General features: G+C 41.5%; 7 protein-coding genes, 5 non-coding genes and 2 pseudogenes across 32 annotated transcripts in view; 9 read left to right on the top strand and 5 right to left on the bottom strand.

Annotated features, from left to right (window-relative positions):
- The window catches only part of LRBA (LPS responsive beige-like anchor protein), a 720,084-nt gene extending 508,501 nt beyond the window's left edge, over positions 1-211,583 (bottom strand). For 2 of the 5 annotated variants that reach the window (XM_070474768.1, XM_070474770.1), the window contains exons 1-34: positions 211,340-211,583; positions 210,316-210,749; positions 133,092-133,323; positions 132,778-132,878; positions 124,282-124,377; positions 120,096-120,217; positions 119,880-120,006; positions 119,162-119,281; positions 117,006-117,152; positions 106,055-106,252; positions 105,728-105,861; positions 104,162-104,270; positions 103,714-103,866; positions 99,107-99,275; positions 95,397-95,476; positions 93,994-94,056; positions 89,845-89,942; positions 81,244-81,336; positions 78,798-78,906; positions 78,364-78,445; positions 75,295-75,418; positions 74,802-74,994; positions 49,605-50,660; positions 48,465-48,640; positions 47,454-47,607; positions 46,863-47,043; positions 44,087-44,214; positions 43,510-43,617; positions 40,277-40,433; positions 36,060-36,507; positions 27,537-27,667; positions 13,908-13,986; positions 11,726-11,859; positions 4,454-4,515 (exon numbers count right to left, since the gene is read on the bottom strand). In XM_070474768.1, coding sequence (XP_070330869.1) covers positions 4,454-4,515; positions 11,726-11,859; positions 13,908-13,986; positions 27,537-27,667; positions 36,060-36,507; positions 40,277-40,433; positions 43,510-43,617; positions 44,087-44,214; positions 46,863-47,043; positions 47,454-47,607; positions 48,465-48,640; positions 49,605-50,660; positions 74,802-74,994; positions 75,295-75,418; positions 78,364-78,445; positions 78,798-78,906; positions 81,244-81,336; positions 89,845-89,942; positions 93,994-94,056; positions 95,397-95,476; positions 99,107-99,275; positions 103,714-103,866; positions 104,162-104,270; positions 105,728-105,861; positions 106,055-106,252; positions 117,006-117,152; positions 119,162-119,281; positions 119,880-120,006; positions 120,096-120,217; positions 124,282-124,377; positions 132,778-132,878; positions 133,092-133,323; positions 210,316-210,534 — 5,583 coding nt within the window. In that variant the 5' untranslated portion in view covers positions 210,535-210,749; positions 211,340-211,583. Of the gene's footprint in view, positions 1-4,453; positions 4,516-11,725; positions 11,860-13,907; positions 13,987-27,536; positions 27,668-36,059; positions 36,508-40,276; positions 40,434-43,509; positions 43,618-44,086; positions 44,215-46,862; positions 47,044-47,453; positions 47,608-48,464; positions 48,641-49,604; positions 50,661-74,801; positions 74,995-75,294; positions 75,419-78,363; positions 78,446-78,797; positions 78,907-81,243; positions 81,337-89,844; positions 89,943-93,993; positions 94,057-95,396; positions 95,477-99,106; positions 99,276-103,713; positions 103,867-104,161; positions 104,271-105,727; positions 105,862-106,054; positions 106,253-117,005; positions 117,153-119,161; positions 119,282-119,879; positions 120,007-120,095; positions 120,218-124,281; positions 124,378-132,777; positions 132,879-133,091; positions 133,324-210,315; positions 210,750-211,083; positions 211,176-211,339 lie in introns of those variants that run through there. The other 3 variants (XM_070474771.1, XM_070474769.1, XM_070474772.1) reach the window with 3 other exon arrangements.
- Positions 211,584-286,517: 74,934 nt separating this feature from the next.
- Positions 286,518-291,307, top strand: RPS3A (ribosomal protein S3A). Its single transcript, XM_070474767.1, has 6 exons — positions 286,518-286,626; positions 287,293-287,396; positions 287,761-287,948; positions 289,913-290,121; positions 290,635-290,744; positions 290,944-291,307. The coding sequence occupies exons 1-6, from the start codon at positions 286,565-286,567 to the stop codon at positions 291,063-291,065; spliced, it is 795 nt and encodes a 264-aa protein (XP_070330868.1). The 5' UTR covers positions 286,518-286,564; the 3' UTR covers positions 291,066-291,307.
- Positions 289,193-289,259, top strand: LOC139037894 (small nucleolar RNA SNORD73). Its single transcript, XR_011490843.1, has one exon. It is a non-coding gene; the product is annotated as a small nucleolar RNA SNORD73 (small nucleolar RNA).
- On the top strand, positions 290,369-290,437 carry LOC139037895 (small nucleolar RNA SNORD73). Its single transcript, XR_011490844.1, has one exon. It is a non-coding gene; the product is annotated as a small nucleolar RNA SNORD73 (small nucleolar RNA).
- A 16,371-nt stretch (positions 291,308-307,678) lies between the features above and the next one.
- SH3D19 (SH3 domain containing 19) lies at positions 307,679-507,073 on the bottom strand. Of its 10 annotated transcripts, none has more exons than XM_070474758.1 (22): positions 493,007-493,053; positions 411,600-411,639; positions 371,973-372,013; positions 360,262-360,302; positions 358,864-358,906; positions 356,532-356,670; positions 356,258-356,420; positions 354,201-355,190; positions 344,395-344,502; positions 338,054-338,169; positions 330,824-330,885; positions 329,624-329,888; positions 327,202-327,270; positions 326,892-327,032; positions 323,228-323,300; positions 322,116-322,246; positions 319,765-319,820; positions 317,270-317,472; positions 316,057-316,109; positions 313,070-313,256; positions 312,569-312,666; positions 307,679-309,641 (listed from the first exon to the last, which is right to left on the bottom strand). In XM_070474758.1, the coding sequence occupies exons 4-22, from the start codon at positions 360,275-360,277 to the stop codon at positions 309,525-309,527; spliced, it is 3,030 nt and encodes a 1,009-aa protein (XP_070330859.1). In that variant the 5' UTR covers positions 360,278-360,302; positions 371,973-372,013; positions 411,600-411,639; positions 493,007-493,053; the 3' UTR covers positions 307,679-309,524. The 10 variants fall into 10 exon arrangements, with proteins under 10 accessions (XP_070330859.1, XP_020733851.2, XP_020733856.2 ...); XM_020878192.2 differs by lacking the exon at positions 493,007-493,053 and adding an exon at positions 492,468-492,692; XM_020878197.2 differs by lacking the exon at positions 493,007-493,053 and adding an exon at positions 492,468-492,691 and having other exon boundaries at positions 356,267-356,420.
- On the top strand, positions 451,625-455,864 carry LOC110127827 (serine protease 27-like). Its single transcript, XM_020878202.2, has 6 exons — positions 451,625-451,840; positions 451,944-451,982; positions 452,120-452,279; positions 454,049-454,323; positions 455,079-455,239; positions 455,429-455,864. The coding sequence occupies exons 1-6, from the start codon at positions 451,789-451,791 to the stop codon at positions 455,672-455,674; spliced, it is 933 nt and encodes a 310-aa protein (XP_020733861.2). The 5' UTR covers positions 451,625-451,788; the 3' UTR covers positions 455,675-455,864.
- On the top strand, positions 465,403-473,545 carry PRSS48 (serine protease 48). Its single transcript, XM_020878201.2, is given in 7 exon segments — positions 465,403-465,587; positions 466,535-466,576; positions 466,755-466,917; positions 468,799-469,064; positions 469,736-469,905; positions 472,715-472,894; positions 472,896-473,545. Coding segments are annotated over 7 exon segments (972 nt in total). The 5' UTR covers positions 465,403-465,544; the 3' UTR covers positions 473,004-473,545.
- On the top strand, positions 493,277-892,312 carry FHIP1A (FHF complex subunit HOOK interacting protein 1A). 8 transcript variants are annotated; one of them, XM_070474765.1, is made up of 15 exons: positions 493,277-493,457; positions 581,679-581,775; positions 661,361-661,500; positions 710,553-710,593; positions 769,824-770,056; positions 792,254-792,880; positions 817,049-817,207; positions 819,321-819,407; positions 859,157-859,324; positions 862,385-862,464; positions 873,278-873,468; positions 875,207-876,316; positions 884,994-885,172; positions 885,805-885,943; positions 891,135-892,312. In XM_070474765.1, exons 5-15 carry the CDS (start codon positions 769,952-769,954, stop codon positions 891,395-891,397), a joined length of 3,108 nt encoding a protein of 1,035 aa, XP_070330866.1. In that variant the 5' UTR covers positions 493,277-493,457; positions 581,679-581,775; positions 661,361-661,500; positions 710,553-710,593; positions 769,824-769,951; the 3' UTR covers positions 891,398-892,312. The 8 variants fall into 8 exon arrangements, with proteins under 8 accessions (XP_070330866.1, XP_070330867.1, XP_070330863.1 ...); XM_070474766.1 differs by lacking the exon at positions 710,553-710,593 and adding an exon at positions 688,394-688,528; XM_070474762.1 differs by lacking the exon at positions 710,553-710,593 and adding an exon at positions 584,755-584,813.
- Positions 562,365-562,468, top strand: LOC139037880 (U6 spliceosomal RNA). The gene has a single exon (XR_011490834.1). It is a non-coding gene; the product is annotated as a U6 spliceosomal RNA (small nuclear RNA).
- Positions 578,664-578,782, bottom strand: LOC139037910 (small nucleolar RNA ACA64). The gene has a single exon (XR_011490858.1). It is a non-coding gene; the product is annotated as a small nucleolar RNA ACA64 (small nucleolar RNA).
- LOC139037890 (U6 spliceosomal RNA) lies at positions 612,386-612,487 on the bottom strand. The gene has a single exon (XR_011490841.1). It is a non-coding gene; the product is annotated as a U6 spliceosomal RNA (small nuclear RNA).
- Positions 753,592-755,396, top strand: LOC110143675 (zinc finger protein 724-like; annotated as a pseudogene).
- A 6,449-nt stretch (positions 892,313-898,761) lies between the features above and the next one.
- On the bottom strand, positions 898,762-995,911 carry GATB (glutamyl-tRNA amidotransferase subunit B). The gene is made up of 13 exons (XM_020903358.2): positions 995,696-995,911; positions 993,572-993,722; positions 960,401-960,514; positions 957,917-958,115; positions 957,158-957,280; positions 937,936-938,049; positions 934,584-934,668; positions 933,650-933,694; positions 931,239-931,428; positions 917,044-917,177; positions 910,302-910,380; positions 900,703-900,837; positions 898,762-899,440 (listed from the first exon to the last, which is right to left on the bottom strand). The coding sequence occupies exons 1-13, from the start codon at positions 995,869-995,871 to the stop codon at positions 899,312-899,314; spliced, it is 1,674 nt and encodes a 557-aa protein (XP_020759017.2). The 5' UTR covers positions 995,872-995,911; the 3' UTR covers positions 898,762-899,311.
- Positions 995,912-1,054,980: 59,069 nt separating this feature from the next.
- On the top strand, positions 1,054,981-1,055,777 carry LOC110143687 (DNA fragmentation factor subunit alpha pseudogene; annotated as a pseudogene).
- The last annotated feature ends 97,656 nt before the right edge of the window (positions 1,055,778-1,153,433 follow it).

Here is a 1,153,433-nt window from a genome sequence, read left to right as displayed (position 1 = left end):
CTGGATGTACACCTTAAGTTGAGAGCTGTGGGGAAGAGATGAGTCAACGAAAGCTTTCCAGAAGACACTGCAGTTTAGCTGGGAGCTGAATCATTTATTCATCACATAAACATTCACTGAGCAGCGATCACGTGACAGGACAGCGGGTACTAGGTACACTTCACAGTTTACCTAGCAAGCTCGGAACACGAAGCAGTTTACCGGCACACTAGGCACACGCACTCCAGGCTCACAGGAGACCAGAGTACAGAGGGAGACCGGCAATAAAAGTGCAGCAGATTAGCACCTGTGTACTGAGAGCCCATAGCATGCTGAGTGCTAAGATGATGTGAAAAGGTCAACTCTAGATATGATGATCTGAGAAGAGGGTGATGAAGATGAGTCCAGAGTGATAAGAAGAAACCTACAATTAAAGAGTCACTAAAGTTGAAGGAGGGAAATTGTAAGGAAAGGAAAAAACCACGGGCAAGACACAGAATTATGATGGCCCATTTGGGTATCTTTAAATAGTTCACATAGCTAGGAGATTTCCCGGGTAGCTCGGGCTGTAAATAGTTCACATGGCCTGAGAGCAGATGTAAGAACAAAGTGATAGGAAATGAGGTCCAAGAGGCCCGAGAGTGAACAATGTCTGTGTGCCATGGTGTACAGCTACTTTGCTGCTGCCCCCGCCCCGCCCTCGGCTTGGTTTTCTTTTTAAATATCTACTTTACTCAAAATACTCATCACCATACAAAGGAAAAGTTCATGAGATAAAAAAAATCAAGAGCAACAACATTAATATCATATATTTAGAGGGAATAAACGCAAAAGGGAGAAGAAAACGAGAATCAGAGAAAAGAAATTATAGGAGAGTGATGAAAAAGAGAAATGTTCTACTATAAAGAATCAGGAAAAATTTCAAATATAAAACAGACAGTAAAGAATCATATGAGTGATTATGACTGGTTCTTATGAATATTATAATTTTAAAATCAATAATTCAGATATAGGAAGAAACAAACCTTTTACTGATACCTCCATACATAAGAAATATTTTCCAAAATACCAACAATCTACATATTCTAATGAAAACTGTATTAAAGAAAAACAGGCAAATGCTAGATTTTAAATTAACTTTTACTGCTAATTAATTAATCAGATAGGATGTCAGGCCAGGCTACCTGGTACTGCTAGTTTTTCTATATACTCTATGCATTTCTGATAAATGGGAAAAGAATAGATGACCTGGCAGAAGGCTCAGACAATAATTTGTGATTTACAGGACATGAATGCAGCTACCCTAAGATTTATCTGACAGCCCTCTCCGATAGTGGACTGTTGAGTATCCGATGGAATGATTTCTAGTCTAGAAAGTCTACTACTGAGTAGCCATACACATTATTTATTTATTAGATGTTTTGGGTTGAAACCATTTTTAAATGATGCACTTCACAATGCAGAGTCATAAATTCAGCTTTAAACCCAAGAAGGGAGGTAGTGTTATTGGAATGTGTGTCAGACTGAATTAGGACGAGCAACACAACGCTTTTATAAAGTGGCCTTGAATGCAATGTCAATTCTTTCAAAAATGATATTAATGTCAAATGAGCAGGATACAAACACTTTACACAATGCTGGAGTAATATTACTTGAAACATTTATTTAATATTTTCCTTAAATTCATAGAGGATTTTTATATGGTTTATATACATAAACAATAAATATTAGGCAAAAATAAGTTACATGCTTTTGAAAAACTGAATCTGAAATACAATTAAGAACTTGTTCGATTTTTTCCTGTGCATCAGAGAGTATACAGCTTCCTAAAAAGTGTATACACACTTATTTGAAAGAAGATTTAAATTAAGCTTTGGAACTTAAATAGTTCCTGAATGATTTTATATGAGATTCAACACAGGAATAAACCTAATTTAATAAAACAATGGAAAAATAATATGCTGAATAATTGAAGAAAGATTTCCAAATCTAAATAATAACATTTTGCCTTAAAATGCTAAAATTTAAATGGGATAAAATATGAAATGGAGCCTAATCAACCTCTTAATGAATGAGTGGATACTAAAAAACATATCCTAGTTGAAGCTTTAACAAAATATACAATGATCTGTTTGGTCTGAAAGACAGCAAACCAAATGTGGTCATTTCCTCACTTCTTAAATTTAGGCTCTAAATTCTCTTTTGTAGTAAAATATGGCAGATTTAAACACCCTGTTAAGAAGACTACAGAAAGAAAATAAGTTTTGAATGGTTTCAAGAAAAATAATCAGAAGATGGCTGATTGTCATGAAATTAACATCAACTAATTTGTAAAGTTTTAAATCAAATTTGCAGATGCTAAGTTCATAAGCATATCCCATTATTTATGTGATTAAAAAGGAGTTTTTGACCTGATCTTTCGATCTTTGGCACTCAATCCTCTCCATCTCTTCCTTTAAAAATTGATTAAAATTTTAGCAAGAGGCTAGCTTTTCACTTCCCACCCTATCTCAGGCTAAAAAAAATTATCAATCAAACTCAAACCATCCCCACCCAGTATCTGCAAAATGTCGACTTCAAATTCAATTTCATATCTCTAAAGCTTTCATGTAGAAAAAGACAGTTCACTTCTTAAGAAAATAAATCACTTTTGCAATTGCCAATCTGACCTCTTTGAATTAGGAAAATTCAAAGTGAAAAATGTAATTATCACCCCAGAACAATCTGTATACATCTGGAGCTAATTCTGGCTTCATTTTTCACATCATTTTTCACACTGTGCTACATCTTATAGAGATGCAATGGAAGTTTTGAAGAAGTTGTAAAAAATGTTAAGAACTTCAAATAAACCAATAATGTGTTTTATTCAAACAAAACTTTGAGACTGACTTTTGCAACTTACTCTAAGTAATCTGCATATCCCATTACATCAGAATAGTATTAAACAGCACCATGACATAGATGACAAATAGGTGTATTAGAACATGTCATTCTTTATCTTTTCCACTTCTAACATTCAACTGTAATATACTATATTTGAAATAATTTCATGTATGAAGAATATATTCACATTTTCTATACTAGAAAGTGAAACTTCACTATCAAACTCTACCCATGAAACAATAATATCACACTACAAACAACAAGTTCATACTCCTGGGAAGATACATATAAAACTGGAAGCAAATGCTTCTTAAAGAAAGTGTAATTTCATGTCAGTGTAATAATGGCATATGGTAATTTCCATTTAAGAAATAAACAACCAATTATTTCAAATCAGATTACTCAATGGGAAATTTTATCCAGTCAGCTTTTAAAGAAATGGAGTTTTTAAAGGAGATAATTAAATTAAAAACATGATTCTCACTAAATCTAAGAATAATAAGCCCACTACAAACATAACTACTCTTTACAAGTTCATTATAAAAATCCATTAGATACAATCTCTAGAAGTAATTGTTCTTATTGCATTTTATTGACAATGCATAGTATTGATTTTTCACACCTTCTATGATTCTTTAATTTGTATTCATGAAATGTCCATCAGCACAGTCTAAATAAATTTGGCAATATAAGCACTAAAATGAATAAATCGATGCAAAGAAACATTAATTTTGCATTATCCTTATTCGTCAGGCAAGTAAAACAGAGGAGTTGTAAATGAAGGTCAAAGGTTTTGAAATGGGTCAGAACCCTTGACCTCTAGACCAATACTCTTCCTATTAATAAAGGCTATTTTAAAGTTTTAAGTAGGGGAATTTACTACCAGCAAGATATCATTTTTAAAAGACTACAAAGAAAACTCTCAATAAAAAACATTCATCTGTTTAACTGCTAAATAGAGGGGGGAAAAAAAATCACAGGATGCATGATTTTTATGTAGGTTTTTTTCTTTTTTTTTAATCATTAGAGTTTACCACATGAGGTGTAAGGTTTCTGAACACTGAAGGCAACCTTGGTTTTAGGAATTTATTCACTACATCTTATTATGGTGGCTGCCATATTTTTGTTGATGTTTTCCCAAATCTACTGTGTATGTCAAAAATAATTAGTAATGACAAGAATTCAAAATTATTTATCACTCATTTTATAACCTCTGCACAAAAGGGAAGTAAACCCATTATTCCCAAGGGAGTCAGAGTGGCACTCTACAAGGTATAGAAATAAATCTGCTTCTATAACCTTAATACACAAAGCAGAGAAATTTAGCCATCTCAAAATCATTTGATCTGAGCATTTTTAAATGTGGCTTGAAAAACCTGTTTCTCACTCACCTATACAATTCCTCACAGCACGTATTGCAAAATTATCTCCTAGTGACAAACACAAGAAGTAATCCTTTTGTAATACCAAGAAATTATTGCAAACTCAAAACTCTATTATAGAAAAAACCTCTAATCAACAATTTTAACTTTCTTGCAAAATGAATTCATTTGAGAATTTACTTAATTCAGCATTTATTCTTGTCACTCACCTGAGAACATAGTAGCATAACCAACTCCACAACTGAACTACTAGACTTCATGCAAACCAGACCTATATTAAAGAGAATTTGTTTTTAATTTTATAGAAACAAACGAGGGGTTATTTCTTACACAACTTTGCCCAAATTGGTTTTTAAAATTTAACATATTGCTAAGAACCAAACCTATACATATTTAATGAGTAAACAAAACATTCTGTGATTACTTTAAATTTGGCATAAAAAACACCACAGTCTTTTGTAGGCGATTTCATTTCAGCTTTCAAATTACTAAAACATTAATTACCACTTCATATACAATGACACTGCACAATACTCATGGAAATGTGCACAACATATGCCATATTGACTAATATCATCTAAATTTTGTTTTGGAGAGAGCTGATTGTTATACATGCAGAGAAGGGAAATGGCTCCCTGACCTTTGCTTTCTCCACCACACTCTCTCCCTTCAACCCTCCAGCTATCAATCAAGTTTCCATTTTGTTTCCTGGCAGCAGACATACCAAACACTCTTATTAGTACCCTGACCTGTGACCTCACTCTAAACCTTAACAGAAATGCAGGCCATTGTCTGTTATACACTCTTGATTTTTTTTTAATAAATAAATTCACTTACATTTTCTCATTTATGTTTCAAGTTCACCAAAACTATCTCAGGAAGGAACTTTATATACTTAATATGTATCTAAAGAATTCTTTAGTTCTGATTCATAATAAGATTAGTTCAAAGAACATTTTACAACCAATATCTTATAAAAGCAATATCAATAAATAAAAGCACTAAATGACTATCATGCTAGTAATAATTAGAAAAATTATAATTTTTATTCTATATTTTTCTAAGCAAACATATGTTTAAGTTCAAATTAATTTAAATATAACAACTTAAATAATTCCCATGGGCCTTATGCACAGCACACAATTACCTTATTTCTTTCTAACCAAGTTCTTATGGGCATCCTACCCCATCCTACTCCCCTTGTTTAATCTTTTTGCTCTGTAGTGCTTTCTCCTTCCTTCTTTTACTCATAATGCCTCACATCTGCTAATGGCACATGTTGGCATTCTGTAGCCTTACAAACAGCATTCAAGCTCAACAGGTTGTTCACTCCCTTCACTTTTTAGAAAAGGTAGAAGCATTTTTCTCCACATCTGAAAAAATGTGTAAATGTGTAACACAGAAATGATGGTAACAGTGCCAGTACTGGCATGAAAAATTAGCTACAGAACATCTACATGTTGCATTAAGCAAGCAAGACATTTAAGTAGACTAAACTGTAGTTTCTATAGAGCTGAGATGAGCATACGCCCTCAGGCTAATGCCAAGGCCAAAACGAAGGGCACAGCAATACTCTTATTACTGGTGTAGTCTTTATTGGTCTGAAAACCTGTCACTTTTCAGAAAACATGAAAGGAAGTTTCATATATTTCAACTTCAAAAGCCACTACTTTCAGCAAGTAAATTTAGGTCTTTCTACAATTAGGTCATTATTCCTTATTGCTCTGTCCTAGAGGAACCAGATTTCCTACCAACTTTCCTTTCATTGCAAAGCATTTGGGCCCTGATCTAGCTCAGCCTTTGATATCCACTAAAATAGTGACCATAATGATTAAAAGGAACTTGGGCCATCCAAAGTTAGAAAGATTTATACGTTGTTTTGTCTCTCTACAGGGTATGTTAGGATATATACTTTCAAAAAATTGCTTGTTTCAGTTTTATTTCTCAATAAGATTAGAAAACCAAAGTAAGGGTGATACAACCACATTATCAGTGGAGTTGAGTATTCAAAGATAGTTAAGATGTCAAACAATATTTCATAGTTTGATTAGAACAATTCATGTGTTTTTTGGAGTGAGGTTTTCTAGATTTCTAAAGGATGGGTAGCGGGCCAGAGTGGATGGTGTGTTAAATTTTAAATGAGAAATAGCTTCAGAAGACAAAAGAGAGTTTACATTTGACCTTCAATACCTTAAATGCCTAAAGAGGATCAATACCTCAAACACAAATATAAAACCATGGGAGTAAGTAAATAGGAAATAATCTCAATAAGGGACTTGGTATCAGATTGCAAAATTTAATCATATCTCTTTTTGACCTGAATTTTTACCTTTCCATGACACTGGCTGCACAGATGAAAAAGCAGGAAATGACTTATAAACCAGTAAATCTGTCTTCAGATCTACATTCAGACTTCAAGAATTATCCAAAGGAAGGCCTTCAAACAGCCCTTAGGAGAAGTCGTAAGTTGCTGCAGAAGTATCAATTTTCACTTTATGCACACAAATTCTACTATTGCCCCAATCAGCAAAAGGTGAACCAGGTGCTGTAGGTTCAGAGATCTGACCAGACTCATAATCTGACCCTAGGGTTTTATCTTTTATTTTTCACTGATATGGAATTGTAGTCCCTTCAAAAGAAGACAAATTGAATTACCAAAGCCAAGAGTTTTATACTCTTTTGGTGTTTCATGACCAAAGACCACTGCACCTTCTCCACCTCTATTACCATTGTCTTTCCTTACTACTAAACTCAGAAATATTAAATGAATTGCCAGATATTAAGCTATCAGTACCTGAGCCCACTGAGATATCTGAACTCCCATGTATACCATGAAAAATAGGTATGACCATTTACCATCTGGAACATAAGAATCCAGTTTTATCCTTTATTTAAGTCACTTTAATCTACACAAATATAAAGGAATGGCATAAACACTACTAGAAGTTTTAATAATAATTTAAGCATAAAATCAGTTTTTCTCCGTCTTCCAGGTTTTGAAAGTACTTGCCTATAATTTGGATGCAATTAACTGTTCCCCATGAATCTGTAAACATTATATTCATCTTATAAATATTAATTATAAATTTCAAATAAACTTATCATAGGTGCAACTTGATTATTAATTCTGGTCCCTTTTTCCCCTGCATTTAAGTTATATGTTTTATCTTTTGTTTCCTCTTGCCCTCCTTTTTGAACTAACATCATCAAATGCAATATTCTAGGAAGGTTGAATTTTGCAAGGTCACTTTCTCTCCTCTCGAATTCCGAAACATTTTCATCTTTAGGTTACGAACACCATTTAGAATGATCAATCAACTGAATTTTTTCACCTCTACGTGAATGTTTCCTTCCAATCGCCCTTAAGTACAAACCTGCTTCAGTAGCTATTCACTTAGAAGTTGCACTAGGCAAGCTGCTGTGCACAGTCATCACCAGCAGGGGATGGACACTGTCACAGGCCTTTTTAGTAAAATGAGATATTCCAGGTTTCTGTCACAAAACATTGTATGAATTTTGTATAATTAAATTGTTCCCATTGAATGAAATGATGCTGAGAAAATCAATTTCTTTTTTGTCCACAGAAATATACTATGCATTAATGAAGTCTTGAGTTTGATAAAAATTATGAATACTGCTCCCTGTCTCTTCAAATTCAGCCACAGATGGTCCAGTACTTATAAAATGTCTTCTCCTATCAATTTTTTTTTCACCTCACCATTATGGGCAGGAAATAGAAAATTCTGACTTAACTATATTCAGTGAAAGCTAAAAGTAAGACACAAAGCTGGTATCCACAGACTTCTTTTATACCAATATTTCTCAATAATTTTTGAAGAGCCTAAAGAGCATTTCATATCATTTTTTAATTGTGACCCTACAAAATTTTAATCCTACAAGTAAACTATACAGATGTACTGTGAAAGTGAAAGTCACTCAGTCATGTCCAGCTCTTTGCAACCCCATGGACAACAGTCCATGAAATTCTCCAGGCCAGAATACTGGAGTAGGTAGCCTTTCCCTACCCCAGGGGATCTTCCCAACCAGGGATCGAAGCCAGGTCTCCCGCAATGCAGGTGGCCTCTTTATCAGCTGAGCCACAGGGGAAGCCCCAGATGTACTGTGGTCTATTGGAAAGTCAAAAACGACTGTAATACCTAAGATGTTTTTGCCCTCCCCAAATACCAGCTTTTAATCCAATTGAGAAAACAAGTTTATATCTTCTTAAAACATAATGCAATACTTTGGCAACATAGTAAGAAAACAGAGAGTGATCTAAGATTGATGATTTGGTTTCCTAGTTCACCCTGATGCTGGGAACAGTTCTAATATTCCTGTTTTTTTACTGTTTTAGTCCTTAGCAGAATTAGAAATAACTGATGAATAATGATAATTAGCAAAATGTTTTAACATACAGGAAAATTAAGATCACAAAAGGCTCATAATGAACCTTAGATTTATTTTAAAAAGCCAAATGAAATCATTTAAGGTAATTGTCAGAACAAACTTTATTTACAAGTAATCATCTTTTTGTTTTCAGAAGACTTCTTTAAAAACAATAAAAGTAATAAAACATCAATTCTTACAAAGGGTTATAACTACTTGAAAAGGGGCATTAATACTACTAAAATTGAGCCAATCAGAAATATGCGACACTAGGCATCATATAACATGAATTATCACATCTAATTAAACTTCAAGCCATCGGAAAACACACAGACTAGAGAGACTGTTAAATGACATCACCAAGAAGAAGAGCCACAGAGTCCCAAAATACAGAAGCACTCCACAGAACCACCAGCCCTACTTCTGCAGCAAGTCAATAACACGAAATCCAAGGAGTACTGGGAAACTATTTGACACTAGCATGGATTTAAGAGACATATCAAATGAAAAAAAATGATTTTTTTGGATCTTAACTGGAAGAAAATCAATTATATAAAAATACCTTTTAAATAAAGATGAATAAGGGCTGAGTATTAAAGGACACTATGGAATTATTATTAATATTACTGGGTATAAGAGAAACAATTATGTGAGAAAGTATCTTTTTTACATGAAATTAATTATTTAGAGGTGAAATTACATGATGTCTGTGGTTGTTTTAAAGACTAAAGGAAAACAAAAGTGAGGTGGATGTAACAGTTATGGCAAAACAAAGATGGTACAGGTAGTCAGCAATAGGAATTATATAAATATTACAACTCATATTTTGTAAGTATTTTAAATGTTCATTAAAATTATTAATAAAAATAATTTAAAATTTTTAAAGTAATAAGGTTTCAAGTACCTGGTCACACAGCTAGTGACCAACAAGGACTGCAGGCACCTGCCTTTTTTTAATGGCCACACCACGGAGCATGTGGGATCTATCTTCTCCAACCTGGGATCAAACTCTGCAGTGGAAGCAGGGAGTCTCAACTGCTGGACCACCAGATATATCCCTTCTCCTGACATTTTTAGTTCAAAATTTTTCAATAGAACTATGCTGCAATAACCTATCCCTCAAAACTTCTGTTTTACAATGCATAAAATTACCACCCAAAGGATTTCTCACAACTTAAAATATATTTGCTATATAAAACTCTTAGATCTATTTGTTATTTTTATGAACACAATCCAGTGAGTAGGCAATGATCTAGTTATTTTTTATAGATGATCAAAAGTATATCATCCTCCTTTTTATCACATTATCAGAATTTATCAATAACAAATTGATTCTAAATTAAATTTTGTTCAAGGATTTAGAATTATCAAGTTTAGTACTTCTGAGTATCTAAGAAGATCCTATTGTGCTAGGTCTATTATAAACTTCAAAGATCAACTAAACAGCAAAAATGTATTGCTATACTGAAAGGCTATAATTAATACAATCATTTTAGCATTATAAAATGAAATATAATTAACAAGTAGTCATACCACTTTAATAGAATAAATGTTTGATACATGAAGCATAAATTAGGGTGAATTCTTTCAATGTTACAAATTCATTTCCTTTCAGATTTTATTGCTTCATTATGTCAAACAGTCCTTGGCTAAATAATTATATCCTTCAGCAGATACAGTAAATTTCTACCCCAAATTTGGTTCAATGTTTCTAAAACCTGAACTTTTTTCCCACATAAATTCAATGCTACTCCTTGACTATATGGAAATGATATCAATCATCACCAACCCAATACATATTTACAACAGGGATGAAGATGAAATTATTTCATTAGCTAATAACTATTTCTCATATATATAGATATTGTAAGAGCCAAATAAAGTGCTGATATCCCATAGTTAACACTCAAATAAGGATATCTTGAATTATTAACCTATCTATAACTTTCATTAACAAAGGGGTTTTTTCACAAGTTTTAAGAAATTCCATAGATAACCTAGTGACTGACTGCCCAACAAAAAGTCATGATAACTAAAGCTGTAAGCTGATATTTAAAGATACTAGAGTACAGATAATTGTGCTTTCCCATGATTTTTCAGCTTTACAAGAATACATGTCTTATCCATGAAACATCAAACCCGGATACAGACAAGCCAGATTTAGTGAACAAATACTCCAAACAGCTTTGAATGAAAAGATCACTTTGACATTATCATTGATGAAAGTCCTCTAGCTTCTCCTTTAAAAAATGTTAGTTATGGGAATGAAGATTGGTGTTTTGAAGCCAGTCTGTTAAGCTCAAATAATAAATCTAATTGTTTGAAAAGCTGATCTCTATTGAACTGATTTCTATTGTCTGAGAAATTCAGGGTAAGTCAACTTTCACTTGGTGAGTTAGCTTCTTGAATATTAGAAAACACTTAATCTCACAAGTGCTTCACGCTTTAAAAAAAAGAGAAAAGAAAAGCCCCAATACCTCTCCATCCATTCCATAAATGGATGGTTTCCAATCTGCACAGCAATTTACTTCTGCACACTATCTAATTTGACAGAATCTCAAAGTACCCTACCTAGAAAAGATCAAGTAATCTAGGTATGATACAAGCAAGAGAGAGAAAATACTATTGCTTTTTCTCTTTATTCGTGAAACAGAACTCCACTAGTAAAGACTAATAATGCATTCCTCAATTTCATAACATGTGGCAATACACTGTTGTTTATATAGATCTTAAATTCAAGTAAAATCTCAGGCAAATACACCACTTATTGCTATTAACACTAGTCTCTCGAATTCTCAATTTTCATGGTTAATTTTAATGTGTTAAACATGTATTACTTGCATTCAATATATCTTCTTTCCTTCATTGTTCCCCAAAACACACAGTAAGAAACCTGCTGCATTCCAATCAGTGATTAAAAAAACCTTGAAAATTTAGAATATCAGCATGCTATATTCTTTAAAAGATATATACAGACTCCATGAGAAGCCTTGTCAAAGGCTGAAAACAATAAAACCTCATGCCTCTTTTATTATTCATTTCAGTTTTAAACCCTGAAATTTAAATACATACATGAAGAAAGAAAAATGACTTACTTGTTCCTTCTATAAGCAGTTCTTGTCCATGGCTACCCAAAAGTGTCCGAGAAAGAAAAGGTGCAAAATCTACAAATATCTCTCGCAGAAGAGGAGCTGCCTTTTCCAAAGCATGTTCGAGTCTCTCTGTAATGCTAAAGGAAAGATATTATTAATTATTGTTGATCAATTTTTTAATTTTTTAAAATGAGTTTCTGTAAAAATGTAAAATTATGTGAAAAGCTGAAAATCATCTAATGACTCATTATTGCTACGTATATCATTCCTTCTGCCTGGAATATCCATTTCTATCCTATTGTATATTGCCACCCCTAGTCCTCACAAACAACCTGGCTAACAACCATTCCAAACATCAGCTCTTACTACAAGTCTTTACAGGCTAGTAGAGAGCACTTGATTTTAGCCCCCCGACAACCAAAAATACTTTTTTATCAAAGTTTAACAATCTTCAATCAGATTTCCTACTGACCATGACCACGCACATATATATATATGCAATCCTGTGTGTGTGCATATATGTGTGTGTGTATATATATATATATATATATATATGTATACATATGTTTATACATAAATAGTTGCCAATGTGAGGCAAATTCAAGTTTTGCTTTTTGGAACTTTATGGAAAACTTTTTATCAAATCTTTTATCAAAGTTTATCAATCTTTTATCTAATTTTCTATTGACCATAACTATGCATATAGAGAGAGAGATACATACATACATATACGCACACATACACATATATACATAGTTGCCATGTGAGGCAAAATCAAGTTTGGCTTTTTGGAACTTCCTAGAAATTTTTTTTCAATATTTTCAATCTGTGGTTGGTTCAATCCATATCCAACTGTATACATATATACATATTTAATGAGTTAAATGACCAACCTGGACAGCATATTAAAAAGCTGAGACATTACTTGGTAACAAAGGTCTGTCTAGTCAAGGCTATGGTTTTTCCAGTAGTCATGTATGGATGTGAGAGTTGGAATATAAAGAAAGCTGAGCGCTGAAGAATTGATGGTTTTGAACTGTGGTGTTGGAGAAGACTCTTGAGAGTCCCTTGGACTGCAAGGAGATCCAACCAGTCCATCCTAAAGGAGATCAGTCCTGGGTGTTCATTGGAAGGACTGATGCTGAAGCTGCAACTCCAATACTTTGGCCACCTCATGCAAAGAGCTGACTCACTGAAAAGACCCTGATGAGGGCAGGAGGAGAAGGGGACGACAGAGGATGAGATGGTTGGATGGCACCACCGACTCAATGGACATGAGTCTGGGTGAACTCCGGGAGTTGGTGATGGACAAGGAGGCCTGGCGTGCTGCGGTTCATGGGGTTGCAGATAGTCGGACACGACTGAGCGACTGAACTGAACTGAATGAGTTTTAAAAAAAAAAGTCCCCTGTGCACATCAGGAATTTCATTTTCTAACTTATGAACCAAACATGTATACAAATAGTCACTACTTATTTATTGTTCCTACAAAGAGTACTTCCTATTTATACTAGCAACAAGAGATGCTACTGAAATTATCAACAGGTAAGCTGCTGGAAATTTCTGTGGTCAACAACCATCTCTTCCCAGGTGCTCCACATAACACTGTTTCTCTCTATTGATCTCATGGAGCCTCTTATCCCCAGATGACATCACAACTATGAGCCTACAGTTGTAGCACCCAAGTAACTTTACTTGTAAAATGCTATGCATTTTCCGACTGTGGTAAGGCATATATCAAGAACTCTAGCCACAAAGGCTCTAGTGGTGAAATATATTCACAGCCTTCCAAATTAGAACTTGAAACACATATTCCTAACTAGACAAGATAACAGACAGTAAAAATCTATCTATAATTCAATATCAACATAAACTTATTTCAGCATTTCTAGGGAAGAACAATGAATTCCAAATGTTCAATCTACTATTACATGAAACGTAAGCCATAAGTTACTAGCTACCTGTGAAATTAAATATGTTATCCATTCAGCATTTATTGATCACAAATAGCTACTTCTCAGGAAACTTTTACACCTCATCTTCTTTCAGAAATAACTTCTAAAATATTCCCAAGCCTCTAAATGTCATTTTTTAAAAAAAAGTAAATTAAAAAAAAATATAGCTAGATATTTTAAGAGTTATCAAAAGGAATAAATTACAAATATCCAAATTAATAGCTTGAATACCTCATATTTGAAACTTGGTCTTGTGAAACTGAACCAACTGTTGGAACTGCAGGTAATTTTGCATTAGATGATCTACCACCTATAAGAGAAAATAACCATTTATGGGATGAACAAGAGTTCAAACAAAAAAGGTATCTTGATACCAAATCACCAAAAAAATACTATACTGCATTTTGCCAGGTACCACAGTTAGTAAAGAACCTGCCTGCCAATGCAGGAGACGCAAGAGATGCAGGTTCAATCCCTGCGTCAGGAAGATCCCCTGGAGAAGGAAATGGCAACCCACTCTAGTATTCTTGCCTGGAAAATCACATGGACAAACAAGTCTGGAGGGCTACAGTCTATGGGGTCACAAAAAACCCAACATGACTGAGCACGCACACACCCACTACATTTTTAATGGCTATTATAATTTGATGGGACTTCCCTTGTGGCTCATTGGTAAAGAATCTGCCTGCAATGCGGGAGATGTGGGTTTGATCCCTGGGTAGGGAAGATCCCTTGGAGAAGGAAACAGCAAACCTCTCCGGTATTCTTGCCTGGCAAATTTTATGGACAGAGGAGCCTGGCAGGCTACAGTCCATGGGGTTATAAGAGAACTGGACATGACTCAGAGACTAAACAACAGCATAATTTGGATAACATTAAAATCTATAAATTAGCAAGCTTTTTCTTGAATCATTTAATATATAATTATCACATAAAGGAGTCTTTGCAACCATCAGCTGAAGAAGTAATAGAAAATTCTAAATCACTCAATTGGGATCATATTCATTCAGTTCAACACCAAATAGCAAAGGACATACGCAAGTAGAAACTTCTTAAAATGGAAGCAAAAAGGAGAAACCACTAATTCCAAATTTAGCTTAAATAGGTATGCCTCATTACCATGAAAACTGTCTCTATGCAGTCACTAAATAACTTCTGCTCTACACTTTAAATGCTTCTGAGTCTAGTTCAGCAAACATGCAATGACCAACTGAGAAATCTTCTTAAGTGATGCAAGCAGAACATACACTCCCTCATGGGTGTCCTCACTGTAATTAGGACACAGCCTGATATTGTGTTTGTCATACTGTATTTCAATTGATTTTTTAAATGTCCTTTTCCCTTGTATACTAATCTTTTTGAAAGCAGAGATCTCATCTTTTTCATCCATCTCTCTGAAACACTTAGATAAAGTAACACCATAAAAGGTTCTCAATTTATAATTGTAGAAGTCGTTCCCTTAATCAAACCATCTCCCAAATTTAGCAGGTCATTCTTCCCACCTGGTATATAATTCCCTCTCTATTTCCTATAATTTTATGTCCCTATCTTTGTTCAAACTACTATATAAAATTAATTTCCATCATGTGATCTAATTTTACTCTCCAATGAACACTCCCAGATATCCTTAATTTTGCTTATCTGTATTATTCAATGGCCAACTCACTCTCCTAAAGTACAAACTGTTCACACTATCCTGCCCTATACAAGAGCTAACTCTTTATGTTCTCCAAAAATAACTGTGCTTATAAATTTTACTTGGCAAGAGAAAAATAAATACCAGGAAATTAACTCTGACAGAGTCAAAGAATGGACAACACACAGTACGGGAAGTTTTGAAAAAGTCCAGAAGACTAATTTGGATGATAATTTACTGAGGCTTTGGAGAGTTCCAAAAAGTTCATAAAAATAGGGGAAAAATAAAATTCCCATTTAAGAATCAGAATATATGAGATAGAAAAGCATTTAATTTAAGCTAGGAGGAAGACCTGAAGAAACAGAAGTGTCATTTTCTAAGACTGGTAACAGGGTGAAAGAAGAAAAGAGAGGACAAACACAGTGTTAAATGCCACTCTCCAACACAGGGATCGCAAGAGTCACTGGAACTCAACTGGAATGGTATCCTAACAACGTGGAGGGTTTACATACAGGAGATGTACATATTTTGCTTGCAATGGCAGTCCAGGAAGTAAAATTTCCATTTCTAAAAACAATGTCTTAAAAGGAGGCCAAGTTAGTATCAGAGCAGACTGAAATCCCATCACAAGTCTACAGAGGGATGACCAAGAAAGGCAGCAGACATATTGAAGCAAATGAAACAAAGATGCAAAGCTTACACACAAGGAGGGAAGAGAGGCTTGAAGAACTTTGGAATCTATCAGGATGCACTATCAGAGATCTGCTGCAGACAAACTGGTGTGGACAGAAAGACAGATAAGAGAGAAACAGAAGAAATTTCCATCTAGCATGTAGAAAAAAAGGTGGTAGAAACAGGTGAGAAGGGAGAAAAGCAACCTCTTTGACATTTGGGAGCTGGCCCTGTAATGCCAACTAGGCCCTGGTGTGGTCAAGGGCTGGCTTTAGAACCTACAACTAGGTCATGGTGTTCTTTCGCTGACTGTGAATAATTTCATAGAACAGCCACATCAAACAAGGCCATGTCATGACCATGATGAACCAACATAAAATACCACTCTGTAATCATGTCCCAGAAGACCAAAACATGAATTCCGGTCAAGTAACAAAGATGGTCAAACATCCCAAATTCTAATATGAAAGCCTGCTATTTCTTTACTAATTAGAGCTTTAGCCTCCATCAAGTCTTCCACGAATCTAGGTAAGATTTAACTAAGATATCTAAAATCACAGAATTACCCATGCTTCCTGACAGTACCTAATTCAGAAGAAAGGCCCATTTCCATAACCCTGCCCTCAAATTATCATTTTTTTTCCAATTATATTTACCCAATGCATGGATACATCTTGATTTTTACATTAAGAAATGTTCTTTACAAGCCCTCCTAGTCCCAGTCCTTTTCCAAAGGCAGCCACTGTCGGCAGTTTGGAAACATATCCTTCCGGACTGTTCTCTACACTTACATACAAACTCAAATCCTTTAATAAATCATTTTCCCAGAGACATCCCAAGTTTTCTCATTGTGTACATTCTCCCTCACTGAATTAATTTATTCAAACAAAGGTTTATTACTAGGATCTTGATTGGAGGATACTGATAGAGACTTCAGATGACGTCATCAGAGAAAAGATAGGAATCATGGGCTTATTTTAAAAGAAACAGAATTTTAAAATTTTTAAATTTTAAAAGAAACAGAATTTTCAAAAAAAAAAAGAAACAGAATTTAAGAAATCTCTAAGTAAGAATTATTTTCCATAACAATCTATTTCATCATGGTAAGATGCACACTCTTCCACATGAAAACATCTCTTAAATCAATGAATTTTACAAAGGTATCTTAACAAGTAGTTAACCAGAAGTTAAGACCTAATTGTGAGAAAACTGGATAAAATCAGGAAAGCAACAGAATCAAATCTGTAATTTGGTAAATGACTAAAGGAGGAGGAATGCAGTAACTCTGAATTCATTGTTTTGACAATCTACAACCTCAAGATTATATAAACTAGAGGAAAAACAGTTGTAAAATATAAGCATATCATCAGAGGACACGTATGCCTTGGAGATATTTTGCGTTCAGGTCCATACCACAGCAATAAATATCACAACAAAGCAAGTTTTTTGGTTTCCCAGTGCATAAAAATCCATTTGACACCATAGGGTTACAACATACTTTCAATCTGTTACAAAAATTTTTTTAATTTTTAAAAATATATTTAAACCACACTATATCTGAAAACCACAGTAAAGTGAAGCACAGTACTGCATTCTTTTACAAACTGTGTTTTTTACAAATTGAAGGTCTGTGGCAACTCTGTGTCAAGCAAGTGTATGGACACAATTTCTCCAATGATAATTGCTCACATCACATCTAAGCACCCACATTTTGGTGATTCTCATATTTCAAACTTTTTTTCTTTTCATTATTATATTTATTATGGTGATCTGTAATCAGTGATCTCTGATGTTATTATTGCAAAACTATTATGACTGAAGGCTTCAGTTATAGTTAGCACTTTTAATAATTAGTTTAAATTAAGGTATACACATGGTACTTTTAGACATAATGCTATAGGATAGTGTAAATAACTTTTATATGCACTGGGAGACAAAAAATTCATGTGACTCACTTTGTGATACTCACTTTATTGCAGTGGTCTCCAAGGTATGCCTGTATATAAGATACATACTCTCACTAACATACATGTCTACTTAGTATAGTCCCTAACCTGACCACTGAGAGGACCTGAGAGCACCTAACACTTGACTGTATGCATCTTGGCTTTTAAGTACTATACCCCACTATATAAACAAACCAGAAACAGTTAACTTAGTATCTCTGGAAGAAAAGCACAAAATGAACTTGAAACATCTACTATGGTTTTTTAGAAGGCAAGGAACTGTCCAAGGAATGAGAGGATCCGTCACAGAGGCAAAGGAGCCAGCATAAAGGGACTCGCACCTACCAAGGTGAAGACAATCTGAGCGTAACAGTAACAACAGGAACTGATTAGAACACACCCAAGGAAACAGGAAGCCACGAAGCCATACTGATAAAACTGATACAATTAGCAATCTGGAAAATAGGATATTTAAAGGATTTCCAAGTATATCTCGACAAAACACTTATTAATTGCAACTCTACAATATAGAAACCTGGCAGTTATACTTTAATCAAGTGATGAAATTGGTCACTGTCAAGCATTTTAACAGATCAAAACTGTGCACCATATGATTAGATTCTTTCCTTCTCTGTCTCAGAATAGTCCTACCAGAGAAATATAATGATTTGAATCAAAAGGAAATATCAGATCAACCCAAGTTCAGGGAAACTCATTTGGTTGTTCCCAATGTTTTACAATAAACAATGTTTTGTATATGCTTATATAAATCTATATGCACTCCTTTATATCCTTGAAGTAACTTCCTAAAGTCAATAAGCCCAAAGTTTAATTGCTGATACACACTGGCTTCCCTGGTAGCTCAGCTGGTAAAGAATCCACCCATAATGCAGAAGACCTCCATTTGATCGCTGGGTTGGGAAGATCCCCTGGAGAAAGGAATGCACTACCCACTCCAGTATTCTAGGGCTTCCCTGGTGCCTCAGATGGTAAAGAATTTGCCTGCAACGCAGGAGACCTGGGTTCAATCCCTGGGTTGGGAAGATCCTTTGGGGAAGGGAAAGGCTACCCACTCCAATATTCTTGCCCAAAGAATTCCACGGACAGAGGAGCCTTGAAGGCTACAGTCCACGGGGTCGCAAAAAGTTGGACACAACTGAGTGACTTTCACTTGCACACACTATCAAATTGCCCTAAAGAAAGAAAAAGTAATCCCCACTTCTTCGATTATTAATAAAATTGAATATATTTTTCCCAATTGACAGGAAACAAAACAGGAAACATAATAGACTATTCTGATTTTGAGTATTTTTATTGGAATCTTGTTCTTTATGATTCCACTCATCAGCCACCCACAACCAGAGCATTTTCAAATTGAATCCTAGCTCTATCAATGTAAGATCAGTTTGTTTGATAACAAGTACCCTTAAGAGGTTACAAAATACATGTTGAGGGCAAACAGAAAGGACTCTATCGCTCACTGTGTGGCCTTGGGCAAAGTTACTTAAGCTCTCCCTGCTTTCCTCACCTCATCTACAAAATGAACAGTGATACTGAGGTCACAGGATTATTTCAAGGACTAAATACTGAGAACCTATACCGCAGCAAACATACACTGACAGTTTCCCTTCCTATTCTTCTATTCTAGGATCACCTTTAAAATACTGAAAGGAACTTATCATGTTTCCCTTTAGTCTGTACTTGAGGTTGAAAAGACACCCAAATTTCTCAATGATTATTCATGTGACATTAAGCACTGGTAACTTAAATGAGATGAAGCTTATAAAACAAAGTACCTTTACAAATTTCCCCATACAAACTTAAGATGAAAGGTAAATTGTTTTGAAAAATCTAGAACCCAATCCCAGATCTCACTGCTATAAAAAGTAGATTGCCAACAGTTTCATTTATCAGATTGGTATAAAAAACACACAGCCATAAACATTTGGTAAATATAGCCACTGTCCTCCACAGCCTGTCACTGCCTCACACTATTCCCAAGATTTCCTGGATTACTTCAATTTATCCAGGCACTTTGATGCAGCTTGCTCACTCAACTAAGGCAAAGTTAATTCTGGGTATAGAAAAACAAACCAAGGGGTTTTGCAGATTTAACTAATTAAGAAATAGTAAAGATCTGGGGTAACTTGACCTTCTGAGAAACATGATTGGTCTTTAGGCAGAATTTGATCAATAATCAGCAGTTGTGATTACAGGTCTCAGCCAAACAGAAGCATTTGGAAATGTGGACTATTTTATTGGAGAGCAGGTACTTCAGCAATCTTCCCACAGTTACCCTCTGGATAATTACCTAGCCTCACTCTCAGAGTAAGCATACTCCTACAAGATGAACTAATCCAGAGTGAATCTCTCTTCTCCACAATACATTTCCTTCCCCTTCCATTGATATTTAGAGCTGACTTTTCTTTTTATTAAGATTACACTTTCTTGCTGACCTTTCTGCCTACTTACCACCCTGCTCAAGAAAGAGCTATCATTACATAAAAAACTAATAAACTGAACAGAATCTATCTTAATGCATAGGATTGATTTTAAAATGAAGTTAAAGTACACATTTTTTTCATACTGACAAATTTTTTAAAGTACATGTATCAATTCCCATATTTTCACTGCCAAATGATTTCCAGTCTTGCATTTTGAAAATAAAATTTCAAACTGGAATGCAAGATAAGGTGAAATTGAAAATTTTTATTTCTGTCAGGACCAGTCCTTCTATTCCCACATAACCCTCATTTAGTGCTTCAAAGACCAAACACTGTTATTACACTCAGTTAATGACACCTGCGATTTTCTAGATTCCTGAGAGCAATATGACCACTGAATCGTGGTTGGCCACTGACTTCTGCTACCAGTGATTAACGACATATTTCTGAGCTTTGTTTTTAGTGATTGTTTTTAAACACCATCTTTATTTAGAGTATGTTGGACATTTTCTCTAAAAGGACTAATTGGCATCTTCTCTTGAGCTTTTCTGAAGTTGACAAAAAGGAACATATAAGGTTCAATCTAGTTAAAAATAGAGATAGAAGTTAAAAATCTCAAGAAAATGTATAAAATTCACAAAGTAGTTTAAAACATTAGCTTTAACTGTCCAAACTGAATCTAATTTTAATAAGCTGAAATATATATATCAAAATTTGCAATAAACAAGGAGCATTGAGGGCTCAAAAAAATAAAAGTAACACAAATAATTCCTTGATACTACCCTAGAAATAATATCAATTTTCAAACCTACATTTTTTACTGTGATCTATAGCAGAAAGGGATTTTCTTTAACCTTTTTAAATCACAAGAAGACACATTATGGAGAAAGATAAATGAATCAATCAGCAACAGTTTTAAGTAAAAGAAAAAAAAACACAAAATTCACACCAGGTGTCCTTCATTCCTACTAGACAGAAAAATGTAACTTCCAAATACATTCTGCATTTTTTCAGCTCAGATTAATCATAAGTATACGACAAATTTGTTTTAAACTAATTAAACAATAAAAATAAATATTTTCAACAAGTGATCACACATGTAAATTCAAAAGCTACTTCCAACCTGTGAAACGCTACTGACTTATCTTTTCCTAATCCGTACACTGACAGTCTCCTTCAAACTGACATCTTTCCAGACACTCAAAAGAACAAAAAGGAAAATGTAAATAGATCATCTGTCTGGCATCAATGCAGAGAACAGCCAATTGTTTACTCAAGGTGCCTAAGGGTCTACATAAATAATGTCCTTTGCAATAAAGTCTCACTAAAACAAATGCCAATATTTAATCCCTAAACACTGTATTTTTCAACTGCACTCTCTCCTTTTCTCCCTCTCTCCCTCCCCACCCATTCCAGACCAGTTCAAGAAGGGACAGTCTACATGACAGTTTAAACTCTTCATTAAATAAAAGAAACTTTTATTGAATAAGTAAAGATAAGCCTCTTGGGTCAAACATTATATAAAGTGAAGAACCAAGTATTTTCCTTTGACACTAAAAATAAACATTCTAATTCATATCAATAATATGTATGGCTCTGATAAAAAGAATATAGAGCCTAATATTCTAATAAAGGTATGATTATTGAATTTTGCAAATTAGCAAACACTCAGCACTTAAAGTACTTAAGAACAATTCATTTAGATCCTTCATTGAGCTTACTTCAATTCTGTTTTAATCATTTATGCTTTGCAATCATACATATTTGAAAAATACCACAGGATATTTGAATAAAGAGTAACTGCATCTTAACATGCAGTCGGGGCGATTAAACGTTTACTGATGAGTAACTTGAAAACCTATAAATTTTGATATATTTCTAAAAACCTCTATTTTCTTTTTTAGTGTTCTTCATAAACAAATATGCATACACAAAGGGTATACTTTGCTCTCTGGTGAATCTTTTACAACTTACTATGAAAGATCTGTCATTATTATATTATATGTTTTTGCTAATAAAATGCTACAAGAGCTAAGAAATATTATTCAAACCAAACTCTGAAATGTGAACACTGATCATCATTTGAATAACGTACACTGCTTTAAAATTTATTGACAACTTTATTTTTCACAGAATTATTTTGAGGCACTGTTTAACAGGTAAGTCTCTGGCCTCACATAAGCTGACGTGCTCTAATTCTTTTTCCGGGGTCCAGTCCTAGTTTCTCTTTAATTGTGCCACATGTAAAACACAGCAATCACATTTTACATCAAAATTTCTAAACAGTTTAAACTTTTCTGGTACAAAACTCATGTTTTATGCTTTCTAGTCCCATGATTTCTTTCAAGGAAATTCCCATTTTTGCTAATGTACCATCAAGCATATTTTTATTAACTAATAACTATTATTGAATATTAACGGTTCATTTTTTGTTGGTGACTCGGTATAAAATTGAGAACTGAAGTCATCCCAAAGCACAAAAGTTTATTGTCTACAGGGACAGATATTAACTATACTTTCAAATAAAGAAAATAATCCATGATCAAACCCAAGACTTACACCTAACTTGCTCAGATTTACAAGAATAAACTGCCCAGCCCAGCACATAATCAAAATAACAAATAATTCATTCACAAATCATTTTCCCCAAATACTGTTTGAACCAGAAGGATAATAAGATTGAATATATAGTATATAGCCTACTTTTTAATGGCAAATAACTTAAATCAAGAGATCTACCAAAAGGAAAACAAAAAAATCTATCAACTAAAATTATTAACAGCAGAGATAACTCTTTATTTGACTGGATTCCAGGTGAAAAGAGAACAGACAAAGGAAGCACGGTAGGCAAAAGCATGAAAAGCAAGGCTGTAGGAGAGTCAGAAACAGGACTTCTTAAAGCAATAATGCTCAGGGCAGCAATCAATGGACTGGGATAGAAGCAACAAACTAAAATCAAGATACCGCCTAAGGGACAACAGGAGCCTAGTGGCAAAGGAAGAAGAAAAAGATATCAAAACAAGTGACAAAACTAAAGACCCATCATAAAAACAACTTACAATGACTTAAAACAGAACGAATTAATTTTTTAAATAATGGGAGCTAGAGAGAAAAAGGAAACTCCTCTAAAATCTACCCTGAAATGGAAGACAGTGGAAACTATTTGGGAAATACTACCACCATAAACTATACAAAATTTAAATAAGTGGAGGGAAACTGGTAAATTATGACCTGGATGCAGAGTGCTTCACTAACTAAAGCCTTTGTGTGGATCACAACAAACTGTGGAAAATTCTTAAAGAGATGGGAATATCAGACCACCTTAACTGTCTGCTGAAAAAATCTGTATGAAGGTCAAGAAGCAACAGTTAGAACTGAACATGGAACAACAGACTGGTTCAAAATTGGGAAAGAAGTACATCAAGGCTATATATTGTCACCCTAATTATTTACTTATTTAACTTCTATGCAGGGTACATCAAGTGGAATACAAGGATGGATAAAGCACAAGTTGGAATCAAGACTGCTGGAAGAAATAATAACCTCTGATATATCCAGATGATATACCCTAATGGCAGAAAGTGAAGAAGAACTAAAGAGCCTCTTGATGAGGATGAAAGAGGAGAGTGAAAAGGCTGGCTTAAAACTCAACACTCAAAAAACCATGGCATCCGTTTCATCACTTTATGGCAAATAGAAGGGGGAAAAAGTGGAAGCAGTGACAAGTTTTATTTTCTTGGACTCCAAAATCACTGTGGATGGTGACTGCAGCCATGAAATTAAAAGACCCTTGCTCCTTGGAAGCAAAGTTACGACAAACTTAAGACAGCATATGAAAAAGCAGAGACATCTTTCTGCCAACAAAGGTCCATACAGTCAACATTCTGGTTTTTCCAGTAGTCATGTATGGATGTGAGAGTTGGTCCATAAAGAAGACTGAGCACTGAAGGATTGATGCTGTCGAATTGTGATGCTGGAGAAGACTCTTGAGAGTCCCTTGGACTGCATGAAGGTCAAATCAGTCAATCCTAAAGGAAATCAACCCTAAATATTTCTTCAAAGGACTGACACTGAAGCTCCAATACTTTGGCCACCTGATGTGAAGAGCCAACTCACTGGGAAAGATCCTGATGCTGGGAGAGACTGAGGGCAGGATGAGAAGGGGCAACAGAGGATGACATGGTCAGATGGCATCACCAAGTCAATGAACATGAGTTTGAGCAAACTCTGCAAGATGGTGAAGAACAGAGAAGCTTGCACTCCATTGGGCTGCAGAGTCAAACACAATTGAGCAACTGAATAGCAGCAGCATCCAACAATTACAACAGCCTTCAAGACAGAAAATTATTCTGTAACTCTGCATATGGTTCTTCAGGGTGAGTATTTTAGATTATAATGACTACTGGAAAATGGCCTCAGAAAAAAATTTATCATACGGTTTTATATTAAATAGCAAACTAGCATGTGTGTTCTCAGTCGTGTCCGACTCTGCAATCCCATTGACTGCAGCACACCACGCTGCTCTGTCCATGGGGTTCTCCAGGCAAGAGTACTGGAGTGGGTTGCCATTTCCTCCTCCAGGGGAGCTTCCTGTCTCAGGGCTCACTGGCAGGTGGATTCTTTACCACTTGTGCCACCTGGGGAGCCCCCTTCCTATCAAATATTACCTATAACTCAGCCTTTTTCTATTTATATTAAATATTACCCATATCCCAGCTTTCTTTCTATTTATCTCTTCTGAAGACTGCAGGAATTTTTTTCGTTCTGTTGTATCACTGTTAATTATTTTTTTATTTAACATTTTTTGTCTTTATTTAAGTCAGACAAAGACTGCACAAATTTTTAAAACTCAGATCCTATTTAATTTGTCCCATAAACTGAAATTAAAGGGCACTGTATTCAAAATAAGATGAAAATACTGAACTTACTACATATGGTCTAGGAAGTTACCAGAAACTAATATTACTGAATTTAAAAGATGGCAGAAAGTTTCATAGATGTTAGTAACATCTGCCTTTTTCCCAACAGGGGCTGGTCTAGAAAAATCACAGTTGATCCTTTTTAAAGCTTTTGGATGGAGGTGAAAGAACAGAAATTTGCATAACCGGTCCAAAATAGATCACCAAATTGCTTCTTCTCCAAAATAAAAAAACAAAACACATCGAGTATAATGGAACAATAAAGAAGAAGGAAATTCTACTAGAGTACTATACTTATTTTCCTTTATAGTTTCTAAGACAATGAATGATGAAAAAATATATACATATACAACACTACTGCAAGATATTAATGACACAGGAATGAAGAGGGGGTAAAACTGAGAAGGTATAATATGGGAACTATCTACCTTCCATTCCTATAAACTAAAACATCTAAAAAATAAGGTCTATTACTTTGCTTAAATGTTTTAATAAAACAAAAAACGAGACAGCACAAGGCTGTCTACTACCATTGTAGCTTTTAGTTTCCTTATAAACATTTTTCTACAACTATTTTTCCTAACTATAAAAATAATATAGGATTACTGATAAATTTTTGAAAAATATACTAAACTTAAAAATTTCAAAAATCAAAATTTCCAGTAATTCATGGGAATAATCCTGTAACTTCAGTGTAGATTTCCTTGCTTTTTATATATGAAAAATATATACATACTTCAAATATTTACTAATACACAGCATGTAAAGTGTTGCATGGAATATTTTATTTAACCTACTGTGAACGTTTTCTACTATCACTCAACACCAAGAAAGTTGTAAAGAATGAATCACATTTAAAATTTTGAAAAAATGTTTCTGTTGACACAAGTAAAATAACTACAATGAAAGGGGGGGAAAAACAGGGACAATAAACAATTTTAGTCTTTGTTTCTAGAACACAAGCTGTGTAGTACATAGAAAGGAAAAATAAAATGCTCCTAACAGTTGGCTAGTAGAAATATCAAGTTCAAAGCAAAACTCTCTGAGATATACATGTTTACCAAATAAAAGTAGAACAGTGGATAGGAGGACTGAAATATCCCAGAAGATGAGGGGAAAAAACTATTTCTGATTTTAATACAGCCCACCTACTCATTCTTTCAAAATTCCTTCTTTTCATTAATCTTATCCTAGAGTAACAAGAAAGAATAAATCCTTTGGGGGATTAATTTTTTTTCTAGTTTTTTAGTTTTGGGTTTTTTAAGGCAATAGCACAACACAGAAAAATACTACTTATATAAAATAATATCCCTTGTTTTAACTTGGTCTTTTTTTTTCTTACAGACTGAAGCAGGTTTAACAGCAGCCCCAAAGGTATGCCCAAGTTGTAACCCCCAGAACCTACAAAGAGGACCTCACTTGGAAAAATGATCTTTGTGCGTTTGATTGTGGATTCTGAGATGAGATCAGCCTGGATTAAGGTGGGCCCTTGTTTGTGATCAGCTGTGTGGACTCTTTGCTACCCATGGACTGTAGCCTGCCAGGCTCCTCCGTCTGTAGACTTTTTCAGGCAACAATACTGGAGTGGACTGCCATTTCCTACCCAATAACTTGGTCTTTTTAATATCACATAGCCTTCAAGTTCACCTGGTATGATCACTAAGTTTCTCAACAGCTCGGATTTAAGATCTTGCATCCCAGACTTTGGAAAGAAAACAGAAAGAGAGATGGGACAAAAATCAAACTTCAGTAAGAGTTACTGAACTAACGCCTGAATGACGACAGACTCAAGGGCAGCATTCCCTTCCCAAGTATCTGATTCAGACACTATGCAAGAGACAGCAAAGTACTGGATCCCACATGAACATCTGGCAACTGATAAACAGACTCAAAGACCAAATTTCACCAAAACTCTCTCATACTAACCACTACCTATACACATCACAAGCGCAGGGAGAGGAAAAAAGTATTTTAATAAATCTGTCATTCATTCATCCACCCAATCAGCGGCATCCAATTCATCACACACTACTATGTTTAAGTGGGGAAAGTACTGAAATCCTTGATTTAATTTATTTCATATTACTCAAATTTATTCAGAAAATCATTTAATAATCAACATCATACTACAAAAGTATAATCATTTAAAACATGCCTTACAAAACTTTTTACTTAATCAACAATTCTAAACTTTGCTAAAATGGGATTAAGATTCATGTTGTAATCACTGGTAAAAAACTCACCAGGTGATTCTCCCCCCACATCTGAGGCTTGAGCTGAATCTACTGAAGAAACCACACTAACAGCATTGGTAGGTATACCTGTAAGTGTGGAAGGTAAGACTGCTGATTTTTTTGTTGCAACGATGACACTTCTGTAATAGAGAAAACAAATAGATTTTAAAATACAGAAGACTGCAAAATTACATAAATTTCAAAACAGAAAATAGGAAACCAACTTCTTTCTACCTTATATCTCTATTTTGATTTACAATTTAGAAAATATTCTCAATAAGAAATCACTTCAATGGTATGAACATTAGATTATTCTTTACTTTTTAGAATCAAGATAATGTTTTATGAAAATATAATAACATGTTAACATTTAAACTTATATTTACTATATTCTTTAAATTTAGAATCATCTTTAATTATCCAACTTAAAATATAACCAGAGGTATATACAAAAAAGAAATATGGCATTCATGTGAAGTAACTTTTTCTCAACCTCAGAAGTGAAGCAGAAAACTCAACAGATTTCTACAAGAATTTTAAAGCACCAGTAAGTTGAAATGATAAAACCTTAGAAATCTTAAAGTAAGAAAATGCAGATATTAACAATTTTTAAACATGTATACAATCAGATTTTTACTTTTCAACCCTCAAAGACTATCTTGTAATAATATTACATAGAAAAAACAATGCATAGCATTAAAGCTAGATGTAAAAATATCAACTAATCAAATTTGTTCATCTCTGTATTATTTAAACACAGGTATTTATGATATACCAATTTCAATTAGAGGGTAATACTTTATGCCAAAATAGTAACTAAAAGACCTTATTAGGCATAACGTAAAAGGCACTTTTAATTGAAGTTAGCGCCATAAACATGCAAAAACCTAGTTAATGAGGTAAAGAGGACAGCTGATATATAATGCACTCCCACAGCAGTGCTTACTTTTAATTACCTGGTGTTAACCATAAGCCTAAAGTCTTCAACATTCAATTTATTTAATCACATCTTTTGTTGACAATATTGTAACTGCAAGCTTCAAGTATTCCCTTAACAGCTTTATTCAGTTTCGAAATAAAGTTACTTAGATACTTGATCCCAATAAATGCATTCAGAAGTGAAAATTATATAATTCCAATACTTTAAAAATACATTTTGTTTCTGCTGCTACATCAGAAAGAGATAACACAAAGTGAAATAGGTTCTGTTTTACTTCAATGCCTATCACGTGACAGCAAACAGTGTCGCCAATTAAATCAAGTTCTCCTGTGCTAGGCACGGCGCGCTCAATGTTCTTGGGGGTAGCTGGTGTCACATCATTATAAGGGTGACTGCCAATGTTAACTATACACTAAAAAATAGAAGCAACAGCCACCTGAGCCCTCAGTCCAAAACGCTGTGCTTAAGTCATGGTAGCTTATGTCACAGGAAGATTACTGACTTTAGGGGGAGTGGACAATCCCCTCTCTGCCTGTGTGCAAGTGTGTGGGTGTGGGTGTGTGTGTGTGTGCAGGTAGTGCATTCACAAAACAATACAAAATGTACTTTGTGCATTACCTGCTACAGGCAAAACTTTACAAGCCCATTGTTTAAGAAAATCTGTAGCTATTTATTTACTAGCAAGCCATTCTGACGGGAGAGGGGCGAACATGGAGGATTTACTCTGACATTTGTTCACAAAAGAAACTACTAGCAAGATCTAGTTTACTCATACAAGAGCCAAGTGCTGATAGGAGCAACAGAATTTAGTATTTAGAAAAGAGAAACCATTTTTTCTATATTTGAAATTTAAGCCACAAGCCTACCCTATTGTACCAGCAAATCTACTCTTAGAAATTTCCTCACGATAATTAAGTCTACAAAGAACAGACACAATAACATTAAGAAATGCTTTATTGATAACAACCAAAACTGGAAATAGCCCAGAATCTTTAAGCAGAAAAAGGAATTAAAATTTGGTGGTATACATATAGAATGGAATAATAGTAATAAAAAGAAATAAACTACTGATTGATTAACATAACATGTATGAATCTCAAAAGCATTATGTTGAGTGAAGGAAGCCTTATACAGAGGAACACATATTTTGTATTTCCTTTTACATGAAGTTCTAGAAAAGGCAAACTTAATCTATTGTTTAAAAAAATACAGAACAATAATTGCCTGTGGAGGGTGGGACAGGCACTAGCTAGGAAGGAGCACTAAGGAACTTTCAAGACTGAGGGTAACTTGACTGGAAATTTAGGTTACACAGGTGTTTAATTTGTCAAAACTCATAAAATGGCACTCTTAAAAGAGTTGTGCCTATCACGGTATGTACACTTTACCTTAAAAAACTGTACTGGTCTCTGGTTAGAGATCTATGTGCCTTAACCGTTTAAGACTGAAGTGATCTTATGCCTGCAACTTATTTTGAAATGCATAAAATGTAACTCTGATGGATACAGAGATGGTTATGTGGAGAACTGTACAATGAAGTAAACAAATAAAGGCTAATTGCAGAATTTCAGTGATGGATCACTAGATGTTCACTGTTCAATACTTTGAACTTCTCTGTATATTTAACAAAATGATGAAAAGATAGTAACAAAAAATTTACTACAGATGTACCATAATACACACAATCTCTATTTGTCCAAGATGGCACAGTTAATAACAGATAACAAAAGAACCTGACTTCATTTCTGTTCCTTCAAACAAGGGCCATTAATAATGTGTTCAATCATGAATAAGAGCTATCACTTAGTTCAGTAAATATTTATTGTCCAATATCTTTCACACATTCTCATTCCAGACACATCTGAAGTGTGACTTCCTATTTGAATTTACATCTAACTAGCACTCATTCCTTACAGACTTCTGCAATATGCTCTTACGGCTCTTGAACTAAGCATGTACATTATTTCACAACTCCAGTCCTCTGTACGTGCTATTTCTCGACCAAGATTCCTTCCGCTTAGTCTGTATGCCAGCAGTCTTCCTTCGCACCTTTCAAAACTGCTCAACAGTTAAGTGTCCCCAGACAGCCAAGTCAATGTTCACTATTCTTTGTGCTCTCGCATGATCCAATTATATAAACTTAATAAATACATACATGATCCTATCTTAATGAATCATTAATGAATGCTAAGATGAAGCACTGATAATATGTCAAGAATTACTACTCAATTCACAAAATAAACCTAACATACTTATTACTTTCATTTAAAAAACTGAAAAAGTTCAGAAAGGAAAAGTAATTTGTCAAGGTAGATGACAGAACTGCCCCACAATTCTAGATTTATCTAAACAAGGGCCTCTAATTTGAACCAGTTTCTCATAGTGACCTTTAAGTTTTATTGAGATAGAATTCACCTTCCATACAATTTATTCATATACAGTATAAAATTAAATGGTTTTTAGAATTTTCAAAAATTGTGTGACCATAACCACAATTATATTGACATTTAAACATAATTCTATATTATAATCTATAAGCAATAGGAATAAAGATTTCCAAGACATAAAGTTATTAATACATATGTACTCCTACTAAAATACAAAAATGTATCTGCTCAGAAACAGAAAAACCGCATTCGTCAGCACATTCTTTAGTAAACATAACAGAAAAATAGAATTAATCAATTTCCATATTCAATGATGGTTTCAAATCACCTCTGAGAAAGTAACATAATAATGATTTAGCTTTGGGCCACATAAAAACAAAGAAAATTCAGTCACATAGATTTACTTAGAAGGACATTAAGTAGGAGGCAAATTTCATGATATTTTCACTCCCTTTACTGTTTTTATTATTATAAACTATAAATTATAAATTTTCTGTGTAAAAGACTAAAATCTTCAACACAGGGGTTTATTTAAGCTACCACACTTATCATGTGTAAAAGTGTAAATCTAAACTGTTAGTAATGTTGGTGTTTAGTTGCTAAGTTGTGTCCAACTCTTTTGTGACCCCATGGGCTGCAGCCCGCCAGGGTCCTCCGTCCATGTGACTTCCCAGGCAAGAATACTGGAGTGGGTTGCCACGTCCTTCTCTAAGGGATCTTCCCGACCTACAGATCGAACCTGTATCTCCTGCTTGACAAGCAGATTCTTTACCTCTGAGCAAATGGATTAGTAAAGCCTGTCTTAAAATTTTAATAAAATGGTATCAATTTCATGCTACAGCTTAAGGTTGTACTTAAATTGAAATCCATGACTGAATTTTTGATATCTGCCATCAATTTTAAGAAAAAGCACTTCAAACTTTTGGCATAAAAAAATCAAAAGACAGATAAGTCTTTTAATTATGCAAGCTGTTTTTCCTAACTTTCAACTTACAACAAAATATTAAAGTATAAAATTCCACATATTATAGCTTTTTTTCTTTACACTCACCAACTTTAATAGTTAGTATCTGTAAAGCACTATGCTGAGGACATATATGAATTATGTTACTTACATTTACCACAAACTACCACCACCATGAGGGAATTATTTATACTAACAACCTGTAAGGTAAGCACTTCATATTATTAGCACCATTTTACAAATGAGAGAATGAAGTAACTTTCCTAAGCCCCCAAAGATAGAAAGTACAAACACTGCTGACTTTTCTCTTTCTTGCCTGAACTAGGGAGACTTTTTTTTAAGATTTCTTTTTATTGAGTAACAACAAAGAGAGAGCAACATTTTCCTCCAGATCACTAAGGTTCAGAAGTTCCATTTCAGAACTGTGTCAGTTTGAAGTATCATAAACTTTCTCAGAAACACTATTTTCTTTAACATGCAAATAGTTCACTAAAGGAGAAGAGCATTTTAAGCCAAGTACTTTAGTCCCTAAGGATCTAGCTGAAAAGCCAGACGAAGCCCTTGAACTGTATCAAGATAAACCCCTGGCATCCACTAATCACCAGAGAGGATCTCTGATGAGATAAGAGCAGGAATTTTGGCCTGGGAATGAACACAACACCTTGCCATCCACAAAGGCCCACAACCTGGCAGCCCGTCAGCAAGGTTCCACTCATGGAGCTGTTACTCTAAACTTTCCAGCTATTGCTTGGAAGTTGATAATGCTTAAGATATGAGGAGAGTTGTGATTTCTGACACAGCATTCCAGAGATAAATACATGATCAGAGGGATGCTTTGAAATTCTCAAAGATACTCCTTTGGTCTAAAGCTGCACGAAAAGTTTTTCAAAAGGTGTCTGTTGCTATGAAAAAGAGAGGGGAAAACAGAGCAGTTTGCTTGCCATCAGACAATATGTTAAATGCATACCAGACATGTAAGCTCCAAACAGCCTCCTGAAAAATAGTATTGCCAAATTCCCCTTTATTTTCTATTTTAATAAATCCCTAAAAATGTATTCCCTTTGCAGTTTCCTAAATAAGTTCATAACCTACTCACTGAGGGTATCATGAAGGCATAGAAAACTTTTACACTGTTTTAAAAGAAATAAATGCCAAAACACATGAAAACTGGGGAATTTATAAGGAAACAACTTTGATTATATTAGTAATATACATTAAATGTAAAAACCTACCCTCAAGTTTTTCTCATTACTTAATCTAAGATTAATACAAATTTAAACAAGTCTATAAATACTGTCAATTTTTTAAAAAACCTAATCATTTACACCTCAAAATATAGTCATTGCAGTTTGTCATATACTGTTTGAGACATACAGAAACATAAATTTTTTTTTAAGAGCATTAAATCGCAAACTAAACTGTACTCTGCTTTTTCATTTAATAATATATCTTCAACATCATTTTACATCAGTACATAGTGTTGTGCTTTTCTCTCATCAGTGGCTGCAGAGTATTCCCCGTCCTTGCATAGGAAACATGCATGCATACACAGGAAACAAACATACACGTGCTGCACAGGAAACAACACGTGTAATCAGTTCTTCATTTGCAACTACGTTTGCATAGCACTGCCAAATGACAGGGCATAGACTCCACCGGCTGTGGCTCAAATCTCATCTCCACCACTTATTAGCACAAGAGCTTAAGCTGTTTTTCACATTCCCTATGCCTCAGTTTCTTCATCTGTAAAATAAGAACAAAAACAGTATCTATCTACCCACCTATCTGCCTATCTAAAACAATGCGCTTTAAAAACACTTTCACAGTGTAAAAGCTCAACAGGTATTAGCTTAATTATGAAATTCCTCTTACAGGAAGAAAACATTTTGTACTTGCATACACCTGTATAAACTTCTAGAGATATAATTAAGTTTACATATTTTGAATTTTAATTAACTGCCAATGTTCCCTCAAATAAACTGTTCCATGATGCCCTCCACAATACACCCTCATTAAGACGAGGCATTATCTTCTAAACTTCTAGATTGCTTCATGCTAAGTGCTACAGATTAATATATATTCAATATCATTTCACACCAATACATATCGTTCTGCTTTTTTTTTTCGCTTTAACAGCCATATAGTATCACACAGTCATACAGGAAACTGAGATTCAGGAGGATAAGGTAATTTGTCCAAATCCACTAATAAGTAACTGAGCCAGAACTCACACACAGCTGTGTCTGATTTCCAGAATCAATATATAACTCCTATAAGCCTAATTTAAAAAAAAAAAATAAGAAAGGAATAAAAGGGAAAAAAAATCTGACTCTAGCAACCACTATCTATAACAACACATCATATATATACCAATATGCTATTTACCTGGAATTTAGACTCTATCAGTCTTATCATTCTAGGACACTGATCTAAACTTCAGACAGAGGGAGAAGGAACAAGATGATAGAGGATGATGGCAAAAAGATTTTCCCATAAAATTATACATTCCCTGTGTTCAGAGCACCTGAATTATATAAATAATTTTAACCAGCTTGGATATCTAATGTGCCAGCAAGTCTGAAGTAGAAAATCAAGAGATGAGATGAAATACAGAGAAGGCACAACAAAATAAACAAGCAGACAGAAGGAAATTATGATGAAAATATGTCAAAACGAAACAGAAGCCAACTGGAAGGAAATCCCACTGGCCAAACAAGAGACAATTTGAATATCAAGATAAACAAACACGAACAGTATATTTCATTCTACAAAACAAGAAACCATAAGGCCATATATTAAATGTACTGAATTCATCTGATGAGGATGATAACAGTTTTACAGAACCTCTTCCCAAGGAGTACCTTAACAGTGGAGAGACCCAGAAAATACCACTTTAATAAGTGATCTGAATGAATATCATCAGTAACAAGATAAAACTGTTTGCCACTTGTTAGAACACAACAGTGAAGAAACTGTGCCACTTCTGTGATACTACTCCCAAAGACGCTTTAAATTGAATCAAATCTAGAAGAAACATTAGACAAACTAAACTGAGGGACATTCTATAAAACAGCTGGACTCTCATCTTCTAAAGGGTCGAGGCTATTAAATTTAAGCAAAGACTAAGGAACTATTCTTCTCAATCGAAAGAGAATAAAGAGATACAACAAAATACAATACACAATTCTGAATTCAATCCTACTAAAAAGAGCATTACTGAGAAAATCAATGAAACTTGAAATGTGTTTGAAGATTTGCAGGGAGTATGATATCAATCTTAATTTCCTTATTGTGATGAATTTACTGTGGATATGCAGAAAAAACACAATGAACTATTCAAAAAGGATGGAGTATTGTCTCAACTTCCCCTCAACAGATTCAGGAAAAGTAAAATTTCTTTTAATTGGCAACTTTTCTATAAGGTAGAGATTGTTTTATATAAAAATGTTGACTTTTGAAAAAGAATTCAATAACTCATATATGTCTTACAGACAGAATTTCAGAAAATTTTCTATAAATTTAACATAAAGAAAAAATCTCAAGCAAATTAGCCGAAGGTTTCACAGGTCAACAGAACCAACAAAGTCAGGAATCTATAGTTAGCTCTCTCAAGCTGTCAAGACTGAACACTTAGATGAATTCCTAAGTCTGCCAGAATTCACAGATTCCCACTTTTTCCACAAAGGCTGGCACATACTGACAGCAGGGGAGTGAAAGATAAACATCTGGAAGAATCAGTGATTTCTAAGTTGCAACCAAGAAAAACATTATTTAATATACAACTTGCTAATAAAACATTAACATTATTCTCAAACAATCTTAATGATTATGTTGATAATAGCATTGAAACATGTATATTATCACATGTGAAACAGACCACCAGTCCAGGTTCGATGCAGGAGACGGGGTGCTCCAGTGGTGCACTGGGATGACCCTGAGAGATGGGATGGGGAACACATGTACACCCGTGGTGGATTCATGTCACTGTATGGCAAAAACCACCACAATATTGTAAAGTAATTAGCCTCCAATTAAAATAAATAAATAAATTTAATAAAAAACTTGAAATGATATACAAACCAGTCAACAAAATATCATAATTTTTAAAAACTAGATTAAAACATCCCTTTTTAATGCTGAAGCTACAAAATTTAGCAAAGTTTAAATTCCTCCTTAATCTTTAAACTCCCTTATAATGAATACATTTATAAGATGCAAAAACAAAAGACTATTTATAGTACCTGTCAAAGGACCTGAACTGCACAGGTTGTTCAGCAGAGAGATCACCGAGAGCCCCAAGGCAGGCTGGCGGCAGAAGGGCAGGATCGGTAGTGACTCCATCTGCTGGTATGTTTACTAAGCTTCGGAGAATGTCCTTCACGTTGACATTTTTTGAAACTGGAACTGACGGTGCAGCCTTGCTATCCAATTCATTTCCTCCGTCGCTTCTGGTTTCCTGAGATTGACTGACTTCTGAAGAAAGAGTGCAGAGCGCCTCGGTGACGGCATCGGGGCCTGCACGGACACTCGGAGGGGCTCGGGGAGCAGCCACGTCCGCACGGCTGCCTAGCCCAGGAGCTGTTTCTTCCCCAAGGCCTGAGTCCCTCCTTTGAGCAGAGGAAGTGCCTTCAGATTCTTCGATAGATGCTGGAGTTAATGGGCTCAATGCTGCTGGTGAGTTTTCTACATCTTACCCAGGAAAAGAAGAAAAGTAAAAATTAAAAATACGTACAAATAATTTAAAAAAGGTACATTCACTCCTGTTTTAGATTATGAAACATACAGCATGTTCTAAAACGCTAAAAACAAACTAATCTATAAAACGTACTGCATAAATATACATATAACGAAATAGTTTAATAAAATAATAATAACAAATCAGGTTAACAAAGTATCTGAGAAAACCCCAAACTGAACATGACACACCAATGGGTGGCAACACAAGGTTGAAAGCCACTGGTCCGTAAGAAAAAGTCCAAAATCCTTCGGGCATACTCAAGGTTCTTCAATAATATAAGTCTGCTAGGAGGTAAACTTCATCAGGGTAGAGAATGTGTCTTCATTAACACTTCATTCCCAGCACCAGTGACAACACCTGGGCCTACAACAATGTCCGGCAAGTAGTAGGTCCACCAGTAAGTATTTTTCAGATGACTATTCATCTCCAACTTTATATCCTGCTACTCATGCCATAATACACATACAACACAAAACTGCTCACAATCTGCTGAATGGGCTTCTGTGCCTTATACACCGGCATTTCTTCAGATGATATTCCCAAGACCTCTACCTCAAACACAGTTTCTACTAGAAAACATGTTACCAATCCTATATGGATGAATGATTCAATCAATGATCTTTAAAATATAGTTCCACAAGGAACATCACCTTTTCTATTTGATTTTCATTCCCTCCAATCAGGTATTGATTCCATTCCAACAAAAATGCTCCGTCTTGCTAAATCCAATAATCAATTCTCGACCTAGCAGCTCGTGACATAACAGCAGCAACTGATTACTCCTTCCAGGCTGGTAACACTCTTCCAGCTTTTCATGTACGATTCCTTCTTTACTTCCTTCACTTCTCTTTCTCCCTTATTTCTTAAGGTGGAGGAGTTTAGTTCTTAATCCTTTTACTTTTTCTATCAACACTTACATCCTTAATGGTCTCATTCACTCTCCAAGTATTAAATACCACTATTTCAATCAATCAAATTAAGATTGTTCTATGTAACTGCCTACTCTACATTTTCTTCTATATGTCTAAAAGACATCACGAACACAACATATCGAAAAGTAAATTTCTTATCCTTGCCTGAGTATGTTTCACCTTCAGTCTATCCAACTGCACTTTATAATTAATCTTGACTACCTTCCATCTTTCACATACACACACCTAATATTTTTAAATACTGCTTTCTCACCATCAGAATATATCTAAAATCTGACTGCTTCTCACTAGCCCTACAGTTACCACCCAGGTCAATACCCAAATCACCTCTTGCCTAGATTACTGCAATATACTCCTAGCTGGTTATGTCAGACTGTTAAATTAATGGATCCATAGATCATGCCTCCTGGTATTCACCCCCTTGAGCAGTTGCTGAGTATGGGCTGGGCCTGACTTCAGCTCAGTTCAGTTGCTCAGTCATGTGCGACTCTTCGTGACCCCACGGATTGCAGCACGCCAGGCCACCCTGTCCATCACCAACTCCCTGAGTTTACTCAAACTCATGTCCATCGAGTCGGCCATCAAACCATCTCATCCTCTGTCGTCCCCTGCTCCTCCTGCCTTCAATCTTTCCCAGGATCAGGGTCTTCTCCAATGAGTCAGTTCTTCGCTTCAGGAGGCCAAATTGGAGTTTCAGTTTCAGCATCAGTCCTTCCAATGAATATTCCAAAATATGAATATATATGAATACTCAGGACTGATTTCCTTTAGGACGGACTGGGTGGAGCTCCTTGCAGTTCAAGGGACTCTCAAGAGTCTTCTCCAACACCACAATTCAAAAGCATCAACTTTTCGGCACTCAGCTTTCTTTATAGTCCAACTCTCACATCCATACATGACTACTGGAAAAACCACAGCCTTGACTAGATGGACCTTTGTTGCCAAGGTAATGTCTCTGCTTTATAATAAGCTGTCTAGGTTGGTCATAACTTTTCTTCCAAGGAGAAAGTGTCTTTTAATTTCATGGCTGCAGTCACCATCTGCAGTGATTTTGGAGCCCCAAAAACAGTCAGCCACTGTTTCCATTGTTTCCCCATCTATTTGCCATGAAGTGATAGAACCAGATGCCGTGATCTTAGTTTTCTGCATGTTGAGTTTTAAGCCAACTTTTTCACTCTCCTCTTTCATTTTCATCAAGAGGCTCTTCAGTTCTTCTTCGCTTTCTGCCATAAAGGTGGTGTCACCTGCATATCTGAGGTTATTGATATTTCTCCCAGCAATCTGGATTCCAGCTTGTGCTTCATCTGGCCCAGTGTTTCTCATGATATACTCTGCATTTAAGTTTAATAAGCAGGGTGACAATATACAGCCTTGACGTACTCCTTTCCCTATTTGGAACCAGTCTGTTGTTCCATGTCCAGTTCTAACTGTCGCTTCTTGACCTGCATCAGATCTCTCAGGAGTCAGGTCAGATGGTCTGGTACTCCCATCTCTTGAAGAATTTTCCACAGAGCCTGACTTACTTACACCCATGTGGGAGAAGTGACAATGGGCCAGTTCAGTACCCAATTTTTAAAATCTAACAGTTTGGGCATTCTCAGAATCCCTGGACATCTCTGAAAGCAATCTGGCTACCTTGCTGGTAAGATCATGTAGAGAGACCTCCACATAGGAGATAAAGGACCTCCAGACTAATAGAGTAAAACAAAGGAATTCAGCTGAAAACAAGTAGCAAGGTTCCCCACACACAACCCCAGTCTAGTCATTTCAGTCTGTCAGCCCTAGCTCTTAAGAGCTATTCTAGCTGAAGCACTAGATAAATGAGTAGAAAAGTTATCTAAGACTTCCCAACCCCAGAGACATCATTTGGAGCAGGAATTATTACCACTGTGCCTTATCTGAATCAAATTCATGGAATCATGATAACAAGACTAAAATAGTTGGGAGTTTTCGCTTTGAGGTAATCTGTAACACAGTGGTCCATAACTAAAACACTGCTTTTTCTTGCCCTACAGGATGTAATCTGGACAGTATTCCAAGTTCTACTCTTTAATAACATACATCAATTCTAACTCCTGTACTGAAAGCCCTCCAATAATTTCCCATTCTCCGTAGAGTGAAAATTCACACTCCCTTTCTCCTGGTTATTCCTGATATACTTCCCCATTCAATTTTTATTGTCTTAAGACTTAACATCTTCTAAAATACTATACAATTTGCTTATTATATATACTCATTTTCTACTTCCTCTCCTGGAATACAGGCTCCATGAGGGCGGATTTTTTTGCTTCTGCTCATCAGTAACGAACAAGTAGCTAAGAGGTGCCAAATGAATATTGATGGAATAGATAAATCTCCTCTGTCGGGTAGGAGCGACTTCTACACCTACACCAGCTGCTTCTCTAACTATACATCTATAACTGGCAGCTAATTTTATATATAACTCTAATTATTACACTTATTTGTTAACAAATATGTCTCAGAAGAGAATATAATTTATTCTTCACAACAAATGCTGAGTTAAAACTGTTTAATACTTTATTTGTAAAACATAACATTTTCTCACTTATTTTTTAATTAGATGGCTCACTTAAAACAGAAATCATATCTCAGTTGAAATTAACTACAGGGTCCTTAAAATACTTCATTATTAATAAAAATAACTGCATGCTCTCATTAAGGTACACATAAATGGATTTAAATTCCAGGATGAATATTTTTAACTGCTGTGAGTAGGTAATGTTTTACTTGAATTTTGGATGCCAGATAATAAAATACAGAAACTTACCAGGGAGTGACAAATTTCCACATTCACTACCAGTTTCTCTAGACTGGCTATGCCTTTCATTCTGGGGTTCCAAAATGTCTCTGTACTTCGAGACCATAAGAACAGAGATAAAGTATACAACTGCCAAGGCTAAAAACTGTGCTTGTTTGCTATCCTCCTGGGAAGGAAATACAAGGAGTTAATCATGCCACTACTAAGTAAGACATTTGAATCTTATTTTACAAGACAACATTCAAATACAAAACATATTCACGAACCTTTCAATATACACAAAAAATAGTAATGAATTCACCTGAGCAAAGATTAAACAAAAATTCTTGGAAAAATGCCTGTATATGTTAGGTTTTATGCTTGTTAAACAGGAGAGAGACTCTGGCTCATTGTTTTTACATTAAGTAACTCAATCTGAAGAGATACATCCTAATATACTTTATCAGATTAATCATATAACAACTATAATTATATATGAACCATTATTTTTACTTTCAACTATAAGAATTAAATTGTTTTATAAAAATCAGAATAACAGTTTTCTTAAAAGACAAACATTTGAGATTATTAAAAGTGATCAGAAACAGAGCTAGATGCTAAAGAAATTTTCAAGAGTATTTTAAAGTAATATAGACAATCAAGTGTCCGGGACTTTAATATAGTGTCTGGAGAAAGAAAAGCACAAACCAGGCTGATCTCTAAAGAGGTTCAGGCTTCATTTCAGCTCTACAGATCACCTATATGTATCAATGACCACCTCACCTAATAAAATTCCACATTTTCAAAGGAATTGCACACATCACTAATTTTGATAACTTTTCAAAATACATTTGAACCTAAAGAAAAAACTTAAAATTTGTTCTGAAACTCAAGTAGCAGATAAATTTAGGATAAACAAAACAGAGAACATGGTTGCCTAGGAGATAAGTAAATGGAAACAACTGGTACCTATAAGACTTTAAAGTTAACAAATAATGATTATCAAAAGTTTTGCACACAATTTCAGAGAAAAATTAAATTTCAGAGTGTACTGAACATAACCACTTAACAGGATTATTAGGCATATTTATAATCTGACAAGAATCTTTGGTAGTTTTTAGGTTCATGTGTAACACCTTATTAGTCTTGATGGAAAAGATATATGTTCATTTTTCCTTTCTTAAATTAACCTACCCTTTTCTCCAGAAACTCCTATGTTCTGCCACATAATCCTAACTTCTATTACAATAACTGCTACCCATGGTATCAACATTGAAAATGTAGGCAAATAAGCTGCTTGGTCTTCTTAATGTTTTATAAATTATTTATACTATCTAAATCTTTATTTACCCCATTAGCCTGTTCAATGTTTAGTTACTGCAGTATGAAGTATACAGTGTAAGCCTGATTTATGCCCAAATAAGAAATATTGCATAGGTCCTTACGTTTAAGACCTAACTCTTGAAACAAATTTGTTTTCAACTGTAGCTGTCATTTATTAAAAACTTACTGTGAGTCAGACTGTAATGCTACAGTCATTAACCCATATACATAAGATGAGGCCTACAGAAGTTAAGTAATTTACCTAAGGGCACACAGTAAATGCAAAAGCAAATCTGAACTCAAGATTAGAGTGATTAAAAACCTTAGCTCTTAACCTTTAGGTAATGATTTATTTATATCCCCAGTCTTAGGTAATTTCCTTTTTCTTCAAAGTTTGCTTATGCTAGAATAGGCTCTGGATGTAGCCTGCGAAATAAGGTGTTTTTTCTTTTCTAAAATTCCTATAAGGTGACTACATCACTTTTCTAATTAACAAAAAAATTAAAGTTATTTGTTACTTTCAGACATGACATGGTAGACATAGGAGACACACTAATTCTCTGTCCAAATATTGTGATATAATAAGAGCCAGGGTGAGGTGTATTGATTTCATTTTAAATGCTATAGGATAGTCATTAGAAAAATTTTAAAGCCAAGACTTACATCACTTATTGTAGATTTTTAAAATTCATTTCAGGAAATACAAAATTATAGGGCAACAGACTCAACAACTGCTCACAGAGCATGGGGAGAGAAGGAAGCAGCAGTATCTGGCTCCGCGGTAGACCACAGGCAGTGGGTTTTGAAAAGCACAAAGGTGACGCTTTGTCAATAAAAGGAATCATACAGATACCAAAAAGCAAAAAACTGAGATCCAGAGAGCGAGCATAATTTAGTACATACAGATGTTAGTTAAGATGAAAATTTGAAGTATGGTTAATATGAAAATTTCAAGAATCAGATTCCTTAGGCCCTTAATCCTCTTTTATCTATCACTACTTGCGGTTTTAAGTAGATAATTTAAGCTAATACTGCTATCTTTCTCATAGGAGTATTCTGTAAATTAAATGAGATAATACATTATCAATCATCCAGTCCTATGCTTAATATGCATTAAGTGTTTAAGACTATTAGCTATAGCTAATAACAACTACTATTGACAAATTGCATACTTCATGAAGAATCAAGAGTGGACTAAAACACTAAAGAAGAGAAAATTAAAACTAAAGTTATAAAGTTTATTTTTTAAAAACTTATATGTAGTATAGAGCAGCCTATACTCAACACACAGTAAGAGTTCAGTAAATATTAATGATAATACTCCAAATGCAAGTGAGGAGGATCACAAATGATTTTAATTTTCATGTTTATGCTTTTTTATATGACGTTACAATTTCTATATGAAATTCTGCCATATTATGTATCAAAATTACCTAAAACAAACCTATCTTTCACCTTTCAAATACTTAAAACACCATAAACAACATTTAGTCATGTACTTTTGTATCATATACAACTTTCAAAGCACAGGTTCTGGTGTTTGACTGATGGGTTTGAATCCTATCATTTACCAGCTCCATCAGCTTAACAAGCTGCATGAGCTCTCTGTTCTTCAAATTCCTCATTTATAAAACTAGAATTACAAAGTGCACAACTCAGGAAGCTGCTGGAATTAATGAGAATACATAAAGCACTTATAATGCTTACTATCCAATAATGTGGTGTTGTTATCAGTAGCAATACTCTGAAATATCAGCTCCATGTATGTAAATAATACTGCTAATATTCGAAGATTCTAAAATCATTGTCAAGACAACTGATATCTAAGTCTTCTTATTTCTACTTGACGATTTTATACCACAAAAAGTGTTCACTCTCAATACTTTGGGCCTAGGAAGAAATATGTATCAGCTAAGAGAATATGTGAAAGAAAAACTTACTATGTCTCTGAAGACAACTGCCCGAAGTCGATTAATATCCATGTCTTGTAAGAGCCTGTCAAAATCTCTCACTGGAGATATACCACCAGTTACAATGTCCACTGGACTCTATTTTAAAGACAAAACATATAAACATACGTTACACAGATATTTTAGAAAATAACACACTACTCCATGGGCGACAACATCTTTTCCCAGCTTGTTTTCCTCCTCTCTTCTTTTTCTGGGTGCCAGGATGGAGGTGGGGGGTAGAGAAGGGAGCCATGAAAGCAAAAAGAGACTGCATGCTAACTCACCAAGTACATGAAACACACACTGACGTATCAGAAGGGAAAAGTATCATGGACACAAGGAAAGTAAACATTTGGAAAAGCAGGCAAGATTAAGTATAAGCAAATCTTTACTGTATACTCAAACACAAATATTTGAAGGTTATGTCCACAGACTAAAATAACTATTTTAGGATTTCTGTCAGATTTATTTAACTTTATGTTGAAATGAACAAATAAATTTAAGATCTTAACTGTAAAATAAAAGAGAATGCTTTGTTATTTAATTAATTATTCTGCAGGCCTACCTTCGCTGCGGATTTCCCAGTGGGAATCAGGCTGTGTGCCATTTTCTGGCTTTTTCCTGCTTCGCCTTTATTTCTCAGCTGTGACTGCTGCTGACACTCTAAGCAATTCCTTACTGCCACTGCACACACTGCAATTTAAGAAAAATTGTATTTAAGATTATGGAACTGACAAAACCCACCTATATGACTTGCATAAGATTTTATTTGAAACAGATCACCTTCAGCAAATCCCTAAAATATCCCTGGACTTTCTCAGCCACTGTTTGTTTTCTGACTCTGGTAGCCACTCTATTAGGGCCCACTGCTAAAAGAGATCCATTCAAGAACCTGAAGAAATACTATACTGTTTCTTATATCTCACATAATTTACTTGAAATAATCTTTTATGAAGGAAAAGATAGGGAAGAAAAGATTTTAAAAGTGTAAGAAAACAAAATAAATCACATTGCCATCAACTAGTTCTTCTACTATTTTCAGTGAAGTACAATAGTTAAACTAGAAACCAGCATGTTTTTCTTAAAATTTTTATGATTACAGCATGACAGTAATAGGGACTGACAGAGGGAATAGCATTAAAGGGAATATTTATTTATAAAGTCTATCTTTTACTGGCTTTCATTAAAACAGTTAAAAAGGTAGGGGACAAAAAGGAGGTTGTGATTAATATACAATCCAAAATTACCTCTCTATAAACATCTCACTTATCAGGCAGTTAACTCAAGTTATTCAGATAGTAACTGTGAATTTTAAAGAATTAGGTAATACACAATTGACTATGAATTGATTCATATCATGTAATCATCTCCAATCCCAACCAAATCGGTAGCCCTAAAAGTATTTGTCTCCACAAGGGTGGGAGAGCAAATTAAGAACAAAATAGCAAACTTAAGTAATAACTTCAAGTACCTATCATATGGCTATTACACACAGCATTGAAAAGGGAAAGTATCAGAAAGGTGCCCAGAGAGAGCAACGAATGTTGGAAAAAGAGAAGGAACACAGTGAAGAGGGAGGGAGAGAATACAGTACAACTCCGTCCAGTTTGGGGAAAGCCCAGCAAAAAACTTCTCAACTACTTTTGTCAAAGGTTGTGTAACATCAAGTTTGGGTCTGCATTACAAAGTTAAAAACAACATTTGAGTGCCTAGTATCAATTAGTCTCAGTAATTTATTCTTACTGTTGCCATCTGACCTTCTCACTTCCAACTTCACGAAAATAGCAATGAGGAGACCAGGGATCAAAACATTTGGACCGCTGTAACCAAGCTTACCATATTCTATTAAGTGGTCCTGAACAAGGAGAGCATATGGTGCTGGAGTACACTGAATTATTTCTTTATTTTCTTCTATAGTCATGGAAATAGAGGGAGACAGAGTATTCTCCTAGTTTCTGAATTTAATACTTCTTGAGTACAGCGAAGCATTGCTAGTGTAGTTTTCTACTTTCAATTCTACAAGTGTACTCTTTTCAGGAAAGTAGAGAGGTTTAAAAAATGGCATATACAAAGTAATGGGTTCTAAGTATTTTAATTATATTATTGATATAAAGTTTAACAGTGTATCCTATAACAGAATAGCAATACTAGTTAAACTATATTCAAATTCCAACTCTGCCAATTTACAGCCTCTGAATTTTCATTAATTAACTTCTTTGATCTCAAATTTCCTCATGAATAAAAGAAAATACAAATGAATGAATGGGAGAAAATGATTGCTGACTCAATGTGAAAATCAGAAATGACATGTAACAAAGTAAATGATAGCTTTTGTTTTGTTACGCTTACCATCTGACTCTTAATTAAGATTTTAAAACAACTCCCTAAAAATAGTATACCAAGTTCTTTAGCACATCTTGACTTTAAAAGTACTTTGAATGATATTTTGAGTGAAAATAATCATTGTACCAAAAAAATCTAAGTATGTCTGAATATCTAAGTATAGACATTGTTGCTAAATATGTGGAAATATTTTATTAACTAATTATATTTTCCACTTTAGATATTATATTTTCATAGGTACCTTATTTCTAATTTGTCTTCACATGGCCATGGTTCCTAAAGATTTCGCTTTCATGGTCCCCTTTTCTCCACCTACTTCTCTCCATTTAATAGGCAAATCATTAACAAAGTCTCAGTATTTTCAACTAGATACAGGAAACATTTTGCATAGACAAAAACAATTTTTCTTCACCTAAGGAATTTCACATATCACTTAAAAATTCAAGGAAGAACTGCCTCCAGGAGCAGAGCAGAGGTTTAATAGTCATATTAATTTTATCACAACTTATTTGGATTAATGGCTACACTTAAACGATGCTAGTTTAGAACCTTGCTGCTCAAGTGTGTTTGTAAGAGAAGCAGCATCAACACTACCTGAGCCTTACTAGAAGGACAAGTTTAGGCCTCATCCCAGACCTATATAAGCTAACCAGCGTTGTAACAATACCATCTGGTGATCCATGTGTATGAATCACATCAAAACTTGAGAAGCACTACTTCAAAGCAAAAGGCGACTGGGGGTTGCAGGGAGTAATGCTGATCAGAATCAACTTTGTAGAATTTTCAAAACATATCCTCCTCCTCGATCCACCCTTACAAGTACTACTATAGCCAATGCATACACAGTCCTTTACTCTTTGGAAGTTAAAAAGTATCATAAGACAAATTGCCTAGCACATATCTTCCCACCAACAGGGGAAAGAAAATATTCAATTTAATATGTCTGTATTACTGAAAATTTAAGCAAATTCCTAAGTATTGGGGTTTTAACAGCTCACCTAGTCGGAGACTCTGCCGCAAAATTCCTCCAGATGACATATTTTTTTCAGCTTCAATTTCAGAGAAGCCAAGAGAACTTGCAAATATAAGTACATCCACAAGGCTAATTAATCTCTGCAAAAATGCTACAGAGGCTTCTATCGAAAGCCCTTGAGTAGGTTCAATATTCTCCAGCTCATGCTGTAAGGAATAAATTTTGACATTTATATATATATATATTCTGATAAAAATCGAATTTTATGAGATACATTCCCCAAACTTCTAAATTTTATAAAAAGTTTGGCTTTCATAAATAAATCTAGTTCAACAGAGGAATTTCCTTATCATTTCATCTAAAAGAAAGCATACATACAGGTGAAAAACTGTCAGTCACGTTACTCACTAACTAATTCATCCCTGATAATTAAAGATTCTTTAGTGCCTTCATTCCTGGGACAGATTCTAAGGTCCTTTCAAGTAATATAACGGATTCTGCTGTTTTTGAATGACAGAACCTATGATGTATAGTAACCACCACATTTAAGTTTTAATCAATAAGAACAGAGAAGTCATGTTTTCACACCAATTTTACTTAGTAGTTAAGTCCTTACTGTAGCGGATGTAGCAGCTGAAAGCAACGGCAGTATACCCCCACAAGCCATGACCATATTGTCCATCACTTGAGAGATGAGATGAACTGTGTTGTGTACAAAGATGACATTATCACTGCTATTCACGAAGTCCATAACTGTCTTTGTTGAATGGCTGTCCAAAGATAAATGATGTTTACTCATAATGCTAAAGAAAAGAAATCACATTTGCCTACTTGAGGGAAGGGAGGATAAGAGGGTGCTTTCTTTGCTTCATCTTGAAAGCTGAGGAACTATAATGATGCAGCAGGCATTTTGGGGGTGTATACTTCCTCAGAATATGTAGACCATTCCCTGTCAGTGGTTACTATCTGTGCCCTTTTTCAGTTCTGAACAATAAATACTACTGATCTTAGACTTAATATAAAAGTTGAATCAAATTACCCTAAATTAGGAGCAAAATTTGAAGCCACAAAAACTGAGAGGTAAATGGCACTACATGTGCTATTAAAAATGAATTTTCTAGTAACTTTTTCTTAGATAATGCCATGAAATGTTTTTAAACAGAGTAAGAGTAGAATACAACTAACAATAAACAAATCAGGCACTTTTAAAAATCATAAATCACACAACGGAGGATACTCTAAAATACACAGACTTTTTATAGTAAAAATACATTGGAAAACTAGATGTTTCACCTAAATCCCATTTTTTTACTTTCTTCTAGTAATAAATGCATTTGGTAGACCTACATTCAGGCAAATTATATGATATAAAATATGTCACAGAAAATCTTCAGCAAATACTTTAAAAAAAAATCTCCAATTTTCAAATTTTCATACTCTAAATACAATACCTCACTTTTGTAAGAGAATAAACATTAATTCAATAAAACCCTACCACAGAAATAATTTATATCCTACTTTTTAACCAAATGACTATAGTTAACTACAGAATGTTAACTAAATAAACTTCTTTGAAAACAAAGACTAAAATTTACATACATCTTCTATGATAAATAAATGGACAAACCTTCTCCACATCTGTATGTCTGTTTCTATTGAAAATAATAGATCAGTGAGCAAACGCTGATGCATTTGAGACCATCTGAACTCAGGAATACGGAACATAGACCTGGAATCCCTCCTTTGTCCATTAACTGTGTCGGGTGCTGTTCCTTGCCCTGGCTGCTCCTGTTGCCTTGACATCTAATAGAGAAAGTTAAAAAGTGTAATAAAGGAAGTTCAACTGCAAAAGAAGACATTAATATCTAATAGAGTCTAAGCAATTCACCTAACAAATACTCACATTTCAAGACACTAAGGAACCAAATCAGAGAAAAATTATTAATGAATAATAACAATGATACATTTAAAGCAAAGTTACAAAAAAAATGCTAAACTAGCACCATTTAGCAGTAACTGGCCTGGAACCATGTTAGTGTTAGCACCAGTTAATACAGCATTTTATAAATGAATCAACAAGTTTTGGATTTTCAGTACTGACATAAAAGAAAGGCTGTATCTGGATTATAAATTAGCTAGGATTAAGAAAAAAACAAAACTAAAGACAATAGAATGAAGACCAAACCAATAAAAAAGGAAGACAGGAGAGCAGTAAGAGTTGAATCAAGTGGGAAATGACAACATGCAACCACAGTGGTGTCATGGATCCCTCTGAGATACTGGTCAAGAAGAAACCTATGCCACTGAATTTCACAAAGGCTCCTGCTGCTCACAAACAGACCTCAAGGAACAATTTTAAACTGCATATTTTGTACATAAAATTATACAAAGCAGGTGGTTCTGCAGGAAGGTAGCAGAAAAACTAATGTCCTAACTATGACTGGGGTCATCAAATAAAGGGTAAAAGGAAAGTATTTCCAATGTTTGCTTTATAAAAGCTAAAAATAGGCTAACACTGAAACTTGAAAGTAGTAACTTTTAATGATACTGTAGTGAAACTAACAATAAAAGCTGCCATTTAACAAACTCACACTAAAAATCAAACCCTGCTAAAAAGATAAGAAATAAAATCTTCATATTCACTGCATTTATGTAATTGCAAACAGGTTATCAACCAACTTTAAAATAAAATAAAATGTAAGTATACACACTTGTTCAATTTCAACTCAATGCAAACATATTTCAAGGAGATAATAAATATAATCACCTCAAGCACAGGCTGAGGAGGCTGAGACGCTTCCACGTTTGCACTGGCCTTCAATTCCAGTCTCTCAGTATCTGTAGCAACACTGGAAACATCCAACTTGGCAATCTTACGCTCAGAGGCAGCAGGAGACTCAAAGATATTACCACGAGAGTCACTATTGAGTTTGGTTTCTCCAGTGAAGCTAGTTTTCTCCCGTTCCTCCAGCACATGACCAATGTCCGAATGTACAGCTGCTTGGGAAGCAGGCGCATCTGGTGAGGTAGCTGAAGCCCCTGATGCTGTCATAGACAAGACTCCAGAATCTTTAGGATTTTGAGTTTCAGTGTCAGTTTGTTTCTTACTTGCAGTTTCTTCCTCTTGAAATAATTTATGGTCATTACTAAACACATTCACTCTCTCACTGGCTTCAGAAGCACCTGGAGACAAACTATTATGTTGGCGCTCTGTGGGAAGACTGGCTTCCTCAACAGGACTACATTCTACCTTCAGTTCTACATAATCATCATCATCTTCTTCCTCTACTATGGACTTATCTAATAATTCTGGCACCTCTGAAGCATCTTCTTCTGAAGGAGAACTGATGGAAGCAGTTACTTCATTGACAGTCACTGTATCTTTGCCAGTTGTAAAAGAATCAGAGGAAATGGTCGCAGCTTCTGTTATGTCAGAAGATCTTTCTAAATCATCTACATTAACTGTTTCATTTATCAGTGTTTCTTCCAGAGGGACTTCATCCAATAACTCCTGATTTTCTGGCCCAGTTGTCCTTTCTTCATTAGATGTATCAGGAATTTGCAGTTCAGTGTTGGATGCAGATTCTACTGAACTTGTCTGCCCAATACTTGACTTTTCATCACTATTTCTAGTGATATCAGAAGACACAGGAGAATCCTTTGTATCTGATTGTTGGGATCCTACTGAAACATTAACTTCCCTGCTAATGCCAGAGATTGCTCGAACTGGATTTGAAGAACACTGCCCTATTTCTTCATCAACTTTTCCCTGGTGTTCCCTTAATATATTGGCAAGGTTTTCTTTGTGTATTTCAAAAGTGACCTAGATGAAAAATATACAAGGAGTCAAAATACACACACAAAAAAATAAACAAATGAACAGAGCAAACAAAACATTAAATTTAAATGCTCAATTTTTCCAACACATGGTTTATATGATGCAACAGACAATTTTCCTATAATATCTTATCAAGTGATAAGATAAAAGATGTCAAACACAAAAATCTAAATCATCAAAAAAATTATACCTAATCAATGCTAACAGGTAGTATGGCATCAAATAACAAGAACACAGTTATTTAGATTATATTTTTAAGACATATGTATAGGAAAACAGTACATTATTCTACTAACCTGTATAACTTGTACCAGGATCTAAGTATGAACCACTGGAAAGTGCTTTGTGTACTATGTAATATGTTGTTTAAAAAGCAATGAAAACCCATTTTCCCATGATTTATCCTCAGCAGAGATCAAAAACATCAGTTATGTTCATTTCATATATGATACAAATTATATACTTAAATACTATATATATTATGTGTTATAGCTGCACTCTCTGCATTTATTCAGCTATGAAAAAAACCTCATACTAAGGTAAAGAGTATAAATTCTTTTAGCAATGAAATAAAAAGATAAAACCATTCCCCAAAGATTAACCATAATTTTCAAAGCTGAACTGATCATAAATGGTCTGAAAGTTCCAGTTAATTCATCCAAGCAATTCATCCATCCACTTGTAGAGCTGTATATAAGAGATTAGTAAATACTCAGCTCTGTGAACATACCCACATCATGCTTATTAGCCTTTTGCCCAACTAAATGGAAAAATTTCAAGGTTTAAGTATAAAAGAGAGTGCTATGATTTTAATGTCAAAGGTTATTGATTTTATTTCATCAAATATTATTATATTATAGCCACCATTGGAATCTTCCCTGGTGGCTCAGAGGGTAAAGTGTCTGCCCGCAATGCAGGAGACCCGGGTTCGATCCCTGGGTCGGGAAGATCCCCTGGAGAAGGAAACGGCAACCCACTCTGGTATTCTTGCCTGGGAAATCCCATGAACAGAGGAGCCTGGTAGGCTACAGTCCATGAGGTTGCAAAGAGTTGGACACAACGGAGCGACTTCACTTTCACAGCCACCACTATGTGACTGCCACTAGCAAGTTTCAATGAGAACATCACCCAAAAAAGTAAATACAGGCAGAAGGTATAGGCATAATTAGAGTTTAATCAATGCTAGAAGTGTTTATGTAACCTATATTATTATAATAAACATAGTAAATTGAACCTTGTAGTCAACAAACCTTTATTGAACCCTAGTATGGTAGGATGATGACAGATAAAAAAGAAGAAAAGATGATTTTTCATGCCCAAAGATCCACAGACCTTTTTGAAGGCCTGTGAATGCAAGTATGTACACAGGTGCATATAGTGCAAACAAAACTATAAATAATGCACAATGTACATAGTTTCTTCTATAGCTATTAACTAGCCTTTACATATGACATATACAGTACAGTCTTGCCATAAAGTGGTACAGTGAAAATGTTAAGTCGCTCAGTCATAGCCAACTCTTTGCGACCACCATGGACTGTAGACCACCAGGTTCCTCTGTCCAGGGATTCTCCAGGCAAGAATACTGCAGTGGATTGCCATGCATGCCAATGAACACCCAGGACTGATCTCCTTTAGGATGGACTGGTTAGATGTCCTTGCAGGCCAAGGGACTCTCAAGAGTCTTCTCCAACACCACAGTTCAAAAGCATCAATTCTTCGGCGCTCAGTTTTGTTTATAGTCCAACTTTCACATCCATACATGACTACTGGAAAAACCATAGCCTTGACGACACAGACCTTTGTTGACAAAGTAATGTCTCTGCTTTTTAATATGCTGTCTAAGTTTTTTTCCACGGAAAAAGTGCTATATTCAACACTAAAGAGTAAAATGGCATAATAACATTAACAAAATGTTAATTTCTTCTATGCCCAGAAGGCTGATATCATCTTTGAACTAAGTTCTTAATTTTAATTGATGAATTCCTCATTTATTCATCTGAGAAAAATTTACTGAATTATCTACAGCAAGCCAGACACTGTGTGGTGAACAATACAGTGTTCATGGTGCCTATGTTCTAATGGAAAAGATGAAAAATAAACATATGAACATACAAGATAATGTCAAGTAATAATAAGACAATTTTAAGAAAAAGGAGGAGGGGCAGAATAACTGAAGAAGAAAATCTAGGTGGGAGGGTATGCTTTACTAGGCTAACTGGGGAAGGTCTCTGGAGATGTTTGAACAGAGAAAGTGAGAAAGAAAGTTACACAAATATCGAAAGAGTTTCAGGCTCTTTGCTCAGGAAGAACAAATACAAAGGCCTTGGAGCCAAAGTAAGTTTGGTATGTTTCAGGAACAGTAAGAAAGCACCGGACAGAGAACTGCAGACGATAAGGTAAGAAATGGAGCCACTGCTTTAGGATTACAGAGAATCATAAACTGTGTAAAAGACTTTGAATTTTATTCTGATATCCATGATATAATGTTTGTCCTGACATGTTAATACATAATAATGTATAACACAACAGTATTACAGAATGAGTTTAGTTTTGGATAATCATGGGTTTGACTTTACTCAAATTGAGGATTTTTTAAATTATTATAAAATGTATCAATAAATATGAATATATACAATCTACAAGTATGGTTAAAGAATAATTTTTTTAGCCCCGTGTACCTATACCCATGTCAAGGAGCAGAACATACCTCACAATTCCACTATGAGCCCAACCCCAGTTGTACTCTGCACCTCACCACTCCCAACAAGAGGAAATCACGATCCGTGTATTTCTATTCATTGTTCCCTACTTTAATAGTTTTACTACCTATGTAGTAAACATACCTAGAATGTTCAGTTTGAGATACTAATTACAGCATAAGCCTAGCCAACTAAAAGAAAGGCCAACATTCCCAGAGTTAACTAACGGCTCCCGGGAGAAGACAAGCTACACAGGATCTGTGTACCAGAGCGGGTTCTGGCTTCTCTAAGAGGATATATTAAGACTATTTAGGTCTACAGGCAAGGTCATTAGGAAACACTGGGAAATACAAAGGATAAAAGATCTCTGAGGGCTAGTGGGGGCCAGGTAGTGGGTATTTGGCATAAATAAGGTCCAAGAAAAAAACTCTTTTACATTTGCCAATTCTAAGCTTACAATTCTACTCTCAGAAGCAGAGCACAACAGATCCCATGTTTGAGGGGCGAAGTGAGATTCTTTGGGTGATGCAGGCAGCAGGACTAGAGGGAACAGAACTATTCACCACACTGTCAAGACAAGTAGTCATGAGAACATGGGCCCACCTCCTGTGCATAATTGGTCCTCAGGCTTTAAAAAGATCTTACAAAGGCATCTGGCATCTCAGTAATAAGAGCTCCCCCTATAATTGGATCTTAAGTCAAACTATTCCGGTTCAGATGGACTACACATGGCTACTACAACGCTGCCATCCTGAGACCTCCCTTCACTGAAATCCTGGAGATCCCTTCATCTCTCTCCTGTTCCTCACAGCCCGTATCTTCTTTGTTCTGCTCTCCCCTTTTGGTGCAGTATATCCTCCACTGCCCGCTTGAAATTTTTAAGACCTAAGAGTAAACTTATTCTACCTTCACACTTGAAGGTCAGTTAAAATCATAGGTTGGAAAACATCTACCTTCAGAATAAGAAAGGTACTTTTTGATTTTCTTCTTCTGTGTTTATTGTTGGGAAGTCTGAGAGGTATTTCTGATTCGTGAACCCTCATATGACTTATTTTTACTTACTTTGTTCTTTTTCATGAAATTTTATGAAGTCTTCTCTTTGTTCCTAATGCTTTGAAATTCGCACAACGATTCTTGGCACGGGTCTATTTTGACCCATGGTGCTAAATACCCACTGGGCCCTTCCAACCTACTAACGAATATCCTTTGGTTCTGAAAATCTTTCTTGAATAACTTAATTTATATCCTCGTCCCCTCTCTTTCCCCTGTTCTCACTCCCCAGGATTTTTACTCTTTGACAATGCACTGACTGGTCCTTTACTCTTCTTATCATTTCCCAATTTTCCATCTCCTTTGTCTTTTGGTTCTATTATCTGGGAAAGCACCTCATCTAACTGTTGAACATGTTTCCACTTCTCTTACGTGACTCTGCACTAGTCACTTCACTTCCCTGCTGCTCATATTTCTCCTAAGAAGGTTAAATACAAACTTCATATTTTAAATTTTCTCTGGTGCCAATAGGGAAAGGAAATTCCCTCTCTCCCCTTTGGTTTTTCATATAGAAAACTTGGAAGTTGGAAATATTTCCTCTGGTACCTGGAGATATATTTAAACCTCACTTACTCCCAACTTACTAGGGTAACTGGGGAAGGTCTCTGGAGATGTTTGAACAGAGAAAGTGAGAAAGAAAGTTACACAAATATCAATATTATCTGAAACAAGAGTTTCAGATAATAAAATAATAAGAAGAAGATAAGATAATAATAAAATAAGATAATAAGCCTCTTGCTAGTTTCCTATCCCTAGGATGTCTTTCCGGGGGGCATTGAAGCCATTTCTCTCAAACATCAAGAATACATGTAACTCCATGGCTGATTCAAGTCAATGTATGACAAAACCCACTTCAATATTGTAGAGTGATTAGCCTCCACCTAGTGAAAATAAAGGAAAAATAAATAAATAAATTTTTTTAAAAAAAGAAAAGAATGATGGCTTCCCTGGTGTCTCAGAGGATAAAGTGTCTGCCTGCAGACACTCAGGTTCAATCCCTGGGTTGGGAAAATCCCCTGGAGAAGGAAATAGCAACCTACTCCAGTATTCTTGCCTGGAGAATCCCGTGGACAGAGGAGCCTGGCGGGCTACAGTCCACGGGGTCTCAAAGAGTCAGACACGACTGAGTGACTTTACTTCACTCACTTTTGTCTCTGTAAGAGTTTAAGCATATGTGCTTGCCTCCAAGACGTAACCTCCAGTTTGTCAAAAATACACAAGAATTTATTTTTTTTTTAATAAAAACAAGAACATGTATGGAATGGATTATATCTGGCCATATAAAAGAATGAAATTTATTTTTTCCTTTGTAATCTCTTTAGTGGATGGCCTATGATATACACACATCATATTCTAATTTAATGCTTTTTTGTTTCAGTAATAATAATGTTACCTTCTTTTCTACAGGGAAGCCTGGCATGCTGCAGTCCATGGGGTCGCAAAGAATCAGACATGACTTAGCAACTGAACAACAACAACAACAAATTCTCTTCTACATTTTAAGGAGAGGATATTTTTGCATTGGCAAGAGGTTTTATTGTTAACTACTTCCTTAACAGTATAGTAATAATAACACATTATTAGCATGTAGTCATTGAGAGATTAAATGAGTTTTTGTATGTAAAATGCTTAAACTGATACAATATACAAAACAGCTATGTATGTGCTCACCATTATTACAGCTATCATTAATTTTCAATAGGTGCTGTCGTGGTTCTTCATCTATTATTAATATCAAATAGAATAGGATTCAATTCTAGTTTCATATTAGAATCTACTCATTTGTCCGAGCACCTTAACTGTTTTTCTTCTTGTTTCTTCTCTTTATATTATCTGTTTTCTCTGAATTGCCTTTCACCACTTAATCTGCTTTGTTTCTATCTCGTATGTGAGAGCTTCCCTTAACTTTCTTGTATAACTTGGTTCTTTCCTCATGATTAATACAAGGTGGGGGGCTAAAGGCCAAGGGGTTAAAAAGCTTTTTAACTTATTACAAACCACAGTGGGTAACAACTTTTACCTTTACCACAGAATGATCTGGGTGGGGCCTAATATAGGAAGGCACACAGACAACCCAAAGCTGTATCCTCTCGGTCCTGCTTGCAAGGTAAGGGTCTGGTGCCGATATTCTAGGAACTAGATATTCTAGGAACCACGTGGGGATCGGGGGATGAAAGTGTCACCCTCCGCATCAAACACATAGTCTCCTAATCACCCTTCCCATTTTGCTAATATGAAGGAAGACTGGTGATCCTCTGTGTTACCCTCCCTAAAAGTCTCCCAGAATAGGGTGGGGTTGCTTACCAATAGCATAGAGTGGGGAAGGTATCAAGATGTCAAAATCAAAACTCCTCAATCTTTTCTATGGTTTTTGCTTGCAGCACATACAACCACTAATCTTTAGCTTCAAACAGTTGAGGGAGCCAGTTCTGAGAAATCTTTTTTTTTTTTTTTTTTTAATGAAAATGAAGTTGATTTTTGGCTTTTCCCATACTAAGCTTATGACTTACTTACCCCAAACCTAAATTAATACAACTTACCCAGCTGATCCATAGACTCTAAACTTGACTGTTATTTACCCCATTCTTCTTCCCTCTATCCTGTGTACTTTTGTATTTTTGCAAAATCCTTTTATGGCATTATGTTGAGTTTCAACACAAAATACATTCACTGTTAGTGTGTAACTTGCCAGCTTAACTCAACTAACAAACTGAGACACTGTACAGTAAGGATATCCTACATTTTCATCCTACGTTAAGACCAATAGCTACACTCCTAATGTGAGGAGGAACTGCTATCCCCTAGTTCAACTAATCCCCTAGTTCAACTGCTACAAAAGAAACTTAACAGTAAAAAGCTGTCATCCATTTCAAAACAAGTACGTTCCTATACTAAAAAGCATTGTTTTGAAGAAAAAATAAAACAGATTTGAGACTGAAAAGTTAGAACCTACATTACTTCCACTATAAAACCCATTCGGTATGTTAAAACAGTATGGAAAAATTTCAAATTGCTATGATTATACTTGCTCAATATATTTTTACAACAAATGTTAGTCATCATCTTAAAATGGTATACAACAGGAATTTAATGGACATATCGAAAACTTAATATCTGATCTATGTGATTACATCTAAATACTACTATATATTTTTAATTTGGTAATAGGATACAAATGGACTTCCCAGGTGGCATAGTAGTAAAGAATCCACCTGCCAATGCAGGAGGCACAAGAGATGGGTGCTCAATCCCTGGGTCAGGAAGATCCCCTGGAGAAGGAAATAGCAACCCGCTCCAGTACTCTTGCCTGGAGAATTCCATGGACAGAGGAGTCTCGTAGGCTACAGGCCATGGGGTCGCAGAGTCAGACATGACTACGTGACTGAGCACACAGCAAATACAGCAGAAAAGGATAAAAACTTAACAGAAAAAATGTATGAATAAGAGTTCTGAAAAAAATTCATTCACTTTTAGTGTTAATGCTTTTATTAAGATTACTAACATAGTGGTAACAGAGAAACAAAACTTTCATAACACCTGTAGCCCACTGCAATGCTCTATGCAGTGACGTTCCTTGTAAATTTATAAACAATTTGAAGGATTCCTCTTAGATTTCCATGTCCCCTTCAGGGCCAACAGAAGATACATATTTTTGCTATCACAAACGCTCTCTTAAAGAGAGACTTTTCATGTTGCTCTAAACTAAAGAGTATTCACTTAAGTTACAACTTCCCACGACTATCTTTCAATCATTTGCTAAGAGACCATTCATTCTAAAGGTGAAATATAATACATATGTCTCTGCAATGTATTTCTTTCTTACATTCTAACTATATTCATGCCGAGGAGAGAAACTTTGAACTCACCATTTGAAAAGATGTTAAGAAATAACATTTAACATTAAATGTTAGGGTTAGGGATGGTTTATATAAAACACATTGCAATTCAACGCAAAGTACAGTTTCATAAAGGCATACTTAATGTGCCACAGGAATGTATTTCCTTCTGTGATGAACAGATCTGTAGTCAAACCTGTTCTAAAACAGTGCTTTGTCTTCCCTAAGCAAACCAACTTGTTTATTCATGATTTTTTTTTGCAAATATGAATATTAGAAATGCATTTTAAATTTTTGAAGTTGATTTTTAAACCTCTTTTAATTTACTCCAGTAATTGAAAACCTAAATGGCAACTGAGTAATTATCACTGTTGTTATCTTTTTTGATACTGTTTTCCTAAAAGTATTTGTGATGGATAATTCCTAATTAACTACCAGATATTGTTCTAAATTACTTCACTAAAAGACTAGCCATTAATCTTCACAATCATTTGATAGCTAATCTATAGCTGTTTGCCATGTTTGGAAATCACTACTATAAGCTACTAGTTAAAGATACTCATGAGCTAATAACTATAATGTTTCTTTAGCCATTACTTTCAACTTAATAGACAAATTTACTAATTAGGAGATAAAAGATGCATGCAATATATCAAGAGATTAGCATTACTAACCTATGTATTAAAAAATTTTACCTATAAAATTTAGGTTGTTTTAAATGTTAAAAATGTTTAGGAATTAGCTTTCTTTTTGTAAGCAAATTCATCGTTTTTATTGGATGTTATTTTCCTTCGGAATAACAGCTGTATATGATATGCTAACTTCTAGTTCTTAAGTTACCAACCTTTCCACAGCTGATAAATGAGATATATTTTCCTTCAAAAATAGCTGAATCTTCCCATATGCGATATTAGCAAGCATAACTCAAAATGATCACAACCACACAACAGGAAATCTTTTATAAAGACTCTGATACAACAGCTTACAACAATAATGGCATAAGACATAATACTTAAAAGCAAATTACAAGTATTTATAAGCTTATACATATTTACTAATCTATTTTACACAAAGTACCCTGGATAAAAATCTAAACATTCTGGTCAAACCTAAGCACTTAAATGCTACCCTAATACAACCTGACTAGAGGGATATCAAGTATAAAGCCTAGCCCATTCTAAGAAAACCACCTGAAAGAATTAGTTACCAAAACAACATTATATGATCAATAACAAAGAGCAACAATCCCGTGAGGAAAACAAGTCACATATGTAATAAGCACTATATACTCATCATGTAATGTGCTCAAAAACTTTTTTAAAGTAGGTAGTATATTTTAACTGAGTCACAACACACTGTCCCAAAATACGGCACACTGGCATACTATCTTTTAAGATGAAGGAATTTGAGAAACAGTGTGTGTAAGAAAGATTCTGCCCTCTTCATCCTCCCCTGAAGCAGGTCATAAGGACTCTCGAATCACTCCCTTCTCCCTGAAGCTTCTTACGTGAGAGCTAGGTAAAACCCAAAGGAAAAAGCACATCCTCATCTCTTCAAAAGAGGGATGCTGAGAAGAATCTGAATGGACAGTCCCTGACGGTTTTCCCCCAGGGTACTGTCATTATACACTTTGTCCTCCCATGTTTATCCATGACTTCCACCCTTCGTCAAATCTAATATAAAAATGCTCAGACTTAATTGTTTCTTTGGGTCTTCACTTCCTCATGAAAACACCCACTTGATGTTAAATATATTAAATAAATTCATATGCTTTTCTCTCTAAAATCTGTTCATTTTCAGGTCCAGTCAGGAATCTTAAAGAGAGTCCAGGAAGAATTTCTCCTCCTCTACAATTCACATGATTCAAATATAAAAGAGTAGATAGCCTAGAAATCTCCCTCCCACCACTGGTCCTCACCTGCACTATTCCCCCAAAATCAGGCAATCAGTTATTAATTTCGCATGTATCTTTCCAGAATATTTTTGTGCATATAGACACAAATACAAATTCTCACTTGCCCACCTGTTTAACTCACTAATATCCACTACACACACTGTTTCACACTTTCTTTTGTCATTTAATATACCTTGGTGAACTCTCTCGTAATTTGCAGTCCCTTACAAGGAGTAGGTTGAGCATCTTTTCATAAACCTAAAGTACTTTTTACTCAGTTTCCCATGGGTTGTTTGATCATGTCTTTTGTCCATTTTCCTATTAGGCTGTCATTCCCTCTATATTTCTAGGAGAAGTTTATTTAAAAGGAATGCTATCTTTGCTCTGGTCCTAAATAGTTATCTCAATTTGTCGTCTGCCTTTTTGACTTTGCCTATGGTATTGTTTGTTCTTTGGTCACAAGGATTTTGCAAGATTTAATGTAGTTTTTAAAAAAAAAATAGTCTTTTTTTCTTGAATGGTTCTAGATTCTAAATTATATTGAGAAAATTCTTACACAAAAGGCCACAGAAGAATTATGTCTTTTCTTCTAGTACCTTTATGCTTCCTCCCGCCATCTGCATCACTGTCCATTTAATTGATCCTTGTGTTAAATTTCTTCATATTCCAACTTTTTTCCTCCATAGATGAATCCTCTATTGTCCCAACACTATTCATGGATAGTTTAAGTTTTCCCTGGTGATTTGAGACGTATCCTTTACAATATACGGAAGACTTATATGGAATTTTGTTTATTTCTGGACTTTCTCTTCTAATCCCCTGGTCAGCCTATCTCTTCATGTGTCAATACTGCATTTTTTAAATTACTGACATTTGGTAATGTAGTTTAGTACTCGGTAGACTTGGTTCCTTCTAGTTGCTCTTTACAGAATCTTCTTACATATTTTTACTTGGTTATTTCATCTTAATGTTCCTTAATAATTACCTTACCCTGTTTTTTCCCCTCCAAAAGAAAAATGATTAACTGGCATTTCCTTGGGATTTCATTAGCTTTATAAAATAACCTAATGAAATTTATATAAAATAAAGAAATTTCTTTAAACCTAAAGAAAAGCTATTATAACTTTATGATGTTGAATCTTCCTATCCCAGGAAATACATTTTTTTATTTGTTCATGGCTTCTATGTGCCCTCTGAGAATGCTTTAAAGACTTCAAGTAATTCAAAGTAAAATTTAGATACTACTGGCAGTATACAGAAAATACATTAACTGTGCCTAGAAACACTTGAAGGTACCAAGAAGGTGCTGACATTTAAGTTTGGCCCTCATTAATGATTACTCATTTGCAAGAAAGAAAAGAGCAAGATTAAGAGCAAGGGGAGACACCATGCAGAAGAAATTTAAGAAGATCTGTGTAAGACACGATGTATAAGAAAGATGGTGAAAGAAAATCCAAGATACTGAGTTATCTGGTAAAGCAACAAGATTAAAGCATTTCTAGGAGTGATGAGCAATAAAAATAGTAAGTAAGCAGAATCAAGCATAAGGAGGTATTGAACTACAAAGGCTTGTGAATCATGAGAAAGAAGGAAAATTTTATCACACACATAAGGGTAAGCTTTATTTATTCACTGTTTTAAAAGGCAACTATGTGATTACACAGACAAATTAAAGATTTTCAAATGGAATTGACTTGTAAATCTTACTATTCCATTCACAGAAAGCTTAAAATAAACCCACTACAAAAAACCAAAAGAATAAATAACAAAAAATTGAACATACCTATATAAAAAACCACCAAGGAAGCAGAAACAACAAATTTAAAAGCAGTACAACTGTATTTTTGTTTGTATTGACAAAGACTCTCTCCTTAACCAAACTTTATTAAGGTTCCTCTGAACTTCTGTCTCAACTAGGCCCTCTGTCCTTGCCAGACATTTGAGCAGTTCCTCATTTCCCACTGTTCCATGGATGATATCAAATCAGCCCGGCCTGCCTTCAGCAAGAGTCCTGTTAAAGTTTGGTTAACTAGAATCTGGCCATCCCAGATTGCTCCTCTTGTTAATTTTCCATTCATTGAAGACCTTCCCCGCTCCTACTCTGCTCCCTAGCTATAAAACCGAGACTTCTCCTTGTATTCAGAGTTGAGCTAAGCTCTATACTCAGGATTTTTCTCCCTATTACAAGAGTTCCTGAATAAAATCTAATTTTACTGCTTTAACTATTACTGACTCTGGTTCTTTTCAACTATATGTATGTGTGCATGTGTGTGTACATTTAATATTTTTAAAATTATTTCCACCAATTTTTCTGAACAGAGTTTTTGAGAAACCCATAATATGAAAAGCAAATTAATTCACTCAATTATTTCTTCTGAGAATTTTAATTGGTCTAATATTCAGATGTTACATAAAAGTTGCAACTTTTGGTCTAAAGTTCATCATCTTAAGTAAGCAAAATTAGTAAACATAAAAAGAAGCCTTATACTTTCATAAAATAACTTTTGAACAACACTTTCTTATTAACACCAAGTGAGGATGCAATTTAAAGAGAAATTTGCCAAACGATTAGTATCCTCTTAATCTCTATAAATATCATACTAACACATGGAAAACATTCTTAATTAATTTAACATCTAACATTCTTTAATTAATTTTAAAGAAATTTACTTAAAGAAATTTTCTTCCCCCCAACTTCCTTAAAGTATGAAAATTTTCATCTAATCAATAATTGTTCCCCATTCCACACCATGCCTGAAAATATACAAATAACAAATACTAAGTTAAGCTCATTGTAGTGGGCAATACCAGATATGGTTTAAAATACTTGCATAATAGTTGAAATACACAGGATGCTTCTTATTTACTGATTTAAGCATCTGGCAAATACTGAGACAATCTTCAAAGCAACCCTAAATAGACAGGTAGTATAACCCTCATTTTATATGCATGAAGACAGGAAGCACAGTGACATAAAATAGTATCACAATAACTTACTAACGGCTGATTTGTGTCAATATATGGCAGAAACCAACACAGTATCATAAAGCAATCATCCTCCAATTAAAAGTAAATTAAGTTAAATTTTAAAAAGTCATCTTCCTCCTTCTGGTATTTTAGGAATTCATCCTACAAAATAAGACATGCATATGTGTGTGTGTGTGTGTGTGTGTGTGTGTGTATAGGAACAGACCCATCACTCCTGAAAGACAAAGGAAAATTAAACCATGGTGCAATACATTGTAATACAACTCAACAGATTTTTAAAAATCACCTCCACCAGTTTTTCCAAATAATATCTGGAGAAGGCCAGAATATGACAAGTAAACCTGAATCATTTACTCAATCACTCCTTCCTAGCATTTCAAGTGGTCTGATAGTATTCAGATGTTATATCAGAGCTAAAGCTTTTGCTCTTAACTTTGCTTCTCAATAACACGATGCAATATACACACACCTGATAATATGCAGGCACTAAAATCCATGTAAGAAGTACATCACTAATTGAAATAATGCTGTAAAATATAAATATGATATTTTTACAAGAGAATAGTTATATGTATGTGTGTGTATTTATGTAAAGAACAGAAGACTAGAAAGTCTTGCACTTAAGCCATATGCAGGTGATGGGATAACAGGTAATTTCAGGATTTTGTGTTTATATTTTGTACTAGGTTGCACATTCCCAACAATGAGCACATATTAGTTTAAAATTGAAAAAACCTAAATACTGTTTAAAAAAACTTAAAGCCAACAAATACTTTAGCAATTAAATATAAAATGCAGTCAATCATGATATATGAAAATTTTGTAACTCTTGAAATCATAAAAGGATACGCAATTGTTTTTGTTTTTTTGGCAAGCCATGAGGCATGTGAGATCTTCATTTCCCGACCAGGGAACAAATCTGTGTCCCCTGCAGTGGAAGCATAAAGTCCTAACCACTGAACAACCTGGGAACGCCTTGTAATTCTTAATTTTATTATATAGCCACCATAAGCTCACACATACAAACATATGTATATTTATACATGCCAGTTCATATCTTGCAACTTTTAAAAATACTTTTAAGAAATGACTTAGAGAATTTTAACAAAACTGATTTCCATCTGCTTTTTACCCAACCTAAACTGTTATATATTCTTATATAAAACAACTGACATTGAGGTTTAAGCCATTTCATAATTCAGAATAAATTAGGCCTTAACCTAGATTTCAACTAAAGAGTAGAACCACGTTGGCATACCAAGTGCAAACAATATTTAATTACTCAAGATAATGTTCAATTTGAAGCATTAAAAAGAGGGAAGATAAATAATAAAAACCTAGAAAACACAAGAAAATAATAAAATTACAAAAGTTACAGGCACACACTTGAAGCCTGAGACCAAGGTAACCAACACACTCCGAAGACACCAGGAGAGCCTACTGCCGCTTGTAAGACACAGCCCAGCCGCTGGAGGGGAGGGCGCAGTGACAAACAGCTTCCCTGCTACAGACGTGGCAGGGCATCTATCAAACTGGACAATAAAATTGCAATTGAGTTTCTTTGGCTTTTTATAGCAGCTACATGTATCCTGATGTAACTGCAAAAGCTATACAAGTCTGCAACATTAGTTTTTTACACACCAGTTCTTTATGAAGAACCAAGTTATAAATTTGTGATAGTAGAGATTTTAAATGGCTGTAAAAAGGAGAAAATATGCATCACTTCAGTATTATATGCACAAAAATATTTATAAACCTTTACAACTAATATCTTCAAAAAAAATTTTTTACTCCAATACTTTCAGCAGAATTTTTATCAGCATGCTAACAAATTGTTCACCTACTTACTGAATCACTTCAGCTCTGTCCTAAACTTTATTAAATATTGATTTCAAGAGCTTAAGAGTATAAGGTTTCCATTTTACTTTAAAAATAGATATCAAGACTTACGATTCCAAACACATTAACATAGCTACATTCAAATAAATCACTTTACATCAGACTTACTAAAGAGAAAAGCTTTTTCATAAATGAAAAAAAATTCATACAAAGAAATAAAACTGAAAGACATTTATGAAACATTAAAGGTGAAAACCACAAGAAGCAACCTGTAACATTAAATTTTTCTTTTCCCCCTCAAAAAGTAAAGCTTTAGCACTTATCTTCTGAAGTATACTTCCACAGCAAAAAGGGACAGATGCAGTTTCACTCAGATAAAACTACTCTGAAATAACCAGGATTTATTCCATTTTATAACTGTAATTCAGAAACTAAAGGCCAAAACTGGTTCTTGACTCAAAGAAGGCAAAAAAGACCTTTCTATGAGGTCACTATTTTCTTTGCAAAGGTTTTAAGATCTATTTAAAGCCGTAAATCACTGAAGTAAAGAAAACTAGGAACTAATTAAGTATACATATGTAATACACACAGAAAACAAAGTCGGCTTTGGGTTTGTGTATAAATTTGAGTCTAAAAAACACTGAGTTCAGATAATATATAAGAAAAGTAGCTTATATTTCTTCTAACATTTTCTATGCCTTAACATATGCTCCCAGAAATAAAAAATATGTTTTCCTTTATGATAAAAAGAATGTACTAATGGGTCTTAACTGGGGTCTATATTTAATTTACATAGAATTCATCTGTCTTCATGATACTTTCTGAAGAGTATATTAGCATCTTACTTTAAACGAGAGAAGAGAATATTAAAATAAGTAAAACTAATTCCTTGTACAGTTTGAGGGGCCCTAGAAATTTAAAGTACATAAGAAGGCCTTATTTTAAAACATGGATTTCTAGAAACATCCCACAAGATTCAGATTAAGATTCTGAGGTGGGGTCCCAGAAACTATAGTAAGATGCACCTCCCAAGTTACTCTAACGAGACGACCCCTAAAACATACTGTGTTCGTAGGTACTTCTTTAAAGTCAGTGGCTATGGCTATTTCCTGGATCACTGATAAGAAAACTCTGAGGTGCTGAGTTACGTACAGGGTGGCATGATTCCACATGAGGATATAATCAATGGCTCAGCTTGCTTGGTGGTTCAGTTGGTATAGAATCTGCCTGCAATGCAGGAGACTTAGGTTCGATCCCTGGGTCGGGATGATCCCCTGGAGAAGGAAAGGCAACCCACTCCAGTATTCTTGCCTGGAGAATCCCATGGACAGAGGAGCCTGGCAGGCTATGGTCCATGGGGTCACAAAGAGTGGGACTCTGAGCAGCTAACACAGACAGTGATGGTGCAGTTCCTCCTTCTTCCTAAACAAATATCCAACACACAGCTGCCAAGCTCTCAGCACTATGCTCAGTTAGGGAAGATAGGAAGAATATAAAACCTTTCATCCCTGCTGATGAGGGCTTTCAGTTAACAGTCACTTTTAACCAGCAATATAACATGGGGGCTATTCCAGGACCAGACATGATTAAATGCCAGTCTACATTTCCTACGTGACTCATTACTGATCTTCCTCGTGCACGTTACACACTCGCAAGCAGAGCAAACAATTCCCATGCTTTTCCCTCAGGGAAATCACCTCTGTATTCCTGCTTATGCCAATTCCTCCACAAGTGGTTCTCATCACCCCAATCTCTACACACCCACACCTTATTTATTACCCTTCAAGGTTGTAGTCCAGATTCCCTGCTGGCTCAGATGGTAAAGAATCTGTCTGCAATGCAGAAGATCGAGGTTCGATCCCTGGTCAGGAAGATCCCCGGAGAAGGAAATGGCAGCCCACTCCAGTATCCCTGCCTGTAGAATTAAATGGACGAAGGAGGCGTCAGCCTACAGTGCACGGGCTGGACATGACTGAGGGGCTAAGCGCGGCACAAGGCTATAGTCCTGTGACATCTGAACTCCAGACCCTCAAAGGCCCCCTCGTGTCACTCTGAATACCTTCTGTGTGACACTGACCCCTTCCGGCCTTGGTTTCCAGCACGTGGATGACCTCCACAGTGGGAAGTAACTTCTGTCAGGAGAAGACCTGCTCTGGATTCATCTTTCTGTCTTTCACAGTAAACCTGAAGGTGCGGGGAAGACAAAGGGGAGCAGTGGGAAGGTAAAGGAAGGCCCAGACGCAGCGACTGGAAATGAGCGAGAGGGCCCAGGGAGGCTGACCTAGAGACAAAACAAACGTGACAGGGCCAGCGGAGGAGGCTGGGGGAGGCAGGCGGCGCGGGGGACAGAACATGCGGAGGAGCACTGGAGGGAAGAACGGAGAAGGAGAGGGACAGGGAAAAAGGAGACGGTGGCGAAAAGGAAAAAAGACACAAGCAAAGAGGGCGCCAGCAAGCTGAGCCGTGATGGAGGGCAACACAGACCGCACCAGGAGCCTGCTGTCCACGCCAACGCAGGGTGTGCAGGGTGATGAGATGGAGACTGGGGAAAGAGCGGAGGCGGGGGCACGAGGGAGTGAGAAAGGAGGGAAGGAAGAAGTAGGGGCAGGGAGGAGCGCGGAGAGGAGAAGAGAAGAACGAGAGGGAGGGGAAGCAGTGGGAGGACGAAGGGAAAGAGAGACTCAGATACAAAGAGAAAATTAAGTGCTGTGAAGTCACACACAGCAGCATGGCTGAGGAGTACAAAAAATTGTCATAATAGTGATTTCAGTTCATTTCAGTTCAGTTGCTCAGTCAGGACCGACTCTTTGCAACCCCATGGACGGCAGTACCCCAGGCCTCCCTGTCCATCACCAATTCCAGGAGCTTGCTCAAACTCATGTCCGAGTCAGTGACGCCATCCAAACATCTCATCCTCTGTGTCCCCTTCTCCTGCCTTCAATCTTTCCCAGCATCAGGGTCATTTTTAATAAGCCAGCCCTTCCCATCAGATGGCCAAACTATTGGAGCTTCAGCATCAATCATAGCAATGAATATACAAGACTGCTTCCCTTTAGGATTGACTGGTTTGACCCCTTTGCAGTCCAAGGGACCCTCAAGAGTCTTCAACACCACAGTTCAAAAGCATCAATTCTTTCATGCTCAGCTTTCTTGATGGTCCAACTCTCACATCCATACATGACTACAGGAAAAACCATAATCTTGACTAGATGGAACTTTGTTGACAAAGTAATGTCTCTGCTTTTTAATATGCTGTCTAGATTCGTCATATCTTTTCTCCCAACGAGCAAGCGTCTTTTAATTTCATGGCTGCAGTCACCATCTGCAGTGATTTTGGAACCCAAGAAAATAAAGTATGTCACTGTTTCCACTGTTACCCCATCAATTTGCATTGAAATGATAGGACCGGATGCCATGATCTTCGTTTACTGAATATTGAACTTTAAGCCAGTTTTTTTCACTCTCCTCTTTCACTTCCATCAAAAGGCTCTTTAGTTCCTCTTCACATTCTGCCATTAGGGTGGTATATCTGCATATCTGAGGTTACTGATACTTTTCCCTGCAATCTTGATTCCAGCATGTGCTTCATCCAGCCCGGTATTTTGCACTATGTACTCTGCATATTAAATTAAACAAGCAGGGTGACAATACACAGTTGTGATGTACTCCTTTCCCAATTTGGAACGATTCTGTTGTTCCAACTCTGGTTCTAACTGTTGCTTCTTGCCCTGCATACTGGTTTCTCAGTAGGCAGGTAAGGTGGTCTGGTATTCCCATCTCTTGAAGAATTTTCCACAGTTTGTTGTGATCCACACAGTCAAAGGCTTAAGTGTAGTCAATGTAGCAGATGTTTTTCTGGAACTCTCTTGCGTTTTTGATGATCAAACAGATGTTGGCAATTTGATCTCTGGTTCCTCTTTTCTAAACCCAGCTTGAACATCTGGAAGTTCTCAATTCATGTACTGCTGAAGTCTAGCTTGGAGAATTTTGAATATTACTTTGCTAGCGTGTGAGATGAGTGCCACTGTGCGGTAGTTTGAGTATTCCTTGGCATTGTCTTTCTTTGGGCTTGGAATGAAAACTGACCTTTTCCAGTTCTGTGGCCACTGGGGAGTTTTACAAATTTGCTGCCATATTGAGTGCAGCACTTTTACAACATCATCTTTTAGGATTTGAAAGAGCTCAGCTGGAATTCCATTACCTCCACTAGCTTTATTCATAGTGATGCTCCCTAAGGCTCACTTGACTTCGCACTCCAGGATGTCTGGCTCTAGGTTATTGATCACACCATCGTGGTTATCTGGCTCATGAAGATCTTTTTTGTACAGTTCTTCTGTGTATTCTTGTCAGTTCTTCTTAATATCTTCTGCTTCTGTTAGGTCCATATCATTTCTGTCCTTTATTGTGCCCATCTTTGCATGAAATGTTTCCTTGGTATCTCTATTTTTTTTTAACTAGCTTTAAATCCTTAAACATATAAACGATTTGGTTAAGTACAATGGAGCACAAAGTTCATGCCACGAGTAAACAGAAATGGAGACCTCAGAAAGCTTGATATATTTTAAACTGAGTAGAACCAGTACAGTCAGAGTAGATATTTTTCTCAAGTCAACAGTGTAAGATGAGGTAGGAAATGCTTTTTTCAAGGGAAATAGTGAAAAAGTAGGTAGAAATCATTTGCTTTTCTAAGAAGATTAGGACTGTGCTGATGGAAGGGAATAACATTATGTTTAAACAAGTTATTTTGAGACAATAAACCTACAGGAAAGTAACAAAACACCTCAGGCCACTGACCATTAGAACTATCCATAGGAGAAGTAACTCAGACATGTATAAATTACAACAAGCCATTAAGAAAGAGAAAACTTTCAAAGCAGGCAAAAGACAAAAGCATGCAAAAATAAGAAATCTAACAGCATCAAAAGTTAGAGGACAGAACATTACTTATGACAGCATCAAAAGTTAGAAGATAGAGCAACTCTATTCCTACTAATATGTCCTAGAGCAGAGCTTTCTTCACATTAAAGATATTTCATTTGGTGGATCATGGAATCACTTTATTGAGGTATCATCAGCATTTTTGCCGGGGCGGGGGAGGGGTTCCACCGCACAGATTTCAGGATCTTAGTTCTCCGACCAGGGATTGAACAGGGATTTCATGACCAGCAGCAACTCCAGGACAACTAAGGAATTCCCATCATCAAAAATAACTCCATACCAACATTTAGTAAGAGTGAACACTATCTCATAGAATCAAGCTCTATTTCAGGTGTGTGGGGGGAGAGGTGGACATGTGTGCACATGTATGTACACACACATAACTCATCACAATAAATTTCTTACTGGGAACAACAGCTACATGAAGTTTGAAAATGACACCTCTATTAAAGCCTTTGCCTTTGGGCACCCGACTATTCACAGCAGTGAAAATGAACGAAAGAAGCTAAACATAAGAATAAAAAGATTTTTCTGTATGTTCCAATCAAACTTTATTTACAGAAGCATGCCAGATTTGTCCAAGGATTGCCCATCCCTGGCTTCAATCAACTCTCTCCCACACTAACGACTTTGATTAATTCTTTTTTAAAATTTATTTATTTATTAAGAATAAAAAAGATTCTTAGAAATAAAAGGCTTGATGAGAAAAATAACAGAAGAGTTCACACAGTACAATGTCACGTTCATAAAATATAAAAATAGGCAATATAAGAGGTTATATTATTTACAAATACATATTTTTTAACTTTTCAAGAAGGAAATGAGGATGAGTGGGGGTTGGAAAGGTTGAACCATGAAGCATGTTTTTAAGTCAGGTAGTCACAATTCTTCCTTCACTTCATAGCATATATGCCTCACAAATGATTTTGGATGTAACTAACTCATTTGAAAAGAAAATTTTTAAAAATGTGTATTTATATCAAATATGAAGTATTAGGGCCTTACTAATAAGCTAGCACTAAGAGTCAGAACAAAGGATTAGCAGGAGGAATGACAGGGCTATAACAAAGGAAAACTGTCATTTAAATTCATTTGCTGTGACTTCACTCATTAACTCCTAAAGTCAGATAAACACATTAATTACCATTTTTACCATTTCTAGATTAACACTGATCGTTAAGAAAAGTTTAGAAACTTCCCTGAGTTTACAAACTATAAATTACTATAAATCAGAATTCAAACCCAGGACCAGCCTAACTCCAAAGTCCATGCTATCTTCATTACTTACACAAATAGACTGGCAACTGGATATAAATATTTAACTATAAACACTCAAAACTAAGGTGAGATATCTTCTATTCCACCCCTTTTGTTTTGTGGATAGAAAATAATTAAGAGACTAGGCTACTGACCCTAAACAGTCAATGATTTTGGCACTTCTCAAGCATTTTGGTCTCAGGATCCAAAGTACTTATTTATATGGGGCATGTCTTCAGTTGTGTCCAACTCTTTGTGACCCCATGGACTAAACAGTCCATGGAACTCTCCAGGCCAGAAAGCTGGAGTGGGTAGCCTTTCCCTTCTCCAGGGGAACTTTCCAACCCAGGGATCAAACCCAGATCTCCCGCATTGCAGGCGGATTCTTAACCAGCTGAGCCATGAAGGAAGCCCCTATTATTAGTTACCACATTAGAAATTAAAGCTAAGAAATTTTACAAATATTAATTTTTTTGAAAATAGCAATAAACCCAAGATCTATTAATATAAATGGCATTTTTCAAAGCAATAATAAAAATGAGAAGAGTGCTATTATTTCACAAATTTCATTTGCTATTATTTTTTTGCAAACCTCTTTCAATTCTGGCATAATAGAAGATACCTACACTCTTACATCTGCTTTTGTATTCAGTCTGTTGCATTATATTGTTTAGACTGCAGTACATGAAGAAAAATCTATCTTCTAACTAGATATGTAGCTGGAAAAGGTGCACCCCTCCACTCTCTGAAGTGGTCTGCTGGGGTCCCGAGGTCTTCAGATAGTACTTCAAGAATTACTGCTCTAAAGATTATATTCCTTCAGCCATTCTTCCTAAGGACATGATAAACTAAAGTGTATGCAAAAGTGCTGAATTAACAGGGAATAGGCATAAAATTATTAAAATCTAATTCACAGCACACTTTCCTAAACGAGAACTCTCCCAGATATATTTGAAATCCAGATAAATTTGAATTATGTGAGATCTAAACTTAACCCTATTTTTCTCATGAAGTAGTAAAGGAAAAAATACTACTAGGAGAAAATTAGACCAGACTGCAATAGCTCACTACAGCAGACATCAGAATAGCTGGGTACCAGCACAAATTAAAATAATTCAGAGAAGAGGTGGCAAAGTGTTTCTGTAAAGTGCCAAATAGTAAATATTTTAGGCATAGGGGCAAAAAAGTTTCTGTCACAATACTCAATACTTGTAGCATGGAAGCAGTCATACAAAATGCATAAATAAATGCAAGTGGCTGTGTTTCAATAAAAATTTATTGACAGAAACAAGTCAGGCCAGATTTGGCCCTTAGGCCACAATTCTTTGAAGACTGCCTTTCACTAAACTGATTAGCTTAAAAATGCAGAGACTAAAAGAAAGCCATTTTTTAAAATCACATCTTTGCCTCATTTAGCACTGGATTATTCTCAAGATTGTGGTGTAATCTAAGATACCTTTGTAAATCCTTACAATAGCAACACATCTTTCTCTCACTGAAGAGGGAGGAAGCAGAATTAATAATAACGTCTAAGTACTTCAAATAGCTGAAGTTATCCAAACACTCAAGAACATATATTTAAGAAATGACAACATATTCCAATGTGGTTTGGACGCCAAGTCGTGGCCAACTCTTTGAGACCCCGTGGACTGTAGCCCGCCAGGCTCCTCTGTCCATGGGATTCTCCAGGCAAGAATACTGGAGTGGGTTGCCGTTTCCTTCTCCAGGGGATCTTCCCGACCTAGGGATTGAACCCGGGTCTCCTGTTTTGCAGGCAGATTCTTCACCGACTGAGCTATGAGAGAAGCCCATATTCCAATAGACACGGAAACTATTCCAGAGCAATAACTATGATAGTCAGTAAAATAAAACATTTAGAGATACACCAGGGACTTCCCTGGTGGTCCAGTCGTGAAGAATCTGCCTTGCAGTGCAGGGGTGCAGGTTCAATTCCTGATCAGGGAACTAAGACCCCATAGGCCGCAGAGCAACTAAGCCCACACACCACAACTAGAGTCCATGCCCCGCACGGGGAGACCTGACACGACGGGGTGGAGACTCTGCATGCGGCACCTGAGGCCTGATGCAGCCAGATACAGATGAATGATTATTTACTAAAAATGAAGATACACTAAATTTATCACTTCTGTTCTTTATCCTTCTAGTCAATTTATAATTAATATTAATATTTGCTAATTATATTATTTCTGGGTCTATGTGCAGTTCCTAAGTAAGATATATAAAGAATAAAAGCTAATAAATGTAACAGAATTTTCATTTGAATATTTAACTGAATGTTATTTGAAATGTAAAATTTCCTCAGAAGACCCAAACATAAAACTCCAAACATAACAAGAAAAGCAACAAATTGACAGAAGACACTCATAAATAATATAGGTAACAAAGGATTAAGACCAAGAATATATGAAGAACTCCCACAAAAGAAAAAAAGTGCAGATTAAAATTAGGGAAACACAGCATTTAAAATTCATCATATTTGGAATTTTTTAAGCTCCAGCCATAACAAGTAATGAGGTGATATGAAGACGTGAGTATTTATACATCACTGGCAAGAATATAAACTGATACACTACTTTGGAAAAGGCATTGTGTATCTTGTAATGCTTCACATCTGCACCTTAACAAATTATCGATTCCAATTCTAGAAAGGAACTTTCACATGTATACAAAATACATCAAAAATTCTCATCAAAATGATAAACAGATGAAATTATACCGTGGAATACGTACAACTGAGAAAAAGGACACAACCACCTTGGTCAACATGCATGAACCTCAAAGAGTGATAAGTAAAAACAGAAAGTTACCGAAAAATGCATTTCATACAACACCGTTATCTATAGTAAGTATACATACGAAAAATGAAATTCTCCAGTGTGGTAAACATGTGTGTAATTAAAAATACACATAAGACACAGAAATAATGAAAGCACCAAATTCAGGTGAGTGGGAGAGAAGAGAGGGGCTGAAAATAGGTAGACAAAGCAATTGGGATGGAGAACCCACTCTCATAAACATGGCAGGTACATTATTCCTTCTAACTTTTTATATATCTAGGACATTTCATTGATATTTTTAAACAAAAGCTATATATAAGTAAGTAACACTGGATTAAGGTGTTTTTATTTAAAATAAAGACTAGTAGATTTTCAAACAAATTTTTTAACAGACTATAAAAGATGAGCAAAAGCAAAATTAGCCAGAGCTTTTTGTTTACTTAACCACCTTATATTACTAAAACACATCTCATCTTTGAATATTGTACGCCACCTTGTGTTCAAAAAGGTTTAAAGTACTGTAAAATTCAGAAAACCGTATCTTGAAAATGGCTAATTGAAAATACAAATTTCTATGTGTGTTACAAGGTTTCACTTTTTTAAGCACACATAACAATGACATTAAAAAAAAAAATGTTCTGATTCTGAGGAACTTAGAAATATTTTATCTTTCTTCCTAATTAGCCCTTGTTTCAGTTGTTCACTATGCTTCCAAAGTGTAATCTGCCTTCTTCCCTTCTTTTTAAGTATATAAAATTTTGTTAGAGAATCAAAATTACAGACATTTAAACTGCTAAAATATACTGTCATTTAAAAAGACTTACCTTTGAATGTGTGATTGATAAAGTGTCTACCCACACACGCCAGCCACCCCATTCATATTTGATTGCATGGTAAAGTAGGATTCGGAATATGGCATAAACCATTTCTGTTATCTTTTGTTCATCTGAATTCTTAGGATTAAAATAGCAGAGAGAAAGCATCCACTCTTGCCACACAGAACACTGTAGCAAACTCCTGAAAATATTGAGGATGCTGAATTACTTAAAAAGTAAATCAACTTCAAAGAATTCTAAAAACGTAGAAGTTTAAAACAACATGAACAAAACAACCAGCTTTATTATGTATACAAAACAATTAAAAACAATGAGGTATTGAAAGTTGAAATAAATGTATGGTATATTACTTGTACTACTTTAATATAAAGCATATAGAAAGTTCATTTCATAGTATTTAAAGCAAATTGTCCTAGAAAATACAGGCTTATTCAAAGCTAGACTTGAACACTGCAAATAAAAGGTAACTGATCCTGCTTACCTTCTATTTTCTCTACTGTTATTAAAAAGTTTAATCATGTCAGAAAGAAATGCTCTGCGAACTTCCATGCTCTCTGGGCACTGGACAGAATTTCGAAGTAGGGTTGCAATTACTTTTAATATCTCTGTAAGACAATTCATAAATTAGTAAAAACCACAACATTACAAAACATTCATGATGCAAGATCATGACTATATTCAATTTCTTTTACTTCCCTGACATAAATGTCTACCTAAAATACCCTCTTCTCTGTTATAAAAAAATTATCTGCAAACAAGACTGTCAAAACATTCACTAGAAATCATATATAAACAAGAAAGTAATTTTTTATTTGCATCATTAGACAGAATACCTAAATTTAAAAACTTTGTAGTAAATCAAATTAAATTCTAAATGAATTCAATGACTGCTGACACCTCTCCATAATCTCTGCCAGATAATAAAGTTGATCTTAAAATATATATATTTAAAATTTTTTGAATACTCAAAACATATATATAAAATCAAAATATCAGAAAAAAGAATTCTTAGCTTCTTCAACAATATATGTAATATGCCCTACTTTTTCCCTTATCATTGTGCATTTTATAAGCTATCAAGATTTTCTTCCTTAATTTTAAAAGTAAAATTAGATACAAAAATATGAAAAGTAAATTAAAACCTATTAAACACCCCCAATAAATAAGTGTTCCTGTAATACTCTTAAATACTGACTAAATTTATACTATAAATTTTAAGAAAAGAAATCCTGCATTTGGCCAAGATTTTTGGTGCTTCTAAAGCAGCAAGTTCAAAATATCAAATAAAAGATATTTTATCATAAACTTAATGACATTTTAGGAACAATTTCTGAAATCTTCTAATGACAAATTCAAATTCTCTCTACCAAAACAATGATTACCATGATGATAATATCCACTAACTTTGAGGATATACTATTGTGAGATACTTTTTTAGAAAATACAGATATTAATACATATAATCCTCACAAAATGATAACTAGATACTATTATCACCCAGATTGTAGAGATACTATTAATTACCCATTTGGGTAAATTAATGTACCCAAAAATCACTTACCTGTTAAGACTGAAAAGCTAGACGTCCCATTTTTTAAATACCACAGTGTACAGCTTATATTTTCTGCTACTATATGACACAGACAATATATTTTAAAATTCTGACTTCAATAAGTCATCCTTCCCATAACTACATAAAATATATCTGATACTATATATATCATCAAGGCTGGATGAAGCACAAGCTAGAGTCAAGACTGCCAAGAGAAATACCAGTAACCTCAGATACACAGAAGACACCACCACCATGGCAAAGAGGACCCCCCGGTGAAGGTGGAAGAGGTGAGCGAAAAAGCTGGCTTAAAACTAAGCGTTCAAAAACGAAGGCTATGGCATCCAATTCCATCACTTCAAAGCAAACAAATAAGGAAAAAATAGAAACAATGACAGACTTTATTTTCTTGGGCTCCAAAATCACTGTGGATGGTGACTGCAGCCATGAAATTAAAAGACGCTTGCTCCTTGGAAGAAAAGCTATGACCAACCTTGACAGCATATTAAAAAAGCAAAGACAGCACTTTGCCAACAAATGTCCGTATAGTCAAAGCTTTGGTTTTTCCAGTAGTCATGTATAGATATGAGAGCTAGACCACAAAGAAGGCTGAGTGCTAAAGAACTGATGCTTTCAAACTTTGGTGCTGGAGAGTCCCCTGGTCAGCAAGAAGATCAGATCAGTACAACATGAAAGAAATCAAGCCTGAAAATTCACTGGCAGGACTGATGCTGAAGCTGAAACTCCAACACTTTGGCTACCTGATGTGAAGGGTCGACTCATTAGAAAAGATTGTCATGCTGGCGAAGACTGAAAGCACGAGGAGAAGGGGACAACAGAGGATGAGATGGTTGGATGGCATCACCGACTCAACAGACATGAGTTTGAGCAAACTCCAGCAGATAGTGAAGGATAGGGAAGGTGGCATGGTGCAGTCCATGGGGGTGCAAAGAGTTGGACATGACTGAGAGACTGAACAACAATATAATTGAGGTATTTTTTCCTTTTTTACTTTATAAACTAATGATATCACAATTCCTTGAAAGTGAAGAAAAATTAAACACACACATGACATGTGTTTTTAAAATTAGTACTGAAATAGTATCACAAACATGAACACAACTCACCACACAAAAAGTAATTACATTTATAAATTCCACAAAACAGTTGTTTTAATATCAATAATCTTAAAAAGATGAGAAATGTACACATTTTATAAGTCCTTAAGAATTCTAAATATCAAAAGAAAAGGTTATTAACCAAGACTAAGTTCTTAAACAATTAAGAAGACAGATGTTTTTCAATTCCACACTTCATATTCTAAACTTGACAGGAATTTAAAATGAAAGCCACCTTCATGGTCCATGTAACTTAGCCTGACATCACCTAAATAGTACAATCAAAACTTTACCAAAAATCTGAACATAGATTTTATGCATATAATTCTTGAAAATCTCTATATAAACATTTCCCCATGACTTAAGGTCAATTTGAAATTATAGTCAACATCAAACACAAACAAAACTACTATTATATTAATTCCTATAATGAAATGTTATCTAAACAATGTGTTTTCAACAATATCAACTTTAGGTTCTTCAGTGCCTTTCCTTTTGGTAACAAAATGTACTTATAAAAAATAAGTTAAAAGGAAGGCAATGGGAGAAATGGGTGAAGGTGCTCAAAAACCAGAAGTTTCCAGTTATAAGGTGAATAAGTTCTGTGAATATAATCTTTAACCTGGAGACAACAGATAACAATACTGCATTATGCATTTGAAAGTTGCTAAGGGTATTCACTACGTATAACACAAAAAATTAAAACTATGTAAAGCCATGAGTGTGCTTACTAACATTACTGTGGTAATCATTTCACAACGTATATCAACATATTACACAGTACACCTTGAAATTACACAACGTTGTATGTCAATTATTTAACAATAAAGCTTGAAAAACAAAAAACAAATATCAAAAACAAAGTATATTAAATACATACGAGGATTCTGTATCTTTACTGAAGAATCAGGATCTGGATGCTGTTTATGTATCACTTGAGTGTGAATCTGTTCTATGAGAATCTACAGAAATGAAGCACCAGATTGGATTAGCATAATCACTATATCACTATCACTATTAATGAACTTTAAGTACAACACTAATCAACATTATAACCTATTTTAAATTAATTATAAAATGAGACATCAAATAGTCAATACAATGGAGAAAATACTTAAACAGAGATGTCCACACTGTTAAATAACTCACAGACTAACATATTTATTAAGATATAGTACAGCTTCTTTAAATAACTAGTTTCAAAATCACACATCAAATCTAAATGCTTTTATTTCATCTAAACATTAGTCAACTCAATTATACAGGTATTTTTAGATAAAAATTAGTTAAGATTAAATGCTCATGCATTCCTACCTCAAAAAGGACATTATATGTGGTCATTGTGATTAAATTTGTCTGAAGCATGAGTCTTTCAGCTAGCAATGAAAACAACCCATGTCCAAGCATGACTTCAGCTTTTCTTCTGCAATTACACAGGAAAAAAAAAAACCAAACGCAACATTTTACTATTTAGTTGATGAAGGAGACACAAAAATGTTTTTCACAATAGTAACAAATTCCAACTCAATAATGCCCCCAATTTCCGTCAACCTAGAACTTACAAGGCCACAAAATCTTTAAGTACAGAAATACAAACTACGATATGGAAACAATTAAAGCTTAAGAAAAATGGGACTGGTTCTTCCACAGCAGAGCAAAAATCATCACCAAAATCTTCATAGTTTGGTTCAGCCCCTCAGTTATGTCCGACTCTTTGCGACCCCATGGACTTCAGCATGCCAGGCTTCCGTGTCTGTCACCAACACCCAGAGCTTGCTCAGACTCATGTCCACTGAGTCTGTGATGCCATCCAACTATCTCATCCTCTGTGGGCCCCTTCTTCTCCTGACTTCAATCTTTCCTAACATCAGAGTCTTTTCCAATGAGTTAGTTCTTCACATCAGGTGGCTAAAGTATTGGAGTTTCAGCTTCAGCATCAGTCCTTTCAATGAACACCCAGGACTGATCTCCTTTAGGATGGACTGGTTTGATCTCCTTGCAGTCCAAGTGACTCTCAAGAGTCTTCTCCAACACCACAGTTCAAAAGCATCAAGTCTTCAGCACTCATTTTCCTTTATGGTCCAACTCTCATATCCATACATGACTACTGGAAAAACCATAGCTCTGACTAGTCAGACCTTTGTCAGCTTTTTAATATGCTATCTAGGTTGTCATAGCTTTTCTTCCAAGGAGCAAGTGTCTTTTAATTTCATGGCTGCAGTCACCATCTGCAGTGATTTTGGAGCCAAAGAAAATAAAGTCTCTCACTGTTTCCATTGTATCCCCATCTATTTGCCATGAAGTGATGGGACCGGATGCCATGATCTTCGTTTTTTGAACACTGAACATTACTTTGCCAACAAAGATCTATCTAGTCAAAGCTATGGTTTTTCCAGTAGTCATGTATGGATGTGAGAGTTGGACTATAAAGCCAAGCTGAGCGCCGAAGAATTGATGCTGTTGAACTCTGGTGTTGGAGAAGACTCTTGAGAGTCCATTGCACTGCAAGGAGATCCAATCAGTCCATCCTAAAGGAAATCAGTCCTAAACATTCATTGGAAGGACTCATGCTGAAGCTGAAGCTCCAATACTTTAGTCACCTGATGTGAAGAACTGAGTCATTAGAAAAGACCCTGATGCTGGGAAAGATTGAAAACAGGAGAAGAAGGGGACGACAGATGATGAGATGGTTAGATGGCATCTTGACTCGATGGACATGAGTTTGAGTAAACTCCGGGAGTTGGCGATGGACTCGGAGGCCTGGCATGCTTCACTCCATGGGGCTGCCAAGAGTTGGACACGACTGAGAGACTTAACTGAACTGAACTGAACCATGGATTAAAATCTAAAGCAAAATCTTCACAGCAATTTTTTACTAACTAGCAGCACCATGAATAATAATCTAAAGCCAAATAAGTAAAGTAGAAAATCAATGTGGAAGAAAAGGTAGAAGACCTTCAAGAGAATTTTAAAATAAACACTGTGACGATAAACATACTAAAATTAAACTTTCAAGCAAAAACTAAGAAACTGAAGGATTACAAACTTAATTCTACCCCTGCGTTTGTCAAATGTTTTCTGCAAATGGCTGGATAGTATATTTTTCCAGTTTTGTGTACCATGCTCTTTGTAGCAATATCTCAACACTGCTGTTGTATAAACAGCCATAGATAATAAGCAAATAAATGACGTGGCTGTGTTCCAATGTAAACTTATTTACAGTCAGTCAGCTGGATTCAACACAGACTACAAATTTACCAATATTTTTCTACCACCAAAACTGTTAATTTTTATAATAAACCAATTCTGGTATAAGGAACAATAGGTAGGACATGAACATCTGCACTCAGTTAAGAAAAGAAGCATGGAGGTTTCAGTTTTTAGTTATACATATAATAGAATACAGTATGTGACAAATATCCCAGTTAATTCTGTTAGCTACATACTACAGATAAAGCAAATGATGATCAAGCCACCTGAAAAGAAGTCCGTACCTAGATTTATTTAGAATTCAACTTATACAAATGTATTCTCATAGTGAACAAAATGAAGAAAAATTAAAATATAAACAGAAACAATATACTCCTGTTTCCTACTTTATTTTTAATATGTAGAAAGAGGACTAAACTTATATAGAATTTCATGAATAAAAATAAATAAAAAACAGACTAGAGGAACCACAATGTAAATACTATCCCAAAGACTTATAACATTGATATGTAATATGCAACAGTTCATTTGAGATTTCATGCATACTCACTTTGGGGCCAGGTGTTTTAAAAAATAGCCCATTGCCTTGAGAGCTTGTACTCTGATTCCTTCACTTGTTGATGCCAGAAGTTTATAGACAACACTGAATAAATTAAAATTAAAAACAAATTACTACGAGTATGTTTTCAAAGTAAGTATCTTATATATGTATATTTTTTTCATATAGTCACATAATTATAAACCTTAGTCACACAATTATAAACCTATCTTCAAGTAAGATATGAGTGAATTTAATATACATTTCTAACATTTAGAAATTTGCTTATCAACTCTATGTTCTCTTCAAGAAACCCACTTTAAATATAAATATATATATATAGATAACAAGTAAATGAATGGACAAAAATATACCGTCTTAATAACTAATCAAAAATAAGAGTAACTACATTAATTTCAGACAGTTTTCAAAGTATGGAAAGTTATCAGTGATAAAGAAGGACATTATATCATGATAAACAGGTCAATCCTCCAATATGATACAACAGTCCTTAACCTGCATGTACCTAGCTACAGAGCCTAAAACTATGTAAAGCAAAAGCTTACAGAAATGCAAGGAGGAACAATGAATCCATTATCATAGTGGGAGATTTCAAAATCCCTTTCTCAGAAAAAGATAGATCCATCAGGCAGGAAATCAGTAAGGACACAGTTAATCTCAAAAATACCATCAAACAACTGGATATCACTGAATATCTATGTACCACTTCCAAGGCTACCCAGATGACACGGTGGTGAAGAACCCGACTGCCAGTTCAGGAGACGAGAGAGGCGTGGGTTAGATCCCTGTGACAGGAAGATCAGCTGGAGTAGGAAATGGCAACCCACTACAATATTGTTGCCTGGAAAATTTCATGGGGGGTCCTGGCAGACTATAGTTCATGGGGTTGCAAAGAGTTGGACACAATTGAGCACACACACATACATGACTTCCTTGCACAATAGTAGAAAAACACATTTTTCTTAAGTTCACACAGAACATTCACCAAGTAGACCACATCCAGGACCGTTAAAAACACATAAACAACAAATATAAAGACTGGAGATTATATAACACCAGCTCCAAAACCACATGAAATTAAACTAGAAACCAATAATAGATAGCTGCAAAACACAAAAATACTTGAAGGTTTAACAACATACTTCTAAATAACAGGTGGGTTAAAGAAGAAATTTCAAAAAATTAAATACATTTTCAACTAAATGAAAATGAAAGCACAACTTATAAAAATCGGTGGGATGCTGCAAAAGCAGCACTTACAGGAAGATTTACAGCACTGAGTACATATATTCTAACAGAAAAAAAGGAAGATCTAAAATCAGTAACCTAAGCTTTCACTCTAGGGCTTCAGGATGAGAAAATTCAGTTGAAAGTAAGAAGAAGAAAAACAATAAGCACTGGAGTAGAAATCAATAAAAAATGGAAAAAAATCAATAAAAATAAAAGTTGATTCTTCAAAAAGATCAATAAAATCAATAAGCTTCCTTGGAGGCTAAGAAAAAAGAGAAAGGACATAATTTACTAATGTCAGATATAAAAAGAGGAATATAACTACAGAAGCCATGCCTCTATAAAAGAGTAATATGAACTCTACGCCCACAATTTCTATAACCTACATGCAATGAGCCAATGCCTTGAAAGACACAATCTGCCAAAACATACTCAAGAAAAAATAAAAGATATGAATAGGCTTATATTTACTAAAGATATTGAATAACCACCAAAATAGAAAGTACTAAACCCAGAGGAATTCACTGGTAAAATCTACTAAACATTTGGGGAAGAAATTATACCAATTCTCTACTGGCTCCATCATAGCAGAGAAGCAGAAGGAATACTCCTAACACTCTCATTCTGTAGGCCACCATGACCCTGTACCAAAATCAGAAGAAAAGCTACAACTACCAATATCTTATGTTAGACCAATATCTTACATAATAGAGATAAAAAATCCTCAACAAAATATCAGCAAATCAAATCCAGAAAAGTAAGTATATACAATGACCAACTGAGATTTATTCTGGGTATACAGGATAGTCACATTTGAAAATCAGTTAAGGTAATCATCATCATATAAACACATAAGAAAAGTTATCAGTTATATCATTAGATTAAAAAAAAAATCTGACAAATCCAACAGCCATTCATGTTAAAAACTCTAAATAAACTAAGGATAGAGGGTTAACTTTCTCAACTTGATAAAGACTATCTACAAAAAACCTACATCAAACATCACACTCAGTGGGAAAAAAATTCAAAACTTTACTACTTAGATCAAGCAAAAGGCACAACTGTCCCCTCTCACCATTCCTTTACATCATACCAAATTTTCTTCCTAAAGCAGTAAAGCAAGAAAAGTAAATATAGTATACAGGCTGCGAAGGAACACATAACACTATATGTGTTTGCAGATGACATGATCACCTACAAAGAACATCTAGGACTGACTGACAAAATAAATCATGGAAATAGTAAGTGATTATAGCAACGTTGCAATATACAAAATTGATATCCAAAGTCAATTGCTTTCCTATATACCAACAATAAACAAGCCAAAGGACATAATAGATACTTCATTCAGGAAGATACACTGATGGTAAATAAGAATATAAAAAGATGCTCCACATCATAGGTCATCAAGGAAATGCACATGAAAACAAAAATAAAACACCTATTAGAATTGCCAAACACCACCAAATGCTGGTGAGGGTGAGAAGCAACACAAATTATCACCCTCAGAAGAAATTGAAAGTACAGCCACTCTGGAAGACAGTTTGGCAGTCTCCCACAAAACTAAACATACTTTTACCATACGATCCAGCAACTGCACTCTTTGGTACTTATCCAAAGGAAGTGAAAACATATTTCCAGGGAAAACTGACATATGCATGTTTATACCAGCTTTACATGTAACTGCAAAAACTTGCAAGCAACCAAGATGTCCTTGATCAATGCATAAATAAACTGTAGACATCCAACCAATGAAATATTATTCAGGCCTACAAAAAATGAGCTATCAAGCTATGAAAAGCCTTTTGATTGAAAGCCTCAAATTGAAAAAAATACACAGTAAATGATGCTAACTATATGGCATTCTAGAAAAGGCAGAACAAGGGAGACAATAAAAAGATTAGCGGTTGTGGGTTGCGGGGGCGGGGGGGGTGCTGAGAGAAGGATGAACAGGCAAAGCACAGATGATTTTTACAACAGTGAAATATTCTGAATGCCAGTGTAATGATGAACATATACATTCAACTAACCAAGATGGAGCAAGGACAACAGAGCTTCTGTCTTATGTATCAGAACTATTAACAACAGACAAAACAGAAAAAGTAATTTTCTAAGTACTCCGAAGACCACACAAAAGCAGGTGCATTGGTGTGGAGAAGTTAATACTTAGGCATTACACATTCTGTAGGTAAGAGTCTGAATTTTCACTTTTCTCTTATAAATCTGACCCATGGTCTATATCTCAGAGTTACTTTCTGTCAGAAGTTCAGGTAGCTAATATATTGTGAGAAAAACGATCCTTCAGGTTACAGGAATTAAGAAAATGGGTTCTGACGTACTAGAGGCCTGGAGAAGGAAATGGAAAACCACTCCAGTATTCTTGCCTGGAGACTCCCCTAGGACAGAGGAGCCCAGTGGGCCACAGTCTAATTCAGTTCAGTTGCTCACTCGTGCGTGACTCCGCAACCCCATGGACTGCAGCAGGCCAGGCTTCCCTGTCCATCACCATCTCCAGGAGCTTGCTCAAACTCATGTCCATCAAATCGTTGAAGCCATCCAACCATCTCATCCTCTGTCGTCCCCTTCTCCTCCCTCCTTCAATCTTTCCCAGCATCAGGGTCTTTTCCAATGAGTCAGTTTTTCACATCGGGTGGCCAAAGGAATGGAGTTTCAGCTTCAGCATCAGTCCTTTCAATGAATATTCAAGACTGAAATTCTCCAAGGATTGACTGGCTTGATCTCCTTGCTGTCCAAGGGACTCTCAAGAGTCTTCTCCAACGTCACAGTTCAAAAGCATCAGTTCTCTGGCTCTCAGCCTTCTTTATGGTCCAGCTCTCACATCCATACATGACTACTGGGAAAACCATAGCTTTAACTAGATGGACCTTTGCCGGCAAAATAATGTCTCTGCTTTTTAATATACTGTCTAGGCTGGTCACAGCTATCCTTCCAAGGAACAAGTGTCTTTTAATTTCATGGCTGCGGTCACCATCTGCAGTGATTTTGGAACCCAAAAAAATTAAGTCTGTCACTGTTTCCATTGTTTCCCCATCTATTTGCCATGAAGTGATGGGACCAGATGCCATGATCTTCGTTTTTTGAATGCTGAGTTTCAAGGCAACTTTTTCACTCTCCTCTTTCACTTTCATCAAGAGGCTCTTCAGTTTTTTTCACTTACTGCCTTAAGGGTGGTATCATCTGCATATCTGAGGTTACTGATATTTCTCCCGGCAATCTTGGTTCCAGCTTGTGCTTCACCCAGACCGGCATTTCGCATGAGGTACTCTGCATATTAAGTTAAATTAGCAGGGTGACAATATACAACCTTGATGTACTCCTTTCCCAATTTGGAGCCAGTCTGTTCTTCCACATCTAGTTCCAACTGTTGCTTCTTGACCTATATACAGATTTCTCAGGAGGTAAGTCAGATGCTCTGGTATTTCCATCTCTTGAAGAATTTTCCAGTTTGCTGTGATCCACACAGTCCCAAGTCTTTGAGGTAATCAATAAAGCAGAAGTAGACGTCCTTCTGAACTCTGTTGCTTTTTCGATGATCAAACAGGTGTTGGCAATTTGATGTCTGGTTCCTCTGCCTTTTCTAAATCCAGCTTGAACATCTGGAAGTTCTCAATTCATGCACTGCTGAAGTCGAGCTTGGAGAATTTTGAGCATTACTTTGCTAGTGTGTGAGATGAGTGCAATTGTGCAGTAGTCTGAACATTCTTTGGCATTGCCTTTCTTTGGAATTGAAATGAAAACTGACCTTTTCCAGTCCTGTGGCCACTGCTGAGTTTTCCATATTTGCTGGCATACTGAGTGCAGCACTTTCACAGCATCATCTTTTAGGATTTGAAATAGCTCAACTGGAATTCCATCACCTCCACTAGCTTTGTTGGTAGTGATGCTTCCTAAGGCCCCCTTGACTTTGGACTCCAGGATGTCTGGTTCTAGGTGAGTGATTACACCATCGTGGTTATCTGGAAAATGACGATTTTTTTTTTTTTTTGGTATAGTTTCTTTGTGTATTCTTGCCAACTGTTCTTAATATCTTCTGTTTGTTAGGTCCATACCATTTCTGTCCTTGACTGGGTTGCAAAGAGCAGACACAACTGAAGCAACTTAGCACGCACAGACTAGAGAGGGTAGGAGACTGCTGAATAGCTAAGAGCAAACAAAGGGGAAGAATCCTTAAGATCTGTGTAAAAACCTTCAAAAGCCACAAACTGACCTAAGAGATGCAATGTATTGGACAAACTCAGGCCACAATATGAATCAAGTCTTTCTATACAAATGTGAATTATCACCCAGCTCTCACCTTAATCCCTTGAGTGGTGCATGTATAAGAAAAACTTAAAGCAAGACGAGAGGTTTTAAAAAATGAAGTGACAAGAGAACAACTACCTATAAAGGATAGGCAGAACTTGCAGACTGACCTTTATTGATAAAACAAAACAAAAAATGAACACTTGTTAACAGATCACTAGATGCAAAGATGATAGGTAAGGGCTAGGAAGTATTTCCCAAATAACTCTATGAGGTCAGCATTTACTCTGAAATTTAAATCAGTGGACTGAATAAAGTCAATTACACTTCATAATGTGAGTACCTCATTGGAACAGTTAAAGGCCTTAATAATTAAAAAAAAAAAAAAAAACTGACCTCCCTAGAGGAAGAGGGAATTACACCAGCAGACAGACTTAAATCTCAAACTGCAACATCAACTCTTATCTGGATCTCCACCTGCCAGCCTACCCCGCAAATTTTGGACCTGTCAGCTTCTACAATCACATAAGCCAATTCCTTAACATACATGTCTGTCTGTCTGTCTCTCTCTCTCTCTCTCACACACACACACACGCGCGCGCGCACGAACACTTTTGGTTCTGCTTCTCGGCGAGTTTCTGAAAATGCACTCTCTAAGTATAATGCATGAAGTCATCTCCTATCTTACACAGAAAGAACACTGAAAAACAAACCAAAACTGTGTAATAAAAGACTGCTTGCTGTCGTCACTCAGTCGCTAAGTCGTGTCCGACTCTTTTTAACCCCATGGACTGTAGCACGCCAGGCTTCACTGTCACCCACTATCTCCAGTTTGCTGAAATTCATGTCCATTGAGTTGATGATGCCATCCAACCATTTCATCCTCTGCTTTCCCCTTCTCCTTTTGCCTTCAATCTTTCCCAGAATCAAGGTATTTTCCAATAAGTTGGCTCTTTGCATCAGGTAGTCAAAGTATTGGAGCTTAACCAACCACCCTTAAATCAATATTCAGGGTTGATTTCCTTTAGGACTGACTGGTTTGATCTCCTTGCTGTCCAGGACTCTCAAGAGTTTTCTCCAGCAAAATTCAAAAACATCAGGTCTTTGGCACTTAGCCTTCTTTATGGTCTAACTCTCACATCCGTACAAAACTACTGCACAAACTATAGCTTAGACCATACAGACCTTTGTCAGCAAAGTGGTTATCTCTGCTTTTTAATACACTGTCTAGGTTTCTCATAGCTTTTCTTCCAAGGAGCAAGCATCTTTTAGTTTCATGACTACAGTCACCATCCACAGTGATTTTGGAGCCTAAGAAAATAAAGTTTATCACTGCTTCCACTTTTTCACCATCTATTTGCCATGAATTGATGGGACCAGATGCCATGATCTTAATTTTCTGAATGCTGAGTTTGAAGCCAGCATTTTCACTCTCCTCTTTTACCCTCATAAACAGGATCTTCAGTTCCTCTTCACTTTATGCCATTAGAATGGTGTCACCTGCGTATCTGAGGTGGTTGATATTTCTCCTGGCAATTCTGATTCCTGCTAGTGATTCATCCAAGCCCAGCATTTCTCCACATAAGTTAAATATGCAAGGTTACAAAACACAGCCTTGTTGTACTCCTGTCCCAATTCTGAACCAGTCCATTTTTCCATGTCCAGTTCTAACTGCTGCTTCTTCACCCATTTATAGGTTTTTCAAGAGAGAGGTAAGGTGGTTTGGTACTCCCATTACTGCCATCTCTTTAAGAATTTTTCACAGTTTGCTGTGAGGCACACAGTCAAAGGCTCTAGTATAATCAATGAAGCAGATGTTTTTCCTGCAACTCCCTCGCTTTCTCCATGATCCATGTTATGGAAAATTTATTATAACTAGATTATTAAATTACTTACTGCAGCTGATCACTCAGCAAAGTATCTGTTAAACTTTTGTGCCCCAAAAACCTTCTCATTAAATGAAAGACTTAAAACAGAAGTATTCTCTTTTGTTGCTGATAACTGTTACAGACTGAATATGTGCTCCCCAACTCATATACTAAATTCCTAAGCTCAACTGTGGCTGTATTTGGAAAAGAAATCAGTTAAGTTAAAGGAGGTCAAGACATGCAAACGAGGCAAGAAAATACAGTCTGAAGGGGTAAACCTATCATCAGAACCAGACGCAGATATGACAGAGAAGTTTTAAGGATAAGACAGGGAACTATGATTAGGAGGTGGGACAGGGGGAGTTTGGGAGAAAACAGATAACAAATAAGGACCTGAGGTATAGCACAGAGAACTCTATTCAATCCTCTGTAATGACCTACATGGGAAAAAAAATCTTAGAAAGACTAGATATATGTATAGTTACAACTGAATCACTTTGCTGTACACTTGGAATTAACAACATTGTAAATAAACTATACTCCAATTAAAATTTTAAATAAAAAACAAAAATTAAATGAGGTCATAATGGTGGGTCCTGATTCAAGTGGATTAGCATCCTTATTTAAAAAGAAAACAAAGAGCTTTCTGCTTTCTCTCTCTCTCTTTCTACCCTGTCAACACAGTGGGAAGAAGGCTGCCTACACCACAAAGGGAAAGCCCTCACCAGACACCAACCCTTCAGGCACCTTTATCTGGGACTTACAGTCTCCAAAACTGTGAGAAAACAAATTGTTGGTGTTTAAACGACCTGGTCTAGGATATTTTTTTACAGCATGCTGAGCAGACTAATACAATGATGACTTGGGACTAAGGTTGGAAAAGGTTATATTTTGAAGGAAAGATATGGAGATCTTCTCTTAGATTACAATTGTATATTACTATTCTAGGACCTAAAGAGAGGTCTGTTAGAGAATTTGACCTTACAACAGCTGCATAATAGCATTAACTATACAAACACTGGAATGATTTGCTTGATTTGTCCTCACCTAGTAAACAGTAACAGATCCTGTATCATTGAAGAATTTTTCAAAAAACATAAGACATGAAATAAAAGAATCTTAATCCTGTTTTATAGGATCCAGTAACAACTTTCATATGTAAGAACCTATCATTTCAAAACTAATCTCTTATATTAAATATATTAAAATTCTTGAAATGTTAAAGTCTTACCGTAACCCGTTCCTTTGGTCAAAAGCAGGTATCATAGAGTTAGGATGTTCTGACATTAATGCAACAAGCAGCTGTAGGACATCCATTAGATTGTCATCCTAAAATTATTTTAGAATTTTATTTAAATAAGGAAAAACAACTTATTTGAACAATGACTACTTCTGTAATAATGAATTAGAATATCAAAAAAATAAGTAGGCTTCTGTACAAATACGCTTGTTTAAAGACACTACATATATATATATATATATTCATCTAAAAATTCAAAATACACAACACCAAAGTCAAATAATTTCATAATCAAAGATATAAAATGACTACTGCACTGCATCAAGATTTCCTAAAACATATTCCATTGTTGTAACAGGTATTGATTTACAGGTTTCTTTTTTTTTAAGGAATGATTACACATCAAGAAATTGGTTGCTGCTGCTGCTAAGTTGCATCACCCGTGTCTGACTCTGCGCGACCCAATAGACGGCAGCCCAACAGGCTCCCCTATCCCTGGGATCTTCCAGGCAAGAACACTGGAGTGGGTTGCCATTTCCTTCTCCAATGCATGGAAGTGAAAAATGAAAATGAAGTTGCTCAGCTGCGTCTGACTCCTAGCGACCCCATGGACTGCAGCCTACCAGGCTCCTCCATCCATGGGATTTTCCAGGCAAGAGTACTGGAGTGCGTTTCATTGTCTTCTACCAAGAAATTGGCAGGGAAGGACAAACAGGCTGTTCTGTTTTATTACAACAAAGACAAACTGATGCCTTCAATATGCTAATAGACCTTGGGAATATGGTAGTAGTGTTGGGGGGAACATACTGTGTATCACTATAAATTTATTTAACTAGGACCACAATGTGCGCTAAGTCTCTCAAGAAACTAGTTCTGAAATAAGATCTTATGGGAAATGGTAACTAGACAGTTCTCATATACTATCTAGGAAAAAGTGTTAGGAGATCAGTCATGTCCAACTCTTTGTGACCCCATGGACTATAGCTTCTGTCCATGGAATTCTCCAGGCAAGAATATGGAAGTGGGTTTCCATTCCCTTCTCCAGGGGATTTTCATAACCCAGGGACCAAACTTGGGTCTCCTACACTGCAGGCAGATTCTTTATCATCTGAGTCACCAGGGAAGCCCCATATAATCTGTTGTTAGTATTAAAGATATCAGTATAAATCAGTCCCTCAATCGTGTCCAGCTCTTTGTGACCCTATGGGCTGCAGCACGCCAGGCTTCCCCGTCCATCACCAACTCCAAGCTCAAACTCATGTCCATCGAGTCGATGACGCCATCCAACCATCTCATCCTCTGTCGTCCCCTTCTCCTCCCACCTTCAATCTTTTCCAGCATCAGGGTCTTTTTCAGTGAGTCAGCTCTTCGCATCAGGTGACCAAATATTGGAGCTTCAGTCCTTCCAATGATTATTCAGGACTGATTTCCTTTAGGATGGACTGGTTGGATCTCCTTGCAGTCCATCAATTCTTCAGTGCTCAGTTTTCTTTATAGTCCAACTCTCACATCCAAATATGACTACTGGAAAAACCACAGATTTAACTAGATGGACCTTTGTCAGCCAAGTAATGTCTCTGCTCTTTAATATGTTGTCTAAGTTTGTCATCACTTTTCTTCCAAGGAGCAAATGTCTTTTAATTTCATGGCTGCAGTCACCAACTGCACTGATTCTGGAGCCCAAGAAAATAAAGTCTGTCACTGTTTCCCCATCTATTTGCCATGAAGTGATGGGACCAGACGCCATGATCTTCATTTTTTGAATGTTGAGTTTCAAGCCAGCTTTTTCACTCTCCTCTTTCACTTTCATCAAGAGGCTCCTCAATTCTTCACTTTCTGCCATACGGGTGGTGTCATCTGCATATCTGAGGTTATTGGTATTTTTCCTGGCAATCTTGATTCCAGCTTGTGCTTCATCCAGCCCAACTTTTCACATGATGTACTCTGTGTATATGTTAAATAAGTGGGGTGGCAATATACAACCTTGATGTACTCCTTTCCCAATTTGGAACCAGTCCATTGTTCCCCATCCAATTCTGTTGCTTCCTGACCTGCACACAGGTTTCTCAGAAAGCAGGTATGGTGGTCTGGTATTCCCAACTCTTTAATTTTCCACAGTTTGTTGTGGTCCACACAGTCGAAGGTTTTAGCATAGTCAATGAAGTAGAAATAGATGTTTTTCTGGAATTCTGTTGCTTTTTCTATTTTTTTTTTCTATGCTTTTTTTTTTTTTTGCTATTTTTTTTTGTATGCCTTTTCTATGTTTCTTTCTAGAATTCTCTTGCTTTTTCTACATCTATATACATGGCAATAATAATCTTTGTATTTTTTAATTTGTCCAAGGCAGACATGATGTGATAAACACCATAGACTCACCACCTGGGCCACAGAAACATACACTGCAAGCCCATCTGCGTACAGACTGCCTCTTGACATTTTTGAAAATGGACATTGCCGTGATGGTGCAGGTCTCATCACCCAAGTGGAGAACAGGGAAGCAAAATTTTTTCCCAAAACTTTAAGGTGGGTTTTTGTTTGGGGTGGCGTATTTTTCTCCCCTCTCTGGTTTTGTGGTTTTAAATCTTAAATGATACACTGTTAGGCATGACAGGTAGTTAAAGAAGCAATGGAGAAATGTTTAAAACTCCTGCGTTAGCTAACAGGTTTCTGAATTTATTGCTGTATCTCCAGAGAGAAGACTGGAGAAGGCAACAAGGAGATTTTGTATCAGCTACTGCAGCCTTAAAACAAAGTTGGTGTCTCTTCGGATTTTAAAATTGTTCCTATGCAGCTTCTTTTATTTTTGCTTAATCAGATACAAAGGGAGACGTGGGGGGAAAAGGTTCCAAATGATCAATAAATGTTTACTGGGTGAACACACTTCTGTATATGGAATAATTTGATAACATCTGCAGAAAAGCACAAGAAGAAGCACAAAGGAGTTCTGAAATCTAAAAATTTCAAGAAAACCTTTCACAATCTTTGTCGACTATTCAGTATATCATAAGGGCATTATTGGGCATTACTAACCCAAAGATACAAAGGGAAGCAGCAGGAAGTCATCTCTATGGTGCCCTGCGTCCAGGTTTTCACTCACTGCTTTTTAATTCTCACTGTGGCAGCTACTTCAATATTTAATTCTCAATATGCTAAATAAATCATCTAGAGGTAGGGCACTGGGGCTTTGGAAAAGTGTGATTTGAAGGACCCAAAAAAATCTGATTTAATAGTTTCAAGGAAAACAGATCACTGTGACTTCCAGTTTCTCAGTTATGAAATATTTTGGTCCCGAATGGCCAAGAAAATCTAAAGAGAGACTACCCTACTCAAGAGGAAAAAGAAAACATATTCATTAATGTTTCGGTCAAACATGATGCTACCAAGAAATTTAACCCATTCTTTTCTGCCCCAATTAACAAAGACATATCCAAACCATATCTCTTATCTACTAATGATTTTAAAAGGCACTATTCTCATGATGTAACAAATATGCTAACTTATAAAACATGAATTATACATAGGAATATAAGTTATCATATAAATGCCATGCTTTATATGAAATTCACTTCCAGATTTAACTTATATAAAATACATTTAATTAGATTATTTATTTAGACTACATTGGGCATATATCAAATTTTCCCAACTCAATAAAGTAAAAAACTCCAGATATTTCAACCTATTTAACCTCCTTTGCAACCACATAATTTTAAATCAATTATAAATGAGTGATTTAACAGTATCTGATTATGCAAAATCAGTGGGAAGAGTATGTTAAGAATTCAAAAGTCCAATCATTTGTAGTCATTTTTGTTATCTATTTTTCCATTTATTATACTGGTACCTGGATATACACTGAAAGTATTTTTTGGTTATTAGGTTATTCTTTAGTCTTATTAGGTTAATGAGATCTTATTTTCATACTTTTTAAAGCCTCTCATGCTTATTCACAGAGGCAAATTGTGGTAATAAAGAATATTTCAACGCAAATTGCTAAGCTTTCATTCCTAATTTACTCTCCATTCTGAGCACAGGTACAGGCATAATTACATCATTAATGAGAGAGTTCTTTAACTCTTTTATGTTTAAAAAAGCCCATAACATAACTTCAAAAAATAAAACATATAAAATTCACGTTACCTCATGCATAGTGAGTAGATAATTAAGAATGGCCTGTAGTTCATCTTCCTTTACTCCATTATCCTTAAAAAACATAATTCAAGTATTTTATACTTACATATAAAAAACTTTTTTGAAAAGGAAAATTACATACAGAGATTTGCCAACTTGGTCAGTTGCTATAAACATAAAAAAATAATGTGATATAGAATCTAAACTGAAAAGGAAAGAAAGAATCTAAACGTAAAATGAAAACTCAGGGAAGCACTGAAGACATGCAGTAGGCAACACAATGGAGAAAGTCAGAGATTAGACATCAGCACCCTGTGTACGACACCTTGTAACATGGGTAGATGATAACTTATCTAGGAGAGCTTCAGAATCCTGAAGGAGGCAAAAATGATCACTGAGGACAAGTATAAGGGTATTACACCTGTCACTCCTTTAAATACAGAAGATAACTTCTCTGCTTATCTTTTTCTATTAAATTTGGAGACTAAAATGAACAGTTTCTAAAATTACCGAGTTAAAATGTCAAGTACTAAAAACTGAGTGGTAATTTCAGCGGGAAAAACACTGCATTTTTTTTAGTATGAATACATTATGAAAATTTTCAAGCTACTCAACTATTAATCATAAAACAAACATGAAATCTGAAAAAAGAGCAGTAAGATAATTAGAAACAAAACACAGTAGGAAGGAACATAAAGAGACAATGTAAAGGGTAAATTTTTAAATAAATAGAAATAAGATATCTGATTCTGAAAGATATACCAACAGTTAGGTCCATTTACCACAATATTATGTGGCAGCTAATAAAGTATTAAACTATAAAGAATACAAAATAAAATGATATAGGAAAATACTGAATAAGATATTGAGAACAAATATATTTATATGTTGGCATCTTATAAAACCAAAACACCTTCCTGAAAAATAATATTAAATTTTACTTTACTGATAATGGAAGGCAATGGAACAAAATGTAATCATTTCTATCCAGTACATTTTTATACAGGAAAATTATTTTTCAAAATCTGGATGCCAGGTACAGGGACTCTTTAAAAATGAAGCCTCCTCCTTTTGAGCAGCTCTGTCGACTGTTGTATCACCAGGTCTAGGACTAGCAGGAACTACGAGCAACTCAGTAAAGACTTGCTGAATGAAGTATGAATACACTTGCACTCCAATAGAAACTCATATAATATACCTTACAATTATCAATCTCTAATTCTACACTAATGTTTAGTGATATATGCTTAGGAAACAATAAGAAAAAACAAACAAGGAAATAAATACCTTTCAAAGTATTTTCCACTGTGTAAACCCATTAACAGAGCAAACAATAAATAAACCAACAGAGCATTTTATGTGGAATTATGTTACAATAAACACATGCTACTGGATAAGAAATGTGAACTCACCTTCATTACTAATTGCTTAATAAACATCAACAAGAATGCTCGTAGAGAAAACATTTCTTTCTGATTAGGTCGTGGTCCATCTTTTAAAAAAAGACAAACACATACACACACACACATTGAGTATTTCAAAAACCTCAAAGCTAAGTATAAAATTCCCGTTCCCAACAGTTTTCCCACTTATTTATAAGGAACGTAAAGGTAACTTTCCTGAAGAGTTTAATTCCTCTAGAAAAACAAGCATTCAATCTCAATGTGATTGCATACATAGTGCTTCCAATGTACAAAATCAGTTACACAGAAACTGCAATGAAGACATTTGTTTTTGACTAAGGTCAAAGGAATTTCAAACTAGAAAGATGAGGTAACAAATTTACATTTAGCTTTAAAAGGCTCTCTGGAAATCTTACTATGGTAACATAAGTTTACAAAGGAAAAAAAGCAAAAGAAAATCTAAACTTTACATATGAACTTAGTTTGAAAAAACTTTTCTACTGTTACCACTGTATAAGCTAATATAAAACCCTCAAAAAGTACACTTCAACACAATGTCATCCACGAAGGAGGGAAGCATTGTGCTGACCACCTCTGACATCTCCTGCTCTTTTTGAAAAAGTCCTTGGTCACACATGGCTCACATTAAAGTCAATTTTCATGTCTCAAACATATAATTCCTAAGTAGAAAGCTTTTGAAACCAAATACTCATTGTCCTAAGATCCTAACTCAGGTACTTGCTTGCCTCATATTTTCTGCAATTTTCCCCCCACTAATCATTATTTACAGCTAGTTCCTAGACCACCAAAGCACAGGACCAACATGACCTTGAACAGATCAATTAAACTAGGAAGAAAATTATTTAAAATTTGTTCCACATGACGATTCCTAGACAAGAAAGGTTACAGAGTTACAACAGAACCATAAAGTTTGGCCAGCTTTCTCACTTGAAGTATGAGACTTCCCCAAGATCACTAATCAGTTATAAAATCAAGGCCAGAATATAATACAAACACCCAGGACGGTACATGACACTCTTACACCATCAGGAAATAATCATCAGGAAATAATGATTTAGTTCTAGATCTGCTGCAACATGCCAGCTCAAACAAGATCATGGAACTTTGATGTGTTCTCACAGCTTTCTAAATGATAGCACATTGTCTGATAATAAACCTAGTTTATTTTGAAAGGGATCTTAAAAAATATTGTACAAATATGAAACCTCGTCTTTGTAAATCACTGAATAACAAAAGCCTTTGAGTAAAAAATCAGAATGTATATTGTTTCACTCTCCAGCATCTATCTCCTGATTTAAAACAATAGCCCTCAATTCTTATAAAGGCACTGAACCCATCTTCACACTCAGATCATGTGTTTTGGGGGTAAGAAGGGCCTCCTCTTCCGGGCAATCTGAAGAACACTGCCATGCAGATGGACACACGATGCAATCAGCGCCAGTGAGCAACAAAGAGACTAAAAGAACTTTTGCTGGAAATGCTCGATACAGACAGATACTCTTGCTAGATTTAAAGTTGCAGGGATGTGAAGGTAGGGTGGCTGCTGCTACTACAAAGAGAGAAAGTACATGAAAAGAGCCAATACAGAAGAATTGGGAAATGGAGAGAGACAAACTGACAAAAGAGCAGGGGCCATATTCTGAGCCCCTGCACCAAATTCTACTGAAACTATCAGCCTATTAACCATGGTTAATCCTCTTTTACAATATAAGCCTGGAGTAACAGGCAAGTTTGACCTTGGAGTACAAAAGGAAGCAGAGCAAAAGCTAACACAGTTTTGTCAAGAGAACACACTGGGGATAGCAAACACCTTCTTCCAACTACACATGAGATGACTCCACACATAGACGTCACCATACGGTCAATACCAAAATCAGACTGATTATATTCTTCGCAGATGAAGATGGAGACGCTCTAAGAGTCAGCAAAAATAAGCCCTAGAGCTTCATTTAGAAAAGGCAGAGGAACCAGAGATCAAATTCCCAACACATGCTGGACTACGGAGAAAACAATGGAGAAAACAACTAGAAAAATATCTACTTCTTCTTCACTGATTATGCTAAAGCTTTTGACTGCGTGGATCCCAACAATCTGTGAAAAATTCTTAAAGAGACAAGAATACCATACCACCTTACCTATCTCCTGAGAAGCCTGTATGCAGGCCAAGAAATAACAGAACAGACATGGAACAACTGACAGGTTCAAAACTGGGAAAGGAATACAACAAGGCTGTATATTGTTACCCTGCTTATTTAACTTATATGCAGAGTACATCAAGCAATATGCTAGACTGGAGGAATCACAAGGTGGATTGCTTGAGAGACTGCTGAGAGAAATACCAACAATCTCAGATATGCAGAAAATCACTACGGATGGCGACTGCAGCCATGAAATTAAAAGACAGATGTTCCTTGGAAGAAAAGCTATGAAAAACCTAGACAGCATATTAAAAACCAAACACATCACTTTGCCGACAAAGGTCCATATGGTCAAAGCTATGGTTTTTCCAGTAGCCACATACAGATGTGAGAGTTGGACCATAAAGAAGGCAGAGTCCCGAAGAAGTGATGCTTTCAAACTGTGCTACTGGAGAAGACTCTTGAGAGTCCCTTAAACAGAAAGGAGATCAAACCAGTCAATGCTAAAGGAAATCAGTCTTGAATATTCATTGGAAGGACTGATATTGAAGCTGAAGCTCCAATACTTTGGCCACCTGATTTGAAGAGCTGATTCATTGGAAAAGACCATGATGCTGGGAAAGACTGAGGGCAGGAGAAGGGGGCAAAAGAGGATGAAATGGTTGGACAGCATCATCGACTCAATAGACGTGAGTTTGAGCAAGCTCCAGGAGATAGTGAAAGACTTCCGAAGGCTGGCATGCTGCAGTCCATGGGGTCACAAAGAACAAGACACAACATAGCGACTGAACAACAATGAACAATGATACAAACCAGTTTTAAGCAGGTTTTTCAATACTTTAAACGAGGCACTATTTGTCAAAACTTTTATTTTGACCCCATCTATGAACTGTTGACATAATGAATGAACATTAGTCTTCCAATAAGTCAGTTCCAATTATACAGAAAATAATTACTGAAATTCTGTAGTTTCCTTATATTAGTTATTAGAAGCAGATACTCCCTACTCCTACAAAAAAATCTCCATTATCTCAAAAAACACTGCTGTCAATGACTTTCATTGGGATAACTGAACTCAAAATCAATACTAGTTGCTAATATAGAATTTTCTTTCATCCTCAATGCCTTAGAAATCATCCTAGTCATATTTGATCCCCAAACAACTCATACTAGCAAAAGTAACATTCTTCTATAAAAACAGTGAGCTGTTCATCTCTGGCAACCACAAACTATTAAATAGTAGATTATTTAATAGTCGCAAAGAGTCAGACACGACTGAGCGACTGAACTCAACTCATTCAAAAAATAGTTTAAATAAAAACTATTTAAACTAATAAAATAGTTTAATAAAAACTATTTTTAAAAAACTATTAAATAGTTTAGGACAAACTATTAAATTATCAGCAAGATTAAAATTTTGCCATGAAGAGGTTTAGGAAAACTTTCAGAATAATGTAATGTATTAGTTTAGGAAAAAAGAGACGGAAGAAAGAGGGAGGGAAGGGAAAATCCTGAATTTCCATGTATATGTAACACAATATACAGATAGAGATGAAGTACCTAATCCTTTGGGGGTAATACCACTCCGATCCTGCGGATTCACTGCCCAGTAGTAGTACTTCAGAGTATGCATTATGAGAAGCACTGTCCCAACTCTCCGAATGGCATTATATATGTTGACTGTGCCAATGAATTCCGTGGACAGGTAAGTATAGAGTGTCAACTGCACCTAGAGAATCAAAATAGAGAGCTCAAATCAAAGAAACAGACCAGCATTCTACCCTTCCTTCCAGTAATACGCTCACACTTGTTGTGGACCACACTTGTTCTAAAAAGTAAGATGCTTAAGTAGCTTGATAGTAACCTCCATGTTAACAGACAACATATAGCCACTGACACATACCCACAAGCACACATACTGCTTATAAACAAAACCAGGCAAATGCTTCTTTTGCAGCAGCACTATGAAGTAAACATCACCACATACACCACGTTTTTGCAGCACTATTCCTATAGTGCTGAGAAAATTGCAATCAGCAATTAGTCACGAACTTACTTCTTTATAATAAACATACTATTTATACTTTGCATAATTGTTTTCAAAAGCTAAAAATTGTTTTGGAGAAAACTAGCAGCTTGAATAACTCAGAAGAAATTAAAAAAAAAAAACAAGCAGGAGTAACTAAAAAATAGATCAAAGAAAGAAAATCATACAAAAATATGTAAAGCCTACCTTAAGAAATGTTTATTAGAAAAACAGAATTTTGTTATAGCAGCTCATTATGACAAAGATTGTTGTATAATATTATAGTCTCTAAAATTCTCAAACAACTATACTACTAACAAGAGCACAAAATAAAAACCACTTTTGTTCTACTTTCATACAGAAATCAAGAATTTTTCACTGTGCTGCTAGTGGATATACTTTATAAACTAAGAAATATTAAGGAAGGCATTAAATTTGGCCAAACCTCAAACTACTCCTGATCATTTACAACTGAACATTTATGTTTAAACATAATAGACAATCCCAGATGTTGAGGGCACTCTCCTTTTTAACTCTGAAAGATAAAAATTAGGTGCCTATATTCCAGATGCCCTATAAACAATCAAGGTTAAATGAATTACGGAGTCAATCAGTAACAACACATGGTAAAGAATGGCAGACTCTGAACCACTTAAAATCGAAGTTCGAAAGATGACTGTGGTTTGTTGTTGTTTAGTAGCTAAGTCATGTTTGAGTCTTTCCCAACCCATGGACTGTAACCTGCCAGGCTCCTCTGTCCATGGGCCTTCCCAGGCAACAATACTGGAGTGGGTTGTCATTTCCTTCTCCTGGGGATCTTCCTGACCCAGGGATCACACCCACATCTCCTGCATTGGCAGGCAGACTCTTTACTGCTGAACCAGCAGAGAAATCCAATTGTTGTTTAGAAAATATAAACATGCTATAATCCACAGAGTGGCTGAAAGATATCACTTTGATGTTGCTACTGCTGTTCAAATAGACAGCCCCAGCTTACTTGTTATTGAGGATATACAGAACTTTCTATGATATGATTCAAATTCTTAACTGTGATATTTCAACCAGAAAATATTTACCTTCACCTGTATTTGGAGCACTGTATCAGTGAATATACAATGGCGCAGACACTGTCCCTCAGTAGGTAAAGATAATAGGGAAGATTAAAAATACACCCAATTTTAAGTGAAAAACCAAAGGTAATGAAGACCCCTACTGAAACGTAAGAACACTCATGTGGCAATATGTAATTAACTGCAAAACAAGTGCCACAGAGCTATTAAATACTATCAATTCAGAGGCCAGAGAAATTATTTTGGGGTAAGCTAAAATAGTCAAGAAAAGTGGTAGGCTTTGAAGATGAGTGAGTGGTTCTAAAAATAAGAGGAAATTTCAAATAGAGAAAATTGTAGATAATACAAAAAGTTTCCCTAGATCTAGAACAACCATCCTCAATCTTGCCTGCATTAAAATGCCTGGAAAATATTTTTAAAATACCTATCTGGGTCTTGTCCCAGGCCAATTAAATCAGAATCTAGGGAAGGGGGAGTGAAATTCTGTTTTCATTAAAAAAAAAAAAAAAAAAAAAAACACCTTTCCCAACTAATTCTATAGACAGCCAAGATTAAGAACCACTGCTCTAGGATAACTTCTGGTACCCACCTACCCATTGAGGATAACTGGTTTTTCATATAGAAAGCCTAGGAAGAACTGGCATGAAGACTTAATGCTTTATTCTGAAAATAAAGAGAAACCATTACAAATTTGGGGGCTAAGAAATGTTCTGATGAGAGTGACTGTGATATGTTGAAAGCATGAAGGAATTCTAACAAAAGGTGATAAACTAAGATATGGAAAACTGGAGAAAGTCAGGCTCCTGAGAATGATACTACAGCTAAGGAAAAATCAATAGGATTGAAGAGTAACACACTGAGGTAAATAAGAACAGAGACCTCAGGATCACACATTATTATAATTATGAATAATTCTTCACTCACTCTTTACATAATCTAATAACCACACAAATTATACACGAAAATGTCTTTCCCATTGCACCTAAATTCTATGTATGAGGGCAGGAATCAGATCTGTCTTAGTCACCACTGTATCCATAGGGCTGGCTACTCAACAAATGAAAGACTATTATCTACAAGAAAACTCATCTCTCTTGTCAGGTCATTTAAAAGACTGTCTCTGAGCAAATCAAACTTAAATGAGTATTATAAATGACTAGGAGCAGCCTGTTCCAAAAGCAAAGACTGATTCATACGACCATACCCTCAACTTTGGTAACCAGAGGTAAATTTATCATGAAGCTAACAAAGCTTAAATTTTATGCCCACTCATCTACATATGTTCCTTCCAAAATCCTAAACCTAATTTTACACGTTGCATTCTTTTTGTTAAAAAGCTCCTTTCTCCCCCAAATTGTATGACCTTTAGGTCAAACAAACTTTATATCTGCCTTTTGCTATAACTACCTTTATGATAAAATTAGATATAACCCCTCAAGGATACACAGAGCATAAGGCTGAAACAAAACTGGAGTTTAATATTAACAAACCAACTGAAATTCTAAAAAGGAAATTAAAGAAAATCATTAACAAGGAAAATATAAGAAATACAGTGCAATAATACTACAGACTTAAGGAAATGATATAATGAAAATTTTAAAATATTCCCCTACAACTAAGTGTCTAATAAGAGGTTTTTTTGACCACATCAAAAGAGGCCCAAAGGCTTACAAATGCGCTGCTTAGTAAGACAAAGAAGTGTTTAGTAAAAAGTTTAAGAAGTAACTTGAAACAATCCTTGAAAAGAAATAAGACTGGGGGTCATAGAAGAGAAAGAGGTCAAATTTGAACCCAGAGATAAAAAGCTACAACCTCCAGCTGCCTCCTTTGATTATTTCCAAATGGCAATCAGAGTCAGCAGCTGTTTTTCTCCTTAACATCTGAAAAGAGCAGCTGAAAATAAGATACTATGACTCCAGAAGAGCAAAAAAGTCTGCAGACATTTTTTTCTGACAACTAAAGTAAGTATGTGTTATTCCAACCTGAACAATGATAAACACTTGCAAGTGAACCAGAAAGGAGAGGGGGAGAGAGGAAATAAAATGTTTAGGATAACTTAATAGAACATTAGGGTTTATCAAAAGTTTTATTTACATATTTTATCACAAATTCACTTATGTTTACTTAATGTAACCGGTTTGCTGTTATAGTACTAAACTACTGAAAAAATATAATTGTGTTTAGTAATTTTAATTAATGTGAAATGAAAATGATTAAATGAGACCAGCACATCATGGAAGCCTTCAATAAAGGATGACATTTCAGCTGTTCCTGTAAGAATTAAACTCAGTAGCTCATCATTTTGGTGGAAGGAATATGTATGTATAAAACAGAGAGAGACAGCACAATGAGTATATATTTATATGCATGTATATACATTCATACATACATAAGGACACATAGATATATATGCAATCCAACTATGGTTAAGGAAATGTAAATCAAAATCTCTCCCAAATAAAATTTTATTTAACAACAGGAAATATATACTATTTGTGTATTTCAAAAAATGCTGATACTGCTTTAGGAAGGGAGGGACCGATGGAGGGAGGGAGGAAATACTGTCCTGTACATTTAGTCAGGTGGGAAGGAGGTTCAAGAGGCAGGGGACATATGTATTATTTTTGTGGTTTAGTTGCTAAGTCCTATCCAACTCTTTTGTAACCCCATGGAGTATTTAGCCTGCCAGGTTTCTTGTCCATGGGATTTCCCAGGCAAGAATACTGGAGAGGGTTGCCATTTCCGTCTCCAGGGGATCTTTTGACTCAGGGATTGAACCCACATCTCCTGCACTGGTAGGCAGGTTCTTTACCACTGACCCACCAGAAAGCCCTGGATATATATGTATGTATGGCTGATTCATGTTGTATGACAGAAACCCACACAATATTGTAAAGCAATTATCCTCCAATTTAAAAAAAAAAAGTACATTTAGTAAAAAAAAAACTGCATTCCACTGAAACCTTACATAACAGCATGTAAAAGGATAAAAGAAAATCCTCTTCATTATCACTCTTCTCAAGTACAAAAATGTATTGAACATACTAGCACAAAATCAATGCATGCATTACCTTGGCTGGGGTATGAATCCATATGGCTGGGTTAAGGAGAACGTGGTCACACAGCTGCTTGAGTAGGGGCATCCCATTCGGCAGATTACTCAGGTATTTTGAAAATACAAGGCAAAGCTCAAGTGCTGCTCTGCTGACGTGGGATTTGGAAGACTGCAGAGGAAGACATTTCAGAAGTCACTACCAACACAAAGCAAGGGGAGTACGTTAAAGGGTGTCAATACCAGAAAAAAGCTGGCCCACAAACTATGCTCAAAGTTAAAGACGCTTTGAGATCCAATAAAACAGAGTGGGGGCAAGGTAAAACAGCAGCAGGTTGTTTTAATTTATGTAACTTGACATTAACCAAAGAGACACACTTGCAAACAGAATTTCTCAGCTTCTTAGCAGAGCAAGTTTCATGGACTGCAAATTAAGAATCAAAAATGTAAAGCATTTCATACTTTACCTTTTCAAGACTATATCCTATTACCAAGAAGCCCTTGCAGGCAAGCATCTGCTCTTGCATAGCAATTGAGTTCTTCAACAACTCCATGATAAAAGCCAGCAAAGTTGAACTAGAATAAGGAAAACAACAACAACCACCATTTGAAAAACCATGTTCTCTTAAAAAAAATGGGGGGAGGTGGTTAGATAAATACAGTCTTTCACTTACCCTTAATAAAAAGTTTCTATTTCAAGGAAACTGATGCTTTACTAAAACTACCTCCAATATTATTTCAGGACTAAAATTTTAACGTAAGATTAGGACGTATTACTCAAATATTTAGTTCATATTCTTTCTCACAAATATATTAATAAATTAATTACTTTTGAAACAACAGGACAAACATGCACAAAATAGAGAAAAATTAGCAATGTCCAAAAACAAGTAGTAAGATGGCTAATAAAAGTTTATTACTTTGCCGTAAGAAATGGATGTAACTTAGATAAGCAAGTATATTCAATTTTGGAGAGGCAGAGGCCAAACAGGTGGAAAAGACAGGGACCAAACAGGTTAGGACAGAAATCCTCAAACTGGCTTAATCTGAAGAGGATAGGGTACGTAAAACGGAGGATAAATAAAGATGGGAGCAAACTGAAGTATTCAAATAATAATTTAAGTATTTTCCTCATTATCTGAACAGAAAAATTTAAAGTAGTAAGACTACAGTCATGTTTCCAACCTCATAACTTTTATATACTCAACATGGAATAGAATAAAGGTCGACTGTTTTGTCCCTCTCAAAAGTTTTGAGAGATTCCCACCAGGAAAGGGAGAACAGCCAACCTCCTCCACAGAAGTACTTATTTTTTAACTGTCAGCAATTCTAATAAAGTTGAAAAGTTAAAAAAAAAAGCAACTGAGCTCTGTTACAAAGGTTTCAGACTTGGATGCAAAAAAACTTTATGAAGGAGCAACAGGTCAAGGATAATTTTAATTATTTTAAATGTAGCCAATAAATACTAGCTTTGATACATAATTGCTTTGAAAAACAACTCATTTTGTTGCCTAAAAATAATCTGGAAAATTTATTACAACACTAAACATATACATTGGTGGTAGACTTCAAGTTGCATACAAAAGTAGAAATTAGAAAGAATTTCAAAAAGGGAGAATACAAAAAACATTAAAATCACTCAATTAATAATTAAACATGATTATTTTATTATAAATAGTTTCACTAGGATATATAGCCACAAAAAATTCATTTCCACATCCTCTCCAACATTTTAATAACTTGTCCTAGAATTCATGTCTCTTAATATTTCATTTTAGGTAAAAATATATGCATTTCTGATATTATTACCATGTCTAACTTTATTCAAAACATTATTTTTTTAGAGCTCCCTATTTCCAACTGATAAAGAATTTAAATATTATTAGAATTGAATTTGTAATAACAATTATAATTCACAAATTTATGTTCTTTATTAACCCTACAACAAATTTACAAGATTGAAAAAAAAACATTGTGCAGCTCAGTGATGAGAATAACTCACATCAAATGAAAGAAAAAACAAAAGGACTCACCATACAGTCAAGTCAATTTCATCAGATAAATATTGCTTATAATCCAACTGTGCAAAAAGTGGAAACAGCACTTGTACTCCTCCAATTGAATGCATGGCACTTTGGATAGAATGTGTTAAAACCGCCTTCACATCCTTGTAAAACAGAAGACACGGTAAAGATTCCAGTGATTCTTTTCCAAAAAATAAATATATTTTATTAAAAATAAAATATAACAGGAACAATAAAATGTTACAATTCATGTATTTATAATAGAAGCTACCAAATACACCTCAATAATACATCAAAATTTACCATTAAAATATTGTTAAATATCATTCCTAGTACCTGGAGCATGAGTGCATGTGGTGAATGAACAAAAATTGAAGGGTTGTCCTTAGGGGATGATTCCAGACAGAGTTGGGCATCTGTGGCGCGTGGATTGTATGTGAATGCAATGGCACCAGAGAGTTTGCCATCATACAACAAAAGCTTGTGATGCTCAGCAAGGAACAGGTCACTTTCTGCTTTGAATTTAAATGTACCCTAAGAATAAAAAGTAGAACAGTTAAGATACTATGCCACAAAAAGAAAATCTAACTATAAATCACCACAAATGTAAAAATTCAAGGCAAATATTGACCATAATATCAATTAAGAGAAGCCCTGCATGTTTAATTACTTCTAAAGTAGTCTGAATTCATTTTAAAGGTATAATGGAAGTCAACTTGACATTAAAAATTTTCATTTTAAAAAAATGTAAAATTTAATGTCCTACAAAGCATGTTTTGTTTTTTCCCATTTTTGTCTTTTTTGTTTCTCTTTTTTATTTTGTTAAAAGGGAACATTTAAAATAAAATTTACCATCTTAAATATTTTTCAAGTGTATAGTACAGTTGTTAACTACACTACACTATTGTATAACAAATTTCTAGAACTTTTAATTCTTGCTAACTTGAAATTTCCATTGAATAACAACTCATTTCCACTGCCTGCATCCCACCCCCCAACCCCCTAGCAATCATATTCTACTTTCTGGTTCCATGAGCTTGATTATTTTATTTTACATGACTCAAACAAGGGAAGTCACAGAGTATTTGTCTTTTTGTGATTGGCATAACATCCTTAAGATTCACCTATGTTGTGGCATGTGTCAGAATTTTTTTTCTGTTTAAAGTTGAGTAATATTCCATTGTAAATACGTATCATTTTCTTCATTCATTCATCCATAGACAATTAGGTTGCTTCAACCTCTTACCTATTGTGTGAATAATGCTGCAATGAACATGGGTGTGCAAACAGCTCTTTCATATCCTTTCAATTATCTCATACATATTTACAGAAGTAAGATTGCTCAATCAGGGTCTTCCCTGGTGGCTGAATGGTAAAGAATCTGCTTGCCAGTGCAGAGGACTCGGGTTTGGATCCCACACGCTACAAAGCAACTAATAAGCCCATTTGCCACAACTATTGAGCCTGTATCATAGAGCCCAGGAACCACGATGACTGAGCCCATGGCCCACAACTACTGAAGCCTGCTCACTCTAGAGCCCTTGCTTTGCAACAAGAGAAGTCAGCACACTGCAACCAGAGAGCCAGCCCAGCACTCCACAGCTAGAGAAAAGCCCGCACAGCAATGAAGACCCAGCACAGTCAAAAATAAATGAACAAAATTTTTTTAAATGATTGCTCAATCATTTTTAACAATATTAAGTCTTTCAATCCATGAACACAAAGTGTCTTGTCATTTATTCATGTCTTAATTCTATCAGCTATGTTTTGCAGTTTTCACTGTACAAATCTTATATTCTCTTGGTTAAGTTTATTCCCAAGCATTCTATCTTATGCTATTATAAATGTCATTACTGTCTTCTTGTCTTTTTGGATTGCTCATTGTTAGTGTACAGAAATGCAACTAATTTTTGTTGTATACAATGTCACCTGTGGGCTTTTCATATATGGCCTTATCATTTTGAGGGAGTTTCCTTTTACTTGTAATTTGTTGAGTGTTTTTATCATCAAACAGCATTCAATTTTCAAATGCTTTCTCTGCCATCTATTGAGATGATTATGGAGTTTTTGTCCTTCACTCTGTTAATGTGGTGTACGGCACTGATTTATTCTCATATGTTGAACCAGACTTACACTTCAGTAATAAATCCCTGCTGGTCACAGGGTATGATCCTTTTAATGTGCTCTTGAATTTCGTCTGCTACTATATTGTTCAGGATTTCTGAATTAACATTAAATAAGTATATGGATATTAATCTGTAGCTTTCTTGTGGTGATTTTTTTGGCTGTGGTTTCAGGGCAATGCCGGCCTCTAAAATTTAGTTTGGAAGTGTCTCCTCCTCCTCTTATTTTTTGGAAGAGATGAGGAGAACTGGTGTTGTGTCTTCTTTAATGTTTGATGGAATTCTCCAGCGAAGCCAGTTAGTTCCATGCTTTTCCTTATTCAGAGGTTTTTGCTTACTACTAATTTCCTTACTAGCTATAATCTATTCAAATTTCTATTTCTTCGGTCTTGGTAGGTTGTATGTTTCTAGGGAACAACTATTACGTTGACACAAAAGTAACTGCAGTTTCAGACCATGAATTTTAAATGGTTCTTCCTAGGATCAAGTGTTAGTTGCACAGCCGTGACCAATTCTTTGCGACCCCATGGGCTCCTCTGTGCACAAAAATTCTCCCGGCGAAACTAATGGAGTGGGGGCACTTCCTTTTCGAGAGGACCTGCCCAAGCCAGGGACTGAACCTGGGTCTCCTGTATGGCAGGCAGATTCCTTCCTGTCTGAGCCACCAGAGGCCCTATCATAGGCTCAAAGACATCTTTATTAATCAAAATAGGGACAATTACAATCAACACTTTTCCAACAAGAAATAACTTTGTTTATTCCCGTAGCATAAAAATCCATGCTCTGGGATCCGATGAACTCTTGGAAAGCATTTTCTGCCTCCTGCTGGTTGGCAAGAGGTCAGCTGAACATGGCAGATGAGCCAAAACTTTGTAGCCCAATTTGGTTTTTTTTTTGAAGTTTGACTTTTGAAGTGTTGGGTGTGCAACATACAGTCAGGCGCTATCATGGAGAAAAATTGTGCGCATTCTGTTGACCAATGCTGACTGTAAGCATTCAAGTTTGCGGTGCAACTCATTGATATGCTGAGCATACTACTCAGATGTAATGGTTTCAGCATGATTCAGAAAGCTGCATGGATCAGACAGGCAGCTGACCATCCAACAAAGACCATGACCTTTATTTCTTACAAGTTTAACTTTGGGAAATACTCTGGAGTTTCTTCTCAGTCCAACCACTGAGCTGGTCACTGCCAATTATCCGATAAAATTCACTTTTCATCGCACATCAAAATTCAACGGAGAAATGTTTTGGGAGATTATAGGATCAATATTCAAAACAAACAAACAAAAAAAACACTGACACAATCCAGATAATTAACTGACTCCTCTGAGTTTACAAAATTAATTTGTGATATAGCATGGAGCAGAAAAAAGTCCAATTAAAACCAGTAATTTACACTTCGATCCTGTTCAAAGTGCAGTGTGTCAAAAGTAGCAGACAGAAGCCTTGAAAATAAACAACTAAACAAACACTTTACTTGATATCTTATGTGAAATTTGGGAGTAAATGATTCCTACTAACAAATCTAAACTAAACTAAATCTAAACAAAAGTAAGTGACATATGTCAGGAATAGCTGTTAACCATATGAAAATAATATGCATATGTAAATACCATTTCACGTGATTAATTACAATTAAAAAAATGTCCTTTCAAAGGACTTAAAGCAATATGGTGCTTCACCAAATGGTAAGAACATACAAAAAAAAGCACTCCATCTTTTTTTCCTTGGGAAACAGTATTTTCCAACTATAACATATTTACTGAAATCTTTTAAACATTTTTCTACATCTCTGCTATTTTAAACAAGCTTTGAGAAAAATCTAAAACATGGTTACAGAAACCAATAGATTTAAACAGTAATAAATAAGTTCAGTTCAGTCGCTGCATCATGTCTGATTCTTTGCGACCCCATGGACTGCAGCACTGCCAGGGTTCCAGGCCCTTCACCATTTCCCAGAGCTTGGACCAAACTCAAGTCCACCAAGTCAGTGATGCCATCCAACCATCTCATCTTCTGTCGTCCCCTTCTCCTCCCGCCTTCAATCTTTCCCATAATCAGGGTCTTTTCAAATGAGTCAGTTCTTTGCATCAGGTGGCCAAAGTATTGGAGTTTCAGCTTCAACATCAGTCCTTCCAATGAACACCCAGGACTGATTTCCTTTAGGATGGACTGGTTGGATCTCCTTGCAGTCCAAGGGACTCTCAAGAGTCTTCTCCAACACCACAGTTCAAAAGCATCAATTCTTCGGCACTCAGCTTTCTTTAGAGTCCAACTCTCACATCCATACATGACCACTGGAAAAATCATAGCCTTGACAAGATGAACCTTTGTTGGCATAGTAATGTCTCTGCTTTTTAATATGCTATCTAGGTTGGTCATGACTTTTCTTCCAAGGAGCAAGCGTCTTTTAATTTCAAGGGTGCAATCACCATCTGCAGTGATTTTGGAGCACAATAAAACAAGCGTGTGCCACTGTTTCCACTGTTTCCCCATCTATTTGCCATGAAGTGATGGGACCAGATGCCATGATCTTAGTTTTCTGAATGTTGAGCTTTAAGCCAGCTTTTTCGCTCTCCTCTTTCACTTTCATCAAGAAGCTCCTCAATTCCTCTTCATTTTCTGCCATTAGGGTGGTGGTATCTACATATCTGAGGTTATTGATATTTCTCCCGGCAATCTTGATTCCAGCTTGTGCTTCATCCAGTCCAGCATTTCTCATGATGTACTCTGCATATAAGTTAAATAACCAGGGTGACAACATACAGCCTTGATGTACTCCTTTCCCAAGTTGGAATCAGTCTGTTGTTCCATGTTCTGTTCAAACTGCTGCTTCTTGACCTGCATACAGATTTCTAAGGAGGCAGGTAAGGTAGTCTGGTATTCCCATCTCTTTCAGAATTTTCCATAGTTTGTTGTGATGCACACAGTCAAAGGCCTTGGTGTAGTCAATAAAGCAGAAGTAGATGTTTTTCTGGAACTCTCATGCTTTTTCAATGATCCAACAGATGCTCACAATTTTGTCTCTGGTTCCTCTGCTTTTTCTAAATCCAGCTTGAACATCTGGAAGTCCTAGGTTCATGTACTGTTGAAGCCTAGCTTGGACGATTTTGAACATTAATTTGCTAGCATGTGAGATGAGTACAACTGTGCAGTAATTAGAACATTCTTTGGCATTGCCCTTCTTTGGGATTGGAATGAAAACTGATCTTTTCCAGTTCTGTGGCCACTGCTGAGTTTTCCAAATTTGACTGGCATACTGAGTGCAGCACTTTAATAGCATCATCTTTCAAGATCTGAAATAGCTCAACAAGAATTCCATCATCTCCACTAGCTTTGTTCATAGTGATGCTTCCTAAGGACCAGTTGACTTTGCATTCCAGGAGGTCTGGCTCTAGATGAGTGATCCCATCATCATGGTTATCTGGGTCATTCAGATCTTTTTTGTATAGTTCTGTGTATTCTTGCCACTTCTTAATACCTTCTGCTTCTGTTAAGTCCATACCATTTCTGTACTTTATTGTATTCCTCTTCACATGAAATGTTCCCTTGGTTTCTCTAATTTTGAGATCTCTAGTCTTTCCCATTCTATTGTTTTCCTCTGTTTCCTTGCGATGATCACTGAGGAAGCCTTTCTCATCTCTCTTTGCTGTTCTTTGGAACTCTGCATTCAGGTGGGTACATCTTTTCCTCTTCTCCTTTGCCTTTTGCTTCTCTTCTTTTCTCAGCTATCTGTAAGGCCTCCTCAGACAAGCAGTTTGCCTTCTTGCATTTCTTCTTCTTGGGGATGGTTCTGATCACCACCTCCTGTACAATATCACGAACCTCAGTCCATAGTTCTTCAGGTACTCTCTCAGATCTAATCCCTTGAATCTATTTCTCACTTCCACCGTATAATCATAAGGGATCTGACTTAGGTCATACCTGAATGGTCCAGTGGTTTTCCCTATTTTCTTCAATTTAAGTCTGAGTTTTGCAAAAAGGAGATAGCAGATACAAGTTTTGAAAATAAACACCTAAACAAACATTTTATTTTATAAATTCCACATAAAATATAAAATAAATAAGCAAAGAGTAATTCTATGATCATCAATTTCTCACTTTATATAATCTTTAAGTACAGTTTTAACAGTATCTGATCATACTAGTAAGGAAACAAATAAGCTGTTAACACAGGATATAACTCAATAAGAATCTGGCGTAGGTTATTTAAAATAAGCAGTTACTTCTATACATTTACCACTTAAGGTTCTTTTCTGGGCCTCGGTATATTCATGAATGAGAAAATAAACTGTAACCAAGTAGGATTATCCCAGAAATGCAAGGCTTGTTTAAACTTTGGACAAGCACTGCAATACACTACATTCATAAAAATAAAGAGATTAAGGTTCCAAGCACCATTTATCACCAATCCTCCCATTACATTAAAAGCATGGGGGTCAGAGGCCTATAGGTAGAATAATGTCTTCCCCCAACCTCACCAAAGATGTCCATGTCCTAATTCCTAGAATGTGTGAATGGTGGCTCAGACAGTGAAGAATCTGACTGTAAGGCAGGAGACCTGGCTTCATTCCCTGGGTCGGGAAGATCCCCAAGAGAAGGGAATGGCTATCTACTCCAGTACTCTTGCCTGGAGAATTCCATGGACAGAGGAGACTGGCAGTCTACAGTCCATGGGGTCTCAAAGAGTTGGACATGACTGAGCGAGTAATACTAACACATCCTGGTGGGCTTAATGCAATTACAATAGTCCTTTCTTAAAAAGAATACTTTTTTCTTTTTTTTTTCTATATTTATTTATTTATTCGGCTGCTCTGAGTCTTCGTTGCAGCATGCCGGATCTTCAATCTTCATTGTGGCACGCGAGATCTTTAGGTTTAGCACGTAAACTCAGTTGTGGCATGTGGGATGTAGTTCCCTGATCAGAGGTTGAACGCCCAGGCCCCCTGCATTGGGAGCATGGAGTCTTGGCCCCTGGACCACCAGAGAAGTCTCTACGAGAATCCTTATTAGAAGGAGGCATGAGGGTCAGAGTCAGAGAAGGAGGTATGACTGCAAAAGCAGAGGCGGCAGTGATGCCACTGCTGGAAAGGAACACATGCCAAGAACTGCGGACGGTGTCCAGAAGCTAGAAAAGGCAGGAACAGACTGCCCCAGAGGCTCCAGAAGGAATGACGTCCTGCTGACATCGTGATGTTAGCCTCACGAGACCCCTTTTCAGACTTCTGACTTCCAGAGCTATAAGGTAATAAATCTGCTATTTTAAGCCATTAAAAAAATAAATAAATAAAGGACAAAAATAACATGATCATCTCAGTAGAAGCATAAAGAGCATTTAACCAAATCCAAAAACTCTTCATGATAAAACTCTTCATGATTTACCTTCCTTATAGAAACAAAGACTGTCTACAAAAAATTGACAGCTAACATAATTGATTATGAAAGACTGATTGCTTTCTCCCCTAAGATCAGTAAAAAAGAAAGATGTCGGCTTTCACCACTTCTTTTTTAATTTTACTGAGGACACTGAAAAGGAGATCCACCTTCTTAACACATGTTAAGTGGGCGATATGGTATTGTCGTCTATAGACACAATGTTGTACAGCAAACCTCTAGAACTTATTCATCTTGCATGATTAAAATTTTAAACACTGATAAGCAGGTCCTTTTTTTCCCTTCCCCAGCCCTTGGTAACCACCATTCTACTGTTTGCTTCTATGAGTCAGTCTTTATCTCATATAAAGAAATCATATAGTATTTGTCCTTCTGTGACTGGTTTATCTCATAGGGCATAATTTCCTCAAGATTCTGTACTGAGGTTCTAGTCAGGACCATTAAGCAAAGAAAAGAAAGAAAAGATGTCCAGATTTTAAAGAAAAAACTTAAATGATGGCAGTTTACAAACACATAATCATATATAATGAAGCACAAATTCACTTTGATGAAGTCCAATTTGCTAAAAATGTAATACTTTTATATGAAAACTTAGGAGTAAATTGTGCTTCAAAATCATATACATATATATGTATATAATCATATATTAATATATAGAAAATGACAAGAAACAAACACACACAAAAAAAATCAGAGCTAAAAAACTACTATAGCAAGGTTGTCCTATAGAAGATAAATATATGAAAATCTATTTAGTTACTATACACAAGCAACAAACAATCTGAAAATGAAATTAAGAAATAACTCCATTTGATATAGCACATAAAAAAAGAAAACAGTTATGAATTTAACAAAATATACACAAGACTTCTTCCAGAAAACTACAAAAAGAAACTGAAAAAGACCCACATCAATGGAATAAAATCCCATATTCATGGATTGGAAGACTTAATACCCTTAAGATGACAAATCTTTTCAAACTGATCTGTAGATTTGACACAGTTTTCTATCAAAATCCCAGCTACAATTTTGTACAAACTGACAAGTATATCTTAGACTCATACAGAAATGTAAGATACCAAAAACAGCCAGAACAATCTTGAACAGGAGCAAAATTGGAGAACTCACACTTCCTGATTCTAAAAATGTATTATAAAACCACAGTATTCAAGACTGTACTACTGACCTAAGAATAGATATAGGTCAGTGAAACAGATTTGAGAGTCCACAAATATTTACATTTATGATCAACTGATTTTTGATGAAGCTGTCAAGAAATACAATAAGGAAAGAGTATTCTTTTCAGCAAATGATGCTGAAACATCTAGAAATGCAAATGCAAAGGAATAAAGTTGCTCCAAATACAAAAATTAACTCAAAATGAATCAAAAATTTAAATGTAAGAGCTAAAAATATAATACTTTTGTATGAAAACTTAGGAGTAAATCTTCATGAACTTAAATTAGCAAATAGGTTTTCAGATATGACACTAAGGCACAAATAATAAGACAAAATACAGACAAACTGGACTTCATCAAAGTGAAACTGTGCTTCAAAGGAAAACAACAGGGAAGTGGCAAGACAAGCCACAGGATGGGAGACAATACTGGCAAATCATTAACCTGCCAACGTATTTGTTTCTAGAATATATTTTTAAAACTCTTAAAACTGAGACTAAGGTAAAGAGGAATGTGGATTCTTGTTCAATGAATACAGAGTTTCAGTTTTACAGGTTGAAGAGTTCTGCAGCTAGGCTGCACAATGTAAAAATACTTAACACTACTGCCTAAGACAGTTAAAGTGGTAAGTTTCATGTGTATTTTACCACAATTAAATATTTTTTTAAAAACCTCTTAAAACTTGACAAATAAAAAGGCAGCTCAGTTTTTAAAAGGGCAAAGGATGTGAATAAACATTTCTCAAAATAAGACATATCATAGACTATAACCACACAAAAATACATTCAACATAATTAGTTATGAGGAAACAGCAAATCAAAACCAAACCACAATGGGACAGCATTTCAAACTCACTAAAATGGCTATAAAAGTCAGATAATAACAGTTGTTGGAGAGAATATGATGAAATCAAAATCCTCATACATAGCTAAGAGAATGTAAAATTATGTAGCCATGTTGGAAAGCAATCTAAAAGTTTCTCAAATAGTTAAATGTAGAGTTACCAAGTCCACTCTAGGACCAAACCCAAGAAAAATAAAAATGTGTATGCACATAAAAGCTCGTACAGAAGGGTTCACAGCAGCATTATTCATAACAATCAAAAGATGGACACAGCCCAATGTCCATCGACTGACAAATGGATAAACAAAATGTGATACACCTACACAATATTATTTATGGAAAAAAAGGAACAAAATATTGATGCATCCTACAACACGGGTAGACCTCCCAGACCTGTCTCTTCTACGTTTCTCTCCTCTTCTCTTTATTCCCCTCATGATGTCTTTTTTCTTTCACTCTCTTCCCTTCGTAGTCTGCAGAGCAATTTAAGTATATCCAAGATGGGGAAGGAAAAAGACCAACATGTCACTGATACCTACCCTTATTAAAAGATGGAAAGGATTCGTTTTCGATTAAAAAAATTTACTCACAAAGCCACTCATTGGGGAAAAAAAGCAAAATACATAAAAATGGAAAGAACATTTTAAAAAAACAAAAAAACCCAATAAACCAATAGTAGAAATACTATTACTAAGTGAAACACTAAATCATAGACCTGACAAAACATGGTCCACTGGAGAAGAGAATGGTAAACCAATTCAGTATTCTGCCTTGAGAACCCCATGAACAGTACGAAAAGGCAAAAAGATAGGACGCTGAAAGAGGAACTCCCCAGGTCTGTTAGTGTCCAATATGCTGCTGGAGAAGACTAGAGAAATCACTCCAGAAAGAATGAAGAGCCAAAAGTCACAGCGAAAACAATGCCCAGTTGTGGATGTGACTGGTGATAGAACCAAGGTCCGATGCTGTAAAGAGCAGTATTGCATAGGAACCTGGAATGTTAGGTCCATGAATCAAGGCAAATTGGAAGTGGTCAAACAGGAGATGGCAAGAGTGAACATCGAAATTCTAGGACCCAGTGAACTAAAATGGACTGGAATGGGCGAATTTAATTCAGATGATTATATCTACTATTGTTAGCAAGAATCCCTTAGAAGAAATGGAGTCACAGTCAACAAGAGTACAAAATGCAGTACTTCGGTGCAGTCTCACAAATGACAATGATCTCTGTTCATTTCCAAAGCAAACCATTCACTATCACAGTAATCCAAGTCTATGCCCCAACCAGTAATGCTGATGAAGCTGAAGTTGAACGGTTCTACAAAACCTACAATACCTTCTAGAACTAACACCCAAAAAAGATGCCCTTTTCATCATAGAAGACTGGAATGCAAACGTAGGAAGTCAAGAGATACCTGGAGTAACAGGCAAATTTGGCCGTGCTTTTTATCACAGCAACTATTAAAAACTTAGCTATTCAAAAATATTGTAACAACAAAAGAAATGCAGCATAAGCTAAAGTTGAAACTGAGCTAGTAGTCTGCACAGAGCCCCATATATGGCAAGTATATTATGCTTCCCGTAAAACGTTAAAATGTGCTTTGGACTCCTGAGATTTCCTTATGGTACCCTTGGTTATTCTCACATACAGTTTATTAACCCTCATTGTAAGCTGCCACATGCATCACCCATCTATAAATCAAGCTCAACTAACACTGATTAAGCAGTGAACATCAAGTAAAGTACCTTATATCCCAGGCCCAACTGATAAATAGCAAAAATCTGAGCGGCGTTAAGAGCTTCACTGAAAAGGTAAACTGCAGTCATCTGACCACAGAATACCCTGTTAGCATCTGCTGTTTCCGATGAGCCCAGGAAACACTTGTCAAAGGTCTGTGAAAGAAAACAGAAAATTTTATTAGAGAAAAAACAAAAAAATTGTCTCCTCCAGAATTAATAAGAACCTATACTAATATAAATATTTTGTCCTTTCTAAAATATAATATGATTAGATTAAAATTTCATTTAACATTTCACTTCATTTATTCCCATTTGGTATAGAGATCAGGAAAGACATCACAGAAAAAAAGACAAGTTCTCCAAAGTACAATGAACAAAACTTGACGACAAAATGGATGTAGGAAATGGAGTCAGAAAAATCATCATGGACTCTGCAGGTTCATACTTGGTCAACCAAAGAACCAGACAGAAGAGCAGGCTTTGGAGCAACCAGCAAAATCAGGATCTAACTTTGAGCCATGAAATGAATGTGTCTTTTCTGTAAACTGCTATGGGTGAAGAAGCAATTGCCAACAGGGTTCTCTCTGGTTAGAAGCTAAGACTGTAAAGATGGTTTTTGTAGACACCAAGATACAAATAATAGGTTAAGTCATGGGAGTAGATGCAATCTCTCAAAAGGAAGGTGTAAATTCAGAAAAACAGGTGTATGCTTTTCTTATTTACATAAAAAATTTCTCTTAGTAACATCCAGGTTACAGAGATCACACATATGTTTACATCTATACAACAAGAAATAAAAGAAATACTGATATCTATCTAAAAGGATTTTATACCATGAAACTATTAGGAAGGCTGTTGAAAATACGTGTATGTTGACATTAAGGAATATAAAAAGTTTTTAACACTTGGATAATGAAGACAAACCACCTAGATCAAATAACTGATTGCCATGCTGCTGATTTTGGCAAATTCCTTAACCTCTCTGCGCTCAGTTTCACCTGTAAAGATTACAATAGTACTTATCTTGCAAGGTTATAGAAAGTAAAATAAAGGTATTTATTACAATAGCTGCAATGCTCAGCAAAGATTAATATAAGGAGAAAAAAAAAACAGATTGAAAGGCAATATACATATTTGATTTCTAATTTTAAAAAAATTAAGAGTTAACATTTATTGAGCACTTATTCTCTATAAGTCACTCTTCTAATGGATTTCTGAACAGTAGCTCATTTAATTGACATTCTGAGATAGTACTATTTTACACCCTTTTTAGGTGGAGCAAAGGGCTTCCCATGGATCACAGCAATAATCACCTGCAACACAGGAGTTGCAGGAGACATGGGTTCAATACCTGGGTGGGGAAGATCCCCTAGAGTAGGAAATGGCAACCCATTCCAGTATTCTTGCCTGGAAAATTCCATGGACAGAGGAGCCTGTGCAGGCAGGCTACAGTTCAGGGCGTCGCAAAAACTCAGACAGAAATGAGCGACTGAGCACACTCACACAAAAGAGAAAACTTAGGCCTAATAAATGAAGTCATATAGTCAGGAAGGGATTCAAACCTAAGTCTAACAATCCAAGCTCTTAAGGTTAGCATTTCAAAATATGTAAATATGTGTAGATTAGGATAATAGGAGTTAATGGTGAATGGGTGTTGCAAGTTTGTATTCATTTTCCTGATCTGTAATTTTTCAAGGTTTCTATTAAAAATGTAATGTGGGAGGCAGGGAGAACATTTTGAATATAATTCTAACCTATGGATCTCTTTTCGAATCTTGAAAATATTATTTAAAAAATAGTTATCTATAGCAGCTATGAATTAAATGGAAAATTTGTAAGCTGACTTCACCTAACTCATTCATAAAAATGATCAGAACCCTGCAGTAAAGCTCCGAGGTTTAATTTGATTAATGGACCGATGACACAGTACTTTGAGGATATACTCGCTGTTACCTACGAATTGTTGTCTCTACCTTATCCAGAACAATTTTATAACAAGGACTGAGTAATATCTTAGTGACACATTAGCACATTTCCACTCTCTTAATAAACTGCGAGCCAAACTACAATTATAAAAAATCCACCACTGCAGTGTTCTAAAATTTATATTCAATGTAAAATATATTTTTCTTATTTCAATGTAGCTTTCTCAAACTACTTACATCACTCGTGTTGACAAACCATGTTATCTCTCCATAGGAAGCAAGTTCACCGTTCACGTAACATCGAAGCTCACTGTTCTTCCACCGGTTATAAATGTGCACTATAGTTACCATATACCACTGGATAAGCAAAACAGTTAAAAAAAAAAAAAGATAATGATTTTTTCCAACAATTCAACCACGTTTTGATAAAAACAAGCAAAAATCAAATGCTAAATTAAAGTGAAATCTAAAACTAAAATAAGACTACTTTTATTAAATATTCTACCCCTGGAACAATATTGATTCAAGGGAATGCTCTCAACAAATAATGGCTTACCCATGAAATTATTTTTCTAACTTTTCATTATGAAAATTTTTTAAAGGTAAAAAGCTTAATAGAAACTCTCTCACCATCCCACAACTGTCAACATTTTGTCATATTTGTTTTATCTATTTACTGATCTACATATAGATGTTCATTTTGTTAATAAACCATTCAATAATTTCTAAATTTTAAGGTAGAAAAGCAAATACATATCTTTCCACTTGTATTTCCCTGTAAACTCTGGAAATAGCTAAATATTTGCTCTTTTCATTGTCCAAATCCAGAGAGGTTAACAACTGTCCAGCAATTTACACCTCATTTTCTGAACCAGCTTAAGAACAGAGTTATGATCTACCACAGCATTCTGAAGGTTAGATGGTAACATAACTATGACACAGTAAGATCACATACCTTTTGTGGCTTGAAATCAAATTTCACACAGTGTTGAAAGCCTTTTCCTTTTGACTTTATTGATGTTATAATTAAACATCCCCCAACAAAGTGAGCAGAATAACCAAGACCTTTACTGGTTCTGAAACTATAAAAAAATAAGTTTTCATTTCATCTCCAAACATTCTTCTCATTTTTCAAAATAAAGTAACAACACTAAGTTACAGAAATACATACCAATACAAATATGGTTTATCTTTATCCACATTGATGTTATTTACAGGATCCATTCTAAGCCAGGTATGAAATGTAAAACCATTCTGGTATGGCCATTTGGCTATAGGAGGTAATGCAATAGCCTAAAGGGAAAAAATTTGAGTTAGTGACTCACAATGAAAAATTCTGTTACTGAAATCATGAAAATGAGACCTTACATGTCGCATATATTTCTACTATATATTAGTCTACATCATGATCAAAGTATGCAGAAGTAGTCTCTTTATCTGAAAGATTTTCACTAACTTCTAAATTATTCAAAATACATATTAATAATGTTAATTTAAGTTAAACAGAAACATTCCAAGTGATCTGCTTGACACACTAGTCTTACTGCTTCATTTCTTACAATGAACATATGCAAAGAGATTCCAATTAGAAGAGATAGGTAGTGATATCAAAGGAAATTTGTTGCTGAAATGTTAAATAAGGTAATAGAGAAAGATGGAGAAGGAAAGAAAATAGTTAAGGAAAAAGCCTAGAATGTAATTTTTTAACAGCAAATACAAAGCTGAAGAGGATTCATTCATAACATTTTTTATAACATTTTAAAGTTATATTCATAAGTCACTGTGTAGGTGATTTTACCACTTGGCTTAAATTTTTATTTAAAAAATCATAGCACATAATGCAAGGACCCTAATATCTCCAAAACAAACTTGAAAAAGAAGAACAAAGTTGGAGGATCCAGATTACCAATTTTTTAAATTTTATTTATTTTTTTAATTGGTGGAAAACTGCTTTACAATACTGTGTTGGTTTCTGCCAATCAGTCATAACTAGAAATACATCCCTTCCCTCCCTCTCCTCCCCCATTTCACCCCGCTAAGTCATCCCAGAGTGCTAGGCTGGTATCCCTGTGTTATTTAGCAACTTCCCACTAACTACAGTTGTACAATGGAACATTACTCAGCCATAAAAAAGGAATGAATTTGAGTCATTTGTACTGAGCTTAATGAACACAGAGTCTCTTAAACAGAGTAAAGCAAGTCAGAAAGAGAAAAACAAGTATAGTATATTAACACATATACATGGAATCTAGAAAAATGGTACTGATGAACATAGTACAGAATGGACTTGTGAACACAGCAGGGGAAGATGAGGGTAGGACTGATCAAGAAAACAGCACTGACATATCTACACTGTCGTGTAAAGTAAATAGTGGGAAGTTGCTAAATAACACAGACTACCAAATTAAAACCTACAATGCAAAGATACAGTACTGAAAGTTGTGGGGTACTGGCATAATGATAGAGATTGAGATCAACGGAGTAGAAGGGAGAGCCCATAAATAAGCCCTTATGTTTGTGGTCTTGATTTTTAACAAGAGTATCTAGATAGTTTAATGAACAAATGCACTGAGAAAACTCTTATTTACAAGCAAGAGTATGAAGTTGACCACTACCTTCTATGATACACAAAATATCAACCCCAAATCAATCCTGTGAAATGTGAAAGCTGAAACTAAAAACTTTTATGAGGAAAAATAGGAATAATCTTCATGACCCTGAGATAGATAAACTCTTTTTAATTATTTACAAGAGAAAAAAATACATGCACTAGACTTCATTAAATTAAAAACTTTTGTGTTTTAAAGGATACTATCAAGAAAGTGATAGCCTGAGAATGGGAGAAAATATCTGAAAATTATTTATCTGATGAGAAGCTTATATCCAGAAGAATATACAGAGGATTGTCACAAATCCAATATAAATAAATACAGTTTTTCAGTGGGCAAAATATCTGAATGGACACACGTCCAAAGAACATATGCAAACAGCCAATAAGAACATGAAATGATACTCAGCATCATCAGTCATTAAGGAAATACAAATCAAAATCGCAGTAAGATGTTACTTAACATGACTAGGATGGCTGTAATCAAAAAGACAGACATTAACAAGTGTGGGTAAGCAAGTGGAGAAACCAGAAACCTCCTAAACTGATGATGAGATTGTAAAATAAATATAGTCACTTTGGAGAAACAATATGGGAGTACCTCAAATGGTTTGCACATAAGACAATATGACTCAGCAGTTCTACTACTTCATTTCCAAGAGAAATGAAAACATATGTCTATATAAAAACTCGGAAATAAAAGGCCATAGAGCATTTCCAAAAAGTAGAATGCAAATATCCACTAATTAAAGAATAATTAGGTGGGATGGGGAGGGAGATGGGAGGGAGGTTCAAAAGGGAGGGGACATTTGTACAGCTATGGCGGATTCATGCTGAGGTTTGACAGAAATCAACAAAATTCTGTAAAGCAATTATCCTTCAACTAAAAAAGTACATTTAAAAAATAATTAAACAAAATGTGGTATATTCTTATATTAGAATATTAGTCAATAAAAGGAATGAAGCACTGATACATACTACAACATTAATGGATCTTAAAACAGAAGTGTTAAGTGCAAAAAGCCAATCATAAAATTCCAGACATCATATAATTCCATTTGCATGAACTGCCCAAAATAGACAAATTCAAAGAAACAAAAAGTAGAACAGTAGTTGCCCAGGCGAGGGAGTCTGGAGTGAGATGTGCAGTGACTGCTCGAGAGCACAGGGCTTCTTCTGACGGTGATGGGAATGTTCTAAAGTCGACTGTAGTAACAACTGCACAGATGGATGAACACAGATGTTCACTGTCTGCACACTTTAAATGACAGGAGTGTGTGATATGGGAATCGCAACTCAATAACGCTGTAAAAAAAGATCCTACTAAAAGCTTTTCTTTTCTTGTTATAACACTACATATGCATTTAGGTAGACATGAAATATACACATTTTTTATAAGATATTTCATAAAACATGAAAAACATCATAGAGCCAAATTTATTTAATAACACTATTGAGACTTCAAAAGTCTGATTTAAAATGAATGCTGTATCAAGGAAAAAATTTACGCATACTCTTTGTATACATATGTTCTCTCTCAATCAAACATGAGAATAGAGGATGTGAAAGCTGGGTAAAAATAATTTACCCACGAATAACTTCCCTTTAAAAGCTATGTTTAAGGTGAAATAAAATGAGTCAATGAATATATTTAAAACATCTATTCTCTGAAAACTCCAAAAGCTGTGTAGTTCAACTGGCCAAATTTCAAGATACATACAACAAAATGTAACAGACATGTAACAATCTCAAAGAAATATAAATAATAAAGTTAAAACATGCATTAAATAAGGTTTCCCTAATAAGAATACTTTTATCTCCTAAGAATACATTTTTACGCTGGGAGACAAATGATAAACTCAATGCCAAGTGAGCAAAATATTCTGAAAAGCTTCAAATCTAAAATAGTTATTAAGGAAAAATTAGAAAGAAAAAATAACATGAGCAATAAAACCTTCCAAAGAAAACTGTACAATGTTTGTGCAACACTCAAATATCATAAATATTCTTTTAAAACACACTCTTCTTTCTGCAGATATTGCCTGGCTACATAGACGCCATAAAAGGTAGGATATTATGAGAACAAAAATAAAAAATGAATAAAAGATAACTTCAAAATACTTGCTTATAACAGGCAGACCAATGTAATAAAGAGGATGCTAAAAAGCTTCCAAAAATAACACATATACATTATATAATGTAATCATAAAATACTTTGAAACATTACAGATATTACTGCCATACATTAATTGTCTTACTTGTAAACTGACTAACAGTTTATAAGAATGCTGAGACTGATACAATATGGAAACTCACAAGTCAGAAAAACTTGCCTAGAAAGTTTCTCAGAGTTGCTCTCAACTTACACATCAGGTGCAAAAGAAAGAGAAATCAGGAAATGTAACACTAAAGAAAGATAAAAGTGAAACTGCTATACATAAATTTCTATTTCAGAATGCTGAGATAAAAATTCACAAGAAAACATGGCTTATGTTGAAAAGAATTGAGTTCTTATTCCATTGAGACCCCAAGGGGTGAATGGGCAGCTTTCTTAATTTCTTAAAGCCTCTATTTCTTCACCTCCAAAACAGCCAGGAAAAAGGAACAGGCAATATTGTCTTAAGGACTGAGTTAGGTTGTGCAAAGAGGTTTTCCCCAACACAGGACCGGTCAAGAGTGCTTACGAGGCCATACTTTCAGAAGGCAAAGGAAAGAACTTCAAATGATTTCCTCATTAAGATCTACTTACGGCAGCACTCTTTCCTGGAAAGTTGAAAAAGGCATCAGGACCATACTTCTGTGGCATGTGCTTTAACACAGACAGCAACTTTCCAGCATGTGGAGGCTATGAAAATAATTAGCAATTCATTAACCACATTACTCACCATAGAACAAAAATATATACTTTTAATATAGACATACTTGAATATACCACAATATAATCATTCCATAAGCTAAAAAAGCATATATAATATCCAAAAAAGGTGATTTTCAACTATCTTAAAGAAATAACGCATTCTATGCCACTGTTCTATGGGAGGTGCTAGATAAATATGAGCTGGTAGCATTTGACACAAAGCTCTTCCAGGCTGCAGCAAAAACGACCTTTTAAAATTACAAACTACATCATCCCACCTCTCACCCGTTTTTAAAACACTTTCTAATCTCACCAAAAAATAATGCTTATCAAGTCCCACTGTTAAAGGCATTTTAAAACAGTAAAATATTTTAGCCTCATAACCACACTAGGGGTTATCATCATCCCATTTTACAAAGGAGGAATTTGAGGCAGGGGAACATATCCAAGGTCATACAGGTAGTAAGTGGGATGAGAAATCAATCTCATTCCAGAGTCCAAGCTTTTAATAACTACACTTTCCACTTTATACATCCCTCCAGTAGCTTCCCACTGCCTTTTAAAAAAAAGACCAGACTCCTTAACACGGCCCAAAAGATGCTTAACTGCACTCTATCTATAATAGCTTGTAACCATAACAGAGCCTGAGCACAAACTATTCTTCTCCTTAAAATGTTCCACTAGGACTATTCCCCACTCCCAGCCCTCCCCTGCCTTAACTAAATAAATCTTACCCATTCTTTAAGCTCATCTTAATGGGTCCCTTCCCAGGGCAGTCTTTCCTGACCTCTGAAAACAGATCAAATCTTCCTACCACATTTCATTCTACAACATGTTTCTACTATAGAGCATGCATAAAAGTTGTAACATCACATTTGTTTGATTAATGACTCTTTGATCCACAAGTCTCCTCTAACACATTCAACAACCCAACAGCTAAAACAAAAACATGTATTTACATTAACAAGGAAAAGCAAAGGACAACAAGATAATAATTTAAATCAGTTTGCAAGCAAATAGAATAATGTGTAGTGCATGCCTCTTAAAAGTTAAAAGTTTAAAACACTGTCAAACTACAAATGAAATCACAGTCTTGCCTTCATCTTATCTGGTAGCTGCTCTAAATTATCATGAATAACTATCTAGGGGCTTCCCTGGTGGCCCAGTGGTAAAGAATCTGCCTACCAATGCAGGAGACATGGGCTTGATCCCTGCTCTGGGCAGAGGCCACAGGCCACAGAGCAGCTAGGCCCGTGCACCACCAAGTCCACGCACCACAACTACTGAAGCCCAAACACCGGCGAGTCTGGGCTCCCCAGCAGGAGAAGCCGCTGCTGTGAGAAGCCTGCGCGCCACGAGCAGGACGCAGCCCCTGCTCGCCACAACTAGGGAAAAGCCCGAGCAGCAGCAAAGACCCACCCAGGACAGCCAAAACAATCCTGACTAAAAGAGTTCGGCAACCTTTCAGATAAATGCTAACTGGCAAGTGACATTATTAAGCTTGATCGAGAAGTTTTCAATTACCCACACTGTTCAATTATAAAAGTGTAATAAATTACTATAATCACACTGTTTTAAGTAAATTCTAAAATAAAATTACCAAAAATAACCCACAGTCAAAAATAAAAATATAATAACATTTTCATCTATAGAAATCATTACTCAAATTTTCCTTTTTTATCAACCAATTAAAAAGAACACAAGAATAGCACATTACTCCACAGACGCTGCCAGGGGATTGTATACTAGGAAAGCCTCCCAGAAAACAATTTAGTGTTCATATTTCAAGAATCTCTAAACACTGATACACTAGTTCCATACATAAAAATCTATGCTAAAGTAATAATCAAAAAGGCAGACACACATTTAAATATAGGGATTTTTCACTGCACTGATGTGATACCAAAGCTACATCATAACTGAGCAAAGCCCTGCTCTTGTTTTATTAATACAGTACTTTTTTCCCTCTATCCCTGATAACTATACACTTAACCTCAATGTGTTTAATCTGTTTTTTTAATATTTATTTATTTGGCTGAATCAGGCATCATGCAGGATCTTGGAATGTAACACAGATTTTCCATAATAGCTGCAGTACACAGGACTAGCTGCTCTTTAGAATGTGGGATCCCAACATCGCAAGGAGGGAAGTCCTGCTTAATCATTTCATATGTCGACCTTCAAAAATGTGCACCTGTGTGATTATACTTAAAATTTAAAAGCTGTTCGGTTATATATATAAGATAATAAATGTCTAACCCAACATCTTTTAAATTTTAGGTATAATCTATACTTAAATTTTATGTATAATTCTGAAAGAGATGGGAATACCAGATCACCTGACCTGCCTATTGAGAAATCTGTATGCAGGTTAGGAAGCAACAGTTAGAACTGGACATGGAACTACAGACTGGTTCCAAATAGGAAAAGGAGTACATCAAGGCTGTATATTGTCACCCTGCTTATTTAACTTATATGCAGAGTACATCATGAGAAACGCTGGGCTGGATGAAGCACAAGCTGGAATCAAGACGGCCAGGAGAAATGTCAATAACCTCAGATATGCAGATGACACCACCCTTATGGCAGAAAGTGAACAAGAACTAAAGAGCCTCTTGATGAAAATGAAAGAGAGTGAAAAAGTTGGCTTAAAGCTCAACATTCAGAAAACTAAGATCACGGCATCCGATCCCATCACTTTGGAAACAGTGTCAGACTTTATTTTGGGGGGCTCCAAAATCACTGCAAATGGTGACTGCAGCTATGAAACTAAGACGCTTACTCCTTGGAAGGAAAGTTATGACCAACCTAGACAGCATAGTAAAAGGCAGAGACATTACTTTGACAACAAAGGTCCGTCTCATCAAGGCTATAGTTTTTCCACTGGTCACGTATGGATGTCAGAGTTGGACTATAAAGAAAGCTGAGTGCCAAAGAATTGATGCTTTTGAACTGTGGTGTTGGAGAAGACTCTTGAGAGTCCCTTGGACTGCAAGGAGATCCAACCAGCCCATCCTAAAGGAGATCAGTCCTGGGTGTTCATTGGAAGGACTGATGTTGAAGCTAAAACTCCAATACTTTGGCCACCTGATGTGAAGAGCTGACTCATTGGAAAAGACCCTGATGCTGGGAAAGATTGAAGGCGGGAGGAGAAGGGGACGACAGAAGATGAGATGGGTGGATGGCATCACCAACTCAATGGATATGAGTCTGGGTGAACTCCAGAAGTTGGTGATGGACAGGGTGGCCTGGAATGCTGCTGTCCATGCGGTTGCAAAGAGTCGGGCACAACTGAGCGACTGAACTAAACTGAACTGAAATTATACTTTAGTTTTAAATATAATCAATATATAGTCAAGACTGTATATTGTCACCTTGCTTATTTAACTTCTATACAGATTACATCATGTGAAATGCCAGACTGGATGAAGTATACGCTGGAATCAAGATTGCAGGGAGAAATATCAATAACCTCAGATATGCACATGACAACATCATTATGGCAGAAAGCCAAGAGTAATTAAAGAGCCTCTTGATGAAAGTGAAAGAGGAGAGTGAAAAAGCTGGGTTAAAACTCAACATTCAAAAAACAAAGATCATGGCATCCACTCCCATCACTTCATGGCAGATAGATGGAGAAACAGTAGAAACAGTGAAAGACTTTATTTTCTTAGGCTCCAAAATCACTGCAGGTGGTGACTGCAATGATGAAATTACTTGCTCCTTGGAAGAAAAGTTATGACCCACCTAGACAGCATATTAAAGAGCAGAGACTACTTTGCCAACAAAGGTCCATCTAGTCAAGGCTATGGTTTTTCCAGTAATCGTGTATGGATGTCAGAGTTGGCCCATAAAGAAAGCTGAGTGCCAAAGAATTGATGTTTTTGAACTGTGGTGTTGGAAAAGACTCTTGAGAGTCCCTTGGACTGCAGGGAGACCCAACCAGTCCATCCTAAAGGAGATCAGTCCTGGGTGTTCATTGGAAGAACTGATGTTGAGGCTGAGACTCCAGTACTTTGGCCACCTGATGCGAAGAGCTGACTCACTGGAAAAGACCCTGATGCTGGGAAAGACTGAGGGCAGGAGGAGAAGGGGATGACAGAGGATGAGATGGTTGGAAGGCATCACCAACTCGATGGACATGACTTTGAGCAGGCTCTAGGAGTTGGTGATGGACAGGGAAGCCTGGCATGCTCAAGTCCATAGGGTCGCAAAGAGTCAGACACGACCAAGCAACTGAACTGACTGGGTTAGATATATCATTCTATTTTTCACTTTCTACCTGCTTTTTGATATCTATTCATTTAACTCGATGAGCTAAGTTGCTTCAGTCATATCCAACTCTTTGTGACCCTTAGCCCATTATGGGCTATGGGCTATGGTCCATAACCCATCAGGTTCCTCTGTCCATGGGATTCTCCAGGCAACAATACTGGAGTGGGTTGCCATGCCCTCCTCCAGAGGACCTTCCCAACCCAGGGATCAAACCCACATCTCTTATGTCTCCTGCATTGGTGGGCGAGTTATTAACCACTAGAGCCACCAGGGAAGTCCATTTTACTCTATGTATTAATTCTACCTGCTATATAATAATCTATTCTCTGCATCCAATACATTTACCTAGCTACTCTCCTAAGATAAACACACATGTTGACAGTTCACCGACATCAAAAATAAGGCTTGTGAACATCCTCACAGGTTAAAAATAACTCTCTCCCCCACTTATACTTGCTATTATCCAATCTATAATTCTTGATACTACTGATTTTACATATCAATATTGTTTTAATCTGAACATCTCTAATTATTAATGATTTAGCATATATTTGATTATGGGGTTTCTATCTCTGCAAATAAGTGTCTGTTCGTATTCTTTGCTGTTTTCTTATAGTTTTCTCTATACACCAATATAAGAAATGTTTTAATTATATATTCAGAATAAATAATTTGAATGTAAATCAAACCAGTATTCTTCTGGACATGACACCACAATAGGACCTACAATTACCAAGTCACCATAAACAACTAGAAAACTGGACAAAATGTCTGCAACTAAAACTGTCTTGAGACATGGAAAAGAGATAGCTCAAGACTGATCCTTGAGAAAGGCAAACAAAATGAGCCATGATATTCCAAGACTTTCTAGTTGGAGTCAATTTCCATATCACATATCATTGCACAGGGGAGGGAAATCAAACAGAACTTAAAAGTCTCACTGAGTCAATTAGGCAGAAATTGGAGAATGGGTGGTCTGAGGAGGACAGAATCCTCAGGGCAGAATATTACAGAGGAAGGACGAATGCAAACAAGAGTCTCTAGAAATCTTCACTGACCCTTTGACATAATACCAAATTGTGCATTTCTACCTTAAAACTCAACAAGGTAGGTGGCCAAGATTTTAACAGCCATAAGTCAAAGAACTCCCAGAGCTAATACAGAGCCAGGAATCACTGAGACCCTACCAGCACTGTGGAGAGACCTCAGGCTTATACTACCTCTTGCCTCATGTCTGAGACTCAGGGTCATTCACAGAAACTCTACAAAAGTAGGCCAGAATAATAAGGCTGACTTTGCCCGAGAGCAACAGCCAATCTAGACCTGACCGAAAAAAAGTTTAAAGTAGCCTGAAAGGACTACTGACATGCTGCAGTCCATGGGGTTGCAAAGAGTGGGAGGACTGAGCCACTGGCCTGCCTGACTGATGGAAAGGACCACAAGTGTCGATCTGCACTGCAAACCTGTCACAATCTTAAAAGAACCGTAACAAAATCCAGCAGCAGGCACTTAGTCGCCACGAGCTGTGACTAACATCACTATGTCTAAAATCACTAACAGAAGGAAACTAGAAAACACGACCTACAAGTAAAAGCACAGTGAGCGAGTAAAAAACGGATCTAGAAAATACATCGATGACAGAATCAATGAATAAGAACATTAAAGCAACTATTAATATGTTATATATTTCCAACGATTTAAAGAAAAAACATGAATGAGGGGGAAAAATGAAAGATATTTTAAGAAGAAACAAATAAAATTTAGAGACATTAAAGTATGTGAAATCTGAAAAGTTTAAGGGATAATAACAAAACTATAGAAGAAAAGATCTTAAAAATACAGCAATAAAAGCAATTTAAAATGAAGCACAAAGAGAAAAGACTTAAAAAAAAAAAAGTGAATAAATCTCAGTGACTTAAGGCACAATGCAGAGAAGATTAACCAACATGCAATTAAGAGTCCCAGAGGAGTGGGAGAGGGGCAGGAAAATAATATTCGGAGAAATAATGACCAAAATGCTTCCAAACTGATGAAAATTATAATCCCACAGATGCAAGAATACCTAGGAAGAATAAATACAAGGTAAACCTCACCAAGAAACATAATAAAATCACTTCAAATTAGTGACAAAAAAAATCTTAAAAAGCAGAGAACTAAAGTTTGATAAAAAGAAGCTAGAGAGTCTAATCATTTTAATATAATACTATATAACTGCAGAGCACAAACTTAGATATACTCAACAGAACTGGATTAAGGATCAACAGGCTGAGTAGTTGCTATCGGCAATGATTTCTAAAGAGCTCTAAAATAAGCCTAGAAATGCAACAAAAATGGAGAAAATATTTACTAGTATTCCCCTAGGGGTAAGTAACTAAAGCGTAAATAAACAGGTTGATGAGGCACCTGGAGTTCAAAATCAGCTGACCAATACCAAAATTCTCCAAGCCAGGCTTCAACAGTACCTGCATGGAGAACTTCCAGATGTTCAAGCTGGATTTAGAAAAGGCAGAGGAACAAGAGATCAAATTGCCAACATCCGTTGGCTCATTGAAAGAGTGAAAGTTTCAGAAAAACATCAACTTCTGCTTTATTGACTGTGCCAAAGCCTTTGACTGTGTGGATCACAACAAACTGTGGAAAATTCTGAAAGAGATGGGAATACCAGACCACCTGACCTGCCTCCTGAGAAATCTGTATGCAGGTCAGGAAGCAACAGTTAGAACTGGACATGGAACAACAGACTGGTTCCAAATCAGGAAAGGAGTATATTGGCAAGGCTGTATATTGTCACCCTGCTTATTTAACTTCTATTCAGAGTATATCATGAGAAATGCTGGGCTGGATGAAGCACAAGCTGGAATCCAGATTGCTGAGAGAAATATCAATAACCTCAGATATGCAGATGACACCATCCTTATGGCAGAAAGTGAAGAAGAACTAAAAAGCCTCTTGATGAAAGTGAAAGAGGAGAGCGAACAAGCTGGCTTAAAGCTCAACATTCAGAAAAGTAAGATCACAGCATCCAGTCCCATCACTTCATGGCAAATAGATGGGGAAACAGTGGAAATAATGACAGACTTTATTTCTTTGGCTCCAAAATCACTGCAGTTGGTGATTGCAGCCATGAAACTAAAAGACACTTACTCCTTGGAAGTTAACCTAGACAGCATATTAAAAAGTAGAGACATTACTTTGCCAACAAAGGTCTGTCTAGTCAAAGCTATGGTCTTTCCAGTAGTGACGTATGGATGTCAGAGCTGGCCCATAAAGAAAGCTGAGTGCCAAAGAATTGATGCTTTTGAACTGTGGTGTTGGAGAACACTCTTGAGAGTCCCCTGGACAACATGGAGATCCAACCGGTCCATCCTAAAGGAAATCAGTCCTGAATATCCATTGGAAAGACTGATGCTGAAGCTGAAACTCCAATGCTTTGGCCACCTGATGCAAAGAACTGACTCATTTGAAAAGACCCTGATGCTGGGAAAGATTGAAGGCAGGAGAAGAAGGAGACAACAGAGGATGAGATGGTTGGATCACATCACCAACTCAATGGACATGAATTTGAGTAAGCTCAGGGAGTTGGTGATGGACAGGGAAGCCTGGCATACTGCAGTCCATGGGGTCACAAAGAGTCGGACACAAGTGAGTGACTGAAGTGAACTGACCAATACCATCCCTTGCAAAGGACCATGAAAATACACCTAAGGAGGGTAGATCAATAAAGCACATGGCTTTGGTTCACTGAGTGGGTTGTTCAAGTTTAAAGGCCACACTTAACACTACTCAGATTGATAGAGAAGCTAGGTGCTGCTACCCAACATTTTTATTTCTCTGTCCTTAGCCATTTCCTCTTGTAAATGTTGAATTTATATTTGAAATATTAACCATTCAAAGAAGGACCGAATTACCAACCATCTTGGCACACTCAGTCCTCTTACGCCACAACTGTGTCACGTGACAGCAAAAACAGCCCTAAGTCCATATGCTATTCTAATTGATCTCGTCTACTCAATTTGACATTTAACCCCTGTGCAGCAATATCAACTGCTTAAAAGCCACTAAAAAGTTTGGGGAGGGGAATATTTTCAAATATCAAAGAATATTTAAGTTTACCCATTGTCCTTTATCTCCTTGAAGTTTACTGAAGAACAGCTTTAGTTCTCGAACTGTCAAATTGTAGCTAGCCAGCACTCCCAACATGTCAACTAAAAGATCTAGAAACAAAGAAAGCAACAAATAAAATAATTAAGCTACTTATATTTCTTGAAGAATTAAAATACAGAGTGCTTGCTTAAGAGTTTAGACAATAAAGTTCCAGGTACATGTCACATGCTCAGCATCTCTTAAATATTACTAAAGAAGAAAAATACAGTACTTAATAATCAGACTTCATCTCCTCACAACCACTGTGTTACAGAAAGTCATACCTGCAATCATATTGTCAACATTTTCAATTTTCCCAAGCACTTTTTCAACAAGGCCCACTTCAGTGCAGATTTGAAGATTTCGTATACTTTTCTTCAGAATGGCTGTAAACATGCTCCAGACTTCTGCTTGGCAAGTAACATCACATTTTTCCAGTAGGTCCACCATGCAGATGATACTCTCACCTTCTTGAATAATGAAATTCATTTCTAAATCAAACTGCCCTCCTACCAACTTCCAGGGGCAACAGGGAGGGTGGAAAGAAAAAATACATTAAAAGCATTAGCACTTCTTCAGTGTGACTAGAGTACATTACAAAGCTTTAGTTTGGCAAGTAACTACCCATATACATTCTTCTCTACCCCTTACAACAATAAAAAGATTTTTTTAATTAATTTATTTTAATTAGAAGCTAATTACTTTACAATATTGTTGTGGTTTTTGCCATATATCAACATGAATCTTTAAAAAGATCTTAAAACACATACACACACAGCTCTAAAAAAATAAAGCTTCAGAAGAAATCTTCATGTTACGATAGCACAATCAACCAAGACTTAGAATATAAAAACAGAACTATTTTCAACAAAAACAAATACAGGATGTCTTAAATCACTACCTACTGACACTGATGAAGATTTCAGTTGTATCCCACTCTTTGTGACCCCATGGACTGTAACCTGCCAGTCTCCTCTGTCCATGCAATTCTCCAGACAAGAACACTGGAGTGGGTTAACTTAGCTCTATACTTGCTTCCATCTCCAGGGGAACTTCCCGACCCAGGGATTGAACCTGGGTCTTCCTCACTGCAGGCAGATTCTTTACCATCTGCGCCACCAGCAAAGCCCCAATGAAGATCTAACGTAGCTCTCTGCTGCTGCTGCTGCTGCTAAGTCGCTTTAGTCGTGTCCGACTCTGTGCGATCCCACAGACAGCGGCCCAACAGGCTCCCCTGTCCCTGGGATTCTCCAGGCAAGAACACTGGAGTGGGCTAACTTAGCTCTATACTTTCTTTCTAATTCAATGTTTCATCTATGAATTAGGTAATCTGCAAGCTACGCACTATTCTTGCCTGGAGAATTCCATGGACAGTGGAGGCCGGCAGGCTGCAGTCCATGGGTCTCAAAGAGTTGGACACGACTGAGCAATTAACATTGTAAGCTACTCACAGTAACCTAAAGATCCTTTGCTACCTATACAATGTATGAGTTCACAGCAAAAATGAAAAGCTGAAAAAGGCTCAAAATGAACACAAAACTTATAGTTTTTTCTTGTCATATTTCTGGTTTATTATATATACCTACCCATTTTGATCCCTCCTATCAATAATGAGGATAACTTAAACATAAAATTCGCACACACTCAAAGTCAGTAATCAAAAAAATGTTATTTCATTAAGATTGCTATCAGAAAATCCATCCAGAGAAAGCTGTACTGAGACCTATTCCTACCTTGCCATGTCACCCACAGCATTCTCCTACAGAGGGAAAGTTTTTTAATTTTAACAAACCCCAATTGTTTAAACGAAATAAAATACTTTTAGAATTACCTTTGCAGACTTTTTTTTTGGCCATGCCATGCAGCTCATGGGATCTTAGTTCCTCAACCAAGGATTAAACCCACGTCCTCAGCAGTGAAAACAGAGTCCTTAGACTGCCAGGGAATTCCCAGGCCTATCTTTTTTTACTAGATTTTTTAAAGATTTCTATATTTTAAAGAATAGTTACATATATGATTCACCTACACTCCAGTCCTTCTGAACACTTCTTTATTATGCAGTTTTCATTATGCTTTACTAAGCTCAAAAAGTAGGAAAGAATTACAAGAAAGTGAACTGTACAAAACAAAATCTCATACAAAGAATAACAGACCTGACCAAATAGAGTTTACTTCGGAAAAGCAAAAAAGATTCAGAGTTAGGGAATCAATTAAAACTCCCTACAGCCAGGAATGAATATGGATCCCATGTTCTGTCAAAGATACACACTAGCAAGAAAAAGAAAAAATGCAAAAGTGAAAATCAAGAGGCAGTATCTGCATGCAAGGAGATAAGAATTCTTGGCAAGCACAGCGCTAAAGGCTTTTGGTTCTTCTAGGAAAGCTGTGGCAGAGATTTTAGTGTACAATTTTTTGCATCATCAGTAGCAACATGTGACATAGGATGACAACTGTGTTTTTGCTAAGAGTCCCTTGGTGTCACTGGGCCAATTCTCCTAGCAACATGGCCCTAGCTATAAAGTATACATGCTTGGTTCCCTAAGGTGACCCCCAAATTCTGTAAGCTACATGAGAACTCCTAATAGGGATTTTTGTTGTTGTTGTTTTATGATTATTCGTGATTTTTTTTCACTTGATGTGTCCTTAACTTTTATACTGAAATAATTTCAGACTTTCAAAAAATTGCAAAACAGTATACAATTCCTATATACCCTAATGTGAATATATTGTATCATCATAGTACAGTCATCAAAACCAGGTACAATACTACAGACCTTACTCAAATAGCAAGACTTGTCACACTAATATCCTTTTTCTGATCCAGCATCAGCATCTCCTTAGTCTTCTCCCAACTATGACAAGGGCATTCTTTGACTTCTGTGATTTTTATACTTTTGAAGCGGATTTGCCAGCTATTTTAAAGACGGTCTTATAATGTGAATGATTTTTCATGTTTAAATTCAAGCTGTGTATTTTTGGTAAAAAATACTCCATAGAGATGACACGTGTCCTTCTCAGTGTATTAGTAGTTCAGATGATACCTGATGGGTATATTATTCAGATGGTATCTGATGTCAGTATGCCCCACTATTGGTGAAGTTAAATTTGATCTCGTGCTCAAGGAGGTATCTGTCAGATTTCTTCTGTTTTAAAGTTATTATCTTTCATTTTCATATTATTAAGCATTCTTGTAAAGAATACTTTGAGACTACACAAATAAATTGTTTCTCATCATAATTTTAATGGATCTTACGTGGAACTGTAAATACTGTGGCATAGATAAATCGTCATCTTCTATTTCCATCAAACTCTCTATGTTCATTAATTTTAAAGACCTCCTTTAATAATAAAATAAACCTAAAATGTCAGCATTATGCCCAAACAGGAATATTGGAATGACTCTCATGGAAGTCACAAATAAGACTAAGATGTACCATCACCACTATCCCTTGACGTATTTCTGTAGACACAGAAGTCACATTCGGTGCAAAGGCAGCTACATGTATAAATATCACAACAGGGGTTTAAATTCCAATTATTTTCAGATGATAAAGAGGAAAACTAAAAACTGCTATAACTGAGATAAGTATTTGGCAGTGGAACTACTGATGAAAGTTAACAATATGAATCCATCTCAGAAAGAATTATGCTAAACAGAAGCCAACCACCAATGGCTACCTTAACAACTAGAAATATATTCCACAGGTACATTTAAGTAATGATGTTAGATATAAAAATTTCATTTAGCATGCAACAGAAAATAGAAGAAACAATACCCCTCAAAAAGACATGATAAAGTTAGTAAAGTTGTGTTTATATAATGGAATATGATTCAGCCATTGAAAATAATGAGGCAACTCTGACAGAAAAAGTCATCTCTAAAATACACTGTGTAGCTGAGATAATCAAAATGGAGAAAAGTGAATAAGAGGCTACAATTTGAGTATAAAATATAAATATATACCTAAGAATGATACACAAGAAACTAAGTGGTGATTGCTTCTGAAAAGGCAACTGAGCATATGGAGAATGAGGGCGAGGGGAGAATCTGGAGTAAACATACGCTTTAGGATACCCTCCACAGTGATCTAAATAGGTCAGAGACCCAGCTGCAACTAACTTACATGACCTTACCTTCACCTTACTATTACCTACATCAATCTTTCATTTTGATCTGTGTTTATCACTATCAACATGCACCCTTCCAAGAAGCTACCGAATTAATTTTTGAAAAGTAATTTCCAAAAAAACATCCAAATATTTCACCAGCTTTTAAATTGGGTTTACACTGTAAGAGCAGTATCCAGACAGATGTTTTAGGTATTTCTCCATTGCTTTAAATATTGTAAAATATGCCTTTCAAGGAGAAAATTGATGGCAGAAATTGGTACATACACATGTGGCATATTTGATATACTATATGTATGCATGTCTATTATACCTAAAAAGCACGCACAGGGTCTACAGTATGTCATGTTAACCTCTTTAATAGTTATGTGAAGCTGATCAACCTTCAAAACACAAATTTTTTTCCAAAGGCAGGGATCATAATCCAAGTCCAGGCACTGGCTAGTTATTATCTGAGCTGCAGTGATGGCTGTGCACTACAAAATGTAATCTTCCCAAATGTCACAGTAAGTTATGAATACCTGAGCAGCCTAATGCACTTTACTAGCCATGAAATGTGAAAATGTAATCTTATTACCTTTTTTATGGTTGTATTTTTTTGAATAATGTAGCCTGGAAACTGATGTATAGTCTTTTTCTGCATTTTAGCATGATTTGGTCTCCATTGCTATATAGAACATTTTTCAAAACTCTCCATTTCAACATATTTTAGTCTTTGCCCGAACTTCATAAACAATTTTTATAGCCACCTTCAGGGTGGTATAACATTCTTTCTACAGGTTATAGTTTAAAGTACAAGATTATAGAAATTTTAAAGTATATTAGTCAAAGAATCTAAATAAACCTTCACAAGTTTTGTATTAAAACTTCATTTGGGCACAAAGATTATTTTCTTCACAATGATTTTATTAACAAAAGGTTTTACGCTTTTTAGTGATTAAGCCTGAGTCACTTGTATTTTCAAACAGCCAAGAAACAAATATAGACCAAAACTAATTATTTTTCTCTTCAAAACTGAAAAGACTATCATACAAGAAAATTCTAATACTTAAAAGTAAAGACATGTTTTCCCAGGAAACTTGCTAAATTTTTTCTCAAAGATGTAGCAGGTATAGCAGAAACTGGACAGAACACATTCACAGTTTAGTCCCTAACTAGGTATTTCTTATCTCCTGTCTAAGCCAGTCAATCTCTGGTACTATGCTACCGCAGCCCTAGCAAACTGTCACACCTCTGCATTCCCTAGGGTTCATTTCTGATGCTTCCTACTAAATATTTCAGTAAGGCAGATAGAAACTCTTTAAAAAGCCAGACCATGACCTAGAAACTCTTCAGCTTATCTCCTCTCAGCACGTTCATTTAACAGAGACAGACAGTTCTGTGACTGGGACTCAATCTGTCAAAAATAAAACATGTATTGTTAAGGGCTTTTCTTGGAGGTCCAGTGATTAAGACCCAGTGCTTTCACTGGAGGTACAGGTTCAATCCCTAGTCAGGGAACTAAGATCCCGCATGCCACACAGCATGCCCCCCCCCCAAAATAACTCTTCAAAGATAAAAACACAGATGATAAATGTTTTTTAAGAAGGGGCAGGGGAAGGAAAGGCTCACACCAAAATTAGGATATGGATGATTTTTCTGGTGGGGATAAAAAGATTCCAAGACGATAATACTGTCCTATCACTAATCTGCTGTCAGGTATATGTATTTATATTTTATGTACTTTTATATATTTTACACATGTATCTTTGGCATGTTTGATACACTTCACAATAAAAAAAATTTTTTATGTGGTTCCATGATGAAGGTACTCCTAGAGCGGACAGCATAAAGACACATAAATTTAACCTAAAAGGGCACAGGCTACACAACATTCTCTTAGAAAAAAGCTGCATTCTCTCCAATGAACTCACAGATCAAAATAAACTCACAAACCAAAATCAAAAAACACAAGAGAAAACAACACAGCATAAGGATGAGTCAGTAGACATGCTATTAATAACATGAAGTGCTCAAGAACTTCAAACTATAAAATTATCAAATATATGTGATTATAAATAATTACAAAATTATGCAATTAAGACTTTCCAAGAAAGAAAGAAAAAAAGACACAAGATTATGAAGGAAAAGAGGTAAGATATCCCAGCAGATTTGAAAGATAACAAAAATAAACAGAACTTCTAAAATATAAGCAGTCATTGAAATTAAAAACTCAACAGGTTAAAAAACCGAAAGACTTAGGTAAACTATCAAGGAACTAAAACAGCTGAGAAAAGTCCCAGAAGAGGCAGGAGAGTGAGAAAGAAGGAAATAGAAGATACAAAAGAGACACTGAGAGACACTCAGGATAGTATGAGGACAATTACATGTTCAACACAAAGTCCAAAAGTAAACACTGAAAAGAAGGAAAGACGGTATAATCAGCTATAATAACTGAGACCTTTCTCACAGTCATCAATAATGTGAATCCTCAGAATCAGAACACAACAAGTCCCAATTCTGACACAAAAATTAACACTACAGATACTACAGTAACATAATAAAACTTATTTTAATAACGTCAGGTCTACTTTCAGATAAGAAAAATTTCCTGTATTGTAACATTTCTCTCTCCTGGAATATTAATTTCTTTAAGTACAGACAGCAAGGTGTTTCTCTCACTACTACTGATGTAAGAAGAGATGAACTAGATGCTATATATGTTAAAAGAAAAAAGTAAGTTCCTTATGAATTACAGTAATTACAACCCTTAAATTGTCATTTCGAATCCAAAGAATTTCACACAACATAAGAGTCTAAGACATATCCTCACCATTAGGTACTGGCAATGAAATCTGCTATTTTAAGATTCGTTATGAATTATAAAACAGTCTCAACAATAAGGGTTGGGGGTTAAAAATTTTTTCATTTCAGCAATTCACTCTGATTTTCCCTTGTCCCTTCTAAAACTATAATTTTTTAAAAAAATATTCAGGTCCTAGTAATTACAGAATATTTAGTAATCTTAGAAAATTAGATTAACTTTGCTATTCTCTGCAATTGGCTTCCTACTTTCTTGCATCATTTAAAGAACCATACCTTAACATTTTCTTAAGGCCCAATTTAAGACCTATCTCTTCTAAGAACCATTCTGAGTTTTCTAGCCTACCATAAACCTGGGTGGCCCAGTCAAATGTTTCTAACTATAAGATAACAATGTCACATGATTTAACCTAATATTTTAATCATATCATGTATAATTTTTTCATATCACAAGGTTTAATCATTTCTTCAGCTAGTTTCCATCAATCGTTTCTATTCAAATAGCATAGATAATGATCCCAGAAAATAGGAACGATTTCAAAAAGTATTTTTTACCTTTTTTAATCTTCACACTATGTTTAACATTTAATGAATGCATCCTTAGGATACATACCATTAGGTTTAAATATTACTCATTATTTACATAATTTAAAACTTAAGGAAATAAGCTGGAGTTTTTACTATGCCCCAGTGCAAAAAGCAAGAAATCTGAAGTCTCGCTTGTATTATCTTAATCTCTCTCCAAAAGATAAAGTAGGCAGTCAACAATATAATAATGAAGTGTCAAGCCCCCAGCAAAAGCTCAATCTGTTTTATGAAAGCATTTGTCCAAAAAAGATCCTTACATGAAAATTTACAGTTTTGTTCATAATCACCCAAAACTGGTGATTCAAATGTCCATCAACTAGTAAATGGATAAAAAAGCTATTGCACAACAATACAATAGAATATATACTGCAAATATTTATATAATACAATATATACACATTCTATATAATAGTATATTGTATAGGGAATATATAGTGTATAGAGAAGCCCTACAATACAATACTCATCAGCAATAATAAAGAAACAACAATCAATACCCTTAATAATATGAATCAATCTCAAAAACATTATATTAAGGCAAAGAAGCTGGACACAGAAATTACATTTAATTCCACTTATATGACACTCTAAAAAAGAAAGAAGTATAGGGAAAGAAGTTAGATCAGTGGTTGCCAGGGGCTGAGAATAAAGGGACAATTCACCACACACACACACACACACACACACACACACAAAATTCAATATCTTGATTATGGTATTGAATACCCAAATATATCCATCTGTCAAATAAAACAATATATCTAAAAGGATGAATTTTACTGTATGTCTTAGTAATCCTAAGGCTTAAAATAATTCTAAAAAAAAAGCTCAATTCATTTATATCGAAGGCAAGAGAAAAGTAAAATGCACCAACTAGAGCAATCCTCAACCTTTTTGTCACCAGGGACTGGTTCCATCTAAGACAATTTTTCCACTAGACTAGAGGTGGGGGCTGAGGAGCGACACAGTTTCAGGATGAGTTAAGAGCATTCCATTTATTGTGCACTTTATTTCTATTATTATTCCATCAGCTCCACCTCAGACCATCAGGCATTAGATCCCAGAGGTCGAGGACCACTGGACTAGAGACAACAATGTAGAATCAAATGGAGAAGGCATGGAATACGAGGAAATTAGAAGACAGGAACAGAAATTTTTAACCCTTAGCATTCTGTAATGTATACTGCAATCAGAAATACCCTGGTAAGACTAAAAAATTATACCATAATCTCACAGTGAGACTGGTCTGGGCTTGGACATCTTACACTAATATATTAACAAAGATTATAAAGATTTTCCATAATCATAAAATTCTAAACATGCAAATTAAAAGAATTAAAGTAAACTCCATGAGGAACAACTATAATTTCCAGTCAGCCGTTTAATATTCTGAACAAAAGATCCCTTTGAAGTTTTTGTCCTCCTCCTTCCACTTACTGTCTTTTAGCATTTGATGAAATGCTCAGAAGCATCAATAGTTTCTATAAATATTAGGAATACACTTATAGAGATATAATATTTCCAATGCCGTTATATAACTAATCTTTGGGACTTCCCTGATGGCTGAGATGGTAAAATTCGTCTGCAATACCTACAAGAAACAGGTGTCACATGTATCAATTATTTCACATCTATTTATAGAGAAACAAAAGACAAATAATTCACAGCCAAAACCTATAACCAGATTAACTGACTCCTAGCCTCATGCTTTCCTTACATCTTCATTAATAATCTAACATTTAAGTTGGGTTTTCTAAAGTTTCTTTACATAGTGAGCTAAAGGATCTGAAAAATTTGTGAATTTCACCATAAAAAATTAGTCAAAATGCATGTCTTTCAGATAATGAATAACCACCTTTATAGTTTTTTTTTAATTCCCAAATATACTAGGAAGTAGCAAATAATCTGTCCTCCCTCACTGTTCACTGTACCTTTCACAAGAATTAGAACTTTTCACTCAACTATGGCACGTCTACAAAACCAGTATTAACCAAAAAGTAAGTCTAAGTAAGTCTAAGAAACACCGGATTAAACAAGGCAAGAGATAATTACATGATAAAATTCCCAGAGCTTTAATATGTCACTGTGCATTATAAATATCAAAAACATATATACCCAATGTATGGACTTTCCAAAACTTATTAGACAATGTAACGAATTTCTTTTTGCTTTCTCCTTTTTTTTGATAAGAGCTTTTCACAGTAATAGCATTATTCAAAAGCATTTTTGAGAAACACTGGATAATGTATTTGTGTTCTTGAAGTTTACTGCTATGAATAACATGACAGAACTAACTATGTTTATGCATACATTTAGGTCTTTCAAATTTTCAGGTCAATGGTTTAAACAACCTATTTATTTTTCATAGGTTTCTTTTTACAATTTATATAATATAATAATTAGACAAAGAGATATCTTAGGATTAATTTAAGTGAAAAGAAAATATAAGCTACCAATACCCATCAAATGAACCCCTATCCCTTCATGAACAATTCAATTCAAAAACCAAAGAAGACAGATGATCTCCCACATTAAATTAAAGCTGCTCTGTGTCCCCGCAGAGTTCAGCAGAAATAACACATGTGAATTCCAAGCCGAGGTCAGTAAGGACTTCAAGGCTCCCCTTGTATCACTCATCTGAGGAAAACCAGCCACCATGTCATGAGGAGCCTAAAGCAGCTCTGTGACAGACCCACCTGGAGGGGACCTGAGGCTTCCCACCAACACTCAGCACCAACTTGTCAGGCGTCCAAGTAGCCCTGGGGGCAGCTCCTTCAGCCCCAGGCAAGCCTTCAGATAACTGTAACCCCAGCCGACATCTCAAACGTAACCTCGCGAGAGACCTGACCCAGAACTGTCGAGTCAATCTGTTTCTAAATTCCTGACCCACAGAAACTTTATGAGTGTTTTAAGCTGCAAGGTTTGGGGATCATTTGTTACACAGCAATAAATAATATAATTGCAAATCAACCAGTTAATAGTAGTTGGGGGAAACTTTTTACTCTATATATTCTGTGCTATTTTTTTTAATGTAATGCAAAATAAAATAAATAATGATGATAAAAACACAGAACAATAACAACATACATGTATTGAGTGACTGTGCTGTGCTATGCTAAGGCGCTCAGTCGTGTCCAACTCTTTGCGACCCCGTGGACTGTAGCCCTCCAGGCTCCTCTGTCCATGGGATTCTCCAGGCAAGAACACTGGAGTGCCCTCCTCCAGGGGTCTTCCCAACCCAGGGATCAGACCCAGGTGCCCCGCTTTGCAGGCGGATTCTTTACCCTCTGAGCCCCCAGGGAAGCACTGAGTGACTGCTGTGAACCAATCACATAAAAATGCAAATAATAAAAACACAGTCACCTAAACAGTCCAAAACAATAACATGCATGCACTGACAGACTACCGTGAGTTACATACTGTGCCAAGCATTTCACATTACTGATCATTTTTGATTACCTCTCAAAAAATAAAAAACTAGCAAGACACCACACAGTTAACACTTAATATTAGGCACTGAAACATAAGTAACTCACACACAGTCACAAGACACTGAGGAGGCTGAACCAGGGTTTAACTTGATAAAAGGAAAACAGATATAGCTGGAGTAGGCTTTTCACTTCTACCTTCTTCCCTCTCTAGAACACAGACAAGATGCCCAGAGGTACAACGGCCACCCTGATACTGATAACTTATGGTGAACGATGTCAGATTCGTGATCTCTGAAGAAGATTTAGCTTCAGGACCACAGCCCAGGCTTGATCACTCGAGAGCTTTTGTGTAGGAGAGTTTTATTAAAGTATAAAAAGCGACAGAGGAAGCTTCTGACACAGACATCAGAAGGGGGGCAGAGAGTGCCCCCCTCCCTAGTCTTAGCAAGGAAGCTACCGCACAACTGCACTCATCTCACACGCTAGCAAAGTAATGCTCAAAATTTTCCAAGCCAGGCTTCAACAGTACACGAACCATGAACTTCCAAATGGTCAAGCTGGATTTAGAAAAGGCTGAGGAACCCAGAGATCAAAGTGCCAACATCTGCTGGACCATTGGAAAAGCAAGAGAGTTCCAGAAAAACATCTACTTTTGCTTTACTGACTATGCCTAAGCCTTTGACTGTGGGGATCACAACAAACTGTGGAAATTCTTAAAGAGATGGGAATATCAGACCACCTGACCTGCCTCCTGAGAAACCTGTACGCGGGTAAAAAAGCAATAGCCAGAACTGGATATGGAACAACAGACTGATTCCAAATCAGGAAAGGAGTACGTCAAGGCTGTATATTGTCACCCTGCTTATTTAACTTATACGCAGAGTACATCATGAGAAACATTGGGCTGGAGGAAGCACAAGCTGGAATCCAGATTGCTGAGAGAAATATCAATAACCTCAGATATGCAGATGACACCACCCTTATGGCAGAAGTGAAGAAGAACTAAAGAGCCTCTTGATGAAAGTGAAACAGGAGAGTGAAAAAGTTGGCTTAAAGCTCAACATTCAGAAAACTAAGATCATGGCATCTGGTCCCATCACTTCATGGCAAATAGATGGGGAAACAATGGAAACAGTGACAGACTTTATTTTGGGGGGCTCCAAAATCACTGCAGATAGTGATTGCAGCCATGAAATTAAAAGATTCCTTGGAAGAAAAGCTATGACCAACCTAGACAGCATATTAAAAAGCAGGGACATCACTTTACCAACAAAGTTCTGTCTAGTCAAAGCTATGGCTTTTCCAGTAGTCATGTATGGATGTGAAAGTTGGACTATAAAGAAAGCTGAGCGTTTAAGAACTGATGCTTTTGAACTGTGGTGCTGGAGAACTCTTGAGAGTCCCCTGGACAGCAAGGAGATCCAACCAGTGCATCCTAAAGGAAATCAGTCCTGAATTTTCGTTGGAAGGACTGACACTCAAGTTCTGAATATTCATTGGAAGGTGGCCAACACACTTTGGCAGCAGCTCAGAGCTCTGTGACAGCCCAGAGTGTGGGAGGGAGGCTCAACACTAAAGGCTCGAGAATAATGTATACACACATGTATTAACGTTTCTTACATTTTTGTACGAAAGATTAACATCTTTGTACAAAAGAAATTTACACACTATAAGGCAACTATACTCCAATTTTAAAAATTTAATAAAAAAGTAAAAGAATGGTAAAAGGAAAGGCATAAAGTATGTAACTTTTGAAGCATTATTAAGTAGAACCACCAGTGCCAGCAACTGCCTACTACCAAACTCACTGTTATGTAAGAAAACCTGTATTTCATGAAAATAAATTAGATTCTGTTACTTTAAGCACAATACAAACCTAACTAATATAAAGAGGTTCAACAAATGGTGCATAAACAAATGAGTGGGTTGTCAGAAAAAGCTACCTTGGACCACTCTTTGTTTTTAATATGATTCAAATGTATGCATTTTAACTTAGGGGACTACAATTCATTTTGTATCTTAGAAATATTCTTTTTATCACAAAGTGATAACTAAACAATTAAACTGAATACACATAAGAAATGTAAAAAGATGAACAGCAATTTCTGTTTTATGAAATATAATCTCTAGATAAACAGCAATAGCATTTTACTGCATTTGTCTAAATAGTAAAATATTTCAAGAAGGTTAATTTTACTGAGATAAATTATATAATAACAAGTTTTCACAAACAAAGGTGTCAGTGGATATTCTAGAATCAAAAGAGTAAAAACTTCAGATATTAAATGTATTTAAACAAAACTGCAAGCTCTTATAAGTAAAAGCATATAGAGGTGGAAGGAAGGGATTATTATAGGATTATATGAAATCATGTGTGAGAAACCTTTGAAAATTGTAAAGCACTCTAGAATTTAAAGAATCACTCAAAGAATTTTAGGAGTACATATTCAGCACAATATACTAAACCTCTACCAACCAAAATACTTGAAGAATAGCTTTGTTAGTTTTATGATTATTTGAGAGTTAATCAGAAAATGTTTCCTATCTCAAATATTCTAGGCTAAAATGTTTACATATATATTAACAGATGTGCAGTTAGGAAATATCTTACATAAAATTTAAGATGATTTAGATGAATGAATCTTGGGTTCAAATATTTAAGAAATGAGACTGACTACAATTGGGAATATCTAGGGAAAAAAACTGAAAAGAATATTAGTTTAAAAAAGAACTGGAATGGCGAGAGGACAGTATTGGCAATGAGAAGAAAAAACAAAACTGAGAGAAAAGTAGAGCAGGGCTTTAAATCCTAGTCTACATCTCTGGGTTGAGAAGAAGGCAGAGAAAAAATTCACAGTAAGAGTGGCTAACAGTATGAACTCTGACAAGAAGTTATACTCTATAATTCTGGACACTGTAAAGTCCTTTTTTCATTAAAACAGACAATCACTCTGAGAGGTGGGAGGCAGTCAGAACTCAGAAAAGTCAGGATCCAATAATTCAACTACTTATAAAAATATCCCCTGCAAGAGTACACACAGGGGCTTCCCTGGCAGTGCACCAGTTACGACTGTATTCCAAGACAGGGGGTACAAGTTTGATACCTGATCAGGGATGCAAGACTCCACGCGCCTTGTGGCCAAAAAAACCGAAACATAAAACAGAAGCAACACTGCCACAAGTTCAACAAAGACTTGAAAAAATAGGCTGTATCAAAAACATCTTTTTTTGGCTGAATATTACTCAGCCATTAAAAAGAATTCATTTGAATCAGTTCTAATGAGATGGATGAAACTGGAGCCCATTATACAGAGCGAAGTAAGCCAGAAAGATAAAGACCATTACAGTATACTAACACATATAAATGGAATTTAGAAAGATGGTAACGATAACCCTATATGCAAAACAGAAAAAGAGACTCAGATGTATAGAACAGACTTGTGGACTCTGGGAGAAGGCGAGGGTGGGATGTTTCAAGAGAACTGCATTGAAACATGTATATTATCTAGGGTGAAACAGATCACCAGCCCAGGTCGGGTGCATGAGACAAGTGCTCGGGCCTGGTGCACTGGGAAGACCCAGAGGGATCGGGTGGAGAGGGAGGTGGGAGGGGAGACCGGGATGGGGAATACATGTAGATCCATGGCTAATTCATTTCAATGTATGACAAAAACTACTGTAATGATGTAAAGTAATTAGCCTCCAACTAACAAAAATAAATGGAAAAAAAAATAAGATAAAAAGAAAAAAGGAGTCCTTTTAAAAAAAAAAAAAATCTTTACAAATGAAAAAGATTCAACAGAAAAACTCAGAAAATAAGACATAAAAATAATTACTGCAGCACTGATTGTAAAAATGAAACCCTGGAAATAGCCAAAATAACCCCCAATACAGAAACAAATACCTAAACTATGGTACATCCATATAATGGAATATTATGTGGTCTTTAAAAAGAACATAAACCTACATGTGCTGGAACATCAAGACCTTGAAGACATATTAGTGAATTATTTTACAAGTTACAGGAGAGACTTCCCTGGCAGCCTAAAGGTTCAGACTTCACGCACTCAGTGCAGGGGGCGCAGGTTGAACTCCTGGCCAGGAACTAAGATTCCACACGCAGTACCACACAGCTGAAAGACAATTCTGTTGTTGTTGCTGTTTAGTCACTCAGCTGTGTCTGACTCTTTTGCAACCCCGTGGGCTGTAGCCCACCAGGCTCCTCTGTCCATGGGATTTCCCAGGCAAGAACCACTGGAGTGGGGTGCCATTTCCTTCTCAGGGGATCTTCCCAGCTCAGGGATCCAACCTGTGTCTCCTGCATTGGCAGGCAGATTCTTTACCATGGAGTCACCGGAGAAGCCAAAAGACTAGAAAATTACAACATAAGAGTCACAGGCCAGTAGGCACAATATACCTGCATTTCTATAAAGCAGTTACTAATATACTTAAACATAAGGGAAAACTTAGCTTCAGCGTAGATATTAGGCCTATGTTGCTTGGTTTCAGCTAGATGCCTGCTTATGTGTCACTTCAGGCATACCTAAAGTGTAGATGATAAATGATTTCATTACCAAATATATTAACATCACAAACAATCAATATGACAATATCAGTAATAAGATTAAGGGAAGTCATTTACGCAAATCTATGGTTTATTCCAGTAATCATGTACAGATGTGAGAGCTGGACCATCAAGAAGGCTAAAGAAATAATGTTTTCAAACTGTGGTGCTGGAGATGACTCTTGAGAGTCCCTTAGACTGCAAGGAGATCAAACCAGTCAATCCTACAGGAAATCAATCCTGAATATTCATTGGAAGGACTGAGGCTGAAGCTACAATACTCTGGCCACCCGATTCGAAGAGCCAACTTATTGGAAAAGACTCTGATGCTGAGAAAGACAGAGGGCAGGAGGAGAAGGGGAGACAGAAGAGGAGATGTTTCAGTGGCATCACAGATTCAATGGACATGACTCTGAGCAAACTCCAGGAGCTAGAGAAAGACAGGGAAGCCTGGCGTGCTACAGTCCATGGGGTCGCAATGAGTGGGACACAACTGAGCGACTGAACAACAAATATGTACATTCAAATACAGTTTTGGAGTAAAAATCTTTTATGTGCTTTATATGTTGTAAGTCTTCAGATAATTGAAGATAGAATAAATACAAAAATAATTAGCTATTATGAAAGCTGTTATTTTTATATACAAAAATAATTGAGAAGTAAAATAGCTAAAGTAATAGGAAAATGGACTGTCAGTAATACGAATTTTTTTTTAGTATTAGCTAGATATATTACTGTAGGAAGGATGTTACATTCTTTAAAAAAAAAAAAAACAAGGTTTACAAGTAGGATGATGGCCTGTGATAACTGAATTCAAATAAATGATTGGTTATTGCCCTCTGCCTCACACTCTGCCACCAAAAAATCTCAAGGGACAGGATAAACTACAATGAGCAAAGGAGAAGGTTATGAGAAAGTGCCTTCTAATTATTGAGAATCCTCTCAATTCAGCTGTGTACGGTATTAAATATCACTCTTGTTTTACTTTTGTACTTTTTAAGACAAAATAGACTAAAAATACTAAATGGTCAAATTCTCAAATTTTACATAAGTGCATTTTTCAGAGTGCACACATTTTATTAATAGTAGAGTTTCACTGTGTATAAATAATATTAAAATAAAGAACAGTAAAAGATTGAGACTTCTCTGGTGGTCTAGTAGTTAAGAATCTGCCTTCCAACACAGGGGACTCGGGCTCGATGCCTGGTCAAGGAACTCAGATCCCACAGGCCACAAGACAACTAAACCTGAGAGCCACAACTACAACGCCCACACACTCTGGAGCCAGAGCACCACAGTTAGACAGAAGTCTGTGCACCACAGGAGTCTACACACCACAGCGAAGGAGGAAGTTGAACAGTTCTATGAAGATCTATAAGATCTAGAACTAACACCAAAAAAAGATGTCCTTTTTGTCACAGGGGACTAGAATGCAAAAGTAGGAGGTCAAGAGATACCTGGAGTAACAGGCAAGTTGGCCTTGGAGTACAGAATGAAGCAGGGCAAAGGCTAACAGAGTGTTGCCAAGAGAACACACTGATCACAGAAAACACCCTCTTCCAACAACACAAGAGACAACTCTACACATGGACATCACCAGATGGTCAACACCGAAATCAGACTGATTGTTTTCTTTGCAGCCAAAGATGGAGAAGCTCTATACTGTCAGAAAAACAAGACCAGGAGCTCCTAATTGCAAGATCACAGGAAATAACATATAAAAGCCACTGTACGTTTTAATTATATTTCTGTTTACTAGCAACAAACATGGGCTTCCCTATGGCTCAGCAGTAAAGAATCCACCTCAAATGTGTTTGTTTGATGTGGATTTCATCCCTGGGTAGGGAAAGTCCCCTGGAGAAGGAAAGAGCAACCCACTCCGGTATTCTTGCCTGGGAAATCCCACAGAGGAGCCTGGCGGGTGACCATCCATGGAGTTGCCAGAGTTGGACTCAGCAACTAAAACACCACCACCACAGGAATCAACATGTAGACAAGGAAATCAAAAACGTAATACTATTTACAATCATTCAAAAAACTATGAAATATTTTAGATGGAAATCAAACAAAACATGTACAAGACTTGGATGCTGACAACAATCAAGTGATAATGAGAGAAACAAAAGAAGACCTAAATAAATGTAGAAACATACTGTGTTCACAGTATAGGGGTCAATTCTCCCCACACTGATATACAGATTTAACACAATTCCTACCAGAATCTCAGCAAGATTTTTTGCAAATATAGCAAGATTATTCTAAAATTTATATTGAAAAGCAAAGGAACCAGAATAGCAAAAAAAGAAAAAATCTTGAAAAACAAAGATGAAGTGGGAGGAATTCGTCCACTCAATTTCAATATTTACACTGCTGCACGATGAGGTACTACCAAAAGGACAGACATAAAAATCAATAGAATGGAAGAGAATCCAGAATTAGACCCACAAAAATATCCCAACTGAGTTTCAACAGAGATGCAAATGAAATTCAGTGGCGGAATTTCAACAAATAGTGCTGGAGCAATTAGCTATCCACAGACAAACAAATGAACCTTTACCTAAGTATCATACCTAACACAAAAGCTAACAATACAGACAACAGATTTAAATGTAAAATATAAACCTTTCAGGAAAACACAAAGGTGAAATAGTCAGGATATAGGACTAGGAAGAGTTCTTTCTTAGATCTGCCATCAAAAGCGAGACACATAAAAGGAAAACTGATAAACTGGGCTTTATCAAAATTAGAAACTTTTACACTCCAAAAGATCCTTTTAAGGGGATGAAATAATCTACAGACTAGAAGAAAATATTTACAAACCAGTTATCTCATGAAGGAATAATATCTAAAAACCACTCAAAACTCAACAACAAAAAAACAATCCAATTAGAATACTAGAACCAAAAATCCAATTATAAAAGACAAGAAACAGAAATTTCACTAAAGAAGATATACAGATGAACATGAAAAGACATTCATTAAAACCACAATGAGATAGCATTTCATGTACATCATGATGGCAAAAATAAAAAATAGTGACAACATCAATTGCTGACAGGGGTGTGGAGAAACTGAATCACTCATACGCTGCTTACTCACATGTAAGATTACTCAGTCACTGTCAAAAACTCTGGCACTTTCTTAAAGAGAAAAAATTAAATATGCAACAACCATATGATATAGCAAATGCACTCCTGGCGTATTTCCCAGAGAAATGAAAGCTTACATTATGTTCATACAAAAATCTGTACACAAATGTTTATAATAACCTTATTCAACAGAGCCAAAAAAACAAGGAAACGAATTAGATGTTCTTCAATAGATAAATGGTTAAACAAACTAGTATAGTCATACAATGGAATACTATTCAACAATTAAAAAAAATACTAACATACAAAACGATCTATTATAGATGAATCTCCAGAGAATTGTTCTGACTAAAACAGAACAAAACAAAAGGCTACATAGTATATGATCCCATTTATATAAAATTCTTAAACTGATAGACTGTAAGAACTGGAGAACAGATCGGCTGTTGGTAGGGGTTAAGCAGGGGCGCAGCAAGGATCAATGGAAATGTGGATATACAAGAGCAGTATCAGGGAGCCTTACGTGATGGAAATTTTCTCTATCTTGATTCTATCAATGTCAATACTGTATTACAGTTTTCTAAGATTTTCTAATCAGGGTAAACTTAATAAATGGTATAAGGAATCTCTCTGTATGTGAATCTATAATTATCTTGAAATAAAGTTTAATTTTAAAAAATAAGCAACTATATGTGAGGTGTATTAAAAAGCAGAGACATCAATTTGCTGACAAAGGTTTGTACAGTCATAGCTATGGTTTTTCCAGTAGTCATGTATGGATGTGAGAGTTGGACCATACAGAAGGCTGAGTGATGAAGAATTGATGTTTTTGAGCGGTGGTGTTGGAGAAGACTCTTCAGAGTCCCTTGGACTGCAAGGAGATCCAACCAGTCCATCCTAAAGGAGATCAGTCCTGGGTGTTCATTGGAAGGACTGATACCGAGGCTGAAGCTCCAACAATTTGGCCACCTGATGTGAAGAGCTGACTCTCTGGAAAAGACCTTGATGCTAGCAAAGACTAAAGGCAAAAGAAGGGGGTGGCAAAGGACGAGATAGTTAGATAGCATCACCGACTCAATGGACACGAATTTGAGCTAATTTTTGAAGACAGGAGAGGACAGAAGAGCCTGCTGTGCTGCAGTCCATGGGGCCACAAAGAGTCTGACATGACTTAGTGACTTACCAATAAACAACAAATGTGAAGTGTAACTTTGTCATAGATTAACTGTCTCACTGATTATTTACCAGGGAAAAGAAAAACGTATTAACTTAGAGGAACCCCTCACTGGCACAAATGAGAGCCAAATTAAAGGGCATTCAAGAAAGTCCCGTAAGTACAAACTCCAAAGTCACCTAAAGATACACAGTGCCAATTTCTTTAACTCTCCCTACTTCCCCACTCCAGTCAAAGAAAAAAAATGTTGATATAATATTTAATTACTTGTACTATAACTAAAAAAGGCCTGCCATATAATATACCAAAAAATGATTAATCATATATTGATATCACACATTTGATCTATTTGATCTAAGTCCATATCCTACAGACTTAGATCAAATACTTGCATTATAGAATAAGTATGCAAATTCAAACCTTCAAACAGGAAATGAAATTTTCTTAATCCATTACATAACTTCAAATTCATATGTGCACTGAAGGTTAATAAATCATTTAAACCTTCATACACAGAACCTTTTTAAATTTGCATTTATCTACAGTAAATATTGCCATGTTCTTTAACAGCTTGCTAGTTCAATCTAGCAAACTAGTGATTTACAGCAATGACATATTTTAAAAATCAGAAATATGTCACTGTGTGACAACCAGTCACAAGTTCACTAGACTTACATTACTTAGAGTCAAAACATTATAGGATATAAAAATGACAGCAAAATGTCATACAGTCTCTAATCAAATCAATTACTTTAGCATCTGGGTTTGATTTTATGTTTATAACTGTTTAAAACTACACCATCACAGACATTTTAAGATTTCTTATAACTTTAACAGACTAGTTCTATCACCACTGTCTCAATGTTTTCAAACTGTTTTAAAATATGCTGTTAAGTTTCATAGTTCATAATTTGAAGACTCCACAAATACTATTTTGAGGAATAGCAAAATTTAGAATACATAGAAGAAAGCTCTGTATTACTAACTTTTATCCAAAAAAGATGGATTTTTACAATCTTTTAATAATTTGACACTAATATTCTTAAGTAGGAAGATTTATCACTTGTGAAATAAGCTTTAACAATAGAGGAATAAACTGGAAACAACCTAAATAAATGTCCACTCTAATAGACATCTATTGTTTCTGTCTGCACTGCACTCATTTTTCATTTAATTTCCGTCCGTTCACAGCATTCTCCAGGCAGTAAAGTCGCAATACTTCACCCAGGCCATAGAGAAGACACCAGGCCCAGGCCCAGCACATACAGTTCCCCATTCTTCCAGGCACAGTGAGCAATCCAGAGGCGAATATGTGGCCTAAGTCAGACCAAGCAAAATAATCAAGATTTTTTTTTTCTTTTTAATTAGGAGCTAAAAAGAAGGTTTTGGCCTTTTGGGTATAAAGTTAGAAAGATAGGAAAATTAGCAGCTTCTAGCAGACATCGTCCCTGCAACGTGTACAGAGAAATCCTTTGTTCAGCACAATGAATGGAGAAAGAATGTCCTGGTGGCATCAACTTCCTAGTTCTAGCACCTGGTCCCAGAACTCTCCCAGTTTTCACAGCTTCATTCAATGATCTATTCTGGTCCTACAGACCAACCAATCCCCCTATACTTCAGCTGCTTTGATATAAGCTTCTATCTCTACAACCAAAAAAATGTCCACACTAATTTCAAAAAGAAGAAACTAGTTGAACTATGTATGAACTATAAAGTATGAACTATGGATGGGCTAGTTCATCTTCAATGGAATATAATGCAGCTTTTTCTTTTTTTTTTCCCTGACATTTTTATTATGAAAGGTTCTGAACATATAAAAACAGATGAAAAGGAAGGATTCACATTTTCACCACCTAAATTCTGCCATTAATATTATTTTTTTTTCTATTTTTTTTTCCATTTATTTTTATTAGTTGAAGGCTAATTACTTTACATCATTGCAGTGGTTTTTGTCATACATTGAAATGAATTAGCCATGGATTTACATGTATTCCCCATCCCGGTCCCCCCTCCCACCTCCCTCTCCAACCAATCCCTCTGGGTCTTCCCAGTGCACCAAGTCCGAGCACTTGTCTCATGCATCCAACCTGGGCTGGTTATCTGTTTCACCCTAGATAATATACATGTTTCGATGCTGTTCTCTTGAAACATCCCACCCTTGCCTTCTCCCAGAGTCCACAAGTCTGTTCTATACATCTGAGTCTCTTTTTCTGTTTTGCATATAGGGTTATCGTTACCATCTTTCTAAATTCCATATATATGTGTTAGTATACTGTAATGGTCTTTATCTTTCTGGCTTACTTCGCTCTGTATAATGGGCTCCAGTTTCATCCATCTCATTAGAACTGATTCAAATGAATTCTTTCTAATGGCTGAGTAATATTCCATGGTGTATATGTACCACAGCTTCCTCATCCATTTGTCTGCTGATGGGTAATGCAGCCATTTTTTAAAATGAAGTATTTTCATTCAAATTTCCCTACTGACAGATGATCTAATATAGTTAGATATTAATGCCTTTTTATTTTTAAAAAAATCACTTTGTTAAACCCCTATTCTATCTAAAATAAATTTCATACACAGGATTTCATCATTTCTTTAAAAAAGAACCTCAAAAATCAAAATGTGTCTTACAATCAATGACATCATAAATTATAACTGCCAGGTTTTTACCTTAATGTTGAATAAAATAATGGGAAATATTTCAACTAATGGCATCTTAGATTTGATAAAATACAATAGATAATAAGACTGAGCAAGAAACAACAATAAAAACTACACAGTAACCTTAGCAAAATAAAGGAGAAACAAAAATAATTTAAATATATTTTTAATATACAAACCTTTGTTAATGACCACCTAAATAAAGAATCTATATAAATCTCTATGACAAAACCAAAGCACACAGATTAAAAAGTGCATTGGATACTCATACTCTATTGTACTCCAACTACACATGATTTTAAATTCTTGATAAACTTCCAAACAAAACAAAGTATGAACAGAAAATCAATAAGGAAACACTGGACCTGAATTACACTTACAGGCAAAATAGACCTAACAAATAAATACACAACACTGCAATCAAAAGCAGAAGAGTAAATATTCTCAAGGGCACGTGGAATATTCTCTAGGACAGACCATGTGTCAGGCCACAAAACAAGTCTTAAAAAATTTAAGAGGTCAGGAAGATCCCCTGGAGAAGGAAATGGCAACCCACTCCAGTATTCTTGCCTGGAGAATCCCATGGACAGAGGAGCCTGGTAGGCTACAGTCCACCGGGTCGCAAAGAGTCAGACACCACTGAGCAACTTCACTCACAAACCATATAAAGTATATTTTCCAACCACAATGATATGAAACCACGAATCAAGAATGGGTACAAAATTGCAAAATTCAAAAATACGCAGAGAGAGCACTACACAACTGAACAACCAATGGGTCAAAGAAGAAATCAAAAGAGAAAAAATAAGACAGACAAAAATGGAAACGTAACATACTAAAACTTATGTTTTAGTTCTTAGAAGGAAATTTATAGCAATAAAAAGTGTTTAAGAAAATAGAAATATCTCAAATGAGAAAATCTAATTTTATACCTCAAAGAGCTAGAGGGAAAAGCCCAAAATTAGTAGAAAAAAGGAAAAAGTAAAGAGCAGAGCAGAAAAGAAATAAAATATACATTAGAAAGATAACAGAAAAGATCAATGAAACTAACAGCTGGTATTCTGAAAATATAAAATTGACAAAACTTTAGCTTGACTTAGAAAAAAAGTTAAAACTCAAATAAATAAAATCAGAACTGAAAGAAGAGAGACACTGCAACTGGTTACACAGAAATAAAGGATCATAAGAACCACTATGTAATTAAACAAATTTTTAAAAACTACTATGGCTTACTATATGCCCACAAATTGGAAAACCTGGAAGAAATGGATAATTGTTAGAAACCTTCAACCTACCAAGACTGAATCATGAAGAATAGAAAATTTAAACATACTCATGAGTAAGGAGATCAAATCAGTATCAAAAATCTCCCAACAAACAATAACCCAGGACCAGATGGCCTCATTGATGAATTCTACCAAATGCTAAAGAATTAATACCAGTATTTCTCAAACTCATCCCCAAAACTGAAGAGTATGAATACTTCCAAATCCATTTTATATGGCCACCACTACCCTGATACCAAAGACAGACACGGACACTACAAAAAAAAGAAAATTTCTGGTCAGTATTCCTCTTGAAAAGACCCTGATGCTGGGAAAGATTGAGGGTAGGAGGAGGAGACGACAGAGGATGAGATGGTTGGATGGCATCACTGACTTAATGGACATGAGTTTGGTTAAACTCCGGGAGTTGGTGATGGACAGACAGGCCTGGTGTGCTACGGTTCACAGGGTCACAACGAGTCGGACACGACTGAGCAACTAAACTGAACTGATTCTTCAGGAACACAGATACGAAAATCCCTAACAAGACTAGCAATGTGAAGTCAACAGTACTTTAAAAGGATTATGCATCATGATTACATCAGATTTATACCTGGGATGCAAACCACTGAACACCACATTTACAAAATGAAGGGAAAAAAAGTATGATCATCTCAATAGATGCAGGAAAAAGTATCTGACAAAATTCTACATCCTTTCATGATAAAAATTCAAAAAATTAGATATAAAAGGAATGTACCTCAACATAACAAAAGCCATACATGCCAAAACCATTTAGCTAAGATCATACTCAATGGTGAAAAGCTGAAAACTTTTTCTTTAAGATCAGGAAGAAGAGAAGAAGTGTCTCCTCCCACCACCACAGTCAACCTAATTACTAGAGGCTTCGGCTAGGATAATTCGGCAAGGAAAAGAAATAAAAAGCATCCAAATTGGAAAGGATGAAATAAAAGTATCTCCCTCTGTAGACGATGTGATCCTATAGAAGACTGAAAACCACCACCACAAAACAGCTAAACTAAATGAACTCGATAAAGTTGCAGTACAAAAGTGACATTAAAAACTTCAACTGCACATCTATATACTAACAATGAAGTACCTAAAAAAAATTAAGAAAACAATCCCATTTATAATAGCAAAAGAAAGAATAAAATATTTAGGAATAAACTGAATCCAAAAGATAAAAGATTGATACACTGAACACTTTAAGACCAAGGTTTTACTGATGACAAAAACTGCAGAAGATGCAAATAAATGGAAAGGTATTCCATGTTCACAGACTGGAAGAATATTGTTAAAATGTTCAGTCTACTCAAAGCAAAGTACAGATGCAGTGCAATTCCTATCAATGGCATTTTTCATAGAAAGAGAAAAACATAATCTTAAAACTCAAATGGAACCACAAAAATAGCCAAAGCAATCTTGAGAAAGAAGAACCAAGCTTGAGGCATTGACACTTACTGACTTCAAACTACATCTCAAAGCTATAGTAATTAAAACCGTATGATACTAATGTTTTAAAAGACACATAAACCAATGGAACAAAACAGCCCACAAATAAATCCATGCAGATGTGATCAACTGATCTTCAACAAAGACAGCAAGACAGCACAGTCTCTTCAACAAACAGTGTTGGGAGAACTGGACATCCACATGCTGAAACCAGACTCTAAGTTTACACCAAACACAAAAACCAATTCAAAGTGGATTTAAGACTCAGATCTTAAGATCTGAAACCAAAAACTCCTAGAAGAAAACCTAGGTTAAAAGCTCTAGATCTCAGCAACGGTATTTTGGACTTAACACCAAAAGCACAGACAACAAAAGCAAAAATAAACAAGAAGGACTATATCAACTAAAACATTTCCAGACAGAGACAGTAACAATAAACAAAATAAAAAGACAACCTACAGACTGGGAGAAAATATTTGCAAAGTATAAAGCAGACAAGAGACTGATTTCCAAGATACATAAGGAACACCTGCAACACAACAGTAAAAACTAATAATCCAATTAAGAAATCTGCTAAAGACGTGATAGACATTTCCACAAAGAAGACATACAAGTGACCAACAGTTATATGAAAAGATGCTCAACCTCACTAACCATCAGGGAAATTTGAATCAAAACTACAAAGAGGGACTCCCCTGGTGGTCCAGTGGTTAAGACTCCATGCTTCCACTGCAGGAGGCACAGGTTCGATCCCTAGTCAGGGAACTAAGATCCAACATGCAGTGCAATGCAGTCAAAAATAAAAAAATTTTTAAAAACTAGGAAGAAACATCACCTCATGTGTAAAAGGATATCTACCACCCAAAAAAACAAGTACTGTCAAGGATGTAGACAAACTGGAATCCTTGTCACTGTGGACAGAAATGAAACATGGTGGAGCCACTATGGAAAACAATAAGGAAATTCTTCAAAAAATTTAAATGGAATTACATATGAGCTAGCAATCTCACTTCTAAGTATTTATTCAAAAGAACTGAAATCAGGAGCTAGAAGAGATACTAGCACTTCAAAGTTCAATACAGCACTATTCAAATAGCCATGACATGGAAAGAATCTAAATGTCTATATACAGATGGATGGATAAAGAAAATACAGTATGTAAGTACAATGGAGTATTATTCAGCCTTATAAAAAGAAGGAAATCCTGCAACATGGATGAATCTTGAGGACATTACGCTAAGTGAAATAAGCTAGTCAGAGAAGACAAATACTGCCTGATTTAACTTACATGAAGCATCTAACATAGTAAAAGTAAGAATCAGAGAGTAGGATGGTGGTTGTCAGGGGCGAGGGAAAGCGGGAAACGGGCAGCCACTAGTCAATGAGAATAAAGTCTCACTTATCAATAGCAATCAGTTCCAGTGGTCTGCTGTACAACTTTATGCCTAGTTAATGTTACTGCATCTGACACTTAAAAAAGGCTAGATCTCACGCTAAGAGTTTTAACCATGATGAAAAAAAAAGAGATTAAAGCAAGGAAATAACTACACATTAAAATATTCCTGTAAGACCACTTTTTTTAATTCTGCATGTATATAACTTGGAAATACACATTTCAAAAGATATTAAACATACAAATATTTTATATGTTTATAAAAACCTACAGAAAATTTGGAAGAAGATATAAGATGATAATAATAGTTATTTCTCAGGTTTTCCTTAGCAGTGGCTGACTTAATTTTGAGTGAGAGGGGATTTGGCAGGGATAAGCTGTTGAAAACATGGGGCACAGAGGTGGGAGTGAAATAAGCCATTATACTGACTTTTCTGAACTGTTAATTTTTACCTACATAAAGTATTAAACATAAACAAAAAAAGTTATATATTTGATAGCCAATAAAATCCTAGAAAAATACCATTCCACAGATCACTAAGCCTAGATTAGATACTACAACCAACTAATATCTTACTATCAATAAAAATAGTCTTTAATACATGACCCATCATCATTTTCTTTTTCGTCTTGGTAGTACGTGGGATGTTTTACCCTCAAAGAACAGAAAATGCAAACTGGAGGTTGTGGAGGAATGTGGATAGGGAAGGAGAATTTAATGAATCAGCTATTTAAAAATAAATGCATTAAAAGCAAAATATCCAAATGGTTTTTCTGTATCTTATTCTCAAAAGTGCTAATCAACTAAGCCTTGGATTTCCTTGGTGGTACAGTGTTTAAGAATCCACCTGCCAATGCAGGGGACACGGGTTCGCTACCCGGTCCGAGAAGATCCCACATACCTAGGGGCAACTAAGCCCACGGACTACAAGTCCTAAAGCCTGTGCGTTCTAGAGCCCGCGCTCTGGAGCCGCCACAAGAGGAGGCAGCGCAGTGAGAAGACCAGGGACACAGCACACAGCAGCCCTGCTCATGCAGCCGGAGAAAGCCCACGCAGCAAAGCCAAGACCCAGCACAGCCCCTTCCTGCTCTTATGTCGGTACTTCATTCTTGTGTGTACAAACTGCCTAAACACTAAGTCAGGGTCTCCTACAGCTTAACACATTATAAAACCAGAAAGGTAAGCAGGGCTAAAAGTTGAAATATTTAACAGAATTAACAGATACTCCCAAACAAAAGCACATTAAAGTCAATGTACCTGTTATTTCCCAAAACATCTGTTACTGTACATTGTCTATCAGTATAAACAAACATGTACAAAGAACATGTTAAAGGTTAAAATTAGACAGCTTTGGCAAGAATTAATATTTAAATGACTTCCACAACATTCTGCCATCAGAAATCTCAGACTGAAGCTAGAGACAAGCTCACAGGCTTGAAATCCAAACAAGACAGAAACATAAGCCTTCACCTAGCTCTTATTAGCTATTTGAGATCTACTATTCACTTAGTAAACAAAAATATCAACTAAACAGTGATTTTCAATGAAAGTCTAATCTAATTTGTATAAACAGGAATTAAAATCAATAAAATATTAACTACATGAGAACAATTCTCACTGAAAAATAATGCAATTTAATTCAGGAATTCTAATAACATTATGTCATTACCACCATATCAAGCATTTTAATCATGTAATAATCCCTGCATAAAAGTCACTTGTGGCTCTTTACACACAGAATGAATTTCCTATCACTTGGCCTACCCCCGAAAAATCTAAAAAAGCCTCAGCGTCCATTCTGTCTGCATATAATCTTAGTGATCCAGCCAGTTCAGACTACATTTATAAGAAGAACAAGCTTTAAAATTCTACTTCCTTATCCTTGTTCAACCTTCAAAGCTCAATTCTCACTTCTGCAAAGGTATATCCAGATGAAACCAAAAAGGAAGTAATGATTCCCCACTCTGACTTATTAGAACCTGACTATTGCAAAGCATGCACAGTTCACACTTACTGCCTTTGGATTATCAGTTATCTTAATATGAGTCCTATGACCATAAAGACTGTAAACTCCAGAGAAGGAAAATGTGGAAAGAACCACGTGTCAGGCATTATTCCCAGATTCTAACAACAACCCTATAAAAATGGGAGTATTATTCTCATTTCACAGATACAGAAACTAGATCAGAAAGAGTATATGACTTGCCCAACATCACAAGCCTAAGAAGTGACAGAGTTAGGAATCACACTGAAATCCATTTGATTCCATCCAGGATACTATCTCTCAGAAAAAAAATTCAAAACTGTTAAAAAGCTCTACAATATATAGCATATCTTTGTGTTCACTTATTCACCTATTTTATTTTTGCAGCAACCCTTATTCATAAGTACTAACACCTTTCTCTGGCAAATACGCTTTCATGTCCCCCTCCTCTGGTTCTTCAGAGGAACTCTTTCCTGACTTCATACAGTCCTGAGAGGGATGTCAATCCTGCGGCCCAGTTTCACACAGTGGTGTGGAACACAGGTTAGGCAATCAAAATATCACGTGCTATCGGATACAGGGATTGTGTCGGTGGTGAGGCCATAATGTAAGTCAGGCCAGACTCTTTCAGGGCTTTGATCCTCTTCATGACGTTATCTATGCAGTTCTTTCTACTTCATGCAGACCACGTTTACTTTCTCCAACTCAATACAACACAAAGTTAATAAAAGGCCAATAATTCCAAAAGGGATAGTTGGGACAAGGGTAAAAATGTAGAAATACATTCTGTTCCTCAGGTCTTACTGAAATATATATTAAAAAAATAAAGGTCAGGACTTCCCTGGTGGTCCAGTGGATAGGAATGCACCTGCCAGTGCGGGGACACAGGTTCAATCCCTAGTCTGGAAGATTCCACACGCTGCAGGACAACTAAGACTGCACACCACAACCGCTGAGCCCACACACCGCAACTCCTGAAGCCGCCAAGCTCTGAGGCCCGAGAGCCGCAACTGACCAGCCCTTGCTTGGGCCGCAACCACTGGAGCCTGTGCTCCAGAGGAGAAGCTGCCCCAAGGAGACTGCGCGCGGCAACAGGGAAGGCCCTGCCTGCCACAACTGTGCTGCCTGCACACGCCAACAGGACCAGCACAACCAACAAAGCTAAGACGTAAACAAAGTACTAAAGATCAAAAAAATAAAGGTCAGGAAACTGGCAGAATGCCTTCAGCTTAGAGAACCTAGAACACAAAACATCATTCTCTTTCTAATTATAATGTATACTGAAATTTACTTAGCAAACAGCTGGAGCAACTGGAAAAAGTAAGAGCTCTAAATCTCATCTATGTTTTACAAGGATTACTACTGGTTTAGTCCTAAGATGAACAGGAAAAGAATTTACAAGTTATAGACTCACAAACTTGGAAAACTTATGGTTACCAGGGGGGAAGGGAGGAGGCAGTTTCAGACTGACATGCACGCACGGCTATTTTTATTAAAAAAACACAAAAAAAAATAAAAATAAAAATAAAAAAACAGATAACCAACAAGGGCCTACTGTACACCACAGGGACTTCTACTCCATATTCTGTAATAACCTAAATGGGAAAAGAATTTTAAAAAGAATAGATACTTGTATATGTGTAACTGAATCACTTTGCTGTAACCTGAAACTAACACACTGCCAATCAACTATGCTCCAATATAAAATAAATATATTTTAAAAATGGAGATGCATCAAAGGTATCATTCATTTGAAGACTTACAGCAAACCATCATATAATATTAGCCAACAAACTGACTAAGGAAGAAATATATAAATATGATTAGACTAAGATGAATAACAGATTTATACCATACTGGCATAATGTACCTCCATACCATAATAATTAAGAAACTTAGAAGTTTACAGAACAATATATTTATAGATTCTCTTATAAATATTTTACAAAACATCAATACTATCAAAATGAGACAAATGAGCACCAATCTCATGGGCATTTGAAGTAATATAGAATCAGCCCTTGCAATGGCTTTCAAAAGTCAGGCTACTTAGTAAAAGCCTGTCAAATTTTGAACATATATGTCAAAAAGCCAATGGTTTAAATAAACAGGAATAATAGTTAAGTCAGTATTCAAATAGCTTCAACAAATAAAGACTAAAAAATGATTCTCAATGACAAATATAAAACAAACATTATAGAAGAGTTGAATACAAGCAAAATAAACTGGTGGAAAACAAAAAGAACAATACATCAGGATTAAATAAGACAAACCAGGTGTTTGGATAGGTTTCGCCAACTCTGTAGGGTTCCCCTGATGGCTCAGTGGTAAAAAACCCACCTGCCAAGCAAGAGACCCAAGTTTGATCCCTGGAGGGGAAGATCCCTGAAGGAAGGAAATGGTAGCCCAGTCCAGTATTGGTTCTTGCCTGGGAAATCCCAGGGACAGAGAAGCCTGGCAGGCTACGGTCCATGTGGCCCCAAAAGAGTCAGACATGACTCAGTGGCTAAACAGCAACGACTCTGTAAAGTGACCTAAACCGACCCTTCCTTGTAGCCACTAACAACTTTCTACTTTAAAAAACGTCAGAAGAGATGCTTTTTTAAAAAATGTGAAACTTCTTTTTCTTTTTAAATGTGAAACTTCTTCAAGAAACTTCAAGAAGTTTCTTGAAGAAGTTTCACACTTCTAATGTTGTGCGTTTAATCGATAGGAATTTCCCAAAGAAAAACAAGCACTTTAAAGTAATTTTTGCTTGTGTTTCCCTGACCCACTTATGTAAAATAAAAGTTCATTTTCCAAAAGCAATCAAACAGAATATACTAACTTGACCACCTGACACCAAACAATGTAATTATTTCCTATCTGAAATTTCATCCAATAGCAATATACACTCACTGAAGCACTTCAGTATCAAATTCTGCCTTAGTTCAGATTACATGGACTCACTTTCTGTAAGTTAATAGTTTGATCAAGCATCTTCTTATAGAGTTAAAAGGATGGACAAAGTTACAGGACAAAAATTGTAATTTTTAAAAATGTATCAATAATTGGTCTTATCAACTTTAATCTTTTTGTTCTACATTATGATTTCAAAAGAAGCAAAATGTACAAATCAGTACTTTTTAAAACAAAGAATAAGAACCTGTAATAATTCTGTTCTCACAACTATGTGATGATACTTAAGATGAAAAGATGTCTGAATGAAAACTTCTGTGAATTTTTACCAAGTAAAAAAGCTATTAATCAATTCCCTTTAAAGAAACCAACACATTATTCTGAAATATGTAAAACAAAGAGAAAGAATCAAGCATTTACCCTGTTTTTTTTTTTTTTTAATTTTCCCTTTGGAACAGAAGTTCATTACAAAAACTTCCAGCTAATGAATGTGGAAATGACAAATTTAGACCACCAACATTTGGAACCACTGATGAAATAATGGATTTAGTAGTTACTAATGACTACTAAAGCCATTCAGTTAAAAAAGTAAAAAGTTCAAGGGAATTTGAAAATAGAGTTAACAAAATCTGCTGCTGCTAAGTTACTTCAGTGTCCGACTCTGTGCGACCCGAGACGGCAGCCCTCCACTGGATTCGCAATCTCATACTCATCAATCTTACCATCACAGAAAGAGAAATGTTAGACTTTTAACACTTCTTAATGGGCTGCTTCTATAGAGAATTCTCATTACAAAAACAAAACAAAACTGAATCTAATCAAGCCTTGACCAGTTTACAGAAAATAATCCCATTTGTGGGAAATTCTACAGAAAAAATTAAAAAAGACCCAATTCTATTGAAAAAAGAAAAATAAGACAGCAAGAGAACAGGGAGGTGAGGGCAACCAATAGATTGAAAAATATTTGAGAAACACATACACCAAATGAAGTGTACACATTATTTGGTTCATGATTCAAATAAACCAACCATATTTAAAACAAAACAAAATACTGATAAAACACGAGGAAATTTTGAATTCAGAATACTTGGTGAATTGCTCTAAGAATGATAATGATGCTGTGGTATGACTCACTTTTTTTTTTATGACTCACTTTTTAAAAGTCTATCTTTTAAACAAACACACAAGTATTTACAAAGTAAAAGGAGAAGGTGAAACTCACATTACTCAGATTGAGCATTATGTGTCCTTATATTTTCTAACATTTTTAAGTTAACATAAAGAATATTGTGCTTGAAAATATTAACATTAACGGAAGTTATCTTTACATCTACCTCATACAATCCTCCAAAAGAGAAGTTAAAACTTCATTATCCAAAATGAGAGCACTAACTGCATTTACCCTGCCCACACTGAAATATGACAGCTTCAATAGCTCTAAAATAAAAATTAACCAGAAATGCTTTTAAGTATCAGCAAAAAGAAAAGTTTAGAAGAGCAGAATGCAAGTATGGATCACTGCAAATGAATCTGTTAACCAGCAAAAATCAGCAGCAACAAAGCACAAGATCAAATATTAACACAAGATGCATACATTGATTTAATATTCATGTTTCATGAGCAGAATTAACGAGATATATAAAAGTACTTAAAAAAACTCATTTAAAAAAAGGCATAAAAATCTCTTAAATACCAAACAAAAAAATTGTAAACAGACCATTCTTTAATCACTTCTGTTCTTTGCATCTACCTGAATGGAGTGGATGATACAAAAAAGACATCTGAATATAAGCATACTATATATGTATGAAACGGTACAGTAAAGCCAATATACCATCATGAGATTATATATTAAAACAAGCATCCTGGAATGAAATTCTGCCCTTCCCTGGTGGCTCAGACAGTGAAGAATCTGTCTACAATGCAGGAGACCTGGGTTCGATCCCTGGGTCAGGAAACTCCCCTGGAGAAGGGAATGGCAACCCACTCCAGTATTCGTGCCTGGAGAATCCCATGGACAGAGGAGCCTGGTGGGCTACAGTCCACGGGCTCACAAAGAATCAGACAAGACCAAGTGACTAACACTCACAAACATTCTGGAACGAAATATATTTATAAAAGTCTCAAAAGCCTTAAAGAAAAATTCATATCATTTTATCCAGCAACTGGACTTAAAGAAATCTATCCCAATAAACCAAAATAATTAAATTACTTTATACATACTTGTTAAGTTACAGTATTATTTATACAAATAGCAACAAACAACTAACTAGTGGTTTAGTCATTAAGTCATGTCCAACTCTTGCGACCCCATGGACTGTAGCCTGGCAGGGTCCTCTGTCCATGGAATTCTCCAGGCAAGAAGACTACAGTGGGTTGCCATTCCCTTCTCCAATCTAACTGGTGGTGGCACTATAATGTGTCAACTTGGCTAGGCCGAGCTACCCTCCCCAAAACTCCAATCCCTGTTCAGCTAGCTGGGTAACTACAGAAAGAGATTCTTATGGGAAATCTGGACGCTGGAATTGAGGCAACAGCCATTTTGGAGCTCATACACACTTTCACTTATCTGATAGCTCCTCTCCAGGGTGGATACAGTGTCTGGGCCTACCACTGTCCCACCTTCCCCTTCCTACACTTCTGGACCAGATGTACGTGTCAGGCTTCATGGCAAAGGAACCCAAATTCTGCAAGACACTCATACCAACAAGGTCAGAGGCAACAAGACGGACCTGCCACGGGCTCCAGCTTACCCTCAGTCTCCTCCACTTTACTTTCATCTTCTCGTCCTGACCACTTGCCTCATGAACTTCAAACTCCAGAATCAGACACAAAGACAAGAGCCTTACTTAAACTAGAGAGCTTAATTGACTCCTACAATTAGGTACAGTCAAACATCCTTAACAAATCCACATCTAGAATCTAGAAAATATTTATAGGCAAGGCTTTGTCCAATGGAGTGAACCCCAAGAAGATTCACGGAAACTCACAAAGCTCTTAAAGAGGTATATATGCAGGAACACCGCCAGCTTGGACTAAGGAAGCTAGAGACAGGCCAGTGTGAGGACAGAGAAGTCTCTGGACTCCCAGAATTTTACTGGCAGGAAGCAAGTTGAGGCTTCTGCTCAGCTATAAAGATACACTATCTTTCTGGAAAAGGGAACACGATTCAGATGGGAGAACAAAGAACCTAGAGAGCAAATCAACAGCCCTGGAAGATTATTCCCAGTTTGAGGGAACTTTCCACACTTGTCTGAATTTCAGTACTCAGACTAGTGGCTCCCTTGTGCATTTCCCTCTGCTTTTTAAACATGAACGTAGGACACAGTTATTCAGAATAGCTCACCATCATATGTTAGAGTGGGAGCAGATAATTTGTCTCTAGTTTTACAAGTTTACAGAGCTAAAGGAACAGTCCACAGAATGTGTTACTTAAGAAACTGCTCCTAAGGAGTCTTACCCATACTTGAACTAGATGCTGAGATTCTGGAACTTGCTGGGGCACTGTAATGTTATGAAATTTCATGTATTTTTGTTAGGCATCAACATTTGAGGTTAATTTGATATGCAGCACAAATTTACTTAATAAGTTGTTATAGTAAAAAGAAAACGGGAAAACACAAATCCCATTGGCTATGACAGAGTAACCAATACTGGATTTAACCTCTCACCAAAAACAACAGAAAACTAAACAAAGTATAGTTAAGCAACTATTTCCAGACACTAGACAGGCAGAATCAGCCTGTGATCCCTGAAAGAAATGAACAAAGTAAGATTTCTGCCAACCTTGTGCCTAGAGGGACTTTTTAAACTATTAAATGGGGAAAGAGAACCCAAGCAGAGCACAAGTTTCAAAGAGTTGAAAAATGATGACACCTTTTATTTTTTTAACTGACCTAAGGAGACCATCTCAAGAGCTGAAGACACACAAATCAGAATTCAGGTAGACTGAGGCAGCCAGAATCCAAGGAGTAGGGGGCCAGAGGAGAAGACTACCTGAGAGATTGCTCCAGAAATCTAAGCAGTGGTCCCTTTGGGCTTACGGATGAATACCGTGCTGCACAAGCCTAGTGTGAGACTCAGAACTCCGCCAGGAGAATAACTCCTGTAAACTAACAATTCTAACACATCACACAGGGCTGGGGGGAGTCTGAATTCTGATCAGAGCAGAAAGATCTTGAAGAGCCACGACTTTGAGAGCGATTCCAAAAGGATCAAGCCTTAGAACATGGCTAAACTATTCTTAGAGTAAAGGCTACTTTATATATATACCACGGCAACATTTGCTGACAAAGATCCGTCTAGTCAAAGCTGTGGTTTTTCCAGTAGTCGTGTATGGATGTGAGAGTTGGACTATAAAGAAAGCTGAGTGCCAAAGAATTGATGCTTTTGAACTGTGGTGTTGGAGAAGACTCTTGAGAGTTCCTTGGACTGCAAGGAGATCCAATCAGTCAATCCTAAAGGAAATCAACCCTGAATATTCATTGGAAGGACTGATACTGAAGTGAAAATTCCAACACTTTGGCCACCTGATGCAAAGAACTGACTCACTGGAAAAGATCCTGATGCTGGGAAAGATTGAAGGAGGAGAAAAGGGGGATGACAGAGGGTGAGATGGTTGGATGGCATCACCGACTGGATGGACATGAGTTTGAGCAAGCTCTGGGAGCTGGTGATGGACAGAGAAGCCTGGCGTGCTGCAGTCCACGGGGTCGCAAAGAGTCGGACACAACTGAGCGACTGAACTGAACTGAATATTTAAAAAACAAGTCTAAGGAATTCCTTCACAGTTCAATTCTTGGGATTACAAGCTTTCACTGTCCAGCTCTGAGTTCGATCCCTGATTAGGGAACTAGGATCCCACCAAAACATGTATTTTTTTAATTAATTAAAAATAATAAAAATTAAAAGCAAGCCTTGACCCTACCCTGAGGGAGTTGCACAGCAGAGTAATGGAAGGTGAAGCTAAAATACTGATGGAAACCATGTCTTTTGAGCAGACAAACTGGGAGAGGCTGCAGACAGTGCAGGACACAGTGAGGAGAAAGCCTGTTGTGAGCCCACACGGGTCTCAGACTCACCCCTGAGCTATGCTCATGACAGACTGAAGCCAGCAATGCAAAGGCTCTGAGAATTTAACCGATCATGTCTCAGGCTAACCCCTGGGTGGCACAAGTACACAAGAGACAGAGCCAAAGAAGCAAAAGTCCCGAAAACTGGACTGATATTGAAATCGTCATGCACAGAAAGCAAGACAAAACCCACGATCTGATGAGAACCAGGTTGGTTACGTGCTAAAACAAAAAATCAGCTTCTCCAAGGAATACAACAGAACTCAAGATCTACCAACAGAACATTCACAAAATTTAAGATCAATTCAAAATTACTTAACAAACAAGAACCAGGCAAATGTGGTAAAATTTAAGAAAAATGACCATAAACAGATAGATGCCCACAAGGTGACTCGCTGTTGGAATTCTCAAAGATTTTAAAGCAGCTATCATAAATAATCTTCCCAAAGTAAAGACAAAGGTAACGAAGTGAGAAATGAATGGCAAGACAAAGGTTCTCAACAGAGAAATCTCAGAAGTGAAAGATCTATTGAAAAACATGTTGAACTTGGACAGGCTCATTTGCAGAATGGAGATGACAGAGGAAATAATCAGTAAATTTGCAGGTTGTTTTGTTGTTTAGCACCTAAGTCATGTCAGATTCTTTAGCATCTCCACGGAATGTGGAATCTTCCAGGCAAGACTACTGAAGTGAGTTGCCATTGACCACTCCAGGGGATCTTCCTGACCAGGGGTCAAACCTGTATCTGCTGCATTGTCAGGCAGACTCTTTACCACTGTGCCACCTGGGAAGCCCAAATATGTAGGTACACCAATATAAATTATCCAATCTGAAGAACAGGGAGAATAAAAATTGAATTAAATGAATAGGCTCCAGGACACATGATAGCCTCAAAAAGTCTAATAGAAAAAAAAAAGTCTAATGAATGTGTCACTGGAGGCTCAGGAGACAACATAAAGAGACCGAAGCAGAAAACTACTTGACTAAACTTGACAATCTTGGAGAAACACAAATTACTTTGAATACAGCGTCATCGTGAGCTCAAACTTCACACAACCAACAGAACAGAGGCCCTCCAGGTAAAACCACTTAATTAATGATGCAGAGTTCAAATTTCTCCCCTGCAACAGCAGACAATAATCTGGATTAATGATCTCCAAACCTCAGATTACACATTCCTATCAGTAAAAAAGTAAGTAGTCAGGTCATAGACATGTTAATGCATAAATTATATATGGACTACTGAATACTAACCTAATATGTTATAAAAATAAGAAAAAGAGATGAAAAATAATTTTTTAAATTTTTATACTGATACAAAAAACTTTTGTACTCTCTTCTTTGTGTGTGTGTGTGCGCTCAGTCATGCCCAACTCTTTGTGATCCCATGGACTGTAACCCACCAGACTCTTCTATCCATGGGATTTTCCAGGCAAGGATACTAGAGTGGGTTGCCATTTCCCACTCCAGGGGATCTTCCCAACCCCGGGATCAAACCCACCTGTGCCTGCCTCCTGCACTGGCAGGCAGATTCTTTACCACTGAGCTACCAAGGAAGCCCACTCTGTTCTTTACTGCTTTTTTTCTTTCTTGAAAGGAACATGAATGAATGTGCATTTTTTAAAATTTTGGCTTAAGAACTGTGTGAAACAGCAATCAGAAGGTCTAAGTTCAGTTCTAATGTCACAACGGATTAGAAAGAGGAATATACAAACACATATAAATTCGACTGTAAGATGAGATACGTTGGCTTTGCTGAAATTCAGGTTTAATTTTCCAGTTTTTCTTACAAACTTTATTATAAAATGCTGCTTTGTTTTTAAAATATAAATTCAAAATTCAATATATTACCTTGAAAAAATAATGTATTAGAAAATTCTGTCCCTCTTTTTTTCAAAGTATAAGCACTTTTTTAAATGACACAGTCTTTCCAGAAACAGAGTGAGAAAATAATATAAATACTTTCAAATATCCATTTTCATAGGACAAATTTCATTCAAAACGAAGTTACTTTCTTCTCACTCACAGCTACCTGTTGAGGGGCACATTATATTTATTTCATAAAAATTACACTGACAATTACTTAGAAAAGATAAATTTAGAAAACCCTTCTTTCTCTAATAGGAAAATGTCTAACTCATTTTTAAATTTTAATACCATGCTATAACTAGTGAAACTTTAATACTAAAAGATTTACAATCCATTCTCATCACTGCTAAAAGTCTATTATTAAAAGAATATTATCTTCAATTTCATTCACCCAGGCACAAGTAAATGTACTGCAATAAACTGAAAGGAAACACTCAGGCGAGGTTTCTGCTATCACCCCTCCAGGCTTCCTCAGGACGCCATGGGAGCTATAAGCCTCACCAGCAGGCAGGATGAGGGTCACCACTGCAGAGCTGACTGTTTCTTATTATTCAGTAAGAAAAGGAATATGAATCTAATACTTTGTTAATGTACTTCAGTGAGTCATCGTAAGCATCCCACTTTGGAGACTACATTTGTTCCCATATTTTATTAAAAAACGACTACTTCTAAGTTTAAAGTTACAATCCAAGTTTTACCAAGTCTTAACCTTCCAAAGGGAAAATATACGGGTGGCTTGGATATCTTTCTCATAAAACAAAGAAATATATGTATATATCTATATCTCAAAGTAGGATAAAATTTATATGAAATTTTTAAAAGAATAACAGCATATATCCATTACTGACAGGATATATGTTAAAGTTAACAGCCTAACAGACATTAAAATCTACTGTTTTCATTTTAGAGACAGAAATAAGCACCCTTTCTAATCTGATTTGCCCCTATCATTTTTGGTACTTCCCCCGTTAACTTTTTAACAAGAAATGCAGGACTCCCTCGGTGGTACAGTGGTTAAGGTCTGCCAATGAAGGGGATGCGGGTTCAATCCCTAGTTCAGGACGATTCCTCATGTTGCGGAGCAACTATGCCCACAAGCTGCAACCACTGAGGCCCTGGGACCCACGCTTCGCAACAGGAGAAGCCACCGCAATGAGGAGCCGGAGCACTACAACCAAGAGCAGTCCTCACTCGTTGAAACTAGAGAAAGCACATTTGCAGCAACAAAAACCCCCAGGCAGTCATAAATCAATAAATTCACATTCTTTTAGGTTTAAAATTTAAATGCAGTATTCCCTGGCTTCTTAAAAAGAGAACTAAATATAACTATTTCCTGATGACACAGATTCATTCACTAGTCATTCATTACTATTCTTTGAATAATAAAGCATTGTATTTGCTTTTTAATTCTGGATCCTCCACAGTTACATTCTCATCTGTCACCTCTCTATCAATCTAAAGCACGCTCCAGATCCCTCTAGTGCATTATTTCGAATATGCTAAGAAAGAAAATTAGACAAGTTTAAAAATTAAATGTTAATTATGAATGATAATAGAGATGAAGAGACTGGTGGTTGCCAGGAGCTGAAAGGAAGGAGGAACGGTGTGTGACTGTTAATGGGTACAGGACCGCTCTTTGGAGTAACACAACATCCTGGAATTATTTGGATATTGTACTGGTCTTACAACCTTCTGAATACACTAAAAGTAACTGAACTGTGGGCTTTCAAATGGTTGGTTTTAAGATATGTGGACTACATCTCAATAAAAGCAATAGAAATCTAAATTTTGAGTCAATAAGGCCATGTATTATGTAAGGCATTGTTAACTACAACCCTATGCTAAATATTCGAGTGCTCTTGCATTCCAGCTTGGGGCAGGTGCAGTCACATAGTGGCTAGACCTTAAACAGAGGGAAAGAGGGGCTACTGGAGAAGAAGGTGGCTGGACAGCCCTCTCTTCTACAGTTTCAGAGACTCACCACGTGATCTCCCTGCAGCGGCTAACTTGAGCTTCTTCACAGCTAGATGATCTCAAACAGCTGGATTTGCATGGCAGCTCAGGGCCCCAAGCACAGGCACTTCAGTTGGCCTCAGAAGTCACATCATGCCACTTCTATCACACACAACAGGCTGAGAACCACAGAACCCTTCCAGTTTCAAAGGGAGGGGACAGAGGCCTCATATGTGAGAAGAACATGTGAGACAGAGACACTGCTGCTGTCATGTTTGGAAAACACCATCTGCCTCAGGGCTGTTTTCCAGTAAGCCAAGCTTGCCCAAAGTCTGACTTCTACACCTGTGGGACAGAGCATGTACTACTTTACTAATGTAGTATGTTCATTTAAACACAGGCACTAAAGCTGGAATTTAAAAGGATATGATTTTTAAAAATTAGAAGTTCGTATTTCTTTCCTTCACTCCACGCTGGGGATCAAATCTATCAAAAATGAAATTTCATTCTTAGTAAGAAAAATTTCAGTCAAATAAACCATGGTTTTAAAGAAAAAAATGTTAACTGAAAATATAGACAAGAAAACACAAGAGTTAAATACCACATTTCATCAATTCTAAGGCTCTTTTTTAATTTTCATATTTTAGTGTCTTTGAAATAATGTATTATATTTAGTGGTTATCTTTTTTTGGTCAGGCAGCAGTCCTATGAAATTTGGTGGTTATTTCTGTTGACTAAGTATAACCATTCATGTCAAGAAACCACTAAGTGTCATCTGAATATGAGCTCTAGGTGGTTATCTTTAAAACCTTCCATTAACACCTTCTGATAAAAATCAAGAAAACACCAGCATCAAAATTTGCAAAACAGGTGACAGTGGCTTGGGAAAAAATCCAAGATGATAATGAAGCACTTTAAAAATGTTACATCATCAATATTTTTAAAGGCCAAGAGAATAATAATGATTAGTTAACACAAATGTCAAGAACTCCTTATCAAAAAGTGATGCAGAAGATTTCAACTGAATATCAAACAGCTTTAGATATACCTTAAATAATTTGATCATATTTTCCTTTATACACACACACACAAAAGAGAAACAGTAAAAATTCTCATATTCAAGTAAGTCTAAAAGAGTCCTTTCAGTAAGTATTGAATAAAATATCTCACTGGTGAGAAATAATGACCAGTTAGAAGATATAATGAGTGAGAAAACACCGTTTACAAGTGAAACATAAAAGAAAAAAATAATTAAGAATAAACTTGACAAAAAATCTAGAATATATAAAACAAATAACAAACTTTCTTGAAAACTATAAAAGTAGGCTTGAACATACGGAAAGACCCATGTTCTAAGTGAAAATGCCTCAACGTAATTAAGATGTCAGTTCCACCTAAGATATTTAATAAATGTAATGTGTTCCCAATGAAAATATCAATGAGCTTTACCAAGGAACTAGACAAGTGGACACTAAATTACAGCAAAATTAATTCACAAGAATTCGCTAGGAAAACACTAAAAGGTAAGAGCTATGAAGATATACTAATGCTACCAGACATTAAAAAGTACTACAGGCGATTCTCTGATTGCCCAGTGGTTAGGACTCAGTGCTTGCTTCCATGGCTGTGGGCCGAGTTAAATCCCTGCTTGAGAAACTAAGATCCCACAGCCGTGCAGCATGGCCAAAAATTTAAAATACTATAAAGTTTCTAAAATTAAAACTGTGTGGTAATAAAGCATGGATAGACAAATAAAACAAAAAAGTACAGAAACAGACCAATGATATAAAACATTAAGTATAAGAAAAAAGAAAGGTAGTATCCCAAATGATATAGTGAGGCTGGTCTTTAGTATTAGGAGAAGTGAACAGACATTTGGGAAAAGGCAAAACTGGATCCATTCCCCATACTACACAGAAAGGATCAGAGATCAACAGGATATAAGATCAATAAAAATAGAAATCTATTATATTTTAATTAATGGCAGATTCAAGATGTTCCTATTCTTATTTTTTCTGCATTTGATAAAATATTCTCAGAGAAATGTTAATATGTCTTACTATGATTATGTATTTTTTTCTTTTCCCTTATATTTCTTCTGATTTCTGCTTTCTGTTTCTTTGTTGTTAGGCATCTAATGGTTTATGATGTCTATCTTCTTTATGAATTGTACCTTTTATCATTAAAATATTTATCTTTGTTTCATTTTAAATTAAATTTAAAAAATAAAATCATACAAATAATAGGAAAAAACATGGGCAAATTTCTATATAAGCTGAAATTAAGGAAAGCCTTTCCATTATGATTTAAAATCCAGCTGCCAAAAAGGAAAAGATTATTAAATTTGACCATATTAAAATGAAAAGCTTGCATGGCAAAATACCATAAAAAAGCTAAAAGACAAACTGGGAGAAAGTATTTGCAACATTCAACAAAGACAGAAGGATAATAACCTGCTCATGCAAAAATATTTTTTATTTACTGATTTTTAGTTTTGGCTACATTGGGTCTTCGATGCCGAGCATGGCTTTCTCTGGTTGCAGCAAGTGGCGGCTACTCTCTAGTTAGTGTCAGGGTTTCTCATTGCAGGGGCTTCTCCTGTTTCAGAGGATAGACTCCAGGGCGCATGGGCTTCAGTTCTGGCATACCGGCTTAAGTGCCCCATGGCATATGGAATCTTCCCAGACCAGGGATCGAACCTGTGTCCCCTGCATTAGCAGGCAGATTCTATACCATGGGACCGTAAGGAAGTCCAAACCTATTTTTTAATGACAGGAAAAAGGTTAAAAAAAACTGTAGAAAATGTGCATACAATTTACAAAAAGATATTAAAACGATCCTCAAACATGTGAAGACATAAAAGTTCACTCATAAGGAAAGGAATACAAATTAAAATTATGCTGAAATACTACTTCTCACATCCAGAATAGAAAAAAATATCAGAAGTTTGATAGTACCCTGTAAGTAAACACGCATTTTCATATATTGCTAGTGGAAACTCAAAATGGTTCAACCCACATGAAGGTGACTATTTTCTAATATTTAACGGAATCACAAAAACATTTGTGCTTTTACCTAGCTATTCTACCTCCAGGAATATATCCCAAAGATACATTTCCAAGTATATAAAAATAGATTTGAATAGATATAGATTCATTATAGCATTATGTAGAAATACTGGAAGCTATCTAAATGTCCAAGTATAGGAGACTGATTTAATAATGGAATATACACACAAAATAAAACTACGCAGTGGTAAAAAATAATAATTACTATAATAATAATAGTCAGGAAGATCTGTAAGGAATGATATAGAGTGGTTCTGTGAAAATAGAAAAGTTGAAAAGAGTATACGCTGAGTGCCAAGACTATTCAAAGGGGAAAGGATGGTCTTGTCAACAAACAGTGCTGGGAAAACTGGACATTCACAAGCCAAAGAATGAACTTATACCCCGACACCTCACACTATATACAAAAAACTGATTCATAATGAATCAAAGATCTAAATATCAGACTTAAAACTATACAACTCTTAGAAGAAAACACAGGGCAGAAGCTTCATGACATTTAATCTGGCAATGATTTCTTGGCTACGACACCAAAGGCACAAGCAACAGAAGAAAAACAGACAAACTGGACTTCATGAAAACGTTTAAAACTTCAGTTCAGTCACTCAGTCGTGTCTGACTCTGTGACCCCATGGACGGCAGCATGCCAGGCTTCCCTGGCCATCATCAACTTCCAGAGCTTGCTCAAACTCATGTCCATCGAGTCGGTAATGCCATCCAATCATCTCATCTTCTGTTGCCCCCTTCTTCTCCTGCCTTCAATCTTTCCCAGCATCAGAGTTTTTTCTAATGAGTCAGTTCTTCACATCAGGTGGCCAAAGTATTGAAGCTTCAGCTTCAACATCAGTCCTTCCAATGAATATACAGGACTGATTTCCTTTAGGATGGACTGGTTGGATCTCCTTGTAGTCCAAGGGACTCTCAAGAGTCTTCTCCAACACCACAGTTCAAAAGCATCAATTCTCCAGTGCTCAACTTAAAGCATCACGAGAGAGTTTCTGAGTAAAAAGGCAACCCACAGAATGGGAGAACATATTTACAAATCAAGTGTCTGACAAGAGGTTAAGAGCTAGAACCTATGGAGAACTCCTAAAATTCTACAACCACCTTATTCAAAAACAAGCAGAGACTTCCATGTCAGTCCAGTGGTCAAGACTCTGCGCTTCCAACACAGGGAGTTCAATCCCTGGTCCAGGAACTAAGATCCCACATGCTGCTTCGCACAGTCAAAAAAATATTTTTTAAAGAAAGCAGAGGACTTAAGCATCTCTTCAAAAAAGAAAATACAAATGGCCGATAACATGTGAAAACAGGCCCAACATCAGTAATCATTACGGAAGTACTAATCAAAACTACCGTGGAGACGCCCCTGGTGGTTCAGTGCTTAAGAACCCACCAGCCAATGCAGGGGACACAGGCCCAGGAACAGCCCACCTGCCGCAGCACAGCCACGAGGCCAGGCTCCAGAGCCCAGCAGTCGCAACCACTGCGCTCATGCGCTGTGCTCATAAACTCGGAAGGAATAAGCAGACGAGAGCCAGACCAGAAAAAAGCTGCCCACAAGAAAGAAAAGACATGTCACTCACTCACTCACACACACACACGGTTTTAGATGGAGCAGGAAGCTTAACTGCAAACAAATTCTCAATCTTTTTCGCAGGTGAACTTTTTGTATATAACATTGGTATATCACAGCAATTATAAAACTATGTAAGAAGTACTCTAAGTGAATGGGATATGTAGATAGTTTTGGAAGCCAGGGTTCTCAGTGTGAAGGAGACATACATTTATAGACTGAGGGGAGATGAGCAAGAATCCTATAGGGGTGGGCCTGATTTGGGGAGGGCAGTGTAACTCATAAATTCTAATATATATAAGTGTATGTGTGTATGTGTGCATGCATACATGTAAGCATGTATAAAATTAAATATGAATGTATGCATACAAGTACATATACTCATATTTGCATATATAAATACATGCATTTTTTCTTCCTCTATCAACTGAAAAAATCCATAAGCAAAGATGCCTCAGGGATAACGAGAATACTTAACATCCAAATCTTGGTCTCTATAAGACCATTCTCCACAAAGGAACCTAAGTTCCTCATAAAAGGGGCTCATTCCAGAAAAGGTACAAGATTAGCCTGGATCAGGGACAGACCAAGATGCTGGAATAGAAGGGCATGGGGCTCACCTTCTCCCACAAATATTGGTTTGGCCAAAAGGTTCATTCGGGTTTTTCCTTAACATCTTATGGAAAAACCCAAATGAACCTTTTGGCCAACCCAATATATCAAAAATACATCTACATGTGGTACAGTTGTCACAGAATATCTGCTGAATGCTGGCAGATAATCTCATAAAACCAAAATTACAAGAAAAATTACCACATAGCCAGGTAGGATTAAAGAAAAAAGGGGGGGGCGGAATCGGGACAGGAACTGCACCCCTGACAGGGAGCTGTGAAAGAAGAAAGTTTCCCTCACCCTGGCCAGCCCCTTCTCCAGGGGGAGATCAGCGGGACAGAAAGAGAGCTTCAGAGGCTCAGAGGAGAGTGCAGCAGCTGGCTGGCAGCAGACAGGACAGAGAGACCTATACAAGGTGCTGGCCACCCTGCTGAGTTCTCAGCCCAAGACGAGAGTCTGCTGGAGCTTCCTGGGGCTCGGGGTGGAAGGACGCTGGGTGCCTAAACGCAGCTTCAGAGGACAGACTCGGGGAGTGGACCGGGGTTGGCTGTGTGGAGACAGGCTGAAGGGGCTGGAGTAAGGTGCACCCAGGGAAGTACGGGGGAAGGAACCCACGTCCACCACTAAAGCCCCGCTGCTAACACGCGCGCACAGACAGAGGGCCAGAGCCCACCCGAGGCCTCATTCTCGGTGCGCTCCCAGTGGGCGTGGCATGCGAGCTCTGGACCAGTGCACCAGCGCCAGCAGCCTGCCCACATGTGGAAGCAAGGGTGGAACCCAAGCCAGTCCCAGAGGCCATGCAGCTTCGGACAGAGGGCTAAAATCTGAGTGTCCCGCTGGCTGTGGGATCTGTGGATTTCAGGGCCTTCAGACATGCGAGCAGATAACTGGTGTAGCTGCAGGGCCTTCAGACATCTGAGCAGATAACTGGTGCGGCTGCAGCTTCTGTGGCGTGTGCACTCAGAGGCGGAGCCAGCGTCTGGGCTGCCTGGCAGCCTCCGCGGAGAATCAGCAATCCTGGCACCAGATCTGTGCCCGTGGGCCTGCACTGGTAGCTTTGTGAGAGCAGTGCCTGAGGGACACCGGGGCCAACTGCCTGAATTTCCACGGCTGCGGCAGGGCCGAGGACAGTGCTAAAAGCAGTGTGCTGTGAGCCCACACACAGGTAACAAGTGACATCACAGAGCTCACTTTACGGTGGACAGCTCCTACGGAGGAAAACCCAGCGTGTCCTCTCCCATCTACCTCCCACGGCAGCTCAGAAACAGTTCTGGGGCATCTACTCCAACAGCTGGGGAGCAGACTGCCCCTGACAGGGCTATGACAACCACAGATCAAAGAGAAGGCCCCCCACAGCATCCAGCAGGGCTCTGATCCCCACACAGTACATGATGAAAGCCACAGCAGGCACCCATGCTAAAAACTGCCTTCGCACCAAAAGTATCAGACTCACACAGGCCGGACAAAGGACACGCCCATAAGAACACCCCTCTGAGATTACAGTAGATAACTGCTTCTCCTAAACCAGACAGTCTGAAATACAAATAAAATGACGAAGCAGAGGCACCACTGCCAACTAAAAGATCAAGAGAATTCCCTTGAAAGAACAAACAATAAAACAGACATCTTCCAGTCTACCAGATCCCAAGTTCAAAAGGGAGGTTATAAGAAACTGAAGAACTCCACTGGTGGTCCAGTGGTAAAGAATTCACCTGTCAATACAGGGGGCACACGTCCAATCCCTGGCCCAGGAAGACTCCACACGCCGCAGGGCAGCTGGGCCTGGGCACCACAAGAGAAGCCACCTCGACAGGAAGCCCAGACTACAACTAGGGAACAGCCTCCAACTGCTGCTAGAGAGAAAGCCCTCAGACAGCTACGAAAACCCAGCACAGCAAAAAAAAATACTGAATGAAGAAAGCCAACCAATGGAAATGCAGATTACTGTAAAGAGGAACCAGAAACTATAAAGAGGATTAAAATGAGAAAACTCACTAGCCAAGACAAAAGCTGAGATAAAGGCAATAAACAACAAACTGGACAAAGCAGAAGAAATAACTGATCTGGAAGATAAACTAAGGAAAATCAACCAATCAGAACAGCAGACAGAAAGACAAATGAAAACAATGAAAGCAATATATAAGACCCTGGGTATCACAAAACATCCCAATCCACACCTAACAGGCAATCCCAGAAAGACACCAAACAGAAATGAAATGTATCTGAAAAAATTACAGGAATTCCCTGGCAGTCCAGTGGCTGAGAATCCATGCTTTGGTTGCTGTGGTTCCAAGTCCAATCACTGGTCAGGGAACTAATAGCCCATAAGCTACACAGTGTAGCCAAAAAAAAAAAAGAGAGAGAAATCGAGAGAAAAGAAATTAAGGCTGAAAACTATCCAAGCCTAAAAAAGGAAACAGATATCCAGGCACAGGAAGGACAGAGAGTCCCAAACAAGATGAATCCAAACAGATCTACATCAAGACATATAATTAAAATGGGAAAAGCTAAATCGAGGATTCTAAAGGCAGCAAGAGAAAAACAAAGAGTTAATTACAAGGGAATCCTCATAAGGTTATCAGCTGATTTCTCCACAGAAACACTGAAGGCCAAAAGAGAGTGTGGCAAGATACAGTCAAAGATCTGGAAGGGAAAAACCTGTAATCTAGGATACTCTATATGGCAAGACGTATTTAGAACTAGAAAGAAAAAATAAAGAATTTCTCAAATAAGCAAAAACTAAAAGGATAAAGCAAGGCGAACCTTATTCTAAAAGAAATAGTCAAAGACTGTCTCTAAATAGAAAAAAAGCAAGAATCTACAGCAAAAGAAAAGTGACAATTGGAAAGTACATCATTTAAATAAGTCAGTGCATGCAAGCTCGCTCAGCTGTGTCCGACTCTGCCACTTCCTTCTCCAGGGGATCATACCAACCCAGGGATCAAATCTGCCTCTCTAGCAGTGGCAGACAGATTCTGTACCACTGAGATCACCTGTGAAGCCCCAAAGAAGTACAAAGATTTTTTTTTTTTTTAATAGCCTGGAATATATTACAATGTCAGAATATACGGCAGTACATCAAAATCTGAGCATCAAAATAATTAAGGACAGTAATGAATTACAAATAGGAAAAAATGGGAACCCAAGAGTTTATATCAATAATAGATAAATGTATAAATGAGGGAAAACAGGATTCTTGCTTAAGCTAGAATGTCAGCAGTTGACTGGTAAACATGAAGGGAATGCTGGAGTTGAAATCATTTTGCAATTATCATTATAGAGGTTTGTTTAGGCAAGAGTCATCCATGGATGTTAATTCTAGGGAAATTTTTTGATGAGGAGCAAGAAATGCTAGATGAAGCACAAGCTGGAATCAAGACTGCTGGGAAAAATATCAACACCCTCAGATATGCAGATGGCATACCACTCTAATGGCAGAAAGCAAAGAGGAACTAAAGAGCCTCTTGAGGAGGGTGAAAGAGGAGAGTGAAAAAGCTGGCCTAAAACTCAACATTCAAAAAACTAAGATCATGGCATCCGGTCCCATCACTTCATGGCATACAAATAGGAAAAAAATGGAAACAGTGGCAGATTTTATTCTCCTGGGCTCCAAAATCACTGCAGAAAGTGACTGCAACCACAAAATTTAAAGACGCTTGCTGCTTGGAAGAAAAGCTATAACAAACCTAGATAGCGTATTAAAAAGCAGAGACATCACTTTGCCAAGGTCCATCTAGTCAAAGCTATGGTTTTTCCAGTAGTCATGTATAGATGTGAGAGTTGGACCACAAAGAAGGCTGAGCACCAAAGAACTGATGCTTTTGAACTGTGGTGTTGGAGAAGACTCTTGAGAGTCCCTTGAACTGCAAGGAGATCAAACCAGTCAATCTCAAAGGAAATTATTCCTGAATATTCATTGGAAGGACTGATGCTGAAGCTGAAACTCCAAAACTCTGACTACCTGATGAGAAGAGTCGACTCAATGGAAAAGACCCTGATGCTGGGAAAGATTGACGGCAGGAGAAGGGGGCAACAGAGGATGAGATGGTTGGATGGCATCACTGACTCAATGGACATAAGTTTGAGCAAGCTCCAGGAGATGGTGAAGGACAGGGAAGCCTGGCGTGCTGCAGTCCATGTGGCTGCAGAGAGTCGGACGTGACTTAGGGACTGAACAACAAACAGAAGATAAGTGCATAGTTTTAAAGTGTCTCCTCACAGATTGCTTATTACTTGCAAGGGCAAAAATAATGGTTATGCAGTGGAGAAATCACACAAGCAAGTAATAAAATTAACATCACCAATGAAGACCAAATAAACATTGTGGGACTCTAGATTTCATGGCTTAAGGAAAACACAACATAACTTATGTATAATTAGTATCAGGAATTCATAACCTGAATCTAATCATGAGCAAGTATCAGAAAAACTCAAAACAAGGACCACTCTAACTTTAAAAAAAAAAAAAAGGTTATTCAATTTGCCAACATCATAAAAGACAAAGGAAGGAAGAAGGTAGAAATATTCTAGACCTAAAAAAACTAACGAGGGCTCCCCTGGTGGCTCAGCAGTCAAGAATCTGCCCGCCAAAGCTGGAGGCAGGAGTTCAAGCCCTGGTTGGGAAGACGCCACATGCCGCACAGCAGCTAAGCCCTAGTGTCACGACCACCGAGCCTGCGCTCCAGAACCCGGAGCCGCGAGCACTGAAGCCTGCGTGCCCAGAGCCGCGCTCCACGAGAGAAGGCGCCACAGCCAGAAGCCCGAGCACCACTCTAGAGAGCAGCACCCGCTCGCTGCCATGAGCACCCCGCACGGCCAAGTAAATAATAAATAAAATTTAAAAAAAAAGAAACAGCACAAATAAATTCAACAGCTGACCCTAGACTGGAACCTGATAAAAGGAGAGGAAACATTATAAGATACTATCAAGTCAACTGACAAAAATGAAGTATAGACAGTGTACTAAAAATATTTTATCAAAGTTAAATTTGTTGAAGTTGATAACCATATTTTGGTTACGTAAGAGATATCCTTCTTCACTATGGCATTAGGACTGAACTGCCAACGTGCTCAACTTATCTTCAAATGTCAGAAATAAACTGTGTATACACATATAGAGAAGCAAGCAATGATAAAACAAATGAGATGGAGTGTTAATAATCAGTCAATCTAGAAAAAGGATGTTCTTGCAACTTTTAAGCTTGAAATTATTAACAAACAAAAACTGTTTAAAAAGTTAGCGATAAGAAAGCATTGTTTCACAGTTCAAAAATTTTTTCTCTTTCTTGATGGTACATAAAATAAGGATGCATCTAGCAATTAATAGCATCCTAGAGTTAGAAAAAAAAATAGTGGATAGGCAAAGAAAAAAACAAATCTTTGGTAAGTTTTCTTTATCCAACTAATCAGCTCTCAGGGAAAAATACAGAAGACCCACCACTTACACTAAATTTAGACTACTTGAGGTACAAAAGACTTAGTATTACCAATCTGGCCTTCAAGCAATTGGGACTTTTTCATCATTTCTTATTTTGTTCTCTAATATGTGCGCTTACTTAACAATCAGAAAAGTACCTACATATATTGTAGAGAAATCAGTGCATAGCTATTTTAAATACGTAATATGTTTTAAACGGGCTTTAAATGATCAAAAACTAAAATGCCCCTTGAAAACTAGGCTTAGAGGTTACTGGAAACTGTTTTAGATTGCTTAATTAATAGGTGACCATCCAAAATTAAATGCTAACAAAGGACAAACTAAAAACAAGGGAAATAATATAAGATTACAGTACATCTAGGATTCAAATACAATATGTGGTAAAAACATAATTCAATTGCCACGAAAAAATAAATAAATAAATAAAGATATAAACGCCAAGATTACCAGAGACTTTTGCTTTCATCTGCATGGTACAGCGTGTTTGTCAAAATTAAAAGTATAGGTTACTTTTGTAATTCACTTGATTTTTATCTCTGTATTTCTACTTCTAGAAGGAGACAGAAACCGCTAAGACAGTCAAATGAATGCTACAGAGGACAGGTAGCAAATTTAAAAGGCACAGAATGTAGGGCAATGCTTATCAATGTAACAAAGTGAAATCAGGAGACTATGAAAGTAATGTTAGAAATTTAGGCAATTCACTGAGCTGGGAAAACACTAAAAACCCAGACTGTGACCTGTGTATTTACGCAAATGACAGGTGCAAAACTGAGCAGTGGGAGGAATAAACTGTGTACAAATAATTTCCTAGGAATTATCCAGTCCGATGATTTTTCCACTTTAAAATGTTCCACTCCCACTAGAAGCTACCGAATGTGAATTCAGTAAACATCCTATTTATTTTTTAATGTTTTTATGCTGAAGTATCAAACGTAGGAACTGAACTAACAGTGTCACAGTTGGTACCCCAAGTCAGTCACAACCCATTTACCATAAGCTGGTCCAGCATTATCACGTTTCCTCTGTGCATTTTTGTTTTCTGCTGTTCGCCCACTGAGAGGCTTGCAGGATCTTAGTGCCCCAACAAGGGACTAAAGCAAGTCCTCAGCAGTGAAAGCATGAGTCCTAACCACTGGACCACCAGGGAATTCCCTGTTTCCTTTACATTTCTTCTCTAAGATGTCAAAAATCAAAATCTGCAGTAATGTGAAAATGTATTTCTCCACTTTGTTTCTGCTATTATTAAAAAATAATTACTTGATTAAAAGAAAATGATACACAAAGACAGAAAGTAGAATGGTGGTTGCCTGAGGCGAGATGTAGAGATTCACTTGTGCAAAATAAAGCGTTCTGGAGATGGATGATGATGAAAGATGTGTGTAACAGTATGAATGTACTTAATGCCACTGAACTGTATCCTTTAAAAAATGGTTAAGATGGTAAACTTTGTTATATACATTTTAACACTATTTTTTAAATTAGAGCAAAAAAGAAAATGACAGTTGATAACCCAAATAGCAAGAAGTAAAGAAAATCCTATAAAAATTAGACTAATGATCTCAAAATCTACTAATCTCCAGACATTAAAGGGTAAGTTATACAACCTAATTTAATAGCTCTCAAGAGCATCATTATGTTATTAAAACCATATAACCATTATTCAGGCTTACAAGTGAAATTCTTTCCAATAAGTTTACATTATTTGTAAATGAGGAGATTAAGGGTGATTAAGTGATTAGGGAAGTCAGTGGTGAAGAATCCGCCTTGCAATACCAGGGACACAGGTTCCATCCCTGGTCAAGACACTAAGATCCCCACGTGCTATGGAGCAACTGAGCCCACACGCCACAACTACCAAGCCCAAACACAACCAGAAGGTCCGAACGCCACAGCAGACGATCCCACATGCCACAGCTATGACCTGACACCCAACTAATTAATTAAAAGTGATTAGGTGATTAGGATGAAGTCATATCTAACTTAGAAGTGGAAGAATTAGGTTTAACACCAGTTCTCTCTCAGTTCTCTCTCCACTGCATAACGTCTGTTCAAAATAAAATGTATTAGTGTATCAAGTATACTTCAGTTTAAAAATAGAATAAATAAAATGTGTGTGTGTATGTTAGTCAGTCAGTCGTGTCTGACTCTTTGCAACCCCATGGAATATAGCTCGCCAGGCTCCTGTTCATGGAATTTTCCAGGTAAGAATACTGGAGTGGGTAGCCATCCCCTTCTCCAGGGGATTTTCCCAACCCAGGGATCAAACCTGGGTCTCCTGCACTGCATGCAGATTTTTACTACCTGAGCCACCAAGGAAGCCCAATAAATAAATAAAATACAACGTATTAAAATCAAGTATTTGACATTACTTACCTGGGTGATACAAAATATTCCATTAAACAAAAATTCCTGATTATTTACTGCAAACTGCAAGCGTGTAGGAATTTTTTCCCCAGGAGCCTCATCCAGAGGATGGCTCTTTGTATTCTTAGTAGATGACAGGTAAGAATTAGAGACTAGTCATCTGAAGACTCATGATGTTTACTAGAAAAAGAAATGGTGTGTGGCTTCTCTCTACTTCTGAGATGTTTTCATTCAGGCATGCATTCATTATTTATTCATGTATTCAACAAATATTTAATTCCTATTCTGCCACGCTGTTTCCAGCCTCTGGAAAAGACACCTTAATGCAAGTCATAAGCCTCATTTCCTACACTACTCCCTTCAACAAGCTCAAGGGAAGTGAAGTCACTCAGTCATGTCCGACTCTTTGCAACCCCGCCACGCTCCTCCATCCACGGGATTTCCCAGGCAAGAGTACTGGAGTGGGTTGCCAGTTCCTTCTCCAGGGATCGAACCCAGGTCCCTTGCACTGCAAGCAGACTCTTCACCATCTGAGCCACCAAGGATCAAACCCAGGTCTGCCGCATTACAGGCGGATTCTTTACCAGCTGAGCCACAAGGGAAGTCCTCTACGGCTCAAAGGCAGCTCAAATTTTTCTGAACCATAAGATGAGGAAAGTGAACCACAAAAAAACTGCTAATAAAACTAGGTCATTACATACAACCTGTTAACATTCAGTAAGAGAGAAATATATGCTGTACATAAGAAAATTTTGTAATCTAAATGACTTAATAGTTAGGATTTGCTATTTTATCCAGTATGTCAAAATAAATATGCAATTTCTTAACTGACATGCCATCTTTCATGAAAAAATTTAAATGGCAATCCGTTATAAATCTTTACCGTAAACACTAACCTTCCTTCATATTCTAATATACACATATTCTTCTTTATTATGCTTCGATTTACCAAAGAAATTTCAAATTGTGTGTGTGTGTAATAAACAAAAAGAGAGGCTTTGACTTTTACTCACACTTTAATGTGGAAGAAAGAAGTAGAGAAGTTAATGAAATCATAAAAGTGGTAGCATAACTACAATATACAAATTACAAAACCATTCTTGCTAGAAGCAAATTCTCTAACATTCATTTGCGTCCCTAGCTATCTTACTGGTCAGAGTATAAACATACATTTAGTAAGTATAAAAAAAGTTAAATTTTAAGCTAAAGGATTTTCTGCCCACTAACTCATTTCCTTCTAAAATAAATCCTGAGAGAGAAGCTCCACTACGGAACTAGTAAAATCAAAGTAACTACTGTATGTCAGCTGGGTCTATGGCGATCATACCCGTCTTCCTTTGTAAGACTGACTGGCTGATTTATATTGGCTGTGCTGGGTCTTGGCTGCCGCTTGGGACCGTGCCTCTCCAGCCGTGGCGCACAGGCTCCTCACTGTGCGGGCCTCTCCTGTTGCAAAGCACGGGCTCTGGGCACACGGGCCTAACTACTCTGCAGCAGCGGGACCTTCACACGCCGCGTGAAGGGGCAGAGAACTCACGGCCCCCGCGTTGGCAGCTGCTTCTTAACCACTGGGTCACCAGGGAAGGCTCGGGGTTAATCACACTTTAAGGTGTTTTTATTCAGCCTTTTAGCCAAGACAAAAATTTAATATATGTATGTTGAAATCTAGAACTCACATAAATTTAATAGCCATATTTTTATATCCTCCTGTTGGGGAAGAAAATGGTATTCGAAAATGACAGCCAGAAGTCCAAATAACTCTTCACTAATCCAATTACTAAACTAACATCAAAATTCTTCCAGTATGCTTAATACATAAATTTGATAACTAAGTACATATTAAATGTATAAAAGCATACTCTTCACAGTCACACAGGCATACTTATCTATTTGTAACATGAAGCCAGTCTATTAATAGTGCTTCCAGGTAGCCAGAATGGAAAAGTTATATATTAAAAAGAACCAAAATAGGTTAAGGGCTTCCCCAGTGGTTCAGACAAGTTCACTCACCTTCTGAACAGTGTCCCTATGACACCAAACCAAGAGCAGTATCTGTTATCTGAAATTAGATTAGTAAACTTCTATCTCAAATGCAAAGAAAAACATAAAGTCAAAGCCCATGTGTAGACACATGCTGACCCTCGGCAATTTTAATATAAAACCAGTTCAAGGGACAAAGAGCCAAACGCCACTGCTCGCAGAGCACACGCTGGACCTGTCACTGAGCACGGGACTGCCACACTTAACACACCGTCTCATCCATCTGTTACGAACTCTGGCAGCAGACTTTAGGTTCCTAGAAAACTGTTCCCCAAAGATTAGTCATCTTAAAGCCTTAAAATCCCAAGGAACAAATTATGAGAACTAAAGAAAACAAAAATATAGAAGCCATATATCATTAATTAAAACATGAATAAATGAAAGAATGGTGATAATGACTGAAGTTGGCTGACAGGTACAAAGGAGTTCTCTCACTTCTGAATATGTTTGAAATTTTCCATGATAAAACTCTTCTTATTTTTATTGATTAGGGCTTTCCTGGTGACCAGATAGTAAACAATCTGCCTGCAAGGCGGGAGACCTGGGTTCGATCACTGAATTTAGGAAGATCCCTGGAGAAGGGAATGGGTACCCACTCCAGTATTCTTGCCTGGGGAATTCCATGGACAGAGGAACCTGGCGGGCTACAATCCATGGGGTCGCAAAGAGTCAGATAAACTGAACAGCTAACACTTTCACTGACTTTATTTTCACATTAAGAGAAAAATAACAATCAGAAGGATAAATTTTCTTGCCCAAGATCACAAATGAGCTTAACTGAGATTCACAACCAATAAAGGAGGGAAAAAGAGAAGAGGTGAGGGGAAAAAAGAAGGGAGACCATAGGATGGTTAAAGGAAAAGAAACCATAAGAGCATAATACACAGAAGACAAAATTAGAGAAACAGAATTTACAAAAAAATTCCACAAGCTGAAAGATTCTTGCATTATTCAATGACAACTACTCAAGAAAAAAGACAAAAATACAACTGAATTTTAAAACCTATAATCATGCTGTTAATGTAAATATTTGTGCACTTTCCCTTAGCTCCAACACATCTAATCCTGAAAAAATTCCATTTCTGCCCTGCTAATAACCACAAAATGAGGGCCTCCCTGCTGGCCCAGTGGTAAAGAATCTGCCTGTCAATGTATGTACCGAGCCCTGATCCGGGAGGAGCCCACAGGCCTTGGGGCAGCGAAGCCTGAGGGCCACCGCTGCTGAGCCCACGGGCCACATCCACTGAGCCCTCACGCCCCAGAGCCCGCGCTCCACAAGGAGAGAAGCCCCCCACCGCAACTGGAGAGGAGCCCCTGCTCACCACAACCTCGAGAAGAGCCCGTCCAGCAACGAAGAGCCAGCAGAGCCAAAAACGGAGACACATGCGTGTGTGTCAAAACCACCCTTGAGTAAATCTGAAGACACAGAAAGGCAAGAGAAAACACAAAAGGTAAAAGGAAACGGTAACACCTGATTCATTAAACTGAAAGCCACTAATGTCTAAAGACAGAAACGTGTTGCAGTTGACAGACCTGCGCACCAGAGCCAGTTCTGGCCCTAACCAGATGGCCTACCTGGGACAGACCACTGATCCTCACTTTCCTCGCCTAAAAGTTGAGAGAATTAGAGTGTCTTATTTCTAAGGTTCCTCCCATACTCTGCCATGCTATAAAGGTTCTGTAACATGCTAAGAAATGCAAATACAGGCATATCTTACTTTCCTGCATGCACTTCATTGAGCTGTGTAGATACTGAATCTTTTAGAAATTGAAGATTTATAGCAACCTTGCAAGCTCCAAAATCACTGCAGACAGTGACTGCAGCCATGAAATTGAAAGACGCTTGCTCTTTGGAAGAAAAGCTATGACCAACCTAGACAGCATGTTAAAAAGCAGAGACATTACTGACAAAGATCCGTCTAGTCAAAGTTATGGTTTTTCCAGTAGTTATGTATGGATGTGAGAGTTGGACCATAAAGAAGGCTGAGCACTGAAGAATTGATGCCTTTGAACTGTGGTGTTGGAGAAGACTCTTGAGAGTCCCTTGGACTGCAAGGAGATCAAACAAGTCCATCCTAAAGGAAATCAGTCCTGAATATTCATTGGAAGGACTGATGCTGAAGCTGAAGCTCCAATACTTTGGCCACCTGATGCAAAGAAATGACTCACTGGAAAAGACCCTGATGCTGGGAAAGACTGAAAGCAGGAGGAGAAGCGGAGGACAGAGGATGAGATGGTGGGATGGCATCACCGACTAGATGAACATGAGTTTGAGCAAGCTCCGGGAGTTGGTGATGGACAGCGAAGCCTGGTGTGCTGCAGTCCAAGGAATCGCAAAGAGTTGACATGACTGAGCGACTGAATAGAACTGAATTCAAATCACTTTATCTTAAAAATGATTTGGCTTACAGTGATGCAGCTTAAGATGAACAGTAGCATAAACCATAAGGTGTTTGCCTGATCAAAGAAAATATTTTGTTACCCCATCTTGAATATGCCAGAAGCTATGTTATTAAACATTACAAGTTTTAAAAAATGAACCACAACAAAGCATCACAACAAACTTACTAGAATGACTAGAATTAAAAACAATGACAAAACCAAAAAAAAATAATAATAATAAAAACAATGACAAAACCAAGTACTGTCAAGAATGGAAAACAAAAATTCAACTACTGATAAGGAGGCAAAATAGTAGAGCTACTCTGGAAAATCGTTTGGCAATTTCTTATAAATTTATAATGCATTTAATTCTATGAGCCAGCAAGCATACTCTTAGTTATTTATCCAGGAAAAATGAAAACAAGTCCACACAGCCTTATACAAAAATGTTTGGAGACACCTTTAGTCCTAACGGCCAACGGAAACCACATGGTAACCTCATAAACAAACTGTGGCGCATCCATACAAATGAATACAACTCAGCAATAAGAAGAAATAAATTATTGATACATGCAAAAACATGAAAGATTCAAACGCAATTCGCCAAGTATGAGAGAGCTTCCCTGGAGGCTAAGCAGTAAAGAATCTGCCTGCCAATGCAGGAGGTGTGGGTTCAATCCCAGGGCTGGGAAGATCCCCTGAAGAAGAAAATGGCAACCTACTTCAGTATTCTTGCCTGGACAATTCCATGGACAGAGGATCCTTGTGGGCTATATAGTCCATGAGGTCACAAAGTTGGACATGACTTAGTGACTAAAAAACAAGCATGAAAAGCTGTCACAAAAGGCTACCCACTCACTGCATGATTTTAATTTGACGTTCTGGAAAAGACAAAATGACGGGCACAGAAATTAGGTCCATATTTGCTGGGTTGAGAATAGGCAGAACGACCTGCGGTAGTCAGGGGCATAAGAGACCTTTCTGGGGAGATAGAAACAATCTCAATTATGATGATGGTTACAGCACAATATACATCAAACTCTACATCTAAAGGCAACAAATTTTATTATATATATCTTAATAAATGTGACTAAAAAAGAAGATAATTAAGGTTATAATCTCTGCCTTTAAGCTCATGGTCCAGTGGCAGAACTATGTAGACATATAATGGAATTAAGTAAATGCTCTAAGTTATAAAAAAATCAGTGGAATGGAAGGAGAACAGTATCTGTTTCAAAGTTGGGCAGAGATTCTTAGAAAGATGGTATCTAAGTTATGTCTTAAGCATGACTATGACAAGCAGAGAAGGAAGAAAAGATAGAAGTGGAGAGAAGAGCTGAAAAAGCAGCACAGAGGTTGTAAAGGCAAGACCTGTTAGAGGAATAAGAAAGAGTTCATGCAGCTCGAGTACGGTATACGGAGAGAACATGAGGGCCAGGAGAGGACACGGAGGGGGAGCCGGGCTCACAGACCACGTTGCGGGTGGCACAGCAGAGGGAGAGGGCAGTGCTGAAAGGCTGCACGATGATCCCAGCAAGAGGGACCTGCGCTTGAAAGTAAGAGGTATCTGATGCCAGACCAGTTGCAGGAATGATGAAGGAAGGAAAGTCAAGGTTAAGGTCAAGTTTCTGGTAAAGCGAAAATGACAGCATTGAATGAGGGCTGCAAAAGGAAATACAGGTTTGTTTGATAATCTTAGTTAGGAGGGAATCATCAGGCTTCTGTTTTCCTATCTACTAATTAGTTTACTTGCATGCCTTCTCTAAATAAAATTGATTATTATAAATTATGTTTAACTACTTTATAAAATAACTGTAGGAAATAAAGGCAACACAGCATAACCTCACCAGAATCTTCACAATGACTTAAGAGACAGCAGACTAACAATTATTTTAAAACTAAAAAACAAATTGTTTTAATTGAAAGAAATGAAATTAGAAAAAGAAAATCTTATCAGATTTAAATATAGTAGTTCCCCTTTATTCATGGGTTCACTTTCCACAGTTGCAGTTACCTTAGGTCAACCATGGTCCAAAACTATTAAATGGAAAATTCCAGAAATAAATAATTTATAAGTTACAGACCATTCTGAATAGAGTGATGAAATCTCAAGCCCTCTCACTCCATCCCACCCAGGACACGAATCATTTCTTTGTCCAGCATATCCCACCATTTAGTTACTTAGCAGCCATCAAGGTTACCAGGTCAACTGTCAATGTAACAGTGCTTGGGTTCAAGTGACCTTTATTTCACTTGATAATGGCCCAAAGTGCAAGAGTAGTGATCCTGGCAACTTGGATATTCCAAAGAGAAGCCATAAAGTGCTTATTTTAAGCAAAAAGCTTAAAATCCTCGACTTATGCTAAGGTTGTTAAGACCTATGGTAAGAACAAATCTTCTATCCATGAAATTGCAAAGAAGGAAGAAAAAGCTATGCTTGTGTTGCAATCAAACCTGAAGCTGCACAAGTTATGACCACACAGTACATTATTAGTGCTTCGTTAAGATGGAAAGGCTTTAAACTCGTACAAGCAAAACTGGGAGATAGTGTAGATTCAGTTCCAGACCACTACAATAAAGTGAAAATTTCAGTAAAGTGAGTTACAAGAAATTTTTAGTTTCTGTGGATATAGAAGTTTTGTTTTTGTTGTTCAGTCGCTCAGTCATGTCTGATTCTCTGCGACTGTAGCCCACCAGGCTTCTCTGTCCATTAAAAGTTATGTTTACAACATACCATAGTTTGTTAAGCATGCAACAGCATTATGTCTAAAAAAAAGAAATGTACATACCTTAATTTAAAAATACTTGATTGCTAAAACATGCCAAAACAACTTCAGTAGTAACATAAAAGATCACTGATCACCATAAAAATGATGAAAAACCTTGCAGTATTGTGAAAATTGCCAAAATATGACACAAAGACATGAACAGAGCAAATGCTATTTGAAAAATGGCACTGACAGGATGCTCAATGAAAGGGTGCCACAAACCTTCAATTTCTAAAAGATGCAGGACCTGTGAAGCGCAACAGAACGAGATCTGCCTGTAACAAGGTATTTTGAGAGAGGGAGAGAACACATTCACATAATATTGATTACAGTACATTGTTATAATTGCTCTATTTTATTATGTTATTGCTGATGATCTCCTACTGTGTCTAATTTATAAATTAAAGCATATCACAGGTATGCATGTGTATGAAAAAAAAAAGTGTATACAGGATTCGGTACTATCCGGTTTCAGGTATCCACTGGGGTCTTAGAAAGTAATCCTTAAAGTAAGGGGAGACCACTGCACTGCAAAAGCTTTCCAAGTTACATATTAAGGTCCAAACTTTTATCTAAAGATCAATTATTTGAAATCCAGAAAGTATTTTCCCAAAGAAACAATGGGATACAAAGTAGAGCTGAACTCTAGAATTATACCAGTGTCATACAAACCAGCTAAAGAAGCAAGGTCACTACCGCCACCAAAGTATAGCGGTTAGAACAGGCTGCTCTGAAGCCAAACTGCCTGGGGTTCAACTTCTACTTCCTCTGCCATTTACTGTCTGACCTTAGACAATTTACTTAGCTCTGCAAACTTGAGACTCCTCACATCTTTAAAATCGAGATGTTAATATCACCTACCTCACAGAGTTACAATGAGGATTAAAAGAGAGAATCAATTTAAAGCATTAAGCACACTTATTCCATGGAATTCTCCAGCAAGAACACTGGAGCGGGTTGCCATTTCCATCTCCAAAGGAGCGTCCCAGGGATCAAACCCTGGTCTCCTGCATTGCAAGCAGATTCTTTACCATCTGAGCCACCAGCAAAGCCCCTGTTTATTAATACTAAACACCAAATATATATCAGGCATTATTTTAAGCAATGATGATAACGTGGTAAACTTACAAATAGAGTTTATTTTCTAATATAAGCAAACACAAAATAAACAAATATCTAGTGGAGATAAATGCTATAAAGATAAAGCAGGATACAGCAGACAGAGTGACAATGAGGGTACCCAACTGGTAGTAGCTAAAGGATCTCTAACAAAGTAATGTCTAAATACAGACCTTAAGGGAATGAAGGAGAGGCTCACATAGATAACTGGAGAAAGAAATTAGATCCATTTCCTGCAACACAGAAGACTTAGATGTCCAGAAACACACTCATTCAGAATTCCTTAAAATGCTGAAATGTTAAACAAAAAAAAAATTTTTTTTTTCATGATTGGCTGAGCTAGAAAGGAACCAAGGAAAATATCTGGAAGAACTAAGTTTCAGTGAGCACTGAGGCCAGTATCTACCCTGGAAGCACCCACCAATCTCTAGTGGTTGAGAAACTGGGTCTAAAGGGACTGCTAAGAGGGAAAAGGACAAAGAGCTTGGGGCCTAAACGAGATAGGGAATCTGAAAAGCAACACTGTCAACTCATCACAGGAACAGTGGACTATCTATCTGCCCGTCTCAACCTGGGTAGAAGGGAAAAAAAGAAGTCTCCCTCCTCTCACTCCAAACTCATACTACCTGTGAGATCTGACAAAACTCACACTAAAAATTTAGTTTCAAGATATTCTGAGTTGAAGACACTGGTGTATGACAGAAGCAAACACCAAAGCTACCAGTAGGAGCACATTGTAAACCAGACCTCAAACTAAACACACAAGTAAAAATCCACAAAACATACACTCACTGCTTTTTTTAAATAATGAAGAAAACAAACTCCCAAGAAACAACCCCAAACACTGAAAAAAATAAAAATGATTAGATATACAATATTAAAATATTAATGTTTAAGAAAATAAAGATATAAGACATATGACTAAGGAAAAGAAACTATTAAAAAATGAACATTGAAAAACACAAGTTCAACATGCAAAAATTATAATTTATATTTATAATATATTGTTTGTTGATATACATAATTAGATAACTGAAAGGAGATCATTCTAGGCAGAGAGAAAACCAAGAGGAAAGGGACCAGAATGGACTAAACAGGACTAAACAGAATGGACTAAACTATTCTACTAGAATAGTAGAATCTACTAAGTACTACTTAGTAGATCTCAAAACACTCAATAAATACTAGCTATTATCTCATAGACGTAGATAATGGAAATAGTCATTTTGTGTTTCCCATTTTAGCATCACATATAGCAGCCAGAGCAGACCTCCAGAAAACTCCACCTAAGTTCAGAAGGGAATAAAAAAACACTGCTTAGTTCTATGAAGTGGGAAGACTCTTAAGCAGTCTCAGTGGTTAAAAAAAAAAAAAAAGAAAGAAAGAAAAAAGAAATCTAAGTCTAGTGTGAGCAAGGTAGAGAAGAAGAAGGAAAATGGAAAAGTATCCCCAAGTGATTCAGAAGATAAGTATCAGAGACAATAAGGATCAACAGAGAAAAAAAAACTATTAAAATTGTCATTCCAAAGTAGGGGACTTTTCAAACTTAGGTATTAATAAAAATTATTAATTAGGACATCCTCTCAGTATTCAAAATTTTCGTTAAGTCAACACTACATTCCATAGTAATGAGAATTTAGAATAAATGAAACTCCCAAACATATGCCAAAATTTTTCATTTTGACTATTTGATTTAATGCTAAACTTTTTCCAAATCTTTTCAAGATAATAACAAGTAAAAAATTATTATTTAATTTTTCTTTTCTGTCATACTACTGCCCTCAGACTAAGGTACTATCTTAAAAAATCATGAACAAAACACAATACAAATTAAGAATAATATTTATTAATCACAAATTAGATGTATGATTCCCCAAATATTAAAGAACTGGTCATTTCATTTCTCTCCTGGTTATGAGAAAGAATAGAAAGAAAACTGATGGGTGGATGTCTTAAACAAATACAAGTTACTATATACCATTTGATACACAGGCAGACTAATGTTCAAAGTCAAATGAAGTATGCACTGTTAAATCAAGGATCAAGTTTTAAGATAATGCGTTTTCTCAAAGCTTATCATTCTTTTCAATGTTTCTGATTATCATGAACTAGTTTTTCAATAAACACAATTCTTGAGAAATTTAATTAACTAGCCATTTTCTATGATTTTAGTATGAGTACCCAACTTAAAATTAATAGTCACACAGTATAAAAGAGTATACAGGATTCAGGTTCAAACAACCTGTGTCCAAAAGAGAATGAAAAAACTACAGAATGATTTTGGAAGGAAAACCAAATGGTCAGATTTGCCCTCTAGATGAACACACCAGCAGCTGTGGAGAGCTTTTGAAAGGAGAAAACAATAGAGAAACAGGAACAGACAATTTTTGTAACTATACAGGCAAAAAATGATGAGTACCTGGATGAGGGCAGTGGTACCAGAGATGCAGAAGAGGGCAAGGATTATAGAAACACCCAGTATCCCAAAAACAAGCATTCATATTAATGATGCAAGCTTGTTAAAGTTCAAATAACAGTCAATATACTCTGTTCAAACAGAAAAAATCTGAAAAAACACTGAAAATTTAGTTCTAGTGAAAAACATCAAAACAGAAATGTATTGGTAAAACAAAAGTATATTAATAATTCATCCACATGACAGTTCATTCCAGATAAAGTGATAATATAGTAAAAGAAGCAAATATCACATTGTATTTCACTTGCCTACTGGCATTAGATTATCCTCCTAGATGGCTTAGATAGACAAAAGAATTCCTTGTGAAAAGTATAGGACAGACAACATCATCCTCTCCTATTAATGTGATCAATGTAGTTAACATATAAAAATCACAAAGATAATTAACGTTCTCAGAGCATCAACACACAGGAATAAGAGCAGGTTGTTAAAAAAAAAAAAAAAAAAAAAGAGCAGGCTGTACTTGTGAAATATCAGAAAATAAAACTAAATGAATTGAAGGATATAAGAACAGTTGAAGAAATGCAGTACTTACAGGATAAAGAACTTACACTTTAAGCTCCATAAAAACAAGGTCTCTGTTTGTCTTGTTCATTTTCTATTCCCAATACCATACCTGGCACACTATTTCTGCCCTATAAATATTCACTAAATGAATGAATCAGTCCCACTGGAAATAGATATTTACTTGTTTCACAAGAGCAGTGTCATATTATGAAATCGTAAGTTTAGTAAAAATAGCAATAAATCTAGTCAAGATAGCAATATGTAAAAATGTTTCACATTAAAATCTTGTTCATGTTGATTCTTTGACTTTGATATCTTACTTGAAAATTTAAATCTAAACTCTAGTTAAATTCACACTGTAATCTGTAAAAAAAAGAAAATAACCTGCCCTCTAAATTTGGGAATTTTATCCAGTAAATATACCATGGAAGCAAATCAACTTCCAATAAAGATTATTTGAATACTAGAGGACCATTAATACATCTCCACAATAGGAAAGACAATAATTGGTATTCTCTCCTGTAACCGATTAATAGGGCTTTCCAGGTGGCACAGTAGTAAAAAAAAAAAAATCCCCCTGGCAACGCAGGAGACTCCAGAAAGGGGGATTCCATCCCTCAGTCGGGAAGATCCCCTGGAGTGGGAAATGGCAACCTACTCCAGGATTCTCGCCTGAAAAATTTCATGGAGAGAGGAGCCTGACAGGCTTCAGTCCATGGAGTCACAAAGAGTCAGATACAACAGAGCACATGGAATGCGCACACACACAGCTAACTGATTAATAAAAGCGTCATCCTTGCAAAGATGGGCACAATAAAGGACAGAAATGGTAGGGACCTAAAACAAGCAGAGATAATAAGAAGAGGTGGCCAGAATACACAGAACAACTATAGGCAACAGATCTCCATGACCCAGATAACCAGGATGGTGTGATCACTCACCTAGAGCCAGACATCCTGGAGTGCAAAGTCAAGTGGGCCTTAGGAAGCATCACTACGAACAAAGCTAGTGGAGGTGATGGAATTCCAGTTGAGCTAATTTAAATCCTCAAAAATGATGCTGTGAAAGTGCTGCACTCAATTTGCCAGCAAATTTGGAAAACTCAGCAGTGGCCACAGGACTGGAAAAGGTCAGTTTTCACTGCAATCCCAAAGAAAGGAAATACCAAAGAATGCTCAAACTACTGCATAATTGCACTGATCTCACATGCTAGTAACATACTGCTCAAAATTCTCCAAGCCAGGCCTCAACAGTATGTGAACCGAGATCTTCCAGATGTTCAAGCTGCATTTAGAAAAGGCAGAGAAACCAGACATCAAATTGCCAACATCCACTGGATCATCAGAAAAGCAAGAGCGTTCCAGAAAAACATCTACTTCTGCTTTAATGACTACGCCAAAGCCTTTGACTGTGGATCACAACAAACTGTAGGAAATTCTTAAAGAGATGGGAATACCAGAGCACCTGACCTGCCTCCTGAGAAATCTGTATGCAAGTCAGGAAGCAATAGTTAGAACTGGATATGAAACAATGGACAGGTTCCAAATCAGGAAAGGAGTAAGTCAAGGCTGTATATTGTCACCCTGCTTATTTAACTTATATGCAGAGTACATCATGTAAAATGCCAGGCTGGATGAAGCACAAGCTGGAATCAAGACTGCCGGGAGAAATATTAATAACCTCAGATATGCAGATGACACCACCCTTATGGCAGAGAGTGAAGAGGAACTAAAAAGCCTCTTGATGGAAGTGAAAGAGCAGAGTGAAGTGGGGCTTAAAACTCAACATTCAGAAAACTAAGATCATGGCTTCTGGTCCCACCATTTCATGGCAAATAGAGGGGAAACAATGGAAACAGTGACAGACTTTATTTTGGGGGACTCCAAAATCACTGCAGATCATGACTGCAGCCACGAAATTAAAAGATGCTTGCTCCATGGAAAAAAAGTTATGACCAACCAGACAACATATTAAAAAACAGAGACATTACTTTGCCAACAAAGGTTGGTCTAGTCAAAGGTATGGTTTTTCCAGTCGTCAGGTATAGATCTGAGTTAAGACTATAAAGAAAGCTGAGCACCGAAGAATTGATGCTTTTGAACTGTGGTGTTGGAGAAGACTCTTGAGAGTCCCTTGGACTGCAACGAGAACCAACCAGTCCACCCTAAAGGAGATCAGTCCTGGGTGTTCATTGAAAGGGCTGATGTTGAAGCTGAAATTCCAATACTTTGGCCACCTGACACGAAGAACTGACACACTGGAAAAGACCCTGCTGTTGGGAAGGATAGAAGGCGGGAAGAGAAGGGGACGACAGAGGATGAGATGGTTGGATGGCATCACCGACTCGATGGACGTGAGTCTGAGTAACCTCCTGGAGTTGGCGATGGACATGGAAGCCTGGCGTGCTGCAGTCCATGGGGTCACAAAGAGACATGACTGAGCAACTGAACTGAACTGAACTTCCTATTACGTGCTCAATGTGGTCAGTATATAAAAGACAAAAAAGATTATTAAAAACTTCACTCTTTTATAGATCAGTATTCAAGGTCATTTCAATTTGCAGGCTTAACTAGCTAAATATGGACTGTGAGAGTAAGACTCCAGTATTTTGCACTGTTGTTGTTTAGTCGCTAAGTCGTGTCCTACTCTTTTGTGACACCACGGACTGTAGTCCACTAGTCTCCTCTATCCATGGGATTTCCCAGGCAAGAATACAGGACTGGGTTGCCATCTCCTTCTCCAGGAGATCTTTCTGACCCTGGGATCGAACCCGCATCTCCTACATCTCCTTTATTGCAGGGGGATTCTTTACTGCTAAGACACCGTGAAGGCGCCTAACTATGAAGTCACTCAGTCGTGTCTGATTCTTTGCGACCCCACGGACTGTAGCCCACCAAGCTCCTCTGTTCATGGGATTTTTCCAGGCAAGTATACTGGAGTGGGTTGCCATCTCCTTCTCCAGGGGATCTTCCCGACTCAGGGATCAAACCCAGGACTCCCACACTGTGGGCAGATTCTTTCCATCTGAGCCATCACAGAAGCAAACTATGTCATTAATTCCATTCAATTTTAATATCACATTTCTTAAAAACTCCCCTTCCTAATACACATTTTAGATTTAAAGGGGAAAAACAAACAAACCCTAAACACCACAAGCTAAATCTTGACTATGTTAGGCATGTTTTAAACTATCTGATTAAACAGAAACTATTCAATTACTTGATTGAAAGATGCCTTAAGTCACTATTTCACATTTAAGGTTCTTTGCAATTATACACTATATATGGCTTACTGTTTAGAACTCAGTTGTAGATTCCCTGAGTTTGAATCTCAGCAATGTTACTTGCCCAGTGATGTAAGCAAGCTACTTATCCTCTGTTTCATCATTTATAAAGTGAGTATTACAACAGCACAGTCCAATCTGCTATAACTTATATCTTCACCTTGAAGATATATCTTCACTTCCTACAGGACTGTTAAACAGTAGAACATGCAGGTATAGCGTGGAAGTGATGTTGGTTCACATGTAATTTCTTCCAAAAGAAAGAGAAATCCTTCACAATACAATAAAAATCTTAAGAAAACATGAAAATTTACAGTACTACTTTCCCTTAATGCAAATAGTGCTTGGTTTAATAATTACAAGAACTACAGTTGACCCTTGAACAATGAGAGGATTGGGGGGGTGCCGATCCTCCATGAAGTTCAAAATCCACATATAACTTGAAATCAGCCCTCCATATATGAGGTTCCTCTACATCCTTGGATTCAACCAACATGGATCGTGCAGTACTATCGTATTTACTATTGAAAAAAGCCCACAAATAAGTGGATCCACACAGTTCAAACCCATGTTGTTCAAGTTCAACTCTACTAACACTTTTCCCACAATATTAAGTACCTGAAATATCTGTGAGTACAGGTGAAGATCTGCAAAGACATTCCCCCCTGATTTAAAACAATGAATTCATAAAGAAAGCTATACTTTGGGTCAGATTTTCAGTAATGGTAAAATATGATATCTATTAAATTCACAATTGTGTTATTTAAAAAAACAGGTTGATGATAATGTTAATAATAACTTTCTAATATCTTTATATAATTTTCTTTAATAATTAATATTTTCTCCATTTTAGATACCAAAAAACTCACTGGTGCCTACTCTTGTTTCTAGAAAAGATATGATATCCCATTTGAAACTGATTAATTATCATATTACTATCAGGACTGACTTAAGTTTCATGTATTAACATCAAATCCACACTTTCAAAAAAAATGTGCTGTGTAAAAAGTTTTACATATGTATGTGTGTATTTATAAGCTCTAAGATATAAAGATTATTTTTATTCAAGATAGTAAAGCCCAAATACGACAAAGACTGGATTCAATTAGGTACTATATATAGAACTTGAGATAATATATTACTTTATGAGAAAAATACTTTCATTAGAAACAACAAAGCTAAATACCTCATCAGAAGCCATAGCTTTAAGAGATTTAGTGTAGCTTATAAGTAAAAGTACTACACTAAAGTTATTATTCATGAACAAAGATCTTATTAGGCAGGGAGAAAATCTTTTTCAGTTCTCAAGCAATAATCTCAAGCAAAACACTCTAACAAAACGCAGTTAATTGAGACCTCAGTTTTTCATCTTTCTGTAAGAATCTACAGAGAAAATGCAGCCCCTCTCCTCTAAAACTAATTTTTATAGAACACAAATTACTTAATCTGGTCAAGAGAAGTCTAAGAAGTAAATGCAAAAACCCAGGTGTAATACAGACAACAAAACTCAGAGCAAGAACATGAGATAGTCACATAACGTGGTGTCTAATCTCCTAACCAAAGTAAGAATCTACTCTATAATATCCCCAATATGCAATCTTCTAAAGTCTCCAGCAACAAGAAATTCTCTACTTCACAAAGCACATTTCAATCACATATTATTCTCGGACAAATCCAATTAAATCTTTTGAAGAATCAAAACAGATTTACACACATCAAAAAAAAGTTTTAAAGTCTAAAACTCAAAGTGTTTTATGAAATTAGTCAATTAAAAAGAATTTGTGTACTCTCAGCAGTGTTTTTCTTTGTACCATTTCCTTTTGTTTTTTACCGCTTATCTTTTCCCAACAGCTTTTAAGTCAAAGACTCACTGGAAATTTACTCAGAGGTAGGTGTCTGACTACATATTCTGTTAGGTGAGATCTAATGAAATACTACTAGAGTAAAAGGAAAAATCTACTTTAAGAGCAAGTTATAATAGACTATTTTGAAAATAATGAAATTGCTCTTCTTAGGGGTAAAACAGATACTGTTATGTGACTCAAAATTACATAATGAAAAATCCAAGCTGCTTGACAAGTATCATCATAAGAAACAGCCAAAAAATAATAAAAGAAATCAATCCTAAACGAAATCAGTCCTGAATATTCATTAGAAGGACTAATGCTGAAGCTGAAACTTCAATACTATGACCACCTGATGTGAACAGCTGACTCACTGGAAAAGACCCTGATGCTGGGAAAGATGGAAAGCAGGAGGAGAAGTGGATGACAGAGGATAAGATGGCATCACTGATTCAATGGACATGAGTTTGATCAAACTCAGGGAGACTGTGAGGGACAGGGAAGCCTGGCGTGCTGCAGTCCATGGAGTCACAAAGAGTTGGACACAACTGAGCAACTGAACAACAACAATAAAAGAAATATACAGTAAGGTTTTACCTGTTGCAGAAAAGAATAATAGATACTAGACTTCCTAATGAATGTAATTTATTTAATGAGGAGATTAAGACACGTCCATTTAACAAACACTTTTAAAGTACCAAGAAACACGGTGAGAAGTTCTGGAGGTACAAAGATAAACAATTTATTCTGTATCTAAAATAAGTACTATAAAACTAAATGTATTCTGGACATTTTTCTTGCAAACATAAAAAAGCATTATAAATATTTTAAAGAAGCTATATATAAAAAGAGGTAATATATAATATAAAAATTAAATGTATTTGATTAGTTCAGCTAAATCAGTATGAGAAACAAAAAGCTTACTCAGTTTCCCTTTCTATGAAACAACAAAAAAACACTCTGACTTTTTCTAATGATTCCCAGTTCCTAAATGATTTCCCAGTTCAAAATGGACCTATTCAAAACAGAAACAAGACTATGTACCTGCAGGGGCCTAAATTATCAATTTTATCATTTGTAAGAAACTATGTTATTAAAATGCACCAACACACCCATATCTCTTTTAAAAATTTTTCAACATTAATAGACAAGCTAACAGTATCTACTCATGAGCTATATAAATGTTCATATACTTTAAACTATTTACTCCTCTGCTGGAAATTTCAATGCACAAAGATGCCTACAGGAGCATTTTCATAGCAGCAAACAAAAAATATATATATATACATATTCAAAAATAATTCATCTCCTCATATACAAAACATTGATGAAAGAAATGAAGACCTAAATAAATGAATACATTCCTTTTCTTCTTTTAACAGAAATTGATTGAGTCCATCCTACAACTCATATGGAAATACAAAGGACCTAGAATAGACAACAATCTCAGAAAAGAAAAACAAAAAGGACATACAGCCCTATTTTTGAAAACTTACTACAAGTTATAGTAGTAATCAAGATGGTTTGGCACTAATGTAAGAACTGACCTTTAGAACAATGGAAAAAAATTAAGAGTTCAGATAAATACTTACAGTTATGATCAACTGATTTTTTACAAAGATGCCAAGGCAATTTAATGCAAAAGGATCAACATTTTGATTCCACTTGTTCGACTTAGTATGAACAGAATTCAAGATTTCTAATTTTAAAAAATAGATATGCAACAAACAACAAACTTTTACCGTATGCAGCACAGGGAACTACAGTCAATACTGTGTAAAAATCTACAATGGAAAATAATTTCAAAAATATATGTGCACATGTATAACTGAATCACACACAAAATAAAAGAATTTTACTCTTTGAAAATTAGTAATGTTTATCTTTTGGCCAGTTTTTCTAAATGTCCTGTGGACATCTAATAAGAAAGCATGAGATAAAAACTTTTAAATATATCTGTGTAGGATATAAAATTAATGTAAATTATTTTAAAAAAAAAAGAAAAGCCTTTTCACCAAATGGCAGTGAGACAAAAAGATGAATTTAGACCCTTATCTTACGTTTCTTTCACATCATACAAAAATTAACTCAAAATAGATCATAGGGCTAAATATAAGAGCTAAAACTATAAAATGCCTTGAACACAGGATGTAAATATTCTAAAGTTAGATTGTGGTAATGCTTGTACAACTCTGGAAACTTACTAAAAATCACTGAACTATATACACTTAAAAAAGGGAATTGTATGGTACGTAAATTATACTTCAATAAAGATGTTTAAAATCAAGTCACCTCTAAAGAAACCGCCTGCCAAAGCAGGAGATGTAAAAGACACAGGTTCAATCCCTGATTGGGAAGATCCCCTGGAGAAGGTCATGGCAACCCACTCCAGTATTCCTGCCTGAAGAATCCCATGGATAGAGGGGCTTGGTGGGCTACAGTCCATAGGGTCACAAAGAATCAGACACAACTGAAGCAACTTAGCACACACGCAATCACACATGTCTAAAAGTGGCAATGACAAAATTGAAAGATACGGTTGGAATATGATGATTTTAACTATCTAAAATTACGAATTTGTACTTAATGTGCCACATACTATTTTAAGTGCTTTATAAGGGCTTCCCTGGTAGCTCAGTCAGAAAAGAAATCTACCTGCAGTGCAGGAGATTCAGGTTCAATCCCTGGGTTGGAAAGATACCCTGGAGAAGGAAATGGCAAACCACTCCATTATCCTTGCCTGGAAAATCCCATGGGCAGACGAGCCTGGTGGGCTGCAGTTCATGGGGTCACAAACAGTCGGGCATAACTGAGTATTTACTCATTTAATTCTTGCTATAATACAGTTTCCCCATTGCAGAGCTGGGGGAACCAAGGCACAAAGAGGTTAAAAAGAACTTGCTCAAGATCACAACAGGGGGTTAAGTTAGCAATTTTTTTTTCTCTTTACACAAATATCTTTTACATTACTATTCAGTTGCTCGGTCATGTTCCATTCTTTTGATACCCCATGGACTTCAGCCTGCCTGGCTTCCCTGTGCATGGAATTCTCCAGACAAGAATACTGCAGTGGGTAGCCATTCCCTTCTCCATGGGATCTTCCCAACCCAGGGAGCAAACCTGAGTCTCCTGCATTACAACCAGATTCTTTACTGTCTGAGCCACCAGGGAAATCCTGTTTATTATTATGCATTTGTAAAGGAGAGTAATAGGCATTACTGGGTGCCTATCCAGCATCCATTCACACTTTGAATGTTTTACCCAGATCTTTGTGTATCCATCCCTCCCCAAACAGCTCAAATACTTTAGAGGAAATTGACTGGATCCTTAGGTAAAGCATAAAGCAGTTAAGCCAATCAGCACATTCCAATGGCCACAGGCACTGCTTCAGTGGTCCAGTCAGGGCTCTTGTTTGGAAGGTGAGGACAGGTGCTCTCTCCCCAGCGACCTGAACAAGAATACACAGGGCCCCCAGGACCACTGGCAACCATCCTACCACCATGAGGGGAAAAGCAACGGACTAAAGCTGACATCACAGAAAGGGAAAGAGCAACAGAAAGAAACTGGTCTTTAATATTACTGTTTCTATATAACTTGCCCTACCTTTAGACTTCCAGATAAATGAGCCTATAAATCCTTTTTACTGTGTTTAAACAGGTTTGAGTCTTCTACTACAACATGAAGTACAGACTAACATGGAGGAGGAGCCTATTAACAACCATGTCTCTATTAGAATAGATTACTCTTAACCCTTAAATTACATCAGGTTTCAGGTATTAAGGAGGAAATAATTCTAGATACGCACATCAAAATAGAAACACAACGCATAATTACCTTTCTAATAAAGGTTCAGATAAAAGCTTGAAAAGAAACTGCCTGCAATTTCATGCGTCCCACAAAATATTTTTTAATAATTTGATATTGTAGATGTTTTTCAATCTAGATCTCTAGTTCTTCTTGAAAAAATCAAAAGGGTCACCCATCACTGGGCCCGTGTTACTGCAGGACAACAATCAGCTAAAATGGAGCAGTAGCTGCCACAAGTACACTCTTCGCAGAGTCAATACAAATGCAGCCTCTGTAGGATCTGCCCAGCTACTGTATGTATCAAGGTTTGCAGCATTAATATTTTGCAGAACCTGTATCAAATGCCACATACTGAGTAATAAAGAACTATATGCCACCTTCTAAGTTTTAATTTTTTTTTTTTTTTGGCCACACTCACCACACAGTTTGCAGGACCTTAGCTCCCTGACCAGTGATTGAACCCAAGTCATGGCAAGAAAGTGCTGAGTCCTAACCACTGAACTGCCTAAGAAATCCTGAAGCTTTAACATTTAAATAAAATGGTACAGTTAATTGTAAAGGAAAAAAAAGTCACGAAAATGTGTATTTGTCACCATCCCATGGAAAACATCATTCTTTTAAATAGCACTGACTAAAAAAATAAATAAATAAATAGCACTGACTACCTATAAATACTTGGTGGAAGCCTTAAACTCAGCAGCAAGTTCCAGAAAAATGCCAAAACATTAATTACTCTGGGTCCAAAAGTTGACAATTTACTTTAGTATACAGATGGAGACAAAATGTTTTTACATTGTGACAAGAAAAATGTAAAACCACAAGTTTGAAATACTTGAATACACAGGTGCACTATTAATCAAAACTTACATACAAAGATTCTCAAAAGAAATTACAAAAAGGGTGGCAAATTTCAAAGAATATTTTAACAGTGTAAGGTCAAGCTACATTAGCAAAGTTGGGGACAACACTCTGTAAAGACCTCAAGTTATATAGCTCTACCACCTCTCCGGACAACGCTCATGGAGGGGAGGCTGTTTAATTTTAACAATACAAACTTTATGGTTTAAAGAAACTAACATGTCATTGTTTAGAAAGAATAGGTAGATATAAGCTATTTTAATAAAATGTCTGAAAAATAGGAAAAAGTTACAAAAGCTATATAAACTGACTAACAAAAACTCCAGTGAAGAAAGGATAAAGGAGGTGCTTGCATAAGGATTCAGTGATACTGGCAACATGCTGATTCTTTAAGTTAGATGGAAGTTTCATGGGGCTTATATTGTTATAATATCTTATTACTTATACATTTAAGACATTCTTTTGTCTGTATGCTATTTTTCACAATTAAAAAATTTTTAATCCAACATACTGACTGTAAAAAAAAAAAAAAAGCTAATAATCAACCTTCTACATCTACATTCTGATTGAAAATCCTGACTGAACCAAAATTTTTTTTTACTTTTTAGGTCTTTTCTAAGCAGTTTTTTGAAAGCTATTTGAATAAGAAGAAGAAATGAAATGTGAACAAAGTTTCACTATTCACCTTTAGCACGACCAATGATTGCTCTGTCCTTAGGTTGGGGAAAGCTATGCCTGTGCTATAAATATCTGCTCAGGAAAGCAAACAACTCTACATCAACTCAAGAAACAGATGTATTCCTAGAAGGTTCGTCATTCTAAGAATCACCAATCTGCTTCACCTGTCAGGCTCTCCCTTTCCTCATCTATAAAATAAGCTCCATGTGTTAAAGACTTGAGGAAAGAATTTTAAAACACTTGTAAAGCACCTGGCCCATTGCCTAGCTGGTACTAAACTGCAGTAACTTTTTTTTTTTATCGCACCTATTATTAGTTAATACAACTTCCTTCTTTGAGTAGAATAGAGACAAAGGCTGATAACTATTAGAAAATATTTAAGTACAGCAGTCCTAACAACACTGAAACGGGCTAGCTTACCAGATTCCTAACATTTTCAGTTTCTGAGATTTTCAAAAGACTGGCCAAGACGCCTGATACCCGGGTAGGAGCATGAAAAGTCTTGTAAGGAAGAACAGAAGAAAAGAACTAATCTGATCCTCTCAGCAACTTTCTCTGCTTTACATGAGAAGAGAATGGTGATGAAGAGGAGGTGTAATTGAACAGATTTTCCCCTCCTTTTACCCAGACACCTGCTGCCCCACAGACAGCTATAAAAGACTTAACCAATCACCTTAAAATCTATACCCAGGTCTAGAATTCTAGGCAGCATATAAACTATTACTACAGAATTTGGGTTTTCCTTAATGATAAAATGCAAGTTGCTCATGTTTGGTCATCCACCTTCACAAAGGGCACTCAAACAGAGGAGCTGGAATCCTCCTCTGCCAGAGGAATGTGGTATCTCGCACACAAACAATTAATGATGGACTGTATCACTATCACAGATTTTTCTTTAACATCCAAGAAACATGAGGTTTAGAAAAATTTAAAAAAGAAAAATCGAGAAGCAAAGTTCTCAAGTCTATCTTGAGATAAAAGAATACATCAACTTGCCATTTATCTTCCTCAGATTCACAAACTGCAGAAGTCCACACATGTGCAAGATTCCCAAAACGTTTTTAACTGTTGAAACTGGATAACAGACACCAGAACTTATTACACTGTTCTATTTTTGTGTACATCTCAGTATTTCCACAATATACCTACTTTAAAGTGTGTACATGTGTGTCTTTGCATATAAACTCCCAACACAACGAACTGCTAGAGAAATACTCTATTGTTCAAAATTTTCATATTCCACAGGTAAGTGAATTTCATCTAGCTAGAAATTTTACCACATTCTAGAAACTGTACCACAGGTAACTAGTCTATTAGTAAAGGTCTAGTGAAGGAAATAACTAACTGCCTTGAATAAAACAAACCTAACCTTGAAAAAATAGAGGCAAAAGGGAAAGGGGCTAAACAGTTATTCAACTACTGCACATTCATACTTGTTCCCTTCCATTATCTTGTAACACAGGTGAGTAGGTGGAAGAAGGGGAAATATCAAAGCCAAATTTATTGTACATTGACAGGCAACAGTTTGAAATAAAGGAATCTAAAAAGTCCCCATTAGAAATGAAAACTATTTCTATGACTACAGGAAAAGGGAAGTAGGGCATATCCACCTTTTAAAAATAACATTCAGTAGCTCATAGTAAGATAACCAGCAGCTTCCAATGCCCAAATATGCTTTGCTGATAGACATGAATTCACAAGAGAAATAAAGATCATACTATTTCTGCTGCAATCCTCTTTTTAATTTTTTGCCACTCAATTTTCAAAAGATGTAACCCTAAATTTCATTCCAAAATTTGACTTTTGTTCCTTATGTCCAAAAATAAAACTAATGGAAATTAAATATAGATGCTAACTTTGCAGCAAATTAATCTTTCATCAGCGCTGTGAACAAGAATTTTTTGTTCAAAATTTATGGCAAAACATAACTTACTCAAAAAAGAGTAGGCAGAACTACCCTTTACATTATTTCTCAAGTCCAAAACAAAGGGCACAAGAACTCATTTAAAATATCAAAGAGAAATGCACACAGATATACATCCCAAGGGGAGAAAAAAAAAATTATAGAATAAAACTCCTCCACAGGAGTCCTCCATAATACTTCCATAGTAACAATTACTTTCTTGGGACCAAAGTGACCTGCTCACTTTCACAAAACCTGGAAGGTGTAAATTTACATAATTCCCCTTAAGTTGAAAAATATCAGAAAGTGATTAACTTAGGTCAGCAGAATTTTGTTTCTATCACCAGCCTGAGTGAAGCACATGGCCTTCAGTTCTAAGGTCTTGTTCTCCAACCCACTGAGAAGATACGCTGATAAAACAGAGATCTACTTACCAGGTTAAAGATAGTTTCTACAATATCCCTGTTGGATACTTCTCCAACTTCAACCAAGCCCGTCAGCACGGCAAATTTCATTCTGATACCCCTGATGGGGAGTCCTGGGGTCAGGGACAAGGCACCCCCTTCGGCAAGGGCTTCTTCTCCTTTCCCCCCACCTCCCCCGTCATCACCTGTTGGTGGCGGGGATGGGACATTATTGTCTTCACTGGCCATGGCGAGTTCACGGGAAAGGACAACTCGGAGTCACGCCGGGACCCAGCCGCCGCGCTAGTAGCACACGGACGCCACGCAAAACGGAAAGGGTCACTCTTCCGAGCTGTGGACAAACCCCAAGAGCAGTTGGTGTGGAAAGTCCTTGGCGTCGCCCTGCTGATTCTGGAGAATGTTTGTCCAATCTCTCTCCCGGAGGCTGACAATAACGCCAAGCCCTATTGGAAGATCAGATCAATGTTAAAGGGGCTCGGTTTTGTTGTAGGGTTTTGGGGGACAGAGGGGAGTAGTTGCTGTCCGTCGAGGCAGTTCCTCCGAGCACCCCGCTTCCAGCCACCCGCGTCCCCGCGGCTCGAGGCGCGGGGTTCCGAGCGCAGGCGGGAGCCGGAGGCCCGGGACCAGGTTCCCTCCTCCCCCACACCCTCGCAGGTTCCCGGCGCAGGGCAACCTCTCCTCACAGGTGCACGGAAAAGAGAACTGTCGCCGGGAAAGGGGGGCTGGAGGAGAGCAGGGGCCCCAAGGCGACCCTCGAGGTAGGAAGTTGCCCCTCACCCAGACACCGCGGGCTCGTCCTCGCCCCCCCGCCCGGCAGCCGCGAGACGGAGGTGGCGGCGGAGATCCAGGGCAGGAAAGGGCGGGGGAAGGGGGCGGCGATGACTCTAACGCTCGGCCCAGGGGGAGGAGTGGAGCGCCTCGCGGGCACCTGAGGCTCGTCGGGGAGGGCGGGACGGTGTGTAGTGGCCAGAAGGGCGGGGGAGGCCCGGCGGCTGCGGCGAGGAGAGGAGGGAGGAGAGAGAGGTCAGCGCACCTGGCCGCAGCCTCCAAGTTTCCCTAGTCCGCTCCCCGGGAGTCCGAGGCTGCACAGAACTCCATGGCTTCCTGGCCCGCCCCACCCCTGCCCTCAGCCTTTGCAAAAACAGCCGCTGCCGGCGCTACGGGTGCGGCTGCGGACCCCGCCGCGGGCGCTGAGGATGCTACTGCCACAGCTCGCCCCGCCACCGCTAGCGCCGCCACCCCTGTGCCCGCTGAAGCTGCTCCCCGCCGCCATGACAGCGCCGAGGGCGGCCGGGAGCGGCGTGCGCGTGCGCGAGCGCGCGGGGCGGTGGGGCGGGCGCGACGGCGGAGGCGACCGCGCGGCGGGGTGGGGAAACGAGGGCGGCCCCCGGGGGCCGGCGGGACGGGGGCGCCGGGCGCGGGCTCGCTCCAGGACCGCCCGTGAGGGCTGGGGGCGCGCCGCGCAGGTAGCTCCAGGTGTATCCTTAGCCCGGCCAGAAAAGACCTTTCTTTTCGGGAGACCACTCTTCCCCCACCTTCCACTCCCCGACCTGTGAAGGTGCTTTGGCGAGTGCCCAGGCGGCGATTCCTACGCTCCTTCTGTTGTTAAGTTACCGTAGGGTCTCCTGGCGCGTAGGGAACCCGCCCTTCGTTGCCAAGGTGTCTTCTTGGAGAAGGACACCTGAGGGACCGCTGAGAGCCAGAGAGATGGCAGTACCGGAGCCAGCAAGGCTGCTGCCCTTGTCTAAGGGGAGCACAGAGTCCCCACCTCTGACAGCTTTCAGCTGCTGCCCGCCTGCCGCGCTCGGCAAAGACTCGGGAAGAGATTACCACTGGGATGCCCTGACAGCTGCCACCTTCCCCTCGGAAGGGAGTGTAGGACAGGAAGATCATTTGCACGAGGAACGGGGAAGATTCCTTGCAGCTGCCGCCCCACCGAACCTCTCCCACATTCTAAGGAAGGGAGGGTTCCTGAGACAGCTGCTCTAAACAGCGTGGAGGCGGGTTCATTCTGCCTGTAGATCTCTGAAGGGTGTTTACCTCTCGGGATTTTCCAATGTGAAAGTTAGTTTCGCCTCATTCTCAGACTAGTTTAAAAGATCAATTATATTACGATTAAAAACAGCTCGGATCATCACCCGTGACCCCTGCGCCCCCATCAACAGTGAAGTGTTCTTCCTGAGGCATTAGTGAAAAACGAACACAAATTGCAGAAGAAAGTGGCTTTTCACCCTTAGGGTACTTACTATTCGAAGCCTTAAGGCCTTAAATATATATGTAATGTTTAAAGGCTTTACCCTCTGAGCCACCAGGGAAGCCAGTGTTTAAAATACTAGCAGTCAAAAATGAAACAAAAGTGGTGTCAAAGTTAGGAAGTACTACGGAGGAATCAGGAGAAAAATTATATTGGTTTGAGAGAGGAAATAGTTTCCTACAGAAAGGGTTATTTGAGACGGACTTGAAAAATGAACTTGATTTCAGCTATCACGTGGAAATTTAGAAGGAGGGGAGCAACATAAGACCAGAAGCACAGGAGTGTCCTTAGAAAAGTTTTAAAGCTTTACACCTTTTTAAAATACTAAAGTGAATTCAGCTGTTACACAGCTCATGGTTGCAAATATCTGTTTTCTCCAAGTGGATTTAATATTCCAAAATGAGGCAGACAGTTTTCTCATGATCTGAAATGATGACTTGTGCATGACCAGGCTAAGAGGCAGTATCAAGAGCTTGCTATTCCTGAAAATTTCCAACACCTCAGGTTTACATTTTAAATCCTTAAGTGAATAAGTCTGGAGGAGAAGTGGGTGTGCTAGCAGGCCAGAGAGACAACTTTCACTTCACTGTTAACACCTGTGGAAGGAGGCAAGGCAGCATTAAACCATGAATGTCTTATATCATTTGCTCCCTGGGATTTGGGCAGTCTAATCTTGAGTACCTTAATATATCTGGCCTATAGGTGCTAGTAGAGTATTTGTAAGAATAAATGCCCTCATTGAGAAGAAGCAGATGATGCTAAATGCCCTAAACACAGTGTGGTTATTTCAACAGAAACAAAACTAAAATAATTATTTGAATTTATATATCACATCATCATCAGTGTTAGTTGCTCAGTCATGTCCAGCTCTTTGTGACTCCAGGGACTACAGTCCACCAGGCATCTCTGTCTATGGGATTTCCCAGGTGAAAATACTGGAGTAGGTTGCCATTTCCTTCTTCAGGCTATCTCCCTGACCCAGGGATCGAACCCAGGGTAATCTCTGGCATTACTGGCAGATTATTTACTGTCTGGGCCACCAGGGAAGCCCATATATCACATAAAGAAAGATAAAAGCAAAATGTTTTAAGATGAAAGGGAAAACAGGTCATCACAAGTCTTGTTTAGCAGAGAGGAAAAAAGGTATTGAAATTCTGAGGGGCAAATACACCCAAATTTGGAGAATAAAGAGGAAAAAATTTGCTTTTAAAACAAAAGGGAAAGGAAGGAATGGGAAAAAAAAAAAAAAGATTACCTTGTATAAAGCCAGACTTAAATTTTTCATCACCATCTAACATATGTCTCTCTCTGACGTCACCACCTTCACAGAATTAAGGGCTAAGGGTTTTCATAATTTTACTTGCCTCCAGCATACATCGAAGTCATAGCAGAGAAGAAAAACAGCAGTGGATTTAGAACAGGAGACTTTGTGCATAACTCAAAGGAATTGAAGCAAAGAGAATGTAATTCCAAGGTGAAATTAAAAAGACTTGATCTATAAGCCTTCACCTATATGCAAAGAAAAGAAAATTTTGATAATAAAAATAGAATGGAATTTTTCTTTGTTTCTACCAGAAAGTACACCCAGTCCACCCAATTGTAACTTCTTGACATTTTGCTAGAGTATAATTAGATTATAATTTAGGGGAAAGGTACCATCTACATGACTTACTACACACCTAAATGTGTATTGCTGGATTTGGAGTTTTCTTCAAACTGTTATTCAGCGTAACTTATATCATAGGCTGGAAATTGATGGCCTTGGCTTGCAGCACCCTCCTCACAAGAAAGGCACACATTGCTTTTACTAGTCATTAAGTCTTACCAATGTTAAGGAAAACTTCGAATGACATCTTTATTGGGCTTTAGACCCTGGGAACAATTGCAATGTAAGAGGAAAAGACATTTGCCTACCCTTATAGTTGGAAACTCAAACATTTAAAAGTTTATGTGATTATTCAGCATCTAGAAATTCAAAATTATCCACATCAAATTAATTACGTTTGGAGCATTTTTAAATTCTTGTTTTCCTTGTGTATGTCACACAGGAATAAGAGACTTTGAAAATGGCAAGTATGCTAGCAAGACATACATTTTAAGGCATAAAATATTAATGACGTATTTAGTGTAGTTGACGTAGACATACACCAGATTGGTTGATTTGTCTCTCTTATTTTCCCATGTCAATTTCATTCTTAAGTAGTGTATAAATAGGTTGCCTGTTTACAGTGTTCTCTTACAATGAGAGATAATGTAGCTCTCAAAATGTATCTCTCTTACAATGAGAGATAATTACAAGATAGTAATTGTCATGCAACTGCAATGAAACGGACCACCACCCTACTCCCTCCTCCCTTGGCAATCTATGTAAGTGCATATCCCTGGAATGATTATTGGCACTGTTCCCCCAGTTCTGAATTGTTATCTAGGTGAGGTCTCTGAGAAGCCAGTGTGTCCCCTGAGAGTGGTAGGTTACCATTTCAGCCACCAAGATATAAATGGTGGTTGATATAGGTAATGAGACTAACAGGAGATTGTTTCCAAGCAAACAGGAGAGGAAATTCCTTTTTCCAGCCCTCATTCTCTGCGGTTTGAACTTTGAAATGCTTGCTAATATTAGATTCCTCTGGAGAAGGGAATGACTACCCACTCCTGTATTCTTGCCTGGAGAATTCCATGGACAAAGGAACCTGGCGGGCTACAGTCCATGGGATCACAAAGAATTGGATGCGACTGAGTGGCTAACAGTTTCACTTTTCACTTTCACTCCACAAGGTGACTTCTGTCATACAGAGGCACACCTAAGAGTATTCCGTCTTAGAACCCAAGCCACATGGAGAAACTGTGTGGAGAACAATCAGGAGCCCCAGCTAAGTTCCCAGCTATCAAACAATGTCTGTCCTCCATGAGAGTGAGCCACTGTGGGTATTCCAGCCAGGTTGAGCCTTCAGAAGACTGCAGCCCTACCACATGATATAGAATTGCACTGTTGGATCCAGTTAACCCACATAGAAATTGTAAGAGGCTATAAATATTTGTTGATTAAAGCCACTGAGTTGTGGAATTTTATGTTATATGGCAATAGATAGAAAACTAAAATATCAGATAAAACAGATTATTTAGCTTTGGATTACTCTCCCTAACCATGTTACTTTTGTTGGTCCAGTGTATAAACTTTAAAAAATATTCCAGCCTGGTCACAGCTATGCTATAACTAAGAGGGCCTGTATGTTAAAGAAGGTGGTGGCAACGTATTTAGCTAGAGATCCACAGGGGAAAGGGGGATTTTGTGTTATCATCACATTTGGGGTTATAAATAAAGTTCACAAGAAATTTTCCAGGGAGGTTTTTCTCTTTGTTGCTAACTGAGAAGACTTAGGTTTGATTTTAAAAAGTACCCATTTCCTTACAGACACCACCCCAAATTATTTCTCTACTGAGAAATGTTAACAACCACCATTCATACGCATACCTGTATTAAAAATACAGGAAGGGGGAAAAATATATAAGAGAGACTTCCCAGGTGGTCCAGTGGTTAAAATTCTGCACTTCCACTACACGAGGCTCTGGTTGGATCCCTGGTCAGGGATACCACATGCCTCAAAGTGTGGCCAAAATAATAAATAAAAACATAGGAAGAAAATGTTCAATTCTACTACTAATCAAATAAATATGAATTAAAATAATATTGAGGTAACACATTTTCTCTTGCTCATTGCAGATATTTATAGTACTCAGTGTTGGCACAGGAAAAATGTGTACTCTTATTTACTGTAAATATATAACATCACTGAGAAAGAGTCTAGTAGTATACTGCTCTTTGACTCTTAAGAATGTATCCTAAGCATAATCAAGTAGCTCAGAGGTAGAGTTAAAACCATGTTTATGTCAGTATTATTTATAATTTCAAAAATTTATAATAAAAAAATTTAGAATCAATGTACGTATCTAACACACATATCCCCTCCCCCCCCAAAAAAAAAGGATTGGTTAGATAAACTGTGGTTCTTTCACACTGTGGGATTCTTTGAAGCCATTAAAAATGGCATTGAAGATAGTAAATAGACATACAAAATTTTCATTATATAATAAATCAAGGGACTGCCTTTTTGAGTCATGTACCACTGATGATGTGGTACCAAATAGGAACAAAAAGTATTTAAAGCAGAAGGAACTTCACTTACTAATTCAAATCTTTCCAAAAATATTTCCTGAGTGTTAAGCACTATACCAGACATTAAGATTAGACATTAGGCATTTAGATTAGAAGAGAAAAATCTAGCCTGTCTTGAGAACTCACAGTCTAATCATTGAGACAGACATCACAATGCAATATATTAAGCCTGTAAAAACCTAATAGGGAGACTTCCAAGAAAAGATTAAAAAATAAATAGAACACGCCAGATGAAAAAGTCAGGGAAGGTAAATCCATGATATGAAAAATCTCCAGAGGGTTAGGAGAAAAGGGAACCCTCCTGCACTGTTGATAGGAATGTAAATTGGTGTAGCCACTATAGAAAACAGTATGGAGCTTCCTTAGAAAACTAAAAATAGAGTTACTTGTGAGCCAGAAGTTCTACTCTTGGGGATATATCTGGAAAAGATGAAAACTCTAATTCAGAAAGATATATGCTCCCCAGTATTCATAGCAGCACTATTTACAATAGCCAGGATATGAAAGCAACCTAAGTAGCAATCAACAGATACGTGGATAAAGAAGATGTGATATATACACACAATGGAATATTACCCAACCATTAAAAAAAAAATGAAATATTGCCATTTTCAGCAACATTTGCGACCCTAGAAATTATTATACTGAATGAAGTCAGACAGAGAAAGACAAATATTATATATCACTTATGTGTGGAATCTAAAAAAATACAAATGAGCTTATTTATGAAACAGAAACAGACTCACAGACATAGAAAACAAACTTATGATTACCAAAGAGTACAGATGGGGGAAGGAGGGGTAAATTAAAGGTATGGGAGTAATAGATATATACTACTATATATATGGAAACAACAAGGTCCTAGTATATAGCACAGGGGACTATATTCAATATATTGCAATAACCTATAGCAAAAAAATAACACAAATATAGATGTATATAACTGAATTACTTTGCTGTACATCTGAAAGTAACACAGCATTGTGAACCAACTACACTGCAATTTAAACAAAGCCTCCAGAGTGGCTGGACATCTTAACTCTTAGGAGACAATTGGATCAGACTGTCATTCTTAAGTAATTATATATTTATTATGGATAGAGCTAGAGCAGTAAAATATATATATATATACTGTTAACACATATTTTGAAAAGCAGATCCTACCACCCCCATTTGGATCACACCCTCTTTACAGATTCTGTTTATTTATGATGAACCTAAGCGTGGGAAACTCTCATCCCATAAAGTTAAATGGTATTCTGATTGTTTAAAATGTCATTATGGCTTTTATTATCCCTGCACAAAGAGGAACATGGAATTGAATCTGTGTTTACAAAATAGGCTGCAGAAGGGAAAACACTGAGTAGATTATGTTCCATTCTTGGCTGTATTATGGGTGAAAATCACGTTAGCATAATCAAGAACCCATGGCTAAATTAAAATTGTTATATAAAAATGATGAGTATGGGATGGCAGGCAAATTGTTAATAGCAAGTTGACTAAAGAGGAAGCTACAGAGGCTGAGGGGACCACAGCAAAACCCGGCAAAGGCCTGGGTTCTACCCTGAAGGCAATCTGCTGCCTTTAGGGAATGTCAAACCCTATCTAGTGATAGGATTTCACTAGACTCTTAAAATCACTGGCAACTACCCAACCCCAATACATATTTGGGTAGAATCACCCATTGTATAGTACTGGTGGGATGCAGTGTTTATATTAGTTTACAATAATTTGCATTTATAGAGGTGTGCAGTTGTGTGGAATAATGAGATTAACACATTCATTGTAGGAGGGTGCTTAGTTTTAGTCTTTTTCCTCCAAATGTTGAGAAACTGAAAGTAAAGTTAAAACATCTTCTCTGGGACTTCCCTAGCAGTCCAATAGTTGGTAATCCACGCTTTTAATACAGGGGGGTGCAGGTTCAATACCTGGTCAGGGAAGTAGGATCTCACATGCCTCACGACTCAGCAAAAAAAAAGTCTTATCTCCCCATTGGTAGATATCACGCTGTCTTTACTGAGGGGCTCAGAAGTTTATAAATATTATTTACTGTCAATCATCAAGAAAATGCAAACCAAAACCACATTGAGGTATCACCTCACACTTGTTAAAATGACTATCACCAAGAAGACAATAGGGGGCTTCCCTGGTGGCTCAGTGGTAAAAAAAAAAAAACCTGCCTGCTAATGCAGGGAACACCGGTTCAATCCCTGGTCTGGGAAGATCCCACATGCCTCAGAGCAGCTAATCCCACATACCGCGGCTATTGAGCCTGCGCTCCAGAGCCTAGCAGCCACAACGACTGAACCTGCACGCTGCAGCTCCTGAAGCCTGCACGCCCTGGAGCCCACGCTCGGCCACAGGAGACGCCCCCTCGATGAGAAGCCCAGCGAGCAGCCCCACTGCTCACCACAACCAGAGAAAAGCCCAAGCCGCAATGAAGACCCAGCACAGCCAAAAATAAATAAATATTTTTTTAAAAAAGAAGAAGATAGATAAAAAGCATTGGAAATTATGTGCAGAAAAGGGAACCCTTGTACACCGTTGGTGGGAATGTAAATTTGTTCAGCCACTGTGGAAAACAGTATGGAGGTTCCTCAAAAATTAAAAATAGAGCTACCATGTGATCCAACATTTTCTACTTCTGAGTATATATCCAAAGGAAATAAAAGCAGGATATTTAAATTATAAATGTGTCCGTACTCCCACATTTATGGCCACAGTATTCACAAGGGCCAAGATACGGAAATAATATTTTTTTGCTGTTCAGTCTGTACGTCACGTCCAACTCTGTGACCCCATGGACTGCAGTGCGCCAGGTTTCCCTCTTCTCCACTGTCTCCCAGAATTTGCTCAAACTCACGTCCATTGAGTCAGTGACGCCATCCAACCGTCTCATCCTCTGTCGCCCCCTTGTCCTCTTGCCCTCACTCTTTCCCAGTATCTGGGTCTTTTCCAATCAGTCACTTCTTCGCATCGGGTGGCCAGAATATTGGCCTTCAGCTTCAGCATCAGTCCTTCCAATGAATATTCAAGTTTGATTTCCTTTAGGATTGACTGGTTTGATCTCCGTGCAGTCCAAGGGACTCTCAAGAGTCTTCTCCAATACCACAATATGGAAACAACTTAGGTGTCCATAAGTGGATGAATGGATAAAGAAGATGTGGTATATAAACTCGACTATTACTCAGCCAACAGAAAGAAGAAAATACTGCCATTTGTGATAATATTAATAGACCATAAGAGGATTATGCTAAATGAGATAAATCAGACAAAGAAAGGCTAATACTACGATATTACTTATATGTGGAATCAAAAAAATAAAAAGCAAAACTCATAAAAACAGAGTAGAATGGTGATAACCAGAGACTGGGGAGAAGGGGGGGAGAATTGGGGAGATGTTGTTTGAGAACAAGAACAACTAAGAGAAAAATAAGTCCTGTAGATCTAATGCACAGCATAGTAATTATAGTCAACAATGCTATATTATGAACTTCAGAATTGCTAAGAGTCTAGATCTTAATTGTCCCCACCACAAAAAAGAAAGTGATATGGTAGAGGTGTTAGCAAACACAATGGTGGTAATCATATTGCAATGTTGACAATATATCAAATCAACACACTGTACATCTTAAACTTCAGTTCTGTCGCTCAGTTGTGTCTGACTTTTTGCGACCCCATGGACTGCTGAACGCCAGGCCTCCCTCTCCTTCACCAGCTCCCAGAGCTTGCTCAAACTGCCCATCAAGTTGGTGATGCCATCCAAACATCTCATCCTCTGTCATCCCTTCTCACATCTTAAACTTACGTGATGTTATGTATCAGTTATATCTCAATTAAAAAAAAATTCCTGGAGAAGGAAATGCCTTGAGTCTAGAAGAACAAAGAAGATAGTATGACTTGAAAGAAGGCAAGTTTTCTGAAGTGTTCAAACCAAGATAGCAAAGACTGTCAAGACCTAAAGTTTAGGAAAAGCATAGGTTCTAGGGCCTACAGAACCACACAGGGGCTATATCCAATGAATAGATGCAGGTGGAGTTGAAGAGAGAAATGTAAGATTATCTACCGAGATGAGAAAGATCATCAGGAAGAGTGTAAGGTGAAGAGGAACGCAGCTACCGAGTATGGGGCTTGTGACAGATAACAGAATGTCCCATAAGAATATCCACATTCTTTTTTTTTAAAAGAAAAAAAAAGAATATCCACATTCTATTAGGTTGGTGCAAACCTAACTGCAGTTTTGGACTGTGAATTTTAAATCATAATAGCAATGCTCAAACATATCTTTATTAATCAAAATAGAAACCATTAAAATCAACACATTGTTTTGCCAGTGAGAAATAAGTTTGTTTATTCCTATAGCATAAAAATCAATGTTTAGGTTTGGACGAACTCTTGGAAAGCATTTTCTGCCTCCTGTTGGCTGTGGAGGCATTTTCCCTGCAAAAAGTTGTCGATATGCTTAAAGAAGTGGTAGTCAGTTGGCAAGTCACGTGAATATGGCCGATGAGCCCAAAGTTTGTAGTCCAATTCATTCAACATTTGAAGTGTTGGTTGTGTGACATGTGGTCAGGACTTGTCATGCAGAATTGGACCCTTTCTGTTGATAGATGTTAGCTGTAGGCATTGAAAGTTTTGGTGCATCTCATCAATTTGCTGAGCATACTTCTCAGATGTGATGATTTTGCTGGGATTCAGAAAGCTATAGTGGATCACATGGGCAGCAGACCAACAAACAGTGACCATGATATTTTTTTGGTGCAAGTTTGGCTTTGGGAAGTGCTTTGGAGCTTCTCAGTCCAACCACTGAGCTGGTCATTGCCAGTGGTTGTATAAAATCCACTTTTTGTTGCATGTCACCATCTGATCAAGAAATGGTTCACTGTTGTTGTAAGAGAAGACACTTCAAAATGACTATTTTTTTGATTTGCCATCAGCTCATGTTGTTCACTCATTCAGTTGTGTATAACTCTTTGCGACCCCATGGACTGCACCACGCCAGGCTTCCCTGTCCTTCACTATCTCCCAGAATTCAACTTCAGTCCTTCCAATAAATATTCAGGGTTGATTTCCTTTAGGATTGACTGGTTTGATCTTCTTGCTGTCCAAGGGACTCTCAAGAATCTTCTCCAACACCATAGTTCAAAAACATCAATTCTTCAGGTGCTCAGCCTTCTTTATAATCCAGCTCTCACATCCATACATAACTACTGGAAAAACCATAGCTTTGACTTTTACAGACCTTTGCTTTTTAATATGCTGTCTAGGTTTGTCACACCTTTTCTTACAAGGAGCAAGCATCTTTTAATTTCATGATTGCAGTCACCATCTGCACTGAGTTTGGAGCCCAAGAAAATAAAGTCTGTCACTATTTCCCCATCTATTTACCATGAAGTGATGGGACCAGATGCCATGATCTTAGTTTTTTGTATGTTGAGTTTTAAGCCAGCTTTTTCACCCTCCTCTTTCACCTTCATCAAGACGTTCTTTAGTTCCTCTTTGCTTTCTGCCATTAGGGTGAAAATCATGAGCATCCACTCATCAAGCTATTTCACCTTTCCAATTTGCTTCAAATGCCAAATGACTATAGCATGGTTGACACTGAGTTCTTCAGCAACTTCTCATGTAGTTGTAGGAGGATCCTCTCAGTTGGTGGTTGTCATCTTCCAACAGTCGGCCACTGCACCCTTCATCTTCAAGGCTCTCTTCTCCTTTGCAAAACTTCTTGAACCACTGCTGGATTGTGCATTTGTTAGCAGTTCCTGGACCAAATGCGTTGTTGACGTTGCAAGTTGTCTCCACTGCTTTACGACCCATTTTGAACTTGAATAAGAAAATCACTCAAATTTGCTTTTTGTCTAACATCACTTCCGTAGTCTAAAATAACTATAAAATAAACAGCAAGTAATAAGTCATTAGCAAACCATATATATATAAAGGATGTAAGAAATTAAATTAAAATGATGTATAACATAACCACATTTATTTAAGAATATATTCCAATATCAAATGGCAAAGAGTGACAACAGAAAACCTCAATTACTTTTGCACCAACATTACAATCCCAGGAACCATGTGAATATATTAATTCACATGGAAAAGGACTTTACAGATGATTATATTAAAGATCTTGAGATGGGATATTATCCTGCATTAATTATTTCAGCCCAGTATAATTACAAAGGTCCCCATATGTGAAAAAGAAAGGCAGAAAGTATAGAGTCAGTGAGAGATTTGAAGATGCTACACTGATGGCTTTGAAGATGGAGGAAGAGGCCACAGGCCAAGGAATTCAGGCAGTGTCTGGAAGCTGGAAAAGGTAACGAAACAGATTTTCACCTTCAATCTCCAGAAGGAACGCAGCCCCATCAATGCCTTGATTTTAGCCTAGTGAAACCCATTTTAGAATTCTGACCTCTAAAAAGGTAAGATGAATTTGTATTGTTTTAAGCCATATTTTTTTTATAAAAAAGTTAACTATTTTGCCACCTTCTTTATATATGCAGCTAGGCTCAAATATAGAAAATGACATTTTGAAGCCATAACTGCCTAATTCTGTGGTTCTTACCATTGACCATTCTCAAGAATCACCTTTTATAAATCCCAGTGCCCATGCCAATTAAATCAGAATCTTGAGTAGGACCCAGGCATCAATAGTTTTTACAGCTTCCCAGGTAATTATAATATAAGGCCTAGTTTACAACCACTGAACTTTTTTTTTTTTTTTGGCCTTGCAGGATCTTAATTCCCTGACCAGGGATCAAACCTGCACCCTCGACAGTGGAAGCATAAGAGTCCTAACCACTGAACCACCAGGGAATTCCCTGAACTAATTTTTATTGATTAGGGTATGATTGTGCTTACTCATGACTTCTGTGATGACATATACATGTGTATATATATATATATAATGAAATGTGTTTATGTTAATTAAAATAAGCTGTATTAATATAAAGATTTTAGTGTCACTCAGATTATTAGAAACAACATGGAAAGTCTCTAAATCTGAACAATCTGGATCATGTATTTCTAGCCCAAAAACAACAGTCTTCTAAATCAGAGGGAGAACTGAGAGTTCTGTGTAAATAGAAAATGACAGCTAGTTGCTAAATTTCATATTAAAAGCAAGACAGAAATAGTGTCAACTTCAAAATAATTTATTTCTAAAGCAAAATGTAGTAAGAACTTAGCATTTAGGAAAATGCAATTTCCAAGATCTAAAAATGAAATTACTAAAAGTCTGTGATCAACAACTATGGAAGAAATAACTGAGGGAAATTATTTTATGTTGTAAAGTAAAATTAAAAAGCCTTTATTCCTCTGCTAAATTCAGTTTCTTTTAATGGGAAGTTAAAGAATGATAGTTAACAAGTGATAGTTTAACATTTATGTCTTTAAGCTTTAGAAAAACAAAATGTATTTTGCTTATGTCATTTTAACCACTTGAGAAAAATCTCATACAGAAAGTAACACAAACCAGTACTGAGATAGTTCTAGTTCCATGAGTCATAGTTGTAGAAGCTTAAAAGGCAAAGAAAAAAAATATTGAATTGAAGTCCTGGAAAAATGAGGTAAGATGAACTTAAGTGGAAACAACTATGGTAAGCCACCCCCTGACTATAATACACATTTATGTCAGCCTTCTGTTTTGTTCTTTACAGATGGATGGGAATTAAGAATAGAAAATAATTTTCCTTTTTTTTTAAATTCTCCCTCAACCATTGTTAAACAAGGCGGTAGAGTACAAAATGAGCAGAACAACTGAGCAAATAAATTCACCCCCCCCTTAGGTTCCTAAATATTTGACTGCTAAGAAACCAAAGTGAGTTCACTTTTTTTTTGTACTATTAGTTAATTCTGAGTTGTGATAACTCAGTCAAGCTAGGTAAATCTTACCTTTTCAATAGGAAGAATAAAAGGAGACCAGAGACATCTACTGAGTTTTTCATTCCAAATCCAAAGATTGTTAGTATGTCTGGGTGTGTGTGAAGAACTTCTGGTGGCCAGGAGTAAAAGGAAAGAGACTACTTAGGATAACACTTAACTAGCCTACACAAGTGGAGAAGGCAGTGGCACCCCACCCCAGTACTCTTGCCTGGAAAGTCCCATGGACAGGAGGAGCCTGGTGGGCTGCAGTCCATGGGGTCGCTAAGAGTCGGACACGACTGAGCGACTTCACTTTCACTTTTCACTTTCACGCATTGGAGAAGGAAATGGCAACCCACTCCAGTGTTCTTGCCTGGAGAATCCCAGGGACGGGGGAGCCTGGTGGGCTGCCGTCTATAGGGTTGCACAGAGTCGGACACGACTGATAAGACTTAGCAGCAGCAGCAGCAGCAGCCTACACAAGATGGAGGCAGAAAGGGGAAAGGAAAGAATTTAAGATATATTTTTAAAATAGAACTAACAGGACTTGCTGATGCATTGTATCATGTTCCTCTCTTAGGAACCGCGTGAACTGTAGCCTGCCAGGCTCCGTGGGATTCTCCAGGCAAGAATACTGGAGTGAGATGCCATTTCCTTCTCTGATGTATTGGATGTTTGTGGGCAAAGATGAAAGAAAGGGAACAATGAAAAGTGGTTTCTACTTCTTGACTTGAGCAATTTGTGGACATGCAATTGCCTGAGTTGGGTTGGGAGTTGGGTTGGGAGAAAAGTTGGCAGTGAAATCAAGGACTTGCTTCACTCACTCGTTACTACCGTAGCTCCTGAAGGCATTTCAATTGATTTTTTTTCCGCTCTAAGTGGATGGTGAAGACGAGACCCCAGGTCAAGCCTGGAGCTCTCTGAAACGTAAAGGGAGGTGAGGTGAAGAGAAGGAACTAACGAAGGAGGTGGAGAAGGGAAGGGCAACAAGGTATATGGAAAACAGGAGTGGGGAGTCACAGAAGCCAAGGGGGGAAGCGAGTCAGCGAGGAACATGATCAGGGTGTCACTGTGCTTACTCATGACCCTGGTTACTACGATATTGGCTCGTGGAAAATTATGAGACATATCTGTACCAGTGGCTGCACCTGTGAAAGAATGTGCTTTTGTGTCACAGCTGCATTCATATGTTCAGTTCACCCCACCCTTGCTCCCCACAAAATTTCGTTACCTGTAACAAAATTGATGATGGTACATTTATTATTCCTCTTATGGTATTTCTCTCTTCTACTTTAAACAACACTGAAGGGTCTTACATAAAAAAGTAATGCATATGCCAAAAAGAAAAAACCAAAAAGAAGAAAAAAACAAGAAAACAAAACAAAAATAATGCATCTTAGTTGAAGAAAGTTTGGGAAAATGTAGAAAATTTCTTTAAAAAAAAAACAAACTACACCCACTTTTGCAACACCCATACATCTTTGACCCTTGGTGTACATATGTCGCCCCATAAATAAATGATTATTATAAAATTGAGCAGTGAAACATACTGCTTGTAGCCTTCTTTTTTTCACTTAGAAATGTATCACTAACATTTTCTGTGTCACTAGTCTTTTAAATGTGACCTTAAAAATAGCTGTATATTATTACTTTATTGGACTTTCCAAGTGACTCAGTGGTTAAAAAAAGAATAGGCCTACCAACGCAGGAGACTCGGCTTCCATTCCTGAGTTGGGAAGATCCTCTGCAAGAGGAGGAAAAGGCAACCCACTCCCGTATTCTTGCCTGAGAAAGCCCATTGACAGAGGAGCCTGGTGGGCTACAATCACAAGAGTATGGCACAACTGGGTGCAAAAGGAGAAGGGGGCGGCCGAGGATGAAATGGTTAGTTAATGTCACCAACTCATTAGACATGAATTTGAGCAAACTCCCCGAGACAGGGAAGGACAGGAAAGCCTGGCATGCTGCAGTTCATGGGATTGCAAAGAGTCAGGCATGACTAAGTAACTGAATAACAACAAATGGTACCCTAAAAGCAATTAGTGCTTAGTAAATGTAAGCAGTTATAATAATAATTAAAGCACATGTTGTTAATTGACTGTACTTTTAATTTTTTGAAAAAAATTATAAACACACTTTCTGATCAATAAAGCTATCTACTGTTTTGTTTACCAGCTACTCTGGCATTCGGACCCTGCATATAATTTTTGATTCAATCACAAATTTCATTAATTTCTTCGACCCAAAGAGGTAACTCTTGACAATGGGTTTTTCTTTGTTCACTTAGACCATTAGTTAGTTAGTTCAGTCGCTCAGTCGTGTCTGACTCTTTGCGACTCCATGAATCGCAGCACGCCAGGCTTCCCTGTCCATCGCACACTCCCTGAGTTCACTCAAACTCATGCCCATTGAGTCGGTGATGCCATCCAACCATCTCATCCTCTGTCGTCCCCTTCTCCTCCTGCCCAGTCATCTCTTCGCATGAGGTGGCCGAAGTATTGGAGTTTCAGCTTCAGCATCAGTCCCTCCAATGAACAACCAGGACTGATCTCCTTCAGGATGGACTGGTTGGATCTCCCTGCAGTCCAAGGGACTCTCAAGAGTCTTCTCCAACACCACAGTTCAAAAGCATCAATTTTTCGGCACTCAGCTTTCTTCACAGTCCAACTCTCACATCCATACATGACCACTGGAAAAACCAGAGCCTTAACCAGATGGACCTTTGTTGGCAAAGTAATGTCTCTGCTTTTTAATATGCTATAGGTTGGTCATAACTTTCCTTCCAAGGAGTAAGCGTCTTTTAATTTCATGGCTGCAGTCACCCTCTGCAGTGATTTTGGAGCCCCAAAAAATAAAGTCTGACACTGTTTCCACTGTCTCCCCATCTATTTCCCATGAGGTGATGGGACCAGATGCCATGATCTTAGTTTTCTGAATGTTAAGCTTTAAGCCAACTTTTTCACTCTCCTCTTTCACTTTCATCAAGAGACCATTGGGCATCCATAAAGCCAAACTATTTAACTGACCTTTCTCAGGAAATTTCAAATCACAAATCACAAGAACAGTGCTTATCTGATAAAATATATCAACAAGAATCTAGGACTAAACACAACTAACTAGTAGAGACTCCTGCTCTGCCCACTAGGCTGTCAAAGCTGCCTGATTCCTCTACAATGCTCTCTGTAGGGAGTGAAAGGCAAGAGGCCGAGCAAAGTTCACTGGCACCCAGAAGGAATGGAGCTCCTGAATTCTGTTCTGCCTGAAACAGCAACTGCACTCGCCTCTGGCACTTCCCTAGCGGCTCACAGACTACGATGCACCAGTTTTCCAACCTCACCAGATCCTTTTGCTGCTGCATCAAGAAAGAATTATTCTGACTTCTTTTGTAGCTAGCTGAGTTCTCACTCACCTCTTGGTCCCTTTTTTAATCACTGAAAATTCTTCAGGGTTCCTACATATGAAGTATTTGAATCAAACGTTTTGGAAAGTTTTTTTGGAAAAAAGCAGGAGCAACCAGACAGCCTTCCTCCTCCACCTCCACCTCCTTAAATTAAAACTCTTATTTTGTGGACGCTAGGTTATCTACCATGATCTCCTTCTACTGGGTTCCTAGCGTGCCAACTAGAAAAATTACAGGTAGTATGTTTACACAGCCTGCATTTCTATTTACAAAATCTCTCTGCGGAGTTTGCGAAGTTGGATGTTTGTTTTGTTTCCTTCCCCCCTTTTTTTCACAGCTGCACCTGTCGATCCGACTCTAACCAGCAGCCAATGAGCACCGAGGTCTGAAGCCAGTTTCCGACAGGGGAAGTCAGGGGGTGAGGTACCCATCAAACTGGTTTGACTGCTTGAAGATGGCTGGTTACCCCAGTTTTAGCAAAAAAACGGAAACAACAAAATAACCTCACTGTTTGGATTTCTCAGTTGAGAAACTGAATTTGAGGACTGTGAATGACCACTAATACACTTTTTTTTAAAGCATTTTAGGACTGCCATGTAGACGGAGCTCTAGAGAGTTGCATTGTTCTTACAAACAGCACAGACTCTATTATGCCCTCGGGATGAAAGAGTTAGGTCTCCAATAACCTAACCAATTGCTGGGCCACTCTGACAATGAGGAAAATGAGTCCCCTGGGTTACACGAAAGGTGCTGAATCTAAGGACCCCGAACCCATTCCGTTTCAATGCTGGCATTTAGCTTCCTGATTTAGAGGAAATGAAAGGAAGGAATATACTTAAATAAATATTCTCACTCTAGTTGCCTAAAGAATTCATTTCAAAAACGAGGAAAGGAGAGTTTAATTCTATTTGGAGTCCATTTTGTATATTCTTATTTAATTCCTCTGAGTCTCATGTTCTTCGTCTATAAAACAGGACTAATAAAACCTATGAAATGGATTGTTCCAAGAATCAAGCAAGGAAAGAATTACCACTAGATATGGTAATCACTTTTAAAAGAAATTTTTTATATATATAACATAATGAACAAATAATTGGAAAACCAATTTTTCTTTGAGAATCACACAAACTTTATAACTTAGTTCCTTTCTTATTACCAATGAGACATTGGTAATAGACACCCTCTTCCGTGGAAAGACGTGAACCATTCTTATCTTCAAGGTCACCTTTAATTACCTCTCCTCTTCACATCCACAAAGTACTGCTTATGCTTCTTATCAACACGCACCTTATTCTGCTTTGAGTTTAATTACTTGCTTATTCTGGTGGCTCAGACAGTAAAGAATCTGCCTGCAATGTGGCAGACTGGGGTTCAATTCCTGGGTGGGGAAGACCCCCTGGAGAGGGGAATGGCAACCCACTCCAGTATTCTTGCATGGAAAATCCCATGGACAGAGGAGACTGGTGGTCTACAGTCCATGAGAGTTGGACAGGACTGAGAGACTAACAATTTCACTTTCACTTGCTTACCAATCTCTTTCCTCCACAAGATACAACATCTGGCATGATGTCTTGGATGTAGTACATTTTCCATAAAAGCCTGCATTGAAATGAAAGAAGTTGAACATAGAACCTGTTATAGGATCTCGCTGTTTCTCATTGGCAGTCATGTCCTGATTGGAGCCCTTTTATAAATTCTCTGTCAGTGGAAAATGGACCAGAGGAGGGAGTACAGCTACCAACAAAATGAGTTGGTAAGGACAGCCTTTTAAGAAAGAAGGAGGATTAAATTGTTAGATGCATATAGCTAGGGAAGGATGAGGGCTGGTAAAGGTTCATTGGTTTTCCTAGTGACTAGGGATGACCTTCAGTAGAGCTAGAACGGCCTCAGTTAAGTGACAAGGAAAAGCCAGCTCACTGTAGGCTTGAAAGTGAGTGGTGGTGGTTTAGTTGCTAAGTGGTGTCCGACTCTTGCAACCCCATGGACTGTAGCCTGCCAGTCTCCTCTGTTCATGGGATTCTCTAGGCAAGAATACTGGAGTGGGCTGCCATTTCCTTCTCCAGGAGATCTTCCTGACCCAGGAATCGAACCTGGATCTCCTGCATTGCAGGCAGATTCTTTACCAACTGAGCAACAAGAATGACACATCCATGCCCTCCACCAGTCTACTCTCCAGCCATGCCAGCCATATCACAGCTTCCTCTTTACACATTGATTTCCCATCTGCAGGATTTCCTTCTTGGTCTCCCCAGATGATCTGAGGCTCCAATGTCAAGGACCCTGAAACTCAGAAGTCTTTTCTCAATTGCTCCAGCTTAATATGTTCTGTTTTGCCCTGAAGTTGATAACATGCAAGTGTTATTTTTTAACAAATTATTCATTTAATTGGCTGCACCAGGTCTTAATTGTGGCACGTGGTTTGATCCCCCCCTCCCCCCCCCCCCGCCCCCACAGGCTCTAGGCACACGAGCTTCAGTAGCTGTGGCACCTAGGCTTAGCTGCCCTGCAGCATGTGAAATTTTTCCCAACAAGGGACTGAACCGGTGTCCCCTGCACTGGCAGGTGGTTTCTTAAGCACTGGAACACCAGGGAAGTCCAGCACATGGGATCTTTAGTTGTGGCAGGTGGGACCTAGTTCCCTGACCAAGGACCAGACCCGGGCCCCCCGCACGGTTGTTGTTGTTCAGTTACTAAGTCATGTCCGACTCTCTGTGACCCTCCAGACTGCAGCACACCAGCCTTCCCTGTCCTTCACTGTCTCCCAGAGTTTGCTCAAACTCATGTCCATTGAGTTCGTGATGCCATCCAACCATCTCAGCCTCTGCTGGCCCCTTCTTTTGCCTTCAACATTTCCCAGAATCAAGGTCTCTCTATTGAGTCAGCTTTTTGCATCAGGTAGCCAAAGTATTGGAGCTTCAGTTTCAGCATTAATCCTTCCAATGAGTATTCAGGGTTGATTTCCTTTAGGATTGACTGCTTCAATCTCCTTTCAGTCTAAGGGATTCTTGAGAGCCTTCTCTAGCACCACAATTCAAAAGCTCCCGTTGCATTGGGAGTGGTCTAAGCCACTGGACCACTAGAGAAATCTGAGTTATGTGTAAGATTTCTGATGGCATTAAATACATTCAGCCTACTATTAGCGTTAGGTAAATGTATCCCTTATTAGTCTGTAAGGGATAAACAGACTTTAACAAATACTAAATCTTCTTTTCATCATATTACGATACTACTTATTCATATTAGATAGTACATAATGGGTGTTATAATTGTCTTAAGTAGATTCAGACAAGGAATTTTTTTTTTCTTTGTTAGTCTTGTTTATCTCACAAGACCTACAAAAATTATGGGGGAAGTGCTCTATAGCCCTCCGCAAGGGCGGGGGGCGGGGGAGAATGACCCTAACTCTCAGACAAGGAATTTTAAGTCAGAAAAATTAAATTGAGACTTTTATAGCCTCGTTTTAATCCAACAAACATGTATTGAATATCTTTTGTGTGCAAAACATTGTGCCATCAGGGAGTTTAAGATCTAATGCATTAGCCTGCAAACTTTTTACAATAAATAGTCAGTAAATATCTTAGACTTTACAGACCATATGGTCTCTGTCTCAACTACTTAACTCTGTCATGACAATGAGAAAGCAAGCATAGATACTGTTTAAACCCATGACAGTGGCTGTATTCCAATAAAGTTTTGTTTATGAACCCTGAAATTTGAATTTCATAAAATTTTCATGTGTTATGATACATTATACTTCTTTTGATGTTTTAAAAAACAGGCCCCTACCCAAGTAGAGAATGGTATTTCTATGCCCAGATGGGTCAGAACCAGAGGGTTGATGACTGAGATTCCACTACCCCGTTAGCTCACAACCAACCAATCAGAAGAAAGTCAAGCACCTTGTAGCCCTCATCCCATTATAATCATTATGGAGTTAAAGTTTTTTGAGCACAAGCCACCTGTTCTTGCTTGGCCATGGCATAAAATTTCCTCTCCCCCATATTCCAATATTTCAGTTTGTTTCGCCTCACTGTGCATCAGGCATACAAAATTAGGTTCAACAACAGAAGTAACTTTGAAGTTCTAGTCTTAATACTAAAACAATCTATTGTTTTGCTGCTGTTTTTACAGATTGTGACTGACTTGTGGCTTCCCCGGGTGGCTCAATGGTTTATTGAGCCTACCAATGCAGGAGCTATAGGAGACACAGGTTTGAGCCCTGGGTGAGGACGAGCCCCTGGAGGAGGAAATGGCAACCCACTCCAGTATTCTTGCCTGGAGAATCCCATGGACAGAGGAGGCTGCCAGGCTAAAGTCCATGGGGTCACAGGAAGTAGGACACGCCTGAGTGACTGAGTATGCACGCATGTGATTGACTTACACTACTGACTTAGAGTTTCGTACACTGATTCACAGAATATTTATTCAGTGCCTACCTCACTCTCAGCACTATGCCGGGAACTGAGGACACAACTGTGAGGAGATCAGAAAAGATGACTGTTCTCAGAAAAAAAAAAAAAAAATCACGGTTTCTCAGCTACCACTGTAAAATAATTCAAGAATTATCAAAGGATGCTAAAACCAATGGGTGAAAGATTGTTAAAGAACTAAATATTCAGGTGTTTTCAAAATATCGACATTAACTCTCAAGTGGTAAAGGTGTTTTTTCAGACGGGACAGCTTCCTGTGAATGTTTGTTTGACCTCTAATTTGTACAGTGTGTAGCACTTTACAACTCTAGATTTAGGGAGAAAAGACAGAGTTCATGCCTTGGAGGAGTTTACAGTCTGATAGAAGCAGTTCTTATTTTGCCTCTTGTTCAGTAAAGGTATTTTTAGAAGGAAGCAATATGATAGACCCCATCTTAACCAAATGACCAACCAGCATCACCAACAATAGCACAGACTAACATCAGGTCTCCTGATCTGATGTAATCAGTACCTCATCATTATATGGGCTTCCCAGGTGGCGCTAGTGGTAAAGAACCGCTTGCCAATTCAGGAGAGGCAAGAGAGGTGGATTTGATCCCTGGGTCAGGAAGATCCCCTGGAGGAAAGCATGGCAACCCACTGCAGTATTCTTACCTGGAGAATCCCATGGACAGAGGAGTCTGGCGGACTACAGTCCATAGGGTTCACAAAAAGTCAGACACAACTGAAGCGACTTAGCACATTACATTAATATTCTTGCCAAAAATAGATCAGAAAAGATTCTACAAGACAAGGAGCCTGAGCATTCCCTGGTGGTCCAGAGCTTAGGATTCAGCATTCTCACTGCCTCGGCCCTAGGTTTGGTGCTTTGATTCTACAAGCCATGCAGTGAGGTGTAAAAAAGAAAAAAAATTTAAAAAGAATAAAATGTCTTAGAATAAACTTAATCAAGGAGGTAAAAGACCTATACTCTGAAAACTATTAAGCACTGATGAAGGAAATTGAAAATGGAAAGATGGGAGGCGGGAGGGGGGATCAGGATGGGGAACACATGTAAATCCATGGCTGATTGATGTCAATGTATGGCAAAAACCACTACAATATTGTAAAGCAATTAGCCTCCAACTAATAAAAATAAATGGAAAAAGAAAGAAAGAAAATGGAAAGATATCCCATGCTGTTGAATTAGAAGAATTAATATTGTTAAAATTTCCATACTACCCAAAGCAATCTACAGATTTAATGAAATCCCTATCAAAATGCCCGTGATATTTTTCACTGTAAAATAATCCTAAAATTCATATAGAATCACAAAAGACCTCAAATTACCGAAGTAATCTTGAAAGAAGGAAAAACCTGGAAGTCCCAGACTTCAGACTATACTACAAAGTCACAACAATCAAAACACATGCTGCTTACCAGTACAAAAGCAGACAGATACATCAATAGAACAGAACCAAGAGCCCAGAGTTAAACTCAGGCACCTATGCTCAATTAATCTATGACAAAGAAGGCAAGAATATACAAGGAATGGAAAAAAGACAGACTCTTCAACACGTGGTGTTGAGAAAACTTCACAGCTATTTGTAAAAAAAAATGAGATTAGAACATTCCCTTGCACCATACACAAAAATAAACTTAAAGTAGTTTAAAGATATAAATGTGAGACCTGAAACCATAAAACTCCTAGAAGAGGACATAAGTGGAACACTTTTTGATGTAAACCATAGCAATATTTTCTTGAATCAGTCTCCTTAGGCAAAATAAGTAAAATGAAAGCAAAAATTTTTAAATGAGACCTATTTGTGAATAAAATTTAAAAGCTTTTGCACAGCAAAATAAACCATTCACAAAATAAAAGGACAATCTATAGAATAGGAGAATATATTTTCAAATGATGTGACTAACAAAGAGGCAATATTAAAAAATATAAACAGCTCATATAACTCAATATCAATAAAACAAACAACCCAATCAAAAAATGGGTACAAAACCTGAAAAGATATTTCTCCAGAGAAGACATACAGATGACTAGTAGGCACATGAAAAGATGCTCAATATCCCTGATAATTAGAAAAATGCAAATCAAAAGAATAAAGAGACATCACTTCACATCTGCCAGAATGGTTATCATCAAAATGTCTACAAATAACAAATGTTGGAAAGGATGAAAAGTGAACCCCTGTATATTGTTAGTGGGAATATAAATTGGTCCAGCCACTACGGCAAACAGTCGGAAGTTTCCTCGAAAGGACTAAAAATAGAACTACCTCCTTCATGCATGTAAGTCACTGCAGTTGTGTCCGACTCTTTGTGACCCTATGAACTATATAGTCCACCAGGCCCATGGGATTCTCCAGGTAAGAATACTGGATGCCATTTTCCTTCTCCAGGGGATGCCATTTCCTTCTCCAGGGGATCTTCCTGACCAAGGGTTGAGCCTGCGTTTCCTGTGGCTCCTGTATTGCAGGCAGATTCTTTACTGCTGAGCCACGGGGGAAGCCCAAGAACTAGCAATTTCACTCCTAGGTAAATATCCAGAGAAAACAAAAGCATTAATTGGAAAGTATATATGCCCCTCAATATTCATAGCAGCACTATTTACAATAGCAAACACAGGGAAACAACCCAAGTGTCCATCACAGACAAATGGATAAAGAAGATGAGGTGTATATATATGTATATATATGTATATATATACATATATATAATATTATGTATATATAATATTATGTATATACACACATATATAATATTATGTATATATAATATTATGTGTATATATAATATTATGTATATATGTATAAAATATATAAAATATTCAATTGGAATATTACTCAGCCATAAAGAAGAATGAACTTAAAAAAAAAAAGAATGAACTTTTGCCATTTACAGCAATGTAGATGGACCTAGAGAATATTATGCTGAGTAAAATAAGTCAGACAGAGAAAGAAAAATATTTTATGATACAGAAAATAATACAGGTGAATGTATATGCAAATCAGAAAAAGACTCAGATACAAAAAGCAAACTTGTGGTTAACAAAGAGGAGAGGGAGGTATGGAGGGATAAAATAAGAGTATGAGATTTATAAATATAAACTGCTATGTAAAAAATACATAAGCAACAAGGATTTTTGTATACAATAGGGAATTAGAGCCATTATCTTGTGATAACTTATGATGAAGGGTAATCTGCAAAAACACTGAATCACTATGCTATACACCTGACACTAATATAATATTGTAAATCAACTATACTTAAATTTCAAAACAAGAAACAATTGGAAAAAATTGAACATAGATTATATATTTATAGTATTATAGCAACTTAAAATATTTTAGAGTGATAACGGTATTGTTATGCAAGAAAGATTTCTTGTTCTTAGGAGATTCAAGTTGGATTGCTTAGGGGTGAAGTATGATATCTGCAACTTTCAAATAGTTCGGAAAAATACAAACATACAAATATAAAGACAGAAGTAGAGCAAATGTGATGGAATGCTAACAATTGAAGATCAGGTGAAGGGTATTTAGGTGTTCATTGTACTATTCTTTTAACTACCCTTTAGGTTTGAAATTTTTTTAATAAAAATTTGGAGAATTTTTTTTAAGAAAGAGAGCTAAAACAAATAAACAAAAAAAATCCCTATTCCATGAAATTTATATCCTAACAAGTAATACACAACCGCTTACAGATTATAGGAAAATTCAGTGAAGAGCATAAATGTGACATGACAATGAGTAGTTGGGTAGATGGGAGGCTGTTTTGGAGATTGTGATCAGAAAAAACCTTCTCTGCAGAGGTGTTATTTCAGTTAAGACCCTCAAGATCAGCCAGCTGAGTTAAATGCCAGTAGGAAAAGGATCCCAGGGTTCTAAGTTAAGGAAACAATGATTGCAAATGTGTCATGAAATAAATCGGAGAGGTGCAGGCAATAGCCACATTATACAAGGCTATAGGCCATTGTTAAAGGATTGGATTTTCTTTAAAAATTCAATGAGAGATGTCTGCACAACTCTGTGAGTTGTATACGTTAAAAAGTGAAAATTTTGTGATATGTGAATTATATCCCCATAAGAAATTATTTAATAAAAATAAATTCAATAAGAATCCAGTGAAGGTTCTAAGTAAGAACACGATATGACCTGGTGGTTTCCCTGGTGGCTCATATGGTAAAGAATTCACCTGCAATGTGGGAGACACAGGCTCGATCCTTGGGTCGGAATGATCCCCTAGAGAAGGAAATGGGGTATTCTTGCCTGGAGAATTCCATGGATAGAGAAGCCTGGCAGGCTAGAGTCCATAGGGTCACAAAGAGTCAGATACCACTGAACGACTAAGACTTTCATGGGATATGACCTAATTTACCTTTAAAAGTTCACTGTGGCTGACTGCAGCTTTCCTAAGTCACACATCCTCACTGCCATGTATTAAGTTTCCAAATGTGTCTGATCTCTCCAGCAATTTGTAAATACTGGAATCATGGGATCAGTACCCAATGTAACTTTATATTCTTCAGAGTATCAAGCCCAGCACCTTACTCATGTTTTACGTTTAGAAAATATTTGCTAAATGAAATGATTAACAAAGGGAAAACTGCATCTCAGTGATAACCATATATTCTTCATGGTTTACATAATTTACACTTTTGGAATCAAGAAATCAGTGTCCAAATATATATTCAATATGTAAACAGTGAGAGACTTTATTTTCTTGGGCTTCAAAATCACTACAGATGATGGCCGCAGCCATGAAATTAAAAGACACTTGCTCCTTGGAAGAAAAGCTATGACCAACCTAGACAGCATAGATAGATAAATGAGATTTAGGAAGGAGGTGATCACTAAGAAGTCTACCCAAGCAGAGAAGGGATGCAGTCAAGGAAGAAGATTCCCACCGGAGCAAAGAGTAAATGAGAAGGCAAGAGAGGATTGTGTTTGACCTATTCTGTTTGTCTAGGAAAGAGAACAGGAGTAAGACAGTGGAGAGACACCCATCCTGGAGAGATTTATGAGTTTCAAGAAAGACTTTGGATTTAACTCTAAAGGCCAGGAGAACAAAGGAAGAGTTTTAAGGAAAGAGTGGTTTTATGAGATTTGTGCATTCCTAAACAGACACTGGATAAGAGCCAGGATCTGACTGAAGGCAGGGAAATTTGTTTAGATGATACAGCCTAAAACTAGGGGTTCATTACCTGTGGTCAATGGTAGGTTGAAGTTGGATAGGAAAATAGATCTTTATTTTTACTTACTGTTTATTGAAATTTAGGAATTCCTCATGCAAATTCATGAAGCGTTCCATATTTTGAGGGGCCTTCCCTGGTGGCTGAGAAGTGAAGAACCTGCCTGCAATGCAGGAGACGAGGTTACATCCCTGGGTTGGGAAGATGCCCTGGAGGAGGGCATGGCGACCCACTCCAGTATTCTTGCCTGGGGAATCCCCACAGACGGAGGAGCCTGGTGGGCTCGCAGAGTCGGACACAACTTTGCGACTAAACCACCATCAGTTATAAATGTGGGCAATAAACCACAGTACTATTAAATGTGTGTTTCTAAAACTGATAGAAATCAGATATTTTCACAATACATTCCTGCTACTGCAGCTATCACAGACTTCATTTATCCTCATTGCAACTGTGAAATTATAGTAGCTATGACACCCACTGCTAGAACTTATTATTAATAGGTTAATAAAGAAATATATATGTTGCACTTTCATTTTTAAGTATTCTGATAACTGCACTGTAATTTAACGGTTTTCTTCTTTATACATTTAAAATATTACTCTTGAGAAGGGTTCATTGGCTTTACCAGATGGACAAAGTGAGCTGTGGCACAAAAAAGGTTTAAAATCCCTGCTCAGGGTCTAGTTCTACTGAAATACCTCTGACTGAAGCACCAGGCTCCTCTCCCCGACCTTGACCTACTTGTCCCACCTCTTCTGGTTTAGCTGGTTCTTTTCTCCACACTCAGACTAACTCCCTTTAGATTTTACCTCAGGACTCCCTGCACCTACCTTCCCTTCTCCAATCGAGGGTGGCTTCTATATACTTAAAAAAAGAAACTTATCATTTATTCCTTGATAAGAAATCGTGTTGAATTCTGTATTACTGGGATCGCAAGAAGGCAATTTTTAAAAACTTACATTTGAGATTGTTGGGTCAACAAAAAGCACAGTTAAAGGAATCCAGAATTTCTAGTTACCTTCCATTGGTACTTGAGATTAATATTTAAGGTAAATGTGTTAACTGTTTCTAAGTAATTCTGTAATATTACCAAGGACCTTAGAAACTAAAGAAATCTGGAAAAAAGTTCAAGAGCTTCTGAAAAGTTAGATTATTTAAGACCAAACATGATCTGGTCTTTCCTATCAAAGCACTTGTGAGCTAGTGGTTCCTAAGACGTTTTAATATAAAGCAGCCTAGCATTCAGACGGGCCCTCTATCTTCTCTTCTGACAGCCTGTTTTTACCCCAAATATAGCACTTGCATGCGGACACAGCATCCCCAAATCTAACACTTGAGGTTTTAAATATCACAAGCGGCCGTGAATCTCCAGGACATGTAGTAATTTGTCAGTCTGCTGAGGCATGAAATAGGATTGCCTCAGCTGAGGAGTCGCTGAGCCAGTCAGGGGCCTGACTGCCCGGGGGCCACGTCGCCACATGATGTTTTTTTATGTGCACAGCAAATCTCTAAGTGAAGTCCTGTCACCCCCATTTTACAGATGAAGAGTTTGATGAAAAGTGCAAGTAAAATTAGAGGATCTGGAGATTTTCAAAGGCCTTTAGTCCTCTTTAAAGCTCCCAGAGTTGGTGATGGACAGGGAAGCCTGGAGTGCTGCAGTCCATGGGGTCGCAAAGAGTCAGACACAATTGAGAGACTGAACTGACTGAATTGAGACTATTGATTCTGACTCAATTTAAGGAGTGAGCTCCCTGAAGGCAAGGAATTTGTCTTTAATCTTGGCTCCCCAGGGCATATACTGGGTCTGACAATAGTAGGTGCTCCATAAATGCCTTCTAGATCAAATTCTAAAGAACTCTGCCTTCCTTCATAAAAAGGGAATTTCCTGGAGATTACAGCCTCCACCTTGATCCCGTGAATTCCCAGCTTCTAGGAAAGTACCTGTCTCATAAGAATTAAAAGTATTTATGGAGCTTCCCTGGTGGCTCAGTGGTAAAGAACCCACCTACCAGTGCAGGGACACAGGTTTGATCCCTGGTCCAGGAAGATCACAGGCCGTGGAACAACTACTAAGCCAGCACTCTAGAGTCGGAGAGCCTCACCTGCTGAAGCGCACACCTAGAGCTCCACAGTGAGAGGCCACTGCGGTGAGAGGTCTGGGCACCACCGCTGGAGAGTGGCTCCACTCTCGGAAACTGAAGAAGGCCCTCATAGAGCATCAAAGGTCCAGCACAGCCAAAAATAAAATGAAGTATTTTTAAAAATTAAAAATATTTATTAATTGATTAATTTGTGTTTGATACCTGACATACACTTTGTTTTTAGAAGGTTTTCTGTAAATGTCTGAACATCAAAATAAGGTACAAAAGTATAAATAAGCCCAATTTTATAGACAATTAGTAATTCTTTTAAGTTTTCAATGTTTCTATTCTTTGGAATAACTTGAGTATCAATCAATATACCTCCTTGATTATTATAGGAAGTTTTACTTATAAAATATTAGGAGAGAAATCTATATTTTGTTTTGGCTATTGATCATCGGTGCACACAAATAATGGTACTTTTTTTGTGTGTAAAATCAGGTGTTAGGGGCTTGCCTGGTGGCTCAGGCAGTAAAGAATCTGCCTGCAATGTAGGAGACACGGGTTTGATCCCTGGGTCGGGACGATCTCTTGGAAAAGGGAATGGCTACCCACTCCAGTGTTTTTGCCTGGAGAATTCCATGGACAAAGGAGTCTGAGCCTGATGGGCTACAGTCCAAGGGGTGGCAGAGAGTCAGATATAACTGAGCAACTAACACAAGTGTACTCTTTTTTTTGTAAAATCAAAGTACTACTTTATTAAATGAGTTATTTTACATAATATGAACATCAGTATAAGTACAATTGTAAAAATTTTTTTAATAACAAGGATGGACTGATTTTGACATTTCCAAATCAGAGCCAACTGTATATTTACACAGAATTGTCTTTGCTTGAAGCCCCAAAAGGAATAGCATAAAAATGAGCATTTCTGTAGCGCCCCCTTATTTTTGCTGATCAGCAACTTGTTAGAAAAAAGCTGCAGGTGTGTTACTGAAGGTCTGAGATCATAGAAGAGTCGAAGGTGTCACAAATTCACCTGTAAACAACTTTATGCCTGAACATCTAATCTAACATCTAACAGCTAATTCTGGAGAAGTGGAGTCAGGATGCTTTCTCTTAAAGGGCTGCCTGAAGGTCTTAGGGTTTGGCATTTGTGTCCTGCAGACCGTGCAGGTATACACCAAGGCAGCTTTTCGCAGCCTTTTGCTCATGTCCTTGTTTTTTTCTTTTGTCCAGATTGCTTTTTGGCATTTTTCTGCTGAGACGGAATCTTCTATTGTCCAGGAGCCATATCTTCCCACCCTGGCCTCCTCCCTCCTGCCTCCACCCGCTTGTGCACCAGACCCTCTTCCAGTCACGCCAAGGGTACTTTTACAAAATCATATTTTCTTTAAGTTCAAATAGAGTGAAAATAATATTTGATTTCTCAGTTTCTTCAGACATACTTTATCTTACAGAATAAAAAAAAAATTGAGGCAGAAATAAATATGGGGTGGTAGTGGGGGGAAGATTCAAGAGGGAGGGGACATATGCATGAAAGCATTGACGATGGTACTGGCACAAAAACAGAAATATAGATCAATGGAACAAGAAAGCCCAGAGATAAAACCATGCACCTATGGGCACCTTATCTTTGACAAAGAAAGCAAGAATGTACAATGGAGAAAACAGTCTCTTCAGTAAGTGGTGCTGGGAAAACTGAACAACTACATGTAAAAGAATGAAACTAGAACACCTTCTAACACCATACACAAAAATAAACTCAGAATGGATTAAAGACCTAAATGTAAGACCAGAAACTATAAAACTCTTAGAGGAAAACATAGGCAGAACACTCTATGACATAAATCACAGCAAGATCCTCTGTGACCCACCTCCTAGAGTAATGGAAATAAAAATAAACAAGTTTGGCCTAATTAAACTTAAAAGCTTTTGCACAACAAAGGAAACTATAAACAAGGTGAAAATATAACACTCAGAATGGGAGACAATAATAGCAAATGAAACAACTGACAAAGGATTAATTTCCAAAATATACAAGCAGCTTATGCAACTCAATAAACAAACAATCCAATCAAAACATGGGCAAAAGACGTAAACAGACGTTTCTTTAAAGAAGACATACAAATGACTAATAAACACATGAAAAATGCTCAACATAGTTCATTACTAAAGAAGTGCAAATCAAAACTACAATGAGATTATCACCTCACACCAGTCAGAATGGCCATCATCAAATAATCTACAAGCAATAAATGTTGGAGAGGGTGTGGAGAAAAAGAGAACCCTCTTACACTGTTGGTAGAAATGTAAATTGATACAGCCACCATGGAAGACATTATGGAGATTCCTTAAAAAACTAGGAATAAAACTACCATATGATCCAACAATCCCAATACTGGGCATATACCCTGAGAAAACCATAATTGAAAAAGACACACGTACCCTCCAATGTTCATTGCATCACTATTTGCAATAGCTAGGCGATGGAAGCGACCTAGACATCCATCAATAGATGAATGGATAAAGAAACTGTGGTATATATATACAATGGAATATGACTCAGCCATAAATAGGAATGCAGTTGAGTCAGTGCTAATGAGGCGGATGAACCTGGGGCCTATTATATAGAGTGAAGTAAGTCAGAAAGAGAAAACCAAATGTCATATGTTAACACATATTTGTGGAATCTAGAAAGATGGTACTAATGAACCTATTTTCAGGGCAGCAGTGGAGATGCAGACAGAGAGACCAGACTTATGGACACGGGGTAGGGGGAGGTAAGAAGGAGAGGATGGGACAAATGGAGAGAGTAGCATGGAAACATATACACTAAAATATGCAAAATGGATAGCCATCGAGAATTTGGTGTGTGACTCAGGGATCTCAAACGGGGGCTCTGTGACGACCGCGGGGGTGGACTGGGGTGGGAGGTGGAAGGGAAGCTCAAAAGGGAGAGGACACATGTACACCTGTGGCCGATCCATGTTGATGCATGGCAGAAACCAACACAACATTGTAATTATCCTTCAATTAAAAATGAATGAATTTTTTAAAAAGTACTGAGCTTCCCAAGGCTGATTCATGTTGATATATGAAAGAAACTAACACAATACTGTAAAGCAACTATCCTCCAATTTAAAAAAAATGAAAAAAAAAGAAATATAATCAGGAAACTCTTAATAAAAACTTTATTATGTTAAACTGTAGCATTTACTTTAGGCTTAAGATTTGTTCTTCAGAGGGATGAAATTTTATGCTAATATTAAGTCAAAGAAAAAAAGATACACATTTTTCAATATCTCAAATTGTGTTAAGCATAAAAAGGGTCCTATCTCACAATGCTTCCTTCCTGAGGGATCCAGAAATAGACAGGTAAAATCCAAATGTGAAATGTACAAATTTCTACTTAGCTCCTGCCCTTTTTCCTCATTAGCTTCGGCTGGACTGCGCTTGCTCAGTCACTAATGACTATGTGGCCCACGTGTAAATTTAGAAGCCACCTTGCAGAAGCATTTGTCTTTGCCTCTAAGTGTAGGGTTTCAGCAGGCATTTCAGTTACTGTTTCTTGTACATCACGAAAGCACCAGTTTGTAAAATTAATCACTTTCACTTAAAAAAAAAATGAATTTTCATGTGGTGAGGGATAACAAAAACATCAGTACTATTTTTTCATATGTCATATAATCAAAGTAAATTTACCAATGATTGTTTAATTTATATATAATGTATGGATAAAATATAATACAGAAAAACAGTTCTCAGTTCATCTTTGTGAAATGTGGAGATATGTTGACAAATGAGAACATTTTACTGAATCCTAATACATCCTGAGTCTACACATAAGTTGTGTGACCAAAATCATCTCCCCGTCAGTGGTCTTCCACATCTAAAAAGCCAATAGTGGGACTAGTCATTAAAAGTTTTCTTAGCATGCTAACATTTGAACTGTAAGTCACTCTGTTAATTTGCTCTGTGAATTCATTGCTCCTCATGTCAGGTAGAGGAAACCATGGCCCTTAAAAAAAATGGCACACATAGTGCTAATTTTTCTTCCTCTCTTCCTCTCTGATTTTGGCTGTGCTGTGTGGCATGCAGAATCCTTGCTTCCCGACAGGGACTGAATCCATGCCCCCTGCAGTGGAAGTGCAGAACCCAGGGAATTCCCATAACAGCTAATTTTTTAATTCAGAGCAAGTTCTGCTAGAGAAAAAACACCCACCTTCTGATATATCAAAGTATCCAGGAACGACTACTCCACCATCTTTCTCGTTAGCTAGTTTTGATCCCAAGGAATAGCAACATTTGAGTTGGAAAAGAGGTAAAGAAATTTGGCAAATAGTGTCAGTTAAACCTCACACATATTTCTCGATATGTGATGATGAGTCTAAAAGACAAATCCCTAAGTTCACACCTAAAGCATGAAAGAGGCAAAAATTTAGCTCAGATCTAAGGTCTATTACAGTATTGTCTTATAAATAAATTAAGAAAACATTTCCTAAATTTCTGAGCTAGGGTAGCAGATCAAAGGCATTTATTTCACTTTCCTTCCCAAATAACAGTACAGGTAAAGAAGTATAGAAAAAACAGACTAAAGCATCAAAATTTTGGAAGCTGAAAACAAAATAGACCATTGGTACTGACCTAGGCCCAAGAAACCTGAATCCCAGAACATCAGTTGAAAACCAACTCAATTTACTCTACAGGATCTTCAAAAGACATGGAAGTAGCAACGTCAAGAGCTTCTGAATCTTGCAGATAGGAAGCTGAAGAGAAAAGCAGTTTGGGGCTTCACCGCTGGTCCAGTGGTTGGGAATCCAGCTGCCAGTGCAGGGGACACGGGCTCCATCCCTGGGACAGAAGATCTCACAAATATGGGGCAACCAAGCCTGTGCAGCGCAACCACTGAGCCAGGTCTCTGGAGCCCATGAGCCACAGCGACTGAAGACCATGGGCGCCCAGATCCTGCGCCCCCGCGGGAGAAGCCACCGCAGCCAGAAGCTGCTCACGGCAGGGAGAGAGAAGCCGCCCCAACCAGAAGCTGCTCACGGCAGGGAGAGAGAAGCTGCCGCAACCAGAAGCCTGCTCAGGGCAATGAAAGAGAAGCCCTCCATTGGCCACAACTGGAGACAGCCCGGGAGCAACAGTGAAGACACAGCACAACCACAATAAATAAATATTAAAAGAAGATAAACAAAGGCAGCTTGACTTTCCCTTTTCTGCTGGGGAACAACTGTTCCTCCTCAGGCCAGGCGATGGATCAGACATTTATTCTCTGAAGAAAGTAAAAACTTAAAGGTCTCTAGACTATGAAAGTGCCTGGTGCAGTTGAGGGGATAGGTCTGGTACCCCAACAAGTGGACTTATCACCTGTATGCAAATTGAATGCTCACTGCAGAGGCCCCCAGGCCTCTTCCCTGACTTAGTGCCTAGAATGTTAGCAACCAGGCACTCATCCATCTGGCATGAGATTCGGCCTCTCTTTCCAGGTGGATCTAACCTGAGTTAGACTTGCCCATAAAGTCACCCTACAGTGAATGCAGACACTAAGCCCAACATTCAGCATATTCAATGCGTTCTTTTAGTGCCTCATGCTTAATCATGGGGTTACAAAATCAAGGAATACCAGTCATTGAGGGAATCTTCTAACAAGAAAGATACAGACAAATACAAACAACAGCAAATCCCCACAGTCTGGGGGATTAAAGACTATACAAGGAGAAGAAAACTTGAAAAAGAAAAAAGTCATTAACATCTTTCAGAGTTAATTTTTTAAAAATACATGCTGTGTGCTGTCGTGTCCCACTCTTTGAGACCCCATGGACTGCAGCCTTCCAGGCTCCTCTGTCCATGGGATTTCCCAGGCAAGAATACTGGAGTGGGTAGCCACATCCTCCAGGGGAATCTTTCTGACCCAGGGACTGAACCAGCGTTTCCTGTGTCTCCTGCATTGGCAGGTGGATTGTGTACTGGCTGAGCAACCGTAAAACAAGAGCACGATGACATGTAACAGGAATTCTCAGAAAATAAACAAAGAGTCCTTGGGAATTAAAAGCTTGATAGAAGGAGAAAAAAAAGAAAAGACCTTAAAGTTTGGCTTAGAAGATAAAGTTGAAGAAAGTATCCGTAAAGGTAGAACAGAAGACGGAGAGAGGATACAAAATAAGAGAAAAAAGATAATAGAACTGTGGAAACAGAAAAAGTATAACAAAGAAAATCATCAAAATTATTCAAGAAAAATTGTGAGAATGTAAGGACTTACATTTCCAGATTAAAAGAACCCAATAAAAACAGTTGAAGATAGAATCTGTTGAGGATAGAATCTTGAATCAATCTTCATAACAAGTCACTTGTGAAATTTCAGAACACCTGGACAAAGAAACAATTCCACTAGCTCTCAGGAAAAAAAAATAAACAGGCTGATTACACACAAAGGATAAAGGAAAGCAACAACTTTGGACTCCTTCACAGCATCACTGAAAGACAGGCTTTCAATAAGCAAGAGAAATACATTCAAAACTCTGAGAAGCCAACACAATATTGTAAAGCAATAATCCTTCAATTAAAAATAAAATTTTTTAAAAAGAAATACCTTCAAAATGTTGTACAAAAAGATTTCCAACCTAAAACCCTATCCTCAGAAATTATCAATCAAGAACGGGGATTGAAAATGGTATTTTCAGACATTCAAAATCTCAATTTATTTCCCATTTATCTTTCCTTAAGATGCTCCTGGAAGATATGCTTCACCAATATGAGAGAATTAACCAAGAGAAAGACATGTAACAGGGAATCCCAGATGGTAGCTGTGTCCCACACACGGGGGCAACCAGTCCAGGCGGGGCAGGATGACTCAAGGGTCAAGCGCAGCCAGCACCACCACCATCCTCTGCCCTTACACCCTCTGATGGCCTGAGGACGCCGGCGCGAGCCTGACCCAGGCTCCTGTCTGTGTCTTCTCTGGATGTCTCTTACGCAGGCCACAGGAGTTGCAAGCAGAAACTACTGAGCAGCACTTCCTGTCAGGCCAAACTTGAGCTCTGCGACCAGCATCTGGTCCACACCACATCCGTGTCAGATGGGTGCATTGTATTAAGCTCTCTGTTTTCCAGGAATTTTCTACAGAAAGAGGAAGTCTTGTAAACCTTCAGAAGAGCTGAAGCTAGACTAGGATACAAAGACTCTGTTCAGTGTTTTTCCTGATATTCTTCAATAAGTGATGACAATAGTGCCTTTTTTTTATGCAATTAGGTTTGTGATTGCTACTCTGGTTTTCAAAACTAAATTATATATATATATATACCATATATATATATATGGTATATATATATATATACGGTAATTTTTATTTTTGCTGTGCCACACAGCTTGTGGGATCTTAATTCCCTGACCAGGGATTGAACTTGGGAACTTGGCAGTGAAAGCATGGAGTCCTAGCCACTGGATTGCCAGGGAATTCCCTAAATAATATATCCTTTAGGGATAGATATACAAATGGTGGGGCTTTGGGGAAAGCAAACGAGTGGTGGAGACAAAATCAGAATGATAGTTGTCTCTGAGGAGAAAGAGGGAGACGGGTGGGCAGGGGCACACAGACCACTGGTACTAGTGATGCTCTTCCTTCACCCAGGTAGTGGGTCCCCAGATGTATCATGATTGTTTAAAACTATGCATATATGAGGTTTATACAGTGTTCCAAATACATGAAATAGGCATGTTAATAAAAATTATTTAACTGCACTTTATGAAAAGGTGCTTCTATTTTATTACCAACTTTGATTTCAGATCTAATCAAATTCGAAGTGTTTATAAAACTTCATCTCTCTCAGTGCAATTATTTGCTTCAAATAAAAACATTTAGAAGAAAACAACCCTCATCTCTCCTATACTCATGGAATATTCCATTCAAAAGGAAGGCACATAAAATAATACTGCTGCTATGTAAAAAACAAAGAGCAATTTCCTTTCAAATAAGCATAATACAACATGCTTTTGCACTGTGTAAATTTTCTCGGCCCCTGACAGCAATTTACTTGGTAATATTATAAATATAAAAAACTAGGAATATTTTCTCAATGTTTATGCTAACTCTATAAGCAATTCAAATATAATACATATTAATAATAATACTTAATTAGATAATATATTTAAAGTATATTAAAAACCAAAAGATCTAATGTTGCCACTAGTTGACCAATCTCAAGTACTATTTACCCTTCTTAAAACACAATATTCATATTTACTTATGAAATCATTGTGGTCTTAAGTGAATTTGCTTACCTTTGGATTTGAGACTAGCTGGTGAACTACAATCCTGTTTTGATATCCCTGTTTTGGACTTTGGTTTATTTTCAATCTCTGAATATTGCAGAGGTCAGGTAAAGGAATTTTCACACAAGTTTATAAAACACAAATATTTTTCTAGTTTGGCTAAATATAAACTATGGTTAATAAAATTCTAATTTTTTTCTGGACACACTGCCTCAGGTAAGTATCCACTTTTACCTATGCCCAGAGGGTGTCTCATTGCTCATTAAAACTGCAATTTACCCTTTGCCTGAAAATTGCTAATTATATATATCTTTTCTAAAATGTACTACAGTTGTAAGGTTATGATGATCCTATATGCAAGGCAGCAAAAGAGAGAAGTAAAGAACAGATTTTTGGACTCTGGGAGAAGACAAGGGTGGGATGATTTGAGAGAATAGCACTGAAACATGTACATTACCATATGTAAAATAGATCACCAGTGCAAGTTCAATGCTTGAAGCAGGGCACTCAAAGCCGTTGCTCTGGGACAACCCAGAGGGATGGGGTGGGGAGGGAGGTGGCAGGGGGTTCACGATGGGGGACACATGTGCACCTGTGGCTGATTCATGCTGATGTATGGCAAAAACCATCACAATATTGTAAAGTAATTATCCTCCAAGTAAAATTAATTAATTATAAAAATAAAATGTACTACAATTGTAAGCAATTGTCAATCTAAAACTAAAGCTAAGTCATTTGCCCTAGTTATGAGTAGCCTCAGTACTATCCATATAAAAGTTCTTACTCTAAAAAGTGAGGTCTTGTTAATTAACTAATTAATTGAACAAAATTTTATTAGTACTTACTACGTGTGAAGCACTGTACTTGGTACACTAGAAGCAGTAAAACACTGTACTGGGTACAGCAGATAAAACAGAGAAAAATCTCTGACCGTGGGAGCTTATATTCTAGTGTGGGGGGCCGATGATAAAAAGTATAGGTACATCATATGGCATAATATAGTAAAGTAAAAGGAAACGTAGAGGAAAACATAGTAGACAAGAAATGTGTATGTCATGACAACTGCAGGTTTTTGGGGGGGTTGGGGACTGTGGTGGGTCTTTGTTGACGTGGGCTCTATTTGCAGTGGGCAGGGTCTACTCTCTAGACGTACATTCTTTTTGCAGAGCACGAGGTCTAAGGCACACAGGCTTCCATAGCTGCAGCTCACGGGCTTAGCTGCTCCATGGCATGTGGGCTCTTCCTGGACTAGAGATTGACCCCATGTCCCTTGCATTGCAAAGCAAGTTCTTAACCACTGGACACCAGGAAAGCCCACAACTGCAGTTCTAAATGGCATGAAATGGCATGGTTAAGGAAGACCTCACTGAAAAAGTGGTATTTGAGCAAAGTTAGGTGATAAAGACGCGAGACCTGAGGTTATCTGGGAAACAAGCATTTTAGGCAGAGAGACCAGCAAGTATAAAGCCCTGAGATGGGAGTATGTCCAGTATGTTTGTGGGAAAACGAGAAGGTCAGTGTGCCTGGAGTGGAATGAATGAAGACTGCTGTAGGTGAGATCATGTATGGCCTCCTAGGCCACTGTGAGGAGTGTCATGGAAAGCCACTGGAGGATGGATATGGTGGGCATCTTTGTTGCTGTTGCACATGAGTGAAAAAACTCATTACTTCAATTTCTTTTAGTTTTTATTTATTTATTTAAACTGTTTTTCTTCCAGTTTTACTGAGATATAATTGACATATAGCACTTGTGTAAGTTTAAGGTGTATGGCATAACGATTTGACTTATATTCATCATGAAATTATCACAATAAATTTAGTGAACTTATTTCATGATCTGAAAGATACAAAATCAAAGAGACAGAAAAAGCTTTTTCTTTGTGAGGAGAAGTTGGCGTTTGTTGATTAATTTTTGGCTGTGCTGAGTCCCCATCGCTGGGCAGGCTTTTCTCCGGTCGTGGTTCGGAGACTTCTCATTGCAGAGGCTACTCCTGCTGTGCAGCACGGGCTCTAGCGGGCCGAGGCTTCGGGAGTTGTAGCACACAGGCTCTAGGGCGCAGCCTCGTAACATGTGGCATCTTCCCGGATCAGGGATTGAACCTGTGTCTCCTGCACTGGCAGGCAGACTCTACCCCTGAGCCATCAGGAAAGCCCCGGCACTTGTTTTTAATGAGTCCTTCTGGGGAATTCCCTGGTGGTCTAGTAGTTAGGGTTCAGTGCTTTCACTGCCATGGCTCCAGTTCATTCCCTAGTCAGGGAACTGAGATCCCGAAAGCCACGTGTTGTGACAAGAGTCCCTCTGGCTGTAGAATTCAGAATAGGCTGGAGGCAGGGCTAAAAGCCAAAGCACAAAAGTCAGGAGAAGAATCCAGGCAAGACATGATGATGGCTTTGACCAACAGTGGAAATGGTAAGAAGTAGTCAGATTCTGATTATATTTTGAAGATAGAGCTGATAGGTTTTAGATGTGGAATATGAAAAAAAAAAAAAAAGAAGAAGAAGAGCTGAAGCTAATTCTAAAGTCAACTACTGGAAGAATTCAGTTGTCATTACGGAGATGGGGAAGGTCAGGTTCTATCATCAATATGCACATCTGAGTTTAGAAATGTGAATTTATTTCTAAAAAATGTTTGATTAGTTATCAAAAAACAACTTGAATTAAATGTGACTTTTTTTTAATTCTTGAGGATCTGGTAAATGAAAGAAACATTCACAATTGTTCTTTAAAAACAGCACTTCTTATATAATTGTTAAGTGCAACTTGCAATCTTTGCTCTAGTTGAGCTGCTTGAGTCTTAGTTGTATCACTGTGGGTGTTGAAGTTAAGTGCTGGTATTGACTCTATAGCACTTTAATTGTAGGAATTATCTCTTCACCTATCCATCTCCTGATTTTTAATTATCTCTAAAGAAAATTACAGAATTCCCACAATGATTACTCACTGTTCTACACTGGTAACTCCAAAAACTGTTCATTATGATGTAAATAGGATGAGAATATGTCCTCCACTCCACTTCATAGGGTCTATTTCACAGTGGTGTCCATTTTCATTTTGACAGATAGTCCAAATCTAAAAATGTACAGTCTTCTCTCCTATTTTTATTTCTTGAAAATAAATTCTTTGTTTTCAGAGCATCACTCTTGACAATGACTGCCATGCCTGAATTTTATTCGAGTATTCTTTAATGGACATTTATTGTTTATTTCTATAAAGGGAGTTTTGCCTTGCTTTTAAGATTCTAGAATTCTGACTTTACTGTCATGGTAAATATTGGCTTGTTTTTCATTCTTTTTAACCTTAAAATTAATATAGAATCACATGTTAGCACTGATCAAAAATAATTCAATTCGACTTAATGTCTAGTTAAGCAGGCACCTTGGCCATTTATTTTAACCATTTCCAGTATCCGAGAGCCCACTACACTACTTAGCAGTTCACTGCCGTTCTGAAGAGCTCTAACTGCCAAAAAATTGATTTTCACAAGTGTTAAATTTGGCCTTCCTATATCCTCTATTCATTAATCCCTGGAACTACAAAAAGCACAAGGGCCTTTTATTCTCAGGTAAGCCAGTAACTAGCCATGTGAGGTTAGGACTGAATCATAATCACTCAGAGCTCATCATACCATCTAATCTATAAATGAAGGGATGGATCTCTTCTAGCTCTTAAGTTCTTTCCCGTAGCTCTTCCATAGGATCTTAGGATACCTCAGATAGCATTCCTCCCTAACTTTACATCTGAGTGAGTGAGTGAAGTCGCTCAGTCGTGTCCAACTCTTTGCAACCCCATGGACTGTAGCCTACCAGGCTCCTCAGTCCATGGAATTTTCCAGGCAAGAGTACTGGAGTGGGTTGCCATTTCCTTCTCCAATTCATTCCACCCTAATGACTGGAGTTCATACCAAGATTCCTTGTATGACACGGTGTTTAGCTCCTTCACAATCCTTATCATCCCTCCTTGGATCTGCTCCAGATTACCAACGTGCCTAAAGGTAACACCCAGAATTGAAAAAAAAAGTGATATTTTGGATACGGTGTGGGTACTGAGTTCCATGTTACTAGTATTCCATTGTCCGTGTAGTGGTTACCTACCCCCATGTAACCAGTTACCCCCAAATTTAACAGCTTTAAACAGCAAAAAACATGAACTCACAGGTCAGGAATTCAGAAAGGATTTAGCTGAGTGATTCTGGCTCAGGGTCTCTCATGAAGTAAAAGTCATTGACCAGTGCTGTAGTCATCTTAAGACTCAACTAAAGGGAAAAAGAGAGAGAGAAAGACTCAACCGAGGGATCTCTTTTAAACTCACTCATGTAGTTGGCAGGTTTAACTTTCTCAGAGGATACTGAATAGAGAGCCTCAATTTCTCATTACATCATGTGGGGCTCTCCAAAGAACTGCTTACATCATGATGCATCATGACAGTTCGCTCACTCCAGAGCAAGTGACTGTAGGGAAGGGGAGAGAGAGAGACTGAGAGAGGAAGGGGGGAAAGAGAGAGAGGCCACACGTTCTTTCTTCTTATTTTTTTTTTTATTCAAAGAGGTTTATTGGTTATTTGAAATATATCAGACAGTTCTCTAGGCATGTGGGATATTAAATGAACAAAACTGACCAGTTCCTTGCCCTTCTTTATAAAATAATCTCAGAGGGAGTATTCCATCACTTCTGCTATATTCATTTGCTAGAATTAAGTCACCAGGGTCCAGTCCATAGAATTACACATAGACATTGAACATCAGGGGCAGCAGGTGTTGGGGCTATCCTAGAGGCTACGTATTTCAGTTGTGAACACCATTTTTCTGCAAATGCAGCCTAAGATCTCACGATGGTTATGTGCCAAAGGTTCACACTGATCTCATCGATTCAAATTCAAGTTTCTGTTTGTTTGCTTTACAAAGCCATTGATTTTGTACTTAATCCTTTAAACCTAAAGGCAGGACTTATCTCTGATGTTTAATTTGTCTCTAATACATATTTTTAAAAGTTACTTCCTATATATTATAATTCAAATCCCTATTAGAGAAGGAGGATGCTGCTAAAACACATTTTTCTAGATGTTGACCAATGTACTTTCGGTCAGTCTTATGGTGTCTCCTCGAGGATCCAGGGGGGTTAAAGTAGTATTTTGAGTAAATGCAATATCTCATTAAGCCTCAGATTTCTCTTATAAAAGTTGACATTCTTTATTAACTTAATAGAAGATGACCATAAATAAACTATTGTATCTGTGTTGGACTTCCAGGCCTTTTCAATCGTTGAATAACCAAGCCTTGCAGGAACTGAATAGGAGTTCATGTCTGTTCTACTTTCTGTTTCTTTGAGTTACTTAAACTTACTATTATTTAAGATTAAAAAATATTATTTTTCTAATCCAGCTAAAATAAAATTAATATTAGATATAGTCCCCACTTAGAGATTTTTCTTCTACTCTTCTACTAATTAAAGTTTTAGTGTACAAAGTAAATACACAAATTTAAAATGGCACGGTTAAGAATTGAGACACAGCACATTACATTTTAAGAATCTTTAGTATAAAAAACATATTTAGTGTTATAATAAATCTTGCCTCCAGTTTCTAAATAATTCCTTTTCCTTTTATAGAGTAAAAAGCACCTAAAAAATAAATATGAATAAAATGACATTTCTTAATGTTGTAGATGTGTCGTACTAGCTTTGTAAAATATGAAATAAGCACATTTTGAATGACTATTTTTAGTAGCATAGTACAGTTGTGTACTATAAACTAAGGAAGTGTATTTTGAGTTAAACATTACTGATCTGATTCAAAAATCCCATCAAAGTAAAATCATACATGTTTTTGACTAGTGGAGAAAGTGAAAGTGAAAGTTGCTTAGTCCTGTCTGACTCTTTGCTACTTACAGTCTATGGAATTCTCCAGGCCAGAATACTAGAGTGGGCAGCCTTTCCCTTCCCCAAGGGATCTTCCCAACCCAACGATGGAACCCCGGTCTCCCTCATTGCAGCTGGATTCTTTACCAGCTGAGCCACCGGGGAAGCCCAAGAATCCTGGAGTGGGTAGCCTATCCCTTCTCCAGCGGATCTTCCCAACCAGGAATTGAACCAGGGTCTCCTGCATTGCAGGCGGATTCTTTACCACATGAGCTAGTGGAGAAAAAGAGGTTTCAAATTTGTTTCTTTCCTTTCAACAGGAAGAACCATCTTATTAAGATCAGAAGATCCAGGCTCTGTATAGTACTGCCTCTATGGTATGACCTTACATCAGTCAATTCCTCTACATCCTGGTTACTGGTCTGTGAAAGGAAGTAGTTGGATCAAGGTTTCTTTCAGCTTTCAAAGCTTCTGATTCCATGAATTTCCTACAGTTCCCTGTCTCTTCTCTGATAATTTCAGTTGAAAATTGTAAGAAACTGTAGCGAAGAGAAGCACAGGCAAAATAAGTATGCATCTGGTTGCTTCAGTTCAGTTCAGCTCAGTCGTGTCCAACTCTTTGCAATCCCATGGACTGCAGCACGCCAGGCCTCCCTGTCCATCACCAACTCCCGGAGTTTCCCCAAACTCATGTCCATTGAGTTGGTGATGCCATCCAACCTTCTCACCTTCTGTCATCTCCTTCTCCACCCACCTTCAATCTTCCTCAGCATCGGGGTCTTTTCCAATGAGTCAGTTCTTTGAATCAGGTGGCCAAAGTATTGGAGCTTCAGCTTCAACATCAGTCCTTCCAATGAATATTCAGGACTGATTTCCTTTAGGATGGACTGGTTGGATCTCCTGGCAGTCCAAGGGACTCTCAAGAGTCTTCTCCAACACCACAGTTCAAAAGCATCAATTCTTCGGCACTCAGCTTTCTTTATAGTCCAACTCTCACATCCATACATGACTACTGGAAAAACCTAGCTTTGATGAGATGGACCTTTGTTGGCAAAGTAATGTCTCTGCTTTTTAATATGCTGTCTAGGTTGGCCATAACTTTTCTTCCAAGGAGCAAGTCTTTTAATTTCATGCTGCAGTCACCATCTGCAGTGATTTTGGAGCCCCTCAAAATAAAGCCTGTCACTATTTCCACTGTTTCCCCATTTTAATTAATCTTTTTTAAGAAAAAAAATGTTAAAGCAGTTTTAGGTTTGCAGTAAAATTGAGAGGAAGATACAGAGATTTCCCATATTCCCCTTACCCCCCACACCTGCATAGCCTCTCCTATTATCAGTGCCACTCAGTAGATGATATATATATTTTTTTTACTACTGATGAACCTACATTGACACATTGTAATTACCTAAAGTCTACAGTTTACCTGAGAGTTCAATCTTGGTTTTGAACAGTATGTAAGTTTGGACAAAAGTATAATAACATATCTATCATTATAATATCATGTAGAGTATTTTCATTGCCCTAAAATCATTACTATTTTAAAGATTAATCTTTTAATTTTAAATTTAGAAGATTAATTTTTAAATTAATCTTTTAAATGATAAAATGTATAATCTTTGTGGGAAATTCAAATATTTTAGAAATGTAAAATTTTTGAAATGAAAGTCAACCTAACCAGTCTTAGAAGAAATCTCTGGTAGTTTTTTACACAAACCTCTAGATTTTAAATGTGCATTTTAACATATATTAATTCTAACCTAACCTACATAGTTAATGAGCACCTATTATGTACTCAGGTTATTTAAAAAATCATATAAATATTAACTTAGAGAAATGCAATTGCATTTCATCTGATACATACAATTCAAGCCACTGCCTTTTCTCACCTAACAAGGAATCTTGAATACTACATGGTTTTCTGTTGCCCCTTTCACAGATTACTGGGTTGATTCCAATTTTCATTATTATGAATAAACTTTCAGTGACTATGTTCCTTCTTGAAATCTCTTTAAACAGTTTGAAAACAAATTGGCTGGAGCAGATTAAATATGAGTGCTAATTCTGACTCCACCCCCCAAAAGTGACAACAGATACATTATTACCTTAATTGTACCCTTAACCTCCTCAAGGACATTTGGAGAGATCTCTAGAGGTAGTTAAGTTGTTATTTCAATTCAGAGAGCAGTACTCCAGGAAAAACAAATGTGTGTGTAAATCACGAGGAAAATATTTGAAAGAGTAAAATGTGAATTTGGATATGATTCAACATTGTTGATTATTTATATTTTTCTATATATTTCTTATGATGAGAATTTCTAGAATTTCTAGAATTAAAGTTTTGTTACAGTAACAGAACCTATTTCTATTTAGACAGAAAACTGAATTGCTTTTTTATTGAGATGTAATTCACATATCATACACTTCAGTAAATTTTAGTATATTCAGAGTTATGTACCATTACCATTACCTACTTAGAGAACATTTTGTGCTATGCTTAGTTATGTCTGACTCTTTGCAACCCTATGGACTATAGCCTGCCAGGCTCCTCTGTTCATGGGGATTCTCCAGGCAAGAATACTGGAGTAGGTTGCCATGCTCTCCTCCAGGGGATCTTCCCAACCCAGGGATCAAACCCAGGTCTCCCACATTGTGAGCAGATTCTTTACCGTCATAGCACCAGGAAAGCCCAAGAATACTGGAGTGGGTAACCTACCCCTTCTTCAGGGGAACTTCCCGACCCAGGAATTGAACTGGAGTCTCAATTAATCTGCCTGCAGTGCAGGCAGATTCTTTACCAGCTGACCTGCCTGGTAAGCCCACTTGAGAACATTTTACCACCCTATTAAAAAGCCTCATACTCCATTAGCAGTCACTCCTCATTCCTCTGTCTCACCACAACCCCTGACAACCACTAAACTATTTGTCAACTCTATGAGTTTGCCTATTCTGGAAATGCCATATAAATAGAATCATACAACTGGTTGCCTTTTGTGTCTGGCTTCTTTCACTTAACAAAATGCTTTCCAGGTTTATGTATGTGTCCCATATATCAGCTCATTTCATAGCCTGTCTTAGTCACTTCAGGTGCTTTGACAGAATACCACAGACTGGGTGGCTTTAACAGCAAACACTTATTTCTTTTGGCTCTGGAGAATATGAAGTCCAAGGTACTGGAGGATGTGGGTCTTAAGAGAGAACCCTGCATGGCTAGCAGTCACCTTTACTAAAAAGAGGATGCACTAGTATCTGTTTCCTTGTAAGGGCATTAATCCCATCATGAGGCTACATTCTCAAGACCTCACCTAAACCTAATCACCTCCCAAAGGCCCCACCTCCTAAAATCATCACACTGGGGTAAGAGATTCACACATGGCTTTGGGTGGGTGAGAAACAAAATATTTAGTCCACAACATGACGCAATAATATTCCATTGTATAGAATACCACATTTTGTATCATTTCATTAGTTGACAAGCATTTAGGCTGTTTCTACTTTTTGGCTATTATGAATAATGTTACTATGAACACTTGTACACAAGTTTTGTGTGAATTTATGCTTTCAGTTCTCTTGGGTATACACCTAGGAATGAAGTTTCTAGCTCATATAATAACTCTATGTTTAAGCATTCAAGGAACTGCCAATCTGATTTCCCAATGGCTGTACCACTTTTTATAGATATAAATATATTATATATATATACGTTGCTGTACCAACAATATATTAGGACTCTGATTTCTCCAAATATTCACCAATGCTTATTATTGTCTTTTTTTTTCTTTTTTATTATAACTATCCATCCTAGTGGGTGTGAAGTAATATCTCACGTGGTTTTAATTTGTATTTCCCTAATGACTAATGCTGGGAGGGATTGGGGGCAGGAGGAGAAGGGGACGACAGAGGATGAGATGGCTGGACGGTATCACTGACTCAATGGACATGGGTTTGGGTAAACTCCGGAAGTTGGTGATGGACAGGGAGGCCGGGCATGCTGCAATTCATGGGGTCGCAAAGAGTCGGACACGACTGAGCGACTGAACCAAATGACTAATGTTGAGTGTGTTTTCAGGTGCTTATTGTCATTTTTCTTTTTTTTTAATGCTCTCATGCATTAAAAAAAATTTTTTTTGGAGTACAGTTGATCTATAATGTTGTCATTTGTATATCTTCTTTAGAGAAATGTCTATATGAATCCTTTGTCCATTTTTAGTTGGGTTATTTGTCTTTTTATTGTTAAATGTAAGGGCTCTTTATATATCCTGGATACAAATTCTTTATCAGATATGATTTACAAATATTTCCTCCCATTTTTGGGTTTTCTTTTTACTTTCTTGATAGTGTCCTTTGAAGTACAAAATTTTTTTAATAAAAAACAATGATAAATTACATTTTTAAAAGGCCTTTGGAGATCTGGATCCAGCATAATGTTTTCCTAACACATAATAAAATTTCATAGAATTATATAGCAAGTAGAAAAGTAATTCAAGAGTGTATTATAAAAAGAAAAAGAGAAGCTAATTGATAATTAATTAAAAGATATTTTGATGGGTAGGAAATTAAACTTCACATAGCTAATATATGAGAATAAAGACTCTAATATATTTAACTTCTTTTCATATGTGTAAATGCACATAAAGCAGATTGCAAGAAGTTATTTTACACACACAAGCCAGAGAAAAATCTGTGCTTATCCCTAAACCCACTAAGTGGAATTGAAGCAGAAACAGAGTTGATTACTCAGGTTAATGGGTTGGTGTCTATAAATGACAAATGACTATATTAAAAACATTACTAACTGTATATGCTGAACTACCGCTAACAATATTTTACAATAATTAACAAAAGTTGCTTTTGAAATAAACCTTTCTGGTTAATTTCTCCTCTCTCTTTTGAATCTTTGGCAATTAAAAAAACTATATTCAATATACATGTGAAACTTTTACAACAGTTACTATAGAGCATTCAAACATAACAGCTTATAAATTCTCCTTAAGGCAAGAAAAAAACAGTGGGCATAAGAAACCATGAAACACTATTGTAGTCACTCTTGCTCAAAGACTTCCCCAATGTACTTTGGGCTATTCATTTCCTTCTTGTAAATACATTATACCATGCTTTAAAGAAACATGAAGATGCTGTAAGACACAGAAGGACTGAATAAGGAATTCAGGTGGCCAGGTGAGATTTAAATAACAGAGGATTGGGTGAAAGTAAAGTTGGAAGTAGTCTCTTCAACATGCACCAATAACACAGGCAAGAAGAAAGACAGCATGAAGCCGGAAACCCAGTCAAGCAGACTAGTCAAAAGAGTCTGGAACTTAAGCAGATTTTAAATATTGGGTTGGTCAAAAAGTCCATTTGAGTTTGTTATGGTTTACAGAAAAACCCAAACAAACTTTTTGGGTAACTCAGTAACAGATACAGGTACAAACAGCATGTGGCATCTTGATTCCCAGTAACTCTTTTTTTTTTTTTTTCATTTATTTTTATTAGTTGGAGGCTAATTACTTTACAATATTGAAGTGGTTTTTGCCATACATTGACATGTGGGCCTCTGGAGAAGGGAATGGCAAGCCACTTCAGTATTCTTGCCTTGAGAACCCCATGAACAGTATGAAAAGGCAAAATGATAGGATACTGAAAGAGGAACTCCCCAGGTCGGTAGGTGCCCAATATGCTACTGGAGATCAGAGGAGAAATAACTCCAGAAAGAATGAAGGGATGGAGCCAAAGCAAAAACAACACCCAGTTGTGGATGGGACTGGTGATGGAAGCAAGGTCTGATGCTGTAAAGAGCAATATTGCATAGGAACCTGGAATGTCAGGTCCATGAATCCAGGCAATCCTTTGGAAGTGGTCAAACAGGAGATGGCAAGAGTGAATGTCAACATTCTAGGAATCAGAGAACTAAAATGGATTGGAATGGGTGAATTTAACTCAGATGATCATTATATCTACTACTGTGGGCAGGAATCCCTTAGAAGAAATGGAGTAGCCATCATGGTCAACAAGAGAGTCTGAAATGCTGTACTTGGGTGCAATCTCAAAAACGACAGAATGATCTCTGTTCGTTTCCAAGGCAAACCATTCAATATCACAGTAGTCCAAGCCTATGCCCCAACCAGTAACACTGAAGAAGCTGAAGTTGAACGGTTCTATGAATACCTACAGGACCTTTTAGAACTAACACCTAAAAAAGATGTCCTTTTCATTACAGGGGACTGGAATGCAAAAGTAGGAAGTCAGGAAACACCTGGAGTAACAGGCACATTTGGCCTTGGAGTACAGAATGAAGCAGGGCAAAGGCTAATAGAGTTCTGCCAAGAGAACGCACTGGTCATAGCAAACACCCTCTTCCAACAACACAAGAGAAGTCTTTACACATGGACATCACCAGATGGTCAACACCGAAATCAGATTGATTATATTCTGTGCAGCCAAAGATGGAGAAGCTCTATACAGTCAGTAAAGACAAGACCGGGAGCTGACTATGGCTCAGATCATGAACTCCTTATTGCCAAATTTAGACTTAAACTGAAGAGAGTAGGGAAAACCACTAGACCATTCAGGTATGACCTAAATCAAATCCCTTATGACTATACAGTGGAAGTAGGAAATAGATTTAAGGGACTAGATCTGATAGAGAGCCTGATGAACTATGGACGGAGGTTCATGACACTGTACACGAGACAGGGATCAAGACCATCCCCAAGGAAAAGATATGCAAAAAGGCAAAATGATTGTCTGAGGAGGCCTTACAAATAGCTGTGAAAAGAAGAGAACTGAAAAGCAAAGGAGAAAAGGAAAGATATTCCCATTTGGATGCAGAGTCCCAGAGAATAGCCAGGGGAGATAAGAAAGCCTTCCTCAGTGATCAATGCAAAGAAATAGAGGAAAACAACAGAATGGGAAAGACTAGAGATCTCTTCAAGAAAATTAGAGATATCAAGGGAACATTTCATGCAAAGATGGGTTCGATAAAGGACAGAAATGGTATGGACCTAACAGAAGCAGAAGATATTAAGAAGAGGTGGCAAGAATACACAGAAGAACTGTACAAAAAAGATCTTCATGACCCAGATAATCACAATGGTGTGATCACTGACCTAGAGCCAGACATCTTGGAATGTGAAGTCAAGTGGGCCTTAGAAAGCATCACTACGAACAAAGCTAGTGGATGTGATGGAAGTCCAGTTGAGCTATTTCAAATCCTGAAAGATGATGCTGTGAAAGTGCTGCACTCAATATGCCAGCAAATTTGGAAAACTCAGCAGTGGCCACAGGACTGGAAAAGGTCAGTTTTCATTCCAATCCCTAAGAAAGGCAATGCCAAAGAATGCTCAAACTACTGCACAGTTGCACTCATCTCACACGCTAGTAAAGTAATGCTCAAAATTCTCCAAGCCAGGCTTCAGCAATACGTGAACCGAGAATTTCCAGATGTTCAAGCTGGTTTTAGAAAAGGCAGAGGAACCAGAGATCAAATTGCCAATATCCACTGGATCATCGAAAAAGCAAGGGAGTTCCAGAAAAACATCTATTTCTGCTTTATTGACTACGGGAAAGACTTCGACTGTGTAGATCACAATAAACTGTGGAAAATTCTAAAAGAGATGGGAATACCAGATCACCTGACCTGCCTCTTGAGAAACCTGTATGCAGGTCAGGAAGCAACATTTAGAACTGGACATGGAACAACAGACTGGTTCCAAATAGGAAAAGGAGTATGTCAAGGATGTATATTGTCACCCTGCTTATTTAACTTATATGCAGAGTACATCATGAGAAACGCTGGGCTGGAAGAAGCACAAGCTGGAATCAAGATTGCCGGGAGAAATATTAATAACCTCAGATATGCAGATGACACCACCCTTATGGCAGAGTGAAGAGGAACTAAAAAGCCTCTTGATGAAAGTGAAAGAGGAGAGTGAAAAAGTTGGCTTAAAGCTTAACATTCAGAAAACTAAGATCATGGCATCTGGTCCCATCACTTCATGGGAAATAGATGGGGAGCAGTAGAAACAGTGTCAGACTTAATTTTTGGGGGCTCCAAAATCACTGTGGATGGTGACTGCAGCCATGAAATTAAAAGACGCTTACTCCTTGGAAGGAAAGTTATGAGCAACCTAGATAGCATATTAAAAAGCAGAGACATTACTTTGGCAACAAAGGTCCATCTGGTCAAGGCTATGGTTTTTCCAGTGGTCATGTATGGATGTGAGAGTTGGACTGTGAAGAAAGCTGAACACTGAAAAATTGATGGTTTTGAATTGTGGTGTTGGAGAAGACTCTTGAGAGTCCCTTGGACTGCAAGGAGATCCAACCAGTCCATCCTAAAGTCCTGGGTGTTCATTGGAAGGACTGATGCTGAAGCTGAAACTCCGGTACTTTGGCCACCTCGTGCTAAGTGTTGACTCATTGGAAAAGACCCTGATGCTGGGAGGGATTGGGGGCAGGAGGAGAAGGGGGCGACAGAGGATGAGATGGCTGGATGGCATCACTGACTCGATGGGCATGAGTTTGAGTAAACTCCGGGAGTTGGTGATGGACAGGGAGGTCTGGCATGCTGCGATTCATGGGGTCGCAAAGAGTCGGACACGACTGAGTGACTGAACTGAACTGAACTGAATATTCCATTGTGTATATGTACCATAGCTTCCTCATCCATTCGTCTGCTGATGGGCATCTAGGTTGCTTCCATGTCCTGGCAATTATAAACAGTGCTACGATGAACACTGGGGTGCACGTGTCTCTTTCAGATCTAGTTTCCTCCGTATGTATGCCCAGGAGTGGGTCATATGGCAGTTCTATTTCCAGTTTTTTAAGGAATCGCCACACTGTTCTCCATAGTGGCTGTACTAGTTTGCATTCCCACAAACAGTGTAAGAGGGTTCCCTTTTTTCCACACCCTCTCCAACATTCATTGCTTGTAGACTTTTGGATAGCAGCCATCCTGACTGGCATGTAATGGTACCTCATTGTGGTTTTGATTTGCATTTCTCTGATAATGAGTGGTGTTGAGCATCTTTTCATATGTTCATTAGCCATCTGTATGTCTTCTTTGGAGAAATGTCTGTTTAATTCTTCGACCCATTTTTTGATTGGGTCATTTATTTTTCTGGAGTTGAGCTGGAGGAGTTGCTTGTATATTTTTGAGATTAATCCTTGGTTGCTTCGTTTGCTATTATTTTCTCCCATTCTGAAGGCTGTCTTTTCACCTTGCTTATAGTTTCCTTTGCTGTGCAAAATCTTTTAAGTTTCATTAGGTCCCATTTGTTTATTTTTGCTTTTATTTCCAATATTCTGGGTGGTGGGTCATAGAGGATCCTGCTGTGATTTATGTCAGAGAGTGTTTTGCCTATGTTCTCCTCTAGGAGTTTTATAGTTTCTGGTCTTGCATTTAGATCTTTAATCCATTTTGAGTTTATTTTTGTGTATGGTGTTAGAAAGTGTTCTAGTTTCATTCTTTTACAAGTGGTTGACCAGTTTTCCCAGCACCACTTGTTAAAGAGGTTGTCTTTTTTCCATTGTATATCCTTGCCTCCTTTGTTGAAGATAAGGTGTCCATAGGTACGTGGATTTAACTCTGGGCTTTCTATTCTGTTCCATTGATCTATATTTCTGTCTTTGTGCCAGTACCATACTGTCTTGATGACAGTGGCTTTGTAGTAGAGCCTGAAGTCAGGCAGGTTGATTCCTCCAGTTCCACTCTTTTTTCTCAAGATTGCTTTGGCTATTCAAGGTTTTTTGTATTTCCATACAAATTGTGAAATTATTTGTTCTAGTTCTGTGAAAAATACCGTTGGTAGCTTGATAGGGATTGCACTGAATCTATAGATTGCTTTGGGTAGTATAGTCATTTTCACAATATTGTTTCTCCCAGTAACTCTTATATGCTTCTGGTTAAGAAAGAATTACATTCTCAAACCTGGCCTGAGTCTGCAGTGAAGGTCAGTGGAGTACCTGGCTGAATGGAAGAGCATATAAGCTTTTGACATGGACTCATCCTGACGAGACAGAGGTCCGGGTGCCTGGGAGAGTTTCTTAAAAACCTGGAGCCATGTGTATTCTCCAGAGGGTTCTCTAACTATGCTGGAGAATGTGGGATGAGTTGAATGAGCATTTTACCAGCATTTGTGGAAAATCAGTGTTACCAAGTGGCACTAGTACAGTTAGAATGTTTTAGCCGCTAATAATAAAACCCATTCACCCTGTGACTAATATGCAAACAACTGGGAAATTTATTATATCATATAACAAGGAAGTTCAGAGGGAGGGCAAGGTTGATAGATGCTGTCGCACAACAATGTCAGGAAGGATCCAAGGCTCCTCCAATCTTTACTCTGTCATCCTTTAGGCAGAGCTTCATCCTTCAGAGAACAGCTTCATCCTTGGGCAAGAGAGATGATAGCAAAAAACCTTGGCATCATGATCCAAACATGCCAACATCCAGAGAAAGAAGACAACTCAGGAATGAGGAAGTATTTCTAAGAACCCTGGCACAAGTGGTCACACTCCTAATTTGGAACCAATTGCTGAAAAGAGCATAGAATAATTATAATTCATTTAGACTGGTCATCTGAGGTGTATGAAATGTCAGAATCAACTACTTATACTAAGATTTTGCTTTTGTTGAGACTTCCTCAGTTTCCCCTTAAATTGTCTGTAAGTTATAATGTCATAATTATTGACTGATATCACAAAGGAGATACTGCATAATCTTTTAGCTCATCTGTTTTGGTAAAGAGCTTTTTTCTTCTCCCGTGACATGAACCATAACTGAGGTACTACTGTCCTATGATGACCTAGAAGGAAACAGATATCTGAATACTTGGCTTGTAAATCAAATTTATAAAGTGATGAAAATGTCTGAGAGAGAAATAAATTCACATTAACTATGCCATGCACATGTGAAACAGTTTAATCACATGTAAGTCAGTATGATTAAGGTTTAGAATTAATGGTATAAGCACTTACTATTGAACTCAAGGGAGTAGGGGGTGTGAGGGGGGACACTGTGACCTGTCTTGATTCCAGAAAGACAGATAGTTAAATTATTAATGACATTTTATCCAGCATCACAATAAAGGCTACAAGGACCAAGCAATTAAGGAGTGAGGAACAGCAATTACAGGTGACGAGTTATAGTACACCTATCCATCAGCAGGCCTGGGTTAATTGTGCCAGAGATATAACAGGGGAGGGCCTATACCTTTCATTCTTAAAAGAAGTAAAGAAGTTAAAGAAGTTCAAGTCCTACCGAAGATCACTATTTCCAGGCACCTAAACTCACTAGCAGATTTGTGTCTCCATTCCTGACAGGCCAAACAAAGGTGCTGAGAGAGCTTGAACTATTAATTAGCGCAAAAATGCCTGAAAGCACCCAAAAGACTTTTTTTATTTGGGGAGGTTATTTTTTACACATGTTAGATGGGAGTATCTTTGAAATTCTAAAGTGAAAAAAAAATACAATGAAATACATGGACCTTATTCATCAACAGAGGAATGGATAAAGATGTGCTACATATATACACAATGGAATATTACTCAGCCATAAAAAAGAACAAAATAATGTCATTTGCAGTAATATGGATGGACCCAAAGATTGTCATACTGAGTGACATTAGACAGAGAGAGACAGATGTTATATTACACTGCTTATCTGTGCAATATAAGACAACAGTACAAATGAGAACTTATTTGCAGAACAGAAATAGTCACATATGTAGAAAGAAACTCACAGCCACTAAGGGGGAGGTGTGGGAAGGGATGACTTGGGGTTGACACATCCACTCCACTGATGACTGACAGGAACTTACTGTATAGTGCAAGGGAGTCTATTCAGTGCTCACTCATGAGCTACACGGGAAAAGAATCTAAAATAGAGTGAATATGTGTATATATGTAACTGATTCACTCTCTTGTACAGCAAAACTAACACAACATTGTAAATCAACGACAAGCCAATAAAACTTAATTAAGAATTTTAAAGCCTCATTTTTCCCTTGATAACTCTGATTTCATTAGATACTTATAGCAGTGGTATTCAAACTTTTCTGATCATAATGCACAGTAAGAAATACATTTAATATGGTGACCCAACACCCACAAATCACTTTATATTTTCTAAAACTGAAACAAAAAACTCATAATAGTTAAACTTTCTAAGTACATGCTAGTCCTACTCCATTTCATTTAAAAACAAGTGCTGATGGACACTCACTGAATTGATTCCATGACCTACTAAAGCATCTGACTGGCAGTTCGACAAGCATGGCTCTAAGGTCAGTGGATACGGAACCCGAGTTCCTTACCACAAATCATGCCTCGGCTGGGCAATGGTGAGAAGTGGCCGGCAGGGTGGCTGAGTCCCCATTTTCATCCTCCCTGTTAGCCCAAAGAACACAGAGCTCCTCTCTTAACTTTACGTGGCCTAGTTAATTTAAATAAGATTTTACCAAAGGCTGAGGGATGACAAGAGGGAAGTGAACAAGAATAAAATGAGCCTGGAAGATCTTTTGTTAAGATAAGACTCATTCATCTACAGCTTTGGTGGCTAGGCCTGGCCGCCTCCCAGTTGCAGAGGTCATCCTCTTTTTTCCTTCCAGAAGCGCCCTGAAATGAATTCTCAAGAAAACAACAGAGTAATTAACAGCCAAATACCTGCAGTTCCCCGTCCTGGCCCTCCAGTCCCTGGTTTCCTATTTCTTTCTCACAACTTCCCTGACACTTAGCACAGTAAAGACTCGCTCCTCAGGGAGAGCCCTCACCCCTAATGTCAGCAGGAGGACCTTGCCCTGTGGCTTTATCCTTCTGAGTCAAAAGCTTAACATCCTTGGAAGAGATGTACATAAAGAATTCTTTCATGACTTCTCGAAGGACTGATTAGAGTAAATATATTCAAATTTCCAGAAAGCAGGTACATTTACTCTGGCCCGTCTGAAAGAATACTGTGATAAGCTCAGGTGGGATAGAGGCATCATTAGAGCAGCAAAAACATCATGCTTCCCAATCTTAACTTTCTTTTTTCCTTCCTGAGAGTACAGTCTTGTAAAGTCCAACTCACTGTACCTTAAAGGACAAGTTTCTTGTTCTCTCTGAATCCCAGTTTATTCATCCATAAGATGGACCTAAATAGTACTCACAAGTTTGTCAAAAAGGATTAAGTGAGCTAACTAGGTAACATGTATGATTAATTTAGCTAATGATCAGTACATGGCAGCTGCTGCTTTTCTTAGGCTGGTTGGCTATAGACTAAGAAAGCAAACACTGTAAACTTCTTGTTTAACAAAAGAAATTTTAGGTTGCCTGATACTTCCTGGTCTGATGTTTTCCTTGGGAAGCTTTCTTCCTTTGGGAAGCCTCTTATCTAGAAGGATCGTGCTAGTGTTGAGTTGCTTCAGTTGTGTCCGACTCTGTGCGACCCCGTGGACTATAGCCCACCAGGCTTCTCCGTCCATGGGATTTTTCAGGCAAGAATACTGGAGAGGGTAGCCTGCCTTCCTCCACGGAATCTTCCTGACCGGGGATCGAGCTCATGTCTCCTGTGTCTCCTGCATTGGCAGGTGGGTTCTTGGGAAGCCCCATCTAGAAGGATACCACTATCTATATTCTGGTCTGCTCTCCTGCTATAATAGAATTCTGATTGTAGGTGCAGTGGATATAAAAGAAAACAGAAGGGCAAATATTCTTTCTAGGAATAGAAAGAAAAATGCCCACTTTAGTGACCCTAAGGGCTGAGACCACTCCAAGAGGCCTTGTGCTTCCAGTCTACCTCCAGCCTACCAAATTTGTGATGCCAGATGGATTTCCTAAAGGAGAGTTCTGATTGCATCACTTCATTGCTCAATAAATGACCTTAGCTCCCCATAGCCTACCAAAGAAATTTGGAACCGCGTTATTTTGGTATTGGGTATACATGAAGGAAAAGGGTCTAACTTGCTTTTGTTTTCTGAAATAAAATTCATGTTTTATTTTATGCAAGACAGGAAAAATTTAAGCATAAAACACTGTCTTTGCCCTTTGGCCTCCTCCCTCCTACCGTTGCATTGTGTCTGCATCATGCATCAACCACAGTCCCCCATCAGCAGAAATACCTGCTCAACCATGAAGAGCAACATTCTCCTGGCATCAACAATGTGACTCCTTAAATAATAGCACTCATTCCTCCCTGATCTTGTAAGGGGTCACAATGACCCACACTTTGTACTTGCAGAACTGGACTGTGTAAACTGCCAACAATACACATTTAATGTACAGCCTTCTGTTTCAAAATAACCTACATAACTGGGTTTGGACCTCTAATGAGTAGGACATTTCTCAGAGCTTTCTTAGAGGTTGTTCATGGGTGATAGTCCTCAAACTGGCTCGAATAAAATTTTCCAGTTCTTTCTTAAAGCACCTAATTATTCACAATGTTTTTTAAACAATAAAATGTTTATTTTTGTTGTTGGAGTCAGTTTGCTTTTTTATATTTGAAAATTTTTATTTCTTAAACAATGGTAGGTATAAGTGCTTTGTTTTTATTATTATCCTTGTGGTAAACTATATACAAGAAAAAAATTTACCATTAGTGACATTTAGTGTATTCACAGTTTGTACAACCATCACCACTATCTAGTTCCTGAATATCTTCATCATCCTGAAGAGAAATTCTGTATCCATTAAACAATTACTTCTTGTTTCTCCCTCCCCCTCTTCCCAATCTTAGGGAATCAGTAATCTGTTTTATGTTTTTAGGACTTTGCCAACTCTGGTTATTTCAATAAATGAATCATAAAATAGTTGGCATTTGTGTCTGGATTCTTTCACTCAGCATAATGTTTACAAAATTCTTCTATGTTGTAGCATGCACCATTCTTTTTTTTTTTTACCCATATGGATATACCATCGTTTGTTTCTCCAAAACAAAAGATGGACAATTGGGTTATTTCCTTTTGGCTACTGTGAATAGTGCTGCTATGAATCAGTTCTTTAGGTTATATAGCCAGCAGTAGAATTGCCAGATCTCATGTCTAACATTTTGGAAAGCTGACAGTCTGCTTTGCAAAGTGACTACCATTTTACATTCCCACCAGCAATGTTATTTCTCAGCATCCTTACAAACATTTGCTATTTGACTTTTTGATTATAACCATCTTAGTGGGTGTGAAGTGTTACCTTATTGTGGGTTTGATTTGCATTTCTAATGACGATTAGTCATCTCTAATGACTATTGACGTCATTTAGTTTTGCATGTTCTTGTTGGTCATTTGTATGTCTTCTTTGGAGAACTGTCTACACAGATCCTTTGCCCATTTTTAATTGGGTTATCAGTCTTTCATTACTGAGTTGATAGAGTTTTCTATATATTCCAGATACAATACTTAGCAAATATATGATTTGCAAATGTTTTCTCCTGTTTTGTGGATCATCTTTTCACTTTACTAATAGTTTCATTTGAAGCAGAAAATTTTTTAATTTTGATGAAGTCCAACTTCTCTATTTTCCTTTTTTGCTCATGCTTTTGGTGTCGAATCTAAGAATCAATTGTCAAACTTGGAAGTCAAGAAGATTTACCTCTATTTTTTCTAATGCTTAATAAATTTAGCTATTAAATTTAGGTCTTTGATCCATTTTGAGTTAATTTTTGTACACAGTGTGAGATAAGGATCCAACTTCATTCCTTCACATATGGCTATTCAGTTATCCCAGCATCATTGCTGAAAAGACTATTCTTTTCCCGTTGAATGGTCTTGGTACTCATTTTAAAAATAAGCTGACCATAAACACATGAGTTTGTTTCAATTTAATTTACCCCTAAGTATTTTATTCTTTCTGATGTCATTATAAATAGAATTTTTTCTTAATTTCATTTTCTGAGAATTCATTGCTAATGTATAAAAATACACTTGAGTTTTGTATATCAATCCTGCATCCTGCAATTTTACTGTACTAGTTTATAGTCTCTACTTTTGGTTTTGGGGGGTGCTTTTTTTCTTTTTTGATTCTCTACATACAAGATCATGTCATCTGTGCATATGGTTTTACTTCTTCCTTTCCAATCTGAATTCCTTTCTTTTCCTTGCTTAATTCCTCTGTTAGAACCTCTAGCATAATGTTGAATAGAAGTAGCAAGAGTGGATATCCTTGTTTTATTTCTGATCTTAGGGGAAAATCATAGTCTTTCACCATTAAGTGTACTGTTGGCTGTAGGCTTTTCATAGGTGCTTTTTATTAGGTTGAAGAAGTTCCTTTTTATTTACTAGTTTGCTAACTGTTTCTATCATAAAAGGATGTTGGATTTTGTCAGTGCTTTTTCTGCTTCTATTGAGATGATCATGTGGATTTTGCTTTTTTAAAAAACTGAAGTATAGTTGATCCACTCCAGTATTCTTGCCTGAAAAATCCCATGGACAGAGAAGCCTCACAGGCTACGGTCCATGGGGTTGCAGAGTCAGACGAAACTGAAGTTACTTAGCACGCGTGTACACAAAGCTGATTTACAATGTTAGTTTCAGGTGTGCAGCAAAGTGATTCAGTTATAAGTATATATGTAGATATCTACATTCTTTCTTTAATTCTTTTCCATTATAGTTTTTAATACAAGATATTGAACATATTGTACTTCCTTGTGCTATATGGTAGATCCTTGTATATTATCTATTTTGTATATGGTAGTGTACATGTTAATCCCCTACTCTCAATTTATCCCTTTCCCCTCTTTCAAGGAACTCAATCCTGAATATTTATTGGAAGGACTGATGATGAAGCTGAAGCTCCAATACTTTGGGCACCTAATGCAAAGAGCAGACTCATCAGAGAAGACCCTGATGCTGGGAAAGATTGAGGGCAGGAGGAGAAGGGGACAATGGAAGATGAGGTGGTTGGATGCCATCACTGACTCAATGGACATGAGTTTGAGCAAGCTCCAGGAGATGGTGAAGGACAGGGAAGCCTGGCGTGCTGCAGTCCATGGGTTCGCAGAGAGCTGGATGTGACCGAGCGACTGAACAAGCACCTCTTCCCCTTTGGCGACCGTGTTCAGTTTCTATGCCTCTGAGTCTGCTTCTGTTTTGTAAGTCAGTCCATTTTTACTATGTTTTTGATTCCACAAGCATGTGATTTCCACATGCATATTTGTCATTCTCTGTCTGTCTGACTTGCTTGGTACAGTAATCTCTAGGTCCATCCATGTTGCTATAAGTGGTATTATTTCATTCTTTTCTACGGCTCGGTAATATGCCATTGTATATATGTACCACGTGTTCTTTATCCATTCATCTGTTAATGGACACAGGTTGCGTCCACGTCTTGGCTATTGTAAGTAGTGCTACTATGAACACTGGGAGCTTTTTCTCCCAGTGCATATGTTGTTTTTTTGTTTTGATTTTCCCTTCTAATTTTATTAATATGGTATATTACATTTACTGATTTTGAGAATTAAGCCAATCTCACATTCCTGAAAAATATCCCATTTGGTCATGGTATATGATTCTTTTTATATGTTATTGGATTTGATTCTAGTATTTTGTTGAGGATTTTCCACATCCATAAGAGATACTGGGTTTTAGTTTTCTTTTTGTAATAGCTTGTCTAGTTTTATAATAGCTTTGTCTGGTTTTTTAAATCAGGGTAATACTGGCCTTATAGAATGAGCTTGCAAGTGCTCCCTCAACTTCTGTGTTTTGCAAGCATTTGTGATGAATTGGTACTAATTCTTCTTTAAATGTTTGGTAGAATTCATTGGTGAAGCCATCTGGGGTATGGCTTTTCTTTGTGTGTATAAACAGAAGGAAAGGGGGCAGGGCACAACTTTTGAAAGAATGACATAGTCATAGGACATGACAAAAACTGGTCAGAACCATCTAGGTCCAAGTTTCCAGTGAAACTTGAGCCTCATTATACACTCACTGTAATACATTAGCACCTAAATGACACAGCTACCAGTGCCATGACAGTCCTGAAGCTAACCATAAAACGTAAAAAAGTGGGTGATGGCCCCTGAAATAGAATCATTCTCCCACTCATTAGCCCATGAAATTACTCAGCCCATAAAAATTAACCACACCAAGGCAGGGCCTCTCGCCTTCTGAGATGGCCCACATTCTGTGGGTGTGTTTCTCTCTAAATAAATCCACTTTGTCTCTCGTTGAATTCTGAGACAAGACATCGAGAATCCGAGCTTCATTAAGCCCTGAGAACAAGTGTGTGATCTCAATTAAAAGATCATGGGTTCAAGTCCCAGTCTGAATTGCAGTTTCAGGTACTTTTTATTACCAATTCAATGTGCTTATTATATACCTATTAAGATTACCTGTTTCTTCTTGAGTTAGTTTTGGTAGTGTCTTTATAATAATCTGTCCATTTCACCTGTTATCTAATTTATTTAATTTATTGGCATATAATTGTTCATAGTATTCATTTATAATCCTTTTTATTTCTGTAAGCCCAGCAAGAATATCCCCTATTTCATTTCTGATGCTAGTAATTTGAGTCTTTAAAAATTTTTTTCTTGGCCAGTCTAGCTAAAAATTTGCCAGTTTTGTTGATCTACTCAAAGAACAAGCTTTTGTTTCCATTTATTTTCTCTATTGTTTTTCTATTCTCTACTTCATTAATTTCCTCTCTAATCTTCATTATTTTCTTCCTTGCTTGCCTAAGATTTAATCTGCTCCTGATTTTCCAGTGTTTTAAGATAGAAGGTTAAGTTATTGATTAAAGAGCTTTTTTTTAATTCAGGCATTTTCGGCTATAAATTACATTCTAAGTGCTGCTTTAGCTATATCCCATAAGTTTTAGCATGCTGCTTCATTTTCATTCATCTCAAAGTATTTTCTAATTTCACTTTGGCTTTCTCTTTGACCCTTTGGGTATTTAGGAGCCTGTTTTTTAATTTACTTATGAATTTCCCCAGATTCTTTCTGTTACTTATTTCTAATTTCACTCTTTTGTGAAACAAAATTCATATTTTATGGCAAGACAAGAAAAATATAAACAAAATGTTCTCTTCCTTTGTTCTCCTCTCTCCCCCTACTGTACATTGTGTATCTGCATTTGCTGCAACCAAACCTTCCCCACTGGCAGAAATCCCACTCAAACACTAAGAGCAACATTCTCTCAAGACAACTCCTTAAAGATACCTTCTTGATATAGGGCCACACTCAGATCTGGATTATGTAAAATGTAATATATCTTTTGATGTATAGCCCTCTGTCTCAAAAAAATTCCTATATAGCTGTGTATTGACTTCTAATGGGCAGAACAGGTCTCAGAGCTTTCTGAGATACTCTTTCTGGGTTATGATCCTCAAATAAAAATATCCATTTTTTTCCTTAGATTGACTCATTTTTCTTGACACTTGTTTGAGAACATATTTTGTATTATTTCTATCCTCTTAAATGTATTGAAGTTTATTTTATGGCTTAGCATATGGTCTATCCTGGAGAATCTTCCTTGTGCATTTGAGAGGACTGAATTCTGCTGTTGTTGGGGGGAGTCCTCTCTCTGTATCTATTAGGCCTAACTGGCTTAGAGCATTGTCCAAGTCATCAATTTCTTTATTGGTCTTCTATCTAATTGTTTGTTTTTGAAAATGGAGAAGTTTCCAATTATTATTGTAGAACTACTTTTCCCTTCATTTGTCAGTTTTTGCTTTATGTATTTTTGATGATCTGTTGCTGGATGCATGTATGTTTACAATTGTCATAGCTTCCTGATAGATTGACCCTTTTATCATTATGAAATATCTCTCTTTATCTCTAATAACATTTTAATACACTGTCTATTTTGCCATATTAGTCATTTTACTTTCTTTTGATGTTTGTATTACATATCCTTTTCTTTTCCTTTACTTTCTATTTATTTGTATTTTTGAATATAAAGTGTCTAGTTTTATAATAGCTTCTTCTGTAGACAATATATAGTTGAATCCCTTTAAAAAGTTCAGTTTGACAGTGTCTGCTTTTTGATTGGATTGGTTCATCCATTTACATGTAAGTTTACTGGACTGCATTTACATTTGTCATTTTTGCTTCCTATATGTCTCATATGTTTTTTTGTTCCTCTAACTATTTTTTAGTGCAAAAACACACAAAAATGACTGTATATGTTTCAAGAGGGGTAATCTTAGTTGTTCCCAGATAGTATATGCTGGTTTTTCAACCCAATGTTGAATACAGGATTATCGATACTGGATGATGAATACAGTAGTCTTGCCCAGTGGTTCTTAAAATGCGGAGCAAGATCAGCAGAGGCAGTATCACATGGGAATTTGTTAGAGGAAAAAAGTTAACCTCTGTAATCACACTTGGCTTTGAATCCCAGCTCTACATTTACAGCGGTGTGATTTGGGGGAACTCAGTAAAGCATGGAGCCTTTTTCCCTCATTTAATAATCCTGTCTTACACTGCGGGTGGGAAAGCTGTAAGAGACTAAAGGAGACAACATAAATACTACTGCCAGATCAGGACTTCTGATTTTCTTTCTCACTGCAACAAAATAACAAAAGCTTCTGCCTGTTTTCCCTGTATTTTCAGTGTAGCTACCAGCAGCTTAAATTGCTTAAACCACTTCTCACTTTAGCAATCATTGAGAGGGACAAATGCAGAAACAGGAATAGGAATAGAAAACATGAGGTTGTGTGGTAGGTTAGCAGAGAAGAAGAGAAATTCAGTCTGAACTCATCTCTCAAGCTGCCCAGAAAAATTAGGTGGCAGTTTAAATGTCACTCTGGATGATAATGTATGCTCAAGGTCTGAAATTATAGCAACTAAAAAACTCACTGTTTCTCTGCATTTTTAACTTTTACTGAGACCACAGCAATAATCCTGTGAGGTAGACAAGGCAGGCATTATTATCTTCATTTTGCTGGGACCTAAGTCTCAGAGGGATTAAGTGACTTTTGGTGGGAAAGCTGGGACAGAAGCCATGTCGGTTAATTGCAAATACACTTATCACAGTACTTGAGAAGCACTCAAAATAAAGGTCATATGGAAAGGATAAACGTCATGCTATGTATCTCAACAATACTATTGAATGAATAAATATCTGATTTACAAGTAAAAATCTTGTTACAATGAACAACATCACAGAGATCCTAATTAAGTGAATATCCATGTATTTGCAATACAGGAGTTGAGGGTAGGAAGTGTGTTTGTGGATATTTGTTCTGATTAAAAGTTTAAACAAGAGGCATAATGTTTATGAAGTCTTCATAATTTGAATTGACTACACACAGACTTTATGGTGGTACATATATTGTTCCACTACATCATTTAAAGGTGTCACTGAGTAGCATCCATGTACAGATTAGGCCAGGTGTAAGTATACTAGACTGCAGTGCTCAATCTCCTTAGCATGCTAGACCATAAGATTCTTGAGGGCAGAGCCCTGTCTTTGAATGAATCATCATATCAAAATGAATAAATTTTGAATATCACTAATGGATGAATGAATGCCTGAGTCTGTGAGTGAATGTATTTCTTTTAAAATCATTCTGTATTTACTCCTCTCCTGTCAAAAGCACCTTTCTCTATTTCTGACTCTTTAGAGGTTAGAAACAGACCTATACTCTCCTGCTGGTCGAAAATATTTCCACTTAATCATCTCACACTTGTCAGAATGGCCATCATTAAAATATCAACAAACAACAAATGCTGGAGTGAGTGTGGAGAAAAATGTTGGTAGGAATGTTAAGTTGATTCAGCCACTATGGAGAACAGTATGGAGATTCCTCAAAGAATTGAAATATAATTACCATATGATCCAGCAATCCCACTGCTGGGCATATACCAGGACAAAACTATAATTCAAAAAGATATATGCAACCCTTGTCCAAAGCAGCACTGTTCACAATAGCCAAGACATGGAAACAACCCAGATGCCCATCGATAGAATAAGTGATAAAGAAGATGTGGTACATATATAATAGAATACGTATCATGGAAAGAATGAAGCAATGCCAACTGCAGAAATATAGATGGACCTAGAGACTATCATACTAAGCAAAGTAAGCCAGAAAGAGAAAGATAAATACCATATGATATCACTTGCATGTGGGAGCTAAAATATGACACAAATGAACTTATATATTAAACAGAAAGAGACTCACAGACATAGAGAACAAAGTTGTGGTTGCCAAGGGGGAGGGGGTGTGGGGGGTAGATGGACTGAGAGTACAGCATTAGTAAATGCTATTACATATAGAATTGGATAAACAACAAGGTCCTACTATATATACTGTTTATCAATAAGCCATCATGGAAAATAATATGGAAAAAGAACACATAGATATATGTATAATTTAATCACTTTGTCTATAGCAGAAATCAACACAGCATTGCAAATCAACTACACCTCAATAAAATAAATTTAAAACAACCAACCAAAAAAACTAACAAAACACTTCCACCTAGTTCAGTTCAGTTCAGTTGCTCAGTCATGCCCGACTCTTTGCCACCCCATGAACCGCAGCACGCCAGGCCTCCCTGTCCATCACCAACTCCCAGAGTCCACCCAAACCCATGTCCATTGAGTCGGTGATGCCATCCAGCCATCTCATCCTCTGACGTCCCCTTCTCCACCTTGCCCTCAATCTTTCCCAGCATTAGGGACTTTTCAAATGAGTCATTTCTTCCAGAACCTCTTTTCCCTCTCCCACTGGTTTATCCCCTAAGTAACAGTTCAAAATGACTCTCAGTCATTCAGACCTTATGTTGGGACCCTGAACTGCTCACCTAAATTTGCTTACCACCACTTTCATTATCCTACTCAGTTCTTATGAGCCAAGTTTCTGATCAAAATCAGCCCATTCAAGGTTCTTTCTGGTGCTCCCTGTTCCCAAGCTTTTTATTTCTACAACACCTTTCATGCATTCATTATAGTGCTACATACTTAAATAGAGAATTAGTTAAGCAAAAAAAAATAGTATTCTTATTTACATTTGTAAATGTATTGCTAATAAATGGTGTAGGAAATAATTTCCCTTTCAGGGTAAAAGAATGAGGGAAATGGGAAAAAAGAAATTTTTCTGAATATCTACTTTGTGTCAGTTACTTTCCATGCATTTAATTTTCAAACGTAAATTCAAGTAAGGTAGACAGAGACTAATTGTTCCTAAATATCCATTCTTCTCTTCTTGGAAGACTAACAGGATTTCTGGTAGGCACATGACTGTACAGATAAGGTCTACATTTCCCAGCCTCTCTTACAGGTAAGTACATCAAAGTGATAGGAGCAGAGTAGGTACATGGAACTTGCAGATGGTGGAAATTCCCAGGTGACCCAGTGGTTAGGACCCTGCGCTTTCACTGCTGAGGGCCTGGGTGGAACTAAGATCCTGCAAGCGGCACAAGCATGGCCAAAAAATAAAAAAGGACTTGTAGATGGTATTCTGCAAGGAAAGAAATATGCCTTCCTGTTCGCTTTTTCCTCTCCCTGCTGAACTAAATGCTAACTTTCAACTTGGGCCACATGAATGAAAGCAACACATTATGGATGGCAGAATAATAAGATTAAGAAGGGAATGGATACCCACTGCAGTATTCCTGCTGGGAGACTTCTATGGACGGAGGAGCTTGGTGGGCTACAATCCCTGGAGTCACAAAGAATCAGTCGTGACTGAGTGACCAACACTAATCCCCAGAGCCTGTGCATCAGCCCTGGACTGCATACAGTGGGACTGCCGCATGACTAACAGGTAACTTCTACATTGTTTATGCCTGTTAGTGAGGTCTCATTATAGTTTCTGAGTCAAGGTTTTGCTTAACACCTTGTACAACCTATGTGAGTGGCATTCCCTGGAGTTGTGCAACTTGGCAGTTTTGAACTCACCTTCCAGCTAACAGAGTAAGGTGAAGACAAATTCAGAAAGATGAAAAACTTCTCTGAAGTCAAACTATTAAGTGATAAGGTGAGAATGAATCCAGATACACATGATGCCAAACTGCGACAACACTAGATTCTGCCTTAGATTTTCAATTTGTGAAATGTTACACAGGAGAAAAGTTCCACTACTTATAGTAGATATTCTATTATATCTACTACTGTGGGTAAGAATCTCTCAGAAGAAATGGAGTAGCCCTCATAGTCAACAAAAGAGTCTGAAATGCAGTACTTGGGTGCAATCTCAAAAATGACAGAATGACCTTGGTTCGTTTCCAAGGCAAACCATTCAATATCACAGTAATCCAAGTCTATGCCCCAACCAGTAACACTGAAGAAGCTGAAGTTGAATGGTTCTATGAAGACTATAAGACCTTCTAGAATTAACAGCAAAAAAAGATGTCCTTTTCATCATAGGGGAGTAGAATGCAAAAGTAGGAAGTCAAGAGACACCCGGAGTAACAGGCAAATTTGGCCTTGGAGTACAAAATGAAGTAGGGCAAAGGCTAACTCTCTTGGCAAGTTTTACCAAGAGAACACATGGTCATAGCAAACACCCTCTTCCAATAACACAAGAGAAGACTCTACACATGGATGTCATCACCATGGACATGGTCAATACTGAAATCAGATGATTATATTCTTTGCAATTGAAGACAGAGAAGCTCTATACAGTCAGCAAAAACAAGACCTGGAGCTGACTGTGGCTCAGATCATGAACTCCTTATTGCAAAATTCAATTTAAATTGAAGAAAGTAGGGAAAACCACTAGACCATTCAGGTATGACCTAAATCAAATCCCTTAGGATTATACAGTGGAAGTGACAAATAGATTCAAGGGATTAGGTCTGATAGACAGAGTACCTGAAAAACTATAGACAGAGGTTTGTAACTACAGGAAGCAGTGATCAAAACCATCCCCAAGAAAAAAGAAATGCAAAAAGGTAAAATGGCTGTCTGAGGTGGCCTTACAAATAGCTGAGAAAAGAAGATAAGCTAAAGGCAAAGGAGAAAAGAAAAGATATACCCATTTGAATGCAGAGTTCCAAATGTTAGGTAGTTAGAATAGGAAACAGGAATCCAGAATGGTGGTGGCTAAAAGACAAGGAAGGGAAAAGCCCGCCAAAATAGAATTAAGGAAGGTCTGAGGACTGGAGTGAGGACCTCAGGTAGAACAAACAGCACTCCTGGCTAGCCCCATTTACGTAGGGCAGGCCAAGGGGGGAGGAAAAGACATATAAGAGGAGCCAAAGGGCCGTGGGTCACTTTCTCCACCCACCCCCCACGTGCTGAGGTGCTCTTCTCTTCGAGTCTTTGGGTTGAGAAGCCTTCGTACCTTGAGGATGGATTTACCTGCTATTTTCTAAATAAAATAGAGCTGTAACACGGAGCTGTAACACTGATTTGTCTAAGAGCTATAACACGGTCCGTTTGAGACCTGAGAGCTATAACACGGTCTAAGACCCGAGAGCTGTGATACGCCGAGGGCTTTAATGTCCGTCACTCCAAATCCTTGTTGTGACGAGACAGAACTGAAGAGCATACACTCTCCTGACACAAAGAAGAGCAAGGAGAGATAAGAAAGGCTTCCTCAGTGATCAATGCAAAGAAACAGAGGAAAAGAACAGAATGGGAAAGACTAGGAGATGGTGAAGGACAGGGAAGCCTGATGCGCTGCAGTCCATGGGGTTGAAATAGTCAGACACGACTAAGTGACTGAATACCAACAAGTTATACTCTTACAATGTAAGGGAAGTGGTTTCAATTCCCACTTAAAGCCAGCAATAACGGCTGCATAGGTATCAGAGAAACGTGAGTGTGCCTCGGATGTGCGCTGTTTTAGAGACAGCAGTGGTAACAAGGAACCCAATTTGATTGTACGGCTGTGCCTCTGTGACGACACTGTATCACCACCTGCAGATGTGTCGTCAGCTTTCCTTCCTAACTCTCTTGCTTCCCTCCCCGGACAAGCTCCTTCTTCCCATCTGTTCCCCACAAGAAACCACAGGGCTTAGCGCGTTCCAGCAAGAGCAACACTTGACATTGAATAAGGTTAAGGACAGGGAGGGACTCAGTGAGTGTGCAGCTGAGAAAAAGACAGTAAATCTTACATTCATTTTGGAGAGAGAGAGAAAAGGAGAGGTAACAGTTACTCAGTGTCTACTATGTGCTAATTCCTGTGCTAGGCTTCCAATGTATATTGTGTCATTTAAACTTTTCAGTAACCACAGGAGGCAGCTATTGTTTCCACTTAATCAGCGAGAAAACAGACTCTAGTACAAAGTCCCATACCAGGTGACAAAGCAATGGTTTGAAACCTGGTCTGGCTTCAAAATCCATGTTCTTTCAGTTATACCCTGAGGCCTTTAAACTTGTTAAAACTGTCTTTTCTTGTTTTCAAATACATTATCTCCTCTATATAACTCCGAAGAGCATCTTGTTACCTTAAGAAATTTTCCAGGCCTTAATGTGTTTGACATGACCAATAAAATATTCTGCAGCACTCGGGGAATTCAGCTGATCTTTTGTCACAGGGCAATGAAAGGTGCCAGTTGGCAACAAGATAAGGAGCTAAAGCCAGAATGCAAATTAGCATACTACTTCCTCAAGAGACAACGCTCTACTATGGAAAAAAACAGTCAACTGAACAGTGTGTTCAGTGACATGATTGATCTCATTCTCTTTGCCAACTGATCATAGTTTGTTGACCTGTACTGTTCTGACCACTGTGCTTTTGGAGAAAATAGAGTGCGTTTTCATAATCCCATTTCATAATCCCACTGTAGAGGAATACCTCTACAATGAGACCTCATTACTCCAATTTCACTTTGTAAATAGAAAAGAAAGAGAAAAGCTAAATTTCAAAAGAAAATGCATAGTCTGATATAAGGTAAAAATATTAATCAGGATTCATCCATTGATTGAGTCATCCATCTATTCATTCAAGATTAATATACAGAGAGAGAGATTTAGGACAGTCTCTGCCTTCTTCCCAGAAGGGAATGAGGTAGTGTAGGTGTTAGTTGCTCAGCCATGTCCAGCTCTTTGCGACAACAGGGAGTGTAGCCTGCCAGGCTTCTCACTTCATGGAATTCTCCAGGCAAGAATTCTGGAGTGGTAGGAAAGCACCAATTAAAAAAGAAAATCATTACAGTGAAATGTGATTATCGTTGATTCCTCTTTTTCTTCCCACATCAACTAATCAGCATATTCTTTAGGCTCTCATCTTCAAAACATAACCAGAATTTTTACTTCATCCTTCTACCCAGGGCAACTGCACTCACTTGCAGTCCAGAGGAGGTCATCTGCATTTTAGTCTCCTTGAACGGGGTCCTGCTACCACAGCTCTCCACCCTGTGCAGCCCCTCCTCTGTCTCCCTACGTGCAGCTCCTGTCGTCTCCTTGTTTCCACTCCTGCTCACCACACAGTGTTCTCCACACAGCAGCCAGCGTCACTCTGCTGCTCAAAATCCTCTGAGGGTTTCTCACCCCACACAGAAAAACAACAAGCCCTTACTGTGGCCTGCAAGCCCCACCTTATCTGAGGTAGGCAACAAGGTCATTTTCTAAACATGACAGGGAATAGGCCGAGTTGGGGACAGGAATAGCATTGTGAGCGACTGGAATAGTCACACATTGAGAGGAAGGGCAAGGGTTGTTGACAGGGAAAAGGGTTGTCGGGGGCCCAAGACTGAACTGAGATCATTGATTTCTAATAGTTCTAGTCTGAAATGTGCAGTTTTCTCCAACCACGCCATGAGGGTAAGGGTCATTGTAAGGGTACGGAAAAATGCACATTAGTTTTTACTGCAACCCAAACTCTTCCAACACTTAAAACAACAAACACTTATTATTTCTCATGATTCTATGCATCAGCTGGGTGGGTCTTCTGGGCGAGCTCACTTGGACTGCACGGTCTAGGATGGCCTTTTTTAAAAATACCTAATGGGGATGGGGAATACATGTAACTCCATGGCTGATTCATGTCAATGTATGACAAAACCCACTGAAATGTTGTGAAGTAATTAGCCTCCAACTAATAAAAATAAATGAAAAAACAAACAAACAAAAAAAAAACAAAAAAAAAACCCTAATGGTTGATAGCCAGGTTGCTCTGGAGAGACCTCAGCTGGGCCTTGTTATTTCCCCTTCAAATCATGGCTCCTCTCCAGCAGGCTAGATCAGGCTTCTTCAGGAAGTAAGCTCAATGTTCTAAAGAGCAGAGAGAGTGAGCCCACATGCGCCAGCATCTTTTAAGTCATTGCTCAACTTGCTAATGTCCCTGGATGAAAGCAAGTCCCTGGATGACTAAGCCCAGAGTCAGTGCCAGAGGGGACAACACATGGTCATAGATATAGGAAGGAGTGAAAAACTGGGGGCAAATACTACCATGAACGGTAAATTGCACACTGAACTAGGTTTAGGGTTTTCTGGGCTGGGTCAGAGAAGGCGAAGGCTTCGAGGAACTACATTTTTGGTGAAAAAGTATGTTGTTCACATGAAACAACCATGAGCTGCAGTTGAAAAGAAAAGGAAATGAGATAGAGGTGTTTACAGACTGGAAGAAAATGATGTTACAACTTGGGAACCCATTCGAACATGGTGGGGGGAGACGTTCCCACACCAACAAAAAACTCTTGGCCACCAGCTGGGTATCCTAAATTTAACCTGATTCACAATTGGAAAGGTTAATGGCTCAGTCTTACAAGACTCCCACCACCCCTCAGATGCCAATCTCAATTACGTTCACTGGGTTTAAATCTGACATTGAAGATGTGTGAAAGAATAAGGAACAACGAAGTGATATAAATTGAACACATGAAGTATAATGTTATAAAGCAATGTAACCTCAATAAAAAATAAAGTTTAAAGAAGTGACATAGGGCTACCCTGGTGCTCCAGAGGTTAAGAATCCGCCTTGCAATGCAAGGGACACCAGTTTGATCTCTGGCATGGGAAGATCTCACATGCCGCAGAGCAACTTACCCTGTGTACCACAACCACCAAGCCCATGTGCCTAGGGTCAGTGCCTAAAGAGAAGCCTGCGCACCGCAAGGAAGAAGAGACCCCACTAACCACAGCCAGAGAAAGTCCGGGAGCAGCAACAAAGACCCACCACAGGCAAAAAAGAAAATAAATATATCTTCAAAATAAATAAATAAGTGACATAAACTGAAAAAAGCACTTTTTATTTTAGAAATAAAAAACATAGCAATCAAACTTCAGACAAAATGACTGGGTGGATTTAACAGATTAGTCACAGACGAAAAGAGAATAAAGTAATATTGACACTTTACTGTTGCTGTTCAGTCACTAAGTCGTGTCCAGCCCTTTGCAAACTCGTGGACTCCAGCACACCAGGTTTCCCTGTCCTTCACTATCTCCCAGAGTTTGCTCAAACTCATGTCCATTGTGTCGATGATGCCATCTAACCATCTCATCCTCTCTTGCCCCCTTCTCCTCCTGCCCTCAATCTTTCCCAGCATCAGGGTCTTTTCCAGTGAGCCGGCTCTTCGCTTCAGGTGGCCAAAGTATTGGAGCTTCAGCACAAGTCCTTACAATAAAAATTCAGGATTTATTTCCTTTAGAATTGACTGATTTGAACTCCTTGCAGTCCAAAGGACTCTCAAGAGTCTTCTCCAGCACCAGAATTCAAAAATATCAATTCTGCAGTGCTCAGCCTTCTTTATGCTGCTGCTGCTAACTTCAGTTGTGTCTGACTCTGTGCAGCCTACCAGGCTCCGCCATCCCTGGGACTCTCCAGGCAAGAATACTGGAGTGGGTTGCCATTTCCTTCTCCAATGCATGAAAGTGAAAAGGGAAAGTGAAGTTGCTCAGTTGTGTCTGACTCCTAGCGACCCCATGGACTGCAGCCTACCAGGCTCCTCCGTCCATGGGATTTTCCAGGCAAGAGTACTGGAGTGGGGTGCCATTGCCTTCTACGCAGCCTTCTTTATGGTCCAACCCTTTTTTTTTCGGTCCAACTCTTATATCCGTACTAGTTGTTTACTAGGCTTGCTATATTGACAGCTTTTGTTCCATTTTATTCCATCTGCATTTTGAAATTCCTAGATAGTTGAGACCCAATAAACTCATTCACACCTCTCATGCTATCATTTAATCGATATATTTTAATTAAAACTGATGATTGCACCATACAAGACAACAGTGTCAGAGAGATACAGTTTTTAAAAAGCTTTCACTACACGGCAAAGGTGACGACTGGAATTTGTACCTCTGACAAGTCCCTCAGGTGCTGGTGTCTCCAGAATAACCTAGACACAGCTGACTTCATTGGTGACTTCCCTGTGACTCCTGCACTCTTGGGCAGAAAGAGGAATCAGTTTAGGAAGAAAGCAAGTTCAACTTTTATTCTGACTTGCGGGTTGATAAAATTTTCCATTGGGAAATTTTTAAACCAGCGAAGTGCCACCTATGAAGTAAACTTAGTAAAGGCAACTGTCAAATATAGAATTAATGGTTTATTAGACTCAGTACCATATTTGGAAGGACTCACTGATTTCCACTGATCACTAGTAGTCTTGAATCTGTGATGAGACAAGAAAAATAAGGTCTGTAGAGTTTTTCATAAAGCTGATTTAGAGTACGGGTTCTTTATGAATTTTTAGAGAGTTTTCTTTTTATTTTGGGGGTCAAATATAATTTTTAAGTGAAATGAGGCCAATAGAAAATGGCAGTTGTTTTTGGTTTTGTTTCATAGATTGGTGAAAATTTTAAATTGTTATCATGTTGATTCCCCAAATTATTTTGAAAATCTAAATTGATCCTCAAAGTTCAAAAGACTGGGACCATCACCAATGTTGTCTACTATTATTTATTCATCCAGCAAACATGATGAGGGCCCACTATGTGCAAAAAATTGGCCACAAATAAAATGACTGCACTGCATGCCCTCCTGCTTACAGTAAGAAAGGGACACATTTATCAGTAGTTACTAACAAGTTAAGTAGTGTTAGTTCTTCTGGGAAAAGATGTGAGGGAAGGCTTGTTTGTCTGGGGAATTAATCTCTTAGTGAAAGAAGAAAGCTGCCTTGAAAATGAGGCTTCCCTAGTGGCTCAGGGGTAAAGAATCTACCTGCCACGAAGGAGAAGTGGGTCCCTGGGTTGGAAAGATCCCCTGGAGAAGGAAATGGCAACCCACTCCAGTATTCTTGCCATAGACAGAGCATCCTGGCAGCCTACAGTGCATGAGTCACAAAGAGTTGGACGCCACTTAGTGACTGAGCACATTCACATGCCTTGAAAATGCACAGGTATTTGATGAGGGAAAAGGAATGGAGGCAAGAGAAATCTTACTCCAAGGAATTTTAAATCGCTCTAAATGTCCAGAGCTGGGGTATCCACTAAAGACTAAGGTAGTGTGAGAATGAAAACAGAGGTAAGTCAAGATAAAAGAGGTTTTGTAGGCTAAGCTAAGGACTTTTTTTGCCCTAACAGTAAAGAACCTGCCTGCCAATGCAGGAGACTTAAGAGATGTGGGTTTGATCCCTGGATCTTGAAGAGCCCCTGGAGGAGGGCATAGCAACCCACTCCATTATTCTTGCCTGAGGAATCCTATGGACAGAGGAGCCTGGTGGGCTACAGTCTATAGGGTTGCAAAGAGTCGGACACGACTGAATCGACTTAACACACCCACAAGGACTTTTTAAAAAATAATTGTGATAAAAACACAATATAAAAGTTATCATTTTAACCATATTTAAGTGTACAGTTCAGTAGCATTAAGTATATTCATACTGTTGTGAACTAAGCAGGCTAGGATTGGAGATTTAGGAAGACTGTTTTAGAAAGTAAGGGTCACAGGAGGTAAGGGATGTAGGCTTGAAGGACTGGAAGAGATTAAAGGACTTGAAGGCTAGTGGGAGTGATGTGACTCCAGCCAGGTTTCTCACTTGGTAGCAGAGATTCTTGCCAGAGGGGAACTCAACATACCACTGGCTGAGTACCAAGCCTACCTGGGCCAGCTTTTCAGAGACTGATTACACATTTGAGGCTAGCAGACCATATCCAGCCAGGAGGAATTTCCTTATCCCCTGCAACTGAAACTTTTCCCGAAAATATCAAAGTATCTGGAAACGCTGCAACCATAGTCCCTCATACTCTCAGGCAAACAATGAGAACTCACGCCACTGGAACAAACACCCCCCCCCCCCCCAAAAAAAAAAACCCATCGCTCCCAAAACACCTTTTTATCAATGTATAAGAAATTTATAGAAAAGTACACTAGTGTACAGCTTGATGGATGCTCACAAGGCGAACGTATTCCACTAACCAGCAGCTTTCAATAACAAGCAAAATTTAACCAGTATCTTCAATGTTACACATATTTAATCTTAATCCTACGAGGTAGATCACACTACTGCCTCCAACTCAAATACAAGGAAGTACAGACAAGTCACAAGGCTAAATATTATTACTGAAACTAGCATAGAAACCTAGGACCTGCTGTCTAATCCCGAATCCCACAGGTTTGGGGTTTGAGAAGAAACAGGCTTGAAATGATACGGTGAGTTCAGCTTCGATTGACGCTGAGTGAGCGTCCGCTTCCAAGGAAACCTACTTCCGGACTTCAGAGCCTCGGAAACCATCTTTACCAGGAGTCCGCACCTCAGATTACCAGCGCCAGCACTTCCGGAGCTTGGCCTCTCAAGTAGCGGCCGCGGCATTCTGCACAGCCTCCCCACACATGAGGGCGCTGTCACAGGCACAGTCGGACGCTTGCCTCTCTCTGTTGTCGCGATATTCTTGAGGCCGGAAGAGCGTAATGTCGAAGGTCACGTAGACAGCGCGTCCCGCCCCGCACGCCTAAGTTCTCGCGCGAATTGCACTTCGGCCCTTTTGGCTCTCTGAGCTGCACCATGGCGGTCGGCAAGAACAAGCGCCTTACGAAAGGAGGCAAAAAGGGAGCCAAGAAGAAAGTGTAAGTGGCAACTATCGCGGCCTCCGCTTTGAGGGACTCCTGCCGGAGTCGGCGAGCGGTTTCTGAGCCGCAGAGTAAGCCGGATGGCGAGGATTCTAGTTGGATTACGCTGGCGGTGCGGGGTTGGTAAACTGAACCGCGGCCCGGCGGCGGCCGGTGCTGCTTTGAGGCGGGCCGACTGTTTTTCTCTGGCCTTCTGGGCCTAACGCGCGCCCCTTTTGAGTCAGGTTTCTGTCGCGAGTCGGACAGGAGCTGTGGAATCATGGGCTTCGTAAATTCCACGGATAATACCTTTCTAAGATCTGGAGATGTGAAAGGCACTTTTGCGGTTCACTCAGGACCCTGCGCCTCTCCGCTGCTTGGGCCGGTTGGAAGCTAGCAAGAGGTCCTAAAGCGTGCGGGTTACCAGTGTGTGTCTTCACGAAATAGTAAAAGTGAAGCGACATTGCTTGTCCGGAGGCAGTGTTGGTATGGTGGGAGGACCGATGGTGTGGGGAGAGGGTTTATGTTCGTGGCATTATTAATTGACCGGAGTGAAGAGCTAGATTTACGTGTGCGCCTCTAACCTCGCTGAGAAGAATTTAGTTAGCCTTTTAAAGTAATTAGAATGAGGAAAGTTCAAAACAATTACCTGATTTTAAAACTTAAGCATGTTTTTAAATCTAGGGTTGACCCATTTTCTAAAAAAGATTGGTATGATGTGAAAGCACCAGCTATGTTCAATATAAGGAATATTGGGAAAACATTGGTCACGAGAACTCAAGGAACCAGTGAGTATCTTATTCTTCATTGTTTTTCTTCCATTGAGACATGCGTGTATCTTGGTCTACTGTTCGTTCTGTGGTGGGATATTTAAGGAAATGTCAGCTTTTGATTGCGACTTTGGCCCCATTGGGGACTGTTTGTCCTATGGCGCTTGTGGGAGCAAGATGGTACTTTTAAGAATTACCAGTAAAATGGGCATGGTTAGTTTTGAGCTTCTAATAAGCACTGTCAGTAGTCATTGGTGACCATATGGATCTAGTTAACAAACGTTAAGGTCTTTATAATTTTCTTAATGCTTGAACATTAACTTAGCTGGCTTGACTTTGCTTATGTTGTTCCTAATGATAACAATTGATTCTTGTTTTATAGAAATCGCGTCTGATGGCCTCAAGGGTCGTGTTTTTGAAGTGAGTCTTGCTGATTTGCAGAATGATGAAGTAGCATTTAGAAAATTCAAGCTAATTACTGAGGATGTTCAGGGCAAAAACTGCCTGACTAATTTTCATGGTATGGATCTTACCCGTGACAAAATGTGCTCCATGGTCAAAAAATGGCAGGTGAGGAGAAAATGCCTGGTGCTGCAGTGGGCATGGTCAAAGCTGTTGTGACTTACTGTCAGGACGGAGCGTGTTGTCCTGTTGCGGGGTAGATTGTTTCAGTCTGATGTCTTCTCGCTGCCGTTGGGTGTGGACTTGAGCGTGAGCGGCAGCCGTGGTTGTCCGTTGCTCACTTGTCCCCACACTCTGTGACCCGTGGACTGAGCTGGAAAAGCTCCTGTCTGTGGGGTTTCCCAGGCAAGAATAGTGAAATGGGTAGCCATTTCTTTCTCCAGGGGATCTTCCCATCCAGAGATCCAACCTGTGTCTCCTGCATTGCAGGTGCATTCTTTACCAATAAGCCACCCAGGAAGCCCTTAAACTGAGTTCAGGATTTAATATTGGATTATCATCAAAGTTTTTTTTGCTGCATGAATTAGCACAGGTTTGCAGTTTTGGCTTTGCCTGCTCTCAGAATACCTTTGAACTTCAAAATCTTGTGAATTTTATCATGGGGGGAGACTGGGCTAGTTTTGTCTGTTGTACTATACAATAGGAGAGACAGAGCCTCTGGAGTGAGATTGAAATTTGGTTACCTTTTCCCAGTTATAGTCTCTGAAAAGTAAGTTTAGTCCAATCCAGTCTCTTAGTCCTGTCCAACTCTTTGCGACCCCATGGACTGCAGCACTTTCCCTGCCCATCACCAACTCCTGGAGCTTGCTCAGACTCATGTCCATCGAGTCATTGATGCCAAAACTATCTCATCCTCTGCTGTCACCTTCTTTTCCAATGAGTCAGTTCTTCACATAAGGTGGCCAAAGTATTGGAGTTTCTGCTTCAGCATCAGTCCTTCCAATGAATATCCAGGATTGATTTGCTAATTTAGGATGGACTGGTTGGCTCTCCTTGCAGTCCAAAGGACTCTCAAGAGTCTTCTCCTACACCACAGTTTAAAAGCATCAATTCTTTGGTGTTCAGCCTTCTTTGTGGCCCAACTCTCACATCCATACATGACTACTGGAAAACCATAGCTTTGACTAGATGGACTTTAATTGGTATAAAAAGTAACTTGCCGCTTGCTAAGCCTTGGTTTTTTTTTAAATGTAGGTAAGAACATTAGCTCATGGAATCAGGATGAAATAAAAGATCCATGTAAGCATGCTTTGTACAGAACTTGTTAACAGAGCATTTGCTACAAGTTAGTTTTAACTACAGGAAATAACGTCATTGGTTCAGATACCATTTGGGAATGTTTTGTGTGTGGGAATGAATGATGACAAAATGTTTCGGTCCCAAATGATATAATGATTATACTGTTACATTTCTGACATTCCCCTAAGGTTTTATAGTTGTATTTCTGGAGGTATTTTTGAGATTTTTCACTATGATTGCATTATATTCATTTTTTTTAAGTAAGGCATAAAATTTAGAAAATGCAAAGAGGGCAAATCTTTTCAAATTTAGGTAGTGTTAAGAGTATGGATTTTTTAAGATTGTTTTAGCCATGAAATTGAATCCTTATTGTGGCTTCGGTTTGGAACATAAAGGACATTTTAAAGTATATGTGTTTGATGTTATTACATTAAATGTCAGTATTGTAGAGTCTCCCAGAACCCATTTTTTGTTTACTTGCAGAGTTAAAAAATTGACTGGGGGAGGAGCAGATTGTTAAAGGCTAGCATATGTATGTAAAAGGGGGGGTTCTTTGCAGATAGTGATAATGAGGCTAGAGAAGCTACCTGGAGGAGGGGAGGAAGACAGCCGAGAGGACTCAATGTTTATTAGGTCTGGAGGAGAGTAAGAATTCAAGATGACTGTTGGTAAGTTCACTTCAAGGACATTAACACTGTGAATTAGCCCATTTATATTATACTTGATATTGTGTAATGAATACTTGACCTTCCACTTTTTTTAAATTGGGATTTGAGGGATAAAAATGGATAACTTTAAGTCTGGTATAACTGACGGTGTCATTTTTTCACTAGACCATGATTGAAGCTCACGTTGATGTCAAGACTACCGATGGTTACTTGCTTCGTCTGTTCTGTGTGGGTTTTACTAAAAAGCGCAACAATCAGATCCGGAAGACCTCTTACGCCCAGCACCAGCAGGTGCGCCAGATCCGTAAGAAGATGATGGAGATCATGACCCGAGAGGTGCAGACAAACGACTTGAAAGAGGTGGTCAATAAATTGTAAGTGTTTCCCTTACAGCACAACCCTCAAAGAAGGAAAAGCATGTGAGACAAGGTGCGGTCAGAACTGTGTTTAAATTCCATGAAACTGTCTAGCTGCATCTTTTGAAATGAAACCATGTTAAGTGTTCAGTAAATGTTGTTTGATGGTTTCTCATTTGGGCAGTTAGTGAGACTTGAAGCTCAGGACTCATCTTTGCCTTAGAAAATACATTGAGTTGACAAACCTTTCACAGTTAAGTATGGGAATAAATGATGACAAATGTTTCGGTCCCATATGATGTCTGATGATAAAACTTAACATTTTTCTGATGTTCCCATGTAGTTGCTTAGAGCTGTGTTTGGAAAAGGCATAAGGCTTAGATTCAGAAGGCTCAAATGCTGATTTTGCTACTAAGTAGCTGTATAATTCAAATTATTTAACCATCACCTATGAAGGGGCAATAACAATGAGGATAATTGTGGATTAAATGAAGTGTAGGTTTATTCTAACTTATCATTACTGGTTTACAGGATTCCAGATAGCATTGGAAAAGACATAGAAAAGGCTTGCCAATCTATTTATCCGCTCCATGATGTCTTCGTTAGAAAAGTAAAAATGCTGAAGAAGCCCAAATTTGAATGTAAGTGAAGTCACGGGATTTCTGAAAGAAAATTGTGTAGAAAAGTAGAAAAATATAGTTTCCTCATTTCTTTTTTTTTTCTTTTTTGAGGCCAGATGTTACTTTTTCTCCTCTTGTCTTCCCTGTATAGTATTATAGAGTATTGATTGTTTCAAGATATGGTAGGCTGTAACAATTTTAATTTTCTCCTTCTTTTCAGTGGGAAAACTCATGGAGCTACATGGTGAAGGTAGTAGTTCTGGAAAAGCTACTGGGGACGAGACAGGTGCTAAAGTTGAACGAGCTGATGGATACGAACCACCAGTCCAAGAATCGGTTTAAAATGCAGACTCTTAATGGTGACAAATAAAAGATCTTATTTGTGGTAGTTTTTCCCTGATCCTTTTTTTAAAATAATCTTGACAGCTTGTTTAAGATGTTCTGATTTGTGGTGAAGTTTTCTTACCTTTTATGTGTATTTTATGTTTTTAGTTACTAAGTAGCCGAGAAAGGGTAAGATCTATTTTAAGCAGGAATGGTCTTAAAGTATTATAGATGGTGAATAAAAGGAAACCCTTTGTTTACATGGTTGAAGTTTTGAAAGTGAAAGTCACTCAGTCGTATCTGACTCTTTGGCAAGAATACTGGAGTGGGTTACCATACCCTTCAGGGATCATCCCAACCCAGGGATTGAACTCAGGTCTGCATTGGAGGCAGAGTCTTTACCATCTGAGCCACGAGGGAAGCCAAGGTGGTTCTCAAATCTCTGAAAGTCTTATTAAAACATTTTGGGGCCTTGCTTCCAGAATTTCTGATGTTGTAGTTCTAGGATGAAGTCTGCAGTTTGCAAGTTTTCAGGTGATACTGGTGACAAGGAGCCATACTTTGTGAACCACCGTCATAAACCGCACAGTGGAAAGAAAAGAGCTTATTGCCATTTAGGTTTTTCTGGGTTTGTCTTTTAAAAATATAAATGCTGTCTTCTGTTCTCTAGAGGTAAATCTCCCACTGACAACCTTAATGGTCAAGCTGAAGTTGGCTAGACAAGTGGAGAAACTGGTTATTGGTTTCCTGTTAAGTGGGCATTTGTCTGCTATCCAGTATTTCCTTCTAGTCACTCACCCATTCTGTTCTATACCTTCTCTGCTCAGACCTCTGGTTTTTCATTCTCAGTTCAGCTGATGGCCTTGCTTCTTGAGAATAAGAACCTCAGAAATCCTGTTATTTCCACCCTACCTCATGCTGGGAAGGGCTGAAGGCAAAAGGAGGAAGGAGGTGGCAGCGGTTGAGAGATGGATACCATCACTGACTCGGTGGGATCTGAGCAAATTCTGGAAGATAGCGAAGGACAGAGACGCTTGGTGTGCTGTAGTCCATGGGGTCGCAGAGGCAGACACACAAGCCTCAGATTCTACCGTCTGTTCTTGGCTCCATCAGTTCTCACCTTTTTCATTCCTCTGCCCTTCCAGATACATCCCTATTCAAACTTACAGCAAAGCTTGAAAGTTAACCATATTTCTTGCATGTAATTTTACTTTTCTTGCTTGAATCTGTTGCATTTGGGCTTTTCTCTGACACTTTTTCTTACACACCACTCTTAAGGAAGCTGTTGCTGTCAGAATCAACAGATGTCACTGCTAAGCCAGTGGTTGGTTCACCCTTGGCTTTCCTTTTACTCCTGTAACAGGATGACTGACAGTTGATTTTCTCATGTTTCTTAACTGTCTCCTGGAATTGGCCCTCAGACTTTCCCTCCCATGTTGCTAGCTGCTGTTTGCTAGCTTGTTTCAGGCTTCAGTGTTGGAGATCCCCAGTCCTTTTATGTTTACCAATATTCTTTCTAAAAATAGTCTTACTCAATTTTTTGGTTTTAAATAAACTGACTCAGAATTTTACTTCTAGTCTCTACTTTTTTTGAACTCCAGGTTTGTCCCTCCAACTCCCAGCTTAATGTCGATAGGCATTTAACATGTCTAAAATTGTATGACTGAACAACTTCACCCATCCTATTACTTTTTACAATTTATTTTCTAAGGAAAATACTTACTTGGCTGCATCAGGTCTTAGTTACGGCAAATAGGCTCAGTGATTGAGGTGCATGGACTTAGCTGCTTCATGGCATCTTAGTTCCCCAACCAGGATCGAACCCTGGTTACCTGCATTGCACAGAGGATTCTTAACCACTAAAATGCCAGGGAAGTCCCCCCATCCTGTTTTAGACCAAAGTAAGTCCTCTGGTCATCGATTGACAGTTCATTCAAAAGAAATTTGGCAGTCCAGTGGTTAGGTCTGTGTTTTTAGTGCCAAGGATATAAGTTTTTAATAAAGAAGAAACTATCTGGAATCTAACCATTTCTTACTGCCTCCATTTCTGTCACTTTGGAGGAAGTCATTACCAGCCTGTGCTAGGAATTGGTTGTGTTCAGTTGCTCAGTTGTGCCCGACTTGCAACCCCACAGACCGCAGTACACCAGGCTTCTCTGTCTTTCACCATCTGGAGCTTGCTCAAACTCCTGTCTGTTGAGTCTGATGCCATCCAACCATTTCCTCTGTCATCCCATTCTCCTGCCTTCAATCTTTACTAGCATCGGGGTCTTATGAACTGGCTCTTCACATTAGGTGGCCAAAGTATTGGAGCTTCAGCATCAGTCCTAATGAATATTCAGGATTGATTTCCTTTAGGATTGACTGGTTTGATCTTGCAGTCCAAGGGACTCTTGGAAGAGTCTTTTGCATCACCAATTTAAAAGCATCAGTTCTTTGGTGTTAGCCTTCTTTATGGTCCAACTCTCAAATCCATACATGACTACTGGAAAAACCGTAGCTTTGACTATATGGACCTTTTGTTGGTAAAGTAATGTCTTTGCTTTTTAATAATGCTGTCTAGGTTTATCATAGCTTTTTTTTTTTTTTTTTTGTCATAGCTTTTCTTGGAAGGAGCAAGTCTCTTTTAATTTCGTGGCTGCAGTCACCATCTACAGTGATTTTGGAGCCCAAGAAAGTAAAGTCTGTCATTTTTTCCATTGTTTCCCCATCTGTTTGCCATGAAGTGATGGGGACCAGTTGCCACAATCTTTGTTTTTTGAATGTTGAGTTTTAGGCTAACATTTTCACTCTTCTCTTTCACTTTCATCAAGAGGCTCTTTAGTTTCTCTTTGCTTTCTGCCATTAGGGTGGTGTCATCTACATATCTGAGGGTATTGATGATTCTCCTGGGAATGTTGATTCCAGCTTGTGCTTCATTCATCCTGGCATTTCACATGATGGACTCTGCATAGAACTTAAATAAGCAGGATGACAATATACAGCCTTGATGTACTCCTTTCCTATTTGGAACCAGTCTGCTGTTCCATGTCTACTTCTAACTTGCTTCCTGACCTGCATACAGGTTTCTCAGGAGACAGGTCAGGTGGTCTGGTATTCCCATCTCTTTTAAGAATTTTTCAGTTTGTTGATCCATACTGTTGTTGTGCCAAAGGCTTTGGCACAGTCAATAAAGCAGAAATAGGTGTTTTTCTGGAACTCTCTCACTCTTTTGATGATCCAGTGGATGTTGGCAATTTGATCTCTGGTTTCTCTGCCTTTTCTAAATCCAGCTTGAACATCTGGAAGTTCACAGTTCATGTACTGTTAAAGCCTGGCTTGGAGAATTTTGAGCATTACTTTCCTAGCGAGTGCAGTTGTGTGGTAATTTGAACATTCTTTGGCATTGCTTTTCTTTGGGATTGGAATGAAAACTGACCTTTTCCAGTCCTGTGGCCACTGCTGAGTTTTCCAATTTTGCTGGCATTTTGAATGCAGCACTTTAACAGCATCATCATTGAGGATTTGAAATAGCTCAGCTGGAATTCCATCACCTCCACTAGCTTTGTTTCTTGTGATGCTGCTTAAGGCCCACTTGACTTCTCACTCCAGGATGTCTGGCTCTAGGTGAGTGATCACACCATCGTGGTTATCTGGGTCATTAAGATTTTTTTGTGTGTAATTCTGTGTATTCTTGCCACTTTGTTAATATTTTCTGCTTCTGTCAGGTCCATACCATTTCTGTCCTTTATTGTGCTCCTCTTTGCATGAAATATTCCCTTGGTATCTCTTAATTTGCTTGAAGAGATCTCTAGTTTTAAATTGTTTTCCTCTATTTCTTTGCATTGTTCACTTAGGAAGACTGTATCTCTCCTTGCTACTCTCTCAGTCAGATGGGTATATCTTTCCTTGTCTCCTTTGCCTTTTGCTTCTCTTCTCAGCTATTCTTAAGGCCTTCTCATAGACATTTGCCTTTTTGCACTTCTCTTTCTTGGGGATGGTTTTAATCACCGTCTCCTGTACAATGTCATGAACCTCCGTCCGTAGTTCTTCAGGCACTCTGTATCAGATCTAATCCCTTGAAAATATTTGTCACTTGCATTGTATAATCGTAAGGGATTTGATTTAGGTCATAGCTGAATGGTCTAGTGGTGTTCCCTACTTTATTCAGTTTAAGTCTGAATTTTGCAATAAGGAGTTCATGATCTGAGTCAGTCAGCCCCTGGTCTTGTTCTGACTATGGCACTTCTCCATCTTTGCAAAGAATGTAATCAGTCTGATTTCAGTATTGGCTATCTGGTGATGTCCATGTGTAGAGGCAGCTCCTGTGTTACTGGAAGAGGGTGTTTGCTGTGACCACGCGTCCTCCTGGCAGAACTCTGCCAAGAGTTAGCCTTTGCCCTGCCTCATTCTGTGCTCCAAGGCCAAACCTGCCTGTTACTCCAGGTTATCTCTTGACTTCCTACTTTTGCATTCTAGTCCCCTAGAGTGAAAAGGATATCTTTTAGTTCTAGAAAGTGTTGTAGGTCTTCATAGAACCATTCAACTTCAGCTGCCTTGGCATTATTGGTTGGGGCATAGACTTCAATTACTGTGACATCGAATGGTTTGCCTTGGAAACAAAGATCATTCTGTTGCTTTTGAAATTGCACCCAAGTACTGCATTTCAGATTCCTCACTTAAATGGCCCCAAAGCTTATGCTTTTACCTCTTAAATCAGTAGATCCTGCTGATACATTCATCCCTGTCCTTCAGTCCTTTCCCTCTTATTTTTCTATAGTTTTAACTTCTGGCTACTAGGAAAATTCCATGTGGACAGCTTTTTTGGGGGGAGGAAGGTGGAGTCTGGCTCACTGCTACACTCTCCAGTCCCTTGAAGTTCAGTATTTTTTGAATAAAGGAATGAATGGCATTCCTTTACTGAAGAAGCAAATGTTTTTAGTAGAAAACAGTTGTAGATTTGGGTCTGAAGTGACAGGTGCTTCCTTTCCAAGGTAGAAGTTGGGAGTTGAGTCTACAGGGTGATATTCAAGGTGGGGACCAGGAGTGGAGAAGTGGCTTGCTGCTTCATGCTGAACATCGAGTAAGATGATACAGCCAATGAAGCTCCGGTCTGCTACAGCTCTGAGGAGGGCTTGGCATGGTTCTCCTTTAGAAGGATTCATTTGAAAACGCTTCCAAAAATGTTTTTTAAATGTGTCAAGGCATGACTGAAATAGCAAAACTATCTTGATTTGAAACTGGCTCTGGCTTTAATGTGTACAGTTGAGCAGCACCGTTAATTTGAGAGAAGGAAAGACTGCCAGGGGAGTATGCTAGATTATTGGAGTGAGCCTAATTATACAAGTTCTGAAATGCAGAAGTTTGAGGCAGAAGTGATTGTAATACAATGTGAAGACTGCCTAGTGTTGCTGCATCTTCTCTGAGGATGGAGAAGGGGCCATGGGCCAAGGAAAGAGAATGGCTTGTAACAGCTGGAAAAGGCAAGGACGTTCTCAGGGGCACACTGGCTGATAGAATATCCCATCATTATCCCACATGGCATGCATAAACCTCAAAATAACACCACCAATTTATTGAACAGTTTCAAACACTTTTAGCACATGGCCCACTACATCTATAGTACTGTGTAAACACCACTTGAGCACATGGCCAGAACTTTCCCCTCAGCTCTTAGTCTCAACGCCACAAGGTTATATTCTTAGTGCCCACTCCCAGTCAAGCTGACTGCTCTGGAGTTTTTTTGCTGAAGCTTCTTTTTTGGTTGATTGCTCAGGAAGTTCATTTTCTGCATTCCTGTATGTTGAATACAGTTTGTCATTTGCTTTATATGTGAAAGTCACTTGTATTTGGATCTAAACTTCTCAGCTTACTCTTTGAGCATCTTAATTATATTCTGTTTTCTTCCGGCATAAAGCATTGCTAATGCAAGTCTGATGATAATTTTCTTTCCCTTGCAAGTCACCTGGTTTTGGCTAAAAGCCCAAATAATCTGTTGTTTATTCAAAGTCAAATAACTTTGTAAAAATACTTCTTGGTAACAGTCTGATAGAATAGTCTCAGGTATGCAGCGTAGGCATACCTTGGAAATACTGTGAGTTTGGTTCAAGACCACCTCAATAAGGTGAATAATACAACAGTGAGTCTCGGGAATTTTTTGGTTTCCCAGTGCATGTAAGAGTTACATCATCATTTAAGTGTACAATAGCACTGTCTTTAAAAAAAAACATTAATTTAAAAATACTTTATTGCTAAAAAATGCTGAACATCATATGAATCTTTAGTGATTCATAGTCTCTGCTGGTAGAGGCTTTGAAATATTGCAAGAATTGCCAGAGCATGACACAGGTAGGAATGAGCAAGTGTCGCTGGGAAAACGGCGCTGGTTAGACTGCTCAACAAAGTGCCGTCAGACTGAATGGTTTATCTACACTCTGTATAGTTTCAACAGTGTTTTTTTTGTAGTGTAAACTGCCTACAGTAGTTGTTAGCATTTCTCCTGTTTTCTTATTTGTTTTTTTACAGGACCTTTGTCTGTAACCTGGCAGCTGTTGTCTCTAACCATCCAGGCTCCGTGTTCTTGTATGTTGGGCTGTATTTCTGTAAGACAAGGGTTGGCTAATTACTCCCCATGGTATAAATATGGCCAGTTTCTGTTTTTGAATAGCCTACAAGCTAAGAATGGCCTTTCAGTTTTTAATATGGCTGAAAAAAAGTATTTCACTATGTGGGGAAATTATGTGAAATTCAAATTCCAGCATCCATAAGTAAAGTTTTATTGGAACCCAGTCAACATTCGTTTATCTTCATGTGTTGTCAGTTGATGCTGATTGCACTACAGTGGCAGAGTTGAGGACTTGGCGACGGAGCATACATGGTACTCATCAGCTTGCAGGACGCTGCAACTCGCAGTGACTGACTGACTCCACAATTTGAGTGCCACACCTATCACATTTGTAAAAAACATCTTCAAAGATGGCAATATATAAAATCTCAATTGCAAGTCAATAGTAACAGGTGAATCAATTTTTTTTCTTGCATATACAGATGAACCTTTATTTAAAATAGCACTTCAAATAAAAGGGACAACCATCAAGTGTTCAAATTGTGAAGAAATAGTTGAAAACCTGGACTGCAAGCTGCCAGGTGAATTGCTTTTTAATGATGCAGAATCACTTTGAACCCTAATTAGGTGGGATGTTAACACCCCACCACAAAGGATCTGTATTACAGAAAGAAATTTATTCAACAAGCATCATAATTTGACTTCATTAACAGAAGTTCTAGAGATTTGTTTCCTGTCCTAATGCTTACATAGGAAGGAAGTGAAAGTCGCTCAGTTAACTGGTTAACACTTACACCCCTAAACATGAGGTTGACTGCCTGAAGGGAGGCCTGACTCTGGGAACTGGAGACAGTCTATCCGTCAGTAAAGAGACCTACCTGGTCAGGTAAAAATAGTGTTCTCTGGGATGCACCAGCCTCAGAAACTTGGAAAATTGTTTCCCACCCCGTTATCTGAAGCACAGCTGCTGCTTCAAAGGGACCGTCACTTCAGAGACCCTTGACTGCCTGGACCCGAGTCCTGGTAGCTCAGCTGAGTGAAAGGTAGTGGCATGCACTGTGCTGCTGAGGCTGGCTAGCTGCAGCACCAGCCATGCAGAGGCGAAGAGGTGGTCCCTGCTCGGCAGGTCTGGGCATGCGGACTCCTGTGCTGAGTGGGGCTTTTGCTCATGGCATACTCATCTGGCTTGCCACTTGAAAGACTCTTCAGACCAATTTAAACACCCCTCTTAAAGGCTCTATGTTGTGGGCACAAGTTGTGGCTCCGGGTTGGACAGGGTTACTCAGGTAGTGAAGTGAAAGTCGCTCAGTTGTGTCAGACTCTGCAACCCCATGGGCTGTACAGTCCATGGAATTCTCCAGGCCAGAATACTGGAGTGGGTGGTCTTTCCCTTCTCCAGCGGATCTTCCCAATCCAGGGACTGAACCCAGGTCTCCCGCATTGCAGGCGGATTCCTTACCAGCTGAGCCACCAGGGAAGCCCTACTGAGATGTCTGTGGAAAAGGCCAGGTCTCTGATGTGACCCAGGAGAACCCTCACACATGGCTACACGTCCACCATCATGGGCTGTGCACACAATAGATCTTCCTCGTGCATGACACGCTCGGACTCCTGCCAAGTTGGTCTGTTCGTCTTTTTTTTTTTTTTTGGTCTGTTTGTCTTGAGGTGGTTGGGGCCAAATCACAGGCTGACTACTGACAGACTACACCAGTCCTTTGGTCACCTTTCCGGGCAGCTGCTGGCGCCTCAGCACTACTGAGGCATTTTTAGGTTATAATAGTGCTGTCTCGGTCCAATCAGCTGGCTGGCCACACAGCTGCAGCACTTGAAGCTAAAATGCCATATGTATCATGCTCTTAGTTTTCCGGACCACTTACAGTCTCACAATGGGGCACTTTCTGTCACAAAGGCCACCTGGCAGATTTGCTATTTATTTAACAGCTTCCTGCTCTCCATGGATACTTAGCATAGCTGAGCATTAAAAAGCTTTCTAACTACTCCCCTCCTCCAGTTCTACATACCTGATTGGGTCACAGACTATGGCGATCCCCCTGAAAGGATCATCTCATCTTGGTTGCCTCCTGGGTAATAATCAGAAAGTCTGGGTGACAGTAGGGATACTTGGGAAAAATATGAAATTATAGGTACAGATTTTGTGGCAGCTGAGGGAATACAACAACCTTGGCATCTGGGAGGAAAAGAAAGGAGGGAGGGAAGGAATAATTAGTGCACTATGATCCGGAGAGCATCGTTTCTCAACTGGGCCTACTGGTATTTCAGGCTGGACAATTCATAGTTGTGAGGAGCGGTCCTGTGCCGTGTGGGATGTTTAGCAGTACTGCTGGCCTCTACTCACTAGATGCCAGGAGCATCTTTCCCCAATTTGTGACAGAAATGTTTTCAGACACTGTCAAATGTCCCGTGGGACAAGATTTCCCGCAATTGAGAACCACTACCCTTGATCCAGGGCTTCCCTTGTGGCTCAGCTGGTAAAGAATCTGCCTGCAATGTGGGAGACCTGGGTTCAATCCCTGGGTTGGGATGATCCCCTGGAGAAGGGAAAGGCTACCCACTCCAGTATTCTGGCCTAGAGTATTCCACGGACAGTCCATGGGGTCGCTGAGAGTCGGACACGACAGAGTGACTTGCACTCACTCACCCTTGATCCAAAATTGCTATCTGGGTCAAGTGGCTTGTGTGTGTGCTCAGTTGCTAAGTCGTGTCTGACTCTTTGTGACCCCATGGACTGTAGCCCGCCAGGCTCCTCTGTCCATGGGATTTCCCAGGCAAAAATACTGCAGTGGGTTGCCATTTCCTTCTCCAGGGGATCTTTCCGACCCAGGGATGGAACCCACATCTGCATCTCCTGCATCGCAAGCAGATTCTTTACCCCCCGAGCCACCTGGGATCAAGTGGCAGCTGCATCTAACAATCTGACTCGCCACTGGGCTTGTCATAAACAGGACCATTAATGCAGAGCCTGTGCCTGGTGCCATCAACAGTAGCTCCCAAATGCAAACATTTACAAACGTACCCAGAATAACACAGCCTTGATTCAGTCTGGCTGATCACATGCTTTTTTACAATGGAAATATTCAATATTATGGCCAGGGGTATTACATAGTGATTTGATATTTGCATATATTATGAAGTAATCACCACAATAAGTTACACTCCCCCCAAAGTTATTACAATATTGACCATATTCCTTATCCTGTATATTACATTGGTTTATCTACTTTATAACTGGAGGTTTCTATCCTTTAATCTCCTTTACCTATTCTGGTCCACCCCTCCTGGGAAACCACAGAAAACTAGTTTGTTTTCTGTATCTGTAAGTCTCTGTGGTTTGTTTCTTATATTCCACTTAAAAGTAAAACCATATGTTTATCTCTGACTTATTTCACGTAGCATAATACCCTCTACATTCATCCATGTTGCCACAAATAGCAAGATTTTTTTAATGTCTAATATTCCACTATATAATGTCTAATATTCCACTATATATATATATATATATACACACACACACACACACACACACACATATATATATACACCACATCTTCTTTATCGGTCCTCTATTGTAAAAATGCTGCAATGAACACTGGTACATATATCTTTTCAAATTTGTGAATACCTGGAAATGAACTGAGGGATTATACAGCAGTTCTGTTTTCAACTTTTTCAGGAAACTTCATACTGTTTTCATAGTGGCTGAACCTACTGACAATCCTACCAGCAATGCATGAGGATTTCCTTTTCTCCACATCCCCAAAACCTATTTGTCTTTTTGATGAAAGCCATTCTGACAGGTGTGAGGTGTGGTTTTGATATGCACCTCCCTAACAATTTGATATGCATTTCCCTAACAGTGTTTCATGAGAAACACTAGGCTGGATGAAGCACAAGCCAGAATCAAGATTGCTGGTAGAAATATCAATAACCTCAGATATGCAGATGACACCACTCTTATGGCAGAAAGTGAGTAAGAACTAAAGAGCCTCTTGATGAAAGTGAAAGAGGAGAGTGAAAAAGGTGGCTTAAAGCTTAACATTCAGAAAACTAAGATCATGGTGTCCAGTCCCATCACTTCATGGCAAATAGATGAGGAAACTGGAAACTGACTATTTTTTTGGGCTTCAAAATCACTGCAGATGGTGACTCGCAGCCATGAAATTAAAAGATGCATACTCCTTGGAAGGAAATTTATGACCAACCTAGACAGCATATTAAAAAGCAGAGACATTACTTTGCTGACAAAGGTCCGTCTAGTCAAAGCTATGGTTTTTCCAGTGGTCATGTATGGATATGAGAGTTGGACTATAAAGAAAGCTGAGCACCGGAGAATTGATGCTTTTGAACTGTGGTGTTGGAGAAGACTCTTGAGAGTCCCTTGGACTGCAAGGAGGTCCAACCAGTCCATCCTAAAGGAGATCAGTCCTGGGTGTTCATTGGAAGGACTGATGTTGAAGCTGAAACTCCAATGCTCTGGCCACCTGATGCGAAGAGCTGACTCACTGGAAAAGACCCTGATGCTGATAAAGATTGAAGGCAGGAGGAGAAGGGGACGACAGGATGAGATGGCTGGATGGCATCACTGATTCAATGGACATGAGTTTGGGTGAACTCCGGGAGTTGGTGATGGGACAGACAGGGAGGCCTGGTGTGCTGTGGTCCATGGGGTCGCAAAGAATCAGACATGACCGAGTGATTGAACTGAACTGAACTCAACAACAATTAGTGATGCTGAGCATCTTTCATGTGTCTGTTGGCCATCTGTATGTCTTCTTTGGGAAAATGTCTGTTCAGATCCTTTGCTTAAAACTTGGCTTATTTGTTTGATGTGTTGTATGAGTTCTGTATATATTTTGAATGCTGTTGTTATCAGTAGCTAAGTCGTGTCTGACTCTTTGCAACCCCATGGTCACATGCCAAGCTTCCCTGTCCTCTACTATCTCCTGGAGTTTGCTCAAGTTCATGTCAATTGAGTTGGTGGTGCTATCTAACCATCTCATCCTCTGCCAGCCTCTTCTCCTTTTGCCTTCAACCTTTCCCAGCATCAGGGTCTTTTCCAATAAGCTGGCTCTTCACATCAGGTGGCCAAAGTATTGGAGCTTCAGGTTTAGCATCTGTCTTTCCAATGAATATTCATGGTTGACTTCCTTTAGGATTGATTGGTTTCATCTCCTTGGAAGTCCACAGGACTTTCAGGAGTCTTCTCTAGCACTAGCATTTGAAAGCATCAATTCGTCAGTGCTCAGCCTTTTTTATGGTCCAACTCTCACATCCGTACACAACTACAGATAAAAACATAGCTTTGACTATACAGACATTTGTCGGCAAAGGGATGTCATCGCTTCTTAATATACTGTCTAGGTTTGTCATAGTTTTCCTTCCAAGAAGCAAGTGTCTTCAAGTTTCATGGCTTCGGTCACCATCCACAGTGATATTAGAGCCCAAGAAAAGAAAATCTGTCACTGTTTCTACTTTTTGTCCTTCTATTTGCTATGTAGTGATGTGATCAGATACCATGATCTTAGTTTTCTTAACGTTAAGTTTCAAGCCAGCTTTTTCACTCTCCTCTTTCACCCTCATCAAGAGGCTCTTTAGTTCCCCTTTGCTTTCTGCCATTAGAGTGGCATCATCTGCATATCTGAAGTTGGTATTTCTCCTGGCAATCTTGATTCCAGCTTGTGATTCATCCAGCCTGGCATTCTGCATGACGTAGAACAGGGTGACATATACAACCTTGTTGCATTCCTTTCCTAATTTTGCAAAAGTCTGTTGTTCCAGCATTGAAACATGTATATTATCTAGGGTGAAACAGATCACCAGCCCAGGTTGGGTGCATGAGACAAGTGCTCGGGCCTGGTGCACTGGGAAGACCCAGAGGGATCGGGTGGAGAGGGAGGTGGGAGGGGGGATCGGGATGGGGAATACATGTAAATCCATGGCTAATTCATTTCAATGTATGACAAAAACTACTGTAATGATGTAAAGTAATTAGCCTCCAACTAATAAAAATAAATGGAAAAAAAAAAAAGTCTGTTGTTCCATGTAAGGTTCTAACTGTTGCTTCTTGACATGCATACAGGTTTCTCAGGAGACGGGGTATTCCCACCTCTATAAGGATCTTCCATAGCTTGTTGTGATCCACATGGTTAAAAGCTTTAGTGCAGTCAATGAAGCAGTAGTAGATTTTTTTTGGAATTCTCTTGCTCTATGAGCCAATGAATGTTGGCAATTTGATCTCTGGTTCCTCTGCCTTTTCTAAATCCAGCTTCTACATCTGGAAGTTCTCGGTACATGTACTGTTGAAGCCTAGCTTGAAGGATTTTGAGCATAACCTTACTAGCATGGAATATGAGCGCAACTGTCTGGTAGTTTGAACATTCTTTGGGATTGCCCTTCTTTGGGACTGGAATGAAAACTGACCTTTCCCAGTCCTGTGGCATCAGCAGAGTTTTCCAAATTTGGTGGCATGTTGAGTGCAGCACTTTCACAGCAGCATCTTTCAGGGTTTGAAGTAGCTCAGCTGGAGCTCCATCATCTCCACTCGCTCTGTTCTTAGTGATGCTTCCTAAGGCCCACCTGACTTCACCCTCCATAATGTCTGGCTATGGATGAGTGAGCACGAGGCTGGGATGCGCCAGGTTACCCAGTCATTAAGACCTTTTTTGTATGGTTCTGTGCACTCTTGCCCCCTCTCCATATTCTCTTCTGCTTCTATTAGGCCCTCAATGTTTCTGGTAAGGACCAGATATTTTCCATTATTTTCCCATTCAGTAGGCTGCCTGTTTGTTTTGTTCATGGTTTCCTTTGCTGTGCAAGAGCTTTTTAGATTGATGTTGTCCCATTTATTGTGGCTTTTATTTCCCTTGCTTGAGGAGATGGATTCAAAAATATACTGCTAAGACCAACATCAAAGAGCATACTGTCTCTGTTTTCTTCTGAGAGAAGTTTTATGGTGTCAGGTCTCACATTTAGGTCTCTAATCCATTTTGAATTTATTTTTGTATATGGAATGAGAACATAGTGCAGCTTGTTTTGCACTTAGCTGTTCAGTTTTCCTGACACTATTTATTGAAGACGTCATCTTTTTCCCCACTGTATTGTTGCTGACTCTTGACATAAATTAATTGTCTGTGTAAGTGTGGGTTTATTTCTGGGCTGTCTATTCTGTTCCATTGATCTATGTGTCTGTTTTTGTGCCAATTACATACTGTTTTGATGACTGTAGCTTTGAAAGTAGTTTGAAATTGGGGAGATTGATACCTCTAGCTTTGTTCTTCTTTCTCCATATTTTGATTAGAGTATTTTGTGTTTACATACAATTTTTAGAATTATTTTTTTCTAGCTCTTTGAAAGATGCCTTTGATATTTTGCTACAGATTGTGTGGAATCTGCAGATTGTCTTGGGCTGTATGGTCGTTTTAACAATATGAATTCTTCCAATCCATGAGCATGGTATATATTTCAATTTGTATCGTCATTTTCTGCCATCAATGTCTTATAGTTTCCAGAGTATGAGTCTTTTACCTCTTTGGTTAGATTTATTCCTAGGTATTTTATTCCTTTTGATGCAACTGCAAATAGGATTGTTTTCTTAATTTCTCTGGTAGTTCATTATTCATGTATTGAAATACAGCGGATTTCTGTAATATTAATTTTGTATCCTACAACTTAACTGAATTCATTTATTAGTCCTAACATATTTTTGGTTGTCTTTTAATGATTTTTCATATATAAAATTATGTCATCTGCAGACAGGTTTACTTTTTCCTTTCTAATTTGGGTTTCTTTTATGTCTTTTTAAAATTTATTTTCATTTATTTATTTTTGTCTGATTGCTGTGGCTAGGACTTGCAATGCATTAAGATTGTCAGTCAGTTCCTGCTAAAAAAAGAGAGACAGAGGCTTCCCTGGTGCTCCAGTGAATAAGAATCCACCTGCCAATGCAGGAGACACAGGTCTGATCCCTGGTCCAAGGAAGAACCCACAAGCCTTGGGGCAGTTAAGTCCTCGCACCACAACTGCTGAGCCCACACTCAGCCCAGGAGACACAGCTGCTAAGCCTGTGCGCCGAGAGTCTGTCGTCCACAACACGAGACGCCACTGCAGTGAGAAGCCCGTGCACCTCAACGAAGCAACTGGAGAAAGCCTGTGGGCAGCAACAAAGACTCGGCACAGCCAATAAATACATACATTAGTTTTTTAAAAAGAGGATAGAAAACCTGGGGGTAATTCTCCTTTCTGAATGATGAATCTGAATTATTCTCCTGAAAAAAATTTCATTGAGTTATTGCCTAATTTGTAGTATTTAAAGATAAATAATCCATGGTGTACATACAATTAAGATTTCTTAAAAATAAATCCAGAATGTGTCCCAGACTCAAATATAAACTTATTAGTTATAAGCAATTGAGTTGATCTATTAGAGTCCAAAATACTGAAACATTTGTGCTCCATGTGTATAAAAATCTCAGTTTAAGACTGCCCTGCTGTTGCCAAGTGCACAGCCCTACAGATGCAGATCTTTTCAAGATTTGATGTTCCAGGCATTCAAATATTTCCTATTAAACAGAAAAAGGAGTCCCCATTAATGGATCAATCCATGTTTGAGTTTTTAGGTAACATCAATATAAATAGCCTACATAAAATTGAGAAGCTCAACAGAAATCTTTATTTCTTTTTTAAAGAAATAAATTCAAGGTTTTATTCTCTGTAACTTATTCTAGTCATAAGTATTACACTCGAGAAGTCATAGTTTTTTTTTTTTTAATAATAAACCAATTCTACTTATTTAACTACTAAAAAAGAAATGTATCACTTTAGCACAACAAATACAAAAAGTTCTGAATCAGGACTCAGTAGAGATACGCTTTGCTTTAGGCTCTGCCATACCTGTATGACCTTAGGCAAATCATTTGACCTCTGCAGGTTGAGCTCTGATGGGCAGACTTCCTTCCTTGGTTTAACAGGATGAGACTGCAATTAGGTAAAAGGCCCCTAGATGGTGGTGGTGTTCTGAGTTAGGCTTTGTATTTCCCCTACACCCCAAAATACAGTGAAGCATAAAGGAGTAGGTTAGAAAATTATTTCCTATTTAGTTCTGAAAAAATTCACTGCTAAGGATTCAATTAATGACATTCAAAATAGCACTGAGTTATGAATCATATGGTCCAGTTACATTTGATATTAATTAAAAGAAATATACCATGAATGATTATATTAATACCAAATATATCTTTGTAATTAGCCTATATCATCAGGTGTATTTATCTAAGCTTAAGAAGCTGAACAAAAACTAAACAATTATTGTTAAGAGTACTGATGCACAACAACCCTATAGAAAAATTAATTTTTTTTCAAATGCCAGTTCTGACAAATTTTGATAAATGTACTGATTTTTTTTCATAATGAATATTTCAGACTATTAAAAACCTATGATTCCCATGAGCACAAATGACATTAACCGCCCCTCCCCAGTCACATAAACTAGAGCATCTTCTAAAGAAATCTGCTGTCTTTCAGTGTTCAAAAGGGTAAGAATTAAATTACTTCTCAGTTTAACCCACCAAAGAAAAAGGATTTGGAGATCCTAGTCTGTGGTGGCTTAGATGAACAATATTAGGTTTTCAACTAAAATTCCTGAAAAGAGCAAGAATACATTTCTATTTCTCCACTGTGAAATTCACTGAGTATAAAAGTCACGTTCAATCAATATGCAGAAGAAAAAAGTACCTATGAAAACCTACACCATGCTACATTTTTACTTTTCATCGGTTGAGTAGGTAATAAATGACAAAAAATGTAGCATGATGAAGTGGAAGACATATAACTGCAAATTTTGTTTCAACAAAGATTTTTTGTCAATAAATTAAAGACGAAAGATATTTGGATCATAGTGGCTCCAAGATAGTATTACTATTACATGAAAGTTACCCCATCCATCCAGCCAACCAACCAACCAACCAACCAAAAAACCTCTATTGAGCCTATATGGTGCAAACGGCTAGAGATAAAAAGATAAGATATCATCTCCATTCTCAAAACCTCAGTTCAGTATTCATGAGAAAAGGACTTTGAAAAGTTCAGTTCAGTTTATTATAGTGTCAAGTAGATATACACCTATTGCACTTATCATTCTGCTGACAGAGGCCAGAGGAATATTTTTCTCCAATAAAGCTAGGTTTTCCTGATTTTCAATATAAGATGTTAAGATTACACAGGCAAAGAAATATACCTCATGCCCTATCCCAGTTCCCCCGAGTCTCACCTTCCTGCTGTTATACAAGCTTGCTGCAAATAGGAATTTAGTTGAGACAATGCTTTAAGCCATCCACTTTTTATGAAATTACTCTTGAGTGGTATTTGACCAGTTTTCTTTATTCCATCTTCTATACCCAAAACATCTTAAAAAAAAAAACAAACAAAAAACAGCTCCCATAGCTCAAAATCAATTGTAACCATATAATGGGAAATGAACTTTAATCAAAGACAAGGTAAGTCTCTCCTCCGTTATAGAACCCCACATGGTGTTCACATAATGGTTTCATCACTTAACTGCCTAACTTTTTGGACAATGGAAACAACAACAAAAGCAAAAAGGCGGCCCAGCATATGAAAATCTTCTCAAAAACAGAAGAAAGTTATGAACATTGTTGGGAAAGTGTTTTACATTTCCAATGAAATTCTATTCCATTGATCTGTTTGAAAGATTGTCTTCAACCAATATATTTGGCTTCAGCCCAGAAGCTGTAATTGATTCGGTCTCACAATGAACCACTTTTTAGCTTTAAGACTTTTATCTTAGGCCTGGAGTGCATAACAATGGATAGCAGGAAAGTGGTTTTTATTTACTCTTAAAAACTGCAGGGATGAGCTAGGGGGAAAAAAACAACCCTGAAAGTATTAGCCTTCAGATTCTCAAATTATTTTTAGCTCTGATTATATTTGGAAGAATGAGCTGGGGGTTTGGCATTGTTTCCCATCTTAACAGTTGCTCTGTATTTTGAGATATATGTATGTGATTCATAATGTACCACTGTTACAAGACACAGCTTTAATATATTACTGGGGTAACACAAAGAAAATGAATTTTTCTTTGAGTACCAGTAATTGTCAAAAGAATGATTACAGAATCAGAAAATGTGCTTTATAATAACCCTGTTAACATAAAGTATACACAGAGGAAAGAAATAAGTACTGCAGGTATGTGAAAGAGTTAGTTATATTAGCAAGGCTTTTCAGGGTGGTTTTGGTTCTTATGACCAAGATGCACCAAACTGTAACCACTTTCAGACACTGGGACAAAGGGAAAACATCTGGCAACACAGGAGCATTTGGTGACTGTGAGCTGATTCACCACATGCTCACCGAGGCTCCACTAGTCAATGAACTACTCCCTTCTGAAACAAGGCTTTGCCCCGGTCATAAGGATAATGCTCTCAAGCTGTTAGAATTAATTTGAATGTCAAAAATGAAATTTAGGTTACCAACCATCGCCTGAGAGTTACAGCATGTAGAATAACACATGACCTCTTTTAAAACTGAAGTGAAAAATGAAGAAGCACGGTTAATTTACTTGTGCTGATGAACACAGACGTCCCAGTGCAGGGTTCGCTTCTGAGCGTCCCAATGCTGCCCTGTCGCCAGACGCTCTGCCGGGGGGAGGGTCTGCCTGCCTTGCTCCTGCCTGATGTCCTCCTTGGTAGAAACGGGCGCATGGGTTTCCATGCGCCCGTTTCTAATGCGAATGAAAGCTAACTACAAAATCAAGATGTTTTCTGCTTTCAGAAAATTCTAGTATACCGCATACAGCATCGATATTTCTTTCGGTTTAAAAAAATAGTGCAAAAACATATCTGATAGTCAAAGTGAGAGTTCAAGTGAGTTTTTGTGCCAAGGAGCACAGTCAAGCATCACCTTTAGCTAACTTGTAAAAACTGAATGTACGTTTTGGGAAATATTCCAGATTTTCCCATCAGTTCTCCACTCATCCAGTCATCATCGACAGATTCCAGCTCTGTTATTATGTCTCCAGCCTGTAGGAAAACAGGAATTGGAAATAATGATTACGTTTCTGTGGAGTGTACACATGTTAAGCTGCTTCTCTTCCTCAAACCCCATTCCTGTCATTGTCATCTTTGTTGCGTTTCCTGGTTGTATTTTGTGCCCCTCAAATTCACCACTCCTAATCTAAAATTCTTCTTTAATAAATAAAAATACCAGCTAACATAAGTATATATATATAAATTTTTTCCCCAAATAACAAGTATTTATCAGGCACCCACTACGTGTCAGACACTCTTCTAGGCACTATGGATACGGCAATGAAGAAAGACCTTATTCCAGAGCTGGGAGATGGTAACTGAGCCAGCGGAGGAGGGCAGAAAGTGTGAGCTGCCACCGCGTCAGGGCAGTCTGGGAAGGCCTCCCCCAAGGCGACACGCAAAGGCCTGGTGACGAGAGGGCGCTGCATGCCCACTGTGTGTGTGTCGTGTCCTTTTCTATCTGCTTTATGGCAATTAACTCACTTATTTTATTTTTTATCAAAATAAGAACAGTGAAAATTAACTCATTTAAACAATACTGCAGTCCTAGAAGTGGTACCATTATTTCCCCATTTTTGAGAAATATTTTTAGAGATTTCCTTATTTTATAGAGAAGGAAACTGAAGCTCAGAGGGATTACGTGACTGGCACAGTGCTGCATGTGTCGTTAGTGGTAGAAAGAGGATTCAAATCTAGTGATTCCAGGGCCTATCCAGGAATCATAATGGATAACTTAATGTTAACCATCAGGCATGAGGTCACCACATTATACAGTCTACCTTTTTACTTAGAAAGGTTTTTACTAAATTGGCCTTTTCTCAGCCTCCTGAGCATTTTGTACTGTACATTTATTCTTCCACATAATGGTATTCTTCTCCACCATTTGGTGCATTCCACTCCGCCACGGCCTCAGTATCAGACTGCACTCTTCCTGTCCCTGACTCAGCACATGATTGTCTTCAGTGGGCTACTCAAAGGGTTGTGTGTCTTATTCCTGTGTGAATTATATTATCTCAACAGACGAAGACATAAGTTTTGAAATTATCTCCTGAAACTATTTTGTTCTTTATGGTTTCTAACCATTTCCTGGAACCTGAGTTTAAGATTCTATAATGGTCCAAGAATACCCTGGCTACTTTTAAGGATATGTTTATCAGGTTAAATGGATTTATTCTATAAATCCTAGGACACTGCTCTTTGGAAAACTGGTTTAAAGTCATTCTTAACGGAAAATGGAAAGGGAAAATGCTGACTATCCAATGTCATTAATTTAGTTTACTCTGCTAAAATGTGTAAAAATTTTGGCATTCAAAGTTTCCATTATAAGTTCCTTCTGGTTCCTAATAATCCTTGACTAAAACTATTTTTCTTAGTTCTGGTTCATACATACATACATGTATGTCACATCTGTTTTCTGAGAGCTAGGACAATTTTTAAAAAGTTTTATTTACTAATATTATATGGATATTGAATAAAATATTAATGATCAACAATACTGAAAATGGTACAGCATCCCTTAACTAAAAAACTCCAGAACTATCTTGCTTACAGTCAGGCATTTGTAAAATGAAGACAACCTATTTTCTGGATGATTATACTGACATAACCTAAATTGAAGGCCAAAATAATACCCAAAAAGTCTGAATCCAGAGAGTTCACTTGCAGTAACAGTATACTTGAGGGTAAAAGGAATTAATTTTGAGACATTGACTCTCAAGATTGAAAAGGACTAGGGCAACAGTTTCTAAACATTTGGATTTTATGGACCAAGAAATTAAAAAGAAAGAAACATATAGGGTTACCAATTATAATTTTGCATAAGAAATATGTATCATTTACTAGTAATGTTTTATAACAGAAGCCACATTTTAGTATGAAAAAGAAATTCTCAGAAGAAAGTAAACTCCATCACAAAACAGAAAAGTTAGCAACCTTATACTGACATATCTCAGCATGCCCACCTTTCTCCATGGCTCCCCTAAAGCCTCCATATCCCCAGCCATCACTGTTTTCCTCATTTTGTTGTAGACAGGTGTAAACCTTATGTGGGTACCCACTGTCTTAAGTCTCATCTTGTCCAATCACTCCTGGATACTTCAATTCCCTCTGTGGCATCCCTGCTCTGAGTAGCTCCAGTGATGGGGAATCCCCACTGCCTGACAACTCTTCTGATGGCATCTGGCCCAAGACCAAAGCACTACCGTGGGTACTTTCCTCTGACCACAATCCACCTGTGGATGCAGAAACAGGATCATGCAAGTATTCTGTCTGAGATTAAGGTTAGGCTTTAGGGTTCTTAAGAAACCCGTCTCAAAGCACCTCGATCTTTTGGGATCACTACCCTAGAGTCTGTTCAGTATCTCTGTGGACAACGCTCTGGGGCCTCATGGCAGTAGGCCAGCTGCAGTAGGGGCCACCTGACTTCCCCACGGATTTCAAGACGTGACAGCAGCAGGCGGCAAGGGCCATGCAGAGGATCAGCCCTTCTTTACTTCGGGGGAGCTGCGCGTCATGGGATCTTAACTCCTGAACTAGGGATCAAACCTGTGGCCTGCAGGGGAAGCACAGAATCTTAACCAGGGGATCACCAGGGAAGTCTGAGGACCGTCCTTTACTAGGGTTTCCAGTGAAGCCTCCAGCATTAGTGAGGTCACATGTCATAAGGCTGAGGAATAAGGAATTTGTTAGGCAACTGTGGGTCTAGCAATATCAATAAGACTTCAAGTACCTAACTGCTCTGCTGATAAGATACATTTGCCCTAGTCACTTCTCTAATCTCATCCTTAAGAACGAGGGTCTGAGATCTGTTCATTCTTGATCAATGATCAATACTCCATGCAAGTGTTCACTCTTCAGTGGAAGACATTTCAAAATTTACAGCTGCTTAATGAAGTTACAAAAAAGATGCACATTCTGACCTTGAAGGAAAGCTCATCTTCATTCTCCCCATGGAAATCATACAAGGCTTTGGCCTTCCTCCCCTTCAGCGATAAAGCAGCCATGCCTTTTGCCTCAGCTGTGAAGACACCGAAAATTCAAATACATAGAAAGACATTGACTAAAACACAAATCAAACATTTTAAGAAATCCCCCTTGTCATTTCCAGGACATAATATTTTCAATTAATTTTGAATTTAACTTGCAAAAAGATGACGGATGTTCTCTTAGCAGAAAAAAAATTATACAAAATATATTCAGGAGATAAAACTAGCCATTATTGATTAAAGGCATCTTTACCTCTTTTTCCCCCATAACTTCAACAAATTATATGCAGAAAGTTTGCATAATCTTATGAATTAACTTTCAAATATAGGCCAACAACTTAAATTGAGCATGGCCAGAGGGAAAAGAAATCTGTATCATTTCCAAGGTCTTGGGGCCCCCTTGGAGGGTAAGAGCCTCCCGGGCAGCAGTGGTACCTGGGCAGGGCCGCACGAAGACGGCGGGGAAGATGCCCTCTCGGTCCCGCAGTCTGCCCTTGTACCAGTCGGAGTCCACTCGCTCCAGGATCAGGATCCGGTCTCCCCTCTTGAAGGATAAGTCCTCACCGGTCTCTGCCATGAAACTGTGCAGAGCTTCGCACCATTCTCCACAAAGATTGTCCTCCTGTTACAAATCAGTTTGGTAAGAAATGTGAAATTTTATTTCAGATTAATTTTCACAAAGCTTAAAAAGTGGTGGCAAAAAAACTAAGGAGTCACAATGTTTCAAAGTCTGAGGGCCACTTTAAATTACTCAATACCTAATGTCACTAATGAATTTCAGAAATAAAAGCTTCCAATGACTTTTTTCTTAAAATTCTAAATGACATGTGATAAAGTTTGTGACTTTTGCTTTTAAGGGATATATAACGCTTAAGTAAAATTTTTTTTCTAATTATGGTCTGTGACATTGTGTGTGCTAAGTCACTTCAGTCATGTCCAACTCTTTGCAACCCCATGGACTGTAGCCTGCCAGGCTCCTCTGTCCATGGGATTCTGCAGGCAAGGGTACTGGGGTAGGTTGCCATGCCCTCCTCCAGCGGATCTTCCCACCAGGGATGGAACCTGTGTCTTCTGCATTGGCAGGTGGGCTCGTCACCTCTAGTGCCGTCTGGGAAGCCCATGATCTATGACAGTAGATTAAAAAATTGGATAAAAGTTTATCATATTTGTATATAGTATTTATGACACTATGAAAACATTCTGGCAAACATATAACTTTCTTTTTTTCTTTTTTTCGGCCACACAGTGCAGCTTGTGGGATTTTTTTTAGTATTATTTTTTATTGAAGGATAATTGCTTTACAAGCTCATGAGATTTTAATTCCCAGACCAGGGATTGAACCCAGGCTCTTGGTATTAGAAGCCCAGAATCCTAACCACTGGACTACCAGGGAATTTCCAAGCATATAATTTTCAGTGAAGATCTTTACCTAAATTAGGAAAGATCAGAATGGGCAGTCTGTTAATTCCCAGGCCTCTACCTGGTGATTCAGCAATAAAGCATCTGCCTGCAATGCAGGAGATGTGGGTTCAATCCCTGGGTTGAGAAGATCCCCAGAGGAGGAAACGGCAACTCACTTCAGTATTCCTGCCCAGAAACTCCATGGACAGAGGAGCTTGGTGGGCTCCAGCCCAGGGAGTTGCAAAGAGTTGGCCACAAGGAAGCACACAGCTGAGTGCTGCACACACAGCTGGCTGAGAGGCTATCGGGTCCCACGGCCCAAGACTGCATTAGCGCACACTTCATTTCACAAGTCACAGTTCACTCCAAGGCTGGCAGGGTAACCACCCGGATGTGGTGGGCTAGCTTGACGGTTCATGCTCCAACAAGAATGCGTTTTACTGCAAATACATCATAAGAGGGTTCTGCTCTGTGACAAGGAGTCTCTGCCAACTCGGACGGGTGCCCTGTGTTCAAGAAGCTCAAGCAAGGAGGCAAGGATTACACCAAGATCAAAAGCTTAGAGCCAGATGGGCCTGGGTTCCAGACCAGTTCTGTCACTCCCAGTTAACACAGAGCAAGACGTCTCACTGCTCTAAGCCTCAGCTTCATCTCAGGGCTCACGTGGGGATCAAATGAGGTAATACGTGTAGACTGCTCAGCATGGTGCCTGGCACATCTTAAGTTCTCAACAGTTGATGGCTTCAAAGAAAAACAATAAAATAAGCAAACAAAAAACCCTAACCCTATCCTCTTGTTCCTGCACTTGAGAAACCAACTCTATAGAAGAGTACTTGTCATTCCTGAGAAATAGTGGCCACCATGCGAACATTTCCTTTTGAAGAACTGTGGTCACTTTCTCTTTCCTGTTTGACGATCAGTGGGGGATGAGAGAATTGAGAGACACACAGCCCAATGACCCCTGATGTTGTGACAATGACCCCGTCAGGCTCACTCTTCTAAAATCTGTCACAAAAAACGATGGAAGTCACTCACATTCCCATCCAGTTTGAACACTTTTGAAGTCATGCTAAACACTGTAAAAATTTTAATACATTTTTTCTCTCTCCCATTATAAAAATAATGCAAATGTTCCTGAACATTTGGCAAGTTCGGAAATCTACAAAGAATGGGAAAAACATCCATCTATCTATAATGTTAACCACCTAAGGAAACTGAATGTTAACAACTTAAGTACATTTCCTGCTAGTCTTTTTATGCTGTATATTCAGTTTCACTATATGTTTTCCTCCCATGACATTTACTTTACAAATCTAGTTTTTCATGCTCAGAACATTTTCCCAATAATGGCCATATTCAGGTTATTTCCAATTTTTTCATGTTTATAATAACACCGCTATGACCATCTTTGTCACTAAAACCTTGTCTCATTTTTCATCTTTAGGATGAGAGATAAAAACAATGATAACAATAATCTGTACTTTTCCTCTTTTTAACAATCACATACCTATAATTACTTGTTTGCTGTTGTTGTATTGAATCTTTGGTTAACTAGATATGTTAAATGGTATTTTATTGTCTCCTTACATACAAGGCATTTCTTTGATTACTGTAAGGTTAAATAATTTTTTTAGGGACTTCCCTGGTGGTCCAGTGGTTAAAACTCTGTGCTCCCAACACAGGGAGCGTGGGTTTGAGATCTGGACAGGGAAGCCAGGTGGTGCAGCCAAAACACAAACAAACAAAAAACCTTTTTTACTATCAGCCATTTATACTATCTCTTTCATGAATATTCCAATGTCTCTTTCCTCATTAATTTTTATCAGTGTTTGTATGTTTTTCTAATTCATTTGTATGATGAGCTCTATGAGCAAGAAAAATATTAATCACCTAACTATTTACCTCAAATATCTGCTACATGAATTTAAAAATTAAACACTTCTTTTGATAATTATGATTTTAATAGTCCTCCCAGAGATAAAACTTGGCTTTCACCACAGTTATCTATTCAAGCAGCCTACCTGAGAATTTGCACCAGAATCTTCTTTTTTGGTCTTTGGTGGTACCTTTGTGCCTATATTTTTAAAAGAAAAATCAAAACTTCAGATGTAAAGACCATACAGCATTGGGGAAAAACTTTGGGAGGAAAGTGAAAAGTCTGGGATTCCAGATCAGTCTCTTCATGTACTGGCTACTAGCTTTGCCAGGCCAGTACAAACTACCCTCTCTGGGTTTGTTTTCTTTACTGTAGACCGAAAGAGGAAATACATTACTTATACTCTATAGGCCATTTCTGTTTAAAAGTTGATGACTCTTTTTTTTGGCCATCTCTAATATGAAGCTTCCGATATAGCTAATATGAACGGCTTCCCTGATAGCTCAGTCGGTAAAGAACCCGCCTGCAATGAAAGAGACCCCTGTTCAATTCCTGGGTTGGGAAGATCCATTGGAGAAGGGATAGGCTACCCACTCCAGTATTCTTTGGCTTCCTGTGTGGCTCAGCTGGTAAAGAATCCGCCTGCAATGTGGGAGACCCGGGTTCCATCCCTGAGTCGGGAAGATACCCTGGAGAAGGGGAAGGCTACCCACTCCAGTATTCTGGTCTGGAGAAGTCCATGGACTGTGTAGCCCAAGTTGTCACAAAGAGTTGGACATGACTGAGTGACTTTAGTAAAAAAAATATGAAGCTACTGTTAATTATCTAAAACACAAAAACCAGCTCTTTGAGAGACTGCCACAATAATGACTATCCCCAAAATGACAAATACCATTTAAAAATAATTTTTCCTTCTACCTTAAAAAAATATGGCAATGTGGATTGTTATTCAACTTAAGTATTAACCTATTACCTGGTTTATTTGAATTAGGATCAGTCAGACAGTCAGTTCAGTCGCTCAGTCGTGTCCAACTCTTTGCGAGCCCATGAATCACAGCATGCCAGGCCTCCCTGTCCATCACCAACTCCCGGAGTTTACTCAAACTCATGTCCATCGAGTTGGTGATGCCATCCAGCCATCTCATCCTGTCGTCCCTTTCTCCTCCTGCCCTCAATCTTTCCCAGCATCAGGGTCTTTTCCAATGAGTCAACTCTTCACATGAAGTGGCCAAACTATTGGAATTTCAGCTTCAACATCAGTCCTTCCAATGAACACCCAGGACTAATCTCCTTTAGGATGGACTGGTTGGATAGAATTAAGATAGTACGCAATAAAAAACCATATTCTCTATACTCACTTAAAACATTTGTACCAGAGGTGGGATGATCCTCAATGAGTTCCACAAAGTTAAGGGGGAAGATCCCAGATCTGTCTCCAAGTTCTCCTCTCGCCCACTCATCATTCACATACTCTTTAAGAATAATAATTTCTCCCTCTGAGAAACTTAACTCGTCCTTCTGGTCTCCAATATACTCAAATCGAGCAATACACCTTGGGCCTCTGAAGAAAGATCACATTTGTGGGTTAAATTAGGCAGTACTAACTTTCAAAATGCCTGGAAACCCTCATTTAATCTTTCAGTGAATATTTATTTTGTATTTACTTTGGAACAAGATATAAGAGGCATAATTTAAAATTTCCATGAAGAAGACTAAGCTACATTTCTAAATGACAGTCCTTACTTTGTAGATACAAGCCTGTTTCACTCAGAAAGGCTAAAGTCACGGTTTCTAGTACATGCAGAATGCCAGAGAAGCAACTAGTGGTTAGTTTAGGTTGTCACATCTTTTGATCACCTTTTCATGACAGAATCTCCCCAGTCTCCATGTTTTTGTATCCCTGGGCCACAGTAATCCAGGGCTGAGTCTGAACCCTCTCAAGTCATAAACGCACTGAGTTTAGACATGTTAACCCCGAGGATCTCAGGGCAAGACATCAAGCTTCCATGGCAGAAAAGCAATGGGCATCAGCTGGGCAGGGTAGATGCTTAAGATATGTTGAATCAGTGAGTTCTGTATATAGATAAATGGTCTTCAAAACTAGGAGGTTCAAAGAAAACACACTCGACATATTATCTTACAATATTTAATCTTATACCTAACACTGTTGTTTTAAAATGATTTTTGTATCTCCTTTAAAAAGGCTTCAGTTCTGAGAATTGGAACAATCCCTAAATGCTCTGCAATTCTGACTGATAATAAGATTAAAAAAGACATGAAATTGCATCCCTCGAAGACATGACTGAATACCAAACCTTCGATTTGAGGTTTCAGAAAGGAAGTTTCAATGGCAATGACTAAGGAGAGGCAATTGCCTGAAAAGAAAAGGTTGGTACTGGCTGCAATCAAAGTCTGATTTAAGTCAGGTCAATGGATCAACGGCTATGAAAGCCCACTTTAAATTCAACCTGCTGACACAGTAAACACCGCTTAAAAATAGGAGAAAAGCGGAACCTGAAACAGAATGAAACTATTGTGGTCTCGGAAGTTTTCTTATTTGTGATAACCTTTGCATTTATTTTCTGAAGTCCTCAGAGAGCGTATCTTCTTATGTCTGACCTATTCAAAGACAGGTTTACAGTCTTCAGGAGGTACTGAATTCTATTAATTTGCTCATTTAACTGGAATATAAAGTTGCCTTGTGGCAATGTTTTAAATCACAAAGGAGTTACAATGATGCATAAAAGGATACATAAATTCACTGAAAGGTCTTCAAACATAAAAGAAGGCTCCTCCAAATTAACTCCTCCTTTACTTTCTTTTATGTCCTCTCAAAAACAAAACAATACAAAATACCTAGCAGATTTGTAGACTTCATATTTCTATTAGGTTTAAATATTTTCTATTGTTGGAGGAGACAGTGGGCTCCTGTCTAACACTCGGAAATGAACTGTCTGAGGAGACACATGTGCTGACAAAGCAAGAACCATTATTGGGAAGGGGCGTGGGGGTGGAGAGCGGATTATTGGGAAGGGGCGTGGGGGTGGAGAGCGGATTATTGGGAAGGGGCGTGGGGGTGGAGGGCAGCGGGGTAAGGGAACCCAGGAGGACTGCTCTGCCTCGCGGCTGGCAGCCCCAGGTTTTACTGTAATGGGTTAGTCTCCTGGTGGTCTCTGTGCAACGATTCTGACTCAGGGTCCTTCGTGGTGGCATGTGCACTGCTCAGCCAAGATGGATTTCAGCAGGAAGGATTCTGGGAGGTTGGCAGGACATATTACAGTCTGGCATCTCTTCCCTCCTTTTGGCCCCTCCCAAATTCTTCCAGTTAGTTTTATAAGACATATTATGGGCAGGCATCTCCTCCTTTTTTGGCCTCTCCCAGATTCTCCCAGTTAGTTTTCATGCTTCTTTTCGGGACCTCCTGTTGTGAGACAACTCGTTCAAGTGGTTATTGTCACGCCTGGTCAAGGTAGGTGGTTTTGGTCAATGGTTCCCTAACACTATGACAAAAAGTATTTGAACTTTCTAGAAATAAGTTGGTAGATAAATACCAGAAGGCCAACACAAAATGCAATGGATGATGAAACCTCTCTATTCAGACAAAGTTAGGCTGTGGGAAGCACCAGGACAGACTGTGGCTGTCTATATGCCCTATATTGGTACAGAGAGTTGCTATTATCAGCGTGCTGCAATTTCATCAGAATTTTTAAACAAGTCGTTTTCCTCATAATTAAAAAGATACACTAAGAATCTGAATAATCATGCATCTGAAGTGTTAAAGCTTGTTAATTCTTTATGATATAAATGCTCATATCCTTTGTGTTTTGTGCAAAAGAACACAAGTAAAACTTACTTAACACAATGAGATGAGATGGATTCCCTTTTCCCATTTCCTCCTGGAACATCAATCTAGTAAAGACAAAAATCAAGGCAACAATTGTATTATTTCAGATTTTCATAAGATAAATTTAAGGTTAAGTAATTAGGAAATTTACAACTGAGGTTAACCAGTTTAGCTAGGTATTAAATCTACAAAACATACCATAGATGCTAAAAAGGTATGAAATCCAGAATTTGGGTTTTGAAAAAACTCCATAACTTGTGATGTAGCCCTCCTTGTAGAGCCAATCAATCTTCCTCTTATTTGCTGGAATAAGCACATCATGTCGTTCCCCACTAACTGGGGCTCTCTATCTCATATCCCCTAAGTTGAAAACATCAGGTGAGGAGGGCTTAGCATAGAAACTAGGCATAGGTACTAGCTAGACACTTAGCCAAAGTGTTGGTAGAATTCTGCAATATTTCCATGACCCCAAATAAAATCTTTTAACCAAACTTGTGATTCTGTCCATTTTCATAACCCTGGGCCATTTTTTCCCCTGCACTGTAAGCAGGGAAGGAAGAGAGGACTTAGCACTCAGTGAGCATCTAGCGGTGAGCATGTTATATAATACCTCATCTACAAGGCTGAGTAGAGCTAAGTTGTGATGAAGTATTTGACCGTAATGCACTAAGTCAGAAAACTACTTAAAGCTTTGAGGTTTACATTAACTAAATCAGTGCCCTTCTTGATGAATTCCAAAAGTTTGAAGTTTTAAAACAACTTTTTAAACTTGCAGGCTTAGAAATAACACACCAATAATGTGGCAAATACCGTGTGACTGATTTCAGTGTGGTAACTGTGCTTTTTAAAGTACGGCTACAGCCCTTCTTGCTTCTACTTGAGCTTAGTCTCCGGCATTGCCGTGCAGACTGACTCACGTAGAAGCAAGAAGGGAAACCTTACACCACTGACAATTTCTGGAGGTCTTGTGAGATTAAGCAAGACCAAAAAAAGAAAAAAAAAAAACAGTATGGCTACACTGGGCAGAAGAAAAATGAGGAAGAGTGCTAAAACCAACATTATTCTTAATATTAACTTAAAGAATGTGGTTGGATTTCTCCAAAGAATCAGGGTATTTATATATCAGACAACTTGTAAGACCCACATTTTGTAATTCCAGAGACTCAACCTCATTTATACTTGAAACATATAGGTTATCTGTTATGTCTGTTTGCTAAGCTTCTGGTGTAATCGAAAATCATTTGCTTCCCCTCCTCAAATAAGTGGTTAATGCTCAACTATTTAAGCTAGCTTTATTGATATTTTTCAGTATCAATAAGTTATATCAGCAACTGAGCCATTCTCTTCCCATTGATATAAATGCTCGCGTGGCAGTCTTATTTCATCTCTATGTTTCTCAGCCACCCAGGCTTAACACTCAGGGCTCTACCATAGGGTCTGCTTTCACCAGTTAGACTGTGAGGGTGTATAAAATTCTAACACTTTAATATAATATTTTCCAGTCAGATTTGAAACCATTAAGTGAAAAACCATTCCCTCCAATGAAAGTACTTTAGTATTGCAAATCTATTTTTTTAAGAAGAATCTTCTCATCTATTTGTCTATGGCTGTACTGGGTCTCTGTGCTGTGCAGGCCTCCTCCAGCTGCGGTGAGCGGGAGCTGCTCCCTGGCTGCGGGGCACGGATCCTCACTGTGCTGGCTGCTCCTGCCGCAGGGCACCGGGCCTAGCACGCGGGCTCTGGAGCCTGGCCTTGGCAGTTCGCCACATGGCTTAGTTGCCCCACGGCGTGTGAGATCTTTCCAGGCCAAGGGCTGAACCTTTGTCCTCTGCATTGCAAGGTGGACGCTTAACCACTGGACCATCAGGGAAATCCTATATATATATATATATTTTTTTTTAAAGATAGAAATAAATGGCAATGGAAAGAATGAAAGAAATCAATAACGAAATGCACTCCAAAGAAAAAGAAAAGTGGTACCATCACCTCAGAGAACAAACATTCCTATAGGACAATCCAGTATCACTTAATTCTTGTTTGCTGAATGTTTCAAAGGATTAACATATACCCTCAAGTGCTTATCAACCCTCCAAGAATAGCTGTGGACCTGCAGTAGCTTTTTACCTTAGGATTTCAGATAGCATTTAAGCATTAAGTTCTAATACTCCATAATATATTAATAATTAACCACTACCTAGTTGAACAAACCTTTATTTCTCAATTTTCAAATACTAAATGAATTAATAGAAGAGACAGAACCAGAAGCCAAGAATCTAGGCATCTGGTTATTTTTTTCAAACTGTAAATTACATGGAATCCATTGCATATATGACCGATTTCAACATGCACAACCTACTTACAATCACTTTGACGTAGTTGGCCGGAAATACACCAGTCTGGTTTCTACATTTCCCTCTGTACCAATCTGTATCTATTTTTTCCAGAAGATGAACAATTTCTCCAGAAGTGAGGCTCAAATCATCAGCTTGCTCTGTACGATAGAATTATAATGATGTGTGATCAATTACTCTGGTTGCAGAGCTGATTAAAGCAGAACACAACGTGGCATTCAGTTCTGTCCACCGAGGCAGTATGTTCTACTGATTCTGAGAACAGATTATACTAATTGAATTGACATAAAAAAAATTTTTATTTTCCTGGATATTGCTATTATGAGTTTTCCCTTTTAAGATCAAATGAGATATATTTACCAGGCACTGACTGATAGGGAATGCTTGAAAAACACACACACACACAAAACATTGTGCTTGCCAGTGATTCTTCCTGTGCGACATACACGTCTGCTGAATACATATTTTAACGATGAAACCATTTTATAGACACGGTATAATATTCATATGATTCTCAACCATGCTTAAAAATCATTTCAATCTCAAAATACTAAGGGAGTCCTACAGCTCTTTAGCATATAAATTTACTTACACTGAAATAAAAATCAGTCTACCAAGTGGACAAAAAAAAAGGTATAAATAAATCGGGAATTTATTTTATTTGAAGCCTTGGATATAAAAGGTATTTAAAAATTGATGACAAAAATGTATATTTTCATTTCATAAGTAATAGCTGAGCTATGTGTGTTGGTTTTACAACCCTTAGCAGAAAAGAACTTCACTTAGTAAATCTGAATTAATTTCATTATGTTGGGAAAGAGTTAAAAAGTTTCCAACTGGTAGGCAGTTTGCTATTTGTTCATGTGTAAGTAAAACACTGTCTCCTCCTCCTCTCTCTCTCTCACAGGGAGTATCAAAAGCAAGGGTATGCAGGTAAGCTTTCTGGCATGGCTGGGTGCAGTCAACTCTTCCTGAAGGTGGGGTGATGGATAAGATGACCTGTCCAGTCTAGGGCTCCATCGGTACAGAAAGTGAAGACAGATGTCCTTGAGAGGTTAACCTGGGGAGGATGCCCGATCCTGGATCCTAAGTTTCTACCGCTTTGTCATCTCTGTCCTTACCTGCTGGGAAATCATGAAGGACGACAGCGTGGGGGGCACCAGTGTCAACAGGCTTCTGAGGGCAGCTCGGATCCTGCGGGAGCAAACAGAGCTGTGAATGGCGCGTGCATGATGCATGCTGGATTTATTACTCACTCGGAGACCTTTGTTTGTTTTTTCCCTCATTGAGGTCCTCTTGACACAATTATATTATGAGTACAAGATGCAGACCACACAGCTGAGCCAAACAAGGGAAGCATGACCGAGTGGAAAAGGTGTGAGTCCCTGCCGGAGGAGAAGAGAAATAACTCAATTATGATACCCCCCCAGCACTTTTCTTAAACTGAGAGAGTAAACAAAAGGACATTAAACTTAAGTTTTTGTTGGTTGTTTTTTGTCTTTTAAAGCAGTATCTATTCTACACTGAAGTAGTCATTTTTACTTCTTTACCTTTCAAGGATCGCTTTTTCCATAAACTGTGATCAGAACTAAACCTTAAGAACAAGACCTTAAAAGTATTCTCTTCATTAAGACGGAAAAAGAAGGAAGTTCTGCAATTTACACTCTTGCCTTTCGTAATGAAAAGAGCTAAAGACTTTTACAAAAGTATAATTCACAAAAAGTAAAATCCATTTCATTTATTACCATTTAACTGAATGCCTTCTCTAATTTGAAAGCCAATGCTACCTCTCATGCCTGGCCTGGATTTTCTATTTAATCTGAATGGTTTATTCAATAGTAATTCTAAGTAAATTAGCAAACAGAATTCAATATTCTCCACCCATCTAACCAGCTGCTTAGACTAGCCAGAGGAGAAGCCAGATTTGAAGAGTGACTGTTTCTTAATGACAGGCAGTTGTTATCCACATCATCATCATCATCATCATCCAATCTGCTGATGGATATTATCTGGAATTATAACTTACTTTCTTTGATTTTTAAATGAAAGTGATTTTTTGTGCCTTTCTTGTCTCTTTCTTCCTTTAATGGCTCCTGCCCATCAGGGACTGCCCCTTTCCTGACCATGATGTTCAGCTGGTCAGACATCAGGGGTCGTGGTCCACCCCCTCCACATCCGCCCTGCAGCTCCTTTGGGCAACTCTTTTCTGAATCAACTGTAAGGCAGCTGCGGAGGCACGCTGCCTGCTCTCACATCAGCTGAACTTAATACAGGAAGGGCTAAGGCAGCCTGGTGTATCAGTTTACCAAAGCAACACCAACATTGTCTTAGAGGCTGCTTGGTGCTTTTCCTTAAATAAATGGGCATAATGGGAATTTCAGGGATTGCGGAAATGAACTATGAGATATGTTAAGCCTGGAGGGGCTTTAAAAATTACTCTTTACCCAATTTAGCATATGTGTGGTTTTCATTTTTTTCTGATTTACATCTGTAGACAAAGGGATGACTGCTCCAATAAATGGTGTTAGGCTAGATGACTTTACATCTGGAAAAAGTGAAGTCAGAGGCCTACCCCACACCAAACATAACCATGGACCTGCAGATGGACCAAAGCCCACACACCAGCCAAAGAGGGTAGTAGGGGGACAGTGGGCAGCCGGTGCCTCCCGCTCTTGCCTCCCTGCCTTCTGTGCACGGCTGTCCCTTTGATGCTGCTCATCACCTTGGCCTGGCAGGTGAAGGGTGAGAGGGCAGGTGAAGGGTGAGAGGCCAGGCGAAGGGTGAGAGGCCAGGCGAAGGGTGAGAGGGCAGGGGAACGGGGCTGGCCACAGGGGTCGGAACAACTCAGGGGCAGGAACACACCATTAGAGTGGATATCTGGGAGGGAAATCTAACATATTTCAAAGTTCTTTCTAGTATGACTATAATAGCTAATACTAATGAGTAATGAGAATAGTTAATATACACTGTTTGCCCACTATGCACTATTCACAATACTAAGCACCTTACAGATGCTAAATTACCTAAATTAATTAGCTCATTTAATTTTTTAAGGATCTTTGAGATATAAGGCACATGCCATAAAATTTAAGCATTTAAAGTGTACCTAATTTTAGCATATTCACAGAATTGTGCGACCACCACCACAATCTAACTTTAGGACTTATTTATCATCCCTCCAGAAGCCTCGCACCCATTGGCCATCACTCCCCCTCACCCTTCCCCCAGCCCTGGGCAACCACTAATCTACCTCTGGATCTACCTATTCTGAACTTTCATATAAATGAAATCATAACAATAAATCAATTCTATCATCAACTCTGAGGATTCTCATATCTACTTCACACATTTTAAAAATGAGGTTCAGAGAGGTCAGATCACTGCCTCCGACGGTGGGAGGTCAACTGAGACCCACAGTGCAATCCCTTGCCTCCCTGCTCGGTCAGCCCAGCCTTACCTCATAACCTGCAACGTCTTCTGTTGACTAAGGCAGGGGAGAGTAACACAGTTTTAGAGATATTTACCTTCACACTAGGCTTTCAAGTAGGTTTTACTTTTCTGAAAAGGGTAATGTTAGCCATGACCCAGAGCCTACGAGAGGCCCCATTGAGGTTTCACCAGCTGTGGGTCATTGGTGGTCATGACTTCTGCAAGTCATCACAAGCATGAGTAAAGTAACGTTCCAAGTGACAAAACCATGAATGTTTATAAAAGAACAACTTGTAATTTTTTCAGCTTCTATTTTTCTATTTCTTTCTTTCAACTTCTATTTTCCTCTTCAGAAAGGAAAGCTTTCTGACAGTACAATCCCCATGGCTACCCATCAATGTTTCAAAAGAGAGGAAGCACAGTGGTGACAGAAGGGTAATGCTGCCTCAAAGCAGAGAAATGAATGACAGAAGAACTTTCCCCATGTGGACTGAAGTCAGAAATGTCAACATTCCAGCTGCAGCCAGCATAACACATATCTTCTCTGCTCTCCGAAATTCCAATCTTTAGTTTCTTAGCAAACCTCAAATGATAGACTGCCTTCCAAGAAGAACTGCATGACATTATGAAAACTAGGATGAATGACAAACCAAACACTTTAACTTGGCTTAAGTGACTGATAGGTCTCATTTTTCATGTTTGCTACATTACCTAACAGACAGTGAAAATTTTAACTGGATACCCCAAGCAGCTCTTTAAAAAATATGCCTCTGTAAATTGTTCAATGGCATTTTTCTTGCTCAACAAATGACCTTCAATAATCATTGTATTCTCCTAGGCTCCACAGATTTGTTAGGCCTAAATAGTGACTTCAGAGTGTTGTAACATTTCATTTCATTATTTTATGAGCTATGATCAGAGAAACAAGGACTATACTCATCTTAAATCTTACAGGGAAGCTTTTTAATGTCAGCCTTTATAGGGCCCTCCTTAAAATAATTATCCATTCTGCTAGAAAACCAATCTCTAATACTTTGGTAAATGTATTTACATTATTTCAAAAGTAAATAGGTCTCACAGCTGAAAATTAATGACTGAGTGTCCTGGATGCTGCGAGTCAGCATGATATGAGGAAGGCAGACCACACGGTAGTCACTCTGTATCAAAGTGATTAGTGTGGCAGTGGCAAGTCTCTTAGAAGTAATTTATTCTTAAAATGGAATAAAACGCTACTGTAATTTTTACTCTGGTTAAAATAAACGTGCTAATAAAAACCTGAGGATGAGCTATAATTAATAGTTCTATGAAATGTGCTTCCATGTGTGATATGAGGATGGTACAGTATTAATTCCTCACGTTTGGTCTGCTGCTAAGATGTTCGTCAAGTGGCGTGATGATCTTCATCTGAGACAGGTGAACTCTGCCAGCATCATCTCCCTTCCGGCACTCCAAGTAATTACCTTCTGCCTGCTTCAGTATCACCAGGACGTCCCCACGCTGTAAGGTAAAATACCACTCTCTGAAGCAATTATTATTTAATAAAACATTATTACTTTTTCCACATTTTAATCTTTGGAGCCTAAAGCATTTAATAATGTGTAAAACAGTAACAGAGGCCAGCAAATTTTTTAAAAAATTTGTCAGTAAAGAAGGAGCTCTACTTTACCTTACAAGAAAGTTCTCCAGGGTTTTGTGGGATGACATCTTCATTGGCAATTCCATGAGGCACAGACATCTTGAACATAAACCAATATAAAGGATTATTCATAATCAAATAACTGCATCCTAAGAGGCCGATCATGTGGGGATTTGGCACACGCGCCTGCAGCATAACTTCCATCGGGTAAACTCATCACCCAGCTTCCTCAAGCTCAGGATCTAGTTGGTGGGGCTGCTGCCTACCAGGACACACAGAGTCCTTGGGGGCCTGGGGCTGAGCCCACAGGACTCGGGGGCTGAAGGGGCCTAAGGTCCCCCTTTCACAGTCACAACCGGGAAGGTCCACTCCACCAGGTTCCCAGAGCGTCATAAGGGCGAGTGCCCGGCACTGACCTCACAGCCTGCAGTTCAGCGGGGCTGACGGGGGACTGGTGTGTCCCGTGTGGGGTTGGACAGGCTGCTTCTACCTGCCTTCAGTCTCTTTCCCTGCAGTCTCTCTGGTGCCGCTGCCTGACCTCAGTCATTCCTGGTCACTCAGCCTTGTCTGATCTGAGAATGGCTCTTAGGTCTGTAGCCTCCTCTGGCCAGAGGACTCTGCCCCCTGCTTTGGTAAATCCTGGCTGATAAACACGGGTTACAGGGCTGTGGAGTACAAAAGGCGTACCCAGAAGATGTGACCACACAAGCTCATGTAGAACAAGAAAGGGAGGCTGCCCTCGGGAGCAAAGACACAGCACAAGGGTGCGGGCTAGGAGGCGGGGAGGATGGGGTGGCTTCCAGAAGCTGTGTCAGGGCGTCAGGGTGCCAGAGTGGCCCTGGGGGGCAATTTAATGGTGGGGCACCCACAGGAAAGATGAGGGGTTTAAGGAGTTATTTTGTAAAGAGACATACTCCTCTAATCTATCACCATTTTGATTTATTAATTTCTTTACTTTTCTGGCCTGGAGAATCCCATGGACTGTAGAGTCCATGGGGTCGCAAAGAATTGGACATGACTGAGACACTTTCACTTTCACTTCACTTTTAAGTTATTCAAATGCTTTATTGACATTATACAGCTAGGCTAAGACCTATAAGCAAAATCTGATACCCCCAATGAGGCTCTTAACATGGAACAGGCAATATAATTAGAGACTTTACAATTAGTAACATGATTTTCTTTCTCTTTTTTTGGCTGCACAGGCTGGGCTTTGTGAGAGCTTAGTTCCCAGACCAGGGATTGAAACCACGCCCCTTGCAGTGGAAGCATGTATTCCTAACACTAGACACCAGGGAAGTCCTGTAACACTATTTCCTTAGTATGGCTTAATGGTAAAGAGCATGGGCTTAGACCCAGTCAATCTGTGTTCCAATCTTGGCTCCACCATTACTGGCTTTGTGATCCCGGACAGGCTATTTAATCTCTCTGAGTATTATTTTCTTCATCTGCCTAACAGAAATAATAATAGTATCCACTTCACAGGGTTGATGTGAGGAACAAATAGTTATTTAATATATATAAAGTGCTTCAAACAATGCCTGACTCATGAGTACTCAACACATCAGCTGCTGCTTTTATTATTTTTAAGTAAGCTATCCAAATTAAAATTTTATCAGTTTAAATGAATATGAATATATATGAATATCATACCTCCTTCTTATCTGTCTATATCATTCCCTTAAGAAGAGGGAAAAAAAATCCTAAATGGTTTAAAATGAAAACAATTTCCAGCTCAATGATGGAACTGTAGAACAATATGAAATGAATAAATGCTGTTCTTGTTAAGAGCTACTGTTGTACAATTGTTTAAAAAGTGCCAACACTCCAGCTCCTTATCATTTTAATTTGCTCTAGATTTCATCAGGTTAACCTGACCAAAGTAGAGAGAACACATCAACTCCAAAGACAAAGGCTTAAGGTCACAGGATAAGAAAAACATTCAAAGAGAACAAATTTAATATCTCAACTATCTTGATTATTGATGAAAACTTCTAACTGGTAACTATTAAATGGACCATGATAATCAGGTTTAAAAAAGTGGAAAATGAGGGAAAAACCATTTTAATAAAAACTTTCTTTCCACTTCACTTCAAATTTTACTCTGTGGGCAAGGAAGATATAAGATATAAACTATACTGAGATGTGAATATAATATCTGTCAGGTACTCTCATCAGTATAACCTACCGGGTCAGGTTCTTCAGAATTTCTGTTTGGTCAAGCCAGACAGCAGACTGCAATCCCTGCTGCCCTGCTTCCTTTTCCTATGTTTCTAATAATGAAACTGTGCTTTAACGACTTAGGTTTTATCACAGCCTACTTGTCTAAAACACTCTAGCATCAAGGGTCAATTACACATCTGTCTCACCAACTTTTTCTAAGGAACAGGGGTCTTATATATACTTTAGGACAAACCTCTGGACCAGAAACATTTTTAAAAGCTACATTTACCATGTACTTCCTGTAGAGAGGGTGTCCTGGTTTGGGACGCGGGGGCAGTACTGGATCTTGATTTTTAAAGACTTGACTCTTGGCTTTTGAGAGTCCAGGTGCCAAGTTACTTGTTTTTTTCTGAAGATCCATGTCAGAAGAAGACCGATTAAAAGGCAGCTTTTTATGTGATGCTCTGGTTGCTGGAAGTTTAGGGGGAGGTGGTCTCTCGGGGGCCCCCTTGGGAGGAGGCTGTCGAGCTGGTATGACTTTTCCATTTACAGGCCTGGAATTCAATGTGGCAGCTGTGAGTCAGGATTTGATTGATGGTAGGTTCTGCTTTGTCCTTTCTTACACACACACACACACACACACACACACACACACACAGGGCTTTCTGCTAATGTAATACCATTTACTAGAACATGTTGGGTATGCTATTTTTCAGCAAATGACTGCTGCATTAAACATTGTATTATTAGAAGAAATGCCATGATGTTCCAGCTTCCTCTTATCTTGCACTAGAGATTCATTAGTTCAAGACAAACAAGTATTTACTATCATGAGCTCTCTAAGGCCCCATTTGCTCTTAAACACACCATGACTGTTTCAGAAAACTAAGCACTTTCTACCAAAGCCTGAGATGGAAAGCTTATAATAAGACATCATGTAGATGTGATGGGGTCTTCTAGATGATCAGGAAGGGAAAAACAAACTCTAATGTTCATGTTCTAGGAATCATTATTAAAACTCTAATTTAGATTAAAAGAAAGCTAGTTCTGAAAATAGGATAGCAACACCAACCAATGGACTTTTATAAACAATGGAGTTTGATAATAATAATAATAACAATAATGAAATAATAAAATTTTATAAACAAATTTTATAAACAGTGGAGTTTGAGCAAACTCTAGGAGATGGTGAAGGACAGGGGGTCCTGGCATGCTGCAGTCCATGGGGTCACAAAGAGTCAGACACAACTTAGCAACTGAACAACAACAATATAGATTCGTGTGTGTGCTCTGTGAGTTTTTAGATTGTGTTAAACAAGAAACAGAGATTCCTACAACCTGCTGTCAGAAACAGACTGTGGGCCTGGGTAAATTTGTGAGTTATTTCTAAAAAAGATAGAAGGCCAACAACACAGAAAAGAAAGTCTGGTCTCGGAGTCATTAGATTTTCTTTAACTGACTTTTTAGGGGTTTTCCCACGCTTACCGACCTGGGTGGCAACCTTGGGGGTCCTCGCATAAAACCTCCTGATTGACCAGCAATGTCAGATTCCTGAAAGAATCAGAGAATGGTTTTCAGTTAAGGTTAATCTGAAACAAGGCTTGTCAAGAGGAATCATGGACAAATTTTTGGCTAGACCTATAAGTGGAAAAGTAGCTGAGTTACAGAAAGGAGATTAGAAGAGTTTTCTCATCCTGGTCCTCACTGTCCATGTCACAGTGCAACTGAGAACAGAGAGGCAGAGGCGGGGGGTCTGTTGCTGTGGACCATGGCCCACCCGACGGCACTGGTGACTGCACACCCAGCATGTTCTAAGGGATTAAGGATGATGCTTAACTCACGATAGGTTACAAAGTGCCAATTTAAGCAGGCACTGTAGGGAATTTTAAAAAAATATGGCATTTATTTATCCCATGACAATACTTAAGATATGCAGTGCTCCTAAGTTTAAACATATAGTGAGGTGGTTGATTAGTGTGTTTTACCTAGAACAGCCAAATCTCTCATACTGGCTGGTTTCCACCTTGTGTGGTGGGTTTTGAATTGGAAGGAAGTGGGAACATAACAGAAACTTAAGGAGTGGCCTGAAAGGAGAGCATGTGAGAAGAACAGAGAAGGCTGGAGAAAGCAGAGAGCTTATACCACAAGAATCCCTTGGAAGAAACGGAGCAGCCATCATGGTCAACAGAAGAGTCCGAAATGCAGTACTTGGACAAAATCTCAAAAATGACAGAATGATCTCTGTTTGTTTCCAAGGCAAAGCATTCAATATCACAGTAATCCAAGTCTATGCCCCCAAACAATAATGCTAAAGAAGCTGAAGTTGAATGGTTCTATAAAGACTTACAAGACCTTCTAGAACTAACACCCAAAAATGATGTCCTTTTCATTATAGGGGACCGGAATGCAAAGTAGAAAGTCAACAGATACCTGGAGTAACAGGCAAATTTGGCCTTAGAGTACAGAATAAAGCAGGGCAAAGGCTGATAGAATTTTGCCAAGAGAACGCACTGGTCACAACAAATACCCTCTTCCAACAACACAGGAGAAGACTCTACACATAGACACCACCAGATGGTCAATACCAAAATCAGATTGATTATATTCTTTGCAGCCAAAGATGGAGAAGCTCTATATAGTCAGCAAAAACAAGACCAGGAGCTGACTGAGCTCAGATCATAAACTCCTTATTGCCAAATTCAGACTTAAATTGAAGAAAGCAGGGAAAACCACTAGACCACTCAGGTATGACCTAAGTCAAATCCCTTATGCTTATACAGTGGAAGTGGGAAATAGATTCAAGGGACTAGATCTGATAGACAGAGTGCCTGATGAACTATGGACGGAGGTTCGTGACATTGTACAGGAGAGAGGGATCAAGGCCATCCCCAAGAAAAAGAAGTGCAAAAGGCAAAATGGCTGTCTGAGGAGTCCTTACAAATAGCTGAGAAAAGAAGAAAAGCGAAAGGCAAAAGAGAAAAGGAAAATGCATTCCCATTTGAATGCAGAGTTCCAAAGAACAACAAGGAGGTAAGAAAGCCTTCCTCAGTGATCAGTGCAAAGAAATAGAGGAAAACAACAAAATGGGAAAGACTAGAGACCTCCTCAAGAAAATTAGAGATACCAATGGAACATTTCATGCAAAGATGGGCACAATGAAGAAGAGAAATGGTATGGACCTAACAGAAGCAGAAGATATTAAGAAGAGGTGGCAAGAATACACAGAAGAACTATAGAAAACAGATCTCCATGACCCAGATAACCACGATGGTGTGATTACTCACCTAGAGCCAGACATCCTGGAATGTGAAGTGAAGTGCACCTTAGGAAGCATCACAAAGAACAAAGCTAGTGGAGGTGATGGAATTCCAGTCGAGCTATTTCAAATCCTAAAAGATGATGCTGTGGAAGTGCTGCACTCAATATGCCAGCAAAATTGGAAAACCCAGCAGTGGCCACAGGACTGGAAAAGGTCAGTTTTCATTCCAATCCCAAAGAAAGGCAATGCCAAAGAATGCTCAAACTACTGCACAATTGCACTCATCTCACACACTAGTAAAGTAATGCTCAAAATTCTCCAAGCCAGGCTTTAACAGTACATGAACAGTGAACTTTCAGATGTTCAAGCTGGATTTAGAAAAGGCAGAGGAACCAGAGATCAAATTGCCAACATCCGGTGGATCATCGAAAGAGCCAAAGAGTTCCAGAAAAAACATCTATTTCTGCTTTACCGACTATGCCAAAGCCTTTGACTGTGTGGATCAACAAACAAACTGTGGAAAATTCTGGTATTCTGGGAATACCAGACCACCTGACCTGCCTCCTGAGAAACCTGTATGCAGGTCAAGAAGCAACAGTTAGAACTGGACAGTTAGAACAACAGACTGGTTCCAAATCGGGAAAGGAGTACGTCAAGGCTTCATATTGTCACTCTGCTTATTTAACTTATATACAGAGTACATCATGAGAAACGCTGGGCTGGATGAAGCACAAGCTGGAATCCAGATTGCTGGGAGAAATATCAATAACTTCAGATATGCAGATGACAACACCCTTATGGCAGAAAGGGAAGAAGAATTAAAGAGCCCCTTGATGAAAGTGAAAGAGGAGTGAAAAAGTTGGCTTAAAGGTCAACATTCAGAAAACTAAGATCATGGCATGTGGTCCCATCACTTCTGGGCAAATAGATGGGGAAACAATGGAAACAGTGACAGACTTTATTTTGGGGGGCTCTAATATCACTGCAAATGGTGACTGCAGCCATGAAATTAAAAGACGCTTGCTCCTTGGAAGAAAAGTTATGGCCAACCTAGACACCATATTAAAAAGCAGAGACATTACTTTGCCAACAAAGGTCTGTCTAGTCAAGGCTATGGTTTTTCCAGTAGTCATGTATGGATGGGAGAGTTGGACTATAAAGAAAGCTGAGCGCTGAAGAACTGATGCTTTTTAATTGTGGTGTTGGAGGAGACTTTAGAGTCCCTTGGACTGCAAAGAGATCCAACCAGTCCATCCTAAAGGAAATCAGTTCTGAATATTCATTGGAAGGACTGACCGTAAAGCTGAAACTCCAATACTTTGGCCACCTCAGGCAAAGAACTGACTCGTTTGAAATGACCCTGATGCTGGGAAAGATTGAAGGCAGGAGGAGATGGGGATGACAGAGGATGAGATGGTTGGATGACATCACCAGAAGTTGGTGATGGACAGTGAAGCCTGGTGTGCTGCAGTCCATAGGGTCATAAAGAGTTGGACACAACTGAGCAACTGAACTGAACTGAACTATACATCTAGAGCAAAGGGTTTGGATGTGCTGAGATTTTTGGAGGAAAGAGCAAAGGGAGGTGGTGTGAAAAACAAGAGAGGGAGAGTTGGAATCTTTGGTCTGAAGGTAGATGAGAGAAATTGAAAGTGTGGAGATCAACAGGAAGACTTCTCTAGGAGAAGGGGTTCAAACTGTGATAATTAAATAAGTTTTCTGAACATGTTATTGCCCAGGGATTGGGTAATGAATATAAAACATGGAAAATTTTTTCAGATCATCTGTTGAATGAGAAGTTAGAGGCTCTTAATGCCAAGACTTCTATTCTTTATTTTAAGGGAAAAGTCCTCACTAAATTCTTCTAATTCTAACTGAGTCTTTTTTTCAACTTTCCTACTTTCTAAGCCCTGACCACTGACATCCAGGAAATAATATTTTTCCAAGACCACCATAGGGGAGGGGAATGCTAGGTCTTTAAACTGACATTCCTTTTTTGTTTTTTGTAAAGGTGATATAGCTACAGATTGATAATCTTTGGGCTAATTTGGTCTCTTTTCCCCCTTCTTATCTTACAAATGAGTTAAAACTCACTTCTGTGGTTTGTAATTCACACTGAATATTTACAACTTTTCCTTAAATACCAAATGATTAATTGCTAATAACTGCGATCATCTGAATATGTTTCAATGTTTTATAATCCCATTTTAAAAAACAAATTAAGCTTGCCCTTAAAACTTGGTTTCACTAATGAGTTCAGTTAATGTAGTGAGACAAGTCACCAGCTCATAAACCCTGCAATATTACAGACCATCATCCATGCCTTATAAATACACTGCTGCCTATATGCCTCCCAACAAATCCTGCTATGATACCTGAAAAACTCATTTACTTCTTTGGCCACCTTTAAAATTGAAACAAAGAGAAAAACACTCCAGCAGATAGGTAGGAACTCATATACTTTTTCTTCAAAATTACTTAATAACTAAGGGCAGATTAGAAAAAGATTTATAAATTTGACATGGATGATGTACTTTAATAAAGACATACCACACAATCCTAATCTTCTACCAAATATTAGCTGCAGTTTTCTCTGGGTGGTTTACATATCTTTATGGGGGATCTTAAATATCTTTTTAATTTCTCAATTTTGAATTATGAGCAAAAATAAATCAGAAAAAAAGGCAGTATACTCGAATCTTCCAGGACTGTTAGGCACATTTGAAAAGGCATTGCTGCACTGGACAGACTTCACATACTGAGAGGAGGGGCTTGGTTCTTGCAGGAGCCATGGTCTCAGTGTCTGGTCAAGTTCAGGTTTGCGCACAGCTTCTGCTGACAGTCTTTGGAAGATTATTGATTAGGGATTTCCTGTTTTTCAATATTCCGCACATGCATGGAGCTTCTCTGTACTTGCCTTGTGCAGTTTTTCTCTAGCTCTGACATCCCTGAACTATGACTTTTGATGTATTTGGGTAAGCATTTTAGGTCTGGGTAAAGTTGGCTTTTCTGTTTGTACTGCCCTGCAGATGCCATCTTTTTGTTCATCTTCCTTGGGATGGTTTCTCATGTTCAATTTAAAAACAATTCCAGCCCCCTCCCCTCTTTCTTGCTGTATTTTCAAAAGACAGACATCTCTTCCTGTTTGCTGGCATCACGAGCAGCCTCTGCAGATGTGTCTTCTCTCCCTTCTCCAGGCACTGACACCACGTCTCACGTCCTGAGTTCATCAGAGCGCTCCTGGGCTGCAGCTGAGATGCCTTCCACCTTCCGGGCCACGTCCCCCAACTCTCTCCCTGCGCTGGTTGGCAGAAGCCGTGGATTCCCACAGAACAGTCTGCCCCCACTGCCAGAATGGCACCATTGCCTCCTGATGTTCCTCACCCTGGAGTCCTTTATCGTGTAAGTGAGGACTGAGATTTTGCAGGGACAGCCATCTTGTCATGAGACGGAAGATTCCCTGGCTCTTGAGGCAGGAGAAGCAATAGAGGGTCTTTGCTCTGCGCCTCATCCGAAGACTCACCTGTCAGAGACCCTCTCTGCATGGGTCACCACACTGGCGAAACGTTCTTTCCATCTTTCCCCACACCTGAAGACTTTCTGGCCTCTGGTCGAAAATCCACTCAGTAATTGTAATTCGTAAAACAATAGGAATTTCTCAGTCATAGACTTCTGGCCCTGGAAATCTATGTGCGTGACTTCAGCCAAATCACTTAGCCTGGGGTCTCTTTCTTGTCTCTTCTCCCCTCAGACCCAGTGTGCCTGTTATGCGCGCATTCCTTACAGCACAGCTCGGGGGGCTCTGAGCGCCCCCCGTAAACACTGCAGGGTGAGATTTCTGCCACGCTGGTCATGCGAGGTAGAAACAGTGATGAATAGAGTTCCCTCTGCAGATGGTTCCGTTATTCTAACTTCCTTTTCTTTCTTCTTTTTTTCTATGTTGGAGTTGCTTTGTGGATTGCTTAACATCAAATGGAATAATACTTAACATTTTAATGGTTGACAAAGCCCATGACTCAATGAATGCTAAGTATGTCTACTCGTCATCCTCTCACTCCATTCTACAGCCCTTCTCAGTAGAGGCTGGTAACCTTCTCAAGTAACTTTTTCTCCACGGAAATATGGGATTTCCCCCATTCAACAACTCCATGGCAGGATCTCGATCATCCTCTTTTGGGTTTCCTTGGCCCAGTTTTAATAAAAATTTATTACCAAGTACTTTGAAATGCAAGTGATCACTAAATTTTAATTCAGCCTACAGGAAAATCTCATTAACTTGATATTGGCTAATTCAATTTAATGGATCCATCAAAGAAATTTCTCTTCACTAGATGATTAGATCAGTTTGCATGTATAATAAGCATAGTTAATTCACAATGTAAAACTATTACGAAATTTGAACTGAAAATTTGGCTGTAAGACTTTAAGAACTGGTTTCTTTTGAAACAAACTGTAAAGATAACCTAGGAATTTCAAAAAGTATGGAAAAATGGTATTGAAGTTGGAATTTTTTAAAAAAGTGTATATATTTAAAACTTTTGACCACCATCTGTTAACAAGCACATGCTAAAGCACTAATTTTAAATTTAAAAAATAATTTTCGCCTAAATTTCAGATGAACAAATTCTCACGATTATCTTAAAATTATGTGATTCATTCAGTATTTCAAATATAGTCTGATCAATGAACTAAATCTGTTTTCACAAAAATTAAAAGTTTGTAGAGATTTTTAATAACTTCCTCATCATCAGTGCTATTTAAAAGATAATGCTGGGACTCTCAGGGTGATCTGAGTTTGCCTGCCCATGCAGAGGACACAGGTTCCTTCCCTGGTCCCGGAGGATCCCACATGCTATGGAGCTACTCGGCCTGTGCACTCTAGAGCCCAGGCTCTACAAACAAGAGAAGCCACTGCAAGGAGAAACCCATGCATCGCAACAAAGACTCAGTGCAACCAAAAATGTAAAAAATAAAAAAAAATTTTTAAAGACAATATACTGCTGCTAAGTCACTTTAGTCATGTCTGACTCTGTGAGACCACATCCCTGGGATTCTCCAGGCAAGAACACTGGAGTGGGTTGCCATTTCCTTCTCCAATGCATAAAAGTGAAAAGTGAAAGTGAAGTCGCTCAGCCATGTCTGACTCTTCACGACCCCATGGACTGCAGCCTACCAGGCTCCTCCGTCCATGGGATTTTCCAGGCAAGAGTACTGGAGTGGGGTGCCATTGCCTTCTCCGGACAATATACTGGTATAGGGAAAATTATTTTATGATGAAGTACAATGAATTAGCCTAAGTCTTTTATCCTATATGAATTTAAAAAATATTAAATAAGTACATGGAGCTTAGAAAATGGTTTGTAATAAAGGTTTTATCTGACCAATAGTAAAATAATTTAGACATCAGCTGAGTACTTAAAATTAGTGCGTAGCTTAGGACAACCTATAATGACCACTTACCAAGTTTCTAGTTCTGTCAACATTACCAAGCTTTCCAGATACTGTGCTAAAGGTGTTTCCAATAGGTTTTTCAGTAGGGAGAGGAGGTGGGCTTTGTGGATCCTCTTCATGTAAACCTGAAAAAAACAGAAATAATTAATCAGTAATTTTTAGTCTTCGAGGGTTTCACAGGATGAAAAGACTGCAGCTTACTTCCTTAGGAAAATGTCTATACACAAAAGAATAGATAGCTAAGCAAATGAGAAAGATCTCCTGGCAAATCTCAGAAAATTGATGGGTTAGCAGCCATCAGTTAATTTTACCAAATGTTTTATCAAGAGTAAAAATGATACTAAATAAATACAACAGTAAGCCAGCATTTGTTGGAACCTTCTATGGACTAGGCATTAAGTTAAGGCACTTTATTCATATGCATTTCTCTAACCAACATCTATCTAAGTGCTAGATCTGTTGAGTCCACTAGCTAGTAGCCATATATGGCAGTTTGAACTTAAATCTTAATTAAAATTAAATAAAAAGTTCAGTCCCACAGTTGCACGGACCACATTGTAAGTTCTCCGTAGCCACATATGGTTACTGGCTACCATATTAGAACGCACTATGCTAGATACTGTTGCATCCATTTTACCGATGAAGAAACTGAAGCTGAGAAGAAAACAAATGAACTATCCAGGTCTTGCTTCAACAGTACATGAACAGAGAACTTCCAGATGTACAAGCTGAATTTAGAAAAGGCAGAGGAACCAGAGATCAATTTTCCAGTATCCGCTAGATCATAGAACAGAGCAAGGGAATTCCAGAGAAAATCTGCTTCATTGACTATGCTAAAGCCTTTGACTGTGTGGATCACAACAAACTGTGGAAAATTCTTAAAGAGATGGGAGTACCAGACTACCTGTGAAACCTGTATGCAGGACAAGAAGCAACAGTTAGAACCAGACATGAAACGAAGGACTGGTTCAAAATTGGGAAAGGAGTACGTCAAAGCTGTATATTGTTACCCTGCTTATTTAACTTATATGCTGGGTACATCATGTGAAATGCTGGGCTAGATGAATCACAAGCTGGAATCAAGATTACCAGGAGAAATATCAACAATCTCAGATATAGAGATGATATCACCCTAAGGGCAGAAAGTGAAGAGGAGCTAAAGAGCCTCTTGATGAAAGGGAAAAAGGAGAGTGAAAAAACTAGTTTAAAACTCAACATTCAAAACACTAACATCACAGCTTCTGGTCATTACTTCATGGCAAATAGATGGGGAAAAAATGGAAACAATGACAGATTTTACTTTCTTTGGATCCAAAATGACTATGGATGGTGACTGCAGCCATGAAATTAAAAGACAGATGCTCCTTGGAAGAAAAGCTATGACAAAGCTAGACAGTGTATTAAAAAGCAGAAGCATCACTTTGTTGACAAAGGTCTGTATAGTCAAAGCTATGGTTTTTCCAGTGGTCATGTATGGATGTGAGAGTTGGACCATAAAGAAGACTGAGTGCGGAAGAACTGATGCTTTTGAATTGTGGTGCTGGAGAAGACTCTTGAGAGTCCGTTGGACAGCAAGGAGATCAAACCAGTCAATCCTAAAGGAAATCAAACTTGAATATTCAATGGAAGTACTGATGCTGAAGCTCCAATACTTTGGGCACCTGATACGAAGAGTCAACTCATTGGAAAAGACCCTGCTGTTGGGAAAGATGGAAGGCAAGAGGAAAAGGGGATGACAGAGAATGAGATAGTTATATGGCATCACTGGCTCAATGGACAAGAGTTAGAGCAAACTCCGGGAGATGGTAAAGGACAGGAAAGTCTGGCATGCTGCAATCCATGAGGCAGCAAAGAGTTGGACATGACTTAGCAACTGAACAACAAAAACATCCAGGTCTTGATGCTAGTAAGAGTCAGACCACAGCTTTGAATCCAAAAGTCTATTTTCATTGTAATAAGCCTTGCTGCTTCCTAATAGGTGGTGTGACCAACCCTCCCCCAATCCAAATAATTAAATGTGCTTTCCAATTCATCAGCTCCAGATTAATGGGCTTAATTGCTCTCATTTCCACATGCAATATCTTTACATCCAAATTATATCCTTAACCCCGAAATAGTGTACCAACTTATTATAAAAAGAAGAAAACAAAGATGACCAGGTTTAATTTGTGATAGCTAATTAAAAGCTGTGTGCAAAATACTTGGAGAGAGGATGATGGTAACATATAAAGGAGGCTGAAGCCACCTTTTACTGGTTAAGGCATTTAAAGGTGATGGGAAGTTTTCTCATTCAAATGAACACTCTCTGCTTCCATTTCACATGAAAAACTTATAACAAGAGGATGAGTTCCTGTTTTATTCACAGACAGGGAAACACTCACAAAGGAGGGAAGTGCCTAGGCCAGCTACTAGGAAAACAAGGATCCAGATACAGGCAAGCTTTCTTAGTGAGAGGCGGGGCTGCCACACAGAGACCGTCCAACTCCACTGCCACCTTGAAGACTCTCTCTGTGTTGTAGTTTCCTTATTCTTACGCAGAAATGATGAATCACTTAGGATATATTGTCGTGACAAAAAACTTAAGGGTACAAAGTAGTAAGAACATGAAAGTAGAGAGGAGATAGCTTCCTGGAAGGAAGGGACATAGTAATTATCTGATGTGGGTACGTGGGGGAGGTGGAGATTTTCGATTTCAAATAAAGTGGTCAGCGGAGGCCTCAATGAGAAAAGTGCCATTTGAGCAACAACCTGAAAGAAGAGTGAAGAAGGAAGCTATGCAGATATCTGGGGAAAGGACATCTGAGTCAGAAGAAACAGATCTCCAGGGGAAGAAGCTGACTGAGTCAGAAGAAAGAGCTCTCCAGGGGAAGAAGCGGTTCAGAGCAAGGAGTTTTGTACCACAAAGCTGTTCGTTTCTTTTCTTATGCATTCCAAGTTCTTCAGACACCAAGTCTTATTTATTTTTCCTCTATAGCATTTATGCATTGCTTAATAATTATAATAATAAAATTTTAGGGGACTGATTTTTTCTTTTTTGGCTGTGCCTTGTGTCATGTAAGATCTTAGTTCCCCTACCAGGGATCAAACCAGTGTCCCTTGAAGTGGTAGCACAGAGTCTTAACCCTTGGACCACCAGGAAAGTCCCTGGGGAATTAGTTTTTATATAAATAAAAATAATTCTCTAGGAACTAGCCCTTCAGTTCTCTTACATATAGCAGTACAGAACTCAGCTTTCTAATAGCTCCCGGAGCTTTGTCAGGGTAATAAATAAAGGTGCTTCTTCAATATGTCTTTTTCAGGATTTCAGGACTATTAATTCGACTTATCAGTGTATAGGAAAGAATAAATACTGCAGGACTGAGTTACAAGGCTGGCCCTTGATGGCCTAGAAAGCTGGATTTTGGGAAGGTTCCCACCATTTCCAGAACAGATAAAATAAAAGAATATGGTTTATGCTGAACACCTGCTTTCCTTCTGGGAATCTGGAATTTTGGTACATAACAAAATTTCTAGAGGTGCCCATGTAAACAGCCCCCAACAAAACCCCTGGGTACTGAGTCTCTAATGAGCTTCCGTGATTGACATTTCACAGCTGAGGAGACTGAGGAACATCCTGTGCAACCCAACTAGGAGAGGACTCTCAGAAGCTTGTGCCTGGCTTCCTCCAGACTTTGCCCCATGAACCGTTTCCCTCTGCAGATTTTGCCTCTGATAAATCACAGCTGGAAACACAACTGTATGCTAAGTTCTGTGAGTCCTGCAAGCAAATCACCGAACATGGGGGTTTTGGGGACCCTGATACAACAGAAGAATACATTGCAATGTACAAGTTATATTCCTTGAAGCCACATAAGCTTTGGACAATATTTATTATCATTATATCTCACACAGCTTATTAAAATCCCAAACACGTTATAATAAGGTAACAGCAAGCAAGCAGACAACCTAATGAGCTGTCATGTGGGCTATATCTGTGGGTTATATCATGCTGTCAAAAGAAACACATGACCAGTTCTTTAGTCTAACACTACTATATAACTTCCTATGAAGCTTCAACAGTACGTGAACCGTGAACTTCTAGATGTTCAAGCTGAATTTAGAAAAGGCAGAGGAACCAGAGTTCAAATGGCCAACATCCTCTGGATCATCGAAAAAGCAAAAGAGTTCCAGAAAAACATCTATTTTTGTTTTATTGACCATGCCAAAGCCTTTGACTGTGTGGAAAATTCTTAAAGAAATGGGAATACCAGACCACCTGACCTGCCTCCTGAGAAATCTGTATGCAGGTCAAGAAGCAACAGTTAAAATTGGACATGAAACAACAGACTGGTTCAAAACTGGGAAAGGAGTACATCAAGGCTGTATATTGTCACTCTGCTTATTTAACTTATATGCAGAGTACATCATGAGAAATGCTGGGCTGGATGAAGCACAAGCTGGAATCAAGAGTGCCGAGAGAAATATCAATAACCTCAGATACGCAGACAATACCACTCTTATGACAGAAAGCATAGAAGAACTAAAGAGCCTCTTGATGAAAGTGAAAGGGGAGAGTAAAAAAGTTGGCATAAAGCTTAACATTCAGAAAACTAAGATCATGGCATCTGGTCCCATCACTTCATGGCAAATAGATGGGGAAACAGTGGAAACCGTGACAGACTTTATTTTGGGGGGCTCCAAAATCACTGCAGATGGTGACTGCAGCCATGAAATTAAAAGATGTTTATTCCTTAGAAGAAAAGTTATGACCAACCTAGACAGTATATTAAAAAGCAGAGACATTACTTTGCCAACAAAGGTCTGTCTAGTCAAGGCTATGGTTTTTCCAGTAGTCATGTATGGATGTGAGAGTTGGACTATAAAGAAAGCTGAGTGCCAAAGAATTGATGCTTTTGAACTATGTTGTTGAGGAGACTCTTGAGAGTCCCTTGGACTGCAAGGAGACCCAACCAGTCAATCTGAAAGGAAATCAGTCCTGAATATTCATTGGAAGGACTGATGCTGAAGCTGAAACTCCAACACTTTGACCACCTGATGCAAAGACTGACTCATTGGAAAAGACCCTGATGCTGGGAAAGATAGAAGGTGGGAGGAGAAGGGGATGACAGAGGATGAGATGGTTGGATAGCATCACCGACGCGATGGACACGAGTTTGAGTAAACTTAGGGAGTTGGGGATGGACAGGAAGGCCTGGCGTGCTGCAGTCCATGAGGTCACAAAGAGTCAGACACGACTGAGCGGCTGGACTGAGTGAAGTGAAAAGTCATTAGATTTTTGTACTGTTGACTTTCTCTCCTCATTTTTCAGGGCAACTCTGTTCAATCTTCTCACTGCATGGATTGGAGCCATTTGTTAATAAAACCATCAAGAGACTAAAGCCAGTATGATGCTTCTAGGCAGTGTTTTACAGAGAGAGAGGTCCAACCCTAAACTAAAGGGTCACATGGCGTTGCAGGGCACGCCTGCAGTGTGATCCTCGGATGCTGCAGGTGAAGGGCTGGTATACTTGCTACGCTGTTGCCAGGAGCACAGGGGCAGAGTCTCGTCAGACAGAGGCGAGGATGCCTCCGGGCTATGCAAAAAAACGTTAGAGGACAGGAAATGAAAGAGGCTCACAGAGAGAGTGTGTGATCACCCTGGAGCCCACTGGATGTCATTTGTGTGCATACATCTCACACACTTTTTCCCTTGGCCTCTAGGAATCTCTCTTATAATAATATCAGATTTTTGTTTGCAGTACTTACTAAAACTCATCCAAAATTTCATGTGAGAGTGTGAAAGTGGTTAGGGCTCTGTACTTCCAAAGCCAAGAACCTGGGTTTGTTCCCTGGTTGAGCACAAAGACCCCACAAAGACAGCACCCCCAAAAAAATCAAGTAGGAAGTTTATAAAACATGTAATGTTATACTAAGTAAAAAGTCTTTTTATACATTGCTACGTTTTTAAAACTTTTGGTTATTTCCCTTCAGACAATTCACACATAGCTATATTTAGATTATGCTGACTGGAATAATATACTCCTAACAGACATAAACAACTGTATTTGCTATCAGTTTCAACTACTTCTCTACTGTATCTTTACTACTGGCACTAACATAGGATAATATACTTATTCTGAGTTTAAGCCTCCTTCTAATCTCTCTGCCTCAAAGGATGTTAAAAAAAGTAAAATCTAAATTAACTATCTAGAGAATTATGAAAAAACAACTTGCTTTTATATGTTCTCAGCTATGAGTAATAATAATAAACAGCCAATAACACATAATTTCAGAAGCAGACATTGATAAATTAGCATATATTTTTCCCCAGCTCCCAGAGTAACAAATAAATGAGGCAGAGAACTGCTTACATTTTCCTGGTTTGGCTGGAATTCGAATCACAGTGGGCTTCCTGGTGGGTGCTGGTTGAATTGCTTGTTCCTTTGTTGGTTCTGTTCTGGTGGGGAGCTGAAAAGGATCTAATGAAAAACAGTTGATTTTGCACATTTTAGTTAATATGGACTCAAACAAAAAACCTCATTCATAATTAAACAGTCATATTTCTCATGCCCTAGGGAAAACTATTCATGGATAAACAAAATCTCAGTTTGCAGAGACAAAAACAAAATCAGGGCTCATGAAAGGAAACAACTTGGAGCTCTGTAAATAATTTATATGGCTTTTTTCCCTCTCTGATGAGAGATAGCCAGGACAATCTTCAATTATGTAGAAGCTATCTTTCACGGGAGTGTAATCATTTTATAAGTGTCTCCCTGAAAATGAGGGGCAATTGAAACAAGGAGCCCATTTCCCGGCACTGTGAAGCCTCCTGGATCCTCCACTCCCATGCCTCTGCTAGAAAACCTCCCCCGAGGGCCGCCAGGGCCTACAGGGGGCGCTCCGCAGTCTTGAATAGTCAGGTAAACCTACACCTCACTAATATGAAACAGAGAGCGTTTTACCCTGGAAGTAAGGTAAGACATCTCCCTTCAAATATTTAATTTTGGTGCAAGGATATATGAATGAGCATTCCTCTGTCTTAACTCATTCATTTAAAAATGGACACTATGTGCTTAGGTAGAGTATTTTAAACAAAAGCACAACCACCAAACTTGCTTTTTCCTTTTTCTCTGGCCACAGTGCATGGCTTGTGGGATCTCAACTCCCAGACCAGGGACTGAACCCTGGCCCTCAGCAGTGACAGCATGGAGCCCTAATCACTGTACCGGCAGGGAATTTTCCCATCAAGACTTTTTCCTGATAGAAATAGTCTTTTTTCCTTTAACACAAATGTTCTTTTTAGTAGCTTGGAAAAATGACCATAAACTTTTTAGAAGATGAGAAATCTAAAAATAAATAGATTAGCAAAAACAAAATCAAATGCTGTATGATGCATACTCTGCACGGCACATGGGATCTCATGAGGCTGCTTCTGCCTTTATTCCACAAGAGACAGAATGAATATATCTTGTATTTGGCACCTGTCCTCTGGATCTCACCTGTGGGGAGATGCTCCCTGTGAAACAATGCACTCCAAGTGTTCGTGGTTGGCCTGTTACAGCCGTTGTTCGATAAAGCACCTTTTGCTGACCAACTCTTTTCAGGATATATGAAAAGCTGAGCTAAGGATCAGAAGCGCTTTCAGCTCCCTGACACTTGCCTTCCCTCCCACCCAGCTCTCAGGACACCCCAGACCTGTCACCAGAGCAGCACCCGCTCACTAGTCACTTGCTCTCATGTCTGCCTACCACGTGCGACTAACAGTGAGAGGTGGGAGCCAGGACAGTGAAGGACAACCCCACTTTAAGTTTGCTATCTACCACCTACATAAGACCCCCAGGGGGCACGCTAGATAACACAATTACTGCTAGGCTACTGGGAAAAAAATTAGATGACCCCTCTATGGAAACCTACTAGTAGCACATTAGTGAGGCGAGCCTTGTCTATGTTCAAAAATCCAACTCAACGTCGTCAAAACAATGTCAAACTTTCAGAAAAGGCTCTTACAATATAACCCTAGAAAATCAACAAAGCTCTTTTAGGTCTAACCAAATTCTTTAATCCCTTATTTTGTTACAGCATTATTTTTCATTTCAAAAATAATAATTATTGTAAAAATGGGAAACATTGAGAAAATATGATAGAAAATCTCCTGTAATCCCATCCCTCTAGTAAAAATTATCTAAAATTTGGTGTGTCTGTCTACAGATTTTTTTTCTATTATTGCACTGTAGATATTTTTGTTTTTCGGAGTTTCTGGGCTGCAGCACATGGCTTGTGGGATCTTCCCCGACCAGGGACTGAAGCCGGGCCATGGCAGTGGAAGCTCTGAGTCCTACCACAGACGCCAGGGAGATCCTGATTATGCAGGTATTTTGAAAAGTAAAAGGAGAATCATTTTATATCTATTTCTCTGTGAGACAGGCTAGGACCTGGGACTCTTGGCGGCAGTGCTGCATTGCTCGCACTTGGACACACCCCTCCTCAGGCGACTAAGAAACTACACGAGACTAAAATAGCTGCATGCATTTGCATCTGCTGCGGACTCTGGACAAAAGATACAAGGAGACCAAAGAACCCAACTGCCACTTCTGAAGAACCCCAAGCAAAAGCAGGATACGGCACATGCCCCCTGCATACAATACCGCCTGAGGGGTGGGAAAACATCTATGCTACCCGTCCAGCTCAGAAGGTAAAGAATCTGCTTGCCAATGCAGGAGATCGGGCTTCAGTTCCTGGGTTGGGAAGATCCCCTGGAGAAGGGAATGGCTACCCGCTCCAGTATCTTTGCCTGGAGAATTCCATGGACAGAGGAGCCTGGCAAGCTACAGTCCATGAGATCACAAAGAGTTTGGACATGACTGAGGGACCAACACACACACACACACACACACACACACACGCACACACACACGCCTGCAGCTGGACCCATGACTCACTCCACACCAGGAACCAGCTTGGCCCCTGTTGGAGAACCAGTGAGCAAGGGAAGCTGTCGCTGTTCTCGCTCCCCGCTGCTACAGGAGGGGCCCGGATAAAGCCTTGCCTGAATTTCTTGTCTGGCCTCTAGTCATTTTCTATTGATTAAGGAGCCCAAGAACCTGGGGGGTAGGTAACATTTGTAACTTGCTCTTTTTTTCATTCAGTATTGATTGAGTGCATGCTACATAACAAATGCTGTTCTAGTTACTGAGAATATGTCAGTGAACAGAGCAAAGAACTCTGCCCTCATGATGCTTACACTTGGGCAGGAGATGGAGACAACAAACAATAAATATAATAGAAAAGTGATCCATGTGGTATTTTACAAGGTGAGACGTGCTACTGATAAAGAGACACGTTGAGCAAGGGGGGACTTCAGGTGCGGGCTGAAGGGAAGCAGGCTGAACGTGAATGGCAGAGCAAGAGGGTGTGCAGAGCAGAGGGCTCCAGGGCCTCCAAACAACTGGATTTTACACATCCTAACAGTTTTTCCAAGTTGAATAATACACAGCTCGTCTTTGGGAAAGAGCAGTGCCCATGATAAAAAGGGGTAGGTACACCAATATGAAAGCCCATTATTGCAAACACTACCTGACTCTGAACTCCCTGGATGTTGCATCTGAGTACTGCTGGCTAAAACGGAATAATCCGAAGACCCCATGTAATCTGGCATCTATATGATTCAAACACAGCAACGTCCTATCTTTCCTGTGTGCACAGCTTTCCTTCCTGTTCGTCTCTCTCTCCCCTGCTGTCGCCCCTGCTCTGCCCCCGGGGCCCGTGTTGGAACCTGCTGACCGTCTGTCCCCTCCTGTGGCTGTGGCACAGTCTTCACCATCCCCACCCCACAACCACGGCTGTGACAGCCATCCTCTCAGAGCTCTGCTTCCTCCTGGGAAGAGGACCAAAACTCAAGAAAAGGATTGAGACTGATAACCACTCTTGGTGCTCTCCATTCAAGCAGCATGTCGGCGCTAACAGCTGCTTTGGGGCCTTATAAGCTGTTGGTTATTAGGAGAGGTGTCTAGTTGGTGAGTTTAGGGGGTGACTGTGGAGGGAGAGGAAAATCTTGAGTGTGGTATCACTTGAATCGTTCCCCAATTCATCTGAAATTCTGTCTTTTTCACATTCCAGGAGTGAGAGCATGAATAAGGTGGGTGGGGAAGGAGAAAGAAGCCGCTCAAGGGCCCTCGGTGGACTGGGCACAGGGGCTCCCAAATGTGCTTGCTCTTGGAGGACTGGCCTCAGGGAACCCCAAAGCCTGCAGGTCTCACCAATCGCATTAAAGGGTGTAGTCATTCTTTTACACTTGCTGGGTTTAAACTGAAGTAGCAAAATACAACTTAAATACAAAGTATTCAAAATATCCTAGACATTCACTCTCTTCTTGGTCCTTATTTTTAATATCATTAGCTACCCTTTAATAATTGGCACTCAGATCATGGGTAATTATTCTACTATATATGTCTCTGGAAAAGAGAAGCAAGGAAGCCTCAGTGTCCCGCACTGTGTTGTTCGGCAGGAGTGGGTCTGCCTAGCGACCTCCCCCAGCTGGGCTCCCTGAGTCAGCGAGCTCGGCATCCGCCTCTCTGCCCCGTGCTGTCCCAGGCTGCCGTCCAGAAGAGGCGTGCAGATAAGCGGGGAGGACACACAGCGTCACGGCAGTGAGAAGGCAGAGCCAGAGGCCTGGTTTTCATCTTGATGATGCTGTGTGAGTCTCTCTCTAGCTACACCATATGTTTACTTTTATGTCTTTCCATGAGGGGGGTGTTTTTCTCCAACAGCGATGTAAGTAGGTGACCTAGAAAGCAAGGTGGCACCTCATGTTTGGGAACTCCTGGCAGTGCCAGGCAGGAAACTGTCTACTATGGCATGTTTTTTAGCAGCAAGTTAATAAATAAATAAAAACAAAACATCCTGAAATGCCCATCACTAGAGGAGACACTGACTCGACTATGCTGTGCCCATACCGGGGAATATCAGGCAGGTGTAAGCGAACAAGGGTCAGACTTAGATCCACTGGCCCCGAGAGAAGACCTGAAACCTCAGTACCAAACGAAAAAAGCAAGCTGCTGAGTAATGGGTACAGTTCAGTAAAAATTTCTGTAAAAAGCAGGAAAAAGTTTATATATGTGTACACATCTGTAAGCTTTGGTTTGGAACATTCAAAGGCACCAAAAGCTACATACAAAATGGTTCACACTGGTTACTCTGAGGATTTGAGTGAATAGGAGAGAGATTAATTTTTTATTTTACTAAATGTTTATATTGTTTTGTTACAGCAAATGTTACTTTGTAACTGAAACAAAATCCAATAAAATAAATTCAATGACATGAAAAAGTTACAAAATTAACCTGAAATAACACCTGTGCCAAATAAATTGAAACAAAAATCACTTAGAAATAAAAGGAAAAAATATGAAAATACTTGTCCCTTTAGTTGCTTTTTCAAGGCAATAACAGCCCTAAAATTTTCCATAAAGTAACCAGAAAAACAAAAACTCTTTTATTGGGTTATTACTCCTCAGTGATTCTATTTAATAGGAAAGAATGCAGATGGGTATTTTTGAATTTGCCTAATTTAGACATATTTAGTTAATAATAATTAGCTTTTATTTGTAACCTTGAATAATATAATTGTTTAGAAACGGTGTATTTTATTATTTAAAAAATTTATTTTTTAAAATCCTCAGCCTATCATGACCCACAGGCTGAGGATCAGTGCAGGAGGCCATTTTTTCTCTGGGGCAAAGACAAGAGATATCTCTCTTAGTTTCTTTCATCCTAATTCTGCTTATGTCCAGCTATTTAAAGGCCAGGTTCCCCCAACCTCCCCTGCCTACCAAGTTCCCTCATAAAAGACAACCTTTGTTAGCATTTTTTACATGACTTCCAAAGACAGGATATTTGCATGTAAGTATGTGTTTTAACACCAACAATAGTTAAAATACCATGAATACTATCTATACTTTGTATTTTTCACCTAATAGTATCTTGGAGATTGGTCCATAGTAGGGGATAACAGGTGTCTGCCTCTTTTTTAGTTACTGCACAATATTTCATTGTATGGATGCATCAGAATTTACCTAAGCGGTCCACTGAGGATTATTTCTAATATTTCATAGTAGAAGTCCTTGATCTGGGGTGAAGAATAGGCCCTTGAGGCTCTGGAAATAGTACCTCCAATTGTGCATACATGTCAAAACAGTATTTTCAAGGGAGTAAAAGATTCATAGGCTAATCAGATTCTCTGAGTTCTGTGATCCAGAAAGGGTTAAGAACCTCAGGGTCATAATTTTCTCTATCAAAGACTGTTTCCTCTTGCTTCTACAGAAAAAAATCACAACTGTCTGCAAAAGCACCTCCTAACCAAGTCTAAGGCAAGTCCACGGCATCTTTCTCTACTGTCATTTGCAGTGTTTACTCAGCCCTCCTTCCAGCCCCTCACACCTGCTGCCAAACAAGCAGGCCCCTTCACACCTGTACCCGCATGGTCTTCATTACCAGGCTGAGAAAAACACTGATGGTAATGTAGTTTTCTGCCCATTACCTGCCTCTAATAATATGCTTGTCATCATAATTGGTTTCACCATCCTTGGCTTGCTTTTCTGTCATTTTTTTCCCCTTGAGTTCTGTTAATAGCAGAAATTGGCTGCTAAACTATTATTCTGATCTGTGTAATGGGGCTGAGAGCAGAAGCATTCTGCTTTTTTGACAACTGGGTATGATTTGTAAAGGTGTGAAGAGGAACTGCTAATGCTTCTCAGCTCCTCAGATCCATTACATTAACCTGGAAGGCATTCTAGCCAAGAAATGAATCCAATATTAAACGCCTGTTTTATGAGTTTCCCCTTAATAATTTTTCTAATCCTTACAATGTTTTCATAGCTTCAGTATTTTCTGATCTCTATTTCCTGAGATTAATATGGCAACTTTATTTTATGAAAACTACTTTATTGGATTTTCTTTCTTTATGAGGGGAGAGAAAAAGAAGGAAAGGCCTATTTGTGAGTTTCTTGCCTTTCTCCTGGGTTCCTCCCCCAGTTTCTGGCTAATGCCAGAACAATTAGGCAAGTTTTCACAAAGAGACTATAATCCTTTACTTACAAAGATAGTACTATTAATATACCATCAAAAAGTCACAAAGCCTTACAGCATAGGGAATACAGTCAATAATATTGTAATAACTTTGTATGATGGCAGATGGTAACTAGACTTATGGTGATCATTTTGAAATACTGAATCACTAGGCTATGCATATGGAACCATCATAATGTTGTAGGTCAATTATACTTCAGTCTAAAAAATGTGTAGGGCTTCCCTGGTGGCCCAGTGGTTAAAAATGTGCCTTGCGATGCAGGGGGAACCAGTTTGATCCTTGGTCAAGGAAGATCCCACATGGCAACTAAGCCAGCGCACCACAACTATTGAGCATGTGCGCTACAGCCCATGCTCCACAAGGAGAGAAACCACCACACTGAGAAGCTCCAAGGAGCAGCTCCCACTCGCCACAACCAGAGAAGGCCCGCATGCAGCAATGAAGACCCAGTGGAAACAAGAAAAAATAGTTTCCTCTCCAAAAAAGTCACAAAGCCCCAATCATTAACCAAAAGTGCCCCTACATTGTGAAGAACTCAGAGAGAATCTTGAATGCCTCTGGAGGCCAATGAGCAAGGAAGCAACAAGGTCCAATGTGTGCTCTAGAAGCATGCCTTGGGTAAGCATGCTATGGTTGATGGCGGTTTGGAAGCAGAAGCAGAAGCTCAGTTAGCAGGGCACTGCGGTTATCCAGACCTGAAGATTAGAAAACTGGGCCAGGAGCAGGAGGGGTGGAAATGAAAGAAAGAGCTACTCATAAGGTAAAACCAGCAGGACCTGGCAACTTATTGGGTGTGAAGGGCAAGAAGTAAGACTAATAACCACCACTTAATGAGCACACACTGTGTTTCAGACAATGTGATAGAGCTTTCCTGCATAATCATATTTAATACTCGCAATGCCTCCACGAGGAGTGTTATGATCATGTTTTATAGATAAGGAAACCAAGGCACTATGGGGTTAAGTAAATTGCCTCAGGTCCCACAGCAATTAAGTGGTGGACCCAGCCTGCCTGACTCCAAATTCAAACACCTAGCCACTGTGTGTGACAGGGAGGGAGGCTCCAGCGTGACCTACAGGACTCTGTAGGAAGGCTGGAGTGTAACGGAGGAACCAGGACAGGGGCAGAATACAGGAAGAGGAGCAGGTTTAAGAAGAAGACCGAGGGACTTCCCTGGCAGTCCAGTGGTTAAGACTCAGCACTCCCAGTGCAGGGGGCACAGATCCAAGCCCCGTTTGGGGAACGAAGCTCCAGCAAGCCATATAAGTAAATAAATAAAAATAAAAAGAAGACAGGGCTCAGTCCACAAGTTAAGGCAGTCAGGTAGGGCAAGCAAATGACACCTTTTACTGAAAGGTGCCTCAATAATTAAACGTTGTACAGAAATCGAGAAACAGAAAAGGCTGAGTAGGAAGCTCGACACTATATTCATGTTGATGTATCCTGCTGACCTTCCTTTTTGAAGATGACTGTGATTATCTGCTTGATGACACAGAATAAATCCTCAGCAATTACTAGCCACGTTGCCATCAGCACAGCCTCTAGCAGCTTCAGAAGGCGGTGTTACTTTCGCTTGGAGTGTTCCCACCCCTTCACAGCTCGCTGGTGTTGGATCTAACCCTCCCTGTCCTACTCGGAACCCTGTTAACACTAAAAAGATCTAAATAAAAAATGCTATAATGAAGACTTGAAAAGTTCTTAATGTGTTGCCTGGTTTAAGGATTCATGAAAATGTTGAGGTGCAACATGATAGAGTGAAAAATAAGCTAGACTTAGAAAAAAAAGATGCAGCTTGAATCCTGCTTTGGAAAATTATTAGTTTTATGATAGTAATTAAGTTATGTATTTATCTCAGTCTGATATTCTTCATATGTAAATGAACCATGATGCAGGGTTAGTGTGAGGATTAAATTCAATCATGTATCTCTGGGATCTAGCAGAGGGTTTGGAACACAGCAGAAACCCAATATATTCTAATGTTTTTCTTTTCACTTCTTATGGACAAGAGACATGCTACAGCCAGTTCCAATGTTGTGTGTGTGTGGTAAATATTTAATAAATATATGGTTATCATCTGAAATACATCTGTGCTCTGCAGAATTTGGTTTTGCATTACAGAGTTTATATCATTTTGATGCATCTTACACATTTACAAGATAACAGCTAACCTTTAGAAAGTAGTATTATGCTTATATGATCATAAATTCTATCCAAATAAGTGAACAGCAGTAAAAGGAATCTTATTGATGACAAGTAGAGCAGCTTGGTTTGGCAAATCAAAGATAAGCTTTACCATCACATTCTCCATCTGAGCAGTGCGAGGAAAGGAAAAAAAAAAAGACTCTCTGCCTCTTGGGAAATCTAATATTGGCAGGAAACTTACAACTGTTGTATTTTATTTACAAAACTTCAGCATTCCCAAGGGAAGGTGTTCTGCGAAGACTGTGGAACAACGTTTTGCAGCATATGGCTGGGTTTACTGCTCTTGCAGTAAAGCCCTCCGCGGGGCTGGCGCCTCTCCCGGCACTGCCTCAGGGCTCAGACTGAGCAGGCCTTCTGGGGCACGACTCCCCATCTCTGAGAAGTTTCCCCTACATCCTCCTCATGCGCGAAGCTCTGCTTGCCTGAGGAAGAGGCAGCCTCTCATCTAGTTAAGTCCCTGGTCCCAGCCGGCTTATTCCTGCCTTGATGACAGTAAGCAACACATGTGGGACTTCCCCGGTGGTCTAAGACTCCGAGCTCCCAATGTAGGGGGTCCTGATTCAATCCCTGGTCAGGGAACTAGATCTCACATGTCGCAAGTAAAGATCTTACTAAAGTAAGATCCGGTGCAGCCAAAGAAACATTTTAAAAAACCCACACGTGTCCCTCTTTGTCTCTATCTCCCCACCTCAGACTTTCCCTTCCCTCTGATTTTCTTCCACCTAGCTCCTTGTTTCTTAACTTCACTGTTTCTCCCTGTCTGTACACACACACGCATGCATGTGCATGTCCACACCTCAAGAACTCACGTGCTGGAAATGAAACCAGCAGGTGCCATTGCAAGGTAACCGTGTGAGAAGTTGAGATTCCTCTCTACTTCTAGGCTTTACTCACCCAGAACCATGTCTGGACCAGCAGAGTCCTCAGCCAGGCTCCCAGACGGTGCGGGTAAAACATCGTCGTCGAAGCTGATGAGGTCTACGTCCCCCGGAGGCTGGCTCTGCTGCGCAGGGGCCGGGGGGCTGGCTGGGGGGCCTTCTCCCAGTGACCTGAAGGCTTTGGCTTGTGACGCCACCGAGAGCCGGGGAGGCACTGGGACTGGTTTCAGCAAAGCCGCAGAGCAGGGGGTGCTTTCCGAGGACACCGATTTCCTGGGCAGTAAAGGCCGGGGAGCGGGAGTCGGCGCTTTCTTCCCACCGTTGGGACTGTCAGCCGCGGGCCCTCCTCCCAGACTCTCCAGGTTAATGCTCCGGATAAGGCCAGGATTTGGTTTCTTTGGCAATTCGGGTTTGGTGACGGGGCTGCTCCCTGCTTCCTTCGGTGGAGAGTGAGGGGTGGGGGCCCCCCTGAGTCTGCTTGCGGTCCAGGAGTCCCATTCTCCGGAAGCCCTGTTGGCTGTAGGTTTGGGAGCCAGCGAGGGTTTCCCTGAGGAAACGGCAGGTCTTGGCGGGACTGTGCGGGGCACGATCTCTGGCTTCTTGGGCAGTCCCAAGCTTTCTGTATTTGTCTGACCCTCAAGTGCTTTGATCCTGGAAACGACAGTGCTGCGGCTCTGCTCTGCGTTCATCATGTTCATCACGGCCTGACCCTCAGGGTGGCTGGTACCTTCCCACAGAGGCGGGGGCCGGCTTGGGGCTGCCTCCTCCTGCGCCGCTGTCGGGCTGCTCTGGGAATTCTGCTCTTTAGCGTGAGAATCTCTGGCCACTGGTCTGAGGTTGCTTTTTGATCTTGGTTTTGGCACTGGACATCTTGGAGCACTGGAGTTTTGTGGACAATTTTGTTCTTCAGAAATATCAAAGACTATTAGAGGCTCCTCGTTTGTCGGAGGGTGCCTGGCTGAGATGGCTGGGGAAGGCTGGAGGGGTTTCAGAGGTGCCTGCAGGGCTGACAAGACCAAAATGAACAGAAGCTGCGATGTGACAATGTCAATGAAGAAAGATACACAGATTTTTAAAAATACATATAGAATAACAAGAGATTTTGGTTTCCTTCTTTAGTAAAAAGTAATTCTAAAATCATGGGGGAGACGTTTCTATTCAGCTTCCTGCAGGAGGGTTCTTGAGGTTGCATTTATTCATTTAAGAAATATTCATTATATAATATTTTTAAAACACCATTAAATTCCTGATTCTCGGTAGATGTATCAATAAACCATCTCTCTTGTCAAAATTCTAACAACTCTTGCTTTACTTTTCCAAGGTAACTTATTCTTATCTGTTATCTTAATATGACGCCCCTTTCTTTTTGCCATGCGGCATGTAGGATCTTGGGCTCGGCAGACAGTGCAGTGGTTAAGAATCCATCTGCCAATGCAGGAGATGCAAAAGACTCGGGTTCAATCCCTGGGTTGGAAAGATTCCCTAGAGTAGGAAATGGCTATCTACTCCAGTATTCTTGGCTGGAAAATTCCATGAACAGAGGAGCTTGGTGGGCTACAGTCCATGGGGTTACAAAGAGTCAGACACGACTGACTGACTGAGCGCAGACACACACTCACACACACACACACATGCAGGATCTTAATTTCCCAACCAGGGATCAAACTCCACACCCCCTGTATTGGAATGCAAAGACTTAACCACTGGATCACCCGGGAAATCCCTACAAGGCTTTTAAAAAGCCTAAAAGGACAACAACTTTTAGCATCCTACCAATTTTAAGTTGCTAAATATAACAGTTTTCTCAATGGAAGTAAAGGGCATCAATATGAGTTAAAAGGATGATGTTTTTGTGATATGAACTAGGATGAACCCTAGAGATTGGGGCTGCAGCTTGTGAGAATGATCTATTATAATAATCACAGCAAGCCCAAATAAAGCAAGCACACAGTGATCACATACCGACTGGAAATCGAGCTCAATGAATTATGCACAAATTGCAAACTATTTTAAAGGCTGGAGTCTACTGATTACTTCCTGAGAGCTAGGTTGGAAGGAAGGAAGACAAATTACTTGCATTACTTTGAGGCAGATGGTTGTCTATTTCTTCTGAAAAGTCAGTCTGAGTTGCTGAAGTAATAGTGTGCCGTGGAGTGGCAGCAGCATTATTATTATTTGTAGTGTTAACTTGAACTTGGTTGATTTCTTTTATGACTTGTTCATAAGATGGTGGGAGCTGCAAAATGAAGAATGAAGATTTTAAACAGCTGTAGGCAATAGCCAAGGTTCTTATCTTTGAACTTCATTTAAAAATAAAATGCAAAGAGGTAATGCGATATTTATTCACCTCAGCAGGAACCAGCTCACTAGGCCTCCAAGGGCCTGCTGCAGAAGCTGGGGGAAATGCCAGTCCTGGTGGGTGGGCTCCTGGAAACCACGAGGTGGGCCTCAGAGGCTCAGCTGCCACAATGGTGATCTCTGGGCGCCTGGAAACAGACAGAAGCCTCAGTGAGGTTTTGTCTATTTGCAAGTGTTCAAAGATTTATGAAAATAACTATCACCCAACAAAGAGACATAAGGCCTGCCAGTCACAGAAATGACCTGTCTGGCTGGGGCTGTCTTGAACAGTATACCTGGGCAGGCTTTGAGGGAGCAAAGGACAGCCGTCCTCCGAGACACTGGCCTCAGAGAGTTAGACATACGCCTCGAGCACGCTTTATGGCCTTGGTTGGTCAGAATTAAGAACCAAGACCCATACAGCCTCGTTCTCCCAGGGCTCTGCTATCTAGCCTATGGAACAAACATAGGTGCATCCTGAGGCAGAAAAATGCATTGGTCAAATGGAAATGTTTCGTTTCCTGTTATTACAAAGCACATCCTCTGCAAAAATACTAATAAGTAGAAGAACAGCTTCCTCCTCCTCACTCCACCTCTCCCTCAGTCAGAGTTAGCTTTAAGTGTTTAGAGTTTGCATGTTCACTTCTAGACCCTGATGTGTGTTTCTGTGTTCCTGGTCAGTTTGTATATGAATCTGAAGATAAATCTTCAGTCCTGAGGAGCAAACAGTGATTTAGGTGTGGCTTCTTTCATTATTTTCTTAAGCTTACTCTCTGATCTCATGTTTAACCTTCAACCTGATTTTGTAACAAATACCAATTGCATGACTCTGAGCAAACTCTTCAACTTCTCTTGAGCCTCACTTTTCTCATCTAACAAATAGGTGTGATGATGACCTGCTCGGCTTTTCTCTGGTCCTCTATGGAAAATAAAAATAAAATGCACTGCCATTATCAAAACTGTATACGCACAAACACTCTCATGCTAGCTTGTGAAAGAGCTGAACCTGCCCATTGATTTTGTTTGAACTGTATTCCCTAAGAACCTCTGCTTACAGATTTTAAACATTTAAAGAATAAGAATTATTTATTAGGACAAATAACTGAAGTAAGAACATATTTCAAAGAGAAAAATGATTAAACAAACTATATGATCCCCTCACAAATATTACTTGATCACAAAAGTCATATATTAGAAGAAACTGCATTGACAAAGGGAACTATAATTACCAGATCTAATTATGAAGAAAAGCTAGGTTCTGAGGTATATGTACAGAATCTAGATACCTATCTTCATAATCTGGAATGTACTATTCAAAGTTATTAATTGTTGCTGTCTTTACATAGGAGAGTGAATAAGCTGTGTTTTATTTTTCATATTTTTCTTAGTTTTCCAATACTTTCTGTAATGAGCATGTATTAAGAGTTACAAAAATTGTTTCACAAATTGCATTTAGCCAGTCCCCTCTGAGATATAATGCTAAGTGTAGCACAATTAACTTACACTTCCCTCTGTGGAATCCAAATGAGTCATTCCAATGTTTTTATAGCTTTTATCTAAATAGATAGTGAGTTACTAGTTAATAAATGCTAACCACTATACATGTATTAGCCCTCATGCCAACCCTATGACGTACTTTAAAGGTGGGGATACATAAACTAAGAAAGGTTAAGGAGCTTGCCCAAGGTCACAGGGTGAGACAGTGAAGTCAGGACTTGAACTTGGTCAAAGTCCCTGTTCATTGCTCTACACTGTACTTTAAGAAATCTGAAAGCAGGGACAATAAGTCTACCTTGCTATCCATCTACCTGTCCACCCTTCCATCTGTCCTACCATCAGTCTATCTACCAGTCCTTCCTTCCATCTGTACAGTGACTCACTCCGCCCTGCTCCCTGGCCCCACCAGTCACCTAGCCCTTTTTATTCACCTGCTATCTATCTAGCTTGCCTGACTTTTCCTTTCTTTATCTTTCCTTTATTCTGTTTTCTATCCTGTCATCAGTTCATTCATCCATGTGACATTTACTAAGTAACTATGAGGTACAAAGCATATCTTTGAATAATTTACAGCAATGCTTTTCATATAGCAATTGCTTAATAAACATTTTAAAACTGACTTCAGTAAATGATTACTGTCAAGAGAACGTTTTCAGGCTTGTACTGCTTCTTTTCTCAAGAGAAATCTTCATCATTCAAACTTGTAGACTAATTCAGAAAATGTATTGATGAGGTAGAACACTGTAATATACTGTTTATGAGAAAAATATGCAATTTGTTAACTGATGATACTTTTACTTCATAATTAGCAGAATATATGTCCTCTATTATAAATATAAGCATACCTCCTATCTCGATGAAGCTCACTCTGAATAGAAGTCCGAGAAGCTACAAAAGAAACAATACTCTGATTTAGTACAAAATTCATACATTGAATAAAGGTTTAAACTTTTACAGGATACAATTTTGGAAAAAGTTAGCTGACACTTGACATCAGATAGAACATATGAATTTTATCACCCATAAGTAGAAAAGCAAATCAAAACAATCTTCTCATATGGCATAAAGTTATTTATAGTTATATATTTGAGTTGCATAAGAAAATATAGATTTCAAAAACATTCCAAAGCACATTTTGTGGTTCTGAAAATAATTTGAAGAATGAACAAAGTAGACAGCTATTAAGTAGAAACTGCCTGGTAAGAGCATTATGATGATAGGAAATAAAAATGGGCAGAAAAAAATTTTAAATATCTATTCTAATCCATATGACTATGCTTTTGTGTTATTTCTTTATAAGTCTATTGAAAAGAGAGTGGAAGTGGTCAAATTTCCAACTATTTTCTAATTTTTCTGGAGTTTTACGAGGTTTAAGTTGTTTTATTAAGTTGAGATAATACATGCAAAAAGTGTTCAAATCACTCCTATAAACATGTTTAGAGACTATTATTGTACATGCAGCACTAACTTTTCCCTTAAACCTCAAACTCCAAAAACTAGATGGATTACATTTCCAAATTTTATTTTAAAATTAAATTCTGTATTAACCAGATGACTTGGAAAATGTGTCACACATGGGGTCACTATTACACACACATGTGTAACAGAGAACAGTATTCCTATTTTAAGAAGCACATTTAAAAGATAACTTAAAAAAATCAAATAGTATATGGTAAAAAATTTGTGGACAAAGGGGGATTTGTTTCAGATATTTCTATTTCTACTTCCTATGTTTCTCTGATCTTCTACTTTTTCAGTTCTTTCTATTTGAACAGGTTGAAGGTATGAATCTTTCTTCCTCCTGTTAAGTTCTGGTTCCCTCTGATCCAGGAGGCTGCCCAAGCTGGGAAGGCAGGGGTAGAGATGGGCGGCGGGGATGAAATTTAGGCTGGGGCTGGAGCTGTGACAGAGGATCCTGCATGGGGTTAGCAAAGCAAACCTAACACCTGAAGCCAAAACCCTTGGATCTCGAGCTGGAGGATGTTCTGACCTATCATCAACTGGTGTGACCGACTGGTACATGTCTATCAAGAGTTAAACCAAGTTGAGGTATATTTTCTCTACTGGAAAAAGAGTGCAGAGAGGCTGAAGCTCTGAGCAGCAGGTCTGATTTGTAAGAATGGTTTCATTAAGTCAGAGGCTCACCAAGTAAGCTACAGTCACATCACCACAATCACTAAAGCCAGAATCAGCAGACACAGCACTTTTAAAAGACATCATGTTATTTATCATCACAAACATACCTCTTCCACGGGGCATTTTTGCTGTGTACTATTCATGAATGCTAAAGGAAAAAAAGAAGGGGTTACAGAAGAAGAAAGGGAGAAAAAAAGAGTGAACCTAGTTGCCTAAGCTCTAAAAGGAATTCAGCAGCAAAACTGTCTTGCCATGCCAGTTTCTCCCCCTCTGTATTTTGAGAAAAAGGAAAAGTTGATGAACCATAGTTTCAGAGAGTAAAGAATAATGTTGCAGGCAGGATATTCATACACATAACCACAGGGGGGAAAAAAATCTTCCTATAGTTTTTAGCAAAAAAAAAAAAAAAAAAAGAATCATTTTACAAAATCAATTTGCTACTTCAACAGGGATCAATTTTAAAGTATGAGTAATATGTAAAAGGTAATTCAGTAGTCAATTTACATTTTTCACATTGGTGGCTTTTCACTTGACTCTGCCCCTTCACACCAGCGGCTGTTAGGAACTGGCCCCCACCCCTGGAAAGCAGACTGGAACTCCCACACTGATGGAGCAGGATGAGGGGACTGAAGGCCACTAATCGTAATTACAGGCCTTCTCCACAGTCTTGCAGAATCACTCCTCTCCCCTCTCCTGCTTTGAATTTTTCCCCTCACACTCCCTCATCTTTGAAATCTCTTTTTTCTCCTGACCTTTTATAGGATGACTGGCACTTTTTGTCAGTGAACAAGTTTAGCAGCTAGAAACACTTCAGATTTTCATGGCAGATTTTCACGTAGTGCCTCACAATCTTCCTGCTAATTTCTCAGCTATCTGCTTAATCTCATTCTCATTTGCCCAGATTAAATAGATTTGATCTGGTTGTTGCCAAGAGGATCAAATTTGCCACCATGGCCCACACAGAACACGCTCTTTTTAACCTCTGCCACAAACTGCCAGTCTTCCGTGCATTTGGGATTAAGACCACAGAACAAAGGCAAGATTTTCTTAGTGAAATGTCTATTTTTCATAGACTCATTCACAAACTTTCCAGTTCATATGGCTAAATTCTCAGTACAAAGGTCCAGTAGTTCATAAAAGATTGAGATCTGGATTTGCAATGTTAGTGCTAATAAAGAACTCTCCTAAATTCCAACAGGGTCATAAGTCTGGATGGATACTTAATGACCATCCTTCTCCAATCCTGAGGTGAGGAGAATGACCAGTTAAACTCCTTGTGGAGCCAGGAGAGCTGGATGCTAGCCCTCATTCTAAATAATTCAAAATTAGTAACTACATGAGGGGCAGGAGAAATAAACACATAGAAGGATTATTATACTACAAGCATCTTTGCTATAGTACTACCTTACCAATAAAAACCACAATAATAAAAATACTAACTACATTTGCTTCAGACAGAGTATAAACAAGAGGCATTTGACATGGTAACAGGAATACCCTTGGAGTGGAAAGCTCAAAATGGCCTTGAAGTCAGGAAGTCTAGGTTCACATCTCAGACCTATCTCACGAAGCCATTTAATCTCCTAGACTCAGTATCCCTACCATCTGTAAAATGGGGTTAACACCTACGATGCTGGCCATTATTTTATAACATAAATGAACAGTTCCTGACTCATAGTAAGCAATGAATATTAGCTAAGTCTGTGAATTTCAAAGGATAATTTCCTCTTAAAAAGTTAATGAAAGGAAAAGCATGTATTTCCGTATATATCTATGTAGAACACGTTCAAGAACTCTGCCCAAAATATTTAGTGTTCATAAGAATGAACACAAAAGGAAGAATCTCAAGACTTGACTGGATCCAGAATCATTATGAAAGAATTTAAAATACAATCAGTTAAGGAATATTGCTTTCAAAATGTGATAAGTTCTTTTCCTTTTCAAGAACAGATGACTAAGTCTGGGATAGGAAAGCAAACATTTTATTGGGTTGGGTAAGACAAAATTTCCACTTCATGGATCATAGCCTTGACATAACTATGGGGCTTGTGTAACATAATGAAGCTATGAGCCATGCCACCATGCAGGGCCTACCAACACGGATGAGTCACAGTGAAGAGTTCTGACAAAATGTGGTCCACCGGAGAAGGGAATGGCAAACTACTGCAGGAAAGAAAGCACACATGATTTGGATTACTTTTGATTTGCTCAGCTTATAAAATGAAGAAAATAATATCTACTTTATTAGGGTTGTTTTAAGGATACCCTTCACAGATCACTCCCTAATCATTGCAAAGAGGCATATGTAACTCAATGCAGCTATGAGCCATGCCATGCAGATGGGTCATAGTGGAGAGTTCTGACAAAACATGACCCAGTGGAGGAGGGAATGGCAAACCACTTCAGTATTCTTGCCTGGAGAATCCCACAGACAGTATGAAAAGGCAAAAAGATATGAGACTGGGAAATGAGCTCCACAGGTCAGAAGGCCTCCAATATGCTACTAGGGAAGAGCAGAGGGCAATTACTAAAAGCTCCAGTAAGAATGAAGCAGCTGGGCCAGAGCAGAAATGACACTCAGTTTTGGCTGGTGGTAAAAGTAAAGTCTGATGCTGTTAAGAACAGCACTGCATAGCAATCTGGAATGTTAGGTCCATGAATCAAGGTAAATTGGGCGTGGTCAAGCAGGAGAGGACATCTTAGGAATCGTGAACTAAAATGGATGGGAATGGGTGAATCTAATTCAGATGACCATTATATATACTACTGTGGGCAAGAATCCCTTGGAAAAAATAGAGTAGCCCTCACAGTCAACAAGAGTCCAGAATGCAGTACATCGTGCAGTCTCAAAAACGACAGAATGATCTCGGTTTGTTTCCAAGGCAAACCATTCAACATCACAGTAATCCAAGTCTATACCCCAACCACTGATGTTGAAGAAGCTGAAGTTGACTAGTTCTATGAAGATCTATGACACCTTCTAGAAATAACACCCTCCCAAAATATGTCCTTTTCATCACAGGGGATTGGAATGCAAACCTAGGGAGTCAAGAGACCCCCAGAATAACAGGAAAGATTGGGCTTGAAGTACAAAATGAAGCAGGGCAAAGGCTCACAGAGTTTTGTCAAGAGAGCACACTGGTCATAGCAGAACCTTTTCCCAACAGCACAATACTAAAATCAGACTGACCATGTTCTTTGCAGCCAAAGATGGAGAAACACTATACAATTTGCAAAAACAAGACTTGGAACTGACCGTGGCTCAGGTCATGAGCTCCTTATTGCAAAATTCAGGCTTAAATTTAAGAAAGTAGGAAAAACCACTAGGCTATTCAGGTATGACTTAGATCACGTATGATTATACAGTGAGGTGACGAACAGGTTCAAGGGATTAGATCTGGTAGCCAGAGTGCCTCAAGATCTATGGATGAGGTTGGTAACACTGTTCAGGAAGCAGTAACCAAAACCATCCCAAAGAACAAGAAGTGTAAGAAAGCAAAGTGGTTGTCTGAAGGGCCTTGAAAATAGCTGAGGAAATAAGAGACATGAAAGGCAAGGGACAAGTTCAGTTCAGTCGCTTATATGTACTCTGCACATAAGTTAAATAAGCAGGGTGACAATATACAGCCTTGACACACTTCTTTCCCAATTTAGAACCAGTCCATTGTTCCAGTTAGTTCAGTTGCTCAGTCGTGTCTGACTCTTTGCGACCCCATGGACCGCAGCACGCAGGCTTCCCTGTCCATCACTAACTCCCGGAGTTTGCTCATACTCATGTCCATCAGGTCGGTAATACCATCCAACGGGTGATGCCATCCAACCATTGTTTCATGTCTGGTTCTAACTGTTGCTTCTTTACCTGAACATAGATTTCTCTGGAGGCAGGTAGGGTGGTCTGGTATTCCCATCTCTTTAAGAATTTTCCACAGTTTGCTGTGATCCACACAGTTAAAGACTTTGGCATAGTCGATAAAGCAGAAGAAGACATTTTTCTGGAACTCTCCTGTTTGTTCTATGATCCAACAGATCATAGTAGATGATCTGTTTGCCCAGAGTAGTAGATGTAGTGGTCATCTGAATTAAATTTGCCCATTCTGATCCATTTTAGTTCACTGATTCCTAACAGGTCGATAATCACTTTGCCACCTCCTGTTTGACCACTTCCAATTTTCCTTGATTGATGGACCTAAATTCCAGGACTCTATGCAATATTGCTCTTTACAGCATGGGATTTTACTTCCATCACTAGTCACATCCAAAACTGGGCAATGCTTTTGCTTTGACTCAGCCTCTTCATTCTTTATGGTGCTATTTCTCCACCTTTCTCCAGTAGCACATTGGACAACTACCGAACTGGGGAGGTTATCTTTCAGCCACAGGACTGGAAAAGATCAGTTTTCATTTCAATCCCAAACAAAGGCAATGCCAAAGAATGTTCAAATTACAGTACTTGTGTTCATTTCACATGCAAGCAAGGTTATATTCAAAATCCTTCAAGCTAGGCGTCAGCATTATGTGAACTGAGAACTTCCGGATGTACTAGCTGGGTTTCAAAGAGGCAGAGGAACCAGAGATCAAATTGTCAACATCCGTTAGATCATAGAAAAAGCAAGAAAGTTCCAGAAAAGCATCTACTTCTGATTCATTGACTACGCTAAAGCCTTTGATTGTGTGGATCACAACAAACTGTGGAAAATTCTTAAAGAGATGGGAATACCAAACTTCCTTGTCTGACTCCTGAGAAACCTATATGCAGGTCAAAGCAACAGTTAGAACCAGGCATGGAACAACGGACTGGCTCTAAATTGGGAAAGAGTACATCAAGGCTATACACTGTCACTCTGCTTATTTAACTTATATGTAGAGTACATCATATGAAATGCCAGGCTGGATGAAGCACAAGCTGGAATCAAGATTGCCAGGAGAAATATCAATAACTTCAGATATGCAGATGACACCACCCTTATGGAAGAGAGTGAAGAGGAACTGAAGAGCCTCTTGATGAAAGTGAAAGAGAAGAATGAAAAAGCTGACTAAAAACTCAACATTCAAAAAACAAAGATCACGGCACCCGGTCCCATCACTTCATAGCAAATAGATGGGGAAACAATGGAAACTTTACTTTTTTGGGCTCCAAAATCACTGCAGATGGTAACTGCAGTCATGAAATTATTATTATTATTTTTTTTTTCCATTTATTTTTATTAGTTGGAGGCTAATTACTTTACATCATTACAGTAGTTTTTGTCATACATTGAAATGAATTAGCCATGGATTTACATGTATTCCCCATCCCGGTCCCCCCTCCCACCTCCCTCTCCACCCGATCCCTCTGGGTCTTCCCAGTGCACCAGGCCCGAGCACTTGTCTCATGCACCCAACCTGGGCTGGTGATCTGTTTCACCCTAGATAATATACATGTTTCAATGCTGTTCTCTTGAAACATCCCACCCTCTCCTTCTCCCAGAGTCCACAAGTCTGTTCTATACATCTGAGTCTCTTTTTCTGTTTTGCATATAGGGTTATCTTTACCATCTTTCTATATTCCATATATATGTGTTAGTATACTGTAATGGTCTTTATCTTTCTGGCTTACTTCGCTCTGTATAATGGGCTCCAGTTTCATCCATCTCATTAGAACTGATTCAAATGAATTCTTTTTAATGGCTGAGTAATATTCCATGGTGTATATGTACCACAGCTTCCTCATCCATTTGTCTGCTGATGGGCATCTGGGTTGCTTCCATGTCCTGGCTATTATAAACAGTGTGCAGTCATGAAATTAAAAGATGCTTGCTCCTTGGAAGAAAAGCTATGGACAACCTAGACAGCATATTAAAAAGCAGAGACCTTATTTAGCTGACAAAGGTCCATCTAGTCAAAGTTATAGTTTTTCCATTAGTCACGTATGGATGTGAGAGTTGGACCATAAGGAAAGCTGAGCACTGAAGAATTGATGCTTTTGAACTGTGGTGTTGGAGAAGACTTTTGAGAGTCCCTTGGACTGCAAGGAGATCAAACCAGTCCATCCTAAAGGAAATCAGTCCTGAATATTCACTGGAAGGACTGATGCTGAAGCTGAAGCTCCAATACTTTGGCCACCTGACGCAAAGAACTGACTCGTTGGAAAAGTCCCTGATGCTGGGAAAGATGAAGGCAGGAGGAGAAGGGGACAACAGAGGATGAGATGATTGGATGACATCACTGAATCAATGGACATGAGTATGAGCAAGCTCCAGGAGTTGGTGATGGACAGGGAAGCCTGGCGTGCTGCAGTCCATGGGGGTTGCAAAGAGTCGGACATAACTTAGAGACTGAACTGGCTGACTGACTGTGGGCAAGAATCCGTTAGAAGAAATGGAGTATCTCTCATAGTCAACAAAAGGGTCTGAAATGCAGTACTTGGGTGCAATCTCAAAAATGACAGAATGATCTCTGTTAGTTTCCAAGGCAAACTGTTCAATCCAAGTCTATGCCAGAACCATTAATGCCAAAGAAGCTGAAGTTGAACTGTTCTATGAAGACCTATACAAGACCTTCTAGAACTAACACACACAAAAAAGATGTCCTTTTCGTCATAGGGGACTGGAATGCAAAAGTAGGAAGTCAAGAGATACCTGGACTAACAGGCAAGTTTGGCCTTAGAGTACAAAATGAAGCAGGGCAAAGGTTAACTCTCTTAACAAAGAGTTTTGCAGTGATTATAGCGAACACCCTCTTCCAACAATACAAGAGATGACTCTACACATGGACATCACCAGATGGTCAATACTGAAATCAGATTGATTATATTCTTTGTAGTTGAAGATGGAGAAACTCCATATAGTCAGCCAAAACAAGACTGGGAGCTGACTGTGGCTCAGATCATGAACTCTTTTATTGCCAAATTCAGATTTAAATTGAAGAAAGTAGGGAAAACCACTAGACCATTCAGGTATGACCTAAATCAAATTCCTAACGATTATACAGTAGAAGTGACAAATAGATTCGAGAGATTAGATCTGATAAGAGTGCCTGAAGAATTATGGACATAGGTTCGTGACATTGTACAGGAGGTAGTGATCAAGACCATCCCAAGAAAAAGAAATGCAAAAAGTCAAAACAGTTGTCTAAGGAGGCCTTACAAATAGCTGTGAAAAGAAGAAGTGAAAAGCATAGGAGAAAAGGAAAGATACACCCATTTGAATGCAGAGTTCCAAAGAATAGCAAGGAGAGATAAGAAAGCCTTCCTCAGTGATCAATGCAAAGAAATACAGGAAAACAATAGAATGGGAAAGACTAGAGATCTCAAGAAAATCAGAGATACCAAGGGAACATTTCATACAAAGGTGAGCACAATAAAGGAAAGAAATAGTATGGACCTAACAGAAGCAGAAGATATTAAGAAGAGGTGGCAAGAATACACAGAAGAACTGTACAAAAAAGATCCTAATGACCCAGATAACCACGATGATGTGATCACTCACCTAGAGCCAGACATCCTGGAGTGCGAAGAAGTCAAGAGGGCCTTTGGAAGCATCACTAAGAACAAAGTTAGTGGAGGTGATGGAATTCCAGCTGAGCTATTTAACATCATAAAAGATGATGTTGTGAAAGTGATACACTCAATATACCAGCAAATTTGGAAAACTTAGCAGTGGTCACAGGACTGGAAAAGAGACAAACAGAAAGATATACCCAGTTGAACGTGGAGTTCCAGAGTATAACATGGAGAGATAAGAAAGCTGTCTTAAATGAACAATGCAAAGAAACAGAGTAAAACAACAGAATGGGAAAGAGTAGAGATCTCTTCAAGAATACTGGAGATATCAAGGGGATACTTCATGCAAGGATGGAACAATAAAGGACAGAGACAGTAATGACCTAAGAGAAGCAGAAAAGATGAAGAAGAGGTGGCAAGAATACACAGAACTGTACAAGAAAGATCTTAACGATCAGGGTAAGCACAATAGTGTGGTCACTCCTTAGGCTGGATATCCTAAAGTGTGAAGTCAAGTGGGCCTTAGGAAGCATTACTATGAACAAAGCTAGTGGAGGTGATGGAATTCCAGCTGAGCTACTGAAAATCCAAAAAGATGATGCTGTTAAAAGTGCTGTACGCAATATGTCAGCAAATTTGCAAAACTCAGCAGAGGCCACAAGACCGGAAAAGGTCAGTTTTATTTCAATTCCAAAGGAGGGCAATGCCAAAGAATGTTCAAACTACTGTGCAACTGTGCTCATTTCACATTCAAGCAAGGTTTCAACATTATGTGAACTTAGAACTTCCAGATGTACAAGCTGGGTTTCAAAGAGGCAGAGGAACCAGAGAACAAACTGTCAATAGTCATTGGATCATGGAGAAAGCAAGAGAGTTCCAGAAAAACACCTACTTCTATTTCATTGACTATGCTAAAGCCTTTGACTGTGTGGATCACAGCAAACTGTGGAAAATTCTTAAAGAGATGGGAGGGTCAGAACACTTTACCTGCCTTCTGAGAAACCTGTATGCAGGTCAAGAAGCAACAGATACAACTGAATATGGAACGACTGGTTCAAAATGGAGAAAGGAATATGTCAAGGCTGTATATTATCACTCTGCTTATTTAACTTATATGCAAAGTACATCATGTGAAATGCCAGGATGAATCAATCACAAGCTGGAATCATGACTGCTGGGAGAAATATCAACAACTTCAGATATGCAGATAATACCATTCTAATGGCAGAAAGCGAAGAAGAGCTAAAGAGCCTCTTGATGAGGGTGAATGAGGAGAGTGAAAAAGCTGGTTTAAAATTCAGCATTTAAAAAATTAAGAACATGGCATTCAGTCCCATCATTTCTTGGCAAATAGAAGAGGAAAAAGTAGAAGCAGTGGCAGATTTTATTTTCTTCGCCTCCAGATGGTGACTCCAGCCATGAAATAAAAGACATTTGTTCCTTGGAAGAAAAGCTAAGACAAACCTATTAAAAAGCAGAGACATCACTTTGCTGACAAGGGTTCGTATGGTAAAGCTATGGTTTTTCCAGTGGTCATGTATGGATGTGAGAGAGCTGAACCATAAAGAAGGCTGATTGCTGAAGAACAGATGCTTTTGAACTGTGGTGCTAGAGAAGACCCTGAAGAGTCCCTTCAACTGCAAGGAGATCAAATCAGTCAGTCCTAAAGGAAATCAACCCTGAATATTCTTTGGACAGGCTGATGCTGAAGCTGAAGCTGCAATACTTTGGCCACCTGATGTGAAGAGTTGTCTCATTGGAAATGACCCTGATGTTGGGAAAGGTGAAGAGGGCAACAGAGGGTGAGATGGTTAGATAGTATCACCAAATCAATGGACATGAATTAGCAAGCTCAGGGAGATACTGGAGGACAGAGGATCTTGGCGTGCTGCCGTCTACAGGGGTCACAAAGAGTCGGACATGACTCAGTGACTGAACAACAGCAACAAAGACAAAATTTGCTTCTGCCCTTTTTCTTATACAATGCACAAAAAGGGGAAATGGAGAGGGAATGGCACAGTTATTTTTCATTCTATTTTATATGGCAGCACCCAAGGATCTGCTTGGCCTTCTCGCCTAAACATCAGAGATAATTATAACCAACACATAGTTCTTTAGTGTACACAAAGTGGGTGCTACATTAAATGACAAGTGGGTCATTATTTTTTTAACCGACATCTTAAAGCAGGCATTTCCCTCTGTTTTACCTCTCCCTCCTTCCCTCTCTCTGGGGCCCTGCTTCATCTCTTCCTCTCCTCCCATCTCCTCGACAGTGTGGTCTCCCCACTGACTCTTTGCTCGGGGTCTACAAACATCTCCAGGCTTCTTTCTAAACAGTCTATATGTGTGCACAGATCTCTCTGCTTGACCCTCCATCCTTCTCCTCCTCTTTCTACCCAGTGCATGAAAGAGTAGCCTATCCAGCTGCCCCCACTTCCCACGCTCCACTCACTGTTGAAATGACGTGCAGCTTCCAGCTTCACATCTCCCAGACCGGTCTACTCGAAGGTCACTGAGCACCGCACACACCCTGGTCTCACCTCCTGTCACCTCGCCTGCTGCAGCAGGAAGCGCTGTTTGCGGCTTTCACTCGTGCGCTTTGAAAACCTCTCCTTCCTTGGCCGCTAACATCCAAGTGTCTCTGAGTTTGTCTATTACTGTATCCTTCTTTTTCAGCTTTTTTTGGCCCCCTCCTCCTTAGCCGGCCTCTCCTAAGCCTTGCATGGTACAGAGGCCTCAAGGTAAGCAAGATCCATCCTGGAGGATCTATAGGAAATCAGGTATGGATTACAAATCCCCCCAAAAAGAGGTCTTGAAATCCAACAGGGAGGCAAGGTAAGAAGTCAGAGAACAAAGGCAGGAGTTGGCAGACAGACTCCTGTGGGAGGAGGTCACATCTCTCTGGCTCTAGAGAACCTTAAAGGCACGGCTTGATCTCAGACACCAATGTTTCATAAGATTCTGTCTTTTTCACCTTCTCTATTTCTTGGTTTCTTGTTTCATTTTTTCTCCCACCTTCTCTATTGATTGTCAGCACTACCTTCCTAAATATTGAGCTACTTCCAGGGTTTTGCTTACACACATATAACCTTAATTATCCCAAATTATACCTTTAGCAAGAAACTCTTACCAAATTTCGAAATCCTACTTTTCTTTCTAGATTCTTTTCCTGCCCCATCTCCCCCACTTTCCCCAAGGGCTCTAAGGCATGTACAGCTATTATAAACTTTTCATTTCATATATGAATTCCCACCAATATTCATTGTGGCATTCCCACACCTTTATAATTCATGACCATCATCAAAAAATTAAATATGGGAAATGTGAAATCCTTTTCCGTGTTGTCACCTGACAAGGTGTTCACTGCAATGGTTCAAATGCATGCTCTTCACACCTGTGGGTATCCTGAATTCATACTAAATATTTGTTATGTTTTTAAAAACAGGATACTTCTCCTCAGGGTGGTGACCTCAGCTCAAAATGCAAAGAACATTTAATATCCCTTTCTTATCTTTATTTTTTAAAAAATAACGGTTAATTCAGGTGGTGCAGTGATAAAGAATCCACCTGCCAATGCAGGAGACACAAGAGACATGGGTTCGATCCCTGGGTCAGGAAGATTCCCTGGAGAAGGAAATGGCAACCCACTTCAGTATTCTTGCCTGGGAAATCCCATGGACAGAGGAGCCTGGCAGGCTACAGTTCATGGGATCTCAAAGAGCTGGACAAGACTGAGTGACTGAGCACCCACCATCCATGTTCTATTTGGAAAAGGGATGTTTGCAAAGCCTTTTATTAAAAAGAATGTTGAACTCTTGTACCAACAGCAAATATTAAAGCTTTAACCAAGAAGTAAAGTCAGGAAGTATGAATGTACCATTTTAGAGAGAGTTCTGTTACAGTACTTCTATCATGTATGTGGAAGTGTAAGCTGAACTCCATAAGCATTTATAGAGTTAAATAAAAATAGTGTGGAAGTAAATCGGTAAAAAAGTACAGGATTTGATATTTTTGAAACCCATCAGATGTTTCTACCTATGGAAAATAGTTACAATTTATATTAGATCATTAAAATTGACTAGATAATACATTTGTTAAAAACAGGTGTGTTCTCTAAAAGAAAAATACTGTTCTCAGGAACTGGTTTATAAATAATTGAAAGTTGAAAATAATCTTGAAAACCTAGCTGCTTGTCTGAAATGGTTTATTACTCCTTAGGAGAAGCTACTCTTGTCAGATTCTTTGTAAGATTCATCAAATACAATCATATGCTGGAAATCTAAATCATCATTTAAAATTATTTCAGAGGAAAATACAGAGCAGGAAAAATAAACTTACATCTCTTGATTACTGCTCTAATTGATGACAAGGGTCCTTGGCTAGAAAAAGAAAGAAAGAAAAGTTATTACACATTCATTCATTAATCTTTTTAAAACAGAATCATTTATAATGCCAGATCATTTCCGGGATGCAAATAGCTGCAAGCAGCCAGTTTGATATATTAGTTACTGGACTATCATATTTATAAAACACAAATTAAAAAACTTTAAAAATTGCCTTTGAGGGACTTCCTTGGCAGTGCAGTGGTTAAGAATCTGCACTTCTACTGTAGGGGGCTCTATCCCTGGTCAAGTAACTAAGATCCTGCATACCTTGCAATGCAACCAAAAAAAATTGCCTCTGCTATTTAAGATGCTTTATGAGAATTGAGGAGGCTGGTATAAGTAAAATTTTGCCTTAAAACTGTTTTTTTTTTTAATTTTTAAAAGTAATTTTGTCTGCTTTCATTTTTGGCCCGTTGGGGCTTCGCTGCGGCGCGCAGGCTTCTCACGGCGGCGGCTTCTCGTCGCAGAGCACGGGCTCTGGGTGTGCTTCAGTGGTTGCCGCACACGGACTCACTCTTGGGGCGCAGTCTTAAGTTGGGTTGCCCTGCGGGACGTGGGATCTTCCTGGACGAGGGCTCGAACCTGTGTTCCTGTACTGGCAGGCGGATTCTTCTCCACTGTGCTACCATGGAAGCCCTTAAAACTGTTTTCATAGCTTCTGCATACTGAATCTTCCAGAAAAATTCTGGACACAGCTTAAGGTAGTAATTACACGGTGCCTAGAAGAATTTTGAGCTGCTATATCTCTTTTGTGTTTTGACATTAGAATTCTTGTCTTCTACATCACATCAAACTAGATCATTTTTACAGTCATTTGCCTTGGTGGCTCAGACGGTAAAGAATCTGCCTACAATGTAGGAGACCTGGGTTCGATCCCTGGGTCGAGGAGATCCCCTGGAGAAGCAAATGGCAACCCACTCCAGTATTCTTGCCTGGAGAATTCCATGGACAGAGGAGCCTGGAGGGCTACAGTCCACTGGGTCGCAGTCAGACACGACTTTCACCTCTACTTTTTTTATTGACCTAAAGACTAACAGCATTTCTTCCTAAGATTAGAATTACAAATATACCTGCCTAAAAAGAAAAGTCTTCTGCTTGCACTGGGTTTTGTTCAGTAGCTGGTTGGTCCTGGCTGCCCCTGACTATGTGACCTTGGCTGAGTCACAGAAACCTTGTGAGCCTCATCTTACTGGCCAAAACTATCTAACTGCAAAGGGTAATACTATTAATACAAGTTTGTAAGGTTGCTTGTTTACTTGTTTCTTGTCTTTATTCAAACAAGCTGGATTAATTGTCTTTAGAATCATTTAGAAAAAATATACAACCATGAAATTTTAATGATACGATCTAGGAAAAAATTGTTTAAAAATTCCTTGGTTTTTTTTTTTTTGAATGCTTTTTAAAAAATTTATACTTATTTTCCAGTTTGTGCTCTTTTAAAGTTTATGCCTATAGTAATCTATATAAATCCCCTTGCTAGGTGGATACGGAGAAGGAAATGGCAACCCACTCCAGTACTCTTGCCTGGAAAATCCCATGGATGGAGGAGCCTGGTAGGCTACAATCCATGGGGTCTCAAACAGTCCAACAAGACTGAGCGACTTCACTTTCACTTTTCACTTTCATGCATTGCAGAAGGAAATGGCAACCCACTCCAGTGTTCTTGCCTGGAGAATCTCAGGGAGGGAGGAGCCTGGCTGCCGTCTATGGGGTTGCACAGAGTCAGACATGACTGAAGCGACTTAGCAGCAGCAGCAGGTAGATAAGATAAAACTTAAAGAATATACAATGTGGGCAGGGAGGCGGGAGGGGGGATCGGGATGGGGAACACATGTAAATCCATGGCTGATTTATGTCAATGTATGGCAAAAACCACTACAATATTGTAAAATAATTAGCCTCCAACTAATAAAAATAAATGAAATAAAATAAATGAAATAAATGAAAATAAAAAAATTAATGAAAAAATGACTATACAATGATATATCAGCTCAGTTTATGGGAGGAATAATTTTAAGCATATACTATTATACCAGAGAAGAAAAAAAAAAAAACCAAAACTCCAGGAGGTCTCCAATATCATGATGGTAAGACTGTAATTAAAAGTATAGTATTTTCAGTAATATTTATTTTTTTTAAAAAAAGGTTCTTGAAGGCTTTCTGTAAAAAACTACTTGAAAAAAGATTAATATATGGTGACATAAAACTGGTATTAATAACAGCACTAAAATACAAGCAGGTTGACTGAAGTTTTTTGTTTTTACCAAAAAAAAAAAAAAACTTTATTTTTTTCCTCTTCCCCTTTATTTATTTTTTTTTTTCATTTATTTTTATTAGTTGGAGGCTAATTACTTCACAATATTGCAGTGGGTTTTGACTGAAGTTTTGAGAATAAACTTCTTGGTGTAAAACTGGAGAGACTGCATGTTAACATCATGTTGACTTAGATACAGCAGTTAAAAGGATCAGAATCAGTACTTAGAAGCAGGGCCAAAAAAGGTGAAGTTTCATGTATGTGTCCAGGCAGGGTTTAATGGATATAATCGAATATCTACATGTAGTAATCTCCTTATTTAATACCACTGATTTTACAGGATGTTATAACACTTTGTTATCTATGTGAAGGAGAAAGGCATATTGACTGGGGTGGAACATGGTAGGGGGTGTTATGGTTAAACTGTTCCTCCCACGCCCCCGCCCCCACCAAAAAATATGTTGAATTCTTAATCCCTGGTACCTCAGAGAGTGACCTTATTTGGGAATAAGGTCAGTACAGATGTCATTACTATAGTCAAGATGAGGTCATCCTAGAGTGGGGAGGGCCCCTGATTCCAGTGTAACTGGCGTCCTCACAGGCAGACCCTGTGAAGACAGGGGCACACAGGGAAAGTGCTGCGCAACGCGGAGGCAGGGAGATGGGAAGCAGCTTCCAGCAGAGGAGTGCGGGAGACAAGCCCCCAGAGACTAGGGAGAGGCAAGGGAGGACTCCCCTGTGGCTCTCAGGGAAGAACGCCCTCGACAGGCTGGATTTCAGTCTTCTAGACTCCAGAACTGTGAGACAACACACTTCTGCTGTTGTAAGTCACCCAGTTTGCTAGGGCAGCCTCTAGAGTGCTGAGTGGGAGTGATAATTCACGGAGCTGTATACTTCGTGTATTTTTCTGTACGTTAACACTTAAATAAAAATTTGTGTCAGGAATTCCCTGGTGGTCCGGGCCTTCAGGCTGCGCTTTTACTAGCAAGGGTGAGGGTTCAGTCCCTGCTTGGCAACTAAGATCCCACAAGCTCTTGTGAGGGTGGGGGTGGCCACTGGAAACCTTGTTACAAAATCGAATTTTGACTGAGATTAATTTAGGTTCTACAGTTCTCAAGACGTGCAGCATCATGTTTAGGCTAGATCTGGAAACAAACCAACATCTTATATCTGGTTTAAAGTTCTGCTGTAGTGGTTGACAGGTTTTGTGGAAGAGAGAAGAAAGGCCTGTGGTCAAATGCAGGTCTATGGGAAGCAGTTTTGGGAGATGCTGCGGTAGCCTCCAGGCTGTGCAGTGCATACAATACAATTTCTGTACCTCAAATGGAGCTGCGGTTGAAAAACCCGTGGTTTTGCAGATGCCCCCGTATCTCCACCTTTCTGCAGAGCCCAGGCTACAGGTGAAGGTACCACTCCATAGTCTTAGAAGAAGAGCGTATGGGAATCCTGCTCAGCACAGTTCAGGCTCCTGTCCCAGCAGGGAACACCCAGGTAGGACAGCCACCACGGGGCAGAGGTGTGCTCACCTGGCCTCTGACTAAAGAGCGGGCAGCAGCAACTGTTGTGGACCCAACTGCCCACATTCACTTCCAGCGCCTCTGCTTGCCAGCTGGTGCAACTTTGTGCAAATTAAATTAAGCTTCTCCAAGGAACCTTATTTCCTCACATATAAAAGCACAGATAACTCAACTTCCTCACAAGGTTGCTGTGAAGAATAACAGGGAGAAACCATTAAAGCAGGAGACTCCAACCTCCAGGATCTAATGTCTGATGATCTGAGGTGGAGTTGATGTAATAATAATGGAAATAAGATGTGCGATAAATGTAATATGCTAGAATAACCCCCAAACCACCCCACCCCAGCCTGCCCTGGATCCGTGGAAGAACTGTCTTCCACAAAACTGATTACTGGTGCCAGAAAGGTTGAGGACTGCTGTATGGAAGCATTTGATGCAATGCCTGGAACGAAGTGTGTGTTCATTAAACACAAATCACTATGAGCATGATTTGTTTGTTCATAATCTTTGGGGGCATCACAAAACATCTGACAACACATGTAAACCTTGACGAGTTCTCTGATAGCCTATAGAGAGTAGGCCTAACAGTTTACGTTAAGAGATTTTTTTCCTCGAGGCTTACTTTGCTCTCCTCTGATTTCTGCTGTTCAGACAGAACCTGAGCCCAGACCGACTCCTCCACGACAAAACACAGGACTGCAGAAGTGCATCTGCACTCCATTTTAATGTTCTAAGCCTGTGTCCTGGCTCCTGGCAGAGCTGACCCAGATCTTTCGCCGCCTGCTCTTCAAGCACTGCTGCCCTATAACCAGGAGTCCTTGCTCTCAGTGCAGCGGATAACCCAGTCCAGAGCATGAGAATCTTGGAATCTTCTAGAGGAAAATGAAGGGTTGGGGAAATGGCTTTTGGATCCTGAGGAGGAGAACCAAAAGTTTGGGTCAAGAGAGAACTGTCTCAGGCCTGATTGCTGCTGTGGATTTCTCTTCCTCCAGGACTCTGGGGTCCCCTTCCATCTTTTCTAACCACTTGCCCCAAAAAGCCCCTCTGGGCCTGTGCTGTAGGATCACTGTCTCCCGCTGCTTCTGCACAGAATCTTGCTTAGTGGTTAAGAAGATGCTTTTAAGAAAGAAAATTGCATTTTGAAAATTAGTTTCTCAGCATAATGAAATGAAATTCCAGTAAGGAATATAATGATGGGAATAGCTTATTATCATGTGTGCCAAACATAACTTTGAAAATGAGGGGGAAATAGGCCTAGAGGTTAGGGCTTCAGTCACACAGCTGGAAAGTGACAGAAAGTGAAAGTCGCTTAGTCGTGTCCAGCTGTTTGCAACTCTTCGCATGGACTATGCAGTCCTTGGAATTCTCCAGGCCAGAATACTGGAGTGGGTAGCCTTTCCCTTCTCCAGCGGACCTTCCCAACCCAGGAATTGAACTGGGGTCTCCTACATTGCAGGCAGATTCTTTACCAGATGAGCTGTCAGAGAAGCCCCAATATGAGGGAAAGTGACAGAGGCAGATGTGAATTCACTGCAGTCTGATTATAGACCAAACGTCTCTAATTCAGGTTAGGGTGGGTGGGTAAAAGTTTCTGAATATTCCACAAAGTTCAATATGTAGGCAAATTACTTACAGGTATAAAGCCTCCCCCCCACCCCACCCCAGATTTCATACAGATTCTGTAGATACAGGAAAGAACAAAATAAAAGTTGCTAAGTATGACGTTGTAGTGTTGTCAACAACAACAAACACAATGGTCATTCTTAATCTCATCTAAGAAAACCCAACCTCTCCTTATTTTGGGTCACATTTTATTTATTAATATAACAGTAAAACAGATTCTAAAAAATATTTACACAACCTTCAAAGTAACAGTTTGTTCCTAGGTTTAAATCCATCCTTCTCCCCCTCACTTTGCTAAGGAAAAAATCATTTCTGCAAATCCAGGAGCTGCTAGATTCAGTTTGGTAAACAAATGAGAATGATGCCTGCAGGTGCCCGACGTCATCACCACACGGGTTTTTGGAGCTCCTGTCTTCAGAGGGAACTGAAAATACCTCTAAAAATGCATTCTTTATAAAAATCCACAATACATGTCATGTGCATATTATTAAAGTACCAGTCAATAAAGACATCAACTTAACAAGGAGTTGAGTTAATGTGATCCAGAGGTACAGCCCTCTCGTCAACTTGACAAAGCTGCCAGTGGATGTAAACTTTATCTCATGGTAATATCTTCTCTGAAGGCTCTCAACATTTGGACGGATTCACCTCCACCTCCCCGTAGAAAGGTTTAACCAGATTGGTGTGATTTTTTCAGGTTGAAAGAGGCACTCTGTCCCATCCATTCACTCATACATCCAATATTTATTACATGTATAACATGTATCAGGCACCAGACATGCCTTGAAAGCACAGACTCTGACCTTGGTGAGAAAGACAAATATCAGAGGTGCTTTTCTATTCAAAGTATACAGGGGTAGGCACAAAGTGCTATGAATGCAGAGAAGGTATACATTGCTCAATCGTGGCGTCTAACATAGGACATGTATCTTGACTGAGCCTGAAGAATGTGAGAAGGAAAGCAGGAGTGAAGAGACAGCTGAACATGATCTAAGCACAGCATATGAAGAAGCCACGGTAAGAGAGAAAGATTTGGAATGCAGATGCCACGCTGAAGGATGTGGGAACATGCCAGAGGGAATTGTCGATGCTGGCATGACCAGTCAGGTTAAACACTAAGAATCCATAGTCAGGGATATGACAGCAAATTGTTTCAAAAAACAAGTAGGAATTTGTTTGGGACATCTCCCTAGAATAAACATTGTTGACCATAGCTAGTCTGTATGCACCAGCCATGATGTTTATGGCATGTCTGACTTTTTAAGAGTTCATGAATAAATCCTGGAATGCTGGTATTATATGTCTTGAATTGTGGAAAGATCTACATTTTTATGGATGATAAGATTGACATGTTAATATTTTAAAAGATAAGTAATGAGTAGATATAGGAAAAAGAAGATAAAAATGAGCAAGACTAGATTTCTGAAAGGGCCAGAAAGACACTGGGGTAGTCTAGGATGTCTTATTCAAAAGCATGTTTATTAATTTATGAAGCTCTAGCTATGTACCTGGCATTCTGCCACAAACTGGGGACACCAATGTTGATAATACATAGTCTCTTCCCTCAAGAAATATGCAGTCTTTTTGGCAAGATCAACAAATGCAAGATAAAAACAGAATGTGACCAAAAAAATGTTATGTGAGGTATTATGGGGGCTGAGAGGAGGGGTGTGTAAATCACCCTGGAAGCTGTGAGGAGGACACAGAGCTGAGGCCTGAGCAGAACCAGGGCAAGTTTTCTCGTCTTTGGAAATACTGACGTCTGTTAAAGGCGTGGGGTGCAGGGGGGGGGGGGCTGCCCTGTGTGTAACGGAAGGCTTAGCAGCATTCCTGACCTATACCCACTAGATGCTAAAAACATGCTCCCTACCCCCAACACTTGTGACAACCCAAAATGTCTCTGTTGTTGTTCAGCCACCCAGCTGTGTCTGACTCTTTGTGACTCCATGGACTGCAGCATGCCAGGCCTCCCCTTCACAGATCACTGCTTTGCCGTGGCGAAGGGGCTTGCATAACTCAGTGAAGCTATAAGCCATGTATGAGTCTTGGGTGTAGGCCACCCAAGACAAAGTGTTCACTACAATCGTTCAAATGCATGCTCTTCACACCTGTTGGTATCCTAAATTCATACTAAATATTATAAGTTATGTTTTTAAAAACAGAAAAATTATCCTCAGTTGAACTAGTAAGCCAATGACAACAAAATAGAGTAATGGTATTTATATGGATGGGAAAGAAACTGGCTTTGCCATTTCCAGTTGCCAAGTTGATGGCGGCAGCAGGGGGATCAAATGGGGGTGGGAGTGGAGGCTCAATCTGAGGGAACAGGACAAAGGCAGTGATTAGAAGAGAAGAAAGAAGAGAAATTTCTAGCACCAAGAGCAGCCTTTGAAAAGTGGTACTATCACCATGTCAGGTGAAAAAATTAGTCTTAACTAAGAAGGAACATAAGAAGTCAGTCATTCTACGAACACAACCTTTTTAAGTTAGGTGTTTATAAACCAAGTCAGGTGTTTATGTGCACTGCTTTTTTTTACGATATTAATTTCAGCTCTACAATAAACCTTCACTTGCTGTACTGCAGGAAAAAAATCATTATATATACTTTCATAAGCAGATCATTGGGCCAACCCATAATTTTCTCTTAAGACAGAAAGTAATAGTGTTACAGAATAACAAAAATACCTGTGCTTTCATCTTTTGTATGCATCACTCAAATTTTTATCACCCTACATTACCTGCTAGATTAAAACAATATCATGTAATGGGGAAATAAAGTATGAGTTAGTAAATAACATTTACTACTAAGACAAATATAAAGCTATGATGCCATTTTAAGTGTCTAAGTTAATATCATGATCACAATATGTAGGGCCAAATCTGATAAACTGTGGGGAATGGAAAAAAATAAGTGTAGTTACCTGAAACTAATGAAAACAAATTATGTTTTAGCTTTAAAACTCTGATTAGCTTCCATAAAGTTTGGGTATGGCAAGGAGAATGAGTTCCTTCTTCAGACTTAGAAAATAAAGATTAGTAAAGAAAAACAATTGAGATCTAATTAGAATGGCTTTTACTAAAGTTAAAAGCTAAAACAAAACTACAAAATGCTTCTATTATTAATCATACTGTGAAAGCTTTACAAAAAGTTATATGAGTCCTGAGTTCATTAATTTTTTCATCACATTGACAGCTCAACTATAATCACTGAGATCTATAACGTAACATTGCTATATCAGGTTATTTTTCTATTGAGTCTTTTTAAAGACAAGAAAATCATTTGTACAAACCTTTCTTTATATACTTGGTTTCATGACAAAAAAAGTTAATACATATTTGAATGAGTTTAATTAATATACTTTACCTATTATAAAATGTGTAAAATGGGTTCTATTGACAGTGTAGCTGTGAGCATGAACAACAGACAGGCAGAGAGAAAGCAAACAGGATGCATGATATACCTCTCAGGGCCTCGTGACTGTAGTGGGAAAAGGAAAGAGTCTGGAGCCAGCCAGAGGCCTGCTTTCCCATTTGTGTGCATGCTTAGTTGCTCAGTTGTGTCTGACTCTTTGCAACCCCATGGACTGTAGCCCGCCAGGCTCCTCTGTCCATTGAATTTTCCAGGCAAGAGTACTGGAGTGGGTAGAGCTCAGCCTATGTACTCACTTACTGGAATTATTTCTTATCTGTAATACGTGGATACTAATGCCCATCTTTTGGCTTGTTACTAAAACTGAATGACCAAAAAAAAAAAAAAAAAACCTACATAAAAAATACAGTACAGTGCTTGGCACATCTGGGGCTTCCCTAATGGATCAGCGGTTAAGAATCCAGCCTCTGGTGCAGGGCATGTGGTCCTTGGTGTGGGAACTAAGACCCCACATGCTGCAGGGCAACTAGGTGCACGGGCTACAATTACAGAAGTCCGAGCCCTGCAATGAAGAGCCCACACAGCCGAGTTCTATTTTTCTACCCTATTTCCCAGCACACAAGTTTCTGGAGTCCATAATTACACCAAGCTGAAATTTTTTGGAGATACCCTGCCAACACCAGTTGAGCTGCCCAGTAGTTATCACAAGTCTACCTTATAAATTCAAATAATTGACCATTCACATTTCAGCTGCAATTATTATTCACAACTTACAACCATTCTGAGCTTCACAATGCACGCTTCTCATGTACCTAATCTGTTTTGAAGCTGAAGCAATAATAAAGCCGAGAGAACAAAGCAGATCTACAGGCTTTCTTGAGCACTGTATTTTCCCCACTGAGATCACATCCCTGCTCCTTTAGGTCATCCTTCCCACGATGTTTTTCACCAAATGGGCATGGTGATCAGTGGCTCTGCAGTTTCATATTTCTTTAGCTTTGTTAAAAAAGAAAGTGTTCAGAGATCCTAAAAGAGGCTTTTAACTCTACTATTAATAACTAAAGTACATTTAAAATTAGAATATGTTGCCCCATCCTTTCCAACAGTTTTTTCCTTTTTTCCCCACACATGCATGTCTTGATTTCCTAATTACACTGTAGACTTCTCAAGGAGAGTACCCGATGATCTTCCACTTGTTTTTTCGGGATAGCTTGGTGGGAGTCACAGGCTCACTGAACTACTGAGAACTCAATCCTACTCACAGAGAGAAACACAATAGCATGAACAGCACAGGTGATCCCACCTACAATCTACCTAATAAGCAAATCCCCAGAAATAATTTCACTGCTGGCTTTGTTCTGCTTGTTTGTTACATCTTGTTGTATGAACATCTTGCCAAAAGTGTCTGGGTCTGATGCTTAAAAATAGGAATTTTTCATACAAAATGTCACCTTGATAAGCATCTGGTGTTCAGTGAAGAACAGAACTCTCTCCTAACAGTAGATGGAAAACTCTCTTATTAAGAGATGGTATCCATCGTGGCACCTAATTTGGCAACAAATAATGTACTTTAAGTGTCAATTAATGGAATTTTAGCGGTAATTCTGCCTATTCACAGGTTTTTACCGTATGCTATTTTTAGAACCTGTCTCTTTATTAAAAAGTTAAGCCTCTGGTAATTCCCAACCAATAACCAGCACATCACTGGTGTGCTGCTAAACTTCAAATCATGACCCATACACAATAGTACACAGTGATGTTAATCAGATGCAACCGCGAGTTATGTTACTTGATGCAGAGCATGTACAACTTGCCCCAGAAGAGGAACAGGCATAACGTCAAGTCAGCACCTAAGAAAGGTGGCATTTACCGCAACATGTAAGAACAGGATCTTTGGCACGATCTTAAGATGTTAATACAAAAAGGCTGCAAACTTTGGGTTTGATGTATAACTGTGTTCAATAAACATCTTTTGAATGAACCAAGGAAACAATAACCAGAATAAATCTTTTCTGCTTTATGTCTTTCTTCTATAGTCAACCTGAAGTGATCTATAGAACAAGTTTACATAGAAAACCTGGGCTTCCCTGGTAGCTCAGTGGGTAAAGAATCTGCCTGCAATGCAGGAGACCCTGGTTCGACTCCTGGTTGGGAAGATCCTTTGGAGAAGGGATAGGCTACTCACTCCAGTATTCTTGGGCTTTCCTGGTGGCTCAGGTATTAAAGAATCCACTTGCAATGCGGGAGACCTGGATTCGATCCCTGGGTTGGGAAGATCCCCTGGAGAAGGGATAGGCTACCGACTCCAGTATTCTGGCCTGTCCATGTATAGAATGTATAGAATTTCATGACCCCATTCTATACAGTCCATGGGGTCGCAAAGAGTCAGATGCAACTGAGTGACTTTCACTTTCATGTAGAAAACCTAGAAAGACAAAAAGGGCTAAAATTTACTTTTCCCTTTCCTGGATATATAGCAATATAGGAGGATTAATTTTTATGATTAGAAGTTATTTGTTGATAAAAGTATGAAATTCCAGAGAAACATCTACTTCTGCTTTATTGACTATGCTAAAGCCTTTGACAGTGTGGATCACAACAAACTGTGGAAAATTCTTAAGAGATGGGAGTACCAGACCGCCATACCGTTCTCTTGAGAAACCATGTGGGTCAAGAAGCAACAGCTAGAACCAGACGTGGAACAACTGACTGTTCAAAATTGAGAGGAGAGTGCAACAAGGCTGCATGTTGTCACCCTGCTCATTTAACCTCTATGCAGAGTGCATCGTGCATCACGGGAAAGCCAGGCTGGATGAATCACAAACTGGACTCAAGATTGCTGGGGAAAACATCAACAGCTTCACATATGTAGATGACACCACTCTAATGGCAGAAAGTGAAGAGGAATTAAAGGGCCTCTTGATGAGGGTGACATAGGAGAGTGAAAAAGCTGCCTTAAAACTCAACATTTAAAAAATTAAGATCATAGCATTCAGCCCCATCATTTCATGGCAAATAGAAAGGGAAAAAGTGGAAGCAGTGACAGATTTTATTTTCTTGGATTCCAAAATCACTGTGTTCAGTGACTGCAACCATGAAATTAAAAGATGCTTGCCCTTTGAAGAAAAGCTATGGCAAACTTAGCATATTAAAAAGCAGAGATATCACTTTGCTGAAAAAAGTCTGTGCAGTCAAAGCTATGATTTTTCCAGTAGTCATGTATGGATGAGATGGACCATACTCATTATGAGTTGGACCATAAAGAAAGCTGAGTGCCAAAGAACTGATGCTTTTGAACTGTTGTGTTGGAGAAGACTCTTGAGAGTATCTTGGACAGAGATCAAACCAGTCAATCCTAAAGGAAATCAACTCTTAATATGCATTGGAAGACCTGATGCTGAAACTGAAACTCTAATACTTTGGCTACATGATGCGAAGAGCCAACTCTTTGGAAAAGACCCTGATGCTGGGAAAGATTGAAGGCAAAAGAATAGGCCAGCAGAGGATGAGGCAGTTAGATAGTATCACTGACTCAATGGACATGAATTTGAGCAAACTCCAGGAGATAGTGGAAGACAGAGGAGCCTGATGTGCTGCAGTCCATGGGGTCTCAAAGTGTTTGCTACCATGTAGCAACTGAACAACAACAAAAGCATGAAAAGATCACAACATTCTAAAAAAGTGTCCATGATATGCCAGGACAGAGTGAGGGATAATAAAACGCCCAACATGTGGCAGTTTCAGCTTGAAGCACTGCAAACATCCAGAGACAGATTTTGCAGACTTTTGTCCTATTAGCTGACGACGTCTGTATTCTGACCAAAAGACAGGTATGTACCCAGTTACAAAGAGAACAATTTTAATTTTCAACTAAGAACTTTAATGCTTATTTTAACCCCAGGTATTATGCTAGATACCAAAAAACAAGATCTATGACTAGGACATGGTCCCTGGTTGTAAGATACTCATGGTCTAGTCAAAAGCCTGTGGACTGAAGCTCACAATATGTATTTCTGCTTTTCCTAAAATAAAGTCTTTCATAGACTGGGTACCTTTATTAGAGGTATTCTGTTGCATTATTTCCTCTACTAGTCTATAAATTCCTTCCCAGGCAAATGTATATATTGGAAAGATGTTACATATAAACCTTAAATTAAAAAAAATTAAGACAACTTTTAAAGTACTTTTGGCATGTTCAGATTCCATGCCATAAAATATTTCAGATCATAAGTAAAGAACAAGTCTCCTAAAGACTAGTGACTAATGGCAGTTCTTGTTCTTCAAGCTTATTTTTACTTTCTTGAAGTAACACATACTGTCACTTTAGAAGCCAGAGAGCCTTAGAAACTTATTATAACAGAACGACAGCCCCTTGCCCGTGGCCCTCCCGAAGTTTCTCCAGAACCTCAGTGTCTCCGAGCTCCACTGGCGCCACACAGAGGCCTGCTGGGGCCTCGGCTGTTTTCCCTTGGAGGTCCCCGGGCCCCCTGTATCTTTGCAGCCTCTCTGCATCCCCCCATCCCCCCCGCCGTGCCCAGGGTACCCGGGACCCAGCCAGCCTGGAGACATGCTCTTCATCTGTGGGAAAGTGTGCTGTGTTTTCTCTTGGACAAGTTTCCTCTACTGTTTGTCTTCCTGGAAAACTTACTGGTCGATGTTTAGCTTTCTGAATTCATCCTTCAATTCTCTTTTTTCCTTGCCTGCCTGTGTGACTCAAGCAATTCTGCCCTATGTAACAATGACTTTTAAAGAATTTAAAGAAAAGCTCTTTGTAAAAAAGAAAAAACAAAAAAAGAAAATCCACACTCTTCCCTAAAATCCATCATCCTGGTTTAAAAAATTCTATGTAGCAGAGCTTCTACTAGAAAAGACTGCCATTTCCTTTTGGATACTTCCTTAATGGATGTTCAGGGAAAACCTGGGATAAACTCCTAGGACAGACACAAGACTGGCAGGGGTCTCCACCTGGCAAGAGAAATTAGGACACAGGAAGTGTGGTGGAAATCCAGAGTCACCTGGTCACACCACAGAAGGGAAAATTAAAGGCAGATGTTTCCTAGATCACAGACTGTACACTGAGTCCTAAGGCCTACCTAATAAGAAGCAAACACAAAGTAACAACCCGATACTCAGGGATGAAAAAAATGTACAGGGAGCAAAGAGAAGGTGGAAGTTTCTCCTAATTGATTAATTTATCACCTACCTAGAAAAATCTGCATTTGGTATAAGTTGTGTTTTTTTTTTTTTTTAAATGATGGTTCTCATGAGACCATATAATCTTTTCTTTTCTCTTGGTCCCATTATGCAAAAAGATGGAAGACGGTTGGGATGCAGAAAGAGAATACGTAGAATGATGCTGTCCCCTCCACTGCTTCTATAAACTCAGAGGCGTACCTGGTAACATTTTATGACGTGTCAGTTCGGAGACAAGCTCTTTTCTAATACTTCTGGTTATAGCTTTTAGTTACCTTTTTTCTTCCTTAGTGTATGAACAAATCTAGCATTTAAAAAAATAACCTGAGATTGACTCTATTCAAAGGAATATATATGTAGATAAGTAAGTGAGAGTATCTGATTAATAGGTTATTTGAATTTTAGGATATAGGATATATCCTTGAATATCCTATATCCTTGAATTTAAAGGATATAGGAGGACAAGGCAGGAAGGATGGGAGGAGGAAAAGAGGATTTAGACTCTATCCATAACCTGATAAATCTATCTCAGTAAAAGTGAGTGGATTCATTTTCAGTGGGGGTACATTTAGTATAGACCATATTTTTGGCTCTAACCTTGACATTCCTGACTCACTCTGAATAATTCAGGACTGAAACCTAGAAAACATAATGGCATAGTATGGAGGCGTAGTGTCTCCTGATGATGCAGCAATCAAAATCAGCACCCAAACTGAAAAGTTCCAGAAGCAACTGATGTCTGTTCTGGGCCATCAACAAGATGTGTGCCAAAGGGATGTGTGTAGGCATATGAGTATCTGAGAAGATGCATCAGTTTCAGCATGTGGTGGCTTTCAAATGAAACTAAACTGATCTCAATTAACCAGGAAAATATTCTTTTGTAAAAAATAAAACCTTACTACTATCAATAAAAGCACATGCAAAATCAGTGGGTTTAGTAGAAGGCAGCAGGGAAAGAAAAAAGGTGAGAAACATGTGTTTGCGTTTCTCCATTCTTTACGGTATGAAGGAAAAACCGCCACAAGGGATGATAGTTTGCTGTTTTTCATTGCAAAAACAAACACATATTTTAAGCATCTGTAATTGATCAAAATATTAACTGATGCTTCCAACAAGATAAAAAGAAATTAGGTCAGTTTGAAACCCTGTCTTTAAAAACTTACAAAGGTAGGGACTTCCCTGGTGGTCCAGAATCCACCTTCCCATGCCGGGACTCGGGTTCGATTCCTGGTGGGGAAACTAAGATCCCACATGCCATGGGGCAATTACATCAGTATGCCTCAATAAGAGACATCCATGCACTGCAACCAGAGAGGCTGGGGCGCAGATAGAGGGCCCACGCACCACAACAGAGACCCAGCACAGCCAAAAAAAAAAAAAAAAAAATTACAAAGGTATCACTTCTAACAACGTTAGCTCAATTTTTTATTTGAAATAGTGAGGCAGATATTTTTTAAGGCCTAGGTTTAAATGTTATTCATAAAAAGGTGTAATTATTTGTTAGAAGACACTACAAGATTTTTTCGAGGCCATTAACTTTTTAAAAATCTCTTTTAAAAGTAAACGTTGCAGCCACCCATTTCTTAGCTTCATCATCTCTTGATCAAAGGTTTTAGATTGGCTAAATTTTTCCATTAGAATTTCCTTCAGAATTACATTTCTATCTTTTTACCAAATCGCAGTAATGTCTAAGTCAGAATAAAATAGATTTAACCAAAGGTGGAGGAAATAACAATGAAGCAATGAACATACAAAACAGAAAAGCCTAATCAATGTAATTTCAAATATTAAAAGCCTAAAAAGGTTTTTATTTTGCTAATAAAATCAAATACAGTAAGAAATCACTTAATCAAGTACTTAACAAGTTGGCAGTTCTCAGAGTTCCTGCTAAAGCTTACAGCTTTGACTAAGAATGTAAAAGAGAACAGAGACAGCTGAGCTCATTCTAACTGGCGGATTTGTTTTCCTTTGGGAATTAAAACAGCCCTTCAATAGCAAATAGGGAGAAAAACTTTTACTGCAAATATTCAACAAGTTTTCCATTATGTAAGAGTGCAAGCAAGACACTTACCAGTTATTATATATCTCTTTTTTACAAATCCACTGGAAATCTTTTTCATTGGAAAACAAGAACATATTTGGCAGTCAAAAGACTTTTTTTTTCAGCCAAAAGACTTTAAAGTCATTTAAAATGATGACTACCAGGAGTTATATGAAATTACCTAATAGGTATACTAAATTTTGGGCTTCCCAGGTGGCTCAGTGGTAAAGAATCCACCTGCCAACGCAGGAGATGAGAGAGATGCGTGTTCGATTCCTGGGTCTGCAAGATCCCCGAGTAGGAAATGGCAACCCACTCCAGTATTCCTTCCTGGAAAATTCCATGGACAAAGGAGCCTGGTGGGCTACAGTCCATGGGGTCACAAAGAGTGGGACACGACTGAGCAAGCACATATGAAGACTGTAGACCCCGAGCACAACTGCCCTCAAAGTATTAATAGCAGGACATTTAAAAAGATTCACAGAGTAAATCTATTTATGAGCATTAGAAAAAAAGCAGAAAGAAGGGAAGCCAGAAGACGCAGGAGAGAACACAGGAGAGAATAGGTCCAGCTGTACCGTGGATGAGCACAACTCCAGAGTTCTCAAAGGAAGGACTCTGCCTGAAGCCTGAGGCAACCCACAGGGGCACCATACTTAGCTCTAACTATCTGCTACAATGGAGATTTATGCCGCCGCTTTCACACTATCCTTTCCTTTTCCCACCCACACTGGAGGGACAGGCACTGCATTCAGCCATTCTCACTGAGTCTCACCAGCTATACCAATGAAATGGCCGAAAGTGCAGTCTGTGGCAAAGCAACAGCACATGACCGATACAAAATTAAATGGATCCCCAAACTGAATATTCAATGTGACCCTAATCTTGTTTTTAAATCTTACCTAAAAAGTCATATATATACATATATATGTACACATTATATATATATATATATACTTATATAATTTATATGAGTATATTTTATATTTATACAAGAAAAATGAGAACAAATCTACCCAGTGGTGTGGTGGAACCAGCTTATTCTGGCTTCTGAAAATAGACAATTAAATTTTCAGAAATTTTGCAGACCAGTTTTTAAAACATAGCTACTATTTAAAATTATATAAACATTTAAATCATATAAACTTACAATTAAACAAATTACATAAAAAAGGTAAACTTGGGTTGCCCAAAAAGTTAACCTGGACGAACTTTTTGGTCAGCCTAATAAATACTCAAAACTTATAATTTCTTAATTATTTTATTAAATTTTATCATTATCTATGCTCTTGAGATTATTTATTCCTATGATTTCTGAATGGTGAAAATACTGTATAATGATGTACTACTGTGCAATTTTTCCCAATTCATCATCACTGAGGTCATGATGGCCAACAAAACACTGGCAAACCAGGGTTCGCTTTATTGTTTTACTGATTGTCTAGACATAAGAAAGTGACTGAGAAAATGTTAATAATGTAGATTCAACATAAAAACAAGTTTGTAGCTGTTACATTAGGAATATCACAAAAATTTGAGGAAATATTCTTCCAGGATTTGAAAACTATTATATGAATCAGCAAGAAGTTGCTCAAGTCATTGACAAAATCTGACCTAAGTTTTGGTTATTTCACTTTCATCTTACTCATTAACATAAACAAAGGTATCAACCAATATTCATATGAAATTATACTTAACTGGTTGTTAAACATGTATAAGCATATCACTGCATATGATTTATCTACCTATATCTCTATATTTTCCAAGTTTTATATAATGAACACGATTACTTCTGCCATTTGTAAGTTATTTTTTAAGAAAGATTAATTATGGCAAAAACCAAAAAAGTGATTGGTTCATATCAAATTTATGGCTTTTTTTAAAAAGACTTTTTAAATGTGAATCATTTTTTTTACAGTCTTTATTGAATTTGTTACAATATTGTGTTTGTTTTATGTTGTGGTTTTTTGGTCACAAGGCATGTGAGATCTTAGCTACCTGACCAGGAATCTAACCCACATCCCCTGCACTGAACTTAACCACTGGACCACCAGGGAAATCCCAAATTCATGACTTTTTATTAATAAAAATTATATTCAAATCATTAGATAATCAATAACTCTATGGAAACAGCAGGCTAAGGTCAAATCTAAATGCCATTAGCGGGATAAAAATCCCCCAGAATCCTAGTATGAGTAGCAGCATGCATACAACTTCAAAACAGGTTTCAAAAAGAAAATAGCCTATATATTTTAAAAACTTCTATGGATCTAGTGCAAACTTTTCAAAAATAGTTAATAAACACACAAAAATCCCTTGCATTCCTATGAGACTACAGAAAGAGAAATTAAGGAAACAATTCCATTCACCATTGCAATGAAAAGAATAAAATACTTAGGAATAAATCTACCTAAAGAAACAAAAGACCTATATATAGAAAACTATAAAACACTGATGAAAGAAATCAAAGATGACAGAAATAGATGGAGAAATATACCATGTTCATGGATTGGAAGAATCACTATAGTGAAAATGAGTATACTATCCAAAGCAATCCATAGATTCAATGCAATCCCAATCAGGCTACCAATGGTAGTTTTCAGAGAAGTAGAACAAATAATTTCACAATTTGTACAGAAATATAAAAAACCTCAAATAGCCAAAGCAATCTTGAGAAAGAAGAATCGAACTGGAGGAATCAAACCTGCATGACTTCAGACTATACTACAAAGCTACAGTCATCAAGACAGTACGTCACTGGCACAAAGACAGAAATATAGATCAATGGAACAAAAAAGAAAGCCCAGAGATAAATCCACACACCTATGGACACCTTATCTTTGACAAAGGAGGCAAGGAAATACAACGGAGAAAAGACAATCTCTTTAGCAAGTGGTGCTGGGAAAACTGGTCAATGAATGAAACTAGAACACTTTCTAACACCATACACAAAAATAAACTCAAAATGGATTAAAGATCTAAATGTATGACCACAAACTATAAAACTTCTAGAGGAAAACACGCAAAACACTCTCTGACATAAATCACAGGAGGATCCTCTATGACCCACCTCCCAGAGCAATTGGAAATAAAAGCAAAAATAAACAAATGGGACCTAATTAAACTTAGGAAGGAAACTATAAGCAAGGTGAAAAGACAGCCTTCACAATGGGAGAAAATAATAGCAAACGAAGCAACAGACAAAGAATTAATCTCAAAAATAAACAAGCAGCTCATGTAGTTCAATTCCAGAAAAATAAACAACCCAATCAAAAAATGGACCAAAGAACTAAACAGACATTTCTCCAAAGAAGACATACAGATGGCTAACAAACAAATGAAAAGATGCTCAACATCACTCATTATCAGAGAAATGCAAATCAAAGCCATAATGAGGTACCACTACACGCTAGTCAGAATGGCTACTATCAAAAAGTCTACAATAAATGCTAGAGAGGGTGCAGAGAAAAGGCAACCCTCTTACACTGTTGGTGGGAATGCAAACTAGTACAGCCACTATGGAGAACAGTATGGAGATTCCTTAAAAGATTGGAAATAGAACTCCCATACGACCCAGCAATCCCACTGCTGGGTATACACAACAAGGAAACCAGAATTGAAAGAGACACGTGTACCCCAATGTTCATTGCAGCACTGTTTACAATCGCCAGGACATGGAAGCAACCTAGATGTCCATCAGCAGATGAATGGACAAGACAGCTGTGGCACATATATGCAATGGAATATTACTCAGCTATTAAAAAGAATGCATTTGAATCAGTTCTAATGAGGTGGATGAAACTGGAGCCTATTATACAGAGTGAAGTAAGACAGAAAGAAAAACACCAATACAGTATACTAATGCATATATATGGAATTTAGAAAGATGGTAACGATGACCCTACATGCGAGACAGCAAAAGAGACACAGATGTAAAGAACAGACTGTTGGGCTCTGTGGGAGAGGACAAGGGTGGGATGATTTGAGAGAACAGCATTGAAACATGTATATTACCATATGTGAAACAGATCACCAGTCCAGGTTTGATGCATGAGACAGGGCTCTCAGGGCCAGTGCACTGGGACAATCCTGAGGGATGGGATGGGGAGGGAGGTGGGAGGGGGGTTCAGGATGGTGGACATATGACTGATTCATGTGAATGTATGGCAAAAACCACTACAATATTATAAAGTAATTAGACTCCAACTAAAATAAATAAATAAATTTACACACAAAAAATAGTTAATAGTCAAATTATTATATGGGCTTCCCTAGTAGCTCAGCTGGTAAAAGAATCCACTGCAATGCAGGAGACCCCAGTTCAATTCCTGGGTTGGGAAGATCCACTGGAGAAGGGATAGGCTACCCTCTCCAGTATTCTTGGGCTTCCCTGGTGTCTCAGCTGGTAAAGAATCCACCCACAATGCAGGACACCTGGGTTTCATCCCTGGGTTGGGAAGATCCCCTGGAGAAAGGACTGGCTACCCACTCCAGTATTCTGGCCTGGAGAATTCCATGGACTGTATATTCATGGGGTCACAAAGAATTGGACACGACTGAGCAACCTTCACTTTCATATACTTTCAATCAAATTAAATTATCATAAACATTTAGAATTTAAAAATCATTAATGTGGGGCTTCCTTGGTGGCCCAGTGGTTAAGAATCCACCTTGCAATGTAGGGGATGCACGTTTGATCCCTGAGCGGGGAACTAAGATCCCACATGCCATGGAGCAACTAAGCTCACAAGCTGCAACTACTGAGCCTGTGCACTACAAGTAGAGAATCCATGGGTCACAAGGGAAGAAGATCCTGAGTGCTGCAACTAAGACCAATGCAGCCAAATAAAAAAATATTAAAAAAATAAGAGTAAAAAAGAATGTATTTATTATTTCCTTTGCGTATTCTACATTCAGAGATTCTCCTAGGTGCTAGGGACAAGAGTAAAAATTATGAGCCCTGGCACTCAAAGAGCTTATATAGATAAGTGGAGAAGATACATAAGTAAACAGGCAAGCTCTTTTTTAGAAAAATTTAATCAGGCAATTTTAATACATATTAGGGGGTGTGGGAAAACCTAAGGATATCTGGAATCTTTAGAAAAATAACATCACAAATATAAAACAAGTCATGACAGTCAATTCAAATGAATAGAAGGGTGAAATATAATCAAACTTTAAAAAAATCATAAATTGGATTGCAAGTGGCAAGACTGTGAAGATATGAACAGTGAAGTGTACCTCCTTGCAGCAGCCAAAGTCAGAGATACTCCTCAAATTCCCAGCTAGTTCAGGGCTGGTGTTTCCAGAACAGGTTTGGCCATCCTAACTCAAATTTCTAGTGGCACCCAAGACCATCCTGCTCACCCACCACCAATGCCTATGTTACCTTAAGAATACCAATAGATACGGCAATTCTTCCCTGGGCCGTGGCTCTTCCTGTTACAAGAATTCCTAACAACAGAAGTCAACTGAAATGAATGTGCAGATGGACAGATGGATGGATAGGCAGGTAGGTGGACAGACAGGCAGATGGATGGGTAGATAGAATTGTTGTTTTCTTAAGACCCTTACTTGCAAAAAAGAAGATACATTATTTAGTAATTCCCACTCCCTGTATCGGAGAAGGCAATGGCATCCCACTCCAGTACTCTTGCCTGGAAAATCCCACGGATGGAGGAGCCTGGTGGGTTGCTGTCTATGGGGTCACACAGAGTCGGACACGTCTGAAGCAACTTAGCAACTCCCTGTATGTCCTCTTTATTTAGGTAGCAAATATCATTCCTGTTTTATTGATAGAGCAGTGAAGAGAGGAAAGCTTCCAAACACCCGAAGCTGGTGTGATAATGCCACACATTTTGCTTCCAGACAAACACTGTTAATCCGGGGGCCATGGTTTTCCTGGGAGAGATGTACAGCTGTTGCAGTCTGAGTTGAACCCAGTCAGATGACATTTTAAGTTTTTTCCTGGAATTTCAAGAAAAGAAGAAAGAAGGAAATGGAGACAAAAGAGGAAAGAAACATAACTACAAATGGCGAGGTTTGGATCTAAGACATTTCCAAGTTCCTCTCCTAATCCCACTTTATTCCCACAGGCCACAGCCCTGAGAGCAAGGCCCTGAGAAAGCCAGGATGGGGTTCCTCTGACAGGAACCCACAGTAGCAGCCAAGGTTCCCTTAGCATTGCCGCCAGCACTTTTACCAGAGTCAGCTGATGTGGGCCTATCCTTGGTGGTGGGGCAGCAGGGCTACTGGATGGTTTTAGCAGCCTGAGAAAACAGCAATGTGTACAGACAGTCAACACACAAGTACACATCAGAGAGGTTATTTTCTGTTAAACATGGGTTATTTACTTCTGCAAGTATCCTCAAAAGGGAATACACTTCTTGAGATCCTGAGATTTCTAGTTATTTGTAGTTCATTTGCAAGTATCTCTTCTCAAATCAGAAAACACTGATCATCTGTCATGTTACCAAACCTAGAGACGGAAAGATGAATAGCTGCCTTCAGGTGGTGAGCCAGACTTATAAACACATAATTATGAACTATAATACAGGGTAGTCCGTGATCTAGACAGAAGCATGCCCAAGTAATTAGGACCCAGTCTTTAGTTGGTCCTGTGGGATCAAATGTTTCAAAGAGTAACTTTAAGCCCCATTTTAAACATAGAGATTGTACTTATATTCCCCCTTTAACTCTAACATTTCCTTAGATATGTTTGTTTTCAAACTAGGACTCTGTATAAGAATAGTGATCTTTCTCTTATTCAAGTAATTCAGGCTTGATCATTTTATCCTAGATTATCTGGTAAAACAGAATAAAAGCTGCTTACTATGCTAATACTGAATTGTTGTAACTTATTTTGTCACACTAGTTTTATATGTATTTGGGGGGGAAGATTTTTTAAAAAATAAAATTAAAAATTTTGTAAAGTCTTTTTTTAAGTTTATAGAAAAGTTGTGAAGACTAGTAGTTTTCACATACCCCACACCAGCTGCCCCTGTTATTTACATCTTACATTAATCGCTACAGTTATTGCACTATGTAAGCGCTTTTCTTGCTGCACTCGGTTACACGGCTGTGCACACGCTCTCTCCAGCTGCAGTGAGTGGGGTCTCATCTCCAGCTGCGATGCTCGGGCTTCTCACTCTGGGGGCTTCTCCTCCCCCAAGCATGGCATCTAGGGTGAGCAGGCTCAGGAGTTGTGGCTCATGGCTTAGCTGCCCCATGGCATGGGGAATCTTCCTGGACCAGGGATAGAACCTGTGTCTCTTGCACTGCAGGGTAGATTCTTAACCACTGGACCACCAGGAAGTCTTGTGTTTTTAAACACTCTGATTATGCAAACTCTGCTTTTCATGTTTTATTTGTTAAGAGATTGTAGGTGGTACTAGAAAAGATCCCCTACAAGAATTAGTGTAGTGTTGTCAAAACCCAAATATTTTTTTCTCAAGGTGAGGTCCTGTCCAGAAAGAGGAATGAGGTCAAGCAGGCCCAACTGTGGGGCTCACCACATTGACTAGTGTCACTAGAAAGAACATCTGGAGTGCTGCTTTACAGAGAAGAGAAGGGCTAGTCAGAGGAGGACAGAAAGACCGCTAACCTTAACAGTTAAAGGGAAATTAGGGAGAGGCAAAGTTCCTACAGATTGTCTTTTAGGGTTTCAATTCCCCAGATTTAGTATAAACTACCTCACTGCTCTATAAATGCTTATCATACACAATAACTATTTGGTGAATATAAGTGAATCTCACTTTCAAACATGGCATCATAGAAACCTCACCCTGGAGGAGGAAATGAAAACCCACTCCAGGATTCTTGCCTGGGAAATTCCATGGACAGAGGAGCCTGGCAGGCAATAGCCCATGGGATGGCAAAAGAGTTGGACACAACTTGGTGACTAAACAACAAACACTGATATACAAAATTTTGATTGGGTATCTTTTCATTTTTCATGGGTAGATACCTAAATGTGGAATTGGTCGATTGTAGGGTAAAGTGCCAAAAATTACTTAAAAAAAAAAAAAAGAAAAAGAAACCCCAGTACATTTGTTTGATATCAAATTTGCATTCATTGATGTTTCATGGAGTTTTGTTATTTTTGTCATGATACTTCCCTAACATGAGGGCTACCCTAAATGCAGGTTGTGGTTTTGCCTCAGGCTTAAGGAAAACAAATCTATGGGTGATCTGAAGGCTATATTCTCAACAATCACTACTATAAAACAATAAAGGGTGGTATATTTTTTATACCAAGATCATGTGTCTGTGCAAATAAGGGCCAAACAGAAGAGTGGAGAGGGGAGAGGTGACTCAACCTTCTACTTAAAGCATCTGATAGCATTAAGGCTGTAAGTGAATTCCAGAGACACAGGGCATGTAGGGCTCAGGACTAGAAGTTTTCCTTCTGAAAGCTGTCAGATACAAAGAGTGGACTGTGAGAAGAGTTCAGAGGTTGGAGGTCCAGGTACAGGCATGCCACAACTCTGAGCATAACTGCATCATTTAATGTCAACTTTCTTATCTGTCATATAATATCATTTGATTGGATGATCTTTATTCTACCCTCCACTCTAAAATTTTTTTAATATGAAACTTAAAAAACTCCAAGATTTCAGTTTAAATTCTACTTGGTAAGAATTAATTGCTTAATCTAACTAGAGTGAAAGACGTTAGAGCTGATAACTAGTCCATTCCAGTGGCTACAATAGCTAGCCTAGGTGACCTTATTGAGCACTGCTCTAATGCCTTACACCTTTTAACTCACTTATCCCCATGTCCACCCTTACCTTAGAAGAGTGTATAAATATGTTGTGACCTCAATTTTACAGATGAGGAAAGAGTTTACATTCAAGTTCTCAAAGCTTGTAACTGATGAAGCCAGGATTTAAATTTTGATGGTCTGGTTCTTAGACCAGCAAATTTGGAAAACTCAACAGTGGCCACAGGACTGGAAAAGGTCAGTTTTCATTCCAATCCCAAAGAAAGGCTAATGCCAAAGAATGCTCAAACTACTGCACAATTGCACTCATCTCACATGCTAGTAAAGTAATGCTTAAAATTCTCCAAGCCAGACTTCAGCAACACGTGAACTGTGACCTTCCAGATGTTCAAGCTGGTTTTAGAAAAGGCAGAGGAACCAGAGATCAAATTGCCAACATCCGCTGGATCATCGAAAAATAAAGAGAGTTCCAGAAAAACATCTATTTCTGCTTTATTGACTGTGCCAAAGTCTTTGACTGTGTGGATCACAATAAACTGTGGAAAATTCTGAAAGGCATGGGAATACCAGACCACCTGACCTGCCTCTTGAGAAACCTGTATGCAGGTCAGGAAGCAACAGTTAGAACTGGACATAGAACAACAGACTGGTTCCAAATAGGGAAAGGAGTACATCAATGGTGTATATTGTCACCCTGCTTATTTAACTTATATGCAGAATACATCATGAGAAACGCTGGGCTGGATGAAGCACAAGCTGGAATCAAGATTGCTGGGAGAAATACCAATAACCTCAGGTATGCAGATGACACCATCCTTATGGCAGAAAGTGAAGAAGAACTAAAAAGCCTTTTGATGAAAGTAAAAGAGGAGAGTGAAAAAGTTGGCTTAAAGCTCCACATTCAGAAAAGTAAGATCACGGCATCTGGTCCCATCACTTCACGGGAAATAGATGGGGAAACAATGGAAACAGTGGCTGACTTTATTTGGGGGGGCTCCAAAATGGGAAATAGATGGGGAAACAATGGAAACAGTGGCTGACTTTATTTGGGGGGGCTCCAAAATCACTGCAGATGGTGATTGCAGCCATGAAAAAAGATGCTTACTCCTTGGAAGGAAAGTTATGACCAGCCTAGACAGAATATTAAAAAGTAGAGACATTACTTTGCCAACAAAGGTTCATATAGTCAAGGCTATGGTTTTCCAGTAGTCATGTATGGATGTGAGAGTTGGACTATAAAGAAAGCTGAGTGCAGAAGAATTGATGCTCTTGAACTCTGGTGTTGGAGAAGACTCTTGAGAGTTCCTTGGCCTGCATGGACATCTAACCAGTACATCCTAAAGGAAATCAGTCCTAGGTGTTCATTGGAAGGACTGATGCTGAGGCTGAAACTCCAATACTTTGGCTACCTTATGCGAAGAGCTGACTCATTGGAAAAGACCCTGATGCTGGGAGAGATTGAGGGCAGGAGGAGAAGGGAACGACAGAGGATGAGATGGTTGGATGGCATCACCGACTCAATGGACATGGGTTTGGGTGGACTCTGGGAGTTGGTGATGGACAGGGAGGCCTGGCATGCTGCAGTTCATGGGGTTGCAAAGAGTCAGACACGACTGAGTGACTGAACTGACTGACTTCTTAGACCCGAGAGCCTGAGTTCTTAGCCGCTGAACATCACTGCCTCACCTGTAGCCAAATATTGAAAGGAAGTCACCAAAGACAAAAGAAACTTTAAAAAAATTTAAATAAGTGGAAATTGTGAATTAATTACCAAAGGACTCTGAAAACTTGTCTTTTTTTCACAGACTCTTCATGACTGGAAGATTTAAATCAGAGGAAGGGGGAAAATGTCTTGAAGATTATTAGAAAATGATTGAAGACTTTCATCACTTCTGGGATTTATTCATAATATATACCATGTCGAGGAGTATATGCAAATAAATGTTTGAAAATTCATGGGGCTGGCTGTATTTGTGTTTTAAGAGATCCCACATCAAAGAGGGGTATTTTGGGGCTGGGTTTGTGGGTTTTTTTTTTCCTTTTGTTGGTGGAAGAAGACAAAGCAAAAAAAGTCTTCTATTACGAAGGCATAGATCTGCTGTCAGTGTTCATAAGAAAAGCAATACATTTTCCTCTTCATACAATGTATTTGTATGGCAAAAATCTGGTTTGTACACAAATACTTTCAAGAACTATTCTGCTCTGTTCTTTCAGCATAATCATGATACCCTAACCCAGGTGGAAATAAATCCTAGAGTCAAGGATACAGTTTGGGATAGTCCTAAAGCCAATGTAAGTATGTAATTTTCATTTCTAAATTACAATATTGTTGAGATTCCTTAGATGTTATTTTATTACCGTGCAAGGTTAAAAGCAACTGAAACGCTTTAAACTTGAATTTAATAAATGGGATTTTAATTCTGAGCATACAAGGGTATCTTAGGAATTCCCACAAACAGGAAGTACAGCTGAACTTCATCCAGCACTGAAAACAAAGTAGTTTCCTACACAAACTCTTCTTCTTCTGAGACCATATCATCCTAGCTTCTCTCTTTAAATCTCCTGCTACAGTTGGACTCTTTCAGTTTGGTCATCAGTATACCTGGACAGTGTTCATCAGTATATATGCCCCAACCAACCCCAAATCTAAATAATTTTCAAGAAGAAAAATCCAAACAGTGAGTTCAGCTTATAAGGATTTATTTCTACTGAGAGTTTCTCTTTGGAATCTGTAACCAAAGAGAAAGTACTGGGCAAGAGATGGTGATAAATGTTTAGGTCTGCTTGTCCTTCCTTGATAGCATCCCTGGACTGCCCGCACAAGGCAGTAAGCTAGGGACAACTTTATCTCTAGGAAACAGGTTTACAACTGACGGGATGTTTGTAGTTTAGACCCAATGTTACTCAGAAGCATTCAGACAATCGATATTTTCCTTCTATTCTTTTATTTTCTTAATTACTAAAGGGCACTGATTCTCAGCCCTCCTTTCCAAAAGAAGAGAGAGTCACACACAAAGTCCTTCTTTGGCACTGCTGCCTTATTTTTGCTGCATTTAGAAGTGTTGTGCAAGGGTGGGCAGGCTTACTCTGCATCTTCTGAGAGCTGCTCTACAACTGGAATGTGATGGAAAGTGATAAAATCTTGTCATGGGGCAGAATTGAATGTTCTGACAGTGTCCAGAGGAGCCCCTCATCAAAAACGAGGTGTCCAACCCTGAAATTATATTTTTGGAACCTGGTCCGATTTCCAGTTTCAAGACAATATGGAATTTCCTTTAAAAAACTAGAAATAGAGCTACTGGATGATCCAGCAATCCCACTCCTGGGCAAGTATCTGGAGGAATGGATATCTTGAAAAGATATATGCACCCCAGTATTCATTGCAGCTCTATTTACAACAGGGCAGATATGGAAGAAACCCAAGTGCCCATTAATAGATGAATCCTCAGCTATAGAAAGAATGAAATATTGCATTTGCAGCAAGACGGATGAATCTAGAGAATATCATACTAAGTGAAGTGAGCCAGGTAGAAAAAGACAAATATTACGTATCACTTATATGCGGAATCTAGGAAATAATATAAACGAATCTATATACACAACAGACTCACAAGCATTGAAAACAAACTTATGGCTACCAAGGGGAAGGGAGAAGAGGAGCGATAACTAGGAGTATAGGGGATACAAGCTACTACAATAAAACAGATAAGCACCAAGTGTCGCTGGACAGCATGGGGAACTATATTCCATACCCTGTAATTAATCTATAATGGACAATAATCTGAAAAGCTATGTGTGTGTGTGCCTGTGTATCTGAATCACTTTGCTGTACACCAGAAATTGACACAATACTGTAAATTAACTACACTTCAATTTTAAAAAGAGACAAAATGGAAGGGTTTTTATATATGAAACGACTGAATCTGGATCAACAGTAGGGTTCTGTTAATGACACAGCAGGTGATTGGGCTTCTAAATGACTATTTGGCAATTCTGTCCACACTAAGATTCTTCCAGGAATTTTATGGTACGATTTTATGGTTTACAGTCTTATGCAATACATTTGAAGAATGTGATACATGCTCTGCCAGTAAGGGAATGCATGTAAATAAAAAATTAAAGTCCAGTTGTACAAGGACATTTATTAACTGAGGTAAAATCATAATCTAAGGGCAAACTGAGATAAACAAAGATGGATACAAAGTTCACTCAACTAAAGGCTATTTAATACAGATTTTGTAAGACTGTATAGATAACTATTTCTAAATTATATTGCAGGAAAGCAAAGAACAGATATAAAATATAATCCAAGGGAAAGAGAGAAAAGAATTAGGATGAAAAAACTTAAGGGCCAGGATTTCCATGAGCTCCTTGGACTGCTGAGAAGTGGGTGGCCACAGGTGTCAGTCAGTCTTGAGAAAGAGTAGCAAATACAGGACCAGCTGCTGTTCCAGTTAACTGCCTGCTGATAGTTTAATTTAAACAACTTCAGAGAAGCTCCCAGACTAAGTAGTATGGCAGTGGTAGGCCAGCTGATAAACCTTTTCAATTACCCAACTGACAGACCATATCAATGCTTCATTTTCATTCCCATCACACTAAGGGAAAATGCTAAAGTCACATTTCTTAAAGCCATAGTAAAAAATACATATTCTCTGTAGAATGACATAAAATGTTAATAATCCTTTCATATCTCTGATTGCAAAAGGATTTTTCCCTACAAAACCTGTATACACTTCAATTTTTCACCTTGTTTACAACATTACAGATGCTACAGCAGAAATGATACTTCTCTTACAGCTTAGAAAACATAATGCCAAAAAGTAATTACACACAAGCTATAGTTTATAGAGGTACAGGAATCAAAATATACGGGTAGGGAGATGCTACAGAATTATAGTAGTTAAACTAAGCCCAGCAGAGCATGACATTTTAATAGACATATTTAGAAAGGAGAAAAGCAAAAACAAGTTAAATCTTTTGCTTTTAGCTAATCTATTTAAACCATAATGTGATAATGGTAAAGTGTCAAAATAAAATCCTAACATCTTTGTAAGGCCAAGAATAGGGTTGTTGTTCAGTTGCTAATTTGTGTGCAATTCTTTTTGACCACAAGGACTGCAACACACCAGGCTTCCCTGTTCTTCACTACCTCCCAGAGTCTGCTCAAATGCATGTCCACTGAGTCAGTGATGCTATCTAACCATCTTATCCTCTGCCACCCCCTTCTCTTTTGGCCCTCAATCTTTCCCAGCATCAGGGTCTTTTCCAGTTAGTCGGCTCTTCACATCAGTTGGCCAGAGTACTGGAGCTTTAGCATTAGTCCTTTCAATGAATATTCAAAAGTGATTTCTTGTAAGCTTGAAATCCATGGGGTCACAGAGATTCAGACACAATTTGGTGACTGAACAACAACAACATGTACATCTACACTACACACAGATATATCCTCACTTATGCTAAATATTATATTTGAGTATCTACTACATATATGTATAGAAGTAGACTAGGATAGACACTGAACCAGACTCCGTTGCTTATAGGACAAAGACAGACACCACATATTTCTGTACTACTAAAAAGTGTTTTCATGTGTTACTTGTTTAACTCTTGGGTAACAAAATCAAAACGAGGTAAAAATCCACAGAGCAATAAAAAGTCCCTTTACCAGAGGCCAAAGGAGAGATAAGAAAACCTTCCTCAGTGATCAGTGCAAAGAAATAGAGGAAAAATATAGAATGGGAAAGACTAGAGATCTCCTCAAGAAAATTAGAGATACCAAGGGAACATTTCATGCAAAGATGGGCACAGTAAAGGACAGAAATGATATGGACCTAACAGAAGCAGAAGATATTAAGAAGAGGTGGCAAGAATACACAGAACTATACAAAAAAGATCTTCACGACCCAAATAATCATGATGGTATGATCAGTCACCTAGAGCCAGATATCCTAGAATGCAAAGTCAAGTGGGCCTTAGGAAGCATCACGAAGAACAACGCTAGTGGAGGTGATGGAATTCCAGTTAAGTTATTTCAAATCCTAAAAGATGATGCTGTGAAAGCGCTGCACTCAATATGCCAGCAAATTTGGAAAACTCAGCAGTGGCCACAGGACTGGAAAAGGTCAGTTTTCATTTCAATCCCAAAGAAAGGCAATGCCAAACTACTGCACAATTGCACTCATTTCACACACTAGTAAAGTAATACTCAAAATTCTTCAAGCCAGGCTTCAACAGTACATGAACCGTGAACTTCCAGATGTTCAAGCTGGATTTAGAAAAGGCAGAGGAACCAGAGATCAAATTGCCAACATCCGTTGGATTATCGAAACAGCAAGAGAGTTCCAGAAAAACATCTATTTCTGCTTTATTGACTGTGTGGATCACCACAAAATGTGGAAAATTCTTAGAGATGGGAATACCAGACCACCTGACCTGCCTCTTGAGAAACCCGTATGCAGGTCAGGAAGCAACAGTTAGAACTGGACATGGAACACCAGACTGGCTCCAAATAGGGAAAGGAGTACATCAATGGTGTATATTGTCACCCTGCTTATTTAACTTATATGCAGAGTACATCATGAGAAACACTGGGCTGGATGAAGCACAAGTTGGAATCAAGATTGCTGGGAGAAATATCAATAACCTCAGGTATGCAGATGACACCACCCTTATGGCAGAAAGTGAAGAAGAACTAAAAAGCCTTTTGATGAAAGTGAAAGAGGAGAGTGAAAAAGTTGGCTTAAAGCTTAACATTCAGAAAATTAAGATCATGGCATCTGGCACCATCACTTTATCAAAAATAGATGGGGAAACAGTGTCCGACTTTATTTTTTGGGGCTCCAAAATCACTGCAGATGGTGACTGCAGTCATTAAATTAAAAGATGCTTACTCTTTGGAAGGAAAGTTATGACCAACCTAGACAGCATGTTAAAAAGCAGAGACAATACTTTGCCAACAAAGGTCCATCTAGTCAAAGCTATGGTTTTTCCAGTGGTCATGTATGGGTGTGAACTATAAAGAAAGCTGAGTACTGAAGAATTGACTCTTTTGAACTGTGGTGTTGGAGAAGACAATCTTGAGAGTCCCTTGGACTGCAAGGAGATCCAACCAGTCAATCCTAAAGGAAATCAATCCTAAATATTCATTGGAAGGACTGATGCTGAAGCTGAAACTCTAATACTTTGGCCACCTGACTCATTTGAAAAGACCCTGGTGCTGGGAAAGATTGAAGGCGGGATGAGAAGGGTATGACAGAGGATGAGATGGTTGGATGGCATCATCAACTTGAAGGACATGAGTTTGATTAAACTCCAGGAGTTGGTGAAGGACAGGGAGGCCTGGTGTGCTACAGTCCATGGGCTCACAAAGAGTCGGACATGACTGAGCGACTGGACTGAACTGAACAAGTAGAGGAAACTACAGGTGTAGACTATGAGTAGAAATGGGAACAGTGTTTGATTATGTTTGTTTTTTTTTAACATTCTCAATTACTTCCTTTTTATTTTCCTCTTGCAGAAATAATCAAGAAAATTTCACTCAATTTTATGCTCCTGTCCTGTAAAAACACCATTATTGGTGTCACAGAATTCAAGAAGGTCTTCTTAAAGACTTTTAAAATTATGAAATTTTTCAAGATTCAAAAAAAGTATAGATAAACAAAGCCCAAAACTGAGCCATTAATATACACTTGAAACTCCCTGTGTACCCATTTCTCATCCATTCTTTTGATAAGCAAAGTCCTAAATCGACTATTTATAGTCACTTCCATATGTACTTTTTGTATACTTTTAATTTACTTTTTAAATTTTTTTATTTTGTATTGGAGTACAGCTGACTAACAATGTTGTGATAGTCTCAGGTTAACAGCAAAGGGACCCTGTCATACATATACATGTATCTATTCCGAACTCTTCTTCCATCCAGACTGCCACACCATATTTTTATTTTAAAGGTACGCATATTCATATAAAAGTATATATATACATATAGCCATAAAAATACAATAAAGAATATGCTGCTTGTGTTTCACCTATGACAAATGGAGTCAGCAAACTGTTTTTTGAATCTGAAGTTGACAAACTTTTTCTATACGGGGACAGAGGATTTGAGGGCCGTGTGGCTTCTGTTGTAACTAGTCCGCTCTGCTGCAGGGATGTGAAAGCAGACACAGAGAGTATGCATACAAATGGGTGTGGCTGAGGTCCGATAAAACTATTTGCAGGAATAGGTGGCAGGCCAGATTTGGCCCATGTGCTAACCTCTGGTTTATATATATGGTGTCATACTGAGCTATCTTTCTTCTATGACTTGCTTTTTTTTGTTTTTAATTGATGTATAGTTGATTTATTGGGCTGGCCAAAAAGTTCATTTGGGTTTTTCATAAGATGTTATGGAAAAATCCAAACGAACTTTTTGGCCAACTCAATACAATGGTGTGCCAATCTCTGTTATACAGCAAAAGTGACTCAATTTTACACGTGTATATTATACATGTTTTTTAAAACATTCTTTTTCATTATGGTTTATCCCAGGAGACTGGATATCGTTTCCTACAATTTATTTTTGTCACCCCAAATCCTGTTTTTGAGATTTATCTATGCTGTCACATACAGCCGCAGTTCCCTCAGTCCAAGGAGTGCTACTCTCAACATTACTGGACACAGCTCCTTTGGCACAAGTCAAAGTACTTCTCTAGGGTATTTAATATCTGCTGGGTCATATGGTCTGGGCATTTCTAACTTCACCATACAGTGCTCAGTTACTCTCTAAATATGCTATTCCGGATTATTCTCTCACACACTTGTAATTGTCAACCTTTGGGATTTCTGCACCAACTCAATGGCAGTGAAATGATATCTCATCATCACACTGGTACACGTCTTCTTAGTATTAGCAAGCCAGTAAATCTTTCCAAACATCAGTTGGCTTCTCAGGATTCATCTTTTCTGAGCTCCCTGCCCCCGTTCTGCCGAGTTATTTGTCCTTTTCCTCCTGAGGTGTATTTACATTGGACACTAACCACTGCTGCCTGTGTGTGTTTCAGTAACGACTTGTTTCTTCACACGCTTTTGTTGTCTTCATGTGTATAAGTTTTAAAGTTTTACACAGTCAAATTTGTCCATCTTTTTCTGTGTGGTTTCTACTTGTTTAAAAACTCATTCCCTACTCCAGCGTCATAAAGATATTCTCATGTATTTCCTCAAAATGTTTTACTTTTATGTATTTAGATTCTACCTCACATGATAAAGCAAATTCCATCTAGAATGTTTTTAATAGAGGTAGTCAACTGTTCTCGCACCACTTGTTGACACGTGCACTTTCCCCCTGACCTGTGTCGCCAGCTCCTTCACAGCGCCTGAACAGCGCCTGACTGGCCGTGCGTGCTGTGCGCAGACGCTCAGTCATACCCAGCTCTTTGTGACCCTGTGGGCTGGAGCTGGCAGGTTCCTCTGTCCATGAGATTCTCCTGGTGAGAATACTAGAGCCGGGGAGCCATTTCCTCCATCAGGGGATCTTCCCGACCCAGGGATAGAACCCACATCTCTTATGTCTCCTGCATCAGCAGGCAGGTCCCATATACCACTCGCGCCACCTGGGAAGCCCATGTGTATCTTTGCTGGGCTCTCCCTTCTGTTCCCTGGACCTCTTTCTCCACTGACAAAACAGTTTTAATTGCTTGCAAGAGTCTATCTCCCAGTTTTGATCTTCAAAGTTGGTTATTCTTGTTCTTCCTGATAAATTTTAGAAAATTTTATTTTTGTCTAATTTTAAAATAATTTTTGTGAATTTTACTGAAATTCCATCAAACTTTATAAACAGATATCAAAGGCTTTAAAAAAGACTAAGATTAAAATGATAATTTCTGAGAAACAGATTAAGGGTTCTCTGTTTTGCTGCCTTCTTATTTTTTCTGTTATAAATTATTTCCTTGCAGTACGTAAAACATTTAAGACAAAGTAGCTTATTTTTCAGTCGCCATAAGTTATTGGGACCTATTATTCAGACCTGCTGGGGTGGTAAAAAAAGTTCCTAATTTTCCATTGCTGGCACTGATTACTACAGGGCTTAACTTTCTTTATTATCTTTAGCTCCTACTTCCCTCTCAATTAGTTTCCCAACTGCCATTCCATAGTACATTTTTCTAGATGTTATTAGTACCTGTGTCTGGGAAAGGAAGTTATAAATTCAGACAAATTTAAAAAATCCTCTGTGGTAAGTTTTTGACTTGGAGCTTTATAATGCATTTCAGTATATCAAAGACCCTCAGTAAAGAAATATGTCTAATTTTGTTAACTCACCATTTCCAAATTTTTTGCATGCAGTAATTGTTGACTTTTTGCAAACTGATTAATATTCTACAAAGAAAGTTCCACGGGACATCAATTTGGGAAATGGTATATTTAAACTAACAAGGAAAAGACAAGAATTCAGATATTTCTGACTTCTACAAAACAAACCAATCAAAAAGTACCCAGCAAGCCTCTCCAAAATGCTTAAGTGATGCCTTTTTTTAGCTTGGGGTCTTAGTGTTGACCTATACCTAATAAAACTTTTCCTTTAACTTGACAAAAGTTTTACTTTCCTTTTTATTTCAGCACTGAAATGAAAGAACAGGCAGCCGTCCCAGATTTATTCACCTCTCACTGTGAAAGCTATAGGAGTATTTGGCCTTATAAAAACACAAACCAAAGAAATGCATCTCTCTTATGCATGCTGGGCATTGAGCCCATGTTCTTGCTGCCAAGTGGCCTGAGGAGAACCAAAAAGCACACCAAAATTAAGTGACTTTTGTTTATATTTTCTCCCCTCTGCCCTGTTGATGCAGCAGGTATTAATCTGGTTGATGGACTGGCAGGGTGGCCTGCTCAACTAAGGACAGCAGGGGAAGAGCAGGCCACTGCCAGTCTCGGCAGACACCTCAGACAGAGGACAGTGGCCTTTCCTGGAAAACGCTTCTTTCTTATAGGGTGTGCTCCTCGCTGCTGTAGTAACAAGCACTCAACAGCATTCATGGGCAAGCTTTTGAGAGGCAGGTTCTTTCCAGTCAGTAAGGAAAAAATATTGGCATTCCCTGTCTCTCTTTGAACTACATCTGACGTTTATTCCAACATTTGTTTATTAAGTGCTTACTGTGAACCAGGCATGTGCTAATTGCTAGGGTTACCAAGACCAGCCTCACAGTCCTGGAGAGCCTGAAAGTATAAATTAGAGGTTGAAGGCTGAGCGCCACAAGCACGGCCTGAAGTAGAACTAGGAAGACTTGGATCCTGACGTAAGCGATCGGGAATGTAAATCCCAAACAATGGGCACTCTGTGCTCCTCAAAGCTGGAGACCTTCCCTTGTTTTCTGTTGTGTCCTGAGCCTGGATTAGGGTCTCTCAACAAATATTATCGGCTATTGAATGAGCACGAACTGGAGCCGTCTAGAATCATGATTTGGCTATGCATGAAACTTTTCCATTTTATCCCCTCCACTAACTTGTCCAGCTTTTCCTTGACAGTGTCCCCCACAGATGCCATTCCATCCTTGACCTGCTACGTCTGGAAATCCTTCCTCACATTGTGCAGAAATCCACTCTCTCAACTTTGCACCCACAGATGTATATTTTGCCCCCAGGACAACACAGAACATATAGAACAATTCCGTCCACTGTACTGTGTATGCTTAGTCACTCAGTCATGTCTGACTCTCTGTGACCCCATGGACTGTGTCCCGCCAGGTTCCTCTGTCCATGGGGATTCTCCAGGCTAGAATCCTAGAGTGGGTTGCCATCCCCTTCTCCAGATTCCCTCCTCGACTACTTCTTGTTGTGAAAATTTCAAGTCTACAGAAAAGCTTAAGGAATAGTACAGTGAACATCCATATATACGTTTCATCTATTCACCAATTATTAATATTTTCCTGTATTTACTGTTATATCTCTGTTATTTAATGTTCATGAATTATTTGAGACTATGCTGTAAACATAAGCCTGTGTCGCCTCTAATACATCTGCTTACATTTCCTAAGAATAAGGGCATTCTCCCACATAACAGCTTTCCTATATACACCTAATCAGAGAAATATTAACAAAAAAATCTAAAATAAAGTTCATATTTAAATTTTCTTAATTATCCCCAAAGCATTTTTTTTTAATCTAGATTTTAAAATTCCAGATTAAAAAAAAAACAACAACCATAGTCTTTTAAAATCTAAAATATCTTTTTAGCCTTTTTGTATTTTCATATTACCTTTTCTTGGCCAGGGTTCCTATTATATAAATGACATCTATGTGCACTGCTAGAGCATCAGCTGGAGTCACAGAATGTCAGGCTGTCTCACCCGAGAGCGAGACAGATGGTGACAGGTATACAAGTTGGCCACTTGATTAACAATGTGATTACCAGGGCTCTTCATTGACAAAGGTACATTTTACCCTTTATAATTAAAAACTTAAGTATTTCTTCTTCTACATGGATTTTAAAAAAATCATTGTTAGAATCTATTGTCATTTAAAATTTTTGCTACTTGAATTGTCCCAGATTTGGCCAATGGGAGCCTCTTGAAGCTGCCTCCTAGGCCTTTTTGACATGACCCCAATGGTTGAGCACTTCCTACCTTCCTATTAGTAGGGTCCAGGCTTACCCGGACTTTCCCTTTCCCAGGATCTGGAATTAGCTATTCCTCCGAGGCTCCCTGGTTCTTCCTAGCAATTGAGAGCTAATGCTGGGAACAGCAATTATGAGAACAATTTTGCTAGTCTCTTCTACAGCCTTTCAGGTGTTTGAATCCAGTTATTTCTGTTTTATACCCCTTCCCAAACTTCCAAACCATGGCTAACTTCTCCCAATTCCTTAAACAAGTCTTCCTATGACTTAGCTTTGACTTCTACCCAGCTCTTCTCTTTCACTTTCCCTCTCCCAACAACTCAGCTGTGGTCTTCTATCCCAGTGGTTCCCAACCTGGCTCTCCATCAGACTCACTCGCCACTTCTTTAATATACAGATTCCCATTATCTCCTCACTCCACACCTACAAATCTCTGGAGTAGATCATAGGATTCTGCTTTTAAGTACCTCAAGTAATATCGACAAAGCCAGTCCTACACACACTTCAATTTGTCAAAGCCTTGTGGGCCCAGAATTGAATAGCATATCAAAAGTGTGGCCGAGAGCTATCACTTTTCTTATACTGGACATTCTAGGTCTTTCAGGATAATTAAATCAATGCTGATATTTTGGGGGGCGGTGGAGGCAACAACATGAAATTTTTGACTCTTAATGAATGAATTTATATATTTATTTTGTTCTTGTTGGCTATGCTGTGGAGTTTGAGGGATTTCAGTTCACTGACCAGGGACTGAACCTGGGCCATGACAGTGAAAGCCCAGAATCCTAACCCCTAGGCCACCAGGGAACTCCCCTCATGATGAATTTATGAAGAATTAAATCCTCAAGGTTTTTTCAAAAATATTGCTAAGTCACCTCTCCCCTATTGCTTCATGCTCCATTGATCTTTTAGCCATAGGGGTAAGGATTTACATTTGTTCCAATTAAAACTCATATTGCTTAATTCAATCAAACCTTCAGTATGTCAGGATCCTGATTTTATCATCCTAAGTATTTTTTACCCTTTCAACTTTATGTCACTCACAGTCAAGCATGCTGTCAAAGTCTTCTTACATTCTTTTTTTCTATTATTTTTTAAGTATTTAAAAAATCAATCTTACATATTTTTCTATGATTATGGCTATCTAACTGTACGTGTTTGTCAAAACTCATAGAATCATACACCAAAAAGAGTGAATTTTAATGTATGTGAATTATACTCCTCCCCCCAAAAAACACCTCACATCCCAAGTACTTAGTTGTATTTTCCTCCCAGATTAGATCTCAGTAACTTACTCTGATTGACAATCTCTGCAAAATGTACTGGAGCTTCCCTGGTGCTTCAGATGGTAAAGACTCTGTCTGCACTGCAGGAGATCTGGGTTCAACCCCTGGGTTGGGAAGATCCCCTGGAGAAGGAAATGGCAACCCACTCCAGTATTCTTGCCTGGAGAATTCCATGGACAGAGGAGTCTGGTGGGTTACAATCCAAGGGGTCTCAAAGAGTCAGACACGACTGAGCGACTAATAACACTATCACACTATCACAATATAAAATACAAAGAAAAAGTGATAAAATGTGGAATAAGGTGAAAATGATATTAAAAAGTTACAATCCTTCACAGAACTAGGTTAAAAAATCAAAAAAGATCTGTCATTCTTGCCTAGAGAGTGGAAGTTAGACAATTTTCCACATATAAGTTTGACAAGTGTTAGTTGCTCAGTTATGTCCAACTCCTTGTGATCCCAGGGACTGTAGTATAAATATATATATATATACTGATAAGCTCTACAAAGAATTAATTACATCAAATTTTTAGCAGTATACTGCCATTTCCAGTTGATGAAAGACATTTTTTTTTAATGATTTCTACTTTAAAAAATAATTTTTAAATTTCTATAAGCTCATGCTAGCTTTATACATAATTAGAAAAATAAAGCAGTACACATTTATAAAAATACCAATTAAAGAAAGTGGAGGGAAATAAACCACAAAAGAAAAGAAACAGGGATTAAAATAATTTTCTGTAAAAATATACCTGTCACTGACACAAATTCTCAAAATAAAACATGTCTTCCAGGTAGTCAATACTTTTTAAAGAATGTTTGTTCTGAGAATGAACAGTATTTCCCTTGTGAAGCCTGAGGGCCATGGAAGATTCAAATATACAGTGTTTCAAAAAGGCACACTTGCACTTCTTCCAAATAATATTTCCTAAAAGAGAAGCTATATACAGAGTTATTAAATACTATAACTATAAATTCATACCTTGAAGAACGATGCTCTGGTTTATTTCGTTCGTTTCGATCTGTAAAGAAAGAAGACAGTTACATTTTTAAAATGCTCTTTAGAAGTCTTAGAAAAGAAGTTCTCAAATACCAGCTGCCATACCATCAGATTTCACAAAGGACTGTTCAAAGGTTGCTGTGTCTTCCCCTACATAAGGCTCTCCTTCAGAGTTGAGAGGATTTGTCTGACAGAGGAGTTATGAAAGATACAAAGAAGGACAGGCATATAAAGTTTTTACGGTTTGTTAAAAATCATCTACTTAGAAAATATATCATTACATGTATTATTTCATTTTCAAAGATCTTTGCTGTTTTAAACACTTTGCTAAAATCAAAACAAGTTTAGCTAAGGAAAGAAAGTAAGGAAACTGAAAAGCCACAAATTACTCAGCTCAAAAAAATCATTCCATGAATCATGGTTGGCAAAAGTTTCTAACAGGATGGGGAGGGGAAAGAAATGAGCAGTCAGCTACATCTGCAAATACACTGAGACCAGTACAGCCTCCTCCTTAACTCTCTATCACCCAGAACTTTTCAGAAGTTGGATTTCCATGTTTCACAGAAAATTAGGTCTAAAGTGCTACAAGGCAGTGGTTCTCGACCAGGGGCGATTCTGCTCCTCCTCCCAAGGGGACACCTGGCAATGCCAGGAAATAGTCTGTGGTTGTCACAGTTCAGGAGGAAGGAGATACTGGCGTCTGGCCGGCAGAGACCAGGGATGCTACTAACCACTACAACAAAGAATAATCTCACCGAAAATGTCAACAGTGTTAAAATGGAGAAATCCTGCTACAGAATAAGAGGCCAAAGCCTAGCTGCTAGACGTTTTTAAAAGTGCCTCTACATACTACTCTAAATGTGCTTCATCAACCTGAAGACTATTATATATAAGAGAAAGAACCATAAAATCCACAGGTTGCCCTTTTTTTTTTTTTGACTAATGATTTTTCCTTCAGTACATGCATAAAAATAAATGAAGTAGCAAGATAGCAGTATTAATGAAAAACTAACAACAGAAAGCAATGGGTAAAAAAAAAAAGAAGAAAGTAAGCAACTGGTAAAACCACAATAAAGTCTTATAGAATGACTTTTAAAAATCCTATGCAAGATTATCAAAAGGTAGTTTTCTAAACTATCTTCTGAATTAACACTAACATGATATGATTTAGTGGCTAAACAAAGATTAGACTAGAATCCTTTCTTCCCCCCTTAATTTTACTGCTGATGCAGCAGCATAAAGACAACGAAAACATTCTCTAAAAGTTCTGAAGAAATTTTATGAGAAAATTATGAAAGAAAATGAATCAGATTTACAATAGTTAAATACAAATTCTTTCTGAATGGGTACTTAATAAAAAAGAAATGTCTTTTTAAATCAAGGAGTTAGCACACAGGAAGATACTGTCCTCTGAAATCCTGACAAGGAGAAAGACCCACAATAAAACATATTTGTTTAGCTAAGGCTCTCCCAAACACATGAGGTTAATATGCTTCTGGTTCCAATTTCTCTACACAGTGACTTAGTGTTACTGCCACTTTTAAAACTTTTAATTTAACTTAGTTTACCCCTCCTCTAAATAAAAATCTAGTTTTTCATTTGTTGAGTACTACAAAATTTAAAGTCAGGAATACAGCGCACATGTTAAATCATTTTTTACTGTTTCTCTTCAGCTTTTAGCCTGTTAGTTTTGCTAACAAAAGTAAAGCCTACTGTCTCAAAGTAAAGCCAGAAACTAGATGCACATCAGCTATCCTCATAACAAAGTAATAGCTCTTACCTGTAACTAAGATGAGCTAAGTGTGCCCGTAATACAATTTGCTGTGGCTGGTGTCTTAGTTTCATACAGCTCATTTAGGCACGTAATAGCGAATTCCCCTACAAATCTTCCTAGTCATACAACACACAGGAGGAGGGGAGAAACAGAGTCACGATGCATGTAAACAAGACTCAGCCTCCAAGGTTCCCCCCAGGGCCTGTTCCGATTGGCGGATGTGCTGTGATCAGTCTGCACAGCTGGAATGCAGCCGTTCAGGAAGCAAATGGCTCATAGCTCTCCTTCATTCTTGCTTAAAACAGGACATTCTACCAACATTCTAATACTTTCTGCTCTAAGAAAATACAAATACCTTCCCACTGTACTTCCCTGTGGAGAAGTAATTAAAATTGGAGACAATAACTTGATAATCTGTTGGATGACATTTTAAACGTTTCCTCCCAAATTCACTCTTAGTGTACACATGTTACATTTCCACATAAATATGCATACACAGTGCTTATAATACGTTACTCCTAAGACCCATATATTTGATAATTTGAGGGTAAGGGTAAATTATCCATTACTTAAAGTATTCCCCCATCTTGGCTCTTGGCAATGGAAAACAAATTAAGATTCATGTTCTTGGCTTAAGCTTTTTTCTTAAAATACACAAATAACTGGACTTCACATTTTTCCATAAGCCATCTTTTAGCTTGAAAACATATAAATATATACTGTGTGCATGTTGTGTGTCTGCATTTTAATATACTTATTTTAAGCAAAGTAATTCTCATGATAGCCGACACTATTGTGCAATTGTCAAGAAATACGTTAGTGTTAATGCTGAATTTCTGGCAAAATAATAAGTGGTTATTTTGATCCAAAAGCTGAGACTGAACAAAACAAAGCACTGAGGGTAGATTCAGAATCTGGATCTTGCCAATGATAATAAAACATTTGGATTAAAATTCCCTTAAGAAAAATGAGAACAGATCTATAGCAAACATGGACATTTCATCTTGACTACATACAGTACTTTAAGCATATGGTTTCTATTTATTTCAAATCAAGTATTCTTTGGCATATTCCCCCCAATTTTTCAGAGTTCTAAGTTTTAAATAATTATGAGAGAAAATACTTGCAAAGGCTTCCCAAATCTTTACATACTTAGATAATTTACTAGCCCAAAGCCTCACCATTTCCACAAAGAAAAGAGTTACGGAAAATAAGAATGGCCTTTTTCAATTATGGTTTTCTCAGGGTATATGCCCAGTAGTGGGATTGCTGGGTCATATGGTAGTTTTATTCCTAATTTTTAAAGAAATCTCCATATTGTTCTCCATAGTGGTTGCATCAATGTACATTTCCAACAACAGTGCAAGCGGGTTCCCTTCTCTCCACACCCTCTCCAGCTTTTATTGTTTGTAGTTTTTTTTTTTTTTTGAAGATAGCCATTCTGACCAGTGTGAGGTGATACCCCATTGTAGTTTTGATTTTCATTGGCAGAAGCCAACATAATATTACAAAGCAACTATCCTCAATTAAAAATAAATTCAAAAAAAGAATGGCCTAACTCTAAAATTTAGTTACCCAATGCTGCAAATTTCCTGTGGACAATGCACTAGCTCCAGGGACCCAGGCTGGCAGTATACTTTCAAGGTGAAAGTCAGCATGGCTGGATGGCTGTGTGAAAGTGTACAGCTTTGTAGGTTTAAGTCACTCACTCTTTCTCTCTCTCTCTCTCACACACACATACACGCCATGCAAGAGACAGAGAGAGACCTTAGACTTCCTGCTCCCACTCATCCACATCTCCTGGTTAATAAAGCTCATTGAGGAAATGGAAGAACACCCTGAAAGAACAACAAAGGCAGAACATAGGCAGAACTGGTGCAAAGGGTGTTCAAGACTCTGTATGTGTGGGTGTTACAGGGACAACTGAGGAGGCAGCGGGCAAGAAAGCAGAATCAGGACAGCGCTGGGAAGCTTCACGGGTCTGAGAGCTCCAGATGACCAAATCTTCCTGCCATGATGACTCCTGGTCCTAAGTAATCTGGACACTCAGGATCCCAATGTTTATATATTTATATGGTATACCATCATTGTAGAAATAGGCCCTTATACTGGCAGGGACAGCTTTTTGAAAATGGAGAGACAGATTCTACTACTGCTAATTATTCAGGGTGATTCTGAATCTAATAGTATAACACTTTGAAATGAATATAACAAAAATGCAGATGTCCTCTTTTGTTTTGATTAAAAGAAGAATGGCCAACTCAGAACTTAGTAGAATCTACTCTAAGAAATGTGGGATTTGAGAATCTGGCTCTAATCAATTAACTAGAGAGAAAAATCAAACCCCATTGGTTCAGGACTTATATTACTAGCTCAAGTGGGCAACAAAAGGTCCTAGGTCATTCTTTGAAATTTGTGGGAAGACTCAGTCCCCAGGAGTGAAAATACATCGACACACTCAAAACAGAGTAGGAATCTCTCCTGTATTTCATACTGGAGTGCTAATATCTCTCTTTAGAATGACTATTATCTGTGAAGGGATTCCACATCACACTTCCAAGCATTACTTACACATTCCAGCTTGGAAGTAAATATGAATACTTTATGTTATTTTAAAGAATGATCAATGACAGTCAGTATTAACTGAAAGATCTACATGTTCTGAAGAAGAATTCTTTACACCTTATCACAAACAGAATAAATTAAACACTGAACTCCTCCATGAGAAGAGAGAAGATACTCAGGGTTCACAAATCTTACTCTAATGACTCTTTAAGAGATGGCAAAACTGGTTCTCCTCAATAGTACATGGACGGAATTTTATATATCTCAGATGAGAGTTTCAGAGGCTTTCCTAAAATCTTTAAATGCCATTTCCTGAGAAAATGACAAATATGTTTACTAGGAATGAATCCAGGATTCATTATACAAATTACTGACACCAGCTAACACCTAGTCACCTCCTCTTTCTAATTAAAATTCCACACTTTGTTCAGGTGTACTTCCAAACTGATTTTTAGCCACTTTTGAGACTCCCACAGTGACTAATATCACTTCACTTTAGTACAGTTCAGTTGCTCAGTCCTGTCTGACTCTTTGAGACCGCATGGACTGCAGCACACCAGGCCTCCCTGTCCATCACCAACTCCCGGAGTTTACTCAAACTCAGGTCCATTGAGTCAGTGATGCCATCCAATCATCTCATCCTCTGTCGTCCCCTTCTCATCCTGCCTTCAATCTTTCCCATAATCAGGGTCTTTTCAAATGAGTCAGTTCTTCACATCAGGTGGCCAAAGTATTGGAGTTTTAGCTTCAACATCAGTCCTTCCAATGAACACCCAGGACTGATTTCCTTTAGGACAGACTGGTTGGATCTCCTTGCAGCCCAAGGGACTCTCAAGAGTCTTTTCCAACACCACAGTTCAAAAGCATCAATTCTTCAATGCTCAGCTTACTTTATAGTTCAAATGTCACATCCATACATTATTACTGGAAAAAGCACAGCTTTGACTAGATGGACCTTTGTTGGCAAAGTAATGTCTCTGCTTTTTAATATGCTGTCTAGATTGGTCATAACTTTTCTTCCAAGGAGCAAGTGTCTTTTAATTTCATGGCTGCAGTCACCATCTGCAGTGATTTTGGAGCCCCCCAAAATAGTCTGTCACCGTTTCCACTGTTTCCCCATCTATTTACGATGAAGTGACGGGACCGGATGCCATGATCTTAGTTTTCTGAATTTTGAGCTTTAAGCCAACTTTTTCACTCTCCTCTTTCACTTTCATCAAGAGGCTCTATAGTTCTTCTTCACTTTCTGCCATAAGAGTGGTGTCATCTGCATATCTGAGGTTATTGATATATTTCTCCCAGCAATCTTGTTTTCAGCTTGTGCTTCATCCAGCCCAGTGTTTCTCATGATGTACTCTGCATAGAAGTTAAATAAGCAGGCTGACAGTATACAGCCTTGACATACTCCTTTCCTGATTTGGAACCAGTCTGTTGTTCCATGTCCAGTTCTAACTGTTGCTTCCTGACCTGCATACAGATTTCTCAAGAGGCAGGTCAGGTGGTCTGGTATTCCCATCTCTTTCAGAATTTTCCACAGTTGTTGTGGTCCACACAGTCAAAGACTTTGGCATAGTCAATAAAGCAGAAATAGATGTTTTTCTGGAACTCTCTTGCTTTTTTGATAATCTAACAGATGTTGGCAATTTGATCTCTGGTTCCTCTGCCTTTTCTAAAAGCAGCTTGAATATCTGGAAGTTCACGATTCATGTACTGCTGAAGCCTGGCTTGGAGAATTTTGAGCATTACTTTGTTAGCATGTGAGATGAGTGCAATTGTGAGCATTCTTTGCACTAGAATAGTAGTTTGAGCAATCTTTGGCATTGCCTTTCTCTGGGATTGGAAGGAAAACTGACTTTTTCCAGTCCTGTGGCCACTGCTGAGTTTTCAAATTTGCTGGCATATTGAGTGTAGCACTTTCACAGCATTGTCTTTTAGGATTTGAAATAGCTCAACTGGAATTCCATCACCTCCACTAGCTTTGCTCATAGTGATGCTTCCTAAGGCCCACTTCACTTCACATGCCAGGATGTGTGGCTCTACCTGAGTGATCACACCGTTGTGATTATCTGGGTCATGAAGATCTTTTTTTTTTGTACAGTTCTTCTCTGCATTCTTGCCATGTCTTCTTAATATCTTCTGCTTATTTTAGGTCCATACTATTTGGCCCATCTTTGCATGAAATGTTTCCTTGGTATCTCTAATTTTCTTGAAAAGATCTCTAGTCTTTCCCATTCTATTGTTTTCCTCTATTTCTTTGCACTGATTGTTGACAAAGCCTTTCTTACCTCTTCGTGCTATTCTTTGGAACTCTGCATTCAAATGAGTATATCTTTCCTTTTCTCCTTTGCCTTTTGCTTCTCTCCTATTCACTGCTATTTGTAAGTGACTAGTATATTGTTCTTTTAAGTGGTAAACTTTCAATACATATACTGGGTTGGCCAAAAAAGTTGGTTTGTATTTTTCTGTAACAGCTTATGAAAAACCCGAATGAGCTTTTTGGCCAACACAATATATCTGTTGTTGTTGAACTTAAGAAAGTTACTACTCTCTTAATCCAAGGAATGAAAGACTTCTGTGAGTGATGTTTACACAGCACTGCCCATGCTTCTGTGGGTAAGTGGAAAAGTCTGATTGACAGCACTGCCAATACTGACGCCTTTCATTAATTCTAATTATTAAATGCCTCAGCTCATGCAAAGGCAGCACATTAATCACAGGGAGGGGGAATCAGAGACAGAAGGTAAGTTTTGTCAACATACAAGCTAAGCTTCAGTAAAGAAGCAGACCGCCTCTGGAATCTGTTTTCTCCTTCCCATGCCCACTGCTTTTGCCTGCATTTCAGGTTATGATCAGCACTTGTCTGGATGGTGATGTCTTGACTCAATTTTTGGTTCCTGTCTCATCCTCTCCAATTCAGCTGTATTGCTTGGCCAGATAAATCCATGCCTCAGAAAAATTACAAATCACTGTGTGCCCTAGATCTGAGAGAATTCTATGAGGTAATGACAGATGCATCCTTAGAACTTTGCCTGTGCATTCTGAGCACTCAGTAAATGTCAGCTGCCATCTAGGGTTAAAAGGACAGTTATTAACTAGAAGTAGTTACTAGTACTATTAACAGATAGCTGACTAGTAAGGAGCAGCTGCTGCGCTTTGTGGGAGCAGCCGTGAAGAGATATCCCATGTCCAAGGTAAGAGAAACCTAGTAAGATGGTAGGCACTGAGAAAGGGCATCAGAAGGCAGACAGACTGAAACCACAATCACAGAAAACTAACCAACCTAAACATATGGACCACAGCCTTGTCAATGAAACTAAGCCATGCTGTGTAGGGCCACCCAAAATGGACAGGTCATGGTGGAGAGTTCTGACAAAATGTGGTCCACTGGAGAAGGGAATGACAAACCACTTCAGTATTCTTCCCTTGAGAACCCCATGAACAGTATGAAAACGCAAAAAGGTAGAACACTGAAAGATGAGCTCCCCAGGTCGGTAGAATAACTTCAGAAAGAATGAAGAGATGGAGACAAAGCAAAAACAACACCCAGTTGTGGATGTGACTGGTGATGAAAGCAAGGTCTGATGCTGTAAAAAGCAATAGTGCATAGGAAACTGGAATTTTAGGTCCATGAATCAAGGCAAATTGGAAGTGGTCAAACAGGAGATGGCAAGAGTGAACGGTGACATTTAAGGAATCAGTGAACTAAAATGGACTGGAATGGGTTAATTTAACTCAGATTATATCTACTACTGTGTGCTAGAATCCCTTAGAAGAAATGGAGTAGTCATCATAGTCAACAAGAGTCTGAAATGCAGTACTTGGATGTACTCTCAAAAATGATAGAATGATCTCTCTTCATTTCCAAGGCAAACCATTCAATATCACGGTAACCCAAGTCTATGCCCCGACCACTAATGCTGTAGAAGCTGAAGTTGAAGGGTTCTATGAAGACTTACAAGACCTTCTAGAACTAACACCCAAAAAAGATGTCCTTTTCATTATAGGGGACTGGAATGCAAAAGCAGGAAGTTAAGAAACAGCTGGAGTAACAGGCAAATTTGGCCTGGGAGTACCGAATGAAGCAGGGCAATAGAGTTTTGCCAAGAGAACACACTGGTCATAGCAAACACCCTCTTCCAACAACAGAATAGAAGACTCTACACATGGACATCACCAGATGGCCAACACCGAAATCAGATTGATTATATTCTTTGCAGCCAAAGATGGAGAAGCTCTATACAGTCAGGAAAAACAAGACTGGGAGCTGACTGTGGCTCAGATCATGAACTCCTTATTGTCAAATTCAGACTGAAATTGAAGAAAGTAGGGAAAACCACTGGACCATTCAGGTATGACCTAATCAAATCCCTTACGATTATACAGTGGAAGTGAGAAATAGATTTAAGGGATTAGATCTGATAGACCGAGTGCCTAATGAACTATGAACAGAGGTTCGTGACATTGTACAGGAGACAGGGATCAAGACCATCCCCAAGAAAAAGAAATGCAAAACAGCAAAATGGCTGTCTGAGGAGGCCTTACAAATAGCTGTTAAAAAAAAAGAGAAGCCAAAAGCAAAGGAGAAAAGGAAAGATATGCCCATTTGAATGCAGAGTTCCAAAGAATAGCAAGGAGAGATAAGAAAGCCTTCCTCAGTGATCAATGCAAAGAAATAAAGGAAAACAATAGAATGGGAAAGACTAGAGATCTCCTCAAGAAAATTAGGGATACCAAGGGAACATTTCTTGCAAAGATGGGCTTAATAAAGGACAGAAATGGTATGGACCTAACAGAAGCAGAAGATATTTGAAGAGGTGGCAAGAGTACATAGAAGAACTGTACAAAAAGATCTTCATGACCCAGATAATCATAATGGTGTGACCACTCACCTAGAGCCAGAGATTCTGGAATTTGAGTCAAGTGGGCCTTAGAAAGCATCACTAGGAACAAAGCTAGTGGAGGTGATGGAATTCCAATTGAGCTATTTCAAATCCTAAAAGATGATGCTGTGAAAGTGTTACACTCAATATGTCAGCAAATTTGGAAAACTCAGCAGTGGTCACAGGACTAGAAAAGATCAGTTTTCCTTCTAATCCCAAAGAAAGGCAATGCCAAGGAATGTTCAAACTACCACACAATTGCACTCACCTCACACGCTAGCAAAGTAATGCTCAAAATTCTCAAGCCAGGCTTCAGCAATACGTGAATCGTGAACTTCCAGATGTTCAAGCTGGATTTAGAAAAGGCAGAGGAACCAGAGATCAAATTGCCAACATCTGCCGGATCATAGAAAAAGCAATAGAGTTCTAGAAAAATATCTATTTCTACTTTATTGGCTACACCAAAGCCTTTGACTGTGTGGACCACAACAACTGTGGAAAATTCTTAAAGAGATGGGAATACCAGACCACCTGACCTGCCTCTTGAGAAATCTGTATGCAGGTCAGGAAGCAACAGTTAGAACTGGACATGGAACAACAGACTGGTTCCAAATCAGGAAAGGAGTATGTCAAGGCTGTATACTGTCAGCCTGCTTATTTAACTTCTATGCAGAGTACATCATGAGAAACACTGGGCTGAAGGAAGCACAAGCTGTAATCAAGATTGCTGGGAGAAATATCAATAACCTCAGAAATGCAGATGACTCCACCCTATGGCAGAAAGTGAAGAACTATAGAGCCTCTTGATGAAAGTGAAAGAGGAGAGTGAAAAAGTTGGCTTAAAGCTCAACATTCAGAAAAGTAAGATCATGGCATCTGGTCCCATCACTTCATGGCAGATAGATGGGGAAACAGTGGAAACAGTGACAGACTTTATTTTTTGAGCTCCAAATACACTGCAGATGGTGATTGCAGCCATGAAATTAAAAGACACTTGCTCCTTGGAAGGAAAGTCATGACCAACCTAGACAGCATATTAAAAAGCAGAGACATTACTTTGTCAACAAAGGTCCATCTAGTCAAGGCTATAGGCTTTCCAGTAGTCATGTATGGATGTGAGAGTTGGACTATAAAGAAAGCTGAGCACTGAAGAATTGATGCTTTTGAACTGTGGTGTTGGAGAAGACTCTTGAGAGACCCTTGGACTACAAGGAGATCCAACCAGTCTGTCCTAAAGGAGATCAGTCCTGGGTGTTCATTGGAAGATCTGATGTTGAAGCTGAAACTCCAGTACTTTGGCCACCTGATGGGAAGAGCTGACTCATTGGAAAAGACCCTGATGCTGGTAAAGATTGAAGGCAGGATGAGAAGGGGATGACAGATGATGAGATAGTTGGATGGCATCACCAACTCAATGGACCTGAGTTTGAGTAAACTCCGGGAGTTGACCATGGACAGGGAGGCCTGGCGTGCTCTGGTCCATGGAGTCGCGAAGAGTCGGAGATGACTGAGCGACTGAACTGAACTGAGTGACTGGTACCGAACATTAGTGATTACATAAGTTACCTAACCTCTCTAACCCTCAGTTTTCTCATCTACGCATGGGAACAAATTTTATCTTTATAGAGCTTTGTGCAGATAAATGAACTAAAAGGTATAAGGAGCTTAGCTCAGTATCTGGAACACAAACTCGATGACTCTAATCCTGTTATGACCATTCTTACTGTCTTCCATGCCTGGTTCAAGAACTACCTTCTTCATGAAACCACCCTTGACTCTTCTTTCTCTTCAGCATCCTTGTATTAGTTTCCTATCACTGATGCTGAAGCTGAAGCTACAATACTTTGGCCACCTGATGTGAAGGGTCGACTCATTAGAAAAGACCCTGATGCTGATAAAGACTGAACGCAGGAGGAGAAGGGGATGACAGACAATGAGATAGTTGGATGGCATCACTGACTCAATGCACATGAGTTTGAGCAAGCTCTGGGAGATGGAGAAGGGCAGAGAGAAGCCAGGCATGCTGCAGTTCATGGGGCCGCAAAGATTTGGAGACGACTGAGCGGCCAAGCAACAACAAGAACAATCACTGCTGTAAGAAATTAACTTAAAACTTGGTGGCTTAAAACAACAAAGATGTATTTATTATCTTACAGAAAGTTATAATAGGTTTCACTAGGCTAAAATTAAGGTGTGTGCATGGCTATATTCCGTCTGGAGTTTCTAGGGGAGTGTCAGTTTCCCTGCCCTTTTCAACTTCTTAGGGTCACCTGCATTCCCTGGGCTTGTGGTCCCTTCCTCCAACAATGTAGCATCTTTAAATCTCTGACTTCTTCTGTCTCCCTTTTCCAATGTACAGATTCCTTATTATTGATTACACTGGGCCTGCTGGGATAATCCAAAATAACGTTACCTCAGGATCAGTGGATAAGCAAAATTGTTCTTCTTTGCCATGCGATATAACACAGTCACAGGTTTTGGGGATTAGACCATGACATCTTCAAGGGGGGAGCATCATTCTGCCTAATACATCCTATCAGAACTCTTATACAAGCTCTACCATTCACTTGACATTGAGCAATACCAAATAATGCTGTATTTAGTATCAGGCATGTTTCTACCACTTTTCAGTGCGGATGATGAAAATAGGACTCAGACTCTGCTTCACAGTCACCCTCTGCAAATGTCTGTTGATAATGGTAACATCCAAAGCCCTCTCAATCCCTTCCGCCTGCATCCTTCAGGCTATAGTTGGCTCCTTGATATATCTGACATTGCTAAAAAAAAAAAAATGGGTCTCCTTAAAATTCCCATTTTAAATTCCCAGGTGGCGCTAGTGGTAAAGAATCTGCCTGCCAATGCAGGAGATGTAAGAGAAGTGGGTTAGATCCGTGGGTTGGGAAAACACCCTGGAGAAGGAAATGGCAACCCACTCCACTATTCTTGCCGGGAAAAGTCCATGGGCAGAGGAACCTGGTGGGCTATAGACCGTGGGGTCACAAAGAGTCAGACACGACTGAGCACACACACAGAAGTCCCATAATTTTTACACCCTAGTGGTTTGAGCCATCTCTGCACTAAAATGACCCACATTTGGTCTATTCTCTTGTCTCAAAGGAGCTCTCACCAAACCAAACTCCACACAGAAGATGAAAACCTACACAGCACATTTGAACTGGAAGAAGAATCAGCTATTTGATAACAGGCTGCTACTTCTTTTTAATAATTCTTCCTTCAAATAGTTCAACAATTTTGATTGTTGAGCGCAACTCACTACTTTTTCTGATTTTTATGTCCGTTTCAGAGGTGAAAATTGGAGCCACCATCCACACTGCCCCTTTTCACCGCAAAGTGAATTCGGCAGAAACGTTAGGAAGATGGGCATTTCATCAGTGCCACTGAGGGCCTGGGAGGAAGGCGACGAGGGGAGCAGACGGAAGCAGGCTTCACAGCAGGCTGTCCTCAACCCTCACTGCTGCTCCCACCGCAAGCTCCCTACTGAGTCTCTTAGTAATTACTTTCATAACTCTTCTTGTTACACAATCTCACTTTTTTCAGCAAGTGAAACTTGTGATTTAAGAAGGGATAAAGAGACCTTTTAGTTAAGTATAAATCTCTATTTCCCCTACTGCCAAATTAAAAATATTAGACCCATATTTAAAATACTAGGGGCAATCCTATGGGCTTTTCTAAAGGAGGTGTAAATTTTACCTGGAATAAGATATGCTTCAAGAAAGGTAACCTGAGGAAGTGACCCAATAACAGGGATTGCTTTCAGTATTTCCCAATTTATTAATATAAAAACCTCTAGGGTAGTTACAAAGCATATTAGTACCTCAAAGGCTCTAAAAAATCTTCAATTAACATTTTTGTTTACCTTTGTTTAACTAGCATTTCCCAAACTAATTTAAGGGTGAAGCGCTTCTTACAAAATCAGACTTGATATCTGGTGCCTTAGTATGACCAGTGCTATCTCATTATCACCACGCCCTCCTCTGGGAACCCAAGGTTCCTTTACAAAGTTAGTATTTGCAGCTCTGTGTCCAGCGCCACGTTTGACATGTGGGTGGCACTTCTCTAACGAACTGAACTCCAGCTGGGATAGGGCCAGCACGGTACGCAAACAGGTCAAACCCTGATCTTTGAAGATTATATTAAATGTGTCCTTTCTTTAACCCCATCACTTATTTATCTTTGACTTTGCATTGTTTGGGTTAATTTGTGCATTTTAGGATTAAAGGTTCCACAAAAAGAGGTGAGTGCATGTAGTGCCTCTGGGTCTCTACTAATGGGTGGCAGCCAAGATGGGAAATCAGCTGCTATTTCACAATGACAACCGAGAGAGAGGTTAAGAGCACTCTAGATCAGATGGGCCTTGTTTTGAGTTCTTGCTCCACTGTTTATGACCTGAATGACCTTAGGAAGGTAGCAGCCTTTGTAAGTCTCAGCATCCACGTCTGTAAAAGGTGGGAAAATCACCAGAGTAGCACGCATCTCATCATACTGAATGAGGATTAAATGAAGAGGTGCATATTAAGGATGGTGTGGTGGCTGAACACGATAAATGCTCAATAAATGTTCACTACTATGATGATAATATGAGGGATACACAATATTCACAGAGTTCATAATACTGTGGGTAGAATTATCCAAAAGGTAATCAGCCTTTGTCCAATATGGATTATTTTAATTCTGTAGGATTTTTTGCTGGCCTATTACTGGTCAAGAGGGCAGGAATGTACTAATAAATAATTTCCAAGTCTTCCCTCATCCAGCAGCTCCAGTCTCTTTCCCCTTCCCCTTCTTTTGAACCAAGGGCTACTATGAAAAATTAATAAATATGATTTTCACTTTTTTTCATTTTCCCATTGCAGCCTCTGACAGAAGTGATAAATAAGCCCTAAATGCAAGCAGCAGAAGGGAGAGAAAGAACTAAAAGGCAGACAGAGGTAGTTCCTTCAAGATGAAAACCTGTGCCCACCAAGGATCACCACCCCTCCCATCCTTCCATCTTTTCCGGTTAAAGTTCATTCTGAGGGTGTTAAGCCCTCAAAGTCATTTTCTGAGACTCAAGAATTCTAATATGAATTTCCTGAGGAGTATGAATGAGTGATATAAAGAAAGAAACTAAATAGATTAAATACAGATGCTGTATCTGTTTCTGAAATTATTGAAATCTGCTTCCATATTTTAGGATGTTATGGATTTCTTTCACAAGCATCCAGAAAACAAAGATTAAATGTGTTATTTCAAGTTATCAAAGGATAGGTAACATCTCTAACCATAGGTTGCCTTTTCAGCTATTAGGGTAAAAATAAAGATGATTTTTCCCCCCTTTAAGGACTGCTGCTGCTGCTGCTAAGTCACTTCAGTCGTGTCTGACTCTGTGCGACCCCATAGACGGCAGCCCACCAGGCTCCCCCGTCCCTGGGATTCTCCAGGCAAGAATGCTGGAGTGGGTTGCCATTTCCTTTCTCAATGCATGAAAGTGAAAAGTGAAAGTGAAGTCGCTCAGTCATGCCCGACTCTTCGCCACCCCATGGACTGTAGCCCACCAGGCTCCTCTGTCCATGGGATTTTCCAGGCAAGAGCACTGGAGTGGGTTGCCATTTCCTTCTCTACCCTTTAACGGCAAAAGGTCCAATCTCACAGCTCCCCTTCCTTTAGTTCAGGATGATTTTGAAGATGTCACAACAAGGTTTTACCTTTCTAGAATTGATTCTGCAAAGTAAGCAAATAACAGAAATCACTGTAACCAAGAGAATCCATTACCTGGGGAAGGAGGAAACAAAGGGAAGATCACACTATCCAAATAGCAGGCACATCACTCTGGTGAGCGAACCTCCTACATAGCTGAGAAGTTTCTGATCTGAATCTTCAAACAGATTTTTATCCACAGTGGGGGAGTCTTGGCCTCTTATCTGAAATGATGAAAAAGGTCAGGCCACATCCAAGCCTTGCCACATCACCTTACAGAAGGGTAGAGAATGTATTCTCTGCACAGCAGCACGTGACTTCCTGCAAGTTCCAGCCTACCTGGCTCCTTCCTCTCCATTCCATTAACAAGCTGCCACCCACACCAGCACCTCCAAAGTGCTGCCAGGACACAAACGAGGAGCATGCCCAGGAGCCTTCTCTGCTCTTCAGCTGTGTGGCTCAGTTCTTCCTATTCACAGTTCTCAACACACATGACCTTCGGGTGAGAGGAAGCTCCAGAGGCACCTGCCATCTCTGCTTGAAGCCTTATGTTTCCCACGGGCAGAAATAACGCTTCCCCTCCACGCCCACCAACAGACATAGTGCCCCGGACCTGCTGGCACTTAGCACATTTTGACTTACGTTATAATTCTAATCAGAAGATATGGTTCATACATAAAAGGGAACATTACTCAGCCATAAAAAGGAACAAAACTCAGTCATTTGTAGAGATGTGGACGGACACACAGAGTGAAGCAGTCAGAAAAATAAATACCATATATTAAGGCATATATGTAGAACCTAGAAAATGGTACAGATGAACCTATTTGCAGAGCAGGAATAGAGATGCAGATGTAGAGAATGGACATGTGGACACAGCGGCGGAAGGAGAGGGAGGCATGAGTTGAGAGAGCAGCATGGACACATATACACTACCATCTGTAAAATAGATAGCTAGTGAGAAACTGCTATATGACATAGGGAGCTCAGGGCTTCTCTGGTGACTCAGCAATGCAGGAGATGTGGGTTCAATCCCTGGGTCAGGAAGATTCCTGGAGAATTCCCTACCCACACCAGTATCCTTGCCTGGGAAATCCCCTGGCAGGCGACAGCCCATGGAATTGCAAGAATCAGACAATGACTTGGGAGCTAAACAACAGGGAGCTCAGCTTGGTGCTCTGTGATGACCGAGAGGGAGAGACGGGGACGGGATGGGAGGAAGGCGATATTTGTGTATAAAACTGACTCATGCTCTAATACAGCAGAAACTAACACCATATTGCAAAGCAATTACACTCCAATTAAAAAAAACAAAATCAATAAAAACTGCCCTTTATGTACGTCTTCATGCTCTCAGTTCCTCCAGGACAAGGCCTTGTATACCCTGTAATGCCTGGCAGAGCCACTTACACACAGGAGGTAAACGAAAGTATCTGTCACTGAATACACTGCTATGAAACCTCCCCAACACCTCTGCAAACTGGATAGGCTTTGCGTTGCTTTGTGGTTTTTTTGGAGGGGGCAGCAGGCAATGGCTGTCATTAATTCATAGAGAAGAGATTGTGAGTTACCATGGGAAGGCTTCAAATAATTTTTATTTGGAATGGAAGCATTTTGAAGTGCTACTTCAGAATTGCAGAATTAGTAGAAACATATTCATATGATTAAAAATGCACTCCTTAAAGTTGGGGTGGGGAGGCAATGCAATTATCACAAAAAAAGCACAGGAAGCTGCACAAAGGGCTCATATCTGTGGGTCCCAGGTCACAAAAAACAACTGAGATCCATTCGAGAACTGGCTATTAGTATGCCAACACCACCACCAATGACAGCTGTTACTCATTTCAGTTCAGTTAAGTTGCTCAGTCGTGTCTGACTCTTTGTGACCCCAGCATGCCGGGCCTCCATGTCCATCACCAACTCCCAGAGTTTACTCAAACTCACGTCCATTGAGTCAGTGATGCCATCCAACCATCTCATGCTCTGTTGTCCCCTTCTCCTCCTGCCTTCAAGCTTTCCCAGCATCAGGGTCTTTTCCAATGAGTCAGTTCTTCGCATCAGGTGGCCAAAGAATTGGAGTTTCAGCTTCAGCATCAGTCCTTCCAGTGAATATTCAGGGTTGATTTCCTTTAGGATGGACTTGTTGGATCTCTTTGCAGTCCAAGGGACTCTCAAGAATCTTCTGCAACACCACAGTTCAAAAGCATCAATTCTTTGGCCCTCAGCTTTCTTCATAGTCCAAGTCTCACATCCATACATGACTACTGGAAAAATCAGAGCTTTGACTAAACAGACCTTTGTTGGCAAAGTAATGTCTCTGCTTTTTAATATGCTGTCCAGGTTGGTCATAGCTTTTCTTCCAAGGAGCAAGCGTCTTTTAATTTCATGGCTGCAATCACTGTCTGCAGTGATTTTGGAGCCCAGAAAAATAAAGTCTCTCACTGTTTCCATTGTTTCCCCATCTGTTTGCCATGAAGTGATAGGACCAGATGCCATGATCTTAGTTTTCTGAATGCTGAGTTTTAAGCCAACTTTTTCACTCTCCTCTTTCACTTTCATCAAAAGGCTCTTTAATTCTTCTTTGTTTCCTGCCATAAAGGTATGTGTCATCTGCAGATCTGAGATTATTGATATTTCTCCCAGCAATCTTGATTCCAGCTTGTGCTTCTTCCAGCCCAGCATTTCTCATGATGTACTCTGCATATAAGTTAAATAAGCAGGGTGACAGTATACAGCCTTGACATACTCCTTTTCCTATTTGGAATCAGTCTGTCGTTCCATGTCAAGTTCTAACTGTTGCTTCCTGGCTTGCATACAGATTTCTCAAGAAGCAGGTCAGGTGGTCTGGTATTCCCATCTCTTTTAAGAATTTTCCACAGTTTATTGTGATCCACACAGTCAAAGGCTTTGGCATAGTCAATAAAGCAGAAGTAGATACTTTTCTGGAATTCTCTTGCTTTTTTGATGATCCAATGGATGTTGGCAATTTGATCTCTGGTTCCTCTGCCTTTTCTAAATCCAGCTTGAACATCTGGAAGTTCACAGTTCACATACTTTTGAAGACTGGCTTAGAGAATTTTGAGCATTACTTTGCTAGCGTGTGAGATGAGTGCAATTGTGTGGTAGTTTGAGCATTCTTTGGCATTGCCTTTCTTTGGGATTAGAAGGAAAACTGACCTTTTCTAGTCCTGTGGCCACTGCTGAGTTTTCCAAATTTGCTGGCATATTGAGTGCAGCATTTTCACAGCATCATCTTTTAGGATTTGAAATAGCTCTACTGGGATTCCATCACCTTCACTAGCTTTGTAGTGATGCTTCCTAAGACCCACTTGACTTTGCATTCCAGGATGTCTGGCTCTAGGTGAGTGATCACATCATCAAGATTATCTGTGTTTACTATGTTAGAGGCGTTCTTAATACATTCTTGCTTAATCTTCACAGAAGTCCCATCATGCAAGTCTTTCCCATACTACTAATGAGAAAACAGTCTCAGAGAAGCTAGTTAAACAAAAAAGGAGTACAAGTTTTCAACCTGGATTTGAAGAACCCCAAAGTCCCTGCTCTTCCCACCACATCAGAAGGCTGGCAGTCCCACATGTTTGATGAACTACAGAGTAAATGTACAGAAATACTGTCTACCACGAGCCATGCTTATATTTCAGCATCAGACAGTGTATTGTTTAGAGACTGAATCCAGGGCCTCAAATTCCTTCCAACTGTTTCCGAGGGGTTTTCTTCAGCTCCATAAAACCTACAAACACCCTCTAATAAACTGCTAAGAATACAGAAGATTTTGACTTGGGCATCTTATAACAAGATGTCTGAGCTGCGCAAATAATTTCTATTCAGTACCTAGTGCTCTCAATAATCTTAAGCTAGCAACATTAAATTTATAGGCTCAACGGAGTATGGACATAATGGTAGGGACAATTCATTTTAAAATGAACAGACAGTGAGACAAGTGTGAATGCTGTTGAACACTGTCTGTCGTTAATACCTTTGTTGTTAATTCCTATACCGTCAGAGTGAAAGTTCTGAAAGAGAACAAAGTGACTGCAGAGAATTACAGTGAGCCCCCTACATTTGAACCTTCAAGTTGTGAACTTTCAGAGGTGTGAATGTGCGCTGGCATGCCCAATCATGAAAGTCAGCTCATGTGTCTGGTGTGCGCGGCCACACACGTGCATCCTCTGCAAGCGGCTGTGCTGTTGTGTACTTTACCGTCCAGTACTGTATAGAGCACAGTAGTTCACTGCCTTTAGTTCAGGCCCAGTATGTCTGGAAGCAAGCGTAAAAGCAGCAGAGATGTACCAGGTACTACTGTACTTTTCAAGTTACTATACTGTAAGATAACGTATATCTTAAAAATGTTTTGGGGATTTCCCTGATGGTACAGTGAATAAGAATCTGCCTGCCAATGCAGAGGACATGGGTTCGATCCCCAGTCTGGGAAGAGACCACAGGCCACGGAGCAACTAAAGGCCGTGGCCACAGCTGCCCAGGTGTGCTCCACAACAAGAGAAGCCACTGCAGGCAGAGCCTGGGCGTCATGCAGAAGAGCAGCCCCGCTCACGCAACCAGAGAAAGCCTGGGTGTAGCCATGAAGACCTAGAGCAACCAAAAGCAAATAACTATTTCTAAAGGTTTCACATTTTGTGTTTGTTTTTATGTATTATTCGTGTGAAAAGTATTATAAGCCTATTACAGTGCAGTACTGTACAGCACATTATGTTAGGTGGGCACCTAGGCTAATCTTGTCGGATACTTACAAACAAACTGGACTAATGAACACACTCGCAGAACGGAACTTGTCTATATGCAGGAGATTTACTGTGGTATAATTTTATAGGATACCAATCTGGATTGTGGCTGATTTTCTTTTCAAATACAATTATCCACCTTTTTGTTGCAATGCAAAGTCCATTCTTAATGACAGCTAAAACACACAACATTGGGGGATGAGGAGGAAGAACTGTAACATACTGATACAAAAGTCATGAACCAGAAATTGGCTCTGGGACAGCTTCTGTGTCATTTATGCACACCAGACCTTCAGATATCTTAGGTTTGCCTGTCATCACTACACCACTCCATACCTAGACTCAGCGACACAAAGTGAAATATGTTTGTTTGCAACATTCATAAATTAAGGCAATTAAAAATTAAGCTTAAGAAACAGAGTGATCATCTAGTCAGGAAACAACCAATTATATCCAGTAGCCAGTCAAGGCTTTCCTTTTGAGCTAAAGGCAGAAAACTGCTGTCCACACAAAGTTGGTGATCCGCCTGGGAAGATTCCCTGTGGAGGACCTGGGGCTTGAGAGGGAAAAAGACTAGAGTTTAAGGTAATTTATGACTGATGGTAACTTCAGTCCCAGAAATTTAGAGATGAAGAAGAAAGACAGGTCCTAGAGGAAAAATACAGTAAACTACTCCATCTCCAGATACATCTAACTCCTTCCTTATTTTAGCAATTTGGGAGGGGAAGGGGTTGAAAAGTCCATCTATTGGTACATCCATTACTATACCTGTTGACACAGGCATTTATATCATCCAGAGGAAAGCGTTTCTGGAGAAACAAACCCACTATATATACCAGTCAATTTAGTCTTTTATTCATAAACATGTACCTACAAAATAAGCAAACATCTTAGGGAAATCAATAATATAAAATAGAAAGACCAAGATGAACAATTACTTTTGAATTAAAGGAAAATTTAGGGAATGGAAGGGACTATTTCATTCTCATACATGAAAAAGCATGTCACATCTACAAAAGAAGAAGATTCTGTCATGAAAAAGGAGCAATTGGAGAATAAGAAACAGTTCTTGGAAATTAAATATGACTATAAATATAAAAGATTAAATGGGTAATCCATAAAAAAACAGAACAGACACTGCTGAAAACTGGATTTGTAATCTAAAAAATAAGTTGACAAAATTTTTAAAAACACAGAGATCAAGATAAAAATGAAAAGCAATGGAGAATAGATTTAGGAGGTACACAGGATTCCTAAAATCAGTGTTTCAGGAGAAGATTATAGACAGACTAGGAGGGACAACATGCTCAGAAAATGACAGATGAAGAGTTATGAACAAGAAATACTGTATCCTGAGAACTTAGTATATAAATGTTCAGAAACAGAATTATTTTAGAAACATGCTCCATTATTCTGTTTGGAGAAAATCTCTCAAGAAGGATGGATGAAGGAAAGGCAAAAATGAAAAGCTTGCAATGGTTCTCTTCACTCTGCGATAGTACCTATAGAGAGCGGTGGCTAGAGGAGAGCTCATTAACCCAAGAGAAGGGCTAGAAACTGAAAACTGCAAATCAGAAGATGAAACAGAAATCATAGGAGCAAAAAAGAGCCTAGGGCAGTTCTGTTCACCAGGTATTCAAAGAAGAGAGAAGATTCTGCAATATAAGGCTTAACTTCCCCAATGCATCACTCTCAGCATTGACCAGGTAATACCAAAGCATGAGTCATATACTCAACTTAAAGATGCAGCTAAGACTCTGCAACAAAATACCATTTGATGCTCACTAGGATGGCTGTAATTGAAAAAGCAGGGTAATAATAAGTGTGGGAAAAGATGTGGAGAAAATGGAATCCTCATGCACTGCTGGTATGAATGTAAAATGGTACATCTTCTTTGAAAACAGTTACCCCATGACCCAGAAATCCCACCCTTAGTTGAAAACCCAAGAAAAGTTCAAACATACATTCACATAGACACTTGTTAAAAAATTTTTATAATACTATTATTCATAATAGTCAAAACGTAGAAATAACCCCCAAATCCATCAACTGACAAGTGGATAAGTAACATGTGGTACAGCCACACAATGTAATATTATTCAGCAACAACAAGGATGAAGCACTGATACATGCTATCCATGGATGAACCTTGAAAACACCATGTTAAGCAAAAGAAGATTAGTCACAAGAAGATCACATATTCAATGACTCCATTCACATGGGATGATCAGAACAGGCAATCTATAGAAAGACAGAGTGTGAATTTGTGGATTCCTAGGGCTGGGGAGGATGAGAGGTCAGGGTGAAAGGGTTCAGGAATTTTTCCTGGAGAGATGAAATGCTCCAAAACTGATTATGGTGATGGTTGCACAACACTGTGAATATACTAAAAACTACTGAACTGTATAAACAGGTGAATTAGATGATATGTGAATTATATCTAATAAGTTTTTAACCAAAAAAAAAGCTGCTAAAAATAAAAGCCCTGATTAAGTGGGTGAATGACAGGTTTCTATTTTAATATTTTAGGAAGAATAAGGCTTGCCTGATGGCTCAGACAGTAAAGCATCTGCCTGCACTGCAGGAGACCCAGGTTTGATCCCAAGGTTGGGAAAATCCCCTGAAGAAGAAAATGGCACCCCACTCCAGTACTCTTGCCTGGAAAATCCCACGGGTGGAGGAGCCTGGTAGGTGTAGTGCATGGGGTTGCAAAGAGTCAGACATGACTGACTGACTTCACTTTCACCTTCAAGACGACATGAATTAGGACTCTGAATATTCATGTTTGAAAAGTTCTGATTTCCAATCTAAAATACTGCAGATAGTTGGATTTCTGGTTCTTTAAGAAAAATACCTGTAAAGTCCCCATACTGGCCTGACCAACCAGATCCATGTGAAATGGGGGAGGAGTGGGAATAATCTGGGCTGCACTTACGTCCATTCAGCGTGCCGTATGCATCAGCCCTAACCCTCACAGCCCTGTGACTATTCTCACTTAAACATGTAACTATTCTCACTTAAACATGTGGGAAGTGAAGCTCTCAGACAGTAAGCAACTTGCCCGGGGCTTCCCAGGTGGCTCAGTGAGAAAGAATCCACCTGGCAAAGCAGGAGACACAGGTTCGGTCCCTGGGTTGGGAAGACCCCCTAGAAAAGGAAATGGCAAACCACTCCAGTATTCTTGCCTGGGAAGTCCCATATACAAAGGACCCTGACAGGCTCCATGGGGTTGCAAAGAGATGGACACGACTTAGCGACTAAACAAGTAAATTGCCCAGGGTCACAGGATCAGCAAAGGGTGGAACTGAAACTGGAACTCAGCTTAATCTGATTCCAATCTCATGCTTAAGGTGGCTTTTCACAACAGCACATTTCTGATCTTTTAAAATAAATAGTGAAAGAGACTAAAAACATCACATTTCTATTAACAAGTCAGAATTTTGGTTGTAAAAAGGAAAAAAAAACTATAATGGAATAAAAAGGGGAAGATGTAGTTATAAGGATAGGTTTTATATGACTTTAAATGGTTCTTTATACCCCTGGGTCAGAGAAGGCAATGGCAACCCACTCCAGTGTTCTTGCCTGGAGAATCCCAGGGACCAGGGAGCCTGGTGGGCTGCCGTCTATGGGGTCACACAGAGTCGGACACGACTGAAGTGACTTAGCAGCAGCAGCATACCCTTGAGTGATGGCTGACTGGGAGATTAATGTCACTATTCTAAGACATAAAGCGTCTGGTATGGTGGCTTCCATAATAATGGGGGTTATATTTAACTAGGGCCAGAAGATTCTTACTCTCTAAATATTATACATGGGAAATAAAAAAGATAAGTGATCTTTCAATAAAAATCTGTAAGAAAGTCTCCTAGACATAGATTTGGCTTTGATAGTAGTACAACTAATTAAAATGAAGGAATCAAGGGGGGGAAAAGAATAAACAAAATAAATTTCCAATAATAACTCCAGGTGAAAGACACTCTGATAATTCCATAAGAATACTTCTGACTATTAGATAAATTGTAAAAGGATTTAGAGAGAACAGAATACCTTCAAACTTTTCTTCCTTCTCCCCAGAAACAAATATTGTATAGATGAAAGCCTTCTCACTGGTTCTCTCTCCTCAAACTGTATGATGCCAAGAGCAAATAATGGTGCAATCAAGAATTTGTGCACTTCCTTAGAAATTTGCATCCAAATATTTGTAAGAAAAATCACTTAATAGGTAAATTGAGAGTACTCTGTTATGATCAAATAAAAAGTATTATTATAGCAAATAAAAATTTAAGCCTGTACACTATAAAAGGGAAAAAGAAATGTCTCTTGCTTTCTGTTTCTCTCCATAAACACCATTAAGATATGGGAGTCAAACTGTATATGGGGTAATTGAAATGATTCCCACCTCTGGTAAGGATGTCACTGACAACATGAAGTTCTTAAATGTTTTAAGCATTCACACCATGTTGCCTACTGGCAGAAATTAAGTCATAAGTGGATATGAGATTAACATATGGTAATCAATATTGTTATCATTTTAAAGACAAAAACAAAGCATGAAATATTAGATCTATACTATGTGTTTACAAAGCTATTTCCTAAGTTAACGAGTCACAACTGTTGGAGAAAAACGAATATTCAAAAACTCTTAATTTATTACTCTTTCCCTAAGTATTGAGGAAAACTGTTATTCTTTCATATAAGCTTAGAGAAGACAGTAACGTGGTTTGAGAATCACTGTTAAAAAGGAGACAAACTATAAACAGATTTTCAAATCCTTGTAAGAAGAACTGAACAGGAAGTATATTTCCAGATACTTCCTCTTCAAAAAGTGAAAAACTCAATGGATTTTCAAGATGCACTGTGGAATTTAAACTCCAAAGTGTTACATACATATCTTCAAAACATTAGCAGACACTGATTGGTAGGGAGGCTAAGTCATTTTTGTGGGTTACTGAAATAGCTACTAGCTCCTGAATTTAATAACAAGGAAACAAAAGCTGATTTTACCTTTAACAGTCTATAGTAAATGAGACAGAGACATCTCACTGTGAAGCCACAGAATTGTTTCACATCTTGAAAAAAGAAAATGCTTAAGGATTTTCTTGAGTTGAAAGATACCCCAATACATGATTCTGGTGGAATCACACCTTTATATTTTAGAGAAATTGTTTAAAACATTAATAGGGCATGGGGGAAAGCTCAACATCCAAATTAACCTAAGGAAAATAGAATCTGCAACTAGATTAAGAAAGCAGGATGCGTGTGTGTATGTGTGTGTGTCTGTATGTGTCCAGTCACGTCCGACTTTTGCAACCCCAGTGGACTGTAACCCTCCAGGCTCTCTGCCCATGGAATTTTCCAGGCAAGAACACTGGATTGGGGCTGCCATCTCCTATTCCAAGGGATAGTCTCAACCCAGAGATTGAACCTGTGTCTCTTGTGTCTCCTGCATTGGCAGATGAGTGAGGATGCTAATACTTGATTCTAAACTGTTTCTCTCTGTATCTGAAGATTGCAGAAATGACTTTTTCTCAGAATTATCTTAAAGAAAGAAACAATAAGGGATTGGGGATGAAATAGGCCAGAGGATTAAGCAGTACAAACTTTCAATTATAAAGTAAATAAGTCACAGGGATATAATGTACAGTATAGGGAATACAGTCAATAATATTGTGATAACTCTGTATGGTAACAGATTACTAGACTTGCAGTGATCAATTCATAATGTATTTAAATGTTGAATTACTATGTTGTACACCTTAAACTAATATGATATTGCATGTCACCTATACTTCAACTAAAAGAATTAAAAGGAAACAATAAGAAAAAAGGAGATTAAAACTAAAATTTAAACATAAATGCAAGGTTTATTTTTAAAAGGCCTAACTATACTGTGTTATAGTCACAGGCCATAAGATACATATATCAAATGAAATGTACATTCTGGAAGAGCCTGAGATGCAAGTGCACATCAGAACTGTCTCTCAATTGTACTATCCAATTTAAAGTAATCTGTACAGAGAACATTTTCAATATTGGATTGAAATGTTAACCAAGTGTCAATGGGTGTGTCTGTCTCTAAAACATAATTATAACAAAGAAGACACGAGCAGGAGCAATCTCTGTTAAACAGAATTAAAATATTTACAAGAATAATTAAACTGCTAAGGAATTTTATCACTGCTGACCTTTATGACGTAAAGTCTGAAAACGAACATATTCATTCAAGTCTTGAGTAGAAAGTATAACAAGACACAGTTCCCTGTTAAATTTGTTTCTTAGGGAAAGACTAAGGGGACATCACTATATGGCAAGATTTCAGATGAAAGTTCTACTCCAGGAAAAGGAACTTCTCCCTCTGCAGTGTCAAGCCTGTAGGAGAACAAATCTAGGACAGAGATGGATTCCTTTCACCATCCCAGCTTTTAGTGGTGACTGTACCCAAGGCTCTGCTAGACAGTCCAGGGACAGACATACCTGTTCCCTGTAAATGACTATAAACACTCCTGGTTTGCTCCTGTTGAAAAGTTATCTAAATTTGCATTTATACATTGGCCCAATGCAGGCTTATGACTCTTTCTCTGAGACCTGACCCATTCTCAGTTCCCAAAGAGACTAGGAGATGTCTCTGGCAGTCTAGTGGTTTAGACTATGAGATTTCACTGCATGGGGCACAGGTTCAAACCCTGGTTGGGGAATTAATATCCTGCATGTCATGTGGGGGCATGACCAAAAAAAAAAATGTTATCTGAAAGATTGGAATGAGGTTACCTGGAGAAAGAACAACATGGAGAAGTATTGGAGAGACACATGACTTTAGAACTGTCTTGGGAGGAAAAATAAATAAATAAAATAAAGCTGAAAATAAAAAATTTTTCCCTGGTGGCAACTGTTTCGGCAGATTATTTTTTAAGTAATGCTTTTAGGAAAATTTCTCCATCAGATTAAGTTGCTAAAACAAAGCTACGAAAGGTAAATATTCTAACATCATTTACAATTTGAATAGGAAAACGAAAACTCAACTCCAGGAGCACTAACAACATTTCTATATTTCAGGGTTTCCAGTGTTTTGGAAAAATGTTTTGAATTTGGGATTTAATTTAGGTCATACTTGAATGGTACAGTGGTTTTCCCTACTTTCTTCAATTTAAGTCTGAATTTTGCAATAAGGAGTTCATGGGGTGAGCTAAATCAAATCCCTTACGATTATACAGTGGAAGTGACAGATTCAAGGGACTAGATGTGATAGAGTGTCTGAAGAATTATGGACATAGGTTCGTGACATTGTACAGGAGGCAGTGATTAAGACCATCCCCAAGAAAAAGAAATTCTAAAAGTCAAAATGGTTGTCTGAGGAGGCTTTACAAATAGCTGAGAAAAGATGAGAAGCGAAAAAGAAAGGAGAAAAGGAAAGATATACCCATTTGAATGCAGAGTCCAAAGAATAGCAAGGAGAGATAAGAAAGCCTTCTTCAAGTGATCAATGCAAAGAAACAGAGGAAAACAATAGAATGGGAAAGACTAGAGATCTCCTCAAGAAAATTAGAGATACCAAGAGAACATTTCATGCAAACATGGGCACAATAAAGGACAGAAATGGTATGGACCTAAAAGAAGCAGAAGATATTAAGAAGAGGTGGCAAGAATACACAGAAGAATTATACAAAAAAGATCTTCATGACCCAGATAACCATGATGGTGTGATCACTCACATAGAGCCAAAACATCTTGGAATGCGAAGTCAAGTGGGTCTTAGCAAGAATCAAGAAGAACAAAGATAATGGAGGTGATGGAATTCCAGTTGAGCTATTTCAAATCCTAAAAGATGATGCTGTGAAAGTGCTACACTCAATATGCCAGCAAATTTGGAAAACAGCAGTGGCCACAGGACTGGAAAAGGTCAGTTTTCATTTCAATTCCAAAGAAAAGCAATGCCAAAGAATGCTTAAACTACTGCACAATTGCACTCATCTCACATGCTAGCAAAGTAATGTTCAAAATTCTCCAAGCCAGTCTTCAACAGTACATGAACCGAAAACTTCCTGATGTTCAAAATGGATTTAGAAAAGCCAGAGTAACCAGAGATCAAACTGCCAACATCCACTGGATCATCAAAAGAGCAAGAGAGTTCCAGAAAAACATCTACTTCTGCTTTATTGACTGCGCCAAAGCCTTTGATTGTGTGGATCACAGCAAACTGTGGGAAATTCTTAAAGAGATGGGAATACCAGACCACCTTATCTAACCTGAGAAATCTGTATGCAGGTCAAGAAGCAAGTAGAACCAGACATGGAACAATAGACTGGTTCCAAACTGGGAAAGGAGTACATCAAGGTTGTATATTGTCACCCTGCTTATATAACTTCTATGCAGAGTACATCATGCAAAATGCTGGGCTGATTCCAGCACAAGCTGGAGTCAAGATTGCCAGGAAAAATATCAATAACCTCAGATATGCAGATGACACCACGCTTATGGAAGAAAGCGAAGAAGAACTAAAGAGCCTCTTGATGAAAGTGAAAGAGGAGAGTGAAAAAGTTGGCTTAAAACTCAACATTCAGAAAACTAAGATCATGGCGTCCAGTCCCATCACTTCATGGCAAATAGATGGGGAAACAGTGGAAACAGGGACAGACTTTATTTTCTTCGGCTCCAAATATACTGCAGATGGTTACTGTAGCCATGAAATTAAAAGATGCTTGCTCCTTGGAAGAAAAGCTATGACCAACCTAGACAGTATATTAAAAAGCAGAGACAACAAAGGTACTTCTAGTCAAAGCTATGGTTTTTCCAGTAGTCATGTATGGATGTGAGAGTAGGACTGTAAAGAAAGCTGAGGGCTGAAGAATTGATGCTTTTGAACTGTGGTGTTGTAGAAGATTCTTCAGAGTTCCTTGGACTGCAAAGAGATCCAACTAGTTCATCCTAAAGGAAATCAGTCCTGAATATCCATTGAAAGGACTGATGCTGAAGCTGAAACTCCAATACTTTGGCCACCTGATGTGAGGAAAAGACCTTGGAAAAGACCCTGATGCTGGGAAACGGGACAACAAAGGACGCCATGATTGGATGGCATAACCGACTCAATGGACATGAGTTTGAGTAAGCTCTGGGAGTTGGTGATGGACAGGGAGGCCTGGTGCGCTGCAGTCCATGGGGTCACAAAGAGTCGGACATGACTGAGCGACTGAATTGAACTCAACTGGGAAAATGTTTGAGTTAAGGTTGTGTTGTATACTCTCAATAAATGAAGGATATAAATGATTACATTCTATTTGGGACTTAACAAATTACCTCAGATTTTCTTTGCAATGATGATGTTCAATTCTAGTGGGAGTAATGTAAATACAGACACTGTTACCATCATCTGTAGGAAGGGGTATGATCTATCTGGAGAGCAATATGGGCCTTTAAAAAGTTTATGCCTTTTTCCATAAAAAAAAAATGAAGTAATGCCATTTGCAGCAACATGGATGGACCTAGAGACTATCATATTATGTGAAGTAAGTCAGAAACAGAAAGATAAATGCCATATGATAGCACCTACATGTGGAATCTAAAATACAACACAAACGGACTTATCTACAAAACAGAAAACAGTCTCACAGACAGCGCAGACTCGTGGCTGTCAAGGGGGAAGGGGTTGAGGGCAGGAGGGACTAGGAGTTTGGGATTGTGCCTGTGCTTGGTCGCTCTGTCCTGTCCGACTCTGTGTGACCCCATGGACTGCAGCCCGCCAGGCCCCTCTGTCCATGAGGATTCTTCAGGCAAGAATGCTGGAGTGGGTTGTCATGTCCTCCTCCAGGGGGTCTTCCTGACCCAGGGATCTAACTCAGGTCTCCCACATTGCAAGCAGATTCTTTACCATCTGAGCCACTAGTATATATAGAGGGATAAACAACTAGGTCCTATCGTATAGCATAGGGAAGTATCCTGTGATAAACCACGACAGAAAAGAATATGAAAAATATATGTATATATAACTGAATTACTTTGATATACAGCAGAAATCAACATGTCAACTATACTTCAATAAACACTTTTTTTAAGTTTATGATTTTTTCTCTAAAATCTACTCCTAAAATTCTATGTTCAGGGGTAGAAAAGTGAGAAAAATTTCCATATGAAGATACGTATTATTGCACTCTTTGTAATCTAATGGTCAACAATAGAGGAATAACAAATTCTGACATATTCAAGATTTTATAAGCTATGCAGTTATTGTCATATCCAACATTCACTGGGTGTCAGACACTTTCCTGAGTGCTTACTCACTCAGCCTTCACAAGAGCCCTATGAAGTAAGTTCTCTTATTTACTGGTCCCACTTTGTTGACAAGAAAAGAAAGAAGTTGAGAATTGCTGAGATCACAGAGCTGGGTCCTGGTACTGAGATTCCAAGCCTGTCTACCTCTAGAACCCAAACTACTCAGGACTATCCTACACTGCTGTTTTGTATGTTACTTTTCAAATGCGATACTGAATTCTTTTCTATAATTTTTTTTCCAAAGATTTTTGTTTTAATAGTCACAGCAAAACTGATCTTTGGTTTTCTTTTAGGAAAAATATCTTTTTGTTGTTTCAATATCAATGTTATTTTCCCTTCATAAAAAGGTAAATGAAAACTTCTCTTCATTTTCTATCTTCTAAACAACAGTTCAAAATCATATTGGGATGATTTGTTCCTTAAAGTGTGACAGATCTGCCTTGTAAACTTGAAGAAGAGAGAAGAGAGGGTAAATCTTTAACAAATTTTTCAGTTTCATCAATAATATATTTTCTTTTAGATTTTCTGTCTTCCAAGGCCAGCTACGGTCACATACTTTCCATTTCATTAAAAAACATTAACAGCTTTATTGAAGCATAATTTACAGGCCATAAAATAACCTGTTTGAAGTGTACAATTCAATGATTTTTAGTAAATTGTCAGAGTTGTGCAACCATTATTACAATCATTTTAAAACATTCCTATCACCCTAAAAAGATCTCTTCTGACCACTTAGAGTCAATCCCTGCTGTGACCTCCAGCCCCTCCATTTTGTCTTACTAGTATAAGTCTATAACTAAAGTTTTTGAGCAGATGCATCGAATACACACACACACACACACACACACACACACACACACAGACATACATTATATATACACAAACACACACACACACACACATACATTATATATACACAAACACACACACACACACACACACACACACATATATATAACTTATTTGGGCACCCTGGGTTCTAGCTGCAACACGCAGGATCTTTCCGTTGTGGCATGTGAACTCTTAGTTGTGGTATATGGGATCTAGCTCCCTGTCCCGGATCAAATCTGAGCCCTTTGCACTGGGAGCGCAGAGTCTTAGCCACTGGACCACCAGGGAAGTCCCTGCATCTATTTTATATGGATTAAATAAAACAGCAGAGTCAAATCTTGAGTTGAATAGCATATCATGTGACTGTATTATATTAAAAAGTTCTTTACTTTTGAGAAAACAATGTGGTGCTGTGCATAAGTGGTATAATTTTCTCATTGCTCTTTTAAAGCTACCTGATACTTATGGGAAAAAGGCAGTATAAGTGTTACCATTTACCTATCTTCAGTACTGAGGCTTCCAGAAACACTTATTTTTAATAGCCCACGGGCAGCAAGCAATAGGAAGACAATACTAAAATATGATCATCCTGCCTCCAGACAGAGATGGTCATCAGAGATGACCATTCTTCTTTATTTCATGTTAACTGTATTTTCTAACAATAAGATAGTTTTAAATGATTTTTGTTTTCTTAACTGCTTCCCCCCGCCGCCCCTGCCCCCCCCCGCCACCCCCCCATCCCCCACCACCCCCACCACCCCCCCGCCATAATAGCCTAGCTACTTCTAAACTGAATGAAGTGTTTTACCCATAGTGTTCAGGAATTTAGTGCTGAGAATTAAGCCGAGCTGACTAGAAGTCTAGCCAATATATTTTTAGTTAGCACTGAATAGAGATTTCTCTAATTAGGAAGCATTAGTGTCATTTGATTTCTGATCCTTGCTTCAAAGTTCTCCCCATATAGTAGGGAACATTAAGTAAAAGATTAAACTTAATTTACCAAGAAAATATTTTTACATGTTCAAACATGCATGATCCAGTCAGAAGCATATTTAGGATCTAAGGTTAGCGAAACTTCCTGAGTATCAAGAATTTCTTCTAATAAAGGTCAACAGAAAATAGACTCTTGAAGAAGTGGAAATAGCACTGACTCTGGAACCATAAACACGGGTTCAAATCTATTTAATTCCTCTTCCCCCTCTTTCTCCCTCCCTCCTTCCTTTACAGCATGCCCCACCCCCCCAGAAAAACAAAACAAACACACTTCAGAGGAAACATACTCCCAAGATTTTCTTGAAGTGAATTTATACTGATTTAAATTTCTTAAATTCTGGAACAAAAGTAACTAAATTCAGTTGCTTCCCTGTCAACTTAATATCCTTGTTGGCCATCTGTTACTTTTTTTATCATTTTCTCCATAAAGACATAAAGTGAGCCTCAAAGACATTTAAGTGCATATTACAAGACTGTTTTGTGTTTTAAACCGATGTGCACTTACATGAAAACCCAACCATAAAGCACTTAAGGCTATGTAATTATTTTGCTGACAAATACAAATTCAAAATAAAGGTAATCAAAATACACATATACTCAGACATATATTCAGAGTCTGCACATACCCTTCATCCTAGGTATATCCCCATCATATCTGTAAAAGTCACACTACTAAAATATATTTTCTTCGTTAAATAAAACAAAAACAATTATACTTGGCTCTGCTAGTTTCATACTGAAAGCTTAAATGTTTCTCTGAAAAAGCATCAGAAAAAGCTATCAGTCACCAACAAGAGATAACTTTTACTACAGTTCATAAATATAAGATTCTATATAGAATAAGCACGCATGCATGCTCAGTTGTGTCTGACTCTTTGCGATTCCATGGACTGTAGCCCACGGGGATCCTCTGTCTGTAGGATTATCTCAGCAAGATTACTGGGTCTTCCTGACCCAGGGATTGAACCTGTGTCTCCTGCTCCTGCATTAGCAGGCTGATTGTTTACCACTAACCCACCCAGGAAGCCCATAGAATAACCATGAGAATCTGAAAAAGCAGTACAAAATCTACAATATGTACTATTACAGGTCTCTCCTTTCAAAAAAGGTCAAAGTTTAAAGATCTGGAAATCTGATTACTGATACAAAATTTCTTTCCAATTTAGTCACCAGAAATTCAGAATTAAACTTAGATAAAATCTGAAATCAATTCTTTATCTGGGTTTACCAGCAGACTTGAAATCTTTGCAAACTTATGTAAAAAACTAGATTTGGAAACATTTCAGAAACAAAACAAATCAGTTCTGTCCTTGTATTTCTATGACTTCTATTAATCTCCAGCCCTGCCTATGTCCACTTTCCTATTTAAGGTGTTGGCTAAGGCCTGCTTTGTTTTAGCAAAGTCTCAGAATTTGGAGAAGCATTACTATTCCATACTCTACATAAGGAATAAGCGTAAAACTATCTCGCTATTTTTCTTATTTCCCAACTTCAGTTATTCCCCCCAATTATTACAGTACTGTCTGGTTAAAATATTTTCTCCTTGTGGTCTTACCAGATTGGCTGAACTGGAGAGGGTGGGAAGACAACCAGTAAGAATGAGGTGGGAAGAGATACCCTCAGGCATAATAAACGGGGGCCAGCTTTTTGGAGGAAGATTTTGCAACAGAGATTAGATTTTTCTTGTTTTCTTCTACAGGTAACTTCATGGGCTGACTCTTGCTTCTTAAAGGTCAGAGAGGAAGGGCATCACAGTGGCTGGCTTATGCGCTGTTGGACATTTTCCAGTCAAGTGGAGGCCAAGTCTCTGGCCTCCTCCACAAAGGAGGGGTCCCTCCATAGTCAGTTTCCAGAGGCAGAGTGGAGGCCATGTGCTGGCTCCATTGCGCATGCTGCCCAGCATGTTCTCAAAGCTGTCTCAGAAACAGAGATTGTGACACATGCTAAAACAAAAGGTCTTTCCTTCTGTAATCCTATGTCAGGACAATTCATATCACAGCAACATACAAGTATGCAGGAAGAGTAATAAAGAATACACATATTTAGCGTAATTTATAATTTATAAATTTATAATTTATAGCAGAAAATAAAGAAAACCTAAGTGTCCAATCAACAAGGGCATGATTTTCTTGGCCTAATTTTCAAACTATACTATTTCTATACTGTGTACTGCTATGCAGCTGTTCTAAAGAAAAGTAATTAGGTTGGTATATATGGGCACAGGAAGTAGAAAAAGTTTGAGTAGGAAAAGTTACACCACATAAAAGAATACTTCTGCTTTTTTTCTGTGATGTAAATATACATCTGCATGGATATGTGTATACAAACCCCACACAAATATATAAGTACAGGCAGAAAGACAAGGACCCCACACAAATATATAATCATAGGCAGAAAGAGAAAGAAGGACAGAAAGACAGACCTGGAATGATGTTAAAAACAACCCACGACTTGCTAGAAGTAGAGAAATGTAAAGAAAACTCTACTTCATACATTTTTCTACTATTTAAATTTTCAGTAATGGTAAAGGAGAAAACCAATCATATATTATGTTCAGCATGAAGCAGAAGAGGGAACCAAGCCTAGTAACATTTTAATAATAACTATTAATTCTCAGTTTCTTCCCATCTGCCTGCCTGCCTGCCAAGAGAGAAGGGGAGTTCTCTGTGCTCACATGTGCACTAGACCTAACTGTGTCTTCCAGGGGAGTTTTATGAACTGAATGGAAATCTATAGCTGATAAAAGGAGCAGTTTGGTTAGATTAATTGCAGCTGAAGATCAGGCAAAGAAGTCCACTATCCTATGGATGCATTGCAGCCTCAAGTTTCAGTGGCCCTCCAGCCTGGGGCCTTGCTTGGTCCTCACTCTGAAGGACTCAGGGAAAGTGCAAGAAGAACCTCAGACCTCTGTGTGCTCCTGATAAGACAGTCACTGCCTTTCTACCATAATCCGTCTTCAAAACTAAATGATCTTTTCACTCGTCCTCAGACACTACCTCTGTGGTCCTCTCTGGTCTCGGCATCACCAACAACTGCATCCTCTCCACGATCTCAATGTGAAGCATTTCACCTTCCCAGCACATGTTATCTTACACTTCTTATGGCAAGAATGCCACTTCCAGTATTTTTCAACTCCATTAGGATCTATAATCCACTGATTTTTTACCTCACTTGACTCTCTACCCTCCCCATTCTTAATTTCCCTCTTTTCCAGTTTAAATTCCTGATTTATCTTTATAATCATTCCTTTCCCCTCCCCCTTCACCACACGATCACCAGAAATTCTCAACTTGATCAGTCACCCTTCTGCTCCCCCCATGCCTCCACCCCTGTTGCTGAACAATGCGTGTAAACACACAACGTTGCCAATTTCACTTCAAGTGGGTACTTTCTGTGCCCAGCAGTGACACTGCTATTTCTCTGGCCCATTCATCTCCCACACTCAGTTCACTTCTTCTTAAGTCCTCAACACTTCCCTTCCCATCCTCAGCAGATGATTTCTTTCCTAGTTCACTAAGGAAATGAAAACCATCAGGAGACAGTTTCTACAGCCACATTTCCCGCCAACCAGCATCTGTGTCCACATGCTTGCTTGTGCTCCTGTAGGAAGGACAGGTCTGTGCTCCAGTCTAAGCATCCTCATCCTCAACCAGTGAGTTAGGCTCAGTCCCCTCCTATCTCAGGGACACAACTTCAGCAATTTTCCCACTTTCTCTCCTGCACCAATTTCTCTCTCAGATAATTCCATTAGTACACAAACATGACATAATTTCTCTCATCTTAAAACAAAAACTAGAAATGCTGTTCCACCCAGGCTCTTCTGCCAGCTGTGCCTCTACTTTCTTTAACAACAAAATTGCTGTTAAAAACTGCCTGTATATTTGCCGTCTCCAAGCTCTCTTCTTTCATGATACCAAATCCAAAGGTTGCTTCTCTGTTGTTTGCCGCATTCGGCAGCCAATCACTTCTTCCTTCTTGAAATGCTTTCTGCGCTTGGCTTCCAGAATAATACACCAGCTCTCTGCCTTCCTCTCTGCTATCCACTTGGTCTCTTATCGGTTCCTGCTTACCTCCATCAAAACTTTGGTGTGATCAATGCTTAAACTCACAGAGGGTTTTATTTATGCTCATTCCCTAGGCAATCTTACCTCATCTCTTGGCTTTAAATACTATCACATGCTGACACCACCCTAATCTAGCCCTTTAGTCTGTGGCAATCTCCTGATTACAGATTTGTATATTCAGCTACTTAGTAACATCTCCAGTTAGACATCTGGCAAGTGTCTTAAACATGCCTGTAAATGACCTTCTACCCCTCAACAACCTGCTCTTCCTCCAGGTGCCCCAGCTCAGTAAATGGGGAGTCTCCACTTCAATTGGCTCAGGCCCCAAACCTTGGAGTCATTGTTAACTCCCACCCACAACCAACCCATCATCATGTCTCATTGGTTCTGCCTCAAAAATGCCACCAAAATCTGCCACTTCTTATCACTTCTGCCTCCATGGCCTTGTCCAAAGCCACCATCACCTCCTGTCCAAATTATTGCAATGATTTTCTGACTGACTTCCCTGTTTCTACCCTTGACCATTCTCAACTCAGTAGCCAGTAAGATCCTTTGTCAGGCCAAAATCTTGCCATTCTACTTAAACTAGAAACCAAAGGCCTTACAGTAGTCTCTGAGAGCCCATGTGGTGTGACCCTGCCCCTGATTTGACCTCACTACCATCATGGGAGCCCCTTGCCCACTCTACTGCAGCTTGTGTTTCCCAGACATCCCAAACACACCTCTGCTCGAGAGCCTTGTAAGTTACACTCAGGGCTTCAGTCCCTTTTCCCCAGTTAGCCCCTGGCTCACTGCCTCTCTCCTCAGATTCCTGCTCAGAAACCACCTCACTGACGCCTCCTCTGAACCAATCTATTTAAAAATGATGCCCACTCCAGCAACCCTGTCTTGTTTAAATTTTCTCCTAAGAAGTTGTCATATCTGACCTCAAATTAAAATAAAAAATCCATGATGACGGGGCTCTTTCTATGTTGAAAGTGAAAGCGGCTCAGTCGTGTCTGACTCTTTGCAACCCCATGGACTACACAGTCCATGGAATTCTCCAGGCCAGAATACTGGAGTGGGTAGCCTTTCCCTTCTTCAGGGGATCTTCCCAACCCAGGGATTGAACCCAGATCTCCTGCATTGCAGGTGGATTCTTTATCAGCTGAGCCACAGGGAAGCCCAAGAATACTGGAATGGGTAGGCTATCCCTTCTCCAGGGGTATTCCCGACCCAGGAATCGAACCAGGGTTTCCTGCATTGCAAGCGGATTCTTTGCCAACTGAGCTATCAGGGAAGCCCTTTTTCTGTGTCGTCATGCTTCTATTCTGGAACAGTACCTGGCACAGCCATCAAAAACATGACTGCTGAATAAATGAGTTCTGTCTCCTGGACTTGGGAAGGTGCTGTAGTGTGGAGTCAGATTTCGAGACCATGAATCAAAAAAAATCTAGATTTAAATCTGATTACTAAACTAGGAGGGCTTCCCTGGGCTCAGTTGGTAAAGAATCCGCATGCAATGTAGGAGACCCCAGTTTGATTCCTGGGTCGAGAAGATCCCCTGGAGAAGGGAAAGGCTACCCACTTGGCATTCTGGCCTGGAGAATCCCATGGACTGTATAGACCATGGGGTCATAGAGAGTCGGACACGACTGAGCAACTTGCACTTGCACTAGACCAGGAAACAGAGGCAACTCCCAGCTTTGCTAGTGAACAGTATGATGCAACTAGTTAAGTCATATAACCTCCACGGTTCTAAGCTTCCTCATTTATAAAATAGAGATGAAAATATGCTCCCTTCCCAGAGTCACTGTGTAGATGACAATGTTATGCAAACATAAAATACTGTCAAGCTTCTATATCATGTTAAACTGTTTAGAATCAATTCAACATTTATAGACACTAGTTTATTCTTTTTGTAAACCAAGAAAAAAAAAACCCCAACTTGAATTGTAACCATTTCTAAACTGACCTTTCATCTGTAGAATTTTTAATTGTCTACATTATTAATTATACACATTAGTACCTTAATCATAATATTTAACTGCTGGCCTCATGGCCATATTTAATTTTGCTTTGTATTCCAAGACCTTATCTATTCTACATAGGGAGAGAAGAGACTTGATATCTTGAGATTTGGGATATTTTTTTGACTCTGGATTGTCCTTCCTACAGTCAACAATCAGGCAAACCTGAGGTGGACTCTCACAGAGCAGCAACATGAGACAGATTCCTTAGGAAACCTCTATTTATTCTTCATCTTATTTAGGAAATAAAACATCAATAAAAAGTCAAGACAGTCCAAAGGGTATGCAGAGAACACGGACCGCACCAAAGCACAGCTGGAAAGAGTGGTATTTGAAAGAGGAAAGAGGAATCTTCTCCAAATTCTACTTTTATTTCAAGTTACATAACAAGAAATAGCAACACTTCTTTTAAGTTAGTTCAGTTCATCACAGACATGACTTTACCATGATTCAAAATGACGACATCCCCGTTTGTGAGAAAAAATATAAGAAACAAGAAATGTTCTCAATCACCTATAAAACCACTTACTATGTTAACTTCTGTGCTTTCTACAGTACTGTAACAAACTCACTGAGTTAACTGACAACGGGGAAAAGTTATTTCCTGAATAAGGGTATGGTTCTTCTCACCAGATGGGATAAGACGTGAGGTGTGAGCTAAGTGTGCTGTGCTGTGCTTCGTTGCTCGGTCGTGTCTGACTCTCTGTGACCCCATTGTTACCGCAGCTCACCAGGCTCCTCTGTCCGTGGGATTCTCCAGGCAAGAATACTGGAGTGGGTTGCTATTCCCTTCTCCAGGGGATCTTCCCAACCCAGGGATCGAACCCAAGTCTCCCACATTGCAGGTGGATCCTTTACCGTCTGAGCCACCAGGGAAACCCACCAGGGACGTTCACCCTGTTTTTAGATCACAGTTTTTCCCCTGTGCCTTGATCTCTTGAAAGCTTCAAGTTAAATTAATTCTCTATTTCAGTAATTATAATAATCCCATCCTTGCTATTTGGAAGTATAATCTCTCCTCTTTATTTCTATAGGCCTCCTCATCTCATTCATTTTTATTGTACTCATGATGCCCTTCTGTGCCAAGTTGATATGGAACATTAGAGTCTCAGTAACTGTTTTGTCATGGCCATGTTTTTAAAAACAGCAGTAACATTTGCTCAGCACTTGGGTGATATGTCTTGTCTAGGATCAGCCAGTGCCAGTGTTAGTGGCTCAGCTGTGTCCAGCTCTTTGCAAGCCCGTGGACTATATCCCGCCAGGCTTCTCTGTCCATGGAATTCTCAAGGCAAGAATACTGGAGTGGGTTGCCATTCCTTTCTCTAGGGGAAGCTTTCTGACCCAGGGATGGAACCCGGGTCTCCTGCACTACATGCAGTTTCTTTACCATCTGAGCTACCAAGGAACAAAAGTTCTCAAAAATCAGTCTGTGGTGAAGCCAGGAACGAGGCTTGACAGCCTGGGCCAGCACACAGTGCTCTGTCCTCGGCTCTCAGAGCCACCTGCCCCTCCTGTAACGAGGGTACTTGTAAGGTACCAAGTACAAGTCGAAATCTCCAGAGTTACTTCCTCATTCCACCTCTCTCAGACCAGAGTGTGGGCCCCTTGGAGGCAGGCACCCCCAAGATGCCTACCCCTTTACAGATCTGCTCCACAGTTAGCACAATACTCTGTACACCATAAAGACCCAGTAAGTATTCCCTGACTTAGCAAGGCGAAGAACAAATTACACCAGGTAGAGACCGAAGCACAAAAGGGCAAGGGAGAAAGAACATATTGGTCAGCTAACTGACTGGCGTACTTCCTCTTTTTTATCTTATCAGTCCTGTAGCTATTCTCAAGGCCAAGGACTCGGGGCAGGCCTCGGCCGGCCCTCCGGACCCGAGTTCAGGGACCTGCCTCAGAAGTGCACTGCTGGCCGGCACGGGAGCGGCGGGGACAGGGACTGGGAGTGGGTGGGAGCGACTGGGCGGCCCCAGACGCGGTGGAGGAGGCAGAGTGAGCCTGCGAACTCCCCTCGGCCCACACCAGGGTGCCTGTGCCAATGGAGCCCTGCGTCCTAGCGCCCACCCCCACCACCCCTCCCCCCACAGGCGGGAGCCCCCGCACCCTGGTCCGCCCCGGCAGTAGGGGGCGCCGAGGCCCTGGCTCCTGCCCGGGTCCTGCGGCCGCACCCTCCAGCATCTGGACGGAGTGCGGACCGAAGAGGGGGGAGCCCAGGACCGCCTGAGGGGGGGAAGCCGGTTCCGGCCCCGCTTCTAGGCTGCTCCCCAGCTGATCTCGCTCTGGGATCTGAGTCCAGAAAGCAGGAGGAGGAGACTCTGAGGACAGAAATATGGGCCCTGCGGGCTGCGTCTTCCTCCTGCCTCTTCTGTTGGGGATCTCAGGTGAACTCTTGGGGTGAGGAGAGTCCTGGCGGGGGCGTCAGGGGCCCTTGGAAATAAGAAGCCATCCTGGGTGCCCTCCGCACTGCCCCCTTTCTCTCTCCAGGCACAGATGAGGAGGAACCCAAGGATCTCGTCAAGTCAAGTAAGACGCCCCGGTCAGGGTCGGCATGCCCGGGGACACGGGAAGGGGCCTGGTGCCGAGGAGGCCTGGTGGGGAGGGGGTGTTGGGGGGAAGGGTCCCAGGGCAGGCCCCCAGGCCTCTCTCCTCTTCGTCGGCAGTCTGCGGGCGGCCCGCGGTTTTCTCTGGCATCGTCTCCGGCCTGGAGGCCAACGTGGGGCAGTGGCCCTGGCAGGTCAGCATCCGCCAGGGCTTGTCTCACGTCTGTGCCGCCTCCCTCATCTCAAAGCAGTGGGTGCTGACAGTGGCAAGCTGCTTCCGGTGAGTGCGGGCCCTGCTTAGGGGAGACCCATCAGGGAGGTGGGTGACGGGCTCCTGGGCTAAGGGCAGAGGAGTTTGTCCGGCATTGCCTGAAACAGTTCCTAAGAAGGAAGTCCAAATGTTTCCTGCCCTAGCTAGTTCAGTACTAGATAGCTCTCTTCACATTTGAAAATCATCTTGACAGAAATGAATGTCTAAAAAAAGTTTCCCACCCCCCCCCATCTAATTCCCTACCCACATCTTGACACCATTCTGGGTGCGTGGTTCTGAGCTCTCTTCCCTCTCTCTAGGTGGCCGCCCCTATTCCTATGGTTTAAAAGGTCACAGATTGGTTGACAGCATCCACATTTTCATCACCAGCTCCTAACTCTGTTCTGGTGCATTTCTATTCAGCTGTCTCACTGCTATCTCAAAGACAGCATGATCAAATGAGAACTACAATTTTACCGCCACCAATATCCCAAACCTTTCTCTCCCTTTCTTCCCATCTCATGCGATAACACAGCCAGTTGCTCAGAAATATGAAGCCTCACTTTCCCTTACCCTCCACATTCACTGCAAACACCTAATTCTTCAGTTTTACTTCCATAAAATACTCTTGACTCTAGTATAGTTGTCCTTGACCACTGCAACAGCATAATAGGTTTTTTTTTTTTATTGGAATATGATTGCTATACAACATTGTGGTTTCTGTAGTACAATAATGTGAATCAACAATATGTATACAAACATCCCCTCCCTCTCAATCCTGCCTCCCAACCCCTCATCTCACATCTCACCCATCAAGGTCATCACAGAGCACCGAGCTGAGCTCCCTGTGTTAGAAGCAGCTTCTCACTAGCTGTTTATTTTACACATGGTAGTGTACTTATCCATGTTACTCATTCAATTCATCCCACCCACTCTTTTCCCCCTCTGTGCCCACAAGTCCCTGCTCTGTGTCGCCTCTATTCCTGCCCTGCAAATAGGTTCGTCAGTACCAATATTCAGTATTTGTTTTTCTCTTTCTGACTTACTTCACTCTGTATCACAGGCTCTAGGTTCATCCACATCACAACAACTGTTTTTTGCTACCTTTATACACACAACAAAGTGATTTTTTTTTTAATCAGAAGCAAAATCATGTCATTCCTTCCTTCGAATCCTCCAGTCACTGCTCAGGAACCTAGAATAAAATCTGTAAGCCATGAACTGCTAGGTGTCTGCTCGTCTCTGCATCAGCCCGTTCCACTCCACTCCAGGTTTATTCCTATCTCTAGAAGCTGCTGCGCTCTCCCATCCTCACTGCCTGTGCATACACCATCTCCCTGGGATGCTTTCCCTTCCAGCTCTTCACGTGGCTGGCTCCTGCCCCGTGGGCTTCAGTTCAAAGGTCCTCTCTTCAACAAGACTTTCCCTGATCCAATCCATAGGCTCTTCCCTCATCTTTTACTTTCTACCTTAAAATCCTGTTTATTGTCTTCATAAGGTTTTTCACAATTAAAAATTTGATACTTGTTTACTTGTGTGTTGTCTCTGCCTCCCTCCCTCTCTCCCAAGCTCTCTATCTCTTTTGATACAGACACACAACCCTTGAGACCAAAAGCCCTATGACAGCCAGGTGATGTCTAAGTTTCATTTATATATTCAGGAGATACTAAGCACTTATTGAAGAAACGATGCTTAGCCAGGTGAAAAATACAACCTCCAGAACTATGGGCTCTGCTGGGACACTGCACGACTGAGGCACGAGAAACCCATGCTACTTGTTCTGCTCCTCTTCTTCTCAGGTCTAAGGACCCCAGAAAATATGAGGTACTGGTGGGGTCACTTCAGGTCTCCGGTTACCAAGGCCCCAAAACAGCGGTCATCCCTGTGTCCAGGATTGTCCCCTACCCCGGCGTCCAGGGACACGCGCCCAGTGCCATCGCTGTGGCAGAGCTGGCCCGCCCGCTTTCCTTCAGCCCTCTGGTCCTGCCCATCTGTCTCCCGACATCAGCAGTCCAGCTGAAGAACGCAGCCTCCTGCTGGGTGACTGCATGGGACAATCCTGGGATATTCCAGTGTGAGGATAAGTAGATTTTCTGAGCTCGGTTTGCTCCACTGACATCCCCCCAACTCTGTCCCACTGCTGGCACAAGACGTGCTGTGCTCTTACTCTCTAGCAACCAGTCCAAAGGGTTGCAGACTTTGAGTTCTCCTCTCACCCCCAGCTTCTCTGCCTCCTTCTTACTTCTGCTGCTACAGTTACTTTGCGTATTTACAGCAGCTTTTGCTGCTATGTCACAATACCTCTAAGACCTTAAAAGTGAATAGGCCAAGGCACTGAACTTAATGAGAAGAGAGTTCTCAGTTCCCCTCCAGTGCCCGGTAGAATGTGTGTGGGCTGGCGGACAGGGAAGCAGACATGAACGTGGATCCTCAGCAGGTCCCGAGTCAGACTGAGAGGATTTCACATACCAACAGTCCTGACTGTCTCAGTATATCAGATCCACCTTCTTACATTCCATGGAACATAAAAAGTACATGTCAAAGCCAAACAACATAATCTCACATCTTCATTATCGTACGTTTTCCCAAATCAAAAGATTCTTCTGCTCTCTATGGTATCTGAGCAGGAACAACTGCCTTTAGTCTTGTTCAGACCTAGGGACTGCAGCCTTGAGACCATGTGCCAAACCAGAAATCAGAGTACTGCCTATGATGGGGGCAGAAACTTGAAATCAGAGATATCCCTGAAAATCAAAGGCATGAAGCTGTATCCAAAGCTGAAAGTTGCTTCCTAATTTTTAACACAGCTTTGCCTTTTTGATCTTATAGCTATGACACCACCTTACACACTGAAGGAGCTACAAGTGCACCTCATTGATCTCCAGACATGCAAGAAGTATCAGAAAGAAAGCTTGTTGCGAGGAGCCGAGCCCATCAGTGAAGCCATGATCTGTTCCCGGCTCCCAGTGGGGCAGCCAGGCGCGTGTATAGTAAGAATCCACTCCTACAGGCATCTTTCAGAGCCCCTCCTTGCCCCAGTGCTTCCTCCACGTCTCGTAGCTTTGTGGTCCCTGGGTGAATCCAGGAGTGTCGGGACAGGCCCAAACTCCACAGCTCTTGGCTAAACTATTAGTCTCTTGCCCTGTGCCTGGCCTAGCCATATGTCCTCTCTCCTTCAGGCCAGTAGAGGAGACCCCCTGATGTGCAGAGTGAAGGACTTCTGGGTTCTAGCAGGAGTGATGAGCTGGGGATCAAACTGCATCGGAATCGACAAGCCTGGAGTATTTACAAACATCAGTTTCTACAAGTCTTGGATTGAGAAGTCAGCCGTCTCATATGCTGACCTTTCTGCTACCCCCAGATCAGACTTCTCCAGGTTCTTCCCGGTAATGCTTCTGCCTCTCATATTCCTGGGGCCACCCTAACTAGCTGAGGGAGAAAGAGGAAATGCTTTAAGTTGAGGATTTTGAGAGAGATTTTGAAGATTCAGCAAGAAAGAAGCAGGTCAGCTCCCCTCGAGGCACAGCCCCCAGGAGCCACATCTGCTTGCTGCCTTGTCTCCTACAGGTCAACATGGAAAGCAAGGTGCCCCGTGTAAATAAAGTTTGGTTGATTCTGTTATTTCTCATATTCATTTTTTGGATGAAACTGGAGTCGGGGCCTGGGGAAATACAGAAGCAGAGAACTTTAGGGCTGAAAGGGATCGGGAAATCCCTGACCCAATCAATTCCCCACATTCTACAGAAGCAGCAGCTAGGGTCCAGAGAGGTGAACTAGCTTGCCCTTGGCTGAATTAAATTAAAACCATCCAATATGGGACTAGACTGAGTTCTAAAGAAAAATCAGGGACTTGGAGGATTAGCAGGTTTCAGTGGAAGCACATTAGGCAAGAGGAGCCTAGTGCAACATGTTAGCTATCTACTGCTGTATAACAAATTACCCCAAAACTGGAGACAACATTAACTATCTCTCAGTGTCTGTGAATCAGGGAGACTTAACTAGGTAGTTCCTACTAACGGTGTTTCAAGAGGCTGCTTGCTGCAAACTGCAGTCATCTTCAAGTTCAACTACTGACAGAAAGAACCTGCTTCAAGGTCACTCTCAGAGGCCTCTCTGTGGGGAGAGAGGGCAGTTGGCTTCATACACAGTGAGTGATCCAAGATAAAGTGACAGAAAACACCCCAAAGGGAAGCTGCAGTCTTTCTATAACCAGAAAGACATCTCATTACTTCTGTTGTATTCTATTCTTTAGAAGTGACTCAACAAGGTGTAAATATCAGGAGGCAAGAATCACTGCAGACACAACAGCCACCTTGTACAAATGCAATAAGGAAGGGTCTGGAGGTGAAAACTGACTCTGTTTAGCAGTCAGACATGAAGCAGAGGCGTGGGGTTAAACTGAAGTTTGGGGAAAGAGTATGTCTGAGTCCCTGTTCATCCCACTGAGAGCACTGCATGGTTGTGTTCAGAGAGGGGTCTAAGAACATGTCTCACTAAGGGCTGTATGGCTGCTTGAATCCCATCCTTTTCTTGATATATGAAGAGTCATTAGGAACATGAGATTTTATGCTGGCCAGCAGTGAGTTAATTTATCAATTTCCTAAGATACTGATTAAAATGGTTCAGGATATTCCATATTACTAGACAAATAATAGTGAGAAATAATTAGGAGTTTCAGGAAGATGGTAAAATGAACAGCAGCAAAGTGAACATTTCTTGCTCAAATTTCATTCAACACCAATGAAATCACTGTTTGAAAATGAAAATTTTCATTAATAACTGCAAAGATAAGACAGTTACATAAAAATAAGGAAGTTAAATCTGGGTGATCAAAAATCCTTCCATATATGAAGAAAATAGTTAAGAACATTGAAAAAAATTAATTTCCCAAATGTAAAAATTATGTAAAATATAAGCAGGATTCAAAGACCAATTACAATCTATACTCAAAAGAACACTGTGCATGTTTATAAGATCTTAGGATTTATTTTTTAGATGATAGCACTACAGAATTGCAAGCAAGGCATAACTGACACCGGAAAAATGCTTCAGCAAAAGGTAAACTTATTAAATATATGAGATACTAAATAAGTAAGAAATGACAAAAGAATATGAGTGAAGAGGATGGATCTAAAGATCTATCCTAGGCTGGAAAAGGAGAGAGACTCTTTGTCCGATGAAGATAAATTTTGTATTTATCTAGAAAAACATGTTCTATTAAAGCCAAGAAATCAAGTAAAGAGATAAAAACAGGTTTTAAAATCATACAATAGTTGGAAGGTACTTTAGAAGTTGTTTGATACAACTCTCAGCTCAAGGCATTCAGTTTGCTCCTTTCACACACCCCATGTCTGATGTGATACTTTTTAATACAGTAGCACTGGGAAACGAACTAACTACTCACTAACCTTGGGTAACGGGGGAATGGAACCACACAGCACCATGCTACCAACTGCTCACCAAGATCTTCAAAAACTGAAACTTAACAAGTAAAACATGCACATAATGAAGGAGATGAAAAGAGAGAGTTTTCTGTAGAAAATATCAGTAACTACATGATTCTGTGTTTTAGGAATAAGCTAAACATGGAGATTTGGGTATAATCTCAAGGCAGCATACCAGGAATGAGACCATACCAGACAAAGCTTAAGTGTTACCAACAGTATTTGGTACTAACCGAAGAAAAACATCATTAGGAAGAGGAAGGGTCTCCACATGGAATCAAAGAAAACAAAAGCCAGATACCTTTGTGTTCATCAGACCCTGGGCTGTGAAAGCAGAGAGACTCTGAGTCAGATGAACATAAGCTTTGTATATATTTAGAAAAACATGTTCTGTTATGGAGAAGCACTCTTTCACCCAGTTCTTTTTAGAAGAAGGGATATTTCATCCTCTTGAGTGAAATGCTTGTAGAGATTTGCCAGTTCCACTTGTTCTGATCTTTGAAGCCTCTTCAAACCATCACTCTTTTACTAATTTGGTTTCCCTACTCAACATGAAGAAGGTGTGCCCAGGTAGGGAAAAATGAAAATGCCAAATGATAAACACGAATAGTCCTCATTGCAAATCAACATCCTGGTTCATGCGCAAGTCTCTTAAATTTTAGTGAGTCAGTCTCTTGAATTTGATCTATTCTAGGTGCTCTGACAAGAATTTCAGAAGCTAAAAAGCTGAGTCCAGAGCCAAATCATGCTGCCTGCCAAAGTGGTTTCTCTGGGTGTCATGACATCTTTCTCTCACCTCCAACTATAGCAGGAACTTGTATTCACTTTATATCTTCTTTATATCAATTACTATACCGGCCACTTTAAAAATTATCTTATCTCGCCCTAACAACTCAGGAAGGTATTATTTATTCCACTTTTACAAATGAAAAGACACACTCAACAACAACAACTGAGGATCAAAGAGGTTAAGTAACTTGCTAAGTTCACACACCTAATATTTAACAGATTTATTCAGGATTGTCTGACTCAAAAGATTCAGCTCCTTCCACTATACCAAATTACCTCCATTCACTATTAGTAAGCTCTATGAAAGATCTTTGTACAACTCCAAAATCACACCTGCCCTTTGATTCTAGTTCTTTGTACCTCTTGCTATATTCCATCAGAAATTGATGGCACACAGCTTTACTTCTTCTGAATAGGTAAGAACAACCTTGAGAAGAGAAAAACTGCTGTCATCATCTTCCTGATCTTCTAACAGTATCTCTTATACTGTCTTGCAAAGAGAAAGTATCAAATCTCATTTTCTAAATAACAAAATGAAAGCCATAGACTAAGAAAGCTAGCTGTCAAAAGGGAAAGGAAAAATTCATTTAGTATAAATTCAAATGAATAAACAAAAAATATCTTACTTTAGTGATCAAAAGAACAGAAGCAACTCCTGCAAAGGGAGACTGATTAAAAGGCAGCAGGACCCAGGGGACACAGGAGGGAGCTCAGAGCAGGACTAGGCCCTATGGAGAAAGTGAGCGCAGGCCAATGAGGCAAAGGGCTGGAAGAGGAACGGGGCTGTCTCTAGAAGGCTGTGCAGGCCTTGGCCCTGACACAAATGCCAAGTATATGGGCTTGTTCCAAGACATGCTGGTTAGTGGAACTATTTCTTGTCCAAGTTCAAGAACTAAGACCAGACTGGATCTCTCAATAGAGGGCATAGCTGTCTGTTGCTGCCAGGCCAGGGCCTGAGACACACTGGCTAGAGAAATCAATAATTCTTTACAAGATTTTCATAAAGGGCACTATCCGTTTTCCAGTGTAAAGGACTGCTCTGATAGAAAAGAGACAATGGAATCCATCTACCTTTCCTGGAACTACAGATAGAAAGCTAAACCCCCTGCAAATGTACTGCTGTCCCTGTTTTGTTCCCAGGGTGCCCAAGAGACAACTGCACCCTGAAGTGGCATCCTTACTTTACAGCAGCGGTTCCCAACCAAGGGTGGTGGCTCTGCACTCCACTCCTCCCCACCTGGTGACATTTTTGGTTGTCACAACTCGGGGTGGGTGGTACTCCTGACATCCAGCAGGTTAAAGCCAGAGATGCTGCTTAACATCCCCCAATTCACAGGACAGCCCCCTACAAGAAAGAATCACCTGGCCTCAAATATCCATAGTGCCAAGGCTGAGAAATCCTGGTCTATAGGCACCATTAACATTAATCTAAGCCATCATCAAGAGGACCTGTCTGATAGAATTAAGACAGGCCTTAAAACTGGGATATTAGTTCAACAAAAACACTAATAAAAACAGTGGCTACTATTTATTGTTTTGTGCTTAAATAGTCTTAAGTACTTGCCCTGTATCTCATTTAATTCCTACCCAAATCTTGTGGGGTATTAGTAATTCCCATTTTGCAGAGATGAAAAGGCAACTAGGCAACAAGCCACGTGGCAACTAATAAAGCTTTCACCAACACCACCATGTTGCCACTTCCCAAACCAACAGAGGTATTTGAAGATAACGTTAATGATAACAGGGTAACAGTCTGGGAACAGAAAATCTAGGACCCAAAGACAGGGAATGATGAGACAGACAGAGCTGGAAGAGTTATCTCCAGGAAAATCTCCAGAATGGACATTCAACACTTACTCTTTTGCTTCCATTCATACTTTCTTTCTTAGAAGAAGCAAAGGAGCATTAAAATGGGAGACCCACCCAAAATGTTTCTTGATGGCTAAATCAAAACTAAGAAAGTATTTGTAGAGGGATAACAGAGGCAATAGACAAAGACAAATAAATGCAAATAGATAAGCAATTCATAAATCAATGTTACATCTACAAAGAACTTTGAGAGCATCAGCTGATTCTAGTGCCTTCATGGTACAACAAGAAAATACAGGCCTTAGGGGAAAGGTGACTTCTTTAAGGTCATGCAGTCATCACCATGAAAATAACAGCACTGTGGCCTGAAGACCAGAGGAGATTTCTCCAGTATGGTACAAGAGTTTAGCTTTTTGGTCACCCCATGATGCTTGTGGGATCTCAGCTCCCAGACCAGGGATTGAACCTGGAACCATGGCAGTCAAAGTGCCAAGTCCTAACCAGTGGACCGCCAGGGAATTCCCAAGAGTTTAGCTTAGATTTAGAAAGGACTCATGGGTTCTCATTCTTGTAAGAATGGACATTTGCTTACATAACTCACTATTACTGTTACACCTATCAAAATTAACAATAATTCTTTCATACCATCTCAATTCAGTTCAGTTCAGTCACTCAGTCATGTCTGACTCTTTGCGAGCCCATGAATCACAGGACGCCAGGCCTCCCTGTCCATCACCAACTCCCAGAGTCTACCCAAAGCCACGTCCATCGAGTCGGTGATGCCATTCAACCATCTCATCCTCTGTCGTCCCCTTCTCCTCCTGCCCTCAATCTTTCCCAGCATCACGGGCTTTTCAAATGAGTCAGCTCTTCGCATCAGATGGCCAAAATATTGGAGTTTCAGCTTCAACGTCAGTCCTTCCAGTGAACACCCAGGACTGATCTCCTTTAGGATGGAGTGGTTGGCTCTCCTTGCAGTCCAAGGGACTCTCAAGAGTCTTCTCCAACACCACATTTCAAAAGCATCAATTCTTCGGCACTCAGCTTTCTTTATAGTCCAACTCTCACATCCATACATGACCACTGGAAAAACCATAACCTTGACTAGATGGGCCTTTGTTGGCAAAGTAATGCCTCTGCTTTTTAGTATGCTGTCATACCATCTAATACCCAGTTAATGATCAAATTTCCTTGATAGTATCAAAATGTTTTCTTAGAGCTGATGTGTTAAATCAGGATCCAAACCCCTTAAGCAATCACAAAGACAACTAGATTTGCAAAACATCAATTAGGTTACAATTTACAGTCATGGCAGTAGGTAAACAAATAGAGAAAGGATTAGTTTTTTTTGAAGTGTCCACTTCTAGAATCTGAAAAACGTGTTGCAAGAGGTAAACACCTCCCTGTCCTGAGACACAGCACATGTGGCACTTCCCCACCACAACAGTCCCTGTGGCTGAGCTGGCCACGTCCCTGCATGCTCATCATGCACGAGGGCACAGACGCAAGGGCACAGCACTACAAAGACATGCGGAGTCCAGAGCCATGAACCTATGGTCTGGTAAGAAAAGATCATCTGCTCAGATTCTTTGGAACTTGAACTGAAAATAAGAAAAAGCTTGAGTAGTTTACAGTGGGACAGAATGAAAAGACATGCAAGGTGGCTGGGCCATCCTGCCGGCAGAAGACCAGGGTGAGGATTTGGAACAGCTGCCCTGAGCTCTGACGCCACGGATCCAAAGCCCCCGGTCAGTCCTGGGCTCCAGCTCTGGGCTCGTCTGTCCAAACACAGCCGCAGAGGTCCTCTCACTCTGTTCTCCTCACTGTTCTCAGATACCTGCAGTGGTCTGCTGAGGCTGTCATCACAAAGTACCACAGAGGGGGCCTTCAAAACCAGAAAAGTGTTTTCTCAGTTTTAGACGTGAGAAGCCTGAGATTAAGAGGTCAGAGGGTGGGTTCCTTCAGAGCAATGAGAGGGACAATCTGATTTAGGTTTCCTGGGCCTTCTCCCCTCTGTGTGTGTGTCTGCGTTCAAACGTCCTCTCCCTATAAGGACACCATCACACTGGGTTAAGGCCTATCGCAATGATCTCAATTTGGGCTTCCCAGGTGCTTGGTGGTAAAGAATACACCTGCCAATGCAGGAAATGAGTGTTCGATCTCTGGGTCAAGAAGATCCCTTGGAGAAGGAAATGGCAACTCACTCCAGTATTCTTGCCTGGTGAATCCCATGGAGAGAGGAGCCTGGCGGGCTACAGTCCGTGGCTGGCGAAGAGTCAGACACGACTGAGTGGCTGAGCACACATACACGTGACCTCACTGTAACCTCAGTCACCTCTTGGAGAGACACCATCTAAGAACACCATCACATTCAAAGGCACCTGGGGTGTGGACTGCAACTATACAACTACAGACAGGGGGAGATACATTTTGGCCCACACAATATCTTTATTTATTTATTTATTTATTTTCCATTTATTTTTATTAGTTGGAGGCTAATTACATCATTGCAGTGGTTTTTGTCATACATTGAAATGAATTAGCCATGGATTTACATGTATTCCCCATCCCGGTCTCCCCTCCCACCTCCCTCTCCACCTGATCCCTCTGGGTCTGCCCAGTGCACCAGGCCCGAGCACTTGTCTCATACACCCAACCTGGGCTGGTGATCTGTTTCACCCTAGATAATATACATGTTTCGATGCTGTTCTCTTGAAACATCCCACCCTCGCCTTCTCCCAGAATCCACAAGTCTGTTCTATACATCTGAGTCTCTTTTTCTGTTTTGCATATAGGGTTATTGTTACCATCTTTCTAAAGTCCATATATATGTGTTAGTATACTGTAATGGTCTTTATCTTTCTGGCTTACTTCGCTCTGTATAATGGGCTCCAGTTTCATCCATCTCATTAGAACTGATTCAAATGAATTCTTTTTAACGGCTGAGTAATATTCCATGGTGTATATGTACCACAGCTTCCTCATCCATTCGTCTGCTGATGGGCATCTAGGTTGCTTCCATGTCCTGGCTATTATAAACAGTGCTGCGATGAACATTGGGGTGCACGTGTCTCTTTCAGATCTGGTTTCCTCAGTGTATATGCCCAGAAGTGGGATTGCTGGGTCATATGGCAGTTCTATTTCCAGCTTTTTAAGAAATCTCCACACTGTTTTCCATAGTGGCTGTACTAGTTTGCATTCCCACCAACAGTGTAAGAGGGTTCCCTTTTCTCCACATCCTCTCCAGCATTTATTGCTTGTAGACTTTTGGATAGCAGCCATCTTGACTGGCGTATAATGGTACCTCATTGTGGTTTTGATTTGCATTTCTCTGATAATGAGTGATGTTGAGCATCTTTTCATGTGTTTGTTAGCCATCTGTATGTCTTCCTCGGAGAAATGTCTGTTGAGTTCTTTGGCCCATTTTTTGATTGGGTCATTTATTTTTCTGGAGTTGAGCTGGAGGAGTTGCTTGTATATTTTTGAGATTAATCCTTTGTCTGTTGCTTCGTTTGCTATTATTTTCTCCCAATCTGAGGGCTGTCTTTTCACCTTGCTTATAGTTTCCTTTGTTGTGCAGAAGCTTTTAAGTTTCATTAGGTCCCATTTATTTTTGCTTTTATTTCTAAAATTCTGGGATGTGGGTCATAGAGGATCCTGCTGTGATTTATGTCGGAGAGTGTTTTGCCTATGTTCTCCTCTAGGAGTTTTATAGTTTCTGGTCTTACATTTAGATCTTTAATCCATTTTGAGTTTATTTTTGTGTATGGTGTTAGAAAGTGTTCTAGTTTCATTCTTTTACAGGTGGTTGACCAGTTTTCCCAGCACCACTTGTTAAAGAGGTTGTCTTTTTTCCATTGTATATCCTTGCCTCCTTTGTCGAAGATAAGGTGACCATAGGTTCGTGGATTTATCTCTGGGCTTTCTATTCTGTTCCATTGATCTATATTTCTGTCTTTGTGCCAGTACCATACTGTCTTGATGACTGTGGCTTTGTAGTATAGTCTGAAGTCAGGCAGATTGATTCCTCCAGTTCCATTCTTCTTTCTCAGGATTACTTTGGCTATTCGAGGTTTTTTGTATTTCCATACAAATCACACAATATCTTTAAAACAATCTCTCACTGTTTAAGCTAGTTTAAGTGAGTCTCTGTTGTTTATAACTGAATAACAATTACCAAAACAGCTATACTTTCTGGTATTTTAAAAAATTATTATGGTGTTTTTTTTTCAAAATTCATAAAAGTTTAAGATATAAGAGAGCAACAACATGCTTTAACACTACTAAATTCTGCCTTTGCACACTTAGCACCTATAAATGATGGGGACAGGAAACATGAAAGGCACAGAGAAAAATTCTGTGGCAGAGGCAGGACTGAAGCTTTCAGTTTCCTATCAATCAGGAAGGCTGGCCACTGACAGCTCAAAGGCAAGTCCATTCCAAGGCTGCTTCCAGAGATATCTTTCTCCCAAGGTAACGCCCCCTCCAGGAGGCAACCTGCACCCAGTCCTTTGGAAGTTCAAGGATCCAGCCTTCCTGTCTCATTTCAGGGTGTATTTGAAGGGCCATCTGAGCTCCAGAGTAATCTGTGGGATTGGCTGAGGCCTCTGTTGACAATGCATCACATCAATCTTCCCTGTGCCCAATCCTGTTTCCATCCCCCCCACCCCCAACAAGGTGTTGATCCTAAGACTCCTTCCCAATAAACTTCCTGCACACAAATCTCTGACTTACAGTCTATTTCCCAGAAAATCTAACTTGCAATACATTCTATGGCTAACACTGTAAAGGAAGATGGGGAAAAAAACCCATAAAAATATTAGAAAAAATTAGCCGGGTGTTGGGTTAATTTCCTCTTTTTCATTCTTCCTTGTGAAGAATCCCGCTGCTCTTCCATTTCCTTACTAGAGACAGGGTTCCGAGCCCTTGAACCTGCCCTGGGCAGCAGCAACTGTGCCCACCGCTCACCCTTCCCCACCCCCAGAGGCAAAAGCCCCAGACGCTTAGTCCGCCTGGACAGCAGGGGGCACCTCGAGCCCAGCGCCTCTCCTGGGTCCCACAGCCGCACTTCTCAAGTCTGCTCTCTTCAGCTCCTGGCCAGGGTGAGGACCCAGGAGGAGGAGCGGGTGCAGCCGAGGATCCAACCAGGAGGAGAGGCAGATCCTGGCCCTCTTCTGAGGCTTCTCCCCAGCTGGCCTCACCCTGGGAGCCTGAGTCCAGAGAGCAGGAAGTGCGGACACTGACGAGAGAAATATGGGTCCTGTGGGCTGTGCCTTCCTGCTGTCCCTCCTGCTGGGTGAGCCCCCGAGGTGGAGGTGGGGGGAGGCAGAGGTTTTTTGGCTCAAGAAGTTGCCACATAGACTACTAGGACACTGCACACAAGGGACGTGACTTCTGAAGGGTGTGCCCTGAGAACGTCTAAGGGGACCCTCTGTGCCAGGGTCAGCAAATCAGCGCTCTAGGTAAACACAAAGACCCCTGCCCTCGGGGAGGGGGGGTGGGGTTACAGCCAATGCCTGTAGCAAATATGTAAATTATGAGGCAGGTTAAGCAATAAATACTGTGACCTGAAAGGGACCTCTGGAGTGCAGAGAGGCTTTATGTTTTAAACAGGGTGGATCAGGAAAGTTTCTGTAAGAAGAAGCTATTGGATCCAAGACTTGGACGAGATGATTTGGCTAAAAAAATCAGGGAAAATAGTAATTCAAGCAAATGGAACTGAAAATACAAACACCTGTCCTTGATTTCAGGAATTATACTGTTCCATTTATTTTTCCAGCCCATGGTGATTTAAAAGCAGGATTGGCTGAGGGTAGCAAAAAGATAATAGGTAGCAAAAAAGAAAGAGACACAAATACTGCAAAATGCTAGTTCAGTTGAAGAAAACAGGACAAAAGTAAACAGCTTATACACCTTAAAAACATCTGAAGGCATGAATGTATTTACAACCTCACATACTTGATATTCCTGAAGGAGACGGTGAATCGTTAAGTAAAAGTTAAATTATGTTCCATACATGCTGCTAAAAAGTCACGTAAGTATGTAATTAGGAAGATTTTTACTAGCAGGTAGATATAAAAATTTGGCCTTTAACACCAATCTGAGAAATTGAAGTCACAGAAAGCCTTTCTATTCAGAAAACCTGGATATATAACAGGTGTTGTTATATATTATATAACAGGTGTTGTTATATATTATATATGTGTGTTGTTATATATTAATGATACAGTGTATTTGTTTTAGGGTCTTTCCTATCCTCTTTTCAAAAGAAAACCCTCCAGTCAGGTGAGTGGTTTCCACTTGGGTCCAAGACTGCTGGGTTTGGAACTGGAATAGGACAGAGAATGGAGGATAGGGAGGACTCAGGTCCTGGCAATGGATGGGAGTTTGGAGATGATGAGAAGATGGGGATCAGAAGAACAGGACAACCAGACTTTCACATTTCTCTCTCCTCTTTCTGTAGTGTGTGGACGACCTGTACACTCAGGCCGTGTTGTGGGTGGCAAGGATGCTGCTGCCATGCGCTGGCCTTGGCAGGTCAGCCTGAAGTTCTCCAACTTCCACATCTGTGGGGGCTCCCTCATCAGTGATAGGTGGATAGTCACAGCAGCACACTGCTTACAACCGTAAGTTCCAGCTGGTGATTAGGACACACAGAGGTAGGTTTTCAATAAATAACTGAATGAATTCATGAATGAACCAACAGACAAAGGCAAGTTCCAAGACAAGCAGGTGGAAGGAAACCTAGGTCATCCTGGACTCAGGACAAGGCACAGAGATTAAAAAAAAAAAAAAAAGAATGATGAAAGTGGTCACTATATTAGAAATTTTTCTTACTTATCACCAAATCACCTCCTAAACACCAGTCAGGAGTTTTGTCTTAAGCTGTTTTGGGTCACAAACACAATCTGTGAGAGAAGCAAGGTACCATGTGGCGAGCAGCCGTGAAGCAAGAGGCCCATATAAAACTGATGTCTCCAGCCAACGGCTAATGAAGACGTGACAGACCCTCTCTGAGTTGAGTCTAGAGATGATACTGCACACCACCTTCAGTAGAGCCTGCTCAGAAGGAACCAGACTCCTGACGAGCAGAAACTGTGAAAGGTTTGCTGTTTTCAGCCTCTAAGCTTTACGGTAATTTGTTGTGCCACAATAGATGACATATATAAAGAATGAAACAACCAAACCTTTCAATAACAAAAAGTTCAAATAAAGTAATAACTTCAAAATGCTGAGGGAATTCCAACTTAGAAGTCTGCCCATACCTACAAACTATCCAACAAGTGTGGGATAGAAATAAGACATTCTCAGATACACAAAGCGGCAAAGTTCTGTCAGCAGCTCTCATGCGTAATCTCTCAGGAAGCCATAGTGGAATACGCTTCACCAAAATGGAGGAGGGAAAACAGGAAAACACAGAATAAAAAACAAAAAAACAGAATACAACACAGAAGAGAATCCTCAAGAAAATCATAAAGAAAAGTACCAAGACTGGAGTCATAGGGCAGAGGCCTTAAAAAAAAAAGTATAGTATCGATAGAATGCCTAACACTATCAACATATTGAGAGATTTACACTTTTGGCAGACAGTTGGGGAAAACTGATGAGTTAGTGACAGGTACATAGAAAACTAAAAATGCAAACAAGTGAGACCATATTATTAGCTCCAGAAGAAGCAAAAAGTTTTATAAGAAATATAATTACAGTACCAAATATGGCCAGGAGGTGAATGTTTTCATAGTCACAAAACATACATATTAAATAGTAATCTGACAAAAAATTATCATAGATTAGGAAGATGGTGAAAGAAAGTGGGTGAAGTGGCTGTAATTGTTGGTTCAATCCTTACCATGTACATAGGAACACAATGTTCTAAAATTGAAAAAAATTAATGGCAATATATAGGGTTTCTTAAAAATATAGGGAAAATGCTAGAAGAGATAACAGTTGAAAGTGATTGCCTTTGGATAACAAGAATTGAGGGCAGTAGGGCAGAGAATGTCTGTCATTCATTTATTTTGTAAATCTTATCAAACTACTTGACATTTTAAATTACATGAACACACAGACACATACACACACATATATAAACTTGGTGGTTATATTTTGCTTTAATTTTTTATGCAGAAATAAAGGTCTAGTGCTCAGAAATCAAAACTGAAAATAAAACAATAACTACTAAGCATATTTGTGATGGCTGAAACAATGGAGAACAGCAGAGGTGACGAAAAGAACGAGTGAAAAACTGCAAAACAAAACTCTGGCCATTAGAATAAAAAAGGATACCACAGAAACAGTAGACAACAAAAGAAAGAGTGGTCAGGGAGGTGGGGTAGGAGAAGAGGATACATACAAAACCTATGCCAAGCTGGAAGCAGCCTGGTTAACTCCAAGTCTGTTACCCTCCTTTGTTCCCCAAAGACGCAGCCACACAAAGGCAGCTTGCTGTGACTCAGCTGTAAGCAGAGAAGTGCAGTCCACTTTTGTTCTCTTTCTCTTCCCCTCAGGACATGGATTCCTTTCTTATACACTGTGTGGCTGGGGTCAATTCATATCAACAATCTAGGCGAAGGCGTGATACATCATGTGAGCCGAATGGTCATCCATCCCACATACAATAATGCCAGTGGGGACATTGCCCTGCTGCGGTTGTTCACTAGAGTCACCTACAGTTCTTCCATCCTGCCCATCTGCTTGTCCAATGTCAAAAAAAAGCAGTTGATAGTTCCAGGCTCTTGCTGGGTGACTGGATGGGGAAAACTGCGAGAAGGAGGTGAGAGGGCACACAACAAGGGGTTGTTTTATACGTCACCTTCTGGTACCCACTTCAGGGCATTCATATTCTGGGCACTTCAATACTGTAGCAAAGACTGTCTACAAAACCAGAGCAACCAACTGACACTCTCCAGAAGTTTTCAAATAAAATGTCTGCCTATTTACATGATTATTAACTCATATTTTGGCTAGAATCCAGCTATACTGGTAAGAACAAATACTAACAATTTATATATATATTTATTTAACTTTTTTTTAATACTAACAAGTTAAATACATAATTACCTCTCTGAAACAGAGGTTAACAAGTCTGATTTAAAGTTTGGAAAGAATCTAGTGCTTATTTAATCTGTTTTCAAAGTGTTGTGTCAACTCTTTGAATACTTTGGAATATTCACATTTTTACTTAATCAAAACATATCAGAATTTCTCTTTATCTAGAACCTTAAGAATGCCCCAGTTGGCACATCAAAAAATTGCAAACAGAATTTTGAATTATCCATTGTTTTAGATTAACTATGCCACAAAACTGTTCCATTAGCCAACATGATGAGAAAGTGACTGTATTCTGCTTTTGGATTACCATTCCAAGATGTCTGCATATCATGACTGAATGTTGTCCCCACTGTTCCAGGTTGCTTTTCCTTTCATTCCTATTTATCTCTACAGATGCTGATAACCCTACCACACTCCAGGAAGCAGAAGTACCCATCATTGAACACCAGAAATGTGAAAACATATACAACCCACTGGCCCCCTTCTTGCCGCAAGCACAGCCGGTCATCGAGGAAACCATGGTGTGTGCCGGTGATCTTAACAAAGGGAAGGACACCTGCCAGGTTAGGGTTTGCTCTTGAAAATTTTAATTTTAACATGACATCTTAATTTGGATCCAGGTTTGCCCATCTGTAAACAACAGTGAATTGGGAATCAGGAGACAAGCATTCTTACAAAAATTATTTGTTTTCATCTGGATAAATCACTTAAACTTTATCTATTAATTTAATCTCTTCAACTATTGATCTAGAGTAATGCTAACTAGTGGTGTTTGGGTTTTCATAGTCTCATATGTTTTCATAAGTAAGAGGTTAACATAGAAATACCAACTTTTTAATTTTTTCAAGGCAAAAACATTTCATTGTACACTTAAAATGTGTCATTCCATTGTCTCCTGATCATAACTGTCTGATGAAAAATCAACAATCATTTGTGTCTTCCTCCATTGGGTGTGATGTACTGTTCTCTGGCTTCATCCAATATATTTTCATTCATATTGGATTGTTAGAAATTTGAATGTCATATGCTAGGTGTGGTTTTCTTTGTCTTTATCCTATTTGGGATTCACTGAGTTGTTGTTTTAATCTACTCTTTTCAGTTCAGTTCAGTTGCTCAGTTGTGTCCGACTCTTTGCGACCTCATGACTGCAGCATGCCAAGCCACCCTGTCCATCACCAACTCCCGGAGTTTATACAAACTCATGTCCATTGAGTCAGTGATACCATCTAACCATCTCATCCTCTGTCATCCCCTTCTCCTCCTGCCCTCAATCTTTCCCAGCATCCGGGTCTTTTCAAATGAGTCAGCTCTTCACATCAGGTGGCCAAAATACTGGAGTTTCAGCTTCAGCATCAGTCCTTCCAATGAACAACCAGGACTGATTTTCTTTAGGATGAACTGGTTGAATCTCCTTGCAGTCCAAGGGACTCTCAAGAGTCTTCTCCAATACCACAGTTCAAAAGCATCAATTCTTGAGCGCTCAGCTTTGTTTATAGCCCACAACTCTCACATCCATACATGACTACTGGAAATACCATAGCCTTGACTAGACGGACCTTTGTTGACAAAGTAATGTCTCTGCTTTTTAATATGCTGTCTAATCTATTCTTTTACCTTTCATCAAAATTTGGGAAATTTTCATTCATGATTTCTTCAACTATTTTTCTGCCTCATATCTTTCTTTTCTTCTTCTAGTTAAAACTAGAAGTTTGTAAATTATACCTTTTGATATTTTCACACAAGTCCCTAATACTCTTTGTCTAATTTTTACCCTTTTCTGTTTTGTCAAATTTGATACTTTAAATTAACCTATATTCCAAATCATTGCTTCTTTCTCCCGCCATCCACATTTTTCTGCTAGGTTCATCTAGTGAGATTTTTATTTCAGATATTTTATTTTTCAGTTCTAAAACCACCACTTGGGTTTTACTTCCTCCCTGCCTCTCTCTTTTATACACATGCACACATTCTTCTACATCTCTGCCACAATTTCCTATCTGTATACTCATTATTAAAAAAATCAATCAATGTACAGTGACACAACTTCACACTCACTAGGATGACTATAATCAAGATAGATAATAAGGGTTGGCAAAGAATTGGAATCTTCATATACCTAGTTAAAATGTAAATGGTACAGTCATTCTGGAAAACCTCAAAAGGTTAAGTATAGACTTACACACACACACACAAGCATAGACTTACCATATAATTTAGAAATTCCACTACAAAGTAAACACCCAAGTAAAATGGAAACATACATCCGTATAAAAATTTGTACATGATATTCACTGCACCAATATTTATAGTAGCCAAAAAGTAAAAACTAAAATGTCCATCAACTGATGACTAGATAAACAAAAACAAGGTATATCAATAAATGGAATATTATTCAGTCATAAAAAAGGAATGGAGTACATACACATACTATAACATGGATGAACCTTGAAAAGAGTATGCTAAGTGAATGAACCAGTGAAGTTGAAATTGCTCAGTCGTGTCCGAATCTTTGCGACCCCATGGACTGTAGCCTACCAGGCTCCTCCATCCATGGAATTTTCCAGGCAAGAGTACTGGAGTGGGTTGCCATTTCCTTCTCCAGAGGAATCTTCCCGACCCAGGGATCTAACCCAGGTCTCCCGCATTGCAGACAGACGCTTTATTGTCTGAGCTACCAGAGAAACCCTAAGAGAGACATAAAAAGTCATATTTTATATGGTTTCTTTTAAGCAAAATGTTCATAATATGCAAATCCATGGAGAAAGAAAGTAGATAATTGGTTGGCCTGGGGCTGGAAGGAATGGGAGGAAAAGGGTGACTGCTAAAGTGTATAAGGTTTCTTTAGGGTGTGACACAAAAAGGTTGTGGTGATGGTCGAACAACACTGTGAATATACAAATTGAACTGTACACTTTAAATGAGTAAATTATATAGTATGTAATTTACAGCTTAATAAAGCTGTTACCAAGAAAACAGGAAGACTGAGAGACTATCAACCACTATCACCACCATTTTATATAGGGAAAAATTACTTGAACACTAAAAATAGCAAAAAGGACCTAAAAATAGAAAAATAAGGAGTTCCCTCAATGAATTTAACTTTAGTGAAAAACTCAAAATCTTTATTTCTTTTTAATCACAGGTAAGTATTTTGAAACCACTCATATATTTAGCTAAGATTTCTGCCAATTTCAGATTCCAAGATTCCAAGTTTCTGGTGCCTCCCCCAGGTGGTAGGAGGTCTGGCTCCCTTCCAGGTTTTATAGCTCCGCGGGCTTCGCTGCTCCGTGGCTAGGAACCTCCACCCCGGCTGACCTCTCTCCTCTTCATGGCCCTTCTTCACTGTGCTCATGACCTTTCTCTCTTCCACAGGGTGATTCTGGAGGGCCTCTGGCATGTCATATTGATGGTATATGGATCCTGATAGGGTTGTCAAGCTGGGGAACAGGATGTGGTACTTCTTTTCCTGGAGTCTACACCAATGTGACCTACTACCAAAAATGGATTATGTCTGTTATCTCAAGAGCTGAGGTCTTAGGTGCAAACAACCTGGACTTATCTGACTTCTTATTCTCTATTGTACTGCTTTCTCTGGCTCTACTGGGACCCTCCTGTGCCTTTGGGTCTAACATTTTACCAGGACAGTAGGAAGTGTAGCTGACACTGCTGACCAAGGATGTGGCTAGGAAGGAAGGTGTGGAGAATAAGCACTCTGGGCAGGGAAGTCACACATACTGTCACTGGGAACTCTGGATGACTTTATTAAAATAATCAAAAATGATCCTGGTTTTGAGGTCCTTGATTCTGGAAGTAGCTTTTACTGGCTGGAATGCCTACAGCTGATAAATAAGAATGCCATTTTGTGTATGGCATTCTTTGTCCTTGACAATGCAACTTACAAGGCAGGAAGGATGCCTTCTATGAAGAAGTATGTCCACAGAAGCCAGCAAGAAAAAAAAAGGCAAATAGTAAGGTCCTCAAGAAAGTACATTAAGGGTTTACTCGGTACCCATGGGTCAAATTTGAGTTTCTTACCTGGTCTATATTTCTCTTCTTCTTCTACTATCTTATACTTCCCCTCTGTAGCAAAGTATCAAATAAGAAATCCAAGAGTTAGGGTCATTCTCCCCCGCCCCCCGCCCTTGCGGAGGGCTATAGAGCACTTCTCCCATAATTTTTGTAGGTCTTGTGAGATAAACAAGACTAACAAAAAAAAAAAAAAGAAATCCACATATGTGTTTCAGTTCTGAATATTTCTGAAATTTTTAGTTTTTGAAATACTTACATGACTACTACCAAAAATAGATTAATGTAATCAGCTCAAGATCTGAGGTTTGGGTTTCAAGAATCTGGACCTAACCAGGTTACTGTTACTGCTATAATAAAGTACTTTAAATATTTGTAAGGAAAACATTATTTCTCTTGCGAACTAGCAAGTTTCTTTTTACTTTTTTAAATTTATGACTGTGCTGTCTCTAGCTGTGGTGCCGGGTTTCTCACTGCGGTGGCGTCTCTGGTGCAGCACACAGGCTCTAAGTGCGCAGGCTCAGTAGTGATGGCACGTGGGCTTAGCTGCCCCATGGTATATGGAATTTTCCAGGATCAGAGATCAAACCTGTCGCCCGCTGTACTGGCAGGCAACTTCTCAACCACTGGACCACCAGGGAAGTCCACATGCTATTTTTTGTTCAATAATCACAACATCTATACTATTTCCCTTCCTGTTTAGGCTTGGAGGAGCTCAGAGCTACGTTTTATACTGGATTTCAGTCATTATCTTTCTCCTGTACTATCTAGTATAATTCTACTCATACTCTTTTCTATTTCAATCATCTTTCATTTCTCATTGAATGAATGTAAGTTTTGTTGACTTTATGGTAAGTCAACTTTCAAAAACAATGTTTTTGGATAAATACATTTAATAGGAGGTGAGAGGGATTTGGATTTCCCTGGCAATCCAAAGGTTACAATTCTGCACTTCAACTGCAGGGGTGCAGGCTTGATCCCTCGTTGGCGAAGCTTAAGATTCTGCATGTCATGCAGCCAAATAATAATATTTTTTTAAAAAAGGAAGTGAGGTAGGCTTGAAAAGTTAAAACTCTTGCTAACCCACAACCTTGCCTCTCCACTGGACCTCCACTTTAGCCTCCCAATACCATTCCCATGTCCTTTCTTCACTCATACCTATCAGTTCAGTTCAGTCATTGAGTTGTGTCTGACTCTTTGCAACTCCATGGACTGCAATACACCAGGCCTCCCCATCCATCACCAACTCCTGGAGTTGACTCAAACTCATGTTCATTGAGTTGGTGATGCCATCCAACCATCTCATCCTCTGTACTCCCCTTCTCCTCCTGCCTTCCATCTTTCCCAACATCAGGGTCTTGTCAAATGAGTCAGCTCTTCACATCAGGTGGCCAAAGTATTGGAGTTTCAGCTTCAGCATCAGTCATTCCAATGAACATTCAGCACTGATTTCCTTTAGGATGGAGTGGTTTGTATCTCCTTGCAGTCCAAGGGACTCTCAAGAGTCTTCTCCAACACCACAGTTCAAAAGCATCAATTATTTGGCACTCAGCTTTCTTTATAGTAAAACTCTCACATCCATACATGACTACTGGAAAAACCATAGCCTTGACTAGACAGACCTTTGTTGGCAAAATAATGTCTGCTTTTTAATATACTGTCTAGGTTGGTCATAACTTTTCTTCTAAGGAATAAGCTGCAATCACTATCTGCAGTGATTTCGGAGTCCCCCAATATAAAGTCTGTCACCTTTCCACTGTTTCCCCATCTATCTGCCATGAAGTGATGGGACCAGATGCCATGATCTTACTTTTCTGAATGTTGAGTTTTAAGCCAACTTTTTCACTCTCCTCTTTCACTTTCATCAAGAGATTTTTTTTAGTTCTTCTTCACTTTCTCCCGTAAGGGTGGTGTCATCTGCATACTTGAGGTTATTGATATTTCTCCCAGCAATCTTGATTCCAGCTTGTGCTTCATCCAGCCAAGCATTTCTCATGATGCACTCTGCATATAAGTTAAATAAGCATGGTAACAATATACAACCTTGATGTACTCCTTTTCCTATTTGGAACCAGTCTGTGGTTCCACATCCAGTTCTAACTGTTGCTTCCTGACCTGCATACAGGTTTCTCAAGAGGCAGGTCAGGTGGTCTGATATTCCCATCTCTTTAAGAATTTTCCACAGTTTATTATGAACCACACAGTCAAAGGCTTTGGCACAGTCAATAAAGCAGAAATAGATGTTTTTCTGGAACTCTGTTGCTTTTTTGATGATCCAGCAGATGTTAGCAACTTGATCTCTGGTTCCTCTGCTTTTTCTAAAACCAGCTTGAACATCTGGAAGTTCTCAGTTCATGTATTGTTGAAGCCTGACTTGGAGAATTTTGAGCGTTACTTTACTAGCATGTGAGATGAGTGCAATTGTGCAGTAGTTTGAACATTCTTTGGCATTGCCTTTCTTTGGGATCGGAATGAAAACTGACCTTTTCCAGTCCTGTGGCTACTGCTGAGTTTTCCAAATTTGCTGGCATATTGAGTGCAGCACTTTAACAGCATCATCTTTTAGGATTTGAAACAGCTCAACTGGAATTCCATTACCTCCACTAGCTTTGTTTGGAGTAATGCTTCCTAAGGCCCACTTGACTTCACTTTCCAGGATGTCTGGCTCTAAGTGACTGATCACACCATTGTAATCATCTGGGTCGTGAAGATCTTATTTGTACAGTTCTTCTGTGTATTCTTGCCACCTCTTCTTAATATCTTCTGCTTCTGTTAGGTCCATACCATTTCTGTCCTTTATTAAGCCCATCTTTGCAAGAAATGTTCCCTTGGTATCCCTAATTTTCTTGAGGAGATCTCTAGTCTTTCCCATTCTATTGTTTTCCTTTATTTCTTTGCATTGATCACTGAGGAAGGCTTTCTTATCTCTCCTTGCTATTCTTTGGAACTCTGCATTCAAATGGGCATATCTTTCCTTTTATCCTTTGCTTTTTGCTTCTCTTCTATTTACAGTTATTTGCAAGGCCTCCTCAGACAGCCATTTTGCTTTTTTGCATTTCTTTTTCTTAGGGATGTTCTTGATCACTGTCTCCTGTACAATGTCATGAACCTCCATCCATATTTCATCAGGCACTCTGTCTATCAGATATAATCCCTTAAATCTATTTCTCACTTCCACTGTATAATCGTAAGGGATTTGATTAGGTCATACCTGAATGGTTTAGTGGTTTTCCCTACTTTCTTCAATTTAAGTCTGAATTTGGCAATAAGGAGTTCATGATCTGAGCCACAGTCAGCTCCCAGTCTTGTTTTCCCTGACTGTATAGAGCTTCTCCATCTTTGGCTGCAAAGAATATAATCAATCTGATTTTGGTGTTGGCCACCTAGTGATGTCCATGTGTAGAGTCTTCTCTTGTGTTGTTGGAAGAGGGTGTTTGCTATGACCAGTGTGTTCTCTTGGCAGAACTCTATTAGCCTTTGCCCTGCTTCATTCTGTACTCCAAGGCCAAATTTGCCTGTTACTCCAGGTGTTTCTTGACTTCCTACTTTTGCATTCCAATCCCCTATAATAAAAAGGACATCTTTTGGGGGTGTTAATTCTAGAAGGTCTTGTAGGTCTTTGTAGAACTGTTCAACTTCAGCTTCTTCAGCATTACTGGTTGAAGCATAGACTTGGATTACCCTGATATTGAATGGTTAGCTATGGAAACGAACAGAGATCATTCTGTCGTTTTTGAGATTGCATCCAAGTACTGCACTTCAGACTTTCTTGTTGACTATGATGGCTACTCCATTTCTTCTAAGGGATTCCTGCCCACAGTAGTAGATATAATGGTCATCTGAGTTAAATTCACCCATTCCAGTCCATTTTAGTTCACTGATTCCTAAAATGTTGAAGTTCACTCTTGCCATCTCCTGTTTGACCACTTCCATTTTGCCTTGATTCATGGACCTAACATTCCAGGTTCCTATGCAATATTGCTCTTTACAGCATCGGACCTTGCTTCCATCAGCAGTCACATCCACAACTGGGTGTTGTTTTTGCTTTTGCTCCATCCCTTCATTCTTTCTGGAGTTATTTCTCCACTGATCTCCAGTAGCATATTGGGCACCTACCGACCTGGGAAGTTCATCTTTCAGTGTCCTATCTTTTAGCTTTTTCATACTGTTCATGCGGTTCTTAAGGCAGGAATACTGAAGTGGTTTGCCATTCCCTTCCCCAGGGGACCATATTTTGTCAGAACTCTCCACCATGACCTGTCCATCTTGGGTGGCCCTACACAGCCCAACATGGCTCATAGTTTCATTGAATTAGACAAGGCTGTGGTCCATGTGATTAGTTTGGTTAGTTTTCTGTGATTGTAGTTTTCAGCCTGTCTGCCCCCTGATGGAGAAGGATAAGAGGCTTATGGAAGTTTCCTGATGGGATAGACTGGCTGAGGGGGAAACTGGATCTTGTTCTGATGGGCCCTGCTCAGTAAATCTTTAATCCAATTTTCTGTTGATGGGTGGAGCTGTGTTCCCTCCCTGCTATTTACCTGGGCCAAACTATGGTGAAGGTAATGAAGATAATGGCGACCTCCCTCAAAAGATCCCATGTATGCACCGCTACAGTCTGTGCCCCCAACCCTGCAGCAGGCCACCACCGATTCATGCCTTCGCCGGAGGCTCCCCGACACCCGCAGGCAAGTCTCCTATGGGGTCACTGCTCCTTTCTCCTGGGTCCTGGTGCACAAGGTTCTGTTGTGCCTTCCAAGAGTGTATTTCCCAGTCCTGTGTAAGTTCTGGCAGCTCGATGGCGGGGTTAATGGCGACCTCCTCCAAGAGGACTTATGCCATACCCACACCCAGAGCCCCTGTCCCTGCGGCAGACCACTGCTGACCCGGACCTCCCCAGGAGACGCTCACAGTTCTGTCTCAGTCTCTGTGGGGTCCCTGGGTCCTGGTGCGCACAGGTTTGTTTGCGCCCTCTGAGCATCTCTGGCAGGAACGGGCTTTGATTCTAAACGCGAGTTCGCCCCTCTTACCATCTTATTGGGGCTTCTCCTTTGCCCATGGATGTGGGGCATCTCCTCACAGCCACTCCAGTGCCTACCGTCTTACTGGGGTTTCTCTGACCTTGGACGTGGGCTATCTCCTCACGGCCGCTGCTCCTGACCTTGGACGTGGGGTATCTCCTCTCAGCCGCTGGCTGCTCCAGCACCGCGCAGCCACTGCTCACCGCTCATACCTATGCTCAACTGCATTTGTTCTCCCCAGATTTCAGACTAGTGTTTTAAAAGATTTTTAAAATGCTCTTCTCCCCTTTCCCCTGTTTGTTGTTGTTATTGTTCAGTCGTTAAATCATGTCTGACTCTTTGCAACTCCATGCACTATAGCCCATCAGGCTCCCCTGTATAGTATGTGATTTTCCAGGCAACAATACTGGAGTGTGTTAACATTTCCTTCTTCAGGGGACCTTGCCAACCGAGGGATGGAACCCATGCCTTCTGCATTGGCAGGCGGCTTCTTTACCACTGAGGCATTAGCACACATCAAAGGCACCCTACTGCTCAGAAAACAAGGATCCAAGTCCCTAACTGGACGTAAAAAGCCTGCTGGGTCTGACCCCAGTCTGCCTCTTCAGCCTCATTCATCCTCACCTGGACTGCTCTCTGCACGCTCAACGTCCTCAAATGCTTCAGAAGCCCCTTCTAAGCACTGGACTTTCATATCTGCCATTTCCACTTCTCTGCTGTCTTTGCCAAGTTAACTCTTTCTGTGCCTTCAGATCTCAATTCAGTCTTCACTTCCTCAAGGAAGCTGTTCCCAGCTCTCCTGATGAGAACAATCCCCCCAATATAGTCTCGAACTCCAAAGCTCTTCTTGATCAGACTCAACACAGGTGTAACTTAATGTTCATTTGTATAATTGTCTAAATGTACATCTGTCTTACCAAAAAGTAGAGAGGTTCAGGAGAGTAGGAATTTTTGTTTTTGTCAATCACTATATTCAAGTCTCAAGAACTATCTGTTAGCTGTCCACTGGCAGATGAATGGATAAGGAAGTTGTGGTACATAGACACAATGAACTATTACTCAGTTATAAAAAGGAATGCATTTGAGTCAGTTCAAATCAGGTGGATGAACCTGGAGCTTATTATACACAATGAAGTAAGTCAGAAAGGGAAAGAAAAATGCTGTATATTAATGCACATATAGGGAATTTAGAAAGATGGCACTGATGATCCTACATGCAGGGCAGCAAAAGAGACACAGACATAAAGGACAGACTTTGGACTCAGTGGGAGAGGTGAGGGTGGGATAATTGAAGAGAATAGCACTGAAACATATACATTACCATATGTAAAATAGATGACTAGTACAAGTTCAGTGCATGAAGCAGGGCGCCCAAAGCCAGTTCTCTGGGACAACGCAGAGGGATGGGATGGGGAGGGATGTAGGAGGTGGGTTCAGGATAGGAGGGACACATGTATTGTTGTTTAGTTCTTAAGTCGTGTCCAACTCTTTGCAACCCCATGGACTGTAGCTCGTCAGGTTCCTCTGTCCATGACATCCTCCAGGCAAGAACACTGAGGTGCTTTGCTATTTCCCTCTCCAGGATACAAGTATGAAAGTGAAAGTCGCTCAACCATGTCTGACTCTTTGTGACCCCATGGGTATAGTCCATGGAATTCTCTAAGCCAGAATACTGGCATGGGTAGCCTTTCCCTTCTCCAGGGATCTTCCCAACCTAGGGATTGAATCCAGGTCTCCCACATTGCAGGTAGACTCTTTACCAGCTGAGCCACAAGGGAAGCCCAAGAATACTGGAGTGGACAGCCTCTCCCTTCTCCAGTGGATCTTTCCAATCCAGGGATTGAACCGGGGTCTCCTGCACTGCAGACGGATTCTTTACCAACTGAGCTATCAGGGAAATCTGGACACATGCATACCTGTGGCCAATTCATGTTGATGTATGGCAAAAAAAAAAAATCACAATATTGTAAAGTAATTATCCTTCAAATTTAAAATAAATAAATTGAAAAAATAAAAATAAAAATCTGACCTAAAAAGAAAATTCTCTAATCTACAGCTCTTATTCGGATTGTTCCTAGATATATACTTAAAAAAAAAAAAAAAAAGAAGTATTTGTTGAATGAGGGAATGAATAAATGAATGATAAATAAATACACAATCTCTTTGTCTCACCAACTAAGAACTAGGGTGTTTTGTTTGTGGAGATAGCCCAGAACTTGGAACAATGTCTTACACAAAGCAGCTTTTCAAATACTGGTTAAATAAAAGAGGAAGGAAAGAATGTTTCAGTCCCATTCTTTCTTACCTCTCTCCAGCTATAAGGCACAAAGGAGCAAAGAGTACACAAAACAGAGAGATTGAAATGTTTCTCAGAGACAGTCATTCAAGCTAAGCAAGTTCTGGAATGATTCAGAGGACAAAGCAAAATGGTAGCCGAGAGAAAAGAACACGCAAGACAAAAGCGTGGCTAGAAAAGAAAATGGAGGAGAAAAGACAGATGAAAATCAAGAATGGGAGAACAAATAAGAAGAGAAAACACATACACGGGCCAGGACCACACAGCAAGGGGACATAAATAAGGTGAAGAAAGCCAAAACACTGCTTCCAAACATTCCTCCAGACCCTATGCAAGCAACTGCTCCACAGCATGGTGGTCTGACAAAATTGTTCTCATGAACCAAGAGTTGAAACACAGAACTTTTGGAGAGACCAGGCCACTCAAGTGAGAAGAAAGGGATAGCCACAGAAGAAGATCACATGACCTCACTGTCCTGATCACTACAGGTTGGACTTGCTAGGGATGAGCATCTGACTTTAGAGCTGCCCAGAGGTTAGTGGGGCAGCAGACCTAGCACCTTAACCATAGACAGACTAAATACTGGACAACACAACAGAATCCTTCTACAGTAAGTCAGTGAGCAGTCAACATTAAGTGCCCACCATGTTCCAGGTACTGAGGATACCGCAGCACCTGTAACACACCAGGCCTGCCCTGAGGGAGCTGACATTCCAGTGGGCAAGAGAGACAATAAGTAAACGCAAACTACTGTCCTCCCCCTGTCTTCACTTGGGGTTTGTTCCAGGGCCTCCACAGATACCAAAATCTACAGATGCTCAAGTTCCTTACAGAAAAAGGCACAGTAAGTTGACCCTCCATACCTGTGGTTCCACATTCATGGATTCAACCAACCCCATGGATGCAAAAACCTCAGCTTACAGAGGGCCAACTGTAAATGTTTATTATAATGTCATGTACAAGAAAATCTGACAAAGGAAAATAGCATGGAAGCAGCAGATAAAGTATGAGGGTGGGGGATTCCACTTTAGGTAGGGTGGCCAGGCAAGTTTCTCTAAGGAGGTGACATTTACAGAGGCCATATGAAGGAGAAAAGCAAAACAAATACCTGGGAAAGAACATTCCAGGTAGACAGCATAGCAAGCACAAGGGCTCTGAGGTGTGAGGATGCTGCCCGTGTGTCAGAACAGAGGCCACTTCTGAGGGTGGGGGTGGGGGTGGCTGGAAACTCAGAGCAGGGGCGGGAGCGACCTGGTAGCCGCAGGGAGGACTCTGAATCGAATTCTCAGTAGGATAAGAGGGCGTCGAGGGCCGAGAGCAGGGGGAGGACCACAGAACAGAACAGAAGATTCCACATTACTGTTGACGGTAGCCTGCAGAGACCATGAGGGAGCTCGGATGGTAGACAGGATAGGTGGATGGGAGCAGAACGAGACAAGCAGAGAGAATGGGAATCAATACCAATGAGCTAACCAGCACAACAGCAAGGGCTACAGGACCAGACATCAGTAAGGAAGGTTCGATTCTCTGAGGCTGTGGCTGCTTTTACTTTTCCCTATTCTCTGTTGGCTCCACCCTTATAATAAGGCCCCAGTAATCAAAGTGGTGAAGGCATAAGTCTAAGTTTTTTAACATCTACTTTATAATTCATCACTCAGATACCTACCTTATTACTTGTTGTTTTCCCTCTAACCCAGAGCAATGTTCTTCCCATTCCTTCCTTCTTTTTCCTCCTCAGGGCCTTATATCTGTCCTCTGTACTTGGACCACCCTTCTCTTGTACACCTCAACCCAATCAATCTGTTGATTAGGAAAGGAGGTAGTGAATATCTGAAAAAATACACTAAGGGACCCTAGGAAACGATTTTAAAAACTAAAAAGCAATCAGTTAAATACACGGTATGTGAATTATATGTCAATAAAGCTATTTTTTAAACAAATGAATAGGGAAGTTTTCTCCCTGCTCTAACAAGCAACTAACCTGTGGCTTATTTAGGGCTTTCTAGGATCTTCTATATAATTCTTGTGATTGTATTCCAAAAAAAGGCTCAAACTACATATATTTTCTGTTTCCACTGCTAAAACACAAAATATAAAGCTTAACCCAATATATGAGTACAGCACCTGGAAACACATTACGAGGACAACAAATCAGTACACATTTGTATTTACAAAGCTAAAATGTCATGCTTACGAGTAATGAATTTAGTCCATGCCACCACTGACCAAATGCAGAGAAAATTAATAGGAACATCTTTATACTTTATTTTGGATGGGGGTTTCAATAGCCTTTCTGCCTTAAAATTTTATTTTAATTTGCAGAACACTTTATTCCTTGGAATATCTGATTTAATATGCTCCAATTTGCATTTTCTTATCTTGAGGAATTTTAATTAAGGTTGGTTTTGCTAAGGTCACACTGAACATATAAAACTATATATACTAAAGCTGCTAAAAATCCAACCACAATTTTTTCCTTAAAAGTGAGCAAATATAATTATTTCTAGATCTTTTATTTGTATAAAACAGACTATTTCAAGTAATCACCTACTTTTTTACTTTATTTCATTAAACTGTAAAGTCTCCCACAACATATGGGAGTATTCCAGAGAAAAAATTCAGAACAATAAAATGTGGAAGTTATATTTTTATATTATTTCAACAATGGGTATTTCGTCTTTTTAGACACTTGGCTTCATTCTGAAGCTATATTCTCTACACCAATTTTGACTATGTACAGGTCGTTTACTGGGAATCAGTAGCCTGAGAATTTTGTTAAACACGTTCTTTCTTCAGGAAGGAGAGGAAGGAAAGGAGTCATTTAAAATAAACAGAGATTAGATTAATTTTATTCCATACAAACAATAGAGAGGAAATGTTCACTGTCATGAGAATAAAGAAAGAATGAAATCTTTCATGGGAAATTTGAACTGCTTCCAGGATAATTATCCTCAACCAACCCAAATTCTCTCCACAGTGTCTTCTACCATGTGCGTCTTCTCTTGCCATCATCATGTGGTTGCAATAAAGTGACTAAGGTATATTCCTGGGGCTCTTGGTGCCATTCTTCTGACACCTAGCCCACACTGTCTCATACCATAATTAACAATGGTAATTAACACCCAGGAGTAAAAAGAATAGGATGAAGGGCTAAGGCTCCAAAATGCTGAAGGCATCCTGATTTCAGTGGAAATTAGTGAGAAGTGGACAGTTTCTAGATGCAGTTGTGTGGCAGAACTGAGAAAACATTTTGAGTGGGTTCAAATGTGATTCAATGGATTGGATGTGGGTGGTGGAAGTGAGGGTGGTAACTGGGATAGGAGAATGGGAAAGATATAGATTTGAAAACAGAAATCAAGAATGGCTGCTAGGTTACTGGTTTGAGGATGGCCATGCTATTGAAGGAAATGAGGAAGGCTGGAGGAGGAATAGATTTGCTGGGCTATCAAATCCAGTGATGGCCCCCAAGGGTGTCCCTGTCTAATTCCCCACAGCCTTTGAATATGTTACATCACCTGGTAAAAGCAACTCTTCACATATGATTAACTTAAGTAGTTTGAGATATGGAAAATATCCTGGATTATCCAGGGGGGGTGCTCAATATAATCACAGATCTTTTAAAAGAGGAATGCAGGAGAGTCAGAGATGTTTATGAGACTATGCAGAAAGATGGAAGCTGAAAAAAGAGAGGAACAAAGATGCTATGCTGCTGGCTTTGAGGATGGAGCAAGGAGCCACAAGCTAAGGAGTGCCGCTGGCCTATGGAAGTTTAGAAAGGGCAAACATGATTCTCCCCTAGGTCTAGAGATAAAACGCAGCCCTACCAAACTTGGTTTTAGCCCATTGAACTGACCTCCGGATCTGTAGGACAATAAATCCATGCTGTTTGAAGCCACTAAATCTGTATCAATAGCAATTTGTTATAGCTATAAGAAACTAATACATATATATTAGATTTGAGATGTCTATTAGATATACAAGTAGAGATGCTGAGTAAGCAGTCTGAAGCTCAGAGAGGGCAGGACTAGAGAAATAAAACCAGAAGAATCTGTTTGAATTGTGTATCATTTTCCCCATGTTGCTCTAACCCTGCATCCCAAAAAAGCACTCAACCGCAAACACATTTTTTCACAAAATTTCAAGATGGTCAAGAATCCCTATTTTCCTGAAATCTCTAGCGTAAGTAATCATAAAGCAGCCTGTTCTAACCCTAATAAGATGACTGCTCCCTCCCTAATTAGAAGGAAACCAAGTAACTCTCTTCATTTCAAAATAAAAATCTTTCTTACAAAAAACCTTTACCCCAATACTTATTTAAAAAAAAAATCCAAATGTTATAGAAATATCTAACACAGAAAGTTCAAATTTCCATGTACCCACTGTGTTCATCACTATTACCCTTTACACGTCCTCCTCTTGCTTAAAGATGTGGTCAATTTACCTCTGACTCCTTTTTAAATGTTTATACAGATAAACAGTTTCTTTTAATCTTGCTTTTTTTCCTTCAATTAAGCTTACTTTTTAAAATTAGCTTAAGATAACAGAAATCTGTGGTTAGAACAGCTGCAAAGCTTCAGAGTGGAGACTTCTGATTTCTTCTATTAAGAATTCCATATAACTAGGTTAGATAAAAAGAAAGGATAGCAAGCAGTTGGTTGATCAAAGAAATTTTGTGTCAATGAATTTTAAATAATAAAACATTCTGGCGTGAAAATTTAAAATCACTAGAGTATCTTCAAAGGCAAGTATCTGAATTTCTCCTATCCCGCTATGAGTTCGATGAGGCTATTTTTATTTCTGAAACAGAGACCTAACATGAAAGACCCAGAGGAGATAGTATTTTTTTTTAAGATGCATATGTTTCATATTCCTTTTGTCCAGAAGTTGCTGAGTTGGTATCATAAGGAAAAATACGTTAGCTCACTGAAAAGAGGACCAATAAATGACAAGTTCCAAAATGGGCACATTTTAAACTTCTAAAAACAGGTCTCAGTGAAAGTAAAACAAAACCAGTATCAATCAGCCTTTCTTCGGGAGCCCATCTAGCTTAGCCAAGCCCTTCCAAGAAAGGGCATATACTACCAAATACTATGTGAGTTCATAAGATATGGTCGAGAAAAATCTTTCAAGAAAGATTATATTTTCCAGTCAAGAATGTAAGCTAAGTATAACAGGACTGACTCGGGAATTCCTAGGAAAAAAAGAAAGAAAAGGTTCAAGGCCATGCTAAGAAATCTGAGCTTTAAGGAGTAGATAAGACACAGAGGTTTTAATACAGAGGAATAACATGATCAGTTCTCATTTTAGAAAAACCACTTTGATCACTGTACAGAGAATGAATTACAGGAGGTAGAAAGCCTAGTTAGTTATAAGGCTGTCGGGAGTGGTGAGAGATGCTTGGTCCAGGATGGTAGTAGGAGGGAGGAGGACTGAGTCAGGGCCGTAGAGAGGATGTATTCAATAGACTCTGGTAATGCCTGGTTAGACAGAAGTAATTATGGTAAGGCAGGAAGTTTAAGAATTTCACCCAGGTCTCTGGCTTCAGTAACTTGAGCTGTGTTACTGTCCCAGTGAGACATGGGACCTTGGAAAAGGCAGCTTAGGGGTGAGAATTATAAGTTAAAGACATCAAGAGTCTATAAAAAGAAATCCAAACAGATATTACATTCTTACAATGAGCATTTGTTAAATAAGTAAGTAGAGAGAATTAGAATATGTTCCAAGAGCTCAACAGGCCAATTTCTAGTTACCTGTTAGTTGCAAGCATTCATTAAAAATGTAACACATAAAGAATTCTAAAAGCAAGTTTCTGCCATTAGTTTTAGCTTGCTCACATTAGGGAACCTTTAAAGAAGCTATAGTCGATGATGTTCCCAGTGTTTCCCAGCTCTCCGTGCAGAAAGATGATCCACCCACTCAAGGTACCAGGTGATTTGCAGGGCCTCCTAGAGAAGGATTACCCTTCCCTGCACCACTAACATCCAGCTGGCCAATGTGAGTAGAAGTAATACACACCTACTTCTGAGAAGTTTTAAAAGCTGGCATATGATTTGTTCATTGCTCCTTTCCCCAGCAAGGGGTTACGCCTACAGCCAGGATTCCAGAATGAAGAAGACAAGTGCGACTGAGCTACAGCTCACTGTGTTTGTAACCACAGCAGTAACAAAATATGCCAGATGTATGATGGATATAGGTGTCTAACAAATAACAATGTATGATCTGTATTTCCCCTCCTCCCGCTGAATTTTTCTGGTGATCTCCTAAGAAGCAGTGTAATGGGAGAAAAGAAATAATTGGCGCAAGCATCCAAATATTTAAAAAAAAAATAAAGAATTTAACCTGAAGGAAAAATTGACAGTCTGGAGTCAGCAAACTTTTCTTTTAAGGGATAAAAAGTACATACATTAGGCTCACAGGCCACACTGACCCTGTTACAAATACTCAGCTCTGCAGATACGGCACAAAAGCATTCATAAACAATATACAAATGAATAAGCATGACTGTGTCCCAATAAAACTTTATTTACAAAAACAAGAAGTGAGCCAGATTTGGACCACAGAAATACAGTTTTCAGATTCCTGGTCTAAACTGTTCATATTGTCAATGAGGGATCTGAGACCCAGAGAGATTAAATCAAGGACATACAGCTGGCTGCTGGCAAGCTGAATGTTAGAATGCAGGTCTCCTGAATCCATTTTTCTGGAATAGATTCTGTTGGGTCACAACTTGGAGATGAAGCACACAGGAAAAAGGGTAGAGAACACAAGGGCAGGTTTTGAATTTGTTAAACAGTTTTCAACAGTGTGGTGATACGGATTTGCATTTTAAATGATTATGGCTTTCATAAAAACAATGAATGTCATAAGATGGAATAGGTGAACAAATGATAAATTAGCCAGTGTTTGAAATATGATCTTCAGAGGAAACACAATTATACACTTCTTTCCTACTATCATTTTCTCTAACACTCATCAATCATTTCTTTTATCAACATGACAGCATTTGCCATTGCAGTAGCTCATCTTAAGGCAAAACAGGTTCAAAAAAAAAATACCACAACATGAGCAACAAATACACTAGGTCAGCAATTATTTCACATGGTATTTTTAATTTATTGTCTCTCTCTTTTAATTTTCAAAGTAATACTCATCGGAGGAAACTCAATACAGAAGTGTATAAAGTGACACTCCATGCCCTCAATTCCCCTCCCCAGTGCTAACAAATGATTGATTTATATCAGAACATAGCAACAAAGCTACTTTCTCTGAGTCATTCTTTAAAAAGCAAAAGAGGAATATGGATTCTCCTGACCAGACATTCCTTGAAAATCAGGTTTTTAAAAGCAACAGCAGGCTAGGGGGTGTCTGGGCCTGGAACTAAAATAAGCAAGCTGCCCCTGGAACTAAAATAAGCAAGCTACCCATGCAGGGTTTAAATGAAAAAGGGTCTTGACCCCAGCACTGTAACTGGATGAGTGATGCTCCTCATATTCCGTGATAATGCTACTGTAGGATGTACAAACACTTCAAAATGAGTAAGACTATCCTATCCACACCTTCTCTTTCAGTATTTTATTGGGAAAAACTTGGTCACTTTGCTCATAAAAAGACGGACAATCTTAATTAGTTACTTTTTAATCCATACTTGAGTGCCATCAGTGACAATGGCAGACTAAAAAACTTCAAAATTCTGTTCTCCAGAAAAGCAATGGAAAACTGGAAAATGGAAACTGGCAGAATCACCTTTTTTTGAACTCTATAAACTAACCAAAAGTTTGCAGCAACCACTTGATGCATTTAAGTACAATGAAACAATCAACAAAAACAAGGTGAGTTTTGGTTGGAGTAGCAAGCTTTGTGGCATTTTAACTAACCATAGTCTCATTCCCCATTCTCCAGCTCAGTGGTAGCCTTGAAAATAACAACCTGTCTACCTGGTACCAGTACTAGTACCAGAGGGAGCAGAAAAGACTTCATTCACAAAGAATTGTAATAATTTGTTTTGACTTGTCTGGAGGCACCTCAGAAGTCCAGCACAAAATACTTGCCTTTATCTTGCCTAACTCAAAACTCTCCAAACCCTGAAAAGTGGCTAGCTGGAGAAAGCTTATTGAAGTCATTTACAGACAAATAAATATATTAGTTGCTGCTGCATGAGTCAACGGATAATAGTTGGGGCAAACAACAGACTAACCAAAGAAACTGGGAGGAAAGGCTAGAGGATGAGATGCTTTGGGGAATAAGGGCTTTGAAAAGCTCCCACATATTCCCGGGAATCTGAAAGTCCGTGTGCATTCTCAGGGTGAGTGCAAGCTCAGAAGGACCTGAGATGGCCCTAAGCTCTCATCTGTGACTGACCTACAAGCTCTGCACAAGCAGAAAGTGAAGGCTAAGGTAAACTGTACACTACTTGGCTGAGTATTGAAGGTATGCTGTGATACACACACAGAGCCCCCCTGCAATGACAGAGGTTTTTGGTGGGGTTTTTTTGTTGTTCTAGGCATTTAAGGAAAACTGTCTAATCACTAGCTGTCCACTAAGCTAATGAAACGGAGACTTCAGTGTCACATATCACACAAAAATTATACACTTTACAAAATTAGTTCAGAAAAATTACTAGACAAGTAAAAACAATTATAATAACAGCAATAATAAACCCTAGGGAGGAAGAAGAATCTGATTCTAGAGTTGTAATATTGTAATATTCAAAATGTCCAATTTTCAACAAAATTATGAGGCGCATGCACAGAAAAAAAAGTAATCAACATAAATAGTTCTGTGAAAGCCCAGATATTGGACTTACTAGAGTTTCCCTGGTAGCTTAGGCAGTAAAGAATCTGCCTGCAGTGTGGAAAACCTGGGTTTGATCCCTGGGTTGGGAAGATCCCTTGGAGGAGGGCATGGAAACCCACTCCAGGATTCTTGCCTGGAGAATCCCCATGGACAGAGGAGCCTGGCGGGCTACAGTCCATGGGGCTGCAAAGAGTCGGACACGACTAAGCAACGAAGCACAGCACAGCACAAAGACATCAAATTAACTATTCAGGAAGTTCAAAGAGCTACAGACACTGCTAACAGAATGAAAAAGTAAACGGCAGACCAGGAGAAATATTTTCATATGTTACATCCAGCAAAATAATTGAATGCAAAATATATAAAGACCTAAAATTTGATCATATGGAAACAAACAAATTTTAAAATGTGCAAAGATTTGACATTCTTCACCAAAGATGATATCATGGATGGCAATTAACCACATGAAAAGATGCTCAACATCATTATACATTAAGGAAATTCAAATTAAAGCCACAAGAAAATATCACTACACATTTATCAGAAAGACTAAAACAAAAGCCAAAGTGAAAAACCTGACAATACCAAAGGCTGATCAAGATGTAGAGCAACTGGAACTCTCATCCATTGCTGATGGTAATGCAAAATGGTTTAACACAACTCTGAAAACACTCTGGCAGTTTCTTATAAAGTTAAGCATACACTTACCATATGACCCATCAAAACAATGTCCAGGTACTTAAAGCTAGAGAAATAAAAACTTATGTTTATGCAAAAATCTGTATGTTTAGAGCAACTTATTCACAAACACCAAAACCTGAAAATCACCTAAATATCCCTCATCAGGTAAGTGGATAAACAAACTGTGGTGCATTCATAGAGTACTATTCAGCAGCAAAATAACATGAATGAGTCTCCACATTGTGCAGGATGAAATGATTCCATTAAAAGGCAAAATTACAAAGACATGGAACAGATCAGGAGTTACAGGGCATAGGGAAGATGTGACTGCAACAGGAAGCACAGGAATTTCAAGATGATGAAACTTCTGTATTCTGACTATGGAGGTGATTACATAAATCCACACCTGTATTAAAGCTCACAAAACTATGTACCCAAAAGAAGTCAACCTTATGTGTGTAAACTTGTGTATGTAAATTTAAAAGCTAAAGGAGAAAAAAGACTGCAGGGGTTCAAATTCCATCTCTACTTCTCTCTGCCTCATTGTTCTCGTCTTGAAAACAGAACCTAACTTTCTGTGTTAGTTAACATGAGTTCCTGGCATACTTTAGCACTAAATTAGTTACTGATTGATCAATAAAATGTTCTGTTCAGACATGCTAAAAAGTTGGTACTTTTAAAAACCTACTTACAAGAAATCTCATTTTCAATGAAAAAAGCAAAGAATTAAAGACTATTGCGCTTAAAACCCCTAATTTTTCATTACCTTTATTAAACATTCATCTGAAACCTATGAGGTGATCACTACCAAATTATGGTCCTCAAGGTTTACACAATTCATGTGCTCAAGGAGCTACTGAAAGGCTTGTTCCCAGTGCTACATGAATACTCACCATACTACTTAACATGGAGAGCAAACGTGCTCTAATTAAGATTTAATACTCAACCTTGTGTATCATTTCCCCTCTCCAGGGAAGTTGCCAACTGGAAGCTTCTTTTCCTGAGTCAGGACAGGTCAGCATCCTTGGACTTGGCCCTGGCTGCGCTGCCTTCATCCCATCCATCATCAGCTGGTCCCTCCCTCCTCAGAAACATCCTTAACATCCACCTTCCTCCCATTCCACAGATAAGGGGTTTGGAGTTTTTAAGAGGCAGTAGCTGCTGTAAGTAACAGCGGCTCCCATCTTCCCAGTGTCTCCCTCTTTACCTGAAAAGCAGCCTCCTTTCCTTGGCCAAACATCCAAGTCTACACTCGACTTCTCAGAGCAGAGGTGCCTGGGACCCAGGGTGGTGGCACTCTGGGGCGGGAGCGGTGGCTCACATCCCAGAGGAGCACCCGCCACCGCGGGGCCATGGGGACCATCGAGGGAGGCCGTCAGGAAGGACCCTGATTGCTGAGCTTCATATCCACTTGCTGCCCCCCTCAGCCCAGAGCCTGGTGCCAGCCGCAGTGATGACACCAAGTGGCAAACATGTCCTCATCACTACTAAAAATGCAACAAGAAAACTTCTTGCAGTCTTGGGAGTGTGCTGTTTCAGTGAGACACTCGTAGAGTAGATATTCCCTCACCATTGCGGTGTACACAAGGATCTGGGTTAGAATAAAATGTAATCAAATGAACAATAAAGACAACCTTAAATCATTGAAAACATTTTCTATTTGTGTTCTATTTGACAACTATGCATTGAACATGTGTGCCAGGCACCCTTGTGGTTTAGGAGGCTCTAACAATGAACAAAATACATCTTTCCCCATGCTACTCAATAACGAAAGGGTGTTCAGGTCATGCATGGAATCTGCCGGTTGTACCTTCTCACCCTCATAGCTAACCTCAGATTGCACCCCAAGCTCAAAGTCTCATCTGACAATGATACCAAGCAATGCAAGTCTAAATGACCAACACAGTGAGGCCAAATAACACTAAAACATTGGCGTCTGGAACAGAGAAAGGTTCACAAAAGGAGATGGGTGGCTCACGCCCTAAGAACCCCAAAGTCACTGAAAGCTTTCATCTCCAAGGTAGCCAGGCACCCAACCTACTGGCCCTCAGGTTCCTTAAGCCACCCAAAAACAGGTCCCACGGACTGTGATGCAGGCAAACTGCCAGTGCCTTTAGGTCGCAGAGACAGGGGTAGTGGAGAGGCTCACCACTGCCTCGAGGCCTGGGCCGAGCCGAATTGGTGGCCGCGGTGAGGGCTCTGAGCCCTGCAGGACACAGAGCTAAGCCCATTCTGGGCCCCCAGCTCACCCGCTGGCCCACGGCCAGGTCAGCTGGAGGGCCTCAGGGAGAAGGCCGGGATCGTCTCTTACCTCACTCTCCACCTCACCACCACCGCTCCACGGTTGTCTAATTTTCTTCACTAACCGTAGCTCCTTAACCGCCGGCTTCTTGTAGGTAGGACCCGCTGCTGTGCTTACTGGCAAAGCAGGACCCTACTCGGGGCTCCCTGACAGTTGGGTGCTGGTGGGCGGGGCCTGGTGGGGCACTCACCAATGGCAGAGCAGGACCCTACCCTGACAGTTGGGTGCCGGTGGGTGGGGCCAGTGGGGCACTCACCAATGGCGGAGCAGGACCCCTACCAGGGGCCCCCTGACAGTTGGGTGCTGGTGGGCGGGGCCCGGTGGGGCACTCACCAATGGCAGAGCAGGACCCCTACCGGGGGCTCCCTGACAGTTGGGCGCCGGTGGGCGGGGCCAGTGGGGCACTCACCAATGGTGGAGCAGGACCCTAACCGGGGCTCCCTGACAGTTGGGTGCCGGTGGGGCACTCACCAATGGCGGAGCAGGACCCCTACCGGGGGCTCCCTGACAGTTGGGTGCCGGTGGGCGGGGCTCGGTGGGGCACTCACCAATGGCGGAGCAGGACCCCTACTGGGGGCTCCCTGACAGTTGGGTGCCGGTGGGTAGGGCCCGGCGGGGCACTCACCAATGGCAGAGCAGGACCCCTACCAGGGGCTCCCTGACAGTTGGGCGCCGGTGGGCGGGCCCAGTGGGGCACTCACCAATGGCGGAGCAGGACCCTACCCGGGGCCCCCTGACAGTAGGGTGCCGGTGGGCGGGCCCAGTGGGGCACTCACCAATGGCAGAGCAGGACCCCTACCGGGGGCTCCCTGACAGTTGGGCGCCAGTGGGCGGGCCCAGTGGGGCACTCACCAATGGCGGAGCAGGACTCGCTGCCTGGTAACAGGACGCCAGGTAGTAACGGGCAGCAGTAGCTGCCGTGCTAAGGGCTGAACTCACTGTGCTGTTCCAACAGAAGCAGCTGCAGGCCATTCTCAATTCTCAAATGCAGGTGGCCAGGTGAGTACCACAAGACCCTACCGTCCTCCTCCTTAAAAGTACCTATCTCTAGTTTGTCATTAGCGTCTGCCCCAACGGGACACTCTGTGCAGGACCCTAGCTGGACAACCTACTTAGAGGCTCTTCCTTGGGGAGGCTGACTACAGGAAAAACAAGAGCCATTTATTCAGTAAGTTTAGAGCTATGGAACGAGAAAGAGGTAAACTGAGTCACCAAAATGATGACAGTGGTGACAGTAACAGAAGGAATAACAATCTTCCCAACTTACAAAGGAATGTTCTCTGGGGAAACTATTTGCTGTGTTTCCAAATAACTTTTTGCTGTATTTCCAAATGAACTATTTACTATATTTCCAAATGATTTCTGACGCTACTTCCTGTGTCTTTCACTGGTATATCCTTATAATAAGCCTCCCATCAACTGAGGTTAGCTGAACCTCAGGCCACTATTTCTTACAATCTGAAAGAACATAACTATCACACACATTACTTTCCTGTTAATTCAATGATAGGCCCTTACATCATTCTTTATGTGAAGTCTTCTTGCTGCTGCTGATGCTAAGTCTCTTCAGTCGTGTCCAACTCTGTGCGACCCTATGGACAGCAGCCGTCCAGGCTCCTCTGTCCACAGGATTCTCTAGGCAAGAACACTAGAGTGGGTTGCGATTTCCTTCTCCAGGAGTCTTCTTAAGCTATGAATAACACAAAGTGTTAGTCACTCAGTTGTGCCTGATTCTTTGTGACCCCATGGACTGTAGTCTGCCAGGCTCCTCTGTCAATGGAATTCTCCAGGCAAGAATACTGGAGTAGGTAGCCATTCCCTTCTCCAGGGGATCTTCTTGACCCAGGGACTGAACCCAGACCTCCTGCATTGCAGGCAGATTCTTTACCATCTGAGTCACCAGGGAAGCCCCATGGATAACACAGGGAGTGTACATAGTCCATGTATAAAATGCATGGTAGATTCCACTTATTGTTTGACTGAAAGGCAACACAACATAAATTACTTATGATGGACACACATTACAGGGACTTCCTTGGTGCTCCATTGGCTAAGACTCCAGGCAGGGGGCCCGGGTTCAATCCCTGGTCAGGGAATTAGATCCACAGATCCAAACTAAGAGTTCACATGCCACAACTAAAGATCCCATATCCCATGCAACTAACACCTGGTGCAGCCAAACAAATTTTTGTTTTAAATTACAGTTTAGGGCTTCCTTGGTGGTCCAGTGGTTAAGAACCCGTGCTGAGATTCAGGGGGCTGGTTGGATCCTGGTCTGGGAAAATCCCACATTTCGTGGGGCAACAAAGCCCACACGCCACAACTACTGAGCCTGTGCAGTAGGGCCAGCAACCGCACCTACTAAGCCCACGTGGGAAAACTACGGAAGCCCGCACACCCTAGAGCTTGCGCGCCAGAACAAGAGTAGCCACTGCAATGAGAAGTCCAAGCACTGCGACTAGAAAGTAGCCCTGCTCGCCACAATCAGAGAGAACTGCGTGTAGCAACGAAGACCCAGCACAGCCAAGGTCATAAGCCAATTAATTAAACTCATTATGTAAAAAATAATAATAAATACATGTTCAAAAAATTACAGTCAAAATTCCAAGAAAGCACAGTGAAACCACTCAACATCACATTTTTAAATAGGAGACGAAGCCAGTGAGTCTCAGCTCACATAGAACTCTAATTAAAACTCCAGCTCTCCAGCTATCCCAAAAGTACTTAATTAGGAAATCTGAGTGGAGGGCGAGCACACATCTTGTAGAAAACTCCTCAGTTAATTCCGATGCCCAGTCAGCACTGAGAATCCCAGTACTGAGGCAGAAGTAACTGAGGGCCTTGTTACTCAACGTGTAACCCAGGCACCACCAGCAGCAGCAGCATCTACAGTCTGTTAGAAAGGCAGAATCCCAGGCTCCACCCTGAGCCTATGAAATCAAGATCGGCAGTTTTACAAGATCTCCAAGGGATCTGTAGGCACATTAAAGTTTGAGAAGCACGGTTTTAAAGTTTAAAGCATTGCTATAGAAGTGTAAGAAATACCATACCATGTTTTTCAAGTTGAGTATCTCAAGAAGAAAGGAGAAACAGGAACAGATCAGCATAAAAAGATAAAATGTTTGTGATATTAGGCATTTCACATTACTAAGCATCTAATTAAGAGTAATATTCAAATACAAGTCTGCACATTTTAAAACTTGAACTACCACTCCTTATTCCAAATGAATTTAACTTACAAACCACACCTTCCACTGGCAAGAGTTATACCTCAACTGAGTAACACAAATCTACTGTATAATCTCCAGATAACTTGTTATCTCCATGGAGCTAGTGTGCTGAGGGACACTCCTCATGAAGAAGTAGAGACACAAGGAGTGCGGTGACAAGGCAAAAAAGGATCTTTTACCTGGGTAGCCCCAAGCTGAGTGAGGGGCCATCCAGATTTTTGTGAAGACCTCTGTGCTAGTTTCAGAGGACCCTCTGGAGATGGTGACATTTATCCAGCAAAAGGAACTCTCCACGTGTGTGCAAACGTTTTCTTCTGTGCCCCCTGTGCTTGGCCGGCTCTCAGAGAAAAAGCATTTAGCTTTCTTCCAGTACAGCGATTCCTTGATTAATGTATCTTCAGAAAACAACACTCCAGCACGATGCAGGCAGCCATACTGGACACAAACTCTGAATCTTAAGCAGCAGGCCTGGCATGAGCTACAGGCTCCTCAGTGATGCCACTGCGAATCTGCTCCTGTGCAGCGGAGGGACAAAACCTCCTCCCACCACAGCTTCTGTCTGTCCATGCCCTGAGAAGCATTAAACATGGCACTTGGCAAAATGACAAAATCAGAAAACTGTTTTCAGATTCTAGAGGTTTCCCTTTCAATCCTGCTAAACAAGGATGACCATGACCCTCTTTAAGAAATGTACATTACACATGAGAACCTGACATTTATAGGCATTTTTCCCACAGTAAACTTGTAGAGCAGTTAGAGAATAAATAATTCCCATTCAAAAGATGCAAAAGGGAGAGACATCTAAGTTATTTGTCCAAGGTCACATTATAATAAAGCACAAAATAGCAGCAAGAACCTAGGTATCTTAAGGTAATCTCATGGTAACAAAATTAGCCTAGTGATAAGGAGAGAGAAACAAGATCAAGTCAATTTTTATCAGCCAGGAATTGGATTCAGCTGCTAATTATAAAGACCTAAGATGCTGGAAGGGATTGGGGGCAGGAGGAGAAGGGGACGACAAAGGATGAGATGGCTGGATGACATTACTGACTCGTTGGACATGAGTTTGGGTAAACTCCGGGAGTTGGTGATGGACAGGGAGGCCTGGCGTGCTGCGATTCATGGGGCTGCAAAGAGTCGGACACAACTGAGCGACTGAACTGAACTGAAGATAACTATTGTTTCCCAGGTGGTGCCAGTGGCAAAGAATCCGCCTGTCGATGCAGGGGACGAAAGAGACATGGGTTCAATCCCTGGGTCAGGAAGATGCCCTAGAATAGGAAATGGCAACCCACTACAGTGTTCTTGCCTGGAGAATCCCATGGATGGAGGAGCCTGGCGAGCTCCAGCCTATGGGATGGCACAGAGGCGGACACAACCGAGCACACATGCACCCATGCAAGGCAACAGAGGCTGAAGTCAGACAGTTTTTTCTTAAATAAAGGAGAAGCAGGCAGTCAAAAGCTCACATGATGACTCTACCAACGCTGGGAACTGACAGTCCGTGTATTTTTCCTCTCCGCTGTTCTCAGTGTGCGGCTTCCATCCTCAAGGTGACCTCATGACTCAGGATGGCTGCTGAACCACACACACCCTTGTTTCTGGTAGGAGGGGGACAGAAGGGGGTACGGGCAAAAGGATATTCTGTACAGTTGAGTCCCCTTTAGAGAATTTGCCTAGAAACCCCACTCAACAACTTCCACTTGCATCTCATTAGCAGGCTGGGTGAAGCAGTCTCATAGGTGGGTACTCTGCCCCAGTCAGTCACACAGGGTCCCACTGACTAAGGAAGGGGGATGAATACTGGGGAGGCCACTAGGAATCTGCACAGACTCCGGCTCCATTGCTTTCTAGCTGTGTGGCCTGGACTAGATTATTTAGCTCTCGAGGTAAACAGCCCCTTCTGTTTCTCATCTGCCAAAATGAAGGGAGTCATCACACCTATCTCATAGGATTGGTATGAGGACTAAGGGAAAAAAAATACACATAAGACAATTAGAATACCACCTGGAAGCCAGCACACGATAAATATTAACTCACTGTTTGGTTATCCTAGTCCAGAGCTTTTCCAAATTCCTCTCATAATCTAACTTCTTCTCCATTTCCAAAACTGGAAAGGAATTCATATTAGTGCTTGGCACCTGTGGATATGCTAGTGTGAAGGAGTTTTAATCATAGGCCACCTCAAGCTGGATATGCATTCCATGTCTTTCTTTTGTAATTATGAAAGTGTGTGCCAGACATCAGGACGTATCAGATTTTCTGGACAGAACTCGGGTGGAGGAATCGAGCTCACGTTCCCCAAAAGGAAAGGTCTAAACACAGTCCCAGTGGAGATTCTGGAGAGCCCAAAGAAACTAAAAAAGAATGATATCGCCTGTGCAGAATTCCACACAACTTATGGAGATATTCTACCCCTGAGGAGGTGAAACATAACTCTTACTCTAAGTGTGGCCTGCACAGTGACTTCCTCTAGTTCCTGTGGTATGAAAGGAGGGAGGAGTAAGCCTGGGGTAGAGAAACCTGACCAACACTGCCTCAGTTAGGTGATCAAGGTCAATACCAATAGTAATAAGTGATGTTAATACTATACCCTTAAGTGTGGAGAAAAGGGGACCCGCTTGCACTATCTGTAGGGATGTAGACTGATACAGCCATTATGGAGAACAGCATGGAGGTTCCTTAAGAAAAACTAAAAATAGAATTCCCATATGACCCAACAATCCCACTACTGGGCATATACCCTGAGGAAACCATAAATGAAAAAGGCACATATACCCCCAGTGTTCACTGCAGGACTATTTACAACAGCCAGACATGGAAGCAACCTAGGTGTCCATGGACAGATGAACAGATAAAGAAAATGTGGTACAAATATACCATGGAATATTACACAGCCATAAAAAGGAATGAAATTGGGTCATTTGTGGTGATGTGGATGGACTTAAGAGTCTATCATATAGAGTGAAGTGAGAGAAAGAAAAACAAATATCATATACTAATGTATATATATATGGTATCTAGCAAAATGGCACAGATGAACCTATTTGCAGGGCAGGGATGGAGATGCAGACATAAGGGACAGACAGGTGGACACAGTGGAAGGAGGGGAGGGTGGGATGAATGGGAGAGTAGCACTGAACCTCTATACACTACCACGTGTAACACAGCCAGCCAGTGGGAAGCTGCTGTATAGTCAGGGAGCGCAGCCTGGCACTCCAGGATCACCTAGAGGGTGGGATGGGGGTGGTGGTGGAAGGGGGCCCAAGAGGGACAGCATATATGTATAGATATAGCTGATTCACTCTGTTGTACATTAGAAGCTATCACAACATTGTAAAGCAATTATACTAAAAAAAAAAAAGAGAGAGAAAGAAACTATACCCTTAATATGTGGTTAATATGTTACCTCATGGGCTTCCCAGGTGGCTCAGTGGTAAAAAATCTGCCTGCCAATGCAGGAGATGCAAGAGACTCGGGTTTGATCCCTGGTCCAGGAAGATCCCCTGGAGTAGAAAATGGTTAACTCCAGTATTCTTGCCTGGAAAATTCTACAGACAGAGGAGCCTGGCAGGCCACAGTCCATGGGGATACAGAGTTGGACGCGACTGAGCGTGCATGCACGCACGCACACACACACGGTACTTTACCTCTCAAACACCCCAAGCTCCAGTCTAAACATTAGAACGTCAGATCCCCAAGAGTGACATTCTACAAAGTATCTGACCAGTACTCCTTAACACCATCAAGGCCATCAAGAACAAGGAAAATCTGAGACACTGTCACAGCCAAGTGCAGCCTGAGGAGACATCACAACTATCTGTAATAGGACCATGCAAAGCAAGAATAAATTAGGTAAAAATTAAGCAGATGTTAATTAAGGGGAAATATGGGTGTGGGAGACGGGAACCTTCTGTACTAGCTTCACAATTTTCCTGTAAATCTAAAACTATTTCCTGTAAATCTAAAACTATTCTAAAAAAAAAAGTTCACTTAAAAAAAGAAAACAGCCACTCCTACAGGGTCGGCTGCTCTCCCGTCTCGAGGGTGTACTATCTGTTGCCCATTTAATAAAGATCTGCTTGCAAAAAAAAGAAAAAACAATGCTTTATTGCCTGTTCACTCCTCCCCAGCCACACACCCATCCCCACCCAAAGGCAAGCCTAGAGCCCCTAAAGGTGAGACATACAGAGGCTGAGGGGCAGAAACTGACGTTCAACCTCCATACAAATGAGAGGCCCCGGCCTCCTTCCTTCCCTCCCATCACCCTGCTCTGCACTATGAAGCTACTAGATGTATATTTCCATCTTGTACTTAACACTAACATTTGCATCATACCTATGTTCAGTATTATAAATTCCCCTAGGATGTACACAAAGAATTATACATTTCCCCAGAACACAGCTCACATCTTCCGCTGATAAAGCGGAGTACCATCCCTTGACCAATGAAGTGCCCATCTTGAGAGACACAACGTAAGCCAGCGTAACAGCCCTTCTCCAGGTAAGGCATGCCTTAAGCCTGGCACCTTTGGCTTCTCCTTCATCAACGAATAACTTCACAAGGAACCTGGAGAAACACCCCTAGATCTGAACCTGCACACTGGCACGCTTCTGTAAACCAAGTCAGAAGTTCTTTTCCTGCTCATGTCCTATCATCCCAAAATGCAAAGCTGGAAACCTCATCCTTTCAATTAATAAGGCAAAAACTCAAGCCCAGAAAGATGCTGTAAGTTGCTGGAGGCTAAAGATGCTTACTCCTTGGAAGGAAAGTTATGACCAACCTAGACAGCATATTAAAAAGCAGAGACATTACTTTGCCAACAAAGGTCCGTCTGGTCAAGGCTATGGTTTTTCCAGTGGTCATGTATGGATGTGAGAGTTGGACTGTGAATAAAGCTGAGCACCAAAAAGTTGATGCTTTTGAACTGTGGTGTTGGAGAAGACTCTTGAGAGTCCCTTGGACTGCAAGGAGATCCAACCAGTCCATCCTAAAGGAGATCAGTCCTGGGTGTTCACTGGAAGCACTGATGCTGAAGCTGAAACTCCAATACTTTGGCCACTCATACGAAGAGTTGACTCATTGGAAAAGACCCTGATGCTTGGAGGGATTGGGGGCAGGAGGAGAAGGGGACGACAGAGAATGAGATGGCTGGATGGCATCACCGACTCCATGGGCATGAGTTTGAGTAAACTCCAGGAGTTTGTGATGGACAGGGAGGCCTGGCGTGCTGCGATTCATGGGGTCACAAAGAGTCAGACATGACTGAGCGACTGAACTGAACTGAACTGAACTTAAAGCTAATTAAGAGAGATCTGTGTACAGAGGATTAGACTCTAAGTACCACTGAATGTAGGGCTTCCCAGGTGGCACTAGGGTAAAGAACCCGTCTGTCAATGCAGGAGATGTGAGAGCTGTGGGATCAATCCCTGGGTCGGGAAGATACCCTGGAGGAGGGCATGGCAACCCACTCCAGTATTCTTGTCTGGAGAATCCCACGGACAGAGGAACCTGGTGGACTACGGTCTATGGGGTTGCAAAAAGTCAGACACGACTGAAGCAACTTAGCACACACACACCATTGAATGTAGAAGTGAAACGTTCTGAGAGAAGGCAGAGTTGCCCCCAGAATGTCACATGCCAGTGAAGTTATAGAAGCCTTGGATGAACAGTGGCAAAGATTAAAAAAAAGAATGAAGGAATGCACCCTGGTTAAAAATAGGATGTGGAGTCATCGACTTCCCTTTGATTTGTTGAAATCACTTTGAACACAATGATTATGTCACAAGAAAGAGCTTTTCTTTTGTGATGAAGAAGAAAAGGTATTAATAAAAATCATGACAAGCCACATTAAAATAGCTTGTATGGTGCAAGGAACGTCAAGTGAAGAACTAGGCTCTGTCTTTGATGGTCTTGTAAGATTGATATATTTCAAAAAGATACATGAATTCCAAAGCAAAGCAAATACATTTGATTAGAAATGGTGAAGATGCAGTTTTACCTCCTTTTTCTTTGCCAACCTGAAACTGTGTAACTATTCCCAAATGAAGAAAAAATTCAGACTCAATGAAGTGTTAGATGTTTTAACAATAACAAAATTGTACATAAACACTAACAACATTATAGGCAGTATTTAATATGTGCCTAGCTGTGTTCTAAAGGTATTACGTGTACTAATTCACTCAATCCTCAAACCCTATGCAATAGGTTTTATTAATATTCCCATTTTACAAGTAAAGAATGGACGCACACAGAGAGGTTAGGTAACCTGTCCAAGGTCACACAGTAAGAGGTTGAGTCAAGAAATAAACTAAGATAGTCTGGTTCTCTTATGCTAACCTCCATTTTATAGTTACCATGAACTACTTGATCTTCTTATTTCTTTAAAGTATATTAGGCTTACCTTCCCTAATTCCATGACATGCTCTTTAAAAGCAGGGAACCTATTTTATATATTTCTTTGTATTCCCTGTATTTTCTACACATTTTGCTTACATTTTGTTGACAGGATGACTAGTAGATCTTCTTCAAGACCTTGGTGAGTAGAGAATTTTTAAACAGCATGTCCATATATCCCTGGTGTCTGTGAGATTTATAATAACTTTCTCAAAATAAATTAGATAACTTTGGAAATCTAATAACAAAAACTGTAAGCTATGGCCCAGAAGAATTAATGTAGTTTTCAAAACGATACAACTTATTAGGCAGAGCCACACACTCTGGGCCATATGACCTGACATGTTGTATGAATCAAATAAATAATGGTTCGTGACTTGAAACACCCAATAGAGTAACTGAGGTGCAGCTATATATCTAGCTGTGTTCTTTTTAGATTAAGTTTTTTTTTTTTTTAACACTTCTGAGTCTCAATTTACTCGTCTTTAAAATGGGGATATCAAAAATGTACCCTCTTCCTTCTCAGGTTGTTGTAACCATCAAGTTCCATCTGTGGAAGTCCCTCCTAAGTAGAAAAGCACCAGGTAAATGTAAAAAGTATTTCTAAAATATAACAAGCAATATGCAGGTATAAACATGTGGAGCATTCGAAGCAACTGACTTTTACTAGTAGCCAGCAGGACAGCTTGGAAAACCACAGATTTTCAGGTCAAAAAAGACCTGGATTCAAGTCCCCATCCTGCCACTTACAGCTTGAGGGATCTTGGGCAAGTCACTTAAATATTTTTTATGTATTTCTGAGCCTCAATCTTTTCAATTATAAAATGGAGAAAATAACACCTCCCCCACAGGAGACAACAAGTAAGAAGCAGTTCATAGGGAACACAACGAAGAGAACACAACGAAATTTAATTGTGACCTCATATTAAAAATATCAGTTATTCTACTCAGAACACATGGGAGAAATTATATCTGTCCTTCCAGAGTTTACCATAATCACATCAAACAGAGTAAATTTATTTAATATTTATTAAACCCTATCAAATGCCAGCAGTAAAGAATCCTCCTGCAAAACAGGAGACGCGTAAGACATGGGTTCAATCCCAAGGTCAGGAAGATCCCCCGGAGGAGGAAACAGCAATCTGCTCCAGTATTAGGCCTGGCCAGCTAGAGTCCACAGGGTCACAAAGAGTCGAACACAGCTGAGCACACAAAATTAAATGCCTACCACTCCTCGGAATTTTGTACTTCCTGCCCTTTGGAACGACTTCGCTTTCACTTTTCACTTTCATGCACTGTTGGAGGAAATGGCAACCCTCTCCAGTATTCTTGCCTGGAGAATCCCAGGGACAGGGGAGCCTGGTGGGTTGCCGTCTATGGGGTCACACAGAGTCAGACATGACTGAAGCGACTTAGCAGCAGCAGTCCTTTGGAGAAACAATATAAAAATGCTGTCAGGTCACTCAGAGTTCTCAGACCCATTTGAGATTCTGACGAAAGCTATGGCATCTCTCCCCAAAGAAAGCTACAAAACTTTTAGTAGACACAACAGAAGATATAGAATATCTTCATGACCTTGAAGTAGAGAAAGCATTCTTAACAAAGGAGGACAGCGAGGAGAGGAGGGACCCTTAACTATAAAGAAAAAGATTCATAAATCTACCTACATTAAAATTATGAATTTCTACATCAAAAGAAACCATGAACAAAAATGTTTTACATAAACTAGAGAGGAAGCACAATTTGCAACACATGCAACCAATGGAAGCTGAGATTCCTGTGCAAGTAAAAAGCTCCAACAAATCAATAAGAAAAATAAGCAAAAATGTAACATATGAATGCAAAGGAAAGAGACTACAGCTGCACGTAACAATATGGATAAATCTTACAAACTTAACACGGAATGAAGAAAGCATGACACTAAAGAATATATACAGGATGACTTCACTCATGTGAAGTTGTCAAATAACTAAATAAATCATGCTTAGTAAGGTAAAAATAATACTGAATAGGGATGCACATATATATGCATATGCTCTATGCAAGCATACACGTGTAGGTAAAACTGTGCAGAAAAGGGGGAAAAAAGTGGTTCCCTCAAGGGGAAGGAAGACGTCATGTCTAGGAGAGGCCAAAGTTTGCTTCAGGAAATGATAATACTTGGGCACAGGTTACGAGAGCCTTACTTTATGATTTACAGGTTTTATATGTTCTCCTGAATATACATTGCAAAGTAAAAAAAAAAAAAAGCCCTTCCACAACCACACCTTGTATTTAGCAGGGAGAGAAGGAACTCACAGACTCCCTCAAGTCCATACACCCTAAGTTTATGGTGTCAAGCTCTGTGAGATCAAAGAAAAAGGGAGAAATCCTTAGACTGTGAGGTGGTGGAGGAAGGAGAGAGGGGGTGAGGACAGGAAAGATGGAAGAGGAGGATGAAGAAATGGGAGATCCCCCCCTGGTTGCCCAGTGGTTAAGACTCTACCTTCCAACGCAGGGTGTGTGGGTCAGACCCCTGGTCAGGGGGCTAAGGCCCCACACGGCTCACAGCCCCAAACCCAAAACGTCAAACAAAAGCAATATTTTAACAAATTCAATGATGACTTTAAAAATGGGTCAGGTTAAGGGGGTGGGGGGTGGGGGCGGGTAGAAACATGAAGCCTCTAGGTCAGCTCCTACTCTCTCCCTTGGAGAGAGAACACCCGGCACAAACATAACTAACAAATGCCCAAGCTTGGTAAGGAATGCAACGGAGTCTGAAAAACACACGGGAAACTAATGAGAAAGAGGAGCACAGCTTGCAAAGAAATGTAAACTATTAAATAATGTGTCTCCAAAGAAAGAAGCCTGCTAAAATAGCCAGTTTAACCCTCTGCCCACTCCATAATGTGTCCTCACCCCTGAACCCAGACAGAGTATAGAAAATGTTAGAAACTGTAAACACCAATTTCTGAGTGAAAAAGAACACCATGTCACCTCACAGCAACAGATTATCACGGAACCTAGAAAAGCTCCTAGTAGCCCTGGGAAACTAAAGAACTGGCAAAAACAAGTTACAATATGCCATTCCCACCGGCCTTGGAATAAACACATATACTGCAACTACATGATAAACATGTATCTGGATCATATCTAGTATGACTTCCGTAAGGCTCTTCACAGAACATATGTGAAGCTTTTTGCTGAATATAAGAGGAGCCCAAGGAATGTTTAAATCAGTGGAAAACAGAGGAATATCTCTGTAAAGTTTTTCATTGTATTCTCCCATGAATTACTTACTCGTATCTAGCAATCACCTAGTATTTCATTAGATCTGGGTTTATACTAAACAAAACTATCAAGACGTTATCTTCAAAACGGTTGGTGTTTGTGTGGTTAGTCAAATGCCTTATTTTGCTGGAAAGAATAATGGGCAAAAGGAATGATTTTTTTAATTACAAAAAGCATTTCATACTTTTAATAATCATTAATAACATGCAATAATTTACATCGTGCAAAATATCCTTTTCTAATTTTTCTCATATCAATTCATTGTTTATTTACTGCTTACAGTTTCTAGTCCTCAAATCTTATTGACATTAATAATCCCCACTACGTATCAAATATTTAGATGGTAACACTCATTGCTAGAAAGAAGTCCAGAGCAAATAATCTAGATTTCCTCGAAAAAACTTCCAAAAGGAAAAATGGAATTTGGCATTTGGACAACATGAGAAGACTCATCTTCCAAAAGGAATGATTTTTCAGGGTTCAAGATCCTACATGAGCATCAAATCAACTATTTCTTCACGTTCCACTCAAACTCCTTTCATCCCATTTTCTAGCCTCCATTTGTTCCCCAGAAACTCAGGACCTTCTTTCAATTCTCCAACTTTCTTTGAGGTTAAGGGAGCCATATAGAAAAGTTTCTCCATGGTTTACCGGAATGCTCAGTGTATTCCACTTTCTAAAGAGGCCTTAATGAGTGTGCACATTGGAATCTTTCTCACGCCTCTATCTCCCTTTTATTGTCATCTCTTCCCTCTTGTGTTCTTCCCTCTTGTTTTCAGATAACTGGCTTATCCAGTTGGAACCAAAGACCAAAGAATTTCCTCTCTATTATGTTTAAGTGAAAAGCTCCCCCGGAAAGTGAGGGGGTGTGGGAGTACACTCCCTCTTCCACTTCTGCGCCAAACTATTGATCCGTGCACCAAAAACAAGATCACAAAAGGAGTCATATGCCCAGAAGTGATTCTCGGTCCAAATGCATCACCTTTTGGAATGCTATATTCTGGGCGGGAGGAGGTGGGGCGAGGCGGGGGTGGTGTCACCAAGTAACTCTAAAGCAAGTCCTGTAGAAACTAGGTGCACTTGGGCGATTGGGGGTTGGGAGGGCAGGCCCAGGTCCGAAGTTCAAGAGGCACCGAAACCCAAACCCGACTGGACTATTAGCACGTGCTCAGACTCGGTTGCGACAGCTTGGCAAGCCTATCGGGAGGGGGCATTCTGCACCGGCCTCTGACTCATCCAGAGATAAGGCAGCCACAAGTTCCAAGCCAGCAGCTCCTGGATTTAGTCTGCACGGAAAATGTGTAGTTTCGGCTCCAGGGCCCCTAACAGGTAGAGCTAAGCTTGAATTTCCTGGGGCTCGGCCCCAGAGTGAGGATGGGAACGGAAGGAAAGCCACTCTCCCCCCGGCTCGCCTCCGAGAGTTGGAGGTGCCGATCCCCTCCGGGCGGGCGAGGGAGCCGCCGGCGTCCGGAGCAGGGGCGCCCCCGTCCCTCCCCTCGCGCCGCCCGAGCCCCTCACCTGCGGCCGGGTGGCCGGAGAGCACGCGGCCCCGGGCGCGGCGCGGGCCCCCGAGCTCGCGGCGCTCGCGCAGCTCGTCGTCCTCGTCCTCCCGCCGCCGGCCCTCAGCCATGGACGAGCCGCGCGGGCCCGCGCGCCGGCCGCCAGCCCCGGGCGCCCCACGCCCGCAGCCTCGGGCCTGGGAGGCGGCCCCGGAGAGCGGCGGCGTCGGAAGCGGCTGCCTCTTCGGTTCCACCTGCAGCCCACGGGGGAGCGGCCGGGCGCGGGCCGAGCCGGCTTCCCCGCCTCCTCGCGCGCCCCGGCGGCCTCCTCCTCCGGCTCTCCCGCTCCCTTCCCCGCCCCGCGGAGCTGGAGCCGGGATCGGGCGGGGTCTGGCGGGGCCTCGCCTCCTCGGGGAGGGGTTACCGGCCGCCGAGCCGCCCCGCCGCCGCACACGCCGCGCCACCAAAACAGACGGGTACAAAATAAACAAATGGGATAGGAAAGGGGGAAAGAGGAGGTGGCCTGGCTTCTTCCTGCCCTTTCACAATATTCCGCTGTCAACAGGAAACCCATTTGCTGGACAATTAAACAAAAGGAGGAGGAGGAACCTGCCCAGAATTGAGTTGGAGAGATGGGCCAGCTGGAGCATGTGAACTTGGGAACGAACTTGGTTGGGAGTTTGGTGGCGCCTCTGCGTTGCACCAGTTTTTTCCTTTCCCTCTCTTCTCTCCCTTTTAAATCCAACCTCTGGGCAGAGCATAGAGGATTTTTAACGCTGCGAAGCCAGTCTGCTGCTGCTGCTGCTAAGTCGCTTCAGTCGTGTCCGACTCTGTGCGACCCCATAGACGTTAGCCCACCAGCCTCCCCTGTCCCTGGGATTCTCCAGGCAGGGACACTGGAGTGGGTTGCCATTGCCTTCTCCGGTGAAGCCAGTCTATATGATACTATATGGTGGATACATGTCATTACACATCTGTCCAATCCCGCAGAATGTACAACAGGGAGAACCTTAACGTAAACCACAGACTTTAAGTGATTATGATGCGTCAATGTGAACGCTGAAGAGCTGATTCTTTTGAGCTGTGGTGTTGGAGAAGACTCTTGAGAGTCCCTTGGGCTGCGAGGAGATCAAAACAGTCGATCCTAAAGGAAACCAATCCTGAATATTCATTAGAAGGATTGATGCTGAAGTTGAAGCTCCAATAATTTGGCCACCTGATGCCAAGAACCGGATCAGGTTCTTCATTAGAACTCATTGGAAAAGACCCTGATGCTGGGAAAGATTGAAGGCAGGAGGACAAGGGGAGGACAGAGGCTGAGATGGTCGGATGGCATCACCGACTCGATGGACATGAGTTTGAGCAAGCTCTGGGCGAAGGTGAAGGACCAGGAAGCCTGGCGTGCTGCAGTCCATGGGGTCACAGAGTCTGACAGGACTCAGGGCCTGAACAACAATGTAAATTCCTCAGTTGTAACAAATGTACCACTCTATGGAGACTGTTGATAATGGAGGCTGTGCGTGTGAAGGGGCTGAGAGATATGGAAAATCTCAGTCTTCAGCTCAGTTTTGCTGTGAACCAGAAACTGCTCCAAAATATATAAAGGCTAATAAGCAATTTTTTTTCGATGGACTCTCCCGGTATTCTAGGTAACTTAGGGTTAGGAAGTGGCCACCATCTTTAGAAGAAGATGTGTTTAAGAGCCTGGTACCTGATTATTTGCAGAGAGGCAGTGTGGTGAAGTGACAGAGTGGTGACTCTAGAGTCAGAAACTGTCATTTGAAGCACTTCAATAAAGCTGAAAAGAAGGGGGTAAGAAAGTTAATTATGTGTATCCATACAGAACACATCTGAGAGTCATACTTGCACATACACACTTCGGCACACAAAGAGGCAGATTCTGAAATCTCAGGAAAAGATATCCAAGCAGCAGAGACACTGTCTGGACATGACTCCGTGGGACACTCCCCAGTAGAATGAACAGGCCTTTATCTTCAACCTCTTGCTCTATTTTTGAAAGCTTGTGAGGTCTCCTAATGTTCAGCGTGGGAGAAAAAGACAGGGAGAAAGGGGTCACTGAAAATAGAATTGCCGGCTATACCGGAGCACTCTTTGCCTTTTTAATAGTGATTGTTGCTTCCAGAAAAAAAATCTTTCTGCTTTCAGGCAGGTTAGAACCACAGTCAATTATTTGGAATTGAGGTCAAATTCACAAGTGAAATTTTATTACTGCATTAGCAGTTAAATAAGCTTCCCAGGTGGCTCAGTGGTAAAGAATCCATCTGCCAATGCAGGAGACCTAAGAGACACAGGTTGGATCCCTGGGTTGGGAAGGTCCCCTGGAGGAGGAAATGGCAACTCACTCCAGTACTTTTGCCTGAAAGACTCCGTGGTCAGAGGAGCTTGGCAGGCTACAGTCCATGGGGTCGCAAAGAGTTGAACACAGCTTAGCAACTGAACATGTGTTAAATGAGCAGACATCTGGACAACTTGAAGTTAAACTAGAAGAAAAGAAAAGGTTCTAGACCTTGAGGGTTGTTTTCAGTGTTTAGAGTCACTTTAAGTGAAAATATATTTGTCACTTACCTTAGAGAATAGAGTCATTTGCAAGCCCCTACCTTGACTACAATAAATGATCTGCCTGCACTGCAGGAGACCCAGGTTCAACCCCGGGGTCAGGAAGATCCCCTGGAAAAGGAAATGGCAACCCACTCCAGTACTCTTGCCTGGAGAATCCCATGGACAGAGGAGCCTGGTGGCTGCAGTCCCTGAGTCACAAAGAGTCGGACACGACTGAGTGACTAACACTGGTGATAACCTTGACAACAGGACAACTTCTCAACTTGTTGGGGTCTTCACAATTCAGAGTTTTACTCTGAAAAGAGCTGAAAGTGTTCTGAACGTCCCATTCGATCAGAGCTTTAGGAACCTATGCCCTTCTTTCCAGGTGTAGGTTCAAGCGCATTTTCCACTCAGCAAACATTTATGTAATCATTGTATGACAAACATCGCACCAAGTGCTGTGGGGAAATTCAAAAGAAGGAAAGAAATATTTACTCTGGGGCTCTATGGTTCATATGGGTTTTCTCATCTTCAGTGAACAAAACATAGTTCCTGTCCTCCAATGATAGGAAGACAGATCCAGTTTACACAAAACAAGCCAATATTTGGTAAATTCTATCATAAAGACATAAGCTTAGATGAGAGTACCGAGATAATTCAATAGAGAAAGAATTCTTTGCCATTGAAAGAATATGAACCCCTACTTTATACCATATAAAAAATTAACTCAAAATGGATCCTAGATCTAAATGTAAGAGCTAGAATTATAAAGCTCTTCAAAGAAAACTTAAGAGTAAATTAAATTTTAAAAATGTAATCCTTAAAGAGGATTAAACTATTGTAACATTGTATTAAGCAATGGTTTTTTAGAGTGTTGCTTATACCAAAATATACAAGAAACAACTGAAAAAATAAATTGGACCCTACCAAAATAAAAAACTTTTCTGCTTCAGAGGTTATCATCAAGAAAGTAAAAGACAACTCTCAGAATGCGAGAAAATATTTGTAAATCACATATCTGGTAAGGGACTTATATTCTGAATATATAAAGAAGTTAAAAAATAAGATACAATTAGCCCAATTTTTAAAAGGACATTCTCCAAAGAAGAGATACAAATGATGTATGTGAAAATGAAAAAAAAATTCAACCTTATTAGTCATTAGGGACAAGTAAATTAAAACCTCAACGAGAGGTCTTTTAACACATACCAGCATGATGACTAAGATAAAAAGTCTAGACAATAGAAGATGTTAAAGGATATGGAGAAATTTCAACCCTCACACATGTCTGGTGGAACGTAAATTGGCAGAGCCACTTTAGGAAATAGTCTGGCAGTCCTCAAAAAGTTAAACATAGAGTAACCATATAACATAGCAATTCTACTCATAGGTATATACTCAGGAGAAATGAGAACATGTACATTGAAAAACTTGTATCTGAATGCCCACAGTGGCATTATTTATAATAGTCAACATCACTATGAACAAAGTTAGTGGAGGTGATGGAATTCCAGTTGAGCTATTTCAAATCCTAAAAGATGATGCTGTGAAAGTGCTGCACTCAATATGCTAACACTTTTGGAAAACTCAGCAGTGGCCCCAGGACTGGAAAAGGTCACTTTTCATTCCAATCCCAAAGAATGCTCAAACTACCACACAATTGCACCCACCTCACACAATAGTAAAGTAATGCTCAAAATTCTCCAAGCCAGGCTTCAACAATACGTGAACCGTGAACTTCCAGATGTTCAAGCTGGTTTTAAAAAAGGCAGAGGACCAGAGATCAAATTGCCAATCTCCGCTGGATCATCAAAAAAGTGAGAGAGTTCCAGAGTAATATCTATTTCTGCTTTATTGACTATGCCAAAGTCTTTGTGGATTATAACAAACTGTGGAAAATTCTTAAAAAGATGGGGATACCAGACCACCTGACCTGCCTCTTGAGAAATCTGTATGCAGGTCAGGAAGCAACAGTTAGAACTGGACATGGAACAACAGACTGGTTCCAAATTGGGAAAGGAGTACATCAAGTCTGTATATTGTCACCCTGCTTGTTTAACTTATATACAGAGTACATCATGCGAAATGCTGGGCTGGATGAAGCACAAACTGGAATCAAGATTGCCAGGAGAAATATCCATAACTTCAGATACGCAGATGACACCACCCTTAAGGCAGAAAGTGAAGAACTAAAGAGCCTCTTGATGAAAGTGCAAGAGGAGAGTGAAAAAGCTGGCTTAAAACTCAACATTCAGAAAACTAAGATCATGGCATCTGGTCCCATTGCTTCATGGCAAATAGATGAGGAAGCAGTGAAAACAGTGAGAGACTTTATTTTTTGTGGCTCTAAAATCACTGCAGATGGTGACTGCAGCCATGAAATTAAAAGACGCTTACTCCTTAGAAGGAAAGTTATGACAAACCTAGAGAGCATATTTAAAAACAGAGACATTACTTTGCCAGCAAAGGTCCATCTTGCCAAAGCTATGGTTTTTCCAATAGTCATGTATGGATGTGAGAGATGGGCTATAAAGAAAGCTGAATGCTGAAGAATTGATGCTTTTCGAACTGTGGTGTTGGGGAAGACTCTTGAGAGTCCCTTGGACTGCAAGGAGATCCAACCAGTCCATCCTAAAGGAAATCAGTCCTGAATATTCATTGGAAGGACTGATGCTGAAGCTGAAACTCCAACACTTTGGCCACCTGATGTAAAGAACTGACTCATTTGAAAAGACCCTGATGCTGAGAAAGATTGAAGGCAGGAGGAGAAGGGGATGATAGAGGATGAGATGGTTGGATAGCATCACTGACTCAATGGACATGAGCTTAAGTAAACTCCAGGAGTTGGTGATGGACAGGGAGGCCTGGCATGCTGCAGTCCATGGGGTTGCAAAGAGTCAGACACGACTGAGCGACCGAACTGAACTGAACTGAGATATAACCAAATACTCATCAACTGGTGAACAGATATTCAAAAGTGGCATATCCATTCAATGGACTATTATTTAGACATAAAAATGAATGAAGTACTGGTATATGCTACAACACGGATGAATCTTGAAAACATTATACTAAGTATAAAAAGCTAGAGACATGGCTTCCATGGTGATCCAGTGGCTAAGAATCTACCTGCCAATGAAGGGGACGCGAGTTTGATCCCTGGTCCAGGAGCATTCCATCTGCTCTGGGTCAGCTGAGGCTGTGCACCACGACTCCTGAAGCCCCCACGCCCTAGAGCCCAGGCACCGCAATGAGAGAAGCTGTCACATTGGGAAGTCTGCGCACTGTAACAGAGCCCCTTCTCGCTGCAGCCAGAGAAAGCCCACATGCAGCAACAGAGACACAACACAGCCAGAAATAAATGAGTTAATGAAAAAAAGGAAAAGCTAGAGACAAAAGACTGCTCTGATGGATGACCCTATTTATTTGAAATGTCCAGAATAGGTTAATCCATGGAGACAGGGAGGAGCCTAGGGGTTGCCAGGGGTGGAGGAGAGTGAGGAGTCACAGATACTAGGTATGGTATTTCTGAGATGATGAAAATATACAATCAGAGAGTGGCAATGGTTGCACAACTCCGAATATACTAAAGGATGACTTTTAGGGTGTGTAATTATATTTCAATAAAGCTGTTATTTTATTAAGAAAACGATAATCCATTCACCGTGAAAGCATGGACAGAGGAACCAGAGAGAGGACTGTACTCTGAAAATCATCATATTGAACTAGAGAAACCAAATAGGAGTTACAGGTAATAACTGCTTAATCATATGAAAGAAAAGGAAAGGTGTGGCCGGCTGGAAACAAAATAAACATGTCAAAACACCCTACCTACCCTAGTGACACAGCAAAGGCCAAATTAATAAAAGGAAAATGTTAATGAAAATCCACAGCTAAGAATAGAACAAAATTTGCCCTTAAAGCTTTAAAGTATTAAGAAAAAAATTTGGAAGCAATATTGAAAAACAGCCTCCATTACAAAGAAAAAATGTTATTTGCTTCTCACTTTGGATTTACAGCCTGAAACAAAATGGTATGAGAATAGAACACTACAAAAAAATAAAAATATACTATATAAATACATGGGCTTCCCAGGTGGCACTAGTGGTGAGGAACCCACCTGCCAATGCAGGAGACCTAAGAGACGTGGGTTTTGATCTCCTGGAGGAGGACATGGCAACCCACTCCAGTATTCTTGCCTGGAGAATCCCACAGACAGAGGAGCCTTAGGGTCACCAAGAGTCAGACGTGACTGAAGCGACTTAGCACACCTTTAAATACATACACAGTACAGTGCTTGGCACAATAGATGTTTGTTTAATGACTGACTTAATATAGTGAATATACTTCCCTTTTTTTCCTGCTGAATCATCAGAAGATATGAGTCTCAAGTTCCTCAACTTAAATAAAAAGGTGGAATTAAAATTTTCACCTCAAGACGTCAAAAAAGAAAAAGCAAGGATGGGCAAGGGTACGCAGTGGATTTTAAAACTATAAGATCTTCATAGTTTTGTTTCTTAAAATACCTGAACCAAATATGAAATAATTTTATGATTTGTTAAAGTATGATGGTGGCTTCATGAATGTTTAACATGTTACATTATTCTCCATATTGTCCATGTACTTTTAAATCTTCATTATTTTTTAGAAAACAACAGAAAAGATCAATGAAACTAAAATCTGCTTCTATGAAAAGAAAAATTGACAAACCTTTAGTCAGACTCATCAAGAAAGAAATGGAGAGGGATCAAATCAATAAAATCAGAAATGAATAAAGAAGTTAAAACCAACACCACAGAAATACAAAGGACCATGGTGGTCATAAGTCACTTCAGTCATGTCCAACTGTTTGCAATGCTATGGACTGTAGCCCTGTAGCCTGACAAGTTCCTCTGTCCATGGGATTCTCCAGGCAAGAATACTGGAGTGAGTTGCCATGCCCTCCTCCAGGGGACTTTCTGAACCCAGGGATCGATCCCAAATCTCTTATGTCTCCTGCATTGGCAGGCAGGTTCTTTACCACTGGCACCACCTGGAAAGCCAATAAAAGACCATAAATGACTACTAAGAACAGTAGGATAAGAGGTGGGGGATCAATCCCTGGGTCAGGAGTCCCCTGGAGGAGGGCACGGCAACACACTCCAGAGAAGCCCACGGACAGAGGAGCCTGGGCTACAGCCCAGAGGGGTGCAGAGTCAGACAAAACTTAACCGACTCAGCATGCATGCAAGAGCAACTATATACCAACAAAATGGACAACCTAGAAGAAATGGACAAATTCTTAGAAAGGTACAATCTCCCAAGACTGAACCAGAAAGAAATAGAAAATATGAACAGACCAATTACAAATACTAAAATTGGATCTGTGATTTAAAAACTCCCAACAAACAAAAGTCCAGGACCACGTGGCTTCACAGATGAATTCTATCAAACATTTAGAGATGAGTTAACACCTATCCTTCTGAAACTCTTCCCAAAAAATGACAGAGGAAGGAACACTTCTGAACTCATTCTGTGAGGCCAGCATCACCCTGAAATCAAAACCAGATAAAGATATCACAAAAGAAAATTAAAGACCAATATCACTGATGAACATAGATGCAAAACTCCTTAACAAAATACTAGCAAACTGAATCCAACAATATTTTAAAAGGATTATATACCATGAACAAGTGGGGTTTATCCCAGGGACACAAGGACTTTTTAGTATCCACAAGTCAGCCAGTGTGATTTTGTTGTTGTTCAGTCCTTCAGTCATGTCTGACTCTTTGCCACCCATAGACTACAGCACACCAGGCTTCCCTGTCCTTCACCATCTCCCAGAGTTTGTTCAAACTCATGTCCATTGAGGTCATGATCCTATCCAACCATCTCAGCCTCTGTCGTCCCCTTCTTCTCCTGCTCTCAATCTTTCCCAGAATCAAGGTCTTTTCCACTGAGTCAGCTTTTTGCATCAGGTGGCCAAAATATTGGAGTTTCAACTTCAGCATCAGTCCTTTCAATGAATATTCAGGGTTGATTTCCTTTAGGATTGACTGATTTGATCTTGCTGCCCAAGGGATTCTCAAGAGTGTTTTCCAACACCACAGTTTGAAGGCATCAGTTCTTTGGCACTCAGCCTTTTTTATTGTCCAACTGTCACATACAGGACTACTGGAAAAACCATAACTTTGACTATATGTACCTTTGTCAGCAAAGTGATGTCTCTGCTTTTTAATATTCAGTCTAGGTTTATCATAGCTTTTCTTCCAAGAAGCGAACATCTTTTACTTTATTGGCTGCATTGACTGACCATAGTGATTTTGGAGCCCAAGAAAATAAAGTCTTTCACTGCTTCCATTGTTTCCCCATCTATTTGCCATGAAGTGATGGGACCAGATGTGATGATCCTAGTTTTATGAATGTTGAGTTTTTAACCAGCTTTTTCACTCTCCTCTTTCACCTTCATCAAGAGGCTCTTTAATTCCTGTTTGCTTTCTGCCATTAGGGTGATGTCATCTGCATATCTGAGGTTATTGATCTTTCTCCTGGCAGTGTTGATTCCAGCTTGTGATTCATCCAGCCCACCATTTCTAATGATGTGATACACACATTAAAAAATTGAAGAATAAAACTCCTATGATCATCTCAACAGATGCAGAAGATTTGATAAAACTCAACATCCATTTATGATGAAAGTTCTCTGAAAAGAGGGCATAGAAGGAACCTACTCAGCATAATATCTATCTATCTACCTATCTACTTTAGGTGACTGCATCTCCTCCAACAAGAAGTGGTTCTCTACCCCATGAAGTTGGGCTGACTTTGGGATTGCTTTGGCCCATGGCATATGGCAGAGGTGACAGTATGTGAATTCTAAGTCTAGAACTCTCGAGGGCTTGCTTGCTTCATTCAGCTTGTTCTCTTGGAAGACTTCTACCACCGTATGCCTAAGCCACAGTGAACTCAGCAGAGGATGTGACAGTCTGTGAGGGAAAGACCAGTTATCCTAACAGAGGCCCCTTAGACCAGCCCACAGTCTCCCAATGTGTGAGAGGACCCAGTCCAGATCAGCAGAGTTGCTGACTAGCAGTTGACCACAGACATAAAAATGACCCACCCAGCCTAGACAAAAACTGCCAGCTGGCCTCCAAACTCATAAGCGGTAAGAAATGCCTTGTGTTTTATGTCACCGGGGGTTTTGTGGTTGGTTGTTGTACAGCATGTGTAGGCTTTGGAAACCCCAGGAATCAGTTGCTGAAAAAGAGCTATTGTTGTTCAGTCACTCAGTCGTGTCCAACTCTTTGTGACCCTATGGACTGCAGCATGCCAGGCTTCCCTGTCCTTCACTCTCTCCTGGAGTTTGCTCAAACTCATGCCCATGAAGTAGATGATGTCATCCAACCATCTCATCCTCTGTCACCCCCTTCTCCTCCTGCCCTCATTCTTTCCCAATATCAGAGTCTTTTCCAATGAGTCGACTTTTTGCATCAGGTAGACAAAGTATTGAAGCTTCAACTTCAGCATCAGTCCTTCCATTGAATATTCAGGGTAGATTTCCTTTAGGATTGACTGGCTTGATCTCCTTGCTGTTCAAAGGACTCTCAGGAGTCTCCTGCACCACCACAGTTCGAAAGCATCAGTTCTTCTTTATGGTTCAACTCTCACATCTGTACATGGCTGCTAGAAAAACCGTAGCTTTGACTATACGGACCTTTGTTGGCCAAGTGGAACATCACACTTGTGAAAGGAATAGGAGAGACAGAAATATTGGTCAGGGAGATGTTGTACCACAGTGCAGGCCTGACAAAGCCTCTGCTGGTCCAGTGAAGTAAATGGTTAGGCCCTTGAATCACCACCACCTTGCTCCGTCATTGGCCTGTGCTGCTTGAAAGCCGGCAGATGCTGAAGGAGCGGCTAACTGGAAGCTGTTGGTCTGCCACACTTTTTCTTCCTGGATAGCAAGTGTTCTTGAAGGGAGTGGCACATCTCTGTGTCAGCCACATCAGTCCTTGCACCGTGCAAATCCACTTCACTGTACCCGTCCAACTCAGGTCACCCTCCTCCACTGCAGTGGGTCTCAGATGTCCACTAGTACTCGTAGTCTCCCTTCTCCATCACCCATTCTAAATCCCTCTTGCCCCCAGCTACCAACTCCGCTGGTCTTGGCAGCTTACCTGTGCTATGACCCAAACTTTCATTACCGAGGTATCTTAGCCCCTAGTAATCACATCCTTTACAGGCTGGAGTTGCTTCACTTGTCTGTTCACAGTTGTAATGATCAAAGGAGAATCAGGAACCAAGGAGCATCCAAGTGGGTCATCTGAGCTCCACACATATGCCTCCTGGTCCCCCTCCTGGGCAACCAGCCGTATTTCCCACAGTCCACTAGAGTTAATTATCCCTGCCAGGATAGTCACTTTTCTCACCTTCTGGTCCCTGGTCACAAGGAGCTTCAAGTGCCCAGAAAGCAGTCATCGTTTACAATTCAAATGGACCCTCTCTGTGTCCTCTGGGGAAAATCGACACATTGACACATTGTGGTTCTGGCCACATTGACGACCAGAACCGCCAACCCTACAGAGCTCCAGAAGCAGAACTCAGTAGGTCACGGGGAGTGATGGTCAGTGGGACCACTCCTGCTTCTACTTCTCAATTCTAGATCCATATATTCTTTTGACAGGAGATACAGCACCATAAAAAGAAAGATCTCTGATACAAAGTTTACTGCATTCTAGAGGATTAAACCCAGTCTTCACAAAGTATTGTCTCCAACTTTGCACTTCAGCTATGCATTCCTTCAGCAAGAATATATACATATATTTATATATTTCATATATATATGAAACTAGAGGTAAGAAGCATAACATATAATATATAATAGCTTTTTAAAATAAGTACCATTTCATCCATCAAAAACAAATCCATAAAGCATATGAGCATAAAACCCAAATCTCTCAAAGTCACACTCACAGAACAAGAGATTATTATTAGTCCCTCTCTTCAAATAAAAATGAAGCCTATATTGCAAAATCAAGACCAGGGCTCTATAATAAAATACACAAAAATGTCAAAAATGAGAGTTCATTTCCTGGCAGAAGAACATTTTTATTCAAACTCTTGACACATCTGAAAAAGAAAAATCTCAGGGGTTTATATACAATGACCTAGAGCTTCTCTGTTCTTTGGCCAGGTCAACCTTTAATCTTTTTCCTTTGCCACTAAGGGTATAGGATCCAAGAAGGAACATAAGAGAGGCAGACTATTTGTTTCTCCCAGTGTCTGTTATCCCCTTGAGGCTGGGGGTCAACAATAAAGACTACATTCTGCAGTGTCCCAGGGCACTAGCATGTCTATGTGGCCTGATTCTGGCCAGTGGGAACCATTGTGCATGACTTTGAAAAAATGTGTTAAAGAGAAGGGACATGCCCTTCTTCACCCTTTGCCTCCATTGACTAGAATATAGATGTAATGGCTGGAACTGGAGCAGTCATCTTTAACCACAGATACCAAGGGACTAGAAACCTGGACTTGTGATGATCATGGAGAAGGCATGCCTATCAGACCTCATACATCTAGATTTCATTTACGTCAGAAATAAACTGTTTTTTAAGATTTACTTTTTTAACTTTCTGTTTTACATTGAAGTACAGCTGATTAACAATACTGTGGTACTTTCAGATGCACAGCGGAGTGATTCAGCCACACACACACATTTATCCATTCTCAGCTTCTACTTTTTATTTCTTTCAATGTATTATTATTTTTTGGCTGTACTGGGTCTTCATTGTGGTGCATAGTGAAAGTCGTTCAGTCATGGCCGACTCTTTGCGACCCCATAGACTATGCAGTTCACGGAATTCTCTAGGCCAGAATAGTGGAGTGCGTAGCCTTTCCCTTCTCTAGGGGATTTTATTGTGGTGCATAGGCTTTGTCTAGCTGCAGCATGTGGGGTTAGTTGCCCTGACACATGTGGGACCTTAGTTCTCTGACCAGAGATTGAACCCACTTCCCCTGCATTGGAAGGCAGATTCTTAACCAATGGACCACAAGGGAAGTCCCCGCAACTTCCAGTTTTTAAAGCTGTGATTATTTGGGATTTTCTGTCACACAGTTATTGTAATTCCAACTGTTACAAACATGAAAACGTGTCTCAGTCATGAAAGGAGGTAAGAGGGAAGGGCAGTATTCTGAACAGAAGAAAGATTCAAAAGTCAAAGTGTTAGTCCCTCAGCCGTGTCTGACTCTCTGGGGCCCCATGGACTGTATGTAGCCCTCTCGGCTCCCCTGTCCATGGACTTCTCCAGGTAAGAATATTGGGTGGGTTGACACTGCCTTCTCCAGGGGATCTTCCCGACCCTGGGATTGAACCTGGGTCTCCTGCATTGCAGGCAGATTCTTTATCATCTGAGCCTCCAGGGAGGTCCAGGAGAAAGAATATACACAAGCAAAACAGAGTCTAAAATAACTTCTGATTTCACAATGGAATGAAATACACAATCGAGAAAAGACCTTTCTATAACAAAATACCCCTGCCAAACTTGGAGTACCCAGGTCCAACATGTGAGGGATTTTCCCACATCACCAAGTAATTCTGAGACACCACCTTGTGTCCTGCAAATAAAGTCAAATCAACTGTCAACCCGAAGTCAGCAGCAGATTGGAAATGCTAAACCTCCCTCCATCCCCCATTATCACCCCCTGAGTTGGCTAGAGAGGTCCATGAAACTCACAGTGATATTGTACTTACTAGATTACTGGTTTATTATAATAGGATACAACTCAGAAACAGCCAGATGGAAGAGATGCATAACGCAGTAAATAGGAAAAAAACATGAAGCTTTTGTGCCCTCTCAGATTTTGTCACTGTCTCCAAATGTCCATGTGTTCAGCAATCAGAAAGATGTCTGAACCCTGTAGTTCTGGGTTTTCATGGAGGCTTCATTGCAAAGCCTCCATGAGGATTTAATTGGTAAAATCACCAGCGGTTAAAGTGCTATGCTCAACATGTCAGCACTTTTGGAAAACTCAGCAGTGGCCACAGGACTGAAAAGGGTCAGTTTTCATTCCAATCCCAAAGAAGGGCAATGCCAAAGAATGTTGAAACTACCACACAATTGCACTCATTTCACATGCTAGCTAGGTAACACTCAAAATCCTTTAAGCTAGGCTTCAGCAATACATGAACTGGTAAATTCCAGATGTCCAAGCTGGATTTAGAAAAGGCAGAAGAATCAGAGATCAAATTGCCAACATCCACTGGATCATAGAAACAGCAAGAGAATTCCAGAAAAACATCTATTTCTGCTTTATTGACTAAGCTAAAGCCTTTAACTGTGTGGATCACAACAAACTGGAAAAGTCTTGAAGAGATGGGAATACCAGACCACCTTACCTACCTCCTGCGTAACCTGTATGTGGGTCAAGAAGCAACAGTTAGAACCAGACATGGAACAACAGACTGGTTCCAAATTGGGAACGGAGTACTTCAAGGCTGTATATTGTCACCCTGCTTATTTAACTTCTATGCAGAGTACATCATGAGAAACGCTGGGCTGGATGAAGCACAAGCTGGAATCAAAATTGCCAGGAGAGATATCAATAACCTCAGACATGCAGATAACACCACCCTTATGGCAGAAAGCAAAGAGGGATTAAAGAGCTTCTTGATGAAGGTAAAAGAGGAGAGTGAAAAAGCTGGCTTAAAATTCAACTTCCAGAAAACTAGGATTATGGCATCTGGTCCCATCACTTCACGGCAAATAGACGGGGAAACAATGGAAACAGTGAAAGACTTTCTTTTTTTGGGTTCCAAAATCACTGCTATGGTGACTGCAGCCGTGAAATTAAAAGACTCTTGTTTCTTGGAAGAAAAGCTATGACCAAACTAGACAGCATATCATATTAAAAGGCAGAAACATTTCTTTACCAACAAAGGTCCATCTAGTCAAACCTATGGTTTTTCCAGTAGTCATGTGTGGATGTAAGAGTTGGACAAATAAAGAAGTCTGAGTGCAGAAGAATTGATGCCTTCAAACTGTGGTGTGAGAGTCCCTTGAACAGCAAGTGGATCAAATCAGTCAGTCCTAAAGGAAATCAACCCTGAATATTCACTGAAAGGACTGATGCTGAAGCTGAAGCTCCAAATCTTTGGTCACCTGATGCGAAGAGCCGACTCACTGAAAAGACCCTGATGCTGGGAAAGACTGAAGGCAGAAGGAGAAGGGGATGACAAAAGATGAGAGGGTTGAATGGCATCCCCGATTCAATGAACATGAGTTTGAGCAAACTCTGGGAGATGGTGAAGGACCGGGAGCCTGATGGGCTGCAGTCCATGGGGCCGAGTAGAGTTGGCCGCGACTGAACAAGAGTTGGTGACTGCACTCAGTCTCCAGGTCCTCTTCCCTCCCTGGAGGTCGGGGGTGGGGGTGGGGGGGATTGAATGTTCCAATCCTCAGGGTTGGCTCTATTGAGGACCAGCCCCCACCTCTCGGTGGGAGTCCGAAAGATGCCTCATCAGTGTAACAAAAGTCACCTTTATCAGTTTCATCACAGGAAACTCCAAAGGGTTTAGGAGCTCCTGCTAAAAGTTGGGTGAAGACCAAATATATGTTTCTTATTATGAATTGCAGTATCACTCCCCTAAAAAATTAAGGGAAATCTCCAAAGGCTAAAAGGAACAAGAGAGTTAATAATAGTTGACTCACGTATGGTACTATTCGAAATGTTTTAAATATCTTAACTCAATCCTAACCACAACCCTATGAGGTAAATACTACTTGTATTCTTATTTTATAGGTTAGGAAGCTAAATCACTTAAAGATTATAGAAGATATAATGACAAGGTTCAATGGTTGCCCAACTGGAATTCTAAAGAGGAAAAGAATTAAGGAAAGACAACACTTGAAAATGATTGAAAATTATCCGGAACTAATGAAAATCAAGAATCTTCAGATTAATAAATTATACCAAATTCCAAGTAGGTCTCTAAAAACAATACCAATGCAAAAAATAATGGCTAACATTTTACTTAAGAGTCAGCACTGTTCTAAGAGCATTATATATATTTTATCCTTTAACCTTCACAAGAATCTTAGGAGATAGTTCCTACCATTATCCCCAATTTGCAGATAGGGAAACTGAGGCAAAGAGAGGTCAAGTAGCCCTTTAAAGAATGAAAGTGAAAGTGAAAGTCTCTCAGTTGTGTCCAACTCTTTGTGACCCCATGGACTGTAGCCTGCCAGGCTCCTGTATCTATGGAATTCTCCAGGCCAGAATACTGGGGTGAGTAGCCATTCCCTTCCCCAGAGGATCTTCCCAACCGAGGGATCCAACCCAGGTCTCCTGCACTGCAGGTGGATTCTTCACAGTCTGAACCACTAAGCAAGCCCTTTTAAGAATGAAGAGCCTACAAATGGTGAAGCCAGGATTAAAACTCAAACAATTTAATTCCAAGAATGCATTTTTCACATCACTCCTTTGTGGAACTTCTCTGGGGAAGCAGTGACTCTTGGATATTTAAGTGGAGTGCATCAGATGGCAGTGAAAGGAATGTGTCTTTCTGAAGTCCAGAAGAAGTTGCTGTGATGATGGCAATGCTCTACGTCTATGTTGTCTAATGCAGTAGTCCTGGGTAACACTACTGGACACTTGAAATGTGACTAGTGCCATTTACAATAGCTAGGACATGGAAGCAACCTAGATGTCCATTGGCAGATGAATGGGTAAGGAAGTTGTGGTACCTATACACAATGGAATATTAGCTATAGAAAGGAACACATTTGAGTCATTTCTAATGAGGTGGATGAACCTGGAGCCTATTATACAGAGTGAAGTAAGTCAGAAAGAGAAAGACAAATACTGTATATTAATGCATATATATGGAGTTTAGAAAGATGGTATTGATGATTCTGCATGTAGGGCAGCAAAGGAGACACAGACATAAAGAAGAGACTTTTGGACTCAGTGGGAGAAGGCGAGGGTAGGATGCTTTGAGAGAATAGATTGAAACATGTATATTCACATATGTAAAATAGATGACCTGTGGGAGCTCAATGCTGAAGGCACTCAAGGCCAGTGCTCAGGGACAACCCAGAGGGATGGGGTGCGGAGGAAGGTGGGAGGGGGCTCAGGATGGGGGAGACGCATGTGCACCTCTGGCTGATTCATGTTGATGTATGGCAAAAACCATCATACTATCGTAAAGAAATTATCCTCCAATTAAATTAAGAAAAAAGAAATGTGACTAGTACCACCGAGGAACTAAATTTTAAATTTTATATAATTTTAACTAATTAAATTTTAAATGTAAATCCCCACCTATGGCTAATGCCTACTATCTTGGACAGCACAGGTTCAGAGTTAATGAAGAGACTGGATGTGAAGACAGGGTAATTCACTAATCCCCTTGACCTCATGCTGAAATGGCTGGGTGACTCTCCATTTTAGATAAGAAAAACCAATAGTGTAATCTTGTTTCTTGAGCAAAGGCTATTCAAAATTACCCCTGAATAGCTTTTACCTCCTTGTAGAAAACTGTTTATATGTTTCGGTTGGTGCCACCATGCAAGGTAGGGTAATATGTATGTGTAATGTATTTAGGAATATTTACAGATAAGGAAGATGTAGAGAAACCTGCAGAAAATTGGAAAGAAGCATCTAGTAGACTGGGAGGAGTCTGCTTATGAACGCCTTACGAACTCCCTGCTGTCCCCAGTCTTCATGCCATTTCTCCTCTGTTTGGCTCCCAGGCCACTTGCTATTTCCCCTGGGGAGCATTTCGTGTTTGTCTGTAGATGCGTCTCATTCACCCGTATATCCCTACCAAGTGCTTTATGCCCCAAGTAAAGAAAAAATTTAAAATTACTCTATGCCTTATATTTTAATATTGCATCTTACTGTCTTCCATCCATTTTTTTTTTTTAAAGATGTATGTATTTATTTTTGGCTGCACCGGGTCTTCGTAGCTGCATGTGGGCTTTCTTCAGTTTCGGTGAGCAGGGGCGCCCAGGCTTCTCTTTGGAGTGGCTTCTCTTGCTGAGAACGGGCTCTAGGTGCACAGGCTTTAGCTGCTCTGTGGCATGTGGAATCTTCCCGGATCAGGGATTGAATCACTGTCCCCTGCCTTGGCAGGCAGATTCTCAATGACTAGACCACAAGGGAAGCCCTAGCTTACATCTTAATGGTCTATGCCCTTGCTATGAAGTGTGGTCCATGGACTGGTGGCATCAGTATGACCAAACAGCATATTTAAATACAGAATATCAGCTCCACCCCAGACCTACTGAATCAGAATCTGTATTTTAATAAGATCTCCATACACTCACTAAGCCCAATCCTCTTGCAATGCAGTAATTAAAATGTCTAACCCTTTGACATAATTGCTTATAATTTTGGTATTATTAATTAGACTGTAGACTCCATCGGAATGGGGATTGTGTCTAACTTGATTATGATTATATTCTTAGTACCTGACACCAAGGTGGGCACTTAATATATCCTCAATAACCAGCTTGGATAAATAAAAAAACAATCAGAAAACAGATTTTTTTTTTTAAAAGGGGAACAAGAAACTATGGTAAAACGACCTCCGTTGGTTTGCTTTCATCTGTCATGCTTTAAAAAACCATCTGATTAGTAGGTATTGGTAATGTTCTTGAATTGTTCTGAATTGAAATTCAATGCTAATTTTTTTCTATTATATTAAAACCAATGCCAAATACATTATTAGAAATAGCTTGGCAGAAATTAATTTTCATTTTCTCCCCAGAAGAGTACAAGTAGCATTTAGCTCTTTCAGTTTAAAGCATATGATGCTTTCAAAGGTATAATAGAGATCAAAGGTAAATTTTCTACTTATTTCGATTTCTCAAATAAAGAAGCTCTCGGAATATAAAAGGAAATGGCCCCACAGGTAAGCATTCCAATCAACTAGGGAAGAAAGCAGATGGGCCTTCTGTAAAGACTTGGACTCAGTCAATTTAAATTCCATTTCCTGAAGCTTTTCTTCAAATTGGTGTTTATTTGCAAAACTTGTTATGTGTGGAGTCTTGATTTACTGTGCTTCCCTCTAATTTTGCTTTCAGAAGATGACCGTTCTTGCTTATCTTTGCTTATGTAGAGTCTCAATAGCAATTGTCAGAACTCTCCCTGGACAACAAACCCACCACACTGACCTCAGCAAGACCAAAAATGTCTTACAGAGAGCTAGCTTGTCTTACTCCAAATGGAATGCTCAGCTTCAGCACTTCTCAGAGCTAAATATCATGCGCAAATGAGCAAGGCGGATGCATTTTACAAACTTCAGGACTTTGAGCCCTTGGCAGCCTGACTGACCAGCTCCCCTGCCCACTGCTCCTGTCCCCGCCCTCCTGCTCCAGTCACACCCAACGTGGCACTGCTCCTAACACACCCTTCTCTTCATGTCTCTACCTTGGGACGTGAAGTCACTTCTGCCAGGATTATGCAGACAGGAAGAATACAGAGAGCACATGGGCTTGGGGCAAATCCAGATTCACTTCCTTGTTTTGAAATTTTGAGCAAGTGAATTAATTACTTTAAACTATTTACTGATGAGAAAAACAAGATATTGCGATGTATAGGGTTTGGGACTGTTGTAGAGACAAAAACAACAAAGGACTAAGGGAAATAACAATGATGATGCTTTAGTCACTAAGTCATGTCCGACTCTTATGACCCCATGGACCACAGCCCACCAGGCTCCTCTGTCCAGGGATCTCCCAGGGAAATAACCATCGTTAACATTTAATGAACACCTACTGTGTGGCATTATTGTGCCAGGTACCTACGTTATCTTAATGACTTACTTGTATCAGCAGAATACCTAGCCTTTTCGTAGCCATTTCTGCACTGTGGACTGATGAGTTTTTTCATAAACCTGCCTTATACACTAAACTCTGAGTTCCTCAAGCACTAGGAAATTATCTTCTTCTTGCTCTTAGAATCAAGCAAACACCATGCCTGACGCAAAGCAGGGGCCCAATGAATGTTTATTTAATGAACAGATAGTAAGGCGTTATTGACATGTTGCCTCTCTGCACTGTAACCTTCCCTCTCCAAGTCTCAGGTGTTCATCTACTAAAATAATACGTACCTCACAGAGTTGCCTTGAAGATTAAAAATAATAAGGTGCCACAAAAAGACAGGAAGGAAATTTAAATACATGTTGCTAAGTGAAAGAAGCCAGTCTGAAAAGCCTGTATCCTAAATGATTCCAACTCTATGACATTCTGGAAAAGGCAAAATTATGGAGACAGTGAAAGATCAGCGGTTTCTAGCAGTTTGAGGGAAGGAGCAAGAATGAGTAGGTTGAGCACAGTGGATTTTTAGGCGAGTGAAACTATTTTGTAAGATACAGATGTAACTATTTGTCACAACCCATGCAATATTTTGGGCTTCCCTGATAGCTCAGATAGAAAGAATCTGCCTGCAAGGCAGGAGACCTGGGTTGGGATCCCTGGGTTGGGAAGATCCCCTGAAGAAGGGAATGGCTACCTCCTCCATTTTCTTGCCTAGAGAATTCCAAGGAAAGACGAGCCTGGTGTGCTATAGTCCATGGGTCCCAAAGAGTCAGACATGACTGAGTGACTCACTCACACACACACACAAGAGCCTATATTTGTCAAAACCTATTATCTGCACAGCATGCAGTGGGAACCCTGATGTAAAGTGCAGACTTTAGCTAATGATAATATATGAGCATCGCCTTCTCGGGTGTAGCTGATGTGCCACACTAATGGAAGACGTTAATTACAGGAGAAACTGGGTGGGACGGGAAGGGGAATACAGGAGCTCTTTCCTTCCAGGCCAGTTTTCCTATAAATCTAGAACAGTACTAAAACGTTAAGTGTATTCATTATTTTTAAGGAAAAATTAAAAAATAATATGAACATAACATTTCACTATATGATACACTTTTTAAGAATTAAATTCAGCCACTATTTATTGACTGCTTACTCTATACTAGACACAGGGCTAGGTACTAGAGTTGCAGAAATGGAGGACCTTGCTATCTTCAGAAGATGTAATGTAATAAAGACACAGAGAAACAAAGGGAGAATTTTCAGTACAGTGTGACATGCACAAAGGAAGCACATCTAAGCTACTCTGGGGAAGAATGGTTGCTAGGGCAGGAGAGCTTTACTGGAGGAAGTTACGTCTGACCTGGGTCTTAAATATAAGCAGGTATTAACTGGGCCAAGAAGAAGGGAGGGTGTAAGAAGAAACTTCTAGGCTTGATCAAAATATCTGTTAACACCTTAGTCAGGGAATTAGAGGTAACTGAGTATTTCTGTGGACAAGAGAAAATTGCTGTAAGGGACCACAGGTGAAGCTGGCAAGCTAGAGAAAGGTGATATGAAAAGCCTTTGTGTGCCGTGCTGAGGGATCGTGAATGGGACAATGGGGGCGATGGGAAGACTTCCAGCAGCAGAGTCTGGCAGTCAGCAGGAAGGTTGAGAAAGGCCAGTGGTTTGGACTCAGCACTGTCTCATTATCACATCCTTAGTTTCTCAGCAGCGTTGCTGGTACAACCTAGGTGTTCTGTTTTTCCTGGAAAGGTTCTAAGTGCTGGCAACAGGGGAAGATTTGGAAGCCAAATGGAGATGACATGGGGCATGAAATGGAAGTAGAGAAGATGGACGCTTTCTCAGCTGCTCAGGGTCCTTTGAAGCTGCTTTTCCACAGCACAAACTCCATTTTGATCCATCACTCGTCGGCTCAGTCCTCAGCATTTCATCTCCAAAGTCCCCGGAGAGGAAGGCATCGAAATACATAAGGAATATCACTGTCAAATATCCCTTTTCCCCTCCAATATTTTATCAGCCACCATATGTGATTAATATAAAATTGAGCAGCAAGCAGGAAGCCAGCTATATAAGAAAAAGGGCATGAAGGCTCTGTTACATGACCTCCCAGAAGAAAAGCTAAACAGAATTCTAGCCCATAATCTGGCTTGGGCTTCCACAAAAGTGTGTAACAGCCATTTCTGGAGAAATCAGAGAACCTGGGAAACACTGAGACCACTGGCAGGTGGTCCAGACACATACAGGACAACTGGTAAGATCGTAGTGGAGAAGGTGCTCTGATTTCACCAAGGCCCGTCTCCAGTTCTGGAGCAGGCCTGCGGGGCTTGGTGAGCATCCTCAGCTTGTGCAGGCAGGAGGTTATAGTGTGGGGTGAAGAGGGCAAGTGGGCAGGAGAACAGAGACTCCATGAACACGGGTACAAAAACACAAAAACAACCTGGATTAGGCATACCCCAGGCACAAAAAACAAAATGCATAACACAACCTGGGTTAGCGTGTCCAGGAACACCATTTTCAGATTTTAAAAAGTAATGGTGGTGGACATACTAATGACAACCTGCCTGCATGTGTCTTCTCTCTGAGGCACAGGCCTCCTCTGTGTACCTGTTGCCCTCTGTATCACGTACCCAGTTCATACATCATCATTCTGAGTACTCACTTCACCTATTTCCTCCCTTGGATTTTCTGTTTTCCCATAATCCACACCTTCTTTCAAGGTTTACTCTCTCTCTTTTTGATTTAGCACTTTGTCCCTAATCTTCTTGAGAAAGAGTACATGGAAGGTAAGATTTTTGAGAATTTATGTAGATTCTACTTTTGTTTTTGATAGACAGATCATCTTGGTATAGAATTTTACATAGAAAATCATTTTCCTTTAGACTTTTGGAAGAATCCTTAGAATTCAGGGTTCAGAGTTGTTGAGAAATCTGATGCCATTCTGGTTTCCTACCTGTTTGTATATATGCTTCTTCTTTTTAGAAATATGGAGAATGTTGTCTCTGGGTCTAGTGTTCTAGAATTTCATAATAATATGCTTGATATGGAGCCGTTTCCATTCAGTGAAGTGGGTACTTGAGCGCTCTTTTCATCTGGCAGTTTAGGTCCTTCGGGTACCTTTCCTGTTAAAATTTCCTCCAGTGTTTTGTAATCCTGGTTGCCTGATTGTATTTAAGGTTGTTGTTTAGTCACTAGGTCATGTCTGACTCTTCTGCGACCCCATGGAGTCCACCAGATTCCCCTGTCCATGGGATTTCTCAGGCAAGAACACTGGAATGTTGCCATTTCCTTTTCCAGGGGATCTTTCCAACCCAGGGATTGAAGCTGTGTCTCCTGCAAGTGGATTCTTTACCACTGAGCCCCCTGGGAAACCCTTATATTTAAGGAGGGGATAGTAAAAAGCGGATGAGAAGCTCTGTGATTTTGGGAAGATTTACTGATCATAAACTTTACTGAAAGATGATATAAGTAACTTCTCTGTTAGGGAATTCCAGCCCTCCCCCCGTCCCACTCCATATCACTATCTTTAGGGACTGTTTTTCTACTTGGACTAGTCATGCTCCTTACAGAAGTCTTCTCCTGTCTTTTCTCTGGAGGGTAAGGCTTGATTTCTAGCATTTCAGGAACCAGAAGAAGATCTGAGCATTTGATGTGCCTACATTATTAGTCCCTGTTTTCTTGTGACAGCCCCTAAGCCCCTTCAACATCAGAAAGGAAGTGGATAAACCTCCACTTCTGTTAGAGTAGGGGAGGGGAAGTCACCCAGTGGAAAAGAGTCGGGGAGAGGGTATAAAAGTAGTTACTTTTCAAGTGGCTTCCATCCTCAACCAGTTCCCTTATTTCATCTTTCTTGCATCTTCACTCCACATCCAGAGGATTTTACAATGCCACTAACTTAGCATTTGGTTTTCTCAGGCCTGCCAAGTCTTTTACCACTGCTTTTTAGCCTCCAAAATTCTGTTGTTATTACTTCTTTTCCCTCTTCCCCCATCCTTATGAGTTTTAGTGGGCTTCTGGAAAGAGTGAAATTAGAAGCATCTGCTTAATCCATCATTTCTTCTTGGAACCAACTGTCAAACAGTCTAAAAAAACCCCTGAGATTCATTTGTCTAATAAGTATGAGTGCCACTGATATTTTGGGCACTTTGATAAATGCTGGAGATGAACTGTGATTTAACTGTCATCATGATGACCGATGCTCTAAGGTAATGGTTTGAAAAAAAGATTTCTTTCTTTGCTTCCACCTTGATGTCAGCAGTTTATTCTATAGGGATTGCTCTGTGCTGGGTGTACTTGATCAGCACATACCTGATCCTGATCTGAAACCACATGTTGAAACCTTGAATCATTTCTGATGTCACCCACTCACTCCCTTACCCTGACTGTGTTTCTGAGTCTGTAGGTTAATTGGCCTAGTGCTTAATTCTAAGACTGCATGTGGTATCATGGCTGATTTGCCTTAAACATCATCTATTCTAAATACTGCAGAGATAAAGATCAGGTGGCTCAGGTGCTGACCGAAGGGTGAATGTGTGGTCACCTTAAGAAACCGACATGCCTCCACTGTGTCTATGTTCCTGGAGACACTTTATTCTAGATCTTGTCTTCCAAGTTTGGCAATAAAGCGTCAACAATTACAATGGCAGAAAGAGGTTTGGAGGGAGGTATGACATTCATTCATCATTATTATTTTATTGAAATATAGTTGATGTACAATATTATGTCAGTTTCAGCGGTACTACACAGTGATTTGACATTTGCCTAATTAGGAAATGATCACTGTAAGTCTAGTAACCATATGTCCCCATACAAATTTACTATGATATTATTAATATTATCTGTATTCCTTATGCTGTAATAAATTCCTGTGGCTCATTTATTTTATCATAAAGGTTTAGTATCTCTTAATCCCCTTCACTTATTTTTCCATCTTATTCCCCTTCCTGTCAACCACCCTTTTGTTCTGTGTATCTATGAGTCTGTTTTCATTTTATTTTGTTTAAGATTCCACATATAAGAGGGATCATATGGTATTTATCTTTCTCTGACTTATCTTACTTAGCATAATACCTTCTAAACCCATGCATGTTGTTGTAAGTGGGAAATTTTTATTTTTATTATGACTAATATTCCACTGCATGTATACATCATATCTTTATCTGTTCATCTGTTGATGGACTTGTCATGGTTGTTTCCATGTCTTGGCTTAAACAATGCTGTAGTGAACATGGGAGTAAAGATACCTTTTTGAATGTTGAAACATTAAAAGGATGCACAGCCTTGTTTAAATGAATTGTGTCATTTGAAATTTCTGGGCTGGCTATTGCTCAGAGCCTAGGATGAACTGGAGAAAATTACCTCTGCTTGTTACTGGTATCTTACATTGATAAGGAACAGGAAGACCTCTGGAGTTTTTTTTGTTTTGTTTTGTTTTTATCTTGTACACTGAGCCCGGAAAATCACACATTTAGGACAGCTACAAGTAATAACGATATTAAAAATAACATCTTATCTTTGCATTGTACTCAGAGGTTACAAAGCATTGTTACACACATGAGTGCCTCTAAATAACCTTGAACTGGGTTTTCATTGATTTACTACTGTGTGATTCAAAAAGTGCTTAAAAATTTATTAATGGCTAACACAAAAACATGCTTTAGCAGCTAGGAATTTCCTAACCTCAACTTAAAGGTGTGGTATATGTTGAAAATCCTCCCTCCTGCCCCACCCTTTGTGTTAACAGCACCTGAAAAAAATCCGTAGCACAAGTAAGTGTGGGTAACCAGTTTCTTGAACCTTAGATATAGGACCTTAAGACGGACTCACAAAATCTCTGTAAGGGAAGAACATGAAAGGTCGGCTCGTTGAAACCTCTGTCTGAGGCTGTGCTGCGTTCAGTTCTCGTCCCCTAGGGGAAGGCTCTGTGTTCTGGAAACACTATGCATTTCCTAGATGGATTGCTCCCCAAGGTCGGAGGGCAAGTTACTGTAGGAGGTAGGAGAGCAAGGATCAGGGGGTGAGAAGGTGGAGGAGGAGAGGAAGAGAGAGAACTAGAAACTGCCTTAGGAGAGAGGAGAGAATGGAGGTACGGAACCCTGCCCATGGGCTAGAGCAGCTGGTGCTGTGCTGGGGAAAACAAACAAACAAACCCACCTTCATGGAGTTTACAGCCTCATGAAGGAGGAGGAGTTTTCACATGTCACAGTTAAATGTGAGGTGTACCAATGAGTCATCCCTTGAATTCTAGAATTTGATTAATAAAATAAAGGCAAAGCAGACGACACTGGACACAGGTCCTTTAAAGAAACTGAACAGATCACAGGCCAGGTGTGTGATTTATTTAGAGAAGAATTGGAGGTTTCACTTACCAGTTGGAAGGGGTTGCAAATTAGGACAAAAACATAAGTCTGAGTGAGTCTTGGACTCATAATCCCATTCTGAGGAAGGGCCCAAATTCAACCTCCAGAGTTCTCAACTGGGGCGAGGGTGTCACAGGGATCTAGCAGTGCCGGAGGCATATGGGGTCTTTGCTACCCAACCAGGAATTGAACCTGCAGCCCCTACGGTGGAAGCACCGAGTCTTCACCACTGGACTGACAGGGAAGTCCTGCCGTGAGTCCACGCTTAACAACAACCTTCTAGATGATACTTGGTTTTGAAGGCACATTTCCTCTGTGAAATTTTCCTGAACACAGTCCGCACCTCCCAGGAGCTACCCCAGCCCTCCTCTGTCTCTACATTTACTGTGTACGGACCTCTTTTATGTACCAATCGTCCATACAGCATTTGTAGTGCTGTTTATACATCCTCTCTCCTACTATTGGAAGACAAGGAATCAATCTCAGACACTTCTGTGTCCTTGGCGCCTCTGCATGGCAGCTAGCAGTCAACAAATGCTCAGTGAATATCTGAGTGACAGGATAAATGAGTGAGTGAGTGAGTGAATGAATGGATACGTGACTAAGTAGATGAAAAGGTGTGTGAAGAGTTAATGTGAGCAAATTTGAAGTCAGCAGAGTATACTCAGGGGACTAAGGCAAGAACCACCTCCATGAAGTACATTTGGAAAAAGACAAAAAACAAATACACAAACAAAAAAACAGTTCATAGGATTAGACTAGATAATGGAGAGCCTTGAGTGCCAATAAACATTCCTTTCTTTATTCACTTGATCAGCAAAAAATTTATCATAGATTGCTTTAGGTTGTGCAGATAATGTGGGCTTCCCAGGTGACATTGGGAGTAAAGGATCTGCCTGCCAATGCAGGAAAAGTAAAAGATGCAGGTTCAATCCCTGGGACAAGATGATTCCCTGAGGGAGGGCATGGCAACCCACTCCAGTATTCTTGCCTGGAGAATCCCATGAAGAGAGGAGCCTGGCGGGCTACAGTCCATAGGACTGCAAAGAGTTGGGCATGACTGAAGCAACATAGCACACACACATGTGGATACTATAAAACTACAGTCTCTAGCCCAAGAGAGCACAGTCAAGGAGGAAAGGGTACCCTCACCAGAGCTACACAGAAAGCGAGGGGCACCAGAGCCCTAAGAAGCCCTAAGAATGCAAGGGTCAATACGTCACTTCTGATTGTACCAATAGAAAAGCATCTGAGCTGGTCTTCACAGGTGAGTTCCAGCAGAAGGCATGATGTCAGCAAGGAGGCAAAGACGGGACCACGCAAAGTGTGGATGGAAAGCTGAGAGTGGTTCATGCAAAGTGTGGATGGAAAGCTGAGAGTGGCTTCCCAGGGCTGAAGCAAATCCGGAAACAGTGGAGTGAGGTAGAAGTGAGGATGTAAGAAGAGATTGAGGAGGGCATTTATTTGTCAGGCTAAGGCGGTCACACTGTAGTCCGGAGGAGTTAGGGAGCTCGTGGTGACTTGCCACATGTTCGTGTAGGGCTAATTACCATGAGCATAGGGAACTGTCAGCCCAGCCCTGGATAAAAAGGTGAGGTGAATCTTTCTGACAGGCCTACCTGAGGTTTCGAAAATGTTTTACTCCATAATTAAGCATCAAATGCTGAGACAGTTGCTGAAGTTTTTACATGGTAACTCATTCTTCGAGTGGTGCCCTTTCATTGCACCAGATCCTGTCATTATCACTGCTTTGTGTCCTAGGGCAGACCTCAGCTGAGACAGATAACCACAGACTGGGAACGCAGTAGGTTATTGCCCTCCTAGTTATGATGTACTTGTTCATGAGGTCAAAACAGTGCTAGCCAAAGTGCCACAGAGACTTTCAGTTTGGGTTGACAGTGCCTGGCACTTATTAAACCCTCAGTTACTGTTAGCCAGGTATGTGTGTGCTAAGTCACTTCAGTCGTGTCAGACTCTGGGCGACCCTCTGAACCACACAGCCCACCCGGCTCCTCTGTCCATGGGATTCTCCAGGCAAGAATACTGGAGTGGGTTGCCACGCCCTTCTCCAGTGGATCTTCCTGACCCAGGGATTGAACCTACGTCTCCTGCTTTGGTAGCTAGGTTCTTTTCAATCATGGCAAAGATATTTCATTTTCTACAGTCTTAGAACAGAATCCAAGTGTATTTTTATAAGTAACAGAATGCCAAGGCCAGCTTAATCTCAAAGTTAGATCTATTGGCTAGATACTGGGGTAGCTCACAGAGCTGAAAGAAAGACCAGAAACAACAAAAGATTACGGGAAGATGACAGAGCAGGGAACACCAGGAATCTGTGTCCCCACCCAGACAATAATTTTACTGGTAGAATCGCTCTGATGTAAATATTTTTGGAACTCTGGAGTCTACTGAAGGCTTGCAACTGTCAGGGGAAGTTTGGATGGTAAAATTATGGTCAGTTTCAGATCTGGGCACACTGGCAGTTACCCATCCATGACTTCCAGTCCCAGGCAGGCAGCTGTTCGTGTGTTGTTGGAGCTGCTTGCACACAGCTTTGGGAGCCAATGTGGGCAAAAGGACCTTGTCCTCCAAACATCGAGGATCTGTGCTCTGATTGCTGATGCTCCTCCTTATCGCAGAGTGGTCAGCGGCCGTTGTTGCTGAATCTCTTCCCATTCTTTTCCTCTCTGCCACCTGGAGACGTCTAGAGAACTTAAAGGGCTGGTATCCTTCCCCCTTCACTGTTCTCTTTTCCCTCTTTAGGAGCCAGATATTAAAAGCTAGGACATTCAGAAGCAACTGCTTTTGTATTTTTAATTTTATATTTTTGGCTATACTCTGTGGCACGTGGGCTTCCCTCGTAGCTCAGTGAAGAATCTGCCTGCCAATGAAGGAGCAGCAGGAGACGGGTTCTATCCTTGGGCCAGGAAGATTCCATGGAGGAGGAAATGGCAACCCACTCCAGTATTCTTGCCAGGATAATCCCATGGACAGAGGAGCCTGGCAGGCTACAGTCCATGGGGTCACAAAGAGTCGGACACAACTGAGCATGAACACACATGTGGCGTGTGGGATCTTAATTCCCGACCAGGGATTGAACCTGCATCCCTTGCAGTGGGAGCACAGAGTCTTAACCACTGGACTGCCAGGGAAGTCCCAGAACCAACTGCTTATACGAGGGAAAGTAGGGTAACATGTGCCCAGGGAAAGGTGTTGGCTCAGAAAAGACCTGAGAAGGCCTTATGTTTTCACCTCAAACTCCTACTTGGCACAGAAATAGCCTACAACAATTTACAAGCAAAAATATAAGCAAAAAAAAATCCAGCAAACCCTGGGGAAGGAGGAGAATCTAATTTCCAGATTTAGCACACCATTAGACTTAAATGTCCAATTTTCAACAAAAAAATGATGAGATATACAGATAAACAGGAAAGGATGGCTTATTTATTTATTTATTTATTTTTTCCATTTAGTTTTATTAGTTGGAGGCTAATTACTTTACATCATTACAGTAGTTTTTGTTATACATTGAAATGAATTAGCCATGGATTTACATGTATTCCCCACCCCAGTCCCCCCTCCCACCTCCCTCTCCACCCGATCCCTCTGGGTCTTCCCAGTGCACCAGGCCTGAGCACTTGTCTCATGTACCCAACCTGGGCTGGTTATCTGTTTCACCCTAGATAATATACATGTTTCAATGCTGTTCTCTTGAAACATCCCACCCTCGCCTTCTCCCAGAGTCCACAAGTCTGTTCTATACATCTGAGTCTCTTTTTCTGTTTTGCATATAGGGTTATCGTTACCATCTTTCTAAAGTCCATATATATGTGTTAGTATACTGTAATGGTCTTTATCTTTCTGGCTTACTTCGCTCTGTATAATGGGCTCCAGTTTCATCCATCTCATTAGAACTGATTCAAATGAACTCTTTTTAATGGCTGAGTAATATTCCATGGTGTATATGTACCACAGCTTTCTCATCCATTCGTCTGCTGATGGGCATCTAGGTTGCTTCCATGTCCTGGCTATTATAAACAGTGCTGCGACGAACATTGGGGTGCACGTGTCTCTTTCAGATCTGGTTTCCTTGGTGTGTATGCCCAAAAGTGGGATTGCTGGGTCATATGGCAGTTCTATTTCCAGCTTTTTAAGAAATCTCCACACTGTTTTCCATAGTGGCTGTACTAATTTGCATTCCCACCAACAGTGTAAGAGGGTTCCCTTTTCTCCACACCCTCTCCAGCATTTATTGCTTGTAGACTTTTGGATAGCAGCCAAGGATGGCTTATTTAAAGAAAAAAAATCGACAGAAACTCTCCTTAAAAAGACTTGATGATGGATCTATTAGACAAAGACTTTAAAACAACTGTCTTTAAGGTGTGGATAAAGTAAAGAAAAAGATGTATGAACAAAATGGGAATAAAATAGGTAGAAAATCTAAAGAGAAACCAAAAATAGATTCTAGAATGGAAATATATGACAGTTGAAATTTTCAAATTCACTGGAAGGATTCAAAGGCAGATTGGACCAACCAGAAGAAAGAATCAGTGATCTTCGAAGAAAGTACAATTGAAGTTATTGCATCTGTAGAAACAGAAAGGACCAAAAACTGAAGAAAAATGAGTAGCGCATAAGGGACCTATGAATAACCATCAAGTAGACCAACGTATATAGGGAGAGAGTCTTAGAAGGAGAAGAGAGAGAGAGAAAGGAGCAGAGAGGATATACGAAGAAATAATGACTGAGAACTTCCCAGATTTAATGAAAGACATGAATATAGTCATCCAAGAAGTTCAGTGAACTCCAAGACAAACTCAAAGAAACTCAAACTAAGGCACATTGTAATCAAACCTTTTGAACACAAAGACAGAATCTTGAAAGCAGCAAGAGAGAAGCTAGTCACATATAAGGGATCTTCCATAAGACCACCAGCAGATTTCTCTTCAGAAATTTTGGAGGCCAGAAGGCAATAAACTGAAATATTCAAAGTGCTAAAAGAAAAAAAGCTGTCAACCAAGAATCCTACATTTGGCAAAATGGTCTTTCAAAAATAAGGGAGAAATGAAGACATTCCCTGGTAAACAAAAATGGGGGGAGTTAATTACTATTAGATTTGCTCTGAAAGAAAAGCTAAAGGGGGTCCTGCAGGCTGAAATGAAAGGACACTGGATAGAAACTTGAAGCCATAAGAAAATATGTACATGTCAGTAAAGGTAAATCATGGGCAATTATAAAAGCTAGTATTATTGAAACAACAATTTGCAACTCCAATTTTTGTTTTCTACACGTTGTAAGAGATGAACACTAACAAAAATGATTGTTAGCCTAAAAGCTGATATGATATTATCATAATTTTGGTTTGTAACTCCATATTTTGTTTTCCACATAATTTAAGATACTAATGCATTTAAAAGAATTATTAATTTATATTTTGTGTATACAACACATAAAGATGAAATACTATGACATCAATAACTAAAAGGGTAGGTATGGAGCTGTAGAAGTGCAGAGTTTTTCATGTTGCTAAAGTTCAGTTCAGTTCAGTCACTCAGTCGTGTCCGACTCTTTGCAACCCCATGAATCGCAGCACGCCAGGCCTCCCTGTCCATCACAAACTCCCAGAGTTTACTCACTCATGCCCATCGAGTCAGCTAGTTTAAATTCAAGTTAGAGTGTTTAACTTGAATTAAATCATCCTAAGTTTAGAATATTCAGTATAATCTCCACAAAGCAACTGCGTATAGAATATACATTTATAATAATTATAACATTTTTTGTTATGTCTATTTTACCACACACACCAAAAAAGTTCACCACCCTTTTGGCATGTGTCCACTGGAAGCTCCAAGCTAAGACATCTACTTAGGTCATCCGCTCCAGAATTATGGGACAGAGGGATGGCCTCTCCTGCTAGGAAATCTTATTCTCCTGAGTGCCTGTCATGTACCCCTAGCACCCTCCAAGACAGTCCCTGCCTTGGCTTGGGAGGCAGACCCCAAAACAATTTTAAAACAGTGTGAGAATAGATTCAAGCTGTCCAGAAAAGGCAAAATTCACAGAGAGGGGAAGGAGATGGGGGAGGGGTAACAGGAAGTGAGTGCTAATGGGCACGGTGTTTCTTTCTGGGGAGATGAAAATGTTCTAACATTAGGTAATGGTGAATGTTGGGAATATACTAAAAACCATTGAGCTGTTCATTTTCAATGAGCAAATTTTATGGTATGTGAATTATATCTCAATAAAGCTATCATTTAGGTTTTCTTCTTCTTTTTTTTTAATTAAAAAAAAAAAAGAAAAGGAAAGCCAGAAAATTGCAACTCCGGCTTCTTGGCTTCTATAACTGGGCTCTCTTTTTTTAAAGAAAATTTCAGTTTTTTATTTGTGCCTTGCAACTTGTGAGATCTTAGTTCCCTGACCAAGGATTTAACCTGGTCCCCCAGCCATGAAAGTGCAGAGTACTAACCACTAGACTGAGATCCTTCACCTCATTGCCCCTGCTGGTAGGCACAGCCCCAGATTCACATCCTTCTCAAATCACTACCCAACAGGCCAGCATGTGCTTCTTTCCCACAGCTCCACTGGAACATTCTGGATGAAGGCTTGAGATGACTTGGTTTGACTCACGAGCGCACCCCAGGCTGAATACTGTGGCGGGGTGGATGGTGGGGAGGTGGGTAGACCAACTCAGCATGGGTTATACCAGCTCCCCGGGGAGCAGGGGCCGGGCACCGTCGCCAGATGACTTGGGGGAGGGCAGAGGACCAAGACAACAGCTGCGTTGCAAAAGCAGAATGACTCCTGTAGCTGCCCAGTTGGCTTTGGCTAGAACCTCTTTCCTGATTCAAGATCCAAGGTGTTGGATTTATGATGAGGTTCTACTCTACTGTGGGGATTAACACTGTCCCTCTACTTCAGAGTGCCTTAATCATGTCTTAATTACTTCTGAGTCACTGACACACAGTCCTTTCAACTGTTCGATTTCAAAGGTGTTCCTTTTTACCTCTAGTATCTGTTTTATCTTGAAAGACATTTATTTTTTCACTTACGTAGCTCAGAATAGAAATTTCAGTGTCTAAGGGCTAAGCTTAGGCTTCAAAAGACACCCGCCGTAGCTTCTGTGAGGTTCCCCCTGGAGAGGAGGCAGTGGCTGGATGGTGACTCACCAGCTGCCCCTCGTGTCTGAAGCTGGACTGGGAGTTTGGTGTCAGTCCTGCTGGGTCAGAGATGTAGAGGGAACACAGACGGAGGGTTTTGCTGTTCATTCTTGCTGATGCTACTGCTAAGTCGCTTCAGTCGGGTCTGACCCTATGCGACCCCATAGATGACAGTGCACCAGGCTCCCCTGTCCCTGGGATTCTCCAGGCAAGAATACTGGAGTGGGTTGCTGGTTCATTCTTAAGCATCCAATATTAACTTGACTCCGTGAATGGGTTGAATTATCTCTCTCCAAAATCCATATGTGGAAGTTCTAACGCCCAATACCTTAGAATACAACCTCTCTCAGCGAGAGGGTTTTTGTAGAGGTAATCAAGTTAAAATGAGATCTTTGGGTGGACACTGGGCCAGTATGATTGGTGTCCTACTAAAAAGAGGAAATTTAGAGACAGACACACACATGGGGAACATCTTGTGAAGATGAAGGCAGAGCTCGGGGCGATGGCTCCACAAGCCAAGGAGCACCAGAGATTGACAACAGACCCCCAGAAGCTAGGAGACAAGCGTGGACCAGCTTTTTCCTCATGGTCCCTGGGAAGGAACCAACTCTGCCAACACCTTGATCTCAGACTTGCCTCCACGATTGTGAGAAATTTAATTTCTGTTCTTTAAGCCCCCCAGTCTGTAGTCCTTTGTTACGGCAGCCCTAGCAAACCAATAGATCTCTTGAAACCATCATGTAATCTATCACCCCCATGGGAGAACACACCTTTTAAGCATGTCTCTCTTTCCCTATGGTGGATCACACATCTTTACCTCCTTCCAGCCTTCTTCTCCTCCCTCGCCTTCAAATCCTTATCCCCCTTTGCCGACCCCATGATCCCATCATTCTCAGCCTCTCTAAGGTCTGTTCTGGATCCCCTGCTCCCAGTCCCTGTAATAGTTCTTCTGGCATCACCTCCTCCTGGATCAACTCTGACGTGGGAGGCATCCTGCTCCTGCTGTGGGCTGAATGCAGGCGTCTAAAGGCACTCCCCGCAGGCACTCAGAAGAGCTCCTGGAAGGAGCAGTGACGGGTGACATTCCCACGGCCGCCGCGTGCACAAGTCAGCTGTGCACACGATTGGTGTCCTTGTGAGACTTTACGTCACAGCCCCGCTCACTCCTCTGCGACCACCACGGTGGGGTCGCCGAAGCCACCCTCTGGGGTTTGGGACAACTGGTTTCTTCTCTTGGCTTTGGGTCCCTTGATGAGGGAGTAAATAAATAGTTGAAACAGGACTAGAGGCTGGAAAGATCTGGGTTGTAGAGGTCGTTTGGACACGTTGTGGTCATGTGGCCTTATGGACGTTTCTTCACTTCTCTGAGCCTTGTCTGTTTTAAACAGGAATAGTAATTTATACCTCGAAGACTTGTTATGAGGATTAAATACGGTAATAATAACTATTCAGTTACTAAAAGCTGTGTGTGTACAAGATACTATCTTGCAGGAAAGTGTGAAAGTGTTAGTTGCTCACTTGTGTCCAACTCTTTGCGACCCCATGGCCTGTAGCCCACCAGACCCCTCTGTCTGTGGAATTCTCCAGGCAAGAATCCTGGAGTGGGTGCCATCCCCTTTGCCAGGGGATCTTTTGGACCCAGGGATCAAACCCAGGTCTCCCGAACTGCAGGCGGATTCTTTACCATCTGAGCCAGCAGGGAAGCCCATGCTTTTGAGCTCTTGGGACAGGATCTGGGTAAACAGTAAAAACTTCTAGTGGGGCAGAAGAAGAGATGGGCAACCTACAGAAATGTTTTATTTCTTATTCAGATGTTTTGAATAAAAGTATCAAATATGCTTGATTAAGCATGACAAGTTGCAACAAAATTTAAGGGTCCATTCAATTTTAAATACTCTAACTATGCTATATTTTATATTTTTTGAAATTAAAAAAAATCACTCTCAGTTGGAAATAGCTCTAATGAATTTTATATGGTGTTACTTTGTTGTGGATTGTGCATATGCATGTATAGCTCATTGAGACCTTAATTCAAATAATTCACTCAACATTGTAACACTCATCACTGCTTCTCAGACAGGGACAGTTATCCCTGCTAGGGAACATTTGGCAATGTCTGGAGATGTTTTGGTTGTTATGACAGGACAGTTCCTAAAATAAAGAATTCTCCAGCCCAAAACATTAACAGTGCTGAAGTTGAGAAATCCTGCCCTCTCTTTCTCTGTTTCTCTTTGGACATATATACATATTTGCTTCATATATATATACATACCTATTCTATACATATTTATGTAAATACATACATATGTTATATATAAAACAAATTCTGAGATTTATACACAATATATGGCATATAAATATACATGACACACAAATGGACAGTCATCATAGAAACATAATGAAAACAAGCTACCTAGTTAAAAAAAAATCTTGCCGGAAAAACTACTGATGGGGAGAGGAGGCGGTAAGACTGAGGTTCAACAGTGTCAGAGGAGTCTGCCGGTGGGGGCTGGGGATGCCCAGGATGTCAGGCTTCTGAGCAAGCCGGCCAACTTTCCAAGCTGTCTGCCAAGAGCGCAGCCCAGCTCTGCCTCAGCCGAGCGGCCCATCTGTGAGCCTCGGCCGCTGGAGACAACAGTGCTGCTATCTCCACGCACAACTGGGCACAATGGCCGAGCAACGCACACTGGCATTTTTGTTCGCAGTTGGCAAGTTCACAATTAGAGTGATTGTTTCCGAAAGAGTGTGAGTGCACGATCGCTTCGTGTCCTTAATGTCTGCAGTGTGCTGAGCATAAAAGTTTAGCTGGGGGAGGGGGCACAGAAGTTTGAAATATTCAAATGCATGCAGAATTATACTGCCTTAAAGACTCCATTTCGGAGGCTCCTTCCTGCATTGACACAATGTCTTAGATTCTACCAAGGACTCAAAAGAATCCCTTGCTTGGAGTTAGGAATTGAAAAGAGGTCCATTAATTCTTTCAGGCTACCAGGTGACCATTTTGTTGTGGGCAAAAGGGAAAAAAAATACCAGAACACAGACTGGACTGGTGAAATTCCCTCAGTCACCCAGCCACCTCTTTTTTTTTACACTGCGGCATCTCAGAGGCTGGCAGGCTTTCATTGTAAGTCCCGTGGTTTATACAGGCATGTCTATTAATTGCGGTTTAATTCTAATATTTTTAGGTAAAATAATTATTTGGCATTCTCTTATCAAAAGACTCACTCCGTGCCACGTGAGTGGCACATACAAATCCTTGTGTCTCCAGAGAATGGTATCAAGGCCTGGTCACCAAGATGCTGTTTTGTTGGGCTTCCAGGTCTAGGAGTGAATCAGAGCAGTAGGCTGCTCAGTCCATGTGATTAATCAACAAATAGTTGAGGATTCAGGATTTAGCATGGAGCTAGGTGCTCTGAGATAAACAAACATAGGTTATGGTTATCTACAAATAAAAAGGGAAGTATAGATATACAAAGGAAAATATCAGATAACTTTTATTTTAGTGGGTTCAGAGGCAGTGTTTATGATGAAAGGCTGTTCCTTAGGGAGTGGATCAAAAGACTGCTGTGGCCAGAAAACAGAATTTCAGGCTTTCAGGACATTGTAATCTAGTTAGGGAGACAAATTAAATTGATAGTAGAGAATTAATGATTGCTAAATAGTTTGGTCTTAATTATCAGTGAAATGTAAATTTATAAAAGGAGAAAGCCTATTGGCTTGAGTAAAAGATTTACTTTGTGGAGCAGTTGAAAATAAGATGGGGTGAATAATTCATATTATGGAGAACTAGTCAAGAAGTCTGAAATTTGACGACACGAACAGAGACAGAAGCAACTCCCTGGAGCAAGGGGAGGACCATCAATCAAGAGCCGTAATAGCGCTAGGCACCGTGCCAGGGGCTGGGGGCACCAAGATGCCCCGTGTGTGGCACTCACTCTGATGGAACTCACAAGAGGCGTTTTCACAGCCTGGTTCAGCTGCCCTCCACAGGATAGCCAGGAGTGAGGACAGTCCAGAGCTAGAGACCAGCCATGAGGCTGGGCAGGGGGATGATGAGGGCCTGGGCGGGCTTGTCTAAGGAGAGCAGAGAAAAAGTGAGTCTGGAAGGCACTGAAGCACTCGGATCCTGGAAAGAGACTAAAGGCAGGAGGGCAGGGACGTGGGGGAAAGGGTGGAGCCCCCAGTTGCAATGGGGCACTTGTAAAGGCACCAACCGGAATGCAGGAGACTAGGAAGTTTTAAGATACTGAAAGGGAGACAATGGCAGGACGTATATGTTGAAATAAACAGTAGGAAGATGGAACTACGGACTGATGCAAGATAGATCAGAATGGTTGAACTGTACAGAAAGTGAGGGAAGAGAGGAGACATCAGAGCAAAGCCTTGGGCGCGTCATCCCTGGAGTCAGGAGCTGGGAGGGGAGGGGCAAATCAGAAGCTGTTGAAAAGGTCAAGAAGAAGTAGGAAAATGTAGTGTCGCTAGACCTAAGGGTGGAAAGAATTTGAAGGAGTGGGTTGCCAGGGTGGTTAAATGCCAGAGAGAGGCTGAAGAGAATGGAAACCAAGATAAAGCCGTTCATTGTGTGAGACTGCACTCTATAAAACAGCCTGTGGGTTTTTTGTTTTAAAATGAAATGAAAAGTATCAGATATTAATAAGCTCTGAAATCAAACATATATGCAAATGAACAACATCAAGGTTTTAGAATCCTGCAGGGCTAAGATAACAGTATCCTATAATCACACAGCATTTGTGTTTTTAGAGCATTTTCAAATACCTTATTCCAACTGCCCTTTTACAACATTCCCGGGATGATTATATTAATAGTCTAAAAGCAATCTAATTTCCTCTTTTTCCTCATTCACTTGCTCAGTTACAGTCTGCATTTGTACAGCTATCAGTACTACTAACAATGAGTGACTCTCCAGCAGCTTTTAAATTTTATTTTATTAAAAAAATTTTTTTTTGGTCCCGCCACACGGCTTTTGGGATTTTAGTTCCCCCACCAGGGATGGAACCCAGGCCCCGCTTAATGGCACTGTGGAGTTCTAATCACTGGACCTTCAAGAAATCCCCTCTCCAGCAAACCTTGCTAACAAAATGAAATATGATGATAAAGAGGATGAAGCCTGTAGTAATAATACCCAACATTTATACAGTGTAAGGTGAGTTCACATATGTTATTTTATTTTACCTTTAACAATTCTGTGAGGTACGTTTCATGATCTCCATTTTATTTGTGTGGGCAACTGTTAAAAGTCCATGCCCGAAACAAATATGTTCAACAGGGGTTGTGTGCTGAGTCGCTCAGTCATATCCGACTCTTTGAGACCCCATGGACTGTAGCCCTCCAGGCTCCTCTGTCCATGGGATTCTCCAGGCAAGAATATTGGAGTTGATTGCCATGCCCTCCTCCAGGGGATCTCTCCAACCCAGGGATTGAACCCAGGTCTCCCATTGCAGGCAAATTCTTTACCATCTGATCCACCAGGGAACTGAGGCTAAACAAGACCAAGTAAATGAACTTTTCATAGTTAATAAACTGAAACTCCGCTAAGAAAAATGAAGGCAATCTTATCAAAGAATAAGAAAAAAATCTCAACATATCAGGACACACCAATTAATCTATCCCCTTTCTATAAGCAGGCAGAATATAAAGCTGCTTACCTCATTTGAAAGTCTCATAAATTTCTGTTACTTAGAAATTGTATGATTGCAAGTGACAAGACTCATTTAGGGCAAAAAGTGGCAGGGAATTAAGTGACTCTATTGAAAAGTTGAAGGGCAGAAGTCCAGTCTAAAGGTTCAGACGTGGCTGGATCCGTGTACAATTCAAGTTGAAAAAGAGCAAACTCAGAGCTTGAATGGGCTGTGTGTGCAAGTACCACCTAGGAGTGTGCATATATGTTTGTGCTGGGACATAGTCGGGGTGGGGTGCGCAAGGATCAGCCCCATCTCGTGGCTGAGTCCCTTCACTGTCCACTTGAAACCGTCACATTGTTAATTAGCCATACACTAATGTAAAACTAAAAAGTTCAAAAAAAAAAAAGTTTTAATTAAAAAAAAAAAATCAGCCCTACCTCAACTGCAAGGACTTAAGAGTAGGGAAGGGGTGGTTCTCCAGAGGAAAACCAAGGGGCCCCTAGCAGAAGAAAGAAGAATGGATCCTGGGTAGGCAGAACCAACAGATTTCCAAATTACTCCTGTTTTCAAATAGTGTTGCACCAACTTTCTTGAAATTCTCCCTGTTTTTTTTCTCACTGTTGAAGACTTTGGGACTCAGGAGTTACCTACAAGGATACAGATACTCTGGGGCATTAGACTCATGGGGTGGCCAAGAAATGCTGTAAAAAATTCATGCCTGAGCCTAACCTCTCAAGTGAGGTCCAGACATTGGACCTCAACACCTCAAGCTTGGTCCACATAGTAAATGTCTGAAAGGAAAAACAAAGTGTGCAGAGTTAAAAGCGGGAGACAGCCGTTTATCGCCTCATAGCTTTTCTTGCCTCCCTTCTCCCCTGCCATGCTACTGAAGGGGCGCTCGGACAGAGTGGGCTTCCCCACTGCTCAGTGGTAAGCATCCGCCTGCTCATGCAGGAGATGCAGGAAACTTGGGTTCTATCTCCTGGAGGAGGAAATGGCAACCCACCCCATTACTCTTGCCTGGAGAATTCCATGGACCGAGGAGCCTGGCAGGCTGCAATCTGTGGAGTCGCAAAGAGCGGGACACAACTGAGCATACTCACACGCTCGGACAGAGTAGTTTCCCCACCAATACAGCGGAACTGAATGCAGAGAATACAGCAACCCCTACTGGTGGGAACCGGAGGCCCTCTGCAGTGAAAGTGCCCAGGCCTAACCACTGGACCGCCAGGGAGTTCCCGCCTTGGACAGACTCGATTCCTGTTCTCTGTGACTTACTGTCTCCAAGGGAACAAAAGTGGGAGAGGAAGTGAGGAGTCACATGTGTGCTCAAGGACACGCCAGTCCAGTAAGGGAGAAAGACGAATCTGAGTGAGGGAAGGGTGTGTGTGTGTGTGTGTGTGTGTGTGTGGTGAGGGAAGTGTGTGTGTGTTGCTTAATAACTTTAAAATCTGGCAAGCAAAAAGAAGTGAACCGTGAACTTCTAGATGTTCAAGCTGGTTTTAGAAAAGACAGAAGAACCAGAGATCAATTGCTAACATCCGCTGGATCATCGAAAAAGCAAGAGAGTTCCAGAAAAACATCTGTTTCTGCTTTATTGACTATACCAAAGCCTTAGACTGTGTGGATCACAATAAACTGTGGAAAATTCTGAAAGAGATGGGAATACCAGACCACCTGACCTGCCACTCGAGAAACCTGTACGCAGGTCAGGAAGCAACAGTTAGAACTGGACATGGAACAACAGACTGGATCCAGATTGGAAAAGGAGGACGTCAAGGCTGTATATTGTCACCCTGCTTATTTAACTTATATGCAGAGTACATCATGAGAAATGCTGGGTTGGAGGAAGCACAAGCTGGAATCAAGATTGCCGGGTGAAATATCAATAGCTTCAGATATGCAGATGACACCACCCTTATGGCAGAAAGTGAAGAGGAACTAAAAAACCTCTTGATGAAAGTGAAAGAGGAGAGTGAAAAAGTTGGCTTAAAGCTCAACATTCAGAAAAGTAAGATCATGGCATCTGGTCTCATCATTTCATGGGAAATAGATGGGGAAACTGGAAACAGTGTCAGACTTTATTTTTGGGGGGCTCCAAAATCACTGCAGATGGTGATTGCAGCTATTAAATTAAAAGACGCTTACTCTTTGGAAGTAAAGTAATGACCAACCTAGACAGCATATTAAAAAGCAGAGACATTACTTTGCCAAAAAAGGCCTGTCTGGTCAAGGCTATGGTTTTTCCAGTGGTCATGTATGGATGTGAGAGTTGAACTGTGAAGAAAGCTGAGCACCGAAGAATTGATGTTGGAAAACTCTTGAGAGTCCCTTGGACTGCAAGGAGATCCAAGCAGTCCATCCTAAAAGAGATCAGTTCTGGGTGTTCATTGGAAGGACTGATGTTGAAGCTGAAACTCCAATATTTTGGCCACCTGATGAGAAGAGCTGATTTCATTGGAAAAGACCCTGATGCTGGGAAAGATTGAGGGCAGGAGGAGAAGGGGACGACAGAGGATGAGATGGTTGGATGGCATCACCGACTCGATGGACATGAGTTTGAGCAGGCTCCAGGAGCTGGGGATGGACAGGAAGGCCTGGAGTGCTGCGGTTCCTGAGGTCGCAAAGAGTCGGACACGACCGAGCGACGGAACTGAGCTGAAAAAGAAGCCTGGCCCATCAGGAGACTTGAAAATAGCCCTTTAGGGCTAGACGGTAGTGCCTAAGGGCAGGCCGACCCGGCTGAAGCTGGAGAAAAGAGCCAGGGGTCACAAGGGCTAAGTTTATTTTCATTCACGTGCTCTAAAGGAATGTTCTAAAGAGCATTTAAAGGGCTCTAAGAAATGTTTATTACAGACCGAAATCGCACGCATTCTCTCATTTTGAGCTTGTACATTTTCCGTTTGTGAGTTGAAAAAAAAAAATACATCTTTAAATTGTATTTTAAAAATCAGTCGGAAAAATAACCCCAAAGCCTGCGGAAAAGCGCCAGGATGCGGCGCTCCCGGGCTGCAGAGTCGCGACTCGGCCACAGGAGGGCAGTGCTGCTCAGCGGACGGCGGAGGCCGGCGCTGCTGCCGGCCGGCCTGCGGCGGGGTCCCCGGGAATCCCTCCCCAGAGGAGCGAGGACGGTTCTTCGGGAGCTGGGTGGGGCGCGTGGCCCCGGTTTGGAGCTTCCCGTGCTCCCTTCGTCCACCGTCTACCGACCTTCCCGCCCAAAACAGAAACGAAAGCAAAGCTCTGTCTGGAGCACACAAACGTCTGTAAGCTAACGGCCCCTGCGGCACTCGCCTGCATGGCATCGTCCCGAACAAGCACTCGCCTTCTAAAATAACTGCAAACAACCAAAGTGTCCAACAGGCAGGCGCAAGTGACGTGCGGTATGTTTATGCAAAGAAATAGAGCGCACCCTTTAAAAGGCAGGGTAAATGATGAGAAAATGTTAAGCGGAAAAAAAGAAGCAAAATCCAAACAATGTATAGCCCTATTTTTACCAAAGTGCTTAAATTATATGTATTAACATAGAATTAAAACCTGGAAGTTACCAGTGATAATCCTTGATGATGGAATTACTGTTGAGTTTTATTTTCTTCTTTAAATTGTTTTATAGTTTATAAAATAATAAATGATGCTTTTATGCTTAGAAGAGGATTAGCAAGGGAAATCCCAATACAAAAAAGTAAATATCCATCCCCAAAGAAGAATAATTTTATAATTTTATCAGTTACATGAGACTATGTTGGCTCACGGGACTGAGTTCATGTTTGCTTATTAGCATTAGTGGAGTTTCCACTGATAAAGGCGAGGTGTTGAGAAGCATGCTCATAAATCCTTGAGAGAATAATGAAGCACAAGAACATATTAATAGTGATTATAAATAATTGTCTATTTTCTTCTGAATACTTTTCTGTATTTTTCAAATTTTGTATAGAAAACATATACAGATTTTATTTTAAAAAATAAAAATAGCAAGGGCAGACTGACTGCAAGATGAAAAACACAAGTAAATGAGTAGGAAGGGAGAGACATATCTTCCAGTCATTTAGAGATAGATCTTCCTTCTCTTCACTTGTCAGGTGTCATTTGAGATAGCCATCATTCTTTTCAAGCTAAAATGACTTTTTTTTTAAGTTTTTTTTTTTTTTTTTTTTAATGCGGACCATTTTAAAAGTCTTTATTGAGTTTGTTATAATATTGCTCCTGGCCTATATTTTGAACTTTTGGCTGCAAGGCATGTGGAATCTTAGCTCTGTGACCAGGGTCTGAACCCATAATCCCTGCATTGGAAGATAAAGTCTCAACCCCTGGACCACCAGGGAAGTCCCCTAAAACGACTATTTTCGTAAATACATCTCTCCAATCATAAAAATTTTAAAAGTTGAAACTTAAAAACCTTTTCAAAGTTACAAAAGCATGATGCAGTTTTTGTGAAAAAATAACTGGTTATTTCTTCACTTAGAACTGTAAGTATTTTGTTTTATACTCTTCCAAATATGAAAACAGATATTTTTTTTAAACAAAGTAGGAACCTATTGCTTTCTGACCTGGTAAATTCATGTAACTATGTATTGAACTTTCACGAATGTCATTAAATACACCATTTTTGAAGTCTGGGCTGCATACTTATTTTAACATAAATGTGTATAATAATGTATTTAACCAGTTTCCTTTTGTTAAACATCTATCGATTTTCTAGTTTTTAGCCGTTAATAATGTTGAATTTAATATCTTTGTTTTTGTGTGTGTTTAACTATCTTTTCAGTAAAAATTGCTAGAACTGAACTGCTGAGTCAAAGACTTTTCAGCCCTTTGCCAATTGACACATTGGAGAGGGGGCTCCAATCTATACTTCCCTCGGTAGTAATTATTTTGCATATTATAGTGTTATAATAAACCTTAAACTCATATAGGGTTAGTCTTTCAACTTTGCTCTCCTTTTTCAAAGTTCTTCTGCAATTTGGGTCTTTTGCATTTCCATGTAAATATTAGAATCATTTGTTAATTTCTACCCCAAAAAATCTTCCGGTGAATCTAGAAATCAACTGAGGGAGAATTCCTGGTGGCTCAGGCAGTAAAGAATCTGCTTGCAATGTGGGAGACCTGGGTTCGATCCCTGGGTCAGGAAGATCCCCTGGAGAAGGGAATGGCAACACACTCCAGTATTCTTGCCTGAAGAATTCCACGGACAGAGAAGCCTGGCAGGATACAGCTCATGGGGTCACAAAGAGTTGGACACGACTGAGCAACTAACACTCACTTTCACCAAAAAATAATCTTCCAGGATTTTTACTGGGATGGCAGTGAATCTAGAAATCAGTTGAGGGAGAATTGATATAATTTACTTGATTATAAATTTATATGTTAGTTTTCAAAAATTAATAGTTTTTTTAGAGCTCTGTTAATTTTATAGGATAATTGGTCAGAAAATATAGAGAATTCCCACATACTCTATCCCCTCCCCAGTTTCCCATGTTATTTGCATTGTGAATTATTCTGGTACATTTGTTATAATTGATGAATCAATATTGAAACATTATTATTAACTCCAGTTTATCACTTATGTTACATAGGATTCATTATTTGTATTGTACAGTCTTTGGTGGTGGTTTAGTCACTAAGTTGGGTCTGACTCTTGGAGCCCCAGGGACTGTAGCCTGACAGGCTTCTCTGTCCATGGGATTTCCCAGGCAAGAATACTGGAGTGGGTTGTCATTTCCTTCTCCCGGGGATCTTCCCATTCCAGGGATGGAACCCCGGTCTCCTGCATTGCAGGTGGATTCTTAATAAACTGAACCACCAAGGAAGCACCATTGTACATTCTTTGAGTTTTAACAAATATACTATGATGTGTATCTGCCATTATAGGATCATAGAAATTAGTTTCACACTACTGGCTTTTGTGTATTGATCTGGTATCCTACAACCTTGCTAAAATCCTTGTTAGTGCTAGTCAATTTTTGTAGATTCTATTGGATTTTCTACTTAGATGATCACCTGGTCTGATAATAAGAGAAGTTTTATGTCTTCCTTTCCAGAATCTGTAGTATGATGTTGGAAAGAAGTATTGATCCATGCCTGGATCCTGATTCTAGGGGATAATGCATTCAGTCTGTCACAGCTAAGTATGATGTTAACTGTAGATTTTTCACGGATGCCCTTTGTGAAGCTGAGAAAGTTCCCTTGTTTACTAAAAAAAAATGGGTGTCTGATTTTGTCAGATGACTTTATGCATCTGCCCAAATGATCTTATTTTTTCTTCTTTCAGTTTAAGATGGTGAATTACACGGATTCATTTTCTGATGTTATGCTAATTTTGCATTCCTGGGATAAACCACACTTGGTCATGGATGATGCATTATCCTTTTTACTGCTGAATTTTTTTTGTTTAGAATTTTTTTGCATCTATATATTTCTTAATTAATTTATATATTAAGATTTTGGGGGCTGCGTTGTTGCTGCACATAGGTCTTCGTTGTGGTATATGGGCTTCTCTCTAGTTGTGGCGTGGGCTCAGAGCACGTGGGCTCTGTAGTCGTGGGATGAGGACTCAGTAGTTGCGGCCCAAGAGCTCAGTTGCCCCAGGGCAGGTGGGATCTTAGTTCCCCAGCCAGGGTTGAAACCTACGTCCCTGGCACTGGAAGGTGGATTCTTGACCACTGGATCACCAGGCAAGTCCCCGCATCCATATTAATGGGTGGTATTGAGCTACAGTTTCCCTGTAACGTGTGTGTTTGTCTTGTTTTGGTTTTAGGAGAATGCTGGCCTCGTGGAATGAATCAAATTAAATCTAAGCCTTCTGGAAAGTTTGTTTTCAATTGATATTGTTTCTTCCTGAAATGTTTGGTAGCTCTCACCAATAAAGCCATCTGGGCCTCCAGTTTCCTTTTGGGGAAGGTTCTTAACTAGAAATTCAATTTTGGAAATAGATATAGAGAGTTGTTTAAGTTGCCTCATAGTTCCTCTCGAGTGAGCTTTGGCGGTTTGCGCCTTTCAGATACTTTTTCTCTGGTTCACGTAGTTTCCTCACCTGCCTGCATTGCAGTGTTACTGTTGTTTAGTCGCTGAGTCACGTCCGACTCTCTGTGACCCCGTGGACTGTAGCCCGCCGGGCTCCTCTGTGCATGGGATTTCCCAGGGGAGAATTCTGGAGCGGGCTGCCCTTTCCTTCTCCAGGGGACCTTCCCAACCCGAGGAGCCCACATCTCCTGAGTCTCCTGCGCTGGCGGGCAGGTTTTTTATCGCTGAGCCGCCAGGAAGCCCGTGCAAGTCAGTGCTCTCTTGGAAGCTCTGCTGCGTCCCTCTGAGCATCTCCAGGCTTCTCTCCCTCCCTTCTCTGGTTCTCTGGCCAGTGACTGCTAACCTTGTTACTTTCTGGGACTGTCAGCGCCATCTCAGTTCTGGGAGGCTATGCTCGTATCCACTCCGTCCTCCCCAGCCCTGCCCTCTCTGCCCCACACAGTGGCCTAGAATCTCTTCCAAAGCTGTACACCGCAGCAAGCGCGGGCTTCCCATTCCTCGTTTCCTGTGTTCCAAGGACCATTTTACTTCATTGCCTGATGCCCATTTCCTTGGGAATTCATGTTAAATTTTGCCTTTTTTCTTTCTTTGGGGACTTTTGGGTAAGAGAATAAATGAAGTCCCCTTTATTCCATCTTGTATGGAAACAGAAGCCCCTTGGGTGTTTTTTAGTATCTTCAAAGCAAAGTTTGCCCTTTTTAACAAAAAAAACACTTTACTTGGCTGCACCAGATCTTACTTTCTGCACAAAGGGGATCTTCAGTCTTTGTTGCAGCACCCAGTGTCTTCAGCTGCAGCATGTGGGACCTAGTTCCCTGACCAGGGCTTGAACCCAGGCCCCCTGCGTTGAGAGGGCGAGTCTTAGCCACTGGGCCACCAGAGAAGTCCAAGGTTTCCCTTTTAATAATGGTCCCAAAATTCTTAATTTACATTTAGCAGTGGCTTCGTATCTTTGAACAACAATACATTCTTTGAGAATTGCTTTCAAAAAATAATTTTTATTTCAAAAAAATAAAAAAAGATAATTCCTAATTAGTCCTTATTACTTACTCTGTGAAAGTGCTATAAGCTGTAAAGCTCTAAACAGTTATTAAGTATTTTTTATTGTTTGGTAGTCCACGCTAGACAACACTTTATATGTTTTAGGCTTACATTGTTCTCTTGCTTTCACACAAGATTTTGAGGCAACTAAGTAATGAAATTCAGGAAAACAGTATTATGGAATGCTTAATTTTGCTAACTTAATTATGTTTAATAAGTTAAAATTTCTAGCTTAATGATGAGTCATTACACATGAGGATCCTGAAAAGGACTATTTTAAAAGTTTGTATTGGGGAAGGCTTTCTCTTAATATCTTGACTTTACAAGTTCTAGAACTTTAGGAAATGTTTAAATGAAAGGAAAGGTAGCAAAAATTATCGTAATTAATGAACACTAAGGACAAAAATTAAAATACTCATTCAGAGCTGCAAATATAAAACTGTACCTCTTATCATGACATGAATTGAATTTGCTCTAGTGAACCCTGAAACCTATCAAGTTCAATTATTTTATAAATGATTAAATAATTATTCATTTCCAAAAATGATGGAATCTCAGTAAGTGCTTTCAGAGCTTTGAACTCTTCTCAGTTCTTTCTTTTTTTAAAAAAAATAACTGGTAATAGCTTAGTGAATAGTTTAGCAAACTCTTAAAACTTTTTTCACCCGTGGTGGATATTTTAAACATATATAAATGGGAAGAAGAATAAACATATGAGAGTCTTAAGATAAAGGTTGAGCTAGTGAGAAGAATTTCTGTTTTCAGAGAAATGCATTTGCCCATTCTGCCGCTATTTGGCAGAAGAATAACAACCAACCAGCCAATCAGTCAAAAAAAGTAACAACTACCTCTTTCAAGACCACCTTATTAGTATTCACAGGTATCTGTCTCCAAGGCTTTAGAGATAATTAAATTAGCTGTGAATCATCACTTGAGAAAAATTATATTCTCTTCATGATAAGAGGAAATAAAACTAGCCGTCTGATGGATGAACATTACTATAATGTGTATTCTAAAAGGGTAAGTTTGCAAGTCGTCATGAACAAACTCAATCAAATATGGTGAAGGAACTGAGACTCTGAATCAAATCCTATTCTGTATTTTGAGTCATCCAATTTTGATTCATACAGATACCACGCCCCTTCAAATGCAGAAACCAGTGAGCAGGATCGCTAGGACCCTTGACAGCTTTCTGGTTAAGAAGTTGCAGGCTCTTACACTGCAACTATCAGGAACTTTCTATTTGAATAGAACTGCAAGACTGAAGTTTCCTGTAAGAAAAAAAAATGATTACTGACTGCTCTGTCCATTTGGAGACTTCTGGGTTCAAAGAAAAGCACAGTGTCTTTCTTCCATGGGAAATCATCACATCAGGCGTGAGGATTATTCTAACCTTCTGCTTCTTCTAGACAACTGTGTCCTGCTGCAACTACAAGGATGCTAACCACCGTGAATTAGTTTTTAGGAGGGAAACTTTAGTCTTTCCTTAAAAAAATTCAGTCCTGAAAGCTCTATCACATGCTTGGGGCATGGATGAATCTGGAAGATCTTATCCTGAGTGGAATAAGCCAGACACTATGTGAGGTTCCTGGGCTTCCCTGGTGGTTCAGTGGTAAAGAACCCGCCTGCCAGTGCAGGAGACTCAGATTCAATCCCTGGGTCGGGATGATCCCCTGAAGGAGAGCATGGCAACCCACTCCGGTTTTCTTGCCTTGGAAATCCCATGGCCAGAGGAGCCTGGCAGGCTGCAGTCCATGGGGTCACAGAGAGTCAGACAAGACTTAGCGACTAAACAGCAATAACAACATATGAGGTTCCTAGAGAAATAAAATCCATAGAGACTGAAAACAGGATAGAGGTTGCCAGGGACTGGGGGAGGTAAGGATTGTTTTTTTAAACTAATATAGATTTTAATTTTGCAAGGTGAAAGGAGTTTTGGTGATTGCTTGCACAACAATGTGAGTATCTTTAAACCCTATTGAGCTGTAAGTGTAAAAGTGGTTAAGATGGAAATTTTTATGTCATGTGTGTTTTACCATAATTTAAAATCAAACAAAGAAACAAATCTTCAGTAACTTCTAATTGCCAATAACAACAATTCCCAATATTTTTTTCATCAAGGCACATATAGAAGTGATCATTAACACACTGAAGTGAATGTGACAAGTCATTCAAGGTTAGAGATGACCAGCCGGGGTCTCTGGCCTTCTCATGCTCCATTGGCTTGCCCAAAAGTCTGAAAGGATCAATAGCCTGGCACTTCAGTAACCCATTCACAGATCCCTAGTTAAGAATATTTTAAAACAAAAAAAGCAGTGCATTGACATATATCTAGGTGTGTGTGTGTGTGCTAAGTCACTTCAGTCGTGTCTGACTCTGTGACTCTGTGGCCTGTAGCCTGCCAGACTCCGTTGTCCTTGGGATTCTCTAGGTATGAATACCGGAGTAAGTTGCCATGCCCTCCTCCAGGGGATCTTCCTGACCCAGGGATCAAACCCGCATCTCTTACAACTCCTATATTGGCAGACATGTTCTTTGCCTCTAGCACCATTGGGAAGCCCCATATATCAAAGTACTGACTTGTATATCCTATAGGCCAGATACTTTGAGGGGTGCAGACAATTTTGTTGGACCTGTGCTCATCTGCCATTTGACTGCATCTCACTGGATGTCAGCTCCATTTTTCAGAAATGCTGTCTCTTTAATCCACAGATTTTCAATCAGAAGTAGAACTTTAGCATGTACCTACCTCCTGCTATCAGGGGACTTCCCTGGTGGCTCAGGGGGTAACGTGTCTGTCTACAATGCCGCAGACCTGGGTTTGGTCTCTGGGTCAGGAAGATTCCCTGGAGAAGGAAACAGCAACCCACTCCAGTATTCCTGCCTAGAAAATCCCATGGACGGAGGAGCTTGGTGCAGGCTACTGTCCATGGGGTCGCAAAGAGTCGGCACGACTGAGCGACTTCCCTTTCCTTTTCTGATATCAGGCAGAGATTCTCTAGGGAAATGGTTCTCAGCTGGGGGTCCTATGCTCCTTCTCAAGCGTTAACGTGTTTACAAAACACCAGAGATCTTGTTCAAATGTTTCAGGTTCCCTAGGTTTAGAGTGGGTCCAGCCTTTTACATCTCTAGCAATCTCTCCAATCTTGATGCTGCTGATCCAAAGGCCACAGTTTGAGTATCAAGGCATTAGGGGATTTCAGAAATGAATGGGAGCATTTTTGGTTATCATGTGACTGGGAACACTCCTGGCAACACTCTCTGGTGGGGAGCAGGGATGTTAAGCTTATTGCAGTGTGCAGGAGAGTTCTGTGTAATGAAGAATTATCCCACCCAAGATACCAGTAGCTCCTTCTTTAAGGGGAGAAGCCATGCTTCCAGGCCTGATAGGATCCATGCCTAGTGGCATCCTAAATGTTAATATTTAGGTTAAAAGTCACTAAAGGTTACATAACACATCAGAATGCAATGTGACACTCAAGAAAAGTTAAAACTACAGAAAAGGTTTAAAAGTCATTATTTAGTTTTTTTTTTTTTTTTCTTTTAGGGGTTTAAAAAAATACCATTAAAATTTTACCATCTATTTTTTCATGTGCTTAAAGTCAAAGTCAACCTGATATTAAATCCTGGTTTTAATCTTTAAAAAAGTGTTGAGGAGCCAGATTTCTCCTCCAAATTTTATGCTGTGGTTCACACTTTAGTGATATAAGTAAAAATGCCTGTATATATGTCTAGAGCAGGTGCTATGAGGTATTTAGATAAGATGAGGATTCTCTACAACTGGAAGCATGCCAAGTGTAGATTAGATTCCATCTTCACTGTGCCCTTTTCTCTCATTCTCACATCAATTTTTGTTAGATGTTTGGATGCACAAGTCATTTTACTGGTTTCTGAACCTTAAGCCAGAATAGTATCCTGTATGTTTCTGAGAGTAGTTGTAATATTAAGGAAACAGGCTGTAGTCCTAGACAGACTGGATTCCAATCCTGGCTCAGCCAGACACGTTGTTGTGTGACCTTGAACAAATTACTGAACTTCTTATGTTCTCAGTTGTGAAATTGGATAAAACTAGCACCTACTTCCTGGGTTTTTATGCATAATTAATAGATGAAAAGCATTTAAAATAATGCCACAATCTGGTCAGCATTCAATAGATGTTTGTCACTACTAAATTATCCACTTGAGCTTGTTTAAGGGTATGTTTTTATGGCACAGTGTAGGAAGACAGAGGACCCATCACACTACAGAGGCCGAGCACAGCCTGGACTGGTGATCTTGGGCTTGGCCTTGTGTCTGACTGTGCTCAGGCGTGAGCTGGCAACAGCCTGGAGAAATTCGGCCCAAACAAGACATCATTTCAGAGCCCGGTAACTGATGGGTGTGGCTGGAGATCCTCGAGGAGCACCTGGGCCTCCACAAATGCAGAGCTTCACCCGGAGCAGACGGTGAGCACGCCGTAAATAGTAGCTGCAGGTAACCGCCGCGCACGCGTGCTAAGTCACTGCAGTCGTGTCCGACGCTTTGAGACCCTATGGACTGTGGCCCGCCAGGCTCCTCTGTCCAGGGATTCTCCAGGCGAGAAGACTGGAGTGGATTCCTGTGCCCTCCTCCAGGGGATCTTTCCAACCCAGGAATCGAACCTGAGTCTCTTAAGTCTCCCACATTGGCCAGTGGGTTCTTAACCACTGATGCCACCTGGGAAGTCCATCAACAACACCAATACACTGCACTGCGAATACACTAATAATGATATTCTTTTGAGGCTGCTGTGTACTCAAAACATAAAGGAGCACCTTTCCTAGTCTGCTTATCCATTCATCAGATGATGGATATTTGAGTTGCTTCCAACCTTTTGGTGCTTTTGAACAGTGCTCCTGTGGCAATAGGCATACAAATATCTTTTTGAGATCCTGCTTTCAATTCTTTTGGGTCTATTTACGGATGTGGATTGCCAGATCTGGATAGTTCTATTTTTAATTTTTTGAGGAACCACCAAAGTTTTCCACAGCAGCCGTACCATTTTACATTCCTATCAACAGTGTATGTGTTCCAATTTTTCCACATCCTTGCCAACATGTTATTTTCTTAAAAAAAAAAAGTTTTTATAATAGCTATCCTAATGAGGTGAGGTGGTATTTCGTTGTGGTTTTGATTTGCGTTTCCCTAATGATTAGTGATGTGGAGCTTCTGTTTCATGTGCTTGTTGGCCACTTGAACATCTTTTTTGGAGAAATGTCCAAGTTCTTGGCCCATTTTTTAAATAATCAGGTTGTTTTTCTGTTGTTAAGTTAGAGCAATTCTTTTTTTTTGTTTAATGATTTTGTTCATGGCTGTGCAAGTTCCTGGTTGCTACATGGGCTTTTCTCTGGTTGTGGTGAGCAGGGGCTGCTCTCTGGTTGTATCCGTGGGCTTCTTACTGCTGTGGCTTCGCTTGTTGCAGAGCGCAGGCTCCAGGGCGTTCGGGCTTCAGTAGTTGCGGCGCGTGGCTCAGTTGTTGTGGCCCACAAGCTTAGCTGCTTCGAGGCATGTGGGGTCTTCCTGGACCAGGGATCGAACCCAAGCCTCCTGCACTGGCAGGTGGATTCTTTACCAAGCCACCAGGGAAATGATTTTTAGTTTTCCACATGCTTATCTAGTGAGAGAGGCCAGGATCAAGAGGCCTGGGAGCTGAGAGTCCTCAGCCACAGTTCTGGCTCTGCCATCAAAAGCTCTGGGGCCTCTGGCCAGCACCTGCTGCTCTCTCAGTCATGTCCGACTCTTTGTGACCCCATGGACTATAGCCCGCTAGGCTCCTCTGTCCATGGGGTTCTCCAGTCAAGAATGCTGGAATGGGTAGCTATGTTCTTCTCCAAGGAACTTTCCCCACCCAGGGATCGAATGCAGGCCTACTGCGTTGCTGGCAGATTCTTCACTCTCTGAGCTAACAGGGAAGCGCCGTGTATACATAAATCCTCTTTTTTTATGTTTCCTGCCCATTTAGATCACCACAATCACTGAGTAGGGTTCCCTCAGCTATACGGTAGATTCTCATTAGTTATCTATCTTATACATAGAATCAATAGTCTGTATATGCTAATCCCAGTCGTCCTATTTTTTAAAAGTATTTTAGCTCGTATGTTTAGGTGGGGTTTTTTTTTTTTTTTTGGTCAGTTTTGAATTAATTTTTTATAACTCCTGAAGATTTTTGAATAAATGAGGTGATGTGAAATGGTTGTGAGCTAAGGATTTAGAAATGGATAATAATCACGAATAGGAACCTCATGCATGTCCTCAGATCCTATGTTTCATGTTAGCCACACTAAATATAATCCTTTCTGTAAAAAGGACTTGATAAACTTGAACAGTGGTTCTCAACCTTGACTGCCCTGGACTTAGGTGGAGAAGCTTTAAAAAATAGTAATATCTGGTTTCCACCCTAGAGATTTTTATTTCATTGTTCTGGAATACAGCCTGGGCATTCACTGTTAGTTTTAAAAGCTCCCCAGGTGATTCTAATATGCAACAAAGAACAGAACCACCTTGCTAGAGAGAGTTCCAACAGTACAAAGTTAAGCAACAGTTAGTTCATTGTGTGATCATCACTGTTTATTTGCTTTACTCATAATAAAAGACAACTTGTAGATTTAAGAAAATGGAGAAAAAAGTTTGCATCCCAATGTTTCTAATTCAATGTACTGCCTTCCCCAATATTTAGTGATGTTACAGAGAGTCCAGCTTCATGGATTTATAAATTTTTAAAGAGCTCTTTAATGATGACTATGCTATTATTTTTATAACTGTAAATTATGCCTCTTTCTCTTAAAGGCATCATATGTTGACTCCATGAGACACATTCAAAAGCAAAAATACTTGCAAATAAAATATGCTGAAGAACTGTAAATAAGCCTAGAATAAAAAAATGGAACTCTTTATAGATTGCTAAACTGAATATTCAGGCTACAGATAAAAGCCGCCCCCCCTCCTTTTTTTAAAACTACTTAGCTTTGGAAATTTCACTGTTCATCAGTTATAGTTTTACAAATTCTGGGAAACTGAAACTGAAACTCATCAAAGGCGGTGGACACAGAGAAGTCTGGAGGGCGGTCTGGGGAAGCAGAGGAGGAAGGGAGGGATAAGAAGGGTTGCGTGTTTTTCTGTCCTGGGATTCAGCCCTGATGACTGAGACACGGAGCGGTGAACAGAACATGCTTAGATCAGGGGTTGTTTTGATAACAGAACATCATACATGCCTTTCTTTACACTAGATCTTATAGGTTTCAGTTTGCAAAATCACAGCTAAGCTGCAGGTGGCAAAATCCCATGGCTATTTAGAATTAGAGGGATGTAAATTAGATGTGATGAAGCTTGGCCCTTTAACTGTTTCCCCCTGTGTTTTACACCAGCAGTTCTCAAACCTGAGTGTGCATCAGAATCACCCGGCAGGCTTGTTACGCCACAGACTGTGGGCCCTGACAAACTTCTAGTTGATACCTCTAGGACAGGGCTAACTACTTCCATTTCTAACAGGTTCACAGTGGTACTGGTGCTGCTCTGGGAGGGGAAGACGCGCATTTTGTGAAGCACCGTTTTATACTGCTGTTCTCTGGGCATAAGTGTCTCCTACTGATCCCCATTCTTGAGTTTTCAGTACATCTTTCAAACTGATGTTTGTTTTTGACGAAAGGATTGCTTTTTAAAAAAATGCTTTTCTGGGACTTCCCTGGTGGTCCTGTGGTTAAGACTCTGAGCTCCTAGTGCAGGGGGCTCGGGTTTGATCCCTGGTCAGGGAACTAGATCCCACATGCCACAGAGTACAGCTAAAAAAAATTAAAAATGCTTTTCTTTGAACATGGTTTCAGTCTAATATCTGCTTTTATTTTTCAACTGAATAAAAAGAAAAGGCTACTGAATATTTCCCAGGATGCACATATTTAGATATATGGCTGGGTTCTAATGTGCATTCCCATAATTATTCATACAGATGCATTTGATTTGTAAACAATAATCCTTTTTCTAACTATACCAATGGATTTTACTGTTATGTCTCCTTTCCAAAATCTGGATAATCAGTTTTGAATTACAGGAGAGAAAATTAAAGTAGGAAATAAGGGTTAATGGCACAGAAGGTGTAAATTTGTCCCTCCAAAATTCTTATGTTGAAACCTAATTCCTTGCGTGATGCTGTTAGGAGTGGAGCCTTTGAGAGCCGATTGCAGCATGACCGTGGAAACCCCCCGTCCGGAGAATGGAGAGCACTCTCTTGCTTCCTCCACCACGAGAAGATGTGATGAGAAGTCTGCAACCCAGAAGCAGGCCCGCACCCTACTTATTCCACCTGATCTCAAATTTACAGCCTCCAGAACCGTGAGGAGTAGATTTCTGTCGTTTTAGCCCCTCAGCCTGTGGTTATTCTGTTGCAGCAACCTGAATGGACAAAGCGCGAGGCAGATTTTATTAGAATAACTGGGGGATTTCAATTATTCATGCAATTTCATTCTATGAATAATCAAGAGTTCACTGCAGCTATAATTTTCTGTTGAAATTTTTCTTTTTAAAAGCTCCACATAGCAGCTTAATTATAATCTCTCTCTGCCTACTCAGAGAAAGTTCTTGAAACTGGCAGTAGTTTTCCTAAGTATCTAAGAGTTTACCATGTCTTTTGGTTGCCTAGAACTGAGGATAAAACATCCAGTGTAAAATGTATGTAGTAGGGCTAAAGAGAATGCAGTTTGTGAGTAATATAAAAGATAAATGGCAAGCATTCTTAAGACTGTAACAGTAGATAAATTTAAAAACAAGAGGGGTAGATGACTGGGAAAATGCTAGTTTTTCCTCTATTTTTAAGAAAAAGGTTATTACCAGTTACAGTGGGTAGCTCCTGTGAAGAAAGGAGAAAACAACAGCCCTTCAGATGTCATGAAATGTTGAAGAATATGTTTAAACAAAAGACCGGTGCTTGCCTCAGCAGCATATATACTAAAATTGGAACAATATAGAGATCAGCATGACCTCTGTGCAAGGATGGCACACAAATCTGTGAAGTGTCCCACATTTTTCAAAAAGAGAAAGACATACCATGTGATATCACTTATATGTGGACTCTGAAATAGGACACAGATGAACCTCATGAAACAGAAACAGGCTCACAGATAGAGAAGAAAATTGTGGTTGCTGAGTGGGGGTGGGGGAGGAATGGGTTGGGAATTTGGGATTAACAGATGCAAACTATTAGTGTAGGATGGATAAAACAACAAGGTCCTACTGCATATAGCACAGGGAACTGTATCCAATAGCCTGTGATAAATCATATGGAAAAGAGTGTGAAAAAGAATATATATTCTTTTGTATATAACTGAATCACTGCTGTGCCCCAGAAACTAACACAAGATTACAAGTCAATTGTTAATTCAATTAAAAATCACATTATGTATTCATTTTAGAAGTGGGAACCTTTTGACCCCTTTCACTCATTTCTCCCACCTCTAACCCTTACCTCTAGTAACTCCCAATCTTTTCTCTGTAACTTTGAGTTCTGGGTTTTTTGGTTTTGTTTTGTTTTATGTATTCCACACATAAATGAGAATCATACAGCATTTGTCTTTCTCTATTTCACATAGCATAATGCCCGTAAGGTACATTAATGTTGCTGCAGATAGCAAAATTTCATCTTTTATAGCTGAATAATACCCCACTGTATATATATACCATTTTCTTTATTCATTCATTCATTGATGGACATTTAGGCTGTTTCCATGTCTTGACTATTATAAGAATGCTGCAATGAACATGGAATTGCCTGTCATTTTTTAAGGAAAAAAAATTACTTGTATCAAATTGAAAAATGAATCAATCTTCAAGTAAGATAAAATCATCAGTAACACAATTAACAGTTAAGACAGCACATACAGATTAGACTACAAGTTTAGATACTTTTTTTAGTTTTTAAAGATCTTATTGGCGTTATTCAACATATCATGAATCAAGCAACATCCCAAATACCAAATAGAAAGGAGCTCCGAGGAACTGAACAAAATGGGAGACTTTTACTGTCAGAGGGGGAAGGGACAAGGAAAGAGCAGATTACTTCATAGGTTTAGATAATTTGAATTAAGTACATACACTAAAATCAAGAGAGTTGACAACTTTCACACTGACAGAAAGCACTGACTCTTTGTAAGCATATGACTTCTGGGAAAATGAAGATGACATTTCACAGGATAGGGAGGGCATGTATCTTTTTGAATTACTGTTTTCATTTTCTTTGGATAAATATCTAGAAGTGGAATTGCTGGAATTTTAATAATTTTAATTAAAAATAACTTACAAAAAAAAAAAACCAAAAAATAATTTTCAACTTTCTGAGGATGCTCCATATTGTTTTCTGTATTGGATAAACCAATTTAACATTCCCACCAAGAGTGCACAAGCATTCCCTTTTCTCCACATCCTCTCCAACACTTATTTCTTTTTGATAGTTATTCTAGCAAGGTGAGGTGATATCTCACTGTGGTTTTAATTTGTATTTCTCTAATTAGTGATGTTGAGCACTTTTTCATATACCTGTTGGCCATGAGAAAGTCATGTTTGGAAAGATGTCTATTCAGATCCTTTGCCTATTTTTTTTTTTATTAATAGAGTTGTTTCTTTTTATTTGCTATTGAGTTGTAAGAGTTCTTTATGTATTTTGAGTTAACACCCCTTCTCAGATAAATGATTTGCAACTATTTCCTCCCATTTATAGGCTACCTTTAGATTTTGTTGATGGCTTCCTTTGCTGTGTAGACATTCTTTAGTTTTTTGTTTTTGGGTTTTTTTTAAAGTTTTTTAGTTTGATGTAGTCCCACATGCTTATTTTTGTTTTTGGGGTCAAATCTACAAAATTATTGGCAAAACTGATATCCACAAGCTCACTATCTGTGTTTTCTTCTGGAAGTTTAATGGTTTCAGGTCTTACATTCAAGTCTATGATACATTTTTGCTTGATCTATTCCCAGGTATGGTATAAAGCAGTTCAGTTTCATTCTTCTGCATGTGGCTGTCTGGTTTTCCCAGCACCGTTTCTTGAAGAGACTGTCCTCTTCACATTGTATACAATTGAAGATGTATGTATGTGTGGGCTTCCCAGGTGGCACTAGTGGTAAAGAACCCACCTGCCAATGCAGGAGACCTAAGAGATGCAGATTCAGTCCCTTTAGGTGGGCATGGCAACCCACTCCATTATTCTTGCCTGGAGAATCCCATGGGCAGAGGAGCCTGGCAGGCTACAGTCTGTAGAGTTGTAGAAAGTTGGACATGACTGAAGCGACTTAGCATGCAAGCACACATATGTATGCATGTGTGTATTTCTCTGCACCATCTGTTCTGTTCCATTGACATGTGTTTGTTTTTATAATAATACTGTATTGCTTTGATTACTATAGCTTTGTAACATATTTTGAAATCAGAAAGCATGATCTTCCAGCTTTTCTGTTCTTCCTCAAAACTGCTTTGACTGCTCAGGGTCATTTATGGTTTCCTTTGAATTTTAGGATTATTTGTTCTATTTCTCTGAAAAATGCCACTGGAATTTTGATAGGGATTGCATTGAATCTGTAGATTGCTTTGGTAGTGTGGACATTTTAATGCTCTGAATTCTTCCAATCCATGAACACAGAATACCTTTACATTTGTTTATGTCTTCAATTTCTTTCATCAATATCTTATAGTTTCCAGTGTGTATGTCTTTTACTTCCTTAAATTTATTCCTAGGTGTTTTATTCTTTTTGATTCAGTTGTAAATGGAATTATTTTCTTAATTTCTCTGATAGTTCATCATTGGGTGTATAGAAGTGAACAGTTTTTGTATATTGATTTTATATCCCACAACTTTACTGTATTTATTCTAACAGTTTAGTGATAAAGTTTTTAGGATTTATACATATATATGTGTATAGGTTTCCCAGGTGGCATTAGTGGTAAAGAAACCACCTGTCAATGCAGGAGACATAAGAGATACGGGTTTTTATCCCTGGGTGGAGAAGATCCCTGGAGAAGGGCATGGCTACCCACTGCAGTATTCTTGCCTGGAGAATCTCATGGACAGAGGAGCCTGGTGGGTTATAGTGGAGAAGGTTGCAAAGAGTCGCACACGACTGAAGCGACTTAGCACATATACGTGCTAAGTATATATATTACATGTATATGATCATGTCATCTGCAGATCATAACAGTTTTACTTTTTACTTCTTCCTTTCCAATTTTTATGCCTTTTATTTTTCTTGCCTAAGTGCTCTGGCTAGAACTACCAATACTAGAATAAAAGTGGTGAGAATGAGTATCCTTATTTTATTCCTGATCTTAGGGGAAAACTTTAGCTTTTTGTTATTAAGTGTAATGTTAGCTGTGGGCTTGTTATACATGGCCTTTATTATATTGAGGTATGGTTTCCTCTAAATCCACTTTTTAGAGTTTTTTTAATCATTAGATATTGAATTCTGATGATGCCTTTTCTGCATCTATTGATGATTATATGATTTTTATTCTTTGTGTTAATGTGGTATATCACATTGGTTTTGTGAGTGTTGAACCATCCTTCAGTTACTGGAGTAGACCCCACTTGACAATGGTGTTGAATTTGTTTGCTAATGTTTTGTTGAGGTGTGCACTGATGTTCATCAGGGGTATTGGCTTATAATTTCCTTTCCCTGTGGCATCCTTGTCTGATTTTGGTATCAGGGTGATGGAGACCTCATAGGATAAGTCTGGAGATGTTCCTTCCTCTGCAACTTTCAGGAATAGTTTCAGAAGGATAGACATTAACTCTCTCTCCACTTGTAATTTGATTACTGTTAGTGCCATGTTTGACCCTAATTATAAAGGACACCTTTCCTTGTTCTTTTTCGTGTGTGTATCTATTTTAGATTTTTGGTTTGCTGTTACCATGAGGTTTTTGTGTAGCAGTCTCTTTCTGAGAGAGAGAGATAATTGTATATGTGTATAAATATATACATACACACATACACATATATTGAATGTTAAGTTGCTGATCTTTTCATTTCAAATGAATTTAAAAGTCCTGCATTTTTACTGTACTCCCCTCATGATTACTGTTTCTGATGTCATATTTTACATCTAATTGTTTTATGTATCCCTTAATTGCTGTGGATACTGACAATTTTACCACTTTGTCCTTTAATTTTCCTACTGGCTTTGTGTGTGGATGATTTCCTACCTTTACTGCATGTTTGCTTTACTGGTGAACTTTCTCATTTTGTAGTTTCTTGTTTCTAGTTGTGACCTTTTCTTTTTTGCCTAGAGAAGTTCCTTGAACTTTTGTTGTAAAGCTGGTTTGGTGGTGCTGAAGTCTTCTAGATTTTTTGATGGCTATAAAGCTTTTAATCTCTTCATCAGGTCTGAATCAGAGCCTTGCTGGTAGATTATTCTTGGTTGTAGGTTTTTCCCTTTCATCACTTTAAATAGATGGTGCCACTCCCTTCTGATCTGCAGAATTTCAGCTAAAAAATAAGCTGAGTTTTATGGGAGTTCCCTTGTATACTATTTGCTTTTTTCCTTGATGCTTTCAACAGTCTCTCTTTTTCTCATTTTAATTACAATGTGTCTTGGTGTGTTCTTTTTGGATTAATCCTGAATGGGACACTCTCTGCTTCCTGGATTTGGATGACTATTTCCTTCCATGTGTCATGAAAGTTTTCAGCTATTTTGTCTTCAGATATGTTCTTGACCTCTTTCTCCTTCTTGGACGCCTATAATGTGAATATTATTTTCCTTGATGTTGACCCAGGGGTCTCTTAAACTGTTCTCATTTCTTTTCATTCTTTTTTTCTGATCCACAGCGATGATCTTCACTATCCTGCCTTGAACTTGCTGATTCGTTCTTCTGTGTATTTTAGTCTACTGTTGAATCCTTCTGGTGAATTTTTTATTTTAGTTATTGTATTGTTCATGTTTGTTCAGTTGTATATATTTTCTAACTCTTAAAGAAAAAAAACCTATCTCCTGGGAATTCCCTGGTAATCCAGTGATTAAGATTCCACAGGCCACATGGTGTAGCCAAAAAAAAAAAAAAAAACCCTAAAGCAAAAAAAAACCCCACTTCTATCTTCTTGCTCTGTGCATCCATTCTTCTTCCAAGTCTTTGACCATCTTTAAGATCATTACTCTGAACTCTTTCTTGGATAGGTTGCTTGTGTTTTCTTCGTTTCTCTTCCAGAGTTCCTTCATCTGAAACATATTCCTATGCTGATTCACTTTGTCTGAGTTGCCATTGGTATTTTTATGTATTTGGTAAGTTACTTATGTTTCTCTACTTTGGGGAAGTGGCCCTCTGTAGGAGACACCCTATGCACCCCAGCAGTGCTCTCCTCTCTCATCACCCAAGGTATATGCTCTGGGAACTCCCCCTAGGAGGGCTGTGTGGGTCCTTCAGTTGTGGTGGGCTTACTATGTGAGTGATCTGATAGGTGTGGTAGGCCCCTCGTCCAGTTGATTGCCAGGACCTTTGCTGAAGAGATGCTGCTGGCTCTGTTCAGTGGGGCCTGCTCGTGAGGTGCCTGGTTGGAGAGCTCTGGGGACCCTGGGACTAGTGCCGGCTCACTGGCATGCGGAGTCAGGGTCCCAAAGAATCTGGGGCTGTTGCCCACTCCCCCTGGCAGGTGAAGCCAGATCCTGGGATTAGTGCCAGACCACTGTAATCAAGATGGCAGAGTAGAAGGACGTGTGCCCACCTTCTCCTGCAAGAACTCCAAAATTACAACTGGCTGCTGAACAACCATTGACAGAAGATGGTTAGATCCCATCAGAAAAGGATACCCCACGTCCAAGGACAAAGGAGAAGCCCCAGAAGGATGGTAAGAGGGGCAGAATTGCATTTAGACTCAAACTCCTTACCCATCAGAGTTGCGTGGAGGAGTCAAACAAAACCTTGTATGCACCAGGACACAGACCCCACAGAAACTGAGCCAGACCTGCCTCTGAGTGTCTCCTGTGAAGGTACGGGTCAGCAGTGACCTGCCGCAGGGGCTCTTGGTGCAGCAGACCTGGGTGTGGCATAAGCCTTCTTAGAGGAGGTCACCATTAACGTCACCATAGAGCTGCCAGAACTCACACAGGACTGGAAAACAGACTCTTGGAGGGCACAAACAAAACCTTATTTGCACCAGGATGCAGGAGGAAGGAGCAGTGACTCCACAAGAGACTGACCCAGATGTGCCTGTGCATGTCCAGAAGTCTCTGGCAAAGGCATGGGTCAGCCTGCTACAGGGTCGGGGGCACTGAGTGCGGCAGTATGTGCAGGGGGCCTTTTGCAGGAGGTCACCATTATCTTCATCACCTCCACCATAGTTTGGTCTCAGGTCAAACAACAGGTAGGGAACACAACCCTGCCCATCAGTAGAAAATTGGATGAAAGAGTTCCTGAGCATGGCCCCACCCATCAGAACAAGACCCAGTTTCCCCCACAGTCAGTCTCTCCCATCAGGAAGCTTCCATAAGCTTCTTATCCTTATCCCTCAGAGGGCAGACAGAATGAAAACCACAGTCACAGAAAACTAATCAAACTGATCACATGGACCACAGCCTTGTCTAGCTCAATGAAACTATGAGCCATGCCATGTTGGGCCACTCAAGACAGATGGGTCATGGTGGACAGTTCTGACAAAATGTAGTCCTCTGGAGAAGGGAATGGAAAACCACTTCAGCATTCTTGCCTTGAGAACCCCATGAACAGTATAAAAAGGCAAAAAGATACAACACTGAAAGATGAACTCCCCAGGTTGGTACATGTCCAATATGCTACTGGAGAAGGGTGGAGAAATAACTCCAGAAAGAATGGAGAGATGGAGCCAAAGCAAAAACAACACCCACTTGTGGATGTGACTAGTGATGGAAGTAAAGTTTGGTGCTGTAAAGAACAGTATTGCATAGGAACCTGGCATGTTAGGTCCATGAATCAACGTAAATTGTAAGTGGTCAAACAGGAGATGGCAAGAGTGAGCATCAACATTTTAGGAATCAGTGAACTAAAATGGACTGGAATGGGCGAATTTAACTCAGATGACCATTATATCTACTACTGTGGGCAAGAATACCTTAGAAGAAATGGAATAGCCCTCATAGTCAACAAAAGAGGGCAAAATGCAGTACTTGGATGCAGTCTCAAAAATGACAGAAGGATCTCTGTTCATTTCCAAGGCAAACCATTCAACATCACAATAATCCAAGTCTATGCTCCAACCAGTAATGCTGAAGAAGCTGAACAGTTCTATGAAGACCTACAAGACCTTCTAGAACTAACACCCAAAAAAGATGTCCTTTTCATTATAGGGGACTAGAATGCAAAAGTAGGAAGTCGAGAGATACTTGGAGTAACAGGCAAATTTAGCCTTGGAACACAAAAGGAACCCAGGCAAAGCCTAACACAGTTTTACCAAGAGACTGCACTAGTCATAGTAAACACCCTCTTCCAACAACACAAGAGATGACTCTACACATGGGCATAACCAGATGGTCAGTACTGAAATCAAGTTGATTATATGCTTTTCAGCCAAAGAAGGAGAAGGTCTATGCAGTCAGCTGTATAGATAGGGAGCTGACTGTGGTTCAGATCATGAACTCCGTATGGCCAAATTCAAACTTAAATTGAAGACAGTTAGGGAAAGCCACTAGACCATTCAGGTAACACCTAAATCAAATCACTTAGGATTATACAATGGAAGTGACAAATAGATTCAAGAGATTAGATCTGATAGACAGAGTGCCTGAAGAACTATGGATGGAGGTTTGAGACATTGTACAGGAGGCAGTGATCAAGACCATCACCAAGAAAAAGAAATGCAAAAAGGCAAAATGGTTGTCTGAGGAGGCTTTAGAAATAGCTGAGAAAAGAAGTGAAAGGCAAAGGAGGAAAGGAAAGATATACCCATTTGAATGCAGAGTTCCAAAGAACAGCAAGGAGAGATAAGAAAGCCTTCCTCAGTGATCAATGCAAAGAAATAGAGGAAAACAATAGAATGGGAAAGACTAGAGACGTGTTTAAGAAAATTAGAGATACAAAGGGAATATTTCATGCAAAGATGGGCACAATAAAGGACAGAAATGGTATGGGCCTAACAGAAGCAGATGATATTAAGAAGAGGTGGCAAGAATACACAAAAGAACTATACAAAAAAGATCTTCATGACCCAGATGACCATGATGGTGTGATTAATCATCTAGAGCCAGACATCCTGGAATGTGAAGTGAAGTGGGCCTTAGGAAGCATCATGAAGAACAAAGCTAGTGGAGGTGATGGAATTCCAGTTGAGCTATTTCAAATCCTAAGATGATGCTGTGAAAGTGCTGTACTCAGTAAGCCAGCAAATTTGGAAAACTCAGCAGTGGTCACAGGACTGGAAAAAGTCAGTTCATTCCAATCCAAAAAAAGGCAATGCCAAAGAATGTTCAAACTACTGCACAAGTGCACTCATCTCGCATGCTAGTAAAGTAATGCTCAAAATTCTCCAAGCCAGGCTTTAGCAGTATGTGAACTGAGAACTTCCAGATGTCAAGCTGGATTTAGAAAAGGCAGATGAATAAGAGATCAAATTGCCAACATCCATTGGATCATTCAGAAAGCAAGAGAATTCCAGAAAAATGTCTATTTCTGCTTTATTGACCATGCCAAAACCTTTGACTGTGTGGATCATAACAGACTGGAAAATTCTTAAATAGATGGGAATACCAGAACACCTTACCTGCCTCCTGAGAAATCTGTATGCAGGTCAACAAACAACAGTTAAACTGGACATGGAACAACAGACTGGTTCCAAATCAGGAAAGGAGTATGTCAAGGTTGTATATTGTCACTCTGCTTTTTTAACTTATATGCAGAGTACCTCATGAGAAATGCTAGGCTGGATGAAGCTCAAGCTGGAATCAAGATTCCCAGGAGAAATATCCATAACTTCAGATATGCAGATGACAGCACCCTTATGGCAGAAAGCAAAGAGGATTAAAGAGCCTCTTGATGAAGGTGAAAGAGGAGAGTGAAAAAGTAGGCTTAAAACTCAAGATTCAGAAAAACAGGATAATGGCATCCAGTCCCATCACTTCATGGCAAATAGATGGGAAAACAATGGAAACAGTGAGTGCCTTTATTTTTTGGGGCTCCAAAATCACTGCAGATGGTGACTGCAGCCATGAAATTAAAAGACCCTTGCTCCTTGGAAGAAAAGCTATGACCAACCTAGACAGCATATTAAAAAGTAGAGACATTTGTCAACAAAGGTCCGGCTAGTCAAAGATACGGTTGTTCCAATAGTCATGTATGGATGTGAAAGTTGGAACATAAAGCTGAGTGCTGAAGAATTGATGCTTTTGAACTGTGGTGTTGGAGAAGACTCTTGAGAGTCCCTTGGACAGCAAGGAGATCCAACCAGTTCATCCTAAAGGAGATCAGTCCTTAGTATTCATTGGAAGGACTGATGCTGAAGCTGAAACTCCAATACTTTGGCCACCTGATGCAAAGAACTGACTCATTTGAAATGACCCTGATGCTGGGAAAGAGTGAAGGTGGCAGGAGAAGGGGATGACAGAGGGTGAGATGGCTGGATGGGATCAGCAACTCAATGGGCATGTGTTTGAGTAAACTCCAGGAGTTGGTGATGGACAGGGAGGCCTGGCGTGCTGCAATTCATGGGGTCACAAAGAGTCAGACACGACTGAGTGACTGAACTGAATGTACTTATTTCCATTTTTATAATTGTTCTCTCATGCTTTTGTAGTTCTTTTGTTCCTTTTTATTTTGCTCTCTTTCATGATCTGATTTTCTGTAGTGCCCACATGTTTTTAATGTCATAATTTACATCTTGTTATCTTGTTTATCCCTTAACTAATTATTGTAGCTGTAATTATTTTTACTACTTCTGACTTTTCATTTTCATACTAATTTCCACCACCTTTACAATATTAATTATTAATTATTGTATTAATTAATATTAACAATTAATTAATATTAAGTATTCTGAATTAATAATGACAATTAATTAATATTAATTGTTCTGAATTTTTTCTCGTAATATGTATTCACCTTTGTGAGATTTATACTTTGATTTTTTTTTGTCAAACATAAAAGTTCTGATTCAGTTCAGCTCGAAGAAGTCTTATTATCATTTCTTATAAGGCTGGTGTGGCGGTTATGAACTTTAAAAATCCATGGCTAATTCATGTCAATGTATGACAAAAACCACTACAATATTGTAATGTAATTAGCCTCCAACTAATAAAAATAAATGAAAGAATAAAATAAAATAAAATTTAAAACAGTGAAAAAAAAATTTATTCTGCCTGGAAAACTTTCTCTCTCCTTCGACTCTGAATAACTATCTAGTTGGGTGGAGTATTCTTGATTGAAAATCTTGTTCTTTTCAGCATTTTGAATATATTGTGCCACTTTTCTGGCCTACACAGTTGTCTCCTGAGAAGTCTGATTGTCTTACAGGGTTCCCTTGAGTGTAATAAGTTTTCCTATTGCTGCTTTTAAGATTGTCTCCTTGTCTTTAACTTTTGACATTGTAGTTATATATCTTAGTGTAGGTCTCTTTGGGTTCCTCTTATTTGCAGCTCTGTGGGCTTCTTGAATCTGGATGTCTGTTTTCTTCCCCCTGGGTAGGGAAGTTTTTGGTCATTATTTACTCAAATAAGTTTTTCTGCCTCTTTTTCTCTTCTGGGATCTCTATAATGTGGATGTTGTTCTGCTTGATGTTATCCCACAGGTATATTAAGCTACCTTCATTTAGAAAAAATTTTTTCTGCTGTGATTGGATGAGTTCTACTGACCTGTTGATCTCTTTCTTTGCCTCATCTAATTGACTGTTGAGTGCCTCCACTGTATTTTTCAGTTCAGTTATTATATTCCAGCTCATCAACTTCTGCTTGGTACTTTCTTATGTTCTTCTCTTTCTTTGCTATAGTCCTCACTGTGTTCAAACATTCTTCTCCTACATTCTGTGAGCATCTTTATGAATGATTTAAAAAACTATCATGTAAATCACTTATCTCCATTTCATTAAGGATTTTTTTCCCCTAAGATTATATCTTGTACTTTCACTTGGAACATGTTCCTCTATTTCTTCATTTTTCTTGACTCTGTGTTGGCTGTTTTATCTTATACATAAAAACCAACTCTTTTTAAAAATTTAATTGAAGTATAGTTGATTTATAATGTATTAATTTATGCTGTACAGTCAAGTTATTCAGTTATATATATAGACATATATATACACACACACACATATTCTTTTTTATATTCTTTTCTATTATGGCTTATTACAGGACATTGAATATAATTCTCTGTGTCATATATTAGGATCTTGTTTATCCATTTTTTAAAATAACAGTTTGTATATAGCCAGACTTCACTGGTGGCTCAGTGGTAAACAATCTGCCTGCTATGGAGGAGACACAGGTTTGATCTCTGGGTTAGGAAGATCCCCTGGAGGAGGGCACGGAAACCCACTCTAGTACTATTACCTGGAGAATCCCATGGACAGTGGAGCCTGGCAGGCTGCAGTCCATGGCATAGCAAGAGTTAGACAAGATTGAAGCCACCTAGCACACACACATAAAGCAGCCTCCTCTTCAGTCTTGAAGGAATGACCTCGTGTGGAACATGAACCGTCTTGTTCAACACTGCTCTAGCTCTTGGTTGTCTCTCGAACTTTTGTGATTGTCCACACAACCTATTTTATTTTATTTTTTTAAATGTAAAATATCCATAATGTTTTTTTTTTCATTTATTTTTATTAGTTGGAGGCTAATTACTTTACAATATTGTAGTGGGTTTTGTCATACATTGACATGAATCAGCCATGGATTTACATGTGTTCCCCATCCCGATCCCCCCTCCCACCTCCCTCTCCACCCGATTCCTCTGGGTCTTTCCAGTGCACCAGGCCCGAGCACTTGTCTCATGCATCCAACCTGGGCTGGTGATCTGTTTCACCCTAGATAATATACATGTTTCGATGCTATTCTCTTGAAACATCCCACCCTCGCCTTCTCCCACAGAGTCCAAAATTCTGTTCTGTACATCTGTGTCTCTTTTTCTGTTTTGCATATAGGGTTATCGTTACCATCTTTCTAAATTCCATATATTTGTGTTAGTATACTGTAATGGTCTTTATCTTTCTGCCTTACTTCACTCTGTATAATGGGCTCCAGTTTCACCCATCTCATTAGAACTGATTCAAATGAATTCTTTTTAATGGCTGAGTAATATTCCATGGTGTATATATACCACAGCTTCCTCATCCATTCGTCCGCTGATGGGCATCTACGTTGCTTCCATGTCCTGGCTATGATAAACAGTGCTGCGATGAACATTGGGGTGCACGTGTCTCTTTCAGATCTGGTTTCCTCAGTGTGTATGCCCAGAAGTGGGATTGCTGGGTCATATGGCAGTTCTATTTCCAATTTTTTAAGGAAACTCCACACTATTTTCCATAGTGGCTGTACTAGTTTGCGTTCCCACCAACAGTGTAAGAGGGTTCCCTTTTCTCCACACCCTCTCCAGCATTTATTGCTTGTAGACTTTTGGATAGCAGCCATCCTGAGTGGGCGTGTAATGGCACCTCATTGTGGTTTTGATTTGCATTTCTCTGATAATGAGTGATGTTGAGCATCTTTTCATGTATTTGTTAGCCATCTGTTTGTCTTCTTTGGAGAAATGTCTGTTTAGTTCTTTGGCCTATTTTTTGATTGGGTCATTTATTTTTCTGGAATTGAGCTGCAGGAGTTGCTTGTATATTTTTGAGATTAATCCTTTGTCTGTTGCTTCGTTTGCTATTATTTTCTCCCAATTTGAGGGCTGTCTTTTCACCTTGCATAGTTTCCTTTGTCACACAACCTATTTTAGACTCCCAGGCATTGATGGTGTGCCAAGACCTGTCAGGGTCCCAAAGGGGAGTTTCTTAGTCACTGCCTAGTTTCAAGCTAATTGGAAACCAGACTCTCAGGTAGCAACTTTTAAAGTATGCATATATATCTACTCCTGTGGGACCACAAGTGTTAAGTCCTGCTGGCCATCAGAGCCAGGTAATACAGGTGCTCCTGGTGGCAGCTGCAAAAACTGGGGCACAAAATTGTGTGCACTCTCCTTTCTGGGAGCTCCTGGTGAGTTGGAGAGTGGCATAGGGGGAGAGTGCAAAGATGTCAGCTTCCAGCCTCCATCTCTGGAGAGTGCTCTGGTAGGTCCTTAGGTGTATATTAAATTAGATGCTTGCCCCTTGGACCAATGCTTTAATATAACCAAATGAACTCCTTTCTTGTAAACTCTAGACTCCTCACAATGGCTGCCTCTCTGATGGTCCCTGGGGTGGGTGAGTCTGAATGCGCTAACCCTTTAAGAGTTGTTTCTCAGTCCCCTGTAGCCTGGCAGGTTTCATGGTTTGCAGTCGCATTGGTATTAAAAACTTAATGTTTAGGGGGGAGCTTGTGTGTCTCAGATGCAGGTTTTAAAATTTGGGTGCCCAATGTGGGGTTGAAACTCTTTGCTCTTCTGGGAGAAGCTCTAAGTTTTGAGTCCCCTCCTGAATTGTGGGTTCCAAAGCCAGGGTTGGTTTTAAGCCTGTCCTTCCCACCGCAGTGGGGCTTCCCTGGTGGCTCAGTGGTAAAGAATCTGCCTACCAATGCAGGAGATACAGGCTTGATCCCTGGGTGGGGAAGATCCCCTGGAGAAGGAAGTGGTAACCCCCTCCAGTATTCTCATCTGGCAAATCCCATGGACAGAGGAGCCTGGCAGGCTACAGTGCATGGGGTTGCAGAGAGTTAGACATGACTTAGCGAATGAACAACAACCTACTTCAGTGTGGGTGTTTTTACCCTCATTTCCTTATCTGTAGGAATTGCTTGCTACTTCTTGCCCTACCCCACCCCAGAAGAAGTTGTTCATAGGTAGCTATAGATTTAGTGTGTCTGAGGGAGGAGGTGAGTTTAGGATCTTCCCATGTCAAATTTGCCCTAAAATTTTCAAATACCAGTCTTTGAGATCTTTCCAGGGCCCCAGCTAAAATTGCTATCCTTTAAAAAAACATCCTGTAGCTCTCATCATGTTATACCTTGTTTATAGTAATTAAAGAATCTGCCTGCAAAGTGGGAGACCTGGGTTCAATCCCTGGGTTGGGAAGATCTGCTGGAGAAGGGAAAGTACTCACTCCAGTCTTCTGGCCTGGAGAATTCTGTAGACTATATGGCCCGTGGGGTTGCAAAAAGTTGGACATGACTGAGCAACTTTCACTTTCACTTTCATAGTAATTAGGGTAAAAAGTTTATGAAATTGGGCATGTTTTCTTACTTAAAAAATGTCACTTAAAATGTTGGTTGGTGATCAAAATAAAATATAAATTTTGATTCTTATTAAAATCTGGGAATGTAAGAATTCAAAAAGCATTGACTTTATTCTGTTTGTGAAATAAACTTTATTTTAAACAAACAAACAAGAGTTTATTTTCGTTACTGGATTACAGTGGTGAAGATGGTATTGTCTTCATTTTTGTGGCCCCTTTAAGGACTAATGGAATGTTTGCAAATCGTTGGGTTATTGAAGGTTCTTGAAATATATATAAAATATTGAAAGGAAGGAAGAAAATAAATGTGTGTAAAATATTCAAAGAAAGGAAGAAAATAAACTTATTTGTGCACATACACATATGTTATCTTCCTTATCCTTAAGGCATGTATTTATATTTAGAGTAATATATTTGCATCGATAGTTGGATGCATTGAACCAGGCATTTCTGATGTTAGATAAGATGGTAAGCTAAGAATGGCTGCTGGCTCTTTCTCATGCACAACAATTCTGGAGATGCCAGAAAGGAGATATTTAGAATGTGGAATATAAGAGAAGAATTTCAACCTGATTAAGGACATCAACCAAAAATCTATGGCAAATATCACATTTAACAGAACTTAAATGTGATATTATCTAGGCCTGTGTTTGTTATATGTACGTGAAACCCAGACAACAGTAGTATAAACATGTAAATCTTGGCTTTTTCTTACTAATAAGCAGGAAGTCCAGAGGTGTGCCGCACAGCCCTGCACGTGGCCTGAGAGCGTCAGTGTTCTGGGCCCCTCTCACTCCGCTCAGTCCCTCACGCTCAGCTTTTGTTCTCTGGCTCAGCTGGTTTCTACCTCTGGCTCTAGGCAAGAAGAAGACAGAGAAAAGGGCAGGGATGCAGACCAAGCCAGTTGGGCTTTCTGCAAGCTCACCCAGGCATGTCCTCCTAACAGCCCATTGTCTTGGACTGCATCCCCCTTTAGTTACAAAAGCAGTTGCATTTTGCCTCTATAAACTAAACTGGTTTCTGGTAGAAAGGAAAAAAAAATACAGAGACTTGAAATTGGGTTGACAACTGGTAGTGTCTGCTTGTATCTTCACTTTAAGTAGAGAAAAATGCAATGATCCCCTCTATGACCACTATTTTTGAATTAACGCTTGATTCTTGGCCATTGCAAAAAGAACAAAAATAAATGTGATATGTAATGGTCAGAGTTCTGTCACATACTTCAGAAAGGGTGTCTAGCTGATTTTAAAAGAAAATACCTTATTAAGCAATGTGAAGTAGCTTGTGCTTAGTCACTCAGTCGTGTCTGACTCTTTGTGACCCCATCAACAGAAGCCCACTAGGCTCCTCTGTCCATGGGATTTTTCAGGCAAGAAGACTGGAGTGGACTGCCATTTCCTTCTCCACGGGATCTTCCTGACCCAGGAACTGAACAAGGGTCTCCTGCATTGCAGGCGGATTCATTACTGCTGGGTCACCAGGGAAGCCCATACAATATAAAAAAATTAATCTAAAAAATATAAAAATTATTATGGAAAAAATTGTATGGCTTGATTTGCAAATATTAAGAACACCTGAATAAATGAAGCAACATACCATGCTAATAATGAGATAATTTTTTTTTTTTAGATCAACAGCTTTATTGAAAGATGAGAGAAGGGGAGATGGGAGGGAAGCTCAAGAGGGCAGGGGGATATAGTTAAACATATAGCAAATTCATGTCTTTGTATAGTAGAAACTACCACGACATTGTAAAGCGATTATACTCCAATAAAAAAAATAACAAGAGTAGATCCCCTTTCTTCCCACAGTTCTGGTGGTGTAGGACTCAAACTCTGAGCACCCAGGTGTCCTGTGGGTAGAAGACAAGGTCTGGGGTCAGATACCAGAATCTAGAACACGCCGGCAGCCGCAGGCAGCCCACAGCAGAGGTACGTGTCAGAGCCTGGGTTTACCTCCCCACAAGGAGAGGCGAGCAGGCAGCCGAGGCCCCGGTGGCTCTGGGCAAGGAATCTCACCTGTGGCCAAAGTCACAGGTAATTTTCAACCAATGCCAATGAGATGATTTAACACTTTAAAGGTTTAATTTCTCCAAAATTTATCTGTAAGTGTAGTGTGATTTGAAAAACAATTCCAGAAGGATTTTTTTGGAGGTAAATCAATAAAATAATTCTGGAATATATTTGGTGAGTTATAAAAAGACAATTTTGGAAAATAAGCCAAAGCAATTGAAACAGTGTCACAGGATCAACTCTTTAAGCCAAGAGGGCAGGGTAGAAAGTCAAGAAACAGATCTGTATATAAATGAGGATTTCTTATATGATAGAGAAATAAAATAAGAAGAAACGATGTAGTATAGTATTAATAAACGGTACTGAGAAAATTTTCTCACTGCAAGAAAAGAAATACAATCAGATCCCCATATTATATAAAAGTAAACTCCAAATGTATTAAAAAATCTAAAGATAAAATATAAAATGAAAAAAGAAACTGTAAGAGTATCAGGAAAGGATTTCTTGAATAAGAGTTGCAGGTCAGGCCCTCTGGGAAACAGACTCTAAAATTAGAGACTTGTGTGGGGGCAGATTATTGGGGTGTTCCCTCCGGCTCAACACGGATGAAGTTAGTCTTGGCCTGATCCCGTGAGGAACTCTGGAGCTGGGGGAGCCCTTCTGACTTGAACTCAAGCTTTATTCTTTGCATATGGGCCAGTTGTTGGTTGCAGGTTGTCCCCAAGAAGTGGGCATGGCCCTGGGTGAGGCGGCAAGTCAAGGGTAATGCCCGTTTCCCACCTCTTCCTCTTGGCTATTGAATATAATGTTGCTCAGAATGTTGGTGTGCAAATATCTCTTCCAGATCCTGCTTTTAATTCTTTTGGATATATACTCAGTAGTGAATTGCTGGAGTATATGGTAATTCTCCCTGATGCTGGGGAAGATTGAAGGCAAAAGGAGAAGGGGCAGGAGGGGATGAGATGGTTAGATAGCATCACTGACTCAATGGACATGAGTTTGAGCAAGCTCTGGAAGACAGTGAATGACAGGGAAGCCTGGCGTGCTGCAGTCCACTGGCTCGCAAAGAGTAGGACACGACTTAGTGACTGAACAACACAACAACATGGTAATTCTGTTTTTTTGTGGCATTGTCTTACTGTTTTCCACAGTGGCTGTGCCATTTCATATCCTACTGAGAGTGCCCAAGGGTTCCTATTTCTCTACCCTCTCCCCAACACTTGTTATTTTCTGATTTTTGTTTTTTATTGGCAGCTGTCCTAATGGGTATGAGGTGATATCCTAACTTTGATTTGCATTTTTAAACAAGTTTTTAAAAAGTTAATTTTTGGCCATACTCTGCCACATGTGAGATCTTAGTCCCCTGACTAGGGATGGAACCCACAACCCCTGCACTGGGACCACTGACCCACAGGAGAAGTTCCTTGATTTGCATTTTAAAATCCAGCTTGTTTTTTAGAAGTAAAAGTTTTGTCTTATAATTATAGAAATAGTGTATATTCATTATGGAAAATTTGGGACACATGGAAAATCATAGTGGGAAAAAAAAAAAAACTCCTGCAGAATCCTGTTACTTTAACATAATCAGTGTTAATACTTCAGTTTGTGTCTTTCCAGTCTTTTTTTCTGTCCATATTTCCAGATGACTGGAGCTAAGTCATAACACCACTCTGAGCAACTTAGAAAAAGACATCTGTTCTCTAGGTGAATGCAACCCTGCACCAGGGTGTGTGGCTTTTGACAAGCAGAGAACAGCTAGATTTCAGATCTCACTTGCCCCTAGTACATTATGCAGTGAAGAACTTGTACAACCCTATGTTGTAGTTTTGAATGTACCAAGGGATTTATTTTATATATATATATTTTATAAATCTGAGATCATACTATTTGATAAACTATGTTTGGATGGGATATAATTTTAGTTCATTCCTATTTATCAGTTAAATTATTTCTAAAGTTTAGATATTATAAAATCTTGCTAGTATGACAATACTTTTTTCCCTTCAAGAAAACTGTTTATTTGTATTCTTACCAACAATGTACAAACTTGTTGACCACTCTGCAACACTGCATATTAGTAAATTTTAAATCTTTTGGAGACTATAAATTATGTGTTCACCTTATTAATATTGAAGTTTGGTATATGTGGCCATTTGTTTTTCTTTTTCCTGTTACTTGCTGTACATTTGTTATGACAATACTTGCACATGAATCTTTGTGTTTAGAATTATGTCTTTATGATAAAGTCCCTAGAAATTGCCTTGAAAACTAAATTAATGAGTGCTTATTATTATGTGTCTTAGACTGTGCTTAGGAAAATGTAAAGAGGTAGAGATGTACAATTCTCATTCCAAACCAACGCTCTAGGTACTGTGATTATTATTTTTAGAGAGAAAGTTGAGGTGCAACAAGAAATGAATGAGTACTTATTAAAGTTATTTGATGCAGGTCACAAAGCTGGGAAGCAGTCGAGCTGGGTTTTGAAGACATGACTGTCAGCTGCATCTGCTCCAGAGCCCCTAACATGCTATGGTGATTAACTCTAAAAGAGAAGACAGATGGATTTGAGAAGAGTTTTAATAATTAATAAGCCTCATATCATCAGTGGAGTAGACCCTGACCACTTGACAATTTTCTTAGAAGAAAGGATCATTCAAAAGCAAAGTGTTTTTATTAGGATATTTGGTAGAAAAAAGAATTTAATGGCATGATTAATATTCTAATAGGATATACATTGTGCACTTTTGAGTTCTTTTTAAGAAAACAACTTTAGAAGATAATTTAAATTTAGATTTAATTTGACTGGAAATGATAATGTCTTCATCCTTTTTTTAGTTTCCAAGGTTTCTGGGTCAATGAAGGGATCATTTTGATGTCCTCATCTCAGAGTGCTCATTTCCCTATGCTACACCTGAACTTCTGTTTTTTTGTTAAAGGTGATGTGCTTTGCCCATTTCTTCAACGAGATGTGAAGATAAGGACTACAGTCTCATGAGCTGTGTGAAAGAAGAATATGTGAAAGTGTGGCTATTAGTAAGATACTACTCTTCTTTTTTCATATGATCATGGATTTTTGGTATTTTAAATATTTAATGATTTGAGAAACGTATAATACAATATAAGACATAATTACATTTTTAAGTGGGACTAAAGGAGGTAAGAAAAAGAAGGAAATCTTGTCCAGCTCCCGTACTTAAGAAATCTAATTTTAGTTCTCTACCTAGAGAGGATAAAAATAAATAAAATGAGATAAATTAATGAAATGTACATGTTAAAAATGTTTCCTATTATGTTACTAACATATACATTCAAATCAATGTACTTATTTCTAACTTGTTAATTACGTAACTTCTACAGTAGCAGGGTTCAAATCAATGGCTGTTTACTGGATGCATATTGTTAAAAATATAAATTGGTATAGCGACTTTGGAAAGCTGTTTGACGGTTTTAGCTAAATGTCATTGATATATATAGGCTGTGTGTTGTGTGCATATGCAATCTCAGTCGTGCCCGACTCTTTCTGACTCCATGGACTATAGCTTGCCAGGTACCTCCGTCCATGCAATTTTCCAGGCAAGAATCCTGGAGCAGGTTGCCACTTCCTTTTGCAGGGATCTTCCTGACCCAGGGATCGAACCTATGTATCTTGCGTCTCCTGTATTGACAGGCGGGTTCTTTACCATCTGAGTCACTGGGGAAGCCCCTGTATACAGTCTTAGTTCAGTTCAGTTGCTCAGTCATGTCTGACTCTTTGCGACCCCATGGACTGCAGCACGCTAGGCTTCCCTGTCCATTACCATCTCCCGGAGACTACTCAACTTGTGTCCATCGCGTTGGTGATGCCATCCAACCATCTCATCCTCTGTCGTGCCCTTCTCCTCCTGCCTTCAGTCTTTCCCAGCATCAGGGTCTTTTCCAGTGAGTTGGTTCTTCGCATCAGGTAGCCAAAGCACTGAAGTTTCAGCATCAGTCCTTCCAATGAATATTCAGGACTGATTTCCTTTAGGATGGACTGGTTGGACCTCCTTATAGTCCAAGGGACACTCAAGAGGCTTCTCCAATACCACAGTTCAAAAGCATCAATTATTTGCACTCAGCTTTCTTTATAATGCAACTGTCACATCTATCATCCAGGAATTCCACTTCTAAGAGAATGAGATACCTGATTATGCCAGAAAACTTAGAGGAAAACACAAAAAAGAGAATAAAAATAAACCGTTATCCTAGTATGGAGATAGCAATTGGTACTGACAACACTTTAAAGGAGAACCATATTTTACATACCATTTTGTAGCAGGCTTATTTTATACAATAATGGTTTGTGAATGTATTTTCATTTACTAGGTATTTCACAATGTTTAAAAAAGTCTGCCTATAATATTATAACATGGCTAAACCATAATATATTATGCTTATACTTAATAATTTTGTCTTGTTGGGTATTTAGGATATTTCTACTTTTTCACTACATTTAAATAACTGTAGTAGACATTCATAATGTGAATTTTTAGCAAATATTTGAATATTAGAATAACTTCTTAGAAGTGGAATTTCTGGTTCAAAAAGTAGAAACATTTTAGATATTTAGATACAAATTGCTAAAAATTATTGTGACTTATACTGCCTTCCACATGGCATGATATTGTCCAACATCCACAATAGGCATAATAATTTTTTGCAATCTTTGCCAAAGTTATAAATAAAATAGTTGCCTCTCATTCTAGCTTTACTTAATATGGTTTGACTTCTTAAAATTGACTTAAAAAAAAAGAGTTCTCTGTTCATCTCCTTTATTATTCTCATCTTATGTCTGTCTTGTTTGTAAGAATGGTTTATAAGCAGTAGAAATCAAAATTCTTTGCTTAATACTTATGTTGTGGATATACTTTTCTGTTTCATTACCAACTTTTCATACTGCAAACTCTTTCCCCAAACTAGCAAACTCTGACATTCCCGTTTTTCCCTTTGAGAAAGCAGAATTTAGGGGACACTATCGTAACAGATAATTGGCATTAGGCACTTCTGTTGGACTTCATTTCTTACGTTGTCATTTCATGTCCTTTCTCTCCTGTTTTCAGTCCCTTTTCTTTACTTTTAGGGCACAGTGGATATTTATGAAATTCGTATTTGCAGAGAGAGAACTAACATCCTTAAGTGGCTGCCAGGTGTCAGGTACTGTCCTAGATGCTTGACCACATTAATTTCATGTGCATCTTATGTGCATGTTAAGTCGCTTCAGTCGTGTCCGACTCTGTGACTCTATGGACCGTAGCCTACCAGGCTCCTCTGTCCATTGGGATTCTCTAGGCAAGAATACTGGAATGGGTTGCTGTGTCCTCCTCCAGGGAATCTTTCCAACCCAGGAATTGAATCCATATCTCTTGAGTCTCCTGCATTAGCAGGTGGGTTCTTTACCACTAGCATCACCAACAACCTTAATAAAGAATTATTTTCTTCATTTGATAAGCTGAAGAAGTAAAAGATAATCCACATCATGTGTTCTTTCTTTATTGTCTTCCTTTCAACTTTCTTAATTTCACCCTCAACCTACTCATTTTGAAGTCTTTTCCATCCTTTTTTAAAAAAGGTATTTCTATTTATTTATTTGGGTCTTCGTTGTGGTATGTGGGATCTTTTATCTTCATTGTGGCATGCAGGGTATTCAGTTGTGGCATGCAGGGTCTTTAGTTGTGGCACATGGGATCTAGTTCCCTGACCAGAGATGGAACCCGGGTCCGTTGCAGTGTAAGCTTGAGTCTTAGCCACTGGACCACCAGGGAAGTCCTAAGTCTTCTCCATCTTTGTTCTGGCAATTCCATCCTTCCAGCTGTTAGGCCAAACCACTCAGCGTCCTCCTTGTTTTCTTTTTTATAGCCTAACATATTTGATAGAAATATTAAAATAATCATTACAGTTCCTCTCACTGTGGGAGTCAGGGAGGGGAACCCCTTCTGTAATCAAAGTAATAATTTTTGATCATGCAACAAGGCATTTTTGTTATTATGTCTATAGGTAGAGACTGCATTTCAAAGCAGATTGATATAGATTTCAAAGAGGCCTGGACTTACAGAGTAAGTGAAATTTATTTCAATATAAAAGTTACCTTGTATGCTGCTGGCACGCTCATATTCACAGTTTATAAAGTAAAAAAACCAAACTGTTAAAGTCCACTCTGAAATAGATGCATTTTCATTAATACATTCACTAGTTAGGTCTCTTCTTCTAAAATAGGGAGAAAGTCAGATATTTTTTAAGGAATAAACTCAACATGTCAGCACCAAATTTCAGTTACTCCTTGTCCTCCACACTCTATATCCAGTCTTCGAGGATTCCCTGTCAACTCACTCTGTCAACTACCTCTGTCTCCCTGGTCCGGTCACTCTCCTCTTGCTCCTGTGTTATTTCAGTAGCCTTCTCACTGGTCTCTGCTTCAGCCCTCACCCACCACTGTCCTCAACCCAGCAAAGTGATCCCATTACGAGGTGTCAGAAGACGTCCCTTTCCTACACAGAACCCTCCAGGGGCTTCCAGCTCAGGCCGCGGAGGGCCTGCCTTGACCCCGTCACCAGCACCTCTTCTCTGACTCCCTCTCCTGCCGCGGTGGCGCCCCGGTTGCCCCAGCACACTCAGGCATGTTCCCGCCCCTGCCTCAGGGCCTTTGTTCTTGCTGCGCTTTCTGCCTCAGAAGTCATCAGCTCTGATAGCTTGTTTCCCAACCTCCTTCAGGCCTTTGCCCTAATATCGCCAGCGGCTTTCTTTGATCGCCTATTTAAGAGAACACGCCGCTTACTCCTTCTGTTCTGTCCCTGTCTAATTTTTCTCCACAACACTTCTAATCATATGGCGTGCGTGCGTGCTTAGTCACTTCAGCCGTGTCCGACTCTGCGACCCCATGGACCACGGCCCGCCAGGCTCCTCGGTCCATGGGATTCTCCAGGCAAGGATACTGGAGGGGGTTGCCATGTTCCTTCTCCAGTGATAAAGCATGAAGCGAGTGAAGTGAAGTCGCTCAGTCGTGTCTGACTCTTTGCGAACCCATGTGCTGTAGCCTACCAGGCTCCTCCGTCCATGGGATTTTTCAGGCAAGAGTACTGGAGTGGGTTGCCATTTCTTTCTCTGAATCATATGGCAGTCCACATATTTTCTTTATCATTTGTGTCTCCTGCCTGGAAGGTAAACTCCGTGAAGGCTACAATTGTTGTTTTTGTCCTCTGCTGTGTCCCCAATCCCTAGGAGAATGCCTAGCATGGACAAAACACTCTATAATGGATGAATAAATGAATCCCCCACATCCCAATTGTTAGAACAGGCCCTGACTTGCTGGGCAGAACTTTCTCGCTCCTATGCTTCTATCTCCCTGTCCTTCCACAGCTTTTAGTTAGCCACCTGTCTTGCATGTTATAGGTGGAAGGTTGGTGAATCCTGAGAGTTATTTGCAGCAGGTGCATCCCTGCTGCAGTCATCAAGAATATCAGTGGTTGTAGAGCCGGAAGTGTGAAATTTTGCATCCTCTGATTACCAAGGTTGCAAGAGAGAACCCGAAGCTAGACAGAGTTGATTTTCGTTGTCACTGGATGCCATTCATCGAGAATGGAGGGAGGAAAATATACTTCCTCCAAAGGAGAATCTAGTGAGGCGCCAGCAGGATGTTGCGGGTAGGAAAAACCCCACATCCGCCTTTGCAAGCCATAGTTCGGCCCAACCCGCTCTGATTGCGGCTCACCTCAAGTTTCAGCCGCACCAACCACAGGGCTCTGGAAATGCCAAGAGAGCCTCTAACCAGGAATTTGATTCCTCCTCCTGAATTTAAAGTTCAGAAAGCAGATCCTCGACTTTACCATCCAAACAGGCAAGGAGCGTGGAAGGAGGGGAAATGGGGAGGAGGAGGTGGCAGTGCCCGCAAGACAATGGGCAGGGTCTCCGATGATAAGCAGCCAGCAAACATGGTGTCCGGTCGTCCGTGGTCCGAGGTCTGGGTTCTGGAAAAGTCTGGGCTCTGGAAAGGTCTGGGCTCTGGAAAGCCAGTGTATTGCATACCCTGGGCAATAGGGAAACGGATTCCCAACCTGCTGTCTCATTTTCTGAGGAGTTGTGTGATGGGGAAGTTTCTTTTTGCTGTTGAAATGTCCAATTAAATAGCCCTCATATTCAGGGGGAAAACTGCCAGTGAACTGTGACACGTACACCTATACTCACAGGGTGCGTGTCGCATGGAGGTGTCTCACCTCCACTCAGCAGAACCCAAATAATGAGCCTTTTGGCACGACTGTAAACGTGGTGTGTGTGTGTGTGTTCGTGAAGGGGTGTAGTTCCAGCGACAGGCGAGTCCCCAAGGGCGAGGTGTCCTCCATTCCGCGGGGTTCAAGTTTCGGTGGAAATGTTTCCTCAGAGGCTCCGCCTCCTTCACCTTGGCAACGGGCGCCCCGGCCACTTGGCAGCCGACCCCGCCCCCTCCACCCCGCACCTGGCGGCCACGCGCCGGGGCAGGGGCGGGGCCTGCGGAGGGCGGGGCCGGCGGGCGGGGCCGGCGCGCGGCCCGGGGCCGGCCTGGCAGGTTGGGCCCCTCCCCGGCTGGGCCCCGCCTGCGCTCCCGAGGGCGCGGGGCAGGGGGGCGGGGGAGCCGGGGAGCGGCGCGACTCCGCCACCCGTTGACGCACCGTCGGGGAGTTGCGCTCGGACCTTCTCCCGCCTCGTCCTTTCCCGGGGAGCCGCTGTAGACTTGAAGCCGGGCCGGGGGGAGCCCAGCCGAGATCTGCGAGCGTCGGCCGGCCCGGGAGCGCAGCGGACTGTCCCGGAGCCGGCGAGGAGCCCCCTGCCCCTTCCCCGCGGCGTCCGGCGAGGGCAGCGGCACAAACTTTCTGCACCGCCCCCGCACCGCGCCCTCGGGAGGGGGAGCCGCGGCCACTGACAGGTACGTGGCGCGCGGATCTGAGACTTGCGCTGAGGGGCTCCCTTCCTTTAGGGGTTGTGGGAAGCGGGAGAGCAGAAGCGCCTCTTCCTGAGCTCCCGGACCGGGCGGGAGGCGCAGGAATGGGGACGGGCCTTGGGAATAGCCCAGACACGGTCTCGGTGTCGGGCCAGGCGCGGCGGGGAGGAGGTTGGCTCCCCGAGCTGCGGGACCGGGCGTTACTCTGTGACTGACCCCGGGGGAGCGAGAGCTAGCTTGTTTTGACGGAGAAGGGTGGCGTTAGGGCTCTCCACCCTTTTCTTGGTCCCTGGGGCCGGAGAGCTGCGCCCTGCGGGAGCAACAGGCAGAGGCGAAGAGTCTGGGGCTCAGTTTTCTTCTCCAGACCGTGCCGCTTTTATAGTAGAGGCAGAGGCGGTGCCACGCTGAAGTTTGCAGTACTTTCCAGTGTGAGGACTTACTTGTTGGGTGGGTTTTGCCCAGTTTCATCAAGTTCTCTAATGAAACGGCTTTCAAGTCGTAGTTATTATTGACGGTGATGATGATGATGGTGTGTGTGTGTGTGTGTGTGTGTGTGTGTGTGTCCTGCTCCGACCTTAACAAAGGTCCCTTGTTATAATTCCACTTCTGCTCGGGAGTAGAACTGCTGTCCTCTTTCAAGAGCCCAGCCAGAGCCAGGTGTTGATGGCAGGGGTAGCCTTGTTTCCTGGGGACTTTGGGAAACAAGTGGGCAGGTCTAATGAATTAGCCCAATTCTGTCCCACCCACTTGGATCCATCCATTCTTAATAGAGCCCGGTTTTGTTAATCCCAGACTCCTAGTTTATCCTGGTCTGTTCTGAATGGATGGATCCAACTGGGTGCACAGGGAACTCTTCCCAATATTCTGTAATAACTAAAAAGGGAAAAGAATCTGAAAAAAGAAGGGATATATGAATGTGTATAACTGAATCACTTTGCTGTACGCTTGAAACTAACACAACGTTGTAAATCAACTATATTCCAGTATAAAATAAAAATTAAACAAAAAATAGACCCAGCTTCCACCATTCAGCAGGTGCTGCAACCTTAGCCATCCAAGGTGAGGAATATTCCCAGTGGAAGAAAGAAGATCAGAACAGAGAAGAGAGAGTCCTGAGGAGGAGGAGTGTAACAGTGCATACCACTTGTTGCTTCCTTGTAGACTGGATCTGCTGCCTGCCTTCTCTGGAAGGGGCCTGCTATCAAATTCATCTTATTAGGAAGTCAGCTGCTCTCTGCTAATAGCCACAGCAGCCCTGATGAAATTATGTAGGTCATTGAAAAATAATTCCTGCTTAATCACCTTTATCCTGTTGATTAGTGAGAGAAAAGATTTCCTTGCCTTAATGTACCATGTCTGGTTTGCAGGGTCACCTGCCTGACCTCAAATTCACTTGGACACCTGGCCCTGGAGAGGATGTTTTCCCTGAAACTGCCCAAATGTAGCATACCACAGCCCAAGTCCACATTTGGAGAACTTGACCAAAGTCGAACAGGAGATTCAGTCTGTACATTTATAGCTTAATGTGGCATACTTGTTGGCTTTAGATAACCTTTTCAGATAATGAAAAGCTGGTTTCTTTTAGTTCCAGTTAATTCCTTTCTGCCAAGTTCATAGAAATTGTTTCCATGTTTGTTTTGAAATAAAGTTTGGGGTCCCATCTGTCATTTGTCCTGTAGCTTTCGGAATAGGATTTAACTGTGTGGGGTAGATAGAAAAGACAAGAGAAACTGCCTATCACTGAACTAGATTCAGAGAGAGATTTAGAGTGGTTTCACAATCTAGGCACAACTACCCAGCTAGCTTCCTACCTTCCCCTAAGTAGAGACAGTATGGTTGTATCAATTTATATAAAAGAAAAGATATTTATTTGGCTGTGCCGGGTCTTAGTTTCAGCACATGGGATCTTCGATCTTCGTTATGGCATGTGAAATCTTTAGTTGTGGCATGTGGGATCTAGTTCTCTGAGCAGGGATCCACCCTGGGCCCCTTGCTTTGGGAGTGTGGAGTGTTAGCCCCTGGACAACCAGGGGAGCCCAGGTTGTATCACTTTTAATGTAGGCCTTTGAAGACCAGAAATGAGAGGACTGTTTTACTACAGTGTCGGTAGTGCATTGCTGGACAGTTCTTCATGATAACTTCTCGAAACTGGTTCAAAACACTTTCTCTTCAAGGTTCTTTTCTGCCATAATAGAAAGTGAGTAGATTATATCTGCAAATCAGAATGCAGATATACAAATAATGTTGAAATATAGAGGTACATATTAGAAGAAGCCTGAGGTGTGACTTTTGAAATTATGTTCTTGTTTTACTTTTCAAAAAAGAATTTGATAAGAAAGCTCCCTCTCTCTGCAAATATAAAACAGAGTTGCTTTCTCTGATCCCTGCTTCGATGCTCAGTGTCCTGTGTACAGTTGTCTCATCGGGAGGCCCTTGGAAGAGCTGGCCCCTCAGATTTTGGCCGTGGAGCATGACTGACTTCACTCTTACTTCTCACGCCTCTGTGAAGAGTGAACACCTCCACTTCACTCTTACCTTCATGATGTCTGCCTCTTAGTTTTTAGCCTACACAGGAGAACAGTGCTCAAGTGACCAGTAGCTTCAGGAACTCCATTTATAGGGATCTCTTAGTGAAGACAATAACAGAAAGTAACTTTTTTGTGGGTCTTGAGATGGCTGACTTAACCAAAAAGGCAGCTCTTGCCATCGCTTCTTGGCCTTTTGGCTAAGATCAAATGTAGTATGGTGGCTTCCCAGGTGGCACAGTGTTAAAGAATCCTCCTGCCAATACAGGAGATGCAAGCAATGTGGGTTCGATCCCTGGGTGGGGGAAGATCCCCTGGAGAAGGAAATGGCAACCCACTCCAGTATTCTTGCCTGAAAAATCCCATGGACAGAGGAGCCCGGTGGGCTACGGTCCCTGGGGTTGCAAAGAGTTGGAACATGACTGAGAGACTGAGCACATACCATATTTGTGCTTTGTGATTTAACCATTTTGAAATTCGGGCTATTATATTCAGATTATACAGGAGGAAAACAGATGAGACTCCGAGAAAATAAACTTTTAGATGCGTATTTTGTTGCTGTATGTGGTGAACTCAGACCCAAGTGCGGTGTTTCTGGTTTAGAAGCCAGGCTTTTAATTTTTTTCTCTGCTGCATCGTGTGCAGTGTTTGGATGCAAAATGGGGTCTTAGTTCTCATTAACCGAAATGCGTGCTCATGGGGGACTATAGAAATACGTACTTATGTGTGTGTGTACATGCATGTCATCTTTATATCCTTTGCATCTTAACAGTGTAGCCGCACCCCAGGAGGTGGGGTAGATAAATAAATACCCTACTAGTTGCCATAAGGAACTTTGACTAGGATCTACAGTTGAAAAAAAATCAGAAAATAGAATTTAAGTGTGGGCTTTACAAATATGGAATTAATTACTAGAAGAAACATCTAAAACAGTTGAAAGGGCTTCTTTTGGAGAGTGGAACTCAAGGGAGAGGCGGAGCCAGGCGGGACTCTGCTGTTTTTGGCCAAGTGCGTTATAACCTTATATGTTATGCTGTGTACATGCGTACTGCTTTTTTAGGTCGTCTTTGGCAAGGAGAGAGTAAAGGTTTGTTTTTAGAATTTTAGAGCAAAAGGGACCGTAGAGATTGTTTATTTCCAGCCCTTTCATCTTGTAGGTGAGGAAATTGAAATATAGTTTAATTGTTTTGCTAAGGTCTCCCAGGTTCACACCCTTCCCCAGGCAGGAGGAACATTCCTCCGCGCTTGTGATTCCTTAGTTACCTTTCCAGGCATTGCTCTCCTTTCTGTCTACTTTTTACAGTGTTTGGTTAGATTGTTGGACTGTGGATTCAAAACTAGGTGATTATCTCTAATTCTTCATATTTCTATCACAGAAGTGCTGCAGAGTTTCAAAGTCTGCATAATCTGTACATTTTTGAGGTTAATTCTGTAATAACTTTTAATTAGAATTAGAGACACTTTTGCAGTCTGTCTGCAGCTATTCAGAAATTGATGGTGTTACTCAGTTGAATTTGATAAATACTGGAGTTTGGCCTAAACTTTTATCCCTAGAAGCTATTACTAATGGGAGATGATAAGAAGGTTTTTCTGATATCTATGTATGTTGCTTAATTTTGAAATTCTGAGAATAAGGCAACAACGGTCTTCCAAGAGAGAGGCAGAGGCAGGTGATATAGCAGAACTATAATAGAAAGGTTTTTTACAGTCTAACATTTCTCTTTTCTTTATACATGAGATTTTCTACTATCCCTCCAAAATTATATCACTAACTTAAAACTTTATTTTTTCTGATTATACACACAATACATATTATTCAACATTCAAACACTATAGAAATATGTAATGTTGAAAGTTAAAAGTGCACTGTGATGTTGTATTATAAAGAAACTTCCCCCAAATTTTCTGAAATTGAAATGTTTATAATTGTGATTTTAATAACAAGTGGTGGTAAAATAGCACAACTTTCAACTTAATTTTTAGCTTAATATGCATTGAAAATGTTTCCATAGCCACACATACAGATCATACTATGTAGTATTGCATCACAGGTAATTTAAGCAATTTCCAGTTGTTGGAAATGTGGGTTGTTTCCCATTTTCCCGTAGTAAGAATAGTGTTTTGGAGAACATCCTTGAAAGTATATCTTTGTACAGTTGGGTAGGAAAGGTTTGTGAAAGAGTCAGAGGGATGAAAAGTTAAATTTCTCTAATTTATACTTCCTGTAGTAGTGTCTCTACATTTTAAACTATATTAATGGCTTTTTTATTTTTGAATGTATTGGACCAAAGATAGAAATTATTAATATATGAGCAGACTCTGAAACAAAAGGTCATAGTAACAAAAGGCGCTGAGTTTTTAGGTGAGGCTCACCTCATTTCAGATTTTTTTGGTTTTAATGTTTTCCCCAAGAGAATATAGTAATTGATAATAGCTCTAAAAATACTATGCAGTTGTTGGATGAGCTGCTAATTACTTTTTATGGAGCATAGTTAAGAAAAATTTTTTTTACAGAACATTATTCTAGGACATGCCATTAAGGAGTTCAGGGGAGTCCACTAGGCTTTGCAGAATGCAAAGTGAGTGTGTTTTAGCTCCCCTTGTGTGAAAATTTACCTCTGTTGAAATATTGGTCATGGGTCAATTTTAAGATCTTTAGACCTGCAGAAAGTCCCAAGAACTAATTTTACTCATCTATGTGTGGAAAATGTGAAATATAATACTTTGGCTAAATTTCATAACCTAGGCTCATTGAAGCAGGAACATTTCAGGAATTCCTGTGGCAAAGTTTTTATTGGTCATCTTAGAGAGCTGATTAATATTTTCATGGAGTCCAAGCTTTGTTCATAACCATTCAATTAGAGGATTGTGTTTCATTCCTCAGGATGAATACCTTCTGTTTCGTTTGTATTCATGGAACTTGTACTTGGAGTTCATTCATGATTTTCTTTGTAACATATTAGAATGAGTATAAAAACATCTTAACAACTGCAAATGTACACACATGTACACTTATATATATATATATATATACACATATCCTATGTGTGTATACACACACACGCATATATACACATGTGTATTTATGCTTAAGTAATATAAGCTATACTTTAAAAATATCATCAGTAGGTCATTTAGCATAAATATTTGGTGCACCCTTAAAATTAAGATGATGTCTGCCCATATTTATTTTATTAGGAAAAAAGCTTCTTGATGTCTTTTATATGAAAAAATCCTTAGGATACAGGTGAAACTTCATTGTTTGTATATAGTTCTTATGTTTTGGTTTTTTTTTTTTGTGGGAAGATGAAACATGTCTTGTGTATTAGTCTTGGTTATTGCCTGGTCTCTAACACTCACTTTTTTAATAAGTTGAATATTTAAAATCCCTCCTGTTTGTGATATATTTCAGAATGTTTACACTCTCCTTATTTTAAGCAAGATGCAGTAATGTTTATGAAAAAAATGGCAATAGGACTTTCATTGACCTTGATTTGCTTCAGGAAATACGAGACAATGTGCTGTTTACTCGAGTTGTATTAAAAACTTAATGGTTCATGCTGGTTTCTTACCAGCGTGATGAAGTTTGTCCTTCCGTTTCCTCCTTGTGCTTCTCCACTGGGTTCATGTTGAGGCCTTTGTGTGTCCGATTTGGAAAGTGGACCCTGCATGTGCTCTTGACGAGTCAGCTTGTAAGTTGTGTTTTGGTTGTTTGGGGGCTGGTTTTGTTGCCGCCTCCCTTTCTTCCTCCTAAAGTCATCCTACCTCTTGATCGTGTTTTAGGATTGGTGTGCCACCTAGGAGTGGTCATGCCTCCACAGTGAATCACAAAACGAGTCGGTCTTGTGAGACTTTCTGACTCAAGCCTGACTGATTCAACCTGCTGTCCTTCCGGCTTCTGTCAGGAGGGGCACTCCTGGAGCAAACTCTCAACTTGGCTCCCGCCCCTACACGAGTGATCCCTAAACCTGCATCCTCATTGCTGACCTTTGAAATCCTAGGCTTGCTTCTCCAGTTCCTGCTACATAGGTCTTTATTTGGATCCTGACATCCTATTAAACCATAGGATGACGAGTCACCTAGCTGAGTACCTACCTTATTGTGAACAGAATCCTATATGCGTTTGTTGTTCATGGTCTGCATCTTATTATCTCAGGGGCGATTGTAATATATTTTACCTTGTTTTCATTTCCAGTTTTTCTTTCTGTCATCCATTTTCATGCCATGATTGGTCTGATTCTGTAAAGTACAGCTTTGCTTATGTCACTGATCATGGCCCTTCTTGCCTACTGAGTAATAAGTCAATTCAAGGTTTAATGGCTAAATTTAGGTGCCAAATTTAGTTGGTTGGGGGACAGGTTGTCCAGGGATTTGGTTAAACGTTGTTTGGGTGTGTCTGTGAGGGTGTTCTGGATGAGATTGACGTTGGAATTGGTGGACTGGGTGGAGCGGATGGCCTTTCGGTTGTGGCTGGGCTTCTTCAGCCCACTGAGGACCTGAATGGAACAGAAAGGCTGAGGAAGGGAGGATTCACTCGCTCTGCCTGACAGTTTTCGAGCTAGGACATCCACCTTCTGTGCCTTTGGCCTTAAGCTGGGGCCTGAACTGTATCATCAGCTGTTCTTCTCCGGTGCAGATCTTGGGACTTCTCAGCCTTTGTAATTACACGAGCCAATTCCTTATGATAAACCTGTCTGTCTGTCTGTCTATATATATAAAAATATACATCCTTTATTTACTTTTAACATTTTTGGTGGAGTCTCGTTGCTTTACAGGGTCGTGTCAGTTTCCGCCGCACAGCAGAGCGGGTCGGCTGTACGTATCCACATGTCCGCTCTTGGATTCCCTCCCATTTAGTCACCACAGAGCACTGATGAGTTCCCGGTGCTATGCCACTAGTGTACATAGTTGTGTAAATACGTCAATCGCAGTGTCCCGGTGCATCTCCCCCCTCCCCCGCCCCCCGCCCCTCTCTCCCATTGCTGCCCACGTTTGTTCTCTGCGTCTGTCCACCTCTGTTATCTGTGTGGTTGGTTCCTTCCCTGGAGATCCCTAACACTCGAGGCATCTGGGACGTGCCCCACGCGGATCCTCTGCTCAGGCGGCTGTGCCGATCTGTTCTTCATTCCTGAGCACACCTACCTCTTCCTTGCCTGCTGTCTCCTTCCTCTTGCCTATCTCAGTGATGTGAATTCTTCAAATCCAGTCCTAAGCCTATGTCCTCCATTAAGCCTTTCTTGGCTATCTTTTCCTGTAGCAGTTTCCTGGCATCTGAACCACTGTGCTGAAATTTTAGGAATTTAGTCATTAGACATTAGCTTTCTAGTGTTAAAAAATCTTTTATACAATTGTCCTTGTTCCTAGTTATGAACTCCATGAGGACTCAGCTCAAGCTCTATACTGCAAATCCTCCACTGTTCTTGGCTTTGCTTCACATGGTAGGTGGTCATTGTTTCCTGATTTTTTTAAAGCACTAAGTTCTGCCAAGGAAGGAGAGGCATGTGTGGGGCACGCGTGCTCACTCCCCGACCTTGTGCCCAGGGAAGAAGCGTGCAGCTCAGTGCCCACCATACCCAGAACTCTTCATCAGAGCAGTGCTCCAGGGAGACTCTGCCAGGTGTTTGGCATTGTTATTGGAAACAAAACTTACACATCGTCCTTGACCTAGAGCTAACTTTTCCTAAGAAAAAGTTGAGCCACATTTAAAGTTCTGTTGAATTAGCCCTTTCCTGAAGTACTGGTTTGCAACTATTTTTCCTCTCATCTGCTTTGCTCTTGTCTCTAGAAATTCCCTTTGCTCTGCCCGTGGTGAAGTCATTTCGTATCTTCTTCCATAATTATGTTAACATAGCATGTTAGTGTCAATAATTTTGAGCAAGGGTCAAGAAGATGAAATATGGAAAAAGAACTCTGTGTTCCTAGGCAATTGTTCAATTTTATGCACATTTCATTCAAGCTCTGTTTGATTTTCCTCGTTTCTCCTGCAGTTGAATGTCGTTTTTGAGGAACATCATTGCAAATCTGACCTCCTTATGCACTTTGTTATGTCTTAATCTCAGGGTGTTACAGATCCTCTGCACATTCCTTCCCCTTTCTCCTGCTGTCCTGCACTTATCTTCTAACATATTACAATTTACTTACTTATTTTGTGTATTGTTTATCACTTAACCTCCGAATAAGAACGTAAAGCTCCACGAAGGGCAGGGATCTCCGCTGAATTAGTTTTGACTCTCTTTGGCTGTGTCCCAAGATGTAGAGTAACGCCTGCCATTCAGTAAGTGTTTGTTGAATTGAATGGGAGTTTGCTGTCTTTTTTTTAAAGAGTAAAAAAAATTATGTATGTGGCTGCACTGCTTCTTCACTGCAGCACACAGGATCGTCAGTCATGTCAGACAGAATCTAGTTCTTTGACCGGGGATCAAACCCAGGCCCCCTGCACTGGGAGCATGGAGTCTTAGCCGCTGGTGGCTTAGCCAGTTAGCCAGCCCCCAGGGAAGTGCTCAGAAGCCTGCTGTCTTGAAAACTCTTCATACCCTTGGTTGTCTGGGCTTTCTGTTAAATCATGTTGGCCCCTCTTTCTTTTTTCCTTCTTGTTACTGAAGGTCCCTTCTATTGAGACCTGGGCTTCCCAGGTGGCATTTGTGATAAAACACTTGCCTGCCCATGTGGGAGACATTGCAGACAAGGGTTCAGTCCCTGGGTTGGGATAATCCCCTGGAGGAGGGCATGACAGCCCACTCCAGTGTTCTTAGCTGGAAAATCCCACGGACAGAGGAGCCTGGCAGGCTACAGTCCATAGGGTCACAAAGAGTTGGACATGACTGAAGCGACTCAGCACATCTAGCCCGAGGGTTTCAAACCACATACCCACCTGTTCCCCAGGTCGTTGCCTTTGTTACAGCCACATCTATAGCAGGAGTAACTTAGAGTCTCCCAGCTGTTCGTGGTTTGAAAAGCACTGTTGCACACACGGTCTCATCTGAAGTTGTTTTGTGTCGGGACAGCGCTGAGTCCATTAGGGCTGTCTTTCACCAGAGCATGCAGGTTAGTGAAGTTGCGTGCCATCAAGGGGTACAGCCATTTGCCAGTGTGTGCTGGGCACACTCTGCCCTTGGCTCTGCCCTTGCCGGCTTACAACCAAGGAGCGTGCCTCTTTGAGAGCAGCTCTGGCCTTCTTAGGAACAATCACTGTCTTGCTCAGAAGAGTGTATGTATGGTATAAGGCCCCCAAGTAGAGTGGAAACAGTGAGGAAGGAAAAAAAGAGTCAGGCAACACCAACACGTGTATGGGACACTTCTCATTGGAAAGCCCTTGGGTAGATGCTGGAAACAGTTGTTGCCTCGAACTTAGTTTAATAGAGTAGTTCCAGCAGCAATTGGACACAGAAGCATGGAATGGAGAACCTTGGCCTGAAGGATGCAGATCGTGTAGAGATGGGAACTGGTGATTTTTGGGTTCTCTGTCAGTAAATTGGTGTTCCTGTCCTCCTGGTCTGTCGTCACTGAGCTAAGAAGATGCAGCCATTTTCTTCCTAAAGGGCTTCTGTTCTTGCCTCCAAGCCATGGAGTGCTCAGTAACTATTAGTGTCTAATGATGACACAGGAATATTCCTCTGAGCAGTTGCAGAGCTGAAGGCGCGTCACACATCGACAGGCTCTCACAAATCTCCTTTTGCTGTTTTGAAATATCACCGCCAGGGGAGTTGTATACATCTTGTTCAGGCAGAGGGGTCTTAAATATTCATCCTTTTACCTCTTCCTTAAGAGGAATGCCAGCATTTCATCTTCAGGCTGCCAGTAGTAATTTTGGAGAAATTGGATTATAACTTTTCAAGGTACTTATTTTCATATAGCTCAGTTATTTATGCATCCATATATTAAAGTTATGCTTAATGATGAAGGGCATGTCCTTTGAGGTCAGTGGAGAGTCAGGGGTTAAATGGAGGTCTTTGGTGAGTTATCCTCTCTGGTAAGTTAATTAGCAAGTATTTATTGTTGTGGGAGGCAGCACGGGCGTGGTGGAGAGCAGGTGCAATTTGGACACATATCTGGTTCAGACCTCTGCTTTGCTATTTAATAATTGTGTCTCTGAACCTGTTACTTTCCTGTGCTGAACCTTAGCTTCTTTATGTTTTTGTGCTCAGTCGTGTCCAACTCTTTGCAGCCCCATGGACTGTAGCCTGCCAGGCTCCTCTGTCCATGGGATTCTCCAGGCAAGAATACTGGAGTGGGTTGCCATTTCATCCTCCAGGGGATCTTCCTGACCCAGGGATTAAACCTACATCTCCTGCGTCTCCTGTATTGGCATGTGGATTCTTTACTACTTGGGCCATCAGGGAAGCCCAAGTTTATAATGCTCCCCCCGGCCACCGTAGAAATTTTCCTTGAGGGTTAAATAAGATAACACATCTGAAATGCTTACCATGTAAGTATTAATCAATACATGGTAATTGTTATTTATGTACTAAATCTCTGTTAGCACTCTTCTAGGGATTGTTAGTGGGATTCTTTCAGAAGTTATGAGTTAATATGTCTACAAGGCCACAGAAGATGTTGACAGACATGTATCTGACATACAAAAAATTAGCACAGCTTGTGATTAAGTGTTATTTGTGCAGAAAGTAAGCATAAGAAACCAGAAATGTAGAGGTCACTGTGGTGGGGATCGTATTCAGATTCCTTTGGTTGTAAGTTGTAGAAATTTCAGCTATATGGAAAGGAAATTTATCGACTCACGTGGTCAAAGGCGTGAGAGAAGTGGAGGAGGTATTGGAAGCCAAAGCTGGAGGCCCCTATACCACTGAGCGTCTCCGTGTCTTTTCCCAACTTGTCCCTACTTCTCTCTGGGTCAGTTTTCTCCACGTGGCTGAGGGCATGGCTGCCCAGAAGTCAAGGATCACCCAGAAAGAGGGCCTGAGCTTTTAATCTACATCTCAGACTCCTGGGGCTGCCTCTGGTTGACCTCCCTTGGATGGTACCCTTTTCCCTGGGGCTGGCGGCACACGTTGTTTGGTAATCGGCAGCCCCATCTAGAAGCACATCGTTTGGGTGGGGAAAAGGAGCAGTCTCCTGAGAGAAGGACCGTGCCATTCTCGGAAGAAGGGTGGGCGCTGGATGCAGGAGCGGGAGCTGTGTTTCCTGCTGAGGGCAAAGAGGACAGCTTGAGCTGGTTGCCGGGAGAGCGCCAGGCGTACAGACACCGACCAGAGACACCAAAGTCCAGATGGGAGGATGGGTTGTATCAATGAAGCAGGGTCTGGCAGCCTCAGGCTGACTGGTTCGCAGGGCTTGGTTGAAGAGTTTGGGCTGATCTGATGGGGCGTAAATCCTGAGAATTGACATCAGATCGACACAGTCATGTTGGGTCCTGCCTTTTGTTCTTTAAAAATAGGTTTCATATTGTAGGTGGAGTATTTGAACTGGTAACTTGAGGACTAAGTGGAGTGCCCTTGAGAAGTTACACTCATTGAGTCAGACCAGGGTAGTCTTTATAGTCAAGAGGCGGATATCTGTCCTGATACTACCTTAAAAAGATGTTATCAAGCACTTACCTTACTTCTCCTGTTTTTTTTTTTTTTAAAACCAACGCTGTATTTCAGGGGAACCAACAAGTGGTTTGGACAAAAACCTGATTTTTAGAATTCCAACTCATAAGTGCAGAAGGAATGACATAATGAAATAACAACCTGGGGAATGATTGTCAGTGACACCTGAAACTTAGGTCAAAGGGTACTTGGAAACTTTATACTTGATAACATCAGACAGAGGATCCCTGTGCCCACCGATTGGTGTTAACATCACAAAAAGAGAAAAAAGTAAATGTGTGCCCCCTAATTGGATAAAATAGGAAATATGTAGAAACATTTGACATTTCTTATCAAAAACCTGAATATGATTCTGATCAAGATTTTGTCTCTAATTGCTAGTTTATAAGAAGCACAGGAAAAGGGGGACCATGTTTAAAAATACTGTGGAGGTGTGATCAGCCAAATCCAGAATGTAGATATTACTGCAGAACAAGTTATTTTGTTTGTTCAGTAAATAAATGGCAAGAAAAACAAAGAAGGAAGAGCTATTATTTTTTTCCTCAAAGTCAGTGTCAGATAAGTGTTTTTATTTATTTTTTTATATTTTAAAAAGTTGCCTTGAGACTTAAGAGACATAAGTATTTTTGTATCTTGGTTTGGCTAAATCACCACAAAGTTATAAATTATAAATATGAAATTGAGATAATTTGGGAAATTTGAACTCTGGATTTAGACACATTAAAGGACTTTAACAAAGGGAATGATCATGGTGTTATTTTTAAAAAGTATTTCTTAAATATACATAATGAAACAATTTTAAGTCTGTACAATATTGTATTAGTTTCCTATGACTATGGTAACATTTCCACAGACTGGGTGGATTGAGCAACAGACATTATTCTCTCAGTTCTGGACGCTCGAAGTCTAAAATCAAGGAGTAGGCAAGGCCATGGTCCCTGTGCAATGCTGGGGGAGGATTGTTCTTCTCTGGAGCTGTCCTTGGTCTGAGACTGCGTCTGTCTGCCCCGCCTCACGTGGCTTTCTCCCCTTGGTGTGTCTGTGTCCTGTCTCTGCTACCTCTTTCCTATAAGGATACATGGGCTTGCATTTTAGGACTTACTTGGATGATCCAAGATGAATTCCCTCTTAAGATTGAAAGTTATAGCTATATTTTTCCCCCTATATAAACTAATATTCAGAGCATCTGGGGATTGGGAAGTGACATATCTTCGTGGGCCATTTTTTTCTTGTCTCAGATATGATGTGTGATTTGGGCCATGCCTTAAGGCGTGTGAGATCTGAGTTTCCTGACGAGGGATTAAACCTGGGCTCCCTGCAGTGAAAGCACGGAGTCTTAACCACTGGACTACCATGGAAGTCCTGAATTTTGCTTTAAACAATCCAGCAGAGGCAAGAAGTGGGAAAGGCAGGTTGTGAATAGCTATACATTGTTAATTGCTGACCTGAGTGAGGGTAGCTCATCATACATAAAAACAAACAGAACAGGTAAATCAAAATGCCTTAGTGTTAATTCCTTTCAGAATTTGGAACGTACCGTATCAAGCCCTGATAAATAAAATCTTCATTTTTTTTCTGTTCTTAAAACTTAGATATTAGGGAATTCCCTGATGGTCCAGTGGTTCGGACTCTGCACTTTCACTGCTGAGGGCCTGGGTTCGATCCCTGATTGGGGAGCTGAGATCTCACAAGCTGCAATGTGGGGCCAAAAAAAAAAAAAAAAGAAAAAATTATATATGAGATGTCTAATATCCTCGTTAATCCTTCAAGTTGTCACTACTTTTTCGGACATACTTGTTTGCACTTCTTAAGAAAAGTAAGGGGTGAGTGAATATCCCTTCACCTGGAATACAGAAATTGTAAGGCCTGAGTCTTATATAAAAACCCACTTTACTCTTCCTCACTAAAATACTGGTGAGTGCAGGAAGCAACCATCAGCTTGGGAAACTCATGGGCCATGTGACTTATCATGACACCTTTGTCAAGCAGGTAAAATCACGAAAGGGTCAGCCTTTTTACTGTAGGGCTCCTCTTTCAACTGTGTTTTAATGTGGTCATAAAATGTCCAGGTGAGCAGCAAACTTGGCATATCGAGTACACTGGCATAGGTCAATAGGAATAAATATTTTTCTGTGAGATACTTTTTTAGTTTTGTAAGGCTTGAGATTTTAATTCTTAATTCTAATCTACTTTGTTTTTCCTGAAAAGTAAAAGATAATGAGATTTTTCATGATTTCTCTTCTTTACCTCTGTGCTGGGAAGATTCCAAGGCGTACATTTAAAAACAACCACAAAGAGCTGTTGTTGCATATCAAAAGTTAAATTTCTGTGTGCCCAATTCAGCTTAAGTGTGTTATAAAGTATAATGACTGTCAAGACTGTGTTTTAGGTGATTCAGGTTACTTCACATATACTTTTGTTGCTTAACAGTTTTTCTTAAGGAAGGAAACAGAAATTCCTATGCAGAGTCTGCAGTCAAATAATGTCTGGGTGGTGGCTTAAGTCGCCCAAAGCAGCATTTTTAAATGTGCATTTAGCCTTTAGAAGTCAGTTTATCAACATGCTGTAGTTTTATATTCTTTCTTCAGTGATTTTTTTTTTTATTGAATCTGTTTCTTTCCAAGTTAAAAACTGTATTTTCAAGGAGTGGTGTAGAATCTAGTTGCAAAATCTCAAAGTTAGACTGTCTTTTTTTTTTTTTTAAAGCTCATGGCATTAGACTTTAGCTGGTACATTTGTTGTTGATATACGAGACTACTAAAACCCGATTTCCTCCTTTATGTTTGTTCTGAGTATGGCCCACACTGGCCTGTGTACATCAAACACAAGAACATGTGGCAAATTCAGTACCAAATTTGACTTTTTGTGTGTTCACAGAGTTTATAAGGCTGATTACCTTTTGAACTTTATATCATCTTAAGGGGGCTTCCCAGGTGGCTCAGTGGTAAAGAATCTGCTTGCAATGCAGGAGATTCAGGAGATACAGGTTTGATCCCTGAGTTGGGAAGATCCCCTGGAGAAGAAAATGGGGCAATCCTATGAGCTTTTCTAAAGGAGGTGTAAATTTTACCTGGAATAAGATATGCTTCAAGAAAGGTAACCTGAGGAAGTTATTCTTGCCTCAGGAAGTTATTCTTGCCTCACTCCAGTATTCTTGCCTAGAAATGTTCATGGACAGAGGAGCCTGGTGGGCTACAGTCCATGGAGTTGCAAAGAGTCAGACACAACTGAGCATGCACTACCACACAGACAAACACGAGTGAACTTTTGGCTGACCCAGTACATTGCTATGATGTGGTAACTAACCCTGGCCTACTGGAAAGCTGTAGTTTTTTGGAGGGTATGGATTAGAAGTAGCATATCATTGTAGGATAGATATAAAAATGACTTTTCCATGTGGGTGAAATCATTCAGTTCAGTGCAGTTCAGTTGCTCAGTTGTGTCCAACTCTTTGTGACCCCCATGGACTGCAGCACACCAGGCTTCCCTGTCCATCAGGGAATTATCAGGGAACCAGTGAAATCATTGGTGAAAGAATAGATTTAAATCACTGCAAGCCTCTTGGACATTCTGGTTGCTTACTAAATGGTTTATTATAAAACTTGATGATGATTGTTAAATCTCTCATCCATTCCTTCCTTTTAAAGTTGTAAAATCACCTGATTTATGTACCCTGTAATAAAAGAGAAATGATGTATGGAAATCATTGAGATAATGTTTTACATTTCACTTGATATAGTATCATGAGACTCTGTTCTGCGTTTTTTAGTGTGTTTTTGTGCAAGAAAAATATTTACTCAGTAATAAGGTATGGGTTCTTTTATTACCCAGGTGCAACTCAGTTTTTCAGGAACACACATTTTTACATCAAATGAAATACTTCTTAAGTCTTGTTTTTCTCTTTGCTATTTTTTTCTTTATATAAAAGAAGATAAAATATGCGGCACTAGATTGAAAAAGAACTCTGACATTTGCGTTATGTGTTTTGGTTTGCAACTGATTAGCAAATAAGGAATTCTTAGGCAAAACGAAAGTATTATATTTGAGTAAATAACAAATACAGAGTACCATCCTAATTTTTGTTCCTTTTATATCCAGTGCCTCTCAAATCCACTGCTTTCTCTCATCTGTGTTATCTCCACCCTCTCTTGTAGATTATTACAATATCTTCTTAACTGGTCTTCCTGCTTCTCTTCTGTCCACTCTCCAGTTGGTTCTTTACTCCAGCCTTGGTGATATTAAATAATGTTGATTTTATGGTGTCTCTTTCCCATCCTCCTTCCCATTTGAGAGTCCACTTGAGGCCTCTCATCACTCTTCAAGTAAGTGAAGATCCTTAATGTGTGCCAGGCTCTGTGGAGTCTAGCCGACTACCTTGCCAGCCTCATCCTGGACCATTCTCTCAGTAGCATTGAGACACTTCTCGATGCTAGTATTCTCACTAGTATTCATGCAAAACTAGTATTCCCTCAGTGCTAGTATTCTCACTAGTATTCATGCAAAACGAGTATTCCCTCAGTGCTAGTATTCTCACTAGTATTCCCCCAGTGCTAGTATTCTCACTAGTATTCCCTCAGTGCTAGTATTCTCACTAGTATTCATGCAAAACGAGTATTCCCTCAGTGCTAGTATTCTCACTAGTATTCATGCAAAACTAGTATTCCCTCAGTGCTAGTATTCTCACTAGTATTCATGCAAAACGAGTATTCCCTCAGTGCTAGTATTCTCACTAGTATTCCCTCAGTGCTAGTATTCTCACTAGTATTCATGCAAAACTAGTATTCCCTCAGTGCTAGTATTCTCACTAGTATTCTTGCAGTGCTAGTATTCTTACTCGCATTCCCTCCATGCTAGTATCCTCACTCGTATTGAAGTAGTGCTTTAGCACTGCAGTCTTTCTTTCATTTCTTAATATGCCCATACTATTCAAAAAACCAAACAAACCACAGAGCCTTTGCACACACTGTTCCTGGTACTTGAAACGTCATTCTCCTCTACTCCACCCAGTCTCCATACCTTTCCCCATGTAGTGTTTTTTGTTTAACTAGTTAACTGCTGATTATCTTCAGTTCAGATGACATCTCTGGACTTCCATGGTGGATGAGAATCTGGCCACCAGTGCAGGGGACATAGGTTTGATCCCTGGTCTGGAAAGTTCCCACATGCCGTGGAGGAGCTAAGCCCGTGTACCACGACTCCTGAATCCTGAACTCCTGGAGCCTATGCTCTGCCATAAGAGAAGTCACTGAAATGAGAATCCTGAGCACAGCTAGAGAGTAGCCCCCTGCTTGCTGCAACTAGAAAAAGTCTATACACAGCAACAAAAGACCTAGCACAGCCAAAACAAAAAACTACATCTCCTTAGAAAGCCTCTTTACCCCAGCTGGGCCTCACTATATATAGCCTAGGCCCACGATAGAACCCCTCCTGCCCAGGTTGCTCTGTTTGCAAACTGACACTTAGATGATTCCAGTGTCCCTTGCTCCTTGGAAAAACAGCTATGACAAACCTAGACAGTGTATTGAAAAGCAGAGACATCACTTTGCCAACAAAGGTTCATATAGTCAAAGCTATGGTTTTCTCAGTGGTCATGTATGGATGTGAGAGTTGAACCAGAAAGAAGGCTGAGTGCTGAAGAATTGATGCTTTCTAATTGTGGTGCTGGAGAAGACTCTTGACAGCAAGAAGATCAAACCAGTTAATCCTAAAGGAAATCAATCCTGAATATTCATTGGAAGGGCTGATGCTGAAGCTGATGCTCCAGTACCTTGGCCACCTGATGTGAAGAGTCAACTCATTGGAAAAGACCCTGATGCTGGGAAAGATTGAAGGTGAAAGGAAGAGTGGATGACAGAGGATGAGATGGTTGGATGGCATCACTGACCCAGTGAACATGACTTTGAGCCAACTCCAGGAGATAGTGAAGGACAAAGAGGCCTGGCGTGCCGCAGTCAAGGGGTCACAAAGAGTCAGACGTGACTAGCGACTGAACAACAACGGTGTCCCCGAAACTGCTCTGCTTGACCAGGAACCCAGGAAGTATAACTAGTCAGTCAGTCCACAAGCACCAGGTCAACTCTGAGACTCCCCACTCCATACAAGGGTGACTGCGTGGCCCTGGGTGTCACTGATGTTTTCTGTTTTTCCCTTCCTTGTTCTTTATTCTTTATCCTGTGAAAGCTTCCAGGCTTCTGCCCCATTTTACAGTTTCCACAGGGAGACTGTCCACTTCATGAAGTGTTAAATAAAGTTTGTTTGTATCATCTCATTGTCTTCTTTAGTAATTTTTAATAGGTTTTTTTGCATCACCCTATGTCTTTTTCTTTTCTCCCTTTGGATTGACTTAATGGTTATAATTTGTGTGCTTCTGTAAATCGTCTTCATGAGGCAGGTGGAGAGGCCTGCTCACCATTATCTCCCCAGGACTTAGCACAGTATTTGGCAGATATTTAGGATCACTGTAAATATTTGTTGAATGAATGAATAACGTGAAAAAATGGAAGCAGAGATAGCTGTTACCTAATTAAGTGAATGTACAATCCCGATACTAAAGACATCCTAAAAAGTGAAACATGCTCTTCAAAGAAGTCATCTAGGGAGGTTGCCTGCTTATCCCATAGCTGCTGCTCTTAGAAGGGGAATTTGGAATAGTTTTAAAGAATCATCTTTGGAAGTAGTTTTTAAGCCACATTAAAAAAAGCACTTGTTCTTTTGATTAAAAATAATATCCAGCTCAGTGATTCCCTTTATTTTTTAAATGTATTTCCAGCTCACAGATCTCAACTTCCACTTTCAAAGACCCAGATTTGTCACAGTTGAAGTTTTCAAAAAGGTGTTATATACGTGAAGGCAGCCTTAGAAGAGTTGCTGCTAAGACATCTTGAGCATTGGCGGGCATTTTTGTGATGAGCATGTAGTCTTTGAAGGGACTAATATTCCTGTAGACGTGTGGACTTTGGTGTCTTGTTAACTTTAATGAAGTTGCTCTTGATGCTGTAAGGATGCCTCACTTTTGCTTCTGGCAGTGAGGACGGGGGTTACAGTTTACTCTCGTCGTTCACTTCATCCTGGTGCCTCCCATCCTCCATGGGCAAAATACGTCTTGCAATTTTTTTTGTTTTATACCAGTAAGTATTATAATAGGGAATTGAATGAACTATTATCAAGTGTTTTAAATTCCTTAGATGTTGAGTTCTTTGTTTAGGAAAAGTCCCTGTTAGTGTGAAACATCTCAGAACTGCGACTACATTCTTCCACTGAAAAGTATCAGGGGTTCTTGCCAACTTCTGCTATTCAAGATTATTCAATATTTTTGTTAATTTATCTTTTAGCCACCATGCATGCATGCATGCTTAGTTGCTTCAGTCGTGTCTGACTCTTTGTGACCCCATGGACTGTAGCTTGCCAGACTCCTCTGACTATAGGATTTTCCAAGCAAGAATACTGGAGTTGGTTGCCATGCCCTCCTCCAGGGGATCTTCCTGATGCTGGGATCAAACATACATGTCCTGTATTGCAGGCAGATTTTTTTACCCCTGAGCCACGGGGGAAGACCTTAGCCACTATCACTTAACAATTTTCAGGAGACTTAAATTCAATCCCTAGGTCAGGAAGATCCCCCAGAGGAGGAAATGACAACCTACTCCAGTATTCTTGCCTGGGAAATCCCATGGACAGAGGAGCCTGGTGGCTGCAGCCCACGGGGTTGCAAAAGAGTCGGGCATGACGGAGCGTCGGAGTGCACATGCACTTATTGCCCCTTTGCTTCCTGATTTTGGAAGGAAGTCGCTCTGTGTACTCTCTCTCTTTCTAACACTTTAAATTGGCATGGATTTTTAAGTGGGAGTAACTGAGTTAAAGTAACATGTTTGTGATTTGAATCTCTGGGAAGGCTTTGGAGACACTGACCTGATGACTGCAGCTGTTAAAGGTGATCTTAGAGCAGGACGTTTGTCACAGCTCCATTCGGGCCGCCGTGAGCGCTGTGCTTTTTGCTCATTCACTTTTGAGAAAATGCAGTCAACTCAGCGTGGCGTGGGTGCTCTCGGAAGAGTGAACAGCTCTGCAAGCTCACAGGGTGGCAAGCCTCAGCTCCGCGGCTGGGAACAAAAGTTCTATCGACCTTATATTCTCGAGTGTTCTTGTTTTCCCCTGAGCACCAGAGAGTTGGCTTTCATTTGCATTTTGTTGGGTTTACTACTTGCCAGTAAGGGCGTACATTTTCATATTGCTTCTGTGCTGGCAGCATTTATTTATGCAAATATAGTTTTGTGCCTCCAATACCAATATTTTCTGTGCCTAGCAATAGTATCAAAATTTGTTAGAGAATGCTCTTTTGAATTTGGTCTTTTAAAGGGTGATTCTATGCTAACTGTCTTCTGTGGCAGTTCATTCCTTTTTATTAAATGAGGATCTTAGAAAAAGACCATTTAATGGTTGTACAGAATACTCACTGTGTTCTCTGCCTGTCTGTGTGAATCTCAGTGAATCCCATCTTGACTGAGTCATAACCTCATACCTGATCAGTGACAGTCATCTGTTTGAGTGCTGGCTAACCACTCCCCACCTCCCAACAGAACTGTCCCCCAGAGGGATTTGAGTGCATTTTGATTGAGATGCACTTACATTAGCATTAAGCTCTTTATTATTGTTTTCAAGACTAAATCATCCCACCTTAAGCTGGGGTCATGTTACTGTGTACTGTGTTTAATGGGTACAGTTCTTGTTCTCATCACTTATCTGATTGCTGTGCTGTTTCCTCTGTGGTCAAGAGAAGTGTCCTTCAGGTGAGGGAGTGTCATCCTGGGACATCATGAGGCTGTGGCTCCAGGAAGTCTTAGGATGATGGCAGTCTTGTGCTCAAGTCGCCTGTGCTTGCAGGATGAGTTCTGAAGGACTGCAGGGTGTGAGCATTGATGGAGAATTAGTGCCTCGCAAAGAAAGTCCCCTAGGGCCTGCCCAGTGGCTCAGAGCTAAAGAATCCACCTGCCAAGGCAGGAGACACGGGTTTGATCCCTGCGCCGGGAAGAGGCCCTGGAGGGGGAGATGGCAGCCCACTCCAGTGTTCTTGCCTGGAGAATCCCATGGACAGAGGAGCCTTCTGGGCTACAGTCCGTGCGGTCACAGAGGGTCAGACACGACTGAGCGACTGAGCGCCCACACACGAACAAAGCCTGTACTGTTTTAAATAATGACCCTCTCATGTTCAGAGAATATATATGAAGATTTTCTAACGTGAGTTAGAGCCATTTAAGACTGATAAAGAAGGGGTAGTAGAGGACTTAGGACAGGCTGTTCACTTAGCTGTGAAGTGAATAGACTGCTCTGCATGAGAGGGCCTCCTGGCCTTTGAAGGAGGAAGCTGAAGTGAAGAGAGGTTAAATAGTGCGCTCAGAGTCACGCAGGTGAACAGAAACAGAGGCGGGACCATTCTGACAGCACCGCTGGCCATCTTCCCTCTGCAGGGTGGTCTTTCCCCTGGCATCCTGTGTCATAAGAAATAAAACGAGTTGTATTTTATTTATTTTTTGGTTGCACCGCACAGCATGTGGAATCTTAGTTCTCCGACCAGGGATCAAACCTGTGCCCCCTGCATTGGAAGCACAGAGACTTAACCACTGGATCACCAGGGAAGTCCCCTGATTCTCCTTTATTGACAAGATGAAACAAATTCAGATTTAGAACATGAAAGCTTAAGTAATGTATTAATTGAGTAAATCATGTGTTCAGAAATCTATCAAGGACTTCATATGTGTAAAGCACCATGTGTGTTAGTTGCTCAGGTTGTGTTGCTCAGGTTGTGTCCAACTGTTTGTGACCTCTTGGACTGTAGCCCACCAGACTCCTTTGTCCATGGAATTCTCCAGGCAAGAATATTCAGTTCAGTTCGGTTCAGTCGCTCAGTCGTGTCTGACTCTTTGTGACCCCATGAATCGCAGCACGCCAGGCCTCCCTGTCCATCACAAACTCCCAGAGTTTACTCAAACTCATGCCCATGGAGTCGGTGATGCCATCCAGCCATCTCATCCTCTGTCGTCCCCTTCTCCTCCTGCCCCCAGTCCCTCCAAGCATCAGGGTCTTTTCCATTGAGTCAACTCTTCTCATGAGGTGGCCAAAGTATTGGAGTTTCAGCTTCAGCATCAGTCCTTCCACTGAACACCCAGGACTGATCTCCTTTAGGATGGACTGGTTGGATCTCCTTGCAGTCCAAGGGACTCTCAAGAGTCTTCTCCAACACCACAGTTCAAAAGCATCAACTTTTTGGCGCTCAGCTTTATTCACAGTCCAACTCTCACATCCATACATGACCACTGGAAAAACCATAGCCTTGACCAGACCACCCAGGGGATCTTCCTGACCCAGGGATCAAACCCAGATCTCCTGCATTGCAGATGGATTCTTTACCATCTGAGGCAATGGGTTTCCTATAAAGCACCAAGCTAGGAGCCAGAGTAGGATATCAAGATCACCCAGCTGTCAGAGCTTGTAAAATATGTTTAATAATAACTTTGATATACAAGACAGAATTCATTCAACAGACTTTGGGGGAGGGTCACTGTGGTGTTCTAGGACTGACCTAGACACTTAGAATCATTCAGCTGTTTATCAATTCATGTTTAGCCTTGAATCACCTAGTCTGTGCCCGGCACTGTTGTAAATGCTGGGAAGAAAAGCGCGAACTCTGTGTTCTCACTTGGTACGTTCTAGTGGGAGAGACACATAATAAACAAGCAAGAGAAGACTTGTTCTGCAGGGAGTGGAGCTTGGATGGTCTGCAGATAGCTGCCTACGTTAGATTGCAGAGATAAATGATTTGATCCTTGCCCTGGAGGAGGCTGATGCGTAAACAGTGAACTACAGTAGAATCAATATGTGCAGTGGTTCATGTAGGAGCGAAATGCTGTGGGTGACTGGAGGGATATGAAACCTGAGGGACGGCAGGGAGCTGCCCAAACCAGATGTGTGTTTGGGATGAGGCTTGTGGAGCAGCCTGAAGCATAGGCTAGATAGGGAGGGACTGAGGATAGGGTGTGCTAATTCCTCTCTGGGCCAACAGCCCTCGACAAGTGCAGGACAAGTGCAGGATGACAGAGAGGAGGAAGCGTTACTTCTCACAGAGAGAAGTACAGAAGGCTTCCTGAGGGAGGTGACATTTCAGCTTGATCCTTAAATATGCAAATGTGAAGGGAAGGGCCCCTTTTGGATATACAACCATGAACAAAAGGGAAGATCCAGCTTCTAGCAGGAGTGGCTAGACTTAAGGGCTTATAGACTGCCTGGAGCATGAGCTATGTGAGAAAAAAGGCCATGGGGGCTTAAGTAGACAGATTTGCTTCAGGTAAGCGGAGAGAACCTGTTACAAGTTTCTTTCTTTCTTTATTTTTAAGTGGACTGACAGAGTCACAACCTTAGGAACATTCTTCTGCAGTCGCATATATAATAAATTGGAGTGGAGAGAGAGAGAGCTGGGAGATAATTCAGGAAGGCATGTGATCTGATGGCCCTGAGGTATTGGGGATATGATCTAGAAAAGTGGGCTTGGGACTGGATTAGAGAATGTGGACAGGTAGAATAGTAAGGCAGACTACTGATCGGATGTGGGTCGTTAAGGAAAAGGGAGGAGAAAACTGATTGCAAGGATGTAAGCCCAGATCACTAAGAGGATAGGATTTTTTTTGCAGGGGGGCGGGGGGCAAGGGAGGGCACACTATAAGGAATGCAGAATCTTTGTTCCTCAACCAGAGATCAAACCTGTGCCCTCTGCAGTGGAAGCACAGAGTCTTAACCTCTGGACTGCCAGGAAAGTCCCAAGGATAGGGTTTTTATGACAAGCTGAGGGTGACAGAAGGAAAAATGTGTTTGAGAGGTCAGATAACTTAGATTAGTTTGGGACTTGTGGAGTTGGTACTGGTGGGGTAGTTGGTACTTGAGGTAGAAATGTCAGATAAGTAAATGAAGATAATACTTTAGCTCTGGGTTAGAAGGTGTAGGTTGGAATGGTAATAGAAAGTGAAAGTGAAAAGTGGTTCCATTTGTGGGCTAGATCACAGTGACCAGGGACTGACTTGCTCAAAGAAAGGGGGTGATGATGGACACTTAGGAGCATCATAATTTTGGTGATTTATTTTAATTTTTGTTCTTGCACTTTAGTGCTAATAATCTCCTAAACTACACTGGTTGGACTTCCAGCTTTTTACTCTAAGCTCAGTCCACCATGTTGCTGGGAAAATTTGGGCTCCTGGGCTGTATGATCTTGATTCCATTGTAGAATTTTGTTTTAATCTGGGACAACATTAAAAAAAGACACAAAAACAAAACCACCTTTGTGACCGTATTTGCAATATTGGGAAATTTTTCCATCATGTCTTTCTGTGTCTCCTAGAGCAGCTGTTTTATAGCAAGTGTTCGGAAACAGCTTTGCTTCCCTGGAGGAGTGGAAATGTTTGTTCCTCATAGAAAATCATATAACTGATTACATTTACTTTTTAATCTTGGCTGCTAGGAAGCACTCAGATTCCCTGCTTACCTGTAGTCACTGTGTAGGACTCAAATAGGTCTCCATATCTGAGTTCTATATCAGTATCTCTTATGCCAGGCACAGTCGTCATTTTCTTCTCTAAGTTATGCATTCCTTGGTCATGAGTCTTTAAAAATATCACTGTTTCACACATTTGCGTGGCACCCCTGTGCAGGGGTCATGCTAATCTCTGGATTGTTCCAGTTTTACTGTATGTGTTTCCCAAGTGAGCTTTGCTTGGTCATGATTTTTAATTTCCTTCTGTAATGCGTATATTTCTCAGACCATCTCAGAGTCTTTGTAGAATGAGATGTGCAGGTGTGCTAAGTTGCTTTAGTCATGCCCAACTCTGTGTGACCCCATGGACTGTAGCCCACCAGGCTCCTCTGTCCATGGGATTCTCTAGGCAAGAATACTGGAGTGGGTTGCCATGCCCTCCTCCAGGGGATCTTCCTGACCCAGGGATCCAGTCTGCGTCTCTTAACTCTCATGCATTGGCGGTGGATACTTTATCACTAGCACCACCTGGGAAGAATGGGATGAGGACTAAATAAATAGTGCTGTTCACGGTATGAATGAGTTATATGTAGGGTGTTATAGGTCAGTACGTAAATACAAAAACTCATCACATTTAAAATTTATATGTTCTTTGTTCTCTATGAACTTTGTATTAATTGATAGTTTTTTTAGGAGAATGGTATATATAGTCACAGACAATAAAACTAAATGAAAAATGATGCAACAGCAGGAGCCAAGTTCATGTGTAAATGTTTGCACACTGACCCAGTCCACTCTGCCTCTTGATGAGTTATTCATTTCCAGGTGAATGAGTCTTTGTAAAATTGTTGGAATTTTTGGTCAGTCTTTCATATGTTGTAATAGTTGTTTCATTTGGAAACTTGGAGTTGATGTTATTAATGGCTTGGGAGTAATCGTTGCAATTTGAGCTGACGTGATCTAGTAACACTTTTATTTCCAATCAATGTGTGCAAATCCTGCCTCAAAAGACTGGATATTGTTCGCTGTTGAGCAATGAGCAGGTCACTGGTTGGGTAAAAAGAAATGACCTCTTTCTGCCAATCATTGCTGAATTCTGTCCTCTAAAGAAGTGTCTTTTCTTTTTTAGGAGGAAACTTTTGCGTTCAGTGATTAGATCCTTTATAACAAAAGTCTTTTAAATTAGAAAAGCTAAATAATTAAGGGGTATCTGTGATTATTAAATTTGCCCTGGGTAGCTTCCAGCAGAAATTCACTACCCCACCCCCCCCAACCCCACACACCAATTTTAAACTTGACAAAGTCTTGTCCTTCTCTCAAACAACCCTGTCCTTTCTTATAAAATGGGAAAACTATGAACCTATGCTGAGATATATTTAAGTGGTACAGAAAATGAGAAGTGAAAGGCAAAGGAGAAAAGGAAAGATATGCCCATTTGAATGCATAGTTCCAAAGAATAGCAAAGAGAGATAAGAAAACCTTCCTCAGTAAAGAGATAGAGGAAGACAATAGAATGGGAAAGACTAGAGATCTCTTCAAGAAAATTAGAGATATCAAGGGAACATTTCATGCAAAGATGGGCTCAATAAAGGACAGAAATGGTATGGACCTCACAGAAGCAGAAGAGGTGGCAAGAATACACAGAACTGTACAAAAACGATCTTCATGACCCAGATAATCACGATGGTGTGATCACTCACCTAGAGCCAGACATCCTGGAATGCGAAGTGAAGTGGGCCTTAGGAAGCATCACTACGAACAAAGCTAGTGGAGGTGATGGAATTCCAGTTGAGCTATTTCAAATCCTAAAAGATGATGCTGTGAAAGTGCTGCCCTCAATATGCCAGCAAATCTGGAAAGTGCAGCAGTGGCCACAGGACTGGAAAAGGTCAGTTTTCATTCCAATCCCAAAGAAAGGCAATGCCAAAGAATGTTCAAACTACCACACAATTGCACTCATGTCACATGCTAGCAAAGTAATGCTCAAAATTCTCCAAGCCAGACTTCAACAGTACGTGAACTGAGAACTTCCAGATGTTCAAGCTGGATTTAGAAAAGGCAGAGGAACCAGAGATCAAATTGCCACCATCCCTTGGATCACAGAAAAAGCAAGAGAATTCCAGAAAAACATCTATTTCTGCTTTATTGACTATGCCAAAGCCTTTGACTGTGTAGATCACAACGAACTGTGGGAAAACCTTACCTGCCTCCTGAGAAATCTGTATGTAATTCAAAAAGCAACAGTTAGAACTGGACATGGGACAACAGACTGGTTCCAAATCGGGAAAGAAGTGTGTCAAGGTTGTATATTGTCACCCTGCTTATTTAACTTATATGCAAAGTATATCATGTGAAATGCCAGGCTAGATGAAGCACAAGCTGGAATCAAGATTGCTGGGAGAAATATCGATAACTTCAGACACGCAAATGACACCACCCTTATGGCAGAAAGCAAAGACGAACTAAAGAGCCTCTTGATGAAAGTGAAAGAGGAGAGTGAAAAAGTTGGCTTGAAACTCAACATTCAGAAAATTAAGATCATGGCATCCAGTCCCATCACTTCATGGCATATAGATGTGGAAACAGTGGCTGACTTTATTTTTGGGGGCTCCAAAGTCACTGCAGATGGTGACAGCAGCCATGAAATTAAAAGATGCTTGCTCCTTGGGAGAAAAGTTATGACCAACCTAGACGCATATTATAAAGCAGAGACATTACTTTGCCAACAAAGCTCTATCTAGTCAAAGCTATGGTTTTTCCAATAATCATGTATGATGTGAGAGTTGGACTATAAAGAAAGCTGAGCGCAGAAGAATTGATGCTTTTGAACTGTGGTGTTGGAGAAGACTCTTGAGAGTCCCTTGGACTGCAAGGAGATTCAACCAGTCCATCCTAAAGGAGATCAGCCCTGGGTATTCATTGGAAGGACTGATGCTGAAGCTGAAACTCCAGTACTTTGGCCACCTCATGCAAAGAGTTGACTCATTGGAAAAGACCCTGATGCTGGGAAAGATTGAGGGCAGGAGGAGAAGGGGATGACAGAGGATGATATGGTTGGATGGCATCACTGACTCGGTGGTCACGGGTTTGAGCGGGCTCCAGGAGTTGGTGATGGACAGGGAGGCCTGGCGTCCATGGCTTCCCAAAGGGTTGGACGTGACTGAGCGACTGAACTGACTGAACTGAAAACTTTGTGCTCAGTCGCTTCAGTCATGTCTGACTCTTTGCGACCCCATGGATTGTAGCCTGCCAGGCTCCTCTGTCCATGGGATTCTTCAAGCAAGAATACTGGAGTGAGTTGCTGTTTCCTACTCCAGGGGGTCTTCCTGACCCAGGGATGCAGTGTGCATCTCTTGCATCTCCTGCATTGGCAGGCAGATTTTTTGCCACTAACACCACCTGGGAAGAAGTGGTACAAAAAACTTTGTAGAATTAAGTGAGTATCAAATGAGATATTTTTAGTAACTTTGTCTTTTAAAATAGTGATTCTAAGACATGTCACTTTTATCTGTTTCAGCTGGTGACCTACTTTCTATGTACATGTCAAATGTTGACATCAGAATATCTTTGTGATTCTGCTTGTGTAAGGATAAAGGAATTCAGTTAAATAGCACAGTGGTTTTTACATATTTAGACCCTATGTCCAGGTGGCGCTGGTGGTAAAGAACCTGCCTGCCAACGTAGGAGATGTAAGAGACGTGGGTTCAATCCCTGGATCGGGAAGAGTCCCTGGAGGAGGGCGTGGGAACCCACTGCAGTATTCTTGCCTGGAGAATCCCCATGGACAGAGGAGCCTGGCGGGCTGCAGTCTGTGGGGTCGCACAGAATCGGACACAACTGAAGTGACTTAGCTCGTAGGCACTCATTCCCCCCGGAGAAATGCAGTATTCTCAATGTGGCAGTCATGTTTCAGGATCTTCTGCTGGTGTGGAGTTTGCAGTCATGGTTAAGCTGAACCTGCTCTTCTGTGATGCATCAGTGTTAGATTTCTTAGTTTTCATTAGAGCTTCTCAGCCGTCTTCAAACTCACCCTTATTATTGTAAAAATATATCCGTAGGATTTTTATTACATTGAACAGAATCCTCTGTCAGTAACCATAGGTTGAATTGCTTTCTAATCTCAGTAGCAAAAATAGTTGTTCTTTCCCTGAGCAGCTGGTTTATTTTTACCCCAGGGACACTGAATCTCGTAAGAGATCATGTTTCCGTCTACATGTTGGCTGCAGCAAAGCTCAAGTCCCTCCTCCCCCTTAAATGTCTGTAACACCTTAATTCAGGCTCTCCTTATACCTGTGGCTACAGTGCTGGCCACAAGTGGTATACTTACCTAATCCTCCTGGTTTTAAAAGCTGTTTGAAGACAAGGATGCTGCTCCTTTTGTTTATTTTCTTTACAGTGTTGTCCCAGTGTCTTGCACCATCTGGCACTCAAATAATAGCCATTACTAGACCATTCAAAAATAACTTCATGTTGGGCCCTCCGTGGTGGTAAAGAGAAGGGGAAAGAAATACGTAGTATGCCAGTGGAGGTTCTGAAATATGCTGAGGGTCAGAGGGACTGTATGTTTGAAAATATGGCACAGTGAAATAGGATCCTTCTAAGTGTGGGAAAGGAAATGGCAACCCGCTCCAGTGTTCTTGCCTGGAGAATTCCATGGACAGAGAAGCCTGGTGGGCTACAGTCCCTGGGATCGCACAGAGTCAGACACGGCTGAGGACTGTCACTCACTCACTCAAGTATGAGAAAAGAATGTTGAATTTATGTTGAAACCAGCATGTGTTGCTTTCCTCTTTGTGTCTTATCTGAAGACACTGATGTGTCAAAGCTGAGAGCCCGGTGTCTCCCTTCCCTTGCCCCAGTAAGAAAGATCAGTTCTCTCCTCTCCTAGGGAAAAGATAAGGTGTTAGGGGAGGGGCAGTTTTATCTGTAAAGGATTAGAAGTTGCTCTGAGATCTGTGCAGACAGATAGTGTGGACGACCTACTGTGCTATGCCGATTACAGAACCTCTAAAATGGTTGTGAGCTGTAGCCAGTGATCCATGTATCCAACTGTTATTCTTTATGATTAAATTCCAGTACAACGAGAGAATGTAGACAGATCCATGTGGTGAATTGTAATAGCATGTGACATGTAGTGAAAACTCTAATAAGAAAGTCCACTGAAATGAAAATGAACTTGGTAAGCTGAAGGCGAAAAGATCACCAACTTTGGATACATCGTAACATTTTGTTTTATAATTGAATTTGCACAATCTGTGTATGTATTGAAGAAGGGAAATTTTGTTTTTTAAAAATTTTAAAATGTGTTATATTCTATTACAATGTTATCATATATTGTTGGTAAACACCGTGATTCTAATTTTTCGAAAATCTAATCTAAAATTTTAAACATCAGATGCTTAGAAAAATACTAAGGGAAAGAACTTTTTTCCATTGTATTTCTCTCTCCCTTCCCTTTCTCTGAAAAACCAAAGCATAAGGTTTGTTTAAGTGAAACAAAAACAGGAAAACCAGAATTTCGTTTCTTAAAAACTTTGCTTAAGGTCTTGAAGTAATTTCTTTGAAGTAGTATGTAGTTGAAAACATATTGCTGAGGACCCTTTTTTAAAAATTACTGAAATACCAGTTTCTCAGCATAATATTGATTATATTATATAGTTTCAAATTCCCTTTACTTCTAAAGCACATTTACTTCAAATGAAGTTTTAATAGTTGCATTCTGACATACAAATATAATCTAATTCTGCCAAGTCCCAGTGAAAAAATCTAGATGTCAGTTTTCTAATTAGTGGTAAGAATTATGCTCTATGAAGGTATGCATAAATAATTGAAGGGGTGGCGTGGTGTTAAAGCTACTCACCCTGGAGTCTGACTGCCTCACAGGGTTGTTGTGAGGATTAAATTAGTTTAGTGTTCATGACAAGGATTTAGAAGAGTGTCTGGCACACGTGCTCTCTTAAGTGTTTGCCATTTTTGTTATTGCTATTATATAGCTAATAAAATTATTATATTAGCTTTATATATATAATTATATATATATAATACTATAGAAAATAAATATGTAAATATTATACACTTATATAATATTAGCCATAAATAAATATTACTATTTATTTATGTAATAAAAATATTTTCCCTTGCCTCCAGTAGGGTTTTGAAGTGCTTTTGAAGTGGCTGAAGTGGCTTCTGCTATTAAAAATTACAAGGAGCTAGAGAGTTCTGGAACTCCCAATCTGCACCCTCCCCCTTAGCTAAATGCAGTTCCCTGGTGATGGGTCTCTGTTATTTAAGCCACAACAATTCTGTGTTGCTTTGATCTTACCTTCTGTGTAAACAAGAAGGTTGAGTTTGTATGTGTCAAATTCCTTGATCTGTGGTAGAATTTTACAAGTGAAATGGGCATTAACCAGATAGTCTGCTCTGTTAGGGAACTCGTCCCATCTCTTAGTTTCAATTAGTATTTGAATTTTTTTCTTCTTTAGATTTCCCTTTTCTTTTTCTCTTACATCTTTTTTTCCCAAAACACTTTTTACATGCTTGTAGATACTGTATTTATTATGTTTGTTGTTTGCGTCTGTATCTCTCACAGGGGCAGGAGCCTGTATCCTTTTTTTGATTGTCTGGCACATCAAATAGGTCGCCAAATTGGTTGCCAAATAGGGAGCTCAATAAATGTTGAATAAATGAATGAATCTTCAATTATGTAGTGGACATTTCTATTAACTGATCACTTCTGATTCTCTTCTAAAATAGCACTCTTTCATTTTCTTATTTCCACCAGTGAATACTTTCATGTTACCAAGAGCAAAATCCTAGAGGCGTTGGCATCCATACCTGAGACAAAGCAAATTAAATGGTTCTCGGGGGTATTAAGACAGCCGCCGCTGTAGGTGCAGAAACAGTGGCAGTGCATTTCATAGGAGGTCGGTGGGCCTGGATTTCCTCAAAGCGAACCTTCTGGGCCAGAAGTAGAGGCAACTGCTTAACTGCTCAGGAAGTTACTAAAGTTACCAAATCTTAATGCTGAGCTCATAGATTCTGCTGGGTTAATATCGCTGATGCGCTTCCTGTCACGCTGGCTGCATTGGAGCTTCCTCGCTGCTTCTGAACGGAGCCCCAGCTCTGCAGCCTGGCGTCCAGTGAGCTCCCCCAGAACCTCCCGTTGCAGATCGCACGGGTGCCCCTTGGCAGTTCTCTCCCCCGCGAGGCCTCTTCCTTGGCATCTCCTCAGCCATTCCCGCTCTTGCCTTAGCACCCCTTTGTTCACACTGAGCTGTGTTCATCACGTGCTCAGGTTTCCTGCTCCTTCATGTGTCCGCACCTGCCTCTCAACCCACCAGGGAAGCTGGCCAGCCCTTACGTGTGAAGCCATCTCGGTCATGTTTTCGGCTCCCAAATGTTGTGTTGTCCTTGTGTTCCATTTGCGTGTTTACTGCTTTCCCTGCTTGGTGATAACCTTTTTGAGGTGAGGACTAATGGAATACTGGAGTTGGGGGATCGTGGGGGCTAGGCAATGGTTAGAAATCAGAGCTAAAGCAACACCTGAACAAAACTGAAACAAAGTTGATGTCATGTAAGTGTCTTTTCCAGCCTGTGATGATGTTCTCAAGGGCTTTAGAAATGCTGAGATCAAGTCCTTCCTACTTTTGTTGGCATAAAAATGTTTTCTAAGTAATTAAATAATGGTAGTAACACCTAGTGATAGTAATGGCCTCAAATGATATTTATTTGGAAGTACAGGTAATTGGTGGGGGGCTTCCCAGGTGGTGCTAGTGGTAAAGAACCCGCATGCCAATGCTGGAGATGCGGGTTTGATCCCTGGGTTGGGAAGATCCCCTGGAGAAGAGCATGGCTCCCCACTCCAGTATTCTTGCCTGGAGAATTCCACGGACAGAGGAGTCTTGTGGGCAGGCTGCAGTCCCTGGGGTTACAGAGTCAGACACGACTGAAGTGACTTAGCACGCATGCACATGTGTATAATTGACAGTTGAGTTGGCTGTATGTGTGTGTGTGTGTGTGTGTGTGTGTGTGTGTGTATGTAATTTTACTGGTTTGTGAAATCAGAAAGTCTAGGAAAGACAAGTCTGGCTGGTGATCGTGGGAACGAACATACACACTTCATCCCTTTACCCTTCACGTGGGGGCCCTTCTCCTCCCTGCTCAGCTGCACAGTGCAGACCTTCCTTGACTGACGACAGGGTTACATCCCAGTAAGCCCATTGTAAGTTCAACATATTCTAAGTTGAAAATGCATTTAATACACTGCACTTACTGAACATCATAGTGTAGCCCAGTCTACCTTAAATGTGTTCAGAACACTTATATTGGGAAGAAACATCTAGTCTACGGCCATACCACCCTGAATGCGCCCAATCTCGTCTGATCTCGGAAGCTAAGCAGGGTCGGGCCTGGTTAGTACTTGGATGGGAGACATCTAACACAAAGCCTATTTTATAATAAAGGTAGTAATATCTCAGGTAATGTATTGAATGTGTTAGGGAGTTAGAATAGGAAAAAGGAGTCCAGAATGGCGGTGGCTGAAAGGCAAAGGGAAAAGCCCATGAAAATAGAACAAAAAGGTCCGAGGACCAGAACGAGGACCTTAGGTGAAGCAAACAGCCTCCAAGCTAGCCCAGTTTACATAGGGCAGGCTCAGGGGGAGGAGAAAAAAAACATATAAAAAGTGGAACCAAAATTGAGCCTCTGGCTCTCTTCTCTTAACGTCTTTTGGGTCGGCCTGCCCTCACACCTTGAGGATGTATTTTCCTTTGCTTGCCAAATAAAACTGAGCTGTAACACTGGGTCCATCTGTTGTTTCAAATTTTTGCTGCAGAGACAGAACCGAGGAAATTGCACACTCCCCCGACAAATGCTATAGTGATAGTGAAAAACAAAATGATTGATGGGTGTGAATGGTAGTAAGTATATTGGTTGTTTACCCTTTTGTGCCTGACTGCGAACTGCCCAGTATCACGAGAGTGTGTGTACTGCCTATCGCTCTCATGGGACAAGATCGAAATTCGAATTCCATGTACCATTTCTACTGAATGCATGTATGGCTTTCGCCCCATCATAAGGTACAAAAACCTTAAATTGAACAATTCTAAGTTGGAAAATATCTGTATTCATTTTTCAAGGTCTCATATGGGCTTAAGATTTTCATGTTATGGTTTGACTCTGGTTATCCAGCCAAGAAATGCGTGAAAGAATTTCCTTCTATTTCTTGAACTTCAAAGAATATTTTTTTCTTGTTTGGTTCTGATTAATCTAGATAATGGCATTCTGTACTCTTCTAAGTAAATCAGCTTTATTCATGTCATGAAAAGAGAATTTTTGCATGGCTTTCTAATTTTTCAGGCTGATTGAAAAACTCAGTGGGAATACAAAACACATTGATTTGTTCTTTTTCTTCCAAATCTTGCACCATTTGTTCTCTTGTTCCATATCGTAAGGCAAGTTAACATTCTCCTCCTTTTCCAATTGTTCCACAATTTCAAGTTTTTATTGAGTACACTGTATGTTTACTTCTAGATTTTGACATTTTAATTATTTGGAGCATTTGATCACATATAATCGCCCTGATGTTCAGCAGTACTGCCTGGCTCCATTTGTGTGGCGTGCTGACAGAATGACAGGCAGTGGGAGCCCGAATTGTGTTCTGCCAGCCTCTTGGTGGAGGGAGACTCAGGGCATCCCCATGGTACAGCAGACAGTGTTCTGTCTCTTGGGTACCGTGTGGCTCCAGAAAGCAGACACTTGCTGTTTTAGTCAGGGTTTATTGGTTGCAAAGAACAGAGGCCCTCCCAAATTAACTTAAATAGAACAGAAAAAGACTTAAAGATGTAGGAGTTTACAACCCATCTCCATGATGTCAGTGGGTCCATTAGGGACTGTGGAATGGCCCCAAAGAGCCAGGAATCGTGGTCTCATAGCCTCCTCTCTCATTTTGCCTTTCCTGTGTCTATTTCCTTCCGTTTCCCATGGGCTAACATGTTGATATCTGCCAGCCTTGACATGAGCTTTTGGTTTTAGGCCTGTGTGAGAGCCTATGTTTTTCCTAAGTCTTTTTCTCGAAAGAGAAGATTTGGTTGGCTCAAGTCAGCCTACAGTTCCATTCCCCTTGAACCAGGCAGCTACCATGGTTCTGTGTGTGACCTGTTGGGGCTGGGGTGGGGGCATTTAACATGGGACCAATCAGGGTTTCCCAGGTGGCCAAGTGGTAAAGAACCTGCCTGCTCACACAGGAGATGCCAGTTCGATCCCTGGATACCCTTGAGAAGGAAATAGCAACCCACTCCAGCATTTTGCCTGGAGAATCCAATGGACAGAGGAGCTTGGTGGGCTACAAAGAACCCATGGGTCACAAAGAGTCGGGCGCTGCTGAGCACGTGGGCAGTCAGGCAGCGTTTAGCTGGATATCACACCCACTCGCACTGGTTCTTGTCTCTAATCTAGTCTTGCCTGTTTTCTGTCCTTTTGTCCTTTTTTGTTGTTGTTGTTTTTAAAACATGTTTTGAGAAATTTCCTGTTATCTCACAGTACTTTTACAGAGTTTTTATTTTGGTGATTATATTTTCAAAAATATTTTTAAAGTTCTTAATTTTTCTTCAGTCATTTTATTTTTGTGCATCGCATTCTTGTTTAGTGGCTGTAATGCCTCAAATCTGTTTGAGTTGTATTAGAGCTAACTTCTTTTTAAAGTGCTCTTCTGTCTCCTGAATTAACTCCCTTTCGTCTCAGCGTCAGCTTTCCCCCCGCTCTGTTACTGATTTTCCTGGTAGGCTTGGTTGCTGTTCATAGTTAACGATGAAGGTCTTTCGCTACTGTCTTGAAAAGATCTGTATGTAGAGTCTGTATCTGCTCTTCCCCACCTCTCCCTTGAGCAGGAATTCTAAATAGAGCTCAGTGTGTGTGTGAGTGTGTGGCTTTGGTTCACCCCAAAAATGCCCTGACGGGGAGAGTTTACTCCGAGAAAGCAAAATTCACATCAGAAACCTCCACAAGCCATCTCTCATTTCCTGCTGCCACAGTTGGCTCTGTTCCTTTAGAGATGAACCCCCAGATGCTTGTCTGTCCTTATGCTTGTCTGTGCTGCCTGGAGGCTCTGTTCGAGGGTGGGGAGACGGAGTGGGGAGCTCACTGTCACCCCTCCACCCCCATTCGCCACCCCCCGTCCTCCTCCCCGCTCTGTGATAGCTGCTGACGCAGCCTGGAGGCTCCCTGGTATTCTCTGGAACAGGTCATCTCCTTGGTGGCCCTGGGTGGCAGCTGTCTCCTCACTGTTTCATCTGACAGTGCATCTCCAGCTCCTGTTTTGTTTTCCAGAAGTTTGTTGAAATCTCTTGTTCATTTAAAGTTCTCTTCCAGCAAACTCTTTTTAATCTTATAGAATTCTTCCGTTTTGTTTTTTGATGCTTTCACTTCATTAGGGATTCAGGTAGGAGAACCAGGCTATCAACCATCTTGAAACTGATACCTCAAGATTGTTTTTGAAAAAAATAGCATTTGGCCTTTATGTTTTCAAATGAGAGATACGTCATATACATCCATATAAAAGAATATATATCAGCATATGCATGATTTAAAGAAAAATAGTAAAATTTTGTACTTACTGCATAGCTTAAGAGATGGAACATCACATTTTCAGTATCTTAGAAACCTGTATGTTCCTTCCTGATTGTATCATTTTCATCCTCTCTGCCTCCTGTGATAACCGTTTTCCTTCACTTTTTAAGTCACTGCCTTGCCTTTAAGAAAAATGGGGTTGTCTTATGTGTATTTGTCTTCAAACAATATATTGTTTAATTTTAGCTGCTTTTACTCTTTATATAGAATCATATGACTTATATTCTCTCCCATGTTGTTTTACTCAAGATTGTTTTTGAGATTCATCCGTGTTTATTCATGAAGCTACATTTTATTTACTTTATTGCTGTATAGCATTGCATATTAAGAATATACCACATTTAATTCTCTTTTCTGCTGCCAGTGAACATTTGTGTTGTTGTGTAACTTTTTGCAATTATGAGAAAGATTGGTATGAACATATGTCCTGTTGCATTTATGTTAGAGTTTCTCTAAATGTATAAACCTAGATGTGGACTTGCTGGAGTATATATGCACATTTAATTTTACTAGGTGATGACAGCTCTTTTCCAGAGTAGTTGTATCAGGATAGACTACACTGGTGTGTGAAATTGCCTTTGGTTTGATGACCTTCCTGTGATAAGATTTCAAATAGTTTTACCTGTTTGGTGGGTATGCAATCATATCTTACTGTGTGTGTGTTTTTTTTACATATATATGGTTGTTTATTGTCTTCCCTCCCATCCATGCATTTAGGTTTTTTTTTTCCATTTATTTTTATTCATTGGAGGCTGATTACTTTACAATATTGTAGTGGTTTTTGCCATACATTGACATGAATCAGCCATGGATTTACATGTGTTCCCCATCCTGCTCCCCCCTCCCGCCTCCCTCTCTATCCCATCCCTCTGCGTCTTCCCAGTGCACCAGCCCTGACCACCCGTTTCATGCATTACTGTGTGTTTTTAAAATTGAGGTATAATTTATGTGTAACATAATTTACCTTATTGTAACTTTAATTTTCAGTTTCTTGATTATTAATGAGGTTAATGATATATTGACTAGGCTTCCCTGGTGGCTCAGATGGTAAAGAATCTGCCTGCAAGGCAGGAGACCCAGGTTCAGTCCTTTCATGTTTTCTCTTCTATGAACGTTTGCTATGTTTTCCCAGTTTTCTCTTATTGACTGGTGGGTGTTCCTTATATATCCTGAATATATGAGAGAGAAAGAGAGGAGCTATAATATGTGGTGGAATTTATTTTTTGTGGGCAGTATCCATTACACCAGGAGGGAAGGAAAAGGCAACACTCATATGACCAGTAGTCAGTTTTCTTGCAACTGTGAGTAAAGCATTCTAACTTTTTCTCTATTTACTTTTGGTTAATTTCTGACAGAATTGAAAAGTAAGTTTTGGCACTTTAAAAATTTTGGAATCATACATTGACATGAATCAGCCATGGATTTACAAGTATTCCCCATCCCGATCCCCCCTTCCACCTCCCTCTCCACCCGAATGCTCTGGGTCTTCCCAGTGCACCAGGCCCGAGCACTTGTCTCATGTATCCAACCTGGGCTGGTGATCTGTTTCACCCTAGATAAAATAAATGAAAAAAAAATTACAGTAATAAAGACATTGATATTTAAAAAAAAATTATGGAGTCTTTTTTTCCAATCCCTCCTCCTAATCTACCCCTATTGTGAAACAATTTTGGTTGGAAAAAGATCCTTGACATTCAGTAACTCGGAATGTTTTCTGTGGAGTGCGTACTGTTCAAGTTGAAGTACACGCTTGTAATGCTTGATGCTCACAGATCTCAGTGTTTCAGTGGTGTCAGACTGCAGGGTGGCAGCACTCGGGGAACAGAGGAATTGGGCAGTGCATGCTGACCCAGATTGCTGATTTGGGTATTTTTAACCCAAGTCTCTAAAGGTATTCTTCCTGACTTCCTGGTTAACACATTTCAGAAATTTAGTAGAAAAGTCAGTGGGCTTTGTAAAATGATATCATTAATTACTAACCATTCTTTTCTCCATTTAACCATGTACTCTGACTTAAGGGACATTTTCTTTTAAGTAGTGATGTATCTATAAAGAAAAACTATACAAGTGGTTAAAATGGTAAATTTTATGTTATGTATATTTCACCAGAATAATGTTTTTTAAAAAAACTCATGGATGAAAAAAAGTTTCTAGAAGACTTTCGGGACTCTTAACAAAAATGCAGAGATGACGCTCTGAAGCAGTGTATCTGTTCTTCAGTGCAGACGTCTCCCCGAGCTAACTAGCAATACCTCTTTACGTAAGTTGCTTGCTCTTTGTCATGATTATTCTTCTAAGAAGGCTTACTTGTTTTGAGTTTTTGTAAATTTTGGAATGAATTTTCAAGGACGGTATTTTCGTTTATCTTCTGTTTATAATCCTGGCGATCACTCCCCGCCTTTGACACAGCTTCCCCAGGCCTTCTTTCTTCTCCAATCACATCCTTTTCCATCCTCAGAGCCTCCCTCAGATTGTTCTTTCCCCTCTGCCTGCTCCCATTTATTTTATTGTGTTGTTATTTTAAAAATGTGATCAAATATACATCCTGTGGGCTGAGTTGTACCCCCCGCACAAGTCATATACTGAAACCCTGTAATTGGAGATAGGGTCTTCAACGAGGTAAGCTAAAATGAGATCCCCGGGGTGGGCCCTAATCCAGTAAGACTGTGTCCTGATAAGTAGAAGAAATCTGGGCAGAGACAGTCACAGAGGGAAGACGGTGCTGGAGGCACGGGGAGAAGGCAGCTGCCGATGGCGAAGGAGAAAGTCCTCAGAAGAAACCAGCAGTGCTCCTAGCTTGATCTTGCACGTATAGCTTCTGAAACTGTCAGAGAATAAATGTCTGTTTTTTAAGCCGCCCAGACTGTGGAACTTTATTATCATAGGCCTGCGTGCTAAGTTGTTTCAGTCATATCCGACTCCATGCAACCCCTTGGGCTGTAGCCCATCAGGCTCCTCTGTCCATGGGATTCTGCAGGCACGAATACTGGACTGGCTTGCCGTGCCCTCCTCCAGAGGACCTTCCCGACCCAGGGATCGAACCTGTGTCTCCTGCATTGGCAGGGGGTTTCTTTACCACTGGTGCCACATGGGAAGCCCAGTGCACACTAATATAATATATAACATAAAGCTCATGATTTAACCATTGTTAAGCATACAATTCATTGGCACTATTCACATTATTGTGCAACCATCCTCACCCTCCATCTCCAGAACTTTTGTCTTCTTGCAAAACTGAAATTCTGTACCCTGTTCTCCCTGTGGACATGGCTTAGCGACTGAACAACAAGAACCCAGCCCCTGGCAGCCACCTTTTTACTTTCTGCATCTATGAATCTAAATAGTCTAAGGTCCCTCACATATGTGAAATCATACAGTATTTATTCTTTTATGACTGGCTTATTTCACTTTGTATTATGTCTCAAGATTCATCCAGGTGGTAGCATGTGTCAGAATTTCCTTCTTTTTTATGACTAATATTCCATTTTATGCACATATACCATATTTTATTTATTGGAGGGTCATTTGGATTGCTCTCACCTTTTTGGCTATTGTGAATAATGGTGCTATGAAAGTGGGTATGCAAATATCTCTCTGAGATTCTGCTCTCTTTTGGGTATATGTCTAGAAGTGAAATTGCTGGATCATGTGGTATCTCTATTAATTAATAATTAAAGTTTTGAGGAACCACCATGCTGTTCTCCATGGCCCCATTTTACATTCCTGTCAGCAGTATGCAGAATTTCAGTGTCTCCACAGCCTTATCAAAATTTGTTATTTTCTGGTTTTTGGATAGTAGAAATTGTATTACTGCATATCAGAACTTTCAGGTATGATGCCGTGCCCTTTTAATTTTTTTGTGGGAAGGAGGTGATAAAATACGGCTTTTTAATTATCGCCACGTTAATCAAAAGGAGTTAATTCTCAAAGGCTTGTGATGTGGCATTTATCTTCTTGCTTCAGGCAGGACACCTTGGAGACTCACCAGGAAGCGTTGGAGCTATTGGTGTGAAGTTACCAACAGCCGTGTTTTTTTCCTATTCGGTCCAGGAACTTTGTTCTTGTAGTAACTTTGGATCTGCTTGTGTGACGTGGTACCAGCTGTGACAGAAATAGGCATTTCTCAGGACAGAGGCTCTCTGAAATAGCTCTTTCGCAGAACTAAAAGGACTAGCAAGTTTGTTATGTTTTCCCCCAGGGCAAATTTTCATTTTCCTAAGTGTTTACAGCTGTGTTTGTTTAAAACACTCATGTACCTCACAGTTACAGTCCTGTGAAGAAAACAGAGCAAGTTAGATAAATCAGGCCTAAAACCATCTCAGGCAGAGGTTGTGGTAAAACACAGGGAGCCTGAGATGCACGGGGGCTTCCTCAGAGCATTTTTGAAATCATGGAAGAGTTGTATGTTTGACCGTAGATGTTGCACTGCCTTTGTACTCAAAGAGGTTCTGAATATTTATAAACACACCCCTTAAGGCTGTGAAAATGGAAAGTTTTCTGTGGGTTAATTTTTTTTTCTTTCCCTGTCCACTTGTGTGGATATCACTTGACAACAACCGCAGTTCTTGGCTTACGGCGGCAAAATAGCAATCATTCTTTACTGTGGTCTGTGACAGGGGAGCCACCCCATCTCACTGGGAGATCAGACACCAGCCTCCATCTTGCCCGCACTTTGTCGTTCTAGACTGCAGCCTGTACAGGTGATTTTGTCTAGGAAGCAGTCACAAGTGCTAAGGATTAACAGCAGCATCACAATACCCAGCAAAATTGATTTTATGCACGCAACTTACGTTTTTCTTTGCATGGTTTGTACACCCACTGGTTTGAGAATTCACGGTAAAGAAATGTTATGGTGTTTCCTCTCTCATTAGCCTGTCCTCTCAGTGTCACTGTAATAATAGCGCCTTGTCTTAGAACCCTGAAAACTCTCCCAGGGCTTCGTAGGCCGTGGAAACTGAGATAACCTCTGCTGTCATTAAAGGTGGCAGGGCGTGCCCCAGCAGGGATCAGCTACTCCTGCCTCACGCTGCTTGCTGATTTAAGTTCTTTGGAATAAGGAAGCTGGATGAGGAGCCCACGGCTCAGGTCACGTGCCCTTGCATGGGAATGATACAAGGAGCAGGAGTTGGTTGCCTTGCTTTCTTGAAATGTGCCCCACCCCCCGCCCCGCCCCAAACTGGGCCCCCCGTCTGTTCCCCTTACTGTTTAAGTTCAGAGCCGACTCAGGGAGAAACCACTTCTTCCTTCATTGCTTCAGGTGCTTCCTGAAAGCCCTCCCATCAGTGCTGATCTGGGTGAGTGGGACTGCTCCTCATCTTTGCTACTACATCTCTAGTGTGCCTCCCTGTCCATCGCCAACTCCTGGAGTTTACTCAAACTCACGCCCATTGAGTCGGTGGTGCCATCCAACCATCTCATCCTCTGTTGTCCCCTTCTCCTGCCCTCAGCCTTTCCCAGCATCAGGGTTTTTTCAAAAGAGTCAGTTCTTCACATCAGGTGGCCAAAGTATTGAAGTTTCAGCTTCAACATCAGTCCTTCCAATGAACACCCAGGACTGATCTCCTTTGGGATGGTCTGGTTGGATCTCCTTGCAGTCCAAGGGACTCTCAAGGGTCTTCTCCAACACCACAGTTCAAAAGCATCAATTCTTTGGTGCTCAGCTTTCTTTATAGTCCAACTCTCACATCCATACATGACTACTGGAAAGCCTATAGCCTTGACTAGATGGACCTTTGTTGACAAAGTAATGTCTCTGCTTTTTAATATGCTGTCTAGGTTGGTCATAACTTTCCTTCCAAGGAGTAAGCGTCTTTTAATTTCATGGCTGCAATCACCATCTGCAGTGATTTTGGAGCCCAGAAAAATAAAGTCTGACACTGTTTCCGCTGTCTCTCCATCTATTTCACATGAAGTGATGGGACCAGATGCCATGATCTTAGTTTTCTGAATGTTGAGCTTTAAGCCAACTTTTTCACTCTCCTCTTTCACTTTCATCAAGAGGCTTTTTAGTTCCTCTTCACTTTCTGCCATAAGGGTGGTGTCATCTGCATATCTGAGGTTATTGATATTTCTCCTGGCAATCTTGATTCCGGCTTGTGCTTCTTCCAACCCAGCGTTTCTCATGATGTGCTCTGCATATAAGTTAAACAAGCAGGGTGACAATTACCGCCTTGATATACTCACAGGATGGACTGTGAGTGTGGGGTTAGCAGATGCGAACTATTACATTTAGAATGGATAAGCAACAAAGTCCTACTGTATATCACAAGGAACTGTAGTCTCCTGGGATAAACCATAATGGAAAAGAATATAAAGAAAGAATGCATATCTATATATATGTGTGTGTCTGTATATATATGAAACAGTCCCTTTGTTGTACAGTAGAAATTAGCACAACACGGTAAATCAACTGTATTTCACTTGAAAAGATTCTAAGGAGGTGTGTAGGGACTGTGACAGGCTGGAGGGTGCTCACAATCTCCAAAGGCAGTAAAACAAAAACACAGAATATTATAGTCAAATAGAAAGTCCAAATTTGACTACAAGCTTACCCACTTATGGGCTTCCTGGATGGTGCTAGTGGTAAAGAACCTGGTTGCCAATTCAGGAGGCATAAGAGGCATGGGTTTGATCCCTGGGTTGGGAAGATCCCTTGGAGGAGGACATGGCAACCCACTCCAGTGTTCTTTCCTGGAAAACTCGATGGACAGAGGAACCTGGCGGGCTACAGTCCATAGGGTCGCAAAGAGTCAGACATGAGTCTGACTCAGATAAGAGTCAACTTAGCACAGCTCAACTACGCATTTACGTCTAGTTATGCCAGGTACCCCTGTAGTAATAAAAGTGGTAGAGTAATAGTATAATGATAATAAAAGTAGCTAACATGTTTTGAGAGCTCAGCCTGCTGGGCACATGCATTATCTTATCCTAGCTTCACAATAAAGGTAAATACTATTACTCTCCCCATCTTAGAGATAAAACTGAGGCTTAGAGAAGTTTTTTTTGCCCATGTCACAGAGATAGTACACAGCAGAGTCAAAACCAGGTTTGTCTGACTTTGGGTCTTGAGCTCTGGGTTGTGTTTTGACTTTAGGCCACAGAACTTTGAATTGCATTCACTGGGTAGGAAAAAAGTTGGCAGTCAGCAGCTAAGCTGCTCAGCGGGTTGACGGCGGCTAGCTTTGTGGTCCTGGAGGAGGCAGCAGGCCTGGGACAAAGGGCGGTGTCCTTGGGCTTAGAGGAGGAGGAGACTAAAGGATCAGGCATGCACAGGCTCTGGAAGTCTTCCCCAGGCGCCCAGGGAGGTGAGGCCTTGGTGGGGGAACCAAGAAATTAACAGTTCCTGTGAGACACAGAAAACGTGCGGGGCGTATGGCAGCGTGTCGGAGGGGAAGACCGACTGAGTGTTTGGTAGGAGCTTTGGCAGATGTGAGTTGGCTCTTTGTGATTCTTTATACTCTTGGCTTCCTCACTGTGAGTGAGGGAATAGCTAGAGCTGTGGAATAAAGAACTAAAATGTATGGGTTGAAATTTAATCTAGGGCCTTCTGTCACAATACACTGTTTTTTTAAATGTTATTTAAAATTTTCTAATTCTATTTTTTCTTTATCCTGCCACGCACATGTGGGAATCTTAGTTCCCTGACCAGGGATTGAACACATGCTCTCTGCAGTGGAAGTTCGGAGTCTTAACCTCTGAACCTCCAGGGAAGTTCCACAATGCACTTTAAAACTAAGTGAGGTTTTTATCAGGTAGAAGGGACTGACTTCTCACACTTTTTTTTTTAAATTAAAATTTTAAAAAAATTAATTTTTATTGGAGTATAGTTGGTTTACAGTGTTGTATTAGTTTCTTACTGTGCAGTGAAGTGAGTCAGTCATGCACATACACAGATCCCCTCTTTCTTGTCTAACGTCTTAGCAGCAAGTACTGACACCTCAGAGTGGTTTTCCTGGGGCCAAGCGGATCTCTGTCGGACCACTGGCATTTCCCGTGGTATTTAGTGGGAAGAAAGTATCCTCACAAGCCTTTGGTTGTTGAGTTCACCAAAAACTGAAGGTGTGTTAACACAGCACCTTTTAACAAACAAGTCCCTGAATCGTGTTGCTCATTGTAGCTGTCAAAGCCTCTCTGTCCAAGCGCCTTTAGCTGAGGAAGTGAGGCGTCGAGCCCACCTCTTCCTGCCCGGAGGCCCGTGAACCTGGACCCTGGGAAACACAGCAGCCTCTGTGAGAGGCCTGTCTGCATAACCTCACAGAGCCCTCAGAGAGGTGAGCAAAAAGTGCTCTCTCTCTCTCACACACACAGAAATATTAAAGGGCTGTATCTTCACATTTTTTCCCAAACAGTGTGAATAGACTACAAAAATACATTAAAGACAGATTTAATGGAGTTTGCTTTCTGTAGCCTAGGACTTTTAGCTAGATGCTGAAGGAGGAGGAAGCGAACTCAGTGTCAGGAAACTTAATACTGCTAGGAGAAGGAGGGCAGGGGTGGGACCAAAAATAGAGCACAGGCAGGTCTTAGGAAAGCCCTTCTCTTGAATTGTTTGGTTTAAAATGATTGTGTTCCTAGAAGCAACAAGAAAAACTGGTCCAGTTTGTTTTTAGAGTTGGAAGAAAATCCTTAATGTAAGCAACTTCTGGCTTTGCAGTGTTTCCATCTGGAACATCATTGAAGAGTTTGGCCAGATCTCAAGTGATTTATGTTTAGTAAATAAGATTACCTTCAGCTTCCTATTGTGAAAGAGCAAATGGTCTGGGGTTTAGTTGCTGCTTTTCAGCCTCTTTTAATTGCTTGTTCAAGGTAATACTGTATTAATCTCCGTTATTTATCTCCAGAGTTGGGTTTGCAATAGTGGATTCTGAAGCAGGAAACCAGAACAGTGGCTGAAACAAGAGTGGCTTAAAGTATTAATATCCTTGTTGTTGAGTTACCGAAACGATAACTTGCTGTTGGTAGTGGTGTGTGGGCAGGAGGGAAGGACTTTCGCATACACCTGAGATTCAGCTTTTATTTTTTTTATATTATTTGGCAATGCTTTTAGTTTTATGAAACAAGCAAAATATAAAGGGAATCTTGTGTCACTCGTGTCACTTATTTTGAATGCTTTTTCATGTTTTAAGAGTGTCATGTCATAAGAGTTCATAGGAAGACATTTCTTATTGAAATTGTGGACATCCAGTGAAAAATGACATTTCATTTTGGTGTTAGAGGATACATTAGTATGAAAATATGAATTCTCATATACTGTTTTTTAAATGTGTTTAAGATTTTAATGTTTTAAATTGAGTTGTTTTTATAGGTCCCATGTTAAATTATCATCATTATTAGGTATAAATATTTGTGTGAGGGAGGTAAGAATTTTTAGCAAAGAAATGATCATTTTATACTGCAAGATAGAAAAAAAATTGAAGTGTTTCTGGGCATAAAATTTAGGAAAGTGGTACATTATCTATTTCATATTCACTGTAGATAAAAATAGTTACATCTAGTTAGTAAGTGTTCTGTTCTAGTAACCTCCTTCAGTACCTCTTCCTAAATCTCAGAAGTTTCTCCTTCAACTAGTATCTTAATATTTTGAGTTTCATATCTTGTGCATTGTGCAAACCAAGCAAAACATAAAATATATGGAGGTCACTCTGCTTTTCAGATTCTATCAGTTGTTTTGAATCTAACTCTTAAACTGTTCGTGATTCCTTGGCAGCAGGCCATGTACTTGTCACTTTATCTCATTAGTGTTAAGTCTAGTCCTGTCAAGAACTGGTTTACTAGTCTTTTTTAATTGCCTGCTTAAAATTTTTCATTTCCAAAGTCAACTGGAAGAATGTGAGATGGTGACAAGTGTGGACTGAGGGGCACTTGGAAGTTCTGAGTGGATCAGGAGCTCACTGAAGCGGGAAATGCAGACGTGAACAGTTCAAGGCTGGTGTGGAGCACTTGTATCCGGAAGAACGGAGTGGGGCATGTCTGTGATGTCGGCTAGTGTAACAGTTTTCTTTCCTGTGTCTTTGCATTTAAGTGTACCACCTGTTGTTCGAGGGAGCTGGAGGCTAAAGATCAGGCAGCCTTCATCTGATGAGCATTCATCTGGAGGCGACCTAAGAGAGAAGGATGTCCGCCCTAAAACCTGAAAATCATGATCACAGGAAGGAGGGGAAGCCCTGGTTAGATATGGGCCCTGTTCAAGGGCAACACAGTGACGAAGAGAGGAAGGAAGTCTTCAAAGAAAGTCAGGTGGAGAGATGCTTAGGAGGAGGCAGGACAAAGTCCTTTTTCCTGAGCAGGCACAGTCACTGGCGGGATTGATGTACCTGCCCCCTCTGGGAGGAGAGAGCCAGGTTTCTGCACTCGCTGAGGCTGACTTTGTTGATGCTGCCCGGCAGAGTCTGAGGTGTGCTGGGAGGACCCTCGTTCTCTTGACCCTGTGGGAACAGAGATGTAGGGACTGCATTCCTTTCCAGGGATGTGTTTGGAGCCAGAGCGGTGTGTGTGACCTTGAAAGGAGTGTAATTGGTTGGGTGGGCTGTCTGGTGGAGTGAGACCAGAGCAGCCTTCCCAGTGCCGTCTCTTTCCCTTGAGTCACCCGTTGCCTGGTGGGCTCAGGAGGGGGGTTACTTTGCAGTGTGCCGAGGGCAGACGCCCCCTCACGCCCCCCCAGTGCTTCCTGGGGAGCATCACGGCTTCACCTTGTTCCCCAGCAGAGCCCCGTTTCCTGGAAATGTATTTCACAGTCTGGACCGTTCCTGGTTTTCTTACCATCTACCCAGCTTTAGGTTCACTTTCTCATTTCTCTACACTCTCCAGATAACTGGAGCTAATTGAATTCATTCACCTGTGTAGGGTTCATACATAACTCATTCCCTGCTACATGTGTGAGTTCAAAAGGATTCTCAGTATGCTGACTCAAAGAAATGGTGGCATTTGGGGCAAGTCTTTGGGAAAGTATTAAGATGGTGATATTACAGTGGAGTCATACTATATGCATATTTTACTTATGGGAAATAAATTTGAATAAAAGGAACAAAAAGGGTAAGAAATGACAATTGAAATACGATGGGCGTAGTCCTAGGGCAAACATGAGATAGGGGAGACGAGCCTGTAGTTTGTAGGGAGATTTCATTTCCTAGAAGATTGTGAGTGCTTGGGTTTAACAGCACAGCTCACAAAATACAAGCCTGTCACATTATCTGGGTTGACCTGAAGACTGAGTAGTCTTCCCAGAGGGCAGGAAATCTGGTCATCTTGGACTTAGGGAGAAACAGCAGTGTTGTATGTTATCAGGAATTTTAGGGAATTTTCGAGTGTGGTTTTGACATTTGTAATTGCTGCCTTGAGCTTGACTTTGAACTCTAAGCCACCTCCTGGTACCATTAGGTGTGACTTAACAGTGTTGGTTGGCTGAGGGAAGGGCTTGCAGGGCTACTGCGGGATCCTTGAGATTTGGGACTGTGTGTCATTCATTATTGCCAAAGGAGCTCAAAAGTGTTTCTTGTTTAAGGAAATAATGAATAACTAACACCTCTGCCTGATGCCTTCCCCACCCCCTGATTGGCTGAAAGTAGGAAAGTGGTGTGTATGTATGAGATCCTGATGGTTTTGAAAATGCTCTTAATGCCTAAAAAAATACCAAACCCATATCTTCCAGTCCCTGACAGGGCATGCTAGTCATTGCAGGCAGTTCTGGTATCCCAGGAATAGATGACCTTCCCAATTACAAGGTTCCATTTCCTCATTTGCCCCTTGAAGGTGGTTTTGAAACCCTGGAATTATGGGTGACTTACAAGTTCGGATTCCATTCCTGGGTCGGGAAGATTCCCTGGAGAAGGGAATGGCATCCCACTCCAGTATTCTTGCCTAGGAAATCTCATGGACAGAGGAGCCTGGTGGGCTACAGTCCATGGGGTCACAAAGAGGTGGACACTACTGAGCGACTAACACTTTCACTAATACTGCAAATTGAAGCATAATAGATAAAAGATATCTCCTTCGCCCCCAAACCACCTTTCCCACTCCTTCTTCCCATGCTTCTTTCTGTCTTCCTGGCTGTGGTCCAGTTGTGGGCTGTGGTTATGATTCTTGTACCTTATGAACAGCTTGCCTAGAAGCTTACAGCATGTGTCCCAAGCTTAGCCAGTTTAGTAGGTGGACTTGCTGGTGACAGTCCTGAGTGTGTGACTTCTTGCTCTGGCTCTCACGGCAGTGCCACGGCACTTACTGAAAAGACCCTGGTTTCTGCAAGGTGTCTGCTTGATGGGGCAAGTTTAAGTTGTGGTCGTCACCGCTGGAGTTTGTGTGTTTTTTATATTCCATTTACAGAGGTTCAGTTCCTGCCTTCAGGGAGGTTGGAAGCTCCCCTGTATGCCATCGGACCGTCACAGCAGACATAAATGTGGTCTGACTGCTGAGTACTCATTTGGATGCTATTTTTAGCTTTTTGTCAGCCTCCTGGGCTGGTTTGATGTTTTTATTTTTGTAATGTGCCAGTCAGTTACTTTTTGTTGTGATATAATAGAATCCCAGAAATGGAGGGACTCTTAGAGGTAGTTAACTCTGGTGGACTTTAAACTTGTCCTTCCTCCAAAGGGACAGTAAAAGCTCTAATTTAGACCTATCTGTAAATGAGGGAAAAGCTGAATTTCTAGTTCATGGGGGATGGAAATGGGAAGCCCAGAGCTGCTGACATTTCTCTGCCGCCTCCCCGCCCTCGCCCTGGAAGTACCGCACTGTGCCATCTGGGCCTCTGTGGGGCTTGGTCTGAGAACCACAGCTCTGGAGCAGTGGGCATTTTGCTACTTCTTAAGTGAATCTTCCTGGCACCAATTTACAGTTTATTGCTTCCTGAGGGCAAGATTTTAAAACCGCACAGCTCAAAGTTCTTCCTTTGCACTTGCCGTGGTGTGAGTTACCTTTAGACGCTCAGCAGCCGTCAAGGAGCCTGTTGCATGCCGTGAGCCCGCAGCTCAGCCAGTGCGCACCATCGGGGAACACAGGCAAGAAGCTGGCCTGGCGGCGAGTGGCACTTTATTATTTTTTTTGAATTTGATGGCAAGTAGGGCATCCAGGTGAGACTATGCGTATGCTTAAGAAGCTGGGATGTCCTTCATGCTGCTTAGTCACCAAGTCACGTCCGACACATTGCAACCCTTTGGACTGACTAGCCCACCAGGCTCCTCTGTCCATGGGACTTTTCAGGCAAGAGTACTGGAGTGGGTTGCCATTTCCTTCTCCAGGGGATCTTCCCAACCCAGGGATTGAAGCCATGTCTCCTGTGTCTCCTGCTTTGCAGGCAGATTCTTTACCTGCCGAGCCATCCTATATAGAACAAAGCAGGGCCCCCTGACCAGCTGCCCCTAAAACCTGTTAGAATGCAATTCTTGGTTTCTACCCAGATCTGCTGAGTCAGGAACTCTGAGGGTAGAGCCCAGAGCCCAGAAAGATAACAAACCTTTTGGGTGATTCTGGGCTTCCCTGGTGGCTCAGAGGGTAAAGAATCCACCTGCAATGCAGGAGACCTGGCTTCAATCCCTGGATCAGGAAGCTCCCTTGGAGAAAGGAATGGCAACCCACTCTAGTATTCTTGCCTGGAGAATCCCATGGACGGAGGAGCCTGGCGGGCTGCAGTCCATAGGGGCGCAAAGAGTTGGACATGACTGAGTGACTAACACTTTTTGGGGGTGATTCTGCAGCACGTTGATGTTTGAGAACCACTGGTGTTGAAGAACACCGTGATGGTGGCAAAGGTTGGCTTGGGGTGTTGTAACACTGCTTCTCCCCCAAGCTTCCTGTTCTTGTAAATTCTTCTTGCTTTACTATGGAAATTTGATGTTTTCTCAGTCTTCGTGAAGTCCTATAACAAACACCCTAGCTCTGACTTCCCACTATGTTACCACCCGCCTTGGTCTCTTTTATGTGGAAATTCTGAGGCCACTAGTGGATGTATATAAACATGATTTTCAGGTGTTAGTTGGACACCTGCTTGTTTGTGAAAGGAAGTGATTTTCTGCTCGGCCAGCCAGGGCCTCGTTTGCCTGAATACTGCTAAGGTAACTCCAAACCACAGCTCCTCCGCCTTCCTGTCTCCAGCGAGGGTCTGATGGAGGCTTTCCCCAGCGCGGCCCTGCTGTAGCCAGGATCCCCTCACCCACGCTAGCAGTATAAGCTTGCTCCTTTTCTCTTGTGTGTCTGATTAATCAGGCCACGGTTCAACACCCTGTAGTTGAGAATTCCTACTCTGAGATCCAGGATCCGACGCTGATATCAGACAGATAAGCTTGGCTTGTGCGTAGGTGTGTGTGTTGGTTGCTGAATCGTGTCTTCCCCTCTGCGACCCATGGACTATAGCCCACCAGGCTCCTGTGTCCATGGGATTCTCCAGGCAAGAATACTGGAGGGGGTTGTCACGCTTTCCTCCGAGGAACTTCCTGACCCGGGGATAGAACCCAGGTCTCCTGCATTGCAGGCAGATTCTTTACCATCTGAGCCCCCAGGGAAAATGCCTTTTTGTGGGAGGAGGGTCCCTTGTTTCCATCAGACTGGAAAGGATCTGTGAGGTTCCCACCCCCCCCCCAAAAAAAAAAACCCCAACTTGCTCTAGCTGTTTTTGAATAAAAGTTTTAAGAAATCCTTTTAAGATTTGTAGCCAGCTGAGGTGGAAGCCCTTCTGTGGGGTTGGCAGTCACACTGCAGCCTGCCCTGCAGGCCCCTCAGGTGTGCTGTGTACGTAAGTGGAGGAAGGCTGCTTCTCCAGTGGTTTCAGGGATCGTGTGTTTAAAAAGTCGACCCTGTGAGGCATACAGAGCAAGAGGGGTGTTATCACTGTTTACATCAGTGACACTGAGGGTGAGAGAAGAGCATGAAACTGTCATCACTCGGTTTATTGTCATCTGAAGGCGTTGGACCCCCCTCCCCTCCGCTTCTAAATACACTTGGATGATGCCTGGAGAAATCTCAGAAGTTCATTATGGATAAAGGGCCAATTGTTCACCTCGCACCCAACATCCTCATTCCTCTCCGAAGGGAATGGATCACGTTAAAACTTGATTTTGTTTTTGGCTGTTCCTCATTTTAGCAATTTTGAAATGAAATTTTATGGATATAATCTCCCCACCTCACAGTCAAATAAATGCTGACCCCAGCCCCTCTTCTTTTCTCCTCCATGAGTATCACAGAGAATCCTACCCGATCATATTTTTCAGCATGTTGGATCAAGAGAGGGCAAGTCATTGTCAGCTTGTAGCATCACCTCATTTTCATTAGATTGTTCTTTGGGTTTCAAAGACTAGTGCCCTTGTAACTTACATTATGCAGCCTTAAAATTGCACATAAAAGTTTGCTGTGGAAGAGTAGCAAATGTAAGATAAATGGAAAAGGTTAAGGGGAAAACGGTGCTAAGAGCTTCTCACAAATGAATTCTCATCATAAAAGCCCAGTGATATCTCCAAGTGACAAATTAACTTGAGGCTGTGCTTTGCATTTTTAAGTAATGTGTGGTAGGATAATGCCATTTGTGTTCAAGCCAGAGGTCAATGCCTCACTTATTCCACTTGTACTTTTTGTCTTATAGTGTAGAAAAGAGAGTTGGCTATGTGGGTATTTAATTTACTTTGATTTTGCAAATGCAGTGTATCATGATTCAGTCAGTACTGAGATTCTAGGGGTTAAGGCAGGCCGCCTTATAGAAGATGTCTGTGCTGAGGGCTTGGGGCCAGCATATTTTCTGAAAGGAATATTGTGTTTAGAACACTTCTTAAAATGATTCTTGTTCTGGCTGGGACTGTGCTTTCGGTTTAGTGGGGCCACTTGAAAGGACATCAGGATGTCAGTCATTTATTTCACTTCCCTGTCATGAGTGGGTAGAAAAGACATTTGTGAGTGGTCTGGTGGTTCTTTCTGTCAGCAAGTTAGAGGTTCTATTACGAAAATTAACTTTGAGCAGTGACTGTATTTCTATCAAGAATATGCATATTGATGTCATTTAGACTCTGGGAGAAATATAAAATACCTATATAAATTTTAGCTTTTGTACATTTGTGATTTCTTGAATAGTAATGGGAATAAAGATAAAGGAGTTCCTCCCCTGACTTCCTAGTCTGTTTACTGAAACCCGAGGGATCATGTGAAAACTCTTTATTCTTCAAGCCATTGGTGCCAGAATTAGAAGTTTATTTTACAAGCTTCCTTGCATGTTATTTATTTTTTCTTTTTTGCTTTACTGAAGGATAGTTGAGTTATAATGTTACATTAGTTGTAGGTATTATACAACATGCTGATTCAATGTTTTTATGTTACATACTATATGAAAAAAGGTTTAATTTCTAGCCCAAGTCAGAAAAAAAGCACTTCAGAATGAAATTAATACAAAGCAGTCCCTTGATAGTTGGCATTATTTAGGCAAGATGAAATGTGGCTGCTATATGTGCACTAGTAATAACATTTGAAGAGCAGTTCACAGATGTAAAGAGTTTTCATGTGTATCACACCATTTCTAAACAATGGAGGTGGGTATGGCCATGCCCGTTTTGCAAATGAAAAACAGCAAGATTATGTATACCTTCCAAGGCTACCAGCAGAGTCAGGACTCAAAAGCAGGTTGAAACATTTCGAATCCAGGTCTTCTTTTATGTTTGCATTTTTATTTTTTTATTGAAGTATAGTTGATATCGAACTGTAAATTGACTCAGTTATACACATACACCCAGGTGTACACACACACACACATTCTTTGTCCAGATTTTTTCCATTATAGATTATTATAAGATATTGAACATAGCTCTCTGTGCTACACGGTAGATCCCTGTCATTTTATCTGTTTTATAAATAGTAGTCTGTATCTGTTAATCGAAAACTCCTATTTTACCCCTCCCCCTTTCCAGTTTGGTTGCCATAGTTTGTTTTTAGATCATCATTTTTTAGATTCCACATAAAAGTGATATCATGTGTTATTTGTCTTTCTCTGTCTGACTGACTTCAGTTAGCATGATAATCTCTGTGTCCGTCCATGTTGTTGCAGATGGCATGATTTCATTCATTTTCTATGTGAGAATAAACATTCCGTTGTGTATGTGTACCACATCATCTTTATCTGTCTGTCAGTGGACATTCAGGTTGTTCCCATGTCTTGGCTACTGTAAATAGTGCTGTTAGGAACACTGGGGAGAATGTATCTTTTTGGGTTAGGGTTTTCTCCTGATATCTGCCCTGAAATGGTATTTCTGGTTCATATGGTAATTCTACTTTGTTCTCCATAGTGGCTGCACCAATTTACATTCTCACCAACAGTGTGAAAGGGTTCTCTTTTCTCCACACTCTCTCCAACATGTATTATTTTCAGACTTTTTGATGATGCCATTCTGACCTGTGTGAGGTGATACCTCATTGTGGTTTTGATTTGCATTTCTCTAACAGTTAGTGATGCTGAACATCTTTTCATGTGCCTGTTGGCCATCTGTATGATTTCTTTGGAGAAATGATTTCTTAAGTCTTCTGCCTATTTTTTGATTGGGCTGTTTTTGTTGTTGTTGTTTTGGGGTTGTATGAGCTGTTTGTATATTTTGGACAGTAAGCCCCTGTCCATGGCATTCTTTGCAAATATTTTCTCCCATTCTGTAGGTTGCCTTTTAGTTTTATTTATGGTTTCCTTTGCTGTGCAAAAGCCTGAAAGTTTAATTAGGTCCCATTTGTTTATTTTTGTTTCTGTTTCCATTACTCTAGGAGATGGGTCCAAAAAAATATTGCAGTGATTTATGTAAAAGAGTGTTCTGCCTGTGTTTTTTCTCTAGCAGTTTTATAGTATCCAGTCTTACATTTCAGTCTTTAATCCATTTTAAGTTCAGTTTTGTATATGGTATTAGATAATGTTCTAATTTCATTCTTTTACATGTGACTGTCTAGTTTTCCCAGCACCTCTTATTGAGGAGACCGTCTTTTCTCTTATTTTATATTCTTGTCTCCTTTGTCAAGAATTAATTGACTGTAAGTGAGTGAGTTTATTTCTGGGCTCTCTATCCAATTCCATTGAACTGTATGTCTTGTGCCAGTACCATACTGTTTTGATTACAGTAGCTTTATAGTATAGTCTGAAGTCAGGGAGTGTGATTCCTCCAGCACCGTTCTCCTTTCTCAAGATTGATTTGGCTCCTTGAGGCCTTTGTGTTTCCATACAAATCAAAAAATTTTTTGTTCCCATTCTGTGAAAAATACCACTGGTAATTTGATAGGAATTGCATTGAATCTGTAGATTGCTTGGGTAGTATGGTCATTTAACAATTTTGATTCTTCCAGTCTAAGACAAGTATATCTTTCCATCTGTTTGTGTGGTCTTTAAGTGAGATTTAAACATTTAAATGTTTTCTTAATTTTTCTTTCTGATATTTAATGTTAATACATAGAAATGCAACAGGTTTCTCTGTATTAATTTTGTATCCTGCAACTTTACTGAATTCATTGATGAGATTTAGTATTTTTCTGGTGGCAACTTTAGGATTTTCTGTGTATAGCATACTGTAAATGGTGACAGTTTTTTTTTTTTTCTTCCTTCCTAGTTTGGGTTCCTTTTATTTCCCTTTCTTCTCTTATTGCAGTGGCTAGGACTTCCAGAACTATTAATATGTTGAATAAAAGTGGCAAGACTGGATAACCTCATCTCATTTCTGATCTTAAAGGAAATGCTTTCAGCTTTTTACCACTGAGAGTGATGTTTGCTGTAGGTTTGTCATATGTAGGTTTGTCAAATGTTTGCTTTTTATTATGTTGAGGTAGGTTCTCTCTATGCTCACTTTCTAGAGAGTTTTATCATAAGTGGATATTGAATACCATGGACAGAGGAGCCTGGTGGGTTATGGTGCACAGGGTTGCAAAGAATTGGACATGACTGAAGTGACTTAGCAGGCACACATGCACATTGATTTGCAGATATTGAAAAAGCCTTGCATTCCTGGGATAAATTCTAATTGAGGATAGTGTATGATCTTAACATATTGTTGCATTGTTTGTTAGTATTTTATTGAGGATTTTTGTTTATTTCCTTGGTTCTGTTGGGTCTTAGTTTTGGCCAGTGGGATCTTTGACGTGTCGTGTGGGATCTTTTGCTGCGGCACTGGGACTCTCTAGGTGTGGCGTTTGGGCTCAGTTGCTCCATGGCGTGTAGGATCTTGGGCTTCCCTGGTGGCTCAGATGGTAAAGAATCTGCCTGCGATGTGGGAGACCTGGGTTCGATTCCTGGGTTGGGAAGATCCCCTGGAGGAGGGCATGGCCACCCACGCCAGTGTTCTTGCCTGGAGCATCCCCTGGACAGAGGAGCCTGGCGGGCTGCAGTCCACTGGCCGAGAGAGTCGGACCCCTGGGGGACTAGGCACAGCCAGCGTGTAGGATGTTGGTTCCCTGCCCACGGACTGAGCCCGCCCCCTGCACGGGGGCGTAACCACAATTCGTAACCACCGAATTGTCAGAAGAGCCCCCTTTAGAGGAATTTTGCATCTATATTCATCAGTGGTATTGGCCTGTAGTTTTCTTTTTTTGTGATCTCCTTGTCTGGTTTTGGTATCAGAGTGATGGTGGTCTCATAGAATGAGTTTGGGAGTGTTCCTTCTGTAGATTTTTGGAATAGTTTCAGAAGGGTGGGTGTTGACTCTTCTCTAAATGTTTGATAGAATTCACCTGTGAAGCCATCTGTTCCTGAACTTTGTTTGTTGGGAGTTTTAAAAGTACTGATTTAGTTTGAATACTGGTAACAAGTCTTCATATTTTCTGTTCCTCCCTGCTTCAGTCTTGGCAGATTGTCCTCTTCTAAGAATTTGTCAGTTTCTTCCAGGATGTCTATTTCATTGATGTATAACTGATTGTAGTAGTCTCTTCTGATCCTTTATATTTCTGTGGTGTTGGTTGTAACTTTTCCTTTTTCGTATTTGATTTGATTCATTTGAGCTCTCTCCCTTTTATTCTCGATGAGTCTGGCTAAAGGTTTATCAGTTTTTTCTTTTCAAAGAACCAGGTTTTTGTTTCTTTGATGTTTTCTGTTTTGTGGTTTTTTAAAATTTATTTATTTGTTTTAATTGGAGGCTAATCACTTTGCCGTATTGTGGTGGTTTTTGCCATGCACTGGCATGAACCAGCCATGGGTGCACATGTGTCCCCCCGCCCCCCCCCCCCTCCAGCCCCCTCCCATCCCTCTGGGTGGTCTTAGTGCACCAGCTTGGAGGGCCCTGTTCCATGCATCGACCTGGGACTGCTCATCTGTGTCGCATATGTCATATACATGTTTCAGTGCTGTTCTCTCTCAAAGTCTCTTATTTCGTTTATTTCTGCTCTGATCTTTATGCTTTCTTTCCTTCTGCTAACTTTGGGTTTTGTTTATTTCCTCTTTCTCTAGTTGCTGTAAGTGTAAGTTGTTTGAGATTGTTTCCTGAGGTAAGCTTATATCACTATGAACTTTCCTTTTAGAACTGCTTTTGCTGCATAGAATTAGATGAGGTAATTAATAGTAATATCTTTGCCTTCTGCATTCTTCTACTGAAGTTCTCTTTTTCTTCTTTGGTCTGTTGCCACATTGCCCTTTTACTTTAGGATTTTAATTTGTGAGGTGAAGACAGTGGGCATGATTTTCTCCTGCATTGCATGCAGATTCTTTACCAACTGAACTATCAGGGAAGCCCTTTATTATAGATAATTGCCTCAAATGCTGGCTAGTGTGGACTTAACCTTTCAAAGTGCAAGGCCAAAGATCACATTTTTAGTTGTGTGGGGTTTTTTGTTGCTTTAATCTCAGAGGAATCAATGGATGCAGGTATTGAGAAGACTAAGGGAGATGAGGGCAGGTGGGTGGTCAGGAGCTCTGGGCCATGTTCCAGCCAGTTCCTCAACTCATGGTAGTGTCTTACATTTCTTGGAAGAAGCAGAATAGATTCGAATACCTGAGGCTGGGAGCAAAGCAGGCCTCCATACTTCCCCAAAGTTCAAGTTCCTTTTAACTCTGAATGTCTCCTGGGATCATTCTTTTAAAAAACACTTTACACTATTTCTTCCCATAAGGATAAAACCCCAGCACTCTAAATTCATGCTCCCTACTGTGGGACCTAGTATTATAGAATCTGTTTGCCTCTAAATAAAGAAATAAAGTAAGTTTCGACAGCATGTCAGTCAGCTGTCCCAGAAACTACTCAGAAGTTAATGGGTGTTTTGAGGTTGTGTATTCACCTGTCTGGAGAGTTGAGGACTCTGGACATATTTCGAGTTAGGAAATAAATACCTGTGATTACATGGCTTATTGTTTATTGTAAAACATATCACCTTATGTTAGAGTCCAGTGACTCATGATCTGACTTCAGAATACTTTTGCCTCAATAATTTTAAAAAGCCTTTTTCCTGCCATTTGGCTTTTAACATGTGTTCAGGCCATGCCTTTCTTTCGGTACCTTTCTAATTGAGATAAAATTTGCATAACACAAATGCTGTGAATATTTTTTGTCAAGAGAATTTAAGAAAGGTTAATTGACTCAGCACTTGGTGTATTGTTTTGAATTCAGTAGCTGATAGGCCAGGATGATACATGAAGCCAGGTCCGTGCCTTGCAGGAGACCACAGCCGCCAAGGGGGGTGAAAACACAAACAGATAATGGCAGAGACATGTACAGCGTGCCCTGGGGCTGCCCTGGGGTGTTGGGGGTGTTGACTGCACACTCCTTTCTGAGCCCGCCTCTAAAGACGGTGGGTCTTTCCTCTTGCTCAGTATTTTTGTAGTGACTTGTCTCATTTCTTCGTCTTAATGTTTTCAGTTAGAGCTTTCATATGAAAATTAGAATTTTGTCAGCTACTTCATGCTTCTCAATATTTCTTGCTTCTGTGATTCAAAGACAGAAATGTGAGTGGTAATGCTTGATGTTAGTCTGTTTGTTAGAATTATAAAACATGCAGTTGATATAAAACTGGATATAAAAATGTTTTTTTGAATGTGGGAATATGAATTTGAGATTCTACCAAGTGTGTTTTTCCTGGAAGTGTGTGGCAAGACTGTTGGCCAATAAAATCCAGGTCTGTTTGCTTACTTAAGCCTGAAGTATATTGCATATATTTTAATTTTTATTGTATGTTTCACCCTCATTGTCTTAAAAAACCCAAGCTGAAAAAGTATACTTCCTGTTTTCTCTGCTTTGACTTATCCTGAAACTTCACATCTCTTCTCTCTCTTTTTTTTGTTACTTAAATCTCTTGTGTGTTTGAAAATGATAATAGCAGTGCCTTTTTCTTTTATACTGGTAAATGGACAATATTTATAGAGATCCCTAGAAGTCATAGAGAAAGGACTAAGTGAAATTTGAAATGCAATATGAATATATTATTTTCTTATATTAAGCTGAGTTTTATTAAGGTGAATTCTTCTCAGTACTAGTCTTTTTTAAAGAGTCACTTACTGTCCATTCTGCCGCTCTGGGTCTTGTTGCTGCGTGCAGGCTGTCTGCAGTCGGGGGCAGGCTGCTCTTGAGTTGTGGTGTGCAGGCTTCTCACGGCAGAGCACAGGCTCCGGGCGGGTAGGCCCGTGCTGTGGCATGCCGCCTTTTTAGTCGTCTTGGGACTTGTGGAGTCTTCTCAGACCAGGGGCCCCGCATTGGCAGATGGATTCCTAACCACCGGACTACCAGGAAAGTTCAGTAGTACTCTTTTTTAAATTTAAAGACACATATATATGGAATTTAGAAAGATGGTAATGATAACCCTATATGCAAAACAGAAAAAGATGTATAGAACAGACTTGTGGACTCTGGGAGAAGGCGAGGGTGGGATGTTTCAAGAGAACAGCATCGAAACATGTATATTATCTAGGGTGTAACAGATAACCAGCCCAGGTTGGGTGCATGAGACAAGTGCTCGGGCCTGGTGCACTGGGAAGACCCAGAGGGATCAGGTGGAGAGGGAGGTGGGAGGGGGGACCGGGATGGGGAATACATGTAAATCCATGGCTAATTCATTTCAATGTATGACAAAAACCACTGCAATGATGTAAAGTAATTAGCCTCCAACTAATAAAAATAAATGGAAAAAAAAAATAAAGACTTTAGTCTTTTAAAATAATTACTCCCTCACTTCTCTGTTTTTACACATTGAATTATTCAAGCACACAGGGACTCAAACAAAGAAGTTGAATGCCAGTGTCTGAAAGTGAAAGTCGCTCAGTCATGTACTGCTCTTTGCGACCCCATCCATGGTATTCTCCAGGCCAGAATACTGGAGTGGGTAGCTGTTCCCTTCTCCAGGGGATCTTCCCAACCCAGGGCTCGAACTCAGGTCTCCTGCATTGCAGGTGGATGCTTTCTCAGCTGAGCCACCAAGGAAGCCAAATAGTGTAAAATAGTTATTCTGTTTAAATTCCCTCACTTCTCTATTTTTAGGCATTTCTAAACTGGTACAACTGTCATTTTCTTTTTTATTTTATAGAGTATGGTATCTTTGAAATGTTAGTTAAAAAAAAATCCCTCCAAAATTTCTTCCTTGATCCATGAAATGTAAGAACTTACTTCAGTTAACTTCACTTTAATACTCATATTTTAGTAAAATCTTGCAACATGTTGCTCAAGTGCTAGAAAATAATATTTTTAGCTCAAATTTTAAACCTTAAGTGAAGTTTTATTTAACCTTTTTCTGTGTATTCACTTAAAGGGCACACTTATAAGGTTACAATTTACAGTTTTACAGAAAGATCTTTTTTCTTCCCTTCATTATCTTGACAGCCGAGAAAGTCAAGGGAACAGTCAACAGACTGGTCTAATGGGAATTTGTTCCGTGTACTGGAATTTGCTTCCTCCTTGGTATGAGAGCTTGTGTTTGTGGCCTACAAAGTGACGTTGTGTTAAAATGTGAAAGACAGGTGTTTACTCTGGCCTTGTCCAAGGTGAGAGTCTGAGATAGGAGAGCTGGGCTCTGTGTAGGAGAGAACAGGAAACTTGACGGATCTGTCGGTTTTGTCCCCTGTCATTGAAACCAGAGACTCAATGAAGGAGATATAATTTCCCAACTTAATACAGCCTTAAGATCTTTTTTCTTTTGGTTGATGTATTTTAAGCAGTTGAATACATTTTCCATAAATGTTACTGCCTTCCATTTATCTTTGAATAGAAGCCAGCAGAGAGATATTTAGAAGGTTATGCACAACAATAAAACGAACTGTTAAAAAAGTCCTTTTGTGGCATTCCTCAAGTGTGTGCTGGTAGAAAAATTACTGTCATTTGATAGTGGAATGTTGGAAATGATTTTATTTACTATTTAGAAATAACACAAATGAGCCTTGCTTTTTCAGCTCACAGGTTCAAAACATTTAGTTATGCCTCACTAGCTCAAATCTTTGTTCATTACACTGTATACTGATGGAATTAAATGTGACACATTGCAATGTTGGATCAGCCCCACAGATTTAAAATACAGGGTTTGGTTGAATGCTGGAAAAAAAATAAAAAAGAAAGATACTATTTAATGTCAGAAATGATTTCTGAAATTTTGTTTTCAGCTTAAAGTTGGTTCAAGAAAGTATCCCAATGATGGCAGAGGAAAAAGATTATGAAGAATATTTGATTATAGGTTGCCCTGTTGAAACCAAAAGAGAGTTTTAGGCTTTGAAGAAGCAAATAATTTTTCTTTCTTTTTTTCAATTTTAAGTACATATACATTTTTTAATTGAAAAAAAAGTTTTTATTTATTTAGCTGTGCCGGATCTTAGTTGTGGGTACTTGGGATCTTTGATTTTCATTGTGGCATGGAGCTTCCCTCCTAGCTTAGTTGGTAAAGAATCTGCCTGTAATGCAGGAGACCTGGGTTTGATTCCTGCATCAGGGAAGATCCCCTGGAGAAGGAAATGGCAACCCACTCCAGTATTCTTGACTGGAGAATTTTATGGATAGAGGAGCCTGGTGGGCTACAGTCCGTGGGGTTGCAAGAGGCGGACACAACTTAGCGACTAAACCACCATCACCATGCAGGGTCTTTAGGTTAGATGTTTAGATTAGATTGCAGCATGTGCAGTCTAATTCCTTGATGGGATTGAATCTGGGCCCCCTGCATTGTAAGTGTGGAGTTTTAGCCACCGAACCACCAAGGAAGTCCCGAGCAAATAATTTTTCAAAGCCAGGCTCTTGGTATCTGCATTGGCCATAATATGGCTAGTCCCTGGCAGAGTGTGCTTCTAGTACTTACGTCTGCCAGCTTCAGCAGTACACACATGTTCAATGACCATTTGCCCTTGAAACATCCAGTTTTATCCTCTGGCTACCCAAGGACATGTGTGGATGAAGGTCAGAGCCTTGGAATGCTTGCTGTGCGGCTCACAGGTATTGAGAGAGGAGAGCTGCCTTAACATAATGACTGTATTTTCCAGGGAATTCTTTAGAGGCCACCATCTTTTTTAAAAGATTTTAGTAATTATTTTATTTAACCTAATCTGTCCAAAGTGGTGTTTTTCCAACATGTAATCAGTATGGACATACTGTTGGTGACTTCCCTGGTGGTCCAGTGGCTAAGACTACACGTTCCCGATGCAGGGGCCCTGGGTTCCATGCCTGGTCAGAGAACTAGATCCCATAGGCTGCAACTAAGAAGTCGCATGCTGCAACTGAAGAACCTGCAGGCTGTGATAAAAGATGCCATGTGCTGCGACCCGGCGCAGCCAAATACATATTTTTAAAATGAACATATTATTAATGAGATCTTTTGCATTCTCTATTCATACTCCGTCTTTGAACTCTGGTGAAGATTTTATATTTAAAGCACCTCTATATTTGAATGCCCACTTTTCACCAGACATGCTTGATCTCTGTTGAGGTTGCATAAAATGTATAGTTGGAAAAGTAGTTTCACACCCAAGTTGTTCTAGTAACTGAATCAGTATCAATTTTAGACTTTGATTAATTAAAATGAAGTAAGCTTTCAGTCCCTTAGTCGCAGAAGCCACATTCCAAGTTTCAGTAACCTTGCATGGCTGGAGGTGACCTTGTTGGACAGTGTAGGGTTGGAGATCACCCCTTTGGGCTCCAGAACCCGTCTGTGGAGGCCAGCTTCTAGCTCTTTTGCTTACTTCATTCATTTGGTACAGGGTTGTCTCTCAATGGTGTCTCTAACTTGCACTTTATTTTTATAATTACTATTTTTTTGGCCATGCCCGCAGCAACTAGGATCTTAGTTCCCTGACCAGAGATTAAACCTGTGCCCCCTGCATGGGAAGCATGGAGTCTTAACCACTGAACTGCCAGGGAAGTCCCATAAATTGTACTTCAGTATTCATAAGATACGTGAGCATTTTCTGTGGCCTAAAATCACCTGTCATTTGTTTTAAGGGTAAAGGGCAGGGAGTTGGAAGTTTGACTTGGGTTTCAGTCCTAGCTCTGCCACTGTATGATTTGACTTCATCTCTTTAAGCTTCAGCTTTCTTGTCTATAAAATGAGTGTTCATTTGTTCATTCATCTGTTTGTTCCTTCATTCAACAAATATTAAGTAATTTCTGAGTGCCAGGCTTATCCTTGGTGCTGGAAAATGAGCAGTGAGCAAAGCAATGCCCTCCTGCTCTCTATGGAGCTTACATGCTACTGGTGAGATGGAATATAAAATAATAGAAGTGAAATATAATATGCTAGATGGTGACGGTTGCTACAGAGAAGAACAGAACGGGTTCAGGGATAGAGTGACAAGATAGGAAGGTGATTCCTGTCTGTTTTACACAGTAGACAGTAGACAGAGAGGGCCTCTGTGTGGAGGTGCTGTGTCGGCAGAGATGCACATGACGAGGGGAAGGGTATTTGAGGATTCCGGGGGATAGATGATCTCAGGGAGCCGCAAGTCTGGCAGGCACTGCATAAGAGGGAGAGCAGCGGGGAGAGCGGGGTTACATGGTGCCACGCATGCCTCTTGGGGAGGCTTAGAGGGTGGGGTGAGATGACCTTTGATATGCATTTTGCACTGAAAGAACAAAATGCCCTAACAAGTGAGGATTGTTGTAGGAATGCAGAAGGGTTCAGTAGTACGAAACTTATTGAAGATATTCATCATCTTGTTAAACATAAATAGAAAAAAATCATACGATCATTTTTATAGAAAAGGCATGTGATAAAATTCAATATTGATTACTGATTTCTTTTTTAAAACCCTCAAAATGTAGTAGGAAAATATCCTTAGTAAAATATGTTCTTCTCAACCTAAAAACCGTCTCAGGCTTAACAGGAAATTTGTGACCATTAAAATCAGAAAGAAAAGAAAGATATCTACTGTTTTCACTCTTCATTAATGGTATTTTGGAATCACAAGTTAATGCAGGTGAACAATAGAAGGAAAAAGAAGTTCGAGAGGTTTGATGAATAGGAATACATGACTAGAATACTCCGTGGAATCAAATGAAAAATTAACTATACGGAGTAATCATATTTATAAATGTGCCTGGATGTCAAAATATTTCAGCATTCATTACTTTTGGATATACTGGCAACTAGTTTAAATGTTCAGTTCAGTTCATTTGCTCAGTTGTGTCCGACTCTTTGCCACCCCATGGACTGCACACCAGGCTTCCTTGCTCATCACCAACTCCCGGAGCTTGCTCAAACTCATGTCCATCAAGTTGGTGATGCCATCCAACCAACCATGTCATCCTCTGTCATCCCCTTCTCCTCCCTTCAATCTTTCCCAGCATCAGGGTCTTTTCCAGTGAGTCAGTTCTTCGCATCAGGTGGCCAAAGTATTGGAGTTTCAGCTTCAACATCAGTCTTTCCAATGAACACCCAGGACTGATCTCCTTTAGGATGGACTGGTTGGATCTCTTTGCAGTCCAAGGGTCTCTCAAGAATCTTCTCCAACACCACAGTTCAAAAGCATCAATTCTTCGGTGCTCAGCTTTCTTTATGGTCCAACTCTCACATCCATACATGACCACTGGAAAAACCATAGCCTTGACTAGACGGACCTTTGTCCCCAAAGGTGTGACAAAGGTCTGTGCTTTTTAATATGCTGTCTAGACTTGTCATACCTTTTCTTCCAAGGAGCAAGTGTCTTTTAATTTCATGGCTGCAGTCACCATCTGCAGTGATTTTGGAGCCCCTCAAAATAAAGTCTCTCATTGTTTCCATTGTTTCCCCATCTATTTGCCATGACGTGACAGGACCAAATGCCATGATCTTCGTTTTCTGAATGTTGAGTTTTAAGCCAGCTTTTTCACTCTCCTCTTTCACTTTCATCAAAAGATTCTTTAGTGCTTCGCTTTCTGCCATAAGGGTGGTGTCATTTGCATATCTGAGGTTATTGATATTTCTCCTGACAATCTTGATTCCAGCTTGTGCCTCATCCAGCTTGGCATTTTGCATGATGTACTCTGCATATAAGTTAAATAGAGTGACATTATACAGCATTGATGTACTCCTTTCTCAGTTTGGAACCAATCCGTTGTTCCTTGTCCGGTTCTAAGTGTTGCCTCTTGACCTGCATACAGATTTCTCAGGAGGCAGATTAGGTGGTCCGGTATTCCCATCTCTTTAAGAGTTTTCCACGCTTCGTTGTGATCCACACAGTTCAAGGCTTTAGCGTAGTCAGTGAAGCAGAAGTAGATGTGTTTTTGGAATTCTCTTGCTTTTTCTTTGATCCAGTGGGTGTTGGCAGTTTGATCTCTGGTTCCTCTGCCTTTTCTAAATCCAGCTTGAACATCTGAAAGTTCTCAGTTCAACATACTGTTGAAGCCTAGCTTGAAGGATTTTGAGCATACCTTGCTAGAATGTGAAATGAGTGCAGCTGTGCAGTAGTTTGAACATTCTTTGGCATTGCCTTTCTTGGGATTGGAATGAAAACTGACCTTTTCTAGTCCCATGGCCACTGCTTAGTTTTCCAAATTTGCTGGTCTGTTGAGTTCAGCAGTTTAATAGCATCATCTTTTAGGATTTGCAGTAGCTCAACTGCAATACCATCACCTCCACTGGCTTTGTTCATAGTGACGCTTCCTAAGGCCACTTGACTTCACATTCCAGAATGTCTGGCTCTAGGTGAGTGATCACACCATCATAGTTATCTGGGTCATTAGAATCTTTTTTGTTTAGTTCTTCTGTGTATTCTTGCCACCTCTTCTTAATATCTTCTGCTTCTGTGAGGTCCATACTGCTTCTGTCCTTTATTGTGCCCATCTTTGCATGAAATGTTCCCTTGGTATCTCTAATTTTCTTGAAGAGATCTCTAGTCTTTCCCATTCTGTTTTCCTCTGTTTCTTTGCATTGATCTTTGAAGAAGGCTTTCTTATCTCTCCTTGCTGTTCTTTGGAACTCTGCATTCAAATGGGTATATCCTTCTTTCCTTTCCTCCTTTGCCTTTTGCTTCTCTTCTCTTCCCAGCTATTTGTAAGGCCTCCTCAGACAGCCATTTTGCCTGTTTGCATTTCTTTTTCTTGGGGATGGTCTTGATCACTGCCTCCTATACAGTGTCACCAACCTCTGTCCATAGTTTTCCAGGCACTCTATCAGAAATCTAATCCCTTGAATCTGTTTGTCACTTCCACTGTATAATCATAAGGGATTTGATAAAGGTCATACCTGAATGGGACAGTGGTTTCCCTACATTCTTCAATTTAAGTCTGAATTTGGCAATAAGGAGTTCATGATCTGAGCTACAGTCAGCTCCAGGTCTTATTTTTGCTGACTCTATAGAGCTTCTCCATCTTTGGCTGCAAAGAATATAATCAGTCTGATTTTGATATTGACCATCTGGTGATGTCCATGTGTAGAGTTTAAATGTAGTGGAAGAAAAAACAATTACCATAAAAAAGTATTAAATACCTAAGAATAACTTAAGAAATATGTAAGATATGTATTAAGGTATTGAAAAATGCTCCTGAAGGGGATACATAAATGATATGAGGCCTGTCATATTCTGGAATATAGAGATGCTGGTTCTCCTTAAATTAATGTGTATGTTTAATGCAATTCCACTAAAAATAACAACAAGATTTTTCAGGGGCTAAACAACCTTATTCTGTGTTCATATGGAAAAATAAGTAAGCATGAACAGCTCGGCCATTTCTGAGAAGAGATAAAACATTATGCAAGATTATAATAATTGAAACATTTGTATTACTAAATGTCATGTTTAGTATATGACAGAAGATGCCATTTCAAGTTAATTGGAGAAAGATGCTCTGTTCAATAAATAGTGGTCAGATAACCATGTGGCCATCTGGGGTGGGGAAAGAAAAGGCTATTTAGAACAGTATCTCAAGTGTTAAGCAAAATTGATCTATGTTAAACAGAAATTTTAAAAATATTTTATGGAAGAAAGCATGGGAAAGTTATTTTACAATCTTGGAGTACATATGGCCTTTCTAAGTAAGAGAGAAAAAAGGGAAGCCATAAAAGAAATTGATAAACTTGATTACTTTAAAAAACTAACAGAAAAGTGTCCTGCATAAAGAAAGACCAAGATAATTGGGAGAAAATTTTTGCCTGTCATACTGCAACGGGACTAATTTCCCTAGTGAAGAGTTTCTACATATCCATAAGAACAATTTCAACAACCCAGTAGAAAAATGAACAAAGGATGCAGATAGTCTATAGGAAGAAAAGTAATGGTGTCTTTCAAACACCATGGTGTTTGAAACAAATGGTGTCTTTCATCTTCTTGAGAAGATGCTTAACCTGCTCATTTTAAGAGATATGCACATTACAACTAAACAGAGGAACCATTTATCACTGTTTGATGGGCAAACATTAAAAAATTGTATAACCTATTCTGTAGAGAGAATGAGTGCAAAACAATAGTCTCTTTTGTGGGCAATTTGGCAAAATCTATAGTATGCAAAGGGCTTCCCAGATGGCTCAGTGATGAAGAATCCACCTGCCAAGCAGGAGATACTGGTTCGATCTCTGGGTTGGGAAGATCCCCTGGAAAAGGAAATGGTATCCCACTCCAGTGTTCTTGCCTGGGAAATCCCACGGACCGAGGAGTCTGGTGATCTTGAAAAAGCGTCGGATGTGACTTAGTAACGAGACAACAACAGTAGTATGAAAAAACTCATATTCCTTGACTCAGAACTCCAGTTCTAGAAATTTATCCTAGATAAGTGTACAAATCCATTCCTCTAGATATTCATACATTCATATATACTGTGCATGTATCCTACATATACATATGTGTTACATGCCTGAGAAAGTGATTTATGTACAGAGATACTTATTGTAGTAGTGTTTATAAAATGGCTAAAGTTTAGAAACAACCAAAATGTTCTTCCATGGGAAACTGAGTTAATACATTGCCTTAATAGCTGCTGTTGGAAAACTGTGCAGTTTACATTAGAAAACTGTGTAGTCATATAACTGTGTAGTCATATTTTTATACCAGTGAATCTCTTTATGTATACATTGCCAGTATATGCTATTTGGTGAAAAATGTAAGGTGCAGAACAGTGTATATGATATGTTCATTTATTTGTTAAAAATGTTTTGCTCATTTGTGAATAGGTACAGTCTCTGGGAGGTATAATTTGAATTTGAATCTATCCTACCCCTTCTCAAAAAAATTGTTTTTACCACAGTGCCTTGCACTTAGCATTTCCTACTTGATGGTGGTAGTTATTTTCATTGTAGTCACAGGGTTCCTTTACCTCAAAAGTTGATTTTTCACACTTCGGTCTGGAAGAGCAAGCCATTCTCACTATAAATACTGCTTAATGAGTGTCATTGTTGTCCATCAAAAATGATATGTGTGCTTCCTGAAGGATGCTTCTTGGAGGATGTCAGTACAGGACCTGCAAACCAAAGATGGCAAATAAGACTGGGAAGCGTATTAAGCAAAACTAAGTGGGCGCTTCTTTTTTTAGGCCTCCTTAGAGCCTTAATAAACTTAACAATAATGCACTTTGTGAATATTCAAGAGGGATATTTCAGAATGTAAGTGAAGCAAATGAAGTGCAAGTCACTCCATCGTGTCCAACCCTTTGTGACCCCATGTACGTGTAGCCTGTGGACTGGGCTCCCCTGTCCATGAAATTCTCCAGGCAAGAATACTAGAGTGAGTAACCATTCCGTTTTCCAGGGGATCTTCCTGGCCCAGGGTTGAACTCAGGTCTTCCTCATTGCAGGCAGATTCTTTGCTATGTGAGCCACCAGGGAAGCCCAGTATCGAGAGGGATATTTTAGAATGTAGCATTTTCCAAATCTACTTGAATACAACAACAACCACTACTTTTTTTTTCTTTTAGAAACAGGAGTAGTTGTTGCAGGAAATATCACTTTAATACTTAGATTTTTATTTTGTTCACCTTTCTTCTTCATTTTGACCATTCTTCATTCATTTCTAAGATGCCTGCAGTCTCTCTTTGCTCTTCCTCCTCTGTGATGTGATGTTCACTCATTCATTTTGTGGTTGGGACCTTCCCAAAGTATTCAGATAACACTGCGTTTCTTCATATCCGACTCTTTGCGACCCCATGGACTGTAGCCTACCAGGCAACTCCATCCATGGGATTCTCCAGGCAGGAATACTGGAGTGGGTTGCCATTTCCTTCTCCAGGAGATCTTCCCAACCCAGGGATCGAACCCAGGTCTCCTGCATTGCAGGCAGACGCTTTACCATCTGAGCCACCAGGGAAACTCAACACTGCGTTTCTTGAGTGAAGAAGAGAATCTATATAATTAGTGTAAAATCCAGGAATCAATTGGATGGAAATTGAAGATTAAAGCTTCATTTGATGGAGCTTTCCACAAAGCTTTAAAAATTTTGCGGTTTGGAGAAAGGAATGAAATGGACTTAATGGGTAGGTAGTTGAGGAATTGTAAGTTTAATATAGAGAAGATATGGGTTCTACCTCTGTCTTCTCTGTTCACCAGCATTTAACTTTGAACACGTCACCTGCTTTGTACATGCTAAGTCTCTTCAGTCGTGTCTGAGTCTTTGTGACACCATAGACTGTAGCCCACAGGCTCCTCTGTCCATGGGATTCTCCAGGCAAGAATACTGGAGTGGGTTGCCATGCCGTTCTCCAGGGGATCTTCCCGACCCAGGGGTTGAACCTGCATCTCTGTGTCTCCTGCATTGTCTGACAGTTTCTTTACCACTAGCACCACCTGGGAAGCCCTGTTCCATATCTTTGTGGCTGCTGCTGCTAAGTCGCTTTAGTCGTGTCCGACTGTGTGACCCCATAGACAGCAGCCCACCAGGCTCCACCGTCACTGGGATTCTCCAGGCAAGAACACTGGAGTGGGTTGCCATTTCCTTCTCCAATGCATGAAAGTGAAAAGTGAAAGTGAAGTCGCTCAGTCGTATCCAACTCTTTGTGACCCCATGGACTGCAGCCTACCAGGCTCCTCCATCCATGGGATTTTCCAGGCAGGAGTACTGGAGTGCAGTGCCATTGCCTTCTCTGCTACCTTTACTGTGCTTTATTTTTGTCACCTATAAAATTCAGGGATTGGGCTTAGGTCCATCCATTTTAAGAATCTTGAATTATTATTAATATGCTTGAGTGGAATCAGGGAAGATTGTGGACCTCAGTAGAACATTTTGTTCTTATCTGCGAGTTTTCAAATAACCTGTCTCAGTTCAGCTCTTTTGGAGAATGAAATTATTCAATAATCAGCTCATCGTCAACACTACGAATTTGAAAACTTCTTGAATTCTTTGAGGCTTGTACTTGATTGATTGATTTGTTAATTACTCTCCAGGAAAGCACTTGATTATAGCACGGGTCAGTTAATCCAGTGCTATGGAAAAATCCACACCTCCTTATAAAAACGCCCCTCTGCATTCATTTTGCCGATACAGGGAGAAATCTGTGATGTGTCTGTTAATTATCTTCCCCTCTCCGCCCACAACATGCACAGCATTCATCTGGTGGTTTGCTGTGCTTTTGTGCACTCCCCACCCATTAGCAGATTTCTGAACTCAGCAGAGTAGAGGTCTGAATTCACTGAATTTATGCCATCTGCAAATGAGGTTTAAACGTTGTCCCTGTTTTGAAATTAGGGAAATGACATAGCCATTGCATAGAAGGATTATGAACCTGAATTTGGTTTTGTTAAGTGAAGGTAGAATGTTTTGTTAGAAGGCAAGCACTTGCCTGGGCAGAGATTTGGGTGTGACTCAATTGTGAACTGCCAACTCCTCACCCCCTTTTTAGCAAGAGATGTATTTTGTTTTTAAGGGAAGTGACAAGGAGAGAATTATAAAGACCCAGTGAATTTTAAGAGAGTCCTTTCAATTTACTTTAATTCCGTTTAACCTTGCTTTCCATGTTATCCTGTGCATTACTCTCAAGGAACTCAGCTTCCTTCCTTTGAAGTCTCAAAGCGTGGCTGCTGGTGGAATCCTGCTGGTAAAATATAAGTGATTCTCAGTAAGCCCTTCCTGATACATAGGGATGCCTTAGCCCAAGTAAAAGCATGTGTGTGTGAGTGCCTATAAAAGAGTGAAAGGGCAGAATGTATGGTAATAGATACTGAAGTGGGAGGAGTTTCTCATGAATTAGAGATGCCCTTTCATAATTCAAGAGTCACAGAATGAGAAAAGGCTTGACATCACCTGAGAAGCATCTGGAAGCAATCTGTAATTCTTAAGAGGCAGTAGGAGAGCCTGTCTCTCTCCAATACGTGATAATAGAACAGTTCATGTGGGATTATGGAAGAAGTAGAATTCTCTCTTACTTGTAAGTCATTAAAATGGCTTGAGATTAAATGTCCAGAGATTTGATTATGGATTATACTTTGAGGTCATAGGTGCTTAATATTGGAGTCGAGTGAAAAAGGCAGATTTGAAGGTACTGAAGAAATTTTAATGTGAAGAATTTGTTTATTTGCATGTAAAGTGTTATCCCTTGCCTCTCAGGCCCCATACACACTTTTTCTGTGCCCAGGGATTACCGCAACTGTATCCAGTTTTGAATACTTTGATCACATTGAGGTCCCTCTCTTCATCTTTATCCCTTTCATGAGGCATGTGTTATAAGAAACGACTTCCAAGCCTTTGAGGTCAAACATACACACAAAAAACCTCTTAAGTGACTTCTAGGGAACCATCTTTTAATATACTGGACTGTTACAGAAAAATTATATTAATGAGTGGTGCATCCTTATTACACAGAGATTTTGAAAAGAGCTGGTATATGTGTTATACCAGTCAGTCCTAAAGGAAATCAACCCTGAATATTCATTGGAATGACTGATGCTGAAGCTCCAGTACTTTGGCCACCTGATGCAAAGAGCCGACTCATTGGAAAAGACCCTGATCCTGGGAAAGATTGAAGGCAGGAGAAGGGGATGACAGAGGACAAGATGGTTGGATGGCATCATCAGCTCAATGGACATGAGTTTGCATAAACTCTGGGAGATAACGATGAACAGGGAAGCCTGGTGTGCTGAAGTCCATGAGGTCACAAAGAGTCGGAAATGATTTAGCGGCTGAACAACATTTGTTGTACTGAAATGTGTAGTGTTTTTTCAGGGGGGCCTCTGAAGGGCTTACACTATTACAGTCCTTTTTGTTTCAGTGTAGAAAAGAATTCAGCAAGAGACAAAGTGATAGATAAGGAAGTGATTTATTAGAATAGAACACTTGTGAGGTTTGCAAGCATGTGGGCAAGAAATGCCACACCCTAAAAACTTACTGGGCTACGGTTTTATAATCAAAGGAAAAGTAGGCAGGGGGAGAAGAGCTTCTTTGTCCCTCTTGGGTAGACATCATGCTTCCATCATCAGCTCCTCCTCCAGGTTGGGCAGGGGAGTTTTCTTGTCCCTACATGGTCAAGTTAGGTCCACAAATTATTGTTTTTTATGTGTGCAGAGAGTATGTCCTAGGGATCATTAGCTTAATGAACTCACTGGGCAGGATGTGAGGTTTATCCCACCATTGTTATATTGTTCTGGGGCATGTCTCATGCTTCTGTTGCATGGTTATGTGTTAAGCAAGCCTGCTTGGTTTTGTGGGTAAGCAGGCCTTCTCTCTTGAGTAATCATTAACTTACAGGGGTCTCTCATATTTTTTCTACTTATAGTCCCCTAGTGGGATTAACTGTTTAATCACCTACTTTGTCCCTTTACTCTGTCCCTATCAGTACTAGATTCTGACTTGAGTTGCTCACCTTAACCCATTTAAAGTTGGGGAAATACTTCTAATTATATCAGGAAAAATTGCTTCCTGTTTCTTGCTTTGCATTGGTGATTGTGATCATATGGAATTACAAGATTGTATTCTGTGTTTTCTTTCTTCTTTATATTATAAATGATGTTTTCCCCACTTTATTAAAATTCAAATTTTTCTGATGGGTGACAAAACTGTGTAAAGTAAATTAGGTCATTTTGTCAAATTTACTTAACTCTTCTTTCCCAGTTATTGGGTATTTGATATGGTTCCTGTGCTTAAAATTTACATATAGTATCTATTTCTTTGTTAAAATGTGTTTTTTCCCTTGGTCATTTTTCTCCGGCTTCCACCTGTTCTCATCTAGAATAGCATCCTTTTTCACTTTGTTTGGCATTTGCACTAGCTTCCCTGGTGGCTCAGATGGTAAAACGTCTGCCTGCAATGCAGGAGACCCAGGTTCAATCCCTGGGTCAGGAAGATCTCCTGGAGAAGGAAATGGCAACCCACTCCAGTATTCTTGCCTGGAAAATCCCATGGATGGAGGAGCCTGGTAGGCTGCAGTCCATGGGGTTGCAAAGAATTGGACACGAGTGAGCGACTTCACTTCCTTTCTGCCTTTTGAGGTCTCTGTGCTTGGGGTTAGTCTCTTTGCTGTACTTTCTAGGACACCTCTAGGTTATGTTCTCTGTACTGTTTGTCTCAGGTCGGACAATTTCCAAGCTTCCTTTTTTTCTGGGAACCCAGTCCCCCTGTACTAGAAGCACTGCATCTTAGCCACTGTATCACCAGGGAAGTCCCTTCTCAGCCTTCTTCAAGCTCACGTTTTTCTGAATGTACTGTCAGGAGCCCATGTGACTGTGCTGTGAAACACCTTCCCAGGCAGGCATGATCTCATGAGATCTGTGTCTAAAACCAAAGTCCACTTTGCCCATGGGATGGCAAAAAATTGAACTTTCAACTGTCAATATTTGAATAGGTCAGAGGTGCCAGGGAATATTTGGTGAATATCACACCTTTAAAGAGAAGCAGGCTATGAAGTGTCTTGCTATTTTCTAGTTTGTTCTCATTATAATGTTATGTTGCTGATGCATGAATATGGGTTTATTTAGTTCCACATTTTTTTTCTCTTCTAAAAGAAGTATATAATTACTTACCATCTCTTGGAGGGCAGAAGACTCCTTCTCTCCTTTCTGCTGCCCAGTGGGAGTCTGTCATATTTGGCTAGCACTCAGACTTCTAAATAAAGATTCAATTTTTGCTTATAACTTTAAAAAAAGAAAAATAAGTGCAATCTGAGGCAGAGCCATTCAGTGCCCAACAAATGGTGGTAGCTGGGAGGGGAGAAAACCTAGGGGAAATTTGATTGGGTTTTTATAGTTTATTGATGATTGTGGGTCTCTCTCTCTTTTTTTTTAGTTGTTTTCTATAGATTTTGGAAATATTCTTCTGGGAGTTGCCAGCAGTGCCAAGTGTTGGAAAAATCTTTTCTGCCCTTCCGATAGAGGGAAGTGAGCAAACATAATCTAGCAGAAGTCTGGTAAAGACAGCAATCACAGGTAATGTCTTTTCTTGTTACTATTGATGTGCGTTCAGTAATGTTCAGTAAAAAATTAAAGAAAAATAAGCCTACTTGAATTTATACAACATCCAGTGCTGACAGAAGGAAAACACACAACTTGAGAGTTTTGAATTAAGTTTTATTCTGGGACCTTACTGAAGACTATAGCCCAGGAGACAGCCTCTCAGATACCTCTGAGGAGGTGCTCCAGAGAAGTAAGGGAGGAGCCAGGATGTGTAGGCATGTTGAGCTTTAAAAAAAACCGAAACAAAACCGTGTAGTCAAACATCAAAAGATAACTGCTAATCACAGAAATAAACATGGCAAATTAATGATTTTAGTGCCTTTTTACTTACAGGAAGATGCAAGAATCTGCGCTCAATGAAATTATTCGTTAGATATGCATCTTCATTATCTAGGGCCGTGTCCAGAGCGCAGGGTGCTTTCTGTTTTCCTCTCTTCTGAATCCCCTTGGGGCGTACCATCAGTGGGAGTGGGGGTGCTGCAGCAGCTGATGGCTTGGTCCTTGTTTACTGGAATGACAGGCAACATCCCTTGTCCACAGAGGTGAACATTATCTTGTTCAAAGCAGTCTTTCTGAGAGACTGCATTCTCTCCTCTACTCAAAACATTAAAAACAATTTATTTATTTGACTACATTGGCTCTTAGTTCCCGCATGTGAACTCTTGGTTACACCTGTGGGATCAAAGCCAGCTCCCTGCATTAGGAGTGTAGCATCTTAACCACTGGACCACCAGGGAAGTCCCAAAGATTTTTTTTTTCTTTGGGAACTGCATCTAAATCCTCTGGTGGCATTCTTTTAAGCATCCTATTTTCTGTGGTGGCAAATGTAAATCCTCAGAGTGTGTTTTGGGAAATAGTCTAAATTTCTTCAGAGCTTTGGGATCTGGGAAGTTCTAATTTTGATCAAAAACCAGAAGGAGGAATAATGTAATGAAACCAGTTTCTGTCTATATAATTTGTATGTGTGTTTGAAGTCTTATACACTGTATTGAAAGTTACTTCTAAAAAGAGGTGACTCTGAGCTTCAAACAGTCGTATAATAGTATTGTTATTAGACTTGTAGCTTACAGAGAAGCATATGCTATTTATTTGTATGTAAATATTGCTGTTCTTTCTTATTAAAATTGATCAATTTGTCAATTGTTTATCAAGTTGAATAAGATGAGATTTAATTTCCTTGTAAGATATACTTCTAAGGCTCTGTAATTTGCATCTTATTGGAAGTGTGTTTTGCATTGTTTCTTAAAGTGTTGTTACAGTACTTGTAGAAAATGCACAATGAAAATTCCAATTAGTTAGAGTAGGTGCCAAATCTAGTGTGTTGTAATCTGAATCGGAGTGCTAGGGAGAAGGGTTTGGGAACCTGCATTTTGCAAGTGACTGCCACCCAAGATGGACCCTGCCAATGCAATGAAAGCATCCTTCCACCTAATCTCTGTATTTTTGGATTTAAAGGCATTGCAATCACCTTGATTTTTGCTTTGAATAAAACAATGCTAGTCTGTTTAGTATACTGTTTTGACACAGGGTTATGTTCTCAAGTGGGCTTCCCTGGTGTCTCAGCTGGTAAAGAATCCGCCTGCAGTGCAGGAGACCTGGGTTGGATCCCTGGGTGGGGAAGATCCCCCTGGAGGAGGGAACAGCTACCCACTCCAGAATTCTTGCCTGGAGAATTCCATGAACTGTATAGTCCATGGGGTCGCAAAGAGTCGGACACGACTGAGCAATTTTCACTTATGTTCTCGAGTTGCATGTTGTTAGATCAAATTACTGTTATTTGAACTTTATGTCTCAGTTTAAAATGAGTATATTTTTCCTTGGATGCAAATGGATAAATTTGTTTTTGACATCTAGATGCCAAATACTAAGTTTTATGAAATGTCTTCTTGGTTTGTTGGTAAGTTGCACCTCAGGTATCTTATTCAGCTCATGGTAAAGAGTAACAGGATAGGTCTTAGAGGCTTCTGAAGTCTGTGCTTTGCTACTGTAGCAACCAGTCCAGCATTATTCAGTAAACACTGTGATGAAAGATTTGCTGTGCAATTTACGGTTCAGAAAGACCAAATCTTTTCTTTATAGTACTCCAAGATTTTATAAAGATCTTTGAATCCCCCAAATGAAACAAAGTATTAAATACTAGACTTTGATAGGATATTTTCATTGCCATGCACATTCATTAGTAATCCTTCCTATGAAGTTATTAATTTTACAGAAAGTAAGCTTTGTGTATAAAGTGTGTTATATTTTAGATATCTTCAATCTAAAAAATTTATTTATAAACATTATAAATAAATCATTTATTTGTAGCATTTATTTATAAATAGACATATTTTCTTTTTTCTTTTTTTATAAATTTATTCATTTTAATTGGAGGCTAATTACTTTACAATATTGTAGTGGTTTTGCCATACATTGCCATGAATCAGCCATGGGTGTACATTATGTTCCCCATCCTGAACCCCCCTTCCACCTCCCTCCCCATCCCATCCCTCAGGGTTGTCCCAGTGCACCAGCCCCGAGCACCCTGTCTCATGCATCAAACCTGGACTGGTGATCCATTTCACATATGATAATATACATGTTTCAATGCCATTCTCCCAAATCATCCCACCCTTGCCCTAATAAATCATTTATTTGTAGTACTTATTTATAGACATATTTCATAAATTTATTGATATTATAAATAAATATTGAAATATTTTTACCTAAAAATATTTTATTTTCAGATTATTCCTTTACTTTAAAAGACACAGTATTATATCCTTCTATGTGTGTTAATATTAAGAGATAGTATATTTTATGTAAGATAAAAATGACTATAGATTTATAAGTTAAGGCCATTATAAGAAAATATTTCATTGTTTATACTTAAAAATTGTGTTAAAACACACAACACAAAATCTACCATTTTAACGATTTTTAAGCATATAGTTCCAGTATTATAAGTATATTCACATTGTTGTGCAACCAGTTTCCATAATGAAGCTCTATAGCCATTAAACAACTGTTCATTTTCCCTGCCCCCTGCACCTGGCAACCGCCATTCTTTTTTTTTGTCTCTGTGAGTTTAATTGTTCTATGTGCCTCATGGAAGTGGATTCATATGGTATTTGTCTTCTTGTGACAGACTCATTTTACTTAGAGTAATGTTCTCACAGTTCATCCATTTGTTAGAATTTCCTTCCTTTTTAAGGGTGAGTAATATTTCTTATACACACACACACACACACACACACACACACACACATTACATTTTGTTTATCCATTCATTCATTAATGGACATCTGGGTTGCTTCAACCTTTTGAATGTTATGAATAAGCTATTTGTACATGGGTGTGTAAATAATCCGTTTGCATTCCTGCTTTCAACTGTTTTGGATATATATCTCAAACTGGAATATCAGAGTCGCATATTAATTCTATTTTTGATTTTTTGAAGGACCGCCTTACTGTTTTCCACAGCAGCGAAGCCATTTTATATTTCTTTCAGAAGTATGCAAGCATTCCAGTTTCTCCATATCCTCACCATTTTTTTGTTTTTGTTTCTGATGATGATAGTCATCTTGATGTGTATGAAGTGATAGCTCCTGGTTTTGATTTGCACTTCAATAATGATTAGTGATGTTAAACATCTTTTCATATGCTTGTTAGCCATTCGTATATGGATAAATGTTTAGTCGAGTCTTTTGCCCATGTTTTAATCAGGTTGTTTGTCTTTTTGTTATTGAGTTGTAGGAGTTGTTTATATGTTCTGAATATTAACTCTTTATCAGATATATCATTTACAATTAAGATTTGGGGCTTCCCTAGTAGCTTAGCTGGTAAAAAATCTGCATGCAATGCAGGAGACCCCAGTTTGATTCCTGGGTCAGAATCCGCTGGAGAAGCGACAGGCTACCCGCTGCAGTATTCCTGGGCTTCCCTGGTGGCTCAGCTGGTAAAGAATCCACCTGCAATGCAGGAGACCTGGGTTTGATCCCTGGGTTGGGACAATCCCCTGGAGAAGGGAAAGGCTACCCACTTCAGTATTCTGGCCTGGAGAATTCTATGGACTGTATAGTCCATGGGGTCACAAAGAGTTGAACATGACTGAACGACTTTCACTTTCACTTTCTTTAGACTAAGATTTAATAATTGACAGTAAGCATAGAGCCTGTGTTTAAATTTTGCGTTAGTTATTTGGTGGGCAGTGACATTATATGTGGGTTTGATGACGATAAACTCTGAATCTTGGTCTTCAGGTAGGTGGGTTAGTGTGTGTGTGTGTCTTGTCATGGGCTTGACAAAGGAGAGATCCTCTATTCAAGACCATAAGCAGAGTCAACATTTTTATGGTAAAGGATAGCTAGTAATGAATCCTGGGAAAGTTTAATGACAGTTCAAACCATTAACATGTCTGGGTAGCCTGATTTTGCCTCTAAGTTCTAAGAAGTGGTATGTTTGTTGACAGAAGGATACTTAGACTGACTTTGAAAAGTTCAACACCCAGACCTTGTGCCTTTAGAAGTGAGGTTATTTTGGGGAAGACAGGAAGGTGTTGGGAGTTGGGTGGGAGGAGTCCAAAGGCAAATACGTGGAACAAAGAGGAAAGCCTGGGCAAAGATGCTCCGAAGATAGAGGGAGCAGCTTAGCTGGGTGTAGGAGTCCCATGGATATTGAAAGGATCTGACCCTTGGATGTATTGCTGTCTTCGAAGGAAATGACAGCAGGTACTAGAGGTAGCACAGCAACAGCCACAAGTGGGAAGTGGGCTGGAAAAGGGGTGAAAACAGTCTGATATAAAATGTGCGTGACAGCCCCCAGGGGATGTTGCCAGTGGGATTCATCGTTACGGGTTTTGGAGGTGTGCTCAGAACCGTGAGACAAAGAGCAGGTAGGCAGAGGCAGTTACAGATCTTCTGATCTGGTGAGAGAATGATGTATTTGCATGTGGTGTTTCAGGGCTAGGAGCTGTCTACATGAGCGGAGAGCAGCCGTCAGAGCAGCGTTAGAGTGCTGTTCCTTCTAATGTAATACCGGAAGGGCTGAGTCATGCAGAATTAGGGTGGCGGTGGTGAGGGGAGAATGTTTCTCTGTGGCTTCTCTGGCTTTGTGTGGAACCAATGGGAAACCATGTTTGAAAGTTGTTTTGAATAAAAATTTAGCCTCAAGACTGTTTGGGGATTAGATTTCCTGAGTAAATAACACAAAAAGATAGTTAAAAGTGAGTTCTTACAGTCAAATAATCAAAACAGCTGCCTAGTGCTGTCATTCTGAACATACCTTTTCATACTTTTATGGATTTTAAAATTATGACCTGTCTCTGCCCTGTTTTGTGAATTTAGTCTTTATTTATTCAGTCATTTTGGTCTCTTCTCCCTGACCCTTGTAGTTTCATTCTAGCTTAGTTTAGTCTGGGTCTTTTCCAGCTTTCTGGGTTTTTTCCAATTGACCAGAAGGGCTTAGAATACATGTGTGAAGTTTATATTTCGTCCTGTGTTCTGTTTCACTTTCAGCATCATTTCTGAAATGCGCTACCTTTTCTTTAAGGGTACAGATCTTGAGTTGATGTACACAGAGTGTTAGTCGCTCAGTCGTGTCTGACTCTTTGCGCCCCCATGAACCGTAGCCCCCCAGGCTCCTCTGTCCGTGGGATTCTCCAGGCAAGAATACTGGGGTGGGTTGCCAGTCCCCTTTCTGGGATCCCTCTTGATCCCGACCCGGGGATCAAACCCGAGTTTCCCGCATTGCAGGCAGATTCTTTACCATCTGAGCCACCAGGGAAGCCCTTAGGAGACTCTAATGACTAAGCCAGACGAGAGAGTCTCGAAGTGTGGTCCCGAGGTGAGCATAGCAGCCTCACCTCACACTTGTTAGAGATGTGAATTCTTGGGCTGAGTCAGAAACTCCTAGAGCAGTCTCAAAAATGTGTGTTTAACAAGCTCTCTGGGTGATTCTGCTACAAGCTAGAGTGTGAGGACTGCTCTACCTGTCTCGTTAGCTGTGTGCAGTTGTCCAGGCTTTTCATTTTCTCTACCCCTTGGTCTTCTGATCAGACAGATCAGGGGTTCCCAGATGTTGGTGTGCGCATGAGTGGTCTGGTAAGTAAGTGTCTTCAACACATTCCAGAGAGCAGTGCACTTTCCCTCACCGTCCACCCAGAGATTCGGATGCCGTGGTCTTAGATTCGGATGCAGTTATCTGCTTTCCAGCAGGCTTTCCAGATACGTCTCATATCTGGAATCTGGACCAGTGGCTATCTCTCTTTCCTCCAAGCCCCAAAGTGATGTGATTTAAAGTGGCTTTTCAGGTTCACTAACTAAAAGCTTAGGGGCCAGTTGAACTTTATTTTCAAAATGTAGTTTGGATTATTTTTTCAGTAAAGCCACTGTGTTCTGCTTTCTTTCTTTAAAAAATGTAATTCTTTCTTGGCCACTCAGGTTACTGGATGAGATTTTTTCTCAGGCTTAGCCTCATTGATAAAGCAGTTTGCTTGGACAGTTTGCTCACTAAAAGAGCCATCTGCCTCTGATCCAGTTGGAGATTTTACTCTGGGGTTCTTATGATAATTTACGAACAATGTTAATAAACTATAAATACTGGTTCTCAGGGAATGCTGTTTTTCATTTAGATCTTTTTGCCCCTACGCTTGCTTTCCAGTCTCTAAGCTGGTGCCCTGTGCATGGTGGGATGTCTCCCTCATCTCCCCGTCATTTGTGTTTTTGTTTCTTCAGTTGTTGCGGTCCAGCTTTATTAGGATTGTTTTCTGAGACTCTTCCTCTCGTCTCAGTGGCTGCTCCTTCTGCCTTTCCCCCTGTCTGTCCGTTGAGTGTCCGTGTTCCCTGGGAGCTGCCCAGTCCTTTGCTCCGCATCTTACTCCATCCGCTCAGGGCTGGCTCCTTGCTGTCTGCCGGGCCCTTGCTCAGATGTCACCCTCACACCACCCTTGATGAAGGAGCCTCTGACTCTCACTGCTCTCCTCTGAGCTGCAGCCCCGTGTCCTCAACTGCCTCCTGCATGTCCCACAGGCAGATCAGGTGAATGTGTCCAAACCTGAGCTTGTCATTCTTCTTCCCCAGAACTTGTGCGTCCTCTTGTGTCCCCTATCTTGGTGAATGGCATCACATCACTTTGCACGTGGCTAGCATTTATTCAGCATCTTCTATGTGCCATGTCCTGTTCTGAGAACTTCCATGTAACTCCTCGCAAATCCTTTGAGATTATAGTATTATTCCCTTTATACAGATGCGGAAACTGAACCACATGGGGCTTAAGTGAAGCTGACAAAGCCACTCACTGTTGGAGATGCAATCCTGGAGCATGGAGTCAATGACAGTGCTTTGCTGCCTGCCTCTCCCAGGCTAGACCTTCAGATCTCCCTTCCCCACGTCTTCTTGCCCCTGCATATCTCAGTCCTCTCCAGTTCACCTGCCAGTCTCTCTCCAAAGCTCACTGCCTCTTCTCAGCATTCCATTGTGTGTAGTCTAGTCATGACCTCCTTCATCTCTTGTCCCCCTGTTATAATAGTGTTCTCTTTCCATCCATTTCTTTATGATTATTGCCAAAGTGTTACTCTTGCTAGCAGCAGGTCTCATTGTGACACTTGCCTGCATCTGTCAGCCTAACCCTTCTCAATCCATCCTTCGGTGTTGGGCAAAGCGTCTGTTAGTCTCTGCATTGTTGAGCAAGCCCCACCAATTTGGAGGAACAGGATGATTCTGCCATTTAAAGAATCTCACCATCAAGGTAGAGAGCTGGAAGAGGCTTTGCCTCTTTTGGTCCTTAATTTCTGTTTATTTTAATAAAGGAATAATTAAAAAACAATTCCTGGGTCTAGCCTGGCCAGAGGGGGACGGCCTCTGTAATTTCGGCGGTGCCTGAGAAGAGTGGTCTCATACTCCATGTCTGTGTTCCAGCTGTGGTCAACTGCTTGCACTTCCTGTAATGGGTCACATTCTCCCTGCTTCCTCTGGGTCTTTGCATATGCCGTTTCCTCTTCCGCAGTACTCTTACCTTCACTGCCCTGTTGGGTAACACTGGCTAATACTTCCATCTCCATTTTCAGGTCTCAGCTTAGATTTCATTTCACCTGGCAAGCTTTCTCTGATCCCATTTGCCTTCCACCCACCAGGCTGGGTCACATACTTCTTACGTGATGTCGTAGCTTACCGCTCTTTCCCTACCGCAGTGTTAGTACTGGGCGCTCCGTCGTGTCCGACTCTTTGCTGCCGTGGACTGGAGTCCGCCAGGCTCCTCTGTCCGTGGGATTCGCCGGGCGAGAATGCTGGAGTGGGTGGCCATGCCCTTGGGACTCATCAGACTATGTTTTACTTGTTGGTTTGGTGGCTTCGTTTTAACCACAGGCCGCATCTTACATATTTCCGTGCTTCTGCCTCCAAGCATAGATGTTCGATAGAGATTGAGTGCGTGGAATAATGAATGAGTATTTAAATGAGCTAATTGGTTTTAGCCAATTCCACCTGCTTCTTACCTTTATAAAATAACTCTGGCAGGTTATAATAACCTTTGTATAATAACTCCAGCAGATGAGTTAGGGTTCACTTTACCTAAAAGTGACTACAGGAATCAGTGGTTCAAACAAATTTGGGGATTTTTTTTTCTTCACATAAAATCAGTCTGGGGCTCAGCTGTCCAGGCCTAGTAGCCTGGTTCCTTGACTACCCGGGACCCCAGGTTCCCTCTGGATTGATGCCCCAGGCTCCTGAGTGTGGTCCTCGCCCTCGTGTTCTCATCTCACGTATGTGCCAGGAGTCTGGCATCTGCAGGCCCTCATTCCAGGAACGAGGGGAAGGTCAGAAAAGCAAACAGGAGCTTGCCAGCAGTCTGCCTCCAGCCCTACACCTTTTAGGGACTTTCCTGAAAGGCCTTCCGAGGATATTACTTTCTACCCCTTGATGAGACAGTATCACAGCATCACCTCTGCTGCAGGGGAGACTTGGAGATACTGTTTTTCTGCTTTTGGTCTTTGCTTCTCTTGGGGTTCTGTTAATAAAGAAGGAGAGGATAGATACTGAGTAGTAACCAGAAGCTTCTACATCGCTTAGGATGATTTCCTCTTGTGGTCACAGACAGTTCAGTAAGAAACTGGCAGAACAGTGTGTCAGCATTTAAAATGTGTGTATATAATGTAGCTTTGAAAAGAACCTTACCTCTTTGTGATCCTAGCTATTTTATATAAAACCAGCAAATTTTTTTGGTTATTTTAAGGAGATTTAATTGCAGGCACCTAAAAAATCTAAATAATTACTTTCATGAATCATTTTCTTCTAGATGTTTGCACTTGTTGATTTAAGAATGTACCTTCTTAGTATATGGATGTTAATTGTACTACTTTCTCATCTTTTACTGTTGTCTCGAAATTTTTCAAGATTTAAAAAGTGGGGAAATGTTAAAAATAATGACAAAATAAATAACTGTCTCAAAAGGTAAAAATAAATGCATTAAAAAAGAGTATACCAGACTTGCCTGGTGGTCCAGTGGTTGAGAATCTGCCCGCTACTGCAGGGGACGCAGGTTTGATCCCCGATCCAGGAAGACTCCACATGCTACAGGGAAGCTGAGCCCATCTGATGCAACCTCTGAAGCTTATACACTCCAGGGCCTGTCAGTGGGTATTTTTGGGGGTGAGGGGAGGTTTAAAAACACTTGTTTAATTAAATACCAGGATAAGGCCATGCAGGGTGATGGGTAGGGAGCCACCCGGAAGCACAAGTGCCCTTGGAGCCCTCCCCCTCCACCCACCTCGAGAGGCCACAGCTAAATGGCTGGAACCGGTCCCAGTGACCGCCGGTTCCTCCAGGACCCCAGACACCGGGGCTCTGTAGCAAGAGAAGCCACTGTGCCCGCACCTGGAGAAAGCTTCTAAGCAGCAAGAAGACCCAGCACAGCCGTAAATAGATACATAAAAACTAAAAAGAAAAAGGATACCTTCTTAGAGTCTCATTAAGATGTACCCCAGAGAACCCTCTTACACTGTTGCTGGGAATGCAGACTAGCACACCCACTATGGAGAACAGTGTGGGGATTCCTTAAAAAACTGGAAATAGAACTGCCATATGACCCACTGCTGGACATACACACTGAGGAAACCAGATCTGAAAGAGACAGGTGCACCCCAATCTTCATCACAGCACTGTTTACAATAGCCAGGACATGGAAGCAACCTAGATGTCCATCAGCAGACGAATGGATATGAAAGCTGTGGTACATATACACAATGGAATATTACTCAGCTATCAAAAAGAATACATTTGAATCAGTTCTAATGAGGTGGATGAAACTGGAGCCTATTATACAGAGTGAAGTAAGTTAGAAAGTAAAACACCAATATAGTATACTAACGCATATATATGGAATTTAGAAAAATGGTAACGATGACCCTGTATGTGAGACAGCAAGAGACACAGATATAAAGAACAGACTTTTGGACTCTGTGGGAGAAGGTGAGGGTGGGATGTTCTGAGAGAATAGCAATGAAACATGTATATTGCCATTTGTGAAATAGATCACCAGTCCAGGTAGGATGCATGAGACGGGGTGCTCAGGGCTGGTGCACTGGGATGACGCTGAGGGCTGGGGTGGGGAGGGAGGTGGGAGGGGGTTCAGGATGGGAACACATGCACACCCATGGCTGATTCATGTCAATGTATGGCAAAAACCACTACAGTATTGTAAAGTAACTAGCCTCCAATTAAAATAAGTAAATTTAAAGAATAAAAGCAAAAAAATAAAAATAAAAAATAAATTTAAATTAAAAAAAAAAAAGATGTACCCAAGAATCTACTGGTGGGAATGTAGATTGCTGGAACAATTTATAGTAGATATTAAGAAATCTAAAATCTAAATTTTATAAATTAGAATTTTTTTTTTGAGAATGTAATGATTTGGGAAGATGCTCAGGATGTAAAATTAAATGAAAGGAGCAGGAATCAAGATTTAATTTTGTCATTAAATTCTTCCAAAAAAATCCAATTTTAATAGTTGTCTTTCATTCCATTATACGGATTTCCCTTATATATTTGTTTAATCCTTCTTTTGGGTTTCCCTGGTGGCTCAGATGTTAAAGAATCCGCCTGCAATACAGGAGACCTGGGTTCGATCCCTGGGTTGGGAAGATCCACTGGAGGAGGGCATGGCAACCCACTCCAGCATTCTTGCGGGGAGAATCCCCATGGACAGAGGAGCCTGGCGGGCTGCAGTCCACGGGGTCGCAGAGAGTCAGACAAGACTGAGCGACTAAGCATAGCACAATCCTTCTTTTATTACTAGACACTTTTCTTGTCCCAATTTTTCACTATTAGAAGTAATCTTCAAAAAAAAAAAAAAAAATCCGGAAAAAAAAAAAAAAAAAGAAGTAATCTTCAATGAAAGACAGTATATTTTTTATTTAATTTTGTTTAGATTTCTGGGTTTATATATTTGTAATATATATATATTTCTGGGTTTATAGATTTATAAAAGAATGAACAGACTAGATTAAAGATATAGATCTCTGATTTGTTGGCTCTATTGCCAAATCTTTTGCAAAATGTGTGTATGCATTCACATATATTATACTTCTGACTTTGTAAAATTTATGAAATTACTAGAAAGGATAGAAAAAAGACTACCAGGAAATATATTAAAGCTTTAAAAATAGTTTTTCATGTGGTGGTGCTTTGAGTGATATTTATTTTCTTTATATTTTCTCTCTATATATTTTCTGCAATGATCATATATTGTTTTATAACTTAAAAATAAACTAAGTTGAAAATAAAGAATAGGTCTTCTGGGAAACCCCCTGTGGTCCAAAGGTCAGGACTCCTCAATTTCATTGCCAAGGGTGCAGGTTAGATCCCTGGTCGGGGAACTGAAATCCCTGGAAGCCTCATTTGGGGGCAAAAAAAAAACAAACAAAAAAGAATATGCTAAGCTGCTGCTTTGCTGTTTAGAGTATCAGCATCAAAGGATATTTTTTTTTTTTTTTCTCTATGCCATGCAGCTTATGGAATCTTAGTTCCCCAACCAGGGATTGAACCCTGGCCCTGGAAATGAAAGTGCCAAGTCCTAACTGCTAGACCTCCAGGGAATTCCCAAAGGAGCAATTTTAATGTTGCTTTTTTATCTAAGAAGAATAAGCACACAGTAGATGCATCCTTTAAGGTTAGACATGTTTTACTGAATTTGTTTAGAGGTATTTTCTCCATTTTTCCTAGTAATTTGAGTGAGTGAGTGAAAATTGCTCAGTTGTGTCTGACTCTTTGCAACCCCATGGATTGTAGCCCACTAGACTCTCCTCTGTCTGTGGGATTCTCCAGGCAAGAATAATGGAGTGGGTTGCCACTGCCTTCTCCAGGGAATCTTCCCAAACCAGGGATCGAACCCAGCTCTCCTGCTTTATCTTCTTTTAGTTTTGCTTCCTTTTGGTCTTTACCCTACTGGGGTCTTTGGGAACTGGCGTATGTGTAACAGCATCTACCATACCTCTTCACTTTAGCTTAGGCTGGATTTGAAGAGCCAAAACAGGAAAACACTTAAGGAGACCTGAGACTCTCACAGAGAAATAAATTAGAGCTGGTGTTTCTTTTAGCTTTGCTTTCCTGTTCTTTATTCTTTATTTTTTTTAAAAAAAGGTAATCTCTCCTTTTATCAACCTTCATCATGAACAGCATTTCATACTATAAGGAAGTGAAATCACTAAAGGCAAATAACCTTATGAATCTGCTGAGTGTGAAGAGAGTAATTTAGACCTTGCTTAATGGAATCTAGTAAACTAAAATAAAAATTCTGGGTCTTTTTTCCCCCCCGGTGGTATTTATTGTAACTGTTAAAAACAAGAGCACCACATAGCTTCAATTCTCACATTCAATAGCTGGATTGTAGTATTAATATAACCTTTGGATGGTTCTAGGGTCATGTCATCGTTTCCAGGGTAATCCTCTTAAAATATGAGTACATATTTGTTTCTAGAGGCAAAAGTTGCAATGATTATGGAGTGCATGGATGGGTTCATGAAACTGACCCTTATACTGATCATTATAAGGGGTCCCAGTAACTTATTTCATATTCATAGACTCTGTAGCCTGGGATAGATTAATTTGAGAGATGCATTGCAGAATGTTAGATAAGGAGAGAGAGTGTGGAAAACATGTTCTATAAACCAAAATAGTGTTGGTTACGAAACACCAACAAAAGCAAACTCCTAAGTCAGCGATATACAGTTGGGGATTTGGAGACGCAGGGATGGGAATGAAGGGTTTGGGCTGTGTTGAGAAGTGAAAGAGCAGACTGGTGGGAGCACGTTGAGCTGTTTTGCCCCAGGCTGTTGTGAATTAGTGTCCTTTCCAAACGTAGAAACAAATGTGGTCTGCCACAAGATTCTGCCTCTGATTCTGCTCTTCCTCATTTGAGGAAATAATACTGTTAGATAGTTACCTACAACCCAAATCATAGTTTTAAGTAAATCTGTATTTTGTTAAATATCTGCCTGTATACTATCTACATCTACTTGAAAAGTGATACTCAGTCTGATACTCAGTCTGAAGTAGAGTTTGGCAAACAGTGATCAAGTCTGGCCTGTTGCATGGGTGTTTTTCTGTTTTGGGGTTGGTTTGTTTTTTAAAAATAGTTTTTAAAAATAGTTTAAACATGTTTATATTCTGGTTTTTATTTTTTCTTTGGCCATGAAGCATCTTAGTTCCTTGACCAGGGATCGAATGCACACAGCCTGCATTGGAAGGTGAAGTCTTGAAAAAGATGAGGGAGCATGTGTATATGTATTCTTCAAAGCTGAGAATACTTACTCTCTGGCCCTTTACATATGAAATTTGCCAACCCCTGGTCTACAGCAGTGGTTTCAGTGTCTCAAAATGTGTGTGTGCTCAGTCGTGTCCGACTCTTCGTGACCCCATGGGCTGCAACCCCCCCGGCTCCTCTGCCCCTGGGATTACCCCACCAGGAATACTGGAGTGGGTTGCCATTTCCTTCTCCAGGGGATCTTCCCAGCCTGGGGACCGAACCTGTGTCTCCTGCAGCTCCTGCAGGAGCTGGTTCTTTACCACTGAGCCAGCCAGGAAGCCCTGTCTCTCAAGGCACGTTTGATTGTCAGTCTTGGGGTGGAGGGGATGGGAGTGTCACTGGCAGTCCGTAGGTGGAGGCTAGAGAGGCTGTTCTGCCTCCTCAGAGGCACACAGTGACCTCTCAGGATAAAGATCTAACTGATCCAGGTTGTTGACAAAGACTCCTTCCTTCCCAAACTTTAGTTGGGCACCTCTAAGCTGCTTTCTAGATTGGGCCTCTGCCTGGGCTCCCATCCTGTCGTTGGCCTGCCTGACCTAGTTTTAGCAAGAATTCTGTTGCATCTGTTTAGTGAAAGTCCCCCCACTTTTCCTACCTGATCACCCTAATGTCTGATCAAATGCCTTATCCCCTACCGTTGATGTGTAATTACCCCTGGCCTGTGTTCAGCAAGTTAGGTCAGTCTAGTAAGAATTGCCCTACCCTTTAAAAACTCAAAAAAAAAAAAAAATTATCTGGCTGCCTTGGGTCTTGGTTGTGATGCGTGGGCTTCTCTCTGTTTCCCTCAGGCTGCAGAGTGCCTGGGCTCAGGAGTTGTGGCATGTAGCTTAGTTACCCCCAGCGACGTGTGGGGTCTTAGTTCTTCAACCAGGGATGAAACCCTTATTCCCTGCATTGGAAGGCAGATTTCTAACCACTGAACTACCGGGGAAGTCCCAAGAATCCCCCGACCCTGGATGCAATTTTTCATCTCCTGACTCCCTCCTGTTTTTTATTAGTGTAAATTCCCGGCTCTTTGGTGTGTTTAGCTGCTGCTGCTAAGTCGCTTCAGTCGTGTCCGACTCTGTGTGACCCTATAGACGGCAGCCCTCCAGGCTCCGCTGTCCCTGGGATTCTCCAGGCAAGAACACTGGAGTGGGTTGCCATTTCCTTCTCCAATGTGTGAGAGTGAAAAGTGAAAGTGAAGTCGCCCAGTCCTGTCTGACTCTCAGTGACCCCATGGACTGCAGCCTACCAGGCTCCCCCGTCCATGGGATTTTCCAGGCGAGAGTACTGGAGTGGGGTGCCATTGCCTTCTCCGTGTTTAGAGTTGAACCTAATCTCTGTCTCCTGTTTGAATAGTCTACATCCATTGCAATAATCCTGAATAAAATCTTCCTCATCGGTTTAACAAGTGTTGGAATAGTTTTCCTTTCATAATACCAGTAGTGTGGAGCTAACGCAGTGTAACACTATATAGTGTAGAGTCGTGTTTTAGCTAAACCCTGAGCTTATTTGGTAACATTTGGCACCTACGTGAATTCAGGGCCCAGCTCTGCAAGTGGAGTCTGCAGCAGTCCCCTTCCCCTGGTGTTTGGCCTTGGCTCTGTTCCTTTATGGGTGAAATAGTTTGACTCTGTCTAGGGGAATTTCGTTTCAGCCTTCCTTCCTCTCCAGTATTTTAAACACTGAATTATAGTTGACAAACAATATCAGTTTCAGGTCTACAACATAGTGACTTGGTCCTTTTATACATTGCAAAATGACCAACAGGATAAGTCTAGTTACCATCTGTCAGATACAGAGTCATTACAAAGTATTGTTGACTGTATTCCCTGTGCTTCACCTTACATTCCTGTGACTCCCCAGCATTTTTCTGTCTGTTAGAATCCTCATTAAAAAATGAAACCTTGCAGTCTTCAAAGTAAAACAGTGAAAGTCAAATTGTATGGACTTGTTGAAACAGCTCAGGCCACACTGTAACTGCTGTCCAAGTAATAGCTGTTAATAATAGTGTATATTTTGGTCTTGGAGTTAATGACCTAATCTAGTCAAATATATTTTTCAGGGATTCAAGAAAATATGTTCAGACATTTCAGAAAGAAAAGTTTAAGCATGACTTTTGGAAATGTCTTAAATCAAGAGAAGGCTAGATGATACCCACCATAGACAGCCACCGCATCCCCTCATGTTTAAGGTATTTTTCGCTGACAAAAGTTGCCGACGCATTGAAGAGTACTGCTGCCTGGGAGCCTATCAGGGGTGTTGGTTAAAATGGCACTTGGTTAAGTAAGTTTCACTGTGGAAATACTGAATTGTTGAGGAGCATAAGAATGAAGCTCCCTATGGAGTTTAGTTTTGGAGAGGACAGCAAAATACATGGTGCTTGAATTTTGGTGATACGAGCTCTAATAAAGCCTGTATGAACACCCACATTTAGATAAATTGGTTGAATAACTTGGCCATTTATGAAGGGGGCAGTTTTCCTTCATTTTGTTCAACAGACATGAGTTCAGGTGATCAGATATTTTTTTGTTAGTGTAGTTATGCTATATAGATGTGTAGAAACATTTCCAAATGAAATTTGGTTTCCTAAATTATCAAAGGAAATCCCTAAAGCTTTATCTTCAGTTGTGTATGCTCAGTTGTGTCTGACTCCACAACCCCAGGGGCTGTAGCCCAGCGGGCTCCTCTGTGCATGGGACCTTCCTGGCGAGAATACTGGAGTGGGTTGCCATTTACACCTCCAGGGGATCCTCCCCACCCAGGGATCAACCTGAATTTTTCTGCATTGCGGGCAGATTCTTTTACCACTGAGCCACTGGGGAAGCCCTTGTATTTTATGATACTAGGCTAAATTTTTTATAAGAGTATTTCTGATCAAGAGCACTTGTGTTAATATGTATGTACACATATAAAAGAATGTAATGGGGTCGCAAAGATTTGGACATGACGGAGCGACTGAACTGAACTGAATTATGGTATAGAAAACACATTGAGGAAAGAGATTATGGATGGCTCTTCCCAAATAAAAATACAGCTTCTTTCTCTGAAAATAGTGTTCTTTAAGCACAGCAGAAAATCTGAGCAGCATTCTGCCAGTAGCTTTTTTAAAGGGTTGAGACTCATGGTTCCATTGATCCCTGATAGGGTTATTTATGTGGCTGGTTTTCTACATGAGGGGAAGAACGTTTGATTAATTACCGTTAAGTGTGACATATCCCGTGGGTAATGAAATTTTTTGTGTTCTCTCCCCTTTTCAAATAAATTGGTGGCTGTGTAATAGGTTCTGGTAAAGCGGTCTGCCGGAACACTTAGTGGAAAATGAATGCACTCTTTGCAAGAGTGTCGGATGGCAGTGTTGTCAACTGCTTAGGTGGAGCCTGAGAGATGGGGTGTCCTGCCGCTGTCTGCAGGATCTGAACCTTCACATCATTTTCTTGGGGGAGTATGTGTGGGTCCTGGTGGTGTCTTTGCATTCCAGAGGTGGCTTTTTAGGCTTGGAGCTGCAGTCTGTTGCCATGAATATACGGTGCTATGCTTAGTCACTCAGTTGTGTCTGACTCTTTGCGACCCTATGGACTGTAACGCACCAGGCTCCTCTGTCCATGGGGATTCTCCAGACAAGAATACTGGGGTGGGTTGCCATGCCCTCCTCCAGGGGATCTTCACAACCCAGGGATCAAATTGAGGTCTGCCCCACTGCAGGCAGATTCTTTACCATCTGAACCACCAGGGAAGCCCATGAATACCAGTGTGAATTTGAAGCCCATCCGAGATTAAACCTGCGGCTTTGATTTCATTAATTCCCTCTCTTGATTCTTGTCACTCAGGGTAACATTGCTGCTGTTCATTAAATTAGTGCTTCCTCATTTGGAGTAACAATATAATTTGATATACTTCTGCACATTTTTTTTCCTCATTTGATTCCTTTAAATCAGTGGGTAAATGAAAGTGAAAGCCTCTCAATCGGGTCTGACTCTGCAACTCAATGGACATGGTCTCCAGCCGGCCAGGCTTCCCTGTCCATGGGATTCTCCAGGCAAGAACACTGGAGTGGGTAGCCATTCCCTTCTCCAGGGCATCTTCTTGACCCAGGGATCAAACCCGGGTCTCCTGCATTACTTTACCATCTGAGCCACCAGGGAAGCCCCATATAGTAGGTAGGCATGTGTCAGTTGTGATATAGTAAGTTTTTAGTGACTTCCTCAAGGCCAAATAGTATATGACAGCCTGAGGCTCAGACCCAGGCCTTTTCAGCCCATGCCGTTGCTCCTCCTCTGTGCCACATGCTTTTTTATATATTGTTGGATTTGATTTCCTAATATTTTGTTAAGGACTTTTGTGTTTTGTCCATGAAGATGTTGGTCTATAGCTTTCCTTTCTTACAATGTCTTTGTGTGGTTTTAATATTGGGGTAATGCTGGCTCCATGGAATAAGTTAGAAAGTTTTCTTTCTGCTTCTGTCTTCTGGAAGAGATAGGAGAGAATTGGTATAGTTTCCTCCTTAAATGTTTGGTAGACTCTACCAATGAACCCATCTGGGCCTGGTATTTCTGTTTTGGAAGGTAATTAATTATTGATTCTATTTCTTTAATGGATATATGTCTATTTTTCCTTGTATGAGTTTTGGTAGATTGTGTCTTTCAAGATAGTGGTCCCTTTTATCTAGGTTATCAAATTTGTGGGCTTTGAGTTGTCCATAATATTCCTTTGTCATCCATTTAAGTTCATGGGATCAGTGGTAATGGCCCCATTTTCATTTCTAATATTGTTAACTTGTGCCTTCTGTCTTTTTTAATCTGGCTAAGAGTTCCTCAATCTTAGAGATATTTTCAAAGATAGCTTTTGGTTTCATTGATTTTTCTCTATTGATTTTCTGTTTTCAATTTCATTGATTTTCACTCTAATTTTTTATTATTTTTTGCTTCTGCTTATTTTGGATTTAATTTGCTCTTCTTTTTATAGTTTCCTAGGTGGAAGCTTATGTTATTGATTTTAGATCTTTCTTTTCTAATATATTCATTCAGTGCTATAAATTTTTCTCTATAATCACTGCACTGTCTGCATCTCGCAAATTTTGTTAAGTTCTATTTTTGTTTTCATTTAAAATATTTTAAAGTTTCTCTTGAGATTTCTTCTTTGACTTATGTTTTATTTAGAAGTGTTTAATTGGTCATATTATTCTTTGTTCATAAGCACTATTGTACAATTTTTTCAAGATACCACTAGAGAGGTTTGTGTTCACTGATAAAAATTGTATACATTGGGCTTTTAATGGTAAAGGAAGGTGGAATGGGAGAAAGAAAGGAAGCAGTGACCATTGAGTTACTTTTTCATCCTCTGGTTAACTTTGCTTATTTTCAAAGTGGATTTGAAGCTGATAATGAAGCATATGTATACAATTGAACCATTGTTAAAAAGATAAAAGGAAAGAGAAGAGTGAAAAAAAAACTGGCTTAAAACTCAACATTTAGAAAACTAGGATGATGGCATCTGGTCCCATCACCTCATGGCAAATAGAAGGGGAAAAAGTGGAAACAGTGACAGATTTTATTTTTCTGGGCTCCAAAATCACTGTTGGCAGTGACTGCAGTTATGAAGGTAAGAGATGCTTGCTCCTTGGAAGGAAAGCTATGACAAACCTCAACAGCATATTAAAAAGCAGAGATATCACTTTGCCAACAAAGGTCATTATAGTCAAAGCTATGGTTTTTCCTGTAGTCTTGTGTGGATATGATAGTTGGATCATAAAGAAGACTGAGCCTTAAAGAAGTGATGCTTTTGAATTGTGAAGACTCTTGAAAGTCCCTTGGACTGCAAGGAGATCAAACCAGTCAATCCTAAAGGAAATCAACCCTGAATATTCCTTGGAAGGACTGATGCTGAAGCTGAGGCTCCAGTGCTTTGGCCACCTAATGCAAAGAGCCGACTCATTGGAAAAGACCCTGATGCTGGGAAAGATTGAGGGCAGAAGGAGAAGGGGTCGACAAGAGGATGAGATGTTTGGATGGCATCTCCGACTCAGTGGATGTGAGTTTGAACAAACTCTGGGAGATAGTGAAGGACAGGGACACCTGGTGTGCTGCAGTCCATGGGGTCACAAAGAGCCAGACACATCTTAGTGGCTGAACAACAACAAATATGATAAAATAGAGGAAACAATTTCACCACAAACTAGTTCTCTCAAGTATTAGTAATTTTCCCTGATCTGAGAAAGGAATTGAACAGTAGACAACTTTAGATTAAGGTTTCTTTTAAGTGCCATGATTTCAAATCATTGATTGAAAGCTGAGCTGATGATTTTGTAATGAAAGCATTGCACAGAGGTGGACAGCAGTTATGTTTGTAGACAGGTTGCTTATTTTCCATGCAGATTGGTAATATGACATTCATTTTTATTTTCCTGTTATTTATATTCCATCTTGTCCTAAAAAAATAAGAGGTAAATAGAAATACAGGGGAAAAAATAAAATGAAATTGTGAAGGTGAAACTAAGGGGATAGAATAAGTTAAAGACTGCAGAAATGAGTTAATAAGGCCTGTCCCTGTTATTGAGTATGGGCCATAAATTTGCACCTGAGCTTTAGAGGAACAACTGGCTCAAATTAAGGGGCACCACAGATTGAAACATCACACTGATCTAAAGCAGGTCTCCTGAGGGAGAGCCTCCAAGAAACTGGAGTTGGGGTCTGGGTTCATGGTGTTTGCAGACCTCAGCTGCAGGGGTCTTCTGCCATCAGTGTGATGCAGTTTTGTTTACTTTTTCTTACTTCTCTGCTTTTTCTCCCAGATCAGGTACTTGAGAAAGTCTAAAGGCTGACTGCTCACACTATAGAGATTTGGGAGAAGATGGTGTGGGTGGAACATGTATGTGTGTGTTTAGTCACTCGGTCATGTCTGACTCTCTTTACCACATGGACTGTAGCCCACCAGGCTCCTCTGTCCATGGGATTCTCCAGGAAAGAATCCTGGAGTGGGTTGCCATTTCCTTCTCCAGGGGATCTTCCTGACCCAGGGATCAAACCCGCATCTCCTTCATTGGCAGGAGTATTCTTTACCACTGTGCCACCTGGTTAGCCCATAGGCCCCCCTAAACACCTGCGTGCAATCGTTTCAAGTTATGTAGTGTCTTTAAGGTTTAGAAACATACTGTTTAGGGAATTCGCTGGTGGTTCAGTGGTTAGGGCTCTGTGCTTTCACTGCTCAGGGTCCTGATTCAATCACTGGTTGGTAAACTCAGATCCCACAAGCCACACAGCGTGGCCAAAAAAAGTACTGTTTATCTCAGAAGCTTTTTAGGAAATGAGGACTGAGAGGAATTACTCCTACAGGTCCTTGTGAAGAGTGCAGTGAGTAACAGGGAAGACCGCATTCTCTCAGTAGCAGCCTTTTGATAGCTACAGTAGTGATTTTCATATGGCTGATACTTGTGCTGCTACTGAGTTCAAGCCAAGTACATGATGCAAGAATGCAGCTTAGTAGAAGTGATTTTTTCAGGAGATAAAGCAGTGAAGTTGAAGTATGAAAGCTCTGAGGCTTAGGGTTGATTTAGAGGCATAATGTAAGCCACAGTAGAAGTTTTTTTCTTTTTTAAATTGAGGTGAAATTCACACAACATACAGTTAACCATTTTAAAATGTGCAATTCAGTGGCATTTAGGATATTCACAGTGTGTGCAATTACCATCTCTTTTTAGTTTCAAAACTTTATCGCTCCCAAACACTTCATATCCATTAAGTAATCACACTCTGTTTGCCTCTTCTCCTCTTCCCCTGATAACCATAAATCTGCCTACTGTCGCTTTGGATTTACCTCTTCTGGCTATTTCAGACAAAAAGCAACAATAAGTAGCTTTTTGTTTCTTCTTTCATTTAACAAAATGTTTTCAAAGTGCATCCAAATGATCAATATTTCTTTCCTTTTTATGGCTGAATAATAGTCCATTGTATGTACATATCACAATTTATTTACCCATTCCTCTGTTGGTAGACATTTGGAGTGTTAATAGCTTTTGGCTATTGTGAATTATGCTGATATAAAGATTTGTGAAGAAGTATTTGAGTATTTTTTTTTCAGTTCTTTTGGATATATACCCGATAATGGAATTACTGGATTATATGGTAATTCCATGTATTACTTTTTGAGGAACAAGCCTTTTTTCACAGTAGTTACATTGTTTAACATTTTCAATGGAGTATATGAGAATTCCTACTTCTCCACTTCTTAAACAGCATTTGTTATTTCCTGTTTTCTTAAAAAAATTTTATTTTTGTGTTTTTGTTATAACCATCCTACTGGGTATCTCACAGTGGTATCTCACTGTGATTTCCATTTGTATTTCCTTGATAACTAATCATGTTAGATACCTTTTCTGTGTTCCTGTTAGCCAACTGAATACCTATTCTCAAGAAATGTCTAGTGTAGCTTCTTACCCCATTTTGAAATTGGGTTGTTTATTTTGTTGTTGAATTGTAGGATCTCCTTATGTTTTTGGAATGTGAAACCATTATTAGATTGTCCAGTTCTCAATAAAAAAAAAAATTACAAAGTGTACAAAGAAACAGGAAAGTCTAAACCTCTGATAAAGAAGAAAGAAACTAATAGGACTCATCCATGAAGAAGCCCAGAGATTAGACTTAGGAGCTAAGTCTGTACATTTACTGTCTTAAATATTCTAAAAGAGCTGAAGGAAACCATGCATAAACAACTAAAGGTAACCGGGAGAATGGTGTCAAGTCAAGTCGGGAATATCAGTACAGAGATAGGAGCTATAAAAAGGAACCAAGTTGATATGCTGGAGCTGAGTTATAATAGCTGAAATTAAAAACAAACAAACGAGAAATTAAAGGGCTTCAGCAGGTGATTTTAGTAGGTGGAGAGAGAATCAGCAATTATGAAGCTAGGACAGTTATAATTACTCAGTCTGAGGTGTTGGAGAAGGCAATGGCACCCCGCTCCAGCCCTCTTGTCTGGAAAATCCCATGGACTGAGGAGCCTGGTGGGCTGCAGTCCATGGGGTCAGTAAAAGTCAAACACGACTGCGCGCCTTCACTTTCACTTTTCACTTTCATGCACTGGAGAAGGAAATGGTAACCCACTCCAGTGCTCTTGCCTGGAGAATCCCAGGGGCGGGGGAGCCTGGTGGGCTGCCGTCTCTGGGGTCGCACAGAGTCGGACACGACTGAAGCGACTCAGCAGCAGCAGCAGCAGTCTGAGGTGTAGAAAGCAAAAAGAGGGAAGAAAAAGGGGCAGAGCCTGAGTGACCTGTAGGACACCATCAAGTTCCACAGCGTATACATTATGGGAGTCTCAGAAGGAGAAGAGAGAAAGAAAAGGGTTCAAAAGGTTATTTGAAGAAACAGGTCTGTTAACTTCCCAAACTTTATGGAAGATATTAATTTATATAACCGAGAAGCCTAATGAACTCCAAGTAGAATAAACACAAAGAAATCTACACCTGGATACATTATAATTAAATTGTTGGAAGCCAGAGAGAGAGCTTTGTAAATATCAAGAGAGAATCAACTTGTCACATCCAAGGGCTTGTCAGTAAGATAAATTGCCAGTTTCTCATCAAGATCATGGAGTCCAGAAGTCAGCAGGATGATATATTTGAAATGCTGAAAGAAAAGAGTTGTCAGCCAAGAATTCCGTATCTGGCAAAGTTATACTTCAAAAATAAGGGAGAAATAAAGACATTTTTAGATAAAGGAAAGCTAAAGGAGTTCATTGCTAGACTTGCCAGACTTGCCCCGCAAGAAATGCCAAAGAGAGTCCTTCAGCCTGAAACAAAGGAACACTAGGCAATAATTAAAATCCATATGAAGAAATAAAGATCACTGGTAAGAACTTTCCTGGTGGTCCAGTGGTTAAGAATATGCCTTGCAATGCAGGGGACATGGGTTCAGTCCTGGGTTGGGAAACTAAGATCCACAGAGCAACTGTGTCGCAACTAATGAGCTGCATGCCGCAACTGGGATGCGTGCTGCAGTGAAAGACCCCACATGATGCAGTGAAGAGCTGTGTGCCACAGCGAAGACCTGATGCGGCCAGTAAAGTAAAATAAATTCATTTAAAAAGGATCACTGATAAAGGTAACTATAGATAAATACAAAACCAGTATCATTGTAATTTTGTCGTCTGTCTCTCTTACATGATTTAAAAGACAGATGTCTAAAACAATAATTTTAAGTATAAATGTGTACACAATGTATAAAATGTAATTTTTGACAATAACAACATAAACTGGGATACAGGGCTGAATAGGGACAGATTTAATGCAGGCTACTGAAGCTAAGTTGGTGTCAGTTTGAACTAGTTTGTTATAAACTTAGAATATTAACTATAACTCTGATGGAAACTGCTAAGAATATCAGTATAATATATCACATTAATAGAACAAAGGGTGTAAAAGTCCATATGATCATCTCAATATGTGTAGAAAGAACATTTGATAAAATTCAACACCACTCACAGCAAAAAGACTCAGAAGACTAACAGTAGAAGGGCAAGAAGCATTTATGAAAAACCTACAACTAATATCATTCTCAGTGGTAAAAGACTGGAGACTTTCTCTTTAAGATCAGGAGCAAGACAAGGATGTCTGCTTTCACCATTACTATTCAACATTGTACTGAAAGTCCTATCCAGAGCAGTTAGGCTAGGAAGAGAAATGAAAGGCATCTAAATTGGAAAGGAAGAAGTAAAGCTATCTCTATTGTAAATGACATAATTCTATATGTTAAAAAAATTCCTCAACTTTTTGCATACATGCAAGAACTACTAGAGCTAATTAAGCAAATTCAGCAAAGTTGCAGGGTACAAGATCAAAACACACAAAAAAATCAGTTATGTTCCTATATACTAGCATGAACAGTCCTAAATGGAAATTAAGAAAGCATCCAAAGAAATAAAATACCTAGAACTACATTTAAGGATGGGAAAGACTTATGCACTGGAAACTACAGAATATTGATGAAAGAAATTAAATGAAACCTAAATAAATGGAAAGACATCTGTATTCTTTGACTGGAAGACTTAATATTGTTAAAATTGCAATATTCCTCAAAGCAGTTTGCAGATTCAATGTAATACCTACTCAATTTCCCATGGTCCTCTCCCCCCAAAATGGAAAAGCCAATCCTCAAATTCATGTAGGGCAAGAGGCCTTGATTAGTTAAAACAGTTTTGAAAAAGAAGAGCAAATTTTGAGGACTTACACTTCCTGACTGAAAAAGTTACCACAAAGCCGCAGTAATCAAGACAGTGTGGTACTACATAAGGATAGATGTATAGACAGATGGAATAGAATTGAAGAACCAGAAATAAACCCAGACATCTCTGGCTGATTAATTTTCAACACGGGTCAAAAGACCATTGGATGGGGAAAGAAAAGTGTGATGCTGAGACAACTGAATAACCATAAGCAAAGACTGAATAATGAACTTAGTATACAAAAATCAAAAGGGATTGGACCTAAAGGGAAGAATGAAAACCCTGTATCTACTTTAAGAAGCCATAGCTCTTCATGATCTTGGGTTTTGCAGTGACTTCTTAGAATTGACATGAAAAGCATAAGCAACAAAAGGAAAAAAAATAGATAAATTAGACTTCAAAATAATTTTTAAAAATGTCTGTTAAAGAATATTATTAAGAAAGTGAAAATACAACCTACAGAATGGAAGAAAACATTCACAAGTCATATACCTGATAAGATACAAATGTGTAAGTTTTGTAAATTGACGTTCACATCACCAAACTTCTTGATTAATCCAGCTTCCATTTTGTCTGCGAAGTGTAGTGACCGCTGTCCACAGTGCGCTGAATTGTAGTCGCAGCTGCTGGCTACTTACAAATAGTCTGTGCTTCTGTGTTTCCTTCAGTTGAATTTTATGTTTACCTTCAATTAGCTGTGTGTATGTTTGTGCAAATTTTACTTAATATTGTAATTAATTTAGTTAGGTATTATATGGGCTTCCCTGGTGGATCAGCTGGTAAAGAATCTGCAATGCGGGAGACCTGGGTCTGATCCCTGGGTTGGAAAGATACCATGGAGAAGGGAACGGCTACCCACTCCAGTATTCTGGCCTGGAGGATTCCATGGACTGTATTGTCCATGGGGTCTCAAAGAGTCAGACATGACTGAGCGACTTTCACTTCACTTCACTAAGTATTATATAAAGCAGTTAAATATGGGTGAAAAGATATTTTTGAGAAAATAAATCATAATACTTAGGAAAAACTTGAGAATGAATCAACATTTAACCTACATTAAAGAAACCAAAACGGGAGAAGTATAACAATGCACTGTGGGGGTGGTTTATGTGAGAAGCAAGGTTTATAATACCAGTCAACAGAGTCCTGTACACAAAGAAAACACCTTGCTTTTACATTAAAAAATTGGTTTACTTATAAGTGTTTCTTTAGTTTAAGTGATTCCTTTTGTTTGACAACTCTTTCACAGTTAACTGTCCAGTTTGGGGTAAAGAGAAGCTTTCCTGGGTCTATTACTCCAGAGACAGAACACTGCAGCTCTGCATCAGTTTAGCTGCAAGCCATTCTGTTACATTTCTGTGATAGATTTCAGGACTTGCTGACTTTGGTAGCTCCGCATTGTCATCAAGGAACCCTCTCTTTCCCACCATCTTTAATGTGTTTGCTTTTAGGCTGGCCCCTTTCTAAACTGCAAGGTAGCTACACTAATTGTCCAGAAGTAGAGAGATTTCTAGTCATTATTCTGCCTTCTGTGTAAGAACGAGGAAGCCTACCCCAGAGCCTCCAAAGCAGATTTCCCCCATGTCTCACTGGTTAATGGTGGGTCACCTACCGACCCTTAAACCAGTGCTAGCAAGGAGCATGGGACCATCATGACTGGCTTTGACCCTGAGAGGGTGTTAGCCCTGAGACCATAGAGCCAGGGGAGATACTCAAAATCAAGTTCTTCCCACAAAAATTATGGGCGTAGTGGTGCTGGAAAAGAACCAGTAGTTCTAGAGGGACAGCAAATCTTTTGTGTAATCTCCCTTAAATATTATTTCCCCAAACTAAGCTTTTTATAACAACCAAGCAGTAGAGAATTCAAGGTTATTCTCTTTGTGATCATCCACAGCTGTTCAAGACTACTGATCAAGAATATACCCAGCATATCTGAGTAGATGGCAGGTTGCTTTCCCTTTCTCAAAGCTGGTAAGAAGTCTGGGAATCACAGCTGAATAGATGGCCACCACATCTTTGTGTGAAAGAGGTAAACTCTACTAGCTAAAGATATGGTTGCCCTGGATGTTTTTCTCTCGTTTTGCCTTCTGTTTGGAGATTTCTTTCCTATTTCGTGTGATTTTGGTAAGGACTGTAGTCGTTGATCCATGATCTCCTTGTTCCCTGCCTCCTATTCATCGCTGCAGAAGGAAGCATGTGACTGAGGCAGACTAAGAGAGATCCTTGTCTCCTAGGCTACCCCATCTTTCTGGGTATGGTGAGGTGTTCAGGAGAAGGCATAGATAGAATCAAACCAACGAGACTCCTCCCCAGGACTTTTATGTTACAACTTGTGGGCAAGACATTCATGTTTTTGAGAGATAAATGCAGGGCAAACAATAGCCTGGAGTTTGTTTCCTGGGTCACTTGAGCACACGTGGAGTAGAGAGAGGGGAGCCGTTAGGCAAAGAGACATAGATAAACAGAGACTTGGTAAGGAGGGTGATGAGCAAGAGCAAAGGAGTTTCCTGAGAGTATTGAGTCTTTATTTAGTTTTATTTTTGGCTCTGCTGGATCTTTGTTACTGTCTGGGCTCTTCTCTACTTGCGGCAAGGGGGCTGGTCTTGGGTTGTGGGTGTGTAGGCTTCTCATTGCAGCAGCTTCTCTTGTTGCAGACCCTGGGCTCTAGGGCATTTGGCTTCAGTAGCTGCAGCTCCTGGGCTCTGGAGCACATGCTCAATAGCTGTGGCTCTTGGGTTTATTGCTCTTTGGCATGTGGGATCTTCCCAGGCCAGATATCGAACCCATGCCTGCTGCATTGGCAGGTGGGTTCTTTACGACTGAGCCACCAGGGAAGGCCGGTATTGAATCTTGACTCTAGTTTTCTTCTGTTCTGAGTGCTGTTCATCTATATGAACTAGTATATTTTCTGTTTTGCCTAAGCAGATTTGAATTGGGTTTCTATCACCTGTAACTTCAAACATCCTGATTAATACACTGTTTGAAGAGGTATCTGAGGATAGAGCCATGCTTTTTTTTTTTTTGTTTGTTTTAAAGTCACTTTGATATTTGCTTAATGAACTGCTGAGGCCCCAGTGTTCCATGCTGAAGGGCACACTCACATTAACTCAAACCCAGCTTTGGAAGAGATAACTAATTGCTAATCAAGACCGTAGAGGGAAAAATCTTACCTTGGAAATGGCCACTGGCCAATTTTAAATACTGTAGCTTGTTCCTGATAAATGTTTTAGACTAAGTGACTTGCAAAGATTTTCCCTAAGAGATCTTACTCCAATTAAACATGGGAGGATATATACTTTAAAAATACTTGGGCAGAAGCACTGAACTAAATGGAATAGTCTTAGAATAGTTGATATCGAGTTGTTTTTGATGAGGCTAATTTGACATCAGAAGTTAGGTCTTTCCATCTGTTCAGTTTCTGAAAACATAACCATGAAACAGGTGTGGGGAGTACTTACATTTAGGTTCTCAAGAGCTGGGATTGATGCACCCAGGGGGCATTCCTATTGTTTCACCTTCAAAGCAAACCTGAATGGAATTCTAATTACTAAGGATAAAGGATGGGACCTGAATTGATTGTAAATGTGAAGACAAAGGTCTGAGGTTATGATCTGTCTACCAAATGGTAGACAAGGATGTGGAGAAAGTGTGGTGAACATCCAGAGTATCCTCATACACTTGGGGAGAAGCACGGTGCCTGGAAAGATCAAGGATGCCAGAAGAATCTAGCATTTTTCTAGCTGTGGAATTGCACTAGAGTTCTAACTTTTACTTATTTCCTCAAAGACAAATAAGGGACAAGTACAGAGAAACTAAATGGGTGAAGTTAATGTAGTAAAACAGATGTCTCAGTGTAGCGGTCATTTAAATTCTTTAACGCTATTGCGAATGTGGGCTGACACCACCCTGGTAATGACTGCAGGAGACAGGGATATGACACCTCCAGCACCATCGGGTGCACACCCAGTGGTGTTTTTTTCTGTCCAATGAGCTGTGACACACAACAACTGCGTGTTGTTCAAAGCCGCAAGCAGAAATCTTCTGTGCTTGATGGCTAGCTAGCCATGCATAATTTACCTAGAGTTCGATATTGAGAGAATCACTTGTCAGACCTGAAGATTTCTTTCTTCCTTAAAATTGGAATGTGAGTGCTTACACTGTTGCATTCATTTCTGCTGTGTGTGCATGAGTGTGTCCTCGGTCGCTTCAGTCACGTCCAACTCTGTGCAGCTCCATGGGCTGTAGCCCACCATGCTCCTCTGTCCTTGGGATTCTCCAGGCAAGAACACCAGAGTGGATTGCCATGCCCTCCTCCAGGGGATCTTCCCCACGTCTCCTGCATCTCCTGCATCATCAGACGGGTTCGTTACCACTAGCGCTGCCTGGGAAGCCCTAATTTCTGCTGTACAGTGAAGTAAATCAGTCATATGCACACATACACTCCTCCTCATGGACCTCCCTCCCGCGCCTCTAGGTCACAGCGCACTGAACTCAGCCTCCTGTACTATAGCAGCTCCCCACTAGCTGTCTATACACGCGCTGAATATATATCAATCCCACTCTCCCAGTCCTCCCACCCTCCCTCTCCCCAACCCACGTCCACGTCCATGTGTCCATTCTCTTTGTCTGTATCTCTATTCCTGCCTTGGAAATAGGTTCATCTGTAACATTTTACTAGAGTCTGCATATGTGTGACTGGAAAAGGTCAGTTTTCATTCCAATCCCAAAGAAAGGCAATCCCAAAGAATGTTCAAACTACCCCACAGTTGCACTCATTTTACACACTAGTAAAGAAATGCCCCAAATTCTCCAAGCCAGGCTTCAGGCTTCAATACGTGAACTGTGAACTTCCAGATGTTCAAGCAGGTTTAAGAAAAGGCAGAGGAACCCGAGATCAAATTGCCAACATCCGCTGGATCATCAAAAAAGCAAGAGAGTTCCAGAAAAACATCTATTTCTGCTTTATTGACTATGCCAAAGCCTTTGACTGGGTGGATCACAATAAACTGTAGAAAATTCTGAAAGAGACAGGAATACCAGGCCACCTGACCTGCTTCTTGAGAAACCTATATGCAGGTCAGGAAGCAACAGTTAGAACTGGACATGGAACAGCAGACTGGTTCCAAATAGGAAAAGCAGTACGTCAAGGCTGTATATTGTCACCCTGCTTATTTAACTTAAATACAGAGTACATCATGAGAAACACTGGGCTGGAAGAAGCACAAGCTAGAATCAAGATTGCTGGGAGAAGTATCAATAACCTCAGTTATGCAGATGACATTATCCTTATGGCAGAAAGTGAAGAGGAACTAAAGAGCCTCTTGATGAAAGTGAAAGAGGAGAGTGAAAATCTTGGCTTAAAGCTCAGCATTCAGAAAACTAAGATCATGGCATCCGGTTCCATCACTTCATGGGAAATAGATGCAGAAACAGTGGAAACAGTGGCTGACTTTATTTTTTTGGCTCCAAAATCACTGCAGATGGTGATTGCAGCCATGAAACTAAAAGACGCTTACTCCTTGGAAGGAAAGTTATGACCAACCTACACAGCATATTAAAAAGCAGACATTACTTTACTAACAAAGGTCTGTCTAGTCAAGGCTATGGTTTTTCCAGTGGTCATGTATGGATGTGAGAGGTGGACTGTGAAGAAAGCTGAGTGCCAAAGAATTGATGCTTTTGAACTGTGGTGTTGGAGAAAACTTTTGAGAGTCCCTTGGACTGCAAGGAGATAGATCTGACCAATCCATCCTAAAGGAGATCAGTCCTGGGTGTTCATTGGAAGGACTGATATTGAAGCTGAAACTCCAATACTTGGGCCACCTGATGCAAAGAGCTGACTCATTGGAAAAGACCCTGATGCTGAGAAAGATTGAAGGCAGGAGGAGAAGGGGATGACAGAGGATGAGATGGTTGGATGGCATCACCGACTCAATGGACTTGAGTTTGGGCCAACTCTGGGAGTTGGTGATGGACAGGGAGGCCTGGTGTGTTGTGGTTCATGGGGTCACAAAGAGTTAGACACAACTGAGCAACTGAACTGAACTGAACTGATATGGTACTTGTTTTTCTTCTTTCTTATTTACTTCATTCTGTGTGACAGACTCTAGGTCTATCTGTGTCTCTACATATGACTGTATTCATTCCTCTTAGTGGCTGAGTGATATTCCCTTGTGTATATGTACCACATCTTCTTTATCCGTGCATCTGTCATTGGGCATTTAGGCTTTTTCCATGTCCTGTCTGTTGTAAATAGTACTGCAGTGAACACTGGGGTACATGTGCCCTTTCAAATTAAGGTTTTCTCAGGGCATATGCCCAGTAGTGATATTTCTGGGTCATATAGTAGTTCTATGTTTAGTTTTTTAAGGAACCTCCATACTATTCTCCATAGTGAATATATCAATTTACATTCCCACTAATTGTGTAAGAGGGCTCTCTTTTCTTTATACCCTCTGCAAACCAGTTTTATTTACCTAGAGTGAAATGTTGAGAGAATCAGTAGTCAGACTTGAAGAAGCTTTCTTAATAAAGTAGGACAGATTATTCTATGCCCAAGAGACTGATAGTCTGCCAAGATTTGGTCAGTGACTTTCATTTAAAGGTGTTTTGCCATATGGCTTCTGCAGAAAACTGAAGATCACATCTCAGATTCTAGCACATTTGCATTAATAAGTCATGCTCTTGAACTAGAGCAGGTACCACCTGTGTTTTCAGGGTAGATTTCGAATGGGCTTATGGGAAATGGGGAAAAGAACCGACCTGGGTGTTGAGTATGCAGAGAAGGATGATTTATTGGACAGGATAGTTGATAAAATATTTACTGTGACTGCAGGGCTCTGCTGTGTTTTCTCTGGCCTTTGCCAAGGAAGTATTTCCATCAAATTAAAAAAAAGAGAAATCCCTAAAAGAGTGCTGAGTTTCAGAACATAAAAGTATGAATCCAGTTATGTAATATGGGAAGAGATTTAGAACTGTGATAGTTATTTCTTAAATTTATTTACACCCCAGCTTGATACCTAGGACAGAGGACAGATCCTCCCACTTCATCTTAAAAGAGAAATCGAACATGACATTCTTTGGCAAAAACGAGATTCTCATAATCTCCAACAGGAAGTACTTGATTCTAGTGAGATTTCCTACCCAGAGGAGCCCTGCTTAATTCAGTGCCTTGTACCACTGTCTCTGTTTATGCTGTGAGAGCTGTATCTCATTTTTAAAAGGAGTGAGATAGCAACTAGAAAATAAGAAAAAGTGTTTTTTTGAAGTTCAAACACATTAAGTGTTATTTTTAACCCAAATTCTTCACTTACTACTTCCTTCTAGTCAATATATGCATTCTTTAGTATTTGATAATTAAAGAGTAATCTAATGTATTTTTATTTTCATATCATTATACAGTGTTAAATGGCATGACAGGTGATCTTAGATCCATGTGATATTTTGTAGGAAATGTTTTCCTGGACTGTGAAATGAACAAGGAATATCTATGATCTTTTTATTATTTATTGTCAAAATTATAGTGACCTAGAGAAAAGTCCCCCTTGCTCTCACCACCCCTCCCTCCCCCCCGCCCATGATTTTAAACCCCTTGAGAACCACAGTTTTGACTCTGAGAGAGAGATGAAGACATTCAGAGGGATAGATGTGATCAGGAAAAGGGCGGTATGGGATGGTGCTTACCAGCGAGATGGTGTTATGTATTATTTAAACAGTGAAGGCAGATGTTGCTCCTGGAAGCTGAAGTAGCACAGAATTAAGAGTCTGTTTCCTGAGGCATTTTTGAGTCTGAAAGATTCAGGAGGAGAAGACAGAGAATATAGAATGAGAGCTGAAGGGGCTAGTCCAGGGCAAAGGCAAGAGGAGGTGCCAGAGGAACGCTGAGCAGTCAGGCAGGCTTTGCCAGGCAGGTTTATGGACAGGTCTGGGAGTGGCACAGAGCGGGAACTAGGAAGAGAGAGGAGGGATTATATAACAGGATTGCCCAATTTATGTGGTTCTGTGCTGGGGAGTAACTCACTTTTTATTTCATCTTTGACTGTCTCAGAAGGTGCAACATTTACGATGAAAAACATCCTGTTAGGAACTTAAGATCCAGGAAAGACAAAGGCAGGCATAGTGATTGAGGGGAGAAAGATTCTGAAGACCGGCCCTCATGCACAGGATGGTAACATCAAGTGTGCTGAGGTCTGATCGCTGGCCAGTATTGTCCGCTTAGGTTACTGGCTCAGGAATTGTTAGCCTTTTGCCTTGGGTGGGATCAGGAACCAGGAATAAATGAATGACTGGGTGTGGCCCGAACTGGAGCAATGAGTCGAAGAATGAAGGGCGAGATAGAACAGGCGGTCTTCTACTTGCCCTCTGGGTTAGCAGCCGCACTCCACTGATCCACAGTCGTTGGTTGAACCAGAACATCACCTGTGTACTTGCGCAAAGTTTGACTTTATTACTCTTGCAAAGCTTAGAATTTGGGGGCTAGGAAGTTCACTGATGACACAGTGGTTAGGATTTGGGGCTTTCACTGCTGTGGCCTGGGTTCAGACCCTTGTTGGGGAACTGAGATCCTGCCCTATATGGTGCAGGCCAAGAAGGGGAGGGGGGAGGGTTTGAGGGCTAAACAAACATTGGCTCATTTGCCCAATCCAAAAATGGGCCAAAGAACTGAACAGACATTTCTCCAAAGAAGACACACAGATGGCTAACAACAAACACATGAAAAGATGCTCAGCATCACTCATTATCATAGGAATGCAAATCAAAACCACAATGAGGTACCATCTCACACCAGTCAGAATGGCTGCTATCCAAAAGTCTACAAACAGTAAATGCTGGAGAGGGTATGGAGAAAAGGGAACCCTCTTACACTGTTGGTGGGAATGCAAACTAGTGCAGCCACTATGGAGAACAGTGTGGAGATTCCTAAAAAAACTGGAATTAGAACTGCCATATGACCCAGAAATCCTACTGCTGGGCGTATACACTGAGGAAACCAGAATTGAAAGAGACACATGTACCCCAATGTTCATCGCAGCACTGTTTATAATAGCCAGAACATGGAAACAACCTAGATGTCCATCGGCAGATGAATGGATAAGAAAGCTGTGGTACATATACATAATGGAATATTACTCAGCTATTAAAAAGAATGCATTTGAATCAGTTCTAATGAGGTGGATGAAACTGGAGCCTGTTATACAGAGTGAAGTAAGTCAGAAAGAAAAACACCAGTACAGTCTACTAACACATATATATGGAATTTAGAAAGATGGTAACGAAGACGTTATATGTGAGACAGCAAAAGAGACCCAGCTATAAAGAACAGACTTTTGGACTCTGTGGGAGAAGGCAAGGGTGGGATGATTTGAGAAAATAGCACTGAAACATGTATATTACCATATGTGAAACAGATCGCCAGTTTAGGTTGGATGCATGAGACAAGTGCTCGGGGCTGGTGCAGTGGGATGATCCTGAGGGATGGGGTGGGGAGGGAGGTGGGAGGGGGGTTCAGGATGGGGAACAATATATGTGCCTATGGCTGATTCATGTCAATGTATAGCAAAAATCACTACAATGTTGTATTGTAATTAGCCTCCAATTAAAATAAGTGAATAAATTAAAAAAATAACAATAAAAAACCAAAGTTAGGTCATTTGGAATTGGAACCTACTTTGAGTCTTGAAACCATGTAACATCAATCTCTCGTATTGTCTGGACCAGGCAGAGACAGAGTGATATAAACAGGGAGCTCAAAGGTTGGAAAAGCCTATTTCCCCACTGTCAGCTGTTTCACACTGTCCCCTTCACCAGGCAGCCTTCTTTAAAAACTGCCTGTAACTTTGAAGGAACACTTGTTTCAGAACTTCTGTCCCAAGGTAAACCATGGGAACCTCAAGCACCAGCTTTTCTTCCTTTTGGGTGTCATTGTAATTCCTCCCTGTGGGCAGTGTCAGGCTTTCTTTGGGAGGCAATATAAAACAGCACCTAGCATAAGGTTCAGTTCAGTTCAGTCACTGAGTTGTGTCTGACTCCTTGCGACCCCATGAACCGCAGCACACCAGGCCTCCTTGTCCATCACCAACTCCCGGAGTTTACCCAAACCCATGTCCATCGAGTTGGTGATGCCATCCAACCATCTCGTCCTTTGTCGTACCTGTCTCCTCCCGCCCTCAATCTTTTTCAGCATCAGGGTCTTTTCCAATGAGTCAGCTCTTTGCATCAGGTGGCCCAAGTATTGGAGTTTCAGTTTCAGCATCAGTCCTTCCCATGAACACCCAGGACTGATCTCCTTTAGGATGGATTGGTCAGATCTATCTCCTTGCAGGCCATGGGACTCTCAAGAGTCTTCTCCAACACCACAGTTCAAAAGCATCAATTCTTTGGCACTCAGCTTTCTTTATAACCCAACTCTCACATCCATACATGACCACTGGAAAAACCATAGCCTTGACTAGACGGACCTTTGTTCAGCAAAGTAATGTCTCTGCTTTTTAATATGCTGTCTAGTTTGGTCATAACTTTCCCTCCAAGGTGCAAGTGTCTTTTAATTTCATGGCTGCAATCACCATCTGCAGTGATTTTGGAGCCAAAAAAATAAAGTCAGCCACTGTTTCCACTGTTTCCGCATCTATTTCCCATGAAGTGATGGAACCGGATGCCATGATCTTAGTTTTCTGAATGCTGAGCTTTAAGCCAAGATTTTCACTCTCCTCTTTCACTTTCATCAAGAGGCTCTTTAGTTCCTCTTCACTTTCTGCCATAAGGGTGGTGTCATCTGTGTATCTGAGGTTATTGATATTTCTCCCAGCAACCTTGAGTCCAGCTTGTGCTTCTTCCAGCCCAGTGTTTCTCATGATGTATTCCGCATATAAGTTAAATAAGCAGGGTGACAATATACAGCCTTTACCTACTCGTTTGTCTATTCGGAACCAGTCTGTTGTTCCATGTCCAGTTCTAACTGTTGCTTCCTGACCTGCATATAGGTTTCTCAAGAAGCAGGTCAGGTGGTCTGGTATTCCGATCTCTTTCAGAATTTTCTACAGTTTATTGTGATACACACAGTCAAAGGCTTTGGTATAGCCAATAAAGCAGAAATAGATGTTTTTCTGGAATTCTTGCTTTTTCAATGACCCAGTGGATGTTGGCAGTTTGATCTCTGGTTCCTCTGCCTTTTCTAAAACTGGCTTGAACATCTGGAATTTCATGGTTCATGTGCTGTTGAAGCCTGACTTGGAGAATTTTGAGCATTACTTTGCTAGCGTGTGAGATGAGTGCAATTGTGTGGTAGTTTGAGCATTGTTTGGCATTGCCTTTCTTTGGGATTGCAGTGAAAACTGACCTTTTCCAGTCCTGTGACCACTGCTGAGTTTTCCAAATTTGCTGTCATATTGAGTGCACCACTTGCACAGCATCATCTTTCAGGATTTGAAATAGCTCAACTGGAATTCCACCACCTCCACTAGCTTTGTTTGTAGTGATGCTTCCTAAGACCCACTTGACTTCACATTCCAGGATAGACATCCTATAGACAACTGTCTCTAGGTGAGTGATAAGACCATTGTGATCATCTGGGTCATGACACTTTTGTACAGTTCTTCTGTGTGTTCTTGCCACCTCTTCTTAATATCTTCTACTTCTGTTAGGTCCATACCATTTCTGTCCTTTATTGTGCCCATCTTTGCATGAAATGTTCCCTTGGTATCTCTAATTTTCTTGAAGAGATCTCTAGTCTTTCTCATTTTGTTGTTTTCCTCTATTTCTTTGCACTGATCACTGAGGAAGGCTTTCTTATCTCTCCTTGCTATCCTTTGGAACTCTGCATTCAAATAGGAATATCATTCCTTTTCTCCTTTGCTTTTTGCTTCTCTTTTCACAGCTATTTATAAGGCCTCCTCATACAACCATTTTGCCTTTTTGCATTTCTTTTTCTTGGGGATAGTCTTGATCCCTGTCTCCTATACAGCGTCATGCACCTCTGTCCATAGTTCATCAGGCACTCTGTCTGTCAGATCTAGTCCCTTAAATCTATTTCTCACTTCCCCTGTATAATCATAAGGGATTTGATTTAGGTCATACCTGAATGGTCTAGTTATTTCCCCTACTTTCTTCAATTTCAGTCTGAATTTGGCAATAAGGAGTTCATGATCTGAGCCACAGTCAGCTCCTGGTCGTGTTTTTGCTGACTGTATAGAGCTTCTCCATCTTTGGCTGCAAAGAATGTAATCAATCTGATTTCGGTGTTGGCCATCTGGTGATGTCCATGTGTAGAGTCTTCTCTTGTGTTGTTGGAAGAGGGTGTTTGCTATGACCAGTGTGTTCTCTTAGCAAAACTCTGTCAGCCTTTGCCCTGCTTCATTCTGTACTCCAAGGCCAAATTTGCCTCTTACTCCAGGTGTTTCTTGACTTCCTACTTTTGCATTCCAGTCCCCTATAATGAAAAAGACAATTTTGGGGGGTGTTAGTCCTAAAAGGTCTTGTAGGTCTTCAAAGAACTGTTCAACTTCAGCTTCTTCAGCATTACTGGGTAAGGCATAAAGTTTGATTACCATGATATTGGTTGGTTTGCCTTGGAAACGAATAGAGATCATTGTGTTGTATTTGAGATTGCATCCAAATACTTCATTTTAGACTCTTTTATTGACTATGATGGCTACTCCATTTCTTCTAATGGATACTTCCCCAAAGAAATAGATATAATCGCCATCTGAGTTAAATTCACCCATCCCAGTCCATTTTAGTTTGCTGATTCCTAAAATGCCATGGCGAGTGGCTGAGAGGAGATACCCCATGTCCAAGGTCAGGAGCGGCAGCCATGGGTATATACCCTGTGTCCAAGGTCAGAGAAACCCCAGTAAGTTGGTAGGCGCTAAGAGGGCATCAGAGGGCAGACAGACTGAAACCACAATCACACAAAACTGACTAATTTAATCACATGGGCCACAGCCATGCCTCACTCAGTGAAACTATGAACCATGCTGTGTAGGGCCATCTAAGACCGATGGGTCATGGTGGAGAGTTCTGACAAAACATTGTCCACTGGAGAAGGGAATGGTAAAGCATGTCACTATTCTTTCCTTGAGAACCTGATGAACAGCATGACAAGGCAAAAAGTTAGGACACCGAAAGATGAACTCCCAGGTCGGTAGGTGCCCATGCTGCTGGAGATGAGTGGAGAAATGACTCCAGAAAGAATGAAGGGATGGAGCCAAAGCAAAAACAACACCCACCTGTGGGTGTGAGGGTGATGGAAGCAAGGTCCGATGCTGTAAAGAGCAATAGTGCATAGGAACCTGGAATGTCAGGGCCATGAATCAAGGCAAATGGGAAGCGGTCAAAGAGGAGATGGCAAGAGTGAATGTCGACATTTTAGGAATCAGCGAACTAAACTGGACTGGAATGGGTGAATTTAACTCAGATGAGCATAGTGTTATCCTCGTCCAAATGAATATTTAATAAATATTACTTGAGCAGGGTAAATGAGATGGGAGGCAAAATCTCTCCGCCATTGGCACCACTGAAAGCATTTGTTAAACTCTTTACCTCCATGGGGCAGGGAGCCAGGGATAGTACAGAATACATTAACAGATGTAACTTCTGCCCTTGGAGACCAAGAGCACCATTTGTGAGCTTATTCATGTGTGAAATTTACCTCTGTTGTCCTTCTCAGCTGATAAACGAGTAAACAGTGTTTGGGGCAAGGAATTAATAATGGCAGCCAGTCGGAGGCCAGCACTGAGGCCGACTGCACCCCAGGGCTCCACCTTTGTTCTTGCGCTGCTCCTTTCTCATTGAGCTGCTGGAAGTGCTTTTTAAATGCTGTGCTTGGTACAGTTACTCCTTGTGTTTTGTGGAGGTATAAATACATTTAAAGAGATTTTTTTCCCCCTCCCTCCTTTACCTCTCAGTCTTGACATATTGTGATCTGCGTTGCCACTCAGTTTGGTCAAGGATTGATTCATCTTTGTTTTGGGGGCAGGTACCTTTTAGGAGGCTTGAATGTTTTTCTTATAACTGAAAGTGTGAAAGTGCGGCTGGTCCTGGACAAGGTTGGGAAGCGGAAGGAGAGGTTCCCTTTCCTGTGCCCTGCACACCTCCTGCTTCCTTGGCTGTCCTGCTCAGCGTGTTGCAGTCCACTCCCTACCCATCAACATTTTATTTATTTTGAAATAATTTTAGATTTACAGAAAAGCTGCAGAAGTAATATGGAGTATTTTCACATACCCTTCAGCCAGCTTCCCCTAGTGTTAATGACTTACTTATTTAATCCATCAGCTCATTGACATGTGATTTCTACTGAGCATGTTTTTTAATCTCTCCTGTCACATGGCATAATTTCTTTCTCTTCCCGTGGACAATCGGGCAATCTATGAATGGATTTTAGTGATTTAAACTTTTTTTAAAAGATTTTTTTAAAAAATTAAAAAAAATTCTTTTATTTTTTAATTGAAGGATAATTGCTTTACAGTGTTGTATTGCTTTCTACTGTACAACAATGTGAGTGATTTAAAGTTGTATCTTCTTATAAGAATTTTTACATTCTAAGACTTTTTTTTTCTGGTAACAGTAGTAATGAATTCAACAGTAACAGTTTCTAGTGACCTGTTCACATTTCAGAGTCAGTGGAATCTAGGTGAAGGAATCTTTCTGTATTGAGAGACTCTTGAAACTGCTGTTTGTTAAATTATTGATTCTTCCATTCAGTTAGCATTTATTGGCTGTCCCATATGTGCTAAATACTGTCTTAATCTCTGGAGATACTTGAACTTCAAGATGTGGCTCTTGCCTTTAAGGAATTTATGGTCTAGTGGAAAAATACATGGTTGTAAAAAAGTACACGGTGGTAAAGAATCTGCTTGCAATACAGGAGACTCTGGTTTGATCCCTGGGTCACGAAGATCCCTTGGAAGGAAATGGCAACCCACTCCAGTATTCTTGCCTGGAGAATTCCATGGACAGAGGAGCCTGGTAGGCTACAGTCCATAGTGTTGCAAGAATTGGACGTGATATATCTCTGTGGCAGAGATATATTCAGGGTGCTTGGAAACACATGAAAAGAGACCCGGAAACCTAGTTGGATCTGACAGAGCTTCACTGGCTGCTGCTTCTGGAAGGAGCACTTCCTTCACTGTGAAGTACACATGTGCTGTTCAGTTGGGCATTATAAATAAGGTGGCCTAGGTGAATCTGGGGGACTGCCAGTGCTTTGTTATCTTACAAGTGGAGAACACATTGTCTCTGTGAAGTAGAGTTAGAATGTCATTACCAGATGCACCAACCTGCAAATTGTGGTTATCTTTCCAGCCCTTTTTCTGTGCATGTGTTTACCTTAAAAAAAACTAGAATACAGTAATTTTATAGATGCTGTTTTATATCTTGCTGTTTATATTTAACTATACGTGTGTGTGTGTGTGTATACACACAAGTATTCTTTCCATGTCAATAAATATACTTTTCAGTAGGTAACTGTGAGAAGTTGTTATAACTCACAGGGAGCCCAGCTTGGTGCTTTGCGATGACCTAGAGGGGTGGGAAGGGCTGGGGGAAGACTCAAGAGGGAGGTGATATATGTATAATTATGGCTAATTTATGTTGTTGTATAACAAAAACCAATGCAACATTGTAAAACAATTTCCCCCCAATTCAAAATAAAAGCAAAAAAAGATAAAAAAATAAACTTTTAACATCATGTTTTTCAATATTTTATTATGAAAAATTTTATTGTGAAAAATTTATAGCATAGCTGAAGTAATTGAACAGTTAGAACCTATGCATATTGTTTAGGTTTTACTATTAACTGATAGAGTGCCTGATGAACCATGGACAGTGGTTCATGACATTGTACAGGAGACAGGGATCAAGACCATCCCCAAGAAAAAGAAATGCAAAAAAGCAAAATGGCTGTCTGAGGAAGCCTTACAAATAGCTGTGAAAAAAGGGAAGCAAAAAACAAAGGAGAAAAGGAAAGATATTCCCATTTGAATGCAGAGTTCCAAAGAATAGCAAGGATAGATAAGAAAGCCTTCCTCAGCAATCAATGCAATCAAGAAATAGAGGAAAACAATAGAATGGGAAAGACTAGAGATCCCTTCAAGAAAATTAGAGATACCAAGGGGACATTTCATGCAAAGATGGGCACAATAAAGGACAGAAATGGTATGGACCTAACAGAAGCAGAAGATATTCAGAAGAGGTGGCAAGAATACACAGAAGAACTGTACAAAAAGAGTGTCACGATCCAGATAATCACGATGGTGTGATCACTCACCTAGAGCCAGACATCCTGGAATGTGAAGTCAAGTGGGCCTTAGGAAGCATCATTATGAACAAAGCTGGTGGAGGTGATGGAATTCCAGCTGAGCTATTTCAAATCCTGAAAGATGATGCTGTGAAAGTGCTGCACTCAATATACCAGCAAATTTGGAAAACTCAGCAGTGGCCACAGGGCTGGAGAAGGTCAGTTTTCATTCCAATCCCAAAGAAAGGCAATGCCAAAGAATGCTCAAACTACCACACAATTGCACTCATCTCACACGCTAGTAAAGTAATGCTCAAAGTTCTCAAGCCAGTCTTCAGTAGTACATGAACCGTGAACTTCCAGATGTTCAAGCTGGTTTTAGAAAAGTCAGAGGAACCAGAGATCAAACTGCCAACATCCACTGGATCATCTAAAAAGCAAGAGTTCCAGAAAAACATCTAGTTCTCTTCTATTGACTATGCCAAAGCCTTTGACTGTGTGGATCAAAACAAACTGTGGAAAATTCTGAAAGAGATGGGAATACCAGACCACCTGACCTGCCTCTTGAGAAACCTATATGCTGGTCAGGAAGCAACAGTTAGAACTGGACATAGAACAATAGAATGGTTCCAAATAAGAAACGGAGTACATCACGGCTGTATATTATCACCCTGCTTATTTAACTTAAATGCAGAAACGCTGGGCTGGAAGAAGCACAAGCTGGAATCAAGATTGCTTGGGAGAAATGTCAATAACCTCAGATATGCAGATGACACCACCCTTATGGCAGAAAGTGAAGAGGAACTAAAGAGCCTCTTGATGAAAATGAAAGAAGACAGTGAAGAAGTTGGCTTAAAGCTCAACATTCAAAAAACTAAGATCATGGCATCTGGTCTCATTAGTGCATGGCAGACAGATGGGGAAGCAATGGAAACAATGGCAAACTTTTATTTTGTTGGGCTCCAAGATCACTGGAGATGGTGACTGCAGCCATGAAATTAAAAGACACTTGCTCCTTGGTAGGAAGCTATGAAAAATCTAGATAGTGTATTAAAAAGCAGAGTGATCACTTTACCAACCAGTGTCTGTATAGTCAAAGCTATGGTTTTTCCAGTAGTTATGTTTGGATGTGAGAGTTGGACTATAAAGAAGTATGAGCACCAAAGAATTGATGCTTTTGAGCTGTGGTGTTGGAGAAGACTCTTGGACTGCAAGGAGATCAAAGCAGTCTGTTGTAAAGGAGATCAACCCTGAATATTCATTCAGAGGACTGATGCTGAAACTGAAGCCCCAATGTTTCAGACACTTGATATGAAGTGCTGACTCACTGGAAAAGATTGAAGGTAGGAGGAGAAGGGGGTGGCAGAGGATGAGATGGTTGGGTGGCATCACTGACTCACTGACATGAGTCTGAGCAAACTGTGGGAGACAGTGCAGGACAAGGGAGTCTGGTGTGCCGTATTCCACGAAGTCCCAGAGTGGGACGCGGCTGGACATCTGGATTGCCTTGACGTGTTTGTTGACAGTCTTGACTGTATTTGTGGGGATGCACTTCTCGGACCCTCTGTTCTGTCCCACTAATCTACTTTGGTTACTCTTGTCTTACGCCACTTTAATGGTTGTGTACTGTGTGTATGTCCATGGTTATATAGCATCAGTTTGCTTTTGTTGGGCATTTTGAATTTTATAATTTTTTGCTTTTTAAAATCATTTTCTTGCTAAGTGAAAGAAGTCAGAGAAAGACAAATACTATATGATATTCCTTATATGTTGAATCTAAAAACATAAAACAAGCTAGTAAATAGAAAAGAAATGGACTCACAGAACAAACTGCTAGTTATTAGTGGGGAGAGAGAAGGGTGAGGGACTCTCTAGGGGTAGTGGGGTAAGATGTACAAACTATTGCATGTAAAATGAGCTACAAAGATACATTGTACAACACAGGGATTATAGACAATATTTTAAATAACTATAACTCGAGTATAACCTTTAAAAATTATGACTCATTATACACCTGTAACTTATGTAGTATTGTACATCAGCTAAACTTCAATTTAAAATGTGATGCATATTACTTCTGTTATTTAATCTTTGATTATTTAAGTTGCAAGTGGCAGAAATAATTTATAGACAGAACTGAAGGCAAATGTGCACAAGTTCACCATTATTGTTAGCTTTCCGTAGTGCATTCTGATTTTTCCTTCTGTGACAAGTGAGAGTGTCTGCTGGTGGCAAGAAGGAAGAGTGCTTCCTCTGACCAACAGCTGTAGCTGTGAGAAGAATGTCCACTTTGCTTCCAAATGTCATTTATGGGTCATCTCTCTTATATTGTCAACCAAGATTATTAGAGTAGAGAAGCAGGAAGACTAAAAGCTTAAAAAGGACTTTCTTAGAATGTACTGTTCTCCATGGGTCCCATAATATGTTGTAAACATGAATTTGCATGCATGTCAAGTTACTGAAAATGAGAGGCAGATATTTGATCAGTTGTCTAAAGGCATTTATTTACTCAATTACTGCGACAGAACAGCAGTCATAACTCACGTCCTGTGTACTGTCAGATGTGAGAGGTTATCTACCTGAAGCTTTTGTATATGGTAATCAGCAAGACATTTAGTTGTGTAAATGATCTTCAAGGCACGTGTTCTTTTTTTATGTAGGTATATAAATAAAATTGGACCACTGTGTAAAGTGTCTCTAAATTCTTTGCTTCTTTACTTGATAATTTATTCACTTACAGGAGCAATTTGTGGGGAATAGGCCTCCCTAGACATCATTTTCAGTATTTGTGATGTTTTTCTCAGGAAAGATAGATTTTTAAAGGGAAAAACAGTTATTTGGGGTGAATTTTTTTCCTATGTTTTCAAAATTTTAGTTTTTTTTTCCCCACGTGGGCAGAGAAGTAATTGTCCATCATAATGTTTTAAGAGGTTTTCTTGTGTTTACAATAATAAAAGTTAATACCTGTGGTGGAAAGACTAATGTACTAGAAAACTAGAATCTTCATAAATTATTAAGTCATCTCTGTAGTCTAGAATAAAAGTTTGCTAGCTGCAGCTCTCTGCAAGCTAGATCTTGGCAAAGCAGAAAAACAGCAGACTGTATCTAGGAGAGCATCATAGGAACTCTCTGTACAAATGGGTTCTTCAAACTTTTATATACGTTTCCTCATCTGTCAGTTATTAGAGATTTCCTTCCTGAGTCATGTCAGTTATTTTTAGCCAAATGTGAACTCTTGCTTGTGTGAAACTTTCATTATCAAAAGATGAAGCTTCCCTGATAGCTCAGTTGGTAAAGAATCCACCTGCCACGCAGGAGACCCCAGTTCGATTCCTGGGTCGGGAAGATCCGCTGGAGTGTGGGAAAGGCTACCCACACTCCAGTATTATAGCCTGGAGAATTCCATGGACTGTTTAGTCCACGGGGTCGCAAAGTGTTGGACACGACTGAGCAACTTTCACTTCATTATTAGACTGTGGTTTAATATAAATATGTTAGAATCTTCTCTCTTTCCTCTTGCCAAGGGGTGACAAGAAAGACCACAACATAGTCAGTCAAAGCCATTTATCCTCCATTCCAGCTGCAATGCTAATTCTAGCTTTCAAGGACAACCTTGTTCCCAGGGCATTGTGGCCACAGGCACTGGGGCCACCCTATCCCAGCCCCTGTCTGGGTTAGACCCACCGGATGGCGCAAGGTAGACTGTTAGGTGTGGTTGTATTGGCCTTAAGGTTTTGGAAGCCCTGCATGAACTTAATCTCTGGTTATTCTTGATGAGAGACACATTCCTCTCCCACCGAGCCAGGTGGCTGTGTTCAGTTTTCTGTTCGGGAATCTCCCTGGGGGCAGTCTGTAGAGGCTTCCCCAGGCTGGATCAGAGGACGGTCCCAGCTGGCTTCCAGCTGCCGTGCACACCCTGCCTCGATATCCAATTTTCCAGTCCCCTGCCTGTTTTCCTAATGAGAGATGAGCCAGAACCTGGGACAGAACAAAACCCAAAGCCAGAACCATACACGTGTAAGATAAATCTCATCCTTTGGCTCTCTGATCTTCTCATCTAATCATCCTGTTTTCGGCACCTTTTGATAACATTGCTATAGTCATTTTATTTATAATGTCATTTTATGCGTTTCTCTTTTTTAAGGGGGAGAAAAAAGAACTGGGGGATTTGGGTTCTCATATCTTTCTAAAGTGGAAGCTGAAATTTAAGAACATTTAGTTCTCCCTCTTCCCTTTGCACTGTGATCTCTGGCATCACCGTCAAGGTGGGTTTATGTGTGTGCACGTGTTTGGTTTGTGACCAGTTTAGCTGTCTGATGTTTGTGGTTTTCCCCAGAGCTGAGTCTTGCTGCTAATGAGCACGATCGTTTTATACAGTGTCACTGTAGTGTGGGCATGTTAAATAATTGATCGGGTGTGGCAGGTAGAGAATGGCAAATGTGGTCCCTTTGTTGCCATGGTAATACATTTGGTTTAAGGGAACTGTTTGTCGTTTGGACTGCATGGATCTGGTGTCTGTGACAGTTGCCTATAGTTGAGGCAGTTGGAGAGGAAAATCAACTTAAGAGGAAGTGGCACTTTGAAACAAATGCATATATACAGTTGTCCCTGGGTATCATGAGGGACTGGTTCCATGACCCCCCGCTGATACCAAAACCCACAGATGCTTCAGTCCCTTTAATAAAATGGCCATTGTAAAGTCCACCCTCCGAACCAGGGTTCCAGCATCCACAGATTCGACCAACTGCAAACTGATGATGCGAAGGCCCGCCTGTGTATCAGGAGATTTGGGCTTCCCACTGTGGAGGGACTTATTCTTTTTTATTAAAAGGCTCATCCTTGGCTAATACATCAGCACAGACAATGAGACACGTGACAGATTTGTTTGCTTGTTAACATGGTGGGATTTGATCATTTATTGTATAAAATGTTATTGTGTGAGGTTATCCCTCGGAGGACTGCCTTTAAGGGAATTTGATTCCATGTTTGTTAGGAATCCTGGGGAGGAAGGACAACATGTTCTCTTTCCTTTATTCTCCGTTGAAAACATCAGAAGTCCTTAAAGGTATGGGTATATTTGTGTATTCTCTCGAGAGGTATTTGTTGAGTACTCAGCAAGGGGCTCTTAGGGTCTGGGAGTGCAGTGTGAGCAAAGCAGCCGTGGTCTCAGAGGCTAGATGCCGTGGGCTGCATCCTCTCACCGCTGGGTTCCGCCTTTAACACTATCTTTTGCCTTTTAGACACCTTTCTGAATAAGTGTTCAATAGATTTTTAGAATAGCTCCTTTCTTCCTCCTTCCCAGTACCGTCTCTTCATATGAATTTTTCCTAAAGGTTAACACCATTTGTTAACACCTTTTGTCAACAACCGACACAAAGTAAGTGAAAACTTAGGTGATGTAAGCACACATCCTTCTGTTGATCCGTGACCTTCCTCACCTCATGGCTTAGCTCAGGTCCTACCTCTGCCACGGTGCCAGCCAAGCCAATAGCAGTCTCTTTCTGGGTATTCTATTCAGTTAGTATGACATAGTTTATCTTGTTTTCATATGTTATAATGTCGTTTTTTTTTGTAATCTTGCCACATGTCTTATATGAGTTAAGGCAGAAAAAAAACTAAAAGCCAGTGGTCAATTCCCAGCCTCCTTATTATATAGAGAAGGAATTCAACCTATAGAAATTAAAAGATAAATGGTATAAAGTGTTGCTTCCTAGAGGAAGCACTGGGAAGTGCCATGCTTTCAGCTTGGAGTGACTGTGGGATGATGAACACGAGAGCTGACTCTAAGACCAGCTGTGGCTTGAGGCATAATGGGTTATGACAGTGGTTGGATAATGCAAAACTAATGGATTCAACACTTTATTGGGGTGTTTTAATTTGACACGTCAAGCAGTTGGAAGCCACTGCAGGCTTTTGAGGAAAAGCTTAACGTGAGCAAATTAACACTCAAGGGAAGACGCAAGAGATCCCGGCCGCTGCTGTGTGTCAGTGTGGTTGGGGACAGGGAGGACAGCAAGGATTGACCTTGGAAGCGAAGTGTTTCCCATTTGACACATGGAAACTTGAGGCTCTTTGATTTTGAACCGAGATGCTATAATAAATACATGACAGAAGTAAGAATCAAATTCTCGAATGACTTGTCAGCTCCATCTTTTTTGATCAGAGTTGTCTTTTGGACTCTGAATTTTGATGATTGTCTTATTTTCACTTGCTGAAGGATGAGTCTAGTATTACTTACCCTGTGCTTATGCCGTTGTAGCCCTAGCCCCAATTGAAATAGTTCACAATCAAGAGCAGCCTCTGCACGCTAAGTTGCTTCAGTCGTGTCTGACGCTTTACAGCCCCATGGACTGTAACCCACCAGGCTCTTCTGCCCATGGGAATTCCCAGGCAAGAATACTGGAGTGGGTTGTCGTTTCCTCCTCCAGGGGATCTTCCCAGCCCAAGGATCAAACTTGGGCCTGTTATGTCTCCTCCATTGGCACGCGGGTTCTTTACCACTTGTGCCACTTAGGGAGCCAGATTAAACAAAAGGGAAATTTATCTGAAGGAGTCTGGTACCTTAAGGAACTTCAGCTGAGCCTGCCCTCAGACCAGGAACTGGGATGCCTGCTCAGCGCTTTCTTTCTTTCTCTTCCTAAACTGGCTTTTGTTCCTTGTAGCTAAACTGGGCTGCTTTATACCTCTTGAGTTTGTGTCCCAGTGATGGAAACAACTAGAGAAACTCATTTAGCATTTTCTAGTCCTGATTTGAATTCCTAGAGGAGAAAATGTGATGGGCTCAACCCAGTCAGCAAAGGTGAGCAGAGCAGCCAGGCTCACCTAAACACCAGCTTGGCTGCAGGTCTCATCCTTGAGCCGGGGGATTCGGGGTCAGAGGAGAGGGCCTACGCAGATATTCCCAACAAACTGATAACCCCTGCTTAAAGTGACCAAGATCCCTGAAATGTTATGTGCCATTTGTTGTGTAAATGTTTGAAAGTTTCTTTGTGCATTAATGAGGAATTAGATCTCTTCAACCCATTTTATCCACTTAATCATTTAAAAATAATTCAGAACCCGAGCTTTTCCTTGCAGCTGGGGTTTTGTTGTTCACTTCTGTTTCTTTCTAAACCCTGCTGGAAAAAGGAGCTTTGGGAGGGTAACATAGGGAGTAAAAAGTTGGAGGTCTACAGTACTTGAGTGTAATGTCCCTGGGAATTAAAATGGGAATTTTTAGGCGTTAAGAAATTTTGTTCATCATAAACCACCTGTCTTTTGACTGTGTGTTTATCCTTCCCAGAGTGGTTTAGAAACGAATAACCTTGAGATGTTCAGACCTCAGAGATTCTGATTTTATTTATAGGCTGCAAGAAAACACTCAATGAAGTTTGTTGTGATTCACTGCTCATCACCTTGAGCTGTTGCCTTCAGCGCCAGGAAGGCATTGAATCTTGTGCACTGAGAGAATAGGCTGAAATCCATGGAGCTCAAAACAGAGGCCTAAGCATTATCCCAGGGATTTCTCATAACGTATCCGGTGGACCCACGCCAGTGGCTTTACCCATGAGAAGTGAATACTTTGTCAAAACAGCAGCTGCTTTGAACCTTGGTCTTTTGGTGGCTGAAAGAAAAGCTCCCAGGAACAACAGTTTTCAAGCTCAGCTGAATAGTGGTCTAAGGAAGAGTGTCCAACTCTTTGTGACCCCATAGACTGTATGTAGCCCGCCAGCCTCCTCTGTCCACGGGGTTTCCCAGGCAAGAACACTGGTGTGGGTGGCCATTCCCTTCTCCAGGGGTTCTTCCCGACCCAAGGATTGAACCTGGGTCTCTTGCATTGCAGGCAGACTCTTCACCGTCTGAGCCACCAGGGACCGAGGAAAAGTAAGTCTGGATAAATCACACGCGACCTGCTGGTGTACCCCTGTCTCCCTCCCCAAGGTTGCTTTTCAGAAGTTTCGTCTGCTGCCTCTCTTAAATATGCAGCAAACAACCCTGCTCTGTCACGTGCGGATTGGAGAGAGGCCCTGTAGTGGGCTGTGTGAAAAGGACATCAGCGTGTCTGCTGCAGCTCCTGTCCCTGCTGTTAAAATCTACAACTCACATGTTTAAGACACAGACATGAAATGGAACAGATTGACTTGCAAGCCAGATAAGGAAATAAATGATAAATGGAAAAGGACCCCGGAGGTGCTCCAGACGGGCTGGCATGGGGTTGGAGGCCAGGCTGGAGGAGGCGGGTGTCGGGGAAGGCTTCGTGCGGTGGCTCCTGTGTGGTCGATGCGGCACGTTATTTGGAATGTCATTCCCTAAATTACATATTTGGGTGGAGAGAGGAGGGAGGCTTTGCTTTAAGATTTTTTGGTCTTGTTTTGGTTTTTGCCTTGAGGGGGCTTGGGTGACTGGCTTTGTGTTTTTCAACGCCATAATAAAAATTTATCCCAAAGAGAAAACCAGCAACCTTGCTCTTCATTTCAACCCTGAGAAGCATGAAAGTATTATTTTCCCCCTTAATGATGGCAGAGGTATGAGGGCTTTGGGACGTGATTTGGTGTTTCACTTCATGGAACTTCTTGAAGACATCATATGCCCATCATAACGGGGGCGCCCTCCTTGGGCTGTTTCCTTGCCTAGCCTGGCTCTCTGAAAGGCATCTGAAGCCTTTCTTTGTCAGATGAATCGTGTTCTTTCTCCCAGTCTGCTCAGCGAGGCCCTGTGAAGCTGTCTGGTGAATGGATCTCTGCCTCTCTCTCAGATGGGTACCGGCTCCTAACCTGTTACCTCTGCTCACAAGGAACTTCAGGTCATAGCAAGTTTGTTGTTAGAGCCGAGGACAAAAGCAGCAGCCCGCTGCAGGAAGGGCAGGGAACTGGGCACCTGGAGGCTGGGATTAGAAGGTGTTTGGCTCCCACTGGTTCTGGAAGCCTGTGCTGAGGGCTGTGGACTGTCATTCTGGATGTCTGCCCTCACCGTTAACCCTGCTTCTCTCCACCTTACCCTTCTGTCTTGGGGTGTCTCTGCTTCACTCCATGCTGACAGCAGCCTCTACTTCAGGTTCGACTCTCCAAGAGGACTGGAATGGCTGAGCTAATTAACCATCACCTCTGAGATTAAGCCATGGTTGAAGGCCAAATTGGGATTAGTTGTGTTTAGATCAAGTTCCCGCTCCTGGTCCCGTCAGTCTCAGATTTTGGTGGGTGGAGTGTGTGTATGTGTGTGTGTGTGTGTGCGCATGCATGCATGCACGTGTGCACCCATGTGTGTGCATGCGTGCAGAATATCATTGCCAAGGGCTGTCCCCAAACATTGGTTGGGAATATTACCAGTTTCCTTTAGAAGGAGCTGTAGGCAGGGCAAGTACCCCAATGGGGTGAAAAGTCTGCTCTCACGTAACACCCACAAGATTCCGTTAAGATGGGAGTTTATCATCCCTGTTTTGAAACTGAGGAAATTGGGGCCAAAAGAGGTTAAGTACTATGCTTAAACTCATCGACTTACTAGGTGGCAGAGCTGGGATTTGAAGCTAGATTTAGAAGACTCCACTAGGCCATGACGTGTTTTCTTACTTCTGAGTTCTTCAAAGATGAGGCAAGGCCCTGTTGAAACTTGATGAATTGTGACAGCCCTTTCTTGCTCTTGGAGGTATTGGGGCCATGAGTATTTTTCCTCTTGAGGAAAAGAGCTGCTAAGAAAGATTGTGAGTTTTCTGTGTTGGAAAGAAATATTTCAAACTCAGTGTTTTGAAGCTGGTACTGTTCCCACTGTACCAGGAAGGAGGAGAAGAGCGTGACAGAGGATGAGACGGTTGAATGGCATCACCGACTCAATGGATGTGAGTTTGAACAAACTTCGGGAGACAGTGAAGGATGGGGAAGCCTGACGTGCTGCCGTCCATGGGGTTGCAGAGAGTTGGACCTGACCGAGCTAGCCAAGAGTCAGACGTGGCTGAGTGAGCGGGGTCGGACGTGACCCAGTGAGCGAACGGCAGTAACTGTTCCCGCTGTAATGCAGCTGAACCAGGGCCTGGGGTGGGAGGACTGTCACACGGAGCAGTCTTTACGGATTGAGGAGCCCTGGAGGCAGACGCTCCTGGAGAAGATCCTGTCAGTGCTGCTCGTTTCCCCTTCACGGTGTGCAGGTTCTCGTCCTTGTTTAGAGGTTTGCCTCTCACTTCTAGCACTTGGAGGAACCTGGAGATTCTGACCAGGGCGGTAGCTTGGAGACAGCACATGGCAGGTGCACAGTCTGTGTTCACTGGACAACTCATGGCTCTTCCTCAGGGAGACACCGTCTCTTATATGTGTGTGTGTATTTATTTGGCTGCATCGGGCCTTAGTTGGGGCACACAGGCTCTCTAGTGTGGTTCCTGGGCCCCAGAGTGCGCAGGCTCAGTAGTTGTGTGTGTGTGTGTGTGTATTTATTTATTTGGCTGCATCGGGCCTTAGTTGGGGCACACAGGCTCTCTAGTGTGGTTCCTGGGCCCCAGAGTGCGCTGACTCAGTAGTTGTGTGTATTTATTTATTTGGCTGCATCAGGCCTTAGTTGGGGCACACAGGCTCTTTAGTGTGGTTTCTGGGCCCCAGAGTGCGCAGGCTCAGTAGTTGTGCTGCAGGCTTAGTGGCCCTGAAGCTTGTGGCATCTTAGTTTCCTGACCAGGGATCAAACTTGCATCCCCTGCATTGCAAGGTGGATTCTTAACCACTGGACCACCAGGGAAGTCCCTTGGAGACACCTTTTTGATGAATCACTTTTTTCCTCATGCCATTTCTCTTTGTTCAGATTTTACCAGCCTTGGATGAGAAGGCAGGTTTTCTGATACTTGTTTGGGGAATTCTGCGGAATTCTCTGTGGGCTTCTCTTGTGGTTGAGCCTTCAAGTTCTGTGGCTGTAATGATATTCAATCTCATAAAATGTGCTTTGGAAAAAGAAAGATGTTTGCAGTTGCCAGCTCCTTCTCTCTCCTGCCACTGTCCCTTCCTTCAGCATTAATCTTTAGTGGCAGTGTAGTGATGAATGGTATGAATTTTGGAGCCGGGAAGACTGGGGTTTGGTTCCATACTCTGACACATCCTGTCTGGGTGGCCTTTGACAAGTTACTCAGTCTCTCTGAGCTTGGGTCTTGTAACAAAGCACTTAGTACAGGCATGGCACATAGTAATGACTCAAAAAAAATGAAGTACTGCTAATATTATTGTAATGATAACCGTGGGTTTTCTTCTGGGGACTGTTAATGCTCCCTGTTCCCAAAGGGGGGAGCTCTTAACTTTGAGCTGCATCAGCAGAGCCACGGACAGAGAAGCCTTATTATTAATCTGTGGTCTTTTTGTTTATATTCTGTTGTCATCCTAGGATTTGAAGCATTTCAAGTGTTATGAAGCAAATTTCGCACGAGGATAATTACCATGTTTCTAATGTGGTTGGGAACTGAGGTGTTTTAATTACTGGTGTGCCAGGAACCCTTTCAGTGAGGTGAAGTGTGATTTTTTTTTTAAGGCTTTCATCTGCTTGGTCATAATTAGGGACACTTGTAATGCTCAGCCGTAATATCTGCTGATTTGTACACTTTCATTAAGCAATCAGGATCGAATGACCAGACTGTCAGGGGTCGGGTTCCCGTCTGTGAGGAGGAGGAGCTTCTCTCACTGCTTCTCTGCTCTTTGTCCTCACCCGCCGCCCCGCCCGTAGCCTTTACTCTGATCCTGGGCTCATCTGAAACATGGCTAGAGGCGCTGCCCTCTTTTGAGGCCTTGATTTTTACAGAATCCCTCTGCTGCATTTTCCGCCTTCTTGCCTTGTGAACCCATCTGGCTAAATTTCTGTGCCAGAAAACAAGTTTTTCATGTGCCAGTGACTGTTGTGGGGGGATTAAAGGTCGTGAATAATGGAAATGAAAACGTTGAAGTTAGTGCCTTGGGAACCAGAAGAAAGAGGGAGAAGAGTAGAGTCAAAAGTGTGAGAACTTAAAGGGATTGTTGATTTCATACCTAAGCTTCATCTTTAAAGACCCCGCACACGTTGGGAACAGGGCCCATGCTCGACTTGTTCTGTATTGTATGCCTTGTACTTAGCATTGAACCTGGTGCAGAGTAGAATTTGTCGAGTATATTGAATTGATGCTTTCAAACTGTGGTGCTGGAGAAGACTCTTGAGAGTCCCTTGGACTGTAAGGAGATCAAACCAATCAGTCCTAAAGGAATCAATCCTGAATATTAATTGGAAGGAGTGGTGTTGAAGCTGAAGCTGCAATACTTTGGCCACCTGATGTGAAGAACTGACTCATTGGAAAAGACCCCGATGCTGGGAAAAGATGCTGGGAAAGATTCAAGGCAGGAGGAGAAGGGGATGACAGAGGATGAGATGGTTGGATGACATCACTGACTCAATGGACGTGAGTTTGAGCAAGCTTCGGGAGGTGGTGAAGGACAGGGAAGCCTGGCATGCTGCAGTCCACGGGGTCACAAAGAATCGGACATGACTTAGCGACTGAACAACAACAGTGGGAAAACAGAGGCCCACTGATATTTATGTAAATGACACTGGTATCTACAGGGACCGAGCCTGGGACTGACTCTTGCTCGCCAGGGCCTAGTGAGAGATGTATAAAGAAGGGAATGAAGTAAAACAGGCAGGAATTAAAAAACAAAAAAATCAACATAGGAATATATTTAGGAATGTATGAGGAAGTTACAGTGTAAATTCCACTTGCTGGCATTTCTCATGGAAAGAGTACAGAGTACATGGCTGTGTGCCGTTGGGTTATTCCGTGCTGACTGCTGTTTGTTTTTTAAGAAGCAGAGGCTGAGCAGCTGCATAAGGATCTTGGTACTGTTCAGTCTGTACCTTTTCTTGGTTTTGTTCTTTTATTGCTTAACCTAGGATGACTTAGCAAGCTTAGAGTTTCATTATTTGTTCTCTTTTCCACCCTAGGTTTATGCTTGCTGTGTTGAATTACCATTAATTTCAAAAGCCTTTTCCTTGCTATTAATGCAGATTATATGATTTTAAACTCATTTTCCTTTTTCTGATTCATTGTACATCAAGCAGATCAAAAGCTAGTATGACAGATATCTTCATCCAACAGGATTTTGGATTTTAGCCAGTTCTCCACACATGCTGTCCTTTGCGCAAGTTCCATGGACCAGGTACCGTTCCTTCTTGTACTCGCCTGGCTGCCCCCACTGCAGGCTTGCAGGGGTGACCAGGGGCCTCCTGGAGGAAGTTGGATGAATGCTCCTTAAGTGCTTGGGTGTGTTTAGGTAGCATAATGGGTAGATTCTTGTACCCTCACATCCTGGAGCTTGGCAAAGATTCTAGCTCCTGAATCAGGTCAGAGAGAAACTGGTGGTGGTGGCTTTCCTAGACAGGGTGGGGAGAGAGAGGGAGAGAGTGTGCGCATGCCGTGGGGTAAGGGATGCTTTCTGAGCAGGTAGAGAGGGCAGGTTGGCCATCAGCCTCCTCCCTTCCTTCCCGTTTCAGCTCAGGGGCGTGATTGGCACATGTGATGTATCGTGAATGGAGGTTTCCTCTAGGACAGAACCATCCACCTTGCCTTGTTACTAGAAAGCATCTGTCAGTGTTTCACCTCAGTGATGTTTCTATGGGTGACTGCAACACTGCTGACTGTCAGATGATAATTGTGGCCCTGATGGGCTGGGGAGAGACCAGTCCAAGCCTCTCACTGTAGGGCTGGAGAGCATATAGGAGGGAACCAGGGTCTGGAGTGCATAGAAGGGCTGTTTTTTCATGGCATATAGGATGCATTTCTTTTAGCTCACTGGAGCACACCCTGTGACTTCCAATTATGTACTTGTCTAGAAAAATTAGTTTTGAAAATCCCTAAAGTATGCCCATAGACCTGTTTACCAATCTATCTGTAATTATTTATTGATTGTGTGCCATGTGATCAGACCTGTCCAGCCCCTGCTCAGAGAGAATAGTAAAATTTGGTCCAGGGATTTCAGACTCATTCTGTTTGTGATTTAGGTTTTTAGGGAAAGCCCATTTACCCTGAAATCAAGACAGATAGCCTCTGGGAGTTCTGAGTGGAAATTCATCTATTTCCTCTGTCATCTTAGAGAAGGCGGCATGCTCGTACATCCAGCCGTGGATTATGCATAATCAGCGGTGATGAATGCAGGAGCATTTTTAATTAGTCTTCATGCCCTCTGTCTAATGCAATCAGAAACCCTCGATCAGACTAGAGATTTATAATCAATCATTCAGCATTTTCTGAGGTGGGTATAAACCTGTTTGCTTTTAGCCTGTAACTTAAAATACCTGCTTTAGAGAATTATTATTTAACCGGGCAGATATCTGTAAGCTGAGTATATTTTGAGCATGTAGACTTGTAAATCTCAAATTGCTGATTGCTCTGATTAAGGGTAACTGTGTGAATTAAGGTGTCTCTAACCTTCACTGGAGAAAACCTGCCAACAGACAAAATAGTTTCAGAGAAAAATATCAGATTGGCATCCAGGAGGCCTGAGTTCTAAGTCTAGCTTTGCGAACCCCAGTTTCTTCATCTATAAAAATAAGATTGAGAATAGTTGGAATTTAAGTCTTCATTATGTCATGTTGAGTTGAGTTACTTAGAATCTAATAGTAAACGTTTTTGGACCATTTAACACATGATGGGCACTGGGCTGCAGCATCGTGCCTTAAGCAGGTGCATGAACTCTGCATGATCTCATGTATTCCCACGTTATCCCTTGAGGTAGTTAGTATGAAATGACCACCTCTGTCTTAGTCTGTGAGTCCCTGGTGGGGAGGCTGATGTCTGTAGGGTATAGATTTGGGAATGTCAGATAAGAATACCCAATGGTAAATAAAGATCCCTACAAAAATGATCTTACCTTTGCCTCAGTGGGTCTAACAAAATTCTGCAATTAAAGTGAAATTGACAACATAAAATTTCTAATTTAACTGACAATCAGATAATTCCTCTGTTTTGATCTTCTGTTAAAATGATTTTCTTCCCCCAAAGTGAAATTCCAGAGGAATCCAAAAACAAGTTGATCTTCATTGTTGGTCCACAGCATTAGCGAGCATGTGCATGCATGCTCAGTTGTGCTGACTCTTTGTGTCTCCTTGGACTGGAGTGCACCAGGCTCCTATGTCCATGTGATTTTTCAGGCAAGAATACTGGGATGGGTTGCCAGTTCCTCCTTCAGGGGATCTTCTGGAACCAGCAATTGAATCTGTGTCTCTTCCATCTCCTGCATTGGTCACAGCACCACCTGGGAAGCGCCATTAATGAACACATGAACTAGCAAATATGCATATAAATATATTAGTTTAAAGTAGTGTATCTGGGGCTTAAAATGGTTATTTTTGTCTGGTTGAGTGATACTACATTTTTTTACACATCTGTATTTAAAATATTTTTCTGAAGGAATATGTATTATTTTATTATAAGAAAAAGAAATGAGCAAAAGCAAACAGTACAAACTTCCTGAAATAGAAACAAAGGGCTTGAAACTGCTTACAAATCTGAATGTGTGAGGAAATGTACTTGTTACAAACAAACACAATTTTTATCCTGAGGTGATCCAGTTTGATTAACTTGCCTTTATTCACACTGATCATTGAAGAGGTCTTTGAGTTCTTTGAATCAGGATCTAGAAAAATTTCATTCTGATTATGCCTTATTAGAAATCAAAAGAAACCAAAAAAAAAAAAGCACTCTGGGAACCAGCCTTTTTCCTCCTAGTAGTTAAAATTAACACCAGTGAAACTTGTTAATTGTAGAATTTTAGAATACATAGAGGTACAAAACAAATAAAATTAAATAAAACATGTGCACACAATCCCACTTGCCAGAAATAACCACTATTGACATTTTAGATTATATCCTTCCAGAATTTGTATTATATATACACGTATGTGCGTGCATATATGTGTGTGTGTGTGTTTGTAGTCACCCATAGAGGTATATGTATACGCTTTGTCACCTGTTTACTTACAGTAGAGGGCAGTCCTTCAGACTGTATGGTTTAATGAATACAAGGGACCATACCTTTGGGCATGTCTGCATTCCCAGTGCAACAACAGTGCCTGACACAGAGCAGGAACTGAATAAATATTCACAGAGCATCAACATCTATCTTGCCTGTCTTTCCAGGTCAGCTGTTTTACTCCAAAGGATTATTTTGTTGACTTGATAGCATTTCATGGTATGGACATACCACATTTACTTGTTTCTGGTTTTAAACTATTAAAAGTGCACTGCTGAAATGTTCTTGTAGCCAAGTGTTTGACATGTCAAATTATTTATTACAGCTAATAACCTAAAAACTGAATTATTGGATCAAAGGATATGTATGTATTTCTCACTTTTGATAGCATTTCCCAATGTCCCCCAGAGAGGTGGTGCCATTTCATATTCTTAGTGGAAGAATTCAATGCCTGATTTCACCCAACACTTGGGAGCATGGCATGGGCCCTTTTTTTTGTTTGTTTAATTGACCTTTTTATTGAGATCGTTGTAAATTCTTATGCTGTTGGAAGAAATAGTAGAGTCATTCCTTGTACACTTTATCCACTTTCCCCTGTTGGAAACATTCTTGCAAAAGTGTGCTATAACATCATAACCAGAATGCTGATGTTAATACAGTCCTCAGATCCTCCCTGGTTTACTTGTACTCATTCGTGTGTCCCGGTATTACTATATCGAGTTTTGTTCAGGTTCACCACCAGTATGGGTTTGTGGGTCCACCACCACAGTCAAGACACTGAGCAGTTCCAACACCCCAAAGATTCCTCCTTTTATGACCAGGCCACCTCCCGTTGCCCTCCCAGCCTCCGTCTTCCCATTCCTAGCTGCTGGCAACTAATTAATCTTCCATTCATAAATATTGTCATTTTATTGTGACCATCAAGGGCTTAATTTCAAAATACACAAACAGTTTATAAAGCTCAATAAAAAAAAACAACCCAATCAAAAAATGGGCAGAAGACCTAAATAAATATTTCTCTGAAGAAGATCTACAGATGTCCAGCAGGCTCGTGAAAAGATGCTCAATATCTCTAATTATTAGAGAAATGCAAATCAGAACTACAATCAGGTACCACCTCACTCCGGTCGAAATGGCCATCTTCAAAAGGTCTACAAATAACAAATGCTGAAGAGGGTGTGGAGAAAAGGGTGTGGTACACTGTTGTGGGAATGTAAATTGGTGTAGTCACTATGGAAAACAGTATGGAGTTTCCTCAAAAAGCTAAAATCAAAGTTGGCATATGATCCAGCAGTCCTACTCCTGGGCATATATCTGGAGTAAACTATAATTCAAAAAGATACATGCACCCCAATGTTCATTGCAGCGCTATTCACAATAGCCAAGACAGGGAAGCAACCTAAATGTCCATCAGCAGTTGAATGGATAAAGAAGATGTGGTACATACCTTAATGCAATACTACTTGCCATAAAAAGAATGAAATAATGCCATTTTCAGTGACATGGAAATGCAGTGAAAATTCTTAGAGATGGGAATACCAGACTACCTCACCTGCCTCATGAGAAATTTGTATGCAGGTCAAGAAGCAACAGTTAGAACCAAACATGAAACAACAGACTGGTTCATATTTGGAAAAGGAGTACATCAAGGTTGAATATCGTCACCCTGCTTATTTAACTTATATGCAGAGTACATTTTGGCAAACGCTGGGCTGGATGAAGCATAAGCTGGAATCAAGAATGCTGGGAGAAATATCAATAACCGCAGATATGCAGATGACACCACCCTTATGGCAGAAAGTGAAGAGGAACTAAAGAGCCTCTTGAAGGTGAAAGAGGAGAGTAAAAAAGTTGGCTTAAAACTCAACATTCAATAAATGAAGGTCATGGCATCTGGTTCCATCACTTCATGGCAAATAGATGCAGAAACAATGGAAACAGTGAGAGACTTTATTTTCTTTGGCTCCAAAATCACTGCAGATGGTGATTATAGCCATAAAATTAAAAGACGCTTGCTCCTTCAAAGAAAAACTGTGACAAACCTTGACAGTGTATTAAAAAGCAGAGACATTATTTTGTCAACAAAGGTCCACCTAGCCAAAGCTATGGTTTTTCCAGTAGTCATGTAAGGATTTGAGAGTTGGACCATAGAGAAGGCTGAGCACCAGTGAATTGATGCATTTAAACTGTGGTGTTGGGGAAGACTCTTGAGAGTCCCTTGGACTGCAAGGAGATCCAACCAGTCCATCCTAAAGGAAATCAGTCCTGAACATTCACTGGAAGGACTGATGCTGAAGCTGAAGCTCCAACACTTTGGCCACCTGATGTGAAGAGCTGACTCATTGGAAAAGACCCTGATGCTGGGAAAGATTGAGGGTAGGAGGAAAAGGGATGACGGAGGACAGGATGGTTGGATGGCATCACTGACTCAATGGACATGAGTTTGGGCAAGCTCTGGGAAATGGTGAAGGACAGGGAAGCCTGGAGTGCTGCAGTCCATGAGGTTGTAAAGGGTCAGACGTGACTGAGCGACTGAACAAGTGACGTGGATGGGTCTATAGATTGTCATGCTAAGTGAAGGAAGTCAGAGAAGTGCAAATGCCACATGCCATCACTTATGTGTGAAACCTAAAATATGACACAAATGAACTTATCTATGAAACAGACTCACAGACACAGAGAACAGACTTGTGCTTGCCAAGGGGGTGGGAGGGTGGGAAGGAAGGACTGGGAGTTTGGGATTAGCAGTTGCAGACTATTATATATAGAATGGATAAACAGCAAGATCCTACTGTACAGCATAAGGAACTGTGTTCAATATTATGTGATAAGCCATAATGGAAAAGAATATGAAAAAAATGTGTATATACATACATGTATAACTGAATCACTTTGCTGTACAGCAAAAATTAATCAACATTGTAAATCAACTGTACTTCAATAAAATAAATTAAAAAAAATAAAATTTTGTCATTTCAGGAATGTTATGTAAGAGAAATCATTCAGTATATAACCATTTGGAATTGGATTTTTTTCAGTCAGCATAATCCCCTGGTCATTTATCCAAGTTGTTGGTATCAATAGTTTGTTCCTTTTTATAGCTGACTAATACTCTATGATTGGAGAAGGCAGTGGCACCCCACTCCAGTACTCTTGCCTGGAAAATCCCATGGACGGAGGAGCCTGGTAGGCTGCAGTCCATGGGGTCGCTAAGAGTCAGACATGATTGAGCGACTTCACTTTCACTTTTCACTTTCATGCATTGGAGAAGGAAATGGCAACCCACTCCAGTGTTCTTGCCTGGAGAATCCCAGGGACGGGGGAGCCTGGTGGGCTGCTATCTATGGGGTTGCACAGAGTCGGACACAACTGAAGTGACTTAGCAGCAATACTCTATGATATGGATGGACCACAGCTTTTTTAACCATTTGCCTATTGAAGGAAATATGGGCTGATTCCAGTTTTTGGCTGTCACAGATAAAGCTACTGTGAGCATTTGTGTATGAGTTTTTGTGTGAAAGTAAGTTTCATTTCTCTGAGACCAGTCCCTAATAGGTCAATTGCTGGATTGTGTGGTAATTCACTGTGTAGTCTTTAAAGAACCTGCCAAACTATTCTCCAGAGTGGCAGTACCATTTTACATTCTCACAGCAGTGGATGGATGAGCCAGTTTCTCTCTGCATTCCATCAACATTTAGCATTGTTACTGTTTTGTTTTACCTTATTCTGATAGGTGTGTGGTAATGGGTCTTTGTGGTTTTCCTTTTATATTTCCCTAATAACTAATGATGTTGAACATCTTTTCATGTGCTTATTTGCCTTTTGTATTTCTTTTTTGGTGACATCTCTGCTTATGTCTTTTACCATTTTCTAATTGAATTATTAGATTTTGTTACTTTAAGTTTCTGAGTGTTAGGGCTTCCCTTGTGGCTCAGCTGGTAAAGAATCCACCTGCAATGCAGGAGACCTGGGTTCGATCCCTGGGTTGGGAAGATCCCCAGGAGAAGGGAAAGGCTACCACTCCAGTATTCTGGCCTGGAGAGTTCCATGGACTGTGTCTGTAGTCCTTGCGGTCATAAAGAGTCAGACATGACTGAGTGACTTTCACTTTCACTTTAATAGTCTAGATCAGATGCGTAGTTTGCAGATACCATGGAGGCAGCCTTTAATTTGTCTTGTCGTCTTCTTCATTGTAGTCTTCTATAGAGCAAAAGTTTTTGAAATTTTGATGGGGTTCAGTTTGTCCGTTTTTCCTTTTATGGACTGTGCCTTTGGTATCGAGTCTCAGGTCTCTCTTGCTTAGCTGCCATGGACGCGTTCCTCGGAGACCTGCTCATCCTGATTCTTCCCCTTACTAGCTGAGTAAGCAGACACATATTTCTTAATCTCTCTCTCCTTCAGTTTTCTCATTCATGAAATGGAGATGAGAATAGTATGTACCTCATATGGCTGTTTCCAGATTTAAGCCGTTATATGTAAGGTGCTTGGAGTAGGGCCGGGTTGTTGTTAATATTTTTGTTATCACACCTCTTGCATCCTACCACCTTGGGTGCTTGCTGGGGTTAGGGCTCTCAGAATCTGCAGGTCAGCACGAGTCCCACCTGGTTCTCAAGAACATTTCTGTTTCCTGTGGGGAATGAACGCCCTGGCCTTCCTTTGGTGGTGTGGTTGGGTGCTTCTGCCAATGCCTTTTCTCTAAGATGCCTTTTCTAAGAAAAGGCCTTTCTCTAAGAGCACGCCGAGTGTTGCCAGAGGCTAACCAGAGTTTCTGTAGAGTCGAGTTTTGGTGGAACGCCCCAGGCTGAGGCAGGTGTGAGACCACCAGGAGCGGGGGTCTGTGGTCGCTGAGTGAGGACAGCAGGCATGGTGAGAATCAGCCTGTGGGCTGGACTCAGCTTTCTGCCGGCCTGTTTCATGGTCTCCTGCAGGAACAGTCCTGTGGCGGTGGGCGCGGCGGGTTTGCTAATGTGTGTGTCAGTTTTCTTGTCAACGGGCTGCTCAAGGCCAGCAGTTTTTCTACCAGCTTGTCTATTATGGATTATCATCCAGCGTAAATACTGGAAATTAAACTCAGAGATAACCTCAGGCTATAGAGATAGCTGTATGTACGTCCTTTCTCACAAAGGATGACTCTATAGGATTTTTCCCATAAGGGATGTCGCAGAAAGCGCAGAAGTTCTTCCCGGGGAGACTTCACTGACATTTCCTCTAAACAAGACATAATGTTGCCTGGAGATACTGTTTTAAGGTAGAAGCCAGCTCTTGACAGCATAACTGGCTTCTTACTGTAATACAACGGGAGTTCTCTCCAGCAGTCAGAGAGGTACTGTGGATTGTCAGTTCTTTCCCTTCTCTCTGATTTCTGCCTGCACCCTGCTGAGTGCTGGCTAATTTCAGGATGTTTGGAGGGCTAGACTTCTCCGCCCACTGCGTGGTGTGTGCGCTGTTACAGTAATTACATACTTTCATCAAGTAACATATAGTCTGATGAAAATGTACCTGTGAAAAGAAAGCTGTTTGTTTCTACCAAGTTGAATTCTTTGCAAAGACTGCATAAAGGCAAGTTGTTATCAGACATTGCTGTCAAACTGCATGTTGAAGAGGTAACTAGAAGATTGGGAAGATGTTTAAAATGGGGAATGATTCTACACGGAGATTGATTCACACTGAGATTCTTCTCAGCTTCAAGTAGGCAAACTGGAAATTGTATATTATACATTATGAGTGGTTTGTGCAGGAAAGGCAACTTTGAACTTCAGTCAGTAGACTTTTTCTTGAAGAAATAGCTTTGGCCTGTGTGAATATGTTGGCAAATGGATTTGCTTTTTTATGGTTCATGATAAAATAAAGTATTTAAAATGTGTGTAGCTGTCATTTTTAGTGATTCCCTGCCTTCAGTGACATTTTCTATCAATCTACTGACCACTGCCTCGTTGCAACCAGGATTTCTGCAGTCATTGGTCCCACAGGGCTATATTCTGACTGCTGAGTAGCTGAAAACTGACTGAGGCTAGTCTGTAGTCAAGGGGTGGAGGAGGTTCTCTTTTCAGAGAAAACAGTGCTCCAAAAGCAATGTATTTATAAAATACTTAAAAAAAATTCTTACTGAAATTTAAAGTTTGACTCTTTTTTATTTTATACTGTAGCTCTGTCTAGCTTTAGTTTTTAGAATACTAATCAGTAATTATACATTTGGTAAAAATCAACATTTTGTTTTCTTTTCCTGTGAAAAATTTCTCATATAAAGGATGCTCATGATTTAATACAAGGTGATACAAAGTGATTCATTTCTCAAGTTCAAGGGTGTTTGAAATACTTTATGGCAGTGAAATTGGGTATAAAAAATTATCTTTACTTCAGGCATGAGCTGATTTATTGTTTTCTATAAGATCTTAGTGATAAAAATAAGTCTACGAAGTAAAAAGTACCCCTCATCTGCTTATCCAGTGACTCAGTCCTGCTCCCCCGGTCCCCCCTGGGTGTGTCCAGCTGTCCCACGCCAGGCCGGCCGCTCAGCTACTCGAGTCAGCTCACCTGACCCTCAGCTCCAGGAGCGTCGCCTGTGGTGGCTTTCTGGGCCAGGGATCCTTCTAAGCAGTGCTTTTGAAGGGAAAAGAGGCAACACAAGTTGGATAAACAACTACTTAAATTTTCTCACACAGACTGAGTTTGGTCTGAGTCCATGAGAGAGATAGACTATTGAGCATCACCCTTCTTGAAGAAGAAGGTTTGCTTTTAGGATATCTACATAGCCACTAATGGGAACCAGTGAGGCAGCTGCCCTGGTGATCTGCACACCATTAGACGAAGTGAGTGTTGTCATCTTTCTTTTCTCTAGGTTGCTCCTCTCTACCTCTAAGGATTTTTTAGGGCACCAAACTGGTATTTAGACTCTTTCTTGTCTTAGCAGCAAAAGACTAGACAGAGATTAACCTGCTCATGGTGTGGGCTCAAGAATATTTGTTGAATGGATGGATGACTTTGCCAGTCTCAACAGACATGACTTGTACTTGCTAATCACCCCAAGTGAAGACGGGCATTGTCAGTCCGGCTGTTACAGCATGAAGCCGAGAGTGGGAATGTTAATGCAGGCATAATGTGGTCCAGTTGCCCAGCCTGAGCTGGTAATTGGACATTCGCCACAGTGCATACATTTTTGCAGTCCTTTGTGATCCTTCCTCTTTTCCACCACGAGAGCTCATTCTTTTGAGGCTCATGTCTGTGTCATCACCATCCAATAACATTCATTAAGCTCCTCCATGCAGAGTACTGCCGGGTTCGTCCTTATTAATGAGCATGAGCGTTTAAGATGAAGGATAGGATTTTATGCGACATGACTTTGTCCTGGGAGGGCTAATCTTCGAGTCCATATGATTTTGGCATGCCGTTTCCTCAGTTCAGTAAGCTAATTAGATTAATCACATATTTTTGTTGGCACTCTCTGGCTGCCACTTTAAAACAAGGGGGTAAATCAGCTTGTCTTCGTGCCGGGAGATGTTATCAGTCCTGGGCTCCTTGTCAGTATTAGGCATTAGTGGGCTCTATCTTGAGTTTCTAAATAGCCACTTTAGTTAACACAAAAGATGTTTACGCTCTGTGATTTCTTGCTAAGCACTTTTGCTGCAGTAGACCTTTTCAGTCAGCGTTGCTTGTAGAGAATATAGTGTTGTATGATGCTTTATTTTGTGCTACTGTTGGTTAGGCTTTTTTAAAAAATGCATTATGAATATATAATTACCCTAAACATTTTGCAAAATTTATAGAAATCAAAATAAAAGGAAACATTTCTGGTCCGGCCCTCAACAGGTAGTAAGATAAAGATGTTTCTCCCCCCCGCCCCTTTTTTTTTTTGCTTCCAGTATTCAGTGTTTCTGAGTTCTCTCTTAGTTTTCACTTCAAACCATTCTTTTGGCTTCCAGCTCTTCTGTGTCGAGGTTCGGTCACCTGGCCCCGTGCTCCAGGACCACACCACCTGCTCTGTCTGCAGCCTCTCTTCTCCCTCTGCTTGTCTACAGCCTCCTTGTGCCCCATTGTCTGTTTAGCTGCTGCATCCCTCTTTGTCCTCTAACCAGTTTGCTCAGAAATCTTTCACAGTTGCCCAGGGCACTGGAGCTTGACTCCTTGCCTGGTTTCATTATGGGGCTCCACACCCACTTTCAGGGGCTGTTCCTGTGCTTTTGGGGGCTTCCCTGCTAGCTCAGCTGGTAAAGAATCCACCTGCAATGCAGGAGACCTCGGTTCGATTCCTGGGTTGGGAAGATCTGCTGGAGAAGGAAACGGCTACCCACTCCAGTATTCTGGCCTGGAGGATTCCATGGACTGTACAGTCCATGGTGTTGCAAAGAGTCAGATGCAAAACTTTCCTGTGCTGTTTGGAAGTAGTCATCTGTCCGTCCAGGGTAAGCTTGTTTTCCCTACAGGATGGTGCCATGGTTGAGAGCCTGAGCACTGGGGTCAGGTTAGTCTGGGGTCAGATGCTGGCTACACCACTTGCCTTGGGCTGTCGACCTCTCAGTGCCCCAGATTTCTCATCTATAAACTGGGCATAATGACGTTCCTTTCTTCATAGAGGTGTGAAATGTGATTTGTGTGTGTGTGATATGTAATAAGGATTCAGCAAAAGGGTGAACAAGTGGGACCTCTGTGGTGGTTCAGTGGTTAGGACTTAAGAGTTTCCAAAGGAGAGGGAGTCCCTGTATTGGATCCTTCGTCAAGGAGCCAAGATCCCACATGCCACAAAGTATGGCCAAAATAAAAAAAAAGGAAGAAAAGATAAAGGGTGAACTGTTAACGTATTATGCTCATGTAGTCTGAAATGCCCTCCTAATAATTATGCTAGCACTTGTATGGTGCTTGCTATGTGTCAGGCACTGTCCTAAAGTGCTTACTTACATGAATTTGTTTAATCCTCACTAGAAGTCTGTGAGGAAAGAGCTGGTACCAGTTTCATCTTATAGATGAGAAAACTGAGGCTGAGAGTTTTGAGTGACCTTCCTAAACTCACACAGTTGTCTAGGATTTGAACTCGAGAAAACCAGCTCTAGAATCAGTGCTATTAAGCACTATTCTGTAAATTTAAATTCTCCTTGTGAGTCCCTTCCAGGGATCTCTTCAGCTTTGCAGCCTATAGTGATGCCTCTCTGCTGAATTCCTAATGCATGTATTCAGCATAATAAGTTTGTAATTGCTTAAGTCCTCTTTGTTTTATATTTTTCAGTCCTGTATATATTCTAGAAATCCCCTTGACTGCAAAGTTACTACATGTTACAATGGGGAATGTGGAAAACGGAAGCATCAAAGAAGAAAATAAACCTGGAGATAACTACTATTCACATGTTATCTGTCCTCCTGGTGTTATTTATAAATATTATGCATATACACATGACAATGTAGGACATAAATACACATTATATATTACAATAACCATGCCATATATATAATTTTATGTCCCGCTTTTCTTGCTTAACATTATAGTGTGACCATTTGCCTGTATCACTAAATATTCTTCTAAGTCAGCAAACAGCTTAATTGTGTAGTTAGTTTGTCTGCGGTGGACATATTGTTTACTCTCTGTTTTTCAATGACTAATAAACATCTCTACTATTAGATGGGTCATAGGTCATGGCTTTAAAAAAGATTTCCGGTCTGCATGCAAAATTGTCTTTCAAAGATTGCGCCAGTTTATTACCTCCACTGTAATAAAAACGTGACAGACGATCAGGGTGAGGGTTATATTCAAGTTTCACTGAACACAAAGCACTTTTAGGAACAAGCACATGGTGTTTCGTGAGTGCTGACTTGGTTGACTTTTCAGGAGAGATGTGATAGACTTTGTAGAATTCTAGGATTTAGGAACTGGAGGAGACGGTACATACTGTTTAATATAGCCCTGTGTTTTGAAGATAAAGAAAGTAAGACCCAGGTTAAGTAACCTGTCCAGGTTCTTAAAACTGGTTAGGAGTAGAATGAGTATTAGCTTTCTGGTTTTCAAGCTCATTGATTTTTCACTGTGTCACACTTTTTCATTTACCTCGATTATTCATCTCACATCTCGCCATCTGGCTTCCCTGACATGCCTGACCAAATGTGAGAGTGCTGTGTGTGACCACAGAACAAGGAAGTCAATGCTTGCCACTCTGGGACTGAGGTAAAGGATTCTGATTAACCTCATCAGACACTCCAGCTTTGTCACCATTTAATTCTTCCTCCCCCACTTAGAATGCACTTCCCTGGGGACTTGGATGGTAAAGAATCTGTCTGCAGTGCAGGAGACCCAGGTTCGATCCCTGGTTGGGGAAGATCCCCTGTAGAAGGAAATGGCAGCCCACCCCAGTGTTCTTGCCTGGAGGATTCCATGGACAGAGGAGCCTAGCAGGTTACCGTCCATGGGGTCACAAAGAGTCCGACATGACTGAGTGACTAACACTTTTACTTTTTTTTGCCCCACTTAAGGCTTCTCAGGTGCCAACGTTTAACTCAGATAAAACGGAAGGGGTGTAAAGAAGATAGGGACCAGAAATGTGGCCAGACTGTGACAGACAGAGGCCTCAGGATCTGTGAGGTTATTTAGAGTGCTTGGTGCTTGGAAACAGCTTTCCTCAGGGGTTATGGATTCTGAAGGTGCCTGCAGCGTCTGGCTGTGTGGCCTTTCTCATCCTCTTCCATGGTGTTGAGAGAAGCTGGGTGTGCATCCGACCCACGGAAACTGGCTCAGCTGGACTGGCCCTCACCTTGGAAACTGGTCCTGGGAGCCTTCATCTAAATGCAGTTTCATTCTGTAGATTTGGAAGCATGGAAGTCTCTCCTGCCCTCAATCTTTTTGCATTTCTCGTAAGAGCAATTGGTTCCCCAGGAGGATCTGGGTAGCATGGATGACTCTCTGTATATTGATGCTGTGGGTTGAAAAGTAAATGCAACGAATTTTTGCAGTTCACATCTTTTTTTTTTTAAATTATTGTGATAATGAAGCTGTAAAAAGGTTAGGAAATTCAAGGCTGGAAACACCTGTTAAATACTTATCTCACCTTTATTGCTGATCATATTGACTAAAAGGCAAAATGTTTTCTTACCTTCTTAGTCTCAGAACAGCCTACCTTTAACACCTTGTCTTTAGCAAAGAACAAAAGACGTTATCAACATATTATAAGAATTTATCTTGATAGATTAAAATTTTCATATAAAAACAATTAAAAAAGAACCCTGCTTTGAAAGCCTCCAGCCTTTGGGGAAAGATCTTAATTCTGTTTAATATGCTTGTGGATGAGAAGCACAGAAAAGGAACTTTCAAAAGATGATTCTGTCCTATTTGTCTTTTAGGAATGTATTTTAATTTTTTAAAACATCATTGAAATGATAGTAAATGTGGACTTAATATTTTGACCCAAGAACCCACTTTCCCTTTCTTTTGCTTGTTCATTCACTTATTTCACTTATTTCATCCAACAAACATTTCTTACAGGCCTACTATGTGACAGGCATTGTGTAAGGCACTGGGGATAAAGCAGTGAACAAAACATAGATTTTGCTTTCATGGAGTTTTTAAAAGTCTTGTGGGCAAAAAGTCAAGTCCTTCTGGGAAGACTTCCTGGTATTGGAGCCATGTAAGTCAAGACCTGAGGAGTGAGAAGAAATCTGAAGACAGTGCCTACTATGAATAGATCTGGAGGTGTGGGGGGAAGTGGGGCTGCACAGACACTGTATTGAAGAAGGGGGGCCATGGAAGTATTCAGGTTTAATTACAGTTCATCTCAGAAACAAAAACCATTTGCTATTACTGGATTAATCGAAAAGTTCATTGGGGTTTTTTTCAGTAAGATGTTATGGAAAAACCCAAACAAACTTTTTGGCCAACCCAATATTTTAAAACTTAAGCATTGTTTAAAGCTTAAGTTGTGGCCAGACTTCACTGGCCAGGGGGTGTAGATCCCAAGGCTTGGCTTACGGTCACAAAAATGTCCTTTTTGGTCCCCTCTTATCGGCTCTGGCGCCTCCAGCCGCTCTGTCCTTGCCAGTTGTCCCTTTAGTTTGAAAACTGCGTGGCGATTCTTTCTCTAGGTTGGCAGTTCTGATCAGAGTGGATTATTTCGACTCAAAAACCAGGAGGAAATAATCGAGACCTGCTTTGTGGCACAGTGCCATGGACTGGCTCTGTCTCGTCCCCTGGAGGGTTGTGATGAGGGACTGCAGGCCACTGATTGCATCCTACGTGGTGTGAGAAGTGGCAGAACTGCCTGCAGATGTGTTGGAAAGAAGGGCTGCTGAAACAGGATGCTCTTCTTTACTGTTGTGTGAAAACAGCTCTCAGAGACAAGCCGCCTGCTGGAGCAGGGTGTGGACTCACAGAAGGAAAAGGTCAAGTTCAAGGTCATCTAGTCAGTGCTCTCTGAACTTTCTTAGACACTTTTTTTCCCCTCCCAACAAAATCTTCTTTGGAAGTCTAGGCTGTAAATCTGATAAAAGCAATGAATTGACACCTTAGAGAGTTTTAATATTCATTATTTTCAAATGCCTGAAGCACTGCTTTTTCCTTAAAGCTCTTGGGTTCTGGACAAGCAGAGCCTGAAGAAGAGCTGATAGTATCAGCTTGCTGTATTAGTGTCTGCAGCAAGAGACCCTGTCCAGTAGGTGCCACATCTTATCTCCCCTGTAGCCCGATGAGGCAGGCATGGTAGTGGTCATCTGTGTCTTACAGACGAGGCATTAGGCTTAGTCTCCTGCCCAAGGTCACATAGCTAGTAAGTGATGGGAACTGGACTTGAACCCAGGTCTTCTTGACCTCCTCCAACCAGGTCTTCTTAAACCAGGCAGGTTTAAGCTGCCTTAAAACTCAACATTCAGAAAACTAAGATCATGGCATGAGATCCCGTCACTTCAAAGTGACAGACTTTGTCTTCTTGGGCTGCAAAATCACTCAGATGGTGACTGCAGCTGTGAAATTAAAAGACGCTTGCTCCTTGGAAGAAAAGCTATGACAGTATATTAAAAAACAGAGGCATCATTTTGCCAGCAAAGTTCAATAGAGTCAAAGGCTTTGGTGTTTCCAGTAGTCATCTATGGATGTGAGAGTTGGACCATAAAGAAAGCTGAGCGCCTAAGAATTGATGCTTTTGAACTGTGGTGTTGGAGAAGACTCTTGAGAATCCCTGAGACAGCAAGGAGATCTAATCAGTCAATCCTAAAAGAAATCAATCCTCAATATTCATTGGAACGACTGATGCTGAAGCTGAAGCTCCAATACTTTGGCCACCAGATGGACTCTTTGGAAAAGACCCTGATGCTGGGAAGGATTGAGGCAGGTGGAGAAGGGAGTGACAGATGGTTGGATAGCATTATCGATTCAGTGGAGATGAGTTTGAGCTCATCATCTGGGAGATAAACTCCCAGATAAACTCTGGGAGTAAAAAACAGGGAAGCCTGGTGTACTGCAGTCCCTGGGGTCACAAACAGTTAGACATGACTGAGCGACTGAAAAACGACTCCGTGACTAACCAGCCAGGGCCCTTAATTGCACATCTAATGGGACCTCAGCATGCGATGCCACAGCACGTGGTCTTAACCTTACTGAGATCACACTTGTGGTCAGTGCCCGTACTGGGCTTGGGACCAGGAATTCTGACTCCTGGCCTGGTGTTCTGGTGTGTACCGTCGTGACAGCTGCTCTGGAAATACCAGAGTGATAGTTGACGGATGAGCTAGTTTCCTGGAAACGCAGTTCCTTTAAAACAAAAGGTAGTAGTTCTAGGACACAAGTCCTTCTTTTCACCTGGCTTAAGAACAGCGTGTTTTTTTTTTTTTTTTTTTTTTTAAAGAACAGCGTGTTTTTTTTTTTTAAGAACAGCGTTTTTGAAAGGGAGATGAGCCTGCATTAAAGCAGACGGGGGAAATCTCGACTTCTCTCTCTTCCCCTGCTTCTTTTGCTGTAATCAGACAACTCAAAAACTCTTTGAAAAGGGTTTATTTTTAAAGTGAAAAAGTTAGTAGCTAGGTTAATTTGTTTTATTCTGCAGGCTGTTGGTATATGTGTATGTATATGTGTATTTAAAATTACCCAAATTTATTTTTATGTAATATTTTTATATATTTATTTTTGTGTAACATTTTATATAATTCAAATATATAATAATATATAATATTTTATATAATAAATTACCTAAATTTATTAAATGGTGTCAAGCTAAGCACATTGATTTGCTGGTGGCACCGTGGTAAAAAAAAAAATTCGCCTGCCAGCACAGGAAACACAGGTTCGATCCCTGGGTCGGGACGATCCTCTGGAGGAGGGCATGGCAACCCACTCCAGAATTCTTGCCGGAGAATCCCACACACAGAAGAGCCTGGTGCGCTACAGTACATGGGATTGCTGAAGGGTCAGATGCCACTTGGTGACGAAACAACAGCAATCTAAGCACATAAAGTAAAAACCAGTTTTGTATTAATTCCTTTTTTAAAGATTTTTTTTTAACATGGACCATTTTTAAAATCTTTATTGAATCTGTTACAGTATTACTTCTGTTTTATGATTTCTTTTTGGCAGCGAGGCATGTGGGATCTTAACTCTCCCCCCCAGGGATCAAACCTATACCCCCCTGCATTAGAAGGCGAAGTCTTAAACACCAGATCACCAGGGAAGTCCCTGAGTTAATTATCAATATTCATTTGGAAGTCATTTAGAACTATAAAAGACTGAATATTGGAAAACGTTGCTTTAAATAATTGAATATTTTTTTGTTAGTTTGCCTAGCTTACAAAAGTGATGTTCATTCTCTGTTTGAAGGCTTGTGACATCTTAAAATTGTTTATTTTATAAAAATCTCTTTTTCTAAGTGTTTTTAGTAACCCTAGGTAGGTAGTTTGGTGTAGTTGGCTGGCAGTGGTGGTGTTCGCTGCAGATCATCCTGGGGTGCATGCTCTGACATGGAGGAGATTGTTGGGGTGTGCTCTACACCCATGGGGAGGGGAGGAGGTGCCGCTGGGCAGAGGGAGATGGCAGGAGGAAGGCTGCCGTGGAGTCTGCACAAAGGCCTGGGCTGACTCCGCAGAGGCCTCTGGAGCTGTCCTGATTTGGGGGCAAAGGGGTCGCACCCTGTCTAAGTCCAGGCGTGGATGTGGGCTGCCTTCAAGGGGAGGGTGTAACCTTGGGCACAGTGGCTGTCTTCAGCAGAGAACAATTTCTAGAGAGGGCTGACAGCCAGCAGCACTCCTAGCAGATGAGAGAACAAATCTTTCAGGCCCGGAGAGACTGGGTGGACGTCACAGCATCTAGCACTGTGCTGTTAACTGTTCAAATTCACTAAGAGGGTAGGGAAGGCAGAGCAAAGCTCATCACATAATCTCTGTGTGACGAATATGGATTTAAGGTAGATGGGTAGTTGTATGAGATGTAAACGGTTAGCAAATCTAGTTTTCCCCTCTGTGTGTGTGTGTGTGTGTGTGTGTGTGTGTGAGAAGAAAGTTTGATACTTAAGCCTGTAAAAATAGAACCACTTTAAAAATACAATTTACCTAATTCATGGTGTGATTTATTCTAGTATTAAATTCTAAATCTGGCTAAGTCACAGATCCTTCAACTGCTCACAGAGGAATGTGCTTTGTATTATAATTATCCGAGGAAAAGTCTGGGAGCACGCTGCACGGGGAAGATGAGCACGGTCTACAAAAATTCTATAAAACCAGGAGCCAAATTGCAGAGTCTAGTCCATAGGGGAATTTCATGTAAAGATTAATGACCTGAGTTTTTCATTTAAAATATTGCATGGTTTTATATTTCATAAACAGTTACAGAAAAAAATATGCAGTTACATTTTAATTTGCTAATTTAAATTGTGTACAGAAAGTTACTGTAGACATCCAACTGAATTTATGAGCTATTCCTTGCAATATTGATCGGTATACACCATATGAAAAATAAAACACAGGAAGTATTTGGAATCAGCATTCTTGGTAATGCATCTTTCAGTAGATAACGTAGCCCCTCTTTTATAACTAGTGATGAATTGGGATACTTTAAATGGCTTGTGTTTAGTGGGGTTTTGTTTCTTTTTACAGGTAGGATAATCAGTATTGTTAATCTTTCTAGTATACATTGGAATTACTAACCAGTTGAACTTCATTTGCATAAGCTAGACCTTGTGTCAGCAGGGATGTGTCACAGCATCTCCAATGACTGAAACCCCAGGTTTTCTAGGCCCTTGGATACATTGCAGTAGCGCTAGTGGTAAAGATTCTACCTGCCAGTGCAGGAGACGTAAGAGACCTGGGCTTGATCCCTGGGTCGGGAAGATCTCCTGGAGGAGGGCATGGCAACCCATTCCAGTATTCTTGCCTGGAGAATCCCCATGGACAGAGGAGCCTAGCACGCTACAGTCCATAGGGTTGCGTAGAGCTGGACATGACTGAAGCGACTTAGCATGCATGCATGCAGCCATGACTGGCTGACTTGTGGTTTCAGCTTCTTCAAGCCATCATTTTGCCTAGTCCCAAACTCTCACCGCCCTTCAAGTTGGATTTGGGATTGGTACAAGTTCCGTGACTCTGTTCTGTGGACCTGATGGTAAAACAAGCAGATGGAGATGTTTCATTAGGGGCTGGAGTGCAGGGAATCACATCATGTTTTTAATCCACACATACTTCTCATTTGCTCAGGTGACGTGTTTCTCATGTCACCCTCAAATACATTCCTACATAACTGTGATATCAGTGAAGGAGCCTGTCCTTGATGCAGCCCTTCCTGCCCGTGGTTCCCGCTCTGGACCACTGCTGCAAGTGGACTCCTCTCTGCCATCAGTCCTGCCAGTCCTCCACACTCTGCCTCTTGCTAATGCCACTACTGACTTCTTTAAGCTTCACTTTCTTCATCTGTAAAGTGAGTGTGGCAGTCACGACCTCACTGGGTGGTTGTGAGAATTACACAGACAGTCTAATGTGGTACCAGCCCAGATGGGCGCCCAGCAGATGGCAGCCCTCGTGGGGTCGCAGAGAGTCTGACACAGCTGAGCACGCTGCAGCCCTTCGAGGGCTGGTGCTGTTCCTTGCCAACACAAACATGGCTCTTCGCAGTAATCCACTCATCCCCCAAGGCGTGGGGCTGGATCTTATCAGATGCTGTACATTGCACATCTTGGGCAGTGGATAAATGCTTCTTGAATAACCATGAATAACATCAGATGCCATCCCTACCCTCAAGGAGACCAGTGTCTGGTTCTGAAATAACTACAGCACAAGGCAGAAACTGTATCATCGCAGGGAGATATAATGAAACGAAGAGGTTCAGAGCAGAAAGATAGGAATCAGAGAGGTTGAAGGCAGGTGCTTAGTAGGCATTCAGCATAATGCTTTTGATCCTGGCAACCAAAGGTTTTGGGGATGCTGAAAGTTTTTGCGAGATTCTTCTGGACATGTTATATTTCTACTGTGAATTCTACCCTTCGATTTTTAATGACAACTTGTTCTTTGAACTGTGCATGTAACTGGGATGGACAGAGTGCTCTTTTTTTAGCTCAAGCAGATGGAATTAGATCTGAGGGCATCTGTTTAAGCCATCCAAGTCCTTCTGACATTTTTGCAACCATTTACTACATGTATCTATTGTTTACACTGGGTGTGTGTTTATGCTGAGCTTATGCTAATTTCATGTGCTTGGTTGTGGTTGGTGGGTAGATAATTTGAACATTTTTGCTTTTAAAAATTTTTCATTATATAGTTATTCTCCTTAGTGGCTTTGAAAAGATTCTTTTTCCGGAGAGAGAGCCAAATGAGAGTTACTTATTTTTAATCACATTTTGGGGGCTGGCATGTTCCATGTGGTGGTCCCCCCCGTTCCGTCCTATCAGTGGGACTTGGGAGAGGAGTCAGAGGGGCTGTGCTCAGACCATTGCTTGTTTGATTCCCCAGAGGCACCGGTTCTTTGATCTTCTACTAGTGTAGCTCCTCTGATCTTTTATTCTGTGAAGTGTTTGTGTCTCTGTATGATGGATGTTTCACTGACCCAAGTAAATGGAAGAAAATCTTCTCCAGCCTTTAAATGTATTGCTTTCCCTGTTCTTTCAAAAGCAAAGCAAAACAAAACACACACACACAAACACATACTTGGTAAGAACATTTCAGAGGCATTTGGCACCGAATCAACAGAATTGTGGCCTTTAATGGAATCTGAAGCACTGACAGGTGGGTTCACTGGTGAGAATCCCTCTTTGTTTCTCCTAGACTCTTCTCCTGTCACACAAGAAGGAAGCAATCCACCTCCTCTTCGTTTTTTTTTGAAACAAGAGTATCTGATTTCACTGAATTTTGCCCTCTGGCTCTTATTGTCACGTTTCTTTTTTCCATTAAAGGAGAAGAAAAACTCTCAACTGTGTACAGAGTAAATTAAATTATGAGGAAAATAGTCTGTGGAGTTAAACAAGATGAACCTGGCCTTTGGACCAGAATCTAAGCATTGCCCTGGTGTGGTCTGTCTTCTAACTGGGACTCACAAACACATTAGTCACTTTGATACACTGTTGCTTTGACTCATTGCCCTGAGGGCTGGCTGGTGGACTGAGTTGCTCAAGTCAGCTAGTAATTTTGATCAAATCAATGAATAATTGTAGTTTTGTGCAGGCAACAAATATAGAATACTGATTGTTAGACCAAAGATGTTATTGTGATATAATCGTGTAAAAGATTTAATTCTAGCATTAGAGCAGCCCTTTACTTTGCTCTTACTTTAGGGCTTCAGTTCTCAGAACACTTGATAGAAAAAAACATTTTTTGTTTCATTTTTCGTGTTTGTTTTGGCCACCTGGTATGTGGAATCCTAGTTCTCTGACCAGGGGTTGAACCTGCACCACTTGCGTTGGAAGCTCAAAATCTTAACCAACTGGACCACTGGCGAAGTCCTGTGGCAACTTTTTATTCTCTCAATAATCATTATGTGAACATGTGAAAGATTATCTGGTGCTAAAGTAAATACATATATTTTAAATGCATTTTAATAATAATAAGAAGAAGAAGGAGTATATCTTTATAAGCCCTCAGAACTAAATATGATCAGATTTAAAGCTTCAACTTTTCACAGAAAGATTTCTCACAGAAAGAACCTGTGCATGAACAATTCATATGGCAGAGCCAGAAGTTAGTGCTGCTAATTCTTCTATCAGTTTATTAGAGAAATACTCATATTAGCAAGACCAGGTCTACCTGAAATGCAAATATTTACATTTGTTTGGTTCCCATTTGCTCATCATCTTTTTCTTTACATTTAAGGCATTTTTTTCCAGAGTATGTTTATTACCAAATTGCTAATTGACAGTGTTTGTATGCTATATTTGTGCGTGTAAATTTCAAATATTTTAGAAACAGAGCATGTCTCTAAACATGTTTACTTAATTGAAAAAAATCTGTTCTTATTTTCACTTGAGTTGTCTCCCGGATGCTTTACCTGTTAGGTTCTTTTTCTGTGAAAGCAGGAAGTATAATTTACTTGAAACTTAGGGCAGATTTGCTGTGTAGTTGATAATTGTGAACTCCTGTGGGGTCGTTATTCTGAAGAAGGCTCCAGTATTGTGTGTTAACGTCAGCCCCTGTATAGATCCTTGACCAGAAGGGTGAAATAAAATCAGGAAGAGAAAGAGAGGACAGTAATTTAAAAGGTTGGGGGTACTTTTTGAGTTTACTGTTGGGGAGCTGTAGAGGTATCTGTGTGCACACCTGCTGGTTCCTGCCTGGGTCCCAGTTCCCACCTGCTTCTCCTGGTGTGAGGGTCACGCTGAGCTGAAAGTAGCTCTTCCAACTGAAGATACTATTATTGTGTATACGGCCTGACCCCAAACGCCTACCGCTTTGGTGGGTGCTCAACTGTGTCTCCAACTTAACGAGGAAAAGTAGGTTGATTTCTAACGAGTGCCTTGCTAAAGGGGTGTTCAAGAAGAATTTTGAGTCTTTCTATGTCTTGCTTTATATACTGACGTTAGAACTTAATCGACAGGTAAGTTCTTTTCCAGTAGTACAGAATCAGTTTATCGATTTTTGATAACCCTGCAAGGCATAGAATGGGAATGAACATTATTATGTGTATATGTTAGTAGTATATATAGCATTATTCTTGCAAAAAAAAACCCCAAACCCACAAAATTGGCCGAATTATTCTTTTGCTTCCATACCCTCTTCTCAACGTCTTTGATTTTAAGTGGGTGATTAGCTCTTAAGTGCAGGCTGTTTTTCAGGGGAGAGTAGGAATTCTTTGTCCACCACTCTTCTTGCTCCTAGGTTTCTACTGGAAGCACCAACTCTAGGGAGAAATAGTGCCAAATGCAAAGTTTGTCTGAAGGAAAACTCAATTTAAAACACTGTCTTCAATTTCTCTTCTCTTGCTTTTGATTTCTCTTTCTTTCCCCTCTGTACACAAGACAGATGGATACACACATATTAATTGAGCAGAGAAGAGTTTTAATTAAAGAAGTATCCGTTCAGTTCAGTTGCTCAGTTGTGGCCAACTCTTTGCCACCCCGTGAATCGCAGCACGCCAGACCTCCCTGTCCATCACCAACTCCCAGAGTTTACTCAAACCCATGCCCATCGAGTCGGTGATGCCATCCAGCCATCTCATCCTCTGTCGTCCCCTTCTCCTCCTGCCCCCAATCCCTCCCAGCATCAGGGTCTTTTCCAATGAGTCAACTTTTCGCATGAGGTGGCCAAAATATTGGAGTTTCAGCTTCAGCATCAGTCCTTCCAATGAACACCCAGAACTGATCTCCTTTAGGATGGACTGGTTGGATCTCCTTGCAGTCCAAGGGACTCTCAAGAGTCTTCTTCAACACCACAGTTCAAAAGCATCAGTTTTTCTGTGCTCAGCTTTCTTCACAGTCCAACTCTCACATCCATACATGACCACTGGAAAAACCATAGCCTTGACTAGATGGACCTTTGTTGGCAAAGTAAGGTCTCTGCTTTTTAATATGCTATCTAGGTTGGTCATAACTTTCCTTCCACGGAGTAAGCATCTTTTAATTTCATGGCTGCAATCACCATCTGCAGTGATTTTGGAGCCCAGAAAAATAAAGTCTGACACTGTTTCCGCTGTCTCTCCATCTATTTCACATAAAGTGATGGGACCAGATGCCATGATCTTAGTTTTCTGAATGTTGAGCTTTAAGCCAACTTTTTCACTCTTCCTCTTTCACTTTCATCAAGAGGCTTTTTAGTTCCTCTTCACTTTCTGCCATAAGGGTGGTGTCATCTGCATATCTGAGGTTATTGATGTTTCTCCTGGCAATCTTGATTCCAGCTTGTTCTTTTTACAACCCAGTGTTTCTCATGATGTGCTCTGCATATAAGTTAAATAAGCAGGGTGACAATATACAGCCTTGATATACTCCTTTCCCTATTTGGAACCAGTCTGTTGTTCCATGTTACATGTTCCATAAAGAAGTATTGATACACTAACAATGAGAACACAGAAAGAGAAATTAAGGAAACAATACCATTCACCATTGCAATGAAAAGAATAAAATACTTAGGAATATATCTACCTAAAGAAACAAAAGACCTATACGTAGATAACTATAAAACACTGATGAAAGAAATCAAAGAGGACACAAACAGATGGAGAAACATACTGTGTTCATGGATCAGAAGAATCAATATTGTCAAAATGGCTATACTACCCAAAGCAATCTATAGATTCAGTGCAATCCTTATTAAGCTACCAATGGTATTTTTCACAGAACTAGAACAAATAATTTTACAATTTGTATGGAAATACAAAAACCCTCGAATAGCCAAAGCAATCTTGAGAAAGAAGAATGGAACTGGAGGAATCAACCTGCCTGACTTCAGACTCTACTACAAAGCCACAGTCATCAAGACAGTATGGTATGGGCACAAAGACAGAAATATAGATCAATGGAACAGAATAGAAAGCCCAGAGATAAATCCACGAACCTATGGACACCTTATCTTTGACAAAGGAGGCAAGGATATACAATGGAAAAAAGACAACCTCTTTAACAAGTGGTGCTGGGAAAACTGGTCAACCACTTGTAAAAGAATGAAACTAGAACACTTTCTAACACCATACACAAAAATAAACTCAAAATGGATTAAAGATCTAAATGTAAGACCAGAAACTATAAAACTCCTAGAGGAGAACATAGGCAAAACACTCTCCGACATAAATCACAGCAGGATCGTCTATGACCCACCTCCCAGAATATTGGGAATAAAAGCAAAAATAAACAAATGGGACCCAATGAAACTTAAAAGCTTTTGCACAACAAAGGAAACTATAAGCAAGGTGAAAAGACAGCCCTCAGATTGGGAGAAAATAATAGCAAACGAAGCAACAGACAAAGGATTAATCTCAAAAATATACAAGCAACTCCTGCAGCTCAATTCCAGAAAAATAAATGACCCAATCAAAAAATGGGCCAAAGAACGAAACAGACATTACTCCAAAGAAGACATAAAGATGGCTAACAAATACATGAAAAGATGCTCAACATCACTCACTATCAGAGAAATGCAAATCAAAACCACAATGAGGTACCATTACACGCCAGTCAGAATGGCTGCTATCCAAACGTCTACAAGCAATAAATGCTGGAGAGGGTGTGGAGAAAAGGGAACCCTCTTACACTGTTGGTGGGAATGCAAACTAGTACAGTTGCTATGGAGAACAGTGTGGAGATTTCTTAAAAAACTGGAAATAGAACTGCCAAATGATCCAGCAATCCTACTTCTGGGCATACACACTGAGGAAACCAGATCTGAAAGAGACACGTGCACCCCAGTGTTCATCGCAGCACTGTTTATAATAGCCAGGACATGGAAGCAACCTAGATGCCCATCAGCAGATGAATGGATGAGGAAGCTGTGGTACATATACACCATGGAATATTACTCAGCTGTTAAAAAGAATTCATTTGAATCAGTTCTAATGAGATGGATGAAACTGGAGCCCATTATACAGAGTGAAGTAAGCCAGAAAGATAAACAACATTATAGCATACCAACACATATATATGGAATTTAGAAAGATGGTAATGATAACCCTATATGCAAAACAGAAAAAGAGACACAGATGTAGAGAACAGACTTGTGGACTCTGTGGGAGAAGGCAAGGGTGGGATGTTTCAAGAGAACAGCATCGAAACATGTATATTATCTAGGGTGAAACATCACCAGCCCAGGTTGGATGCATGAGATAAGTGCTCGGGCCTGGTGCACTGGGAAGACCCAGAGGGCTCGGGTGGAGAGGGAGGTGGGAGGGGGGATCGGGATGGGGAATACCTGTAAATCCATGGCTGATTCATGTCAATGTATGACATAACCCACTACAATATTGTAGAGTAATTAGCCTCCAACTAATAAAAATAAATGAAAAAAAAAAAGTATTGATATCCTGAAACCATTCAAATCTGTGCCAGTCACTCTAGAGGCAAGTGGAGATACATTGAAGCAGAATATAGGAGAGTTGTGATCTACCCAGTTGCTTCTGGAGGCTTATAGGTGAATCAATGCCTTCCTCCCCATGAAGACCACCTCTCTGCGAGTCTTCTCAGGGGGCTGGCAGCCATCCAGTCACTATAAGCCACCCTTGTTGTGACAGAGGAACTGCTTAATATAAGTTGTTACCATTTTTACTTTTATTTCTTGGAAGGGCATCGCAGTAAGATGAAATGCTGTACCCCCAAGCAGAAATTAGAGCCTTCATTACCCTTTATTAATTGCAAATGACACATGGCTTTTCTATTGTGGAGTCTCTGAAGAAACAGCAGCTAAATGAAACTCCAATACTTTGGCCACCTCATGCGAAGAGTTGACTCCTTGGAAAAGACCCTGATGCTGGGAGGGATTGGGGGCAGGAGGAGAAGGGGATGACAGAGGATGAGATGGCTGGATGGCATCACCAATTCGATGGGCGTGGGTTTGAGTAAACTCCGGGAGTTGGTGATGGACGGGGAGGTCTGGCGTGCTGCGATTCATGGGGTTGCAAAGAGTCAGACACGACTGAGCGACTGAACTGAGCTGAACTGAATGATTAGGATTTACATCTTTGTGCAGAGCTAGACGTTGATGTGTGCGCGTGAATACACGTGTGCCTCTCCGTCCATGAGAGGGAGAGAGAATAGGTACCTGTCTCGGAGGTAAAGCAGTGCTTCACTCAAGGGTTACCAATCTCACCAGGTTCTGTTTCAGCGCTCCACGGAATGATGCTTGTGGCAAACTGAGGCTTCCGAATAGTGAGATCTGCTGTCCATGAGTCGTTGTTATTGTTTAATGGCTAAGTCATGTGCGACCCTTCGCGATTCCCTGGACTGTAGCCTGCCAGGCGCCTCTGTCCATGGGATTTCCCAGGTGAGAATAGTGAAGTGGATTGCCATTTTCTTTTGCAGGGGATCTTCCAGATCCAGGGATTGAACCAGCATATCCTGCATTGGCAGGTGGATTATTTATCAGTGAGACACCATTGAAGCCATGCTGTCAATGAGTATCATACTTTAAAAAGAGGAAGTTTAAGAAGTTTACTTATAGGTGTATAATAATCTATGGTTTTCAGGGAAAATAATAGTTTGAAAGGTTTTGTACAAGTAGAAAAAAATGCTATAAAAAGACCAAATAATTTTAAAAAGTTATTGTGAATGGTGGTGGCACTGCTCCAGTAACTACAGCAAATTGCAGTGCTGCAGGTTTTTTGAATAAGGGAAATCTTGATAGTGAGCTATATTTACTTTGACTGATTTTGTTTTTTCTCAGAGCTTCTCAAAAAGTGTTGAAAACCTTATTTATGCTTCTCTAACATGTCATTTTCATCCATATTTATTCCATTGGAGTTAACAACTTACATGCTATGAATCAAGTTAGTTTTCCTTCGTGTGTTTTCTGTTTAATGCTCTTCTGACATTTCGTGGTCACTGTAATTGATTCAAATGGCATATTACGTTAATGTACTCTTTTATTCCTGCTCATACCCCCCAGGCCATATATAATCACTGTGTAGGGTTTTCCCTTTCCCAGAGAGATGGAGACTTCAAGCCCACTGTAGCTGCTACACTTAGGCTGAACTTGTGTACTTCCCTTTGAGTTTTCCATGTTCTTTTGCTCTTGTTAATTAAATATGTTTTCGCGAAGTAGTACATAATCATGGTACCAAATTCCAAAAGTAAAGAAGGGTGCACAGTGAAAAGCAAGTCTCCCTGCCTCTCCGTCCCCAGACACCGGGTGCCCCTCTGCTGAGGAAGCCGCCTCAGGGTCATTGTGTCTTCACAGAGATGGGTGATGCCTTTGCGAGCATTTAGAGCAACACATGCCTTTTTTCCTTACGTAAATGGTGACATGATATACCTGCTGCTCTGTATATTTCCTGGCAGCCTTTCCATATCAGTTCATTCAGAACTGCTACCTTTTAAAAAATTTTAAAACAATTTTTAACTGAATTATATATGTTATAGGTATACAACATAGTGATTCACTGTTTTAAAGGTTACATTCCTTTTATAGTTGTTATAAAATACTGGCTATATTCCCCATGTTGTGTGATATATCCTTGTGGCTTATTTTATATGTAGTAGTTTGTACCTCTTAATCCACTACCCCATATTGCCCCTCCCCTCTTCCGTCACCTCACTGACAGCCACAGGTTTGTTCTCTGTGAGTGGGCTTCTTTTTTGTTATATTCGTTAGCTTGATTCCACATACAAGTGATATATTTAACACAGTATTAGTATTTCAGCTTCCACATACAAGTGATTCCACATACAAGTGATTCCACATACAAATGATATATTTAACACAACATTAGTATTTCAGATTGCACATACAAGTGATTCCACATACAAGTGATATATATTTAATACAGCATTAATATTTCAAATTGCGCTTACAAGTGATTCCACATACGAGTGATATATTTAACACAGTATCAGTCTTTCCCTTTCTGACTTCACTGAGCATAATACCCTTCACGTCCATCCATGTTGCTGCAGATGGCAGAATTTCATTCTTTTTAATAGCTCACTAGTATTCCACTGTGTATAGATACCCATCATCTTTATCCATTCATCTGATGATCGACTCTTGCATTGCTTCCATTCTTGGGCCATTTATTTTGATGGTGAGTTGTATGAGCTGCTTATATATTTTGAATATTAACCCCTTTTCATATCGTTTGCAAATGTTTTGTCTCACTCAGTCGGTTGTCTTTTCATTTTGTTGCTGGTTTTCTTGGCTCTGTGAAACCTTTTGGCCTTTATTAGGTCCAATTTGTTTGCTTTTGCTTTTATTTCCTTTGGTTTATGAGACAGATCCAAAATAATATTGCTATGATTTATGCCAAAGAGTGTTCTGCCTATGTTTTCCTCGAGGAGTTTTTTGGTTTCTGGTCTTACATTTAGGTCTATAATCCATTTTTAGTTTATTTTTGTATATGGTTTTATAGAATGTTCTAATTTTGTTCTTTTATGTGTAGCTGTCTAGTTTTCCCGGCACCACTTATTGAAGAGACTGTCCTTTCTCCGCCATCTATTCTTGACTCCTTACTCACAGATTAATTGGCCACAGTGCCTAGGTTTATTTCTGAGATTTCTGTCCTGTCCTGCTGATCAGTGTTCCTGCTTTTGTGCTGTTACACGTACTGTTTGGATTATTATAGCTTTGTGGTACAGTCTACAGTCAAGGAGTGTGATCGCTCCAGCTCTGTTCTTTCTAAAGATTGTTTTGGCTATTCAGGGCCGTTTGTTTCCACAAAAAATTTAAGCATATTTGTTCTAGTTCTATGAAAAATGCCACTGGTATTTTTGATAGATATTGCATTGAATCTGTAGATTGTCTTAAGTAATATGATCATTTAAATTAAATTAATTTAATGTAGTAAATTAGTTTTAATATATTAATTATAATTATATTAATTCTTCTATATTAATTCTTCCAATCCAAGAACGCCTTTCTATCTATTAATGTTGTCTGTTTTTTTCATCAGTGTTTTATAGTTTCTTGAGTATTGGTCTTATACCTCCTTAGATAGATTTATTCTTAGATATTTTATTCTTTTTGATGCAGTGGTAAATGAGATTGTTCCCTTAATTTTTCTCTTTTTATATTTCATTGTTTTTGTGTGTAAATGCAACAGATATCTGTATATTAATTTTGTATTCTGCAGCTTTACCAGATGAGCACTAATGGTTTTCTGGTGGCATCTTTAGAATTTTCTGTGTGTAGTATTATGTCATATGAAAACAATGATACTTTTCCTTCTTCCTTTCCAATTTGAATTCCTTTTATTTCTTGTCTGATTGCTGTGGCTAATATTGCCAAAATTATGTTAAATAAAACTGGTAAGATGGGGCAATTTTGTCTTATTCCTGATTTAGAGAAAATACTGTCAGTTTTTCACCACTGAGTATGGTATTACCTGTGGGTTTGTCATATATGACCTTTCTTATGTTGAGGGATGTTCCCTCTATGCCCACTTTCTGGAGAGTTTTTTTTTTAAACATAAATGGATTTTAAATTTTGTTGAAGCTTTTTCTGCATCCATTGATGTGATCATATGGTTTTTATTCTTCATTAATATGATGTAGCCCATTGATTGACTTGCAGATACTGAAAAAATCATTGCCTCCCAGGGATGAATCCCACTTAATCATTGTTATGATCCTCTTAATGTATTGTTGAACTCAGTTTGCTAATATTTTGCTGAGGATTTTTGCACCTGTGTTCATCAGTGATATTAACCTATAATTTGTATGTGTGTGATAACTTTGTCTGTTTTTGGTATAATGGTGTTATATCATAGAACAAGTTTGAAAGTGTTCCTCTGCAATTTTTCGGAAGAGTTTGAAAAGAATATGTGTTATCTCTTCTCTGAATGTTTAGTACAATTCACCTGTGAAACCATCTGGTCCTGTATTTTTGTTGGTTGGGGGTTGTTACTTATTCAGTTTTATTACTGGAAATGAGTTTGTTCATATTTTTCTTTCTTCCTTGTTCAGTCTCAGGAGATGGTACCTTTCTAAGAATTTGTCCATGTCTTCTAGGTTATCCATTTCATTGGCTTACAGTTGTTTGTAGGTTTCTCTTATGATCCTTTATATTTCTGTGGTGTTGGCTGTAACTTCATATTTTTCAATTCTGATTTTATTCACTTGGGCCCGCCCCCTTTTTTTCTTCACGAGTCTGTCTAAAAGTTAATTAATTTTGCTTATCTTTTCAAAGAACCAGCATTTAGTTTCACTGATCTTTTATATTTTGGTCTTTATTTCACTTATTTCGACTCTGATCTTTATGCTTTCTTTCTCTTTACTAACTTTGGAATTAGTTTGTTCTTTTTTTATCAAGTCCTATTAAGTGTAAGGTTAGGTTGTTTATTTGAGATTTTCCTAGTTTCCTGCGGTAAAGTTGTATCACTGTAAACTTCCCTCTTAGAACTGCTTTTGCTGTATCCCAAAGGTTTTGGATTGTAATGTTTTCATTTTACATGGAAAAGAAACGAAAAAAGGCAGAATGTTTGTCTGAGGAGGCCTTACAAATAGCTGTGAAAAGAAGAGAAGCGAAAAGCAAAGGAGAAAAGGAAAGATATTCCCATTTGAATGCAGAGTTCCAAAGAATAGCAAAGAGAGATAAGAAAGCCTTCCTCAGTGATCAATGCAAAGAAATATAGGAAAACAACAGAATGGGAAACACTAGAGATCTCTTCAATAAAATTAGAGATACCAAGGGAACATTCCATGCAAAGATGGGTTCGATAAAGGACAGAAATGGTATGGATCTAACAGAAGCAGAAGATATTAAGAAGAGGTGGCAAGAATACACAGAAGAGCTGTACAAAAAGATCTTCACGACCCAGATAATCATGGTGTGATCACTCACCTAGACCCAGACATCCTGGAATGTGAAGTCAAATGGGCCTTAGGAGGCATCACTATGAACGAAGCTAGTGGAGGTGATGGAATTCCAGTTGAGCTATTTCAAATCCTGAAAGATGATGCTGTGAAAGTGCTTCAGTCAATATGCTAGCAAATCTGGAAAACTCAGCAGTGGCCACAGGACTGGAAAAGGTTAGTTTTCATTCCAGTCCCAAAGGATGCTCAAACTACCGCACAATTGCCCTCATCTCACAGAATAGTAAAGTAATGCTCAAAATTCTCCAAGCCAGGCATCAACAGTACATGAACCGTGAACTTCCAGATGTTCAAGCTGGTTTTAGAAAGGGCAGAGGAACCAGAGGTCAAATTGCCAACATCCGCTGGATCATCGAGAAAGCAAGAGAATTCCAGAAAAACATCTATTTCTGCTTTATTGACTATGCTGAAGTCCTTGACTGTGTGGATCACAATAAACTGTGGAAAATTCTGAAAGAGATTGGAATACCAGACCACCTGACCTGCCTCTTGAGAAACTTGTATGCAGGTCAGGAAGCAACAGTTAGAATTGGACATGGAACAACAGACTGGTTCCAAATAGGAAAAGGAGTATGTCAAGGCTGTATATTTTCACCCTGCTTGTTTAACTTATATGCAGAGTACATCATGAGAAACACTGGGCCGGAAGAAGCACAAACTGGAATCAAGATTGCTGGGAGAAATATCAATAACCTCAGATATGCAGATGACACCACCTTTATGGCAGAAAGTGAAGAGGAACTAAAAAGCCTCTTGATGAAAGTGAAAGAGGAGAGTGAAAAAGTTGGCTTAAAGCTCAACATTCAGAAAACTAAGATCATGGCATCTGGTCCCATCACTTCATGTGAAATAGATGGGGAAATAGTGGAAACAGTGGCTGACTTTATTTTTTTGGCTCCAAAATCACTGCAGATGGTGATTGCAGCCATGAAATTAAAAGACGCTTACTCCTTGGAAGGAAAGTTATGACCAACCTAGATAGCATATTAAAAAGCAGAGACCTTACTTTGCCAACAAAGGTCCATCTAGCCAAGGCTATGGTTTTTCCAGTGGTCATGTATGGATGTGAGAGTTGGACTGTGAGGAAAGCTGAGCACAGAAGAACTGATGCTTTTGAACTGTGGTGTTGAAGAAGACTCTTGAGAGTCCCTTGGACTGCAAGGAGATCCAACCAATCCATCCTAAAGGAGATCAGTTCTGGGTGTTCTTTGGAAGGACTGATGCTGAAGCTGAAACTCCAATACTTTGGCCACCTCATGGGAAGAGTTGACTCATTGGAAAAGACCTTGATGCTGGGAGGGATTGGGGGCAGGAGGAGAAGGGGACGACAGAGGATGAGATGGCTGGATGGCATCACCAACTCAATGGACATGAGTTTGAGTAAACTCCAGGACTTGGTGATTGACAGGGAGGCCTGGCGTGCTGCAATTCATGGGGTCACAAAGAGTTGCACATGACTGAATGACTGAACTGAACTGAACTGTTTTCATTTTATTGAAATGAAATGCCTCTAGATATATTTTTATTTCTTCTTTGATTTTTTCATTGATTTATTGGTTGTTTAGTAGCATATTTTTTAGCCATCACATGTTTGTGGTTTTTGCAGTATTTTTTTTTTTTTGTAGTTTATTTCTAGTCTCATAGCCTTGTGGTCAGAAGAGATGCTTAATATGGTTTCAGTTTTCTTAAATTTATTGAGACTGTTTTGTTCCTAATATGTGATGGATCCTGGAGAGTTTTTCATCTAGTTGAAAAGAATGCATATTTTGCTGCTTTTGGTTGAAATACCCTCTATTTATCAGTGAATGTGCCATTTAAGGTCAGAGTTTCCTTACTGATTTTCTGTCTGGATTATCTGTCCATTGATATAAGGGGGCTATTAAGTCTTCTACTATTATTGTGTTACTGTCAAGTTCTCCTTTTATGTCTATTATTTGCCTTATATTTTGAGGTTGGTTGTGTGTATATTTAGTTTTTATATCTTCCTCTTGGATTGATCCCTGATTATGTGATGTTTTTCTTTGTCTCTTATTACAGTCTTTATTTTAAAGTCTACTTTGTCTAAATATTGCTACTCTGGCTTTCTTTTGAGTTCCATTTGTATGGAATATTTTTTTCTATCCTCTCACTTTGTCTGTGTTTTTAGATCTAGTGGGTCTGTTGTAGGCAGCATAGATATGGATCTTGTTTTATTTTATCCATTCAGCCACTCTCTCTCTTTTGATTGGAGCATGTAGTTCATTTATATTTATGGTAGTTATTGATAATGTGTCTTCTTTTTTTGTTGTTAATTGTTTCTGTGTTGTTTTGTATATCTCCCCCCCACTTCATTTTTTGTTCTCTTACGATTTGATGGCTCTCATTAGTGTTATGTTGGATTCCTTTTTCTTTTTTGAGTGTATATCTATTACAGGTTTTTGGTTTGTTGTTGCCATATGTTTTTTATATAGAAATCTCTCTATATACATGATAGCTTTAAATTTCAATTAAATTAAAATCACAATTTCAATTGCATTTAAAAAGCCTGCATTTGTATTCCCTTCCCCTTGTGATTACTGTTTTTGATACCATGTTTTACATCTAATTGTTTCGAGTATCTCTTAACTGCTTATTGTGGTTATAGATTATTTTAATATTTTTGTCCCTTCACCTTTCTACTAGCTTTGTATGTGGATGATTACTTACCTTTACTGTATGTTTGCCTTTACTGATGAGCTTTCTCATTTGATGATTTTACTGTTTCTAGTTGTAGCCTTCTTCTTTTTCTTTTTCTTTTTTTTTGCCTAGAGAAGTTTCTTTAGCATTTGTTGTAAAGCTGTTTTGGTGGTGCTGAACTGTTAGCTTTTGCTTGTCTGTAAAGCTTGATTTTGTCCATCATATCTGAATGAGAGCCTTGCTGGGTAGACTATTCTTGGTTGTGGGTAAATGTTTCCTTTAAATGTATCATGCCATACCTTCTGGTCTGCAGAGTTTCTACTGAAAAATCAACTAATACAAGAGTTCCCTTATATGTTCCTTTTTGCTTTTTACTTTGATGCTTTTACTGTTCTCTCTTTATCTTTTTCTCATTTTAATTACTGTGTGTCTTGGTGTGTTCGTCTTTGGGTAATCCTGTGTGTGACTCTGTGCTTCTTAGATTTAGGTGACTACTTCCTTTCCAGTGTTATGGGAATTTTAAGTTGTTATGTCTTCACATACGTTCTCAACCCTTTTCTCTCTCTCTTCTCCTTCTGGAACCCCTGAATGTGAATATGATTGCACTTGACCTTACCCCAGAGATCTTTTATACTGTGCTCATTTCTTTTAATTCTTTTCTCTTTTTTTTCTGTTCAGCAGCAGTGATTTTCAGTACTCTGTCTTCCAACTCACTGATCCATTCCTTAGTATCATTTATTCTGCTGTTGAATCCTTCTAGTATATTTTTTCATTTCAGTTATTTTATTTTTCACCTCTGTTTGGTTTTTCTTTATATTTTCTAACTCTGTTAAAAACTTCTGGTTTCTCATTCTGTGCATCCATTCTTCTCCTGAGTTGTTTGACCATCTTTACGACCATTTCCCTGAACTATTTCTAGGGCAGATTGCCTGTTTCAGTTCTTCTTCTGGGGTTTTATTTAGCTTCTTCATTTGGAATGTATTTCTCTGCCACCTTATTTTGCCTGAGTTACTGTTTGTATTTTTATGCATGTGGTAGGTTAGTTACATTTTTCAGCCTTGGAGAAGTGGCCCCCTATAGGAGACATTGTGTGTGTCCCAGCAGTGCATGCCCCAAGCTCTATGCTCTAGAGGTTCCCTTCACGAGGGCTGCATGGGATCTTTCTCTTGGGGCAAGTTGATTATGTGGGCAGTCTGCTAGGCTTGCTTGACTCGTGGCCCAGTTGGTTGCCAAGCCCTGCATTTTGTGGAGGCTGTTGACTGTAGTTGGTAGGACCCGGTTATGATGCAACTTTCTGCAGAATCCCAGTGTGCCCCAGGGCTCATGCTGGCTCCATGGGGGGTGGACTCAGGGCTCGGAAGACTTCGGGTTTGTCTCCTCCCCACTGTTGGGTGAAGCCAGGTCCTGGGGTTAGTGACGGATTTCTGGCAGGCAGAGCCGGGTCCTAGGGTCTGGCAGCAATGCTGGGAATCCCAGAGCTGGTGTCAGGTTGCTGGTGCTGAGGGAATGGTTCCTGACACCATTGGTGTAGGGCCCGGGGTGTCTCAAAGCTTTTGTTGGCCTGCTGGTGGGCAGAAGCAGGACTCAGATGGTCCCAGAGTGCATGGCCTGCAGTGGGCTGTCGGGGTCTGCAGGCCTGTGGTTTCCGAACGTCTGCTGTCTGCCCCCTGGTATGTGGCGTTGAGACTTCACCCTTTAGCGGACAGGGCTGTTTCTAGCGGCGTGTCTCGAGGGGGCTGTGGGCGCAGGAAGTCGTTAGGCAGTCTGTCTGCTGACGGCTGGGGCTGCGTCCGCTCAGTCAGTCACTTGGCCTGAGGCCTCTCTCCCAGCGCTCGTCCCTGCAGGCTGTTGAGCGGTGCCAGGCCTCGGCACTGATGCGCTAGAGGAAGGACAGCACACTGGTGCCGTCCGTGTGGAAGGGGCTCCCGAGAGTGACTGTCAGCAGGACCAGTGCCCCTGGGTGAGCCGCCGCCCCTCGGCACTCTTGGGAGACCTTTCAACACTAGCGCGTAGGTCTGGCTCTGCCTCCTGCCAAATTACTGCTTTTACTCTGGGTCCCAGTGCCTGTGAGAGTGTCCGTCCTCCCGTTCCAGGTGAAACGTGTCTCCACCCGTCCTTTGGGACTCCTGAAGTGAGGTCCTGCTGGCCTTCAAAGCTGAGCTGCGCTCAACTCTCTCCAGAGCTCTGGGGCAGGCAGAGCTGAGGGCTCAAGCTCAGGGCTCCTGGAAGCCGGTCTTCCTGCTGCATTGTTTGAAAGACCCTCAGAGGCTGTCAGCTGTTGAAGGTGAAAGAGCTGTGTGGATGCCTTTAAAGACATTTTCTCAGCCTGTTTGCGGGTTTGGGACCTAGTATCCCAAAAGAAGACACACAGCAGGAGCCACAAGAGGAGGAAATGGCAGCTTCTCAGGGACGGCTGACATTCCGGGATGTGGCCATAGACTTCACTCAAGAGGAGTGGGAATGCCTGGACCTCAGTCAGCGGGACTTGTCCAGGGACGTGATGTTAGAGAACTACAGGAACCTGGCCTCTTTGGGTCTTGTAGCCTCTAAGCCGGACCTGGTCACCTTTCTGGAGGAATTGAACGACCCCAGGAGTATAAGGAGAATGGAGACAAGAGACATACACCCAGCAAGGTCTCCACAATACACCTGGGATTTGATGCCACAGAAACCAAGGATAGAAGATTTGTTTCCAAAAGCAAACCTCGGAATATATGAAATATTCCACCTCAGAAACTTCAGTTTAAGAAAACACTGGGAATATAGGAGGGCATATGAAAGAAAGAGAAGATGTTTATATGGACATAAAGAAATTGAGACAGTTACACATAAGGCAAACATTACTGCAAAAAAATAACATAAAATGAGCAACATGATTCAAACTGGGAGAAACACCAATTTCAGTCTTAAACATCTGCTGAGAAGTGTAAGTTTTTAAAAAAGGTTTTACATCACCTTTTGAAACATACATGTCCTCTGGAAGGAAACATGATACATTTGGAACATGATTTAGTCTCCACTGCAAATACTCATTCAAACAATTCTGAATGTAGACTTCATTTATTGCATACATTCACGCATGTCTGAACACTGAAATTTAAAAATGAGGGGCAAAGCTCACAATATACTCAATTTGAGGGATCTGTGAGCAGGACGTCATTATTCTTCTAGCAAAAGATATTTCCTCTCCATTCCACGATGTATAATGTTGATGATAATGGAAGAGATGTAGTCCAACCGTCATTATTCAATATACATCATGATATTGATAATACAGAACAGCTTTCCATGTGTAATAAAATTAGTCAGGTCTTAAGTAAGAGTTCCAGGCCCAGTAATTATGAGGGTTTTTATGGTGGAGTGAGAAGGTATTCAAGCAATGAAACTGGGTGTAAGGTTGAAGGAGACTCAAACTTTATGAAACATCAGGGACCTGAATCTTCACACAGGGATTCTAAAAGTAATAAATGTAGAAATATCTTTTATCAGATGTCAGTTCGTTCTGTGCAGAGTATTCATACCGGAGAGAAGACTTATAATTGTAGTGAATATGGTAAAGCTTCTAATCAGTCTTCAGAACTTGTACAACAGCAAACTATTCAAAATCCACAGAAAGGACACCAATGTAAGATACATGGGAAATGTCTTTAGTACCTCATCCAATCTAAGTAAGCATAGGAAAATTCATACAGGAAGGAAATCTTTCAAATGTACAGAATGTGGCAAAAGATTTGTCCGTCGCTCACTTCTTACTCAACATCAGCTTACTCACACTGGAGAGAAATGTTATAAATGTTCAGAATGTGGCAAAGCCTTTATTACGAGTTCAAATCTTAGTAAGCATCACCGAATTCATATGGGGGAGAAGCGTTATAAGTGTACAGAATGTGGGAAGACCTTCATGAACAGTTCTGCTCTTACTAGACATCAGCGAATTCATACTGGGGAGAGACCATATAAATGTACAGAATGTGGCAAAGGCTTTAAATATAACTTCATTCTTACAAGACATCTGCTATTTCATACAGGAGAGAGAATCCTTATAAATGTACAGAATGTGGAAAAGCCTTCAGTGACAAATCAAAACTCACTAATCATCTGCGAGTTCATACTGGAGAGAAACCTTATAAATGTACAGAATGTGGCAAAGCCTTTAATCAGAACTTCAATCTTACTACACATTTGCGAGTGCATACTGGAGAGAAAATTAATAAATGTACAGAATGTGGCAATGCCTTTAATCAGAAATCAATCTTACTACACATCTGCGAGTTCATTCTGGAGAGAAACCTTATAAATGTACAGAATGTGGCAAAGCCTTTAAGTACAAATTAATACTTACTAAACATCTGCGAGTGCATACTGGAGAGAAACCGTATAAAGGCACAGAATGTGGCAACGCCTTTAGTCAGAACTCAACTCTTACCCATCATCAACGAATTCATACTGGGGAGAAAGCTTAAAATGTAAGGAATGTGAAAAAGCCTTTATCAGTTGTTCAGAGCTTACTTGACATCAGCGAATTCATAGTGGAGAGCGACCTTATCATTGTACAGAGTGTGGCTGAGCCTTTAACTGTTCAAATTTAACTGCACATCATCAAATCCACACTGGGGAGAAACCATACCAATGTACAGAATGTGGCAAAGCCTTTAATCAGAAATCAATTCTCACTACATGTCTACAAGTTCATACCGGAGTGAAACCTTATAAACATGAAGATGGTGGCAAAGGCTTTAGTCATAGTGGTGAGCTCCCTAAACAGCTGAGAGCACATAATGGATAAAAACTCTAGTAATGGAACAAGTGATGAAAGGTTTGTCATAAACATGCATCAGAAAACATGAGAGTTTATACAAGAAACCTATGGAAATGATGTAACAAATATGTAGAAAAATATTTAATCAAAAATCAAATGTAAAGAAACATAAGAGACTACATATTAGAAAGTATTTCATCAATCCTCTTTTCCGAAGTTTCTCTGAAGGAGAATTACTGTAGGGAGTACTCCATAGTTAAAACACATAGAAAATGGATATATTAGCATGAATCGTGAGATGAAGATTGATGGTTAGAAAGTTAGAATTATTAGCAATGTATGCTTGTTTATAATGACGTGATTTGAGATTATTAGAAGTGAATGTAACTCAATGCTCAAATAATCCATACTATGCTTGGCTTCTATAGCGTGCATGCAAACATAAGTTTTGGATGGTTTATGCTTGGAAGATTAGCCTTTTCATATTGTGTTGCAACCATTTCTATCTATTCTCCATTAGAAGATGAAGGATATCATAATGTAAAATGGACAATGAACATCTTTTTTTTTTTTTCTTCCATTTATTTTTATTTGTTGGAGGCTAATTACTTTACAACATTGCAGTGGTTTTTGTCACACATTGAAATGAATTAGCCATGGATTTACATGTATTCCCCATCCCGGTCCCCCCTCCCACCTCCCTCTCCACCCCATCCCTCTGGGTCTTCCCAGTGCACCAGGCCTGAGCACTTGTCTCATGCATCCAACCTGGGCTGGTGATCTGTTTCACCCTAGATATACATGTTTTGATGCTGTTCTCTTGAAACATCCCGCCCTCGCCTTCTCCCACAGAGTCCACAAGTCTGTTCTATACATCTGAGTCTCTTTTTCTTTTTTTGCATATAAGGTTATCGTTACCATCTTTCTAAATTCCATATATATGTGTTAGTATACTGTAATGTTCTTTATCTTTCTGGCTTACTTCGCTCTGTATAATGGGTTCCAGTTTCACCCATCTCATTAGAACTGATTCAAATGAATTCTTTTTGATGGCTGAGTAATATTCCATGGTGTATATGTACCACAGCTTCCTCATCCATTCGTCTGCTGATGGGCATCTAGGTTGCTTCCATGACCTGGCTGTTATAAACAGGGCTGCGATGAACATTGGGGTGCACGTGTCTCTTTTGGATCTGGTTTCCTCAGTGTGTATGCCTAGAAGTGGTATTGCTGGGTCATATGGCAGATCTATTTCCAGCTTTTTAAGGAATTTCCACACTGTTTTCCATAGTGGCTGTACTAATTTGCATTCCCACCAACAGTGTAAGAGGGTTCCCTTTTCTCCACACCCTCTCCAGCAGACAATGAACATCTAAATGGATGTGTTGGTCATTGATGTGAAATATCAGGAGGTTGCCATGATGTAAGTGATCATGGAATGTCTTCAAGTATTAAAGGAAGACAGAGGTTGGTTATAAATTTTCAATAGGTCTATCAATTGATTTGAAAGAGGAACACTATCACAGTCACTAAAATAGTGATGTACCTTTATAATTTCAGCACAAGTCATGAATATTACTTGACAGTGTTGCAATAAAGACAGCGTCTGTGATAACCTAGAAATGTATTGGAAACCCTTCCTGGAAAAGGCAGACAATTAGTGTGTATCATGTTTACTAATTGTTTCCTAGGCTTTGTTTGTACACCATAAAAATCAGAAAAATGAATATCTTTCTCTGTACTTTTGAAATGTGTTTAATCATGGATCATATCGTGGATTATTAAAGGTTTTATGTAAAAAAAAAAAAAAGCCGAATGCTCGGGGGGCCGTGTTCCTGGTACCGGACTCCTGGGCGGGGGGCCCGGCGCGTGGGCCTGTGACTCTCACTCACGTGGTGGAGCTTCTGTAATACACTTATTCTCCCGTTTGTGTGTGGCCCACCCCGACTGATTCCATCGTGAGTTTGCCTCTTCTGCCAGTCTGGCTGCGGTTCCCTCTTTATGTCTTTAATGGTAAAAGATCTTTTCTGCCTGATTTTGGTCTTTTTCTTCGATGATGGTTCTGCAAATAGTTGTGATTTTGGTGTGCTGGGAGAGCAGGTGGTCTGAGTCTTTCAATTCCACCATCTTGGTCGATCTGCAACCTTTTTAAAATTGTGATGTGCTATTTCAATATAGAAGTGCCCTATTTATATAACCTGACTGCTGCTGATGGGTATTTGGGGTCTTTCCAGCTGTTTACTATCTAAGCAGTGCCTCAAAGCATATCTCTGTAGTTTGGGAGATACTAATGGTTAGACCCCAGGATATCTGTGTGACCTTGATTAGATCAGCACCTTTACTTCTCCATGCCTGTTTCTGAATCTTGTAGAAGAGAGAAGTGTAGTTCACAGGATTGCTGAGAAGATTTAATGAGTTAATGGTATAATGTCTTCAGAATAGTGCCTGGGACAGTAAGTGTCAGCTCTTTGCTGTTATTCAATATGTCATTTTGTAATGTGAAAGTATATTTATAGGATGTAAATGTACTTCAAAAAAATATTTTTAAGCTACTTTAAAGATGCATTCATGGTGAAACTATGAAGAGTCCCCAAACAGAGACTAATAGCCAACAGAGATTCTAAAGTTATTACTGAAGAGACAGGCATGGGACTTTTGTGACTTCAGTGATATAAAAAGTTCCATTTCAGCAGCTTAGCGGTTGTTCTAGCCTGTGAGTAACCGGAATCTTGTGTAATAATCAGGGCAAGACTCTGTGTGTTACAAATTTCATGGCTTGTTAGATACTTACACTCTGACTCAAAAACACTGCAAGGTGTGGTGTCTGAGGTACAAAGTGATTAGCAGTTATTATAATGTTAGAATAGAATAGAAGTGATTTTGCTGTTCAAATTCAGTTTTAAAGGCTGTTGCCAAATTGCTCTTTGCAGGTAGAACAGCAGTATAATTTCTCACTTGAGGTGTATGAGATGGACCCATTTTTACTTTTCCTAAGTCCCCTCTTGAAATATGTAAATCTGGACATTGATAATATATGACTGAGGCCCATGTAGTTGTTACTGAGCAAGGAGAACTTTCAAGTTAAATTTTTTTGCCTCTGAAATTTTTCAGTGATCCTAAATCTTGCTTATTTTTTATTAGTATGAAATCTTGATGATAAACTGATCATAGCAATAATATATATTGAGTGGTTAACTACTTTAAACCATAGGTTTTTATTATGAACTTCTAGAATCTTTTGCCTACTCCTGGATGAAAAAATAGTCTTTTAAATTTTGGTTCAGCAGTGATACCATTTGTTAGTTTATTATATTTGCATGTAAGAAAGTCTTTCATTAATTTTATGATCATAAAAAGTTAAGAAATGGGAAATTATTAGGTGACCATATAAGTGCTATGCACAGACGCTCAGTCATGTCTGACTGTTTGCGACCCCATAGACTGTAGCCCACCAGCCTCCTTTGTCCATGGGATTTTTCGGGCAAAAATACTGGAGCGGGTTGCCATTTCCTCCTCCAGGGTATAAGTGCTCTAAGTGCTAGTATTATGCTGCCTATGTGAAGTCAGGATAGCTGTGTCAGATATTTCAAGTGCTGCTGACTTACTCCACTTCTATCCTGTTTACGTGCACAGAAGGCAGCCAGACTCTTCATGGCCCATTTCGCAGACTGGTGGAGAGAGGTACTTTGTCCTAATTGGCATAGGATCGTGTTCTTTGAGCCCGTTGCTAATATTAGAATAATGCTAATCACTTTGTACCTCTGACGCCACACCTTGCAGTGCTTTGGAGTTGGAGTGTAAGTATCTAACCAGCCATGAAATTTGTAAGGCACTGAGGCTTGCCCTGATTGTTACTCAAGATCGTAGTTACTCACAGGCTGGAACAACCCCTAAGCTGCTTAAATGGAACTTTTTGTATTTCCAAAGTCACAAAAGTTCCATGACTGTCTCTTCAGTAACACTTTTAGAATTTGAACTGGCTGTTAGCCTCTGTTTTGGGACTCTTTATGAATGCAATTTAAAGTGACTTATAAACGTTTTCATGGCAAATAGATGGGGAAACCGTGGAAACAGTCTCAGACTTTATTTTTCTGGGCTCCAAAATCACTGCAGATGGTGATTGCAGCCATGAAATTAAAAGACGCTTACTCTGTGGAAGGAAAGTTATGACCAACCTACATAGCATATTAAAAAGCAGAGACATTACTTTGCCAACAAGGTCTGTCTAGTCAAGGCTATGGTTTTTCCAGTGGTCATGTATGAATGTGAGAGTTGGACTGTGAAGAAAGCTGTGTGCCAAAGAATTGATGCTTTTGAACTGTGGTGTTGGAGAAGACTCTTGAGGGTCCCTTGGACTGCAAGATCCAACCAGTCCATCCTAGAGGAGATCAGTCCTGGGTCTTCATTGGAAAGACTGATGCTGAGGCTGAAACTCCAATACTTTGGCCACCTCATGAGAAGAGTTGACTCATTGGAAAAGACCTTGATGCTGGGAGGGATTGGGGGCAGGAGGAGAAGGGGACGACAGAGGATGAGATGGCTGGATGGCATCACCGACTTGATGGACATGGGCTTGAGTAAACTCCAGGAGTTGGTGATGGACAGGGAGGCCTGGCTTGCTGCAGTTCATGGAGTCGCAAAGAGTCGGACACAACTGAGCGACTGAACTGAACTGATAAATGTTTTAGAAGGCGGGCGATTCATGGACCCTTTTTATTTTATTTTATTTATTTTTTTTCCATTTATTTTTATTAGTTGGAGGCTAATTACTTCACAACATTGCAGTGGGTTTTGTCATACAGTGACATGAATCAGCCATGGAGTTGCATGTATTCCCCATCCCGATCCCCCCTCCTACCTCCCTCTCCACCCGATTCCTTTTTAGAACTGGCTGAAAACTGTAGCCACCTCTCTCCAGGAAAATGTGCCCACAATTTGTGATATTTGTGAATATATATGGAATTTTATTGTTAGTACACTCATTGCACTTAGTACATCTTAAACCACGCATGGATGAAGGACATTTTTGAAAAGGAGATTTTTTTTTTTCCCCTGTTGCTGTTCCAAAAGGTAATCAGCACATCGGCTTAATTATGTTGCAGGTTGCATATTTGAAATTTTTCACATAAAGGCATTTGAACGACTGCTGGTAGGGAACTAATTCTGATTGATAGAGCTGCAAAGACAGGTATTAAACTAAGCAGCATAACTTCCCAAAGGTACCTCCTTTTCCAGGTAAATGACCAAGACATGTCGGTCAAAAACTTAAGGTTTTTTTTTTTTTTTCCAGGAGAATTTCTTGAGAAGAACTTCATTAGTATGAGAGAGTTCTTAGAAATTCAGAGCATCTACCTCAAATCCCTGCTTTAAAATGCTTCCCCATGGAATTTGTCAGATAAATTTATCTCTGAATTTACCTTAGCTAAATTTTAGAGTTTTACAGCAGATATTGTAACTGAGTTACCCCTTAATAGCTTTCAACAAAACAGTTATGTGACTGGATGGTGCACACTACCAAGATTATAGTGATTGATTGGGTTGTTGGGGAGACTTTGCCCAAGAATGGTCTGGTTTTCACTTTCTAACAAATCACTCCATGTGTGGAAGAGACTTTTCCTGTTCAGTCACCAATAAGCTGATGCCTCAACTTTTCCTATAATTTTCAAAAGCTATGATTTTTACTGTCCAAATCTTTGCCACTAGGGGTTTAATTTCTTAAGCAGCCTTAAAAGTTAAGTCCCATAACAAATTTTTGGTATGTTTTAGATAATAACTTTCATTTTTCTTCTTCATTCATTCTGCTTATCAGTCACTTGCATGGCGCTTGGGTTTGACCTAGTTGGCTGGCAACTTGTTCTGGTGAAATTAAGATGTAAAACATGGTGGAATTATTTCCTGGCATTATTAGCAGTTTTCTGAAATCTGGTTACTATTTTGAGGCATGCATTTATCAAAGCCTGAAACCACTTGGAATCATGCATTGCAAGCATTTTCTGTTTTCACTCTGTGTGTTAACAGGTTACCTACAACTTAGGGGAACAAAACAATGTGTGCTTTGCTGAAATGATGGATAGTGAACTGAATGAATCAACAAGTTGAGGGAGTCTTAGGACAAGGTCCAGGAGTCAGGGGCTCTTCGATGCTGGCTTTATTTTCCACAGCCCAGCATTCCCATGTGATACAACAGCAAGAGAGAAAAGGAAACGGGGCCAGAGATTAGAGCGCAGGGAGGATTTCCTCTTAATAGATTTTTATAAGGCTCTGCAGAGAGGTTGTCTGACATAGTGTGACCCAAAATGAATCCTCCCCCATCGCTATTAGTTATAATTGAGGGCACACAGTTCCCTTCTCTTCAGGTTTTCCCAATATTTGAGGAGTCTTCACCCTTAGATGGAATTTTATTTGATTAGCACATTTGTATTAATAGACTATGTATTTAATAGCAGCCAATTCAGAGCCTTCTAAAGTACATTCTGAAACAATGAGTTTTTTTTCTGCTGGCAGTTTCTCAGGAAAAAAAAACCAACCAACCAACCACAGGTTATATTTTGAGATGGTTGATTTCTGTGCTCTGGGTTCCTTAAGTGAAATATGCTTTACTCATAAAAAAGATGAGAGATAGACTCCCACTTACAACTGGAATTCTTAGAAAGCTTTTTGTACCGTGGCTGTTATCCTCTTTTAATAACTCTCTGATCGCACACTGCGCTCAGCTGTGTCTGACTCTGTGCAACCCCAGGGACTGAAGCCCGCCAGGCTCCTCTGTCCTTGGGATTTCCCCGGCAAGAATACTGGAGTGGGTTGCCATTTCCTTCTCCAGATCATCTGATTACTCCTCCACAGTTAGTATAATGCTTGCAATAAAGGATAGAAAATAGTGAATTTTGAGCTGGGAGAGACCTGAGAAATAATAATTTAATCCTAATTACTCCCCTAAGCAAGGTTTCAAACCAAGAGCCTCCTGCTGTTTTAGACCTCAACTCCCAGTCAAAGCTTAAGTCTTCGAGTAGGGACCTTATGTTTTCTGCCTTCCATGCTTGGAGAACTGAGATAAAAACTCTTAGCACTAATACTTTGTTCCCCACTTTAAATCCACCTAAACTCTGATCATATCCAGAAACTAGCCAGAGGTATATCAGGAGGGAGGGAGAAGGGAAGATGGAAAGGGAACCTGCCATGTTTGTCCATCAAGTTCAAGATTTGGTGACTTGCTGTGAAAAGAGCCTGCTGTGCTGCAGTCCATGGGGTCGCAAAGAGTCGGACATGACTGAGCGACTGGACTGGACTGAACAGAACTGTGAAGAGTTGGCCTTGCTTCTCTTATCTCTAGGTCTCTCCTACCTGTGCTCTTGACCGCACCTTTCTCCTGATCCTCTTGCTCCATCAGAATCTGTGTGTGTTGGCGGGGGGTAGGTAGTGGGAGTGGGGTGGGGGTGAGTGGGTGGGTGGCGGGTATCTTCAAATTCTCCATGATAGTTGATTCCTTCTCATTAGATCTGCAAATAGGATCACTTATCTCTTAACAAAAATGTTCCCTAAGCTATGTCTCTCCTTAAGGTCACCATCCATTTCTTTCTCTTCAGGATTTTTAAAAATAATCCATTATTAGAAGATATTATATTTAAATACTGTATGATATCACTTACGTGCAATTTAAAAGCAACATGAATGAATGCACATGTAAAATAGAAACAAACAGATTTAGGGGCTTCACTGGTGGCTCACTGATGAAGAACCTGCCTGTCAATGCAGGAGACGTGGGTTCAATCCCTGGGTCAGGATGATGCCCTGGAGGAGGAAATGGCAACCCACTCCAAGATTCTTGCCTGGAAAATCCCATGGACAGGGAGGCCTGGCAGGCTACAGTCTAAGGGGTCACAAAGAGTTGGATATGACTTAGCAACTACACAGATATTTAAATATGGAAAAGGATATTTAAATATGTTAAATTGAAGGATGATATGAGACCTGTTCAGTTGCTCAGTCATGTGCCACTCTTTGTGGCCCCATGGACTGCAGCATGCCAGGCCTCCCTGTCCATCACCAACTCTCAGAGCTTGCTCAAACTCATGTCCATCGAGTTGGTGATGCCATCCAACCATCTCATCTTCTGTCATCCCCTCTCCTCTTGCCTTCAATCTTTACCCAGCACCAGGGTCTTTTCCAGTGAGTCAGTTCTTTGCATCAGGTGGCCAATGTATTGGAGTTTCAGCTTCAGCATCAGTCCTTCCAGTGAATATTCAGGACTGATCTCCTTTAGGATGGACTGGTTGGGTCTCCTTGTAGTCCAAGGGATTCTCAAGAGTTTTCTCCAACACCACACAGTTTAAAAGCATCAATTCTTTGGCTCTCAGCTTTCTTTATAGTCCAACTCTCACATCCATATATCACTACCAGAAAAACCATAGCTTTGACTAGATGGACCTTTGTCAGCAAAGTAATGTCCCTGCTTTTTAATATGCTCTCTAGGTTGGTCATAGCTTTTCTTCTAAAGAACAAGTGTCTTTTAATTTCATGACTGCAGTCACCATTTGCAGTGATTTTGGAGCCCCCAAAAATAAAGTCTGTCACTGTTTCCATTGTTTCCCCATTTATTTGCCATAAAGTGATGGGACTAGATGCCATGATCTTCATTTTCTGAATGTTGAGTTTTAAGCCAACTTTCCTACACTCCTCTTTCACTTTCATCAAGGGGCTCTTTAGTTCTTCTTTGCTTTCTGACATAAGGGTGGTGTCATCTGAGTATCTGAGATTATTTCTCCTGGCAGTCTTGATTCCAGCTTGTGCTTCTTCCAGCCTGGCATTTTGTGTGATGTACTCTGCATATAAGCAGGGGACAATAAGCAGGGTGACAATGTACAGCCTTAGTGTACCCCTTTCCCAATTTGGAACCAGTCTGTTGTTCCATGACCAGTTCTAACTCTTGCTTCTTGACCTGCATACCGATTCTCAGGAGGCAGGTAAGGTGGTCTGGTATTCCCATCTCTTTAAGAATTTTCCACAGTTTTTTGTGATCCACACAGTCAAAGGCTTTGGTGTTGTCAATAAAACAAAAGTAGGTTTTTTTTGGAACTCTCTTGTTTTTTTGGTGATGGCATGAGATAATGTTTTATTAAATACCAAAATGTATATATTGTAAGTTCAGCCTGATAGTGAAAGAGAGCTATATTAAAATACAGTCACTGGTAGTTCAGGGAAAAAATGTGATTTTGACACATTTATAGGTCTCATAAGTATTGTAGTTCTTGAGAGAGACTGAAATTAGAGGTCTGTTTGGGAGTGACATTGAAGGAATTTTTACATTGGAAAGAAGTATGATCTATATGACTAGAATCTAGGCTTTTATTATTATGTGGTATATTTTATAATTCTGTGATATGGAAACATATGTTTGTGTTTTTTTCAAAATCAAATAAAAATATATACTTTCAAAAAAGGGCAAATAAAGACACAGGTAATTCTTATGTCAGTTATTCTGTCTTCAACAACATTTAATAGAAATTTTCCCTCCTTATTGATGGAAAATATTTCTATATATAATATTAATGAGATATATACATGTGGCACTCAGCAGTGTCTTTGGAAATAATGTAGTCAGTTCTGTCTTTGCAGTATAGAACCTGTGTTGATGTCTCAGCATACATATATACAGACAGACAAGCAGACATGTATTCTGACAGCTCATTTCTCCACTGCAAGACCAAAAACCTCAACTATCACACCACAGTACCACGCGCAACCACTGTGGGAAAATAAAGAGTCATTTGGGTCTTTTTTTATTGGTGGTGGTTTGTCTGAAGAATGGAAAAACATCACTCCTTTAAGAGCTGAATGATTTCTAGAGCTTTTTCTTGGGCATGAAATTCGAGTTGATGCACACGTTTGTATTTATGGGGCGAACGGGTGGCATGTGGGCCAGGAGCAGCGAGCTTTGTTCTGACCATTCCCAGCTCCAGACGCCTGAGGCTGAAGAGCGCAGAGGGCCGGAGGGGTGACTCCAGTGATGGTGTGTGACACGCATGTGTGATCTCACACCTGTAGCCTCTCCTGTCTGCTCACAGCCTTTTGCTTAGTGTTGTCCTCTGTCTTCACTTGGGAGTTTAGCTGTTATTTGAGAGTTAAAGAAAAAGCTTGGAATTGGAAAAAGGAAAGGCTGATAATGGGAAAATGCAGAAACAGGTTGAAAACTTGATGCTTGAGGAAATACGTTCTTACACATCACTCACCAGTATGGAACCGCCGCCGTCAGTTCTACACTGTCCAGGGGCCGTGCCAGCGGTTCGCCGCTCTAACCTGGGAATGAGAAAGTGTGGGAAGACCCACCTGGCCTCTGGGTGCTGGGTGGTGTTTTCATTGACAGGGGCTCCTGATAACGGCCTTTCCTGTCCCAAACATGACTTTCTGGACTTGCCTCCCCTTCTCCTTTCTCTCCCAAGTTCTCTCGATGTTGTGGTTTCTATAATCATGGCGTATTTATATTTTCCAGACATCTGCCTCAAGAGTATGACTAGATAAGCATCAACCAAGTGAAATGTGTTTTTCTCAGAGAAGATACAGTTTCCTTAAGGGACTAGGGTCAGGGATTACAAGTGTTACAAAGGAGAATATAGTTTCTAGAAAGAACACTGGACTGGGAGTCAAGAGACATTTCTATCTCTCTCAGAACAAACCTGCAGGACTTCCCTGCTGGTCCAGTGGCTGAGACCCTGTGCTCACGATGCAGCGGGGCCCAGATTCCATCCACGGTCAGGGAGCTAGATCCCATATGCTGCATCTAGGACTTGGCACAAATAAATAAATACTTTAAAAAAAAAAAGAAGCAGTTGTAATAGGTCTGATCAGAGACAAGGGATGTTTGGGCTAAGGTGGTAGCAGTGGAGATGAAGAAATATTTTTAAATATTAAAAAAAAAAAGGATCTAACTAGTAAGATTGTGGCCTTGGCTAAGATATTTGTCCTGCCTGTTATTTGAAAAACCGGCATGTGAAGTCCCTTTGAGAACTAACGTAAAGCATCTTAGAAAGCACGTTTCTATTTTTGGTTTAGAGGCAGTTGGCATGGTTTATGTTCCCTTAACGCCTTCGAGGAAGAATCTGAGAATCCTGGAGCTGGAAGGCATCTGAGAGAGTCTTCTACTTTTTCAGCCTCTGGAAAAACCCCAGGCACTCTGATTTCCTTGTTGTTATCATCCAAATAAGAGACCTGGACATTTTCAAAGAGATACAGTATTTAGGACAACAAGGAAGTTGAATCAGAATTTGCTTTATCTCGTATCACTTAAAACAAGGCTGCACACTGAGATGTTGTCTAGAAGGGCTAGCCTGCTAACCAGGGTGAGGCGGGAGGACCACAGGCAGTGTGCGTGCATGTGTGTGTGTGAGTTTGAACATGTACCTGTGTGTGTGTGTGTGTGTGGACGGCCATTCCTGATGTTTAAACACCAGCTGGGCCATTGAAATATGCCTCTCAGTGGCAGAGAGCCATGATTGTCATCGGACAGTGTCTCATTGAAAGCGCATTTGTATTATTAAGAATTATACGTTGGGGAACTCACCAATTTACATAATAAAACAAATAGTCATGGAAGATGGGCTTCCCTGGTGGCTCAGACGGTAAAGTGTCTGCCTGCAATGCGGGAGACCCGGGTTTGATCCCTGGGTCAGGAAGATCCCCCGGAGAAGGAAATGGCAACCCACTCCAGTACTCTTGCCTGGAAAATTCCATGGATGGAGGAGCCTGGTAGGCTACAGTCCATGGGGTCGCAAAGAGTCGGACACGACTGAGCGACTTCACTAAATCATGGAAGATAGAATTTAGCTGTTCCTTTCAGGTATATCAGGTATACAGTCCTCCTTCCAGCAGGCCTCTCTTTTTCTGCGTACCTATTCCTCTGATGTTCTCCTTAAAAAGCATTTCTTTCCTCAAATGACTAATTCTTACAAGTTTTCTATTCTTACGTACTAAAATTTATTTTAAAGCTCTTTTGATGTTGGCTGGGGCATCTTCTGCGCCCCCCAGCAGAAACATGGTGTTGACCAAAACATTCATTTGGTTCCATAAGAGCTCATGGAAAACCTGAATGAACACTTTGGTCAACCCAATACCTGTTTTGCATATTCCTTTAACTGTCTTCCAGTGTTTCGCTCTACATCCACAAAGAACTTGTAAGTCTAACCTGAACGTCACCTTAAGTCCCCTCTCACATTTCATTGTTCACAGGAGGAATAGTTGATCAGTTTGATCGGTGTTCTTCCTGTAATGCCTTTCACGTTACTCAGCTGAAAATAGTGTCTTGGGACTTCACTGGTGGTCCAGTGGCAAGTGCTCTGTGCTCCCAATGCAAGGGAACTGGGTTCCATCCCTGGCCAGGGGACTAGGTCCTGCATGCTGCAGTTAAGAGTTTGCATGCCGCAACTAAAAATCCCACATGCTGCAACTAAGACCCAGTGCAGCCACAAAAATAGATATTGAAAAAAGAAAGAAAGAAAATAGCCTCCTAAAAAAAAACCAGAAACACACTTTTGTCACTGTACGTCTGGAAATTTTATCATGGACTTTGTTTTTCAGTGCTCTGAGAATTGTAATTCTTTTCCCCTGTACTCTCTCTAGTCTGTACACAAAAACAAACAAACAAAAAAAAACCAACCCAACCATCTGAACTATTGTTGTTGTTGTTCAGTTGCTCTGTCATCTCTGACTCTTTGCGACCCCAGGGACTGTAGTACACCAGGCTTCCCTGTCCTTCACTGTCTCCTGGAGTTTGCTCAAATTCATGTCCATTGAGTTGGTGATGCTATCTAGCCATCTCATCCTCTGCTGCCCCCTTCTCAGTTTCCCTTCAGTCTTTCTCAGCATCAGAGGCTTTTCCAGACAGTCAGCTCTTTGCATCAGGTGGCCAAAGTATTGGAGTTTCAGCTTCAGCATCAATAAATATTCAGGGTTGATTTCCTTTAGGATTGCCTGGTTTATTTTTTTTTTCCATTTATTTTTATTAGTTGGAGGCTAATTACTTTACAACATTGCAGTGGTTTTTGTCATACATTGACATGAATCAGCCATGGATTTACATGTATTCCCCGTCTCGGTCCCTCCCACCTCCCTCTCCACCCGATCCCTCTGGGTCTTCCCAGTGCACCAGGCCTGAGCACTTGTCTCATGCACCAACCTGTGCTGTTGATCTGTTTCACCCTAGATAATATACATGTTTCGATGCTGTTCTCTTGAAACATCCCACCCTCGCCTTCTCCACAGAGTCCACAAGTCTGTTCTATACATCTGAGTCTCTTTTTCTGTTTTGCATATAGGGTTATCGTTACGAATTGCCTGGTTTAATCTCCTTGCAGTCCAGAAGAGTTTCAGGAGTCTTCAACACCACAGTTCAAAAGCATCAGTTCTTCACTGCTCAGCCTTCCTTATGATCCAACTCTCGCATCCATACATGACTGCTAGAAAAACTATAGCTTTGACTATTCAGACCTTTGTTGGCAAAATGATATGTCTACTTTTTAATACACTGTCTTGGTTTGTCATAGTTTTCCTTCCAAGGAGCATCTTTTAATTTCATGACTGCAGTGATTTTGGAACCCAAGAAAATAAAATCTGTCACTGCTTCTACTTTTCTCCCTTTCATGTGCCATGAAGTGATGGGACCAGATGCCATGATCATAGTTTTTTGAGGGTTGAGTTTCAAACCAGCTTTTTCACTCTCCTCTTTTACCTTCATCAAGAGGCTCTTTAGTTCCTCTTCACTTTTTACCATTATAGTGGTCTCATCTGCACATCTGAAGTTATTGATATTTCTCCCAGCAATCTTGATTCCAGCTTGTGCTTCATCCAGCCTGGTATTTCACGTGATGTATTCTTCATATGAGTCAAATAAGCAAGGTGACTATATATAGCCTTGATGTACTCCTTTCCCAGTTTTGAACCAGTCAGTTGCTCCATGTCCAGTTCCAACTGTTAGTTCTTGACGCACACGTTTTTCAGGAGTCGGGTAAGGTGGTCTGGTACTCCCTTTTTTGGGCTGACGAAACTGAGGAGATAATACTAATACCTTACTGCTTTTGTCAGAGTTAGCTCCACACAACTGGATACAACATTCCCTGTTTGTTCTGTGACCTCAGTACCTTTTTATGTCCTCACTGACTTTGTTGGAGCCTTGACTTTCTCTGTATTTTACCCACATAATTCACTTTTCATTGATAATAATACGGCTACTTTTCATTGATAAGCGTGCTGTGCTTTACTTACACGGGGTAAACACTACCTTGTTTTTGATGGATCGTTTCTGATCTGTCCAGGTTACTTGGAATTCTATTTTTATATTTATTTTTCAGGGAAGTTAGAAACCTTAACTTAGTTTGTAGCCACGAAATGACGGAGAATGTTTTAAATTCCATTATGAAAGTCATTGATTTTAAAAAATTGTTATTATTGGACGCGGCAGTCTGGGTGCTGTGCCATAACTGCCCTAGGTTATAGCAAGCTATTTATTTTAGTCATTATTAACTGAAGATTTTTCTGTTTCTTGGTGTTTTTAAACATCACCAACATTGATAATCATAGTTTATTGCTTGAAACTAGATTTGAATGGTTTAGAATAGTAATCTAGGGGGTTGTGGTTGATGGTAGTAGAATAAACTCAATGATTTTTGAATTTATTCACGTAGCTTTGGTAGCATCATTTTATATTTTTAGTAGCAAAGTGAGATAAAAATATAAGAAAGGCTTTGGATTGAGCTTAAATGTCTATTTTGTAGATATTTTGCTCAGTGCTGGACTTTGAGAATGTCTATGCTTTGATTTTAATTTAATCATATCATATTTAATATATGAATGTAATGGAATTTTTTTTTTTGTTATTGTCATTACAGGTTTCAGAAGGTGACAATGAAATGCAAAGAAGTTACATTTCTACTGTGATACTTGAAAATTAGTGGCTGCCTACCAAATTTTCATGAAAATTAAATATGACTTAGGAGCATTTGATTTATGAAAGCTTATGATGTCATCTGTTGCGACAGAGAGCAAAATCCAGAGGGCGGTGAGCCTGCAGGGAGTTGACCCAGAAACATGCATGATTGTATTTAAAAACCACTGGGCGCAGGTAATGTATGAGTTCCACCCTCTCTGCTGGTTAGGTAGCCTTAGAGGCTTCTATTAGGGTGATGCATGGTTCCCTACCCGTGTGACAAGTGACCAACGAGGCTTCCAGAAACAGGGGGGAAGGCCTTTTTAGGAGGAAGAAAATCAAATTTCTCTTCTTGCTTTCCTAGAATAGGTAGCTGGTTAAAAACCTTGCTTTTCACAGAAGCAATTACGGAACATGAATGTTCCCCAGATATTTTTAGAGGAGTAGCAGTTGGCCTTCAAGTGAGTTGTATATCACTTTGCAATACACTTGACCGTGAGTACATCCTCTTTCTTTCCCTTCTCCTGCTGATTTTAATTCAGTCCTTAAACTCTAACAGTACTGAAAGACATATTTATTAAGTATTTGCCAAGTGCTGTCCTGAATACTACAAATGCTTTGTATCATTTAATCTCCTCCACAAACTGGTAAGGCAGTTAGTCTTAGCTTCCTCATTTTACAGATGAGGGAATGGAAAATTGTTAGTGTGCCGGAGGTTATAGGACTAGTGACTTTCCATTCAAGTACTTAGACTTTGGTCCCATGACTCCAAGACTAATGTATTTGACCTCTGTGCTCTACCATTTTTCAGGCTTGTGGTCCCTCTGTCATTTAAGGAAAGAAGGTAGCTAGAAGTATCTGAATTCATTACAAAGCTGTTTATAAAAGGTTTTTTTTAAATTATTGTTATTCATTTTGACTTCTCTGTGACTCTTCTTGGATCTACTTGTATGACTAATTAAGGGTTGAATGGTCAGGAAATTTACCAGCTTGCCCCTTCCCTCAGAGATTTTACAGGAGAAAACTAAAGTTGGCATTCTTTACTACTTGTCCACCATTACACTCCCCAGGTGAGCTGGTAAGTGGCTATTTATGTGACAGTTTTTTAAGGACTACCCAATTCCTTCCTGTGGCCGGAAATAGCACATTAGTTAAAGCACTGAGCCTGTAGATTAATAGCAGTTACAGGGACACAGTTTGGATCAAAAACAAAATCAATTCTGCTTCTGGGTCGTTGACACTTTGTAGCTTCTTCTCACCATTCAGTGTAAAGCTTCTAAGGTTCTTTTTATGCATTTCCCTTTCTCTGACTTTCAACTGTTAAAATCTTAATGGGTTTGCCCTGGATACTAAGGGCACATCTGCTTTAGCAATGGGAAGAAAGTAATACAGGAGTTTTCCAGATAATTTGAGTAATTACCTTTGGCTTTGCACTTGAGTGCTGATGCATAGCGCCTTTCATTTGGCGGCACCAGTTTAGTTGCTATGTCATGTCCAACTCTTGCAACCCCATGGACTGTAGCCTGCCAGACTCCTCTGTTCATGGGACTCTCCAGGTAAGAATACTGGAGTGGGTTGCCATTTCCTTCTCCAGGGAATCTTCCTGAGCCAGGGATCGAACCCTGGTCTCCTGCGTTGCAGGCAGATTGTTAACTGACTAAGCTACAAGGGAAGTCCCTTTCGTTTAGTGCAGAAAAATACTGAGTTGAGGGTAAGGGTAATTTTGTCAGAGGGACTGGAGTTTAGTTATTAAACATTTTCTTTTGTAAAATGAGTACATTCTTGGTCCAGCTGTGTTTCAGCCATTTCTTTAACTTTGGCCAAATTTCTTACCCGTTAATCTTGACTTTCCTTTTAAATAAATCTGGAAAATGCCCTCAGTCTCTCTATTTCCCAAGGCTCTTGAGGGCCCAACTGTTACCTTTATGAATAAAAATACTGGTTAAATCAATTCATAAAGACCTCAGTGTCATTACAGTCATCCCTTGGTATCTGTGGGGTATTGGTTCCAAAATAACAGCAGATACCAAAATCTGAGGATGCTCAAGTCCTTTATACAAAATGATGTTTCCATATCACCTAGGCACATCTGCACATCCTCCAAAGCATCTCTAGATTACTTATGATAACTAATACAATATAAACACTATATGAATAATTGTAAATGCAATGTAAATAGTTGCCAGTGTTCAGCAAACTCAAGTTACGCATTTTGGAACTTGCTGAAATTTTTTTCCAAATATGTTCAATCCGTGATTGGTTGAATTTGCAGAGGTGGAACCCACAGATACAGAGGACTCTATTGTTAAATGGAGATTTAGTAAGCCCAAACTTCAGCTACCTCACTGTGGGCATCACAGGTGGGACATAGAAAAGTATAAGCCTTGGTCTGGGCTTTTCTTTTAGATTTATTTTTAACTGGAGGATAATTGCTTTACAATGTTTTATTGCTTTTGGCCATACAACAACGTGAATCAGCCATAAGTTTACATATGTCCGCTTCCTCTTGAGCCTCCCTACCACCTTACCCCTTCCCACCCCTTTAGATTGTCACAGGGCACTGGGGCGTGGTCCCTGTGTTATATAAGAGCTTCCTACGAGCTCTCTGTTTTACACGTGGTAACGTATATGTTTCAGTGCTACCCTCTCAGTTCGTCCCCCCTTTCCTTCCCCTTTACCATGTCTACAAGTCTCCTCTCTATGACTGCATCTCTGTTCCAGCCCTGCAAATCGGTTCGTCAGTACCATTTTTCTAGATCCCATATACGTGCATTAATATATGATATTTGTTTTCCTCTTTCTGACTTACTTCATCCTGTGTAACAGGTTTTAGGTTCACCCACCTCACTAGAACTGACTCAGATTAGTTCCTTTTTATGGCTGGATAATACTCCATTGTGTGTGTGTGCGCGCACGTGCGTGCGTGCGTGCGTGTGTGTGTGTATGTATGTATGTATAGCACTACTTCTCTATCCAGTCATCTGTTGATGGACATCTAGGTTGCTTCCATGTCCTGGCTATTGTAAATACTGCTGCAATGACCATTTGGGGTACATGTGCCTTTTTGAATTATGGTTTTCTCAGGGTATATGCCCAGTAGTGGGATCCTTGGATCATATAGTAGTTTTATTCCTAGTTTTATTTTTTAGGTAATTTCCATACTATTCTCCATAGTGATCAATTCACATTCCAGTGCAGTAGAGTTCCCTTTTCTCCACATCCTCTCCAGCATTTATTGTTTGTAGATTTTTTGATGATGGTCATTCTGATTGGTGTGAGGTGATACCTCATTGTAGTTTTGATTTGCATTTCTCTCATAATGAAAAATGTTTAGCATTTTTTTTTTAACATTTTCGTGTGTGTATTGGCCATCTGTATGTCTTCTTTGGATGTCTTTTTAGGCCTTCTGCTCATTTGATTGGGTTATTTGTTTTTCTGATATTAAGCTGCATGAGTTGCTTGTAGAGATTAATCCTTTGTCAGTTGCTTCATTTACACTTATTTTCTCCCATTCTGAAGGTTGTCTTTTCATCTTGTTTATGGCTTTCTTTGCTATGCAAAAGCTTCCAAGTTTAATTAGGTCCCATTTGTTTATTTTTGTTTTTATTTCCATTAACTCCAGGAGGTGGGTCATAGAGAATATTGCTGTAACTTATGTCAACGAGTGTACTGCCCATTTTCCTCTTAAGAGTTTTATACTTTCTGGTCTTACAGTTAGGTCTTTAATGCATTTTGAGTTTATTTTAGTGTATGGTGTTAGGAAGTGTTCTAATTTTATTCTTTTACATGTAAGTGACCAGTTTTCCCAGCACCACTTATTGAGTTTATTTTAGTGTATGGTGTTAGGAAGTGTTCTACTTTTATTCTTTTACATATAAGTGTCCAGTTTTCCCAGCACCACTTATTGAAGAGATTTTCTTGCCATCTTTGTCAAAGATAAGGTACCCATAGGTGCTTGCGTCAATCTCTGGGCTTTCTCTCTCGTTCCATTGGTCTGTATTTCTTTTGTGCCAGTACCATACTGTCTTGATGATTGTAGCTTTGTCGTATAGTCTGAAGTCAGAAAGGCTGATTCCTCCAGCTCTAGTTTTCTTTCTCAAGATTGCTTTGGCTTTTCAGGATCTTTTGTGTTTCCATAAAAATTGTGATTTTTTTTGTTCTGGTTCTGTGAAAAATGCCATTGGTAATTTGATAGGGATTGTATTGAACCTGTAGATTGTTTGGGGTAGTATAATCATTTTCACAATATTGATTCTTTCAATCCAACGAACATGATATCTTTCTCCATCTGTTTCTTTCATCTTTGATTTCTTTCATGAATATCTTATAGTGTTCTGTATACAGGTCTTTTGTCTCCTTAATTAGGTTTATTCCTAGGTATTTTATTCTTTTTGTTGCAATGATGAATGGGATTGATTCCTTAATGTCTCTTTCTGATTTTTTGTTGTTAGTGTAGAGAAATACAAAAGTTTTCTGTGTATTGATTTTGTATCCTGTGACTTTACTAAATTCATTGATTAGCTCTAGTAATTTTCTGATAGTATCTTTAGGATTTTCTATGTCTATTGTTAGTTCATCTGCAAGCAGTGAGAGTTTTACTTCTTTTCCAATCTGGATTCATTTCTTTTTCTTCTCTGATCAATATGGCTAGGACTTCAAAAACTGTGTTGAATAATAATGGGGAGAGTGGGCATCCTTGTCTTGCTCCTGATCTTAGAGAAAATGCTTTCATTTTTTTCACCCCAGGTGGCACTAGTGGTAAAGAACCCACTTTCCAATGCAAGAGATGTAAGAGAGAGATGCAGGTTTGACCCTGGCTTGAGAAGACCCTTAGAGGAGGGCATGGCGACCCACTTGAGTATTCTTGCCTGGAGAATACCATGGATAGAGGAGCCTGGCGAGCTACAGTTCTTGGGTTGCAAAGAGTCAGACATGGCTGAAGCAACTTGGCATGCACACACAAGGAGAATGATGGTTGAGGGTTGTCCTGTATAGCCCTTCTTACATTGAGCTAGCTTTCTTCTGTGCCCATTTTCTGAAGAGTTTTTTTTTAAAAAACATAAATTGGTGTTTAATTTTGTCAAAAGTTTTTTCTGCATCTTTTGAGATTATCATATGATTTTTGTGTTTCAATTTCTTAATATGGTATGTCACATTGATTTGCATACACTGAAGAATACTTGCATCCCTGGGATAAACCCCACTTGATCATGGTGTATGTGTTGCTGGATTCTGTTTGCTAGTATTTTTTTGAGGCTTTTTGCATTTGTGTTCGTCAGTGATACTGGCTGATAATTTTCCTTTTCTGTGAATCTCTGTCTGGTTTTGGTATCAGGGTGTCAGTGACCTCATGGAATGAATTTGGAAGTGTTCCTCCCTCCACAGCTTTTGGGAAGAGTTTAGGAAGGACAGGTCTTAGCTCTTTGCTAAACATTTTCTAGAATTCACCTGTAAAGCCATTTGACCCTGGGATTTTCTTTTTGGGGTGGGGGGGCGGATTTTTGATCACAGTTTTGAATTCAGTGCTTGTGATTGGTTTGTTCATAGTTTCTATTTTCCTTTTTCAACCTTGGAGGTTTGTACTTTTCTAAGAATTTGTCCCTTTCTTCCAGGCTGTTCATTTTATTGGCATATAGTTGCTTGCAGTAGTAGTCTCTTATGATCCTTTGTATTTCTGCATTGTCTGCTGTAACCTTTCTTTTTTCATTTATCATTTTGTTGATTTGAGTCCCCTTCTTTTTTTACCTGATGAGTTTGGCTAATGGTTTGTCGATATTTTTTTTCTTCTCAAAAAGCCAGTTTGTAATTTTATTGATCTTTGATATTGTTTCCTTCTTTTTCATTTATTTCTGCTCTGACATTTATAATTTCTTCTGCTAACTTTGGAGTTTTTTGGTTGTTCTTTTTCTAGTTGCTTTAGGTATAATGTTAGATTGTCTATTTGATGTTTTTCTTGTTTCTTGAGGTAGGACTGTATTGCTATAGACTTCCCTCTTAGAACCGCTTTTGCTGCATTCTGTAGGTTTTGGGTCCTTGTGTTTTCATTGTTATTTGTTTCTAGGTATTTTTTGATTTCCTCTTTGGTTTCTTCAGTGACCTCTTGGTTATTCAGAAGTGTATTGTTTAGCATCCATATGTTTGTCTTCTACAGCTTTTTCCCTGTAATTGATATCTAATCTCATAGTGTTGTGGCCAGAAAAGATGCTTGGTATGATTTCAGTTTTCTTAAATTTACCAAGACTTGATTTGTGACCCAAGATGTGATCTCTTCTAGAGAATGTTCTATATGCACTTGAGAAAAAGTGTATTCTTCTGTATTTGGATGGAATGTGCTGAAGATACGTTAGGTCCATCTGTCCTAATATGTTATCTTAGACTTGTGTTTCCTCATTAATTTTCTGTCCATTAGTGTAAGTGGGGTATTAAAATCCCCTACTATTGTTGATTTCCTCTTGTATGTCTGTTAGTCTTTGTCTTATGTATTGAGGTGCATAAATATTTGCAGTTGTTACGTCTTCTTGGATTGATTCTTTGGTCATTGTGTAGTGTACTTTCTTATCTCTTATAATATTCTTTATTTTAAAGTCTGTTTTGTCTGATGTGAGAATTGATACTCTGGCTTTCTTTTGATTTCCAATTGCTTGGAATATCTTTTTCCATCCCTTCACTCTTAGTCCGTGTGCATCTCTTGGTCTGAAGTGGGTCTCTTGTAGACAGCATATATATGAGTCTTGTTTGTTTTGTATCCATTCAACCATTCTGTGTCTTTTGGTTGGAGCATTTAATCTATATAAATTTAAACTAATTATTGATATATATGTTCCTGTTGACATTTTCTTAATGTTTGGGGTTTGTTTTTGGAAGTCTTCCTTCTCTTGTGTTTCCTGCCTAGTGAGGTCCCTTTAGCATTTGTTGTAAAGTTGGTTTCATGGTTCAGGTCAGTTCAGTTGCTCAGTCGTGTCCGACTCTTTGTGACCCCATGAACTGCAGCACGCCAGGCCTCCCTGTCCATCACCAACTCCTGGAGCTTACTCAAACCCACCTCCATTGAGTTGGTGATGTCATCCAGCCATCTCATCCTCTGTCGTCCCCTTCTCCTCCTGCCCCCAGTCCCTCCCAGCATCAGGGTCTTTTCCAATGAGTCAACTCTTCACATGAGGTGGCCAAAGTACTGGAGTTGTTCAGCTTCAGCATCAGTCCTTCCAATGAATATTCAGGACTGATCTCCTTTAGGATGGACTGGTTGGATCTCCTTGCAGTCCAAGGGACTCTCAAGCGTCTTCTCCAACACCACAGTTCAAAAGCATCAATTCTTCAGTGCTCAGCTTTCTTTATAGTCCACAACTCTCACATCCGTACATGACCACTGTGGTGCTGAATTCTCTTAACTTTAGCTTTTCTGTAAAGCGTTTGATTTCTTCATTGATTTTGAAAGAGATCCTTGCTGGACAGAGTAATCTTGGTTTTTTTCCCTTTCATCACTTCAAATATATTCTGTCATTCCCTACTGGCCTGCAGACTTTCTTCTGCAATATCAACTGTTAATTTTATGGGATTTCCCTTGTATGTTACTTGTTGTTTTTCCCTTGCTGCTTTTAATATTTTTTCTTTGTGTTTAATTTTGTTAGTTTGATCTATATGTGTCTTAGCATGTTTCTCCTTGGGTTTATTCTGTATGGGATTCTCTGTGCTTCTCGGGCTTGATTATTTCCTTTTCCATGATAGGAAGTTTTTGACTATGATTTTTTCAAAAACTTTCTCAGACCCTTTACTTTTATCTTTTTCTTCTGGAACTCCTATAATTCAAATGTTGCTGCAGTTAATATTACCCCAGAGGTCTCTGTGATTATCCTCAAGTTTTTCCATTCTTTTTTCTTTATCCTGCTCTTCAGCAGTTATTTCCACTATTCTCTCTTCCAGCTCACTTACCCATTTTTCAGCCTCAATTATTCTGCTATTTATTTCTTCTAGAATATTTGTAAATTCAGTAATTGTGTTGTTTGTCACTGTTTGTTTATTCTCTGTTTCTTTTAGGTCCTTTTTAAATGTATTATATGATTCTTATGTTTTCTCCCTTGTATTATTGAGATTTTGTATCTTTACTGTCATTACTCTGAATTCTTTTTCAGGTAGTTTGTCTGTTTTCTCTTTGTATATTCTGTCTTGTGAGTTTCTTGTTGTTCTTCATCTGCGTACTATTTCTCTGTCTTTTCATTTTGTCTAACTGACTGTTTTGGGTTTCCTTTCCCTAGGCCATGGGGTCAAGGCTCTTCTTGCTCTGGTCTCTGCCCCTGGTGGATGAGGCTGGTCCAGGGGCCTGTACAGGCTTCGTGTTGGGAGGGACTTGTGCTTGCGCTCTAGTGGCAGGGGATGAGTTTTTCCCTCAGGTGGACAGGGTTGTTTGAGGTGGTGTGTTTGGGGTGTCTGTGGGCAGCCTCTCTGCTTATGTTTATGTTCTTGTCTTGCTGTTGTCTGGGTGAGGCGTCCAGTGCTGGGTGCTGCAGACAGTTGGGTGGTGCTGGGTCTTGGATTCAGATGGAGACCTTCTTGGGAGTCTCACTGATTAATATTCCCTGGGGTCAGGAGTTCTCTGGCAGTCTAGTGTCCTAGACTCAGACATCCCCTCCAGAGACTCAGGCCCAACTTTTGGAACCAAGATCCCACAAACTGTTTTGGAAATAAAGGGTATTAAAACAAACAAACAAAAAAACCCTGAGAAGACAAAAAGAAAACAAAAACCTAAAACACCAAACCCCCAAAAAGAACCCCCCCAAAACAACTAAACACCAAAAACCCTTCCCCAAGAAACAAAAAAATGAAGCTGAAACAAATGGTAAAAGCAAATTCAGACAAAGAGAAACAAAAACAAATGAACATGCACAGACACACACACACAAACGAAAGCAAAACTGTCTAAAGAAAATGAGGTACAAGAGGGTGATCAGGTGAGTAAAGGAAACCAAAAATGATATCAACCAATTAAAATTAACAAGAACAAAACAAAACTAACTAAAACACAAAACAGAAAACAAGACCAAAGCAGAGTGCCAACGGAGGAATAAAGCAAAGAACACAAACAAACAAATGTGGTGGGAAAAAAAAGAAAAAATAGGAAAGCAAAGGTAAATAGAAATATGTAAAAGAAGGTCTACATATATTAAAGAAAAACTACAATCAGAAACAGCTTCCCAGGTGGCTCAGTGGTAGAGAATCCATCTGTCAAGCAGGAGATGCAGGTTCAATCTCTGGGTCAGGAAGATCCCCTGGAGAAGGAAATGGCAACCCACTCCAGTATTCTTGCCTGGGAAATCCCATGGACAGAGGAGCCAGGTGGGCTACAGTCCATGGGGTCACAAAGAGCTGGACACAACTTAGCAACTGAATAACAAGCAACAATAAGAAAAGAACCCCTCCCAAACAAACCCCATACAAATCCATAGAAAGCCAAAGTAGAAAAATAGAAAAGAAAATTTAAAAATGTTATTAAAAAGTTTCCAACAGCCTAAATAGATAATAATAAAAAGAACAACCACCACAACGGAGGAAAAGAAAGTGAAGAACATCTAGAATCAACTGCAGAATGAATCAAAATAAGAATATTTTTCTCAGATTTCAGCTGTCGGTGTTTTTTCTGCTGCTGTGAGTCACAGTCCACCTCTGCCTCCCCGGGAAGCCTTCCAGCACTGGGGAGGGCTCATCTCTGCACCTTCTGTGGGGTCAGCTCAGACTCTAATCTGACCCTACTCCTGCATGTGCTTGCCTCCATTGTCCACAGCTGCCAGAGCCAGAGCCTTTTCTTTTGTGGGAACAGTCGTTGTCCTTTTGTATATTCCATCGACAGTCTACCTAGTTGATGACGTGGATTTAATCTGTAACTTGTACAGCTAGTGGAAAGATTCGGATCCTCTTCCTTAGGCAGTCCACCCCTGGAGCTCAACTGTGGCTTCAGCCCTCCCTCACATATGGGTCACCCACAGGAGTTTGCTTCTGAGGCTGCCCTAGAGGACTTCCATCTGCCCAGTGAGGACCAGGTAGAGGTGGTGTGGCGGCTTGGATCGCGGGGACCCTGGCTGTGCCCGGTGCACAGGGAAGCCAGGGGCCACAGGTGCAGGAGATATGGTTCTATTAGGATTCTTTTCTAGCTCCTGGCAGCTGCTGCTCAAAGGACCTCCCTGGCTGGTCCTTCTGTGTCGCTCAGCCCAGCAGGCACTCCAAGGGCAGCCCTGGCTGGTCCTTCTCTGTGGCTCAGCCCAGCAGGCACTCCAAGGGCAGCCCTGGCTGGTCCTTCTCTGCGGCTCAGCCCAGCAGTCACTCCAAGGGCAGCCCTGGCTGGGGTCCTTCTCTGCGGCTCAGCCCAACAGGCACTCCAAGGGCAGCCCTGGCTGGGGTCCTTCTCTGCGGCTCAGTCCAGCAGTCACTCCAAGGGCAGCCCTGGCCGGTCCTTCTCTGTGGCTCAGCCCAGCAGGCACTCCAAGGGCAGCCCTGGCTGGGGTCCTTCTCTGCAGCTCAGCCCAGCAGGCACTCCAAGGGCACCCCTGGCTGGGGTCCTTCTATGTGGCTCAGCCCAGCAGACACTCCAAGGGCAGTCCTGGCTGGGGTCCTTCTGTGTCACTCAGCCCAGCAGGCACTCCAAGGGCAGCCCTGGCTGGGGTCCTTCTCTGTGGCTCAGTCCAGCAGGCACTCCAAGGGCAGCCCTGGCTGGGGTCCTTCTCTGTTGCTGAGCCCAGCAGGCACTCCCAGGACTACGCTCTCTGGAGACTTTTTCCATTGGTCAGCTGCGTGTGGAGAGAGAGGCCTCAGCTGATGGCTCCTCCCTCTGTGTGTGACTCAGCAGTAGCGCCTTATCTTCATGGCTGCCCAGCGTTCCTCCAAAGGCACTCCCCGCCGCGGATTTCTTTATTCCCGTTCCTTCTGGCCCCGCAGTCAACAGCAGCCCTCGCCCCCGGATTGCCCTCCAATCCCCATTCTCCAGCTCCCAGCCGCTGCGCCTTCTGGTGGATTCCCATCCCTGTCCGGGGTATGTACGGCCCCGGCATGGATCAACTGTGTGGTTCTCACTCCACTGAGACGTTCACACATTGGCTGCTTTACTCTCTGATGGCTTCAGATGCTTCTCTTCTGTTCCAACCGAATGTTCTGGATTCAAGGATCGCCCCGTGCTTCAGCTCCCCCACCCCTGGCTGCAGAACGTCCTGCTCTCTCTCATCCTCCTTCCTCCTTCCTTCCTTTGTCCTACCGAGTTTTTCATGGATCGGTATATTCCTTTAGGGTGGTCAGGGACTCCTGCTAGTATTCACCTTTTGCTCGGTGAGAAATTCTGCATCTGAAGATGTATTGTCGATGCATCCATGGGGAGAGATGTACTCCATTCCACCATCTTGTCAACCTACTCCTCCACTGTATTGTCGACCACCAGCCTAGGCTTTTAAAGAACTGTTAAGCTAGTTTGGATGACATCATGAGATACATTATTATAAAATGAATAATACTGATCATAGGAACTAAGGGAAGGGACTATTATGGATAGAAATGGCCTGTGGCAACCAGGAAGTGAGATTTTGTTAGCTTGACTGTGGGAAAAGGTTTTGATGATAGAAAGGATAAGAATATTTTTTTTTTCCTTTATGAAGGGAGGGTATTAGGAGCAAATGATCAGCTTTGGCTTTTTTGAATGGTTTAAAAAAAATGGTGAGGAAATCAGGGCAAGGCAGAGCTATGGTGCTAAGTTTGAGATAAGGAATGAGACTTTCAGTTGATAAAAATAAATGCTGTTTGTTTATTGTTTTTGGAGTTTCATGCTAACGCTTTGCTGTGAGTTGTTAAGGCTGGAGACTGATTCAGATGACAAGCAGTTGCAGAGCACTGGGAAATGAGCTGCAATCTGACATAAACTCCTGCAACTGGTGTCATGTAGCCCCCAGGTTCCCCTGGGCAACCCAAGGAAACCTGTAAGGCTGGTAGGAAATGTGATACAGATAGAATGGTGTGACTACGTTCTGTTCACTGGAGTGTTCCAATAGCCAGCAAGTACCATGCTTTTGCAGATGTTAGATTAGGGAAGATGAGGTGAGCAAAAGTCAGTGGTGTCCAAAGTTCTGTTTAGGACAAATTCTCTTCAGTACAAATTCATCATAGTTCAGTCGCTCACTCGTGTCCAACTCTTTGTGACCCCATGAATCGCAGCACGCCAGGCCTCCCTGTCTATCACCAACTCCCAGAGTTTACTCAAACTCATGTCCATCGAGTCGGTGATGCTATCCAGCCATCTCATCCTCTGTCATCTCCTTCTCCTACCCCCAGTCAGTCCCAGCATCAGGGTCTTTTCCAATGAGTCAACTCTTTGCATCAGGTGGCCAAAGTATTGGAGTTTCAATTTCAGCATCAGTCCTTTCAGTGAACACCCAGTACTGATATCCTTTAGGATGGACTGGTTGGATCTCCTTGCAGTCCAAGGGACTCTCAAGAGTCTTTTCCAACACCATAGTTCAAAAGCATCAATTTTTCGGTGTTCAGCTTTCTTCACAGTCCAACTCTCACATCCATACATGACCACTGGAAAAACCATAGCCTTGACTAGATGGACTTTTGTTGGCAAAGTAATGTCTCTGCTTTTTAATACACTATCTAGGTTGGTCATAACTTTCCTTCCAAGGAGTAAGCATCTTTTAATTTCATGGCTGCAATCACCATCTGCAGTGATTTTGGAGCCCCAAAAAATAAAGTCTTGACACTGTTTCCACTGTCTCTCCATCTATTTCCCATGAAATGATGGGACCAGATGCCATGATCTTAGTTTTCTGAATGCTGAGCTTTAAGCCAACTTTTTCACTCTCCTCTTTCACTTTCATCAAGAGGCTCTTTAGTTCCTCTTCACTTTCTGCCATAAGGGTGGTGTCACCTGCATATCTGAGGTTATTGATATTTCTCCCAGCAATCTTGATTCCAGCTTGTGCTTCGTCCAGCCCAGTGTTTCTCATGATGTACTCTGCATATAAGTTAAATAAGCAGGGTGACAATATACAGCCTTGACATACTCCTTCTCCTATTTGGAACCAGTCTGTTGTTCCATGTCCAGTTCTAACTGTTGCTTCCTGACCTGCATATAGGTTTCTTAAGAGGCAGGTCAGGTGGTCTGGTATTCCCATGTCTTTCAGAATTTTCCACAGTTTATTGTGATCCACACGGTTGAAGGCTTCGGCATGGTCAATAAAGCAGAAATAGATGTCTTTCTGTCTTTCCAACAACACAAGAAAAGACTCTACACATGGACATCACCAGATGATCGACACCGAAATCAGACTGATTATATCCTTTGCAGCCAAAGATGGAGAAGCTCTATATAGTCAGCAAAAACAAGACCGGGAGCTGTCTGTAGCTCATATCATGAATTCCTTATTGCCAAATTCAGACTGAAATTGAAGAAAGAAGGGAAAACCACTAGACCATTCAGGTATGACCTAAATCAAATCCCTTATGACTATACAGTAGAAGTGAGAAATAGATTTAAGGGACTAGATCTGATAGACAGAGTGCCTGATGAACTATGGATGCAGGTTCGTGACATTGTACAGGAGACAGGGATCAAGACCATCCCCATGGAAAAGAAATGCAAAAAGACAAAGTGGTTGTCTGAGGAGGCCTCACAAATTGCTGTGAAAAGAAGAGAAGGGAAAAGCAAAGGAGAAAAGGAAAGATATTCCCATTTAAATGCAGAGTGCCAAAGAATAGCAAGGAGAGATAAGAAAGCCTTCCTCAGCAATCAATGCAAAGAAACAGGAAAACAGCAGAATGGGAAAGACTAGAGATCTCTTCAAGAAAATTAGAGATACCAAGGGAACATTTCATGCAAAGATGGGTTCGATAAAGGACAGAAATGGTATGGACCTAACAGAAGCAGAAGATATTAAGAAGAGGTGGCAAGAATACACAGAAGAACTGTACAAAAAAGGTCTTCACAACCCAGATAAGCACAATGATGTGATCACTCACCTTGAGCCAGACATCCTGGAATGTGAAGTCAAGTGGGCCTTAGAAAGCATCACTACGAACAAAGCTAGTGGAGATGATGGAATTCCAGTTGAGCTATTTCAAATCCTGAAAGATGATGCTGTGAAAGTGCTGCACTCAATATGCCAGCAAATTTGGAAAACAGCCATGGTCACAGGACTGGAAAAGGTCAGTTTTCATTCCAATCCCAAAGAAAGTCTTTGCCAAAGAATGCTCAAACTTCTGCACAATTGCACTCATCTCACACGCTAGTAAAGTAATGCTCAAAATTCTCTAAGCCAGGCTTCAGCAATACGTGAACCGTGAACTTCCAGATGTTCAAGCTGGTTTTAGAAAGGGCAGAGGAACCAGAGATCAAATTGCCAACATCTGCTGGATCATCAAAAAAGCAAGAAGAGTTCCAGAAAGAATTAATCATAACTAACATATATCTGACATATTCTGTTCTCCTGTTTACTGGGAGCTTCTACTTAAGGGGTATCCACTTACCCACCAACACTTTCCAATCTGTCAAGGACTGCAAGTTATTCACCCACCCTTCATCCAAGGCTGTCCATGATTCAGAGGGGTCACCAAGGAGAGACCTTGAGTGCCACTGGTGCACTTGAGTTTCCTAACTGGTTCCAGGGTCCAGTGACCTCAGGGCGTCCTCCGGATAGTTCTATGGTGGACATCCAGAGTGATGGACACTGGAGAATCCAGGCTGTAGGAAGTAGCCTCTGGCCTATACATCCTGTCATCTCCTGAGATGTCATTTTCTGCCATGGTAGCCAGGGCAATGAATCTAAATCCCAGGTCTGTCCAGGGCATTCCTGTAATTGGACACTTCAGTGGCTGCTGGCCACTTACATGCCAAGCTGGGAGATAGGGTTCTTTATGTCATGGCGTCTTTCACTCCTCGTCTCTCATTTAATCTCCAACATCGCAGAATTACTTGGAGTTCCTTGCCATTCCTTCTCCTGGCATCACACCTGATGCTGTTCCCCGCCTCTCTGGCTCAGGCACTTCCTCTTCTTTCTGCCTGGAGGATGCCTCCCTCTGGCTGGTGCCTTCTTGTGCACGCCTCGTTTGGAACATCGTTTCCTCCAGGAAACCTCCTCTGCCCTCTTTTGTACTCCCGCTCTGTGCTCCGGCAGCATCTTGGGTGTTCTTGCACAGTCACACCCACCCCCTTTTATGAAAAGCATCTGTATAATATCTTCTTCCGAGTCTCATTACAAGCTCCTCACCACCACTTATTTGTAGTTCACAAAACAGTGCCAAGAATATTGTAGGCATATGTAGATGTAGATGTTTAATAAATTATTGAGCTGAAAGACAGGAAATTTGAAATATAACTGTAGAAGAGTTAAGAGACTTGGAAAACAGACACCAGTATTAAAACATTTGCTATAATTTGCCACTGGTAAGATCTTTAGACTTCAGAGAGAAAGAGTCAGAATGTGTTTAGTTTTTATAGTCGTCTAGAAGAACATATAGTCTAGCAGATTATTATTTTTATCTCTTGCCTTTGCTTCTCCTGAATGGAAGAGAGAGAAAGACATAAGCAGCATTGGTCCATCAGATAATGAACTATCCAACTGTATTGCTGTATGAGCTAACACCCTCCCTCTGTTATTCTTAATGGCACATTTTTATTTGTAAAGCTTTATGGCGTTTTCTCTATTCTTTCTCTATCCTTTCCTTTCACATATTGAATTAGTCATATACTAAATGATGTCTGCTCTTAAAACCAAGAGACCAGAGGTTAAACAAACTCAATTAGAAATGAGAAATGCACAATTCTGTGTGCTTCTTAATAGTGCAGAGCTTCTCCATACTACTTTCAGCCTCCAGAAAATAAGCTGTTATATAATTTTTTAAGCTAAGAGCATATCAGAGCTCAGATAGTGTAATGGTGATGATAGAGAAACGCTAGTGGATTTAGTAGCCGGTTTCTTCTTGGAGGGGATGGGGCTGAGAAAAAAACTGAATCTGGCTTGATGAAGTGAACTGTCTTCCTATCATAATGAAGAATAGATAATATGTCCTAAATATGGTAACCTGCACAGAGGCCCAAGTAGCCTGACTCCACTGAAGAAGCAGAGAGATCACAGTGAAGATGGCTTTGAGGTCAGCACTCCCTGATTTCACAGCTAGGGAATTTCAGTCTGTTCCCTGTGAAATTCACTCTCTTGCTCTGTTCATCTTCACTCTTCTGGTCTGTGCCTCGTCATAGACTAAATAACAGAGGGAAATTATGTGAAGTCTTTAAGAGATGAAAGACTGCAAAATGTTAGAGGACTCTGTGATCAGTCTTCTCAATATCTTTCTTAGTAAAGTGATATTTGTTAATATTTAAAAATTATATGTCTCTCTCCTCAGCTTTCTAAGTATCTCTAGACTTGACAGTAGAAAGTAAAGCAGAACAAAGGCTATGCTTCCAAAGTGGGCCAAGGCATTGAATTGTGCCTCTGTTAGACTCTAACGTTGTTGAATTTGTTGAAATCTCAGAAGCTCTCCTGCTGTATGCTTGGTGATAAGTCTGTTTTTGCTGTGCTTGGGATTACAGGGGTCTCTGGAACATTATTACACAGATCATTACTCTTAAGTCTCTCCCCTAATACTGAAACTTTAGAAAAAAAAATTATGTATACCTAACTTAAGAGTTGGAGAAGGCAATGGCACTCCACTCCAGTCCTCTTGCCTGGAGAATCCCAGGGATGGAGGAGCCTGGTGGGCTGCTGTCTGTGGGGTCGCACAGAGTTGGACACGACTGAAGTGACTTAGCAGCAGCAGCAGCAACTTAAGGGTTAGTTTACACATTGTCTTATTGGTTGATCCTCCTGCCATGTTTCTGTATTATAGTGATTACTGTACTACTCTGGTCTCAAGGAGGTATGGTATATAGATATAGTTTCTGCTTTATCCTGTTTAATTCTAGATTTAGACACATCTCTATAGTTTGGAATTGAAGCCGACGTTAACCAAGTTCTGCAACTACACATATACTGTTACTTTACTATAAGAAGAATGATTGTGTAAAGGTCTCCCATGGGATTAGGTGTGTAAGAAATACCTAAATTGCAGGACATAGCTGCTAAGGTAATAAACAAGGACTGAATGGAAATTTGCTTTTGTTGTAGTTAATTTGGTACATTAAATGGAATTTGGCTTTAAGATCACTAAATCCTGTCCTCTTTCTGTGTGATGGAAAATGTTGCTTAGTAACTTGTTTTTTTTCCACAATGCCACTTTAAGTTAGCATTCCAAAGGGTTTGGAAGTATGGTGGTTGTATTCATGTGACTTTCTTGGAATAACTAGGTTCTAACCAAAGTAGCATAAATAGTCATCTATTGATAACCTGAGTTTATATAAGATATAGAATGATAGTAAAGTGGAGTCAAAGCTAATCTCCTGTCAGAGAAACATTGATTTTTATCATGAAGAATTTGTTCGTGTGTGGTGAGATTATGTGATTTATGTATATCTTTCATTCTGAAAGCATTTGAGCTTCCTATTTAGAATTTGTGCATATTTGAAATTCAGACCCATTTTCGCTGAAACACAGGAGGCATCATTAAAGCTAAGGATAGGAGCAGCTGATATTCCTAAAAGAAAGCAATATGCTATTTGTTCGTCTTACTGAGCTCTAATAATCATCATATTTACAGATCAAATAACTTTGAAGTTAGGTTAAAAACTTAGCTATGTTGGTCAGATGATAATTTGTATACCATTGCTCACACTGTTGATTTTTTGTGTATTTGTTTCTTTTTAGAATCGTGATACATGATTTGGGCTTTTGATCTTTTTGTATTTATATCCTTACATATATAAATTTACATATATATTTTTATTATATTTACATTATACATGTAATGTAATATATATTAACTTTATATATGTATATTTACATACATGTAAATTTAATAATGTGAATTTGCACATATATGTAAGTTCTATGCAAATATATAAATGACTCCATATTTATATGTGTGCATGTGTGTATATATAGTTTATATACAAAAGCTTGTATATGTTACAGTTGGTAGATCAACAGATGCCTGGCTATAATTGGAAAACCATTTACAGTGCTGTATCTGATCTTAGCTGGCTAATATAGTGAGCATGGGCTTTATCAGGGGTTGATTAGGTTTGTTCAGTGGTATCTGGCCTAACAAAAGTGAAAGTGAAAGTTTCTCAGTCGTGTCCAACTCTTTGCGACCCCATGGAATTCTCCAGGCCAGAACACTGGAGTGGGTAGCCTTTCCCTTCTCCAGGGGATCTTCCCAACCCAGGGATCAAACCCAGGTCTCCCGCATTGCAGGTGGATTCTTTACCAGCTGAGCCACAAGGGAAGCTGCCTAACAAAGTGAACGTAAAGGAAATATTTGCAAAGTATATTTTCCTACTTGGATCTCTCCACCCCCATAATTGTGTTTTCGTCCCCTAAACTGAATCCTTGAGACTAAGCATATATGGCTGAGAAAGAGCCAGGGCTGGGGAGTTGGAGGCAAGGTGGAGAGTGTAAGTGGGTAATCAGGGGAGTGGGTCATGCCACTGTGAGCAGCAGCGATCTGCAGTAGATGAGTGAAACTGTCAGCAAGCAAAAATCGGGGGCCCAGGGATGTTGGAGTTTGGTGGGAGTGATGTGAGAAGAGGCCACATAAGGGAAAAATGGAAAAGTCAGGGTCACATCAGGAATCAGCCGACAGAACCCGAAAGTGCTCTGACCCCCCTCGACGGCTGACTTGGGGCATCAGAACAGAAGCTCCTGGCGTTTCAGTGCCCATTGTGGTCTGGCCGGGAAGCTTTGGAGGCACTGCCCTTCAGTGTGGGAACCAGGCGCAGGGCGTGGGCCCGCAGAGCCCACTTGTAAAAGCAGGTCAAGGGTGTGTCTGCCTGAAAGGGAAAGGGAGGTGGCCCGGAGCGTCCTGACACCTCGGAGAGGGAGGTTACAGACGAGTGGCAGCACAGGCAGGATCAGCACTTTGCTGAGCGTCCTGTTTCCGTGACTCACAGGCCCTGGTTGTAACTCACCAGTCTTCCAGGCAGTAAAGCCTCCAGGCCAGACTGGGGAATGAGTCAAGGGCCCTGTTCCAGATGACCAACAAGCCTTTTCTTTCTCGGTGGGGTTATCACAGCTCTGTTCTCGTGTTTCTCTGCCCGTGAACCCAGAAGGTGGTATAGAAGAGCTTCTGTATAGGGGATACAGAGAGAGGTTTCACTGTAGAAGCTGCTATGTAGTTTACATTCTGTATAAAAATTTCAGTTCTCTTTTTTGGGTTTTTCGTGACCCCCTCCCCACCAAAAGTAGGTTTGTTTGCAGGGGAGTGTCTTGGAATAAATAATATAAATGAAGATTAACCCATGAGAAAAGTGTGGCTTGTGATCATGTAAATAGTTTTGCTCTATATTTACACATATACATTTAGATATTTTAAAATATTTAAAGGCATGCATGTAGAATAAACACATATGCATATATGAAAATTTATACTGGTTAGGAGTTTCCGTTAATTACTGTTTTAACTCAGTGTTTGGTCCTTTTTCTAGACATAAGGACAAAATTACTTTGTTTTTATTTTTACTTATATTATGAAATTAGATCAATTTACAGGAAAGAAGAACTAATTAACCTTACAATCTCATTATATCTTCAGACTCATTTCTAACTATGGATCTATTTGTCAATATAGTTAGTTTTTAACTTAAATTATTTCTCCTTATATATTGGCATGTAGTGATATGATTCATTTTGTATTTATTTTTAATAGCATTAGTATATGGTGATGTAACATTGTGGTTATAACTCTCCTATTCTTGACCATTTGGGTCAATAATATTTTTTATTTTTCATTACTGAAAATATAGCTGGTGTAAACATTTTAAATTATCTTTGTGTTGTTTCCTTGAGGCATTTTCCCCAAAGTGAGATTAACAAGTCAAAGGGCAGGAACAACTTTATAGATTCTGTTACATGTTGCCAGATTGCTTTCTAGAAAGATGGAGCTCATTTGCTGTGCCACTATCAATGTATAATGCACAGTCCCAGTTTCAGATAGTTTAGACAGTCTAAGCACACATGAGAAGTATAATTACATTTCTACCCCGAGGCCTTGCTGTATAGATAGCTCTCATAAGTAAACTCAACATGTGAACTTTGAGATTATCGAATTAATATAAGTATAGAGCTAATTTGCTCTTTAGAATGTGGAGCCTTGAAGGGGGCTTTGGGGCTGGAGAGCATCCTGTATTGAGGTGGTGCCCCCTTTTGGGTGAGTGTGGTACTGCGATCCACACTGTGAGACTTTGTCAAGGTCAAAACCCAGGGAAAGTAGGACAACAGATCCCAGTGTTTCTCACAGTGGAGGTCCTCAGGCTTTTGAGGGGTCCTGGAGGAGTTCATGGAGGTTGGGGGGGCACTCTGCAGTCCATGCAGCCAAGAAGAGGGGATGGCCATTGGGAAGACCTAGGCCACAAGTCCCCGAGCTGTGCATGTCCTGGGTGACTGCTAACCACAGCCTTCCTCATTGAAACTATCAGCTCAAGGGTTTTGGGGGTAATGTTTTCGGCATTTCAGTATTTTTAATCTTATAATGGAAGCCGGTGGAGATTACAGATTCTGTAGAAATATATTCATCCACAAGGATAACTAGCCTAGTCTATAAATGTTCTTTTACTCTGCTTCAGAAAGGGGAAAGACTTAAGACTTTTCCCTGAGAAATAAATTTCCCTCATTGCTCACGCCTGCTGACGTAGCCTTCTTCTTTTGCCAGTTTCCGCAGTGACTTGCAAAAATTCTATAACCTAAATACCAGAACATGTAACAGCATGTCCTAGAACTGAGCCAGGAGGGTAAGACTGAAGTGAAACATATTCCACAGAGTGTGTGGTTCAGAAAGGCAAAAAGGAACAACTTAAAGTCATTGATAAAATGCTTGAGAATTAACATGTGTATACATTTTAAAGGAAGTGAATTTTTGAATGGATATTTATTGTAGAAATTCCAAGTCATAAAGTTTAATGGAAGCTGAGAGGTAAAATTGTTTTAATTTTCAGGTACCAAAGTAGAAGTTAAGTGTTGATGGGTGGAGAGAGATAGGAAGTGTTAAAAGGCCAGCAGTTAGGGAGAGAAACACCTAGACTGTCACATGAGATTGTTTATGTTTTAATTTTCAATAATTTTTTTCTTTTTTGGTGGTACATATAAATATATAAAACAAGCTCTGCCATCTTTATCATTTTTAGTCAGTGGCATTAACTACATTCACAGTGTTGTGCACCCATCACTATTACTTTCAAAACTTTTTCATTACCCCAAACAGAAACCCTGTGCTTTAGGGATTTATTTTGTAATTGGTTAGCTCAAAAATTTTTTCTGGCTTGAGAAAATACACCATTCAAACTCTTCATGCTTAAAATTTCAACATATGCCATGTGTTAGGGGATCCTTCTAGGTATGTGTCTCATGGTCTTCTCTCCTTCCTATGATGCATGCTTTACTGAAGAGGGTACCCATCCAGGAGGGTAGGGAGGGCTGTCGGGGGCATGTGAGGAGCTGCATTCTGTGGCTGAAAGCTTCAAATCAATGCTGTTTGTAGGGGAACAACGGTAGTCCTGCTGATTTAATGTATTTTAAAATTTAAAAGCTGTATTATGTTCTTGACAGCTTAAAAAAAATCCAGAACTTGTCATTACTTTGAACACAACAGCTATTACTATTTTTATGTATTTTTTTAGTCTTTTTTCACTTTCATGTTTTTGATGTAGTTGATCATGATGAGTCTAATTGTACACAATTAACTTATTTTTTCATTTAACATATCAGTTAGTTTTTTTTTTAATTTTGCTCAATAGTCTTCATAATAATAGGCCCAGAAATGTATGCAGCTTAATTTACATAATCATATCACTTTCTTTGACATTTAGGTTGCCAACATGTGTAACTATGTTAAAAGAACAACTTCAAACATCTTCTTTCTGTAGGTTTTAACCCCTTCATTTTATTCTCATGAGAGGGAGATGCAGAAGGCTCACATATCTTTTTTCCCCCAAACTTTGAACTTTTTATTTTGTACTGGGATGTAGCCGATTGACAATGTTGTTGTAGTTTCAGGTGAACAGTGAAGGGACCCAACCGAACATGTACACGTATCCGTTCTCCCCTAAGTCCCCCCTCCCCCCATCCAGGCTGCCACATGGCACTGAGCAGGGTTCCGTGTGCTATACAGTAGGTCCTTGTTGGTTATCCATTTTGTGTATCGCAGTTGCTCACATATATCTTGTTGGGGGTCGTGGCTCTTGCATTTTCCATGAAGATTTGGTACAGTCAGCAGTGGTATGTTTTTGTAAGCTATGGTAAACATCAGATGGATGACGCATGTTTGATTTGGTTACAGGTTGTGAAAATCTTAGAGAAGCATGACCCCTTGAAGAACACCCAGGCAAAGTACGGGCCTGTCCCTCCAGACGAGGCCAGTGCCGTTCAGAACTATGTGGAGCACATGCTCTTTCTTCTGATTGAAGAGCAGGCCAGGGGTGCTGCCATGGGGCCCATCCTGGAGTTCGTGGTCTCCGAGAACATCATGGAGAAGCTATTCCTTTGGAGCCTGAGGCGGGAATTCACCGACGAGACGAAGATGGAGCAGCTCAAGATGTACGAGATGCTGATCACCCAGTCCCAGCAGCCTCTGCTGCACCACAAGCCCATTCTGAAGCCCCTGATGATGCTGCTGAGCTCCTGCTCGGGAACAGCCACCCCCACTGTGGAGGCGAAGCTGGTGGTCCTGCTCAGTCAGCTCTGTTCCATTCTTGCCAAAGATCCATCCATCCTGGAGCTCTTCTTCCACACCAGCGAGGACCAAGGGGCTGCGAACTTCCTCATCTTCTCCCTTCTGATCCCCTTCATTCACCGGGAGGGGGCCGTCGGCCAGCAGGCCCGGGATGCCTTGCTCTTCATCATGTCTCTGTCCGCCGAGAACAGCGTGGTGGCTCACCACATCGTGGAGAACACCTACTTCTGTCCCGTAAGTCCTTCTCGCTGGCCCCTCTTCCTCCTGCTCTTCTCTCTTGGGCTGATGATAAATACTTTTTTTTTTAAAGCTTATTTAGATTGTTATTTGCATCTCTTTTGTGCTGAAAATCTTGTTTCTTGTTTTTTTTTGTTATTGTTATTTGTTTGTTTTTGGCTGTGCTGTGTGGCATGTGGGTTCACAGTTCTGTGACCAGGGATCAAACCCTTGCATTGGAAATGCAGAGGTTTAATGAATATTTTTCCTTTTTTTTTCCAGCAAACTGTTCTTGTCACCTTCTATAGAAGGATGTTTAGAGGAAATATTTTGGAGGGAGGAGAGGAATTTAAGTTGAGATGCCCTATGGCTGAGCAATGTCAGCTTGAAATAAGCCAATAGAGGAAACTATATGTGTTACTGTTTCTTGGTTCATTTCTGTTGTGTTAGGAGCTATTTTGTTTTTTTCTAAGAGCATCTCCTGAGCAATTTGTAAAACCTGCTCATCTTATATTCTTAGCTTTTCAGGTTGGTTTTGAGCCAGTGAGTCATGGCATATGGTCAGACCCCTCACAGCGGGCTTCACAGATTAATTTGTTTCCCAGCAAGATAATGACCAAAATTGTAAATGCCGAGCACTGATTTTATTTTAAAAGGGGAAATACATATTTACAGTTTGAAGTAGCAAGAAGTCCTCTACTCTGTACCGTTCCTTAAGCGTATGTGGGTGAGCAACAGAGAGTAAGGCCTTATGTGGATGCCTGAGGAGTCAGGCCCAGTCATAGGTCTGGAAAATAGTCGGGACTGTCTGAGGCTCTCACAAAGCTGTACGCCTCTGATTGCTTTCTGCGGTTAGTGTCACCTTGGGAAGGGGTATTTAAACAACAGATTTATGGATTTGTAGAGTTCCATAGAATAGCAAAGAGAGATGAAAAAGCCTTCTTAAGTAAACAATGCAAAGAAATAGAGAAAAACAATAGAATGAGAAAGAGTAGAGATCTCTTCAGTAAAATGAGAGATACCGAGGGAACATTTCATGCAAAGATGGGCTCAATAAAGGACAGAAATGGTATGGATCTAACAGAAGCAGTAGATATTAAGAAGAGGTGGCAAGAATATATAGAAGAACTATACAAAAAAGATCTTCACGACCCAGATAAGCATGATGGTGTGATCACTCACCTAGAGCCAGACATCCTGGAATGTGAAGTCAAGTGGGCCTTAGGAAGTATCCCTATGAACGAAGGACTGAAATGGCAAGGACATAACAGAAGCAGAAGATATTAAGACGAGGGGGCAAGAATACACAGAAGAACTGTATAAGAAATATCTTAATGACCCAGATAACCACGATGATGTGGTCACTTACCTAGAGCTGGACATATTGGAATGTGAAGTCAAGTGGGTCTTTGGAAGCATCACTATGAACAAAACTAGTGGAAGTGATGAAATTCCAGCTGAGCTATTTCAAGTCCTACAAAGTGATGCTGTGAAAGTGCTGCACTCAATATGCCAGCAAATTTGGAAAAGTCAACAATGATCACAGGACTGGAAAAGTTCTGTTTTCATTCCAGTTTCAAAGAAGGGCAATTCCAAATAATGTTCAAACTACCATACGATTGCACTCATTTGACATGTTAGTAAGGTTATGCTCAAAATCCTTCAAGCTAGGCTTCAGCAGAATGTGAACTGAGAACTTCTAAATGTACAAGTTAGATTTAGAAAAGGCAGAGAAACCAGAGATTCAATGGTCAAAATCCATTGGATTATAAAAAAAGCAAGGGAATTCCAGAAAAACATCTACTTGTGCTTCATTGACTGTGCTAAAGCGTTTGACCTTGTGGATCACAATGAACTGTGGAAAATTCGTAAAGAGTTGGAAATAGCAGACCACCTTACCTGCCTCCTGCAGAACCTGTATGCAGGTCAAGAAGCAACAGTTAGAACCAGACATGGAGCAATGGACTGGTTCAAAATTGATAAAAGAGTACGTCAAGGCTATATGTTGTCACACTGCTTATTTAACTTATATGCAGGGTACATTATGTGAAATACCAGGCTGGATGAATTGCAGGCTGGAATCAAGATTTCCAGCATGGGAGATATGGGAGATATATCAACAACCTCAGGTATGCAGATGATAGTACCCTAGTGGTAGAAAGAGAAAAGGCACTAAAGAGCCTCTTGGTGAAGGTGAAAGAGGAGAGTGAAAAAGCTGGCTTAAAACTCAACATTAAAAAAAAAAAACTAAGATCATGGTATCTGGTTTCATTACTTCCTGGCAAGTAGATGGGGAAACAATGGAAACAGTTGCAGATTTTCTCTTCTTGGGCTCCAAAATCCCTGCAGATGATGACTGCAGCCCATGAAATTAAAAGACACTTTTTCCTCAGAAGAAAGCTATGACCAACCTAGACAGCATATTAAAAAGCAGAGACGTCACTTTGTTGACAAAAGTCCATATTGTCAAAGCTATGGTTTTTCCAGTAGTCACGTACAGATGTGAGAGTTGGACCATAAAGAAAGCTGAGTGCCAAAGAATTGATGCTTTTGAACCGTGGTGTTGGAGAAGACTCTTGAGAGTCCCTTGGACTGCAAGGAGATCAAGCCAGTCAACCCTAAAAGGAATCAGTTCTGAATATTCATTGGAAGGACTGATGCTGAAGCTGAAGCTACAATTCTTTGGCCACCTGGTGTGAAAAACAGACTCACTAGAAAAGACCCTGATGCTGGGAAAAGTTGAGGGCAAGAGGAGAAAGGGGCAACAGAGGATGAGATGGTTAGATAGCATCACCGACTGAATGGACATGAGTTTGAGCAAACTTTGGGAGATAGTGAAGGATAGGTAAGCCTGGTGTGCTGCAGTCCATGGGAGTCACAAAGAGTAGGACATGACTTAGGAACTGAACAACAGATCTTCTGTTTTGTAAAATGTTGAGCAATGGCTATTTTTATTTTCTTAACCCAGTGAACATCTCCAGTCTATTTCCATTATGTATTCTTTTTACTGATCATCTCATTGTGTTTCTTTATAAACCGTATTGTCTTAAACGTGCCTGATTTTGCCAGAATAGTGTGTAAGACCATTAGTGAGTTTTATAGGAACAGGCCAGGCAAATTGCCATAAGTAGATTAGATTCATTGTTAATGAACACCATGTGGGTGGTTCTTAACCCAGAGTGAGGGTATTTAGAAATGTATGTGGGGTGTGTTTGGTTGTCAGGAGACATGGAGGCCTGGAAGGGAGGTCATCTGGCCTTTAGTGTGCAGGGGCCAGGGATGCTTAATGTCCAGTTGTTTGTGGAATGGTCATGCACAGCAAAGAATTGCCTTGCCCCAGGTGCTAATAGCCATGCTAGTGACTGACATGCTGTATTTGGCTTTGAGGTTCAAGAGTAGCAATCTTCTTTATAATACTAAATTCCTGTCTTTATTAATAAGCCAAACAAACCAAGGTCACCGAAGTGTCTGATGAATATTTGTTTTAGGGGGAACAAATAGTAAAAATTTTGAGAAATAGAGTTAAGTTCAGTGCACCACATGTCTCTTTTCTTCCAGCTTCGGACCAACAGAATCAGAAATTGCAGAAAGGGTGTGTGTGGGCTCAGTCACTCAGTTGTGTTCAACTCTTTGTGGCTCCCTGGATTGTAGCCCGCCAGGCTCCTCTGTCCATGAGATTTTGTAGGCAAGAGTACTGGAGTGGGTTGCCATTTCCCCCAAAGATCAAGAGTCAGATGGGAAGTAAAGAACTGATTCCATTCATCTGTGCCAGCATAATAAATCTCCTTTCCTTATTTCCTTCAACAGAATTATAAACTAGATTATAAATCCTTTTAAAAGAACATACCTTTAGGCAAAAGTGTAACTTCTCACCCTGAATCTGAGTGTCTGTATTAGTTTTCTTTTAAAAGACCCACAACTAATTGGTTAGAGTGTAATTGCTTCACAGTGCTGCCCTGGCCTCCACTGTTGAGTGAAGTGAGTCAGCCCTGTGTATGCACATATCCCCTCCCCGGAGCCTCCCTTGCACCTCCACCCTCATCCCAGCCCTCTGGGTCATCACAGAGCCCTGGGCTGAGCTTCCTGTGCCACACACAGCAGCTTCCTAGCAGCAGTTTTCTATTGCCGCTGCAACACATTCCCAGAGACTGTGGCTTTAAATAACACTGATGCTTACCTTACAGTAGTATCATCTTACGATAGATTACAAGTCCAACAGGTCTTACTGGGCCAACCTTAGGATGTTGACAAGGCTTGCTCCTTTTTGGAGACTGTCATGGTGAGTCCTTTTCCTCACCTTCTCCAGCTTCCAGAGGCCACCCACATCCCTCAACTCATGGCTTGCTCCTTCCCTTCCACAGTCAGCAGTATGACATCTCTCTCACCATCCTTTTGGAGTCATGGCTCCCCCTGACTCTGCTCCTCTGCCTCCCTCTTCCACTTCCACAACAACCCTTGTAATTATGTTGTGTTTACCTGGATCATCCAGAATTTAAAGATTTTTAAGATCATCCCTGCTTAAAGATTAGCTAATTAGCACCCCTATTTCCATCTGCATCCTTAATTTTCCTTTGCCATAGAACCTAACTTGTTCATACACTCAGGAATTAGGGTGTAGACAGCTTTGTGAGGGCTGGTCTGCCTTCCACAATTACCGTATTCATTCAGTTTGGAGAGATCTTGGAGAAGTTTGATGAAGAACGCAGCATAGTCAGGATTCTTGTAGTTTAATCTGACCATGTAAGTTTGGGAGTTGTTGAGGAAGCAGGGACACCCATTAGGGTCTAGAAACAAGAGTGATAGGAATGAGGATATGAGAGGCACTGGATCTGAGCAGTGTTGTGATGACAGAGGCTCATTAAAGAACGGACTTTTTCACGAGGGGGCTGTGCAGAGGTTTTGAGTTTGGCTTATTTGAATTGCTTCGGGTAGTTCTACTGTCCAACAAGGAGTGCAGGTATTGAAACAAATCAAAATATTTGGGCAGTTCACTCGGTCAGTATCTACAGGGCAGTTTCAAAAAGGTACTGTTTTTAAAAGCATCACAATTCTAAAGTATCTTGAGGAAATCTAACAAATATGTAAAAGGCTTTGCAAGGAAAATTATGGAACTTTATTGAAGGGCATAAAATAAGACAAATAGATGGAAAGCCCTGCAGTTTGTAGATACTGTGTAGATAATGCTTTTCTGCAAATCAATCTGTGAAGTTAACACAATTTATGTTTTAAAACTTTTTATTGTGGAAAAAAGCAGAACACAGAAATGGAACAAAATACAGAAACTTGAAAGAATACTAAAAGGAACACCATATACATAGTGCTTAAGTTAATATGTGTATACTTTGGTATACGTACCATCTGTGCTCTTTGTTTTTGCTGTGCCATTTGAAATTAAATTATAGACATCAAGTATTTTAATATGTATCTCCTTCAAATAAGGACATGATCCTACACAACCACACTACTGTTATTATACCTAAGAAAATTGTACAGTAGTTCTATAATATGATGTAATAACCAGTATCCCAGTTATGCCACAAATGACTTTTATAGATTCCACCCCCCACCCCAAACTAGAGTCCAATACAAGGTACATTTCAAACTGTACACTTCTGACTGTTGTGTATCTCTGGTCTGTTAATTCACACCAGGTTGCCGCTTTTATCCTCAGGATGGTGACTTTGTAAGAGTTCAGCCACTGTCTTTATTTATTTATTTATTTTTTAAAATTTTTTAATTTTTTTTTTCCATTTATATTTATTAGTTGGAGGCTAATTACTTTACAACATTGCAGTGGTTTTTGTCATACATTGAAATGAATTAGCCATGGATTTACATGTATTCCCCGTCCCGGTCCCCCCTCCCACCTTCCTCTCCACCCCAACCCTCTGGGTCTTCCCAGTGCACCAGGCCCGAGCACTTATCTCATGCATCCAACCTGGGCTGGTGATCTGTTTCACCCTAGATAATATACATGTTTCGATGCTGTTCTCTTGAAACATCCCACCCTCGCCTTCTCGCACAGAGTCCACAAGTCTGTTCTATACATCTGAGTCTCTTTTTCTTTTTTTGCATATAGGGTTATTGTTACCATCTTTCTAAATTCCATGTATATGTGTTAGTATACTGTATTGGTCTTTATCTTTCTGGCTTACTTCGCTCTGTATAATGGGCTCCAGTTTCATCCATCTCATTAGAACTGATTCAAATGAATTCTTTTTAATGGCTGAGTAATATTCCATGGTGTATATGTACCACAGCTTCCTCATCCATTCGTCTGCTGATGGGCATTGAGGCTGCTTCCATGTCCTGGCTATTATAAACAGTGCTGCGATGAACATTGGGGTGCACGTGTCTCTTTCAGATCTGGTTTCCTCGATGTGTATGCCCAGAAGTGGGATTGCTGGGTCATATGGCAGTTCTATTTCCAGCTTTTTAAGAAATCTCCACACTGTTTTCCATAGTGGCTGTACTAATTTGCATTCCCACCAACAGTGTAGGAGGGTTCCCTTTTCTCCACACCCTCTCCAGCACTTATTGCTTGTAGACTTTTGGATAGCAGCCATCCTGACTGGCATGTAATGGTACCTCATTGTGGTTTTGATTTGCATTTCTCTGATAATGAGTGATGTTGAGCATCTTTTCATGTGTTTTTTAGCCATCTGTATGTCTTCCTTGGAGAAATGTCTGTTTAGTTCTTTGGCCCATTTTTTGATTGGGTCATTTATTTTTCTGGAATTGAGCTGCAGGAGTTGCTTGTCTATTTTTGAGATTAATCCTTTGTCTGTTGCTTCGTTTGCTATTATTTTCTCCCAATCTGAGGGCTGTCTTTTCACCTTGCTTATAGTTTCCTTTGTTGTGCAAAAGCTTTTAAGTTTCATTAGGTCCCATTTGTTTATTTTTGCTTTTGTTTCTAAAATTCTGGGATGTGGGTCATAGAGGATCCTGCTGTGATTTATGTCGGAGAGTGTTTTGCCTATGTTCTCCTCTAGGAGTTTTATAGTTTCTGGTCTTACATTTAGATCTTTAATCCATTTTGAGTTTATTTTTGTGTATGGTGTTAGAAAGTGTTCTAGTTTCATTCTTTTACAAGTGGTTGACCAGTTTTCCCAGCACCACTTGTTAAAGAGGTTGTCTTTTTTCCATTATATATCCTTGCCTCCTTTGTTGAAGATAAGGTGACCATAGGTTCATGGATTTATCTCTGGGCTTTCTATTCTGTTCCATTGATCTATATTTCTGTCTTTGTGCCAGTACCATACTGTCTTGATGACTGTGGCTTTGTAGTAGTCTGAAGTCAGGCATTTTGATTTCTCCAGTTCCATTCTTCTTTCTCAGGATTACTTTGGCTATTCGAGGTTTTTTGTATTTCCATACAAATTGTGAAATTATTTGTTCTAGTTCTGTGAAAAATACCGTTGGTAGCTTGATAGGGATTGCATTGAATCTATAGATTGCTTTGGGTAGTATAGCCATTTTGACAATATTGATTCTTCCAATCCATGAACACGGTATATTTCTCCATCTGTTTGTGTCCTCTTTGATTTCTTTCATCAGTGTTTTATAGTTTTCTATGTATAGGTCTTTTGTTTCTTTAGGTAGATATACTCCTAAGTATTTTATTCTTTTTGTTGCAATGGTGAATGGTATTGTTTCCTTAATTTCTCTTTCTGTTTTCTCATTGTTAGTGTATAGGAATGCAAGAGATTTCTGTGTGTTAATTTTATATCCTGCAACTTTACTGTATTCATTGATTAGCTCTAGTAATTTTCTGGTGGAGTCTTTAGGGTTTTCTATGTAGAGGATCATGTCATCTGCAAACAGAGAGAGTTTCACTTCTTCTTTTCCTATCTGGATTCCTTTTACTTCTTTTTCTGCCCTGATTGCTGTGGCCAACAATTCCAAAACTATGTTGAATAGTAGTGGTGAGAGTGGGCACCCTTGTCTTGTTCCTGATTTCAGGGGAAATGCTTTCAATTTTTCACCATTGAGGGTGATGCTTGCTGTGGGTTTGTCATATATAGCTTTTATTATGTTGAGGTATGTTCCTTCTATTCCTGCTTTCTGGAGACTTTTAATCATAAATAGATGTTGAATTTTGTCAAAGGCTTTTTCTGCATCTATTGAGATAATCATATGGTTTTTATCTTTCAATTTGTTAATGTGGTGTATTACGTTGATTGATTTGCGGATATTAAAGAATCCTTGCATTCCTGGGATAAAGCCCACTTGGTCATGGTGTATGATTTTTTTAATATGTTGTTGGATTCTGTTTGCTAGAATTTTGTTAAGGATTTTTGCATCTATGTTCATCAGTGATATTGGCCTGTAGTTTTCTTTTTCTTGTGGCATCTTTGTCTGGTTTTGGAATTAGGGTGATGGTGGCCTCATAGAATGAGTTTGGAAGTTTACCTTCTTCTGCAATTTTCTGGAAGAGTTTGAGTAAGATAGGTGTTAGCTCTTCTCTAAATTTTTGGTAGAATTCAGCTGTGAAGCCATCTGGTCCTGGGCTTTTGTTTGCTGGAAGATTTCTGATTACAGTTTCGATTTCCTTGCTTGTGATGGGTTTGTTAAGATCTTCTATTTCTTCCTGGTTCAGTTTTGGAAAGTTATACTTCTCTAAGAACTTGTCCATTTCTTCCAAGTGTCCATTTTATTGGCATAGAGCTGCTGGTAGTAGTCTCTTATGATCCTTTGTATTTCAGTGTTGTCTGTTGTGATCTCTCCAATTTCGTTTCTAATTTTATTAATTTGGTTCTTCTCCCTTTGTTTCTTAATGAGTCTTGCTAATGGTTTGTCAATTTGGTTTATTTTTTTCAAAAAACCAGCTTTTAGCTTTGTTGATTTCTGCTATGGTCTCTTTAGTTTCTTTTGAATTTATTTCTGCCCTAATTTTTAAGATTTCTTTCCTTCTACTAACCCTGGGGTTCTTCATTTCTTCCTTCTCTAGTTGCTTTAAGTGTAGAGCTAGGTTATTTATTTGACTTTTTTCTTGTTTCTTGAGGTAGGCCTGTAATACTATGAATCTTCCCCTTAGCACTGCTTTTACAGTGTCCCATAGGTTTTGGGTTGTTGTGTTTTCATCTTCATTCATTTCTATGCATATTTTGATTTCTTTTTTGATTTCTTCTATGATTTGTTGGTTATTCAGAAGCGTGTTGTTTAGCCTCCATATGTTTGAATTTTTAATAATTTTTTTCCTGTAATTGAGATCTAATCTTACTGCACTGTGGTCAGAAAAGATGACTGGAATGATTTCAGTTTTTTTGAATTTACCAAGACTAGATTTATGGCCCAGGATGTGATCTATTCTGGAGAAGGTTCCGTGTGCACTTGAGAAAAAGGTGAAGTTGACTGTTTTGGGGTGAAACATCCTATAGATGTCAATTAGGTCTAGCTGGTCCATTGTGTCCTTTAAAGTTTGTGTTTCCTTGTTCATTTTCTGTTTAGTGGATCTATCCATAGTTGTGAGTGGAGTATTAAAGTCTCCTACTATTATTGTGTTACTATTAATTTCCTCTTTCATACTCATTAGCATTTGCCTTACATATTGCGGTGCTCCTATGTTGGGTGCATATATATTTATAATTGTTATATCTTCTTCTTGGATTGATCCTTTGATCATTATGTAGTGTCCATCTTTGTCTCTTTTCACAGCCTTTATTTGAAAGTCTATTTTATCTGATATGAGTATTGCGACTCCTGCTTTCTTTTGGTCTCCGTTTGCGTGGAATATTTTTTCCAGCCCTTCACTTTTAGTCTGTATATGTCCCTTGTTTTGAGGTGGGTCTCTTGTAGACAGCATATATAGGGGTCTTGCTTTTGTATCCATTCAGCCAGCCTTTGTCTTTTGGTTGGGGCATTCAACCCATTTACATTTAAGGTAATTATTGATAGGTATGGTCCCGTTGCCATTTATTTTGTTTGGGGTTCACGTTTATACACCTTTCTGTGTTTCCTGTCTAGAATATCCTTTAGTATTTGTTGAAGAGCTGGTTTGGTGGTGCTGAATTCTCTCAGCTTTTGCTTGTCTGTAAAGCTTTTGAGTTCTCCTTCATATCTGAATGAGATCCTTGCTGGGTAGAGTAATCTAGGTTGTAGGTTATTCTCTTTCATTACTTTAAGTATGTCCTGCCATTCCCTTCTGGCCTGAAGGGTTTCTATTGATAGATCAGCTGTTATCCTTATGGGAATCCCTTTGTGTGTTATTTGTTGTTTCACCCTTGCTGCTTTTAATATTTGTTCTTTGTGTTTGATCTTTGTTAATTTGATTAATATGTGTCTTGGGGTGTTTCGCCTTGGGTTTATCCTGTTTGGGACTCTCTGGGTTTCTTGGACTTGGGTGGCTATTTCCTTCCCCATTTTAGAGAAGTTTTCAGCTATTACCTCCTCGAGTAACTTCTCATGGCCTTTCTTTTTGTCTTCTTCTTCTGGGACTCCTATGATTCGAATGTTGGGGCGTTTCACATTGTCCCAGAGGTCCCTGAGGTTGTCCTCATTTCTTTTGATTCTTTTTTCTTTTTTCCTCTCTGCTTCATTTATTTCCACCATTTTATCTTCTAACTCACTTATCCTGTCTTCTGTCTCTGTTATTCTACTCATGGTTCCCTCCAGAGTGTTTTTGATCTCATTTATTTCATTATTAATTTTTAATTGACTTTTTTTTATTTCTTCTAGGTCCTTGTTAAACATTTCTTGCATCTTCTCAATCTTTGTCTCCAGGCTATTTATTTGTAACTCCATTTTGTTTTCACGATTTTGTATCATTTTTATTATCATTATTCTAAATTCTTTTTCAGGTAGATTCCCTATTTCCTCCTCTTTTGTTTGACTTGGTGGGCTTTTTTCATGTTCCTTTACCTGTTGGGTATTTTTCTGCCTTTTCATCTTGTTTAGATTGCTGTGTCTGGAGTGGGCTTTCTGTATTCTGGTGGTCTGTGGTTCCTTTTTATTGTGGAGGTTTCACCCAGTGGGTGGGGTTGGATGATTGGTTTGTCAAGGTTTCCTGGTTAGGGAAGCTTGTGTCAGTGTTCTGGTGCATGGAATTGGATTTCTTCTCTCTGGAGTGCAATGGAGTGTCCAGTAATGAGTTTTGTGATGGGTCTATGTGTTAGGTGTGACTTTGGAGAGCCTGTATGTTGACACTCAGGTCTATGTTCCTGCGTTGCTAAAGAATTTGCGTGGTATGTCTTGTACTGGAGCTTATTGGCTCTTGAGTGGTGGTTGGTTTTGGTGTAGGTATGGAAGCTTTTGGATGGTCTCTTATTCCTTAATGTTCCGTGCAGTCAGGAGTTTTCTGGTTTTCTCAGGTTTTGGGCTTAAGTCTCCTGCCTCTGGATTTCAGTTTTATTCTTCCAATAGTCTCAAGACTTCTCCAACTATACAGCACTGATAATAAAACTTCTAGGTTAATGGTGAAAAGATTCTCCACCGTGAGAGACAACCAGAGAGGTTCACAGAGTTACATGAAGAATAGGAGAGGGAGGAAGGAGATAGAGGTGAGCAGGAGGAGAAAAGGGGGACTCAAGAGGAGAGAGACAGATCTACGCAGTTATCTGTTCTCCGTAGCCCAGACACCCACAAAGATTCACAGAATTGGATTGGGAAGAGAAGGGGAACGGAGGAAATAGAGGTGTTCTGAGGTAGAAAACAGAGAGTCAAAAGTGGGAGAGTAATCACCACACTCCTGAATAGAAATGGGAACTGAATATTGGATTCTTAAATGTCCAAAATTTATATCACATACTGAAAAACAAAGATTAAAAATCTAGTGTAGAGGTTAGACTCTTTGAAATACAATATTTAAAAACAAAAACACACAAAAAATTTAGAAATGTATATGAAGTTCGGTTTAAAAATAGGGTTTCTCTCTCTCTTTTTTTTTGGCAAGGTTATAGTGAAATGAAAATGAGAATTAAGGAATAATAGAGGAGTATTAGAGGACTTTAAAAGTTAATAAGAGAGAAAAACAAGAAAAAGAAAGAAAAAAAAATTTTTTTTCCCTAATTAAAAAAATCGTAAAAATATATGAAAATGAAAGTTGAGGAGTAATGGGGGAGTAATAGGGAATTTTAAAAGAAAATAAAAGAGAAAAAATAAAGAAAAAAAAGGAAAGAAAAAAACATTTTTTAAAAATTAAAAACATACATATATACATATATATCTAGGAATTTCTCTGGAGTTGTTGCGGTCAGTGTAGGTTCAGTTCAATTTCAGATAGCTCCTCTTTCCAGCTTACACTTCTAGATATCTATAGGCCCCTTCCAGTATAGTCGGTGTTACCGTCAGGGATTTTAATCTGTTGCACCGGTCCTTTCTGAAGCGGTTCCCTTTGTTTATTTGGCTTCTGTTTGCTGTCTCTTCAGTGTCTAATTTCTGCCCTGACACAGGCCGGCAGAGGTGATCTCTTATTTAGGCTCGCTAGTTCAGTTCAGTCCTGCTACGGGGAGGGCGGGGCGCTGCAGACAGATACCGCTCTGTGTGGATAGCGCTCACCGTGTTCCGGCCACACTGGGTTTGCCCCGCTCACGGGTGTCAGTGCTTTCCCCGTCTACACTGCTCAGGCTCCTGGCTGCTCTATATGGAGCGGGCCCTGCGTTGAGTGCAGGTTCCAGTTTTCGGGTACTCCACAAAAGCGCGGATTCGGTTGTGCCTGCGTTTTGTGCCTTCCCCGGCCTGAGCGGTTCAGGCAGCCAGGGGCTTGGGCGCACTCTCCCCGGGTGCGGCGCGCCTTTTCCCTCCTCGGCGAGCGGCTCAGGCAGCCAGAGGCTTGGGTGCAATCTCTCTGGGTACGGCGCGCTTTTTCCCTCCGCGGCCCCAGCGCGCGCCGCCAGTCGGGTCTCAGGAAGTCTTTAGATAGAAACCGGAGGCCTGTTTGCAGTGTGGGAGGGGGTGGCTTCTCAGGGGCTGAGTTTGCCCTTTTCCCCTCCCCTCTGCCTCCTACCTCCAGCGGGGATGGGCCGGCTCTTCTCTGGAATTTCTCAGTCCTTTTGTTTTGCGAACCGCCGGCAGTGTGTTCTGGCTGGTTAATTTTGTCCCTTATTATCCCACAGTTTAAAAAAGCTCCCTCCGATTACTCTCAGGGTCTTTGGGCCGGTCCTTACCCTAAGCAATGCCGCCCGCTCCTCTCCGTTCCGCCCCCGCTTGTTGCTGGCGGGTGCAGGCGTCTGGGGTACTTTTCTGCTGGGAGTTGCTTTTAGGCACTAATCTGTGGGCCTTATTTAATTTTCCTTCCCAGTTAGATTGCCGAAAACTTCCCCCAGTCCCGCCAGTGCGAGGGTTTCCTGGTGATTGGAAACTTCCTCTATTAAGACTCCCTTCCCGGGACGCGTCTCCGTCCATAGCTCTTTTGTCTCCCTTTTTATCTTTTATATTTTGTCCTACCTCCCTTCGAAGACAATGGGCTGCTTTTCTGGGCGCCTGATGTCCTCTGCTAGCGATCAGAAGTTGTTTTGTGAAATTTGCTCAACGTTCAAACGTTCTTTTGATGAATTTGTAGGGGAGAAAGTGGTCTCTCCGTCCTATTCCTCCGCCACCTTGGCTCCTCCCCAGCCACTGTCTTTAGAACACCCCACGGTCTAGATTTGTTTCTTTATGTAGTTTGAGTGGTCCCTATCACTGGTGTTTCCTGAAAATCAGGAGTTGGGTCTGAATGCCTGGTTAAATTCAGGTTAAGTACATTTCGTAAGAATACTTTATAGGTGATGCCATACACGCCAGGAAGCACATGTCAGGTTGGACCAATGTTCGTGACAGCGCAGGTGATCACTCATTGTTTAAGGCGGTAATCCTTTGATCCCTGGGTTATAAAGATAAAACTTCCCCTTTGCAAACTGTAAGGTATAACTGGTGAGATGTTAACGTGACTTAAAATCCCAGTAGAGTTTTTGAAGGAACATGGCAAATTGATGCTAAATATCATATGCGTGCATGCTAAGTTGCTTCAGTCATGTCCGACTCTTTGTGACCCAGTGGATAGCCCACCAGGCTCCTCTGTCCTTGGTTTTCTCCAGGCAAGAATAGTGGAGTGGGTGTCCATTTCCTCCTCCAAGGGGTCTTCCTGACCCAGGGATTGAACCCAGGTCTCTTATGTCTCCTGCATTGGCAGGCGGGTTCTTCACCACTTGTGCTACCTGGGAATAGCTGAAATAATTATATGAATAATGATAACAGTAATATATTTGTTGAGAGCTAGCTATATGCCAGCTACTATTGTTAGTGCTTTATATGTGTTAATTCATTGATTTCTCACAACTATTGGAACTAGTGTTATTTTTCTTTTATAGATGAAGAAATTCATGTACAGTGAGTGACTTGATGTAAATTCATACAAGGCCACATGGCTAGTAAGAGAGAGGGTTAGGATTTGAAGCAGAGCAGTCTGACTCAGTCACCCGTATGCTTAACCCCTATCTTGTACGTAAGTGATAAAATATTAAGACTTTGTATAGAGCAATAATCATAAAGAAAAGATGTAAGAAGAAAAACACCACCCAAGGATCAAATCTGCATCTCTTACATCTCTGCATTGGCAGGTGGGTCCTTTACCACTGGTGCCACCTGGGAAGCCCATATGTTACACACACATTTGCAAATGGTTGGTACCCAAAATATATAAAAATATTTGTAATACTACAAATTAGTAAGAAAATGATGAAACATGCATGAAGGATATGAACCCACAGTTCCCAAAAGATGCCAAACCTGATACGTATGAAAATATGCTCATCTTCCCTAGCATCAAGTAAGTACAAATGAACTTACAGTGAGACAACAGGTAACGGCATCAGAGTGGCTAACCATTAGACGTCCAGTAACACCGCGTTGGTACAATAACTCAGGAAAGCAGTAAGGCAGTATTGCCCTGAGAGCTCCATTGGTGAAGAATCAGCCTGCAATGCAGGAGACCTGGGTTTGATTCCTGGGTTGGGAAGATCCCCTGGAGAAGGGAAAGGCTACCCACTTCAGTATTCTGGCCTAGAGAATTTCATGACTGTATAGTCCGTGGGGTCTCAAAGAGTCAGACATGACTGAGCGACTTTCATTTTCAATGAAATTGAGTGTTTGCGTGCCATATAGTCCTGCATCTTCACTTCTCGATATCTCCCCTAGGGAAGCCTGGCACATGTTTACAAGGGTACATGCACAGAGATATTCTGTGGAATAGTGATTTGAAGGAGAAAAAGAGAAATAAGAAAAAGATAAAATGGTATATACGATGTCAACGGAATACTCCTCAGCATCAGAATGAATTAATCACTGAGCATTATTCCACTGCATCTGTATTTATCTATCTACCACATCTTTTTTATCTATTCAACTGTTGATGGACACTTAGGTTACTTCCTTAGCTTGGCTATTATAAATAGTGCTGCAGTGAACATTGGGTGGCTGTATCTTTTTGAATTAGTGCTTTGTTTTCCTTGTATAAAAATGGAGTGAAATTTTGCCATTTGAAATAGCATGGAGGGACCTAGGTGGCATTATGCTTAGGAAATAAATAAGAGACAGACACATACTGTATGTATTCACTTGTATGTGGAACCTAAATATGACAAAAGAGAAACAGACTCACAGATGTAGGGAACAAGCTAGTGGTCATCAGAGGGGAGAGGGGCTAGGATCAGGGCAAAATAGGGTGAATGGTACAGACTACTCGGTATAAAATAAGTTACAAGGATGTTATGTACAGCATAGGAAATATAGTCAATATTTTATAATAATTTTGAATGGAGTCTAATGTATAAGAATATCAAGTTACTATGTTGAATTATGTTGAAACTAATAATAAGTCAACTGTGTGTGCATGCTAAGTCACTTCCGTCATGTCCAACTCTTTGCAGCCCTCTGGGTTGTAGCCTGCCAGGCTCCTCTGTCCTTGGAATTCTCCAGGCAAGAAGACTGGAGTGAGTTCCCATGCCCTCTTCCGGGGGATCTTCCCGACCAGAGACTGTCCCTGCATCTCCTGTGGCTCCTGCATTGCAGGCAGAGTCCTTTACCCCTGCGCCACCGCAGAAGACAAGTCAACTGCACTTCAATAAAAGTGAATGGGTTACATTTCACATTTATTAGCATGTAGCTGCACCTACATGTGTGAACACCAATAAACCCAAAACCAAAAAACATAAAATCTAAAAGCATAAAAAAGTAAGTAGCAAAATGTTCCATATAATAATGTTAGCATTTGCATAAAATTTATGTGAACTTTTAAGACAACATCTTAGTGTGTACTGTTTTTTGATACATATGAATACAGTAGAAGTACAGAAACAGGCACAGAAATAATATATGTTAAGCTCAGGACTGTTGTTACTTTTGGGTGCAAATGAAGGAGAGATGATGGAGATTGGAATAGGGTTTAGCTCTACTTGTAATGTTTTGTTTTTTGAAAAATAAAGAGCACTCTGAAGAAATTATGGCTGTCAGGAAGCATTTAACAGGAGGCTTCCCGCGTGCTGTTATGGATCTGTCAGGAACCCTCTGGCCCTTATTAATTCCTGAATATTCAGGAATTAAGAGGAGAGGCAAGCCTTTCCCGGGGCTGAGGAATCCAGGCATTTCCTTTGTTAGTTTCTCATTATGGTGATAAGTACCCTCTTCTCTCTTATTTTAATAGGGATCGCTTTGTGTTTTCTAAGTCTGGAACTTTAATCTTTATCTTTGCTGAGAGTAACTACAGTATATATGCCCACGCCATGTTGATTAAAACACCTTTGCTCCATCGGAGCTTTGGTCCCCGTGTCTTTCTTTCTTTCTCTTCCTGTCTTTCTCTTTATCTATTTCTGGCTGATTCCCTGGAGTGCGAAAGCTGGCTGCGTAACCCAGGGAACATTAGCCTCTTTCCTTCTTTCACTTTCTCATCGTTGACTCCGGACCACCAGGTTCCGGTCCATTAAAGGACCAACATAAAACAAAATCTGTTAAATCTTGGGGATGATTTTCTGTTTTGTTTTACATGTTCGTAATATGTCATATTTTAAAGATTTAAGCATGTTAGGACTGGAATGGAGCCTATTTTTAGTGTTTAAATTTCCACTTACTAAGTTATAGGTAGATTTCACTGAGTAGTTGTTGCTTTTGTAAAAACATGTTTTAAAACACTGTATACAGTTCATTAAAATTGGAGGAAAAGCATCTCCAGCTGACCTTATTTGCTAGAATGGAACACAGTGCTTCGTTGTGTTAAGTTGCCCCTTAGGATAGATCCCGTAATCTCATTTGTTCCCAGTTTTCTATAATTACATCTGACAACATAATTAAAAAAAAAGACCTCTTTATGTTGAAGATAAAAGCATACTCTATTAACCATCTGGCTAAGGACCACAATTGACAAAAAGCTTTTTCTAATTAGTATGATTGTCAAAGTGTGTTAGCATCAGGTTTTGGAAAGAGTAATGGCTCTTTAAGGAAACTGGACCACTTTTGGAACCTTTTGTTCTGTGGTTTATAGAAAGAACTTGCTGGTTCTGCCTCTTGTCTCAGGATGTGTTTTCCCAAGAAGAGAAAGATAACAAGGATACTCTAGGGAAGAATTTAGTGCCCACGAATGGTTGGGGACTCTGAATGACCCTCGCTTCTTATGATTTTTTAAAACCAAGTATTGATAATTAAGCCCTTGTCACTTGTTACATGTTGGCAGAAGTTGAAAACAGCCTATATATACATTTGGAAATGCACATTGAAATAAGCAACCTTTAGGTACACAGCCGCAGGTAGAAAGTTATTTATCCCATATCTAAAATTTATGGGGCTTTTTATTGTGGCATGTTGTCGTAAATGGTCCCCACCAGGTGTTTCGCTGCTAGCTTCAGACTAAAGCCATCTGCTGACAGTCTTCTTTGCTTTTGCTGAAATTAACTGGGTACTATTAGGTGTTTAAAGTTAAAGGTGAACCTTTCCTGATGGTTCGCTGCTCTGTGCTTGTCATTTTCCTCCCCCCTCCATTGGAAACGTTGCTGTGTATAGACCATGATGTCCACTTCTTTACACGCATGATTCCTTCTAATTGCTGCAACAACTCAGTGAGGAGACTGAGCTTTGGAGAGCTTTAATAACTGCCTGTTAGTGACAGAGCCAAAGCCATGATCGTCTGATACTGAAATCCAGGGTCTCAGCAGTTACCATGCTGCTCTGTTCTGCTGTCAGGGATGTAGTTTGCTTTTCTAATTGTTGGTCATCTTTAGCATTTTACGTGGTCATTCATTTTTTTTAAGACTTGAGAAAAGATAAATTAAAAATATTGGGTTGTAGGACTTCTCTGGTGATCCAGTGCAGGGGATCAGGTTTGATCCCTGGTCAGGGAGCTAAGATCGTGCATACCACGTGGCACAGCCAAAAAAAATGGTGGTGGTGGGGAGGGGGTGGTGGTGTTACTGTGTTGGGAATAAGTATAATGTTTTACCATCACTTTTTGGTGGTCAGGATTAATAAAGGCTAAAAGAATGGATGAGCATTTAAAAATACTAACTGTTGAATGTCAATATGTATTTTGAATTTTTAAGTTAAAACTGTCTTAGATTATATCATCAAACTCTTGGAAAAATTATCTGCAAACCTGTTGTTGCCTCTCCTTTCTCTTCTTCCTGTTCCCATAATATTCCCTGCATTGTTTTTTAGAATGAGTGAGTGAATAAAGGTCAGCAGGAAGTAGTCACCAGTAGTAACAGTCTTTCTTGCATTTACTGGTTGATCAGCTGTCTCCTCACCTGGTCAGACTTGTTCAGTGCTTGTTCCCCAGTCCTGACATGGTGCCTGGCCTATCATTGGTGTTCTAGAAATGCATGCGGACTGGATGAAGGAATCTGAAATCTGAGCGAAGTCTTGGAAAGGATAATTATTTAGCAGAAAGGATTTGCAGTCTTGTTCTTAAGACCATGTAGTCCTCTTCATTCTGCAGACTCTTCTCTCCCATGTTTCTTTGCCGTGCTGGAGACAATTGCAGGTCTGTTCTCTGGCTCCGCTTCTAGAGGCGAGAACCGCACAGGTGTCGGCGTCCAGGGGACACAGTGCACTGTCCTTCCGTGCAGGCGGGCGGAGTTCCCGTCTCAGCCATGCCCTTTTCAGGACACTCTTTAAAAAAAGTGAATATTAGGTATGTGTTATTTTTAATTACTGTCACTGATGGATGTAATTTGAAAATTAATGTTGCTGTAATTATATTGATATACTGAATAGTTATTCCCAGCTTCTTAGTCAGACAAATTAAGCCTGTCTTTATGAATTCATCTTCAAAGGCTCAAAGTGGTTAAGGAATCGGGAGTATGCAGAATTAAAGCCTTTCTTCTGTGGTTAATTTAGCATGAGTTAGCAAATGTAATTGATTTAAAAAATGTGGCATCAAGATTAGATTTCCCTTCAAGGAGAACTTTTGGTCTCTGTTCTCTCTTGCCAGAGGTTTCTGATTTATAACAAGGAGCTCACTGGGGTCACATTCAAAACAGGAATTAAAGTGATTTGTTTGGGTTTGCTGACAAGGAGTTAAATGCTTTAAATAGGGGACATTCTTTCTTGGGACTGCAGATGCCCTGATTTTGAAAAAGAGATACACGGGCTGTCTTGTTGCCTGCTGTATATCCTGTGCTTAACATTGTGCCTGTCCTGAGGGTGCTCAGCGACTTTTTTTTAAAAATAAGAGGCTGAATGAATGAGTGAATGAAGGTCACTAGGAAACAGAACAGAGAAGTGTATATGATCTTCTGATTTTCCAGTGTTGAAATGGCTCATCTCTTTCCCTTGCCGCCCTCACACACTCAGCCGCGGCTGCTGTGCCCCGCTCCGCCCCGACTCCTTCCTGCGGCGTCCATCATCGGTTTCTCTGCACCCAGACCTCCAGGTGCCCGGTGGTCATGTCTGCCCTGCATTATTGACGGCTGTGTTACCCAGGGAAAGTACTGCTAGGATCTGACTGGCGGGTCACCCCAGTCTGCGGTGTGGACGGGAGTGAACTGGTCAGGCCGGGGGAGATGTAGAAGACAGATGCAAGGAAGGCAGTTACTGCACGGAGGGCTGCAGGGGGCACTGTGGGAACAAGCCGGGGGAAAGGGGGAGGCGACAGTTGGTAGATCCTTTTTCCAAGTATGGCATGCCTGGAGCCACCCCTCCTGGCTTTCCCTGTCTGATGTTGGGCACCGTGGATTGTCATAGCTCACCATCTGAACCTCCCTTCCCTTCTCTCTCTGGTCTGTATAAAGCCTGAGGTCTCATGTTTTTGTATTTTCATACTGTTCATGGGTTTCTCAAGGCAAGAATACTGAAGTGGTTTGCCATTGCCTTCTCCAGTGGACCACGTTTTGTCAGAACTCTCCACCATGACCTGTCCATCTTGGGTGGCCCTACACTAATGGCTCGTAATTTCATTGAGTTAGACCATGCTGTGGTCCATGCGATCAGTTTGATTGGTTTTCTGTGATAGTGCTTTTCATTCTGTCTACTCTCTTATGATTATACAGTGGGAATGACAAATAGACAAGGGACTAGATCTGATAGAGTGCCTGAAGAACTATGGACAGAGGTTTGTGACACTGTACAGCAGGCAGTGATCAAGATCATCCTCAAGAAAAAGAAAAGCAAAAAGGCAAAATGGCTGCCAGAGGAGGCCTTACAAACAGCTGAGAAAAGAAGAGAAGTGAAAGGCAAAGGAGAAAAGGAAATATATTCCCATTTGAATGCAGAGTTCCAAAGAACAGCAAGGAGAGATAAGAAAGCCTTCCTCAGTGATCAGTGCAAAGAAATAGAGGAAAACAACAGAATGGGAAAGACTAGAGATCTCTTCAAGAAAATTAGAGATACAAGGGAACATTTCACGGAACGATCGGCTCAATAAAGGGCAGAAATGGTATGGACCTAACAGAAGCAGAAAATATTAAGAAGAGGTGGCAAGGATACACAGAAGAACTATACAAAAAAGATCTTCATGACCCAGATAATCATGATGGTGCGATCACTCACCTAGAGCCAGACATCCTGGAATGTGAAGTCAAGTGGGCCTTACGAAGCATCGCTACGAACAAGGCTAGTGGAGGTGATGGAATTCCAGTAGAGCTATTTCAATTCCTAACAGATAAGGCTGTGAAAGTGCTGCACTCGATATGCCAGCAAATCTGGAAAACTCAGCACTGGCCACAGGACTGGAAAAGGTCAGTTTTCATTCCAATCCCAAAGAAAGACAATGTCAAAGAATGCTCAAACTACCACACAGTTGCACTCATTTCACGTGCTAGTAAAGTAATGCTCAAAATTCTCCAAGCCAGGCTTCAACAGTATGTGAACCATGAACTTCCAGATGTTCAAGCTGGTTTTAGAAAAGGCAGAGGAACCAGAGATCACATTGCCAACATCCGTTGGATTGTTGAAAAAGCAAGAAAGTTCCAGAAAGACATCTACTTCTGCTTTATTGACTAGGCTAAAGCCTTTGACTGTGTGGATCACAGCAAACTGTGGTAAATTCTGAAAGAGATGGGAATACCAGACCACCTGACCTGCTTCTTGAGAAATCTGTATGCAGGTCAAGAAGTAACAGTCAGAACCAGACATGGAGCAACAGACTGGTTCCAGATTGGGAAAAGAGTACGTCAAGGCTGTGTATATTGTATGTTAACTAAGTATTGCTTATTTAACTTCTATGCAGAGTACATCATGAGAAACGTTGGACTGGATGAAGCACAAGCTGGAATCAAGATTGCTGGGAGAAATATCAATAACCTCAGATATGCAGATGACACCACCCTTATGGCAGAAAGTGAAGAAGAACTAAAGAGCCTCTTGATGAGAGTGAAAGAGGAGAGTGAAAAAGTTGACTTAAAACTCAGCATTCAAAAAACTAAGATCATGGCATTTGGTCCCATCACTTCATGGCAAATAGATAGGGAAAAAGTGGAAACAGTGAAAGGTTTTCTTTTCTTGGGTTCCAAAATCACTGCAGATGGTGACTGCAGCCATAAAATTAAAAGATGCTTACTCCTTGGAAGAAAAGTTATGACCTAGACAGCATATTAAAAAGCAGAGACAGTACTTTTCTGACAAAGGTCCGTCTAGTCAAAGCTATGGTGTTTCCAGCAGTCAGGTATGGATGTGAGAGTTGAACTATAAAGAAAGCTGAGCACCAAAGAATTGATGCTTTTGAACTATGGTGTTAGAGAAGACTCTTTAGAGTCCCTTGGACTGCAAGGAGATCCAACCAGTCTATCCTAAAGGAAATCAGTCCTGAATATTCATTGGCAGGACTGATGCTAAAGCTGAAACTCCAATACTTTGGCCACCTGATGTGAAGAATGGACTCATTAGAAAAGACTCTGATGCTGGGAAAGATTGATGGCAGGAGGAGAAGGGGATGACAGAGGATGAGATGGTTGGATGACATCATCACCTCAGTAGACTTGAGTTTGAGCAAACTCTGGGAGTTGGTGATGGACAGGGAAGCTTTGTGTGCTGCAGTCCATGGGATTGCAAACACTCGGACACGACTGAGTGACTGAACTGTACTGAGCTGAACTGAGTCTCATCTCCATGCGATGGCTCCAGAGCTCTGTCTACTGGGCTCTCCACTGGTTTGTCCCTTCAGTTCTGTGTCTGACCTGCAGAACACTGCAGGGTCTGATTCAGGCATGCCTCGCCAGGCTCCTTCCACCTGTAACTCTACACTCCAGTAATACTGCAGTTCTCTTCATTCCCGGAAGGTGCCATCTTTTTTTGCTCCTTCATGCTTTTTACATCCTCTGCTCGAAATGTTCTTGCTTCCAACAATATAAGAACTTTTAAAAATAATAAAGCTCAATAAGAAATTTTTCTGGCTGTTACTCATTCTTCAGCAGCTCTTGGGTATCACTTCTTCTGAGAACATTTTGTGCTCCTAACACTCCCAAGTCTGGGTTTATCCACAGTGACATATTTTCTATGATGTAGTCTGAGCATTTATTACACTCCTATAATTGCCTGTTCATCTCTTATTAGTCTGTGAGATTGGTGAATGCTTTGCTATGTCTTCTCTGGGTCTAACTCAGAAGGTGCTGTTTTCTTGAATGCTTCTGTCCCGTTTGAGCTCCTTATAACCTTAGGTTTACCCTAGAGCAGCACCTTTCACAGGTCACTCCCTTGCTTCTGTTCTGAGCACTTCCTGTCCATCCTTTGCACACCTGCCAGGTCGGCATCCCTACGGTGCTGGCTAGCATCACTTCCCTGTACCATGAAATCCATTGTTTTCCTTGGGTCTGTTTTCCACGAGGTAAAACTAGCAGGCACTCAGCATAAGTGAGTGTCTGCTAGTTTTTCCTGCATTTTGTACATTTCTGTCTTGGTTTAAGGCATATCAGCATTTTCTTAATGACCAAGCTGGAAAACATGACAGTTTGGAGTTCTCATTGATCGTCAGTGACTGAAGCCGAGAGCTGTCAGTGTTACCCAGGAACAGGGCAGGGGGAGGAGGTAAACCTCCTGCCGTTGGGTTAAGACTGGGTTGGTGGATATTTCAGCTAGAGCACCCTCCCCTCTGCCTGACATGTGAGCCTGCCGTTTCTTAATCCTTTTTCCCCACTGCCGATGCTTCAGTTTAGACCTCTCTAGCTCGGTTTGAAATACCGTCATCACATCTATCTGACCCGTGACCCCCGGGGTTTCTTCTAGACTTTGTGGAGATGAGATGAGCGTGCCTTCTAGAGTGGCAACAGCGTGTGTCAGCCATGACCTGGACCACGCCTGCCGGAATCTTTCTCATACAGCTGCTCATGCTTCTCCTGTGACGCCTTCTGCCCCGCCGCCTGAGTCCCAGGCGCTCCCGGTGGACGGGGGTGTGGGCTGTCTGGGTGTGCGCTCAGCGGCGTGGGACAGAACACGTTGTTGCTGAGTTCGCTCCTCTCCTGCACACACTGGGGGCCCTAACCGTGTTTCCTTCATCTTGCATCTGTCTCCCTCCCCGCACCCCAGCCCAGCGTCAGCCCGGCACCGGAGAGATCAGCAGCCCGTGGTATCCGTGGTATCCGTGGAGGTATCAGCCGAGGACCCGGTGCATCTGTTCCTCCTCCCGCCTCCTTCCAGCAGCCTTCCGGGTTCCCTCCAGGCTGACAGCCTCTCTCGCGGAACCCCTCGCTACCTGAAGTGCAGTCCCGGCCAGCGGCAGTGGCGGCGAGTGGGAGCCACAGCTGCAGGTGAAGAATCCCGGGGAAGTACTGATTGCATTCTCGTTTCTGAACCCAGGTGCTTGCGACGGGGCTCAGCGGCCTGTACTCTTCGCTGCCTACCAAGCTGGAGGAGAAGGGCGAGGAGTGGCACTGCCTGCTGAGGGACGACTGGCTCCTGCTCCCGCCACTCGTCCAGTTCATGAACTCGCTGGAGTTCTGCAACGCCGTCATTCAGGTGAGAGCGGCCAAGCTCGGCCACGGCCTTTCAGGACACAGGTGATATGCTGAGTCAGCTGATCACGTGGCGTCCCTTCTCCTACTGCAGTCAGCGTTTGTGGAACACTGATGCTTTACTTTAAGCCTGTTGAATGTCCTGGGATGAGTAAAAATGTTGGTTTATAGGTTTGGGGGAAGTTTTAATTGAGAAAAAAAAAGAGTACATTTTCTTTATCTTTCTTATAAAAAGTGTTAATTCTGTTTTGATTATCCATTTAACCATCAAAAATAAGTTCAATGCCGGACTCATTAAATAGATATTTTTAGGCTTCTAAGTACTCCAAATTATACCATTTTTACTTCAAGGTCTTCTTGGGAGTCTACAAAGCAAAACACTTTATTTTGCTTAATTGTGCATACTACATAAAGGATATTGTTATCTCAATTGAATTTAGAAGACGTTAAGCATCTTCTTAGCAGCACAAATTAAATTTGCTTTGAAATTGGCCTGCTTCAGGGGAAGAACAGCCACTGAACTCAAGTATATTTGGCTTTTTGATTAGATTTTTACCTTCAAATTTCTTGTTACTGTTTTCAATAAAAAATCAGATCGTATATATATTTAAGGGTGTAGTAGGTTTTCATTGAAAAATGTTTTATTTCTATATAGGACAAATATTACCTTAATACTAGATTTATTAAGAAATAAAATTTCTTTATGGTGATTGTAAGGGGAAAAATGTTAGTTATAATCTGTTTATCTATCAAATGAAAAAATGGCTTCTGGAAGAAAATGCAAGTAAATTACTTCAGTTCCCATCTCATTTTTATTGCTAAGTCAAAGGAGATTTTATTTATGTATAAGATAAATGGATTACATCTTAAGTTATTTTTCCTTTAATATTACAGTCTATCAACATTTTCTTGTGGAAGTTTGTGGAAATAAAAATGATGTAACTATTAGTTTCTCCCCAAATGTACACAGAGAGGGAGATTATCAGTAATTTAAAGATCTAGCCGCACTTCCCTAGAAATTGCTTTTTACTTTATTGTTTGACTCTGTTTTTATTTTTTTTAAAGAAATAGAAAGCTAACAAGCATGGTTGAGAACAGAGATATGATATAGTTTATATCATATTCTGAGACTGAAGCCATATAGTTTTTTAAGATTTATTGTTTGGGGGTACTACTGAAAAGATTACAGTTGACCTTTGCACCTGCAGGTTTCACAGCTGTGGATTCTACCAACAGATCTGAAAGTATTTCCGGAAGAATCCAGAAAGTTCCAATGGGCAAAATTTGAATTTACTGTATGCCAGCAACTCTTTACATAGCATTTATATTGTAGTTACAACTATTTGTATGTTATTAGCCATTATAAAGTAATTTGAGATGATTTATAGTATATGGGAAGATGTATGTAGATTATATAAAAATACTATGCCATTTTTATTTATAAGAGACTTAAGCGTCCACAGATTTGGATATTGTGGCAATGTGGGCTGGTCATCCCAGAACCAATTCCCCACAGATACCGGTGATGATTGTATTTATAAAAGACTTATCCATACTAAATATATTTTGAAAGTTAAATATAGGAAATGTTGTACCTCTGATAATGTTTTTTGCTTTTTAGCATTATCTGTTTTTTATGAAAAGATTTTCTAAATGCCTTCCTCCCCAATATAAATGATTTTATCAGAGAATGCATTTCAAAATGAGAAATTTTTTCTGCTGACAAAATAAATGGTTTTAACTGTCCATTATGACAGTTATTTTTTTAAATTAGTCACAAGTTGAGATAGGACATAGATGAAGTTACGGAGCAAAAATTATCCATTCCAGTTTGTTGACTTTCATTTATGAGCCCATGTACATATTCAGTCTATTTATTATATGTTTTTTTTTTTCCAAACAGAAATTTTAAATTACCAGTTTTAAAATTCGGAAATCCAGGCTATTTATTTATATTGGAATAAACCATCTGGAAAAATTACATGGTGGTTTGAAGTGTGAATTATTCTTTAGCCATGAAATAAATGGCCAACATTTGGATTTCCTTTTTGAATTCAGGGTTGAGTTTAAGAAGATCTAAAGATTGTCTTTTTCATGCCTGTTTGTTTCTCTCTTAGGTGGCTCACCCCTTGATTCGTAATCAGCTTGTCAATTATATTTACAACGGGTTCTTGGTACCGGTCTTGGCTCCAGCTCTGCATAAGGTCAGTGACAGGCTAATGTCATCTTTTGTCTGTTTCTTGTACAACTGATAGAAACCGAGGAAGGGAGACACAGTATAATCGACTTGGTGGTGACTTAGCTTTATTTTCCTTCTCATTTCATCCATGTTCCTTACCAGTGTCAATTACAGATCTTAATGATGGTGACAGCTTAAGTCTGACAGGATCCATTTGATGTGTGAATGAATATAAAATAAGCTGGTCTAAATGAACATTGGCACCTGGACTGACTCTTGAGTCTACTTGAGTTCATAGGTAGCAGCCACTTGGAACTCTCTGTTAAGGTCTCCTCTGAGCTAACATGGCTCATAGTTTGATTGAGCTGGACACGGCTGTGGTCCATGTGATCAGTTTGGTTAATTTCCTGTGATTGTGGTTTTCATTCTGTCTGCCCTCTGATGGATAAGGATTAGAGGCTTATGGAAGCTTCCTGATGGGAGAGACTGACAGAGGGGGAAGCTGGGTCTTGTTCTGACGGGCGGGGCCATGTTCAGTTCAGTCGCTCAGTCGTGTCCAACTCTTTGTGACCCCATGGACGGCAGCACGCCAGGCCTCCCTGTCCATCACCAACTCCCTGAGTTTACCCAAACTCATGTCCATTGAGTTGGTGATGCCATCCAACCATCTCATCCTCTGTCATCCCCTTCTCCTCCTGCCGTCAGTCTTGCCCAGCATCAGGGTCTTTTCAAATGAGTCAGCTCTTTGCATCAGGTGGCCCAAGTATTGGAGTTTCAGCTTCCACATTAGTCCCTCCAATGAACACTCAGGACTGATTTCCTTTAGGATGGACTGGTTGGATCTCCTTGTAATCCAAGGGACCTCCAGTGTCTTCTCCAACACCGCAGTTCAAAAGCATCAATTCTTCAGCTCTTAGCTTTCTTTATAGTCAAACTCTCACATCCATACATGACTGTTGGAAAAACCATAGCTTTGACCAGACGGACCTTTGTTGCAAAGTAATGTCTCTGCTTTTTAATATGCTGCCTAGGTTGGTCATAACTTTTCTTCCAAGGAGTAAGTGTCTTTTTATTTCATGGCTGCAGTCACCATCTGCAGTGATTTTGGAGCCCCCAAAATAAAGTCTCTCACTGATTCCACTGTTTCTCCATCTATTTGCCATGAAGTGATGGGACCAGATGCCATGATCTTTGTTTAGTGAATGTTGAGCTTTAAGCCAACTTTTTCACTCTCCTCTTTCACTTTCATCAAGAGGCTCTTTAGTTCTCCACTTTCTGCCATAAGGGTGGTGTCATCTGTGTATCTGAGGTTATTAATATTTCTCCCAGCAATCTTGATTCCTTCTTGTGCTTCATCCAGCCTAGCATTTCTCATGATGTACTCTGCATATAGGTTAAAATAAGCAGGGTGACAATATACAGCCTTGACATACTCCTTTTCCTATTTGGAACCAGTCTGTTGTTCCATGTCCAGTTCTAACTGTTGCTTCCTGACCTGAATGCAGGTTTCTCAAGAGGCAGGTCAGGTGGTCTGGTATTCCCATCTCTTTTAGAATTTTACACAGTTTACTGTGATCCACACAGTCAAAGGCTTTGGTATAGTCAATAAAGCAGAAATGGATGTCTTTCTGGAACTCTCTTGCTCTTTTGATGATCCAGTGGATGTTGGCAGTTTGATCTCTGGTTTCTCTGCCTTTTCTAATTCCAGCTTAAACATCTAAAAGTTCATGGTTCACATATTGTTGAATCCTGGCTTGGAGAATTTTGAGCATTACTTTGCTAGCCTGTGAGATGAGTGCAATTGTGTGGTAGTTTGAACATTCTTTGGCATTGCCTTTCTTTGGGATTGGAGTGAAAACTGACCTTTTCCAGTCCTGTGGCCACTGCTGAGTTTTCCAAATTTGCTGGCATATTGAGTTCAGCACTTGCACAGCATCATCTTTGAGGATTTGAAATAGCTCTACTGGAATTCCATCACCTCCACTGGCTTTGTTTGTAGTGATGCTTCGTAAGGCCCACTTGACTTCACATTCCAGGATGTCTGGCTCTAGGTGAGTGATCACACCACTGTAATTATCTGGGTCGTGAAGATCTCTTTTGTACAGTTCTTCTGTGTATTCTTGCCACCTCTTCTTAATATCTTCAGCTTCTGTTAGGTCCATACCATTTCTTTCCTTTATTGAGTGCGTGTTTGCATGAAATGTTCCCTTGGTATCTCTAGTTTTCTTGAAGAGATCTCTAGTTTTTCCCATTCTGTTGTTTTCCTCTATTTCTTTGCATTGATCACTGAGGAAGACTTTCTTATCTCTCCTTGCTGTTCTTTGGAACTCTGCATTCAGATGAATATATCTTTCCTTCTCTCCTTTGCTTTTCACTTCTCTTCTTTTCTCAGCTATTTGTAAGGCCTCCTCAGACAGCCATTTTGCCTTTTTGCATTTCTTTTTCTTGGGGATGGTCTTAATCCCTGTCTCCTGTACAATGGCATGAACCTCTGTCCATAGTTCATTAGGAACTCTGTCTATCAGATCTAGTCCCTTAAATCTGTTTCTCACTTCCACTGTATGATTGTTAGGATTTGATTTACATCATACCTGAATGGTATGACTAGACCTGACATGGTAGACTAGACATACCACTAGACCTGAATGGTCTAGTGGTTTTCCAACTACTTTCTTCAATTTAAGTCTGAATTTGGCAATAAGGAGTTCATGATAAGTTCATAAAAAGAGGCCGTGTTCAGTAAATCTTTAATCCACTTTTCTATTGATGAGCGGGGCTGTGTTCCCTCCCTGATGCTTGATCTGAGGCCACACTGTGTGGAGGTAATGAAGATAATGGCGACCTCCTTCAAAAGTTCCCATGCAGGCACTGCTGCCCTCAGTGCCCCCGACCCTGGAGCAGGCCACCTCTGACCCACGCCTCTGCCGGAGACTCCTGCACACTCATGGGCTTGTCTGGGTCAGTCTCTTGTGGGGTCACTGTTCCTTTCTCCTGGGTCCTGGTGTGCATACGGTTATTGTTTGTGCCCTCCAAGAGTCTGTTTCCCCAGTCCTGTGTAAGTTCTGGCAGCCCTGTGGTGGGGTTAATGGTGACCTCCTCCAAGAGAGCTTATGCCGCACCCAGGTCTGCTGCACCCAGGCCACTGCTGGCCCGTCCCTCCTTAGGAGACGCTCAGACCCGGTTCTGGCCCAGTCTCTGTGGGTTGGGCCTGAGTTTTGTGCCCTTCCCAGGTCTGAGCAGCTTGGGCCACCAGGTGCTTGGTGAGCGCACTGTCCCAGGTGCATCTTGCATCTTACTCACCTCCCCAGTCCTGCCGCTGGGTGTCCTGGGTGTGCCGTCTGTCTCCTCTGGAGAGGTGAGCCCAGGCTGCGACCCTCCTGGCAGATGTCGACTGATCAAGATCTCAGGAAGACATGGTTAGCAGCTGGAAGCCTGCGAGCAGTTTGTTAGAAGATGCCCTCTTAAGGCTGAGATTGCAGCAGCCCCATGCCTCGGGCTCTGGCTGTCCCAAGCCTGCCTCTATGCCTCTGGGTGGGGATGGGCTGGTCCTCAGCTGGCTAGCTCTCCTTTGGTATTCGCTCAATCCTTTGTTCTGTGAGCAGGCCAGGCTGCACATTAGGTTGTTAGGTTAGAGCCTTTGGCAGCAAAGTTCTCTTTTCCGCAGTTGCAGTTAGGTGTGTATTAATTTCTGTTTTATTTTTCTCCTGCTTATCTTGCCTTCTAAGATTCCAAAACTCTCCACAGACCCACCTGTGATAGGGTTTCCTACTGTGTAGAAACTCCTCCTCCTTCACGACTCCCTCCCCAGGACAGGGCTCCGTCCCTAACTCTTTTGTCTCACTTTTGTCCTTCCTCCTTTCAAAGAGAATGGGCTGCCTTTCTGCATGCCTGGTGTCTTCCACCAGCGTTCAGAAGTTGTTTTGTGGAAGTTGCTCAGCATTCAAGTGATCTTTTGATGAATTTATGGGGGAGAAAGTGGTCCCCTGTCCTACTCCTCCACCATCTTGTTTAACAAATAGATTCAAGGGATTAGATCTGATAGACAGAATGCCTGAAGAACCATGGATGGAGGTTCTTGACATTGTACAGGAGGCAGTGATCAAGACCATCCCCAAGAAAAAGAAATGCAAAAAGGCAAAATGGTTGTCTAAGGAGGCCTCACAAATAGCTGTGAAAAGAAGAGAAGTGAAAAGCAAAGGAGAGAAGGAAAGATATACCCACCTGAATGCAGAGTTCCAAAGAACAGCAAGGAGAGATAAGAAAGTCTTCCTCAGTGATCAATGCAAAGAAATAGAGGAAAACAACAGAATGGGAAAGACTAGAGATCTCTTCAAGAAAACTAGAGATACCAAGGGAACATTACATGCAAACATGCACTCAATAAAGGAAAGAAGTGGTATGGACCTAACAGAAGCAGAAGATATTAAGAAGAGGTGGCAAGAATATACAGAAGAACTGTACAAAAGAGATCTTCACGACCCAGATAATTACAGTGGCGTGATCACTCACCTAGAGCCAGACATCCTGGAATGTGGAGTCAAGTGGGCCTTATGAAGCATCACTACAAACAAAGCCAGTGGAGGTGATGGAATCCCAGTAGAGCTATTTCAAATCCTCAAAGATGATGCTGTGAAGTGCTGCACTCAATATGCCAGCAAATTTGGAAAACTCAGCAGTGGCCACAGGACTGGAAAAGGTCAGTTTTCACTCCAATCCGAAAGAAAGGCAATGCCAAGGAATGTTCAAACTACCACACAATTGCACTCATCTCACAGACTAGTAAACTAATGCTCAAAATTCTCCAAGGCAGGCTTCAACAGTACATGAACTGTGGGCTTCCAGATGTTGAAGCTGGAATTAGAAAAGGCAGAGGAACCAGAGATCAAATTGCCAGCCTCCATTGGGTCATCAAAAAAGCGAGAGTATTGGAGCTTCAGCTTCAGCATCAGTCCTTCAAATGAATATCCAGGATTGATTTCCTTTAGGATTGACTGGTTTGATCTCTTTGCTGTCCAAGGGACTCTCAAGAGTCTTCTCCAACACCACAGTCTGAAAGCATCAATTCTTAGGCACTCAGCTTTCTTTAGCATCACTCTGAATTTCTTATGATTCTATCGTTTTATATAATAAATCAATGGATACATTTTCTATTGTGAAATGTCAAGAGACATCCATAGACCTAGAATTCTAATTTTAAAGAGTGTTGTCTTACTAAGTGAAGAGACATATACAGTATTTAGTTTGGAGGTTTGTCAAGGTGTTTTAGTTACCAGCCCTGGCACGAGAGAAGCAAGAAACAACCTATGGCGTGCATTTTGGTGGAATGACCACTTTTGTGGATCTGATGGTGCGTTGTGAAGAACACCTGACCGTGGCAACTGTGACACTTGGCTGGTGGTGCTGGTGGTCGTCCTTGTTTAGAGCAGTGGGTCTCGATGGAAGACGCTCCCCTTTCTCACCATTTAGTGCCTTTTGAGCACAGGGAGATATTTTCCAAAACAAACAGCGCACTTAGTCTGACTAGGATTTTTGTGTTACTTCTGTGTTCAGGAAGTATTGTATTATAAAAATAAACCTTGTATTTGTTTCTGTGTTATCTTTCTGTTGAACGCCTTGTTGTTCTCCTGGAGAGCTGAATTTCCTGTATTGAAGGTCTATAAGCCTCTTCATGGGGAAATTTGCCTTTATGGGAGACTAGAATGGTGCCCTGAAAATTTCTTGGCCGTAATTATCCATGGTATACTTGCCTGGTAATTCCGCCGGACAGAGGAGCCTTGTGGCCTGCAGTCCATGACATCGCAAGGAGTCGGACATGACTTTGCAACTAAACAGCAACAATTATTCACAGACTGTCTTGCACATTTAGACTTTCTTCCTCATTTATTCTCATCTTTTTTCTCATTGGCTGGCTGATACTAAATAATTTCCCAAGTCATTATAATAATGCATCGTCAATCCCCTGTGTGTGAAGCTTCGGTTGCATCTTTCAGAGATGAACACGCGCCCCTGTGTGTTGCCCTGCATGGCTGTACTGTGCTGTAGGATAAAAAATGTGTACTTTTTGTGTTTGTTTTTTATGTGCTGTTTGTGCAAAATTACTGTGAGGCTGTTACAGTACAGCACTAGATAACTATTGTGTTTGTTGGGTGCCGAGGCTGACTTTGCTGGATTTACAGACAAATTGCACTTAACGTGCTCTTGGAACAGAACTTGTTCATAGATAGGAGACTTCTTGTAGTTATGCTCGTAATTGTTATCTGTTCAGGATATTTTATGTTATTTTAATTAGCATACTTTAAAGTTACAAATATTAATGATAGCTGTTTATCCACAATCGAGGTTGAGATCCACCTTAGAGAGCTGTTAGGAAGCTCTGACTGGTCTCTGAGTACCTCCCCTTCATAGCACTTGGCACAAGTGGAATTCAATTATTCAACATGCAGGACCTTGGGTAATGTCTCCACAGTGCGCTGCCTGCTTCTTGAGGATAGGGTTCACCCCTGCTTTGTTTACTGGGGAATCCAGTGCTGAGCACAGAACCTTAGACCTGGGAGGTTGAGTAAACAGCACACGTATGGAATGATGTTTGTTGAAATGTTGAACACTCGGTACATTTCCAGACAGTGGTTCATAGAGGAAAATAACAGCACCTACATATATGAACTAATATTGTTCTCAATTATGCCCACAGTTAAACTATGGGGCACAAAAATCATCAAGTTATTAATACATGCTTATTGTGGAAGAGACAGTCAGTACTGAATATATAAAATACAAAGTGAAAATGACTCTATTAGGCTGAATTGCTGTCCTTAAAAAACTCCTTGACATTTATCCATCGCAGACCATTTCTCCCAGGGCTCTTTAGTGACTAGGGAGAGTGTTTCCTTCTTAATTTATTTTTCTCCCTGCTCTCCCTTTTTCATTGTTTGTGTAGAATGAGGAGCTTTAGGAAGAAGCAGGGCACGGGCAGGTGAAGGGCCTCTCCGCCGTCTCTCAGCTCCCCGTGTGGTGGCTGAGGCCTCTCAGGAGCGGCAGGACAGGGACCTGGAGCCGGGCAGGGGGCCCAGAGCTCGGTGATTCTGAGGGCTCCTGGTGGGAGCACACGCACCCTGTGTCCTTGCCTTTAACACAGCAGGGGACACCTGGACGTCTCAGGTCTCCGAGACGGGCTCCAGTCTGTATTTTTCATACTCTGTGTCCCTCACTTTGAGCCTTCTTTAATATCCTAAATAAATTTCCCCTGTGGACTACCTCAGCTCCCAACTTATGTCTAACATTTTAGTTTCCTGCCCTCAATGGTGGCAGTTTGCAGGGGTGAACTTACTCTCACTGTTTCATAAATAGTGTAAATACATTTAGGCTTAAAAACCTTCCTGCCTCACAGTCAGTACTCACAATGTTTCCACAGCATTTCTTAACCGGAGATGAAGTTGTTACAAGGGGTAGAGGGTAGTGAAAGGTGGGGGGGGGGGGGTGGGTGGGAATCTTGACAAGTGAAGAGCATCTCCTCCTGTCTTCTCCCCACTCTGCACACGTGTAAAATGCCTTGCACGTGCTGTCTCTGTGCTCTTTACCTTGTGCTGTGGAGTGGCCGTTTATTCTTCTGTGTTGGTGCAAAGGAGTATCTGCATCATTTTCTGTAGAGTGTGTGTGTGTGTGTGTGTGTGTGTGTGTGAGAGAGTGTGTGTAGGCCCATAATGCCTTATTCACTCTCCGAACTTCAAGAAGTTCCGAAAGCTTCATATGGTGTTACAATAGATAGCTTACAGTGAACGGTGTTGGATTCATGATCTCCGAAGGAGTTTTGCTTGGTTCGGGACCAGAGACGCGGCTTCAGGCACTCGGAGCTTCGTGTGACAGCAGTTTTATTGCAGTGCGAAAGGAACAGACATCAGAAGTGGGCAGAGAGTTATTAACAACAGAAATGTCTTACCAGACCTACTGCTGCAACATACATCTTAAGGTGACAGGATTAGTCAGAAGGTTCTTGTTAAGAAGGAGAACCCCGTCCTCAAGCAGGATGCATTGTTGTTCTATAATTATTAGTAGGAGCTTAAGGAAAAGCATACCCTTGGGCAAGATGAGTTATTTTGTTGTGTAATCAGTAGCTCCAGGCTTAAAGAAAGTTAAAGATTGTTGTAACAACTGAGTTTAAGAAAAAAAACATCTTATGTGACTAAGAGGAAGGAATGTAGGGAAAAAATCGTTTGTCCCTTTCTCCTTCTTGAAAGCCCCGAACTCCTTATTTACCTACCTAAGAATTAACTCTTGCATTCTGACCTTTGCTGAACTCTTTGGTGGCAAACCCATACCTGAACTGTCTCAAGGTTATTTATATTTATACCACTTGTGTTATATACAAACATTAGTTTGTATGTTTCATGGAAGACATATTAACATATGATTATAGAGTTTTTCCCTGGACCTGCTGGTTTGTTTTGTCAGATATGACAGATGTATGTATGTATTACTGTTTGAAAAATTTTGACTTACAAAATACACATGGTCTCCAGAGTTTTGGATAAGGGATTCGAGCCTATTTTGGACATTTGGGGAAGGACCCATTTCTGGAGATGGGTGAAAATCATACTTTGTAAAAATCGCATTAAAGAAAATGACGCCATGTTAATACGATTCATTTAGGAATTAGATCCAGCCACAGATACCGACATCACATTGTCTAAAACTGGTTATTAATGACCTTTGATTAATGGGACCGCCCTTATTCAGCAAGAGCAAGTTCTGTTGTCTCTGTCTGTATGTTTAATATATCAAAGCTGAGTTTTCAAGCCTAAACGTTTATTGGGATGGTCATATTAGTCTGAGTCCTCAGAGAAGAGGATGCCGCAGTGGGATTACATGTGCAAGGATTTTCTTAGGGGAAACGCTTGTGAGAGAGAAAGCAGGAAGAGAGATGGGGAGGGCTGGGGGAGCTGTCAGGCTGCAGATCTGACCCTGGGTGCAGGGAGGAGGCAGAGGTTGGCTGGAGTGTCCGAGACTTCTGTGCGATATGAGGAAGGCCGTCCGAGGAGGCCTGCACCTCCCGGGAACTGGTCTGCCTCAGCATCCCTCAGGCGGAGCAGCCAGTCTGGACACTGTAGCAGTGTCGCTTCGGCCTATTGTATTGTTCACAGTAGTCGCCAAGTCCACCCACTTTCAATGGGAGGTGATAACGAGTGTCGAAGAATTTGTGGCCATATTCTGGGCATTTCCATGGTTGCCGCCCTGGGACTGAAGGTTTAGGGGATTGGAGGGCTGAATGGAGAGGGCCCCTTGATGAGAACCAGGAACCTGGGACATGAGTTACAACCAGTCCATGACAGAATTGAGAGGATAAATAGTCAAACTTCACTCTCCTTCCCCCTTCTCATCTCCTGGACTCCACTGGGTGAACCCAAGTGGAATCCAGGCGGCACGGGAATCCTGGAGAAAAACGCGGTGCATACAGGGCAGGGTGAAAAGGATGGAGAGTAGGTACCAATGGGAACTTGGAAGCGGTCAGCACACATCTGTACTCGCTTCCGCATCGCTGCTCCCCAGGTGCAGCTGCTGGTCTTCCGCTTGCCACCTAATGGTGCTTAGTCACTCAGTCGTGTCTGACTCTCTGTGACTCCTGGGACTGTAGCCCACCAGGCTGCTCTGTCCATGAAATTTTCCAGGCCGGACTATTAGAGTGGGTTGCTATTTCCTTCTCCAGAGGATCTCCCTGACCCAGGGATCGAACTGAACCCACCTCTCCTATGTCTCCTCCTTTGCAGACAGATTCTTTATCTCCTAAGTCTTTGGGGGAGCCAAGTCATTAAATGCATTCTAAACATTTGTTTAAAATATTGGGAATTTTAAAGAATCACTTTATTTACAAACCCGAGGCTTCTGACTCCTAGACCAGAGTTGTCTGCTTGCCCTCTGACCTCCACCTCCAGAGCTTCCTATTCTCCTTTGGTCTGTCTGACTCATCTCCTTTTCTGCCCTACATGGGGACCTGTCCAGGGCCTGGGCTCTGCTGATCAACCGGATCAACTACCAGCTGAATCTCTGCCCCCGTGACCTGCTGTGCCCTCAGACTTAGAATATCAAAGCCACACTCATATGATGTGTTTCTCCCTGGCCACCTTAGGACAGCCTCTGTGTACCTCCTTGGTGGGAGTGACATTATTTATCATTCCCTCCCCTCCCTTCCCCCCTCCCCCGCCCCCGTTACCTGGTCTAGAAGCCTTGATTAGTCCTGCATCTCTTCTCATGCTCCTCCCTCATCTAAGGCCAGCCTTGTCCCGTAAGGTCCTTCTTGTCGTCGTTCTTTTATTGGAGGGTAGCTGCTTTCCAGCACTGTGTTGGTTTCTGCGTCAACGTGAATCAGCCGAAGGTTCCCTCCCTGCTGACGCTCCCTCCCGCCTCCCTCCTGGTCCAGCTCTCTAGGTTGTCTGGCCCTGGGTTGAGCTCCCTGCTCCCAGGCACGTTCCCACCTGCTGCCTCTTTCCCATTGGTGCTGTGTGTGTTTCTGTCGCTCCCTTCCCGCCCCTTCCGCTCTTCCCCCGCTGTGCCCGCAAGTCGGCTCCGTCTGTGTCTGCACTGCTGCCTGCTGGCAGGCCCATCGGTGCCGTCTTTCTGCATCCCATATGCTTCTGTGACCCTGGCCACTTTTGCGTCCTCTCCCGGCAGCGTCCCTGCCGGTCGCCCTCTGCCCACACCTCGCCTGGGTCTCATCGCAGACCCTTCTTTCTCTGGGTTGTCGCTCGCAGAACTGCTAGATTAAGTTTACTGAAATGTATCTTTTTTTAGAGAAAAAAAGTTGTTTATTCATTTGGCTGTTTGTGTCATGTGGGCTCTTTCATTGCGGTGGCGCACAGCCTCTCGTTGCGGTGCTTGGGCTGAGTTCTGCAGCATGTGGGATCCTCGTTCCCCCAGCGGGGATTGAACCCTCATCTCCTGCATTGCATGGCAGATTCTTAGTCATTGGACCACCAGGGAAGTCCCTGAGGACACCTTTAAATGTCCACTTTCCTGGCAGCCTCGAGTGACTCATCCCCTAGGTCTCACCAGTCTGCACGCAGCTCCAGGTCCCCCTTCACACCCTCTGAGTTCGTGGTCGGGGCCTCTCCTCGCTCGCTCCCTCTTCTCCTGTGGAGTCTCACTCTCGCTGCAAGGGCAGCTTAGGCCCTAGCCCTTGCTCAGCTGTCCCTGACTTGGGCGCTCTGGGTCTGTCTTCCAGCATCTGTGGCTCCATGTCTGTCTGCTCGTTGGACACGGGGCCTGTGCTTCTGTCTCTCATTCAGCATGTTCTTGGGATTTGATCCTGCTTCCCCACCTCTATCTAAAACCCCTAGGACAGCCTCTACCTGCAGTTCTCAAACAGTGTTTTGTGGAACCCTGGGCCTTGGTGGAGGGGGAGCCCAGGGTAAATTGCCTACGTTTATGGGGGAAACACACTGACGCCTGTCAGACAGCATGTAGATCAACTAACTTGAAATAAGTCAGCTCCAGCTTTAAATATACATATCTTTCAATCCAAGCCTACTTTTGCCAAACCGAGTTTTTGTCAGGTGCTGTGATTAAAAGCAAGTATCATGTGAAAATCGCTGTGGAATTTCTAGGGTTGACAGTGTTGAGTCTGATTCTGAGGTCTTGAGTGCCCAACAGGAGTTAAGCTGTTAGGATTTAACAACATATTAAGCTGTTTGGATATAAATACTTAATAGATGGGATGGTTGGGTATTTCTTTTGGCTTTGAGGTGCTGTGAAAAAATAATGGATGTACTGAAGGTGCCAGAGACTAGGGAAATTTCAGAACCTCTGGTCTTTGTTGTGGGTTTTGGTGTCTCTACAGCAGGGTTTGGCAGCTATGACCTGTGGGCCACATTTGGGCTGTGGCCTGTTTTTATTTATCCTGAGAGTTAAGTATGGTTTTTACATTCTTCTACTGGTGGTTAATTAGCCAAAAACATGGTGTATGCACATAATGGAATATTACTGAGCTTTAAAGAGGAAGGAAGGAAATTCTAGCACATTGTTACGCAGCATGGATGAACCTAGAGGACATTATGCTAGGTGCAATCAGTCAGTCATAAAAAGGACAAATACTGTGTGATTCTAGAACAGTTACATTCATAGAGACAGCAGAATGGTGGTTGCCGGGGCAGGCGGAGGGGAGAATGGGGAATTGTTCATTGGATACGCAGTTTCAGTTTTGTAGGATGGAGAGAGTTCTGGAGATAGATGGTGATGTTGGTTGCATAGCAATATGAGTATACTTAACTGTACACTTAGGATGGCAGATTTTATGTGTACTTTACCACAATTTAAAATAAGAACTTTATATGCTTTTCACAGATTTTTTTTTTTTTTAAGGAGTATATGACAGAGACTGTATATGCCTATGAAACCTAAAATATTTACTTTCAGGCCCTTTGCAGAAAGTTTGCTAACCCCAACTCTAGGGGTTAGCATGGTGCCCTGTATATTGTAGGTGATAATAATAGTGGAAGAACATCCCCAGGGACAGAGAGATTCCCGCCCCCCATTTATTTCAGAATGTAGTGATCAGACTGAGGAGCCCCAGACAAGAGCGTAAGTGGAGCAGGCTGATTGGCTTTGTCACCAGCTTAGAGGAGTCTTTGTCCAGGTGTGTGGTTGGGGGGCCCAGGGCTGGCGAGCGGCCAGTGGACAGTTGGCAGCAGCAGCCAAAGGTGGCTTTAGCGCCGCCCGGCATGGTTAGAGGAGGGGAAGGCTGCACAAAGGGTCTGCTGGGCTGCGTTTCGTCATTTTCGTCAGGTGGCTCGTGGACTTGGATGTTCTCTTCTGAGGGTTATTTTGGCTCTTTTATTTGGAGACTGTGAGGGAATTAGGGCAGGAGTTTGGGCTCACTGCGATGGCTGGAGGCTGAGACCTTGAGAGGAGTGTGCCGAAGTAAAGGATGGATGGAAGGAAAAATAATGGCACACCATCCTTTTCCACAGGCAGCTTGCAGGTGCTGGCTGCAATAACCGTGACCTCAAAGAGCGTCCGCACCTTTGGATTCTTACAGAGAGCAGCAGCAATGTTTTGTTCAGCAAATTATTCCATGCAAGTGCACTTGGAAAAACAGAAGCAAAAAGCCCACCAGAAACACTGATTTTTCCACCATCTCTTGTGTGCTGAAACTCTGTCTGAGCAATATACAGGCATAGACGGACTTCAGCCATTTCCTTGTGTGCTGGTTTCTTGTAAGCCGCGGTGGAGCCCATTTGTTTGAGAATCTTGTCTTCCAAACATGCGCATACATATTCATGATGTGTATGCCGTGAGCTCAATAATTCATGGCTTATTGACTCCAGCTGATGGATGGGAGTTTTTTGGGGATTGGAGAAGACGGAGGTTTTGAGAGTCTGGGAGCAGCCGCACGTGAGTCACCTGCTTGCGCTTAGTGCGTCTGTGGGTGGGCTGGGCCACGGGCTCTTACCAGCCAGGTATGCTTTTGACATCCGTGCCCAGTGAAACTAGTGACTGAAGACTTTAAGAGCAACATGCCATCTTCAAATTATCATCATTAATAAATGTGAACGAGCTGTGATCGGGTGCCAAGTGGAGAGGAGGCTTATCCCGACCTCTTCTGCCGGCGTTTCCAGTCTCCAGTGAGGAGTAGCCGAGCAGACTGTCACTTAATGTCACTTACGTGTCTTCCTTCGTGCATCTCTAGTCTTGGCGCCGGTGGAGGGGGCTGGGGTGGTGAGGGTGGAGACAGTCCCATACGTGCTCTTCTGGAGACTTCCTGTATCGTTTCTGGAAGCCTGGCAAGTCGGTACCCCATGTCACTTGTCCATCATCTCCCTGCGTCACCTCCCGAAGACAGCCACCTGGACATCTTATGTCTGGTTTCCAATTATGCTGTAAAACCTCATCGATCAGTTCATTCCTTTCCGTGGGAAATTGATGGAAGGAGGAAATGAGGATACCATCTTGGCCTGAAATTTGAGATTTCATTTTCCAAATGTGGTGGTTCTTTGTTAAATCTTGCAATTTTCCCTTGAGTCGTGGAGCTCCACACTAGACTTCAGCTCTGGCAGGGGTTGGGGAGGATGCATACCCAGAACTCGAGTGGGATCATATTTTTGTCTTTCCCTTTTGTATCTCTATGTGTGCATTTCAACAATTTGCTTTTTCGGATGTGTTCCCTGCCTTACGGACCCAGCCTCTCCAGTCACAGAGGCTTGTCCTGTTCTTCTCTGCTAGCTCCTTGCTGTCTTCCTGGGGTGATGGTGCACTCTCCCCGCACACGGAGCGTTGTCTCTCACCAGGCCCAGAGCAGAGCAGTTACCTGGAGCAGTTCTGTCCTCCGAAGCACTGAAAGCATCGCTATGCACCAGCCGGGGCCCGCAGATGGCTGGTCTGTGTGAGGCGCAGGGCTCTTGGGATGGACTGAAGGAATGAGGTCGCTCCTCTCGGAAGCTGCTGCCGTGGCCTTGCAGCCTCCGAGCTGGCTTGGGGGGCCCAGGGCAGGGGGATGGGGTCCCTCCAGGGCCGGCTGGCAGCCGGCATGCCTGAGGACTGTGAGGGGTAAACTCCATAAGAAGGCTTGGGGCGCCGGTTGCCGCCTCAGACTTCTGCACAGCCTTGTGGTCCTGTTCAGTGCTGGGAGTCCAGGGGTGACTGAGGATCTGGGACCCGGGGGCAGAGCCCCAGCAGTTATTCTGACTGTCCCTGGCATCCATCAGAATGAGGTAATTAAAAGGCCAGTCCTGTTGAGGGCCTGCAGCTATGGGACATGGATTGAAAGCACACTGTTAAATTTGGATTGAAAAGTTCATATTAAGCGGACCAGCTCCAGACAGCCTAAATTAATAATTGTTGTAGCCAGTGAGAGCCAGCTATTAAATAGACCTAGAAGATTCCAGTGACAGTTATAAGAGGCTTTGACTTGGAAATATTTGATTTATTAATTGAAAACTGAAAGTATGTGCCATCTAATACATTCTATTAATGCATTGTATTTGATTAGTACAATTTGGGGAAGCAATCTAGTTTAATGTAGCAAAAAAATGGCTTTTGAGGTGAACCTTAGTTGGAATTCTGACCCTTTGCTATTTAACTCACAGCGTGACTGTGGCAAGTATCTTCATCTATGTGTATATATTATCTCTGGATAATGATACCTACCTTATTGGGCTCTTGTGAAGAGCAAATGAGATGCTGCATTGAACGAGCCTTTGTCTCTGGCACTTAGTACTAAATACATATTATTACCTGTTAACCAGCTGAATCTGTAAATGAGATGTCCTTCCCATGACACTGTATGTTACTGGACAGTGCATTTTTTTAAACCCATTTTCATAGCTCAAACATTAAAGAATCTGCCTGCAATGCAGGAGACCCAGGTTTGATCCCTGGGTTAGGAAGATCCTCTGGAAGAGGGAATGGCAACCTACTCCAGTATTCGTACCTGGAGAATTCCATGGGCAGAGGAGCCTGTGGACCACAGTCCATGAAGTTGTAAAGAGTTGGACACGACTGAGCCACTAACACACACACACCCCGCCCATTGGTTTGGCCATAAAATTCCTTCGGTATGCTGTTACAGAAAAACCTAAGCAAACTTTTTGACCAACCCAGTACTACAGTGTTTTGATTCTAGATAATCTGCTTATTGTTCCTTATCTGCTTTTTAACATTATTGCATAGACAGTGTGATTTTGGGTTTACTTTTTGCTCATTCCCTCAGAACGTGGTATCTGTTCAGTTGTCCATAGAGTTATTTCCCTGTTCATTCTGATTGTCAGTGTCAGAGCCTCTCGGACTTCCATGTGCAGAAATGACTCCCTGGGCTACCCGCAGCCTCCCAAGGGCTGCGGTTTGGATTTAACAGGCTGGGCTGAAGCCCTGGCGTTTGCACGTCAGCCAGCTCCCAGGTGCTCCAGGGGCCACTCTCGGATGATCCTGCTGCTCTGCGACCTTCTGTGGGCACGTGGCTACTTATACTCTTCTACTGAAGTAGGATTTGGGAGACATGGGCCCTAGTTTGATGCATGATTATGAGGATCTTAACTTAGTTAAGAATTCAGTTTCTCATGTGTAGTACTCACCACTGTCAGTTTCCCAAGACTGTGGGAAGCATCAGACAAGAAGGCAGGTAACACCTGGGGAAGCCGTGAACCTCTTCCAAATGAGCAAGGTATTAACATGGGGATGAGGTCTGCTTTGCCCCACGCTCGCACTGTTTTAGCCAACAAAGCAGATGACACAGGTGAGAAGGTTTTGCATAATTAAAGACTGAGTAGGCAGAGTGTGTAAAGGTGAGTGCAAGGGTGTGTTTCTGCCCCTGATGTGTGCATGGTGTTTGACTGAGGGAAGCACCCCCGCATAGTTCAGGATGCTGTGCAAGCGCCCTTCCTCCTCACGCTGAAGTCACCTCTGCTTCTCTCCTGTGTGGTGCTGTTCGGGTATGCAGGTAGTCATGTCAGTACCATAAAAACTCCTTTCCAGTGGAGGTGCTGTCAACTTGGCAGTGGGGATACTGGCCACTCGCTGATGGCACGTGCGTCCCAGAGTATTACAAAGGCATCGCCACTCCACTCCACTGGTCCTCCTAGCACCTTGGTGCTATGGGCAGAAGAGAAAAGGGGGTTGTAACTGGGGATTGCACGTTAAATGGGGGATAGGCTGATTTTGTAGGGTTAACTGCCACAATGATTACTTTTGCACTTCCCGCATTCTTCATATCAAGTGGAAAGATGATGTGTACAGATATTCACACATATACAAATGCACTTTTCTGTTTATCAATATGTAGAAGCACCTAAGAGAGTCCATTGTGTATCCCAGAACTGTTACTTGTGGACCAACTGTGGAACAAAATGAAATGTCTAGTACTTACTGTGGAAAGCATCTGAGAATGTGGAAGTAGATTATATTAGAAGCTATTGGAACATTCGCCATTTTTTTTTCCTTAAAGAAAATCTTATAATGAATATCTAACGTCTTGCACTAGGTTTCACCCTGCTTAAGCAGTGTATCTTTGGATGTTTTGTAGATATGGAGGTTCCAGGTAAGGCATGTGGTGTGTGTGTGTGCAGCTGAGGCCTGGCCATATCGTTATATGAATGAAAATCTAAGTCTTTCCCCTCACTTTGCATATTCGCAGAACAGATAGTGAGCTAACTGGCCATAGGATTCATGGTGGCATCACCTTGGTCTTGATAGCTTCATGGTGTCTTGGGGGCGTTCCTGTCTCTACAGTGTCATATCTAATGCTGTGCCAAAACAAATAAACACAAAACCTGTAAAACATTGCCTGAGTAATTAGAATAGAGAGCAGAGAGCAAGGCAGGTTTATTGGCTCATTGACATAAACCTAGCTGTAGTGGTGTCCAGTGAACAAGGTCTCTGAAGAGGATTCGCTCCAATGTGGACTTGAGAGTCCGGTGGCCAAGGTCAGTATCCAGGCTCTGCCTCTTGCTCGCTAGGTGCCCTTGGGCAGAACCTTTAACCTCTCTGAGCCAGCTTTCTTCTTTCCATTTGTAAAATGGGGGCACTAATAATCGTGCCTACCATATAGGATTCATGAGAATTGAGTGACTTTAAAATGATGTCTGGCACAGCGTGAGTGCTATGTGTATGTTAATTCTATTATAACTGTTTCTTTGTTTACTACATACCTGTTGGAGAATCACAGTTTTAGATGACCCAGCAGTGCTTTCACTGATTTGTGGCGCTGCACTATACCAGCATTATTATTAGCTGTATGATGTGGCATTTGGCACATTGCTGGAGGATTGGGTAGAGAACTGTAGGCATCAAGTGCTGAGAAACAACCCAGACATAGACTGAGTAGAGCCCAGCTGACTTTCCCGGGCAGTCCCGAGTGTCCTCCTCCCGCCTTCTCCAGGCTCTTCTCTGGTTCCCCCGGGCTCTGCTGCACGCCGAGTGTGCATTTGTCTTCTGGTTAAACGCCTGTGCCTGCCTCTCCATGGGCTGCCCTTTCTCCTGCAACTGGACTTTTCCAAATCCTTCTCCTCCTCCAGCATCCAGACCATATGTCACCTCCTTCTGGAAGTCTTCATGATCCAGCCAGAAGTAGGCGATCACTCCTCACTTCTTTATTTAGATTTTTTTAAATAAGGACCATTTTTAGTCTTTGTTGAATTTGTTACAATACTGCTTCTGTTTTATGTTTTGGTTTTTTGGCCATGAGGCATGTGGGATCTTAGCTCTCCAACCAGGGATTGAAGCCATGTCCTCCTGCGCTGAAGAGTGAAGTAGTCTTAACCACTGGACTGCCAGGGAAGTCCCCACCCCTCACTTCTTTAGAGTTTGGCTGGTGTCACTCATATGGCCCTTAAAGATCTCCTTGTGTGATCATTATGGGTTTAACATGTGTTACCTGTCCAGCCAGGGGGTAAACACCATGAGTGTAGACAGCATACATGTGCACGCATTCATCCCTTTATTGAACATACATTATGGCAGCATATCTAGCTCACTGCCCTGAGTTCAGTAGTTACTGTGCCCTATCATGGCTTCCCAGGTGGTGCTAGTGGTCAGGAATCCACCTGCCAGGCTGGAGACCCGGGTTCTCTCCATGGGTCAGGAAGATCCCCTGGAGAAGGAAATGATGATCCACTCCAGTACTCTTGCCTGGAAGACCCCATGGACAGAGGAGCCTGGTGGGCTACAGTCCATGGGGTTGCGAAGAGTCGGGACATAACTGAGTGACTGAGCACAAACCAACAATCCTGCTGTCTTATGAATAAAAGAGTGAATGTGTGGCCAGAGGTGTGGTGAGTAGGGCAGAGGGTGTGTGGAGCAAAGGTGAGGGCATGAGAAGAGAAAGCTGAGGAGAGGCTGAGTAGTTCAGAGCTGCTGCGGTCCATCTGGGTGGTGAGCTGATGTTTCCCTGACAGCTGTCGGGAAAGTGAGGAGCTTGAGGAAAGGGGTGTTTCGGATTGGCTAGAGGTGTCTTTTGCTGAAAGCGGGACAACACTTATTTGTTGTGGAGGTCCAGAAGGGAAGTGACCACCTTCAAAATGGATGTTGCTGGAAAAGTATGAAGGAAGATGTATTTTATAGAAAGAAGCAGAAGGAACCTGAACAAAGAAATATTAGTGAAGAATTGGTGATGGCTCTAAGATTCATGTCTAAAATATGCCCTCCACATCCAGAAGTGAAATTATATGATGTGGGCAAGCTTTTCTTTATTGTTTTTGGCTTGAGTTGCCTACAAGATATCAAGTTTAAAATATTGACAATGTATCATCGCCATGGTTATTTATCAAGACATCAAACTATCTGGGTAAGACGTATGATATTGATATTTGTGTTACATTCTTTAATAGAACTAGTAGATTTGGCTGGGCAGTTTTTTTCTTAGCATTTTGAAGTTGAGAATTTCAAAGTCCATTAGATTTTGATTTCATGGAGGATCCAGGTGGGAGCAGAGGTGAGGGGCTCTCTCATTTGTCTCCATGTCTCTATTCCCTGACACAGTGTAGACCCAATGCTTGGCATCCAATAGGTGCTCTATGAATGTTTTTCAGTAAATGAATGAATAACACCTCAGTTTTTCAGTAAGCAAGTTAATACCTAGTTTAAACAAATTTCAGACTGGATAGATTTCATGAAACTTACCCTTTGTGTTTAAAGTTCTCACCAGATCTAAAATGCAGAGATGGAATTGGAGATATAAAGAAACATAATGTATTACATGCACTCATGAGTGTCAGTGCCAGACCTAGAGGTGGTCTAGCCTCAGCTGCTCGTTTGTCAGATAACAGCACTGAGGACTGGAGAGGTTAGGTGGCTTCCTCAGGCTTACACAGCTGCTCATGGCTAAGTTTGGACCCAACTGAGATCTCCAGAATGTGAGGCTTCAGTATCAGTTCTCCCCATTATCCCCCTCAAAGTAAATCTTAGTTACATGAGTCCTTCCATGGCATAACTTAATTCCTAAGCTCCTAATGCAACTTTAGAAAAATTCTCCTTATGGTTTTGTTAATTGCAAAATGGACAGATATTTTAGGGAGCAGATCCCTTCCCATCTGGGCTCCTGTGCAGTGCCGGGGACTGCTTGGGTGCGCCCATAGTCACTTTTTGATGTCCCGCTTGAGTTTCTCCTCCTGGTAAGTCTGTTCCAAAAGGAGAGCTTGCACCATCTAGTGGATCTAAGAAGAGGCTCTTGGGTTTAATTTTTTGGTGGCCCGGTTTTAAAAAGAAGAGAGAAACATTTTTTACTTAATTAATCTGCAGAGTCTCACATGGAGCGCTCTGTTTATATCGTAAGAGTGAAGGTGGCAGCCCAGAGTGAGGGTGAGGTCACTTGGGACCCCACTGAACTCAGAACAGGGCGCCTCAGTGACCTGGCTGTTGCCGCAGCTCCTTTACTGGTGGAAGAGGATTAGGAGGTAGGTAGTGTACCAGCCTATATTTTCCTGCAGAGCTTGGATTGTTTTACTCATTAATTCAAAACATTAACTCTTCTGTGATGGGTCTTCCCATAATAGTTGGGAATTAGTCAAATCCTGCTATTATTACTGGGAAATCCACTAGTACTAATTTGGCCAATTAACTTTTTCAGTAAATGTGCAGTATTCTTCTACCCAGTTGGATAAATGAAGTTTTGGGATGCTTCCAAATTATTCTTTTGTTTCCTTCAATAGAGATTTAAATCTTTTCTCAAGCTCTACAAAATGCTTATCTCACGTGATCGCTGGCAGAAGATGAAGTCTTTCAAGCAGGGTAACTTGATGACTCAGTGAGCAATGCACTGCAGGAGGTCTCTTCACTGACATTTGCCCTGAGATCTGCAATGCTCATTACCTTCTGGGGCTGAGTTTTCTTTTTAAAAGATGTGGTGATCCTCTTTGTATTTACAGACTGTGGTCCACAAAAGCTGGACTCCTTTCTTTCTTTTTGTGCTTTTGTTACTCCAGCGGCTGAAATGTGATATCTTAGGTGCCTCCTTAGCGCCTGTGCAGCGTGGGCATCCTTTCTGACAGTGGGTCTCACCTTGGTGCATGTCGGAATCAACAAGGGAAGCCTGGCTCCACCCCCTGGAGAGTCTGATTTACCTGGATCTGGGTGGGATGTGAGCCTGGAGATGTTTAAAATGCTCCCCAAGCGATTCTAACATGGAGCTGGGTTTCAGAACCACTGCTGTATGATGTCCTTGAAAGTGTGTTGTGAACGATTGGATTCCAAGTCCAGTTTGAACACTGGAGATCCGTATCTGAAAACCAGTGTTCTCTGCGGGAGCAGCAGTGGTATGCTGTGCTGTGACTGGAGTGAGGACGAGGTCACGGTGTCTAGTGGCTCCGTGCTCACCCTGGTGCTGGTGGAGGGGGTTTGGTATATGATCGGGGTCCTCAGGGGCAGTGAGGCCAGGGGGGAAAGTGTTTTCTGGAGTAAAGTCCTGCTCTGTCACTGGAAGCAGGTTGCTTCTGAGAAACAAAGCTGAATTGGAGGAAAGATGAGGTGGGAACAGGGCAGGGAGGGTATCAGTTCAGTCACTCAGTCGTGTCCAACTCTTTGCAACCCCATGAACTGCAGCACGCCAGGCCTCCCTGTCCATCACCAACTCCCGAGTCTATCCAGACTCATGTCCACTGACTCAGTGATGCCATCCAACCATCTCATCCTCTGTCATCCCCTTCTCCTCCTGCCCCCAATCCCTCCCAGCATCAGGGTCTTTTCAAATGAGTCAGCTCTTCACATGAGGTGGCTAAAGTACTGGAGTTTCAGCTTCAACATCAGTCTTTCCAATGAACACCCAGGACTGATTTCCTTTAGGATGGACTTGTTGGATCTCCTTGCAGTCCAAGGGACTCTCAAGAGTCTTCTCCAACACCACAGTTCAAAAGCATCAATTCTTTGGCACTCAGCTTTCTTCACAGTCCAACTCTCACATCCATACATGACCACTGGAAAAACCATAGCCTTGACTAGATGGACCTTTGTTGGCAAAGTAATGTCTCTGTTTTTTAATATGCTGTCTAGGTTGGTCATAACTTTTCTCCCAAGGAGTAAGTGTCTTTTAATTTCATGGCTGCAATCACCATCTACAGTGATTCTGGAGCCCCCCAAAATAAAGTCTGACACTGTTTCCACTGTTTCCCCGTCCATTTCCCATGAGATGATGGGACCGGATGCCATGATCTTAGTTCTCTGAATGTTGAGCTTTAAGCCAACTTTTTCACTCTCCTGTTTCACTTTCATCAAGAGGCTCTTTAGCTCTTCTTCACTTTCTGCCATAAGGGTGATGTCATCTGCATATCTGAGGTTATTGATATTTCTCCCAGCAACCTTGAGTCCAGCTTGTGCTTCCTCCAGCCCAGCATTTCTCATGATGTACCTTACATATAAGTTAAATAAGCAGGGTGACAATATACAGCCTTGACATACTCCTTTTCCTATTTGGAACCAGTCTGCTGTTCCATGTCCAGTTCTAACTGTTGCTTCCTGACCTGCATACAGGTTTCTCAAGAAGTAGATCAGGTGGTCTGGTATTCCCATGTCTTTCAGAATTTTCCACAGTTTATTGTGATCCACACAGTCAAAGGCTTTGGCATAGTCAATAAAGCAGAAATAGATGTTTTTTTTCTGGAACTCTCTTGCTTTTTCGATGATCCAGTGGATGTTGGCAATTTGATCTCTGGTTCCTCTGCCTTTTCTGAAACCAGCTTGAACATCTGGAAGTTCACGGGTCACTTATTGCTGAAGCCTGGCTTGGAAAATTTTGAGTATTACTTTACTAGCATGTGAGATGAGTGCAATTGTGTGGTAGTTTGAGCATTCTTTGGCATTGCCTTTCTTTGGGATTGGAATGAAAACTGACCTTTTCCCGTCTGTGGCCACTGCTGAGGGAGGGTGTGAATCCTCCACAATGCCATCATTTGAACTCATGAAAAACAGTGTCTTTGACTGTAATCAGTCCACATAGTTGATACAGCTGTTCAGTTTCAAAGTGTTTCTGCTATGTTTTCAGAGGGCAAAGGGATGAGGATGTCAAGGAATTGTTAGAATTCTTGTCTTGGTTTTTGCAAGACAAACCTGTTGTGTAAAGAACATGAAATTTGGTATTGAGCAGATCTGGTCTCTCATGAATCTGGTCTCTGCCACTTACTGTGTACTTTGGGGGGCAAGTTTGTGAGGCTCATTTTTTTTTTTATCTGTAAGATGAGAACCCTAATACCTATATCCTCAGGGCCAAGATGAATTAACTCATATGAAGCAGCTCACGTGAGGCTTGCCACAGAGCTGGGACTTCATACATGGTAGCTGTTTCTGGAATTATTGATACTATTAATAATAGTGATAATTAGTGATAATGATAGTAATAAATGACTTTTCTCCTCTCCTTTGGAAATAGTCCCTGAGATACAAGTAGCTTCCCAGTCTGTGTGTCCAGCTGTTGTGCCTGTGGACTGAGAATGGGGATGGGAAAGCAGTGTTAACAGGGGTCCCACCTGGGAGACTTGGAATTTCCATCCTCACATAACCAACATGTCATAATTTAGTCTCCTCACATAGTAATGCCTTCAAATGTAGTTGCTCCCTAGAAGAGTTAATTCCATTGGTGACTCATCTTGTGTGTATTCTGTTTGTTTACCTCAGAGGTGCTAGAATACAGATTTTTATTTGAACGGTGTAGAATGGGGGTTAGCAAGGAAGAAGGGGAAATGTGACTTGTGGGGATTACTTTAATATAAGCCATGACTGGCGCCCTGGTGCTGCATGAAGGGCTGCCTTCCAGAGACCCAAAAATCAGCTCTTGTCTGACACTGGGAAATGAATCGTCCAAGGAGACGCACGTGCTGACAAAGCAGGAGACTATTGGGAAGGGGCGCCGGGCGGAGAGCACCAGGATGAGGGAACCCGGAGGACCGCCCTGCCACACGGCTGGCGGTCTCGGATTTCATGCTGATGGGGTTAGTTTCCAAGTTGTCTCTGGCCAGTCACCTTGCTTGGCCCACGTTTGGTCTGACTCAGGGACCTTCCCTGTGGCCTGGACATCTGTTTGCCAAGATGGATTCCAATGCAAAGGATTCTGGAACATTGACAGGACATATTATGGGGTGGTGTCTCCTCCTTCTTTTTGAAGTGTGAAGTAAAAGTATTAGTCCATTAGCGGTATCTGACTGTTTGCTAATCCCTGGACTGTAGCCTGCCAGGCTTCTCTGTCCATGGGATTCTCCAGGCAGAGAAACTGGAGTGGGTAGCTGTTTCCTTTCCCCAAAGGATCTTCCCGACCCAGGGATGGAACCTGGGTCTCCGGTGTTGCAGGCAGATTCATTACCATCTGAGCCACCAGGGAAGCCTAAATTCTTCTCGTTAGCTTTACGAGGCGTGTTTTGGGCTAGCATCGCCTCCCTCCTTTTGGTTCCTTCTGAATTCTCCTGATTAGTTTCCTTTTTTTTATTTTTCTTTTTAAAAATTTATTTATTTTAGTTGGAGGCTAATTACTTTACACTATTGTAGTGATTTTTGCCATACGCTGATATGAATCGGTTAGTTTTCAACAGCAGCACCACATTCCTCATCAGGACCTCCTGTTGTGAGACAGCTCATGCGAGTGGTTGTCGTGGGCCTGGCCACGGGATAGGGTTTCGCTCAGTGGTTCCCTGACAGTGGGGTAGTGTGGGCCTTGGACAGACAGACAGGCTTTGACCAGTGGGGACCTGAGAAGGGTCGAGGCCAGGATCAGGGACTGGGGGGGCCTGAGCGCGGCAGCTGCTTTGAATGGCTGTCCCAGGGTCGCTGTTGGGACCGCCTGTGTGTCCGCATAGAGCTGTCTCGGTGCCACCTCGGTCCTTTGCCGTAAGGTACCAGTGTCTGGGGACAGCACTGCTTCACTGCAGCTCTGAGCCTGGAGTCGAAGGCACGTACGTGAATCAGGGTAAACTGGATCTGTGCAGCTGAGGGAACTGTAATGCGTTTCAGAATAGTCAGTACATTCTAATTGGGTATAAAGGGATTTCTTCTCCATCTGGGTTCTGACAAGTTGAGAAGAAAATGAGTGAGGCAGATGGAGGAGCAAAAGAGCAGCTTTATTATCAGTAACACTGGCGCTGGAGAACAGGGTTTACACCCGTAGGTAAGAATTCCTGACACTGAGCCCAGAGTTAGACAGACTCTTCTAGATGCAGAGAAGAACGTGTCCTTCCTGCTGGCAGCCTGGCTCCTGGAAGAAGAGAGAGAGGAAGGGACAGTCTCATCAAAGTGACAGATTGCCCCCTCGCCAGGGAAAGAGTTACTGAGGAAGGCAGAGAAAGGCCAGAAGTGCTTTGCTAGGAGATCCTGTGTCAGAAAAGAAGTCTTAGGATTAGATACTTTGGTTTTTCTATCAGGTCTACAAAAATCCAGCCTTTAAAAATTGTAGCAAATTGGAAGTAGTAAATCACATTTTAAAAAAACAGTAGTGGTTTAAATGTCCTTCCAGTGCTCAAGAACCTAAAATGGTCCCTGTTGCCTGACTCTTTGGTTTGATTTTGAAAACCCCCCACCCCCAGTCTGACCCCTTCCTACCTACGGACCTAACTTCCCCTGTGATTTTCTTTTCTTTAAAGTTAATTTTATGTATTTATTTGGCTGCACTGGGTCTTGGTTGCAGCATGTAGGATCTAGTTCCCTGACTGGGATCCAACCCCAGCCCCCTGCATTGGGAGCACAGAACATTAGCCACCAGGGAATCCTGCCCCGTGCTTTTCAAATGTAAATCTGAAGTCAGAGCAGTGGCCACATGGTCCTCTCTTATCCCCATGTTCCTGCTGGAGTATTCTTTCTCTCTCTGTCTGTCAAGGCCCAGGACAGTCCTGATACTGGGCTGACGCCTTGCACTTAGGCACACACTGCTTTCGCTCACCCCTGAATTGCTGCTTCCCTCTCTGCCGGGGACCGCACAGTTTAGCCCCTGTCTCGTTACGTGTTTCACCAGCCAGCTGCTGTGAGTACCGCGACGGACAGGATGTTTCTTACACTTCTTTTATGTTTCCTCAGCTGCTACTATATTGTGCGCATGAAAAGCCCTCAGTGAATATGCAGTTGGTTAAATAAGCATATCAGAAAACAGTGGCTAGCACCCTTATCACTGCACTAGAATAAATTTGGGTGTTGGTTATGCTGGAAGGTAAAATTACCAAGAAGAAGAACCAGAACTGGCTCATGTTTCATGCCACTGATACGGATTCAGAGAATCTCAGGTTTTGGAAACCGAGAAGATGGATCAGCTAGTTCAATCATTTTACAGCTGAGAACACGAGGAAGATTGGAAAAGAAATACCCAGAGTCCACGAGCCTAATGTTTGTGAGAGGCACAGAGGATACGGAATTGATGATGTTCTTCAACATTAACTTATCCACAGGTTAACGTGGCAGCTTTATATTTACATTTTGGCATCCTCTAAGTGTTCCAAAGTGCTTTTTCATTATCTTGTAGAGCCTTCCTCCTTTATGTTCTTACCAAAATCTGTGGAGGAAGGCACTTTTCACAGAAGCTGTCACTGCATCTCATTGCTGACCACCTTCGTTGATAAACGTTAACTCCCTGCCCCAGCGGACGCGGCAGGTCAGAGGCCCCAGGCTCCGTGTGCAGCCCCAGCATCTGATACGCCCGGAGGCTGCTTGACTTGCCCGAGGCCCGCAGCTACTAAGGGCCAGCATGCAAGTGTTTGCATTCCACGGCAGTCCATTTTCAACTACCCTGTGATGCCTTTAAAAAAAAAAAAATCTTAAATTATTATCTCTATAGATTCTGAGAATTCCAGCTTAGAAGGAAGTACAGTTTTAATTTGCTGCTCAGCAAAGAGAAAGAACAGCTAACACAAGTACTTACCCACCCTGGGTAGAAGTTTAGGAACCAAACTTGGGGCAAAGACAGCCTGGCTTTGCTGAATGCAGAGAGACAGTGCTGTCCCTTGCCAGGGAGGAGTTGAAAGCAGGAGCTGAGACTGGAGAAGGATGGGTTGCCTAGCCAGCTCTCTGTTCCTCTGAAGTCCCAGGCAGGTCTGCCCAGTGCAGATTTAATATTTGTCTTATGTTGTAGGGGCCCCAAGACATCAGTGCTTGTATTTAAGTATATAACAATGTCAAACAAAATAAGAACAGTGTTTTGGTTATTTCTACCACTTTCTTTCCATTTAATTTTACATTAAAAATTATACTGTAGTGCTTATTCATTTATTAGTGGACAGAAAATTTAACAGGAAAGTAAATATATATATTTGAAACAGAGTTTTGAACACTGAGTCTTGTCACACTAAAGCCACAAAATCAGTCTGGTAGGTCACAAATAGCACTTCAAAACAGAGTCAAATAGAAAATATCGGAGGGCACTGTGTTTAGTTATGGTAAGTATCATATTACTGTAAAATTTAGTTCTTATGATGTGCCATGGCTTTAAAAAGTTTCAGAAAAGACTGTTCTCGTGTTTTGGAGGATTATTTGGGGAATGGGCTATGAAATTAGTCTTGAGCCACGTTTCTGCTCGGTCATGGGCTGCAGTAGTTGCAGTTGGTCTTCTGGTGTGATAATTAGTTTCTGTTCTGAGTGCCTAGTATGCAGGAGGCGCTGTTCTCAATGCTGTGGATGAGATCTCTCTAGCAGTTTACTTACCAAGCAAGTCATCTTATTTTCAGGGAAAACACTGGGTCAGTTTGCATAGGGTTTAACTGTCGCTAACAGAAGATGCCCTTCAATAATCTTGTCTCATCCCATCCACCAATTCTGTGTATACATTACTGGCCAAGGCATATACTGAGGCACTTACATGCAAAGGAAGAGGGGAAATGTGGTTTTTAGCTATAAAGTTAGGATTTGTTCCCAGGAAGAAAGGGAGACTGAGTATCGGGGGACATTTGGAATTACCTCCTCTAAACCTCAAGATTTCTTCCGTGTTAACATTGATGAACAGGGGAAGTGCCAGTTATTGTCCTGCTTGACTCATGAGCACTGTGATCTCGTGGGCAGAAGGCACTTTTTGCCCTGGTAAAGCTGTCTGCTTTCCAAGCTTATGGCCCTGGGGGCTGTTCTGCCGGGTGACGGTGGAGGGTTGGAGGGTGATTTACTGCTTCACAGACTTGCACTATACAGGCTGGTTTTCCTGTTTGTTTTTAATTTTTAATTTTATATTGGAGTACAGCCTATTAGCAGTGTTGTGATAGTTTCAGGTGGACAACAGGACTCAGCCATACGCACACATGTATCCATTCTCCCCCCAGGCCTCCGGCCATCCAGGCTGTCACGTAACACTGAGAGTTCCCTGGGCTAGGCAGTAGGCCCTTGGTTATCCGTCTTACTTTTTGGAATGATTCTTATTTAGTTTTGGCCGTGCTGAGTCTTTGTAGCCATGTGGGTTTGCCCCTCGTTGTGGCGAGCGGGGCTCCTGTTTGGAGCACAGGCTCTTGGCGCTCGGGCCTCGGCGGCGTGGCGCGTGGGCTCGGCAGTTGCACCTCCTGGCTCTGGCGCGCAGGCTCCGTGGGGTGGTACTGGGGCTTACTTGCTCCACGGCACGTGGGATCCGCCCCACCAGGGACTGAGCCTGTGTCTTCTGCATTGGCAGGCGGATCTTTTACCACTGAGACACCGAGGAAGCCCTGATGTTCATTTTAAACATAGCAGTGTGTGCATGTTGATCCCAAACTCCCTGGTTCTGCCCCTTTTCCTTGGACAGCTCTTCTCCCCTAGATTTGCTGCTTTAAGAATGATAGAAGTTAGTAAGCAGCAAGGGCATACTGCAGAACACAGGGAATTAGTCCCATTATCTTGTAATAACCCATAATGGACTATAATCTACAAAAATACTGAATCAATATACTAAAACTAACACAATACTGTAAATCATCTATACTTCGAACCTGTCTGTATTCACAGCCTTATACACACCCACCCACCTGAGTCTGAGCAGTTCCCAGGTACTGTGAAGCCTCCTCATCTCTTACCTCCCATAGTTCTTCACGTCACTTCTCTCCTGTTGCAGGGGAAGAAAATTAGGGCTATAAATTAAGCTTTCATTTAGTTTTTTATTTGAAAAGAAGAATTAGATTTCTTTCTTTTTCAACAAGTGCAGAAGGGAGATAATGCAGAATCACAGGATTCTGCTCTGACGAGTCAGGATCATGGAAAGATAGGAAGGGTCCCACCCACTCTACACGGAGAAACCCAAAAAACAGCTCACACAAAACCCCACCTTATCTAAGGCAGCCAGGTGGTATTCATCTTGGAAACAAAAGTGGAGAAGGCAAGAGAATCTGGTGTGAGAGTTGGTGTTAATCTTTTATTCTTTCCCTGCACGCTCATAAGAGATCATGAAACATTTATCAGCAACAAATGCCCTGCAAGGTTTTCTTCAGGTAGTTGTAAGAAAACCAAAAAACAAAGAGAACAGAAAGGAAGCTTATAGCCTGCTTATTTCATGTTCTTGGTAGTTTTCTTTTAAAACTAACTTTTTAAAGCATTATATATTTTATTCATTTCCTTATTCTAAAAGTGATTTAGTTAACCTGTTTGAGATATTTAGGGATGTTGACTCAATGAACTTTTCCAGTAAATGCAGAAGATTATGTAATAGCATAGAAAATTGTAGGGGGCTTTCCTGGTGCCTCAGACGGTAAAGAATCCACCTGCAATGCAGGAAATTTGAGTTTGATCCCTGGGTCAGGAAGATTCCCCTGGAGGAGGGCATGACAACCCACTCCAGTTTTGCTGCCTGGAGAATTCCATGGACAGAGGAACCTGGCAGGCTACAGTCCATAGAGTCACAGAGAGTCAGACACAACTGATCGACGAACACTTTCTAACATTTATATACTTGAAAGAAGTGAACTTCTTTTATGGGCCCCCCCTCTCTGGTCATTTTTATGACTGACTTGCATTTTAGGTGAGACAGAAAATTAACTGACAGGCTGCCCCTCTTTGTGCCTCACCCTGTGGTTATTGAGTCCCTGATGATGAACAAGTTTGGGATAACAAAGAAAAACCACCAGGAAGGCAAGAATCACTGAATTTGTTGGAGGAAGCACCTGTGTATTTTTTTCCGTCTTCTGTTGTATTGAGGTCTTCTCTAGTGGATAAGAAGCCACTTTATCATCAGAAGTTGTCTTTGTTACAGTTTTTGTGTCTAGGAAAACTGTCCATGTATAAAATTCCACTCCCAAATAATACATGGAGCCCAGCAAGCGGATTGAGTGGGGACTGGGGTGGCAGGCCTCAGATGCCACCGCGTTACAGTTTTTCTCAAATAAAACTTCATTCTAAAGAAGCGGCCTGAAACGACCCTCTGAACCATTTCCCCTCCACCACTGGGTTTAATGTTTGCTCACCAGAATTCAATAGTACTGTCTTGTTTCTCAGGAAGAGAAATTAGGAAGAAGCCCAGGGAAGTATTTTCTTTTTCCCATCGGATCACTTTTCTCAGTTGCCATAAAAGAGCATGGCATGCGTCAGGCTCTTTATTTCCTGTGAAATGTTCACAGAGTTGGACATGACTGCGTGACTTAGCACACACAGAAAGGAAAGATTTCCTCTGCTGTTCATGTATTGTCAAGTGAATCTGCCTTGCTAATGAGGGCATCCGCAACATCGACTTTGAAAACCATAGTTGCTTGTTTGTTTTATTAGTAACAGGGCAGCTGATTTCCATCCTGACATGTTTATTGACTATCCTTTGGGTACCTGCTGGTGTACAAAGTGTTTTGAGAATTCACACTGTAGGTCAGACATAGTCATTTCTGCAGTAAGTTTGCAGTCTTAAAAAATGGAAAAATGTATTAAGAAGATTGAAAAAGGGCATGGACTTAGTCTAGAAAAGAGGAAGCTGAGGGCTTTCATGAGAATTCCAGAACAGGAAAGGAAGTTGAGTTTTGGGGGAGAGCCTTTCTCCATCACCACTTCTTAACGTGAGGGCAGTGAGTGTGAGGCACACTTTACATTATAGCAGGTGGAATTTTACCTTAGGCTGAGGCATGCTTTCTTGATTGCAGAGACCTCCTGAACTGTGTTGCCAAAGGAAGCTGTGTAATCTGCTATTTGATTGCCTCTGGCTTCCCATTATCAGACCTACCTTCTTCTCTAAGCTTGCTCTTCAGGCTTCTGGCAATCCTGTTAGCTTACCCCAGGCTTCTTCCAATAAATATCTTTTCTGCTTAGGTCCACTCAGTTCTCCTGAGATGGTGTGGGCTTAGAGAGCTGAAACAATGTGCTGAGAATAGTCTTTAATTATGCACAGGTGCCCCAAAACAGATCAGTGATGTTGTTTTTATAGTTCTTCATATTGCAGCTAAGAGGAATCTTTCTGGAAGAATTAGTAAACAGAAAGGGATGGATGAAATGGTCTTCAGAATACTCTTCAGATCTTTGCTTCTGATAGAAAACTTACTTTGCTCCAGAATTTCCTTGTTTCTGACCACAGAGCCATACTGTGAAATAAGTTTCTTAGTGATATTTGGAGTATTTCAGTAATGAAATTCTATACTGGATATAGTTCAAATATAGTGGATCATAATATTGAATTATACTCTGATAAGTTACATTATAATGAAGTAGTATTGTACACATTATATACACATAGAATAGGAAGAAAGGCTTTATAAATAATTTGCTGACTTCTCCAGGGAGAGGTTTATCATAGGCAAGGAGAAGTATCTTCTGTTTAATTAGTCAGTCAATTAATATTTAATTGATTTAATTAACTAATGTATTTAATGTATTATAGATACATCCAGAAAATACTGGAGGAAGAGGCAGAGACTGGTTTTACTTTTAACTTCTTTTCCTTAAAATATGTTGCAGAAATCATTGTAGTCATCACTTTAATCTCTTTCCTCAATTATTTTAGGAATGAATGACTTATGGCAGAGAGCAAAGAGGAACTAAAGAGCCTCTTGATGAAAGTGAAAGAAGAGAGTGAAAAAGTTGGTGGGAAGGGAGTTCTGGATGGGGAATACATGTACACCCATGGCTGATTCATGTCAATGTATGGCAAAAACCACTACAATATTGTAAAGTAATTAGCCTCTGATTAAAATAAATTAATTTTTTTTTAAAGTTGGCTTAAAACTTAACATTCAAAAAACTAAGATCATAGCATCTGGTCCCATCATTTCATGGCAAATAGATGGGGAAACAATGGAAACAGTGAGAGAATTTATTTTCTTTGGCTCCAAAATCACTGCAGATGGTGACTGCAGCCATGAAATTAAAAGACTCTTGCTCCTTGGAAGAAAAACTATGACCAAACTAGACAGCACGTTAAAAAGCAGAGACATTACTTTGTCAACAAAGGTCCATCTAGTCAAAGCTATGGGTTTTCCAGTTGTCATGTATGGATGTTAGAGTTGGACTATAAAGAAAGCTGAGTGCCCAAGAATTAATGCTTTTGAACTGTGGTGTTGGAGAAGACTCCTGAGAGTCCCTTGGACTGCAAGGAGATCCAACCAGTCCATTCTAAAGGAAATCGTCCTGAATATTCATTGGAAGGACTGATGCTAAGCTGAAAGTACAATACTTTGGCCACCTGATGAGAAGAACTGACTCACTGGAAAAGACTCTGATGCTGGGAACGATTGAAGGCAGGAGGAGAAGGGGATGACAGGATGAGATGGTTGGATGGCATCACCAATGCGATGGACATGAGTTTGAGTAAGCTCCGGGAGTTGGTGATGGACAGGGAGGCCTGGCATGCTGCAGTCCATGGGGTCACAAAGAGTCGGACGTGACTGAGCGACTGAACTGAATTGACTTTGGATGTCACCTCCTCTCACGTCCCCGCCTGCCTCTGGTGGTGGGGTAGATGCAGTGAGTGCCTGGAGGCCAAGGAGCAGGAGGGAAAGAGCCTGAATCGTCAACTGCAGACTTTTTGCATACTGGGAATAATCGAACGTTTTCTGTCCTGAATTTTTGGCTGAAACAGTGGCGCCACTCCCCGAGAACCAGGGTGTCTGTCTCTTCGCCTCTGTTCCTGAGGGCTGCGCGTGCTCTGTGTCCTGGGAGGGAAGGAGAAGGCTGGGAAGAGTCCAGCTTCAGTGGTGGCTGTCCTGGGGTGGACACGCCCCCACTTACCCCTCAGAGACTCTCCCTCTGGCAGCAGCAGGCGGGGTCTCAGCCTGTGTTCCGTGGGAAAACCCCTTCGTGTCTGTTTCAAGCGATCCAGCCTCCTCTTTTCTTCCCGGTTCTGATTTCAGTGGTCCGGGGGCCCCTGGTCTCCTTGTTTCCTGCTCTCTGGGTGGAGCCGCTGGGGCTGAGGCCTCACGGAAGACCCAGAGGAACCCTTGCTGGGCTAGTTGTCCCCTCTACACCAAAGGGGAAGTCAGAGGAGGGTGGCTTCTAACTTGGAGAGGGTGCAACAGTCACCTGATCTCGCCGCCCGCCACCTGCCTGGGATTGCTTGTCCCAGTGTGACCAGATCTCACACAAAACAGTCAGCAGGCGGGGATGTGTTGTTCAGGACACACATAAACCTGCCGTTACAGGGAGGATTCTGGTGCTAATTTAGATGCAAATGGAATTGCCCCGCCAGAGCTGATTAGGGAAAGATCGGGATGTCTGTATGCTCAGTTTCCCTCCTATGCTGTGCATTAAGCTCATGCGCTGCCGTGATTGTGGGCATGATGCTGGGCTGGTTCTAGCTTCACTTTGGGGAGAGCTTTGACTTCGCCCAAGTGGAATGGGACACAGTGTCAACTCCTCCCTTCCCCCTCATCCCCTTTTTCAAAGAAAACAAAATCTCTATTTTGCCCATTTCTGAGAAACTTAAAAATGTTAATTGAGAAAATGAAAGTGCACTGTTGGAGCTCCTAGGCTAAGGTAAAAAGGAGTGGACTGACAGTCAATTCAGCTGCCCTCCTGTCTGCAGAACCGATCTCAACTCTCCATGCAGTTCACCCAGGTCCAGGCCTTGCTGGGAAATGGCCTGGAGTGGAGCGCACTGGTGGGGAAAGACGGCAAAAAGGTGGTGAACTGGTTGGGTTTTTGCACTGCTACTTCAGTATTTTTTCAAATGTTTTAACTACTAATATAATGCCCAGCCAGAAACTTCTTTTCTACATTTCTGTGTATGCATTTTCTTCATTGACTGTAACAAGACACATACATGCAAAATATATTGTATTACATATAGTTGGAACAAAATATTTACATAAAAGTTTGGCAAAACAGGACTTATTTTTACTACATGCAGTCTATTCCAATACTTTCTGATTGAATCGGATCTAAACCATGAGTGGACCAAGACACTGATTGTGTCATCTACTTTGGGTCTCAAACTATGGTTTGAAAAACATGCTTAAGCGATTGGTGAAGGGCACTTCGCATGAAGGACAACTGAAGTAGGGGCCAGTGGAGGCGGAAAGGGTGGTGAAGAGATTTCAAAAAATAGACTAAATGGGCTGCGTAGCAGTGAAGATAGGTACGTGTGTCACGGTCTCATTCTAGAACTTGGGCTGAAAAGTAGGCCTGTGAAAGTGCCTAGGCAAATATCCTGTTTGGGTTCTTGGCTGTACCTTCTTGTAAAGGATAGTTATTTGTCTGTAGGACCTGAGTTTGCCTTAAGTCATTGCAGCCACTGTGGTCTGCCTTTAGTAAGAAAGAACATTCCCAAGCTTTATTATTGTGTGTCATATGGTAGAACCTCATTTACCCTCTTTGCTAGAATTTCTATGTAAATTTGTAGCTGCAATTCTTTATAGTACAGGGTCAATAAATATTGACACACAGCCGCGAGGCAGAAAGGTCCTCTTTACATCAGCAGCCGACTGTCCTTCTTGACTGGCCCACAAGGACGAGGCTGTTCTCCCGTTTTGCTGGTACGTGCTCTTTGGGGCATTGGCAGAACCTGAATTTTACATTCTGCACAGCCCAGCCGCCCTCCCCTGGTGGCTCACCATTAGCTTTCAAGTGATCACACTTAGGCTCTGGTCTCATCCTCCTTTAAGGAGGTTTCCTATTTGGAGGATTAGAGGAAGTTTCTGAGAAGTTAAGATAATGGGGCAGGAGAAGATTTTCTGGGATAAAAGGCTTCTAAGGGCTCTGAGAATATGGAGGAGGGACGAGGGGGAAAGAGAAGGGAACCAGATTTTCTTGGTTTGGGTATTCATTTAAGATGAGGGTGACCTCGATTCATAAAGACTTTGCAACCTGATGCTTAATAGAATTGGGTTTTAATATTTATAGCATGTTATGTAAATGCTGCCCCTCCAAGTGCTTCCTTAAATCCTCTTAGCTTATAAATGACAGCTTTGATTTCTAAAAAAAACAAAACAAAAATCTTTTCATTTATCCAGCTTAAGAGTAGTAAACAATAGATGCTTAAAGCCCGCCTTTCATGCCAGGTCCCAAAGACTGAGACTTAGATTCTCAAGAGTTTATCGCTGTGCTTTTGAGCTGATTATGGCCATGCATGACTAAAGAGCGGGGAAAGCTGATGCTACACTGTTGGTGCAAAGGCAGCTCCTGGAATTGTGTGTAGCATGTCAGCTCAGCAGTGCTCCACAGTTAAGTTGAAAACACAAAAACTACACACGTGGTCCCTTTGGAATGATTGTTGTTATTTAGTCGCTCGGTTGTGTCCAACTGTAGTCCACCAGGCTCCTCTGTCCCTGGGGTTTCCCAAGCAAGAATACTCAAGTTGCCATTTCCTTCTCCAGAGTATCTTCCCTACCCAGGAATTGATTAATGCTACTTTTTTTTCTTCTAGTAATCAAGATTGTTCAGTTCAGTTCAGTTGCTCAGTCGTGTCCAACTCTTTGGAACCCCATGAACTGCAGCACACCAGGACTCCCTGTCCATCACCAACTCCCAGAGTTGGCCCAAACTCAAGTCCATTGAGTTGTTGATGCCATCCAACCATCTGTCGCCCGCTTCTCCTCCTGCCCTCAATCTTTCCCAGCATCAGGGTCTTTTCAAATGAGTCAGCTCTTTGCATCAGGTGGCCAAAGTACTGGAGTTTCAGTTTCAACATCAGGCCTTCCAGTGAACACCCAGGACTGATCTCCTTTAGGATGGACTGGTTGGATCTCCTTGCAGTTCAAGGGACTCTTAAGAGTCTTCTCCAGTACCACAGTTCAAAAGCATCAATTCTTTGGTGCTCAGCTTTCTTTATAGTCCAACTCTCACATCTGTACATGACCACTGGAAAAATCATAGCCTTGACTAGACAGACCTTTGTTGACAAAGTAACGTCTCTGTTTTTTAATATGCTATCTAGGTTGGTCATAACTTTTCTCCCAAGGAGTAAGCATCTTTTAATTTCTTGGCTGCAGTCACCATCTGCAGTGATTTTGGAGCCCAAAAAAATAAAGTCAGCCACTGTTTCCACTGTTTCCCCATCTATTTGCCATGAAGTGATGGGACCAGATGCCATGATCTTAGTTTTCTGAATTTGAGCTTTAAGCCAACTTTTTCACTCTCTTTCACTTTCGTCATGAGGCTTTTTAGTTCTTCTTTACTTTCTGCCATAAGGATGGTGCCATCTGCATATCTGAGGTTATTGATATTTCTCCCGGCAGTCTTGATTCCAGCTTGTGCTTCCGCCAACCCAGTGTTTCTCATGATGTACTCTGCATTTAAGTTAAATAAGCAGGGTGACAATACTCCTTTTCCTGTTTGGAACCAGTCTGTTGTTCCATGTCCAGTTCTAACTGTTGCTTCCTGACCTGCATTCAGGTTTCTCAAGAGACAGATCAGGTGGTCTGGTATTCCTGTGTCTTTCAGAATTTTCCACAGTTTATTGTGATCCACACAGTCAAAGGCTTTGGCATAGTCAATAAAGCAGAAATAGATGTTTTTCTGGAACTCTCTTGCTTTTTCTGTGATCCAGCGGATGTTGGCAGTTTGATCTCTAGTTCCTCTGCCTTTTCTTTCAGATGTTTAAAACCAGCTTGAACATCTGGAAGTTCACAGTTCATGTATTGCTGAAGCCTGACTTAAGGAATTTTGAGCATTACTTTACTAGCATGTAAGATGAGTGCACTTGTGTGGTAGTTTGAGCATTCTTTGGCATTGCCTTTCTTGGGGATTGGAATGAAAACTGAGCTTTTCCAGTCCTGTGGCCACTGCTGAGTTTTCCAAATTTGCTGACATATTGAGTGCAGAACTTTTCACAGCATCATCTTCCAGAATTTGAAATAGCTCTACTGGAATTCCATCACCTCCACTAGCTTTGTAGTGATGTGTCCTAAGGCCCACTTGACTTCACATTCCAGGATGTCTGGCTGTAGGTGAGTGATCACACCATCATAATTACCTGGGTTGTGAAGATCTTTTTTTGTACAGTTCTTCTGTGTATTCTTGCCACCTCTCCTTAATATCTTCTGCTTCTGTTAGGTCCCTACCATTTCTGTCCTTTTTTGTGCCCATCTTTGCATGAAATGTTCTCTTGGTATCTCCAATTTTCTTGAAGAGATCTGTAGTCTTTCCCATTCTATTGTTTTCCTCTATTTCTTTGCACTGATCACTGAGGAAGGCTTTCTTATCTCTCCTTGCTATTCTTTGGAACTCTGCATTCAAATGGATTCAAATGGATAAAATCAAGATTGTTAGGGAATTCAAATTTTGTGTAAATGATTTTAGGTTAAATTTCTACTCTTAGGACCCTGAGATTGCAGTTGTGCAATGGATGTGAGCTAATAGAACTATGTGTTTGGTGGTGGTGTCATTCCTTTCCCCTTAATTGTTCTGAGTGACATCAGTTATTCTGTAATTTTTATTTAAAAAAATGTCCCCACTCACTGGGGCCTTCAGATCTCATGCAGAGAAGAGGGAGGAATTTAAAAACTTAAGCTCAACTTTGACAAATGTAAATTGCCAGGTCCTTGGAGGCTGTCATTTGCTCAGGAAATGTTTATTAAGTACCTTCTGTGCACCAGGCTCTTTACATTGCCCTGCAGTAATAAAGAAAAAGTCACAGCTTGTGTCCCAAGACAGTGTTATAAGTGCCGTGAGCTTGGGCTAGAGAACACAAGAAAACACCAGGATAGAAGCCGTTTGTTCAGAAGCAGGGCAGCCCATGAGGAGGGCTCTTCTCAAGGTAATTCGTCTACCAAGTGGTTTGTGCTTACCTATTTCCTTTGCTTTATTTGGGCACAGAGAGCTTTTACATCTGGTCAGATGACACAGGGGTGTGTTGAATGAGGAGTCATAAGATTGGCACTGAGTTGGGAATGGAAAGGCCGGACGCAGTGCTCAGGCCACTCAGGGTCCTGTCAGTGGGTTCTGAGAGTGCGTTCAGATGTGCTGTCGGGGCCTTGCTTAGAGTCAAGAAAACAGACAGAACTGGTTTGGTAATATCTATGTGCACTCACCTGTCTAGCACATCCCTAAGAGCCAAGAAATTCATAAAAGTAATTCAGGCCTTTCTGCACAGATCATCGCTGCGAGGGCTGTCCACACTTACATCGCAGGTCTGGAGATCTGATTTCTAAGCTGAGCTGTGGATTTTGAAGGCAGAAGAGGAGAAGAGGAAAGCATTTTTAAAGGAATGGCCCAGTAACAGTATGATAAAATGACAGCTCACACTTTTAAAGTGAGGAGAAAAGAAGATCGAATACTGGAAAAGAAAAGATGTGATCACTCAAAATTTATCACCATCTGTTTCATTTAGCATCAAGTGTGCTAGACTCATGGCAGGGGAGATATCTAAGCTTTCTAGAGTGTAAGATTGAAATCTGAAATTTTGAACTGTTTCCCTGGTAATTCTCATGCAAGCCTGTTTGAGTCTTTCTGTGTTACAGACAGTATGGCGATCGATGACCCCCATTCTGCCTTTAGGGATTCCCAGGTGGCCCAGTGGTAAAGAATCCACCTGCCAACGCCTGCAACTGCAGGAGAGTGGGTTTAATCCCCCAGAGAAGGAAATGGCAGCCCGCTCCAGCATTCTTGCCTGGAAAAGCCCACGGACAGAGGAGCCTGGCGGGCTACAGCCTATGGGGTCGCAGAGAGTCGTACCGACTGAGCACAAGCACAGTGCTCCTTTGGAAGCAGTGTGTGCTCACTCCTGAAATAGTCCCAGCCAATGTTTCAAATGAAGACTCTGTTGCTTTAAGCACCAAATCCTCAGCTCTTGGAAAAACTTGACCCTTTAGAGGAGTCTGTTTCCTGAAAGATTGATGTTTTACTGCATGGGAAAACCACAGCACATAGAAAATAGTAATCTGTATTATGTAAAAAGTCACAGTTACTTTATAAGCAGTAAACTCTTACAGCAGTTTATAAATAATACTTTATGTATATTATTCAGTTATAAAATTTTGACTTCCAACTTGCCTGAAACATATCTGAACTCCTGCAGCATTTTGTTTCTGCACCTCTCATTTGCTATTTATTATATTATTATTTAGTTTGCTAGATCATAAATAGAACCCATCCTCCTGGACAGAAAATGCATTGTTTCTAGCTTCTTGTTCATAGGAAATCCCAATAAAGGTTTATTGAATGACTAGTAATGAAGCAAGTTATACTGAGCTTTCTAATTAATCCTTTTTACCGACAATGAACGTACTTTCTATTATCTTTTCCCTCTTTGTGATTACTCACTAAAATCTTGATGGTATTTGAACTGCATCTGGTGATCAGGGTTGTTGGAACACTTGAATTGCTTCTTTCTGCCTTTGCTTTCCCCTTTCTGAATTAAAAGGCAGAATCAGCATGAGATTTTGAGGAATGTGAATAGGTTAGGGGCTTCAAATGCAGCTCTGAAGTGTTTCTCGTGGCAGGCGTGTTCTTGCCTTGATGGGGTCACTACGGTGAGGCCAGGGGCCATTGGAGAGGCACGTATCACAGCTTCGAGGGGAGACTCACCTGTGTTCGCTCTGTCTTTGGGCCCAGGTGACTGTGGAGGAGGTCATGACCACAACCGCCTACCTGGACCTTTTTCTGCGCAGCATCTCCGAGCCAGCACTGCTTGAGATCTTCCTCCGCTTTATCCTGTTGCACCAGCATGAGAATGTCCACATCTTGGATACGCTCACGAGCCGGATCAACACGCCGTTCCGGGTAAGGAGAGCCCAGTGGAAGGGAAGTTATGACTCAGGACAGAGTTCAGGAGAGCTTGCTTTTGGAATAGAACTATGAATGTTCTCTTCTTTTTATTTCCCCTCCTTTTATTTTCCTTTCATCCTTTACTTTTCTGTTTTGGAAGAGATGAACTAGATGGTTTGTTTTGCTGTCTGGAGCCCTTCTGTCTGGGAGGCAGAGGTTACTGCCTTTTCTGGACAGCTTTCTCAGTTGGTCTGGGTTGACACTTTCTTCTCTAGCACCTGCAGAATGTGCTTCTGAGGAGACAAGGAACAGGGGGTGGGGCTGAAGCTCAAGTAAAGCCAAAGAACTGAAGTATATCAAGTCTGGGTATTAGAGATCACATTTCAGTCCATAAGTGTTTTGAAACGCAAGTCTGGGCATGTGTGAATTTAGGTAGTCATTCTTTAGTGTGGTGCTCTGATGAACTTTGAAAATCCTCTCATACCTTTAGTGTAATCCTTTGCAGCCCTCTCCCCATAGGCTGTCTCTGTTTAATTGCAATTATAAAGGTATATTGGAAGAAAACGAAAACACTAGTTTGCAAAGATCTGTATACGCTAATGGTTATATATAAGCAGCATTATTTGCAATTTGCAAGCTGTCCAAGTTATGGAAGCAACCAAACTGTCCATCAACAAATGAATGGATAAAGAATATGTGGTAGGACTTCCCTGGTGGTCCAGGGGTTAAGAATCTGCCTTCCAGTGCAGGGGACACAGGTTCGGTCCCTGGTTCAGGAAGATTCTACATGCACAGGACAACTAATTCTGTGCCTCACAACTGATGATGAGCCCTAGGCGCTCTAGAGACCATGCTCTGCAACAGGAGAAACTGATGCGCTGGAACTAGAGAGTAACCCCAGCTAGAGGAAGCCCTTGCATGACAGTGAGGACCCAGTGTGGCCAAAAAAAGGGAATAAAGAAGAAAAAAAAAAGGAAAAAAAAAAGGGAATGAAATTTTGCCATTTGCAAGAATTTGGATGGACTTGGAGGGCTTTATGCTAAATGAAGCAAGTCAGACAGAGAAACACATGCTGTATAATACCACTTATATGTAGAATTTAGAAAATACAACAAACTAGTAAGTAAAACAGACGAGAAGCTGACTCACAGCTGTAGATAACAAATGTGGTTACCAGTGGCGCGCTGGAACGCATAGGGGGACAAAGGGATATTATGAAATCATGTGTGAAACTTTTGAAAACTGTAAAGTACTATAGAATTTAAAGAATTTTTCATTCAATAAAAATCAAAAGCCTCAAAAAAAAGTTGATTTTTTGAAAATATTGACAGAATTGACAAACTTTTAGCTAGACTATTAAGGAAGAAAGTAAGAAGAGTCAAATTAATAAAATCCAGGATGAAAGAAGGGATATTACTTTTGACCTTACAGAACTAAAAAGGATTATAAGGGATACTGTGAACAACTATATGCTAAAATATTGGATAATTTAGATGAAACAGGCAAGTTCTAGAAAGATACAGTCTTCTGAGACTGATTCAAGAAGAAATCGAAACTGTATAAGCAAGTAAGAATTCTTATATTTCAAAGAATACCATCAAAAAACTGAAAAGACAGCTGACACAATAGGAAGAAATCTTTGCAAGTCGTGTCTCTGATAAGATACTTGTATGCAGAATAACAAACTCCTGGGACTCAATAATAAAAAGACAGGTACAGGGTACTGAGCGCCTTGACAGTGACTTGCCCAGGTTACCATGGTGACATATAGAAAGGACTCAGAATGGGGAAAGGAGATGCTGAGTGGTAATCCTGGAAGAAAGAGAAGATTTCCTAGGAAAGGCGATGCCTAGGGTCAGTCTTGGAGAATAAGGAGGCTTTATCCTGCGGAAGAAACAGAGAAAGGCACTCCAGGCAGAGGACGGAATGTGCAGAGGCATGGATTGAGTGGAATGAAGTGTGTTGCTTCTGCCTAACTGTAAGGGGTGACCTGTCCTGAGTACAAGAGATGTTTCGGGGCTCACCAAGTACAGCTCTTTCTCTGCAGAACCGTTGTGGATTTCACTGACCGGGTTGTAAACTGGTCCTGCCTAGGAGACAGACCAGCACTTATTCTCCTCTACCAACAATAAGAGCCTCAATTACTGAAGTGGCTGGATAGAACAATAAATGCTTACTGCCCAAAGGGCACAGCGATTTTAGAATGCACCTTTGGGAACCTTCTCTGTTGGGCTCTTTATCCTTCCTTTTTAGAAATCAGAGATGGCAAGAATTCTTTTTTTTTTTTTAATGAGAAAAGTACTTAATGAAATACTTCAGGAGAGTATATCATTATCCCCTCAGCATATAGGAAATGGAACCCAGGAAAATCTTTGCCCCAAAGCCAAGAAACAAACCAAAAGGAGTTGAGGTTTGGGGCTGGTGACTCTAAAGAGAGAGTTGGCCAGGGTATATGCAATTTTCTTTTAGCCCTGTCTTGTAAAAAATCAATGTCATATTTGAAAATAACTAGAAGGGTCTTCTCTGGCACTCCAGTGATTAAGACTCTGGGCTCCCAATGCTGGGGACCTAGGATCTGATCCCTGGTCAGGGAACTAGATCACACATGTTGCAACTAAGACTGTGCATGCCACAACTATTAATACAAGCTCCTGCATGCCATAACAAAGACCCCTCTCAGCCAAATAAATACATAAAATATTAGGAGAAGAAAATAGGAAAACAAATGACATAAGTAGATCGTGTGTGCGCGCGCGCGCGTGTGTGTGTGTGTGTGTGTGTGTGTGTCGGGGAGTTGTAGGGGCATATTTATCTGGATCTTCTATGAGCATAGGCATTTTGTAGGAGAGTGATTCTGCATAGTGGCATAATCCCAGGGATAGACTGTTGAATTGAATCCTACAGGAGAACTGATAGTCTGAATACACATTCTGTCTGGCAGCAGCATCTTAAAAAAAAAAAAAATTAAAACTACTTAAAAAATAAAGGCCGTTTTATTCTGATTTATTTACCATCTTTGGGGTTACAAAGGTCCTTTCAGTGTCTCAAATAGAATGTGTGTTTGTTGCTTCCCAGCTTTGTGTGGTGTCCCTGGCCTTATTTAGAACTCTCATCAGTTTACATTGTGAAGATGTGATGTTACAACTAATTCTAAGGTGAGTTGCCACCTTTTGTTTCCTTCAAAGAACAACCCTACACTATTGCTATTTTTTTTTCCTTTGGTAATATGAGCTAAGTAAGGACCATGCTTCTAAGAAAGAAAATAATCAAGAAAATCAGCTTAACTAATGCATTATTGCCCAAGGTTAAAAGTATTTTGGTGGGGGGGGGGGGGCAAAGGCATTATATTACACATGTGCTCCTGGAAAAAAATAAATAGAATGTTTGGAAACTTTCAGAAGTATTATGAAAGCTCTTCTGATCTGTAACTGAATGTCTTTCTCCCAAAGTACATTTTTAGGAGGCTCATGTTATTGAAAACAACTCTTCTCAATATGAAATACTGTTGGTGTATAGAAATTGTTCTATGACTTTTGCTTTAGTAATGGTATGGCTACAGTGCTCACTGCCTGACTTGCGAGTGTTTTTCAATTAAATTCGGTAAGTATTTAATGAGCACTTGCTGTGTACAGTTCAGAGGGCATGGGTGGAGGGACGAACGGAAAAGGACAGCCATGTACACAGGGCAGAAAAGGTCTGTCCTTCAGATGCCCAGGTGGGAGCGGTGTCGCGAAGGGGCTGGGATCCGAGGATGGCCATCCGGAGTCAAAGTGGGCTGCCAGCAGGACGGCATCAGTTCGGTCGTCGGGCAGGAGACTCAGGAGCACTGCCTCCTGCCTCAGCCCAGCCTGTCCTCCCAGGATCCCCGAGAGAAGCATCTGCTTTTGTGAAGGAAGAGGGTAGACAAAGGCCTGTGCTCCCACACTCCCCTCTGTGATCTGGACGCGATAAGGAAAGAGCCGACCAGCTCGCCGGGTGCCTGTGTCACCCCCACCTTCCAGAGACCCTGCTGCTGACCCCTGCTGGGACAGAGGGTGCTGAGAGGAGCCCTGGGCTGCCCCTGGTCCCCACTGCGGTTTAGACACGGTGTGAGCAGGGTTACTGAGGAGCTGGCCTTCCCACCGAGCTGGCCCTGGAGAGGTTTCAGGCATGGCCAAGCGTGGTCCTGGAAACAGTGGCGGAGACGCCATCCAGGAACTCATGAAAACACGCATCCTTGGCCGTCTTCTCCCAGACATGCTGAATCAGGACCTAGTGGTGGGTGGGGCCCGGCACGCTGTGTTTTACTTAGCGCCAGGGGATTCTGATGCCAGGCCAAGTTTGAGAACTACTGGTTTGAGGAAGGTGCAGTATAGATGCGGCATCCTACAAAAGGGAGCGATGGAAACACCACAGGGGGAGTCAGTGGGTGGCCTGGTGATGGAGGCCTTGCAGAGTCACTGTTTTATAGGCGAATATCACCTATTAATTTTGGACTTTTGGAGGTTTTAGATCAGGCCATCAGTAACTAATCTTAGGGCCTTAGCAAAGAACGGATCTTCTCATAAGTACATACCCTGGGTCGTGCAGGAGAGCATTAGTTTTCTGTCCTAAAAGGGTTGCCTCTGCTTCACATCAGGTCTCTCCTGATGTGACAGAGTGCATTAGTGGCGCCTGGATGAAATCCGTCAGAGCAGCTTGTTAAAGCCTTTTTGTTTACTGTCAAAGCCAGACTTTGCTTCCAACAAGGATAAATCCTGGTTATATTTAAACTTTAGGTTCTTGAATGCCGCTTCTTGAACAGCAGAGAAAGCAGCTGTCCCCTGCAGTGGGCCTGGAAGTCTGGCCCCACACCCCAGCCCTGGGTCGCCGGGGGAGGCTGAGCCCAGGGGGTGGGCGCTTCTGCCCCATGGCCATTGTCTACTCACAGGGCGGTGCTTGTGGTGAAACTGTCCTCAGAGGTCGTATTCGTCAAAGCTTCTTTTGAGAGCCAGATCTGTGCCTTGTGAACGTGAAGGAGTCAGCTCGTGATTGAAACCAACGTCCAAGTCAGTGCTTGGCATTTCCAGGGGAGTAAGGGCCTGCCGTTGCCCAGTAAAGCACATGGCTGCAGGTGCTGAGCGGAGCCGTGGAGGAAGCGCTGGGTGCAGCCTCTGATCCCAGCCCTCCCAGCCCGTTTCTTCTTTGTTTCCTTATTGAGGATGAGGAGGAGAATATAGTAGTAGTTGCCCTTTATTTACTACTTTCTGTACTTCTGATTCTGCCCCATTGCCTGGGGCTCTGAGAAGAATGAGTAGGGACAGGTGCAGAGGTCAGCACGCGGCAGACATGCAGGAAACCTCTGCTTCCTATCTTTGTCACCTGAGCGGCCGATCCACCTCCCACCTCCCACCTCCCATCCCCATTTAACAAGTACTTTTTCTGTTTTTTTAAACTTTTTATTTTGTATTAGAGTATACCTGATTAACAATGTTGTGATAATTTCAGGCAGAACAAGTCTTTTTAATTGTAGTCAAATACACTCAACATTCAAAAAATTAAGATCATGGCATCCAGTCCCATCACTTCTTGGCAGATAGATGGGGAAACAATGGAAACAGTGAGAGACTTTATTTTCTTGGTCTCCAAAATTACTGTAGATGGTGATTACAGCCATGAAATTAAAAGGTGTTTGCTCCTTGAAAGAAAAACTATGAAAGCAAAGACATTACTCTGCCAACAAAGGTCTATCTAGTCAAGGCTCTAGTTTTTCCAGTAGTCATGTATGGATATGAAAGTTGGACTATAAAGAAAGCTGAGTGCTGAAAAATTGATGCTTTTAAACTGTGGTGTTGGAGAAGACTCTTGAGAGTCCCTTGGACAGCAAGGAAATCAAATCAGTCCATCCTAAAGGAAATCAGTCCTGAATATTCATTGGAAAAACTGATGCTGAAGCTGAAGCTCCAGTACTTTGGCCACCTGATGCGAACAGCTAACTCCTCGGAAAAGACCCTGATGCTGGGAAAGACTGAAGGCAGGAGGAGAAGGGGACGACAGAGGAGGAGCTGGTTGGATGGCATCACCGACCCAATGGACATGAGTTTGAGTAAACTCCAGGAGTTGGTGATGGACAGGGAGGCCTGGCGTGCTTCCGTCTGTAGGGTTGCAAAGAGTCAGACATGGCTGACCAACTGATTTGACCGAGTCAAATACACAGAACCTAGAATTTACCATCTTAACCGTACAGCTCAGTGATGTGCACTCACACTGTTGTGCAGCCACTGCCATCATCCATCTGCAGAGTTGTTCTCACCTCCGGAAGAAAGCCCTTCTGTGCCCCTTAAATCCTCGCTGCCGGCCCCCGCCCCAGCCCCTGGGGCGCCCACCGCCCTGCCTGCTGCTGCTTGCGCCCCTTCCAGGCGCCTCGTGTGAGTGGGCTCATGCAGTGTTTGTCTCTCTGCGCCTGGTTTATCTCACTTAGCACAGTGTCTTCAAGAGGCTTTCGTGTTGTAGCAGGTGTCAGAATTTCCTTCCTTTTGAAGACTGAATAATATTCCATTATTTATACCACATGTCAGTGGACATTTTGACTTGCTTCCCATTTTAGCTGTAATGACTAACACTGCTATGGCCATAGATAAACAGATATGTCTCTTCAAAACCCTGCTTTCACTTCTTTTGTGTAGATACCCAGAAGTGAAGTTGCTGGATCATATGGTCATTCTGTTTAATTTTTTTTTTCTACAATGGCTGCACATTTTATAAGTCCACTAGCAGTGCTCAGGGTTCTAGTTTCTTCAGATCCTTGCCAATACTTATTTCTGTTAAACTAAAAACTTTTTTTTAGAAATTTATTTTATTTTTATTTATTTGGCTGCATTGAGTCTAAGTAGTTGCCCTGTGGCATGTGGGATCTTACTTCTTTTACCAGGGATCAAACCCAAGTCCCCTGCATTGGAAGCAGGTTCTTAAGGACTGGACCACTAGGGAAATCCCCTAAAAATGGTATTTTGACAATCAAGTAAAAATGACAGGCAGATTTAAAGAACCAGCTGGGGCTTTTAGAAGTGGAAACTGTAATTATTAAAATGAAAAATGGAGTGTTTAATGTAAATAACATTTAAGATACAGATTAAGAGAGAATTAATGAGATTGAAGAAGTTACTACTAAGTTTGCAGCAGAAAGAGATAAGGAGATTTACAATTGTGAGAACAAGGCTGTGAACAATGGTGGCTGGAATGATAAGGTGTGATGAAAGGGTGTGTAGGTCCATCTAGTCAAAGCTAAGTCATGTATGGACGTGGGAGTTGGACCATAAAGAAAGCTGAGTGCCGAAGAATTGATGCTTTTGAAGTGTGGTGTTGGAGATGGCTCTTTGAGAGTCTTGAACTGCAAGGAGATCAAACCAGTCACTCCTAAAGGAAATCAGTCCTGAATTGGAAGAGCTGATGCTGAAGCTGAAGCTCCAATACTTTGGCCACCTGATGTGAAGAACTGACTCATTGGAAAAGACCCTGATGCTGTGAAAGATTGAAGGCAGGAGAAGGGGACGACAGAGAGTGAGACAGTTGGATGGCATCACTGACTTGATCGACATGAGTTTGAGCAAGCTTAGGGAATTGGTGATGGACAGGGAAGCCTGGCATGCTATAGTCCATGAGGTTGCAGAGAGTTGGACACAGCTGAGCAACTGAACTGAACTGAGTCTCTCTTATCTTCGGTTCTGTTTTCCAAGGTTTCAGTTACCCATGGTCAACCATGACTCAGAAATATTAAGTGGAAACTTCTGGAAATAAACAGTTCATAGGTTTTAAATTGTGTGCTGTTCTGAGTAGTGTGATGGAATCTCAGGCCTCCCCTCCCTGGATCCCCAGTTATTAACAGAGTCTGCCCCTGATATCCAGCCATCGACATCCTCATGGCTCAGTGATCCAGGATCACCTTAAGTACATGTGCATCCTTTGTCTTATGTCAGAAGGTCAGTGGTGGCCTGAGCGTCCGTCACAAGGCTGACATCATTCACCTCACTTCACACCATCATGTAGGCATTCCATCATCTCAGGTCATCACAAGAAGGGTGAGTACAGCACACTGGGATACTTTGAGAGACAGACTACATTCACGTAACTTTCATTACAGTACATTGTTATAATTGTTATATTTTATCACCAGATACTCCAAAAATGGATGCATGAGCTAAAATGTGTATTCTAGGGTGAAAACCAAATAGGCTAGACCATATTATCACTAGATAAATGAGCTGGATATGATTTTTTTGTCATTCTGAAGTACCATTTTGTAAATTAAAATATTGATGTTACCATGTCTGTCCATTTTCTCACACTAAAACTTTTCTAAAGTTGGGAAAAATTAGCTATTACTAGCTGTTGTTGTTATTCTCTTACTGAGCCTAATCTATAAATTAAACTTTATAGATTTGTATGTATAGAAAAAAGCATAGTATTTATAGGGTTCAGTACTATCCATGGGTTCAGGCATCCCTGGGGGTCTTGGAATGTATCTCCTGCAGATAAGAGGGGCTTACCATAATGAAAACAGTGTCTTTTCTGACTTAGAATCTGTACCAAAAGCAAAGACAGTGGAAAATCCTTATTTTTCGAGCCATTTAAACTTTAAGGGACCTGTGTTTGTGACCTGTCCTTCTTGTTGTTGCTGCTGTGCTCGTTTGAACGCGCCTGACAGACTTGTGGGTCTGAGAGGCAATAGAGCAGTGACGATCGTGTGACTTTAGTGAAGTGACTTGTTACTTGGTAAAACTACATCGATTTCTGTTGCAGCCCAAACACTCTTAATTATTGCCATTTCAAAGTGATAATCCATTTGAAACTGACTTTTTTTTTCCTTAACAAGATATCAGAATAGTGAGTTGGAATAAGGTACCCCTAGAGAGGCTATTTAGGGGCACAGAAAACGTAAGAGAAATTGTCCGCCTCACAGGTGTGACCGGTGATGGGCACAGGCAGGCAGGGCCTGCTGACGGGCCGTCACCTGGCAGATCACCCCCGTGCTCGTGACCCTTCCCCGCTCAGGCATCGCTGAGTGGCTTAGTACCCTGCATGCCACTTCTGAATGTTCTGGTTGGGGTTTTTCTTTCTCAAGTACTGGTCCTTTCTCAGGTTTATGAACTGCATCACCTTTTGTGTTCAGGTAGAGACTGTTTTGCTCAGAGAGAAGCTGTCTGTTCACTTCAGGAACATTCCCACCTTACGAGAGCATTAGGTTTCTGGAGGGGAGAAGGCAATGGCACCCCACTCCAGGACTCTTGGCTGGAAAATCCCATGGACGGAGGAGTCTGGTGGGCTGCAGTCCATGGGGTCACTACGAGTCGGACACGACTGAGCGACTTCACTTTCACTTTTCACTCTCATGCATTGGAGAAAGAAATGGCAACCCACTCCAGTGTTCCTACCTGGAGAATCCCAGGGACGGGGGAGCCTGGTGGGCTGCCGTCTGTGGGGTCGCACAGAGTCGGACACGACTGAAGCGACTTAGCAGCAGCAGCAGGTTTCTGGAGGAGAGGGGAAAAGAAGCCAACCTAGGTACGATGGATAGGAGAAATACGGCCAAAACGTCTTTGAAAAACAAAGGAGCTTCTTGAAATTGACTCACATTGCTTTTAAGATTTTTGCCTGTTGGTGCATACTGAGGTTGTCATCATCTCCTAAGAAGCATCTTGCTTACTTCATCATACCTGACTGCTTTGTTTGTTTTTATTGTCAGTGTAGCAGCAGGCTGTGTATATGCTCTGTTATTGATCGGTTGTCACTGAATTGTTTCAGAAGTGATGATGATTTATTTTATTGAGTGATGTCCAATAACATAGAACATGGACCCAGGGTTGCAGAGGGCTAGGTAGATAATGAAAAAAGGGAGGACAATGTAGGAAATACTTTTTTTTCCTGCTGTATAGGGATGGCTTTGAGTAACCTGAGCCTCTAAAGCCATTTGTTAGTTTCCGATTATGTAATATTTACTGCTTCCTGAACTTAAATAAAATCCCACCCCAAGCAAATATAGTTGAAATGAAAAGATAGTTTGAGGACAGATCTGTATTAAATTTCCTAAGTGATTTTTCTGCTGTCATCAGCCACTTAATCTTGATGGTTGACGTTTGGGGAACATCTGACTTCATTCTGTTTCTAATCTTTCTCTGTAAAAGAGGGAGGACGGGAGTCAGTGTGTAGTTCCCCCATTCTCTCTCTGGGATAATCCTTCATTATAAAAGCACGGTAGTAGAAGTCCTCCTTTAAATGCAGAGGTGTTATTCATTTGGGTTGACTCTCCAATTTCTAATTGTATAGGACCCTCTCCTTCAACCACTCAGGGATCCCTTTATTTTATTTACTCAGAAGAAAATTCTTAGTTTCTACTGAAAGTGTGTATTTGTAAACTTCCAAATTCCCAGTCACTATTTATTCTAATATAATTCCAAGCTACCCACTGGTGATATTTGATAGATAGCTATATTAGGTTTGATCCACTGTTCCTTTTTTTTTAGTTCTTCAAACAAAGAGTAGAAATCTATGTATATCAACTTAAGTCATGAAATATGCTTGGTTTGAGCTGTAAGCAGTCATCAAGTTCCTGCAGTATATAAAAGCATCGAAGCAGGTTGTTTCTTAAATAATTAATGATGAGAATAAGGATACAATATAAATTCTGTATAATGTGAATTTCCCCGGGCCTCTCTCGCCTGTGACGGCAGAAGAGTTCACATCAGCAACCACAGGACAGGTTTCCCTGGCTCTTACCCACCCCCTGCCCCTCGTCTAAGACCACAGCCCACTGTGAAGCATCAGCTACCACTTCTGTGGGAGCCCAGGGGTGGGGTCTCACATGGGCTCATGCACAAGTCTGGGCCCCAGTGCAGTTGCCACAGGAGCGTCCCTGCTGAGCCCTTGACTGGTGCTGCCCCCCTGCCGTGCCCCTGCCCCTGAGAGGGCTCGGGGGTGGTGGAGGGCAGGGCTGGGCCAGCATGGCCCCCCGTGTGTCCTTGGGGCCCAGCGAAGGCGCCTCTCCTTTGCATCACGCTTGGTCCACAAAGCCTCTCCCTCTCACAGAGATCCTCATGAAAAGAGCGCTTTCATTTTCTGCCTGTAGGATCTGTTTCCTCTCCAGTAGGACTCAGGCACAGGTCCCCAAAGCTGGGCTAAGGATGAGGATAGACCTGGCCCGTTTCCCGCACTGCCTTCTCCTATCTTTCCTGTTTGTTCTTAGACCCTTTGAGTTCCACGCACCTGAACTTGCAAATAAATACTGCTGCATCAGATGTTCGGGGTGTGTCTGGATCTTAGTGATGGGGGTTTGGGCTCAGGTGTCTGTGTGTGTTGTATGCCTATGAGTGTGGGGAGGGGAGGCTGAGTCTCCCTTACTTGGAAATCTAGCTTGGTTTGGGTTGAATGAGGCATAATTTGATTTACTGATTAAAGGTAGTAGCACTAGTGGTAGAGAACCCACCTACCAGTGTAGGAAACATAAGAGACCTGGGTTCGATCCCTGGGTCAGGAAGACCCCCTGGAGGAGGGCATGGCAGCCCACCCCAGTGTTCTTGCCTGGGGAATCCCATGGTCAGAGGAGCCTGGCTACAGTCCACAGGGTCACTGAGAGTCAGACACGACTCAAGTGACTTAGCACAATTTAAGTTTCTATTTATATATATTTATTTGTATTTATGTTACTTATTTAATTGCCTGTGGCATGTGGGATCTAGTTCCCTGACCCTTTGGGAACCCAGGCCCCCTGCATTGGGAACCTGGAGTCTTAGCCACTGGACCACCAGGGAAGTCCTTGACTTATTCTTTGAGAACTGAAGGTTCAGTGGCAAGTTTGCCATTTCATACCATGGACATTATAAAGACCAAAGTGTAACTTGCTGTGAAGAGAACGGCATCTCTTTTCCTCCTTGACTCAGGCGCTTGCAGGTCAGTCATTAATGCAAACATAGGTTTTCCTCCTGTGGATCCGCAGGAGCTGTGGGAGACAGCTCAATGTTTACTGGCCTCGGGACGTACCCTGGCAGTTGTACTTTTATCTTTTCCACTGAATCCTTAATCATCGCTTGTTTTCCTCTGTACTGCCTCCCTCTTGAAAGCTTAATACAGAAACAAAAACTTGCAGGTTTATTGAAGATTGTGGTTGTCCGCCTCAGGGCTCGGGGTCTCTGGAATTGGCTCCCGCACAAACATGGGGCACTCGGCTCTGGCCGTGAGGCTTCCATCCCGTTTGTTGCATCTTTGTTTAAACAAACAGTGTGGTCTTTCTCCCTGTTGGGAAAGGAAGCCACTGAAACGCACTTGATTCCAGCCTCGCAGCCTGCCAGTGTGCTCCGAGTGTGCCAGAAATGACTGCCCACATTTTCTTGTTTCCGGCTGTGTGATGATCCTGAGATGCTTTGTCACCCACTCCCAGGAGTGTTTGGTGTGAAACAGGGCCCAGTGCTCCATGGTGAGCCCTGGGCCACTGTGATGTGGTTCATACTAAGAAATGTATGTTTGATCTTTGTCCTTTTTCTTCTGAGCCCCCGCTATCCAGGGAGAGGAGAAGGTTGAATTAAGTACGAATTCAGTTAGCCATGACCGTAGTGAAACCTCTATAAAGCCCACAACGGCTGGGTGTGGAGAGCCTCCCGTTGGTGGAGGTGCTGGGAGAGAGGTGGCCGGGAGATTACCATACCCCCCGCCACCCCTGACCCCCTGCATCTCTCCATCCGACTGTTCATGAGTTACATCCTTCCCTAACAAACCAGTGACCTAGTAAGTAATATGTCTCTGAGTTCTTTATTTACAAAGCAGAAACAGACTCACAGGTTTAGAGGACAAACGTAGGTGGTGAGGGGAAGGGACAGTTAGGGAGTTTGGGATGGACAGGCACACATCGCTGTGTTTTAAGGCTGACCAGCGGGGACCTGCTGTATCTAGCCCAGGGCACTGTGCTGAGTGTTACGGAGCAGCCTGGATGCGAGGGGGTTGGGGGAGTGGACACGTGCGTATATATGGCCGAGTGCCTTCGCTGTCCACTTGAAACTGTCGCAACATTGTTAACTGGCTGCGCTCCGGTATAAAATTAATAAGTTAAAAAAAGCCTCTGAGTTCTGGGCACTGCTCTAGCAAATTGATCAAACCCAGAGGGGGTGTTGGAACCTCAGGAGTCAGGTGACAGCCTGGACTTGTGACTGGCATCTGAAGTGTGTGTGTGTGTGTTGGGAAGTCTTGTAGGACCGAACCCTCACCCCGGGGGCGCCCCTGCCATCTCCAAGCAGACAGTGTCAGACTTGAGTTGAACCGAAGGACACCTTCAGTCTGGAGCACCGCGTGCTTGGTGGTGTGGGGACACCCCCCACCCTTACACCCCCTTCAGAACCGGTGCCAGAACACCGCAGCACACGATATTCTCACGGCCCCACAGGCGAACACGAGGAGGCTGGCGCTCTGACAGGGGCTTTGCCTGTTTGTGCAGCTGCTTTGCTTCAGGTCCCATTCTGAGCGCTGGCCGTGGGACCATGAGGCAGAACGCCTGAAGGAGGTGCTGTTTCTGGTAGCTCATCATGTTGAGAAGGCAGACACCAAAATAACTGTGATTCTGAGAGCAGCGCCTTAGCAGAGGGCCATGAGCGTAGTGGAGGGAGAGCGTGTCTCCATCTTGGAGTAGGAAGCCCGGGTGCCTTCCTGGAGAGAGTGGCACTGAAGTTGGAGTTTGCACGATGACAAGGCATGTGTCTGGCGGGAGGGGGCAGCTGACTGCAGGGGAGGTTACAGCAAAGGTCAAGGCCCAGGGCCCAGGGGGCGGGCACATCGATTAAGAGAGGGAAGCTGGGGATGTTAACCTGTGAAGGCCCTTAGATCTGCTGTCAGAAAAAAGAAGCCCTTGACAAGTTTTAAGCTCGGGAATGAGGCTGGTAGAGGGCTGGAGTGAAAGTGCAGAAAGGATGAGCTCCCCTGATCACAGGAATGGACCTGCAGACACTGAACGCGGCCCTTTTTGTCTTCCAGGTATCTGATCCCTTGCAATCACATGATGCTGAGTCAGAGGTGGGCTGTGAAGGAGAGAGACTGTTACTCTGTGTCTGCGGCCAAGCTGCTCGCCCTGACCCCCGTCTGTTGCTCCAGCGGGATCACCCTGACGCTTGGGAACCAGGAGAGGGATTATATTCTCTGGTCAAAGTGCACGCGTGATAGCCCAGGTAGGGGTGTTGCTGACCTGCATCCCTGACCCTTGAAGCAATACAAATTGACAAGAGGCCAGGGGAGGACTTCAGGCAGGGCTTTCCCGGGCCTCTTGCTGCAGCCCAAGAACAAGAAGCAGATGCCTTTGCTTGCTCCCCAAGCCGGGGGCCAGGCTGCTCCCTTAAGTGGGGTGAGGGTGGGGGATGAACCGGTAGGTGGGGTCAGAGGGCTGGCTTAGGTGGTCTGCCGACCCCCTGGCGGTGCTGGTTCTGGGACCATGCTCAGTGCCCTGTTGCTTCTGGCACCACAGGAGTGGCGGTCCAGCTTTGACCTTTCTGTATGCTATTTTTCATCATTTGCCCCATCTGTGCATGCATGCGGTTATTTTTAGTTCCTCATAGCTTCTTTGTATTCTGTTGCTGGAGGGGAGGAGGAGATGCATGTCCAGGTGTAAGCACTGAAGCACAGGGTCCCGGGTCCCAGCCTCCCAGGCAGCCCTCTCTAGTGATAATCTTTATAAACACGAGGATACCAGATGCCATCTCTCTTGGATGTGTGTCTCTCTTGGCAGACAGGGAATGCTGCATTGAGTCCTGTCTCTTTTATGACTCACTAGCTAGGGGTCCTTTTCTGCTTCTTGAAGTTGTAATAAGTATTCACTGACATGCCCAGCTCTCACCTGGTCAGTGTCCCCAGACCTCAATTTTCACTAGGCTTTCTAGCAGCCTCCTCAGTGTACAAGCATGAGATGTGTGGTATTCGCACGTCTTTTTAAACAAAATGGGGCCGGGGGTTGGAGTCGGCTATAGCTAAGGTAGAGTTAGCCCTTATTTTAGATAATGAAGAGGCTTGAATGAAATAAGGAGAGAGGTTGACGTGAGATGACCTTGACTTGGGGAGGCAGTGAGTAGGACTTGTTGCCTGACTCGTGGCTCTGCCAGTGGCTCTTGGGTGATCTTTGTCTCTGAGCCTCAATTTCTTCATCCTGTAAATGGAGAAAACAGTGTCTCCACATAGGCTTGTAGTGAGGATTAAATTCGACAGCACCGATAAAGTGCCTGCCGGGTGGTAGATGTTTTAAGAAATGGTAGAATTTGTGTTTGCCCTTGTCTGAGTCCATTTTTCTCCTAAAGGAAATGTAAACATCAATGCAGATGTTTGCATAGCTATTTCAGTTACATGGTTGAGAGCTTTTAACATCAAAGGTAGTCAGTGTATCATTCTTAGGGTAAAGGGACTGTTTTGGTAGTGAATATGAAAATTTATCACAGGACACTACTTGGAACATAAAACTCCCAGTAATTCTCAGGATGGCAGAATGAATTAACAGGCTTTTCGAAAAAACCCAGGGTCTTCTAGAGAAAATCTGTTTTCCAAGTTCACGGATTATATAGGCTTTCTACTTTAGACTCAGAGCAAAAGTCTTTTTAATTCCGACCTGCTCTATGGCAGGTGCCATGTTGGAAGCATTACTTCACCTAATCCTCCCCCAGCTTGAGAGGTTGCCGTCATCAGCTCCGTCTCTCAAAGGCTGACACCCGGTAACAGACCTCCGCTGGCAGTGGCCAGGTTGGTTTTCTGTCTTCTGTCAGGGCAGAGTTTCTGTTTTTATTTTTTCTTCCTAAAAATGTAACCATTTTTTTGGTTCTTTGAGAATCATGGTCAGAAACCTTTAGAACCACAGTGTCTGGGAGGACAGGGTCTGGGCGGCCCCGCGGAGCCGCACCCGTTCTGACTCGTGTGTCTCCTGGGCAGGGCCCACGGAGCCGCCGCTGCCCGAGGCGTTCGCGCCGTCGGCCTGCATCGTGGAGTATGGCAAAGCCCTGGACATCAGCTACCTGCAGTACCTCTGGGAGGCCCACACCAACATCCTCCGCTGCATGCGGGACTGCCGCGTGTGGTCCGCCCTGTACGACGGAGACTCCCCCGACCCCGAGGCATTCCGCCTGGGCCCGCCGGAGGAGAGGGCCCCCGGCGCCACCTCCCCTGTGCTCCGGCTTCCGCAGCAGGTCTCCGGGGCGACCCGGAAGGAGAAGAGCCACACGGAGCTGGAGTGGGATGACAGCTACGACACTGGGATCTCCTCGGGGACCGGCGGGGGCTCCCCTGGGCCGTACGAGGATGCTGAGAACGCCAGTCCCCCGGCCCCCGTGGACCCCCCCAAACACATCCAAGAGATGAAGAAGAACGCCATCCTGCTCTTCAAAGGGGCCTACATCGAAGAGTCTGACTTCCAGGATGATGTGATGGTGTACAGGCTGTGTGCTGAGAAGGATGCTGAAGACGCCCGTGGTTCACAGGAGGACTCCGTGAGGCCCCCAGCCCAGACCCAGGTCCAGGGTGTCCCCCTGAACAACGGCCCTCTGCCTGGCCCTGAACCAGGGACGGATTCGGAGGAGGAACATAGCAGGGACGATTCGGACGTGTCCCACAGTATGTCCAGGGACCCAGAACCAGAGAACGAGCCCGAGGTCACCCCAGAGCCAACCCCCGAGTCAGCAGCCCCCAGCCCCGAGGTGGAGCCTGGTGCCCAGCCAACAGCGGCTAGCCCCGAGGGTGAAGATTTCATGGCCCAGTACGACCAGATCATTAAAGAGCTGGGTTCCAGCACCGAGGGCCTGATGGAGCAGGATCTCTCCTCACCAGATGCCTTGCTGGTCACAAAGGAGCCGGAGGAGGAGAAAGACGGGAGCCAAGGGGAAGAGGAGGAGGAGGGGAAGGACCCAGAGGAGGAGGACGATGACTTTGACTCTTTCATAGCTGAGGCGCCCCCCACAGAGACCCCGCCATCCCCGTTCGGAGTGCGAGACGAAGCCGCCTTTGCCAGTCACCGTCCTGCAAGGATGCAGAGCACCCCGTTTACAGGTGACGCCCTCAGATTGCTTTGTGGTTTCTGCTTTTGAAAGTACTTGTACGTATTGCATCAGAGGAGTGAGGTAGGTGCAGGTAAGGGGCATTCTTAGTTCACCTACCAGAGGGGTGGAAGTATTTTTGTAAGGAGCAGGGAGGAGTGGTTTCATTTCTATCTTGTCATCTTGCAATGATTGTCTTTTTCCCCACCTGCTGCCCCAAGCAAATTGGAGGTTATATTTTGCCATTAAGTAACTTCTATTGAGAGGCCAACAGGACTCACTAAACCCCACGAGAAGTCTGGTCTCATTATTTAATAGCTTCATTTCTTCTTTTTTGGTGTTCAGTCACTAAGTTGTGCCTGACTCTTTGCGACTCCATGGACTGGAGCATGCCAGGCTTCACTGTCCTTCACCATCTCCTGGAATTTGCTCAGACTCATGTCCATTGAGTCAGTGATGCCATCCCACCATATCATCCTCTGTTATCCCCTTCTCCTCCTCTAGTCTTAATTTATTTTTCTCCTTAGCATTTGTTTTTATATGTTTTTTACGTTAATTGTTTTAAAAAACAATTCCGATTTCCTCCACTGGCTCGTGTGCTCCATGAGGGCACAGTTGTTGGTGTGGTCTCTGCTCTGTGCCTGGTTCTGAGCAGTGGACAGCGCATACAGTAGGTGCTCAGAATACCCCTTGAATCAGTGTGGCTGTATACAGACAGCACAGGCCATTGGAGTTAGTCATGCCTTTGCTTGGGAACTCATTTCAATTAATCACAAAATCTTCATCCAAAAATGAGTAGAGCAGATCCACATAAACTCATCACTCTAATAAAAGAATGGGTGTGTTCCACTGGTATACCCCTAACAGCAGGTAGAAATCATGGAAGAGGCAAAGGGCTAGGATAGGGTATCAGGTAAGTGGCTTGAGGTGAGGAATTATGGTAGAATTATTATTATTAAATTATTAGCCAAGTAAATTTATTACCAAAGTCCAATTTGGCTGCTCACTGATTGAAAGCTAATACTTGAGAGACACGTGTTGGTAGAAGGAACATGCTTTATTCAGGAGGCTGGCAACCTGGGGAGAAGGTAGACTCATGTCCAAAAGCCAACTCCCCACTGCTGATTGGGGGCAAGAGCTTTTAAAGGGGAGCTTCGGGTGTGCATAGGCGGAGGGAGGGGACAACATGCAGAACAGGCACTGTCAGCTCTGACCGTCATCTTGAAATTAGTCTTGCAGTAGTCTGACCAGCATCATCTTGGTTGTTTGCAGAATCTCCAGTTCCAGGGTTGGTTTGTTCCTATTACTTTGGGGCCAGTTCTCAGAATTCTGGCAGCTTAGGTCATGGCCAGAGTCTGGTCATCATGTAGTTAACTTTTTCTATCTGGTGGGGGTTTGAAAAACAGCTGAAAAACATCTGCAAAACAGCTCACAGGACATCACTTAGAATTTTATCTAGCTATAAGCCTTTGAAGAGGAACTAAAGGTCCTTGATTTTGTTTAACAGCTAAAGTATTATTATTTTGTCTTGCTTGACTATTTTCCTTTGCTTTTGTAGTTTTCTGATTAAGTTTTTTCTTTGGCTGAAGCTTTTTCTGCAGATAGGAGGCAGGCAGGAGACATGAGGGAAGGCTGTCCCGGGAAGGCCCCTCAGAGTCCTGCCCCTCTGCATCTGGGCTCATGGCGCAGAGGGAGTTTCCCTGGGCTTGGGGGCAGCTGAGGTGGGATGCCTGAAAGGTGTTCAGTGAGAGGGGAGTGTCCTGAGGGAGCCGGCATCCCAGAGGAACAGACTGGCCTCGCGTCAGGCCTGTGGGGACTCCTGACTTGGGCACTTCAGCCACATGGCCTTGGCGTCCTAACCCTGGGAGAGCTAAATGTGATCCTGGGGGTGGAGGATGGGCCGCGTCATTACTGTCACCACAGGCAGCCCCCCGCAGCCTCAGCTGAGGCTCGTCCTTCCCCGGCCAGGAGGGGACGGCTTGGTGGGGAAAGACCACGCCCCCTTCCCACCTGCTTGGATCACCCATCACCCATGAAGTCACAGCATCTTCGGGTGCAACCAGGTTGGCTGACATGATCTCAGTGGACTCTTCCACCTCCTCCAACATTTCTTCATCTATTTACTGATGACTGAAAATTTGTTTAAACAGGTAGAAGGCTTTTAATTGCACAATTACAAGGCTTGAAGTTCTAGCTGAGATAACATTTCAGTGTAAATGGGTTTTAATTAAAACTCAATCAATCAATCATAAGTAAAAAGGATTAGACAGTCTGGCTTGTCCCAGTTGATGAGGGGAGGGTGGGGAGCATGAGGGCGCTGGCCTACTGCGGGTGAGGCAGAGTTTGGTGGGAGGAAGGACAGAGCTAGCACCAGCTCTCCCCACCGGGTACCCCATCTGCTCTCACTCAGCAGGACTTCCAAGTTTGTCTGCTGTGTTCTCCAGGACTAGCAGGACTACCCACTACTAGTGAAGATTGTTCTTCAGAATACTGGCCTTCTTATAGAGGAGCTTCATCCCTGGGCACTAAGTAAATTGAGGAAGCAAAGTATTGTTGTTCAGTCGCTCAGTTATGTCCGACTCTCTGCGACCCCATGGACTGCAACACGCCAGGCTTCCCTGTCCATCACCATCACTTGGAGCTTGCTCAAACTCACGTCCATTGAATTGATGATATCGCCATCCAACCGTCTCATCCTCTGTCATCCCCTTCTCCTCCTGCCTTCAATCTTTCCCAGCATCAGGGTCTTTTCAAATGAGTCAGCTCTTTGAATCAGGTGGCCAAAGAATTGGAGTTTCAGCTTCAGCATCAGTCCTTCCAAGGAATATTCAGGACTGATTTCCTTTAGGATTGACTGGTTTGATCTCCTTGTAGTCCAAGGACTCTCAAGAGTCTTCCCCAGCACCATAGTTAGAAAGCATCAATTCTTCACCGCTCAGCCTTCTTTATGGTCCAACCCTCATATCCATAGATGACTACTGGAAAATCCATAGCTTTGACTAGACAGACCTTTGTTGGCAAGTGGTGTCTCTGCTTTTAACATACTATCTGGGATGTCATAGCTTTTCTTCCAAGGAGCAAGCGTCTTTCGATTTCATGGGTGCAGTCACTGACTGCAGTGATTTTGGAGCCCAAGAAAATAGTGTGTCACTGTTGCCATTGTTTCTCCATCTGTTTGCCATGAAGCGATGGGACCAGATGCCATTAGTTTTTAGAATGTTGAGTTTTAAGCCAGCTTTTTCACTCTCCTCTTTCACTTTCATCAAGACACTCTTTAATTCCTCTTTGCTTTCTGCCATAAGGGTGGTGTCATCTATGTATCTGATTATTGATATTTCTCCCGATAATCTTGATTCCAACTTGTGCTTCATCCAGCCTGACATTTCTCATGATGTACTCTGTATTGAAGTTGAATAAGCAGGGTGACAATACACAGCCTTGACGCACTCCTTTCCTAATTTTGAACCAGTCCATTGTTCCATGTCCCGTTCTAACTGTTGCTACTTGAGCTGCATATAGGTTTCTCAGGAGGCAGGTCAGATGGGCTGGTATTCCCGTCTCTTGAAGAGTTTTCCACAGTTTGTTGCGATCCACACAGTTAACTTAGGGCAAAAAAAAATCTAATACATCACCTATTAAATAATATCAATATTTTGAATATGGTACACCTGAACATCAACAAACCATAATCTGAGATTTGGATACATATAGGTAATTTTAACTGAAACCTTGTCTGTTTCCTCCTTTGAACCTTGTACAGCTTCTTTTCTCTCCCCATGTGTGTGAACTTCGTCATGTCCAAACTTCTGAGTTTGTTCTGCAACATTTGGTTTAACTTCCCTCTCTCCATGGAGGGCTTCCCTGGCGGCTCAGTGGTAAAGAATCTGCCTGCAATACGGAGCTGCAGGTGATACGGGTTCAATCCCTGGGTTGGGAAGATCTCCTGGAGGAGGAAATGGCAGCTCACTCCAGTGTTCTTGCCTGGAGAATCCCATGGACAGAGGAGACTGAAGAGCTACAGCCCATGGGATCACAAAGAGTTGGACACGACTGAAGTGACTTACCATGCACTCTCCGTGGAATCTAATTTCTGCAGAAATGAATTTACTACTCAACAAAATCAGAGCATTCCATTTCATTTATATAATTTATTTTATTTATTCATGCCTTCAGCAATCTTTTGTCAATCCCCTGATACTCTGTGCTAAATACTAAGGACACAGAAATGAAGGGAATTGTAGAGTTTCAGAGGCGACATCAACAAAGAACTGTATGCTCTTTGTGAGAAATGTATTATTAGTCATAGTGTCCAAATCCTGTGGGGGCCCAGTGCGGGGAGTGGGAAAGGCTTCACAGAGGGGGGCCATAGAGGACAGAAGGTTCTGGGTGAAAGCAGCTGAGAAAGGCAGTCAGGCAGGGGAAACAACAGGTGAAGAGAGGGGGCCTGCCACCACCTGGGGGTGACGAGGCCTGGATCTCAGGAGTAGAGAGGAAGCCACAAGACTGGTGTATGCCGACGCAGGGAGCCCTCAGGCCACGCTGAGGAGTGGGGACTTGTGCTCCAGGCCCTGAAGACTGCCCGTCAGAGTGGGTGAGTGGTGTGACCAGATTCCTGTTTGGAAAAGCCAGTCTTGAAGACTGTGGAGAGAGCATTGGAGTGAGGAGAGGCTGGTGCCAGGAAGATCCAAGTAAGAGGATTGTCATTGTATCTGGATTCAGAATGCAGGTGCGATAGTGTCTGCAGGAACATTTTCACAGCTGTGGTCACATGATGGGCTGAGATGTGTACACAGAGATGTTCATTGGAGCATTACTTATAACAGAAGTCACCTAAGCGTCCGCCAGTAGGCGACTGTTTTGCTCATGTAACACCCATGGCAACCGGATGTCTTGTGAGTGAACAAGATGGCTCTGTGCATGGTGATACGGCAGTCTCTGTGGGAGACACTGCAGTGCAAAAAGAAGAGGCTGAACAGTGTGTAGACAGTGTTGTCATTTTATCATTTATTTAAAAAATCTACCAGGAGGTAGACACACACACACATACGCTCACTCACCCTGGGGAGCAAGGCAGTGTGTTGGTTAAGAGTACTGACGCTGGAAGCAGATGGCCTGAATAATTGTGACTCCACTTACTCACTGTGCCTGTGACATTCTGCATCGTCTTTGGTGGTGGTGGCTTAGCTGCTAAGATGTGTCCAAGTCTAGCGAGCCCATGGACTGCAGCCTGGGGATGACGGTTGGGCTGGCCAAAAAGTTCGATTGGGTCACATTTATGGAAAAACCCAGGTGAGCTTTTTTGGCCAACTCAACAATAAACACACTTTGTAGGGTTGTTTGAATATTTAAGTAAGTCAATACATGAAAAGTGCTTACAACTCTGCCTGGCACATAGTAAGTGATTAATGTTTTTAATGATAACTCAATTATTATATTTATTATATACATGAAACATTGCTGAAAGAATGCACTTGGATCTGCTAACAGGAGTTGCCTCTGGCAGGAGGCCTAGTCCTTATTTTATACCTCAATACTCTTAGAAGAAGAAAAATTTTCAATCATTTTAGTCTTTATTAAAATAGAAAAACTTACTTGAACACCAGACAGGTGAGGAGACTGACCTCGGGCAGTGCTGGCAGGGGAGGTGGAGGTGATGGTCTGCTTTCGGGAGGTTGTTCCCAGGTGGAGTCGGCAGAGCTGAGGCTCAGAATGAGGGTGGCGCCTCTAGGAGTCAGGAAGCACCCGTGAGGGTGGGGGTCGCTGAAGCAGGGAAGAGGGCCTGAGGGGAGAGAAGGGAATGACATATCATTCGTTGTTCTGAAAATTCAGTATTTATGGGTGTGGAGTTAATCTGTCTTCCCAGAAGGGGGAAAAATACACCCTCATTCCCACACACACCTGTGGCTTTCTGAACTGTAACTGAGTTTTCTCATTTTCAGCTGCTTGCCCGTTTCCCCTTCCTCCTGCATTTCGCTCAGGAGGTTTTTTTAAAGTGCTACAATTGACTAAGAATAAAACAGGAACTTGAAAGGGTTTAATATCTTTCTTATTGCACATGCCTAAGTGTTAGTGGATTATAGACAGTCTGCTGACCTTGACCTGATACCCTGTGTTCAGGTGAGACAGTGGTGACGGGACTGTCCCAGGCCCGGTGGCGGGCTGGGTTCCCTCCCTGACCGCAGTGCTGGACGGTAGACCGTCAGCACTGCCACTGCACCACGCGGCCTTTGTGTCTGTAGGGTGGCCGGGAAGGTGAGGGCTCTCATTAAGGAGGTTTTTTAAATTAACTTATTTTTGGCCGCACTGGGTCTTTGTTGTCGCGTAGGCTTTCTCTCACTGCAGTGAGCAGGGGCTCCTCTTCGTTGTGGTGCACAGACTCCTCACTGCGGTGTCTTCTCTTGTTTTGGAGCGTGGGCTCCAGGCACGTGGGCTCCAGTCGCTGCGGCCTGAGGGCGCAGTAGCTGTGGTTCCCGAGCGAGAGTACAGGCGCAGGAGCTGTGGTGCACAGGCTCAGCTGCCCCATAGCATGTAGGATCTTCCCGGACCAAGGCTTAAATGCGTGTCCCCTGGGTTTACCCTCTTCCACTACCAAGGCTTCTGAATGAAGCATCTTGTGATGAAGCATGTCTTTATTAAACTCGTATTAATGTTGGTGAAATCTTCCTAAGGCATGTTTATTCATGGCCTGTGGATTCCTATTCACTGTACCACCAGGCAAGTCCAAGGAGATAGGTTTTATAGGAGACTCTTCCCACCCAAGTATCACCTGAGCCACCTGTCTCGTTCCTCTGGAAGGAAACAGATGCCGAGTCCCAGGGACTGCAGGGGAGCAGGGTCGGGGAGGGCATGAGCCCAGGCCGGGGTCGGGGAGTGAGGACAGCAGCCTTCCCCCGGTAGATCTGCCTGGAAGACTAGAATTAAGTAGAGCTGCTGGTGACATTTTGGGGGTTCTTGGTGGAACCCCATCAAGTTTCTGTCGTGGTGTTTCAATCCAGAGTTTCTGAATGTGGTTGGCACTGTCTCCAGCTTTGTTTTGTAAGCAGGGGCTCTCTATTCGAAGAATTCATTGACCTCCCTGTGTCCTGAACAGTGACTCAGGAGCTCTGCCCACGCCCAGGGAAGGGGAAGTTGGGGCCAGTCTTGACACACAGATGGAAGGTGTCTCCTGGGCTCTAAGGTGCCTTAGTGACAGCATCTGTGTTTGTAGTGGCAGAAATGGTGCCAGGACTCTGTTACTTGTCAGCGTGGGGAAGAGGCTTAGGTTTGCTTTTCCCGTTTCTCACAGATAGCGTCTGCCTTCTTACAAAGGTTTACCCTCTCCCACTACCAAGGCTTCTGAATGAAGCACCTTGTGATGGAGTATGTTTTTGTTAAACCCATATTAATGTTGGTGAAATCTTCACAAGGCATGTTTATTCATCAGGGGTTATGTGCTTTTGTCAAAAATATGCCATGGTTTAGAGGCATCATCAATAGCTCCACTGGGGGAAATAGAAAATTCTCATTGATTTTGCTTAATGGACCACTTTTATGGTGAAAATGGAAAACATCTTCAAGTAATTTTATTAATGCCAGATTTATTTTCTGGATTTTCCTTGTCTTCAGTCAATTCAAATGAAAAGCATATTATTTTTCTGGTGACCCAAGTTAGTTGAAACTTCTTCTTCTTTTTTTTTTTTTTTTTTTAAATAAACTGCTTTTACAGTCTTAGGGAATTTCTTGTTTAAGGAAACTTGGACACACGGACTCCAGTTCCCCAAGTTGAGCACTGAGTCCCTCCCCTCCACAGCTTAAAGTTGTGGCTCTAAAATTATAGCCAAGGCCTCCTTCACCTCTCATATTCTCTTTTTTTTTTTAAAAAAATATTCATTTATTTGGCTGCGCTGGGTCTTAATTATGGTAGGAGGGATGTAGTTCCTTGACCAGGGATAGAGCCTGGGCCCTCTGCGTTGGGAGTACAGAGTCTTGTCCATCGGTTCTGTGACCACCCCCACCCCTCTTCTCAATGCTGTTGGTAAACATAGTTTGTAGGTATTTGCTATTCTTTAACAACAGGAAGACTTTGTTAAACTTTTGATGGCCGCTAATGTTTGCATGACACCCTATAGAGCATGAGGTCTTCTCTGATGGGTCAGTGGATGAAGAATCTGCCTGCAGTGTAAGAGACACAGGAGAAATGGGTTAGATCCCTGGGTGGGGAAGATCCGTTGCAGAAGGGAATGGCAGCCCACTCCGGTATTCTTGCCTGGAGAATTCCATGGACAGAGGAGCCTGATGGGCTACAGTCTTGGCATTGTTGGCTATAGCATGCACCATCAGGGAATGAAGAGTGCCATGTTTTAAAGCATTGGCAGCCCCAGGAGATACAGAAATAGTATGAAAAGTACATTTTGGTTTTAAAAATTAAATCCCTTGTCATTTTTTCTAAGGTCCATGATAATTTTCAAAGTATTAAAACTGCTCAGGGAGTGAAAATACTAGCTCCCAAAGCACGGGTTTCTGCTTTGTCTTTGTGGCGGTGGTATGTCTCGTGGTTTGGTTTTGAGGCACCAGGTGACCTGGTCCCCTCAGCTGCACTTGTCTGAACTTGATTTGCCTCCAATGGCCCTGCGGCAGCCCCCTGACTCCTTGGTCTTCAGGAGAGACGGCCCCTGCGCCCAGCCGGCCCTGAGCCTCGTGTCCTTCTGCAGGCCCGTTCATCAGCGTCGTCTTGTCCAAGCTGGAGAACATGCTGGAGAACTCACTGCACGTGAACTTGCTGCTCATTGGCATCATCACACAGCTGGCCAGCTACCCGCAGCCCCTCCTGCGATCCTTCCTGCTCAACACCAACATGGTCTTCCAGCCCAGCGTGCGCTCCCTGTACCAGGTACTGCCTGGCCCGAGCGCCTGCACACACCTGCTGCCAGAGGCGTGGCTGATGCACAGCGCCGCCCCCGGCTCTGCCCCATGCGCCTGCACACACCTGCTGCCAGAGGCATGGCTTATGTGCAGGCCCTGCCCCCGGCCCCACCCCATGCGCCTCTACACACCTGCTGCCAGAGGCGTGGCTGATGCACAGCCCCTGGGCCCGCCCCATGCACCCGCACACACCTGCTGCCAGAGGCGTGGCTGATGTGCAGGCCCCGCCCCGGCCCCGCCCATGCACCTGCACACCTGCTGCCAGAGGCATGGCTGATACACAGCCCCTGGCCCCGCCCCGTGTGCCTGCACACACCTGCTGCCAGAGGTGCGGCTGGTGTGCAGGCCCCGCCCCTCTCCCCTGCCCTCATTTGCTCTCCAGCCCGGTCCTTTTACGCTGGTTGTGTGGATCATTCTAGACAAACTGAAGATTTGAAGCTTGTTTGATTTGATGTTTTGAGAGCACCACTCCCCCCAGAACACCCAGGCAGTTAAAACCCCGTTGTTCCTGCAGTGGGGGCTGTGCCTGACAGATGTCCTGATAACGCAGACCAGAACTCCGTGTTGAAGTATTAGCGTCATTAGTGCTGGTTTTGACAGGTCCTCGCGTCCGTGAAGAATAAGATTGAGCAGTTCGCCTCCGTGGAGAGAGACTTCGCTGGCCTCCTCGTCCAAGCCCAGCAGTACCTGCTCTTCCGCGTGGACCTCTTCGATCCGAGCCCCGAGACACCCACCAAAGGTCAGCTGTCCCTCCCTGTCAGCCGCTCCTGTTCCCCTAGCTTCCCGACCTGGGGTCCTGGGTGCTGCACCAGCTCCTGGATGCTAAAAGTATCTCAAAAAAAAAGAAACCTCAAAAAAGATTTCCATTTTTACCCTGAGTGTCCTTAAACCAAAAGGAACATCTGCCCCACCCATACGCAGCCTGGTCCCACTTCGGAGGGTCTGGCAAGACATTTGTTTTCCTAACCTAGGGTAGTTCAGGGCAGGACTGATGTGGGAGCTGTTTCTAGAATAAATGACTTGGCCAGACAGAAGCCTTATGTGCACAGTTTGGTTGGTCCTACCCCAAGGAGGGCATCCATTTTACTTATTATGTTTTCAGAGACTTTTGAGCCCCAAATAAATGTGCTTTAGGTCTCCAGAAGGTGAAAACCATTCATCTAGAGCAGGAGAAGTAAAGTCTGTGGGCACCTTAAACCTTCCAAGATGCCCTTCCGTGGGCTCTGGAGGGCTGGCCGATCAGGTGCGTGGTTAGGAACCCAAGGGCCCCTGCTGGCCACGGGGCCTGGGGAAAGGGCTGCCCAGCCTTAATGAAACTCTGGTCACACAGATTGGACAACAGCTGTCTGTCTTACTGAGCAGGCTTCTGTTCATCTCCCTTGAGACAAGTCAGGCTTCTCTGCGGCTGGCGGACGACAGAGAGAGCAGGGCTGTCGGTCCGGGGCTAGAGCGCGTGATGGGAAACACGATCTGCAGTGAGAGGCAGGAGTGTAATCCAGAGCAGTGTTACAGCGCTGAGGGAAGCTGGGAAGGCCCCGCCCCTGACGGCGGGCCCTGGCCACCATGTAGCTGTCTGTTCTTGGTCCCTTCTCTTCACGGGACTTAGGCTTCGACTCTCAAGTGAAGATTTGTCTTCCGTCTCTCGAGTCCTTTCTGACTGCAGAATTCAGGGTGTGAAACGTGTTTAGAACACTGCAAGACAGACTCTGAAAGAAAGGAGGCCCTGTGCCACTGGCGACCTGAGGGGGAAGCTTCAAGCACGGGCCGTGGAGACGAGCTGGTGGCCAGTCTTGGAGGAGAGCCCCCGTCTGTGGGAGGTGGGCTGCAGGTTCCCTGTGGCCTCTGCCAGCCTCGTGACAGGCAGCCTGTTGGCCTGTCCCTCCTGAGCAGGGGGTGCGCTGCCGTGACTCACCCTGAGAGAGCAGTGTGCGTTAGCTTTTGTGCGTAATAAACCACCGCAGAAGACTCCAAACACAGTGATCACATGTGCTCGTGAGTCTGTGCGGTTGGCAGGTGGATCTGCTGCTCTGGGTGAGCATGGCTGATGCTGGCAGGACTTGCTCAGCGTGGCTGGGCGTCTGGGATGGTCTGGCTCACACCGGTGGCTGCCAGCCGGGGTGATGGGGTGATGGGGGTCTCTGTTACTCGTCATCCAGTGGGTTTGCCCTGACTTGGTAGCTTCATGGCTGTAGGGTAGTGGGAGCAGAAGACGCAGTCTCTTGGGGCCCCAGATGGGGCCCCCCCACCTAACAGGTTGATTCTGCTGCATTCTGTGGGCCAAGCCACGGGTCAGCCCAGCTGCAGGAATGGAGCAGACCACCCCCACCCCCCGATCCCCCAGACGGGAATAGCTGTGCAGGATCATGGCCATGTGCAGTCTCCAGACGAAGGCGACTCGAGTCTTCTTGTGCTGCGCTCCGGGCTTGGTCTTTATTTGTGCTTTGCAGTTTGTAAAGTGCTTTCACAGACAGTTTTCCTTTCCAGACAGCAGTGTGCAGTGGACATGCAGGGTACTTTTAGCTTCGTTTTCATAGAAGGGGGCTGAAGGTATTGGCCCAGAGAGGTCAGCCAGGTGCCTGGTTCAGAGAGTCTGGGGGCTCATGCCCTGACCAGCCTCCTGGACCCACACAATCCTGGTGCAGATGGTGGCATTGTGGGGTGGAGGGGTCACTCAAACCTTGTGCTCCATCCTGGCTTCAGACTGTGTGACGGCAGTGCCTACGGGGTACGTGCCCAGGGGGTCTTGTTCCCGCCTCCTAAGGTGGTCAGTTAGGCAGCTGTGGCAGATGATTTCTAAGGCCTGTGACTCTCAGGGGATGTTGACTTGTAGGAAGTGTCTCTTGGGATAGAAGACTCCCCTTTGATGGAGTTTTTCAGATTAACCTCCTAATTAACCTCTTTCAGCTTAACAAAGTGACACTCTCCCCTCAACTTTGAAAATCTTTCAACTCACAGAATGACCAAGGTCTCTGTCCCTTGTACAAACCTGACTCGTGTGTGACATGATTGCTTATAAATGAGATGGGCCTGGGAGCCTGCCTCTCAAGGGGCACAGGACAGTGAGCAATCAGAGTCCCATGAGAGGCGCGTTCTGGGGGGTCTAGTGTCCGCGCACCTTCTCTGACGCCCTGACGGAGGTGCGGGGTAACTCATTTCTCTAACTTCTCCAGTCTTCCCAGCAGCATCCTGAAAACCCTTTGCTGTAGCTTTTCAGACCTAGGGCAACATTTTAGGGAGCCACTCCCGGTTCTGGCATTTATACTTCCTTTCTTTCCTACTTCTGTATACCCCTTTTCAAGGGGTGTATAGTACATGGACCCGCAGCCTGCGCTGCTCCATTACGCAGGCCCTGGTGAAACCAGCCTCCTCACTAACACTTCAATCAGAAGCCTGGTGGACTTCTCTGCTGCACATTGTCACTCTTGAGACTCTTGATCTCTGAGGCTCAGCCACTTGCCAGGCATTTCATGTTTCCCTCAAATATAAATTCCAAACCACCAAGGTGGTGTTTTCTGTTATTCACGTATAGAGTCCTTTCCCTGACTGCTAGTTCTGGAAGGGGTCAGACAGGTATTATTTCCGTTTTATGGACAAGGACACCAAGCCATTATGTGACTAGCTGGTTGCCAGGTAGGGCCATAACTCAAGTCTCCTTGTTTTTGAGTTGAGTTTGACTCAAGGAAAGAACCGTGAGTTCTTTATGCTGCTGGGACAGAATCACCACCAGGACTTCTGCTGGCCTTCTGCCTGCCTCGTTGGGCCTGCCCCGCCTTCATCAGTGAAGACAGTGTTAATTCTTGGATTCAAGCTGGGTAAATGAGGCTTAGCGATGACACTTTTAAAATTCATGGATCAAGCTGGATAAATGATCCACAAAAGCCCTTTGCGGGGAAAGAGTAAACTTGAAAGAGAAAGATGGAGATGAGGAAGTGAACCAGCTCCAGGGAGCAGTTGACGATGGCGGTCCCTTCCCTCATTCATTCAGCAAATGTCTATTATCTTCTTCTGTGGATGAGAGCTTGTGTTGGGGCCCATGAAGGACACACTGTTTAGGGGCTCAGTTCTTAGAAACCTCAAAGTCTAACAGGAGGAAGAACAGAAACAGCACCCCCAGGCTGAAGGGCACTGCAGACCCCAGCTGGTGAATAAAATGAGTGGGAGGCTCGAACAGGGGGGTCACTTCCAAGGGCAGGAAGCGGAAGTGGTTTATAAAGTCAGTGGCAACTGAATTGATGGCAGTGTGATGGCTGACACTTACCAAGAGGTCCTTGTGTACATTAAACCTGTTGACTCCATCTTCCTGTGAGTTTGTGAGAAACGAGGACAGGAAAGCACAGACAGGCAAACCAGCCCGCCTGCTGTCCCGCAGCCAGTACGTGGCTGCGTCTGTGCTCTTAACCGCTGTTCTGGCACCTCTTAAACCTGGTGAGGCTTAGGTGTGCAGACACGGGCGGGAACGCCAGGTGGGGGCCAGCACAGGCAGTGTGGGTCTCGGTCTGGTGCCCGTGTTCATTCTCAGGGAGATGTGTCCCGGCCAGCTTCCTGGGTGGGCCCCGCTGGGTCCCCTGGAGAGCTGGGTGCTGTGGCACTGGAGGGCTGGGGGGTGTCGCTCAGGCATGGTCCCCCAGGGCTGGGGTCTGGCTGTGTCCCCGGGGATGTCAGCACTTCTGTCCTCACGCTCTTGTCAAGGCATAGTGTGAGTTTCTGCTGAAAGGTAGCAGCAGATTCTCAACAACTTCCCCAGTTCTTTGTGGCACGAACAGTGATAAGCTGTAATCTAAAGGGATATTTAAAGCAGTAGAGTGGAGGATTTTTTTTTTTTTAACACTAAAGACTATAGTAGTGAGATGTGGAAAGTACTATAAATGTCAAGAATTTTTAGTACCATAGTTAAGCAACACTCTGAGAAGAATGTTGAGAAATGGGACTGAATTCTAAAAAGCAGCCAAAATAATGAAGAGCTTGAATATAATGATTTATAGGGAGTAATGAGTCTGTTGGAGAGGGGGACAGAGGAAGACATAAATAATTCCTATTGCCTGGAACACTAGAGATCTTCAGGAATTAAATAGGTAAGTTGAACCATTTTAATTGGTAAACTGATTCGATAGGAAAATGTAAATCACTTGGGTATGCAAAATTTGGTTCATATCATCTTAGATGAACATTATTGAAACTGAGATTGAAATTCCTGGAAACCTTGCTTGAATGGAAGGTCCAGGCCACCTGCTGCTGTGAGATGCCCACAGTGGTGGGAAGTCCCCTGTCTGGCCTGATGAGCCTGCAGCTTCCGCTCCATCTTTCCAACCTTGGAAAGGCTCCATCCATTCTGTTCCTCCCAAAGGCTGGAGGTCCCACCCAGAAGCGGGTGGGGATCGGGGCAGGAAGCCCTGGAGGCCGGAGCCCTGACCCAGGCCGTGGGCAGTGTGGGGTGTGTGACTCAGGCCGCCTTCCACAGCCCTGTGGGGTGGTCCGGGCTCAGTTGGCGAAGGGAGGATGGTTACTCCGACCCCAGGAGGCCAGGAGGGCAGGTGGAACCCCTGTTGTCCTAGAGAACCATCACACTCACCCGAGTCTTCACTTGGCTGACTCAGCGGGAGGAGATGCCTTTTCCCTCTTTCCCCTTCACCTCGCCCTAGGCACAGACGGTTCCTGATAAACTTATATTCCTGCCACAATTTCTGCTTGTAGAGCCTTCTGTGGGAATTGGGGTAAAACTCTCATGTTGCATGCCTGATGCTGGAGCTGATCTGCTGGGTGGATCTCAGTGTCTCGGAGGGAAGCAGAGGGGGGCTGGGGCCGTGTCTTCAGACTCCAGTCAGGGTGGGAACTGAACGTGCACGCCCCCCCAAACACACACACGTCACTTAAGGGGTGGACAGAGGGCTTCTGGGGGCTCCTCACCACGGCTGCCTGCCTTCTGGTTTCAGATCCCGTTCAGGACGCCTCCAGGACAGGAAGCAGCAAGAACTTCTTGGATGGCCCCCCGAGAGTGCTTCAGCCCTTCGTGACAAACAGAGCCAAGGTGTTGGGGGCGCCCCCCAGCCTGCCCGCGCCGGTGCGGGACACCATGCTGGCAGCCGCCCTCTTCCCCGAGTTCCTGAAGGAGCTGGCCGCCCTGGCCCAGGAGCACTCCATCCTCTGCTGCAGGGTCCTGGGCGACCCGGACGACGCCTGCTGGAGTCTGGAATAGAGGTTCTGGTCTTCTGCGGGCTGGTGTCTTGACTGAATGTTGAATGCAAAGCTGCTCACAGACATCTCTACTTGGAGACTTCCTGTCGACACTTGATTCTGGGGGAAGGGGCCTTCTGAGCACCTCCTCTCTCTCCAGCCGGGTTTCCCCACCTTGTCTGCCCACTGACGCGGTTGCTCCCTTGGCAGGCGCTCTGGGCTCCGTTTGTCTCCTCCTCAAGAGGGCTTGGTCCTTACTCTCCCATCCCTTTGAGTGGGAGCACAGGTCCACCCAGTGACCCCCAGGCCTCAGTGGCTTCTGGAGGTGCCTGTGCCAGAGGGCTGGCCCTCCAGCGGCACATGAACACACACCTGCCCCTGCCGCCTTCCGCATCGTGGCCCCCTCTTACAAAGGGAGGAGTAAAGATGGAGCCTGTCTTGCCTCCAACAGAAGCCCGAATCATCCGTCCTTTTGCGTGTTGCTTCCAACACTTGTATTCCATCCAACACATGTTGCCTTACCCTTATGGTGCAGGCAAATCCATTGGTCTCAGCTCTCTGCCCAGGAAGTCAGGTACAGCTGGAAAGAATGTAGAATGCAGGGAAATGTCTCGTTTGCTCGAGAGCTTTCTTTACTCATTATATCACCACCTCAACACTGAAAATAGCCTTATTTTAGTAAGATTTGCACACAATGAGCTCTGCCTATGCAAACTGTTACTTTGGTTTTTAGGACTCTGATCAACCTAATGAACAAAGCATGGTATCTGATACTTATGTAAGGAGACAGCCATTGTTATTTTTTTAAGTGTTTTATGAAAAACTGATTCATTTGTGAAACTATCTCATGGTGGGTATTTTTGGGGAGTATGGAGTGGGGGAAAGGATAAAGGTAAACTAAATACAATCTGTACAAACCTTGGTAATTATTTAAAAATCTGTTTGCTTTTTCTAATATGTTGCACTTTGTAGAGAAACAGGAACTGTACAGCCTCTTTGGGGACTGGGATGCAGGGGCCAACAGGTCACAGGGAGCCCCGCCAAGCCAAGTGCCTGCTGGGCCTCGCTCTGCACAGAAACACCGCCTTCTGAGTAACAGGCTCATTAGGAGGCCCCACTGTGATGTATTAGCGCATCTCTGCTCTGTAGCCCACTCCGCCAGGCGTAATTATACTCAGAGCCTCGGTCTACTCCCACGGAGAGGGAGAAGCACACAAAATAATTTGTGGGCTAAAAAAAACAAGACCATACACAACCGATATTCATGGATATTATTAGATTCCACTGCCCTGTACTGTGCGCAGGTGAGAAGCTTGGAACTAGGATGAGCTCTGTTTGGAAGGAAATTGGAAGCCCCAGGTCTCTCTCCTCTCTCTGTGGGTGTCTTGCTGAGACCCTGGCGGCAGCGCTGGTGTGGGTTTAATCAGGCCCTAGTACAGCAGGGGCATGAAGGGGAGAAGCGAGTGAGGTGCTGCGGAGCTGAGGCTGCAGTTGTGTTCAGGGACCTTGAGGCTGCTCTGTATCCAAAGCGGGCAAGTCCCCCTCGGGATGAGGCCCCTGGAGCGCTGGCTGGGGCCAGGGGACTCCTCGGAGCCAGCCTCACAGTCTTCAGGTCTAGGTAAGAAGCCAGAGCTACGGAGCCGCTGTGTGTTCTGACTGTTTGCCTGTCTAGAAAGGTGGCTTGCCAGCTGTGGTGCACACTTGCCTGCTCTTGGCTTCCCAGCGCCCACTCGTGTTGCACAAGTTTCTACTGGAAAAGAAGGTGTCTCGGAGGCGGAGAGAGAGGAGCAGAAAGATGGAGTTTTGGCTGTAATTTACTACCTTCCAGTTTTGTTTTGCACAAGTTATTTATCTTCCAGTTTTCACTCACTGGGTATATAAGATGCTCAAGTTACATCCAGAAGCCATATCCTTTAGCTTTCCGGTGTGATTTACACTGTTCTCCATTACCTGGTGATGGTGTGGGGCCTTTTTCTTGCTTTATTATAGGAAACTACAGTCCCCAATGTGGAAGGCACTCTCTGGGGAAGAGTATGTATTTAAAGTAGGTACTGAAGTAGACTTAGAGGAGGACGGAGGTGACCCGAGTCTGCAGCGAGAGGCAGGATTAACTCCCGTGGTGGTTGCTGGTAGCCAGCCCACAGGACAGCCCTGTCTGTTTGGAGGCAGACACCGGTTCGGGTTTCTGGATCCATTGCAGCCCGCCACTGGAGTATTATGTCCAGGGTTTCTCAAAAGGAGGTCAAAAAAGGAACCTGGAAGTACATTCGTGGGAACGGGTGAACCTCTGCAGTTGAACAGCCAGGTGGGTTGGGCACGGATGTTTGGGGGTGGGGTGGACACGTGTGAGGGCACACACAGAGATGGGAAGCTAAAACGAGCAGACCTGAGGAGTCTGGGGAGAGGAACGCTGGTCTAGGCAGACAGGGAGATAATGAATGCAGCCGGGTGGCGATTGGAATCCTTGGTGGGAAAAATCTTGGTACTGAAGTAGATGAACTTCCAGGGTGGCGTTAGTGGTAAAGAACCCGCCTGCCAATGCAGGAGATGTTAAGAGATGCGGGTTTGATCCCTGGGTCAGGAAGATCCCCTGGAGGAGGGCATGGTAACCCACTCCAGTATTCTTGCCTGGAGAATCCCATGGACAGAGGAGCCTGGTGGGCTGCAGTCCATGGGGTCGCAAAGAATCAGACATGACTGAGTGACTGATCACACACACAATGAAGTAGAATATTCTAGTCATAAAGTAACAGGTGGGATCCTTGGAAATCTCCTGTGCAATGAGATTGGGGAAGAATTTTGGCATGTGTAAAATATTCCGTCGCGAGGACGCTCTACCACGCGGTGGGCCCCACGTCAGCCGCTGGGTTGGGCTTCGGTGTTCCCAGGTTGGGTCACTGTGTCAGGCCTGGGGGTCGTGGGCAGCGGGGGTGAGTCACAAGTCCCTGCAATAGCACGTCCTTCATTGAGATTCATAACTCAGGGTCTGATGTGAAGTTCTAGATGAACTGGGTTTTGTGGTTCAAAGTATACGAGAGCACTGGGATATTTAAAATTGATTTTTGGAAATAGCCAAGTAAATGTTTTTCAAATTCTAAAGTGATTCCAGGTTGAGTTTAGCCTAAAATACAATTTTACAGAGTAAAGTAGAGAGACCCAGACATGAAATCGCAATGCTGGAGTAACCAATCAGAGATGTGTTTTTTTTAGTAGGTACTTTCTTTTCCTGATATTTAGAGGAAATGTGAAATGGTCCCCATTTTCCTTAGTAAAATACTTCGAGGTGCTAGGGTTGGAATCAGTGTCTCTGTAACATGTAAGAAGGGGCCCTTTATTCCCCCGTGGGTCCTCCGGGGTACCTTTTCCTCAGCAAGTGGCTTTTATTTAGGTCTGCTGCAGCGGTTGATTTCAAGTCATTAAGACATCCTGGGGCCAGGGTATTGTGGGGAGAGCGTCCTCTTAGGTACAGAATCTAGAAACAGGATACATGGTACTCGGGGCTCAGAGCTGTTTTTGATGTCTGACTCAGTCTGGCTGAAGCCCACGTGGCTGGGCTTCCGGCTGTGTTCAGAGGTTTGAGACTGCAGGTGGGCTGCCTGATCCGAACGTGGGTGTGTCCCGCCTGCTCTCCTACAAGTGTGGCCGGGGCGGGGGTGGGACGTGCCACAGGCAGAAAGGTGACCGTCTGCAGTCACGTGGGGGCGGGCGGGTCAGTGCGGTCACTAATCGTCAGCCATGCATTTACTGAAATGGCTGGCACACTCAGCCATTTAAATGAAAGACATTATTGCAGGTCAGCTATTACTGCACCTGAAGCGAAGAGCCCACTGTTTGGCAAAGACTCTGATGCTGCAAAGATTGACGGCAGGTGAAAGGGGGCGGCAGAGGATGAAACGATTAGCTAGCATCATCGACTCAATGGACATGAACTTGAGTTCAGTGGACACCACACTCTGGGAGATGGTCATGGACAGAGAAGCCTGGAGTGCTGCAGTCCATGGGGTCGCAAAGAGTCAGACGTGACTCAGCGACCAAACGAAACAATACTGCACCTGCTACTTGGAAGTCACTGGCCAGCGGGGTGTAATGTGCGGCTCGCCCTGCACCCCAGCCAGCTTAGCGGTATTAGTTCTTCCTGAATAGCAGGCCTCTGGAGCCCAGGCTTCCGGTCCTTGGATATTCTCGACCCCTTCTTGCTTCAGCCCTCAGTCAAATCACACAACACTATTTCTCCATCTAACAGCCTAAGATAGAACACTGTCAAACAAGTTTATTCTTAAATCACATCACAGAGGGAACATTTTAAGAAAATGGAGCTGACTCCCCCCCCACCCGCCCCTTTTGAATGACCATCATAAACCTAAACGCTTTAGAAAGAGCTCTCGAAAGACTAAGAATTGTTTCAGGATAATTTTGCTTCAGTAAATCCTCTCTATATTCAGGGTTTTATTAGGCCATTCCTTGTTCTGGAGGACAAGTCATCCTGGCAGCTCATTAACAGGATAAACAGGGCTTTGGTAAAAAATTTTCTTGAGGCTTTGTGGGGATAAAGTTCTTTGGCTTTCGTACTTGCAGACCTGAGACGGGGACTGAGGTTAGCTGAGACTGCCCCTCCCCGCCCCCAAGTCACTTGTATTTTCCCCCTACTGTCCCCCACACAAGCAATGAGGCTGCCGGCAGCGTCCCACACACCTCGGCATCTCTGGGGGACCTGAGGTTTACTGGTCCTTTCACAACCTGACAAGGCTGATGGCAGCTCTCGACAGAGCATGCATTTCACGGAGCGGAGGCTGCGAGGTCTCTGCTCCGTGGGGTGGCAGCTGACTTCTTACTGGGACACGTCTAGAGAAGGCCCACCTGTAACAAGGCCCCACTCTGCCCTGCAGATATTTTAGAAGAGGGAACTTGGTGGTGATGATGATATTTAAATGATCTTGGCTAAGATGCTTGACTAACGGAGGCAGAGAGATTTCAATCAGATGCTTTCCATCTGACCATCAGGGATCAAGCTCTGCTCACAAACAGTCCATGCATGCATTTGTCTGAAATCTGCTGGAGAGACACAGCAGCAATCTATGTGCTACTTTTGGTAGTGGAAAATGATGGCCTTTCAGTTAGATTTAGTGTTCTTTTTTCCCCCAAATAGCCACTATGTAGGAGCCATGAAATGATGCTGCTAAACTCAACAGACATGAAAAATACAATATAGGTTGTGGGTCCTGGTCATAAGCTATGTACTGAATGAGCCAACTCAAAGCTTTAGGAGGGTGTTTACCTGAAAAAAATCCATAGTCTTCTTCCAAATTCTAATTATAAAAAAGGAGGCCGGAGCTCAGCTAAAACATCCTTACCTTGGTATAAATAATGACAACCTTTTTCCCCAGAACCCAGAGGTTGTTAGCACCCACCAATCATAGGAAAGGGCCCCAGCAAAAGGCAATCTTTTTTCTTTCTTCTGGCTGTGAGACTTGGGAGATCTTAGTTTCCTGACCAGTGATGGAACCCACACCTCCTGCAGTGGAAGCATGGAGTCTTAACCCCTGGATTGCCAGGGAAGTCCCTGGCCATTAATTTAGTTTTATAAATTTAATGAACTTTTACTGAGACCTGATTCTGTGCCTGGTAGCACGCTAAGCACTGAGGCTGCCAGTCCTCGCCTCCCACCAGAACCGGCCAGCCAACCTCCTCCTCAACCAGAGCACATGCTCTGTACCTGAGCAGGTCTGCCGGGGAAGCCCGTCTTCCAGCGCGCCCCTCTCCCGGCCTACAGGTGTGTGCATTCCAGTGACAGAGGGCGATCGCTTCACCTGTGGCGCAAACTCATCCATTTTAATGAGATTTCCCCCCGAATAGCGGACCACCAGACTGAATTCACACTCATGCAAAAATGCATTTAAAATTATATTTCAGTGAAGCCCTTTTTACAAGTAGAGCCATACGTTGTGGATTTCTTAGGGTGTTACATAAACATGTATTTCAAATCTCTAGTCAGGTTCCAAGTAAGCGATCAGCTGTGCTTTTTTTTTTTTCCTATTAGCAGTTATAACAACATAATCTGATTTTTAGGATTTCGGAAGTGGGCATTCAAGTTAACAGGCAGTTGTCAGAGCTGGATGATAATCAGCATTGGAGAGATTCAGTGCTTTGTGTTAAACTGAGGTAACTGGTCTATAACACTGTATATTTCATGTGGATGACATATTTCTGCTTCACTATACATTACAGTGTGTTCACCACCAAGGGCTATTTCTGTCTGCCACCATACAGTTGACCCCCTTTTACCCATTTCCTTCTCTCTCTGCCCCCCCACTGTCACCCCAGCAATAGCATTTTTCTCCAAAATGATCAGTCCATAATACAGTTTACACATGACACGTTATTGGTAAATGGTCTTTATTCAGCTGTCCCCGCCCCTCCCCAGTCCCATTTAAGTCAGCCCTTGATTTAAAATGGTCTGCACAGGTTGGCTAGTGTTTCCTGTAAAGTCTGATGACCAAGAAGCCATATCTTTGGTGAAAATGGATGTTGGAAAACAAAACTGAACTCTTACCATTTCTTACAAAATCATGATGCTGCCAGATTCCAGTCTCAGGAGCAAAGGGGTTGGGGACTGGCTCTGACTTTCCGTCTCGAAAAGTGGTTTGATGAACAGAGTTTACTGTCAGGCCCAGTGGTTTTCAGAACTGTTAACAGGACGTGTAAGGGGCACGGCTTCCTGGGTGATGTCACATGTTCTCAACACTTCTGCGTCATTCATTGTTTACAAAGTAGAACCTCACCTCTTCATGCCTGTCTGAAATAAACCAGACGGCTGCTTTCCTCCTGTCCCTGCTCTTCTGGCTGGGAGAAGGACAGTGCTCCCGTTACTCCCAGTTAGGGAAGTCCTGCGCCAGCGTCCACAACCAGAACCGTGAACAGCTGAGGCGCAGGCGGGGGTCCCCGCTGCCTCCGGAGCACCACTCGCGATGAAGTCATTTGTCCTCTTCTCAGTACAGACAGAACTCAGTGTAAAGTCGGGGCTGCCCACGATTTTGTCCTCTTACGTCAGCTTATTTGACAGGTGCTTTTAAAAATCAGCACTCGCAAACGTGGTCTTTCGCGCCGAGTCAGAGGTAACAAAGGCACGCAGGGAATAAAGGGGTCCCCCATGCGGCAGAGAAACCACCACTATTACTGTCAGGGCAACGGGGAGAGGGCAACCCTGCCTCCAGGGAGGTGCTGTTAACTGGACCAGAGACCGCTACAGGCCACAGTTTCCATTTACTAGTTTGTCCTCTTATTCTTCCCAGGCAAAACAAATCAGTTTAATGTTACAGCTTTTTTATCTCCTTATCAAACTTTTGGCCTGAGGGTGGGGAGGGGGAGTTATCAGTCAACTGCACAATATTTGACATATAAGTTAATTTTTTATGTGATATTTCAGTATATATTTTATCCATTAAATTTATTTGAAAACTGATGCTGTCTTTTTTATGGAGGAGAAAAATCACTTATGCTCAGATCTCTGCTTTCTGGGATCCCAGAGCACTGAATGAGCGTCATCAGATTTACTCAGTGGATGGGAGAATACCACTACTTTCTGGTTATTAATACCCTCCTCCCCCACCATGAGAGCTCCCCAAACAAAACACTGCCTCCATCACTGCCCATCCCTGGCACCTAGAACAGTGCTGGGCCCAGAGGACCTGCTTACAAATGGATGAGGGCGCTGCAGAGTGAGATGTTCTTCGAGGATGCTATAGCATCTCAGAGTGTGTGTGCTCAGCATCACTGCGTTTCTCACCATCGCGGCACCTCTCCTGGCACTCTGCGATGTCCATGAAGCCTTCTGTGGAGGTGGCATCTCAAGGCGCAGGTGGGCAGGGCTGTCTGGCTGGGCCCGGGACATCAGCTTGCACAGGCTCCGGCCGGGCCTCGGCAGGGAGACCCGAACCCGTCAGGACGACAGCTGCCTCTCCAGCACCTCCTTGATCGCTGTCGGATCTGCTCGGCCCAGAGTCGCTTTTCGGACCAACCCGATCAGTTTGTTTATAGCTCTGGGGTTTCCCTTCTTTAGATCCATTACCTTTAAAAACAGAAATTATTTTAGAGGGGAAAACAGAGATTTTTGCCTAAAAAAATCCTAAATCAAGTTTGGGTTTACTGAAACAAATTTAGTTTTTTTTCTGAATTAGATACAAAATGAGACGAGGACAATGGGGAACGGTGGCCTTTGGAGGAGGCTTCTGGGCTCCCGGCAGAGGCGGCACCAGCCTCCTGGTTAGAAGGTGCGAGGAGGGCTGCGGGGCGTCAGAGCTGAGCCTCGGTGCTCAGTGCCGGATCGTGAGGACCCCCCCCCCCCAAACCGTTCAGGCATTCAGTGGGCCCTCCCCCAGCCTCCTGCCAAGAAGCTCATTTGCTAGAAGACAAATCCACGAGAGGGCAACGCTCCCCAAGCATCCGGGTGGGGGTGCCGGGCGGGCAGGCAGGGGCGCTGAGCGCTGTCAGCCAGCCACCGACCGGGTCAGGGTCGCCCGCCCGACCTGCCCCGATCGGCCAGGCGCCTGCGCGGAGCTGCGCACACTGCCGCAGACTGAGTCTGAAAGGGGAAGTGTCTTTATCAGCCACTCCAGATGAGGCCGGGAGATGGAGACTGCCGAGACCCCGTGCAGCCTCATTTTCTTTATCGAGAGCTCTTCACAGGCTGTTAGTGTCCCTGCAAGCTGATGAGTGGGTGGCATCCTTCTGAAAGGGGCGGTAGCACTTTTCCCCCACTGAAAAGAATCTCTGCACAATGATTAGATTTGGGGGGGGGGGGTTCACCTCATTTTAGCTTTTTTCTATTTTGTTCTCTGCTCACAACACAAAATGATTTCCAACTCTGTTCCCGTGAAGGACTTTCTCCCCAATTTACAAATAATTTTCAAACTTTGTCTCTCCTCCCACCCCTCCAAGGCAGACAACTGAAGTGTCTGCCCCCGTGCAGGCCGTGCCGCCTGCTGCTTTCTGATAAACAGGTGGGGACCCTGCGAAAGAGCCCCCCATCACGGGAGGTGGACAGTGGCCGATTCCCCCTTCCACCGGGATGCCATGAGACTCCACTGCAGGGGTGGATCTTCCTCCTAGGAAAAGCTGTATTTTTCCAGTGTTCACCTAATTGCATCTCTTGACGTTAGCTAAAAACTGAGAAAAAATTGGAGGATTACAGATGAAACTGGGCTAGCCGTTGTTAGGAAGCGCCTCCGGACTGCTGGGGGAGAGCGGCAGAGGCGCCGGGGTGAGCCTCAGGTGACCCTCCGCCCGAAGCCACTGCGCCTGCGTGCCCACCCCGCCCCGCGGGCCGCGTACCACGTCGGGATGCGCCTCCAGCGTGGAGCTGCAGAGCCGCTCCAGGGCCTCCGGATCCTGCAGCAGTTCCAGCTTCTTCTCGGCAACGATCTGTGCTGGGGTCTTGCCTTCATTCCTCCAGAGTTCTTCAAACACCTGTTGGGGGGAGGGGGTGGAGAGAGGAGGGGTCAGCTCTTCCGCCGGCTCCACTTGCTGGGGCAGGAGGACGGCTCAGTGAGTTCCAGCCACGCGCAGACACTGAGCCCGGGGCCACGCTGGCGGAGATGGAGATGGGTCATCCGCGCTGGCGGACTCCGTGATTCCTCACAGGGCCCCGCTGACACGAATTCCACTGGATGAATGAGCGGAGGGGACATGTTGGCTCATAACAGAAATCACCTGCACGGCCTTCTTTTAAGCATCTCTGCAGCAACCCTTTCCTGGGAAGCAGGCGTGGCTACTGCATGCAGCCAGGGCCTGGCGGTCACGGGCTGCTGCAGCCACTGAGACTCAACGTGCACAGCCGCCTGAGCTCACCGCCCAGGCTCAGCCTGGCTGCCTGGCACCCAGTACAGCTGCGACCCAGCAGGCCCCACCCTGGCTGGGTCTGCCTGGGCCAAAATAGCCAGAGTAGAGGCAGCTCGGGGATCATGGCCAAAATACAGCATCAGAACAAGGCTGGGAAGATGCTTTTAAATGCAGAGGCCGGCTGCTCCCGGAGTGGGTGGTGGGCCAAGTGGGGTGAGGACCAAGTGACCCAGGGACGCACACCCCTCGGGGGCCTCCAGGAGCAAATGCCAGGGGGCCGCAGTGTTCTCCACGCCAGAGTTAAGAATGCATCAGCTTATTAGCTGTCCAAATCAGTCAAGTGGCGCCCAGCTCCAGTCCCCGTGAGCTGACACAGTGGGTTCCAGAATCCAGTCCTCTGCTCCTTCCTATTTAAGACAGAGACTGCACTCCCGGCTGGAGTCGAGCAGGGCCGGAGCCTCTGAAGGCGGCCCGGGCCAGACTCCGCGGGCTCCCCTGGCCCCCTTGCTGCAGTCATCCTGGCTCCGGGGTTGCCAGACTGGTGCTGCAGCACCGATCCTCAGCTTTTGTCCGAGTTTGAGCTCCACCCTGGGAAGCACTATGGAAGCGCAATTGTTTCCGGCCGGGTGTGTCGCTCCTAGGCTTGCTGCTGCCCATCCAAGACAAACCGTCACAAGGGGTTCCTACCAGCAGAGTGGGGAATGCAGCTGGGGACCCCTGAGCACACCCTGCCCACCAGAGCCGGCTCTGACACATGCGGCAGAAACTCAGCCTTCAGTTCCTGTGTGTCAAGCACACAGCCTTCTAACCACCACCCGACTGTGTCGCTAGCTAGTTAGTTTTAAAGGGTCTGCAGGGAAGGCCAGGAGAGCACACAGCCCCCTGACCTGCCCCCACCTGTTTGGGTTTCCAGGGTCAGAGTGTGGGGGGAAGACCTGTTCCAGGGGGGGTGGCGACAGACAAGACAGAGAGGGTGCCCCTCTGGGCAGAGGTAAGAGTCATGAAAGGTCTTTCTCCCAGAAAGGCACGGACATCAATGTGGGCCTCTAAGAGAAGCAGGCCCAGGAAGACATCCAAAGAACTGACCCACCAAAAAGGGAGAAAGAGACATCAGATCATTTGAAAATTTTACTGCATGCCATAACTTTTTCTGCACTAAAAGGTTTCTGGTGATTTGTTTAGAAGCAGACCTCTGAGAAGCCAAGTGGAAACGGCTTACACGGCGCGCTAAGGTGACAACCCCTGGGGGACAGCGGGCCATGTGCCCCTCCTTCAGGCTCGCATGGTGGAGACATGCATGCATCTGGGGGGCTCGCTCTCGGGGCCTGGCTGGCCAGCAGTCTATGCAACACGGAGGGCCGCTGAGTCCCCGGAGGCTCGGGACCTTAGTCTGCCAGCAGCAGCGGGCTTATGGCTCTGCAGGTGGGGTTTGGTGGGCCCTGTCCTTGGCAGGGACAGGAGACGGGGCTCCGTCAGTAGACAGAAATGGATCCTGTGAGAGGAGAGCCCAGGTGCTTTTGTCTGCAGTTACCAAGAGTTGCTCAGGGTGATAAATAAGCTTTGAGTTTCTGTTGCCCTCCTAACTCTTCGGTGCCGGGGGAGCTAAGGGGAGGAGGTCTTTAAGTCTCAGAAGCACTGCTGGGACACCTGGGGGGAAGGGGCAGTGGAACGTGTCAGGGAGGAAAATAATGGGTGATGATGGAAGGGAGAGCCAGGTGGCGAAAGATGGATTAATAATAAATTCGACATAAAGTGGGAGTCTTTGGAGTCCAGAACATACTCAACGCAGGATGACTCCTGCTTATCTGTCATTCTGAGTAGTCATCCTGAGTCAACTTTTTTCCCCATCTGCCAGTTATCCAATCCACTTCTGTCAGAGGCAACACCAATAACCCGTAGAACCAGATTCTTTCTGCCTTACAGGCTTGCTAAAACCTAAGGCCTCCTTGAATTCCTCTGCTAAATTCAGTAAAAATTAATTGTAACACATTTTCTACTGTAAAATGTAACACACTTTATAGTACACTATAGAAATAAGACAAAAAGATGCTTGATATAATTAGTCAAAAGGGGAATGCAAATCAAAGCCACCCTGAGCTATTGCCTTGCACCTACTAGGATAACTAGTCAGAGGACAGTTACACTGTGGGTGGGGCGTGGAGGGCTGCAATCATCCCACGCTGCTGACTGGACTGTGAAACGGGGTGGCCTGTCAGAAGACGGTCTGGCAGGACCTCGAGGTGTGAAGCGCACAATTACCACGTGATCCGGAGATTCCATTCCTGTGGGTACAGCCCCAAGAACTCTGAAGACATGCACCAACAAAATCCTGTACACGCATGTTCACAGCAGTGTTATTCAAAAGAGCCCCAAGTGGGAACCAACACAGTGTTCCACTAACTGATGAGTGGCAGACAAAATGTGGTTCCGTCCACACAATGGAATAGTCTTTAGGCATAAAAAGGCAGGAACGGACCTTCCTGGCGGTCCAGTGGCGAAGACTCTCTGCGCCCAATGGAGGCCTGGGTTCGGTCCCCGGTCAGGGAATTAGATCCCTCCTGCCACAACTAAAGACCCCATATGCCGCAACTAAGACTTGGTGCAGCCAGATAAATAAATAAAAATAAACAAATTAAAAAAAAAAAAACTGAGAAAGGCATGAAGTACAGGCATGACGTAGATGGTTTGGAAAACATCATACTAGGTGAAAGAAGCCAGACATGAGCGGTCTATACACTGTAAGAGTCCATTTACCTTACATGTCCGGAATAGGAAAATCCACAGAGACAGACAGCAGATCAGTAGTTGCCTAGAGTGAGGGGTTAATGGGGAGAGACTGCAAATTGAGCACAGGGTTTGTTTGGGGGGTGATGAAAATCTTCTGAAATTCAACAGTGGTGATGGTTATCCATCCTTGTGATGAGACTAGAAACCAATGAACTGTACACCTCTTCAAAAATAAAGCTGGACTCCCCTAGTGGTCCAGTGTTGAGAATCTGATTGCCGATGCAGGGGCCATGGGTTCCATCCCTGGGAAGGGAAGATCCCACACGCTGCGGGGCAGCTGACGCTGTGCTCCGCAATGAGAGAAGCCGCCGCAACGAGAGAAGCCACGCATAGCAAGGGAGACCCAACTCAACTAAGAATAAACAAGTAGAACTAAGGAACAGTACATGAAAACCTCTTATTTTCAAAAGTCTTATTTTTTTTAACCCACCATCTGCACATCCCATAATCCAGCCTTCCAATGGTCTCTCTGCATGGAAATCTGCCTGGGATGACGTTCACCCAATACTAACAGTAGTTAATTTAAGGTGGTAGAATTGGAAAATTACTTAAGCTTTTATAATGAAAAAGAATACCATTTTTCCCACCAGAAAAATCAGTTATTTTTTTAAAAAACATAAAGTAGAAAAATGGAAAGGCAAACCTCCCAAGGCAACAGTGTATAAGGGAGAGTCCCTCATGTGACACACACTGACTGCCTTGCTAATAAGACTTTTATTTTGATTCTATAGTTGCCTCATAGAAGTCAGTATCCACCCCTACTTCCTTTAAACACACCAGAAGCGAACAGAATCCAAAAATGTCTCTATCTGTACTGACCCCAGCTGTCAGCAGCCCCTGCAGTTCCCAGCTCTGTCCTGAAACTCACACATTCACTGCACCCAGTTTTCTTCACTGGGGCAGGAGGAGTGGGAAGGGGAAGGTCTTTTTCTCTTTGGTTTCAAACGCTACAATTCATCTGCCCTTACACGCACATATAGTCTCTTTCTGCCCTCAGGCCATCTCCTCTTTCTGCTGCTGCCAAGCTCCGTCATAAACTTTGTATTCCTCCGACATCCAGGCAACCAAAAGCCTGCCTGATGCGCCGTGGTTCCTGCACTTGGCAGCCTCGCTTGGTGGTGGGTAAACAGTCTTTATTAGCTCCTGTCCCTGGCTTCCCAGCTCAGAGCAGGGTGTATGCTCCATGGTGCCTTGTAATTAGCCCAAAGCAGCAGCTTTTCGAAAGCCTCACTTTGTAACCTGCCACTACTGAGGACGTGTATAAATATTAGATGCAAAAGGCAGCATTAAAATAACATTAAGTTTCTGGCTGAGGCACTTGACAGCTGTGAGATCTGAAGTTGAGATCAGGCGGCCGCCTTGGTGCTCTTTATCCTTCTGGGTGCTTATTTGTAAGCGTTTTCTGAGTTCCAGGAACCTTGGGCCTACCTGAGACTGTCTGGCGGGGATGGAGATGAGGTGGAAGGCCACCTCTGACAGTGATGCTATTCTTTTCTGGGTCTTCACACATTAGGCATGCATGTAGACTTTGATCTATGTAGTGGAAAGTGGTCTGTCTGACCGCACCCTTCCTGCCGAAGACTGACTTTCAGGGGTGACCATGTGAGCCCTGGTACTAGGTGGGAGGCTGCGGAGTATGGGAGAGGGGGGACGAGGTCGGGGAGCAGCGCTGGCCACCCCGGGCACAGGGCACGCTCGCCGTCCAAGCCCCCGGGAGCTGCAGGGCCCCACCTCTCATAAACACATGTTTGGGAAATATTCCAGGCAAGGCCTGGTTAACAAAGATGAAAAGCACATTACCTCTGTCGCACATGTGATAGGTTTTATTTCATTTGCTACATAAACTGTTTCTACCTCTCAGTATAAGAACAGCACCCAGCAACTTCTCTAAAAACAGCACTTAGACAGTTCCCTGGTGGTCCAGTGGTTAAAAGTCCTCCTGCCCAAAGGAATCCATAAATGAGATGAAAAGACAACCTTCAGAACGGGAGAAAATAACTGCAAATGAAGCAATGGACAAAGGATTAATCTCCAAAATATAAAGCAGCTCATGGAGCTCAGTATCAGAAAACAAACAACCCAATCAAAAAACGGGCAGAAGACCTAAACAGACATTTCTCCAAAGAAGATGTACAGATGGCTAATAAACACATGAAAAAATGCTCAACATCATTTATTATTAGAGAATGTAAATCAAAACTAAAATGAGGTATCACCTCACACCAGTGAGAATGGCCATCACCAAAAAATCTACAGACAATAAATGCTGGAGAGGGTGTGGAGAAAACGGAACCCTTTTGCCAACTGTTGGTAGGAAAGCAAATTGCTAACAGTCACTATGGAGAACAGTATGGAGATGCCTTTAAAAATTAGGAAAAAAAACTACCATATAACCCAGAAACCCCATTACTAGTATCAGTTCAGTTCAGGTCAGTTCAGTCGCTCAGTCATCTCCGATTCTTTGTGACCCCATGAACTGCAGCACGCCAGGCTTCCCTGTCCATCACCAATTCCCGGAGTTTACTCAAACTCATGTCCACTGAGTCGGTGATGCCATCTAGCCATCTCATCCTCTGTCTTCCCCTTCTCCTCATGCCCTCTATCTTTCCCAGTATCAGGGTCTTTTCAAGTGAGTCAGCTCTTCACATCAGGTGGCCAAAGGATTGGAGTTTCAGCTTCAGCATCAGTCCTTCCAATGAACACCCAGGACTGATCTCCTTTAGGATGGACAGGTTGGATCTCCTCATAGTCCAAAGGACTCTCAAGAGTCATCCACACCACAATTCAAAAGCATCAATTCTTCAGCACTCAGCTTTCTTTATTGTCCAACTCTCACATCCATACATGACCACTGGAAAAACCATAGCCTTGACTAGATGGACCTTTGTTGACAAAGTAATGTCTCTGCTTTTTAATATGCTATCTAGTTTGGTCATAACTTTCCTTCCAAGGAGTAAGCGTCTTTTAATTTCATGGCTGCAGAAACCAAATGCAGAGATTTTGGAGCCTCCAAAAATAAAGTCAGCCACTGTTCCCCATCTATTTGCCATGAAGTGACGGGACCGGATGCCATGATCTTAGTTCTCTGAATGTTGAGCTTTAAGCCAACTTTTTCACTCTCCTCTTTCACTTTCATCAAGAGGCTCTTTAGTTCTTCTTCACTTTCTGCCATAAGGGTGGTGTCACCTGCACATCTGAGGTTATTGGTATTTCTCCCAGCAATCCTGAGTCCAGTTTGTGCTTCCTCCAGCCCAGTGTTTCTCATGATGTACTCTGCATATAAGTTAAATAACCAGGGTGACAATATACAGCCTTGACATACTCCTTTCCTATTTGGAACCAGTCTGTTGTTCCATGTCCAGTTCTAACTGTTGCTTCCTGACCTGCATATAGATTTCTCAAGAGACAGGTCAGGTGGGCTGGTATTCCCATGTCTTTCAGAATTTTCCACAGTTTACTGTGATCCACACAGTCAAAGGCTTTTGCACAGTCAATAAAGCAGAAATAGATGTTTTTCTGGAACTCTCTTACTTTTTCGATGATCCAGTGGATGTTGGCAATTTGATCTCTGGTTCCTCTGCCTTTTCTAAATCCAGCTTGAACATCTGGAAGTTCATGGTTCACATATTGCTGAAGCCTGGCTTGGAGAATTTTGAGCATTACTTTACTAGAGTGTGAGATGAGTGCAATTGTGCCATAGTTTGAGCATTCTTTGGCACTGCCTTTCTTTGGGACTGGAATGAAAACTGACCTTTTCCAATCCTGTGGCCACTGCTGAGTTTTCCAAATTTGCTGGCATATTGAGTGCAGCACTTTCATAGCATCATCTTTCAGGATTTGAAATAGCTCAACTGGAATTCCTTCACGTCCACTAACTTTGTTCACAGTGATGTGTCCTAAGGCCCACTTGACTTCCCATTCCAGGATGTCTGGCTCTAGGTGAGTGATCACACCATCATAATTATCTGGGTCGTGAAGATCTTTTTTGTACAGTTCTTCTGTGTATTCTTGCCACCTCTTCTTAATATAGTTTGCTTCTGTTAGGTCCATACCATTTCTGTCCTTTTTTGTGCCCATCTTTACATGAAATGTTCACTTGGTATCTCTAATTTTCTTGAAGAGATCTCTAGTCTTTCCCATTCTATTGTTTTCTTCTATTTCTTTGAATTGATTGCTGAGGAAGGCTTTCTTATCTCTCCTTGCTATTTTTTGGAACTCTGCATTCAAATGAGAATATCTTTCCTTTTCTCCTTTGTTTTTCATTTTTCTTTTCACAGCTATTTGTAAGGCCTCCTCAGGCAGCCATTTTGCCTCTTTCATTTCTTTTTCTTGGGGGTTGCCTTGCTCTCTGTCTCCTGTACAGTGTTACAAACCTCCATCCATAGCTCATCAGGCACTCTGTCTATCAGATCTAGTCCCTTAAATCTATTTCTCACTTCCACTGTATAATCATAAGGGATTTGATTTAGGTCACACCTGAATGGTCCTGTTGTTTTCCCTATTTTCTTCAATTTCAATCTGAATTTGGCAATAAGGAGTTCATGATCTGAGTCACAGTCAGCTGCTTGTCTTGCTTTTGCTGACTGTATAGAGCTTCTCCATCTTTGGCTGCAAAGAATATAATCAATCTGATTTCAGTGTTGGCCATCTGGTGATGTCCATGGGTAGAGTCTTCTCTTGTGTTGTTGGAAGAGGGTGTTTGCTATGACCAGTGCGTTCTCTTGGTAAAACTCTTATTAGCCTTTGCCCTGCTGCATTCTGTACTCCAAGGCCAAGTTTGCCTGTTACTCCAGGTGTTTCCTGACTTTCTACTTTTGCATTCCAGTCCCCAATAATGAAAAGGACATCTTTTTGGGGTGTTAGTTCTAAAAGGTCTTCTGGTCTTCATAGAACCCTTCAACTTCAGCTCCTTCAGCATTACTGGTTGGGGCATAGGCTTGGATTACTGTGATACTGAATGGTTTGCCTTGCAAACAAACAAGAGATCATTCTGTCGTTTTTGAGATTGCATCCAAGTACTGCATTTCTGACTCTTTCGTTGACCATGATGGCTACTCCATTTCTTCTAAGGGATTCCTGCCCACAGTAGTAGATATAATGGTCATCTGAGTTAAAATTCACCCATTCCTGTCCATTTTAGTTCTCTGATTCCTAGAATGTTGACGTTCATTCTTGGCATCTCCTGTTTGACCACTTCCAATTTGCCTTGATTCATGGACCTGACATTCCAGGTTCCTATGCAATATTGCTCTTTACAGCAATAAAGAGCTTGCTTCTATCACCAGTCCCATCCACAAGTGGGTGTTGTTTTTGCTCTGGCTCCACCCCTTCCTTCTTTCTGGAGTTATTTCTCCAGTGATCTCCAGTAGCACGCTGGGCGCCTGCTGACCCGGGGAGCTCCTCTCAGTGTCGTATCCTTTTGCCTTTCACACTGTACTGCTAGTACATGCTCTTGAGAAAACCACAATTCTAAAAACACACGTTCTCCAATGGTCACTGCAGCACTATTTACAACAGACGGAACTTGGAAATGCCGTAGATGCTAGCTGTCCATTGACAGATGAATGGATTAAAGAAGTTGTGGCACATATACATAATGGAATATTACTCAGCTATAAAAAGGAATGACTTTGAGTTAGTCCTAATAAGGTAGATAAATGTAGAGCCCATTACACACAGTGAAGCAAGTCAGAAAGAGGAAAGACGAGTACTGTATATTAAGGGATATGTATGCAACCTAGAAAGATGGTACCGATGAACCTGTTTGCGGGGCAGCAAATGAGACACAGACGCGCACGTGCACCTACGGGGGACACACGTATACGTACCCACGCTGACGTACGGCAGAAAGCAGCACAATCCTGCAAAGCAGTTACCCTTCAGTTAAAGAGAAATACATCGAAAGAGCGCGTGCCTGCTCATGTAGGGGACACAGGTTCGATCCCTGGTGTGGAAAGATCCCACATGCCGTGGGGCACTAAGCCTGTGGGCCACAAGTACTGAAGATGTGTGCGCAGAGCCTGTGCCCTGACATGAACAGAAGCCCCTGCTCGCTGCAGCTAGAGACCCAGCACAGCCAAAAATAATACACAGATAATTAACATAAAAAGTGCTGAGGACATTACCTCTAAAAACAAAGCAATAAACGAAGAAACAAAAACACCCGCCCCCTCAAACAACACTTAGAAGCGTTTATTACAATACTTCCATGATGAAATCCACATAGTGTGGAACCTATGTGGAACCACATGAAACCTGTACTGGGCCGGCAGGGTGGCCGGACTCCTCAAGAGGTGTGGACATACCTGCTTGGCTGCGGATGAAGAGATGGCCTTCCTGTCCAGCAGGTCCAGCAGCTCAGCCAGGGCGGAGGGTGTGACAGGACTGGCACCCCCAAAGGAGAGAGAAAAAGTGTCACTTCACTTCGTCAGCATATGCATTCACGGTTATTCAAGATCAAGGCACGTGACTCTGCAGGTTTGAAATCCCCACCCAGGAATGACAGTAACAGGCCAACTGGGCTCCATGTTATTTATTATTTTGTATTTCAGGCCACAACACATTTTTGTGACTAGTGTTGTTTTTCTTTATTTTACTACCCAACAGTAACCGCTGTTTGGCAGAAGTTGTAGCAGCAGACAACTGCTCAGTTTAATTAGTCAAGAAAAGGAGGTGGCTGAAAAATTCATGAACCATGGTGAGAAGAGAAAAAAGAAAGAAAAAAAAACAGTAATTAAATATTTTCGACTGAAAGATCAGCCTAAAAATTACTTCAAACGAAACAGCTAACAAAGCTAGTTTTGGAGTGTTTTTGTGCAAATATAAACTCTTTTTTCACTGTAAGAGTTTTCCTTTCGGGGTGCAGTGACTACCAGCCATACCACTGGGTGTCCGCATGGGCACCACACACTCCGCTCTCTCCTGCAGGCTCTCAAGAGCTTTCTGGACACACCAGGGTCCAAAAGTCATTATATCTACACTTCCAGGAAGTGACTCATTTCCAAGGAGCCCATGATGTAAAAGGCCAGGAGGCAACTGGACACGTGAAGTGTCATCAATTCACATTTAGAGGTGGGGGTGGTGAGTGCCTAGGTTAGTGCAGATATGAATTACAGGCTATTTCTATTAAAATACATGGTCTTGCTACTTTTAAACACACACAGCAACTAGGCTAATGAAACGCTGTCTGAGGTCACAAGGGCACCGGTTTTAAATAGGCTGGAATGCCTTATAAATAGCACATAACTGTGAGTGCGCAAACAAAAGCTTCCGGAGTGCTCAGCGAGACTTGACAACACCTTCTGTTTAAGCCTCAGCTCCCATCACGCGATGTTAATTTCCTCATTATGCTCTTGGGTATTTCCTGGGACTCCAGGCCAACCGAGCACAAGTTCACCAGGTCCAACTCAGGTACCATGAGGCCTCACAGCGTCGTTCACACGAGACGGAGACAGAGACCCCGCTGTTGTGCAAGTGTCTGCTCGTTCCAAAGGAAGGAGAAGAGGAAACTCCTAGAGGACGTGCGGCTTGGAGAGAGTCTGGCATCGGGAGCAGCTGTAAACCCCGTAATCACATCTCAGCAGGACGAGGGGGAGAGGGCTGGGAGAGCAACAGATGCCTCTTCTCTGACCTCCCACCCTTACTGACAAGTAATAAAGAATCCAGGTTGCTTTAAAAATTCGGGTTTCTTGGATGTACTACCATCCTAGTCGACATAAAGGCCAATTAGAGTGCAGACCATAACGAGCACCGAGGTTGAACTAGATTTCTCGAGCCTTCAACAGAAAGGGTGCCCATTCCCATGTGAGCTGATGATAAAGGATGTGGGGATGGCGGAGGACAGAAATAGAACCAGCATACTGAAAATACTTCGCCTTTCATCCAATGACCTTAATTCACTATGAAATACCTCCACTGACTTGGGATTTCTGTCACCCTTTTATACCCAGAGGAGGTCAACAGTGTCTGCGTCTCGGACTCCTTCTCTGACAAGGAGGGCTGGGACACTGTGTCAACTCGGTCCAGCTGTGCCAGGCCTGACCTCCAGAAAGATGACGGCCAAGATTGGGACCTGTCATCCTAATCCTCAAAGGCCCGTCCTCAGTTACATAAATAAACCACCTGACTTGGAAAAGAACGGCAGAAGCACACGCTGCTGAGCGGCTGTGGTCAGATGACGTTGGTTTCTGGGCCACGAGTGAGTCTCCGCTGAAGAAAACCCTAACGTGAAAGACAGAAGCCGTGAGGGCTGGTCTCCCATCCCCAGCCTGGCCCGCCTATAAGGCAGAGGGGAGAGGCGTCTTTTGAGCCTTCCAACTTCACCTGGTCCCTTAGATCTCTTCCGCGATCACAACTCCATCTCCAGCCTGAATCCTGGAAGCAGACACCCCAACACAGCCACCGTGGCTCCTGTGAAATGCGCTGCCCATCGCAATCCACAGGTTCATTTCAGGCCCAAGCCTGCGAGACAGAGGCTCGTGGAGGAAGACAGGGAGGCCTGGGCCCCCAGGCACTGCTCAGCAGTCCTGCTCATCTCGCTGATACCCAGCACCCTGCCTGGTGCCTCCCCTGGAGTGGCTGTTCTGGAGTCTCCTTTCTGTGCTCTTTCTCATAACAGACCCCCACCTTCCACATCATAAGGCCCCCAGCTGATGGAAGGCCCAGAATCTTCTAGGGTGCCCTCCGCCGCCTCTTCCACCTAACAGCCCCTCAAGCCCGTGCTCCTGACCCTGTCACTTGGCGCTCCTACAGATCCTCCTCAGATGACAGGCTCCTGTCTCCTGTGGCTTTGATCCCACACCTTCACGGATGCTCAGATCTTCCTTATCTTAAATGCCTCCAAGTCATCTTGCCGTTACTTGCTTCTGTCTGGCTTCTTACCTTATTTTTTACCAATAAAGAGCATCAGTGGTTACTGTCTGCCCTCCCGAGCACATGTCATCTGGATGCCAACTCTATCCTTCTTAAAAATTCTCCTCCCCTCACTTGTTACCAAACATAACAGCTTCTCTGCACTGCTGCACCCTGCCTCTGGACCACCTTCACCCCCGGGAAAGCCCCTTCTCCTGGGGCCTCCACATTCTCTAGCGAGGAGTGGCCAGGGCTCGTTTCTGCATCCCCTGCCTTCACTGCAGTCTGGCGAAGGAGGAGAGCACGTCTGTCCCCAGGATGGCCACTGCTTTCCCGGCAACGTTCTCCTGCCACCATGCTCAGCTACCTCTCGGGGGTCCCGTCTCCCCACACCACACATCTAAGCCAGGGCTCAGGAAACTTCTTCCAGAAAGAGCTGGGGACCAAATATTTAAGGCTCTGTGGGACACACCAGGTCTCCGTCATGTGCTCTTGGTTTCTATAAGAGATGGCAAGCATCCTCAGCTCATAGGCTGTATACAGACAGGCTCCCGCCTCCGGCATCCCTTTCTTGGATGCAGCCCCACACACCACACTGTGGGACTAACCCTCCCACCGGCATCAGTCCCTCCTCAGCTCAAAAGCCCTCGCTGGTCTCTCAGGGCCCCGGGGGCTGCTGCCTGCAGCTGACCTGCAGGTTCAGGGCCTCAGCTGGAGTGAACAACGGAGAGCTACACTGGCCTGGTTCTACCAGGGAATGCTGCATCAGGGGACCAGTAATCTCCACCTTCATAACTAAATCAAACCTGATATTAATGGAATTATCATCCAAAAAACCTATATACCCAAAATATAAGGGTCAAGTTCAACAAGCACTTTTTGGTGGCTCAGACAGTAAAGAATCTGCCTGCAAAGCAGGAGGCCATGGTTCTATTCTTGGGTTGGGAAGATCCTTGGAGAAGGGCATGGCAACCCACTCCTGTCTTCTTGCCTGGAGAATTCCATGGACAGAGGAGCCTGGTGGGCTGCAGTTCATGGGGTCAGAAAGAGTCAGACATGACTAAGCGACTAATGCTTTTCTGGTCAGACCCTTTAAACACCAGTCTTCTGAGAGGTCTTTAAAAATGAACGCTCATTTGCAAACTGAGCTCCAGCCAGCACCACCTCTGGTGTCCCTCGCCTGGTGTCATCATGAGACTACTGCCAGCTTTGCAGCTACTGCCCTTCCAGGCTTTGGAAACTTTGGTCCAGGAGCCAGGGTTGCTCATGGGTTAATGTCTGCTCCAAGCTCCTGTTCTACCTAAACTGTAAGGCAGAACTTGCTTAGCTTATACTATCAAGGGTGAAACAGATCACCAGCCCAGGTTGGATGCATGAGACAAGTGCTCAGCGCTGGGGCACTGGGAAGACCCAGAGGGATGGGATGGGGAGGGAGGTGGGAGGGGGAGGATCAGGATGGGGAACACATGTAAATCCATGGCTGATTCATGTCAGTGTATGGCAAAAACCACTACAATATTGTAAAATAATTAGTCTCCAACTAATAAAAATAAATGAAAAAAATATCTGTTAAAGTTCTTATGTTGTTCTAAAATTGATTGTAATGACGGTTGCACATACTGTGATTTAACTAAAAGTGAGTACACTATATACTTTACATGAGCAAGCTGTACAGTATATGAACTATGTACCAATAAGCTATTTTAAAATCTATAATGTACCATTATATTACATGTTAAGTTATAAAATTAAATAAAATAAATAAACTGTAAGGCAGAACTTGCTTAGCTTCATCCTTACTTGACTTTGGAACAACCAAATATACTTTTATTTAGAGTTAGGTGCCCTTGGGGTTCTTAAGTCTGTAATGCTTCCAAATTGTTTGGATAAATACCAGGGGCTCCAGGTTCCCTCAACAGGCTAATTTATCAACCTCAGCTCCTGCAGAAGCTCCTAAAATGGTTGTCAGCAAACCCCTCATTTCCCATATCAACATATAGAGAAACTGATCTGAAAGTCAGGGGATGGGCTTCTGGTCTGAGCAGTGGTGCACATTACTTCCTGGGGCCTGGGTTTCCTTCCCCACTAAACGTGGAGCCAAACCAGAAAGCAGCTAAGGGCTCTGCTGGGACTGAAATTCAGGGACACGAGTAGTCAGCCAACGATGTGGAAAGGCTTATTTAAAGCTAAGAGTTAGATCTCCTCCAACAGCTCAAAGCGCTCCTTCCTGGAGCCTCTTGGGCGAACGTGATCTCACCCTCTGCTCCCACTGCACTGCTTCTAGTTCTAACCGGGAAGCGTCCCGTCCGCCTTGACCTACAGCGCTGCTGCGCACGTCCATCCTTCCAGGACACGGAGCTCCCTGAGGGCCGGGCCGGGGTCCTGCTCCTCTCCCCACAGCCAGCGCTTCACGGCTCAGCTCCTGTGACCCCGCACACCCTCCGAGTGCTGGCTGAGCCCCAAGCACACGCTCAACTGTAACTTCCGGCCGTTCTCCGCCCCGTTCCTCCTGGCTATACTCCCCGTGGCCCCCAAAGTGCTGTTTCCCATGCCTGCCCCCCACCCCCACCACGCCCGTCCCACCCTGGGGCGCAGGGGCAGCTGCGCCTTCTCCCTGGACTCGGCCAGGAGGCTCCAGCCCGCGCTGCCAGGCCCAGGGTGTCAGTGTGGAAACTGGAGTAGAAAGGTGAGACTGGGGAGGCCAGGGAGGGAAGACGAGCAGGTCACAGACGCCACAGGGGTCTGAGGACCTGAGGGGGTTTGGTACTTGACACGCCAGCACGGAAGAGAGAGGGAAGCCAACGCTGAGGGCCCGCGGGCACCGTGCCGTCTCCTTTCAAGAACCCTGGGAGGCAGGCTGGACACCGAGGGGGACTCCCCGAGGTCCCGGCTGGTGAGGGGCCGCCGAGGCGGAGGACGGGAGCCGCGCGTACACGCTAGAGCCGGAGGCCGGGTGCACGCAGGGCAGCGGCTCTGAACACACAGCTGTTCGGACTTGTGCACCCACACACCCGTCTCCCCCGCTCCGCTCCCAGCCCACGGCTGTGGGTGCTCCCGCAGCAATGACGCCCACCCAGGTGGGTTCTGCTTCCCTTTGGGATCCTGCTGGGTCCCTAAAATCCACCTGGGTGTCCCCGACGAGCCCTCGCACTTAAACCGGCTGCTCCTTCTCTCCTTCCCGACCCTTTCCTTTTCTTCTCTGACACCCACGCTCCTGGTTCTCCCCTTCTTGCCTGCCCATGCTCCTTGGGTAAAGTCCAGGGCATCTCAGGCCCCTTCCGTGGCCCCCGGTCAGGCTGTGCCCTCCCTGACAGCTGTTCTCTGCTCCAGCGGCTTCCAGTTCCATCTGCACGCTCCAAGCCCACAATCCACTTATCCCAGCCTGTGCATGGCCTCCCCCGAGGTTCAGCACCGGGGACCCCTTGAGCCATCTATACACACGGGCCCCCACGCCTGGGCACCCTGACCGCAGGCTGTGGGGTCTGCCCCAGTCACCCCCACTCGGGCCAGCTCAGCTGTCCCTCCCCTTTCTCAGGGGGTGTCCTGCCCCTTCCTCTTGGCCACTCCCGCTGGTTCCTCAGGGCCTGGCCTCTCAGGGAGCCTCGTTCTCCCTCCTGAGGGCTGATGCCCCGGGCTCAGGGCCCGGCCTCTGAGGGAGCCTCGTTCTCGCTCCTGAGGGCTGATGCCCCGGGCTCAGGGCCCGGCCTCTGAGGGAGCCTCGTTCTCCCTCCTGAGGGCTGATGCCCCGGGCTCAGGGCCCGGCCTCTGAGGGAGCCTCGTTCTCCCTCCTGAGGGCTGATGCCCCGGGTTTGGTCCCTTTTTGTGTATTCATGGGTGGCCGGGGCACACCTGCGGTATAGCAGGATCACACTGAGCCAACTGTCTGCCTTCTGACAGTCAGGATTCCCTGCCAGCTGTCAACTCCTCATTGTTTCCATCTCAGGCGCCCAGCCCAGCACAGCACACAGGCCAGGGTGGGTGGGCAGAGACCTGAACACACCAACAAGCTTTCAGATGTGCAGGTGAGTGAAGGCGGACAGCCCTGACATTCACAGGCATGGTCTGTGTCTCGTCAGGAGATTGGGGCGCGGGGGGTGGGGGCTGGGGAAGGACAGAACCCTGGCCTTGGCCTATTTCAGCTGCTTCTGGACACAGAGATCATGACAGAAGAAAATGCCCTCCCCAGACCCCACTCACCTCTCACTGACAGCAAGGTTCTGTTGCTTTAAAAAGCCCAGAAAAGTGTTGAGGACCCAACTAGTCACTTTTTTTGGCTCTGCCCTAGTTTCTTTGATCACATTTTGGAAGAACTCCAGTAGGCCAACTTCATTCTGTAAAGAAAGAGAAAAAAAAATTATATAAAACCTCCCCAAAATGGAAGATGAGCGTTGTGAAACTGCCACCCCCTGCCTCCTCTGAGACGTCTCCTGGTACCTCCCAAACACAGGGGTGTCACCAGACAATTCTGACCGCCCTAAGTAAACAGCAAGTGTGCTGCTCCTGCCGCGGCCACCCTGCATTCACACAGCACTGTGTCAAAGGCAGGCAGAGAAGCCAAAGCCCTGAAGAGCGCCTGGGCTCTGTGGTCCACGACAGTGAAACCCACCATCCCCTGAACCTGCGGCCGCGTGTGGGCCACGTGCAGCCGCAGCCTTCATCCGTGAGCAGTACGTCTGGCCTGAGTCTACTGTCCTGTCTCTTTCCAGGCCCGTCTCCTCTTGGAAGTCCTAGTAACTCCTAGAGTAAGAAGGTAAGAAAAGCAGCAGACCAAAAAGGAGCAAAAAGAATATTCTACTTCTGAAAAATCAGAAGTGGATCATAACTGTATTCCTCTGCGTATCATCTACAGAAGTGATGGAAGTGATTTTCACATGTTCTCAAAATGAGAAAGGACAGTGCATGTGACCCACTTAGACCACAGGACTGGCTGGGCCAGCCCGGCTGACCCGAGCTCTCATAGTGCTCCAGGAAAGGGACCGCAGGTTGGCTCACCACGGACACGTGTTTGAAGAAGCCCCTCCCACTCTGGACCTCCAGTTCTGCGAGTCAAGGGCCACGCTGCCCTTTCTGTGACCAGAGCTACGTCATGCTAGGTCATGGCAGCTGCCTAGTCAGCATCAGTGGATGAATCAATGTCTCCCACTGCCTTGTATTTAAAAAAAATACCACACATGAATGTTCATCCTTTATCATGCCACGTTCACCTTTGAATATTGAAATTGCCACAGTTTATTTATTCGGCTGCACTAGGTCTTAGCTACGGCATGAGGGATCTCTGTTGCAGCATGTGGGATCTAGTTCCCTAACCAGTGATCGAACCCAGGCCCCCTGCACTGGGAGTTCGGAGTCTTAGCCACTGGACCACCAGGGAAGTACCATGGAATTGCTACAGTGAGGCCTAAGATGAACCCCCAAGTTCACCTCATGAAGCCGCACGTACATTGCAGCTAACTATCCACCCCGATGGGTCTGGCAGAACAGGAAATCCGGCCAAGCCTACCTCTTATTTCTCAATAAGGAAAATAAAAACATCTTCTACATACATCTGGGAGACTGAAGTTTCCACAAGCAGAGGAAACACAATTTAAGTAGCAAGTGTCCCCTACCTGCTGAAATTGAAATCAAACCACACTTCCCTTGAAATATCCTTTTTTAACTTTATATGGCAGGTAAGGCTCTCACCCTCGCCCCTTTCAGAGAGCCTTCATTAATCAAAAGAACATCCTAGAAAGATGCGACACTGGGAAGAAGCAAGACACACTAACAAAAGTGCTCTCAATGTTTTGCTATTGTAGCTGCTATAATATACACATAGGCACGCAGTGGCTAAAATAGAAATTCCATAAAAAAAACAAAAAACACACCACTACGTGCCCTTCGTAACAGATGCATTCTCTGGTGACGAGCCTACTGAATAATCCCATAATCATCTCCTGAATCTCTTTTCAAGCTGATGCTATTATTCTGCTCACGCTAAATCAGGGCAAAGGCCACCCTGGCAGCCAAAGTTTGACTACAGATGAAGGCAAATCCAGACAGCATGAAGAGAAAAGTTCTCCTTAACTTATGGAAGAGTATTCAAACTTCCACAACGGCACACAGACCACTGGGGAGGGAGGAAACTGCTATCTGGCCCCAATCAGACAAGCAGGATTCCCTCTGTTCTAATTCCGACAGGCTGGCCCGCTGGTGAAAAGAGCTGTCAGGAGGAGGACTCTGCTTTGCCAAGGAAAGGTTTTTCTAAAACCACCTAGAAATACTGCACTTGAACTCACAGGCCTGGCTGAGTTGCTGGGACATGATGAATATCTATTCCTCTACCCTTGGGTGGTTTTTTTATTGGATGGATAACATGGCAAGTCAGATTTCTGTTTGTCTTCCTGCCAGTGCTGGGAGGCAGAGTCTCGGCGCTGGAGCGGGGCTTCACTGGGGATACGTGGGCTCAGTTCACGACCTGCAGGCGATGGGGAAGGCTGCGACTGTGGCGGGGCAAGCTGTGGGTGGCGGGGCTGTGGGAAGATGAGCTGCTGCCGCCACCCAGAGTGATAGATACATGCAAGTGGGCTGCCCGCTTGCGCTCTTTACAGCAGAAGCCCTCTTTTAGGGGTTAAAAAAAAAAAAGCCACACAGCATTCTAGGTAAGGCCTCCTTTGTTTTTCTGTGAGATCGGCAGATGCTAATAAGCTTGGCACGGATCTCAGAAGTCCCTGTGAATGCAGCCATGAAGCCATCTGGTTTTTGCAGGAAAACAGCAGACCAGTAATTCCTTGACATGAAAATCATATTAAGAGCAAAGCAGAAAGGCCAGTGCATTAGGGGCCCCTTAACGCCCTTCTCAGAGGCAACAAGCCAGCAGGAATCACCTACCCTACATCAGAGGGAAACTCAGCTGCACAGGGCATCAAGCCTGCTGGCTGACTGCAGCTGGAACTTCCTTCACAGAAAGCCCAGGTGGCAGAGACGACTGGTCCCGGCTTTTGTGTCATGCCAGGCACTCTCTACAGCTTTGCGACTGAGAAGCATCTTTTCCACATTTTAATCAAATTTCCTAAAGCATTCCATTCTATCCAGAGCTAATGCCAAGCCAGCTTCTCTGTCACAGACAGGAACCCTCCATGGCCAGGGAATCTGTCTGCTTGCTGGTCATGCTGGGATGTGGCAAGGCAGGGGGTCACCTCGCCTTCTCTGCCGCTTTGGGAAGGAACCCCATCCACCCTTGCAAGGTGCCCGAAAGCCAACTTTTCCAGTCTACCTTCAGAGATGACAAGATGCCAGGAGCCTGTCCTGCTGGAATAGGATGAAAGCTGATTTTGCAACTGCCCTTCCTGCCCTAAGTCACACACCCTGGCACCTGGTGGCAGGGCAGAACTCTATTTAGGAGAACGCAACCCGAGAGGCGGCTGGCTGGGGGCAGAGGCGGGGAAGGAAGAGGACACAGGGCACACGCCGGGGAACAGCTGGTTACGTGGCAGGGAGTGACTCCGAGGCTGGCCTTATCGCCTGAGTACTGCCCCTCGGCCAGCCACGCCAGGGGCCGCCGCCGCTGCTAATGGTGCTAACAGCAGTTCTGACAGCAACAAGGACAGGTGCATTCCCTACACTAACTCAGCCAGTCCCAGCGCTGACACAACAGGAACACAGCAGGGCTGGGACCCTGCACTCGTCCCCCAGGTTCCGATGCTGCTATTGGAGGACAGTCACACCTCGCCTTCCTGCGGACTGAAGCTGAGCACCCATTAGGGCTGGGTACCGACACACAGCAAACTGCCCATCCAGAGAACATGTTTCCCTATCATCTTCATTATTTTACTTGAAAGTCGCCAGCTGTTCAAAGGTTCTTAGCATAGTAAAAATGTCACAAAGGCCCTTGGCAAATAGCTTAGAAATCAGGAGGAGGAAACAGCAAGTTCAAGTGCTGCTGTTGCCAAGGTCGTCTAAACGCCGTGGCGCTCTCCACTGTGTCTGACACACACTGGTTCCCAGACTGGGGGGACAACACTGGCACCCCCTCCCCATTCAGGGCTTCCGGGGCTGGGAGGATGACTGGCGTGCCTCCACCCCCTCCCCAGAGGAGTTAGGGAGCACACTCTCATGGACGCTGCCTGCTTCAGCAGCATCCCTGAAGCTACAAAACAAACCCTGTGCTCACTCACAGAGTTTTGGTGTCAAGCACCTCCTCTTTCCCTGCATTCTAACTCCTTCGATGTGGGTGACTCACGCACACGTTTATGCCTAACGGGCAGGCAGGGCATTTCAGACTCTTGTTGACTATGATGGTTACTCCATTTCGTCTAAGGGATTCTTGCCCACAGTAGTAGATATAGTGGTCATCTGAATTAAATTTGCCCATTCCAGTCCATTTTAGTTCTCTGATTCCTAAAATGTCGATGTTCACTCTTGCCATCTCCTACTTGACCACTTCTAATTTACCTTGATTCATGGACTAACATTCCAGGTTCCTATGCAATACTGCTCTTTACAGCATCAGACTTTACTTCCATCCCCAGCCCCATCCACAGCTGGGTGTTGTTTTTTCTTTGGCTCCATCCCCTCCTTCTTTCTGGAGTTATTTCTCCACTGACCTCCAGCAGCGTATTGGGCACCTACAGACCTGGGGAGTTCCTCTTTCAGTGTCCTCTTTTTGCCTTTTCATACTGTTCATGGAGTTCTCAAGGCAAGAAGAGTGAAGTGGTTTGCCATTCCCTTCTCCAGTGGGCCATGTTTCGTCAGAACTCCCCACCATGATCCATCTGTCTTGGGTGGCCCTACACAGCATGGCTCATAGTTTCATTGAGTTAGACAAGGCTATGTGGTCCATGTGATCAGTTTGATTAGTTTTCTGTGACTGTGGTTTTCACTCTTTTGGCCCTCTGAAGGATAGGGATAAGAGGCTTATGGAAGCTTCCTGATGGGACAGACTGATTGAGGGGGAAACTGGGTCTTGTTCTGATGGGTGGGGCCATGCCCAGTAAATCTTTAATCCAATTTTCTGTTGATGGGCGAGGTTGTGTTCCCTCCCCGTTGTCTGACCTCAGACCAATCTATGATGCTATTAAAGTGCTGCACTCAATATGTTAGCAAATGTGGAAAACTCTGAAAAGGTCAGTTTTCATTCCAATCCAAAAGAAGGTCAATGCCAAATAAAGTTCAAACCACCACACAATTGCACTCATCTCACACACTAGTAAAGTAATGCTCAAAATTCTCCAAGCCAGGCTTCAACAGTACATGAACCATGAATGAACTTCCACATGTTCAAGCTGGATTTAGAAAAGTCAGAAGAACCAGAGATCAAATTGCCAATATCCATTGGATCATCAAAAAAACAGAATAATTCCAGAAAAACATCTGCTTTTTTGACTGTGTAGATCCAAACAAACTGTGGAAAATTCTTCAAGAGATGGGAATACCAGACCACCTGACCTGCCTCCTAAGAAATCTGTATGTAGGTCAGGAAGCAACAGTTAGAACTAGAAATGGAACAACAGATAGGTTCCAAATTGGGAAAGGAGTATGTCAAAGTTGTATATTGTCACCCTGCTTATAACTTATATGCAGGGTATATAATGCGAAATGCCAGGCTGGATGAAGTGCAAGCTAGAATCAAGATTGCTGAGAGAAATATCAATAACCTCGGATATGCAGATGACACCAGACTTATGGCAGAAAGTGAAGAGGAACTAAAGAACCTCTTGACAAAAGTCAAAGAGGAGAGTGAAAAATCTGGCTTAAAACTCAACATTCAATAGATGAAGATCATGACATCGAGTCCCATCACTTCATGGCAAATAGATGGGAAAACAATGGAAGCAGTGAGAGACTTTATTTTCTTGGGCTCCAAAATCACTGCAGATGGTGACTGCAGTCATGAAATTAAAAGATGCTTACTCCTTGGAAGTAAAGCTGTGACCAACCTAGACAGCATATTAAAAAGCAGGGACATTACTTTGCCAACAAAGGTCTGTCTAGTCAAAGCTACGGTTTTTCCAGTAGTCATGTATGGATGTGAGAGTTGGACTATAAAGAAAGCTGAGTGCCAAAGAACTGATGCTTTTGAACTGTGGTGTTGGAGAAGACTCTTGAGAGTCCCTTGGACTGTAAGGAGATCAAACCAGTCCATCCTAAAGGAAATCAAGCCTGAATATTCATTGGAAGGACTGATGTTGAAGCTAAAGCTCCAATACTTTGGCCACATGATGCGAAGAACTGACTCACTGGAAAAGACCCTGATGCTGGGAAAGACTGATGGTGGGAAGAGAAGGGGACGACAGCGGATGAGATGGTTGGATGGCATCACTGACTCTGTGGATGTTGAGTTTGAGCAAGCTCTGGGAGTTGGTGATGGGCAGGGAAGCCTGGAGTGCTGCAGTCCATGGGGTCACAAAGAGTCAGACGTGACTGAGTGACTGACCTGGGCAGGTCATGAACCTGTGGTGGGAGCGGCCGACAGCTCGGGGACCCCACACCTGCGACTGAATGGCAGCTGCCCTTACGGGGCTGGGCTCTCGCGTGTCGCCGTGCAGAGGGGGTTCCTACGGAGAAGATGGTCCTGAATCTGCACACGAACTCTGTGCGTCCCCATCATTCCTATGAGTCCAGTTGCTCTTCCAGAGTGAGAAAAACAGAACACAGACCCAACAACTTAGTGAAAAATAGCCCTGAAAATCACATCAGTGCTAGTTCTGGGACAAGGTGGACATCAGGCAAGGACGCCCCGAGAGAGTGGTGGTTTCAGGGCAAAGAGCAGAAGGGACAGTCACCAGGAGGACAGGAATGTGCAGTGGGGAAGGGCCCGAGTCTAGGATGTGAGAGGGGCCTGCCCCTGCTTCTCACGGAAACAAGGAGCGGCTGTGGAAATACTTCAGGGGGTGAGGGAAAAAGACTCACTCAGAGGAGTCGGCAGCGGCGGGAAACACAAGGTGGCAGCGGCTGGTGTGGAGCTGGCAGAGGCGCATCGCTCTGCTCTGAGAGTCCGGAGGGAGCCAGAATCCTGCACCACCACCATCACTTCCAAGAACATGGGCATCTGCAGCTCTGAAACTGACCCCAAACACTGATGGAGTGCTCTCTGCTATGATTTCGGGGAGGGGGGTGTCTATAGTCCTACTGTGGTCTCCACAATTTCCACCTCTGGATCACATTCCCAGAGGGCTTGGGGACCCTTAAAATCTGAATAAAACTCTGGTCCCAACAATTTCACCTGTGCGCTGTTCCCAGCAAAGTCAGAAAGTGCACACACCTGAGTGGGACCCTGACGACAGTCAGCTGTGAGACTCCATTCTCGGTGATGAACTCACTCTAGGAGGGATGCGGAGGGAAACCAACTGGGCCACAGGACTTTCCCTTGGACAATCAAAATCAAAGAACTCAGGTAATAAAAGCTGATGGCAGACAAGCATAATCAAACACTGGAAGAATGCGGCGCAAAAAGGATGTTGTCAAGAAATCAATTCGATGATAATCAACCTTCAGTGAGCTGAAAGTCAGTGCTGCCAAAATGCTCCTGACACGGAGGAAACCTGTGTAACTCAACAGCGGTCTTCTGTTAACTGTCCCAAAAAGGAAACCAGCCCATGGACAGGACACGAGGCTTCAGGATGGGCTTGGGGACAGAGCCCCTGAGAGTCCTCAAGCCTGGAGCTCAGACGGCTCTGCGCCTGGCGGATTCCACCTCCGAAAGCCCCCTGGCACCTGCACTTGAAATGAATGAACTAACTGTGGGTTTTGCAGGAGTCAAGTTAGAAGACGTGTCGTTGGATTTGACTTGACTGGAACAAAATATCGGTTATTTTTTCTGTGCACAGACTGTGAAAGCACCCTTAAGTTGGCAAGCACTGGATGTGATTTCATAAACTGAAGAATAAAATCAATTCTGAAAATTGCATGGAGCTCCAAAACGGCGAGCGACAATGTTGACCAAATGGATTTTCCTTCAGCTGTGGTCCGACAGTGAGTCTTCTAAGTCTGGGAGGTCTGAAACTAGTCAATAAGGGGGTTTCAGATGCTTTTTTAGTTATTAGCTTTAAAGTAGTATTACCTATGGGATATACAGATATTTGTCATGGGAAATTATTTTATAGGCAATTCATCCAGACAGAAAACCAGGCCATTTCAAGCTAATGAGAGACCCCGAGCAAAACTCTCAGAAAACAATCCATCTGACAACCAACCATCGTCATGATATCTTCTGTTTCTCTGTTCCTTGGAGACACCTTACCCTTTTCCATGATGTCAGAAACAAAAGATTATGACTTTAAATGGGGAATGACTGGCTGGGGCAATGAAGTTGTTCAAATAAAACCATGTTATCTTGACCCTGCACACAAATAGACAGACTCATGGCAGTAGAAGTCACTGCTTTGGAGGGTCACAGTCATATCTCCCTACAGTCTCGCTGGGCCTCAGGTAGACTGTCCCTAAAACTCTGCCCTGCGCGGCCCTGGAAGTGTTAGCAGCTGTCTGCTGCCCCTTTCCTGGGAGCAGCATGTCCCTGGTTGTCTGCTTGGCTGTAGGCAGGTATTGTAGGTTCAGTGAAGGCACCACTGTGCCTGCCATCTTTGGGGCTGAGTGTCCTGTTCCCTTTCTCTTTCCTTTGGGGAAGGAACAGCTTTAGGAACCTTCTCAGTGCCCCCTAGCACCCCCCCCCCCCCCCCCCCAAGCATCAGAGATGAGATTTGGAGTCAAGAGTGTCTGTCTTGACACGTGGTTGCCAAAGGGGGGGGAGGGAGTGGGAGGGATGGACTGGGCGTCCGGGGTCAGCAGACGAAAACGACTACACAGAATTGACGGACGACAAGGTCCTGCTGAATCAATAGCACAGCGTACTATATTCAATGTCCCGGGATAAATCCTAATGAAAAGAATATAAAAAAGAATGTATACTTGTGTATAACTTTGTCAAAGTGACAGTCACTCTGCTGTACAGTAGAAGTGAACAGAACATTGTAAATCAACTATATGGGAAAAAAAAAAGGCGTCTGTCTCAATGTGTTAATCTGCTTCCTTTAACATGATGCAGAAAAGATGAAGCTCTTACATCTGACAACAGCATGGCACTGGAGGAGGAAGGGGCAGCCGCTCCAGGATTCTTGCTGGGAAAATCCCATGGACAGAGGAGTCCGGGGGGCTACAGTCTATGGGGTCGCAGAGTCGGACACGACTGAGCTCACACATAGGGCACTGTGGTGAGTACGGCAGGCTCTCAGGAGACACTGACCTGGGGCTGCTATGCCTACTCCTCCACTGAGATCTCCCACAACAGACGACACGGAAATCTGCCCACGGATTCATACACAGCCAGCCACCCAGAGAGCTCAGAGGCGTTCTTAACCAACCGCATCAGGCAAAACTGTCCCACAAACCCCAGACACTATGTGGAGGCCCTTCTCAAATATTCCGTCAGACTGGGACAAGTACCTAAGGCACAAAGTCTAAGAAACAAAATAAACAGAACTGTGGCAGAGCTTACATGGCTTTTCTACTTGGAAAATGAACAGAATTTCTGCTTTCCACTGGAGTTGACTGATTTTCACTAAATTTAGCAGACGGCACTTATGTTTATTTATAGGGCAGGCTGGCATCTTAAAAACCTAGAGGGGTGGAAAAAGGTTTAAATGGACTGACATTCTATGACTGTTGTTTCATGAAGCCTCAGCGTGGCTGGATAAAGTATTAATACCCACACAAGTAAACAACTGTTTTCTCTATTAGGTGACTCAAAACAGCAACGAGCTTGAAACAGGACTTCCACCGGGCCTTGTGGCACAGTTACGTCCAAGCAGGCAGGGGCTCAGAAGCGGAGGGCCTGGGCGCTGCAGTCAGCGCTCTCTCAAGTCTGACAGAGTCACTGTGTCTCACTCAACCTCAGACATGACGCTTCCTCACCAGAAAAATGGGGAGACGGACGGTACCCCTGCAGGGGGTGCTGGGAGGATGGACTGGATTAGAAACTGGTCCACTGTGAGCCACGGAATCCGCTGTTAGCTAACAGCCTCGACTGACCCCGAGCTGCCTACCGGGCCAATGGCAACAACGCATCTGGATTCCCTGCTCAGCAAAGCAGGGTGTAGGAAGAGACATTCCACAGAAATCACCTTTATTATACGCTAAAAAAACGCTCCTGCACAGAACCTTGACCGTCCTCACAACTACTCCTGGACACTGACTCAGAGAAGGACGTGCTATGCTACTGGGATCTCTCACTTCTCTGGAATCCTATGACTCGACCTCACCCTCCACACGTCCATGCCTGACTCCTGACAAACGAGGCCAGAAATCTGGCAGCCTGACAGAGAGGGAAGAAAGGAGGGCTCCCCAGGCTGAAGCTTCAGATGGGACATGACACGTTTCATGAAGAAATGCTCACACAGGTTATCTGGTGGGAGGGGATCATCAGGCAGTCTTACGAGATGACATGAGAACGCACACTTGACTCCAGGGTCCTGAAGAAACAAGTTCTTTAGGAGGCAGGGACACCAAGTGTTCGACGGCCAGTCGCGGCACGTGGCCTGATTGAGGCGGAAACCCAGGCTTCTCCCGCCAAGCTCAGCAGCACAGGTACCACCCTGATTTGCTGGGCTGTCAAAAGGGTGCTTTATATACCTGCCTTTGGGAAACAGGGATGCTTTATCAGGAACGCTGCTTTCTCCAGGGCTTCGTTGAGTGTTGTGACAGACTCCCACTCACCCACTGATCTGTCCATCTGTTCACCACTGCCTACTGTGTGCCAGACTTTGCAGTGGATGCTAAGACAGACTATATTAGAGTTTTGTAAATGCCAAGAAGAAATTATTACTACACAATTCAGTGCTCACCACACAGTACAGCGACAAGGCCAGAGTTGTATAACATAGGGAAGACAGCCAATATCACAGCAACAATAAACAGAACACACCCTTGAAAAACCGTGAATCACTATACTGTACGTATATAACTTAAATAACATTGTACAGCAACTATACTTCAATTAAAAAAAATTAAAAATAACAGTTAAGCTCTGAAGTTTATTATTTTTTTTTTTACCGTTCATGGGGAAGGACTGCGATACCAGAAAGGACTGTATGCCTAATGGTTAATTTAACCAGCGACCCAAAGGCTCTGCAGAGCACACCTCCACCAGCTACTGATTTAGTGAATACTCCCAGGCACTCTTTAAATTGAAAGATGGCTCATTAGATTGGTGCATCTGCCCTTCTCAGCAATCTGTTGTATTTCTGAGGAAGTCAGGAAAAAAACATGAACATACCACTTTCGGGTATGTTATGAGTAACTCAGCTTCCAATGATTACTAAGTCATCAAGAGCTCACGGTGCCTAATTTCAGGGAAAGAAATCGTCTGAATCATCCTCCTTCCATATTACTAGTTCTCTTCTCATTTTTCTTGAAAATTTCAAGTATTAGCCATTTAAAAAAAAACACATACTGCAAAATGAATCACCTAATACATTATCTGCAAGATATAAAAATAAGCACAGTTTTAATATATCAAAAAAATAATTAAATAAAGCTCTTATAAAACTGGCTTAAAAGCCAGCACCTCCTTGAGAGTTTTCCCCACTTGTCCCATCAAGGTCATTACTACCTCTTCTGGGCTCCTGGCCTGCATCATACATCTACTATTTACTGCAATCTGTCTGCTCTGGGGGCTGGTTAGCTGTGGTGGCATATATACACATTCTTGGAAAGCAAAGAAAACAAATCAAAGAAGTGTCTCTGTCCCCATCCCAGTACCTGCTGCATAGAAGATGCTAATAAAACTGCTGAAGTGAATAGACAAAAATAAGTTTCTATAATCAGGGCTTATACATCTGGAAGTTCACTCTAATGGCAGAAAATGAAGAGGAACTAAACAGCCTCTTGATGAGGGTGAAAGAGGAGAGTGAAAAAGCTGATGTGAAACTCAACATTAAAAAAACTAAGATCATGGCATCTGGTCCCATCACTTCATGGCAAATAGAAGGGGAAAACGTAGAAGCAGTGACAGATTTTACTTTCCTGGGCTTCAAAAATCATTGTGGACAGTGACTGCAGCCATGAAATTAAAAGACACTTGCTCCTTGGAAGGAAAGGTATGATAAACCAAGACAGGGTATTAAAAAGCAGAGACATCCCTTTGCCAACAAAGGTCCACATAGTCAAAGCTATGGTTTTCCCAGTAGTTATGTGTGGATGTGAGAGAAAGAAGGCTGAACACCAAAAAACTGATGCTTTTGAACTGTGGTGTTGGAGAAGACTCTTGAGAGTCTCTTGGACTGCAAGGAGATCCAACCAGTCCATCCTAAAGGAGATCAGTCCTGAATATTCATTGGAAGGACTGATGCTGAAGCTGAAACTCCAATACTTTGGCCACCTGGCGTGAAGAACTGACTCATCGGAAATGACTCTGATGCTGGGAAAGACTGAAGGCAGGAGGAGAAGGGGACGACAGAGGATGAGATGGTTAGATGGCATCACTGACTCAATAGACATGAGTTTAAGTAAGCTCTGGCAGTTGATGATGGACAGGGAGGCCTGGCGTGCTGCAGTCCATGGGGCTGCAGAGTCGGACATGACTGAAGGGAGGGGATGACTCAGTGGAAAAGCCCCTGATGCTGGGAAAGACTGAGCCAAAAAGAGAAGAGGGTGGCAGAGGATGCAGTGGTTAGACAGGATCACCAACTCAATGGCCATGAATCTGAGCAAACTCTGGGAGAGAGTGGAGGACAAAGGAGCCTGGCGTGCTGCCCATGGGGTCACAAAGAGTTGCACATGACTTAGCGACTTAATAACAACAAACAACAACAAAACAGGGCTTTAAACTGTGAGAAAACCAGAAACTCACTCACTTGCCACCCTCTGCAAACATTCCTCCAAGGCTTCTGAGGCTGAGGCACTTGAAGGACACAGAAGTGGAGCCTAGGACATAGACATGAACATGTGTCTCCTTCAGAGAACTTGCTAGAGGTGAACATTAGCTCTGGGGCTGAGAAGCCTCGGTATGTGTCCTCTCCCATCCTTACAGAATTTGGCAAATACATTACAAAACGCAGACCTAGAATTCAGCATTCAGTGTTCAGCCTGAAGTTGATTTCAAGTGGGCTGGAAATTCAAGATGGTGGGGAAGGTGTGTGAGACTAAAATTTGGGTTTGTTAACTCAACTTGGGAACAGTTTGTGAATTCCAAGAGGTTTCGGTTAAAAGGTGTTCTGAACAAGGGGCTCGCAGGGTCACTACAGGCTTAGTGTTCGGTACTGTGTACCATGGCGAGAGGATGAGACAGTCCTTGCCGGAAGAAAACACACCAATTAATAAAGAACTAGAATACAGTGACACAATCGCCACAGAGGTGTGGCTTAGATATAACAGCAGTGCACGGGAGGCGGCACGCGGCTCGGCCTGCAGCGTGAGAAGGGAACCTATCGTCTGATGCGGCGACAGGGCTGCCTGTCCGTCTCATACAGACGCCTGCTAACCTCAAGACTCTTGGAACGCACGAGTTTTCTCCAGGTCAATCTGACAACACTGAGTTTTCTATACTGATTCTTTTCAAATGAGCTGATCTGTGGGTGATAAACAGAGACTCATTCATTCAATAAGCATTCACTCATCTACCATGCAGCAGAAATGGCAGGGTTTTGTCACTGAAGTGTATAAATACATACACAAACTTGAATATCCTAACATCCCCGCAGAGTTACCGCTCAATCACAATGCAACAGCCCAGACTTCCCAGAGATTCCGTGCTCCACATGATGAGTGTGGCAGACAGCTTGTCCCTGAGAGGCGCCACGGAGAAACTCTGCACAGCCCCCCTGACAGGCAGAGGACAACTGTGATGCAATGCCACGCTCATGGATGCGGGGTCACTTTAATGTGGCCATGACCAGCGGAACCGCAGAGCTCGGCAGTCCTAGAAAGGATGGAAAATCCCTGAGCACATCTCCATGGTGTCAGATTCTTAACGGCCCCTTCAGAGGTATCCTCCAAAGACTGATACATTTAGTCAGAGTTTGCAGCATTTCGTGTGGAATAAACATTTCTTCTATAGTCGGTAAAACAACTGTCTGCTTTGTGAGAACCCAACTTCCTGCCAGACCCTGTCATGGTTCAACACTGCCAGACATCCAGAAAGCCTATGCATTGATTTCCCGTTGTCCTGCAGACAGACAAGAGAACAGCCATCCGTAACATCCGGACTGTCTTCAGGAAGCCTCCACGGCTGCTGTGAGCAGCTCTTCAAGTCTACGCACAAGAAATGACTGACAGGAGAGCCTGCCTCGTGGGTCTTCGGAGCAGTATCCACCATGGAGGCTGGTGAGGCAGGCGAGCACGCCTGGTTTCAGGGTGCAGTGCAGCCGTCCCGCTCCGCCCGGAGCCCCCAGCCGGCCCCCCAGCCACCCCGCGGGAGGACCCACCAGCAGGGCGCAGCTGTGCTGCGGCAGCATCCCGTACTCTCGCACGAGCCTCTCGCGGGTCACGCGGGGCAGCTCGGGGAGCTGCGCCCTCAGCTGGTCCACGTCGATCACCTGCTGCGGGTCTGCGCCGGAGGGGAGGGAGCCGGAGTCGTAGAGCAGCAGCGGGGGCAGGTTGGGCTCTGGCATGAACCTGGGGGCAGAGAGGAGACGGCCTGACTCCCCGTACTGGGTTGAGTTGGAAGAGACAAAACTACAGTCAATGTGAAAATCTGTCTATAGATGCTGTTACAAATATTTTTTGAAGTCCCACAGCAAGTCTCCTACTTTTCCAGGAACTAGTCCCTGTATACATGTAAGGTCAGAGCAACCAAATCCAGCACTCTCTGGGCTTACAAATGAGCACTGCGTGAAAAAGGCACGGGGGATGCCGCCCTGCCATTTATAACTATGGATAAAGTGCACACTCACAAGACACAGACTGGAGAAAACCGGACCAAACAAGAGCAACTTACTGTTTAGGAAGAAAGGTGACTTCCCCCACTTTAAAATTTTCAATATTTTTAGCAGTTTTTAGGTAAAGGAAACTTTCCTTCTTGAGAACTGGAATAAATAAATGGACTTTGCTAAATATCGGGTTTGCCAAAAAGCTTGTTCAAGTTTTTCTATAATATCTGATGGAAAAACCCAAAAGAACTTTTGGCCCAACCCAATAAAATGTAGAAGGTAGAAGAGAGGGAGGGATGAATCGGGGAGCACAGCGGGGTTTCAGGGCAGTGAAACCACTCTGTGTGACAGGTAATGGTGCACACATGTCATTATATGTTGTTAAACCCACAGAACAGACGACATAAGGCTGAACCCTACGGTGAACTATGGACTTCAGTTACTACAAAGGTATCAATACTGGTTCATCAATTTTAACAAATTTACCACATTACACACTAATGCAAGACGTTATAAGAGGAAACCTGTGTGCGTGTGTGTGTGGGAGGGGGGTATACAGAATACACTAAGAAGTACATGGGAACTCTAACTTCCGCTCAATTCTGCTGTAAAACTATGACTGCAATAAAAAAGTCCATTAAAAAAAACGCAGACGCCACATCACTGCATCTGCTCCTGTCAAACTAAGGCGTCCTTCCCTTTTGTTTATTCTAGCATCTAACGTTTTTCCCTCTGCCCCACTTGTCAGAGGGCTTATGCAGAAGCAGGGTTACGCAGAATAAATGGTGGCTCCAAGGTAATAGATCAGAAATGCAAGCAACCCATCACCTCAATGCCAAATCTGTGCTATGAATCAGCCTGACTTCTGAAGGCAAGAGGAAAGCAAAGGGAGGCTTCCCAAAGCTCATCTATTAGCCTGGGGGAGCGACCTGAAGCCACTGCCTCCGCTAAAGGCCAACGCCACGCTGGGTGAGGACACAGCGCGAACAGAGCGGGGGCCACGCGGGACACAGAGAAGCTTCTCGGCGAAAACAGACTGAACCTGGAGAGACCACAGCAACGAGGACAAGGGTGACTCCGACAGACACACGAGAGGCGTCGTGAGGGGACATCCACTTAGGGTTTACGAGCTGCTTCCTTCCCAAATCGCGACGCTCTATTTGCTCCTCATCGACAGCCATGGCTACTTGCGTATCTTCCTGCACTTCACAAAGGAGGGTGCCAACCTCTACCACTTTGTGGCTTAAACTTTTAACTTCTGCAGTCTGATAAACGGGGAGAAACAAGAGGCTCAATTTATCTTAAGCTATTCCTTTTTTCTTGTAATGTGGAACATTTTAAAAATCTTTACTGAAACTGTTAAAATATTGCTTCTGCTTTATGTTTTTTCGGTGGTTGAGGCATACGGGATCTTAGCTCCCCGATCAGGGTGTCACTGTTTCGATGTCTCCGCCTCCCTGTGTAGGAAGGTGAGGTCGTAACCGCTGGGCACCAGCGGGGAAGTCCCCAGAGCCATTCTTCTCATTTGCTTTATTTCTGGGTCTCATATAAGTCTAACTTACTAAACAGTGTTACCTGAGATGTGACGGGAACTGCCATTAACACACACAGCTCTTTTCTCCACCTTCTTACAGTCCCTGTGCTACTGAATTTGCCACTGAAAGGAAGCAGGGGGACAGCCTGGGTCCCACCCTCACGGCCATCCTCTCAGCTCAGGCATAACAGCTCTGACACAGAGCTGAGCGCCTAAGTGTTTTCCAACCGTTGAATCCTGTCAAATAAGGTACTCCAAGGCTCCCAAATCAAAATACTCTTCCTCTCAGTACCCACATAAACCAGGAACCCTGGATCTTCCACCGTGCAACGACGACAACAGAAAGCGGTCCCCAAAAGCCACCCAGGATCCCTGTGCGGGCCTGGAGTACGAGCCAAACAGAGAACGGCCTTTTGACAAGGGGAGTAACCACCTGTAGTCTTGTTTTCCTTCTTTGTCTCTCATCGGCACGGTGCACCTGTGACAGTTAAACAAGAAAACATTTAAAAAAGCACTGCAGCAAAGGCTGGTGTGGATGCAGGCAGGGGTTCGCTACCAACAGGGGAGCCAAGGGACTCAAGCTCCTCTGCTTCTGTGGGAGACACTTTCCTGAATACGCTGCCGAAATGATATTAAAGAAAGACAAATGCCTAGCATGATAATTTAAAAAAAAAAAGAAAGAAATTGCTTCAATGTTTCCAACATTTAACCAGCTCAAACTCCAGGCTTTTGGAGTTTCTAGGTTCTAAGTTCTAGGAATCTTCCCCCTAGTCTTCTGTTAAGTGTATGAAGAAGTCAAAGTGTTAGTTGCTCAGTCATAGCCGACTCTTTGCAACCCCGTAAGCTGTAGCCCACCAGGCTCCTCTGTCCATGGATTCTCTAGGCAAGAATACTGGAGTGGGTTGCCATTTCCTCCTCCAGGGGATGTTCCCGACCCAGGGACTGAACCCAGGCCTCCTGCATCACAGGCAGACTCTACTGTCTGAGCCACCAGGAACAAAGGATCGGAAAGTTAGGACTCAGAGATATCTGAGCTGAGAAACACCCCTCCATAGCCAGTTTCAAGCTTTCTTCTACTTGTAAGCTGAAACTGGCAGGTCTGATAGGATTTAAGGAAGTAAAAATTATTGGCACAAAGGAGGTAAGCTGGAATCCAGGGGCGGGCCAGGATCTAAGACTCGGCAAGTCTGGTTCACTCAAGTGAAATCTGTCACCAGCCCTGGAGGGTGTATCGCATCCCTGTGGGGTATGGTATTTTCCTAATGAGGAGACCGGACTGCAGAGAAGCAGGTACCTTCTTCACGGTGACACGGCTGGTCTGCAGGGCCCCACCAAACTGTATTCAAGATGCTGTCATGCAAACTCACCCAAGCTTGTAATCAAATGAGCGAGTTTCATTCAGAATTTCACCTCCATTCTCGAGTTCATTGATTTGCCTCTGAATTTCATAGTCTAAAAAAAAAATAGTTTAGTATCATATTTGATTCCTTTATCCAGTTAAGCAATGATTGGAACTCTTTCAATCTTTAGGTCAAAAAATAATCAAGGGAGTTGTTTATTTTTCTTTCCACAGATGCTGTATTTCTTCTTCTTGCTGCCATCATAGAATAGTATAGCTGGGAAGGGTCTTCTAGGAAGCTCTGCTCTCCCACTTTTTGAGCAAATCAGGTTTAGAGCAATTAAGTGACCCAGTACAGAACACAAGTGCACGACTTGGCAGAAGAGCCAGGACCAACATTGAGGACAAATGATTTCGGATCTAGGACCCTTGCTTATCAAAGAGTGTTTATCCCAGGATCCATCGACAGGCTTCAAGGGGTTCTGGTACTTCCTGGGATTATTTACAAATGTGGGTGTGTGCCTAGGCACAGATTTTGGAGAAATGATCCAGAATGTTCACTGTATTCAAAGGGATCTATGGCCCCAAATGATGAAGAGCCACTGCTCTATGCCATGCTCCCTCACCACCGAACAAGGCAGAAGAGGTAAGCAGAACACAGCCTCAGCTGCCAAGCTTCTTTATGGAAAGAGCTTCAGCCTTCCCTCCCTCCTTAACTCCCCACTGCAACATACTGCCCTTGCCCTCACCCAAATCCTGACTCTTATCTGAGCTGACAAAAAGCAACAAACACCAAGAGGATGGCTAAAAGGCCTGATGTACGGAGAAAATTGGGGTGGAAAAATTATAGGCTTGGAGACTTAAGTCTGTAACAGGAAAGCTTGGGTTCTTCCCGTCCCAGTCCGACCACAGGCAGAGTTCTGTCTCAGACTGCTGCTCCACAGGGACTTCACAGAAGGCTAGGGGCAGCCAAAGCCTTCAAGACTCAACTGGGATGAATCTACCTAAAATCTTGTTGTTTGTTTTTTTAAGTTCCAATCACCACCTCTTAGAATAATGAGCTCCGGGACACTCACCTACACGGCGAAGTGGAACTTTCTTCTGTTCGTTCCAAACTTCGCCTTCACCAACCTGAGCTGGAAGGGTTTCTCCTGACCCAAACCTTTCACAGCCTCAGACACATGGACGGTGTCTCCTTTCACAAGCAGAAGAGTCCACCCTCATTTGCTTGTCTTTATGTGGGAAGTTTCCCCAATACATTCTGTATGTCATCCCCTTGACCATCGGTTTAGTTCATTCACTCAGTCGCGTACAACTCTTTGCGACCCCATGGGCTGCAGCACGCCAGGCTTCCCTGTCCATCACCAACTCCCAGAGTTTACCCAAACTCATGTCCTTCAAGTTGGTGATGCCATCCAACCATCTCATCCTCTGTCATCCCCTTCTCCTCCTGCCTTCAATCTTTCCCAGTATCAGAGTCTTTTCCAAAGAGTCAGTTCTTCACATCAGGTGGCCAAAGTATTGGAGTTTCAGCTTCAGCATCAGTCCTTCCAATGAATATTCAGGCTTGATTTCCTTTAGGATGGACTGATTTGATCTCCTTGCAGTCCAAGGGACTCTCAAGAGTCCTTGAGCGTGTCCCTTGAACACCACAGTTCAAAAGCATCAATTCTTCAGCACTCAGCTTTTTTTTACAGTCCAACTCACTCATCCATACATGAACACTGGAGAAGGCATAGCTTTGACTAGATGGACCTTAGTCAGCAAAGTAATGTCTCTGCTTTTTAAATATGCTGTATAGGTTGGTCATAGCTTTACTTCCAAGGAGCAAGTGTCTTTTAATTTCATGGCTGCAGTCACCATCTGCAGTGATTTTGAAGCCTAAGAAAACAGTCTCTCACTGTTTCCATGTTTCCCCATCTATTTGCCATGAAGTGATGGGACCGGATGCCAGGATTTTCATTTTTTGAACGTTGAATTTTAGGCCAGCTTTTTCACTCTTCTCTTTCACTTTCTTCAAGAGGCTCTTTAGTTCCTCTTCACTTTCTGCCATAAGGGTGGTGTCATCTTCATACCGGAGGTTAATGATACAGCTGCGTATCGGAGGCCGTTGACCATGTTAATGCCTTTTTCCTGAAAATGTATAGGCTCACAGTGTCTTCATTAAGGCTGGTTGATTATTTCAGGTTCAGGATAATAAAGTTTTACACAAGACTAGAAAATCTGTGTTCCTTCTAACACGCAGGATGATACTAAACCTCTGGGCTGGGAGCCACCTTCATCCATCCTCTGCTCTGTGCACCGTGAAGGATGCACCTTAACCTCCACCTCCACCTCCTCCCTTCTGTCTCTTCCTCTTAGATACCTCTGGCTTTAAAGAGTGCTTTCACTCTTCTGAGATGTCATCCCCTCACAGTCACAGTCATCGTCCTCTATGGGCCACTCCAGCTGTTGAGCTTGCTCAGCTCTCCTATTTTAATTACTAGTATGCATCTGTCCACACTGAAAGACCCACAGCGTGCACTCCAGTAAGACCACTACTTGATTACACAGGCCTAGGCAATCTATTCTCTGGTGGGTCAGACTGTAAAGAATCTGCATGCAATGCAGGAGACCAGGTTCAATCCCTGGGTTGGGAAGACCCCCTGGAGAAGGGAATCACAACCCACTCCAGTATGCTTGCCTAGAAAATTCTATGGATACAGGATCTGGTGGGCTACAGTCCACAGGTTAGCAAAGAGTCAGACACGACTGAGCGACTAACACATTCACTTTCAAGCCATCTATTAGTTAAAACAGTTAAAATCAGAAAAACAAAATGACCGATTAGGTCAAATTGTGGCTAATCTACAACAAACAAATATGACTTTATACAGTTCAGACTGGTCGTGGTACATGGAAAAACAGTTACAGAGTTTTGCAAATCCTCCCACAGAGGTAAAGTCTATTTCCTCCCCCTCCCCTTGAACCTGTTTTGAATGGAATGTGCTGAAAGAAATGTGCAAGTTCTAGAACTAAAGACCCAAGAGGACTTGAGGCATCTGCCTTCATCCTCCTAGGATGCCACCTCTGCCAAGTAAGAAAGCCCGGGCTAAGCAAGTGAGTGCAGAAAGCCCACACGGGTAAAGAAACCCAGCGAATGTCTGGCACCAAGGCCCCAGAGTGTAAGGTCCTCTTGGACTCTTTTTCTCAGCAGAGTGCTGGGTCCCCAGAGTCAAATGAAAGAGCCGAGGCAGGACCAGCAGAAAACCACCCAACCCACAAAACTATGAGGCGGAGATGTTATCATGTAAGTCATTAAGTTGGGAGGGGGATGCTTATTACATAGCTACAGAAAACTGCTACAAAGAAGTATAAGAGGAGTAACAGCGGACATTCACCTATAGCTTTGGCCAAAAATCGGGCACTGTTGAGATTCTTCACTTCGGTTCGAATGCCCAAAGGCTCCCCAGGGCGATGCACAGATATATTGGCATCCACTCTTAACTGGCCCTCTGGAAGGAGAGAAAAAAAGACAACTCTTTAGAAATTCTCTAAGGGAACGTGGTCTTTTTAAGGCAAGAGAGTGCAAGCAATACCTAACTCAAGCTGATGTCCATGGTGTCAGTGGTAAAGAACCTGCCTGCCAATGCAGGAGACGAGACGTGGGTTCAATCCTTGGGTCGGGAAGATCCCCTGGAATAGGAAATGGCAACCCACTCCAGTATTCCTGCCTGGAGAAGCCCACAGACAGAGGAGCCTGGCAAGCTACAGTCCATAGTGTCGCAAAAAGTCGTACACAACTCAGCGCGCACAAGCACACACGTACACGCACACACACCCTCAAAGAAGGTGAGGTTGGTCCTGAAGTTCGCAGCTGGGACTTCTGCCCACTTACCAGAATGACAGTCCTAAGGCATCTGAGGGGTGTGTGCATACGTGTGTAGGGATATTTCTGTGCACTTGTACACAGGTAGAAGACAGAAGAAATTCTGGATATACCGGCTGGGGAAATCTAATTTCTTTCGTGCCAAAAAAGAAAAACAACACTGTTAAAATGGAGGTTTACTCTGCAGTTTTATTCTGAAGGTTTTTTCAAAGCGTCAGAGCTGGGTTCGGGGGAAGGCCTCAGAAATTGTTATGTGATAGCCCTACACTGCTCTCTGAGGGAATGCGGATTTCCAACAGCGATTCCAGGAGATTTATAAGAGAGTCCTTGAGAATTTACAGCTCAAGGGCACAAGCCAGAAACGTGGGCTTTTTCTCCTCCTCCTTCCTCCAGGTACTGTAATAATTTCTTTCTTCTGCAAACAGGACTCGAGTCCTTCCTGACGGCTGTAGGGTTTTGCCAAGCAGACAGTGCGGTGGGGCGGTGTGGGGAAGGAGGCAGCAGCCCTCATTCTGGGAGAACCTTCTCCAACCCTGAACCCCGCCCGCCCATCCCTGCCCACTTAGGAAGCAGTCACCCCTAAGGAAGTGGGTGGCTTGTGAGATGACTAAGAGGCTCCTGAGGAGGAAAGGGAAGCGAAATTCCAAGAGGAAGAGACGAAGATGATAAACCATCACATTTCACACCCTGCAAGGTAAAGCCAGAATTCTCTATTCTCTAGTTTTATTTACAATATTTAAAACAGAACAAAAAGGGACGACACAACGCTGGATTTTTATTTTCTTAGGCAAGTCTTTAAACTTAAATAGGATCTGTCAAACCTGAATGTGCTGATGAGCTAAGGAAAGAAATTTCTTTTCTAAGGTTTCACAGTAAAAGCATATTAAAATAATAAAATAGTATGAAAAAACTCCACGCCTAGACAAAGAGACCCTTGAAACGGGTCTCTACCATCCCCACTCTGCCGCTCCCCAAGGCCCACCATGCTGACAGGCAGGGAAAAGCTGCCTTTTAGCTCAGAAATAACTCTGTATCTCTATTACTTCTCCCATTTCTACAAAACCTCTTAGCCCCTTTGGACAATGTGTGCTTCCTGGAGTCTCAAGCATCCCCAGTGACGCCTGATACCATGACTCTCTGTGGGGACCCTGTTTCGTCTTCTGACTAGACCCCGTCAACTCCGCCCACAAACACCCGACAGCCGTCCCTGCCTGCGGACTCATGGGAGCGGCGACCCCACCTCGTCCAGCCGCCCCCACCCTGGCGTGAGCACACGCTGCCGCTGGCGCCCATGCGCCCTGGTCATCACTGTCCCTCCTTCAACCTCGGCTCAGCCTTCGAGGTCCCACACGAGTGGGGCTTTTTCTTCCCCACCTCCACTGGTGCTCCTGAGTTCTCAGAATACACGCGCAGGACCGCGGCCTCTTCGGAATTCATCTTATCTTTAAGGCCAGAGGGAAGGCCTTTGAGAGGGGCGCAGGTGTAAAACCCCCACGCCTCTCTCCCTCCAAGGACACCGTCCCTTCAGCCCTCTCCTTTTCCCTCCAAGGACACCATTCCTTCAGTCCTCTCCTTCTCCCTCCAAGGACACCGTCCCTTCAGTCCTCTCCTCTCCCCACACCAGGCGTTAACTCTGCCTCACGGCCCCTGTGTGTGTGTGTGTGCGACAGTGCTCCTCACTAAAACAGCCTGAAGACCTGCTCCCTTGAACTCACTTCTCTCTCCATCATCCGGCTATTCTCTCTCTGCTTTCCTTTTCAGCAAATCCTCCCAAACAAATACTGTTTGTTCACTGATACACTATCTCCATGGTCTCACCCCTGAGTCACTCCTGGACCTGTGTCAGCCTGGCTGCTGCCCCCTCCTCCCCGAAAACACCTTGCCACAGTCACCAGCACGCCCTGGCCGTCGCATCCCACGGACGCACGAACACGGGACATGCTGTGCCTCTCCTCACCAGCTCCACCGGCAGCACGTGAGCTGCCAGCCCGCCCTCAGCAGCTGGCACCATCGCTCCCGAGGTCTCCTCTGGGCGCCTGAACTCCCGCTTCCGCGTCTGTCCTCTGTCCCATCCTTGCGCTCTCTGTAACGGAGTGTGGCTTTAAGCACCAGCTCTGCGCTGACAGCCCCTAGACTTCTCACTTCAGCCCTGACCTGCACTCTGACCTCGGAGGTCCCCTTCAGCTCCTGCGGGGGCGGTCGGGGCGCGTCAGTTTCCCCAGCTGAAGGATCTGCCCACCCACACAGGCATCTCTGTCCTCAGCCTCCCGGTGTCAGCAAACGGCACCACCAGCTCGTGCCTCCAGCGTGACTTCTTCCTGCCTCTTCCTGCCTTCTCCATCAGCCTGTTAACAAATCCTGTTGTTTCTAAAAGCCACCTGGAAGCCAGCTATCTTGACCTCTCCATCCTCACGAACACCAGCTCTGCCCACACCAACACCCTCCACTGAACAACTGGGAAGGCTTCTTACTCAGGCTCTGCTGAAACCCACGTCCACAGGGCAGCCACAGTCGTCTCCGAAAACATTAATCTGACGTTCTCATTCACTGGCTTAAAACCCTTCTGTGACCTCCCACCGTGCTTGGAATGAAATCCAAACTCACCAATGTCTTATCATTGTGGTTTAGCCCTTCGACCTTTTCAGTCCTACCTGAGACACAGCCCCCTGCTCCTGGCACTATCCCGGCTGTGGTCTTCTGCCCCCTGGTGTTAATACCTCCAGGCATATTCTACACTTGCCCTCACCTCCAGGACTTGGCCTGGGCTCTTAGCTGGATGCTCACCCTCTAGCTGATGCTGGCTGGAACCTTGGAGCATTCTCCTGAGGTCCTCGCCTTCCAATGGTATCCTTTATCACCGTACCTTCTGTATTTCCTTAAAGCACTTCTCACTACGTGCTATGAGCTAAGTTGCTTCGGTTGTGTCCAACTCTTTGCGACCCTATGGACTGTAGCCCACCAAACTCCTCTGTCCGTAGGACTTTTCAGACAAGAAGACTGAAGTGGGCTGACATGCCCTCCTCTTCCAGGGGATCTTCCCGACCCAGGGAGTGAATCCTCATCTCATGTCTCCTGTACCGGCAGGTGGGTTCTTCAGCACTGCACCCCCTGGGAAGCCCCACTCACCACTGTAACTATAAAACCGTTTTGCTTTATTTGTTAAGGTATGTGTCTGTCTCACGCATACACACTCTCTTCCTCACTGCTCTGCTCAAAGCCCAGAGCTGGCTCTGGCACAAGGCAACTCTTCTACGAATTCATACCCCGGTACTTGCCTGAGCCATCAGTAAGCAGACTGGTCTCACAGTAGGTTCCTGACAAGTTCTAAAGTTCTGTCTGAACAGGATAATCTACTGAATCATCTGAAAGGCCCATTCAGTTCAAAGGAAAACTTGCCAAGTATGCTGAGCTCTGCCCAACCCAATTTCAATATTTGGGAGAGAACTTTTTCTGAGCTCTGAGAACCTTGAATAGGACCTCACTTGCTTTTAAAATAAAACCATCTCTCACAATTTAGACTTTTAATTTTGAAAAGGAACAAAAGCACATGTTTCAGTCTCTCCCAGGGAAGATCACACTCTATAGATGTCTGAGGGGACTCATTTAGTATCCTGCAGTGTTGAAAGAGAGTTCCCTTGCCTGGACTCAAATACAGTACCCAACATTCACAAAAGGCATTTTACCCAGTGAAGACGAAATACCTTTTAAACAAATTAAGTTAAATTGCCTCAAGTCCACAAAGCCTCACCAGTCAGGTTTGCTTCAGTGCATTCTGCAACACCAGGGGAGGGCCTTCAGGAGGACATTATCAAGCTCAATTTCCCCCCTCTAGAAGTAGACATGTGTAACAGCAAAATGAAAAACCCTACCTCTGAGCACAGTGATTTGGTGCAGTTATGTGCTATTTTTCCCCCCAAACACATCCACACAGGAGAAATATAACACCAGGGCAGAAAACGTTTCAGTCAACAGCAGCGGCCTGAGGATTTAGTGAAGGTCTGTTAAGCTGTGTCATTCTGGTCATTCATTTCTGGTTTACTCTCCAGAACGTAGATAACAGGGTTTGACAAAAAAAAAGATAAAATAGTGTGACCCAACTTAACAGAACATATTTCATAAAGCTTATTTATCTACAATAAGTGGTACTTCTGTAAACATACTACTACTTATTAGTATTAATAAGCACATAACATTTAATGAGCACAGGCTATTTGTCAGGACTTGTGATATGTTTTGTGTGTATTATCACATTCATTCCCCACAACACAGCTTTAATGACAAAGCCAGTTAGATGTCCTTTAGGCGATTCACACTCAACAGCCCCCAAACGGAGTCCCGGGCTTTCTCCCACAAGGCTGCTGCTGGCTCGCTCACCCCAGTCTGCTGCACAACCCTCATCTGATATGCGGACGACTCCCCTCCTCTCGGGTTTCTTCCTTTCTCTTTCTGTGTACAATTATTCAGCACCTGGTTTGACAAGTGTAGAAAGGGAGGCTCAGAGAAGTCAAACACGTCACCCAGTTTCTACAGCTAGAAGCCACAGGACAGGATGCCACCCCAGGTCTGGGACCGTGGTGTCCGAAGCACCTACTCTGCTACCCCGGGTCTCCAGGCTGTCTTCCGCAGTAGTGACCACCCTGTCGTGGCTGGCAGCAGGAAGCACGGGGACGCAGTGCTTAAACAGGAGGGGCTCAGATCCCAGCCCAGTCACCTCCTGAGTGCCCTGGCCAGACCACCCACCCTGCGAGCCTCCACTCCTCACGTACAACAGGCACAGCAGTGACAGTCTCCGGGGAGAGGCACAGGATTTCAATGAGAAGAAAAACTGGCTTTAAAGAATGCTTTCTGACCTGACGAGCATGTTCAAACCCGTGGGCAGTGCGGCCTGGAAACGTTTAGTGCATCGACTCAGGTACGCGTTCCCCTCGGCAGACTGCTCCAAGGATCTCAGCAGTGGCAAACTGAGAAGGAAATGACTTCTGGAGCCCAGGCTGAGCTAGTCCACGCTCATTAGCAAACCCATCAGGAACTCACTGAATCACAGCCCGGAGCAACTGAAGCTTCACTGCAGAAGGGGGTCCACCGGTGCTCTGGGGGAGGCCCTCGGTTCCCAGACCTCAGTCTCCACCAGTGACACAGTGGCCTGCAGTGGGGGGACGTACAGACGGGCAAGGGGGCTGGGCTGACAGAGCGCTGAGGGCACCGACAGTGGGACCCTTGCAGACGCCAGGCGGACCTGCACTCCCCCCAGCACTCAGGACACGCTCACACACGCTGCCGCTGTGCTGGGGCAACGCTGCTGGATTCGTATTTAAAAGCAACAAAAAGCATCGTGACAAGTGACATTTAATAAACCCTCTCTGCCGTCACCGCCTGATGAGTTCTTGCGGCTATGGTTTATCTCTTGGCAGGGACCTGATGGGACTATTTCTCAGCTAACAGGTGGTCTGTTTATTATTACATAGGTTTGGAAGGAACCACAGTTATTTTGAAAAAGAATGGAAAAATAAAAAGAATTTTTTAACAGCAACAGTGCAAAAATGGATAACGATTCAGCCTGCCCACATCTCGTTTCTATTCTATGTGTAAAAAGGCAGCAGGAGTTATAAATCTAAAATGGAGAGGTCTCTTATTCTGACACGGAGCCTCTTCTCTATACACAAACTTGCAGGTAGCTAACCTTTACATGACGCAAACTCCCTTGGCTGTGTTTGTCCAGCCTGTAGCTTAAAGAAGATAGCAAATCAGCAAGTTCCGTCTCCAGATTCAACCCAGACCATGGCTTTCATGTTACAATTTGTTGCCCATAAGATGTCCTATGTGACAAAGATGACATTACAGCTTCTGAAGTCCCTCTGTAACATGCAAATAAATGTGTGCAAAAATGGTCAATAAATAGTATTATAATCTAAAAGGCAGATGAATCATCTGCATCAGTGGTACTTTAATAGCACCCCTTGTGACCACTTGAGATGGTTAATTTTTTGTGTCAACATGACTGAGCCAAGGGGAGCCCTGATATTTGGTTAAATGTTATTTTGGATGTGTCATTACGTTGTTTCTCAAGGAGATTAACATTTGAACTGATAGTGAGTAAAGCAGACAACCTGCCCACGATGGGTGGGTCTCACTCAATTCCACGGAAAACAAGAACATAAGGCCCTGTGGGGGTGGAACCAACTCGGATGCTATGGGGCTCCTGGACACAGAAGCCTTTCTGTGTCCCCCATTCTTGTTTGTAGGGAACTGACTCCAGCCTCCATAACCCTCCCTGAGTTCCAGAGGGCAGATTCAAACAGTTGCTAATCAGGGAAGGGAGGGGATGCAGAGACAAGGGAGGGGCAGCCAAGAAACAATAGTGCAGCCTGTGGGGCAGGATCCTGGTTACCACCAAGAGATTCACAAAACAAGCTCTTTCAGTTCTGTTCAGTCGCTCAGTCCTGTTCGATTCTTTGCGATCCCATGAATCACAGCACACCAGGCCTCCCTGTCCAGCTCCCAGAGTTTACTCAAACTCATGTCCATCAAGTCGGTGATGCCATCCAGCCATCTCATCCTCTGCCGTCCCCTTTCTCCTCCTGCCCCCAATCCCTCCCAGCATCAGGGACTTTTCCAATGAGTCAACTCTTCCCATGAGGTGGCCAAAGTACTGGAGTTTCAGCCTCAGTCCTTCCACTGAACACCCAGGACTGATCTCCTTTAGGATGGACTGGCTGGATCTCCTTGCAGTCCAAGGGACTCTCAAGAGTCTTCTCCAACACCACAGTTCAAAAGCATCAATTCTTCAGTGCTCAGCGTTCTTTATAGTCCAACTCTCACATCCATACAAGACCGCTGGGAAAACCTTATCCTTGACTAGATGGACCTTTGTTGGCAAAGTAATGTCTCTGCTTTTTAATATGCTGTCTAGGTTGGTCATAACTTTTCTTCCAAGGAGCAAGCATCTTTTAATTTCATGGCTGCAGTCACCATATGCAGTGATTTTGGAGCACAAAAAAATAAAGTTTGCTACTGTTTCCACTGTTGCCCCATCTATTTGCCATGAAGTGATGGGACCAGATGTCATGATTTTAGTTTTCTGAATGTTGAGCTTTAAGCCAACGTTTTCACTCTCCTCTTTCACTTTCATCAAGAGGCTCTTTAGTTCCTCTTCACTTTCTGCCATAAGGGTGGTGTCATCTGCATATCTGAGGTTATTGATATTTCTCCCAGCAATCTTGATTCCAGCTTGTGCTTCTTCCAGCCCAGCGTTTCTCATGATGTACTCTGCACAGAAGTTAAATAAGCAGGGTGACAATATACAGCCTTGACGTACTCCTTTTCCTATTTGGAACCAGTCTGTTGTTTCATGTCCAGTTCTAACTGTTGCTTCCTGACCTACATAGAGATTTCTCAAGAGGCAGGTCAGTTGGGCTGGTATTCCCATCTCTTTCAGAATTTTCCACAGTTTGTTGTGATTCACACAGTCAAAGGCTTTGGCACAGTCAAATAGATGATTTTTTTTTTCTGGAACTTTCTTGCTTTCTCGATGATCTAGTGGATGTTGGCAATTTGATCTCTGGTTCCTCTGCCTTTTCTAAAACCAGCTTGAACATCTGGAAGTTCATGGTTCATGTATTGCTGAAGCCTGGCTTGGAGAATTTTGAGTATTACTTTATTAGCATGTGAGATGAATGCAATTGTGTCATAGTTTGAGCATTCTTTGGCATTACCTTTCTTAGGGATTGGAATGAAAACTGACCTTTCCAGTCCTGTGGCCATTGCTGAGTTTTCCAAATTTGCTGGCATATTGAGTGCAGCACTTTCACAGCATCATCTTTGAGGATTTGAAATAGCTCAACTGGAATTCCATCACCTCCACTAGCTTTGTTTGTAGTGATGCTTCCTAAGGACCATTTGACTTCACATCCCAGGATGTCTGGTTCTAGGTGAGTGATCACACCATCATGATTATTTGGATCATGAACATCTTTTTTTTACAGTTCTTCTGTGTATTCTTGCCACCTCTTCTTAATATAGTTTGCTTCTGTTAGGTCCATACCATTTCTGTCCTTTACTGTGCCCATCTTTGCATGAAATGTGCGCTTGGTATCTCTAATTTTCTTGAGATCTCTAGTTTTTCCCATTCTACTGTTATCCTCTATTTCTTTGCACTGATCACTGAGGAAGGTTTTCTTATCTCTCCTTGCTATTCTTTGGAACTCTACATTCAGATGGGTATATCTTTCCCTTTCTCCTTTGCTTTTGGCTTCTCTTCTTTTCACAGCTATTTGTAAGGCCTCCTCATACAGCCATTTTGCTTTTTTGCATTTCTTTTTCTTGGGGATGGTCTTGATCCCTGTCTCCTATACAGTGTCACGAACCTTCATCCATAGTTCATCAGTGTGGGGCTGCTGGGGATGGCAGGCGGCCCGGACCTGGGTTTCGGTTTCCCCTGAAATGGTGGGATTCCCCGCCCCCATCAGGTAACCTGGAGCCAGCCAATCAACATGCGCCTAGCAAGAAAAAGGGAACCTATCAGGGGAAAGCTGAAAAGCCCGCAAACGCCCAGGTTTGAAAAAAAGCCCGCGAAGGTTTGGGCCAATAAGATTACTTTGCAAACATGTAACCAATCCGCTTAAGCCAGCTACCAACTGCTTATGCACACCTTATAAATTGGGTAACAGCTTGAGCTCAGCGCTCTCTGACCCCGTACCACTGCGTTGGACGGGCGGCGGGAGCCCTGACTCGAGTCAGCAATAAACTTCCTTTTTTTGCAAGTTGCATTGTCTTGGAAGCGTTCTCTCTTCCCGCTCGGGGCGGGGATTCGGACATCGGGCATAACATTTGGGGGCTCGTCCGGGATCCCTTGACCGGGGAAAGAGAACGCTTCCAGGACAGAGGAGAAGGATAGATAATAGCACCAGTGCCCAGGCAGGACAGGAAAGTCCAGTGTAAAGCCGAGGCCCTGCTGGGAAGCAGGAAGGTATCTTGCACAGGAGAACGCTTTCTATAAAGGGGGAACGGATTAGACATTCCAGGCGGCACAAGACCGAGGCCAGCGAGCGCCCTGGAAGGCTGCCGGCTCTGCGGGAAGGGGAGTTCCTCTCCTGATCCCGAGTCTGGTGAACAGTGGACGCCATTCGGTAAGATAAATCTGCTACCGGGAGGCAAGAGAATTCAGGGGGCCCGAAAACCCAGCGCTATGTTATCGGCCGACGTTTGTCTGTCTGTTTGCCTTCTACTCTCCGTGTTTGTGTATGCCGGCATTGTCTCTGGTCCTCCTCCTCTTGAAATCTTTGAAGACAACTGAAGTTTTGTGTCTCTATAGAAGGTTTATATAGAGACTGTATTCTTGTATTTAAGGGAGTGTCTGATGAGGACTGCCAGGTTTATATGTGTGTGTTTTAACTCTGTTCTGTGTTGTGATTTGTGACGGCCATTTTGCTTTGTCTGGCCACCATTTAGACCTGCCGCCATTTTGTTAGAACTTGATTTTCTTTTCCTGTGCCGTGAGACCACGGCTCTCAGGAACACTTACCTAGACCACCTCTAACTCCTGAGACTGAGAGAAAAAGGAAAAAAGCCTTTAAAAATGTTATTTATTTCAACTTTTTTATAAACTAGTAAATTTTATATTGTAATATCTAATTCATGACCAAACTTAGAAAATGAAGCTAGATCTTGCACTGTGTCTGTCTAAATATGTTTTGGTATGTCTGTCTCTGGAAAATATTTTTTAGGTTAATTTGTAAATGAGCTCTATTTAATTGGCTTAAAAAAAGGGGTAAGCGCTTACAAATAAAATAATTCTAAATTAAACAATAAATTCCAGGTTTAGGTGAACTGGGAAATACTAAGTATTAAATACCTGATATTAATGTATGTTTGTTGACCGATCTAATATAGACATGTCTTAAGAGTAATTAACATCAAGTGAAATGTTTTCATTGTGCCTAGGTTTAATATAAGTTAAATATTATGCCTGTTACAGGTTTGTCGACAAGTAAATTACCTCGAGTAAAAAAAAAAACTTCTAAAAAATGTAAATGAGGTATAAGTTTGTATATAAACTCTATTAAGAATAATTATTCTTTAAGAATATCTGTTTAAAATAGTCTCTCCAGATTGGTGTAACTTGAATTTCTAAGGGTTGTGCTAAACTAAGTTTTGGAAGTCTATTAAATAATTAGGTCATTTCCAAATGAAATAAGATTCTGAAACATTTACTACTAAACACTGATTTCCTTTTACAGAAAAACTAAAGAGATTTGGGACTATAAATGAATAGTTTGATGCCATTCTAAAATGTTTTAAGAAAGCAAGGGTTTTAGAAATTATCACTGGTATTTATGCTCACCAATCTATAAAATGCTAATATAAAAGTTAGCTCTTGGTTGCTAGAGGAAAGCAAGAAGTGTGCTTTCAGTAAAAAAAAAAAAAGTAAAAAAAAATACTAAAAAGAGTTATGCATGATCAGGAGTTTCTAAAATTGGATTACAATTAGTTAGATAAATGGATTTTGTTAGGAATGACACGTCATAAGAAAACTGGTTAGAACCAATTAGGTCCGAGATGGCGGAGCTGACTTTCACTCAACCTTGAGCCTTGGTGTTTTCGCCCATTGTGACATATCAACAAGCTAAATGATACACCCACCAACACTGACTGAATCTGACCAAATGTTCTAAAGCTTTTAATTGATCTTTTTGATAAAACTTCCTAAATCGAATTCTTTTGAAGTTCCTTTGACATCTAGCTAACTTTGGGATGTTTCAGAGGGCCCCTGAAACATCCCAAAGAGAGATATTAAACTATTTGGTTGGTTAAATTACATAAAAAAGATTATCAAATGAGTAATAAATCTGCTCATGTTATAATGTATGAAAAATTACTAATACAGATATCCTAGAAATTATATTGAGTTCTTAACATTTTGATATGTCTTGGTATTCTAATGAAAAACCTGATAACTTCACAAAAGTTAACAAAGGACTGAATGAACCAGCGAATATGCTTATAACTTTTATGGTTTCTATCTGAGAAATTACAGGTTTAAATCATGTGTTTTCCGGGAGTAGAGAAAACCTTCCTCTTAAACTAATTATAAAATAAGTTGGTAAAATTACACGTTATAAACAAAATAATTATATTTTCTCTCTATCTGACTCCTCCAGAAATTTGAAACTCTTAAGTTTCCAGTAAGTTTATCAAATGAGCTAAGAAGTTTATCTCACTAACAGGTACAAAAATCTTAAGGAATTTTTGAGACCTTGAAAAGAGTTCACCTAGATTTGTTAGGCAAAATCTGTGATAAGCCTTTGGTTTGAGTTTCCCAGCCCTGTTTTATATTAAAAGTTCAGTCTGAGATCCAATAAGTGTTTCAGCAAAATAAAAAGTCTATGATCAATTATGGTTATATAAATCATCAGACCAAAATTAGTGAAAACAGACCTATTTTGCAAGCAAACTAGCCTTAATTTGGTTGTATTTGATAAAAATGAGGGTAACTTGAGGGAGAAAAAGATATTTCAAAAAAAATGTTAAATCCCAGTTTGTTAATGGAGGTCTGCATGTAGTAAGACTCATTTCTCAGATAGTTCTTTGCTGTTATGTGATATTAATGTGAAAGTTTGTTTCTGAAGCTTATCTCAGTAATCTATCTTTGGATGAAGATCAGATGCCTCATGACCTGCAACCAGGACTGGAAAAAGATATAATTTAAGGGACTGTCTCCAACCTGGATGGAAGGACTTTTTATCAGGTACTCTTAACTAGCTCATGCACAATGAAACTGAAGAGAAATAACTCTTTAGATTAATTCCCACTTCCAAAGGCCCCTACACTGGATTGGTCTAAAGAAAAGACAGCTGACTTGATCTCACCTTAAAATGATGCTCAAACAGGAGAAACTACAGTACACCAAGATGAAAAGACAACAACATCAGAGGTAGACAGCTTGCCCAAGATGCTGGATGATCATTTATAATGTTTTCTTGACTTCTTAGACCTTTGCATATAAATCAAATGCTTTTCTATCATAGGCCTGATTCTATGCCAGTTTTAGAAATCAATCCAATTGTTGGGTTCGTGGCCAATTACCTGTACCTAGTTCTGGGTTACCTTGGTAAATTTCTCTACTACAAGATTCTAACTGGTTGGCCCTGAGGAAATTTACTTTAAAAAATATATATATAGTCATATTCAGGTCGCTGTGATACTACCAGATGGGATCCCCTCACTGGGCCAATTAATAATGCCTACTCTGACTCTGGCTATAAATTTGAGCCTTTTTCTATTCCTCAAGCTCAATCAGAGCAACAAGAAAAGTTTTAGCAAAAGAAAATCTCCCACAATTATGAGATAGATTTATATAGATAACACCAGGCTATGGTAATTTAGGTTTAAAGTCTCCTCTGTGTTGAAAACAATTATATCATGCTAAGGATAATCAGTCTAGTAACACTAGAAAACTGGGCTACGTGCCTTATAGATGGTGGTGCCAATGTATAATTTCCCTGAAAGATAAAGATTCGTACAGAGTAGACTAAGTCAGATGACCTGGGATATACTGGGCTACACCTAATGGAAGCTCTTAATTTTACTTGTGACTTTACTAGTACTGCTGGTTATGTTCTTTGTATTTCACCTGTTTTACAAAATTGCTATTTCTTACAGTGCCAAATGTGTGACTGAGGCCTCTGATAAAATAATATATAGTTCCCTGTGAGGTCGATGATGATGGCAGTGTAACTCTAGATATGAGAAAAAGCAACAAGAGGGAATGTTTTCCTGGACCAAGAGGCTAGTAAGACAGGTGGTCCAGAGAATTTTGGATACTGTTTTGTGGCCTAGTCCAGTAACAGCACATTGAGTGGCCTGTCAACAAAATTTTTGCCAAACCTGAGAATGGACATTCTCAGCACTGTGGGATAAAATGGTCATGAAACGCCCCCCTCAAAGTCGTGGTCAAGTTTGTGAGCAGAAAGGGGCTCTGCCAACTGAAGACTGACACTTGCCATCTACATCTACGGAGATTATATCATGGCCACTGCAACTGCTGACTTTCAACGGCCCTGAAAGGAGTTCAGGGTGAAGATCAAGAATGAGGCGTTCCGTGCTCTGGGTAAAACTGGCAAAACAGGCCTTCAGATAGTTACATCTTTTCAAGAAATTTTATGAGTCCCAATTCTTGCATCTTCTCATACCTAGAGAAACACTGACATCATTAATGGTGCCATCTGCTTTGGCTATTAAAAAAAATTTTACAAAAAGTCATTAATATGGCACTGCAGCAATGTTCAGATCTGAGAAAAAAAAAAGATGTTCACTAGTGGCATTATTTCAGAATTGGACATGTATTGCACAGATTTTAGTTTTCTGAGTTGTAGGCTTTAGCCAACTTTCTCTCTCAAACTTTCTCAAAGGCTTTTTATTTCCTTTCATTTCTGAAGGTAGGTGGTCACCTGCATATAGAAATTCTCCCGAATCTTGCCAGTTTCCAGCTGGGTTTTCATATTCTTCAAAGTTAAAAAGAGGTGAAATATATGTTGACAATACTTTCCATTGAACCCGTCTTCATGTCCATCTAACTGTTGCTTCCTGACCTAATGAGACCAAGGGATTGAGATTTTATTCATACTAGCTTCAGATCAAAGGATTGGATTCAGCAAGTCAAAGGCTGAAGTAAATAGATATTTTTTTTTCTGGCAATTCTGCTTCTCGAATGATCTAGTGATGTCCCACATGAGTCTCTGCTCACTTTTTTAAAACAGGCATATAAACTTGGAGTACATTTCTGTTCTGAAATGGGGAGAAGAGTATATTTTGATTGCATTGTGAGAGAGATGCATGATAGTTGGAAGCATTCCTTGAGATTCCTTTTAAGGGATTGGATCAAAAACTGCTATCAAGCGGGCAATGAGATTTATCAGAATCTGGGGAAACAACCACTGTGTACAGCTCTCTTTGAAGGGTTTGATCACTCAAGGAATTCATGCACCAACATTTTTTGATGATCTTCTAAGACATACATGGAGCTCACAGGTTTAGTGAAGTGAGTAACATCAGACTTATTTGGATCATAAGATCTTTAAACAGTCTGCTGTATCTTGCCACCCCATTCTCAAATGTTGCTTCTGTTATCCTGAAGTCCTGATTGCCCATCTGTTGTCTCAATGTTGCGCCTTGGTATCTTATTTTCTAGAGGGTCCAGTTTCCTAGTTTTTATTTAGAGTTATCTCTATTTCAATTCACAGCATCACTGAGGAAGGTTTATAGCTTATCTCCTTGCTATCTTTGGAACTCTACAGCAGAATGGTTATATCTTCCTTTCTCCCTAATCTTAGCTTCTTGTATTTTCACCAAGGAGTTGTTAGGCCTATATACACATTTGCTTTTGCAATTTCTTTTTCTTGTGGAGCTTGATCCCTCCACAGTGTACAGAACCTTTCTCATAGAATCAAACAGGATGTGGGGCTGCTGGGGCTGGCAGGCGGCCCGGACCTGGGTTTCGGTTTCCCCTGAAATGGTGGGATTCCCCGCCCCCATCAGGTAACCTGGAGCCAGCCAATCAACATGCGCCTAGCAAGAAAAAGGGAACCTATCAGGGGAAAGCTGAAAAGCCCGCGAAGGTTTGGGTCAATAAGATTACTTTGCAAACATGTAACCAATCCGCTTAAGCCAGCTACCAACTGCTTATGCACACCTTATAAATTGGGTAACAGCTTGAGCTCAGCGCTCTCTGACCCCGTACCACTGCGATGGACGCGCGGCGGGAGCCCTGACTCGAGTCAGCAATAAACTTCCTTTTTTTGCAAGTTGCATTGTCTCGGAAGCGGTCTCTCTTCCCGCTCGGGGATTCGGACATCGGGCATAACAATCAGGCACTCTGTCTATCAGATCTAGTCCCTTAAATCTATTTTCCACTTCCACTGTATAATCATGAGGGATTTGATTTAGGTCATACCTGAATGGTCTAGTGGTTTTCCCTACTTTCTTCAATTTCAGTCTGAATTTGGCAATAAGGAGTTCATGATCTAAGTCACAGTCAGCTCCCAGTCTTGTTTTTTCCCACCGTATAGACCTTCTCCATCTTTGGCTACAAAGAAAATAATCAATCTGATTTCAGTGTTGACCATCTGGTGATGTCCATGTGTAGAGTCTTCTCTTGTGTTGTTGGAAGAGGGTGTTTGCTATGACCAGTGCGTTCTCTTGGCAAAACTGTTAGCCTCTGCCCTGCTTCATTCCATACTCCAAGGCCAAATCTGCCTGTTACTCCAGGTGTTTCCTGACTTCCTACTTTTGCATCCCAGTCCCCTATAATGAAAAGGACATCATTTTGGGTGTTATGCCCGATGTCCGAATCCCCGAGCGGGAAGAGAGAAAGCTACCAAGAGACAATGCAAAACGCAAGAAGGAAGTTTATTGCTAGCTCGAGCTAGGGCCCCCGCTGTGTCCAACACAGTGGCGCACAGGCTGAGAGCCCCGAGCCCGGTTTTTCTACCCATATTTATAGGACATCCAATTTCAAACATAAGCAGGGGTCAATTAGTGAAGCGGATTGGTTACATGTTTGCGCGCGCGGGACTTTTCCGAAAACAAGTTCTGATTGGCTGTATCTGGGTGGCCTGATAATCGTCCTAGTTGCCAGAGGAGGGCCTTTCCCTTCCTGCCTCTGCCTCCTATCATGGCGTTATGTTTGCTCTTCCTACATGGGGTGTTAATTCTAGAAGGTCTTGTAGTCTTCCTAGTACTGTTCAACTTCAGCTTCTTCAGCATTACTGGTCAGGACACAGACTTGGATTACCGTGACACTGAACAGTTTGCCTTGGAGACGAACAGAGATCATTCTGTCATTTTTCAGACTACAACCAAGTACTGCATTTTGGACTCTTTTGTTGACTCTGAGGGCTACTCCATTTCTTTTAAGGAATTATTGCCCACAGTAGTAGATATAATGGTCATCTGAGTTAAATTCACCCATTCCAGTCCATCTTAGTTCGCTGATTCCTAGAATGTCAACATTCACTCTTGCCATCCCCCGTTTGACCACTTCCAACTTGGCTTGCTTCATGGGCCTAACATTCCAGGTTCCTATGCAGTGTTGCTATTTACAGCTTTGGGCTTTACTTCCATCACCAGTCACATCCACAGCTAGGTCTTGTTTTTGCTTTGGTTCTGTCTCTTCATTCTTTCTGGAGTTATTTCTCCACTGATTTCCATAGCATATTGGGCATATACTGACCTGGGGAGTTCATCTTTCAGTGTCCTATCTTTTTGCCTTTTCATATGCTTCATGGGGTTCTCAAGGCAAGAATACTGAGGTGGTTTGCCATTCCCTTCTCCAGCGGACCACATTTTGTCAGAATTCTTCACCATGACCTGTCTTGTCTTGGGTGGCCCTACAGGGCATGGCTCATAGTTTCATTGAGTTAGACAAGGCTGTGGTCCATGTGATTAGATTGATAACCTTGAGAACCACAGAAGCTCATCAGGAGATCACCTGAGGCCAGATTAAAGGAGCCTGGGCACACCCAGCTCCCTGCCAGCAACCCCCCCCCCCCCCCCCCCTTCAATCACTGCTGTGAAAGTCTTCACCACATCCTCCCAGGCTGGGACACACAGTGTTGGGGACACGGATCCCCCTGAAACAGGGGGTACAACCCTTGGAAGAATGACACAGCCTGAGAAGTCCACATAAACTGATTAGAACTAAAGAGGTCCAAGATGGTGGACAGGTTGCCTTCCACTAGACCCTGAGCCTCAGTGCATGCTCACTGTAACACATGAGCAAGCTACATTACACAACCACAGGTGCCAGGACAGTTCCAAGGCTGATCATCCAAGACCAAAAAGTGAGCGGTACACCAATTCCTGGAAATCTCCATCCCTTCCCCAAAACAGCAGGAATAATCCTCCCAGTCATTAGCCTATGAAATTACCCAGCTCATAAAAGCTAACTACACCATATTTCGAGGCCCCTCTCCCTCATGAGATGGTCCACAGCCTCTGTGGAGTGTGTTTCTAAATAAATCCACTTCTTACCTATCACTCTGTCTCTCACTGAACTCTTTCTGCCATGAGACATCAGGAACCTAAACCTTAATCTTCACTGGGCTTTCCCGGTGGCTCACACAGTAAAGAATCCACCTGCAATGTGGGAGACCTGGGTTCAAACCCTGTGTTCGGAAGATCCCCTGGAGGAGGGCATGGCAACCCACTCTAGTATTCTTGCCTGGAGAATCCCCATGGACAGAGGAGCCTGGCAGGCTACAATCCATGGGGTCACAAAGAGTGGGACATGATTGAGCGACTAAGAATAGCTAACCTTCATTAAGTCCTAAAACAAGGTGTGTGATGTTAGCTGGAACACTGTGGGTTTTTGCTAGAGTCTGAGTCCCTGGCTGCGTGGGTTCAAGTCCCAGTCACGGTTATGGCCAGGTTGTGGGCACAAGTCCCAGTCTGAGTTACTCTGTTTCACCTGTTTGCCTGGCAAAAAAGTCAAGCTATTCTTTTCTACTTCACCCAAAACTCTGTCTCTGAGATTTGATTTAGCACTGATGCACAGCGGCTGAGTTTCCAGCATCAGGGGAAATCTGCTGTCTCTGCTTGATTGCCTGGGAGCTGGGATAGCCAGAGTCTTGGACTCTGGCTCAGATTGGAACCTACGCCCTGGGTTCTCCTGATTCTCAGGCCTTCAGTCTCAGGCTGGAACTATAATACTATTGGCTCTCCTGCTGCTTGCTGACTGCAAATCTTATGACATCTCAGTCTCCACAATCACATGAGCTAATTCTTTATAGTTAAATCTCTAAATTTATATTTCTCTCTCTCTCACACACATACACATTCTATTTATTCTGTTTCTCTGAAAAATCTAGACTAACACACCAATGAACAGAGCGATGGATTAACCCACTGCAGATGAAGAACTTGCACCCTTTCTCTACACTGTCAGGGAGTGCTCTGTGAGTGGCAGTTTTTTCAAAGACCCTGGGAACAGAAAATAGGGGAAAACCACAGATGACGAGCATGGGGATGTAAGGATGGGCAGAGCAGTGATAAGAAGGGGCAATAAAAAACTGACCAAAACTTGTGATTCTTATATCCAACTGGCAAACACTTAAAAGTGTATAGTTTCCTTGATCCCAAATTTGCACACTGTTTCTTCTGTTTAACTCCCTATTACATTTCTATTTCATCTAAGAAATATAATTTAAATTATAACTGTATTTAACTTTACCTCAAAGTTAAAGTTTTGTGAAATCATAGCCTTGGTTTGCAGGTGATACAATTTGGCTTCAGTTTTACCTGGATGAAAAGTTTGTCGAAAAGGCAGAAAAGAAGAAGACCCAAAGGAAAAGCATTAACTAGCAGTTAAGCAGTGTCCACACAGAACTCACGAGCTAAGAGCTCCTCTGGACGAGCACGCTGTCTCCTCTGCGGATGACACGCTGCTCAGACACACTTTATTCATTCCCGCAGTGCCCTGGACGAGAAGCAGGAGGCGCCTCCGGTCCTGAGCGCATCTCCCGCTCCGGGGCTCAGCTACCTGCAGAGCTGCTGTTGGCGTGCTATTTCTGGTCAGGGGCTCAGAAGAGAACCCACGGGAAATTCTAAGGGGGGGGAACACCCTGCGGCAGAAAAGGCTGAGAAAGGACACAAACAACCCCACTACAGCTGACTACACTCCAGTGAGACGCACACAGAGAGGGAGAGAGGGAAGAGGAGGGAGCTTCTTCTGGGGCTTTTACCTGCCATGTTTGCCTGGCTGGTCCCCAAGGCCTGAAGAATCAGCTGCAGCTCCCTGACAGCTGTGGCCGCCTCTTCTCCACAGGACATGTCAGGCTCCAGGACCACTTCCAGGAGGCCGATCCCTTCCAGAGAGAGACAGAGTCAGCCTGACTGGACTGCTCTGGTTTCGGTCCCCAGACACATCAGGCTTCAGTTTTAGGAAAACCCTGGCCCCTGACGGGGCTTCCCGAGTGGCTCAGTGGTAAAGAATCTGCTGGCAATGCCGGAGACGCGAGAGACACAGGTTTGATCCCTGGGTCAGGAAAATCCCCTGGAGGAGGGCATGGCTACCCACTCCAGGACTCGCACCCGGGGAACCCCACGGACAGAGGAGCCTGGCAGGCCACAGTCTGTGGGGTTGCAGCGTGGGACACTGAGCGACTGAGCATGCACACATCACTGATGGGCGCTGACTCACTTCTCTCTACCCTCACTTTTGAATTTTTAACTTTGGTTCTTTTCTTTTAATGTCTGCTTCCTACACCAAGCTGCTGGGTCCATGAGTAGGTGGTGATGTCGACCTCATTTTAGGCATGGGTTAGAAGCCAGTCCACAGAAACCACAGTCCCCACCCGGCTCGCTAATCAGCTCTGCCAACACCAGTGCTGATGTTCTGACCCATCTGTCAACCTCCGGGGCCTGTTTCCTCACCTGGTTTGAGAAAGCCCTGGAGGGGAAGGGCGCTGGCAGGAAGGAAGGCGGAGCGTCCCCAAGCCTACCTGCCCTGTTCAGGTCAATGAGCGTCTGGGACCGCAGGTCGTCCTGCAGGCTTTTGCCGCTGTCCTGCTCCAGCTGGATCTGCTTCACCCTCACGGTCCTGGTGACCATCTGACTTGGCTTCCTCCCCACACAGACGCTGTACGCCAAGCTCCCATTCACAGCGATCGGGAGCCTCTGCTGGGTAATCTGGTAGCCCGCCTGCACGCAAATGGGGGCCAGAGTCACTAGTCTGTAAGTCAAAGCTGGAACCAGTTGATCACTCCGTTTAATGTCCTAAAACTACAAGCTTACTTAAAAACACAACACAATAACAAAAAAGGAAAACGAGACGAAAAATTAGTCTATGGCCATAATCTAGCCTGGCCTCTTCCGACTTCTCTGAGTCCCCTGTCCCCACAGCCCCAATGATGAAGCAGTAAACCACACGGATCCTCGCTCTTCCCTGCTGAGTACCATTCTGGGGACTAACAATCATCTCTCTGTCTGCAGCCTCGAAGAAAAGAACATGTTGTTTCCACTTAGCTCGTTAGCTCAGCCCTGCATCTGCTTACTGGGCTCCTGACAGACCCTCTAACTGGGAGTGCTAGCTAAGCACCCTGCCATCGCGTCTCAGCATAGCCGACAGCAGCTGCCAGCGCCGTGAGGCTGGGTTTGTTCCTGCTCTCTGAGCTAACCGATCATGTCAGATGCCCTCCCTGACCCGACCTCCCTGGTTCCTCGAGCCAGAAGATGCAGGGACACTCACGCTCCAGCGACGGGAAGCATGGAGTAGGGAAACACTGACGGATGTTGCCAGAGCCCCCTCACCCCTTCTGAGTGGGGAGGAAGGATTCCTTTCAGACGCACGTACACTAAAGAGAGGGCAGGCTAGACACGGGGAAGGACAGAGGACGCAGCATCCCCGGACTCCGCTCTCGGCACTTTACACCGTTCAGTTCTCAGGACAGCCTCAGTAACCAGGCACAGGGCATGCAGAGACTAAGGACCCGGGGCCAAAGCCACAGAGCCAGTAAGCATCAACATTAGGGTCTGAACTTGGGTGACCTGGCTCCTGAGTCTGTGCTCCTGGTTTCCTGGCCACCCTTTTCAAGCTTAAGCTGTATCAGAATCACCTGGCAGGGTGGTCAAAACAGATCTTTTGGCCCCACCTGAAGTGTTTCTGACTCTGCAGGTCTGGGGTGGTGCCTGAAAATCTCTATTTCTGACACGTTCCTAGGAGACACTGATGCTAGTGGCCTGGGGAACACACTTTGAGAACCACTGCATTAGGCCACCTTGTTTTCTGTGCTGAGACAGGAAGTCTTAATCTGTAAAAATTAAACTCTGGGTATGGTTGCCAACTAAAATACAGATGCTCAGTGAAAACTGTAATAATATGAATAAACTGTGTAGATAAAAATGAACACTTTTTTAGTATAAGCATGTCCCATGTAATATTTGGCAACAGTAACTCCAGATTATGTGAGCTACCTGGGCCAGAAAGATCAGAAAGCCAGAAAAATAAAGCATCTCATATTTTAGGTGCTTACTGCTACATCTCCCACCTTAACCAAACTCGTTATCGCTCTTAAAAGATGAATAAATGCCGTTTAATTCTTTCTTCCCTACCAAGCAGTGGAATTTGCTAAAAAGCTGGCAGTCAGAGGGGAAAAATAGTAGCAACTAGAGAATTCAGGTTCCTGTTGTACTTTTTATTTAACTCCACTCCTGCCTGCACCTGCTGAAAGCAGCTCACCCCCATCTTCAGTTCCGGGAGAATAATGTGAAACAATAGCAACACTGCTGACTGCCTAAGCCTCAAGCAGGGTCACACTCACCATCAGAGGCTCAGAGCAAATCAAACATCATTTGGGAAACCCACTCAACATTACAGTTTTGGTTCAGTTCAATACTATGAAAAATTGGCTCCAGTTCATACTGGCTTTTCTCATAAAGAAAAAAAACTTTCTAATTTTAAGGAAAAGGCAGGTTAATATCAGGTTTACTTGCTTTGCCCATTACTGTCATCCATCCAGGCTTCTGGTTCATGTTTCTGCTTACTACTGTCCACTTACGTGGTCCTTGGGGATGGCAGGCATGTCTGCAGAGGAGATGGTCCCATTACTGGGAAACCCAACTTGACAGAGGGATGCTCTCCCTGTCCTCCGAGCCACAGGATGCATTGACCGCTGCACGGAGGTGGCTTCTGTCCTAACTGGCAATTAGCACCAAACCCCACAGCTGGGCTGAGCCTGAGAACTCAGGCTGCCTCCCCTCTGTGGTCAATTACGAGCGAGCCCCAGAAGCATGAGGCTCCTGGTCGGAACCAGCCATCAGGACCCGGCGTCCAATCTGGTCCACGTCAGGGGGCACTGGCTTCATCAGCCAGGCAAGGCCCCCCGCAGGGCTGGACTGAGCTCTGGCTGAGGATGCACGCAGCACCCCCTGACAGCCAAGTCCTGGCTCTGGGTAGGGGGATGGACAGACAGGCAGAGCGTACTCACAGGGAGGTCTGCATAGAAGTAGTGCTTCCGGTCAAACAAGGACTTCCTGTTGATGTGACAGTCCAGGGCCAGGCCGGTCATCACGGCCGCCTCCACGCACCGCCTGTTGAGGACCTGCGGGGACAGGACACCCACCGCCTGAGCAAATATGCCTCCCCGTGGGCACCCTCCCTGGACCTGCGATCTCGCCCTTCGACAGGCATGAGCTCTGGCTCTTCCTGTGGGCAGCTCAGCTCACAAGCCAACTCTGTGTGTCTGCAATCGGGGAAGTGAGTGCAAGTCGCTCAGTGGTGTCCGACTCTGCGACCCTATGGCCTGGAGCCCGCCAGGCTCCTCTGTCCATGGGATTCTCTAGGCAAGAATACTGCAGTGGGCAGCTGTTCCCTTGTCCTGGGGGTCTTACCAATCCAGGGATTGAACCCAGGTCTCCTGCACTGCAGGCGGATTCTTTACCATCTGAGCCACCAGGGAAGCCCAAATTGGAGAAGGCTGATTTAAAAAAAAAAACAATAAAGGAAGCTGTGGTGGCGGTGGGCACTTAATAACTGCCTCGTCTGGGGTCCTTTCCCCTGACACCTGACAAGACATCAAAGTTAACAGGGAGGGCCCCAGCAAAGCTCAGGAGAGGTTATTCCTCAGTCTCATCCCACTACTAGCAGAGCAAGAAGCCACTCAGAACACACAGAGGCACGGACTCCTGGAGGAGGCTTTGAGAAGCAGCTCTCCAAACCACCTCGGTGAGGCTGGGAAACACCGTGACAGAGAGAGAATGCGCTTTTGGAACCGAAAGGGCTGCAGCCATCTCCTTCAGGGCTGGGAAGTGCCTGCGCCTGCCTCCTGCTTCAGGTCCAGGCCCGGCTGAGCCCCAGAAGCAGGGGCTGGGCACACTTCCCCTTCACCTGCTGCCCCCGGGGGCCCCAGAGCTCCTTTTGGATCCCACCCTGTCCAGCTTTCAGGAGCAAAAGACCAAGGAAGGGCTAGCAAATGTTCTAGCCCCAAAGGAAGGAGACAGGTTTCAGAACTTTGGGTGGGTAAGTGGCTGGAATAAGGTTGACAGCTAGAGATAAGGAAGAAACGTATTGAGACGTGGAGTCAGACAGGCCCTCGCCCCTCCTGGGCTGTGTGTGCACGGCTGCAGGCCTGGAAGCCACAGTTCCCCATCTCAGGGGCAGAGAGAGTTACCGTCCACCATGCAGACTGGACAGTCATGGCCGGCTACAGTCACTGCCGCTCTAGGGCAGGAATTCAATAAACAGCTCCTTTTCCCCACTCTGCTTCAGTGAAAGTTTTGAGGACTGCACTTGCTCTTGCAATATGTTTCTATTTTTCATTAGAATATTTATGAGGTTCAATAGTGCATTTAGTATGTTTTTATTTATGTAGAGCTTTCTGGTTAAGGTTTTTCACAATCACCATTTTATTTCAACCTCACAGCAACCCTGTACAGAAGGAATTTGTACTATTCCAACATATCAGAAAAAGAATAAAGACCCAGAAAGACCAAGAGACTCGCCCAGACCTCAGAAAAGGCAAATGATAAGCCAGCTTGAGTCCACACATGCCCGAGCACAGAGGGTGATAGACAGAGCCGCCGTGGTGCGGGGACCAGGCACCCGGGCACGGGCGGGACTTGCTGATCAGACAGGCAGAGTCTAAATGCGAATCTGTATGAGAAAATGTGAGCGGTATGTCTACTTGCTGCAACATACATCCCCCCTCGGCCCCCCCAAAGAAAAAGTCAACACTAAACCTCCCTCCTAAAAACATCCTCCCAGGCCTGGTTTTGGAAGCCAGGTGACAAAATGGAGCCATCTCACAGCTTCTATTCAGAGCTCTTCATTTTGGGCCAAGTCATATTGTCAGCGCTGCGTAATAACGGTTTTCATGAAAAGATGTGTGGGCTGGGGGCGCTGGGATGGGGGAGACACAGGATGGTCTAATTATTGATGTTTTCACTTGCTAACGTTAGGCATTTTACTGAAAAGTTGTTACCACATTACAAACAGAGCTGGTGGAGAACCCTGCCATATTCAAGCCTGCAGATCTCATCTGGGCTAAGGCTCACGAGAACCTGAAGCTGGGGTCCTGCCCCGAGGCTCGCCCCTCTGGGGCTGGGCAGCAGCGTGGGCGTGCCTGGAGACTGCTGGACTGGCTGCCTGTCAGTTCTTGCTTTTCCACCCCACTCTTCTCTGACCACTGCTTCCTCTCTTGTCTCTCCCCAGTCTGCCCCTCTGGGACCAACCTGTTTGCTCTGGCTAGGCCTGGAGAGCACCCAGGGCTGTTTTGCTGGCTTCTTTCTGAGTGTGTATTGCTAATAAACACCCCATGCCTGGTGCTGTGTGGGAGTGGAGAGCCGTGGCTGATCACAGACTCTCACCTGCCCCGTGAGCACACGAGTACCTGGGCACTTTATAAACCATCATCAATTTCCAAAGGATAAGAATGCAGTAAAACACATAAACATTACAGCAATATTGAATATACTTTAATCTTTTTTTGATGATTTAGAAGGCCTGGAGCACTTCAGGGTCAGGATTATAAGCATCCATCATCGCCACACTACAGTTGCACAGAGGGGCTAGTAAACAGAGAGAGCCAGTTAAAAGAATGCCAAGAAAAAAGAATTTATTACAATCCTAGTCAAGCTGCTTGTGACAGATGGAGGTCCAGGTCAGCATGTTCTGAGGAGAGGATGCAGAATTGGAAAATTCAACTGGGGCTGTCTTTATTTCAGACAGTGTCTTCAACGTCTATACAGACAGTACTAGGCTTGAGGGGTGCCAAGCGCCATAGGACTCTGCCGCTGGCCCAACGAATGTGCACTGGGGATGTGAGCCTGCCGGTGCGGCCTCCACCCTCTACAAGCTCATCCTCCCCATGAGCGCGGTCCTGATAAAGGCTCAAACCTTACAGCATCCTGTGGCCTAAAGTCACTTTAAGCCTCCATGTCCACACATGAAAAAGGCCAGGCTCTGCCATGGTCTAGCGCTGGCCTCCATCTTCAATTCCATCTCCTATCTCTCTCACACTCACACACACACACACACACACACACACACACACACGGCGAAGGCTAGGATCTGACATCGTCAAGCGCTCTGGCCTCCATCTTCAATTCCACCTTCTATCGCTCACACACATACACACACACACACACACACACACACGGTGAAGGCTAGGATCTGACATCATCAAGTGCTCTGGCCTCCATCTTCAATTGCACCTTCTATCGCTCACACACACACACACACACGGTGAAGGCTAGGATCTGACATCATCAAGTGCTCTGGCCTCCATCTTCAATTCCACCTTCTATCGCTCGCACGCACACACACACACACACACACACACACACACTGCGAAGGCTAGGATCTGACATCATCAAGTGCTCTGGCCTCCATCTTCAATTCCACCTTCTATCGCACGCGCACACACACACACACATGGCGAAGGCTAGGATCTGACATCGTCAAGCGCTCTGGCCTCCATCTTCAATTCCACCTTCTATCGCTCACACACATACACACACACACACACCCACACACACCCACACACACACACGGTGAAGGCTAGGATCTGACATCGTCAAAGCACTCTGGCCTCCCTCTTCAATTCCACCTTCCATCGCTCACACACATACACACACACACCCACACACATACACACACACACTGTGAAGGCTAGGATCTGACACCGTCAAGCACTCTGGCCTCCCTCTTCAATTCCACCTTCTATCGCTCACACACATACACACACACACACCCCCCCTGCCCGGGCTCCCAGGTCCAGTTCTTCTACACAAACAATGCTGACTGCTGACCTGCCCTATTCTTATTCACAGTCTACGGAGATGTCACGTAAAGTCTGGGCGACTTTCCTTACCCTTCCCCCGTGTGCCTTGCTGACCTCCCCCAAGCTTCCATTTGTGTTTGCATCACGGTGGGTCAGATGTGTTTACATGTATTGCCCCTGAACTAAGTTCCACGAGAATGGGCACTGCCTGCTCCCCCTTGGACCCGGAGCCTCACAGAGAATGAAGGCAGCGGTGCTCAGGGAACGTGCGCTGAGCTGCAGTGAAGAGGGAGGGGCGGGCATCCAGGGCAGGTCTCAGAGAGGCTGCCATGCCTCCGTCTCCTCTAGGCTGTTACTTCCACCCGCTGGCCTTCAGACGTATTTCTGGAAGTTACGACCAACCGCATGTGACAAGATCAAAGAGGAATGAAAAAACTCCAAAGATGAACGTGTCCTGAAGATGTAAGTTCCAGAATTTTCTTTGTAATTCACATAAAGTGACTACAGAAGGGCTCATGGGTAATCACAGCAGCTTCCCTGTGGAAGGAAACCAATGCTCCTTGGCACTCACAAAGCACAGCTCTCTCCACGGAGCCTGAGCACACCTCACTCTGGCTTCAGGAACCATCGATGGCAAGTGCTGACTGCACGCTACTTGTGTCAGGAGGTGGGCTGTGCACGCCACACACTCACGCCAGTCAATCCCCTTGGCAATCCTAGGGCAGGAACTATCGTGATCGTCATCTTACAGATAATGAAGGAGAGCACAGGGGTTAAGTAACTCGCCCCAGGTGACTAGCAGGACATCAGACCCCAGGACCCAGACTCTCAACTACGCTCTTCCCTTAAACCTTCAGACAATGAGCTGCATGAGTGTTAGCACTCAAGCCCGCTGACACTGAGCCTTAATTCTCTCAGAATCTCAAACCAAACCCTTCCAGAGAGGTAGATTCTCTTTCTAGCAATTTTCTTCCTGCCAGCTCCTACGAGCACAGCCTTGTTCTCAGACGTCTAACTCTAAAAAGGTGAGCACTGTATTCCCTGAATTTTGTAAAACACTCCGCACACACGTGTCTTACACAGTGGCTTTGGCATGTGGCGGTTGCACAGGGAGCAGACCTGGAGTTTTTCTCAAGCAGCAGGGGATGTGTCATCACTGGACTTTCAAAACCTTTAGAGACAAGTACCATGAAACGATTTATCACATAAGTAAAGAGCTAATTCTTTAATTGGAAGTTAAGAAGCCTATGAGAGGTGGACGGAGGAGATGAGACAGTCAATATATGTCAAGTCCAGAAGAGAGAGACCGGGCATATCACAGCCAGGAAAAGGATACAGGCTGAGGAGACAGTGAATGGCTTTTAAAAGAATTATCACTTGTTCAACTTGTTTGCAAAATAAGTAGTGCTGCAACCATAACTTGCATGCAATCTAAAATACATCCAGCGCAGAAGGCAGCATCACCAGCCCAGAGACATCATGAGACTTCCAAGAACAGGCTGTGACTCCAATGTGAGAAGCAGGCTTCCAGTTTTAAGACTTACTTAGCCTAACCAAACATTTCCTGACCTGTGAGTATAACAATCATTCTTTTAACCACAACTCCCAATACACCTAAAATAAATGATCAAGTAATTCACATCCTACTTTTTAGTATGTCTTTATTATTTCCCTCCTCCTAAATCCTGATTTAATTCAGGCTTCCATTCAAACATGCTCCCCACCAAGCAAGACTTCTACACTAATCACCTGGCCAGGTTTCTCCACCTCCACACTCAGCTCTGGACTCTTGCCTCTGTACCAACTGATTCTTCTAAAGGATAAATCCATTCACGTACTCCCTTGTTAAAACCCTTCTCCCATCTCCCCACCACCGAAAGGATAAACACCAAGTGCTTGATGGAGTCTTCAAGGCTCTTCGAGGTTCGGCCCCGATCACCTTTCTGGCTTAGTCCTAACCCAAAAGATGCTCATACAGCCAGACACGTGACATGCTTTTGCACAAGCTGCTGCTTCTCCTGGGAACACCCTTCCTCCTCATCCACTGGAGCAAGATCCTGGTACCTGGCAAGACTCCCCCGTACGGGCATCCCTCCTTTTCAGGTCTTGCGCCCTCTGGGAAAGCACTGGCTCCCCAGCCAGACTGAGCTCCCTGGGGGCAGTCAAGTCACTTTATCTTCTTTGCCCTATTATCTAAACTCCATGCCAGCTGATTAAACATTAACTGAGGTAGTGAATAATTTAGCATTCCTTTTATCAACATCCCAAACTCCATAAGCTAGGAAATAAAAGCAAAACTGTTTTATAAAATATGTGTTAGGAAAAAAGAAACCACTCAGTATGTAAAACAGACAAGATGTAATGCAGAGACTTTATTACACAGATGACAGATGAGCTAGGAAGTCAAAGAGGCAACTTAGAAGATTCTCAGCGGCAAGAAGACCCTCATGCCCCAGGGATGGAGGGGTGGGGTGGCAGGGAGCAGTCTTACTGGCACCAGAAGGAGGGCACCAGAGGATGCTGAAAACCCAGTGGACCCGTCCCCCAATGGCAGGAGCCACGGACACGACCCCTCCACCACCAGAGATGCTGCCAGAGGGAAAAGGGAAGGAGAAGCTCTCTGTTGCTGCTCTCCTCCCAGCTCCAGGCTTTCATCAAAGCCTCCCGCCTAACCAGTCAAAAGCCAGCTAGCAGGGACGGCGTGAGGGCACACAAGAAGAACAGCCTGCGGGAGCAGTGTGCCCCCGACCCCATGACGCCCCAAAGAGCAGGGGAATGCTGAACCGAGGCGCTCAGGAACGTGGGCCATGACCACACAGCGAACCACGTCCATGTCGATATTCACTTCTGTGTCTCTTTCTCTTGATAAATATCTAATCGACCAAACGATGTCACTCTCAAGTCTGCCCAATCAACAACAAAAAGCAATGAACATCTTGTTGACTCCTTTCTCACATACTGGGAGCCAAGAATTATGAAATGTTACTAATGTATAAGGAGCATCTGTGATAACTCAATGTGGGTTGGACAGAAGTCTAAGATGATATTAACCATTAGGAAAGGATTGCTAAGCATATTAATGGAACAAAAAAGACTGCATAACTTACTTAAGTCGATGGAAATATTCCCTAGGATTTTAGCACAATAAATCTATTCACTGAAGTCAGTCTTGGGGACCTGCGCCAGGAAATACTTGTGATACACGTCAAAGGAGTAAAACTACAGTCTTCAAAACAGCCTGCGGTTCACGCCATTTTCCTCTCCTTCCTCCTCAACCCTCGAGTGGTGAACCCACGGCGCTGTGATACACAGTCAGTCCACTGGCTACCAGGACCTCCTTAAAAAATTGAGGCAACGTGACAAAAGCAGTGTCACGCACTGAATATTCAGCTGGCAACTCCTCTGGCGCATTCAAAGACTCTGAGGTGATGTTTTACGAAAAGCCCAAGTGGCAATTATTCTATGAAATTAATGTTACATGTGACAAACTTGATGGATGATTAAGATATAGCACAGTAAATGCTTTAATTTATAGAAAGAAAGTAATTAAGATTTATTAAGTAAAAATAAGGCACTAAAACAGGTCTTTATTTTACTGCTAACCATAAATTTGTCTCAAAGCACGAACTCTCTCTGATTCACATTCACAGCAAAAGTTCCCACACAGATAAATTTTCATTATGGAGGAGAAAGCTGCTCCCCACTGCCTCACCCCCACATTCCTTCGCACCACTGAGCTCTTCCGTCATCACCCAAAACAAACACAAACACTTCAAGGTCTGACGACTAAGCGTGCTGAAACTGCAAAGGAATTTTTTTTTAAAGTGGACTTTTCCCACCAAGAGACACCAGCTTTGGGAAGTCCTTTGTAGTCTAGTGGTCAGGACTCATCGCTCTCAGTGCCAAGGGCCTGGGCTCAACGTCTGGTTGGGAAACAAAAACCCCACAAGCCACAAAGGATGGCCAAAAATAAAAGAAAAAGTTAGCAGCTTTATGCAGATATTAAATACTTATCTAAAGATACTCACATAAACATGTATGTTTTTTACAACTAACGGGTGTTGTCTCAGGAAAAGGAGAAAGAGAACGCTACAATTTCTCTTTTATTTAAATCCCTCTTTCACAAAAGGGGGAAAAAATCAAATATCCATTCCAGGAAACAATTCTTGTTCAAAGAGGAGGGGTGTGGTCTGACAGGCCGGCCCCTCAGCTCCAAGGCGCCTCTCTACTCTCTTGCCCTCCTGAAGCAGATCCCAGGGCAAGGATACCTCCTGGGTCCAGACGGCCCACTCTCCTCACCTGGGGCCCCATTCTCCGCCAGCTTCCGCCTCCTGGCACGGTCAGGTGGCCTGGGGCTGGCACCCACCCTTACCACCAGTGAGTGGGCTGGGGAGGGAGGGCAGCCTCGACCAGCCCGGCCTCTGCCACTCACCTCTGCGCTGGCAGGACAAAGCCAAACTCCAGGGCTGCCTCCAGCCTGGGGGAAAAAGACCTCTCATGGGACACAGCCTGCGGTCCTCGGGCCTCACTCTGGGGTGAAGACTTGAAGACATGGTTAGAGAGGAAGGTTTGAGAAGGCCCGGCAGCCAGGGAAAAACAAGGCTGGGCCTGCGGGTTAACCGGGCTCCATCTCTGGCTCCCGCAGCACTCACAACAGTTACCAGTTTGGCAACTAACCTCCTCTTGAGAAGGCATTGACTGATTGACAAGCCGGGCAAAACTGAGTCAGAAAGACCTTCACCGAAATCTTCACTACTCAGCCAAAACCTACTCAGCAGCTGTGTGCATCTCTAACCTCTCTCGGCTTCAGCTTCCTCATCTGTGAGGGGAAAAAACAGTATTCTACAGGACTGCTTGGGGAATTAAATAAAATTACTCGACATATGGGAGACATTTTAGTAAATCCTACTTTCAGAATGGAAGTGTTATTAAATGCAAAATGCCCAAATCAACTAAATCTTTCATATTCAAGCTTTTCTAAGAGACAATGGAATCTAATAAGGAAAGGTCTAAACAGTTCCACAGACCCATTAGTCTAGATTTACAATCCAAAGTAAGGTACAACAGATGCTGAAATTATGTATTATGTCAACATAATATTTCCCCCTTAAATGATAACCAACACCTTTTGTGATAATTAGTGTGTTATCGGCAGAGGAATAAAGACCATATTTCTTAACATTTCAGGAAGCTTATATGACTTCATTTTCTCTGTTTATTGTGAGGCAAAATTTCCTTGGATAAATCGTATGCTTGCCTGTGGCTAGAAAAAGCTCCCACTCTTAAGTGAAAGAAACTACCTTCTGACAAGCTGAAGAGTTACACACCAGATAATTGAGTCCATTTTTACTGCCGCCTCATTGCTGCCCACCGCATATCTGTGACTTCCTGTCTCCTAAGGCAGCAGCTACTTCTGAAATTTAAGGACAGTCCGTGGAGAAGAGATGCATGCAGGCATGAAGCAGACATGGCAGTCACGTTCTCAAAAAATCACTGCCCTTCAGCAACGTGCATGGGTCTAGAGATTATCATGCCAGTCAGAGAGAGGACACGCACCACACGATCTCACTCCCAAGTGGAGTCTAAAACACGACAGGGAACTCAGCTACAAAACAGGAACGTGGAGAACAGACCTGCGGTTGCCAAAGGGACGACTGGGAGTCTGGGATCAGCAGATGCAGACTCCTGTGTATAAATGTATAAACAGCAAGGCCCCACTGTATAGCACAGGGAACTGCACTCAGTATCCTGTGATAAACCATGATGGACAAGACTGTGAAACAGAACTATATATGTAACCACGTGTGTGTGCATATATACATGCATGACTGAGTCACACTGCTGCACGGCAGAGATGAACACAGCATTGCAAATCAACCCTGCTTTAAACTAAAGGAGTTTAGGGGGGGAAAAAAAACCCACCGTCCTTGAATAAAACTTCGGGATCTGGCAAGGATCTTTACTGGAGAAAGATTTTCCCCTAACATTAACTCTGAATATTTATCTTTCTCTTGTTTATAGTTTTTAAGAAAAGTATATTAATATTGCTAAAGCTCCAATGGTCATCTGAGTTAAATTCACCCATTCCAGTCCATTTTAGTTCTCTGATTCCTAGAATGTTGACATTCATTCTTGGCATCTCCTGTTTGACCACTTCCAATTTGCCTTGATTCATGGACCTAACATTCCAGGTTCCTATGCAATACTGCTCTTTACAGCATCGGACCTTGCTTCTATCACCAGTCCCATTCAGAAAACTAAGATCATGGCATCTGGTCCCATCACCTCATGGGAAATGGATGGGGAGACAGTGGAAACAGTGTCTGACTTTATTTTGGGGGGCTTCAAAATCACTGCAAATGGTGACTGCACCCATGAAATTAAAAGACGCTTACTCCTTGGAAGGAAAGTTACGAGCAACCTAGATAGCATATTCAAAAGCAGAGACATTACTTTACCAACAAAGGTCTGTCTGGTCAAGGCTATGGTTTTTCCAGTGGTCCTGTATGGATGTGAGAGTTGGACTGTGAGGAAAGCTAAGTGCTGAAAAATTGATGCTTTTGAACTGTGGTGTTGGAGAAGACTCTTGAGAGTCCCTTGGACTGCAAGGAGATCCAACCAGTCCATCCTGAAGGAGATAAATCCTGGGTATTCATTGGAAGGCCTGATGCTGAAGCTGAAACTCCAATACTTTGGCCACCTCATGCGAGGAGTTGACTCATTGGAAAAGACCCTGATGCTTGGAGGGATTGGGGGCAGGAGGAGAAGGGGATGACAGAGGATGAGATGGCTGGATGGCATCACCGACTCTATGGGCATGAGTTTGAGTAAACTCTGGGAGTTGGTGATGGACAGGGAGGCCTGGCGTGCTGCGATTCATGGGGTTGCAAAGAGTCGTACACGACTGAGCGACTGAACTGAAAGCTCCAATACTTTGGCCACCTGATGTGAAGAACCAATTCACTGGAAAAGACCCTGATGCTGACAAAGATTGAGGGCAGGAGAAGGGGACAACAGAGGATGAGATGGCTGCATGGCATCACTGATTCAATGGATATGAGTTTGAGCAAACTCCAGGAGATAGTGAAGGTCAGGAAAGCCTGGTGTGCTGCAGTACATGGGACTGCAAACAGTCAGACAAGACTCGGTGACTGAACAACAACAGATATTAATGTTAAAGGGCTAAAGTGTATAAATCCATTCATTTTAGATCACTGTCCCCATACTGAAACTCCATCTTTTCTAACCTATTCTAAAATTTACTCCCAAGATGAGAGAGATTACATGGAATGACAAACTTTTTCATATTACTGAAACCTTAAAAGTAATCAGTGATAGTGATAAGAAACATTAATTTCATGAGTGAACAGCTCCTATGACCCCAAGAGATCGACTTATTTCTTTATGTAAAAGATTAGTTTTTACTTGAAAGCTCTGACTTGCTGAGAAACAAAGCAACTGGCCTGAACCAACAAAACTCTAGGAAATGCTAGCTAGGCATTCATTATTGGTATGGACAGGGAATTTGGTGGAACAAGGCCTGTGAATATCAAAAGCAATTCCTAGACACATGTCATTCTATTTACAGTGTATGCATGCTAAGTCACCTCAGCCGTGTCCAACTCTGCAAATTTACGGGCGTTAGCCTGCCAGGCTCCTCTGTCTATGGAATTCTCCAGGCAGTAACACTGGAGTGGGTTGCCACACCCTCCTCCAGGGGATCTTTCCACCGCAGGACTGAACCCGTGTCTCACATCTGCATTGGCAGGTGGGTTCTTCACCACTAGCACCTCCCGTAGCTCTATACATTAGTCCCAGGAATGCCCTGAGGAGTAAGCCTTTGGAAGAATCTATCAGGACAAAGATTTTCAGGGAAAAAAAAAATCCTGAATTTTATGCATCCTAGAAGTATATAGCATCTTGTTATAGGCTTCCTGGCAAACTATGAAATCATGGAGGCTAAAAGGAAAAAAAAAGCCAAACCTTTACAGGCAACCCCCCTACTCCATTAGCTATGTTTGCTGTAAGGGCAGATAATAAAAGAACTAACCAGGATCTAAAAGTATGTCAAGGTTGTGAAAGGGGAAAAAAGGGAATGAGAGAGTAGAGAGAGAGAGGAAAGGAAAGGAAAAAGAAACAAAAAAATGAGACTACAGAGTCATGCCAACTAAATGCAGGAATCTCTGATTGGATCATGAGCCGGGGAGGAGTAAATAAAGGATGATACTAAGTTGACTGTGAACTGTGTCCTGGATAACCGGGTTGTAACCAGGCTGGCTTTCCTGAGTGTGATAATTATACAGCCATCAATAAGAGAATGTTTTTGCTCCTGGGAGAAAGACACAGAAATATTTGCGAATGAAGGGTCATAATGTCTGCAACTCACCCTCCAATGTCTAATTCAAAAGGAAAAAACCTAGATGTCGGAGGGATGTTCAGTGTACTCTTCTGTATGTTTGAATTATTTCAAAATAAAAGGTCTGGGGGATGAAGAAAAGAGTAGACAATTCTCCTATCTAAGAGGCTGGGGAGATGTTACAAGCCTTAAGTGGGGAAGACAGCCTAGAGGAGGCAGGAGCTGTTTACACTGATGCTAACGGATGAACCACACATGTATGTCAGAAGCCCCCATTCAAAGCTGCTGAAAATCAGTCGTAGAAAAGAAAATATTCTATATACTATAATGTCTAAACTTCGCCATGCCATAGTTCAGTGATATGATACTAGGTGACACGAAGCTCCTTGTGTAGATAATGGAGCATGGTGTTAACACTCATAGGACTGTTAAGTATTTCATTTTACAGGTGAAAAATCTGTTAAAAGGGAGTTCTGTTCCATCTGTATGTATATAAGTCCTGCATATAGATGGCTTTTATATAAACAGGAATATGAAGGAAACATATGTGTGCTCTTCTTCCTGATAGGAAGATAATTTTCCCTAACTGTATCTTTTCTAGTTGAAAATACTTTTAGCTTCCCCCAAACTTGAACAGGTATCCAATTTTCTGTTAATGTTTCTATTCTGTTGTCTCACTATGTAAACACACATGTAACTTCTCAATTTGTGCTTCTCTGAAACAAATCTATGATGGAAAACGTTGTATTGCCATTCACGTGCGCTGTGCCATTTTAAGTGCCGAACCCTACTGGCCACTATAAAATGGAAGCACTGTCTGTATTAATATTCTAACGCTGCAAAGTTAAGAGTATGAGTACCATAATAATATCAAGTAACATTCACATGCCACTTGCAAGTTATGAGGTGCTTTCACATACAGTAGCTTCTCTGCATAGGAGTAAAAGTGGAAGAGGGCAAGAAAAGACGTCAATAAGAGGGCTAGCCAGCTGTGAGAAGTTAAAACAGGTGATGAGTGATGACAGGCATCTTAAATGTTTACAACCAGCTATAAAGGAAAAATTCCCTGCTGTGTTTCGTCGGAAATGAACAATTAGCAAATTCTGCAGAAGGGAATGCAGTCTGGTGCTTTATGCTAAGAATGGGAGCCAGGCAATTCTCGCTTCTATTTTTAACTGGGCTCCTGACCTCCTGGTATCCTTGGGTAAGTCCAAAAGGCCCTCAATTTCTACTCTTATCAATTGGGGTTGGAGCCTCTGACCTTGCTCACTGGGGTGGCCTATGAGTCGGCAAACAACACTGAAAATTCGAGACGCAACTGACGATCACGTATTACTGTCTGTCTGCACTGCCTAAGAAAGCTGCAGAGCATGACAAAGACTCTTGATTGATCATGCTCCCTGTTTCTCTACTTGTGAAAAGAGATCCACGCATCAAAATTTGGAAGAGAGTACTTCTAAGCCTCCTGGGAACACTAACATTTTCCTGATTCCTACTTTTTCTCCCTGCCCCAGCTCCAGGCCTTATTATAAGGACTCAGCGAGCAGCAGAAGGTTGGGAAACAGGAAGGCTCACTAGCAAGAACCCTCTGCCATGAGTAAGAGACCCTCTTCAGAGGAGCCCCGCCTGACCACACCGACAACGCCAGCATCGTCAAGCCTACACTTGGCATACTGGGATGCCAATGGCAGGTGACTTCCTAACTTGGCCAAAGTCTTTCAAAGAGCAAAGGAAAAAAATTCCCCAAGATGCTGCAGTGCAGAGAGTCACCAACTCCTCCTCCCAAACTAGATACACTGAAAAGTGATTACAATTTATTCAAACAACAGGTGTATATTCCTGTAGTGTGGAGAAGGAATTCCAAAGGAAACCACCCCACAAAAAAGAGTACCTCACGTCTCCTCCCAGAAACTGGCTCGGACTTTGGAGGGCAGAACTGAGCATCCTCCGTATCCTGCCCCCGTGTTTCCTGGTGGATTCTGCTCTCTAATCCATATTCCTTTGTCCTCAAAAGAGGAGTGACACTTGTAATGAGCCACTCTGGGAAAAGGAACTGAGCATACGTGGCCGGCTCCTTGTGGCCCAGCATTTCTATTACAGGCTCTCGTGTAAATCACCAGAACACAGCCTGCGTGAGCTCTTTCTGATCCACACGCCCACTAAGATGGTCTATTCTGGTCTGCTCCGGCCATGTGATAAGCTTTCTACGAGTGAAAGGACTATGGTTTGGGGGATGAAAAAAGTACTAGAAGCCATTTGGATGTATCATGTTACATTCTTCAATCAAGCTATTATTGGTAATGACACTAGTAGGTTCATCTCCATTTGTCTGAACACTATGCTGATTTCTCAACTGGTTCTGACTCAAGATGGGAAGACGGTATTATTTTTACTGACACCCTAAAACCACACAACATCTTCCTGGAAACACTTTTCTAGCACTCATGAAGCCAACCCAGAAACGCACCCCCCCCCCCCCCCCAAAGCATCACCACTGACTCCAAGAAGCAGAAGGATCCGGAGGCAGCTGGCTGCCGTGGCCGGGGATGCCTTCCCTGGGAGGGCAGAGCTTTTATAGGTCTGCTGCAATTTTTTAAAGCTCTGGACCTGTCCGGGGAAGAAAAATGAATGGTACCCAGTTGCATGATTTCAGGCTGCATTTTTATTACCAGCTTCTAGAATAAATCACCAGAACAAAGCCTATATGAACCACCTGAATGGCAGGGACAAAAACTGTCACAGACACAGTTAGGTAATTTTTTTAAACTACTGTATATTTATTTCAAGAAAAGACCTCTGAGCGTGCATACTCCTGGGCACCTTCGGTAATGTGTTCGTGGTCTATTTTTCACGCATTCTCACCTTGTTTTCTCGTATTACAGACTTGTGGGTGGAGTAGTGCACCAAATTCAGTTTAAACAGTTAAGAGTTATAAACAGAGCAAGCTCCTCTAACAAGGGCTTGCTGCTGTTGTACTCAGTGGCTCATCCAAGGGCATATTTTGAAGGGAAAACAAACCTGCATGATGGGATGTGGAAACCGGGAAATAGGCAAGAAGCCCTTCTGAAGCTCAACACTGAAGGTTTCTCGCTCCAGGATGAAGCTCTGGGGAGATGAGATGCTGCCTGGAGATGGCCCCTTCCCAGAAAGGAACATGAGGCTCTATCAGAAGCAGTCACTTGGGGAGAAGGCCAGACCAAGTCCCGTGGGTTCCCGGAGACGGGGGTGGAGAGGAAAACAAACCCTCACCTTCCTCGTGGGCCGCATTGACATGCTGAGCTGGTTTCTGCCAAACATCAGCAGGAGGACAGATAAACACCCCCCCTCCCGAGCCTCCTCTCTCCCCCGCCCTCGAGGCCCCCGCGCTACGCGGCTGCTCCCCCAGCGGTTTATACGTCAAACCTCTCTCCTTCGTTCCACTCTCTCCTTCCCCGGGGTGTCCACAGGTCAGTGCTCCACACCTGCGTCTCCATTCCTGCCCTGCACACGGGCGCATCAGCACCACTTTCTAGGTTTTATACACACACACACACACACATGCATTATCTTTTTCTCTTCCTGACTCGCTTCCTGTAACAGGCTCTACACCCACCCACACCAGCTCAATGGACTCAAACCCGCTCCTTTTGTGGCTGAGTAACACCCCATTGTGTGTGTACCACGACTTCCTTATCCATTTATCTGCCGGTGGACATCTGGGTTGCTTCCATGTCCTGACTACTATAAACAGTGCTGTGGTGGGAATGTAAACTGATACAGCCACCATGGAGAAGAGCGTGAAGATGCCTTTAAAAGCTAGGAATAAAACTACCACACGACCCGGCAATTCCCATACTGGGCACCTACCCCGAGGAAACCATCACTCAAAAAGACAGATGTACCCTGCTGTTCCTCTTAATTGTACCATCTTGCTTTTTTGTTGTTCCTTGAGAGGAATGAGATGCATCATCACTTCCACACACAAAAAACAATTCATTAAGGCTGAACTGCTTTTGCAAAGTGGGAACTTTTAAAGGAAATGGGTGAGAGGGTACATCCTTGCACAACTAGGGGGAATTTGGAAAGAGCTCAATTACTTGATCTGTGTCTGTGATAGCAGGGCAGAGAAGATGACAGCAAGGTATACACATCTCTGCCTCTGCTGCGATGAGAAGGGAGGGACAGCTTGGAGGCAGGAGGAAAGAGAGAGAGACGGAAAGATGTCTTTCCTGCCCCATTCGAAGTCTTGAATCGCCCACCTTCATACCCTGGGCTGCAGTCCCAGCTACATGGTCATGCCCGCTTTTCCCTCCTGAAATGTTTCCATCTTAGTAAAGTCTCAGCCCAGACTTAGGTTAAAAATGAAGCATAAAAGTCTGCTCTAAGAATTGATTGCCATAACCTGCTCTCAGGCAAACCTGGCGTTCAAATTGATTAACTATGTGGTCTAGGAACTCCAAGCTAAGAGATAAACATGAAAAAAAGGCTTAGACCTGGGGTATCTGGCAGAAGCCAAAGTGCAAGCTCTTTGGAGAGTTGCTCTCCACCCAGCCAGAGGGTCCCCTCTAATAAAGTCCTGTCAAACCTGACTCCGCAATCCAAAACTACAAAGCACACAAGAAGATCATCTACCGTCAGCCAGAGTCAGGAGACGTAAAAAGCAGAACAAGAAAGCCCAAGAACCTCATGTAATAGAATTCTGAACACGGGATAAGCAGATTTAAAATTACCAAAGAAATAAAGAACTGAATACATGATAAAAGAACAAGGTATTTTCAAAAAGATAGGAGAGATGTAAGAGAACAGAATTTCTATAAATGAAAGATACTCTCAGTGAAATTAAAAAAAAAACTCAATGGATACATTAAAGAACAGAGCATACATAACAGAAATAATTAGTGAACTGGAAGAAAATGTAGAGAAAATTTCCTAGAATGAAGCACAGATAAAAGATCCTAAAAGAATATTTCATTATGGCCACGATCTGCCGAATGAGAAGTACAGCTGGGAGCTGCCCAGTCAGGGCTGCTCTCTTAGTGGGAGGTTGAGAAAAATCCAGTGCCTAGGGCACTGAATTGGTAGCTTGTTAGGTTAGATCTCCTTTCACCCAATTCTTCTTCTGAAGCAGCACTCTTTTGCTCTTTTCTCTCTCCGTAGATTTAGATCTCTCACCTAGTGGACGCTGTAATAAACAGCACATACAATCAGCTTCCCTGGTAGCTCAGCCGGTGAAGAATCTGCCTGCAATGCAGGAGACCTCGGTTCGATTCCTGGGTCAGGAAGATCCCCTGGAGAAGGGACAGGCTGCCCACTCCAGTATTCTGGCCGGGAGAGTTCTATGGACTGTATAGTCCATGGGGTTGCAAAGAGTTGGACACGACTGGGCAACTTTCAGTTTCACAATCAGCGTCACTGCTGAGCCGTCAATGCCTGTGTGAGCAGAGCATGTGGACAGATATCTATTAACATTTTCATATACACACCTGTTAATGGTATGTGTGTTTTGAAACATACACATGCCTACAAAATAGCACCTACATAAATCAGAATTCCAGAAATTATGGTAGAACAGAGACTGAAGGCTGAACATTAAACAGACCAGAAACATGAGTTCAAACCTGACTGACACAAGAAGCAACCAAATAACTGCTGGGCAGTTCTCTCATCTAAGTTAAAGGGACTGAATGGAACATTTCTGGGATCTTTTCCCATTCTCATTCTCATTCTCATACTGCTTACAACACTGAGAAGCTAACTAGTTTCATATTATTCATGCCGCTTGTTTTGTAGGACAGGTCTCTACTCAGAGCCTATTCTTATTTACATTAAGAAACGCAACCATCTAGCTTTCTGGACTGGAGCAGATCAGAATAACTGAGAAGTGAAAAATGGGCAAGAAGGGGTTCCTAGAATCAAATATATTGACGGCAGCTTAACAAAGGAGGTGAGAGGTAGATGACTGCAATAACAAGGAAAAAGACTGTAATACGAAGCCAGAAAGAATGGCTATCTTTAGCTGTTTCCTGTAGGATCAGATAATTTTACACACCTCAGTAGACCTTGAAGGCACCATTATATTACAACAATATATTGCTGATAACCTTGAGCAATTAAGAAAAGGCTAGCTTATGTTCAGTACACTCTATTTAAAAGCAGAAAAGTAGACAATGCATTTTAGAAAGATTCCCATAAAGAAGTTAAAACATATCAAAAGGGTTTTAGATATCTGGGAAATTCTTTCCTATGGACTCATGCATGTATTCATAAGTATCTGCAATTATACAGAGAAATATTTATTATATACATGTTCTGTGCAAGGTACAGTCAAGTGGCCTGAAAAAGATCCATGAACTGCTTTTTAGAACCTTAAATCAAACATAGAAATCCTCATAAACAACATCCATAAAGGATGTTCAGTCAGCTGTGAAATATATACTGTCAGAACACAGAAGCACTAGTGTTCACAGTTAGATTTCCCGTGGGGAACTCTGTGTGCGAGAAGGGCAGGGGTGAGGGAAGGGAGAATGGCTGTGAAGAGGGAAGCTTTCAAGAACCCACCAAGGGGGAACTTCCGTGAGGGTTGAGAATCGACCTAGGAATGCAGAGGATACGATTCGATCCCCGGGCAGGGAACTAAAATCCCACATGCCACAGAGCAACTAGGCCCACGTGTCGCAACTACTGAGCCCGCGTGCCACAAGAAAAGGTCCTGCATGATGCAACAGAGACCCTGCCTGCTGCACCCAAGATCTGATGCAGCCAAAAAGAAAAGTAATAATAAATAAATAAAATTAAAAACAAAAACGAAAACACCAAATGCTGGCAAAATATCCAAAACAGGAAAGGAGTTAGATGCTTCCCTGCGGGAGGACAGGCCATGCTGCCCACTGGACGTGAAAGTCCATCGTTGTCATGGGTCATCCGAGTCCACGGGGGACATCCAATTAATGAGACAGAGGGCAAGGCAGGACCATCAGAGGGTTCAGGAGCTGAAAGGAAGCCTACCCACACCTGCAAGCATGAGCTCACAGACACACCTCTTTTGCAGAGGGTCAAAGAGGTCACGGGGCGAAACACTGGGCCCGGGAGCTCCCCTGCCCAGAGGACAGAGGGACAAGCGTAGCAGCGGCTCAGAGTGGCGAGAGCACAGTGCAGTGATCAGTTCCACAGATTACATTAGAGCAAATCATTGAAATGGAAAACATTTTAATAGAAAACTGTCACATCTGGTCTTCTCAGTCAAACAACCAACCATCATTTAAGTGTGAATGGACAGAGAGGCAAATATAGATCTGATTATAAATGTATGCATTTAAATACTTTTTTCCAAATGGTGTTTTCTTGAATTTCTATTCCATTTAGAAGCTTTGAATTAAAAAATGTTTATAATTACATTTTGAATTAAGAGTCAGAAAAGTGCTTAAGCCTAATGCTCACTAGAACTAGTTAAGTATTTCTAAACCTATTAGGTCCTTTAAAACAAAAGTTATTACCAATATCTGCTATGTTCAGAGAGCTAGGATATTGCAGATTTACCCAGATAATACATCTGCCATAAGAAATTTAAAAAATAATAATCTCAAAGACTTTACAAAGGAATTCATATTATCATCTCTTAAAGGGGCAGGATCCCTCTCAGAGTGATCTGCATACACGTTCAAGATGGAATCGCCAGCATAAGGCGTGATAACTGCATTGTCTGTTAGTCCCCAGAAGGCAGGCATCACATCAGATCATCTTCCTTCTTCATTCCCCTTCTGCGTGCTAACAGTAACATTCTTGTGAATAAAAGAAAGTTTTGTAAAATGGGGTAAACAATATCCCAGTTCCAGTTTTCACGCCATAGCTGCCAGGGCTAATCTCAAGCACCTTTGTGACATGGAAAACCCCCAGTGTTTTTTCAGACAGCAAAATCCTGATCCTGAGAAAAGCAGAGCCTGTTCCTGCGGGCTTCCATAGCCTTTTCCCCAGTTCTAGAAGCAAGAGACAGTTAAGAGTTACTAGGAGGTTCCACGTCATGTACACCTAAGCACTTTCAAACAAGCAAACCAAGGTCAGAGTTAATATGAGTTAGAAATTTTTTTTTTTTAATGAAACTGAGCAGCACTGTTTATCAATGTGTCAGATGTCCTGGCCTCTCATCAATGGAATGCGGCTCAGCCTAATAAGCAAAAGCAGGTACCTCCTGGTCACAAACAGACCAGTCACCCAGCAGCCGGCACTAGCAAAGCAACAACTTTCTCTTTGCTTTGCCTTCTCCTGCTCGGGGATCGACACCAGGGGGGCAAGCACTTCAAATGACAAAGTGAGCATGGGAGCGCGCGCGCGCGCGTGTGTGTGTGCGCGCTTGTGATCTGCACAGGCATATATTTCAAGCACACTTGATGCTTTGCTGAAATCTCGCCATTACTGGAAACATTAGCAAATTATGAAAGAAACAGAGTTGTAAATCTCTAGACATTTTATCAAACAAATATACTTCTTTTTCTGTTTTTCTTCCCATTTCACATCTCACATACAAAATATTACGAGTTGGAATGACATTGATAAATAGGAAATAACTGACTCGAAGAAATAACCTAAGATTCTGTCTATAATTCTATACACAAATAAATGATTTAATAAATTAAGGAAAATTCTGTACCACAGTAAGGGGTTTTACTAGGTCAAGGTAATGAATGAAGCTGAATGCCGGCTAATAAAAACAAAGAATGCTGTTCTTAGCTTAGCTGTAATCCTGCCTACCAGCAGGAAAATAGGCCAAGTGACCTTTCCAGTCTGAAGATTTATGATGGGATTCCACATAATTCTAAAACTAAAGGTAAAATGAGAAGATAAAAATGCCTGGAGTCCTAAGAAACATTCCGAAGAAGGGTCACTAATCAGGATGGCAGGCGGGGAGGGAGGCTGTAACCACAGCCTAAGTTAGGCAGAGCCAGCAGGACAGACACGCTGGGCAGGGCGGGGAGTGGAGGCGGGGAAGAGAACAAGGATGTCCGTACACACAGACACGTACACAGAGAACTGTGTAAATACACACAGCCAAGCTCAAAAGCAAGGATGGAAATCCCCAGGGGCCCCCACCACCCAGGGGTAGCTGTCCAAGGCAGAAGTGCAAACGGTTATGAACCTGGAAGCCTGACTACGATGTTCCAATCTGACTTCTGCAGTCTGTCAGTTCAGTCACTCAGTCGTATCCGACTCTTTGTGACCCCATGGACTGCAGCATGCCAGGCCTCCCTGTCCATCACCAACTCCAGGAATTTACTCAAACTCATGTCCATTGAGTCGGTGATGTCATCCAACCATCTCATCCTCTGTCATCCCCTTCTCTTCCCACCTTCAATCTTTCCCAGCTTTAGGGTCTTTTTAAAATGACTCAAGTTCTTCACATCAGGTGGCCAAAGTATTGGAGTTTCAGCTTCAGCATCAGTCCTTCCAATGACTATTCAGGATTGATTTCCTTTAGGATGGACTGGTTGGATCTCCTTGCAGTCCAAGGGACTCTCAAGAGTCTTCTCCAACACCACAGTTCAAAAGCATCAATTCTTCGGTGCTCATCTTTCTTTACAGCCCAACTCTCACATCCATACATGACTACTGGAAAAACCATAGCTTCAATTAAGATGGACCTTTGTTGACAAAGTAATGTCTCTGCTTTTTAATATGCTGTCTAGGTTGGTCATCACTTTTCTTCCAAGGAGCAAGCGTCTTTTAATTGCATAGCTGCAGTCACCATCTGCAGTGATTTTGGAGCCCCCCAAAATAGTCTCTCACTGTTCCCCCATCTATTTGCCATGATCTGATGAGACCGGATGCCACGATCTTAGTTTTTTGAATGTTGAGTTTTCAGCCAACTTTTTCACTCTCCTCTTTCACTTTCATCACAAGGCTCTTTAGTTCTTCGCTTTCTGCCATAATGGTGGTGTCATCTGCATATATGAGGTTATTGATATTTCTCCCAGCAATCTTGATTCCAGCTTGTGCTTCATCCAGTCCACCGTTTCTCATGATATTCTCTGCATATAAGTTAAATAAGCAGGGTGACAATATACAGCTTTGACATACTCCTTTCCAAATAGATTCAAGGGATTAGACCTGATACACAGACTGCCTGAAGAACTATGGACGGAGGTTCATGACACTGTACAGGAGACAGGGATCAAGACCATCCTCAAGAAAAAGAAATGCAAAAAGGCAAAATGGTTGTCTGAGGAGGCCTTACAAATAGCTGTGAAAAGAAGAGAAGCAAAAGGCAAAGGAGAAAAGGAAAGATATACCCATCTGAATGCAGAGTTCCAAAAAATAGCAAGGAGAGATAAGAAAGCCTCCCTCAGTGATCAGTGCAAAGAAATAGAGGAAAACAATAGAATGGGAAAGACTAGAGATCTCTTCAAGAAAATTAGTGATACCAAGGGAACATTTCATGCAAAGATGGGATCAATAAAGGAGAGAAATGGTATGGACCTAACAGAAGCAGAAGATATTACGAAGAGGTGGCAAGAATACATAGAAGAACTGTACAAAAAAGATCTTAACAACCCAGATAATCACGATGGTGTGATCACTCACCTAGAGCCAGACATCCTGGAATGTGAAGTCAAGTGGGCCTTAGGAAGCATCACTACTGTCTACGGCCATACCACCCTGAATGCACCCGATCTCGTCTCATCTCGGAAGCTAAGCAGGGTCGGGCCTGGTTAGTATTTGGATGGGAGGAAGCATCACTACAAACAAAGCTGGTGGAGGTGATGGAATTCCAGCTGAGCTATTTCAAATCCTCAAAGATGATGCTGTGCAAGTGCTGCACTCAGTATGCCAGCAAATTTGGAAAACTCAGCAGTGGCCACAGGGCTGGAAAAGGTCAGTTTCATGCCAATCCCTAAGAAAGGCAATGCCAAAGGATGCTCAAACTATGGCACAGTTGCACTCATCTCACATGCTAGTAGAGTAATGCTCAAAATTCTCCAAGCCAGGCTTCAACAATACGTGAACCATGAACTTCCAGATGTTTAAGCTGGTTTTAGAAAAGGGAGAGGAACCAGAGGTCAAATTGCCAACATCTGCTGGATCACTGAAAAAGGAAGAGAGTGCCAAAAAAAATCTACTTCTGCTTTATTGACTATGCCAGAGCCTTTGACTGTGTGGATCACAACAAACTGGAAAATTCTTAAAGAGATGGGAATATCAGACCACCTGACCTACCTCTTGAGAAACCTGTATGCAATTCAAGAAGCAACAGTTAGAGCTGGACATGGAACAACAGACTGACTTCTCCACTTCCTACCTAACTGGGATATTCACAGCACTGCCTCAAAGTGTTGACGAGGTTAAAACAACTGCACACACATAAAGCAAGCACTGGGTAAATGTGAGTGGACCCTACCACCACTAACCTTGTTAACCAGGCTGAAGAGACACTGGATGCTGGCAATTTCAGGCACTTAAGGCGAAGAAGTCAAGGCTGGGATTCCACTGGGGCAGAGAGCTGACAGGAGCCACAAAATCCTGATCCAGCCAGAAAATCCTGTGCCACTGAATGAGGAGTTCACATGGAAGAGGCAACCACCTCAGGCCTCGGGTGGAGAGAGAGTCTTGAGCAATGACAGCCCCCGGCACTCTGCCAGCATGGAGGTGGGGCTTGAAGGGCAGCATCACCCCGGCAGTGTGGCAGCTGGGGGCCCATAAGTGAATGAAGAAACCATCCCTTAAGCCCAAAGGGGGCCAGCAGAACCACTGTGAATCCCTCCAGTGACACAGCCACAGTCCTGGGCTGAGTCTTTGGGCAGAGAAATCACACAGAGTACCGAGCAGGACAAACAAAAACACTTCCATTCCTGGACGGATCCTGGCCAGAGCTGTCAGAGAGGAAACACAGACAGGAGCAGACTTCTCGCAGGAACGAATGCCTGAAGACAAGGAAATCGAGTCTCCCACGTGCTGAGCGGACAGCCCTGTCAGCCTGGGATTCTCTACTGTCGCTCAAGAGCCAGGGAGAAACAGGGATGATGGGAGCACAGACAAGCTGAGAGAGCGTCTCACCCACAAACCCCAAATCCAAACACACTAACAGAGGCAGGAAAGAGCACCGCCGAGGAGCGAGAGATGCAAGAGACAGTGTTAGCTAGAGAAGGAAAAATCAGAAGGGGGCTGGGAGAGTCCCGCAGTCGTGTCCGACTCTTTGTGATCTCATGGACTGCAGCCCACCAGGCTCCTCTGTCCATGGGATTCTCCAGGCAAGAATACTGGAGTGGGTTGCCATTCCCTTCTCCACGGGGTCTTCCCCACCCAGTGATCGAATCCGGGTCTCCGGCACTGCAGGCAGATTCTTTACTGTCTAAGCCACCAGGGAAGCCTCCCAACCTTCCGCAACCCAGCCCCGAGAGCTGCCTTCAGTTGGGAGTGGAGGGCTCCCCTTCCCCGAGGTTCCAGAGCGAGAGCTGCCTTCTCCCTAGGCTCCAGGGACAGCCCCCGCTTTCTCAGGAACCTGATTCTATCAATGACTTTCTCTTCCCCGTATGTCACTGCTTTAAATCTAACTTTCAGTTGTTTAACAAAATATTACATGTATGTATAAATTTCCTTATAATTTATAAGGAAAACTAGCAGTGCCTGCCCCCCCAACCCCCACCCCCAACAGTCCTGAACCACCTTCAGATCTCTGAGCTGGCGTGTCTGGTATTTATCTTCCTATTTTTAATAATAAACTGTGCCAGGGGACCTTGGGACAAGGCATCACTTTCTCGGCATGGCTCTTGGCCATTTGCCATGTGACAATCCTGCCTTCATCTGCGAAGGAGACTTGACCAACTGTCTCCATGACCCAACGTGGTTGTTTCTGGAACATGAAGCCACGACTTTGCCCATGCCATTCCCAAGAGATAATTTATGTAAGTTACAAGGTGAGATGTTTTGCAATACTTTTATATCTTATTCTGTCCCATGGAATTTACCCATGCTTATTACTTATCCATTCAAGAACAAAATAAGCCACCCCTGGGAGGGATTGGGGGCAGGAGGAGAAGAGGACGACAGAGGATGAGATGGCTGGATGGCATCACCGACTCGATGGACATGAGTTTGAGTAAACTCCGGGAGTTGGTGATGGGCAGGGAGGCCTGGCGTGTTGCGATTCATGGGGTCACAAAGAGTCGGACACGACTGAGCGACTGAACTGAACTGGACTGAAGTGCAAGCCCACGATGATCTGAATGACGTTCACGTGGAAAAGTCAGGCTGGTAGGAAGCAGGCCATCCCACCCATGGGGAAGCAGGGACACCTGTACGTGCTTGACCCTGGGGCGAAGGGTCTAGAATGTGAACGAGCCTTTCCCCGTAACAGGGGGTAAGTGTGGGATTTACAGGTGAGGGAATGGGTGGGGTGCGGTCACTGTTTCAACTTTGGGGGAAAAAAAAGAGAAAATTTCACCATCAGAAGGCTGAGAAATCAGCAGAGATAATATCTGATTATTACTTAATATTATCTTGATACAAAAACCTTGTTGAAAAACCTTTTGCTTCATAATCCGTCTCTAGGGAGCTCTAAATCTTTCACTCATTGCCTTATTTAAAAAATAAAAAGCTAAAGGAAATAACAACAGCCAATTAAACAAAAACAAAAACCAATCAGTCAAGTTAGGGCCTGAAAAGGAGAAAGAGGCTGCTCCTAACCGTGGCTCCAAAATATTCCTAAAGCGTATCCTTACATTACTTTTTTATTACTTTATCAATTTAGGACATGACTTCCAATCATGGTAGATAACAATTTAGTTCTTTGACTTGCCAATATCCCAATTACATCACAGTTTTTGTTAAATAAGTAGGTGGTGTTTGTCATTATCGTGTAAATTGTGTCTGCTGAGCTGCTCAGTACACTCCAACCACATTTCCTTTCTCGAACGTTTTGCTTCTTCCTGGAGTTTGTAGGCTTTTCATTTTATCATTAGTTTAATTTTATTGCCTATTGCTTATTATTTTCTAAGACTCCAGTTTCTCAGACTCACAGATATAGAGAACAGACTTGTAGTTGCCAAGGCGGGGCAAGGTGGAGGATAAACAGGCTGGGAATTTGGGATTAGCAGATACAAACTACTGTGCATAGAATGGATGAGCAAGGGCTTCCCAGGTGGCACTAGTGGTGAAGAACCCTCCTGCCAATGCAGGAGACATAAGAGACTCAGGTTCGATCCCTGGGGTCGGGAAGATCCCCTGGAGGAGGGCATGGCAACCCACTCCAGTGTTCTTGCCTGGAGAATCCCATGGACAGAGGAGCCTGGCGGGCTAGAGTCCACAGGTTTGCAAAGAGTCGGACACAACGGAAGTGACTTAGCACAGACTTTACAGCACAGAGAGCTATAGTCAAAATCTTATGATAAACTATAATGGAAAAGAATATGAAAAAGAACGTGTGTGTGTGTGTGTGTGTGTGTGTGTGTATAATTGAGTTACTTTGCAGTAGAGTAGAAATTAACACAACATTGTAAATCAACTATACTTCAATAAAATCAATGAAAGACTCCGGTTTCCTTGTAAAAATCTCTTATCCACACAAGCATTACATACCTGCTGTTCCCTCCCCACTCCCTTTCTTTCTGGCAACCTCTCTGTTCCAGAGCCATCCCCTCCCCTCCTGCGAGGCTCTCTAAGTCTGTAGCAGAGCCAGTAACCCAGAACATCTCCATGTTTCCAGCAGGTTCCCTTTTGTTGGAAAGATGATTTGTTGAGAACCTGCCTGTCTGAAAATATAATTAGTCTACGGCTACACTTGATTTGTAGTGGTGGACACAGAATTCCAGGTTAGAATGATTTTTTCCCTAAGATTTTAAAATGCACTATTCCATCATATTCCACCTATAGGCGCTGCTTTGAGAAGTCCAATAGGACTGATTCCCAGGCCTCTGCACGTGACCTTCGTTCTTAGTTCTAGTATCTTCTCTTTTTGTGTCGTCAGATTTTTTTTAAATTGGAGGGTAACTGCTTTACAATGTCGTGTTGGTCTCTGCCTTACGACGACTGAAATCCGTCTCATATATACATACACACGTAGACATCTCCCTCCCTCCCGAGCCCGCCTCCCACTCTCGCCACCACTCCCTCCTGCCCGGCCACTCTAGCTGGTCAGAGTGCCAAGCTGGGCTCCCTGGGTTACAGAGCAGCTTCCCGTGGTTATCTGCTTTCACTGGTGTTGTGTTCCCTTCCTTCATGCTGGCGGGCCTGCTCTGGGGGGCTATTTTTATTCCTTGTACTGGGTCACTGGCAGGCCCTTCTGATTTGGAGACTCGTGTCCTGCAGTTCTGAGAGACTCATCTGTGTCATTTGTTTAACAATTTTCCCTTGTCTACTTCCTCTCTTTTGGAACTCCTATTAATCAGAGGTTGGACATCCTGGATTGATTTTCTCAATTTCCTATTTCTTCCCCCCTACTGTCCAATTCATTGTATGTGTGTTATTCTTTCTGAAAGGTTTGATTTTATATTCTGACTCTTCTGGACTTTTTTTTTCCATCCTAATTTTAAAGTTTATTTTAACAAGTGGTATCATATTCCTGTTTCAAAGATACAGCTACCTTCTCTTACCTTTCTGAGGATATTTATGAAAGCTTTTAATTTTTACAGTATTTTTATCCTACGTGTTATCTGTTGCATCTGATTTCTTTCAGTTTTCCTTTTATTTTGGGCTCTGTCTGCTACGCTGGACAATTTCTGCAAATGTCTGGTGGTTTGGGGCTGTCAATTTCTATTTTAAAGTAAGGTACCAAAATGCTGAATCAGAGTTCTATGCAAATACCCAGGCCTTGCTGATTGGGGGCCTTCACACGAGGACAATCAGTGGGGTGGCTGGGGAGGTTTGTTTGTTTGTTTACTGTTGTCGTTCAGTCGCTCAGACATGTCTGTCTCCTTGTGACCCCATGGACCACAGCACACCAGGCTTCCTTGTCCTTCACCATCTCCCGGGGCTTGCTCAAACTCAGGTCCACCGAGTCAGTGATGGGCTGTTTTTTACTGAGATCGCCCTAAATGTCAAGTTCTGCCAGGATCCCGTGGATTGCTGCTTAAGGAGTTGGGGGGTGAGAAAGAGGAGAGACGGTCACACTGGGAAAGGCTCGGGCAGGCCCGGGGCTCAGAGTACAGACACCGTCTGGGCCCAGTGCCTCGGCTCCCTGGGGGAGGGTGTCAGCAGCTGAATTTCTGCCCAGACTGCACACCCCTGTGGGGCCAGAGCAGCTGCAAAAGGGCAGGGAGAGGACCTCAGGTCTGACTGCTCTGAATCTAGACCTTGACTTAACGCCTCTGTCTCCACCTGCCCCTGGCCCTCCACAATACCTGCGGATCTCACACCGGGACCCTTCCTGGGGCTGCACAGAGCACACGTCTCCTTCCTGAGCAGTGCTCTTTCCGCAGGCTTTCTGCCCCTCTCCCGGCCCACACTTAACTCCCCTCTGCTAAGTCAGGCCCTCCTGCCTCTACCTTCTCTCCCGCTGTCTGGTCTCCTCTCCCATTCTCTCACAGGTTGGCAACATCTGGATTCTTTGGCTGTCATTTCAGTGGGGTTTCTCTGGGGCTGGGAGAGAGGCAGGTTAACATGTATATGTTCAACTTGCCACATTAACCAAAAGCCTCTTTAATTGCCCCTTTGTCATTCGCTCCTTCTCATCAGCATCAAAAAGTGTTTTTATTGTATTTTACTGCAGTAAAAACATTTAACATGAGATCCATCCTCTTAGCATATTTTTAAGGGGATGTTACCTTCCTGTTGACTATAATTCATCATCATTAAAACCATCTCAAGTTTCTCCAACATTAATGAAACTGAAAAGTTTTTTTTAAATTAAACTTTTTATTTGGGAGCATAGCCAATTAACAATGCTGTGACAGCTTCAGCTGAACAGTGTAAGGGACTCAGCCACACACACACATGCATCTGTCCTTCCCCCTCCCATCTAGCTGCCACATAAGACTGAGCAGAGAGCACTGTGCTCCATTTTAAATGCAGTGTGTACATGTACATTCCAGACTCCCTAACCATCCCTTTCCCTTTTTTTTTTTTTTTTAAATCACCTCTCTGTATTTATTTATCTGGCCAACTAGATCAAACCCAGGCCCTTGGCAGTGAGGGCTCAACAGTCCTAACTGCTGAGCTACTAAGGAATTCCACTCCCTTTTTTAAAAATAATATCATCAGTGATAAGTCATGTTTTTTTGTTTCCTTTCTTTTTGCCACACCGCACAGCTCGCAGTATCATTTCCTGACCAGACAAACCCAGGCCCTGGCAGTGAAACTGCTGAGTCCTAACCACTGAACCACCAGGAAATTCTCTACTGCATTCTCTTTTCCTTCTGAGCCAAACTTCTTGGAATAGTTGCTCAGTTCTCACCTCTCCCTCAACATCCCTGAGTTTTTCTTCTGTCATGTTCCTTCTACCCCCATCAACCTACTAAAGCTGTTCTTGCAAAGGATACCCCCGTAGACAGATCCAATGGCCACTGCCTAGTCCTCACCTCACTTGACTCTTAGGAAGTGTGACATCATGTGTGCTCACTCCTTCTCGGAACGCTCATCCCTTGGAGCTTCTGAGCCTGTACCTCTCTGCAGTGGGCTGCACATTGCTTAGCAGGGCTTGTGTAGTACAGACTACGCTTTCCATGCCAGCTTCACCTCTTGCCACGCCATACTGAAGTTCTAGGCTACAATGCATGCACGTGTGCATGCGTGCTAAGTCACTTCAGTACTGAGCAACTCTGTGTGACCCCATGGACTATAGCCCGCTGGGATTCTCTGTCCATAGATCTTCCAGCCAAGAAGACTTGAGTGGGTGGCCATGTCCTTCTCCAGGGCTACAATGCATCAAATTTCTTTCAGCTTCTAGATCAAGCCATGTCCTGTTTTTCTTCTGGTCTCTGTACTTCCCATTCACTTTTATCTGGCCAAATTCTGCAAATTCCTTATGTCTGTGTTAAATGTCTCTCCTTGTATTCCCACTACCAGCAAGTTCACTGAACGGTACTGTAACTGCCTGCTCACTTGTCAAGTTCATGAGGACAAAACTCTCATCTATCCTTTACCTTCTTCAAAGTTGTGTCACTAGAGCTTCCACGATGGCTAGTACATGGGAGGCATCCAATAAATGTCAGTTGAACGAATGAATAAAGACACAATTGCGAGAGGGGAAGAATCAAATACCTCCAGAAATACACTTTCTTATATTTTCTCTTTAATGGGCCAGCAGAGCAAGTGAATTTGGTCTACAGAAAAAGACGACACCCTAACCTAAATTCTTTGGCTGCCCTTTTCTCCTATCCAGTCAGCGTATCTGACAGACGCTCACCATTTTTGTTATAAAAATAACCAAATGCAGAGTCAGGATATCAGAGCATCAATAAAGCAGCTCCACAGGCTCAGCAAAGGCCAACTGTCTCCATGTTCCAGTACATTTAAAACTTCTATATAGATATACCGTTGGGTTTTGAAGTGCTGTGAGAGTGAAAATGTCTTACTCTGGTAGTTTTAGTGTAATCTGGGTCACATGCTAAAACAGGCCTTTTAAAAGACAGAAGCATTTCTGAAAAAGAGGCAGATGAGTTCTGCTGATAGAATCCATTAGGCTGCCCAAACCATGAGTGTGGTAGACTCCAAAGAGGAAAAACAAATCCCAGCTCAAGCGAACTGGATTCCTAGCCTTCAGTTGTCATTTAATGACTGTAAGTCAAGCTCTCAACACTTCGATGTCCCAAACACCTTCACTGTCACCCTGATAATGCTTATACCTGGGCAAGTATCTTCTTCTTTAGGGCATGATGAGACATCTTTCAAGGCATGCTGACATTTAGGTACTTTGAATTGTCTCTAATATTTGACCACATTTAGCCTGGAGAATCCCATGGACTGAGAAGTCTGACAGACTACAGTCAAAGGGTCACAAAGAGTTGGACACAACTGAAGAGACTTAGCACACACACACAGCCACAACTGTAGAAAACCTGCTTAGTTGCAAAGAGATGTTAAAGTTATGACCAACCTAGACAGCAATATTGAAAAGCAGAGACATTACTTTGTCAACAAAGGTCTACCTAGTCAAGGCTATGGTTTTTCCAGTGGTCATGTACAGATGTGAGAGTTGGACTCTAAAGAAAGTTGAACGCAGAAGAATTGATGCTTTTGAACTGTGGCGTTGAAGACTCTTGAGAGTCCCCTGGACTGCAAGGAGATCCAACCAGTCCATCCTAAAGGAGATCAGTCCTGGCTGTTCACTGGAAGGACTAATGTTGAAGCTGAAATTCCAATATTTTGGCCACCTGATGCGAAGAGCTGACTCATTTGAAAAGACCCTGATGCTGGGAAAGATTGAGGGCAGGAGGAGAAGGGGATGACAGAGGATGAGATGGCTGGATGGCATCACCAACACAATGGACATGGGTTTGGGTGGACTCCAGGAGTTGGTGAGAGACAGGGAGGCCTGGCGTGCTGTGGTTCGTGGGGTCGCAAAGAGTCAGACATGACTGAGCAACTGAACTGAACTGATAATAAAAACCTTGCTAGATACTACATTCCCACCTGGAAAAACCTAGAAGGAACTCTGCAGTTAAGTCTAGTCTCTTGATAATGAACCACCATGTTGGAAAAAAAAAATTCTGAGCTCAGAAGGAAGAAAGGAAAGGTGTTGTGATGAATTGTTTGTCTAAATAGATATTTATTTCTACAGTATTTGACTCTCTGCCCCCAAAGAGAATTCATACATTTATAACTGAAAAATGTAAAATATAACTCTTCACAAACGGAAACAGTCTCGCCATAAACAGATGCTCTAAAGCAGAGGAAGAGAGTGAGAAAGGAGGGCAAGACACTCCTGGGCTTGTCTTCTCCCAGAAAGACCCAACAGCAATTCAAAGACGACCCTAGACAGGGTTTACCGGAATAGGAGTCCTCCAGGACAAAAAGCGCAAGGAAGGAACTAGTCCAAGACAGAGATGCCGCCCCAGTACAACCAAAACCCTGAGCAGGTACACTGCAGCAGTCGCCGTGGCCGGACTCTGGGAAAAGTAAACTTCTGCCCCTGCGCTCCTGCTGGGGTCCGGTTTAACCAGTTCTCACTTGTATTTAAATGTTAGAGAGCATGGAATTCGCCCAGGACACCCACTCCCTCCTCCCATCACCATCAGACACACCTTCCCTGAAAGGCTGGCAGGAAACCCCACATTCAGTTGATAATGCGTGTCCTGGACAGACTATGAGCCAAGTATTTGCCCAAATGGTCACACTGTTCCTTCCATCCTTTTCTTCAAAAAGCAAACCACCTATATGAAAATACATGCTAAAAATCTTGCTGGTGAGTACACTGGACCCAGTCATTCCTTGGGTTTTAGTGAAAAGGAACAGACAAATGAGTGATTAACTCAAAGCATCATAGGGTTGACTTTTTCTCCACTACTGAGCCCTTCTTAACTTTCAAAACCACAATGACTATGAACCTTACACTGTAATACCATGTGACATATGCTGCTTCCTTTGGCCAGACTCCTCCTCCTTCCCCAGATACCTGCCTGACTCCGAACTGGCTTCTCAGCTACCTCGGACACCGCCTCCCCCAACGACCTTTCCTTAACGAACTACACCCCCTCCCTAATTCCTCACAACAGTCCTTCTCATACTGAATTAGGTATCCCTCCTTGGGGATCCAAAATTAAACTCTGCTTATGACCTTCACAGGAATAATCACACAGTACTCTGCCTGTATATAGGACACATCTTCCCAACTTGTCTTTGAACTTCTCAAAGACAAAGATCGTTGCTCATCCTTCTATTTCAGTTCATAGCACAGACCAGACATCCTAGTATTCAGCAGACATTCTAAACCATGTGTGAGATGAGTGCATGAATGTATGAACAAATGATGACGTTTAGACTTAGAATTCAGGGATGAGTCTTTAGAAAACATTTAGTCCATCCCACTCCATTCAAAGTTTCCCAAACAAGTTATTTCCTAAGAGTTATGTTCAATGAAGGATGTACATTTTGCAAATGAAAACAGCATTAAATAAAAGCCTTACCGGCAAAGTTCCAGGTAGAGATGCATCAAAAAAAGATACCAAAGAATTGGGAGGAGCTGCAAAGCGGACTTGAGATCCAGAAAAGAGTTTGGAGTTGGAGGCAATCTGGGCATGAATCTCCAATCCTACCACAGCTGCCCATTCACATTCACTAAAGAGGAAAACATAATGGTTAAGAAGTTATTAGGTTAGATCTATTACCATGCGTGAATGAGCTTAAACTGCAAATGTTACTAATACTTTCCACTTGTCCTTTTAACTTATTAAAATTGTATATTCTACTTTAAAAAATGTGTTATATTGTACTGGGTGATTAAATCAAAAGCAATGCAAAATGAACACCAAGAAGACTGGCAAAGCAAGATTCATTTATAACATGGCATAAGAAGAGTTCACTGTGCAAACACGGTAACAGAAAGCAACAATACGGCATCTGAAAACAATTCAGAAATGGTTATCAGGTGGAGACTGCTTGGCTGACTTTAATGAGAAGCACCATTTTCTAAATTAACTGTCCTCTGTCAGTTAATCACTCAGTACATGAAGAAAGCTGATTTTGTGAACATTTTTAGAATTAACAGAAACATCAGGATTTTACTACTAGAGAAATAATGATAAATAAATAGTTGTATATCTCATTATTTTAAAAGGAAGGGAAATTCTCAGTCACGTTTTGAATTCATTTTCTAACAATGGTTTGCAAGTAAAGTAACCATAATAATACAGATAAAATGGATTACTACTAAATGATAATCTTTGGAATTCTGCACAAAAGAAAACATTAAATCATCACAAGTGGCTTTTCCCCGCCCCCTGGTTCCCCAAATCACTTTAAATTCTGGAATACTCAGGTTCCTTTGCATGTTTTAAACTTAATTGCTACCAAATCCAAGAAGTTGCAATAGTGCAGTTTAAATGCTACAATAATCTCTTATCTGGTCACTCCTACTCTGTTGGGTCTGTAGGAACATTCCATACACAGGTCTCCCTAAGTTCATCTAACTGTGCTTATTCCATGGGTTGTTATCAAATCCATGTATCCTGGGCAATCTGTAGATGGCCTGGTGAACATATACTCTCTCCATATTCTGTCTGTTCCTATCCTGCTCTTCCCTCAAGCAATTTTTTGTATTATCAAAATTTTTATTTACGTGCATTTGGTTTTGTTTCAATCATTTCAACACATGAAGTTCTGTATTTACAGTACTGGTGAATTCCTTATTTTTAAAGTTTGCAATCACAAATAATAATTGAGAGGAATTAAACTAAGAAGTCATCAGAAATCTGCATTCACTAAAACCTTATTGAATATTTTTTTGCAGTTTCATGACATAGAGAAAAACTATTTTTCACTCACTTTTCAGTGAAACAACCTAATTTAATGAAAACAACAGAACCAGTGCTTCTGGACATTTCCCCCTCTGTTACAACAGAAAAGCAAAAATAACAGCAACCTAACTATCTCAAACGAAAAAATGAATATTAGACACATGCCTTATGTTTCTTCACTTAAAAAGAAATCATTTAGGTCTTACATAGTGAAATTTAAACAGCTGTTCAGAGAATACTGAGCAAAATAAGCAACAGTCTCTACACAACCAGAGGGGAGATCTCTTATACTGGCTGTATCCTCCTAGGTCTACACACACACGTTCAACAAGAAAGGCCTCCACAGATAGGTGGTTTTCTCTAACTCTAAGCCACCCATCCAGAACTTGTAGGTAAAGGTTCCTTTTTACCATTAAAACACTGCTGGCCCGTAGTTGTGTTAAATACATGTCAGCTAAATAAGATCCCACTTCTACTGATACTGGGCTGACTACTAGTTAAGGTGACTGAACCACTCTTCTGCCTGTGAAACAGTCACGAAAACACTTACTATTTTACACTTGCAAATTACCCAAATAAGGCTATCTGAAGACACTGGTTTACGTGTGGGGTAGGGGCTGATAAGACAGCCCGTTTCCTGTCTTTATTTAGGTTTCAGGGCTGCAACATACAGCCCAACACCTTCCCGCCCACCAAAACGTCCAGAGTTAAGGCTGGGCTGTAGTGGGTATCATCTCCCAAGTCCCGCAGTTCTACCTCAACTTAAGTGGGAAATACTGGTATGAAATAGTATACCCTTTTCTTGGCTTCTGGGCTGTGATGTGGGGCTGCTGAGCCACTGAGCTCTGCCCCCTTTTCCCGTTGGACGTGGACCCAGTCGGAGGCCCTCTTCTGTGGCAAGAACCGCAGCCAACCCGGGCGAAAGCAAAACGCCTTCCAGGACAGAACCAGCGCAACGTGGGCGCCGCCATTGTCTCTCCTGAGTCCTGATCAGGTGACACAGCCTCCCTCTGCCGCAAGGCTCTCTGGGAAACGTAGTTCTAAGAAATTAGATACACCGCGCTAGACACGGACCGGAAGACTACTCTTCCCAGAGAGGACTGCGACCGGAAAGCTTCCGGAACCGGGCGGGGAGGGGGCGGGAAGGAGAAATAGACGGGAGAGTGGGAGGGTTTCTGGGTCGGAAGGTGTGACTCCTCCTAGCGGGGAGTTGGAGAGGTTTGTAGCTGTGAGCACGTGTGAGAGAGAGCGGGAGGTGGCAGAGATCGAAAGGTGAGAAACGTGGCTGGGATTTTATACACCAGTTAACCTGTCGGGCTGAAGTAAATAACCTTGACATCTCCGTAAAGACTTTCTGAACCCCCCCAACCCAGTTCTTTTTTCTGCTGCTTTTTCCACTTCAGACATCAATGTATGCATAAATGCAAGAAATACTTATTTGCATGCAAATATGCTCGGCATGGTTCTTAGACACTGGGGATTCAGCAGTGATCACGGCAGATACAGCCACTATGTTCACGGAACTTATATTCTTGGTAGACTACATATACAGAGAAGTTAACAAAAATAGGATGCTTTCACATAGACCACAAGGACTATCTTAAAGCACAGCTTCTTGGGAGATAGACAGACCTAGATTGAAACCTCAAGAACATTTAAAATTTTTCTTTTTGATCTTGGCCAGTGTTTGAAAACACTTTCCTTACATACAGTGGAAACCTTGATAGCAGATAGCATCATCCCAGTGGACTTCTTTTTTTTTTGTTTCCTTTTTCAAAATGCATCCCCATCTTGAAATGCCCACTGCTTTCTTGTATTTGAACATACGATTTGGACTAGCTATTCCACCACTGTCTATTAGATCACCCTATATTAATCCCGGAGAAGGCAATGGCACCCCACTCCAGTACTCTTGCCTGGATTTTCCAGGACAGAGGAGACTGGTGGGCTGCAGTCCATGGGGTTGCTAAGAGTCGGACATGACTGAGCGACTTCACTTTCACTTTTCACTTTCATGCATTGGAGAAGGAAATGGCAACCCACTCCAGTGTTCTTGCCTGGAGAATCCCAGGGATGGGGAGCCTGGTGGGCTGCCGTCTCTGGGGTCGCACAGAGTCGGACACGACTGAAGTGACTTAGCAGCAGCAGCATATTAATACTCCACATAGTGCTTGTGACTATCTGATGTTTATCTTCCATCTTGAGAATGGGAAATTGGTCTACCTTATTCAACACAGTATTACCAAAGTACAAAGTAGGCCTCTCAGAAATGCTTATTGATTGAAGGAGTGCTATGTGAGGAATACATTGACAAAACAATGGAGTACATTCCTTTCAGAGTAGTAGTTGTGTGGGAAGGAGATGAAATAGTGTGGTGGTGGAGGCAGAGAGAAATTGACCTCTATGAGGTAGATTAGGAAGGTAAGATTGGAGGACTTGGTGATGGATTAAATATAATGGTTGAAGCCTAGGGGAGGGTCAAGTAACTTCTGAATTTCTGGTTTATACAACTGGATGGCCGATGAAGTTACTCATTGAGATAAGGGAATTAGAAAACAAACAGGTTTGTCAGAAAATATGACTTTGGTTGCCTTGGAGACATAGGAGAAGTCAAGTAAGCATCATTGATGCCTAACTGGATATTGAACAGGGGGAAAAGCTGCATACTTCATATATGTCACATGGATAGATGTGCAGTTATTGATCAATAACCTGTTGATTGTGTGTGTGTGATTGTGTCACACACACTACCGTGTGTGAGCTCAGTAGTGTCTGACTCTTTTCGACCCCATAGACTATAACCCACCAGACTCATCTGTCCCTGGAATTTTCTAGGCAAGAATAGTGGAGCAAGTTGCCATTTCCTACTCCAGGGAATCTTCCCCACCCAGGGATTAAACCTGAGTCTCTCACGTTGGCAGGAGAATTCCTTACCACTGCATCACCTGGGAGGCCCAACCTGTTGATTAGACATCTGTAACCTATGGGCTATTTCCATTAGTACTATTGTACAGTTATAATAGTATGCAATTTAATCCAACCAGGTAGGCAGCTTTAATTATTTTCATTAAAATTGTTTAATTTTTCTATCCTTTTTATTTTTTCATCCACTATCACTGATCCGAGTTGCTGTGCTGAAATATGACCGAAAATGAGAGAAATGACAGAGACTGTAAAGTAGAAGTGGAGACTGGTCCCGGAATTTATCTCTAGTCACTTATTGCTCTATCAGGTTCAGATCACTCTTTAGAGCCTTTACTAGTACATCTCCTCTGAGTTTCCCCCCTCTGCTCTGGGTAAGCTTGCCTTCTGTTTCTTACTCAGCCCTCAGGTTTACCTGGCCCAGCCCCAGGGTCAAGGGAGTTGTCTCTGCTCACATCATGGCTCCACCTTTGATAGGACTGCAGAGGAGAGGGAGCATCCTGTAGCTCAGAAGTGAGAATGGGCATCCTTTAGCCAGAAGGAGAGGGAGACCATTGCTACCTTCCCACTGGTAATCAGCCTGCTTAGGAGCCTAATCACTCCCTAGGGTGAAGGGTTTGAGGGTGTTTGGAAACCTCTGTAAGAGGGCAGCACACCTATGAAAATCCTTATTTCATGGACAAAATGTGCTCTAATGGAAACTCATCTTTGTTTATGAGGTAATATTGTGCAGTAATGGGCTTCCCTTGTGGCTCAGCTGGTAAAGAATCTGCCTGCAATGTGGGAGACCTGGGTTCGATCCCTGGGTTGGGAAGATCCCCTGGAGAAGGGAAAGGCTATCCACTCCAGTATTCTGGCCTAGAGAATTCCATGGACTGTATAGTCCATGGGGTCACAAAGAGTTGGACAAGACTGAGCGAATTTCACTTCGCCATTCGCTATTGTGCAGTAATAGCATATACCGCCCCACCATTCAGTCAGTTTAGCTGCTTAGTCATGTCCGACTCTTTGTGACCCCCTGGACTGCAGCACACCAGTCCTCCCTGTCCATCACCAACTCCTGGAGTCCACCCAAGCTCATGTCCATTGAGTTAGTGATGCCATCCAACCATCTCATCCTCTGTTGTCCCCTTTTCCTCCCACCTTCAATCTTTCCCAGCACCAGGGTCTTTTCCAATGAGTCAGTTCTTTGCATCAGGTGGCCATAGTATTGGAGTTTCAACTTCAGCATCAGTCCTTCCAATGAATGTTCAGGACTGATTTCCTTTAGGATAGACTGGTTGGATCTCCTTACAGTCCAAGTGACTCTCAAAGAGTCTTCTCCAACACCACAGTTCAAAAGCATCAATGCTTCGGTGCTCAGCTTTCTTTATAGTTCAACTCATGCATACATGACCCCTGGAAAAACCATAACTTTGACTAGATGGACATTTTTGGCTAATGTCTCTGCTTTTTAATATGCTGTCTAGGTTGGTCATAGCTTTTCTTCCAAGGACAAGCCCCACCACTAGAGGGAGAGAAAATCCTAGGCACATATTTGATCGCATCAACAAATGGAGACCTTCCAGCTTGATGCGTATGATGCAGCCCTTTCGGTATCCCGCAGGAGGTGATGGCTCCCTTCTCCCTGAAGGTTGTCGTCACCAGCAATGCCCACTGGCGCCCCTGTGCCTGGTCTGGTGCCTAGGAGCCCACTGATTTACCTCCTGCCTAGCCAGGGGCTCCCACCAGACTTCCTCCTATGGGACTATTTCTCTTGTGTTCCCCCTGCATGCCAAGTCTGATATCTGTTGGAACTCTTACTGACAGCTCTCGAGCTGAGAGAGCTATTTTGGTTTCACCGAAAAGGTGGCTGTCATCTGGAAGATATGGAGGTTTTCATTTTCAAGAAGCACAGAAGGTTCCTAGGACAGGGTTCCTAGCAAAAACCTTTTCTTTGGGAGAGTCTCTCAGTTCTTATTTTATTCACATAATTGACACAGTACAAATAAATTTAGAACAGGTTCTTGAAAAGATATGTAAGCCAGGACAGAATTTCAAGTTGTTACTTATAAATGGCAATGGTTAGGAAATATATCTAAAATAACATGCTTGGTTGTGTTTAGTATTCTTGAGAGAGTCTTTGAACATCAGAGTTGGAACACACTGGCTTACCTCTGTGCTTGACTCAGAATCCCCAGGTATCTGTAGAAAACACATTGATTTCCAAACAAAAATAATTTCTCCCTCAAATCTAAGTGGTATTTAATTATACTTTCCTTCTCATTCTTTCACTGGATTGAGATGGGGGAAATGATGTATAGAAACACAATATTCTAGGATTTATAACTTCTTCAGCAACATGGATACAATGTGAAGGGATGACACAAATGGCTCTGTTCGCATTTTTTTAAAACAAAGTAAACAATTTTAATGGAGACATTGAAATTTCAAGTAAAATTAAAAGGATTCGTTTGAGTAATGTATCATGGCAGTCTATCTCAAAATTGACTTGAATATAATTCCGAATCTGAAAATTGTGTCAACTCACCTTTTATTTGACCAATGACTGTTGTGGAAACAAAGGCAGCACTCTAAAGACATCTAGCAGACTAAAAAGCAAAATGCCCCTTGCAGCCTAACGGACTGGGCGTGGATGGCTATCTGAGTGTTTTTAAACACGGTTGTGCATTTAGTTCCTCTATGCAACTGTTAGTTTCTATCTGTTCTACAGTTATAACACCCAGCCTACTGTCTTGAGTGTTACATCATGTAGGGAGGAAGGAAGGTCAGGATAAATTTTCTAAGGAATAAAAGGTCCACTTCAGATGATGTACAGATGACAAAAACTGACACATCATTTTCAGGTTGGAAGTGTGTGGGCACTAGAGGAAGGCCAGTTTTGGGGTTTTTTTTTTTTAAAGCATTTTGAAAACAAAATTTCTTTTTAGAAAAACCACCTTACGGGTCCCAATTGAGTGTCATTAGGGGGAGAAAAGTGCTGAGAACACATGCATGCTGGGGAATCGGGAGAACAGGATTCATTTCCTTTTATTTTTACCCTTAAGTCTTGATTCTGGTAAAATACTGATGTGGAGGGAACAATTGCTTTTTCTGGAAGATTGCTTTGAGCAAAGAAACCTATAACTTTTTCTTCCTTCCAAAGCAGGGAAATAGAACATCCTGTCCAGTGTCTTAGTAGAGATGAAGTATTGTCTGGGGAAGACGGGGCCAATGCATCGCCGCCATGAGCCATGCCTGTTCCATGAACTGTCATCTCTCCACGCCCTGCCTTCTTCTAGATGGTCTCAAGGGATGGTGTGCTGTTTTCGCAGGCTTTTGCTTTTCTAGAAGTCTGACTAATCTTAGAAGCACTCAGGAATTATATGTAAGAAAGAAACTCCCCCTTTCAACATGCCCCTGACACAGCTTGCTTGAAAGAAGATACTCCTTAGTTGCTAGTAATGGGCAGTAGAACATGTGAAACTCAGCATGCCTGGAAGCTTTGTGCTCAGATTCCCGCTATGCACGAAGAAGCTCTGTCTGTTGTGTTTTGAAATTGGGTATTTGGTCTTTAAAGTTACAGAGTTTGTACACCACACACGCACACTTCTAAGCGGTATCTTATTTCAGGATCATGTACATATAATGACCAAAAGCTTTTAGGTTTCAAACAGATGATGTTTTTGGATGAGAGATGGGTCTCTCAATTTTAAGTCCAAAGATTACGAGGAGTACAATTATGATGGAACAGAGCTATGCCACCAAGATGCACAAGCTCTGATGACACTTTTCCCTCAGTGGGTGAAGCCCTACTTGATAGGAAGGGAAGATATATCAGAGTCCACAGGGTGGTACAGAAGAGAACAGGTTTATCTTGCCCATCCTGCCAGCTAATCGGTGTACCTGAGCTGGAATCTCTGTATCCCTTGAACCAAGAGTAGATGGGCTGCATGAAGCAGCAAAGGCTGAAGCCTTCTTGGTGGCAGAGCCTTCAGGGATCCCTGCAGTTCAACGTATGGCCGTTGAAAGGAAATTTAGTACTCCATGAAGAGGTGCCAGATTCAATTAAAATCAAGCGGCTCAATTCAAACACATCAGCAATCAAATGATACAATGACTGAGATAAATGCAAAGAGAGACACAGCAAAAAATGCCCAGCAATTCATGAATACTAATTAGAGAAGGAAAGACCAGCACAGACATTATTCATGCCTCATTGGAGTCCGACTCTAAATTCTAATTCACGAATAAGATTCGATAACTTGACTCAACAATGATTTCATGTTGATGTTGATTCTACACTTAGACCAGCTTTCCTGCTAAAAGGTGTTTTCACCCCCTTTCGCCCATAGTAATAATGGAAAGAAAAGATGTTAAGAAAAGGACTGGAAACTATTTTTCAAAAGCCATGGAAAAGTAAGATTATATAAAATGCCACACTTGCAAATAACAAGGGCCCGTCTAGCCCAATATTCTCTAAGGCTTTCGTCTTTATTTGGGCCGCCATAGTACATTGGCAAAGTGTCTCTGGGAGATATTTTGCCATGATTCAGAGCCCGTGACTTTTAAAATTTTATATAGATTTATTAACTAAATGCATTCCCTTCTACTTGCCACAGTGAAACATGCAATCTCGTGACGTGTTCTCACCATTTGTGAGGGTTGGTTTGACATTGCACCATCTCTCTTGAGTTTTGTGTCCAGAGAAGATGTCAAAATGAAGAAGCATGAGTGTAGAAAAGAAAATAATTCATCTCGCTTAGTTCTCAAGAGCAGCGACCCTTTTAGGTGCCCGGGCCTTTTCTCTGGGGATCTATGACAGGGGGACATGAGCAGCTATAGGACCGCCTCTCTCACAGCAATTCTGTTTCCTGGAATACTAGCTCACTTCCCCAAAGGAAGACCAAGAGTATTTTGCTATTGGCTTACATTGTTTATTATCTCTTTCTAGAAATTCCATCTAGCCTTAGCCTCACACCCTTCTGTTCTCTTTGCCCAAGAGAGATCTAAGGTGCCACTTATTTCAAAGTGATAATATCCCTTTGCATTGGTTCTGTTGTGTAACAGATCACATCAACTGTGCTTCTTACTGTGTCAGTTAATAGTTGTCCACGGAGTTGAAAAATCAAATTGAGTATGTATTTTTGGTTGGATTTCTATGGCACCATTGAATCAAACGTTGTATTTATTCTCTCTTCTTTCAAAAACAAAAAAATGCTGCTATTTATTTTCCATTGTCAAGAAACAACGAGCTTGGAGGTTGTAATCTCCAAGCTTCACTCTGTCTGAAGTGTAATGTGGCAAGACAGGCCAAATTAAGGAAAATCAATCAGCTTCTATTACATGAGTCACGTATCTGAGGTCCTGTCCTGCCTCTGGTTACTTTGGCTGATGTCTGCTTCTCTTCAAAGGGCTTCCTAGGAGAAAACCACCCTCGGGTTGTTTATCTAGGGAAAAACACAGATAAGACCTAGACATTTAATCTTTGTTAATCAAGACAGAGGCAGAAATACTCACCTTTCTCCCTGTACTTCTAAGCCCATTTTCTTGAAAGAGCAGTTAGCATTTACTTTCTGAGGTCTAAAATTTTCAAATTCTACAACTTCTATATTATGCTACCTGTGTCTTTTTAAAAAAGGATGTATCTGTTAGCTTTTGACTGTGCTGTTGCCATGCGTGGGCTTTCTCTAGTTGTGGTGAGGGGGGCTTCTCACTGCGGTGGTTTCTATTTTTGCAGAGCACGGGCCTTAGGGCGTGGGCTTTAGTAGTCGTGGCGCAGCAGCTTCGTCATTTCTTGGTGTGTGGGATCTTCACAGACCAGGGATTGAACCCACGTCTCCTACATTGGCAGGTGGATTCTTAACCACTGGACCCCTAGGGAAGCCCTGTCTGTGCCTTTTGATGTAAGATGAAGACTATAATGGTTCCCAGGCATTTGGTTTCATCAAAGTAACCTCTATGTCAAGACCTCTTCTCTGTTATCCTCTGATATGGAATCGATTAACGAGTTCAATTAGAGGAATATATTTAGGCCAAAAGTTTTCATTATTTAATAATGCTATTTCTTTAAAAGTTTACAATTGAACATGCCTTGCTGACATAATGAACATTGCATCAAAATTTTCCTTGCTTATTTTTCTCTTGTATTTTTTTAAGGGAACAACTTTTGTATCAAAGATTCATTTTGGTTATCAGACAGCTCCTTATTTTACACCTTGGGAAACCAAAGAGATCTAAAAACAGGAGCACCAATTATATATGTATATTTATATATATTTATTTATATTTATGTGTGTGTGTGTGTGTGTGTGTATTTAAAGGTAAACAGCATTGCTTACTGATTTCAGAATATCAGTGATCCCAATTTTCCTGCTGTAGAAGAGGACAAGCATAATCAATGAAATCTTCAAGTAACATTGATGTTCTCTTAAAATAAAGCACAGATGTAGAAGAATTGTTTTAAAGGCTTGTTAAGCAACGTAAAACTTGTAGTAAGCCAAGTTCTAACTCCTGTGTTATCTAGGGCCTATAATTAATTTTTAAAAATCAAAACACTTTTAAAAATAGCCTTGTGTATTGAATTCCAGCATGCTGCTGCTTTTTGTAGAGGCATTCCTGTAAAATACAAGTTTATTTATAGATTGCAAGTGACTCAACGATGTTACAATATAAAAGGAAATGACACTCCAGAGTCTTTGTTCAGGGCTGTTTGGGGCTCTCTTAGAATTCTCAATTCACTTAGAGGATTGCTCGTAATTTTCAGAAGCAAAAGGAATTTCACAAATGAAAATTGTTGGCCAGATGGAATTTTCTGATTAAATTTTTAATGTTTGGTGTTAAACAGAATAATGAAAGGAAGAGTTCTGAGAGTAAAACCCAATTAACATTTCACACAATTTATTGCTCTAGGTATGGCTCGCGTTTTATTTTTATGGTTTCCACCCATCATCTTCCTGGACAACCTGTCTACCTTGAAAACCACAGCATGGCCAAATCACCTCCCTCCTTCCTTCATTCCTTCCTTTTATTCTTCAATTCTACTACCCTCTCCTATTTATATCCACCTAAGTTCCCTGGTAGCTCAGCTGGTAAAGAATCCACCTGCAATGCAGAACTGGGTCAGAAAGATTCCTGGGTCAGGAAGGTCCGCTGAAGAAGGGATAGGCTACCCACTCCAGTATTCTTTGGCTTCCCTTGTAGCTCAGACAGTAAAGAATCCACCTGCAATGCGGAAGGCCTGGGTTCGGTCCCTGGGTTTGGAAGATCCCCTTGAGGAGGGAATAGCTACCCACTCCAGCCTAGAGAGTTCCATGGACTGTGTAGCCCATAGGATCGCAAAAAGCCAGACCTAGCTGAGTGACTCTCACTTCATTCATCTATAGCCTTTCTAGGCAACAGGCACCATTCCAGGCCTTACTTTGTCCTATTCTTCATGGATCTTTGTATAAAGGATTTTTTTCAGATTGTTTTCCATTATAGTTTACTACAAAATATTGAATATAGTTCCTTGTGCTATACACTAAGTCCTTGTTATTTATCTATACAGTAGTGTATATCTGCTAATCCTGCTAATCCCAAACTCCTAATTTATCCCCCCTCCATGCCCCATCCCCTTTGGTAACTATAAGGTGTTTTTTTTTTTTTTTTTCATTTATTTTTATTAGTTGGAGGCTAATTACTTTACAGTATTATAGTGGTTTTTGTCATACATTGAGTAAGTTTGTTATCTATGTCTGTGAGACTGTTTCTGTCTTGTAAATAAGTATTTTGATTTGATTTGTATCATTTTTCTACATTTGTATCATATATCATTCCACATATGAATTATATCATATGATATTTGTCTTTGACTTAATTCACTTAGCATGATGATCTTTAGGTCTATGTCTAGCTGCAAATGATACTATTTCACTCTTTTTTATGGCTAAGTAGTATTTCACTGTATATAAATACACCTACCACATCTTCTTTATCTATTCATTTGTTAATGGACATTTAGGTTGCTTCCATGTCTCTGCTACTATAAATATAATATCCCTGCTATGAACAGTAGGGTGCATATATATTTGGTAGAGAAAATATTTTTAACAGACTATAATAGTGATGGTTGCTAGAATGGTTTCACCTGTTGTACAAGAGACTCTTACTTCCATCTGTCGTCACAGACTAGCTTACAGTTTTATAAAAATTATTCTTAGTGATGTTGAAGGCAAAGATGACATTCTCCATATATTTTCTTTACTTACATTTTTTTTTAGCTTTATTGAGGTATAATTGACAAGTAAAATTATAAGATATTTAAAAGGTACAATGTGATGATTCCCAGGTGGCTCAGTGGTAAAGAATCCGCCTGCCAATGCAAAGATGACAGTTTGATCCCTTGGCCGGAAAGATCCCTTGGAGTAGGAAGTGACAACCCACCCCTGTATTCTTGCCTGGAAAATTCCATGGACAGAAAAGCATGGTGGGCTACAGTCCACACGGTCACAGAGAGTCGGATACGACTGAGTGACTGAGCAGACACATACACACACACACAAACGATGACTTGGTATACAGATGCATTGTGAAGGAATTCTCGTAACTGAGTTCATTAACATATGTATCATCTCACACATTTACCTTTTCTTTTGGAGGGGTGAGGACATTTAAGTTCTACACTCTTAGCAGATTTTAATTACACAGTACAGTGTTGTCAACTAGAGTTTCCAGGCTATGCATTAGAGCTTCAGACTTCATTCATCTTATAGCTGAAAGTTTGTACCTTTTTCCTACTTCTTCTATTTCCTCCACCCCCAGTGACCTTGACAACCACCTCTTTACTCTTAGTTTCTGAGTTCAACCTTTTTTTTTTTTTTAAGATTCCACATATAAGTGATACCATGCAGTATTTGTCTTTCTCTATCTGGCTTATTTCACTTAGCATAGTGCCCTTCAGTTTCACCCATATTGTCACAAATGACAGGGTTTTCTTCTTTTTAAAAACTAATAATATTCCATCTAGTATTATTCATATATAAAATCTCTGTGTGTGTGTGTTGTGTGTGTGTATGTACACACACACAACACACACTTAGGTTGTTTCTATACATTGGCTATTGTGTGCTGCAAAAGACATAGTACAGATATCTTTTCAAGATAGCAATTTTGTTTCCTTTGGATATGTACCCAGAAGTGGAATTACTGGATCATATGGTAGTTCTATTTTAATTTCTTGAGACGCCTCCACTTTCCTACAGCAGTTAGATGTTCCCATTAGCACCCAAGATAAATATATTCATTTGGCTATGTGGATATTGCAGAAACAACTTTTCAAAAAGAGAATCTGTCTTACTAGACTGAGATTTTTGAGGGCAAGGACCATGTCTTTCATGTTTCATGTCCTTTCAGTTCTTGGAACTATGCTAGCTGTCCGGGCCACCATCTACCCACTGATCCTAGGAATTATTTCCTCTTCCGCACACATACCATCCGTGTGACCTTGTTCAGGATCTCCAAGTTGAGCTAGGACTCCATGCTACAGTTGGATACACAATTGATGGGGTCCAGTGCAAAATTAAAATTCAGAATCCACTGTCTAAATATTACTGAGGGTTTCTAGGTGGCAATAGCAAAACATTAAGCCAAGCATGAGATCTTTCTAAGCAGAGGTGCCTATACCACTGTACAAGTTACATACCCATCAAGCCAGGGTTGTTGTGTACATACACACAAGAACACCTACACAAACACACAGCCATGGTTTCTTGGGTCCTGAAGGAAGGAAATATCTGACTCAAGTAAGATCAATCAGAGCCCTTTCCTGGTTTATTTGTTTGGACCAGAACTAAGAAAACAAGTTTGTCCTACTTGGATAAAACTAAGGACCCATTGGCCGTCTTGTTCCCAGTCACAAAAAGAAAGCTATAGACATGTTGAACACATAGCCCTCCATTCTTTCTCCAATGTGGGTGGGGGAATTTTGTTTGTGCATTCCCAAACATCATCTAAGGTCCTGATAGCCAGCTGGTGTCCCAGCATCCCTGCAATGTGCTATGCACTAACCTTGAGCATCGGGAGGCTGGACCAGGTGACGGGACTTTTTAAGATCTGTAATTCTCTGGATCTATCATCAGATTCTATAAGACTGACTTCATGTATAACCATGATGAGAAGGAATACAGGAGAGTTTGTGGTCACTCATTTTTCTCAACCAAGTTTCATAGAACAGTCATTTCGTTAGATCTTGATAGTGTAGTGACCACTGAGACAATAAAATAAAAATAAAAAACCTGTCCTTTAAAGCTTGCCATCGGCCAAATCAATTTTTTTAGCAAGGTGATTCTGAGTGTTTCCTTGAGGGAAAACCATGGAGCAAAGAAGACCTCATACTCCAGGGAATGTCTGTCTCTACAGTTTGTCTCTTTCTCCTTTTCCCAGTAGTACAACTCTGAAGAATTTTCTCAAAGGGGATTCACAAAACACCAGTAAATGAATAAAAATTGGCTCCCGACAGACCTCTTAACTGGCATTCTTCTGGGAGTTAGTTTTAAGGGGTGACTTTTGGGGCAGGCACAGTGATTTTCCATAGAGCTAAGCTTTGATATTTTCTGAGTTTTTTCTATCACCACATTAGACTTATCAAGGAAAAAAAGGACTAGTATTAAATGAAGGCCATAAGTGAAGTTTAAATTGAGTAAGTGGTTACTTCCTAAACACACACAGAAACTTAGGGGAAACTTAGCTGGATTTATTGTGCTATCTCATCTATTTTAAAATAAAAATGTATATAGATTGAAATCTGTTTCAATGAGAAATAAATATATTAATATAATATATAAGTAAATATACCTTAAATATACCTGATATGTAGGGTCCTAGATTCAGAATAGCTTGTTACAGAATAACATTTAAGCACATTTTCATTCCTAGGAAGACTTTTTTGTTGTTACCTCTCTGTAAGTTTATAGCCAAAGATGCTGGCTCCCAGCATGGTGAAAACTCATATTTTCACAGCATGTGCTGAGATCCACCAGACCTTTTTTCCTAATCATGGCTGGGTTATTATCCAGGGCCTTGCTTCTGTGCACCGCCTCAGAGGTGAGAAATTGATATGTGTCATAATGATGACTTGCTCTTACATTAATATTTTTAGTCCTTTCAATGGAATACAATTTAGCTTTTAATCTCTTAAGTAGAAACAGACTCAAGCTAAAGTGAGTGCCATAGGTCTTGAAGTGAACCCAAGCCTGCAAAGACAGTCCTCAAGGGAAGGTTCTACAAATGTCCCAAAGATTATGTCCATATGTCTTTCTGGAACTGGTGCCAAGATCGTTGCAGGATCAAAATTACTTCTTCATGGCCGTTATGTGGTGTCCCATCTTCCAGAGTGAAAGGAATAAATTTCAGACATGCAGAACACACATCTCTTCAGCCTCTCTCAGGCAGGCTGTCAACTCCGCAGCATTAATGCACAAATCAAAAAAGGGCAGCCAGAGCCTCAAGACTTTTCCTGCTAACCTCTTCCTTGCTGTCTGCCTTCCTAATGCGGCAGAGTGAAAATTCTATACCCAGACCATTGTCTTCCATGCTGCCTTCTCCCACAGGAGGCTCCAGGCTAGAAAAACAGGATAAGGCATAGAATAGAGAGAGGGGGAAGAGATTTCATCAGGCAGAGGAGAAGAAGTCATGTTGTGAAGAACTGCTAATAAAGGATCTGCCACAAAAACCATGCCTGGCTCTGCCTGGCCTTTTACTGGCCAGAGAAGCGTTCTCCAAACGCCATGACCGCTCCTGCTTGATTCTCTTTTTCCCTTCCTCCCTGTGGTCTATCCTCCACAGGCGAAAGATGCTGAGTGTTTTCCCTCTTAGAAACAGTATGATTCCTGTCAAACCACAGCTTAAACTTTTCAGAAAAGCTCTTGAGCTTTCATTTCTGTAACCAAGAGCAGCAATCTCTCATGTATTTCCAAATGACTGCTAAAAATCTCCACCTGGATGCCCTGCCAGCACCTTGAAATCCACACGTCCACAATCTCAGCATCTTCCAACCTGAATGTATGTTCCATCCCTGAACCTTTTTTTTTCGGCTGTTAATAAGAAATCACTCTCTCAGTCATTCCAGCTACTACAGACATTGAAATTATAAGTGCATCGTCATGGGCACTGGATGATCAACAGGCTGCTGGCATGGGGGGCTCAGTAGAGAGCTCCACAGAAAAATGAGCAATGTATGGGAGAGTCACAATAACCGCATGGGTTCCTCACATCCCATTCTCCCAGTTCAGGGCAGTGTGACAGCCAGATGTCACCCTGCATGGACAAAAGAGGTTTTGCATTAGAGAAGAGAAACTCCAAAATTATGAACTCTGGTTTTGTTGGTTCTTCTTTTTCTGGCTCCTTTAGACATCAGGTTAAGTTCTTTGAGAGCTTTCTTGTTTCCCGAGGTAAGCTTGTTTTGCTATGAACGTCCCTCGTACGTGAGCTTTTGCTGCATCGCAGGAGTCCTGTGCTTTCATTTCATTGGTCTCAAGGTAGAATTCTAGGTTGACAATTGCTGGCTTTTTCCTTTTAGTTTATAGATATTATTCCAATCTGTTCTCACTTCTATAGTGTCTGATAAGAAATCTGCTGTAATCTTTACTGTTCTTTTGTACCTAGCATGTTCCCCCCCCACTACTGATTTTAAGATTTTCTTTTTATCACTGGATTTGAGCGATTTAATAAAGTTTTTAAATTTAATAAAAATTTTATTTTAAAATAAAGGGTATATAGGTTTCACCAGATATGGAAAAATTTCATCCATTATTTCTTCAATTTTTTTCCTATCCATCTCTTCCTTCCCCCCTCTTTTTCAGGGACTCCAATTTCACAGATATTAGGCTTCTTAAAGATATCCCACAGCTTACTAAAGGTCTTTTCATTTTCTAAGTTTCATTTTTCTCTGTACAATTTTATTAGGATAGTTTCTGTTACTGTATCTTCAAATCTTTTTTTTCTGTAATGTTTCATCTACCATAAATTTCATCGTGTATATTTTTAAATCTCAGACAAGTAATTCATCAGTAGATATTCAGAGTCCTAAAGAACTTTTCCAAAAGTGGGTATTTGGTAATTCTTTTCTTTATGCATTTGCTGACCATCCCTTCTTTCAATTTTAATTTTTGTACAAGGTACACATACTCAGTTTAATAAGCCAGCTACATACTTTTAGTGTATAGATAGCTTAGAATTAGATTCAGCTGCTTTTAACAGAAACTTCCAAATGGTAGTATTTTAAACTTATAAGGCTTTTATTTTTTTTTTTTTCACAGTATAAGCTATTTAGTGCTAGCTAGTCCAGGCCTTGTTTGCAGCTCCCAGTGTTATCAGGAACATCAGCTCCTTCTAGCTTTCTGCTTCTTTGTCTTTAGGGACAGTAACCTCCAGCCATTTTCACATCTGCAGTCCAGGAGGTAGAAAGAAGAAAAGGGAAATAACCAACAGCTTCTGCTTACATCTCACTGGCCAGCATGAAGTCCATGTTGCTACATCTAGTTGCAGGAGTACAGAAGAACCTGGTATTTTATCATGGTATATTGCTCTCCTGAGTAAAATTGGGATTCTATTATCAAGGGAAAAGAGAAGGATGACAGAAACATTTCTGTCATAATCTCTAAAAAACTATCTGTGCCATCTTCCTTCTCCTGATTCCTATTTCCTAGAGGCAACTATTTTCAATTCTCCTTTCTGTTTCTCCTAACATTTACCTTCATTTTCAGACAAAAACAGTGTTTGTTGCTAATTATTTTCTTGTTTTACATTTACTGTTGTTGTTTAGTGACTAGGTTGCGTCCAACTCTTATGACCCCATGGACTGTATCCCACCAGGCTCCTCTGTCCATGGGTTTTCCCAGGCAAGGATACTGGAGTGGGTTGCAGTTTCCTTCTCCAGGGGATCTTCTTGTCTCAGGGATAGAACCTGCATCTCCTGTATCGGCAGGTGGATTCTTTACCACTGAGCCACCAGAGAAGCCCCCTTGTCATGCACAATATCTGTTTATTTTACTATGGAAAATGGAAGCTCACCTCTCTTAGACGTTTATCACTCCCAGGTCTTTTTATCCATTCTTCTAGTACAATTATGTCATAATTTTATTCACTCAGTACTCAAGATTTATAGTAATATTATTATATTAACTCATTATTTACCAGAGGATTTTTGCATAAACTAATGCCTGTGGCTGATGATTTATTATCTAAGCAAAATTGACACGTCTCCAGTCAATAACTTTTGGGTAACAAAAGACAGTACATCTCTGGTCAATAATGAGTTGTTTTTGTTGTTCAGTCACTACGTCATGTCCAGCTTTTTGCAACGCCATGGACTGCAGCAAACCAGTCTTCCATGTCTTTCACTATCTCCTGGAGTTTGCTCAAACTCATGTCCATTGGGTCAGATGCCATCCAACCATCTCATCCTGTTACCTGCTTCTCTTCCTGCCCTCAATCTTTCCCAGTATCAGGGTCTTTTTCAGTGATTCTGCTCTTCACATCAGGTGGCCAAAGTATTGGAGCTTCAGCTTCAGCATTAGCCCTTCCAAGGAATATTCAGGGTTAACAAGATTCAAAGCTGGGCTATGTAGTATATTGTAGATATATATATATATATTTTTTTAAATTTTACTGAGTTATTTTTTATTTGCTTAGTTTTGCATGTCCCTAATTTATTCCCAAGCTTTTAATTTAAGTGTAAATTGCATCTCAGGACAGCTAAGCATCTTTTTGTCTGTCAATTTCATCTTTGATTTAGAGACATGCTCCTGGTACCTTCTGTTTCCTCTTGTTCCCTGGTTGCTCCCCGATCTGATACACAGATGTCTTCCTGAATAATTCTATCATCCTCCTCCTGGGGATTCCATTCACTTTGTGAATATGGACCTTCTTCCTCATTCTTCTTTCTTGCTTTATTTCCTTGTTTTGGCAAAGCACGTTTTCTAGTAGCTTCTTGAGAAAGGACATATTGGCAGTGAATAATTTTGAAATGCATATCTGACAGCATCTTCGTTCTAACCTCCTACTTCATTGATGATTTGGATGAAATTGAAATCCAAGTATAATTTTTAATAAATAATTTTACCCAGAATTATTTTCCTCCTTTCCTAGACTTCTTAAAGGCATTGTTCTATTCTAGTTTTCAATGCTACTGTTGAGAATTGTCATGCCATTTGCTTCTCAGTCTTTCATGTCCCCTGTTTTTGTCTCTCGATGCTTTTTGGATCTTCTCTTTATGCCTAGCATCCTGAAATTTCATAACATTGTGAGTCTTTTCTTATCTGTTGAGCTGGGCATTCCACTGATCATCTCAATCTGAAAATGTCTTTCATTTGTGGATAAAAATTTTGAATTATTTTTTCTGGTAACCCTCCTCTGTCTATTCTCTCTTCCCAGGGCTCTTCCTCTTCAGATATTGGGCCTCCTAGATTGATCATCTTCTCTCTCAATATCTTTGTTATTGTGGGTAACATTCTGTTTTTATTTTCTGTCATTTTTATACCATTTCAAAGAGTAATAGTAAAATCAAGTGGCCAGTCCCCTGTATTGAACTAAAACCCTTTGGTGTCTTTTTAAAAATTTTGCACACTCATGACTTTGCTGGGTCCTTGTTATTGCTCAGGGGCTCTGTCTAGCCGTGGTGAGTGGGGGCCCCCCTTGAGTTGTAGTGCACAAGCTCCTCATTATGACGACTTCTCTGCGTGGAGCACAGGCTCCAGGCACACAGGCCTCAGCTGTTGTGGCGTGCGGGCCCAGAGTGTGGGCTCAGCCGTTGTTGCGCACGGCCCCAGCCGCTCCGCGGCACGTGGGATCTTCCTGGACCGGGGATTGAACCCATGCAGCCTGCGTGGTGGATTCTCACCCACTGAGTCACCAGGGAAGCCCTCCTCTGATATCTCTTCAGATGTTTTTATTGCAGGTAGGAGAGCTATGGTAGAAATCCGTATGGTGCCTCTGAGATGGGAGCCAGCTTTCCTTTCGTTAGTCTGATTCTCCCAACTATCAAGCTTTGCACTGGGACATTTACACAAACTAGAAATGAAGGCAAGTGAGTCAAATAGAGCAGAACCATGTGCAAGCCCTTGGGCACGTTATCCTTTCTCTCCCTTCCTTATCCCCTCTCTCTAATGAGGCTTATTCATTCCAGAGATGAGGGTCAATAATGCCTACCTTTTATAAGCCAGGGGTGTTACGATGACCAAGTGAGGGCATGTAAACGAGAATTACTGGATATATACGGCAGTATATCAGTGTGAAAGATTATGGCTCTCAGAAAGGAACACAGGACCTCCTAAGGAACACTTAATTAGAACTTGTTGCTATTTTTGACTAGGGAAGCCTAAATAAAACATACATAGACAAAACAAGACTTGGGTGAGATAGTATTCAATGTCAGTGGAAAGGAAGGTCACAGAAGCTCTGAGCAATGGATGGAACAGAAGCCTTTCAGACAGACAACAGGGTTCACACCCTGATTTCAGAACTTTTGGGGCTCTCCATGGTATCTTTGAAAAATAAGAAAAAGAATGCTTACCTTGTGGTGTTGCTGTATGAAATAGACTTATGAGGTAAAATTAAACATAAAGCCCCTGGCGCTTAGCTGGTGTTCAAAAAATGGAAGCAGTTTTCAGTGGTTAGGGCTTTGCTGGTTCTGGAGCCAGGTGGGTGCTTTCTGTCACATCCTATCATTTATGAGTTGTGTGATTTGGGGCAAACTACTTAACCTCTCTGGGTCTGTTTGCTCATCTGTAAGATGGGGTATTAACCGTAGCCACGCTATAGGGTGGTTTTGAATGTTAAACTGGTCAGTCAGTTGAAAGTGTCAGTCAGTTGAAAGGGAGCGCTGGCACATAATCATCACTCAATGAATATTAGCTACTATTATCATTATTAACTGCTAACCAACAAAGCAACTGTATCAACTGTGCATTGAGTCATCATTTGGAGTCCAACTCAAGTCACAGATGTCATTTAATTAAATTTGCACATAATAAATAAATAGAAGAGATGACTTGTCCTGGCACCAGGTGGCTCATTATCTAAAGGACCTCCAGTCCTGTGTCCCTGATCCCCCAGGTCCTTAAGCCAGGGGTGGATGGAGGGAGAACATTTGAAGACATTCTGATGTCAGGGCTCTGGGCCAAGTCCGGCTTCTTTTCCTGAAAAGTAGAAGCCTGAAACTGGGAAACAACCAGGGGAAGAGGGATAAATGATCTCCCAGTCAGTCTTCCTGACTTCATGGGCATCCTGAATAACTGCAGACATCATGGCCTTTCCATTTGATTCAAAAGCTGGGACCCTAAAGAAATTACTGAATTCTGCCCCCTCCTGACTTTCAAATATTCCAATACTAGTTGCCCGCCTCAACCAATGATTGGTTGAGCCTCTCATCAGCCCCAGCTTTACCCTGGCTTACCTTTGACTCTAAGCTGCCTCTGCCCTGGGACTGCCAGCTTCATGCTCTGACTTGATTCTAAATTATAAGGATGGCAGCATTGCCCAAGTACCCAATGACTGTTTATTGAATAAGTAATCAGTGGCTCAGATGGTAAAGAGTCTACCTGCAATGCGGGAGACCTGGGTTCGATCCTCCAGGGAAGATCCCCTGGAGGAGGGCATGGCAACGCACTCCAGTATTCTTGCCTGGAGAATCCCCATGGACAGAGGAGCCTGACAGGCTACAGTCCATGGGGTCACAAATGGTCAGACATGACTGAGTGACTAAGCACAGCGCAGTCAGTGGTGGGTAACATAATGACTATGTCCATGTTCATATAATAGTACATATATGATATGTGAAAGTAATACATAGCTTATATTCTTAAAAGTCATATTTAGTGTTTGCTGTGCTCCCCAAGGCCCATGTACTTGTATTGTAGCCATTTGGTGTTTGTGTATCCTCTGAAAGACTGACTCTCAAAGGCAGAGGTTTCATTTTTCTCATCTATAATACCTGGGGAGTGGATGGGTGAGTGACTTTATCCATTCAACAAATATTTGTTAAGTTCCACCCGGTGATCTGAAGACATGGTAGGGCTCAAGAAGACGAGGTCTTACAGAGCTTCCATTTCACAGGAGGAGACAACTCTTAAGTGAGTGGATGAAGAAGGTAATTTCAGATAGTGAATGCAATGAGCCCCTCATAATTCCATCAACACACATTTCTTTGGCATTTTCTTGTAAGGAAAATGTAGTGTGTAATTTGGCCCTGGGTGGCTATTCTACAGATCTCAACAGAGGGAAGGAGTATAGACTGCAGGATTTATCTAAACTACTAAACTGTAATGATCTAGTTCTCCAAATTAAGGCAAGTAGTAGCATTGCTTAAGTGTTTTAGCTTGGCCTGCAATTTACTAATCAGAGGCTGGAGGTGACATGCCATCAAACTACACAAGCTTTTAACTGATAGGTGTACAGAAGGTTCAGCAGCAAAACTGTGCTCTTTAATTGGAAGTTTAAAGTCACAAATCTCAGGTCATTTGAGTAAAAGCTCAGTATTCCTTGCACCTTCTCCTTCGTCTAAAAAAATTAAAAAAAAATCTGTATCAGAAATAATTTGAAAAAGGTCTGTAACTTCCAAGGAAGAAAAAAAATTATAGTTATTGACAATTGAGTCCTTTCCTATAGCACTTTCAACTTATAAGAGTATGTAAAAAAAAAAGTCTTTCTTAAAAATACAATAAATGTATTTTGGGAATACCACTTTACATATGTAAATGATAAAAGGAAAACAAATTTAATTAGCTTAGACCAAATTTCACCCTTTGATACAGATAGATAACTCCCGCTGGGATAATTATACAAAAGCCAAGGCTGTATTTGGATCTCAGAATAATATGTGTATTTCCAAGAGCAAAAGTTGATCTCTATCATGTACCAACTGGGAAAAAAATAAAGCACAATGTGAGAGTTACAAATTAAGGTAAAACGAGGACTATAACCCGGAGGCAGCGTCTCAGATAGTTCTGAGAAGCTGCTCCTAAGAAGTAGAGGGGAAGGACAGTATATATGTGATTTTGGTGAAGGGGGAGTACATGCAGTCAAACAGATATTTTTTGCAGAAGGTTTCTGCTAGTCTGTGAGGGTTACTGCTAGTCACAAGGAGCAGATGTCACCATGAAGAATTTTAGTGCTTTTCTAGGTATGAGGAGATACAAGAATTGGGCTTATAAAATCATCTCCTGAAAATATCTAACTATTGAAGACCTGTCCTGCCAGTTTCTCCCAGAACACAGAGTGCCTCGTTCCTGTTCTCGACCCCAAACTCCTTTCAGGGGTTGTTCAAAGTCGCAGCTGCAGTAGCTCGTGATTTGATCCTTGTGGAGGTAGACGGCAAGTGACAATTTGTAGCTGACACATGTACGCGGTGTCCTGTGTCCACACGTAATGTTTTTCCATATGCATAGTGCTTCTGTGTCTCTGTCTACTGCTTATGAAGAGAAGGGGTTTGAGAATTGAATGACCAGGTTAAGAGGGCCAATAGGATGAGCATTCATCTTCCTTCCTTGTTAAGTGATCTCTACTCATATTTTTCAGAAAAACATATTTAAGGGGTTTGTGTGTGTGCATACACACATACACGTACATGTGGAGATACTTTCTGATCCTCTGTGATTAGTTGATAGTCTCTAGATGGAAAAAAATAGGATAAATAGGAAATGGGGCCATGAAACAGAGATGTTACCAACCAGGGTACAGTTCCCCCCGTGTTCTCCTCTGCTGGTGCTGTGTGGTTTTCTTCCCAGCCCTGTCTTACGGACCTCTAAGTCAACAACGGGGCACAGGAGCAAGGAGTGCTGCTGATTCCCTTTCAGAGCCATGCGCCTCATGTTTAACATAAAGCTTCAGAATCTTGGAACGAAAAGCATGGGCCTTGTGGGAAGGGATGTGCCTTTACGTTTGTACTATGTCAAATTCTATGATAAACATAAATTACCTGGGACTTCCCTGGTGGGGTAGTGGATAAGAATCTGCCTGCCAATGCAGGGGGCATGGGTTCAATCCCTGGTCCAGGAAAATTCCACATGCCACTGTGCAACTTAGCCTGCGTGCCACAACTACTGAGCCCACACTCTAGAGCCTGAAAGCTACAGCAAAGACCTAGCCCAGTCAAAAATAAATAAATGTAAATAAAAAATTATCTATTTTCATTCTAAGCATCCCTGAAAGCAGTGAGATAAATTATTCCAAAAAGATTATTCCTTAGAAAAGAGCTATTATATAATTTCTACTCTTGCCCTAATGTTTCACTTAGATTTATGTTCAGAATGTTATCAGAACCCATTAATCCAAGCAAGATGCTTTCCACGACATTCAGTTATTATCGACTCTGTTCCATACATACACATGCATTTATGAAGCGAGAGGAAGCACATGCATGCAACTAGGCCGACAGACGAATACATCATGCTTCTCTCACACAGAGCAATCACTATTGACAGACTCATTTCTAGTAGGTGCCCACTCATTTGGTTTCACAGCTTAGCTATTCATCGTCAGACAGGGTGTCTGTGTTTCCCCCATATATTTCCAGTTTGCAAAATAGTGCCAGACTGGCATCTTGTCTTGTGACTCGATAACAGATTCCACGAATAGCACATCCAGTGGGACTAACATCCAGTCCCTTTCAGCTGGGGGGATCTGGCAGTTAAGTGCCAGCCTGAGGAGTTGCACGGGCTGGGGTACGTGCCAGGTCATGCAAAAGAGGGCGACTGTGAATTCACACCCTCTGCATGCCCAAGGACTTGCAAAAAGGGAGCTTTGAAATTAAAAAGATGAGGGGGGATAATGGGTAAAGACTGTCCTGCTATCTGCCATCCTTACTTTGTGAAATCTGGGGTGAAACAAAATCGCCATTGTTTCACTAGGTTGGGACCATGCCTGGTTCTGTGCTCTATTCATTCCCCAACACATTGCTAGCTCTTAATGATTATCATTATCATTATTAATGATGGTAATAATTGACAACAGGGTAAATAACTTGAAAAGAGCTAGTTTCCTGGAGGAAAAAAAAGTCACTGTAATAATGGCTCTTTTACACAGTAATAAATAGCCCATTTGTGTCTCGGTATTTTAAATTATGTCTTTGTTTGCTGAAGCTGGAGGGCATAGGGTACAATTTTGAAATCCAATAAGTGAACCAATGAATTAGCATGAGGAAAAGGGTACATGTTAATCAAAATCAGCTGTTTGGATTTGGGGTCTTTAATTGCATCGAAATTTTTGGTTTGCTTCTTTCTGTCTATTATCAGTTAAGTCTGGATTTGCAGAGCTGACCTTGTTTGTCCATAAGAGGAGGAGAATCTTGCTTACTGGGTGCTGAAATTTTAGGCTATGCCATATAAAATAGATGCCACCCTTTCATGCAGGTAAAGCTTAAATTGCAAACATACCAGAAACAGGAGCCAAGAAAGGCCTGGGAAGCTACTGACTCATTCAACCTCTTCTCCTTGACTTTAATCAGTCAATAGTAGGAGGGAGTAGACAGACGTGGGTTATCAGTCTCTGAAACACAGAAGGTTAATACGTTTTTCCCTGAGAAAACTGGCTGAAGATCCTGCTCAGTTGTCTGACTGAGAAAAATGCACGTATTTCCTTCTACCTGTATTTTGAAACATGTCCCTGCAAGGTAAATAATTTCAATTAAGCTGGAACTAGAAAAAAAAATAACATTTCCAGCAATGTGAAGCAATAGCTCAAGCTATTTCACCTCGACTCTTTCTGTAATTTACAATGACATCTAATATGGGAATAAAAATGCAGAAATTATCTATGGAACCTGATGTGTATTTCTTTGACAAATAGTTTGCCATGAATGTATTTGTGCAACTGATCTCATATGTTTTAAAAGATGGCAGAGTAGATTTTACCTAGAATACCCCTTAGAATTCCAAATACGTGTTCTGTGGGGTATGTATTTATTCTCAGAATCTGGTAGAAAGAGATAGGAATTCATTCCAGTGAAGAAATCCTTTCTGGAAATACCAGTTTGGTAGATAAAGTGTCAACTTAGTGGAAATAATAATAATAAAGATGATAATATCTCATCAAGAAAGAGATTGAGCCTCGTTTCCTCTCATTCTTTCCACAGAGCATCAGTAGCCAGCTGTCTGCGTCTGCAGATTATAAATCTCCATTGCTCTCTTGATGCCTCATTTCCTAGGGCTCCTCCACTTAAGGCACTAGAGCAACTCACAGAGATTTGCAGAATCATTCTCCCATCTCCTGTGTTCAAGCTTTGTCATAAATTCCTCATTTCCTTTGCTCTACGGTTAGAAACGTCTTTGCCCTACATTCTGAGACTGACTTCCATCCTGGTCCACCACAGGCCTGGTTTCTGGGGATGACAATAGAGGTTCTGTGTATGGAGAAGTCTCTTTTTTAGGTTTCCTGCATCTTTCTGGCTGAGCTGGCCGCTTTGTGTAGTTGTTGCCTGCAGTCAGTCACTTCTGTGCCACGCCCGTGAGACAGAGCATCTCACTTTTCATGGGAAGGCTCCTCCATTCGCGGTGCTGCCCGGTCCTGTGCTGATGTCCTGTTGAGGCCACCCCTCACATCGTACTTGCGCTGGTCTCTAAAGGCTGCTGTAAAAAAAACCAAAAACAAAAAACAAACAAACAAACAAAACACCACAAACTGAGTGATTTAGCACAACAGAAATTTATCCTTGTATAGTTCTGGAGGCTAGAAGTCCCAGATCAAAGTGCCTGCAGTGTTGGTTCAAACTGGAGGTTCTGAGAGAATCATTTCCACGTCTCTCTCCCAGGTCCTGATGATTGCCTGCAATCCTTGGTCTTCCTCAGCATATGTTATCCTAACTGTCAGGATTCCTGGTTCTCAACTCAGAATTCCTGTCCAATGGGAATAAGAGTGGCTCAGAGCCTTCTCTGTCCAATGACACTGCAGGGCCAATTAGACCAAGTTCAAGGTTGGGTGGTCCCTTCCAGGACCCTAACAGAAGATGGGAGCAAGAGGCCATCCTTGCCCTTGGTGTTATCCTCACATCCTTTTATTGAGAGTCACCACCTTTGTCTGGTTCAAAGCTGGTCTTGACTCGCTCTCCCTCTTCTTGCTCTCCACTCCCTAGTCTTCTCCCTCCTCTTCCTGTTTGTTTTTGTTCTTTGACTTCTCTTTTGTTACGTCCTCCCCATATAGAGCAGTAAGGTTCACCAGCTTTCTTGTCTTAAGGGGAAAGGGACAGCTTCTCATCATAATAGAAGTGTCCCTCCCCCAGTGGCCTTTCATGAAGGCTATTAGAGAACTTTGGAAAATCCTCTCTATACAAATGCCTGACTAGTAAAGCTATTGTTTTGTGCCTAATCCTATTTTGCATGTTAAAAGTGAAAATCACCCTTATCCTTCTTCTTTGTTGCTTCCACAGCAAATTCTAATCTCTTCCGTGGCAGATGGACACCTTGTGCCTGCTGGTACACAAGTAAATAGGGAAAAAACTAATTGAATAATTTTCAAAATATCGCTTGTAATATACTAAGTAATTACAAGTTTCTCACTGATAAGTGCTAAAGAAGATATCAACCTGGTTACGACACAGACAGAGTAACTTTGTGTGGAGGACAGAGGGTTTTCCACCCCATCAGACAGCCTTGGAGGGGTGGAGGAGTTCAGAATAGTTACTCCAAAACACACCATTCTGACATAAGGATTTTTTTGAGCTGAAGGCAATTGAAAATAAAAAGTACACCAGAAAGGGACTTCTGTGGTGGTCCAGTGGTTAAGACTCCGTGTCTCCACTGCAGGGGACACGGGTTCAATCTACGTTTGGGGAACTAAGACCCCTCATGCCATGTGGCACGGTCAAAAGACAAAAAAAGGCAGCCAAGAAAAACTCTCTGCCCTCTGTCTTTCTACCAGGAAGGGTATGACAATCGTTCATCACAGGAGATAACTCTAAACCCTTATTAGACCAGAGAAGGCAGCGCCAGAGGACTCTACAGAACCAACCCTGCCAAAATCATCTTTATTTTCCATTAGTTTCCCCCGTATAATTACCTTCCCAGAGTGTGCTACCCCTAAAAGCCCAAGTGCTTCCCTCATAGCTCAGTTGGTAAAGAATCCGCTTGTAATGCAGGAGACCCCGGTTTGATTCTTGGGTCCGGAAGATCCCCTGGAGAAGGGACAGGCTACCCACTCCAGTATTCTTGGGCTTCCCTTGTGGCTCAGCTGGTAAAGAATCTTCCTGCAATGTGGGAGACCCGGGTTTGATCCCTAGGTTGGGAAGATCCCCTGGAGAAGGGAAAGGCTACCCACTCTAGTATTCTGGCTTGGAGAATCCCATGGACTGAATAGTCTATGGGGTCACAAAGAGTCAGACACAGCCGAGTGACTTTCACTTTCAAAGCCCAAAGTCCCTTTCCTTTGTCTCCTCACTTTACAAAATTTGTTGTTTCGTTAAGATGCTATATCAACCCAAGTTCTAACCACTCTTTTGAGTTACTTATTCCTGAGTGCTTCTGGGTCTGTGCAATGCATGTGTGAGTAAACTTCCATTTGTTTTTCTTTTGTTGATCTGTTGTTTTTTTTTTCTGCCATAAGGGTGGTGTCATCTGCATATCTGAGGTTATTGATCTCTCTCCCGGTAACCTTGATTCCAGCTTGTGCTTCATCCAGTCCAGCATTTCTCATGATGTACTCTGCATACAAGCTAAATAAGCAGGGTGATAATATACAGCCTTAATGTACTCCTTTCCCTATTTGGAACCAGTCTGTTGTTCCATGTCTAGTTCTAACTGTTGCTTCCTGACCTGCATATAGGTTTCTCAAGAGGCAGTTCAGGTGGTCTGGTATTCCCATCTCTTTCAGAATTTACCACACTTTACTGTGATCCACACAGTCAAAGCCTTTGGCATAGTCAATAGAGCAGAAGTAGATGTTTTTCTGGACCTCTCTTGCTTTTTCCATGATCCAACAGATGTTGGCTATTTGATCTCTGGTTCCTCTGCCTTTTCTAAAACCAGCTTGAACATCTGGAAGTTCATGGTCCACATACTGTTGAAGCCTGGCTTGGAGAATTTTGAGCGTAACTTTACTAGCATGTGAGATGAGTGCAATTTTGTGGTAGTTTGAGCATTCTCTGGCATTGCCTTTCTTTGGGATTGGGGTGAAAACTGACCTTTTCTAGTCCTGTGGCCACTGCTGAGTTTTCCAAATTTGAGGGCATGTTGAGTGCAGCACTTTCACAGCATCATCTTTGAGGTTTGAAATAGCTCAACTGGACTTCCATTACCTCCAGTAGCTTTGTTCTTCGTGATGCTTCCTAAGGCCCACTTGACTTCACATTCCAGGATGTCTGGCTCTAGGTGAGTGATCACACCATCGTGATTATCTGGGTAGTGAAGATCTTTTTTGTATAGTTCTTCTGTGTATTCTTGCCACCTCTTCTTAATATCTTCTGCTTCTGTTAGGCCCATACCATTTCTGTCCTTTATTGTGTCCATCTTTGCATGAAATGTTCCCTTGGTATCTCTAATTTTAAGAGATCTGTAGTCTTTCCCATTCTGTTGTTTTCCTCTATTTCTTTGCACCCATCACTGAGGAAGTCTTTCTTATCTCGTCTTGCTATTCTTTGGAACTCTGCATTCAAATGGGTATATCTTTCCTTTTCTCCTTTGCCTTTCACTTCTCTTCTTTTCACAGCTATGTGTGTGTGTGTGTATATATACATCTAGATGAAAGAATTTATTATTCCCTACACTCAGGTTTCTGGGACAGCACTAATCAGGCACTGAATTCTGGAAGAATCCCTTTTGTGTTTCTGTAGCTAAGTTGGGCTCATGACACTTCTGCCCTGGCTGTTGGCATTGGTATGCGTTTGGGTGACACTCTTCAGTCTTTGGTATACTTCTCAATCTTTGGCATCATATATTTGTGAGCTTGTGCTGCACCATTAGACTGCTAGGGACAGCTGGGTCACGACCTGCAATGTCTTTCCACCCAGCGTCAAGGACACCTGGGGTCAACCTGTGCAGAGTTCATGTCTTATTGTAGCAGAAATTGTGGGACTGAGCAGGAGGGCTCAGGTTAGGGGCACTTCTGTCTATGAGACACTAGGATTATCTAATGAAGACATCTGCTCTCTCCATCGTATCTGGTAACATAACACCTAAATTTCCATTCTGCCCATGAGTGATGGAATTAAGAATAAAATCATTAATCTTATTTCTTGGAATTCTACAGTTGGCCTTTATTCAGATTCCTGAAAATTAATAGATCAGATTCACTTGGGTTCACTTGGTTGGCATGGCCCATGAGAGTTTGAAGTCATAGTGATTGGGATTTAGGAGTCCTCATCAATAACGAGGTGAGAGAGAGCCCAACAGGAGCCAAGGATAAGGAAGTACCCAGGAGAGGCTGCAGGTGCTGAAGAACATGGGGACTTCCTGAAGCACTGGCTTGATCATTCACTGTTTCCTTCTGTTTATTGGTTAAAAACAACTTATTGCACACTGTCGAGGTAGATAGGCTCTGTGGGTTGCCCGGCTCATAACAGGCACACCTCCAATGTTTGTACAAAGAGTAGATACGAAAACAGTTTGTAAGACAAACTTATGGCTACCAAAGGGCATAGCAGGGGTGGGGGGAGAGGTAAATTTGGAGTTTGGGATTAACAGATATTTATTACTGTATATAAAATATATAAAATAGGTAAACAACAAAGACCTCCTGGGAACTATATTCAATGTTTTTTTAATAACTTATAATGAAAATAACCTGAAAAAGAATATATATATATATATATGTATATATATATATATATATATATATATATACATCTGAATCACTTTGCTATAGACTTGAAACTAACACAACATATCAACCAATTATACTTCAGTTTAAAAAAAAGGTTAAAAAGGAAACAGCTTGTAGAAGGAGTTCCTCATGGTTGGCCCTGACTTCCAGATCCTAGGATCTAGGACTTCCTGTGTCCTAGACTTCCTGATTGGTCACGTTAGTAATGAATGTGGATCCAATGCTCCAGCTACCTTTCCTCCTGGCTATTTGTGGGGATGGATATCGTTTCTATTTTACTCCTACATCCTCTCCACATATGCCTTTGGCTTGTCAGTCACGCCATTCCCATTTATAAATCCATTTTTATAGCTCTTCATCTGCTAGGAAAACTTGAAGTTAACTTCAATATTGTTCACAAGTGAATTATACTCTGCTTTTCTGCCCGTGTCTTAATTTCCTATGTACTTTGCTTTTGCTTTCTACCTAGCTCCTGTTCTTTCTCCATTTCCCCCCAGCTGCTATTTTCTTGTTCATACAGAGATCAGGATTAGAAACGAGAGCTAGTGAAAAGTTCTATTTTTGAGAAGAATTGTGATAAGGGTATACATACATACTAAGAGCATTTTTTTCTTTTTATTAATTCTAATTTATGCTCTGCATTTGGCTGGGGTGATAAAAAGAAACAAGTGAAACTAGCTCTGTTATTATCAGGATCCTGGTCAGTCCCTCAGCCCTGGTCTATTTCTTCTGGATGCTCTCTTGAAGAGGGCCTGGCATAGAGGAAGCCCTTCATAAATGTTTATTTAATGACCAGCAAGGAAACCAAGAGACTTTTTCAAACCCAAATTTGTTCAATAAAGAGATTGAAATGGAAATGGGGGAAGAGATTGAACAAAAATGAGATTTTAGAATTCTCTGTGGATCGTTTCTCATTTCTGCCTTTTCTCCATTAGCATTGATCATTGCAAATTGACTGCATTTAATTTCAGATTTATTGATTGATGTCAATTTATTTTTCCTGAAAAATCAGTGTTGTTTGACTACTTATCAAATTGATTTACTCAATTAACTTTCAAACTTTTGACTTATTTTTAATCTCACAAGCCTGTTCTATCCTTTCGAATGGTTCAAATAAATTACCCCTGCAAAACTACTGGAAAGTTAATAGTAAAGCTTAATGTAACAAAAATCTCAATTCATGGAACCCAATTTTCCAGAGATGTAGGCTTTATGAAATGAAAATGACTGTTCCAATCTGCACTGTAAAATCTTGCCTTCCTCTCAAGGTGATGGCAGAGGCATGCTGTATTAGTGTCTTGGGCAATTCCCTTCAATGAATTGTCCTTTAAACACCCTCCATTATGTGCATTACTGGGGATTTCTGTTTTGTGATCCTGTCCATTTCGTGTAACTTTCCTGTTCCCTTCCGTCTGCTTCTTTCTTCCTCACACCATCAGATCTGAGATTTACTTCTCCACTCGAGTTTCCCAGCTACCTACCCCCTCCTCGGTTTGCAAGAACTGCTCAGGTTTTCTCTGGAGGTATCTTTTCTCCTGTAGTTCCCTTTTCTTATTTTCTAGGTTAGGCATTTGTTGATGGGTTTCCTTGGTGGTCAGCATTTGTTACCCGTGGAAAATGCCTACACCTGCAAGTTTCTTCCCAGGTGTCACATTCCCTGAGAACAATGGGCTGATTTCCATAGTTATAGAGTTTTATTTTTAATGGAAGCGCCCTTGACCCTGACCTTCTGTAAAAATGAAATTTCGTTTTATGTTCTCTCATTTTTGTGCTGGGTCTTGAACCCAACATTTTTATAGTTGAAAGTTGTGTTTTGTAGCTTTTCCCCCTCTGATTCATATTGGCAGTTTTTACTTGGATCTCTGGTTAATTTTGGCATGAAAAGTAGCATAACAGAGTGTAACAAATTGGGTCAGAGGACGCCACAAGTTCTTGTGGATTTTTAACTACACAATCAATGAGTTTACTTCAGGTTGTGTGTCCTAATGTAAAAGATAAAATCTCATTGCTTTGAAGTCTGGAATTCACCTTTTGGATGGTGGTTGTTACCTATAAATACATGAAGTAGTTACTTAAAATGATGAAAGGAACAGAGGGAAATCATCAGGGGCAGAGATGGAAAAACCATTGCAGGATTGTGATTGCCCTTAAGTATTGATAATAAGACTATTGCAGAACTCATATGCAGCTTTTTCTAGTAGCAATCAGTGAGCTACATCTTAGCTAGGTTTTTTCCTAAATGTTCCAGTGAAGTTTGAGCATCTCTCTCTTTCCCTTGTCTTCCACAGCCCAGGAAAGGGGAATTTAATAACAATTTAATACAACAGATTTTCTTCATCCCCTGCGGAGAGAGATGAGATTTCAGGTCTGTTTCATAGTCCACTGCCATTTCTAGCTCTCAAGAAACAATGATTGTGTCTTCATTTTCTCTAAGTCCATCTCTCAGAATGTTAAAAATGTTGTATGCAATTGAAAATGGATGTCTACACTGACTGTGGTAAAAAGGAAAAGAAACAAACAACTCTCTGCCTGAGCTGTCAGTGTGAACATTGGTCCCTGACACCTGTAGTGACAAGGCAGTCCCTGGCTAGTCCTAACCACTCTGCATCCCAGATGGAAATCTTGGCCCCAATTTGATGCAAGGTCATCTCAGAGGACAAAAGACAAGTGAATGCGCTACACACCATTTTCTTGTTGCGGAAGTGAAATTTTTTCAAGGAGGCCACACTGCCCCTCTTTAAACCACTACAGTTTCCCTGAGGTTCCTTAATGAGACTAAACTGTGGTCACAAGACAGTGTCATGTATTGGGGCTGACCCGATAGCTGTCAGCCAATGCTACATCCCAGTGAATGACTTTCTACTGCTCCTTTTCTTGGATTTAAATTGTGCATTTTTCTTTTGCTTAGCACCATGGGCTTTTAATGGAGTTTCAATATCAGCTCAATAACCTCGTCTCTCTCAGTGAGAATGTACGATATATTTATCTGAAACTTGCATTTTTGTAGAGAACTAATCCTTTTGGGTTTAGCTGTATGAATGACTTATTGTGCAAAAAGCCAGAGGCATCTTTAGGGGAGAAGAGGAAGTACGTAGGACTTCCTGGAGGAACCCTTTGCAGGCTGGGCTGGTCCCACATAGTAGGCAGATTGGGGATTCTGAGCTTAAGCAAACATGAATCACGTGCTTGCTGGAGCTAAGTCAGAAGGGCCAGTGAACTTGAGTGTTTTAGATAAGATCTTGTGTTTGCAACATGGTACCTCTGTAGAGAGAGACATTTCACAGGGTTTCTTTTGATTATCTTCTAAAGTGATTTAGGACAAATCAGAGAGACACTTGTCTGAAATGGGGCTCCTTGCAGATTAATGATGATGGCAAAAAATAGCATGCCCACATCTGGTGAGAATTAAATGTTGTTGGAATAAGGCTTGTCATAATTGTTAATAAGGAGTTCATGAAACTCTTCATTTGGACCCCTGCTTTTTGAACAAAAACAAGCTCCCTCCCTCCCACCACACACATCCATAGAAAAGAGATCGGGAGGAAATGCATTAAAATATTCTAAGTGCTAACTGAAAATAGTAGCACCTTCTTTTCTTTTTTAACACCAATAATGTATATTCTAAAATTTCTACAAAGTACATACAATTATTAAAAATTAAACATCATTTTTGTCATTTAACACTGAACTTGGTTTTGAGGGCACTAAAAAAGAAAAAAAAAAAAACAACTTTCCAGAACCCCAGGAAATTAAACGAGATCAGAAGCATAGAGTCAGATGGGAAGCCAGAGCGGGTCAATATCATGCTCGGCCTCCTCCCTGAAACCCCCTTACGACGAGTGGCCATGACAGCTCCTGCGGCTCGGATAACAAACCAGAGAGGGAGAGTCTTTTATTTGAATTGTCAGCCTTAGCCTTGAGATAGAGCACAAGTGGTCTTAACAGCCGAATCACATCTTTGCGAACAATGTCACAAAGATAGAAAAGGAGCATTATATTTTTTATCTCACAGATGTCCTGAATAAAGTACACTTGGTTCCAATTTCATCTTGATAGCGGATCACAGATCACAATGACAGCCTCACTGGAAAATCGCTGATACCAGCTTCAGCTTAGTTTTTTCCACTGAATGGAGAAGCTCTGAATTTTCATTAGCACAGATCCATTGCTGTTACTGACCATTTGACAATGTTGTCTTGGTTTTGATGGGTTTCTTAGGACAGGTACGAGAATGTCCCAGCTTCTCGAGGGTGTAGGTGGGACAAGTGGTTGTTAGCAAGGAGCTCATCTAACTGAATACATCATGGTGTCACTACCATCTGCCACAGCATATGCTGAAAAGACATGGTTTACAAACTAAGTGGACAGTAAAACTCTGGTTTCCTAGGCCTGTGTGGTCCCCAATACAAAACCTTAGATTTATTTTCAGAGGCATCCAAACAGTAATGACTCTCTGTTGGTCTCCATCACTGGGAGGACTCATAATGAAAGGTCCAAGTAGGCTGGAAGATGGACCATACCTGTTCAGAAAGGAATGCTCTGCTCTCCCTTATTCCTGGCAGGAACAGATCTGTGAGCAGCATAGTCAAAGGCCCCATGGAAGGTCACATTGTCTTTAGTCTTTGGAATTTATAGGGTCATATCTTATTTGATTTGGGGCTTTATCCTATGAACTAGGAGCCAGAGGGAAAAAAAGGGCTTCCCTGATGGCTCAGATGGTAAAGAATCTGCTTGCAGTGCAGGAGACTTGGGTTTGATCCCTGGGTTGGGAAGATCCCCTGGAGAAGTGAGTGGCTACCCACTCCAGTATACTTGTCTGGAGAATTCCATGGACAGAGGAGCCTGGCAGGCTACAGTCCATGGGATCACAAAGAGTTCTACATGACTGAGTGACTAACACAACACAACACAAAGGAAAAATAGAAGGAAGTCAGAGACAGGGCCATCCCTCTTCTCAGCTGTATGTAAGTGGACACTGGGCAGCGGACAAGAGCACAGAAGCAAACCGGAGCGGTTCCCATGGAGTTCACACTTGGCAGGAGCAGAAGTCATCAGCTCTTTGCGTCTTGTTGCCTCAAGGGCCCCAGGGAGCCCCAGCAGAGGCGAAGGGAAGGAGAGGAGGGGAGGAAAGGGGAGGTGACTTACGCCTCCCCGCCCAGACTGGGACTTGAGCGTGCTTGTCTTACCCTGAGGCTCTCCCGGCCGCAGCTTCCAACACGGGAATGGCTCAACCTGACCACTCCTCTCCAACATGTCAAACTGAGATGCGATGCCTTGTGTTGACTCAGGAACTCAACTTCTAATGCAGTCTTCAATCTTCCAAAAGAACCCACTTTTCTGAACTATTCTTTAGAATCGTCATTAATGTCAGAGTTTTTAATGGGTGAGTGCCCCTGACCTGGTTGGTAGACAATCAGATACACTTAGAGTGATCATATGAGTCTGTGGGAGTGGCCCATGTTGTTCCATTCCTGTTGTTTATACCTTCAAAATACATTCAGAACCCGACTGCCTTGTATCATCCACACAGTACTTACCACTTCGGTCCCAGCGTGGTAGCCATCTCCTCTGCCCGCGTCAGTGCCGTGGCTTTCTCACTGGTATCCCTGCTTCTTCTTTTGCCCTCATCTCCCGCCCAGCCCCCTACCCCGCAACAGCTTTTCTCAGCAAAGTAGCCAGAGTGATGCCTTCAAAACACTGGTCACAGGCTGCTCCCCTGCTCCATGGTTCCCAGACTGGGGGAAAGCGAGAGTCATCAAATAGGGCGCCCACTACTTCCTTGACCTCATCCACTGCTCTCCTCTTGCTCACTCTGCCCCAGTCACATACCACACAAGCTTCCACCCCAGGACTTTAACACTCCCACTCTTCTCTGCTTGGAAGGCGCTTCTCCTAGGTATTGGCCTCCCTCAAGTCTTTGCTTAAATGTCTCCTTCCTAGTGATGTGTGTGTGTGCTGGGTCCCTTGAGTCATATCTGACTCTTTGCAAACCTATGGACCATAGCTCACCAGTCTCCTCTGCCGATCCCAGTTCTACTTAGAAGGAAGCTTAGTGGCCAGCACCTTCAAAATATATAATCGATTTATTTTGTTTACTGCCTGTGCACCCCTCCCCCACCCCACCAGACACCCTAGAATAGAAGCTTCCTTAAGGCGGGGGTTCATCTTGTTTGTATCCTCAATACCTAGAATGGTGTTTCACACATAGTAGGTACTCCAAAGTATTTGTGAATTGAATTTGCTGAATTTTTCTAAAAGTCTTGTGGGCAGTTCTCTTGTGTACACTTTTTATATTTGAAAGGTCATATCTGATTGTAACAAGAAAAACATTTGTAAAGTCTTATGCACACCATCTGGAAGCTTCTCGGCATCCTATATGTGAAATGAGTTGTAAGTGGCAGACAAACACCCCGTGGATAGAAATCAACACCGTGAGAACCTGCTAGGTCCTCTGTGTTCCTTCTCCAGTGAGGTTGGAGCTCACTGGTTGGAAAAGGTGTATCTGTCTTATCTTTATCGAGGTTGTGTCTGGTGCATGGAAAATGCCATTTCCCCCAATATTTCTTTCTAACAAACTCCCCTGCCCACACCCCAACATTTCTTTTTACTTGCAAATTTCTACAGCCAATATTCTAAGTTTCCCAATTGCCTCATTTTTTTTTTTTTTTTGCAATTGGTTTACATAGGATCTCAATAAGGTACATATATTCCAGTGGGTTGATATGACCTTTAAATCTCCTTTAATTTATAGATTTCTCTCTTCTTTCTTTCTGCCATTTGTTTGTTGATAAAACAAATTAGCTCTTTCTGGCTGGATGTTGAGGACTGACTTCCTACACCTTGTTCTCAGGAAATTCTCCAAACTCTGGGGGCTGCAGTTGACATACAGCATAACAAACCATTTTTGATTGCCTTAAATGGTTTTAAAACTAAACAAACAAATAGACAAACAACAAGAGGCATATTTAATCTCAGATCTCTCCAAACCCATGTGTATACTGGTGTATTTTTCATGATGTTAGTTTCATTAGAAACTGAGACATAAATGATGAAGGTTTATTGGATTGTGTTTGGTTGTGTAGTTGAACAATAACTTTAGAGGCCTTTCAAGGATCTCATCTAGTACTTTTGCTGATCTTGTTCACATCCGTGAGTCCTATTGGCTAAGAAGCTGTCATTATTCTCTTGACTTTTCTTTCTGAATTGATATTGCTATTGAGAATAACATCCCTGAAGACAGAGCTAGGTAATATTCATTCTTTTAAAAAGCTATTGTATTATGTTTACCTTGCTGTGAAGCATATTTCATATTAGTCTAGAAGTGCTGTAGGGTGGCAAAATATTTTATCTTACATAATGATTGTAATTTAAACATGAAAACCACTAGGTTTTCTTTTCTGCTTTGCTTTGGTTTTGCTGTGTGATTTTGGGGGGCTCTATCTGTAAACATACATAACGCGAATAACAGTAAATGAATTACAGAGGTAATGTTCCATTGAGGGTTTCTGGAAACAGCTTTTAGCCTCAAGAGCCAAGCTCTTACACTCTGTGTCGGATCAGACTTGCAAGACAGAATTATAGCTCCATTCCTCGGGGTTTGCTTGTTGTTAATTTTATGGAGGACATAAAAGCTAATGTAAAGCATCTGTTCCATCCTTGACCCCTTTAAGGAACCTGTATCCATGGCAGCTGATTCAGGTAGGAGGAGGCGGAGGTTCCAGATCCTCACAGGGCATTTCAACAGAGAGGAATGTCTATTTCTTGAATGTGGCATTGATGTTAAATCTGTGTGGTGGTAAGATTGGGGTAAATTTCATTCTATTCAGTTAACATGCTTATGGACTGCATACTGTGTGGCAGGCCATGTTCTAGATGCTGAGCTTCCAGCAGTAAACAAATCAGGCAAGAAACTCTCCTGCCGTCTTAGTGCTTGCTTACACGGGAGTTAAGCAAGTAGAATATAAAATATATTACATGTAATGAGTCATTTCACCCAACATTGGTTAGAGAAAGATAGCTGAGGGGGATAGGGCTTTAGGGGCTGGGAATAAGGTTGCTGTTTTAAATAGTTGAAGTGTCAGTCATTCAGTCGTGTCCAACTCTTTGTGACCCCCATGGACTGTAGCCCACCAGGCTCCTCTGTCCATGGAATTCTTCAGGCAAGGATGTTGGAGTTAGTAACCATTAGACCTCACTGATATGGTGGTATTTGAGCAGAGACCCTCAAGGAGGCCTGAGAGCCAGGCTTGATGCAGATCCTGAGAGAAGGGCCTTCCAGGCAGAGAGGAGAGTCTGTGCAAAGGCCCTGAGATGTAAGGCTTGGCAGAGAAGCAGCGATGCTGGTGTAACTAAAGCTGAATGGTTGAGGAAGGGGTGGTGAGGGGTGAGGTATGACAGGATTCAGAGGACTGTTTCCTGCAGGGCTTTCTAAGGCAGGGGAAAGCCTCGGGGTCCTCTGAGTGAATTGGAAAGACAAGGAGTTCTCACTGAGCAGAGAAATGATTATTCAAGAGGATTATTCTGGATGTTTCATAGAAAATAGACACCCAGGAGGCAAGAGTTTAAATAAGAGACCGGTTTGGAAGCTACAGCTACAAAAATCCAGGCATCAGAATAAAGTGGGTTGGTGGAAGATGGCAGGTAGAGGTGGTAATATGCATTCTCCTTTCCGCTATGTGCTGAAGGAAGAGCCCAGAGAAGTGGCCCCCAGCTGGGCTGTGGTGCCACCCCGCAGGTCTGCGCTCCAGGAGCTGCTGCTGGGTGCACAGCATTTCTGTCATTGCCGCCCTGCCCTGTCCCGTCCTGATAATAAGTTCTCAGCACCACCCCATGGGTCGTACTTGGCTTTGCCTTTGCCTTGGCTGGCTCTGCCCCGGGTGCATAGATAGCATTTGCTGGGGCACAAGAACACTATTTTGCTGCCCTTTTGTTTACTGAGACTCGACTTCTTGCTGCCCTTGCCTGGAGCTCCTGCTGGTGTCCAGCTGCTCTCCTGGATCCAGGAACAGCGAGGGTCTGTATCTCCCCACGCCACCATCTCAAGTGTCCATGATTCCTCCACCAGCGCCTCAGATTCTGAGATCACGTATCACTTTCCTCCCAAGTCTTCTCCAGCTGCTTCATGTTAGACTCAAGTTATAATTTTCATACTGGCATTTCTGTTTTCTTGCTTCCAGAAAACAAGCAGCTAGCAGCAAAATTATCCTTGTCCGAGTACATTTTGGGGGCTTCCCAGATGGTGTTAGTGGTAAAGAACCTGTCTGCCAATGCCGGAGACATAAGAGATGCAGGTTTGATCCCTGGGTCAGGAAGATCCCCTGGAGGAGGGCACAGCAGCCCGCTCCAGTTTTCTTGCCTGGAGAATCTCACGGACAGAGGGGCCTGGCGGGCTACAGTCTGTGGCGGGCACAGAGTCAGACACAACGACTGAAATGACTTAGCACACATGCAGATACATTTTCATCATGCAACCATCCCTTTCAGATTCCTGCTCGGCTTTCAATTCTTCCTACCCTGATCTCCTCAAGTTTTTACCACCTCCATTTTCGTCATCAGCAGGTGTCTATATAATTTTCAATTCACTCTGGCAAACCACTTTGAGAACTAGCACATACCCTAAGACTAGATGCCTTGTAGCTGGTCCTGATTGGTCAGGAGAGGACTTCCACACATATGATGAGAAGAAGGCAAATCATACAAATATGAAGTCTGAATTGAGAGGTTTCCCTTGTTCCCGTGATCTGATTGCCCATGTCCAGCACTGGAGATTCGGTCATCATAAGCATCATTGTACCAGTGAGTATCAGTGGGAGAGGTAACTCTTCGTGAATCTTCACTTTCTTTCTTAGTGATCATTCATGAATTGGTGTGTTAATCATTTATGCAATGCACCAAATATTTCTATACTTTGGATACACAGAAGAAAATTGTACTTCCTGCCTTCTTTCTGGTTGGATGGAGCAATATGGTTAATTCTGGTCAATGACTTAAGAGTAAAGGTAATATTTACAATTTTTGAGCCAGTGCATTTAATTGCCAGGAAAAGACTTTAGAGCCTTCTTTCCTTTCATGATGATTTCAACTTTTGAGATGGTGGCCTGGGTCACTGAGTGACTGTGGAGCAGAGTCCTTTAGCAACCTGTGATGGATGGGCAACAGGATTGGGAAACCCTTGTTTTGACCTCTGAAATTTTGGGATTGTTTATTACTGCAGCATCATTTACCTTATCCTGCCTTATGTCTTCAGGTCAACTCTTCATGATAGTTACTTGAGAACAGGATCTCAGGCAAATGAAGGTTTGGCTAGGCATAAAGGGCAAACCTAAGTTAGATCATGGTCACTGGGTTCTAAGAATGACGGTCCTAGAAAAGAGAATGAGGTTACACGTGGAGAAAATAGGACTCAAGGCAGAGCAGATCAGTATCTAGGGTTTGTCTAAGATAGGTGACAGAAAAAAGATGTAGTGATCTCTGCCTAACACATGCCCTAATGCTAGGTGCCTTACAGTCAGCATTGCATTTGGTTGGGAGGGGACTTCCACACACGTCATGACAAGAAGGCAAGACCAGGGGTCTGGCCGCCTCTGTCTCATCAGCTCCGAAGAGGATGGCTTGCCCCATTCACTCTGGTCCATGGTGGCTGTTCAGCTGAGTGATCATGAACATCTGGGAAGAGGCCCTGCCAGGCCAGAAGAACTCAACAGAGCCTGTTGCTGCGTAAGAGCCTCAGCATGTCAGAGGAATGATTTCTAGCTTCCTGTAGTTACCATTAGTGAAATTGCACTGTCTGCTTCTAGGACCGCCCTTGCCAGGATCAGCGTTTCCCTGGTTTGAACTTTGCAGGGAGGAGGAGTTGGGGGAAGTAGTTGCCCTGTGCCTTCCTCCCTTTTGTGTGGAGCCTGAAAAAGAAGCCCGCTGTTTAGAAAGGTGCTTTGGTTTTAATTGGCAGGAGGAGGCTTGTGAGGATCTCCAGTTTTCTCCTTGTGTTATGATTTTGTGACAGTGTGAAGTCAATCTTAGAGCAGTTACAGCTCTCTTGAGCTGTCAGCAGCTCAGAGACTTCAACTCTGATTAAAATACATGACTAAAAAAATTACCATAATCCAGAGACAGGAGTGAAGAAAAAGCCATAATAATACTGATAACAATGTGCCAGTTAAGAGGCTATTTAGTGCCTTCCTTCAACACAGGAGGATCTCCTCAGGGTTGCCGCTAGTAGAACCAGGGCCTCGTTAATGGCTGGGACAGGGCAGATACACCTGGAGAAGGAAGAGGTAAGTTGAGTGCCCACTGGATAATTTGTTTGCTGGAAGTTCTGTGAGTGGCAGCGAGTAGAAGCCATGGATGTGATCTCTGCTCTGAACCAGTGTGATTAAGAGACCAACAAGGAATGGGACTCTACATCTTAGTCCAGTGATCCAACATGCCCAATGACTTGCCTAGCCCCTATGAACACTGCTCTTGAAGCCTCTCACCAGCTCAAAAATCACCCTGTGTTGTCGCTTTTGCCACCAGAGCCATCCCCTGCCTCCAGATCATCCAGGACATTTCCTCTACCCACTCTACCCTGACTTTGTCCTCTGTATAACACTGCATACTCGGGTCTCATTTTCTTGGGGCCTCTCTAGGTGACCCCAGCTACTTGATAAGCTAACTTGTTAAAACTCCTAAACTTTCCAGCTCTATTTGCATCTTAACAGGGATCTTTCAGCTTGAAGCCAAAGGTGTTACTGCTTAGAATTTAGGGCATACAACAAAAGGCTGGTGGGGGGTGGCATTTGGAAGCAGGAAGCTGTTTGGGGGACACTTTAATCACACCAGGTAAGTAGTTTTTTCCTTTGCCCAGGCATGCAGGCCAGCAATTCAGCCCCTATTTGCAGTTTGGAACTCCGCGCTGCAACAGATCTTCAGAGTCAGATACAATTACACGGCTTTCAGTCACTCGTCCTTTGCTGAAGTCTGGGCATTGCACTGCTTGTTGGCTTCTCTCTCCAGACTTACTGTACACAGGCGTCTCACAGTATATTTGAATATGTTTGTGGGACACACAGAAACCTGTCATGTAGACAATACAGGTAGTCATCTGAAAGTTTCCCTAACATGGGAAAGGAAACAGTCACCCAAGTCCAGGAAGCACAGAGTCCTGTACAGGGTCAACTCAAGGAGAAACACACCAAGACACACAGGAGTCAAATAGACAGAAATTAAAGACCAAGAGAAAATATTAAAAGCTACAAGGGAAAAGCAATAAATAACATACAAGGGAATCCCCATAAGACTATCAGCTGATTTTTTCAGCCGGAACTCTGCAGGCCAGAAGGTAGTGATGGAAGGAATACAACCAAGAATACCCAGCAAAGCTTGTATTTCAGATTTGATGAGGAAATCAAAAGCTTTACAGAAAAGCAAAGCCTAAAAGAATTCAGGACCTCCAGGCCACCTTTACAACAAACACTAAAGGAATCCCTGTAAGCAGAAAAGAAAAGCCATTATAGAAAAAAGAAAATTATAAACTGGGAAAGCTTGTTGGGAAAGGAAAATGTACAGTAAAGATATGAAATCATCCACACACAAATATGATATTGAAATCAGTAAAGAGAAAGAGAGTAAAAATGCAGGATATTTTAAATGCATTTGAAATTCAGAGATCAACAACTTAAAACATAATTTATATATATATATATAGTATTATATATATATTGCTATACCAAAGCTTCTTGGTAACCACAAACCAAAAATCTATAATAGATATACATTCATAAAAGAAAAAAGAGGGACTTCCCTGGTGGTCCAGTGGTTAAGACTTCACACTTCCACCACACGGAGCAAGTTTTGATCCATGGTTGGGGAACTAAGGTCCTGCGTGTCACATGGTGTGGCCAAAAAAAGAAAAAATGAACCCAAACACAACACCAAGATTGTCATCAAAGAGAAGAGAAAAAATAGAAAAGGAAAAAAAAAAATCTAAAAACAAATCCAAAACAGTAAAATGGCAATAAGAAGACATATCAATGATTGCTTTAAATGTAAAGGGAATAAATGTACCAATCAAAAGACACAGACTGGCTGAATGGATACAAAAACAAGGCCTATATCGATGCTGTCTACGAGAGATCTGTTTCAGGTCTGGAGACACATACAGACTGAAAGCGAAGGGGTAGAAAAAAGTATTCCATGCAAATAAAAATCAAAAGAAAGCTGGAGTAGCAATACTTAAATCAGACAAAATAGACTTTAAAATACCAATTGTTACAAGAGACAAAGAAGGACACTACATAATAATCAAGGGATGCATCCTAGAAGACAGAGCAATTGCAAATTTTTATGCACCCAACACAGGAGCACCTTATTATATAAGGGAAATGTTAACAGATATAAAAGGAGAAACTGACAGTAACGCAGTAACAGTGGGTGACTTTAAACTCTACTTATATCAAAGCACAGATCATCCAGACAGAAAATCAATAAGGAAACACAGGCCTTAAATGACACATTAGACCAATGGATTCAATTGATATTTATAGAGCATCCCACCGAAAAATAGCAGAATATACATTCTTTTCAAGTGCCCATGGAACATTCTCCAGGATAAATAACATGCTGCGTCATAAAAGAGGCCTTGGTAAATTTAAGAAAACTGAAATCATTTTAAGCATCTTTCCCAAAAATACTGCTATTAGATTAGAAATCAACTATAAGAAAAAAACTGCAAAAGACACAATCATGTAGAGGCTAAACAATATGCTACCAAGCAACCAGCAGAAAATTAAATTAAATTTTCAAAGAGAAAATTAAAAAAAATCTAGAGACAAGTGAAAAGGAAAACATGGTGATCCAAAACCTGTGGGATGCAGCAAAAGTAGTTCTAAGAGAGAAGTTTATAGTGATACAGCTTACCTCAGGAAACAAGAAAATTCTCAAATGAATGACCTAACCTTATACCTAAAACATCAAGAGAAAGAAGAACAAACAAAACCTAAAGTTGGTATGGGGAAAGAAATTACAAAGATTAGAGCAGAAATAAATGAAACAGATGAATAAAACAATAGAAAAGATCAATGAAACTAAAAGCTACTTCTTTGAAAAGATAAGCAAAATTGATAGATCTTTAATCAGACTCATCAAGAAAAAAATGAAGAGGGCCCAAATTAATAAAACTAGAAATGAAAAAGAAGTTACAGTTTACCCATAGAAATACAAACTGCCATAAAAGACTATTATTTCAAGGCCAATAAAGGCAAAAACCTAGATGAAATGGACAAATTCTTTGAAAGATACAATCTCCCAAGACTGAGCCAGGAAGAAATAGAAAATAGGAACAGACCAGTTTCAAGTACTTTCAGTACTTTCATTGGATCTGTGGTTTTAAAACTCCCAACAAAAGTTCAAGAGCAGGTGACCTCACAGGCAAATTCTACCAAACATTTAGATTACAGTTAACAGCTATTCTTCTGAAACTATTCTAAAAAATTGCAGAGGAAGAAACACTTCCAAACTCAATCTATGAGACAACCACTATCACTCTGATACCAAAACCAGACAAAGATACTACAAAAAAGAAAATTATAGGACAATATCACTGATGAACATAGGTGCAAAAATTCTCAACAAATATTAAACCAAATTCAACAACAATACATTAAAAGGATACAAACATCATGGCCAAGTGGGATTTGTCCTAGGAGTGAAAAGATTTTTCAATATCCACAAAATAAATCAATCATGTCAACAGATTGAACAGAAAAAAACATGATTATCTCAGTAGATGCAGAAAAAGATTTTGATAAAATTCAACATCCATTTATGATAAAAAAAAAGAGCTCTTCATAAAATGGGCATAAAGGGAAAATTCCTCAGCATAATAAAGGCCATGTGAAAAACCCACAACTAAAATCATACTTAATGGTGAAAAGGTGAAAGCACTTCCTCCAGGATCAGGAACAAGACAAGGATGTCCACTCTCACAACTTTTATTAGACAGTTTTGGCAATCCTAGTGCATCAATCAGAGAAGAAAAATAAATAAGTAAAAGGGATTGAACTTTGAAAGAAGTAAAAATGTCACTGTTTGCAAATAACATGGTACTATGTATAGAAAAATCCTAAAGACACTTCTAGAAAACCACTAGAATTCATCAATGAATTCAATAAAGTTGTAGTATACAAAATTAATACACAGAAATCTATTGCATTTCTATACACTAACAACAATATCTCAGAAAGAGAAATTAATAATCCCATTTATCATCACATTGAAAAAAAAATACCTAGGAATAAACCTACCTAAGGAGGCAAAAACCTGTACTCTGAAAACTATAAGATGCTGAAGAAAGAAACTGAAGACCACAAAAACCAATGGAAAGATATACCATGTTCTTGGATTGGAAGAATCATTATTGTTAAATTGACTATACCATCCAAGACAATCAACAGATTTAATGCAACCTCTATGAAATTACCATTGGCATTTTTCACAGAACTAGAACAAAAGTTTTTAAAACTTGTATGGAAACACAAAAGACCCTGAAGAGCCAAAACAATCTTGAGAAAAAATAATGGAACTGGAGGATTCAGGCTTCTTGGCCTCAGATTGTACTACAAAGCTACAGTAATCAAGACAGTATGGTGCTGCCACAAAAACAGACAAATAGATCAATGTAACAGGATATAAAGTCCAGAAATAAACCCACATATCTGTGGCCAATTAATCTACAAAAAAGAAGCAAGAATATACAATGGAGAAAAGAAAATCTGTTCAATAAGTGGTGTTGGGAAAACTTGATAGCTACATGTAAAAGAATGAGATTAGAATGTTCTCTAATACCATATACAAAAATAAGCTCCGAGTAGATTAAGACCTAAATGTAAGACTGGATACTATAAAACTCCTAGAGGAAAACAGGTAGAACACTGTTTGACATAAATTACATCAATATCTTTTTGGATCTGTCTCCTAGAGTAATGGAGATAAAAACAAAAATAAACAAATGGGACCCAATTAAATTCAAAAGCTTTTGTCCAGCAAAGGAAACTATATATAAAACAAAAAGACAACCTACAGAATGAGAGAAAAGGATAAGACTGACAAGGGATTTATTTTTAAAATACACAAATAACTCATACAGCTTCATATTTAAATTATAAAAAACAGCAATTAGAAAATAAGCAGAATATCTAAATAGACATTTCTCCAAAGAAGACACACAAATGGCCAACAGGCACATAAAAAAATGCTCATTCAACATAACTAATTATTAGAGAAATGCAAATAAATACTACAGTGAGATATCACGTCACTTAGGTCAGAAAGTCCATCATCAAAAAGTCCACACTTGGAGGGGGTGTAGAGGAAATGGAATCATTCCATACTCTTGACTGGAATGTAAATTGGTACAGTCACTATGGATGATAGTATAGAGGCTCCTTAAAAACTAAAAATAGAATTGCCATATGATCCTGCAATCCCATTCCTGAGCACATATCTGGAGAAAACTATAATCTGAAAAGATACATGCAGTACTATTGACAATAGTCAAGGCAGGGAAGCGACTTCAGTCTCCACTGATAGAAGAGTGGATAAAGATGATATAGTATATACATACCATGGAATACTACTCAGCCATAATAAAGAATGAAGTAATGCCATATGTAGCAACATGGCTGCACTAGAGATTATCATACTAGATGAAATAAGCCTCACAAAGAAAAACGAATACTGCATGATATTGCTTATATGTGGAATCTAAAAAAAAAAATGCAAATAAACTTATTCTGAAAGCAGAAGTAGACTCACAGATACAAAAAACAAATATGGACACGAAAGAGGGGAGTAAATTTGGAGTTGGAATTAGCACGTGGTATATATAAAGTAGGTAACTAACAAGGATGTGCTGTATAGCACACGGGAAAAGAATCTGAAAAATGAGTATATATACTTATTTATAGTTTTATTGATTTAGGTCCTCTCCATTTCTTTTCTTGAATGGTCTAGCTTAAATTTTATTTAGAAAAAAAACCCAAACATAAACAAAAAATTCACAAAGGGCTCTGTGATAATTGGGAAATTTTTGCAGAGAAATTTAACAAATGAGTGTCAAAAGTTATGGATATAGCAAAAAAAAAGTAATGATAAACAGCAGGGAGAGGGGTGGGGGATGGGCAAAGATAGGCATATGGGATAAAGAGATACAAATCATTATGTATAAAATAGCTATGAGGATGTATTGCATAACACAGGGAATATAGCCAGTATTTTGTAGTACCTATAATGGCATATAACATTTGAAGATTATGAATCACTATGTTGTACACGTGTAATTTATGTAATATTGTCATCAACTATACTTCAAAAAATTTTTTTAAGTATCAGAAGTCTTAAAAATGTGCATATTCTTTGACTCAGCAATTTACATCTAGGAATTTATTCTAAGATATCAGAGGTGTTCATAAAATTTATGACTAAGTAAATATGAGGATATTAATCAGAGCATTTTAATAGAAAAGTATTAGATAATTCACAGGGATTACCCTCGTGGTCCAGGGGCTAAGACTCTGTGCTCCCAATGCAGGAGACCCAGGTTTGATCCCTCGTCAAGGAACTAGATCCCACACGCTGCAACTAAGAGTTTGCATGCCGTTAACTAAGACCTGGTGCAGCCAAATAAACAAATAAATACCAAAAACATGAAATAATTCACATAATGGAGGATTAGCAAATGGGTATTTATTAATAAATGGGTACTATATATAAATGGGTAATTATAAACTAGAAAACTAGAAATTAGCCACTTAAAATTTCTATCTTAGGAGAATTATTAATGGCATGGTAAAATGCTCACAATATATTTTTGCTTAAAAAGAAGGTAGGTTACAAGATATAGTGAGTTTAATATAAATTTTGGAAAACATACAATATAAGTATGGAAGAAAGATCAGGACACATACCAAAATGTTAACAGTGGTTATCTCTGAGTGCTTATAGGAGTGATATAAAATTTCTTCCTTACATTTTAAATTGTCATGAGTTATTATTTTACAATCAGAAAAAGGTAATTAGAGAAGATAAAGCTCATTTGTTCAAAAGTTCAGTATGATAAACCATGGTAAACCATGATGACCCTTGGTGAAGACTGTTGGGACAGGACAGGAGAATGTTGGTGTTTAGTCGCTAAGTTGTGTCCCACTCTTTTATGACCCCATGGACTGTAGCCCGCCAGGATCCTCTGTCCATGGAATTTCCCAGGCAAGAATACTGGAGTGGGTTGCCATTTCCTTCTCCAGGGGGATCTTCCTGACCCAGGGATTGAACCCACTCTGCGCATCTCCTGCATTGCAGGTGGATTCTTTACTACTGAGTCACTGGGGGAGCCATAGGAGAATAGTTCTGGTCTTCAAATCCTGCAACAGTTGGACTCCTAGTTCTGCCACTTAACTTGTGGCATATTATTTAATCTCAGCTTTGATTTTCACTTCTGGATAAAGAAAAGAGTAAAACCCACCTTCTAGACTTATTTTGAAGATTAATGAGAAGCATTCAAAAATACTAGCTACTGTGTTTTGTGGCACAGTGTTACAGGGTGGTCCTTTGCAGTCACCTCTGCTTCAACCATTTTTGTTTCCTATGAGAGCTACACTGGCCATGTTTATCATCTCACCTATGCTTACAAGCCTCTGCCTTATAGTATAGGTTTTATTATTTAGCTGCAGTAAGGCTGATAGATTAGGCTATGATTGCCATTGAAAATAGTCTGTTACACTCCCATATTCCTAGAGGAGGGGACATGCCATGCTCCAGGGGCTGCACGGGGATGCACCAGGGTTAGTCAGGAAGGAGAAGAGAAAAACTTGGACAAGAGCCTTTTCTGGTATGCGTGAAAGAATTGGTGAAGTAGGTATGAATGATTTCAGTGGGCTCTGAGGCATAGCGGCTGCCCCTAGTTTTCTAATTCTTGGCTCTGGTGTGATTAGGGCGGGTGTATAGAGGCCCAGGACATGAGCCCTGAGTATGAGCACCCTATAAAGGAGGGGTTGGGAGTATGGGCTCTGGATTAGTTGCTTCCAGGTGAAAGGTGTGGCCCTTTATAATCCCTAAGAATTGGTTATTCCGGGGAGGGGCAGTCTTTCTGTTTTCAGCATCAAAAATGCAGAATAAAAAGACAAGATTATTATGTTGGGCAAATTAGCAATTCTAACTTTTATCACCTCTGTAAGGAAAAGGATCAGATCCTTGGCATATCACACAATCCTTGCCAACCTCTGTTTTATAGAATCATAGTTGTATTTGTCCTTTGGTTATCTACTCCTAAACAAGAAACTGCCGCCCCCCACTCCCCCCAACTTAATGATTAAGAACAACAATCACTTTAGTTGCTTGTGATTTTGCCATTAGGCTGTATTCAACTGGGTGCTTCTTTTGCTCTCCTTATGTGACTTCATCAAGCTTGCCAAGCAGCTCTGGGTTGGCTCAGTTGGGATGCTGGAATCGTTGGGTTTCTCTCTTTTTCTTTCTTTCTCTCCTTCAGAGCTCAGGACCTTATCTTTTCCAAATGAACCCTCCAGCAGAGAAGCCAGACATCTTACCTAGCACCTCAGGCCTCCCAAGACTGCAGAGATGAGAGTTTCCAGGCCTTCGTAAGACTTGGTCCTGAAACAGATCCGCACCTCTTCTGCCACATTCTCTTGATGAAAGCAAGCCACAGGTTCCGCCCAGATTCGGTTGGAGGGGAGTAGACAGGGTATGAATTCCAGGACATGGGCATATGAGGAGGGCTGTTCTATAGGCCCATCAATGTAATGAACTGTCAGGAAAGGTGAGACAGAGCATCCATTGTAGCAGTCCTTTCAGAGACTCCAGAATCTCAGAGTCACTGAGCCGCAGCCAGTGAGGACACAGTGATCCCGCTGATCACACCATCCTCAAGGGCTGTCTGAATGTTCCGGGCGCTCTCCTAAAGAAGGGGCAAGGTAAGGAACCACACTTGTTTTATAATGAAAGGAAACTTTGAAAAGGTAGGTACCAATTTTCAATGAGCAGGCCTCAGAAAATGAGGTTTTGCTGTATTTTTAGACAAAGTATACCAGGTCATGACTGATCAAAGAGTCAATGGAAAGCCTTGATGGGACGACCAGACGGCCACTTATTTGAATTCACTTCAGCCGACGGAAAGGTGTTTCTTTTGCTTTATAGGCTTTTAATAGAAGAAAGCGTTTTGTGAAACTGAATAATCTCTCTCTAAAGAAATGAAAGAAATCCTGGGAAGCAGCAAGATTCATGAGTTTTGCTAAATGCCAAATTTCCTCCCAGATTTTACTTTTCCTCAAAAAAAAAAAAAAAAAAAAGAAGAAGTCACTGGACTACCATGATTGCTCTAAATCCCTAGGTTGTAATTTAGACACAAGGGGTAGTTTGCTCAGCTGAAGTTTCTGAGCACTTTCTCAGAAATGGGTGTGATTTCTTCCAGAAGAACCAGCTCAGACTCTCCCAACACAGCGCCTCTAATGGCAGAGGAAAAGAGTGCAGGACCCAAATCCTTTTTAGTTCTAAATGTACCTACAAACACATTTCCTGGCATGTTCCTTTTAATCTTTAAAATGTATGCTAATTTTCCCTTCTGTTTCATTATATATTCATTGTTGATTTAAAATGAAAGGCAATGTTTTAGATTATTCATTACTTACCCCAGGGATGACCAAGGTTATCTCTTCTCTGATTTCCCTCTACTTACTGGATAATTGTCTCTTTTGTCTTATATTAGACTATTATTTAGCAAATATTAAATCCTTCCTTTTGACTTCCAGAGGAAGAGTAGATGTTCCTACCTCCATCTTCCATATTTTCTGAATTCTAAGTTATCCCTTCTTGCACACTCTTCCTCAGTTTTAGGGTAAACACTGGAGTTCTCCGTCTTTATCATCCCGTTGACTAGCTCTGAAACATGCAAAAAACAAACAAACAACAACAAAAAAAAAACCCTCTGTTTTTCTCTAGTCTGGGGTCATGCCATATCTTGCTTGGAATTTTTCTTAGTTTGGGCTGCTATAAAAAAGTGCCGAAGACTGGGTGGTTGGAACGGCAGACATTTCTCATAGCTTCACAGGTTAGGAAGTCCACGGTGAAGGTGCCAGCAGACGTGGTCCTTGGTAAAAGCCCCTTCCTGTCTGACGGATGGCGGCCTTCTTGCTGTATCTGAACATGGCAGAGAGTGAGAGATCTGGTGTGTCCTCCTCTACTTATAAGGGCACTAGTTCAACCAGAGGGTCTCCACCCTCATTGTTGCCGGAAATCACCCTCAGTAGAACACTCCTTGGTCCTGTCACTTTAGCAGAGCTATATTGTAACTAACCTTAAGCCAGACACCCCCATGTTCTACTCATCTCTGGCCCTAGCACACCTTTCAAATCTTTTGATCACACAATACCTTGTCTAACCTCTTGGATCTTTCCATAGATCAAATAAGTAGAAACGAAGAATAAGTAAGTAACTGATGACCAGATCTCTTCCCTAACTTCCCCCTGCAGTAATCCTACAAACTATGTGAACACAGTAATATCTAAAGAAAGATCACAAGAAATTGATGAGTCTACATACAGTGGGAAACAGCAACCAGTCTGACCCCCTATCTCAATGATTAACTAAAATTAGTCCCTCTTTTCCCTTTAAAACTTTCCTGGCTGAGCAGAATCTTGGGAGTTGGTTTGCGGGGGACATGACTCCATCTTCTCCCCAGATTGCCAGCATTCTAATTAACAGCAACTTTCCTTTTACCAACAACTGCCTCTTAGGTATGGATTTTTGAGTGTTGAGGAGCCAGACTGAGTTCAGTAGCATCGTGAACTCATGGAAACCTAATTACCTCCCAAAGGCCCCACCTCCTAATATCACCATTTGCAGGGTAGGGTTTCAAGATATGAATTTGGAGGAGACACAAACATTCAGTCCATAGCAGGCTTTTACACTGATGTCTTAGTTGGTCCCCCTCACTTTCAGTCTCTTTAACATAGTTTTCAGATTTGTCTTCCTAAAATGCAGAAATGGCACATCACTTGCTAATGTAATATTTCAATATTCTCTGATTTACTGAGTCATGCTACTGATATTTGCAGCAGGTCAGAATCACGTCCCAACTCTTCCATTTTAGCTTCATCTCCAATTCATCTCCTTTCCACCCTCTCTTCTTTGCTTCCTTTGCTAAAACTCTTCTAATCCCATCTGCTTGGCAAGGCAAATACTGCTCATTCTTTCTGGTTCAGCTCAAATGTGATAGGTTTTGTGAAGTCTCCTCCCCAGGCACAATCAACAATCAATCATTCCCTTGTCTTGTTATTTATAGGTAAGTGGCTCTCAATGTTGGTTGCATATTAAGATCACCTGGTTCCCCAAAGGATCTACACACACACACACACACACACATACACACACACATAATTCACTGTGGTCAGCAAGCTGGAGACCCAGGAGAGCCAATGGTGTGGTTCAAGGATCTACACACACACACACACACACACACACACAATTCACTGTGGTCAGCAAGCTGGAGACCCAGGAGAGCCAATGGTGTGGTTCAGGTCCAAAGGCCATAGACTCAAAATCGGGAAAGAGCTGATGCTTCAGTTCAAGTTTAAAGACAGGAAAAAAAAAATGTCCTAGCATGAGGAACCAGGCTGGAGGAATTTTCTCTTATTCAGGAGAGGGTTAGAATTTTTGTTTTATTCAGATCTTCAACCCTCACAGAAACACCAGAATAATGTTTGACCAAATATCCAGGTACCCTGTGGCCTATCCAGTCATGTCAGTACATAAAATTGACAATCATACTTGGGGAACTATGAAAAAATACAAATACTGCTGGCCCCATCCCAGGGGCTTTAGTTTCACTGGTCAGGGGTAGAACCTAGGCATCAATATATTCAATGTTTTAAGCTTCTTTCTTGCGTGAGCAGAGAAAGCCAAGTAAATTACTCATATATATGCCTGTTATAGACTGTGGGAACTTTGAGGGCAGGAAAGGTCCTTACTCCTGGTTACCTCAAAACCTGCCTCCATGGCAGCTAATGCTAGATACTGAATTATTGTTTTCATTTAGTTGCTAAGTCGTCTCTGACTCTTTGTGACCCCATGGACTGCTGCATTCCAGGCTCCTTTGTCCTCCACTAACTCCTGGAGTTTGCTCAAATCCATGTCCCATTGAATCTGCTATCTAACCATCTCATTCTCTGCTGCCCCCTTCTTTCGCTTTCAGCCTTTTCTAACTGAATTGATGCTTCATGTTTAATTGGACCACACTGTAGCACCACTACAGTTATAGGTTGAATCGCTGCTTAGTCACTTGATCATGTCTGACTCTCTGTCGCTCCATGGACTGTAGCCAGCTAGTGTCCTCTGTCCGTGAAATTTTCCAGGCAAGAATAAACACTGGAAATCCATTGTTATTTCCTACTTCAGGGGATCCTCCCAACCCAGGGGTTGAACCCAAGTCTCCTGTGCTGGCAGGTGGGATTCTTTACCACTGGCATCACCTGAGAAGCCCCCAGGTTGAATTATGTCCCCCCGAAAGATTTGAGACCTTCGAAATCCAAGTGATTTTGTGATATATATTGCAAGTCTCTTGAACAATTTTCTAGAATGGATCATCTGAACTGGTCTCATTCAGAAGCTATCCACAGATCCACTAGAAATGAGTAAGCAGGCACCTGGATTATCAATTCATCCTTTCTTCCCCAGAGCTTGATCAACTCAGGATCTGTTGGAGGAAGTTCAGGATGAACCTGTGGGCTTGGATGTCCCGTCAGGGTCACCGCGAGGCTCGGCTGCCTCGGCCATCTGCCCCTCACTCTTTGACGTCTCTTCAAATTAAACACCACGCCCTGTGGTAAAATTGTTCCTGCTTTATAAACAGCCGACCTGGCTGGAGTTGCCCTGAAAATGCTACAGAGGAAGGGTGTCAGAGAGAAGAAAAAGGAAAGGCCGCAGACGCAAGGGCAAATTTGTTGGTCAGAGGACTCCAGTCTCTAAGGAATCTAAGAGCTTTCTGTGTAAAGGAGGTGTCCCAGGAGCCTCTCCGCTCACAGCTCTCAGGACTTTTTTCTTTTTAGATTTTCTTTTGATGTGGACCATTAAAAAATCTTTATTGAATGTGTTACAATATTGCTTCTATTTTATCTTTGGGTTTTTTGGCTCGAGGCACGTGGGATCTTAGCTCCCCGACCGGGGATTGAACCCTCACACTGTGCAATGGAAGGTGAGATCTTAGCCATGGGGTCACTGCGGAGGTCCCTGTGACTTAAGGTCTCATCCAGCCACGCAAATGTCCCCCCTTTCCCGCCCCCCACTTTCAGCACCCCTTGACTTGACTTTGGGTCAGGAAATCGCTCCGAGGTTACTTTAAGAACAGCACATATGCAGGCCCCCTTCTGGGGCCTCACGCAGGCTTCTCATTTCAGTCACATCACTGCGGAATTAAAACGGAAACTGGCCACAGGCAACACATAGTCACTGCCGCTTTCTGCAGCCACGTCGTTATAATATCATAACATCGTTTTATGACTGGCTGGCCTACGATTTTATAGGGCTGCTACAAACCTCGCATCTGCTCGCAGAGACGGGTGCTGAGTGTCCTAACTTCACTTTCCTGTCCTCTGCGCTCTTCTCCCTGCCTCTTCAGGCGCATCCCCGATGGGCGCGGCTTCCTCCTGCGGTTGGCTCTTCCTGGCTGTCACCGCGCCATGGTCAGGCCTGCCGAAGCTCCTCAGCCAATTTGGGTTTCATATTTGACCTTTGCCCATTGCCTTCCACTCCCATTGCTCACATTCTCTCGCCATACACACATACACACACGCGCGCGTGCGCGCATGCCTGCTGCCTGCACAGTCCCCGCCCATTCCCTGCTGGCCACGTGCTTAGCAGCCTTTAAATCCAGGTCGTCTCTGTGCCCTGTGGTGCCAGGTCAGACGGGGAGGCTGTGCCCAGGGACGAGGGTTCTCAGCACCACTGGGAGGCTCACCTGGTCCCTGATCCCTCCGTCTCTGGAAAAGCCGCACGTCACACTGGTGGCCTGGGGCATCCTTGGGAGCTCCATCGACCAGGCAGGCGCAGGATACAGAGAACCGAGGGGTGGAGATACTGCTGGGCTCATCTTTCTCAGAGGCTGGTTCTTTTTCTTTTTTTAATCTCTGCTCCTCTGCATAGAAGGTGAGGCTTCCAGCATCTGGGGTGACTCTGAGGGTCACTTTGGTGTCTGCATGATATACTGCTTGCTTATTTCTCCTTGCCCATGGTTCTCTGGCTATAAAGCAGGGCAGGAAGGCCAGAGCATTAGGAGTGCACTGAATGCCTTGACTTGCTCTCCCTGCCCCTAACCTGGGCCCTCCCCCCTTGGACTGCAGAGGGCTTCTATACAAAGATGTTCCTTCTCTGAGTGATGTCTGGAGTGTAGCAGCCTCAGCACCACCAGGGAGCTTGATCCACCTGCAGACTTTCAAGCCCTACACTAGACTTTCCGAGTCAGAATCTCGTTTTAGTAGGATCCCCAGGTGGTTTAGCGTGCCGAGTGGTCGGCCCCAGGGCTGGGTTCTGGCTGAGTGGTGTTACACCCAGGTGTGAGCAGTCCTGGGGCGGGAGGGTCCAGCACCCGTGGTGTGGAAGGCAAGCCCTTGAGAATGTTCACAGTCTCAGTGTATTTATGGGATATCAATGTGTCAGCACAGCACCCTCTTTATGGGGATAGTTTAATTAATGCTAATTGCTCTTGGCCTATTGTGTGGCTGGAGCAGGATTTACAGAACATCACCATAATCTAAAACCCTATAAAAGAGCCATTGTCTTTAGAGGCCTTGTAACTCATGCCTGGAAACATCTTTGGGTCTTTGATGCATCACCCTGATTGTGAATGCTGCCTGCATTTGCATAATTCTCAGAGGTATCCAGGCACTTCCTTTTTTTAGGGGGTCAGTTGTGTCCAGGTGAAGAGCGATTCTCTGTTATGGGGGTGGCAGTTGGTGAGATTTTCTTTACAAGGAGAGATGGATGGCTAATGCAGTTTTACTACCCAATTCTGTGCTGTCATGTATTACATAAATTCTGTTGTTGTTGCTATTGCCTTCAGGCCAATGGATGTATAAAGTCGTTTCCACGTTGCTAGGACCCCCATCGCTCCTCGTCTTAGCGCCTGCAGGTCAAGGAGAGGAAGGAGCAGGCTTGAGATCACAGTGACCACGTTCCATGAAGAGCCCCAGCACCATCAGAGGAAGCTCACGGGACGCTTGCCAGGGAGCCGCCCCTGAAAGGACAGGAAGGAAGGCAGCTGTTGAGCGGGAGGCCTGCCTGCCTGTGCCAAACCCACGTCTGAGATCACAGCCATTTAAGAAAAAGAACACATCTGTCTTGTCAACACTGACCTTTGGCCTCCTTGCCCCCTTTCTCACCACCCGGCTTGACCTTTTCTCTTAGTCTCTCCATTTCCTTTCGTTTTTAGGTGTGTTTTGAGCTCATTCTCATTCTGCTTCAATTAATTTCAACAGTAATTTACTTCCCACAATTACTACCCTCCTAGAAGAGTTGGGCCTCTGAAACATTCACACCTCGAAATGTGGAAAATCATCCCTCAAGGTTTCTTTTCCTCAGTGAATCTTCTCTTACTTTGAATTTTGGAAATAATCTCTTGCATGGTTCATGCCTTCCATCTCCTCCGCAATCACGGAGTAGCATTGCCTTGCTCAAGACCAAATACTACCCTCCTTCCCTGAGTTGCGTTTATTTTTACACTTGCTGTCTCTTGCAATTTCACTAAAAGCCTGTGACGTTTAGTAGGATGGGTATCCTAATGCCTGCATCACAGGTAAAGGAACCAAGGTCAGGGAGCCTCTTTCAGAAAGCAGAACTGGGTTGAGATGAGGACCTCTGGCTTCCTGTCCTCAGCCTTCGGGGGCGCCAGGGGCTGGGTCTTGCTTTCAGGCATGGTGGGAGCAGCGGCACTGGCCCTCTGCCCAGCCTCGCCCTCAGTCTACCGAGGGAAGGCCAAGGTCCAGAGCCTCGCTGACACAGCACCCCCTCTTGAGCTTGGTTTGTCATCCTGCTGCGAGCTCGTGTCCCCACGTGTCAGGGGAGTCCCCGCTCTGCCACGATCAGCCCACGACCCAAAGGCTCTGCTCCTCTCAGGACTCCGAGTCAGCCTGGTGGTTGGTCTGGGAGGCATGACCCATTTTTCTACACTGAGCAGGCATCTGCCATCTGCAGGCTCTCTCACCCAGATGATTCAAATTCTCTTAAATCCAGTTACACTGTCACTTGTCATTTGTTCTGCGTCCCAGCTTTGCATCATCTGCTAATCTAGAGATCTGAATTTCTGTCATTTCAGTCCTTGCAATCCGTGGATGAACTGACAGAGATTCAGTGATTCCCAGAACAGAGAGAGAGAAAATGCTTCCCTTCCTCCCTCATTTATTTGTGAGCATTTGCCTCGCTTCAAGCCCAGTCCTGGGTGCTGGGGGACAAAGCTGCCCAAGCAGAGATGATTCCTGGCCTCGGGGAGCAAACGTGCCAGTGGGCTCATCCCTAGTGAAAGAACACAAAACAGACAAGAAGGAGGTAGCGTTGAATGTGAAATCCCTTCCATATCCCACTAGAATTAAGCTCCTGGATGGCTGGGGCGCAGGGAAAGCCAGTCTCGTGTGCTGACAGATCCCGGCACAGAGGAGTGCCTGGCACATGCTGGGGCTCAGTTCGAAGTGAAGCGAGTCTCGGTTTGCATCACTGGCCCCAGTTCTCCCCTTCCCTGTTCCCATCCTTCCCACCAGACGAGGCAGCCCCTCTAAGGGAGGGGACTAGCGCCCTGCTGCTTGGCTGTGACCCACGGCAGGGCCAGGGAAGTACATGACGACGCGTGAGTTCCCAGTGGAGGCTCCTAAGAGCTGCTTGCACATTTCCACTCACTTTCGGGCTCTGGCACTGCCATGAGAAGAGCATATCCTGCTAGCCCCCTGGTCTAAGGAAGGGGAAAGAGCAGTGCCGATCCAGACCTGCAGCGTGGAGCGACGGCCCTAGCCTAGCCTTGCCTGTGTGGGCTCAGCCCATGCCCCACCCCACAGATGCACAAGTGGGTCCAGCCAAGACTAGCAGAGTGGCCGCAGCTGAGCCTGGCTCACCCATAGATGGGCAAACCACGCTACTGCTGTGTCAGCCATGGAGATTTGGGATGGTTTGTTATGTGGCATTATTGTAAAAATAGCAAACTGGCAAGCTTCCCTGATAGCTCAGTTGGTAAAGAATCCACCTGCAATGCAGGAGACCCAAGTTTGATTCCTGGGTCGGGCAGACCTGCTGGAGAATGGAGAGGCTACCCACTCCAGTATTCTTGGACTTCCCTTGTGGCTCAGCTGGTAAAGAATCTGCCTGCAATGTGGGAGACCTGGGTTCAAACCCTGGGTTGGGAAGATCCTCTAGAGAAGGGAAAGGCTACCCACTCCATTATTCTGGCCTGGAGAATTCCATGGAGTCCATGGGGTCACAAAGAGTCAGAAGCAGCTGAGCGACTTGCACTTCACTTCACTTCAGCTAACCGATGACCCTCTCAATTTGTTATCTGATTTCTTTCAGGGCCCGGACCTCCAAGTTGTTATTTACCCTTTCGGTTGTTCCAAAACCAGGGGTTGGCAACTTGTTCATGAAGGTTCAGGCAGTAACTGCTCCCCGCTTTGAGGGCCCCACTGTGGTCTCTGAGGCATACTCTCTCCCTCCCTCCCTCCCTCTCTCCCTTCCTTTCCAGGCACATTTTATAGGAGGGCCTCTAGTTGATCAAAGGAGCTCTGGGAGTCATTGAATCTCTCTCAGTTCATCTACAGATTGCAATAAGTAGAACAACATAAATTCAGATCTCCAGATCAGCAGGCGATGTAAAGCTGGGATGCAGAACAAATGACCAGTGACGATGAAAATGAATTTAAGAGGATTCAAATTTGAATCATTTGGGCCAAATTTGGACTCTTGCTCTGGGCTCCTTTTAATTTGAAGGATATTAAGTACTAGCTTCAGAATCCCTCTAGTCATTGCTTTTGGCATTTAAAATCAAAACAAAATTAATGTATTATTTAAAAACTAGGTTCATTTGAATACTAACCAGCCATAAAAAATAAGATGTTGCCGTTTGCAGCAACATGCATGAACTTGGAGGGTATTATACTAAGTGAAATAAATCAGAGAAAGACAAATACTGTATGATATCATTTATATGTGGTATCTAGAAAATACAACAAACTAATGAATATGACAAAAAAGCAGCAGACTCAGATATAGAGAACAAACTGCTGGTTACCACCATAGGGGTAGGGCAGTGGGGAGTAAAAACTAGTGGGTGTAAGATAGGCTCAAGGGTGTATTGTACAACATGGGGAATACAGTCAATATTTTGTAATAACTGTAAATGCAAAATAACCTTTAAAATTGTATAAAAACTTAAAAAAAAAAAAAGAAAAGTAGGTTCAATTAAATGGTGCAAAAGCCAAAAGGTACAAAATGGTATACAGTGAAAATTAAGTCACCTGCTCACTCTTAAAAAAAAATTTTTTTTTGCCACTTTTATTTCTTTAATTGAAGGATATTTGATTTACAAAATTTTGTGGTTTTCTGTCATACATTGACAAGAATCAGCCGTGTCCCCTCCCTCCTGAAACTCCCTTCCATCTCCCTTCCCATCCCACCCTACTAGAGTGTCACAGAGACCCTGGTTGAGTTCCCTGAATCATGCAGTAAACTATCTATTTTACATATGGTATTATAAATTTCCATGCTATTCTCTCCATACATCCCACTCTCTCCCTTCTCCCCTTCCCGCACATCCTTAGGTCTGTTCTCTATGTCTGTTTCTCCATTGCTGCCCTGACGTCCTTAGGTCTGTTCTCTATGTCTGTTTCTCCATTGCTGCCCTGAGAATAAATTCATCAGTACCATCTTTCTAGATTCCATATATGTGTCAGTATATGATATTTATATTTCTCTTTCTGACTTGCTTCACTCTGTATAACAGGCTCTATGTTCATCCACCTCGTGAGAACTGACTCAAATGCATCCCTTTTGCATGGCTGAGTAATATTCCACTGTATATATGCACCACAGCTTCTTTACCCCTCCATCTGTGGATGGACATCTAGGTTGCTTCCATGTCCTAGCTATTGTAAATAGTGCTGCAGTGAACAGTGGGATACATGTTTTCCCCCCAAAAACTCTTTTTTGGTTTTGGTTTCCTCAGGGTATATCCCAGTAGTGAGATTTCTGGGTCATATGGTGATTTTATTCCTAGTTTTTAAAGAATCTCCATTTCCCGGCATGCCATGGGGGATGGAGTTGGGGAGGACTCCCACGCCCCAGCCTCCCTGACTTCTCCATGTATGTCTGGCCCCCCCATGAAGAGGATGGAGGTGGCCAGCGGTCCTGCAGCTCCGGAAACCAGAGAGATCTGGGCTCTAAAGCAGTGTCTGCTGAGCCACAGCACCAGCTGGGAAAAGCATGGCATGGTGGCCTCTTGCCTCAAGGAGCTGAGGAACAAGGCTTGTGACATTCTGGCCATTGATAAGTCCCTGGCACCTGTCACTCTGGTCCTGGCAAAGGATGGCGCCACGGTGGGTGATGATGATTACTTCCTGTGTCTTCCTGCCAATACTAAGTTTGTGGCTTGGCTGGGAATGAGAAGTGGGTACACAATTCAGATGCAGGGACAGCTTGGATTACCCAAGAGTCCTTCAAAAGAGATGGAACAGATAGGGGCAGGCTTGAAGTGGAAAAACGTGGCCAGGCAGCGGAGGGAAGACCTATCCAGCATCATCCTGCTGTCCGAGGAGCTGCTCCAGATGCTCATTGATGTGCCGTGTTCGGAGCTGGCTCAGAAACTCGGTCGAAGTCATGTGGCAGTCCAGGGGTTCCAGAGCACCCTCCAGCAGGGGCTTGACCAGAGGGAGAAAGCCTGTCAGTCCAGGCAGCTCCTGGAACTTTACCTCCAGGCTTTGAAGAAGGAAGGCAGCATCGTGTCCAAGCAGCAAGAATCCAGAGCTGACCTCGGGGATGAGAGGGATGCTGTTGACACCAGCGTTAGAGAGAGCTCCTCCAAAGTTATGCCTGCGAACCAGATCCTCGTGGTGCTGAAGGAGAAATCTGCCCCAGAGTGAGTTTGTCTAGTCAGGATCTGGGTATAGGCGAGCTCCCGGGACCCTGACCTTTGCAGGGAGACACGTGTCTTGGGGTTTTTCACCTCTGCAGACCCTGAATCATAGTTGCCAATTTGCCTATTATTACATGCAAAGCTTCCCTTGTAGCTCAGTTGGTAAAGAATCCACCTACAATGCAGGAGACCTGGGTTCAATTCCTGGGTTGGAAAGATTCACTGGAGAAGGAAATGGCAACCCACTCCAGTATTCTTGTCTGGAAAATCGCATGGACTGTAGCCTATCAGGCTCCACTGTCCATGGGGTCACAAGAGTTGGAGACAACTTAGTGATTAAACCACCATACCGTTTTCCATAGCGGCTGCATCAATTTACATTCCCACCAGAAATGCAAGAAGGTTCCCTTTTCTCCACACCCTCTCCAGCATTTATTGTTTGTAGACTTTTTGATGATGGCCATTCTGACTGGTGTAAGGTGGTATCTCATTGTAGTTTTGATTTGCATTTCTCTGATAATGAGTGATATTGAGCATCTTTTCATGTCTTTGTTAGCCATCTGTATGCCTTCTTTGAAGAAATGTCTGTTTAGGTTTGTTTCCCACTCTTTGATTGGATTGTTTGTTTTTCTGATGTTGAGTTGTGTGAGCTGCTTGTATATTTTGGAAATTAATTCTTTGTCAGTTGTTTCCTCTGTTATTATTATCTCCCATTCTGAGAGTTGTCTTTTCACCTTGTTTGTAGTTTCCTTTGCTGTGCAAAAGCTTTTAAGTTTAATTAGGTCACACTTAACTTATTTTTGTTTTTATTTCCATTACTCTGGAGGTGGGTCATAGAAGATCTTGCTTTGATTTATGTCACTGAGTGTTCTGCCTATGTTTTCCTCTAAGAGATTTATAATTTCTGGTCTTATATTTAGGTCTTTAATTCACTTTGAATTTATCTTTGTGTATGGCATTAGAAAGTGTTCTAATTTCATTCTTTTGTACGTAGCTATCCAGTTTTTCCAGCACCACTTATTGAAGAAGATATCTTTTCCCCATTGTATATTTTGTCTCCTTTGTCAAAAAATAAGCTACCCGTAGGTACATGGGTTTATCTCCGGGCTTTCTTGTTCCATTGGTCTATATTTCTGTTTTTGTGCCAGTACCATATTGTCTTGTGGAGAAGGAAATGGCAACCCACTCCAGTGTTCTTGTCTGGAGAATCCCAGGGACGGGGGAGCCTGGTGGGCTGCTGTCTATGGGGTCACAGAGTCAGACACGACTGAAGCAACTTAGCAGCAGCAGCAGCAGCATACTATCTTGATGACTGTAGCCTTATAGTATAGTCTGAAGTCAGGAAGGTTGATTCCTCTAGCTGCATTCTTTCTCAAGACTGCTTTGGCTATTGAGGGTCTTTTTTTTTTTTTTTTCCCATTTATTTTTATTAGTTGGAGGCTAATTACTTTACATCATTGCAGTGGTTTTTGTCATACATTGACATGAATCAGCCATGGATTTACATGTATTCCCCATCCCGATCCCCCCTCCCACCTCCCTCTCCACCCGATCCCTCTGGGTCTTCCCAGTGCACCAGGCCCGAGCTCTTGTCTCATGCATCCAACCTGGGCTGGTGATCTGTTTCACCCTAGATAATATACATGTTTCGATGCTGTTCTCTTGAAACATCCCACCCTCGCCTTCTCCCACAGAGTCCAAAAGTCTGTTCTGTACATCTGTCTCTTTTTCTGTTTTGCATATAGGGTTATCGTTGCCATCTTTCTAAATTCCGTATATATGTGTTAGTGTCCTGTAATGGTCTTTATCTTTCCGGCTTACTTCAGTCTGTATAACGGGCTCCACTTTCATCCATCTCATTAGACCTGATTCAGATGAATTCTCTGTAATGGCCGAGTAAGATTCCATGGTGTATATGTACCACAGCTTCCTTATCCATTCGTCTGCTGATGGGCATCTAGGTTGCTTCTGTGTCCTGGCTATTATAAACGGTGCTGCGATGAACATTGGGGTGCACGTGTCTCTTTCAGATCTGGTTTCCTTGGTGTGTATGCCCAGAAGTGGGATTGCTGGGTCATAATGGCAGTTCTATTTCCAGTTTTTAAAGAAATCTCAACACTGTTCTCCATAGAGGCTGTACTAGTTTGCATTCCCACCAACAGTGTAAGAGGGTTCCCTTTTCTCCACACCCTCTCCAGCATTTATTGCTTGTAGACTTTTGGATAGCAGCCATCCTGACTGGTGTGTAATGGTACCTATTGAGGGTCTTTTGTGTTTCCATATTAATTGTGAAATTTTTTGTTCTGGTTCTGTGAAAATGCCATTGGTAATTTGGTAGGGATCACATTGTATCTGTAGGTTGTATTTGGTAGTATAGTTATTTTTACCATATTGATTCTTCCTATCCAGGAGCATGGAATATCTCTCCATCTGTTTATGTCATCTTTGATTTCTTGTAATTTTCTGTATACAGTTCTTTTGTCTACTCAGGTAGATTTATTCCTAGATATTTTATTCTTTTTGTTGCAGTGGTGAATGGGATTGATTCCTTAATTTCTTTTTCTGATTTAAGTGATTTCTGTATATTGACTTTGTATCCCACTACTTTGCTGAATTCACTGATTATCTCTAGTAATTTTCTGATAGTTTCCTTTGGGTTTTCTATGTATGGTATCAAGTTATCTGCTAACAGTGAGAGTTTTACTTCTTTTCTGATCTGGATTCCTTTTATCTCTTTTTCTTCTCTAATTGCCATAGCTAGGACTTCCAAAATGATTTTGAATAATAACAGTGGGAGTGGATACCCTTGTCTTGTTCCCAATCTTAGAGAAAATGCTTTTAGTTTTTCACCATTGAGAATAATGTTTGCTGTGGGCTTATCATATATGGTCTTTACTATGTTGAGGTAGGTTTCTTCTATGCCCATTTTTTGAAGCATTTTTATCATAAATGGATGCTGAATTTTGTCAAAGGCTTTTTCTGCATCTATTGAGATGAGCATATGGTTTTTATCTTTGTTAATGTGGTATATCACATACTACACTGTATTAATTTGCTAGTATGGTGTATCACATTGGTTGATTTGTGTATATTGAAGAATTCTTGCGTCCCTGGTATAAACCCGACTTGATCATGGTGTGTGAGCTTTTTAATGTGCTGTTGAATTCTGTTTGCTAGAATTTTGTTGAGGATTTTTGTATCTATGTCATCAGTGATAATCATCACCTGTAATTTTCTTTTTTTGTACTGTCTTTGTTTGGTTTTGGTATCAGGGTGATTGTAGCCTTGTAGAATGAGTTTGGAAGTACTTCTTCCTCTGCAATTTTTTGAAAGAGTTCCAGAAAAATAGGCATTAACTCTTCTCTAAATGTTTGATAGAATTCCCCTGTGAAACCATCTGGCCCTGGGCTTTTGCTTTTTGGGCGAATTTTGATCACAGTTTCAATTTCAATGTTTGTAATTGCCTTGTTCATAATTTCTATTTCTTCCTGGTTTAGTCTCGGGAGGTTGAACTTTCCTAAGAATCTGTCCATTTCTTCTAGGTTATCCATTTTATTAGCATAAAGTTGCTCATATTATTCTCTTATGATCCTTTGTATTTCTGTGTTGTCTGTTGTAACCTCTCCTTTTTCATTTCTAATTTTGTTGATTTGATTTTCTCCCTTTTTTCTAGATGAGAATGGCTAGTGTTTTGTCAATTTTGTTTATCTTGTCAAAGAACCATCTTTTAGTTTTATTAATCTTTGCTCTTATTTCCTTCATTTCTTTCTGCTCTGATCTTTATGATTTGTTTCCTTCTGCTGACTTTGGGGTTTTTTGTTGTTGTTGTTGTCATTGTTCTTTTTTTCCCTAGCTGCTTCAGATGTAGAGTTAGGTTGTCTACTCAATGCTTTTCTTGTTTCTTGAGGTAGGATTGTACTGCTATAAACTTCACTCTTAGAACTGCTTTTGCGGAATCCCATGGGTTTTGGGTTGCTGTGTTTTCATTGTCCTTTGTTTCTAGGAATCTCTTGATTTCTGTTCTTATTTCTTCAGTAATGTCTCATTATTTAGCAACGTATTGTTTAATTTCCATGAGTGTGTGTTTTTTTCCCCTGTAGTTGATATCTAATCTCATAGTGTTGTGGTCAGAGAAGATACTTGATATGACTTCAATTTTCTTAAATTTACTGAGGCTTGATTTGTGGCCCAGGATGTGGTCTATCTGGGAGAATGCTCCATGTGCAATCAAGAAGAAAGTGTATTTTTCTGCATTTGGATGAAAAGTCCTGAAGATATCAATTAGGTCCATTTGATCTAATGTTTCATTTAATGTTTGTGTTTCCTTATTGATCCTCAGTTTTGATGATCTGTCCATTGGTGTCAGCGGGGTGTTAAAGTCACCTACTATTATTGTGGTGCTATCAATTTCCCTTCTTACGCCTGTTAGTGTTTACCTTATGTATTGAGGTGTTCCATTGTTGGGTGCATAAATATTTACAGTTGTTATGTCTTCTTGGGTTGATCCCTTGGTCAATCATTATGTATTGTCCTTCTTTGTCTCTTATAATATTCTTTAAAGTCTATTTTGTCTGAAATAAGGATTGCCACTCAGCTTTCTTTTGGTTTCCATTTGCATGGAATATCTTTTTCCATCCTTTTCTTTTCAGTCTGTATGTGTCTCTAGGTCTGAAGTACATATCTTGTAGGCAGCATATATATGTGTCTTGTTTTTGTATCCGTTCAATCAGTCTGTTCTTTTGGTTGGTGTATTTAGTTCAATTACATTTAAGGTAATTATTGATATATATTTTCCTATTGGCATTTTCTTGATCATTTTAGGTTTTTTTTTGTAGGTCTTTCCTTTCTTTTGTTTTTACTGGCTATGAGAATCCTTTTAGTATTTGTTGTAAGACTGGTTTGGTGGTGCTAAATTCTTTGAACTTTTGCTTGCCTATAAAGATTTTGATTTCTCCATCAATTTTGAATGTGATCTTTGCTGAGTATAGTAATCATGGTGGTAGATTTTTATCTTTCAGTACTTTAAATATATTCTGCCATTCCCTTCTGGCCTGCAGAGTTTCTGCTGGAAGTTCCGCTCTTAATTGTATGAGTTTGCCCTTGTATGTGACTTGTTGCTTTTCCCTAGATACTTTTGATATTTTTTCTTTGTGCTTAATCTCTGTTAGCTTGATTAATATGTGTCTTGATGTGTTTTTCCTCGGGTTTATTCTGTAAGGTGCTTCTTGGATTTGGCTATTTCCTTTCCCATGTTGGGGAAGTTTTCAAATATAATTCCTTAACAAATTTTCTCAGTACGTTTCTTTTTTTATTCTTCCTCTGGGACCCCTATAACTCTGATGCTGGTGTGTTTAATATGGTCCCAATGGTCTCTGAGGCCATCCTCAATTCTTTTCATTCTTTTCCCTTTATTCTTCTCTTTAGCAGTCATTTCCACCATTCTATCTTCCAGCTCATGTATCTGTTCCTCTACCTCAGTTATTCTGCTATTGTTTCCTTCTAGAGTATTTTAAATTTCAGTATTTTAATTGTGTTTTTCATATCTGTTTGCTTATTATTTATTTCTCCTATTTCCATGGTGATTGTATTAACTGTGTTAAATGTTTCTTGCATTTTCTCCATTCTATTTTCAAGTCTTCAAAGCAACTTTGCTATCATTATTCTGAATTCTGTTTCAGATAGATTGCTTATTTCTTCTTCATTTGCTTGGTCTTGTGATTTTTTCCACCTTTCATTTGTGCTGTATTTCTCTGTCTTTTCATTTTTTTTTTCTAACTTGCTCCACTTGAGGTCTCCTTTTTGCAGGCTTCTAGGGTTGTATTCCTTCTTCCTTTTGGTTTTTGCCCTTGGAGGAAAAGGTGGGTTGAGTGGTTTGTGTTGGTTTCTTGTTAGGGGTGACTTGTGCCTGTGTTCCAGTGGGAGGAGATCAAGCAGACCAAGCAGGTAATTACAGAAATAATGGGACATATACACACACTTCCACACACACAGTTATAACCAAAGTATCCTAAAGACAAGATACAGGAAATTGACTTGGTGAACAGGGGAAACCAAAATTGATATTGACCAATTAAAAGCAGAGCTAGCTAATGCTCAATCTGGACAGCTGAGCGTGAGCAGTGCCAACTGGTGGATAGAGCAGAGAGCTCAACAGTTTAACCTACTCGGTGGAGAAAGAGTGAAGAAAAAGAAGCAATGAGAAAAAGAGAGAGCGAGAAAGAGGAGAAGGGAGGAAAAGAGAAGAGGGAGTGGAAAAGAGGGTTAGAAAAAGAGAGAAAAGGAAAAATAGAGAAGCAAAGATAAAGAGACATATGTGGAAAAGATTTATATATATTCAGGAATAGCTACAACCAGTAAAGAACTATAAGAAAAGCAGTTGAATATATCAAAAGCAAAATCAGAAAAATTAGACACACACAAAAAATGGGTGAAAAAGTAACAAAAAAAAGAAGAAAATCTTAGAATGAATTTTTTCTAACAAGAAAAACAAAGAGAAAAGTCCTATAGCACTGCAAAAGGCTAATGTGAAGGTAGAAATATGTAGGGGGACTAAACAGTGTGATTTATAAGAAAAAAAAAGTTCTCAAGATTGCAGTTCTTCTTGGTTGTAGAGTCTGCTCCTGAGGATGGGGTTGGGTTAGTGTCGTGGGATGTTTTCCTGGTTGGGGAGCTTGCGCCCCTCTCCTGGCTGATGGAACTGGATCTCCTCTCTCTGAAGGGGCAGTGTGGGGTCCAGCAGTAGGTTTTGGGGGCATCTGTGGGTTCAGTATGTCTTTGGGCAGTCCTTCGAGCTTTGGCAGTGTTAGACATGTCTATTTCTGCAGCCGCTTCAGAGTGGCCCTCTCAGCATCCCTTCACTGCCAGCAGCGCCCCGCTTGTCCCTGGGATCATTTCCGGTGCTTCTGTGGCCGGGCCTGCCTTTCACTGCCGGCCGAAGCTTGCGAGGCAGGGGCTTCTGTGGCTCTTTTCTTGGCTCCCCGCCCGTGCCCTCTGCACCTCGGAGCCTTGTGGGGGCTTCCCTCAGCCCCCCAGGGCCCTCCCTCTGTGTTGCGGGATTGTTTCATCTCGCCTGCCCTCTGCGAGGCGTGTGTGTTCTTTCAGCCCCAGACCTGCCCCCTGCGCCGCGAGGGTTGTCTGCCTGGAGAGGTTTGTATGCCTCCCCACTCTTGGTGACCCCAGCCAGCCCGCTGTGCCGTGGGGGTCTCTATGGGCTTCTCTCAGTCCCCTGAGCCCCCCATCTGGTGGGGGCCATAGTCTGCAAGCTGTTCACGGGCTGAGAAGTGCAACTTTCTCTGTTTCCTGCCCTCTAATTCCCTACTTTGCCTGGTTTTCCGAGCCCCCATAGCTCCCCACTGGGCCCGCCTGCCAGGGAGCTTCCCCTGTGCGCAGGAGCTCCTCCTGTTTCAGGGCGCCTTCCGCCCCTCAGGGCACAAGCTCCCGTCCAGAAGTTCTCAGTCTTTTCCCTTTTTATGTCTCTATCCTCTCTCCTGTCCCCCTGGAGGCCTGGGGTCTTCTGCTGTGGCCCAGGGCTTGCTGTGTAGGAGCTGTTCCATACCTTGATGAGTTTTGGGTGTATTTGTGGGGAGGCTGGCGATCTCCCTGTTTTACCCCTCCACTATCTTCTGCCTGCGCACTCTGGTCCCTTGTTGTCTAATTGCCTTCAATGGAGGTGACTACTGTTACAAATTCCTGGTGTATCCTTCATGAAGTCTTTGCATATGGAGACATACATGTGTATAGAGTTTCCCTTTTTAAACATAAATGAGGGCCTAGTCTGCATGTGTCCCTGGAAGAACATTAAAGGTCAAAACACACAGCTGCAGCCTTCTTTTATTATTAGTTGTGGCATGCGGGATCTTCGATCTTCATTGTGGGATTCAGGATCTAGTTCCCTGACCAGGGATCAGCCTAGGTTTCCTGCACTGGCAGTAGGAACTCTTGGCCGCTGGACCACCAGGGGAGTCTTGCACATCATTCATTTAAATGAACGTATAGGATGTATGCACACACACTACTGTATATAAAATAGATCGCTAATAAGAACCTACTGTGCATCGCAGGGAACACTACTCAGGGCTTTGTAATGGCATGTATGGGAAAATAATCTAAAAAAGAGAGGGTGTATGCATATGTGTAAACTGACTCACTTTGCTGTATGGCAGAAACTGACACAACATTTAAAATCAATTCTTTTCCAATAAAAATTAAAAAAAAGAATGTATAGCATGAATTGAAAGAATTTGGACTTGAAGTATGCAAGATACGGCAAAGCATGGGCTTTGGGCGTCGATAAAAGTGAAAACATCTCGAGGATTTCATCCCCAAGGTGGGAGGGATGAGATAGGGATAGTTAGGGAGTTGGGATTGACATGTACATACTGCTATATAAAATGGATAACCAACAAAGACTTATTGTGTAACACAGGGAACTCTGCTCAATGTTATACATATGATACATATATATAACATGTTAAATATAACATGAATGTTCTTTAACTTTCTAAATGGGAAAGAATTTGAAAAAGAATAGATACATGTATATTATAACTGAATCACTTTGCTATACACCTGAAACAATCACAACATTGTTAGTCAACTATACTCATATAAAAGTTAAAAGTGAAGAAAAACTAGAAAATGCACTAATTTAAAATGTATAATTTAAAAAGCATGTATACATCAGTAAAACTATTAATACTACTCACATCAAATGTTCAAGTAAATATTGAACATATGAATGCCATGGTATTTACCACATAAAGTCTCTTAAGTGTTAAAACCTGTGCTCAGTTTTTTAATATTTCTTGAAATTTAGCTGATTTATAATGTTGTATTAGTTTCAGGTGTATGTAAGTTTTATAAGTATGTTATAACTTGATCTGTTTAATAAAAAAGTGTTGCTTCCTATTTCTAAAAAAAAGAAAACAATTTCATCCCCAGTTCACCTTGAGTGGGGTTAGAAACTATGGTCTGCTAGCTCGCCATCTGTTTTTTTTTTAATTAAAATTAATTAATTTTTTAAATTGGAGGCTAATTACTTTACAATATTGTGGTATTTGCCATACAGTGACATGGGTCAGCCATAGGTGTACATGTGTCCCCCATCCTGAACCCCCTCCCTCTTCCCTCCCCACCCCATCCTTCTGGGTTGTCCCAGAGCACCAGCTTTGAGAGCCCTGTCTCATGCATCAAACTTGGACTGGTCATCTATTTCACATATGGTAATATACATGTTTCAGTGCTATTCTCTCAGATCATCCCACCCTCGCCTTCTCCCACAGAGTCCAGAAGTCTGTTCTTTACATCTGTGTCTCTTTTGCTGTCTCGCATATAGAGTCATCATTACCATCTTTCTAAATTCCATATGTATGCATTAATATATTGTATTGGTGTTTTTCTTTCTGACTTACTTCACTCTGTATAATAGGCTCCAGTTTCGTCTACATTATTCCTTAAAAAACTGAAAATAGATGTGTCATACGACCTAGCGATACCACTCTGGGCATACACACTGAGAAAACCAGAATTGAAGAGATGAGTGTACCCCAATGTTCATCGCAGCACTGTTTACAAAAGCTAGGACGTGGAAGCAACCTAGATGTCCATCGGCAGGTGAATGGATAAGAAAGTTGTGGTACATATACACAATGAAATATCACCACCTGTTTTTATATTACCCATGAGCTAATAATGATGTTTGCTTCCTGAAAAAATCAAAAGAAGAATCCTATTTCATGTCACATGAAAATTATGTGAAACTCAAATTTCAGTGTTCATAAATAAAGTTTTATTGAGGCACAGCTACACTCATTAATCTATTGTCTATGGCTGCTTTTGCCCTACAGAGGCAGTGTTGAGAGATTCTAACAGAGACCATATGACCACAAAGCTTAAAAGATTTACTGTCTGGATATTTACAGAAAAAGTTGGCTGACCTCTGACCTAATCACAACTATAGTTCAACATTCTGACCATTTAAAATTTGGTGATGGGCATGTATCATCAGCATGCATTTTTCTTGTGAGAGCTAAAGAATTCTTTGGGAGAAACTCTGAAATCTTTTGACTGGGCTGAACCTACTGTAATTTTAAATAAAAGAGAAAACAGATTCTTTCATCCTATTTGAAATCCAAAAGCCAAGATGCAATAATTATCAAACATTATTTAAAATTTCAATCAAAACCAGACTTACTAATGGATTGGAATGAATAGCTTCCTAACCTTTCTTTTAAGCATGCTCTTAATGTAGAAATTAGCTGTACGTTAGCAAATAAAATATGAAAGAGAGTTTGTACTAAAGGAAACTGACTTTTGGTCCTTTTCATTCTCAGAGATAAATCAAACAGGGCAGCGAATGACCTTTTTCAGGCCTGGAGCTGAAAAATTTTCAGAGATGGTAAATCCTTATTCATGTGTTATTTAGGGATGTGTCATTGCGAATGGCTTTCCTGGTGGCTCAGGCTTTAAAGAATCTACCTGCAATGCAGGAGACCCAGGTTTGATCCCTGGGTCAGGAAGATCCACTGCAGAAGGGAACGGCAACCCACTCCAGTATTCTTGCCTGGAGAATTCCATGGACAGAGGAGCCTGGCAGGCTACAGTCCATGAGGACTCAAAAAGTCAGACACGACTGAAGTGACTTAGTGTGCACACACAAAGGTCTTAAAGTGATTTCTCAACTTGAATAAATGACATCAGAAGCTTTTAGAAAGTCAAAGGAAAAGCAAAAATCAATTCAGTCATGAGGAAAGTATGTCAGATCCCGTAACTATTCTAACAACAGAGAAAAGAAGTAAATTAAAAAGAAAACTGTAACCAAAAAGATATACCGCTAGAAAAGAAATATTTCTGTCTGCCCTTACTCACATCTGACTAGTCTTTCAGGACTGAATATAGGAGTGGAAGATGGAAATCCACAGTGAGGACTGTAGATAAGAGAGGTAAAAAGAGTGGTAAACCTTCTGGAAAGCTGTCCATCTGTGAGAACTTCAGGGCTGTCACCTATGACTTGTTTTGTTGAGCCTGAAATAATCACTATTTGATGTTTTGTGAAAGTAGGGGGTGGCAGGCCATGTAACTGTACTCATTCTTCTTAAAAAAACAAACAAACTGAGGAACAGAGAGATTACTTTAAGTTAGCACTCGAAGCTGAAACCATTACCAGACATCTCAAAACAGTTAACCGGCAATTCAGGTTTCTTCCTCAATCATGAGGAATTTTGATAGCCTGCTATGTTCAAAGCACTGATCCAGGCATGAAAGTAAAAGTGTTAGTCGCTCAGTCATGTCCGACTCTTTGTGAGTGCATGGCTGGTAGGCTGTCAAGCTCCTCTGTCCATGGACTTCTCCAGGCAAGAATGCTGGAAAGATACCTGTTTCCTTCTCCAGGGGATCTTCCCAACCCAGGGATCAAACCCAGGTCTCCTGCGTTGCAGGTGGATTCTTCACTGTCTGAGCCACCGGGAAACCCAAGAATCCTGGAGTGGGTAGACTTTCCCTTCTCCAGCGGATCTTCCCGACCCAGGAATCGAACTGGGGTCTGCTGCGTTGCAGGCGGATTCTTTACCAGCTGAGCTGCCAGGGAAGCCCTAATCCAGACATAGTGGGACCCAAAGACATGTAAAACACAAAGCCCTTGTCTGTCTGGAAAAAAGAGTTGTATAAGTTAGGCATGTGATAAGTTACCTTAGCATTTTATTTTTAGTAAATAAAAGAGGAGGCTTTCCAATCGGGGTCACATGCAAACTTAAGAGTGGAGCATGTGGGTCTGGTTCTAAGAGGTAGGGGGTTAAGCCTCCCTCTCCCCTGTTTTCATTGGAGAACTCACTTCCTTTATATGAACCACTTTCAGGGTAGGCCAGGCCTACACTGATGGACTCAGTAGGATGCATAATTTTTTGTAAATTGAGTTCTCTTTTTAGTCTTTGATCCTATTGGACTTTATTTTGGTGAACTGTACAGTTTTTTTCTCCCAAACAACTAATAATCTCTGCACCACTTACTGAATAATGGGCTGTTCCCTTTTCTCACTGGTTCAGGATAATGTTCATAGTCACATGTACATAACACCTCTATGTGTCAGGAGCTTTGATATCTTTTGTAATGGACCTGTGCATCTTCTCGGTGACTCAGACTCTGAAGTTCTTTCCTTTGTTTGGTAAATTCTCCATCTTGTGACTCTTGCTGGGAAAGAGAGGTTGCCTTGACTAGAAAACTTGAAAATGCCAAGAGCTTGTTCCCCATGCTCCTCTGCGCTTAGGCGAAGAACACATGATTTAGGCCCAAACAACCAACAGACCTATTTAGTCTTCACAACTGGGGTTATTGATCTCAGGAAGGTGACTGAGCAGAGGTCATTCTGCTGTTATATCAACAATTTCTACTTCTCAGGAGCACATCCGACCAGGCTAGTTGTGGCAGCCAAGTATTCAGTGGTGGGGCTGGGAGTCTCTGCCTGCCCTTTGGTGCCAGGAATTTCTGCCATCCTGATGCCCACATGGTCTTCCTGGATCCTTCTTTTCCCCATGTCTGATCCTCCAACCTTCTGAGAAATCTCATAAGCAACACGATAGTCTTGAATATGTTCCTCTTCTGCCTCAATCAGCCAGAGTATGTCTCTGTTACTCGGAACTACAACCTTGATTGATACATGCAGGATATCATTTGATTCTCAAGTCTTTGCACCTCTCAAGACACATATCATCACCCCTGTTAGGTTTAGATAATTTGTATTCAATAAGAGTATTAACTTGCCTAAGAGCACACAGCTAGGAAGTGATAGAACTGGAATTTAAATCCAAATTGCACCACAAATATTCTCTCTCTCTTTATAAGTAAATGGTGGTGGTGGTTTAGTCACTAAGTTGTGTTTGACTCTTGTAAGCCCGTAGACAGTAGCCCTCCAGACTCCTCTGACCATGGGATTTCTCAGGCAAGAATACTGGATGGTCTGCCATTTCCTCCTCCTATGTGTGTGTGTGTGTGTATATATATATATATATATATATATATACATATGTGTGTGTGTGTGTGTGTGTGTACATACACATGCGTGTGCGCTAAGTTGCTTCAGTTGTGTCTAACCCTTGCCACCCCATGGACTGTATGTAGCTCACCACGATCCTCAGTCCGTGGAATTTCCCAGGCAAGAATACTGGAGTGGGTTGTCATTTTCTTCTCCAGGGGATCTTCCCAACCCAGGGATTGAGACTGAGTTTTTTGGGTCTCCTGCGTTGGGAGGCCACTTCTTTACCACTAGCGCCACCTGGGAAGCCCAATTGTATATATGTATGCGTATCCACCCCCCCACACACACATATATGGCAGACCATATGTATAGTTTTATTTCTTACCTCTTATTCTCTTACCTTACCTCTTCTTGAGTGTTTCTTTGTCTAGATAAGCAATTGGACACTTTTGTACAGTTTTTCAAAACCACAGAGGGACAAATTATCAGCTGTGATTTAAGAGGCTTCATTTTTGTGGAGAAAAAAGGGACTCTTGTACTCTGTTGGTGGGTAAGAAACTGGTGCAGTCACTATGTAAAACAGTGTAAATTTCCTTAAAAAATTCAAACTAGACATACCATATGATTCAGCGATTCCACTCCTGGGCATATATCTGGAAAAAATGAAACTCCTAATTTGAAAAGACATATGCATCCCAGTGTTCACAGAAGCACTATTTACAAAGCTGAGACACAGAAGCAACCCAACTGTCCATCAACAGGCGAATGACTTAAGAAGATGTGCTGTGAATATACAATAGAATATTACTCAGCCACAAAAGAGAATGAAATTCTGCCATTTAAAACAACATGCATGGACCTTGAGAAGATCGTGCTTAGTGAAATAAATTGGACAGAGAAAGATCAATATTATATGATGTCATATGTGGAATCAAAAAAATAATTCAAATGAATCTACATACAAAACAGAACAGACTCACAGACACAGAAAAAATATTTACAGTTACCAGAGGGGAGGGGCAAATTAGGAGTATGGGATTAATGATAAAAAGTACTTATATAAAGTAGATAAGCAGCAAAGATTTACTGTATGACATAGGAAATTTCCCCAATATTTTATAACAATGTATAAGGCAATATAATCTGCAAAATCACCATGCTGTACATCTGAAACTAACACAGTATTATAAATCAACTATAATTTTTAAAGTGAAAGTGAAAGTTGCTCAGTTGTGTCCGACTCTTTGCCACCCCATGGACTATACAGTCCGTGGAATTCTCCAGGCCAGAATACTGGAGTGGGTTGACTTTCCCTTCTCCAGGGGATCTTCCCAACCCAGGGATCAGGCCCAGGTCTCCAGCATTGCAGGTGGATTCTTTCCCAGCTGAGGCACCAGGGAAGCCCAGTTTTTAAAGAGATGGTTCATCTTTAGTATGATTCTCTCTTAACGGGGTTATGTGAGGTATTGCTAGTCCTGTGTGTGCATGTGCACACCCGCCCGCACACCCACCCACAATTACATACTTATGTGAAGAGTTCTGGTTCCTATATAAAGATTTTTTGTTTGTTCGCTTCAGCATATTTTAAAACTCCAGACACAGAAACTGCGGCAGGGTTGGCCCGAGAAGCTCTTTCACGTTCAGGCTGGTCCACAAACCGAAAGAAGATGCCTCTGATAAGAGAGAAGCTGTGAAGGGGAAAATAGCTGGCCACAGGCTTTATTTATTTATTTGGGTGCTGCTTTGTTTCTGCAAAATCATCATGGTTCACTTTGAGGCTTCCGATTTTTTCTTCCCCCCTCCGAGCAAAATTTTGATGCTGCAGGAATTCTTACCAAGAAAATACTCAGCAAATAAATCCAAGGAGACTATGTGATTTATGTTTGCACATAATTTTCCTGGTATGGATCCGAGGTAACAGACAGGCTAGATAATAAACATGGTGCTGGAAGAATTTCTTCAATTATGGAGCTGGTGAAGCTCTGTTAAGAACTATGGGACTGATAGTCCCCACCTGGTCCAATAAGCCAAGAGGGCAATTTCCACTTCTTTAAGAGGATGAGGATATGATACAGGTATATTCATCTCAAGCAACTAAAAGCCCATGCTTTTGATTCAGGAGGATACCAGGCTCTTCTTTCTCTCTTGCAAAAAAACATTCAAGTAAAAACTCCCTTGTGAGAATTTCCCACAGGAAATTCCAGGAATCTGCTCAGATTAAAAAGGCATCCAGTTATTGATTTCCTCTGATAGAGAGGACCTTCTCTGCACACTGAGTTCTCTCTTGGAAGGCCAGTGACTTGGTTCTGGGAATGGTGAGATGCTGGAAGATGGAGTGATGCTCTTCATAGGAGATTCTGGGCGTGTATGGATGCTGACAGCCACGTGTCAACTGCACTGCAGAATCCAGCTGCTTCTGTTGCAGGCACAGACTCAGCAGTGCTAGGAAATTTCTGAGACTGCACTTTTATTCCAGATTCATAGTTTTTCTTTGGTACCCCCATTCACACAGGTACTTCTAGTCCGTTTTGGTTAGCATTGTAGATAACATCAGAAATGGAGCTTGGCCTGCAGCAAGCAGGAGAGCTGATTTCTTCTGAAATTAAATTCGGATTAGCCATAGTACCTCCTCTCTCTGAAAGCTGTGCTGAATAATAAGGTGAAACTGAATGCTGTTCCCAGGAAATTTATGCCACATTTGCGGCGACATTTCCAATAAAAAATTGAATTGATGAGCAGAGAGTTAATCATGTTGCAACTGTGTATAATCTCGTGAACCACTCTCCACTGGAGTCATAATGAACTGGTGGTGGGCCCCGAGCTAGCCAGTGATGTTTCCTACCTTGGCTTTCTGTGAGCAAGAATCCGGCAAGCAGGCACAATGCCTTCTGTGGAGAGCCAGTTAAGAAACTGTATTTGCCTATAAAAAGCTCACGCTTTTAGTTTGTCCTGATTTGGAACAGATTTAGCTGTTTTTCTACCTAAAGGTGTGGTGATGATGACTCAAAAAGAATTTCTTCTCTAGGCGCATTCTGAAAGGTCCGTAAAGAAAATACTCCTAGGTGAACCGAAAGGGACAAAACGATAATTACTGTTTTTAAGCAGTGACCGGTAAGCCCGGATGATTATGCATTAATGGTCCTTTTTCTATTGCAGTGAAAAAGGAACTTGCTTAAGCTTCAGATAAACCTGATTTTAGCATTCATCCAAACAACTGAAAATTACATTCCTTTCACCTCTTTGAAGTTCCAATACTGAGTATTTTGTAACCAGTATACATTTGATCCCTCCAGTGATCATGGACTCTACTATTAAAATGTATACACAACGCCTTACAAATCAGCTCTTGGTGCAATCTGCTATTGTGTTTTGAGTGAATGACTCATGACTGCAGATTTAAATGGTACCTACAGAGAAAGCTTATTTGAATTTTTTAAAAATGATGTTCCCTTTCCAGGTAAAGTGTCAAAAGAATTCTTCCAGATAATTTTTCTGGAATCCAGTGAAAATGTATGACTCCTTTTCTTCCTTCCTCAAGGGAACAATTAACCACTGCTCAAGGATTAATACAACAGGCTGAAATTTTATCAATTAAAACTATCCTCCCTATCAAATTTTGATTTAAATCTCAAATTTAAAAGATTGACATTTAAATGGCTTTTGATGTTGCTCACCAAAGTGAGAAAAAAGTCCAAATGACTACAAGTTGTCTAGTTCATAAATAAATTATATTTGTGGCTTCACAGTTTTGACAAGAGCCAAGTAATGTTATAAAATTATGGTTCTCCTAGCATGGTGAGCCTTGTACCGGGGGCCAGTCTCTCATGGATGGAAAGAAGTCATTTCCTATGAAGTGTGTGTTATCATTCTGACCACTGCCCTGGGTTCTGAAAAAGTATCCAAATGCTGACAGTTTACTATGACAGTGCAAACTGGTCATCCCAGAATATGTGGTTTTATAAAAAGAGAAGAAATGTATACTCATTAATCCTAGATGTGAAAGAACCCAGAACAGTTATTGGGAGCTCTCTTAAAATTTGTTAGTTTTGTAATCCTCCATTTGGCCCTTCTAAAACCTATGAAGCCCCTTTGATCTGTTCTGTCCAATATAGTAGCCACCTGTGGCTATTTAAGTTAAGTAAAAACTGTACAAAATTAAAAATTCAGCTCCTTAATCGCCTCTGTCCCATTTCAAACGCTCAATATCCATGTGTGGCTGGTGGCCACTGTGTCAGGCGGTGCAGACACTGAACATTTTCATCATTGCGGAATGTTGTATTGGATATTGCTGCCCTCAGTGGAGAAGAAAAAAAGAGAAATATGTATTGAGAAGTTACCATGTGGTAGGCATCATATTTGCTCTAGATTCTTCCCATTTCACAGTGAAGAAGTTTAGCTTCAGGGAATTTAAGTCACTTGCTCAAGTCACATAACTGATAGAGAGTGGTTAGGACTCTAACCAATTACACTTGATTCCAAGCCCAGGGTCATTTCCAATGTATGGCCACGTGCTGGCTCATCCATTTATCTCTCTAACACAGACCTAATGAGGGAGAGACTGTATATTTTAACAATTATTTCAAGACAGCAGGTGAAAACTGATACTGAATACACTGGTCCCTCTGCTTTCTGAGGACCTGTGCTAGCAACCGGGACTATCAATTTAAGGAGATGAGGATATTTCCTGGCTTCACAGCACTAGTGGGGGAGTCAAACCCTCAACATATAATCAAAAACTAATTATCAGCTACAATTGTGATAAGTATCAACAAGGAGAGCCCATCTGTTTTGGGGGAGGCTTCCAAATTCCATTAAATAACAACCACAATACTAATTAGCATGTGAAGCTTTAGTTTCTGATGCCTGCAAAGTTCAAATGAGTAACACAAACCTGTGATACTGTGGGCCTCCTGACGGATGAGCCCACTGTAATCTTTATGCCTGGTAAACAGAGAGATCTATTTCATTCAAGGTCATCCTAGGTTAGCCTGAGCAACTTCAATTTCATCCCATTCTCCTTGGGTAGAGGTGCTTCTGAAATGAAGAGCTGAGCTCGACTAATTTGTCAACATTACAAAGCAGGAGCCTTATTGTCGTAACTCGTCCCCCTCATTGAGGCTTCCCGCGGCAGCAGCTGACATATGATCTTCGCAGATGAAGATGCCAGCACCTGGCTATTTCTCTACCACACTGCTGAGGGTCAGATAGTGGGGAAATGCTTCTTCTTAGCCTTTTCTCTGTAATTTTTTTAAACAGGTTTAAGCTCAAATACTCATGAAAGAAGACTGAGAACCAATACACGATAGCATGAAGTTCAAAACGCTAGGAAAACACAAACCCAAGCCATAAACTGTTATCATTTTGGTGTTTTATTCCTTTTAATGCTACTCTATTAGTTTCAATGAAAGGACAACAGAATGTCCATTAAACCATAACTTGACACGCTTATTATGCCAATAAGATTAGTTTTTGTGAAGCACTCATGTACCGGTTATAGTTTATAGAAAAATTGATTTCACAGAATCAGAGAAATTAGAATTGGAAACATTCTATTAGGTCACTAGATACATCCTCTGAGACTATAATAGAATTGATCCCTAGTTTGCAGTATGTTATCCAATGCATTTTTCTATCCAGTTTTGATAGGCTTGTATATTTATTATAGGCTGGCAATATGTACCACTAAAAATTATACCAACTCATCTGAGAAATAAAACTCTAGAAAATAAGCATTTGTTGAGCACTAATTTTACTTTGGTGGATACATTTTTAATATACAAGTGTTTACAGCCTCTCGTCTTGTGTGAGACAAGGAAGCAGCAGTGGATCGTGGATTAGCATTACAATCAAATAGTGAATTTGCATATCTTAAGTTGCAGAAATTTCCCCAGACATCATTTCCCATCAGACTCCTACAAAATATAGTATGAATTTTTGATTCTCAAGAAGGGCTTTTTTTTTTCTTTTGTACAGGAAATTGAGCCATGTACCCCATGCAAGTGCCTGCAATTAAACACTTGGCTGGACTGACATTTTCTTATTTGGGAGCAGTGCGTACAAAGCTGTGACTTTTGGAGACACATTTGCAAGGAAGTGGCAAGTGACGCTGGAGAGCTGGGGAGGGTTGCGGCCAGGGAATGAGCTGGTGTTACATAAACTTTCCGTGTTCTTTCTTCCTTCTTTCTTAGCAGGAACTCAGAGAGGGAAAATGAGAGAAGGAGATGGCTTCACCAAGAAAATTTACATAAAATACAATCAGCCTATAAACTCCTGGGATCTCCTAGGTCAAATGAGTGGGATTGCTTCTCTCAGCTCCAACACAAGCAATTCAGGAATTCTCTTCCTCTATAAAACCAAACTTGAAGTTCATTTGCATTCAATTTCATTGATTAAAGATGGAAAGAAGGGACTTCTCCGGTTCAGTGGTTAAGACCCCATCTTGCAATGCAGGGGACACTGGTTTGATCCCTAGTCAGGGAAATAAGATCCCACATGTCATGGAGCCACTACTGAGCCCAAGGGCCACGACTACTGAACCTGACGAGGTAAATAAGTAAGATAAATATTTTTTAAAAAGATGAAGGGAAGTTCACAGTATGAGGTTTTTTTCAGCATGCCAGGTTTTCCCTTTACCCCTTGCTCCTTCATGGAGATGGAAGAGCGTTGAATGTGGGCTGGGTTGGTCAGTCAAGGAGGGTGATCAGGGCTATGTGTGGAAAAAGGCAGACTGGAAGGCACCACAATGTAGCATTTGGCTAAATAATGTGTGCTTTCCCCTGGGGGTTTGCATTCTTACGTCCCTGTTCAAAAGCCCAGATGAAATTCTTGTTTGTTCAGTATGCAGCTGATGGGTATTATGTCTGGAGGGTGTCCCAGAGAAGGCCTTATGCGTCTTTTCTACTCCTGCACAGTAAATGAGCAAGAAAGCCCAGGTGCTAAGACTTCTGAATTCATGTTTAATTACGCAAACAGGTAATTTTGCTTGTCCAGAAAGGAGAGTGATCAGTGGTACAGTTTTCCTAAACTCTCCATCACTTAGGAGAATGCGAACTGAAGGGCAGTCACGCGGCAATGAGACCTACTTGCTCAGCACAGCGTGTCTGCTCTGACAGATGCCAGTCACAGACAAGGAGGCTGGCCCCCCCGGGCATCCTCGCACCCAAGGCAGGAGCTAGTAAAACTGTGTCAGATTCACAAAGGCAGGCGCCTGGGCCATGCCTTGGCAGCAGTAAAGACAGGTTTATCCCGGGGACCCAAGGATATGCCACCGTGAGCTCAGCAAACCCTCTCTGACGAGAGACAGGGAGTGGCGCTCTCAGGGTCAAGCAGACTTCCTGTAGTGATGGAGCGCCTACCCTTGTTGCTCAAACTGTGGTCCCGGGACCAGCAGAGTCAGCATGGCCTAGGAATCTGTTGTACCTGCAGACTCCTGGACCCCACCCCTGACCTACTGAGTTAGTATTTATTTCAACAAAATGCTAGTGATTTTCCATAGTAGCTGCCTGCACCAGCTAAGAAGGGACAGAGTTTGTCCAATCCAGTGGCAAGTTGGTTTCATTTTCATCTCAGCAAAAGCCAATAAGTAATCATCCTCTTCATGATTATACACATTCCTTTTCTTGGTCTTATTCCACTGTTTCCTTTGGGAACTAGTTTTTCCTAACTGCATGTGATTTTGGCAAGACTGTCCCCAGGAAGGCTGGGCACCTGACTGAAGCTGGCCAGGAACAACCCCTTTCTGGAGCTTGCTATAGCTGGGGGTGGAGGGCTGCTTTATTCTTCTCAGATTATAAGGTGCAAGGACAAGATGGGGACTGGTAGGGGTCTCTTGCCAGTGCAGGAGGGTATCTGCTTGAGATGGAAACCAGGAGAGTCAGGCAGAGCAGAAATAAGGAGGGAAAGAAATCATTTGAATCTGCAGCTCAGTTGTCCCAGAACTCAGGTCACCCCAGGTGCTTCTGAATTGCACGAGTCAGTAACTTCACAATTTCACATAAGCAGATTTAGGTTAGTTTTCTGTCTTTTGTAACTAAGAGAGGATTCCTGATCAATACGTTCCTGAAACGGGATTATTGGTTTTTCCAAAATGGAAACTTTTGCATCTGGCCATGGGAACACATTCATTGTAAAGTTCACAACCTCTAACTTGACAACTGCGTGAGTTTTTGTGAGTATGTTTATTAAGTATAATCTGAATGTAATAAAACATAGAAGGTTTAAAACTTTTAGGCACCCATGCGCCCTAAATACTGGGTTATCTGTATAACTGCAGCAGGCTGTATTTATGTTCTAGATTTAGAGGCAATGCCTATTGAAATTAATATTCTAATTTATGCCAACCAATATGCAAATTAGCGCAGCTTTGGTGCTTTAGAAAACAAGAATAGGATTGCAGCTCTGGTGTTTCGATGGTGCTGATGCTCTGATGGAAGAAGACAAAGGGCCCTAGAATGCAGATGAAGCACATTCCCTTGGTATACCCAATGCAAATGGGAATTTATGGCTCTGTAAACTGTTTTAAAACAGAAAACAATCTCTCAATTTAATTTAGGCCATTTAACCATTCATTAATTTACTAGATGCAAACACTGCAGCTTTTTAGAAATGATGCCACCCATAAATACAATCTACAACCACAAAAGATATGTACTCTACTCCTGCCAAATGTCCCAAATTTAAATATATAACTATTTCCTCCAATTGAAACAATGAAGTCTGCCTCTCTTCCATGACCAATTAATACTCACATATATTTCACTATTATGTATCTACATAAATATTATGTAGGGTGTGTGTATATGTATTTTAAAATTACCAGCTAGGATTAGGTTATAAATAACAGAAACCTGGAAAGTAGTAGCTTAAATAAAGTGGAAATTTCATTCTTTTAGGCAGAAGGAGTCTGGAGGAGGATAGTCCAGAGCTGATATGGGACCTCCATAGCTATTGAGATCTAAAGTTTTTTTTTCTAGCCTTCCAAACATAGTGCCTAGGACATGATTCTAATCCTGTAGGTTCAAGATGGCTGCTGGGTCCCTAGCCATCACATCCAGTTTCCCAGTAGTAGGATGGAGGAAAAGAGAAGGAAAGATTTGCCCTCTATCTTTTAAGGAAACTTCCTGAAAGTTTCACAAAATGTATCTGCTTACATATCCTTGATCAGAACTTAGTGAGATGCCACATCTAACTAGTAGATAGGCTGGGAAATACGGTCGTTTATTTGGGAGGCCATGCATCCAGAGAAAGATCATTATTCTGTTAATTTTAGAGAGAAGCGAAAAGTAAGTACTTAGAAGGCAAATGTCAAATTCTGCTCCAAATATTAAGTATACATTTATTTATTGATTTATTGTGTTTCCCTTACAAGAATCTAGCTCCATGAGGACATGAAGCTAGTACATGATTGTTTCCTTAACGCTATTCTGTATATGTCTTTTCTGATTCTTTTCTATCAATTTGAGATCCTTGGTCAAATCAGAAGGCTGTGCTGAGAAGAAGGCAGAAACTGCATCCATATGTGTGAGAGATGCTGTGATCAACTAAAAATGTCTGCAGTGGCAAGTCCCTATGTGCCAGGCTTAAAGCGTTCCCACCAACGCCTAGCTTTCAACTAAAATGTTTGAAATGTATGGCTACTGTGACTCATTTAATTCTATGTGCCAAAAGGCTTTGTTTAAATTTGCTGTTTAAAATGATTTACTCTGAGTAGTGACATGAGAATTCTCTGCACCTTTTTTGTCCTTAATGCGGAGCTCTCTTGCGCAGTTGTAAATTTTTCAGGTTTCCAGAGAGTTTGCTAAAGGAATTATATGCAAATCCCAAGTTACCCTGAATTGGCAAATTTTAACTAAAAGTTGCTGGAAAGGGGATTTTTGCTGTTCTTTAAAGAATAAAATGGAAAAACAGGTCAGGAGTTTTGAGCTGTCAGAGGAGCTGCTCTGCTTCATGCTCATCTCCTGAGTCACTGAGAAGGCAAGAGGGGCCTAGAGGGGTGATAAGGACTTTCCAAGTTCAACATAAATGCTAGAAAGAAAAGCTCAGGCTTATTCTTTATTTAGCTCCAACAATCTCAGCACAGGGACAAGAAGACCAGAGTTAAATTAAACTACAATTAAAAATAGCTAAGACTATTGAGTAATGTACTGAATTGCATCTGAACAATTTTGTCTTTGAAAAGCTGTCAGTGCAGCAAACTTCTTTTGCTGCCCCACACAACACATTTTCTCATCAGCAGTGATGACAAGACGGTGACTGGATGCGGCTGTGATTCTGAGGGAGGGAATTATGCAACACTCCATAAAGATGGACCAAAATTTCAAGAATGTAGCTTGAAAAACCCCATAGATGACTTTTATCCACTTCTCCTGGGGCACATACATGTCCCCCACTTGTAGTCAAGAATTACTGCCTTATTGGCATGGCCTGCTTTGTTATTTAAATTTTTAAGGCTATTTTCATGGAGAATGGTGTGTTTGTAAATAACATCTGAGAACTCCATGTCTTAGTTTGGATTCCTTCTAAAGCAGAGTCTGAGTGTCTTCAGAGCAGGTATTGCATTAGGGAGGTGGTCCCAGGAAGCAGGAATGAGTAAACAGGGAGAGTGAGACAGAGAAGAAAAAACCAATAGCTGACTGTGTTATTGAGGTTATCCTATGGGCAATGATGGCCCGATCCTATCAGAACCATCAGAAAAGTGTACCTGTGTGTCCCAGGATGGGCCCCTGAAGGGTGGAAGATTGTGGCATTTACCTGCTGACTCCCACTCCTACTGGTCACAGGTTGCCCCTAGGGCATCAACAAACTTCGCCCTTCACCACTCCCAGGATGCACTTGTATGCGTGGTATCAGAGGACCTCCCCACCCCTGCCCAGCAGAAAGGCCCGGGAGATGCCCACTGACGGAGCAAGGCCAGTCTGAGCCTCCCGGGTGCTGTCCATGGGCAGCAGGGGCAGCTGAAGGCAGAGGCAGACTGAGGGCAGTGATGTGGGGGCGGGGTGGTGCTCCAGGTATCTATAGATATGGTCCTAGACTGGGATCTGAAAACCAGCATCTTGAGAGACAGACTTCACGGTCATAATCAGTGCACTTGAGCATGTATTCTACCTGAATAATCAGGGATAAATTAAAGTGACCAAGTGAAGACTAACATCCCAATACCATCTTATGCATATACAGCTGTCATTCAAACTCCCGATTCTCTTCTTTCTCTTCTTGCTGTTGAACTTGCAAATATGGTTGAAGGCAACGTGGTGAAAATAGAATCTGTCAAACATTCTTGTTAGAAACTCTTCTAAAAGTCCTTATGAAATGTTGGCTAAAATGAGGTTTGAGGATTACACATGTTTTTAATTTCTCCATGCTATCAAATTTCTAGTTAACTGGGAGATGACTCATAACCCTTACTAATGGGTATAAAGCACAGAAAAGAAAGATCAAATGCTTATTACTGCTGCAGCTGCATTTCCTGGTGCCTTGGGCATGGTGGGTAAAGGGCACAGAGTCAGTGTGGCATGTGACAATGCAGAGGCTTTGTGAGTCTGAGTTTGTGCCTGGCTAGCCATGAAACCAGGCTCAGCCTCAGTTTTCTCAACCATCAGAGGAGAGCTATCATAGCTCCCTCACAGGGCTATCACAAGGATTATGCATTATTATGCAAAGTATTTGGTGTATTCAATTGGCATTTGTTAGAAGTCAATACATGGAAAAATCTGTGTTTCATTTTGAATCCCACTTTGACTTTGTTTCTGGGTAGAGCTTACTTTTACTGAAACAAATGGCTTTGACTCATTTAGACTAAGTCTTTGAAAATAAAATTAGAAAATCCTTAGATTCATGTTGAGATGAGGTGCCAAGAGGCAAGCATACTCCCCACTTTACTGATTCCAACAAAGAGCAATCTCCAAGGGACCAGAGTAGCTGGTCCCATACGAGCAGCTTGCAGTAGTAAGTAGTAAGTAGCCCTCCTTATTCCCGCAGCCCCCTCGCATCCTGGAAATGGTGAGATGACACACAGGAGCGGGGTAGACCCTCCATGGTCTCTCATCATCCTTAGCTGTTTGGATTCATCACAGAGAAGGATTTGATTCAGCCTGTAGCCCAAGTTAGACCTCTCCCAAGAGCAACAGGGCAGGTTCAAACCTGGGAATATACAAAGACTTTACAAGAGATGCATAGGTATGTCTAGTTTAAAGGAATTCATTCCCAGATCCTCTACTTTCGTATATATTCTTTCTAAAGTTGAGTTGAGGAGCTCTGAAAACAAGACTGTGTTTCTCTTCCACTTTCCCTTTCATAGTCTTCCTTCTCCCTCTTTAGAGAACTATTTATTTCTCACACAATTGTACTATGATGCATTGCGTGCATACTCAGTTGCTCAGTCAAATCTTTGCAACCCGGTGGACTGTAGCCCACCAGGCTCATCTGTCCATAGAATTTTCCAGGCAAGAATACTGGAGTGGGTTGCTATTTCCTCCTCCAGGGGATCTTCCTGATCCAGGGATCAAACCCACGGCTCCTCTGTTTCCTGAATTGGCAGGCAGATTCTTTACCGCTGAGCTAGCTGGGAAGCCCACGATGCATTGCTCAAGATGTAAAAAACCTCTGTGATGTCAAACAAAGGGAGACTTAGGAAAACAGAACATTTTAAAAGGACCTTGTCTTTTCCATACTCCAGAAACTGCCAAAGAAACATTTTCTGCAGAGGGAGATCCCTGTGTCTTTTGATAGGGCAAAGCGAAGGCAGAGTCTTGTTCCATGGGAAGGTTGGGAGTATAATCTGTCTATTGGTAGTGGATGATGTTCAATGAGACATGTCTTAACATGTTTATTTAGTTTAATAAATGAAGTCAGATATATTTTGACAGAAACTAAGCCCGATTTGGCTGATTGGTTTGACAACAAGGATTGCTTATATGGCAGACATTTTCCATTAATAAACGAGTTTGATGTATAGCTCCAAAGTTGTATTAAAATATATTTAAGGCATGTATTATTAATAAAGCATTTAACAAAAAATATTAAATTGGAAAAGGCATAATGAAATAGCCAATCATTGATTTTCCCAACCCTTTATGTGTTTATCAGGTTGAATGAGATGCCCTAAGTGAAAGAGTAAAATGTGCCAGTACTAGTCATTTGATAAGTCTTGGTGGAGACACTACAATATACTTCTCAGCATTTGAGAGAGGGCAGCTGACTGGGTAACAAATCCTTTTGCAAGTTGGGTGGCTTTCAACTCTTTGCTTTCAATAAAATTGAAGGAGGACCTAATTGAGTTGTCAGCTCTCAGACATTAAAAATAATTTGTGGTGATAGATCGCTTTGTTATTTTTGATGGAAGAATCAGAAAAAATTCAAAGATATGAGTAGTGCCTCTAAAACAGACCTATTTGCTTTCCATGAAAGCCTATCCATGTGTTTATGTGAGCATCGTATCTCAGCAATTACGTTTTAAAACAAGAGTAAGTAGAAATAGAACTGTTGCTGAAGTCATCTTATTCTAGTAAAAAGTAATGTTTATTCATGGAGCATCAACTAATTGAAACAGAAGGTTCATCTGTCTCATTGAATGATGCATCTTTAATAAAATTTGAATTTTATGTTTACTATTTACAAAGATTTATAATATATTGTTATTTTATTGCCAGGAAGTTTGTATCAGTATGCAATTCCATGGGCAAGGTTAATATTAATAGAATGAAAATAAGAGTTCAAAGAGAAAAAGGAATGATGTAAAATTTGCAACTGTAAGTATGATCATTTAAATGTTAAAAATGTGTTGAGAGGGTACATTAGATTTCAAATTTTTATTAGAGGAGAGGCAAGTGAAAAAAACCCACCATTGCAACAGGCAGCTGCCTACAGTCCTTTGGAGTAATAAATATGTTCTTTGCTGGCATGGGGAAGAGACAGGGAGGATGGAAGCACCATGGGCCTCTGGGGGATTCTGTCTAGTAACTTGCTTTGTGGGATTTTGATTTGTAGTCTAGTGTCCCTTTGAAGACAACTTGAAATTCTGGATTCACTTTGGAACCAGCCTTATGCCTTAAGCTGAACTAGGTTAACCTTCTCTGTCATTTCTGACCCTCTCCAGTTCAGATCTGTTATCATCTTATGTATATCTTCCTCTTTGAAGTTATCCTTGACACATATCTCACTTGGGTGGATTCTCACAGCCTCCACTTTAATTAAGCCTCTGAAGCCTTTGTTTTGTTCATTCATTCACTCACTCATTCATTCAGTAAATATATATGTGCCAGGCATGGTGTAAGTGCTGGATATGCCATTGTGAACAGAGCAAGCACGGGTCCTAACCTCATGGAAGTGATATCGCAGTGGAGGTAGATGAACAATATAAAAGGAAGTAATGATACAAATAGATGACTAAGGGTCATAAGTGCTATGAATGAAAAGAACATGGTGTTGATGACAAGAATAACAATGGGTACTTACTTTTAATCGAAAATAAATAGGGCAAACCTTTTTAGGGAGATACAGTTAAACTGAAATCAGAAGTATGAGAAGCAACCTTCTATAAGAAAAATGATGAAACAGTGTTTCAGTTAGTGGGAAAAACACATGGAAAGGCCCAGAATCAAGGAGCCTGGCCTGTTAGGAGCCTTAGAAGGTCATTGTCTGCTGAAACACTTGTGCAGAAAGGCAAGTCGGTGCTGTTGGGAGAACAGCTAGTGATGTAAAAGTAGAACAGAAAAAACAAGGGCCAAAACATGTTAGGGAGCTCCGATTTTATTCCCCGTGCCATGGAAACCCAGCAAAAGTCTTCTAGCAAGCTTGGTTTATTTTTAAAAGACAATTTTGGCTTCTGCTTGAAGATTGGATTGGAGTGGGGGCAAGATAGAAACAGGGAAATGATATAAGAGGTGTATCAGCTAGAATAGGCTAGGTAAAGCAATAACAAACAACTCCTGAATCTCTGTGGCTTATGTCAGCAAAAATCTTGTGCTCAGGCTACATAACAGTTGCCGGTCAGCTGGGCGCTGTCTCCATAACCACTCACTCCAGGGTCTGGGCACCCACCATCCTGAACACTGATGGTCACTGTAGCAGGAGAGGGAACGCAGCAAGCCATGGCTCCTGAAACCTCTGCCCAGACGTGTCCCTGTCACCTACACTTGCATTTTATTGCCCGAATGGAGGTACATGGTCCCTCCTGAGTTCAAAAGGGAAGGAATGTACTGCCTTGAAAGAAGGGCACTGCCGGAAAAGAAAGTAAAATATTTGGTGACATTAATCCAGTGTCACCCTTCTGGAGGTTACCATTGTAGTCCAAAGAAGAGATGATGGCAGCTTTAATGGGAGCGATGCTGGTGAAGCTAGATGGACAGATTTGAGGTTAATCTTAGAATTTCTTTTTGGATGGGATGATGGCTTGAAAATGATGATTTTTCATTCAGTCACCCTCATTAGACTGTGACCCCTGTGAAGAAAGCCATAATATTGATCTCCAGACCTCCTGGACCAAACATGAAATGGCTTACTGAATAAATCAGGAAGATTCCACACATCAAAAATTTGCTTTCTGGATGGAAGCATGGTTTGGAAGTTTTCACAAATAGGCTGAACCTGTTAGGCAAACAGTGGAAGGAGGAGATTTAAACAATCATTTAACCATCAGGGACAAACCTAGACAATGTATTAAAAAGCAGAGAAATTTGTTTGCCAACAAAAGTCCATCTAGTCAAAGGTATGGTTTTTCCAGTAGTCATGTATGGAGAGTTGGACCATAAAGAAGGCTGAACCCTGAAAAATTGATGCTTTCAAGCTGTGGTGTTGGATAAGATTCTTGAGAGTCCCTTGGACTGCAAGGAGATCAAACCAGTCCATCCTAAAGGAGATCAGTCCTGAGGATTCACTGGAAGGACTGATGCTGTAGTTGAAGCTCCAGTACTTTGGTCACCTGATGTGAAGTGTCAGCTCATTAGAAAAGACCCTGATGCTGGGAAAGATTGAAGGCAAGAGGAGAAGCGGATGACAGAGGACAAGATGGTTGGATGGCATCACTGACTCAATGGACATGAGTTTGCACAAGCTCGGGGAGATGGTGAAGGACTGGGAAGCTTGGCACGCTGCAGTCCATGGGGTCGCAGAGTCAGACATGACTGGACGACTGAACAGCAGGAACAACCATAAGAGAGAGCCTTATGCAGGTTTTCTGCAGGATTGCAAAGAAAATTGATTTTAAAAATCTTTATTTGTGCCACAGTGCTGTTCCTTTCATAGGAAGATCTGACTTAGAACTCAAATGCTGTGCACTGTCCTGCTCCATTCCCTCTTGGGTTTTAAATTGCTTCCATTTCTTGTCAGTTTCAGATCTATTTACATCCCAGGATAGAATGAAAGTGTAGGCATTTGCAGCAATGTCTTTGGAGAAAATAAATTCCAGATATAGCCAATAAATCCAGCACAGTCACTCCCTGAAACAAAGAGAATGACTGGCAGAGCAGAGAAAAACCCTGCAGAAAACAAACCATCAAAAATACGGCAGAGAAGCTGGCCTGCCACGCTCCTGAGAGCCCACAGGAGGGCGCTGCTCACCCCTTTGCCCTGGGGTCCTCACGTTGCAGGAAGGAGACCCCTTCCAGGGCCTGGGAATGAGCTCTTGTCTAACAGTCTGCAGTGAATCATGGAGGAGACACACGTGCTGACAAAGCGAGTGACTTTACTGGGCAGGGGCCCCAGGGCGGAGAGCAGCGGGGTAAGGGAACGGGGAGGGGGGACTGCTCTGTCACACGGCGCGCAGGCTCAGGTTTTATGACTACGGGGTTAGTTTCCAGGTTGTCTCTGGCCAGTCATTCTGACTCAAGGTCCTTCCTGGTGGCGCACGCATTGTTCAGTCAAGGCGAATTCCAGCGAGAATTCTAGGAGGCTGGGTAGGACATGTAGCATCTTGTTTTGACCTTTCCTGAATGCTTCTGGTTGAAGGTAGCTTGTTAATTTCATGTTCCTTACCAGGACCTCCTGTTGTAGAATATAACTCATGCACATGATCTCTGTGGGGCCTGGCCAAGTTGGGTAATTTCAGTCCCTGTTTCCCTAACATTTGTGGAGCTCCAGCCTGGGTGGGAGGCTGAGTAAGAAGAATGACTGCCCCATGGTGGGTGTCCGGAGGAGGTGTGGGCTGACTGGGCTAACTGACCGGGGCCCTTAAGTTCAGTGTGGGCCACTCCTGTCTCCATCTAGGGTGGACCCTACTTGCTCCCGCCAATACAAATCGCCAATACAAGAGTGCCTGCTACTGAACAGAGCATATGTGCTCAATCTCAATTCCACATATATATTATACCGGGGACCAGATTGTTCTTTAAAACTTGTTTAGTAGAACCCCCTTTCGGGTTCATCTCCATTCTCAGCACATCCTTATCCAACTGATGTGATGTAGTTCAACATCAAGGGTGATGGGTAAGGGTACCCAAAGGAGGGTATTAACAGAGCACGTTCAGTTCAGTTTAGTCGCTCTTCACAAGCCTATGGACCACAGCACTCCAGGCCTCCCTGTCCATCACCAACTCCCAGAGTTTACCCAGACTCATGTCTGTTGAGTCGGTGATGCCATCCAACTATCTCATTCTCTGTCGTCCCCTTCTCCTCCTGCCCTCAATCTTTCCCAGCATCAGGGTCTTTTCAAATGAGTCAACTCTTCGTATCAGGTGGCCAAAGGATTGCAGTTTCAGCTTCAACACCAGTCCTTCCAATGAACACCCAGGACTGATCTCCTTTAGGATGGACTGGTTGGATCTCCTTGCAGTCCTGAGGGACTCTCAAGAGTCTTCTCCAACACCACAGTTCAAAAGCATCAGTTCTTCAGTGCTCAGCTTTCTTTATCAGCACACTACTTCCTTTTTTTGCCCCACCATGCCATGCACCCCCAACCCCTACCATCATCCTTCACTTCAGCCTCCATCACTCCCTCCCCACACTGCCCCTGCTTCCCTGAGCCCCCCCCCCCACCTCCGACCCCGTAACAAGCTAGGCTTGGAGTAATCACCAGTGAGGGGAAAGTTCTCGACTATGAGGGCCCCAGAAGAGTAGACTGTCTGGGAGGAGCTCCCACCACATGGCCCCTCTGAGTCCTCCGCTGGCCACTGAAATTCAAGGTCACAGGCAAGGTCAAGGGCAGGCTTCAGAGACAGAACAGTGCCACTGCTGGCCTCCCCCTTCTCTTCACCAACCCCCACCGCCCCCCCTCCCCCGACCGCCCACCCCCAGGTCTTCTAGCCTTACTTTGCAAGTGAACCAGTAGCAATCGTATGCATAACAGATCAAGGAGCTGTCTCTGGTTTCATTTTAGCTATTGCCACCTAAAAGTAATTGCCCTTGGCCCGTCTCTGAAGGCTGAATTTCCACGGTTTGTGGTTTGTTCCTTAGGGGTAAGCAGGACCATCCTCATGAGGTCTCTTAAAAAAAAGCGAATATTCCTCAGAGGAAGGATTCCTTGAACCAGGCTCAGCTTCCAGTAAATAAATGAGTTCTCCATCGAAAGGCTCATGGTTGGAGTGGGAACAGAATAGAACAAAAGGAGATGGGGCTATCTGAGGGAGGAGAGGTGCTGAAGCAAGGAAGAAAGAGAAGGGAGGTGGGGGCTGTAGCGCTTGGGGGGCTGGAGCAGGGGGAGGTTCCCCAGGCCCTGCAGTGAGGTTTCTAACGGCGCGGACCTGGAGCGCAGCCGGCCTGGCACCTTCAGAGCAGAAAGGAACTGGGGACCCCAAGGGAGAGGATTAGCGCTTTGGATAGCACTCTGCCGATTTCTCCAACCACTCTGACCTTGACCTGCGTAGATCATTCTAGCACAGGTCCCAGAACTGATTTTTAGCAGAAAGGGCTGGTACTGGGATTCAGCAACACTGTGGTTCTCCCTGTTAAGATGGGGCACAGGAAAGACTTCTTAGGGGAAGAGAAGGAAGGGCTCCCAGCATCAGGCCCTGGCCAGGGACTCTTCTTCTCAGTAGGCCTTCAAGCCCAAATGCCCAGCCAGGCCCCCATTTGCCAGCGATCATGAGGCTCAGAGAGCTGAGGGAGCCACGTGCCCCCACAAGGCAGCCTGCCTCACCCGTCTATCTGCTCCTCTGGACAACCCTTACAGGGAGGCCTCCTAGCCAAGAACTCGTGCCTGATTCTCCCTCTGCAGCTGTGGAGTGGATGCAGAGGGCGCTGGTGTTGGTCCTGAATTGTGTGCTGAGGCAGCGGGTATTGTCTGCTTGTTCCAGGCAGGGCACAGACGCTGCCACGGAGGCCGGCGTGCAGCCGTCCCTTGGCTCCAAGAGGCCCTGAGCTGGTGGCCAGGTGCGTGGCCAGTTGGGTCTGATGGCGGTTGCTGAGTGCCGTCCTGTTTGCTGCCAAGGCAATCATAATGCGATGCTTTTCTGCACTCATGTGCAGTAAGATTAAAGTCAGCATTCTGTTGGAGAGAAAGCAAGCAAAACTGGTTTCCAGAACAATCCCCTGCCTCTTGCTATCATTATTACACCTTCATTATTCATGTGTCAAAAAGGAGTCGGAGAAGGCAATGGCACCCCACTCCAGTACTCTTGCCTGGAAAATCCCATGGACGGAGGAGCCTGGTGGGCTGCAGTCCATGGGGTCGCTACGAGTCGGACACGACTGTGCTACTTCACTTTCACTTTTCACTTTCATGCATTAGAGAAGGAAACGACAATCCACTCCAGTGTTCTTGCCTGGAGAACCCCAGGGACGGGGGAGCCTGGTGGGCTGCCGTCTATGAGGTCGCACAGAGTCGGACACGACTGAAGTGACTTAGCAGCAACAGCAGCAGCAAAAAGGAGTGGGGATCCACTGACATGCCAATCAACAGCCTCCATTATCATCAGACCAAGGAGGGACACAGATCCTCTTATGCTCTGATAGGTATATAGTTACACAGTATTAGGAGCCCAGTATTAAGGTGGAAGCAGCGGGAGTTTCTCCTCTTGATCTCTAAAAATCACTGCAGATGGTGACCACAGCCATAAAATTAGAAGATGATTTCTTCTTGAAGGAAAGCTATGACAAACCTAGACAGTGTATTAAAAAGCAAAGACATCACTTTGCCGACAAAGGTCCATATAGTCAAAGCCATGGTTTTTCTAGTAGTCATGTAAAGCCATGGTTTTTCTAGTAGTCATGTACAGATGTGAGAGTTGGACCATAAAGAAAGCTGAGCACTGAATAATTGATGCTTTCAAATTGTGGGATTGGAGAAGACTCTTGAGGGTCCCTTGGACTGCAAGGAGATCAAAGCAGTCAGTCCTAAAGGAAATCAACCCTGAATACTCACTGTATTCAGTATGATGCTGAAGCTGAAACTCCAGTACTTTGGCTACCTGATACAAAGAGCCAACTCATTAGAAAAGACCCTGATGCTGGGAAAGATTGAAGGAGAAGGGGATGACAGAGGATGAGATGGTTGCATGGCATCACTGATTCAATGGACATGAACTTGGGAAAACTCCAGGAGATGGTGAGGGAAAAGGAGGCCTGAAGTGCTGTAGTCTATGGGGCCACAAAGAGTTGGACATGACTTAGTGACTTAACCACAACAGCATTATGAGCCCATAAATGCAAAATTCACAGCTTTCTTTGCTCCCTCCCCCTCCCTGGGACAGGACCTGGCACAGAGCAAAACTAAATTAATGAGTTAATCATTGGGGTCAACTCTGAAAGGGGTTGACTTCTCAAAAACCAGGTCCAGAAAAATCAGGAGGGAATTGTCCCCTCACTGACCTCAGATGAACGTTTGATAAACTATTGATTCCTTTGGTTATTTATTACTTATGGCATGCATATAAGTGAGCATATATTTATGACCTCATGGCTTACACACATTGCATTTTATCTATATAAAACATGTGTTTTATTTGACAGGCAGCTAACCTGGGTTAAAAATGAAGTTCTAAAGTGCAGTTCGAACTTGTGTTCTTAAAGACCTATCTGCCACATGAAAGGATGGTCCTTCCAACCATTGGCTCTTGCTTTGCTGAACTCGTCAAACCATGTCTTATCATAGGTGAGTAAACAGAGGCCCAGCCCAGCAAGTATCCTGTGTATTGATGCCCAACATGAGATGGGAGGGAACACCAGTATCCAGGCTTCATGGGCTTCCAGTCAGCTCTTTCTCTGCCACGCTTCACAGGATCAGCCTTTCTAAGAGTCTCTCAAGCCAGGGAAGGACTTTTTGTCACTCTCTTTAAAGCACGCCATAATTAACAACCTGCTTTTCCTTTTCTCTCTAATCCACATGGGGCTTATAAGATATCCTGTGTTATTCTGTAGCTGGATCATGCTGGCTTCTTATTATGTTGAAATGTTTCCATTAAGTATATTGGACTCACATAGTATTTATTTTAAACAAGCCTCTAGGAGATGAGCTAGTTCCTAGATTAGGAGCTCAGACATTTTAAATGAGGACAAAGACCCTGGGTAAACCTGCAAAGCAGGCCAGCATGCTTGGTGTGCAGGTGAGGGAACTTATTACAAGGTGTCAATAGATTCATGTGTACTGATTATAGACTAAATGAACAGTATTTCTAGCACGTATGTCTCCTGCAGCTCCACAAACATCTATTTCAAACTTTGGGGCCAAATGTGTCTTGGGAGTCAGATATTTCAGGTTTTAGAGGCCAGGTAATAGGATGTATCTGCCAGGTATTAATAACATCCCCAGCAGAGTCTGAGGCAACACCCTATAATCAAGCACTTTAATCATTCTGCAATTAAGTATGGGAATGCTAAGTCACTACAGTCATGTCCGACTCTGTGTGACCCCATAGACGGCAGCCCACCAGGCTCCCCCATCCCTGGGATTCTCCAGGCAAGAACACTGGAGTGGGTTGCCATTGCCTTCTCCAATGCGTGAAGTAAAAAGTGAAAGTGAAGTCGTTCAGTCGTGTCCGACTCTTGGCGACCCCATGGACTGCAGCCTACCAGGCTCCTCTGTCCATGGGATTTTCCAGGCAAGAGTACTGGAGTGTGGTGCCATTGCCTTCTCTGAAGTATGGGAATGTTCACTACTAATGGGTTAAAGAAAGACTATGAAGAGCCGTAGGCCAGTGCAGGTCAGGTTTTGCCCCCAAATTAGTTTGTCACAAACTTACAAAAAAAAAAAAAAAAGAACCTGCAATAAAAAACCTAAAGCCTATCTTCAGTGCTTTATGAAGTTCAAGGATAAGGGACTGTAGAACTATCACAATTTAAATATAAGAATATACTGATCAGTAAGAGATATATTTTTTAAACAAGTCCCAATATTTAGTGTACCTTGATGCTGTTACATATTTTCTTTAACAGTGCCTAGATACAAAGATAACTGCAAATATCATGTCAGAAGTCACATTTTATGGGCTCTTGACTGTGCTTGGTGGAGCCCCGATACCTGGAGCCCCGCCCGTGGGACCACTTCCCTCCCCAGCGCACAGCCTTAGTAGTGGGAGGACCAGCTAAGACCTAAGGCAAAACCTCATCCTTGAGGGTAAGGGTTCCAATTTTATTAAGTAGAAGGACCACTTTTTAACTGTACAGGATCTGAAACTAGATTCCAGGGTTAAAATATTCGCTCTGCTATATACCTTTTATTATTATTATTATTTATAGTTGGCTGCTCTGGGCCTTCGTTGTTGTGCTTTCTCTAGTTGGGTGAGTGGAGGCCTCTCGCTAGTTGCGGTGGCTTCTCTTAGGCAAAGCATAGGCCCCAGGGCACACAGGCTTCAATAGTTGCAGCACCTGGGCTTTGTTGTCCCGAGGCATGTGGAATCTTCTGGAACCAGGGATTAAACCCAAGTCCCCTGCATTGGTTGGTGGATTCTTAACCACTGGACCACTAGGGAAGTCCTTTTGTGAGACCTCAGACAAGTCATTTTACCTCTTCTTGCTTCAGCATCTTGCTCATTCATAAATGAGACTAATAATAGTCTTATCTCTTAGGGATATTGTAGGGACTAAATAAGTTAATTCAGATAAAACTCTTAGAGGGCACATAGTAATTTCTGAGGAAATGTTGGCCATTATCATTATTATCACTATTGGCTTATATATCTATTGTAGACATTTGACTCTCCAAAGATGTCCACACCATAGTTCCTGTAACCTGTTACAGAATATACGGAAACATACCCCCAAATATGAGTTTGTAGATGTGGTTAAGCTTAGGATCTTTGAATGAGTCGTTATCTTGGATTATTCAAGTGTTCTCAATCCAATCACATGAGATCTTAAAAGGAGAAAACTTTTTCTGGCTGTGAAGGGAAAGAGAGGTGACAACTGAAACAGAGACAGAAGCTGCTCTGATAACTTTGAAGAGGAAGGAGGGGCCACAAACAAACTAGTGTGTCCATAGAACCAAAGGTTATTGGTATGAAGATCTGACACCAGCTACCAGAAGGGTACCACACACTAGTAGAGTAACGCTCAAAATTCTCCAAGCCAGGCTTCAGCAATATGTAAACCGTGAACTTCCAGATGTTCAAGCTGGTTTTAGAAAAGGCGGAGGAACCAGAGGTCAAATTGCCAACATCCACTGGATCATCAAAAAAGCAAGAGAGTTCCAAGAAACATCTATTTCTGCTTTATTGACTGTGCCAAAGCCTTTGACTGTGTGGATCACAGTAAACTGTGGAAAATTCTGAAAGAGATGGGCGAAGCAGACCACCTGACCTGCCTCTTGAGAAACCTGTATGCAGGTCAGGAAGCAACAGTTAGAACTGGACATGGAACAACAGACTGGTTCCAAATAGGAAAAAGAGTACATCAAGGCTGTATATTGTCACCCTGCTTATTTAACTTATATGCAGAGCACATCATGAGAAACGCTGGGCTGGAAGAAGCACAAGCTGGAATCAAGATTGCCAGGAGAAATATCAATAACCTCAGATATGCAGATGACAGCATCCTTATAGCAGAAAGTGAAGAGGGACTAAAAAGCCTCTTGATGAAGTTGAAAGAGGAGAGTGAAAAAGGTGGCTTAAAGCTCAACATTCAGAAAACTAAGATCATGGCATCTGGTCCCATCACTTCATGGGAAATAGATGGGGAAACAGTGGAAACAGTGTCAGACTTTATTTTTTGGGGCTCTAAAATCACTGCAGATGGTGATTGCAGCCATGAAATTAAAAGACACTTACTCCTTGGAAGGAAAGTTATGACCAACCTAGACAGTGTATTAAAAAGCAGAGACATTACTTTGCCAACAAAGGTCTGTCTAGTCAAGGCTATGGTTTTTCCAGTGGTCATGTATGGATGTGAGAGTTGGACTGTGAAGAAAGCTGAGCACGAAGAATTGATGCTTTTGAACTGTGGTGTTAGAGAAGACTCTTGAGAGTCCCTTGGACTGCAAGGAGATCCAACCAGTCCATCCTAAAGGAGATCAGTCCTGGGTGCTCACTGGTAGGATTGAGGTTGAAGCTGAAACTCCAGTACTTTGGCCACCTCATGCGAAAAGTTGACTCATCTGAAAAGTCCTTGATGCTGGGAGGGATTGGGGACAGGAGGAGAAGGGGACGACAGAGGATGAGATGGCTGGATGGCATCGCCGACTTGATGGACATGGGTTTGATTAAACTCCGGGAGTTGGTGATGGACAGGGAGGCCTGGTATGCTGCGATTCATGGGGTCACAAATAGTCAGACACGACTGAGCAACTGAACTGAACTGAGCTGAACCATAAGGGTGAACCTTGAAAACGTTAAGTGAAAGAAGCCAGACACAAAAGGATACATATTGCAAGATGGCATGTGTGTGAAATGTCTAGAATAGGCAAATCCATGGGGACGGAAAGCAGACAGGTGGTTGCAAGGGGGGAAGTGGGAGTTCAAAGGGCATGGGGAATTTTCTTTGAGAGAGAGATTGATTGAGTGCTGTTGACTAGCGCTAAACAAGGGAAGGGGAACAATTTTGTGCTGCAAACATTGCCAAATGAGACCAACAAAAAGAACTTTCTGTTGGAACTGAGTGGGCTTTCTAACTTGCATCATCCATTTCTGTTCCCCCAAAGCCGTGGAGAGGAGAAATGGCCAATGAAATCCTGTGGATTCTCATTAATACCCTCCAGCTTCAAGAGGAATAGGTTGAGGGGGGAGAGTAGGCAATTACAGGAAAAGTTCTTGAGAGAAGAGGCCCTAGTGCTTGACCCTGGGGCTTTGACTAAGGCAGGAAGAGCTTCCAGGTCAGTACATTGAGCGACAGGAACAAGCTGAAGCCCAGCGGAATATTCTACACTGTTGGTTCGGTGGACTGGGCTTCGGTTAAAGATTGTTTGCTGCATCTATGATGGGAGTGAAACTGTGGGCCCCAAGCAAGGACTCCACCGAGGCCCAGCTGAATTGTCCCCCTTCCTCATCCATACCTTTAAGCTACAAAAAAGGACTTGAAAATAACCCCCAGTCCTCCAATTGCGGTTCTGAGTGGAGAAGATAGAAGTGCCTTCTGTATGAGGCAGGGAGGATGTTGAGGAAAACTCACCTGTAGTGTATTTCATTAAAGCAACAGTCAGAATCACTCATGTTAGGCATAGACAAGATGGAAAGAAATGGCATAGTCAAATAAACTAAAGGAAAGGAATAAACAAAGGGAAATGTAATAATCTATGGGAAAATACATGTTAAAGACAGATGAATAATGCTGTCTGGAAGAACCCAAAACCAAAATGCAGACAGATTTCTTGAAAGCACACTGCACTATATATTATGGTAATTTAATAAGAACAGAGATGAAATAAAATAAGATAGCAAAATAACATGACAAAACAGCACAATTATATGGAATGGGATATCGAAGAGCTGAAAGGGATGAAATAAAATTTCAAGTATCTGTCACAAAGAGGTTGTACAAATAGTTAAAAATCATATTAATAACATGTGAAGACCTGAAATAATTACAACTAATGCAGAGGAAAAAATTAGATAAAGTTAAGGAATTCAAAGATAATTCAGTATAAAGATCTTTGATACTCTTGGTAAGAACCCAACAAGTGAAACAAAAAAATATTGGAAAACATACTACAGGAAAATTTTCCTGAAGTGAGGGAGGAGATAAATCAGCTATCTGAAAGATCATAGTATATAGTAGGCAAAACTGATATAGAAGGAACAGTATTGAGTCATATAATGATACATTGATTCAATGTCAAAGATAAAGCATTTTTCAGATATTCAACAGAAAAAGCAAAAGGGAAAAAGAAATCCAGGGGTCCTTGGACTTCTCTTCATCTCTTCCGAATGCCAGAGAACAGTAGGGAACCATCTACAGCGGAAAAGAGCAGTGAGCTAGAATTTTTTATTCAGTCAAATCATCATTCATGGATAAAAGCAAGAGAAGAGCATTTTAAAATAGGACAGAGCTCAGAGAATAAAACATCCATGAAGCTTCTTGAAGAAAGCCTTTCAGGACATAGACTCTGAAGGCAGACTACCTGGGTTTGAATCCTGGCTTTGCCACTTACTGGTTGTGTAATTCAGGTAAGTTACTTTTTGTACCTTAGTCTCTTCATCTGTAATTTGGGGATAGCAACAATCACCATGTCACTGGGTTGCTTTTGTGGATTTAATAAATTAACATGTAATATACAGTGGAATATTGCTCAGCCATTAAAAAGGATGAAGTAATGCCATTTGCAGAACCTGGATGGACCTGGAGAGTGTCATACTGAGTGAAGTCAGTCAGACAGAGAAGGAGAAGTATCCTATGACATCCCTTATATGAACAATCTAAAAAAAATGATACAGAAAGAGACTCACAGACTTAGAGAATGAACTTATGGTTGCCGAGGGAAAGGGATAGTAAAGGAGTTTGGGTAGGTCATGTACACTGCTGTATTCAAAATGGATAACAAACAAGGACTTACTGCATAGCACGTGGAAACCTACTCAGTGCTATGTGGCGGCCTGGATGGGAGGGGTTTAGGGGAGAATGGCCACACGTATATGGATGGCTGAGTCCCTTCATGTTCACCTGAAACTACTGCAGCATTGTTAATTGGGTATGCCCCAACACAAAATATAAAAGTTTGAGGTCTGAAAAAAAATTAATATGCATACAGTGTTGGGAATAGTGCCTGGCTTGTAGGAAAGCTGTATATACACACATTTGCTGTAATCAATGTTATATATCATGATGATGAAGAAATCCATTCCACCAAGATATAAACCACTGGTGAGGTTTTAATTAGTTTAAAAGCAGAGCCAAAATTAAACAAAAAACAGCAACAACTAAGGAAAGAATAACTGCAGAACAGAATGTATACATACATATCTTGACTAAGCAAACAAAATTAAAGCTCCCAAAAAATTGAGAGGTGGAGTGAAGAAAAGTGAAAGAGAGTCTAAGTATGCTGGTCACTTAATCTTTTGTGGCAAAGTCTTTCAAAACTGTCTAAATTTGAAACAAGTAATTATAAAACAGCCTTTTAATAATACTCGTGGTCTTTTTTCTTATCCTCAGAGTAACCTCTTATGAATGAGGAAAGATCTATGAATTTCACTATTTCTTTTATTTTTGCTTCAGTTTCTTTTGCCTTCTATTCAATCCATGGAAATTTATTTTTATTTTAAAAGGAAATATAACATGATTCTATTATTATGAGGTTATCTTGTCCATTAATCTATTCCTTCATCCAATTATAATTTGTAAACAGAGATATTTGAATCGAGGTTCATGATATATTAATACTAGTTATTATTGAGTAAGAGAATTTGAATAATGTATTGTTTTTTTGGTGTGTTTCTTGAATTTTTATAATATACATGTACAAAGCCAGTAAAGGTCTTATTTTAAAACATATCAATCTTGGATTTCAGCAACCAAAAAAAATCAATTAAAAAAAACTAACTACATAAATAAATCAATCATCTTACAACCCTGTAGGAATGACTCATGCCTGTTCAAACACATTTTGTTCCTAAGAGAAGAGATTCTATGTATAATCAAAATCAACCTTTTCATTTTTTGTCAACTATTTTCCACTCAATTACTTAAGCATTAGGGAACAGGTTTTGTCTTATCAACACCCAGCTGGAGATCAAAGCTTATATGTGATGAAAAATAGTGGCTGTGGGGTGTGGAGTGATTCACAGGAACATGATTTCCCGTGTCAGGGAGACACGATCTCCATCAAGTAGGAGGGTTTTCTTATAAGGTTGAGCAAAGTTGTGGGGATTATAGGAGCCACAGGCAACTTTATTTCCCTTCCACTCAAACTGCTGTGATAATGATGCAGTCCTTTGACTAGAGATAATGCTACTGACCTGACCTGAAACCTGCCATAGTGCCTGGAGTCCAGGGTTCCGGAGGTGGCCGGGGCTCTGAGCTACCCAGGCAGCACTTGCTGTTTCTCCCCTTCACGCCCGCTGCATCTCGATTGCTTCCTACTCGCACTTTGGGGCAATAGTTGGCCTGCCACCCACAAGCCTGTGAGCTCCTTGAGGGTGGAAGCTGCCTAGTTCTGTGCTCCCCTCTAACCCCTGGGCCCGGCACAGAGCCTGTCTGACGGTGGGTGCTTGGGGGGTGTTTGCTGAGTGGATGAACTTAGAATGAATTATGTCTCCTTCTAACCCCATCCCTTCTGTCATCAAGTATATACATGTGTGAGGACAAATGGCTGTGGTAAAAACCTGTGATCTCACAAGATCATGTGAGACTGAAAACTCTGAACTTCATCAGCCCTGTTACTGAGCTCATCACTGGATGTAGGCATGGCTCCCTACTACCTAAATAAATTCATCTTCCCCCTTCTTTTTTAGAGGCAATAAAGAAAGCAAAAAAAGGCTTGATTAAAGAGTATTCGGTCTTGAATCACCCCTTTCCCCCACTGAGAGACTTTATAAGCCAGTAGAATAATACCTTGCTCTAATTACTCCCGTGATACCAGGGGTATAGGGCTTCCCAGCTGGAACAGTGGCAAAGAATCTGCCTGCCAATGTAGGAGACGCAAGAGACATGGGTTCTATCCCTAGGTTGGGAAGATCCCCTGGAGAAGGAAATGGCAACCTGCTCCAGTATTCTTTCCTGGGAAATCCCAAGGGCGGAGGAGCCTGGCCAGCTACAGTCTGTGGGGTCACAAAGAGTCAGACAGACTCAGTGACTGAACAACAAATAGCACTCCTACCATTCCTGCCCTTGGAGAAAGGGTACCTCCTCTACCCATTATAAGACAAGCTTCCCCAGCTGAAACACCGCTGTCCTGTCTTCTTTGACTGCCTTTGAACAAATCTCCAGTGAATTAAAAAACCTGTTGCGAATTGACTCGAAATCCTCCCAAGTTCACATGTAGAACTCAGTTAAAATGCAGAGTCCTGGGTCCCATTCTTCTGAGATCTGGGGTGGGGCCCAAGGCTCAGCAGTTTTGCCAGCTTGACGGATGTCCCCACTGTGGGCAGCACTGTAGAGGCTGAGCTTAAAGGCTTATACAAATTCCCCTTGAGCCACTGATGGGCCATTATTAAAACCCGTGAGAAAACGTGAAGAAATACAAAGAAGCAGAAACTCTTTTGAAAGGCTGGTGATGTGTTATGTTACTTCAAGGACATTCGTGATAACAGTAGATGTCATTCATCTGAGATGCTGCTCTGCATGGGGTTTGGTGCCAGGTCTTCATGTGGCATCACTAATTCTCACAGTCGTGGGCAGGAGATGATCCCCATTTTGCAGAAGAGGAAACAGAAACCCAGAGAAATTAGGAAAATTTCCGCAGGCCCTGCAGGTCCTAAGGGCCAGAACTGAGATACAAGCCCAGGTCAGCACAGCCTCAAAGCCCAAGCGAGCTCCACCCTGCTGAGCTGGCTGTGGGCTCATCAGGTACTCACTGAAAACAGCTCTAGACAGGATACCCTCTTCCTTTTACCTGCGTTCAGATCCCCCAGCATCTCTCAGGATCCAAGGCATTTGCTTCAAAACTGTTTCTTATTCTGTTTCCCCCTAGCAGCAGATGTCACAGGGAGACCTACTCCTCATTTTAATTTGGGTGCTAAGAATCCCATAAAGCTTCCCTCAGTGTCAATTAAAAAAGAAAAGGTCCATCTACAAAGATTTCGCCTCCTTTACAGAGTTTCTTCGGCAACTGCTAATTCTCTCTGCCCCCAGGTGATGGGTGGCGGTGCTCCAGCCTCCACAGAGGCGTTGACGCTGAGCTGTGACATCGGCTGGGTAGCACTGATGGGCTCATGCAGTAAACCTACCTATGGAGTGACGAGCAAGGAAGCCGTGTGTTTATGTTCTAGGGATGACATGTGGTTATCTTTTTCCTTCCCAAAGCAAGAGACTTACAGAGGAGTCAGGGGGACAGCCAAGTGAGCCCCTGGGGACTGGTACCCCATCCCTGGTGGCGGGTCTGCACATCATCTTCAAAGCAACCCTTGCAGAAAAAGAAATCCATAAATAGACTTTTTATTTCCCAAGATGACATAGGTTAAAAGTGACTGATGAGGGACATTTTTTTTTTTCTTACATTCAATCCATCATGAGGATTTGCACTTTGAGGGAAACGCTATCTGAATATTTAGCAAACTAAATATTTGATCACTGCCAGGGCTCTATTCTCCTGCAAGTCTCTTTGAATTGTCCATGCAATGGCCAGGGTGCCCTCATTCGGGTTCGTCTTTCAGTTACACCACATTTCACCGGTTTAGGTGGGGATGATGGCTTTTTGAAGAGTTGGATCTCGCACAGTTTAGCTCACCACGTGGACTTCCTCCTTGGTTCTGGCTCAGGGTCTCTGTTCACTCAGAGAACACGGGACTTCAGTTCTCTGATGAATGCTTTGTTTCTCTCTCCAGCTGCCCCTTGAGTGGGGGGCGCTGTTCCTCTGTCCACACTGTTGTTCGTGCTGGCGGGGTTCCTGTGGTCGGGCTCACCCACCCTGCCCTGACCATAACGCTCCTGAGGCCACGGAGGTCATACTACTGAGCTGGCCCAGAGTCTCCTCCCTGTAAACTTGGACTTGGAGGACTGTCTCCTCCTGGCTGGTGGGATCAGTGACACGTGACTTAGAGGGTTCTCTCCAGTCGTGTTTCTCTACCACGTGAGCCAGACAAGCAGAGGAAGCAAGTTACAGAGTGGAAGAGAAGAACGGGGAAGAAACGGAAAGGAGAGGAGGAAACAGAGATGTGGAAAGCATCAGGGGTGTTCGGTCCCTGGTTGAGTCATTCTTTGGTCTAGCCACTTTTGTCAGTTCAACTGAAGTAGTCCCACTGAGTCCCAGGAACTGCCATTCAGAGGAGTTTTCTCCATGTGACTCATCTTCTTTTCCTCCAAGCACTGCAGCATGAGAATTGTCATGGTCGATTAGGCTGTCCACGTGGTATTCCTAGCGTTATTTCAGAGACAGCCATTGGCATTTTCCAAAAACATCTTAGTTTGCTTTAGAATTCATGTCATAACAACAACAATAAATATTTATGAAGCATCTATTTACAGTGTTGACTTGATTTACTGGTGGTAAAACTCAGGCCTGGTGAGCTTAAGCAAGTTGTTTCAAGTGGGACCACCAGCAAGTAAGTGACTGAGTGAGGATTCCAGAACTCTTGATTGAGTTGATTGAGGTGAGGAGGGCAAGGAAGGGTGTTTTGGGCAGAGGGAACAGCATCAGCCAAGGCCTTGGGGCAGGGTGAGAATCACTGACCCCAAACTTTGAAGTCTTGAATAGCCTATTTAGGTGAGGTGAAAAATACTCTGGTTACATCAACTGGAGGAACTATGTTAGCGACATTCCATTAGTGATATTTCATTTATTCACACAGTATATTTTCTTATCAATTTGGTAGATATTGATGTTGCAAGATATTATTCCTAACCTTGTTGGTGTAATTGTAATAATAGACATCCCCTGCTCCCTAGAAGTGTTTTGTGGGATGTATTTTAGAAAATTAAGGTGAGATTACTGAAGTATGGTAAATGTCATTATAGGGACTTTCCCACTGGTTCAGTGGTTAAGAATCTACCTTCCAATGCAGGAGAGGAAGTTTCAATCCCTAGTCTGGGAACTAAGATCATACATGCTGCAGGGCATCTAAGCCCACACACTTCAACCAAATAAATAACTAATAAAATAAATATTTTAAAATTTGAGAAGAAAATAATAAAAAATAGATATCTGTATAGGATGGGTACTTCAAGCTGTATTTCAAGACTTTTCTTATTGATATAATTCTGGATTCTTCCCTCTCCCTAAAGGTATTGGTTATACTTGGTTATATGAGTTACGCTTACATTTCAAATACAAGTGGATTTTGGTTTAAAAGTTTCCACTTAATGGATATTTTAACCTCTACCATTTCTTGAGAGGTAGTGTCCTCCCTAAGAGTATTTGCCCTCACTTTTCCTTTCTCTTACCCTGAGTCAGTGTCCTGTATTGTATTCTGGGAGCTGGAAAAGTATTTTATTGACCTTTCCTGTATCATTTATGACTTTAGTGATGTCAATACTTCAACCTTTGCCCTCATAGTAAAATGCTCATCTTTTAAAAATCTCTTTTGTATGCCAGACTTCCCTCCCCCCACACCATGCCCTTGGTCTTTTTCATTACCCTTTTCCAGTTTGTGATATCTTTCTTGATAAAGTAGCCCTCAGCATGCACTTTATATTTTCTATTTTTTGGGCCACACCATGTACCATGCAGGATCTTAGTTCCCCCCCACGCCCCTCCCAGTGGAAGCATGGAGTCCTAACCACTGGACAGTCAGGGAAGTCCCTAGCATGCACCTTATGTAACCATTACCTAGAACAAGCAAGACTATGATGTATAATCAAGAACCAATCTCTTGCTTCTTATTGTCCCTTTAAATCTGCTGCATAGGCTTCATTCTTCTCTTGAGTTTGGATGAAAAATCAGACAGGTTTTCTAGTCACCCAGGTGACACAAGCTCCTCCAATCAGTAACGTAAAAATCCAGTCCCATGTAACAGATAATACTTAGAACTTGGTTCGGTATTAAGTTTTCTCCTTCTTCCCTGATGGTGACCTGTTGCAGACGGAAGCTAGCAGCAGGGAAAGAGGATGTGTTTTCTGTCCACCTTATGCTTTTCCTCCATCTCCTCCGCCATCCTGTTAACTCTGAATTCAGACCCCTCAGGGTAGAGCACAGGGAAAGAGAAGAGAGAACAGTGGTCAGGAAAGTTTTTCCTTTTCCGGTGCTATTGTGAGCTCACTGTTGCCCTGTCTGGGCCTGGAAAGTGCTAAAAGCTGACTCTTGTTCTCCTCTCCATTTTATGTTATTTTTTGGTTGGTTTGTCTGGTTTCTGACATTCCCATCACTGGAAACCTCCGTCTCCCCCGTAGATCACTGATAGAGGTAATACCCTCATCTCTGGTTTGTTGTCACTCCTGAGCTTCCTGGGTTTTGGCGTTATCTCCAGCTTAGCCTCTCTTGTCCATTCACCCCTCCAGACAGTTTTCTTGAGTAAGACCTGCTTGCTGTGCCTTGGCCGCATGGAAAGCAGTCATGTATCTTGCATGCTGACAAACTCTGGGAGAGCAGATTGTTCAACACGGCCTCTTACTCCTTGGTTTGCGTGCCTTGAAACACTTGCTTGACATTTCTCAGGTGGGAGTCAGACACATTGAATGTGTCCCACCCATGCAGGGTACACAGATCATGCTCTCAGGGGGCTCCTGTGAAGGCTCTTCACTGATTTTAAAACAAGGGACTGACATCCCAGTCTTACCTCTAAGGAGAGGATTGGAATCCTAACACACTTAGAATCTAAGAAGATTCTCTTAACTTCCACCCTCTCTTTTCAGGGCTTCTTCAATCTCTTGTCAACCCAGCTCACCGTTAAAAATGGTTTCAACCCCCCAACTCTTTTTTAACAACTGTCCTATTTTGAAATAATTATACGTTCATCAGTTCAGTTCACTCACTCAGTCATGTCTGACTCTTTGCGACCCCATGGTCTGAAGTTGCAAATAAATGTATAGAGAGATCCCATACAACCTTCACCCTAAATGTTAACATCTTGCTTAACTGCAAAGCAGTATCAAAATCAGGAAACTGACACGGGTACAATCCACAGTGCCTATTTGTGCTTCACACTCAGGTGTGTGTGTGTTTGCAGCTTTGTGTAATTTTCTCACATGTGTAGTTCCACGTACACATACACGATTGTACCACCACTACAAGGCTCTCTCAGGCTACCTCTTTAGCACACCCCTTTCTTCTATCACCCCTAACCCAGAAACCACTCATCTGTTTTCCATGTCTGTAATTATTTTATTTCATGGGATTATTCAGTATGCCTAGTTTTGAGATAGTCATCTCCTTTTTAAAAGTTTTTTAAAAAATAATAGTTTTTTTTCATTTATTTTTATTAGTTGGAGGCTAATTACTTTACAATATTGTAGTGGTTTTTGCCATACGTTGACGTGAATCAGCCATGGATTTACATGTGTTCCCCATTGCGATCCCCCTTCCCAAAATAATAGTTTTACTTTGGAATATTAACACATTATTTTTGTGCTTCAGCTAAAACAGAGGTAAGAAGAGTCCCATTTTTAACATCCTGTTACAGTTTTGTTCACGTTTGAACATATTTTCTATTTTGTGTCTTCCTGATGATTCAGCAGAAGTAGATGTTTTCATACTGTCCATGGGATTCTCAAGGCAAGAATACTGAAGTGATTTGCCATTCTCTTTCCAGTGGACCATGTTTTGTCAGAACTCTCCACTGTGACCTGTCTGTCTTGGGTGGCCCTACAGGGCTTGGCTCATAGTTTCACTGAGTTAGATAGACAAGGCTGTCTACATCTACTTCTGCTTTATTGACTATGCCAAAGCCTTTGACTGTGTGGATCACAAGAAACTGTGGAAAATTCTGAAAGAGATGGGAGTACCAGACCACCTGACCTACCTCCTGAGAAACCTGTATGCAGGTCAGGAAGCAACAGTTAGAACTGGACATGGAACAACAGACTGGTTCCAAATAGGAAAAGGAGTATGTCAAGGCTGTATATTGTCATCCTGCTTATTTAACTTATATGCAGAGTACATTATGAGAAATGCTGTGCTGGATGAAACACAAGCTGGAATCAAGATTGCTGGGAGAAATATTAATAACCTCAGATGTGCAGATGACACCACCCTTATGGCAGAAAGTGAAGAAGAACTAAAGAGCCTCTTGATGAAAGTGAAAGAGAAGAGTGAAAAAGTTGGCTTAAAACTCAACATTCAAAAAACTAAGATCATGGTATCCGGTCCCATCACTTCATGGCAGATAGATAGGGGAACAATGGAAACAGTGAGAGACTTTATTTTTTGGGGGGCTCCAAAATCACTGCAGATGGTGACTGCACCCATAAAATTAAAAGACACTTGCTCCTTGGAAGAAAAGCTATGACCAACCTAGACAGCGTATTAAAAAACACAGACATTATTTTTCCAACAAAGGTCCATCTCACCAAACCTATAGTTTTTCCTGTAGTCATGTATACATGTGAGAGTTGGACTATAAAGAAAACTGACTGCCGAAGAATTGATGCTTTTGGACTGTGGTGTTGGAGAAGACACTTGAGAGTCCCTTGGACTGCAAGGAGATCCAACCAGTCCATCCTAAAGGAAATCAGTCCTGAATATTCACTGGAAGAATGATGTCAGCTTCAGAGTTGAAACTCCAGTACTTTGGCCACCTGATGCAAAGAACCAACTCATTGGAAAAGACCCTGATGCTGAGAAAGATTGAAGGTGGGAGGAGAAGGGGACGACAGAGGATGAGACGGTTGGATGGCATCACCGACTTGATGGACATGAGTTTGAGTAGGCTCCAGGAGTTGGTGATGGACAGGGAAGCCTGGTGTGCTGCAGTCCATGGGGTCACAAAGAGTCGGACAAGACTGAGTGACTGAACTGAATTGATGATTCCTCATTGCACTCATTTAACAAATATTTGTGGAGTGCTTGGCACAGTATTATCTTTGGTGCTCTTGCTCTCCATTGGCCTTAAAGTTCTCAGGGAAGCAAATAATTCCCAAGGTCTCCTGTTGGGTTTATGGTTAATTCCCAGGCTGTTGTTCTACAGGGTTTGTTTTTAAGGTGCTTTAATTTAAACTTACCATCACTGAATTTCCTGTGCTAATTTCTGCCTAGCCTCAAAAAGTCTCTATCCCATTGATTTGCTGTTTTACTCCTTAGAAGGGCTTCCCAGCAGGTGCAAATTCCTTAGAACATCTTGGGGTCATCACAACCATGAAAGTTTCACTGTGTGCACAGTTCTTCAAATCTCTATAAAATTACTCACCAAGATCAGCCCCTCTTGGGCTCTGAGAACTCCTATTTTTTGCAAAGGAATAACTCTATTTTTTATTACTTGGTTTTCCCATATTGAAATTCAATTCTTTATCCATTTCAAGTAGTCCCTTAATCTTATAGAGACTCAACAGCTTTTTGTCTGTGTAAAATTTTTTTTATTTGTTTGGCTGTTTTGGGTCTTAGCTGCAGGATCTTCATTGCGTCATGGGGATCTTTCGTCGCTGCACTTGGTCTAGTTGTGGTGCCTGGGCTTCGGAGCACGTGGGTTTCAGGAGTTGTGGCATGCAGACTTAGTTGCCCTGTGGCATGTGGTATCTTAGTTTCCCGACTAGGAATTGGACTCAGCTTCCTGCATTGCGGAAGGCGGATTCTTAACCACTGGACACCATGGAATTCCCTCAACTGATCTTTACTTGCCCACAGTAGGGTTTTGGTGTGGACACTTGCCAAAGGCAACTCCGAAGCCTGAAAAGTGACTCTCTCCTCTTTCCCCGGACCCTCAAAGAACTCTGCTAATCAGACCTGGTTCCTGGTGTAGAATTCATCTTGCCTTTACCTCCGTGCGTTGTGCAGATCTGAGCTTTCTGCCATTCTGTGCTTCATTTGACGATTCCACCAGCTTGGTGAGCAGGGAAGGGTGAAACAACCAGTGACTGATGCCCTAGAGTTCCCTCTGGGGTCTTGGAAGGAGCCTGGTATTAGCGACCTGACTGTTCTGAATCTAACACAGCAGCTGTTTCACATCGTGGTCAACAGCTCCACAATCCTGCCCACGAATTTACTCGAAATTCTTAGGTGGATTCCATCCTGTCTGGGTGATTTATTGATACCTGTTTTGTCAGTTAAGACTAGAACATTCTGTGCATTGACTGCAATTTTACTGAATGCTCCGACCTGTCCATTTGAAGGGTGCTCATTTCCTAGGTAAAGGGCATGACCCAGAGCTGGTACAATTTCTCTTCCTTAGTGCATTCCATCCACGTCTTCAGTTTCTTGGCTTTAGTTTTGACATTTTGGGGGGATTTCTTGCAAGGTGTTCCTTAATGAATGGTAGAATTTCAGAACTAAAAGGAAAGTTCAAATGTGACTTGGTTTGAATGCCACAGCCTAAAGATGAAAAACTAAATTCGAGAGAAGTTACGTGCCTGGATCTGACCCATTTAGTAGCTGTATACTTCCTATCTGGTTATGTGTGCTTAGTTTTTGCTATTTATGTTCCTGTGAACTTTTGAAAAGGAGGAATTTCCTTTTAGGTCTTTAATCACTCTTCTTTTGTAAACTTCCCCGATGCTATGAAGAGGGTATCTGAGCCAAGCTGTCAGGTGTCCTGCTGACAGCTGGTTACTTTCATTCTGTTATTTGGGATCCAGAGGTGCCTCCAGTCACCCTGCAGGATAGCAAGCCCTCCGCCCAGCCCTGCCCAGCTCAGGAACCCCTCTGCCTGCTGCCTGCAGCGTCTGCTTGACACGCGCTGACAACTTGTTCACTTCTCTGCAGACGGGAATTCCTGGTTACGCTGTGTTCCTTTTATAAAACAGACTGCTTTCCCAAAGGCTGCTTTCTCAGAGCATCTCATTTCGCTGTTGCTGTTGGGAGATCTGAGATGTGACACCCGCAGGGTTTAAGTGGGATGGGAAGAGGTGGGTTGCCCGTTCCTTTCTTCCTGAAGGGTGTGAAGCCAGCCAGCTTCCTTTGACTCATCATCCTGCTGCCTTATTTTTACAGCTTCAGGGAGGCACAGATTGCCCGCCTCCCTCCCAGCCCTCGCTCTGAACACCACGTGCGCATTTAGTACTGGCAGGGAGCTCTCTGTCCACACCTGGTCCGAGTGGCCGTTCCCACTCCTGTGATGTCCCCAGCAGCCGTCTCCGGGGCCGGAGGCTCCTGCTCTCTCCGCCCCTCCTGCAGTCCATGCACAGGAGTGCTTGGAGAACCACGAGGCTGAAACCGAGCGCGCCTTGCCTTTCCTCCAGGCTGTCAGAGCAGAGACCACGGCTCCATGTCAGGGGGCCCTGAGGCAGGGCTTAAGTGTTTCTGCTTCTCTGGTGTTCCAGCTGCCCGGCACGCAGCAGGCTTCAGTGAGCCCATGGTCATCATCGGATATATCCTGGCCTGGGCTCTCTGCCTCCATCTCGGCCCTCAGCTAGAGAGAGAACTCCACACTCCTCCTCCGCCTGCCACCCGCTGGCTGCCCCACCCCGCTTGCTGTGGAGGAATGAATGACTGTCCCTGCTCGCGTTTCCCTCCCTGCCAGCTGGCGTAGGACACCCAGGCCCTTTTGCCACAGCCTGCCCAAGGCCGTCGAGTCCTCCCGCCCTGTGATGCTGACTTGTTTGCAGATGTGCCCTGGCCGCGGGGTGGTAGCAGACCCGACTCCAGGTGGTTAGGTTTGCCCTCCTGCCCCTCCCCTGTCACAGGACAAGGATAGGCCTGGGGCTGCGTGGCTGGGCCCCAGAGGGGCACCCGTGGGGGAGGGCTGCCCCGACAGACCCCCAGATGTGCAGAGAAACGGGCGCTCACTGCCGGGCACCCCTTGGCTGGGGTAGCTGCCTTGGGGTCCCCGGGGTCCTCTTTGTGGGCCTTTGTGGACACTCAGCCCCATTCACTGCATTCTGGCAGCTCCCGCTGACCTCAGGGCCTTGTATGTGCAGCGTCTTCCACTTCTGAGGTTTTTTCTTCAGCTGTCTGATGGGATATCTGGAGGCGATGAGTGCAATGAAGCAGGGTGAGAGGGAGGTGAGCCTGGCAGGTGCAGAAGGAGGCTGCTTTCAACAGAGTGGCCTGAGGGGGTCCTCTGAGTGGAGACTTGAAGGAGGGGAGTGAACAAGGCAAACAGTGTCTCCTCCACACACCACTCTTCCTCCCACCTTGGGGGCTTGGTCCAGCCCCTTGTCGTCCTAACCCGAGGCCACATCCTTTCCCAGTTCCATTACTCATCGGAGGAGGCTGGCATCTGCTGTGGCAGATGGCCCTGGGTTCTGGTGGCAACCCAGCAGCTTCCCAGGTGTTCGTTGGGGAGAGCCATCTTGGTTTTATAGCCACCTGGTATCGTAAGAAGTTAGACTGAGAAAAACGATATTTAGCAAGAATTTAAGACACGTGCAATCTGCCATTCTTCCAGTTTTTCTGAAAACAGCTCCTGGATCCCATCAGGTTGGCGGGAGCTGCCTACATGGGTGTCATGTTAGCCTCCTGGCCACCATTCTGCTACAGTTGAACTGTCCTTTCTTGCGATGCCACCAGCCAGGGCTGAAAGTTCATAGAAGAAATGTGCTCTGGAGCCTCCTACTCACAGCGAGGTCTGAGGACCAGTAGCGTGGTGGCCTTGCCAACACTGGGGAGCTTGTTGGGCATGCAGAGACTCAGGTCCACCCCAGCCTGTCTGGATCAGCTCCCCCAGTGACCTGGGAGCACCTCAGAATCTTAGAAGAGCCAATCAATTCCTCATTGATGACATCACTCGGAGGCCTTTTGCTTTGCTGGTGAATTCCTGCTTGGTTAAAGTGGAAGTTAAAGTGTTAATTGCTCAGTGGTGACTGACTCTTTGTGACCCCATGGGCTGTAGCCCATCAGGCTTCTCTGTCCATGCATTTCTCCAGGCTAGAGTACTGCAGAGGGTAGCCATCCCCTCCTCCAGGGGATCTTCCAAACCCAGGTCTCCTGCATTGCAGGCAGATTCTTTACCATCTGAGTCACCAGGGAAGTCCCACTGTTTAGTTAGTCCCAACACAAACAGCTCTTCTGAGCATTTTCTTTGCTCTGCTTTTCTTACTGACGTTGTAAATTGTGCCCAGTTTCTTTCTTCCTGATGACTGCTAGATCTGTATCTTCTGCCCACCTAGCATTGTGACTTGTACAGAGTGAAGTATTTGATGCATGAATGAATGAATCCATCTCCCGTATTACTAGACTAAACCAGTTTCCAAGGCTTACAGTGGCATGGCATGCTTGTTTTCATGGCGTCGGAGTGGTGGAGAAGTTGGCAAGTGGCCTGAGGACAGGGGCCCACGGGCCGAGCGGGTGCTGACCATGAAAGAGGAGAGCTGCTTCTGGATGAGGATGAGGAAGAAGGCCAGCTTTCAGCGTTGCCTTTCACACAACCAGAAGCTCTGCCCGTTACACATAGAGCCCTGTGGGCCCCTCACATGTGCCATGTGGGCTTCGGGGTTGTCAGTTGCATGACGATGACTGACAGGTGGGCCAGGCGAAGGTGCCCCTTTCTCCTCCCTGTGGCAGGGGGTGCCTCTGGACTGCCAGGCACTGGGACTTCTCTCACCGCTTTCTGGGAGGGAGAATGTCCCAGGTCCAAACTCCCCTCCCAAACCACAGCCTCCCTGGGAGTCCTCACTCGTCTTCTGCAGGGTCGGGCTTGGGGAGCAAAGGGAGCCGGGCTGGTGGAGGCCCTGTCTAGCTCAGGCTGCATGAGGGTGGGTGTAGGTCGTTTCTCCCTCCTGCGTCCAGAAACCAGCGCCTCTCTGAGCGGGCTTGCGGATTTGGGGCAGATGGGCTCCTGCCCATCTGGAGGAGGGTTGGGTGGCTAAGACAAAGGTATGATTGACAGGCTTGTGCCAGCTTCTTCCTGCCATGTATAGAATGGTGCTTCTAAAGTTCCAGGAGGAATATTGCTTCCTTGTCTACTGGGTTTTTGAGTCAAGTGGAGAACAGACCTACAAGAATCATAATTAGCAAATGTGTATGTGTGTGTGTGCATACATACATGTATACATATGTATATATGTATTTGTTGTGTGTATGCGTATGTATGCATGCATGCATGCATGCTAAGTCACTTCAATTGTGTCCAACTCTTTTGTGACCCCATGAACTGTTCCAGGGTCCTCTGTCCCTGGAACTTTCCAGGCAAGAATGCTGGAGTTGGTTGCAATTCCCTTCTCTAGGGGATCTTCCAGATCCAGAGATCGAACCCAAATCTCTTATGTCTTCTGCATTGGCCAGTGGGCTCCTTACCACTAGCATAACCTGGTAGGCCCATACATATATTTATGATGTATATGTGTATGTATACATATCCCCCTTCACCCTGGAATTAAATTGTTTTATATGTCATACACATAAGATATTAAAATGCAGATTTTTTGGTCATTTTTATATAAGAAAGTAGAGAAGAGACTCAGATGGGGCAGGACAGGAGTGGGTGCTGCTATAATTAGAAAGCTAGTCTCTCATCTAAATGTGATCCTGGGGGTTTAAAAGCAGATACAGATAACCTAACACCTTCTGGGTCTTGGTGCAGAAGTGGTCAAGAGGGGCAAACACAGACCTGCCCTTCTCCACAGCAGAAGGCCATCAGCCCTTCCAGGCCCCCTGCCTCTGGAAACCACTCTTCCCACACGCGATCACAGGGAGTGAGGCTCTGGAATCTGTACTGACGTAAGCACACCTTTCAGTCTGGGTCACAGAGTCTGCACAGAAGGAGATCAAGTTTTCCTTGTTAATGGGTCTTGACCCTGGGCCACTGTTTGCCTGCTCTGCCCATTTCATCCGTTATGAAGTACTCCCAAATCTCCTTGGAGACGGCTGCCAGTTTGGAGCATACAGATGTGCACTCATGTCTTAGATTACCTTTGCCAATGCACATTACCTTCTGTTTATTTGTGTTAAGTTTCAGCTGCCTTCAGGCTCCCCTATCCCCCAAAGTGTTCAAATGCATCTGGAGTTTCTTGCAAATCTCCTTAGTTTTTATTAGCCAAAACAAGAGAGAGCCAGCTGAAATCTCTGGGAAGAGATTAAACAACAATTATGTGAAAATTGCTCGTGTCATCTCTGACCAGGTAGTGGAGGTGGGGATGGCTAGGGTGCCAGGTAGGACGGTGCTGAGGTGGGGATGGCTAGGGTGCCAGGTAGGACGGTGCTCACATCAACTTGTGACTCTGTTGATCTCACAGCCCCGGAGAGGAGCCAGGGAGCCCATCGAGGTGTTTGCTTCTCTAAGTGGAATATGTAGATGTCAGTGCTTCAAGAGGGCTTGGAAGCCCCCCCTTGCAGAGCCTGTGGGGGAGGCATGTTATATAAGGCATTTCTGTCTGAGCAAGTTGGTTATCAGAGAAGAGAGAGCAGAAGAGCTGGCAGGAAGTGAGCCGGGGAGGAGAAGGAAGTGTGTGCAGCAGCCTGCTCAGATATATAAAAATACCAGCAACGTTTCATCCAGGGTGGGAGGGAAGCAGGCGTGTGGCTCCAAGGGCTTGCCCAAAGAAGCCAAGCTGTGAACTTGACTGAATCTGGAAGCGGGAGTGAGGGGCTGGCCAGGATGGAGCGGCAGCCCTCAAGACCAGCGGCAGAGAAGATGATGAGCAGCCCAAACTGAGGGGAGAGGGAAAACAGGACTGTTGTCAAGAAGCAGATCTCCTTGAGCTCGGCAGGTGCCAGGCCCCTCCGTGTGGGTAGATCGGAGCAGGTCCCAGGGCCTGTCGATGAGCTGAGTGTGCCAGCTCCAAGCTGTTCCACAGATAGTAGGTGTGAACCCCAAGTCATCTCAGACATCCAGCTGTATACTATTTCTCTTAAGAAAAAACACTGAGAAAGCACCAGACCCAAAGGAGTCCTTTCTCTTCAGCCTGGTTACCTGTGTAGAAATTGGGCCATTTGAAAGACGCAAGTCTGAGTGGGTGACTTGCCGGCTCCCCTTCCCTTTTGGCAGCAGGCTGGGAAGAGCTTTTCCCTTTCAGACTCAAAGATATGCACCATTTCGTTTTTCTGTTCCATTTGTAGGACCAGAAGCCAGCAGCACATGACCCCCCTCCCCTTCCCGGACAACTCTATTCTCTTTGTTGGTCCTTCCGTTTCCAAGCTGGGTTTATCAATTGCATGACCTGAGCACCCCATGTCTAGCAGTCAGAACTTGATCAAGCTCAGGCATCCAGGAGAGTGACCACCATCACCTGTGCAGCCCTGCTCACAAATCACCCCTGACCCTCCCGTCTGCTGCACCTGGGGTTTGCTTCATATTCCTTGTGACTGTGGTAAAGACCCACTGTTGAGAAGGGGAGGCAAAGGCTACCAGTGTTCGGGGGATCAAATGCAAGGCTAGGGACTGGGTCAACCAGTTGGGGAAGAAGTGGGACCAGGAGAAATCCTCCCACAAAGTCCCACCTGCTCAGTGGCTTTCTCTCCACTTCTTCTTCCTCCTTATCCCCCTCCCCCTCTCTTCCCCCTTCTTCTCCTCTTTCTTTTAAAGAATGCTGAGTGGTTGTATTAGTTTGCTAGCGCTGCTGTAGCCAAATACCATAGATTAGGGGACTTAAACAACAGGGGTGTATCTTCTCACAGTTCTGGATGCTAGAAGTCCAAGATCAAGGTGTCAACAGGGTTGGTTCCTCTTGAGGGCCTTGAGGGAAGGATCTGCTCCAGGCCTCTCTCCTGGCTCGTAGGTGCCTGTCTTCTCCCTGCATCTTCACAGAGTCTCCCCTCTGTACAGGTTGTTATACCTGTACCTTCCTCTTCTTATAAGGACACCAGCAATACTGGCTTAGGGCCCATCCTCATGGCCTCATTCAACCTTAAATATGGGCTAGTAAAGTAATGCTCAAAATTCTCCAAGCCAGGCTTCAGCAATACATGAACCATGAACCTCCAGATGTTCAAGCTGGTTTTAGAAAAGGCAGAGGAACCAGAGACCAAATTGCCAACATCCACTGGATCATCAAAAAACCAAGAGAGTTCCAGAAAAATATCTATTTCTGCTTTATTGACTATGCCAAAGCCTTTGACTGTGTGGATCACAAGAAACTGTGGAAAATTCTGAAAGATATGGGAGTACCAAACCACCTGACCTGCCTCCTGAGAAACCTATATTCAGGTCAGGAAGCAACATTTAGAGCTGGACATGGAACAACAGACTGGTTCCAAATAGGAAAAGGAGTACGTCAAGGCTGTATATTGTCACCATGCTGATTTAACTTATATGCAGAGTACATCATGAGAAATGCTGGGCTGGATGGAAGCACAAGCTGGAATCAAGATTGCTGGGAGAAATATCAATAACCTCAGATATGCAGATGACACCACCCTTACGGCAGAAAGTGAGGAGGAACTAAAAAGCCTCTTGATGAAAGTGAAAGAGGAGAGTGAAAAAGTTGGTTTAAGGCTCAACATTCAGAAAACTGAAGATCATGTATCTGGTCCCATCACTTTATGGCAAATAGATGGGGAAACAGTTGAAACAGTGGCTGACTTTATTTTTGGGGGCTCCAAAATCACTGCGGATGGTGACTGCAGCCATGAAATTAAAAGACGTTTACTCCTTGGAAGGAATGTTATGACCAACCTAGACAGTGTATTAAAAAGCAGAGACATTACTTTGCCAATAAAGGTCTGCCTAGTCAAGGCTATGATTTTTCCAGTGGTCATGTATGGTTGTGAGAGTTGGACTATAAAGAAAGCTGAGCACTGAAGAATGATGCTTCTGAACTGTGGTCTTGGAGAAGACTCTTGAGAGTCCCTTGGACTGCAAGGAGATCCAACCAGCCCATCCTAAAGGAGATCAGTCCTCGGTGTTCACTGGAAGGACTGAGGTTGAAGCTGAAACTCCTATAGTTTGGCCACCTGATGCGAAAAGCTGACTCATTTGAAAAGACCCTGATTCTGGGAAAGATTGAGGGCAGGAGGAGAAGGGGATGACAGAGGATGAGATGGTTGGATGGCATCACCAACCCAGTGGACATGGGTTTGGGTAAACTCTGGGAGTTGGTGATGGACAGGGAGGGCTGGCGTGCTGTGGTCCATGGGGTCGCAAAGAGTCGGACACGACTGAGCGACTGAACTGAACTGATGGGCTTCCCTGGTGGCTCAGATGGTAAAGAATCTGTCGGCAATGCAGAAGATGCCGGTTCTATCCCCGGGCCAGGAAGATCCCCTGGATAAGGGCGTGGCAACTCACTCCAGTATTCTTGCCTGGAGAATTCCATGGGCAGAGGGAGCCTGGTGAGATACAGTCCAAGGGGTCACAAAGAGTTGGACATAACAGTGGCTAACAGTTTCATTTTCAACTTAAGTACTTCTTTGAAGACCATATCTCCAAATATGGTCATATTTTGAGTCACATATGAATGTTTGGGGTCCATACCTGTGGACAAAGAGGATTTTCTTTCCTAAGTTAAGCTGCGAGGAACACCCATTTGGAGAACATCCATTTATAACTGCTTACGATAGTTGTGAAGGACAAATTCCAACTCCTCATCCTTAGTAGTTAATTGTTGGCTAAGCCACAGTCAGATTCCATTTGCTTCCATGAATGTGAGGAGAGGCAGAGGCTGAATAAGACCCAAGGCTTTACCAGGTTCTTGACCAAACCACCAGGGCTGTCCCAGAGTAGGCTGACAATTCCTAGCACATGAGCTTTCCAGGGGTTTTGAGTCTTGGGATGCACACCTGACCAAACATGGCCTGGGTGGTCAAGTCACATGAAAAATGGCCCAGGTTTTCATTCACTGAGGTCACATAACAGGTGCGTGCTTCTGGGCACCAGTCATGGAAATAGGACCATTTCCAGATTTTGCATAAAGCCACTGTTTCTCTGAGTCATACACTCAATATGAGGGAAAGGATCTAGACTAACTAAAGGATCTGACCAACGCCAAGGCCTAGTTCAAGGCGGGGGACGCTGCGGGAACCCCTCTGACTCAGCCACCGGATACCACGGCTGGCCTTAGGAAACAACAGTGAGTGTCACCTGAAATCAGGAGTGCTCACAGATGTGCCCTCAGAATGCAGGCAGGTTTGCTGTGAGTGCTTCACCCCTAGTGCTGGCTGGACCTGGAGAGAAGGGGCATTTGTGTGGGGAGCTCTGAGGGGGTGGCTAGCGCTCCAGTGAGACTGTCCACAGCACCAAGCCCTAACTTAGCCGCGGGACCCGTAGCTGATCCTGGCCTTTGGTGGCAAAGTCCAGTCTTGGGGGGACATCTCAGCTCATGGTGGGCGACCGTAGGGAAGTAGCAAGGGGAACTGGTTCATAAGATGTGAAGGTGATTGTCTGGGATCCTTGAGAGGGAAAATATCACCACCAAAAAATAAAAAAGCAAGATCTCATACCATATCTCATCAGGCAGTGACTTTGGCCAACTTTCTTTGGATTGAGTTGGGAACTGTGGTTTTCTTTGCAATGGCAGCTGGGGTGATGTGAGAGAGTTAGATTGCAAGGATGGAGCAGAATGAAATGGTTACAGGCACAGAAGGGCACAGGCCTTGCATAAAGAGGGTTCCTTCAACACGTTTCAAAGCATGGACAGTGAATAGACCAGCTATATCTGGAGAGGCTCAAGTACAAACCTGATTTTAACTACAAACAGGAGAACATTTCTATATCACAGTTTATCAGGAGTCTTCACATTATTTGTCTCATTAAACCTTCACAACGATCCTAGGAAATACTAATGTTTCATACGAACTTTTTACAATAGAGGGAACTGAGGCTCAGAGATGTGAAGTAACTTGCTAAGTTCACAGGACTAGTAAATGTCAAGCTTGGGATTCTAAGCAGGGTGCCTGACTTTAGAACCTCACCTTCTTGACCACCATTTGCTATGAGGCTCCTGGAACTGTGGTGCCCAGGTACAGAAGCACGGTCCACTCTGTCAAGAATGAGTGTTTGACCCTGACATTGTTTGGAATTGCTGGTTGGATGATGATAATAGGTGTGTGTCCAGTTGTTCAGTCGACTCCGATGCTTTGCAGCCTAGCCCCGCCAGTCTCCCCTGTCCATGGGGTTCTCTAGGCAAGAAAACTGGAGTGGGTAGTCATTCCCTCCTCCAGGAGATCTCCCCGACCCAGGGATCAAGCCCAAGTTTCCCACCTCTCTTTCATTGTAGGTGGATTCTTTTGCCACTGAGCTATTGGGGAAGCTCTATGATAATACAGAGCAGCCCAACTTTTAGCTGGTTCTATTAGTGCAAAATCTCTACAGACAATCCTCACCCTACTGCCTGTAGCCAGCAAACCTCGCCCTCTGCCTTCTTCGGGTACCCATTGCAATGACCCTTACTATCGGCCTCCAGACTGCCTGGAGCAAGGCTCTGTCAAGGCTCTCTCCTGTTTGTAGCCTGTGGCTTCTCAGAACTTTGAGGAGAAACAATAGGGTTCCTGCCCTGGTTTCTGGAAGGATGTGCAGAGCCTTTCAGAGAGTCTCTCACTCAGGGGTTGAGAAGCCGATCCCACTCAGAACCCAGAAGCTGGAGGTGAGCAGAGACTGGTCCAGCCATAGCTCAGGCCAGTTCCCTTCATGGAGAAGCAGAAGCTTCAGACTCAGCCCAGAGACAGCAGGGCAGGGAGAGCCGAGGTGGAGAGATGGTGTGGGCGGCAAGATTGACAGGTACACACTTGAGGGCCGACGATCAGAATTTCCACCAGCACCAGATATGGGGGAGAAATAGACACACAGGCTGTGAGATTGGCATTTTCTGCACATTTGACGAAAAACCCACAGCATTTTCTTAAGTGAAGTTACAATTTCTGTGATAACCTCCCTCTCATGCTCCTTGAAAAAACAATCTTAAAGCAAGATCCTTAGTCAGGTAACTATGCAAATGTGTGTGTTTATCCAGGTGCCACAGCAGGATGTGCAAAATATTTTCATTTCTTGGCTCTCAGGGTGAATTCTATTAGGAGGAACAGTTGGAGTCTGGAATTTCAGGCAGATACAGTACCTGCAAGTCCTTGGGGGCTTAGCTGGAATTTCCTCTCCAAATTCAGCATTGGGAGCCCTTCCTGTGGGCACAGTGGAGGCATGGTTGTTATAGGCAAGTGCTCAACTTACCTGAGCCTCCTGCATCCCTAGTCAGCAGCCTGGGGCACCGACCACCAGGCCACAATGCAAACTGCCTGACTATTTGGGGACCATAATCTTGATGGGGGAATATCTTTGTGTTTTTGCAAAAAAAAAAACAAATTACAAAATTAATGCATGTCCCGTGTAAACCCAAAGTAATCAGTACAGAGTAAACAGAAGTGAAGTTGCTTAGTCATGTATGACTCTTTGTGATCCCATGGACAGTAGCCCACCAGGCTCCTCTGTCCATGGCATTTTCCAGGCAAGAGTACTGGAGTGGGTTGTTATTTCCTATATAGACCTGGCTAAATGTGTAGGCACATGCATATGTTAATGGGATCCTTCATACTACCTACATTATTCACTGATTTGCTCTTTTCAATGGAGAATTTTCCATGTCAGTACTTATAGATCTAACATACTCTGTAGATTGATGCATACTATTTAATCATTCCCCTAATATGGACATTTAGATTATGGGAAGGTCATACCCAAGTAGTCCATGCTCCTTTCACCCTTTTATTGATCCCACTCATGAACAATTCTCAAAAGGTTTGGAGTTCCTGCCTTCTGGCAACTTGAGGACAGTAGAAAGCTACCCGTGACTCCTATCGAGGTTCTATCCCTAATCATTGCTCCCCTGGAGCCTGGAAAGTTTAACCTTCATGTCTTCATCCTTTATTTTTTTCTCTTCTCTACCACCAATATCGTCTTCCAAAATGCAGCGAAACAGAGTTGAGAGGGGTGGGGGTGCAACCTTAAGAAGGGCCTCTATGCCATCAAACCAAGAGGGCCATGCAAAGTGTAGAGATGATTCCCACACAAGGTGCTGCCGTAAATTCTTGTGCAGGACTTCACAGACCATATCACCTGGTCATGCCACTTCCATACCCAACCTCCACGTCCAGGCTCTTCTCCAGGATACAGGGAGAGGCCTGGAAGGATGAAGAGGATGCACTGTTTGAGTCAAAGAGGTACTGAAATATGATGGGGGGACAAGAGAGGAAAAGAGAGAGACTTGAGACGCCGACAGCTCACATAACCCAGCTCACAACGTCGCCTGGGGCTGACCTGCCGTCAGCCAGCATCTCTGCCTGCTGACTGGGCTTGAAAGTTAAAACTGGCTTCTTGTGGATACTGGCCAATGACTTCTTTGCCATGGGAGCAATTGTTTTTTTGCTGTGCTTGCAAGATGTGAATTCATTCTTTTTTAATATCAGTAATACACAGTAAAGAGCTTAATCCAATTTACAAAGAAATAGGATCAGACAAGCCTTGAAAATACAATGTGCCTTTATGGCTGAGATGGCAGGGTGGGAGGAGAGTGAGCAGAGCAGCAGAGGGGAACCCTCTCCATCGCGAGCGTCCTCCTCCTCGGCATCAGGGCACAGGAGTGACAGGGCTGTCAGGGGCTTGGAGCTTTAGGGGTGCCTTTGGAGCTTTTATTTTTGTGATGCAAGAAAATCGGAACTGACTTACCCAGCGAGGTGCCATATTAATGTGGTACCACTCATGTATGTGAATGAGACTTCTGGTCTCCTCTCAGGAGGTAAAATCTGTATTAAATTTGCTGTTCATGCAGAGAGCATGCAGAACCACCAGCACTGCCTTTCTGGTCCCGTGAGCGCAGTGCTGCTTGCCTGCTAGACGTGTGACTCTGGCCAGAGGTGCCATCTTCCTGGCCGGAGTGGAGGATGTGGTACAGAGTCACGCTGAGCTTGTTTCACGGGCGGGAACTGATAGGGAGGAAAGGCTGGGAGTGAACCCTTGCCAAGAAGCTGCCGCAGAATGTAAAGCTTTGGTCTACACTCTACATGCAAGGAGCCGCACCAGCCTGATTAGCTTTGACAGCCGGATATACTGATTTGGTGAGTGGGTGGCTGGAAGTCTCCAGAAGACTCGGATCCTGATGGTCAGGCAGGCAGGAGGGAAGCCGGGCTCCCCAGTAAGTGACTGGCTTCCCACCAGGCTTTAGTGCAGTCAGGTCTGTATACTTTTTTTTTTTAATCTTTTTTTTTTTTAATTAGTTGGAGGCTAATTACTTTACATCATTACAGTAGTTTTTGTTATACATTGAAATGAATTAGCCATGGATTTACATGTATTCCCCATCCCAGTCCCCCCTCCCACCTCCCTCTCCACCCGATCCCTCTGGGTCTTCCCAGTGCACCAGGCCCGAGCACTTGTCTTATGTACCCAACCTGGGCTGGTTATCTGTTTCACCCTAGATAATATACATGTTTCAATGCTGTTCTCTTGAAACATCCCACCCTCGCCTTCTCCCAGAGTCCACAGGTCTGTATACTTTTTGAATGTTAATTCTGTGGCTGGGATGGTGCTAGGCTCAGCAGTGAATAAAACTTGGCCCCGCCCTTGGGGAATTTACAAGCTGATGTAAACAAAAGCTGCTGACGTTGCTCCGCGCATGGAAGAGAGATATTCAAGCTGGGATGGAGACTGAGGGGAGACTTTCTGCAGAAGGTGAACTGAAGTTTGGGGGATGCGTCAAATGTTGGGGAGGACTGTCTAGGCAGAGTGAAAAGCAGGAACATCAAAAACATGTGGAAACAGCATGGCTTGTTCCATATGACTAGAGTTGCCAGAAATGGGACCAGAGAAGCAAGTAGGAGCCAGGTCATGGAAGGGGGGATGTAACCTTCTAAGGAGGTGTGACTCCAATCGGTAGGTGATAGGGACCCCTTCAGAGGTTTAAAACAGCTTAACGTGTGCTTTCCTAGATCATGCTGGGAGATGTCTGGGGAATGGAACAATTCTTGAAGCCAGAAGACCACTTGGATATCTAGGACTGCAAACCAAGGGAAACCCAATAAGGTCTGCACATTCATGGAATCTGATAGGGAGGAAGTGGGTAGAGAGGTGCATGGGCATGGGCTGGAGAGTTTGGGAAAGGGAATTAACAAGGGCAACGGCAACCCTCTCCAGTGTTCTTGCCTGGAGAATCCCAGGGACAGAGGAGCCTGGTGGGCTGCCGTCTATGGGGTCACACAGAGTCGGACACGACTGAAGCGACTTAGCAGCAGCAGCAGCAGCAGCAGGAGGCTGGTTGTCTGGGGATTCAGCTAAAGCAGACACGAATTCCAGGGATGGACCCAGGAGAAGTTGGATCCTTCTTCCCTGGGACTGGGAAGAAAACAAACAGCTCTGTAAACATCTTGGGTACCACAGAGTTCTAACTCAGGGCAGTGTGACCTATTCCAAAACCAACCTTCTGATGGCGATGAAGTCAGGATGGGCCAGGAGGGGATGAGCAGAGGAGGGCTGGCAGGTGGGGGCCTTTGGTTCCTGCAGCAAGATGGAACCTGGAAAGGCAGTCACTAGCCAAGTTGGAACCCACAATGTCAGGCACACTAGCCATTCTGCAGGAGTGTGCAACAGGCAGGCCCTTGGTTCCAAGCAAATCTGAACTCTAGTCTTTCCTGAGACACTTCTTGGCAAATTGAGGAACTTATTTAACTTCTCAGAATGTCAGTGCATACACCTATCTGTAAAGTAGAGTTGAAAATACCTGCTTCACACTATTTATGGTAGCCGGAATATGGAAGCAACCTAGATGTCTGTTGACAGATGAACAGATAAAGAAGTTGTGGTACATATACACAATGGAATATTACTCAGCCATAAAAAGGAATGAATTTGAGTCAGTTGAACTCAGGTGGATGAACCTAGAACCTGTTATACAGAGTAAAGTAAGTCAGAAAGAGAAAAACAAATATTGTATATTAATACATGTATATGGAATCTAGAAAAATGGTACTGATGAAGCCATTTGCAGGGCAGGAATAGAGATGCAGATACAGAGAATGGCCTGGACACAGTCGGGGAGAAGCGGGGTGAATGAACTGAGAGAGTAGCACTGACATATATACTCTGTTGTTTAGTTGCTAAGTCGTTTCCGACACTGTTGAGACCCCCACGGACTGCAGCCCACCAGGCTCTTCTGTCCAAAGGATTTCCCAGGCAAGAACACTGGAGTGGGTTGCCATTTAGTCCTCCAGGGCATCTTCCTGACCCAGGGTTGGAACCCGCATCTCCTGCATTGCAGGTGGATTCTTTGCCATGTGTAAAATAGATAGCTAGTGGGAAGCTGCTGTGTAATGCAGGGAGCTCAGCCCGATGCTCTGTGATGACCTAGAGGAGTGGGGTGGGGGGAGTGGTAGGGAAGCTCAAGAAGGAGGGGGTATATGTTTACATATGACTGATTCACGTTATTGTAGAACAGAAAACAACACAACACTGTAAAGCAATTAGCCTCCAATTAAAAATAAATAATTTTTAAAAAGAGAGTACCTGCTTCACTTGGGTTTTGTAAGGGATAGGTTGCATGAATGCTACATGCAAAGACATCAGCTAGAGTAGGTTCACTTCTTAGTGACTTTTCATTCACTGTCTTCTCAAGACCATGCAAAGAAGCTAGAGATCGATTGAGAACTTGACCATCAAAGCCCTTATTCTTCTGGTGCTTCCATATCAAATACTTAGTACCAGTATCAGTAATGTGGTTCTCTTCTTTCTCTCCAAGTGATTGCACAGTTTGGAGTGGACACCACTGCATGTGAAGTGGTGCTTTGCTTAGCTTTTTGGGAATAAATCTCCAAGGCCCTCGTTCCTACCAGCAGCACCTAGGGAGCTTCTCCACGGAGAATATCCCAGATCTCGTCACTTGTACATGGAATCAGAGCTTCCAGATTCTCCTCATTCATGGAAAGCTCCCAGTTCAGTTCGGTTCAGTTCAGTCACTTAGTCATGTCCAGCTCTTTGTGGCCCCATGGACTGCAGCACACCAGGCCTCCCTGTCCATCACCAGCTCCTGGAGTTTACCCAAACTCATGTCCATTGAGTCAGTGATGCCATCCAACCATCTCATCCTCTGTCATCCCCTTCTCCTCCTGCCTTCAGTCCCTCCCAGCATCAGGGTCTTTTCAAATGAGTCAGCCTTCGCATCAGGTGGCCAAACTATTGGAGTTTCAGCCTCAGCATCAGTCCTTCCAATGAACACCCAGGACTGATCTCCTTTAGGATGGACTGGTTGGATCTCCTTGCAGTCCAAGAGACCCTCAAGTCTTCTCCAACACCACAGTTCAAAAGCATAAATTCTTCGGCACTCAGCTTTCTTTATAGTCCAACTCTCACATCCATACATGACCACTGGAAAAACCATAGTCTTGACTAGATGGACCTTTGTTGGCAAAGTAATGTGTCTGCTTTTTAATACACTGTCTAGGTTGGTCATAACTTTCCTTCCAAGGAGTAAGCGTCTTTTAGTTTCATGGCTGCAGTCATCAGCTGCAGTGTATTTGGAGCCCCCAAAAATAAAGTCTGACACTGTTTCCACTGTTTCCCCATCTATTTGCCATGAAGTGATGGGACCAGATGCCATGATCTTAGTTTTCTGAATTTGAGCTTTAAACCAACTTTTTCACTCTCCTCTTTCACTTTCATCAAGAGGCTCTTTAGTTCTTCTTCATTTTCTGCCATAAGGATGGTGTCATCTGCGTATCTGAGGTTATTGATATTTCTCCCGGCAATCTTGATTCCAGCTTGTGCTTCTCCAGTCCAGCGTTTCTCATGATGTACTCTGCATATAAGTTAAATAAGCGGGGATACAATATACAGCCTTGACATACTCCTTTTTCTATTTGGAACCAGTCTGTTGTTCCATGTCCAGTTCTAACTGTTGCTTCCTGACCTGCATACAGGTTTCTCAAGAGGCAGGTCAGGTGGTCTGGTATTCCCATCTCTTTCAGAATTTTCCACAGTTTATTGTGATCCACACAGTCAAAGGCTTTGGCATAGTTAATAAACCAGAAATGGATGTTTTTCTGGAACTCTCTTGCTTTTTCGAAAGCTCCCAGGGTGACCTGATGATGAGCCGGGCTCGGCAGTGACTGCCCCAGCTCCTTGAGTGAAGAGGACAGCACAGGCTTCGTGCACACACAGCCCCGCCGGAGAGAGACTGCGCAGGACCGACGTCAGGAGCCGAAAGGAGCAGCGAGAAAAACCTTGCGTTTTGGGGGGGCTTGTTTCTTGCAGAACTCTATGGTTATTTAATTAAAACATCCATTTTGATCAAAGGCGTTGCTTTGACTTCCTTGACTTCTTCAGCATGAAATACGAGACTTGGGAGAGTCGAAAACTTGTTAAATGCAAACAGTTTCCCAAGGGCCCAAAACAAAACGAAGCATAATAAATAGTAAGCCTTCGAAATTAAGTGTCTGTCCGTGGAGGAACCAGTTGCTCATCTTCTTCTGAACCTTAACCCACATCCCATTTTCAGGCTATGCTGGACTAATGATGTTCCCTGTCAGCCAATTCTGACTAGGAAGAGAAGTGTAGGCAGGATTCTGTTTATGCACGTGTGCTGGGGGTGCGGTGCACTGTTCTCTGGGTGGGAGGTTAGAAGCCTCAAGTCTTCGTTCTGCGTGGGAGGGAGAGGACCGGGAGCTGTCTCGACGTGGGTGGGAGACAGTTTGCATTTGTAACAGAATCGAAGGGCTGGGATAGCGCACGGAGGCAGGTACAGAGCTCTCCTCTCAGAGAGAGGGCTGGAAGGACAGAAACAGAGGAGTCACACCAGAATCCTGCCCCAGAAGTGGCCCCTGGGGCTGGGGGGTGACAGCTGTGCCCCGACGGGCCTGAGGAGAGATGAGCACAAAGACTTTGGGGTCCTGTCAGCTCCAAGGCCATCCATCCCTTCACCCGGGGTTCAGTGAACATCAGCTCCAAAGTCGTCCATCCCTTCACCCGGGGTTCAGTGAACGTCAGCTCCAAAGTCGTCCATCCCTTCACCCGGGGTTCAGTGAACATCAGCTCCAAAGTCGTCCATCCCTTCACCCGGGGTTCAGTGAACGTCAGCTCCAAGGCCGTCCAAGTGAACATCAGCTCCAAAGTCGTCCATCCCTTCACCCGGGGTTCAGTGAACGTCAGCTCCAAGGCCGTCCATCCCTTCAGCCGGGGTTTAGCGAACACCTACTATGTGGCAGGCAGTGTTCTGGGCCCTTGGGACACATCCAGTTTTGGGTCAGTCTGTGACTGAGCAGAGCAGGAAGTCCTGTGGCGGGAATCCCGGAAGTGCAGAAATACGGAGACGGTGACCCTCAGCCCGAGACGGCCACAGAGAGGCCGAGCCTGCAGATGGATGGCTGGGTCTGGTTCCAGCACGATTTCCCAGAGGACGGCATGCAGGGTGTGAGACGAAGCAAAACAAAGCACCAGAGCTAGAGAACTGGGATGACTGAAAAAGAGAATCACGAGTGAAGCAAGGACGCTCACGTTCCAACCCTGGGCCACACCGGCAGTGCTAAGGCCGTCAGAGGCGGCACACACCGTGCGGGCATCTCTGGGTGATTCGCTGGGCGCCGTGGAGCTGTGGGGAGATGCTGGGCTTCCACCAGCCCCCTGCCTCCTCACTGCAGCAGTGGGTTGAATCCAGGGGTGCCGAACTCTGGGATATTCAGGGCCAACTGCCCTGTTCTATGATTTTGAGAAAGTATTTTTATCTCTCAGCACCTCAGTTTTTTTAAAAAAACCTTTTATTGAAGTGCAGTTGAGTTACAATGTGTTAATTTCTGGTGTATAGCAAAGTGATTCAGTTACACATAGACATATTAAGGCATTCTTTTTCATATTCTTTTCCATTACAGTTTATCACAGGATACTGAGTATAATTCCCTGTGCTATACATCGTTATTTATCCATCTTACACATACTAGCTTGCACCTGCTAATCCCAAAGTTCCACTCTAGCCCTCCCCCCACACCCCTTCTTGGCAACCGCCCTTGTTCTCTGTGCCTGGGAGTCTGTGTCTGTCTGTTTCATTGATAAGTTCATTTCTGTTGTAGCTTAGATTCCACATATGCGCTATCGTATGGTATTTGTCTTTCTCTTTCTGACTTACTTCACTTAGTATAATAATCTCTAGGTTCCTGCATGGTGTTACAAATGGAATTATTTCATTCTTTTTATGGCTGAGTACTATTTTGTTGCATGCACGTACCACATCTTCTTTGTCCACTCCCCCGTCAAGGGCCATTTCGGTTGCTTCTATGTCTTGGCTACTGTGAACTGTGCTGCAATCATCAGCGTGCTGTGCTGTGCTCTGCTTAGTCGCTCAGCCCTGTCCGACTCTCTGTGACCCCAGGGACTGCAGCCCGCCAGGCTCCTCTGTCCATGGGATTCTCCAGGCGAGAGTACTGGACTGGGTTGCCATGCTCTTCTCCAGGGGGTCTTCCCAACTCAGGGATCTTCCCAACCCAGGTTGACTGGGTCTCCCTCAATCAACATAGGGGTGCATTTTTCTCTTCGAATTATAGTTTTGCCTGAGTATATGCCCAGGAGAGAGATCGCTGGATCATATGGATTATATTTAGCAGAACCTCAGCTTCTTTATCTGTAGTATGGGGTGATACTATAAAGATAATTTTCCTCTAGTGTTTGTGAAGATTAAAGGAGAAAACACATGTAAAATGATAGGTGATGAGCTCTAAAAACGCTGATGTCCCCTGCCTCCTCACTTGAGGGGTTGTCCTCATCCTGAGCTGGTGGTGGGAGTGGAGTGAGATCAGAGCCTGTTTCCAGCGCAGGCTCGGTGCACAGACGTCAACCTGTGGGAGAACTCTCCGTTCTCTCCCCAAGACAGTGGGGTGGGGTGTGGGGTCTGAGGACCCTGGCTGGAGGCTTTAACGGTGCCAGCCATGATATAGTGCTAAGACATCGTCCCACGAGTCTATCTGGCAGCTGCAGCCTTCTGTGGTGGTCCATAGCCAGATGGGCCTAATGAATTATTTTCGCAGAAATGCAACATGGAAGTACATAGCAATGGTAGAGCAGGAGATTATTTCTGGGGGGCAGTAGGCAGGGCAGGTGTGGCCTTGCTCCTGCCCTAACCAGCTCCTGGACTTGGGAAGACCAACAAACTCTGAGGAGTCAGGGAAGGGCCCGAGTTCTGCCCCACATGTGTCTGCATGGCTCGGGGGCAGCCTTTGCGCTGGTTAATTGCTGATTTTGAACTAATGGAAGTGAGAGCAGATTGAGAAAACCTAGTCTGAGTTGCCATTCCCACCGATCCTCAGTGCTGGCCTAGCTCATCCCACTCTCACTTCTTGTTCCCCTTCTGCATTAGTCAGCTCCGGCTTCCACAGCAAGACTCTACAGACTGGGTGACTTAAACCACGGAAACTAGTTTCCTCACAGTTCTGGAGGCTGAAAGTGCACGACCAAGGTGCTGGCAGCCCTGCAGGTGGCCTCCCTCTCGGTGTTTCTTCCTGAGGTCATGCCTCTGTGCTTGTACCCCTGGGGTCTTTCCTCTTCCCACTGTAAGCACCCCAGTCCTGTTGGATTAGGGCCCATCCTAATGGCCTCATTTTAACTTAGTCTCTTCTCTAGTGACCTATCTCCAAACATGGGCACATTCTCAAGTACTCAGGGTTGAGACTTCAATGTATGAATTTTACAGGGACGTAATACAGCCCTTAACACTCCCTCTAGCTCGAGCTCCTAGGCTGTATTACTGTTATTATTATTGCTTGCAATGCTCTGGACTAGGCTCCAGGCTTGTCGGATATTCCCTGTTTCTGTCTCCGTCACCCACCTCCCTGCTTAGGTTTCAATCCTGCCCTAGATAAGGCCCAGCAGGGCCTAAGGAAGAACCTTGTCTGAAGACTGAGAACCTGGTTGCTTGGCTCTTCTGAATGTCCTGTTCTCTGCCTAAAAGCATCCTGGAGGCGGTGTTCACCCCCACAGGCCTGAGGCCCTCAGGCCAGGCACTGTTCAGGGAACATTTCCACCTTATCCCTTGCCAAAACTCTGACCCAAATTTTGCCTGTCATGTGTCAGTCATAAGTTTCCATTTCCAGATTAAAACTTTAAGTTCATTGGACTCCTACTCGCTTCCAGACATTGCACCAGCTGCTTCCCCATACATTAACTATAGTAACTCATTCAATTTTGATTTAATTCAGGAAGGCTGATGAAATTTGGACCTACATATTTTAAAAGTACAAGCCGTAATACAACTTGTAAGATGTCTCCCCCAGCGCTCAGATAACTTTATTAAGAAACAAAACACCAACATTTAAATATTTTTAGTGTTAATGTGGTGGATGTGTTTCCTGGATTCTTTCACATTGCCGTGGTGGGTTTCTCTTTAGTTAAGAGGGCGGGCTGTAGGGATTCAGGAGAAGACAAGGAAGACAGAAACTTCAAATGGCCCCGAGGCTGCTTAGGAAGAGCCCGTAATGTAACCGTAAGAACATTCCAGAACTTCACTCCCGTGGCAGCTGGTTTACTATGTAACCGCAGAAGCAGCAGGCGAGTCCCGAGCTCTAATTCTTCACCTTTACCGTCCTCAGTGAGGCTGCCCCTGCTTCCTCAGTTTCTGCAGCTCTTGTGGAAAACCAAGCCTCCCTTTATGGATTCTGAGTTCAAACTCTCCAAGAGAAGATCTGATGGACTCAGCTTATTTGGCACAATTTTCACACCTCCAAGGTCCCCAGGCCAGTCTTGAGGGCGGGGGCCTGGACCCCCCAGCTGTCCTGTGGTGAGATCCTCGGTGCTCTGAGGAGTCTCAGCAGGGGGCAGGATGCCTGGCCTGCCTGGTATAATTGATCAAAATGACCTAGTGGCAGAAGGCTGTGGGTAAAGTGCCCGAGTGGACCTCAGAAAGTCATTGGCTTGTTTCTGTCCTGGATTTTTTCCTGTGAAGTGCTCTTGTTTCTTCATCTCCAAATAGAAGAGTGGGGAGAAATGTCTCACCTTGACTTAGGAGTTCTGTAATGATTAGGTAGAAAGACAGAAAAACAGCAGGTATCCCCTAATTGCAGAACAGCCCGGGTATTAGCAAGCCAGCCAATAGACCTAATCAATTCAGCAGAAGACACCATTAGCACTTAGCTACAAGGCTACCAGTGAGAAAACAAGCTGGTAGTTTTTATTGTATTATCTCTGAACTGCTGATGCTCTTCCCCCTGGATAGGAGCCTGGGCTGGAGTTGTGCAGAATTATTTTGTCAAGCTTGGCTCTTTGGATGATGGGAGGGAAAAAGGATCTGGGGGCATTCTCTGCTGTGAATAACCATAAAATCCACCTTGAACAGCCGTGCAAAGTTGCAACAGAGATACAGTGGCTGAAATTGGCTTCGGTTTGCTCAGAAAAAAATAAAGAGAAGGAGGATTCCATCCCAGGAGGCCTAGTAGCAGAAACCTCTCTTAGGAAGGTAAGTACTGTTCCCAGCAGGCGCCGCCACGGGGACCCAGCAGACTGGCAGGAAGGAGGGAGTAGGTGCCAGGCTGCCCCGCTCAGTGCTACTTCCTGGCGAGATCCAGGGAAAGGAGAGTGCTGCAGAAATGCACTTGGAAACATGCGCCAAGCCCGGCTATCCACATGGCCAAGGTCAAGGGTGATGATGAGCCTGATTGCTTCAAGGAGACCAGAAGCATGGTGTGTGTGTGTGTGTGTGTGTGTGTGTGTGTGTGTGTTGGTGGTGGGTGGGACGGGGCAGGAGGGGATCAAAGGCAGAGTTCAAGGGAAGAAGCTGCCCAGGACGACAGAAGGCATCAGTACCTTAGATACAAAGCCTTAGAAGAGTAGGGGCAGGTAAGAAAGCCGAGACCTCCAAAGTGAGCCATCCAAGGGCCTAAGGACATGTCATGTAGGGGTTAGAAGGACTCAGGTCAGCTCCGCACTACGGGAGCTTGGCTCTGGCCGCAGTAAACGGGCCTGGGAGGGGCAGGAGCAGCTGTTTTGGGACTTGGCTGGAGGCTTTTCTTAAGTCCAGGCTCCACTTAAGCTTTGGTGACTCAAGAAAAGTAATGAGCGGTCCAGGGTTTGATTATCCTTTCTTGGAATTAAGGGCAGAGAGCTCCTTCCAGGGGGAGGAGGAAGCAGGCAGGGAGAGAGAGCATGTGATGAGACCCACTGGATGTCTGTGAGCATCTTGGCCATCCTTGGACCAACGGTGCCCTGGATGCAGTCCTTGGAGCAGGACATCCAGAAGCTATAGAATGAATATGATTAAGGCAGTCGGTTCTTCTGATGGATCCCAAGTTAAGAAACAGGCCCAAACAGGGCAGCATGAAGTTATATGAAAGAAGCAGAGCCCTGGGAACTGTTTTCTTTTTCTGTCCTTCGCCACTCACTTTTCAAACATTTTTTTCCTTAATCATTGTGGGGGTCTCTGCAGGCCTCCCAGAAAGAGGCTCCCCAGCTAAGGCAGCCAATTGCAAACCCTGGACAGCCCTGGGTGCTATCCATCATTCAGAGTTTCCAGGAAGATTCTATTCAGAAGCTGGGCTCTTAACAGGCAAGGAACAGTGTTAATAAAAGTTCTTTTTACTTGAAAGGGCACAGAAAAAAATCCAATAAAGCTGAGCCCAGCTCTTTAGGAAAAAAAAAGTTGATAAAACTGACAAAAAATAAAGAAGTAGTTTATCGTGGTTCTGAAGCAAAGACGAGGGTTTTTCTTTCCCCTTTTAAAGACAGAATTAATTAATCCACCACCACCAGCAGCTTGAGCTCTGAATGGAATGTTAGCTCTGACTCTGGGGAGTGGGTAAGTCCTCTGGACCCTGGATGAATTTTCATTAAAGCAACTGTGTTTAAAATAGTGAATTTAAATTCATCTACCAGATGTAACAGGGCACCAGAAGTGGAGAAGAAAGTGAAATGATGAGAGTGCTGTTAGGAAGCAACCCTTGAGAGAGGAAATGCAATTCCTCAAGCCTCCCTTAGAGACAAGATGATAAAAATATTAGAGTGACCAGAGTGCTGTCGGCGACCCCGGTTCACGCTCCCTTCTCAGCCTTTCTCAGCTCCTCCCAGCTACGTCCGTGTGGTGTCTGCATCCCTGAAGCTCAGGCTGATTTTTCTTCTTGAGCAACCACGACAAAGGAGGCCGTCACCTCTCAATCTAACCAGTGGAACAACCAGTTAGGTTAGGAGAGCTCACCAGTTAGGACAGTGGTGCATGCCCCTCCCTGCAGGCCCCTTCACTGCAGCCAGAGCCAAGCTTCCCTAGTGCAGGCCTGAGCCCCTCTGAGCTTCCCTCCCCTCCAGAGTGGAAGGCCCAAGGCCAAGGATGGACCACTTTGGAGGTCTTGATATCTTCTCTGTTCCTATACTTCCAGGACTGTGTAGCTGAGGTCTTGATACCTTCCATCCTTCTGGTCAAAAACCTCCTAGAGACTGAATTCCGTGCTTGACCCCTGGACCATGGTCCTCTCAAATGCGGACAGATTTTGTGGCCTGCCTGAGCATCTGATTGACATCCAGATTTATAGCCACTGTGCCCAGATTCTGTCTGGATGCCCAGGAGGGCTGAGGACTCTGTCACCTCGGATGCTTGCTCTGTATTTTTCCCCACACTCTCAATCGTCTAGGCCGGTCTTCCTCTCGGGCCTTCTTACCCTGAGCTGTTGAGAGTTTAGTTTCCCATCTGGTGTATTTGATGACCAGCAACCTGGAGGAAGTCGTGGAACCCTGTGGAAAGTCTGGAAGGAAGAGAGGAAATACTTTGCCAACACAGTGAAAACAGTACAATGTGTACAGATATGTTTAGATCTCAGATTTAGGTAAGTTTCACATTAGTTAAGTTCATTCACTGATTCATTCACATGTTCATTCATTCAATAAAAAAAATTGAGAGCTTATTAGGTGCCAGGCATATTTTAGGTGTCAGGGATATAGCAGTAAACACAAAAAATGCAAACCCTATGAAAATTAGGATCTACTAGGGAGGACGGATAATGAACAAGATCAAGCGAGAAGAAATATACATGCTAGGGAGAGAATAAGGCAGAAAAGAAGACAGACACTCTGGGTGACTGTGGTTGTTTTGGATGGAGTGAGAGGCTGATGCTGAATAAAGACCTGAGGGGTGTTAGGGAGTCACCCAGGCCACGCGGGCACCCGGAAGACAGCATCCTGAGTGAGGGAACAGCCTGTGCTGAGGCCCTGCGATAGGAGTAAGCCTGGAGTGTGCTGGGGGCTGACGGGCTGGAACCGAGGAAATGAGGGGGAGGCTGAGGAAGGAGGTCCTTCAGAGTCTGTGAGATGAGTATCTGGTCAGCTCTGTCTGCTACAGGGAAGTACCGCAGATGCGGGTGGGGGGCCTTAAACCACAGACATTGGCTTCTCACAGTTCTGGAGCCTGGAAGTCCGAGATCGGGGTGCCAGCATGGTTGGGTTTGGTGGGGGCCCTCCTCCTAGCTCGCAGGCTCTGCAAGTCCTTATGAAAATTAGGATCTACTAAGGAGGGTGGGGGGCTTCCCAGGTGGTGCTAGTGGTAAAGAACCCACTTGCTAATGCAGGAGACTTAAGAGGTGTGGGTCCAAACACTCCAGCATTCTTGCCTGGAGAATTCCATGGACAGAGGAGCCTGACAGGCTACAGTCCAAGGGGTCACACAGAGTCAGACATGACTGAAGTGACTCAGCTCAGCAAGGCACTGCGGGGAGTGTAGATAATGAGCAAGATTAAGTGAGAACAAAATATACATGCTAGGGAGGGAATAAAGCAGAAGAAGAGACAGACACTATGGGTGACCGTGGAGATTTTAGATGGAGTGGGGGGGGCCTCAGTGAGAGGGTGACATTGAGGCTGCCTTCTTGCTACGTCCTCATGTGATGGGATGATGCACTGCCGTTTCTTCTTATAAGGGCACTAATCCCACACGGGGGCTCATCCTCATGACCTCATCTAACCCCAGTTACCTCTCAGAAGCCCCACTTCCTAACACCATTATGTTGAGGGTTCAGATTACAATGTTTGAATTTGGGGGTGGAGGACACAATTCAGTCCAGAGCAGGAAGCTTCTGTAGAGCTTTAAACAGTAAGAAAATTTATTTCAAAATATTTGACCCTTCATTAAGTCAACAGCTACCTGTCTCAATTTTTCCAAATTCCATCCTGGACATTTCAAGGGGCTCTTGAAGGGATGCTCTTCATGGGGCTGAGTCTTCCTCAAGGACCCCTGGGTCTCTGCTGGGTGATGCTTTGCCAGTTCATGCAAATCTCTGTTTACCCCATGCAGCAGAGAGAGGTGATTTTCAGCTTATAAAGTTCAACGTCATCAGCTTTAAAGTTTTCCTTTGGTCATACTTCTGCGAATTAAAGAAAAACAGTCAGCAGTGGACCACATGAAAAGATGTTTGTGTACCCCTTTGACTACAGATTAGACCGAGAGGCACTGGCTTCAGACAATGTTAATCTTAACCCAGGCTGGATTTATTAGACCGCCTGGCATCTGAGATCACAGATAAGCACATTTTCCACTTTTGCCTTTGCTGTATTAAGCCTCACAGGGAAAATTTCTAAAGGTTCAGAAGAGAAATACTCCAACTGTAAACCACATAAGCCTTTCTTTTCAGTCTTGTCTCTTTTTTTCCACCTTTTAAAAAAAGTACAATAATGAAACCATCTTCAGTGCCCAACTGATTCATCTGGAAGCCTGATCAGTGAACTGAATTATCTTCACTTTCTAAAAAGCAAGAGGAACTGTTTATCCAGAACCAGAAACTGTGCAGCGTGATGACTTCTTGTAAGGCACAGAGAGAAGAAGTAGCGCCACGGCAGGGAGCTGAGTGGGGCTCTGTGCTCTGGCCCAGGGCCCTGGGGCATACACCGACCACTTACTGAGCCCAGTCCCATGGCCCCAGCTCCAGGAAACCTGTAGGATTCTGGACCAGTCACTGGTGCCCACTTCCGAGTGGGGCTTGTCAGATCTGAACTCGGTCCAGTTGATGTGTATGGCCAGGCTCCTGGCCCAAACCCAGGCTCAACTGCAGCACTGCCCTTGTCCCAAGGTTGTCTCTCCTGGGGCCATCAGTCATTCATTTAGCAAACATTCGCTGTGCATTTGTGTGACAGCATTGTCTTAGGCACTGGGGTTATAGTCAAGAATCAACACATATCCCTGCATCCCCAGAGCGTACATTCTAGTGGGAGTAACAGACAATACCCAAGTTTTGATCTTGGCCTTGACTTCCGGGATTCCTGTGGGTCAGAGAGGAGAGCAGGTCCTCTCTGCACAATCTCCTCTCTCCCCTCTTACCTGAGAGTGGACACGGGCTGGGCCAGGCTCTGGGCCCTGCGAGCCGTGATGGGTCAGCCAGGCCAGCCCCAGAACTCCCTGGTCTATAGGTAGGTTTGCCTCCATGAAGTCCTCTGGCCGGGAACACTTTGTAGAACCTTCTAGTTACAGCTAGGCATCCAACCTGCAAAGCTGAAGACATTGTCCACTCGGGGAGCCCAGGATCAGAAGAGCTCAAATGACTGTGACGGTGCAGGAGGAGGGTCTGAGGTGGAAGGCTGATGGGTCCCTGAAGAGCGGAAGCTGAGGGCAGACGGCAGCAGAGAGGGCGAGGAAAGGAGCCAGGAGACGCGGGCTTGGAGGGGATGGAAAGGCTCCCTGAGAACCTGCTTTCTCTGCCTGCCAAAGCCGCACCCCCACTTACATCCCTAAGGCCCCTCAGAACGCCCAGAGTCCTTATGCCTTAAAATTCACGATGCTGGAGAAAACAAACTGGATATATTATTGTGACATGGATGATTTTGTTTCCCCAGATAATGACGTATTACCCCCAAGTTTTCAGAAGGCTAGAAGCAATGAGGCTCGAAGCCCAACAACTGTTTCAGAGCCATTAATTAACTGGATTTTAACCACACAGCTAATCCTTCTCACAGAGACAGCGCATGTGTGCATTTATGTCTGATGCCTCAGTCATTATAAACACTTGTGAAAAATACAGCAGGGCTCGAAGATTGGAATAGTAGGTACAATTCTGCTTCAGTTTCCAATACATGGAGTTTTTTCCACACCACCAAGCAATTCTCTGACACCAACTGCGTGCCCTACCTTTCACCTCAATACTGACAATACCCACCTGGTAGGTGATGGGCTTGCCAACCTTGCCTTAAATAAGCAACAGTGTCAGATCTGATAGGTTAAGGGCTCTTCCCATAAGGCTCCCACCGACCTTCAGAGTCCTGATTGTCCCCGGTGCTTCTGACCAACTGGCTGTTTATTTTGTATTTACTTGGCTGCATTGGGTCTTAGTTGCAGCATTTGAACTCTTAGTTGCAACACATGGGATTTAGTTCCCTGGCCAAAGATCAAACATAGTTCCACTGTTCTGGAAATGCATAGTCTTAGACACTGGACCACCAGGAAAATGCCCCAACTGGCTGCTAATCGGAGGTTCCCACAACCCCCTCTTTGGGTTTGATTAATTTGCTAAAGTGGCCCACAGAATTTAGAGAAATATTTTACTTACTAAGATCACCAGTTTATTACAAAAGAACATAACTCAGGAATGGGCTTCCCTGGTGACTCAGTGGTAAAGAATCAACCTGCTAATGCAGGAGATGTGGGGTTCAATCCCTGGGCCAAAAAATCCCCTAGAAAAGGAAATGGCAATACCGATATTCTTGCCTGGGAAATCCCATGGACAGAGGAGCCTAGCAGGCTACTGTCCTTGGGGTCGCAAAAGAGTAGGACATGAGTTAGTGACTAAATAACAACAATAACAACAGCAGGAAGACCCAGACGGAGAGATGCACAGGGTGAGGAGTGGGGAAAGGCCACGGAGCTTCTCTGCCATCAGAGCAGACTGCTCTCCCCAAACCCCCACATGTTCACCAACCTGGAAGATCTCTCAACCCCACCATTTTGGGGTTTGCTGGAGGCTTCATTACATAGGAATGATTGATTAGATCATTGGCCATTGGCCAACAATTTGACCTCCAGCTCCTCCCCCTCTTTGGAGGTCAACAGGGCGGGACTGAAAGTGCCAATCCTCCAATCACAAGGTTGTCTCCCCTGGCAACCAACCCCATCCTTAGGTGCTGTCCCAAAGTCACTTCAATAGTGTAAACTCCCCTGTGGTTGAAAGGGGTTTGCTATGACTATCAAGACAGCTTTATTTTTTTATCACGGAGGAAATTCCCATGCTTTTAGGAGTTTTGTGCCCAAAACAGAATGAAGACCGAATGTGTATTTCTCATCATAAATCACAATATATCACAGTATGTGAACCTCAGAACTGTCCCATTAGGGAGGGTGAGGGGAACAGATGGGAAGCCTGGAGAAATGTAAAGCAAAGGGATGGGTGGGTTGGGAGCCAGGGGGGATGTTGTCACCCCAGGATTTTATCTGAAGCCAAAGACCGGGAGTAAAAGACTCTAAATCAATGACAAGTTCAGGAAAGCACCAGTGATGGTGGCCAGTCACAGCTGTGCCACGACCATCCATCTGTCAGGAGGACCTGGGCAGATAAGGAAGTTCAGTTCAGATAGGGAGGGGAGAGGAGCGACGTCCTAGGTGTTTCGGCTTCAAAACTGGACTCACCAAACCATCTTTCTTGATTGAATTGTTTGCTGATGACTGAGCCTCCAGAAGGGCTGGCAGTTCTGGGGCTTGGGAAGGGGGAAAGAGAGAGATGACTGGGTGGCCAGGTAAAAAGTGGAGCAAGAACATTCTCTGGTCTCTAGACTCTAAACATGTCAGGAGTCTCCGGGGGTGGGGGCAGTAGAGTGGGGATAAGTTGGTAAGTTACGAATTTGTAGGACATTTGTGGATATTCCTCCTTTGTGGAGGAATACTGCACAGTCATAAGCTGGTGGTTCACTGGAAAATGTCTTGATTCTTGCAAAGAATTATGTGGCAGAGACTGTTCTTTGTCTACTATGAGTTAGTCTCATCTTCCTCCTTGTTAAGAAAGCTTCAATACTTTTGAAAACTTCAATACCTGGCTAAAAATGACATTGCCTAGCTTCTCTTGCAGCTCACATTGTTCAAGTAAGACAGGCCTGGCTAATGACTGGAAGATTGCTGGGATTTTCTGGGAAGATTTTGCTTTCCTATCATAGGCAAAATCCTTTCTTCTTTTTGCTCTTTCTTGTTTCTTGGAACTTAAATGAGATGGCTGGAGCTCCAGCAGTTGTTTTGTGAGAATGAGATAAGTCACATCCTCAGGATGGCAGAACAACAAGTTAGAAAGAGATGGAGTCACTGAAAACATTGTGGAGCTACTGTACTAGCCCTGGACTATCTACTCTTAGACTTCCAACTATCCTTTTTTTTCTTAAGCCACTATTACTTGGATTTTCTGTCACCTGTAACATCGTTTGATTTTCAGTGATGCAGACCCCCACTGGTAGGAGACCTGCCACCAACTCTGTACATAGAGTCCACAGGCAGTGAGCCAGATGCAGTGAATGACCCCAGAGAAGGACTACGGCTCCTCCATGGCCGTAGCATGAGGAGAAATCCCTGCCCCCTGTTCCTTGTTCTTGCCCCAACATCCAATGGAAAGGGGAAGAGTGTCAGTACAGATGCCTAGGCCCCACTACCAGATAACTGGTCCCCTGTATCCCCTAGGGACTCAAATCCAGAGGCTATTTTAATAACCAGAAGTTATTGTCAAGTTTCTAAATCAAGTTGAAATGTTAAAAGGGCTTCTGGCTCAGATGGTAAAGAATCTGCCTTCAATGCAGGAGATGCCAGTTTCAATCCCTGAGCTTAAAAGATCCCCTGGAAAAGAGAATGGCAACCCACTCCAGAATTCTTGCCTGGAGCATCCCATGGACAGAGAAGCCTGACAGGCTATAGTCCATGGTGTCACAGAGAGTTAGACATGACTGAGTGACTAACACTTTCACTCTCTCTTCCAGTAAGAAAAAGGAGTTTGAGTTAGCAGAGTTGGAGACAATTAGGAAAAATTAAGATAACTTCATTTTTGTACCTACATAGAGTTAAAACATATTAACAAACTGTTTACAGAATAAACCTACTTAAGTTCCATTGCCTTAAATCCATGCCACATCTCTATGTACTGACGTGGAAAATTTTCCAGGGTAGAATATAAATGCAAGAGAGAGAGAGGGAGGAGGAGAGAGAAAGCAAGATACAAAATAGAGTATAAAGTAAGCTACTTTTGGATAATATTAATAGAAAGAGACATATAAGAATTTATACTTGTATTTACATAAAGAAACCCTGGAAGCATACACCAGATTCTCTACAGGGTAGATGGGAATGGACTGGGAGCAGGACTTCTCAGAATACATGTCTTTGTGTAGATTTGATTCTTGAATCATGTATGAATGTATTAAAATTTTAAATTAGAAATGTTAGTGCCACAGAGTATTCAATGTTCTTATAGAAAAGACATTTAGAAGGTCAGCAGACTAAAATAGGAGACTCTTAAACTCCCCTCCACTTCAAATAACGAAGTTAAAGTGTTTGCTACGTTTTTAGGAAGTAGTTCTACACCCTGGTTTTATGAGAGGGCAGAATGCAGTGAGCTGTGAGTGGCAACATCAGGAAGCAAATAAGGAACCTTAGCTTTTGTTTGAGGGGAAAAAATGGTTTGTGATGATAATTGGAAGAAATAATCAATATATTACTAGATATAATATATTATTACATATAGCAAATTATATGTCTTTATATAATTATAATAAATTGTATATTATATATATTATCATATAATTTATATATTATATTGACATATCTATTATATATGAACATGATGGTTAATAAGTACATTAATATATATTATATATTTAATATTATATGCATGTGTGCATGAAGTTGCTTCAGTCATATCCAACTCTGTGCGACCCCATGTACTATAGCCCTCCTGGCTCCTCTGTCTATGGGATTCTCCAGGCAAGAACACTGGAGTGGGTTTCCACGCCCTCCTTCAGGGCATCTTCCTGACCCAGGGACCAAAGCTGAGTCTCTTAGCTTTCCTGCATTGGTAGGTGGGTTCTTTACCACCAGCACCACTTGGGAAGCCCAATATATATTACTGCAAATAACTTGTATTTGTTAGTTAATTTTTTAAACTTCCTATGATCAGATTTTCTGTACCTAAGACAAAGTTTCTTCAATTAAGAGATTTTTTTTCTTGCAGAAATATACACTAGTGAGAAACCTAACAATTTTGCTTATTTAAGGCAATGGTTGGCAAACCATGGCCTGTGGGCCAGATCCATCCAGTTGTCTATTTTGTTATGGCCAGTTAGCTAAGAACGATTTGCACATTTTTGTTTGTTTGTTTGTACATTTTTGAATGGTCACATTTTACATGGTTATATAAATGCCTAGGTAACAGCCTTGCTTTTGCCTCTTGGCCTACAAAGACTAAATTACTTATTATCTAGCCCTTCAGGAAAATTTTTTGCCACCCTAGATTTAAAACCTCTTGACAGTCATTTTCCAAATTCTGCTCTAAAGTGTGTAGTGACAACTGAGACCAACCTCTATCCAAACACATCCCAACAAAGACATAAAGGCCATTGAGTATGGATGAAGCAAGGCTAGTCAGGACATGCAGCTCTCCCTGGGTGGGCAGCAATAGGCAGGACACACACACACACACACACACACACACACACACACTCTTCCCATGTTGGAAATGGGAAAACATTGCTCTCGGCTGGGTTTTTATGCAGTAAAAACTTCCCATTTGGTAGCCAAAGCCCCGAAGCATCAAGATAGAGTTGGGTCTCATTCCAGCTGCCAGACACAGAAGGCCTCGCATGCATAGCTCAGTGTGCCACTGACCCATGAATGTGGCCCTTAAATACAGAAATGTGACACATATCAGCCATTGAAATAGGCTACTGTGACTTTAAAGAGACCTCGGTATTGTGCGTGCATCTAAGTAATTGGAACTCGACTCGTCACATCTTTTTTAGCAATGACATTGAACAGCATGGACCCATCCATCATTGTGTCATCCTTACAAAAATGGTTTTCAGTGGTCAACTTGCCATAGTTAATTAGTCTTCTGATGTATGAATGGTGAGAAGCAGAGCGATGTTGAGAGCCAGGTTTTCAGATACCTTTAGTGGTGAACTCTACAGATATCTGATCTTTCCTGCCTTTTAATTAGAGCCCTTTCATCTAAGAAGGAGAGTGTCGTTGTGGTTGGAGGTACAGCTAGCCTGGTTCTGTCTTCTGTTCTCTGGTGCTAATTCATAGCAACCACAAGCAAGCCAGTCTTCTAGGCTCAAATATGAATATGTTAAATCCAGGAAGTTCTGCAGGGAAATATGGTAGCTGATAGCTGTTCAAATGCAGGTATCACGAAGTTTTAGTGTGAAAGAGAGTATATCAGTTAGATACTGTTAGAAGACCCCCAAACATAGGAGCTTAAAAAAGAAAAGCAGCTGTCTGTTTAGCTCAAGATTCCCAAGTCACCAGTTCAGCCTGGGTTCTGCCGAGGTTGTTCAGTCAGTGGTGTGTTTGTGTGTTGGGTAAGTGGTTTTGCTGGTCTTGGCTGGGTTCCCTCACCTGTCTTAGAACTTGGCTTACACAAAGAGGCTGTCAAACTCTGGCCCATGTGGTTTCTCATCACTCAGGAGGCTCACTCAAGCTGTTCAAATAGCAGAGACAAGGGTCTCTAAAGATGTAGTGGATCCATGCAAGACCTCTTGAAGCCTGGCTTGGACTGGCAAAAATATCACTTTTATCACATTCTAGTGATCAAAGCAAGTCACAAGGTCAACACAGATCCCTGCAGTGAAATACTCTGTCTCTTGATGGAAAAAGTTTCAAAGACACAGAGGAAGGGCATGGATATAGGAAGGAGAGGAATTGTGGCCATTTTCACCATCTGTCACTGGGAACCAAGACATGAAGGAGCATGCGCAAGGTGTCCTAGCAGCTGTCTGCTGATGGAGCAGGTGAGAAGGGAAGAGGTCTAGATGCCAACCCTGTAATCAAGGGTTGGAGATGATACCACGCTGGTTGTCCCCAGACCTCATGTCCAAGGAGAAGTAGGGTCTGCCATGGATAGATGAGCATGTGAGCAGTGTCCATCTGGGTTTTGGGCTAATTCAGAAAAGAAAGGGGCTGTTTTCCTATATACATTAGAAACTCGAGAATGCATAAGGGCTCTGAATGTGATAGTCTCATGGAGAAGAAAGCATCTCAGTGTCTGCACCCAGGGAAGGATCCCCCGCCCACTCCCAACCAAGAGGCAGTGCCAGTTGATGCTACAAGCACAGCCTTGCTTCACAGACATAAGCAACTAATGTGGTTTCACACCTTAGAAACTGCGTGACTCTGGGTGAATCACTTCTTTGAGCCTCAGCTTTGTCATCTGTCAAGTGAAGATAGCAATATATACCCCTGAGTATAGTTGGGGCGATTAAAGTAGCTAAAGTGAAAGTGGAAGTCGTTCAGTCGTGTCAGTCGTGTCCGACTCTTTTCGACCCCATGGACTATACTGTCTGTGGGATCCTCTAGGCCAGGATACTGGAGTGGGTAGCCATTCCCTTCTCCAGGGGATCTCCCCAACCCAGGGATTGAACCCAGGTCTCCTGCATTGCAGGCAGATTCTTTACCAGCTGAGCCACAAGGGAAGCCCAAGAATACTGGAGTGGGTAGGCTATCCCTTCTCGAGGGGATCTCCCCAACCCAGAAATCAAACCAGGGTCTCCTGCATTGCAGGCGGATTCTTTACCAACTGAGGTATCAGAAAGCCCTAAAGAAGATAACACATGTATTAATAAAAAGTCTAAGGCAATGCTTGGCATAATAGTCTCTCTTCATTAGTCCATACTGTTAACTATTCTCCTAAGCTTTATGACTGCTGATTCTTCACTGACAATCCACAATCTCCTCGTGCAATCCTGGCCACATCTCTGAGCTCTGCTCCTGGCATTTCAGACCATCAGTTTTCACATGACTGTCTCACGGTCAATTCACACGCAACATGCATTAAAGCTACACACATCTGCCCCTTTAAGTCCCTTTCCTTTTCTGACTTTTCATATCTGTTCATTCAAAGCCATCATTTAGCCACCTGGATTTGTCACCGTGGACTTATACCTTTGATTCCTTTATTTCCTCCAGTCCTCTTATCCAGCTGCTGAACAGTGTGAAATGTCTCTCCCATTCCATTTTCCCGACCAGCTGCAGAATCCCAGGTCTTCTCTTGATGCTTTGAGGACTGCTATTGGATTCTTACAGCTCTAGAGTCCCTGTCTTCAGGCTCTCTACACTTTAATCCATTCTGCGCATCCTTGCAAGACTCATCTTCCAAAAGACCATCTCTTGCTCAAAACCACTAGTGGTGCCTCTCACAATATAGCATCCAAATGCTGAGCCTGGCATCCAGAGCCCCCCACAACCTGGCCCCAATTCCCTAAGACCTCAGGGAGTTTCATCGTGCACTGTAATTATGTACATACCCATCTCATATTCCTGTTAACAGTGCAAGTCTCTCCAGCAAGGGTCAGGACACCAGGGTCCATGGACAAATTCTACACGGCCCACGCAGCCTAAACTATTGACCACGTGGTCCTTTACAGACAGTTTACTGACCCCTGATCTAGAGGGTGGACACATGTCTTGTGCTTTTTCGTTTGCTCTTCAGAACTCTGTAGTTTTCAGTAAATGTTTTTTGAATAAATGTTGCACATCTGACCCTCAGCGCCCCTCTCCTTTTTTGCTCCTATAAATGTTTTTCTGTAAGAGAGGGCGTTCCCCTCTTTTGTCTACCTGAATAAATCTCTCTATACTCTCAGGCCCGTATCACGTCCGCCTTTCTGACGGCTTCTGCTGAGTTCTGCCTTCTACTCATGCCAACCTTTTCCATCTGACATTCACTTATGGTTCTAGTGAGTCAGTTTTTGCATCCAAGAGGGTCATGACCCTGATGGTCACCCACTCCCATCCGAGACCGGCTAGCCGCCCCCCTTGAGAACTCAGCACGTCACCCGGCCCGGGGAGTTTTCTCTGCCTTCCTCTGCCCACCCGACCAAGTCAGGGGCCCGTTCCTTATGCTCCCACAGCTTCCCTAAATTTCCCACCACGGCACTTATCTTTACTGTCATCATTGATTTCCTTAGATTCTCCAACTCTGCTGTGTGCCCTCTTACATTAGGTCTGTGTCTTACTCGTTGATATATTCCCAGTGCCTGGCCTGGGGCCTGGCTCATGGAGATACCTAATTAATATTTTGGAATAAACGGTTGTTCAATCAATGTGTGTTTATTGATTACATGGTTGATTAAAATAACTGGCCCTGCTCCTCACATTCCCCTACTTGCTTGCTTCAATTTTCTCTTCTCTATGTGATAAAAAGGCATTTATCTTACTTATGCATCTATGGGTAGCTTGTATTTCTGGATATTAGTAAATAACTGTTAAACTTTATATGACTGAGGTTATCAGGCTAAAATGGGAGCACCCTGGGACACATCAAGCCTGGCGATCCTGAAGTCTTTCCTGGGAATGCTAAGTGCCTTTTTTTAGGCCATAGTTGTCTCGGACGGTGGGTTACTAACCCACAGCAGCGCTTCCTCCTTATGAGTTAAGCGCTCCAAGGGCAGCCTGACTGCTGAATATAAAGCTCCATAACCAAATGACACACAGGCAGAGCCACCTTTGTGGACCCAGCCTGAGCCCGCTCAGCTCCACGCTCACCTAGCATAAGATAATACCAAATGTTTGGACTTGGACACCCTTTCCCAAATGTTGGGATACCACCGCATAGCATACATGGTATCGGGGAAGGAAGATGACATGCTGGAAACTGTTCAGGCACCGCACCTGAGACGTAGGAGCCTCATTCAGCAAGTGATTCCCCTTCCACCGTCGGGCCCCCTCCTCCCACCCTCCCCAGCTGTGCTGCTGGGGCCCCTCCCCTTCCCGAATCTTCTTCTCTGAGCTTATCATACTGGAACCTCAGTCCTCTTAGCTGTCCACGATTGGTTTCTTTTTGGGGGGTGGGGGTGGGGGATAGACTACTTCACTATTAACAGGGAAATCATCAACAGTATATCTAAGAATCATTTAAAAATCATTGACTTGTGAAGTCTACAATGGTTTATAATGTACTTATACACACATTGCTTCATTAGCGTCTCAAAACTGAGTAGCCTAATTGATATATATATATATATATTCCATTTAGGAATGTGGAAATTCAAGTTTTTAAAGGCTTAGCTAGCTCTGATGAAAAATTCAGCAATACTCGGATATATAGAACTAACAAAAATATTGATAGAATGGATTGGATCACAGTAAGTTTCTTAAATGCAGATAAATTAGAGACAGGTTGCAAATAGGTCAGCTGCACTGGCCCAGATCTTCTTGCCATAGAACTTGGTGCAAAATAAGCAAGTTTCCACTCTCTATCCCCTGTGAGAGTGGTCGAGCCCTACCCTACAGAGTTAAAGTGGAAACAGGGTGCAGAAGCTCACCCGATCAGACAGCGAACAGACAGTTGGCATTTTAAAAATGCCTTTTAAATGTCTAGATAGATGGTATATTACCCTGTAGCCTTTTCAAAATCTGGGAGACACGCCATGAATGTCGTTGCCTAAAAAAGCCATACCTGGAATCACCCCTGACGTTCAGTTCAGTTCAGTAGAGATCAGTTGCTCAGTTGTGTCCAACTCTTCACAACCCCGTGGACCACAGCACGCCAGGCCCCCCTGTCCATCACCAACTCCCGGAGTCTACTCAAACTCATTTCCATGGAGTCGGTGATGCCATCCGACTATCTCATCCTCTGTCGTCCCCTTCTCCTCCTGCCTTCAATCTTTCCCAGCATCAGGGTCTTTTCCAATGAGTCAGCTCTTCGCATCAGGTGGCCAAAGGATTGGAGTTTCAGCTTCAACCTCGGTCCTTCCAGTGAACACTCAGGACTGATCTCCTTTAGGATGGGCTGGTTGGATCTCCTTGCAGTCCAAGGGACTCTCAAGAGTCCGTGCCCAGGTGATAAGGGCAGCAGCCCGCACATCTTGGGAGCCAAACATCCCCACTTGAGCACGGGGTTCCTGCTTCTGCAAGTCGGGAAGAGCTAGTGAAATGCTTTGCTCGTAACGTTTGCTTGATTAGTCATGTGATATAGACAGGACAGTTTGGCCACAGAGATGATACACAAGGTGGGGACACACTGCATCAGGGCAGGCACCCTCGCTGCTTCAAGTGAGTGGTTGGGATCGGAGGTTCATTTGGAACGGGAACTTTCACACAGAATCCGATGGCCTGAGACGGCCTCTGATTCCTTCCTCCACTGCCCCGTGCACCTGCATATCCCCAGGGGACCAAGCAGAGCAGGAGGGGGGGCTGGCGTTGGCGGGGGCTTCCCCAGAGGAGAATGACCACGAGGCTTGTGGTGGTTGTGATACTAACCAGGGTTCTTGGGCTCCTTAATCAATAGAAATTGACTAGCGACCAGACAGGAAATTCAGGCTAGACTTTATTGGGGCCCCTGCTGCAGTAGTGGGGAGTGAGAACAAAACGACAGGTTCCCTTGCTTGCTAGCTTCCTGAGGGGGGGTGGGCTGGTTCCTTATATGAGGTGAGGGTAGCTAGGGGTGTGTCTAGGAGTCAGGACGGAGGAACAGATCAGATGTTTTGCCCACCCCTCTGATGATGTGCAGTGCCCTGCTTTTGCTCCTGGCTCTTCAGAAGTGGCAGTTGAGTTTTTGGGGCTTTTTTGTACCATTTTGTCTATAACTTCTCCCAACTGTGCATGCAAGCAGTTATTTTTAGCCCCTTGTAATTTCTTTATATTTTGTAGCTGGAGGAGACATTTGTCCAGGTGCAAGCACTGCAGCAAAGCATCGCGGGTCCCAGCCTGTCTCAGCTGGATCAAAAGTCTGCTGAAATGTTGGTTTCTGCTTTTCCCTCCCAAAGTTCACACCCAAGCCTCCCTTGTTAGCACTCTCTTGTGAGAAAAGGCCAATCCACACCCCATAAGCCATGGATGACAGTCAGAATAAAAAGAGACTGTGCCCCAGTGACTTGAATAAAGATGATCTGTGTGGCAACCTCAAGCCGGCAGACACCAAGGTCTCTTTAGCAGTAGTAAAACTGCCTAACTCCGTGTGTGCTTAGATTACACAGGCATGTTTGACTCTGCGACCCCATGGACTGGAACCCACCGGGCTCCTCTGTCCATGGGATTCTCCAGGCAAGAATATTGGAGTGGGTTGCCATGCCCTCCTCCAGGGGATCTTCCCGACCCAGGGATCATACCCATGTCTGGTGCATCTCCTGCATTGGCAGACGGGTTCTTTACCACCAGCGCCCCTTGGGAAGCCCCAGCCAGTACTTCAATGGTTCTCAGACCACAGTCCCCAGGCCCCAGGCTTCCCTTGGAATCCTGCCCTGAAGCTTCCTGCTCATCCTCCTGGAGACTCAGCACTTCCAGCGGCCACACTGCAAAAAGAAGAGAAAGCAACAGCTTTTACTGCCTGTAGACACTGGCATGCAAAGCAATTCCACCCAGCCTGGGGTGTCGCACAGAGATTCCCAAGCAAACAAGAGCAGACGAAGGATGGTGCTGCAAGTAGGGGGGGAGCGGGAGGGGCGGGAGACCCACTGCTTCCTCACCTCCTCACCTCCCCACCTCCCTGGAGGCTCTCAGGAGGAAGCCCCCTCTCTCTTTGGTTTTCTGATGAGTAGGTGGGGATTCTTAGCTGGCCACCCTGGAGTGAACAAGATGATGCTTCTTCACACCTATATAGCATTTCACAGTTTTAAGAGACGTTTTTATCCACTTACTGAAACTGAGAGCACTTAAAAGGCATAGGATAGAGATGAGGCAGGAAGAACCTCAAGTCTGTTACTTCTATTTTAGTCACAGAGTTGATCTCCTCCTGTTGATCTCTCTGTTACCATATTTTGGATCTGATTCCAGCACACTTTTTGTTCATTCATTCCTTCTGTGCTGTTAGCCTGGTTCAACCGTCTCTTTGCTCCCCACTCCATCCCACCCCATGCCAGTAATGAATGCCAGGACTGATTCCCATTTCACTGCTGATTTCACTCAATTCCACAGTCAGCTGTGGTACACCACCACCATTTCCTCCCCTCCCCCACTCTCCCCTCCCCCTGCCCCGGCTAGATGTAGTGTTGTCATCAGCGTCCCAATCTCTTCTGTACTCGCCCTCTATCTCAGAGGGCGCACCTGGAAACCATACATCGCAGGCTCCATGCATCCAGCTGACGCTATCCAGGGAGCTCTGAAAGCAGGAAGGGGCTCCTCCTCCGGCACATGTGATTTTGCTGTGGGCTCCGTGTCCTACGGTCACAGCATCAGGTCCAGGGCTGGCTGTGAAGTCAGCGGCGGTTTCCTGCCCCCGGATCTGAGGACCATCAGGGTGATCTCTGCTGCTGTAGTGTAACCTGAAAGCTCAGGGCAGCTCCCCTAAATTCCCTCTTCTGCACAGCTAACAATTTTGCTCATACCTGATTTTCTTCCTGCTTGCAATACCCCCTTTCTGCTTGAAAATAAACCTCTTTCTACTTGAAATACCTTCAGCAGTGGTTCTTACAGAGAGGTCCTGGACCAGTGGCATCACCATTATTTGAGATTCCATTAGAAATACAAATTCCTAGGTCTGGCCTGGACCTCCTGAATCAAAAACTCTGCCGTTTGTGTTTTTACATGCCCTCCGAGTGATTCCAAGGCACCCTCAAGGGTGAAAACCATTGATCTATCATGTTTATCTTACTGTCATAAATCATGACTGATATACACACACCTGCTCACCTATGTGTTGCTTTCTTTATAACACAAAAATATAAAGTACCGTGTTTATGTAGAAAATTTGGAAAGATATAAAAAGTGGGAATAAGGGGGGCAAATGACCCAGAATTCCATTATTGGAGGTAATTGTGTTAACCTTTCTATTTCTCACTTTTAGTCACCTCTTGTGTACACATTTATCTGTGCGGTTATATAAGAGGTCTGTTTTGCATCTGTTTTTTATTCATACATCGTTACATAAGGAGCATTTCTCTGAGCCATTAAATATGCTTATTTAAAGCCTACTTAGTGTTCCATGTTATGGAAGTACTATAATTAATTAGCCATTTTCCTACTGAAGAATGTTTATGTTGTTTCTGGGCTTTGCTATTAAAAATGAATGCTACATTGGATATTCTTATATAAAATGTCATCCTGTTCCTGGCTCTCTCCTTGGCATGAGAGGATAAATTAGGATATGGACGAGAAAAAGAGATGTAGTCAGGGCAGTGCCAGCCCCTCCCAGAGCAATGGCTCCTTGTATGCAGGCACAATACAGAGAAGTTTCGGAATTTACTGGGTAGGTAAGGTGTCAAAGGGGCTTCCCTGGTGCTCAGATGGTAAAGAATCTGCCTGCAATGTAGGAGACCTGGGTTCCATCCCTGAGTTGGAAAGATCCTCTGGAGAAGGGAATAGCTACCCACTTCAGTATTCTTGTCTAGAGAATTCCATGGACAGAAGAGCCTGGTGGGCTACAGTCCATAGGGCCACAAAGAGTCAGACAAAACTGAGCGATGCACACGTACAAGGTATCAAAATGGGAAAGAAGAGACGAATTTAAGAAAGTTTCTTTTTCCTGTTTTTGAGCTTCAGTGGTGGTTGTGGGAACAAAACTATTTTAGAGGGAAGTAGAAGGAACATGAAGTAAAGTAAGTGATGATCCTTTCACTCTAAGAATCCACTGCAGAAGGTCATGTGGGTTTGTGCTTGGCTGTTTATGGTGACGCAGGATTTAGCCCAAACTTGTTTCTCACCCTGATCCAGAGCATGAGCCTGGGGAGGCTGTTGGGTCCTTGCAAAGGCTAATGGGTCCATTCACACACTGCCCTGGGGATTCCATCTCTGCTGGATGGGTTGATGGCTTCCTCAGATAGTTGGCTTGATGTCTGAGCACATTATAGGCATTTCAGTGATAACTGCTGACTGAATAAAAATGAATAAAATAGATGAATAAAGTATTTCTAAAAGTCCAGATGTGTAATATTACCTCAGTGTCACATGATTTTAAGATTCCCTGTAAAATCCCATGCTTACAAATGGATCTGCTTCTCAACATGCATGGAACAAATGGTTAGTCTTGTCTCTTTTTTCTGCTGTAGGTTTGTCTACAAATATTTATTGGAGAGCTACTACCTTCCTGGTATTATTTTTATGCAGCAAATAAAACAAAGCTCTTCCTGTCTTCAAGGAGGTTTTGTTTTATTTTCTGAAAACAGACAATAAATATTCAAATAAATTAATAGTGTCACAAGGGAATTAAGAATTTTGCTTTACAGCATGATGACTATAGTTAACACTGCTATATGGTATCTTTTTCAAAAATTTTTAGTGATATATAGTTGATTTACAACGTTGTGTCAGTTTCAGATGTATAGCAAAGTGATTCAGATAAATATAATATTCTTTTTTAGATTCTTCTCCATTATAGGTTATTACAATATATTGAATATAATTCCCTGTGCTATATAGTAGGTCCTTACTGGTTGTATGGTATATTTGAAAGTTGCTATGACAGTAGATTCTAAAAGACCTCTTTATAAGGAAAACAACTTTTTTTCTTTGTAATTATATGAGGAGATGAATGTTAACTGAACTTATTGTGGTGATCAATTTGCAATAAATGTAAGTTGTCATTATGCTGTATATTTTAAGCTTGTACAGAGCTGAATGTCAATTACATCTCAATAGCATAGGAAGAAAGAAGAGTCTAATTTGATACATAATGACCAGGATGGTGAGAAATGTTATGTGCTTTTGTCATTTCAAAGCTACAGCAGTAGCATCGCTGTCAGAGGAGGTAGTTGTCCTGTCATAAACTCATTTGCAAACTAATGAACTAGGAATCTTAGGCTATCTTTCAACTTGGACCTTCCAATGGGTTTATAGTTTGGATAGAGCTATAGGTTTTATACCCTAAAAGGCTTCATGTATTAGTGCCCTGGATCTAGTGATGTGAGGTATGGCTAGGTCTCGGCATGACTTGGTTAGAAATGAAACAAAATAGCCAATGTCTAAACAATCAATATAGTCAAGGACAATACACTGAAGCACACACCGGTGGTGGCAACTAGCTTTTTTCTCCCACGCTGATTCTTGTCAATCAGTGGGGATGGTTTAAACACTGCTTCAAAATTCCAGTTTCCAAAGCAAGCAGAAGTAAGGTGAAGCAAGTGAGTGATTACTCTTTTGACATCATAGGAAGCATGCTGCCCTTCGGTGGTATGTTTTGAGGCCAATCCATGCTGTGGTTTATGAGGATACGAGGACTTAGCCCAGCTTCTTCTTCTGCCTGATCTAAGATATCAGCCAATGTGAAAGGGTGATGATTGATGCTGTCTGCCAGGAGCCCAGCAGTAAGTATGGTGCTCCATCTACCTACTCTGGTCTCATCAGTGATGGTGCTGAGTCCTATCGAGGCCCTAGACTACAAAGGGACATAGCTTTTCAGTAACCGAACAAGGCTTAGGAAATTAAGTATTATGCTAAAATGCTAAAAATGTGGTATGACCCTAAAGTGGATGTGTGTGTGGGCTCAGTCATGATAATAAAGCCTTAATGGCTTATGGGGTAGCATATTAGAAAGGCCATCGGACTCCTGGATATTATAATTTCTAGAGTCTAGGATTGGGGGAACACTTACAAACTGCCTGGTAAAGAATCCTCCTGCAATGCTGGAGACTCAGGTTCAATCTCTGGGTTGTGAAGATCGCCTGGAGAAGGGAATGGCAACTCACTCCAACATTCTTGCCTGGAGAGTTCCATGGACAGAGGAGTCTGATGGGCTATAGTCCATAGAGTTGCAAAGAGTTAGACATGACTAAGCGATTACCACTTCTACTTTCACTACAAACTGCATGAACTTGAGAAGGTCGACTTCTTGTGCTAAGTATCAGCTTCTTTATATATATGTAAAATTTTATATAAATATTATTGCTTTAAATAATTATATATAATTTATGTTAACATGAATTGTATTATCATGTAAATATTTTATGTAACTATATATTTCAGCCTAATAATCCCTGTTCTTCCTACTTTAGAGCGGTTTGATGTAGATCAAATGAGATCATGCATGGGTGAGCACATCCTGAAGTCCTGGGCAAAAACAAGCTATCGTCATTAGTGTGCTGGCTGCAATGGAAGCTGCTTCTTTCCTCCCCTACCTGCCTTTCTGTTTCTCAGAGACGAAGCCATTCATGCACCAGAAAGAGCAGCTAAACTTCTCGGCTGCATGCTTCTTTTGGTGAAATGATTTAAATCCATGTGTAAACAGAACATACATTTATTATAACTTGGTTCTAAACTGGGGAGGTTCTATATCCACACATGTGCAATCTCTTCTCGGCATCGAACAGCGAAAAACACTGCGGCCTCGTAAAAAACCAAGCCACCTTCTTCCCAACTCCTGACAGCTGAATGTCCTTAAAATAAATGGGAAAGGTCTACTCTACACACCTGTGCAGTGGAGTTTTTATGAATCAGACAAATCTTGAGTCTCTCTGGTAGAGTCAGCCAGGAGAGTAATGGTCTTTCTCAGCCTGACTGCTTCCTGGTAATTTACCCAGGCGGCTCTCTGGGCACCAGGGTGTGGAATCTCTATTTATTCACGCCAAAGAAACAAACAAACAAAAGTTAGCCTTGAGACCAACTTAATCAAAAAGTTTTTAATGCAATACTTGCAGGACTCGAGGCGAGCACCTGGAGCCATAACCAGGGGGTGCAAATCATTTCTAGCCTTGTTAGAAGCATACAGAGCATGCTGCTGCTGGAGATTATTTCCTGCATAATTAATCTACATGTCACCGCCCCAGCATTTATTCATGTGAGGGCTTGGAGTCCCATCTGTGGGGCCAGTTGTTAGGACTGGTGAGAGAAGATGTCCTTCTTTCCTTATTTCAAGAGAGCCCCATGATTATAGTTCAGGTGGAAGCAAATCAAACAATCCTCAAGGCCTTCAGTTATTTGAAAGAGGCCAAATGGCTGATGCGGGAGGGCCTGTTACTTTCATATCCATGAAAGAAAGGCTGTGAGTGAACACCTAGTGTGGTAGAGCTTTCAGGTCATGAAGATACTAAGTGTGAAGGGAGGGTCGGGAAGTGTAGATTCCTTCGGCCAATCGGGCAGCACTGCCCTGGTTCACACTGTGCCTTGTGGGAACTAGAAAAGGCACCACTCGCTCAAGACGTCTTACTTCCATCTGCTGGAAAACTGTCATAGTGTGTGAATATGTTACAGCAGGAGTTTCCTGCCACCTGCCAGAAAGCTGTCACAATAAAAATGCAAATCTATGCTGCCTTCAATGTAAAAGCCACCTCCTTAGAAGTGCTGCTCGTAAGTATCAGGTGACCTAAGCAATCATACATCCAGGCCTCCAGGCAACATTTAGCAAGTTACAGGGGAGCACTTGTACAGAACCAACTCATAGCATGTACAAAAATAATTTCCTCGTGACTTTAATAGCTGAATTTTTAAAATAGCAATACATATTTAATTAAATATTTGCAGAGAAAGGGATTTTTAACCATAAAAATAACTTTTAAAATTACTGAGAAAAATAGATAGTTGTGATGCTGAAAAGTTTAAAACCTCACTAAGTATGTAAAACAAAACAAACTAAAAGTCAAGTTTAAAACACAACTGAGAAAAAATATCTTCCACAAATGTGACAAAGGATTAATCATAAACTAATATACTTTGATTTAGGAAAAAAAAGCAACGAGACCTAAAAACAATAGGGAAAATTTTGTAAATTATTTACAAAAGAACCAATAAAATGGCTAATAAAATGTTTAGTTTTATTAGAGATCAATGAAGGAAAAATTAAAATGCCTGCTAAATACCCTTTTCCATTTATTAAATTAAAAGAATATAAAGCTGGTTAACTGGATGTTACAACGGTTCTGCAAAGCAATATGGCATCTTGTATTAAGAATTTTTCAACTGGGACTTCCCTGGTGGTCCAGTGGCTAACACTCTGTGTTCTCGATGCAGGGGACTTGGGTTCTATCCCCGGTCAGGGAACTAGAAACCACATGCTGCAGCTAACAGCCTCCGTGCCCACAACTAAGTTTACAACTGAGAATTCATGTGTCACAATTAAAACATTCTACATGCTGCAAATAAAGGGTCTTGTATACTGCAATTAAAGATCTCCCATGTTGTAGCAAAGATCGAAGATCCCACATGCTGGACCTAAGAAACCTGATACAGCCAAATATATATATATATATATATATATAAATACAAATATTAAAAAAAGAATTTTTCAACCAATAATGCCATCCTTAGAATTCAAGACTCGGATCATCAGAAATATGCACATATATCAGGACAAAGGTTAAGTACAGAATGATAAATTTGTATAATTATGTATTTGTAACTCTCAAAAGTGATGCTTAGGGAAAAATTCTTGTCACGGGGAAATGCCCTTTAAAATGTCATTTGAAAAAAATAAGATGTGCAATTGCAGTTTCCGGGGATTCTCAAAGTTGAGGTTGGTAGATGAGCTTCAAGGAGTCTGAAACTTTCGGTGTACGTGCATTTGTTTCTGAGGCAGTGCTCTGAGGTTTGCACCAGGTGACCCAAGACAGTCATGATCCAAAGGAGACAAGAAACATCGATAGAGTGAAATCAAGCCAAAGCCATTGACTCCTGGCTTGAACACCCCTCCCACCCCCTCACCCCTCTCCTGGTGAGCAAGGCTTCTTGTGCCAAGAATCGTACCAGCAGCTACAGACACGTGGGTGCTGAATGGCTTTAGTCGTGTCTGATTCTCTGCAACCCTGTGGGCCATAGCCAGCCGGGCTCTTCTGTCCATGGGATTCTCCAGGCAAGAACACTGGAGTATGTTGCCATGTTCTCCTCCAGGGGATCTTCCCAAGCCAGGGGTCGAACCCGCATCTCTAATGTCTCCCGCATTTGCAGGAGGATTCTTTACTGCTAGTGCATACAGACCCAGTGATGGGCAAGAACTGATATGGTTCATATTCTCTGGCAACTCAGTCTAGTTGAGAACACAGGTGTTAAACTAATCATTATACACACACACACACACACTCCGGAGTATTACTCAGCCATAAAAAGAATGAAATAATGCCATCTGCAACAACATTGATGGATCTGGAGATTATTATACTAAGCAAAGCGAGTCACAAAAAGAAGGACAAATACCATATGATATCACTTATATATGGAATCTAAAATATGGCACAAATGAACTTTTCTACAAAACAGAAACAGACAGAACAGAGGGAGGGAGGGAGTGGGCGTCTGGGATGAGCAGATGCAAACTAGTATATATAGAATGGATCAACAACGAAGTTCTGCTCTATTGCCCAGGGAACTCTACAGTACTCTGTGATGGCCTGTATGGGAAAAGACTCTAGAGAAAGAGTAGACACATATGTGATGTGTGTATGTATAACTGATTCGTTTGCTGTACGCCAGAAACTGTCACGACATTGTAAATCAACTACACTCTGAGTAAACGAGGAAAAAAATAATCATACAAATCCATGCATGATGGGGTTATAAATGGACAAGAACTTGGAAGCAAAATTCTAGGGTTCTAGGGCACTTCTTAAAGGAGATGATGAATGTGCGTCTAATGCTTAAAATAGTACCTGGGAACACAAAGAGCGCACAACTGATGTCTCAGGCTGGAGTTTAGTCGGCAAGGCCACTCATGTGTTTACGGTCAGGACAGCTTTCCTTTGATGGGGATGGCATCTGAGAGCTCTAGGCTGGGGGTGCCTCGAATCCACATCCGGAACTGGGAACCGGAGCCCCAGGGGCTGAAGCATTACCCTGCCTGACCATCTCCAACAGGCCGGTGGCAATGGTCTGGGGCCATTCCCATCTCCCCTCCCAGGTCCGGAAGGGAGCTCCCATGGGCCAGCAAACAAGCATAGGGTAGTCCTCTGTGAAAAAGGCCATCT

Source organism: Odocoileus virginianus, chromosome 12, assembly GCF_023699985.2.
Source record: "Odocoileus virginianus isolate 20LAN1187 ecotype Illinois chromosome 12, Ovbor_1.2, whole genome shotgun sequence".
NCBI classification, from domain to species: domain Eukaryota; kingdom Metazoa; phylum Chordata; class Mammalia; order Artiodactyla; family Cervidae; genus Odocoileus; species Odocoileus virginianus.
The sequence above is the reverse complement of the archived record's forward strand: the minus strand, read 5'-3'. Positions and strand labels throughout refer to the sequence as shown.

Excerpts from the sequence above, each read along its gene's own strand:
- LOC110127827 (XM_020878202.2), top strand. The coding sequence starts at position 451,789 with ATGGGCCCTGCGGGCTGCGTCTTCCTCCTGCCTCTTCTGTTGGGGATC. Across the intron at positions 451,983-452,119 it reads CAAGGATCTCGTCAAGTCAA|TCTGCGGGCGGCCCGCGGTT; the intron begins GTAAGACGCCCC and ends CTTCGTCGGCAG. Across the intron at positions 452,280-454,048 it reads ACAGTGGCAAGCTGCTTCCG|GTCTAAGGACCCCAGAAAAT; the intron begins GTGAGTGCGGGC and ends TCTTCTTCTCAG.
- RPS3A (XM_070474767.1), top strand. The coding sequence starts at position 286,565 with ATGGCGGTCGGCAAGAACAAGCGCCTTACGAAAGGAGGCAAAAAGGGA. Across the intron at positions 286,627-287,292 it reads AAGGGAGCCAAGAAGAAAGT|GGTTGACCCATTTTCTAAAA; the intron begins GTAAGTGGCAAC and ends TTTTAAATCTAG. Across the intron at positions 290,745-290,943 it reads GAAGAAGCCCAAATTTGAAT|TGGGAAAACTCATGGAGCTA; the intron begins GTAAGTGAAGTC and ends CCTTCTTTTCAG.
- SH3D19 (XM_070474755.1), bottom strand. The coding sequence starts at position 506,984 with ATGGCTGAGGGCCGGCGGCGGGAGGACGAGGACGACGAGCTGCGCGAG. Across the intron at positions 344,503-354,200 it reads TGGTCCAGACATGGTTCTGG|ATCCTTTTCAGCTCCCCACC; the intron begins GTGAGTAAAGCC and ends GTTTTTCATTAG. Across the intron at positions 313,257-316,056 it reads ATTCTGGTGCAAATTCTCAG|GAGGACAATCTTTGTGGAGA; the intron begins GTAGGCTGCTTG and ends GATTTGTAACAG.
- GATB (XM_020903358.2), bottom strand. The coding sequence starts at position 995,871 with ATGGCGGCGCCCACGTTGCGCTGGTTCTGTCCTGGAAGGCGTTTTGCT. Across the intron at positions 938,050-957,157 it reads CAGCCAGGCAAACATGGCAG|AGGGCCAGTTAAGAGTGGAT; the intron begins GTAAAAGCCCCA and ends CTCTCCTTCCAG. Across the intron at positions 933,695-934,583 it reads TCATTTGATTACAAGCTTGG|GTGCACCGTGCCGATGAGAG; the intron begins GTGAGTTTGCAT and ends TAACTGTCACAG.
- FHIP1A (XM_070474764.1), top strand. The coding sequence starts at position 769,952 with ATGATGTCATCTGTTGCGACAGAGAGCAAAATCCAGAGGGCGGTGAGC. Across the intron at positions 862,465-873,277 it reads ATGTTACAACTAATTCTAAG|GTATCTGATCCCTTGCAATC; the intron begins GTGAGTTGCCAC and ends TTTGTCTTCCAG. Across the intron at positions 873,469-875,206 it reads GTGCACGCGTGATAGCCCAG|GGCCCACGGAGCCGCCGCTG; the intron begins GTAGGGGTGTTG and ends TCTCCTGGGCAG.